Source organism: Saimiri boliviensis, chromosome 6 (assembly GCF_048565385.1).
Source record: "Saimiri boliviensis isolate mSaiBol1 chromosome 6, mSaiBol1.pri, whole genome shotgun sequence".
Classification (NCBI taxonomy): domain Eukaryota; kingdom Metazoa; phylum Chordata; class Mammalia; order Primates; family Cebidae; genus Saimiri; species Saimiri boliviensis.
In genome coordinates this window covers 88,531,908-89,685,340 of record NC_133454.1, presented here as the reverse complement: position 1 = coordinate 89,685,340, position 1,153,433 = coordinate 88,531,908, and the positions used below count along the sequence as shown (strand labels likewise).

Below are 1,153,433 nucleotides of genomic sequence, written 5' to 3'. Positions count from 1 at the left end.
GCCTCATCTCACATTTCTTATAAGTATATGCTGTTTCCTCATAGTACAATTCCTCATGTTTATTAGCAGACTCAAATATATTTAGATTCTCTATACTGTATAAAAACAAGATGCCAAAATTATACAAACTTAAACTTATATTCAGCAATTAGTGTTTTGATATTTTACCTTGTTTGGAAATGATTTAGATATTCAATGAATATTTGTAACTTAACTTACTAAAGCTTTAAGGTTTCAAACTACCAAAAAGAGTGGGAACTATTTTTAAGTAGACATATTATAAACCATAATTATTGTTGAAAAATTCATTTACAAACTTTTATCTCACTTACATTAACTGACATGTTTTTAATAATTACGCTTGAATTGCTTGTGAAAATTTCATGAGATATTAAACAAAACTAGCCATCATCTCAAGTTATTTTTTTGTTTTGCTGACAAATCAGGCAAATATCAACAATATCACACAAGCAAAGAACCTACAAAGTTAAACATACGGCTTTTTTTTTTTTTTTCCTGCTGTGCTTGACATACATCAAGCAATTCATTTTTTTTTTGTACCTTTTATTCTGAGGTTGGATTTATAGTCTTATAATCTTAACTAATCTAGTAAAGATAACTAAAGCCTGTTTGACTAGTAAAGCTCTGTAGAAAATATGTCTGTGTTATATTTAATGATGACAACTCTAAAGGCATATTTATTTATTTTCTTTAAACCAACAATATTCTTATTTACCAAAGATTACTCAAAGCATATAAATTTGAAAATTATTTGGGTTAGTTCTTATAGTTCTGAGAGAATACATAATTTATATGAGTGTTTTTTAAAGCTGATTAAATGGAGTTCTTTTATAAATTAATTTTGGAAATAACATTCGGAGCCAGAAAAATATCACGTGTACATAATAACATTACATGCTAGACATATACATACCATGTAAACATATGTACAGATACAAAAAGATCTTACCATTTTCATTCTAAATCTTAACCATGAGCTTGATATAAACACAGAAACACAAAATTCACTAATTTACCAAAGAGTTGATTCTCATTTTTGTCTTATTTTTGTAATGTAAATTATGTTTTTGGCAGATGGAACAAGTTAAGGTTACCTACACAATGATGGCTAAAGAAATTTATTTTATTTTATTTTATTTTATTTTACTTTAACTTCCAGGATACATGTGCAGAACGTGCAGGTTTGTTACATAGGTATAAGTGCGTCATGGTGGTTTGCGGCACCTATTGACCCATCCTCTAGGTCCCCTTCTCTTGCCCCACACCGCCCAACAGGCCCTGGTTTGTGTCGTTTCCCTCCCTGTGCCCATGTGTTCTCATTGTTAAACTCCCACTTACAAGTGAGAATACGCAGTGTTTGGTTTTTTGTTTCTGTGTCAGTTTGCTGAAGATGATGGCTTCCAGCTTCATCCATGTCCCTGCAAAGCACATGATCTCATTCCTTTTTATGGCTGCATAGTATTTCATGGTGTATACATACCACATTTTCTTTATCAAGTCTATCATTGATGGGCATTTGGGTTGGTTCCATGCTCTTGCTATTGTAAATAGAGCTGCAATAAACATACATGTGGAAATGTCTTTACAGTAGAGTGATTTATATTCCTTTGGGTATATACCCAGTAATGGGATTGCTGGGTCAAATGGTATTTCTTGTTCTAGATCCTCGAGGAATCTCCACACTGTCTTCCACAATGGTTGAAATAATTTACATTCCCTCCAACAGTGTAAAAGAGTTCCTATTACTCCACAGCCTTGCCAGCATCCATAATTTCTTGACTTTTAAATAATCGTCATTCTCACTGGCATGAGATGGTATCCCATAGTTGTTTTGATTTGCTTTTCTCTAATGATCAGAGATGTTGGCTTTTTTTCATATGTTTCTTGGCCACATAAATGTTTTCTTTTGAGAAGTGTCTGTTCATATCATTTACCCACTTTTTCATGGGGTTATTTATTTCTTGTAAATTTGTTTAAGTTTCTTGTAGATTCTGGGTATTAGCCCTTTGTCAGATGAGTAAATTGCAAAATTTTTCTCCCATTCTGTAAGTTGCCTGTTCACTCTGATGATAGTTTCTTTTGCTGTGCAGAAGCTCTTCAGTTTAATGAGATTTCATTTGTCAATTTTGGCTTTTGTTGCAATGCTTTTGGCATTTTCATCATGAAGTCTTTGCCCATGCCTATGCGCTGAATGGTATTGCCTAGGTTTTTTTCCTAGGGTTTTTATGGCTTTGGGTTTTACATTTAAGTCTTTAACCCATCTCAAGTTAATTTTTGTATAAAGTGTAAGGAAGGGGTCCAGTTTCAGTTTTCTGCATATGGCTAGCCAGTTTTCCCAGGACCATTTATTGAATAGGAAATCCTTTCTCCATTGCTGGCTTTTGTCAGGTTTGTTGAAGATCAGATGGTTGTAGATGTGTGGTGTTATTTCTGAGGTCTCTGTTCTGTTCCATAAGTCTATATGTCTGTTTTGGTATGCATACCATGCTGTCTTGGTTACTGTAGCCTTGTAGTATAGCTTGAAGTCAGGTAGTGTGATGCCTCCAGCTTAATTCTTTTGGCTTAGGATTGTCTTGGCTATATGGGTTCTTCTTTAGTTCCATATGAACTTTAAAGTAGTTTTCTCTAGTTCTGTGAAGAATGTCAATGATAGTTTGGTTGGAATAGCATTGAATCTATAAATTGCTTTTGGCAGTATGGCCATTTTCATGATATTAATTCTTCCTTTCCATAAGGATGGAATATTTTTCCATTTGTTGGAGTCTTATTTCCTTGAGCAGTGGTTTGTAGTTCTCCTTGAAGAGGTCCTTCTCATCCCTTGTTAGCTGTATTCCTAGGTATTTTATTCCATTTGTAGCAATTGTGAATGGTAGTTCATTCATGATTTGGCTCTCTGCTTGTCTACTTTTGGTATATAGGAACGCTTGTGATTTTTGCACATGGACTTTGAGACTGAGACTTTGCTGAAGTTGCTTATCAGCTTAAAGAATTTTGGGGCTGAGATGATGGGGATTTCTAAATACAGAATCAGTCATCTGCAAACAGAGACAATTTAACTTCCTCTATTCTTGTTTGAATACCCTCTATGTCTTTCTCTTGCCTTATTGCTCTGGCCAGAACTTCCAACACTTTGTTGAATAGGAATGGTAAGAGAGGGCATCCTTGTCTTGTATTGGTTTTCAAAGGAATGCTTCCAGCTTTTGCCCATGCAATATGATATTGGCTGTGGTTTTGTCACAAATAGCTCTTATTATTTTGAGATATGTTCCATCAATACCTAGTTTATTGAGAGTTTTTTAAATGAAGGGATGTTGAATTTTGTCAAAGGCCTTTTCTGCATCTATTGAGAGAATCATGTGGTTTTTGTCATTGGTTCTGTTTATGAGATAGATTACATTTATTGATTTACATATGTTGAACCAGCCTTACATCCCAGGAATGAAGCTGACTTGATCATGGTAGAAAAGGTTTTTGATGTGCTGCTGGATTTGGTTTGCCAGTATTATATTGAGGATGTTTGCATTGATGTTCATCAGGGATTTTGGCCTGAAGTTTTCTTTTTTTGTTGTGTCTCTGCCAGGTTTAGGTATCAGGATGATGCTGGCTTTATAAAATGAGTTATGGAGGGGTCCCTCCTTTTCAATTGTTTAGAATTGTTTCAGAAGGAATGGTACTAGCTCCTCTTTGTACCTCTGGTAGAATTCGGCTGTAAACCTGTCTGGTCCTGCATTTTTTTTTTTTTTTGGTTGGTAGGCTATTAATTACTGCCTCAATTTCAGAACTTGTTATTAGTCTATTCAGGGATTCAACTTCTTCCTGGTTCAGTCTTGGGAGGGTGTATGTTTCCAGGAATTTATCTGTTTCTTGTAGATTTTCTAGTTTATTCACATAGAGGTATTAATAGTAATCTCTGATCATAGTCTCTATTTCTGTGGGGTCAGTGGTGATATCAACTTTATAATTTTTTATTGTTTCTATTTGATTCTTCTCCCTTTTTTTCTTTATTAGTCTAGCTAGCAGTCTATCCAATTTGTTAATTTTTACAAAAAAAAAAAACAAAAAAAACAAAAAAACCAGCTGCTGGATTCATTGGTTTTTGTGGAGGGTTTTCATGTCTCTATCTTCTTCAGTTCTGCTCCAATCTTAGTTATTTCTTGTCTTCTGCTAGCTTTTGGATTTATTTGCCCTTGCTTCTCTGGCTCTTTTAATTGTCACATTAAGGTGTCAATTTGAGATCCTTCTAGCTTTCTGATGTGGTCATTTAAAGCTATAAATTTCACTCTTAATACTGCTTTAGCTATGTCCCAAAGATTCTGGTACATTGTCTCTTTGTTCTCATTGGTTTCAAAGAACTTCTCAATTTCTGCCTTACTTTCATTATTTATTCAGGAATAATATTGTTCAATTTCCATGTAATTGTGTGGTTTTGAGTAAGTTTCTTAATCCTGAGTTCAATTTGATTGCACTGTGGTCTGAGAGACTGTTACGATTTCAGTCATTTTGCATTTGCTGCAGGGTGTTTTACTTCCAATTATGTGGTCAATTTTAGAGTAAGTGCCATGTGGCACTGAGAAGAATTTATATTCTGTTGATTTGGGGTGGAGAGTTCTGTAGATGTCTATTAGGTCCATTTGTTCCAGAGCTGAGTTAAAGTCCTGAATATCCTTTTTCTGTCTCATTGATCTGTCTAATATTGACAGTGGGGTGTGATTCTCCTACCTCAGTCTCCTGAGCAGCTGGGATTACAAGCACTTGTCACCATGCCCAGCCAATTTTTTGTGTGTAATTTTGGTAGAGAAGGGATTTCACCATGTTGACCAGCCTAGCCTCAAACTCCTAAACTTAAGCGATCCACCCACCTTGGCATCCCAAAGTGCTGGGATAACAGGAGTGAGCCACTGCGCCTGGCCAAACCTGAGAGTTTTTATGCTAGGTTTGAAAAGTCATGGAAAGTTAGGAAAGTTGTGGGAAAAAATGTGATAGGGCAAAGGGTATGAGCCCAGAGTAACAAACTGGGAGAAACTTAGTAAGACCTGCTCATTTATATTTCTTTTGGCATCCCTTCATCTTTAGGAGTACAGATACTTCTTTCCTCTAGGTACAGAGGAAGGGACCTCTCACCAGAGGGTCTATAACCTGTTTCAGGATAGAAGGGCAAGAGAAAGTCAAACAGTTCCTCCTACTTTTTCTCAAATTCTTTCAGCCTAAAAATACTCAATACGCCAAGGTCCTATATTTGGGGGTAATGTGTCTTTGGGGTAGGCATCCTGAACTCCATTATTTCATGTAAGTCATCATGCCACCTTGGGAAGATCTATCAAGGAGTGAGGGCAGAGCAGAAGTAAAGCAAGGTCAACCAACAGAGAGAGAAATTGGGTCCTAAGGCCATGTTTGCTATGATCATGCAGGCCAATACATTCTTTTCTCATTGCAATCACTTGCAGCAGAAGTAATCTAACCTGACATAGAAGCTATATTTATTAATTTCTTACTTTGTGTCCATTCCTGTGCTAAGTGCTTTCCATGTCATAGCTGTTTTTATCTTTTAACTCTCATAATAGCTCTATTAAGTAGAGATGAGATAGGTACTACTATTTTGGGGAAAACAGTGTGAAAACCATGAAATAACTCATCTGCGATCACACAATTTGTAAATGGAACAATCAAAATTTGAATCCAGTTTCAGGCTTTTATTATAAAACTAGTATTCCCAGAAGTGACACAACTACACCTTAATGTAATACATGCTTTAAAAAATATGACCTTGGTTGGTTGTCACTCTATGTAAGAGTAGCACATTTCTATCCCCTCAAACTTTCATTGATGTCTCCTTCCTCTGGGTCTTGGTCAGGGTCACCATAGTCGAAGCCAACAAATTTATCCCTTAGTTACATATTGTGCTATATTCCTTGCCAGCTGTCTTACTAGAAGAACATTCTATGAAGGCAGGAACTTCGTTTTGTTCACTGTTACATACCTAACACCTAGAACAGTGCCTAGCTAGGACAGGCATTAAATAATATTTGTTGCACGAGTGAATGGGTTAGCTTTCCTTGACTGTATTGGACAAATCGAAGAGAAAGGGAATATTTGAGAATGTTACATGCTTGATAATATTGGTCAAAATAATTTTTGTATCTTCCATATCTTCATGTTGTAGAGGCTAAATGCACTTGCTCACACATACACACATGCAGGCACGTATGCACACATGTTGACAAATACATCAACTGCACTCTTTTGTTGTTGGTGGGTTTTTTTTTTGAAACAGAGTCTCACCCTGTTGCCCAGGTTGGAGTGCAACAGCACGATCTTGGCTCACTGCAACCTCCACCTCCCAGGTTCAAATGGTTCTCCTGCCTCAGCCTCCCAGGTAGCTGGGACTTCAGGTGCCCGCCACCAGGCCTGGCTAATTTTTGTATTTTTAGTAGAGATGGGGTTTCACCATTTTGGCCAGGCTAGTCTCGAACTCCTGGCCTCAAGTGATCCACCCACCTTGGCCTCCCAACGTGCTAGAAATATAGGCATGAGCCACCACACCCTACCCAACTGCACTCTTAAGACAAGCTTGTTTCTCTCAGCTTCCACAGCAGGATCTAGGAGCAACTGGTTAGTGCCTTGAAACCAAATGTAAATGTTCCCAAATCCTGTTCCAGGCTCCTTTCCTAAGGCAGGGTCTACATTCTTGGCACTGTTGTGGGGGAACTGGCCCCAGCAGAGGAGACTGAGAGACCTGGGGTCTCATCTCAGCTCTGCCACTTACTAGCTTTGTGGCTTTAGGCAAAGCCTTTTACATCATTGTACCTCCAAGTCCTCGGGCATAACACAGGAGTAATAAATCAGACCAGTTTATCTCCCAGCTTTTTGAGAGAATCAAATTATATGGCTATGAAAAGACTGAAAAACCAAACAGGATATTTAAGAGAAAGTATAAATTGGATTCACATCAATTTCTGGGTAAAAGAGGTTAAAAAAAATCTCATTTTGATGCCTAAATCCCTTATTTGATTGACTGTGTGCATAGCATAGAATTTGGCTGAATGTAAATTGAAAGCAATTTAGCCAAATATGATTTGGAAGAAAGAAATATGGTTGAAATTAGTTGGCTCATAGAACAGATTGGTCAAAATAACAGTTTGATAAAGAAAACTTGATTTTTTCAAGCATTGGTTTTACAGTAATTGGTTATTTGGTTTTACTTTGATGGGGAAGTCTTTTCCTATCTTTTGATATTATTTCTTAAAGAGTTTCTTAGAGTTTTAAAAAAGTTTACCTGTTTGAGTCATTTTAAGGACACTTTTGAGTTGGGTCTTTCATTAGTTTGACCGTGTATCAAATGTTCATCTCAGGAGATCTTATTAACATCCACTGATTATTTATAACTGGGAATTTATAGTTGAATAATTATAAAAATAGATTGCTAGAACACAGTCAACTTCTTAGCTTGAAAAATGTTGCAGTTTCCCTTTCAAACATTTGAACTCTTGGCACCTGGTTGCTTTTGGGTCTTTTTTTTTTTTTTTTTTTTTTTTTTTTTAACCACTTTTATGCAATTTACTGTTAAGAGAGAGCAATGAAGGGGAGAAAATCTTGAGTGCAAAGTAGGAAGCATTCAGGATTCCAGTGTGGACAGAGACACTATTATCTGCTAAGAGCCTTCTAAAACCTCCATTTAAATTTAAAACTAGCAGGCAAACTCAGCTGTTGAAGTGAAAGACGTTAGGCAGTGAGGGGATTTCTATCAAGCCTTGATGCTGTAAACTCCGTGGAAAGCGCAAGGGGGCAGTGGAACACCAAATATTTCAACACTGACTGAAATCATAACACTTGGACCTAAACATTACATTAAAATTCAAAGCCTTGAGATAACAACTATAGCATATATTTATGAGGCCATCAATAAAATACTTGCAGGTAGGTTTTTTTTTTTTTTTTAGTGCTTTCACTAGGAAAATATACATAGGAAATATATTTCAATAGGAAATATACATAAAAGTAGCAAGAGTTGTATATTGAATTCTCACACCCATCACCCAGACAAGAGTTCACCACCTGTGCTTCACCTTGCTTTTCTTTTTTTCTCTCACTTTTTTTCAGGAGTATTTTAAAGCAGATCCCAGACATCATGTTATTTTGCCCCTACCTAGCAGTTTGCATTCCTGAAAGGCATGGAGATTTTTCTTTTTTACATAAATATAGGCCATTCTCACCCTCGATAAAATGTCTTATTTTAAAATATCCAATTCATATTCCAATAATTCCAGTTGTCTCCAAAATATCAGTTTCCAGTTTTCTTTGAATCAGTAACCAAACAAGGTCCATAACTGTATCTGATTGTTCTATTTCTTGTCTCTTTTGATCTAGATAGAACCGTCACCCTTTCCCTCACTCTCATACTTTTTCTGGTGCCAATATTTCTTTACATTGAAGAAATATCCAAATTCTGGATTTGCCTGTTTGATTCTTCATGATGATTACAAGTAACGTTTTGTATTTTTTTAAGCAAGAGTAGATAAGTGTACTCCTAATAGACTATTTAGGATTATTATAGTATTTAGATTGCATATCTTGGTTTTATGCTGTGTTACTTTTAAACTCAAGAGCACAAACTGTGAAGGCAGATAGATCCATGTTTAAATCCCAGTGTGGCTACTTACTAGCTGAATATTCATCAATCTGAGCCTCATTTTTTTTATTTGTAAAGCAGTCTTAGGAATAGGATTCTTGGGAAGATTAAATGAGACAGTTTACGGTAAACTCTTGGGACATCATAGCTGTAACATAGTTGATAACTATTATTGATAATTGTTAGCTATTTGATAGTTATTAATAACTATTTGATAATTGATTACTATTATCACCAAATTGTGTTTTCATAATGCTTACCGTTTCTGAACAAGACAGGTAATACACAATCTGATGACAATAGCAGACAGTTCATTTTCATCATCATGGGTGAAAAGTGTAATTAGTTTAGTTCTGCCACATTTATTATCCTCCTGCTGAAAATCATTTAATGACTATGGAAATCAGTATAACCCATTCAAATATAGAAATTAGTGTTCTTGTGGAGACAGAGCAAATGAAAATGTCCTGTTAAATGTTAAGATGTTAACGAAAGATTTGTGAGTAGAGACGAGCAAGCTAAGATTTTCTAAACTCGTTTTTCTTGTCAAATCCCAGTACCTGATCCAATAACAACAGTAACTATAATAATAACAACCCTATTTTTCCAGTTGACAAAACTGCCAAGCCTTAAATGATGAAAAGAATTTACCTGGTGATCCAACAGTCACCCTGCCATAATGTCAATCATAATACATTGCAGGGCAGCAGATGAAGCACTCAGAAAATAAATATTGGCTGTTGAGGGTTTAAAGGAAAGAACTCTGAGGACTGGAGGGAGTCACTGATGCTCCTGATGCCACTGGAGATTATTGTGTGAGAATATAACTTTTTTTTTTTTTTTTTTTTTTGAGACGGAGTTTCGCTCTTGTTACCCAGGCTGGAGTGCAATGGCGCGATCTCGGCTCACCGCAACCTCCGCCTCCCGGGTTCAGGCAATTCTCCTGCCTCAGCCTCCTGAGTGGCTGGGATTACAGGCACGCGCCACCATGCCCAGCTAATTTTTTTGTATTTTTAGTAGAGACGGGGTTTCATCATGTTGACCAGGATGGTCTCGATCTCTTGACCTCGTGATCCACCCGCCTCGGCCTCCCAAAGTGCTGGGATTACAGGCTTGAGCCACCGCGCCCGGCTTTTGAGAATATAGCATTTAATACAAGTAGCAGTATTCCACATGTTGAGAAAAATTTCGATCACCACTATTGGCATGGACTAATTCAGTCTAAAAAATCCATCAGGGAATTGAAAGTAGAAGAACTTAAGTCTATTCTCAAATTGTATATAAACAGAAAGAGGAGAGTGAAGTTAGCTGCTAATATTTTAAGTTTCTTTTGTTGACCTGGAATAGTCTATTTACATACATTTTTAAAATCTCACTTTTAAATTAAAATACAGCATTCTCCCTCCTATTCTTTTTGGTACAAATCCAGCTTATGTAAATAAATAAAATAAAATGAAAATATACTAATTGCATTTTAAAATAAGGTGATTGTTATGTTAAATAATTGTGTATGTGTATTAAGAAAAAAATCCAATACACCAGCACTTATTTGAAGATAATATAAGTTAGCAACAGTTTTATTATTATGCTGATACAATAAAAAATCACTCCTATAAATTCATGTTATGTTGGAGATGATGATTCACTCTTCCACAGTAACTTCGAAAGTATCTGCTTTAATTAGTTCTGCTTATAACAAAAACATCATTGTGTTCTAATGTGCTACAAAAATGGATATCAAAATTATTCTCCTAAGTGTATTGTACTTTTGCAGTGAAATTCATGCTGCAAGTATCTGAGATGCAAGGACTATAAAACAAACAGCAAAAATGTGTTCTTTGTAGGAAAGCTTGATTCGTTTCTACTTTTCTAACTAGTGATTTCCATCAAACTTACTGCAAACCAAAGAGACAAATGGTCATCAATTGGACAACTATGGTCAGTAGCCACATGAATGACCTCATCTGCAAACCAAATTCCTCAATTTAAAATAGGATGGTTCTTTCCCTTGAAATTTTGTGGAAGGAGTCATACTCTTCCAACAAGCCAACATGAATTCATTTGGTTGGTATTACTCTCTTTCTCAGGGCAACATAAACTGCCAGAGAACATTAGTCCTTCAGTAGTCATGTTTCAAAAGCAGACCTAATGGTTGGTAAAACATGTGGATTGTCAGAAACAGATGCTTGAAGACGAGTGAGTCATTTTTAACAACTGTAATCAAAGATCTTGAAATAATTATCTGCCGTTGAATTATGAATTCCAGAATCCTGGAATTTGAGTGTTGGAGGGGCCTTTAAGTCTTTTTTATCTCTTCCTCTAGCATTAAGCTGGAGACTCTTCTGATTTTGTAAAACTCCCCACAGATGAATGAAGACCCTATTATTTTTATTTATTTATTTATTTATTTTTAAGACAGGATCTTGCTCTGTTGCCCAAGGTGGAATGCAGTGACACAATCTTGGCTCACTGCAACCTCCACCTCCCAGGTTCAACTGATTTGCCTGCCTTGGCCTCCCGAATAGCTGGGACTACAGGCATGTGCCACCACATCTGGCTAATTTTTGCATTTTTAGTAGTGGTGGGATTTCACCTTGTTGGCCAGGCTGGTCTCAAACTCCTGACCTCAAGTGATCCACCCACCTTGGCCTTCCAAAGTGCTGAATTACAGGTGTGAACCACCATACCCAGCCGAAGACTCTATTCTTATCTTACTAATTGATTTTAAGAAATAACTAACAAAGATGGTTTAGTTATTTCCCAGATCCCAAAGTGAATCTGGTATTTTTGTAGTAGTCGCCGCAAACTTCCAAATGTGTACACCATGCTGTTGTAGAAAGAGCACTGAACTCGGAAGCAAAAGACACTTCCTATTTGACCTTTGACAACTCCTTAATCCTTTCTTGGATTCAGTTTCCTTATTGGTGCAGTGAAGCTAGTAATTCTTCACTAATATATCTCGAAGTTGTGAGAATCAAATGAACAAAGATATGTAAAAACATAATAATTGTAAAGTTGGAGACTTTCATCTTAAGTCTGACGATATTTAGGAAGCATAGAAGGAAGTAAAACTTCAGGTCTTAAATATTTGTTTTGCTACAGATTTTGGTTATAATTGTTTTCAGTCTACATTAGGCATGCCACTCACTCAGGGGTCTGATCCCCAGGCCTAACATCTACAAAATCTCAACATCCATCCATTGCTTAGATTTTTTTTTGTTTTTTTGTTTTGTTTTGTTTTGTTTTTTTGAGATGAAGTCTTACTTTGTCACCCAGGCTGGAGTGTAATAGTGTGATCTCAGCTCACTGCAACCTCCACCTCCTGGGTTCAAACAATTCTCTGCCTCAGCCTGCCAAGTAGTTGGGATTACAGGTGCCCACCGCCAGGCCCAGCTAGTTCTTTGTATTTTTAGTATAGATGGGTTTCATCATCTTGGCCAGGTTGATCTTGAACTCCTGACCTCGTGATTCACCCGCATCAGCCTCCCAAAGTGCTGGGCTTACAAACATGAGCCACGATGCCCAGCCCATTGCTTAGATTCTTTTAAAGCATACTGTGAACTGTTAAGTTATTATATAAATTAAGCTGTTACAAAAATGGTTAGTGCTATCCTATTAAGAGCCAGAGAACCACCTGTTTCAGAAAAGCCTGCGGCTACATTGTATATTGAGGGCTGGGCTGAGTAGTTTTTTCTTGGAAACTATAAGGCATATCCCTTACGAATAAATCTAGTTTCCAAGGAACTTGACTACACAGAGAATCATCTGATCCTAACATGATAGGCAGCGTCCCCAACTCAAAAGACCATACTGAAAGCAAAGAAGCAAGGAGAGTTTCTGCCATTTGTACAGTGCAGTTTTCTAAGCTCTTCCATGTATTACAAATGAAATGTATAATATGACTCACATCATTGGAATAATCTCAGTAATTTGAGAAGTGACAACAAAAAGTAAGGAAGTAAATGTCCTAAGTTTAACCACCTTAAATATTTTAAGGCAAAACTGTAAGGGAGATTAAAAACACAGATGTAAAAAGTGTGTTCTCCAAACTCAGCTGTGATACTAACATCCATCAGGGTGCAAAGCTGCACCGTTTATATAATGGAGTGTAGATTTGTACCTACTCCTCATTTGTTTCCTTTTTCTCATTCCTAACTTCTTTAGGAAAAACGTCACTCATTGCCTAGTATCCATACACTCTGGGTCCTGGGGTGGGCTCTGATCCTTACTTCTTTGACATTATTCAGGATTGGTCCAAGCACAGTGAAACTTAGACCCATGTTTGAAAGATTCGGAAAGCATCCTCTTTTCCAGGATGTGAAGGAGAAAGCCCAGTCTCCTGCTGCCAGCTATCCTGAGACTATGCTTGAAGCCAACCTGACGATAAGTTCACCCACAGTGAAGAGCAGAATGGAGGTGTGTGGAGAAAAGAGGTGGAGTCTAAACCATCTCATGGCTTATCAAGTATGAAAGCCAACACATTCTTTGCATATTTAAGCTACTTTGAAATGGATTTTCTCTTATATGCAACCTAAATCATCCTAAATGATATATTTAACATACAAAGTAATTTTTGGTTTTGTTGTTGTTTTGTTTTTTGAGGCAGGGTCTCTCTGTGTTACCTAGGCTAGATGCAGTGGTGTATCACCGCTCACTGCAGCCTCAACCTGCTGGTCTCAAGCGATCTTCCCACCTCAGCCCCTCAAGTAGCTGGGGCTACAGATGCATGCCACAAAGCCCAGTTAATTAAAAAAATTTTTTTGTCTCACTATGTTTCCCAGGCTGGTCTTGAACTCCTGGGCCCAAGCGATCCTTCTGCCTTGGCCTCCCAAAGTGCTGGGATTACAGGCATGAGCCACCACTCCCAGCCATAAAGTACTTCTGCATCATATGTTGTAATTGCACATTCCCAACGACTTTGTGGAGTGGGTTTCACTGTTATTCCCATTTTACAGAAGAGGAAGGGAATCTCAGAGGTTTATAACCTGCACAAAGGCCATACCAGGTAAGTGTTAGAGCCAGAAATGGAATCAGGTGTTCTAGTCTAAGAGCAATTGCTTTCTGCTCTACCATATCATGTTGAAAAGCCAAATTAAAGGCAGATTTTTGGATTTTTATGACCTAGGAAGCATATAAGATTTTGTAATTATCAACATTATTTAAAAATGGCCAGTACAGATTACAAAATTCAGCCATACCCTTTCTGTCTATTATATTTCTACAGGGCTATCTACACTTTGTTGAACTTAAGTATAAAAATGGGCCATTCTGGCCGGGCGCGGTGGCTCAAGCCTGTAATCCCAGCACTTTGGGAGGCTGAGGCGGGTGGATCACGAGGTCAAGAGATCGAGACCATGCTGGTCAGCATGGTGAAACCCCGTCTCTACTAAAAATACAAAACATTAGCTGCGCATGGTGGCACGTGCCTGTAATCCCAGCTACTCAGGAGGCTGAGGCAGGAGAATTGCCTGAACCCAGGAGGCAGAGGTTGCGGTGAGCCGAGATCGTGCCATTGCACTCCAGCCTGGGTAACAAGAGCGAAACTCCGTCTCAAAAAAAAAAAAAAAAAAAAAGGGCCATTCCTTTGTACCTTTGGGTCTTTATTCGGAAGGCTCCCATATCATGTAAAACTACGATCAAATAAATGTCTGTTCCTTTTCTCCTTTTAATCTACCTTTTGTCTGTGATTTTTCAGTGAACTTTCAGAAGGTGATGGGTAAGTTTTCCCTTGGCCCCTACACAAGCAACTAGAATAACATGTTACACTTGTTATTATCCAAGACGGCGCTTTTTTTGTACCTTTAGAGCTACAGGACACAGATGAGGCTGCCATTGCTTTTAACTGGGGAGTAGCAGGAAGTCAAAGAAAGCCACAGGAAAATACTGACATGGGCAGAGCTTGGAAGAACAGGGTGCAGTTCACCAGTGGATCTGTGAATGTGGGGTAAGATTTTATCCTTATGCTCGGCACTAGACCATTCAAAATACACAGTTTCAGGAAACAGAAACAACTGCAGCGAAGTACATTTAGTCTTAATTTGACTCATTTAGAAACATGATTAGATTAAAAATTCCTTTTCTTCTTGATTTTGCTAAAATGCCCTGCCATTGAGAGCTTGTCATTAGTAACATATTGCTCTGGGTATCTCGAGGTATTTACGTTTATAAGGTGGTGTGTGGCTAACACACAATTTTTTCATTTCTTTTCTATGAATTTCTTAACTTCATCTTTTCTAGATATTGCTTACCAACCTGGACAATGATAAAGTGAAAAAAGAAAGAAGGAGAGAGAAGAATAGAAAGAAGAAGAAAGAGAAGAAAAGGAAGAAGGAAAGAAGGAAGGAATGAAGGAAAGTAGGAAGGCAAAAAGAAAGGAAAAAGAGGGAAGGGAGAAGGGAAGGGAGGAGGGAAAGAGCAAGAAAAAAAATGAGGAAAGAAGGAAGGAAGGAAAGAAGAATAGAGATTGACTTTGGGGGCATATTCATTTGGAGATTAAAATTCAGTGCAAAAGAGACATCAGCTCTAAAAAGAAACAGCATGACCTGGCACCAAATAAAGTATGAGAGAAGCATGATGGAGCTGAAAGAATAACAACCAAAAAAGACCCAACAGGAATAAGTTAGAAAAGAATGATGGTGGAGTATACCCAGCAGAGATGACCTAATTCCAAAAGCAGACACAAAAGACTAGGCTGTTGCTCTACTTACTAGGAAAAAGGTTAAAAGTGCGGAAAAATGTACCCCCTTGCACAAACAAAAACAAAAATTGCATCAGCACAGGGAAAGTAGTTAAAATTGGCAGTTTGTACAAAAAGCAAATTAAAATTTCATATCCTGTGTGGAGTGAGTAGGCTGAAAACACTCTCCCTAACGCCAGCAAGAATTGTGCTGAGGGTTGTTGGCCTTACAAAATATGAGGGTAGTTGCTGGTCCTTCTGTTGAGCCTTTGGCCCAGAACAATTTCCCACTTTGATGATGATTCCTGTTTGTCACTAGCTAGGGTTCCACTAAAAAGTCCTTTTCAGCTCTTTTGCAAGTGGAAATAAGCTTCTGGGGAAGATGACAAAGCCATCCTATTTCTGACTGCTGTGGCAGAGTCCTAGAAAGTTCCATTCCTTGCAAATATCCGAATCCCAGGCAGCTGCACATGTCTTGATTTTCAAATAGAATCCCGGGACCGTCACTTCCCTAGGGATCTACCCTTTAAGCTGCAGAGCGACAGGCATCAGATGATACCCATCCTCTGCCACCGGGGCGTCCGGGGAGAATTTTTACGTTTCACAGCTGAACCAAACTTTACAATGTGCCAGGGAAGAATTGGTAAAAGGTTGAGCTAGAGCGACAGTCTTCAAATTGGAATACTAATGATGACCTTTAATGAAGCCTGACAGTACAATCTGCTTCTCATTGTTACTTAAGTGCCAGCTCCCAAGCACACCCTGGCTTTCAAGGCAGGGGCAGCCTGGGATAAATGGGCCCTGCTGGTGAGCAGGCCTGAGCACAGCTGATCTTTCAGCTGGGATTAAATTAATTAAAATGATTCTCTTGGCCAAAGAATTAGTCTTTTTATCTGTCATTATTGTATTGTTTATTAATCTCCACTGGAGGCTAATTGGTATCTGAGCTTTTGGGGGCGAGGGATCTTAGAGTGATAGGGATGAAATTGCTCTCATTTAGAATGGGGAGAAGAGGAAGGGTTGTCTTAGTTCTAGATGTAAAATGAGCTTGTTAATTTAAGATCTTCATCAAAAGACTACAACAGCCCAAGGCAAGAACCGTAAGGCAAAATGGACCTATACGGAGAAAGGTTTAATTGTGTTGGCTGACTCAGATTACCAAGCAATGGAACAGTCACTAAGAAACCTACTATATGCAGAGCACTGTGCCAGGGACTTAGAGGACCCTATTCAGATGTCCTAGCTCCTCAAATAGGGGCATTTCTGTTAAAGAGATGCCCATATTCCATATCCCAGAGTAATCTGGAAAAAAGTTGACTAGTTCATCTAGTTCAGACTTTCATTTTAACAGACAATAATGAAAATGCCATCAGTGGTGATGAAGTTTATCAAAGCTAGACTATTTCTTAGGGTGGGAGAAAGGTGCCAGACCAAGCTCAGAGCACCAAGATGTCAGCTGAGTCCAAAGGAAATAAGGCCTTCCTTCTACTCTCCTTTTTTTTTTTTTTTCTTTGAGATGGAGTCTCGCTCTGTCCCCCTGGGCTGGAGTGAAATGGCACGATCTCAGCTCACTGCAACCTCTCCCTCCTGGGTTCAAGTGATTCTCCTGCCGCAGCCTCTTGAGCAGCTGGGATTACAGCTGCGTGCTACCACACCCAGCCAATTTTTTGTATTTTTAGTAGAGAAGGGTTTCACCATGTTGGCCAGGGTTGTCTTGATCTCTTGACCTTGGGATCTGCCCACTTCAGCCTCCCAAAGTCCTGGGATTATGGGCATGAGCCACTGCACCGGCTTCTACTCTGCATTGGGACAGGGGTAGATTCGGAAGGATGATCCACGGAGGGGATCTCCGGGTTGCGCAGATATGGGCGGGGTATGTACCCAAAGCTTCTTGAAAGGGCCAAGGAAAGCGAGAACCCAAGTTGTTTGTATTAGTCAAGGCTTTTAAGTTGCAAACGACAAAAACCTCTTTGTCCTTTGCCTTCCTGGTTATTCCTAGGAGGGATATTCAGGGGAAAATCCTATTTTGAAGGCTATACTGCTTTTGCAGTTCTCTTTCCATTGGTTTGAGTTCTGGTGTCTAGGGATGGTAAAAGAAGGTAATCAATTACAAGATGTTATTTTACAAGCTTGGGGCTACTCTGGCAATACCAACCCTTAAAACCTCAAGTCAGATACTAGACTGTTAGCATTATGTCAGGTGTCAGGGATGGTGGGCTAGTGTCCAAAGCCAGAAATCTTGGTTTATGATTCTTGAATTTAGACGTCAGCCTTGGGGTTTCTGTCTCTTAGCAATAGTCTTGTCATGCTAACCTTTTCCCACTCTGATAATAAGGTGCCTCCTAGCCTCTGCTGAGCAAAACAGTAGCCTAACAGGTAAAACACAGCTGATGTTTCTCTTGCCTCCAGGCTGCAACCCAGGGGACAGCTGCCTACAATAGGGTCAGATAGGGAGTACCCAGTATAGGTGTTTGGGAGAATAGGGAGGGTCAGGCTTCCCTAGTTCCATGATTATACCCAGATTCTGAAAGCATTTTCTGCTCTGTATTCCATGTTTTTCCTTTGTTGGCATTATGGGATGTGGTAAAGAATTCAGCTTTCTCAACTCAGGCAAGATACGAAAAGCTATCTGACCACAGCAGGAAAGGTATCTCAACAATTCCCCTCTGCTGCTAATGCTCTCACCTGGAGCATGTAGGAGACTCACAAGGACGCAGCCCTGTCATGGCCACCTCCACCATGCCTATGCTGGGGAAGGCATGGCCCTTGTGAAAGTTGTCAGAATAAAAATGGAGTAAATGATGTTAAGAAAACCCTGACAAATAGAGCCAGAGAAACCCATGAAGAGCGGATTCTTACTTGTATGCCTGATAATGAAAAAAACTACAAAACCACAACCTTACACCAAAAAAGTACTTCTGAAAGGACATCTGCCCAGTAACTGCTTGTCCAACCTTGGATTGGAGTCACCCTTGTTACTGATCATCCTAGCCAAGGATAATTATTTCCAAACAATTATGTAATCCTCTTCATTTTTTTTCTTTTAAAAACCTTTGTCTGCTTCTCAAAAGAAGACATTTATGTGGCCGACAAACATATGAGAAAAAGCTCATCATCACTGATCATTAGAGAAATGCAAATCAAAACCACATTGAGATGCCATTTCACGCCAGTTAGAATGGTGATCATTAAAAAGTCAGGAAACAACAGATGCTGGAGAGGATGTGGAGAAATAGGAACGCTTTTACACTGTTGGTGGAGTGTAAATTGGTTCAACTATTGTGGAAGACAGTGTGGCAATTCCTCAAGGATCTAGAAATAAAAATACCATTTGACCCAGCAATTCCATTGCTGGCTATATACCCAAAGGATTATAAATAATTCTACTATAAAGATACATGCACATGTATGTTTATTGCAGCAGTGTTCACAATAGCAAAGACTTGGAACCAACCCAAATGCCCATCAGTGATAGACTGGATAAAGAAAATGTGGCACATATACACTGTTAAATACTATATAGCCATAAAAAAGGATGGATTCATGTCATTTGCAGAGAGATGGATGAAGCTGGAAACCATCATTCTCAGCAAACTAACACAGGAACAGAAAACCAAACACTGCATGTTCTCACTCAGAAGTGGGAGTTGAACAATGAGAACACATGGACACAGGGAGGGGAACATCACACACTGGGGCCTGGCAGTGGGTACGGGGCTGGGGGAAGGATAGGAGAAATACCTAATGTAGATGATGGGTTGATGGGTGCAGCAAACCACCATGGCATGTGTATACCATGTTACAAACCTGCACATTCTGCACATGTATCCCAGAACTTAAAGTATAACAAAAATTAAAAAAAAAAATTAAAACTTTTGTCTGCCCGTGTGGGCTCATGTCTGTAATTCAGCACTTTGGGAGGCTGAGGCGGGTGGATCACCTGAGGTGAGGCGTTCAAGACCAGCCTGGTCAACATGGTGAAATCCTGTCTCTACTAAAAATACAAAAATTAGCTGGGTGTGGTGGTGGGCACCTGTAATCCCAGCTACTTGGGAGGCTGAGGCATGAGAATCACTGGAACTTAGGAGGCAGAGGTTGCAGTGAACCAATACTGCACCACCGCACTCCAGCCTGGGTGACAGAGTGAGACTCTGTCACAAAAACAAACAAACAAACACCTTTGTCTGCCTTTACCTCCCCGAATATGCACAGTTTCCTATGGCATGTGTATTCCCATTGCAATGTTCTATTCTTAAGTGTCTTTTCTTAGAGATCTTCTCTCTGTTATTTAGGTTGACACCTTTCATTGCTAGGGTGGGTAGAATCTCAAGGGCTTTACCCAACAGAGGTCAGAGGTCACTTTTTCTCTCTTTTCTTCTATATTTTCTTCTTTTCTTTCCCTCCTTCCCTCCCTTCCTTCTTTCCTTCCTCTTTTCCTTCTTCTCTTCTCTCTCTCTCTTTTCCTTCCTTTTCTTCTCTCTCTCTCTCTCTCTCTCTCTCTCTCTCTATCGCTTTGTCACCCAGGCAGGTATGCAGTGGCCCAATCATAACTCACTGCACAGTGACTCACGCCTGTAATCCCTTCACTTTGGGAGGCTGAGGCAGGTGGATCTCCTGAGATCAGGAGTTTGAAACAAGCCTGACCAACATAGTGAAACTCGGTCTTTACTAAAAATACAAAATTAGCTGGGGGTGGTAATGGATGCCTGTAATCCCAGCTACTTGGGAGACTGAGGCAGGAGAATTGCCTCTGGGAGGCGGAGATTGCAGTAAGCGGAGATGGTGCCATTGCACTTCAGCCTGGGCAACAAGAGCAAAACTCCACCAAAAAACAAAGAAAGAAAGATAGGGTGGCGGGGGGGGGGGGCGGTGCGGGGAGAGGAGAGAGAGAGAAAGAAAAATCTCACTGCAGCCTTGAACTCCTGAACTGAAGAGATCCTCCTGCCTCAGCTTTCTGAGTAGCTAACACTTCAGGTCCCTACCCCTGCACCTAGCTAATTTTTTGTAGAGATGACATCTTGCTATGATGGGCAGGCTGATTTCGAATTCCTGACCTCAAGTAATCCCACCTCCTCGACCTCCCAAAGTGCTGGGATTACAGATGTGAGCCACTGTGCCCAGCCAAGGAGTTACTTTCAGTGCTGCTGCTGCCACTGGTAAGGAGAAGAGGCTGTTTCCTTGCTGACTGTCACCTGGAGTGGGCCAGAAAAAGTCAAAAGACCATCTTGCAGCATTCCCCACATCTTGCAGGATCTCTGGCTAGAAAGCATGGGCTTTTCTCAAGCTTTTTCTGTCCATAGCCACTTGTAATTTTTGGTTTCAGGCTTCTCTAGAACCTGAGACATGATGTATAGGAAGGAAAAGCAACCCAGGAAATTCGCTGCTGGTTTGTCCCTCAAGTACAGGGTTCTTTACGCAGTGTACCTTCCAGAATCCTCTGAGAGTTGCTTTATGCATTTTGTGTAGGGCTTTCATTGCAGTTAGTGGACACAACATTTCTATCACTGCAGTGCTGGTTTAGGTAATTTAGCTGTATTATTTTACATGTGAAAACAAAGCATAAAGCCAGGTCAAAATTCCCATAACCTCTACCTATTAAATTAAATGTACACCATTACCCATAAGAGGCATACACCCAACCTAGGAAGTGCTTTTGAGCAAAAGGAAGATCAATGCTTTCAGACAATCAAATTGCTTTCCAGGCTAGCAGTTTATCTACTTAAGTCAATTTTCACTCTCAAAAGAGACTTGAGATTCAACAATTACCACCATTACGACAAACATCAAAATTTTCAAAAATTGAAGCTACAATGTCTTTAGCTTTATATTAGGAGGAGCATATAATCAGAAAATTTAAAGCAGTAGTAAATTCGGTTACTATATTCTATTCCCATACGCTACTGGAATTCTTATTCTCTACCAACGCACTCTCACATTATTTAGTTATTTCTTCATCCTTCACATGAATACATTCTGTCTCTCTCTCTCTCTCTCTCTCTCTCTCTCTCTCTCTCACACACACACACACACACACACATACACACAACTTGACCATTATGTTTATCTTTCTGAATTATTCTGACTCTTTGCACTTGAGACTTTTAGTTCCTTGAGTGGTAATATGCCTGAAAGAAAAGAGAAGACCAGTTGAAACATGAGTGGAGTTTCCTAGAAGACTGCAGGCCTCATCACAGGGCTGCTGTGAGGAACAAAGAATGTACATGAGACCACTTTGAAAACTCTGAAGATGTTTTTAAGGGATGGAAGGGATCGATATTGTCATCATACTAAAAGCAAAATACTACCTCTTCTTCCAAAAACAATTCCCCCAAACACAAATCAGTGGCAAGACAGAGCCTGTGGTTCACAGCCTTTCTTTTCATTGTCAGACTTCAGATATTTTGTAGGTTTTTCTGTTGTTGTTGCTGTTACTATTTGTTTCACTAGGTTGCATAAGACTTGCACAAGCTCATGAATACTGTGCAATTATAAGATTCATCTATGAATTGGTCCAATAGATGACACTTTTTTTTTCGGGGGAATTTGCATTTGTCATTGCAATAACTGATCCATGCTCAACCCATGAGTAAATTACTGAAAGATGTCTTTGTGTTGTGTTTGGGATTAAGAGTTTTTTTTTCTATCAAAGCAAGGCGAATTCTGCTTGAACTCAATTCCTTTTTAAGGCACAATAAAGTAAGTTGGGAAAAAGATGCTAAGACAATCCTTTGGATGTGATGACCTCAGCTGAGCTTACTTGCCATGTGGCCTGAGTAAAACATCATAAAACTTCTCCAGGTCACACTTTTTCTAGCTACAAAAAAAAATGGATGAATAGACTAGGACTTTGTAATCCATTCAGGCACTCACATTTTACAATTCTGTGATTCTTCCCTTCTGAGATGCCCAAAAGATTAAATGTGGTGCACTTAGGCCTTTACAAGGGATACAATCTAGCATCCTCTCCAATTAACAGTGATATTGCCATTTTGTCTTTGGCCAGTTTGGTGGATAAAATGGTACCACATCATCAGCACATTTGGCATCTCCCTCATTACTGAGGTTCAGTCTCTTTTCATGTGTTTTAGGACTTCTGGATTTCTTCTTATGTGAGTTTTTTGTTTATGTTATTTATCCAGTTCTGTAGTTTGCCTTTTAAAATTTGTAGGAGCACCTAGCCTAGTACAGATAATTGTTTTCATTTGTCATATACTTCCCATTTTTTTCTAGGCTACCACTTTGTTTTGATTTTGTCATTGTATATTTTGCCATATATATATATATATATATATATATTTTAAACCCTCTATTCCTTCATGGCTTCTAGGTCTCCTGTCTAGATTATTGTTTCTACAATTTTTTTTTCTAAATTTTAAAGTTTATTTTAAAACACAGGACTATTTCATCAATCTATAACTTTTACATAGGAGATGAGTTAGGGAGTCTTTTACTTCCAGATGGAGGGCCAGTACCATTTCTTTAATGGGCCATCTATTCGTCTTGAATTATAATGCCATGTCTCATATTTTAAGTTCTCACTTGCACTTGATCTTTAGATTGTCTCTGTGGCTCCACCGTTTTATTTAAAAAAAAAAAAAATTCTGTTGTGCCAGTCCTAAACTGTGAGAACAGTAGACTTCTGATAAGTCTTTACCTGCCTTAATTAGGCACAGTTTATTGATAAGAATTGAGTAAAAAGTCAAATTATTTAAATTAAAAAGCTTATTATTCAAATGAAAAAACAAATGAAAACAAGCAATAAGCTAACTGAGCTTTTTTGGAAATGTCCTTTATTTTCCTCAATGTCAGTCTTCTCGTCCCTAAATTGGGCGTTGATAATTGACACCTACTTCCTGGGTTTGTTGTGAGAAGCTAAGGAAATTAGAACACAGTTCATCTATCTAAAGGTGTGACAGATGTCTGCTGTTATGAGTCACATGTGTTGTAATATGTGGGACATCTACTTCTTTACGGAATAGGTGTGAATATGTAAACATGATAATGCCTTGTAAAATGTCATGAGCCTGCTTTTGTTTCTCTCCACTGGGAACAGAGGAATGGGCTACGAGGCATTAAAATCACATGGTTTTCAAAGCCCTGGCCAGTTAATTGGGAGGAACTACAGAAAACAAATGGGAGTGATAAACAATGTAGTGTGGAAAAGCTGCCTCCTCAAATCCCCAGGTTAAATAGACTTAGGCAACCCATGTTGTGGGCCTTGCCTGGAGAGGATTCTAAGAGGATCACTTCCCCATGGTAGCCTGGGTAAAAGGTGAAAGGTTAACAGGCCAATCCCAGGACAAGGTGTTGGCCCAAATTAAGTATTTAGAACATTTGCTGAAGGACTTAGTCAGCTGAGTTCTTTATTTCCAAAACAGCAAAAGTATTTAGGGAACAAAAAAAGACTTGTGTGTGGAAGAATTTGAGAAATCTAGTTGGGTCCTCTTTCCTCCCAGGGAACCAAAAAAGTTAAAAAGTTTTTCTTCTATTTCACGGAGACAATTATAGATTAAAAACCATTGGAGCTTATTTTGTGTTCTGAGAACCAATATCATATGTAAGACTCAGTGCTCAATAACTTTCACTTGGAATTACTCTTGTGAAGACCAACTAGAACCACCAAGAAGTACATATGGTTGCCTGGTAATAGCTGGCATCTTAATACTTCAGTAGATTAGTGCAAAAGTAATTGCAGTTTTTGCCATTACTTTCAATCTAATACTTTTTTTTTTTTTTTTTTTTTTTTTTTTACTTTTCAGAGGAAATTAATTCTCCAGTGAAGCCTAGGCTGGGGCAAGGGCAAGAAGAGGGAAACAATTTTAGCATTTGGGGAAAAAGTATAACTGGACACCTCCCACATTCACTCGAAGGCCAGAAAAATTTTCTCCCATCAAGTTGCAAGGAACTCAAGCACTGACTTTTGGCTACGTTGTTATCCAAAGATGGAATTCCATAGCAACTAATCACAGACCTGGAATATGGCATTTTGAAGGGAGAGAAGAGCGTTTCTTTAGGTATTTATATAATACACTCTGAAAAGACCTCTGGTAAATTTTATCTAGTGCCAGAATTCTTATATCATCTTTCTAAATTCTGCAGATGTTGGCATAGACTACAAAGGATCACATTAGCAAATCCCTAGGAAACTAATGTCAATCAATCAAATAAGGATTTACCTCCATTCTGCAATGACAGGCAATTTAGAAATAATTTTAGAAAGAAAAGTCATCGTACATGAGACTAAAGCCTATAAATTACAGAATTTAGAAAAATAGGTGTTTGGAACTGGATAAAAGGTAATTTGGGAGGGAGAGGGTAGCAATTATTCACTTGACTGAGGAATTGCAAATACAGCAAGATGCCTTAATGAATTTAAATGATATGGTATACAGAACAAAAATACGAGTTGCATGCATACCTTCTGCATAAGGTAAAATAAAATGCCACGAAAGCAAAGACAAGCCTGAAACACCAGTCTCTCTCTCTTTTTTTGAGACAAAGTCTTGCTTTGTCGCCAAGACAGGAGTGCAGTGGTGTGATCTCAGCTCACTGCATCCTCAACCTCCTGGGCTCAGGCTATCTTCCTATCTCAGCCTCCCAAGTAGCTGAGACCACAGATGAACACCACCATGCTCTGCTGATTTTTAAATGTTTCCATACAGATGAAGTCTTACTTTATGCCCAGGCAGGTCTCAAACTTCTGGGCTCAAGCAATCCTCCCACCTTGGCCTCCCAAAGTGCTGGGATTATAGGTGTGCACCACCACACCCAGCTAAATTTTTTGTGTTTTTAGTACAGACAGGGTTTTTCTACATTGTCTGGGCTGGTCTCGAACTCCCAGCCTCAAGTGATCTGCTCACCTCAGGTCCCAAAGTGCTAGGATTACAGGAGTGAGCCACCATGGCCAGCCTGAAACATCAGTCTTCAGCTCTGTAAAATCCTTCTCATTTTAGGCTTCTTGTGACCACGTGCATATTCTCAAAAGATGGCTAGCTAGGGTTTAGGTGCTATCTGTAGAAGTTGGAACAAAGCCATTTTCTCCCGGAAAGCCATCCCAGGTGATCCCATAGCCCTGAGCCAGGCTAGCTGCTCCTCCCTGCACACAGATGCTTCTAACAAGCCCTTCCCTCCCAGCGTCCTGCCTGCCTCCTTGCTAGACCATGAGCTCCTGCTGAACTGCAGCAGGGCTTTTTGTCTTTGTTTCCCTATACTTAGCCAAGGACACAACATGTAGTGGAAGTTGGATCAAATTGTGTCAAGTAAAGTAAGCAAGGATGGGAAGGAAGAAAACCCAGAAGGAGGCCCTCCTTAGTCCTGAGCTTTCCAGAAGGTTGAAAAAAGGGCAGATGCAGGAGCTGTATCTATTCAACAAACACTTATCAAATACCTATAACTGCCAGCCACTGTGCTGGTTCTGGGGACAAGTAGGACCCAGTTCTTGCTTTCAGGCAGTTTGTAATGTACCAAAGTATTGTGAAGCCAGACAGTTTATAGCAATGGAGGTCAGGAAATAACATGGGGAAAACACAATGGAAAGAGGAAGGGATTTTGTTGCCAGAAAAAGCTGGTTTGACTCCTTTGGTCCTTCACGAGCTGAATTACCTCCATAAACAACTAGTAACAGACTAATCTCTTACCATGTCACTCAACTTCTCTGTAAAATTCTCTATAATGCCCACTTTATTTGGTAATTGTAAGAATCAAAAAGACAAGGTATGTTACAACATCTAGCAGTCTCTGGTAGTCAGCAGGAACCCAGTTGTGTTTATTTTTCTCCTCGCCTTAATAAAAAGTAAGAGTAGACTATAAAATGATCTCTATGCTATGATGACAACATATAATCATTATGTCTGCTTGTGGGTCAAGCCCAAAAAATAGTATTAAAAAAACTGTGTGTGGCGGTGGGGTGGGGCGATTAAAGGTAATTTCTTTCTTTCTTTCTTTTTTTTAAAGGCTTTGTATTATGTCGCAATATTCCTTGGGAAGTAAATAAGAGTTACACTTTTTAAAAAAATTCATTTATTTTGAGCTGAAGTCTCACTCTGTCGCCCAGGCTGGAGTACAGCAGTGCAATCTTCACTCACTGCAACCTCCAACCCCTGGGTTCAAGCAATTCTCCTGCCTCAGCCTCCCTAGTAGCTGGGATTGCAGGTGTGCGCCACCATATCAGGCTAATTTTTGCATTTTTAGTAGAGACGGGTTTTCACCATGTTGGCCAGTCTGGTATCAAATTCCTGACCTAAAGTGAATCACCTGCCTTGGCCTCCCAAAGTACTGGGATTACAGGCATGAGCCACTGTGCCTGGCCAAGAGTTAGACTTTTTAAAGTCTAACTCTTGAAGTCTAACTCATCATAAGATTTTTCCCAGAAGGATAATAGCTAACCCTTATGATAATGGGGGTGCAGATTTGCTATTTTCCAGAATTGACAGTTTGCAGAAAGTCAGGTCAAAACATGTCGCAGTACGTTTTCACTAAAAGTAAATGAAATCTAAAAGTTAGATTTAAAATTCTCCAACCCTGATTTTGCGTTACACACACTACTTTTCTTTCTGTATGTGCGAAAGATCACCAACATTTCAAGGGCCCTCAGGCCAAAGAGGACCCCACAGAGGCACTGATAAGTCCCCAGTTTTCTCTGATCAAGAGAGCACACTCTGGTGAGAACCTCCCATTTTTCGTTTGCAGTGTTTTCAAGTTTGAACCCTCATAAGGACTGGGAAGGCAACATAAATCTGGGAATCAGGGGGAGTGTATGAATGGGGAGTGGTGGGACCTGGAACAATTCAAACTTTTCAATTCAAACTTTTTATTTAGTGCCGGCTAAATAAAACTTCTGGAGCTGGGCTCTGACACACCAGCCTTCAGTCCCAGGATATGTATACTCCAGATCCCAGCAGCCAGAGTCATCATTCTAAACTGCAGATCAGATCAGACCAGATCATGACCCTACTTAAAGACTTCCTGTGGCTTCCAGATGCCCACTAAAAACATAAAGTAGGCAGGCAAAGCAGACAAGGCATTCCCAGCTTTACAAGCTGTCCCTTGCCCTTCTTCCCTGCTGCCCCACAAAATCACAGGTCCAGCCAAAGTGACCCTCTTATGGCAACTGAAGCACGTGCCCTCCTGGCTTACACACCCTGCTTGGCTTCCCCTTCGCATCACCTTCATCAAACAAACTCTTATTTGTTCTTCAAGACAAAGAAAGACGAAGAATGATGTTCTACTAGATCCATAGTTTCCAAACTTTTTGGTTTCAGAATCCCAGTACTCTTTAAAATTATTAAGAACTCCAAAGGATTTTGCTTATGAGAATTATATCTCTTGATATTTTCAGTTTTAAAAATTAAAACTGAAGTTTAAAACATATTTAATTCATTAAAAATAATATAAATGTATTACATATGAACTGAAACATTTTTATGAAAAGTAACCATTTTTTCAAAAGAAAATATACTTGGTAAGAAGAGTGGCATTATATTACATTTTTGTAAATCCTCTTAGCATATAACTAAGTAGAAGACAGCTGAATTTTCATAGCTGCCTCTGCATTCAGTCTGTTGGAATATGTGGTTTTGGCTGAAGTATATGAAGAAAGTCATCCTCAGATGTAATTGGGGAGAAAATGTGTTTTAATAACCATTGCACGTAATTGGATTTTATTCTTTCCCATTTTACCGTAGCTTGACAAGTGGTGATTTCTTAAAGGTTAGTCACAATATATAACTTGAAACCATTTTAATGACGTTTTCATACTCTGTCATGTTAAAATGTGTTGCTATAGCTGGCAGTCTGAATGGATCTTTTACCTGTGCCTTCTTTTGTACCATCATGCACTGGTCATTTGAAAAACACCGATTCACTGAGATTTGCAGATCTTCAAATGTTGACACTTTTCATAATACAACAACAAAACATCACTTGGTTTAGTTTCTCCGCTAATCTAAAGAGAAAAGCCATTATATTGGGAGATGTCAAGCTCATGATGGAGGATACTTACACTTTTAACATTTTAATTTTTGCTTTGAAATTTCAAATTTTATTGTTGACAACAAAAATTCTCAGCTGTTTTCCCTGAAGTCGCCAGGCCTACTTCATTCATTTGCAAGAAAATGTCTGCCCAGTACCCAAATCTGAATAAGTATAGTTTGCTCTTTGAAATAAAAATGTTTCATGAAAAAGCAGCTAATGCTTGTTCAGCTCAGAACCTGAGCGATCCCACAGTATTTTAACTTGAGGTGATTATCATGTTTTAAGAAGTATGTTGTATGCATTTCCCAAGTAATCACACAGAATATTAAAAGATATGTCTTCAAGGGTCAAGATTTAATAAAATTAATAATTTTATTGTTTTATCAAGGGCATTCTTAAGAGAACCTGGAATTTTAAATCTTCCTGCAAGCGTGTGGTGGTGAAGAACACAAAGATTGTGCTAGGGGTGTCGTGTCTTGATTCACGCTAAGGCTCCAGTTTCACCTGCCATTGCTTTTGCACCAACTGTGCAAATGTCAACACAGTGGAAAAAAAGGGAAAGAACACTTTAGTATAATGTGAAAGTAGTGTTAACCTCACAAACACCCTTTGAGAATGACTGCACTGGACCATAAGTGGTATGGAGGCAAGGCCTATGTCCAGTGGCATGCCAGGGTCAGCTCATACGGCCTTGTAAGAACTTGTTAACTTTTCAGTGATTTTTGCAAGGCTGTTGATGTCACATTGGCTGTCTGGCATCAGCCATGGTAGAAGAGTTTACTCTACGGAAATCAGCAGACATTGCAAATCAGGGTCTTTTTTATCTGCAAAAAGACCTTTCTACCTTTCTTTTTTTTCCAAGAGACCTGGCAAATCGGGTCTTTCTACCAATACACCCCTGTCTATGTCTTTACTTCTTTGTGAATTAGCATATTCCCTTGTGTTTGTCACACATAGGCATTTAAAAAATATCTGTTAAATAAACAAGAGAAAATGAATAAGTTAACCTATTGATGCTACCCCCTGCAGGAGGGTTTCCCAGGCTCTCCAGGAAGAGTCAATCTCTCCTTTGTGTTCTCAGTATTTGACATTCTAACATTGATTACATTGAGCCACAATTATTCTACAAGTCAGTTTTCCCTACCAGTGTGAGAACATCTCAAGAGACTATTTCTTGTGCAGTGGCAAGAAAGCAAAGTCCAGCATAGATACTTTAGTACGAAATCACCTGAGTTCTAATCTCAGTTTTGCTACATGCTAGCTGTATCATCGGGCAATTGATGTCTCTTCTTTGAGCTTGATGATCAAAATAGAGATCACATTAGCTTATCCTTCCAGGGATTTGGGGGAGAATTAAACAGATTAACCCATGTCTATCAATGAGAACAATAAATTAGTTCAACAAACTTACTTCTACGTCAACTATTTCTTCATCCATTCTATCTTCCTAGAATCTGGTATACAGCAGAGGTTCATGAAATATGCTGTGAATGCATCCCATATTTCAAGCCTTGTACTAGTTGCTTATGAGGATAAATTAAGTCTGGAATTCTAACCTCAAGACATTTTATAGAAAGGCACACATACTAATACTAATGAGAGAGGAAGTAAGTAGAAAGCTCCACAAGATGGTAAATGTGAAATGATGAAGGCTGTATTCTCAAGAAGGTGAGGATAATAGAAAAGAAAACAGAAGGAGGCAACTGACCAGTTTGAGGAAATAGTGAGGCAAAGTAACTTTCAAAAACTGAAGTTACTGGTAATACTTGGCCAGTTTCTGCTACGTCATCTGAAGGGGAGAGGAAAGGTGAATGTGGTTACTAGAATAAAGAATTCTATTGTGGGGTAGTTATAATTTATTACATCTTACCTAATTCTGGATTAAACATCCCTCAAAATACTTGCAGAATATTAGGCAGTTACTTCTTAGTCTTGGTTCCTCCATTTATAAATAGGAATTTTGATAGTGCCTGCTTCAGAGGTTTCTGTGTGTGCTAAACAACCCAGTGTTTGCAAAGCATGGCACATAAGAAATACTTTATGAATATTAGCTATTGTTATTGGTTGTTCAAATTATTCTATGCTTACCTTCTAACTTCTGAATACTGTTTTGCTTTTTCAGGTAACTTGATGACCAGGAAAGTGTTAACCTGAACTGATTACCAGTATACTAGTCATCAGAAATTCTTTTGGTAGAGATTATAACATAGTGTTTTGGTGAAACGTTCCTCTCGTGCTTGATTACCTTTGGGTTAACTGATTATTCAGTTTTCTAAATCCTTTCCTGAAACCCTTGGGCCAGATTGTTTCAGGATTCAGATTTTTAAAGCAAATTTTAGAATGATAATATCAAGTATATACCATTATTTAGATAAAACCCTGTATGTTTTATCTAGTATATGGTATATACTTGATATTATAAGTACCTCACAATCAGACGTATTAATAATATTTGTGCAATAAAATAAATAAATACTTACACTTAATGAGACAGAAAGGTTATAAGCAGACTCACATCAGGTTTTGTTGTTAAATGATTTATGAAAAAAAGAAAACCTCTTTGACTTTTCTGATCTTTGAGGATTTCAGAATGGCAGAGAAGGGATGTAGGCTGGTTTTGGGCTTTGGGTTGGGTATCTGACCTGCCTGGTAGTGACCTCTCCAAAAAAATTGCTCAGTTGCAGCCAGTCAGTCTTTCTCTGACCTTCTCTTTCGCAGCACATTCCATGAGAGGCTGCTGTCCTCTGTAGGTAAGTAATTGTCTCAGGCCACAAGAAAAAAAAAAAACATGAGGGGCTAGGTGCAACTCCCAGATAGCGTTGCCCAGTGGAGGCTGCAGAGGCAGCAGTTAGTGGTGAATAATATTGGATACAATGCCTGCTCACTGCTCCACAGCAGTTTCTCAGGCCCTTCCCCATGTGGGGAGAGAAAGAAAGCCCCTACCATGAGGCCACGCTCATGTTGCTGTGTATGCCTAAACACCCAATAGCCAGATTTATTAACTTCATATCTTTTAGCGAGGAGCTCATGTCAGACCTACCACAGGCCTAGAGATGGCTCCTGCTGGCCCCCAGGGTGAGGACAAATGTCCAGGCTAAGAGTGCAAGCGCAGCATGAATAGGCCTAAATTAGGACAGGCCTAATAACCCACTCACTAACACCTGTATTAGTCTTCCATCACTAGGGGTGCACTGCTGTCCGACAAGCCATAATCCCATAAGCTTTTCATTTGCATGTCCCTCATTAGCTGATTAAAACTTGAAGAAGGCAGGTCTCTGCAGCTGGCGGACCCATTCCTTCACACTGCCTGCCTGGGTGGCTTTGGTAATGAAGTCATGTGGGTGGATGTGAGGTTTATATGTATGGAAGGGATTAAGAGTATTAGAATTTGTGTGAGCTGATGTTGCCATATTCTCTCTACTGGAGCCCAGTAATTGGATGGGAGGAGAAATGGCAGACCCATTAGTTTTGTCTGTTTACTCAGGAGCAGGGTGCTAGAGATTCAATTTTGCTTTCTTTGGCTCCCTTGCCTTTGTGAAGCAGGACTGCTTTGTCTCCTCTGGCCCTGAGCACCTCCAAACACCAGCCCCGCTAAGGCGATTCAGCCACAAAGAAGAAACATCGGTGACTAGGGGCCCAGGGAGGAGAAAATGCAGCCCTGACTCAAGTACTACTTGAAGGCAACCTCATCCCGTCTGGTCCAATCCTGGAATAGAGAGCAAAAGATAATTGAAATTTATACATACTTCTGAGGCCTTTTTTTTTTTTGTTGATTATTTTATTAGTTTTCCACATATGGGATTAACAATCCTCAGCATCAAACGCACCGCGGGCTCCTTATTTGAGAAGTGAATGGTTAGACATTTCGAAGACTTAACAAAGCAATTGTTGTATTTGCCGGGTTTGCATAATGTTAATAGACAAAAAAATAACACGAAGAAAAAATCCATTTCCTGTGTTGTTTGTACAGCTGGAGACAGAGCTCCTTGTGTTTGATGTTGTAAGAGATGCGCCATTGTCTCGCCCCTCACCCCGACAATGCGATCCCACTAATGTCGTTAACAAAACCGGACTAGGCAATTCTGAAAACTTTGAAGCTGAACATTGTCTCCGAAAGTGCATGGGGCACCACAGACACAACGATCTTTATTCATCAGCAGGGCTGGGGTTTGCAAAGCCCCGAGACGAGGACTGGAACCAGCAAAGAGTGAAGAAAAACATGGCCTGAGCTTGAAGCCAGGGAATATACAAGGAAAATGTGGATTTGGAAATTTTATTTTTCTTCCATAAATGTACTTACGGAAGCAAGAATATTTCAGGCCACTTACATTCTGTGAAGGTTTATTTTATGTTTTCAATTTGCTTCATTAAAAGCCACAGCTTCCCTCCTCCCTCCAAAGAATTCTGATATGAAACTGTACAGGTAGTTTTATCACTTGCTGAAATATTTCATTTTAATTTATGATTTTAGATATCTTTAGTGAAGGAACAAATTAAAACACCCACCACATGCAACTCTTGAGTTTTGGAGTTGGGTCATTTTTGGGGCTTTTCGTGAAATCATTGAGCAAGATTATAGAATTCTAATGAGACTCCCATTGGGAATAGAAAGAGAAACAGCAATACTGATTATTGTAAAAAGTTTCCCATAGTACAATTGAGATAAAATGTTTAAAAACAAAATAAAGCCAAGCAAGCCAAACAAACAAACAAATAAATAAAACCACTAACAATAATGCAATAACCTTTATGAGCACCTTTATGTGTATTTTACCAATCATTAAAACAAAACTTTTCTAGTTCTGTCTCTGTGTGCCTTTTTTATTATAACGATTTTTTCTGCTTCTGTTAACACTTTTATTAAAAGCAATGGAATTCCCTAAGCTGAATGTTCAATTCAGCTAACATTTTTGATTCCCTACTCTGCTGTGCTTAAGTTGGGGTTAGAAAGAGGCCCAATAACAAAGCCTGCAAGATTTGAACCACAGCTGGGCATTACCAGTGGGAATTAAAGGAAATCTAGTTAGAAAGGTAGTGAGGAAAAGAGAATAGGAGAAAGTTTTATCCTGGCCGACATAGTAATTCTTAGAGCCAGGGATTAATGAAATCTTCAGAACAGAATGAACCTTATAGGTCCCCAAATCCATCCATGCAACCTGCATTCTACATCCCTTTTAGTAAAAAAATTCAATATATCTATTTACCTGTTCCAAGCATTTGTGACCTATCATGTTCTTAAATTTTTGTAATCCTGATCTACCAACTGATCTTCCAGCCAATTTGGATTCCTGTCAAGCGTATCTTTTTATAACATAGTCTTCATAAAGAAGGAATTTCACAATTTTTGAGGACCTACTTATTATATAGCAAGTAACATGTAGTATCCTGGGAAGTGGGCAAAATTACTCTCATTCATACATAGATAATGAAGTGGAGTCCTATCCATGGACACATAGCCCCTAAGCAGATTGGCCCCTGATCTGATCTCATGTTACGTAACAAACCACTCCAAACTTTGTGGTTTAGAACAATTATTCTATTACTTTCCATAATCCTGTGGTTGGGCAGGGATATTACGCTGTTCTGGACTGGCTTGGCTGGGTGATGTAGGAAAGCCCCACTCACAGGTCTGGGCCTCAGCAGGAATGGCTAGGACAGCTGGACCTGTCTTCATGTCCTCTCAAGGAGGCTAACGCAGATTTGCTCATAAGGTGGCAGTATTTCAAGAGAGCAGATGCTGCGAGTTTGCTGAGGTCTAGGCTCAGAACTCACAGTCACTTCCCTTGCATTCTGTTGACCAAAGCAAGTCACAGACAAACCCAAGCTCAAGAGGTGGGAAAACAGACCCTGCCTCCTGATAGGAGGAGTTGCAAAAAAAAAAAAAAGTTTGGCCATTTGCAACTGAATACATAATCTGGGTTCAACCCCCATAACTCTGGAACCAGATAGTGTATGTTCAAATCCTGGCTTTCCTACTTGTTAGCTGTGATGCCTTGGGAAAGTTAAACTCCTTTCTCCACCTGTTTCTTCATCTGTAAATATAACACAGATGAAGGGATAATAATAGTCAGAGGGTAGTTATCAGGGTTAAATGAGTGGCTCTCCATAAAGCACTTAGAATTCTGCCTGGCACAGAGTCTGCACACAGTGGAAAACAGTGTGTTTGTGACTGATATTATTATTGTCATTCACTCATATATATGTTGTACTGTTTACCTCCATATTTACTAATGTTTAGAATGAGCTAAGCCATGGGGACCCAAAACCAAAGAGTTAGGTGGGAAAGATTTAATGCCTTTTTACCACCTATTTATCTAGGCACCATGTTGGGTGCTTCATAAGTGTGTTTTATTAAGTTCTTAGAAGAATTCAATAGGGTAGATGTTACTCTCCCTGGTTACAGGTAAATAAGGTATCTTTTCTCGAAAAGTTCATAACTGAGTGTGGAAAACATTATAAATAATAACAGTTGTTTGAATTATGTGCAATTTCGTAACACACTCACATACATTATTAACTCACGGGAGCTCCATGTTGTTGTCATGCCTATGAAGCAGCTGAGGACGCTGAGGTGCAAAGAAGTGATGCACTGGGAGGTCACACAGCTAGTACGAAGAGCCCGGACTAGGACTGATGTCTCCGGCACTCCACTCTAGGCTTTTTCATGATGCCCCAATATCTCTCTTATTGATAATAGCATTCATCACATTAGGAGGGAAAAGATCTCCAGAAATTGCTAAAGAAGGCTCGATTAGATGAAGGCAAAACCGCCAAACAAAGCACATGAAGGCTGCCCCTCACACATTCCATGCCTCCCCATAACACTTCCTGTTGTTTGCTGAAATAATTTTGGACATGGTATGCTTCTTAAGCTGATACAGCAACACTAATGTATCATGCCCTTCACAGGACTAGATGTATAGTCCAGTTTATAAAAGGAAGTCATTCAATAGCTGGCTTGATGAGTCATCAGCTCACAGATTCAAAACGTTAATTACAGACTAGGATGGTCACTGTAAGAATAGCTTTAGAAAAACTGGGGATCATCTACCTGATTTAGGATTGTCACAGCTCCTGGTCAAGGTGATATTGGCACATGGAAGCTCCTTCTGTACAGTGGAGGGGACCCAATATCATCCATCAGAAAAAGCAAGGGTTGGCGTCAGACAGACTGGAGTTTTAATTAACCGCCTCTTACTGGTTGTATTAACTTGGGCAAGTCCTTCATTCACCTCGTGAATCTCGATTTCCTGGTCCGTAATAACCGCCGCTTCCTCAGATGGCTATTATGAGAACTATGTGAGATTCTACACATCAAGTGCTGAGTATAGTGCCTGGCACAGGGAGAACCCTTCCTTTTGGTGAAAAATGAATTGATAGTGTCACAGTGAGGAAAACCCAGGCATTCCCAAATCCTGCCGTGCAATCACCTTTCTTTCCTACTGAGGGAGGAAACACATAGGAACACTAGCAGAATGGAAATCCAGGTTTCATTTTGGCTTTCAGCTGCTTGTACACGCTTTTCTAAGTTCTGGAAAAGCTGTGGGGGAACTTAGAGTTTTAGCTTAAGGACTAAGCAGGCCCTTCACATTCTTCTTTAAAGTGGAAATCTCAGAATTGGCTACTCTCTGATGGGTTTGTGAAGGAAACTGGTCAAAGAGAAGAGGAAGGACAAGTGGGCACACTGACCAGGTTTAGAGGGAGGAAGAGAGACAGAAAAAAAGACAAGGACAGGAGGAGAAGGTAGTGGCGGAGGAGGAGGAGGTAGAGGAAATGGTTGGCCAGGCCCTGTCTAGGTTTGCTTACCACACAGAGGCAGGATGAAACAGAAAGGCTGTTTAACACAGTGATCCTGCCTTTTGGTAACCATAACTCACTCAGTGTTTTAGAGTCTCATTATTCAGGTTAGCAATTCTCCCCTTGACAGGGATCATGGAAAAAGGTGGGTGGAGGCTGGGTGCAGTGGCTCATGCCTGTAATCCCAGAACTTTGAGAGGCCGAGGTAGCCAGATCATCAGGTCAGGAGATTGAGACCATCCTGGCCAACAGGATGAAACCGTCTCTACTAAAAATACAAAAATTAGCTGAGCATGGTGACACGTGCCTGTAATCCCAGCTACTTGGGAGGCTGAGGCAGGAGAATTGCTTGAACCAGAGAGTCGAAGGTTGCAGTGAGACGAGATCACGCCATCGCACTCCAGCATGGGCTACACAGCGAGACCCTGTCTCAAAAAAAAAAAAAAAAAGATGGGTAGAGGTAGGCTTGGCATTGGGAGACAAGGCTAAAGACCTGTGTCCACTATGGCACTCAATCTACTATAACTGCTGTTGTTGTTGTTGTAATATGCCTGTACTTCAATGTCCCCACTAACAGTTATAGGGGAATTGAATAGTGAGGGCTAAAGGTCCTTTGAACTCAGAATTAATGACAGTAATATTTTAGAAAAACTGCAGGTAAGTAAAATTCACTGTTTTCTAATGATACATTGAGAGAAAGAGAGAGTAGCATAAAAATAGAGCACAAAGAGAGAATTGTTCTTGGCCAAATTATTGAACACTTCTGAGTCTTAGTTTTCCCATCTGTAAATAAGAACTCATGATAACTATCTTCCAAATTTGGGAGGATTAACAAGCTAATACAGAATAAAACCTTGTATACGGTCAAGGTTCAAGGAGTGGTAGTTTATTATTATTTTTTCATTAATTTTGATCTTTATTATGTGACTCAATGTACTCCTATTTTTTCAGCTTGAAGTTTATCATTCCTTACTCACCACCACCCCATAGCCCCACAGTGTTGTGACCAGGTGGAGCATCGTAATAGAAGTATCACTGAATTTGGATCTAGGAAGGACTAGAATTAAGCCCAGACTCTACAGTTCTCCAGTTTTGTGACTCAAGACAAATTATTTACCATCTCTGAACTTCTTCCTTATTTGCATAATAATTCTGTGGTGAATTTCTAATTGTCAATTGCTGTAGCCATTATTTCCCTTTTTATCTGTGCATATTACTGCTTGGTTAGAAGACTACATTTCTCAGCTTCTAGTGGTGACCACGTGACCAAGTACTGGCCAGTGAGATAAACTGGGAGTTTTTCGTGGCTCTTTCTTTAATTCTTTCCTGTTTCTTGGGACAAAGGTAGGATACCTGGAATTTGGTCCCTGTGGACAATTGAATAGCAAGCTGCAAACAGGCTAAAACCCTGAGACAGTGGGGGCCCCATACCAGCCCTGTAATGACTACCTCTTAAGCTCTCTTATGACTGATTAAAAATCATCAACCTTATTTAAAATAATATTTCAATTTTCTGTCACCTGGAGCCAACTTTAAATAATGAATTTTCAAGCGTTTGATGTATTGTAGGCACTCGATAATTTTGTTTCTTTTTCCTGTCAAATCCATTCTTCTTGCTTTAATCAAAGAAGTTTTCTTAAATTCAAATATTAAACAACACATTCCACAGATGTGCTCATGCTATCCCCATTTCAAAGCCCTTGGTGGGATTATGATGAGAGTCAATTGAAATGATTCTGTAAAAGTACTCTATACGTTGTAAAGCCCTATCTAGGTAGGAAGGCTGGGGGCTCTTCTTACCCTGACTGCAGCCTTTCTGACCAGCCTTTTTCTCACTCTCTTCTCCTGCCCATCCCAACTCTGTCTTTATGTATCTAATTTTCCAGGTGCACCAAACTGGACATCTCACATAGAAGTCTCAAATGCAGAGAAGCAAAAGCACAGACCTTGGGAGCATCTAGGGACAGAACCTGAAGCAGCCTTTCACAAAAACCCCACATTTCTTGGATATATTAGGTTTTATCTCAAAGAATTAATTTGAATTTTTACTCTCTTAATATCCTGTTTACATAAATAAAACTGTACTGTTTAAATAACTTGCCCTTGGGTAGCCTGCAGCTTTGAGAACTCCTGAGATCCAGGTCTGGGAGAAAAGGGCAAAATTGCTGCATTTCTGTTTTTCTATGCTGTTTCTTCTGCCAGAAATGTCTCTTCTTGAACTTCCTCTTTGCTAGCCACCTCTGTAAAAACGTTCTTGACTTTTTAAAGCAGCCTTGGTCATTCTCTAGCATGTTGTATATCCCTCCTCTATGGTATTTAAAACATTGTATCTAAATTGGTTTGGAGGTGGGGAGGTGTTGGGGTGGGATGCGCTCTTTTATGAGTCTGTAATATCTTCCAGAAAAATCACTTCATTTTTGTACCATCACCACTAATAAAACCACCATCCTGCCATCTCCCTTAGCACCTAGCACTATGCCTAGGTCCATAATAGATACTCGTTAAGGATTAGATGGAATGAATAAATGAATGAATGTTCAACAAATGAATGCCCCTTATAACATCAAAAGAAAGGTAGCTTTGTGGCTCTTAGACCTCAGATTTCACTCACATGCGCTGCCCAGTTTGGCCTGGGGCAGTGCCAGTGGTGACCTCCTCCGTGTGCATGGCTTACTACATTCTGAGCTGGGCGCTGGACCCTTCTCTGAGCTCAATGGAAAGATAAAGGCAACCACCTACAACTCGAGTCAGCCCAGCTAGGAAAATCCACTGCCAAGGTCCCAGTGGTCTCCAAAATGTCAATACTATGAAGGCTGATGCTAAGCTTCACACACCCCACCTTATCAAATGCCCTTTTGCTTCGTGTTTTGTCTGGTCTGTCAGCACCATTTACTGCTGAGCAGGTCCCTTATCTTTATTGATCACTTAATTTGTCTTTTCTTAACTTCCCTTGCACCGTCTGGTGCCGTGTGTCCGTCTGTTGAGGCTGTCATGACTGGTTTGCTCTTGAAATAATAGGGGCAGCAGGTGGTGTGACTAAGTCGACCCTGTGCAGAATGGGGGACCATTCCCAGTCCCTGTCTCAACCTGCCAGTGTGTCTACACCCTCCCAGCTGTTCCACATTAAAGCAGTCAACTGTGACTTTACAGTCCGAGTTTTACACAACTGTTTTACAAACTGGGAAGAAAGTCTTTTGTGACAAATCCTTTGTCAGGCAGTAGAATAAGGGGAGAGAAAGCCAGTTCCAAGACTTGGCGCATTTTAATGAATATGCAGATAGACACACAACCCTTTGCCTTGATAAAGGGGGTGTGTAACAGAGATGGGCGGCTGGCTAGAAGGAGAGAGAGCAGACTCACTTCTTGCTCTTGGGACAATTTAGTATGAGGAGCTGCTCTTTCAACACTAGTTTCTGCTTCAAACAGACCTGGACTCCATGAAAGCCTTCATTCCTCTTGCAAAGCAAAAATAAGGGCTGTTAGTTAAAGAGCCCTGTGTCCTGGGGTCAGTACTCTGGGGTCAGGTGTCATGCAATTGGGAAAACAGCAAGAAAAGTATGCCTTTGGGAAGCAAAAGCCAAGTGCCTTTATGATTTGAGGCTTGTACTCAAATGTGAGAAGAAATGACACAAAGTAAAAAGAGCACAGAGTTTTGAATCAGACAGACCTGGCTCTAAAGTTCACTGACTTTGACATAACTCAGTATTAACAATATGTTACATTAAAATTTATATTTCTTAAAACAGAAATCTTTGATACAACAGCTCTCTATTAACCAGAAGTTGATTAATCAAAAATTTTAAGAAATTAAAATTTACCTCTCTATCTCTCTACACACACACACACTCTCTCTCTCTCTCTCTCTTTTTTTTTTTTTTTTCCAGAACACAAGTTTATTTGGCATTTGGATGAAATGGTTCTCACAGCATCTTAAGAGTTAGTGCCAACCCAACCAAAATTAAACCCAAATTAAAAACCCTCAATGAAAGGAAAACATTAAAAAACAGGCATTGAGACGACGTACAGTATCAAATCCCACCTCCACAAGGCAGGTCAGAGGGCACCTGGTCTCTGCAAACGTGGCAAGGTGGCCCTGGGGAAGGGGGACCCCTGGAGCACAAGGCTTAGCAAGCATGGCCCCAGGACTCTGGTGAGACTGGGGGCTACAGCAGGCCTTGCAAAAGGGGTATTCTGGATGGGGTGCAAGGACAGATGAGCGAGTCCAGCTCTCCTCACGCACCCTGGAGCTGCAGTGGTGGCGGTGTTCTGGGCAGCCCTGCAAATGGGCCTTCTGCCCAGCCTGAGGTGCCAGTTGACCTAAGCAGTTGTAGAGGCCCATGGGGAAAGGGCCACCCAGAAATGCCTGGCTAGCCCAGAGCCCTCTGCAGCTGGCATGGTCCACTTTAGCCCCTTCCTCAATGCCCCCTACACGTCTGACTGGCCCTAATGTTCCTCTGGTCCCCAAAGGAAGCTTTCCAGTCCGACACATCTCATGCTAGCCACCCTGTCCTGCACAGAGCTTTGAGGCCCGGTAGGAACCCTCTGAGCTCTTGGGCTCAGGTCCATGGGGGACTCTGTGGTGTGGTCCTCAGACCCTCGATGGCCACCAGGCACCCAGAACGCACATGCCAGCTGCTCTGGAACCTGGCTGCCCTGTCCCATGCACGATGTGCTTCCTGCTTTGTCCTCTGCAGCCAGCTCTCTCTCTCTCTCTTTCCTATACTTTAGTTTTAAGCTAAAAGGCAAGGAAGAAATAATTAAATCTTAACACTGTGGAACAAGCACATTTGAGGAAGAGTCAGGACACTTTCTGATTGAGTTTAGCCATATCACTGAAGCATTGCAACCCTTAGTTAAGAAAACTATAGTACATTATATCATCCCTAAGGTGTGTAAATTGGGAAAGGTGATGGTAATACCTGGGCATGGTGGCTCATGCCTGTAATTCTAACATTTTGGGAGGCTGAGAAAGGAGGATCACTCGAGCCCAGGAGTTTGAGAGCACCCTGGGCAACATAACAAAACCCCATCTCTACCAAAACAAAACAAAAAAAATTAGCTGGGTGTGGTGGCACATGCCTGTCGTCCCAGCTACTTTGGAGGCTCAGGTGGGAGGATTGCTTAAGCCTCAGAAATTGAGGCTGTAGTGAGCTGTGACCATGCCACTGCACTCCAGCCTAAGGCAAGACAGCAAGACCCTGTCAAAAAGAAAAAAAAAAAAGAAAAAGAAAAAAAGAAAAAGAAAAAGAGTGGTGCCCTTGTTTCCTTTTCTCCTTATTCATATTCATGCAGGTCCACGGAATGGGAAGTCCTACTCTCTATTACTCTCTATTTGGTATTAAAAAGGCACCTTTATTTAGCTCTTTCTCCTCATCTTGATGCCTCTTTAAGGTGGGAGAAGACTGGAGCCCTAGCCCTTGGATCCACCTCTCTCTTTAACACATCACGTGGGGTGTTAAAGGTTGCAGTTTCCAAGGGCCTGCTCTTCTCTTTCTGGTTGGCTGGCTGAGAGGTCACAGATACAATATTCTCCCTCATACACCTCTTTATCTGTATGATGAGCAAAGCTGGATCACAACCCTGGTTCCTTGGAGTCTTGCTCTGTTGCCCAGGCTGGAGTGCAGTGGTGTGATCTCGGGTCACTGCAAACCTCCACCTCCCAGGTTCAAGAGATTCTCCTGCCTCAGCCTCCCGAGTAGCTGAGATTACAGGCATGTGCCACCATCCCCGGCTAATATTTGTATTTTTAATAGGGACAGGGTTTCACCATGCTGGCCGGGCTGGTCTCAAACTCCTAATCTCAAGCGATCTACCAGCCTTGGCCTCTCTAAGTTCTGGGATTATTGGCATGAGTCACTGCACAAGGCCCCCGATCCCATCTTCTAATGCAGAGATACTAAACATGTGATCCGTTGACCAAAATGTTTATTACTGATCCAAGACAAGTAATGCAGACACTGCCACTAAGCATTTAAAAATCTGTCAATTCAACACAGGCTAGATATATTAATCACAAAGCAAGCTTATTTTTCACATGAAAAGCTCATGATGTAGCTTAGAGAAAAATGTATAGCATTATATGTTCATATTAGAAAACAAGTAAGTCCTTTAATCAATAATCTAAGATTCCACCTTAAGAAATTTTTTTAAAAAGTAGAAGAAATAAAAATCAAAGCAAGAAGGCAAGGAAAAGAAAGGAATTAATGAGAAAAAAATCAATATAATTTAAAATAGAAAATGATAGAGAAATGGATGCTATTTCTTTGAAAGATTGATACCATTGATAAACTTCTAGACAGGCTGGTCAACGAAAAAAGAGGGAAGACGGAAGTTATGAAATCAGTAATGAAAAAGAGAACATTAATATAGATTCTACAGAAATTAAAAGATAAAATAATATTGTGAATATATTTATGCCAATGAATTTGATATCTTAGATAGATGTACAGATTTTTTTGAAAGACAAAAACTACTCAAGAAGAAATATAATCTGAATTGCCCTTTATTTATCAAAGCAATTCAATCCATTACTAGAAACTTTCTCACAAAGAATACTTCAGGCCCAGAGGAGTTCACCTGTCAATTCTACTGAACATTTAAAGAAGAAATGGTACCAATACTAAACTCTTTCAGAAAATAGAAGAGAAAAAATATATCCTAAGTCAGCATTACCCTGACAGCAAAACCAGAAAAAAACATTATAGGAAAAGAAAACAGTGTAGTATTTCTCATGTACACTAACACAAATATCTTTTATAAAATATTTATTAAGTTGAATTCATCAATATATAAATGATGACATATCATGACCATATAGAGTTTATCCTACAAACCCAAAGTTGAATCAAAGTATGAACATCAATCAATATAAATAATCATGTCAAAGAACCAAAAAGAAAAATCCCATGCTTATCTCAATAGATGCAGAAAAGCATTTGACAAAATCCAACATCAATTGATGACAATTTTTTTAGCAAGCTACGAATAGAAGGAAACTTCCTTAACCTTATAAAGGACATCTATGAAAAACATATGCTAATATCTTACTTTGTGATAAGAGATTGAACTCTTTCCCCCTCAAAATCAGGAGGAAGGCAAGGACGTTTGCTCTCACTGCTGTTATTACACATTATATTAAATGATACAGTTAATGCAATAATTCAAGAAAAAAAGGTATACTGTGAACAGTATTTGAGAGGGAAAAAATTTAAAAAGAAAGGAAAGAAGAAAAAAAGGGATGCAGTTGGAAAGGAAAAAATAAAACTCTTTTTATCAGAAGATTTATAATAACCTATACAAAAAATCCAGAAAAACTATTTAAAATGTTACTAGAAATAATTAGTGAGTTTAGGATGGTTTCAGGATACAAGCTCAATATACCAAAATCAATTATACTTCTACATACTAACAGTGAACAATCAGAAAGTTTAAAAGTTTTTAAATGCGGCTGGGTGTGGTGGCTCACGCCTGTAATCCCAGCACTTTGGGAGGCCGAGGCGGGTGGATCACGAGGTCAAGAAATCGAGACCATCCTGGTCAACAGGGTGAAACCCCGTCTCTACTAAAAATACAAAACATTAGCTGGGCATGGTGGCACGTGCCTGTAATCCCAGCTACTCAGGAGGCTGAGGCAGGAGAATTGCCTGAACCCAGGAGGCGGAGGTTGCGGTGAGCCGAGATCGCGCCATTGCACTCCAGCCTGGGTAACAAGAGCGAAACTCTGTCTCAAAAAAAAAAAAAAACAAAAAAAAAACAAAAACAAAAAAAAAGTTTTTAAATGCTGTTTACAATGGCTTCCAAAATCATCAAATACATAGGAAGAAATCTAACTGTATATGTGCAAGATTTGTATGATGAAAATTACAAAACACTGATGAGAGAAATTAAAAAGAAACAACAGAGAGATATACTATATTAATTGGTTAATATTGTGAAGATGTCAATTCTGCCCAAATTGATCTATAAATTTCAATCAATTCCAACCAAAATCTCAGCAGGATATTTTGTAGAAATTGCAAGCTTATTTTAAAATGTATGCTTTATTTTAAATAAGAATTATCACTTATAAAAATACTTTTTATAAATTATATAAATACATAAATACATATGTATACTTAAAAAATAATATTTTAAATAAAATTTATACTGTATTTTTAAATGTATACAGAAAATTGAGGCCTCCAAATAGCCAGAACAACTTTGAAAAAGAGCAACACCAACTGATTTCAATGCTTACTGTAACGCTACACTAATAAATGCCATGTGGAACTAGAATAAAGACAAATATTGATCAATGAAACATAGGGTCCACAAATATACCTACAGATATATATTCAGTTGATTTTTGACAATAATATCAAAGTAATTCAATGAAAAAAGTATAATCTTTTCAGGAAATGGTACTTGAAAAGTTGAATATTCATGCAAAAAAAAAAAAAGAAAGAAGAAAAGGAATTGCAACTCTTATTTACAACATATACAAAAGTTAAATAAATTATGTCAGAGATCTAAATGTGAGGAATTGCCTAAAGTTATCAGCCAAAATCCTTCTAAATAATGAAATGTCAAAGAAATGAGGTATAAAAATCAGAAAAGTAGAGATAAAGTTATGATTATTTACAGATTATATAACTATTTGGAAAAACCCCCCAAAATAAGCTCAAATACTTTTGAAACTAATTAGAATATTTATTTTTCTAGTTTTAAATAAAAATCTATAAATATAATACCATGGAAAAATAGTCGATTGGAAGATATGAAAAAATAGGTGACAGCAGTAACAGTAAGAACAACAACATAATTCTTTGCATGACCCAAAACATAAGAGAACCTATTAAAGAACTGTAAGACTTGGCTGGGCACAGTGGCTCATGCCTATAATCCTAGCACTTTGGGAGGCCGAGGCAGCTGGATCATCTGAGGCCAGGAATTCGAAACCAGCCTGGCCAACATGGTAAAAACCCATCTCTACTAAAAATACAAAAAATTAGCCAGGCAGGGTGGTGCACGCCTGTAATCCCAGCTACTTGAGAAGCTGAGGCAGGAGAATAGCTTGAACCCAGGAGGTGGAGGTTGCAGTGAGCAGAAATCATGCCACAGCACTCCAGCACGGGAAACAGAGCAAGACTCTGTCTCAAAAAACAAAACAAAACAAAACAACTATAAAACTTTATGGAAGAATGTAAGTGAAAACATGAGTAAATGGTAAGATCCAGCTTGTCTCTCAATGATGAGGCTGATTGTTATAAAGATGTAAATTCTTCTCAGATTAATCTATAAATGTAACCAAATTACAATAAAAATTCTAATTCATGTTTTAAACTCAAATATGATTTTAAGAAAATCCAGAATACTAAGGTCTGAGAACAGTCAAGAACATCTAAAGAAGTATTGTAGACGGGGTGATAGGGACAGTGGTTGTTATACCAGATATCAGAACATATTAGAAAACTATAGTAATTAAAAGACTGAAGCATTGTCTTCCATTTCAAATGAAATATTTTCATTTTCAGAGATGAGAGGAAATTTTGTGGAACAAAATTCAAAGTTCAGAAACATACCTAAGTGTATAATAAATTTATATATGATAAAGCTGATATTTTAAAATAGTGAGGAGAAGGTCAATAAATAGAGCTAGGAAACCTGGCTCATCATTCTAGGGGGAAAGTTAACGCTATACTCCTTTAATATATCAAAATAAATTCCAAATGCATTAAATATTGAAACGTAAATAGGGAAATATGTAAATAAATAATCAGAGACAGGAAAAGAACTTCATGAGGGTGACTTCTGACATAGGTCTATGAGAAAAGATTGATGGATTAAAATACATAAACTTAAGGCCAGGCACAGTAGCCTGTAATCCCAGCACTTTGGGAGGCAGAGGCGGGTAGATCATGTGAGGTCAGGAGTTTGAGACCAGCTTGGACAACATGGTGAAATCCCATCTCTACAAAATACAAAAAGTAGTTGGGCATGGTGGTGGGCACTTGTAATCCCACATACCTGGGAGGCTGAGGCAGGAGAATTGCTTGAGACCAGGAGGTGGAGGTTGCAGTGAGCTGAGATCACACCACTGCACTCTAGCCTGGGCTACAGAGGGAGACTCTGTCTCAAAAAACCAACCAACCAACCAACCAAAATTTTGCTGAGAAAAAAATTATAAAACATTAGAAGAGGCAAATTATAAGAGAAAAACATGGTAAAGTGATACATCACCAAAAGAAAAAGAGTTTTTTTTATAAATTATTGAGATATAAACAGCTAAAAATATACATCAAAAACAGAAATGAAAAATTCATTAAAAATTTATTAAAATAAATAGAAACAGAAAATTGTTCTATTACAATATAAATTATAATAAACATAAATTACACCTAAAAAAAGTGACTTACAAAAATTATACTGATACACATAATGTTCATCAAAGCATGCAATAGGTATTAAATGTGGGGAATTGCTATTTTATTCATAATTTTAAATTTTGTTCTGATTTAGGAGTGGCAAAAAGTTGTTAGTATAATAATAATCCTACATATTAATTGCCTATATGCACACTTTCAATGAAATATATATACAGCTTTGTAATTCTTTGCTTTTATCTAGGTTATTTGCTTTTTTGGAGTCTATGTTGCTCATCTGGCTTTGAACTACTAGGCTCATGCAATCCTCCCGCCTTAGCCTTCTGAGTAACTGTAACCACAGGCATGTAACACTGCACGCAGCTCTTATTTCATTAATTGAAATATAATTTTATGTGTTGAATATAATAAATATTGACATTTGTGTTTTACATGTCTTTTCTTTCTTCATTTGTCTAGTAATTAATACTTATTACATTTGGAAAATGTATAGGTGTTCTATGGATTAGAAATTTTTAAAACCTAGTCCTCCAATATAGATAGCTTCTAGAAGTGTCTAGAAGCACTATTCTAGAGACAGGTCTAGAGGGGTGTGTGTGGGGAGGTTGTAGGTGTGAGAGAGAGAGAGAGAGAGAGAGAGAGAGAGAGAAAGAGAAAGAGAGAGAGAGAGAGAAAGAAAGAAAGAGAGTGCATGTTTATGTGTTATTTCCCTTGCAATTGGATTGGGTTGCTGTCCATTCTTCAGACCCAATCTCCTCTCTATAAGGTAATAATTTTAGAAATTCCATTGGGTTTCAAATATAAGATGAATTCTCCAATATAGCTCTAGTGGCAATCTGTAGCTAATTCTCAACTTTTTCTGAAACTGGAGGAAACAGGGTGTGATTGGCCATGTCAAACCTCAACATGAAGTTTCTTTCAGTTTTAAAATCCTAAGATTTTGTCAGGGGTTTATTAAGAAACAAACAGCACTTGAGGGTGGTTGCCAGGGCCATCGCACAGAGAAGTCTCCTTCCACTAGTCATTTTTTGCCAGTTTTGGGCACTTCCTTCCAAAGTAGCAAAGAGTTACAGATGCCTGGGCTGCATAAGGTCCCTGCCCAGAACTCTAGTCAGGAAGATGAACAAGGCCATCTGTGCCCACAGAGGATTTATAGCTTATCTTATAATAAGAATTGCCCTCCAAAATGATGGTCCCAAGGTTAGAAAGATCTATAACTATCATGAAACATTCAATTATGTTTTCCTTCTTATGTAATAAAGTAGTACCAGAAATGTTGGAGAGATTTTATACCTACAATCATGAAAATTAACAGCTTCTTTCTTAAATTTCAGCAAACTAAGCCTTTATTTAATCCAAACCCCAAATTCCTTAAAATTTTTATTCCTAGTAGTTAAGGCTTTTTTTTTTTTTTTTTTTTTTTTTTGAGATGGAGTTTTGCTCTTGTTGCACAGGCTTGAGTGTGTGGTGGTACTATCTTGGCTCACTGCAGCCTCCACCTCCCAAGTAGATCGGGTTATAGGCATGCGCCACCATGCCTGACCAATTTTTGTATTTTTAGTACAGACAGGGTTTCACCATGCTGTTCAGGCTGGTATTTAACTCATACCTCAGGTGATCCACCTACCTTGGCCTCCCAGAGTGCTAGGATTATAGGTATGAGCCGCTGCAGCTGGCCCCTATTAGTTAAAGGTTCCACTGCCCACTTGGAACTGTTATCCAAGCAGGGTAGGACCTCCATTCCTAAAGGGCCTAACTATTGTCTGCAAAACAGCCACCGTCAGTTAGATAATTAGCTAGATTCTGATGTACCTTCCTTTCTTTCCTTGTCTTAGCTTTTTAGCTTACGATTTTATGTATTTGCCTAACATAAAAATAATTATTTAGAGATTTTCCAGGTAAGATAATAGACTTAGCATTAATTTCCTCTAGTTTGTTGATATTTTCAAATATTGGAATGCAAGGTGTATACAGAAATCTAATTACCAGGCTTTTTTTCTGCTAAAATGTGAAGCCCTGGACCTTGAGAAATAATGATCCAAAGGCTTTTCATTTCTGAAGCTAATATTTATAAAAAAATCCTTCTAAAACATTTTGTTCAGGAAAGGTCTTACTTTCCTCATAAACCTATATAATTACATTTATCATAAAATGAGAGATATATGATTTATCACATTTCTCCTTTTGGTTTAAACCAAACACTTTTTCTCTGATTCACAACTACTTAACCCTTCCTTTATAATTTCTGATGTCTCACTTTATCTGTCTTGCACCTTTATGTAAGCTGCCTCGGAACTTCTGTGGAAGTAAGAAGGCAGACAGCACTCAGAAATAAGCTGATTAACCTAATAATGGTGTTTTAAGAATGGGTTTTCTAGGAGGTTCCTCCCCTCCTTCACTGTTTTGTTTAATTACTTAGATCTGGAGGTCTTTCAAGAGTCTACATTTATTTCTTTTAATTAAATCCATGTAATGATGTAATCAGGTAAAAATACTTATTAAAACTGGTATTACTCTTTCTCTCCTAATAATATCAGAAACAACTTACTGGGTTTCTGGAAAACATAATTTTGTAAAACAAAAATTAAAAATGTTGCAAGCAACTAAACTCAGATAATGGGTAATGGTGTTCCCCAAGAAAGTACTAGAATAAGCATCTGAAATTAGTCTTTAACAATAAAAATTCAGGGCCACGTGTGGTGGCTCATGCCTGTAATTCCAGCTACTCAGGAGGCTGAGGCAGGAGGATAGTTTGAGCCTATTCAAATCAATATGCAAGATATTTAATATTTGGATAACATAAATAAAAGCAACATGTTTTCTTAAAGATAGCATCAAAAATCTAATAGAACCAAAATTTGGGGCTCAGGTTTACCCCTGAATACAAGTCTTACGAAGGATGATCTTATTTCAAACATCTCTTACATCCCTGCATCAGTAATAAAACCATGCAAGCAAGCAACTTCAATGCCTGTCATCACATTTGGAAAGATGGATTCTTTCTAAACTCCTTCAGTTAAAAGTCTTCCAGTTGGTCTTATTTACTGTGGTCAGATGATCAAATAGCAGGGTCTCTCGCCACGGGGGTCCCGGGTATAAATTAGAGAGAAGGCCCAAGGGAACTGAGTTTGGTGGTTTCAGTTGAGAACCTGATGGACATTTGTCTACCTCACAAAAGCCTCTGTACAATTGGGTTCAATTTGTCACAATTGACAGTTTCTGCTCTAAAGAGGCCCAGATCCGGAGTGGCACAGATGTTATAGTTTTTATCCTTCCTCAATTTGAACCAGACAGATTCAGGAGAGTTAATAATTCCAAGCAATCTGCCCAACTCAAAATATAAACTGTTGTCTATTTTTCCCAGTATCCCTCTGTTGTTACTTAGATCAGATTCCTTAGCATGAGAGAAGTAGCTTCCCAGCCATTGCCAAAACCAACCAGTAGGAGACCTGCAGAAACGCACATTTTGTCAACTCTTAAAAGAGCTCTAAAAGGTGCAAGCTGAGAGAACATCCTAACAGAAGTCTACAAGCTTGTGGAAGGCAGAACGCTGCCTGACCTGTTACCGTATTCCCCCACAGCATGGGATTCAGCTGATACTGCAATAGTCCCTCATCACTGGTACATAGAATTGACAGAGGAGCTTGACATTGCCTTAAATGTCAACGGACTCATTTAACTCCAATCTCCCTTAGGCTAGTTTCAAAGAAAGCCCAATTTGAAATCAAACATCGACAGCAGGGCCATAAGAAAGCACAATTACAATTGCTTTTGGGGCAAAAGTCATCAAACTCCTGTTTTTTGTTGTTTTCAGGAAGATGACCGAGGAAAACAAAAATCGTTGTGTAGGCACCTTGCAGTGAGTACAGTTTCCATATAATTGTCTTAAAAGTAATTGAATCTGTCCTTTAACAACTCACAAATTATCTCCTGACAACTGGAAATAATAGACCTTTTTGTTAAAAGGAAAAAGCTTGTGGAGACCAAAGGTTAAACAGGTCTTTTCATCATGATAAATCACTGGTTAATGAGGTCACTATTGTTGGGTATTATGACCATTCTCTTTAATGCCATTACCTCGTGTTTGTAAAGCTGACACTAGTAATGATCTACATTCTTTGAACTTTTCCACAATATTGACTGGCTTCTCTGAGCAGATGTTCCTTGGATGCAATTGCAATAGGGACTACAATTCTTAGTCATAGAAAGAGCTTCAAGCAAGTTTATGAAATCCAAACAGTCTAGGCATTTGCAGAGAGGCAGGAGAAGGCAGTAGGAAACATAAGAACACAACATTTTAATTCTGTGATGACAATATCAATTTGCTGTGAGGACTGGAGGTGATGTAGTGTGGCAACTAAAGGCTTAATGAATGGCCCTTAATTAGAAGTAAGGTCATACAGCCATTGCCACCAGAAGAAGAAATTAACCAATTACTACAGCAGGCTCTATAGTAAGAATCAAATATTAAAATTAAGATTTTTCCTGGCCGAGCGTGGTGGCTCAAGCCTGTAATCCCAGCACTTTGGGAGGCCAAGGCGGGTGGATCATGAGGTCAAGAGATCGAGACCATCCTGGTCAACATGGTGAAACCCTGTCTCTACTAAAAATACAAAAAATTAGCTGGGCATGGTGGCACGTGCCTGTAATCCCAGCTACTCAGGAGGCTGAGGTAGAAGAATTGCCTGAACCCAGGAGGCGGAGGTTGCGGTGAGCCGAGATCGCGCCATTGCACTCCAGCCTGGGTAACAAGAGCGAAACTCCGTCTCAAAAAAAAAAAAAAAAAAAAAAAGATTTTTCCTTTAGAAATGCAATTCCACAATAAAGTAGTTCTTCATTTACACTTGATGATTGAACAGAAATAAAACTAAATAATTTTCACAATGGAAGGATTGTAAAGATCAATTACATAGGCAACAGATACCCAGAGGCAGGCATTTTAGCAACATTGGAAGCCAGATAATGAATGAATATATCATCAATGCTACATTTGCAGCAGCGTTCTTAGGGCAGAATGGCTTCCAGGGCACAATTTTGAATCACAAAATTGCCCTTGTTTTGTTGTTTGCCTATTTTTGTTATGGTTTTATTTTTGGTTTTGCTTATCTAGCTCAAGAAAGAAAAAAACAAATACAGACATACTGCTGATATGAAATTTATGCACAATGCCTTCCAAATATACATATGATTAGTATTGTATAGGCTGGATATCCAGGTATGTCGGCCTAAATTATATAAGTTATTTAACGCTTAATGTCCACTGCCTTTGTAAAAGAAGAAAACAATAAAACCATGCAATTGTAATCACTCAAGGATAGCAGGCACTCAATAAATATTGAGTTAAACAGAAAATTTGTATGAATTTATGTCATTAATATTTGATACACTGAAATACTATAAATGTTTTCTTCTTTGCATTGCCAGGAAAGAACTTTTCCCTTAGATGGATGAATCTAGAAACACCAATGCTTGCTACTTTTTCTCCCCCATAGTAAGTCATCACATCAGCAGGTTAGCTAATCTTTGGTACTTCAATCTTGAGCCCAGCTAACACAGGCTGGTTTGTTTCACCGTTGAGAGGACATTGATGAGATTCAAAGAGAAAAAAATGAAGCAGTTAAAAAAAAAAAAAAAAAGGAGGGGAGAAGTAAAAGAACAGTCTGTGTTCAGCACTTAAAACTCCCTTAATGGCAAGGACTACGTTTTATTCACTTCGTACCTGTCACATGGAAGGTATTCAAAACATGTTTGCTGAATTAATTTCATCAGTACATAAAGATACAAATTCACAAATGAAGACTTCAAATACACACTATAGTTTATGGCTTCAAACACACACTATAGTATATTTTAGAATTCCTTTTCCAAAGCTGGATCACTTCAAATACTTAATTTGTTATAACAAATTCCATGAGTTAATTGGATGGGGAATCATTTTGTCTATTTTGATGGATTAAGGACATGGATCCACAGAGCAGGTAACAAAGTGCATGAAAAGGAAAGATTTATTTCAAAAGGACTTTGTTCTACTTTTAAAAATTGCAAAAAGGAGACTGTCCGAAGTAAAACTGATCAAGTAAATGCAATAAGAGGTGGTCTTGGTTGAGTGCCTTTCCTGAGGAAAGAGGTTTCCTTCCCTGGTAAAACAATCAAAACCTTCCCTTTTGCACAACAAAGGATGAAGCATGGTACTGAAACATTAATCTCTTAAGTGCTTTGTCTTTGCACCACCAGAGATCGTGAGATATGGGAAAACTCTGGATGTCTGGAATCTCATATCAAAGCACTAATAATTAGCTGTTTTTCACTTTTTTTGAAAACACAACCCTGGAACCACAGGAGGGATTAGGCAAATGTTAATTAGTAGGGCTTAATTTCCAAACCAAAGCTCAGACCAGGTCTATTCAGCATTCAGCTGAAATCTGGGGGAAAAAAATCAAGAGCACATCCGATGTTTTGAAATATATGAGTATCGAGCCCTGTATGAGCAAAGCAGATATTCTGTTTAATTTCATTTTTCACCACATTTAGGTAACATAGAGAGTCTAAATTTGAGATTAAGCCTCTTTTCTCATTTTCAGGGCTTATAGAGCTCCAATTATCAAATTAACTTGTGATTCTGAGAATCTAGAGACAGGTCAGTAGACAGAAAGAGAAATGATGAGAAAATGACAATTTACATTTTACTTGAGCCTCACAACAATTTTACATTGTGTTAGCTTTGGCTGGTATCATTATTCCTGTTTTAGATGAGAAAACTGAAGTTCCAGAAGGTGAAATGAGAGGCTAGATAAAGCCCAGGGACATATGACTACTAGGGAAAGACGCTCAGGTAAACTAAAAATAAAACCCTACTGACTGAATGAACCCCTTCTTGGCCAAGGGAATCCAAGAAAAAAATGAAAACTGAATTCCTGGCCATGACAGGAAGAGAGATTGAACATGCCTCATTACACCCCTTTCCTTTTGGAGCTTAGACACAACTGACCAGCATTAATATTAAAATAGAGATCATAAGACTGACAGAACAGTTTCTTTGTGACAATATAATACCAAAGTATACATGACCTAAGGCCATATGAGACAAGGGTTAAATTGATGCCTGTAGGTCATCAATTTTGTTATTTAGGATACTTATCTTTACTTAAAACAACGCTTTCTGCTGACTCCAAGTTTAGACAGAGGCCTACTCCTTTAACTAACTGTAAATTAAAGAATCTCTGAATCTGTCTATAATCTGTAAGCCCTCAATTCCAGATGTCTTGCCTTTTGGGGCCACACCAATATATACCTTCCATGTATTGATTTATGTCTTTGCCTGTAACTCTTGCCTCCCTAAAAAGTATAAAACAGCTCTAATCCGACCACCTTGGGACAACTTCCGTGAGGCTTCTTGGATTTGTGTTTTCCCTGAGCTGTGGTCACTCATATTAGCTCAGAATAAACCTCTTTAAAATATGTTACAGAGTTTGGTTTTTCTCTTAACATTTGCCTCTCCTGCTATGACTATGGGAATCTTCTTGTTGCACATGGATAACTAAACCCCATTCTGTCACAATATACAAAAATCAAATCCAAATGGATTAAAGACTTAAATCTAAGACCTCAAACTATGAAACTACTAATAAAAAAAAAACTTAGGAGAATTCTCCAGGACTTTGGAGTGGGCAATAATTTCTTGTGTAATAATCCATAAACACAGGCATCCAAAGCAAAAGTGGACAAATGGGATCACTTCAACTTAAAATGCTTCTGCACAGCAAATGAAACAATCAACAAAGTGAAGAAACAACTCACAAAATGGGAGAAAATATCTGCAAACTACCCATCTGACAAGAGATTAATAACCAGAATATGTAAGGAGCTCAAACAACTCTATAGGGAAAAAAAAATCTAATAATCCAATTTAAAAATGGGCCAAAGATCTGAATAGACATTTCTCAAAAGAAGAAATACAAGTAGCAAGCAGGTATTTAAAAAGGCTCTCAACATCATTGAGCATCAGAGAAATGCAAATCAAAGTTACAATGAAATATTTTCTCACCCTAGTTAAAATGGCTTTTATCCAAAAGAGAGGCAATAGCAAATGTTGGTGAGGATGAGGAGAAAAGGGAACCCTTGTACACTGTTGTGTGGGAATATAAATTAGTACAACCGCTACAGAGAACAAAAAACTAAGAATAGAGCTATATATAAAAATGTATAACTATTCATGTAAAAATATATACAGGAATGTATAAACAACTATAAAAACAAAAATGTGTAAGCATTAAGTGTGCTCTTTATTAAGAAAGTTATAAAAATTGCTCTGTGTTCAACTGGTAAACTGTACTTCTAAATGTCTATCTGTCTTCCTAGTGTCCCACCTAGCTGGCGGTCTATTTCCCAGATGTGGTCTTTTGCAGGCCATGGGATTATTGCAATTATTGGGCGATTCTAAACTCTATAAATGAAGTGGCACAAAATGACCATAGCATAAGGCACAATGAAAACAAAAAGCTCTAAGATAGTGCCATATGAATTGAAAGAAGGGAAACACCACATTAATGAATGAAAAGGCCAAACACAGTGATAGCAAAGTCAATGGCATGGAATCTCATGAGGTCATAGCCTGCTTGACAGAAGCACAGGAACCTAGGTGGCTTGTAGAAAATCTAAGGAGGTGGGGAACACTTTGTGAAGAACTGAGAATGCTCGCCAGAGTATTTGTGTTTTGCCTTATTCTGGAGGCATTCACTTGTAGTTGCATTGGGTAGGTTTGGTTAATGCAGGCTCTTTCATTTGCCTTTGCTCCTGATTCTGGAGTCAGTTTTCCCTGTACCCTCCATATGGACGATCCTCTCCTCAAATAGATGAGTATTGTTGGGTTCAGGACATATCACTCCAAAATTTGACTACAGAAGACCAGAATATGCCACACCAAAATATACTTGTTAAAAGACAAAATTACAACAAATCTATTGTTAAATTAAGTTTAGCCTAAAGTTACCTCCTTACATATTTTAATTTTGGCCTAGAGATTTAATCCATATATAGTGAACTGTGACCTAACTGGATGAATAAACAGGCTGTCACCTATACTTGTACCAATCACCAAGTTTTGGTCAATCAGAGATGGCTGATTGTTCAAGCATGTTCAAATAAGGGAGATGTTGAGCTGTAACCAATCTGGCTGTTTCTGTATCTCACCTATTTGTTTTTTGGAGATGAAGTCTCACTCTGTGGCCCAAGCTGGAGTGCAGTGGCACAACCTTGGCTCTGCAACCTCCACCTACCAGGTTCAAGTGATTCCCCTGCCTCAGCCTCTGCAGTAGCTAGGACTACTGATGTGTGCCAGCCACCATGCCTGGCTAATTTTTATATTTTCAGTAGAGATGATGTTTTGCCATGTTGGCCAGGCTGGTCTTGAACTCCTGACCTCAAGTAATCTGCCCGCCTGGGCCTCCCAAAGTGCTGGGATTACAGGCATGAGCCACTGCACCCGGCCTGTATCTCACTTCTGTTTTCTGTATGCCACTTTCCTTTTTCTGTCCACAAATCCTTTCCAACCACATGGCGGTGCAAGAGCAGCTCTGATTCAGGGAGAGGGGCTACCCAATTCATGAATCTTTCTTTACTCAGTGAAACTGTTAATTCAATTTTTTTTTAAACAGATGGTGTCAGAAGTGCTGTTAGAAGTAGAACTTTCAGCCACTCCCCAAAAGCATCAAGTGGCCAAGTGAGGTACATGCTGGGTCCATTGTGTCCACTGCTCTCTCATGGCAACTGGAGATAAAGTTCCATGGCTTTGTGTTTTGGGCTATCCAAGATTGTTTGAGCAATTTTTCTATCCAAACTGGGTTCAGAAGTCATGACTGAAACTGGACTGGGTCCAGGATTTGACTGAATCTGATAACTGACTGGCCTGGATCCAGATAGAGGCCTTGGATATCTGACTGGGTTACAGACAGAAACTGGAAGCAAATGGCAGTACTGCAGAAGGTGTGGACTTCAGCTTTCAAAAATTTGCAGAGATGTTTGTGTTCTATCCCCCTTTTTTTTTCTTGTAGGCTTTAGATAGGGAAAAAAGTCATTGACTAAGTTGATCAAAGGAATCTAAAAGCCAAAGCCAAGATTCAATGTAAAATGAGTTTCTTAGTTTCTGGAAAACTGCATACTCCATCTTCTGGCTACAGCTACATATACACAAGTAAGCATTAGGCCCTGAAAGTAGCAATGCTTATAAAATGGCAAAATCTTACTAAAGCTAATTTAAAATTATAGTGGAATGTTCTGAATGAACAACACTGTACTTTAAGGAATGCATTCAAAAATCATTGTTGGTGTGTCTGTAGATCTAGCCATCTATATATGTTATATGTACGTGATAATCTTTGGTAAATAAAGCTAGTTTTCAAATTACAAACAAAATAAAATATGAAAGCCTTCAAAATTGTCAGTTAAACATAATTGAGATATTTTTGCCTGAGCCTACTGGTCAGACAGGTTTATTCTATCTCAGCCTGCATGTTTTAAGGTCATAAAACTTCTGTAATATTTTTGATGCTTGTTTGACTTGTCTTTAGAAGAGTTGGCTGTTACACTCTTCCAAAGCCTTGCATATCTCTTACTGTGAGCTTGTCTTAGGCTTGAGCCTCTAGATTTTGAACTCTGAATAGGTGACCACGATGAGGCCTAGGAACATATTCTCAACACTGGGATCACCAACTGCAAGGCAGAGCCAAGCCCAATATGGCCCTATCCTCCCTGGCCCAGCTTTGTCTCCTGGTCATTTTGTGAGTGGTTGGATCCTCCATGCATCTTCTTCACTACTGTGTCCTCTGTCCTGAGCTCTATATCTTAGGTATAAATTCAGGACATAGAAGGGCCCTGCCCTTCATAGCTGTTCTGGGTGCCATCTGGGTACTTGGGACCCAGGAAAACTGGGAAAGACAGTAGGGAGGTTATCTATGTCATAGTTTCAAAACTCTTTAGTAATTTAAAGTCTTAAAGTCATGTTGTATTAAATTAAATAATAATAGTATAGTGTCTGAATTATTTCTAAGTTAAAATACTGAAACATTAATTATTATTATTATTATTTGAGAAGGAGTTTCACTTTGTTGCCCCGGCTGCAGTGCAGTGGCACAATCTCAACTCTCTGCAAACTTTGCCTCTGAGGTTCAAGAGATTTTTCTGCCTCAGCCTCCCAAGTAGCTAGGTTTATAGGCATGCACCACTATGCCCGGCCAATTTTGTATTTAGTAGAGATGAGGTTTCACCATGTTGGTCAGGCTGGTCTCAAACTCTGACTTCAAATGATCCACCCACCTCGGCCTCCCAAAGTGCTGGGATTACTGGCTTGAGCCACCATGCCCACCTGAAACATTAATTATTAACATAAGTTTAAGTTTATATACTTTGGCATTTTATTTTTATGTGGTATACAAAAGCTAAATATATTTAGATCTGTTAGTCAAAGAAATTGAAAAAGCAGAGCTTTCTAAAAATATATAACATGGTTACATCATTATAAATAATGATATAAAACAGTTCAAACTTACATCCTAGGTTTTCACTAGAAATTTGGGATACTAGAGTTAAAATTGTAGTTAATATATGTAATTCAAACTACTAGATACTTTAAAATTCTGTACAAAGTATATCAAAAGCAAAATATGCTTTTGGTGAGGAATGCTGTAAAGGCATTAAAAAATGTGTGTTGGTTAAAAAAATAATTTTGTCTAGCTTAAAAGTTATTTAAATGTAATTTTTAATTTCAAAAATTAAAAAAATCTAAATACAATGAAATAAATATAAAAAGCTTAAAAAAGAAAAAATAGAAAAATTTTGTGAGAAATTGTAAAACGTTTATAAAAATTTTGTGCGGTTAAAAGCTGACAGAGCTTGGATGATATATTTATAAGGTTTTATTAAAATTAGCTTTAGTAATAATAATAAATTATTACAAAAGTAAAGTTTGGTTTTTACTTTTAAAACAATTTATGTAGTGTTAAGAAAAGACAGTAAAATATTTTTGTCCACATTTGTATAACTATCAAAAAAAGTCGGGGAGAGGAGAGGCAGATTCTATCTCACACTGTTTTTATTAGGTCTTTTGATTTTTTTGGAAAACTGAGTCTCCTCTTTATTAAAGAATAAAGGTTTTTGCTTTTTTAAAATCATCGATTATCTCTTTGGCTAAGTAAATGACTTTTATTTTACAGTGACCTGTGATTCTCTCTCTTTTTTTTTTTTTTTTTATTGAGACTCAGGCTGGAGTGCAATGGTGTGATCTCAGCTCACTACAACCTCCACATCCTGGTCTCAAGTGATTCTCCTGCCTCAGCTTTCTGAGTAGCTGAGACTACAGGTGTGTGCCACCATGCCCAGGTAATTTTTGCATTTTTAGTAGAGACAGGGTTTCGCAATGTTGATCAGGCTGGTCTCAAACTCCTGACCTCAAGTGATCCACTTGTTCTGGTCTCCCAAAGTCCCAGTATTACAGGCATTAGCCACCATACGAGGCCTCCATTTTGACTAAGTGTTTTAAATCTTTAATATATATAATAGGCTTCCAAAAATCAAATTTCAAAATCAGATTTTAGGCTTTTCACCTCAAACCAACTTTGGGATGTTACAGAGGGCCCCTGTAGCATCCAAAAGAGATAATAAACAGGATTATTTGATATGTTAAATTATATGGGAAGCCTTGACAAATAACAAATGAGATTTAACCTTCTTCAAGTTACATTTTTATGAATATGTTATTAATATATGTTTCCAAATTGTATGAGATTCTCCAAATTCTAGTAGGCCTCTATATATTACCAGTCATAACTATGGTTATTACGTTAAATTATTGTAGGCTACAAAAATAACCAAATTTTCTCGTCAACTGTGTCTTTAAGCATGACCATTGTAGGTCATTTCCACAGCTAATTGCTTAATTCTGATGCATTTCCTGAAAGTTCTTTGCAAGCAAGTAAAATCCTAGAGTGTTGTATCTTCAAAGAATTTCATAGAAAGGATGGAAAGGACCCTGAGAAGCACTGCTGAATAGAGGTTTTTGATAACTTTAGGATCATATCATTTGGATTGGGTAAGAATTCCCAAAGCTCTAATGAAGAGACTGGCTGGCTTATAAAACGGGACAAAACTAATTACATACCAAGAAAATACTTTGCCAGATTTTCATGTTAAATCAGACAGTACTGAAATTGTTAAGACAGACAATTTGAGTGAATTACATATCCAAGTTAAATTACCTATGGTAACCCATTTAATAAACAGTGTTATGTACCTGAATTGGAAAAACAAAATTGATATTTAAGAGGATATTTAAATATCAATGTAAGAGAATTTATGTCCTCTTAAATATCAATATAGAAGCTTTCCTATGGAAGAAGGCTGATGCTGTAACAGTAGCTTAAAGATTATTAGAAACTGTGATTCCCTCATAGGGCATTCCTGGACAAATCTCCAACAATAAAGGTACTTGTTTCACTGGACAAATTATAAGATATATTAAATAAGATATTACAGGTACAATAGCATTAGGCAAATCTAACTGAATGGATTGCCTTGGTCAAAGGTATTGCAGACTGATGATAATCAGATCCACTTCCAGTGGAAAACAAAAGTTAATCTTTTATAAATAGTCACTGGAAGGCTTATGCCCATAATAATAGAAGCTTATGTATCTCCTGCTCCTAAACTCCCATACAACTAATGCATTATGCCAAAGTGTATGTTCACCAGGTAAAGAAAACATTTTATGATCCACCAACCTGATGACCATCATGATCTAAAACCCAGAGACTGGGTCTTCTGGAAATGACCTCAGAGAAAGATTGCCCTTGCCACTTACACAGCAGCAAAACTGCAGCCAACTGTTTAAACCATGTTTAAATAAGGAAAACACAGAGCTGTAACCAACCTGGCTATTTCTATACCTCACTTCTGTTTTCTTTATGTCACTTTCCTTTTCCCATACGTAAATCCTCTTCAACCACAGAGCAGCACCAGAGTTGCTCTGAACCTATTCTGATTTCGGGGCACTGCTCATTCAAAAATTCTTTGCTCAATTAAACTCCGTTAAATTTAGTTTGTTTCGAGTTTTTCCTTTCACACTAGTTTTGCTGATCTTAATTGGCTTCTATTTGCAATCCTAGAATTGGGCAACATTTTACATAAAAAATGGTTCAGAAGCCAGGTATGGTGGTATGCACCTGTAGTTCCGGCTACTCAGGAGACTGAGGTGGGAGGATCGCTTGAGCCCAGGAGTTCAAGGCTGCAGTGTGCTACGGCTGTGGCTGTGAATAGCAACTTCATTCCAGCCTGGGCAACACAGCAAGACCTCCATCTCTAAAACAACAACAAAAAAAAGGTTCAGAATGCTTCACCCTGCCACATGTGCAGGTTATAGTTAAATCAGAGGAAAGGAAATGACATACAGAAAACAAAAATAAGGTATAGAGACAGTTGGTTAAATCTCTGCATTTTCCTTAACTGAACCTAGTTTGAACAGTTGGCCACCTGCCACAGGCTGAAGTTCTATTGCTGTGTAGGCTGAGACTCTGCTGTCACGAACGCAAATTCCTAAGTTAGGTTTTCTCTTGGTTTACGTGCTAAGTTGCAGTTAGTTACACGGGACTTGTACTGAGGCTTCTAAAGCCCAAATGTAGTTTGATTTAGCAATTATTTGGCATATTTTGAGCTGGTTATTCTAAGAAACTGCACACATAGGAGTAACTCTAAAAAGCTGTCCTTCTGTAGAGGAAATTTACATCTAGAATGGAAATCTACATTATTAAAGTATCTGTATCAGGAAGAGGGCTTCTGGAAGATAACATATTACTGAGAGAGACTTTAGCTGTATAACAAGACAACCTTTGTTCACTGTATAATTCCTCCCCTTACCTTCCCATAATATGTTGTCTGCCACTCCCCAAACTCAGAAACCCAAAGCCTCTATTTCATTCTGTAACTCAGGATGCTATAGAGACTTCAATCTTCTGACCCTTTTTTGAGTCTCATATTTTGTGGGACTCCCATGGTTATGCCTGTAGTTAAAATGATTTTTCTCCTGTTAAGCTGTCTACTTTCAGTTTACTTCAGAGACTCAATTCTCAAACCTTCAGAGGGTAGAGAGAAAGCTTTTCTCTCCCCTGCAATATATTAGTTTCATTTCGTCAAACACAGCCCACTGCAACACTGCCCGCAAATGCGCTGGGCTTCCCATTGAAGAGATGGGCAGGTCCAGCAGGCTCTGTCCTGTTCTCCACTGGTGCACACTCTCCTACGTATGCCCGGCTGGCTATGTGCCTCAGCTGAGGAATGTGGCTGTACAGACCCCTCTCATTTATTGTCTCCAAGTGAAAGAAGTAGAATTTGTAAAAAGAAAAACAATTTTTAGAGCTCATTTCATGTATACTGATTAGCATAAAATTGCTCCTTTGTCTCAGCTTCAAGGGAGGACAATGGTGCTGAGACTCCTGGCTGGGGAGATTATTACTCCCTCTCCCTTCCTCCACCCTGAGCTCAGCAAGCCACCCCACACACAGACCCCATCTGCAGAGGGAACGAGCATCAGCCACACTTTCAACTGTAACACCAAAAAGGAGGGCCATCTGGCCAGACCTCTTTCACTCCAACGCGAAAGTATCAACATGTACAAACAAGTATAAACATGACCCAGAGACCTGGACAGGACAGAAAGTACTCTGCCCTAAAGCACAGCTTCTGCTTTCCTTCAGGAAAGATGTCAGAAACTTCAATCATTTAGTCTTTCAATATTTATTCAGTGGCTACCATGTCCTAGCCACTTGCTAAGTACTGATTTGCCCAGAGCCCTTGGCACATGAGAAAGAGATGAGACAGCAAAAAAAGCCATTGCTTTTTCCAAGAACCTGGAAAAATACAGCAGCCCTATGATGCTGAGATCCAGGTACATATATTTGATTCTAAAATATACAATTTTCTACATTGTAATACCTCTCAAATAGGGATAATCCTGTAATTAATAGCATTCTGAAATCAGTAACACATAAAGGCATGTCTATTAATGGCGGATATCTTGGATTGGATAAAAATCTCACAGTGAAAGGCAATAACAGGATGTTAGAAACTGAGAAATTAACAAAAAAGCTTCATAGTTATAAAGCTCTGCCTGTTTCATAAAGTTTCCTTCCCATTCCAACCCTTTAAAGAAATGTCTTCCAAGAGACAGAATTATATCTTATTAATATGAATGTAAGATTGTATATTTGAAATTCTCTAAGAGTATTTGGTTCCTGGCAAAATTGCATGGAAACAGAACCAACTTTGGGACAACAGAACCAACAAGTCAGTAGACAGACTTGGTTCTAACTTCCATGTCAGATACCTCCGATTCCATTTCCTTTTCCTTTTTGAAGCCTTATTTTCCTGATCTGTGAAAGGTAGATGACAACATTTCCTTCCTTGTTGTAGGATTAAATGAAACAAAGCATGACACATAAGACATATTCAATAAGTTACTTTCCTCCTTATGTATAATTCTTTGTTATACTGAACATGTAACTCCAAAAAAGCTCATTCGATCTGCAAACTGTGTCTATCAGATGAGGAGCTGAGGAGCTTGAGCAAGATCAAGCAGCTGGTGAAAGAGTCAGAGCCGGTATCTCCAACAGATCTTCCAGAGCCAAGAATCTAGCACCCGATTTTCTATACAACGGCCAATTCCATCAAAATCCTCATCACAGGATTTTCACTCTCCAGAGCAGGGTCTTCAGCAAGCCCATTACTCAGGAACATTCTGGTTCCTGAAGGGCCACTACCCATTCAATAACAAAGTTCAGAATAAACAAATCCAGAGAATAACATTAAAATGACTAGGCTATTTATCAGACACTGAGTGATTCTAGTGAACATCTGTGTGAGTTCTTGTGTCAAAGATTCAGGGGTCATAATCAGCTCTGATATGATCCCATGCCTGTGACCCTCTCCTCTTGACACCCTCTGGGGCCCACCAGTTCTGGGTCGACACAGCTGCTCTGCTACCCCAGTTTGCAGCTATGTTGACATAGCCATTTTCATGGTAGGCCTGTTGTAAATTTGTTGTTACATGGTGCGTCTGCCCCAAATTGCACGGTATACGTAAATTTTTGTGTGTGTGGTGGGGCTGGCACGGGGTTGTGGGGGTGCTAGGGCTGAATGGAGCGTGTGATGGGGCAGCCCGCAGGAGACTTAACCCTGATAAATTGTTTACTTGTTAGCGATGGGGCTCAAGAGTGGGCCGGGGGTTGCAGGCTCAGCAGGACAGACGTAGAAGGTGGACCCACGCCAATTACCAGCCATTGTGGTGTCCCACCCCATGATTGACACCAATGTCTCCCCTCTCACCATGGGTCCTTTTACTATCCCGGACCCAACACAAGCCCCACTGTGCTAATACTATGGTGTCTTCAATTTCCTTTGCAGCTAGCAAAAATTAACCTAGGCCTCCAGCCTGTAGAAGACCTAAGGGCTTTATTTTATTATGCATTTTCCCCCCAGTTTTTCAAGGATGAGTAAAAAAAATAGAGGTTGCTAAGGCCAGTTGGGCAACAAAGGAAGCAAAGGGACAAACATTATCTTTGGATGACTGACTTCAAAGTTAATGATCTCCCCCACTGAATTGTGCCCTCTGCAGCTCAATGAGGTCTTTGCCATCAGATAAAGAAGCACCTCTTTAATCCACTAACACTTCTTTGTCCCATTGTGCCAAAATGATCATTTCATCAGTTTCGGGTACTCTCTGCCCGGAGAGTTTTTTAGCCTGAATGATTCAGAGCAGGAGAGACAGAGAAGGGTATTTCTCTACTTCATTTTTCCTCAAGTGACGGCTGAATAACTATGCAAAAAAATTAAGGCATAATGACCCGGCAACAGTGACAAAACCTAATTAGTCACGGAGGCCACTGGGTAATGAGCCGCAAAACCCGGCTCTTGAGTGTGTAATAACTGTATTTTCCTCCATTTCTTCCCCTTTAGTCACAGCCTTGTGTGGCATTTTTAACAAACTAAAATGGCACCAGATGCAACAGGGTTCAGACATTTTAACTTGAATCAAGAAACCATATGTTCCGATAAGTCATGGTCTCTTCTTTCCCACAGGCTAGGTCCTCCATCTGTGAGGTAACACTCCAGTGGTGAGGGAGTGACGGCCACTGGGATGATCACCCCATGAAGGTGACTGGGTGCTGGGGTTGGGAGTGGGTCCTCTGGAACCTGCCAAGACTGAGGGTCCAGCTCCCGGAAGCAGCCCAGACATTCCAGCTGTGGGCCCCAGATACGCTCCCAAGGCACAGTAAGACAGAGGCCGAAGTTGGAAGAGAAGATGGGAGGGGTTAGAAGTGGGAAGGGCTCTTTGTTCAAATAACAGTGTGGAAAGCTGAGAGCTGCCTTTAACAACGTTATCCGCCTTCAAGTAGAAGAGTGCTTGCCTATCTAAGGCATATGTTAGCCAACTCTGAGCACCACAAAAATCTTGGACTTTAGTACCTCTGCTGTTTCGAGATGAAGCAGCTACAGACCAGTGAAGTCAGGAAATTGCCCAGGTCACAGATAGAAATGCAGGAATCTGGATTTCAAGCTCTATTTGTGATCATTATCCCCGTATGTTTTCTAAGTTCGGGGTCATTATTATTACTGATAATCACAATTTCTTATTAGAATTAGAAAAACTTGAAAGGATGGAAAGTGTACATATCATATGATTTGCTATGATATATCTCTTCAATCCTTGGACAGGAAATTACTATCCAAAGTCGGTTAGGTAAAGTGTCATTAACACATAATTTTTATTTAAAGCAAGGCATCATCCATGGTGTGTTCTTGGTCTCACTGTGAATTTAATATGAGACATTTCCAATCCCAGTTCGTGGAGGAGACATTGCCCCACAGTACTAACTTGTATTTCGGCTCTATTTTCATGAATGTTTTCTTCTGGTTATCACTATCATGGGGACTGTGAGTGGGCTTACGAAACAGCAGACATTATGATTTCTGTTCTCTGAGAGACAGGAAGGCCGACCTTTCTTTTGTTCTGCTTATCTAGCAGATGAAGGAAATAATCTCCCCCAAATGAATTCAATTCTCCCTTGACAGTAAGGAATGCATTTCCTCCTGAGCCTCTCTGGTCATGGAATCACATAAGGGAATCCTGAGTCAGGAATTCCACATAGAATATGAGAATAGAATTAACCACAGAACACAGATACAGTTTTGGACAGGGACTGCTGCCTTCTTGAGAAATCTTAAAATAGCATGCATTAAACAATAAAAACAAAAAACTCAGCACTTCTCTCCCTGTAACAGGAACAAGACATGAAATGAAAATGCAAACAAAACAAATAAAAACAAATGTATCTGTGCAGTTTAAAGGTTTATACAACAAAATTAAATTCTTTTTTTTTTTTTTGAGACAGAGTTTCGCTCTTGTTACCCAGGCTGGAGTGCAATGGCACGATCTCGGCTCACCGCAACCTCCGTCTCCTGGGTTCAAGCAATTCTCCTGCCTCAGCCTCCTGAGTAGCTGGGACTACAGGCACGCGCCACCATACCCAGCTAATTTTTTTGTATTTTTAGTAGAGACGGGGTTTCACCATGTTGACCGGGATGGTCTCGATCTCTTGACCTTGTGATCCACCCGCCTCGGCCTCCCAAAGTGCTGGGATTACAGGCTTGAGCCACCGCGCCCGGCCAACAAAATTATATTCTTAACTCCTCGTATAATTCTGACACAGCAAAGTCCTGGTATCTGGGACTGTCTAACATGACAGCTCTTTGTCTTTCTAACCCAGGACTGGCTGTATAATTTGCTGGGCCCAATGCAACCTGAGAATGTGGGATATCCTGTTCAAAAATTGTTAAGAATTTCAAGACGGCTATGCGGAGTGTTAGACCTCTTGCAGGATCCTTTTAAGGATGGGGTCCTGTGTGACTGCACAGATTACACTCCCGTGAAGCCAGCCCTGCAGAGAAAGCTAATGCATCAGCGTCCATGTAGTGAAGGCACACACTAGACAACTGTGAATAGTTCAGAAGGCCGCCTACCATTATTCCAGCTTCTCACTCAGAGCTGTTCAAAGTTTACTCTTTCTTCTCTAAACTTTGAACTTCAGAAGTCTACGTTAGCATCTCAGAAGTACTGTATGTAAAATGGGGAGTTTCTCCATGCAGACAATGCCATTTCTTCTCAACTCTTCTCCAAACTTTCATCTATTCTAGTCCTGGCAAGCTTGGCTGCTCTGTTCATTGGGCCTTTTCCTGCACTGAAGTCAAGTCATTATCCTCTTTTTATATACTGCACTTCGTGCCCTTGTGAACCTGTTGAAAAATAGTGAAAGAGAGTTGAAAAGTACCACTGGCTCCTAAAAATAGTGCTGACTAGGAGGCAGAAAGGGGGAACTCCGGTTTTATTCAGTGCTAAAGATAACACCACTAGAATGATAGACTCCTCCGAATTGTTTGTCCCCACTGGCCATTGTCCCTCGGGCACTGAATGAGCCTCTTAGCAGCTCTTGAGGGCCTGTCACAGGTAGGCACCCAACAGAGATAATTCCCAGCCTATGCTTGACTGCCCCTTTATAGACACTCACTCATGGCTCTGAAAGGCCTCAGACACTGTTGAATAAACTCCTACTCGCTTCCATAAACTTTTTCTCCCACTGAATTTTCCGGGGATGTGAACAGCTTCCCAGCCTCACCAGAGGATGCTTCTGAATGCACTCCTGTTCTGAATCAAAGCCTGACAGCCAAGCCTCTTTCGAAAACAAGAGAGAAAAAACGGGCCATCAGTCCCCAGGAGGAATCTCTGTACTGTCTTCTGCAGGTGATGGCCAACTCCCAGAGGCTCTGGTCTGCGTCCTGCTCTTCTTATGGGTTTATTTATTTTGGTTGCAGGAGGTATCTTTGTCTGTGAAAAACCCCTCTGTTTGTGGTTCAAGTCTGTCTCTTATGGTTTTTTTTTTTTTTTTTTTTTAAAAAAAAAAAGGGGCCTCCTTACAGGGCATGAAGTCTCCAGGGCATGATTGTCAGAACATCCTTAAAGAGCATAAGTTTTAGAGCTCTGCCAAGCTGGATTTGAATCTGGCTCCACCACTCCCTTGCCTTTCTGAGCCACAGTTCTCTCATCTATTAAATATAATAGAACTGCCTGTAATCCCAGCACTTTGGGAGGCTGAGGTAGGTGGATCACAAGGTCAGGAGTTTGAGACCAGCCTGGCTAATATGGTAAAACCCTGTCTCTACTAAAAATACAAAAAAATTAGCTGGGTGCAGTGGTGCATGCCTGTAATCCCAACTACTTGGGAGGCTGAGGCAGGAGAATTGCTTGAACCTGGGAGGTGGAAGTTGCAGTGAGCCGAGATTGTACTACTGCACTCCAGCCTGGGCAACAGAGTGAGACTCCGTCTCAAAAATAAATAAATAAATAAAAATATATATATTATACGTAATGAACTCATTACGTATAATATACGTAATATTACAAAAGGAGAGAATCCCTTGGATACATAGAAATATTTAGCAATTCAAAAGAGGATTAGCATGAGGAATGAGAAGATGTTCAGCTCTAAAAACAAAGGAAAACCGTAGGAACATCTACAATTTGTATTATCAATAACCTCTAGAAGATGTTGATCTATAAAACAGGATCATATGGGCAACAAGAAAAAAATCTACTCATTACATAGTATTATATGTAATGAGTTCATTATATGTGATATATGAGCTAATTATGTATATAATATATAATAGAGCTGATCACACACACACACACATATGTATGTATATATATATATATATATAGAGAGAGAGAGAGAGAGAGAGAGATGTATTAAAAATAGAGCTAATAATAGCCTATCTCAAAGGCTTTTTTCCCAAAGGTTAAAATAGATAATGTATGTAACATATTTAGCATAGTTCCCAGATTTTATGCTTATATAATTACTATATTTTTCTTACATTATTCTTCTGATTTATCAGATTCTTAGGAGCTCCCTAGAGCCAGTCCTTACCTTCTGAAGTTACCGTCCACCTACCTGTCATTCAGATCTTTCTAAACTGGCTTCTTGAAAGAGACATTAATTCCTCCTTAATACATACAATTCAACTCTTCAAAATATCCCAGGTAGACACACAGTGGGCTGTTTGGAGGAAATCCTGCCCCAGCTCTAACTCTCCCTGAAGAATCTATTCCTCTGAAACATCTCTCCTCCAAGTTTCACACAACAGGACTGCTTTTCAGTAATGACTTACTCTTCAGCTACTATTTATTGAGCATCTACTCTGTGCCCAGTCCTGTCTAGGTCTGGGGATATAAAAATGAATCAGGGACAGATCCCCAGGGAAAAGAACGTATTGTCTAGATGGGATAATGGGACTATATAGAAAAAACTCAAAGACATGGTTTAAAAAATACACTATGCCACAAAAGGGGTACAGATGAAATAATGTGGGAGTCCAGAAGAAGAGAAATTAGTTCAATTTTGAAGTGTACGAAAAAGAGAGGATAGGGTCAGGAAGGTCCTCTTGAGTTGCACCTTACAAGATAAAGTGGATTTGTCCTTGCTGAGATTGGCCAAGGGGAGGAAGAGAGCTCTCAGGTGGAGAAACCATCAAAGCAGGGAAATGTGGGATCAAGGGGCATGTTCAGGAACCAGGGACTTGGCACATGCCCATCAAGTTCTCCAGTAAGCATGAACTCAGAAAAAGGGACCTTCCTTACCCATTGCCGTAGCAGTCAGCAGGCCTATTTGGAGTGGCCTTCCTGTTCTTGGTTAAATACCACAAATGCTTAGTCATTTCCAAAGGGCAGAAAGTTACACCAGGAGTTCTGGGAAGTCAAACCAACACGAGACTTGGTCCTTCCTTACTCTCCCAGGGCTAACAGCCCTGCTTCCCAGCCCTCTTCTTCCAATAGTGTAGCTTACTTTGCTACTACATTGAAGTTATCTCTATATATTATCATATGTGATAGAATCTACCTACATATGTGATTTCAAAAAAGCAATGTGATGCCCTATCAGTAACATAAAGGAGAAACATAAGGAAAATAATTTATAATAAAACAGAATATATTTCAATATGTAAATGCTTGAGGATACTTAAACTGATAGTTATGTGGTCAGAAATTTTCATCTATACGTAAAATCATTGTAAATACAATAGCTATAAAAGCAGACCAACATAGCTACATTTTGTCGGAGACGCAAATGCCACAAGCAGTGTTGCCATTGGTGGGTGTAATTTTCCGCAATAGTGAAAAACTCTTGGCCCTTTAAAGACCAAACTAAACAAAGTATAATTGTCTTTTTAATTGTTTTTAGCAACACTAGTTCCTTTCCTGAAAAGCTTGTCTGTTTAAACTATACAAAAATTGTCTTTACATAAAACAGTGTTCAGTTTGAGCACTGTATAATTATAAATAGGTTTTTAATTTTGAATATCTAGTGGGACATCAGAAGTTCTAATGAGTTGAGGATGATTCTTTGTTGCCTGGGCCTGTCCTGTACACTACTCCTGCAGAGTAAATGACAATGTTTCTCCCCAATCAATATGAAGAACAATCTCTCTACACACATAAATTTCTACAATGCCTCCTAGGGGCAGTACCACTCCTGTTAAGAACCACTGGTCTGGAGTTCAGTTGGGGAGGGAAGGTCTACATCCCAAAGGAAGGTCTATATCCCAAAAGACAATTCATATTATAAGTCATCATTGATTAAATGACAAATCAGCCATTCAGAAGAGACAGCAAGACACCAAAAGAGGGCAAGTCACCATGGGTACAAGTCATCAGGAAAATCTTCATGACTAAGCAGGGTGTCAGAAAAAGTACAGACTCTGAAGTAGAGAAGAGAATAAGGGCACAATTAATTTGGAAAATTATTCCCAAGGAAGAAACAAGTCACATGCAAAAGTAAGTACTCCTGCTTTGATGCTTCGGGTAGCCTCTTCCTTCTACCCCATGATCCATGAGAGTGACAGAGACAGCTGGTTTCCTTCAGAGCCATTCTCTGCCCCTTTCTAAGTTGCAAAATGTTTAGTGGAGCACACAGCTGCTTGGAATTAAAAACGTGTTTCCTAGCCTTCCGGCATGTAGAATTCAGCCATGTGACTAAATTTTGGCCAATAGGATGCAAGTGAAAGTAAGATGTGGCAGCTTCCATAAGCCTCCCTTGGTCCCTTCTTCCTCCTTTCCTTCCTCCTGCCCCTTGGAATGTGGATATGATGACTGGAACTCTATCATGGACCAGGGGAATAAGGGACACACCCTTACGATGGCAAAGCAGAAAGCCAGAGGGAGCCTGTGGACCCTGAGGACTTGAAGAGGGCAGCCTTACCAGCTCCAGGTTGATTCTCTTTAGATTTTTAATATCTGTACATTTGTTTCTTGTCCCATTTTAAATAGTATTATTTTATATCTTTGATACAGCCAAACCTAATTCTGATTCAAAAAAAATAAAACTATACCAAATCTGAGGTGTGCACTTTCCCCCTTATCTGAGTTTAAAGAGCTGTATAAAGGTCAGATATAATCACAGAACCTCAATACTCAACAAATAAAATAAACACACCACATTGTAATGATAAACAAAAGGAGAGAATCCCCTGGATACACAGAAATATTTAGCAATTCAAAAGAGGGTTAATATGAGGAATGAGAAGATGTACAACTCTAAGAAAAAAAGGAAAACTGTAGGAACATCTACAATTTGTATTGTCAATAACCTCTAGAAGCTACTGATCTATAAAACAGGATCAAATCAGCAACAAGAAAAAATCTACTTAGAGGAAGGTTTTCTTAAAGAAACTAAACATGGCCAGGCATGGTGGCTCATGCCCATAACCCCAGCACTTTGGGAGGCTGAAGCAGGTGAATCACCTGAGGTAAGGAGTTCAAGACTTTCCTGGCCAACATGGTGAAAACCCATCTCTACTAAAAAAATAAAAAGAAATGAGTAATAAGTTTTTGAATGCAGTGAAGGTAATAAACAGCAGATAGAGTATTACCAAAATCTGGGTGCCCTGGTTATTTACCTTGCTCATTTCAACTTATAACAAGTGCTTAATCAAACTATATTTGGACTTTAGAAGCTTCAGTATGAGTCCTAATTAATGAACTGCAACCTAACTTAGTATGTAAACAAACTAAAACCCTAATTTAGGAATGTGCTTTTTTTTCTTTTTTTTTTTTTTTTGTCTTAAAAAATCAGGGGAAAGCTTGAATGCAGTCCCCCACTACCACAAAGTAAGCAGTAGAGTTTCCCACAAAAATTAGATAAACTGCCTTTATGATCATGGTATCTCCCCTGCCAGGTAAATATTTGCTTTATAACAAATAGCTGAAGTTCAGCTAATCACAATAGCTGAGCTTCAGTCAATGATAGACAGCCAACTGTTCAAACTGGGTTACATTAAGGCAAACACCAGCCTTAACTAATGAAGCTGCCTCTATACCCCACTTCTATTGTCTGTATATCACTTTCTTTTCTCTGTCAATAAATATCACCTGCACATGTGGTAGGGCAGAGCATTCCGAACTACTTTTAATCTGGACTGTAATTGAGTCTAAACTTACAAATAAAAGCCAACTAATATCTGTAAAGTTAGATTTGTTGTAATTTTGTCTTTTTTAAAAAAAAACACTATTCTTTCTTAAGTTTACAACACAAGTCCGTTCTATCCAACTTTTGGGTTAACCTGGTTGGTTATGAATATTAAGTCTATTAGGTATGAAATCCCTCAAGTTTTTCTTTACACATTTATACCTCATCTTCACCTGACTGTGTCTTCACCAAAAAAACTTCTAAATCTAACAGAAATATTTATATTTTCCCCCATTTTAAGGCCAATCCTTTTTCTGCATCCTTGATTACCCACTTTTCTGATTTCTCTAAGATCAGGACCTCGTTCCTTTCTTTCTCCCCTATATTTTAACCCTTTAATTCTTTCCTGAGTCCTTTCGTGTAAATTATAAATATGGTCAACTTACCCATCTTTTAAAAAACGCTGCCATTCTTCATCCACTATGGGTACCACATTACCTATCATCTCCTGCCTCAGTCATGGTTCCCCCAAAGTAGGTGACACTGTCTCTATTTTCTCAGTTCCTTAGCACTGTTTTTAAGTGAGTTTCTTTCATTGTTATAATTTTTAATTATACAAATTTTGAAAAACATAAAAAGATATATAAAATAAAAATCATCCATAGTTATGTGACTGATTATTACTATGAATGTTTTAGAGATTGTTTAATTCATCCAGTCTTTATATATTAGAATATAAAATTGAATCCTACTGCAATTATAATTTTGTAGGCTTTTCTCATGTTTTATAATATTTTGCAATTTTTCTATATCAATTTTTTTCAAAAATATTTGTTCAGACAAAAATTTATACATGAATGCTGATAGCAGCACTACTCACAGCAGTCAAAATGTGTAAACAATGTAACTATCTTTTTTTTTTAATCTGAGAAAATCATTTAAGTTGACAACTTTTTTTTTTTTACTTTGAAAGAGGCAGGTTTTTTTGTTTGTTTGTTTGTTTTTAATTTTACTTTAACTTCTGGGGTACATATGTAGATAGATCTTGCAGGATTGTTACATAGGTATACACATGCCATGGTGGTTTGCTGCCTCCATCCCCCCGTCACCTACATTAGGTATTTCTCCTAATGTTATCCCTTCCCAATCTCCCCACCCTCTGCTATCCCTTCCCTAGCCCCCCACCCCCCAACAGACCCTAGTGTGTGATGTTTCCCTCCCTGTGTCCATGTGTTCTCATTGTTCAACACCCAATTATGAGTGAGAACATGTGGTGTCTGGTTTTCTGTTCTTGTGTCACTTTGTTGAGAATGATGGTTTCTAGATTCATCTATCTCCCTGCAAAGGATATGAACTCATCCTTTTTTATGGCTGCATAGTATTCCTTGGTGTATAAGTGCCACATTTTCTTTATCCAGTCTATTCTTGATGGTATTTGGGTTGATTTCAAGTCTTTGCTATTGTAAAGAGTGCCTCAGTAAACATACCTGTGCACATGTCTTTATAATAGAACAATTTATCAACCTTTGGGTATATACCCAGTAATGGGATTACAGGGTCAAATGGTATTTTTATTTTTAGATCCTTCAGGAATCACCACACTGTCTTCCACAATGGTTGAACTAATTTACACTCCTACCAACAGTGTAAAAGTGTTCCTATTTTGCCGCATCCTTACCAGCATCTGTTGTCTCCAGCATTTTTAATGATTGCCATTCTAACTGGCGTGAGATGGTATCTCAATGTGGTTTTGATTTGCATTTCTCTAATGACCAGTGATGATGAGCATTTTTTCATATGTTTGTTGGCCTCCTGTATGTCTTCTTTTGAAAAGTGTCTGTTCATATCCTTTGCTCACTTTTTGATGGTTTTTCTTTTTTTATTGTATATTTGTTTTAGTTCTTTGTAGATTCTGGATATTAGCCCTTTGTCAGATGGGTAGCTTGTAAAAGTTTTTTCCCATTTTGTTGGTTGCCAGTTCACTCAAATGATTGTTTCTTTTGCTGTGCAGTGGCTCTTAAGTTTAATTAGATTCCATTTATCTATTTTGGATTTTTTTTTTTTCTCTTTTGAGGCTGAGTCTCACTCTTGCCCAGGCTGGAGTGCAGTGGTGCTATCTTGGCTCATTGCAACCTCTGCCTCGCAGGTTCAAGCCATACTCTAGTCTCAGCCCCCCGAGTAGCTGGGACTATAGGCGCATGCTACCACGCCCAGCCCAGCTAATTTTAGTATTTTTTGTAGAGAAAGGGTTTCACCATGTTGGCCAGGCTGGTCTCTAACTCCTGACCTCAAATGATCTGCCTGCCTTGGCCTCCCAAAGTGCTGGGATTACAGGCATGAGCCACCTCACCCTGCCAGTGTCCTAACTATCTACCAGCTGATGAATGGACAGATAAAATGCTGTATAGACATAAATTGAATACCATGTTATTCAGCCATGAAAGGGAAGGGAGTACTGACACATGTTACTACATGGGTAAAACTTAAAAACATTAGGTTAAGTGAAAGAAGCCAGACACCAAAGGTCACACATTATGTGATTCTCTACATAAGAAATGTCCAGAATAGGCAAGTCCATAGACAAAAAGTAGATTAATTGCTGCCAGTAGATAAAGAGTTGGGAGAAAAGGAGTAACTGCTTAATGGGTATGAGGTTTCCTTTTGGAGTGATTAAAATATTCTGGATCTAAATAATGGTGGTGATGGCACATTAGGTTATGTGCATTTTGCCACAATAAAAAAAAGATATTCAATGACTACAAAAGATAACATTGTATGGTTATGCCATAATTTACTTATTTCTCTGTTGTCTAAAATTTAATTTAAATTTTGCTTTTAGCCTAATATTACAATAGTTATTTTTCATTAAATCTGACTCAGAATATGATTATGACTATTAACTTGGTGCATACACTTTTATCAGATTGAAGAAACATTAATCTATTCCTAGTATTCCAGGAATTTTAATAAAAAAATAAGTAGTGAATTTTATCAAGCACCTTTTCATTACCCATTGGTTGAAATAATTGTTTATTATGTGGCCTTTTGTCATATATTTTATTTGTATATTTCCTTATAGCAAACTGCTCTTGCATTTCTGTTATATATCTTACTTGGTCATAATGTACTGTTGAATTCCGTAGATTAATATTTTACTTTCAACTCTTCTACCTACATTAAGAAATAAGATGATCGGCCGGGCGCGGTGGCTCACACCTATAATCCCAGCACGTTGGGAGGCCGAGGCGGGTGGATCACGAGATCAAGAGATCGAGACCATCCTGGTCAACACGGTGAAACCCCGTCTCTACTAAAAATACAAAAAATTAGCTGGGCATGGTGGCACGTGCCTGTAATCCCAGCTACTCAGGAGGCTGAGGCAGGAGAATTGCCTGAACCCAGGAGGCGGAGGTTGCGGTGAGCCGAGATCGCGCCATTGCACTCCAGCCTGGGTAACAAGAGCAAAACTCCATCTCAAAAAAAAAAAAAAGAAAAAAAGAAAAGAAAAAGAAAAAAGAAATAAGATGATCTACAGTAGTGTTTCCATGTCTGGATGTCTCAGGGTATGTGCCAAAGTCAAATAGACTTAGAGAAATTGGGGTAAATGCATTTAAGATGTTTCTTTATTGCAGAGGTCCTCAGATCTCTTAACATGCAAATGTATATTGTGAATTTCCAAGGGAAGATACAATGTGAGAATTTCCCAAATTTATTTGACCACAGACACATTTATCAAGTCCTATCTGTTAATGGAACAGAGTTCCCTAATATGGAAGTGTGTTCCAAAAAATATTAGGAAACTGGCTATATTTTTTGTGGCCTAAATTTCAATATATTAACATTATGCTTAATTTATAAAATAAGTTGGCCATCTCTTCATCTTTTCTTGTACTTCAAAACATATAAATTCCTCGCCCTCATCAAAATATTATTTTCCAGAGCTGTGTCTCTTAATTTTATTAAAGAACTTCTTGGATCTATCTGTAAATTCAGTCTCTCTGCTCTCTAATTTGGTGATTTCTGTTTCCATTTTATTATTTCCTTCTGATTCATCAGTATCCTATCAGGAAAACAGAAACCACAGCAGTTATGTGGCCAGAGAAGATTTAATGTAAGGAATGAGCAAAATAACAATCAGAGGGCTGGAAATTGAAAGGGGACTCAGGTAGCACAGAGCTAGTAAATACCGGAAGCAGCTTCCACCTTGGGGAACCAAAGGACAGAGCTGGAGCTTTGGGAACCTGAATCTTGGAAAAGGGAGCCCTGTAAAGTCAGGGCCCAGTCTCTGAGGAGGAGGGGCTGCTGTCTGGCTGCTGCTAGCATCTTTTGAGGGGATGGTGTGGAAAGCATCAGGACGCTGGAACTAGTGTTGCTGCCATGGTCAAGAACTGTTGCCGAGGTGGTATAAAGAGGAACAGCAAGCAAATCACAGAAGCATCTCCCTTCTTCCTCTTTCACTTCCCAGCCCCCCACTAATCCCCCAAATTGGCACCTAGCTAGCAAAGGAGGAATGTGGCTTGCAGGATCCTAGTGTCAGCATCACACAGCAGGTATAGAAAGATGGGCTTGGAGCTGAAGACCAGAGCTTAATGGCCTGCACACCTTACTTTTCACGCTTGTTTGTTCTTTCCTCTACTCCTTTTTTTGGCATAGTTTTTATTGAGATAAAATTCACATGCTAAAAAATTCACCCTTTTAAAGTACGTAATTCAGTGGTTTTTAGTACATTCACAGTGTAGCATAACTGTCACTACCATCTAATTCCAGAGTATTTTAGTCACTCCATAAAGAAACTCCATACCTATAGGCAGCCATTTCTCTTTCGCCACTGTCCCCAGCCTCTGGCCATTCCTAATCTACCGTCTGTCTCCACAGATTTGCCTATTCTGGACATACAAATGAAATCATCCAACATGCGGCCTTTTGCTTCTGGCTTCTTTCACTATAGCGTAGTATTTCCAAGGTTCATTCATGTTGTAGCATGTATTAGTACTTCGTTCTTTTTGTGGATGAATAATATCCATTTATATGAATATACAGCCTTTTATTTATCCATTCATCATGATTCATTTTTCATGTTCTTTTCATCTGCTTGATATAAGAAAATGATATCAATATCTTTCACAATAATTTTATCTTTCAATTTTTCTTTACAGTTTCTGGTTAGTTGACCCATAAAAATTGTTAGTTATCCATTTATTATGAATGGATAAATAAAATGTTGTATATTCATATAAATGGATATTACTGGTTTGTTTCCACTTTTTGGCTATTATGAATACTACTGCTATGAACATTTGTGTACAACTTTTTGTGTGAACTCAGGTTTTCAATTCACTTGTGTATACTCTTTTGTTTATTCTTCTTTTTGAGGAAGGGTCTCACTCTGTTGCCCAGGCTAGAGTGCAGTGGTGCAATCATGGCTCAATGCAATCTCTACTTCCTAGGCCCCAGTGATCCTCCTGCTTCAGCCTCCAAGTAGTTGGGACCACAGGTATGTGCCACCATGCCTAATTTTTTTATTTTTGTAGAGACAGGGTTTCCCTATGTTACTTGGGATACCTGCAACTCCTGGGCTCAAGCAATCCTCCTACCTCTGCCCACAAAGTGCTGGGATCACAGGTGTGAGCCACCTCGCCTGGCCTCTTGCATTTATTCTTAAACATAACGTTTCATGGAATTACTGGTTGTGTTTAAAAGCTGACCACTTTAAGGTCATTAATCTTGCTCTGGTACAATTTTTCCACATCTGATAGAGTTCGACATGCAGTGCTCTCATTTATGCCTTTTTCTAAACAGTCATTAGCTGGAGGGTTGTTTTTTTTTAACCCAGTGATTATTTAGGAGAACATTTTAAACTGCATATAAAACTTTTGTTGTATAGAGCACTTAAAGCTATTTGGAATGTGTTGAGCTTTTCTTGGCAGCCTAGCGTATTTGCAGTATTCTATAAGACCCATGGTTGCTTGAAAATTTTTATTATATACATTTTTCCAATTTTATTCTGCAAATTGTTTTTTGTCTGGTTGATGTAAGAAAATATATCATCAATTCTAAATCTAAATAAAAAAAGAAAAAAATGATATCTATATCTTTCACAATAATTTTGTTTCTCAATTTTTCTTTACAGTTTACCTAATTTCAGCTTTATGTATATTTACCCTTGGTTAGTTGACCTGCAGAAATCTTTGACTATCAATTCTTCCGTGTGAATTAAATTTTTTACTACTATAAATTATTCTATTTAATTTATAAATTTATAAATGAACACATACTAAACAAAGGAATTAGCATGCTTTTGCTCATCATCTTTTTTTCCTAGATAACTTTTGCAATTGTTTTCAATGTGAAAACAACTATTTTTATAAAAATCATTCAGGGTTAATTCTAAGTTTACTTTTGTCCCAAAATATTTCCACTCATGCTCCAGTCAGGGTATCCAAAATGCATATATTATTTAGTCATTGGGGAAGAGACAGTGGAGTGAGTATGTTTTGGGTAACTGCCTAAAAAAACAAAACCTAAAAAATTCTGAATGCTTATAGAACATTTCTACATGCTGACATCTGTTTTTAAAGTCTTACTTATATTAAATTATTTAATACTCACAGAAAGATGCTCATCTGACACACTTAACCACTTTATTCCCCAACTCTGCACACCTGACCACCATCTCTCTGTCTTTAGCGGTGGCGTCACCTCTGTCCCCTGTTGGGAAGTTACGTTCATATAGCATGAACACATGCACACTCAGCACAGTGATGGGAAGAGGGCAGACGGGAATGGGGCTGACGGGAATAGGGCTGATGAAAATAGGGTAGGGCCTCCAACCTACAGTAACAATCCATAGATCAGGCTGAATCATTTATATATTTTGACCAAGAGATACTGAGACATTAGAGGGGTAGGGGCACTTGTATAGAAAGGCAATATGGAATCTGTTCTGGACAGCCATTTCCAACCATAGGAATGTTGACGATGCAGCCTGTGAGAGGCTAAACCAAAGGCAAAGAGAGATGCAGTGTCAGAGGCCACTGGAAGAGAGGAAGACAGAATTCCTAAAAGGCTGAGCTATACTTCCTATATATTGTTACTATGAAATATCCGTGCCTCCTTTTGATAACCTTTAACTTTTACTGGTTTTGGTGCCCTTCTCTTTCTTAGATGAGCCCTAATTAAAATAGGGCCCAGATAAGAATGCCATTTAACTAGGTAAGATATTAAGGCAAAGTATATTTTCCAAAGATAGACACCATAATATCCCCCATGCCACATGCTCTTCTAGAACCTTGCTATTTCTCAAATAAGAGGTGGAATCTATGTCCTCTCCCATGGAGCCTGGGTAGCTCTTAATACTTGTATTGCTCAATGCAGTATGATGGAAAGGGCACCATGTGACTTCCAAGGCTAGATCATACAAGTGGATATTATGGTGCCTATCTTTGGAAAATACACTTTACCACAATATCTTACATAGTTAAGTAGGGACATTTGCTCTTGGAACCCAAGACCATGTTGTAAGGAAGCCCAAGTAGTTACTGGATAGGCCCATGTAAAGAGAAATCAGGGTTCCAGCCCCAAACCCAGCTGACAACCAGCATCCACTTGCCAGCCAAGTGAATGAGCCATTTTGAAAGTGTATCTTCTAGTCCTGACTTAAGCTGCTCCAGCTAATGCTACTGGAAGCATAGATGGAGTTGTTCCTAACAAGTTTTGCTCTAATTGCAGATTCACAAGCAAAATAAATGATCACTGTTGTTTTAAGCCATTAAGTTTGGTGGTGGGGGGGGTCTTTTTCCCACTTTAGGAATATATAAATGATATAAACACCACACTAAACTATAGTCATCAATTAATATATAGCTATTTCTTAGTGGGAATCTATACAAATTGGACTTGGGGAAAGATGTTTTAAGGGAACAAACAATGAGGACAAGAGCCACCTTGCAGTCACCCATAGTCAGTGACTGCAGGTTACTAAAGAGATGGATGAAAATGGGAAGAGAGGATGGAGGGGAGGGTGAGTTTGGTTTCTTTCCCTATGCTCCATAGAAATCTCATGAGTGGCTTGGAGGAGATGGTGATGGGAATGCATGAGCTGCTGGCATGAACTGCAGACTCCTCAGGAGTATGTCCTGCTCTTTATTTCTTATTGTTTCCTCAGAGGCTGGCACAATGCCAGCCACATAGTAGGTGCTTAATACATATTTTACATTAAGGAAATAAATGGAAATTTCATGGTGTCCTGGTCAGAATCTTTGTTTATAGAAAATAAAAGCTCTGTCAGAGTAACTTAGGTAAAAGTGAGTTTAGTGTATGGATAAAAGTGAATTGCCTATAACCCAACTGTGCAATGTATAGCAAGGTCTTATGAGAACAGAAAGGATATTTCTATTTTTCCCTCTGCCTGGACCCATGATCACGTCTCATCTTGGCTCCTTTCTCCATGTCTAATCGACTTTTCCTCTTTACAGGTTAGCTTCCTCTGCCAAGCTTTTAGTTTATGTTTTCCCCCAATTCTACTTGCTTTAGAGAACCATGTCGACCACCCAACATGTCTACTACTCTATGACCAAAACTGACTGGTTCTCGCAGCCTAAATTTCAAACTCCTCTGAGACAGACTGTAATTGGCTAAGCTTGAGCTTGGTGTCTCCATGAATCTAAGCAGCTGTGACCAGGCTGGAGTCATGCAGTTCTTTGGGCTTCTTCTTCCAGTCTGTGAGTGAGACAGCTTTCTAAGATGGGACCTTTTTGAGGAGGAAATAGTGATGCTATGACATGGGTAAGTACAGAGTTAAGGGGCTTGCACTTCACCCTCCAAAGCTTTGCTACAATCTATGGTCCTGTGAAATGCCTTTAGGATATAAAACACCACCATTGCCATAGAAATGCCATCAGAAAGATGTTTCCACTGCCCATCTGTTTTTCAAGCCACAATGTAAACCTTAAGGAATGAGATCAGGCAACAGGTGAACCATGCAGTCATGACTCGTGTTGTTCAAGATTCCCTATGCTTCTAATAATTAGCATCTCTGGACCCCCGGGCCATTTCAGACTAAACAATTAGACCCACAGTCAGCCAATGATTAAGATTCAGAATCCCTCCCTAATTGAGAAGTGCAAAAATCAATCCCCTTTCTGAAATTGCCAGCATTCCAGTCTTTTAGCAACCTGTATAGAAGCATACAGGAACCAGGATGTCAATTTGAATCAATCAGCTGTGTTGAAACAGGAAAGCAAACAGTGGGTTTCTGTAGAACCCACCTTAGGCTGATGGTCTGGATGAGTCTTCAGACTTTTAAAGGTCCCCTAGTGGTCTGAAGGGGGCAAAGCTAAATCTCCAGCCTCACCTTCTTGAAAAGTAGCTGGCTAAGGATGAGAACCTGGTTAATTTACTTTTTATCATTTGGGCCGCATACAAAAGTTGAACACACATTGGGTTACAAACACATTTTCTAGGCCACACAAGTTGGCTCATAAATGAAAAAAAAAAAATTAAATATGGTACACTTTAATACTTGCTTGGACATATCTTTCTGATAACAGCTGATCAAAATTCAAGTTGGACAGTTCAAAAAAATACTGCTTTCTTCATTCTGATATTCTGCACAGTGTTCTAATTAGTGTGATAATAGGACTCTCAAAAGACATAATGTGGCTGAAATTTTTATATTTATTAGTGACAGTCCCCAATGTCAAGTTTGTATCTTACTAGTTTCTAAAATGTCTATAATCCATTGTTCTGTTTCTAAAAACTTAGTCTGAGATGGGGTTCAGTGCTAAAATAAACCAGATAAATGTAAGTTCTTACCCTAAGATGCTTTTTAAAAAATTCTTTTTTAAATCTTTCAAGGTCTAGGCTGTTGGTTAACTGAGAGAAAGGCAGGGTTGATTGACAGTATCTGTCAGAGGCAATGAACTGCACTTCAACGATGCCTTTATGCCAGCGTGTCAAGTTGTTCAACTGTGACCCTTCCATCTGTTCCAGCTAATCTGAAAGTCATTTAGACCGGCTTCCCCATTCATCTGAAACACAGCACTTTCTCCTGTTAACACACATATGCAAAGTTGTCCGCTGTCAGCAACCTAAGGAGTTTTTTTGAAAAGTCTCACTTACAACATCTGTATAAACATTTACACAACGGAAAATCAATTTATTGACGATTACTGCCTCCCTAACTTAATATTTTCAGAGACTTCTAAGTATGGGGTCAATTTGAACAGACATTTAGAAGTTTTTCTTAAAGCAGGTATGGTCACTTGACTTTGACATTTTAAAAAAAGAATCATTCTCTAGTCCATGTATTAATACTTCTTAAAAATATACAATCTTATTTTCAAGGATTCAGTTAAAATTGAAAATGCTTGCATACTTTGGTTTTTTTTCAAGCAAGTTTGGGAGCAGGTAGTCAAGTTCATTGTATCTACTCAATCAGAATCTCTGGGGTGGGTTTCTGAGAATCTGTATTTCAAAAAGTACCCCAAGTGATTGTGTGAATCAACCAGGCTCAGAAACAGCTGATCAGGTTTATTTACACCTTAATAAAGTACCTCCTACTTCATGTTTCTATTTTCTTATTCATATGTCTCATATGATCCCATTGAATAAACTTCCCATAAAAGGTAAAAAATAAAACATAACAAAAACAGGAAAGCTTATTTGACTGATTGACACAAATGTTTCCTTGTGTTACATGTAAACTTATATTATATTTGATTGTAATACAAAAGCATTTATATTAAATAAAGACCTCCTTTGGGTCCAGAACTAAAAATAATTGCTTTGCCCTATTTTAACCTGGTTCCTTCCTATACTTTGTCTGGATCTACATTGTCTTGCTCAAGTATCCTCAACCCTGACACCGAATCTCTGTGTGATCTTGAATTAGTTATTTTCATCTCTTAGTTTGCATGAAGGAGTTGAAGAAGATGATCTCTAAAGTTCCTTTTAACTCTGATGCTCTCTGGGTATCTAAAATAAGTTTTCTCAATGATAAAATCACCTCCAGCTTTGAACATTATCTCCAACCACACAAAATCAGAGCCCACAAAAGTACAAGTTTATCAAGGTATTTTAGAAAACTAATTCAGAGATATAGGAGCTTAAGGGACCACTTTTGTGAAATCTTCCTAGAACTTAAATGTATACCTCAAGCTCCAACAGAATTTTTATTGACCTATTCACAAAATCTTCCACTCTGTTCTTCAAGGTTATATTTACAATCTTCAATGGTTCTTTGCATTACATCTGTCCCTCCATTTCCCCACTTCCTCTTTATTTTTGTCCTTAGCCCTTTTGGTCCAGTCAAAAAGACATAAAAGACCTCTGATGAGGTGTGTGAACTTGGACAAAGAAGTCATTTAAACTTCCCAAGCTTTAGTTATTTTCATGTGTAAGATGGAAATGCTATCTGCTTGAGTACTAAAGGAGGTAAGTGAATGTCAAAGCACTTTCTAAGCTTTAACTTGTAGAGGTATCATTATTATTACTTATTATACTTCTAGTGCTGCTGCTACTCATAAATTGATCCTCTGTTTTACTATTGTGCCTTAAATGCCTTCTAATAAATTACTTTTTGGATACCTATGGAGAAAAATGAAAGAGAATTGCAGACATGTATATCAAAAAATATGCATATCAAAATATTTTTAAAATTCATAACTTTTGGCACAGTAATTTTACTTCTAAAAACGTATCAAAATATATGTTCTATATTTTACATAAGGTCATCCATAAAAGCACTGTTTATAATAGCCCACATTAAAACCAATCTGATGTCCATGAGTAAATCATCATCTAGCCATCAGTGAGATACTATGTGGCCATTCAGAATGGTGTTTTAAAATAATATGTAATGACTCTCTTATTAGGTTGTAAAGAATAAAAATAAAGCAAGATACAAACTTACTTTGTGTGTGTGTGTGTGTGTGTGTGTTTTTGTTTGTTTGTTTTTTGTTGTTGTTGTTGTTTTTTAAGACGGTCTCACTTTGTTGTCCGGGCTGGAGAGCAGTGATTTGACCTTGACTCACTGCAACCTCTGCCTCCTGGGTTCAAGAGATTTTCCTGACTCAGCCTCCCAAGTAGCCGGGATTACAGGTGTACACATCAGGTCCAATTAATTTTTGCACTGTTAGTAGAGATGGGGTTCTCCTGTGTTGACCAGGCTGGTCTCTAACTTCTGACCTCAAGTGATCTGCCTGCCTCAGCCTCTGTAAGTGCTGGGATTATAGATGTGAGCCACTGTGCCTGGCCCAAATTTACATTTAAGTTTGTATCTTGTTACATAATGTAATGTTACAGTGAAATATATTGCCTAAATAGATCTTAAACGAAGAAAATCAACTAATATACATTGAAGTATTTATAGTGGTTGTCAGCAATGGCAGTACAGATAACTTCTGTTTTCTTTGCACCTCTGAGTTTTCTAAATTTTCTTTTAAGAATATATTTTTTAAAAACCCGCAGCACCTGCTCTTCTCTCAAATTTCAAGTCATATATACATTCACCCAAGGAAAACATTTTTAGTATCTCCTGTGTATCTCTGTGTATCTTTGTACTCTGTTGGACACAGTGGAGACACAAAAACATATATATATATAATATAGTCGTAGGCTTTAAGGTGCTTACAATCTAGAGGGAGAAATTGTTCTTTATACAAAGAAATGCAGTAATGTGAAAAGCATCCTTAGAACAGTGCAAATGAAATGCCATAGAAGTTAACAGAAGAGGTTTCTCTGAGGATGTGAAAGTTAAGCTATTTATCAAATCCCTTAAGAACTGCTATTGAGGTAATAAACAATTGATAGGACTGTTTTAATCTGGTAAGTTTGAATAGACTATACCTTCTCACTGGAAAATGGGTAGTATTTGAGCTTTTATTTGCTGAATGTCTCTTATCAAATTAAGGCCCAACCTGGTTCTTATTTTTCCAAAGAACCAATAAAAGTTAATTTATGAGCAATTTATTGTTAGGAAGTAAGATATCTAGGAAAGAATTTGAGGAGTCTTCAAATAACACAAGGCCACTCAAATCGTATGAGGGCACCTGGGTTCATCTCATGATGCTCCCTCAGTCCCCTAAACTCCGAAGTACGGCTTTACATGGAAATGAGCAGGAGCTAATGTGAGGAGGGAAAAACACTTTCTATCCAGTTCCAAACTGCCTAGCTAGGGTAGAAAATAAATTATAGTTGGGGTCATAATGGTTGACCTCACAGTAGAAATACAAAGAAAATTGTCCACATAGTTGCCCCACCTTCCTTCTTCAAGAGCACCATGTTCTATTGGTGAATAAACTGGGGATAGATTATTCCATTTGGATGAGCACTTCTATGTCGAAAGCATGGGCCATGAACTTCAGTTGCTTACAGCAGCTAGGGCAGGTGATACAGATGTGTGAACCAGATGGGTATTAGACCCTAATGCTATAGTAAATTGGACAGTATGCCTCATCTAGAAGTGTACTAAAGTATAAAAAGCACCAAGCCAAACATTTGCTTCCCTATATTGTTGTCAGTTTGTTCCTAGACAGAGCGGCCCACAGAAGACATATTCATCAACGTACTAGTCACAGTATCAGGTAAGCCTATCAATTTCTCCACCAATGCTAGCATTCACATCCTGGAAATGACTGCCTTTCAGTGAGGAAGCTAGAACAAGGAGAAGCTGAAAAACAGCTCGGTGTGACCAGAGAGCCAAGCAGAGCTTGTCTTAAATCCAAGAAATGTAAATGGTGAGGGAAGTTACACCCCACCTCAGGAATTGAAGAAGGAGTTACTGGTCTTCTTCGGATGCCCCCAGATGTTATGACGAATTGCTTCATATCAATGGTTCTCACTAAGGCAATTTTGCCCCAAGGGCCATTTGGCAATGTCTGGAGACATGTTTGGTCATCACGACGGGGGGATAGGGGACAATGTGACTGGTACCTAGTGGATCAAGCCTAGGGGTGCTGCTAAACATCTTACAATGCACAGGACAGTTCCCACAAGAAACAAAGTCAGCATCACAGAGGTCGAGAAATTCTGCCCAATGCTCATGGGTGTTAAGGGTAACACATTGCTACTGTGAATCACAGAATTATATATTTGCAAGTTTCTTCATTTCTAGGAGTGATCCTAGAGGGCGTCTTGGAGGCTGTGGCAGACTGATGGTAGAAATGTTGAGGCAAGACACCCTTTGTTACCAAATCAATCCTAGCTCCACAAGTGTGATTCAGCAGGTTGTCATAAAAGGTTCCACAACAGAGTCTCCTGCTCCCAAACCTTCCAGGCCTCCCTACTGCCATCAAGATGAAGATTAGGCTTCTTCGTGTAGCTTTCAAGGCATTTCATAATCTGATTATATCCTGTGCTGCCAGCTCCATCTCTAGTCAACACCTGTCACCTGTTCCAGACCTAGACTGTCTTGCCTTCTCCCAAACCTGCCTTGCTCTTCACACCTCCATGCCTTTGCCCAGGGAATCCCCTCTGCCTCAACTGTCTTCTCAGTTCTACTCCCCTTCTCTGATTTTGCCAAAGGTAAAACCTCATTCACCCTTTTAGACCCAGTGAAAATGTTATACCCTCTCTATCCCCAGGAACCAGGTTGAACGAACCACTTCTTCCCATGTCTTCCATGACGTTTTGTGCTCATCTCTGTTAATCTACTTAGCACTTACCGTCAACATGTTTTAGTTGCATGTGTTTACTTAGCACTTTATTGTCACATGTTTAGTTTCAGACTGTGCCCGGCACCATGCCTAGTACAGGCTAACTCTCAAATCTTCCCTAGTTCAATTGAATCCTACCACACTGTAGTCCTTTAGTGCTTATCATTCATTCATTCATTCATTTTTGGACACTCACTATGTGTCAGGCATTAAACAGGCCATGCGCTGCTCTCTCATGAGGCAGAAGTTCTATTGGGGGAGATGAATAATAAAGTTGACTCTGAGGTGAGAAATGGACTTTGTAGTCTTCCTGACCATCAGCTGCCTCATCTCTGCTTGAACTCTCTCTGTGATGAGAAACTCACTTTCTGAAGAAATCTAAACCACTGCTGACAGACTCAGACTCTCCTTTGATTGAGCTGCAAACTCTCCCCCGTACCATCTACAAATGGCTACCAGGTCAGCTCCCTACAGCCACTTAGAACAAGCCTGCTTGGTCTTCTTCATGATGATGCTTCACGGATTTGAAGATGGACCTCTCAGCACTCACTTCCTTCGGTAAATCTCACACGCCATGGTTCAGACTGCTAATTGCTCCTTCTCCTTTGGGAGTCTCTCAGAATCTCTAACCCTATAAATGCGATCATTGCCATAATATCAAGACATATTAAGCATTTACTATTAGCCAGGCATTGTGCTAAGATTTTTTTTTTTTTTTTTGAAATGGAGTTTCACTCTTGTTGCCCAGGCTGGAGTGCAATGGTGCGAACTCAGCTCACTGCAACCTCCACCTTCCAGGTTCAAGTGATTCTCCTGCCTCAGCCTCCCAAATAGCTGGGATTACAGGCATGTGCCACCACACCTGGCTAATTCTGTATTTTTAGTAGACATGGGGTTTCACCATGTTGGTCAGGTTGGCCTGGAACTCCTGACCTCAGGTGATCTGCCTGCCTCGGCCTCCCAAAGTACTAGGATTTCAGGTGTGAGCCACTGCTCCTGGCCTGTGCTGAGCTTTTTAAAGGCCTTCTCTCACTTAATTTTCATAATAATTCTATGAGGTGGGTACTATTATTATGTCCATTTTACAGATAAGAAATCTAAGCCTAAGAAGAATAAATAACTCACCTAGGTTTGTACAGTTGTTAAATGATAGGGTTGGGATTCATACCCTGAACTGCATTCATAACTGTTATGTACTTCTGCTTTTATGGCCTGTGCAAGGGGCCTTTTAGTACACCTGGAAGTTGGGTAATAACTCTACATGATATTGCATTTTTGCAGATGGCCGCACAATGCTAGTGATTCATTCACTTCCATCTTTTTCAATCATGGTACTGCTAAGGTCTCTGGTTCAGTGCCTGGCCCAACTCGGTATTAATAAATAGTTTTTTAAAAAATAAATCAGGTGCATCTTCTAGCCACTTTTTGTTTTGTCTTGCCCAAGTACAGGACTTCACATTTATGGCTGAAATATTTAACTTTGCCAGATCCAACTCCTGGTTTTAGATGACTGTGGTAGACCAAATAACGGCAACCCAACGATATCAGGACCTAATTCCTGGGACCTGTAATGTTACCTAATTTGGAAAAGGGTCTTTACAGATGTGATTAATTTAAGAAACATGTGATGAAGAGATGACCCTAGATTATCTGAGTGGGAATTAAATGCCATCACAAATGTCTTATAAGGGAGAGGAGGCAGGAGATTTGGCACATAGAAAGAAGAGGTGTGGGCAATGTGACCAGGGAGGCACAGGTTCAAATCATGCTTTCATAAATCAATCAATGCCAACAGGTACCAGAAACTGGAAGAGACCAGGAGGAGATTTTCCCCTGGAGCTTCCAGAGGAAGTACAGCCTTGCTGACACCTTGAGTTTGGCTCTTTGCAATTGATTTCAGTTTCCAGCTTCTAGGGCTGTGAAAGAATAGACTTCTGTAGTTTTTTTTTTTTTTTTTTTTTTGAGACGGAGTTTCGCCCTTGTTACCCAGGCTGGAGTGCAATGGCGTGATCTCGGCTCACCGCAACCTCCGCCTCCTGGGCTCAGGCAATTCTCCTGCCTCAGCCTCCTGAGTAGCTGGGATTACAGGCACGTGCCACCATGCCCAGCTAATTTTTTGCACTTTTAGTAGAGACGGGGTTTCACCATGTTGACCAGGATGGTCTCGATCTCTCGACCTCGTGATCCACCCGCCTCGGCCTCCCAAAGTGCTGGGATTACAGGCTTGAGCCACCGCGCCCGGCCAGACTTCTGTAGTTTTAAGACATCATGTTTGTGTAATTTTTTACAGCACCTACAAGGAACTAATACAAATGCTAGACTGTAGCGCAATGGTGCAATCTCAGCTCACTGCAACCTCCGCTCCCCAGGTTCAAGTGATTCTCCTGCCTCAGCCTCCCAAGTAGCTGGGATTACAGGCATGTGCCATCATGCCTGGATAATTTTGTATTTTTAGTAGAGATACTAAATTCCTAATACTAATTTTCTAATCCAATGAATTAATTGTATCTCTCCAGACTTAAGCCATCAATAATGTAAAAGATCTTGATCATGTCTTCTATTAAATATATTTACTGTAGAATCATGTAACTGACAAAATGCAGACCAGGCGCAAGACCACAGGCATTGTCGACCCAGGCATTGTCAGAATATGTTCGTAGGATGCTGGTTTCACAGTAGGAGTTGCCATACAAAAGAGGCTTCATGGTTTAGCAAGGAAGTTTGAGAAACGCTGGGTTGAAAACATTTGGAAAAGTTTCTCTACTGCAGGACTTCTCCGGGCCTTTAGTATGCTAATGCACACTGTGAATCTCCAAGTAGGCATGTGATCTGGTGTGTTTCCCAAGCTTATTTACTCACATTCATCCCACCCTCAGAAGAAACACTTCTAGGGCCGGGCGTGGTGGCTCACGCCTGTAATCCCAGCACTTTGGGAGGCCGAGGCGGGTGGATCACAAGGTCAAGAGATCGAGACCATCCTCATCAACATGGTGAAACCCCGTCTCTACTAAAAATACAAAACATTAGCTGGGCATGGTGGTGCGTGCCTGTAATCCCAGCTACTCAGGAGGCTGAGGCAGGAAAATAGCCTGAACTCAGGAGGCGGAGGTTGTGGTGAGCCGAGATCACGCCATTGCACTCCAGCCTGGGTAACAAGAGCGAAACTCCATCTCAAAAAAAAAGAAAAAAAAAGAAAGCAAAAAAAAAAGAAAAAGAAAAAACACTTCTACAAACACATCTTGCAAAGAGCACAGTTAAGAGAAAAATATATCTGGAAGTCCAAAGCAATTGTTTTGCTGAAATCCACTGGTGGTAGTACATTCAGGACTGTAACACAGGTCTCCTAACATTGTGTCAGCATTCCTTCTACTAAACATGTTGAACATCCAAAAAGGAAGTACTGGTCACCTTTAAAATAAAGGACAGGGATTCTCCAAAGACAATTTTATTGAAAGGAAACTTTTTTTTTTTTTGCAGTGAGTTAACAGCTTGTAGAATATAGGAGTGAGATATGAGGAAGGGTGAATTTTTCCTACCTTTTGTTATTGGCATTGACCCTGAAGGTCCTTAGTCCTTTGCAGAAGCTTAAGGGGCTTAGATCAAGGGCAGATTTTGAAATTGAATTTATTCAGATTAAGCAAAATCTTCAGTGAGAGGATTTACTCCCCACAAGCTGTTGCCAAGTTGGGGCTGCCCAGGCCAGGCCCATTTTCCTGAGTCACAATCGACCCGTTTCCAAATTGCTGGCAGTGTCCGGGGCAGCCAGTTTCCCTGGGACAATAAACATTTGGAGCTGCCTCAGCCTTCTGGATCATTTTTTATTTCTCCAATATTTTTAGACAGGTTTTTTGCAGGCTGCAGAGTTTATACCAATTGTACAGGGAGATGATCCTAGGGACAGTAGCCAGAGATTCAAAGTGTAGAAAAATGTGCCTTCCTTATCAGTTAGCATTTGAAAAATCACAGTGAGATTACTTCTGGCAAAGAGGATATTTTCCCGTAACAATCTAGAAGACAGTACAGTTGGGAGCCCAGCATTCTGGGTACCTGTTAGGGGATTATTCTTTTAATGCAATATTCTCCTGGTTGGCCAGATGCTTGCTGCTTTTATTCCTTAAGTCTGAAAAACTGCCACTGATTTTGAGACCTGCCTGTGGCAGAAATAATAGTTGTAGAGATATCTCTCAGAGTGGATGTCCTGCTTCTGGTATACAACATTATCTGCCTTGTATTAATAGTTCAAACCTACTTTGCCTTTAAGAACTAGCATTTGGAAGGCCTTAAGTCTTGAGTTTTGTTCTTTCGTGTCCATATTTTAAATGTAGCTTTTATGGATGTGTTTCAAAAGTAATGCAGATTTCTTCTAGAAGTGTTGAAAATACAAAAAAAGCATAAAGACAGAACTTAAAATCTCCTGTCTTCTCGCCAATAAGAGATAAAGATCATTAACATTGTAGGCTCCTTTTAGAGTCATTTAAGAATATCTCAGCAGGATGCTGATGAGGGCAAACTTTGAGATTAGACCCTCTAATCCCCACAAAATGGAAGGTAGCCTGTGTAGTTCAGCTCTGTATCAAGCACAAAGAGAATCACCTATAATTCACTGAGCTACTATTTTTTTTAAAAATCACAGTTTGTGAAACTGAATGGGGTTTGTGAACCCCAATGAATAGATGAGGAAACTGAGAATCAGAGAGTGGCTGACTGCCCCAGTCACCTGGCATTTCAGTAGTAGAGCAGAGAATATGAAACTCTTCTAATTCTCATTTAGTTTCCCTCGCTGTAACAGCTGTCTCACTATAGAAAGAATTCTAGTTACAAAATTCCATTTGAGTAAGAACATTTGGCTATGCCCTCAAAGCACGGGCAATTTTCATGCACCGATTTGGCATTATGGGGAAAGAAATGATCTCCACATAAATCCAAATTTCCAAACACCTAAAGGTGAGCTCTTTTAAGCCCAAACAAAGACTTTTATCTTAACTTTAACACATTTCAGTGAAAATTATTCTACATAAACCTTTTGAAGATCAGGCACACAATAACATTTAATAGTTTTTTAATGACTCAAAATCTTAATTGTAAGCATCAGTTTTTATTTTGTGTGTTAATATAGTGAGACCTTCCGGGATTGGTAAACTGTAAAACCCTGAACTGCTCTAGACTGCTAAGCTTTCATAGTTTTATGTTTGCTTTATATGGATTTTCTGTCTCTCCCTGTACAATCAAGCTGTCAGCTCTTATTTCTTGCTGTTCCCAATATGTCCGAGATATTCTCTTTATTTGTTTCCCATCTGCTATGCTGCTTCTAATCTGTATGTGTGGAGGAAGTAGATACTCATGTTTGTTAGAAGCATTTGTAACGTAAGAGTAAGCAGGTTCTGAGTGAGTACTGAGGGTCATAAAATTAGTGAGCAGACTTAGGGACATATATTTTGGTTACTCAGAATCCTCATGAAGCTTGTTTTCTGTATAGCTTGGCAAATAAATGGTGTCTAAATAAATGATACAGGACAGTACTTTGAAAGATAGGCATAAGAAATTCAGACATCCTTTGCCTATTTTATATACATCAGTCTTTCCTTGGGAAGAGAACCAAATCTCCAAGCAACAGAGTGAGTCCTGGGTGCCTTAAGTTATTTTCATTTTTTAAAAATTTCTAAAATCACTATCCAACTCAAAAGTGGTCTTTTCTAAACTCGAATGGAGAGTAAATGCAAACTCAGCCAAGGCATCATTCATGAGAGACCGGCAAGTGCAGAGGACATATCTCTCACCGTTGAGGCCGCCTCTCCCCACTAGAAGCTGCCATCTTCCCTCTACCAATGTTTTCATTTCTTTATTCGTTGCTCGTGTCTTTTTGAAAAACATTTAAGATATTTCCCTTCATACAAACTTTAAAACACAATCTTTCTTTTACATGATTGATGGCTGATTTTTCTTACTGTCACAACATTTTCTTCCAGATTCCAAATTTCTAAAACTACAGCCACCAAAAAACAAACAAACAAAAAACCAAAAAAAAAAAAACCAAAAAACAAGTAAACAAGATGGACTAGAAGCCTTCAAGCTCACTTGATGCTGAAATCATTTTTAAAGCTGCCATTAGAAATGGTACTGTGGGAGCAATATGGGCTGTAAAAGCCAAGCGATTTGCAAAATTACGTTAAGACAAGGAATTACTCAATGCAAACACCTGCTTCAGAGTGATCGTCAAATTATCCACAGCCTAACTATGACCCTGCAAGCTGACTTTCTTTTACTCCTACTCTGTGGTCGTTTGCATTTGCCAGTAAACACCCACAGACCCGCTACACTTTGCTAAACCAAAAGTCCAAATTAAACAACTCCCACTGGAGTTCATGACGGGTTGTAATAACAACAGCCCAGAAACATTTGAACGGCGCATTAATAATTTGCAAAGGACTTCACACACAGGATCTCACTTACACTTTGCAATCACCGTACACTTAGGCTGTTCCCTGGGAAAGTTGCCACCAATGAGATTTCCCAAAGAATGTACAAAACTTTAATATAAAACTGAGGTTACGATACTACCCTGAGTCTCCTTTCTACTGTCTCCTCCCCCTTTTTCTTTCCAGCTGTCAGTTTTTAAAGTGTATGTTTTAATTTTCCACGGTTGACCACATCCAAAGCTGTTTTAAGAGGACAGGATTCTATTCTTCTCTAAGATCTATATGCAGCCGTGGATTACCACAGCTGGTTCTGGTAACATTTGCAAATTCTAAACTATCTAAGACTATTTCTAAGGCTATTGTGAGTGACATTAGGCCTGTTTCTGGCAAGAAATCCTCTAGTTGTAATGTATACTATCTTAAATGGTCTTTTTGTGACCATGGTCTCTACCCTTAAACAAATGAAAGGCATATTTCCCCTGATGGGTGTCCCAAGGAGAGCTTGGGAAGAAATCATCATTATCAAGGCGGTTCACCCAGACACACAGACTTGCTTGTTACCGTATTTAAAGACGTGGCCACAAAGAAATAGTCATTGGATTTACAATAGGGGAAACCTAGTATGCATTTCCAAGGAATCACATTTTGGGGAGAATTACAGAATAATTACACATATGCTTAGATCACGAGCATTCAATGAAGCGGACAGTATTTTGAGGATTTAAGATGTTGGTGTTGTGGTCGTCTCTAAGAAACCGGGATAATTCAGACATTCAAATGCAAAACCGCACCATTTGGAGAGTGTAATGCGGTCTGTTCTGGTCACTGTTACAAATTCGGAAAGGATTCCCTGGCTGCAGACATTAGAGGCACTTAATACTTAAATCTGTTTCCAAATGTAAAGAATAGAACAAAAGTGTTGAGCATTAATGAAACGTATCCTAACACTGGTGTGCTGACACATTTCATTAAAGTGTCACTTTGGGAGAGTAAAAAATAATGACAAGAGCTTTGCTGTGTGCAACTTGATAAGGTCCTCAGATGAAATATCATTAACTAATAACACATTAAACATCCATTTTAATTCTATCAGAGTTTTCAGATTGGGACTGAATTAATTTCATGCCTAGGATGTTGTCTATAACCTATTACTATAAATAAATCTCTTTCATTGGTCTAAATACTTATTATTTATTCATGTTAGTTTTATTTTAACTTCCAGGAAACCAAGTATTGTTTGAAATGACCTTAATAAGATACTTTGAAGTAGCAAATATCTTGTTTACTTATAAGGCCAGCCATAAATTATTTCCTGAAGGAATGTATTTTGTGAATATTTTAAAATGTAAACTTTCTCCTTTTTGTTGGGTAACTGGCAAAATAATTTTCTACTGAACTCTAAAATGCTAAAGTGCTCTTCAGCTCAAAATAGTTTCTTTAATTAAAAACAAATTGATAAAAATACTTAAGAAGTGTAGTTAAACAAACTCAGCATCTTATAGTTTCAAAAAGACTGCCAATTTAATGCTACAGTTTAAAGCAAAGTTGTTTTCTAGAAAATTTTCCATGTGTAAATACATGCAATTTGTATTTTCAATAAAATTTAAAAACTTCCTCTTCTAAGAGCTTCTATGCAAAACGTCAAAATAACAAAGACTGCAACTTTGAGAGCCACTTCGATGTTCTGGCAGATTTACATAGTGTTTCCCACATTTACAGATTTGTTTGGTTTTGTGCAGAAGAGTCATTTGGTGAAATGAAGCAAGGTAAGAAATTCTCCCGACAGGGCCCATGCAGCCAAGAATCAAGTTGCAAAGTAACACACAACAGAAGAGATGAAATAGAAAAATTAGTCCACAGCAAAACAAGAGAACTGCTCAAGGAACTTGGAGCTGGCAATCTCACAATGTGAAAGGTTAATCACAAGATTTAAAATCTAATCTTGCTTTCAAAGGCAGCTCATGTAATTGCATACATTGTGAAGGAACATGAGAACAGTGGGAACAGAAAAAAAAATTTAAACAAGCAGGCTTGATATAAGCTGTAAATTTACTATGGAGAAATGTAAAAAGTTAGCGAAAGTAAGCACAGACCTCAGTAAAGGGTCAGCCAGGGACCTGGGACAGCAGAAATGGTCACAAATCACCACCCTGAAAGGAAAAGAAATGTTAAATTTTGGATAAACATGTATTCTGATGGGATACTCCCTAAGAGACCCACTAGATTAAATTCCATTCATTCATGTTGTCTAACCCATATTTATAGGAAACCCATCATTTGCTGATATCGTGGGAATACCAGGATAAAAGAGACACTAGAGGAAAAAAGCCATGATTCCCTAGAGCACAAAGCAGAAAGTTTAGAAGTGGAAGAACTCACTCCATAAAGGGGATTTAAACTATCCCTTGAAGAAGGGCAGGACTTGGCCATATGGAGGTGGGAATGGGAAAACACAGCTGGCAGAGGGAACTTCAGGAGCAGGACACTAGACTAAGCACAGAAGCCAGGGAGCACTCCAGGCCAACAGAAGTGCTGGCTACCTATGTGGGAACAGTGGGGGCTGGAAAGGTAAGAGGCCTGGAGGAGTTTGGCTTACTGCCACAGAAAGCAGGAAACCTTCCGCTGAGGTTTTAGAGTCCAAGAATAATGTGATGCTAAACGTTAATGTATTTAAAAAATTTTTTTAAACGGCCGGGCGCGGTGGCTCAAGCCTGTTATCCCAGCACTTTGGGAGGCCGAGGCGGGTGGATCACGAGGTCGAGAGATCGAGACCATCCTGGTCAACATGGTGAAACCCCGTCTCTACTAAAAACACAAAAAATTAGCTGGGCGTAGTGGCGCGTGCCTGTAATCCCAGCTACTCAGGAGGCTGAGGCAGGAGAATTGCCTGAACCCAGGAGGTGGAGGTTGCCGTGAGCGGAGATCGCGCCATTGCACTCCAGCCTGGGTAACAAGAGCGAAACGCCGTCTCAAAAAAAAAAAAAAAAAAAAAAAAAATTTAAGTTTTTGAGATGGCATCTCTCTGTGTCCCCCAGGGCTGGAGTGCAATGGTGCGATCTAGGCTCACTGCAACCTCCGCCTCCCGGGTTCAAGCGATTCTCATCTCAGCCTCCCAAGTAGCTGGGATTCCAGGTGTCTGCCACTACGCCCAGCTAGTTTTTGTATTTTTAGCAGAGACAGGGTTTCTCCATGTCAGCCAGGCTGGTCTCGAAACTCTTAACTTCAATGTGATCCCCCGACCTCGGCCTCACAAAGTGCTGGGATTACAGGCGTGAGCTATAAAGGTTAACTTGACACCTATTGTGGGGCATCCTAGAAGAAGAAGATAACATAATCTTAGCAGCATGTATTTCAGCACAGCAAAAACGTAGAGGTCTGTATTCTTGGACTAGAAAGCATATAAGCCATATTTATGAGTTAAGTGTTTCTAAATTCCAAGACTACCACTTCTTGTTAACTGGAAAAGCAGTCAGAGGTGCCACTGAGGAACACGTGGTTTATCAAGGGGCAGTGAAGGCCCTGGCCAGTTGGTGTTCTCAGAGCAAATTCCCTGGTTTCCCCAGAGAGAGGTGCAAGTTCTTGGGTGCCTGGGAGGCGGGGGTGATAAGTGCCAGGGACTGAAAAGATAACAACCACCCCCCAGGGGTATATGTAATTCCCCCAACACAGCATAAATTTGAATTCGGATGCATCCCAGGTCTCTGCCCTAACCATGACATACAACAGCTGCCCAATCCATGAGAACCATCCTTGCCTAGACGTGTGCTAACCAAGATAAAAACTGCCTCTGCATTAATATCTGGGAAGGAAGGCAGCCCTCGCCATGTTAGCAAACACATTTGGGGCTCTTGTCCCTCGGTAGTAACTGTATGATGTTAGGGTGTCAGAGAGACGGTACCAACATGGGTAATGGACAAATGAGTAAAAGAAAAAAGGTCTTCGTTTTCATAGATGTATTTTTTTTATCTGTTATATTTATGGAGTATTTTATACTTTTCAAGGTGCTTTTAAATATCTGATACTATTTCATTTCTCCTAATAACGCTATTATTTCCATTTTATACGAAGTGTTACAGAAGCCCAAAAAGGCTGTGTGACACATCTTACAGCCACTTGGCAGATGAATGAGAACCCAGAACCTGATTTTTTAAATTTCACCACTACTACATCACCTGTATCTCCTCCTATTTATATAACACATTTTTTATTGAGAGCCTATTCCATAGAGGGCATGCTTTAAATATGAGGAAAACCTATGTTGCATGGAAACTCTCCTGCATAGAGCCCTCTGGTGGCAGGTAAATGAAGAATTACAAGGTAGGAAATAGAGAAATGTTTAGGATCTGATTTCATGGAAAGAGGAGGATACTGAAATATAGAAAGTTGTTCAGAGGGGCTCATCTAACATAGTTCTCTTATTTGGCATATTAAGAAATTGATGCCCAGAGAGGTCAGGCAATGTGTTCATGGTGGCACAGCATCCTAACTCAGCACTTCTCTCCGGTCAGAAAGGTACCTGTCAGCATCTTCCTCATTCTCATTTCTCTTAACGAAGATTAAGATTTGTCCCTCTTGCCGGGCGTGGTGGCTCAAGCCTGTAATCCCAGCACTTTGGGAGGCCGAGGCGGGTGGATCACGAGGTCGAGAGATCGAGACCATCCTGGTCAACATGGTGAAACCCCGTCTCTACTAAAAATACAAAAAATTAGCTGGGCATGGTGGTGCTTGCCTGTAATCCCAGCTACTCAGGAGGCTGAGGCAGGAGAATTGCTTGAACCCAGGAGGCGGAGGTTGCGGTGAGCCGAGATCGTGCCATTGCACTCCAGCCTGGGTAACAAGAGTGAAACTCCGTCTCAAAAAAAAAAAAAAAAAAAAAAAAAGATTTGTCCCTCTTATCCCTTTTGAGCCTCAGTTTTCTCATTTGTAAACTAGGAATAGGGATACTTCTCACCTCATTGGGTTGTTTTAGAGACTGAATGAAATAATGCAAGTCACACACTTAGCACAAGCCTGGCATGTAGTAAACACTCGATGTGTGGTCATTATTATAATGCTTAATGAACCATCTCTGTCTTGATGTACTTAGAACAATTAACCCTAAAGCTTTGTGTTCACCCTCCTCTGTAGATAAGAAATAAAAAATACTTTCGGGGAAGTGAGTGCTTTAAAGACGGTTTCTTCTCCAAGCTGAAAATAATGATCACATAACCTCTGAGACAGTGTCTCTCAGTGTGCCAAGGGAGCCTGGTTTTCTTCCCAGGTTAATGAGATTGGTCCTTCTTGGGGCAGGGTCAAAGGAATCTACCTCCTTCCCATTTTCTGAATGCAACCCCAATCCCATGGGTGGATCAGGGTAAGGGAACTGCAGCATCTCTGCATGCATCTCTATCGGCTCTTTAATGCCTCTTTTAAGTTGCTCAGTTATGAGGCACTGTCAGCATCTCTCATCCTCAGTTGTAAATTGGGAGTCAATAAAATTACTTGGCCCTTCTTAACCTCAGTGAAAATATGAAGAGCACAACCAGAATACAGTAGCCTCACTGAACAGGGTGACAGACAGAGGTCAGAGCTCAGTGAGGCTGAGATAACAAAATTTTGGGGGGAACAATACTTGAAAGCAGGGGAAGAGCACTATAAATCTGCATGGGGTCCTATGAATCTCTGATAAAATACTAAGCTGACATACATAGAGTGAGACTTCACAAAATCAGGCAAAGGACAACTGCTAGAGTGCCATAAGCTAAACAATTGTAGGAGCTTGCAAAGGGATGGGAGACATCTGAGTTCTCCAGAGTCATGGACCTGACAGAATATCAAGAATATTTCATAGAGACCCCACAAAGGTCACAGCTTCAAAGCACAGTCATGCATCTCTTAATGATGGAGAGACATTCTGAGAAATGCATAGAGGCAATTTTGGCATCGTGCAAACATCACAGACTGTACTTATATAAGCCTAGATGGTATAGCCTACTATACACCTATGTGGTATAAAACAGCCTACTGCTTCTAGGCTACCAACCTGTACTTGCATGTCACTGTAATGACTACTGCAGGCAACTGTAATATAGTGGTAAGTATTTGTGTATCTAAAAATTGAAAAGGTACAGCAAAATATAATATTATAATCTGGTATAATATGGTACTATAATCTAATGTATAATGAGCTATAGGGTTAAATTAGCCTAAGAGTAAAGAGTTTTTCAGTCCCACCCTAATAAAGATTTTTAAAAAATCTTTATAGAATAAATCTGATCTTACAGAAAATTAACTATCTATAATAATAAAACTCAAAACTCAACATGCTTTAAAGAAAGACAACAAAATCTGGACTCTCAAATATTTACCATCCTATCTCAAATATTTAGCATCTCAAATATTTAACATTGTCCAGAATATAAATATAAAATTACTGGCCTGCAAAGAAGAGGAAATTATGACCCATAACCTGTAGAAAACTAAGTCACTAGAACAGAACCAGATATAAGAGAAATGATGGTACAATGTACCCACCTGACAAAAGGCTAATACTCAGAATCTACAAAGAACTAAAACAGATTTACAAGAAAAAAAAAAACAAACAAACCCATTCAAAAGTGGGTGAAGGATATAAACAGACACTTCTCAAAAGAAGACATAGATGAGGCCAAAAAACATGTGAAAAAATGCTCATCATCACTGGTCATCAGAGAAATGTAAATCAAAACTACATTGAGATACCATTTCACACCAGTTAGAATGGTGATCATTAAAAAAATCCAGAGACAACAGATGTTGGCGAGGATGTGGAGAAACAGGAACACTTTACACTGTTGGTGGGAGTGTAAATTAGTTCAACCACTGTGGAAGACAGTGTGGTGATTCCTCAAGGACGTAGAAATAGAAATTCCATTTGACCCAGCAATTGCTTTACTGGGTATATATCCAAAGGATTATAAATCAATCTATTATAAAGACACATGCACACGAATGTTCACTGCACTGTTTACAATAGCAAAGACTTGGAACCAACCCAAATGCTCATCAATGATAGACTGGACAGGGAAAATGTGGCACATATACACCATGAAACACTATGCAGCCATAAAAAACAATGAGTTTGTGTCCTTTGTAGGGACATGGATGAACCTGGAAACCATCATTCTCAGCAAACTGACACAAGAATAGAAAATCAAACACCACATGTTCTCATTCATAGGTGGGTGTTGAACAATGAGAATGCAGGGACACAGGGCAGGGAGGATCACACACTGAGGGCTGTTGGGGGGAGCTAGAGAAGGGTCAGCAGGGGGTTGGGAATTGGGGAGGGATAACATGGGGAGAAATGCCAGACATAGGTGATAGGGAGGAAGGCAGCAAACCACATTGCCATGTATGTACCTATGCAACAATCCTGCATGTTCTTCACATGTATCCCAAAATCTAAAATGCAATTATATATATATATATATATATATATATATATATATATATATATAATATGAGAAATAATGGCAGAAGAAAAATGCTTTAAATACCTACTATAAATATGTTTAAGGATTTAAAGGAAAACATGAACACAATGAGAAGATGGATGAAAATTATAAAAATAAAACAAAAGAAAATTCTAAATCTTAAAAATACGACTTCTGAAATAAAAAATGTACTAGATGGGCTTAATAGAAGATTGGATACTGCAGAATAAAAGATTACTGAACTTAACATTGCATCAGAAATTATCTACACTAAAGTGAAAGGCTTGAACATTTAACAGAGCCTCCACAAACTATGGAACAACATTAAGTGGTAATTGGACTCCCATAAGGAAACGAGATGGGGGATGGGAGAGGATACAAGTTGATGAATCAGTTGCTGGAAAATTTCCCAATTTAATAAAAAGCATCAACCATAGATTCACAAAACATGATACATTTCAAGAAGGATACACACAAAAACACACACCAAGACATATCTTAATAAAATTGCTGAAAACCAAAAATATAAAAAACTATCTTAAAAGAAGTCAGAGAGGGAAGAGGACATAATACATAGAGAAATGAATGAAGATAAGAATTATTACGGATTATAAACAATGCAAGTCAAAATATAATAAAGTGAGTTTTTTAATGCTAAAAGGAAAAAATGACTGTATATCTGCAAATAAAGCTGTATTCAATTCAATATTTAGACCTATCTAAATCTGTATTCTATTCTAGTTGATAGGTCTAACTATTCTATTTTATCCATATCTGGCTAAAATATCCTGCAAAAATAAAGACAAAATAAAAACGTTTTTAGAAAAGGAAGAATTGAAATAATTGGTAAAACTGCACCACAAGAAATCTTAAAGAAAGTGCTTTAGGTTGAAGAAAAAAAATACAAGGTGGAAATTTAGGTCCACATGAAGAAATGAAGAGCACTAGAAATAGTAATGATTTTTATAATAGAATGATCTATAATCCTTTGGGTACTGTATATACCCAGTAATGGGATTGCTGGGTCAAATGGTATTTCTAGTTCTAGATCCTTCAGGAATCACCACACTGTCTTCCACAATGGTTGACCTAATTTACACTCCCACCAACAGTGTAAAAATGTTCCTATTTCTCCATATCCTCTCCAGCATCTGTTGTCTCCTGATTTTTTAATGATTACCATTCTAACTGGCGTGAGATGATACCTCCATGTGGTTTTGATTTGCATTTCTCTAATGACCAGTAATGATGAGCTTTTTTTCATATGTTTGTTGGATGCATAAATGTCTTCTTTTGGGAAGTGTCTGTTTATATCCTTTGCCCACATTTTGATGAAGCCGTTTGTTTTTTTCTTGTAAACTGTTTAAGTTCTTTGTAGATTCTGGATATTGGTTCTTTGTCAGATGGGTAGATTGTGGCACTGTTCACAATAGCAGACTTGGAACCAACCCAAATGCCCATCAATGACAGACTGGACAAAGAAAATGTAGCAAATATACACCATGGAATACTATCCAGCCATATAAAAAAGGATGAGTTCATGTCCTTTGCAGGGACATGAACAAAGCTGGAAACTATCATTCTCGGCAAACTGACACAAGAACAGAAAACCAAACACCTCATGTTCTGACTCATAAGTGGGTGTTGAACAATGAGAAGACTTGGACACAGGGAGGGGAACATCACACACTGGGGCCTGTTGGGGCATGGGGAGCTAGGAGAGGGATAGCAGGAGGTGGCGGGTAGGGGAGGAATAGCACCAGAAGAAATACCTAATGTAGATGATGGGGTGATGGATGCAGCAAACCACCATGGCGCATATATACCTATGTAACGAACCTTCATGTTCTGCACATGTACCCCAGAACTTATAATAATTTTAAAAAAAGAAGTGGTAATAATTTTTATACTTTACATAAAACAATAGAATACTATTTATTAACCTATAATAACATTATTAACTTACATATAATTTAGTAACTGTGAGAAGTTAAAAATGCATATTGTAAATCATTATATAACCAATAACAAAAGGCATAGCTAATAAGCCAATGGCTAAGATAAAATGTAATACTAAAAACTAATCAATTCAAAACAAAGCAAGAGGAGGAAAAAAGAAACATAAAAAATACAAACCAAATTCAACACACATTCATAAAAAATAACTCTAACAAGCTAAGAATAGGGGTTAATTTCCAATATCTGGTAAAGGGCATCTCTATAAACCTTTCACTAACATCACAGTTGATTGTAAGACCATGAACAAAGTAGAGGTGTCTATTTTTACCACCTCTCTTCAACATTATATTAGAGGTCCCAGCTAGTGCAAAAAACAAAAAAGGAACGAAAGGCAAATCGATTACAAAAGAAGTAAAATGCTCACAAATGACGTCGTCATACATGGATAAAGTTCTAAGAAATGTAAAAAAACAAACAAACAAACAACAACAGCAACAAATCCTGTTAGAACTAATAGTGGTTGTAGGAAGTTTGCAGGAATTATTTGAATATATAAAATATAGGTCAATATACAAAAAATAAGTTAAATTTTCATATATTAGCAAAGAACAATTTAAAAATATTTCTAAAAATTATCACTTATAAAAGCACAAAACAATATTAAATACATAGGGATAAGCTTAACAAACTATTCTCAGAATCAGTATAATGAAAACAACACTGACAGAAGTTCAAGAAGACCTAAATGCTCTTTAGATTGGAGACCTCAATATTACCAAAATGTCCACTTGCAACCAATTGACTATCTAGTTAAAGTAATCCAACTGAAAATTGAAGTGGGCTTGTAAAAAGAAGAAACTAAAAAGCTGATTCTAAAATTTATATAAAAATGCAAAATAATTAGAACAGTCAAAACAATTTTGAAAAAGACCCAATTAGGGAGGCTTTTAATACCTGATTTCAAGATTCATTACTATAGTAAGTATTGTAAGTATAGTATGATATGATTTGTATAAACATACAGATAAATGGAAGAGAAAAGAGAGTTTAAACATATATATATATATGCACATATATATCTATGTGTGTGTTCAATTGATTTTCAAAAAGCATACTAACATAATTCAATGGGAAAAGGAAAGTCATTTTAACTAACAGTTAATGATACTGAACAACTGGATATCCCTACGGGAGAAAATAATGAACCTTAATCACCAGCTCTCACTGTATACAAAAATAAACTCCAAATGGATCATAGACCTAAAGTAAAAAATAAAACTTACAGAAGAAAACCTTCACTGCCTTGAGATAAGCAAAGTTTTGTTAAACATGATAGCAAAGCACTAACCACAGAGAAAAATATTGACAAATTGAATTTCCTCAAAATTAAAAACTTTTGCTCTTCAAGACACACTATTAGGAAAAGAAAAAACAAGCCCCTAACTTGGAAAAAATACTCATGATACAGATATCTGACAAAGAACTTGTGTTTAGAACAAGTCTTTTTAAATGGGCAAATGATTTGAACAGTCACTTCACAAAAAGATATAAACATTCCATTTATCCTCACACACTATTGTCAGCCAAAAAGCATAAGAAAAGTTGGTCATCATTCATAATCAGGGAAATGCAAATTAAAACCATAATCAGATACCAACTGCTGATGAGAATGTGGAGTAATGGAAACTCACACACTACGGGTAGCACAACCACTTTAGAAGACAATTTGGCAGTATCTTACAAACTTGAGCATACACTTTACAAATAACACAACAATTCTATTCTTAGATGTTTACTCAAGAAAAATAAAACTGTACATCCAGGAAAAAAAAAACTTTGAACATGAAGATTTGTGGCCACTTCATTCATAATAGCCTCAAACTGGAAACAATTCAAATGATGTTTCGTCAGGAGAATGAACAAACAAATTGTGGTTTATTCATATCACGGAATACTACTTAACAGTAAAAAGGAACATACATGAACCTCAAGAATATTATGCTAAGCAAAAAAGTCAGACAGAGTACATATTGTAGGATTCCTTAATGCAAAGTTCTAGAACAGACAAAGTGAATCTATAATTATAGAAACGAGATCAGTGGTAGCCTAAAAGGGGATGTAGGAGTGGGTAAATTGGTGGGAAGGGTATACTGTAAAAAAATTAGGGAGGTAACAGAAATGTTCTGTGCCCTGATTGGCAAGGCAGTTAAATGGGTTCATATATTTGTCAAAATTCAATAAACTACACATTTAAAATGGATGTATTTTACTGTTAAATTATACCCCAATAAAAAATTTTTTTAAGAAATGGGAAAGGGGAGGAAGAGGGGGGAAAGTTATGAAATGGTATGCAGCTATTAAAAGGAATAAGGTAGATAAATATTTCTGAATTGAAAGATACAATGTTAAGTGGAAAATAAGAGTTGTTAAATAGTACACTTGATCTCATTTACATTTTCAAAAAGTAGTAGAGTGTGAGGGCAAAGCAAGATGGTCAAATAGAAGCCTCCACCGAATTGCCCCCCACTTGGCAGGAACACCAAATTTTAACAAGTAGCTACACATTAAAAAGCACGATCAGAAGAATAAAAAATCAGGTGAGCAGTCACAGTACCTGGCTTTAACCTCATATCATTGAAAGAGGCACTGAAGAGGCTAAAAAAGGAAAGTCCTGAATCACTGACACCACCCCTCCTCCATCCTTAGCAGTGGCCGCATGGCACAGAGATAGAATCTGTGCACTTGCTGGAGGGAGAGCACAGCAACCGGGGAACTTGGCATTGAATTCAGTGCTGCCCTGTCACAGAGGAAAGCAAAACCAGGCCAAACTCTTGGATGCCTATGGAGGGAGCATTTAGAAGACCCCCAGATAGAGAGAAACTTCCCATCCCAGTGGTCAAAACTTGACTTATTCTGGCAAACCTTGCCAATATGGGTTGAAGTGCTCTGGGATCCCAGGTAAACTTGAAAGACAGCATAGGACACAAAGACTGCAATTTCTAGGTAACTCCTAGTGCTGGGCTGGACTTAGAGCCAGTGAACCAGGGTGGTCTGTGACCTGGGGAAACTTCAGCCAGGGTGGCTAAGGGAGTGCTTGCGCTACCCCTCCCCCAACCTCAAGCAATGCAGCTTGCAGAAACAAAAGTAACTCCTTCTTTCTTCTTGAGGAGAGGACAGTAAAGATGACTTTAAAGCCGATGATGGGAGGGATAAAAGTGATGATGGCAGAGGCAGGGTAGTTGTCCATGGCGGGGGCACTAAGGGCCATCGGGGTAGATGAGAATGTCTCTACTAACAATACAAAAACTAGCTTTGCATGGTGGCATGTGCCTGTAGTCCCAGCTACTTGGGAGGCTGAGGTGGGAGGATCACTTGAAATCAGGAGGTCGAGGCTGCAGTGAGCCACGATTATGCCACTGCACTCCATCCTGGGTTACAGAGTGAAAGAAACCCTGTCTCAAAAAATAAAAATAAAGAACAACTAATACCAATCTTACTCAAACTGTTCTGAAAAACAAAGGAGGAAGGAATACTTCCAAATTCATTCTACAAAGCCAGTATTATGCTGATACCAAAACCAGACAAGGATATATCAAAAAATATATCAAAAAAGGCCTCCAGGACAGGCCAGGCACAGTGGCTCACACCTATAATTCCAGCACTTTGGGAGGCCATGGCAGGTGGATCACTTGAGGCCAGGAGTTTGAGACCAGCCTGACCAACATGGTGAAACCCTGTCTCTACTAAAAATACAAAAATTAGCCAGGCATGGTGGTGCACACTTGTAGTCCCAGCTACTCAGGAGGCTGAGGCAGGAGACTTGCTGGAACCTGGCAGTCAGAGGCTACAGTGAGTCGAGATGGTGCTACTGCACTCCAGCGTGGGTGACAGAGCGCGACTCCATCTCAAAAAAACAAAACAAAACAAAACAAAAATCAATGGAAAAAAGTCATCAACCACATTATAAAAATCCTCCAAAAATTGGATATAGAGGGAACATACCTCAACATAATAAAAACTATATACAATAGAGCCATAGCTGGTATCATACTGAAAGGAGAAAAACTAAAAGCCTTTCTTCTAAGATCTGGAGCAAGACGAGGAGGCCCATTTTCACCACTGTTATTTAACATAGTACTGGAAGTCCTGGGTTTATCAATCAGAGAAGAGAAAAATATAAAGGGCACGCAAATTGGAAAGAAAGAAAGAAGTCAAATTATTCTTGTTTACAGATGATGTAATCTTATATTTGGAAAAACCTAAAGACTCCATCAAAAAACTATTAGAACCAATAAATTCAGTAAACTTGCAGGACACAAAATGAACATACTGAAATTAGTAGCATCTCTATATGCCAGCTGTGAAAACCTTTTGATATAGGCATGCAATGTATAATGATCACATCACAGTAAATGGGGTATCCATCCCCTCAAGAATTTATCTTTTATGTTACAAACAATCCAATTGCACTTTTTAAGTTCTCTTAAAATGTACAGTTAGGGCCGGGCACGGTGGCTAAAGCCTGTAATCCCAGCACTTTGGGAGGCCGAGGCGGATGGATCACGAGGTCGAGAGATCGAGACCATCCTGGTCAACATGGTGAAACCCCGTCTCTACTAAAAATACAAAACATTAGCTGGGCATGGTGGCACGTGCCTGTAATCCCAGCTACTCAGGAGGCTGAGGCAGGAGAATTGCCTGAACCCAGGAGGCGGAGGTTGCGGTGAGCCGAGATCGCGCCATTGCACTCCAGCCTGGGTAACAAGAGCGAAACTCCGTCTCAAAAAAAAAAAAAAAAAAAAGTACAGTTAGATTACTGACTATAGGAACCTGGTTGTACTATCAAATACTAGGACTTATTCATTCTAATTATTATTAATTTTGTACCCATTAACCATCCTCATTTCTCCTTCTACAACCCCTCCGCACTACCCTCCCCCACCTCTGGTAAACATCTTTCTACCCTCTATCTCCGTAAGTTCAATTGTTTTAATTTTTAGCTCCCACAAATAAGTGAGGATATGCAAAGTTTGTCTTTGCATGTAACCCATAAATGTGTACAACTACTATGTATCCAGAAAATTAAAATTTTTAAAATATGTTTTAAGTAGTAGCAGCAAAGTGAGAGAGAGAGAATGTGTATGTATGCTTATATAAACCCAGAGAGAATCATAAAGAAAGATGATACCGAAAAATGATACTGAGAGGATACAGAGAAAAGCATATTAGTAGTTACTTTGGAGAGCATCAAAGAGGGGGAGATGACTTTTATTTTCACAGTGTGCCCTTCCACACTTCTCAAAATTTTAATGAGCCTTAATAGTCTTAAAATAAAATAATTTTTAAAACTTTAATACCCTCAAAGACATGCTTTCTTCTCTCTAAATAGGGTTAATACAATCAAATAGAAAAAACATTTCTCTAAATATTTTTATTATTCATACTTTAAAAATGTTTAGAAGCCTGTACATGTTTTACTGTAGTTTTATATTAACCATTTTTAAGTACACAGCTGAGTGATAGTTAGTACATTCCCATTGTTATGTAACCATCATTGCTATCCATCTCCAGAACTTACTATCCTCAACAGACACTCTGTACCCAGGAGACCATAACTTCCCTCTCCCTCCTCCTCACCCCTGACAATGACCAATCTACTTTCTGTCTCTATGAATTTTACTGTTCCATGTACCTCATATAAGTGATTCATACAAAATTTGCCCTTTGTGTCTGACTTTGTTCACTTAGTATCATGTCTTCAAGGTTCATCTATGTTGTAGCATATATTAGAATATCATTCGTTGTTAAGGTTGAACAGTATTTCATTGTGCATATATACCACATTTTATTTATCCATTAATCCATCCATGGGCATTTGGGTTGCTACCATCTTATGGCTATTGTGAATAATGCTGCTATGAAAATTAGCACAAATTCCTGCTTTCAATTCCTTTGGGTATATATCTAGAAGTGAATTATTGGATCATATGATTATTCTATGTTTAATATTTTGAGGAACCACCATACCATTTCCACAGTGGCTGCACCGTCTTATATTCCCACTTGTAATGCACAAGGGTCTCCATGTCTCCCCATCCTAACCAACATTTGTTGGTTTCTGGGATTAATTTCCTTTTTTGTTTTTATGATAGCCATTATAATAGATGTGAAGTGATAGCTCACTGTGGTTTTGATTTGCATTTCCCTAATAATTAATGATGTTGAGCATCATTTGATGTGCTTATTGGCCATTTGAATATTTTCTGTGGAGAAATGTTTATTTCAGTGCTTTACCCATTTATAAATTGTATTGTTTGCTTTTTGTTGAGTTTTAGGAGTTTTAAATATATATATTCTGGATATATAATCATATCCTTTATCAGATATATGATTTGCAATTATTTTCTCCCATTCTATGGGTAGCCTTTTAATTTTGTTGATAATGTTCTTTGATGCTCAAAAGTTTTTCATTTTTATGCAGTCCAATTTATATCTATATTTTCTTTGTTGCCCATGCTTTTGTTATGACATCCAAGAAACCATTGCCAAATGCAATGGCATGAAGCTATGTTTTCTTCTAAGAGTCTTATAGTTTTTGTTCTTATGTTTAAGTCTTTGATCCATTGTGAGTTAATTTTTTACATGATATAAGGTAAGAGTCCAACTTCATTCTTTCACATGTGGATATTCATGTTTCTCAGAACCTTTTGTTGAAAAGACTTTCTTTTCCTCATCAAACAGTCTTGGTATCCTTGTTGAAAATCATTTGACTAAATATAGGAGTGTTTATTCCTGGACTTTTTATCCCTTTCCTTTGGTTTAATCTGTCTGTCTTATGCCAGTACCACACTGTTTTGATTACTGCAGCTTTGTAGTAAATTTTGCACTCAGGAAGTATGACTTCTCCAACTTAATTTTTCTTTGCTCAAAGTTGTTTTGGCTATATGGTATCCCTGGAGATTTCATAATAATTTAAGGAAAGATTTTTCTATTTCTGCAAAAAATAATGTCAGAATTTTAATAGAGATTATATTAATCTATAGATCACTTTGGATAGTATTGGCATTTTAGCAATATTAAGTATTTCAATCCATGAACACAGGATGCTTTCCCATTTATTAATGTCTTTAATTTTTTTCAGCAATTCTTTGTAGTTTTCAGTGTATATCTTTCACTTCCTTGGCTAAGCTAATTCCTAAGTATTTCGTTCTTTTTGATGTTGTTGTAAATCAAATTGTATTTTAAATTTCCTTTTTGGATTTATTATTAATGCACAGAAATGCAACTGATTTTTGTGTATTGATTTTGTATCCTGTGACTGTTGAATTTGTTCATTAGGTCTAACAATTATTTTTATGGGAACTTAGAACTCTCCATACAAGATAATGTCATCTCTTTAGTGTTTTCTTATTCACCAACTGATGGTTGAAAATACTTTATTTTCTACTTTCTACTACAAACTTCATTTGTATTTTGATTTCGAAATTCTTCAAACTCTTTGGCCAGTTTCTGTTTTGCTTTCTGCTGCAATGAAGACTTTTTAATGTTAAGAATATGTAGATAATTATATATTAAAGATTAAACTTAGAGATTTGAAAAGGAGAAAGGATTAAATAAATATTAAGATTCACTACAATTTGCTAAAACAGTCTAATTCAAAAGCCTAAACCATATTCAGAAAGATGAATTTCCTTGTCTACCTTCTGTCTCAGGATGTCCACATCACCTGGCTACTTCTTTCAGGCAGAGAAGTATTACTGCAAAAGGTGGCCAATTAGTAGAATGGTGATTGCTAGAGGTTGAGGATCGAGGGAAATGGGGAGATGTTGGTCAAAGGGTACAAACTTTCAGCTACAAGATGAGTAAGTTCTGGGCATCTATCTATGGCATAGTGACTGTAGTTGAAAATGCTGCACAGTATACTTGAAATTTGCAGACAGCAGATCTTAAGTGTTCTCACCACAAAATGAAAAATGGAATGTGAGGTAATGATGTTAATCAGCTTGCTTATGGTAATCACTTCACAATGTATATGCATATCAAATCATCACATTGTGTACCTGAAATGTACACAATTTTCACTTATACCTTAATAAAACTGGAGGAAAAAACGCATTGCTAAGGACAGTGTGTAAATAATTCTACACATTCAATAATTTTCTTATCCCGGGCAAAGTGGAATGAAAGCTATATGCTGAAGTCTTATTGCTGACATTAAATTTCCTAATTCCTAGTATTATTTTTAAATTATTGATTTAATTTTAATTTTACTATATATAAGTCATTGACTGCTACTGAAGAACTAACAGCTCTGCAAAGAGAAGTTAATATATGTAGTTAGTGAATTTCACAAAATCAATGTCCATTTACTGGTCTAACTTTCAGATCAACTTAAAGCAAGAAATAGTGCAAATATTACATATTCGCTTCAGCATAGCACTGGGAGAAATGTGACTTTGTAAAATATCCTATTCAGTTTTTAATTGTGAAGAAGACACTTCTTTGGAGTTTGGACAAAATAGTTTAAGCTTAACGAATGTATAATACTATAAGAGGCTACAGTCCAAGTTGAATTATTGTTATAAAAGCAGTGCAGGGTGCCACTAGCTTCTAATCACTCTGGCAGAATATTGAGTCACTGAGGTTTAAAAACCGTTTTCATTCACTATCTAATTCATCAAAAATTAATGAGCACAACAAAATATTTCCAAACTATATCAGGCTGGTGTATTACATTTCCCTATATATAAGTCACTGACTAGGTTTTAGTCATATATTTGTTTCCTATCTCCTTTGCCAGAATTTCAGCTCCATGGGAACAAGGACACTGACTACATTGTTCACTGCTGCCTCCCCAGGGCCATGGACATTATTAACACAAAACAAAAGTTTAGTAAGTATTAATTGCCTAAATAAATGAAAGAGTAAAACTTTTCTAATTGAAAAAAGAGATTATATTTGAACAAGCTTGAGCTATTTCCTCACATGGAAAATATTTTCTTTCTAATTCCTTAACAGTTTCCATCCAGACAATAGTGAGTGGGTAATACTTGTAGTCAGGGCAAAATAGAGGCTCTCTAAAGCAGGGGTTTCAAGGCATGGTCCATTAATCTATGACACTGGAACCACTTGGTGATACATACTAAAAATATAGACTATTCCTGAGGTCTACAAAACCAAGCATCTTTTTGAAATGGGGTCTACATATCCACACTGGTAACAAGTTCCCTGTTGCTTCTATTTATAGTTAGTTTGAGACTCACTGCTAAGATGATGATATGACTTATTTTTGGTCTCCATTATTTCCACCTGTAAATGGTGGGTGATAATGACAATAGTAAGGTGTCAGTGAGCAATGGAAAAGACAGAGAGTTCTCACTCATAAGTGGGAGTTGAACAATGAGAACACATGGACACAGGGAGGGGAACATCATACACTGGGGCCTGTCAGGGGGTGGGGTGTTAGGGGAGAGATAGCATTAGGAGAAATACCTAATGTAGATGACGGGTTGATGGGTGCAGCAAACCATCATGGCATGTGTATACCTATGTAACAAACCTGCACGTTCTGTACATGTATCCAAGAACTAAAGTATAATAATTTAAAAATTAATACAGATGAAAAAAAAGAAAATCTAGAGAACTAGAAGTCCAAACAACCAAGTTCAAGACCTGATTTTGACACCTCTTAGTTCTGTGAGTGCAAGCTAGTCATTGTGTCTTAGTTTCCTCATCTGTGGAATTGGTATGATAATCCCTGCTCTGTCCATACACATGGGGCTATGAAAACCAAATATAAAACCCCCTTATCAGTTGCCAAACATTAAGTTCATGTAAAGGATCATGAGAAAGCTTTGATGATGAAGAAGAGTATAATCCTAAAAATAAAATATGTATAAATAATTTTAAATTTTAAAATATAGATTAAGAATAACAACTAAAAGGAACATTTATTGTGTTTACATGTGCCAAACACTGATGTGAGTATTTTACAGGTATTAACAAACTGAAGCCTCATGACAATCTTGTGAAGTAAGTATTACTATAATAATTTAATAAATAAGAAAAAAGAGGCACAAAGAAGTAATTTGTAACTAAGTAACTCACCCAAAGTCATACAGCTAATAAACAGCATAGTTAGAAATAAATTCAAGTAGTAAAGAACTTTCCCATACAACAGAATTCTTTCAATATTTAGTAGGTTTTGTTATGACTTAGTTATCAATTTTGAGAATAAAATGCATTTTTCTAATTTCAAAGCCATATGAGCAGTATAGGTAAGACAAAGGAAAATACATTTGTTGTTATAAATGCTACATAAGTTCCTCTATAAATGGATCCTACTTTGATTTTGGAAGGCAAAAAGAGAAGCATCTGGACTTCATAAACACCAACATTATAGGTATCTCAAAAACTAGCTTTGAAAAAGATTTTGACCTCCTTGTTACCTGAGAGGACTGGGTAAGGGGGCAGGAGGGTGGGGCATGAAAGATGGAAAGTAATGTCTACCCTTGGTGTTAACATCAGGGAAAGAGAGAGCAAAGGAAAGCCTACACCAAAGGCACGTACGAGCCAACATGAGACACACCATATTTCTAATGAGGTCTTCATGCCTTCCTTGCCTTCAAGTAAAAACTGGAGCCATGAAATTCCTTTTTTGTTAACGTTAAGAAATGGTAATGCCAAGCATTCATGACTGTAAGCATAGAAAATTGATGAAATTACAGTCTGTTCAGGGAAATAATATGGCGATGAGAGAAAGAATCTTTGCCTGTGTCAGGATTTTAGTGGCAGCTTTTAAAAACAGGTGAACATTTTCTTCTCCCTAGGCTGAAAAACATCCCTTTGTACAATTTGCCAAGTAGATGTCTATGGAGAAAGGTCAAAGGAAAACAGAGAGTGACACAAATAATTGAGATATTTTTAAGGGCATGTAAGTCAGTGAACATTTCACTAGTATCATTTCAGAAATTTTCTGCTCTCAAAGAAGTAGCCAAATTGAAATCATATACTTCTACTTAATGAGAAAAAGAATGTGATTATGTTGCCATAACATTAAGATTTGAGACGGTCATGTGACAAGCATCAGAAAAGTCAGAGTTTAAAAAATCTGAGTAAAATCAACCTCGTCCTTTCCCATAAATACTTTTCAGCAGAATGCATTAGAAAAATCACTTATTTAAGAGCTGGTAACTGCCACAAGTCAATGTTCAGAGTGATGCATTTCTAGTACATGCTATATTAAAGTCTCAAGTGATTGAAAAAAGTGTCAGTGTATCTGGTTATGGAGTACTCAATTTCCATCTTAAGTGCCACCTCCCAAGGTTCAAAGCTGCATATTTATTGCTGTTTAATAAGTCAAAATTTTGTGACTTAAACTCAACCACTTATTAATTTTCATGAATTATGCTGACCTGCATGAGCTTTGGCTGATCTCAGCTGGGCTCACTCATATGGTCAGCTGCTTTGTTGACTGTGGGTTGGTTGGTTTAGAATGGCTTTCGCTAGCATGACTTGGCTCTGCTCCACATGATGTCTCATCCTCCAGCAGGCTAGTGCAAGTCTGTTTTCATGGCAATGGCAGAGTTAGGAAAACAGAAGTCAAAGCAGTCAGGATCTCTTGAGGGCTAGGCTCAGAACTGGCACATTATCCCTTCACTACATTCTATTGGCCAAAGGTACCTTGATTCAAAGGGTGGGGAAACACAGTTCATCTCTGGATGGAAAAACTGCAGAATAATATTGCTAAGGGGTAGGATAGAAGCCATTTCTGCAATTAACCACTATAATTATCTAAGTGAAAAATGATCACCCCAAATTTACAAATAGTCTGCATTGTTTGACTCTTAGGACATACATTCCTCAGGTAACAAATGTTAGATTATATTACCAGGTTGATTCATGAGGCTATTATCTTAAAAGGCTAAAGAAACAATTATTCATTGGCAATATAATTTAAAAATAATGTAGTTGCTAAAAAAATAACAAAGAGAAAATAAACATCATTAAATCAGACATTTATTTTCATATTTTAGATACAGGTGCCCGGAGAAACAGGATAGATACAGGAGAAAAGCAAGTTTTGCTAGAACATGACTATATAGCATTTTCAAGCCACTGGGATAGTAAGAAACCTATACAATTGGGAGTGCTTTGCCTCTAAGCCCTGTTTTTTTTTTCCATCTGCACCATTCCCTGCCCACCAAGAAAAATGCAGTTTTGGTTCTAAAATCCCAACCCAATTTCTTTTTTTCACTTACTACTGGGAAATGCTTAGGCTGGAAGCCTGGATTCTAGTGAAGATTTTTTTGTGTGTGATTACTCTAAAAAGAACTTCTGTTCACTTTCAAGTGCTTAGAATTTAATGTCATTTAGTCTTTTTCTTTAAATGTATTTTTAATATGTTTCAAACATACAGAAAAATAGAGAATTACATAACAAATATCCATATTTGCTGTTCAGCTGTATCACAATCCTAAATTACCATATTTGCTTTATATTTCTTTTAAAGAAATAAAACATTACTGATACAATTGCTCCTGCATATCTCTCACTCCCTCATCTTTCTGTCCCTAACTCCCTACAAGTAAGAATGCCTCAGAGTTTGGTCCCAGCCCCTTTTCTTCAACTGTATTTTCATCCCACGTTATTTCAGCCATTCTAATAGCTTGAAATCAGAGGAGTACTACTCTCTAGAAATTACTCCTACAGGTAGGACAGTAGGAGTTGTCTATCCCTGGTGCAACTAATAACAAGTGCATTATCTGTAGACATTTTAGAAACAATATATGAGTGGGTCAAATTTGCATTATCACCATTTCTAAGCAGTATCAGTGACAAAATGACCCTTCCAAGGTTGGGAGAGGGGGGTCTTTTAAAAAATCCGAGCCAAGTCCTGCTTGCCAAACTGTGAGAAGGAGGTGTAACAAGCAGAAAGACAAGGCCGCCAAAGGTTTTGACCAAGGGAACAGCATGTGCAAAAGCCTGAAAGCATGACACAATGACACAGAGTAGTTTGTGTCAGGTACTATAAGCAAGTCAGAAAAGCTAGTGAATGGGGAACAGAGAAGAAAGAGGTGGGAAGGATGCTGGAAAGGGAAGCAGCCATCAAGGAGGGCCACCTGAGGGGGCCCTTGTTAAAAGTTCATGCAAAAATCAGCAGTGGTTCTGCCTGAGGTACCAAGCTTCTAGAGAATAATCAAGCACAGGTCTTACCCTCAGAGTACTCCTAGACTAAATCCACACCTTGTCATAAGACAAAAATCTTCCCAAAGTAGAGGACATTTAAGCAAAATCTGGAATGATTTATAGGCAGAAAGACAAAGGGGCTAAATGTTTTGGGCAAGGGAATAGCATGTGCAAGAGCCTGAAAGCATAACATGAGGTAGTTTGTGTCAGATACTGCAAGCAAGTTAGAAAAGCTAGAGAACTGGGTGCAGAGAAGAAAGAGGTGAGCAGGATGTGGGAAAGGGAAGCAGCCATCAAGGAGGGCCACGTGTTCCACACTAAGGAGCTTGGTGTTTATCCTCTAGTGCACAGAGCCGCTGAAGGGATTTACTCCAGAAAAATCACATAAATGGGGATGGTGGATGGATTTCAGAAGGCCGTGTCTGGAAACAGGAAGACCAGTTGAAGGCTGGTGCAATAGCTGGGGAGGGGGCTAGTGAGAAAGCAGTGGCAAAGGCCACAGAGGGAGGGAAAAAAACTGGGTGACATGTAAAGGGTAGGATAGAGACAATCTGAAGACCATAGGTCCTGTTTGCCCAAGATGATTACAGTTTACATCTGTTGTCTGGCTTAATTATTAACAGCGCCTCTTGCACCCATGAAAATGTTCAGGTTTGGGTGATAAACTGTGTGTTCATCCTACCTGTAGGACATGTAAGAAAGGAATTTAGGATGTTCTTCAGGATCTGGCATGGACATCCTTGAGGATCGTGATTTCAGTTACTAAAGTACAAAAGGAGCAGTTCTGAGCCAGAAATAACAAGACTATCCCGTACTGGCTTTAAGGTATTTGTGGGACATGTGAGTGAAATTACTGGGTAAGTAGTTTTAAACGTACTACAGTATAGTATGCAATGTTACAAAATACCATAAGAGATTTCAGGACCATCTGTCATTGTTACATGATTCTTTTCCTTAAAATGTTCCTCTACTTCTTAAAAGTGTGAAGTTCTACACCAGAAACTCAAAATCCCTGATAGAAAGCTAAAGGCACATCCATGACACATGGAGAGAGTAAAACCAATGGATTTTACCGATTGATGCTGACAAAGGAATCCAGTTTCTTTTGCCAAACCCTTTTCCAATGGAAACCGCCTTGATAAGAAATATTTTACAGAAATGGCAGCAACCAAGGCTTTCAGAGGAGAAACTGACATTATAATGTGCAATAAGTCAATAAAGGAGCTTAATTTTTCATCTAGTCATTTGGGGTCAAAGCATTTCAAAACATAAAGTGGAAATGTTCACAGACTACAACTAACAACTACACTCTTCACTCTGGATTTAAAATTAAGTAGGAAGAATAAAGTACGATAAGCTGAAAACTAGATTTTTTCCATGACTATCACCTCTCTCTATGGCTTCTTAAAATTTAGCATGCCTTCTTAACCAACCCCACCCCAGTCCCCCAACTATACATGCATGCACGCACACACACACAGACACACAGACACACACACACACCCCACTTATACTTGGGTTGAACTTCAGCAAAGAACCAATTTGTCATAGCAACAGCTGAAACAAGAAGTGTCAGCAAGACTCATTAGACTTATTACTACAGGCTCTAGCACCCATCAGAACCATGACAACCATGCGTTCTTCTTAAAGCCTATGCTGGGGGAGCAGTAACCAGCCCAAACTTGACAGCCACGGAAGCCAACACCACCCATGCTCTCCTGGGATATTGGAAACAGGCAGCCCACTCCACACCCCACCAACTGTACCCCCATGTAGCATGACCACCCTGCCCATCCTGCCCTTTTACCAGCCTCACTAGGCCCTATTTATGCCTGCAACAATTCAAACATCACATAGCAGCACCCTCATAGTTGATTAAGGAGATCTACCAAATAACAGTTTTGCTCAAAGTGGTGTTTTTGGAATTCCGGTAGTGCACCATAAACAGGGAGGGCACGGAGTCATAAAGAGTGTGCTCACTTCTCTCTTGCTTTTAACTGGGTGAGGTTTACAGAAGAAGGAAAACGGGGAGGAGGATGGGAAGTGCCTTGTGTTGCAGAGTGAAAAGCAGCATGAGCTTCAGGACACTTTGCTGCTGACAAGCTGGGTGACCACAGACAAATCTCTTCCACTTGCTAATCCCTGGTTTCCAAGCCAGACATCTGGAAGCAACCCTTTTTCTCCTCTTTCATCAGGCACCTCAATTCCCAACTACATTTTTATTAATAATATCTGCTTTGCTTTTAAGCATGTGTTACTCTCCAACCTAAAATCCTTCACTGGCTTTCCAGTGACGGTAGGAAAAAGACCCACCTCCCTCTTGAGACATACAATCTTTTAGGATCTACTCCTATAGCAGAAATATGAAAATGATGACCAAATCAACTGGACTTTCCTGACATTGATCCTTCTGGATTACCTCATCTTTTAACCCCATACCCTCTGGATGCTATGGTTCACCTGCATGTCTGGATCCCACCCATCACTTAGAACTGAAATGTTCACATATATTCTCCCTCTTTCGACCTCAGGACCCCTAAACTACCTCAAAAATTGAGAACTCCAAAGAGATTCTGTTTATATAGATTATATCTGTCAGTTATTTCTCTATTAGACATTAGAATTGAGGAATTTTGAAAATATTTGTTAATTCAATATCCAGAAAGAAATAACTTGACAAGTTATTTCTTTCTGGATATTGAATTAACAAATATTTTCAAAATTCCTCAATATTACTCAAATATATATATTTGGGTAAAAATATTTCCAAAAGAAAAAAAATAGGGCATAAAGTAACATTGTGCATTTTTGCAAATTTCTTTTAATGTCTGGCTTAGTAAAAGAAAGCTAGATTTTCATATCTGCTTTCATATTAAATCTGTTACAATATAACATGTCATGTAGCCTCTGGAACATGATACACTTATAAGACAATGAGAATGAACAAATCAAATGGCATCCTAGTATTACCGTGAAAATAATTTTGAGTCCCTGAAAGACTCTTGGAACCCCCCAGAAGTCCAAGATCACATTTGGAGAACCTCTGATCTACTGCAAATGGGAATGAGTCAAACTTCTTAAGATCAAAGACCATGGGAAGCAGTAGGGCAAACCAGGTAACACGCTGATTTAGAATCAGGCAGAATTGGATTTGAATCTCAACTTTGCCACTTACATGCTATGTAAGTTATATAAGCCACAGTTTACTCACTTCTAAAATGATAATAACACCATCTAAAAATAAAATAGGGCGTATAAAGTGCTTGCCACAGCCTAGACATGGTAATTATGAGAGAGAGAGAGAGAGAGAGAGAGAGAGAGAGAGAGAGAAGAGAGAAAAGAGAAGAGCGAAGAGCGAAAAGAGAGAGAAGAGAGAGAAGAGAGAGACTGGAACAAAGAGAGAGGGTGTGTCATTAAATGACCTCAAAAAGTTATGTGCTGTCCTGACATGTCCTGATACACTTCGGCTCTTGCTATCTAGTTTTAGGGGGAAAAGGGTACAAATGTCTCTATTATGGCATAATATGGTATATTATAGTACAGCATGGAATGGCATGGTGAAGCAGTATGGTATAGCATGGCATAACATAGCATGGTCTGATGCAGTATGGTACAGCATGGTATGGTATGCCGTGGTATAGTATGGCATGGCATGGCATATGGTATGGTATTGCATAGCATGGCATGATACAGTATGGTATGGTGTGGTATGGTGTGGTATGGCATGGTATGGTATATGGTATGGAATGGATTAGCATGGTGGAAGCTCCTGCATCCAGGGCTGGTTGTTGGTCAGCTAGTTGAGAGAGCAGTTAAAGCACATCATACAAGGTAATGCACATTTATCAGAAACACGTTATCTTAATCTAAAATATGTGTAAAACTCGTCAATTTTCCAAAATGGGGCCAGTGCTGTTTTTTGAGGGCAAATCTTCCCATTGGTCTTCTGTGTTATTACTCTTATATAAACAACACCCAAAATACATCAGCTATACTTCCAAACTTCAGTTTTTAAGTGTAAGGAGAAATTAAAGCTGCTTGAGAAGCAGTATGAATACAAAAATCTTTTAGATTTTCACTATCTTCCCCTCAATATCCTCAGTTTTATTTAGCTGGATAGTAGTGGCTTTTAGTGGTCAACTTTGAAGTTAGTCCCAAGATATTAGACTTTATTTTTATAGAAACAACAGCTGTCTTTCATTGTGCATTTAAATTTCATCGACTTATCTAACATTTAGTTAAATTATGTATCTACAATAGCAAGAACAACTGGCATAAATGGGTTTGTGAACAAACAATCGACTCTTGCTGAACATACAACTCACCTGACGAGGGCAGACATGCTTAGGTGAGCTATGGAGTGGCCAACAAGCCAAGAGTATTCACGGTGGCTCAAGGACAGGTCTGTAGATTTAATGAGAAAATGGAAAGTGATGGTTTGTCAGAATTGGTTACACAGAGATTGCTTAAGAGTTTCTATAGATCTGTCTGTAACATCATGAAAAACTATTCGGAAATCTCACATGAAAAATAGTAGTTGCAGAATACGTAGCATATAGTATGCCCCACTTCACTAAGAACAAACCAAAAATATCTGTATATGTCCACATGATGTAATGCATAGAAAAGGTCTGGGAGGATGCACACCACAACCTTGGTTGTAGCGGTCGTCTGTGGGTTAAGCAGAGATTTGGGATTATAGTAGAAAATGAGTTTCACTTTTTTCTCTAGATACATCTGTATTGATTGAATTTTTCTACAGTGGTGATTACTTCTATAATAAAAAAAATAAGTAAAAGAGTAATGCAAAGCCCACCCCAAACAGTAAAATCAGAGGATAGCAAAATAGCAGCTATCCTCCACTGGCTAAGGCAAACCCAAAAGTCCCCAGTGTTTGTCCTTGATGCACCCTCATTCCACCTCTGTGGCCTTCCCCACGTGGGTCTCAGTGAGCTAATTCTGCACTGCCACTCCTCACTAAAGTTAAAGGCTGACCAAGGAAAATGACTTTTATCAATTAATTATACAAATACATCCCCTGATAAGGGCTAGAAAGGAAAAGTGCTTTGAGAACAAATAGAGAAACGGGATCTATTCGGGAAAGGCAGATAAGGGTGAACTGAGATCCAAACTAGAAGTTAGCCCAGAGAGGACATAAGAGGTGGAAAAGGCATTCCAAGCAGAAGGAATGGCACCTGTAAAGACCTGGTGACAGGAAATGCTGAGCATGTTGGGTATTTAAAAGATGAGCAATGTGACAGAATCAGAGAAGGAAAGGAGAGGGAAGTGTGGTAAGAGAAGCATCTGAAAGAATGGGAGCCTTGGGGGTGGAAGCAGCTCATTCTTAGTGTCATTGGCCAGACTAAGAAATTTGGTCTTTATCTTATGAACAGTGGGAAGCCATGAAAATATTTTAAACAGGGGAGTGACATGAGCAGATTTACTTTCTGAAAAGATAGTGCTGGTGGAAACATGAAAGAGTTCATAACAAGTGACACCATTTTCAGCTGGTGGTTAACCTTGATGGGAAAGTTAGTGATTGTAGTAAGGCATTAGGGGGCTTCTGGGGACTGGTAATGTTCTGATTCTTGATCAGGGTGCTAGTTACACTGGTGGGTTCAGCTTGTGAAAATTTAGGTTGTACATCCATGACAGGTATGCTTTTTATAAATATTATACTTCAATAATAGTGGTTTACTTAAGAAAAGATGATGCTGGTGCTGATATGGACAACCAAGTCAGAGACAAAAAGAACAGAGGCAGAGAGGCCAGTTAGGAAGCAACTGCTGAGGTAGAGGAATGCAGTGACAGTGGAGGTGTAGACAGTGTAGACGTTGGGGTGGATTCGAGAGTAGCTTTGGAGATGATGGGGAGAGGGGTGGCAAGGATGTCTCCTGGATTTCCTCCTATATAGTTTGATGGATGGTTATATCATTCACTCAAAGAAAACAAGACACTAGAGGAAGTCCAACCTGGTTCTTGTTGGTGCTGCTGTGGTCTTAAGGGCAGGGGAGGCAGGAATGCATGAGATGAAATTTAGACGTGTTGAGTTTGAGACACCCCAAAAACATCTAAGTGGAGATGCTAACAGGCCGCTAGATATGCAAGAACTCATGGAAGATGTTTGGGTTAGAGTTTTATACCGGCGGATCATCTGGGAAACTGAAGCCATGGCATAGATTGCCTCAACTAGGGGGAGAGTATAGTGTTTGAAGAGAAGGGAGCTCAAGAACTTTGCAAACAGCCAGCATTAAAGGACCTCATGGAGGAGGATGAGCCGATAAATAAGAGGGTGAAAGAAAAGATAGAGAGAGAGGAGGAAATCTAGACATGTTTTATTTGGGGAGCCAAAGGGAAGGAATGCTTTCAGGACAGCATGGTGAGAGGTGTTCACTGCTGCTGAGAAGTCAAAATAAAATACGAAAATGCTCATTAGAAAAAATACGGCCTTTGGATTTAGTGACCCAGAGATCACTGGTGGCTTTATCAAGTGCTCTTTTGATAGAATGATGAGGCTGTATGCTAGACTGGGGTGGTTGAGAGGTGAGTGGCAGGTGGGAAAATAGAAGATTGAGGATAGAGAGAGCTTCTGAGAAGTTTGGCTATGAAGAGGGAGAAAGAGGAGAGAGTTACTGCAGTAGGTAGGGTTTTGTGTTGTTGTTGTTAACATGGCAGAGAATTGAGCACATTTAAATAATGAAGAGAAAGATCCAGGAGATAGAGATTGAAAACTCAAGAGAAGGGAAAGGAGGAACAATAGGGACATTTCCTGAAGAGGCAGAATCAAGTGGAACTGGAGCACAGGTAGAGGTTTTGGTTTCAGACAGAAGGTGAAACACTTTCCTATTACAGAGAAGAGGCAGAGGATGAGTACAGAAGCTGGTGGGAATGGAAGCAGCAGAGCAGGGAGTTGGGAGAGTTCTCATGACAGCCCCTATTTCTTTCCAAAGTGGGGCCATTTGCTGAGCGTTATGAGGAGGCAATTGTTACACACACCCTGATAGTGACCACAGAAATTCCAATGTTATAGACCCTCAGTCCAGCGTTTTACCTTCCCACTCCCATGTTGCATGCATTCATTGACAGCTCACACATAGGCATGTAACAACATGGGCATTCAGGTGTTACACACATGCTCACAACTGACAGAGTAGCTCAGGTGCTATAGTGCACGCACAGACACATTCATCCACCTGTTCAGGTATTCTCACATAATGGCTGCCAAAGAGGTGGCCAATCCAGTATTGAGGCAATGCAATGAGGCTCTAAAGTTCTGGCATGATCTCCTTGATTGGCGATCTGTTTTCCTCCCTCTTTCCTCAGAGGAGTTCCACCTTTTCTCTTACATGGTTTTATTTCAACATCCTCCAGTGTGTTTCTGCCTTTGGAGTACATGACATTCACTAGTTGCCAACAGATTGTAATCTAGCTAAGGCCTAATCTCCAGAAGCCTCTTTTGTAGGTAACTGGTGAACACTCCTGAGGATGTGCCTGAGCCCATGGTCACTGAGAGCCATGTTTAAGAAAACATGGCAATTATTGTTATAAGGCATTTCATGGTTCTAGTGACATTGTGTGATCATGGGTCACAGTCTCTTGGCTATTGTCCTTATAAATAGCTTTAAATAGCCTCTCCTTGTTAGGCTTCCATCTCCTTATTTGTAAGTTGAGGGGCTTGAATAGGTCATTTTTCAAGGCCTTTTCATCAGTATCGTTCTATGGTTCCATGCCTCTTGGGCTTTGACCTCCAAAACCAGTTTTTCAATGGGGCAATGTCCACGGACAGGCCAGATCATTTAAGAAAAAGAAACCAAGGCTAGATATGTTTTTCCCCTCAAAGCCCAAGAGATTACCAAGCACAAATCAAAAGCTGGACCCAGAAGTTGCTAGCCACTTAAGGTATGTGATAGCTAGCTTTACGTGTCAACTTAGCTAGGCTATAGCAACCAGTTATTTAATCAAACTCTCAGCCAGCTATTGCTGTGAAGATGTTCTGAAAATGTGATTACCATATACAGTCAGTTCACTTTAAATAAAAGAGATTACCCTCCATAATATGGATGACCCTCATCCAATCAGTTAAAAGCCTTAAAAGCAAAAACTGCAGTTTTCCCAATAAGAAATTCAGTCTTAAGACTACAAAAGCAATTCCTGCCTGAGTTTCCAGCCTGGCAACCTGCCCTATAGATTTCAAACTTGCCAGCCTTCACAATCTCATAAGCCAATTTTTAAAAATAAATGTCTTAACACACAAATATATATATGTGTGTGTATATATACATAAATACATATGTGTATGTATACATGTATACCTATCTGCATCTACATTTATAGCAATTGTCTATCTAATCTATTTATCTGTCTAATTGGTCTGTTTCTCTAGAATATCCTGACTGATAGTGTCTGAGAGGTCTGTCTGCAGGGAGTAGGGACAGTCAGTGATGTCCATTTTGATGATGATAAATGCAGAGGATGGAAGTGCAGCTGAGTTCTTAGTTTTTATCTCAGAAAGAAGCAAGAACACTAGGCCATGGGCTTTGATTCTAAAATCCTGTAAGACTTAAAATCACTGCACTATGTTCAGGCTGGCCACTTTTATTACTTTCTACCTGTTTCTGCACATTATTAGTCATAAAACTGTTCAATGCCAAAGTACTGTGTCTAGTTTCAGATGTGGCATAAATGGTGCAACAGAGTGAGATGTACCCTACTGCAACTGTGCTTAGGAAAGGGAGAATCCTGAAGGGAAGAGTGAGGGGCAGGACCCAAAGTCCCAAGAGCAGGCTGAAACCCAAAATCCATGGCCATCAGGAATAGAATATACAGGAAGGCACATCCCAGGCAAGGCCCTGAGGGTTAGCAGTAGAAAGGCCTCTGATGTGCCCTTTCCCCAAGAGTCCACAGTTTAAGCACTGATTAGAGAGTGTATAGAGATCATCCTCATGCTCAGTACTGCTTTTCTCTTCTGTGCTAACTTATAGGATGGTAAAGCATCTAGCAGCAAAAAAAACTACAAATGCGGCTGGCTGGTGTACTCATTTCAGCTTTCCCAGGCAGTCATTCTAAGAAAGCCTTTATCTGTCATGGCCAGCTCCAGCAGGTGACGCTTTCATTTTCCACTAATTCAATTTGTGTAGAAATAAGCATAGCTCATTGGCTAAATCTGTCTTTCTCTTGGAGAGAAACTGGATATGACTTGAAGTTGCTAGCTTAATTCTCATCTCCTATTACAATCAGGAAACTATATTTTTATTTAGTTAAAATTAAGAAATCTGATATCTGGAAAAGACCTTAGAATACATCAAGTTTAGCCTCTTCTTTTAATGGTAAGGACGTGGAAGTCCACAGAGAAACACACCCAAATAAGGCAACGGAGAACATAAGTGGTGGGGATCAGAAATGACACAGTAAGAGATGAATCCAGGGTGTTCAAGTGTGGGGTCAGGTGAAGGTGAGAATGGTCGTTGAGGGTGATGACATGAATGTTTATTTGTCAGTAGGAATGGCATCCTGGTCATCTGGTCCAAACTCTCCCCAAAGGCCCCAAAGCTATTTCCAATCACTGCTTAAATACTTTTCAGGATGAAAGTCTCACCATTTCATTAAGTTGATCCAAGACAAAGTTTTGGATTATTTTCAGATAGAATTAAATCTCTCTGATACCTGGGGAGAGAATATCCCACACCAAAGATCAAGGCCAAGTGGAGATACCAAGCAAGCAATTAGATAAACAGAGAGACTAGCAGTCAGGGGGGCATTGAGCTGGAGATGTAACTCTGGGTGTCTAGCAGAAACCCACAAGGCTGGAGGAGTGTACCCAGGAGGTGGAGCTTAAAAAGAACAGTACTGAAGACTGAGCCAGGGTGCTCTCCAATATTTTGAGGTCAGGGAGATGAAAAGGAATCTATTAATCAGCTCAAGTGACTCTATAATGCATCCAAGATCAAAACATCACATTGTATTCCATACACACATACAATTATTATTTGTCAATTAAAAATAAATTTTAAACGTTAAAAAGAAACCAGTGGCATAGGAAAAACATCAAGAGATTTGGGGGCCTTCATAGCCCTCTCAGAAGCTTGTTAAGAATATACATTTTTCCCCCATTATCCATCCACTGAAGTTTTGTTTCAGTATGCAGATGGACACCCTAAGTTTGTTTTTTAAACAATCTTAGTGTTGTTATATCATCAGAGAAACCTGGGAAACACTGCCTTAGGGCTTGGCCCAATCAGAAGAATCAGCTGTGTGGGGCCCTGTTCAAACATGTACCTTCCAGGGACCTTAGCCCCCAAAACACTGAATCTGGATCCCCAAGGGAATTAGAGCTTGGCAGCTCATCATCCAAATTTATTATTTGTTCTTAGGACTTGTTCCAAAACAACCCACATGGTTTTGCTTAGAAGCCAGTGAATCAGTAGTTCTCACTCCTTTTCCAAAGGCTGATATGTCATTTCTACACCTGGAGGCGCTTTCTCTCAAACCAGGTGGAATTTATTTCAGTCCATGTATGGTAAGTAGGAACAAGAATTACGATAATCAAACAAATGGGGATCTCTCATGTAGTCCTAATGGTAAAACTAAGAACTTGAGCTCACCACCCAAGCTTCTCAGCTGATCTTGGCTTCCAAAAACACAGGGAGTCAATTTCTCTGAGTCTCAGGAACCACATTTACTTTTCCCAAGCGTTCTGATGCTGATGATGCCAAGATGGTACTTAACAGCCTCTCTTACTGATGTACCCACACTTCACCCAAACCAACCTGCAGTCATCTGGCTTTTCGGATTCTGCCCTGAGGCTCTTTTTACATTTCCTTACTCTGGATGTTAACCGTTCTCCCTTCCATTTGCTCGAAATGGGAAACTTTTTGCCCTTTCTGACAGAAATCATTCCTTCTTGGCCACCTGATGGGTACTTGGGGTTAATTAGAAAATCCCCATCAAGAGTTCAGAGGCCAATATCAGCTGTCAAAATCCCACATTCCCCTCTTTCCCCTCTTTCAAGTGCAAAACAACCTGTGTCTGAAGATGTGCCGGAGATAAAAGGGCACACACCAGCGCTGGGGGCTTTGCCCAGCCCTATTCAGGGCCCCACCACCATGAATACCACAAAATCTCAATGAAAGTTTTAATCTCCCCACTGCATTCAGCCTAAAGAGAAAAGGGCTTCCTTTTAACAATTTCCCCCCTTAAACCTTTTGTGTTGCAATGCTCCTGAAAAAAAGCGGAGATTTCACTCTGACCCGGGGGAGGCTTTACGCCAAAGAAAGCAATGCACCTCAAACCTTTTGTGCTGAAAGAAGAAGGGCGGCCGGCCCCAAGCAACAGGCGCAAAAGCCGCAACCCAGTGGCGGGGCTCGCGGGAGACAGTGCCCGCCTCTCTGCAGACCACAGCTCTGGCCTCTATCGGCCACAGGACCTAAAAGGAAGAGTATGATCAGGCCTAGGGCCCTGTGCGACTCAAAACTGGGGAGTCTGGAGTGCGAATGCGGCACGGGTGGATGATTTCCCAGCCCAGAGTGTGAAAAGTATCCACAACCCGCAGGCCAGTCGGCCCAATAATGCCCTTTGTTTTCACATGGGACTGAAAAGAAGAAGAAAGAACAATTGCAACATAAACCCCAACAGAGGTCCCCTCTTTGCAAGCACCGTTTGGGAAGAACTTTCAACGGCTAAAGGGTTGTTCACAAGACCCTGGCTGGTTGCTGGGAATCAGATTCCAACTTGCTCCACCGTGCTTACCTTTGGGCACCGGTTCCAGGCCACTCCGGGAACTGGGAGCGGGGAGCTCCCTCGCGCCCTCTGCAAAATACCTTCGGTTGCAAAGCACGTTTCTCTCTCAGGCTCGCCTTTCCCAAGAGGACTCGGGAAAAACTTGCCGAGCGCTGTTTCCGTCTTTGCTGCTTTCGCAATGACTCCCTTAGGACAACTTTTTTGCCAGGGGTGCTCCTGGCCAAAAACGCACCGACCCCCCAGCTCGTCCAGCTTAAACACAAATGTTTGTCTAATAAATCTGTATGACGTTCCTGTCTTCTTTATTTCTTCCAAAGAGCTGCCCTGAATGTTTGAAATTAGCGTCTGGTATTAATCCAAAGCTTCGGGATTAAAACCGAGGCTCAGTTCTGAGCCCAGCATGGTTTTATTAGCCTTAATTTGGTGTTCCTTAATTCTGACAGCCCAGTGAATACCACCTTTTCAAAAGGGTGTTTTTGTCAAGGGGTCAGAGTTCAAAAGGTCCTAAGGGAGCGTCCAGGCGCTTTCTGCGCGAGCTGCGGGCAGGGGCCGGCTCAGGCCACTTCTGAAGCCGCCCGGCGGTCCCTGCCTGAGGTCCATAAAACCCTGAATGCACCCTTTTGCCCATGATTCTATCTCTTCTTGTTTGACCTTTGTTAGTCTTTTTACCATTTCTGAACATGATTTTTACGGAGGATCAGAAACAGCACAGCAGATACTTTTGCCACTGTCCATGGCAAAATTCTTTGTTACCTTTCTTTAAAAAATTTGTTTGTAAAAAAAAAAACCTCCTTTCTGGCCGGGCCCTGTGGCTCACGCCTGTATTCCAGCACTTCGGGAGGCCAAGGCAGGCGGATCATCTGAGGTCAGGAGTCGAGACCACCCTGGCCAACACGGTGAAACCCCCGTCTCTAGTAAAACACAAAAATTACTCAGGTGCGGTGGCAAATGCCTGTAATCCCAGCTACTCTGGAGGCTGAGACATGAAAATATCACTTGCACCAGGAGGTGAAGTGAGCCAAGAGCACACCACTGCACTCCAGCCTGGGTGACAGAGTGAGACTCTCTCTCTCAAAAACAAGCAAACAAAAAAACCTCCTTTTTTGTTGTGCATGGCTTGAGGTGTGTTTGTCTGCAGCACAGTGAGAGACACCGGGATAGACTTAAAAGACATCTTGAATTACAGGTTTAAAGATACAGCGATGAGAAGTAGGGTGAGGGTGACTGTGTTACAGGAAAGGGGTCTCAATCCAGACCCCAAAAGAGGGTTCTTGAATCTTGTGTAAGAAAGAATTCAGGGTAAGTTGACAGTGCAAAGTGAAAGCAAGTTTATTAAGAAAGTAAAGGAAAAGAATGGCTACTCTGTAGACAGAGAGCCCCAAGGGCTTCTGTTTGCCATTTTTATGGTAATTTCTTGATGATATGTTAAATAAGGGGTGGATTATTCATGCCTCCTTTTTTTAGACCCTATAGGGAAACTTCCTGACTGGCCATGGCATTCGTAAACTGTCACGGTGCTGTTGGGAGTGTAGCAGTGAGGATGACCAGAGGTCACTTTAGTCACCATTTGGTTTGGGTGGGTTTTGGCCAGCACCTTTATTGCAACCTGTTTTATCAGAAGGTTCTTCATGACCTGTATTTTGTGTTGACCTCCTATCTTATCCTATGACTTAGGATGCCTTAACTGTTTGGGAATGCAGCCCAGTACTTTTCAGCCTCATTTTACCCAGCTCCTGTTTAAGATGGAGTTGCTCTGGTACACTTCTCTAAAATTTCTCCTCTCCCTTTTATAAGAAAACCTTTAATCTTAAGGGTTGTAGAGGGAAGAAGATCCATCTTCTGTAAATTCTTTAGGCTAAATAGGGGCAATGATATTCCTGTCTCACTATGAGGGTTTCTTGCATTCAGGGTAGAGAGGAGTTCAATTGGAAAATATCACTATGGTGGCTGGTCGTGGTGGCTCACGCCTGTAATCCCAGCACTTTGGGAGGCCAAGCAGGTGAATCACGTGAAGTCAAGAGTTTGAGACCACCCTGGCCAACACAGTGAAACCCTGTCTCTACTAAAAATACAAAAATTAGCCGGGCACGGTGGTGGGAGCCTGTAATCCCAGCTACTTGGGAGGCTGAGGCAAATTGCTCGAGCCCAGTAGGCAGAGGTTGCAGTGAGCCAAGATCGCACCACTGCACTCTAGCCTGGGTGACAGAGTGAGACTCCATCTCAAAAAAACAAAAACAAAACAAACAAACCAAAAACAAAACAACAAAAAAAGAAAAGTATCAGTATGGTAAGATCTATTCATAACTCTTGAGTTTTGACAAAAGGTGATACCTGGAAGATTAATAAGTGTTTAAGAAATCATTCAGTAAGTTTGTCCTGTATTTCTACACAAAGAGCATAACAGTAATATATTCCACAAGAGTAATGTAAAATAAGTAACGTTATTCTAAGTGAATTAAATTAGAAGGCTTCTCATGAACTGGGAAACTGTTGGAACTAAGTTGGTGTGGGGTTGCTACGTGATTCTAATGTGTCCAGAATTAGAATACTGATTCAGATTTTTACATTGCCCATCCCACTTGTTTCCTCTATGTAGTAGTCAGAGAGCCCTGGCTGGTTTACAGCAATAAGCAGGGTTAGCCTAAATTGTAGAAACAAACTTAAAAACAATTGATGAGACTACAATCTAATAACAAGTATAATGTAGTTTTTGAAACATAATATTTCTCTCTTCAATTTCTCATTTTTATTAAAGGCAAATCATGGTAACACTGATTTGTTTTATTATACTTGGCCTGATTATTTGTATTAAGTATAATAAGAATAATTATTTTTCACATAGGCTTTTTAATTGGCTTTTATGGAATTCCATTTCATAAATAATCTTAGGTAAGACTTTTTAAAGCCAAGTCCTGCCATAGGTTTGTACCCTCAAATACCTATGAGTTGGGTAAATTCTTCTTTTGAGGTTCCAAGATAATTTGGGGCTCCTGGACCTGTGAGAAAGTGACATTTTTTACTTAACATAGGTCAGAAACCCTAAACAGGGACTGTGTAGGCAAAGTATGAGACCAGTTCACCACAGGGCTTTTATTGGCCTTACAAGTTTGATTCTTAAAGTACACCATTTCAGTCAGTCTTGGTTAAATAACCAGTTTCTCCAATTGTGTCTTGTTACAAAAGAAAACATATTCTTATTGTACTTATGTAAACAACTATATTGCCATAGGTTAAGAATACTCAGAACTAGTTTCTAAACTCTGGAGAAACCAGGTAGAGAGAAACAAATATGTTCTCAATTTTGTTCACAGTAGTATACTTTACTCAATTGTTACAAGCTGTAAATAGCTTAAAAGTTTCCTTGATTCTGAAAAACAAAACAAGGATTAGTAGTGTTTTAAGCAAAGTTAAAAAGATTACTTCAGTTTTTTATTGATTTAGTTAATTCCATTAATTCCTGTTCTATTTGATATTCATGAACATTCAAGTTCTTCATAAGAGTTCTGAAAGCTACTTCCTCTATTCTAATGTTAGAATTTCCAAAGTTATTAGAAACCTGTATTTAGGAACATCTGTTAGAGTTCTATAGTTGATTATAAACTACCTTCTAAAGAGGATTAAAAAAAAATTGTCTGTGGATGATAAAAAGTTTTACAACAGCCACTATTAAAGCCACAATTGTTAAGGAAATTTGGTTACTTCTGTGGCATACAAAATTAATAATTATTGGTAACAGACACTAATTATTAGAATTATAGGAGTTTCTCATAACTTTAAAACATATACCAATTATACACTTATGCAAATATAGTCCAAAGAAAGCAAAACACTATTTTATATTTGATAATGCTTCCTGTATGATTTTTATACCAAATAAGTCAAAGTTCACCTTTACATTAATGTATTATTAATGTTAAAACCAATTTTTAAGAAAAACTTATATTTACCCAATTTTAATGCTTAACCATAAGGTAAGATTTTTGTAAACCTTCTATAACCCTTTACATTTTTTTGTGAAAGAGCAGATCAGTGCTCTTGGACAAACCTCTTGTGCTTTTATTCCAATGTTTAATTTACGGAAAAACTGAATAATACTCCTTTAACTTTAGCCAACATGCTCACACACAGAATCTCTTACAATTAATTTTTATACACCTTCCACAACTTGTTTAAATTTTTAGTTTTTTTTTTCTTTCTTAAAACAATCCTTCAATACTTTAGGCCAAAAAAAAAAAAAAAAAAAAAAAAATCCACATTCCCATGACTTCTTATAATCTTTCACCAAAAACACATTTCACTTTCTTTACACACCTTGCATATAAGGTTTTATTTTTAGTAGTTTCAATTACATGTTATAATGTTAACTCCTAACAACATTTACTTTTGGTGAAAACCCTGGTCAGTGAGCAATTTTAATTGTGTACTGGGTGTGGAGTCTAGTCTAGTCTAGACACCAGGCAGAAGCATAGATAAGAGCTGACTCTCTAGTATAGTTAAGGGCATGGCTAATTCCACATGTACCCAGGCCTTATCTACAAACTAATAATGCCTTTAAGAGAAGTAAACTGAGTAATTATCAAAAGTCAAAGAAACAGTTTGACCTTAAAGTATTTAGTAAATCTGATATCTGGTCTTAATTTAGACCAAATGTCTACATTTTCAAGACATTTTACTTTACCAATAATCTCTTAAACTGTCTTTATTTCCAAAAGATTGCTAAAGTCACATGAACAAAAAGGCATTAAAATTTCTACTTTTCTGACAAAATATTTTGTGTTCATTTTTCTAAGCCAATTAATTAGAGTTCTTTTATATATAAACATGACACATATAAATACACAGACAGAAAACTCAGAACTTTTAAGATTTTTGATTTGTCAGTTTCTTAATTGGATTCCTGGCTTCAGGGTGGAGCCCCTGGAGAACAGGGCCAGGAAAACATGCACTTCTAGGACCATATAAGCAGTAAATAAGTACTCGAAGGCAAAGACAGATCCCCAAAATTAAGGGTGTCACCTTATACTGGTTCCTGGATCCCCAGAAGGAGAGAAATAGATTAAAGAAGACAGTATAGTGCTTCTACTCTGTATTTCATTGTAGAACAACCCAAAGTGCCAAACAGCCCATTTGGCAACCAGCCCATCCCTCATGGGAGTCTCATTTCCCAGTGGGAAGTGGGGATGTTTCCTTATCTTTCAGATGGCCAAGAGTATGTTTCTCTGATCCAAGTGTGTAAAGAGTCAAGTATCCCTCCATAACTAGTATTAGTCATCCCTTAAAGTATATTTCCTACCTAGTTATTACACATCAAACTCTCTCATAATGTGAAATAATTTCTGATATCCCCCAAAACGCAAAGCCATCAGAGAACACAACGTAAAACAGAACAGAGTCTTTGATTTTGAGAGGGACCTATCTGTTTTTAATTCCTGGAATTTCATGAGGAAAACAGAGATTTTTGTTTTCCCAAAATGGGGTCTGTGTCACCTCTTCCATTTTTCCCAACGAGTCCCAGTCTACCAGAAGTTATCTTAGGGCCTCTCATGTGTGCATTAAGAGTGGCAAGACATAAAGTATAATAAAATATATATGATGGCAAGACAAAAAAAAAAAAAAAAAAAAAAAGAGAGAGAGAAATAATTTAGTCACAAAAGAAAAAAAAAAAAACCCTTTTCCAGAAAAACAAGTTCTAAGAAGAGAAAAACCACGAAGTCCTTTTAAATATAGCTATAGCTTGTTTATCCACTTTTAATTAGTTGATTTTTAACCATAGCGCTGTTTAAAAAAGAAATCCTTTCAGACCTCTTATTACCTAACTTAGCCATACCAAGCAGCCAATATTTCTAGCTTCTGAACTTTATCAAAGGTAACCTCCTAGGTGCGTAGGAAAAGGAAAATTTAAGACAGTCCACAGAGAAGAGAATAAACAAGGTAATGTAGATATTAAACCAGAAATGACTTACTTCCTAGGTGGGGAATTGAACCTGGACCACCACTGTGAAAGTATAAAACCTTAGTTACTGAGTTACAGTACGAGGCGGCTTCTATTTTCTTTCCCAGAAGTCTAGGGTAGTTAATTTTGAGTTTTTAAAGGCTTTTAACTGTTTAATATGATTTTTAGAGTTGACTATGACATGAACCTAAAATCCCTGTTCCCTGGAAGGCAGAGACCAAGAGAAGGTACCACCATGTGATTAAAAGGTCAAGCTCCCAAGGACATGAAACAACGTGGAGACCTCATTCAGTTTTTGTTTGTTTGTTTGTTTCTTTGTTTCAGGGACCTGAAGCCATGTTTGTTACTGACCAGCTTGTTGGATTATCTTGAAAACCGGGGTTACAGGTATTCTAATCCCATGTTTTATTCTACAGAAAAACAAATTCATAGCACAAAATACACCAGTTTAAGACTAGCCTTAGAATTCTTTTTCACATTAATCAAGACTTTACAGAAGAGATAAACATCCTTTTGTTTTATTATTTATTTTTTTTCTTACCATTCAATTAATCGTTTGCACAGAGAGAGAGAGAGAGAAGCCAGACATCTGACTGGTAAGAAATTCTTACCCTTTTGCCAGCGTGCCAGGCTTCTGGGTTCCCTTTCTCTGAGCAGCCCTAGTGATCCAGTTTGTGGTACCATTGCCCTGGGGGCCAAGCTGCATCATAAAGAAAAATTACTTTTTTTCATTTTGAACAAAGTAAAATACATGTGATAAAACATAGACAGTAGCCACTCTGCTTAGCACCCAATATCAAACTGGCAAGGCTTAAATTTGCCCCCAGATGGGCCCCATTCTCTTTCATCTGACCTCCAGCTTGGAGTTTCCACTCCTGGTCTCTGGGCAAGATGGTTGCCCTGAGTAATAGAACAGATAAGAAAGAGAAAGGAAAGAGAGAAAAGCATTGCCTGTGGCAGGGTGGGGAAGCCGAAATGCTCAGGAAGTTCAGAGAAAGACCCACTCACTGCAGCCACACTGAAAAGTTCAGGTGGCTGTCTCTCAGTAGCAAAGGATATTTTCTAGCAATTCTATTAGCTCTCAAGTTTCTCCTTTTAGGGAACAAAAAGCTCCCTATGTCCCAGGATCCTGTACATGCCTAACCCTGTCACCCACAGCCATCAGCAAAGAGGGCAAGAAGACAGATCAATCCAAAGAGAATAGCAGTTAACATCCCATAGTGCCAAACCTGTTCTTGCCAAGAGAGACTTTACTGAGAGAGGCCTCTAACCCTCCTAAGTCGGGCCTCGAACCTGAGGTCAAGCATCCTTGCCTTTTATTAAGAGGGGCCTCTAACCCATTCCCATTCTTTATCCGGCTCCCCCATCACTTACCCAAAGTCGTCCAATCAGTGCTGCAGTCTATTTCCTTTGGGTTGGGGTGGGAGGGTCTCCTTAGTATTGTCCCTTTTGTGGTTCCCTGGAAAGATGTTACCAGACTCCACCACTTACCCAAAGTTAGACTTTGGGTCTGTAATTTCCACAGTATAGTCCCTTCCGTGGTCGCTAGAAAGATGTTACAAGACTCCAACACTTACCCAAAGGTACCCGTTGGGTCATGCTTTCTGCACTATCGTCCCTTCATGGTCACCAGAAATATGTTACAGAACAGGGATCTCGATCCAGACCCCAAGAGAAGGTTCTTGAATCTCATGTAAGAAAGAATTCAGGGCGAGTCTGCAGTGCAAAGTGAAAGCAAGTTTATTAAGAAAGTAAAGGATAAAAGAATGGCTACTCCATAGACAGAGAAGCCCCGAGGGCCACTGGTTGCCCATTTTTATGGTTATTTCTGGATGATAGTTAAACAAGGGGTGGATTATTCACACCTCCCCTTTCTAGACCATATAAGGAAACCCTGATTTGCCATGGCATTTGTACACTGTCATGGTGTTGTTGAGAGCGTAGCAGTGAGGATGACCAGAGGTCACTCTCCTTGCCATTTTGGTTTTGGTGGGTTTTATCAGGCTCCTTTATTGCAAGCTGTTTAATCAGCAAAGTCTTCATGACCTGTACTTTGTGCTGACCTCCTATCTCATCCTGTGACTTGGGATGCCTTAACCATTGGAATACAGCCCAGTAGGTTTCAGCCTCATTTTACCCAACCCCTATTTAAGATGGAATTGCTCTGGTTCACACACCTCTGACAACTGCACAATTTTGTTTTGTTTTGTTAAGACAAATAATAACAAAAGCCATATAGCATTTAAAATTAGTACATAGATGTGGGTCATATGTCATGTATTTTAAAAATAAAAGTCACCTATAAAGGCTTTAAGGTTCTTCTCTTTTTATTTGCTACTTGCTGAATAAAGAGGTAGTAGAAAATACTCCTTTAAGCAGGAGGTATAGCTTAGGGGTAGAGCACACACACACACACACACGCTTGCAAAATGAGAGCTGGAATAAATTAATAAGTGATGAAAATGCTGATCAACTTTCCTGCATCTACATTCTAACTGCAAGCTCAACATTAAAAAAAAAAAAAAAAATCTACATATAGCTTGATTAAAGTGTTTCTCGGTTCCCTTCCATTTCTAATGTTCTATAAATAACATTATTTCTCAGGTTTTGGGTAGTTCAGGTGAAAGCATATCATTTTTAAAAACCATAATTATCGGGCCGGGCGCGGTGGCTCACGCCTGTAATCCCAGCACTTTGGGAGGCTGAGGCGGGTGGATCACGAGGTCAAGAGATCGAGACCATCCTGGTCAACATGGTGAAACCCCGTCTCTACTAAAAATACAAAAAATTAGCTGGGCGTGGTGGCATGTGCCTGTAATCCCAGCTACTCAGGAGGCTGAGACAGGAGAATTGCCTGAACCCAGGAGGCAGAGGTTGCGGTGAGCTGAGATCGTGCCATTGCACTCCAGCCTGGGTAACAAGAGCGAAACTCCGTCTCAAAAAAACAAACAAACAAACAAAAAAAACCATGATTATCTGGATAAGTAGGCAAATGTAATAAAATTTAAGACAGTAATAAGTACACACTTTTAATACAAAATGATATTTCAAATGCACACAGATAAAATAAACTCTGGTGTAAATTATCCTGTAAAGTGAATAAATTTCTAGTAAGAGTAAGTGCTTCCTTATTAGTCTGTTTTTCATGTCTGATTTTTCTTGAACTAGGTTTCTGTAAAACCAGGCATAGCTTTTTTATACACAAAATGGCATATTCATAATATACTCAAATTAACATTTCTCCAGAGTCATGTTAAATCAAGATTAGCCTAAAGCTGCCTCCATACATATTTTAAGTTCAACCTAAAAGTTTTTATGTACATCGTGAACTATAACAAATGGAGGTGTAAATAGACCATAGCCTACACTTGTGCCAATCACTGAGTTTTGTCCAATCAAATGTAGCCAACTGTTTGAACATGTTGAAATAAGGCAAATGCCAACCTGTAACCAATCCAGCTGTTTCTGTACCTTGCTTCCATTTTCTTTACCTCCACTTTCTTTTTTTCTGTCCATAAATCTTCTTCTCCCATGGGGCTGTGCTGGAGTCTCTGAGACTTCTCTGGCTGGAAAGGCTGCCCGATTTGAGAATCTCTTATTGCTCAATTAAACTTCTTTAAATTTAATTCAGCTGAAGTTTTTCTTTTATCAGTCAAATAAGTACAAAACTGAGGAGGTTGGGTGGCATTTCTTCTCCATAAACAACAAAAGGGTAGTGGCCAATGTTGTTTATATAAATATGTCCTAGAATTTAAAATCACTTTTTTCTTCTTCTTTGCCTCCCAGGTTCAAGCGATTCTCCTCCCTCAGCTTCCCGAGTAGCTGGAACTACAGGCGCGTGCCATAGTACCAGCTACTTTTTGTACTTTTAGTACAGACGGGGTTTCACCGTGTTGGCCAAGCTGGTCTCAAACTCCTGATCTCAGGCGATTTGCCCACCTCTGCTTCCCAAAGTGCTGGGATTACAGGCATAAGCCACCTCGCCCGGCCTGAAAATCACTTATATTGTTAAAGACATTTGACTTGTTGTCTTGTTAAAAAAAAAAACATGACAAGATACATAACGCAGTGCTATCCCTTGAGCAGTGGGGAAAAAAAGTCACTTAGAAAATATAAAAGTAGGGCCAGGCGCGGGGCTCAAGCCTGTAATCCCAGCACTTTGGGAGGCTGAGGCGGGTGGATCACGAGGTCGAGAGATCGAGACCATCCTGGTCAACATGGTGAAACCAGTCTCTACTAAAAATACAAAAAATTAGCTGGGCATGGTGGCTCGTGCCTGTAATCCTAGCTACTCAGGAGGCTGAGGCAGGAGAATTGCTTGAACCCAGGAGGCGGAGGTTGCGGTGAGCCGAGATTGCGCCATTGCACTCCAGCCTGGGTAACAAGAGCGAAACTCCATCTCAAAAAAAAAAGAAAAAAGAAAATATAAAAGTATTTTAACCCCCCATTAAATAAATCTGTGCCAAGTGTACATCTTTGTCAAGATACAACAAGATATCAAATTTAAATATTTTATATTTTAACTGAATTATGAGTAGTGATTCTTTACGTAAGTCAGTTTAATGTGGCTCTTTGTGGAAACGTTTTCATTTGATGTTGATGCTCTTTCCAGAAGTTTTAGAGTAGGGAAAATTAGGGGGAAAAAAGATTAATACAATGGCTTACAGATTTCAGTCAAGCTAAGATAGAAAAGGAAACAAAGTTGTAGTTTATGGTGATACCTGAACTTTAACTTTTAACACTAAAAATACTAACACTCCTTCAAAACTCAGCAACTTGAAAATTAGTTTGTGACTTTGCTTACAAGCTACAGTAAGATTTCTCAGCTGTGCATTTTTCTTTGTTTTTTGTAAAGCAAAGAGAAGACTTGATACGAACCACCTGTTGTGCTTCCCCCTTCATCCAATTAGGCAAGTCTTTTGTCTTTGTAGAAATAATAACCCATATGAGTTACTAGTTTCAGACTTAACCAAATCTGAAAACCTGGTCAGAGCAGGCTTTTCATGCTCATAAAGTCAGAGGCATCTTGCGTCTTTCAAAGTCTAAAATCTATCTAGCACATGCAAAATGATGCACATCACTGCTCCTGAAAACCTTTGAAGCAAATAAACAGAAAAGTCCAGAAAAAAAAATTAAGATTTGATCTCAATTTAAACAAGTTAACAGTAACCCTATATATTCCATATTTTGCCCAGCTGTTTTGGATCTTAAATGAATTTGAACAACAGAGCAAACCCGTTTTAAGGATTAGAGGCTATAAAGGTTCAAAAGGAGTCGAAATCTTTTCTGAACTACATGTCTCTTACCCTGGCATCTTGCTTGGAAGACTTTTAGGATTCAATGCCATTGACTTCTTCCTCATTTTATTTCACTGCAAAAATCTGATTTTCTTGTCATTGCTTCCTAAACCAGATCCCTCCAATACTAAAAAAAGCATAAACAGTATGTCATATGTGTCATGCAGAGTGGGCTCTAAGTCATTTAGCCTCGTAGGACACTGGGGTTTATTTCTGAAGTCATTCATAATCACCTGTGTTACCTACAATGAAAGAGGCTTTATTTCAGTTTTACACTTTTTCTAGGAAGGCATGAGAAAGAAAAAGACCAAATATTACCACATTTAGAGTAAAGTTGCAACCAGTTATCAAATGATCACTTCTCCAAAAAGAGTGAATCTCCTTAGTTTTCCTAGAATTATAGAGAAAAAGATGGACATTTTGATAGATAGAAAAGCTTGATGTTTAATAGAAGCTGATTCTGTGGATTAAGTTCTAATGGAGAGCCAGAGGGGCAAACAATCATTCCTCAGGGTACCTGGGGGATTAATTCCAGGACTCACCCCAAGGTTTTACAGAACATGTACGACAAGATTCCAGTTCATGCTCTTAATTAATGCCATTCTTGACTGCCTCTAGTCACAAGATTTGAGAGATCTGAAAATTGTGCAATGGCTTGCAAAACAGGTAATACAGATGAAAGGAGGAGAAAGCATTGCATAAAACTGATCCAAAAACATAGCAAGACCCTGACTCTATAAAAATAAAAATAAAAAATTAGCCAGGCATGGTGGTGTGGGCTTGTATTCCCAGCTGCTCAGAAGGCTGACGTAGGAGGATTGTTCAAGCCTGGGAGTTGCAGGTTACAGCCTTGGCAACATAGTGAGACCCTGTTTAAAAAAAAAAAAAAAACAAAAACCCAACAACAACAAAAAAACTCAACAAGAAGATGTATGCTTCCTAACTCAATGACTAATTTGGCATTTGGGCAAGATTGTAGAGTACCAAGAATAAATCGCTGGTCAAATGGATGATAGCAACAAAGATGAAGATATTCTTGAAGATGGGATTGATTTTCTACAAAGGAAAGCAATAGCATCACTACTTCTCTGTTAGTAAGAATAAGACAACTACAATATGTACAAAGGAACAAATAATTGTTATTGTTCCTATAGAAAATTTTAGAAAATGTTCAAAAATTATAAAATAAATTATTCAGTCACACCACTCAGATAGTTACTATTATTTTTGGTAATGCACATGTAATCTACATATATAATACACATGCATAGGTACATTTTAAGTAGAATTAAATCTTATATATAATGTGTAGTCTGCCTTTTTAGTCACTTATATCAGATAAATTGTCCTATTCCATTAAAAAGTCTTTGAAAATATTCTTCCTAATGTTATACATATATATAATTTATTAAGCCAATTCCTGAGAGTTGGGCAGCTAGTAATTTTATTTTTTGGTATTATAAGTAGCTCCATATTATACAAGTATATTATATTTTTGTGGACATCTGATTAATCAATATTAAATAACATTTTTTAAGTTCTTGATACATACTGCCATATTGTCTTCCAAAATGGTTGTATTCATTTACCTTCCCATGAACGAGATACAAAATGATCTTTTCACTGCTGAGTAATGATATTTAAAAAATTTTTTCCTACCAACTGAATGGGGTTGGGGGAGGGAAGCATATTATTATTTGAAGTTGTTTCAATATCAGGTTGAATATTTTAACATGTTTCTTTACATTTTTGCCGTTTATGAATTACCTTTTCTGTCCTTTGCCTTTTTTTGCTATTGGCATGCTTGTCTTTTTTATTTTTAAGAGCGCTTTACATATTGAAAATATTAAGTAATTTCATGAAATTACATTTGGACCTATTTTCAAAGCCCAGACTAAATTATGAATCTTTCATTATGTTTTTCCTGACTTAATCTGCCTAAGTCAAATCTTCTGCTTCTAAATCCTAATACAATATTCAATACTGATTTATACACTGTTCACAATTCTTTAAAGTTTTTTTTCTTTTGTCTTCCATAATAACTTTTCAAAGGAGAGTTCATGTATTTTAACAACTACAAAGATCATCAACTTGATGTCTCTGAATTCTCAGTGTCATTTGCTATGACACCGTTACTGGAATTGGGTGGGGTTCAGCTCAGGTTCCTTAGCTACTATATGGTTATTTTGGGGACATGACCAGGCTTTTTTTTTTTTTTTTTTTTTTTTTTTTTTTTTTTTTTTTTGAGAAAGAGTCTTGCTCTGTTGCACGGACTGGAGTGCAGTTGTGTGATCTCAACTCACCATAGCCTCCACCTCCCAGGTTCAAGCAATTCTCCTGCCTCAGCCTCCCAAGTAGCTGGGACTACAGGCATGCACCACCATGCCCAGCTAATTTTTGTACTTTTAGTAGAGACGGAGTTTCACTATATTGGCCAGGCTGGTCTCAAACTCCTGACCTCAAATGATCCTCCCACCTTGGCCTCCCAAAATGCTGGGATTACAGGGTGAGCCACCATGTCTGGCATCATAGTTTATTTTAAATATATGAGATATAATTCAAAGAAACCTTGTAAGAAAAACCAAACAGGAAATTTTGGATTTTTTGTAAAGAGGGTTGAAATATTTTTTTTCTGATAATTTGTTTAACGATGCTTTATAAATAATATTCAATTTTCCCAAACTTAATTTTATGATTTGCTTATACAAAAAAGCAGGGGTGTCCAATCTTTTGGCTTCCCTAGGCCACATTGGAAGAAAAATTGTCTTGGCCACATGTAAAATACACTAACACTAATGATAGCTGATAAGCTAAAAAAAAAAATTGCAAAAAGTATCTCATAATGTTTTACAAAAGTTTACAAATTTGTGTTGGGCCACATTCAAAGCTGTCCTAGGCTCCAGGTAGCCTGTGGGCCGCAGGTTGGACAAGCTTGATATAAAGCATTGACATTAATCACCTTAAAATTACAGCACAGATAAGCAATAATAGAAATAAAATTATGCATCTTAGGGCTTTCAACATTTGTTTCTTCTCAAATGACTTGCTCTAGAATCCAGGTCTTTATGAGATATTTGGATGTCCTGAATGAATGTCTTCATCTTTCTTTTTATGAACAATAGGAACTTATTTTGAAGCAATGTTCACCTGCAAAAAGCTTTTATTTAAAAATCACTCTGAAATGGAGAGGCTCCAGGGATGGTCTAGAATCCAATGAAGAGGAATCTGAAATCACTTTCTATAAGAAGGGAATCTATCTATCTATTTCTGTCTATCTAGAAAAAGTGGGATCCATACTTGATTTGTCTACTTGTATTACTTTTTGTGCAATCTAATATAATTTATCTGGGGAGAGATCCAATGAGGAGCAAAAAATGTATGAAAAGGTGAAATTCATGCCTCCTCTCTAGAACAGAGCAGGTATGTGTTTTTAAAAGGGCTTCAAGTTTCTTCTGGAGAAAAAGCCTGATTTGAATGTTATTAACATAGCTGGACTTCCAGGCCTTCTGAAATGGTCTTCCATTTCCATATGAATATGGAAAAATGCTCCCCTTAGGGAGGGGGAGATGCTGAGGGACAGACCTCTTTGCCTAGATCTCAGCTAAGTTATATGCTCTCCAATGGAGGTCATGTCGATATGAGGTCCAACCCCTGTCAGCTTTGTGGGTCCCTTAACCTGAGAACCTTGAAGCCCATTGAGAGCTATTCATACTTAGCAGATTGATTTCTACCGTCATTTTGTCATAGTAACTGACAATTCACTGCCATCCAAGTGTATCTGGGAGCACAATGCCCACATACATATTGTTGGCAATTCTGAGCGTATCCCTTTGTGGAAATAGCAGGTTAATTTCCTTCTGCCACTCGACTTTCTATAGCTTTGTGGCAGAAGACCACTTCCACTGGAGCCATATAGCCAACAAGCCCAGCAGGGCTGATTTTGAGGAAGCATAAAGTTTAGAATCCCCCATCAGTGCAGAATAAAATTAATCAAAGCCTCAAACACAGTTTAATCTGAAAAGGGAGATAGGGTTAATAGGGACATAAAAACTTTGATGAGAACCAGGTGCAGCTCAAGTTCTAAAACTGGTCTAGAAAGTTTCAGGCAAGAAATTAACAGACCACAAGATCAGCAACCGTCTTTACTTTCAAACAACAATAATCACACAAGGAACAAAAGTCATTGAACCTCCTTAATCACATGAGCTATTTGAAAGGTGCACTCTGAGCTGTGCTGACTCACAGAGCAGATGGGGGACTTCTTGAAAGCAGAGCAAAGAGCTCTGGGTGGCCTTGGTCTACGGAGGACTTTCTTGTTGCATCCCCAGATGCTAATCCAATCATCACTGAATGGAGAGGCAGTCACAGTATGGCATGGCAGAAAGAGCAAGGGCTTTGGCAGTAAACATTCCTGGATTTGATACCAGGCTCTCACACTTAGCCATGATAGCCTAAGCCCCTTAACCTTTCTGAGACTGCCTGTAAAACGGAATTATAAAAGTACCCACTTTATGGGGCAGCCATAAGGATTAAATGAGATAATTTATTCATTCAATAAATCTTTTGAGTGTCTTCTTTTACCGAGACCAGCTCGACCATATAGACCCCCACTCAGCTGGCACTGGAGGAACTGAGAGGCAGACACTCAGAACAACAAAGTGGAACTATCTGAAGGGCCAGCAGCTGTCTGAGCTGAGAGCCTCGGGGGCTGACAGCATTCCAGGCTGAAGGCCTCGAGCAGACTCTGACTCATGCATTTATTCTCTCAGAACAGGTGACTATTATTAACAAACAGATGTTCGGTATTTTCTCATAACACAAAAATATGCCAAATAGGCAGCTGGTGCACGTTTACCACTAATCACAGACAAACTAAAAAGTGTTCTTTACAAGGGAGCCATGGGGGCAGGGTCAGATGTCCCTCGATTAAAGAATTGTTTTAACCGGTGTATGATATGTATATATTGTCCTGCCACTTTAGAATGCCCCAAGTAGTTTTCTACTTGGGGGTGGGGGGTGGCAGCTAGGGTTTTTTTTGCCATCGTTCTTCCTAGCAAGCAATATATTCTACCCTACACTCTGCACTTCTCAATATTCATAAACTTAACATTTCTCAACAACTTAACATTCCTCAACATTCTTTGAATTGGGTACAGCATTTGGGACTGGGGAGCAAAACTTCTGGGGGGAGGTCTCTGTCTTTGATTTTAGTGCATCCAGTTAGAATAGAAAATAAAATTGCTTCAGTGCAAGACTTGACTCTCTGAGTTAGCTTGGGAGAGTCAAGGAAGGCTTCTCGGAAAAGATAGCTCTTGAAATTTGAAAAAAAAAAAAAGAAGTTTGTCAAGCAGGCCAGCAGAATGCAGGCATCCCAGGCATGGTGAAGGTCATGAGTGAAGGCTAGAAGGGTGGATGAAGGCACACTCATTGTTGCCAGAGTTTAATGTGCAAGGAGTAGGTGGTAGAAGACACTGCTGAATAGAAAGAAAAGGACCAGGTCGGGTGCAGCGGCTCACACCTGTAATCCTAGCACTTTGGAGGTCGAGGAAGGTACATTACCTGAGGTCAGGAGTTCAAGACCAGCCTGGCCAACGTGGTGGAACCCTATCTCTACTAGAAATACAAAAAAAAAAAAAATTAGCCTAAGTGTTGTACACCTGTAATCCCAGCTACTTGGGAGGCTGAGGCAGGAGAATCACTTGAACCTGGGAGGCGGAGGTTACAGTGAGTCAAGATTGTGCCACTGCACTCCAGCCTGGTAACAAAAGTAAAACTCTGTCTCAAAAAAAAAAAAAAAAGACAAAGAAAGAAAGAAAGAAAGAGAACCAAATCACATACAGCTTTGTGTATGCCCACTGCAGAGGAATTTGGATTTTATACTGTAATCACAAGGAGCCTGTGAGATATGGCTGCCCTGTTGAGTATTTACTAGGGATCATGTGCTTTGCTTAACTTCTGTATTATCTTCCAACTCAGAAAAGTAGCAGGCCTGTAAAACAGCAACACGATTTTTCTAGTTAGGGGTAATCAGAGCTGTTGTCCTGTGGAAGTTGATTTTCTAATTAGTTCCTTATGATTTTGAAAAATGGTGAAACAAGTTTGAGTGTGGGTGTGTGGAGAGAGGGATGGTAGAGAAACCTTTTGAAAAATTCTACCCATGTCTGGGGTTAAGAGGCATGGAACCACCTCTAACTGATTTCTTTATGTCTCTGAACCTCTTTCTGCCTCTGTGGTATGTGTGTAAATGACATCTTCCAAGCCTTAATGTAGAGCTTTTATGGTATGAGGGATGGTTAGCATGTTTAAAAAAAATTCAAGTGCTGTCTAAGGCTATAACCTGCAATTTTCTTCTTCCTGTTTCTGAAGTGTGTGACCAGGACACTGGAATATCTGAAAGAGCCCAAGCTTCCCAAGTCCAGTTAAACAAGAGACAGGATTCCCTAGGAGGTTAGCAACATCCTTTGCTACTGGGGCTCATATATGAGATTCCGGACTTTGTTGGGGGTATAGGGAAGACAAATCCTAGAAATCCAGATGCTTGGACTTTACTATCTGCTGACTATGTGACCTTGGGGAGGTCACTTAAGTCCTGTGACCTTCAGCTTCCCCATCTGAAAAATGAGAATAAATGGTAATGCCCACTTTGAATACTGCATGGGCCAGAAGGGGCTGGGATTACCCTTGTGTTCTGGTTATCTATAGCAGCATAACAATTACCACAAAACATAGTGGCTTAAAACTATGACAGCATCTATCTTGTTTACAAATCTATAAGCTGAACGGGAATCAGTGGGGACAGCCTGTTTCACCTCCACCTGATATCAGCTGGGGCTACTCAAATACTGGGGCTGGGTGAGGCACAATGGCTCACACCTGTAATCCCAGCACTTTGGGAGGCAGAGACAGGCAGATCACCTGAGGTCAGGAATTGAAGACCAGCCTGGCCAACATGGCAAAACCCCATCTCTACTAAAAACATAAAAATTACCTGAGCATGGTGGCATATGCCTGCAGTCACAGCTACTTGAGAAGCTGAGGTAGGAGAATTGCTTGAACTTGGGAGGTGAAAGTTGCAGTGAGCCAAGATTGTGCCACTGCACTTCAGCCAGAGTGACAGAGCAAGACTCCACTCCTGAAAAAAAAAAAAAAAAAAAAAAAGTCTCACTCCTTCCCATGTCTGGGAGTTGATGGTGAGCATATCAGCGCTTCCTCACAACATGGTGGCATGGTGGTGGCAGATTAAAGGGCAAGACCTGAGATAGACGGAGTGCCAAGTCAAAAGCTATACCATTCTTATGACCTAGCTTGGAAGTCAGGCAGTATCACTTGGGCCATTTCCCTTGGTTAGAGCAGTCACAAGCTCCCATAGGATTCAAGGTAAGAGAACACAGACCCCTTGACCTCTCTGCAGGAGGAACAGCAGGGATGTTATAAGAAGGTGTGGGATGGGATGTATGTATTGGTGGAGCTATCTTTGGAAAACACAATCTTCTATTCCATGGGTAGCAAACAGCTTTATTAAGTTTATAAAGCATCATTTAATGATGCTGCTAACACCTGGGCCTTTCAGTTAAGCGCTGTCTCACAGATTTAAAGAGCGTTATTAAGGTCTCTATTCAGATAATCAATACTTACTTATACGTATTAAATGCAATTACCATCCAAGACACTTTTAAGCACAGGACCTCATTTCTCCCATAAAACAACCATAAGAGGTAGGCTTTATGATCCCTGTTTCACAGGAAACTGAAGCTCAGGAAATTTATGTGACAGCTTTATTAATTAACTCAGTAAATATGTATTGAACATCTACTTTCTGCCAGGCAACATGTTCCAAGGGGAACAGTAACAAGCAAAACAGACATAATCTCTACTTGATCTAGTGGAGAGAAAAGTAAAAAAACAAATACTGTAATCATAAAATAAATTGATGACCTTTGTGATCAACATCATGATGGGAAGATCCTCATATAGATGGAGTCAGGAATGATTCCCTATGGAAATGTTATCTTAAATGACATCTGAAGAAAGAGTAGGCATGAGGACAGGCAGGAGAGTATGCCAGGCAAAAAGACCAGTCCATGTAAAGGTCCTGTGGTGGAGGGAGAAGGGTGTAGCTGGAGTGTAGAGAGGGAGGAGGAGCTTGCTTTGAGATGCAGCCAGAGGGGTAAGAGGGGTAGACAGGCACAAAAGCAGATCTTTGCCCAATCATAAGACAGAAGCTGCAGAGTCAGAACATGAACGTAGGTCTTCTGCACATCCACTATAGGCTTCCAACCCAAGATAATTGCCTGGGTTGTGTCAGGCAGAGAGCTACTTTCCTGCCATTTTCAAAAGATCACTATACAGGTTTGGTTGAACCATGTTTTTCCCCACTCAAGAAGCAGGCTCTTGAAGGGCTGTGTGTTCTCCCTCTTCGATTAATCTCTGTGTAGTATTAAGTATAGAGCTTCAGCTAATTACTCCCAACTGACAGTGAATAATGCAAACTCTGTTAATTACTTTTTTTTTCTTTTTTTTTTTGAGACAGACTCTTGCTCTATTGCCCAGGCTGGAGTGCAGTGGCATGATCTCAGCTCACTGCAATCACTGCCTCCTGTGTTCAAGCAATTTCCATGTTTCAGCCTCCCCAGTAGCCAGGATTACAGGCGCACACCACCACACCTCGCTAATTATTGTATTTTTACTAAAGACTAAAAATAAAACATGATTTCACCATGTTGGCCAAGCTGGTCTTGAACTCCTGACCTCAAGTGATCCGCCCAACTTGCCCTCCCAAAGCACCGGGATTATAGATGTGAGCCACCATGCCTAGCCAATTCCCTCTTATCACACCCAAAAAGGCAGATGCCCAAGCACTGCTCTAAGACCAAAGAGCCTCCCTTGGAATCAGGATGGCACATTAGTGAAAAAAAATAAGAAAGCAGGACCTTTTTCAAAGTCTCAACCTATCCTTCTGTGAATTAGGAGAAATTCTGCCCAGTTACTTCCTGTCCAAGTTATTAAAAATTAATAGCACCAAATCTGAGATAATCAGTTCAGTTATACACCTAGTGCAGGTATGGCATCCTTTGCTTGTTTTGCAGGGGGACCAGTAAGGTGGAGCAGATGGAAAAGGAAGGTCCCTGGGAGAGAGAATCTCTGTCCTCAGATGCATCATCAGAAAAGAATGTTTGCAGAGAGTGAAATGTGTGCTACAGCGCACACCTCCTAGCAGCCCTTTGACTCACTTACCCAGTGACTGAACTGTTTCTAAAAGTAGTTCTATATAGCCCTTTGAAAGAAAACAGCCTGATTTCTCTGCTGGCAATTGTTTAGGCTATTGGCAGCTTAGAAAAAAAAAATTATCTCTCCTTAGCCAAAGACAGATTACTGGGTCCTCAGACCCAAGGGGAAAATGGTTCCTTGGAGATTCTCATTCTGTAAAAGCTATTCTGATTGGCGCTGTCATTCACAATTTTCAGATCTGTTTTATTATGGTGTCCAGTAATAGAATAGTTAAACCACAATCCTCTACATACATCTCTTTGTCATGTGTTTATTCATATCAACAACAACAAAACGCCAACTTAAATGACAAGAATTAGAATTGCTCACGAAAGCAAGGTAAAAGTTAAAAATAAAGGACACCCTCTTTTCCAGTTCGCCTCAGCAAACTGCTCTGAGTTTCTTTCATACTATCTCAGTCATTTTTCTGGCAACAAGACCGTGACAGTTTTCATCTTAAACAGCTATTACTGATGAGCTACACTGGAAATTTCCATTCACTTAGAAGAATTATAACCTCAGTTATAGACTTCTCATCTGGGATAAAACTCAGTATGACGATTCTTATATGATAAACCCTCAAAATAGCCACTGAGATGAGACTAGGTTGAAAAAAAAAAAGGCAGTTAGGAAAAGAGTTAATCTTTGGGGGAAAACATCCCCCCTGTAGTTTTCATTTCAGTAACTCTTTTATTGTGAAAATAATCACTTTAAGAGCACACATTAATGTACTTCTGTCCAGGAAACAATACATTTCATGTGGTCATCTACCCTTTCTGGGCAGAAATCTGAATTTCTAACCATGTTGAAATAGGTTATACTTGGTTGCTATAGCGTGTCAGTAAACTATTGTAAAAGGTTTCCTTTTTTTTTTTTTTTTGAGACAGAGTTTCACTCTTGTTGCCCAAGCTGGAGTGCAATGGTGTGATCTCGACTCACTACAACCTCCGTCTCCCAGGTTGAAGCGATTCTCCTGCCTCAGTCTCCCGAATAGCTGAGACAACAGGCGTGCGTCACCACACCCAGCTAATTTTTTGTATTTTTACGAGAAACGGGGTTTCACCATGTTAGCCAGGCTTGTTTCGAACTCCTGACCTCAGATGATCCACCTGCCTTGGCCTCCCAAAGTGCTGGGATTACAGGCATGAACCACTGCGCCTGGCAGGTTTTCTTTCTTTCTTTCTTTTTTTTTTTTTTTTTTTTAAAAAAAAACTAAGCTCATAGGCAGATCTGATGCAATGATTAAGTTGTTGCTTATAATTTAAAATATCCTGAGAACATTATAATTATGCTCCCATTGTTACCAGCATAAAGAATTTCCTGATGTTTTCAGGATAACCTGTGTAGCAGCTGTCTAACAAGCAATCAACACATCGTTGACCAGATCTTCTGTGAACTATAAACCTCGTCTGCAGCATCCCAGGCTGAGGTGAAGAGCATTGTGGAAAATGGGGGAAAGTTCAGTAGAGCAAGACCTTAGAAAGCAAGGGCAATGATGAGGGAAGGTGACACTGGAGAGCTCTGTGGTGCCTGGTCTTATACACAGGATCTAAAACCCTATACTCTGTGGCCCTTACTTTCTTGGAGACCCAACCTGCAATTATGAGCCATTCTTGTGATTCCATTCAAACAAACCTCCATTGAGTTACAAACGAGTGAATAAATATTTACAATGAAAAAAAATTAGACATCATAAAAAATAATTATTTCCCATGAGGATAAAAATGAGAACCTCGATACCGTACTAAGAGGTCTAACATCCATAGTTGTGGTGAACACATCCATCCGTCGTGTTCTATAGTGACGTTTCTGACATGGTGTTGGACTCCTGAAATAAAGTGATTATCAATATAGACCTTAGACATTTTCCCTGCCATCGTGGAGCTGCAACCTGGGAGGAATGCACTCAGCGAACCTGTGAGTTTGAATGTGGTAGGTGTTAGAAGGGAGAAATGTCAAGTGCCATAAGACCTGGTTTTTCTGTTGGGTGTGGTCAGAGAAGTTTTTCTAGAGGAAATGGCACTGAAGCATCTAATGCTGCGATCTTGGTACTGTAGGGACAGGGAGAGGCGGTATAGCATCCCGAGCAGAAAGAACAACATCTATAGCAGCTGCATGGTGGAGAGACAATGCCCGACAAACATGCTGAGAGGAATTGAAAGCTTTAAATTACAGCCCATGCAGCAAGAGCGTGGGGAAGAGATGAAAAGCGGGAGCTGCAGAGATTGCCAGGGGCCACAGTGTGAACATTTGCAGGCCAAGTTAAGGCATTTGGATTTTATCCAAATTCAGTGAGAAGCCATTGAGGGTTTTTAAACAGAAGAGTAACAAGAGATCTGTATTTCTTAAAGGCCCCTCTGTCAATTGAAGAATAACAAACGGCTTTATCTGTATCAGAGAGGTTAGGGAGAAACCAGGTAGAGGCTGCTGCAGTAGCACAGGTAAGAGATAATGCTGCCCTAGAGGCAGATGGTTGTAATTGTTCTATTTCTCACCCAGATTAATAGAAACCACATTTTGCATTTTTATCTCATTATAGAGCATGATCAAACTGTCATAGATAAGTTAGACCAAATAGTTTAATGTAATTCAATTCAACTTTATTTTATTTATTTATTATTTTTGAGATGGAGTTTCCTTCTTGTTGCCCAGGTGGAGTGCAGTGGCGCAATCTTGGCTCACTGCAACCTTCACCTCCTGGGTTCAAGAGATTCTCCTGCCTCAGCCTCCTGAGTATCTGGGACTGCAGGTGCACACTACCAGGCCCGGCTAATTTTTGTGTTTTTAGTACAGACAGGGTTTCACCATGTTGATCAGGCTGGTCTCAAACTCCTGACCTCAGGTGATCTACCCACCTTGGCTTCCCAAAGTGCTGGGATTACAGGTGTGAGCCACCGCGCCTGGCCCCAATTTTATTAAATGAACCTAATCTGAATACTAAAGTTTCTAAATTTGTAAAGATTTCTATGAAAATGAGAAAATGTTTAGAAGACTCAGGTTATATTAGGATGGCTCAATTAGATACTCAAATCTAAAACTTGATACACTCTAAATAATAATGAATGTTTACTATTTGTATGCCCTTCTTTGCTTCCTTTAAAAAAAAAAAGAACACAACCCTTTAACTGTCTTAGTAATGTTTGTTCCTCTCACTTGACATCCTAACTTGGGTGGAGCCAAAAATCTTTAACTTCACAAAGAATGCCAGTTTGGCATGCAAATTGATTCAAGCACTGGACACAAGCACTGGCAAAGAAAACAGGAGACTTGCTCAATACCCCCACCCATTCTCCTATGATGTCACTATTTTAGGTGAAATCACCGCCATGTGTTTACTATAACTATGCAAATATTGTTTATTGATGTGCTGGTATTATACTGTGGTTACATTTCCTTTATTGTGTAACTTTTTTTTTTTTTTTTGAGATGGAGTCTTGCTTTGTTGCCCAGGCTGAAGTGGAGCGGCGTGATCTTGGCTTACTGCAGCCTTCGCCTCCTGGGTTCAAGCAATGCTCCTACCTCAGCCTCCCAAGTAGCTGGGATTACAGGTGTGTACTACCATACCCAGGTAATTTTTTGTATTTTTAGTAAAGATGTGAGGAGGGGTGTCTCACCATGTTGGCCAGGCTGGTCTTGAACTCCTGAACTTAAGTGATTCACAGCTTTGGCTTCCCAAAATGCTGGGATTACAGGTGTGAACCACTGTGCCTGGCCAAAATTATAAAACACCTCGGAATGCTGTTTTCTTTTCCACATGGTCAAACGCATCAGGTGACAAAGATTATCTCTTTGGCCAGACTGTACTTAAGCTCCCCTGAACTTCAAAGTAGGCCTCCTTACATATTTCTCTCTGCATTGTTCAATTTCAGAAAGAATCCTGATTAATTGGTTTAACCAGTACCCTCCACTTTTGACACCCGACTCCCGGTCTACCTTTAGGAAGAAACTTATTAGGTTTGTTTAGTCAGAATCTGCCCTTACCCCTGTATTAGGCCATTCTTGCACTGCTATAAAGAAATGCCTGAGACTGGGTAATTTACAAAGAAAACAGGTTAAATTGGCTGTTGGTTCTGCAGACTGTACAAGAAGTGTGTGTTGGCATCTGCCCAGATTTTGGGGAGGGCTAAGGGAGATTTTACTGATGGCAAAAGGCTAAGTGGAAGGAGGCACATCATATTGCAAAAGCAGGAGCAAGAGAGAGTGAGTGTGAGATGCCACATACTTTTAAACAACCAGATCTTGCAAGAACTCACTCATCACCAAGGGGGTGGTGCTAAGTCATTCATGAGGGATCTGCCTGCTGATCTAAATACCTCCTGCCAGACCCCAACTCCAAATACTGGGGATTACAATTTAATATGAGATTTGGCAGAGACATGTATTCAAACTATATCAACCCCTGTTATTTCCTGTCAGTAACTTTTCATCCACTGACCACACCCTGCTTTTTGGCTGGAAGTTTCCATTTGCCCATGTTGTATTCTGAGTTGAGTGCAATCTTTCTTTCCCACTGCAAATTCTGTCTTGGTGGTTTCTATACCTATTGTGAATAAAGTGAATAAATCACTTGAATAAAGTGGTTCCTACACCTATTTCCCTGAATAAAGTCTGTCTTACTATGCTTAGCAAGTGTCATAGAATCATTTTTTAACACAGGTGACTGCCAGCTCTGTTTTCCTCTAAAACTTTCCATTTTCCTGCTCCTCTTTGCACCCTCCAGTCCTGCTGTCACTGCCTTTGCTTCTCTCTTGGGTTGGATCCTTTATTTCCTTTATTCCCAGAGGACACAGGGCAAGAAAAAGCCCTATGTCTTATTTCTTGGTTTATACCCTCTTTTGGTAAAACACATCTTCCTGAAGCTTCTTGAGAAAGGGCGGAAGACAGGTTTCCTCATTGCTAAGAGTCCCACTCTTCATTTCTAAGAATCCTGCTCCATTGCAATCTTCTTTAAGGCAGAGGCCATATGCTATGTTTTTTTGATTTTTCATGCTTGCCATTCCCATTCTCCTACAGTCATCCTTCATTGTAAAGCCCTGAAGTTATCTCAGTAACTTATCTGTTTACCTATCTATTGTTTTTCTGCCTTGCATGCTTTATTCAACCAAAGCATATTCCGTTCATAGGACCCCCCACCTCACTCTGTCCCACCAAAACTGTTGAATGAATAACAAAAGTGGTAGTGTAGAAAAAGCATGAGTTTGGGAGTTAGACAGCCTTATGCTCAAATATTGGCCTTGTGCTTTTAGTTCTGACACTTTGAGGAATTTACTTAACATTGCTGAGATTCCATTTTCTCATTTGTCAAATAAGAGTGACTATTTCTCATTTTTCACATCAGGTGATGATGCTGATATAGTCAAGGATTGAGTTGTCATGATATCTGTAACTTATTTCCAAATGGTTAGGTCTCCACCTTCCCAAATATACAAATACACATGCAGAGAACAGATGTGAAAATATGGTAACAATCAGTGAGCCCAAATTAAGGATATGCAGGTGTTTATCATTTTTTTTTTTTTCAAACTTTTCTGTAGTTTGACAATTTTCACAATACAAATTTGAGGCGGGGGAAAACAGAGCTATCTTACAGGGTCTTTGTTAGGATTAAAGGAAGCTAATGATGAAGTACTTAGTATGCCTGGCTGTAGTAGATGCTCAATAAATGTTCATATCCTTCATTCCCTGGAGCTAATCCCAACTGTGGACTGAGGAAATACAAAGGAAGTGAGACCTGTGGATCCCCAGCCTGGTCATTAGCCAACCCTGCAGAAGGCTCCCTTTTAACCTCACAACCCAGCAGTAAAAACTTGTCTCTTGACTTTGCTCCCTGTGGCAGACCCACAAATGGCCTCCCAAAAGATACCCACACCAAATCTGCTGAACCTATGTTACTTTATTTAGTTAAAGGCATTTACTGATGTAATTAAGTTAAGGATCTTGAGGTAAGATCATTCTAGATTATCTAGGTTGGCCCTAAATCCAACAGCAAATGTCCTTAAAAGAAACATACAAAGGAAAACAGACAGAATAGGTGAAATATGGTGAAACCTCATCTCTGCTAAAAATACAAAAATTAGCTTGGCATGATGGCACATGCCTGTAATCCCAGCTATTTGGGTGGCTGAGGCGCGAGAATTGCTTGAACCAGGGAGGTGGAGGTTGCAGTGAGCCAAGATTGCACATTGCACACTGCCCTCCAGCCTGGGTGACAGAGCAAGACTCTGTCACAAAAAAAAAGAAAAAAAGAAGAGAAGAAGGCAGTGTGAAGACAGAGGCAGAGGCAGAGATTGGAGTCATGTGGGCACAAGCCAAGGAGGCCAGGGAATGTTGGTAGCCACCACAGTTGTAAGAGGCAAAGAACATATTTTCCTCTTAGAGCCTCCAAAGGGAGTACAGCCTTCTAACACCTTTAGTTTAGACTTGTGGCCTCCAGAACTGTGAGAGTTTCTAGCCACCAAGCTTGCGGTCATTTCTTACGGAAGCCCTGGGAAACTAATATACTCCCCCTGCAAAGTCCTCAACTTGTGTTCCTATTCATGCAGCCTGGCTCTACGCAAGTCGTTCCATAGCCCTTTCTTTTCTTTCTTTTCTTTTCTTTTTTTTTTTTTTTGAGACGGAGTTTCGCTCTTGTTGCCCAGCCTGGAGTGTAATGGCGCGATCTCAGCTCACCGCAACTTCCGCCTCCTGGGTTCAGGCAATTCTCCTGCCTCAGCCTCCCGAGTAGCTGAGCCTACAGGCATGTGCAACCATGCCTAGCTAATTTTTTTTTTTTATCTTTAGTAGAGATGGAGTTTCACCATGTTGACCAGCATGGTCTCGATCTCTCGACCTCGTGATCCACCCGCCTCAGCCTCCCAAAGTGCTGGGATTATAGGCGTGAGCCACCGTGCCCGGCCTCCATAGCCCTTTCTAAGCTCCCAAGCCTTCATTTCCACAGCCAGGGACCCACTCCTTGCTATGGGCACTCCTTTGACTCTTACCTGACCTCTGTGCAGCATCTTGGTCAGCTGCTTGCTGCAGCATCTCTCTGATACCAGCTAGCTGCTTCTCTGCTCTTTGCATGTGACTTTTCCTTCAGATCTCAAGCCCCATTCTTGTGGGTTAGCTTTCTGGTTCCTAGGGTCTATTTATCTCTAATCTAACTAACCCTACCAACTACCATACCCAGTTATGAGATTTTTAATATTTAAAAACAATGAGCATAATAATCTATGGTGAAAAGAAATCAGACAGTGGCTGCCTTTGGGGGTGGAGTGGGACCAAACCTGGAAGGGGCATAAGAGAATTTCCTAGGCTGAAAGAGATGCTCTATGTACTGATAGAAATCTGGGATACACAGATGTTCGCACTTGTTGAAAGTAATCAAAATGTAACTTAAAATCTGTGCATTTTATTATATGTATGCAAATTATTCATCAACCAAAAAAAATTTTAAAATTAAAAAGAACAAGGCAAACCTGCTTTTAACAAACTTAAAAGAAAAAAAAGTCACAATTGAAAAATAATTTTTTTAAAAAAAGTCACTTAGGGGCCGGGTGCAGTGGCTCAAGCCTGTAATCCCAGCACTTTGGGAGGCTGAGGTGGGTAAATCACGAGGTCAACAGATCGAGACCATCCTGGTCAACATGGTGAAACCCCGTCTCTACTAAAAATACAAAAAATTAGCTGGGCATGGTGGCGCGTGCCTGTAATCCCAGCTACTCAGGAGGCTGAGGCAGGAGAATTGCCTGAACCCAGGAGGCGGAGGTTGCGGTGAGCCGAGGTCGCGCCATTGCACTCCAGCCTGGGTAACAAGAGCGAAACTCCGTCTAAAAAAAAAAAAAAAAAAAAAAAGTCACTTAGTTAATTTGGGTTTCTCACCTTTGGCACTACTGGTGTTTTGAGCCAGACAATTATTTGAGGGGCCGTCTTGTGCCCTGACCAGCAGGAGCCCTGGCTTCTACCACTAAAAAACAAAACCATCCTCTGCATTTCCCCCAACTTGCCCACTTTGTGACACCCAAAAACACCTCCAGACACTGCCAAATGCCCCATAGAGGGAAAAGTCGGCCCCCTATTGAGAAATGATGGGTTAGTCCATGCGTACTTTTCAGCCATTGCCATCCCAGACAAGGTGATTTGTGTACGGTATGACAAGTTTGGGAGATAAACTGAAGGTGACCTGCCAATAAACCTTTCTCAAATGGAGAAAAAATGTTGGTCACCAGGGATGTGGGCATGACCCAATATTTATTTCTCCATTCTTCAGTTCTAGTTGGGGCGGGGAGGGGGGGCCGCAGGTGGGGAAGAACCCTAAGGACACCTAATGAGTAAGGATACTAGAAGCAGGAGGAGAAGGAGGAGGAGGGAGGAAGGGGAGAGAAGAAGAGAAAGAGGAGGGAGAAGAAGGAGGGAGAAGAGAGAGGAGAACAAGAAGCATCAGTTATTTTAGCAGTTGCTGTCATGATAGTGATACAATACTAATGATAACTCATATTTATATATGTAATATATGTTTAAATCCCTAAAAATCCACTAACTTCTCCCCAGTAATATCCCTTTAAGAAAGGTAGATATATTAATTTTCTCTGTAGATAACAAAATCAGAGACAAAGATTAAGTGACTCCAAGGTCACAGTCAATTAAGGGAACAGCTAGAATTACCACCTTAGCCTTGGCCTTGTGTTTTTCAATCCCTCACTTTCTTCCCACTGCAAACCCTATTTCTAGGCATTAGCATCACCTGGACACTGCATGCAAATCAGAGAAAATTGTGTGCCTGGGAGGAAACAATCAATCAGCCCCTGAAGGGCTGGCCCTAAAGACCCAAGTTCACCTATGTGAATAATAAATAGTAAAAAACAAAACAAAACAAAAACAACTTTAGAAACAGCAGTCGTTGAAGGTTTTCTTCATCTGTAAGATGTCTGAGGAGCACAATTAGTGGGGATAGGAATGTATGTGCAGGGAAGGTGACCATGTGATAGTGGTACCCAGCAAAAACGAAAGCTCAGAGAATCCCAGAGACTGTGTTCCTGAGATGATAAACTCAGTCATCAAGTGAGGACTCCTCATTTCTCAGAATCACAGTACTGTAATCTCTGGAAAGGCAGAAGCCTTGCTGTCTTGTTTTTTACATGCCCCTGAGTATCTTTTAGGTAATAGATGCACAACTGGCATGTAGTGAATTAAATAAATTGCAGTGGTGTGGAAATCTCTGAATACACTTTCACAAGAACCCTGGAGTTAGCTCTGGTCTTTATCAGGAGACAACTCATTTGCCTGGTTTATTCCCTACCAGCTGATTAACTTGCCTGAAACAATGGCTTCATCAGAACTCCCCCATTTGACAGTTTTCAATGGTTCTTTGTTTCCTGTAGGCTAAAGTCCAAAGGATTTGATTTAACTTTGAACATGTCCAACAATTTGATAGCAGCCAATTTATCCAAAATGACCATCTGCTTCCCACACTCTCAGCCCAGTGTTGCAGCCATACCAGAACTATTGCAAGTCCCTGAATGGGTCGAGCTGTCTTCCAGCCTCTACCTTAAGGATTATTGGAGTTGGGAGGATTCTATTTTAAATAAGGTGTTCAGAGAGGGCTTCATTAATATGGTAAGATTGGAGCATAGACCTGAGGAATGTGAGGGGTGAACCATGTAAATATCTGGAAAGTGAGCATTCCAGACAGAAGGAATAGTCAGGCAAAGGCCCTAAGATGAGAGCTCACCCACCAAGTTCAAAGATCCACAAGGAGATCAGTGTGTCTGGAGCAGAGAGAGAGGGAGAAGACCAATAGGAAATGAAGTCTGAAATGAGGGAGGCAGGGCAAGGTCATGGAGAACATAAGGGCTTTTGTGAGGACTTTGGCTTTTATTCTGAAATGAGATGCATTGGAGGGTTTTGGGCAGAGATATGACAAGATCTGACTTGTATTTTCAAAGGGTACCTCTGGCTTCTATGTTGAGCACAAGGTTAGAAGCAGAGAGACCATTGTATTAATGGGGGCAAGGACCAGCAGATAGCAGTGAAGGTGGTGAAGAGTGATCAGAATTGCAGATGTATTTGGAGAGGAAAGCCTGCAAAAATCTATCTTAAAGCTGTATGTCAGGGATGGGTAGGTACCAGCCAGGTCTGAGAAAAACCTTTACATGAACTCTGAAGCAGAGAATAGCTCTGCTAGTTCAAGGATCCAAAGACCAAGGCAGTTGGAGCTTAGTGAACAGGGAGGGCATGGGGTAAGAAGCTGACCAGGTGGGAAGGAGACAGATGAGGCTGGGCACTGCAGGCTACAGGGAGGAAGTCTCTGATGGGTTTCAAGCAGGGCCATGTCTTGATGTAATCTATGTTTTCAAAGATCACTCTTCTATATGGAGACGAAATAAACTGGCAAATGAGCCATTAAAAGAGTCATATTTGTGTTCAGGCAAATCAGTGTTCCTCTAGTGGTTCCACTTCTACTTGCTTAGGGCTATGTGAAATGAGTTTCATTTCCTTCCCTGAGACTCCTTGCTGTCATCAGAACTCAACCACTTTGTTCAGTTACCCATGACGGAGTGCAGCATCACAGCTGCCCTGAGGCCCACACAGAGCAAAACCAAGCAGGATGCTCCAGCTTCCATGCCACCAGCCTGAGCAGCAGCAAGGATGGGCCGCTCGCCACTCTTTCCATTCTGCTGCTTGATAGGTGAGGCACTCATTTGGCCCCAATGACTTCTCCTAATCTGATCTACTTCCCAATCTGATAACCACAATCATTACGGCCCCCAGACATAATGGCTTCCCACTAATGCTCAGCTATTGGGATTACATGGGTATGAATGTGGGAAAATATTTGTCTTGTTTCCCTGATAGGTAATAAGACATTGGAGGGAATGAGAGTGAATTAGCTTCTCTCTCTTAGTAGGTACTACAGTATCATCTTTTGCATAAAAGTTGGTGACTCTCTTTCAGAGTATTGAGTATACCATGACCAACTAATTAGAGAACAGGACTTATATTAAATGAGGGCTAATTTCACACAAAATTAGCATTACTGATGAAAGAGTTTTAAAAAAAGGTATTGGAGGCTCACCCTCGTTTAATAGGGGGTGGGGAAATGCAGAGCTCAAAGAAAGGGGGTCCTCAGCTAGATGGCACTCCTAAAGCAGTGGAGGTGCATAAGATAGACTTTTTCTTCTCTGCGGGTATTAGGCTCTTATTCCTTGATTTTCCTAAGCAACAAGGACATTTTCTAATTGTCATTCTGGGCGTAGTCAAGAAGAGAAAATGAAAGGAACATTTGTCAAGCACCTACCATAGGCATTTCTTCTATAGCAGGAAGTTTTCAAAATAAAATTTGGAATTAGCCATGTGATCAGTTAGAAAATAGGATTTGCCTTGCTGTTGTCTGTAATGTTTCTCCATCTGGAACTGGTGAAAATAGAAGCATTCTGAGTCAACATGGCAGTTGCATCTAAATGGCTTTGGCACTTTCTTTATCACAACAGTGAATGATAAGGGAATAAAAGTAATAAGAATGAGTAAGAAACACTGAAGCCAGTGCCTATAGTACTATGAAAAGAAAGGTCTTTATTCTTGAGCAAAGGCTGTAAGTAATCAAGGCTGGATTTGCTAAGTAATGTTTATAGCTGTATTTTAAAATTCTGTTATTAAAATTTTTACAGAAAAAATCACTTTGGTATCAAAAATCTGAAACTTATGAACCCTTGTCCTCTTCCATCCATCCTGGTTTTATAATATGGTTTTTAAAAGTAAGACTTAGATTTCATTGTCATACCCACCATCACACACCAGCAGCACTGGGCTGTACTCAACAGGTTCTCACTGAATGAATACACTGAGTCAAAATCGGTCACGAATGGCCTGAGTTTTATAAGCCCAATTACTTATTTCTTAACGAAATAGCAAATAGACTTGAAATTCTTTTCACAAACACCCAGCCAACCTGAGTACATCAGAACTGAACCTATATATTTTTGACACTATGATGTCCTTTGACCAGAACCTAAACCAAAGGGGATATTTCACTCTGGGCTGATGTCCTGAGCCTCTGCTGAACCAGATGCCACCATCTAAGCCAAGAGCTAAGACTTATAATGCTTCAGTAAAAGGTGATTTTTTCCTAGGAAGAGTTAAACTTCTGGAGCCAACAGGGCTTCCCTCAACTCCAACTCTTCTTGGTCCAGAAAACAGCTCTGGGAGCCCCAGAGGGGGCTTTTGCTTCTCTGACTTCTCACACACTCTTTCAAATGAATTTAAACCCTTTCTTGTCCAAATCCCTGAAGAAGAAAAAAAAAAAAAAAAGTAACCACTCTGCAGTTTTTCTACTATTATGCAAATAGATTAATCAGGCAATGCTCCTGTGAGAATTAATTTATATTTGAATCCAACGAGGCCCGGATGCTTGCTAACTGAACCCTCAGGCCAATGCCTCTGCTAGGTAGCACCTCATATTATTCCTTTGACGAAATGTGAACTGACATAAATACTATGGCTCCCTTTCAATCCGATTACCCCGTTACCTCACATCAATGCTACCCCAGCCATCAGATTCTGGCGTCTTTCCTTTCAGGGGCTCCAGGAACAACGGACAACTCCTCCTTGATAAACAAGCATCCACGCTGCCATCTCGTACCCCCACTCCTAACCCATCATCCACACTCAATGGGCTCTATTCGACAAGGTATTTTATTTTGTTTGTAGGAATCAAGGATTAAAACCAGTTCAAAATCAAGCCAGGCTGGAGCTGCTCATTCAGAGCTACCCTTTCACACAATCAGTCACTAAGAGCCTCTGGAAATAACACCCCTGAAGTATCCACCCTTTAATAGACGTCATCCCTCTGGGACGCCCCCTCCGCTTCATCTCCCTCCCTTAACGTCTTATGAACTCTTTTAAAAACACACAAAAAACAAATAGCAGCACAGGTTTCCCTGGACTTGCGTGACCTGAAGCTCAGTCAAAATGAACCTACGTTTTAAACCATACCTACATACTAAACTCATGTTGACAACCACTAAATTCTTTCCGTCGCTCTGCATAGAAACTTAAAAAAAAAAAAAAAAAAAGATTTATTTCTTTACCCGTGCCTCCTCCTGCCCCCCCCCCCCTTTTTTAAACTTCGCACATTTAAAAAGCTTGGCTAAACAATCCACCAGGTGGGGGCAAAGCTTTTCTATGTGGGCAGCTCTATTTCTGGAGCCCCCACCTTAGTAATTAGATTAACAGGCAACATGTGAATAGCAGCCCTGCTCTCTTCATGCTTTATGCGATTGATTGCGCATAACTGATAGCAAAATCTCCTGAATGGTGGCAGAAAAAAACGCATGGATTTGTGAACTGTTCTATGATGAAAATGCAAAGGAGAGGAAGAAAACAATGCAAGCTTTATTTTTAAAAAGCAACGCCTAGTAATCATAGTACTTGGTTTTTTGAGAAAGGGTCAGAAGTTACACATGAGCAGAAACTGGGGCTGTGATTATATATGTTAGCTTTGTAGTAAAACAGTTTGAATATTTCGGTGCCCCCTTTTAGCACAACCTAAAATAGAGGGGCATGACCCTGCAGATAAGCTTGTCTTTCTGAATTGATGAAGGCAGGAATATCTTCTCTAACCACAGTTCCTCTAGAGGCTCTGAATTTTAGAAAGCCATTGAAACATATTTTAACTACATATGTATATTAAGAAACTATTCACTTTAGAAAAATAAGATAAAGCAAAATAAGTATTAAAAATTAAAATTCGTGAATACTCATTCAGCTAACTATAAGAAAATTATGGGTTTTGTCAAATACCATTTATATATTTTTTTGCAATTTGCTTTTGCTTTCTGTTATTCCAGATTTATTTTCATAAAAAGTAGATTTCCATTTAAAAGTGAAAGAGGCATTGAGCAAACACATTAAAGTGTAATAATTTTAATTAAGAGGGCCACACTCCCTTTCCTCTCACCCTAACCTTGACGCCTTTCAGCAAATGTCTAAAATTTGCTGCTTACTATCGGCCAATTACAGGTTTAGTAGCTATTCAGGAATATTGTTTGATACCACATTTTTACTCATAAATAAGTGCAGCTCAGGCTCGGCGTGGTGGCTCACACCTGTAACCCCAGCACTTATGGGAGGTTGAGGTGGGGGGATTGCTTGGGCTCAGGAGTTTGAGACCAGCCTGGGCAACATGGCAAAACCCTATCTCTTCAAAAAGTACAAAATTAATTAGCTGGGCATGGTGGCACATGCCTGTAGTTCCAGCTACCCAGGAGGCTGACGTCAGATATTGCTTGAGCCTGGGAAGTTAAGGCTGTAGTGTGTTGAGACTGTACAACTGCACTCTAGCCTGGGCAACAGAGCAAGACTGTCTCAGGAAAAAAAAAAAAAAAAGAATTGCAATTCAGTTTTTCCCTTCCTTTGTTCTGGTTTTTCATCATTTATTTAACAAACTCTCATTCAGTATCTACTGATGGCTAGATGTAGCTGCAGTGGAAGACTCTCAGGAGAGTTCAGGATGACTGGTGTGACTAAAATCCCTCTCCTGTCACATTCTTTCTTTACCTACAATTGAGGGCCACAGAAATCTTCTCCGGCAAGCCCAGCCCTATTCAGTCCTGCCCCTCAATGGGAAAAAGCACTAGGAGACTTAATGCATCAGCCTAGAGGACTCAGCCTCTGGTCCCTCTCATTGTTGTTGCCTTCTTCTGACAAACACTCCCAGGCTACCCTGACTGCCCCTTGTTTTCTGTTTCCACAACTGACCCTTTGTGGGGTCAGTGGTCCTAACCTAGTGGTCCCCAACTGGGGCTATTCGTGCCCTCCTGGGAACATTTGGCAGTTTCTGGTTGTAATAGTTCATTCTCATGCTGCTAATAAAGACATACTGTTTAAAAAGGAAAGAGGTTTAATTGACCTCACAGTTCAGCATGATTAAGGAGGCCTCAGGAATCTTACAATCATGGTGGAAGGGGAAGCAAACATGTCCTTCTTCACATGACGGCAGGAGAGAGAAGAATGAGAGTTGGGGGCATGGCAGCCCCTTATAAAACCATCAAACCTCGTGAGAACTCACTCAATCACAAGAACAACATGAGGGTATCCACCCCCATGATTAAATTACCTGCCACCAGGTCCCTCCCATGACGTGGGGATTATGGGAAATACAATTAAGATAAGATTGTGTGGAGACACAGCCAAACCATATCACTGGAGACATTTCTGATTGTCATGATGAGGTATCTGAGGAATGTGCTACTGGCATCTGTTGGGTAGAAGCCAGTGATGCCACTAAACATCCTACAATGTACCACATGGCTCCACATGATGTTAAAAAACCTTGCCATAATCAGTCCTTTCCCCAATCCCACAGGCAGTGTAGGCTGCTGGGTAGGAACCTGGACTTCAGGTTAGATCATTTCAGGTCCAAATCCACCTCTGCCACTAAATTAGCTACATGACCCTCTGCAAGCTACTTTATACTTTTTGAGCTTCAGTTTGTCTATAAAATGGACTTATGAGGAGACAAGGAAATAAAATACATAAGCACTAGCACAGTACTCACTAAAATAGAAGCCAACATTATTGCTGCAACTGTTATTATAATCCCCAAATCCAGTCTCCTGCGTCCTGCTAGTTAATGGCAAACTTCCTTCTTATGAACTTTCTCCCCCTTGTTCAGACTAGAGATGCCATATGGGGTCATGAGTCCACCACTTCCACCTCCAGAGCCTTGGAAGGCATTATTAATTAATAACAGCATTTTTTCCCCATACTACTCAGAGTTGGCCTCAGAATCCTTCTCTGCATCGTATGCTGAATCTATTTCAGTTCATGTGCTGAATCTCTACCAATTAGTGAGCTTCAACACATAAACTGAAATGTAGTTGTCATCTTTGTCCATATGCTATCTCTTACTAGAGGTTATCTCTTGCTAGAAATAATGAGTTCCCAGTCACCAGAAGTGCTTATGTAAGACTGACATGAAAGGGATTTCACAGAGAGGATGCAAAAATTGGATGCATGTTTGGATAACTACCTTGGTCGCATGAGACCTGCACTCCAGATTGGCAACCCCTATGCTTAAAACACAAGTCATAAGGAATATGATTTTAGCGAGAACATAAGTCAATGTAGGACAAATTATCTGATAACTAAAATCTGATAATAAAAGCTTGTTTCTTGCCCATGCCACAATCTGATGCAAAGTGGGTGGCTCTCCTAAATAACTAAGAGATCCAGGTTCATTCTGTCTTGTACCACTGATACCCCAACATGTAGTGTTTCACTGGAAGGAGAAAGAAGAAAGACGTGTATATTGGGAATTTTATATGCCAGGCCTGAAAATAGTGTATATCACTTTAGTCCATGTTCTATTAGCTAGAACATAGTCACCTGGCTCTTTCAACCAGAAGAAAAGCCAGGAAATGTTCTAACTGTGCGCCTCTAAAGAGGAAAAGAATGGGTATTAGTGAGCATAAGCAGTACCTGTGGTAGAGTAACTAAACAATGAACAAAAGCCATGAGTGAGACACAGTGATAAAGGTCAGCTACTAAGACTCAGCCCTGGTTGTAGCTTTGGGTAGGGCACACTTCACAAATCATGCTTTAACATGCAGTAACAGGCACTTTCTGTTGCCTACCCAAAGCCACACCCATTTTTTCCTAATAACGTGCATGTGTTTCCAGGAAGTTGGGCCCTTCAGTAGCCCCAGAGAGGTGAACCTTGATCTGTTTAGTCAAATAATGGTCATTCCATTTTCCTTGCCAGTGACTGGTCAATTGGCGCTATTCTGACTGATGAGATAAAAGCAATCCTTAGGTTTGGCTGCTGGAAAAGATTTTTCCTGCTGATAAAAGGAAAGAGAAGAGAAGAAATTGGCTCATCCCTCTTCTGCTGAACATTGTCACTAACTTGTGATGCCTGGGGGTAGGGCAACCATCAGGGACCATTTGGGAACCGGCCAAAGAAGACAAGTCAAACACTAAAGATGGCTGAGCAGAGAAGGAAAGAACCTGAGTCTTTTGGTGCTATCAACAGTCTGATGAATTAATAAACTCTTATCTGCCATCCTTTCTCTGTCTGGTATTCTTCTTTCTAGGATTATCTTCCTTCCGGGTTTCCTGCTTTGTGAAATAATAATTTTCCTTTAGAGTTTATTCTATTTTTGGATGGGTCTTTTGCCACTTGCAGTCAAAAGCATCCTGACTGATAGATATGTACTAGACACTTGAGACATATGTACTTCAAACTGGAGCCAAGGTAGAACTGGAATTCATATGTAATCTCCTTTTGTCAGAACAGGAATCCAAGATCTCCTCTACATGCTGGGTCCCCTGCCCTCGCAAAGTTCACTTTTAAAAAATCTAATAACTACTTCTGTGAGTAAGTGCTGGAAATGCTTCATCCACTTCTTGAGATTGCTGTAAATATTAAATGAGTTGATACCTAAGCACTTAGAACAGTACCTGGAATTCTGTAAGTGCTAAATATGTTGTCACATAATTGGTAGTAGTACTAGTGAGGGTGGTAGTAGTAGTAGTAGTACTCTACATTTTTATAAGCCAGTGCAATTTTATTCATTGCTGAATGCCTTCTGGGTGTCAGTTTGGCTTGGCTTATGAGTATGATGATGTTTTAATCCCTGTTAGTACTTCAAGGCAGAAGAATAGGGCCCCAGATTAGAACTAAAACCACAGACAACTCCCATCAACCTCCCAAATCCCAAGACTCTTAGAGAGTGGTTTTGAGTCAGTACAAAATAATGGCTATGAACATAGGTTCTGGGGTAGACTACTGAGTTCTAAGCCTCAGCTCCGGCATTTACTATATGTGTGTCCTTGGGCACTGTACCAGTCAGGATCCAATTAGAGGTTCAAACCAATAAAACATATGCATAAATATATATTTTACATAAATATATGTTATATTTACCTCATATATATCATACATAATATATGTAGCATATATATGTATAATATCATACATACATAGCATATATATCATCTATCCATATCCATATATATGTATATGAATTTGTTACAGGAATTTGACCTGATCCAACTGTGGGAGTGAGCTAAGCAGCCTCCATAAGCTTGTCTTGACGTCTGATGTTGGAGCATGAGGTCCACAGGGCAGGCAGTCGAGAAGGAATGGTGGATGGAAAGTAAGGGGAGATCAACAGCAGGATGGAACTCACCAGCATGAGCTGCAAGCCCATGAGAACAGACTGAAACCCACACTGGTCAGTCCCTGCTGCCCCTGTCCTTGTGAGTGTGGATGTCCTGCCAAAGCTCAAGCCGTCTTCATGCTGCTAAACACACACACCTGGCCCCAGAGTCGAGGAAGCTGGGAGCCTGGAACACTTGCAGGCCCAGCTGCTGCCTCATGCCAGTGAAGTGGCTACAACATGGCTACCACTTTTCTTTCACCCTCCAAATCTCTCAGGCTCTCTTTTGTGGCCCACCCTAATTGGTATCACATATGTGGAAAATGTAGTTCTGCCTAGTCAGCACAATACAAAGCTACCACAGTTATATTATTAACGTTCCCTCAGTTTCTGTGTTCTTTCCTTTAAATAAGTAGGAATAATAATAGTAGGGTATCTCCCTCATAAGATTGTTTTGAGGATTATTTAAAATAATGCATGGAAAATATTTAACACAGTACCATGCACATAGTAAGTACTCAATAAAGGCATATATCACTATATCACTATCATTGTTGCTATTATTATTGGTTTAAGTATTCTTCACCAGGCCAAATGCAGTGGCTTGTGCCTGTAATCCCAGCACTGTGGGAGGCCAAGGCAAGCAAATCACCACTTGAGGTCAGCAGTTTGAGACCAGCCAGGTCAACATAGTGAAATCCCTTCCCTAAGAAAAACACAAAAAATTACCTGGGTATGGTGACATATACCTGTAGTCCCAGCTACTCGGTAACTGAGGCAGAAGAATTGCTTGAACCCAGGAGGCAAAGGTCGCAGTGAGCCAAGATTGCACCACTGTACTCCAGCCTGGGCAACAGAGTGAGACTTCCATCTCAAAAAACAAACTAACTAAAACAAAACAACAACAACAACAACACAATCTTCACCAACATCTAAAAGGAAATCTGGCATAGAATTAGGATATTTTGTTTCTTGAGGGGAAAAGGCATTCAGTTTCTCATGTATCTAAACACAGGCTGGTCACTGTTGTAGGGAATATGTACTTTTTACAATCGTTTATGGTAGGTATTATTATACCCATTTTAGATGAAGCTGTTGAAGAAATTAAGGAACAGAAAGGCAGAGTAACTAGACCCAAGGTCACATAAACACAGACACACAGACCAATGGAACAGAACTGAGAGCCCAGAAACAAACCCGCATGTTTAGCACCAACTGATTTTTGGCAAAGATGTCAAAAACACATAATGGGGAAAGAATACTCTCTTCAATAAAGAGTTCTGGGAAAACTGGGTATCTACAAGCAGAAGAATAAAATTAGACTGTTACCTCACACCATATAAAAAATCAACTCAAAATAGATTAAAGACTTAAATGTAAGACCTGAAACTATGACACTACTAGAAGAAAACAGGAGAAAAGCTTCATGACATTGGTTTGGGCAATAGTTACTTTGAATATGACCCTAAAAGCACAGGCAACAAAAGTAAAAATAGACAAATGGGATTACAAATAGACAAAAAAATTTCTGCATTACAAAGGAAATGATCAACAGAATGAAGAGAAAACCTACAGAATAAGAGAAAGCATTTGTAAACTATACATCTCCTAAGAAGTTAATATCCAAAATTTATAAGGAATGCAAATACTTCTATAGTAGGAAAACAACTCGATTTTTGAAATGGGCAAAGGATCTGAATAGACATTTCTCAAAAGAAGACAGACAAATGACCAACAGGAACATAAAAAACCGTCAATGTCATTAATCATCAGAGAAATGCAAATTAGAGCTACAATGAGATATTGCCTCACACCTGTTAGAATGGCTACTATCAGAAAGAGAAGAGATGACACGTGTTGGTGAGAATGTGGAGAAAATGGATGTCTCATACGCTTTTGGTGGGAATGTAAATTAGTACAGACATTATGAAAAACAATATGTAGGTTCTTCAAAAAATTAACAATAGAACTACCATATGATCCAGCAATCCCACTACTGGGTATATATCCAAAGGAAATGAAATCATTATGTTGAAGAGATATCTGCAGGCTCCTGTTTATTACAGGATTATTCATAATAGCCTAGAAATGGAACCAACCTGAATGTCTATAAAGCAGATGGATGGATTGGATGGATAAAATGTGGCACATATACAGAATGGAACACTATTCAACCACAGAAAGGAATTAAATTTTGTCATTTGTGACAACAGGAATGAACTGGGAGGACATTATTTTAAATGAATTAAGCCAAGGCAGACATCACCTTCCAAAACTTTGGTTATGAAAGAAGTGCCATGCTTAGGCCAAACAGGGATCTTACTTTAGATAGCTCCCCACTCTGGGTTCTCTACAGCCCTACGCATCTCCATGAGGCAGGAGTCCGTGGGACCACAGAGACACATTCAGCTAAAGCCTATATATTCCCTTTTAGGCCCTGGAATTCTTTGCCCAAATAGAACCAAGCTCATTTCCAAAGACTGCACAAGCCCCTCCCCAGGTCTCTCTGCCCAAGGGTAGATCATATCACTGGTATGCCCATCACCAAACCTAAGGTGTAGCCCAAGAATGGCTGCTTCAGGGCTTGGGATGGATTTTAGACATTCAGAACAAGTGTCAGCACTTTGGAGGGTGTGGCCCTTCATAATGTAGGGTGATTAGGAAAGTAGGATAAGCCTCCATGTGTAGTCCTCACAGAAGGTAAGCCTTCATCTGTAGGCCTCACAGAAGCCAGAGGATATTTGTAAGAAGAGATAGTTACTGATAGACATAAGGTCAATGGAGAGTCCTTTTGAAAATGAACACAATTTGAAAGAACCAGTGGTGAAGGGAATATCGAAGCTATATAGAGATAATATGAAGCGGAGAGAGAGAGAGAGAGAGAGAGAGAGAGAGAGAGAGAGAGAGAGAGAGAGAATAATGGAGAACAAGGTCTTGTATCATTCAGGATTCCAGCAGCAGATTTTCCAGTGCAGATGGAAGAGACTATTTGTAGAGGTGTGAGCAGGGTACAGGAAATAAACAAAGGATGTTAATGTACTTAAAGAGCAGCAGCAGTGGGAAGCCATTATATCCCATTATGTCCGCAGGTGAAAGGGCAGAAGGTTGGAAGGACAATGGTACCAGAGTCCAGTGATCTTGGAAGCTGTAGCTAACAGTCCCTCCCAGAAATGCAACTAGGCAAGAAGGGAGTGGGAGGAATAAATACCTCTTCTGCCCTTGAATTGATGCTAGTGCTTTCCATGGATAGAAATCAACTAGAAGAATCTAGCCAGCAAGATATCTTGGTGTCAATGCATGGCCTAGAGGCCAGCCTCTCAGGGTGAAGCAGGAGGGAGCAAGAGTAGACAGTGGGGTTTAGAAGGGTAAACAGAAAACAGCTAGCCAGCACAGTTCCCAAGGAGGCAGGAGGGGGCTTCTCAGCAGGGATGTGAATAGAATGGAGAAGAAGTTGGCAGAAAGGAACCTCTCTGTCTGATGACCATCTCTTTTCTCTTTGCCTTGGAAGGGGAGGTTGATGGTAGATGACAGTAGCAGGCAGGGGAGTCTTATTATTCCTTCTGCAGATGGAAGCTGACATTTGGTTTTGAGGCCTTTGTGTAGTATAGTAATACCATAAATAAAGCTATTTTCCTCATCTGTTACCAATGTAAGAGAATGTCACATTCTCTCTTTTTTTTTTTTTTACCCCCACTTCCCTCCTCCCCCCTCCAATGTCACATTCTCTATTCCTCCCTCTCCCTTCCCTACGCTGACTGAGCAGAACTGCAGAGCAGGTAAAAGTGTCTGGAGATTTCTTCTTCTCTCTTTACTGCATTAACATCTAAGCCTATCTTACCCCCAGGCAAACAACTCTTCAGCAATTTAAAGACCCACCACAATTCAGAATATTTGCCTGTCAAGCACTGGCTCGTGGTTCAAAATAGCCCCTCTGATAGGTCCCTCGTTTAGCCAAATCAAGACTCCCTATCTATTAGAAGAAAAATAATTTTTAAAACTAACTTTCACTACATGATAAAGAACTAGTAGCTTTGCCTCCAATCCTCCTCTACCTCTTTGTCCCAACAGGGCAAATCTCTAAATCTCAAACAGAGACAAAGTGAGCTTTGATGTTTGGAGGCAAGGATGTTTCTCCCATACTCCTTCTCCACCTTACAGGTTTTGGTTCTAAAAATGATTCTTTTTCCTTCTGTTGGGGCTTAGAAAACAATAGCCCAAAATACGGCACTTCGGCATGCTGAGTGCTTTGAACAAAGGAGACTGAAAGTCCTCAGAAATAAGCCTCAGACACAAGGTCTCTCTCTGACCTTCTCCAGCCTCTCCCACTTCTCCTTCTGAAGTACAAGGAGCAGATCGCTCTGAAGTTTCCTTATCTGACTGAGGGAAATTCTTCCAAAAGAAACAAAACTGTCTTCAGTCTCCTCCCTAAGAATCTCATCAAACAATCAGGGAAGATTAATCACTTGAGAAAAGATTGTAAGTTATCACCACACTCAACAAACTATTCTTATTCTTCTGGAGGTTGCTCCAAAATAGCTTAAAAATTAAAAAAAAATTTTTTTTTTGGTAGAGACATGAGTCTCAATATGTTGCCCAGGCTGCTCTCGAACTCCTGGACTCAAGTGATCTGTCCACCTCAGCCCCCACAGAGTGCTGGGATTACAGGGATGTGCCAACACACTAGGCCAACTTATTTTTTAAGCTGAGATACTTGTCTATGTCATAAGACAACCTTTGTTCATAGTACAGTTTGGCTCATTTTTTTGTAATTTGTGACCATGTACCCCAGAGCCCAAACTTTGTCCCAGGTATTGTCTGCTCTTTGAGTCCATTAATTTCCCCTAAATATCACATACTTTTTCTTTAAACTCTCTCCCCTAAAAAGGATATTTAAATTTCAACCATCTGGCCCTTCTTTGAGTCTCATACTTTGTGTGATTCCCATGCACTTGGGCACATTATTAAATTTGCATGCTTTTTCTCCTGTTGATCTGTTGATTATCCGTTTATTTCAGCATACTCAAATAATTGAACCTTCAGAGGGAAAGTTTAAACTTCCCTATACTTCTATGTTTTAAAACACACACAACAGTTTTTTTGTTTTTACAATTAAAAAAAAAGAAAAAGAATAAGATGAAGCAAGATACTGGTTTAGTTTAGAAAACAGAGTCTCAGTCCATAGGCAAGCATCCTTTTTCCTTTAGGGCTCTTAAATGTCGAACAAGATTAAGACAACAAGCCTCTGGAGATATTTTGAAAGATTGGTGTAAACCCTGAAGACTTTTCACACTCATTCAAGTCTTCCCAAAGTCCTCTGTTCTTGAAGTAGTTTGGCTGGGGTGGGGATAGCCACATCATCTCTTCAAGATCTGTCACCCAACTCACTGGTTCCCCTAACGCCTAAGTCCCCCTCCTGGGGGCCACTTCCTCCTGAACACAAAACCAGCCTTGCTAAGAGGCATCTGGACCCCATTCCTGAATCCTTGGGGATGGGAAAGAAGACTGAATAGATTTCATAATCTCTCTCCTCCTGCCCTTTCAGAGAAAGATTGTATACCCTTTCCCACCCAGCACCAATTTCACCTTGGTCCAAGCCTCTTTAACCAGAAAAAGTCCAGGACAGAACACCAATAGCTCCAGCTTGGTATGGGGGGAAGGCAGAAAAGGCAGGAGAAGGAAAAGGTGACGGAGCATAGAGGGGAAGGGGCTCACTGTGTCACTCCACCAGGTTACTAAAGCACCTAAAAAGCGAGGCCCAGGACAAGGGGAGCCAGGGAGGATCTCCTCCTACTTTTCACCTGGTGTTTGGCCACACCCCACCTCATGGTAGGACAAGAGCTGGAGAGAAGCAGCAAGCAGGGCAGCCTGTTTGAAGGGAGGGATGTGGGGCGGAATGTGTGGGTGGGGTGACCTCAAGGCTTTTTCTCTCGGTTCCCAATGTATCCTGAGACCCCAGGAGTGAGAACCCAGTGTGCGCAGTCCTCCCCGGCTGGCAGATTTGCCTCAGGCTTCTAGAGTACCCCACTTCCTTCCCCTCCACCAAGAGAGCACCCTGGGACCTGGAGGTGCTGTCCTTCCTGTCATCACCCTGGGCTCAGAGGCTGGGAGTTGCTGGGTCCCTTCATAAGGTAAAAAAGAGCTGAGGGTTTTTAAACCTCAGGAGATCAGATCTGAAAGGGCCCCTAGAGAGCTGTCTAGGGCAACCCCTCGTTTCACTCATAGGGACACTGAGGCCCAGGAGACAAGGACTTTCCCTAAAGACATACAGTAAAGTGAAATGGATTCAATTGAGAGTTAAAAGAATATATTTAGATTCTGGAGGATCACCTGAGGCCAGGAGTTGGAGACCAGCCTGGACAACAAAATCAGACTCTTTCTTTATTATTATTACTTTTTTTAAAAAAAGAAGAATATTTAATCCTGCAGTCTGTGAAGAGCTGGTTAAGCAAGGAGAAACAATGGCAATTTATTTTCAAGGAGACTGGGATGGAATCTTCAGCTTTAAAAAGGAGAGGTATGAAATTGATTTCGCAGACAAGGGGGCGGAGGTAATGATGGAGAGAGAAAGCACTCAAGGCTGGGCTTACCAAAATTTAAGTTTGATTATTTTGAGTGGGCTCATACCTCCTTGGCCCAACATGGTTTTAATATTGCTAGGGCTAGTGGGGGCGGATTCAAGAAGGGAGTTAAAGTAAACTTTCTCCAAGTCCGCACTGCCAGCCCTGTGCCACTCTAGAGATCCTCTTTCTTCGGGTTAAATAATAATAATAATAATAATAAAAAAGAAAGAAAAAGAAAACACCAAAAAAACCCACAAAAAAAAAAACACAACACACAGTTAACCACCTGTCAGGGCTGAGGATACAATGCGACTCCTGGAAAAAGAGCTTTTCATGCATGCGTAATATATTTGTTCAGCTATTCACTTAATGAAGCTGATAAATGTGATGCAAGACAATAGTCAAGTTAATCTATTTAGTAAAATGTTTTGAGACTTTCAGGCTACGTTAAGGAGGGGAGCGTCCTGCGACATTTTCATTTAAATGTGCTCATCTCCTCTCTTAGACTGCACAAGGGGGTTCGGGCAACCTATGTGAATATAATTTCTTATAAATGTGTCTTTAATGGGTTTAATTCACCCTTGCCAGCTGTTTTTGGGGCTATTTTGTAAGAGCAAAACAAACGTTTCGGGCTTGGAAAGCTAGTTAAAATTAGTTTCGGTCAGCAAGGCCAAGCTATATTTCCTGCAAACCATCTGCTTGATTGGCACAATAGAAGGATTTTCAAGGAAAAAGAGGGGAGTGAGTGTGAAAGGGATGGGGGTGAGGGGGGAGACACTAGAAAGAGCTGGGGCAGCGGTAGCTCCTAGTGGCCTATTCTGAAGCTGAACCCCTTAGAGCTGTCTTAATAGAGAGGCTTGCGAAGAGGGGCTGGGGCGGCAGGAAAGCTCTTTCAGCCCCAGCGTCGCAGCCCTCCTCCTTCGCCTCGCGGGTTAGCTCCCTCTTTTTTCCCCCCCGCCTGGAGAAACCAAGCGTCGGGCGGGCCCTTTTCCCTGTCTCCTCCCGGCATCCAGCCAATCTTTCAAAAACACGCTCTCACTCTCTTGGCAGCTCCGGTAGGCAGCGTGGAAGCCCGGGGGTCTGAAGCCTGCAAAGGGTGACCTTGGAGTCGCAGCCTTTCCAAAACGGACACTCGCCATCTTTTCAGAGGCCCGGGAAGCTCAGGCCACTCTCTACTTTGCAGTGTCCGTTTCACCTCTCTGGCTGACCTTCTCTCACTCGAGACGTTCCAGGCACCGCTCGCACCGGAGAGGGCCGTGCGCTCTACTGCTGCGGCTGCCCCTTCGGCGCCTGGGTCAGGGACGCTCCCGCTCTCCCCTGCTTTGGGGAAAAGAAACCCCGAAAGTGCGTTCCGACAGGCTCTTTCTACTATCCATGGGAGGTTTCAGCAGCTCTGGCTACCTAGGCCCCGGGAGCCCCAGCCGGATCTGCTGCTGCCTCCCCCAGCGAGCAGTTGCGCCTGTGGCGTAGGCAAGGACCTTAAACCCCAAACCCCGGCCTCGGATTCTGTTTTCCCCTCTCATCTTCTTTTCCCTTGAAAAAGAAATAGAAAGCTCAGCCTTGAGACAAAGAACGCAAGTGATTTCTCCGAAATAAACTTGAAGATAACGACGTAACAATGAATGGCAGGACGCACAAAACCCCATGGGCTCAGGTCAAATGGCATTAGTCACAGGTCTTAGTCGCAGCCGAGGCGCCGCGCAGCCCCTTAGGCTATCGAGGAGTTTGAAAAGACGCGTTCAAGGAGATCACTTAAAGTAAGATCCTTTCGTCAGATTTCTTGCTTCCTTAGGATTTATTTTGCCTTTTCACGGGCGGCCAGCCCTCGCCCCCTCGCCCCCGCCCTCACTTTTCCTCTTTGGCGCTTTAGGAATTCTTTAGAGGCCGTGGAGAACAACCCCAGGAAGCGGGGTCCACGTGGATCGCAGCAAGGGGTTGACCCACCCTCCAAAAAATGGAAGGGCAGACTTAAAAGCCGAGAAGTTAGTAGCAGTTGGTCTATAGTGAGGCAGAATGGCAAGGGCCTGGGGAGGGGGTTAGGGAGTGGCAGGAAACCTATCAATGGGCAGGAAACGGTGAAAACTACACCCTACACCCGCGCAAATGCCCCAACAGGGAAGGAGGCGCTGGGAAGGGCTCACCCTGGCTTTAACTTCTTACCATTCCCCACTCAAAAAAAAAAAAAAAAAAAAAAGAGAGAGAGAGAGAAATTCAAGTTTTTTTTTGTTTTTTTTTGTTTTGTTTTGTTTTATTATTATTTTTTTTTTTGCAAATAGAGACTCTGTTCTGATTATACAGAAGATTTGGACAAGCGCTTCACCAGTAGGGAATCAAACACCCTGAAGCCTCCGGAGCATCCTTCTGGGAACTGGCAATTGCCCAAGTCCTTCAGAAGTGGGGAGAAAAAAGGGGTGGGGGGGCAGAAGAAAAGGGAGTGGGAGAAGGAGGGAGGTGGGCCTGAGGAAGAAAGGAAGGGAGAGGATGGGACAGTGGGAAGCTGTTTCGTGACAAGGTTAAAGTGCAGGTGTTCAGATAGCTTATACTTTTTTCACCTATTTTATCGCAAACTTCAAAAAGAGGAACTTTTGACGTTCTTCACAGATCTCCCTCTTCTGTCCAGAGGCCTCCAATTAACCCCGGCAAGGCAGTTCCCATATTTAAATAGCCCCTTATTTAAAAGTTGTCTCTTTCCTGATTGGTTTTCTCTCGCTGCTCATAACCAAGAGCAGTCTTGGGCTCAGAAACTCTGCACTTACGTCATCTTCTAGCATTAATTCGCCTCTGGAGCCGAGCCCTAAATAACTTTTTAATTTGAATCAAGGGAGAGTTTTAGCGGGCTCCGTTTCTGGTTTAATGTGATATAAATCGCAGATGCACTTTTATTGAATGGTTAAAGCAGCGACATGGAGATCATCAACACAAAACGCCCCGAACAAAACCATCGAGAGAAATAAAGCTGGTTAATAAGATTTTTGAGAAAGCTTTGTGTTAAAAAGCAAAAAGGAAAACCAGCTGAAGGTGACAGTTAGTTCATGGTTAATAGGATCAGGGCGGCCTGGCGGGGCTGCACACTTCTCTTTGGGGAGGTTCAGCCACACTAAAGAGATGAATGGGACATTTAACACATCTGTTATCTCGCCGAACAGAGAAACAGGGAGAATCGAGTCAGTGCCACCTCAGCTCCAACGTGAGGAAAGCGAAGAGACTGTCTCCAGGAAGATTCTCCTTTGAAGCCTCACATTCAGAGAAGGCTTTCTTGGGGGTGGATCAACATTCTTGAGACCCGCATTCTTCCCTCCGGTTTTCACGCATTTGTGGGTTGTAGTTAATTAAGAAGCTGCCAAGTTAAGCGCCCCACAATCGGTAGGGCTCTCTCTGGACAACGTCTGGGCCTTTGCTGCTCTGGCTTAAAATGTCAGGGCTGTGAATTTCAACTTAAACTGCCGAGAGCTCCCTGTGGTTGGAGAAGGGCCAGCATAGCACTCATAGCCGTTGGACACCCTTGCCCGAGGCAGCTTCCGGCCAGCCTAAGCCCTTTGCAAGCGGAATCCTGCCGTTCTGCAGCCCAGCGCTGCTCTTCTCCGCTCCTCCCGCAAGGTGAGGTGTGGAGAGCCCCTTGCAGAAACCCCTAGAGAAAATTTTTCCAAGTTGCTGAGAGTTTGAAGGAGACTCGTTTTACTGTTCAGGTATCCACCAACTCTCAAACTCAACCAGTCTCCCGAAATGAAGTAACTCCAGACCTCTTCCCACTCTTACAGACACACATCCAGTGGCCCCAAAGCATTCATTTCCAAGTCTCCGCGAGTCGTAAGAATGGGACTTCCACGCCTACATCTGCTTAACTCTTCAGTTGGAGTAACCGGTAGGGCTAGAGACCGGAGAGGGAGTATATTTTCATGTTCACTGACTTGAAACTTTTCATTTCCCCACCCCCACAAGAACGAAGGTTACTTTGCTGATAGCCTGAAGATGTATTTCTATGAATATTTATTGATTTATTTTCCAGGCTTAGCAGGGGAGCTGCAAATAAATTTAGTGCGTTCTTTAAATAATTCCTTTTCTATGAGGCAAGATGTCATCTGAAACTTCTAAATAGGCATTTAATTAGCCCGGGTGTTGCTTCGGAACAAAAACCTTCGGCGAGAGCTCTGGGGGCGCACAGTATTGCAAAGAGGCGGTCGATATGCAGAATTGATGCGTGCGGGCCTTTGTTGTCCGCCCATTGTGCGGGCCATGCTTATGAAGACTAATCCAATCATAAATTGCACCCCTGCGCCAATCAGAACGCCCAGAGCCTCCAGCGAATGAAGCTCAAGTGGAGAACTTTGTTGAACTTCATTGTCAGAGCTGTCACTTTTCAAAGTGCTTTAGCAGGCGGGCCACTATATAACCATCACCTCGACGGGAGGACCACGGAGGACTTGCAGACGCCCAAGTGGGATCGTTACTTGGAGACGTTTGCTAAGCCCAAGAGAGAGGACACTGCGGGGGCGGGAGGGGCGGGAAGCGAGGCGTTTACCCTCCGGCCACTGAAAGAAGGGTTATTTCGCCCGCCCCACGCCTATCATGATGTTCCCCGGGCTCCTCGCACCCCCCGCCGGGTACCCTAGCCTCCTGCGGCCCACCCCCACCTTGACGCTGCCCCAGTCCCTACAGTCGGCATTTTCCGGCCACTCCAGCTTCCTGGTGGAGGATCTGATCCGCATCAGCCGGCCCCCCGCCTACCTGCCCCGCAGCGTGCCCACCGCCAGCATATCGCCGCCCAGGCAGGGGGCCCCCACAGCCCTCACCGACACGGGGGCCTCAGACCTGGGCTCCCCGGGTCCCGGCAGCCGGCGGGGCGGCTCTCCGCCAACTGCCGTCTCTCCTGCCAGCGAGCCCACTTTTCTGAAGTTTGGAGTGAACGCCATCCTCTCCTCGGGGCCCAGAACAGGTAAGTGAGGGCACGATGCTGAGGGTCCGTTCAGGTGCCAGACATGCGCCAAGTCCTCCTGGCCTCAGTTTCCTCTAGCGAGCAGGCACCCACACGCATATCAGTGCACACACGTAGGCACAGACTCTGAGGACCTACGTCTAGCAATGTGAGACTAGTCCAATCAATTCCGGGGAAGAAAAGCCCCCAGGCTAGCCCCATCCTCGGAATGAACTTGAGCACACTCAGTCAGAGGCAGTGCGCAGTCATCTGGCTTGGTAACGCTGAGCGCACGCCCCTGGACGTCTGTATTTCTGCCATGCAGCTTCTGGGAGACAGTTTCTTTTTTAAACTCCATATGATATATTTATTGGATTAGCTAATATTATACATCTGCAATTTCTTTGCTCCCCACTCAGTCCTACCTATCTCGTTAGTGCCTAGGATGGAGACTGGGGTAGCGTGGGACGCCACAAAGAATCTCGTTGTGGGGAAAGGAAAGAGTTTTACAGATAAGACAATGTTAGGAAGATTTATTTTACCCTGTCAATATGTAAGAAAGATGTATTTGAAACCAGATGAAGGGTTACTTATATCGTGTGTTCAACGTGCACTCAATAGGCAAGTACGTAATCAGATTCTTTCTGTCTCCTTCCCTTGTTTCTGCCCCCTCTCCACCGCCCGCCAGAAACATCCCCAGCCTTGCTCCAGAGCGTCCCTCCCAAGACCTTCGCCTTTCCCTACTTCGAAGGGTCCTTTCAGCCTTTCATCAGATCTTCTTATTTCCCAGGTAGGTCTCTACGGCTTCCTTGGGCAAGGCTGGGAGGCGCTCCAGCCCCTGCCGGCCCATCGCTCCCTGCCCCAAAGCCGTATTTCTCCGTCCATCCCTCGGGGTTATGCTCTGGTTCAGAGGTTGCGAGGCGTACAACATTCACGAATCCGTCGCGCCAATTTGATGCCCTATTTAGCACAAGCAGTGACTGCTTGACACTTTGCACCAATTCCCTGCTCTACAAATTAGCAGGAATTGTCATGGTCCCAATTTGAGGCGGTTCCCTTCCCGGCGAGGAGCTGTTGGCATCCCTTCACGCCGCCGTTTTCCCACAGAGTCAGTGCACTTGGCCACGATTCCCCACAAAGGTTTCAGCACCATGACCAATTGGTCAGCTCCTCCGGGCAGCCACACACAGACCGGCCCTAGTTCCTCCAGGCCGCCAAGAGACACCTACCAGCCGGGGCTAATTTCTCTTTAAGACTCATTCAGGGCTTCGGGCTTTTCACAAGACCACATGGGGTGCCCTCTTGTGTGGGATGCCTAGGGTCGCCCAGAGGGAGGGGGGACTAGATCCACCCCCAATCCCAATCTCCTATTTCCAACCTCATTTCCCAATCCCTTCTCATACCCCTTTCCCACCCTGTCTTTTAAAATACTGTTCATCTTGAAAAATAAGAAGCAGTTGGAAGAAAGCCCATAATTGTGTCCCAGCCTAAAGGAGCAACACCTTAAACAGCTTCCACCAGGTTTTCATCCCATAACCTCACTGGTGATTCAAACTATGGCTCAAAAACTCTGCAACTGGTCAAAACTCAAAAGGAGGCAGGGGAGTCCCTATTAAGAGAAGGGAAACTGGGCATGGCTTGTGGGAGTTGGGTAAAATCACGACAGCACTCCCAAATATTAGCGAGAGACACAAGCCATTGATTTTTTAAAGGGGGAGAGAGAATTCACCACCTATGCCCCTCCCCAGCACCACCACCATTCACACTGCTGCTAATAATGGAATTTGCTCCCTTTCTCCCTCATCTCAATGCTCTAACAAAAACAACCCGAGCTTTATAAATAGCTTTTCATGTCCATTTAATGAAAACGATTCGGGGAAGAGAAGCCTCTGCCATCAGTATTCTCCCAATGGTCTTGGCCTGCAGTTGTGTTTAGTTTGAAAGTGTAAATCTCTTTTGTCCCAGTAATATATGGCTTTCGCTGCTTGTCCTCAGTCTTTTTCTGTTAGTTCATTACTACACAATTACCATTCACGCTTCATTAGAGTCTCTGTTTCTTTTTGTTTTGTTTTTTTTTTTTTCTTTCTCTTAAAGCGAAACTCTCCCCCCTTTTATCATGCCAATATCCATTGGGAAGCAGTCAATGTGCTAATTAGCTGCCACTTTTCATGTATTCCGGCCGAATTCTTTACGTTTCATGGGGGAGGGGAAGAAGGATTAATATAAAAAAGATGAATACTTATTGGATTTTTCAAAAAATCTAAATCGGATTTTTCCCTATTTATCAAAATAGTAAAGTACCTCATTTTCATCTAAAGACTGCAAAAGCCACCGAAATGATAAAAGCTTAGGGGAGAAACCCAGTGTCTTCGGCTGGATATTTTATTTTTATTTTTGTAATTTATTTTTTCTATTCCTGTTTTAGCTAATGTGCGCGAGTTTCTTTCCCTGAGTCCACTGAATGGAAAAACAACACAGGCTATTGTGGGGGCTGTTTTCTATGTTTCTGTGGTTCTACCTAATCCGGGTTTGCATGGTTGAAAGGGAAAGCTATTTGGGCGGAAAGCGCCTTTCACTCTCGCAGGTTTGTAGGTTCGTGGCCTATTCTCCAAGGGGAGAAAAAAGAGCACTTTAAAGAGATGAAGGATCAGAGTGAAACGCCAGGGAGAGCCACGTTGCGGGGGGGATGGGGGGTTACGGCCACTCACTCGCCACCTCCCCCCACCCTGCAGCGTCCTCCAGCGTCGTGCCCATCCCCGGGACCTTCTCCTGGCCGCTGGCCGCGCGCGGGAAGCCTCGGCGGGGCATGCTGCGTCGAGCAGTCTTCTCGGACGTGCAGCGCAAGGCGCTGGAGAAGATGTTCCAGAAGCAGAAGTACATCAGCAAGCCCGACCGCAAGAAGTTGGCGGCCAAGTTGGGCCTGAAAGACTCGCAGGTGAGGGCAGTTCGTTCACAGCACCCATCCCCCGCCCCCTCGCTTCACCCTGTCCCCGTCCCCGGCGCACCTGTCAATTGCAAGTGTTCGCAAACCGCTTAGGTCCCACTGTACAGATGGGAAAATCGAGGCCTAGAGAGGGAGTCGGTACATGGGCCACCACCCTCGAGGCTCCGCGGGGCAGCCCTCTTCTCTCCCCACCCCAACTCCCAGCCCTCCCTCCCGGGCTCAGCGGCCCCCAGCCCCGCCCTTTGCAGCTGGGTGGCAGTAGATGAATCAAAAGGAACCGCGAGCTGAGGCGGGGGAGGAGTCAATGCTGGAATCCACCTAGACTCATTTCTAGGGGCAGGGAGCGGGCACAGCCCAAAGTACAGAACCTGCTCCCCACTCCACTCCCCGCCTCCTTGGGTCCCCTGATCTGACCTTTGCTTCTCCCTTCCTGTCGCGGGCGGGGACATCCCAGGTGAAAATCTGGTTCCAGAACCGACGCATGAAATGGCGGAACTCCAAGGAGCGCGAACTCCTGTCTAGCGGGGGCTGCCGCGAGCAGACCCTGCCCACCAAGCTCAATCCGCACCCGGACCTCAGCGACGTGGGCCAGAAGGGCCCCGGGGACGAAGAGGAGGAAGAGGAGGAGGAGGGCCCGGGCAGCCGCCGCCACCGCTTGGCCTACCACGCGTCGCCCGACCCCCCGCACCTGCGGGACCCTCGGCTACCAGGGCCGCTGCCCCTCTCGCCCGCGCACTCGAGCAGCCCCGGGAAACCCTCGGACTTCTCAGACTCTGAGGAGGAGGAAGAGGGCGAGGAGGAAGAGGAAATCACCGTGTCCTAGAAGCCGCTGGCACGCCCGAGTACTGTTTCTAAGTGCTTTGAAATTGAAGAGGTGGGGTCCAGTCTGCGCGTTCACTTTGTCCCAGCGCCCAGATGCTACCTCTCCCCACGGTAGCACCATCACCTCGCTGAGGGCGCCGCAGGCCCTGTCGCAGCCCCAAAGAGACATTTCCTTCCCCGACACCATCTCCAAATAGTCCTCCCCACATAAGTTAACTTTAAGTCTTGGTCCCAACCTTTTTTCAGCAAAAGCTCCCTTTTATTTTGTTTATTGTGAACTATTTTAAACACAACGGGGTGTGCTTCAGTCCTGCAGCCTGGACCTGTGAGCCAAGCCCTGCTGGTCGTTAGCAGCAGCCACTCTATATGGTAGGAAATCTATTTATGGAGGGAGGAAACCGAGTTAGGAGTGAAAACACCAAATCATGTAACTAACTCCAGTACCCTGGCCTCTCTAGATCCCTCCACCTCACCTAACAGGAAGCAAGGACCTCCTATTCCACTCCAGTCTGTCATCCCCACCCCCATCCCCTCCAACCATCTCCTGTCTTCCCATAGACATTTTCTTAGAAAGTTCAAAAATTTCTAAAACACACACACACACACACACACACACACACACACACACACACACACACATATATATATATATATAAATCAATGCCTTCTGGCCCAAGGCACAACATGCATGTTGAGTCCTCTCTGTCACCTGCCAAAAGCTCTCTGGGGAAAGAAGTGGATTCTCTAAAGGGGGAGAAGAAGCCATCTCTATTCCTGTATGTGTGTTTTAAAGCCTTTTCTTGTTAATTTCTGTATCCATGCTATATGTACCACGCACTGTACCTTGTTCCCTTTTATTATTCCTAGGGAGGTGTTGCTGAGCTGCAAACCTCCCCGGCACTGGGCATGATGTGGACAGAGAGACCTACACAGCCTCTTCGATTTTTTTTAACCGAAATTTGCTGTCTTTGCACAGCTTTTATGAACTGTACACTATTTTGTACACATGTGTTGTATGGATATTTTATACCAAGGTTATTGTGAATGACCATAAAGCACTGACTAGATTTCTTTCCCGCCCTTTTTTCTTGCAATGGCTTTTAAACTTTAAAAAGGTAGCTGTTTAATTGCATAACTTATAAAGAAATACTTATTTTGTATTTTTACCATGTACAGATTTTTATATATGTATATATGTATTAAATGAACAAATGCCAAATAAAAAGTAGAATGGATGCAATCAATCCTGATGTCATTTATGCACAGAATGGCAGACCTGAAAGGAATGGAGCAGTTCTAGCCCAAGGGCTGGCTTTTATAGGAGGTAAGCTGAGGGTCAAGAGGAGCAGGCTTTTATCCAAAGCCACCGAGCTAGTAAGTAGCCACACTGGAACTAGAAACCATCTGACTCTCAGGCTAGTGCCTCTTCTGCTTTCATGTACCTTACAGTAACCATATTTGCTATGTTACAAGTAAAGTAGCTCCAGAGTGATACAAAAAAATTGAATCTGCAATAGCCACCACCCCTTCTCTAAGGACTGAAATGATGGGCTAAGAGAAATCCTTGATGCAAGTCTGTCTGAGTAGCTCAAGTTGGTAATGGATTTTTTTTTCTTCCTTGAAGGCATTTTTCATGGTCCTCAGGGAAGCTGTAAAATTGGTCTTGAGTCATTCCTTCTGTGTATGACCTGATTTCATCAGCAATGTCATCTACAGGTCTTACGTGGGAGCCCAGATATGGACTCTGGGGTCTGTGTATGAAACAAAGTTCTTTAAAAACTAGCTTTCAGCAGAAATTATTTCTTTAACCAGCAAGCTAGGGAGTAAAGAACATCAGGTTAGATCCTGGCGGGGGCTTTTGTGCCCTTTAAGAGTTTGGTCTCTGCCCTCTCAGCCACACATACCCATGTTTCTTTGCAATCCTAACCCAAACTCATGGTAGCTTGTATTATATTTGAAATTTGAATATATTCAATTTTATATTGACATTCTTTTCAAATAATACAAACAGGCTCTATGCTAGATCCCCTCCTGATGTTGGTGATCATTTTTCATTATTGTTATACATGATGTTGGGAAGGTGAAAAAAATAATAGTCCTTAGTTTCATAATAATAATTCAGAAAACCTCCCAAATTTCCCCATCAACAGACACAAAAGTATTCAGCATGGTCAGCATTCAACCCATTAGTGCTTTCCTTTCAGTCAGGGACTCTGAAGGATTCAGGCTATTTTCTATCTCTCTGCTGTTGCCTGGATATCCAACATGGGAGTCTGACCAGAAGCCTGACCCGATCTGCCTTTCCCTTTAGGCTAGCTCAAAAAATCTTTCTCATGGTCAAGAATCACATTCAGGCCTGGGTGTAGATTAGTGTCTACGTCTGGAGTCAAAGTACTCTCAAGGCATAACCATATTCATTACAGTATTAGTCACAACAGCCAGGAGGTGGAAGCAACCCAAAGGTCCATGAATGGATGGATGAATGGATAAATAAAATGTGATATATACATACAATGGCATATTCAGCTTTAAAAAAGACATCCTGTCACATGCTACAATGTGAGTGAACCCTGAAGACATTACATGAAGTGAAATAAACCAGTTTAAAAAAAAGACAAATATGGCCAGGCACGATGGCTCACATCTGTATTCCCAACACTTTGGGAGGCCAAGGCAGGCGGATCACAAGATCAGGAGTTCGGGACCAGCCTGACCAACAAGGTAAAACCCCATCTCTACTAAAATTACAAAATTAGCCGAGCGTGATGGCATGCACCTGTAATCCCAGCTCCTCAGGAGGCTGAGGCAGAAGAACTGCTTGAACCCAGGAAACGGAGGTTGCAGTGAGCCGAGCTCCCACCATTGCATTCCAGCCTGGGTGACAGAGCGAGACTTTGTCTCAAAAAAAAAAAAAAAAATAAATAAATAAATAAAAAAAAAATTGCTGTGTGATTCCACTTGTCTGAGGTATCTAAAGTAGGTAGTCAAACTCAGAGAAACAGGGGGAAGTAGAAAGTTGTTTGTTGTTCAATGAATATAGAGTTACATTGAACAATAAACAACTTTCTATTTCCCCTTGTTTCTCTGAATTTGACTACTGACTTTTAAGACTTCAATATAGTCTTACAAGATGAAAAGTTCTAGAGATCTGTTGCCCAGCAATGTGAATATAGTTAGCACTACTCAATTGAACACTTAAAATCGATTAAGGTAGTATGTTTTATATTATGTGCATTTTTTTTACCACAATGCTAAATTAAAAAAAAAATTAATTGGAAAAAATAACTCACATGCAAGAAAAATTAAAAATCTAGCAACCATCAAAGTTACGGCAGGCAAGTGAAAAATGTGAGATAAGCAATAATACAACATAATGTAGAAGTCAAAGCATTAAAGATATACATAAAGTGCTTTTTAAAATCAATGAAATGTAGAAAAGGAAAAAAATACTTGAGACTTTTTTTCTTTTTTTTAGGTGGAGTCTCACTTTGTTGCCCAGGCTGGAGTACAGCGGCACGATCTCAGCTCACTGCAACCTCTGCCTCTCAGGTTCAAGTGATTCTTCTGCCTTGGCCTCCCAAGTAGCTGGGACTACAGGCCTATGCCACTGTGCCTAGCTAATTTTTATATTTTTGGTATAAACGGGGTTTCACCACATTGGCCAGGCAGGCCTCGAACTCCTGACCTCAGGTGATCTGCCTCCCAAAGTTCTGAGATTACAGGTGTCAGCCACTGCACCCGGCCAATATTTGAGATTTTTTTTAAAAAGCATGTATTACTTATATATTCACAAAGTGTTCTTGAGAATTACAAACACTGTGTTTTGGTTTATTCCTTTAGTGTCTCTTTCATCACAAGGGTGAGAAGTATGTTCATTGCACACACTGTTCCCCTAATGTCATTCACAGTCCTGTACACATATTGATTATTTGATATGTGTTGTGTGAATAAATAAATTATTATGAAAGGAGGGACAGATCTAGTTACACAGGCAGTCAATCTCCACACACGCCAATATGGGGCTCATTGTTAGTATGACTGCTTTAAAAAAAAATTTTTTTTTTAATGAAAAAGGAAAAGAGACACTCCAGAATCTAGACTGCAGGTCTGGAAGTTTTAAACTTTTCAAATGAATGGAAGGATTACTTTGACTGATAAGAAAAAGAGACGAAGTTAACAGATCAGATATATTTTAAATTTTAGTCCAAAAAGACTGAAATAGTAATATCCATAAGCCAAAGAATAGAAAATAAATATGAAAAAAAAAGGAAAAGAAAGGAGATTTTTATTGAGTAACTACCATGTGACAGGCAGGCAGTCTTCAGGGTGCCTCACAACCAGCACTACTCTGTGCATAAAGACCGCTTGGAGGTCTCACTGAAGTGCAGATCATGATGCAAAGCTCTGGGTGTCCGCATTATTAACCTGGTTAGTCCACAAAACACACTGGGGCAAAATTTACATGAGTTTTATCCTCACAGTAACCCTTCTAATGTAGATGCATGTTACAGATGCAAAAATTGAGGCAAGGAATTTTGGTGATATTCCTGTGGTCACCCAGTCATAATTCAAATTCAGGTCAATCACAATCCTACTTCCTTGACTAAACTGATTAAAAACACATTTAACTGAAACTCAACCAGTGGGAACTCTCTAATAGAGTTTATGTCTTTTAATGCTGTGCAGTTACGTGAAAAACAAATTATCAATGGTTATCTAAAACCTTTCTCATGCTTCTAAATGTTCTACCCCACCACCAGATCTCCTTCCTATGGTCTAAACCTGTGATTCTCAAACTTTAGTGTTAAAACTCCTTTATATGCTTAACAATTACTGAAGTCTTAATTTTTTAATGGGTTTTATCATTGATATTTATTGTATAAGAAATTAAAATTAAGATAAATTTTTAATATTTTACTAAAACAATAAATCCTCTAAATATCAATAAAATATCACGTTTTATGACAAATATGTTATAAAACAAAAAAAAAGAGTAGCACAGTTGTACTTGCAAATCTCCTTTTTTTTTTTTAGATAGTGTCTCACTGTTTTCCAGGCTGGAGTGCAGTGGGATGATCTCGGCTCACTATCGCCTCAACATCCCCAGGCTCAGGCGATTCTCCCACCTCAGGCTCCCAGGTAGCTGGGTCCAGAGGCACGTATCACTATACTGGGCTAATTTTTGTATTTTTTGTAGAAATGGGGTTTTGACATGTTGCCCAGGCTGATCTGAAACACCTGGACTCAATTGATCCACTTGCCTCGGCCTCCCAACTTGCTAGGAGGACAGGTGTGTGCCATAGCATCTGGCCACAAATCTCTTTACCGATTGACTTAATAGAAAACAGCTGGATTCTCTTAAATGTTTCTGTCATTTGTTATGATATGAAGAAAATTCGGCTTTATACAGACATGCAGTTGAAAAAGGAATATTTGTGTAGTCTTTTTAGATCATTGTGGTTGTTCTTTGATAGAACAGCAAGACTTGACAAGTGTAGTTATTTAATGGTTAGCTGCAATATGTAAATCTAAAATCTTGTAAATGAACTTTTAAACTCTGTTACATTAAGATCCATTGGTCTATCTTCCACTTGGAATGGGTATTTTACCCATTGGTCATATGGAAAATACTGGTTCATTGTCTCATGTAGATATTGTAAATATTAACCCTTTTCATACATGAAATATCACATTTCTTAATGTCACCACCCATCTCTTCATCAAAGTAACTATTGAGAAGCTGTCAAGCTTATGGTAGCAGATACAAGCTTCCAAGACTCAAATTTTTATTTAAAAGCTCTAATTTTATTATTGAGAAAGATGGTATCCGTTTTTTTTTTTTTTTTTCCAATGGACAGGCTCACTTTATTCATTTTTGGGAAAATACCTGAGATACCCAACTCTGAGAAACCATGGTTTGTCTGTCGGTCATATTTTCAAGTAAAAATTGAGTTCCATGAAAAAATGGCTAGTTCTAACAATTGTACAAGTGCTTTTTTTTGAAACAACCATCACACTTCAGTATGTAGCAGAAATATTTTATGTATACTTCTCATTTCATTATGTAGAATATTAAAAGGTTGCATGTTATATATCCTAGGGTTGAGATTTAATAACATTAATAAATTTTCCTGCCTTATCAAGCACATTCTTAAGTGAAACTGACTGGATATTGGGATGAGTCGGGGAATCATAGAGAATGCAATGACAGGCTGGGCGTGGTAACTCACGCCTATAATCCCAGCACTTTGGGAGGCCAAGGCGGGTGGATCATGAGGTCAAAAGATGGAGACAATCCTGGTCAACATGGTGAAATTCCATCTCTACTAAAAATACAAAAATTAGCTGGGCTTGGTGGTGGGTGCCTGTAATCCCAGCTACTCAAGAGGCTGAGGCAGGAGAATTGCTTGAACTCATGAGGTGGAGGTTGCAAAGAGCCAAGATCCCGCCATTGAACTCCAGCCTGGGTAACAAGAGTGAAATTCCGTTTCAAAAAAAAAAAAAGAATGCAATGACCAGTAGTATGGGTTGGTGCTACTCCCTTGATTTCTTTTAAGGTAGGCTAGCAGTTTTATTGACCATTGGTTTTACACTATCCACAAAAATCTCAGCATAGTTGTTCCACAAAAAGCCGTGAGATTTTAAAAGGTATTCAACACTAAATATTTCAGCAACACTTGTAGTTGTTGTTAGACATTCATATAAAATAAGCTCTTCTTTGTTAATTAGTTGGTCCAAGTGCTAAATGAATACAAGCAGAATAAAAGGTTGAGGTACTTCTGTGTATTTGGCCATTTTCAAAGCAAAAGTACAATTTTGCAGATGATTTATTAACTCAGTCTTTTCTGAGCTGTTATGCCGCTGGAAAATGGCATTGCCGTGATTTCTTTAGCTGACTATTCAGCAGGTGTTAATTAATGTAACTGTACAGGGCTTTATTAGTCTCTTACCTATTAAGTATATTTTCCTAGCCAATGCAAATAATAATTATTTTGTAAGATGCTTTAGTGACCTTTTCATTTCTAGTCAGAAAAGGTGTAACAAACAGGTTTTATTTTATTTATTTATTTATTTAGAGATAGAGATTTACTTTTGTGGCCCAGGCTGAAGTGAAATGGTGGATCTTGGCTCACTACGACCTCTGCCTCCCGGGTTCAAGTGATTCTCCTGCCTTATCCTCCCAAGTAGCTGGGGTTGGAGGCATGCACCACCACTTCTGGCTAATTTTGTATTTTTAGTAGAGATGGGGTTTCACCATGTTGGTCGGGCTGGTCTCAAACTCCTGACCTCAGGTGATTCACTCTCCTTGGCCTCCCAAAGTGCTGGAATTACAGGCGTGAGCCACTGCACCCACCTGAGAAAAGGTGTAACAAACAGTTTTTTAATTTTTAAAGAGTGTATCATGTCTTTGTTTTAAAAGTTCACTTGGATTCCTTTCTTAAAATTCCAAATGATTGGTCTCAAAATAATAGTAAAACTTAATTGGAAGAATAACAATTTCCAAGAATAATTTCTTATGTAAAACAATAAAGATAAGTTATCAGTATCGATAAAGCTGAGGGAAAAGGTAACTTTTGACATAATTTCTTTCCTCATTAGTTACATTCAGTGTTTTTGTATATTTCTCCCTTCCATGGCTCAGAGAAGCTCTGATATGCTGTTTTCAATTTTTCTTAGCATTTTTAGAAGGAGACAGTGCAGCTGTGGATTGAGAAAATGAATCTGCTAATCTCCTTTTTAAAAGCCAACTATTCATCCTTAAATATGAGAAAGATACAGTCATCCCTTGGTATCCATAGGAGATTGGATCTGGTACCTCCTTCAGGTACCAAAATCCACAGATGCTTAAGTTCATGATATAAAATGGTGTAGTATTTGCACATAACCTATATATATCCTCCTGTATATTTTATATCATCTCTGGATTACCTATAGTACAATAAGTATTATAAAATACAATACAATACAATATAAATGCTATGCAAACCGTTGTTATGCGGTATTATTATTATTTTTTGAGTTAGGGTCTTGCTCTCTTGCCCAAGCCGGAGTGCAGTGGTGCAATCTCAGCTCACTGCAGCCTCCACCTCCCAGTTTCGAGTGATCCTCCTACATAACCTCCCTAGTAGCTGGGATTACACGCACATGCTACCAGGCCAGGTTAATTTTTTGGTTCATACTTTGGAGAGATGGGGTTTCACTATATTGCCCAGGCTGGTCTCAAACTCCTGGGCTCAAGAAATCCTCCCACCTTGGCCTCTCAAAGTGCTGGGATTACAGGCATGAGCCACTGTGCCCAGCCTTGTCATATTGTATTGGTTAGGAAATAATGATAAGATAAAAAGTCATACATGTTCAGTACAAACAATTTTAAGGTTTTTTTTTTTTTTTTTTTTTTTTTTTTTTTTTTTTTTTGAGACGGATCCCACTCTGTCACCGAGGCTATAGCACAGTGGCACTATCTTGGCTCACTGCAACCTCCACCTCCCAGGTTCAAACCATTCTCCTGCCTCAGCCTCCCGAGTGGCTGGGACTACAGGTGCATGCCACCATGCCCAGCTAATTTTTGTATTTTTAGTAGGGATGGGTTTTCACCATATTGGCCAGGCTGGTCTCGAACTCCTGACCTCATGATCCACCCACCTCGGCCTCCCAAAGTTTTGGGATTACAGGCATGAGCCACCGTGCGTGGCCTTTTTTGAGGTATTTTTGATCCACAATTAGTTGAATTCACAAATGCAAAACCCATGGATATGGAGGGCCAACTGTATATGACAAATGAATTTTCTTCACGTTAAAATAAAATATAAAATTCTAAAATTATGGCAGCATTTGGTAAAATCTTGAATTGAACATTTACAAAGAATTTTTAAAATACTGTACTGATCATATGTTGGTAAACAAGACATCGAAGTACACTTCTTTTGTTTCTGCATAGACTCAAAGGAAACTTGGGAATTTCAAAATAACAATTGGTTGAATAATGGGGTTACAGATGTTGTAGCAGGTATAACAGGAGAGCAAGTGAGAACACAGAAGAAGCGCGGAGAAAACAAATGGAGTTGATCCCTAGAAATGCACATAAATCTATATCTACTTTCTTAGACAATTCTAGGAAACACAAGACAATACAAGCAAACATTCCATTAGCAGCCATCAGAGGAAGACATTATTACACATGTAGCCTCCGGAAAACTCCACTGCACAACTGGGGAAGAGTCCTGGGACTTACAGGGATCCTCACATCCCACTTTGAGAACCACTTCTCTACACATATAAACTACTTTACTGTAGTGAAAAGATGGGAGACATCTATTCAGCCAAGTTCCTACCATCCTACCTAAAAATTCAACTGCAACCACACCTGTGCATTTCACAGGTCTTCAAGTCACACTCTCTTTTCACAAGTCTTCCCCTCCATAACCCCTTCTCTACCCACACTTGGCCTGTCTTTCTTACTGGCAACTTCTCTTTAGCATTAAACATCCCTTCCCTCAAATGTACTCGCCAAACTTCTTTCCCGTTTCGTTCCCCTCTATTCCCGGTGCTGTCGCTCAGCCTCCTCAAGGTGTCTAAGCCTCATCCTTGGACTCCTCATCTCTTTCTTTTAAATGCTAATGTCTCTCAAGGTTCTATCCTTAGCCCTTGCTCCTTCTTTCTCTGAAGCTACCTGAGTGATCGGCTCCTCTCTTCTTCGGTTGCAATTAACACCTGTATGATGCACAACCCCAACCTGCCACACAAAGCTCTCTCTTCTTGTTACAGTAGGTAGCTAGTCAGACATGAGCAGGACAGGAGAGGGGCTCCCCACCCCCCACCAGGAACGTGAGGCAACCATCCAGTGATGGCCAGGTGGTTGTTAAACTGCCTCCAATAATTGGTCACAGCCAGCGCCAGAGAAAGGCAGTCTCTCAACAGACAGAAAAAACCCATAACTGGTCGTCAGCAGCTTTCTGGTAAGATCTCAGGAGTTGGGTGAGTGGGCTCAAGCATGTGAATTAAGAGGCAAAATGGTGACGTTTAACTGGTGTATGACATTCCTTTAGGAATGATAGCAACTGGTCGTCAGCAGCTTTCTGGTAAGATCTCAGGAGTTGGGTGAGTGGGCTCAAGCATGAGAATTAAGAGGCAAAATGGTGACGTTTAACTGGTGTATGACATTCCTTTAGGAATGATAAACAGGCAACAGAAGAAGGCCTCAAGCGAGCATGCATCCAACTCTACACACTGTACATGTGGCCCTCCCAACTGCTGGCAGGCTGCTGCAAATGGGGATAGGGCAAGGAAGAATCAGGGAAGAGGGATGCAAGACGTTGGAATTATGCCAACATATAAAACCCCAAGCCAAAGGTCAAACAGTGCACTTGATCTTTGAAGTCACCTGGTTGGCACGCTTGCAAGTGTACTTTCCTTCCTATCATTCCTGCTTCAAAGCTTTCTAATAAACTTCACTCTCCTCTAAAACTTGCTCTCAGCTGAATTCTTTCTTCTGAGGAGTCAAGAACTGAGGTTGCTACAGACCCCTACAAATTCGCCACCATTAACATACTTTGGCGCCATGTGACTTGTATACATCCCGCTGCTAACATGCTCAGCTCCAGACCCCGATGATCAACAGTCTCTGGACACTGGCCCTTGAGTGTCCCCAAAACTCATTAAATTCCATATGGCCAGCACCAAGTGCCATGTCCTCTAGTTGCAACAGCACATTCATGCAAAGCAAAAATGACTCTTGCCCCTAACTCTACGAATGCCTTTATTTCTCTTGCTCAAAAATTTAGAGACCCAGTGCCATTTCTGACCCCTCCCTCTCTCCTCCACAGAATACAATGAATTAGAACTGCTAAGACCTGCCTCTGCATGTATGCCCTGAAGAGATTCTCTGCTTCTTTCCATTTCTCACTGCTACTATCCAAAATGTTAGCTATTATTGCTATTAGAGGAACATACTATATGCCAGATACAGTAATTCACATTTTACATAATTTTCTTTTTTTCCCCACACTGTGACTATTTTTAATTCCATTTTACAGATGAGAAAACAAAATGCAGCCACATTTTGAACAACAGATAAATTAACCGCAGTGCAGGGCTGGGGGCTGGGGCTGGGCCAGGCGCTTCAATATATAAAAACAACAAAAAAGACAGACAAATAGACCCCAAAGGCATGGGGCAGGGGAGGGCAGCACCATCCAGACAGCAGGGAGGACCAGGGCAGAGAGAGAAGGCAACTTGTTCCCCTGACCCCCAAATTCCACCAGCACGGGGGCCTCCAGAAGGGCCTTGCGGGGGCTTCAGGGTAGGGGAGCAGCCAGGTTGGCCAGAGATGGCACGGTTGGTGGGCAGGAAGCCCAGCACCACAAGATGGCTCAGCCTGAAGTGGCAGCTGGGGGGCTGCGACACAGTGGCCTTGAACCCCCGGTCCCTTCAAGAAAGAGCCTTACTCTGGGTGAGAGAAGGACCAAGGGTTGGGGTCTCTCCCTGAGCTGAGCATGGTCATTTCATCCACAGTAGCAGTGGGCGGTGGGGTGTGCCAGGGACCCCCCTCAGAGATCTTTCTGGTTGTCCCTTTCTCCAAAACCCTTCCTCCCTCACCAGCACTGAAGGCATCAAGGAAGGCTTTGTAGTGAAATTTGCCTATAGCCCTGAAGGATGGTATAATTTTTATAGGGTGGGATGGGGAAACCATACACCATATTGTTTCAAGAAAGCTATGAGAAAGAGCAGAGAGAGGAATATTGCTGGCGTGTGTTTTGTGGACAGTGATGTTGTGGGACAGGGGTCCCTAACTCCCAGGTCTTGAACTGGTACCGATTTTTGGCCTATTAGGAGCCAGGCTGCATAGCAGGAGGTGAGTGCTGGCGAATGAGTGAAGCTTCATCTGTATTTACAGCCACTCCCCATTGTTCACATTACCTCGTGAGCTCCACCTCCTGTAAGATCAGTGGCAGCATTAGATTCTCATAGGGGCACGAACTCTGTTGTGAACTGCACATGCGAGGAACCTAGGTTGTGCTCTCTTTATGACAGTCTAATGCCTGATGATCTGTCACTGCCTCCCATCACCCCCAAATGGGGCCATGTAGCTGCTGGAACACAAGCTCAGGGCTCCCACTGATTCTGCATTACGGTGAGTTATATAAATCATTTTTATTGTATATTACAATGTAATAATACTAGAAATAAAATGCACAATAAGTGTAATGTACTTGAGTCATGGTTAAACCATCCCTCACCCCTTGTCCATGGAAAAATCGTCTTCTACAAAACTGGTCCCTGGTGCCAAAAAGGTTGGGGACCACTGTTGTAGGAGATGTTCTCACTCAGAGGCAATAAGCTGAAACAAGTAAAACATTTCTAAAACGCCTCTTTCCCTTACTAAATATAAATGAATAACAATAATGGCTATTTAATGCACCACAGTGTGCTGGGTATAATGTTAATGCTTTTATTTCCTTTGCATCTAACCTTCGCCTCAGCCCTGCATGAAAGGATCAATATTTGCAGGTGACAGAATGGGAAACTGAGGCTAAATAACTTTGCCTCAATTAACCAGACAGCAGAGAAGAGATTCGAGGACATTCTTTCCACTAAGAACAGAGACAGCGTAGAATTCAAATCTCTGCCACTTCTCCCCACCAACTTCAGCCTCTACAAGGGGTCCTTTTGGTAGATATTTACTCTCTTTCCTTTAAAAAGTGTCTTTAGCTGGAGCTGCACAAGCCAAATTTGAAAAGACAGTACTGACTCTATACCTGGCAGAGATGTAAATAAGCCCGTAACTTTACACCCTCCCAAAAGAAAAACATTTCTTTAATTTTAATATGATGGTTTTACTTTAACCATCATATTAAAATGCAAAACCAAGCCCAATCTAACACAAAGTAATATCCTATCCAGACCCTGGAACAGGGCATTAGGCAAAAACTAGGACAATCTCAATAAAGAAATGACTTTTGTGAATAATGATGCATTAATATTGTCCCTCAATGATGACAGATGTACCACACTAATATAAGATTTTAATATTAGAGAAGCTGGGTGGCGGGTATATGGGAACACTCTGAACTGTCTTTGCAGCTCTATGTAAATCTACAATTACCCTCAAATAAAAAGTTTATGTAAAAAGAGTCCAAATGTGTTTGCATAGAGGTTGCTAAGGACAAAGCAAGGCCACATTCTTTATAGTGTAAATGACAAAAATGCTATTAGAATAAGGTGCTTATTAAAAGAAAAAGTGAAGTTTCAATTCATTCTTTGGCAATCCAAAGCAACAAAAGTGTCCCCCACCTCCAACTGGCTTGGGCTCAGTGGGGCTGATGATTCTATTATTTGACTCACTCATCCTGCTCCCCCCACAACCCTCAACCATTAGGGTAATGCCTCTTGGAATTCCTTTTGGCACAAACATCTTGTTAGAACCATGTTTAGACTGTGATTAAAAGAGGATTATTTATACCACATAGGCATCCCAATGTGAAAGGACAGGCCACCCCCACATTTTACTAAACTTTTCTGTAAATACTGTACCCCAGCAATCACTAACAAACTAAGCAAAGTAGATCAAGGGGCAAAAGAGCTGAACTTGATTGTTCTGAGCAAAAAGTTTCATTTCAACTAGCAGCTGCCACTAAATTCTTCCTCCTCAAGCCAAAAGGACCCATTTCCTGGGTTCGATGACATAAGTAGTGCCACGGTTTATATTCCAGTAAAATGCTTCCTTTAAAGCTATAGCGACAGGCAATATGACCAGGGATAAATAGTTATGACTGATAAGGCCTTGGACAGACTGAGTCATAGAAGCCCATTCTACTTACACATATTTAAGAAAGCGGCTTCCCCTAAAATTGGGTAAGCTAAGTTCTTATATAAGTTTTTCTTGCTTCAATAGCAAATTTTCCTGCTTCATATTTGTTCAGAGTTTTAAAATTTTACCTTGCATCATCCCATTTGATTTTTGTAACCTCATGGGGATAATCAGGATAGGTCTTACTATCTGCATGTTCTGAATAGGTTCCAATAGGTTGACCGCTTTTCCTAACACGGCACAGCCTGTTAGTGGTGAAGATGGTACTTATTTTTCTGAGACGGAGTCTTGCTCTGTTGCCCAGGCTGGAGTGCAGTAGTGTGATATGGGCTCACTGCACGCTCTCCTTCCCAGGTTCAAGCGATTCTCCTCTCTCAGCATTTCAAGCAGCTGGGATTCCAGGTGCCCACCACCATGCCCAGCTAATGTTTTTGTACTTTTTATAGAGACAGGCTTTCACTATGTTGGCTAGGCTGTCCTTGAGCTGCTGACCTAAGGTGATCCACCCACCTCAGCCTCCCAAAGTACTGGGATTACAGGTCAGCCACTGTGCCTGGCAGTGAACATGGTACTTGAATCAAGGTTTCTTAACCCTTAGGTGAGGGCAGTTTCCTTTAGCAAGTATTTATTGCATGGCTTCTGTGTGTCTAGATACACGGTGTTCCTGAGGATAGACTGATTCCTGAAATAAACAGACACCTTTCTCTTGGGGAGTTTATAGCCCAGTAGGAGAAGAAGAAAATAACCAAGAAAATTAACAAGTGCATACATAATTATATATTGTGAGAAGGGCTATGGGAGAAATAAGAAGGATGCAAAGCCAGCCAGGGTAGCCTCTTTAAGAAGGTGACATCTTAGCAGCTATCTGAAGGAGCCAGTGGGGCACATATTGTAGGAAAGGTGTGTGTATTAGTCTGTTCTCGTGCTACTGATAAAGATATACCCGATATTGGGTGATTTATAAAGAAAATAATTGACTCACAGTTTCACGTGGCTGGGGAGGCCTCACAATCATGGCGGAAGGCAGAGGAGGAACAAAGCCACATCTTACATGGCAGCAAGAGAGCTTGTGTAGGGGGTGTGCCATTTCTAAAACCGGCAGAGCTTATGAGACTTATTCACTACCGCGAGAACAGTAAGGGGGAAACTGCTGCCGCGATTCACTTATCTCCACCTGGCCCCGCCCTTGACACGTGGGGATTGTTACAATTCAAGGTGCGATGTGGACACAGCCGAACCCTATTAGCATTCCAGGCTGCTTATCACGAGTCTGTGAAGGGCAGGAAGAAAGGGAAAGGGCTTGAAAGGAAATAGATACAACGTGGTCAAAGAGAGTGATAGCCTGAACCAAAATGGATCCACAGAGATGAACACAGAGTAAATCCTGTGAACGTCTGCAGGCCCATAAAAGACTTAATGTCATTCTACATGAGATGGGAAAGTGCAGAAGCGTTTTAAGCGTGGATTAATATAAATTGATTTGTGTTTTTAAAAAATCATCCTGAGCACTATGTAGAGAATGAACTGAAGAATGAAATAGTTCTATCTATGGGCAACAGTTGAAGCAGAATGACCAGGTGGCATCAGTTATAAATTACGTTGGCTTGGTTGGGGGGAGTGGCAATGAGGGTGCAGAGAGGCTGAGGAGTTAAAGGTAAAATCTACCGATTATAGGAATGAATTAAGTGTGAGAAGTAAGGGAAATGGAGAAATGTACTGTTTGGTAATAAAATAAAAAATAAAAAGTCACAGAATGATATACAGATTTTTTATGAAAAAGAAAAGACATGTTAGCATTTACATAGTTAGATAAATTTTGGGAGTGAGAGAAAACCTCAAATGATTACAGTTTACAAAAGCATGCACATTTATCTCCTATGTACAAGTGTGGGTTGGAATGGTGGCTGCAATATTATCAGCATCTACGGCTTTCTCAGTCTTTCCCTCTCTTCAATACGCAGCTCTCACTTTATGGTTCCAGATGGTTGCTTTGGCGCTGGGCATCAAACAGCCAAAGGAAAAAAAGAGAAGGAGAGCATGTTCTTTCTTGGAAGGAATGTCCTTGAAGTTACACACACCAATTCCACTTCTCAACTTTAAGTCAGAACTCATTCACAGGACTACACAGAGCTGCAAGCGGGGAACGTCAGCTCACTTCTGGGCAGTTCAATTCCAGAAGATGAAGGGGAGAACAGACATTGGGGGCAGCTTCCATTCTGTGGCCCATGTCTCCAACTGTCCACAGTACCTCTGTGGGGAAGCAGGGGGTAGGCAGAGATGAAGAGATGTTTCACGTTTCCTCTTATAGCTATACCCTGCTTCGTTTGTCTACTTTACGAATGTGTTGATGCATTATTTACATATTTTTCTTGAAGATAAAAAAGAGTAGAAGAAGAGGGAGGAAGAGAAGAAGGGGAACTTCTGCCAGAGCTGGATAGAGTAGAAGGCATTAGTGAAGGAGATGGAAAGGATGCTGTCCTAAGAGTGGGCAGAAGAGCAGGAGAGTAAGTTCTCATAGAAGCAAAGAGGAGAGAACATTTCAAGCAACAGGATGTCAATTCCCCTGAAATTTCTAAAATGGCAATGAAGATGAGAATAGAAACTACTTAACTAGGTAGAAGTCACTAGAGACCCTGACGAGACCAGTTTTCTTTGTGAGATGGAGGTATAAGCCAAATGAAAGTGAATTGAGGAATAAAGTTCTCCAGAAACAGAACTAAATATATAAGAAACCTTGCTGTTGATAGAGAAGCCATTTCAGATTAATGGAAAGAAAACACGCACTTCAATGAAGAATGCTGAGGCAATCGGCTCTTCAAAATCAGGCGTACTGCTGATCCCGAGCTCATACCATATGCAAAAATTACTCCAAATAAATTAAAAACCTAAATGTCAAATATAAAATTTTCAAATTAGAAAAATATATCTAGTAGATACACATAGATTTGGTAAAAGTGAAGAGCGCACACAGGATACACACCCAATTCTTGCCTGGAAAGAGGGAGAAGTAGAAATAGAGGAGGCAGAGCTCATACAGGGGACTTGAATTTTGCTGTGTTTTCACCTGAAGAAACCATGACATTAACATCTGTAAATTCTAAGTAGTAAGAACAAAGTTTATTATGCTACCCTTTGACCTTTAACATATTTAGACATTTCTTAATGCCAAGAAATTTAACAGGAAAAAAGGATGTGGACAAAAACGTAGGTTCATGTTTTTTTTAAATAAAATAAAATGGTGTAACATAATATGGGATTGAATAGAAAAGTCTTAGCATGCGTTCTATGAGTCATGTTTTACAAAACATTCATTTCAATTTCATATGTGTGCTGGTGTGTGACTATGCGTGTGCAGGGGCCTGTGTTTGGGAGTGTGTGCTTGTGTGAGAGTATATGTGTGTGTTGGGCTGCTTTATAAAAATGTATTTCCTACCATGAGTCATAGTTAAAATAATCCAAAAGCCAAAAACAGACAAGTTTGTTTAAGCAGGTTAGCTATAAAAGGAAGCAGAGCAATGAAACAGGAGCTGAGAAGATACGTGTTATTAAGGGAAGTTCTTGATTTGCTTTTGGCTCGGTCTTATTTTAAGTCTACAGATACTGAGCTGATGCAAGATAAATCAGTAGGGAAGCAGAGTTTGGTGATTCGGACTGGGCAGAGGACACGAAGATGAGAAGAGAAGTGAGTGGATGGTGCAGTCAGACATCCAGCAGGCTCTGCTGAGCACTGAGCATACACACAGGTGTGACAGTGTAGTGTGTCTGCATATGGGAGGGGTGCAGAAAAACGCATAAGATACACTCCCATCCCTTGCACTCCATGCCGTGGCTGAAAGTCTGTGTGATGTGACAAGGCAGCCACACAGAACAGGCCAGCCAACAGGCAGGCGGGACCGGGTGGTCACAGTGTGCAATTTGGAGCTTAGGCAAAAGACAAGCGGTAGAAGTGACCTAGAGGGAGAAGCCTTCTCAGGGAACATGGACCTTGGGGTGGACTTGGGAATAGGCACTGAATGGGTGCAAAAAGCAAGACGGCATTTGGAAAAATGGATTTCCTTGCAGAGGGGGTATGGGGAGAAGAAGAAGTGGGTCTTGGTAGAGGAGAGCCAAGGTGAGATGGACCCTGGGCTTTGGATTCCAGTCTGGAGGAGGGGACTCGGATGCGAAGATGGAACTTACTCAAGGCCGAGTTACAAGGAGACAGAATAATAACGTTTATTGCATACTAGATACTAGTCAACACAAACTACATTGATTTACTTTCCAAGTTATTCCTCGTAACAACCCTGCAAGGGAGTTTCTATTTAATATATTTATTTATTTATTTATACTGACAGTGAAATGGCGGCACAGAGGGCTAAGGAGTTTGCTTGCTGAACGTCACACAACTGGCAACCGGCAAAGCAGAGCTTCAAACCTAAGCAGTCTAGCTCCAGAGGGTCTGCCCTTCCGAGTCTGTGCCACCTCTAACAGTTAGCTGCTTTATGGTAGATGGCACTAAGCACGTATTCAGGAAATGATGCCTGAAGTACAAAAGGAAAGGCATGATTTGAGGGGAAAAAAAAATCTCTACTCTCTCAATCTTTTGCAATTTAGCCAGAGTTATGTCCACAAGTCATTCATTGAGAATCCACTACATTCAGGTCATGTTACTGAAATCAGCTAAAGCACTGCCTGTTAAAACTTCTGTGACAACGATTTGTGTGACCTGATTAAGGAGAGTAGCCGGAGGCAGTTGGATCCAAACTTCTTTGATTTTGGACTAACGTTTAAGTTGAAATGTATTGTCAAAGAGGTAGTCGTTATATAAGAAAAGAAGACAGAAATGTCTTAGTTCACATCTTAGCTCTGTCATTTACTGCTGTGTATACCTTGGCCAAGTTACTTAATTTTTTAGACCTCAGTGTCTCCATAAACAAAACAGCAGCATATTGGTAGTGGTCCAAGAGAGAGAAAAAAACAGATCAGATTGTTTAATTGGCAGTCTGTGACCATATTTTGATCTATCAGTTAGCATTGAAGAAGATCCCACATTTATCGTGTGTGTGTGTGTGTGTGTGTGTGTGTGTGTGTGTGTGTGTGTGACGAAGTCTTGCTCTGTAACCCAGGCTGGAGTGCAGGGGTGCGGTCTCGGCTCACTGCAACGTGATGTTCTTCCTTCGTTCTCATTCCATATATTTTCTTCCTTCTCTCTTAGTGAATGAGAATTATTATTCCCCCAAACAATATATTTGCTTTAACCTTCCTTAGTCACAAAAAAGTGCTGGAATGACTACATCTGCCATCAACACATCTATAAAGTAAAGCACAAGATTATATTCCACTAAATCATCTAAAGTTCAATTGGATATACAGTTAGGTCTTTTTTTCTGCTGGTGTTCACGTTTAAGATAGCTCTCCATCCTAGCTGATTCTTTTCCATGCACATTCTGTAGAGTTTCCCCTCTGAACTTCCCTGCACTCAACGTCCTTCCATGTCACTCCCTCCCCATCCCCTCTTCCTTTTTCTGCCAGACACTGAATCCTTTAAACTCCTGAGCTTCCTTCTACCTTTGTCTTTCTTTCTTTGCTGTCCTTATCACATTTCCTCATTGGAGCCTCCTTCTGTTCTAGGGACTACAACTGTGTGATGGAGTGAGCCATGCCTCCAGCCCTCATTCCACGTGGAAGAGATGCAGGCCACAGCCATCACAGCAGAGTGGTGGGCACCCTGTTACAGGGAAGCACAGGACCGCTGGGAGAACAGACAGGGCACTTCTCACCCCATGGTGGCAGGGCGGCTGGAACTTTTTAGCTGGCTCTCATGCTATAGGAAGAAGAGATATCTGCATGAGTTTTTCCTTTCATGAAGCACCATTAATAATACTCTCATGATAGAGTCACTGAGAGGATTAAATGAGATAGTACATATTAATTACTTAGTACAGTGCCTGGCACAGGAAAGAGGTGCTGCACACATTAGGTATTACTATATATATATATAGTTGTTGTTGTTTGTTTGTTTTTAGACAGAGTCTCACTGTCGCCTGGGCTGGAGTGCAGCAGCACAATCTTGGTTCACTGCAACCTCTGCCTCCCAGGTTCAAGAAAGTCTCCTGCCTCAGCCTCCTGATTAGCTGGGATTACAGGCACCCACCACTAGGCTCAGCTAATTTTTTGTATTTTTAGTAGAGATGGGGGTTTCACCATGTTGGCCAGGCTGGTCTTGAACTTCTGACCTTGTGATTCACCTGCCTGGGCCTCCCAAAGTGCTGGGATTACAGGCGTGAGCCACTGTGCCCAATTGAGTGTTACTATCTTATTAGTTCTTTGAATAAGCTTTCTACGCCTTTCTCTTGCTCAGTTCCCACTGCTTTAGTTTTGCTTTTTTGAGGCAGGATCTCACTCTGTAACCCACGCTGGCGTGCAATGGCACGATCACAGCTCACTGCAGACTTCATCTCTCAGGCTCAAGCAGTCTTCCAGCCTCAGCCTCCTGAGTAGCTGGGACTACAGTGCACATCACTGTGTCCAGCTAAATAAAAAAAATTTTTTTTTAGTAGAGACAAGGTCTTGCTATGTTGTCCAGGCTGGTCTCAAACTCCTGGCCTCAAGCAATCCTCCACCTCTGCCTTCCAACGTGCTGGGATTACAGACATGAGCCACATGCCCAGCCTCAACTCCCTCTTGAACAGCAACAATTCCTAGATTTGGTCTTTTGAGTGCCTTTTGTAGCTCTTGTTGGCGGTCTTCCTCCCTTTTAGTTCCTTTTTTTCTTTTTCCCTCTGACTGTATTTTCAGGTAGCCAGTCTCCCGGCACACTACTTCTCTCCTCTGTTTGGTTCCTTCTGTTGAGAGCCTGTATACTCCAGCAAATGAATTTCAGCAATTCAGCAAATGGACTTCCCAGTTTCAAGATTTGTTTAATTTCTAGCATTATTTTAATATTGTTGTTAACTTTGATAAGTTTCTGAATTGCTTTTGCGTGCTATCTCAGTGTTCACTGAGTTTCCTTTAAAATGCTATTTTGAATTCTTGGTCAGGGAGCTCACCAATCGCCACGTCGTGAGGGCCGGTCCCTGGATTTTTGCATTGTCCTTTTGCGTAGGCCACGGTCTCCTGCTTGCTGGTGTTTTTTCTGGGTATACGTCTGTGTCTTTGCAATGCAGGATTAGTTATTTATTCCAGTTTTCTCTGCCTGGCTTGTTTGGGTTTCTATGGGAAGCTTCGCAGCCAGGTCGCTGCCTCGTTTTCGTCTCTAGGTGGCGCCCTAAGCCCAGGTTCGCCTCGTTTCCAGGAAAAGGTGGGAGCGCGGCCCGTCCCGAACACCGGAGGTCTCAAGGGGGTTATCCAGGCAGTGTGGGAAGGCTGGCTAGGGTTTTGCGCACAGGGCATCGGAGGAACGTGCCTCCTAAGCATGGTGCTGCGGAACAGCCGCTCCGATGTGTCGTCTCCTTTGGCCGAGTTACCGGGCAGGGTTTCGGGGCTGGGGGGTGGGGGGAGTGCTGAGTTCCCTTTGTCTCCGACTGCGCTCAGGGTTGCGGCTCCCTTCAGTCACAGCCCTACCTACCCCCGCGGTAAGGCAGGCACAGGTCTCCTGCCAGGGACCCACATCCAGCAAACGAATTTCAGCGACTCAGCAAATGAACTTTAGTTTCAAGATTTGTTTGATTTTTAACATTATTTTGATATTGTTGTTAACTTTGATAAGTTTCTGAATTGCTTTTGCGTGCTATCTCAGAGATCACTGAGTTTCCTTACAAATGCTATTTTGAATTCTTGGTCAGGGAGCTCACCAATCGCCACGTCGTGAGGGCCGGTCCCTGGATTTTTGCTTTGTCCTTTTGCGTAGACCACGGTCTCCTGCTTGCTGGTGGTTTTTGTGGGTATACGTCTGTGTCTTTGCAATGCAGGACTAGTTATTTATTCCAGTTTTCTCTATCTGGAGGTGGGGGAGTTGGAGGACCCCCTCAATTCACTCGCTCCGGTGGAGAAGATTGCGCAGGATTGCTGCCAGGCCGCGTGTGAGTGAGCAGCGGTGACCTGAGCATGGCGCTCTCCTTCTCCTACCATCTTCCCGGGGGTTTTCCTCCTTTCTGTGGCCCTGGAACCACCTCATCCTCAGACTGGAGCTCTGGGTTGCTGCTGGTGTGGTTCTGGCACTGGGTGATGGTTTCTGGTTGTCCGGGGGAGGGGGACTGGGGACAGGTTGCCTGACGCTGCCCTCTGGGGACTGGAAATCTCCACACTGCATGTATTGCTGCATCGTGCGCGACGCCCTCCTCGGGCCACACATGCTTCGGTGCTGTTCCGGGCCAGCATGATTTTGGGTTTTCCCTCAAATACTCAGAAAGTTCCCGCATCCATGTCACCCAGGCTTCAGTGCAATGGCCCAATCTCAGCTCACTGAAGCCTTAAAGTCCTGGGTTCAAGTGATCCGCCCACCTCAGTCTCCCAAGGTGCTGGGATTAAAAGTAAGCACATGTGTTCAATTTTGCAGATGCCACAAAATCCCGCTTCTGGTAACGTGCTTCGGTTTTTCTTTAGCAAGCCGGCCTCCCCCTTCTGGGTCTGTGAGGTCTGGGGGTAGCTGATGATCCCCTTACTCCAGCTCAATGAGTAGGCATACAACCCATTACACCAATCCACACCAGTAATAATCTGCAGGGCCCAGTGAGGATGAAAATGCTGGGCTCCTTGTTGGAAAACTATTAGGAATGACAAGGCTCTGCCCAGCAGTTCATGACTGATCCCAGCACCCTGGGAGACTGAGGTGGACAGATTGCTTGAACCCAGGACTTTAAGCCTCCAGTGAGCTGAGATTGGGCCATTGCACCGAAGCCTGGGCGACAGAGAATGAGGCCCTTCCTCTTTTTCTTTTCTTTCTTTTTGAGATGGAGTTTCACTTTGTCACCTGGGCTGGAGTGCAGTGGCATGATCTCAGCTCACTGCAACCTCCACCACCCAGGTTCAAGTGATTCTCCTGCCTCAGCCTCCGGAGGAGCTGGGATTACAGGCAGCTGCTACCACGTCTGGCTAACTTTTTTTTTTTTTTTTTAAGTAGAGACAGGGTTTCCTTGTGTTGGCAGGCTGGTCTGGAACTCCTGACCTCAGGTGATCTGCCTGCTTTGGCCTCCCAAAGTGCTGGGATTACAGGTGTGAGCCACCACACCCAGACTCTTTCTCTTAAAAATAAAAGAAAGAAGTGTTCCACTGAAAAATGACCAGAGCCAAGAGGCTCAGAAGCTATAACTGAACTCCAAACCTTCCAAGCTTCTCCATCGCCGTGGTGCCTGAGGCTGGCCCAGGGCTTACTTGGGATACTGAGCAAAGACGAGTCAAGGAAGCGAGGGGACAGGTCAGCAGTGAGGGAAGCACATTGCCTTTGCTCCACACCTGACCATCCTGAGCCCACAGATGGAATGATTCCCCACAGGTAATGCAGCAAGTTCATGGAAATGTCTCAATGGAACCCCAGGTTCCCCAGCAGCAATCCCAGCACAGGTAACTCCATTGGTCCCTACTAGACAGGAGGCCAGAAATAAATTCCAGCCTGGCAATATCCAGGCAACTAGTATGGTTACACTATGCTCCTCAAAGTTTGTGCGCTGGACATGCAATCTCCAAGGCAACCATGTTGGGAGGTGGGACCTTGGAGAGGTGACTGGGTCACGAGGGCTCTGCCCTCATGAGTGGCTTAATGCTGTTATTGAGGGAGTGGGTTATGGGTTAGTTTTTGCAAAAGTGGGTCCCTTGTAAAAGGATGAGTTCAGTCACCTCGCCCTCTTTCTCTCTCTCTCTTACCTTTCTGCCTTTTGCCATGGGATGATGCAGCAAGAAGATCCTTGCCCGGAACTCAGGCCCCTTGAGCGTAGACTTCCTACCCTCCGGAACTGTAAGAAATACATCTGTGTTCATTATAACTTACCCAGTCTCAGACGTTCCGTTATTGCAGCATTAAACAAACACAGTGGCCTTTTAAAAACAGCTGTGATAACGATTGCAGTTCAGTTAGGAAGAGTAGACGGTGGTGGCAATGTCAGGGTTGGGAAAACGACATCCCAGAGTATGGTGTCTCGGCACATGGAGTGGTTTGAACTGAATGGCACGGAAATTGCCTCATAAACAAAGTCTCTTTCTGACCTTCCTTTTTCTTCTTCTAACCTTTCTCCCCCAAGTCAGGCCATAAAAAGTAGAATTCCTTTTCCCCAAAGCCAGCCATAAAACGTAGAAATATGACTCTAACTTTTCCTGTCTTTCTGTGTAAGAGCTGGCCATAAAGAAATTCTCTGACCTATCTTGTCTAGTAGCAGATAATAAGACTCTTATTCCAGAAGGGACCTCGCCCCATACCAGGGAGGAAGGAATGCTACACAGAGAGACCAAGAAGTATCTGAATAGTCAGGTCTTGCTGGGTTTCCCCACTCAGCCTATTAGCATGATAGCATTACATCACACTCTTTCTGTCCAATCACCTTTCTACATGGCTGTGCATTCTTCATAGAGACTCAGGCTAAAAACAGTTTTCTCTTGGGTTTTTAGGTCTTCATTCTGAAAGCTCCTGTGTCACATAAAACTTTAAGGATCAGGCACGGTGGCTCACACCTGTAATCCCAACACTTTGGGAGGCTGAGGCAAGCGAATCACAAGATCAAGAGATCGAGACCATCCTGGCCAGCTTGGTGAAACCCCGTCTCTACTAAAAACACAAAAATTAGCTGGGTGTGCTGGTGCACGCCTGTAGTCCCAGCTACTTGGGAGGCTGAGGCAGGAGAACTGCTAGAACCCGGGAGACGGAGGTTGCAGTGAGCCGAGATTGTGTCACTGCACTCCAGCCTGGTGACAGAGTGAGACTCTGTCTCAAACAAAACAAAACAACAAAACAAATTTAAGTAAATTTGTTATGCTTGTCTCTTGTTTGTGGTAGGAGCGTCGTTGGTGAGTCTTAGGATGGGTGAAGAAATGTATCATACCTTTCCACCCCTACACTGAGAAGAACACTCACAGCGTCTACTGCAGGTGAATACTGTCATGTCTATTTTACAGATGAGCAAAGCCGAGCTCAGAGAGAGTTGCACCATTTGCCCAGGGTCACAGCTTGTAAACTGTGGAGCCCTGATGTGACTCCAGAGCTTGTGGGGCTAACTGCTCCCCTAGTTACCTAGGAAGGGAAGCTAAAGCACTTGGGTTCTTATTCTGGCCGCATCGTTAGCTTGGGGTCCATTCTGAGACATTTCCACCCCCTCCCCCCTCCGAGTGTCACAATGCCTGCAGGGCTGAGGCGGCATGCCAGTGAGGTCATGGATATGAACGCATAGGCAAAAGTGGCTGGCAGGGGTGCAGGCTGGCGTGAGAGCAAGGCTTCACGCTTTCTGGCAGGCCCTGAGTTCAAGTCCTTACTCTGTCTCTGATTAGCAAGACCTTGTCCAGGTCCCGTGACCAATCATGAGAGAGGGGATTTTGACACCAAACTCACAATTGTTATGCAGATCTCGAGTCCACGAAGGCAAACTGCATGGCTTAAGAAGATGCCTGACACACATCAATTCCTTTTCCTATCCCTTTTGTAGAGAATGTAGCTTCATTCTCCAAGCATGGGGAAGAGGGAAAAACAGTGTGCTCGACCTTCTGAGGGTCATGCCCAATCTTTTTTATTTTATTTTACTTTCTTGAGACAGAGTTGCACTCTGTTGCCTAGGCTGGAGTGTAGTGGCTCGATCTTGGCTCACTGCAACCTCCGCCTCCTTGGTTCAAGTGATTCTCCTGCCTCAGCCTCCCAAGTAGCTGGGATTATAGGCGCTAATTTTTGTATTTTTAGTAGAGATGAGTTTTTACCATGATGGCCAGGCTGGTCTTGAATTCCTAACTTCAGGTGATCCACCTGCCTTGGCCTCCTAAAGTGCTGGGACTACAAGTATGAGCCATCACACCAGGCCCCAATCCTTTTTAAAAGTACTCTGCCTAAATCTGAGAGAGATGACTTTACCACTTTGCGGGTCCACCAAGAAAGGCCGCGGCGCAGACCTGAGGATTAGCATTGCTTGGGCTTTGCTGCCCTCTTGTGGCCACTGTGAGGTGGAATGAGCTGCCTCTAATTACGTCCCTGGGATATAGGAGTTGGGGGAGGCCGATATTCCTGATTCCCCGCCCCAGGACATTCTGATCCAGCAGCAGTAAGGGAGGTTCTGTGTCACTGGTGATGAGCTATGTTAGAGAACCATTGAACTAGTGCAATCCCTCTTAGAGAGGAAGACAATGTCCCTGAGAGAGGATAGGACTTCTCTGAGAGTAGCAGCTAGGGTAGGCTAAGTAACTCAGGTCTGCAGACCTCAACACTCTTCCCACTATCGCCCCTGCCCAATGCCATCCTGCCAGGTGAACAAAGCCCCCAAGACACCTGGACCCACCTGTCACCCCGGGTGACGATTCGTCTGCTGCTACGGTCAGGTCGTCCGGTTGTTCTCCAGCCTTTGTGCGTAATCCAGTGGTCATGGGGTGCTCAGTATCCCATTAAAGCAGCCTCTCCTGTGGCCCTTAGGACGTTTTCCTCTGTGTGGGGTCCTGATGTGCCTCTGCATGCTCCCCTGTTGGGCCTAATTCTGCCCACAGAGGCTCCGCAGCTGCATCCCCTGACCCCTGCAGAGATAGCACAGACAAGCAGTCTGAGCTGGGAAGATGAAGAAGAAGGAGTCAGTGTTTCACACAGTCTGACACACATGACATGTCACCTCCCTCAATCCTGCAAGACAGAGTGGGTACTTAAGAGGAGACTGAGGCTTAGGGGAGTGGCATTAACTTGTCCAAGCTCACACATCGGTTAGCGTCAAGATGGGCACACACAGTGCCCTCGATTTATGGATTCAGGAACTGACCTGCTGCTGAGAATTCAAGCAGTGAGTTAGTGATGGGCTGAGGCCACAGCCAAGGCTCAAGGGCAGCATTCTTAGCTTCACCGAGGCTTTCCCTGGGTATGCTGGCCTGGTGGGCAGCCTGGGGTCGTGTTTACTTTCTAAAAACCTCCTGGTGCACAAAGCAAAGACGTATAGCTCAAAGATCTACAACAAAGCAAACATTTGTGTCACCACTACTGTCTTGGTCTGTTAGGGATGGTATAACAAACATACCATAAACTGGGGTGGCTTTTAAACAACAGAAAATTATTTCGTACAGATCTGGAGGGTGGGAAGCCCATGATCAAGGCAGCAGCAGACTTGGCGTCTGGGGAGGGATTGCTCTCTGGTTCATAGGTGGCTCCTGTTCTCTGTGTCCTCACACGCTGGAAGGGACTTGCTAGCTCTGTGGCTTCTTTTTGACAGGCAAAAATCTCATTCATGACAGTGGATTCCTCATGTCCTAGCCACCCCGGAAGGGCCCACTTCCTGATATTAACACATTGGGAATTAGGTTTCATTGTATGAATTTTGGAGGGATGCGAACACTCAGACCGTAACACCATCCAAGTCAAGAAGGAGGACAGGTGCCAGCACCCCAAAGCCCTTTCCACCCCTCCCAACTGCTGCTTCTCCCTTCTCGCTTGTCTTTATATTTCTATGACCTAAGCCTGCACCCACTCCAAAAGGCTATTGCAAACTTTATAGGTGTGGAATCAAACATTTGGCATCTGTTTGTGTCTGGTGGTTTTCACTTAACGTTTACTCAACATTCATCCACAAACATTTTCCCTGTGGTGTCGTATTGACAGAACACAATTTTGTCATTCTACTGTCAGCGGACGTGCGGGTTGTTTCCAGTGTTTGTAATTATGAGTAGTGCTGCTATGAACATTTGTGTCCATGTTTCTTGGCCCATATATGCATGCTTTTCTGTTGGATAAATAACCGCGCTAGTTTCCTAGGACTACCATAGCCAAATACCACTACCAAGGTGACTTCAAACCATGGACGCTGATTCTCTCGAAGTTCTGGATGGCGGAGGTCTGAAGTCAGGGTCAGCAGGGCTCTGTTCCCTTGGAGACTCTGGGTAGCATCCTTGCTTCTACCCAACTCCTTTCTGCGCCTCCATTTTCCCATGGCATTCTTCTCTTGGATCTTCACATTATCTTATGAGAAAACCAGTCAAATGAGATGAAAGGCCTACTCTACTCTAGTGAGACCCCGTCTTTGATTACACCTGCAGCCACTCTGTCCCTAAAGAAGACCACATTCTGTACTGGGGTTTAGGACTTCAACCTTTTTGGGGGACACAATTTAACCCCTAACAATAACTAAGAGGAATTTTCGAGTTATCTTAGCAGATCCTGAGAAAGGATTGGGTGCAGATCATTTGCGCCATGGTGGCAGGAAGCGCGGCTGAGGGTAGGGCTGGGACTAGGCTCTCCTGAGGTCTATGAGGTGAGTGGGTGCAAAATTTAAAGAGGGTTCACTCCCAGGGCTGCGCCCTTGTTCCCTGACTCATCTCATTCTCATCCCAGCTCTGAGGGAGGGAGCAGGCAAAATGTGACAAGGAAGAGAGACATTCCAATCGAGTTTCCTTCATTATGACTGTTGATGACATGGAGTTCAGTCCCACTGGAGGTCCTCTAAGGCGCCTTGTGGAAGGCGTCTCCCATGCCTCCCACTTGTCTCGCAGAAGGATGGGAAAGCTGGGCATAGGCTAACCGGGGGCACCAAGTCCCGAGTCCCTGTGGGCTGGACACGCTTCTGCGGCACTGGAGAAAGGTCCCAGGTAGAGAAGCAGAGACGGAGGTGCTTGAGATGGGACACCGTAAGCACACCAGGAGTTGTCCACTAAAAGTCTGAGTGAAGTCAGGCTGAAGGGGTACAAATTAAGGAATTATTGATGTCTGCTACAACCCGTCTGCTACAACCCATCTGCTACACCCCAGACACATGTATTCCAGCTGTTGGGCATTCAACAACAAATTATGCTAGGTACAGTGGCTCACACCTGTAAGCTCAGCATTTTGGGAGGCTGAGGCTGGAGGATCACTTGAGGCCAGGAGTTTGACACTAGCCAGGGCAACATAGTGAGACTCCCATCTCTACACAAATATTTTTAAAAAATTAGCTGGGGCCGGGCGTGGTGGCTCACACCTGTAATCCCAGTAATCTGGGAGGCTGAGGCAGGTGGGTCATTTGAGGCCAGTTGTTCGAGACCAGACTGGCCAATATGGTGAAACTCCATCTCTACTAAAAATACAAAAATTAGCCGGGTGTGGTGGCATGCACCTGTAATCCCAGCTACTCGGGAAGCCGAGGCAAGAGAATCTCTTGAACATGGGAGGTGGAGGTTGCAGTGAGCCAAGATGGCGCAACTGCACTCCAGTCTGGGAGACAGAGCAAGACTCGGTCTCAAAAACAAACAAAAATTAGCTGGGTTTTGTGGTGTTTGTCTGTGGTCCCAGCTACTCAGGAGGCTGGGGCAGGAGGATCGCTGGGGCAGGAGGATTGCTTGAACCTAGGAGGTGGAAGCTGCCGTGAGCTATAATCACGCCACTGCACTCAAGCCTGGGACAAAGTAGACCCAGTCTCAAAAACAAAAACCAACAACCAACCAATCATGGTTGACAATTGAACATTTATACTGTTTCCTAAATGACAGTGCTCCAACACAAAATGCCTTTCCTGAGCTGGTGCCTTAGTTACACTAACCTTTCGGAGGACGGTCCAACCTTCAGCTTTGGAGTAAAAACCAGTGGATCTGATTGTCACGTGTTCTTTGTTACACTTTCTTCACCTCTGAGACATTATTCAGGATTCCATATAGCAAAGCAAGTGTTTGTTGGGTTTATTTCAGGGATGTCTATCCTTTTCTTTTTAACTATTTGTCAGTTCTTCTAGCAATACCACATGGCCTTCATGACCTTTATAATAAGCCTTGATTTCTGGTAGAAAAATTTCTCTCTTCTTGTTCTTCTTCATTGGCTATGCCTTACCTGTTGCATTTCCATGTAAGTTTTAGAATCATTTTGTCAATTCCTGTTTAGAATCATTTTGTCAAAACCCTGTTGGGTTTTCGAATTAAATTGCATCAGATCTATAGTCCATTTTGCAGGGATTGACATGTGTATTCTAATTCATAAGCATATTTTCCTACTTTTATTTGGGGTATAATTTCTCTCAACAATGTTTAATAGATTTCCATATAGAAGTTTTGCACACCTTATATTGCATTTATTCTGCGTATTTGATATTTTTGCTCTTAAATTGGTATTCTTAAAATTTTAAAGCTTCTGGCTCCGTATAGATGTTCAGCTGATTTTTGTGTACTGACTTTGAAAACTTAGTAATCTTACTATTTCTAGTAACTTATCCGTGAATTCTGTTGCATAATCTAAGTACAAAGTGTTATCTATGAATAAAAACTATTGAATTTCTTCCTTTTCCAATCCTCATAATTTATTTTTCTTGTTTCTCTGTATTGACCAGGATCTCTACCACAATATTCAGTGGTGGTAAGAGACATCTTTATCTATTTCTTAATCTGCAAGCAAAACCATTCAACATCTTACCATTAAATATGATGCTTATAATCTTGCTTTTAAATATTTTTTCAGTGCAAACTTTAAGACACATTGACTATAGCTCTTTGGGAAACCCTGAGGCACAGTACCCAACAAGGCATGCCTGAACTCCTCATCCACAGAAACTTGGAAAATGTCAAACTTGGGACTGCTACACAGCAACAAGCAGCTAATGCAGAAGGGATGTATAATCCTCCATCAAAGGCCAACCTAAGCTGATTGTAGCTCAGTGTAACAGAAAGGGAATTGGCTTTGAATCAATATACCAAGAATTCCATTCCTACTACGTATTAAGTAATTTAACATTACTCAGCCTCAGTTTCCTCACCTGTAAAATGGAGATAATTTTCCATAGTCTGGTACCAAGTGAATATGTAAATGCACAGCTCCTGTCCTTCCCCCACCCCCACTTTTTTTTTTTTTTTTTTTTGAGACAGAGTCTCGCTCTGTCACCCAGGCTGGAGTGCAGTGGCGCCATCTTGACTCACTGCAACCTCCACCTCCTGGGTTCAAGCGATTGTAGTGCCTTAGCCTCCTGAGTAGCTGGGACTACAGGCACGTGCCACCACACCCAGCTAATTTTTTGTATTTTTAGTAGAGATGGGGTTTTGCCATGTTGCCCAGGCTGATCTTGAACTCCTGAGCTCAGGCAATCCACCTGCCTTGGCCTCCCAAAGTGTTGGAATTATAGGCGTGAGCCACCATGCCCGGTCCTTCCCTCCTCTTTAAAAAGCCATCTGTCCACCATGTCCTTTATGTATGCTGATCATACTTCCTAGGTAACATCAGAATAGATCATGGAGCAATGGGATAGAATGTTGGACATGGAAAATCTTGGAATTCAGGACATGTAGTTGTCCAACCATTGTACCACCCCTCCTTCATTGTTTTGACAGGGATTAAAACTGCCTATGCTAAATATCTAGATTCTTTACCTCCTCCCTGGTTAGGCCACTGCTGTATGTTAAGAGTTAGACATTTCATGTTATGAGCAGTTGAGCCAGCCATGTGGGATCAATTTCACTCTGAACTCACAGGGCTCCAAGCCACGCCTTTTTTGTTGTTGCTATTAAAACTGAATGCAAAGATATAATATCATCTCCTACTGCTTATGTCTGCTATGGATGTGAGCTGCAATTTGGCAGGAGGCCCCCAAGACGAGAAGGCAGCCTGACAAGGCATGACTGTCAGAAGATGGGGCTGAAACTATAATTCCTTGACTACAGGTTCCTTGGCAAGTCATTTTCTCTGTGTTTTTCACTTGTAAAATGGGATTAAGAATACCTGTCTGGCATCATTTTACATTATATTGAGTATTTGGGAAAGCATTTGGAAATTAGTAGGTATTCAATACATTTTTAAAAATCCTTTTCATGTCAAGGGGTTGACTTGGGGGGCTGGCTGGACGCTGATGTTGTTCTCACTCGATGTGAGGTCCACGCACCAGAGTACTGGCATCGCCTAGGAGTTTGTGAGAAACTGAGGATCCACCAGATTCCTGTAGATTCATCAAAACATTCTACAGTTCTGACAAGCTTCACGGAAGTGGCAAAAGACCTGAGAAACCGAGAAGAGTTGGGATATGAATGGCATACTGGTCTGGGTTTGCTGCATCCAGATAAGACTGACTTGCTCTCAGCATGAAATTAAACTCCTGTGAGGACTTGCTCTAGCACAGACAAGCCAAACCACTAATCTGAATAAATAAGCATCAATTTTATTGAATCATGAATAATTTAAGACTGGTACAATCATCAGCTTTATTCTCTATGACATGGGGCATGACGTCCAGCGGATCATTGGCAAATCCAAAAACCTCATGACAAATGAAAATTAAATAGGAAGGGAGAGAGTGAAAGAGGAAGGGGAAGAGGGAGGGGAGGGAGGATGGAGACAGACCGTACACAAAATACTCAGTTCCTAGTTTTCTCTTTAAAAATGGCTAGAAAAAATTCATCAAAATGCAGCACTTTAATCAATTATTTACAATTTCTATGTTACAATGAAAAAATGTACATCTTATAGAACATATTTCATAAACTGCTCCACTGGAAACTAGATCAAAACAGCAAACCTTCCATTCAGTATCCACAAAGCTGGATTATCTTTCCTTTTTGAAGTAGATTCGCCAACAATCAAATTTGAATACAGAGAATTTTGAAGTGTAAGCATCAAACAACAAGAGTAAAAGTCCCCAAGATACAACGAAGGTCTAGGCAAGTCTTGTTCCTGTCCCACTCCCACCCCACCCCCAACGAATCTTAAAACGTATTCCCATCTCATTTATGGCCTGTATCATTCTTGGCAGCTTGGGAAGAGAACGTTTGGCTTCCATTGGTAACTCAACATAAATGTTGCATAGAATTTATACATTTCAAAATTGGCCTAACTGTAGAAAAAGGCAAAATGGAAGCATTTCTGATAGAGCCCTAAATGAGTACAAAGTCACTTTGTCCAAGGTGAGTGACACTAAAGTAAAAATATGACCAAAATAAGAAATGTGCATATTAGACAACCCTGCTTCCCGAAGCTTTAGGAAGGACACGGAGTTGTGAATCACACAAGGGCTATGCTACTTGAAGTCAATGTTCACCAATCAGGCAGCACCAGGTACAGAAATCTGGGATCTGAACCTGGACCCAGTGGGAGGGAAGTCTGTGGGAGACGGGAGAAGAGAATGCACGACAAGAGAGGATGTCATATTAAAAAGGCTTCAAACAATATTGGAAGGTGTCTACTCACAAGGTGATTGGAAAACTGCCCACGAGGAGACGTCGACTTGACCTCCTCCCAAATTCACAGTACGAGAGTAATAGCGTCATTGCTGGGAGAAAAATGGTCTGAGGAGGGCCACCCTTCAGGGTTACCAGAAGTCTCAGGGTTTGGCACCCTGGTCACAGGCTGAATATATGGTTTGAAAGTCTTATTAAGAACAAAAAGAGAACAAGACACACTCACACCCAGATGACCAATGAAGGCTAAGCAGAATAGCCTGAGTTTGCTGAGATTAAAGCAGGGATAGTGTTGAAAGGCTTTTCTTTCATCAGTTAGTGGGACACATTCCCCTTTTCTTTTCAAAGAGGAAGAACATGGTGTTACCCAATGTGAAGTGAGCAGTTTCGGGTCCAACTCTTATGATAAGAAAATAAGAAAAGATGCCAAGAGACAAACCTTCAGAAATAGAAATGCAAAAGATGGAATAAAAACCCTGATCATTAAAACAGAGACACCCTCACTGGTGTCCAATAAAGATTCTCTTTATAAAACAGAAACAAACAACTTAAAAATTTACCATATTTCGTAACGAAAATACCAGTATGTTGAAGACACAGCAGACTGGGTTTCTGTTGGAGCAAGTATCAGCAAGGTCGCGTAGACTTGTAGAAACTTTGCCTTCTCCTGCACGAGACAGATCACTGTCCAGTCAGGTTGTCAGCTGGAGACTGATAAGAACCTAAAAAAATGGATTTTTTTTTCTTTTTCCCATGGTCACGCATCCACACAAATGAGTCTTTTGGATGAGAAAAGTCACAGCAACTTGAGTTCTCCTAATGAATAGATGACTTTTTAGCCCTGTTTGCTTCAATGGGGAAAACAACGACAAAAATAACAAACCCCAGGCAGGCACGACACTTATGTAAAATGAACACAGTTAGTACAAAACCAGTAAGGCATCACTTTGGGAAGGTCAGCACCGAAGAGGTCAGGCAAGGCTCGTCCAGACGGGGCTTCCGGGAGGGGTGACCCTTCACCCTTGTGGAGCTGCGTCATGTTGGTTCTGAGAAAGTGCAAGTCTTTTGCGGGGTGACCTCATCACCCCACCGGAAGCTGGGGCGGGGACGCTTGAGGTGTCAGTGTGTGTTCTAAACCCTCAAGGACGAGAAGGGAAGACAAGGTCCATGGCTCACCCACATGTCGAGGACCAGATCCTAGTCCACTTTAAAGGGCACAGATGCCCCCAGCCCTAGCGGGAGGCGGCGACGGTGTAGGACTGTGAGGATGGACAACTAAAAACCAAAACTGAGCAGGACCAAACCAAAACTCAGCTCCTGCGGTTCTTACTCTCACCAAAGGATTGATTCTGACCAAGAGGGGAAGGAGAAAACAAATCTTCAAAAAATCAACGCATCAGAAAGGGAGAAACTCAAACTCATTTTCAAAAGGCAATCAGTTCTCCAAAGTAGAACAAGTCTCACTCTACACAGTGTTTGCAGAAAAAAAAAAAAAAAAAAACAAACCTGATTCATTCATATCTCAGAAGGAAACAGACACATGCTGTTCTGTGTCGAACATCTACTCGCTCACATTCTTGCTCCTTCACTCACTCTCACGGATTAATCGGAGGCTGATGGACCTGAACGGGGCGGGGAGGCGGGGCAGGGGGCGTTGGACTGGAACAGGCAAAATACCTCTCGGGTAAGGAAAGCACCATTTAAAAAACAGGAAAGCGCGGTTGATTTTCTCCTAAGGTTTCCCTGTGTTGGAGCTCTGCAGTGCGTTGAACGTGATCGAAGCAAGCACCCTAGCTAGCACCAGATCTCCCTGCGGCCAGCTGCGTGGGAGGGCGGGTGGCGTGGCTCCGAGACCCCGTCTGGCGGGGCTGTGCTGAGGGGAGGCCGTGCTTCTCTGTGTTTCCAACTTTGCTCCAGTCTCTTCTGTCTCTGGGAAGCTCCGGGCAGGATGCTGTTTGGTTTCAGAGCTTCATGTGGGTTCTATTCTTTTTTTCTCTCTTTTCATTTCAACGGCGATGATCCTTTCCCGAGAAGTATCTTCAGTGTCTTAGGGAGGTCACAGCAACAAGGCAAAACAATACTTAAAGTACAACAGAAGGTAGTGCAGTTCTCGCTGTGGAAGGAAGCGGTCCGCGGGCAGCTGACCTGGGATGCCTGCACCCAGGTCGAGGCTGAAGGACGACGGGTCTCGGTGTTCCCGCAGCTCCAAGGCTGCGGCTGGGGGCTGGCTCAGGAAGTCATCGTCAGGATGATGTGGGGGATGCAGGTGGAATGGGGCAAGGAGAAGAGGAGGGCGCTGGGCTCCACGGCCGGGCCCCTGTCACAGAGTGGACTCCAAAGAAGAGTCCAAGATGTCATCGTGATGGCTGTTGCTGTTGGAGTCGCTGTCATAGCTCTGGGGGCTGGAGTAGTTGGCTGCCTCCTGAAGCCTCATCAGCATGTTCATCTAGGGGAAGAGTGGAGAAGCATGAGCTGCTTTCTGTCTAGTTGGCCGCCCACCCTGGCCTCCTAGAAGGTCATGCCACCTCCTCCAGACTCACCTGGGATAGTACAGTGGAGATGACCGACAAGAACATGGACTTTGGGCCAGCCTTCCAGGGTTCAAATCCCACTTCACCAATTACTAGCTGCATGACTTTGGACACTTGACCTCTTTATACTTGTTTCTTTACTGGTCCAATGTGAATAATAATAGTACCTGCCTTATAATGTTATGGTGTTGATTGAATTAATCTATGTAGAACACTGAAAACAAAATGATGCCTTCTAGAAAAATTCTGTTTATTTTTTATTTAGGAGGGCACACCTTTCAGGCATAGCCCTCAGCCTGCATGAAGATAGATTGAGCGTCCCTGCTTCTGGAACACGGGCGTCAGCATCACTGCCATCTGAAGCACATAGACCCCCTCCCACTTCAACAAGCATCAAACCCATCTCTTCTCCTGGCTCTGGCCAGGTTGGACTGGAGCCAACTGTGCTCTAGCTCTTATGGAAGCCATGGCAGGCAGGTGAGGGGAAGCACCAGTTATAAGCAGAGCCTCCGACTGCAGGGACCCCTGGCTTATGATTCAGGAATCTCTGGGCAAGTTACCTAAGGTATCTGAGCCACCAGTCTGTCATCTGTGGAATGGGGAGAATGGCAACACTTCGCATAGGGCTGAAGTAGGAAATAAAACGATAAAATGTGTATTAAACCCTTAGAAGAGGGGCTGGCCTGGCATATAGTAAGTGCTTAATAAATGTCATGTTGTCCTCATCGTCTAACTTAAAGACAAGGGTTTAGAGACAGCGTTCTTGAATCTGCCCTTGTTTACATTCTATGAGTCATTTGTTTGGGAGTGGGGAGAGGGAATAAAAACTACTTGTATTTATAACTATAAATTGTGTGCATGTATTTTATATTTTATATAGCAAGTAAGTCAGGAAGACGAGGCCTCTCTGAGCTAAGGTCAGGATGTGGTGCAGCTGGGTATGTATCCAGCTGCCCCTCGGGATGCTTTGCAGAGTCCACCCAGGTGAGCCAGGTTGCAGAAGCACCATCATCTGATGTCCATCTGCATAGCCATACCAGGGAAGAGGCAGAGCTGAAGTATAATGGACAATCCTCGGCAACTGAGGTTACTTATTCACTCATTAAACACTCCCAGTATGTCCACAGTATATGGTTCTGGAACAAAAACAAGTAAATCCTGTTCTCATGAAGGTCTCAGTCTCATGAGTGAGAAGGATTAACACATGAGAGAGCTATGATAAAAGAGACACATGGCCCTGGGCAGAAAGAGCAGAACTGGGGAGAAATACCAGGTATCTAACTTGGTAATAAAAGTGGTTGGACTGCACAGCTGCTCACTTCTGGCGGCCTGGAGTTGGAAGGAGAATTCTGTTTCCAGAATTCCAAGAATCTTGGGTCTCACCTATGAACCTTCTGTGTCCAATCAGTGGTACAAATGTTACTGGCTCAGAAAAGATTGTTTAGGGATAGGCTGGCCATTCTTTCCTCTCGATATACGAAATTCAATTTTCTACGTAAGACTTCATGAGTTTGCCCCCGCAAAAAATACCTCCGTGACCTTGGCTTTTAGCAATGGTTACCGTTGCAAATGGCTGTTTAAAGAATGCTTCTTTCCTCTGTAAGACCACTGTTATAAATATTGCAAACTAGGTTGTGCATGGCAACACAAATAATAAATCCTCCAAAAATACAGTTCCCGCTACAATCTTCAGCAGAACCACAGCTGCATTCCACCAAACAGCAGGATGGCAGGCAACCTGAATCACCCTTTTTTTTTTTTTTTTTTTTTTTTGTCTAGGCAATTAATTAGCTGCTAGGAATAGAACAGCACATCAGTTGTCTTCTAATCCTGCTACATCTCTTATAAATATTTTCTTGCATTAGGTAATGCAAATAACATTCTCTGTCGTGTTTTCTTTTTGCTGTGCCTGCCAAAAAAGCTTGGGGCTAAATTTAAGGCCTGATAATAGTCCTTTAACCATGGGAGGTTTTGGTTTATTTGCTTCCTCTTTATTTGATAGGACTTTTGATTTGTTAGGTCTAATTTAGCAGTATGACTCTGTATGGGTCTTACACTGGTAGAACATTACAATTAATAAGAAATGCTATTGTTATTGGCTTGGGCGTTTCGTTTCTTTGTTTGTTTGAGACAAGGTCTGGTCCTATCAACCAGATTGGAGTACAGTGGCACAATCTTGGCTCATTGTAAACTCTGCCTCCCGGCTCAAGCCATCCTCCTACCTCAGCCTCCTGAGTAGCTGGGACTATAGGCGCATGCCACCGTGCCCAGTTAATGTTTGTATTTTTTTGTAGAGAAGAGGCTTTGTTACTTTGCCCAGGCTGGTTTCAAATTTGTGAGCTCAAGTGATCCACCCACCTCGGCCATCAAAAGTGCTGGGACTACAGCCATAAGCCACCGCACCCAGCACAGATGCTTCTTAAACGACCTTTATTGTTTTAGCAACAGCCAAATAAATAAGAAGCTTAAACAGTGTTAAGGACCTGGCTCATCTCAATGGCCATGGGACTCATATTCAGGCCCCCTCCCCTCTGTGAGTCCCTCCTGCCCTCAAACCTCTCCCTGCCTACCCTCCTGATCATTTGACTTGGGTTTCTGGTCTTTAGCTACCTCTTCCTCTACTGTGTTATTGGTGGGAGGGACTGAAGTCATAGGATAGCAGGTAATAGAGGTGGCATCCCAAATTAGAGGGCAAAGAGTTGTGTAGAGACAGTAGGTATAAGAACATTTAAGGGGGAAAAAATAAATTCTTAACCTTTTATCTAGTTATCAGAAAATATTTCTGAGGAAAAGTCTTTTAGCGAAAAACTAAAACCATGGAAGAAAATATGGCAAAAATGGCCCTAATCTTGGGGCCGTATTCCAAATGGCCCCGTCATTTGGGTCCAGCCTTCCAAAGCAAGGCAGGGTCTAGTCACCTTTGTATTTCCAGAGGCTCTGCATCCTACCTGACACACAGTAAGTGCTCAATGAATGCTGAGCTGCTCTGGTGTCTGAGGACTCACCAGCGGGTCACCTTCAGCATCACTGGGGGGCACCTGCTTGCTTGTCGATCCCTCCCGAGGCATGGAGTAGCCGTCGAAGCCGACATCCTCAGGCCGTAACTGCAGCAGGGGAGGCCACTCGTGCTGTTGTGGGCTGGCTGCCCATGGATATGTGTCCATCACCCACTTGGCAGGATCCTCCCAGGGGGCACGCCTTCCATAGAGCTGAAAACAGGCAAAGAAAGAACAGTCTGGAAGTGGCCCAGCTCTCTCTTGCAGCCCCAGTTTTGCAGCTTTCTGAAAAACTCCCTAAACCCAGCATCATGCATTCCCCGATGGAGTGATTTCACTTCCAGAATTCCATCCTCGGGAAGTCATCCAGAATGCAGACAGCTCGAGGTGCTAAGGCTGAAGGCAGCATGACCCAGTGTTCAAGAGCACAGGCTTTGGAGTCAGGCTGATCTGGGTTTCTGTCTCAGCTCTGCCACTGACTCACTGTGCGACCCTAAACTCTGAGCCTCTGTAATCTAATTTGAAAAACTGGCTCTGGGGGGAAAAATACAATGACCTGATTTGAAGCATTTGCCGACTTCCCTGGTATACTCCCACCATGACTGATTTCAAACTACTGACATGCTGTCACTGGATATGGAGTTAGAAAGAGGTGCCATCAGCTCTCAAGAGCCAGCTCTAGTCCTCCATTGGGCACACCTACCCAAAGAATACCTCCTCCTTGGGTGCTGGGCACCAACACTGCAGGCAGAGGTCACAGCGGCCCTGGCTCAATATTTGTTCTTATTTTGCATGAAGACAAGGTTTTGCTATGTTGCTCAGGCTGGAGTATGCTGGCATGATCACGCTCACTGTGGTCTCAACCTCCTGGGCTCAAGTGATCCTCCTGCCTCAGCCTCCCAAGTAGCTGAGACTACTTGTATGCCACCAGTTGGGCTAATTTAAAAAAAAAAATTTTTTAAGAGATGGGATCTTCCTAGGTTGCCCAGGCTAGTCTCAAACTCCTGAGCCCAAACAATCCTCGTGCCTTGGCCTCCCAAAGTTCCGGGATTATAGGTGTGAGCCACTGTGCTGGGCCAGTCCTGGCTCAGTAAAACCCCATTTCTTGAAATGGGTCTGATTCTCACAGCCCCTATCTAGAAGCACTGTTCTTTTCAAAACAGCAAACTGCTAACAGAAGTTGCACATAGGTAGTGAAATTATGATGGCTTCTCCCTTGTCATGTATTTCTCAAAATTCTCTAATCACTAATTGGCTCTTAAAACAGTAAACCATGTTATCACTTAATTTTATACTAAGATCAACACCATGCCTCCAAGCTCCTTTTCTTAAGCCTCAATTATCTAAAGGTAAACTGATTTTATTGACCATTACTAGCAATTTCAAGAAATACATACTTTTTCTTTTTTTTTTTTTTTTGACATGGAGTTTCGCTCTGTCGCCAGGCTGGAGTGCAGCGGCGCGATCTTGGCTCACTGCAACCTCCACCTCCCGGGTTCAAGTGATTCTCCTGCCTCAGCCTCCGAGTAGCTGGGACTACAGGCACATACCACCACGCCCAGCTAATTTTTGTATTTTGAGTAGAGACAGGGTTTCACCATGTTAGCCAGGATGGTCTCAATCTCTTGACCTTGTGATCTGTCTGCCTCATCCTCCCAAAGTGCTGGGAATACAGGTGTGAGCCACAATGCCCAGCCAATACATACATTCTTCAAAGAACGGGAGCCTAGGCTGGACCCCCTTCCCAAGGTGAGGCTTTGTATATTACATAGCTAGGTATACGCTTTATGTCTTTCTCCTTTAACGCCACCACATCTTCCAGCTGACTGTGTGCCAGGTATTGTGAGAAATGCTTCACAAATATCTTGCTTGATCACCATGCAACTCCAAGAGGAAGTACTACTACCCGTGATTTACAGATGAGACAGGCCCAGGGAGGAGAGAAGCCAGAATTGGAAACTAAGTGTGTCCGATCCTACGGCCCACTAGTTTGGCCCACTTGGTCCCTTGGGACACAAAGACTAGAGTCCTGTGGGCCACCACAGCTGTGTGTGTCTCTAGGGTGGCCACGGCTGTCCGTCTGTCTGCTCCCCCTGCCCTCCTGGGAATCCTGCAGTAGGCAGGGCACAGAGAGCAAGGTGCTGACAGCAGCAGTGCACAGCTGAGCTCTCAACCAACAAAACCATGTCTTTCCGAGGGGAAGCAGCTGAGGCCACCTAACCCCAACCCCTCATTTACTAGACGGGGCAATCAAGGCCTAAAGAGCAGAGCCAGTTGAGAAAGGTTACCAGGTAGAGCCTATTTTGAACCTAGAACCTCAGCTTCCTTTGCCAGGCCTTTTTGCTCTCCACCCTTCCTGACTGACACCACCTTGAACAACTCTATCAGTTAGAGCCACATGACTCAGCCAGACCCAGGGCAGGCAGACGCGGAGCAGGCTGCTGGCCAGATGTCAGCGTGTCAGCCTGCTGGGCTCATCGTCCCCTCCAGAGGTGCCCATGCTCCCATGACTGTGCCACCTGGGACCTCTAGGTATGATTTCCGTCAGAGAAGCTGCCCACCCTGCCCCTTCTCGGATGGGCCCATCTCTCTGCATTTGTGGCTATCACCTGCTCTGCTTAACATGCAGCCTCCTATGACTCACGGACTTCCCAGTCACCAGTGCTCCTCCCGTCTCACGCTCTGGCCCAGTCTGCTGCTAAGTCTTCCTCAACCTGGGGCAGGAGTGAGCCTCAGGCCTAGGAGCTCAGTCTGGCATTTGAAAGGCAACTATAGTGTGAGCAGGAAGGAATCATGTGAGAGGCACGTGTTTGTGGGTATGTGGGTATGTGTTTCAGGGCAGGAGAGAATACAAAGGTGGGATGTTTGGAGCAAAAGAAGGCTGCTCCAGATTAGAAACATTTGTGCAGTTTTTAGAAGTTTCTCCTGAGGTCTTTCCCTGTGGAACTGGGCTGCATTTTCCAAGCCAGACTTCACATGAGGCGGAACCAAACCCTCATGGCTGCTGTTTCTGTGACAGCTACTGCTTCTGTCTCCACCCTATAGCCTGGATGAGGAAATGTTCAGGGCTGCAGAATCATGGAGGCTAGAACTCTTGGAGCTGAGCACGTCCTCAGAGATTATCTGGCACCATGCTTTTCAAACACTTGCTCTTCATTTCTGCCCTCAACTGAGTAGACTGGGGAACTTTTGGGCTTCATAGAAACAAGCCTGAAAAAACACTCTTCTTGTCCAAACTTGTCAATTTACAGATGGGGAACCGAAGGCCAAGAGACGGGAGGCCTGTCCAGAGTCTCGGAGCAGGCTGGCTAATCTGATAAATGACCCCACACTCATCCCCCACTGTTCCCGTTCCCTGCAGGCACCAGGCCTGCCATGGGCACAGGGAGAGGTCTTCTGAGTTACCCTGTAGACTTTAGACACTTTGGTGAGTATTTCCAATGACAGCTCTGAAGGGGAGCAGGACTGAGGACTGAGTCAGAAGACAAACGCATATTAGATAGATGCTAACATCATCTCTAAGAACAGAAAATATTTTTACAAGCCTCCTCAACTGTCACTAAACATGTTCAAGTCTGGGTGATGCGTGGCTGGGTAAGTACCGTGGCAAGCAAAGGAAACATTATAAAGCTCCTCAGCTTCACCGCAGGCCCCAAGGGCAGCAGCAGAGACAGCTGGACAGACAGACACAGAGGGAAGAACGTTCGCTTTCCCCAAGGCAGGGGTAAGAACCTGGTATCCCCACTGGGTCAGGAAAAATGAGAACAGGACAACAGGGAGCCGAGACATGGAAAACTACAACATGGACCACTGTGAGCCTTCTGACTCCAGGAGCCTGTGCACATCACAGAAGGATGCATCGGCTGGCTACACATTCAGGAAGCTCCTTCAAGAGGTTCCACGTGTGCATCCGCACGTACACACACTTGCAATGCAACCTTTCGCTCACTAGAGGGCGACATCATGTTTCCTCCTGGCATGGGTGTGCCTGTGGGAGGGGCTGCCTGGAAGCCATCCTCATCCCACTGGCTGCAGGTCTCCTTATGTTCCCATCAAATCCGTGCTACCATAAGCAGCCCTCCTTCCTGCTCCTGGTACACAGCAGTCCCATCAGAACTCATTCTAGGGACTTCACCTCTTAGCCTAGACCCTGGGCCAAAGGATGACTCAGTCTGAACTGCCATGTGCTCACTTCACAGCCACTTACTAAGGGTAGGTAAGGAGCAGGTGACCCTAGGGTAGGCCTGGACTCAACGTAACATGAAAAAGAGGAGCAAATTTTAATTTTTTTTTAAATAAAGGAATCATTTTGTCACATGAAATCACAGAGAGAGAACTCCACTCTAAAATTCAGTATTTGGTTCCCTGAGCCACCTGAGGCTTCTCAGTGGAGTGATGGGGGTCCCTAGGACAGTCTGAAAATAACAGAAGTAGCCGAGGGGCCAGCTAATCCTGGGCGCCAATACTCACTCCACCATACCTTGCTGAGTGGACTTGGAAAGGGGCAAGAACGTCTGTGAGCCTCAGTTTCCTCATCTGTGAGAGACTCACTGGGCTGTCAGAACTAAATGAAATCATGCATGTGGGGCCCCTAATGGTACCTGGCAAGTAGCAGGCCTTCAAAAAACATCAGCAAACGTTCCTCCAAAACCAGAGGCGTGTAGAACACAGGAAGCTTCCCCGGGAATCTGTAGTGTATACTGTCTCCTGGGCTCATGAGGATGGTGAGGTCACAGGTTTGGGACACAGTGACTCACTTTTGAGCCACTTAGTAGGATGCAAACTCTGGCTGCCTCCCTTTGCTGCTCTGTACTCTTAAAAATCTGACCTTCAAATGACCTTGAAGCACAAAGCAGTGCCGACGCTTCCTGTCTCACACTGAACTGGTGAGTTTTGAGATTGAAGCATGTCTTTACTCCCTGCCCCAGACGGCTGGGGCCTCACTTCCTCATGGTGGGAAGAATACCCAATGCTCCTCTATGATCAACTCTATCAGCAACCTCTCCTAGGTGGGAAGGGAAGTTCCTTCCCAGCCATGCCCAGATAGCTTTCTTTTAGGATTAGGTCCAAAGGAGCAGGGCCCTAGCACTGCCAACCACTGGTAACCAATGAGGCGCTTTCTCAAGTGCAGCTCAAGGCTGGAGCACAGACAGGCTCCCGCTTCCCCGTTAATGCCTCCCAGGGGAGGGGAGGCCTTTATTCAGCAGAGCCCATGAGTTTTTCCCAGTGACTCTGAGGTTCACTCCCCTTCCTGTACCACATTTGGAGTAACTAGAAAGCAAATGGCAGAAGGTGAGGCGGAATGGGGGAAAGAGTCCACCTCCTCTGCCTGCAATTCTCTTTGCTCTTCTAAAGGAGCTTGGGCTTCCCAGAGGTGCTGGGCATATTGTACTCTCTGGAAGCCACCAATGAGAACAGAGGAGAGAGCTTCTGAGACAATAGAGACTGAAAGAATCCAGCAGGTAGGAGATGCTTCTACCGGCCCCAGTATAGGAATGACTGGGTGGCTGTTTGGGTCTGCGGTACTAACAAACCCATTTGATTAAGGACTAAATTATGGTCGATTTGCCCAGGCCAGTAACTTCACCTACCTAGGGAGATTCCACTGCAAAGATCTAAAATCACTCATACCTTCTGGTATGAAAGCAATAGTTGACAGAGCACTGCTAACTAATGATTGTGGGCTGGCCAAAGACTGCCTAATTTCTTGCTCTTTTCTGGTTTCACAACACACTTGTATTTCAATATGCTGCCTTGAATTTGTGACACATATGCTCCAGTTTAATGAAATGCATCACGAGAGGCAAAATATTTTCCTTTTCAAGTTCCCTTTGTCCTGAATGCCTCTGAAGACCATCACTGCTGCTATAAATCATAGATAGAAAATAGTGGAATATTACCCAGTTCAGCCCAACACACAGGAACGACAGACAAACATTGATTGCATACATTAACTTGCATTGTCATACATGTGTCTGCGGGTGCACACTGGTCCCTGCACCCTCCACAGGCCTACAATAGCATCTTGCGTCTCCCACCGTCCAGTACCAAGGAAACAAAGCAGCTCTTGGAAACCTGGTTACCAAACTGGTTTCTGGGTTATTCAGCCACGCATGATGTCTGCTAATTATTCACTGTGAGTGTTAAAAGCCTACAGAACTTGTTAGGCTGCCTCCAGGCTCAACAGTAAAACTATCCCAAGTTCTAAATTAATGGCAAGCTTCTAAACCCCAGGTTAAGTGAGAAGTAAAGAATTTGTGCTTTCTGGGCAGGGCGTAGTGGCTCATGCCTGTCATCCCAGCACTTTGGTAGGCTGAGGTGGGTGGATAGCTTGAGGCCAGGAATTCAAGACCAGCCTGGCCAACATGGTAAAATCCCATCTCTACTAACATTGAAAAAAAAAAAAAAAAAAAAAAAAAGCCAGGTGTGGTAGTGTATGTCTGTAATTCTAGCTACTTGGGAGGCTGAGGCACAAGAACTGCTTGAACCCAGGAGGTGGAGGTTGCAGTGAGACAAGATCGTACCACTGCACTCCAGTTTGGGTGACAGAACAAGACTCTGTATAAAAAAAAAAAAAGAATTAGTGCTTTCCAACTGCTGCCAGGCAGGAGGAACTGGCATGGCAGTCTTACGGGCCCCAAAGTTACCTAAGAGGGTAGGAGTCCTGATGTCAGGGAGTGAGTGCCACCAGCTTCAGGGCTAAGAACCTGGAATTTGACCCAGAAGGCATGGGTTCGAATTCCACATCTTTCAAGTTTCCCTTTTATAACCTACAGCACATCATTTATTCTCTTTGACCCTCAATTTTTCTCTTAAATATGGAGTAGAAAACTAAATTTCTGTCCAAGTTCCAGGACTAATCCAAGGCTTAAACCAAAAGGCAGGTAGGTGAATATTTTGCAAACTGTGAAGTGCTACACATGTGTATGGTTCTACTTCTCATGCACTCACCATGCTGAACACTTTATAGCATAGTTTCACTTAATCCTTGCAAAAAACGCTTTGTGGCAGGATATCAATGAGGGCTCTGAGGCACAGAGAGGCTAATCAGCTTGCCTGGGGTCACAGCGCTAATGGGTGGCAGAGCCAGGGCTTGCAGCCAAGTGTCCCTACGCTGCGCTACAGTGACAATCTCCCAGGTGAGGGGTTGTCACCCCGTGTCAGTCAGATTCCTGGAGGAGGAGATAAAGGCAACCCATCTGGTCACCAGAACAGTGTCCCCTCAACTTCGAGGAGCCCAGCAGGTGGTGTCTTCTCACCTGGAGTCCTTCTCTGACGGCTTCCAGGAGATAGGGGATGATGGAGTAGTTCCACAAGTCGGTGAACCACACTCTCGAGCCGTCCACATCGATGGGGCATGACAGGAAGAGCCGGGGGCCTGGAGACCACAGCGAAAGTACATTAGCACTGAAAGAAGCGTGGGTAATGGGGCATCAGGGGAAGCCAAAGTCTGAGTACTCCTTACAGGAGGGACCCTGGGCACTCTGAATGATGGCAGGACTGAGGCCTGAATGCAGATATACCAGCCCTGGATGGTGGGCACAGAGAAGGATGCTCTGATGCCTGATTCCACCTTGGAGTCTCCCTCCTTCAAGAAAGGCTTTATGGGGAAGGTGTGTACTGTGGCGTTAATAATCTTGATTTTAAAAAATGGAAGCAAATGACTACATGTCCAAAAGAACAGAAATGATTAAGCAAATGAGGGTACATCTGCATTTGAACATTTTGTAGCCTTTAAAAATAATTTTTAAAATGGAGTAATTGGCCGGGCGCGGTAGCTCATGCCTGTAATCCCAGCACTTTGAGAGGCCAAGGCAGGTGGATCATCTGAGGTATTAGAGTTTGAGAGCAGCCTGGCCAACATGGTGAAACCCCTTATCTACTAAAAAACACAAAAAATTAGCTAGTATGGTGGTGGGTGCCTGTAATCCCAGCTACTGGGGAGGCTGAGGCAGGAGAATCGCTTGAACCTGGGAGGTAGAGGTTGCAGTGAGCTGAGATTTTGCCACTGCACTCCAGCCTGGGCAACAAGAGTGAAACACTGTCTAAAAACAAACAAACCAACCAACAAAAAACATTTAGAATTATGAGATAACGCTAAATGAAAAAGGATTTTTTTTTTTTTTGAGACAGGATCTTGCTCTATTGCCCAGGCTAGAGTACAGTGGTGCAATCTTGGCTCACTGTAGACTCCGTCTCCCAGGTTCTAGTGACTCTCCTGCCTCAGTCCCCCGAGTAGCAGGGAGTAGAGGCACATGCCACCACATTTGGCTAATTATTTGTATTTTTAATAGAGACAGGTTCCATGTTGGCCAGGCTGGTCTCGAACTCTTGACCTCAGGTAATCCACCTGCCTCGGCCTCCAAAAGTGCTGAGATTACAGGCATGAGCCACCATGCCCAGCCAAAAGGAACATGTTCTACGAATGCTTTCATTGACACTACATAAAACATATATGTATGAACAAGGACAGAAGAAATAAGCTCAAATTAAAATTATGTCAAGACGGTGACATGGTTAGTCATCTTTTTTCTCTGTCCTAAATGTCCAGCTTTCAGAAATGATGGTAAAACTTTATTTTTCAAGCAAAGCCAATCCCAGAGGGTAGCTTCAGCTTGGGGGAACCTTGAGATAGGGGCTCTTTAGTGAGTCAGCCGTTTCTATATCGGGCCAGGCTGGACACGTCTCTCTTCTGCAAGACCACTAACAGTCTGGGGTCTACCTGGTCTGTGACTGTCCCTCTGCCCCCATTTCTATATTTATGGACAGTCCAGCTTCTGCTGACTGTGCCTGCAAAGTGCTGTCCTGGCCAGGGCCCAGAGGATGGACACCCAAGGATGCCAGCCCCCAACCCCCAGTCTCCCACCCACCGATGGTGACGTCCGAGGAGCTGTGAGCCTCCAGGAAGCGGTTGAGGTGATGCCAGACCTTGGGAATCCAGTCAATGATTTTTACCAGCTCCATATTCCGCACCCGCCCACTGATCTCTGTTTCCATGAGCTTCCTCCTCAGGAACCGGCCAAGGAAACCCTTCACAGGCTCCGTGTGGTTGGCACAAAGCACCCATCTGGAGGAAGCCAGAAACAGTTTTCAAGATGATGGTAGTGACTCAAATGATGGCTGACCTCAGGAACCAAAGCATGTTAGAAACAGAAGGTGTGTGTGCTAATGCAAAAATTGGATTCGCTATGCACCGAACGCTGTTCTAAACACTGTAACTATGTATTAACTCACAGTTCCTCATAGCAACCCTCTGACATGGATGTTATCACCACCCTCATTTTACAGACAGAAATGGTGAGGAACAGACAGGTCATGTAACCTGTCCAGGATCAAACAGCTAGTTAATGGAAGAACTAAGATGAGAACCAAGAAGCCTGGCTCCTGAGGCTAGGCTCTAACCACTGAAATAAACTGCCTTATGTGCTTGGTGCCAGGCCCTGTGCCAGGCTACGGAGCTATCACTATGACTAAGACATAGTCCTGGTCCCCAGGAGCTCACAGTCTGGTGGAAGAGGCAGACAAGCAAAGAGAGAAATGAAATATGATGAAGCCTAAGGGAATCAGGGAAGGCTCCTAAGAAGAGGGGATGTCTAGGCTGCGACTGGACAGATAATCAGCAGCAACATAAGGAAAGGCAGGAACAGATGTTGGGGTGAGGAGTGGGGTGATGCTGCAGCATTTGCAAAGGCATGGGAAATAGCATGGGTGTTTGGGGAAACTACCAGAGGTTTAGTGTAGCTGAAGTTCAGACTTGACCTGCCAACCCACGGAGTCTGGATTTCATTCTGCAGGCCATAGGGAGCTACTAAAGAACTTTAAGCACGAGAGTTCTACGGTCAGATGTGCACTCTAGAATGCTCACTCTGGTCGGGCTGCCACAGTGTGGAGGATTGCCTACAGAGGGGCAAGCTGCAGGCAGATATACTGGCTAGAAGGTGATGGCAATGGTGTGCTGGGTGATGATGGGGCAATGATGGGGGAAGAGGAGGACGATAAACTTGGGGGATGGTTAGGGTAAAGCACGAACAAGACTGGGACAGCCTAAATGCAGAGGTGAGCCATGCTCTCAGTGTGCTAGAGGAGTCAACATTTCTCTGGTAATTACATTCAGACACACTTTCATTAGATCTCCCGCAGAGATGCCGGTGGAAATGAACCGGAGGTCCCAGGCCAGGAGACAGCTTCACACCCACCTCTAAGAGCCCGGGCAGGAGAGGTGGAGTCAATTGAGATTCAATATGGGGCAAGGGGTGCTTGGCAATGCCAATCAGGCAGCAATGCAACCTGGCACAACAGAGATGAACAGTCCTTCCCACGCCTTGGCCGCAAGAGAGGACCAGCATGGTGCTGTGGCAGGGTAGGGAAGACAAGCCAGCAGGGAGTCACAGCAACTGGGATTCGCTATAGACCCCATTAGGTGAGGACATTTTAGGTAAAAGTTGTCATTGCTCATGCTCACTTGGGACAGAGAGACACCACTGGCAACAAGCAGGGCAGCAGGGAAACCTGTAGTCCCTTCCGGAGCTGCCCCCTTGACCCTGTGACAGCAGGACTCAGAGTCAGAGACCTGAGTGCACGTTTCCACTCTGCCACTGACCAGTGTGTGACCTCACCCAAGGCACTTAAGTCTCTGGGCCTCAGTTTCCCCATTTGTAAACTGAGAGTGGTAAATGTAATTACTTGAGGCTGAAGTTAAAATTAAATGAATTAAGCTGAAAACAATGCTTAGCAATACCTAACATACAACAGACACTCAACACAGGCTTCTCTACTCGCCCCTTCTTGCCTTCCTTCTTTATGATTCCGTAGTTTAACTGGACAAGGGAAGGGAAAACTTACCTGAAGTTATGATGAAGCTGCAGGTTGGGAGTTGAAGAGGTAGCCTGGTTCATTGTGCCGATTATGTAAGGGCTGCGGGTAAAACAAAGGGAAAGAAAGCTGTGAGTCGAAGCCAAGCTAGAGAACAAGGTGCTCACAGAGGCCAGTGGCCCTGTGCATCTAGGCCGGTGGATGGCTAGCCGCTGCCCCTCCCAACCCTACGCATGTACACAGCTTCACTCCCATGCCGGCCCCAGGCCACCTGTGTGCACAGCGCCCCATCAGGTGGCAGCACTCTCTCCCTGGGGCTACAAGGTCCAGAACCAGCCTTTACCATTTGTGGTACTTGCAGTTGAGCAGCCCATTGAAGATCTCTCCCAGAGAGCTCACGTGATGTAGGTTGTCCAGGATGATGACGAGAGGCATGTCCACAGCGTTGTTCTCACTGTTGCACTGGTCAGCAAGGTTGGACAGGTACTGGCGCAATTCCTATGGTGGCCAGGAGGGCCGGAGGAGAACAAGTTGGTGAATGCATCCAGTAAAGACACACCTGCCCAGGGTCTTTATCTCACCTAGGCCAGTGGAGGCGGAAAGGCCCTTCATGATGCTGTGCTGTGAACACATTCTGGGTGCCTGCCTATTACAGGGCATTGGCTTGGTGCTCAGGGAAGGCAGGGTGGGAATGGGATGAGTAAGGCCCGGGTCCTGCCTTCCAGTACTTACCTGATGACTGAAAACCTTGACCCTGATGCTCTTACCATGCCCAGGCATGGTTTTTATTACTGTTTGACCATCTTCTCCAGAAATCCTGTTACTTTTCTTGACATTTCTCACGATGCCTACCTCCCAGTAGGCTCCTGATTGCAGGTGCCCTGTACGTCTTGGTACCTCCATAGCACCTGCCTGAGAGCTACATACACAGAAGCCCTCTACACATCAGAGCAGCAGAGGAGCCAGACACACACTTAAGTCATGCTGAGTAGTGCTGGGAGACGAGTCTACATGCACTGGGCTTGGGGAAGTCCTGCTGAAAGGGCAGGCTTTGCATTTTACCTTGGAGAATGGGTGGGGCATTGGCTCGGCAGGGGACTAGAACACAGCCCTGCCTGCCTGGCGTAAGGGATGCATGTCAAAAATGGAAGAGGAAGAATGATGGCACATCAGAGAGAAAGGCTGAAACAGCAAGGTAAGGACCTGGCAGGGAACCCAGGATGCCTGCCTGCCATTACTGTCATCATCATGAGAGCGGGCATCACTTAGAGCCAGGCAGGCCTTTAAGAGCCTTACACACAGGAACTTCTGTAGCCCCACAATAAGCTAGGAGGTGAGTACTATGATTGTTTCCATTTTATAGATGGAGAAGCTGAGGCATGCTACGGTCAGGTGCCTAGCCTGAGAGTGTACAGTGGGCAAGCACTGGGCATGGATCAGACTTGGGCACCTGCCCCAGTCTGTGTCTTCACCAGACTGTCTGTCTTAGATGCTAGCCTGCTTGCTTGGGGGTAACATTTTCTCCATCTCCTACCAGCACCCACCCACCCTTGTTCTCCATTTTAAGTCAAAATATGGCTTGTTAGCAATAGAAAAAGCCCACCTTTTAAAGTGGCTGGTTCTTTTAGTCCCTCTTCACCACGAGCTCTAGGCCCTAAGCATGTGATTCTCCCTGCCTGGGGAGCCTTCACTTACTGGTCCCGGGAGAAGTTCCCTAACTCACACAAAGGCTCTCAACGGTGGGGCTCTGGGTACTTTCCTCTTATCCTGCACCTACATCAAGTTACTCGGGGAACTTGTGGATGGTGCAGATACCCGGCCTCAAACAACCTAATGAAATAGATCATCAAGAAGTGAGGTCTAGGAACCTGTATCTTCAAGCACACTAGGTGATCCTTAAGGCAAAGGAGTCATTTTCAATCCACCTTTGATCCTCTGGCCCCTTTGAATAGGGCCAGTTAGAGTCAATTATCCATCAGTGCACTACACGCATGAATGAACAGGTCCGATATCACACTTTCCAACTCTCAGCTGGGACTAGGTCAGACTGCAAACAGGTTTCCACTGCTCACTGTGAAGCAGGATCCAACCTATTGTGGCCACAGGGCTTTAGAGACTTTGACTTGAGCTTCAGTTCTCTACCAGTTAGTACCATCTGAGTGGTCTTAGGTGCAGGACCAATCTGCTTCAAGCCTCTGTTGCCTTCTCTGCAAAATGGGGATAGTGATAAATACCCTCTTGAAGGTATTGCCATGAGAAGGTGTTTGCTGGTCATGGGGCAAGCAGTCCATAAATGTGGGTTTCTGTTATTTTTATTATTGTTATTTTTGTTTCTGGTCTTATCATTATTGTTATTCCACAAAATATATTGGAAAAACAGCAACACCCAGTATGCACATGATAAATTCTTGGTAAACTGTAACAGATGTATCTCGGATAACATTAAAGAACTGCTAGCACTGAGCATCATAAATGAGCTCCATCAGCTTAAACATAGATGGAACTTTTCACTGGGAGGATCAGAATAGAGCCTTCCTTCTGTTAGCCCCCTCCGGACCTCTTTCACACGGCTTTCTAAAACCACTTAAGGAGAGCTGATAGGAAACGCTGCTTTCCCATCAGGCTAGTGGTGATATCATCAGTTTTGAAAGGGCCACAAAATACAGCAGACTCAGAATGACCTCCTCACCTTGCTGGACTTATGGTCCACGTTAAAGGTGGCGATAACCCCGTCCGTCAACTCCCGTCCCTCTCGAAGCACCATATACTCAGACAGCCGGTTGGCCAGGTAGGTTTTCCCAGTGCCGCTGGGGCCAGAGAGAATGATCCGTCGGTGCTCCATCAGCAGGGAGACGTAGCGCTGCAGGATGGGCTTGGGGATCAAGGACTCAAACACCAGTGAGTCCAGGCTGTTTTCTGTGAGCCCTGCATTTGACAGAGATAGGAAGCGTCTGAAGCCCTGCAGAAAAGGTGGCTCTCTGTGCTTGCCTAACTGGGACTGCCAACACCGGAGGCCATACCTTTCTTTAGCAGTCCACTCCCCTGAGGCACCTGTAGGCGTCTCGCCTCCATTGTCTCGGCTAACTTCCCAGATTCAAACTCACCTTGAACATTTGGGCTCTTAGTCCCCATCTGTCCTCTGCAGAATTCATAAAACTCTGGGCTCTATTTGCCTGTTTGGATTTACTATACTTACTATACACACACAAACACCCTACTATATATATATATATATATATATATATATTTACTATACATATGCTATATATACCATATCTATGGTATATGCCCAAACCAAACCTGAGTCTTTTCTGTCACTTGCCTGTCACTCCGAGGCTGCCTGTTCACCCTGCTCCCTCCCACATGCCAGGTACCACTGCTATCCACACGAAGATGTGCCATGAAAGCAACAGTACTTTTGTCTATAAAAGGGGGAAAAATACAAGGCTAGATCACTGGATTCTGGAATGTGAATGCCGGCAGACCTGGCCTGAAATGCTGTGAACTAGGACTCTTGGCCCTCAGCAACCTCAAGTGGAAACTTATCCTTCCCCTTTCCTACCTGGGACAATGTCATTAATCAGGATTGTTGGCTTCACAAGAGGTATATTCTGGATACCATCTTAAGAGAAGATCCATCCAAGGTTAGCTGTTCAGAACCTCAGGTTACTGTTTAAAAACTACTCTCAAGAAACCAGCAGAATTAATAAAAAGTCAACTGAAGAGTATTTACTGTTTTATAATAGCATTTTCCAAGCTGGCATGGTCGCTCACACCTGTAATCCCAGCACTTTGGGAGGCTGAGGCAGGTGGATCACCTGAGGTCAGGAGTTTGAGACCAACCTGGCCAACACGGTGAAACCCCATCTCTGCTAAAAATACAAAATTAGCCGGGTGTGGTGGTGTGCGCCTGTAATCCCAGCTACTCGGGAGGCTGAGGCAGGAGAATCACTTGAACCCGGGAGGCAGAGGTGTAGTGAGCCAAGACTGTGCTATCGCACTCCAGCCCACGCAAAAAGAGTGAAAGAAACTTCACTGAAAAAAAAAATAGCATCTTCCTTTGACATACTCATTCACTGCTAGCAGATCCCCCCAATGCATTATGTTTGTTTCTAGACTTCCCCTAATCAAGTAACCCCTAATGCAGTGATTCCTTCAGAATGAATGGGATAAAGGCCCCCAGATGCCTTGTCCACTAGGGACAAGCCTAAGAGTTTCCTTCTACTGAGCTCAATGTAGCGTGTACCTGCTCAAACCTCGATGCAAGGTATGGAGTGTAGAGCCTCCAGTCTAAACCTGATAATGATAATAATAATAACAAACACAGGAGAAACCCACTAGAAAGCCCCTCTGAACATACACTACTCTGTTTCAGTCTTCTGCCATAAACCCCACAGGGAGTGACGATTTTGCTGATGAGCTCACTTCAGGAAATGCAAAGTCAAACCCCCTTCCCCTGGTACCACTGAAGGGAATCACTGATGCTCAGGCAACTCTTTCAGCTCAAATCCTCGAGTAGTTTTTAGTACCTTGAAGGCATAAGTTTTAAGCCCTCTAGGAAAGAGAAGAGTCAGGTATCACTGAAAGACCCAAGCTGATCCCTTGAGGTGCTAAAGCTTGATGTGCTGATGGATCAGGCTGCGCGGAGGGGTGGCACGCTCCACTAGAGGTAGGTAATCTTGTCACGTTCTAGAAAGGTTTGGTCTGGTCTCAGCAATAGGCCATTCCTTTTACCCCTCAGTGCTTTGCAATGCTCACCTGTAAAACCAGCAAGTGAACAATGCATGCTTGGCAGGAGGGATGAAATGCAATTTGAACCCAGGACGGAAAAGGCTGTCCTTAAAGAGTCCTTGCCGAGGACGATGGTTCCAGTGTGCCTGGTGCCCCTTCCTGCTTCCCCTCATGGTGGAGCTCTTCTTTCTCATGGGAGCTCATTCCTGGCAGTTCAAGTGGAACCAATCTGGCTCCTCCATCCACCCAAAGGGATGGGCTTGTGGCCAGGTTCGGAAAAATCCTCTCCCTGGTCATAAGGAGCAATTCTATGACGGGCATTCGACTTATAGTGGGCCAGAGTCATCCCTAGGAGTTTTCTGTTACATTTTCCCCAAAACACCTCTTTCCTCAAGGTTCCTAAGCTAGAGGAAGGAATTGGGCTACCAGGGGCCATTTCATCAACCATGTTCAAAGAGCTCATTAAATAAGCACCGCCCGTGACGGGCAAAGCTGAGGCAGGCCTGGTCCTGATTCACCATCTGAGCACCTGGATCCAGCTGTGCTTGAAGTGTACTCCTGGATTGCCTAGGGCCAGGAGCCTATACATTTCCTTTTTTGCTGTAGCTACTTTTGAGTAGGTTTCTGCCATTTATAGTCCAAGAGCACAATTGTGGAATTTCACTTGCCAGCAAGAGAAGGCTGTGTGAGGCTCAAGCGATATGTACCACTTGCCACCTGCAGAGCAAGATCTTAATTCCTGCTGATGGAAAATGGTGGGGTGCTTGTGGAGACTCCACCATCCAGGAAATACACCTTGCATCAAACGACTGCAAAACTGCAGTCAGGAGCAGTGCCTTTCAGGGAAGAAAGAAATGTAACGGCACAAAGACTGAGCCTAGGACAGTACTGATGAAAGTTTATATTCAGGTGGTCTATAACATATAGGAAATGATGGGGTTTTACAATAAAATAAATTTGGGACAGATTGCATCAAACAGCCTTTTTACCAGCAGGAGTTAGGACATTGAATGACAGAGGCTTTGATGTACCAGTGCACTCTTGTCCCCCAAAACACAAGTGGGGATTATGATGTAGTTTTCCAGAATTCCTTGGCCAGGAAGCCTTTTTTTTTAAACCACAGTGAACTTTGTGGGCCTAGAGTTCCAAGGAATGCACTGGCCTGGGGCTTAATATTGCTAGGTAATGAGAAACCGGAAGCTCTAGCGGCATCCTGTGTGGGCATGAGCTTCAGCAGTTTCATCAGGATGCTTAGAGTAACTCCTGTAGCCTACAGCAAGTCATGGTTTTCCCATCTGTAGAATGGGACCATGTCCAAAGCTTGCTGGCAAGAGTAATTCGTCAGTATCAGTAAAGCCCTATTTCAACAGGGTTATAAAAATTCCATCATCTCAGAGTCATAAGGCTAATGGGTTCTTTTGTTAGATAACTGCAGCAGTAAACTAAAATTATTTTGTTTCCTAAGGTGGTTGAAAAGCAAAAGACTGTTCAACTTGCGTAGGTAAGACTAACTGTGGTGTAAGGAAGAAAAGCAGCCCGCAAACATGCACAAACAAAACTGTGGCCACAAGTGCCTATGCCAAGTCACAAAATGAAAATGGCAATTCCTGAAACTCTGCAATCAGCTCAATTACCTTTGACAGTCACCGTGATGGTTGTGTTCTCTCCAACCAGGTAGCCACAAGGAAGCAGCTCCGGTGTTTCGGAAGTGTTGCTACGCTTGATTTCTCCAATGCTGTAGCCAAGAACACTGTCTGAATTCAGCCCTAGCTGACTCACTGGGTCGACATGAATAATGTATTCCTGGAAAAAATAAAAAATAAAGACCCCATCAAAGATGTGGCTAAAATCTGCCCATGACTCATGTTTTCATTGGGTGATTTATAATCATCTTCTCTTCTTTCTCAGATGCCTGAGTTGAAACTGAGCTGTGGGATGAGGGGGAGAACTGATTTTCTGCGGGGATAATGCCCTAGTACCACAGGCCTCTTAAAATACAGATTTATTTGGTTAGGAATGAAAAAAAAAAAACCAAAACCCCTAACAAGATTGTGAACGTTTAGTCTGGATGAAGCAAGCACGGAAAAGCTAGGCTGCTTTTCCTAAGTTCCGCTGAAGTCTTGAAGACATCAGGGCTTGTGAATGGTGCTGGAAAATTCATGAAAAAGTAATTTTGACAGGAAATCTCTCTTCCATCCCCTTCTTTTGGCTCAAAGATCATACAAAAAGATTAAAATGCAGGTTGCTAGAAAAAAATCAGCTCTAGATCTTTAAGAAGGAAACTGTGTGTTTAATTTGCAAAGTGTTCCCTCTTGGTTGAGTGAACAAAAGGTTTTAGGTTAGTAAATGCAGAACTAAGGTTCATGTATCAGGAGGTGACTGCACGATGACTTAGGTGGAATCCTAGCAACAGGCCTTGAATGGTCTCATTTCTCCACTTACTATGATGCCAACGTGTCTCTTTTCAGCCCAAACTGCTATTCTAATACAAAAATGTCCCAACTGCCCATCAGCAGAGATAAGTTTTTGGCCTAGGTAGGAGACTTGGTCCAGTGTAAAGCATTCATATGTCTTTTCTGGTCTCATTTCTACAGTCTGGCTTGCCAGGATGCGGAACAGTCTCCAGTCAAAAAACAGAATTTTCTCTGTATGAGGCTACCTGGATCTAGCTGTTAGAAAGAAACTACAGTGTAGTATTGGGTTGGTGCAAAAGTAATTGTGTTTTCTTGCCATTACTGTAAATGACTCATGAGGTGACACATGAGGTCTTTTCCCATTTATTCAAGAGAGAGTCATTCAAAGCATCACTGGGTTTTAATGGCAAAAACTGCAATTACTTTTGCCCCAACCTAATAAGTTAAGTGCTTTTGAAGTCCGACTACCTTAACTAGATCAATGTGGTCTAATTCTACATCCATGACCTTGAACAAGTACCTAACCTGAACTTCACTTTCTTTATTTTTAAATGGGAAAATAAGGGACTTGGCACAGTCTCTAGTATAAAAAACGTGGGCTATTGACCAGGCTCGGTGGTTCACACCTGTAATCCCAGCACTTTGGGAGGCTGAGGTGGGTAGATCATGAGGTCAGGAGTTCGAGACCAGCCTGGCTAAGACAGTGAAACCCCATCTCTACTAATAATACAAAAATTAGCCAGGTACAGTGGCAGGTGCCTGTAATCCCAGCTATTCAGGAGGCTGAGGCAGGAGAACTGCTTGAACCTGGGAGGCACAGGTTGCAGTGAGCTGAGGTCCTGCCACTACACTCTAGCCTGGGTGACAGAGCAAGACTCTGTCTTAAAAAAAGAAAACTTGGGCTATTAGTACTACTCAGGAAATATGATTAATGAGCATTTATAGTTGTTTACTTATTTCAGGACCATAGAAAAAATGTACCAAAAGCTTATTTCAAATCACTTTGTGTTTCAAGGTTCACCTTGGTACTCATTAGTTATTTATCCCGTAGCAAACACCCAATCTAATAATATGATTAGAAAGAATAGAGAAATAGGTATGGCAACATCCTTGAGCCTGGCCATCGATCAGAAATTAATGTCACTTGTAACACAACTCAGAGACTCTGAAGTGTTGGCACAGGATACCAGGCAAGTCAGATCAAATCCCCCAAAATGAAGGATAGAAATCTGACGTCTAAGCCCTAGCCACAGATTACATCCTCCAAAACATTACGTCATAGGACACAATTCTAAGGTGAAAAGAGAGTTGGAAATTAGAAGTTCACTGTGAGAGGATCAACGAGTTACTCAAATAACTCTCACTAGCTGGCCCACCACTGCAAGGGGCAGATGGAAAGAATATGGTTGATCACCAGTGTGTACTTACCATCGTTCTTCCATCCCCTTGAGGGCCAGGGAACAAGTTTCAGCAACATTAAGATGCAGAGAAGGGGACAGGTCTGAGAAATGGCCAAGCTCGGGACATCAACCTCTCTCTGCCTCCCCAGGCCCAGCTGCCCATGTTCGGTATTTTGCTGTAGCCGCCATCTTGAAACACTTACTTTGAACAGCCGTCTAACCACCCCATCGAGCACATCCCACTTCGTCTTGCCACTAACTCCAATGCAGCCAATAAGAAAGAGGTGTGGTCTGGAATCCTAAGGGTAAGGAAATGTACACAGGTGAAAAACAGGTGGGTCTTTTCTGACTCAGTTCAGCAGAGGCTCAGGTTGCCTTAGAACTCCGCCAATGATTTGAGAGGGGAATAAAATTCCTATTTGTATTAATACCAGGTATAACTTAGGTGGAAGTAATAGTCTTAATACCTTTCCCTGCTTTACTGTTAAAACAGTGGTCCAAGAGTCAGGAAGAGAGGATTTCCTCTCTGGAATATAGAACCTTTTGCTATGTAAATGTGTCAGACAGTGCATAAATTACATATTCCTTGTCTGGAACTCTCTCCACACCTGTCTGCCACCTCTCTCTTTTCAAACCTTGCTTACAAACTCACCTCTTCCAGGAAGCCTTCAGTGATTAACCCCATCAGGCTCAGAGCTTAAATTGCTTCAGCGATTCTGTACATAACTTATATAATGATATATTCTGCACTTACTTACATTTAGTTTTAGGTATTTCTGTCTTATTTTTGCATATCAAGTTTATCTCCTTACTGGATCTTAAACACTATCAGGACAGAATGTGTTACTTTCTTCTTTCTTGTTTTTAAATAACATTTACTGTTTTTTTTTCTTGTTAAAACTTAAAATACGTGCAACTCAGAAAACTTGTAAAACTCTGGGAAGAATACTCTCAAAACAATCTTTTCCTAATTCTTTTTGCATCTCTGTTCAAAGGGCTACGCCTAGTGGCAGCTAATCACGTCACACTGATAAAGGCTGACAGAACATGCCATTCTATTGGGTTTTTAATACGTTACATGCTCATGGGATGTAGAGTCAGGAGAGTGGGTGGGAGGGTGACATATGGCAGCTAAGCAAAATCAGCAGAGAAAAGAGCACCAATGTTGCAGTTACATGATCTAACCCGACCACTTGCCCTGGCCTCAAATAAATAATGCTTGGGGTTTTAAGTTTCTCAATTGTATAATAAGGATAACAACCTCTGGTCAACTAACCTAACGGATGCTGTAGTGATCCGGAATAATACAGCTTCTGAAGGTGACCTGTTAACTTTTATAAAATGTATGCTCTATCACTTCATATTGATGATCACTAGAATAAATAGTCCACAAGGTGTAACCTGCATTTACTGTAAGAATGAGTTTCCCAATAGTCCATCACTCTACTAGCTATGTTTTGAAAATAGAGCTGTTTATTGTGTATTTCAAGGCTAGATGATGCTAATGGAAGTGCCAAAATCCTGGGCTTACCCGCTATGGTGAGGCTGGCAAGCCAGCCACAAAGAGGAATCCTCCGGCTACAAAAGGTCTGGCTACAGATGCTTTGTTCTGTGGGTTCCCTGGCTGTCAGAAACTACAGTAGCATATTAGCTAGAAATACTAAGAAACAACAAATAAAAAACCCAAGGGAACTTGAAATGGTGACTCATGAGGTCTTTTCCCATTTATTCGAGAGACAGTCATTCAAAACATCACTGGGTTTTAATCACTCAGTAAAATTCAACTGTCAATGTCAACTCTAGCCCCTACCCGAAAATAGTTTCTGGCAGTGGAGTAGACTCTGGAAGTTCCCAGACTTTGAAAGTGAGCAGAAACCATTCTAGGAAAACTCAAGATTCCCCAGCCTTGGTGAGTCAGGACGCCCTACCAGCTCTATCTTCAGCCACCTGCATGCTCCCAGGGCTTGGCACCTCCATCTCTTAGGTGTACCAAGCTGTCTACTCTTAGTGACTGATGACTGATAAAACTTGTGCTCTTGGTCTGCTTATGTTACCGCTTATTTCTGAACCTTACATGCTAAATGTGCATAGTTGCTTCTGAAGTGCTTCGGGAGTATATGACATTAAGAAAACCCCTTTCTGGTGGATGTTAGCATGTAGTTAATTACATGAAAGTGAAACGTGGGACCATTTTTAGTGTTCTTTATTAGATTTTCAAACACACAAGAAAGGGAAATGCCATTCGCACACTTTCCTTGTGTCAAAATGCTGCAAGGGATCATGGTTAGTTAAGAGACGCGTTAGTAGTATTTCCAAATCACCTTAGGCTCTGAGGTGATACAGGTTTTACGATTAGATCACTAAGCTAGGTAGTTCTACCTGGGAGAGGGACAGGCAGAGCAGGGAAAGGGATCCAACTAACCTCCTTCCACTTCATTTCCTCCTGAAAGCTGACAACTATCTTAACATGCCTGCCTCCTTCCTTCCGAGCCGAGCATTCACCAGTGTCATCCAGCAACATGTCTGCGAATGGAAAACATCAACAGCCTTAGGCACATGGGGACAGCAAAGCCAGCTTCCTGACACCCCCACTGCTGGGTGGCACAGCAGCGGGACAAACAGGTGTCGGGTGCGGGAGGTGAGGGGTAGGGGAAGAGGAGAGGGCAAAATGGAGAATGCAATCACAGAAACCAATGGTGGACCAACCAAGGAACCAGCAGGCTGATAATGCACCTTGCCGGATGGAAGTGCGAGGGAGAGACTCAACCAAAACAACAGCAACAGCAGCATCATGGATAAAAAAGAAAAGCATCAGCCTCGATATGCTTACAAAGAAAACCTAGATCATGTTCACTGATAGTTGCACCAGCCTGGAATCCATCCTGAAGGCAGGAAGATTATAGACCAAGCCATTGCCCCAACTGGGACCTGCTATTATGGGGTTTGTGTGCAGCATTCAGCTTGCAGGTAAGCCTTTTAAAATGGATCAAACAGAACTTAGCATGGTGGGCAAGGGATCCAAGCTCAGGGCTTGGAGAGTTTGGGGCACTGGAGCAAAGCATGAGAGCAGTCTAACGGCTGGGCTCATGTTGGCAGCAGACTCACACCCAGACACGCACACACGCCTGTTGCCTCTCCATTTGATCTGTTGATCTGCTTATTTTGGGGCTCTCGCTTAGAGATCAGGATGCCAGCTGTAGGTCCAGTCCTGCCCCCAAACCCTGTGAGCCACTCACCCAGGCTGGTTGACTCAGTGAGGTTCAAGCTGTGCTGGGAGAGGCCCATGGACTGCCTCGGAGAGGCAGAGATGGACACTTGGGAAGGAGCCCGGCTGCAGCCACTGCCTTGAGACTCTGACTTCAGCCGGTCATTCTCAGCTTTCAGCTTCTCTATTTCACTCTGCAAAGAGTAATGGAGAAGCTTACTTAGTAGGCAGAAGTAATATGAACAAGATTTTTCCAAAGGAAGGATGTGAAAGTTTCCTGCAGAAACCAGGTTGGTCTCCCACCCAAGGCAAACCACACCCTTAGAGAGATTCAGTAGTGTTTGCTGCCCCTGCTGTGGACACAAGGCATGCGGGCGGGAGAGGTCCATCCATTCAGAGAACAGGCCTTTGAAAAGACCTCTGAAATACTTCCCGGAGTCTGCTGCTTGAGGGTTAAGTGGAAAAGAGTCTTATGATCTAAGAGGTTTGTGCAACTCTGGCTTTTACAGGCTTCTTTACTGCAGGACTTCCCAGAACCTTTAATGAGCTCCTCTACGCCATGAGTCGAACAGAGGCACATGGGGTAGTCAGCGACTCTATGTGGCTGGTGAGTAGATTCTAGGAAGAGGAGCTGGGGAGGTTGGTGTGGATTAACAGTGGAAAGGACCCCGCAGAAGGCCTCGAAGGCCAGGTGAAGAAGACTGTACCACATGCCACAGGCACCAGTCTTATGCAAAGGAAGGGCATGGGTACTCCTATTCTTTCAAAAGACTGGTCTTTGAGCAATGTGTGGGAGGGACTGAAAAGAGATAGAGGCTGGGAAAGCGAGAGCTGCCACCAGATTCTGATGTAGCCCTCAGGGCTTAGTGGAGAGCAGCCTCTGGGAGCTCCTTCCTAGACAGCCCTGGACTCAGCCCACGCTCCTGGGCTCTCACCTGCATCCTGTTCATGGCCTCCCGGAGCTGGTCCAGCTGGTGGGCAGAACTGAGAGCTTCTAAGCGGATGTCCGTCAGCTTCATCTCCTTGTCTCTCAGCTCATTTCGGAGCTGCATGACGGTCTCAGCTTCACTATCCATGCATTCTGAAATCCTAGGGAAAGAGGAATGTTACTGATTAAAGCAGCTCCTGTTTTTAGTCCCCTACTGACCACTGGTCCATGTCAATCATCAGGTTTGTTTAGCAGTAACTATGTATCATCAGCTGCCTGGTGCTTCCTGGAGGTGATAATACCAAAAGCGCCTGAAAATAGCTTTTATTCCTTCTCTATATTCTTTCTTTGCCAAGCTCTGGTAATCAGAATGGCTTTGGTATGCCATTTAGCAAAATTCCAATAATATAGGGATAAACAGGAGCTGGCAAAAGGGAGTAGTAACCTTCTAGTCTGATAACCTCCTCCCCGGCTGTGTGTACACAGCTGCGCTTCCCTGACACCACATGCCTTCGAGTTCCAAACCCACTCAGAGAAGCAGGGTCAGCCGTCTGTTTTAAAGATTAGAAACTCCTTTGTTAAACAACTGAGGGGTGATTTTCATTTGTCGAAATGGGGATGAAACCTAAAGATAATGCGTGGAAGGAGTTAATCTGTTCCTGATCCCATTCTGAAAACTCACTTCCCTAGAGGTGTCTAGAGAGATCAACCTTCTTTAGTTCCCCAGCCCCCACACTGCTTAACACACTCATGGCAAGAAGAGAAACCTCTTCTGGGAGTTAGAGATAGAACGGTGTGACGCAAGCCAAGGTTGTATCTGAAAACTCTGCAACAGCCTGGCTGATTGTCTTCCTTTCTCTGCTTCACACCAGATCAAGGTCACCACGGGACACTGTTGAGTTCCTCTTTCTGAAGAGGTGGTTCTTCTAGGCTAGGCTCCTTACTTAATTACTTAGGTTTGCTCTTCCAATACCTGGCATGTCAGCACAAAGTAGAAGATCATAAAAGTCATGGTGACTTGCAATATTAAGAAAGATAGTCTTCTTAAAAAAAAAAAAAGTCCTGTGAGTTTCCAAAATCTTAGGATCTGGGTTACTGGGTGATCCAGAACAGAAAGCTTTGATATTTCTTGGACTGAAGACAGAAACACAACCCCCAAACACCCCGATTCTCAAGTTCATAAAGTTACAAAGCTGAAGCTGATTATGTCTGAAGGAGATGATGAGCATGTGGTCTCTGCAGAAATAAGTGATCACATGCGTCTGCCCTCCAAGAGCCAAGAGATGGGTTTGGGGCCAAACAAAACCTGACTTGCAAAACTGGGTGTGGGTGTGGAAATTTTAATTGCCAAAGGAAAATGATTTATAAAATTGTTAAAAGAGATGAAATTGCGTTTCAGGGGCAGACAAAACTGAAGAAAAATTTAACACTTGAATAGCCAAATGTTTCTGTTGCTCTTTTCTTGACCTGAACATGAACTGTTTTGATTTGAGAGATACAGTAAAACCACCTTCTGTTTTTAAGTTACCAGTCACCAAGGAAGATTCTTAGCTTCAAAATCTTGAAAAATCCAAAGAATTCCTGAAAATGATCTAATTATTTCCATTTCACACTTTTGAGAGACTGAAGCCAATAGATTTGGGACTCAAAGGGCGACAGAGAAATGTCTTTAGAATTTACATCTTCCTTTCTTTCTCAGCTCTCTGTACTTTGAATAGCCTGTGGTTTGTGAGGTTTACTGATAGAACCATTCTCTTTTTCGTTTCTTTTCTTTTTTTTTTTGGTTTGGGAGGTTTGCAGGAGGAGCTTGCAAAAACTGGTTCTGTCTTGAGGTGATGATGGTTTCTTGGTTTAAATAGAGTGTCAAGTCTGAACAAAATTCCACTGTGATACTCCCGTCTTAGCCAAATCCTGCCCTACCTGGATCTTGAAGGCTCAGATTTGCTACAGAGAGCAGTCTGTTCCAGTTCATACCGTGTGAGACTGATCTGTCCAGCACTCCATGACAAAGCACTTTGCTCAAGTCATCTTCACACGGTTGCATCTTTTTCCCAGAAAGCTCTCAGCAAGAGAGAAAATACCTTTTTGGCACTCACTTTGTGGAATGTATCACATGGGTTATTTTGCAGAGCTTGGCCAATACAATCACTTTACAATGAGTAGCAAACTGAAATGAAGACAGTCTGTGTTGGGAAGGCCTTGTCCTCCCTATGCTCCTCCAGAATCAGCCAGCTCTCAGAAACACACAATGGTGAGGCCTCACGAGACAGATGCCCTATAACAGAGATGATGTTGAAAACACATTCTTTCGCAGCAGCCTTAACTAAGCTTTAGTTCCTAATCCTGCTGCCCAAGACAGAGTCTTCTCCCCTAGCTCCTTCTCTGACTAGACTTATGCTATATTGCTGTCAATTTCGTTTCACTTAACAATTTCGTTTCACTTAACCCTCTGCTTGGCTGCTGGCTCCTCGGGGACCAGGGTTATTCTCTGCGTCATTTCTGGTGTCTGATCACATTGACAAACACAAAATGGTTACCTAACAAATGCTTATGGAATACCTAAACAACTGGGCTAGGCATGTGAAGCATGTTATTCCATTTCCTTTGTACATTACTCACTCCACGAAGAGGTACTGTAATTATCTCCAGTTTTAAAATGGGGAGGCAGAGGCATGGAGATGAATGGGCCCAAGACTGCACTATTTAAAAATGATAGAGGCAGGATCAAACCTGGCAGGCCTGCTTAGCTCTAGAGCCTGCGCTCCTGAACTGTATGCACTAGGTGCTCAATACATGCTTGTCCACTTCATGAACTGCTTACTGAAGCAACCTGATGTGTGTTTTTTCCTACTCAGTCCCTTAACTGTCATTCAAGCATTTTTCCGCTGTCTTGTCCACAGTCAGGGCTGGTGGCATACCTAATTTTAAAATGCCTCGAGTGTGGGAAAATGTTGCCTTCCCACAACTACCATTCCTTTCGCCCACGGAGTGGGGAATTTTCTAAGTCCAATTGCTCTGCCTTTGGTTTTGTCTTTGAACTCCCTCTCACATCTAGATTTGCACATTCTTACAAACCTTTCAAGGTTGGAAATAAGCATTTGCTCTCAGCCTACCCTTTGGAAAACGAGACCAAAAACAAACATCTCCAGTGTGCATGGATGCTGTGGAATGTAAGAAAAGGCCTGGGGAGCCAGGAGTCAGCCTCGCCCGATTCCTCTGGGGAAAGTAGCTTGGAGGATAGTTCTGCCACGGTCCTGCACAGCTGAGTGCATCACCGCCTCTGTCTGCTCATCTTACTCGACCTCCCAGCAGCATCTGGCCCCGTTCCTATTCCCTCCCGCAACAGTTTTTCCTCTCTGCTCCTGGGTTTCCTCCCACCTTGCTGGCTAGCTGCTGTAACTCCTCTTTCTGAACTTCAAATATCAGAGTGTACTAGAGCCCCGTCCGTGCCCTCTGATCATCTTCATCTTCATTCAACCCCTTGGAGAGCTCTTCCAGGTATCCAGCTTTCAACATCACCAATGAGTCTGCGTCTCCCACATCTATACCTCTAGGAAGTCCAGGCCGGTCGACCTGGATATGGATGTCTGCTGGGCATCTCAAATTTAACATGACCAAGGCAGTGCTCCAACTCCCCACTCTGCCTCTCTCTGTCTCCCACTCATCCCAGGTACTCAAGCTGTAAATCTAGGAATATCCAAGGATGGTGCTTCTCTTCCCTTGCACTCACATCTGACCCATCGCCATACACTGCCAACTTTTCTTCAAGAACATCTCCTAAATCCATCCAGGACTCACCACTGTCATCAGTCACTCATTCATTCCACCAAATATTTCAGCGTCTGCAAAACCAACAGAGCACCTTCGTCCAAGGAGCTTCTACTATAGATCTGGGGTGGGGGTGGGGGACAGAGAACACATAATCAAGGAAAACCTGTACGTCAGGTGTCAGGGGGCAACATGTGCAATGGGGAAAAATGAAGCAGGGGCAAAGGGACATGGGGAGCACCGGCTGGTGGTGGAATGTTGGTTTATACAGGTGAATGGGCAAGGCCTTATTCATTAGGTCACATTGAGCAGAGACCTAAGGAAACCAATATCTGATGGGAGAGTGTACCAGGCGGAGGACACAGGAAGGGCAAAGGCTTTGAGGTGGAGAGTGTGACTGGAATGTTCAAAGTACATGTGGCCAGAGTGGCTAAGATCCCCTAGGTGATCTCCCTTCCCCATATTCCTTACATATGGAACAGAGACTAATCTTTGTAAATTCAGATTATCGGGTATTTCTGTTTCAAACTCCACCACAGCCACCCATTATACACGACATCGAATGCAAATTCACTTCAAAGCCTTGCATGCTCCAGGCCCTGACTATGTCTATGGCCTCTTTGCACATGTGGGAAGTCATGCTGTCCATCCCTCTCTCTCTCAGACACATCAAACCTGTTTCCACGTTAGGTTCCTTGTGTTATTTATTTCTTGGGTTGGAAAGACTGCCCTGCTCATTGGGAGGCTGGGGTGGCAGAGGCTGCTGTGTGTTCACCAAAGCCCATTTCCTCCTTTACTTCTTCCCGTGCAGGTGGTATGACTTTGAGTCTTGCTCAGTGGACTGCGCTGGAAGAGGTGATGTAAGCCTCTTCTGGGCCTAGTCCTTAAAAACCCTCGGCACTCCTCACATCCCCACGCCCACTGGCTGGACACAGAGCACTGAGCAGAGAACTGGGCCCTGTGGATGGTGGGAGCCTCGGTGCCTACATCACTAGAAGGCACCTGCTGACTAGGGCTATCTGTATTGGGTTTGGAGTGAGCAAGAAATAAAGTAATATGTAAAGCTGCTGAGCATTGGGCTGAGTTTGTTACAGCAGCTAATGTTATTGACTGAAACTAACCCAGTGGTTCCCCCTGGCATGCAGATCTCAGCTGAAATGTCACCTACTCAGAGGGGTGTTTCCTGACCACTCCATCTAAAGTTGCTGCCAAGGGTCTCTGTATCTCAGCACTGTTTTAATTCACAGCATTAGCCCTTAGCACTCTCTGATTTTCCTAGTTTATTCAGGATTTATTTGTTTAACATTCATCTCCTCTCTTGGTATACAGGGTCTATGAGTAGGAGCTTTGTCTTGTACTCTACTGTAACTACAACTGAGAATGGGGCCTTCAGAGTGAAAGTTCAGGAATCAAATGAACTGTACTACGCCATGCCTCCACTAGTCTTTAGTCTTTTCAGAGGTGGAAATCTGTTTATCTTTTTTTTTTTTTTTTTTTTTTTTTTTGAGACAAAGTCTTGCTCTTGCTCTATCACCCAGGCTGGAGTGCAGTGGCACAATCTTGGCTCGTTGCAATCTCTACCTTCAGGGTTCAAGCAATTCTCTGCCTCAGCCTCCCAAGTAGCTGGGATTACAGGTGCCCACCACCACCCCTAGTTAATTTTTGTATTTTTAGTAGAGATAGGGTTTCATCATCTTGGCCAGGCTGGTCTTGAACTCCTGACCTCGTGATCCACCCGCCTTGGCCTCCCAAAGTGTGAGCCACTGTGCCCGGCCTTTTTTTTTTTTTTTTGAGACAGAGTTTGCTCTTGTTGTCCAGGCTGGAGTGCAATGGCGTGATCTCAGCTCCCTGCAACCTCCATCTCCTGGGTTCAAGTGACTGTCCTGCTTCAGCCTTCCAAGTAGCTGGGATTATAGGCATACACCACTATGCCTGGCTTATTTTGTATTTTTAGTAGAGATGGGGTTTCTCCATGTTGCTCAAGCTGATCTTGAACTCCTGGCCTCAGATGATACACCTGCCATGGCCTCCCAAAGTGCTGGGATTACAAGCGCCGCACTTGGCCTTTTTTTTTTTTTTTTTAAAATAGAGACATGGCCTCATGCTGTCACCCAGGCTGGCGTATAGTGTGATCACAGCTCACTGAAGCCTCAAATTCCTGTGATCAAATGACCCTCATACCTTAACCTCTCAAGTAGCTGGGACTACGAATATTTGACACCATGCCTGACTAATTATAAAAACTTTTTTTTTGGTAGAGACAGAGTCTTACTATGTTGACCAGGCTAGTGGCCAACTCTTGGCCTCAAGCAATCCTCCCTCCTTAGCCTCCCAAAGTGCTGGGATTACAGGTATCAGTAACTGCACCTGGCTTGGTTAACATCTTTTTGGTTTCTTTAGAACATCTGGAATAGTGCTCTGCTCAAACAGGTTGCTATATAAAAAAATTAAATCAATCAATAAAGAAGAGATGATGAGTTCCTTTTTCTCCTGGTCAGGAGACAACTGAGTTGGGATGTTTTGGGATGATGGCATGTGTGAGAGTCACAGGCAACTTGTTCTTTACTCCTTCCTTAAGCACTCTGCAGATAAAAGAGGACTCTCAGTCATGTGTCTAGTTCTTAACTCAGAATAACACAGGGCACTGGGCTGGGCACCACAGGGGCACACTAAAGTCCAGTCCCTCAGTTCTCTTCTTCCTTCTCCCATTCAGAGTTTTATCCTCACCCATAACAACAGGAAGTACATATCCCTGTAGCCACTCTCTTACTAGGGTGCACCCCAAGAAAAGAGGAACTGATCATCGAACTCAGTAAAATGGAGACCCTGACAGTGCCATGTTTCAATAGCGGGTACGGTTGCTTAAAAGTCATAACTCCACTATCCTCTGTTTCCTCTCTTCCACTTCCCACCTTCCATGCAGTTGGTGTGCTACAAAGACCTGGCCTCTGGACAGGCTGATTTTGCCTGTTCTCCCTCTACCCATCTGGTAAGCCGCTAAGGCAGGGCCTTAGGACACTTACACTGTCTTCAGTGGGCTGGCTGACTAAGTGGACTTAGAGTCAGCTCCACAGACCTGCTCCAACGAGAATGAAGAAAGATGAACAGGAAGGAAAAGGCCCTTCACGCATAGTATTTAACTGGGCCCTCCCGAGAATCCAGTGAAGTAGATATAATGGACCCCATCTTTACTAGTGAGGAAACTGAAGTTTATACAACCAAGCCTCTTTCTCTAACCCTATCTCTGCTCTGACCCTGGCCATGACTTCCCTCTTCTCCCAGGCACTGTCTGTTCTCGCTGGTAACTTTCCTTGAAGACTAAGTGTGCTCCAGTTCTTTCATTCTCGGCCTGGTATAGCATGGTCTCAAAAGAAATTCAGCCCTACTGGGGAGGGCCAGACTTTCTTACTGCTGCAGGAAGCAAGCTCCTTTATACCAATTTATCTTGTTCAATTCTTAGGGCTAGGGTAAGTACACAACCACCATTGCCCAAACTGACATGTAAAGGTATGGAAACAAGGAGAAGTGAAGCAACCTGCTAGCTGCGGACACTGATACTACCAGAAAAAAACCTAAGTTTCCTTTCTCTTTCAGCTTTCCCAGTCGTAAAGCATTGAAAGAACATGCCCAGTCCTGCTAAAGCAAAGCATAACAGGTCTCCTAGATATTCCTATTGGAGAGGGTTCTCAGGGGCCAAAGATGTCATCTGACAAGACAGACAGACTTACAGAGAGTTGGAGTGGGAATTCCTCAGCAGTGGGGTGGAACCTGTGGACCCGTTGTGTGGTAACTTTGGTGAGGAAGGCAAAGAAGAATCCGTCATCTCCTCAATGTCTGAATGAGAGGACGCAGATTTGGGGGACTTCTTCTTCCCGAAAGCTTGCTTGAAGGAGCTGCGTAACTGAATATACAAGACTGTCAGCCTCGCAGCCAGGGCAACCAACGCTTAGGCCTTGGCAAAACAGGGACATGCACACGAAAAAGCAATTAATTCTCTCATGTTTTCCCCCACCAATGGAAAAGGTTCCCAAGAGCTCTTTTGAATCAGTGCATTAAGGGAAGAAGAGTTATCTGGCGTTGCCAGCTTGAGGGACTGCACCTGTGGGTAACATTCCATGCCTACTCTTGGTTCAAGACTAGATGCCAACAGCAAGACAGAGCCTGGCTCAGCAGATGGATGCTGGGAAGATGAGGTTACACAGCAACAAAGCAGGATGCTCAGACATGGTGACGGATGCGGATGAGGTTAGTCATATCAATGGATGGGTTAGCTTGGTATCTGATATTAAAGTTGGTCTTGCTTACCTCATTGACCTGCCAGAGGAAACGCAAGCAAAAATGGGGAAGGGGGAGGAAAAAAGACAATTTTTTAACAGAGAAAGCCAGTGACAGGGAAAGCTTCGGACTTTCAGACACAACATGGCTAATAATAAACACCACACACAGGGGAGGTTTCTAGTAGGAGCATAAATCTTTAAAAGCACTGGGGACATGTTCCTCCTTTCTGAAAGGAAGGCAATAGCAGGCTGGCGAGTATTCTACAATTCCAGTTCTTCCAGCTTTTCCCTGCCTGGCCGAAATGGCTGCCTCCCACCTTCCTGTGCTTCTCCTTCTCTTCTTTTCTCTTGTCAGTCACCTCTCTGTGCCTTAGTTTTTTGGGGAGGGTGGAGAGGATATCTTATTTTTTTGAGCAATTCTAGATTCACTGTTACACTTGCCCTGGATGGCTGCTTAACCTAACCACTTACGAGTTTCTGCTATTTGTGTATATAAGAAGATAATCTAATATGCAGCATATTAGCCATCTCACTTGTTACTCAGAAAATGGTTATTTCAAAAAAAAGTTATTAACTATATGGGGAAAATGTTACAGTTTCCTCAGATCATGGGATGAATCTGAAAATTCTTTTCCCCCCTATTGCAGGAACATAAAGAATTAGAGTGCAATGTCTTCTCTGAAAGTCATAATCAGCACTCATTTTTCTTGGCCAAAAACTAATGTTTCTTCTTGACAAAAGGCCTTTTAGAAGTAATTTCCCTTTTCTAAAGTCTTTTTTCCTTGTGAAAATATATTCCAGGGGTTTTCTTAGCCAGTGAAAACTTCAGAAAACAGGCCATTCTAAAAATTGATGAGATTTTTCTCCCATCAATGGGTTGCATCTGTAATAAACTACATGTCCAGCTTTTGGGCAAATCTAGACCCCATTTATCTCCCATTTCCTACTTCTGATCATATTTCCAGAGAGTAGTCACAGAAACAGAAGGATTAGGGTCACAAGCCATCAGCTGAAATCCTTGGCTCTACCTCTGGTGAAAAGCCAGGTGGAAGAGGAGATTACAAAGATCAGACAGAGCTAAGCTTTTGGATTAGCTGAGGATGCCAATTATCCATCTTCCCTGATTTGATTGATAACCAGGCGTTGTCTTAAAGCAACATATGCAAGTTTTTTTTCTTCAAGAAAATAGAATAGCCACTATTTTTCACAGAAAACATCTCTCATCACTTTGAAAATCAAAGCAGACCATGTTTATCAATTGCATATTAGAGATAGCAATATGAATTAATCCTATCTGTGTTTAGTCATAACAAATAATTTGACTAAGAGTCATTAGTAACTTAAAAAAGAAAATTTAATCAGAATGATGAGAGGGTCACACTAAACTGGCTTTTTAGCTTGCTTCCAGTGCAAGTCACTGACAACCAAAATGACTAAATCCCTAACGTCTCTATCACTAGACCTCGCCACCCATCCAAGATAACACAAAATGAGTGAGAAGTGTACAGAATGAATGAGGACACTGTAGCTACTAGTGAAACAGGATGCCATCAGCACAAATGGGGCCCAGAGGCCACTGGTCAACTCCAGATCAACTTGGGATATTCTTGCACTGAAGACAAGGGATAGCAAATCTCAGAGCTCTGCAGCCTTGAAAGCAGAGCTAAAAAAAACTGGATGGAGAGTGAGGGGTAGAATTTTTCTAGGAAAGTAGAAAACACCACTGCACACAATTCAAATAACTCTTGGGAGTATGAATACATGAAGAAACACTGCAATGGAGGCTGATTCTATGAAACTTACTATTTGAGGTACAACCCTCAGTTTAGAACTACTTGCTAACTTCTAACATTGATATTAGGAAACTTTTATTTATAGGACGTGGTCAAAAAGTTTTCAAAGAGAGGGTTGCTTTGATGCTATCCTAAGCAATTATGTAAATAAATAGATAATGATTATGGCTAAAGATGGGACAACTAGCAATATGCTCAGAAAATATTTTGGATCTAACTAAGAAGAAACCACTTAAGAATAACTTTGCTCTAGTACCTGAAACTTTGTGGCCAACATATAATGAGGAAGAAATGACACATATATGAAATGAAAGATGAGTACTTTATGAAAAGTCTCATGAAAGAGAAAAAAATACAAGGTGGTAGGGATGTTGTAGATTCTAGTATTTTGCTGAGCACCATATTGATTTTAGTAAAAATCTATCCACAAACCATTTCCTGGGATCTACTCCCAAAGGGCTATGTTCCACACATAGTAGCTGGGCTGGGCTTTATCTGGGGGGATACACCAGCCAGTTCTGTAACTGACTCTGTCCCTCAGTTTCCAGGAAAGTGTCTGGGTATGCACTCACCCAGTTCTTCCTCTTCTTCTTCTTTGAGTCACTCTCTATGTTGCTGCCCACGCTGGAGTGGCTGGTGGCACTGTTGATGCTGGAGACGCTGTCTGAGGAGTGCTGCCTGCGGATGCGGAGGTCTGCAGATTGGGCAGTGCCGTTTCCTAGAGACCAAGGCAGGGCGTATCAGTAGCTGTCAACCTGAGCCCTGCTCTTTATCTCAGGATTTTGCCACTTAAGCAAAACCCACCCACCTGAGGACTACTAGACTGTGTCCCACTAGTAGTGTGTTCCACTTAGACATCACCTCTGTTCCCTGTAGCTGTTTCTAAGATTCTTGAGTAGGTGGGTGCATTGCCCTCTTTGGTCAATTAAATGAGGTCTATCTCTTCCTACTTTACACAACAGAAGGCAAGGGAGGTATAGGGAGAACTTCCCCAACACCAGCTGTTAAGCTTCAGATAGGTGTGGGAATCTGCTTGTGAATTGCAGCAGTCGTCACCTTCATTGCTAGCCCCCTCCCTGTCCTGCTCTCCGGGCACCTGCCACAGTGGCTTTCTTGCAGACCTTTGGAAGTGATATGCCTGCCTCATCTAGGGCCTTTCCATGTGCTATCCCTCTACCTGGATGTTCTTTTCCCTTCACTCCACCCAGCCAACTCTTTTGCAAATCCTTCCCATTTCAAAGCTATCATCACTTTTTCAGGAGGCCCAATAGATGAAAGAACACTGACATGGAAAATGTGTGATATCTGACATAAAGTTTGCAGATAGTTTTCCTCATTAAAACAGAACTACACCTAAAGGCTGATCTTTGAGAACACTGGTTGGAGGGTCAGACTGATTCATCAGGTTCTAGCCCCATTTCAGTTTCTCCCTAATCCCTGACCTTAAAAAGTGACTCTTGGCTGGGCGTAGTGGCTCACGCCTGTAATCCCAGCACTTTGGGAGGCCAAGGTAGGCAGATCACTTGAGGAGTTTGAGACCAGTCTGGCCAACATGGTGAAACGCGGTTTCTACTAAAAATACAAAAACTAGCCAGGCATGGTGATGTGTGCCTGCAGTCCCAGCTACTCAGGAGGCTGAGGCAGGAGAATCACTGGAACGTGGGAGGTGGAGGTTGCAGTGAGCCGAGATTGTGCCATTACACTCCAGCCTGGGGGACACAGTGAGACTCCATCTCAAAAAAAAAAAAAAAGAAAGAAAGAAAGAGACTCTCATTTATGAACCCTAGTATCCTCATCAGTACAATGAGGAAAGAACAGAATTACACTCACAAGATTTGTGTAGAAAGAAAACCAAATAATGAAAACATTGAAACACTTAGCACTGCACTTAGAGCATAGTAAGTGTTCCGTAAATGCTAGCTATCCATATTACTACTATGATTGCTACACTGTCAATATTATTATTATAAGAGCTAACTCACCTGCACTCCTACACTACCCTAAGATACACAAGGACAAAGTAATTTACTTAGAAATATTTTCCTGGGCTGGGCTGGGCATGGTGGCTCAAGCCTGTAATCTCAGCACTTTGGGAGGCCGAGGCAGGTGGATCACGAGGTCGAGAGATCGAGACCATCCTGGTCAACAAGGTGAAACCCCGTCTCTACTAAAAATACAAAAAATTAGCTGGGCATGGTGGCGCGTGCCTGTAATCCCAGCTATTCAGGAGGCTGAGGCAGGAGAATTGCCTGAACCCAGGAGGCGGAGGTTGCAGTGAGCCGAGATCGCGCCATTGCACTCCAGCCTGGGTAACAAGAGCGAAACTCCGTCTCAAAAAAAAAAAAAAAAGATATTTTCCTGGGCTGGATGCAGTGGCTCATGCCTGTAATCCCAGCACTTTGGGAGGCTGGGGTGGGTGGATCACTTAAGGCCAGGAGTTCAAGACCAGCCTAGCCAACATGGTGAAACATTGTCTCCACTAAGAATACATAAATTAGCCAGGTGTGATGGTGCATGCCTGTAATCCCAGCTACTTGGGAGGCTGAGGCAGGAGAATCACTTTAACCCTGGAAGCAGAGGTTGCAGTGAGCCAAGACTGCACCACTGCACTCCAGCCTGGGTGACAGAGCAAGACGCTGTCTCAGAAAAGAAAAGAAAAGAAAAGAAAAGAAAAGAAAAGAAAAGAAAAGAAAAGAAAAGAAAAGAAATGTTTTCCTGGACAAATAAGGAAGGGACTCAGTTTAGCTTATCTCACATATCAGCATGTAAATATCAGAGTGCTAGTGAAACGAAGGGTTGTAAAACACTTTAATGTTCTAGCAATAGAAACATGTTTTCTTCCACTTTTCAGATATATCAGAAAAGAGGATGAACTACCATAGCCATCTTCATGGAGGCCAGAAGTGACTCAATTAAGGTATTTGCCTTCCAGGTCCTGCCCATCTGACATGGAGCTGAATTATGCAGACACCTGTCCTCTAGCAGGGAGGTTGCATCATATGATGGCAGGTTAGGGCTCCTAAGGGCAGGCAGATCTTCTGGCTAAAGGCTGTTTCCCTCACTTTACCTTTGCAGTTGAGCTCAGGTGTGTTAATTACTCCATTAATGGCAGCCTGGGCAGCTGCGTTCTGTTTCTTCAGCAGCTCAATGGTTTTTCTTAACTCATTCAGTTCTGAATCCTAGGGAACAGAAAGAATTATTTGTCAGCCTAAAACCATTCTGTGCAGAGTTCAACTGAAGTATAACTTAGCTTCAACACAGGAGGGGAGTGAATGAAGTAGTTCAACCAAACCTTTCAGATGGATCAAGGGGCATGAACAAACACATAAGAGTAGGGTTATAAATACAAGATCTATCATTGATGCCATTATCACTCAACCTGTCATATTTTCACTCAACAGACTGAACTCCTTACAATTAAACTTTAACAGTTCAAGAAGTACATTAACATCTGTACAATGATCTGAAATGAAATATAATGATCTGAAATGAAAGAACAGAATTTTCAGGTTTGTTGTTGACTCCAAGGGGGTGGTAGCAGTGGTGGTGGTATGAAAGTACGCTTTCTGCCTTACCTTCTGCTCAGCTGTCATGGTCAGACTCTGGAGCCTGATTGTCATGTTACCAAGACTCTGTTCAAAGGCTGCCACGAGGTGAGCCTGGAGGGGAAGACACAGCCTCAGTTATATTACTTTACAAGGCAAGAGTGCTTAGAAGGTGCTGGCTCTGAATGACGGAAATCCTGTGGGTCCACTTGATCTAGGCTACTCCTTCAGCCTCCTCTTGAATCCCACTCCCCACCCTCTGGGATCTAATCACTCCAGTCTTTTACTTGCTCAAACACCCAGTGCGCCTTCTCACCTTGCGACCTTTGTAAAAATCTTTTCCCCTCTATCTGAAATGCTCTTCCTTTCACACCTTTCTCCCATTCCTTGCCTAATAATTTTTACCTGTCTAAAAGCACTCTCAGCTCATACCTTCAAGACACCCTCATATGCACTTTCACAAGCAAACTGTACTTCTGACTACACTTTGAGATATCACAGTTAAAAATACATGCAGTCTTGTAACTGTTCGTGTATGTCTGTCTTCTTCACTGCAGTGCAGGATGATCTTCTGTTCACCAAGTGCTAAGCTCACAGCAGAGGCTCATATTAAGCATGTCAGTAGAATGAAAAAACAAAATGGTTGGCACAGTTTGCTTGTTATAATCCTGGTTAATAAAAAGCCACTGAAAGGCCCATCTGCTACCTCCTCGGAGAAAGGTTTCCCAGTTCCTCCAGGGAGTTACCACTTTCCCACAGGCTTTCACGTACTTTTATACACTTCTGTTAGAGTATGACATAAGATGTACCATTATTTTATATTTCTAAGAATTTTTTTTTTTTTTTTTTTTTTTGAGACGGAGTTTCGCTCTTGTTACCCGGGCTGGAGTGCAATGGCGCGATCTCGGCTCACCGCAACCTCCGCCTCCTTGGTTCAGGCAATTCTCCTGCCTCAGCCTCCTGAGTAGCTGGGATTACAGGCACGCGCCACTATGCCCAGCTAATTTTTTGTATTTTTAGTACAGACGGGGTTTCACCATGTTGACCAGGTTGGTCTCGATCACTCGACTTTGTGATCCACCCACCTCGGCCTCCCAAAGTGCTGGGATTACAGACTTGAGCCACCGCGCCCGGCCTTATATTTCTAAGAATTTTTAAAAATGTTTCCAGTTATAAGTAAAATAGCATCCAATTTCCAGGGATGTTAAACTACAAAAAAAAGAAGAGAGTATATCTAAGACTTGGGAAATGTGGTGTTTTCATGACTGCCACTTTCTCTACAACTCTCTTCAAGGGTAAGAGGTAACTTTGTGTCCCAACACTAAACTTTTGCCTGCAACACAGAGTAGTAAGTGATATATTAGTTGACTGAGAATCCTGGTAATGTTATTAAAACCAAGAATAAAGAACAGGTGCTTTTTCAAACAGTCATGCTAAGGAATTTCTAGCAATAGACTGAAGAATCTATTTGGCAGCTAGGATCTTCTAACCTCCAATCTCTACTTGCATAAATGGAATAATGGCATGTCCAAAAGTGAGAAGCATTTGGGCAGCAGCAGAGACAGATCACCAGACTATGCACTTGATGAGGGCTGACACCATGTCTATGTTGCTCCTCACTGTATCCACACTGCTGGTACAAAAACAGCCACTTGATCATGTATGTTGGATGAGTGATTAAAGGATTGAGAAGAAAAGCACTTGGATGCAGGAGGCAGTGTAGCACAGGGGAAGGGAACAGGATTCAGAGTTAGAGGTCTTCAGCTCTCCCTGTAGTTCCTTTTGATTGCCCATAACACTGAGCAAATCACCTAATCCTACTGGCCTCGGCTTCATCTATGAAATTATACCAATATCTGTTTTCCTACCAGGGTTATTTTCAGCGCTAAATGAAACAAAACTGGTGAAAATGATCTATGAACTGTTCAGAAACTACAAAACACAGGAATGCATGGACACCTGTGGGGGAAGAAAGGGGTTTGGGAACGATAAAGTGACAAGAGAAACTATGAGACGAGTGAGAGTACCTGAGAACACAGGTGTAGGGACTGGAAGTAGAAACACAGTGAGCTACAAGACGGAGAGGGGCAGAGGATGCATGGGAGGATCTTGGGAGAGGTAAGATTTCATCATGCTGTCAAATTTGAGAGGAAGAGATGACTGACGCACACAGTGAGGAATGAACACTGGATAAGTGAGGGGTGGGAAGCAGCTTTGGCTGTGCACTGTGAGGAGGCGCAGTGACATTTCAATGTAAGGAGAGATGTGAGGGTTGAAGAGAGGCTTGTTATTAGACTTTATCAAACAGGGATGGTGGAGGCTACGACATCTCTAGAATCAACTGCTGGCAGGGAGCATTTCCACTTGCAGTAGAAATGTTCAGTGGAATAGTCAGTTTCTCTCTGATTGCACTTCCTCTCTTTATTAAATATGGAGACAGTGCCTCTGCATTTTAAAATCAAGAGATATGCTTTCATTTGCCCTGGAGAGTATGGCAAAACTAAAGCCAATCAATTCAATATAGCCACATAATTGACAGAGGAAACAGGCCAGGGCCTGGATGTCTAAAAGAGAATTTGCTATCCCTGTAGTGCAAAGGAATGAAAAAGCTAAATGTAAATGATTGGATTTCCATTGATTTCAGCTCTGCATTTGATTGTCACCCATATTCCAGTTATGTACCTTCCTATTTTCTATTCAATTAAAAATAAAAACAAAAACCTGACCCCATGCAGACTGCTATTGAGAAGGTGTTTTTGCAAGCTTAAAAAGAAACCATATTTGCTCTGGAGATCCAGAGGATCCCATTTTTCTGGTAAGCAAAAGGGCTGCCTTTGTGTCATTAGCCCAACTATGAAAATACAGGCTGCGGAGGCCGTTCCAAGCCTGGTTCACAGCCACACAACAGCCTACTTATCAAGTGCCATGCTCACATTCCCAGGGAAAACAAACACAAGTGGTATAAAAACACTCAGAGAAGGTGGCTTTGAGTAGTTTGTCCTAGAAAAACAAACACAGCTTGGTTTGCCAGAAAGATGGCAGACAATAAAACATGTTCGCCCTTCCAGTGGTGTGTGGCAGGACTAAGTATTTACTTTCAAACAATACTGGATTCAGTACCTTTTATGAGGAACAAAACACTCTTCTGGAATAATACAAGGGATCTCACTCTGACTCTTCTAGAACAGAGAGCAGAGTTCCAAATGCCCCAAGGTCAGGCTCAAATGGCAGCACAAGGTCACTGGAGCAATTAACCCAAGTTCACTAGACAGTAAGTTAACTACTGTTTGCTGACTAGTAAAGGTAACAATTGGCATCTGTAACTCTTAACTAGGAAAGTAGCTCAGAATCACTGTGGTTTGACAAAGGTTTGCTGTCAAACCACACGTTTGTATTACACCCAGAAGACCCTGACTTGCTGGGTCTCGAGTTTGTTCCAGATTCACATCTAGACGTTTGATTATCCAGATGAAGAATCTGCCCATGGAATAGAACCTACCTATAGAATACTGTTTTTCTGAATAGGACCTATGCCTCAGAATTAAGTTTTCACGTTAGATTTCAAAGTTCTTTTGATGGCATTACTGGTGGTAGAAGAGGTAAAGAAAATAAAAAGATTACAAAATACATTGTGTTGTCCTAAGTTAGGGTTTTTTTTTTTTTTTAAAATCCAAGATTTCCAGAAAAGAAAGAGAACTTAGGAGGCTACCTATTAATGGGGGCAGCTAGCAGTTACTGAGCTCATAGCTAAGGTCAAGCACTGGCAGACTTCGCATGCCAACCTTAGAGAGAAATGGTTCCCTTACGTAAACTAAGGCTCAAGCTTGGAATACCATGGCAAAAACTCCAGGGAAATGACTAATGTGGAGGACTGACTCAGTTGTCTAGTGAAAGGAAGGCAGCATTTTGAAGTTGGTTTCCATTTTAATGACATGCTGAAATCGTGCAGGTTGCTTTCTATGTAGCTTGAACACATTTTTTTTTTTTGAGACGGAGTTTCACTCTTATTACCCAGGCTGGAGTGCAATGGCGCGATCTCGGCTCACCGCAACCTCCGCCTCCTCGGTTCAGGCGATTCTCCTGCCTCAGCCTCCTGAGTAGCTGGGATTACAGGCATGTGCCACCATGCCCAGCTAATTTTTTTTGTATTTTTATTAGAGACGGGGGTTTCACCATGTTGACCAGGATGGTCTTGATCTCTTGACCTCATGATCCACCCGCCTCGGCCTCCTAAAGTGCTGGGATTACAGGCTTGAGCCACCGCGCCCGGCACTTGAACACGTTTATCAATGGGCTCAGCCTGGGTGGTGAACTCCTGGGCAGCAAGCTTTGCCTCAGAGGCACCTCAGCACCTTTTGATACCTCAGGCTCTGTCTGCTGAGCTTCAGCCTTCACCTGGTCACAGCTCTGCAGCAGGACTCCTACATAGACAGGGCTGCTGGGATGGGGAACGAGGGACCTCTGCCTCTACTCTGATCTTCTATCCGAAGTACAAACCAGGCCATCCACTGCTTACTTTAAACTCACTGAGAGGTCTCTACCAACTTCAGGAGGAAGCCCAGATGCTCACTCCAACAGCTCAGATGCTGTGATCTGACTCCTTGCCTTTCTTCGATGCCTTCTTCCTCCCTACTTCTGTCCCCTCTCCACCCTTACCTCTCCTCCACATCCAAGCCACAGATACTAATTACACCAACCTACTGAGAGTTTGAAATACACCAAGATCTTTCTCCTTAATCTTTGTGCAAATTATTCTCTTTGGTTAGAATGCTGTCCTCCCTATTCATTCTTCCTTACATAGCATCCATTAGATGTCACCTCCTCCAGAAGTCCTTCCTGCCAGCCTTTTAAAAAAATTTTTTCTTATTTTCAATATCTGATGAGCTGTCCCCTTTTGCATCCCTCACCAAGAGTGAGCGAGGTGCTCTCCCTAGCTATTCCCACTACCGTCTCCTCCCTTTATCTTAACAGTTATCATGTTATAGCAAAATTGTTTGTTTTGTCCCTCTGCTGTCCCAGAAACTGAATGTTAAGACATCAGTCACTGTGCTTGCTCTGCTCCTGAATCCACAGGCCCAGGGAACAGCTGGTGCTCAATCCGTTGTTGAATTGGCAACATCTCCTGAACACATAACCATGTGTATTACAATGACAGAGCAGCTACCTACGTATTGGGAAGCCCTACATTTCTTTTCTTCCCCCTTCTTTCCTTTTTGCTTTTGACTTTTCTCCCTTAAAATCAAAATTTTCAGAAAGAGGAAGATAAATTCACATTTTAATGAGCACTTCATATATTGCAAACATAGACCATGGGCTAATACGGAGAGGTAAACACTATCACCCTCGTTACATAGGTGAGCACAATGCGGGCTCAGATTCAAGAGCTTACTCAAAGTCACAGAGCCAGTAAATGTCCAAACTGACATTCACACCCCTGATGCTAAAGCCTGTGTCTTTTTCTTTACAATGTGCTACTTCTATTTGTTCAGCACAGGAGGACTTGAGACTGCTCGGAGGGCAAGGATGGTGCATCCTGTCCCGATGCTACTGCCCTATGTCTGTACTTACATTTGCTGTCAGCTGGGTGGTCAAAGCTGAAACTTTCTCCTGGGAGGCATCCAGTTCCCGCCGCAGTTTGCGAATCTAAAGATGACAAGGGAGAGGGCTACATGTTTTGGGAGTCCATTTCCAGGGTGAGCAGGGTCAAATAATTAACAATAGCGAAAGAGGAAATCCAACCAGCAAGCTCTTCCTTACCTCTGACTGGCATTTTTCTTCTGGCTGTAAAGAAAACATAAAGGAAATTAGACCAGTTAAGGAACAAAGAATAGTGCAGTCCAGCCCACGAGGAATACCATATTCAGATACTTGCAGCAGTCTGGAAGATTTATTAATTCATTTTCTGGTATATTTCTCTAGATAAACTGGTTCAATTAAATTGATCCATCAGAAAGGCCAAATACAAACAGCATATTATTTTCAAAAATTAGGGAGAATGAGAATACCACTCCACATTTCGGTTGTGTGGAGCCACCCTGCTCCCCAAGCGGGGATGGTGATAGGTAAGGTGCGCAGGAGAAGGTATGCGATGAGAAGGCCATGAGTCAGATTTAGTAAATCAAAATACAGGAGACCTAGTTAAATCTGAATAGCTTTAAAAAAAAAAAAAAAGTCTAGGGCCAGGCACAGTAGCTCATGCCTGAAATTCCAGCACTTTGGGAGGATGAGGTTGGTGGATCACTTGAGGTCAGGAGTTGAAGGCCAGCCTGGCCAACATGGTGGAATCTATCTCTACTGAAAATTCAAAAATAACTGGCCGGGCATGGTGGCATGCACCTGTAATCCCAGCTACTCGGGAGGCTGAGGCAGAAGAATGGCTTTAACCTCGGATGTGGAGGTTGCAGGGAGCTGAGATCATGCCATTGCATTCTAGTCTGGGCAACAGAGGCTGCCCATTTCAAAAAAAAAAAAAAAAAAGTCTAATTTTGTTACTAAAAAAAATGTTTAATCTAAATTTCAAACTTGAGTGTTTTGTATTTTCTCTGGCAACCCTATCTAGGGAGCAAGGAAGACTGCTCTTGGGCTAATTCTGACCCATTTTCTGCCCTCCTCTCACTTCCCTAGGGCACTGCAGTGGGAGAATGGGAGCAAAGTGAGGGGGGTTTGGGAGCCCCTATTGGCCATCCCACTAATTCCACAGGCTGTGAGAATAAATGTGGCCTTCATCTTCATGCTGCCCTGTTCAAGGACCCCGATTACCTGTGACCCTGTGGAGTAAGGGTGAACTCTCTTACCCCTCTTACTGGCTTCCCTCTTTGCTCCTTCCATGCTGGCTCTATGTCTGTGGTGACACAGGTACCTGCCAGCCAGAAACCATAAGACCCTGTCTCCTCCCATAGGGGGAGCCCACATGGGTTGGGGAACCTACTGCAGGAGGAACCTTTCTTTCCCTGTCCTCTAGTTCCCATAGGGACTCATAAAGAAGAGCCTGCCCAGTTCCTGACCTCTCCACCCATCACTCTAATTTCTCCAGGGAGGGGAGAGTGACTTGGGAACGAGGTAGGTGAGGGAACATCAGTAAGGACTCTGTTTTGTCCTTGGGTCTTCCCTAAGTGTCCTGATCCAATTTTACTAGGGATAAGCCCATTATTTTTCAAAACTCAGCATCTCCATGAGTTCACAATACAAAGTGGGTATAATTCATTAGAACTTGCAGAGCCATATCCATCCACTGGAATAGGTGGGCAGCTGCTTCCTGTCTGATCTCCCTCCACCCTGCGAGCCCCATTGTCCTCCGTCCTGATCCTGCCCATGACTCCCCTCCTCAGGATGGCTCCTAATAGCAGCAACCAATTTTTAAATACATGGAGCCAGGTCATTTAATCCTTGCAGAAACTCCATTAAGTAGGTTTGTTTGTATTCCTTCCGAGGTTCAGAAGGGTTAAGTGTCTTGCCTAAAGTCTCACTGAACAACCTCCTTATCTAAGAAATGCTTTCAGGAGAAGGTTGGAAGATATCCTTAGAGCTCACTCTTCCCTCCCAGATACTATTCATTCATCTTTGTCTGTCTGTCCATCCATCCTCACCACCACCACCTATCAAATATTTACTGACTTCCTACTGTGTGCCAGGCACTGTTTTTAAGAACCTGTGATAAAGCTGTGAACACGACCAAGTCCCTGACTTTTTGTTGCCTGCATTCTGGTACTAACAGCTAGCATTTACTGAATGCTTACCATCTGCCAGAGACAGTTCCAAGCATTTTACATCCATTATTCATCTAATCCTTATAACAACTCTTTGAGGAGGTACTAATACTATTGCTTTCTGTTTTGCATATGAGGAAACTGAGGCACAGAAAAGTTCAATAATTTGCCCATGGTCACAGCCAGTAAGTGGCAGAGTTGGGACTGGATCTAAAGTAGTAGTCTGGCTCCAGAGCCTATGCATGTTCTCCTGCACTTTCACTATAGCTATATTCTCATGGAGGCTTTCTAGAAATAAGCCCCCTGAGTTCAATCCAAAGGGTACAAGTTAATGGTGAGAATGTAACCACTGTTTAACATTTGGAAGGCTGGTGGAGGCCTGTTGGCAGGCTTAACCATCCACACAGGACCAGACCTACTTTGAAACACTTCCATTGACAGGCCCTAACAGCCCTTCCCATGCCTCTGCCACTGTCCGTCACTGTGCCCACCTGTCTCTGGGATTGGGCCCCTATTATCAACAGCAGCCTAGAGAAAGCATGTGCTTTATATCTTGCCCCAGTTGCTGCTGTTCGGCACATCTGGGAACACTATGTGATGCTGCTAGCCGCCATCCATTAAGCAGCTCTCCTGGGAACACAAGTGCTCCCTACCAAACAGGAAAACAAGTTTGATGCCAGAGGTGGCCTTTGATATTCTTCTCTACTCCAATAAGAGTTAGTCACAACTTTTCCATGGCAATCACGTAGTATTGTGTATTTTTTTCTTTCACTTATAATTAAAATTGCAGGCAAATTTCATGCAGAATGCACATTCTTGAACAGTCATTATAGAGATTTCAAGGAAAGAACCTACTGTCATCCAATAAAAGCTTTTAAAACTCTCAGCTATTAAGCAGGCTCCTTGGTCTGAGTCTAAGGCAACTTAACAGATTTCAAAGATCTCTTTTTGGACAACGAATAAGAACTTTATTCACCTTAACATTTACAAAGGTGCCTGGGGCGTGTGTTTCAGAATTTCATCATCACCAAGAAGGTAATAACAGATAAGGGACTACACTTCAGTGCTAGGCGGTAGCAGAGTCTAGCCAGACTTGCAGTTTTTCTTGAAATTAGTGGACTGCATGAGCATAAGAACATTCAAATGTTAGGCTATCTTTTTTTTTAAGTCTGCAAAAGCAGCCCATATTCTCAGAGAGGGCATATGTGAAGACAGTAAATGGGAGTCTTTGACTCCATGACTCACGGAATGTCAGAGATCATAAGGGGCTCAGATCACCTTGCTCAGTTTCCCAATGCCAAGGGCAAAACTGGAGAGACACTCTGAATAACCAGGTGATTTGCCCAAAGTCACATGGCAAGAAGAACACCAAGATTACACCTCGGGTCTCTCATGATCCATATAAAAATGGAATTTAAAAGTATTATTAGGCATTTGCTAATTTGTTGAATTTATATCAGCTCAGAAATGACAATTTTGAATTTCATGAAAACAGTACCTGAAAGGACTTGGTTGGCATGAAGGGGCTGCCCCAGGAATTGCAAGTGAGTAGGAAACTCCTAGATCTGAAGACACACAGGTTGAGAAGCTTATGCTCTTTCCCTTCAAGGCTGGTCAATGCTGGCCAGTCTCCCATTTTTTACTCTTCTCAAAAGCCCATTCCCCTCTGTGTTGACAAGAACCCCTGGGAATGCCACAGGGCAAACATGGGGCTGGGCGCTGAAACATCTACTACAGCTTCTCTGTGCCTGCCCTGTGAAGCTAGAGTCCCATGTCCCTCTGGTGCCTACGGCTTCCTCCTTCAGTAGCAGGCTCCTTTCTCTACTAAATTATATCCTAGGGCTTAGTCCAGGCCCTGGCATAGCCATGGTGCCAGTAAATATTATTGAAGAAGTGAATTTAGGTTTGAAAGTACCAACCTTGGTACCCATATCCTACAGTTTCATTCCAGAAGAAAGGATATCGTTTATCTACTGGCTGACAGCTGAAAGAGCATCTCTATGCTTTCTTAGTAAATCATTGCTTAAAAAAAACCTCTCTCCAAGATTACTCTACATAAAGCCTTTAAAAGAAAAGCTAGGACTTGGTGATGAAATTTCAAACAAGATGACTAGCTGAGGAAAAAAAATTTTAGAGTTGAAGAGGTGAGGTTGGAGGGAATAGAAGCAAGCGTTTCTAGGTCCTTCAAAACAGACCAAATCAGCAATCACTAAAGTTTGCTCACTACAGGCCTAAGAAAGAACAGTTATTAGGCCCTGGTATCTTTAACTTGATTCTGGGTGGCCTCTTATTTTCCAGGAGCTATACACAGTGGTATCCTTCTATATGTACCAGAAACTGGGCATTATCAAAACCTGAATTGTTAAAACATTTGTTTCCATGGGATTAAGGGCTGAAGAATTTCCAATTCACAATTAACAACAAGACTTTTTTTTTTTTTTTCCTGTAGAAATTTCCAAATTACTGTTTTTAAAGCAAATAGTATACAGCTATGGCCGGGCACAGTGGCTTACGCTTGCAATTGCAACACTTCGGGAGGGTGAGGTGGGTGAATCACTTGAGGTCACGGATTTGAGACCAGCCTGGCCAATGTGGTGAAACCCCAATTCTACTAAAAACGTAAAAAAAATTAGCTGGGAGTGGACTATAAAAAAAATTACTCAGGGGCTGAGGCAGGAGAATTGCTTGAACCCAAGAGGCAGAGGTTCTGGTAAGCCAAGATCATGCCACTGTACTCCAGCCTGAGTGACAGAGCAAGAGTCTGATAAAATAAAATAAAATAAATAAAATAAAATACAGTGAATAGTGCACAGCTATAACAAGGAAGCACTACTGAACAAATCCAGTTGTACCGAAGATCCAAGGGTACTTGATTACATTTGGCTTTCATTCAATAAACCTCTCTTTGATGATAGCTAGCATTTAGGAGTGCTTGCTCTGAGCTGTGTGTCATATATTCATTGTTTTAGACGCATTTTCTCATTTCCTTCAAACCTACTTTAAAAATATCTACTATGTGCTATGTACTGTTCTAGGCACTGGGAATAAAAACAAAAATGTCCTTGTCTAGAAAGAGTTTCTATTATAGTGAAATGTAATCTTCATAACATTTAATCCTCATTACACCTCTATAAGGTAGAGACTGCTATTATTTCTACTTCACAGATAAAAAAACTAAGGCAGACAAAGGGTTAATAAATTGCTCAAGGCCTTTCTTTTCTGAGGCCATCAGCAGGTAGCCAAGGCTTCTCCCGCCTTCTAGCCAGCTATCACCTAAAGTACAATGCCACTTTAACAAGGCAGCCAGTTCTCAATTTTGGAGTTGGTATAATAGAATTAATAGCTGTTTGTGAATTTTAAATCTTGTTGCCTAATTAATTGATCCCCATATAATGGAAATGCTTTCCCTAGGAGACATGCATATATTTTATTCTTGACACATGTGATAAAGGAACCCCAGCTCTCATGATCACAGCCACACAGCATTGATTTATACTTACTGTAGAATAAATTGACGATGTGCTGGAAACCAAGGAGAGTGAGGATCCATGAACTATTAAAAGGAAAAAAAAAAGGCGAATTGATAGATGGCTCTTATGGAACCAAAAAGGGGAGAAGGGAGGAGAAAATCAGCAACACAGGACACCCCAGGCTTCGAATGACTTAATCTCACCTTGGCCCAACCTTTTCTGGTTTGGCAATAGGTCAGTGACAAATAAGTAATAGTCTGCTAAGGATGTCACTTTTCTATTACCGCATTTTTCCTTCAACCTTCTGAATAAGTTTTCTCTTGACTGTTAAAATAATATATGATACTGAACAAAAATTTTCAAGTAGAGAGAAGTGTTAAGAAGCATATTCACTGTCACAACCTGCAGTGACTCACAATCTCATTGCCCGGAGGGAACCTGTTATTTTTCCAGCATATTTTGCTTCACTCTTTTTTCCAATGTATTCCTTTAGGGTTAGAACCGTGCTGCATATACATTTTTTTTTTTAACCTGTTAGCATCTGTCAGTTGTAGATGCAAAAAACTGAGCTGATTATTTTGAATCTAAGAGGCTGTTGGCCACAGTAAGTTCTTTCTAGATGATCATATGGCAGAATATTTGTTTAGAAAACAGATCCATCAAAAGACAGATGTGGCTGGGCGCGGTGGCTCAAGCCTGTAATCCCAGCACTTTGGGAGGCCGAGGCGGGTGGATCACGAGGTCGAGAGATCGAGACCATCCTGGTCAACATGGTGAAACCCCGTCTCTACTAAAAATATAAAAAATTAGCTGGGCATGGTGGCTCGTGCCTGTAATCCCAGCTACTCAGGAGGCTGAGGCAGGAGAATTGCCTGAACCCAGGAGGCGGAGGTTGCGGTGAGCCGAGATCGCACCATTGCACTCCAGCCTGGGTAACAAGAGCGAAACTTCGTCTCAAAAAAAAAAAAAAAAAAAAAAAAAGAGATTTTTAAATTTGATTTCTGTAATGTCTACAAAATGACGAGCAAATGGTGTCTTCTTTTATGTTTCAAACTGGTACATTTTGACTAGAACCAACTTGCATGTCCTTAGCACCTCTTCCAGTCCCCAGCCAGTGGAGACATTTTATTATTTGTTCTAATTTTACAGCATAGTCTTTTCTAGGACTTGGGTACTCTGGCTGCCTTCTTTTGTGGGAAGCAAGTTCTTTATTTTCTTGGTAACTTCTTGACAACTTGTTCGAAAAACAGAAATATTCCTAGGTCAAGGCCTCACAGAACTTTTAACTGGGCACAGCTTTCCTGGCCATGGGTGGAATGGCTCTACTCCCACACTGAGCTATGATCTGTAGTCTAAAGTGGGAGGCATGGGGGTAACCTCCACGTGTAGTAAATGGCATTCATTTACCACCCATGAAGTGAGCTCACCTTGGATTAGCAGTCAGCAGAAGCTACATGCCAACAAGATAGCTGATAAGTAGCTCAGCCTAACACTCAGGTTCCTGTCTGTCATCTTTCCAATAAATCTTCCCTGACCTCTCATTCTTCCCTTATATGTTCCTGTCACACTATGAATCCTGTACTGTTCTCCCAAGCTTGCCCTAGACAGTACTTTCTCTGCCCATGCAGTTCTCTTTGTTTAGGCTGCATCTAAATACTGTTTATGCAAAACAGTTCTGCTCAAATGACATCTTCTCCATGGACGCTTTCCTCATCCCCCTGACTGCCACCTGGGGGGCTTCCTCCTCCCTCTAAACCCACGTAACTCTTGGCTTGCCATTCCAGCCCTCTTCTCTCAGCAGCTCCCTCATGCTCTAAGTCGTCCCTGTATCATCAGGTACATCCACCCTCCTTAGCAATGCCCTGCATTCTAGATCTCTTCCTCTACTTCTTCCTTCACTCATGACCAATCTGACTTCATGCCCATAAAAAATCAGGTTAAGATGATAATGGCCAATAATGGCTTTCAGTGTTAATATGTCCACACATTAACAAGAGGCCTTTAATGTCCCAACTTAGTGGCCTAATGTTCCACGGAGGTAAGTTAATTCAGCTTATAACACAAACAATAGTGGAGGAATTATGTTGGAGGCCAAGTTGGGTGAAGAGACATGGGTAACACATAGCCATACACACTTGCCAGAGACCAGCATATGGCTGCTATATGGCCTCTGGCTGCTGGAAAATGGAAGCTTTTTCTTTCCTATTTCGACATCTCACACACATAAACTTACTGACACGGTTTTAACAACAACTCAGTGCAAGCGTGGGGCCACAGGCAGAGAAGAGCACATCTGGTAGGCTTAAGGTAGAGGTAATTGTTTTTCTCAATAATTAACTCCTCTCACTTTGTAAATAGCAATAGCAAGGCTGTATTCCAAAGAGACAGATTCCTTGATTTTCAGTCAACCCAAAACTGAATGTGGCTTGCCTGAACCATTGCAGTTGGCCCTCCTTCAAGGGACTTGAGCCAAGTCAGAGCCTGGGTTATGCAGTGTGGTTATTTTTGGACAACAAAATGCCTATGGGAGTTACAGAGGCCAAACAGCTAAAATAGGCTATGTAATTTTCCTCCTTATAGCTGTACCTCCATATTTTCTTCAGCTACAAGGAACCGCAGAGAATATCTAGGCCATTTCTGCCATTGAGAAATCTGAAACTCAGAGAGGTTAAATGACTTGCTAAGGTCACACAGCAATTCAAGAACAGGATCTGCTGACTAGAAGTCAGGAGATTGCTCTGCCTTTGAGTGATCTGTTTTACTGGTTTCTGATTTGTTTGTTTGTTTGCTTGCTTGTTCTATTTTAAAGAGCCTTTTTGTGTCTTTTAGAATGGTGTCCTAGTTCCTTCATGCAATCTACACATGGGCACAAGCTAGGAATGTTTGAGAAGAAAGATACTTTAGTAGGCATGAAAACGCTAGACAGAATAAAACAACGATGCATATTCCAGCCAGTGAAGCAATCAAATTCCTCTGACCCTCATCACAGAGAATCTGCAAGTAACAATCCCAGACTAGGCAGGAGTTTCTGCCCTTAATCAACAGCACAATACATTAACTCTCACGTCACACGTTAAGTGACATGGCCAGACACAGAACTAGTCAGGAGCAGAGAGAGAATGCAGATCTAGGCATGACGATCTACTTCTCATTCCACAGTTAGGTACTGTGGAAAGAGTTAGGAAGAATGAAATGCAGTTCTGATGACTAATGCACTGCCCTGCCTCTCCATCAGCAAAGGAAGCATTGATAAAAGATCAGAGCTTGCCTCAGACAGGTTTACAAGAAAAAAAAAAAAAACCCAGCTGAGTCACATATCAAGGTAGGATTGAGTAGAAAGAAAGAGGGACTGGAATCAAGAGGCTTAAGACATCATTGTATCATTGTGGCTGTATAAAGTCATCAAGTCATAGTACCAAGAAAAAAAAAGAAAAAAGTCATCAAGTCACTTTTGTCGAAATTTGGCCATTAAAAAAAAAAATGAGGATGATAATGGCCCTTGGGGGGAAGGCTATAATACGACAATTATAACAATAGCTACCATTGAGTGAGCACTGACAGTACTCCCCTTTCAAAGCTACTTGTTAAATGCTTTCCAAGCTGGGCGCAGTGGCTCATGCCTGTAATCCCAGCACTTTGGGAGGCCGAGGCGGGTGGATCACGAGGTCAAGAGATCGAGACCACCCTGGTCAACACGGTGAAACCCTGTCTCTACTAAAAATACAAAAAATTAGCTGGGCATAGTGGCACGTGCCTGTCATCCCAGCTACTCAGGAGGCTGAGGCAGGAGAATTGCCTGAACCCAGGAGGCGGAGGTTGCGGTGAGCCAAGATCGCGCCATTGCACTCCAGCCTGGGTAACAAGAGGGAAACTCCGTCTCAATAAATAAATAAATAAAATAAAATAAAATAAATGCTTCCCAAGATTTATCTCACCTAATCTTCACTTCAATTTTCCAAAGCAGGTACAATTATTTTCCACATTTTAGTGAATGGGAAACAGGCTGAGTAGGTCAAGTACTTTCTCAGAGTCACATTGCTAACAGTAGGAGTGCCAGGATGTGGACCACTACTGCAACTCTGAGGCTGGAAACTCAGCTGCAATACAAGCTTTCTTGGTTAATAAGCTTCTCTGCTCCTGGGGAGTCCATATCAACTGATAGGGTGGAGGGTTTCTGTGTTTTTCATTGCATTAGCTCTCAGTGATGACTGGAGAACTCACAGGATTTTTTTTTCTCTAGAATCCATTTTAAAAATGCCTCAGGCATCTCCTTAAATGTATGCTATCAAAGTTGACTTTAAGATCACATAATGCATCTAATAGAAATTAATTTATCTGAAACACCTCTGAAAGGCTGTATCTGGGCCATGCCTGTACCTAATCTACATATTTATGATACCTAAAACTCCTTCAAAGTGGAAAGTACTAATTAAATTGCACAAAAACCTCACACAAATACTTGTGCTACTTCTTCCTAAATTTCTATTCTGCTTTGTGGTATATAATACATCTAACTGATTATTACAAGGAGGTTCTGTTTGGTCCAAACATAAAATGTCAATTTTCTTCCAACTGCTCCTGCAAATACTGGGAGTTAATAGATTCAAAAGAAAATGGAATTTCACCAAAAGGAATTAAAATCCTTTAATTGTGTCATTAAATTACACAAACCCTATTTTGTTTTTGAATGTAATACTCTAAGAAGAAATAAAATCAATCTGATGCCATATTTTCCAAAAGATGAGAATGTTTATGTATTCACAGTGTATTGACAACAGTCCCTACCCATTCCCCTAAGGTGTGACTTTTACCTCTGTGCTTCAGTTCCACATCACCATGAATCATTAGGTTTACAAAAGTCTAGACACTGCTTGTGGGCAAGCACTTTTTATCAATGTCATTTGACTTCCCAGATATTCCATAGTTGTGCTGCCTGCCAGCTTGATTCCAGATGGAATAAATAAAAGCTCTCTGATGACGATACCGTAATGGTCCTGGACCTTTATGAGGCGAAGTGTGCTTGTTTGGACAAGTTTCAGTACTGAATGTGGTTCACTCAGGAACACATATGACAGAGAAGATGAATACAGTGAGGGACACACTCCATATGCAAATCCTTTCTGGGGAGGTTGGAAAATGCTCCGTGGCGATGCTTGCCCAGTACACTGATGAGAAAGAAGTTCAAGACGATCCACCTCTTCCTTCACCTTAGGGTCACGGGATATTCTCTACTATCACTGCTCTGGGCGGTTACAGCATTAATTTCTAGCTCTTAAATTTCACAAGTGCCCCTCAGTGACTCAGGCTTCTCCTCTCCTTAATCCTCCATTCCTAGCAGCTTCCCATATATGGATTTACAGACTTGTGCCTGTTCACTGAATGTCACTGGATGCAAATGATACATAAATCAGGGTGAAAAGCGTTAAGTTGCCAAGAAGATAAACCAACGGCAATTGTTCTGTAAATACATTCTTTAAAACTTCTGTTAAAAAGAACATTAGGCAAAAGCAGAATCTTATGCCTTATTTTGACCTGAAACTGCCTAGACAATCACAAGTTTGTTTGTTCTTTCATGTTGGGAGGATGCCGGCCCTATTTCTCTACTCATATGGGGACTGGAAAGCACCTATAACTCACCCTCCACATTCGGTTTTGTCAGTAGTAATAAAGGGACAACTAGCTGTACAGTTCTCAGCCTGGGCTCCATTTGCTCCAAGATTCCCTATTCTCTGGCTGAGGACTTTGAGCTGCCAGAAAGGCAATGCTGAAGCTGTATTTTTACAGCTATGTTATTATAGCTTTACGGCTGCGTTATCACAGGCCACGATATGTAATAACATTATTGTGTTAACATTTATATGTATTATCTCATTTAATTCTCATAATTCCATGAGCTGAATACTATTATTACTCCTATTTTATCCGTGAAAAAACAGAGGCACAGAGATGTGAAGCAACTTGCCCAAAATCATATACCTAAAAAGCAGTGGAGCTGGATTTTAAGCTCTGCTAGCCTGACTCCACATTCTTAATGACTGGTTGATAAGTATTGCCTCCAATGTCTTATCAGCCCCATCTTCACGGGGTAGGGGTACTCCACAGAATTTTGACTGCTTACTTTCCTAACTTATACCTTGGGTGATGGAACAAAGGGAGAGAGAAATGAAGTGAGCTATGAAGGCGGCTGACACAGTTGTCTACTGAACTTTTCTCCCACGATTCTGATGAAAATGAACAAAACATAAAAATCCAACCCCAAATATTCACAGTTAGCAAGCAAACAAAGAAAAGGGCATACCTGAACATAATGAACTTAAAAACCTGGTACTTGAGAAAAGAGACAAAAGATTCTGGAGCAGAGCAGAGGGGCATGGCTGCCCGGCCCACAGAGCTACATGGGTATGTCAGCACAGGGAAATGAACTCTCCAGAAGTTCTCTCTGCCAAGATGATGAGCCAGTGGCTGAACCTCAAGGTGAAGATGCATGCCAAGAAGCTGTGGCCCAAGTCCAGGAGGAAGAAGCCTAAAGTGGAACTCAGTCAGCTCTACGGTTCACCAATGTTTTTTAAGCAGCCTCTTTCTTAAAGGCCTGGAAGGTTAACGAAGGGTCAGGCCAGACCTTACTCTTCAGATCCCCATCCCTGACCCCCAGAGTAGGTGGGAGAGGTGGGAGCATTTATAGGTGGGCTCTCAGGTTAGCCAAGTGAACTTAGCTAGAGGACCCTACACTGAGTAACCTGGGAGATAGTAAGTTTCCTTCCTTACCTTCTTCAAACCCATCCCGGAATGAGCCTGAACGGCTCATAGTTCTGCTCTTCTCATCCAGAGACATGGAGCTGTTCCGGAAGCGGCTGTCAGTGTATGGATCATACTGCCCATCGGCATTGGAGAGGCTGTGGGTCCTCAGCATGGTCGGGTTGGACAAGCTCATCTGGGTGACAGTGGTGGGACTCGCTGGAATAAAAGGAACAGAATCAAAACTTGGACATTCATGTCTCTGTTCAAATCCTGGTTGGGGACAAAGAGAAGACTGCTTATTGCTAGCCATACATGTTCCTGCCAATTCTCCCATCTGCTTTCTAAAAGGTAGTCGTATCAGCACTTGAGTTACACACTGGGAGCTAAAAATAAGAGTGGAAAGGCAGGTCAGCGCCAAAGCAAGGCTCTGGGCCTCAGCTTTCCAACTTGGCACGTTCAGACAGGCCAGTGTCACCTTCCAGGCATGAGCTAATTACTCCCCAGGCTCATCTGGAATGATTTTCTCTAAAGCCAAAAGCCCAAAATAGTCCAACCAGGCTTTTGATCAGATGGGAAGCATTTGTACATGACAAGAATCTCTTGCCTCAAAGAGTTATGGCTGGGAAAGAACAATATGAACACAGGTTTCATTGCCTCAGATGGGGTACAATTAATGTTGTATAAAGGTTTCAATGCAAAGGAGGCACATTTGTCTCAGCCAATACTAGCTTTCTTATGAAAATCCTGTCCATTTGATTTAATGTGCAGTATTTTCAGAGTTACTCATTTAGTCCATCAGAAATGAAGAGTTAAACCTCACTTGCTTACAAGCTCCCTCTATCCTTATATACTTTGAATTTGTTATTCACTATATTCAGAAAAGGCTGCCTCTCTAAAGAGTGAGATGAGATTACAAAAGATTTCTCACCCTCTATCAGTCCTTCAAGGCTCAGCTCCTACCCTGCCACCTTCATGGTAACCTCTGCCAATAACTCCAGCCAGCACTAACCTTTCCTTTTCCTAAAGGTGTCTAACGCTTGCTATCTAATTACATTCAGCTTTAACGCAGTTTCATATAAGGCTTTGGATTGTCTTTTGCGCTGTTATACAGGTGTGCATTGACATGCCATTGACATGTCAGCAGGGACTGTGTCACAAATTCTTTTCCTTTCCCCACTGTGCCAGTCAAAGCATTATGTCAGAAGCAGGCATTGTTAAGAATACTTATTAAATCAAAACTTAACTTTTATTTCCAGCTTAATAAAGCAATGACGATAACCCAACATGGGATATGCATAAAATCTAAATAGAATGCATTCTTTTTTTTTTTTTTTTTTTTTTTTTTGAGATGGAGTTTCACTCTTGTTACCCAGGCTGGAGTGCAATGGCGCGATCTCGGCTCACCGCAACCTCCGCCTCCTGGGTTCAGGCAATTCTCCTGCCTCAGCCTCCTGAGTAGCTTGGATTACAGGCATGTGCCACCATGCCCAGCTACTTTTTTGTATTTTTAGTAGAGACGGGGTTTCACCATGTTGACCAGGATGGTCTCGATCTCTTGACCTTGTGAGCCACCCGCCTCGGCCTCCCAAAGTGCTGGGATTACAGGCTTGAGCCACCGCGCCCGGCCAGAATGCATTCTTTTTAAGAATGGGGTAACATGTTCTTTGCCATAGCCCTACCTATATCAACCACATAAAGGAAATCATTGATTAGAGTATTAAAAACTTTATTATTTTCTCTATTTCTTTTGCTATCAATCTCCTATAATCAAACTATAATGCTGAGGGCTGATCAGACACTGAGAGGGATGTGACTATATGTCTACTTCAAAATATAAGGTAACTCAAGTGATGGCTACACCAAAATCTCAGAAAGCACCATGAAAGAACTTATCCATGTAATCAAAAACCACCTGTTCCCCAAAACCTACGGAAGTAAGAATGTATTTTACATATATAAGATAACCACTGCCCTATGGAGCTGATCAACAAGGCTAATGACAAGTGGCTACTCACCAAGCTGGGAAAAGTTGAATCTTGTTCCAGAGGGAGAAGTCACGCTGGAGCCAGAGGAAAAGGGGGAATTGGCAGCGGTGTCCTGCAGGCCTCCTGCAGAGTGGGACCGTAACCATTCCTTTGCATCTTCTTGCGTGCGAAGCTGAGAGGTGGGAGTATACCTGGACAGACAGAAATCAAGCTGGAATTAACTATGAACAACGCTTATTAAAATGAACTCCGTGGAGCTGACGAGAAATACATAAAAAGAAAACATATGCCTAAAGATGGTTTTTTAAAAACCAGATCACTACACACCCCAAAACTTATGAAGTTTCTCAAAACCTTTTTTCTATTTGGCTGTGTTTGGGGAAAATGACAACTGCTTTCAGTTTCGAGGGAACACATAAGGGAAGAAGACAGGTAAGTGCTCAGAGAAGCCGCCACTGGGCGTATCTGTAACATGTTGCTTCATGACAGTGTCATGTCAAAGCCCCCACCTTGACAGGACTGAAGCAACAAAATGAGCTGCTGTTAGAGCTTTGAGGGAGTTTTAATTAGACAGCTCATGGCATCTGCCATTCTTAGCACAAATAAATGATCATGAATCACAGCACATGAAAAAGCAGACATACAAAGCAAGGTCTGAGGACACTGATGCAGTAGTTGCTGTAATTGAGCATAAACAAATCTTCACAAAAGGAACCCCAAATCATTGGGTTTCATAGGAGAGGCTCTTCAGAAGTTATGCGGTCCACCTCCTCCTCATTTATTCTGAAATGCACATGGTGATGATGTGCTGGGTGCCTTCATGCGCATTATCTCACCAAAGCCTCAGACCTACTCAGCAATGCAGATGCCATTATCTGCATTTTACATTCAGGGAATGTAAGGACCCTGCTGGGAGTCAAAGAGTTGAGATTTCAATCCATGTTTGATTTTAAAATGCATGCTCTTTTCATTATGCCCATAAGTAGCATCTGAAATTTCTTTTCTTTTTTTTTTTTTTTTGAGATGGAGTCTCACTCTAGTGCCCAGGCTGGAGTGAGGTGGCCCGATCTCGGCTCAGGGCAACCTCCACCTCCTGGGTTCAAGCAATTCTCCCGCCTCAGCCCCCAGAGTAGCTGGGACTATAGGCGTGTCAGCTAATTTTTTGTATTTTTAGTAGAGAGAGGGTGTCACCATGTTGGCCAGGCAGGTCTCAAACTCCTGATCTCAAGTGATCCGCCCATCTCAAGTGACCTCGCAAAGTGCTGGAATTACAGGCATGAGCTACCACACCCAGCCTGCATCCGAAATTTCAAGTGCCAAGTGGCCAGGGTACCCTTGGACTTATGTATTATGAAGTAACTACTGATTATGTGCATAGAGGGATTCCTTGGGCTTAGCGAAAGATGCCGTCGGTGTGTTAGTACTGGATGCTCATGTGTATGGAGTGGCTGAGCTAGGCAGGAGTCAGAAGGAGCACAGAAATGCTTCTTTCTTAATGTTTTTACTATATCTGACAGATATGCAACTTTCTAGGACACATCAATTGCCTGACATATATCTCTATTCTGAATTTTTAAAAAACCAATGCTACATAATTTTGATAGGCTAGATGTGCTGCAGAAGTATATGTGCCATTTCAAAATGTTAACTCTTGGAGCTTAGCTTCCTCTCAGGGCACCAGTGGGGCATCAAAATCAGACTCACAGTGAGAGTGGACATGATTTAAGCACCTGGCATGGTTGCTGACAAGCAGCTCACAGGCACGGCTGAAGCTAGTAAGCACAAAAGGCCTTGCCAAGGCCCCTCTAAGGCCACGCTGCTCAACTCCCTCCCACAGGACGACTGCTGGGAGATGCTAATACTTTCTTAGATTCTAGTAATTGGCTTTACTCAGAGGCTCCCATTGAAAGGAAGCATTGATACCTACCTCACGTTACTGTTCAAAATGTTCTCAGTCTTAAGAGCTGCAGGTTATGAACTACAGACATACATGACAGCAATGAAACATTTCAATCCAAGTTCCATTTTATGCGAAAGCACTTAATGCGTAGTGCAGGGTGAAGCTGATGCCACAAAGCACGTGGTGTTTAGAAAGCAGGAGAAATGACAGCTGCAACCATCAGACAGCAAGATCATGGGGGCGGCGTTAGCAAACTGAAGCTTCTCTGACTGGCAAAGTGATGTAGATGGTGTGAGCAATGCTGACTTATAGCATCTTGTTTTGCCAGGACTAGCACCACAAATGAACTGGAGCCACCACTTACTAGGAATGGAAGGCCAGTCCTTCCTGGGAGTCTTTTATTAACCACCAAAAAATGATCACACCCATGTCTTGTTGGGCATCGAAAGTAGATCAATTTTCCATTAGAATATTTAGAAAAGTACAAAATATCTGTCTAGCAATTTTGTACTGGCAGAAAAGTTAAATATTTTCAAATCTGGGGAAAATATTCCTCTCCTGTGCTCTTGTCCTAGCTTACAAATCAGTATGCTATACGTCATGTCCTTTCTCTTAGAAAACAGCCATGTAAACAGAATGGTCATGGTGAAGTGCTCAGAGATTCAACCCACTGGTCCCAGAAGTAGCAGTGACTGCTCCTTGGGCTTGCACAGGGATGTTTTTCATGAGATGGTTTTACCATATGAAACCTGAAAAAGCACAGCCCCTGCTCAAGCAAATAAGCAGACAAATGGAGAGTGAGAACAAGAGGGTGCAAGAGGAGCCATCATCCAAGAGGTCCTGCTGTGGTGGTCAAAGCAGGGACCCCAGTCCAGCCCAAACCCCCACCAGCCATGAAGGAGTCACACAGCCAAGCTCCAAAGCCACAACAGATGGCACAGATGCAAGGAGAAACACAGATACCTGAGTCCTTTCTTAGGCAAAGTGTTCCTATCAAGGTGCGGGTCACTGTAGGAAAGTTAAAACAAAAATAAGAACTTCAGAGCAGCACAGGAAGGCAGGAAGAGGGAGAGCTAGGGAGGGGACTGCAGGGCCCTGGAGAAAGAGGCATACATCATCAGGAAGTGCCTTATCCAGCTAGGCATGCAGTGCAACACATCCACATCCACGGCAAACAAAAGAAACTCAATCCTCAGCCAGAGCTGACACCAGCGCATACTTTACCCCAGGTCACCAGGAGGCCTGAGTCCCTTAACCCCAATTGTTCTTCCTTTTCCACAGATTCAAAGCAAAACTCAGGGGTTGCCCCACCTCAAAGCAGAGGTCCTGTGCCTTCTGCTGCCCAGGGGCCCTCTCTGCACCAACACGGCTTCTCAGAGAGAAGGATGCCCGCTTCTCTGCACCCCTAACTCTGGCCCGCCCCCTAAATGCCACTAGCAATGACTTCAAGTGGGAGAATGGACTTGTTGGAGGTTTCAAGAGGCCAGCAGTCTGCATATTTGGAATTCATCTGTAACGAAGTGAATTCCAGGTCCCTCTCAATTTCTGCGGCCCAGGCATAGCTAGGAGCTGAGTCCTGAGTGGGGCATGTTACAACTTGCTGGCTGATAAAGTCAAAGCATTTGGATTTCCAAAGACCAACAGTTTAAAGGCTTGGTTTGTGAGCTGACAAAAACGAAGTTTTCTCTGTTGGTGGGGTGAAGGCTTTTTTTTTTCTTCTTCTGGCAGGAGACACCATTGCTTGTTATGTTTGGCCAAGTCATCGCTCCCCCACAAATTTAAGGTCAGTATCCATCTTGAGGCCCACCCACAGCTGGGGGCAAACACAAGCATGTACATTCGTAAAGTCTTAACACTCTACATATTCTTTTTCATTATCATCGCAGGAGATGAGCACACAGAACACAACAGTCTGCAGGACATCATGAGCCAAACTGCAGCAAAGGCTGTTGAAAGGGAGAAGAGGCAGCTGCTTGGGGAGGGGTAGACAAAGGTGAGGGCCAAGCTGCACAGTGGGTGGCAGGCCATTTCTGGGCTTGGGGATGGGGGTGGTGAAAGGAATGGGAAGGAAGCTCAAAAGCAGGAACATGCCACAGGAGGCCACAAGAGATGCAAGCGAGAGCTCCGGCTGCCCCAGATCAAGCATCAGGGTTTGAGGTTGGCTTCCCAAAATGGGAATGAAGGGGCCATCCCAACTCCACCTCTCCCTGGGCGTTAGCAGACAGAGGAACAGACTCTCACTGGCATGTCCATGTGTCACGGAATACACTAGAGCCACAAACACAAGCAGGAGCCTTAGGCCAACAGCCTCGCACAAGACATCTGGCTTGACAACGAATGGGCAGAAGAACCTAGAGGCTCGGTGGGTCCCCGGCCTGTAATGTCATTACCTGTCCTGTTTCCTGGGCAGAGTACTTCTGCAGAACTTAGGGCTAGCAGCAGGGGAAGAGAGAGGGCTAGAAGTCCAGGCAGGTAGAAAACAAGAGAAGGAACATTAGCTTGGAAGAAAGGAGAGGTGCTGTTATATATATTTTTCTCGTTCCCCATGCTGATCCTTGCTTTCTTCCCTATGTGCAGAAACTGGACACCTTTATCCCTGCTGTAGTGAAATCTGGGGCTCTGAAAACACTTTTAATTTCTTTATTTCCTATCAATATGGGAGAAGGGTGTTTGCCACGATGACAACAGATCTACCCAGCTCTCTAAAGAACATCCTACTACACACTCCATGGCTGTACCCAGTCACCTACTCTGCCTGCACAATTACAAGGGGAGGGAAAAGAAGGTGTTGATGAACAAACAGGATAAAACCGAAGGATTTCAAAGGCTGAATGCCATTTCAAATGGTAGCATAAACCTGCCCCCAAGAGACTGAGCAGCTCCAAGCACCAAGAATAAACACAGAGGAAAAGAAAACAGGAAGCAGAGCCAAGGTTGATTCCATCCCACACTGGCTTCCTCATGAAAGACAGCAGTAATTAGAGAGAGAGACATCTCACAGGCAAAGGCTGTTCAACATTTGGGATTCCTAAGCTAATCTTTTTATTTTTGGAAGGGTGACTTTCTGAGAAAGGCAGCCAGAGGCACAACACCAACCTTTCTGACAGTGTGGTCTTCACACTGTTGGTTCTGACAAAGGGAGTCAGGGAGTCGTCCTTGGAGGAGGCGATGAGGCCCGTGGAAGAATTGTGGCTGGGGCCCCCTCCACTGCTGAGGGAGATGTCGATGGACTCACAGCTGGTGTGAAGGCTGCTGACAGACTGGAAGCCCAGGCCGTCCTTGCTAACTGCGGAGGAGCTGCTGGCGTTGGTGCCCCAGGTGAGGCTGTTGGAAGGGCCCGAGTGGGCTGAGCTGGGGCTGGAGGCTAGTGGAGACTGGTTGAGGTCCACATTCTTGCCGTAGAGAGGACTGCTGCTCCCGCTGCTCAGGATGCCACTGCCTGACGGGGAGTCTAGATTACCTTGCTGAGTCATGGTGGCATGAGGATTGGAGATGACCACCGAATTCTTCATGTTTTCAGCTGTGGCAATGGGCACTTGCTTGGTAGGCTTCCCACCAAAGAGTCTGTGAAGAGACAAATGGTTGTGTAGGTTGAACACCCAGTGCCAAGGGGCACCAGACTGTTAAAGAAGGGAAGGGCAGAGGAGTTGGTGAGAATTCCTGGGGCAGGAAGCATAGCCATTCCTGCTGAAATGGCTAAAGGTACTTCAGGGGAAGGTCGGCCGTAAAGTGGGCCTGGACACTAGTGTACCAGATTGCCATCTTCAAGTTCTAAGCTGCGGTGAAGATTCTTACTCTATCTGAGCCAAAGACCGATGAGTAATAATTTTCTACAGGCCTATCCACATTACACTGGGCCAAGATCTTACTTCCCTTTTTTTTTTCAATAAACAGATTAACCAGAAAATTGCCCTGGCCCAGGAAACATCCAGAGGGAAGATAGTTGTCTTCATCATCTGGGTCTCCATGACCCTAGGCATAAAGCAGGCACACAGTTTATGACAGCTTAACTCTTTTTTTTTTTTTTTGAGACAGAGTCTTCGTTCTGTTGCCCAGGCTTGAGTGCAATGGCATACTCTCGGCTCACTGCAATCTCCGCCTCCCGGGTTCAAGTGATTCCGCTGCTTCAGCCTCCCTAGTAGCTGGGATTACAGGTGCGAGGTACCATGCCCAGCTACTTTTTGTATTTTTAGTAGAGACAGGGTTTCACCATGTTGGTCAGGCTGGTCTCGAACTCCTGACCTTGTGATCTGTCCACCTCAGGACAGCTCAACTCTAAGGGATTTGATTTCTTGACCTCTGAGCACAATACACAGAATTAAGAGCATCAGTCTAGATCTGGAGGGGGTCTGGGAAAAATACCTTCAGAGATGTCTCCACAATAGAAAGTTTAACTTAAAAGATGTATCTTTTGAAGCCAGAGCACTTACTTACCCAGTGACATACATGGAAATCTTTCTGGGTTCACAAGACATCAGACCAGATACACTGGGTGTGAACTGTGTCTCTGTGACAGACACACAGAAATGCCATTCTATGACATCTCCCCTGATCGTGGCCAAAAATGTGCCATCAGACTACAGTGAATGACAAAAATGCCCCCTCTTCCACTGGCAGAGAGCTCTGTGGAAGAATGTTAAAATTATCTGAAATTCAGATAATTGTATTCTAGTAATGCAAAGGCTTTATTACACTCATTAAAACTTGTGTGGAGTAAATATCTCAGTGACAACACTACTATGTAGTCTGACATGCACACTGCCTTCGGTGCACACAGTGGTGAGAGTCTGATCTCTCTGTCCTCTCCAAACAGTCCTATAAATCTCAAGTATTGTAAAGACAATCAATCAGTCAATCCCTACTACAGTGTGTGGTAGCAGAAGGGAAACACTTTGTGACTGGTGACAACCAGGGAATGAAAGCTCCTAATGTAGAATCTTGGCTTTAGAATACTTACATACTTCCAGTGATGACAAAGACCTCGTTACTTCACAGGGTACCTTGCTCCATTGCCAAGCACTTTCAATTATTAGAAAACCCAAATCTCATCCACGTTCATTTTCCTGACTTTTGCATATTGCTCCTCATCCTGCTATGCATGACTGTATAGAAAAGTCTAATCTTTTGTCTGTTAGTCCTTCCAATCATTTAAAGAGCGTTATCTATCACATTTCATCTAAGATTTTTCTGTAATACACATCAAGAGAACTGAGAACACCTTAAGGATTTAGGAAAAAATGTAATTTACCAGGAATTGGCTGAAGGTGTTCAATGCAGAGCCCCAGGAGCTGCATGCATTTTCAAGCATTCTATTACACTAGCCTCAGGGTCTAGTAAAATGCCTTTGTAGTTAGTAAAGGAAATCTATAATACCAAAGAGTGAATATTACATATAATACTTGAGGCAAGAAACAGAAAATTTTCATTTACAAGGCAATCTGTTAAAACAACAAAGAGCAGCCCAATAGACTTACCCTGAAAAAAAAAAAATCGTTACTGAAATTCTAATAATCAAGTCTAGACAAAGAACAGTGAGGTGCTTCATTATACCTTTCATGTGGAATGCTTCTTCTGAAGTCTTTTCAAACATTCCTGTTCATCCCCAAATATGTACATGTGCATATAATTTTTATTTTCTCACTGCTTGATTTTCTTTCCCTGGGACTTACTCTTTCTTATGATAAGAAATTTCCTGGGAAGGTAGGAGATGGACTGTAACCTATGTAGTTGTAGTTTGAGGATGGTCCAGTGGATATTATAATAAGATAACACACAAAAAAGGCAAAAGTTGAATAAACTTAAAAGAAACTTAAACAAGTGAGTAATTTTTTTACATCTAGAGCTTCCACCCAGTGTGAAAATGTGGGGAAATGATGTCTATTTAAGGTAATAGGAAATCAATTTATCTTTTTCAGAAATATTTCTTCTTTAAGAGGTGTGTGTGTGGGTGTGTGTGTGTGTGTGTGTGTGTGTGTGCGTGCGTGGTAGGGAGGGGGAAGTTGAAATTTCAGACTGACTTGGAATTCTGTAGCAGTATAAAAGCATATGTGGGGACCCTGGGCTTTGTGAGTAGAGAAAGAAGCTGGTCAAGATCAGTCACTGACTGCCATAATGAGGAAGCTTAGCTGCAGAATTATTAACACAAGAAAAAAAATCATCTGCCCCCCCTGAGCTACCCATCCAGGTCTAAGGGTGTATCAAGACCTCATCCTGGATGGTAGCTAACTTCTACTGTGTACTACAAGCGGACATGACTACAAAGACCCATCTTTACAAAAACTCTGACAAAAAAGTATCATCATCCCCATTTAACAGGTGAGGAAACTAAGGGAGAATTGTTAAGAAAGGTTATATGAGCCGGGCGCGGTGGCTCAAGCCTGTAATCCCAGCACTTTGGGAGGCCGAGGCGGGTGGATCACGAGGTCAAGAGATCGAGACCATCCTCATCAACACGGTGAAACCCCGTCTCTACTAAAAATACAAAAAATTAGCTGGGCATGGCGGCACGTGCCTGTAATCCCAGCTACTCAGGAGGCTGAGGCAGGAGAATTGCTTGAACCCAGGAGGCGGAGGTTGCAGTGAGCCGAGATCGCGCCATTGCACTCCAGCCTGGGTAACAAGAGCGAAACTCCGTCTCAAAAAAAAGAAAAAGAAAAAAAAAAAAAGAAAAGAAAAGAAAGGTTATATGCCAGCTAATTAAAATGGAGCCAAGATTTGATTCCAAGATCACTGATTCCAGAGGCCTAAGTGCTTGATCCCAACATGGGAAAATAGTCAACTGCAAAACTGCCAGGAGGATCTGACCAAATGGCTTTATTGGAGGACTGAAGTGGGGAAAAACAGAGGGTGCTTCAACGAAGAAACAGGAAATGACTAAATCCGCTCTCTGTATTCTGGTTCTGTTCAGCATCATTGACGTACTCACTCACCTGCGGAGTGTGGGAGAGGCCACATCTGGGTACTTGGCTCCAGGCTGGAGAGTGGCCTGGGCTGGACTGGACACAGGCTGGGCTGCTGGGTTCACTTTCACCGAGTTACAGGAAGCCACGCTCTCGTTGTCTGATGATATGCCTTTCTCCTTATCTGTCTGGTTGACCAGGCCTGGTAGAGAGCTGCCTAGGGCTGTTTTGGAAGGCTCCCTCAGTTTGGGCACTGGCAGGCCTGCAGACTTGCTGCTGATGTTGGAATCTATGCTGCTAGTGCTAGACCTGTTCCCAGCCCCATTCCGGCTGTTGGACTTACTGGGCCTTGGCAAACTCCGGTACTGAAGGTTTGTCCGGGAACTGAGGGACAGATACCCGTCGTCCTGATTCTGAGCCCCATCCATGCTTGACTTCCGACCAGCAGACCTACTGACGAGTGCAGATGACTTTGGGATTTTGCCCAGTGTGGCTGACCTGCTGGTAACAGTGGCCCCGCTGGCTGTGATCATGGCCAGACCGGCGGCAGAACCACTCTGCTTCTTGAACCCAAAGCTGTTGGCATTGGCAGTGGGTGTCCTAGAGCTACTGGAGAGAGGCTTTTTGGATTCATCACCACTGCTCCGGCCTGCATCTGATGGGGAGCGCTTCACCTGGGAGGCTTTTGGAGAAAGCCTTCCTTTCTCAGACACCTTTGCATCATCTGTTTTTCCTAAAAGAGAGATCAGCAAGATTAGCCTGCAATCCAAGAGCCCAGCTCATCCATCCATCTGTTTAAGATGCTCCCCTCCTCTGAAGAGCTGGTTCACTTTTCCCTTGGGGAGGCAGAGGAAACAGTTTTTATAAAAATAATATAGTCTACAAATGTACTGTGAACCTTTTAGGAATTATCAATGATTTTACTCATTTGCAAAGCAGTCTAAATTTACACAGGAAAAAGCAAAGCCAGCCAATCACTGATATGTTTGGGGGAAAATAACCCCCTGTCTTTTCTGACCTTTCACCCTCTGTCCACTAAAAGGCTGCCCCTAACATGTCCAGGGGATACCGATGCCCTGGTCTATAAATATCCCCTAAATCAGGGACAACATCAACTCAACATACCCACAGCTCATAAACCCATGCTGTTAAATCACCTGAACTAGTTGCATTAACTCTCACCTAGTGTCTAGTTAAACCAACTCAATACGTCTCAGCAGTGGAATCATCTTCCGAGCTTAAGAGGCTCCCATGCTTACTTATTTCCACTTAGAAAAAGGTAGGGATGTGAATATTTATTTAAGCTCATTATTAGTAGAGTATAAAATCCTGAGACAACATATGTAATATCAGGTCCTTGCTAGAGTTAACTATGGTTTTGGTTTTTAAAATGACAACTGTAGGGCCAAGAGCACTCTGGCCTCTTACCAGTTCCTGGGGTCTTCAGTGCACCTGCTGGGGCTGACGGCTTCGTCCTTGGCATGGTGATGCCCACCTGAGCCGTCATGCCTCGCCGCCATGAGCCTGTCTGGGAGATGACGGGATTCTTCTTGCCCGATGTGCTTTTGTCGGACTCGTCAGACACATCAGAAGGATTCCGCCTCCACTTGGAACCTGGCTCCATTTTTATGCCGCTGTCTGAGCCTCCGTCTGATTTCTTGACATCATCACCAGACCACAGGGAATTCCTCTCCACCTGTGAGTGCTTCTCAGCGTCAGTCTGTGGACAGAGACTCTCTGAATTAGTCCTTTCCAAATCCTAGGCTGGGGAGCCCTCACTCCAAAGGCAAAAATGCCAAAACACTGGAGTAGTTGAGGGAAAAATAATTGTTATTTTAAAGATGTTTGGACTTTTGTACTCTGGTTATCTTGTTAGAAAGTCTGATATTTTTGTTGTTGTTGGTCCAAGAAAAGTAAATAATATCAATGTATCCTTAGAATGGAATGAGGTGGCTGGGCACAGTGGCTCACGCCTATAATTCCAACATTTTGGGGGGCTGAGGAGGGAGGATCGCTTGATCCCAGGAGTTTAAGATCAGCCCGGGTAACGTGGCAAAACCCTGTCTCTACAAAAAAATAGAAAAATTAGCTGGGCATGGTGGCACATGCCTATAGTTCTAGCTACTTAGGCGGGTGAGGTGGGAGGATCACCCCGGGGAAGTGGAGGCTGCAGTGAGCCGTGATTGCACCACTGCACTCTAGCCTGGGTGACAGAGCAAGACTCTGTCTCAAAAATGAAAAGAAAAGAAAAGAAAAGAAAAGCCAAAGAAAGGGGTCCAGGAAAAACGAAGGAAAGAGCCCTAGGGAGGGGAGTGGCAGAGCAGATGGAGCTGTGGTGGGAATTCAGCCACCACCTCTGTCACTTGAACAAGCCTCCTCCAACTCTGGCGGCTGATCTCTAACCAGCATCCAGCCTCCTGGCCTGTTTCCTTGTGTTCTGCCTTCTTCCCATCACTCCACTCGCAGTGAGATCTTTGGATCTAACACACCAAGCAAGGGAGCAAGTGAGCAAGGGTGTTTGCTCGTTCTACTCAAATCAGGGAGAGTCAGGAGCTGAGGGGAAGCACATCCTCAAATGGCGCTTCCCCCAAATGCGGAGAGCCAACGGTGCCTGCTCTGACCCCAGCATCATTTATACACCACTGCTTTGCTCCCCTTGTGGGATTTTGTTCTGACAAGGGCTATAATTAGCCAGCTTTCTTTGGAAGAGTCCTGACCTGCTGGCCATGAAACCCAGAAGGGGACAGAAGTGTGACGTTAATGATCTCCTGCAGCTAAAAGGCATAAAAGCTGACCAGAATGCTTTGGAGGCCTCCTGGGGTATGAGGCCAGTTGGAGGATGTCAGTAGTGAGAAGCAGCACAGTAAATGGGGAAGGGAAGTCAGCAGCACTTTCAGGATGGGTACACTAAGATACCAGTCCCATTATTTGCAACGCTTAACTACCGAGAGCAGGCAAGAGAGGAAATTAAAATGAACACCTGGCAAGAATCTGCCTAACGCCTGTCATCCAAGAGTGGAACATGCCCTCCTCCATGGACTACAATGGCTGAATGAGATAAAAGCTAAAAACAGCTCAAGTTTAATCGCCTTCCCCCATCCGCCTCAACCCCTTCTCCCCTTATGAATTTTCAATTTATCCATTACAGACATCTTATGGGTTCTTTCATTTGTTTTTTTTTTTTTCCAAGCTAAGTATTAGGTACCAGAGATATAAGGAGGACAAACTCATACTCCCTGGCTATGAGAAGCTCATCATCCAGCTGTGGCAAGGGACAGAGGGGAGGGGAGTTCCTACATGTGGGCACAGGGCAGGAGCTCACTCAAAGCTTGATGAGCGAATGAATGAGCCAAGGAACACATACTTTTCAGGCCACAACACACATTAGCAAAATTATCTGATCTCAGCCTCTATCTAATCAGGGAGGTAAGTACGTAAGCACTCTTATCTTTATCTCAGTCTTACAGATGAGCAGAAAGTAAAGTTGCCCATTCTCTGTCCCAACTACCCCACCTCAGTTTCCTTCCTCTAAACACTTCCAGTATATTCATTCAACCAGAATTTACTCCAGGCCTGCTGTCTCTCAGGCACCAAGGAGGGTCAGAGAATCCGGGGATCAGACTGATTTCCCCCACATCATGAAACTTACAATCCAGTGAAACAGGCAGAGATTTAATAAATAAAAACAAACAAGTAGGTAACTGTAGATTACGAAGACTATTATAAGGAAAAGGACGAAAAGTCTGAGAAGGAAATATAGACAGTGACCTAATTTAGATGACAATGATGGGGATAGGGGACAGTGGTCAGTTCAAAAAGAAGTACCCTAAAGAATGAGAAAAAATTTACTTAGTAAAAGAAAAGTTTGAGGGAGAGCATGGCAGGGAGAGGGAACTGCATGTGTAAAGGGCCTGAGGCAGGAAAGAACTTGGCTTTGGAACATTCACTTAACAAATATTTATTGGGTGCCACTATGTGCCAGGAAAGCTTATTTGCTCTAGGAATACTGCAATGAACAAGTATAAATCATTAACCTCATGGAGCTTACATTCAAGTACATTTTAACATATTCTAATATGCTCTAAGAGGTACTGAAAATTTAGCATATGCCACATCCTGGGTTACTGCATTATTCTTTTAATGTTCCTATACTTATTTCCCCCCCAATCAAATTGTAACGGTGCTAATAGTAGTAGCATAACTACAATTTACTGAGCACTTACTATGTGCCAGGCACTAAGCTAAAGTACTTGACACGTACCATTAAGTTTAATCCTTATCAAAAACCTATGAGGAAATCACAGTTCATAGTCTCAATTTTACCTGACAAAACCGAGGCACAGAGTGAAGAGAAAATTTCCCAGCAGACTGAGGAAGTAGAGATGCAGGGATTTCAGGGACTCTAACTGTGGAGCCCATGTTTTAACCACCATGCCACACTGCCCTCCCTGAGGTTAAGCCCAGGGATATGAGACATTTGTGCATACTCGGTAGCACCTAATAACCATACCCAGCAGATTCTCCTTCCATACTGGCAGGCTCCTAAACCCTAGGGGAAGAGCAGCTCTTGCCTAGCCTCTAGGTGGGACTCACAGAACAGACAGCACACACGTCCCTGGGCTAAGAATGTGGCTTGATTTTCTCTCTCTAGAAAGAACAATCATCCGGCCATCACATCTCCCTAGCTTGGTCCAGGGTGGTTGCCTTCCCAGCTCTACTCTGAATCCTTCATGAGCTACGTGCTGGACCATATGGTGGCACCCGTCGGGATTAAAAAATGAGTAAGTCCAAGCCTCTCTGTTCCCAGCACTCACAATAGTGGGGCCAGCCAGCAGGACATCCACATGGGATGTCCTACAAGTTCTATCCTGTCTTCCCCTCCATGCCTCTGCCAGTTGTTCCCATCTTAATAGTACTTCCTTTCTAAAGGGTTTTCTTACTGCCTGTTCTTGGAAGTCAATATAGTCATCCGAGTGGGAAGGTGAGGAAAGAAGCCATGAACACGGGACTTCAGAAGGGAGGCCAGTCTTCTGAGAGCAAGAGGTGAGGCCTGAGGAGCTGGAAGCTTGGCATGATGTGGGGAGGAGTGTGGGCTTTGGGTCTGACAGATCTGGGTTCAGATGCTGGGTGCTGCCACTCACTGGCTGTGCATGACCTTCGAGGACACTGCCTCACTTCTCTGAACTTATTACCTCAGGTATAAAACACAGATGATAGTAGGTCTCTTATAGCATTGATGGTGGACTCAATCAGCTCAGTGTGGGAGGAGCTCAGTAAACAGTGGTTCTTTTCATGACCAGCTTTCCTGCCTCTGAAAATCCTGTGCACTCTATTATCTATCTTTAGCATTTATCCCACTTTCATCTTGCATTCGGGAGAACAGGTACTTGTCTCTTCTGCTCCTGGGTCACAGGCCTTTGGAAGGCAGGGATGTTCCCTCCTTGTGCCATATCCCCTGCAGATCTAGATGCTGAGCTGGCTCAAGTTCGAGCCCTGGTGACCATGGAGATAATTATTGGCATCAACACCATCACCTGCCAGTCATCCTACTAGGCACTGTGTCCATCTACATACATCCTGAGCTCATTTTGATCTCAGGCTGTGTTATTATCCACATTTTACATATCAGGAAAACATAAGGCAGAAGGGGAAAAGTAAAATACCCAGTGAGTGAGCAGAAGGGGGCACCTCTTTTCGCCCCCAGCCAAACCCATCCCTACATCCATACCAACATCTAGAGAGTGCTAGGGTCATTCAAGGCCACACAGGACAGGAATCCTTGCCACATAATTCCGAATTTTATTTCCCGGAGTAACAACAACAACAAAATGACATGGAATAATCATTTTCCTACGCATATGTTATTAAACATTTAACGGGCATTGAAAATGAGAAGAAATCTTGATGTGTGCATCTTTGCTCCTCGGCACCTGTGATGGTGACTTCCATAGAACTGAGAGAAAATACTGAATGTATAGATGAATATGTGAGGGAGTCACTCTGCCACCAACACCTATCCTCAAAATAAAATACTGCAAAATAAGATGAGTTGCTTTGAGGCTACAAAAAAAAAAAGTATATTAAGAATGCAGTCAACCTTTAGTTAGTGACTTGAATGAAGGCTAGAGGCAGATGAATGGCTAACCCAGGTGGAAGGGCTGGGGAGAGAGGAAGGAGAGGAGAGGAGGGAGGAAGAGGGGGAGAGATAAGAGAAATGGAAGGAGGGAGGAAGGTAACTTCTGAGCAACCACCCAGTCTGAGGCACTTAGAGAAGCATGAGCTGATAAAACATTTCCCTGTTATTTTCACACTCACCCCTGGAGATGCGTCTAATTACCGCCATGTTACGGTTGAAGAGGCAGAGGCTTGGAGCGGGTAATTAGTTCATCCAAGGATGTCATAGAGTGAGGAGTGCAACTCAAGACCATCTGGCTTCCAAGTCCACACCTTCTCCCAACACCACAATCTGGTTGGCCAACCAGACTCACCAGCTCTCCTGGAGGAGTTACTCAAGAGGCTCTTGGGCTTCAAGCAGGGGATTCTCTGCCCAGCCCCGAGGAAACAGTGGGCACAGGAGCTGACACTGGACAGCTGGGCACCTGGGCACCTGTGCTCTGTGGAGGGCATTCTCCATTGCTCCTCAATGTCCCCGATGACAGCGGAGGCCCTCACAGACAATGGAGGCCCTCCATTCCCAATGATCCGTCTCCTCCTCTTTCAATCAGCTACATGAAGCTGTTTCTTAGGTTTTCCAGACAATAACTTCCCTGTTCCTGAGATGCTTTAGTTATTCCTCAGAGGATTTTCAAACTGCAAAAGCTAGGCAGGCAACCTGTCCTTATTTTGCTTTCCTGATGGACACGCTGAGCCACTTCTTCCTGCCTCTCCACGTCTTGCCTGGCAGACTGCGTGCTACCCCGATTCCAGGGTAAACCAGCATGTGACAGGAACCCAAATGAGCCAGAGCACAGAAGGCGCAGCTCTTGGGAAGGGTGCAACGCACATCTTCCCATTGCCTGATGCTGCTCAGAGAGGAGTAATGGCCCTTAGCATTCCTCAGCGTGATATGAGGGAGGAGGGTGGGAGCCTGTGAATTACGCTGATTCAAATATTTTGAGATGCTCCCTGGACAGGAACAAAGAGAATGTCACTAAAAATCCATTTAAGGAAACCATTGCATAAGAAATCTTAATAACTACTGGCATAATCTGCATTTAGTTTACTCTAACACCTACTTTTTTTAGTTTTCATTTTACTATTTTAAACTCAGGTAGTCTTATAGGAAAAAAACCTACCCAGAGAATAGTAAACCATTTATATCCCTTGAAATAACTTCTGATCTTGATCAAAAGGCATGTTTGTGCAGAATCCTGCAACCTTTTGTGGTGTGACATTTACAAGACGAAAGCAAAGAGCTGGTCCAAAGAGCGGGGGCCTCGGCATTAGCCAAATTCAACTGTGTCAGAGAGGAAATCATGTACAAATCCCAGGTGTTTATCAATGTAGAACCAGAGATTTCAACTCCAGCTTTGCAGGAAGGGAACAAAGACAAGGAGATTCTTCCAATACAGTGTTTTACTAGCTCCTCCTGCATCTCAGGAGCAAGCCTCTTCTACCTTGTAAGTAATCAAGGGAAACCTCGCTGATCTCCCTTTCTTTCTGCAGTACCTCTAACAGCCTGCCTCCTGAACACAAAAGCAGGTGACCAATGCCTTGGTTCTCTCCTTAGTATCTAAGGACAGTCTGCTTGTTCTTATCTTGAATATACAATGAGTCTCAGGGGAAAAAAAAATTAGTGTTCACAAGGAAAGAAAAACTGGACACTGTGAGATTTAAGATACGGTAGGTGGCAGGAACACAGCCTGGCTGGGCATTTCTAAATTGTGTCTAATCACTGACGAAACAGTGACCAGTTTGGGAAGTGTGGCTTAGGTTTCATTTGTTTGCTTTTTGTACAGTAAAATACACAGATCTCAAGTACGTAGCTTAAATACATTTTAGAAAATTAACATACTTACATAACCATTGCTCAGATTAAGATATAGAACATTACCCATGACTCCCTTCTAGTCATACGGTAGTTTTTGTTTCTTAAAACAACTACCAGGACCTGCCATCACTAGGTTGGGTTTCTGAACAATGATCAGAAAGTCTGGCTCAAATGAAGAATGCAAGAAACTGGGAATCCCAGGGGCAACACCTAATGTATTTCATCAGGCGGCAAACGTTTTATTTCCGTGGGACAGAATTACTCTAACACTCGGATATATCCTTTTTTTCCCCCTATTGTCAAAGAAGAGACACCTTTAAAAGGAAAGAGATTTCCAAATCAGCTTCTATCTGTACAAAGTAAAGCACAGCTGAGAAAGGAAGAGGCTATGGAAGGGAGTGAAAGGAGAGGCAGAGCTAGCTCTGCCCTCCCCAAGGTTGCCTTGAGAGACTTTGTCCCAAACAGACTTCCCCAAGAGTTCGCCCGAAAGAGCGGGGCCCCCTACAAATGGGAGGGATCAATCATGAAAAAGATTCCAGCTTACTATGCCAGTGCCACCACGGCTCACCAGTCCTAGTGCTGGTCAGTCCCAAACTGGGGACAAGCTGTGAGGATGACACTTTAGTTTGCCACTAGTAAAATGGGGTTTTTAGAACCATCCCTTGCCAATCATGAAGGAACACTCTGAGGGCCAGTGAAAGTGTCCACATGAAACTAGGCCGCATATGAAATGTGAAATCTGAAGGCTTAAAGCAGGGGTGGAAAACTCCAGTGCCCTGGGGTCAGGCAGGTAATTTACAAAGTACAGCTGGCTGGCAGGTAGCGGCTGTGCACGCCGGAGCAGGAGCTGCAGGTCTAACGGGGCTGGACGCTGGGACATCTGTTGATTGTCACCACATGGAGAATGTAGGCTCAAGGAAGCATTATCTGCCATTTTTTCAAGAGCAACCAGAAAGGCATTCTCATGTGAAATAATGTAATTTTTTTTTTTTCTTTTTTGAGACAGAGTCTTGCTCTGTCGCTCAAGGCTGGAGTGCAGTGGCGCCATCTTGACTCACTGCAACCTCCGCCTCCCAGGTTCAAGTGATTCTCCTGCCTCAGCCTCCCAAGTAGCTGGGATTGCAGGCGCCCACCCTCGCGCCCGGCTATTTTTGTATTTTTAGTAGAGATGGCATTTCGCCATGTTGGCCAGGCTGGTCTTGAACTCCTGACCTCAGGTGATCCACCTACCTTGGCCTCCCAAAGTGCTGGGATTACAGGTGTGAGCCACCATGGCTGGAAGGAATAATGTAATTTTTAATATTTGCCAGGAATCTAGTTTAAAAGAGGGGTAATAGTGTGGGCCAAACAAAACATGTCAGCAGGGGACTGTAACCCAGAGACAGAGTTCTCAACCACAGGTCAGGATATCCTGGCCTTCCGGTCCGAGGTTCTCCATCTTCATTTCCACCCCATCCCCCTTGAGGGATCAGACACGTGCCCCTGGATAGCAGTGGCTTGCTGAGGCAAAGAAGAGACATACACTCCAGGCTGAAAAGGGCTAAAGTCCAACATCCTTTTCTGTTTTGTTTTGTTTTTTTTACACAAATTATGAAACCGAGGTCCAGGGAGGAAGTATGATTTCATCAAGTCCACACAGTGAGGGTGGTGGAGGCTTCCCTACTCCCTTGTCCACCACTCCCTGCCTGACCCCTCCCTCGTGGACAGAGGTCACAATCAGGAGATGAGAGCACAGGTGGCAGGAGGCTGGGCCTCATCTCATCAACCTGGAGATTCTGCTTGCCCCAAAAGGCCCTCTTATCCCACAGGCCCCAGCTGGCAGAGGCCGCTGGAGGAGCCTGGGAGGGCTGCTGTTCCTCACCTGCACATCCAGGTTTTTTCGCGAGGAGGCGGGTGTGTTGGCATAGGAGCTGATGGAGGAGCTGGTGTTGATGTCATCAGTGCTGAGGTTGTCTATGGTGTCACTGATGCCACTGCTGACGGAGCTGCTGTCGTCCCAGCTGCCAAGACAAACACACATCCTCAGCACCAAAACCTTAGGCTGTACCAGCTCAGGCTGATGATACAGACAAACAAACACCATTTCTGAAAAGATCCAACCTGCGCCATGAAGCCCCGGACAAAGCTCTTTTGTCTCAGATGTGACTCATCTGCATGTCAGTCGCTGCCTAGGATTGGAAGCTGGGTGAAGAGAAGGACAGGACCTTCCACAGCAGAGGTGGCTACGGGCACTACCCATGTCCTATGCCATCCTCAACTTCATCCTGGAAACTTTATGAAAAACAATTTGTTCCTTCCCAGGCCTAGTGGCAGAGTAGGGCAGTGAGTCTGGGGACTAGAGCTAAGGGCACGCAGGGAAGAACTCCACAGCAGACCCCTCTGTCGGGGTCAGGGGGGCAGAAGAGTTGCTGTATGACTTCTCCGCCCTCCACTTCTGGAATGAAACACCAAGGGAGGGAAAGCAGCAATAGTCAGGAGAAACCTGTCAACTTGATTAGTAGCTCTAACTCTAAGAGTATCCCCAAACACATCTAAAACAGATATTCTTCATTTCCCAACCCTGCAACCCTGTGAGGTCAGTTACAAGCTGCCTAAGTCCAATCTCCTTACAATGACTCTTTGTTGCTTTTTCCTTATTTACCATCTCCCCACCTGCCAGCACCACCACATTTCATCCAGCACTCGGTGCTATCACCTTGCTTCCAAAACATATCCAAATGTGCACAGTTCTCTGCCCTCACTGCCACCCTGCAGTTCACGGTGCCGTCAACGCCACCTAGGTTACTGCTACAAGGCCAGCCAGTCTCTGTGGTCTGCTTCTGCTCCCTAATGGTCCACCCTCCCCACAGCAGTCAGAATATCCTGTCACTCTATGGCTTAATACCCTTGAGTTACCTGTCAGATACTTGAGTCCCATCTGTCTATACTGTCCCTCAAGACCCTCTGAGCTTGCCTCCTTCCCCAGCCCTGTTTCGCAACCCTCTCCATCGAGACTGACTCTGATCACATGCACTTCTGTTCCTTCTAAGCCAAGATTGCTCTCTTCAAGGCTTTCTGTTGCTTGTCCCTCTTTCTGAACATCTGTCCCTGACTCTTCTCATTTTTCAGATCCCAGCTGAAGTTTTACCTCCTCAGAAAAACAACTCCACTACCCAACAAACCTGTCACACTCTGTCACATCACCCTGTTGCATTCACTCATTTGTTTGCTATGGGGTAGCAGATACATAGCAGGTGTTCAATAAATACTTGCTAATCTAGGGCTGGGCACAGTGGCTCATGCCTGTAATCCAAGCACTTTGGGAGGCCGAGGTGGGTGGATCACCTGAGGTCAGGAGCTCAAGACCAGCCTGGCCAACATGGCAAAACCCTATCATAACAGTACAAAAAAATTAGCCGGGCATTGTGGTGGGGCACTGAAATCCCAGCTACTCAGGAAGCTGAGGGAGGATGATCGCTTGAACCTGGGAGGTGGAGGTTGCAGTGAGCGGACAGCATACCACTGCACTCCAGCCTGGGCAACAGAGTAAGACTCTGTCTCAAAACAAAACAAAACAAAACAAATCGTGCTGATCAAAACTCATAGAAGTGGAAGTGAGAGCCGGGCGCGGTGGCTCAAGCCTGTAATCCCAGCACTTTGGGAGGCTGAGGCGGGTGGATCACGAGGTCGAGAGATCGAGACCATCCTGGTCAACATGGTGAAACCCCGTCTCTACTAAAAATACAAAAAAATTAGCTGTGCATGGTGGCACGTGCCTGTAATCCCAGCTACTCAGGAGGCTGAGGCAGGAGAATTGCTTGAACCCAGGAGGCGGAGGTTGCGGTGAGCCGAGATCGCGCCATTGCACTCCAGCCTGGGTAACAAGAGCGAAACTCCGTCTCAAAAAAAAAAAAAAAAAAAAAAAAAAAAAAAAAAAAAAAAAAAAAAAAGAAGTGGAAGGTGGAAGTGAGAAGTCAAGTAGACAATAAAGCAAGTTTCCAACACCAGTGTGATACTATTCTAATTAACACAGGGGGAAAGGGTACTACTGGTTTTCTATTGCACAGGTAGAGAAAGTGAGACTTAGAAAAATGAGATACCCTTATAAGGTCAGAGGGTTGGTAAGAGGCAGAGTGGGTCTGGATCCAGCCATTCTGATTCTAGAACCAACTACCCTCTTTACTGTGACGGCAGACAGTTTTATATTATGTCAATTCTCAGCCCACATCAGAAGGAAGCCAGGTTTGGGAGGCCAGGCAGCCTGGTTCAAGGCCACTCAGCCAGGAGTGGCAGGTCTGATAGCAAGGCATTGACTTACCGCATTATTCTACCACCTAGCCCTCCACAGTCTAGCTGAAAGCCCTGCAAAGTGGCAGCGTGAAGCCTGGGAAATGCTGAGTGGCTGAGATTTTGAAAGCCAAGAGCACTTCTGACACACACACACACACACACACACACACACAACCCCAATATTCTAGTTCATTCCAGCAGCTTGGAAGATACCTGCCTGTACATCCTGAGCTCTGCTGATCAGGCAGGAAGGCAAAGGCTTACTGAAAACCTGTTTTTATCACCTTCTCCTTTAACACTTATTTGGCTTCCAAAACCCAACAGGAACATCCCACAGAAATGCAGGGGAGTGTGAGGGTGGTCCCAAGGAGGAGGGATGAGGCAGGGAGAGTGAGGGCTCAAAAGGGGCTTACTGTGGATGAATCCACAAGGGTCCAGCAGCTCTGGGATTCTGCACACTCCACTCCTATAATTCTACTTCTTATTCCCAGCCCTCCATCCTGTTCCAAATTCTTCCTTTAAGGCTTTCTCCAAATACTCTAGCCCACCCACATCATCTCCTACTTTGAATTCCTACACAGTGTCACAATTTGTATTTGCTTCTACACACTCTTACACTGTTTTCTAGCTATTCTCTATACAATGGGCTGTCCTATCTCCCAAATATATGCAAGAGCCTGCTTAGCGATAACAGCTAGTGCTAATCATAGATCATGAATTGTGCTGGGTAATTTAAATATATTGTTATAGATTTCTCCAGTCTTCATAACATACCTCTAAGCAGGTATCATCCTGCCCGTTTTACAAATGAAGAAACAGAGACTGAAATAATAAGTACACTGACCAATGTCATTCAATGTTGGAACTGGGTTTGAAAAGCAAAATGTCAAATTGCAGAATATGTGCTCCTTCTAGTCTGTGTCATGCTTCCTTGTGTAGTAACAAAGGCTGTTCACTGGGCTTGTTCCATGTGCCAAACTATTCAACATTTACACACACTCTTATAGTCACTCTTAGGGATGTTTCACAATGAAGGAACCGAGGCCGTGAGGACTGACGGGCAATGCTACAGCAATGTCAGGCTCATTCAGTGGGCCACGTCCCCTCCAACTCCAGAGACATGGTCCGTGCTCCTTGGATACCTCCTGATTGAACTCAACATGCAGAGGCGAGACAGAGCAAGTTTCTGGTGCCAACTTGCCACCAGCAGTGGATTCTAAGCCCAGCTCCCTGCCCACTTGATTCTTTGCAGGGTCACAGCTTCTGTGCCTGTTTCTCTGAGGCTGGTAACCACAGGAAGATCTGACGGGAAAGCATGGGGTCACAGACGGAAAAGGACTCAAATTTGTTCTAGTGATTAAAAGAAATCCCCTGGGTCTTTTCCTGCATTTGTTCTTTGGGGTTAGGAATTTAACGTATCTAAAATGTCTCATAATTTGATGAAGGAGAAAGGGGAATGGCGGGAGAGGACTGTGGCTGGCGGGGAGGAAGGACAGCAGTTGTGACATGATCGTGAATCCAAGTCCCAGATTTTGTGCTTTGAAATTGTAACCGTTCCTCCTCTGTGGCCTTTCAACACCAAGATAATATTCCAGAGGGGCATGTGGCCTTCGATACACAGGATTCTTCCCACATCAGTGCCTGGAGCACTGGGGGCTTACCCTGAGTTCACAGGAAGCCCTTGTAACTGAGCCACCCAGAAGAGGGGAAGCCAGGGATCTAATCCATGGGAGGACACTTATGACGAGGATGAAGGGCAGCGACACAAGGGAAAGCCACAATGAGCAAAAGCAGCCTTGATGTTCCCCAGAACTGTCTGGGGCCAGAAACCAAAGCTGCCCCTGCATTTGGAAAACCGGCCATGTCTCCTTTGCTTCTGGATCTCTGGGATACTGGCAAGTTCATCCTGACATAAAGTCACTTAGTTCTAACTTGCCCTTTTCCCATTTCATGGTGCAAATGATCATGAGCCACCAAGATTAGGTCAGTGAGTTTGCAGATGTATTCTGAGGAAAACCAGTTCCACCAGATACTCTGTGATAAGAATGTTGCCCTAAGAAGGGAATGTGGGATCTGCTGCCTTCTAGGAGATTGACATCAACATTTTATCAGCTGTGAAGTCCAGTAAAGATCACTGTAACTTTGCCTAAAGGAGCATTCCCCAAACCTAGGTGACTACACAGGAAATAATGAGAAGAATGAAGGAAAGCACACACAAAAAAATGAAAAATGAAGAAAAATGCAATAGAGCCTAGAGCTGCCAGTGGCTACTTGATTCTCACTTGCCTGAGATGGAAGCTAGCACAGAGTGAAGCAAAGCCGAGAGCGATGGAAGTGTGCCTTTGACATCACTTGAGCGCCCATATCCAGCCAAATGGAAAACCAGAAGCACCCCTGGGAGATCCAGCCACGAGAAATAGTAAATTCCTTTCTTTTGCATTTTGTCACTTGGCATATTCATGCTAACGAATGGGGAAGCACAATTTACTTGTAAAGTAACTCCGGATGTGTGGCTGAGAGTCAGACAGGAAAAATGTCGAAAGCATGCAGAATTCACTCAGGCAGTAAGGACACTGGTTAAATCTAATCAAGTGGCAAAGGAAATTAGGTACGACCTGGGATGAGGTACAAAAGTCCACTGACCCAAATCGGGCAATAAATGTTGAAAGTAGTTACAAAAACTGATTAAGATTGCAACTTGAAAGGAACCTAGAAAATTTGTGTTTACTATGTGGTGAAATGAAATTCCAGAGAAGAGGCTTGGGGACCTCAATAACACAGCAGAAAGAACTACAGTGTACTCAGCTATGACGCTGGAACCATGCGTGATTCCTAGAGGAGGATTTGACCATTCCTGTGTCCTCGTCCTGAAGCTGACTGAGAAAAACCATATGATGGTCCTGAGCCCACATGAGATGATAAACTGACTACTCTCATTTGGGAGTGTATGAATTTTAAGTCTGGGAAAGGTTTAATGAGATGAAAAAGAATGATGAAATAAATCATAACATTAAGATTAAAGCTTTGTGATCATTGGGTTATGTATTTATAACATTTAAAAGAATACACAGCCTATAACAGGATCTGACAAAACAGTCTTGTGATTTCAATTTTAAAAGACTATTGACTTTTTACTTGAGACTTTTAAGCTGAAATGTTAAGAATTAGATTACAGTTGTAAAACGAACTGAAATGTTTATGATAATAATTTATGACATTTGTAACTTTAATTTATTTGATTTGCAAGTGTCGTTTATGTGCTTAGATTTTGTTTGTTTGGCTGATAAGTCTACCCTGTCAGACATCTGAAGAGTCTAAGGAAACCAGGTATGTTAAATTTACAAATGGAGTCTAAAAATTTAAGAAAATTTAATTATCCAAGCTTGCAAACAGCACTAATTTTGTAGGTAAGCAAAATCAGTTGTCTGAATTAATAAAGTGCTAATTGATAATAAATGAAAATGATCTTAATTTATGAAGAAAAACCTGATTTATAGATGAGATTTGTAAGAAAACCTAGATTAAAAACCTAAAACTTCAATTAAATATTAAATCCTAGTTAACTCTAGGAAGTTATTTTTGGACACAAAAGCACTCTTAAAAATAAGGTACTTTAAAAAGTATTAAAATGGAGGTGGATCCAAGATGGCTGAATAGGAATAGCCCTGGAGTATAGTTACCAGCGAGAACAACACAGAGGGTGAATGATCACCGCGTTTCCAGTCGAGTTTTTGCTGCTCACAGACCAGGAGATTCCGAGGCAAAAAAGCGCCACAAGTTTCCAGCACGGCTGTTTCAGCCGGCGCAGTGGGTCTCTTCATAAAAACTCACACAAATCTGGGCAGCTGTTTCAATTGGTGCCTGGAACGCCTGGGAGACAGAGCTGCCCATTCAACTGGAAAAAAAAAAATGGGAGCTGAAACAGGGAGCCAGGGGATCTGGCGTGGCAGGCCCCACCCCGACAAAGACCAGCAATCTGAAACGCTCTGGATTGAGAGTTTCACAGCAAGTGCAGCTAGACCCAGGATGGTCCAGCTCTGTGGGGGGAAGGGTGTCTGCGACTACCAAGGCAGTCCACCATTACCAAGGCGGTTCTAACTATACCTCTATAAACAAAACCATAAGGAAGTTCACACAGCAGCTGGGCAGAGCACACGGCAGCTCAGCACTGCCTCTGCTGGCAGACTGTGATTGGGCTACCTCCTAGCTGGGCAGGGCATCTCTGAAAAAAGGCAGCAGCATGTCAGGAACCCATAAATAAAGGCCCACCTTCCCAGGACAGAGCACCTGGGAAAAAAAGGCAGTTATGAGTTCTGCTGCAGCAGACTTAACTGTACCTGCCCAGCAGCTCTGAACAGAACAACAGAGCTCACAAGCTCAGAACTTGAGCTCCTATAAGGGTCAGACTGTCGCCTCAAGCAGCTCCCCAACCCCTGTATATCCAAAGAGACACCTCAAAAAGGACAGCTCAGGCTGACATATGGCGGGTATCATTCTGGACGAAGATAACAGAAGAAGAAACTGGTAGCAACCCTTACTATTCTGCAGCCACTGCAGGTGATCCCCAGGCAAGCAGGGTCTGTGGTGGATCTCCAGCAGTGCTACAGCAGAGGAGCCTGACTTTTAGAAGGAAACCTAAAAACAACAGAAAGAAATGACTTCATCATCAACAAAAAAGACATCCACTCAGAGACCCCATCCAAAAGTCACCAACTACAAGGACCAGAGGTAGATAAATCCACAAAGATGGAAATAAACCAGTGTAAAAAGGATGAAAACACCCAAAACCAGAATGACTCTCCTCTTCCAAGACATCACAACTCCTCACCAGCAAGGGAACAAAGCTGGATGGAGAATGAGTCTGATGAATTGACAGAAACAGGCTTCAGAAGGTGGGTAATAAAACTTCTCTGAGCTAAAAGAACACATTTTAACCCAATGCAAAGAAACTAAGAACCTTGAAAAAAAGTTTGACGAAATGCTAACGAAAATAAACAGCTTAGAGAAGTATATAAATGACCTGATGGAGCTGAAAAACACAACACGAGAATGTTGCGAAGCATACAGAAGTTTCAATAGCCAAATCAACCAAGCAGAAGAAAGAATGTCAGAGATTGAAGATCAACTCAATGAAATAAAATGAGAAGGCAAGATTAGAGAAAAAAGAGTAAAAAGAAACAAACAAAGCCTCCAAGAAATATGGCATTATGTGAAAAGACCTAATCTACATTTGATGGGTGTACCTGAATGTGACAGAGAGAATGAATCCAAGCTGGAAAACACTCTTCAGGATATTATCCAGGAGAACTTCCCCAACCTAGCAAGGCAGGCCAATATTCAAGTTCAAGAAATGCAGAGAACACCGCAAAGATATTCCTCAAGAAGAACAACCAAAAGGCACATAATCGTCAGGTTCACCAGAGTTGAAATGAAGAAAAAAATGCCAAGGGCAGCCAGAGAGAAAGGTCGGATTACCCACAAAGGGAAGCCCATTAGACTCACAGCAGATCTCTTGGCAGAAACCCTACAAACCAGAAGAGAGTGGGTGCCAGCATTTAATATCCTTAAAGGAAGGAACTCTCAACCTAGAATTTCATATCCAGCCAAACTAAGCTTCATAACTGAAGGAAAAATAAAATCCTTTATGAACAAGCAATTGCTCAGAGATTTCATCACCACCAGGATGCCTTACAAGAGCTCCTGAAAGAAGCACTAAACATAGAAAGGAACAACCAGTACCAGCCCCTCCAAAAACATGCCAAATGGTAAAAAGCATCAACACAATGAAGAAGCTGCGTCAACTAACAGACAAAACAACCAGCTAGCATCAAAATGGCAGGATCAAATTCACACATAACAATATTAACCCTAAATGTAAACGGGTTAAATGCCCCAATCAAACGACACAGACTGGCAAATTGGATAAAAAGTCAAAACCCATCAGTGTGCTGTATATAGGAAACCCATCTCATGTGCAGGGACACACATAGGCTCAAAATAAAGGGATGGAGGAAAATTTACCAAGCAAATGGAGAGCAAAAAAAAGGAAGAGTCGCAATTCTAGTCGCTGATAAAACAGACTTTAAACCAACAAAGATCAAGAGAGACAAAGAAGGGCCTCACATAGTGGTAAAAGAACCAATGCAACAAGAAGAACTAACAATCCTAAGTATATACGCACCCAATACAGGAGCACCCAGATACATAAAGCAAGTTCTTAATGACCGACAAAGAGACTCAGACTCCCACACAGTAATAGTGGGAGACTTTAACACTCCACTGTCAATATTAGACAGATCAATGAGACAGAAAATTAACAAGGATACCCAGGACTTGAACTCAGATCTGGACCAAGCAAACATAATCGACATCAACAGAACTCTCCAAATCCATAGAATATACATTCTTCTCAGCACCACATCACACCTATTCTAAAATTGACCACATAATTGGAAGTAACTCACTCCTCAGCAAATACAAAATAACAGAAATCATAACAAACAGTCTCTCAGACCATAGTGCAATCAAATTAAAACTCAGGATTAAGAAACTAACTCAGAACCACACAACTTCATGGAAACTGAACAACTGGCTCTTGAATGCTGACAGGATAAACAATGAAATGAAGACAGAAATAAAGATGTTCTTCAAAACCAATGAGAATGAAGACACAATGTACCAGAATCTCTGAGACACATTTAAAGCAGTGTCTAGAGGGAAATTTATAGCAATAAATGCCCACATAAAAAGCAAAGAAAGATCTAAAATCAACACCCTATCTATCATCAAAATCGAAAGAGCTAGAGGAGCAAGATCAAAAAAACTCAAAAGCTAGCAGAAGACAAGAAAAAACTAAGATCAGAGTAGAACCGAAGAAAATAGAGACACAAACCCTTCAAAAATCACTAAATCCAGGAGCAGGTTTTTTGAAAAGATCAACAAAATAGACCACTGGCCAGATTAATAAAAAAGAGAGAAGAATCGCCGGGCGCGGTGGCTCAAGCCTGTAATCCCAGCACTTTGGGAGGCTGAGGCGGGTGGATCACGAGGTCAAGAGATCGAGACCATCCTGGCCAACACGGTGAAACCCCGTCTCTACTAAAAATACAAAAAATTAGCTGGGCATGGTGGTGCGTGCCTATAATCCCAGCTACTCAGGAGGCTGAGGCAGGAGAAATGCCTGAACCCAGGAGGCAGAGGTTGCGGTGAGCCGAGACCGCGCCATTGCACTCCAGCCTGGGTAACAAGAGCGAAACTCCGTCTCAAAAAAAAAAAAAAAAAAAGAGAGAAGAATCAAATAGATGCAATGAAAAACGATAAAGGGGATATCATCATCAATTCTACAGAAATACAAATTACCATCAGAGATTACTACAAACAACTCTATGCGCATAAACCAGTAAACCTGGAAGAAATGGATAAATTCCTGGACACTTGCACCCTCCCAAGCCTAAACCAGGAAGAAGTTGAAACCCTGAATAGACCAATAACAAGGGCTGAAGTTGAGGCAGCAATTAATAGCCTGCCAACCGAAAAAAGCCTAGGTCCAGATGGATTCACAGCCAAATTCTACCAGACATACAAAGATGAGCTGGTACCACTCCTTCTGAAACTATTCCAAACAATCCAAAAAGAGGGAATCCTTCCCAAATCATTTTATGAGACCAACATCATCCTGATACCAAAACCCAGCAGAGACTCACTAGAAAAAGAAAACCTCAGGCCAATATCCATGATGAACATAGATGCAAAAATCTTCAATAAAATACTGGTAAACTGATTGCAACAGCACATCAAAAAGCTTGTCCACCATGATCAAGTAGGCTTCATCCCAGGGATGCAAGGCTGGTTCAACATATGAAAGTCTATAAACGTAATTCACCACAGAAACAGAACCAAAGAAAAAAACCACATGATTATGTCAATAGATAACAGAGAAGGCCTTTGACAACATTCAACAGCCCTTTATGCTAAAAACTCTCAATAAACTAGGTATCGACAGAACGTATTTCAAAATAATAAAAGCTATTTATGACAACCCCACAGCCAATATCATACTGAATGGGCAAACACTGGAAGCATTCTCTTTGAAATCTGGCACTAGACAAGGATGTCCTCTCTCACCATTCCTATTCAATATAGTATTGGAAGTTCTAGCCAGAGCAATCAGGCAAGAAAAAAATAAAGGGTATTCAATTAGGAAAGGAGGAAGTCAAATTGTCTCTATTTGCAGACAACATGATTGTATATTTAGAAGTCCCCATTGTCTCAGCCCAAAAACTCCTTAAACTGATAAGGAACTTCAGCAAAGTCTTAGGATACAAAATCAATGTGCAGAAATCATAAGCGTTCTATAAACCAATAACAGAGTTACAGAGAGCCAAATCAAGAAGGAATTGCCATTCACAATCGCTACAAAGAGAATACAATACCTAGGAATACAACTAGCAAAGGATGTAAAGGAACTCTTCAAGAACTATAAACCACTGCTCAAGGAAATAAGAGAGGACCCAAACAGATGGAAAAACATTCCATGCTCATGGTTAGGAAGAATCAATATTGAGAAAATGGCCATATTGCCCAAAGTAATTTATAGATTCACCGCTATCCCCATTAAGCTACCTACAACCCTCTTCATAGAACTGGAAAAAACCACCTTAAACTTCATATGGAACCAAAAGAGAGCCTGCATAGCCAAGACAATCCTAAGCAAAAAGTACAAAGCTGGAGGCATCACGCTGCCTGACTTCAAACTATACTACAAGGCTACAGTAATCAAAACAGCATGGTACTGGTACCAAAACAGAGGTATAGACCAATGGAACAGAACAGAGGCCTCAGAGCAATGTCACACATCTACAATCATCTGATCTTTGACAAACCTCACAAAAACAAGCAATGGGGAAAGGATTCCCTGTTTAATAAACGGTGTTGGGAGAACTGGCTAGCCATGTGCAGAAAGCAGAAACTGGACCTTTTCCTGACACCTTACACTAAAATTAACTCCAGATGGATTAAAGACTTAAACATAAGACCTAATACCATAAAAACCCTAGAAGAAAACCTAGGCAAAACCATTCAGGACATAGGCATAGTCAAGGACTTCATGACTAAAACACCAAAAGCATTGGCAACAAAAGACAAAATAGACAAATGGGATCTAATTAAACTCCAGAGCTTCTGTACAACAAAAGAAACAATCATTAGAGTGAACTGGAAACCAACAGAATGGGAAAAAATTTTTGCAATCTACCCATCTGACAAAGGGCTAATATCCAAAATCTACAAAGAACTAAAACAGATTCGCAAGAAAAAACAAAAACAAAAACAAAAACAAACAAATGCATTCAAAAGTGGGCAAAGGATGTGAACAGACACTTTTCAAAAGAAGACATTTATGAGGCCAACAAACATATGAAAAAATTCTCCTCATCACTGGTCATTAGAGAAATGCAAATCAAAATCACATTGAGATACCATCTCATGCCAGTTAGAATGGCAATCATTAAAAAATCTGGAGACAACAGATGCTGGAGAGGATGTGGAGAAACAGGAACACTTTTACACTGTTGGTGGGAGTGTAAATTAGTTCAACCATTGTGGAAGACAGTGTGGCAATTCCTCAAGGACCTAGAAATAGAAATTCCATTTGACCCAGCAATCCCATTACTGGGTATATATCTAAAGGATTATAAATTGTTCTATTATCAAGACACATGCACACGTATGTTCACTGCGGCACTGTTTACAATAGCAAAGACCTAGAACCAACCCAAATGCCCATCAATGATAGACTGGACAAGGAAAATGTGGCAACTATACACCAAGGAATACTATGCAGCCATAAAAATCGATGAGTTCGTGTCCTTTGTAGGGACATGGATGAATCTGGAAATCATCATTCTCAGCAAACTGACACAAGAACAGAAAATCAAACACCACATGTTCTCACTCACAGGTGTATGTTGAACAACAGAACATATGGATACAGGGAGGGGAGCATCAAATACTGGGGTTTGTTGCAGGGGACTAGGGAAGGGACAGCAGAGGATAGGGAGGTTGGGGAGGGATAACATGGGGAGAAATGAGAGATATAGGTGACGGGGGATGGAGGCAGCAAACCACATTGCCATGTGGGTACCTATGCAACAATCCTGCATGTTCTGCACATGTACCCCAGAACCTAAAGTTATATATATAAATTATATATATATATATATAATATATATATTATATGTATAAAATATATATAAATATATATATTATATTTTATATAATATATTATATATAAAATATATATATTATATATATAAAATATATATATTATATATAAAATATATATATTATATATATAAAATATATATATTATATATATGTAAATATATATATATATATGTAAATGATGTTTGGAACCAGTATTCTTTCCACTTGGTGCCCTTTGCTCATGTCCCTGTTGTATGTTTTCATTTGTGTCTAAGCTATGTTCTTGTCTGTTATGTCCACTGGATTTATGGTCAAGGCAGGGAAAAGTGAATTATCACTATCCCCACCGCTTTGCACAGTGCCTGGCACACAGGGGCAGTGGCTCAGTGTATGAGATTAACAAGTAAATTCAAAGCCCCTGGCTAAAGGTCCAAACACATTGAGTTTATGAAAAGAAAAATAGTAAATGTTTCATAAAATTCTTTCCACCTACACATTGGCTACAAATAGGGGAAGGTTATTTTAAAATCTGATCACTTATAACTCTAGTTACACTCTTATCTGACTTGACCAATGTAGGACATTTCATTAGTAGAGAAAAAGTTACATGGCTGTGATCTGGCCAGGAAATAATGCTTTTGTGTTGATTATTATGAGGCTATTACATAGGCTCCCATATCTCCTAAAGCCACCAGCTAAGTTGCAGCACAAGGAGCTCTTCTGGTAGCGTTCCAAAGCCCAAGCCCACCAACACTTTTAGCTATACAGCTTTCTTCAAGGCCGGGACACAGCAAAGGCCAGGAGCATGGAGAGCCAGGCCTTTACCCCAGGCTTCCACAGAACTACGGCCTGTGAGGATTGAGACAAGGCATGTCCTCTCCAGGCCCCAGTCTTCTCTTCTTTATAATGAAGTATCTGGACTAAGCCATCCCAAAGATTCCTTTCCAACTGACATCCTTTACATTTAAGCTCAGAGAAAAGCTGGTACAAAGGCAAGTGGGCACACTGGCGGTCCCAACGCTGAATGGTCTCCCCTCATTCAGGAAGAGCTGCCAACCAGGTAACTCCATTTTCTAGTGTCTGGGCTTCTTCATTGCTGATTTCACCTTTCAGATTACTGTTTTTAGCTAGCCTAGAGTAGTTAATGGCCCCTTTTTAACAAAGTATGCTCTCTCATTTGAGATAATCCCCATAGGAGCCTTTCAGTTGACATGTGCTACCTGCTTGGTCCTGCAATTTGACTTTGCAAACTCTGGTACAGAGGTGTTACAACCCAACTCACAATGGAGTGCCTGCATCAGACCATGCTATTTATCCAAAGAAAGAGCATGCAATCTTGCCTGCCACTGACCGTGTTACCAAATATGCTAGGCACTGTAGCTGGCACATTATATTATTCTACTCCCATTTTCCCTTGGATGGAAAGGAGGCTTAGGACCCAGAGCACATCAGAAGGATGAGATTCAAGGCAGGGTAGAATGACTGATGCAGCCTTCCAGCTCATCCCAAAGATGGCACAGATAGTGAGTGTCGTATAGACTGTAGCGCATAGCTACAGTACGTACGGATCAGCGTTGAAATCTGTTAACTAGCTTAATCAAAAAGAACCTCCATCTGCCAGCAGCTGCCAAATGTATCAAGAACAGACCCCATTTTGGCCAACATGTTGCATTTTAACCAGAACCAAGGCTCTCACAGCCTCAACTGTTTCTCTACTACCTCTTGGAGAAATACAGATGTGAAGGGAAAAGCCTCTACGAAAATGACCAGAAAATCCATTCAAAAATGGAAGGGCCCATTAAACCAGGAGATCCAGTTTCAGTCTTAGAAGGGATGCAGACATCACTACGTCAGGAATCCAAATGCCACTCACCAAGGGCTTAACGCACAATCTTAAAAACCCCAGTACAAGCGATTTGCCATGAAAAATGCAGGTGAAAGAAGCATAAACTGTTTCAGCTTCACACGCCTATTTTGCTCCACTGTTGTGAGGAGTGAGCATTCCACAGAACTGAGAAAGTAAACCAGACTTCACTAGGAACCCTGAGAAACTACATTTTATACAGACAAATTTTTAATATCGAGCTCTTCCAGGCAAGTATCTAAAAGGAGCAAAAATCTGTAACGGTTCTGAATTAATGTGATATTATTTTACAATTTCATCTCTCATGAAGCAGAAAAGCAAGATGGAATCCCAAGGTTCCAGGGATCATTAAACAGATTTTTCCACTAGGATATACACACCTTTGCTTTCAGCAAAAGACTCCGAGAGGAGTTATTGAAGGATCTGGAGGGAGGAGCATTACACCTCTCAAATGAACTCCCTGTGAGATAATATTGTTTATTCAAGGGAAGGACATGCTAAATGATGTTGTAAAAAAAAATCAGATTGCAGATATATATTAGTTCCTCTCTGCTCACTAATAAAACCACAGCAGGTTAGCAGAGATGACGTTCTCTAAGTATGGTTCTGAAAAGCAGTCTTTACAAAGCAAGGATCCTAATCTTCCCCAAACTCCAAAGTCTGGGTCTGCTTCCAGGAGGCCCTTACTGTCCTTGGAAACAATCTGGGCCAGACCCCGCCCCTCTGTCTGCCTCTTTCCAGGTGACTAAGCTCACACCACAGAGCTGCAACCAGCTGCACCCAGGCCTTACCTGCTCAATTTTCCAGTTCTGCTCCAGAATCAAGGCAAGAGCCCATTTACAGGGCTGGCTCTTGCCTCTTGCCAGACAGCTGCATTCAGTTGCAAAAAAGTTCAGACTGGTGGAACTTGTTTCCTGGCTATTGTTCAAGGCAATTGTTCCTGTGAAACCCCAGGGCCCTAGCGGAATGAGATCCTTTGGTGTGGATGAGTGAGCAAACCCAACTGTAGGCTTAGAAGTAACCCCTGGGGAAAGAGAAAGGGTTTGGCTACCTACATTTCCCACCAAACAGGTATGTTAACTATTTCCTCCCCAGGGGATTTTCTCGGGAGCACCATCTCCTCCAACTACTGCTGGGACCTATTAAGAAAATCCACCTTCAAAGGATGAAGCAGGGCTGCTGCAGAGTCTTACCTTTTGTAGTCTATGTGGGAATAATAACAGCCAAGATTAATTGACATTTAAAGTTGTCAGCCCCGGTGCTAACTGCACTACACGCATTATTTTAGTTAATCCTCAAAACTCTGATAAAAATAATCACCAACACTTACTAACGGCTTGCTATGGGTCAGCCTCTGTTGTTATTTAACATATTTTCTCCCAGGTACCATTAGATAAATATTAACACTATACCCATTTTTCAGATGAAGCAATTGAGGATTGGAGAAAATAGCCCCAAGGGTCATATATCTAGGAAATGTTGAAGCTGGGATTTAAACACAGATCCAGACGTGTTCAACCACCCCATTCATTTATTCATTTTGCACATTTTAAGGAACACTACTCATATGTTAATGAGACTTTGAAGGACTTCAAGGTTTCCCACACTAAGGAAGATACAGTTACTTGAATTAAAACTATAAGCAAGCCACATCTCTCTGGATTCTACCTCTGGGACCAGCCTAAATAGTTTACAGTTCTGGTGTAAAATGATCCAGAGCCTAAGCTTGAATTAATGCAAGGACCAAAAGGTAGTCACTAACCCCAGCAAATTTAGTCTCATCTAGTACCACTAATCCCAGGAAGCTCCAAACAGAGGGAGCCACAGCTCTGCAGAAAAAAACTAAAATAGGTCCGTGTTTGAATTCTGGCTCTGCTATCTCCTTAACAGAGCACCTTTATCTCCTGGGTGGCAGAGTGCTCATAACACCCAGTTATCATAATCCTTTCGCTGGGACCAAATCAGGTAACTTGTGTACAGCTCTCCAGGTATATGGGAAGCAATCCATGCATATCGTTGCAGTACAAGATCCAGGGAAGCTGCAAGGACTGCAGGAAGGAGATGCGACATACATTCTGAAATGGATGATAAAGTTCTAGTGTAAGAACTTGCTTCTTACTGCCATAAATGGACAGTGTCCCAGGAGAGAAGCAGCTTCTACAGACGGTGCCAGGTGCAAGACCAGTAATCTGAGGTAGAGAGAGGAAAATACAAGCCCCATAAAAAGGGCTCCAAGGGGATTTAGCAGCCATCAGGCTTGAGTTTCACCCCACAGCACCTTTGTCCCATTTTGGTAACTCATGCCTTGACAAGTAGGTGGTCCCCTGAGTAAGCGTGAAATTTTTCCCTCTGGCTTCAGGGGCTTGGTCTCATTGGAAAGCCCGGAGCTTTGGTCTAGTTGCCTTAGACCCTCATTGTTACACTAGGCACCGGCATGTCTGCTGACCTCAGCTATACAAAGCCCTCTCTCCTTCAAGGCTCCTCGGGAGAGGGCTGCTTACCCTTGGGCCACTGCAGGCTGGCTTTTGCCAAGGATATCAACAAACTCATCCTAGTTTTCTGTTTACCAGAAGATGTATTTCCTCTAAACATAACAGAATTCAGCATATTATAGCAAATGAAAATAACAGTAAACTCTGAGGCAAGGTTAAAAGTTTTAACAGTAGTTTACAGTCACCATGCTAAGCATCATCCCACAAACACCTCCCCACTTCCTTATCAGGCACAAACTATTAATGCCTCCTTTTCATGGACATGGAAACTGAAGCATAGAGAGGTCATGTGACCTGCCCAAGGTGCCAGGGCTAACAAATAGAGCTGGATTTGAACCCAGATCTGCCTGATTCTGAAACTCAAGCTTTTCAAAATCAGTGTTAAGAACATGCTTTTAAATAAATCATGGTCATATAAGAACTCAGAACTTCCAACTACTATTCAAAATACCCAGGACACTTTAAATGCAATCAAGTTTCTTTTAAAACATCTCGAAGAAATTAAAGAAAAGGGGATGGGAGACAAATCCTAGACAGGGCATTGGCCAGCTGTCTGAAAACCCGAGTAAACAGAATTGGACATGGAGTTCAATATCCCCATAGTCTCCCTCCCTCCAACCCTCTGCTAAGTTCCCAATATATCTTAGGGATGTGAGAACCTGAATGCACAAAACAACCACAGTTGTCCCAGGGCAGCCAAGAGAGGTGGCTATCTCCCAAAAACAGGCTGGCCTCATTTTGCAGTTTGTCAAGGGCTTGCCCTTAAGCTTCCTCTTTCTTGGGGCAAGAGGAAAGGGAAGGGACCTCAGGTTAAGACTTCTACAGCCCAAGAGAAGCTCAGCTTTAGCTAATTAGGCACCCTGCACACACGTGAAGAGCTAGTGCCAACAGTTTCGGTCAGCATTAATATGCTAGGTGTAGCCTCCAAGACTCCATAAATTCAGCGTCTTTTTTTTTTTTTTTTGAGACGGAGTTTCGCTCTTGTTACCCAGGCTGGAGTGCAATGGCGCGATCTCGGCTCACCACAACCTCCGTCTCCTGGGTTCAAGCAATTCTCCTGCCTCAGCCTCCTGAGTAGCTGGGACTACAGGCACGCGCCACCATGCCCAGCTAATTTTTTGTATTTTTAGTAGAGACGGAGTTTCACCATGTTGACCGGGATGGTCTCGATCTCTTGACCTTGTGATCCACCCGCCTCGGCCTCCCAAAGTGCTGGGATTACAGGCTTGAGCCACCGCACCCGGCCAAATTCAGTGTCTTAAGAAGTAGACCCTCTTTGGCTACAGTCACAGAGAGAGCACACTGGCCCTGCTAAACCACTGACATTAAAAAAAAAAAAAAAAAGCAAAGGAAAAAAGAAGTAGACCCAGAGTTGCAGGACACAGTCTCAGTAGCCCAAGGCCAGCTCCAAGGTCACTGGCCTTTCCCGATTTGACCTCCACTTGGGATCAACTCCTCCTGAACCAGGTACAAGCAAAGCTCCAGCCTGATCCATCCAGCAGTTCAGGATCACAGAACTCAAGATCACAGAACTCCCCAGCTAGGTCCTACTGCCAAAGCAGAGCTGCTTCTTAATATAGAGCCCTCTTCTTTCCAGCAACAAGCTGAATCTGAGAAGCCCAGGCAGGCTGTGCTGCTAGCATCCTGCGTACTTCGGTGAGTCCTCCACAACAAAGTACGCCCTTCATCCAGCTAAAGTCACATTTAAAATTACAGGTAAAACCATTCTGAGCTCATATGCCAAGCCCACCCAGGAAGGCGCGGTGGTAGAGTGAACCTGGGTTCCAATCCCAGCTTTGCTTCTTACGAGCTATGTGACACTGATGAAGTTACTTAACCTCTCTTAGTTCCCACTGCTGATTTTCAAAATTGAATGGAATCTCCCAGGCTTTGCAACGAAGTTGAATGACAGAATCTCTGCTAGACCCTTGGCATGTAGAAGGGGGTCATAACATTGTTTTATTCTCCTCTTGTCTGGCTTAAAAAGAGAAATGTGCTTCCCTGGGCAGCTCTATGGGTCATAAGAAAGCAAAAAAAATTTTTTAAAGTCCTTATGCTTAAACCTCCCATGCCATCTCTCCTGGAGCCTAGTTTTCACACACGCACACACACACACACACACACACACACACACACAACCCACCCAGTAATTTGCTGTATTAGTAAACACAACCACAAGTTCATCAGGCTCCTTAAATTCCAAACAAAACCTCTAACTGCAAGTCCTTTTAATCAGGGCCCTTGGAACCACAAGCAGTCCTTGCCTGGGGCCACACTGCCTTTCTCCAGCTCACCCCTTCATACTGCCCCCACCAGCTGAAAAGTCTGGAATAAGGATTTAAGACAGCTGGGTGATCAACACCTAGATTTTCAGGCTCAGTAGCCTAATTTGATAAGATGGTTTGGAAAATATTGACATTAACCAAATATCTAGGTGGACCGGAGACATTTGGGTAATGCTCCAATTTCCTCTGAAACCGTCAAGGTTAGAATGAATGTAGGCAGGAGGGGAGAGAAGGTGGTGAATTTCCTGGTCAGCAACCTTCCCCACCCCCGCCAACACCACAACATAGCCCATGGTGATTCAGGCAGCTGCACCACAGGCTGTTCCACCAGGCTTTTCTGTATCGGCCAAGGAAGACAAGGCAGTACACGCACCATACCCGCCCCTGGCCCCAGATATTTTAGAAAATCATCCTACCTTGTAAGGTTCCTGGGCCAGAGCATTTCACTACATTGTGGCCCTTGGAGAACGGTGGACAAAGAAGCTGAATGAATCTCACGGGATGGCAAGTCCTTTAGCCAGCTGAGCCAGCCCACACGGGGCCAGGGAATCCCAGGCACCCAGCAACTCTGTAACTTAAAGGACTAGCTAGCAGGGATCACCATTCCCCAGCCCAGGAAAGAAATCCGATCCCCCAACAAAATTAACCTCTGAAGTGCTGAAGGAGCGAGAGGTCAGGCCTGAGTGCTGGTATCAAGTCAGCTGTGAAAAGTTTCAGCAATGCAAAAGCTAACACCAAACTCTGAAACCATTACCGTAAAGCACTGAATGAAAGGGCCCTCCATATGGTCCCAGGGGAGTTTGCAACAGTGGGTCAAGTTGAAGAAAATCTAAGAGTGAAAAAATACTTTAAATCCTCACAGACTGCACAAAAATGTTACAGAAAGTCTTTCCAGCCCTAACTATGACTTTTAATGACACAAAAATCATTGAATATAACATTTCTTAGCTCATTCCATTGACATCTGAATGCAAAGCATTTGATTAAAATGATGAGCCTACAGAGAACTTCTGAACCTAAAAAGGAAATGATACGTGTTTGTACAATTAACGATGACACTCATACGTTATTTCCGTTGATGTCAATTTTGATGCAGTGCCAACAAAAATATGCATTAATTCCTCAGGCTACTTATTTCAAAAGAAAAAGAATCTCAGTCTAGGCATGGCTACATTAAACATTATGGTACAGAGGCTGGAAGGAGAGGTGGGTGGGAGAGAGTCCCAGCTCTGGGATGGAAAGGGGTTGCACCAACTAATCCCTATTAAAACCTGTAATCAAGGCACTCAGAACTATGTAAACAGATGCTATGAAAAATGAACAACGAACAACTGTATTACTACTGAGAACTCAAATGCAAACTTATGTTATAGCCACAAGCTTTTATTTCAAAACGAAGGATTAAGATGTTCTCCAAAACCCTGACTCCCTCCCCAAAAATCCTACCAGTTGGTTCCTGGCAGCTTTCAAAGACTTTCCCCGAGAAAGTCTCTCCCCCTGGGTGGGGGGGGGGGGAGGGGGAGTTGTGGCCCTGGGGGATGGTTAGGGAAGGAAGCAGTAACTGGCTCCAAGTGAGGTCTCCGTGTGGTCAGCATTTGCTCAGCAAACAGAAGCTTTCAAAGTGGAATGAAGAGCCATTCCTCCCCCACCGAAAAGGGAGGGAATAAAAGATCTGCTCAAAGAGGAGAGGAGGGTCTGGTAGTGCTTCCCAGGTGAATGAAACAGAGATTGTAATCTCGAAGGAGCCCCAACCAAAGTTAATCATTCACATCTCATCCCTCAGGGCCTTCCTCCACTTGCAATACTGCTGGGGCATCTGCCGTGGGGAGTGGGAGGCAGAGGCAGGGGTGGGCAGTGGGTGAGTTTGAGAGAAGGGATAGTATCCAGATTTATTAAGACAAAAAGGTTGGGATGGACCCAGGCTCTGGCTGACAAGGTGCTTCAAACCACCCCTTACCTTCTACGCTGTCCCTGGAACTGAATGTATCTTTACAACACTACCTCTTTGAGAATCTGGCCGGCATGGGGTTAACTTGGGAATGGGATGGTGACTGTGTGTATGGAGACATATAGGCACATGGGCTGGTGGGCGTGCACACACACACACACTCACTCATTCGCTCTCTCTCTCTCTCTCTCTCTCAAAAGTTTCTACTCTTTCCTATAGTTGTTCCTTGCTCTAAGCAAATATAATAGGTAAACATTCTGATTTGTCATCAAGATAAACTAGGAAATGTTGATTCATTCATTCAACTAACATATCTATAGAGCATCTGCAATGTGGCAAGTGCTGTTCTAGGTGCTGAGGATACAAACAGTCAACAAAATAGACCAAAAAAATCTCAATTCTAATGGAACTTAGCTTTCAGTGGTAGAACTATAAACTAAATGGGACAAAATGTAAATTTTACAGCACATTAGCAATAAACGCTGAGGAGAACAACATACTGTAAAGACGGAAGACATGCTTTGTGAAAGGGGCTGTTGGAAAATTTACATGGGCTACAACATGTCTGCTGAGGGAATGGTTTTTATCACAGATGTAAAAAAAGTGTGGGAGCTGGGTATCTGAACACCTGGGGATAAGAGACTTCCAACAGAGGAAATGGTCAGTGCAAAGGCCCTGAGGTAGTATATGACTTGCAATGCATTCCAATGAATGGCTGCAGCACAGTGAGTGGTGAACCAAAGTGGGGTTAGGAGCGGGTCAGGCCAGACAGTCCAAGGGTACAGGGAGAGAGAAGAGTGCCTAAGTGAGGGCCTGCAAGTCAGTGTAAGCAGCCTGTCTTTTACTCTGAGGGTGAGAGGCTACAGTGGAGAGTTAATAGATGGAGTTTCTCCTTTTTATAAAAGTTCATGTAAATGTACAACGCTAAACATATTATTTTGATTATACATGCTTTTTACAAGGGCGAGCATATTGTAGGAGACAAAGTGCTTTAAGGAGGTCTTAGTTTTCTTTCTATAGTTAAAAGCAGCACACCATTGATGTGAGGTTCTGAATTCTTTGCAGCTACAGGCTCTAAGTGAGTCAGGGCTTTCTTACGGTTTGAAAGATAATAATCAGCAGGGATAAGGGAGATCCAGGCAACAGGAGAGGAAAAGCGAAAGTAAACCAACTCCATGAGGGCAGATGCCCTTTGGCGCTTTTCAAAGAGCCAAGCTTGCCCTGTCATTTTTGACCCCTGCTTCTAAACAGGCCAAATTCCAAAGGCCAGAACTCATAACACATTTCTCCACAGAAACAATGTTATCAGTGATGTTAACGTTTCCAAGTCTCACAGAGTCATTTTTACAAACAAAATGTAGCTGATAAACTCTACCCAGGTATCAAAGAGAAGAAAACTTAATTCCTGGAACACAGTACATAATTAGACAAAACAGAAAACCACAAGGATGAACCGAAAAAGATGTTCACCTATTTCTAATGAGTATTTTATGAAAACAATACTACTGAAGACACTTTGCTCCTTTTCCTCCAACATACTCAATTTCCCCCTCTTTCCTGGCTTTTCCCTGCAGGCTGAGAAATATATTACTAATCTCATCAATAAAACAAAACCTTTTTTTTTTTTTTTTTTTTTGAGACAGAGTTTCGCTCTTGTTACCCAGGCTGGAGTGCAATGGCGCGATCTCGGCTCACCGCAACCTCCGCCTCCCGGGTTCAGGCAATTCTCCTGCCTCAGCCTCCTGAGTAGCTGGGATTACAGGCACGCGCCACCATGCCCAGCTAATTTTTTGTATTTTTAGTAGAGACGGGGTTTCACCATGTTGACCAGGATGGTCTCGATCTCTTGACCTCGTGATCCACCCGCCTCAGCTTCCCAAAGTGCTGGGATTACAGGCGTGAGCCACCGCGCCCGACCTAAAACAAATTTTTTTGACTCTATGCCCGTATTTTCCTCCACCATCATGCCAGCCTCTGCTCCTTATTACAGGAAAACATCTCAAAGGAGCTTTTTGTACTTCTCATGTCCCATAATCTCTTCAATCCACCAGGCAAGATTTTCGTTCCCACTACTCCACTGAGACCACTTTCCATTTTTTGTTTGTTTGTTTGGTTTTTGAGACAGAGTCTCTCTCTGTCAGCAGGCACCAGGCTGGAGCGCAGCAGTGCGATCTCAGGTCACTGCAACCTCCGCCTCCCGGGTCCAAGCAATTCTCCTGCCTCAGCCTCCTGAGTAGCTGGGACTGCAGTGCACGCCACCACGCCCAGCTAATTTTTGTATTTTACGGGAGATGGGGTTTCACCATGTTGGCCACGATGGTCTTGATCTCTTGACCTCATGATCTGCCCACCTCAGCCTCCCAACCAAAGTGCTGGGATTACAGGCTTGAGCCACTGCGCCCCGCCCACTTTCTGTTTTCCCTGAGAACATCAATGGCTTCTTCCTTGCCAAAGCCAATGGTCAACTCTCTGTCCTTACCCTAACTTGAGTTTTCAGCTGAGCAGGTAGCATCAAAAGATTCTCCCTTCTTGAGTGGGTCTCATCTCAGGTTTCCGGACTGTCCTCTGCACCTGGTTCCTACCTCCCTAACTGTCTGTGCTTCTCAGTCTCCTGGGCTCACCCTCCTCTTCACTTCTCCAGACCACCAGAGCCTCCATCTCTGGACTCCTCCTTTTCTCTAACTGCAACTTCTAACTAACTTTTAACTAAGTTTTAACTACCACTTCTAACTAACTTTTCCTGGGTGATTTTACCCATGGCTTCAAATACGATGTGCAGGCAGATAACTTGAAAGTCTGTAATCTCTAGCCTGGCCCCTTTGTGTACTCGACAATAAATCTGAAATCCAATTTACCTTACTCAAAACTATTTCTCCCAACTTCCAATGTGTCTGCATCCCCACTCCCAAAGTCTTCTGCATCTCAAAGTATGACTATCCATTAGCCATCCTAATTCTCTCTTTCCTTCTTACCTCTGATGTAATCCATTAAGAAGTCCTTTTGCCTACAGCCCCCAAATAAGCCTTGAACCCAATCACTACTGAACATCTGCAGTAAGATAACCTTGGACCAAGCTGCCATCAGCTCTTTCCCGCAACAGCCACTTCCCGCGTCGCTCAGCCTTCCCTCATGCCCTGCTAGGCTCCATCCTGCACACCCCAGCGACTGATCTTTCTCAAGTGTGCAGCAGAAGCTGTCATAGTCTTGCTGAAAGCCCACTGATGGCTTCCCAGGGAACTGAGAATAAAATTCAAATTTGTTCCCTTGGCCTGGAAGCCCTGAGGTGGTTGGGCTCCTCCTCTTCGAGACAGGACTCACAAATGCACAAAGCTTCTTCCCACTTCCTCAGCCCTTGCACTGTGCCTCCTTTCTGGAATGCTCCTCCCCACATCCCCCATGGCTGCCCACTTCTCATGGGTCAGATCTTGGTTGGAGTGGTACCTCCTCAGGGATTTCCTCTTAGACCCTGGCCCAATTATATTCCACCATCTGGTTTTCTTCATGGCATCGACAAGTCAACACATCGTCTTTCAACAGTCTGTCTTTCCCTCAACACAGTGAGGTCCTTGAGCACAGGTGTGCTGTTTGCTTTTGTTCTGAGCCATATCCTCCCAGTGCCTAGATCACTGCCGATGTGGTTTTGGATCCACCAAGCACAGGAGGACAAAATGGAACTGATTGCACTACACAGTCTCCTGGGGATGTTGTAGGGCTTTCAAGGACTTTAGTTCAATGGTTTTATTTGCTCCCAGACCCATTTGAGAACCTGACAGAAACTTAGGTCTGTGTGTCCACAAGAAAAAAGATATACAAACAATATTTTACACAAAATTTAAAGGGACTCACTGATCCCCTGAATCCAGCCATAAAGCTCAGGTTAAGGGAAGCTGCTTCTGAGTTTTATGGTACCACTTTAGTTTTACTTTTTTTTTTTTTTTTTTTTGAGGCTGAGTCTCGCTCTGTTGCCCGGGCTGGAGTGCAGTGGCACAAGCTTGGCTCATTGTACCCTCCACCTCCTGGGTTCAAGCGATTCTTGTGTCTCAGCTTCCCAAGCAATTGGGATTACAGGCATGTGCCACCATTCCTGGCTAATTTTTGTATTTTTAGTAGAGACTGGGTTTCACCGTGTTAGCTAGGTTTCACCATGTCTCAAACTCCTGACCTCAAGTGATCCTCCTGCCTTGGCCTCCCAAAGTGCTGGGATTACAGGTGTGAGTCATTTTGATACTGACTTTCTGTCTGCTTAATTTGGTAACCCGCATCATACTCAGTTTAGTTGCTTTCTTGTGGTTTGCCAGTAATAGAACAAAGAGAGAGGGAAGGGAGGGAGGAAGGCAGGAAAGCTCTCCTGGATGAATGAACAAAAATGAAAACATAAAGGTTTAAAAGAGGATCTGTGTGTATGGGACACATGAAAAGATGTGACACACATCGCATTGCCTGGTGCGGAATTTTACTGGGTGTGAGTCTTTAGCAAAGCTTTTGAAGTATAGCAGTTCATACCAGGGAGTTTATGATTTTCAACAAGAATTGTGAGAAACTAGGCAGCTTTGGGGTAGAAAATGAACAACATTAAACAAAAAGTCAATGCAAAACCTTTGCCAGATACCAGACTGGACACTGGGAATACAAGGGGGAGGAAAAGGAAACGCCCCAGTCCTGACAGAGCTCTTTACACGGAGGAGACAAACAGGCAACATCATTCTGGATGTTACGGGGAAAGTGATGACAGAAATAAACAGAGTGCTGTGAAAGAGAGTCACACAGGAAGCACTTACTTTAAATAGCATGGTCACGAAAGGCCATTCCCAGGAAGTGACATTTAAAGGAAGACATGAAAGATGAGAGGGCACCAACCAGCCATCAGAAGGAGAAAGCCAGGTGTTCCAGACGAAGGGGTGGGGGGAGGGGGGGAGACACATGGAGTGCAAAGACCAGAGGAAGAGGGAGGCTGGTTGTGCTGGAGGGGCTGAAAGGTGGCGATCATGTTTGAAGCCTGATAAGTGTATGTGGGGACATTAGTGGAAAAGCAGGTCTATCCTCTGGAGAACTCTCAAACCCATTAATAACAACTGATCCTAGGGAGGTGTCAGTATGTAGTTTGAGACGTAGTCAGTGTGCCTCTGCACCTCCCCTCTTCCTTTTCCATTTCTTCTATTCTTTTCTGGGAATTAGGACCTAAAAGCAAGAGGGCCTCCCTTCCTGTAAATGTTCTTTTTTCTTTTATTTTCTATTTTTATTTTTGGAGGCAGAGTCTTGCTCTGTTCGCCCAGGCTGGAGTGCAGTGGCACAATCTCAGCTCACTGCAACCTGCACTTCCCAGTTTCCAGCAATTCTCATGCCTCAGCCTCCTGGGTAGCTGGGACTACAGGTGTGTGCCAGTACACTCAGCTGATTTTTTGTTGTTGTTGTTGTATTTTAGTAGAGATGGGGTTTCGCCATGTGGGCCAGGCTGGTCTCAAACTCCTAAGGTCAGGCAATATGCCCGCCTCAGCCTCTCAAAAGTGCTGGGATTACAGGTGTGAGCTGCTGCATTCGGCCCTGTTCATATTCTTATGCAGAATCTCTGCTTCCACTGGGTCCTGGGAAGCAGTACCTCATTCTTTACATTTACCAAGATTGTGGATCACTCCCTCCCTACCTCCCTACTGTTTTCAGTGAAGTAGTGATGCTGTTTTCCAATTATATTACAAAAACAGAATGTGCTACCTTTCAGCTTCAAATATTTTATCTTATGGATAAAGTTGCAGTTTCTGTTACCTCTCGCTGGTTAATTGTTGAGATTGTCTGGAGTCCACATTTGTGAGTACTCACATGTAAAAGCACACATAATCCTTAATCTCTAAACAAAACGCTTCATTCAGCAGGAAGAGTATCCAATCTGTTATCCATGCTTATGCCCTTCCCATTCTAAATCTGAAACCAGTGGCTTGTTAACAAAACCTTACAGGTGGCTGAGGAACAGGACCACACAGGTCCCAGGATCTTCAGGATCTTCAGCCTCAACTCACAAATCCAGATTTCCCACCCTCAGTCCAACAACAGGGATGTCTTTTCTGGAAGGGGCCAATCGGCTGCATCAACTCCAAAATGGCAGCATTTCCAATAAAGGACATATGAGGTCAAAGTTAACTCTCAACGATAATGATAATTAGGCTTTATAAGCTTTCCTGCCTACACAGCTCATCTCATTTAATTCTAAGAACTGTTCTAACGTGTTATGAAAAAAAAATCGAGGTTCAGAGAATTTAATTTGCTCATAGTCATACAACTGCTAAGCGACAGACAGACTGGAGCCAAATCCTATTTGATTTCTGTGACACAGCATTGGGAGAATGAACACCTACAGGTCACTCTGCCATCACACGACACTAAGACACTTAGTGGGCGAGGGCCAGTCATAGTCTATCCCATAGTCCTTCCGTGGCTTCTTACACTTTTGGGTTTGGTCCAACTGAGATACACTCATTTACCAAATTCCACACTATAGTCGCTCCTCCTATATTTCCAGTGATTGTTCTCTTTAAAATATTGGCTGGATGTTGATGATGTTGACTTTTGTGTGCCAGGCATTGTGTGAGGGAAACAGTGGTATGTCAAAGAGAAGATGTCTCTCTCTACCCCCTCTTGGAGCTTATAGTTGGGTGTATGTGAGGGTGTCAAGCAGTCAAATAAAAAACAAATACTTTTAACTACAATCCATGATACGTGCCATGAAAGAAAGAAATAGTAAACTGTGAGAACATATTATAGGGGAGAAGAAAAGGAAATTATTGTCCACAAAGCCAGAAAAATTTGTACTCAGGCTGCCTCTGTAGGAATGCTGTGCAATGCTGAAATCTGACAGTTTTGGTGAAAATTTTGAAACTTGTCCCTAGATGTAGCTTTCTAAATAGCAAAACCTAGATTACCCCATAAGCCCCATCGCAAACACCCCTAAGAAAAACAGCCACAAAAATTTCTGTGTCATTGTTTCCAAGGCCATAAGGAGTAGCAGCAGATTAGAAAGCTCTGCGGTACTTCAGGGAACAGTCTGGAGTGAGGTTCTCCCGCCTCTTTGGTCATGACCATAAATCTGGTTATTTAGAGGAAAATAGGAAAAAACCCAAAGAAGCAAATCCATGTGGCAATTGGGTCCTTTATTTATTAATTAACTACTCTTTTGAGACAGGGTCTCACTGTTGACCAGCAGGAGTGCAGTGACACAATATCAGCTCCTTGCAACTTTAAACTCCTGGGCTCAAGTAATCCTCCCTCCTCAGCCTCACTAGTAGCCAGGACTACATGCATGTCCCATCGTGCATCTAATTTTTGTTTTTTTTTTTTTATTTTTGAGACAAAGTCTCACTGTGTCATCCAGGCTAGAGTGCAGTGGCGTGATCTTAGCTCACTGCAACTTCTGCCTCCCGGGTTCAAGCGAGTCTCCTGTCTCAGCCTGAGTAGCTGGGACCATAGGTGTGCACCACCACACCCAGCTAATTTTTGTATTTTTAGTAGAGATGGGGTTTTGCCATGTTGGCCAGGCTGGTCTCAAACTCCTGACCTCAGGTGATTCACCCGCGTTGGCCTCCCAAAGTGCCGGGAATACAGGCGTGAGCCACTGCGCCTAGCCTATGACTGGGTAATTAAAAAATTTTTTTTGTAGAGGCAGGGTCTTGCTTTGTTGCCCAGGGTGGTCTCGAACTCCTAGCCTCAGCAGTCCTCTCGCCTCAGCCTCGCAAAGTGCTGGAATATTACAGATGTGAGCAACTGCACCTGGCTTTGGTCTTTTAAAAAACAGAAAATTAGAGAAGATTTAAAGGAGCATGATTGGCTTTGAAGATGTGTATTTTATTAAGGGTGCTGTGAAGGCATAGAAAGAGTTCAAATGTTTATTTTTGCAGCTGTACTATTATCTCTATTAAGATGGATGGGAAATGAATAAAATGTTTCAATGCTACTTTCTGGCTCCAATGGGAATCCAGCTCCAAGGACATCCTTGAGTGTGTCTACCATAGGGTGAGATACTAAGGGAGAGGGACAGGTGGCTGGGGTGAGGAGGGGGAAGTGTAATAGGTGAGAAGGAAGCGATTGGACAGGAAACTTGTAGGTGCTTATCATGGGCAGCCTCTAGGCAGACTGTGACTTAGGCCAACAGTTGGGGACTCTGATCTCACTGCACTTCCTGCACCCAAAGTTTTCCCTGCATGAGGGTCATGCAGCTCTCGTGTTGTAGGGTGCACTGCAGGGCAGAGGAGAGAACACTGGAACAGAACAGAAGTTCGGGGCTGAGCTCTTGTTCTACATCTGTCACCATGTTGACTTTGACCAAATCACTTCCTGATTGTGGCTCTCAGATGACTCGCCTGCTCCCTGAGCAGGCTGCCATCCCAGAGGTCCTCTAAGACCTTCCAAGTATGAATGTTTTGTAAAACTATACCCCTAGATCTCCCACTGAATTCCTTTTCAAAAAGAAAATTCATTTGCCTTGTTAAATTGACTCATGATCTGTCTGTCCCCTACTGGGGACAGGCCTTGAATTTACTGCAGACTTTCTAGGGGCTGGGCATTGTATGAAATGCTGTAAATACCTGATCCCGCAGTTTCTCTTGTAAGAAAACCTGTTCTATACCTTAGCCTTGGTATTTCATTGTTTCCCTTCCGAGTTTACAGGAACTATAAAATAGGTTCACAAAACCTTTCCCAACCTCTAAACCACAATCTTGTCTATGACGAAAGGGAAAAAAAAAAAGATTGGCAAAGAGCCCAATTCATTCTAGGTATTTGCCTCGCGGACAGGCTAGCTGAAAAGTTATAGACTGGTTAAGGATTAAACTCCTTCCATTGGACCATTAGTCTCTAAGAGCAAAACTGTTTTGAATGGAAGAAGAGAAGTTAAATAGAGTGACTGGCAAACAGAAAGTGCTTACAAATTTTGCTCTTGGTTCTGAAAAGCAACAGTGCACCAGAGACTCTACTAACTTTGTATACAACGTTGGTGTTAAAACTCACAATATCCCTGGATGACAGATTTTATTATCTCCCATGTACAGATGATCTACAACTTAGAGAGGTTAACTAAGTTGTTCAAGGTCACATAGCTAAAAAATGATAAAGCCAAAATCTGGACCCAGGTCTGCCTTATTTGTAAATCAGTATCTTTCTGGGGCTTTCTTAAGCTCCCATTTATAGAGTTCTTATCATGGTGGTTACTGTGATGAGTTTTCTGGCCTTATGACATCCTTCTGACATTCCGTATGCAGTAGGTATAATCATCCTGTTTAGATGAAGAAATTGGGGAGCAGTGGGTTAAGTAACATGCTCAAGGCCACACTGATGGTAAGCCCCCAGGCTTCTGATTTCAAAGCCCATGCTTAAAACTACTCTTAATCACCTCTGGATTTTTGCCTTGAGACTGGTAATTGGCACATTGGGGATGACTTTCTTGACTTTACAGTTAGCTACATCACTGGTTTGAGTATTAGAGTGTACTAACAACAATCCTATCCTCTGGTCCCTCTTTCCCTCCCTTTCTTTCTGTCTACAGGAGTGAGTCTTTTTTTTTTTTTTTTTTTTTTGAGACAAGAGTCTCACTCTGTCGCCCAGGCTGGAGTGCACTGGTGCAATCTTGGCTCACTACAACCTCTGCCTCCAGGTTGAAGTGATTCTCCTGCCACAGGCCCCTGAGTAGCTGGGATTAAAGGCATGTCCCACCGTGCCCAGCTAATTTTTGTATTTTTGGTAGAGATGGGTTTTCAGCATGTTGGCCAGGCTGGTCTTAAATCCCTGAGCTCAGGTGATCCACCTACCTTGGCCTCCCAAAGTGCTGGGATTACAGGCTTGAGCCACTGCACCTGGCCATGAATGTCAGGTGATGCTATCAGTGGGTACCACCATCGTATTAGGTTGGTGCAAAAGTAATTGCAGTTTTCACAATTAAAAGTAATGGCATGCTAGGCATGGTGGCTCATGCCTGTAATCCCAGCACTTTGGGAGGCTGAGGTGAGTGAATCACCTGAGGTTGGGAGTTGGAGACCAGCCTGGGCGTGGTGGCACATGCCTGTAATCCCAGCTACTCAGGAGGCTGAGGCAGGAGAATCGCTTGAACCCAGGAGGTGAGGTTGCAGTGAGCCAAGATCATGCCATTGTACTCCAGCCTGGGCAACAAGAGTGAAACTCCGTCTTTAGAAGGAAAAAAAAAAAAAGAGTAATGGCAAAAACCGCAATTACTTTTGCACCAACCTAATAAGTTTCACATTCTATACTTTCATTTAAGTTTAGAGAGAAAGATAAATGTCCTCATTCAGTTCAGAGCACAATGCAAACTGATGCTGTATTTGTAGGTGCAGCTGCAGGCAGCTAGCTGGACCTAGACAGAAACTCCATTCTTAATCAACTTTCTTCCAAACACCGTACCAGGAACAATGGAGTGTGGATAGAGAAAGTGTGAATGGTTCAGGGTAGTCCCATCACCAGTATACACTCAAGACTATGCTCCTCTGTAGTGCTTCAGGGGTATCATCTGTACACACAAATGTCAGAATTATAAGGGAAATAGAGAATACAGGCTTTATTGGCAGCCTATATTAGTGTGCATACATTAGGTCCAAGAATGGTCTTTGCATTGTTGTTTATAAGAACGAAAGAAGTGAAACACCCTAAATATCCATCAGTAGGAAAAGACAATCAAATTATGGCTCCTCCATAGAATGGAATACTGTGTGTGACCATTAAGAATGATGCTAATGAATCCTGATAAAGAAGGGTTCTCACGCTGTAGTATGAAACTACGAAGTTAGATTATAAAACATCTCTCATTTTTTAGAGGCTGTATAATGTAGTTAAAATTAAAGACTAGAGAGTCACACTGTCTAGCTACAAATCCTGGCTCTGCCACTTTTAGCTGTGTGACTTTGGATATGTTGCTTAAGCGAAGTGTGTCTGTTTCATCACTTGTACAATGAGTTCTTACTCCCAGAGGTGTGGTAAACACCAAATGAATCAATACATGTAAAGAATTTAGAATACTGTGTGATTCATAGTAAGTAAGTATTCCAGACATGTTTGTCTTTCAAAAAATAAAACATCTAAGTGTGTACATGAATAAAAAACACCTGGAAAACACTAAAGTGTTAATGATAGATTTCTCTGTGTCATATAACATTACAGTCTTTTTCTTTTATCCCTTTTGTTTGCTTATCTGCATTTTCAATACTTTTTCCAAAATTAAACATGGGTTAAAAAACAACAACAAAGAGCTGGGCATGGTTGCTCACACCTGTAATCCCAGCACTTTGGGAGGTGAAGTGGGTGGATCACAAGGTCAGGAGTTCAAGACCAGTCTGACCAATATGGTGAAACCCCATCTCTACTAAAAATACAAAAATTAGCTGGGTGTGGTGGCATGCACCTGTAATACCAGCTACTCAGGAGGCTGAGGCAGGTGAATCACTTGAAGCTGGGAGGCGGAGGCTGCAGTGAGCCAAGATTGCACCACTGCACTCCACCCTTGGAGAAAGAGCCAGACTCCATCTCAAAAAAAAAAGAAAATCACATTTAATTTTTTTTTTTTGAGAGTCTCACTCTGTCACCAGGTGCCAGGCTGGCGTGCAGGGGCACGATTTTGGCTCACCGAAACCTCCGTCTCCCAGGTTCAAGCAATTCTCCTGCCTCAGCCTCCCGAGTAGCTGGAACTACAGGCGTGCGCCACCACGCCCAGCTAATTTTTTGTATTTTTTAGTAGAGATGGGGTTTCACCATGTTGACCTGGATGGTTTCCATCTCTTGACCACGTGATCCGCCTGCCTCGGCTTCCCAAAGTGCTAGGATTACAGGTGTGAGCCACTGCATCTGGCCCATGCTGAATATTTTTAAATGCCAATTTTTTATCAGAAACAGAAACCTCACCAAAACTTGTTTTTTAAAAAAGCTATGGGTCAGGCCAGGTAGTTGCATAACCTGGAGTCTAGAGAAGCCACATTGTGTTTCCTGGTTTTTGCTAGTTTGGTGGCCTAACAGCAAGAAGGAATTTGCACCCCAGCACCTTGATCCTGAAGACGTAGGCAGGGCTGGGGATAGGAAGAGACTAGAGAGATGGGAAAGCCTGATTTCATTCCTAGCTATCCACTTAGTTTAAAATGTCAGGAAGTTTAGCGGATTAAGGGTATTATGGTTGCTATTCATAAAGGTGTTTTGTTAGAACTTCTAAATAGCAATCTGGTGAAATAAGCCTTGCACAGGCTTAAATGAAAGCCTGTTACAGTACTTAAAGTTTCCTAGAGAAGGAAAAAGACCCCCAGGTATTAATTTACCGAAAGAGCAGCTGCATGGAAGACACTGTAATGTATCCTAAGTAGCCAATGCTATAAAATAGATAACCAGTCACAGAACTAGAAGGTTTGAGTCCGGATCACCCAGTGGTAGAAATGCAATTAGCAGTAATGAGAGGCATGTCTACATTTTGATAAGAGCCACAGCTGTACATATATTATAGACTTAGGTCCTTTTTTAAAAAAAATCCAAGGACATTTAAAGCTGCTAGAATCTAAGAAACAGAGACGTGTGTTTGGATTTCAAAATTCACAAATTAAAAAAAAAAGGTGGTCAGTGGGGGCTGTCACACTTATCTCACAAATGCATCTGGATGGGAAAGTATATCAAACTCCAGGGAGAAAAGGAGACTCACAATTATTAAGCTCCTATTTGCACAGCAGACACGGTGCCATTTAAGCCAATTGACCTAAGTGTTCTCATTTGCAGTCTTGATCCACAGGTGCAGGCAATCTAGCAAATGAGTCTCTAAATCAAAGGTCTGCAAAATAAATTCCATTTCCCCCCAGTCCTTCTTATGAGATCATAGAGGTTATCTCAAGAAAAAAGACATCTTCACAATTAGGGGGAAGATGGGTCAGGGTGAGAAGTCTTACAAAAGGGAAAGGGGTGGGGTTGAGAGAGGCAGGCTTGTGAGTGAATTCTGGCTTCACTAATACGCTGAGCTATACAGACTGCAGCTAGTCTACCTGTCTGAGCAGTTTCCTCATTTAGCCTGAGTAATGAGGAATTACTGGTGAACAAGTTAGGTTCTTGCCTTCAAGGTGCTTAGAGTATAGATGAAGTGACAGCCTAGTAGCGGACATTTATAATATGATATATTTAGTGCTATGATAAGGAAAAGTTCAGGCTATCAAGGAAGCATATAAGAGGGACACCCAATCTGGTCTTCGGTGTGGGGTAGTTAGAGAAGGCTTCCTGGAGGCGACATTTAACGTAAGCCCTGAGGGATGGGGTAAGGGTGAAGAGAATGTCTCTGCAAAGGTTAGAAGGCAAGAAAAAGGATGGCTTGGGGGTGTTGGGGAAGCAAGTAACTCAGTGTGGTTGAAGAGAGGAGAAGGAGGGGAAGAATAGCAGGAGCCAGATCTCACAGTAAGCCTGGTAACAGTTTGAACTTTAACCAAGTGGGATCAGAAGCTCACAGGCAGGCATTACTGCTTTTAAAAAAGCCGTGGGTAGCAGGGATGCAGACATACCAAAGGAAAATTACTCCAGCTCTGCTTCCCAATTCAGAAATCTCACTGTGTTGTTTGCATTTTATCTAATTTCTTTGACAAAGTCAACATTTTGAAAATTATGATGTCACCCCATGGAAAGCTGTAAATCACAACACTGTCTCACAGCTCATTTGTCACCTGTTCTAGAGCCTTCTTCAGACACCAATGAGTTCAATGAGCACCTGCCTCCATGCATTTCATTTTGGATAATCAAATCTCAAATTTTTTTTTTTTTTTTTTTTTTTTTTTGAGATGGAGTTTCGCTCTTGTTACCCAGGCTGGAGTGCAATGGCGCGATCTCGGCTCACCGCAACCTCCACCTCCTGGGCTCAGGCAATTCTCCTGCCTCAGCCTCCTGAGTAGCTGGGATTACAGGCACGCGCCACCATGCCCAGCTAGTTTTTTGTATTTTTAGTAGAGACGGGGTTTCACCATGTTGACCAGGATGGTCTCAATCTCTCGACCTCGTGATCCACCCGCCTCGGCCTCCCAAAGTGCTGGGATTACAGGCTTGAGCCACCGCGCCCGGCCCAAATCTCAAATTTTATACAGGGTTGGTTATCTGGTGAACTGAAGTCACTCTAGATGCTCAGAGCCGAAAAAGAAAATCAGGAGCCATTTGGCTCAAATCCACATTTGAGTAAGTAAGCTCAGAGAGAGAAGTACCTTGCTTGAGGTCAGAGAGTTTAGGGGTAGATCCAAGGTTAAACTTCAGACCTCCAACCTTCAATCTATGCTTTTGTTTTGCACCTTCATCTCTCCTCATTACAGACTAGGAATTCCAAATTCCTCTCCCAAGGTCAGGGAGGTCTCACGGATGTCTGTGTAGCCACGTAGGGATGTGAAGTCTCATTTGCTAGTAAGCACTACAGGAAGTGATGGTTAAACAGGATGAAACTGATAAGAAGGAGAAGTAGTTGGAGTGATCTAATTCATTTTTTAAAAATGCAACAACACAGCAGTCGAGGAAAAGAATCAATTTTACTTAAGCAAAGCACTGTAAAGTAATAAAAAATGTTTCCAGCATTATCCTATTTCAAAACATTTATCAGATGCCAGGGAAATTAAGCATGTGCAGGTGCACACACACCACTCTGTACAAATGGTTTATCTAGCAAAACGAGCAGGCAGAGAAGAAAAAAAAAGTCTGAGGAACTTAAATTTTCAACTGCCAAGTGGATCAAAGACACAAGCAACAGAAAAAACATACACAAGTCTAAATTTAGTCATCTCTCGTACTGGTTAAGTCCTTTTCCAAAGTCTGTTGGCTGTTGCCTGGACACAGCTTCGGTGTAAATGATTTTCATGTGAGCCTCTATCCTAAGGGTCAAGCTTAAGATGCTGATTGTGAGCATGCTTGCTTGTTTGTGTCCCTGAAACTTGTCCTGAACCTCCAGGAAAAATTAGGGGGCAGGAATAGCTCTCTGGGAGTTTTTGGATCTCAAGAAGTAGCTAAAAAGAGTCAAAAGTGATAGAGAAAAGACAGAGAAGACGACAGGCGTTCATACACATACACTGATTTAACCTTTTTTTTTTGAGACAGTCTCACTTTGTTGCCTAGGCTAGAGTGCAGTGGTGCAATCTTGGCTCACTGCAACCTCCACCTCCTGAGTTCAAGTGATTCTCCTGCCTCAGCCTTCTGAGTAGCTGGGATTACAGACATGCGCCACCACACCTGGCTAATTTTCATATTTTTAGTAGAGATGGGGTTTCACCATGTTGGCCAGGTTGGTCTCGAACTCCTGACCCGAGGTGATCTGCCCACCTTGGCCTCCCAAGGTGCTGGGATTACAGGTGTGAGTCACCCATGCGTGGCCTGATTTAAACTTAAAATACACAGGCTGAGAGTTCTGAAACATTTGAGTTCTGCAACTTTGCTCTACAAAACAAGGCTCCCTCAATGACCAGTTTCACAAGATTTCTACAAGGGGTAAAGTATCATAACTTTCTCTTCTATAAAATTATTTTTTTGTTTTTGTGAACATAAAATGTTTTTACAAATTCAAAACAGTACTATAAAGCAAAGGCTCTAAAGTGTGCAGCTGGGGATGGCAGGCAGTTACTGTACCACTGCCGGTCTTGGAAGATGATCACAGCAAAAGCCCCAGAGCGGTGGCAATTGTGCCTCCTGGTACTACCACTCCATTCTCCCACTGCCGCTGCTGATCAGTGGGCTCACACACTAGGCTCGATGGAGACAAATAATTAGTCTGACTTACCTTTCAAAGGAGAACTGACTTCTCAAGGGCTGGCTTTTGTCCACCAGCCAACCTGTCAAATCTATCTTCTCCTGGTGACCCGAGTGCACAGCACATGAATACACTGTGCTGGCTAAATTTAGACTTCAACAGCCTTTCTAACCTGTCATTTCACTCCACAGAAAAGCAGATCAGTTTCTTCAGTGAAAAGAATACTGCCAACCCAATCAATGTGGAGAGATGAGGCAAAGCCCCAGGAGGACTCAAAGGTTCTCTCAAACTTGGCCTGCACCTCCAGGAAAAATTTTGTTCACACATCCTGGGCTTATGAACAGGGAGTCTCATTTTCAAAACATTTAGGGAAAGCAGTGCCACTATTTTACTTAATCACCTAATTCTTCTGTTTCAGAAAGTCATACGGAGTTCTTACTACACCTACACAGTCCTTACTAATGCTTTCTGGGAGTCAAGGAGAAAATGGGCTGGGTGTGGTGGCTCAAGCCTGTCATTTTAATACTTTTGAGAGGCCAAGGCCGTGGAGAGTCCAGGAGTTCAAGACCAGACTGGATGACATGATCAAACCCTGTCTCTACAAAAAATATAAAAATTAGCTGAGCATGGTGGTACATATCTGTAGTCCTAACTACTCTGGAGGCTGAGGTGGGAGGAGCCTGGGAGGCAGCTGCAGTTGAGACTGTGCCACTGTACTCCAGCCTAGGTGACAAAGTAAGACACTTTCTCCAAAAGGAAAAAAAAAGAAGAAGAAAATAATTTTTGGAAACTAGGGTGCAGTCTCAGCTCTACCACCAATCATGTGTAATTTATTTTGCCTTTTTGTACCTTGGTCCTCTCTTTCTTTTTCTTTTTGAGATAGGGTTTTGCTCTGTTGCCCAGGCTGGAATGCAGTGGTATGATTACACCTCACTGTAGCCTCAACCTCCCAGGCTAAAGTGATCCTCCTATCTCAGTTAACTAGCTGGGACTGCAGGCATGTGCAACTATGCCTGGCTAATTTGTCTTTTTTTTTTTTTTTTTTAAATGGAGTTTCACTCTTGATGCCAGGCTGGAGTGCAATGGTGTAATCTCAGCTCAATCTCCACCTCCCGGTTGAAGCTATTCTTCTACCTCAGCCTCACCAGCAGCTGGGATTATAGGCACCCACCACCATGCCCGGATAATTTTTTGTATTTTTAGTAGAAATGGAGTTTCACCATGTTGACCAGGCTGGTCTTGAACTCCTGACCTCAAGTGATCCACCCACCTTGGCCTCCCAAATGCTGGAATTAGAAATGTGAGCTACTGGGCCTGGCTGCCTGGCTAATTTTTTAATTTTTTGTAGAGACCAAGTCTCCTATGCTGCCCAGGCTGGTCTCAAACTCCTGGGCTCAAGCGCTCCTCCTCCCTTAGTCTCCCAAAGTACTGGGATTACAGGCATGAGCCACTGCAGTCAGCTGGTCCCTTATTTTTTAAAATGATGATATCTGACTGGTTGTCAGGAAGATTAAATTAGCCAATTTAGGTAAAGTGTCTGACTCACTGTATATACTACATAAATGTTAGCTGCTGCTGCTGCTGCTGCTACTATTATTGTAGCTTATGCGGCTGTCCAACTTCAGGCAAGTTAACTTCTCTGAGCCTCATTTCCATTTTCTGGCATGAACAGTAAAGGACACACCAGCCTTGCAGGAGTTCTGCAGGATGAAGTGAAGTAAAATATTTTGAACATTCAGCTCCCTGCCTGGCACAATGAAGTGCTCAGAAATGTTGATTCCCTGTCCCTGTGTTCCTCTCCTTATTGAAAATCTCTCTTATTATACACAGGACTCATTTATCCTTGTTTTGTTTTTAAAGAATGATTAAAACTCAGGAGAACCACTTGGCATTGAAATTGTTCTCAAACACTTACTGAACTTCTATCATGTGACAGTTTCTTCTCAGGCCTTGGCTTTAAAGTGTTAAGACAGACAGAGAGGGTCTCTATTGTCAGAGAGCTTGTAGGCCAGTGAGAATGAATCAGAAGACACTTCCTTCCTGCTCTGCCTTGGAGCTGAAACTTTCTTCCAAACAATAGCTATCATTTATTGGGATTATTGCAGGTAAGCCTCACAACTCCACCAAGAAGCACTTCTTACTATCTGCACTAATTTTCTTTAATACATTCACTGGTTAGCAAGTGGCTGAGCTGGGTTTTGAGTTGAACCCTATTCTGGAGCCTATGCTCTTAACCACTGTGTTATACTGCCTTGGGTTCAAGGTCTTGCATCAAAAGAAGCATTGGAAAGAAGGAATGGCAGACGAGAAACCCCGACTCCCCAAAGCACATCTGGTGGCGCCTGGAGCAACAGCCAATGGCCAGTCTAGTCCATGATGAGAGCTTAATGCTTGTAATGTGAAAAGCAACCCAGTGGATTTAGATGCTATCTTCTTTCAGCACCCCCTTAAGTTACACTAAGGCACTGGGAGGGAGAGGGAATTTATGAGAATGGCAGGACTGAGTTCCTCTTGGGAGGAGGTTCTGAAAAAGGTCACTGTAACCTGATCAGAATACAGAACCGCCCAGCATCAGAGCCCACTGCTTTATGTTCCATTAGCACCAGGTGGTCATTCTTCAGTGGCAGTAGGGAGAAGCCAGGCTTCTCTGGCCAGAGCGCTGCACTTGCAATGCTCTTGGGTCCCTAGGGGTCCTGTGAGCTCCTCGCCAGTATTGACTTACGGCAGAGGGGAGAGGAGAGACCAGGACTTTACATGCCCATTTGACAGAAAGGGAAACTGAAGGACAAAGAAGGTGTGAATTACACTAGAAACATGGATTCTGAAATTAAAGGTTCCTCCTGAGGATATTTTGGCCTGGCAAGCTTACCACCTTTGGGCATCACAATTCTAACTGTTCTGGGGAACATACAAAAGAAGCAAATTAAGCCTTTTGAGGTGATATGGAGGGGAATATAGGACCAGTGTAGTAACATTTGCTACTAGGAATTCCAGGTAAGATTCTGGATGGACGTGTCTCCATCTCTGGAGTTTAAAGACCCCTGGTGTTTGGGAACTAATTTTCAGGAGTTCACCAGCAAATGAGGTAGGCGGCTTACTCAGACTGCATGCAATTTTCCTAGATATTTTCTTCTAAAATATTCCTGAATTCCCATGAACCTTCCATACTCTCTAGTAGCAACTAGAGATAGATATTATTATTAACAATTTGACAAAACCGGAAGCTAGAAAATCCAAATCCAATGAACAGGATGGCTGTTTTTCTTACTGAAGAATAAGAGCAGCAGATCCCAATAATTCAGGCTAGCAACAAGGAAGGGCTTTGTTCTCATCCCCAGCTCTTGGAGGCTGGTGAAGGTCCGCTTCATGCCCACAGCCCTGGCCTGGTCCGTCCAGAACAGTGAGAGGTGAGCAGGTATGTGGGTGTGAATCTCTCACCTTTCCCACCAATAGGGTCCAATTGCCTGCTTCCTGGAGAGGCAACCGACCAGAGCAAGGGTGATTCTTTTAGCTGCTGAACTCACGTAGAATTAACTTAGAGATGGAGGGAAGAGGGTGTGGGTAGAACAAGAGAGGCAGTGTCCCACGCCTGGCACACTGAGTCATTTACCCCTGGGAGTCGCTCAGTACAATCACTTCAGAAAATGGAAAAGGCTTGTATCGCAGGGTCAGAGGACCTGGATTCTGGGCCTATTTCTAGTCACTTGCTTGCTGTGTGATTCCAGATGAAAGACCTAGTCTCTGAATCAGCTGTATCATCTAACTTGAGGATAATGGCAGTAGTTTTCCTCTCATAAATGGATATGCTGATAAAATAGACTCTCAATACAGATTGCCATTTGAATCCACCCTGATCAATTGCCAGCTGTCACCAGGTTGTGATGTAAGTTAACGTGCAGCATGTTTAGAGCACCTAGCACAGGGAAGTGCTTGTTATTTTCCACTCTCAGTGACCTCAGAATCTCACCTTTCCCCTTTCCAACTTCCCTCCCAGGGTGCAGGAAAGGTCTGGGTTTGTTTTCTGGGCTCTGCCTGGAGGGCTAGTTGCTTAGCACAGAAAGCATTTCGGTAGCCTCGCTTCCTCCCAGTTGGTGGAACAGCCACTGCCCGTTCTGGTTTACAGCCCATTTATGGTGGGGTACCTTGGTCACTGGGTGTTTATGTAGTGTTTAATCATTAGGAGGTGGCCAATTCTAATACTGTGAGCCCCAGGGCATCTATGAATAAGTCAGCTATTTGCCTCAGCCTATCAGAGTCTGTTTTTGGAAGGCTTCTCTCCAAGAACACAAGGCTGACCCCTGACACAGATGGTTCCAGGGGCACTGGGGTAGGTAGGTTACTGCTGAAGGGCACAGTGGGACACAGCTACCAGAGGTGGCTATTGTAGTGGCTTTGTAATAGTCACCTACTGGACCACCTACTAGCCTGGAAAACTAGTGGTTGGCCTTCAAAGATAGGATTTCCCAGAGAACAAAACTTCCCAGGCTCAGTCCCTTTTCTCCATCCCTCCACACATTCTATCTTCCTTTTCACCAAACCTGGACTGTTCTTTCTCTTCCTCACCACCTATCACTCCTACGTGTTTTCCAAGGTCCAGCTAAAAGCCTATCACCTGCAGGAAGCCTTCCATCTGACCCATGCTGCAGTGCTCTTGTTCTGCCCTCTGAACCTAAATGCACTGACATCTCCCTGACTGCTCTGTCCCTTCCTTCAGTCACTCATGACCTGATCTTTGAGATATAGAGAGGGATCTGGGATCTTTGAAAAGGGCTCCACTTCAGGCCCCTGTGTCCCCAAAGCACCTTCTACACAAGGAGTTCCCAGCAAGTACTATGCCTGATGAGAGGTGTTATGGACTGGATTCCCCTTCCCATGCCCCGAATTCATGTTGAAATCTAATCCCCAATGTGATAGTGTTTAGAGGTGGAGTCTTTGGGAGGTGATTAGATCACAAAGACAGAGCCCTTGTGAGTGGGGTTAGTGCCTAATAAAAGGGATCTCAGAGAGCTAGCTTGCCCTCTTTCTGCCATGTGAAGGTACAAGTGGAAGTCAGAATTTCTGCAACTCAAAAGAGAGCCTTTACCAGAACTCAACCAGGCTGGCATCCTGACCTCGGACTTCTAGCTTCCAGAACTTTGAGAGAGAAGTGTCTGTTGCTTATAGCCACACAATGTAAGCCACTTTGTTATAGCAGCCTGAATGGATTAAAACAGGTGGGACAGCTGCACCCCCACATCATTTCAGGGAGGCTTGCCCTGATCTTTATTGAAGACCTATACTCTATGCCACCCACTGTGCTAAGGGTTAAGATAGTCCTGAGAGTGCCTGGCATGGTGGCTCAAGCCTGTAATCCCAGCACTTTGGGAGGCCGAGGCGGGTGGATCACAAGGTCAAGAGATCGAGACCATCCTGGTCAACATGGTGAAATCCCGTCTCCTCTAAAAATACAAAAAATTAGCTGGGCATGGTGGCGCGTGCCTGTAATCCCAGCTACTCAGGAGGCTGAGGCAGGAGAATTGCCTGAACCCTGGAGGCAGAGGTTGCGGTGAGCCGAGATGGCGCCATTGCACTCCAGCCTGGGTAACAAGAGCGAAACTCCATCAAAAAAAAAGAAAAAGAAAAAGAAAAAAAGATAGTCCTGAGAGTGAGAAAAACAAGAGTGTTGAGAATGAAAAAGTTAAGGCCTCTGGATGGAGAGAGAGAGCTCATCCAGTTAAAACTGGAGTTCAGTTCAATAAGTGCTGAATGAGTGCCTACTATGTGGCAGACACCATAGTTTTGGATCCTGGAAACCCAGTGATAAATAAGATAATCCCTGTCTTCAAGCCAAGCAACAGGGAAAATAGAAAAAAAAAAGGGTCAAGATTTGGTTAGGCTTAAAATAAAGGATTGCAGGGTGTCCTTTGGGAGCCCCAAGGAAAGGACTTACTCAGCCTGAGATGCCTAGAAGTGGGCATTGGAGCTGAATGCAGAAAGAGCATGTGTTAGCCTGGCAAGGAAGGGTGAGGAGAGGGCATTCCAGGGGCAAAGAGGTTTACAATACCCTGGAGCATACTAGAGACTGCCAAGTATTTGGTGCAGTCAGCTTAGACGCTGGGGATGAGGTGGGTGTGATAGCAGGCGCCAAGGCTGGAGGGTCATTTCTGAGGCTTGCGCTTTATCCTGTATGTGACACAGAGCCAAGAAGGGTTTTCAGCAGGCAGGTGGCACACTGGGTCAGATCTGTGTTAAAGGAGGATCACTGCTGTGCTGGGGATGACGTGCTGGGTAACAGGACTGGCACAGCAGGACAGCGGCAGTGAGAGCAGAGGGACCGTGCCAGGAACCACAGCACACGAGGACGTGCTATGGAGCCATGGATGAGGGAGGGAGGGGAAGCACCCGTTCCAGCTCTCCAGTGGAGCTCCCACCTGAAGTCTCAGAGCTGACCTCTGTGGCACCAGAGAGGCTGGGTCATTAGCATGACAAGTGCTGCTTGTATACAGGGGCCTCCTTAGCTGACTTCCTGCAGGGACATTCAAGGCCAGGGCTCACATTAGCTCCCCCAGCTTGCTGGCTTTGCTCACTACCCCTTTATTCCAGATCATTAAGAACGCAGCCCTCTGGGAGGTTTCCTTGGGGCCTTTGTTTAAACTGAGAAGCAAGGACATTTAATTGCCTCAGCTAGACACCCTGCTTTACTCTCCCCACACCGCCCTCCACACCCCTTCCTGGTCAGTACCCCAGGCCCTCCCCCTGGGCAGCTTCATCCCACAGCTTGTGTCTTGAAACATAATCAGTGCATGCTCTGAGGCCCTCCTCAAATTATGGTTCTGATCTTTACTTCCAAAAGCAGAGCTGGAATTATAGCTTGGCTCCATGAGAAGTTCAAATCCACAGGGTCGTAAACCCTTTCATGTTCTGTTTCAAGACCTTTGCTGGGGATTTTAACAGGTTTGCACCTCTGATGTTGTTACACGGTGGTTAGTCTGCCGGTTCCAAAGTTGGAGCCCTCCTGCCAGGATGTGGAGCGTGTTAACTACTTCAGCTTTTGCCAGTTATCCATCAGGGTCTCGGTCTTTCTGCTTTTTTTTTTTTTTTAATTACCAGAGTTCCCCGAAGACAGAAGAAGCCGGCGGATAAGAGCTGAGTGAGACCTCCCAAAAAAGATCACAAAGAGAAGAGGACATTGCACCAAGGAGGTGGCACAGGCCAGTGGCTACAGTGCTGGACCTGGGGCCGAGAAGACCCACATGTATATCCTGGCCGATTCAGGCATCTTAGCCTTTCTGTGCCTCACTTTCCTTATTTGTGAAATCAGCATTCTGATCATGAGTAAATAAAAATTGCTGCCGTTGATCAAGGGCATTGAATGGCCAGGCACTGTGCTAACCTTGTGCCTGGCACTGTCTCATTTAATCTTCACAGCAGCCCGATGAAGACAAGGGGCTCAGGATGGTGAACTGACCTCTACGTAGCAGCAAAGTCGGCGTCTGAACTTGTCAGAGCATCACATCAATTAAACTAATTTTTCCTGGCTGGGCACAGTGGCTCACGCCTATAATCCCAGAACTTTGGGAGGCCGAGGCGGGTGGATCACCTGAGGTCAGGAGTTTGAGACCAGCCTGGCCAACATGGTGAAAACCCATTTCTATTAAAAATACAAAAAAATTAGCTGGGCATGGTGGCGGGTGCCTGTAATCCCAGCTATTATGGAGACTGAGGCAGGAGAATTGCTTGAACCTGGGAGGTGGAGGTTGCAGTGAGTCAAGATGGCACCATTGCACTCCAGCTTGGGCAACAAGAGCAAAACTCCATCTCAAACAAACAAACCAAAACAAAAAACACACACATTTTTCCAAAGCGATAGTAGGCTGGGTTAAACCATTCAGTCTCCCACAAGAAAAGTTCCTGAACATCAATAGCCTCATTTTTCTGAAGGTAAGCTGGGCCATGGTTACCTCTCTTTGAGGACTGGCTGAGAACTGAGTGGGAAGGTTCACTTCGTGCCACAACAGCAGGGTTGATTTATGCCAGCCGTGAGTGGCTTACAGCCAACTGATGGCCCTTTCTTATGGGTCACAGTCCTGTTCTAGTTGGCTAGTGCCCTATTTTGGATGGTTGGCACCAGATGCACATTGGTTTAAATATTCTGCACATCAGCCCCACATCACAGTGCCTGGCAGCCATTTATTCCTTCATGGTATATGTAATAAGCACCCTCTCTGGACAGGCACTGTGCTAGGAGAGGAGATTCACCTGCAAACAGAACTGACCTGGTTTCCGTCTTATTGATACCTATAATCGAGTGGGAAAGACTAATAGACAAATACATAAAAATTAACACAAATTAAAGTAAGAGATGTTAAACAAACGGTTTCCAAAAAGAAACTAACAGCTGAAACTTCCGAGTTGTTGGTAGCGACCTCTTTAAGTAGTGAAGTCTGAGTTGAGACCTGAAGGAAGAGAATGAGCCAGGTTTGTAGGGAGAAAAAGAGAGGGGTGGGAGGCACAGTCTAGGCAGAGGGGGCAGCACGTGCAACGCTTCTGATGAAAGAGAAGACCTGGCGTGATGAGGTGAGGCTGGAGAGGTGCACAGGGGCTGGAACACACACCACCTGGAGGCCACGGCAAGGAGTCTGGCCTTTTTGTTCTAGGTGCAATGGAAAGACACCAAGGGATGGTTTCAGGCAGGGGCAGAGGGGATCTGATGTATATGTTAAGATTATCATGGCTGCTGGGTGGAGAACGTACCGCATGAAGGCCCTGGTGGGTACAGTAAGCCTGGAAGGCCGCAGTGGGAGAGCTCAGATGAGAGAGGATGGCAGCCTAGATCCCTAGACCACAGTAAATGAGAGAGAAGGAGAGGGAGGCAGGTGGAGAGAGGGAGAAAGAGAAGCAGAGAGACAGGGAGAAACATAGACAGACAGAGGCTGAGAGATTTGAAACTGTTTGGGGGGAGTTTGCCAACTAGAAGGAAAAGGGGAAGAAAAACTATTCAGTCAATCTTCTTAATTTTCTTACGATAACATTAATTAACTAAAATATAGCAAACATCTCCTACTGTACACGCCCAGTTCTGTGCAAAGCCTGGGAATGCTGAGAAAAACACAATTTTTTTCTGCTTCCTTCCTCTCAGTCTGAGGGAGACCATACCTAGGAGCTGATGGTTCCAAAGGCAAGTTAAGGGCTACCAGAGAGCAAGGCATGGTTATGGAGAGACCCTGGATAGATGAGAGGCCCCAGAGGATCCCACCTGGGGTTGAGGGAGGAGGAACGTGGAAGGCAGGGCTATCGCCAGCCATGGACTATGAGTTGGGACTCCCTGGGTAAAGTAAAAGAAGCCAGGAAGCTATTCCTGATTTTTCTCGGTGCTGGATCTATAGACTAGTCAACAGCGGCCTACCCTCCCTGTTTAGAGATGGGGCAGCCTGGTGTCTCTGATCCAACACTGGCTTTAGAGCCAGACAGCCCTGGATTAGAATTCAAGCTCTGCCACACACTGCCCATGTAACCCTGAGCAAGCCACATCAGCTCACTGAGCCAGGAATCCTTGTTTGTGCAATGTGGATAATTCCTGTTGTGGTAGGTCCTCCAGGAGGTTAGCGCTACTATGTAGAGTAGCTAGGAGAATACCTAGAACATAGCAGGTGCTCGGTGAATGAAAGTTGTTGTTTTTGACAATGAGACTCAGATGGGAACCACAGATCTCAAACTGCCAAGAGTCCTATGGTGGAATTTAAGCAGCCTCCCAAGGAGCCTCTGTTTCTGGTGTATCCAGAGCTCTCATGAGTTGCCACCACACTGACAATGGGAAAATAAACCTATTCTCCCCACAAAACTCTTCCATAAGTTGGAGGGGCCCTGGAGGTCCACCGTCATCTCCCCACATAGTGCTCGGTCAGCTTCTTGTTAGCTGTAGGGCACCCAAAGTGGTTCTGCACTCACCTTCTAGTGTCCCCTTTGCACCCTATGGGAGGTGACATGACAGACTCCCACCCAGACTACAATGCCCTGTGGTTCTGTGTGCATCTTCTCTAGGGCTTCAACTACTGCATACTCATAGGCTGCCCATAAGCAATGTCCAGGCAACTCAAATAAGCGGCCAGGGAGAATATTTTTCAAGCCCTATTTTGCCAAATAGAGAAACCGTACATTTGTGAGTCTACCTCTCCAAACCGCAGGGTCAGCTAAAGAAAGAGGTGGCAGCAGAAATGCTCAAGTTGGAGGTTTGAGCCCACTGAGCCATGCAGCCACCTCATTTCCCTCCGTCCCCATTTTAATCTCCTCCACACAATCCTGCAGCATCCCTCAAAATGTCAGGGACTCTCTTCAGATCTCATTTCAGGCAATTTTACAGTACTGAGCACCACAGATTAATGAGGGAGATAAATCAAAGAGCACAGTGGAGGAGCGAAAACAACAGGGCTGCAGCTGAAACACACAAGGCCAGCCTCTTCTTCCTGCCCTACTGAGATGCAAAACAGCCACAGGGGTCTGTGGCAGCGGCTGCTCCTGGAGAAGGCAATGGAAAGGACCCTGAAGGTCAACTGGTGTGATCAACATGACAAGGGCAACTCTGAAGCCTCTGCTGCAGGGGTGGGGGGTGGTTCTGGCAATAAAACGGCTAAATGTACTTAAGAGAAAAATATTATACCCACAGCTTCAAGCATCCCTAAGATCCTCTTAAGAAAAGCATAGAATTCCCTCAGCAAAATAGCAGAGCTCAGTCTGAGCCTGAGCCACACTCTCAGACTTTTCTTTTTGCTGAGCTTCCCAGATGGGGAAAATGATACCTGGAAGGGGGACTATCTTAAAGGTCAGCAATTCAGATGCAGTGGTCTTTGCAACCACCTCAGTTGGCAGTGGGCACTCAAAGACACTCACCAATTACTCACCTAGCTCTAAATAAGCTTCACTTTTTGGAAGGGTAACAACTGACCCTTTAAACAAAGAGGGAGGCAAGCACAATGATGAAAAGCAAAGTTTTGTGGCCAGAGAGATCTTAATTTTGCCCCTTACAGCACTGTGGCTTTGGGGAAGAAATGTCACCTTTGTGAGCCTATTTTTCCTTATTTGTGAACCTGTCCTTTTTTTGTGTAACTTACAACTCACTCCAAGTGCTGTTTTGTCCTCTGGCACTCTGGGGTACTGTGCAAAGCCTGTCAACTGCATGAAAAATCACAGCATAGGAAAGTCCCTCCAAATGACCCAACACTGCCCATTCTCCAGGCTGACCACCGCCCTGCTCAGGACCCACTGTTAGTGCCGATTTAGGGAACAACATACATCCAAGTCTGATTAAATCCTGAGTCAAAGCACCCAATAAAATAAACACAATTCAGTTACTTGGAATTTTGTTATCTCAATGAAAATAAGACTACAATTTCATGAGCATCATCTCTGAACATAATTTTCATGAAGCTCCAATTAGAACAAACTCTACTGTATAATAGATTTTCTCCAAAGCATCAGAGAAGTCTAAGACCCCACCACTCTCCACCGCAGCTGTCCTCTTTGCACTTCTCCTTGGGAAGATTTCATTCTGGTTCTTTAGGCCTGAACATTCTTCTGTACCTGCCATCAGCAGCAACAGCTATCCACTTCTCTCGAACACCTCGAAGTGCATCACAGCTTAGCCTACGCTTAGCTTTGAAGTACAGCAAAGATGGATACCTTAAGGCCCTCTCCTCTCTGAAAGAGGTCTGCTGCCCGCAGAAAAGGGGGCCTTTCGGCATGCCAGCTAAAAGAAGCCACTCAGCCTGCTGGAGTTGTACACATGAAGGGCCACCTTGGGCAAGAACCCCATTCCTAACTGAAACACCATCACATGAGACACATGTCATCATCACCACCGGAGACAAAGAGTTCACAGAGTCCCTGCCCTGCATGGATGAGCTATACCCATGAGTCATTCTGTTAATTCTGCCCTTCAAGTAATAAACAAGAACAATGACTCACAGAGACTTGAGGACCTTAATTAGCCAGGCTGACCACACAGATGAACAAATGGAGGTGCAGACAGGGGAAGCATCTTGCCCAAGGTAATCCACTGGTGGCACAGCCAGGTATAGGACAAGATCTTTTGGTTCCTAGTGCACTCCTTCCCTTATTGCCTGGATTGCATTCATAATCATCACCAAGTAAGTGCTTTCATCAGAGCTACTTGGAGTTTATGCTTTCCAAACCCTCATAGCGATGACCTTGCTCCTGAAGGCTAGAGGACAGAGAGTAGTCACTGGGCTACTAACCTTCTCAATTTCTTCTTTGGCAAAGGGACAGGGCTGATGATTCTGAACAAACCCAACCTTGACATTGAGAGCTTCTATTTGGTGTGAACTGGCTGAGGAGAGGCAGTCTTGGGAAAATACATTTACGTAAAACGTAACCTTGGATAGAAACACTGGTTCAGTACAACTCTGGGCTGTCACAGCTGTCCAGCATGATAAATACAAAGGTTATAGTGAAACCAGCGACCCTTCTTTACAGGCCCCTGTAAGTGCCTCATATTCTAGGCTTATTTCAATCAGATTTTACATTTCAGTAACAGAAATCATGGGTAAGCTGACCTTTCAACATGACAAAAGATACTTGGGGAAGCCAAACAGAAACCCCAAATGGATGATGAGATAAGCAGGACTATTGGACACTTGGGTGATGTTTCTAAAGGATCTTTCACATCATCATGGGCAGGAAAAGGAAATTTTCTGCATTTCATTAGGATAATAGCAAGTTCCCAGTATAGGACCACATGTAGTCCCCCAGGGATGCTTCTGGTCCTCTCTGCACCCAAGGCACATGGCAAAAGTCTACAGCACTTGGCATATCACGTTACAATGGCTTATTTAGGTTTCTCTCCCTCTACTTGATTGTAAGCTTCTTGAGCACAGGGACTACAACCCACTCATCTTTGGATCCCAAGAGCCCGGTGTATAGCAGGTACTCAGTAAATTCTAAACAATCACCAGCATTTTCTATGAGCTGTTACATATCAAAACATGGTCCAAATACTTCACTGAAATACAACTGACTCATAGCATTGTATAAGATTCCTTAATGAACTCAACAATTACGTTCCTTCATCTACTAAGAAGACAATTATACCTGCTGACGCTTCCCCACTCAGAGGAGCTACCAGAGCCCGTGTGGTCAGACTGGGTGGCATAATGCCTGGCATCTGACAGGCATGCAGTAAATACATGAGGAACTGCATGATACGGAGTTGGTTAAATAACGGGGGCGAGGGAGAACATCAAGCACAGGCAGTCACTTGCATGTGATAAAAGAATGAGTCATTAATACAGTTCACTACATATTTTCTGTTTTCCTTGCAGGCACATGGTAGAACTGTACTTCCCTTTACCTCTGAATTTAAGTGTAGCCATGTGACTTCCTTTGGCCAATAATGAGGAAAAGTTACATGAATCATTTCCAGACAGAAGCTTTAAGAAACTGTGTGGGGCCGGGCGCGGTGGCTCAAGCCTGTAATCCCAGCACTTTGGGAGGCCGAGGCGGGTGGATCACGAGGTCAAGAGATCGAGACCATCCTGGTCAACATGGTGAAACCCCATCTCTACTAAAAAAAAAAAATACAAAAAAATTAGCTGGGCATGGTGGCATGTGTCTGTAATCCCAACTACTCAGGAGGCTGAGGCAGGAGAATTGCCTGAACCCAGGAGGCGGAGGTTGTGGTGAGCTGAGATAGCGCCATTGCACTCCAGCCTGGGTAACAAGAGCGAAACTCCGTCTCAAAAAAAAAAAAAAAAAGAAACTGTGTGTGGTTCATCATGCCCTCTTTCTCTTGCAGTGTTGCAGTGAAGACTGTCAATGCTCTAAATTCTAGTTTCTCTGATACTCTGGATCCCAGAGTGAGAATGATGTACAACCATAGCCTCCCACTGACCTGTAATAGGCAAACAATGAGGATGGGTTCTTTGAGGATTGTTTGTTATACAGCATAACCTACGCTATCCTGACTTATACAAAAACATTCACAGGTACCTAGATTAAAGCACATGAAGTTATTTTCTGTTGCAGGGAACAGATATATTCAGATTCTGACTTGGGGTTGGAGCCTATGCTTTGGGTGACCAAGAGAGTTGGCATAGAGAAAGGTTTCCCATCTTGGCCTTTCTCTTTGGCCTATCATTCTTGCTTTCATATTGCTAGATGTCTTTTCATCCACACTTTGAACAATGATTAAGTTTCAAAAGATACATTTAAGCAACTGTTGAACAATTATCACTTATAGAAAATGTACTTCAGGCTGGGTATGGTGGCTCATGCCTGTAATCTCAGCACTTTGGGAGGCTGAGTGGGTTCATCACCTGAGGTCAGGAGTTTTGAGACCAGCCTGGCCAACATGGTGAAACCCTGTCTCTGTTTTCTTTTTCTTTTTTTTTTTTTTCTGAGACGGAGTTTCGCCCTTGTTACCCAGGCTGGAGTGCAATGGCGCGATCTCGGCTCACCACAACTTCCGCCTCCTGGGTTCAGGCAATTCTCCTGCCTCAGCCTCCTGAGTAGCTGGGATTACAGGCATGTGCCACCATGCCCAGCTAATTTTTTGTATTTTTAGTAGAGACGGGGTTTCACCATGTTGACTAGGATGGTCTCCATCTCTTGACCTCATGATCCAGCCGCTTCGGCCTCCCAAAGTGCTGGGATGACAGGCTTGAGCCACTGCGCCCGGCCGAAACCCTGTCTCTACTAAAAAAAAAAAAAAAAAACAACAAAAATTAGCTGGGCATGGTGGTGTGCACCTGTAATCCCAGCTACTTGGGAGGCTGAGGCAGGATAACTGCTTGAACCTGGGAGGCAGAGGTTACAGTGAGCCGAGATCGTGCTGTTGTACTCTAGCCTGGGCAACAGAGTGAGACTCCATCTCGGAAAAAAAAAGAAAAGAAAAAAGAAAATGTACTTCAGAGGCATGATTATACTCTCCAAACCTCAGGTGTACTTTTACTACAGTGTATAAAAGTTATGGAATAAAGTTATGAAGTTGGGCAACATTAGGGAATGGGAGAGTCTCGTGAGGCCACCATATGGCTCTTTCCTTTTACTGCATGCACAAGAATGACGGTCTGCAGACTATTCTTTCTCCTCTCTTTACAACCCCCTTGTAGAATTCCTTTGTGGCTTAGGTACAGATGGTTTACTTCCTGTCAGCACCACCCACTGTTCAGCACTCGTGGCTCCAGCCACTGGTCCCACAAGCAGCAGCTCTTCTTAAGAAGGCAGGCAGTGGCACCAGCAGAAAAGAGGCTCTTGGGAAAGGCCAATTATTACCCTGCTACTGAGGAAATAGACATTTGCCTTGAAGGCTCCTTTTATGAGTTTTAAAATGAAAGTGACTTTCGCTCTCTTACTTTGTTTCTGGTTATTATACACAGCTAGGAGAAGAGGAAAGAGGATAGAAAGAAACCAGTAATGATCATTCATGTTGACCACTGTGCTAGAAGCATCTTCTTATCCCAAGACAGTAAGTATAATTCTTGAATGCAGGACTGAAAAATGCTCAGGGGCACTAATGGCATAACATAAAGTTTTAAGGCATTCAAAAGGAAAAGGCAAGGAAAATGAGAAAGGAGGAGGGGGGAAGGGCCAGGAGTGAGAGGTAAAGAATGACAGAGTGAGTGAGAGAGAAAGATCAATCAACTGACTGACCCTAGCAAGAAAAGATGAAGACAAAATAACATGAGAGAAGTCAGGAAGGAAGGAGGGAAAATCAAGGACAAGTTCATTTGTACTTGGGCCAGTAGGAAGCTCAATCACGAATTACTCACAAAATGCAACTGTGTGGGACCTTACGTTTCATAAATCTGTGATCTCTATTTTTCCCTTTATTTTGCACCTCATATTCAAACTTACATTTCCCAATGGTCCTAAATGCTATACTCCTTTAATTTGTAATTGTTCTTTTATTATATGAGTCATTATATACTGTTATGGAAACAAGAGGGGTTAATTATGAGCTAATTAATTAAATGTAAAGAAAAGTGAGTTGCAAAGAGGTAGAGCCTAGACTGCCCTAAGTAGCTTGCAGAACCTAAGAATCAGAGTATTTGTTTTGGAGGCTGGGCACAGTGGCTCACACCTGTAATCCTAGCACTTTGGGAGGCTGAGGCAGAAAAATCATTTGAGCCAGGGCAGAGGTTGCAGTCAGCCAAGATAATGCCATTGCACTCCAGCCTGGATGATCAAAGTGAAACACTGTCTCAAAAAATAAAGTAAAAATAGAATATTTATCTTAGGTGCTTCACAAAACACTTTCACCACTCTCATTCACCTCATTTGATCCTCACAACAGTCCTGTGAGACAGGTATGAATCCTGCCCTCATTTCAGAGACAAAAACCTAAACTCAGGGGAGTTAAGTGACATGGAGAGTGAAGACTGGAATTGGGGCATGTTTATAGCAAAACTCACATCTTTTCTTTATAGCTGCCTTGGGCATATAACTGTGATGGTTTACATCAGTGCTGTCCAGATGAGTTTTCTATAATGTGGGAAATATTCTATGTCTAGTAGAGCACTGGCCACATGGGACTTTTGAGTACTGGAAATGAGGCTAGTGTGATTAAGAAACCAAACTTTTAGTTAATTTTCATTAATTTTAAATAGTGGTGGCCATTATAGTAGGCAGCACAGATCTAGATTCTCTCACTTCTACCAAAATAAGGCTCAAATACTGGCAGCTAGAGATTGTATGAAGTGGGATTGGTTGTCAAAGACAAGAGATCACCTTTGCTTTACTTGATGACAGTGGGAATACTAGGAACTGACAGTACATAACACGTAGAGAGGGGAGGTGGTGGGAGGAGGGGAGAGGCATTTTGGGGGAGGCCTTCTTAAACCATGGTCCCAGCCTCTGGAGGCCCTACAGATTCCCAAGCTCTGAGTAGAGAACCTCCAGCAATTCCTTGAGGGTCATATAGTGGTTAGCCAAGACCAGGAGAGAAAATGTTTTGAATGACTGCAGGATCTCTGCAGATCTGGTGACCTTGGAATTCCTAGCTCACTAAACAGAAGCATCACCCCTGACCTGCGATCTTGAGATTGTAGACTCCTCCCTCAACTAACAACACAAAAATTGCAGTAAGTTGGAATTCACAAACAGGCATCCTTCTTCTAAACTTGCAAGAAGGCCAAGGAGGCAACTAGCCCAGCTTTGTATAAGAGAGGACCTTTTCTGGGGCCAGGCGTGGTGGTTCACACCTGTAATCCCAGCACTTTGGGAGGCCGAGGTGGGCAGATCACCTGAGGTCAGGAGTTCAAGATCAGCTTTGTCAACATGGTGAAACCCCGTCTATACTACAAAATACAAAAATTAGCTGGGCGTGGTGGCACGTGCCTATAATCCCAGCTACTGGGAGGCTAAGGCAGGAGACTTGCTTCAACCTGGGAGGTGGAAGTTGCAGTGAGCCGAGATTGTGCCATTGAGCTCCAGCCTGGGTGACAGCGGAAGACTCTGTCTCCAAAAAAAAAAAAAGGACCTTTTCCTTGAAGTCTGATGAGGAAAGGGTGAAAGGGTGAGGGCAAACCCATGGTCTATGGGCAACAGGTTTGGCGGGAGACAAGTAAGTCAAGGGATATTCCCTTTTTCCTTTTTTTTAATTTTTATTTATTTATTTATTTATTTTTTAGACGGAGTTTCGCTCTTGTTACCCAGGCTGGAGTGCAATGGCGCCATCTCGGCTCACCGCAACCTCCGCCTCCTGAGTTCAGGCAATTCTCCTGCCTCAGCCTCCTGAGTAGCTGGGATTACAGGCACGCGCCACCATGCCCAGCTAATGTTTTGTATTTTTAGTAGAGACGGGGTTTCACCATGTTGACCAGGATGGTCTCAATCTCTTGACCTCGTGATCCACTCGCCTCGGCCTCCCAACCCTTTTTCCTCTTAATGCAAATCATTTTGCATTTTCCCTGAAGGATAGAGTTCACCTTTCCAGCCATTTGGGTATTGCTTGTATTTTCAGTGACTATGGGCTCATTTAAAGACACAATACCATGGGAAGGGCTCAAAATTAGGGAATCTCTACAAATCTTTTAGGGAGAGCTCCCTAAAAGCAGGAGTATGTTAGGTGATTGGAGGATTTGTGGGGTGGTCAGACATGCCTCGGTTTGAACACCAGCTTGGACACTCATTAGGTGTGTAATTCTGGGCAAGTTTGCCCACCCTGAGCACCACTGCTTCAAATCTATGAAACCAGGATAATATCTCTTCTCAAAGGGTCAGGCGTACGTAAGATAGTATTTCTAAGGTGCTTGACACAGCTCCTGGCATATATATGGCCACCCATCAGGAAATGGCAACTCTTACTGGTTTTACTATCTTCTGATATAAGCTTATATTAGTTTTCTATTGCTGACATAAGTTCATGTCAGTTTTCTATTGCCATAATGAGTTAATATAAACTTAGTAGCTAAAAGCAACAAAAATTGATTAGCTCACAGTTCTGTGAGTCAGAAGCTGACATGGGTCTCACAGGCTAAAATCATGGGTATGTGCAGGGCTATATTCATGTGTGGAGGCTCCAGGAACATTTGTTCCTGTGGCTGTTCCCCTACACAGAGGCCACCTGCACTCTTGGGCTGTAGCCTTCTTCCTCCATCTTCAAAGCTGGCAAAGGCAGGTCGAGTCCTTCTCACATCACATCACTCTGATCTCTTCCTCTTTTGGCCTCCTTCTTCCACTTTTGAGGATCTTATGATTTTGTTGATCCACCTGAATCAGCCAGAGTCACCTCCCTATCTAACTGTCAGCTGACTGGCAACCTTAATTCCCCTTGCTAGGTATCTTAACATATCCACAGGTTCTGGAGTTTAGAACGTGGTCATCTTTGGGAATGATGATTATACCTACTGCAGGCCTGAATGAAGTGTGAGGGGAGCAGTCTCTTCCCATTTGTGCTCCTTCCCTTATGTGGCTCCCAGTAGGGACTATGCCTCAGAAATAACTGGCTTGGGGACCTACCACCTGGTAAGGGCACCAATTGCATCTGCTAGCTGGGGAACTCCAGCCTGGATTACACTCTCTCCTCCAGGTCAGACCTGAATCTATGAATACACTGCTTGGTGCCTAGAGGGCTGCTTTGTTCCATATGAATCACAAAGCCAAGCAGTGCCCTGGGCTCTTGGAGTTCTTGTGACACTCCCAGCAAGGAAGGAGGGCTCCGTCTGGCAGGCTGCTCAAATACCAGGTTGCATAGTAACATTCTCACACCATGAGACACTCCTTGAGAGAGGCCTCCCAATTCAAGCTGAAACTGGGACGCCTCTGAGTGCCAAGGCACTGGATGCAGCCTGAGAAGTCTGTACAGTGACTCTGAATCCTTCACTGAAACAGCAGTCGCAATACTTAAAACATTCATAATTTGGAGGGTAATGAAAAACATAACAAGAAGGAAAAGAAGAAACAGTCTCTCCTTTCTGCTTGGTTTCCTGGCACAAAGGTTGAGGGTGATTTTCATTTCGTTCACGTCTCAGGCTGACTCTTTATCACACAGCATTTGTTTTTTGTCTATAGAAGGTTTGAAGTAATTTGGCCTTATTGCCTAAATTAATAAAAAGCACTGAAGTTCAGTATGTTCTAACAGCTTAGAAGAAAGTTACCAAGTAGTTCCAAAGCCCTCCACCTGATCTAATGTCACGCCAAGCCTGATTTCTGTCCCCCTTTTGTTCTCAATGTCATTTATGTGACCTTGGGATGACACTGGAGAGGAGCACATCACTGATTCAGGCTGCTGTATGCTAAAACGCAGGCGGGTAATGGAAAGGATGAGGACAGTGGGGCTTTGCAGTCACCAAGAAAGGGACTCAGGCCGGGCGCGGTGGCTCAAGCCTGTAATCCCAGCACTTTGGGAGGCCGAGGCGGGTGGATCACGAGGTCAAGAGATCGAGACCATCCTGGTCAACATGGTGAAACCCCGTCTCTACTAAAAATACTAAAAATTAGCTGGGCATGGTGGCGCGTGCCTGTAATCCCAGCTACTCAGGAGGCTGAGGCAGAAGAATTGCCTGAACCCAGGAGGCGGAGGTTGCGGTGAGCCGAGATCGCGCCATTGCACTCCAGCCTGGGTAACAAGAGCGAAACTCCATCTAAAAAAAAAAAAAAAAAAAAAAAAAGAAAAGGACTCAGAAGTGGAAACTTTCCCAGAGCTGAGGTTTATGCTTTCAAATCTCTCCCCTTGCTGGAGTTCAGGAACTTTTGATGGGTTCTGAGGACAGCAGTGCATGTAGGAACTGGTGGGAGCTGAAGGAGCCACTTGACTGTCTGTTAGCCCAGTGTCTTGGCCCTCCTTGCCACATTTCTTCTTCTTCCCTGTCTGCCAGTTTGGAGACCTCCATGCCAAAGCTCCCTTTTTCTGTCTGTTATCTGGGGCCTACAATGTGCAATAAGCCACTCCATTTGTCCCTTTTGATCTCTCTTCTCAGCCAGCTGGCTCTAGTCTGCTGGAAGTAGACACTGATCACTATCAGGAAAAACCTGGAGCCCAGGGGTGGCAACCCTAAAGAGTGACAAGAGATCAAGGGCACACTTTACTATCTTCATTTATTATTTCTTAGAAGCTGGCTGGTAACATACCAGACTCACAAACTGACACGGTCTCTATCTCCCAGGCTCTGAAGGCATACGTTCCTATCGGTTACTTTTAATAACCCTGAAGATACCCCAGCCACATTCTGTTGCAAACAGGCAAGGTCTGTGTGGTAGGCCAGCGTCCCTTAAGGTCTTTCCCGAGAAGAGCTGTTCTGCCCAGCTGCACGGCTGTAGTTACTAATTTTCTTATTCACACAGTGATCTGCCTTTCTTTCGTTTGCTGAGATCTCATCAGGTCTAATCTCTCAGCACTTTTCCTCTTTCCTCTGTAGAACTCATGTGGTCTATTACTTATGTATGAATCCAAAAAGGACGGGACTATCTTTTTATACGAACTTCCTGGAAAAACCTTACTTCTGAGACCTTCAATTTTCAGGTTTAAAGGAAAGAATTCTGGTCAGTTATCTAATTTAAGTTGTTTACAGAACGTATTTCCAATTACAGGGACAAGAACCATATTACCCAAACTGCAGCCGCTTGTACACTACCTTTGTTTTCTAACATAACTACATACCATCTGTGATATTCTTCTTTGATATTTCACATTAAATTGTCTCAAGTCTACACTATGCTTACCTTAGATAGTATTTACAAAATCATAGGTTTGATGTGCTAGTTTTAAGTTTTTAAAAAATGTTAAAATGTAATCATTAAAAGGGAATATTTTCCTGTCTGTCATCTAAAATTATCTCCGACACCACTCATGATAGTCTCGCATTTTGGGAAACACTCATTTAGAATCTAAGTTTTATAACATAAAACTAGGTTTGAGATTTACATGAAGAATTTTATAGAAAAAAATGTACTACTATTTCAACTTAGCCAAAGATGAAGTATGACTATGGTCAGTTCGTTCACAATGACTTTGGAAATTAAAAAAATTTAGCATATTCTAGAATAATGGAAAATATGTAAAATAAGAATAAATTTGTAGTTGTTATCAAATCCTATGTCTTCAAAAAGCCATCTGAGTTCTTTCTTTTTCTTTTTTTTTTTTTTGAGACGGAGTTTCACTCTTGTTACCCAGGCTGGAGTGCAATGGCACGATCTCGGCTCACCGCAACCTCCACCTCCTGGGTTCAAGCAATTCTCCTGCCTCAGCCTCCTGAGTAGCTGGGATTACAGGCACACGCCACCATGCCCAGCTAATTTTTTGTATTTTTAGTAGAGACGGGGTTTCACTATGTTGACCAGGATGGTCTTGACCTCGTGATCCACCCGCCTCGGCCTCCCAAAGTGCTGGGATTACAGGCTTGAGCCACCGCGCCCGGCCTCCTGAGTTCTTTCTTTTAAACTCTGTCAGTTATCCGTTCAGTTTCTTTTTTGGTTTGAGACAGTGTCTCACTCTGTCACCCAAGCTGGAATGCAATGGCACGATCTCAGCTCATTGCAAGCTCCACCTCTAGGGTTCAAACAATTCTCCTGCCTCAGCCTCCTGAGTAGCTGGGATTACAGGTGTGCATCACCACGCCTGGCTAATTTTGTATTTTTAGCAGAGATGGGGTTTCGCCATGTTGGCCAGGCTAGTCTTGAACTCCTGATCTCAGGTGATCCACCTGCCTCAGCTTTCTAAAGTGCTGGGATTACAGGCATGAGTCGCTATGCCTGGCCCCATTCAGTTTTAAATAAATGATCATATCAGAGCATTCCAGTTTGGAGAGAACCAAAGAACACTGTTGTCCATTTGGTTTAACCATACAGGCTGAACTAAAACAACCGAACAAATGCTATCTATTTTGCAATCCTACCCTCAAATCCTACATCTCCAGAAGCAGAAACAAGCTCAGCTGTGATCTATAGTAATTCCATTAATCCTACAATGAAGCATTAAATTAAACTGCCTAGCACAGATTCTTCTGCTACAAGGGAAAATGTATCTTGTAAGGTCTGTATTTTATGCAGATAGACTTACTAAACAACACCATGTTTACAGAAGGATACAAATGAGCAGAATAATTTGGCAAATTGTGAAATCTCCAGTGGGGGTGTCGCAGTAACTGATTTTTTTTTTTCTGCTAATATTTACTATAAAGATTTTAGTTACAGAGAGTTTAGTTTCTCCTTGGAAAGAACAGTTCTCAGGCTGGGCACAGCAGCTCATGCCTGTAATCCCAGCTTCATGAAGCCGAGGCAAGGGGACCACCTGAATTCGAGAGTACGATACCAGCCTGGCCAACATGGTAAAACCCTGTATCTACTAAAAATTCAAATTTAGCTGGGCATGGTGGTGCACCCCTGCAATCACAGCTACTCGGGAGGCTGAAGCAGTAGAATTGCTTGAACCCAGGAGATGGAGGTTGCTTGAACCCAGGAGATGGAGGTTGCAGTGAACTGGGATTGTGCTACTGCACTCCAGCCTGGGTGACAGAGTGAGTCTGTCTTAAAAAAAAAAAAAAAAAAAAAAAAAAAAAGATAAAAGATAAAAGAAAAAAAGAAAAGAAAGAGCAAGCAATTCTCAAATGGTTCACATTTCTACGGATTTTTCAAACCCATACTTTTCTTTGTTAATTACAGGAAAAAAGCTGACTTGAACTAGAACCCTAGTAGAAGGCCTTTTGACATCCCTGATATAAATCACAAGCCTGGGCACTGGGGGGACTCTAAGGAGGACATATTCAAGTTAGTGGCAGAGACTGGGCTAGATCCCAAGTTCCTAACAACTCACTCCATGTTTCCCAGCCCTCCCTGAGAGAACACGAAGATTCTTCTTCAGCAAATTCCATTTCTGGGTGTGATTTTAGTATTTGTCTCTTTGGTGTGCTGCCCTATTTCTCTAAAGCCAGCTAAGTACAGAAGTCACTTAGCTCTTTGTCAAATGCGTGCCCTGGGGAACAGCAGGAAGCTGTTCTTGTGCTACTAGTTGGCTTTCCGACATAAAAGGTTTAGTATCCAAAAAGTCTACCGACATTTCCAACCACTCGCATCTAACTTCCATGCTACATTTCATCAACCCAGATGTGGAAAGAGGTCAAGTGTTCCAGCAAATCCTTGAACAGCCAGATCATGAAGGGTATTTGAAATCTGCACTGAAATCCAGAATTATTGCACAATAGAGCTGGAAGGGATCCTGGAGATCATATAATCTAAACCCCTCACTTCATAGGTTGCTCAGGGTTATAGAATCAGTTGGTGTCACAGCAAGGACTAGAACTAGAAATAGTCCTCTTTATCACAGTATTTTCTGAAGCTGTTTTCTTCTCAGACAGCAGTGGCAATGGTGCTTGATCAACCTCTATGATGTCAACTACTTAGCATGTGGTGTATAAACTCAACGTCCTTAAGCACTGCCTCCTATTACCATGGAACAGGAGGCTTTATGGTAAAGGCTGCTCAGCAAAGGCTAGGAGAGATCCCTTCTGCACACAGACCTTCTGTGCCACAGGGTACAATACCTAGAAAGCTGGCTAATGAGAGAAGAAGTAAAACACATCCCTAGGGCCCGCTGAACTGACAAAGACACAGCAGCAACAAGCAAAACAATAACAAAAACCACCCAAGCCTGAACTCTCTATGTTATTGCTGTCAGAAGCACCATCCTACACCGAAGCAGGACTCAAGAACCCTCAGCAGCTCTTTCCTACCTACTGTGCCTGCTCCTAACCCCAGGTACAGATTCCAGACCTCCCCTGATCTCTGTGGGTTAAAGAAGTCTCCATTCACTCTCAGTATCATAACCCTCATTTCTCAGGCCACTCTGGAATCACCTCTGCATCTGGCCAGCCCCAAGTGGGGCAAACTTACCTGTCAGCGTCTCCGAGGCCCAGGGAGGTATTTCGTTGCAGGGTCTCCCGTACCACAGCCATCCCATCTGGGAGCCGGTTCAGGCGACGGGTGTAGAGGCCAAGTCCACCATCAGTCATGTATCTTTAAAAGGAGAAGAGAACGATGCACAGGAATGTTAAAAGCAAGTGGCTTACAGGCTTGCATTCATATCCAGAAGCCTGCCTAGCCACCAAGTGCTCTAAGGGGGAAGGAAATGAGGATTCCCTGACACTGGCACCGATCACAGCCCAAGGATAACTCAGCTGCTGATCCAACCTAAAGGATCACCAGCTTGCTAACAAAAAAGAAAAAAAAAGAGAAAGAACTCAGCTTAATTAACCCAAACTCACAGGCACCTATGAAGCAGAAGGAAATTAGTGAATAAAATTAACTGTCAGATGGATTCATGACATTCTTTTTAATGTCAGCGATTAAACAAGCAGGTGTTTTACCTGAGTAATGGAAATGGAACTGACAAATCATTAGCAAATCATAGGCAATAATATTACAGAACAGTGCAGTGGGAAAAGAAGGCAAGCTTTTGAGAGAGAGGGAAAGAAAGGATAGAAGATGGATGAGTGACCTTTGCCATCACAGACAAGTCACTTCCCTGGGTTGTGAGTTTTTCACCCAAACTAGAGGACTGTCACAGCCTGTGACATATAGGAGTATCACAACATGAGCATGAGAATCAGTGAGATAAGAAATATGAAAGTGCACTCTAATTTGTGTAAGACTACATATGTGGAAGACATTATGGTTGTCATAATCATGAAGTGAATTTCACCCTTGATACTGACGTTTTAAGGAGGTTGCCACAAAACTCTGTGAAGAACACTAATGATAATTTATTCTTTTCTTGGTAGGATAGCTACAAAGCTGTCTTCTGATGAAATCAGTGCTGTCCTGGAGAGGGAGGATATCTGGAACTTTCTGTACAGATGTCTGATTGTCTACCAACCAGACAAGTTCCTGAAAGCTTAACCACTAGTAGGAGGTAGCTCAGTCCAAGGCAGCTGTACCTCCTATCTACCCTGGCTTCCTCACAGCCCCCATAAAGGAGACTGGTTGTGTCATTTCCCTCATCTTCAGAAGATAACAGGAAGGCAAAGCAAAACTTGGGCAGAGCCAGAAACCAAACTTGGATCCCTTTAATCCCTCATGGGACCCATCAGATCGCCTGCAAGGTATCTGAAAATGCAAGCATTTTACATTTCAAATCAAAGGATATGTACTAAGAGGACCAATGAGTCATTATTTTTCTGAGACAAAGTCACTCAGCTAAATCATGGAAAGCTTTACTGCACTTGGCATTTTAGCTTTTGCATATATGGAGTCGACCCTGAGGGTTTTTAGTCCTTGAATTTCTTCTACCTCTAGCTGGGAACCTTTATGGGATATATTTTTCAAGAACAGAATTATGAGGTGCATGGGAGGCTGCCCAGACCAGGAAGTTCAAGTAAGGGGCAGAGAAGAAAACTCGCACTGGAGTTATCTCATGTGAAAAGTACCTTCCAGAATGGGTCAGAGGAACCCAGGAAGCTTCTAGGCTATTGTGTCTAAACTCAACACCTTCAATGTTCCCTTCTCCTCCCTTTATGACATTAATGATCACTGAGGTCACAATGTCAACATAATAAAAAATCTGTTGGAGTAATTCAGACCAAGTATTTGTGCTTGTGCTGAAAACGCAACAGAAGAGACTGAAGTTTTCACTCAACTTTATCATTTTAAAAACCACTCTGTGAATATACTAAAAACCATGGAATTGTGTGCTTTAAAATGGTGAATTTCATGACATATAAATTAAATATCAAGAAAAATATAAAAATCGATTGCAGCTATAGTTAAATAATTATTTATCTAATTGCTCTTCAGTGCATATCGCTCACACTAGATAGTAAGCTCTTTGCAGGCAGAGATTCTTATTTTGTTCAAATCTATATCCCATGTGGTTAGCACATACTGGATGCTTATTAAATACTGTTTTTGTTGAATGAATGAATACATGAATGAATGAAGCTCAAAGACACAGCCATAGGGTGAGGCTTAGCAAAAATTTTTTACAAGAACACTGATTACAGGTTTTCTTTTTTTTCTGAGATGGAGTTTCGCTCTTGTTACCCAGGCTGAAGTGCAATGGCACGATCTCGGCTCACCGCAACCTCCGCCTCCTGGGTTCAGGCAATTCTCCTGCCTCAGCCTCCTGAGTAGCTGGGATTACAGGCACGTGCCACCATGCCCAGCTAATTTTTTGTATTTTTAGTAGAGACGGGGTTTCACCATGTTGATCAGGATGGTCTCGATCTCTTGACCTCGAGATCCACCCGCCTCAGCCTCCCAAAGTGCTGGGATTACAGGCTTGAGCCACCGCGCCTGGCCTGATTACAGGTTTTCTTTCCACTTTAGCATTAACCAACTTACATTTAAGACATAGGGCAAGCAAATTAAATGGTCGATCTGCCAATCATCCATCTAGCTAGCCATCCATCCTTCCATTCACCCTCCAGCAGATAGAGCGACTCAGGGTAGATCAATGGATTACAGGCATCTATCTTACAACCAGCACAAGGAGGAAAAACACCTGCACCAAAATGCTGTAACTTTGCCAGAAGCTGGGCTTTCTAGATCACATGTCCTTTCAAGGAGAACTCAGTGGAAGCTCTTCAAAAGACAATCTATTGCACCATTAAACAAGACAGTTAATTTTGATTTTAGCAAAGCCTGCCCAGCCAGTTAGATAAACAAAATGCTTTCAACTGGGGAGATCTTGTCAAAGGACAAACAAACTAATTTTAGCATTCATTTCCCTGCTGGATTTTTATTGCTAGTGAAACAACACACACGGTTGGGTAATTACACACACCCAGGCATGTAGACAAGGCCCACACATACAGAACCCTGGCTTTCTGCTAAGGCCAGACTGTGGAGCCTGGTGAGCATTCCAGACACGGAATGCTGAGACACATTGCAGCCCCAGCCCAGCCACACCCGGGTGAAATGTTGATTTGTCAGAAAATGGTAACCCAAAAAAGCGGGAAGGTCCCTTAGAAATGGAACAGAAATGAAACTGAATGTGTGAACTGAGCTTGCTGCTGGGAATTCTGACTTTGTTTTGGCAGAGGGAAGGGGAAAGGCAAAGCTAAAGCAGGCTGCCTTCTCCAACTTGCAGGAAGAACTGGAAGTCAGGGAGCTGAATGCAACAGGGAGGTGACAATGATCTAGTTTCAAGACTGCAAGTCTATCTCATTTACAATGTGCATGCAGAGGGAGGGCGGGCACAGGGATAGGAAAACATCGGGACCTTACTTCTTCTAGAGATATGTAAACACATGTTCAATCGTTTTTTTTAAACAATCGTATTCTTTAAAATGAATTTTGTTGTATATGTCTCCCTGGGAGACGCCACAGCACCACAGGCAGAGCTGTGAATAGGGCCAGACTCACACTCAATAAACTAATTTAAAATATTTCTAAATTATTAGCCACCAATTACGATGATTTACAAACAGCTCTGCATATCTTTTAAAATAACTCCTCTATTATACAGTCAATGAAAAATATACAAATTTGGGTTTGCTGGACCAAAATTTTTACATTAATTGCCTATACGTGAATATGGACTGCCTTAACCAAGTTAAGCCCTTAAGAAAGAAAGCATCATTTACAGATAAAGCAGCAACGGGTGTGCTTATCTGAAATGCTGGCTTTTTCCCAGGGCTGTTAGAAAAGCTGTGTTTCTGAAGGCTCAGGGAGCCAGCGGGCTGATGGCCTCACCCTGGGTGAAGAAGAAATGACTTGCCTAAGGTCGCAAGCAAAGGAACCAGCTGATCCAAGAACTGAATCTCAGAACACCCATGCCACATTCTCCTTCTCCTTGGAGAGATATATAATTAGTGCTGGAGCCTAATGACGTGCTGGTAACATCCTAATGTCTTCTGAGTGGGCTCCTGCCTGAGCTGCCAAGCTACTGAACCATCCCCACATTACCCTCTCGAGTTCTGCAGTGATGGCTGGGTGGAGGAGGCTCTCTGCATCCACCTTCTAAAGCTTCCCCAGAGACACCTGGATGCAAAGAGTAAGAGCCTTTGCTAAAGGGACAAGGTGCCTATGGGGTGTTTTTCTTGCTTCCCTGGGGTGACCCATGAGCATCAGGGTTAAGGAACATGACTGTTGTTAGAGCTAAGTTGTTCAAATGCCTCCTCTGCCCCTTGCTGGCTGAAGGACCGAGTACACATCATTGTTAGAAAGCACTGGGTACTGTGTTAAGTGCTTCACATAAATCATGGCATTCAACCTTCAAAATAATCATATCAAGTGTATTATCATCTCTGTTGTTCAGACGAGGAAAACAGAACTGTGGTTAAGATCCCAGCGCAGGCAGGTGGGTTCAAATCCCAACTTTGTCACATTTCAGTGCCATTTCTTCTAGTTTTAGTTCCCTCACAGGATTGGGGCGGGTTAAATGAGATAGTGCATATGTTTAGAAAGCCCAGTGCCTGGCGTGCAGGGAGCACTTCATAATAGCACTTCATGTAACTGCTAACAGGAATGGCAAGACCTAGTTCCTGCTCTGGTGAAGCTCAAAACCTACTGGGGACTAAGACATGCATATAGCTTTACCTCTTTAAAAAAATGATATAACAGATGAATGCATGACTGGCTTTGAGAGCACATTGAGAAAGCATCACAGAGGAGCGCTGTTTAAGTTGGTCCTAAAGGGTGCAGGGCAGTTTACCAGACAAAAGGGGATCCATCTAGACACATGGATAACATATGCAAAAGCAGAGAGAAATGGAAGAGGAAGGGATGTTCAGAGAAGGGTAAGCAGTTCATTGTTGCTGGAACACTGGGAACGCAGCCAGGAACTAGGCTGCATGGGGCTTGGGGGATGGTTTTGAACACCTTGGATACCAGGCCTTTGCCTGTGCGGGGATACATGAAGGTACTAATGAGTAACAGGCTCTGGCTTCTGTTTCAAAGAGAACACCGACTTTTCAATTCTTTCACCATTTTCTATTCAGTCTTTGGTGACCATTTTCTCATCAGGATTTCCTTCTATAGATTTTTCAGAACATACCATGTCCTAGTCCTGAGTCACCCCAGATCTCTGGGGGAAAGACCAGACTTGTAGGGTAGACCTCACCATCCTTCCAGTCAAGACAGACCTGTGAAGGCAACATGCCTTTTACAAAAGGAACTTTCTCTACAGAATGGGCTGGTAAATGACACTAGCTATGAAAAAGCTGTGGAATCTAACAGGACCTGTTAGAACAAATACTCTAGACTCCAAGCCCAACATTTAGTAAATAGATTTCTTCCCTTTCTTTAACTACAATGATACAACAATGTGGAACCAAGTGAAACCGGCTTTGTGAGTCACCTTCAGAAGCGGGAAAGGTGACTTCTCGTTTCCAAAGTTCACAGTTCAACAGGGGCTGCATAAGTAACACAAACTGACTGTCACTAATCTCACAAGAAATCACCTCTGTCAAGAACTGTGTGAGGAGAGAGGAGACAGAAGAAAAGAAATATGTACCAACTTGCTGTAGTCGAATGCATTTCTAACAGAGCATGACATAAAAAAACACACCTCTTAGATGCAAGAAATGAAAGAACAAATAGAAAACAAATCAATCCTAGGTAATTACTTTTCTTCAAAGACATATCAGCCTGTCTATTTTTCAGGCACACTTTTGGTTGAAACGTGGACAGAGAAACATGGAATAAAATAATTATATGTGTGTGTAATATTCCTTGCCAATAACAATATAAATATCCAGACATCTATATCAATACATACTTTGTTGCATAAGGTTAAAAAAAATGATGGGGGCTGATGAAAAGGCCTTGTTTTGAGCAAGTCACCAACATCCAAATCCCCAAACATCATATGCTTTCACAGGCCCCTCCACTCGGTTATAATACAGTATGACATTCATTCTCTGAGTTTATTAGGATGTAAATCAGGTTTCTGGACAGACCTGGAAAAGAATCCCTTTAGATTAGAGCCTCTGAGAAGTCAGTTGAATCAACTTCACTCCGGGTCATAGGAGGACGTGCTGACTAGCAAATCTAACAAAGCTGCCTGCATCCTTTTGAAAAAAGCTGACCTTTATGAAAAGAAAATCGGTGGCCACATTGGCTTAAGGAAGAAGAGAATGCATCTGAAATGGAAAAATATGACTGGAAAAAAAAATGGGATCAATTTCCCAGTGCGAATTATAAAACTGCAGCACTAAAATTTAGTGAATACTTAAAATTTTGCTAAGGAAACACATGAAAACCACTTTGTCTTCAATGAGATTTTAGGCATAAATGTTGAAGCAGATGTGGTATATTTCATTTATCAAAACGCTCTGTCCCCCATGACAAGTTCAGAGACATGTTGCAGTGACTCTAGTATCCTACTCACAGCATGCTCTTACACATTTTTTTTTTTTTTTTTTTTTTTTTGAGACGGAGTTTCGCTCTTGTTACCCAGGCTGGAGTGCAATGGCGCGATCTCGGCTCACCGCAACCTCCGCCTCCTGGGTTCAAGCAATTCTCCTGCCTCAGCCTCCTGAGTAGCTGGGATTACAGGCACGCGCCACCATGCCCGGCTAATTTTTGTATTTTTAGTAGGGACGGGGTTTCACCATGTTGACCAGGATGGTCTTGATCTCTCGACCTCGTGATCCACCCACCTCGGCCTCCCAAAGTGCTGGGATTACAGGCTTGAGCCACCGCGCCCGGCCTCTTACACATTTTAAAATCAAATAAAGGTAAGATTCGAGCGAGGAACTCCGCGTTGTCTCTTCTTGATTATGGGTCACTCCAAACTGACACAGGATGCAGTAACCAATAGCAACCTTTGGAGAAAAAGCCCAAGGTGAGAATGCCTTTCTCAGTTGGGGTTCCCTGTGTAACAGGACTTTAAATAAGACAGACTGCACAATCCACACCATTAAAACACAAGGGGGTATGAGGTGGAAGAGGGGTCAGAAATGACTCTGATCGTCCATTTTTATGCCTGAGAGGGCAATTCTTCTAACATAGACCCACACATCTTTGGCCTTCATGCCTTTGGGATAACGCTTCCAACAACCACTGGCAGAGGCCATAGGGAGATGAGAATCCAACCAGTTTCCCACCTTTCTGCTTGATGCAAAATTGGGGCACCCTTTACACCATTTCCTCCTGTCCTCCAGGACTGTCAGCTCTTCAGGATGTCACAAGTTGATAACAACTTGTTCTCTTGAGGAGGATTTGGGAGTTCAACTTACATCGTGAGTAAAATCTTTCCTTATCTCACTCAAGCCTGGAGCCGTCTCCTGTGGCCACAACACGCACCACCTTGGTTCAGAGCACAGGATGACGTGACCACGGCAAACAGACGGCACTGCTGTGAAGTTTCTTCAACGTCCACAAGCCATCCACCAGGAGAACGCACAGCTGAAGGGGGACCAGACTCTGCTTCTCTTCTGCAAAGTGAGCCAGATGACTGGGAAAACCCAGATCAATCCTCTGGTCATGCACAGTACAGAGGAGGTCAAGGCTGCTGCAGAAGTGAGCTCGCTCAGGAGTTCTGGAGCCGACTCCGGCTCGCCCCAGCCAGCAGAGCACATCTCACTGGGGAGTACTACAAGGATGTTGCTAAGCTAATCAAACAAGGGCTCAGATCCATCAGGCCGTGGGGACAGAGGCAGCAGTGGGAAAAGGCGGGCCTGAGTTAAAGAGGAGACAAAGGGTCCCAGGGGCACCCTGCAAGTCTCACCAGGGAAAACTGGTGCCACAGACTTTTGCCATTTCTACTTCCAAAAGCAAGGTGCTGGTGACTGCTTGAGGGAGAGACAGAAGACACAGCGTGGGAGTCGTCGTTGTCTGCAACTCATCTCAACACATGCCTCACCATCCACCTGCCGCTTATGAGTCACGGAGCAGCAGTTTCAACATTACCTGGAAGCGGTTTTAAAAAGCAGTATCCCAGACCTTCTAAATCAGACTCAGCAGTTCCATAAACTCCCCAGGTGATTTGTGTGTGCATTAAAGAAAAAGAAGCACTGGACCCAGGCAGTTGTCTCTGTAGAGGGAAGCGCAGACGATCCAGGAGTGAAAACGCAAGTGCTCCTATGTGTATTTATTTCATATGATCTTTCTGATTCCTATGTTTTCATATACTATATAGTATATGCAATATTTCAATAACATGGCACATGCAGACTTTAAAAACTACAACCAAATCCAGTTTAGAGACCATTATCTAAAGTAGAAATTCCTAAACTTTCTTAAGTTATGAACCCCCTTGGAGAAACCAGTGAAAGCTATGGACCCCATCTCACATATGTGTAAAATTCACACCCAGCATGAGTTGACTCACAGACCTCTGGGCCCCACCTTAGCAGTACCTTTGCCCAAACAGCACAGAAGTGGATCCTGGCTGTGTAGATCCTTCAACATACTTTGCAATGATTTCTACATTGCAAGACTTGTCTGTTTGCTATAAACCTATTCAGCAGTGGCTCATGGCATTGCTACAATTCACATGTTATCCTGAATTTTAGCACACAGACTCAGTCTCTGAGTCTTTCTTTCACCAAACTGCTTGGGTCTTTCTTTCCACAAACTCCTAGCAGAGAGATTGATCAAGTGGAGAATTTCTGTTTGGTGGGAAAACATGCTACCAAGGTTTGTGTGTCCTTTGCAAAATGCAGTGTGACTTTCCGTAAGTTTAATAAAATTTCAGCTAATACTAATTACCAGAGCTGTGTGGTTTAAAAAGATCTATATGTATATAAACTCCAGAAGCATTTTAATTTAAAAAGCCCGTAACTGCCTTAATAAAATGCATACTCACATGCACAAAGAGCCAAGGATTATAACAATAGTGTACTTATCACCCTTAAACCAACAGACATATGTAAAATTTTCATTGTACTCCATGGCTACACTTGTTTGAAATGGACGCAGGCAGGGCACACTTCTGAAGAAAGGCTGCATGCATTTGCAAACTGACAGTCCCTGTGTCTGAAACTTAGTCTCGCCTGAATTGTCTTTATTGTGGTTCAACTGTCAGTGTGGAATTGCAACAAATATTTCTAGCATTAGCAGGAAGCTTTTTGTCCACCTTCTGAAAGATGAAACACATCCTAACACACAGGAGACAGTTCTCTAGACAAAGCCCCTTTAAGCTCTTTCTTGGAATGAAACAGATGGTGAAAGGAGATGGACTGATATCCAGGAATTCTCAAAGCTCAGAATACACTCAAATCCTCTGGAGAGCCTGACCAAAATGCTTATTCCAAGGCCTCAGCTTCACACGTGCAAGATATATTTAGTGAGGCCTAAACCTTACATTAAACAAACAAACAAACAAACAAACAAACAAAAACATACTTTACTTTCTAAGAGATTCTTTCTTTAATACACTGTAAAGAAATTAGAGCTCCTTTATATCCCCCTCTTCCCCCTGCCAACACTTTGCTCTATTATTTATATCTATATTTTTTTTCTTAGAAACAGGGTCTTGCTTTGTCACTCAGGGTAGAGCGTACACTGCTGTCCTGAACTCCTGGGCTCAAGGGATCCTCCTGTCTCAGACCCTCAAGTAGTTGGGACTACAGCTGCAGGTCACCATGTTGCTCAGGCTGGTCTTGAACTGGGCTCAAGCAATGCTCTCACATCAGCCTCCAAGGTGCTGGGATTACAGGTGTGAGCCACTGCTCCTGGCCTATTATTAATATTTTGTATTAGTGTGGCATATTGTTGCAATTGATGGACCGATATTAATACATTATTATTAACTGAAGTCACACTAGGGTTTACTCTGTGTCTTACAGCTCTACTGGTTTTGATACAGAATGTCACCTGCTCACCATTATAGTAACACAAACTATAATTCCACCACCTTAAAAATGCCCCCTGCTCCACCTATTCATCCCTTCCCCCAAGCCCACATTTTTAACAGATATGCAAGTGACTCTCTTGCAGATAGGCCAAAACTCTGAGAAATGTTGCCTTAAGTCATTAGACCTGGGTGGAAGAACTGTAAGCTAGATTGGATTTCGTTTCCCTAAGAATTAGTTGACTAAAATGTGACTACACAATAATAGCAATTTAGACTTCAAATCCTCTTAATAACTACTCTCGGCCCCTCTCTGTGTTAGGGGACAATGTCCACATTAACCCAGGTTGAAGCTGATCCCCAGTGTTTCCTCCATCTCAAATCAAGGCTTGATAAAAGTTGTTATAACTTTAAGTTTCTTCTAAAATATCAAGTAACTCATGTCTTGTAGTTAAATGCCTACCAGCCTCAGGGCACTCTGACTGTTGGAAACTCAGATGGCTGGCAAGTGGTAAGAGTGAGCAGTATTAGGCATGCTGAATTCAAAGTATTATGGACAACACACGGGTGGCTCAGCGTGGCATAATCAGATGCTCCTCCTCTGGAAAAGCCTTCCACATTGTCGAAAGAATCTGACAGAAGTGTTTCCTGGTTGAGTAGATCTTTCAGCACACTTTGCAATGGTTTCTACATTGCAAGACTTGTCTGTTTGCTATAAACCAATTCAACAGCGGCTCATGGCATTGCTACAATTCACATGTTACCCTGAATTTTAGCACACAGACTCAATCTCACCACTGCTTGGGTCTTGCTTTCACCAAACTCCTAGCAAAGAGATTGCTCAAGCGGAGAAGTTCTGTATGGTGGTAAAACATACTACCAAGTTTTGCACGTCTTTTGCAAAATGCATTTTCCAGAGCGCTTCTCATGCACTGAAACACACCTGCCAATCATCGCTTGCCTGCTAACCTTATTGTTCCTGCGATTTCTGCGATGGCCCCCCAAGCCTCAAAGTGCTCTGAGACACAGGCTCACTCTTCATGTTAAATCAGCAGAATTTGTGTTGGCTTTGAGGATTGTATGTTCCCTTTGGAAGATGACTAGAGCCTGTAGGGGTGGGAGTCTGACATCTAGTGTCTGTTTCTCTTCTGGCTTCATGTAGACACCCCCAGGCAACAACCAGAGTCTCTACCAAACTGGGGAGAAATCAGCTGGCACTTTGGCTTAGGTTCATGCAAGTTTCACTTTGTCTTTTCTAGACCACAGCTGCAAGAAAGCCATGGTGCACTGAGAATAGGTGGAATGAGAAGGTGACTCATTTGTAATTGTGAGACAATCCCTGCTGTAGACGGAGGCAAAAAGCAGGCCTTGGGAACATCACCGATGTTGGGACCAACCTCAGTGAACAAGAAGATTTCTGGAAGCACTATGGGGAGGCTGCAGGAAGGGCTCCAGAGTCACTAGTAGGACTTCGCCCAGAGGAGGCCTATGTTTAAGGTGGTGGCATCTGTGCAACAAACGTTTATGTAGCTTCTGTTGAGAGGCAGGCACTAGCCCGGCTGTTGGGGATTTAAGAATCAGACTGAGTGCTTGACCCTGAGGGGCTTAGTGTTGGCTTGGGGCAAGCAGATATGTAATATTTGTATAGGGTTCAGCAAAGGCCAAAGCACGGAGAGAGGCCAGAAAAGGCTCCTTAGAGAAAGCAAGCCTTACATAGCATCTTGAAGGTGTCTTCCAGGCAATGCTGGGTTGGGCCAGGGAGATCAGGTGGTTCACACAGACATGCATGCACAAATACAAAGGACCCAACATGTAAAGTGAACTTGGTGTACAGTTTTCTATGCTAGGTTTCTACCAGGTGATATTTTCATCAAGACAATGATTATGCTGGGCACTTATTCTAAATGGGATTCAACAAATAAACCACTAACACCAAGGAAATAAGTATACAGACCTTTGGCCTTCAAGGGTGGAGGATTAAGCAAAACTAGGTGACTATAGGATGCTCGAATTACCTGCCATCGAATCCATAAAAACGGTAGACACAACAGCTGACAACATGAAATGCTGGCCCTGTCCTGGTCACTCATCCAGATGTCACCTTCAGAAACTACACACAGGCAGCTGAGAACACTGGTTCTCCGTAGGAATGATCCTATCTCCAGGGAGGGAGCAGGAATTTGAAAAGTATGTTCAAGGTCCAGTGTTTTTGATAATGTATTCTGCAGCTAAAGTTTTCCAAAATTTGAGTTGTTGTAGAGCTACTAAAGATATAATGATTCTGAAAGGCCACATCCAATTTTACCCCCCAGCTCTGCACCTCCTCACCCCTCAATCAGGGTGTGAGATCTTTCAGGATGGGACATGACATATAAAAAGAAAAACGTTTGGGCCAGGTGTGGTGGCTCATGCCTATAATCCCAGTACTTTGGGAGGCCAAGGCGGGCAGATCACCTGGGGTCAGGAGTTCAAGACCAGCCTAGCCAACATAGTGAAACCCTGTCTCTACTAAAAATCCAAAAATTAGCTGAACATGGCAGCCTGTAATCCCAGCTACTTGGGAAGCTGAGGCAGGAGACTTGCTTGAACCCAGGAGATGGAGGTTGCATGAGCCAAGATCACACCACTGCACTCCAGCCTGGGTGACAGGGTGAGACTCTATCTCAAAAAAGAAAAAAGTTTGAAAAACATTGAGTTAAAATATGTGAGGATAGAAACCAGTCATTTTCTTCCTGGAGAGTTCAGATTTTGAACTAATTAAGGTACCAGATTTCCATATTAATAGAGACTATCCGAAAGTGTGTTGTACATCCACAAAAGCTGCATATGATACATTCACATGGTGGTAAACAAGGCCGCGGCTGGGGTGTTACAGGTAGGGCCCACATGTCCTGAGCCAGGAAAGGGAAATCTCACCGCTATCTCTTTGTAGTGTAAAAAGGCTTTTTTAAACCCCACAAAATGGGTCCCAAACGCATCTCCCCACCCCTTGTCCCCTAAAAATAGGCCATGGTAGAAATTCTTAAGATAAAATACAACAGTGAAAAGGCACCCTATGCAAACCATAGGCCACAGGAAAGAGAACAATCACTCTAACCTCTTCAGCTGGGTATATACCAAATAACCCCCTATCCCTCTGGATTTTTTTTTCTATTTTCCCAATGGAAAAATGCCCTTTTCTACTAAGGTCGGCAAAAATGTGTCCTACTCAAAAACGTGTCTGCGGGGCCAGACACAATACAAATTCCCCAATGACTAAAACACTTGTGCTTATCTTCGCCAGGGCATGTAGCATTCCCACACCACGACGCTCTGCCTCATCTAGCATATTAAGGTCAAAATACAGGATGTCTTTTAGTTCATTTTCCCCACCTCCCACTTGAGGACACCATACTGAGAAGGTGTTAACTCTAAAATCTCACTTTATGTGCAATAGAGCATTGAGAAGAACATCCATGATAGGCAGTTTCATGGAACTATAGAATATTAGATCTGGGGGGATTTCAAAGATTACTTGGTCTAATGATTTTTCAGATGCAAAACGAAGACTCAGAGAATTGGAGTTATTCGCCCAAGGAAATACAAGTAGAAAGTAGTCACTGATGTATTTTCATTTAAATGTATTTGTGTGTTCAATAAATCCCCTTTTCTGTCTTTTATGATAAAACTGAAGCTTGGCTCCCTAATTTCACATTTGTTACAACTGTTAGCTTGTCTTTCTTCTTGTGCTCCAGGCTCTCATCCAACAAGTTCAATTCTCACCCAATAATTTTACAACCAATATCTTTGCTTCAAAATCCCCAGTCCCTGTAACTACATCTTCAATTCTCAAGACAAGTTACCTAACAAGTGTTTCTTCGTGTACTGAAGAAAGAATAAATAACAATCAAGAATTAAATTGTCGGGCTGGGCGCAGTGGCTCACACCTGTAATTGCAGAATTTTCAAAGGCTGAGGCAGGTGGATCACTTGAGGCCAGAAGTTCAACAGCCTGGTCAACATGGTGAAACCTCATTCCTACTAAAAACACAAAAATTAGCTGGGTGTGATGGCACATGCCTGTAATTCCAGCTACCTGGGAGGCTGAGGCAAGAGAATGGCTTGAACCCAGGAGGTGGAGGTTCCAGTGGGCTGAGATCAGGACACTACACTCTACACTGAGCAACAGAGCAAGACTGTCTCAATAAAAACAAAAATTGCTTTCACTGTAGTCCTCCCTTTCCTCCCTTATCTGTGGTTTCACCTCCCACAGTTTTAGTCATCCATAGTCAATCGTAGTCTGACACTGGGTCAGTACAGTACAATAAGATATTTTGAGAAAGAGAGAGAGAGAGAGAGAGAGAGAGAGAGACCGACCACATTCACATATCTTTTATTAGAGCATGTTGTAATAGTTCTATTTTATTGTTAACTGTTGTTAATTTCTTGCTGTGTCTAATTTATAAATTAAACTTTATCCCAAGTATGTATGTAAAGAAAAAAAAATGTAGTTTATATAGTGTAAAGCACAATCTGCAGTTTCAGGCATCCCCTGGGGGGTCTTGGAACGTATCTCCTGTGGAAAAGGGAGAAATACTATATGTACATGTTACGTGTTAAGCATCTGGAGAATACAAAGAGAAATGAGATGAATCATTGCATCTGTTTTAGAGATAAATCAAATACTATCAGTAGTAGACTATGGTACAAACACGGTCCAAAAAGGACTTCTAGGAAGATGGGGACTTCCAGGTCTCATTTAAGGGGCAGCATGGCTAAAGCAGAAAGTCCGCCATATTGGGAACAAGGTTATTGCCACACTCTAAGGCAGCCTGAACTTGAGCTGAAGCGAGTTTCAACTCTCCATGGCCAAATTCCCCACTGTATTCGATTCTTAGAAAAGTGAAAGCAGCATAGTGGGGAGCTCAGTTTGAAAGGCAAAAGAACTGTATTTCTCTTTAGAATTTCAACGTGTATATGTCCAGGACAGTGTCACAGGTGTGTGCACAAGAGCGACAGGGTGTTGCACAAACTGTGTGGATGAGCACATTTCTCCCTGTAGCAAGACAGCTGCTAGGGCTCTGGAGGTAACCTGGGCATAAGACATTCAGAAGCCAAGCATGCAGGCAACCCAGCCAGCGTGTGGGCACGGAGAAGCGGAGGCGAGTGTGAACAGGGTGTGGCAGGGGTGTCCCAGCAGCAGCTGGAGCACTCTGGAAGGAAAGACAGGCTGAGCAGTTGCCAAAACACAGGTCAATGACCTCCAGAGAGGGAACCAAGCTACAGTCAGTGGCCTACAGAACACTTAAATTATCTTCTATCAGTGCACCAGGAGCTGGTCAGAGCGGCTGATACCACACAGATCAAATAATGGGGTACCTGACACTTTTCACTCTTCAACTTGTTCAAACACTTCCACTTTCACAAGAAGGTAGGCAGAGAAGCTAAAGTCACAATTCAAGTGGGACTGAAGGGCAAAGCTCTCAAGCTTCCTGAAACTGCCCCTTTTAGTAGCCGTATGACCTTGGACAAGTGACTTCTCTCAGCCTCAGTTTCCACATCTGTAAGATGGGGGAAATAGCATGTTATAGGCCTTCCAGGATTTCTACAAGAATTCCATGAGATAATTCCTGACAAGTAGCTGTCACATGAAAAGTACTCAATGAACATGAGGTGTATTATTAGCAGCAGCAGCACTGCTCCTACTACCACCCCCTTTCTCTCTCTTTTCAGTCCACACGTATTACTAAGTATACACAACAGGTCTTGTAGAAGAAGTCAGAAATGTGAGTAAAAAGACACAATCCCTCTGTTCAAGGATGCTCTGGCCTGTGGGACAAACAAGCCCAAAGGATCTGAGAGAAGCCATCTGCGAGGTGTTACCAGATGTCAGGAAACTCAGAGGAGGGAGACCTGATGTCTGTCAATGGAGGCTTCCTAGCCGCAACGGACTCTTGAAGGACTGCGGCAGGTGGGTGGCAATTGACCGGGAGGAGTTTACGGACAGAGAAGACTCATGCAAAGGCTCAGTTACAAGAGTGTGGTATCTGTATCAAGGAAAATGTCTGTGGTCCAGAGTGGCAGGAACAGGATGGCAGTTGGGGAGGGGAAAGGATGGGTGGGCAGCGAGGGGATGAAGGAGATGGCAGGAAATGAAGAAGTGAGGCTAGGCAAGTCGATCATTTTTTAGCTTCTCAAATGCAAAAGGAGAGCCCACGATGCACCATGCTCTGTGGTAGGCAAAGGGGATACATAGTATAGAAGAAAAACAAGACCTGTGTCTCCACATAGTGTACAAGAAAGACAAGGCTTGTGTCTCCACAGAGCAGACCCTCCAACGCGAGACCGTGGAGGGAGGACCTTGTGTGTCACGCGGGTGGCATGGGGATATGATGTTGTGAACTGTATTTGTCACAGATGAACATGGCAACATCTCCCATGCCACGTGCAAGGTGACCTTGCCATCCTCCCACTGGGAGGCGGGATCTCTACACCTTCCTCTTGAATCTGGAGGGCCTGTGACTGCTTTGACCAATACAGTATGGCAGAAGGGACAGTCTCTGCCTTCCAAGGCTAGATGATAAAAGGTGAGGCAGCTTCTGTGTTGTTCACTGTATCCCTTGCCCTTGAGCCCTGAGCTCTATGTAAGAAGTTTGCCAATCCCAAGGAAGCCAAGCTATGTGGAGAGGCTGCGGCCATCCTAATCTTCAAATCATCCCAGCCCGGGGGTGAGATGTGGTAGTGAACAAGCTTTGGAATGACTCTAGCCTTCAGTTGTCAAGTCATTGCTGGCCCTGGTGTTTTCCAACTAGAGGCTCCAGACATGGCGGGCCAGACACAAGCCATCTCCCTCATACCTTGTCCCAATTCCTGGTGCAGAGACCCCGTGAACATAATGAAATAGTGGTTTCCAGAAGCCAAACTATGGAGTCATTTGTTGAGACAGTAACTAAAACACAGAGTTTACCCAGCAGACAGTGAGGAGCTATTGAGGAGTGTAAGCAGAGAATATAATCAGATTTGTGCTCTAGGAAGATCCCTCTCACCGATATGTGGAATGGATTTGTTGGACAGGAATTGAGATCAGAGGAAAGGAAATTAGTGAAAGGATAAATTGTCATCTGGGTGAGAAATACGAGAAGCAAAATGAGAGAAAAACCATAGTAAGAGATACTCAAGAGATGGAATCCATCAAACTCAGTGACTGCTACTCCATGAACAAGTGAACGGAAGAGTCTATGATTCTGGGTTCTGGGTATAGGGAATAAATGAATGGTGGAAACACAGAAGAAAAACAGGTCTTGGGGAAGAAGAGCAGTTACATTTCAGACACGTGTACACAGCTTTAGTGAAAGTCCTGAAATGAGTGGCTGAACTCATGCCCTGACATCAGGCTGTCCAAGTTTGAGTCCCAGCTCCCCAACTCACCACCTCTGTGATTTTGGGCAAGTTACCAGTGCCCCCCAAAATCCCTGTGTCCCCATCAGGAAAATGGTAAGAGGAGTTCCTAGAACATAGAGATTAAAGTAGAATGAGGCTGGGTGTGGTGGCTCGTGACTGTAATTCCAGCATTTTGGGAGGCTGAGGCAGGAGGATTGCTTGAGGCTAGGAATTTGAGACCAGCCTGGATAACACAGCAAGAAACCATCTCTACAAAAAAATTTTTTTTTTAAAGTTAGCTGCTGGGTGCGGTGGCTCACATCTGTAATCCTAGCACTTTGGGAGGCTGAAATGGCAGATTTCCTGTGCTCAGGAGCTCAAGGCCAGCCTGGGCAACATGGTGAAACCCCTTCTCTACTAAAAATACACACACATACACAAATTAGCTGGGCATGGCGGTGTGCACCTTTAGTCCCAGCTACTAGGGAGGCTGAGGTAGAAGAATTGCTTAAACCCAGGAGGCTGAGGTTGCAGTGAGCCAAGATCGCACCACTGCACTCCAGCATGGGGGATAGAGCGAGACTCTGCCTCCATTAAAAAAAAGAAATTAGCTGGGTGTGGTGGTACATGCCTATAGTCATAGCTACTCAAGAGGCTGAGGCAGGAGGATGGCTTGAGCCTAGGAGTTTGAGGTTTCGGTGAGCTATGATCGTGCCACTGCACTCCAACTTGCACAACAGAGCTCTTAGGATCCTGTGTCATAAAAAAAAAATTGAAGATGAAAAGAGATAATGTACATAAAGTGCAGTGCCTGGCATTAAACGTGCTCAATAAACAGTAGCTCGTCATGTTAATATTAAGATGGTCATTATTATTAACTGTTATATATACTTGGTCAGAGGCTAGGCAGGTTCTTTGTACCCTTAAGGCCTGGCTATAGGGCATTAACTGAAAACTGTTCCCAAGGAGCCTCACATACAAATCTGGTGCATGGTTTAGTCAACTGTAAAGTCCATGTCAGCTTCTAAAATAGCTATACCAGCTTGCAAAGGAGGGAGAAAATCCAGTCTGTTAGCTGTCCTCAATCTCTGTCACTCTCCCTCTCTCTCAACTCAATGGTTGAGTGGTTTTAATTAACAACTCCCACAGAGTAAGGCAAAAGTCACTCGATTAATAAAGCTCTAACTTGCCATGCGCGATTCTGAGGTCTCAGGGTGGCGCTGAGCTTGTAATTGTGGGTTTTGTTTGGGTTTGCTGTGGGTGAGGGGCTGAGGGAGTAGAATTTCCTTAGAGAAATTTGGGTATCACATCTAGAAACCGTAGGTGATTGAAATACCCACTTTCAAGAGATTTAACAACAGGAAGCCACACTGCGGTAAGGCGCTTCGGTAAATCACCGTGCAGAATTGGCTCTTGATCTGAACTTTCCTGCCTCTGAGCACCTCATCGGTTTTCATTTCCAGCACACACAGAACCAGTTTCACCCTCATTCACTTTCTGCATAAGCACTGGGGAATGTTGACACAAGTGTTTCTCATGCTACAGTAAAGACCTGTGACATTTAATTGAAATTAAACACATAATATTGCTTTCGAGGCAAAGACAAGTATCTGCCTCTGCCCGTGCCAAGCCTCCATGGTCCTTGCACAAGCATTCTCCAACTATTAAGTTCCTACCTAATTCACTCCCCTTCTGTGCCTTACCCTCCTAAATGTCACCTTCAGGTCCCTTCATAGCTCCTTCAAATGGCACCGGGAGTATCCAGGGCTTCTGACGTTCAGACGGCGCACACTCTTCCTTTTTGGTCTTGCCTTCCATATATTCAGATATTCAGATAGTGGGGTCTAGCTATAGTGAACTGCCAGCCTATAGGGTGCTTGGGAGCCCGAGCTTTGAATCAGCCTGGCTGAATGCTTGCTTCCACCAGTTACTCTCTGTGTGGTCCAGCCAAGTAACTTCACCTCTCAGAGCTTCAGTCCCCTCGATTGTAAAACAGGGACGAGAAGTCTCTATTGCAAAGAACCAGTGGAAAGAGTAAGTGAGACAAAGCGTGTAAAGAGCTCAACACAGTGCCCAGCACACAATAAAGTTTCCAAAGCAGTTACCGAGTATGAATTACAGTGCCACCATGGCAGGACCAGCAGAAACTCACGGGTTAGCAGGCGCTGCTGAGTCCTCTGTGGCCTTTCGCCTTCTCTACAGAGACACCACCACATTTATTTCGTCCTATGTTTCTGACAACTTGAGTTGACTTCACCCTTTAAACTTCACTGCTCAAGTATGCCAGATTTCTAATTTTGAAACAGATGACTGGACGATTACAAGCACAAAGCTCTGGGAAAGGGATACAGGACTCCAGTGATGAAGCAGAGATAACCACAGACCCTGTCTCCCGCCGTTCCTAAGATCAAGAAGTGAATGTGGGCTTGATTTATAGGCGGAAGGCTCTAGAGACAAACTTGGTGCCTCTCCTTAGGCTTGGAATCTTATTTCACTTTTGGGTCCCAAAAATCATCAGCTCTGTGGAGGTGTCCATGCCAGTGTGTCTGTCTCACTCTGCAGTTATTTGAGGATTAAGAGGAAAGGTCAAAACCTCCATTTCTCAGGGAGATTTCTTACCAAGACCTGGGGGACGCAGGAAGGGATGCAATGATTCTTCCGAGGCATGCAAAGAGTCTTGATTTGTGGTCGGCTCCCAGGCAGGGTGCATTAGCCTTGAGCCCTTGCAGATGTTTATTCAAGCTGATGTGTTGCTCCCTTTGACCCTGGGCCACAGGTAAGCTGCCGCCTCCCTCAGATGACTCATTCCTACTGATCATCTGGCAAGGCCTGCTTACAGGCTGAGATGGCTGGTTTTACGTGTCAACTTGGCTGGGCCACAATACCCAGATATTTGGTCAAACACTAGAGTCCAGATATGGTTGCAAAGGAATATTTTAGATGAGGTCGACAGCTAAATCAGCAGACTTTGGGTAAAGCAGATCATCCTCCATAATGTAGGTGGGTCTCATCTAATCCGCTGAAGGTTTTGAAAGACTGATGTCCTCTAAGCAAGAGAGGATTCTACCTCCAGATTGCCTTTAGACTTGAGCCGCAACACTGACTCTTCCCTGAGTCTCTCAGCCTATTGGCCTGGGTCTCTCAGCCAACAGGCAGGCCAACAGGCTGAGAGACCCAGGGAGGAGTCGATGTTGCAGCTCAAGTCTAAAGGAAGTCTAAAGGTAGAATCCCCTCAGCCTGCAACAAGGGCACCTGAAGATTTTGGACTTGCTCAATGACATGACCAATTCCTGAAAATCACTCTCTCTCCACACACATACACTCAAACCCACACACACCTACACACACCCTATTGGTTTTCTTTCTCTGGAGAGCCTTGACTAATTCACAGACCAACTCTGATCCAGCCAGGAGCCACTTGGCCACTGTGCTCGAGAATAAGATGTTGTACCACTTTCATCTTAGTAAATGTCCTAAATAAAAGACTGAAAAGGCAAACAGATGTAATAACTGCAACAGAGTTAAAGGAACCACCATGCTACCTGTGCCAAACACTTTACAAACACCATCTCCTCTACTCCTCCTCACACACCCGAGAGGTGCACTACAGTTCAACACCTGGGAAACAGAGGCTCAGGAAAGGAAGTACTGTCCCTATGGTCACAGCGGCCAGTCAAGAAATGTGAAGTCGGGTCTTCCGCCTCCAACTCTAAGGTTTCTTCCATTGTGCATTTCTTCCAGAACAGCACGATGAGAGGTTCATGAGCTACCAGCAAAGCTTAAGCTTTTTATCTTGATCTGAGCACAGGCACATATGGCCTTCTGTTTTGAGTCTTTCAACATGGGCTGACTGTCTCAGGGCCAAAATACTCCCGACCTCATCCAAATGTTTCTTTTCATATTCACCTCAACTCGAACTTGGTATTCTCCAACCTTCCCATCATAAATCTGTTGAGTCACTCTGTAGCTGCTGGCCCTTGAAAAATAACCAGGAAGGGTATTTTCAACCTGAGTGATCTACATGATTAAAATAAAAATAAATATGGGCCGGGTACAGTGACTTATGTCTATAATCCCAGCACTTTGGGAGGTCAAGGCGGGAGGATTACTTGAGCCCTGGAGTTCAAAACCAGCCTGGGCAACATAGTGAAACACCATTACTATATAAAAAGAAAAAAGAAAAAAAAACATTTAAATTAAAAAAAAGAAAAAGAAATATGGACTGTGTTTTCTAGGTGAGAACTATGCAAATGCTTAGCAGGGAAGAATAGGGGGGCACAGGGACTGTGTGGGCCCTCAGATCTCTGTCTTCCAGGTCTATTTGCATAGCGCTGAGTAGAGAAAGGAGATGCCTGCAGACCACTGCTCTCCAGCAAAGAGGGTGTCCCTGGGCTGGGTATGGTGGCTCACACCTGTAATCCCAGCACTTTGAAAGGCCAAGGCAGGTGGATCAGTTGAGGTCAGGAGGTTGAGACGACCAGCCTGGCCAACATGGTGAAACCCTGTCTCTACTAAAAATACAAAAATTAGCTGGGCATGGTGGTGGGCACCTCTAATCCCAGCTACTCAGGCAGCTGAGACAGGAGAATCACCTGAATGCAGGAGGTGGAGTTTGCAGTGAGCCAAGATGGTGTCATTGCACTCCAGACTGGGCAACAGAGCAAGATTCTGTCTTTAAAAAAAAAAAAAAACAAACAAATAACAACAACAACAACAACAACAACAAAAACAAACAAACAAACAAAAAAACAGAAAAAAAAAGGTGGCCCTAGAGGATTCAGGAAGGCATCAACGATAGCAAAGCAAAAAGAGCTCCAAAGTCACACTGAAATTGCAGGATACAAAGGAAATGTGACAATAAAATGGTAGACCATCTTTTTCAACTCTTCCATGGGCTTAATTAAGTAATGATTACACTCTAGGGTCTTCATTTTCTTTATTAATAAAAACAACATAAAGCCAGAGTGTGGAAGTTATATAAGATACCTAACATACAGAAGAGGTGCCATACATGTTAGCCCCCATAAGCCATCCAGAGCTCCAGAGTGGGAGGGAATATATTTTTCCTGTACATGTAAGCACATTTCACAATGTGTGAGCTCATGGGCCCCCTGGTAAGAACCCTGAATGATCAAAAGTTGGCACAAAGAGTAGAGTATCAAATGGTCCAGCTTTGAGAACAAATCACTGACTCCTCCTCTTCTCCATCATGTCCCAGGGCACAGTCAGGGGCCTGGAACTGACTAGACACTTATTAAATACTTGCCGACTTGACTCAACTAACATGCAGAGTCTTTGGTCATGTTGATTAATAGACTTACAGTAGAATTTCCCTTGGTTAAACACCTGGGCTCGTCTGAGCAATTCCCAAATGCTGACTGTGTTTTGTTGATGCTGCTTACCAATGAAGAGCCCCGGAAGGGCAGGAGATCCGTTCCAACAAAACAGCAGACAGTCCAGATGGTGAAGGGGGAGGAAGGAGCACCTTGCTAAGCCCACTGTGATTAGTCACAGCGGGCTTCTCACGCCCAGCATGGTAGCTGTCGGCTGGAGGGTATCGTGTTCATGCTTCCCACATGAACATCAGTTATGATCTTATCCCTAAGGAGAGGTCTCACTAGTTTCTTACCCACTGGGGTCTGAGGAGGAGTTACGGAGGGGGAGAGCATGAAATAGGTTGAGTACTTTTATCCCGTATCACGCACTGAACTTGGTTATATCAGATTGAATGTAGGAAACATCATCATTATGAGGACAGTTTGGAAGGGTCTTCAATGCCCCAGACACTGGGCCAGCACTTGGCCTGTGTCACCTCATTCAATGGTCACCACAACTCCAGGCATTATTATTCTCATCTGCAGATGAGCACAGTGAGCTTCCCAGAAGGGGAAAGAGAGAACATACAAGGTCCCCACAGGACCTGCTCTAAGTTTCAGATCCACTTCGAAGCCCTCACCTTTTGCCTTTTCATGGTAACATTCAACACCATCTGCTGTTGAGTTAGAATGAACTGTTGATATGCAAGGTGGTCTTCCCCACTGGGTCCTGAGCTTCTCCGGGGGCAAGAACAGGCAGGCTGTGGGACTGGGTTTTCCTAAGGCTCCTGGAATCGTATTCTGCACTCACCTTAAACATTCAGCCGGCCCTGGTCTAGGGGTGGCCTGAAGGCCTGAGGTAATCTTGGGGGATGGGGCGGGTGCTAACCTGCAAGAGGGAAAGCTGGGAAATGACAAAAGGCCCCAAGGACAGACATCAGTTCTTTCCCAGCGGCTGCAAGACAGGCTGGAGCCTGGGAGCCGTGCTTATCTCCTCTGTCTCCTTCGTGCCCCTTGCCTAACTGGCCTCCACGTCAGGCTGAGTTTAATGTAAAAAGCGCCTTTAACCTCACTGTGCATCTGTTCCCCTGGTCTTACTCAGCCCTGTGCCTCTGCTCCGTGGATTCTGTAATAGCGTCTCACCTGAGCCCACTGCCCCCTGACCTCCATCTTGATTCTGCAACCCACCCAGGCACTGGGTCCTTATAATAGCATGCCAATCCTGTATGTCCTCATGCTACTGGTCTGCCTGGGCCCTTGTTTAGCCTGTGAGGCCCAGCTCACATGTCCTCAAGGTGTTACCCCTGCTGCTGGTGTTGACAGTGGTAGGCAATACGGTAGTGAACCCTGCTGAGTGCTTGCCAAGCTCTGGGCTGACAGTATATACACCATGGTCTCACTGAAACCTCACATCAAACCTATGAGGTGGGCACAGTGAAATTAAATAGGTTTGCTCAAGGATACATGGCTAAGAGTGCTGGAACCAGCTCCAGACTACAGGTCAAACTCCACAGCCACCACTTTTCCCACCAACCCCAACTTATAGTAAGGGTCTTTGTGTTCCAACACGAGCTATCACTTCCGCTCTGGCCTCCTTTGCTCACCACTCTTACGCTAACCTACACGGTGCCCTGTTGCATGATCTTCCCATCACAGCGTTAGGATCTTGGTGACCTGGTCTTATCTACTCCCCTTGGCCTCAGTGCTTTCAGCATAGTCTCTGGCAAAACAAGCTCAATAAAGACTTTTTACACGGGATTTTACTGCCTTCTGCTTTGAGCCTTCCCTTGGTAGGCCCAAGGAAAGGTTTCCAGTTTCCAAGGCCATGAAAGCCTGTGCTTTGGAAAGCTATGGGAGGAGGAGGACGTCTGTAAGGGTAGGAGGGCAGGCAGGGAGCAGCCCCTTCGGAGACCTCTTAAGAAGGGCCTGAGACTGACTTCTCCCAGAGCACCCTTTTGTTTCCTTCTTTTTCCTTCCCATAGGACGCAGTGGTGGGAGGGAGGCAGGAAGGGAGTCAAGCCTCAGAGCTAGATAGGAAATTCCCAAGAAATTGAGGCCCAACCCTGATTTCTTGAGAAGACGACACCCATTTTTTTTTCCTCTCTCTTCCCCATAAATGACTAAGCCAGCATTTGCCATTAGGCATCTGTGGCAGTCTGGGCTGCCTGCATCAAAGCTAGACCACACTCATTTCTCCAAGGGGCTGTTCTCCAGTAAATCTCTTTTTAATCCAGGTCTCAGCCTGCAAAGTCTGCTGTCACCAGCAGTGGACAGAGGGGGCATGGGAGTACTGGGGAATTTCTCCTCCTCCGGTGAGCTGGCAGCTCGCTTGTTCTTTCTCCTCTGATGAGACTGCCTACCCAGATGCTGATGAGGGCGAATAGGTTTCCTGTACTCAGTACATCAAGTGGATCCACCTGGATGGAGAAGAGGTGTTCAGTTGATGCTGCCCCAGCCATCAGGGACAACTGATATTGGTAGACACAGCCATCCATCAGCCAAACCACGCATGTCAGAGGACATCACAACCATGCAGGGAAGGCTGTCATTTGTTTTGCAGCACTTGGGGAAATTAGCCTTGCCCTCTGCGTGACTCTGCACTTCCTTACTCTACCTAGAGAGCTGCTCAGGAAAACAGGGGCCGTTGTACTTGCCTGGGATACTAACACCAAGAAAAATACCAGACAGGGAAAAGTATTTGTGATTTCTATGCATTCGTACACTGTTTTTCACTTTTTTTTTTTTTTTTTTCCGAGATGGAGTCTCGCTCTCTCGCCCAGCTTGGAGTGCAGTGGCCCAATCTCGGCTCACTGCAACATCCGCCTCTGGGCTCCAGTGATTCTCCTGTCTCAGTCTCCCGAGTAGCTGGGACTACAGGCACCCACTACCATGCCTGGCTAACGTTTTCGTATTTTTAGTAGAGCTGGGGTTTCACCATGTTGGTCAGGCTGGTCTCGAACTCCTGGCCTCAGGTGATCCACTGGCCTCAGCCTCCCAAAGTGCTGGAATTACAGGTGGGAGCCACTGCACCCAGCAGAATTCATACACTATTAAGAGCTGTCAGCAAGTAGACACTGAGGGAAGCAGAGAGGCACAGAAAGACCCCTAGACTGAATCTGGCCCAGCCCCATCACCAACCTATTGGGCTGTTCTGGGCCTGTACCTTCATCTCAGAGCCTCAATGCATCTTTTAAGTCTGTCTGTGTTAAGAGGAGGGTGGTGCATTAGGGGCAAGTGACGTGCAGTGACATAATGAGAAATGTGTATTTGTCTCTGCTCCTAGTTCCTGGCACAGCGCTCCTAAGTCTCGGGAATTTCTTGATAGGGGTGAGAGGAGCATCTTTTGTTATTCATAGCAAACCCCTTTCAAACATACCTGGGCTCATGCTACTGAGGTGACTCTTGGAGGGTAAGAGCGGGTTGTGAAACAAACCAACCATGTAATTAGAGCACTGGACCTTTCAGCCCTGCCCTCTGATCTCCAAGACAGTAAGGCGGGTTGGAGATAGACTTCATCGCTAATAGCCAATGATTTAACTAGTCATGCCTACATAATAGAGTCTCCATAAAAACATTCAACTGTGGGGCTCTGAGAGCATCCAGGCTGGTGGACACACGGGGGTGCTGGGATGGTGGCATTCATGGAGAGGGCATGGAAGCTCCATACCACCCCGTAGACTTGCCCTATGCACCTTTTCATCTGGCCGTTTATTTGTATTCTTTACCATATGCTTTATTACATACCAGCCACAGTAAATAAAAGTGTTTCCCTGAGTTCTGAGAGCCACTCTAGCAAATTACTGAATGTGAGGGAGGTCATGGGAACTCCCGATTTGCAGCCAAGTTGGACAGAAGTGTGGGTAACCTTGAGACCTAGGATTTATGATTGGCATCTGGAGAGAGAGAGAGAGAGAGAGAGAGAGAGAGAGAGAGAGAGAAGGGGGAGTGGGGGGAGAGTGAGTGAGAGAGAGAGAGAGAGAGAGAGTGTGTGTGTGTGTGTGTGTGTGTGAGGGGTGTGGCAATCCTGCAGAACTGAGCCCTTAACCTGTGGGGTCTAGGTTAACTCTAGGTAGATGGTGTCCAAATTGAATTACAGGACACTCAGCTGGTGTAAGAGAATTGGTTGGTGTGGGGAAAGCAACCCATGCATCTGGTGTCCGAGTGTTGTGAAGATTGGCTCCAAGCCTGACAGATGGGTCTGTCCACACAGCTGAGTCTTTAGCTTTCCTTGACAGCTCAGTCTTCCTAATCCCACTGAGAATGGCTCACTAGCCTGCTGGCAATCTGAACTTCTCAAGCCTTCCAAGAGCGCCAAAAGCCAAGATCATATCAGTGGGATTGGCCTAGAGAAACAAGAAACTATCCTTTCCAGATCTCAGAGATGCCTGCCTCACCCTGCTGGAACCTGGCTTGAATCAGTGCCTTTTAGGACAGCCTCTCCTGAATTCATTTATTTTGGCTCCAGGGTGCTTTAGGCTGTAAGAAGTTCTCTGGCTTTATCTCCTATCACTCTGCCAGGAACAACAGCCTATCAAGGTCACTCCAGGTCTGGTCTGGAGAGATTCACCAGATAAGAAAGAGCCTTTCATGCTATTAATCTACCCCCTTTGACTCAGGGTGCTGCCTGTTATGTTCTGTGCTGACTTGGTGAGAACCACTTCACACATTTGTCCCATAATGTCAGTATAGGAAGGAAGAGATGAACAGGGGCATGCCTGTCATTCACCAGTCCACACGGCAGGCAAATGGCCCCTGTTCTCTCTTTATCTTGTACTGTCATGTGAAGCTCACAGGGGCAGAGGCAGTTCAAAATGACAGGGCCCAGAAGAAGGAAGCCAGGTGGCTGGGTCCTCAACCTCAGTGGGGCTACAATAACAGGCACAAAGTCATTTAGAGGAATATGATTGGTCTTGCTATTTTAAAGGTTAGCTGTAGCATTCATTTGACAAGTTTTTTCTTCTTTTCGTTTTTCTTTTTTTTTTTTTGAGACAAGGTCTTGCTCTGTCACCCAAGTTGGAGTACAATGGTGCAATCACAGCTCACTGCAGCCTCAACCTTCTGACTCAAGTGACTCTGCCACCTCAGCTGGGACCACAGGAACATGCCACCATGAACAGCTTTTAAATTTTTTGTAGTGATAGGTCTCACTATGCTGCATAGGCTGGTCTTGAACTCCTCGGCTCAAATGATCCTCCCATCTCAGCCTCCCGTAATGCTGGGATTACAGATGTGACTCACTGTGCCCAGGCAGCAAATATTTATCGACTACTTACTATGGAACAGGCAGGTACTGTGCCAGTCAATGAAGATACAGGAGCATTCAAGACTGATTTGACCTTAACCTTTAGAACTTGTAACAGGTTTGGGTTTTGTCCTTCCTGTTATAAACATACACACACACACACACACACACACACACACACGTATACACATGCACGTACAGACACTAATAAACCAATTCTGATGTAGTGCTACCACTGGTATTACAGATACAGCAGGTATCAAGGAAGCATACAGAAAAGTCACTGCCTCTGCTTGGATGAGAAGACACGACCTGACAGGCAATAAAGGAAAAGATACAGGGTATCATACATGCAAATGATGCATGACAGCACAAAGCACTCTCTTAGGAACAAATAATACAAACAAAAATAAAGTACAACAACTATCCATATAGCATTTGCATTGTATATTATAGGTAATCTAGAGATGATTTAAAGTACGTAAGAGGTTGTACATAGGTTATACGCAAACACTATGCCATTTTACATGCAAAACTTGAACATCCACAGATTTTGGTATTTTCTGGGGGTCCTGAAATGAATCCCTCATGGACACTGAGGGATGCCTTTAATTCAGCATGAGTGAGTTCCTCAATTTCTGAAGAATGGAGTCTCCCATCAGGCATCTGTGCCCGTATTTGTTGATGAAGTAATTCCTGCCACCGAAGAGGGAAGACTGCAGCCCCTGAAAAGCTACTGTGGAAGACCAAATGCTTACACCCTGTTTTCTCTCCACACTAGGCTACTGATCAGCCTCATTCTCCAAAGCCAACATCCTTAGCCCTAAATATCACCAGCCAGGAGCTTTAAACCAACACAGCGACTGAGACCACAGCATCACATCCTCTATCAGCCACTAGATGGACACCACAGGCTAAGCTGGCTTCTCCAAGTGCTCTGTAAATAGAACCACTGGGCTTCATAGTGTGTGGTAGCAAGTTATGTAAGCATAAGGTCCTGTCAGGGTAGACATCAAGAAGAGACCATTCTCAAAATATTAAATACCTGGTATGTCCCAGTCTCTACAGTTAGAAAAATAATAGCACCATCTACCTGCTAGGAACTCCAAGTTTAGTGAAGAAAGACACACACACACACACACACACACACACACACACACATTTCTTGTACATCTCAGATTCTTGCCTGTTCTTTTCAAGTTCCATCTCAAGCATTCAGAGGTTAAGAACTTGTTCCAGTTCACTTGGCAGAGCCAGGATTAAATCTCAAGTCTGTTTGCCTTTTAAGACTCCTTCTTCAATACCATCCAGTGCCTGTCAGACACTTCCCATGCAAAGTGAAAGGCATACACATAGGGTAGGTGTGAACCAAGGCTACCAGAAACTACCAGAAACACATGACACAGAGCTAACTCTGACTGGGACATCAGAGGGGAGATGTTTTCTTCAGGATTAGTCAGTCAGATGGGCATGAGGGGAAAGGAATTCCAGGAAGAAAGCAGCATGTCCCAAGAAGCAGGGCTTTGCAAATGCAGGAACCAGCCTTTGGTGGTGGCAGGTAGCCTAGAGCAGTGGGAAGTCTGGAGTGTGTGAAGGGAAATGTGGCTGGGGTAAGTCAGGGAGGGCAGATGAGGCAAAGGCCATTAAGAGCCTCCACATTCAGTGAAGGCATCCAGATCTGTTCCCACAGGCAACGGGAAGCCATTAAAGTTCTGAGAGGTAGAAACTTCTGATGTTAAATTTAAAGGGTCATTTTTTTTTCCCGTAAAGGGATATGTATTTATATTTTGGAACATTATACAACTCAGTGCCTCCTTTGAAAAGAAGAAAAAGTCCTTTCAAACATATGGACGTGGGCTCTGTCCCTTTAATTTTATTCTGTACCATATGGCACTTTGAATTTTTAGAATACGAGTAGAGGATTGACTTCACAGATCAAAACTTAGTAAGAGAAATCTCATCTGTTATTTTAATTTCGTTCTCACTACAGCCAATGCCCAATTTATCAGCCCAATAAAAGGAACGGGTGAGATCAGATAACTTGTAAAGTACTTAGACATGCCTAGTATATACCAGGCACAATATAAGGATTTGATACACACACACACACACACGGAGTCAAAAGGCATTTACCCCTTAATTTCTTAGGTAAATTCCATGGTCATAAAGTAATTTCAGCCCTACCATAGGGAGAATTGACGGCTACACACAGGTGCGCATGTGCATACCAGTACAGAAAATTCACCAGAGGCATCAAAAAAAAAAACAGCTGTGACACCAAGCTGAGGTACAGCGTCACACTGAAAACAGAGGTCTTAGGTTTTTGGAAACCAGAATTTACTTCCATATCAGATTTTCTTTTCTTTTCTTTTTTTTTTTTTTTTTTTGAGACGGAGTTTTTGCTCTTGTTACCCAGGCTGGAGTACAATGGCGCGATCTCGGCTCACCGCAATCTCCGCCTCCTGGGTTCAGGCAATTCTCCTGCCTCAGCCTCCTGAGTAGCTGGGATTAGAGGCACGCGCCACCATGCCCAGCTAATTTTTGTATTTTTAGTAGAGACAGGGTTTCACCATGTTGACCAGGATGGTCTTGATCTCTTGACCTCGTGATCCACCCACCTCGGCCTCCCAAAGTGCTGGGATTACAGGCTTGAGCCACTGCGCCCGGCCCATATCAGATTTTCTAAATAAACTTGTTATACGCCTTCACAAGAACTTTCCTCAAAGAGCCTCTGTACGGATTGATATATTCCTCATACACCAAGGCTGTGTTTCTACTAAGCCAAATAAACATCTGGACAAAAACTTTAATCATTTCATTGTTTCGAAACGCCTGGATGTTTGAGGGTAATAAGACATCTAGACTCTGACTGGGATTTTGGTCTTTATCAGATACAACTGCAAAGAGAAATCCATCTGAAGCTTCAAAAACCATATTACTTGTAGTGCTTCGAAGCTCAGGGAAGTCAAATGACATGTCTAACATCACAGAGCTGGCAGGAGGTTGGGTAGGGTTTAAGCCCTGGTCTGTCTGATATGATATTCAAGCCTATATTCCTTCCACTACATCCACTGCCTCAACAATGCCTTATTTAGAAAATTCTGAAGCACAGAATAACTAGCCTTTCAGTATTTACAACCTTGCCAGTTTATATGAAGAAAATGATATGAGTAGAAAAGACATGAAGTGTTTTGCCCTGAACTCTGCATGTAGACACAAACTGGTAACATTGCCTTAAAGCAGAAATTCACACGCATTTCCACAGAGTGGAGGCAGCTTAACAAGTGTTCTGGAATGCTACAATTAAAGAGCATTAGATGCCATCTGGGCTACCTCTCCTGATGCTGAGGGTAAATTTCTACATTAAAAGGAACAGAAAGAAAACCAGACCAAAGTTCTCCAGTTTCAGTAATTGGGTGCTTTGCTTACATTTCTGAACTTTTTATCTACACTTGCTCTAAGTGCTATCGCATATGTTAAAACGTAAGCTTGGCAAAGCTGGAACTGAAATGTAAACATTGGTGCTTTTAAGCAAAGGTAAAGTCTCTGGTTTGGATGGTTAAAGAAACCAGGAGTTTCTTACTTGGCTAGCACTAAGCTTCAGGTTAGAGTGTTTCAATGTCTCCACCTTGTGGACATAATCAACACTACATCAAAATAAATTCACTGGCCATCTTTGTAGAATTAAAAGACTGGTTTGACAATAAAATAAACTCTATTATAGGGCACAAAAACCTCAAAACAAGCCAGAAATTTTTTGGTAGTATCTGAAAATTGGAATTGATAATGATAAATCTGAGTCCATGCTAGATACTGAAAGTCTTCTAAACAGTAATACAAAGATTAAATTACAGGCAATTCGGTTGTAGTAATAGATGTATGCTATCGTTTTTCATGTTTAGGGAAAACTAGAAAAAAGTGATGCTCTAAGTTGACCAGATCATTTAATTTCTCAGTCCATTAACTGCCCCAGCCACTCCAGGTAGCTGAAATGTGTTGTATTCTAAGGTGTTGGGGCTCAAAAACACTACAAAGTAAAGGCTCCAGAAGCAAAAGTTTTTCTCTCACCTTCTCCTGCCCTCCGGTCTCTCAATCCTATTTCCCCTGAGGTCAGCCACAGAAACTAGAATCCCTCTGCCCCAAGGCGGGCCATAGAAATCAGAACCCTTTTTTCCCAAAGCCAGCCATAAAACCTACAAATTACTCTAATTTTCCCTCTTCCTTTCTGTGTGAAGCTGGCCACAAATAAATTATCTGGCCCACCTTGTTTGATTGTAGAAACTCCATTACAGAGAGGGCTCTGCCCCACACCTAGGAGGCAGAAATGCTGCTCAGAAGGACCAAGAAGAATCTAGACAGACAGGCCTTGCTGGGTTTCCCCACTCCATCTATTAGCAGTAGATTTTGCCCAATCATATTTCTACACAGCTGCCCATACTCTGTAGAACCTAAGCATAAAATTGGACGATTTCCCCTGTATCTTTGGGTATTCATTCTGAAGGCTCCTGTGCGTATACATTAAGTAAATTTATATGTCCTTTCTCCAATAAATCTGCCTTTTGTGAGTTTTCAGTGAACCTTCAGAGGGTGAAAAGGAAATTTTCCCTTTGCCCCTACAAAAGGTTTGACGGCTCCTGTTTCCAAAGATTTCACTACCCAAGATAGTTTTAAAAGTGACAGGCTGAAAACCAAAGCACCTCCAGGCCTCTGCTTTTAATTAAATAAAAGAACTGAGGTAGAATTGAGGAAAATTACATTAATTTTGAAATAAACTCTAGTAGTTATACTATTTCAATACAGCAATAAAATGTTGGCAAGATGAAACACGACTACCCTTAAGGGAAATCAGCTCTGGAGCCACTAGCCCTGGGCTCTGCCCCTAATAGGTGCGAGCCCTTGGGCAAGTAATTTAACCTTCCTGGACTTCACTTTGCTCATCTATAAAATGGGGATTACGACATTATCTACCTCAAACGACTGCTGTGGAGACAGAACAAGAGAGTATAAAGCACCTAGCACTGCATTTGGCTTACAGGAGAGTTTAGCTATTATGTAAATTATAAAAATACTGACTCACCCATCGGGTTCTTGATCATTATTTTCACGGAAATGAGTGGCACAATTATTAGTTCTGCTTTTCCTTATCTGTAACTTTAATAGCTAGAACATCCAAGGTGGAATAGATCTTGGAGAACTTCTGGGCAAGTCACATTAACAGATGAAGGAAGAAGTCTCAGGCAAGTGAAATAACTCACTGCACCCTAAGTCTGCACGGTGATCTGAGAGGGGTGCACAAACAAGATGCCAGCCGGGCCTCGTGCTGTAGTCATGGCAGGCTCCATCTGAAAGGTCCCTTAGACATCATCTCATCACTCCACTTCACTTCACAGATGAGCGCTTAGAGGAACAGGGAGGCTGGGTTTGTTCACTCATTCACTGATTCACTTGTTGATTGATTTTGCAATATTTATGAGCTCCTATTATACACAACACACTGGGGACTCTGCGGTGAACGAGCAAGGCAAGTCCTGGCTTTACGGTGCTTATTGCTGCAAGTCGGAGGGGGCCGGGGGCAATAAAGGATCAACACATAATCAGGCTCATTTCAAATAGCAATACGCTTCCAAAGCAGCCTGCTAGAGTCGTGGAGATGCCTAGGGCAGGAGGCAGGACACACACCTACCTCTAATTGCATGGTCAAGGAGGTGTCAGCTGAGCAGCAAGAAGGACCTACCATGCAAAGCTCTGGGAAGCAGAATCCAGGCTGAGAAACACAGAGTGCAGGCCGTGAGGCACGAAGGAGCTTGACAAGACTGAGGATAGGAAGGGACAGTTGCAGTGGGGAAACAGGCAGGAGAGAAGGAGATGAGATCTAAGAAGCAGGTACAGGCCCAGGGAGGCCTTCTAACCTGCAAGGATTCCGTCCTCACTGCAAGATTTGGTTTAAGGGACTGACATGACATGGTTTGTTCTCAAGTGTCACTTTGGTGCTTGTGAGTTACTGGCCAAGCCTGGACTACCCAAGCCTTCAGACTCACAGCCCAGCAGCGTTTCCCTTCATGACACACAGCCTTTGATATTGACAGCAGAAACTCAGGCGGGCAGTTGACCTCCTCTGGAAGACTCAAATAGAACACTGCAAAAGAGCAGCCAGGTGGCCCCAGGTACTTACCCGCTTGTAATGTCATCGGTCCGGATGTTCTTGCTCAGAACGTCCCCATCGCTCATGTAGCCGGGGGCGTCCATGCTGATGCCTTCCAGGTCCATCTCATCTCCTGCCTTGTCTGAGACGTCCACGTGGCAGACGCTGCTGCCCCGGGAGGCCAGCTGCCTTCTCAGAGGGGCAGAGTACACGTAGCGACCCGACTCAGTGTTGATGAACCGGCTGGCGTTGGCTCGAGGGGGATACCCATTGCCCATCGAGGGGGCATCTCCTGCTTGGAGCCGAGGGCTGGACTGGCCCAATCTCCAGGACAGAGGCGTGGGCCTCGCTGTCAAGCTGAGTATGCTACGGCCACTCATCTCGGTGGTGACATTGGTGTCAAACGTGGTTTCCAATGTGCTAGAAACATAAAACCAACCTGATTAGACTCAAAGGTATCTCGTATTCTTCACAGTTTATATGCTCTTTAATTACTTAGAATTAGGAAATAATCCTCATATACAAAACAGGATAAAACAACCGGCCCCCATGTACCACCTGGTGTGTTTCCTCTGTTCAAAATGAAACAGGAAAGCTGCACACCTACATAACATTCTGAAAAGCCTAGCGGAGACTTGCCCTGCTAAAACACGGTACAAGAAAGGAATTACTCTAATTAAATGACCTCAACTTTAGAATTTTTCCGATCCGGGAAAGAAAATGCCAGAGAATGCTGAACTGATTAGGATGGGGCATGAAAGTTGCTGCTTGCCCATTCATTCTGGGATGTTGCATGACATCCTTCTTTTGCTAAGGACGGGATTCTCCACCCACCAGGAGTTCCTAATACCACATTTTACATCCTCAGCTCCCTCCCAACTGAGCAGTGGAGACAGCCCTAATTTTCTAACCCTCTGAGGTTCATGTCCGCCAGACTTTTGCTTTTCTTATACTTCATCCAAAAATCCTGGAAAGATTGGTAAATGCCTGGGCTTGAGTTCCCTCTTCAATCAAGTTACATGGACCAGAGTCTGCCAAGAGATTGAGCTCATGCTTGATGCCCAAGGATGAACTCAGTCTCTTAGCAGCATCTGTCTTCTCCTGTCTCCACAGCGCTGCAGGTTCTTGCAGCCCGATCAAGACTATCAGCTGCATTTCTACAAGAAAACTAGAATTTCCTCACTGAGCAGAGTGAGTGAGAGTTTTCCCTGCAAAAAAAAAAAAAACCCACTGAAGTCTAATTATCATCCCGCCATGAAACTGCTACGCCAACACTGAGTCAACGTCAGTGACAGTGGTGGAAAGATGGATGTTTCACACCTAATGGCAGAGTCACAAGATCCAATATCTGACTCCCCGTCATTCAGATACCTAAAGGTTTAAGAGGGTACCACCTCCAAACCCTCGAGTTTACTCTCCTCTGAAAGAGCCAACTTGGTCCCTTAAGCTGTTTTTGTTTTCCTCTGATCTTGGAAAGACCCCTTGTTTTGGGCCTCCATCCTACTGGAGATGGAACCCACAGTGGATAACCCCAATCTGCCAAAACTGCTGACAGTGGGACAGCCCTGTGGGTTCCTTGCCGTAGTCACATATCAGAGAAATTGAAATTGGAGAAGCAAAGGAGACTCCCAGGGAGCTCAGTAGGGACAACGAGGACTTTCCTTGATTTCCACAAACTATAAAACCTCCTCCTGCACAAAAAGGACAGCCCAGGGTTGCATCCTTCTCAACTTTTTGTTCAACAATGAAAGCACTTGACAAATGTTTCCAGTGTCATCCTAGATTTCACCTAACTGGACCAGAGTTTAAACACGATCATTAGTTTTTAGAAATATTTCCTTACGTGTTTTATGCATGTGCATGACTAACAACGTTACAGAGGGCTGCACAGTCAGAAGACTGGGTAAGAATTCAAGTTACTCAGTTTGTCACACAGGCCAAATATAGTTCACCTGCTCATTTCAACAGCACCAGATAGTTTTAGAAAATGCAAGTAAAGTGAAATTTAAATAGAGCTGGTCTACAGTGTCCTCTGCTGAATGGATTTAGCAACCTTCTGCTTTTGGGAAAAATCTGTCTATACTAATTTTTGTTTCCTATAACTCTCTTCTGCATGATTTAAGGCATTCTTTGTGAATTCTGGCACGTTTGGAAAGCAAAAGACTATTGATCCATTATAACCAAATCACTTTGCTAGTGGTATGAACAGACACAGGAGAAGTACTGAAAATTAAGATACCAGCTAGTTCAGTAAAGTAATCCATGCTGTAGATACCTGTGTGTAACCTGAGTTCCCCTTAAACTGGACATGGTTTCCTCCAAATTCTGCCGCAGATCAGCGATGTTCTTCACTGTCCGCAGCCGCCGAGCCTCAGGATCTTCCCCTGGAAAGACGAGGGTTAAGAGTAGTTAAATTCTCTGGCCGACTGTAAGCTTCTGAAGAGCAGCATCCATGTCTGCGACCATAACCATGTTCCAGGCTCATCATGTGGCTTGCCATGGGTGCTTAGTAAGGATTTGAGAATGAATGAATGATTGAATGGATGCCCAAAGGAAGTGTGAAGTCCAAGGAGATTCTTCTTTTGGCTGCCTCCTTAAAGGTGAAGTGTAGCGTGTGGGAAGAGCCAAGTGCCTAGTCTGAGATGTAAACACATTTCCCCAGTGTCTCTAACAGAGACATGCTCAGGTTAGGTCTGACCAGGGAGTCACTTTCTGCCCTCCAACCCCAAAAAGAGTGAGGCATTTTGTTTTCTATCAGTGATATATGCAGCTATCTTAGGCCCTACTTTTCAAGCATAGCTTGTGGTAGCTAGAAGATCTGCACTTCTTAATCACATTTTTTTTTTATTTTTTTATTTTTTTTTTTGAGATGGAGTCTTACTCTGTTGTCCAGGCTGGAGCACAGTGGTACGATCTCAGCCCACTGCAACCTCTACCTCCTGGGTTCAGGCAATTCTCCTGCCTCAGCCTCCAGAGTAGCTGGGATTATAGGCGTCTGCCAGCACACCTGGCTAATTTTTTGATTTTTTGTACAAATGGGGTTTTACCATGTTGCCCAGGTGATCTCAAACTCCTGATCTCAGGTGATCTGCCCATCTCAGCCTCCCAAAATGCTGGGATTACAGGTGTGAGCCACCGCACCTGGCCTAATTCCATTTCTTTTAGCCTTACAAAAAGGAGAAGGGCAATAACTACAATAATGATTAACAGAATTAACAGGGCACTAGGCAGCTAAGAAATGTCATAGAATTAGCTTTTCTTCTGAGATAGATAACAACTTTCTTAGGTTGTTCTTGGCATGGTTGTGCCTGGACGCTGGGACAGATATGCCCATGATTTCACGGAGGAGATTTACTTGAAAATGCAAGTGTTTTCAATTCCCTCCTTCCCCCTTTTAACCCAAAGAAATTTGGAAGGCATTTTTCTCTTATCTGAAAAGTGGTCAAACTTGCATTTCCCACCCAATGTTTTAAAATACTTACATACGTATGTGTTTTTAAACAAAAGCAAAGATAAATATCTGTTGTACCTTCCCTTAACGATCTTGGAGGAATGTAATTGCATCTACCTTCTGGACCTTCAGTAAAATCTTTTACTGACAGTTTGGCCACATTTTATGTATATAAGGCTGCTAAAAACATATTGATTCTTAGGTTAGCTCTATAACCTTTAGAAAACATTGATTATGAAGCTAAGTCTAGGCATAGGTTTTCAAATTACCTCAACCACACACACAAAATATAATAAGTATATTTGCTTACTCATCATGCTATTAATGACCTATTTGCTGGTCTTAACCCTCCATTAGAAATTTAACTATTTTATTTTTTTTTAATTTTATTTTATAGAGCAGGCTCTTGCTGTGTTGCTCAGGCTGGAGGGCAGTGCTATGACCCCAACTCAATGCAGCCTCAAACTCCTGGGTTCAACCAATCCTCCCACCTTGGCCTCCCATGTAGCTAGGGCTACAGGCATGTACCGCCATGCGTGGCTAATTTGTTTTCTTTGTAGAGATGGGGTCTTGCTATGTTGTCCAGGCTAGTCTCAAACTCCTGGCCTCAAATGATCTTCTCACCTTGGCCTCCCAAAGTGCTAAGATTACAGGTATAGCCACTGCATCCAGACAGAAAGTCAAAGATCTTTGAGATAGGGATGGTGTCTCACCTTTCCTTTTGATAACCCCCCCACCCCAATTTATAGATGCCTAAGAAAGATTTATTACTCAACACACATTTGGTCAGTGTGGGTTTGTAGGAAAAGCATGGACTTTGCATTTCCACAGATAAATATTTGGAATGTGGCAGTGTTGCTTATTAGTCTCCTGACCTGGACAAGTCACTTATTCTCTCTGGATCTCATTTGTCAAATGGACATAAAATTCCTCTGCTAGAAGGGTTAGTGAGAGAGTCAGAAGACATGGCATATAGCACAAAATGAGTGCTCGGTAACTACGAGTGCCCTGTTTCCCTCTTGTGGGTACTGCTGAGAAGTATTTGCCCCCTTCCAGGGCTCTACACTACATCAGATCCCAAGGGTAATGTAGAAACACGAAACAGTGGCCCACTGACACGCTTAGGTGAGCACATTCTGAACTGCCAATTATGTCTCCCTGGACGATGGCCTGAATGTATAAGATTTACTAACTCATGGCCTGAACACAATAAAAACACCATCGAGCTCTAGTGGAAACAGCAGGGCATGTTCAGCTCATAGATATGGAGAGGTCTTATAAATTTAGTGTCTACCTGTAGTGACCTGGACTTTGCCAAGGACAGCTCTACCTCAAGCTACTAGCCATGACTGGGAGAATGTCACATGGTGAGCAAATATGACGGGGTTTGGAGGACATCAAGGTGTTACACAAGGGCCATGAAAAACAGCCAGGATTTTTACTTGGAAGTAAAGAAGGCTTAAGGGATATGTTACTACATGGAAAAGAATAAAAACTGTCTGGGGCTTCAGAAGGCTGAATTATATTCGGTGACTGGAAATATAAGAATAAAGAACTCCATTAACTGTTGAAGCCATCAACAACAACAACAAAATAAAGGGCTGCCTTAGGAGGGAACAACATTTTATCTAAGAAATATTCGAGCAGAGGCTGAAAGATGAGTCATCAGTAAGCTAAAGAAGGAATTCATGAGCTGGATGATAAGCAGGTGTGTGTCGTTCCTTCAAATTCTATCATCCAAGATGCATTTCTCAACTATAATGCTCTGCACATGACCACACACTGTAGGAAAACTTACCCATTTGCATAAGCAGGGGGAAGAACTAAGTGATTGATTAAATAGTTAAGTAAGTGTCCATTTCTAATTAGTCCTACCATTCACTGTCATTTCAAAGGACTGGCTGTGGGTAAGTTAAATTCAGCCTCATGCTATTTATTATTCAGTGTTTCCATAAAAAAATTCAACATAGTCACACGTGTGATTTCTACTGCTTGAATATAAAGACATGTCACCCTGATAAAGAATTTTCATTAGTGACCAATCCCATTGGATTTGATACCAAAGAGTGCATCGTCAAACACTACTGTTCCCCAAAGCTGACTGACAGCATCTCAGGCTTTCCGAGCTCTGAAGGCCTGGTACAGCGGAGACATGGAGATCAAAAGAAAAATCAGGGGAAGATCACATACTCCAGTCTGTCACTCTGAAATCTAGGTAATATTTGCAATATTCTCTGACTGCTGCTTTTGCTTTTCAAATGTGGATTTTGCTGAGACAACGTTTGACAGAAATCGACACTACTCCCCGGGCCACACATGTGAACCATGCTGGGATCTGAAGCTCTGGCCTTGCTCTTTTGATGTCCGCACATCAGAACGCAGTCTGGAATGTGCGTGGAGACCCGAGAAGCCATCTGAACTCCACACCCTTCTCATTGCTGGTCCTTTTCTTGCGCTATATGCGTACTCATATGCAAGGGAGCTATGAACATTGAAGAGAAGGAAACCAAATCAATCCCAAAGGTGAGGTCCGGATCATTCTAAGATGGATTGCTTACAAATGGCTTGAAGAAACTCTGCACCATCACTGTGCGCAGCCAATGGAACTAGAAGGAAATAGATCGCCCAGATCCTCTGAAATTAATCCTTAGGGCTAATGGCAAGATGGGTAAGGTTCAATCATTGGGCTGCAGACAAATTCCACAGCTGTAATGTGGCTATTAAAATGGTGTAGTCAGGGCTATGTAGTTTAATAAATTAAACATGGATTCGGTTTTTAACCCAACTCTGGAAGTGGTAAGATATGAGAAGAGTGACATAGCCACTAATAAATCCATGGCTTACACTCGCTTCCCTGGGTAGAAGTTGCTGGAGCCGGGAACACAGAGTTGGGGAATGGGGGAAAGAGAGAAGATGACAGCTTGGAATCTGCTGTAGGAAGAATTCTAATTCAGCGGTGACTTTCCTTCTTTAAATTAAAAATGTGACTAAAATATCAATAAATAAATGCTTGTGGAATCAACTATACAACGACTGTGGATTTTAGGCTATCATACAGTATCATGTCCCTGTAATTATCATTGTCTAGGATACATTTAAACAAAATTTAGATTTTTGATTTTGGTAAAAGAAGCATGTTACAATTTTTTCCTCCAATTCACGTAGAACTCTAAGAACACTCTAAATCTAAGAACTCTAAATCAGTGCTTCCACACAGGAAAAAAATCCACTATTTTAGAGTTTTAAATCTTGTTGAAAAGCAACTTTATCTGAAGAGTAAACAAGAAGATTCAAAGTTAAGTAACAGTGCAGTCCAGAGTCCCTAAATGAATAAAATTGAATATTATGTTAAAAATAGGATTTGCATACTGGGAAGAGACTTGTTTACAATTCTGGGGAGGAGGGAAGAAACTGTAAGAGGGAGAGAAAAGGGAAGAAAAAGAATAAGGAAAATAGTAGAAAAAGAAAGAAGGAAAGTTTGTTTAGCTTAACAGTCAATGCAATCATAATGCAACTTTTAATCAAGCTGGGTTCATGTCATTCCAGCAGGTATTGCATGGGTGGCCTCATCACCAACAGACACAGATTTCTGGGGCTCCATACTCACCAGTCAGTTCTTCCAGAGCAGGCTGTCCAGGCTTGGTGAAGTGGCTGGGCTCCATGCTCACACCTGTTGAGCTTGACTCGGCAGTAACATTCCCTTCGGTGTCTGTCTGAGACCTTCACATACAAACCAAAGCAGACACACTTGTCATGACAGGCAACTACCCCATCTGGACCACTGTGGTCTAACCACAGCCCTCGCCATCACCTCCTGCACAAGAAGCTTCAGAACAGAGCAGACCAGCAGACTGGGGCTAAATAATTCATGAGCCGTATGTGGAGCAATGTCCTAAGAACAGAGAAAGTCACTGAACTGTAAAGATAAACTTTTCATTGTCCAAATGGAGGGTCTGCAGTCCCTCACTGGGAAATGTTGCTCTGAATCTCCCTTAGGGTGCTAGGTCTAGCCAGATACATGCTGGAGGGTACTGGGTGGTTTGAATAATTTAACCTATGCCAAAGAACAACTTCTAAGAAACCAGCAACACCAAAAAGTCAAACATAAAGATGACTCTATTAACAGCATCTCCGCCCCAAAATCCTCCTGACATGGCTCTCTCTATAAAGGTGGCTATAAAACCAGTTGGAAGTGGGTGCCAAGCAGGTGCGTTTGCCCTCCAGGTCTCTGATTCAGAGCTTAGCTCTTCCAACATGAAAGGTCTCATTGATCATTATTACAACACTTGACTGAAATCTGTACTTCCCCAAACCCTCTCCATGCCCTTATTTGTCAAGCAAATTGAAGCAATGGCTTCGTGCAGTGTTTTCATGTCACAGCTACCTCTGCTCATTCAGGCATGGCATGCAAATGTGTAATTACACTCAGATGCATGACCCTGCATATAACATTACTGATGCGCTGGCATCCTGAGCTAATGCAACCAATCTCACTATCTGTGAAGGAAACGTTTGCTGAGACTGAGCGTGGACGAGGGGGAATGTGTACTGATAAACCTCAAGTCATCCAACTGTTCTTCCCTCCTTTGTTCTTCCCACTGAGGCCGTCATTCTCAACGGTGTTATCTTTAACTTTAAAGGATTTCATAATCCCTGTGATCCTTTCATCCCCAGCCAGGGTCCAAGCCCTCACCATCTCTGTTGAGGCCTTATGAGCGCTTTGAAACAGGTACCTCACACCTGGAGGTTACGTATGGCAGCCAGGTGTGGAAATCAGCCCGATTTATTCCTACAGGTCTGTATAATATTTTAAAGTTTTAAAATTAGCTCAATATTTTAAAATTGGGATAGTTCACACTAAATATCTGGAATTCTGCCTTCTTCCACAAAAACAAAGTCTGGGAAAGACTGAGGGTTTGTTCATGTAGAACGCCATCTGCTGGTGCCAAGTGGTGGCTGCATCCTCTACAGAGGCATATAGCTTTCACTGCCACAGCCCCCACTCACCCTGAGCCACCCATCTAGATGACCATTTAGGGGCCAATTAGGCATCTGAATCCGTAATCTCCATTCTACATTCTTCCTAAGTCTGGACTACTCCCTACACAATCCTTCGTTGATTTTTGTAATACCGATGTGATGACAACCCTGTCTTCAGTGGTTTCCATTACCTACGAAATAAGGTCTAAACTTATTGTGGTAGATGATGGCCAAATTCTTCATTTCCAGCTCCATATCCTGCCTTTCTGACCCTTTACATACAGCTCTACTATGCTCCACCTACATGTGCCTTCTCTCCACATGCCTTTAACAACTTTATCTTTGTAGTACCTGCAACCTCTCTGCCTAAAGGCTCTTCTCCTCCTTCCTTAGCTGGCTCCTAATCTGTCTTTAAGATGCAGCTTCCATGTCATCTTTGCCTGGGAGTCTTTCTTGACTCCTTGCCAGCTGATCTTCCCACCTTTTGTGTTCCTATAGTATCTCTTTATTCTCCTGTTGGCTAAAATGTGATCTAATAAGTAAATCTGTCCTCAACTAGATTGAGAGCTCTCCAGAGGCAAAGGTCAGTTCAAGTTCCCATGCTACACAGGCAACACAAGAAGGGTGTGTTGACTGGATAAATAACAAGTGTTTAAGTCTCAGAAGATGCTAGGGACTAGAAGGAACATTAGACTTGGAAGTCTAAATATTCAGCTAGCTGCAGGTCTACGATCCATTACTTGGTAGCCATGCAAATTTGAGTTAAGTCACTTCCCCTCTTTGAATCTCAGCATCCTCATCTGTACAATGGGGATAATAATGGCAACCTCCTCTAGTTCTATAAAAATCAAATGTGATGTGATGCATGACTCTTAGTAAACTATAAAGTAATGGTTACATATGAATTGATAAATATAATTCATTCTGAGTGATTTTTTTAAAAAAATGACCCATATTCCCTTTACTCCTTGGTAACAACTGTAACATGGAGAGGTTTGGGGAGGAGCAATTATAATTTATATATAGTGAACCATAAGCTTGAGGGAGAGAAATTTAGAGCAGAAAGGGAGAATAAACCATTTTATAGAATCTAATCTAATCCAATCTTCTCACTTTCCAGATGAAGACAACGAAGATAAAGTGATTTAGAGTCAAGACTAGTGGTTAAGAGCCTAGTCTCACTAGTTAGACAGACTTGGTTTTGTTTGTTTGTTTGTTTTTTGCTTTTGTTGTTGTTGTTTTAAAAACAGAGTCTTGCTCTGTTGCCTAGGCTGGAGTGCAGTGGTGCATTTATGGCTCACTGAAACCTCTGCTTCCCAGGTTCAAGTGATTCTCATGCCTCAGCCTCCCAAATATTTGGGACTACAGGCATAGTCCACCTTGCCAGGCTAATTTTTGTATTTTTAGTAGAGATAGCGTTTCACCACATTGGTCAGGCTGGTCTTGAACTCCTAACCTCAAGTGATATGCCTGCCTTGACCTCCCAAAATGATGGGATTTCAGGCATGAGCCACCACGCTCAGCCCACATTTGAGCTCTTCTAGCCTAGTTTTTGGATTAAGTTGCTTAATTACCCCTAAGCTGCTAGCTCATGGAGGTGCAGGAAGAATGAAATGAGCTAAGACATGGAAAGTCCTTAGTGGAGTCTCTTCCTGCACTCAATCAACAGCTGTTCCTGCAGCCAGTGCCCAAGACCTCAGAGGGCATCAAGGGCTGACAAAGGACAGGTCCAGGTGTCCTGATTCCTATTCTGGTGCTCTTTTTTCCAGCGTCACTTCCCAGACTCCACTAAAGATGAAGGCACCTCAAAGGGGCCAGAGAGACGTTACCCAGAGTGGGCAGTAACATAAAAATGGGGCTAATCAGATACACATCCTAGACATTTTCCTCTTCCTCCTCTTTTTCAGACATTTGCTCTTTATCGTTAAGACTTTTTCTTCTGATAGAAAATCTTGAAATAAAAAAAGGTTATGTGTTTTATAATCTTTCAAATGATTATAGCGAACAACCAAAAAGGAATGGGATTGGTGATCAAAGGCTGTCATATTTTAATTCTGAAAATGCAAATTGAGAGTCTGTGAATCTTGAATATGTATTACCTCATGACTAATAATGCTATTGGAATTACAGAAATTTCTTGTGGAGCTATTCAGTTGCCTTCACACTTCAGAGAACAATTGTATTAAAAGCTGTGCATGTAGACCAGCTGAGTCATTATCTGAGCCCTGGGGCTCTTCTCAGGACTGTTAACTGAGCTGATGACTTGATTCAATAAAATGAGACCTTCTCCCAATTAAAAAGATCAGTATGACCCTCACTGAAAGGGAATGTGAGCAGAAGAAAAGGCAGGAGGGCAATGCCTGACATTCCTTTGCTGGCCCTGTGCTGGCTGGCTTTCCTTTGAAAGCACATAAGCTAGTCCCACCACCAGCTATTGGCAGGAACTGTAACAGAGCCCACTAGAACACAACTCAGGAGGAAAGAGGGAATATTGAATTATTTGGGGAATCATACCAACATAGCAAGCTGAAAGTATGGGCATTCACCTCTGCACCTGAACAGGCATGTAAATGCATGTATGCATATGTGCCTTTGCATTTTACGTATGACTACTGTCCATCCTTACATGTTACTTTTAATGTGTGTCCACACATATGGCTGTATGAGTGTGTGTACAGTTGTGCATCTGTAGGCACTTGAGTTACAACTGTAAAATAAGTGTCTAGAATGTGACAATCATTAATCCTCTCTCGTGTTTATAAGTATTAGTTATTCAATTGTGCAGTGTGGCCAAATGCACTGCTCATCTCCAGCACAGAACTGAGTGGGATAATGTCAGTGAAAGCCCTGGGAATTATAAGAATGTTAAGGGCAGGGGCTGGGGAGCTTCCATCTGCCGGGAGTGGACTCATCCATGTGTGTGAATGAGCCTGCATGCCTCATTCAGTAAGGGGTGTGGTGCAGCCTGAGCAACAAGCCATAATCGATGGCTAGAATCACACAGAACAGTAGCACCTGGCTCCACACAGTCTCCCATGGTCCTAAGGATGCGCCATCAAAGAGACAGGGGTTCAGGGGGACAGATAAGGACAGAAGTTTCCATCCATCACCACAAATGCCCAGGCTTATCTCCTCAGCACGTGAGCTCTTCTGTTCTCCCAGAACCGGCCCCTCCCCTGCCATTACTCTTCGCCCCCGTGTCCCTCTCCCTCCTGAAAGCCCCAGCAAGCAGCAGGGACTGTGAGGATCTGGATGTTCAAGGCAATCTCTGCTATAAGAAATCTTAGTTATTGAGCCAGGTGTTTATTTTTGTGCGGTTTTTTTTTTTCAAGGTATGTTGGGATGTGTTAGGACTAATGCCGGAGCCTGTCAGGTGACACAAAACCATCCCCACCCTCACATTTAGGCCTTCACACCTCTGCTCAGGCAAGCTGCTGCTACAAGGCCTGGGGTCCCCACATGCCTACACATCCTGGGATCAGCTTACATTCTACTTCCCTCCTTCAGCTTTCGCTGTCCCCCCACTGACCTGCACTGTGTGAACTGCTCCCTGGAGCCCATTGTGTCTGCCTCTCTCAGGAGCTTATCACATGGTTTCTTAGCTATTGGCTTAAATATTCCTGGAGCACAGCCTAGCTCCTGTCCTCACAGAGCCGGAATCCACTAAAAGGCTCTTTTACCCGATGTCCCAGGCAGCACAGGTGGGTGGCAACTCCTACCTGTACAGGAAAGGTGCGACCGTGGCAGTGTTGGGATGGTTGTATTGCTGCTGGGGCTGAGGTAGCTGAACACTGACGGTATTGCTTCCTGTGGTCTGGGTGGTCCCGACGGACCCACTGACGGTCTGGCTGCTGATGCTGTGGTTCAGGGTGGTCCCTCCTGGGCCTTTTCCTTCTGAGGATGCCAGGCTAGAAGAGGAACTGGAGTGTCTGCCGTCCAGCTGGGGCTTCTGCTGGGGGAGCCCTGAGCTCAGCTTCCCACTCCGGCTCCGCTCCCCTTCCTTGGAAGGTGCTGGGGCACTTGGGGATTTCCCAGGCATGCTCTTCATTCCTGGTTTTGGTATTCCACTGTGGGAAGGGGCCATGGGCTCCTTCTTGGCACTGTTGAGCTTCCCCCCTTTGGGGATGAAGCTGGCGATCTTGGAGGACTTTTTTGGCATCTCAGGCATGGCTGCTCCACTGGGATCTTCTTTTGGCTCTTCCTTGAGGTCCAGCCTCTCCGTCACAGAGGCTCTCTTGGCAAGATCCTTGCTTTTCTCCTTATCCTTCTCCCGCTGTTGTTTCTCCTTCTCTTTCTCATTGCCTTTCGGAGAACTCTTCTTGTTGGTCAGCGCCCGGCTAAAAGTCCTCTGGGCAATGCCCTTGAGTGCAATCTTGGGGCTGCTGGAAGCAGGGCCCATGGTGGTGAGCATGCGACTGGCGGCCTCCAGCTCCTCGCTCTCTTCGAAACTGGGCAGAGTCTCCAGCCGCTCACAGCTTGTGTCCCGGGACCCCGGGCCCTCACCTGCCTTTGAGCCCCCTTTACTGTTGAAAAGTTTCAGCTTTTCCAGCATGGACTTCTGATTGTTGGGGGCCGGCTTCATGGCTTCAGGTGTGGGCCTAGGGGCCTCAGGCCCAGGAGGCTTGATGGAGAGCATGGCTACCGTGGCACTGTGCTTCACGCTGAGGGATTTGCTGCGCCAAGGCTTGGTGGCTGCGCTGGGCTGCGGGATGGCCGAGGAGGTGCTACAATTAGTAGGGGTGGAGCTGCTGCTGCTCTCCAAGGAAGCAGGTGCATTGTCGCTCATTCCGGGGTGGGAGGAGGCTGAGCTTGCCAATGGCTCTGCAGAGACAGAAGAGAGGAGACCTGAATCCCACCTTTTGACCTGCACTGAAGACCAGGGAGGGTCAGCCACAGCCACACAACCAATCACTCCCAACCCACATGCCGTGTAGCTCTATTGCCTGCTTTGTGGATTATCTGTGGTTAGGTTTGAATTCCTGGCTTGACTTCCTCCTGCTTTCCATCCTGCGCAGTTCACATCCCCCCGACCCCATCACTTTTGGTGGCATGTGCCATGCAAACGCATGCTAATCTTAACAGATCTGAACAGATACCTGTGGCAATAATACAGCCAGTTCAGGAAAGAACAGGAAATACCTACCACTTTGAATTATTCATTCCATAACCCATTTCCCCACTACGGGAAAGAATCAAGAATTATCCAACTTTAAGCAAACAATGTAGCGAAGACATTAAAATACAACATTTACAAAAACAGAAAAGGAGGAGAAACCATGTAGAATCTTTAAAAAGAATAATTACACACAAAAGTTGTTAAAGCCTGTTAAAGCATGTAAGTTTTTCCTATCCTGGCACTTTTAAAAAGTTGCAAATGCCTGGGCGCGGTGGCTCACACCTGTAATCTCAGCACTTTGGAAGGCTGAGGTGGCCGATCACCTGAGGTCAGGAGTTCAAGACTAGCCTGGCCAACATGGTGAAACCCAGTCTCTACTAAAAATGTAAAAATTAGCTGGGCATGGTGGCGTATGCTTGTAGTCTCAGCTATTCAGGAGGCAGAGGTAGGAGAAATGTCTGAACCCGGAAGGCGGAGGGCGCAGTGAGCCGAGATCACGCCACTGCACTCCAGCCTGGGCAAAAAGAGTGAAACTCTGTCTTAAGGAAAAAAAAAGAGTTGAAAACATGACTCAGGTTGGACTTAAAAACAAAACAAAAGGGCTTTTTTTCCTTTTTTTTTTTTTCTGCTTAAGAGTGTAATCTATGCACATGGCTTCACTGTGGGCAAGAAAACACACAGGTTATCTCAAAGTCAAGGCTTCCCCTTGGCGCTCAGCGAGTGTTTCCCTGGCCAGACGCTTTTCTCAGAAAAGCCTCAAAATATTTCCAAACTAGAGTCAGAATTGTTCTAGTGAGGGCAGGCTCCAAACTAAGAGTTCGGCTAGTCACCAAGGCGGCCGATGTCACAGAGATGGAAAGTGCAGCACACGTTTTCTTCAGTCAGTGCTCGGGATGATGCAGCCTATCTCCCAAGCAAGGGCAGCTGTTGGAGAGAAAGTGCCAGGCAAGGCATGTCTCCACCAGGCCCCGTGCCCGCGCCCACCCACACCCCATGCCCAGTGTGCACGGCAGACAGGATACACCCCTTCAGCCCCCCAAAACGCACCTCTGCATCTGAAAAGTCACAATGACATGACTTACCTAGCAGCAGCCACTTTCTCCCACAATGATTCCCTAGGAAAAATCCTCCAGCCGGAGAGGCTGCCCTTCCAATTGTCACAAGTGTTTTCGGTTAAACTGCTCATGTTTCTAATTAACTTTTGTCATCCACAACTACTCCAGTGCCCAGAAGCCTGGCGGGATTAACGGCTGCTGCTTCTGCCTTTTTTTTTTTTCTTTAATACCTATGTTCCACTGCCTTCTAGCAACAGAATAAACTGTATATAGAGCGGCTTTTTATGATTTAAAAGTCAACGGCCGCTGAAGCCAAGTGAAGGCAGCCCCTGTGTGGGGCGTGAGCACCGCGCCGTGAGAGCTGCACAGCAGAGGAGCTGCCTCCTTTCACTCTCAGCTGCTCGGGGAAGCCACAGCTCCAGGGTGATCCAAAGCAGACCTCCCAATGTTTTAAAACACATATATCTTCCTGACTTACTGGGGATTTGGGTTTGGAGGGAGGGTGCCTTACAATCCTCCCTAACAAAACTCAAGGGGCGTTGTTGGATCTGTTCCTGGGGAGAGCCAGAGACTGGCTTTGCATCAGGCTCATAGAACCCACCCACACTGCTGGGCTGTTGGAGGGTTGCTATAGGCTTGATGCTGCCCATCGGTGGTCTGCTGGGTGTCAGGAGGCTCAGTACTCAGTACGTTGTGAAAAGGGGGTTCCTGCCTCTATTTTAAGAGTGAGGAAACTGAGACTTAGGTAGGGCAAAAAATGATCCTAAATTACACAGCTAGAAAGGCAGAGATCTGGGATTTGAACTCAGGTCTCCTGACACGATATCACAGCTACCTTCTTTGATTAAGAATACACCTAAACAGCCACTTAAACAACAGAGCACTTTTAGGAACTGCCCTTTCTACTACCTTATGTATGTTCATGACATCCATGGTGGAGTACACACTAACCCTGCCATTTGAAAGGAAGCAGCCTACATCACAGAGGATGGCTCTCTGGCTGAAATAATAGTGAACCCACCAATCCTGAGTACCACTCCTCTTAGGAAAACTGCCTTTCCCTTTACCTGAACTCAGATCTGGGGCAGACATAAAGTTTTCATTCATTCATTCATTCATTCAATATATTCATTCATATCTATCCATTCATTGAGCTCCTAATATGTGTCAGATACTGTTTTAGGTACTTGGGATCCATCTATGACAAAACAGACAGAAACCTCTGCCTTCATGGATAATATTATTTGTTAAAAATTAGTGCTAAAGAAAAGGAAGGGGCATTGGAGGACAGGTTGCAACACTGTCCTTATAGGAACTACCCGATCATGTTCAAAGGTATGTTCCTCTTTCCTCAAGAAGTTTTAGGCATAGTCCCCATGTGTGAATGGATTAATGTGACCTTGCTGCTTGGAACTACTCCAAGGCTTGCTCAGAAATGGATGTCTCTATTACCATTTCTATCCATTTCTATGTTTGTTTGTTTTTAACACTAAAAATCATAGCTAGAAATTAATCAAATAAGCAGCTAATAACTGACTCAGAAGAAAACAGATACCCAGCTTGTCTTGGTGAAATGGCCATCTGAGACCTTCAGTACTAGTTTATATTACACAGCATTTTCCCCTACTGGGTAACTCGCTTGGATTCTGCCCATAACCTCTTCCATAAAATGATTTTGGAGGGCCAGCTACTTTATACAATGCTCTGGGAACACAGAGTTGAATAAAGCTCCTGCCCCCTAGGAACTCACTGTCTTAGGGTGCAATGGACATCAAAACAAACCATGAACACAGAGTAAAAAGTGGCAGAGGGCTCTATGAGGTGCCATGAGAACCAGAGGATTAGTAGCCTCCACTAATTCTCCCTGAAGAGTTTGGGAAAGCTTCCTGGAGGAAGTGATCCTTATATTATCCTGCGGTGCTTCTACTTTAGGTCAGTTTGTTATTCCCCTGATCCGGAATTTCCTCCAGGACAGAGACTCCTCTCCCTAACTCATCTTTGTGTCCTAAAGCCTGCTGGAGCATAAAGATACTTAGTAAATGGCTTCTGAATTACTGGTTGGTATTTGTGACATTTACAAGTCACATTTAAAGCAACAGAGATGTAGGATTTGTGATGAGTCTTTAGGGTTTTATTAAAACTCTTCAGCCTAAACTCATGGGAAAATTCAGATTAAAACACAGAGAATCAGAATGTCTATGTGGTATTTAGTCTGCACTCCCCTGGTTATTAAGTCATTGGGGCTACTCATCACAATTACAAAATGTAGCACTTGGGTATGGCTCTGAATTTGGGTTCTAGAGCAGAAGTCTTGAGTGGGGCTGGACAGAGGGCACTAGGGCACCTGAGGACCAGGCCATCAACATTCTATACTCATGTCACAGCCAGAAGGCCCCTGTGTAGTAAAGGAGACATCACATCATGAGTGGTCTTATACAAAGTAACTTGATACATTTCTATCATTCTTAGGCTATCACACCAGTGACCTCAGAGCTTGGATGAGTGGCTGTTAGAGGCCTGTTCCACTCTTGTCCATTTCTTTTTCTTTTCTTTTCTTTTCTTTTTTTTTTTTTTTTTGTTTTGAGATAGAGTCTCACTCTGTCACTCAGACTGGAGTGCAGGGGTTGATCTCGGCTCACTATAACCTCCACTTCCTGGGCACAAGTGATTGATTCTCCAGCTTCAGCTTCCTGAGTAACTGGGATTACAGGCGAGTGCCACCAACACCCAGCCAATTTGTGTGTGTGTGTGTGTGTGTGTGTGTGTGTGTGTGTGTGTGTGTTTTCGTAGAGCTGGGGTTTCACCATGATGCTCAGGCTGGTCTCAAACTCCTGAGCTCAAGGGATCCACCCACCTCAGCCTCCCAAAGTGCTGGGATTACAGGTGTGAGCCACCGCGCCTGGCCTTCTTTGTCCATTTCTAACCCTCGGGTCCTATGACTCCAAGCACGAAGCTCACCAGGCTTCTCAGATAGTAAGTTAGAGAAAGGGGAGGTGTGGGTGAGTAGGCCGGACCTCAGACTTTGTTCTCAGCTCGTGGCATGATCTTAGGTATGCCATTTTGCTTCTCTTGGCTTCAGTTGCCCCATCTGTTAGAAAGAGGATGAGCTATTTCTCTAGTGTTCTTATAGCTTTTTTTCTATTCAAATCTGGGCAAGTCTCTGAGAGGCTCTCTGAGGCTGGGTGATGTCCAATCTTGATGGAGAAAACTGGCTGGGTCAAGGTATGGTCAACCTTAGATAAGCTGCTTGTAAATTCATTGCCAGTATCCTATGAAAATCCGTTTGGGGGAAGGAAGGTGGGACGAGTTCTTCAAAATGAAAAGCACTTCTCTCCCTGGTAACTAATAGCTCTTGTTATTTTCCTCAAGTATATTAAACTTTGTTAAAGCAAAGAAACCTAAGGGGGGAAAACGAAAGCATAAAAGAACGTTTTGAACATCTGTATCCCCCAAATGATAGTATGTGGGCCAGAAGTGGATGAGGTTGTTTCGGATGAATATTTTTATATTTTAAAAGTCATATATTTATTTTGTTGCTTATTAGATGTATTAGAAATAAATGATAAAATTAGAAGTGGCCATATATAAATTAACAGTTCCAGGGATATTAAATGAAGATTTAAAAATCTGAGCTAGTTTAAGGAAAATATGAAATAAAAAACACAAGTGGCTCACAGATTTGGCAAAAATCACGCAGAGGTTTTGTGAAAGACTAAGGTGGGAGAAACACTGTTACATTAAATCAAGACATACTCATATTAAATCTGTTCTTTGGAGAAATGTAATCAACCAAACACAAATCAAAACAGAAGGCTCGAATGAGGATTAGGTTCAAAATGAACCTGAAATGGTTAGTTTTTAGAGCTTTATTTATTTATACATATTTATCTAGCCTGTGATATTTTGCCAGTTCTGGCAACATGACCAGACCTTGTTGAGCCAAAGATAATTTTAAAATAGCAGCTGTGACAATTTTTGACCACACAGTAAAAACATGGCAAGAATGATATATTGCCATTCAATTAACAGCCACTTATCCACATGTTAAACTGAAAAATCTCAAGATATACTCTTACCATGTACAATAAACTCTGATACATGCTACCCTAGTCTGTTCTAAAATGCTGATTGCAGAGCCCTTAAATGGGTCCTTTTTTTGTTTTTGTTTGAGATGGAGTCTCACTTTGTTGTCCAGGCCGAAGTGCAGTGGTGCAGTCTTGGCTTACTATAACCTCCGCCTCCTGGTTTCAGCAATTCTCTGCCTCAGCCTCCCCAGTAGCTGGGATTACAGGCGCATGCCACCACACGCAGCTAAATTTTTGTACCTTTAGTAAAGAAGGGGTTTCCCATCTTAGCCAGGCTGGTCTTGAGCTCCTGACCTCATGGTCCACCTGCCTAGGCCTTCCAAAGTGCTGGGCTTACAGGCGTGAGCCGCCATGCCCTAATTATTATTATTATTTTTTTAGATGTAATCTTGCTCTGTTGCCCAGGCTGGAGTACACTGGTGCGATCTCAGTTCACTGCTGAAACACAGACAGATGCCACCACACCTGGCTATTTTATTTTGAGACAGACTTTCACTCTTGTCACCCAGGCTGGAGTGCAGTGGCACGATCTCAGCTCACTGCAATCTCCACCTCCTGGATTCAGGCAGTTCTCCTGCCTCATCCTCCCAAGAAGCTGGGATTACAGGTGCTCATCACCATGCCCAGCTAATTTTTGTATTTTTAGTGGCACGGGGTTTCACCATGTTGGCCAGGCTGGTCTAGAACTCCTGACTTCAGGTGATCTGCCTGCCTTGGCCTCCCAAAGTGCTGGGATTACAGGTGTGCGCCACGGCGCCTGGCCCTTAAACAGGTCTTATGGCCCACTAGTGGGTTGTACCCTGCAGTTGGAACATCTCAGTTCTAAAAGACCAGCTTACAAGCTTGGCCCACCACCAACTGACAAACCACTGCAAGAAGGAAAAGTCTCATTTGAAACACTGCAGACAGGATGCCTTTGAAGAAAAGGAATTTTTTTCTTGGAGTTTAAAGAAAGCATTAAGCCTCCGGTCGGGAGGGAAAAAGTTTGGTTTGGTTTTTCTGGCAACCAGCCTTAACCTTCCCTGACAGGAACCAAAATGCTTTCTAAATGAAAATAGTGTTTAAAGCAGATAAATAAAGCATTTCTTCCTCTCTCCTTCAATGAGGGCGGACACTGGCCCCAGGTCTCTCCTGTCCCCAGTTTTTCAGTTAAGGAGACGTTGGTGGTCTGGTCCTGGTGCCAACAGGCACTCAGGGAGAGTGTCCTGTTGATCCCAGCTCCTGTCACTGCTACTGTGATTTTAAAAATCTGCCCTAGGGAGGTTTCTGGCCTAAATCCTCTCTTCAAGTCAGGAGAACAGGCCTGATAATTGGGTGTGGGAAAATTTGCAATTTCCTATAATTCGTCAAGGTGTCAATCTTGAGTATTCAAATTTGTTAGTATAATTGAAATACTTTTTTTTTGAAGTCCAGCCACATGAGCCAGAGATTGTTTTCAGAGTCCCCTGCTCAGTTCTTGACACCCTGGTAGCCACCAGACCACAGAGGGGCAGGTGAACCTGTCTCAATCCACTTAGAGGTTCTGCAGGGTTCTTGGAGCCTGGCTGGAAGAGCCTTCCCAGCAGCACTGTTGTGTCAATGTCTAATACTAAGGAAACAGCTTAAACACAGTCTTCTCTCCAGCTCCTTCTTGGAGCATATCCCTGGAGGTACAGAGGGAAATAAAGAAGGAAAGCAGAGTATGAGGACAAACAAGGAATGGAGACAGGAAAGTGAGAGGGCATGGAGGGAAAGGGAGCTGGGCTTTGGACCCACATGCTCCAAGGATCTTATTGTGTCTGCAATTCCATAGGCTTCTAGAAAGTTCAAGCTAGAATAAGGATGAGGATCTATAGAATCAAATGCTTTTTAAAGGTCGTTTTGTTAATGCAATCCCTATCAAATTCTAGTGACATTTTTTTTTCTTCCAGAAATAGAAAAATCTATCCTAAAATTCACTGGAATCTCAAGGGACCCAAACAATCAAAACAACCTCGAAAAAGAACAAAGTTAGAGGCCTCGTACTTTCTGATTTCAAAACCTACTACAAAGCTAAAGTAATTTTTTAAAAAAAGTATGGTACTATCATAAAGACAGACATATGGACCAGTGGACTGAACTAGATAGATCAGAAATAAACCTTTGCATATATGGTCAGATGACTTTCAGTAAAAGTTCCACAACTATTCAATAGGGGAAAGAATGGTCTTTTTAATAAATGGCGGTGCAAAAAACAGATATTCTCATGGAAAAAACCCAAAGTTGGATTATTATTATTATTATTATTATTATTTTTGGAGATGGAGTCTTACTCTGTTGCCTAGGCTAGAGTGCAGTGGTACAATCTCAGCTCATTGCAACCTCCACCTTCTGGGTTCAAGCAATTCTCCTGCCTCAGCCTCTCAAGTAGTGGGATTATAGGCGTGCACCACCATGCCCAGCTAATTTTTGTATTTTCAGTAAAGACGAGGTTTCACCCTGTTGGCCAGGCTGGTTTTGAACTCCTGACCTTGTGATCCACCCACCTAGGACTCCCAAAGTGCTGGGATTACAGGCCGGAGCCGCCATGGCTGGCCTGGATTCTTACCTTATACCATATGCAAAAATTAGCTCACAATGGATCTAAGACCTAAATATAAAAGCTAAAACTATAAAACTCCTAAAGGAAAACATAGGGTGAATGGCTCATGACTTTGAATTTAGCAATAATTTACTGGATATGACACCAAAAGCACAGGCAATAAAGAAAAAATAGTTTGATTCATGGAGATTACAAAGTTCTGTGCATCAAAAGACACTATCAGTAGAGTAAAAAAGCAACATACAGGGTGGAATGAGATATTTATGAATCATGTATCTGGTAAGTGACGGACATCCAAATATATAAAGAACTCTTACATCTCAACAAAAACAACCTTATTTTAAAACGGGCAAAAACTTGAATATTTCTCAAAAGAAGACATGCAAATGGCCAATAAAAACATAGAAAGACATCAAATATCACTAATTATTAGGGAAAGCAAATCAAAACTACAACAAATACCACCTCCCACTCATTGGAATCCCTACTATTTAAAAAAATAAGTGTCCCTGACACTTGTGATCCTGCATTGTGGTTAGTAGCTGCACCTGACTTAGCTTACTTCCAAAAATGCCTGAAGCCCTATTAGGTCTCCTGAAATGGAGGTTGGAAAAATCAATAAACAAACAAAAACTATTATCCACACAAGATCTCTCCATGGGACTCAAAATTAAAATCAGGTGCTCCTGACTTGTCCGTTTCTTGACTAACCATGTCAGTTCACTCTAAAACTAACTGAACTCAATGACTAGAAACCTTGGTAATGCTTTTAATGTTTTTCTTCTAAATTTTTCTATACTGGGTCACTTAAAATGTCATGTATGAATACTCCACTATCTTGTGGCAGTTTGATAAAAAATAAATATGCAGAATGTAGGAGCACATTATCTTAATAGTAATAGACAGAACCCTTTTCTGTTCTGGATGAACCACACATTTCCCAGTTTTCCTCAGTGACTTTTTCACCCCAGAGGAAGTAGAAGAGGCCCCTCGACAGCTGGAACAATTACAGTTGTGTTTCTTTTTCATACATGACAAGGTAATCCTTTTTCTTCAGTGGCTTATTTTGGATAAAACCAATTGAAACCATGGGTAATGAGGTAATTCATTTCTCTGCTGGTAGCTAAAAACCAGTTTTCTTTCACAAAAGAATTATCCCTTTCCAAAGTAGTTTTCACTACATTTCCTCCAAACAGTTTTACAAGGTATGTTCTCAAATCCCACTTAATGTTACAAAGAATTGGTAAAGCTAAGCAAAGGTTAACTCTCTGGAAATATTCATATGCAGCTGGGCTTATGTTTGACCTTGTGATAACACTTTAAAAAGAGAATAAATTCTTAAAATCTCTCCCTCTCCCTCTCACACACACCCTTTACATCAAAAGTATTCTATACAAATTTTTAAAATCCTCCTACTCAGATGGATAAGGAGACAGATAATTTGCTGGTATCTGAAGGAAGATACCTTTAAAAATACAAGACATTCCTATTCTTTATCTTGCAGTTCTTGAAACCATGTCACCCTCGAAACACATCCTTTCTCTCTCTTGAACTTATTTGTTCAAAATCCTCAGGAGAAAACTTTTGCTTTACTTGGTCAGGCAATTTCTCTATTTTGTACCATATATGGCTATAACAAAGTACAAAATTGGCTGTAGAAAACCATCTCCCTTTTTCCAAGGGTGTATGAAATTTCACAGACAGATTATACACACTTCACAGGGGGCAAATCCCATTCTTTCATTGTTCACAACCAGCAGCTTTTTGGCAGATTGCAATGGCTGTACTCTATTGTAAACACATCCTTCTAAGAGAGAGTTAGTTAAGGAACTCTGTAGGCCCCTTTCTCTAGGATCCCAGCCTAATCTTTCTGCTTTCTTTCGGGGCAAAGGATGGGCAGCCCCAAATAGGAGCCTCCAAATCAGTGTTAAACCGAAATGGTTTCCACTGAACAATACAAATAGGCAGTAAAAGAAGAGATTCCATGGTCAGTTAAGTTTGGAAAATGGAGGGCTAAATAGTAGTCAAATAATTTTTTTGTCTATAGGGTTTCTCAGAGCCTCTAATATACCTATTTGCACTTGGAATATCCTAAAGGATAATGGGATGATAGTGTGATTCTTAAATGTATTATTTGCCAGGAAACTGGTTTTAGGGGATAGTTTAAGGAAAAAGCCTATCATGGGATACTTTTTGGCAAACACTGTCCTAATGAAGGGGGCATAAAATGGGTTTGCAAGCTAAATCAGAAAAGACAGTTGTCCGCCGGCCACTTACTAGGGCAGCTAGAGAAGGGAGAAGGAAGAAGATGTGCCCTTATTTCCCCCCGTGATGTTATAATCTAGTAAACTGTGGGATTCTTTCAAGCCTTTGAGCATTAAGCACTCATAAGGTGTACCTGATTTTTTTTGTTTACTCTGCATGGAGGCCAAAAGCTACATAAAAATAGGAAGTAGGTTATTACCAGGCAACAGTATGTCTAAAAAGACTTACATCAACCGTTAGGTTCACTGTGACTCACTGCAGAGATATGGCTGCCATGAAATTCCATGGTATCTTGGGTTATATTAACACAGGAATGACATCCAGAACAAAAAGGGTGAGGATCTCACTTTGCTCCACGTAGCCCAGACCACAGCTAGAATGGTGAAATCTTAGAATTTTGGACTTGGAAATGCCTCTCAGAGATCAGCGACTTTAAGGTACTATTCTTTTCTCAAGGCGGGTAACAGAACCTGGGCAGGTAGCGACTTCTCCAAGGTCTCACATTCAGCAAATACCACAGCTGCTACTAAACTTGGGACTCTCGAATTTGTTAACACAGCTTCTTTGACTCTACCTCAAACTCACCAAATCAGAGGGCCCCAAGAAGCAGAGCTTTTAACTAGCTCCCCAAGTGACTGTAATAAAGACTGAGGTTCAAAAACCAGGTGTTACAGAATTCAAATCTTACAACACACACTGAGAAACTATAGTTTGCCCAGGATAAGGACTAGAACAAGGAGGACCCTAAACCATGCTCAAGGAAGAGTGGCCAAAATGACAGAGATCCTCAGCTTTAGAGAAGAGACAATGAAAGACAAAGCAAAGGTGGAAGAACCCTTCTGAACAAGGTGGCTTTCCTTTCCCCTCGACACTAAGTGGCCAAAAAAAAAAAAAAAAAAAAAGGTTAACACAACACTTGCCAGAGCAGTCTCCATGACTCAGGACCATTCTGAACAAGAGCGTTTGGATAGTGAGAGGCCCAGGACCCATTATGGCAGTGGGTATGGGGGGAGTCCTGGGGTTCCCTGGAGCAATCTTCAGGGGCAGGTGAGGACGGGTGAGGTTAGACAGTATTTATAGCAATGTGGAAAAGGGGAATTGAGTTTTTTATTTACATTTTTATATGTTCTCTGCTCCACTTCTACCAGAGCAGCTCTGTACATCTGAGATTTTACTGGATAAAAATTTTTCCATGGATATATATATATATATACACACACACACATACATACTAATAGTGATATTACTAAAAACACATGTTAAGAAGGATAACAGTCAACATTTACAGAGCATGCACTTTCTGCCCAGGCACAGTGCTAAGCATTTTTATGTTTTAACTTTTTTCATTCATGCTATAAATCCAGTGAGGTAGGTAATAATGATCCCATTTTACCAGTGAGGAAAACTGAGGCATAGGGGTTTAGTAAGCTACCCAAGATCAAACAGATTAGAGCCAGGCAACTTTATTTCAAAGTCCACACATGTAAGCCACACTTCTAGTCTACTCCACCTTGAGAAGGGACAATAAACTGGACTCTCAAAATATGTGCTTTTCTCTAGGCACAAGATACAGTATTTGCATCAAGTTTTCTGTCAACAGCTTCTAGAAACTTTACAACAAAGTTTGTTGACCTTTAACTCCTTCCCTGAGGACAAAGAGAATGTTTCCCTTCAGGAGGTTCATTTAAAAATTGGAACATTAGACAGGTTAGCAGTAATTTAAGTATGGTTTATATTCTTCAAAATTTAGGATGCTGGCAAAATGTAATCTTTCTGCTGTTATTTTTTCTGTCAATCAAAATCAGGAGCCAACCAAAGAACGAGCTTATTGTATTTCTCTGGGGGAATCAATGCAGAAACTGAGAGCTGAATTGGACTATTATTCACTGTCTATGATTGTATTATGCCAAATGTGCAGGAACAGAAGAAAAAAAGGAGTCATTTATCCTGATTCTGCCAAGCATGCAGACACTTGGTATCAGATAGATCAAACAATTTCAGGGCTTCACGGATGTGACTGATCCACACACAGCCCTACCAGATTTCTGGGCCTTTTCACCTGACAGTTGTCTTCTTAATGGAAAAACAGAATTCTTCTGAAAAAATAAAATATACTGAGATAGAAAATGCCTCAAGAGACTTTTCACCAGCTTTACTCACCTAAATCAGGAAGCGATTTCCTCCACGTCTGTTTTGTTTTATGTAATAGGTCTGGCTATGACAAGTTGGTGGTAGATGGAGTTTTGCAAATGAAGCCCTCATTTAGAGGAATCCCAACAATTCTTTGTAAGGCTAAGATAGCTTTTAAAATCAGATAATTATAATGAAGTGGAAAGAATCTCAAGATAATCATCTTATCCTGTTCTGTGCTATTCAGATTACCTTTAGAATTAAGCAATCATAGAACTTTGTGAATGGGTTTGAGTCCAACTTAAAAGCTTGGTAATCTTGAATATAGCTAAGCTCCAGTTTATTCACAAGTAAAAATAAAACTAACACCAATAACCAGTACTTTTGAATGCCACCCAGGTACCAGGCACCGTACCAAATGCTTTAAATACTTTCATTATTTAAATGAATAATAAAAATTTCATTAATTATAAAAATAATTTCATAATTTGTGATTTCATTAATTCACGCAAGTATCTTATGCAGTGGATTTACTGCAGCTTGGAGACATTAGCAACTTGCCCAATTCATGGCTAATAAGTGGTAAAGTATTTGAATAATAAAGTCCATGCTCTTCTTATTGATTTTTTGTTGAGACAAGGTCTTGCTCTGTTGCCCAGGCTGGAGTGCAGTAGTGAAAACATGGCTCAGTACAGACTTACCTTCTGGGCTCAAGCAATCCTCCTGCCTCAGCCTCCCATGTAACTGGGACCACAAGTACATGCTACCAACCCCATAAAAAAATGGGCAAAATTTTTAATTTTTTTGGAGAGACAGGGTCTCACTATGTTGTCCAAGCTGGTCTCAAACTCCCGTGCTTAAGTAATCCTCCTGTTTTGGCCTTCCAAAGTGCTGGGATTATAGGTGTAAGCCACTGTGTTTGCCCCATGCTCTTTTTAATCAATGGACTCCATTAAATGGAGATGGTGACTAAAGCTTTCTTCCTCCCTCATGAGCAATGAAAGGGCAATGATGTGAAAGCACACTGCACACTGCAAAATGCTGAGATTAATTCTTGTTCTTCCCTTCTAATACTGAGCTTTCTTAAAGCAACTATAGCTATACCAAATTTTGGTGGTGTTAATTCTCTTTTATAAGCAAAATGAGACCAGGTTTCTAACCCAGCTCTATAGAGAAAGAGGGACCTGTCTTTCCAGTGCCATGGTTTCAAAAGTGGCTCCCACGGCCCTGCCCAAGCTGACCTCCACCATATCCCCACTCTGAGCCAGGGCCTTGTGCATGACAGGCATTGGCCTGTGTGCCCCATCCGCTTCACCAGGCTGGCTGGAAGCAGCCCAGTAAACACACAGTTCTCACTGTCTGGAGTGATGACTCAGTCACTCTTGGCAACACTACTCTGTTTCCACAAGGCTCAAAGAGCTCTTCATCTGAACCTTGGTGAACAAGGACTTAAGAAGCTTCTTACCCATGTGCAGGGTTATGAGATAGAACATGGAAACCAGGCTGGCTCACGAACCAGCTTGGAGATTTTAATTCGAACTTCAACATGCCCAAGCTTATTAAATTTTGTTTCAGAGAATCTTTGTCATCTTGAATAATGAATTTCTGGATGTACAAAAACCAGGGATGTGACTGGGCTCAAAGTTATTTGGCCACATTTCTCCTTGGAATCCTAAAATAACCACAACATTTTGTGTGTTTTTTCTCCAATCACCCTATCTCATCCCATCCTTCCAACTTTTATTTTTCTTTTGACACTTCTTCTGTTTCAGGTACTTTCCCAGGTGCTAGGGATACAGCAATATATGGTCTATGCTTCTTAGGGATGAAACAGATCATAAAGCAGAAGGAAGGACAAAGCGAGACGCTGTCGTGATAGGAGTTGGTTTATGGAACTGAGCATAACAAAAGGGGTTGCCTAACTCAGCCCGTGGGCAAGCGGGAGTCAAGGATTCATTCAAGCCACTGAATGACTGCATGAAACTTCTAGAACTAAATCTTTTACAAAGTAGGAAAAGGAAATAAAATGTCCAGGCGTCCACGCCTTGTGATTAAAATCGAACTCAGTAGGACAAAATATATAGATTCTGCACTTAATCAGGGCAAAATCTGGTCAGCCAAATATATTCATGATACTAATCACAACCAGGAATTCCAGGGGCATATCCATTCCACCCAAGCATAATGAAAAATGGGACATATAACTCAACCAGAATGTTGTTCTTCTCTGCTCACCCAGCATGCATATACTTTTTCCATTCAGTTGCAAGTCCTGAATTGATTTCCACAATGAAGAATGCTTACAAGTCACCTCCCAGTCCATGATGGAAAAAACAAGCATGCAGGCTCGACTCTCATTTTTTTTCTTTCCCAAATTTGGCCGACAAGCCAGAAGCACAGTTGATGGTTTCAAATAATATCAAACTGACTACTGACCCAACCACTTCCAGCTGTCAATCCAGATACCTGTAGTTTGAGACAAATGGCTAAACTTTCTCCAGTAAAAGTCACATTTTGTACTAAAGATCTAAATGAATGGCAGACCCAAATGCCATTTTATCCTCCCAATTTGGTACTTAAAGGAGAAGATAAAGGCAGGAAAAGATAACCAGCGTTAGCCCCGCACTGAGGTGCACTGGGCTTGATGGTCCAGGTTTTCTTCCCAAAGAGGGCATTATCAAGTCTATTTTACAGAACAGTAAATCAGACAGAAAAATTGGGTCATTGGGCTGACATAAAAAAGCTGGAGAATGCAGAGGTGGGATTCGAATCCAGGTCTGTCCAATGGGGAGGCTACAATCTGTTGCCTCAGTATCATTCTCCTTTATAAAAATTAACAGACCTGTCTGGGTGCAGTGGCTCATGCCTGTAATCCCAGCACTTTGGGACGCCGAGGCAGGTGGATCACCTGAGGTCAGGGGTTTGAGACCAACTTGGCCAACATGACAAAACCCCATCTCTACTAAATAAAAATCACCGGGGCATTGTGGCGGACACCTGTAATCCCAGCTACTCGAGAGGCTGAGGCAGGAGAATCACTTGAACCCATGAGGTGGTGGTTGCAGTGAGCTGAAATCATGCCACTGCACTCCAGCCTGGGCAACAGTGAGACTCTGTCTCAAAAAAAAACCAAACAAACAAAAATCAAAAAACAAACAAAAAACCCCTAGATCTGTGAGACCAAAGCTATCAAATGAGGCAGATGTGAGATGAGAGGGGGATAGTAGAATATTTCTTAGAAGCCACTGTCTGTGAGGATAAGGAGGGCAATGACATTTCAGTTACAGTGGAAATTGTCTCTAGTAGAATAATTCCTTGACAAGACGCCTGGACCAGAAACGGAGGCCATAGAACAGCAACTGCCTTATAGAAGGCAAAAAATTGCTAGAGAACATGGGGTGTGCAATATTTCCCTCCCTGTGACACCCCCTCCTCAACAATATACTGTCACAAAAGTTACTAAAAATGTGAAGTGCTTGCTGTGAATGCATATCTCTTGGAAACCAGTAAGGAGGTGGGCTTCTGTGTTCAGAATGTTGGGGTCGAATAGAGACCACCTTCAGAGAGGCTAGAAGAAGCAGCCCATGGGGATTTGAAGAAATCCTGAGGCAGGTTCCATTCCAGACTATTCAATCAGATCTCCAGAGGGCAGGGAGGTCCTTGAAGCATCTAGGCTGGGCGGAGCTGATCCAGGACACCTGATATCTTAGCTGCATCAGCATCACCTCTTCTGCATCAAGGGACAGCCATGGATTTCTTCCTCCTGGACTTAGTTGTTCTCCTTTACTTCTCAAATTACCCACAGTTCCAGAACCTATCTCCTAACCCATCGCCTTCTCATCTCCCTATTCTCTATCCTTCACAGATCTTGGCCCCCTGTACTTATTAGTAGCCTGGTACGGACTTAGTTCACTCCTCTAGGATGGAGGCCAGTAAGCCTGGGCCTGAAGGCCAAATCCAGCTCCCCACCTATACTTGTGAATAAAATCTGATTCGAACACAGCCACACTCACGCATTTACATATTGTCTATGGCAGCTTTCTCACTACAGTGGAAAAGTTGAATAGTTGCACCAAAGACCCTATGGCTCTCAAAGTCCAAAATATTTACTTTCTGGCCATTTAAGAGAAAGTCTGCTATCCCTTGCTCCAGAATATTAATTCCTTGAAGCCTGGGGCTCTGTTTCATTCACCTCTTTATCGCCAGTATGTGATACAGAATAAATGTTGTTTGATAAAGTGGGTGAATGCATGCATGAGGGTTAGACAGACATGATTAGATAAATTTAACACAGTTGTTTCTGCAAATACACTAATTAGAAATACTTTAAACAACTGAAAAGAGATGTTCTGGTTAGCCATATTTTCTGTTTAAGCCAGTTAACAGCAACAGCATCTTTTATGTTTTAATGCACACTGATTTGATTTTTTTTTCTCAAAAGGATGTTATTCTATTTCTCTTTTTACTAGTAAACTTGGGTCTAATTGAAAACTCTGTGATGCTCTGGGCTGCATTGCTGAACATTGGTATCTGGTATTGAAAATCACAGGTACAGTTTTGGAATATATTTGGGAATAAGATAATTTATCTTCCAGTTAAATGCTGGATGTTATTGGTTTTGGGTACATATACTGAAAATATTAGCTTATTTCCTTTTCATTTACTCTTTATGATTTTAATCATTAATAGCTTAATAATTTATTAAGTATATATTGCATAAAAGGCACTATGCTAAATACTGTATTTGCATCACCTAATTTACTACTCTATGAAGTAGATACTGCTATACTCCCATTTTACAGATGAGGAAGCTAAGGCTTGAAGAGACTAAGTAGCTTGTCCAATGTCAGATGACAGGTACACATCTGTGTGGCTCCAGAGTCTGGGCTGTAAATAATTATAGCTCATTCATTTATTTACTATACCAATAAATATTAAAGTATTTAACAAATACTTTAATGTCTCTGTATGCCAAGTTCTGTAATAGCAATGTAGAGAGAAGAAAATGAGGCTCAGTCCCTGACCTCAAGGAGCTCACCTGCCTGTGAAGGACCAAGAATATTACCACAGACTCTGAGGAAGACAACTAGAGAGTAGACTAGGGTACAACAGAACTCAGAGAGGGGGCTTCAAACTCAGTCTCCAAAGGTCAGGGAAAGATTTCTAGAGGAAAGAAAAATCTAACCTAAAAATAAAAGATGAGTTAGAAACTTGGTGGGAAGAAAGATGAGGACAGTGGAATGCATTTCAAATGCTGAGGCAGGAGAATGACTTGAACCAGGGAGTCGGAAGTTGCAGTGAGCTGAGATAGCGCCACTGCACTCCAGCCTGGTTGCAGAGCGAGACTCTGTCTCAAAAAAAAGAAAAAAAAAAAAAAAAAGAGAGAGAGGAGAAATGGTGATTCAGTGTTCCAGATTTCATGTTAAGGAAGTTTATTTGGGTACAGTTTCCCACTTCTCAATACAAATCATCTTCCCCTTTATTAAAATCAAATATCTTCTGACAGGGGATTCCTCCCCAGTGCCCCACTGAAAACCCAGCCCCTGGTGGAGTCTATGATCAACTGAGTTCTTTGAACACATAGTGGCTGGAAAAAGTCAGCACTCCGCAAATATGTGCCACATGAATGCACTGGATTAGTGCAGCAAAGCTGTGCACCAACTCTGAGTTACCTTGGACAGGCTACTCCAAGCGTGGAAGATGAAACTCTGAGGGTATGTTCTGAAAGGAGATAAGAAAACAGAGATAAGGAGAGGAGAAAAGAAGAAAAGAGAGGAGAGGGGAAGCATGACTGAACAATACAGCAGAAGACTGGAATACTAAGAACAAAAGAGAAGGTGGCCATGGAGAAACTCTAGGTGGCAAGGGAGCTGAAGAACTTTTAAGAAGAGGAATAACAATAATAAATTTCAAGTGGTTTGTAATACAATAGTATAACCCCTCCACGGCCCTAAACTTTCAGGAACAGCCTGCAATGCCCAAATCCTGTATCACTTTTCTGAGAAGAGAATGACTTGCGGTGGTTCCGATGGGTAAGAGAAGGATATAACACAGAGAATGAAGATACATGACCTATAAGTGCAAGTATTTCGGCAGAACAGACTAGGCAAAAATAGTGACCGATAGTAATGGAACACCATGCTTTTCCCAACGAAACGAAATAAGCAAAAGGACACACTTCCAAAAAGATTGAAAAGGACACTGGGTCTTCCACACGTGAGTTCTCCAACTCACATTTAATGGATCATAGGCTGGCAAATGACTAACAACTGATTCCAGAGAGAAAAAAAAGTTCTGATTCATAGCATTTGCCAATTCCTGTGGTGTAAATACTCCTGCTATGGCAGATTTCAAGCTACCTGCATGACATCAACAGGCTTGCAAAACTCCCAGAAATTAAAAAATTTGCTCTGATGAGCTGGTAGAAACTGACTCCAGCAATATCACTGGCTCAGGGAATCCACAGCTGATGTCTAGGTTAAAAGCAGTTTTCATAAATCAAGTCTCTGCTTAGGTTTTGCCAAGACAAGGTTTTATCCAGAGTTGTAGTAGTTTTCGAAGACTATGCAGACTAAGACAGGCACAAGGATAAGAAAGGCTTAGAGCTAGTCACCATCCATCAGGTAACTATCATGTGATCAAAGTACACAGAACTAAAAGGAAGCGCCGAGGTCAGCCAGTGTAATGAAGGAATCTAAGGCCCAGAGAGCATGGTTGCTATGCAAGGATCTGGAACGAGAGTTTTGACAGCCTCCCTCTTTCCTCTCCATGCCTTGAAGTCTTATCCTCTTAGGGAAAGGCACGACATGAATTTGGCTTACAACCAGGCAGGGGCACACATAGGCAGTTCTGGCTAAATTTTTACATTTTGCTAGTTTGCAATTTGTAGGATTTCTGCCTCTCTGTGTATGAAGAGGAGTTCTGCCAGTGATTGGTGTGAGTTTAAGAAAGCTAGCCAGAAACCCAACTGACAGGAAGGGAAGACCAACTGGGGTGGCCAGCAGTGAAGGAATGAGCAGACAGGTTTCTACAAGACAGCATACAAGGATGTGGGGGAAGCGGTGAACTGACGGGATATTCCAGACTGGGAAAGGCTCCCCCACACTCCCATGTTAATCAGCAGGAAATAGAAGGGCAGATGTGGGAGGTCCTTTTATGTTTTTAATAAGGCTCCAAACACAAAAATACAAAATGTACCAGGCAATGCCTCCCTTTCACTGAAAACGAGATCAAATTAGGCATCCTAAATGTTTTTCAAATGATTTCTGACCTGGTTATATTACACAAAACAGGACAGAGTGATTTAAACCTGCTGTCAATACAGAGTCAAGGAAAGAAAAATGCCAGCGATTCCGCAGCTGTCCAGCTGGAATCCTGGAGGAGCAGCTTTCATGATGACTCTGATGCACAGGAACAAGCCAAACTGCCAGAGCAGGAGTTAAACCAAATAAACCTGAAGGATATCAGTTTATTAGAAGGAGAGTCTTAAAATAGCAGCCAGGAATGTAAGGGTTTCCTTGGACAACTCAGATTACATGCCCTATCCCTGCCTTTAGTAACACGATGCACTAAAAGGTTCTGTTCAATATAGTTTCTCTCTGAATTGCCGTAAGTTTTCAGCTTAGGGAAGTCAGTCTGTAAGCACATACACTGGGTGAGCAAAATGTATATATACAATGAGGTTCCTCAGAGGGGTTAGCTGGGTATAATGAGAAATAAGGCACAGTCTGCGTCTCTGGGAAATTTATATCAGGGTTAGAAGAAGAAACATGCCCATGAGGACATGATCCCAAGGGCAAGGGTTTCCAGTTAAACTAATGGACAGTCTTTATGACAATGGGCATTTGGCATGAACTCTAATGAATGCATTCATTTAACGCATGTCTATTCTGTGCCAGGTTATGGGTACACAAAGATCAACAGTGACCAGTCTCACGGGGCTGGGTAAGGGGTGTCAGACATTCTAAAATATTACATTTAAACAAATTTTCTTTTCTGCTTCATCTATTTATCATTTTGGTAATCAGCAGCACAGACATTAAAGTCCAAATGTGTTTAAGTAGAACATAAACATTTGCTCAAAGCTGTGGGTGTCTGAAAGCAAAGAGAACTTTTGCAAGAGATACAGAAATATAAAAGAATCACTCTTTTGCTCTTATTCTGCAAGTGAGGCAGCAAAGTGTCCTAGAGTCCAGATGTAAATTCCATTTCCATTTTTTCTATTTCAAAAATATTGGCCCTAGCTCATCTTGTCTTTGACAGTTCACTAAACTTTATTTAATGAGATAAAGAACACAGATATTTTGCTTAAAAATTAGAACCTAAGCACCAAAAGATTAAGTCAGGATGTAACCTAGTAGAAACTGAATGATGAAATGCCTGCAATCCATCATTTTTGCCAGTTGGAATCACTAGAGTGGCTGCACATGTTACCACTTGCACTCTCAAAGGTTGAGGACTGTCTTTTGCTAGCAGATGCTGAAACTTACTAGGATTTAGGTGGCTTGGAACTTCATCACTCTAGAGCTCTATCAGGTTTCTTGTGTACATAAACAAACATCACTGGATGAAGATGCACTCTCCCTTTCGCTGTAAGCCAACCAAGTTATTAGCAAAGCTCCTTGGATAGGACTTTGCAGTCTCTCCAATTTTTGCAGCTCTGTCCCCTGCCAAGAAATTTATTTCTGCCCTGACTGGCTTGGATTGGCATTCTAGGTCATCCACCATCGGAGGTCAATTTGGAATTGACCAAGAATTCTTAGAGTGAGGTGACAGAGTAAAACACAAAAGAGATTCAGAAAGCCTGGGTTCTGATCCCATTTTGGCCACCATCCTCTCAATTCTTTCAACAAGGATTTATTGAACATGACAGGCAAGCTTTCTGCCCTCATAAAATTTGGAGTCTAGCATCAATTTTCTGGGTAGAATTGAAGAAAGTCATTTTGCCTCCTTCATTCAGACACCTATACACATATACACACTCGACTTTTTTTTCTTCTATCATGCTGTGTCCTCTTTTACCACTTAGACTGTGGATACACTGTTCTGTCTAGACTACTCTTTCCTTATTCTACATAGCTAATGCACTTTTCAGCTTAGACCTCACTTCTTCCAGGATACCTTCTTGACTCCTCCAAGGTTGGATTGGATGCTCCTTCCAGACATAAATGTCCTATAGACACTTATCACAGCATATTACAAATGTCTGTTTCCGTGCTACAGATCCTGTCCCTATTCCAAGCACAGCATCTGGCACATGCTGGGATCTCAGGCCAGAGTTCACTTCCAGCTCACAAATATTTGCTGAGCCCTGTCCTTGCCCTCAAGACCAAAAAAAATGTGTTTGCAAAATGATGTCACTGTAAAAGCCAGTGAGACAGGGATAAAGCATTACCTTACACTTAAGATCATGTGGTGGGAGAAGTGATCATTGTCCTCATAAAAATGAGTTCAAATTATCTTGACCTTTTTACATGCAGTGTTCGGTCATTTTTGCTTTTTCTTAGTATGTTGATATATCAGAAAACAAACTCCTGAAGCCCTCTGATTTTGAGTATCCCTATATAATTTCAAGAAGTTCAAACTCCTCCTTTAAGCTCCAATTCTATATGAACTCTCCTTGCCTACCTTCTCAGTCCCTTAGCTACCACTTTCTTCTCTGAATTTTTATGACTCTGACTGCCTGGACCACTCATCTGGCACTTCCTGTTTCGTTCATAATTGTACCTCCAGCAATCTGTATAGCACTTAATGCAAAAGAGGGACTCAATGATTAGTGAATTTAGTAAAAACTAGCTTGTATGATAGCATGATGGTTAAAAGCAAAATGCTAGCTTTGCAACGATGCGGATCCTGATTCAAATCTCAACTCTGGCCCTTAGCTGCATAATGTAGACATTATTTAATCACTCCGAGCGTCATTTTATCTATGAAATGGAGATATTACTACTCACACTTCCCAGTAGTGATGTGAGGTATTAAATGAGGCTATGTACGTAAAGTATGTAACACACCTCCAGGCACATAATAACTCAACCACCCCATGATGGGCAGCTACTGTTCCCATGTTCCTTGTTGTTACTGTTTCAGTGCCTCCTTTATATTCACAGTCCATCGCTTCACCTATATTATAAGCAGGTCTTAAAGTTATTTAGAAGGCAGCCATTTGCAGTATCTGCTGTTGACACACATGGATGGCTTTAGGATAGTGATGAAGAAGAGGAGGAGGAACATGATGGCAACTATTACTTCTTCTGATGTCACTAATTTGCAACCCTTTGGCAGGCTTTTGATTTCAAAAAGAGCAGCTGACAAGTGGGAGAAGAAAAAGACCAAGCTTGCTTCTGAAGAAGTGTGCTTCCCAAAGAGATTCCACAGGATCCCTGGACCACAAACCACAGAAAACCATTAGATGTTTTACAGCCAGGAATCTCCTCCCACCCCCAACTCCCCGCCTCTTCCTCGGCTAGTATCTTTGCTCACTGAGGATATGGAAAGCTGTTTCTGTGCATTAGAATCAACTGCCAACTCAAGGTTACGATCTGTTTTTATCTGGATCAGAAGCAGAAAGAGAAATGTCTCAGTCATTACTTAAAATTCCTAGGCCAGCACCAAAGACCTTCTATCTATGCTGTGGTTCCGGAGGGAACAGCTACAGTGGGGAGGCTGGTTACCTGAGTCAATGCTCTGTTTACTGCCTGGGTGCTCTTGGAATGGGCCAGCATCTAGAATTGAGATCCCAGAAGGCGGAGGTATAGTCTCATCCCATATGAACTAGATTAAAGTTAATTACATACAGGGAAAGGCAGACCAGAAACTCTCTTCTTTATTATCCTTGAGGCAAAATCAACACCCTCTTTTTATTGAGGGAAACTGAGGTCCAAGGAAAGGGAGATATTTAATCACTAATATTTTGGGGTAGGAGAAGAGCGAGAGTTATAATATCTACTTGAATATGGTATGAACAGAAAGCCATTTTTAAAGCCATTATATTGACATATAATTTACATACCATGAAATTAACACATTTAGAGTGATTCAATGGTTTTTAGTCTACTCATGAAGTTGTGCAACCATCACCACAATCTAATTTTAAAACATTTGCATCATATCAAAAAGAAACTCTATAGCCACTCCTCGTTCCTCCTCTACCCAACCCCGCAGCCCTAGCAACCACTAATCCATTTTTTGTGTCTATCGATTTGCCTCCTCTGGAGATTTCATATAAATGGGATCATACAATATTTGGCTTTTTGTGTCCAGAATGACATTTTTGTAACAACTTCAGCAGTAGACTTACTGGCTGCTCAATGAATGATTACCCAGAGCTGCGCTGTCAAATACTGCAGCCACATGTGGCCATTTAAATGAATTAAAGTTTAATACATTAAAACTTTGGTTCTTCATCTGCACTAACCACATGTCAATTGCTTAATAGCCACATGTGTAGCCCTAGTAGCTACCACATTAGACAACACAGAGTGTAGACTATTTCCATCATTGCAGAAAGTACTGTTGGACAGTGCTGCAGAGGATAGAGGCATTTATTTATTCATTAAACACAGACCAGCACTCCGCAAATGTCTCCTCCTCCCGGTGTTGGAGAGTTAGTTACCTGTGGCAGTTGGAGAGTGAGGATGAGGAAGAGGTTAAGGGAGGAAGGAGGGAGTGAAAGGGTGGGCCAAGGAAAGCTCCATATACCCTCCTCCCACACCACCACAATATTACTTCCAGTGCCCTGAGAGCTCCCACACCCACCCTGGACCTCAAAAGCTCTCTGTTGAGTTAAGCTCATCCAAAAGGCAGATATGCCAAAGCCTTTGGAAAGACTTCAAGGAAGCTAGCCTCAACCTTAGCCGTTTGATGATTTCTGAAGTGTTACACGTCGGAAGGTGATCTGAGAGGCTCCCTAATGAGACTGAACAGTTCTGATCAGTTTCCGGCCAGCAGTGGCCATTCCGGTTGCCAAGATCTGAGCGTTAATGCTGACTAATACCTCAAGGCCAGAGCCAGGGCATCTTGGCATGCTCAGACCAAAGGGAACACAGAAATGCTGCCTGTGAGTTCAGCTACAATGTGTTCAATCTTTCCAAAGACACTGCAGTCACCAGCCCCAGCAATGGGGCAGCAAGTTGTTGCAAATTGTGGTCTGGATGCATTAAGACAATCAGAGGGTCCAAACTAAAGGATGATAAAAAACAAAAGGAAAAATAAAATCACATTCGGAGAAAGGTCCTTTGATCCTTCACCTATCAGAGTACTTTGTTCCAAAACACTGTGGAAAAATCAGCAATTCTGACTTTCAAATGTTGTTTCATAGGAGTATAACTGACTAACTTCCCTTTGTTTAAAACTGCCAAGTTTTTTCTTTTTTCTACTTTAGCCAATTTATAAAAAAGAAAAAGACAACCTAACAAATGCTTCTTTCAATGTTTGCCAGTTTCAATCAATATTTCTGTCTCAAATTCTCCTCCCCCTATGAATGGCAGTGGGAGGATTTCAAGAATCAATAAGTGACATTTCTAAGATACCAGGAGCAAAAGATAACGGGGTGGATGTTTATCAAATTATGTCAAGTGTGCATTTGCTAAAAGTTGTCCTTTTAGTGAAGGTCATTCTGTGTTTCTCAGTCCCTTGGTTTTCAAAAATACCTTTCATCATGGTTTATCAAAGAGAGAGGAGGCTGAGCAAGAAGAGGTGGTTACATGGGTGCATCAGACTTTCAATCTGAAGCAACAGACCAGGAATGAAGATCTGGTTCTTTGTGGTTCTCAGTTCAACTGCTGTGGTTACTTTGTTCTTTGTAGCCATTTCTGACTTTTGGATACTCGTGAAATTAGTTATTCAACAAGTCTTATATACATAATTCAGGGTGTTTTCCCATATGTTTCATCTCATGTAAACCACACAATAACTTTATGTGGTCAGTACTGTCCTCATTTCCATTTTAGAGCTAAGGAACGTGAAGTTCAGAGGTGTCAAATGACGCATCAAAGTGACGCAGCCATCAAGCAGAGTTGCTGGGACCAGATCCCAGGTATCCTGAGCGCAAGTCTGGCATTCAGATCATCTTCATCACACAACAACTTCTGCCAGTTGGTGTGGGAAAGAGAAAGCAGAGAAGCGTCGGCCTATGAATACCAAGAATCCCAAAGGCTGGAGAACGGGCTTAAGTGGAGCCACACCTGTTTTGCAGCGTTCTACTTTAACAGTTGGGTTCTACCTTGTTTCCTTGGCCACAGGTGCCGCATAAAGCAACTGGTGCTTGTGCCCCTTCACCGACCTGCCAGCATCTGCCTCTCAGAGACACATTCTATGGGAATGGGGTAACCAAGGATGCTTTGGCTGCTCTCCCCCATGAGTTCCTAGAGCTACATCCCCCCGTAACTTATAGGAAACTGCAAGTATGTCTCAGTACATCTTAAGTGAGTTCAGGGCAGTCTCATTTTCATGCAACTACAGTGGACACAGCTATTATCTTGACAACTGAAATCAATCCATCAATATAAATTCATCGGGTCCAATCTGTTTATTGTGGTAGATGGATTACAAAAGAGCCCCTAGTGTCCACCTTTCTGTGTGCCATGTACGTTTTGCAATGTGACTTCAGTAGGTGGAATCTGTTTCCCAATCACACAAATTTGGGCAGGTCATGTGACTAGGTTTGGCCAACAGAATGAAGACAAAAACTGATGTCCTCTTTTAGAGCTTAGGCCTCAAAGGGCCTTGCACATTTCAACTCTCTGCCTTGGACTCACCTACCACCAGAAGAACAGCTTAGACCAGCCTGCTGGGGGATGAAAGACCATTCAGGGAAATCTGAGTTGTCTCACCTGAGGCCATTACAGATCAGCCGGCATGCAGTCAATGTGCCAGGTGCCCTCAGACATAGGAGCAGGGCCAGCTGAGACCACCCCTGCCCTGCCCCCCAAAGCTGGTGCACCTTAGCAAGACCCTCCCATCAGCCTGGGGCTTGTAAGAAATCAGACGTGGCTATGATTTCAAACCATTCATTTTGAGGGGCTGAGGAGATAGGGGTGAGTAAGACACCCATTTCACCAACCTTTCAAGGCCAGAGGGTCCAAAAAAAGGTTTGCTCCCACAAGTTTTACTATTAACTCTTTCTTAGGCAGTAACAGGTTTGAAGATGTTCTGGGAGAGGTAAACACTATTTGTGTTGGTGGGTATGAGACTCAAATGGCTTAAAATGTGGCCAAAAGAGCAAAAGATTGGAGTCAGGTGACCTAGGTGCTGTAGCACATATGTCCTATATGGAAAAGTCCCTCTCCCTCACAGGTATTCACTGGTTTTGACTCCGAGCCAGATGCATTTAACATGAGGCAAAGAAGTAATCCTGGCCCCCTAAGAAGGCGTATTACTGAAGGTAAGAACCTGATTCATGCATGAACAACAGGACAGAACGAATATGTCTCTGGTATACAGAAATAGTTAAAGATAGGGCCCAGTTTCTTCGCTATAAGATCTAAATTACTGGCTCTTCCTGGGCTCTATCCCTGGTTTTCCTTAATGAATACTGCCCCCTACAGTATGTCAGTAAAATAGATTTTAAAAATAATAATATTTTGCATGGAGAACTGGCTGAAGACATTCCTTCCTGGCTTAGAGGAAGGCAAGGAATGATCCCAGTGTTAAATGGTGGAAACTACACATGCGACTTCTCACGAAGTAGCCACAATTTCTTCTGTGTGACACTGATCCTCGCCTGTGAACTCTCTGATGGTCTCTGAGCATGAACTTGGCAAGTTCAAGACAATTTATGTGACGTTAAGGGAGAAATCTTCCCAAGTATGTGAATGGGGTAAAAGAAGTCATCACAAACACACACAGGCATATCCACATAAGATACAGTTTTCCAGCATACAAATGAATCCTAGAGTACAAGTAACATCCTCAAAAATAAAGTGAGTTTTTGGAGTGAACAAATACTTCCAAGGGAAACAACCCAAAGGTGGGGTTTTGGGAACTCTAGTAAACTGTGGGGATATGTGAGACATTGCTGAGGTGGAGGAGACTCTTCCAGAACAAATCACTCCAACTCTACCCTCAGCTGGCGTAATCAAATCCTAGATCTGCAAGCGATTTTAGAGAAAATCTACTCCAACCTACCTGCTATTATAAGAAATCTTACCTACAGCATACCTAGCAAGTGATGATCAAGCTTCTATTTGAACACCTCTGGGGTCAGGAAACTCACTACTCTAAAGAGAGCCTATTCAACTGTGGGAAAACAAATGTGAAAAGTTCTTTTTACAATATACATATGGAGCCGAAGCTTGCCTCCCTGTATTTTTTTTGTTGTTGTTGTTCCACTCCCTGTGGCCAGAGAGAGAAGGAAAACGCTAGCTCAGAATATAGATCTTCATTTGTGCAAGGAAACTGGTTTCTCTCCATAAAACTGTTCTCAAAAACATCCTTTATTTCTAACCATTGTGTGGGAGAATGGGGATATGGGCACAGTGGACCCCTGCAAACTTTGGCTATGGGTCTCACCCTGAAGAGATTCTACCTAATCCAGATAATTAAGTTCATTCATAGTACCTCCCCCGACCTTTTTTTTAAATGAGAGCAGTTATCACAAAATATATTGATACTGTTTGCATCTGTTTACTATCTGTCTCCTCCATCAGACTTTAAGTTCCATGCAGGCAGAAACTGTTAACAGTTTTTTCATTTTCAAATATTCAGTGACTGGCATAATGCTTGCTACACGGAAGACATTCAATAAATAACCTCAGAGACACTAATACATGAAGGACTGAGTCCCAAGAACATGAATGTGTAATAAAGAAGGGAGAGAATCATTTATTCCACACTACACAGTTTGGTTTAGAATTATGTGCCTCTTAAAAATGGTACCAAATCTAGCATAACCTTTGTGCAGCAAAAATCAACTACTGCCTTCAAAGATCCTTCTCCTTTGGGCTAAACCCAATCCTTGAATCCACCAGCTGCCTGCCTGCCCATGTGAATGGATGGACAGCTTTGTGAAGACCAAGTTTAGCTCAGGCCTGCTGTCAGTTCCTCACCACTCAAGAAAGTTTTTCCACTAGGCCACATGAACCTGATCACACCCACACTGTGGGTTTCCTCCATTTCACATACATTCTCCTAAATTGAGGAAACAAATGTGGGGAGGCCCTGTCTGGAAGAAAGCATTTAGACAGTCTGCAAGTCATTAGCCTCCAAAGCACAGTGCCTAAGAATGCCAGGCTAGAAACCAAGGATCCTCTAGGAGACACACACAAAACCTGGGCAGTAGGTGGCAGCAGAGACTTATGGTCCGAGGCTGTCCTGGAGCCAAAGGACTTTTTTTTTTTTTTCTTAAACTTTGCTTTTTCCAAGCCGTGTAATTATACATCACCGATTCCTCACTCCACATTTCAGAAGAATGCTGTGATTCTCCCACTCTGGAAAAGGCAAAGGGAGCATGAGATGTTAAGAGGTCTTCTTTACCTTGGCTCTTATGAAGGAAGCGGGCCCGGCCTTTGATTTCCATCAGCAGTTATTATCTGTGCATTGTACACAAAGTTTGGGGAGCCTTGTCATCATAAGAACTAGCATGACCGCTGCTAAGGAATCATGGCAGGAGCTCCAAGGAGACTAAGAAAGTGAACTGTGTCCGTGGGGCCTTGGCACAAACCACTGTGTAGCATGACCATTCATCCGCAAGGCATGACACCTGCAAATGGCCTATGTATCACTCTTACCACCAGGTAGATATACCGTGACCATGGTCTCAAATATTCTCAGTACAACCCTCTGACAACCTTCATCAGGAGAAGATGTCTCCCTGGCACGTGGGCTATGTGCTGGTATGAAATGCACACACTGATGGAATCACAAAGGCAAACTGCAGCTAAGAAACAAGCACTTGATCTGCCAGTCACCGAAGCCTGGGGATGCCATGTCCTCATCACAGAGAGGCAGCCAAGTACACATTCACAAGAAACTCCTAAGTAGTTGCAGCTGCAGGAGCCACCAGGCTTTACTGTCCAGGGTCTCTCTCCTCACTGTGACCAGCACTCCACGCTTGCACTTCACATTGCAAACATGCCCACAGAAACGTTAGTTTCGTTTATCCCCAAATGCATGTGTTTTCTCATGCTGATGAACACTGTCAAATACCTAAACTTGGAGGGAAAAAAAATACTTTTTAAAGAGGACTCTAAACTAAGGAATGACTAAGCCCTGAATGCAGATGAGACCTTGATAAAAAATGACTATTATGAGAGCACCCAGAAATGTAAATACTTCCCCCTCCCAATGATCCTTGAAATGAAATTGAATTCATGCATGTGTGATGCTTTCCACGTAACAGATGGAAGCAAGAGAAATGCTGAGATTTATCATCTAAAGACCAGATGAACATCAACCAGTCATTTTCTATTCCTGAGACAAGACCAATCAAGTAGATATTTCATCTTTCCAAATGATTTATTTTCTTTCTCTTTTTCTCTACTTACTCTTTCTCTGTTACAAGAAGTCAGGTTTATTGTACTTTAGAGAAAGGATATATAGCAGAACCGTAAGTTCACACATTGGTTTTGAAATGTATCCATATTTAGAGAAAAGCAAACATGGTGACATTCTTCTCCGTGAAAAAAGGATGGCTTCAGTATTAAAGATTATTAGTTTCACACATTAGAGGAATTTTGGGTCTCCTCCACTGAAGGCTCTTTCAAATTACACAGTAGATCAAGAATATGACTCCCAAAGGGGGTGAAAGAGACTACACCGGATATGATTTCTTTCACCTTGATGTTTGACTTTATGCTTGAGGTTAAGGACAAAAGCTAGGATGGAATCAGGGCAGTAAGGCACATCACTTGGTGCCTGTCTCGGTAGCTTTAATAGTGCTCGCCCTTCCTCTGAATAGGACAGTGCTCTCCTCCACGTCAAGTACCACCAAGCTCTGCAAGTGCCAAGGAGACAAAGGGCCAAAAGGTGATTCTCCAGCGAGGGCAAGGTGAGCCAGCTTCTCCCTCAGAGCACCTCCTCGTCTTGTATTCTCTCTGCTCCCCTATCCAGATCCCAAAGAGACACTTTCTTTTTAATATCTCCAGTCTAAGAAAAAATCTATTAGCTCAGCAGAAACAAGACAGTAATGAAAACGTAAAAATGAAGAATGAAAGAAAGAACTTTGCTCAAGGTTAGTGAGGTAATAGCACAAAGCCAAAAGAAAATAAGACCTATGAAGCAGCTATGTCTATCCAGGATAAGTCACTGGCTCTGAGAATAAACTTAAATATGTATGTATATGTACATTTAAATTATTCCCCATTTATTAATCTCCTGCTATGTGCTAGGCATTTGTCTGAGTGTCTTACTATATTACCTCCATTCCCCATAACAATGTACTACAAAGAAGTTACAGAGAATTAAAGGGGAATTAAAAGGGAGTGTTCTCTTTTCTCGCTGTTGCCTAGGATGGAGTGCAGTGGTGGGATCTGGCTCACTGGAAACTCTGCTTCCTGAGTTCAAGCGATTCTCCTGCCTCAGCCTTTTGAGTAACTGGGACTGTAGGTGCACTCCACCACATCTGGCTAATTTTTGTATTTTAGTAAAGTCAGGGTTTTGCTGTGTTGGCCAGGCTGGTATCAAACTCCTGACCTCAAGTAATCTTCCTGCCTCAGCCTCCCAAAATGCTGAGATTACAGGCATGAGCCACCACACCTGTAGTGTTCTCTTTTAAAGGTAACCAATAAGTCCCACTAAAACTAGGGTTCTCAAGCTTCTGTGCCATAAGATCTCAGGGGTGCAAAATGTAAACTTCTAGGCTCTTACTAAAAAATATGAATTAGAAGGACTATTTACAATGCTTGGGGATTTGTCTTTTTAGCACTTACCTCAAAGGATGATGAAATGACCCTTGAATCACACCTTGAGAGACAACAGTCTACAGTCTTGAATTTACCAAGACCTTACCAAATCATGGGACTTGAGCTGTGTGCTTCTGAGTTAATAGATGGCTACCCATGTCAAACCTGTTCCCTTTCAACCACACATGGGCAATCTGCACATACTATGTCAAGGTGGAAAAATATGACTAATGAGGCATTATTTTGAAGAGATCTGCCATGAGTTTGGGGACTTTTCAGCTATTTAACTGACATTGTCAATAATTAGTTTAGAATAAAAGAAAACTATGGCATGAAGTACAAATGACAAAAATGAAACCTGTCTTTACTCCAGGAGCCAGAACCACAGCTGACTCCCCTGTGAAAGGGCACTATTCACAGGGAGCAAACCAACCGACTGCACAGTATTTCAAAAGTCAGGACTCTGCAGTTTTCTCATGCCATGCAAATGATACCCATAATGTCAATAAATTACAGCTATCAAGAAATGACAGTAAGTAATATCCTTCCCAGAAATGTCTACAACAAACAGGCAACAAGCACAGAAAGATTTAACTGGGTTATGCAAAAAATGACAAAGAATGCTTCACATCTAACTTTTTCCCATCATTAGGGCTAGAGAGGCCTGTTGCCACTTCAAAGATAAATCAACCGAATCTATGAAAGGTGAGATAACTTGCTGTTGGAAAAGGATTAACAAAACCTTTTCCACTTTTGCATGAGAATTTGACCTTGTGTTAACCTGCTAACTGTTCCCCTGGAAATGTGATAAAGATAGAATGTCCACTATATTACTAAGCAACATTGCTTATGGTAAAAACGACCACATCTGGATGGGAAAAACCACAAATGAGGTATAAATATTTCTTGGGGATACCATCATTTTGAGCTTCTCTGAGTTCTATGACAATTGATTGGGCCTAATCCTTGTGGGAACCCCAGAAGTTACACATACAGGGCTGTTATATACTCCTCTGGGGTATGTGACTTTGAAGCTGGATGCACCTGTGCACCTGCCCTATTCAAGTCTTGTTCCCTCACACCTGAGCTGTTACCTGGAGGTGAATGGGGTACCACACTAGAATGGTGTTAAGCATGGCCTATGATGGTCTTCTGCGGGTCATCCTGAGGAGATGCCTTGGTGACCATGACATTTGCCCAGAGCCACACATCTGAGGAGCAGCAGAGCCAAAACTCAGATGCAGTGTTCTGTCTTTACAGTACTTGCTTTCTCTTTGATTGCAAGGCCCCAAAACTCCTCTCCTGAGATAACTGAACACCGGCCCCAAGACACTGGTGCAACTTCTTAACTTGCTAAGCTTCTTTATTCCTCCAGTGATCTGTGAAGTCCCTAAATTTGGCAGCATCTAATCCATCCTGCCTACTCAGCTTCAACAGGTGTTCCAATTGGTCACGGAGTTCCATTCCAGACAATATCGCAGAGAATTCTCTAAATTCAATGATGCCATCTTGGTTCACACCTCTAGGTTAGCTTTTTAAGCCCTTTGACAACTATGCGTTCTATCTGGAAGGTCATAACAACATCACGGCTGATTCCCAAAAAGAGATAACTATCACCCACTCTAAGCAACAGACACCTAAGCTCTTCCTGCCTGGGATGATAGCTCCAGAAACGACAAAGATCTCTTGATGACAAAGGGAGGCCCTACTCCATCACAAAAGAGATCTTGCAGAAGTTTACCCTCTCTAGGCCCTCCATAGAATATGAGTTGAACAACACAGTGAACTCAGCGGATTTGCTGTCAGATTAACACCCAGACCAGGAAGTGCAGGATGAGTCATTCTTTCCCAGCCTTCTTTTCCTTTTCTCTAAGCAAAAATTTTGAGCTGGAAATCAACAAAAATGGTATCACTTCTGGGAAGTCCTCCCTGAGTCTTCCTGGCTAGGTTCATCTTTTTCCTCACAACTTGGAGCCTCTCTCTATTATAGTACATGTGAGCACTATTCCTCCCTGAGGCTGTGAGCCCCTGGGAAGCAGAGTCTGTGTCTCAATTCTCCCTGTCACGACAACCAGCCCAGTGCCCGAGAGACGGTAAGTACTCTATAAATGATGATGAAATGAACAAATGAAGAAAGTAACATGAAACAGGGCACCCCAACTATATTCTTGTCTGCACAACTTGGATGACTGAATTAATTTCATTTAGTCTAAACTGTAATTTTATGTCAGAATCCTGGTTAATAGCAGGATATGGGCAACTTTTTCATGGTTACATCTCCTAATCACTAACTCAGATAAATAACTTGGTTTGCCAACCATAAAGTGACATGTTTATAGAAATTCTAAATCAACGGCCCCAAAGTTACTCAGACATGACATAGTGCTGAAGGTTGTAAAACTCTGTCTCGAGCCATGTCTGGCTCTTCTCTTCTGCTCGTGACAAGCAGTGAACAAAGAGGAAAGGGGTGACACAGAATGCAGACCAGAGGAAGAACCCCACCAGAAGGCGTGGATGGTGCTCCCGTCAGAGGAGGTACAATAGCCAGTGCCAACTGAAGAATACATTTGCACCTCACAGTGGTTTAGTGATGGAGGACCTCAGAATCACAGAAGGGAAACTGAGGCTGGAGAAGCATGTTGAGAGTAGAAAGGTTGATCTCAAACTCAAGTGCTTTTTGAACTATGTTAAGGCAAGTGGTTGTCAAAGCAGTGTCAGTAAATGAGGCCAATTTTTATCAAACGGTCTTGTTATTTCAGCTTCTTAAAATAATTTGCCTCATTTCAAAAGAATGAAAGTATTTTTTTGCCCAAGACAGTTGATAAAAGTGCTATCAAGTAAGTACAGAAAGTAGCCCTCTCATACACTGTTGATGAGGATATAAATAGGTATAACCTTTGGGGAGCAAAATTTGGAAGTATTAAGTATTAAGGAAGTATTAAGGAAAGTATTAATTGTTAAGGAAACTATATAATGTGCATACTCTTTGATGCAGCAATTCCACTGAAATGGTTATATACATGTAAAAAAACATACAAGGATATTAATTTCAGTACTATTTATAATATGACATTGAAAAATTAGAAGCAACATAAATGAAAGTGATTAAACAATATTGTGGTAAATTCATAAAATGGAATATTATGTGACTATTAGGAAGAAAGAATGACCTATATATAGACGAGAAAGGCTGTCCATGACTTGGTGATTTCATTTATAACATTTTGAAAGTAATATCAATGTGTGTATGGGTACAGATCTTCTGAATAATTAGATAATTACTTATAAAGCACTTTAGAATACTACTTGGAAAATAATAAACACTAAGAAAATTTTATATTTCAAAATGTGATAGTATATGCATAAAAATATGCAATAATATAAACAAAGTGATAAACAGTGGCTAATCTAGGAGGTGGGAATATGTAGGATTCTTTGTCTTTTAATACATTTCTATGTTGTTTGAATACTTTCCCATTGTTTTTATAATGAAAATAAAGATTTTCTTACTGTAAATTGAAGAAAGCCGTATTATTTAGAAGAGAGCATCTTCTATATGAACGTAAGTCAGTCTAGGAATACCAACTGTTTCAAATTCATGAGATGGACCAAATACTTTAGAGATGTACTAGATCCCAGGCAGTGTTAATTCATTCAAAGGATGTAAGTGAGAGGACAGGAAGAGAAAACAGATCATGTCACAGCTATTTCCTTGTCCCTGAAAATCTGTGATTCTGGTCTGGAGCCCTAGGGGCACTTGGGGTCAACAGAGAAAGTGAGCAGTCTCCCTGCATCCTGACCATCTCTGGACACTGACTTTTCCCTGCCAAATCTGCTCATATATACCACGAGTCAGGCACAGCTGTGGCTCATTCCCGCTTGCAGGAGAGAGAAGACTAAATCAAAGGCAAATCTAAACATGATGGCAATGATGATACTAAAGGCTCTGCAGACTTTCCTCCAAACCTCACAGGCAAAATCTGAGATCAGTCTTTGGGAAAACCAGTAGGTCATGTTGTTATCCAGGAATATTTTTGGTTTTTATACATCAACTGTGTACTTGGCCACCACCTTATGGAACAAGTGAACGAATTTTGTGTGACTCTCTAGGCCTTTTGTACCTAAAAAGTATTATCCACTATCACTTTTCTTCAGCTTCACATCTCAGTAGGTTTTTCTGTGTAACCAGAACTAAATTCAGTGATGATGGCAAGAGGGGGCATGATTTTAAGATAAATCCTTTAGGATTTCCCTACAAAGTATAAAGTACTCTATAGGTTTTGAAAAGTTGCCTGCTTCAATTTCTAATTACTCTTAATATTTTTTAAAAATTGGAACTATTTGTTGAAATGTTTTTGTCTCTTATTGACAGAGTAATGAATTTTTAATTTAAGCTACTGATGTTATTAGATCAATTCCTCAGAGTGAAATTCTTAGGTCAATGGGGTCACACATTAAAGCAGGAGTCCCCAAACTATAGCCCGCGGGCCACATGCGGCCCCCGAGGCCATTTATCTGCCCCCCTGCCGCACTTCAGGAAGGGGCACCTCTTTCACTGGTGGTCAGCGAGAGGAGCACAGTAGGTGGCGGCCCTCCAACAGTCTGAGGGACGTGTAAAAAGTTTGGGGACGCCTGCATTAAAGTCTACAAATTGCAGGATACGACATGATGACCCTTGGGGACATTATACTAAGTGAAATAAGCCCTTTATTTACATTATTCCATATTTTTTGCATATACTATCATATTTTGATAGATAAAATCTTCTCAGTGTTTCTTATTCTCCCAGAAGTATCCTAAAGTGCTTTATAAGTAATTATTCTTCAGAAGCTCTGTACCCATACACAAAAAGACAAATGCTGTGTGATTTCATTCACATGAGGTATCTAGAGAACTCACTCATAGAAACAGAAGGTAGAATAGTGGTTGCCAGGGGCTGCTGGTGGGAGGTGGTGACGGAGAGTTACTGTTTAATGGGTACTGAATTTCCATTTTGCAAGATGAAAAGGTTCCAGACAGTGGCTACACCACAATGTGAACACACTTAACATTATTGATTAAAAACGGTTAAGAGGGTTAATTTTATGTTATAGATATTCTGTCATTACTTTTTAAAAAAGTAGTCTATGAATTGGCTCACCTGAGAGTGAACTGCCAGAACACGACTCAGTCAGGGTCTGCCTCACTTAGAGGAAGGCTTCGGTGAAGGATGAAGGAGCATGGGTGATGGGATTACATCACAGACTTTACCTCACCTGAAAACAGTCCACGCCTCAGCTACAGCACCCACCACAACAAATGGTGGTTCATCTGTTCACAAGAGCAACCCTCTCTGAGATGGAACTTCTCAAGGTGAAGGACAAGAGATGACCTTGTCCAGGTACCTGTTGTGTCTTACTTAGGTGGTTGAGTTATTTCATTCTGCAAGTGTGCTGGCTACCTCAGGAGCTGTAATCAACAGGTCAGGTTCAAGGGAGAATACAGAAACCATGGAAAAAGGCGGAGGAAATGCACAAGTATCTGAAAGTAAACTTCCATGGGCCTTCTACCTCAGGATGGTTGAAAAAGTTAGTATAAAAAGCACCTGGGACAGCCCAGGGTAGGGGAGAGAATAAATGCACTCTTTCACAGACTGGGACCACCATCGGTTGTTTCTATCATTGTGACTCCTCACAGGAGTTTTGCCGCATTACAGCTCACATAACACTCTCACATGCACCATCTCACCTTATCCTCATAACAGGCCTCCCCAAGGACAGGACAAAGTCAGAGTTTGAATCCCGGAGTGGAACCTGGATATAATTCCAGTGCTTAGTTACCAGTGAAGGCAAGTTACTTAATCTCTATTAACTTCATTCTCTCTGCCTGTAAAATTGGGTTAATAATATTGACCTCACAGAACATTAGTAAAGATCAAGTACCATACTGAAAATCAGGCCAGGCACAGTGGCTCACACCTATAAACCCAGAACCTTGGCAGGCCGAGGCAGGCAGATCCCTTGAAGTCAGGAGTTAGAGACCAGCCTGGCCAACATGGTGAAACCCTGTCTCTACTAAAAATACAAACATTAGGGTGTGGTGTACACACTTGTAATCCCAGCCACTTGGGAGGCTGAGCTAAGATTGTGCCACTGTACCCCAGCCTAAGTGACAGAGTGAGACTCCATCTCAAAAAAAAAAAAAAAAAAAAGAAAATCAAAGTTCCTGGCATATAATATGCACTTAATAAATAAATACGACTTCCCTTTCTTTATTCTGGCACTAAAGTCTTTCCCTGGGACACTGCCTCTACTAGAATTTGCACCACAGGCCTTTAAGGGGCCTCGTTCTCAAGCTGCTCAGAGCACATGTAGGAGCCTTTGCTGAGGGCAGGGACAGGTCAGTGGCTGTCTTAGCATTGGTGGGCACACCTGTAGGTGGCTCTAGAATACAGTATCCTCCTACCCTGTCCCATCCACTAGGAACTTTTACCTTTATTTTCACTATTTTTTTGGACTTGGATCTCACATCCATCTTTCAGACTGTTTATGATAGCTTCTCCTCAAATAACCACGGGACAAGGGCAGACTGACCCACGAGGAGAGGCCTAGCACAAGCTTTTCCTAACCTCTTCCCAACTCTCTCCTCATGTGCCAGCCAACTAGCCCTCAACAGGCAAAGCTTCAAGCATTTGTTTGCCACTTCCAGGGAAGCACAATATTAATCATAGTTCTGAAACCCAAGTCCCTGGGTTCAAATCCAACTCCATCTATCACTATCTCTGATGTGACTTCAGCAAGTACTCAACCTTTCTTTGCTTTAGTTTCATCTTTTGTAAAATGGGGATAAAATGAGGCACATGATAGGTACTCAAAAAGTTTAGCTTACACACATCAATGTTAAAAACACAAACCTTTCTATTACATACATATATACATATAAATGCATTGTGAACATTCTGGATGGATACATATAGAATGGTGCATATTTGTACTCTAAGGAGAATATGTAGGAAAACTTTTATCTGGTACTTGTACCATTTTACAAGCATATATTATTTTTGTAATCTAAGCACACTTAAAAAACACATGAGTATGTTGAAGAAAAGGAAAGTGGGAGAGAAAAGGGGAAGAAAGGGAAAAAAGAGAGAAGAGTAAAAATGGTTGCTTGAGGTAGAAACTAAGGGCCGGATGACAAAGTCTTGAGGGGCTGAGGCATCCTGGTTATGGCTTTAGTGCCATTTGCAGAGTTCCCAGTGCCTTGGCTGGGAAACCTTTTTCCATACACATCTGTCAGCCCTGTATACATTTCCTTCATATATGGGGAGGAAAAGATAAAGTGAATAGCAAACACTTGGGAGAACTCAGTTCCACTGAATCAAGTGACCCTGAGTTAGAGGAGGGGATGGCGGAGGTTTCAAGCTCATTCATAGTAGGAGGGCTGCCCATGCTCTCGGGGCACTTTAGGGAGTGAGGGGGCAGTTTCCTGGAAATAGAGAAACACCATCTAGGCAGCCCCAGGAAGCTTGCATAATGCCAGGTAGGAAATGCTTCCAGGAGACCGGAACATATTTCCCAAAGATGTCTAGACTATTTTGCCTAGAAGGAATGAAGGAAGGCTCTACTTCTTTTTGAATAATCTTTGAAACTACCTCAGAACCCTCACAGGGCTGTTCACCATTTATCTCTATCCTAAAAACTCAGTACTGTGTAGAGTTAAAAAAAAAAATTCATATCCTTTTATGGCAAAAGTTACATCACAACTCCTAGAGCAATGCTGTCTACTCCTTATATGTAGCCAAGATCTTCAATGAGCCAATCCACATTCCTGATTTTTTCAAAGGGTGAAAAATCTCTTGTTCCTAACTCCCCTCGCATTATTTCTGATGGATAAAAAAGCTTATCACAGTTCACAAAATGCAAGCTCCAAGAAGCATTTCTGAAAAATTGCTTAATACATGGAACATATTCCATGAAAACGTATTTTCAAATTCCAAATGCTGTATTTCTTCTATCCATAGCCAGGTGTCTGTGGGCCCCCACCCACACAAAGATAGCACATTATTTTTGCTGGTGAATGTAACAATATTTTCCCCACTTTATTAATGCCTCTGGCTAGTAAAGTTCCTGCCTGACAAATATGTCCTTGTAACCCATTTTTACCGCAAATGCAACCCCTCCCCAGGACCCCAACCAAATTCGCCCAAAGGAACTAGATAGTTGTGCTCTGAAGGAAGATGCCCAAAGGCCCCTCAAGAAGGTGACTCACCTTTCTCGTGGCTGCTTGGCGGTGGGGGTGGGGAGGTGACCGGTTTGGATTTGTCATAGTTGTTAAAGCTCTGGCTGCGCCGGTTGTTAGCAGTAGCCGACCCTCCACGTGTTTTGGCCTCGCTGCCTGCAGCGGACACCCTCGCGGTAGGACCTGGAAGTCTAAAATGCAAAACCAACAGGATAATGCATTCAGTCTCAGTGTGTGGGAGGAAGGAACTGCACCATGCAGAAGGTAAAAGAAACTATCCAAGACATTGTGAGGAGGTTTCCAGTCAAAGAATTTGGGGGAACCATTACAAACATGCAGGCAGGTAATGACCCCAGCAAAGTCCAGCAGCAAAATGTGAAGTCTTCCTTTGAGCAGAGAGAACAATTTTGAGGAAGAAATATGTTTGTGGATTAAAATTTCAAAGTTCAACATGGCAAATCCCATCTGTGCGGGCATGGTGGAGGGCACCTATAATCCCAACTACTCGAGAGGCTGAGGCAGGAGAATGACTTGAACCCGGGATGGGGAGGTTACAAAGAGCTGAGATTGTGCCATTGTACTCCAGCCTGGGTGACAAGAGTGAAACTCCATCTCAAAAAAAAAATATATATATATATGAAGTTCATTTTTTTCCCCCTCTGGGATAAGTATTTTTGTTTTTTTAGTAGGATGAAGCCATGTTATTTCTAATTCTATCAGCAGGGAACATAGAGGCCTTGGAGGACTCTAAACTGTTAACCTTGTGTGTTCATCTCTTCTGATAGGTATAAAAACTGTTTGCCATAATCTGGGATTGTAGGTATCAAGAAAAAGCCAATTTATAATGGTGAGAAAGTGAATTGCTACCACTCAGAACCCAACATATTTGTGATGAAAACTTAAAGTTGGTTGGAAACACTTGTCCACATACACATTTTCCTTCAACACCTGACAATCTGTCTCCACAGGCATTACTTTGAGGCTAAAGTGCAACTTCTATGCACAGTAGATGGATAACATCATACATTCTTTCTGTAAAACTGCCAGAAATTTGTTAGCCTAAAGGCAAACACACACTCTCCCTTTAAATAAAACACCTCATTTTGGGTGGTTTGGGATATAAAGTCACCAGACTTCTCCATAATGTGTCTAAAGATATTAGAGTCCATTTACCAAAGAGTTAATGGTAAGACTCCTCAAATCAGAATTTTGGTCCAGGGAATTACTAAGCAGGCTGTTTCCAATAATTAAAGTTGAAAGATGAATAAATGATGAAATGTTTAGTTGTATCTTTCAGCTAAAATCCACTTAGCTGTGTTTAAAAGCCACTGGAACCTCAGCTGACTAACATTAGATCTAGTGATAAGTCTGAATTTTCAACTCATAAAGCTTTCAGCCTTTTCTTTCCATGCAAACCTGTAAGCACCAAAGAAATCTACAGTCTGGAAGCATTTTAGATATAAGCAAGCAATCACTTTAAACTTTTTCTTGTTGGCGGAGCAAGAAAGCTGGTTGTAGAGTAAACAGAGAACATGAGCTGGTGTGAGGAACTGTAAAATTTATACAGTTAAGAAGAAGCTGGCCCAATTCCCTGACTGGGAGCTGGGAGAGAAGGAAGGGGGTTAGCTCTTCCCCCAGCACGCTGCAGTGAGAATCACTTCCCACTGCGCTGTGAGGATTTGCCCCTTGGTTAATTTACCTCATCTTGTTTGGAGAGAACATTCACTACACAAAGACAGGCACAGAATAGAGTACAAAATACTAGCAGTGTCAGTGCCTGTGTTTGGGGACCAGATGTGGCCAGCACATCTGGCCAAGGAGGTCCAACAGTGAGATCTTAGTACCTCTTGGTTCTGCTCCCAATACAAACAACCTTCTGCAAGTCCTTCAAGTCAGTGTTATCTGATTACTCACATCCAATGGAAGAGCTTCTGCAGGTGACGATCTGGTCCTCCCTTGGGCTGAACTTTTTAAACCAGACATAGTCTTCGGGAATCATTATGCCCACAGATAGGCCTAGAAAAGGATTATGGACTTGTTCCAAGATGATGTCACAGCAATGGTATTAAGTGGTGTAGGGGAAGGCAGGTCACAGCACTGTACTGCTCTAAGTGTGGAATTTGCAAAGAGCAGGGAAGCAAAAAGCAATGGAGAAGGAGAAGATGCATAGATGCAATCCTTTCAGAGTTGCTGGAGAGTCCCCACTGTGCTGACCCTAGGTTGAACCACAGCAGATTTTAAGGACAGGATAAGGACTGTATAGAGGCAGGCAATCAAAGCACAGGATGGGAAACACAATCTTGAATCAGGTAGGCAGTATGGTCCTCTGCGAGGCAGCATGGTGTAATGGATAGGATACAGGCTTTTCCACACACAAGACATTGGAGCAGTCTCATAACTTCTCTGAGATTCATATTCCTTACCTGTAACTTTGGAATAATGATGAATAATGATTTACAGTTACACCAAATAGTTAACAGCTATACCATTGGGTATAACTGTAAATCTGAAATGGCTTAATGTCCACCAGTGCATGTGAGTTTCCTTTTTCATCTTCTCCACTGAACACAGGTACATGAAGGGATTGGACACTGGCATAAAAGAAACATGCCATGGCACAAGAAAGAATCAAATAAATCAAGAAGAAAATAGATGAGTCAAGGTTAAAGTATCAGAGAGAGCTGGACAAAAATCAACATACAAGAGTCTGAGATAAACATTTTCAAAGAGGCAAGATAGGCTTTGGCAAGCAGGACTCATCATCTCCCTAAGAACATTCCAGAAGAGAAGCTACTCAATCCAAATATCTGTGGCTGGCTGAGGTCTTAGACTTGGAGTGTCTGTGGGCTCCACTCTCTGGGATGAAACATCCCTGGTTTTGGAATAACTAAGACAGTTCTGGGTTTCCCTTGGGTTGTCATGATCAGATTCTTTTCACTGAGTCAGTGGCTAGGTGCTCTTTTGATGGAAGCAGCGTGTTGTTCAAATGGCTGCAGCATTGTGCCAAGCCTTCTGGGACATGGAGAAGGAGTACTTGAGGGCCGTGAGCATTGCTGACACGGCAAAGAGAGAACGGTTTTACGTATAGCTGTCAAAAGCCACCACAAAGCTCAAGTCAGCTCCTGTCCACCCCCAACCACTATCACCTCCACACCCTAGTCAGGAAAGCAACCTGCACTTGACTAAATCAGAAAACTGGATGGAGACCACGTGCTTTTTCCCACCATGCAGACAGAATCTATGTTGACACTAGTTTAACAATTAGGTTCTATTGTAAATGGGCTCAGACCATTGCTTGCTCCAAAGTAAGCCCCCTCCGTCTGACATTTTCAACAAAATTTGGTTCACTGACAAAGGCCATAATGACTGTGTGGTGACTGGGAAGAAAGAAAAAATGCTAAGCCTGGATTCACATGGGTGGAACCAAAATATCTCTTGGGATGATGAGTACATGCACAAACAGAACTAATTCAGACTGAACTTTTAAGTACAGGAGTTTAAGTGCAGGATTTCAAAGCCAAAGATGACCACAAGAACCGGAGACACCTGAGCAAACCTGGGAGGCCACTGGACTTCCTACAAACTGAAAGAGGCAGAGGTAGAATGCTCAATCTTACCCGGATCTCAAGGGGCCGGTGGACCTCAGTTGACATCTAGATTACATGTGTATTGATAAAATATGTGAAGTTCGGAAGGTATTCAGAGAAGGAAATGAAGATTCTGGAGGTTGTGAGATGATCAGGAAAGGCTGTGTGTAAAAGACCCCAGAGTAAAGGCTGTGTGTAAAAGACCCCAGCATGCTGAATGGGAATGTGAGTAGAGGATGGGAAAGCAGGGGGCAGAGCATGCCACTCCGAGGGAAACCCTGCGGAAAGTACAGAGGAAAGAAACAGCTGGCGTGTGCTGAGACTCCAGGGACAGAGTAGGAGGAAACAAGGCTAGAGAAGCAAGCAGGGCATGGAAGGGAAGACCTTGTATGTCACGCCACGGGTCCTGGACTTGGTCCTGCCCTCCAGGGATGAGGTGATAACTAAGGAGGCTGAGAGTGCAGCTAGAGTTGAAAGGCAGAGTATCTTCTAGTTTACCGGTGGCACAGATCCGAGGCCTCGGGCTAACATTTTGAAATTCATTATTGTTAACATCCTTGTGTATCATGAGGATGTCTATCAACCTCCGCTCTGGAAGCTTCTGCCATCTGGAGCATTAGAATCCCTGTTTGCTAAAGAGCTAGGTCTTGGCTCCTGTGGAACAGCTGCAGGTATCACAACAGATGCTGCCTACTGGGCCTGTCTCACTGAGGCAGCGCAGGGAGAGGGGAGCATGGCAGGTCAACCCTGCTCCCTCACAGCACCAGAAAGTCCCAACAGCTCCTTCCCAAGAGGAACTTGACCTCTCATAATCACTCTAGGCCCAAACACAGTTACAAATAACAGAGAACACAGATGGGTTCTTTGAAACATATATATGTTGGGTTTTTAAAATATTAAGCTTAAGGAACGTTGTGTAAGACGTGGGGGAACAATCCTGCTGCTGTTAGAGCCATGGTCAATTTCTCTAATGTGTGCAGAGCCAAGTAAGGAGGGTGGTAAAACTGTCATTCCCAGCATGTGACCCATGAGTGCATCCCGGCTCCTCTGCTCCATGCGATGTACGTGCCGATGGCAGAAAGAAAAAGCAGTTCTTTCCCCTAAAACCACTTCAAAGCCTGGGAGCAGAGGATGGCCCCTCCCAGGAAGGATGGCAGCTTGTGTGCACATGCAGGGGTTTGCAGGGGGCGGTCATAATCAGAGATGCTTTTTGCCAGGCAAGATGATTAAGTACTAAATCTCTCGTTTCCATGGCATCTGTTTTTCAGCCCATCAGCTGGGCAGAGAGGACCAAACTACTAGGCCCACTGCCTCTTTTCCACAGGATAGTTGCATTCAGATCAATTCTATGGAACTTTCTAGAGGCAGCCTGTTGCCTCACCTGGCCCAGATGAACCCAAAATACCAACACTGCCATATCTGCACTGATCATAGGTCAGGTGCTAAGGAATGACTTTATTAATTCATTATTTATAGTTATTAAATGACTTTATTTAAGCCTTATAATGCTGTGAGCAAGGCAAGATTATCCCATTTGACCAATAAGGAAACCCAGGCTCATAGTGATCAAATCATTTGCCCAAGTAACACCAACGGTAAGTGGTAAGGATGGGCCTTCACTTAGATTTAACAGCACCTCTTAGCCACTATGTTTCTCTGCCTCCTGCAGGTAAAATAAGCCTCCCTGGGCTTACCAGGGAGGCCAGGCGGCAATAAGAGTGGTCAAAGGCAGAAATAAATGGAGAGCTTTCACCCTTGTATCGATTGCCTTCATACGCCCCTTCCCCATCCAGATTCAAGGTGAGGCTTCTCATCCTTCTCAACACCCCTGGTGCCCATCAAGGTGCTGGGAGTTGGCAGGTGTTCCATCAGTGGTTGGTCTCCAACAAGAGACCTATTTCCAGAGCTCTGGGGAAGGTGGCTTACTCTGCCAGAAGGGATAGGGCTACTTCTTTTGGTAACCAAACTTCACTGCTGAGCTTAGTGGTGTCTGATCAGCTAAAATTCTTCATAGGATCCTGCTCAAGGCTGGTGGTGGGGAAACGGGGGTGTAGAGAAGGCAAGGAAGAGCCTTCAAAGGCTTCATTTGAAACAAGGAACCATCCCTTCATTGGCCTTGGCAGAGACAAAAATGCATCTCAAAGAAACCTTAAGTGGGGGATATGACACAAAGGGAAAGCCACATCATGACTCAGGGTAAACCCAGAAGCACTGTGCCCAGCCCAGCCTCAGGGCAGGGTTGACACGCCCTCATCTTCCAGGGCTTCCTCTCTTCCCACTGCCTCCTTCCATCATCTGGGTCTGATAACAAATCATCCACGGGATGGGCATGTGCTTCCAATTAGATATTTCCCCAGCTAGCTCCTGTTTTCTCTACCCTACAGGACTGAGCACATCGTGGGAACAGGCACTAGATTTCACGTTTCCTTCCAGCTCATCCCTCCCCTTTCCTTTCCTATGTACATGCATTTTTGTGATGTTCAATTTAACTGGGAAAGGACCAGTTTGCCGGAGCAGTGGGTGTCTGTTCTGACGGGCTTGGTGTTCTTTGTCAGGGAAAGCAGCTACTTTCTCCATGGCTACCAGAAGCAGTGACAAACTAGCTTCCCTCCGGTCCTCCTCCACCGAGTCTGGGTAATGTGCTGACTTGCTCTATGGAGAAGCACACTGCTATATGGTTTCTCCCTCACCAGCCAGGCAGAGCCTGAGCTGGGTCTCCCGAAGTGTAAGCACTTTAGAAAACCAGACTCTAGGCTGGGCGAAGCAGTGGCTCACACCTGTAATCCCAGGGCCCTGGGAGGCCAAGGCAGGAGGATTGCTTGAGCCCAGGAGTTGGAGACCAGCCTGGGTAACATTGGGAGACCCCACCTCTACCAAAAAAAAAAAAAAAAAAAAAAAAAAAAAATTAGCTGGGTGTGGAGGCATGTGCCTGTAGTCCTAGATAAATGGGAGGATTCCTTGAGCCCAGGAAGCCAAAGCTGCAGTGAACCATGACCATGTCACTGCACTCCAGCCTGGGCAATAGAGCGAGTGAGACCCTGTCTCAGAAAAGAAAAGAAAAAAGAAAAAAAAGCAAACTCTGGCTAGAAAAGGCACCTAGAGGTCCCTAACACATGGGGCAGCAAGCGAGCAGTTATTCAGGATGTATTTGTGATAAATGAAGACAGATATGAGTAGGATTTCCCATCCCCTTAAATAAGAATTCAATGAAAAATAAATACCAGTCATAATAAGGAGGAGATTCTACCCCAGCAGCAATTTCTGTTAGGATGCTACAAGGGCAGTGTGAGAGAAAAAGCCAAGAGTAGTGGTTGAAACATAAGATATTAAAAAGCAGCCTCAACAACCACAGAGAGACCAGAATGAAGGAGGGGGAGGAGAGTGTAGCACTGTGGTTATAGTGAGGGTTCTGAGTTAGACCACCTGTGTTCAAATCCTGATTCATCCACTTTTTCATGTGTGTGACCTTGGCCATAATGACCTAACTTCCTAAATATTAGTTTCCTCATCTGTGAAATGGGGATAATAATATGACCTACCTCATGAAGCCTGGAGTGAGAATTATATAAGATGACACATTTGAACTTATGCATTCAATAAATGTTAGCTGTTGATACTTTTAAAATAACAGTAGATATAATGATGCAACGTGGTATAAACTGGCTTTTCCCATACCATAGAATGGGTCCTTATAGGAGGCAGCTGACAGGTCAAAGTCTGAATTAAAAGAACTAGCTCATCAGCAAGACTATTTTCTATTTTTCAGGGAATGGGGGCAGTCTCCATGGCACCTAAGAGCATCCAGAAACAAAATGAGACATAGCTGCCTTGCTGAATTGTGTCCTCTGCCCAATATGGATTCATGCTCAGGTCTTTATAACTCAAGAGTAAACCAAACCCACATTAGTAATTTTAGCAACAACAACACAAAGCACAATACACATAAATGAGATGCAGATGAGGTAGGATTAGGGCCAGGACGAAGCAGGGAGCAAACTCATCATAAAACCACTATAAAAACTATTTAGAAACTCACCTTTACCTAAATCAGAATGGATTTTGATGACAAAGCCATCAAAGTCAAAAGTCAAGAAAATGCAAAACGTCACATACCCCTCAGTCTCACTTGCACGCTGTCACTCCCCCCGCACACACTTGCAACAATCCCATGGTCACTTTCAAAACTGCACCATCGGACCATTAGCCAAAGCACGTTTAGTTTTTCTGCAACTGCAAACATGAAATGGGGAGAGGATCAAAGGGAAACTCAGCCAGAGCAGAGGGAACAATGGAACAGTGGGTTGGGATTAAACCATGCTTTGCAGGACACAGAGAAAGTCTAACCTAGATATCTTTTTCTGACCCAGAGTGAAGTGGATGATTTTGCTTTGAGATGAGTCCTTGGATGATGCACTGCATGATAGGAAAGAAAAAAGTGGAAGAGCTGAGTGAGGAGAGAGAAGATATGTTAGACACACAAATCCTAAGGGTCTTCTGACAGTGGGGATGCTGCTGTATTTTTCCACTGCCCACTGTTTTCTATGACATGCAGCTTTCTTTCTAGGTCTCACTTTACTCATTTGATAGATTTCCAATGTGAAGAAACTGCTTTTAAGATTATCTAAATATGCTTGTGGGTATGTATGCCTGTGTGTGTGTGTCTTTAAACATTAAATGTCTTTCTTAAAGCCTTCTTCTCAAAATAAGGCCTTAAGGCATGGGTCCCCTAACAAGTAAATAAACTTTATGCCTTTCTAAAGTACTGAGATGTTTCTATTTCACATGCTTGTTCTACTTGGATGTTTTTCAGATGAATATCCTCAGTATCCCATAAAGGTGACCCAAAACAAGGGGATAGATTTTTGCAAATCTATACCCAGATGTTGCTGGTCTCAGGAATTTTTGCTTTTAATGATTTAGAAATGACCATTTAATGCTTGTTAAACTCAATAGATTTTATTTTTTTTTGTACTATAAATTGGTACATATGAAGAATTTTAGTTAGGCTTAATAAAGGAAAAAGTTAAACTTATTTACTGCTTTAACGATAGAAATCTTTATCTTTCTTGTATCCATACATCCTGTATCATGTTCATAAAAGCATCTGAGGTGAGAAATAATTTGTTGGTCTTATAGTCTTAGGCAGTCAAGAGAGAGAAGAATGGAGAAAAAATAAAGTCATTTTCTGGATTATTGCTTAGTAACTGAATACTGATTATCTGTGTAGAAACAGATGGAGAAAAAGGCAAGTCCTGGAGACTATGCTCCTCTCCTGGACTCTGGACCAGGGAAGAATTTCACAGGGTGAAATGTGGATCAAGTTCTTGGCCACCATGTCAGTTGTGAGATGAGCTGAAGCAAAAAAACGCAGTAAACCTCAATGAGGCTGTCATGAAGGATTTGCTCGGATTCCTTCAAGCCAGTGTCTCAGATTTTTCTTTGCCAACTTCCCTAACTCCTTTACTAGCAAACTTCAGGGAAAGTTGTCGAAGTTTTAGTGCTTTCTACCCCTCAGGGGTGCTGAACCTAGACAGCTTCAAAATAGTTTTCAGGCAGAGTTCTAATAGGAAAACAAAACAAACCTGGCATGTGGGGGTTTGCGTCAACACTTGAAATTAATAATCAAGGGTCTAAACCACTGCCCTTGGAATTTTGCTTATCAAAGATAGAATTTGGAGACTGAGCCACTGATGCAATTTTATCATGCTTAAATTTATAGCCAGAGTGTTGGTGTGGGAATAGCACATCCCTAGACCTTGAGAACAAGATTATCCTTTGAAAGTAAAACTAGAAAGTATCAGGATCTGGTGAATAAAACCAGCCTCCTGCAGAAGTAACCCAACCTGGGTAAGATGAAGGGGTGGGTGAGGATATACAGCAACTCAAAAGCCTAGTCCGTGTCACCACTGTAGGGTCTGGGGACCATGATGGCAGGACAGTTTGTAGCTGGAATAAATGAACGTAAAAATCTGACTCAAGCAAGTTTGGCTCTTCTTCAGGTAAAGCACTCATCAATAGTAGGATGTTTTGGCTTACTGGGAGATGGGTGCTCTGACTGGAATACCTGGTTATTTTAAGAAAACAGACACCTACTATGGAAATGGATGCCTCAGGACAGCAAAGCTCAGTGACACAAGCCAGTATTTCTTAATACATGTTCCTTAGAGTGAAATGTCCCATAAAATAAGAAGAATGCTATTGCCAAGTTTGTAGAATGCTCCTTTCTGTGTCACTACCTGTCTGAACATCCATAATGCATACCTGCTCTCCTGGGCTTCCACATCTCAAAGAATAATACCACCACTTACCTAACTGCTCAAACCAGGAATCTAGGCTTTATCTGTTATTTCTCTCTTTCCATCACTTCAGAGAGTTAATCTGTTCGCAGGCCTCTTAGCTCAACTCCCTAAGGATTCAGAATTGGTCCATCTCCATTTCTGCTTCTATTACCTTGATACAACTCGCCTATAGTATTGCAAAGTCCTCTCAGCTGGGGTCCTTCCTTCCATTCTTGTCTTCCACAATTTCATTCTCCAAAGAGAAGCAAAGGTGAATTTTTACAAGTGCCAATCATATCAACTCTTTCTACTACTTTAAGCCTTCCCATGGCTTCCTGTCACCCTTAGAATGGAATCCAAACCCTATCCGGTTTAGCTGGTACTCTGTGATGGGTCCTGAGTGCCATAGCAATGCACAACTCCAGGGACCACAGGTCTCGCTGTCATCCACATAAATGGTAGCAGCCCTCTCTCCTTCCAAACTACCTTATCACTGGTCCCTCCCCTCCCCTACTAAGCTGTAATAGCCTTGTTTATGCTCTTCTAACACACCAAGCTTACTTTTCATGTCCCAAGAGAGATTTTCTATCAACCAAACCTAAATTAGCAGCCCAACCCCTCTGAATCCCATCATCTAATTATAGTACTGATCACTATCTGATAGCCTCCTTCCCTGTTCATGTGCTTCTGTGCTTATCTCCTCTAGGAGCATGAGATAGCAGGCACCATGGCAATCCCATTCATTTTTGACTCCCAAGGGCCTAGAACAGTGCCTGGCACATGGGAGGCTTAATACCAATTAAATTAACAGATGCATATTGGCAGGTTCAAGGATCTGAGTAGACCTATGATAACAGCCATATAACAATTTAACCCAAATTATCTCCCAATATTTTCCCCCACACAACTCATCTCCTGCAATATGACCCAAGTTAACATCCCAGGGAATAAGCACTCTACAGAATGCAGTTTGGGAAATGATGCCTGATCATTTAAATCATCCACGTCCATCAGGGAAGCTCTGACTGGGAGTGACTCCCACTCAGGCAGTTCTCCAGGGAAGGGTTTAGCAACTGGCTGCTAGGCTGTGTGTTCCTCATTGCTAGTCCAGGCATCTCTCCCATCCCACAAATTTCCATAACGCAAACTGGATATAATTAGATAATTAATTAGGGGGCCTGATTTACATTGCACCCATCACTGCTGGCTTTAACACCATCACAATTGGGAAACAGAACTTCTCATGAGAAAAAAAAGAAGGCTGTAACTGTCTATAAGGCAACAGCTGTGTTTGAGCAGCTTTGTGCGCTGCTCAACTACAATGAGTAATAAAAGGTATATCAAGGTGTGTGAGAAGCCGTACCATTATTAATTCTGGTGCTTTGGGGGAATGGAAAGAAAAGGCCATTACTCTTCAGCACACACTGGATGACTTCAAGCAATCAATCTGATCAGTGACATTTAGGGTTTATAGTTGAAGACTTCTGGCTTAAAAGAAAACAGTATGAACTTTTCTGCCGAACTTGACCTCGAGTCAAAAACCTATTTCCTAAAATCTTCCTGTTTTTATTGCCATTCAGACAAAAGTTTTACAGGGTGGTATTTTGCAGAGTTGTTTAGACACGCAACTATTTCCATTGTAGCACAGTAGATGGTAACTACAAAGGCAATCGGCTTGTACCTGGTGAGTCTGACTGGCAAACATGTCTCTCTGGGAACAAAATCCAGGCCCTAACCCTGCAGATCACTCCTGCATGGTGGGACTCTTCCCATCTTAGTTCAACACAACACAGTCACATTTAATGGTAATTGCTCCCATTAGGCAATGCTGCCCTGCTCAGATAGATGGCTGCCTCCTTTGCCACCTTTCTTTGGTGCCCTCTGTATTTCTGTTCTGGCAAAGGAGAGGCATCCAATGGACTAGAACTTTTACCTCCACTAAGTAAAACTACTCTCATGTATAATATTGAACATTTGGCTTGTAGGCAAACACATGAAAAGGGTCTGAAGTTTATTTTAGGGGCTGTTTATTGCCTATTAGCATGTGTGTAATAGTCCAGAGTAACAGCAGGAGCAGCTAATTAGCTTTGGCTGCTGGCAATTCTGACCTGTAAAAGTATATATCTCCGCCAGACACAAGAAGGGCTCCTCACTGCATCCATTTCAAGGCCATGCTAACTCCCCACTAACCACCAATAGCTCTCAGCACTGAAGAAGCGCAAATGAAAAACCCATACAGGATAGCCTAGAGCAGGCATCCCCAAACTTTTTACACAGGGGGCCAGTTCACTGTCCCTCAGATCGTTGGAGGGCCGCCACATACTGTGCTCCTCTCACTGACCAACAATGAAAGAGGTGCCCCTTCCTGAAGTGCAGCAGGGGGCCAGATAAATGGCCTCAGGGGGTCGCATGTGGCCCGAGGGCCATAGTTTGGGGATGCCTGGCCTAGAGATTGGTCTGAGCGGAGGCAGGTGCCTAAAAATCAAAACCATCAGTTGGCAAGGAGCCCCACCTGGACTGCATTTCAGCTTGTGCTTTTGACTGCTGATGTGGCGCGGACTGGTGAGGCTGGCACGGGGCTTGGGGAGCGGCTGGCACCTGCTGCTGAGGAGTGCCAGCCTGGCACTGGGAGGGGGCCCCGGCCACGTGGGACACAGCGGGCGGCAGAGGTGAGGAGAGGTGCTGCTTCTGGGGCTGCTGCTGCTGCTGCTTGTATCGGGAGAGGCTGAAGAAGAGGCCTAGAATGGCCTTGAGGTTTCCATTCCTGATCTCTGCAAGACAATAAAGAGACTCTTGTCAGATGGGGAGCTCTTCTTCCTATTCAATGGGCTGTTTCAGCCAGCACGTGAGTTTAATTTCTTTAGGATAACAGGCTTCTCGAACACTTCATTGGTATCACAGTCAATTAAAATCAGGCCTAAACCACAAAGAAATTAGCTTATTCTTGCCATTAGTATTAGAGTGGATACACGAGGCAAGTTGCAACTGGATGTCTGGTAGGTGCCAAGAGGAAATTCTCAGTAAGGACACCACTGAAAAAGCAAGCGTCTCCAGCATGACTGTGCTTGTTACACAGGCAGAGGATGGAGGCATTCTGGCACTGGGGGAAGCTCCTGGGTCCTCACATTGCACTTGGCTTCTGCCAAGTCCACGTTCTAAGCTTCAAGCCACAGAGTGTGCCAAGTGGCTGCTGTCCCACTCCATGACCCATGCTCTGGTTTCCCCAGTCATCCTACTCTCAAATACGTGGCTCTGTGTCTCTCATCTGCTGAATAAATAATAGGCTATAAGCACTTGCTTCCATAACGGACTCACACAAAATATTCCCTACATTAAAAGAAATTAGAACAGAGTGGGAATCAATTTTTGTTTTTACTCCAGACAGTATTTTTCAATGTTAAAATGCATTTGCCTCAACGCGTACATAAAGAGTTGCAGAGGAGAATAAAATATTTATTCACAGGCAAAGGCTACAGCTCATGAGGGGCTTCTCCTTGGGCGATCCCTCCTTTCTATGCAGTTAATACTAGATGCAGATGGCATCTAGTATTAACTGAGCAGACCCTGAGAGTGAAGTTCTAGGGCCACCCAGCATGAGGGACAGAGGAGAAGGAACGTTGGGGGCAAACATACTTGGTCCTCTCTGCTTTCCTATCACCCTAGAATAAGTTTTTCTTAACCGAGAAGTGGGGAAAGACAGATGGGAAGCAAAAAAATCTTCAAAGGCCTTGTTAGAAGAGTAGGTAATGCACATTTAACAGGTTAGCCCTGGGCTGGGAAAGAGGCTGTAAGTGAAGGAAAAAGAGTTTCCTCCAAGGCCCAGTTGAGAAGCAGAAGGTATGAATGGAGTCCTTTCAGAAGCAAGCTCCATTCCACGCAGAGGAAGGGCTCCCTGCCTGTGCCTTCGCCCGGTGTGATTTGCTGATTAGGTCAGGCTGAGTTACCTCCCCTTGGAGCATTCCTATTTCCAGGCTCCGAAGAAACTGACAATACAAACCTCTAGAATCCAGTCTTCATACCCTACTTTGGAAGCTAGCAGATTCTGATCACGGGACAAAGTAGACAAGAGCATAGCATTTGGAAAACCTAAGCCGTGAGTTCCAATCTGTATTCTTATCACTTACTAGCTGTGCAATCCCAGACAAGTCACTTAATCTCTCTGGGCCTCAGTTAAAGGGCAATACTGACACCACTCTGCCCCACTGCACAAGGTTGTTTTGCAGAACAAATGAGAACATTTAGGTAAAAGCACTCTTTAAACAGGGAAGCCCTTCACTTGTCTTGGTAATAACCAATATGACTATAGCCCCAGAATACCAAATGCGATTCTCATACAGCTCCAGCTTCATACCTTAAAAATGACAGTTTTTACTATGGTGCCCTTTTAATCTACTGTGCAACCATGATACTTTTGAGAATGAAAGCCAGGGAGTCAGGAGCTCTTAATTATATCAGGACCACAGTTGGTAGCCAGGACTGATGTGGACAAGTCAGGATGCAAAACGACTGATTATAAACCACTCTGTGTGATGTGTGCAGCAGGGAAAGGTTCAAGGACCAGCCCCTCAGTCTCTTTTGGTAATTCAGCTTTAACCCTTCAGCCATGCTTCCTTCTCCACAGTAAGGAAACCAAAGGAGAGGCACACACCTGTAGCATGTTCCACTTCTGCTTCCAAACGTTCTCAGTGATACATGAGAATTAGAGTGTGAGGCTTGGATGAAATAATTCAGTTGGCTACTCACTTTACTTATGGGAAAACAAAGGCCCACAAAGTGAGGTGACATATCAATAGTCACCCAACTGGGCAGTGACAAGAGCTAGGGACAAAAATCAAGATAAGCCAATCAAGGGCTGACATGCATGTTAGTGCCTATTACACTTAAGAAAACAATTTCCCCTCAAAACTGAATTCGCCGTAGGGAGAAAGTACTGCTAATTATGGGGATAGGAGAAATCTATGTAAGATTTATTTTTAGTGCCTTGTACAGTTATCAGGTCATATAGTTTATAACAATAAGAGCTACTATTAACCAGTGTGTATCAGGCTAAGCTCTTTAAATCCATGATCTCATTTAATCCTTACAACATGGGAAGTGAGTAGCATTATCCCTCTTTCACATAAGGGGAAACAGAAACTCAAAGGTTTTATGACTTCTCTAAGGTAATAAACACTGGAGCTGGGATTTGAATCTAGGTTTTCTGACTCAGGGTCCAGTTTCCTAGTACTGTATAACCTTACTTGTATACCCATCATGTTTTATTAAGCTAGCTGGTGGGCATTTAAGTATTCTTGATTTTTCTGGGATTTCAAGCATTCCATAATGCATTTTTTCTTAACCATGCAAGAAAAGACAAGAGGAGAGAAACTAACAATTCAGCATACCTGGGGGGTTAGGGGTTATCCATTGCAAAAACAAAAAGTAGGCACATTCACATCAGCACCCTCCATAACCTACCAGCCCAATCCTAGTACAGACAAACGGAGCCAGTCTTATATTCTCTTCCTATCGTGGTCATTTAGTCATTTACTGTTCAGAATGGCCACTGTTTTTAAAACATTCGTTCATTGGTCAGAGACTATAGTACTCCTCCAATAAATATATTTCCTCTTAGGAAGCAGCATTTTTATAACAAAGATCTTTCATTTTTGAAGCAAGAAAAACTTGTGGTTAAATCTCTACAGTCCATCATTTATACACTTTGAGATTTTACAGGATTCAATCTCTCTGAGCCTCAGTTTTCTTCTTTAAAATGGGCATATGTCCTACCGTACCTTTCCTACAGGATTGTTATAGGAATTAATTGAAGATAAAATGAGAAAATGAGTACATCTAGGATACTGCCTGACCCTGTACTTCCCTTTTTTACTGAGAAAATGTGGCTATTCTATCTGCAGCCTCCTTAGAACCCACTATAGAGCTCTTCACCCAAAGGAAGCCTAAGAAGTGGTCCATTCTCTCTGCTCTTTGCCTGTATGCCACAGTCACTGGTGTCCAGAAAGGAAAATCATGAATGATCCAACATTACAGAGAACTCAATGGTAATCCTTCTGGTTTTGAAAGCAGTTTTATTGAGGTAAAATTTCATCAATTTAAGTGTACAGTGTAATATTTAGTAAATTTAGTAACTTCTAGATTTAGAGTATTTCTATCCTAAAAAGATTCTTCATGCTCAGTTTATAATCAATCCCCAAACCCAATCCCAGGCAACCACTAATCTGCTTTCTGTTTCTACAGATTTGCCTTTTCTGGACATTTCACATAAATAGAATCATGCAATATAGATGGTGCCTGACTTGTGATGGTTTTAATTACAATTTTTCACCTTTACTATGGTGTGAAAGCAATAGGTACTCGGTAGAAACTGTATTTCAAGTATCCATACGTCCATTGTGTTTTTCACTTTCAGTATGGTGTTCAATAAATTACATAAGATATTCAACACCCTATTATAAAATAGGCTGTGCATTAGATGATTTTGCCCAACTGCTACCTAATCTAAGTGCCCTGAGCACATATATGTAAGGTAGGCTAGGCTGAGCTATGATGTTCAGTAGGTAAGATGTATTAAATGCATTTATTTTCAACTTAACGATGGGTTCCTCAGGACACAACCCCATGGCTCCTTAAGGAGCATCTGTATATCGTTTTTTGCATCTGTTTTTTTTTTTTTTTTTTATGGAGACTGAGTCTCACTCTGTTATTCAGGATGGAGTGCGGTGGCATGATCCCAGCTCACTGAAACCTCTGCCTCCTGAGTTCAAGTGACTCTCCTGCCTCAGCAGGCATGCACCGCCATGCACAGCTAATTTTGTATTTTCAGTAGAGATAGCATTTCACCACGTTGGCCAGGCTGGTCTCGAACTTCTGACCTCAGGTGATCCGCGCACCTCAGCCACCCAAAGTTCTGGGATTACAGGCGTGAGCCACTGTGCCCAGCCTGCATCTGGCTTCTTTTACTTAACATAATGTTTCAAGGTTCATCCATGTTAGATCATTTGTCGGTCTTTATAGTCCCGTCATTTAGATACATCATATTTTGTTTGTCTATTCACCAATTGATGGACATTATAACTATTTAATTTTCTTTTCAGATTACAAAAACTCCAGCGTGCTGAATGTGCTGACAGCCACACAGTTTCTGCCATGGGTGGCCTATAACAGACATTATGCAAAATAGCTAGAATTATATTCTTTCCATATTTCCAAATGGTATTTGTCTGTGTTTCATGAGGCTTGATAAGCCAGCTCCACAGGAAGCCTTAAAAAAAAAAACCCAAAGCCCCACAAGAATGTTTCCCTCATGCCATTCCTCAAGGCTTTGGAAAGGGAGTTATTATTTTGTAGCTGATTAACCTCACCCTCTGGACTTCTAGAGAAGGAAAGACGTGTATATCTAAAGAGAACTGATAAACAGTTGCCCAAGGAGACACTAGCCAGAGCCCTGTTCTTTTTCTTTCTGTGGTCACTCTTGCGGCAACCGAAAAGCAAACTGCATGGGCCATATTCTCATATTCCAATTTCCATTTGAATTAGTATTGCCTTGACTCCACTTTCTCTGGGTTCTAATCACTTTCTTCCTATTGGCTGGCCCTAGTCTGCATAGATCCTGTGGTCATGTCAGGCATAATGTCAGGGTAAGATAAACAGGAATTATTTTATTTCGACATTTTTAAAGAGAAACTTTAGGCTTGGTTTACAACGGCACAAGTGCTGAAACAACCTAATACCAGGAAACCTGCTTTGTAGGGCATAAGGGATTCAAAGCCAAAGGGAGGGCTGTGCAGACTGCAGAGCTGCAGAACTCCTGTTCAATTCCCTTGAGTCATGGTTGTGTGGCGCTCACCCAGCTGATCAAGGGCTATAGGTTCTGCAGCATTGTCCCTGCAATTGGGGGAACTGCGTAACCGGTATTCACCACTAACTTGCCCACCACTCGTCAGCCCTCTGTGGTCTTGCTGCTCGCCAAGCCTACCAATAACTCTACCTATAGGAGAAGTGGGATGACAGGGTGGGAGCAGAGCCTGTGGGACCCCTTCTGCTAAGAAACAGAAACTGAGGGTCCCAGTCAATGCCATACTCAGGTGATACAGGTAGGAGGAAATGGAAACATTCCATCTGCTGCTTTCACCCTATGGTCCAGAAAGACCTCCTACTTTCCAGCTTGGAATGAGAGGAGGAGCACACTCAGTACCTAGCTCTCTGGATATCCAGGCAGCAAAGCCAGGATTGAGCTAATCAAATCAGCAACTGGTTTTACTTCAAAGTATATACTGCTTCCACCTGGAAGGATGTTCCTACTTTTGTTGATCCAATGTCTGCAAGGTTGCCCCCATCATATTAATATTATCTATGCCTGATCTTCTGTCTAGATTTCCTTTCAGCTTCCTTTCCTGTCTGGCAAATGCCTACTCATCCCATGAAACCCTGGAGGGAAACATCACCACCTCTGTGTAGCTCCACTGAGAGCCCCAGGAAAAGTTGATTTGCTTTCTTTTGGTCACCACTGGGTCCCGTGCTTATCACTAACACAGCTCTCTCTTATTAACTGGAATCAAGGTTAGTTTAATATGACTGACTTGATCACTGGTATACCCCAGTACCTAGCACTGTCTCTGGCATATAAAAGGTGCCCAGAAAACGCTTGCTGAACTAGACAGAATGTGCTTTACTGCTGAACCTCCGCTTCTCCATTGCAGGAGGACGGGCTCAGGGCCAGATAGCACAAACCCCAGGTGTTCTCAAAACGGCCAGGGATAAAGGCCATCCTTCCTCACAGGGGCAGGCTTACAGATGGCTATGACAGGTGGTGTGTTCTGGGGAAGGGTTGGTGAGGGGTCTTGATCATCATCCCAGGGCAAAGGGAGGCCGAAGCTCACAGGAGACTGGCAAGTCTCCAAGAGCAAATAGATGGGTTCAATTTTCAGGAACACTGATGGGGCAGAGAGGCCTAGTCCAGGGAAGTTCCCCAAACCAGCAGTACCTCCATGGGGCTCACTCGGGCCTGCAGCCTCTGCCCCCAAGCATCTGCCGTCTATGCCCTGGAACAAAGGCTCCCTATGGCTCTCTGGTAGGCAGGTCGGGGCAGGCCTGAGCTGCTGAAATGCTTTGAGGACAGGTGCATACACCCTCCTGAGTGCAAACCCAGCTTTAGTCACTGGGAAAGGGTGGAGATGTATCTATGGGGCCTTCCAAACGCTTATGTTTTTTCATCAGAGAAAGAGCCTCAGGGCACTCAGTCATCTTCAAAAGGAAAACAGAAAGCATTAAATCCACATTACTGTTTAATACACCACACTGCTTTCCTAGTAGTTATGCAGGTGGATAGAAACATGGGCAGTGGTGTGCAGTAGCAAATACCAGGCCTTTGAATCAGCAGATGCGGGTAGCTTAGCCACTGCTGACCTTGTGGGCCTCCTTTTTTTAATGTGCAGCTTAATCTCTTTGAACCTTAGTTTGCTCATCTGTATGATGGGGATAATACTAATACTGAACCCAAAAGGTTGCTGGGAGTATTAAGATATAAATATGCACAGCACATAGCTCAGTGACTGACATGTGGTAAGCTCTCAATAAATCTATTCCCGTAATTTAACATGTCAAATGAGATATTGCCTGTACCCTAGAATTGTGAAAAAGGCCCAATTTGAGGCTAAAAGGCTCTAAGTACCCTTGCTTTTTATAAGTTCGAGGATGTGACAGACATTGGGGCCACTTTCCTAAAGGACTGCAGCAGTTCACAATCAGTCTCACCACTAATATCATCATCACTCCCATCCGCCAAAAAATTCATATAAGAAGATCTAGATGACAGAATGTCATTTTGGGGAGACAATGTTTGATGATCACAGAGAAAGCATATTTCCTTCCCTTCACCAAGGAGGCAAGACAGCAGAGTCCTTGGGCCCCTTGAAGTCAAGGGAGTGGTCACTCTGAGAATCGCTCAAAGTGGGGGTTGCTGGCAAGAAGGAGGGTCCGGCATTCCGGTCCCAAATTGGACATTCGCTTAGCAGAGACTTGGCTAATCTGCCCCTTGGCCACCTGAGTAGGGAAAAGAACCAGGGAGAGACTGTCTGGTGGGGGACTGCTGCCAGGTGACAGGAGGCCTTGCAGTTCCACCCACTACAAGTGGAAAATGGAGCCCACACGTTCCTGCTAGTCCCATGGTAGGTACTGGAGGGATCATAAGACTGAGGTGAAAAATCTGGCTAAATCTCACAGAAGACCACCAGTGCCCCCGGAGCTGCATGGGACCGAGTCCTGGTCAGCAGAGCCTGCTGAGACTACCTGGTAAGACAGTGGCAGTGATGTCTACTGAGGAGGACAGCACCTGTCCCAGAAGCAGAACTCTGCCTCCTCGCTGCTGCCTCAATCCTGGGGGCTCAGGCACAAGAATAAGAGAAGGAGAAAGATGCCCCCATCTCTCTTCAAACTCCCAAAGCCATTTGCCCTGGAGAGAGTATGGGTTAAGAGCTTTGAGTAGAGTCTGAGATTGACGTTTAAAAATGAACATTAATGAGTCATAAAATATGGGCATAAAATAATTGTAATAACTTGAAGATGACTAAAGAATTATACATTCTGGCCAAAATATCATTAAGTGAGTCTTGACCCAGCTGGAAGGATGGGGGTTCAACATAGCACAGTGAAAGCAGTTAATGAAATACCATAAAACTCCTTCATGGTTATACCACTATGGCTTGATACCACAGCACACTGGCTGTGGCATGCTCTTCCATCCTCACAGCCTCCAAGGGTCATCTCAATGTTGAAAAGAGGCAGAGAGCTGAGGGTCTCTCTGCATGATGTGCCTCCGTGGGCTGTAACATCTTCTGAAACAATGTTCCAGATAACAAAGAGTTCTAAATCTCATTTCTTTTACCTTTACATGGCATGCCTAGATTTTATCCACCTGCTGTCCCAGAATATGCCATGATCATGAGCTCTGAATTCACACAGAACTGGGTACAAATCCTGGCTCTGCCACTCTCCAGCTACATGCTTCAGGGATGCCACTCATAACCTCTTTAACCCAAAGTTTCTTCATCTGTAAACTGAGGCTGTTATAAACTCCAAATTTAGTTGTGAGAACTGAAGCCAAAACAGATAAGATCTTTCAAAGCACAGTTGGTACTTGTTCACTCAACAACTACTTACTGCATAGATTCTCTATGCCTTGGGGTACAGAGAGGATGGGGCAGATGGAGAGAGCAAATGAAGCAGAAGTCAGGACAGTGGGTAGATGGCTGAGTGGCCAGGGGTCACTCCCAGCCAGGCAGGATGAAGCAGGCCTGCAGAGTCTGCATACCCAAAAGCCCTGCTGCCAAGTACACCTTTTTAAAAGTCCCTGCTGGTGCTTTGCTGGGAGACACAGGCCAGTCCCAGGAGTCCAATCACTCCCAGAAACTAGAAGGAGCATGCCCTGCCACCTACCAGCCAGCACAAGAACTCTATACCAGGAGGAAATCATGTGCTCCTCTGAATGGGAATCTGCATCTTCCTACTCCCACCAAACCCCCACCTCCAGGCAAAGCATATTCCACATGTCAGCCAGCCTTGATCTCATCCCCATGGATGAAGGTCAGTACCTCAGAGCTGGGGAATCCTCTGGGATTAGGACTGACTACAACTGCTACTGTCATCTCTGGAAGCAGTGTGGCCAGGCCTGACAGGTGACACATCCAGCACATCAGAGTTCCCAATTAGGGAATTCCAACAGTCCCATTCAGACACAACACATCCAGGAGACACTAATATAGTGCTCATTTATACCACCCACCCCCAATACCAGAAGAAGAAACTACCACTCAGAAACACAGCCAGGAAAGCCAAGCTTTCACCATGTAGCAGAGCAAAGGCAAGAAAACAGGTCCCAGATGGAATCCATCATGCTTGCAAACTTACCTGCTCCATTTGGCTGATTCCCTTCTCATTGTTCTCCTCTGCCCCACCCTGACCACCAGAGTCCATGCTAACAGGCATCCTTTCAAAAAGCAGTCTTGCTAGGGAAAGGCACTATCATCTGAAGCCCAAACTGCTTTACCTGTTCTGGGAAAACTGGAGGCAGGTGCAGCCTAATGAGCTTGGGAAGATGCCTGGGCCTATGGCAGCTCTGAGCTGGCAGCTGCTTGTATTTACAAACAGGACACAGTGTGAAAGTTTCAGGCTGAGATGTTGTCTGACATGGCTGAGAATTCTGACCAGCCATCTCCAGACCAATAACTAATTTAATAGCAAAATACTGGTGAACACTAACGTGCTAATTAGCCACCAAATTTAAGTTAATTAAAAACTAATCACAATGTAAATATACAGCATTGCATTTTAAATCACATGTTTTTTTTTTTTAAAGCAAAAAAAGTGCTGCTTTGTCTAATAAAAGTGAGAGATAAGGATTCAGCATTTTTCCTCGGGAACTGTACAGCTGAAATGTGGTGGTGAAGGATGCTCTCTCCCACAGATAGGGCCTGACTTGATAATTAACTGAATTACTAGACAGTTGAATCAAATCAGCATTGTTTAGGCAAGTCTTTCTCAAACAGGACAGCTTCCTCTTCACTACTCCTCAGTTTCTTGCAGAGGTGGCTGGTTTGGTTGAATCCACATTCTTGGAGTGAGTCTTTGGAGAGTAATAACATTGGCATCCCCAAGTCTAGGCAAGCATTGAGCAACCTAAAGGAAAACAAAACCAGAGGAGCCCACCAACATCCCTTGTCTTAATGGTGTTAATATCATTCATAAGTAACAGGTGGGTATTTCTAATGATGAAGCGGCAGCTTCATGATAAGCGCTCTGACTCACCTTCTGCAGACAGCCCCTGGATGTTTATTCCCTTAGCTGCCAGGAAATTCAAGCAGGCATCTATGTTTTCAATCTAGAGGGGAGAAACAACAATATACACTTAATAAATGTTCAGCTTCTCCAGAGCCATCTCTTATTAGAGAAAACGGACAAACAGAATGCTGTAAAAACGGCCGATGGATGAATGAATGCAGGATAGGGCTCTCCTTTGTCTGTACTTGCACAGGAAAAGGTTACCCAATATCCCAACCACATAGGCCAGAAGTCGAGGCCTTGCACTGCTCACCGCTGCCAAAAATAACCAGGATGGAATCGGAGCTCTCATCTTGATCACTGTCACCACCAGTGCAATCCTGAAAACTTGAGCAGTTGCCAGAAAAATGGAGGTGGGGACAAGGTTAGCGGACCCACCCGTCTACCAGCAGCTGTGGGAAATTTCCAGTCACTAAAGAGGCAGGCAGTCGAATGTACAAACAGTGAATGGGAGTTTTAGCAGGAATCTGGGTAGCATTTACTCACAAAATTCTCCGGATGGCAGGCATTGCAGATGACTAGAGAGGGCTGTGACCTCCTGAACCCGTCAGTCCTTTGTGCTTTCTGTGGCAAGAAGGGACCTGCCAGAGTCTGCAAGACCTCCCAGGTTTGCCAGGGCTGATGCCATAGCCAAGGGCAAGCCAGTGTCCAGCTTTCCCGAAAGAACAATTAGGTCATTCCCAAGAGGCTAATTTGACTTTAGTTGTCAGGGCTAATTATTTTTTGGTTTAAAGGAAAATATTCTGGCTTGATTAATGTCAATGGATACCATAAGTAAAAGAAATTGCTTTTGACTTGGCACAAGGATCTTTGAATTTCACATATTTTGCATTTCACAATGGGGATCCCACTCATTCTCCTCCACCACCACCCCACCCCTCATTACTTCCCAGCCTCCATCAACATTCCTACAAACTCAAATCAGTATTTAACCCATGGAATTTATTTTGAACTAATAAATGATTGCCTTCCGCAGTATAATGTGACCCTTCTCTTCATCCCCAAGCAATTTCCCAATGCTCCTTCATAGCCACAGAAAATGTAAAGTGTCTACATTTAAGAGCTCTAATTTGAGTACAGTCTAGCTCCAAGGCAGTTTTTCTGAAGTTCACATCCACTTGCCCATTGACATTAGGCATTTTCCTTATCTACTCCTGGTCATCACATCTTCCAAGTGCTTTAAATTAAGCTATGGTACATCTGAATAAAACTGCACCCATATAGATTCTACTCAACCCTAAGCTTGAAGTTACTCCATCCTTTCATTTTTAGCACAGGTTCATCTCCTTTCCAACCTCTTATCTCACGTTTCAAGGGTCCTCATCTGGGAGACAGGTTTTCATCTCTAGAAAAAAGGGCAGAATGCAATTTGCTGGAACCTAAATGTTGATGCTATGCATTATGCCCAACAGCATTGCAGAAAATCCTTTCCAATATACATGGAGGAAAGGTGAGTTTTCTTTTCATCTTTCCTTTCCTCTGTCCAGCCCCATGGATGATCACTTTTGATGGTGTTGGTTTTAGCAAGTATTATGTGACAGAGAAAGTGAGGTAAGGAGGTCAGATTTCTGACCAAGATTACACAGGTCAATGTCAATGGCAAAGCTGGGTAAGAAACCGGGAGGTCCTCCCTGTCATACATAGGAGCCTGCATTTACATAACGCAGACAACCAGGTGCTCTGGCTTAGAGGGAATGGGGAAGGGGGAAGCAAAGAAAAGAATGGCTGGGAGTGCCGTGTGTGTGATGTCTTGGAGCAATCTGCTCCCATTTGTAAGTGTAGTAACAGTAAAATCTCTAAATGCTACTTCACCATACCATGAAACCTTGCTTTTGAGAAAAAATTGTTAACTATCAGTCCTTATTTCTACTGTCATACACAGTGGTAATATACCAAATCCACTCAAAAGGATTTGTTGCCCCTCAAAAGAGACAATAGTATTTAAATCATAATAAAATTATAAAATCCCTCTTCTACTGCTTGCCTTTTCCTATCACTCTCTCCTCTATCTTTTCTAGAGTATCTCGCACATGGCTGATAAGTGAGGCTTTGGCAATTATGTCCCCGTGGAAAGTGAGAAAAAGAAAAAGCTCACTATTCCTGAATCTCTTATTGTGAAATCAAAAATAGTAGACTTGAAATTTATCCTGGGAAGTGTCATGGAGGTGGGATGATGAGGTGGGTTAAGTTTTTTCAGCAATAGTCCAGCAATATGGCACTGAAGAAAAAAATAAAGACAACCGCCAACATATTCAAGAAAAGCACTGCTCTACTACAACACTATTTCTATAGAACTCACATTCCAAGAAGCATAAAGTATATTACTTATATTTATGGAACATTCAACACATACAGCATCATTTAAAGTACGTGATAGTGCCTGTTTGCAAGGCTAGCCTTGATACATTTCAATTCAACCATCTGCTGGACTTTCTTTTAATGTCCGATTCTATTAAAAGGATGAATAATTATAAATAAGTTACCCAAATACTTCTTTGTTAACTTTTTGAAGTCCTGTTCATTTTTTTTTTCACAGAATTTCATAATTTTGATCTGTAGTTCTCCACTGGCTAGGGAGAGAGGGTGGAGGTGAGGGACCAATTTTCAATGTCCGGCAGCATTTTGGGCTGTCACAATGGGGGCAGCGTACCATTAGCATCTTACGGATAGAGGCCAAGATGTTGCTAAACATCCTACAATGCACAGGGCAGCTTCTCACAACAAAGAATTATCCAGGCCAAAATGTCAACAGTGCTGAGATTGAGAAGCCCTGACTTACAGGATTCTTTCAAGCATTCATTCAGCCAACATCATTGTCTAGATGTCTGCTCTGTGCCAGCATGACACTCAATTCTTCGGATGGTGTTGTTTTTAGCAAGTATTACGTGATAGAGAAAGTGAGGTAAGGAGGGCATATTTTTGACCAAGATTACACAGGTCAAATGTCAATGGCAGAGCTGGGTGAGAAACCAGGAGGTCCTCCTTCCTGTCATACATAGGAGCCAGCCAGTAATCCTCCTCTAGGGTCCACAGAGCCACTTAACACACACCCTGATTCCTGTGTGTCTCAAGAAGAATCAGAACACATAAACAAGAGAAGCATTAGGATCTTCTTTTACTAGGTGAACAGAGAAGGCCTAAGGGCACCAATGTTTTCTTCTGAAGCGATGAAATACAGAGAGCCAAAACCAGATGGCTAGCCTGCACTCCAGAAAATGTTAAAACTAAGCACTTGGTCATTACTAAAAAGATCATTTGTAAGTCCATCAAGTGCCTTGAATTTTTTCTTTCTATTACGATTTCTCTGTTCACAGAAGGAGTTCAAAAAACATTCCTCAAGTCTCAAATCCACTCTTTAATAATATTCCATTAAGGTTAAAAATCACTCCTGACAAGGCGGCTGAGACCCACGCTCTTTCATCTGCACCCCAGGAAGAGAGTGAGGCTGGGAAGCAGAATGGGGTCAGATGTGGCTTCCAACTTCCTGGCTTCATTTGGAAGGAGATCAGAAGGAGAGATTGTTTCTTTGATCCAGGCCCTCTTGTGATTAAAATTCACCTTAAGGTTTTCTTCTAAATACTGTACAGGTAAACATAATCCATCTTCATGTACTGTTGAAATTGCAAACTCCTACCATATCTCAAGAGGGGAACAGCCGCAGTAGCAGCACCCCAGTACTCATTACAGCACAATGATGTCCTCACGCCCATCTTTAACAAGACTCATGTGTGATCCAGACACACAGCATAAGAGAAGGATCCGATTAAATTTGGGAGGCAGAGTGAGAGAAAAGACTCTTAAACAGCAAAGTATGTAAATAAGGCCAAACTTGTTCATTAGCATGTAGTGGCCAATATAAACTACTTTCCAAAATTAGCTGAAAAAAAAATCTGTGGAAGTATGACATTCCAATGTTGTTGAAGGGGGCTGAGGCCTGTGTGAGAAGCTATTGTAGTTGTTGCCATAGAAATGGGTCTAAGAGATCAGGGACTAAGTTGCTGGAATTTGCAGCATTAGCTGGGGTAGAGGGGGAAACCCAGAAGAGGAACCACCATATGGCTTGGAGACTCCAGGAGCAGAGAGGTGTTGGATGAAGGATGGAGGCAGGGAAAAGGGGCAGACCAAGACCAGGATGCACTTCCCCAGAATGCCCTTTGTTTGGGGCCAAATGTGGCTCCACCTTGTGTAGTGCCTGAATATCCATGAAAGAGGCTGCAATTAAGCCTTTCTGCCAATCTCAGCTGAGACTGCCATCCCAAAGTCGAATAGTTTCTCAACAGTCTCTGAACTTCAGACTTGCAGGGCAACTTCCATGGGCTACGTGTGTTGCAGCCTTTGTCTCCCATATCCTAAAGTATTTCCCCACCCAGGACAGCCAGGGCGTTAGAAAAATCAAAACAAATGCCAAACAACTGGAAAGAGAATCAGGAGATAGGAAGCAAATGGAAAACTTTGCATTTCAATCGTGATTAAGGCTGGACTTGAGTCTCCTGATAACGTAAAATATGCAAACCTCGGAAGCGCTGCTATATATCTTGCTGGTAGCTTAGAGACTGATCAAATACCATCTGTTGTGGCAGTTGTCATGGCAGCATTTTTCTCTGAATACCAGTGTAGCTGAGTGCAAAGCGCATGAAAATGATTAATGCAAACGAAGACTATCTCTATGGGTGCTACCACAGCCTAGGGGAAGACAACATTCTGGGCATACCAAATACATGGAACTTTAGTTCTTACGGTTTAACAGTTTCTCCCCAAGCCCCTTGGAAATCTCCAGTCTGGAAGGAGAGGCAAACAGCTGCTGCATTAAAGTCAGACAAGGTCACAACCATTTTTGTAAATCATGAAATGCCTAAAGCTTAGGCAGTAGGAGCTTTAGACTCCAGACAAGGCTAAGCAAGAACCTGTAAGTTCTGGCGACTTTGAAAGCAATGTAGCTTCTTCACAAAATTCATATGTCAACTCAAACAACTTCCTCCCAGAAGTATGTGGGACCCTCACACCTGACATTGCTATTTGCCATCAAAAATAATTGTCATCCATTCATTTATCTATTCCTTAACCCCAATTTACTCAGCATCTACTGAATGTCAAGCAATGTGCTACTGCTGAGTATATAGTGGGGAATAAAACAGACATAATCCCCAACCTTGTAGAACCTACAGTCTAATGTAGGGGAACCAGCATTGGATAAAGAATGCACAAATAAGTACTTGATGACAAGCCGTTATGGTTTCCACGAAAGAGAAGAGAGTGTTGGGAATGTGTATACAGGAAGAAAGACCTAATCTAGCCTATGAGTGCAGCAGGGTGTGGGGAGGGTAACAGGCAAGAATTTCTTAAGGAAGAGACAGTGCGTAGGGTTTTTTAATCTGCTTTGTTCACTGATGTAGCCCCAAGACCTAGGATAGGGTGCAGCATATAATAGATCTACTCAAGAATTTGTTGACTGAAAGAATAAAGGGAAATTTGTGCTGAGACCTAAAGAATTAGCCAGGCACCAAGAGTGGGGAGAATAAGAACCTACCAAGCCTAAGGAATCTAACGCTGAAAGACTCCATACATGATGCAATATACCACATTCTGGGAACCCCAAAAAGTCAGAATGGCTGAAACGTGGTGGGAAAGGGAGAAGGGCAATGAGAGGTCACTTGAGCAAGGGCAAATGGGGCCACATGGGACATGTTGACCACATAAAGGAGTTGACATGGGGAAGGAGAGAAGGCAAGGGTCTCTTTATTCCTTGAGAACTCTTGTCAGTACCTCAACCTGCCCCATTACCTTGGCAATAGCAGCCCAGCCAAGTCCTCCCCATCTGAAAGCTGGAGGATAGGCTGTTTCATGTGAGGGATGGCCTCAAAGTGGGGTCCCAGTGGCTTCTGGGCTGGCCACAGAGAAGGGAAGGAACGGGAGGCAGATATCAGCATCTGTGGTCACATGTACTGGAAATCTGTCTGTTCCATACCTAAGAAGCCTCCATGTCTTTCTTTTCTTTTCTTTTCTTTTCTTTTTTTTTTTTTTTGAGACGGAGTTTCACTCTTGTTACCCAGGCTGGAGTGCAATGGCACGATCTCGGCTCACCGCAACCTCCGCTTCCTGGGTTCAGGCAATTCTGTTGCCTCAGCCTCCTGAGTAGCTGGGATTACAGGCACGTGCCACCACGCCCAGCTAATTTTTTGTATTTTTAGTACAGACGGGGTTTCACCATGTTGACCATGATGGTCTCGATCTCTTGACCTCGTGATCCACCCGCCTCGGCCTCCCAAAGTGCTGGGATTACAGGCTTGAGCCACCGCGCCCGGCCGCCTCCATGTCTTTCTAATACCCCCTTCCTCTGTCCCTTTCCAAAGCTAAAATAGAAGGAAAAACCATGAAGCCAAACCAAAAAGCAAAATGAACTTTGGGGAAATGCCTTCTTAAATGTCTGTCTTGCAGTGTCATCAGTCTCTTTCCTCTATACCCTAGAAGCCACAACCTTACGCATGATTCGCTCGCCTTCATTTTTTTGTGTCCACCCCATCAGTGTTGGGGCCTAGCAACCTCACAAGATCACAAGTCTCATGGAGCATAGTACAGACGCATAACTCTGTAGGGTAGAGCTTGCGGGGTCCTGATACTACAGTTTTAATTTTAGAAGGCGGCCTCAGAAATGAGGGAAACACATGGTGGTGCTTCCAATTCTCCTAAGTATGGAAATATTTGGGAGCTTCAGGGCCTGCCCTTCTGTAAGCCACATGGGCTGATGTATAAAGAAAGCCAACTTCATCTAGTCATAAGAGGGGCTCCATGACTCTGTCGCAGCTTTGGTCATTCAAGCATCGAAGTTTACAGCAGGCCAGCTCAAGCTCTCATGGTGCCTTCGAAATAGAAAAGCTTAAGAATGTGGGAATCAGGGGCTGGACAGAGCATATGAGTTCCCATGTCAGACTGCTTCTCCTCCTGCTTATTGCCTTGCCCAGCTCCTGCCTTTAATTTGGCAACGTTATCTACCACACTGTTTATAATATTTATAACTTCAGCTTTCCAAGATGTTGTCAAAAATTCCCTTTTTAAAAAACTTTTTAAGAGTCTCTCTGCTTTACAGCAAATGCGTTAAGTCCATATGGATACAAAAAAAAATATCTCTAGAGAAAAAATTGAAAGCAAGATTCTCAAATTCCTCCAGTGACTATATTTTTCCATTTTGCTTCCAAGTCCCTAGAATATTTTTTTCCTATTATGTTCTGACTTCCCAATTTTTCCCTTGAAACAAAGAGAGAAACCTGGGAGGGTAGTTGTAGCTAAAGCTCTAGAACTCTGTCCTTACTCTGGAGGCTCCCATTAAAAAACCCTTATTGTTGAACTCTGTTCTCTTTTAGAGATGGCAGATGCTACAAGAGAAAAAACTCCACTGGTGACTAGCATCATCAGAAAGGCCCAAGGATACCTTTGTGTACATTCAGTCAGTACCCTGTTCTGTGTATCTTTTCTCCTGCTACAGTTTCAGAGTAACTCTCCTTAAAACGTCCTAGCACTTCCATAAGGGATCACTCCTCCAAATCAAGGACTTCAAGTTAGAAGCTGGACACAAACACAAAAGGGGAATGACTGGGGGGAAGGAGTGATATTAGAGGACTTAACACAAACTTTAGTTTCAGACAAGTCTGGATTCAAATCTTGTTTCTGGCATTTACTAAATTATGATGTTCAGCAAGTTACCCAGTGGCCTGATCTATAAAATGGGCATAATAACACCTACCCTCCAGGGTGGTGTTTGTCATTAGACAAGAGGATATATTTGTGATGTTTACTATGTGCCCAACAACTGGTAGTTTTTGTTACTGCATTGTAATTTTAGGCATGAGTGACCCTGAGCAATAGTTCTAAGGACAGGACATTCCAAAGCTGTGTCTCGGGTTGGCCCCTGGTGAAACAGAATCAAACAGGCTTATCTGCTTTCCGTTTCCTCCTCTAGGTTTTCCTCTCAAGCACAGCTCTCCAGGAATCTGGGTCTCTTATCACCTGATGTCACGCTTACTTCTCCGCTACTCTTTTCTTGAAAAGATGCTGATAAACAAATTCACACCAAGACAGAAGGGACTGCCATTGGCTTCCCACATTACCTGCGGCCCGCAATTATTAGGCGGCAATATCTGTTTAAAAGAATGTGATTTGGACTCCTCCACACCTGTTCTGGCTCCCTGACATACTGCCCACAAGACCTTGAGAAAATCATTAACTGCTTCAACCCTCAGATTTGTCATCTGTAACATAGAAATGCTGATATCTACCTCCCAGCATTACTGAGAGGATTGGGTGGGTGAATATATGTCAATGGTCTGGAACTTCACATACTCAGAGTCCTAAAAAGGCTCATTCTTCATGTAGTTTCATAATGGCAGAATTTTACATGCCAGTGGCATTTCCTGAAAGTGAAAGATCATTTTGAAGTATGAGACACTCTGAGACTTGTTAAATTATACAACACTAGTACAGCCTTTCTACAAATACGTAATTTGTCACTAGCATTCATTTTGACCCTGCCAGAACCAGTACTATTTATCCAAAAAGCTTTGTAGTCAGTCTTTTCTATTGAGTTACATGAGAAACCCTATGACCTTTTAGGCAAATAGTTTTGGTTTAGGAGAGTCAACAGTCCATTATGGAAAACAGTATGGAGTTTCCTCAAGCAATTAAAAATAGAACTACCATAAGATCCAGCCATTCCACTTCTGGATATTTGTCTAAAGGAAATAAAATCAGTATTTCAAAGAGATATCTGCACCGTCATGTTCACTGCAGCACTATTCACAATGACCAGGATATGAAGATACCCTAAGTGTCCAATGCATCAAAGGATAAATGGATACAGAAAATGTGATACATGTACACAATAAAATATTATCCAGCCAAAATAAAGGAGGGAAATCCTGCCATTTGTAACAACATGGATGGGCCTGAAGGACATTATGCTAGGTGAAATAATCTACGTACAGAAATACAAATCCTGCATGATCTTATTTATATGTGAGATTATAAAAAGTTGAATTCATAGACTCATAGAGCAGAACAGTGGTAACAAGGGGCTAGTGGATGGGGAAATGGAGAGATGGTAGTCAAAGGGCATCAACTTTCAGTTATAAGATGAACAAGTTCTAGAGATCTAAGGTACAGCATGCATGGTAATGGAAGTATTAATTACTTTGATTGTGGAAATCATTATAAAATGTATACAGATATCAATTCTACTTTTAAAAAATCAAACAGTTTTTGCAGAAGACATTGGTTTTACCCACAGAAGAGGAAATAAACTTGGACTCAAACTTTAAGAAGAAAATCTGACTCCAGTCCCACAAGACAGACTATAGAGGTAGACAGAGTGGGACTACAGACACTTGTTGGAAAGCTCGCTCAGTATGATTACCTGGGAACTGACAGTCTCATTTATTCCTTGAAAATATAGATTGAGCATCTACTCTCTTCTCAGTCGTATTCAATGGTCAGCAAATGCAGGCAGACAAGACAGTGTGGTCCTTCCCTCAAGGAGCAGCTAGTCTCCTGAGCAAGAGGCAACTTCAAGTAAACAATCGCTCCACTAAACATATAGTCGCAAACATGATAAGGGACAACTTTACTTATCAAGGCACCTACTCAAACGCTGATGCTTATTCACTATGCTTTTTAAAAGGTCTGGATTGTTTTTTGGTATCTTTGCAATATTAAATGATTAAATCCATAAGCTACCATAGAATCTTCAAGAAGTAGCAGAATATAAATGCAAAATTAAATACAACAGCAGATCCTTGAAATTCAGGAGTAGATACATCTCTAGAGTACAGTGAATCTTCAGTTTTGGAAGAACCACTAGACTACATTGTTATACCCCAAAAACAAGTAGATATGAAGGAATATGGTAATGGAATAATCTGTAGAGGAAAGCCAAGCATGAAATTCACTCCTCAGCTTGCTACCAGTTCCCTCACACCGGCCTGTGTAAGTCAGCTTTGTGCTTTGTGGCTCAGCCAGTTTGCCACTATCTGCAGCTTATGGTTCTTCTGGTTGTTCATGAACAGTCAATCCATGAATTTCCTGAAATTCTATCAATAGTGCATACTTAAATGTAAGACCTGTCCTGGTGGCATCCATAAGCAGGAAACAAAGCCAAGCAAATACCTTTGAATACTTTAATACTCAATTCAGAATCCTGTAGGACTTTGCTCACCTACTCTGAGGATGGCTGGAATGGAGATCCTGGGTCTGTTATTCTCTGCCTGCCTGCCTTTATAGAACACTATATCATGTTAATGTCTATGAGAAATGTAACCTCAAATCACCATTGTTTCCACTCTAATTTCAAATTCTGCAACCAATCAGTGGGTGATTATTATATACCAGGCATTATACTAGAAACTTCCACATACATTACCTCAATCTATTTTTTATTTCAAAAGCTAGTTGTAGGCATGACTAAGGAGTTGCAACTGGATCCTAGATCACTGGGGGACTTTGCAAGGAATACACAAAATATTTTATACTAAGAAATGAATTGGCCAATAGTTTCAAATTCTAAAATTGTGATAAACGCCAAGAGCTACATGCCAACCAATTAGGAATTATGAGATTAAAAATAATTAACCACATAATAACGATTTCTCCATTTTGCTTATTGCCACAGCCAGAACATCAGAGGCATGGTCAAAATCCACTGAAAGAAGAACAAACTAGACAAGGAAGGATTCCATTACAGGATATCCCTGAGCTTTCCAAGGCTACAAGATATCTAATGCACCTGTGAAGAAACAGTGATAATTTTTAAGCTGTCATAGAATGCTAATCTCTGTTACTATTTACATCCTTGCTAAGTCTTTGGTTGAACTAGATAAAACTGCCATTTTTGTAAGTAAAAAATGGTGAAATATTGGTCATTTCATATGGTTCTATTGATATATCCACATATCAGGAAGGCTCCCTCCACCTACCCCAAGGGCTAAAATTAAACTGCTGAGTATCATAAAGAGAGGGCACTTGACAATCATTCATAAAAGGAGGCAACCAGTAAATTCTTAAATCAAATCCCAGCAAATCCCTCTCAAAGGAGTTTCACAAGACTGGTTATGCAATGTATGCAGAGGAAAACACCAAATTGGAAGATACACTGTATCCACAGGCTAACCGTGAAAGGCTCTTTGCTCTAGTGAGGGTTTCTTCTGTACAATCTCCTTGTAGAAACAGAAGAGGGCCTGAGGAATACTTTAATTCCAAGTTGACTCATTTCAGAAAACCTCCCACTAAAGGTATACACGAGTAGTCCCTTTGTGGAAACCCACAATACATGCCCCTTTCTTCTTGCCTTCATATGCCTTCAGCATAAAGTATACGAGATGAAATTTTGGACAGGTTCTGCCCCCACACCCAACTGTGTAACTGATACCATGTTCCCATCAATGCAGGAGCCCTCTCACGCATGAAAGCTACTGAAATAGGAAAAGTCAACTTATCTTAAAGTTTCATCACTACTGGAGCTATTATTAATTGGAGGGGATTTCAAGGGTAGACAGGGGAATTAAGGATTTCAAATGACCAGATGGAAAGTTTAGGGGATTGCAGATTTTTCAGGGCTCTCTAGCCACCTTTGGGCAAGGTACTTAATTTCCCTGAGCTTCAGTTTTTCCTTCAAAAAATAGGGATAATTACTCCTTTTTTGAAAGCCATGCAGAGATCCTGCCAGTAGTTGCTCCAGGCAAGACAGTTACTCCTGGCAATATTTGCATCCTTATGAAACATGAAGTACTGGGCTACATTCTGTCCATACATTATTATATCAGTTAATTTTGATTCTTTAAATCCACCATTAGATAAGGTAGATATTATTATCATTTCTCAGATGGGGAAGTGGAGGCACAGAGCATTTAAGAGACTTCTTAAGTCACAACTCTTAAACAGCAGAGTTAGAATTTGAGCACAATGAGAAGTGTTTTGCAAGCTATGAATCCCTGTGCAAACACGGGGCATGAACAACCAAACAGCAAGTGCTTTACCAGAGCTGAGGAGAAACATGACCACCTTGGTTGGTCATTTTTCCTGCCCTCTGACTTCAGCAGTACAGCAAGGCAATCAGTAATCAGTCCATCCAAACCAAATCCAACCTTTACATTTTAAAAAGGACACTTCACAGAGGAAGAAGTTATTTTATTAGGGAAGATATTTAAGTTCTTCTGCAGTATTTTAAATCTTCAGGAGCAAGAATAATTTAAATCAATATAAACATTTATAGGCCCTATTTCCTGATCAAAATGCTCCCAAAACAGTGATCTCTCAAGCTACCATATGCCAGTGCTTAGGATTGCTGAGGAAGCTCAGGATACTTATGAGAATACAGTCATTTAGGGATCCAAAACCTCAAATGCATGCAGCGGTGGGCAGGTAACAAATGAGTAAACGGGGCTGGGTATAAGACAATAGGGAATGGTGGAGATTGTAACAAACAGCCCATACCTCCTGAAAGGGGGCAGTTGCTGCCCAGCTTTAGCCAATTTTTTGCCTGTTGCATGTCAACCCACAGATCAATTTTAGTGAAATACATTGATTTTTATCTAACTGTTGGCATCTATTCAGTTTTTGTTTTAAAAGTGCCTCAGCTTAGCTTTTTGGTCACCGTTCTTTACTCTGCTTAAGTGAGCACAGTGGCATTTGTCCACTGATCCAATGACCTGACCAGTTCCCAACACACAGATGCCATAGACTAACCATGCCTTACAAAGTGCAAACAGGAATTCCTTGCTAAGTTCCACTTCATGACAAAAATTTTTAAAAAACAACACATATACAAAAACAACAACAACAACAAAAAACAAAAAACAAAAAACACCCCTTTGATGCTAGGCTGAAACATAAGAACTCCATGAGGACATATGCAGGGAGGTGGATCCAAGCATGAGGCCCAGATGGCTTTTATATAAACCACAATCCACATGGTTATAAATCACCATCCAATCTCTCTTTCAGCTCAGATCTGTAGCTATGTTTCCCTTCCCCCAGCCCTAACCTCGGTCAGCCTCACATTTGCTACATTCTTTAACCTTCCCGAGCATACCATGTTGCCACTCACAACATCCCAGTCCCAATGGAGGTGTGCTGGGAATTTCTTCATTAAACATCACTTAGTGAGCATCTATCAGGGTGCTAGACAGTGTGAACAAATGGACAGATGTGACTCCTGTCCTCAAAGCAGTTAATGTCTAATGGGGATACAGGTATTTAAGCCCAATGTGCTAAAGAATTATCACCCCAAATGTTCTGTGGAAAAAGAAACAAAGTTACAGAGGTTAAGTGAGCTGGAATGGGTAGAGAAGGTACCTCAAACTCCAACCAGACCATGACCACATGCACAGTACAGATCATATCAACTTGGAACATACAATAGCTCTAAGACAAAATAATGTTTAAAGCAGGAGTGTCCAAACTTTTGACTTCCCTGGGCCACACATAAAATACACTAACAATAGCTGATGAACTTAAAAATAAAATCGCAAAAAAGAAATATCTCATGGCATTTTAAGAAAGTTTACAATTTAGTGTTGAGGTGCATTAAAAGCCACCCTGGGCCGCAGGAGGTCTGTGGGCCATGCGTTGGACAAGCTTGAAGGCATCCTATCCTTTCTAAAAAAGCGAAAGGATTCCCTCATATTAACTTTTAAAACTGCAAACAACTTTACAAACTAATACGTATTTAAATGTATGTTTGCTCAGTCATATCCCGGCAAAGAGGCTTTGTTAACTCAGAGACAATGTGTCACAGTGTGGTCACCAGAGCAACATCATCATCAGCACCTGGGAAATTGTCAAAAAACGAAAAGTCCCCAGCTCCTCCCTAGGCCTACTGAATCAGAAACTCTGGGGTTAGGGTCGGGCAATCTATTTTAATAATCTCTCCAGGTGCTTCTCACATAGAAAATTTGAGCACTGCTATCGGAGACTTTACCAACCCAAACACCATTTCCCTTGTTAATGAAAATAATCTGTTATTTTGGTGTCTCTTCATATACCTTTATCACCAAGTTAAAACATAAAATTGTGAGAGAAGAGACTGAATCTCCCATTTCTTGAGAGTAGTAAACTTACACAGTGCATTCAAAATATTAAAATTTGCTGTGTCACGTCACTCCATTCTCTGGGAAACTCCTGGATTGTTGAAACACTTCTTGTTGAGCTTTCTCATCTGCAAAAAATTAGCTGAGCACTTCTAACATACCTAGGCCTATGCCAGGTACTGGGAATATAAACATTTTATTGAACTGAAAGAGATTTAAAAAAAAAACTATTCCCATTACAAAGCTTTGATGTTATTAAATAGCATATAAAATATGATAAATCCCTTATAACGTTTGCTTAAATGTTATGTTAATTTACAAGACAAACATACATTAGTTGGGGGGAACAAAGTACCTACTTGTGAGTTTACATTGGCAAAGAGGTCCAGAAGATGTAATACTCACTTCTAATTACTGAGATGAAATGTGCTTGCCTCTCTCATGACAGCTCAGTATATGTGTTGGCCCATAATGTGGACACAATATGCTGGAAATAAAAACTATGGGTCTCTGTCCTCCACATGCTTCCCTACAGTGATGTGCTTTGAATGTACCATACAGCAAGCTCCATTTTGAAATGTTCTAACATTGGAGGCACCTTTCAGGAAACTCAGGACTCCAAGGAACCCACATTTACATCAAAATGAGCCTCTGCCGTAAAACTCAAATAGTTTACTCTCGGATGCAGCAAGGTACTTTGCATGAATCCCAGAGTGTATTAGTTGCTTACTGCCGCTATAACAAATTAACCACAAACTTGTTGCTTAAAACATTACAAATGTATTATCTTACAGTTCTGGAGGTCAGAAGTCCGAAATCAGTGGGCTAAAACCTAGGAGTTGGCAGAGCTGTATCCATCCTGAAAGCTCTAGAGGAGAATCTGCTTCCTTTACCTTTTCCAGCTTGTAGAGGCCACCTGCATTCCTTGGCTCATGGCCCCTTCTTCCACCTTCAAAGCTTGCAACTTAGCATCCTCCAATCTCTCTCTCCAGCTTTGCTTTTGTGGTCACATCTCTCTCGCCTTCACCTTCCTGCCTCTCCAAGAATCCTTGTAATCACATTGGGTCTGCCCAGATAACCTAAGATAGTAATTCCATCTCAAAATCCTTAATCACATTTGTAAAGTCTCTCATCATGTCAGATAACATATTTACAGGTTCTGGGTATTGGAACGTGAACATTGTTGAGGATGAGTAGACATTGCTCAGCTACCCCACTGAGCGTACACTTTTTGAATATGAAGGAAATAGTTTGCTGTACCATAGTTAGAACATATATGACTTATAAACAGGGCAGGGAATGACCATCTCATGTGCATTCACTGTGAGCCAAGATGAGACCAGGTGCCTTTTATACACCCCCTCACAACAACCCTAGAAGGTAGCTTCCATCATTATCCTTTTCCAGAGGAGAAGACAGACTCAGAGAGATTCAATTAACTTGTCCAGCACATATGCCCCGTGTGTGGGACCCAGGTCTGCCTGACCCCAGAGCCCATGCTTATTCTTCTTGTCCTAATCTCCTTCCTACAACAGAATGTCTCATATGAGCCTCTGCCTATGCCTAGATGAGGGGCTAGGGTTACAAGTGGAATGTTTGTCTTTCCATGCCATAGTGAGTCTTTTTTTCTTCTTTAATCAATTTCTTTACATGTGGAAAAGCATAAGTAAAGGGAGTAGACTCTCGAGCCAGGCTTCCAGCAAACAAACCCCAGCTTGCCACTTACTAGCTGTGTGACCTCAGGCAAGTTGCTCAACTGCTCTCTGTCTGTTTCCTCATCTATAAAATGGCGATAATAATTGTATATGCTCTCCTAGAGTTTTAGGAAGGTAAAATCAGTCACTACAGATAAAATACCAAAAACAGTACCTGTTCTAAGTGTTTGCTATACATTATTAAATGAAAGCATGGCAGAAAGTCAGGGATGAACGTGCTGCAGTGTGAGGGGAAAGAATGAGAGGTTCTTTTTTTTTTTTTTTTTTTTTTTTTTAGACGGAGTTTCACTCTTGTTACCCAGACTGGAGTGCAATGGCGTGATCTCGGCTCACCGCAACCTCCACCTCCTGGGTTCAGTCGATTCTCCTGCGTCAGCCTCCTGAGTAGCTGGGATTACAGGCACGCGCCACCATGCCCAGCTAATGTTTTGTATTTTTTTTTTTTTAGTAGAGACGGGGTTTCACCATGTTGACCAGGATGGTCTCGATCTCTTGACCTCGTGATCCACCTGCCTCGGCCTCCCAAAGTGCTGGGATTACAGGCTTGAGCCACCACAGCCGGCAGAATGAGAGGTTCTTTACCACAACCCACAGCTGGTCCCTGGCAGAGCACGCCAAATGACACCAAGGTCTAAGTTCTCCATTCTTTTTAATGGACTGTTATAAGAACAACATGAGTTAAAACATGCAAGGCACTTAGAACAGTATCTTTTTATCATTTTTGTTATCAACATTAATAAACTGGTGGTTGTGAGGGTGCTTCACTTAAGCAACACAAAAAAACTCAACAAACTAAAAATTAACCACAATTCCTGAGAGTAATTAAAATGCTCTATTTGGGTCCTTTGGATAAACCAAGGAAGAAAAGAATTAAGGAAAGACACTTCTAGAACAGCACTACATATCTATTTCTTAAATCCTATAAAGAACTTCCAAGTTAATACTGAGTGCTCAGAGCACTGCTGAGCTGCAGATAATGAAATCGGAGTAATGGTATATTACAGTCCTCCAGCCACACGCACACATTCAGGCCAGCTCCCTCCTTGGTCTTTTCATCTGTCCATCTACCCATCCCATGTTTACTAAATGCTGACTATATGCCAGTCACCGAAATGACAGATGCTTAGGATACTCAAGTGAAAGACATGGTATCTCCTTCAAGAAGATGAGTAAACAGACAACCACAAGAGTGTGTGTTCGGCTAAATGCAGGCACAGGACACTTGGGGACACAAAAGATACCAGGCACCTCATTATGTCAACTCCTTGAGGAAACAAGTGACCTGAATATTAAAGGTCACACTGCCCAGGAAGGGACAAGCAGGAGGTCACTCCTGGCAGGCTGGACAGTACTTTATCTGTAAGTAAGTACCTTGTACATTATCAAAGTACAGAGGCATGAGAATACTTGGCCTCTTTGGCATACCACAAGGTATCTGTTCTCACTGGGGCATACAGTTTGAGTGGCCAAGTGGCAGGAGAGGACGGCAATCAGATCTCGAAGGATCTTCTATTCTGTGCTCAAGAGTACGGAGAGGGAAATGGGGAGGCAGTGGCTGTTTTAAACAGGCATGACTGAAGAGAGAGACAGCTGTGGAGGTTCTTGCCAACTTTGAAAGACCATGAATGATGGCCAACACACAAGAGTGACAGTGTATGTGCCTCCCTGGGCGGGAAGCAGTGGATGCTTCCTGCTGATCTTAGTCCTAAGCTCTTTCTACTTTGCTTTAAATTCTAAGTGGCCTATGGACTTTCTTCATTCCTTCCTGGTTCTGCAGCATGTGTGTGCGCTTAGGGCTGTGTAAAAATAGGCCCGGGGCCCAGGGAAGAGGCAACTCAGCTGCCCAAGGATCTCAGACACTCCCCAGGCATGTAGTTGGCTTTCTGGCAGCTGTTAGGAGGGCTCAAAGTCACTGGGCCTGGAAACCTGATCCTGCTGCAGATGGCTTTCCCCTGGCCCAGGAGGCTCTGGAGAGAATGCAGCCAGAGGTACCTGGCGCCAAGGCTCTTCCAGGCCAACTCAAGGAGCTGTCTTTCACAAGGGGACACCTGCCCCTATTTCAGCTTGTGTGTTCCCATCAGTAAGTCAACTCAGGCCCTTTCCAGAAATATTCTGTCTCCTCCCTTTTTGCTAGCTCTCAGTTAAGCCTAACTGGTTCTGCTGTATCTGCAGTTGAAAACTAAGGAGAACAAAGCTTGGTGAGGTGGAGACTATTTTTATATCACCCCTTCTCTGTCACAGAGGTAAACACCACATCTCTGAAAATAGACTTGGGTTCAAGCTTCAACCTGAATCTGCCTAGGTAAATAATCTGGGACCAAGAGCAACCTTTTAAATTCTCAGTTCCCATGTGCAAAATATAGACAATAACTGCATCTACATCACAGGGCAGTTTCAGTAATTAAGGAGGCTCTCAGCACACAGTCTGATGCATAGTGAGTGCTCAGTAAATATTATCTCATTTAAATCTCATAACCCTGTGAGGTGTTGTTCTCTTCCACATTTCTCATAGAAGGATGTGAAGCATGAAGGCCAAGTGGATTATCCAGGGCCATACTTATGATGGGACTGAGCAAGACTGACCATGCTGCTCTGTAACATGAGATCTCTCAGGGGTTTCCTTTGAGTCTAGCATTATCATTCAGAGAGATAGAGGTGTACAAATGAATTCAAACCCCATAAACAAGCCCCCACCCAAAAGCAGGGCTGGCCATTCCTGAGGAATGTCAGTTTTTCAAACAATACTTAAGTCCCTTGAAAAATCATCGCAAGAACTAACATCTACTGAGGGTCACTCTGTGGCCAGCAACATGCCGGCACTTCATGTTGATTGTCTCATTGAAGCCTAAAAACAGGAGCAGGTACTATTACTACCTCTGTTATAAACTGGTTCCCTTAGAGCTTGAGGGACATGCCTGTGTTTCAAGCCGTTGGCCTTCCCAGCCGATGCTCTCATCTGTGATGCCTTGCAGAGGTCATAGGTAAAACCTAATCCGACTGTCTTTTTCCAGAGGAGAAGAGACTGAGGAGGTCCAGAGAAAGGAGGATTGGAGCCAGGAGCAGAGCTGGAACCTGACACTGCCGTGTTCCTTCCTAGGCTCCATCCCACCGTGTCTCCCCAGGTGCTGGCCTTCTGCAAGGGGTGACTATGGTGGACCTATCCTGGGCTACCTAACCCTATTTATAGCAGCTTTTATCCCTCATATGTGGGGCTCCATGGAAGCTTTTATTTGGGAAAAATGAAGGGTTCTGCTTATGGAACAGAAGTTAGAAAATCACTGCCTGGCCCTTCTCTGTGCCTAAGCGCAGATTCCTACTGTCTTAGGAAATCCAGTGTGGCATTTTCCACAGAGCTCCCTGAAAGGAGAGTGTAAGAAGGAGAGCTGTGCCCTACACAGCAGGAGCACCAAACCTGGGATTTATGGAGCCCCAGGGCATGCATGAGCTGGCCTGTGGGGTTCATGATCTGCTCAGGTTGTATGCAAAATTCTGGGGTATATGCAATTTGGGGAGGAGAGAGCTAGAAGATTTCTGAAGGGTTCTCAGATTTCCGAAGAGCTCCATGTCCCCCAAAACAAGAATGACCACTGAAAGAAATCATTATCGTAACAACTGCCATATATTGAGTGCTGATTATATGCCAGGAGAATAGGGATAATATCACCTGTATCAAAGGACTGTTGGGAGGATAAAGTAAGGGGATATGCTGTATTTGTAAAGCCCTTAGGATGGCACTTGGCACAAGGCAAACACTCTGTAAGCTTTGAATATATTTTATCACTTTAATTATTATTATCCATTATTATCATTTTCATTGCCTCATTAGTCTTCATGAAAACTTTATGAGGTGTGTATTATTATCAACCCACTTCATAGAACAGGAAATATGAGGCTTCAAAGAGTTAATTAGCTCAAGGCTGCAGCATAGCAGAAAAGGAAAGGAAACCTGGCCAGGCTGGTCCCCAAGCTCAGGCTGGCCCTCAGTCTAGATGCACTGAGATAGGAAGGCAGGCGGACTCCTTGAGGCACCCAGGAGGAAGCAGGGGCTCAGCGCAGGGAAGCTCAGCTGACCCCAGGCCCAAGATCAGCTAAAGGAAAAAGCAGCCCTGGGGCTTTTCTGCCGAAAAGGCAAGCAAGCCTCCCGAACTTTGTGCTTCTCCTAATAGAAGGCAGAGAGCCAAGCTGCTTAAAGTAATAATGATTTAAAAAGAAAACCACCCCCTGCCGCTGGCTATTCCCAGGCTCCAAAGTGAGCCAATGCCCCCAATGTCTTGAGTACAGTGAATTCAAGTAGGGAATCAGGGCCGCCCCAGCACCCGCTGGCTAACCTCCAAGCAACACTTTTCCTTCTACACTAACAAGTAACTCTGCTCAACACACCACTTGAAAGCCAAAGAGATGCCCTCGGTTGCCATGGCAATGTTAAATAGACAAAACATTTTAACCAGCTCTGACGCACACACACAAACTTATTTAAGGGCCAAGGGGATGAATTTGGTGGGGGAGAGGGAATGGGGTTGGGAGTGTTGTTTCTAAAGCTCTATCTCCAAGGATTTGGCCCCAAAAGCATCTGGGTCAGACTGAAGCAGGGCAAAGGGCTCCTTAAAAACAAGCCAGGGCTGGGCTTGCTCCAGGAAAGGGAAGCCACTGCTGTGCCTCTCTGTCTTTCCTGGTGCCATATTTTATGAGGGCCAAAAGGGCACTGAGGGTTACAAATGCTGACAGAAATGCATCAGGCTTGAGTCCTGGGGACAGCATCTCAGTTTCTCACCCAGAAGGTATGAGTGTTAAGCTAGCTCACAGCAGTCAGGTAGACTGAATGTGTCATGAGCTTATAAACCTTAAAGCACTGTGTAGATGCACATTACTGCTGATATAAAAATATTAACAGCCGTTTCCAACCTGGTAGTGTTTCCATTTCCCAGATTTTAGAGCTGAACTTCTGTTTGCAGGAATTGATGACCCTGGATTTTTTCCTTTTGAAATCTTTGTTCTGAGGTTTCTTCCCCAGATGCAGGAAGGAATCTGTATGATAAAGCACACAGAGGGCTTGTCCCAGGTCTGAAAGACCTCTGTACCTATAAGTCTGCTGTACTCTGGGCTCTTTCATGTCCCTCCTTTCACCACAGGCACAGCAGGACAAGGAATTGATGCTGCCAAGAGGCTAGAAGAGCCTCACCAGACACAGTTTGTGGCAATTTCATACAATCAATGAATGATTGTTTGTAAAACCTTCCTCTGTGAGATCCATGATATCCTCAGGTAAACCCATCCTCCAGAAATGGGTTCCACGCCTGGCTGTTTCTGCTTGGAATCCTCTTCCACACATCATCTCTTGTGGTGAACTCTCTGACCTTTCAAAACTCACCGTTTACAAGTTATTTTGAAGCCTTCCTTGCCCTAGGGGTAGAATGGATGCCACTGTGCCATGCCCAGATGTCTGTGGGAGCAGCTGCAATAATCTATTGTTCTTATTGTTCTCTGGTCTCTTGTCCACTCATCTGAGTTTGAGGGCAGGGATCATACCTTGTTCACCTGTGTATTCAGCTGGCCTAGCCCAGCACCTGGCATTAGTAGGCACTCTGTGACTGCTTGCTGATTGACACTCTAAAAGTACACAATGCAGAGCCCATTACGATTATGCTCTGCTGCCCCTGGAATCCTCTAGGCCATATTCCACAAATGTCTGCTTTCACTTCCCCATCTCTGGGAAGACAGCAGGAGTTAGACCAGAGAACAGAGCAGCTGGGCCGCCTAGCGGGTTAGGAGGAGTCAAAGGAGGGAGGAAAAGGCACCCTCTTCCAGGGCTTGCTCCTCCTACAAAGCTCATGCTCCTAACCCACGCTTTAGTTGAGGATACAAACTGACCCATTGAAAACTGAAATAGCTCCCACTTCGTTCCTGCTCTTAAATAAAACTGCTTTCCTTTGTCTCCATTATTAAAGGGCCCTAAAGGTGCTCTATCTGTTTTCTTTTTTCTTCTCTTTTCTTTCTTTCTTTTTTTTTTTTTTTTTTTTTTTTGAGATGAAGTCTTACTCTGTCACGCAGGCTGGAGTGCAGTGGTGTGATCTCGGCTCACTGCAACCTCTGCCTCCTGGGTTCAGGCGATTCTTCTGCCTCAGTCTCTCCCAAGTAGCTGGGACTACAGGTGTGTGCCACCACACCTGGCTAATTTTTTTTTGTATTTTTAGTAGAGACAGGATTTCACCATGTTGGCCAGGCTTGTCTCGAACTCCTGACCTCGTGATCTGCCCGCCTCAGCCTCCCAAAGTGCTGGGATTACAGGCATGAACCACCACATCCAGCCTCTGTTTTCTTAGGGAGTGACCACATTAACTCTATACTAATTTTTTTTCTGGCAGAGTCCGTTACCCTCCTGAAAGAATACACTTCCAAGTTCTCATCTCATTGTGTGTCATCTTCCTTCTGCCATGCTTGCTACATGTCTTCTCCTTTGGTATCCTCCAAACAGACAATATTTAGCAAACAACAAATGTTTATCATTGGCCACCCATATAAAGTCTAATTGTGAGGTTAACCGCCTAGGAATCTAGAATTGGTGGCACACACCCTATGCCATATTCTCAAATTATACTTCCCATGAGCAAAAATACTTTAACTTTATATATGCTCATGTGTACACAGGTGTCCTATTAGCCAGAAAAATCACCCATGTCTACTGAAAGAACTTCTTGTGTGATCTAATGAGTTTTGCCTTATGAAATTGTCATTGTTTTGTGATGTATGGACAAGAACAACGATCCTGTTGTCCTTATCATCATCCTACTCATTTCCTACCGAATGGAATGACTGTGGTAGAGGTTCTGACATTTTCCTGGACTCACATCCTGCATGCTGAACTATTCTCTGCTAGGCTTACCGCAAGACTGTGTTTGCCTCCCCACCCCGAAGCTGCGACTAATTATCACAGACAATTATAGGATTTTATATTCTTACGTTCTAAAAATAACACAGTTCACACACACACACAAACAAAGCAGAGGAAAACAAAATATCACTGGTATGGCTGAAAGAGTTATGGAGAACCCGCAACACTGCATTGGTGCTATCGTAGTATTTATAGGTAACTTATTTGCACATTGAAATAAATTTGCAAAGAAGAATCTGAAGTGACAGCGTTACAGGTTGCATAGCCCAAATCAAAAAATCCAAAATCTAAAATACTCTAAAATCTAAGAGGCTAGAAGAGTATGACATGAGGCTCAAGGGAAGTGCTCAGTGGAACACTTTGAATTTTTGTTATTTGGGATGCTGTAAGTATAATGCAAAGATTCCAAAATCCAAAACATGTCTGGTCCCAGATATTTCAGATTAGTGCTACTCAATCTGTATAAGCTTGAAAGTAGACTGTAACAACAAGCAAAACCTCCAAAAGAAGATGCTTAGAATACAGGTGCACCAAACAGAATAAAAGGTTGGCTATCTCCACATACCAATTCTACACATGCATTATAATGGACTGGGGCAATTGCATCAATATCTATCCTGGAGGGAAATAATGCATCTGTTTCATATGAAGATATGACTACATGTGTAGCATGCCTGCACTAAAATTAAGTCTTCTATCATCCAAATTTTCTCAATTATTAATACCCTAGACAGCTGCAGTAGCTGGAGCAAAAATAGCAGCCCAGCTTTTCCAAAAGTCAAAGCAGCCATGAGATGTCAGCCTGGGGACTTTCCTATGTAAGAAGTGGTTTGTCTTCAGATCAGATAAAAACAAACAAAACCTTCAGTGGAACAACAACAATGAAATCTTGCTTCAGAATGTAAACTGGAAAATGACTCCCCTTCCATACATACGCTGACATCTTTATAATAAAAAATGTTTTTGTGCATGAAAAAAAGCCAACTCAACAGGCTGCCTATCTGCCCAAGTCACCAGGATAACCATTCAGAAAACTAAACAGTAAACCCAAGGAATACCAACCACTTTGGTTTATTCTGAAATGAGACCTGTCAAACTGTGCCTACTTACAGGAGGTAGAATGGGGTTAGACAAGTAAATTATACACTTTTTTTTTTTTTTTAGATTTCTGGAAGCAAATGAATGCCCAAAAAAAATAGCTGTCCTTAAGTTGCCACCTTCATGTTTTAAATAGGTTATTAGTGTCATCTTAACAGACTCTGAAAACATATATGTATTTTGTAAATACTCATGCTTGAAATGTGTTTTGAAGTGAAAAACTAAGCCAATGTTTTCTGAACTCAACAATGACCATGAATTTTAACTTAGAGGTTATGTGCAGCACATGCAATAAGAAAAATAACAGATTTTTAAAAGATTAGTTTTGGGGTTTACGTACAAAGCTATAATACTAGAGCTTAAATGCATCATGCCAGAGAGAATATCACTTGCAAAGGTTATGTTGAAAAGGTTCAAATGTGACTGCACATTTCACATTCCTGTCACAGTTCTGATTTCACATCATTCTAACATTTAAAGACAATCTGATTACATGTTCCAGTTTCTGATTAGTAAGATACCATCACCTCATCCGTGCCTCAGCTCCATATACAAACACATATTGATGTGGGCCTTTGAAGAAGCAGAACAACTCATAACAGTTCAAGTTTTAAACATGTATATGTTTGCACCAGTTCTGCAGAATTTGTATCTAGGACTAAGGACAATATTTCATTTTCACTGTCTCGATCTACACAAAAATCACAGCCATTTTTCAATAAATGCCAACAAATGTCAGAAAAGCAGAGCACGGCTACTTGGAAATAGCTGTGAGTTTATTAATATAATCCCCTGGAGTAAAGCATCTGGTATGAATGTTTTCAAGATGGTCAATATCATTTAGCGGCAGGGCTTGCTGACAGAACTCAAACATTCGCTACCTATGCAACACTTACCATTTGTGATCTGTTCTTCGGACAGCCATTGATGTCTTCAATCTTTTCATTTGCTGAAAAAGGAAACACAAGTCAGAAAGATAAATCACCAGAGAGACACTTTCAGTAGTGATGTTCAGGACACTTGAGGCCAACCAAGTCCTAAGGCCCACAGCAGGGACTGTCCAATCAATGCAGGCATGTGAAATGCTGAGACACATCTAGCAAGCTTCAGGACTTACTCATCGAGCTGCTATCCTCCAGGGACAGCTGGAGCAAGGTCATCATCTAAAACAGAGACAACTGCATTGATGACAGTCTTGGAGTGATGGGGCACCGTGGAAATGCTTGGAGGCTGGGAAAGAGAGTGAACTGTGATTGTGCTTTAGGCTCTTGGAAAGGCAAACACAACTGCCACAAAAGACAGAATAGTTCTGAGTGGATCAGTCCAGCTACAACTCAACTCCCAGGGACAAAAGCCATAAATGAAAGCATCTCACTCCATCTTTGGCCAGGCTAATATTGCTTTTGTTTGTCCTAATAGCTATTCCAAAAGCACTGGCAAATGGAGAAAGTAAGAAAGTAAAACTTTATCACTTTCTCACTTCGCGGCTTGACCAATGCCACACAGTAAGTCCAAATTAGATCAAGGAACGCGCATGTGTGAAGTCATAACAGTACCCAGCTATTTAGGGAAGTGATAGAAAGAAGTTGCAATGCATTCACAGGAAATCAAGTACTAATACAAAGAAGGATTGGTCCAGCTTCCCAGGGTGAATGCAGTTCATAAGTGGGGCAGTGGGGGTGGGGTGCGGTCCCTGACATGACACAGTCCAAGATACCTATGGAGAGATTGTGTTTGACAATACAGCAGCACAAGAAAGGCAGTAAACATGGTAGTTAGAGCACGGGTTTTGGGGGCAAAAATACATCAGCTTGAATCCCAGCTGCAGAGCTTCTTAGTGTGTAACCTTAGGCATGTCACCTAACCTCTTTAGGTAACAGTTTCCTCATCTATAAAACAGAGTTAATACTACCTGCCTCACAGGAGAAGCAACAAAAATTAGATGATACAAGTAAAATGCTGAGCACAGTGCCCAACACATAGGAAGTGCTTTCAAAATGGTAGTATCATTAACCCAGTGATATGTATTATCATCTATGTAAAATACATAAAAATTTCATTTTTGATATCTCCATCTGAGTTTAGAAATTCAGCTATGACTTCATAGTAAAGAATTAAGGGTTAGCCTCCTCTGAAAGCCTTTAGAAGCTCTCTCTGCAATCCTATGTCCTTACCCACAGAAGGGTAAGACAGACACACTCAGGCCTCCGTTCTCACAGCACCCTGTACCTGCCTCTGTTTTGTTCTTAATCATCCAATACATATTTCCTCCTTTTCTTGTTTCCCCCAACTACGCTGTGAGAGCCTGGCAGACATGCACAGATTACCTTTCACATCTGTATCCTTACAGCTCAATAACTGCTTGCAAAATTGAATTCCCCAAATAAAATCATATATTTTAATCAATACAATATCTAAAACTTCCATGCAGAGAAAAGCCACTGGAAATGGTCTGAAAAAGATAATAGAATCAAAGTGTCCCAAGCCTCCAAAATTCTAGAAACCTGAGCCATTATTTCAAATTGAATTTATTTTTTCTCTAGTGTTTCTATCTTGAGAGAGAAGTGAAAATTAGGAAGAAACTTGCTAGTGGCAGAAAATTGTTTAAAATCTAATCACCAAAAGACAGACTGGCTAGTATATGTTCAGTCTAATCTACACCTTGTTTTTTTTTTTTTAGAACTTGCCAGAAGTAATAGATGTTAAGGTTTATTACCCACCTGGGAAAATCCCAATCTTCAGAGATCTATCTAACTGCATTTTCTCAACTCCTCTTAATGTAAGAACACGAGGACAGGCCTTGTAGAAAACCTTGCTCCCAAAAGAGGTGCCATGAAAAGCACAAACAAGATGCCCACTGAATGGAATAACTTACAAATGTTTGTTCTTCTGTTTATCAGAAAATATAATAAGCCAGAATATATTACTAGCATGTAAACCTAAGAACAGAGATTCTTATCTGCTTTGTTTCCTACTGTCACCCCAGAGCTTAGCACAGTGCCTGGTGCACAGGAGCCACTCAATAAATACTTGTTGAGTGGAACTAAGTATTCTACTCGATGGAATGTATTCCACTTCTGAATATCTCAATGAATCAAGAAATCTTGATTCTTGAACATTGAGATGAATCAAGAATAGCTGCCTATTTTCAAGCAGCTATTCTTCCACTTGTAATACAGATGTACAAACTAAAGCCCAAAAAACACAAACACTTGACAAATGGCACTCTTTCATATATGGGAAATTATGGCAGGCATGAGCTCTGACCTTGGATTTTGACACTCAATATTGGAGAGAATAAATATGTGGCTTTTGAGAATCAAGGCCAATCAAGGTATCTTCCAACTTGATACTCATGATGGCCAAAGTCATAAGTCATTGGATTCTGATCAATACCCAGTTCAACATTAGGTCATTAGTGCTCACTACAGTGAAGGATGGATAACTGCGATCCCAAGAAGTCATTTGGGACATTTTAAAGATTCTTTATATGCCACCTAAATAATGAAACCAAAGGGCTTCGTCTAATTACTCGTCTATTTTCTTTTCATGGTCCGTCACCTAAACCCAGTCAGGTGCTCTTTGAATTTAAATATCATGGCTCTTACAAGCCTAATACTTCCATTTACAACAGTCAAAATAAACTGATGGGTAGAGCCTAATTATAACCACTCAAAAGAGTACATGGGAAGAGATGAATCAAATGACTAATCCAAACTCAAAATAATAAAAACACAAAATGAGTTTTGGGTCTCCTAGTTTCCAGTTTCATATACTTTAAATACTTCTTTACTTAAATTCCCAGGAATTCCTATGATTGTCATAAATAATTAGAGTGCTAATAGCAGCTCTGATTCTGCTGGTAAGAAGGAAGAGCTTGGTCTTCAAAGCTGAATTTATTAACTCAGGGCAAGGGGTCTTTGGCTGCATCCCAAAAGCAGATAATCAAAGAAACAAAGGTACTTATCCCCAGAGTCCTCATCTGTGATTGAAAGTGGCATCCTTAAGTGCCAATGGTAATTTATTTATCCCAGCATATTCAAGAGTTTCTTAGGCCCACTAATGCAGTAACCTGTCTACATGCAAGGATACAAGTTAGTGACTGGAAAGCACTGGTGCACTTTCAAAGTAAGAACAGAGGCATCGAGCTTATTACTTTTCAAAAGACCTCCATTAAAGGATTCAGAGCATTTCAATATAGCTCATGCAACTGTGCACTTACCATCCCTGGCAATCAGTTTAACAATCCTGCCAATGGGAAGAGGCAAAAACTGGCTCCCCAGAAAGGTAAATGACTTACCCAGGGTCCCACAATGGTAGTAGATCATCAACAGAAAGAAGGAATAGTCCTACATGTTGCATGAATTTCCTAGTTGTGTTCAGAGGTAGCCCAAATGGTGGTGGAAAATAAGCTGCTATCAGGTCTTCCCATTTCTAAGAGGAAATTCTCTCTCTCCCTTTGCTCCCTTTTTCTCCAGTCCTCCTTTGTTCATCTTTTGCTTCCTCTCTCAACTCTTATCCCCTTTTCTCCTACCCCTCTGTCTCCCTCCCTGCTGCCCTTGCTCCAACCTCTTCTGGCATCCACCCTGCGTGACAGCTACGTAAGCAAAGGAGGGAGGCCTGTCTCTCTCTTGATTCATGCTATTTATCCTGGCCTCATAAACCTTCCTAATAATTCACAGAGATGGCATTGTGATGGGCTGGCAGGCAACTGCCGACTTGGGGAAGCTCATGACTCAAGGAGATAATCACACTAACAAGAGGCTGAACACACAGATCCAACCTTAGCCACCAAAGGAAGGCTCCTAAAAGGCAGCAGCAAAAGGTCCAGTTTTTGCCTCATAGAAGATAATGATGGAGAAGTCCCAAACAATCCTACTATCTAGGAAGCCCAGCTCCAGGGGTGTCTAGGATAGACGAAGACTTAGGAACAGCATATGTAAAAAGTATTTAAGGCTGGGCATGTGGATCACACCTGTAATCTCAGCACTACGGGAAGCCAAGGCAGGCAGATCGCTTGAGGCCAGGAATTCTAGAGCAGCCTAGCCAATATGGCAAAACGCTGTCTCTATTAAAAATACAAAAATTAGCTGGGCATGGTGGTGCACGCCTATAATCTCAGCTACTTCAGAGGCCGAGGTGGGAGAATTGCTTGGACCCAGGAGTTGGAGGCCTCAATGAGCCAAGATTATGCCACTGCACTCCGGCCTGGGTCACACAGTGACACTCTGTCTCAAAACAAAACAAAACAAAAACCAGGTCTTCCCATTTCTAAGAAAAAATTCTTGTTCTAAGAATTCTAGTTCTTTGGACTACTTAGAAGTTTTCTTCTTAGAAAGGAAGAAGAAAGCTTCTTAGAAAGAAGACAACTTCTAAGATTTTCCTTGAAGTTACACATCTGATGTCACTTCCCAGCCTGAAAAATCAACTCTTCAACCACTGGCCTTTGTTCTTAGGCTAAAGCCCAGAATTCGTTGCCTTATACCTGGTGGCACTGCCCGACTTTGCCTTGCTGGACCTCTGGCTCTCCTCTCCTCTCCTCTCTAGACACTACTTTCTCTGCTGGGAATGCCCTCCCTGACTGCTTCGCCTGCCTCACTCTTAATAAAAGTCTGAAGTCTTGGCTTTCAGGTAAGTTCCTTGAGGAATCTTTCCATGCCTGACACTCTCCCACAGTCCCCACTCCACCATGGGTCGGGTCTTAGCCATTATCACTACACTCCTCCAGGTCCTAGAAAGGGGCTATCTCTTACAAACGCACAATCTTGCTGCCTGCAAATTTTGATGGGCCTTCATTTAGATATGTTTTCTTTTTATTTTTTCATTTTGAAATAACTTCAAACTTACAGAAAAGTTACAGGAATAGTGTAGAGAATTCCCATATACCTCATCCACTCTCCTTTTATTTCTACCTCTCCTTCCCTCCCCTTCTTTCTCTGTAAGGCACACACATCATTTTTCTTCTGAGCCATTTCAGAGTAAGCCACGTAGATCATGCCCTTTGCTCCTTATGCTTAGTGTTTATTTCCAAAGAACTAGGATATTGTCTTCCATGGTACAACTGTAAATTCTAACAATTTAACTTGATTTAACTCCAACATTCCAATTTTGCCAACTGACTAAAGAATATCCTTTAGAGCAGGCGTCCCCAGACTATGGCCGACGGGCCGCATGCGGCCCCCTGCGGCCATTTATCCGGTCCCTCACCACACTTCAGGAAGGAGCACCTCTTTCACTGGTGGTCAGTGAGAGGAGCACAGTATGTGGCGGCCCTCCAATGGTCTGAGGGACAGTGAACTGGCCCCCTGTGTAAAAAGTTTGGGGATGCCTGCTTTAGAGCACTGTATTGCCCTGCATAGGATGCAGTTCAGGATCATGCTGTGCTTTTAGTTGTCACACATCTTTTTAGTCTCCTTCATCCTGGAACAGTTGCTCAGCCTTTGTCTTTCACAGCATTCACATTTTTGAAAAATGTAACCCAGGTTTTGTTTTGTTTTTTGGGGTTTTTTTTTGGATAGAATGTTCCACAATTTGAGATTCCTCATGATTAGTTTCAGGTTTTCCATCCCTGACTGGATACAACATAAGTGATGTTATGTTCTTCTAGGGTATCACCTCAGGAAGCACATGATGTCAATCTGTCCCTCACCTATGATGTAACTTTGATCACCTGGTCATGATGTGATCTGGATACTCCACTTAGTGGTGACTTTGTTTCCCTTTGCAGCTAATAAGCAATCAGTGGAGAGAGATGTTGACACTATGCAAAAATCCTGTTCCTTGTCAAATTTCCTCCTCTAGATATCAGCATCCCTTAATAATCCTTGCCTTAACTCACATTTACCACATGGTTGCAACTCCCTCTTCCTTTATTAGCATTCTCCCAGAGTCCAGCCCTCTCTTCTCCTCCATTGATGTATCTATTTTTAAATGTATCTATTCTTATGGACCTGTGGATTCCTATTTTATTTAATGGCTATAATCCATTGTTGTGCTCAATTTATTCTGATGCTTGCACTGTCCCCAGATTGGATTGTTCTTTGTGGCCTTACACAGAAGAGACACTACGAAGGGGAGGACTTCATAAAAGAAGAGCCGCTATGGTCTGAATGTCTGTGTCCTCCAAAATTCATATGTTCCGGTGTAATCCCAATGGAGTGGTATTTGGAGATGGAGCCTTTGGGAGATGATTAGGTCATGAGGGCCAAGATCTCATGAACAGGATTAGTTCCCTTACAAAACAGGCCCAAACCATGGAAGGACACAGTGAAAAGATGGCTGTCTGTGAAAGAGGAAGGGGGCCCTTGCAAGACATAAAATCTGCCAGCACCTTGATCTTTGACTTCCAGCTTCCAGAATCATAAGAAATCAATGTCTTTTGTTTATATGCCACTCAGTCTGGTATTTTGTAATAACAGCTTGAATCTAAGACAAGAGCTTTTGAAGGATCCCAACTCTCCACCACTGAGAAAATAGTAAGCTGCCCATCACAGGAAGTAATTAATAGATGTTGTGGACTGCTTTTTATAGAAGGAATTCATTCATCAGATGGGGGCTTTTAAAGGTCCCTTCCAAACCTTCCAACTGTCGTTGAGAGCTGTGGCAGATCTCTAGAAAGGAGAAAGGTGTGTTATACAATTTAGAGGAAAGTTTAGTGGAGTACTAAATGTTGAGAAGGGGAAACATTTAGGCCACCTCTTACAAACAATCTAACTCAGGCTGGCAGTGAATAAAATTCTTATCCCTAATCCTCTCAACTTTTCCTGAACATCGCTGCATGCCAGGCACCATGCTAAATGTTGGGACCCAGAAAGGAAGACAACTAAGGGCCAGGCCCAAGACAGCAAGTGGTGGGATGATAGACGGAGGTCCCACTGGCTCTGCATGGGGGAGCTAGGAAAGGCCTCGAAGAGAAACTCACTTTTCAAGAATGAATAGGAGCTTGTCAGTCAAAGTACAAGTACAGCCACTGGAATTTTGTCCAGCACAAAATGAAGTCACCAAGATTCCAATTCTGGGAAATTTTTATGCAGATATATAGATATGGATATCTATACATATATACAGTATGTGTATATTAAATATTAGTACACATACAAATATATTCTTTTACATTTTCTTTTAAGGGGCATGTATGGGGGAAATCATGGACTTAAAAAGCAAAGTGTTCAAATGGCCAGTAGTTCAGCATCCTAGGCAGAAGATGCTTCTCTCCCTCTCACCAAGAGACCTGTGTTCATAAGACAATCTAAGAGTAAATGCTCTGAGCTGGCCAATAGACAACTGAGGAAAGAAGTCACACAGGAAAGGCCTATGATTGCTGCCTTCTCACTCCTCCTTTTAGTCTGTTCTCTACATACAGAGCAGAGTTTCTAAGCCCCAGCACGGCCAGTTTGGTGAAAGAGTCACATGCTGACATCTGGCCTTACTTGGGGAGTCTCTGGACAGAGCGATCCTGTGCTGGAGGGTTGAGGGAAGTAATTTAGTGTCCTCGGGTGTGGCCTGGACTACTGGTGCTAGCTTGAGTCTCTGGAACTGCTGATCAGTACCCAGGCCTAAAGATACCACTGTCTAGGGAAGTTCATCTCATCTGAATAGATTCAGGGAAGCATCCTCCTGAGCAATGATAAAACTGCTGACTTACATTTTCATAGCACTATGTTTAGGAAATGCACAACATACATGCTCCCATTTGCCTCTTCTGAACCCGAGACGGACATGACTAATTTATCATGACACACTGACACAGATACTGAGACCTCATCATCCTTCTATACATACCTTTCTATGTAGCCAAGTGCTATCCAGGAACATGTCATAGATTTCAAAAATATGTCACATTTGCTATCTAACCTGAATTTCATAAGACTGCTATAAGATCAGACAAAACAAGCATGGCTATCCTCATTTTAAAGATGGAGAAACAGGCAGCAGAGGTGACCCCACAGTCAGGAGGGATGGAGCTGAGATGAAAGCAAGGTCTCTCAATGTGATCCTTTTTATACTCCCTCTCTTGCTGCCTGTGCTACAACCTGGGAAGGTTTCACGTAGAAACACTCTGCACAGCTGCAAAACTCAGTCAAAGTAGGCCCACATGCATAATGTGATTCTGCTGATGTGGGTTTCAAAATCCAGCTCAGGCACAAGTTGCATTTCCATAAAGACCTTACCAAAAAAAATGGTACCCCTTCTCCTGAGGTTCTCAGCCTCCCACATTTGTTCTTTATTCCTAGCAAGGAGTACAGTGTTGGAATACAGTAGGTGCTCAAAAGCTGTTTACTAAAGTGAAGGAGGACAAAGCCCTGCACTAAGTTCAGCATCTCTGAAGTAAAAAGCAATATAATACAGCAAAGCAAAGAAGTGAAGCTTTGCAAGCAGACTCACTGGGCCTCAATTTCTGCATCTGTAAAATGGGGAGAATACCGCTTACTTCAAAGGGGTTTTGAGAAAATGGGAGACATTTTTAAAGAGCTTGGGACAATAACGATGAAGAGGAGGAGGAAGAAGAAGAACTGGAAAAAGAGGAATGTGGCAGACTGACTTTACAGTGACCCCCAATGATGCCAGTACTTTGGTATTCATGCCCTTGTATCGTTCCATCCCCTTTCAGTCTAGTGACCTGTGACTTGCTTCTAACCAACAGACTATAGCAAAGCTGATAAGACGCCATTCCCACAATTATGATATTTAGATAAGATTCTACCATGTTAGAAGATTTGTTCCAGAAGCTTTCTCCATTGCTGGCATTAAGGAAACCGGCAGATTATTGGGAGGTCCATTTGGCAAGGAGCTGAGAGCAGCTTCTAGGAGGCAATGGTGGCCTCCAGCTGATAGCCACCAAGAAACCAAGGCCCAGAGTCTTACAATTGCAAGAAAATTAGTTCTGTCAACAAACTGAGTGAACATAGAAGCAAACTCCTCCCCCGTCAAGCCTCCAGATGAGAATAAAACCCCAGGCAACAGCTTGACTGATGCCTTGCCGAGGTACCCAGCTAAGCTATGCCCCGACGTCTGATGCACAGAAGCTGTGAGATAATAAATACGTGTTGTTTTAAGTGTAAGTCTACAATAATTTGTTATACGGCAACAGGAAACTAATACAGGGAAAGGAGGAAAAAGGAGAAAAAGGAGGAGAACCAATGGTGGCTAGTCTTAAGAAATTAATCTTTTTTTTTTTTTTTTTTGAGACGGAGTTTCGCTCTTGTTACCCAGGCTGGAGTGCAATGGCGCGATCTCGGCTCACCACAACCTCCGCCTCCTGGGTTCAGGCAATTCTCCTGCCTCAGCCTCCTGAGTAGCTGGGATTACAGGCACGTGCCACCATGCCCAGCTAATTTTTTGTATTTTTAGTAGAGACGGGGTTTCACCATGTTGACCAGGATGGTCTCGATCTCTCGACCTCGCGATCCACCCACCTCGGCCTCCCAAAGTGCTGGGATTACAGGCTTGAGCCACCGCGCCCGGCAAGAAATTAATCTTAAGACAGCAGGGAAAACAAACTTCTTTCTCTTTGAATGGCAGCAATAGTCCAAAAGTTTTAGCTAAGGCCAACCTTCTGTCTTTTCAGGTATAGCCTCCACAGATTTGAGCAGAGCTCCAACTATAAAAGACTACTTCTCATACTTGAAGGGTAAGCAATTCCACAACAATACACCAGAGAGGCTGGGCCCTCTGTCCTCTCCTTGTACCTTCTCCCTTGGCCAAGGCTACAACAATCAGGCTAATGCTATCCAATTGACCTCCTGCCTCCTCAGTCTGCTCTGGGATCTCACGCAGGCCCATGGGGTGGTTGTCTCAAGGCCCAGGGCAAAGCTATGACCAGTATCCACCCAGACCAGTATCCACCCACGTGCCTCCACTAGAGGAACCCTCTCCTCCCAGCACATGGCCAAGGCATGAAAAATTCCACTGCTCAAGTTCCCTTCCCCTTCCCCTAGTCCCCTTCCCCTAGTATTAAAACCAGAACCATCCAACCCCATTGGAGTCTTAGCCTTTGATGTGTCATACCCAAGTAGAGTTGGCAGCATTAAACCAGCCCCACACTACTTTTTTTTCAGAAATATTTCCAGAGTAATCCACAAAACAAGTACCATCCAAAGGGGGAAATAAATGAGAGAGCCAGAAACCAGAAAGAGAATGCAAGGCAAGAAGTGGGGCAGAGCACCCCTTCCTCAAACCACCAGCATTTCCCTCTGGCCTTGGCCAGCCTTTCGTCTCAGAGAATTAAGATGATATTTCTGTGTATGTGACCTTAACAGGAAAAGCATTAAAGCAAGCTGGTACCCATACAACCTGAGTCAAAACATGAATCAAATAAATTGTCAGCACATGAGACAGAAAGCTGCCTTCTGAGAGACTTCAGTGTTCTGTTCCCCTTACCCAGGCCCTTTGGGATGGCTCCACTGTAACTCATAACCCCCAAGGTAAAATCTGCTCTTACCCACAACCTGGATAATCTGGGCCAGGAGGACGCCATCTGTTACATCTTGCTGGAGATCCTTGATGAGACGCTTGTGGCCGGATTTGGCTAGATAATGATTGGCCCAATCTGTGTAGATCTGCAAAAAAAGCAAACAGGCAACTTTAGGAAGCCAGTCGGATCCCCTCGCAGAGTCTGAGGCAGCTGCTCGGGCCGGCACAGTGGCCACTGTCCCACTGGCAAGCTTTCAGGGCCAGCCAGCACCATTAAAATTCAGGGCATTGTGCTGATCACGCATTCAGCTAACCATAGCTGGGCCTTTAGCCTATTGAGAGAACTGCCGTCAAGATTCAGGGAAAAACTAAAGAAAGCTTCAAAACATGCAGAGGCCTGAATGGGACAGGGGACACGGAACTAAACAGTCTGCTCCAGGCGGCTTTGAGAGGCTGCAGCTTTGAGAGGCTGCGACTCTAGATGCCAGTGAAGTCTCCCCCAGCCCTTCCCATCTTTTTCTCTTTATTGAGAAAACGTATGGGGAGGTTACCACCCAACAGGCATCTCTTAATGGGCCATTTCAGGGTAAGGAGGGCTATTGAGCTATTCTGCGTTCTCAGGAGCCTGGGTCCCTTGAAAAGAAGCCAAGTACGAAAACAGAGCCCCTTCAATTACTCTTGTGTGAGTGAAGTTATTTACAGCCTCACAATAATCTCAAATTTAATCGGTTTAATTTAAAAGCTAGGCATCATTTTCACTGTTGGGATTCTGTGAACAAAACCCAGCAAATTCCAACATATTTAAACACAAAACTGTTGTGTACAGCATTTTCGAAGGCAAAGACTGGTTGACCTATGGAATCAGGAGAGCAGACCCCCTTGGGGAACATAGCAGATCTGCTCTTCCTGGTCTCAGAATGGTCAGGACAGAAGAATATTTGCTTTCCAAACAGGCCAACAGGCACAAGAAAAATTCTTGCCTGAAAATTTTCTCCCAAACCATCAAAGCAAAAAACAAAACAAAAACACCTCCCCATTCATTTTTGAGTGCCAAGTTCCCTGCATGAATTTGTGAGTTTGCAGGAGGGTGTGGATGTGCCCTTTGGATATCAGCACCTCTTTTTTTCAGAGGGATAGGAACAAATGACTGGTCAAAAAGAGAGCTGTCCTGCCTCAACTGGTTAGTAACAATAGGGTCAAGTACTAATTCCATGATGTCTCCACCAAAACGATGAAGGTGATCATTCTACCTCAACAGTGGGCCTGCCCCGAGGATATAAGTGACTCCCAGAGCATCATATGATCTCATCCTCACCCTCCACCCTGTTCTTCCAAATACCTCACCCAGTGTAATCTCACACAATGGTCATGGTCCCCCACTGCTCTTGGAATGGAAATATAAGCCACGGTCGGGTTTGCCAAGCAAAGGCCTTCTAAGGAGGCAGCATCTCTGGCTATTCCACCTGGAGACCATAAGGGCCTCTCACCAGGAAGGGATGAAGCAAAGCTGAATCTTCTGGTTCATGAAGAGATGAGAGTGGTAGCACCTGACCACTACCCACCCATCTAGAAGTTCTGTCTTCTACTGCAGAGACCCACAAGCAGAAGAGGCACACCCACAGTGTGCTTCTGTTTCACAACACAGCCCAAGGATCCAATCCTTAACTCCATGCTAGTCTCCTTCCCTGTGGCTCTCCAGTTGTCAGAGACCAACCATCCAGTGGAGCCAAGAGTATTTTCAATTTTATAAGCACAAAGTAAGCTCAGGAAGTAGCCCATAACCTTTATAATGACAATGGCCAATTTTAAATTTAAAAGATCATTAAAGGAAATTATTAAGAAGGAGAGAGGAAGGAAAATAAACAACAAAAGGAAAAGAGGCAGACATGGGTTCAGGCCCCAGTTCTGCGGTTCCCAAAAGAGTAGAGATTTGGGTCTATTTTAATTACTTTTGCCACATACCTACAAGAGCACAAGCATGTTAGAATTTCTCAATATATTTCTGTGAGTGAAGGGATGGATGACCTCATATGAGCTACTTAACCCGTCTGAGGTTGTTTTCTTACCTGTAAAATGGGATCAACACCATCTACTTGTCAGTTATGAGGACTGAGCACTACAACACATTTGAAAGAATGCCTTATGCAGAGAAGGAGCTTCATAAATCCAACTAACATACAGTAGCTACTACATGCCAGGCACTGGCATAAACATTTTACACAGGTTAACTCATTCAATATTCATTCTATGTGGCAGAAGTTATTATTGTGTCCACTTTTTAGAGGAGAAAACTGAAGAGCAGAAAGGTAAAGTAACCTGTTCAAGGTCACAAGTAAGTGGCAGAGTCAGGATTTGAGTCCAGGCTAACATATTTTACAATCTCTTTGACATTCTACAGTGCCTCGCTGAATACAAATATGAATGTTAATTGAGCCATTTATCCCTTCCACGGCATCCTCCCACTGACTATAGGTTCGTGCCTCTACTCAGTTGTTCTCAGTGAAGGAATTTATTTTATTTTTATTTATTTTTTTCCAAGACAGGGTTTTGCTCTGTCGCCCAGACTGGAGTACAGTGGCGTAATCATGGCTCGCTGCAACTTCTGCCTCCCGGGTTCAAGCAATTCTGCTGCCTCAGTCTCCCGAGTAGCTGGGATTACAGGTACATGCCACCATGCCTGGCTAATTTTTATATTTTTAATAGAGATGTCGTTTCACCATGTTGGCCAGGCTGGTCTTTAACTCCTGACCTCGTGATCTGTTCACCTTGGCCTCCCAAAGTGCTGGGATTATAGGCGTGAGCCACTGCGCTCGATCCCAGAATTTATTTGAAGAGTCATCAAAACCCAAACCTAGATCTTTCCCTTGCTATCCGAATGCTTTTGGATAAGTGACTCTAGTTTTCTGGGCTTCAGTTTACTCACCTATAAAATGGGTACAATAAGGGCTGCTTCAGAAGGTGGAAATGAAGACTCAGAGTGGCACTGTATAAAAAATGCCTGGCCTGATCCACACTGGGGCTCATGAAGTGAAGGTGATGGGGAGACGGGCAATAAAGAGGGCTGCTTTGGAATTGACAGAGTTGCTTTAATCTTAGCCGCTATGCTGTCAATTACCTCTGTGCCCTCTGGCTTAAGTGTCATCATTTGGAAGATAATATACCTACATCATTGGTATTATGAAGATGAAATGAGCTCGTACATATAAAGGTCACAGAATCTGGCACATGCTAAGTGTTCAGTACATAAAAGTTAACAATAAAAAAATTTATTAACAGCTTCATGAAATGGGCCATAACAAAGTCAGCCACAGCCTCCACCCTGAACCTCCAGGACACGAAAGACTCAAGGATTTCTTCCCCTTCTCACAGCCAAGTTTCGAGAGTCTGGAATATCCCCTACCTGGAATCACAAAGCATGGTAGAGCATAAAACAACAGCAGGTCAGAAACCAGCCAGGCTGGTATATAGAGCAAGACTTCCTTCCCTAACTAGGAGTGGTCTCACTATACTGCTCTCTCAAACCCTGGAGGGATTTCCCCAGCCCCGTGGGAGGGACTGTAAAGTTTTAAAAAGCCACGTGCACCTAAAACATCAGCTGAATGAGATGTGAACATCAACAAAGGCACAGCTGAGTGGGATGAGATGCTGGCAACTCAGCTCATCCCTTCTTAGATGATGAAGGTTCTTTAAAATTATAGATGCACTGTCTCTAAAACTAGGCTTCTTTGTGAGTTTACATAACCCAGCAAGAAGACAAGGTTAAACTTATTTCAGCAAGTACACATACACACACACTGTGATTGCAGAGCCATGGTGAGGCCACGCTAGTATCAGGTACATTCATGAGAACTTCTACAGGATAGAGTGGTTGGAAACGGCTCTGCCAAAGTGAACTTCTCATTCGGAAACAAGAGCTCCTCTCTCAATTTTAATTTACCTACACACCAATGCCAAACAAACTTTCCTAGGGCTCAGCTCTAATACAATTGCCCATTCAAAAAATCAATGGCTCCCCACTTCTCACTGAATTAAAGGCAAACTCTTCACACTTGAGTCAAGGCAGCCTTATCATCTCTCTGTCCTACCCTAGAATGTCCTCCAACCTTTGAAGGAGAGGCAGCGTGTGTGGAAAAATGGAGACTTTGGAATCTGACCTAGTCAAGCTGGTCGTTGGCCATGTTAGTTTCTACTAATCTTTCTGTTCTTCAGTTTTATCCTTCATAAAACAGGGATTATAGCAAACATAAGGCAGGAGCTGGCAAACTGCACCAGGGCCAGTGCTAGCTGACCACCTATTTATGTGAACAAAGTCCTATCGGGGCACAGCCTCATCCATTTGTGGTCTCTGGTTACTTTCATGCTACAAAGCAAAGCCAAGCAGTTGTGACCGAGACCTGTTGCCTACAAAAACTCAAGTACTGACTATCCAGCTCTTTATAGAAAGTCTGACAGTCTGTTATAAGGACCAAATGAGATGATATACCTACACATACCACATGCTCAGTAGTAATAATCTGATAACCCTCAGAAAACACGGATACACCACACTTCCCTCTCTCTGAACTCACTCTATCCCCTCTGCCCAGGTGCCTCTGCTGCATGAGGCCACCTCGCCCAGTTCAACTCTAAAGCCCGTCCCCCATCAAGTCCCTCTTCATTGCCTGACCCAAACCTCAGTTGCCTAAGATATACCAGGTGAACAGAACGTGTATGCCAGCACCACCTTCCCACTCCCACTTGCCCATCTCTGTGCTCCTGGTAGTGCCTCACGGGGGCTGGCCCACAGCAGGAGGTTAGTAAGTGGTTGCCAGGTAGAGCTGAACGTGGAGAAAAAGGGCAAATCTTGGGAAACTGATTACACTTGAGAATTACATAATGTAGGCTCTCAGCAAATCCTCCAACCTGAATCTCTTTATTGATTGAAAAGAGCACAGAACAGGGAAAATAAATCACTCCACAGCTCAGGCTCATTAATCAGGAACCATTTAACAAGGATCATTAATTATCTGGAGTTCCCCCTCCCTCCCCTCCCTGTCCCCAGCTCTCAACTTTTTGAAGTGAATCATAAGGAAACATGTAGATTTATTTTTTAAATCAGTGTTCATGGGCCATGCTAATCATGTTCATAAATTCAGCCCCATCTCCTTCACTTGCTGTTTCAGTAGCTCATGCACAGAAAATCATTCCTCCAAAGGGTACCCTTGAAAAATAAACTTATAATTTCTATAGTCATCAAAGATAGATTTCATCAAGTTCAGCAATTCAGCAAAAACAGAACAGTGTTTGTTTGAAAGATTTTGAGTAATAACTAAAGCATGTAGGCTTCCTGTCTAAGCCTCAGCTATCCAGAATTGTTTTCTCCAAAGCCTTTCATTCTCTAAAATGATAGAAAGTGAGGGTTGCTGTTGCTTTTCTCCCAGGAGTCCATTGTTCCTTTATCCTGGTTTGCCCCCAAAAGGTGGATAGCTGTGAAGTTTCAGTAGAAACTGACAGGACAAAGAACCACACAGCAGGAAGGAATAAAACCACCATCCAGTCCCCAATCCTAAATCATCAAGTCATCCCACGTGAAAGACTCTAGGATCCTTTGACACTAGTACGCAAGAAGGAGTCCACCGATACAGCCGTCCCCTTGCTCCAATCCCTCCATCTCGCAGAGGTGCCCCTCTGTACATCCCTTCTAACCAGAGACTCAGTGTTCCAGAACTGCTCTGTGAGGGAGAGAAGCTGCTGTCAAAGGCTTGACAAGATAAAAGGGGAAGGGAAGCTAAGACAGCTCAACAGTGAATTCATTTTGATTCACTTTTTTACCCCTGACAGAATTTCAAGGAGTGAGTCATTTGTTTGCTTAAAACTCCACATCATTCCACATCAAACAGGCTGAAATCCAACAGGGAAAATTTTGACAGATCATTAGTTTTAATAACAAAAACTGATAATAATTGTACCATGTTAAACCAAAGGGGATAATAACACTGCTAAGTTTATACTGCAATTAGCCCTCAAATGAAGCAGGGTAGCACTAAAGTAAGAAACCCAAGAAAAATTCCTCAAAACAACTGCACTGAAAGTGCTAGAATGGAGCCTCAGCAACCAAACTATAAATGCAAATGGTCTCATGGATCCAGAAGCAGATGGCATCAGGTTAGCAGCTCCAGGAGAAACGGAGCAAACTATTTCTTAGAAGGAAATGCCAATGTGGAGACTAACGATTAAAGTAAGCCAGTTGTTTAGCGTCTAATTGTAAGGGCAATGCTACTGGTTGGCCCCAGTTCAAGAAGCCTCACTCTAGACTTTGGTAATGTCATCAACATAATGCCATTTCTTCCTTTTTCTTCTTTTCTTTTTTGAGACAGTCTTGCTCTGTCTCCCAGGCTGGAGTGTAGGGACAGGGACATGATCTTGGCTCACTGCAATTTGAACCCTGTCTCCTGAGTTCAAGTGATTCTCCTGCCTCAGCCTCCCAAGTAGCTGGGATTAAAGGCATGTGGCATCACACCCAGCTAATTTTTGTATTCTTAGTAGAGACAGGGTTTCACCACGTTGGCCTGGCTGGTGTCAAACTCCTAGCCTCAAGTGATCCGCCCATGTCGGCTTCCCAAAGTGCTGCGTGAGATACCACACCCAGCTAACATAATGTCATTTCTAAGACTGAGCAGTATGTGGCTAAATGATTTAGTTCTGAATGCTCTGGAGTATAAAAGTGATTTTGCAACAATAATAGAGTATTCATTCTGTCCTTGAACACCTCAAAGAATGTCAATGCTTATTTAGTTGTTGACAATTTTAAGAAAATCAAAATGCACCATTTGTTATCAAGAGCAAAGCTGGTGACACATTCATTCCTGCTTTGCAGCATCTAGCAAGGAGTATGGTACCCATCCCACAGGTATCAACCACATGTCCACATAACCTTTTAGCTGCATGGGGTGAGGAAACTGAAATTAGCTGGTGCCTTTTTCCACTTCCCTCTCTCCATAACAGCCTAATGTATCCTCCTTTTAATGTAGCCCCACTTTGGGATTAAAAACCATTGCCTTACAACAGTCAAATAGGTGAAATAGTGCCCCCAGTCCTACACACTGGAACAACAGGTAGAGCACAGAAAAGCAAATCTCTTGCTCAAGGCTGCACAGCACAACAGGGGTTTCTGCTCCCTGGTTTCTCAGAAAAGTCCAGTTCTGCCCCGATGTCCCTGGAGTGCCCCACATGCCCAACCTGGAGGGCAATGACCATCCTTCTATCCCCATCCTTGCCATCTTCTGATGTATTACTTGGGGCATTAGTGGGCGTTCCACAACCATAAAATCATAAAGGCAAGTGTCTGCAGTCTCAGGTGTGGGTGTGGACCAGGGCTGACCTCTGGCTTTGCCTTACCAGCTAGGTGACCCTTGGGGAGTCACGTCCCTTCTGAACGTCAGTGTTCTGAACTGGTGCAGTGGTGATACACAGTTGTCTTACAGGTTCAATAACCTGTAAACCATGTAAGTGGTTAACACAGTGTCTGGCACATAGTATTAAACAAACAACTATTGTTAATATTCAAATGAATAGCACTAGCTAAGTTTTGGAGGAATAAGTCGTTCTAGGCTGCTGAAGGTTTACACTTCTGAGAGCCACACACTTTATTCTGCTGAATTTTTTTTTTCAAATGAATTATAATGATCTGATTTTTAATTAACACAATTGTGCTTTTTCTTGATGCCCCAGGTACATCACTATGAATGACAGTATTATGATGTTTACAAGGATGTGTCCTTAGGATCTGCTGAGTTGCTGGACCTTCCTTAAGAGACCCCAGAGTCTTTAGTAACTGTATAGGCTGGGCACAGTGGTTCACACCTGTAATCCCAGTACTTTGGGAGGCCAAAGAAGTCAGATTGCTTGAGCCCAGGAGTTTGAGACCAACCTAGGCAACATGGTAAAACCCTGTCTCTACAAAAATAAAAAACAGGCTAGGCACAGTGGCTCACACCTATAATTCAAGCATTTTGGAAGGCCGAGATGGGCAGATCACCTGAGGTCAGAAGGGCAAGACAAGCCTGGCTTACATGGTAAAACCCCTTGTCTACTAAAAACACAAAAATTAGCTAGGTGTGGTTGTGGGCACCTGTAATGCCAGCTACTCGGTAGGCTGAGGCAGGAGAATCACTTGAACCTGGAAGGCAGCGGTTTGCAGCGAGCCAAGATCACATCATTGCACTCCAGTCTGGGTGACAAGAGTGAAACTCAGTCTCAAAATAAAATAGCCAGGTGTGGTGGTATGTGTCTGTGGTTCTAGCTACTCAGGAGGCTGAGGCAGGAGGATCACTTGAACCCAAGAAGTTGAGGCTGCAGTGAGCCATGATCACCACTGCACGTGACTTGGATAACAGACTGAGACCCTATCTCAACTAAACAAAATTCTGTGTAAAGTAAGAGTACATACTGTTTAAGCAAGAGCCATGCTGTAACTTTTCCCTGAAGGAAAAAGTAGAAGGATTTTGTGGCAACCCTTTGAGCTGCCTCAAGGTACAGCAGGGAAGGCTGTTTGGTTCTCAACTATCTTGTGCCGGATAAGACTCCTAGAAAGCTGGGTTCCAGGAGCACTGGGAGGTGAATGAGTTCTGTATTCCCCATCTGAGCATGTGAGGAATTGTACCACCAGCCCTTGCTGTTGACATGTTTCGTAATATGGTTAACATGAACATTTATACCAAGGGGTAAAAATCCCTGTCTAGACCCCAAAGAAGGCAGCAGGGGGAGGGGAAGAGCCATCTGCTTGTTTCTTTCATTTTTATCTGTAGGAACCTACTTGCCTGCACAACCACCAAAGATAAACCCTGATACCAGCCCAACTGCAAGCCTTTGTTTCAAAAGGATACTCACACAGAGCAAGTGACCAGAGAGAGTGGCACAGCTTCCATTAGGATTTTCATCTTTTTCCACATTCTGGGACTATCCCTGCTCCCACTTTGCCTCTGAATATACAGTTAAGTAGCTTAGAGCTGCATGCCTGCCTTGATGCATGAAGTAAACATTGCCTGAGCATCTGCCTTTGCTGGGTGCAATGCCTGCTCCAGTCTTATGTAGGATAATAACTACCATCTGCCAAATGTCTATGGTGAAATGATTAAGAAAACACTTCTTAGAGTCGGATAATTTAGTTCCAAACATGCTCCAACCACTTCCTGATACAGTAATTCTGGGTAAGTTACTAAAGCTATCAGAGACTCAGTTTCCTCATGTGTAAAATGGATCACCCATTCTAGTTACTGTGAGATTGAAATGAGTACCAATGCCTGGCACACAGTAAGGGCTCAGCAGGTTAGCTGTGATTACAATTACCATCAGGATGATGCCAGGCAATGTGAACACTTTACAAACAATGGATTTCTTCGGTTTCCAAGCCACCTGTGAGGGAGATATTATTTTCCCCATCTTCCAGATGAGGAAACTGAGGCTTAAAGAGGTAAAGTGACTTTCCCAATATTATATGAAAAGTATGCAGGGTTTGAAAGCAATAACTGGCTCCTAATGATGCTACACTGTTACTGAGGGGCCCACACAGAAACCACTAGCCACAGAAGATCAAGCACTATAACAGGGTGGGAAAAGCAGAGGGAGAGGGAAAGGCATGTTGCATAATACCCATCACAGTGTTTCCCCTGTCCCTGGGAACAGGGCTGGCCATGTTTCACTCAGGACTAACAGACCCAAGAGGGGAGCTGACACTTTCCCATGTCACCAAAGCACAAAGCAAACACAGTTTCACAACAATCTCACTGTAGCAAAAACAAAAATGCCAATATAACATGAGTTACCATTGCAGGACTGTATCCAAGTAGGGAAATGCTCAGGGGCAAAGTCCCTCAGTTCTTCCAGTCTGCGGTGTGCAAGGCTGGTCTGGGACCCCCATGCAGCAGCAGACACTGGGTCATGCCCGGGAATGGCACCACAGCCACACAACGGTGGCATTGTCTGTTGGGAACATGAACAAGCCACAGGTGGGTGTGCACAGCACCTCCAGAGGTTTTGAAACCTATGCCTTTTAAAAAATAAGCCAGCTGGTGAATGTGCTGGGAGCAATAGGTGATATCTTAAGGATGAGGGTGTAGGTGTCTGCTCCATCCACACCTCAGGATAACCCAAATTCAGTGCCTATGAGCTTCCTCTCTTGAACTGCTTCCTAGAACAGGCAATGGCCAGTACCGCACTTGACGTGATAGAAAGTACTTTCCCATTCATTTCCTCATTTGATCACTATCCCCTGTGTGCTAGAAGTTTGTGCTTCTGTCTACTGTGTGCCATGTGTTTGTACCTGTGATCACATTTACAGTCTCTCCTTCACTGGAGTAACAGCTCCAATAGGCCAGGACCAAACATTTAGAGCAATGCCTGTCACATAGTAGGTGTTCACTAAACAGTTGTTGAATGGATGATCAGACCTGTTTTACATATTGGAAAAAAGGCTCAAAGAGGTTAAGGTGCACGAGGTCACACAGCTAATAAAAGGTGAAGCTCCATCTTACTCAAGCTGACTAGCCTCATAGCTACCACCTTTCAGCATGGCAAAATATGTCTCTAGGTCTCCCTAGAAACTCCCTGGAAAATCAAGTAAGGCCAAGTGAGGCTGAAAACTGGAATTCTTACTCGTCACTTCAGAACAAAATTGAGTCCCTTTCTACAGCACTTCCTCCCACCCTCTCCAACCTTAGAACCCAGATCTGAACAACTTTAAACCACAATGTCTAATAGCTGCCAAAAAGCCAAATGTCACAGCCCTGATAGGAATTTCTCAAGTGTTTTTACTCCCTTCCTGCGTTCATTAGGTACTGACTAATTAGATGCATTCTCCTTCCAAGTGCTTCCTCTACTATGATGGGAATCAGGCCCCTGCAGAAAGTCTTGGGAGCAGCTGCAAATACACTTACTGGCAGCAGACATCAAGCAGGGCAGCCACGCCCACGGGGGTGGTGAGAACCCGGGCCACTGTAAGGCCTCTCTCTGGTCTGGTCGCAAACTGACCTTTTAAGTCATAGCTTCCATCCAGTTGTTCAAACCTCCACAGCTCCCCTCACCTGTGGACTTCAGACAAAGGAACTGTCAGCTGCCCTCATCCAGCCAAAGGCCTCAGCTCCACCTTGTAGGCACAGGCTCCCTAGGACTTTTGGCCTCACCATGCCCAGCGAAGACCTTGGAGTCCTGGGTGACGTCTGACAGGTTGCTTAACATCTCAGGAATGTTGAGGGGATAGAATGAGAGATTAGATCTGCAGAACTCTGCACATTTGGACACAGACTATGCCAAGGCTTTGTGACTTTGGGCAATCCACCACCCTTTGATCCTCAGTTTCCACATCTATAAAATGGGATGACACTCTGTTATCTGTGGTGAAGACTACTGTGTCTATTGTGAGGTAGACAATGTTTGTAAAGTGCTTAGCACATAGGTGCTGCCTTTACTCTTAGTTTCCTTTCGTTAGTTTCTGTTATCTCCATGTCCCTAAAAAATGCCTTCAAGTGCATCAGCTGGTGGCATCCCTCACACCATAGTTTCATGCTACCCTAACCCTCAGCCCCTGTGGGCAGGTTCTCAGGTCCAATGTGCCTTCCTTGTCCCCTACACTTAGCAGAATGTCCCCTTCTCCTAGGTAGAAACCAATCCTGCCTGCCAGGCTTCTGTGTGCACTGGGAGTTCAGAGAAAGCAATTAAAACAACCCTGTGGGACTAGCTCCCCAACCTCTGTGCCTTTGCCCATGCTGCCCTCTCTGCCTAGGGGGCCCTTACCCCACCACCTGGGAAATGCCTACTTGAAACCTGAAAACCAAAGTAAATGTCAGTCCCCGTAAATCATTCCCAATCTGCTTTCCTACTCCTAACACAGAATTACTCATTCCTTCTTGCCTCCAAAAGCACTTTGCATCTGCCTTTATCCTGGCTATTGTAACTATTCACATCTCTCTCAGCCAGGAGCTTCTCTAGAGAACAAGCTATATATATATTTAAAACACAAGCACAACACCTGACTCGCTACAGGAGCATGATAAACAAGCACTCATTGATTTACTGGTGGGTAGGTAGATGGATGAATGGAAGAAAGGAAAAAATGGATGGAGAGAGGGAGGGAGGAAGATCTGGGTAAACAGACTGGTGACTGTTCAGATGGATGGACGTGTGCATGAGTGGATGGAAAAAAGATGAATGATTAAATGGGGGGAATACATGAATAGACAGATGGACAAATGGGTGGGACAGATAAATATGTTCCCTTTCACTGCCTAGATCATAAAGTCCATGAAATCAACATATTTCATGTAGCTTTTAGACCAGTCATAGCAAAAGGCCCACAGCGGGCACTGGTCAGTAACACTACCCTGAGACAATTTCAGTAGGTTGGTAGGACTCACCTGACTATGGATGCTACTGTGCTATTTTCAAAGAAACAAACACATACAGGGCAATGGACAGGCAGTATGCCAGAGCAGATGCGGACTGGCTCAAGAGAGTCGGTTGGAACAGTTTCAGTAAATTTTGGAGGTGACTGTTAACTACAGCCATTATTTTAATAATTAAATTATATAAACTTACAATTATATTTTTCAGGTGGTAGTAAATATTTAAAACTCATTACTTTCTAATTATTTTACTACATTTTACTATTGTTTACAGTCATTTGGTTTACATCTGTTATAGCCGTATGAGGGAAATTTTTTTTTTTTAAAGCAGAAGAGAGAAAGAAAAAGAATAATAATAAAAAAAAAGAATGAAGGAGAGGAAGAAAGAGGAAGAGGAAGAAGGAGAGAGAACGGGGGTGTTGCTTTATTGCCCAGGCTAGAATGCAGTCTAAAAATGGGTATGCCTATAATTGTGCTTAATAATAGAGACATAAAAAAAAATGAGGGAAGAAAATAACTAACAAGCAGCCAACCAATATTTCATTTAAACCTTTAAATAGGTGTGATGTGATAAGAGTGTATATTTTGTGTATTTAAAGTGGAGAGTTCTATAAATGTTAATTAAGTCTACTTGTTCCAGATCTGAGTTCAAGTCCTGGATATCGTTGTTAACTTTCTGTCTCATTGATCTGTCTAATAGTGATGTTGAAGTCTCCCACTATTATTTTGTGGGAGTCTAAGTCTCTTTATAAGTCTTATATATCTGGGTATTCCTGTATTGGGTGCATATATATTTAGGATCTTTAGTTCTTCTTGTTACATTGATCCTTTTATCATTATGTAATATCCTTCTTTGCTTCTTTTGATCTTTGTTGCTTTAAAGTCTATTTTATCAGCAAAAATTGCAACTCCTGCTATTTATTTACTTTTGCTCTCCATTTGGTTGGTAAATCTTTCTCCATCCCTTTGAGTCTTTGTGTATATAATACACAAAGACTATATACTATATAATACTATATAATATGGAAATACTATATAATAGTGCACTACTCTACATATCTTCCCAGCTCAGAGTTGGTCAATTAAAATCAGTCTTGGTAGAAGGATTTACATCATGGAAATTGGCAAGTACTATCTATCAGGCTTTTTTCCTTGGCGATCTAACTGTTAAACATCACTAAGTACACACAGGTGAGAAGGAGAAAAAAAAATCACTAAATACACACAGGTGGGCCAGGAAAAAAAAATATGAGTTATTCTTTTCCCTCCTTATCTCTCTCCCCTTCCCCCAAACTGGAAATCTCTTTGTTTTGTAGAATGACAGGTAAAAGTATGCAAATTTAGGGGACTGTAGACTGTGCTACAATGCTTTGCATGAGAAAAAGGAAAATCAGGGAGACAGGTAAGATCTGGAGCTGGGAAGCCTGTGGGACACAGAGGAGCTATCTGGGTGGGCGAGGAGAAGGCCTTTAGTGAGATTACATATGATCTGAACTCTCGTCTTGGTGATCTTCAATGCAATCTGTATTCTTACTGGTGCTTTCTAGGGCAAGTGGAATCCTTCTCAGAAAGGACAAGAGATGCCAAGTTCTGGTTCCCAGTAGGTGAAGGGACAGGAGCAAGTGAGCTGGAGCCAAGGTTCAGTTACTTCTCATTAAGAGAGCGACCCAGGTTTCTTTACGGGGCCAAGTGGGTACAGCGCGAGATCAAGGTTTCCCTTTGCAACACCTCTCAGCGTGCTTGTTACAGAGCACCTGCTCAAGGACTGCTGGCTGGCTCAAAGGCCTCCTGGCCACCCCATCCCTCCTTTCACATGAGTCTCCTTGGTTTTGGCACTGGTCTCCCAAACACTGACTGTCCTCCGTTTGCCCAGTCCCTCTCTCCCCCAACACAGACCTCATCACCCACTGAGGTGTCCCAAAAGCCCTGCTCCAGGTGTTGCCGCATTCCCAGACACTGGACCTGACTGTCTCTGTCTGACCCGGGGATCAAAACTCACCTGACCCATATTCCATTCCATCAGGGCTTGCTAGGTCCCAGGCATGCAGCTCTGGCAGAAAAAGGTGAGTCATAGTTCCCAAGAAACATTTACATTTTCAATGGGATCCTCAATGCTTTAACCCCAGGAGACTGATGTGAGGCTATGTAATCACTCTGGCAAGTGTGGGAGAGATTTTTTTTTTAATGATAAAGGATTTTTGTTTAGTTTTGCTTTTGTTTTCTTAGGGCCATTCAGACCACTGCAGGTGAGTGGCTATATAAGGTGTACCTTGTTTATTAAAATTCCCAGCAACCAAGGCAAACTCTGTGCACTCGTGGTGATTATTTGAGGATGAGCAGTGGGGTGGTGGGTAGCTTAAGGATTTCCCTTAGGAGAAGAAGGGTCAGGTTTCCTGAAAGATTACACAGTAAACAGATTTATCTGGGAGAAGTAGATCCAGAGACGGCCATAGTGAGAGTCCCTATTTCTGCATAAGAGGCTGTGACCGAAGGCACAGAGGGGAAAAAAAAGGTGGTGGTAGCCTCCTGGGGTTTCACCTGGAGAAAGAGGGAGGTGGAAGAGCTTAGGGCCTGGAAAATATATCTTGGGTATAAATAATACATATCGTGCATATTTACATATTTTTACAGAATAATGCCAACCATACATAATGGACTGTAAAGCACTGACCTTGGAATGATCAATTGTAAAATGTTTAAACCCTAGAAGCATTTGCTTAGGAGAGCAGATATTCAGTGTTAATGTTATTCTATAAGCCATAAACTTCCCTGAATTTTGTGGTAATGTATCCAAATCCAGGCAAGTCCCTTAAATTGTTCAAACTCAGTTTCTTCATCTGTGAAGTGGAGATGGTTATAGCATCTAGTGCACCAACTTGGATGAAGGATTAAATGAGAAAAAAAAAAAAATGTGAAGCACCTGTGAGCACACATGCAAAAGTACTCAACAAGGGGTAAGAGACAGACGGATGAAGGGATGAAGGAGGGTACAGAGGGACTAGAGAAGATCAGGCATTCTCATAAATGACACTCCAGCCTATTCGGCAGACAGGCACAGAACCTGGCAAAGACTGTTGTGACATTTGTGGGAAAGTTGTGCAGCAAAGGCTTTAAAAAACTCTGGAAGGCAGGCAGTTCCCAGCAGTAGCTGGCGCTGCCTGGCCCTAGGAACGCGCTTGCCTGCTCCTTCCCCATTTGGAAGCCTCATTCCTTTCTCAGCAACTCCATGGCCAAGAGACTTGGCCACAGTGAAAGTGACCGTTGTGCCCCGGGCCTTCCTCCAGCCCAGATGTCAGAACTCTGAGGCCTAGGGGCATTTCGCGTTTTTTGGGTTTACTATTTTTATTATACTAGGCTTTCACTAGGAAGACTACCAAACACCAAGCTGGCATCTAGGAAAGAAGGGGTGTGTCCCCTGCTTAGGGGACAACCTGGCCCAGAGCACAAAAGAACAATTTGCACAAAGATACTATTTATTCTTCAAAGTCCTGGAAGAGGGCCCTGATTGATTCATCTCAAGAAGAAGAATAAAGTCCTAACAACAGTGCTGTCTCTGCCTCCCATCCACAGTGCTTATGGTTTATAAAGCTCTTTGGTAAACACAATCCAATCTGAGCCTCATCGCACTCCTAGGAAACACGGGTGGTGGCAGCTTACATTCTCCCCATTGCATCGATGAAGCAAGTGAGATGCCAGCTGAACGAGATTAGCATCCGTACGACAGCCCAGGTATTTCAACTCAGTCTGGTCACCTTTATGCCACAAGGCAGTTACAAAAATCAGGCCAGGTCACTTAGATGGCCAGGATGAAGAGGAAGCTCTAGAATGGAACTGGAAAGAGCCTTGTGTTCCTATGAAGATGGGAATTTGAATTCTGTGTCTATCCAGTCAGGGATGGAAATTCCCATGCAGGCACATAAGATGTGTTCATCCAGTGTCAGAACCACATATCACAGCTTCCTCCTATGATTGAAATGTCCATTTTTAACATCCTCTCTCAAAAGATATCTCTTCCACAGAGCAGTGAGCCAAGACCCCAGGAGTTAATAATAATAATAACCCAGAGACATCCCCATTAATTGTGCTTGGCCTGGGTAGTTAGACATCTAGAGCAAAAGACACACATGTCCAATATCCCTGCAGTCTTCCACCTTTAATGAACCACACACCCAGAGGATGAAAGGACAAGAGGATATCAAATACTCAAGAGGACTCAGTAAAATGGTTCACATGGAAAATGACCTCAAAATTGTGTGAAAAGGTATCTTCTTGCAGGAATTTTTTTTCCTACACCATTCATACCCACATCATTCATACATTTATACATAAAGGGCCACACAGAATATCTGCTTACCAAAGTAAATGCTTTGAGGGTTTAAATGTTTTTACAACAGATCACTCCAAGGTCAGCTGTATGCAGTAATCATTAAGCAAATAAGAGAAGCACACTCTTTCCTAGAAAACAAGCCCCTGCCAAACCACCTAATCATGCTAACGTTGCCTAGGAAGTTGGGTTAGATATGTGGGGGAGAGGGATAAGTTTTAGGAGGGGAAGGTATAAACTACAGCATTTTTGCAAGAATAGGCTAAGAAGCTTCTCTCTGTCATAAAGCTGTGGCCTCTGACCACATCAAAGTGACCATGCTACCTGGGCACAGTGGCACAAGTCTAGAGTCCCAGCTGCTCCAAAAGGCTGAGGCAGGAGGATTGCTTGAGCTCAGGAGTTCAAGACCAGCCTGGGCAACATAGTGAGATTCCCTTCTCTAAAAACAAACAAAAAAGTGGCTATTCTGATTGTAAAACCAGAGCACCACACAGCTGCAGGCACCAGGAATGCCATTAGCCCCTGAGTTACAGTAACCATCTGAAGGTTAAGAAGGCATAAAGGAATAAAAGTGCTTGCCTTTTTGCTCTATGAATGCATGCTCTCAAACTGTTTCTCGACAGCAAGTGGAAGGCCATGGGTGCAGATGTCTTCCAGCTTGAAAGATCCCATTCAGGTTGCCCTGGCCAGAAGAGGAAGAGGGCAGTGGGCCCTTCCTGGGTCTCACTCAACAGGAAATTGTTTCCAGTTTCCTTCAAGCTAGTCCCTCCTGCAATGAAGCCCTCTGAAGTACTCCCTGACATCTCCTCCAACTCTTTTGCACCTGCTGAGGCCCACAATTAAGAAAACAACCAAAACCTGCCACACCTGTTGACATCCCTGACCTTCCCAATTTCAGCTTCCTCCGCTTGGCCTTTGGTTTATGCAGTTGTATTTTCTCAGGCCACCAACAATGTCCAGACAGATCTTTCTCTACCTGCTCTAAAAATATACCACCCAGCCCTAACCCCGGGCGGACACACAAAACAAAAAAGCAGCACAAAGGTGGCAGCTGGCTCTTCTAGTTTTCCACACATGAAAGGCCTGCTTGGAGGGCTCGTGGTCTCTGCTCTGCATAGAAGATAAATTGAAACCATCTCTAAACATAAGCCCAATTCAAATAAACTTCATCGTCTTTCCCCAGAGACCCTGCCAACATCCCTGGAGGTTGCTTACCACTTTATAATGGTCACAGGAATCCCGACTTTGACCCCGGGTGGGAACCCATAAGTTGATGCTTATAGGCATGGCTCAACCCACAGCAGCAGCGCGGTCCTCAGCAGTCAACGTCCCGTGCCCTCTCTGGGGGTGTCTAGTTCAAAGCACTGTGGAAGCGTGTGAAGCCTCTGAGGTTAATTTTAGCTGAAGTCACGCACCCGCTGTAGTCAGATTTTCTTACACAGGCCACCTCCTGAATAGCGGCAGCTTATGTTACCTCAACCCACTGGGCGGCCTTCTGGCCCCCAGCCCTGACTCCAAACTGTGCAATTCTTCCATCTCCATCTCCCCCATCAAATTCTCACCCTCCAAAATAATCCAACCCTCCATGCTTACATTTTCATGACACACTCAGGGGAAATAAATCACCATTTCTTTGGCTCCCCCAGGCAAACAAACCTAGGGAATTGCTCCCCCCTCGGCCCATGCTTGGCAAAAGCTGGGCAGGAAGCTCTAGGCCGAGGGACTGTGCAAACTTCACTTGAACCAGGCAGCGGCTGCTGAGGCCACACAAGAGCAAAACCTTACATGCTTTCCAACTCCTGCAGTGGGGTTTTGACAATCATCCTCAGAGCTTTTAGTCGCATGGTGCCTCCACGTGCCTTATCGTTTGCTTGACTCTGTCAAAAAGAAAAACAATAGTGCCTGCCCTTACATTTCTCTAAAAGACCAGTGCAGGAGAGGAATCTGCATGTTTTACTCCTACAAAGAAGAGTTTGAGCCTTCATTCAACTTTGCAGAGGTTATGAAAAGGCTACCGAGACATTGGCATGGGTGACAGATTCCAGATTCCAACAAGTGAACAAGAGTGCGCTTCAGGAGGAAGGTTATTAGAAGAAGTACATTTCAGGCCTCACCTCCTGCCAAGCTCAGAGATAGGGGCCTGGTAACTTCAAGACACAATTTTTGCAAGAGTTGCTTACTGGACTGAATTCTGGTCTGCTCTTAAGATTGCCTTTTTTCAATGGGCACAGGACCATGGAAAGGCAACGAAAAGCAAACAAATCCAGAGCGGCCTACTGTGATCGCAAACAAATCCCACAGCCTATAAGCTTAAAGACAGAACTCTGGTGTGCAGTCTTTAAATTAGGCATTAAGGCCACATGTAGAAACTGTTCCAAGCAGGATGAAATGCAATGTCTTTGCTCCTCCTTAAGTCTACCTGTTACACTACCAAGGCATCCTAGGTCTTTCCTTCATATGACTCATTACACTTACAATTATTTCATTCATTCAGGTATTTATTGAGCACATACTCTGGTACTCTGATAATCTCAGAGGATTCAGCAGTGAATAAGGAAGTGCTCTCATGAGGCTTTATTCTATTGAGGATGAGGGATAGGAGAGAGAGACAAGATGGCAATAAAAAATAAGCAAACCAGTATTAGAGAATAATAATGCTATGAAGATGCATTAGAGAGTAAATGGCCAGGAGTGGAGGGACAGTGTGGTAGGAAAACAAGAATGGCTTCTCTAAGGAGGTAGTATTTGATTAGAGACCCAACTGATAAGAAGGGAACAACCAAGGTGCTGTGGCTCAAGCCTGTAATCCCAGCACTTTGGGAGGCCGAGGCGGGTGGATCACAAGGTCAAGAGATCGAGACCATCCTGGTCAACATGGTGAAACCCCGTCTCTACTAAAAATACAAAAAATTGACTGGGCATGGTGGCGCATGCCTGTAATCCCAGCTACTCAGGAGGCTGAGGCAGGAGAATTGCTTGAACCCAGGAGGCAGAGGTTGCGGTGAGCCAAGATCGTGCCATTGCACTCCAGCCTGGGTAACAGGAGCGAAACTCAGTCTCAAAAAAAAAAAAAAAAAAAAAAAAAAAAAAAGAAGGGAGCAACCATGCACAGGTTCAGGAGGACAGGGTTCTCCCAGACCAGCCGCATTAGCATAGCCTAGGAACTCGTCATAAATGTAGATTATCAGGTCCCACTCCAAGTCTACCGAATCAGAAATTGTGGGGTGGCAACCTAGCAGTGCAATTTGTGCAAGAGTTGCTCGCTAGACTGAATTCTGGTCTGTTCTTGAGATTGACTTTTTTCAATGTGGACAAGACCATGGAAAGAAGACCAAGGCTATGGAAAAAATAAACAGCAGACTGGGTTTGAACAAGGATTCTGGTGGTCCTCATGCACACTGCAGTCTGGGAACCACTAAGCCATTGGAAGAGCAATCCACGCGAAGGATTCTAAAGACAACGTGAATCTGTTTTGTTCACCAATGCAGTTCTTAGCCACTAGACCAGGGCATAGCACATAGTAGGAACTGAATGAATATTTTTTTGACTGCTAGCCAAGCTTAAGTCCCATCACCCTAGAATCCAAGATAAAAATCAAAAAAAGGCTATATTCATAAAACTTTAGCAAAAGCATGCAAAAAGGAAGAGGAGGCAGTCATTTAGAATTCCAGGTGGCCGGTGGAAAGCTTTCTGCTGTGCCAGAAACTGCCAGCCGCTAAGAGCAACTCTTCCCAATCTAATAAACCTTGGCACCACAAGGTTGGCAATTAGATTTCCTGTAAAAGGCTAAATGTGGTAACCTTCTGCTTCCTGATTCTGAAACTCAGTAAGAAAAGCATTAGTGTGTGGCAGCTGGGATAATCATTTAATTGATCTTTTCCACCCATAGACGCCTCCCTTCCCTGTTCCAACCCAATGACTTGTAAATCAATGTCACCTTCATTATGAACATGAAAAGGCAGGAAAAAACACCCCCCTTCCCAAACCAAATTGGAGTCAATTTCCTAATGGGGCCTGGGTGACACTCTAAATGGGTGCTGCCATTTCTCCCCCTCTGACCTCCTCCTGGGCCACCCACACAGCTCCATCCAGGCCAGTAGGAGAGCCCATGACATGCAAAGCAGAAAATAAGGGCATGGATTCTGATGTCAGCCAAAGCTGGTACAAATCCCTGAACTGGGCAATATTTAGAAAGCAACTAGACAGCCATTTAGCATGTAGGAACAGTTCGATAAGTCATACACATTTTTCTCTTCCTCCTCACTGTTGCTGTAATTCCACCCATTCATTCAACAAATATTTAATAAATACCTACAATGCACCCTTTCTGAGGACAGAATAATGAGCAAAACTGACACAGAGCCTATTGTCTTGAGAGAGTTGACAGATATTAATCAAATAAGGATGTTAAATAAAGATATTATAAAAAGATGCCAAAGGGCAGCTGTGACAAATGCTACAGAGGAGAAGTACATGGTGCCGTGAGAGCCTATATTGGAGAGTTCAATCTGTGTAGAGTTTATTAAAATACAAATGCCAAACCCCAGGTGGGCATCTACCTCAACCTCAGGCCATAAAGCCCAGGCCCAAGTGGGTTTATTAACAAGCTTCATAGGGTGTTCTAACTGTTGGAGTAAAAGGTTAGAGATGAACAAAGATGGAAGGCTAGGATGAGCCATGTGGTAATGGATTAGAATTGAAGACTCCATAGAAACTAAAAACTTATTTCAGTTTATAAACTATAGTATAGTTTATCAGTATAAATTACATACTGATCTATACAGTATGTCAGTATAAAGGAATCTAGATAGGATATTTGTAGATACAAATACATACACAAGTTAGTATATACACATACACTTCCTTGTTCTTTCAGCTGAAAGGGTCTAAAAATAACAACAGCCCAGTAGCAACAAGCATATCTAGCTCTTGATCTTGGTTTCTAATAGCATTCTCCAATCAAAAGAACAAGGGATCCTTGGAGAAATGATTCTTGGACTGGGGCAGGAAGTATCTAAGATAAGCCTGGAGAGTAGCATAGTGCCAAAAAGTAGGCATGTATCCCCACACCGAAACACAATGATGGAGGATGTCAAAGTGACACATGAGCCAATTGAAGGAGCTCCCAATGGCCAAAGCTGACCAAGCTCAAAATAACTGGAGCAACAAAATTAAGTACTTTGGATTATAACTCAAAGTGTGAAAGAAATATCCACGGGTTCATACTGCTGTAAAGAAACAACTGACTAAACAAATAAATGAGAATAGAAAAATCTTCCATGTAAATAGAATTTCAAATAATGTATGCAGCCCATACTCTAAAGGTTAAGTATGGGCTACACAAAGAGTAAAATATGGAAGGGAGGGAAGGAGTAACTTTACAGTGAAGACACCAGACAAACACTACCTCAGCCAGGTAATCGAGGTTAACAAATATCAGCAAGTCACACTGATAGCATGACCGTGAAAGGAGGGGATGAAAAATGTCACTTTACCTCTGTGATCTTCCTCTCCAAAACCTACAACTCCGGTCTAATTAGGAGAAAAGCATCAGAAAAATCCCAATTGGGGGGCAATAGCGGGGAGGTACATTCTACAAAATACTTAACTATAACTTCTCAAAATCATTAGAAGCATCAAAAACACGGCAAGTCTGAAAAACTGTCATAGCCCAGAGAAGCCTAAGGACACATGACAGCTAATTGGAATGCAGTATCCTGGATGGGATCCTGAAACAGATAAGGTCATTAGGTTAAAAACTAAGGAAATCAGAATAGAGTATGGACTTTAGTTGATAATATTTTAATGTGGGTTCACTAACTGTGGCAAATGAGCTATGCAAATATTAGTTATTAATAATGGGTGGGGCAACTTTCTGTACTATCAACTTTTCTGTAAAGTTAAATCTAGTCTTAAAGTTTATTGAAAAAAAAAAAAAAAGAAGAAGAAGAAGAGCACATACAAAGCTCCATAGTTGACTATGGTGTACAGCCAGGTTTGAAAACCCAATTCTTAATCCTCCATGGATAACAGGTGGATTTGGCCATTTTAAGGGCAGAATGCCAGCCTGATGTTTGGTTTGAGATCATAATATTTCAGAAACTCTCATGTGTGTATAAACACACAAACAGCATACTTGCGTATGTATATATAAAGTTTATACCCTAGTTATTATATACGAGAAACTCTTCCTGCATGCATGAATTTCCTAGAATACTCATTAATAACTGTTCAGAATAAAAGGACTTAAAAAAAAAAAAAAGAAGCCATTCAAACCTCCAGGTTTTGCTTTGATCCATTCAAAAGGGCCATGAAAGAACTATTTGTGCCCAAACAAAAAGTATTGGGAATCTTCAGTTAACAACCCTGAGCCCTAACTCAAAAGCCCCCATTTGTTCTTAGATAAAGATTCTGCATTTGGTTCTTCCTCACCATTAAAAGAACTCAAAAATGCCAGAGGTTCCCTCAAATCTACTCAGTGTGAGATATTGTAATTAATAATCAATAAACTAGAAAATGCCAGATCCTAAGAACACCAGTAGCATAAAAATGTCTCCAAAATGAATTAAAGACTCTAGCCCACAATCCGAAGATTTATTTCTAAGGGGAAAAAATATCCCCCATTTGATTAGAAACATAAACCAGGTTTTACCAGCAATAGGTGGCAGCATTTCTATTCTTTGGGCCACACTCTAGTACTAAGAAGACAATTTTTTAAGTTTTTTAAGGTCCTACCATAACTCTTGTTTTCCACTAGAGGAAAAACTTGCTACAAATCTCTTTTGCCAGAGATAACAAAATCACCTCTTCTTTTTTAATAAATAAAAGAAAAAATAGCAAAGTGACAAATTAATTCCTCCAAACATAATAAAACTAATTTAATCATTTTGTGCAGGCCATCTGCTTCATGGATGCAAATTTAACTGCATTTTCTACTGCCCGATAACTTGCTTAATTCAGTTAGCTCTTGCGACCCTGCTTTTGTGCTCACTTCTCAATGGGACCTTTCCTTGGCGGCTTCTGACAGTTCCTAGTCAGGAGCTGACTGAGCCAGCGGAGTGTTTCCCCATGGAGTGGTGACGCAGCCCCTCTCCAGCTGGTGCCCCTCAGTGAATGAAGTTTTAAGGACCACAGCTAAGATAGCTAGAGTTTTAGTGGAACTGAGGCTGGAAAATGGGTACCACTGAGCACTTCCTATGTGCCACGCACTAAGCTCTTTGTAAGTGTTTGCCACATTTAATACGCAAAATCTTAGAATTAGTTTCTGTGACTAGTTCCATTTTACTGACAAGCCTGAGGTTCAGAGAGGTTAAACCACTTGCTTAAGGACTCATAGCCAGGTCTCAATATCAAGCTCCTCTCATCTGACAGCCACCTGCCACCTATGCAGGTAATTAAGCATAACACAGTGGCCACTTCTAAGTTGGCTTAAACTGAGGCACCAATACCACAGTTAGTGGTTACCAAAGTAATCAAGTACAGGACAAATGCGCAAATTGCAGAATTTCAAGAAATATCCAAGAGCCAGTTCCACCACTTTTCCTGCTGTATCAGACAGAGAAGAGAGAAATAGGTGAACATGTAGAGAGAGAATATTTTGAGAGGAGGTTATCATTGGAGAACACTGCTATGAGCACATCCTTTGCTCACCCACTCAAACCTAGCAGGTGGTAAGAACTTCAGTGAGGTCACTGGGGATCCTGCAGTGAATATCCCTGCAGTTAGGGATGCTGTGGTCTGAGGCCTGACTCCTGCCCTGAGAATCTCGGGGAAGACAGAAGAGCATGGCTGATGGTTCAGTGGTCGCACCGGGGATGGTTCCAGGCTGGGATTGGCCTGCAGCCCCCATCACTGGGGCAAGGAATCCAAATGTCTCACTGGAAAGAGTATGCACATAGGTGCATTTTGGGTTCTAAGAAGGAACACTAAATATGCCCCAAAAGAGAGTGTCCCAGCTTTCAGCAAAGCAGGAAACCAGATCAAGAAGGCACCATTCGAATAAGCATCTTTCTCTTCTTTGTAGCTCCCTGGGGGTAGGGGAGGAAGGTGAAGGTGGAGGAGGCTGACTGCTTTCACCTCCCTTCTGCAGGGTCCTGACCAGAATTCCAGTTTGGAGCTTTGGTTTGTGGAAGGGATATTGTAATTTGTCATGTGAAACTGTCTTTTCAAATTATCATGACTGTGGGACTTTCTGTGAATGAACAGAAAAGCCATGGGCTGCTAATGCTTTTACCCCATGGCAGGAAAACTCCATGGGCTTTGCCGGCAATTGACACATCACACTTGCCCAACATGCTGGTTACATGAGTAGTCTCAATTTGAGCTGTGCATCAAGGTCCCTGAGGGAGCTTTTAAGAAACACAGATGCCTGGGTCCCACATTCAAAGTGTGTGAGTCAGTAGGTTTGGATGACCCAGCCATCTATCTTTCTTTTCCCTTCAGGGTTCTCAAGAGGATTCTGATGCCCAGGTAGGGTTAGCTATCACATCACATTCTACATAGAGATATATAGATAATTATCTTGGAAAGAGAAAAGAAGGGCATTTCATCAACACCCAAGTTACCTTTTAATATGTAGAAAATCTATATTATATGGTGAGTGGGACAGCAAGGCTTAAGTGTGCCCCCAAAAGGAGGGTCTCTAGCATTGCTTTTTCTAATTCATTAAAGCATCAGCATATAAAGCCTCTATGAGATTACCAAAAGAAATTCTCCATCCCCTTTTTAGAAGTGAATTTCCACTTTAAAAATAAAACAACTGAGAGTTAGAGACATGATCTGCCCAAGGTCTAGTAGTTAACAAGAAGCAAAGCTGACATTCGACCGAGGTCTTCTGCTTCCAAAGACCAGGTTATCAATCACCATACCTTCTTCTTTCTAAGAATCAACACTGATATGAGAGATCAAGAGGTTCCATCTCCCTGGCCCCAGGCCTGATTATGTTCCAAATTTTAACTTGAAGAAATGCAGGTACTTGAGATGAAAGGGATCTGATGACAACAGAGGTGACTGATGCAGGATAGTTTCCTACACAGAACTGCAATGTCAAGTTCACTAAGAAATAGTTATCATGTAAAATGTAATATCCCTTTGATGGAGAAACAGAAGTCATGAAAGAAATATTTTCCAATGAAAATGTTCACTGGAGAATTCAGCCACCTATAAAATACATTAGGTTATAAAGCCAGAAGGAATCTTGCCTGACATTTTAGGGCCTTGTTTATTTTCATATAAGAGTGTGGGAAAGAAAGTCTATAAAGATGGAACACTGGATACTACACTAAAGCAAATTCAGCATGAATGAGCTTTAAAAATTGCATGTTCAATCAACTACTTAACTCCAAGTGACTGAACTATCAGGGGACAAAATAAATAAATAAAAGCCTCTGTAGTGAAATTCCAGGTTCAGAAATCAGACACGCATGGTTTCATGGAAATTATCCAAGCTTTGATTCTAGGCAGAAGTCGGTTTGAATTCTGGCTCTGTCATTTATGAACTGACCTGGTGACTATGGGCTAGCAGTTTAACCTTTTGACCCTCAGTATTCTCTTCTGTGAAATGGAGATGTGAATGCTCTGGTTTAGAAGGATACTGGGGGGATGAGAGGTACATTTGGTAAAGTCCCAGCAGCCATAACACAAGCGTTCTTCAAGATTATCATTGAAGAACCTAGATAAACATGGTTAGATATTTCAAATAAATGGAAAGAGACAGCCTGATAAGGAAAAGCAGCTCACAGATCATGAAATTTTAATGTCAGTGACAGTTCAGGTTTGACCCTAGTCAATAGGAACCATAAATAGCTGTCACCTAATGGCCATGTCCTCTTGAAAATGGGTTATTCGTCTGAGTCCATCTCCCAGAGGACAGCTGCAAATACCATCAATACTGGCACTAAGCAACATCCTTATTTATAGCCAAGGGACAGATTCCAAAGATAGAGGAAGCCATGAACGCTGAACCCTCATCTCCAAATTCTCATTCCTAGAGGACTGAGAGGTGAGGCTGGAGAGAAGGTCTTAGAGGAATGCCTGTGACAGTGGAGAAACTGTTAATAAAAGTGACAAAAACTAAAAATAAGAAGGGTTCTGAAAAGAAAGAGGCCACGAGAAAAGGAAATGTAAGTGGTGCTACATATGCCTGGCTTTGCTGAATCAGACATCACCCATCAATGAGACTGCCTCATCTCACAGCTCACACTTAATATTTAAAAATTGGAAGACCAGTCAGAATCTGTCAGCATGCATCCAGGTTCAAGTGAGGGTCAGAAAGTCTTCCCTTGGCCACCCCTGTCATGAAACCATTCTCAAGCACCTACAGAACCAAGTCCTACTTCCTTAACTTGACTTTCAAGAACTTCCACTTAAGCAGATGCCAATTTCCCACTGCTCCCTTTCACTTCAGACCAATTCAACTACTGGTGATTCCTCACAAAGAATCACCTCTTCCCAGCCTCTGGCCTTTACTCCTGCAGTGGGAATGCACAATCTTCATAAACTGGGATCCCACAGGTTTCTCAAAGAGCACTGGGTTAGAATGCTGCTCTTTCCCCTAAAATTTCCCTTGGCCTTTTCATACAGTTTCTTACATGTCTTATCCCCTGTTTCACATGTTAAAGTTTCTGACAGCAGGATCTATGATCATTATCTCCATATTGCCTCATAAGTTTCATGTCAACTCAAGTGCCAATAAATGTTTATCAGATGGATGGATGGATAAATAGATGGATGGAAGGACAGAGAGAAGAATGGACAGATTTGATGGATTACAAAGAAACCGCCAAGGGAACACATTATCCACTATGTCATTGTCATTCAACACAGGCAGGAGATGGAATGTCCTGCTTATCACAATATGCTGATTAACAGAATCTCCTCCCACAAGACCATTCACAGATTCAACCACTGATAACTGACCTTCTTAAGACTGAAGTAAGATCCACCTTGCATTTCAAATGGGCTAAAAAAGACTATCTCTTGTTGATGATTCACTCAGCACTTAGATATCTTGCAAGACTTGGGGCTGGAAACTGCAATAGCCACTGCACTGAGGTATGTGAGAGGGATGGCTTACATAGAGTACCGATTAAAATAATCCTAGATTACTAGACATACATTTGGTGAAGTTGTAATTGAAAATGAATAGTTTTTTCCATATTCCCTCCTTCAATGGAGACTTATAAAACTAGTATGAACATTATCTATTTTCAACCAGATGACGGTACAAATCAGCAGAGTCCTGAAGGACACACATACACCCACTCTCTAAGTGCATGAGGTCTGGCTCTTCTCGCTGATCTAATGAGCAGACCTGGATTCAGAAAGTCAGTAGTAAAAGTCTTTAAGCAAACTGGCCACAGATCACATTATACCTTATCACTTTTGTCTCACCTTTAATCCTAGCCACCCCCCTTTCAAGCTCTACTCTACCCTTGCCAATTGTTCCTAGACAAGGGCCATGTTTGTTTAACCACTTTCCAATTCCATAAGCCACAGATGGGGTGAGGCAGAGGAAACACACGTCAAACAAGTCAGATTGCTGTTACTTGTAACTGCCTTTTTCAGGCTCTCAGGTAGAAGAACTGGTTCTGCTGCATGCAGAATTTTTCCACAGCAAAAGCAGGGAGAAGAATGAGTGGCTTCCCTGGACTACATATTATCCCCTACCACTGGGGAAATCTCTGCGGGCTCATCTAACAGTTTCCTCTCACAAGCACCTTCCCCGCACCAGAGCACTCCACGCTATCTCAATTAATTACATGCAGCCTCTCAGTGAAGCCTCACAATATCCTATGAGGCAGTGATGAGTAATTCCACTGTACAGATGAGGACACTGACACTCTATAGAGGTAAGTGACTTGCCTAAGCCACACACAGGATTTGAATACATATGTGAAGCTCTGCTCCCACCATTTTAGCAGAAAAAGTGGAAGGATGTATGAGCATTTCACGCTGCCAAATGCTCTCTTGGCCCCTAGGGCAGCCTCTGCAATGTGAGGTGTTCTCTGCTAAAGAAGGGCATTAAAGGTGAGCAGATACTCACCAGAGGAAGCATGTCTCTACCTGCATTCCCAGAACAGAGCTGATACACTCTGTGTGATCAGAAACTCCATCTGAGTTCAACAGATGCACTGGCGATTCTGTTGTGTTAGTGATATACAGCACCAGCACAATATGCCCACCTGGGAATATTTTGGTGCCAAGAATGAACAGAAGGGAATGCAATGCAGAAATATTAACCTTGGCAGTCTCCTGCCACAGTAAACCACTGGTTGAACTTTAATGAAATTTTGCACAAGAGCAGAAACATCTGTATTGCTGGTAAAAATAAACCCCAGCCTGGAACACACAACTGTCTCTGAGCAAGAACATGACAAACCTGGAAACGAATGGAAAGGAGGCCTTTCTCTGTGATCAAAATGGCTGTTTATAACAGAGAGGAAGCAGCTGCTCCCCTCTGTCTGTTTTTCCTAGTTAGGGTTAATGGCTTCTTGGGAAAGAAACTATATTCTAAATTTGTGCCTCTGAGGCTTTCCTAGAAGGCCAATTTGTGTGGGAGAGCAGAGGTCCTGAAAACTGCCTGTCCTCATTGACTCTGTCATTCCCACAAACCATACTCCAGGATGAATAAACATTGATGGACTTTTTTTTTTTTTTTTTTGAGAGACAGGGTCTCCCTCTGTCACCCAGGCTGGAGTGCAGTGGCATGATCATAGCTCACTGCAGCCTCAGACTCCTGGCCTCAAGCGGTTCTCCTGCCTTGGTGATGTACTATTCTTAACCAATACTGGCACTGTAAGGCCTAATTGCTTTAAGTATCCAGATTAATAACTCATTCAAAACCCAAGTGAAGAGCATGGACATCATCTTATTTAAAATAGCAAGAATAAGAGACCGGTTCACAGATCACAGGTGGCTGGGGGAGGCCTCAGCAATCACATAAAGTTGCTATACAGTGTGGCATGTTCCTCTAGGTAGTCTTTCTTCAGAGAAAGAGTGCAGGCCTTCCTGGAACCCGGAATCAGAGCATTCTGTGAATGGAAGAGGCCAGCCAAGACCTCTAGCCCAATCCCAGTCCTCCCTGATGCATGAGTGCCTTGCACAAGCTCCATGCCAAGCTTCCCTAAACTGTCAGGGGTAAAGACCTCCCAACCTCCTATGAGAGCCATTTGGCACTAATCTCAGAAAACTCTTCATTCCACTGAATTGAATTTTGGTCCCAGTTTGATGGAGAACCCCAGTGATTAATCTTTCTAGCCCTTCAGAGATAAAAGGTGGCATAGTATCTCTTTCATAAGTCATACTATTATAAAAGAGTTTCAAATTCCTATAAACACTCTTCATAGAAAAAGGCTTTGGTTCTCTCACCACCCTGGCTATTTTCCTCTGGACAGAGGTGATGACGGATAAGGTCAGCAATGATAATTATGAAAATAAAACAAGCAGTTTAGCTCTTATTAAGCACATACTATGTGGCATATACCATACTACATGCTTTACATGCACTTCTCACTGAGTCCTCACAACCCCCCTGGAAGTTCAGGACTATTCTCTTAATTTCACATTTTGAAGAAATAGGAGCTCACAGGTGACGTAATTTGCCCCAGGTTACAGAGCTAGTAAGTGACGGTGCCGGGATTTGAACTCAGACTCAGGCAGAGGCTGCACTTTTTTGTCACCATTCCTCCAGAAGATGGGGGCATATTCCAGCTCAGCCATACCCTCCAAAAGTGGTCCCCAATGGTGTTAGCCTGGCTCATGGTCCTCAGGGCTAGGAGGCCCATGTGCCTGACCCTTTCACTTTCAGGTGGAACCCAAAACTGCCTTGCTCTACTGAAAAGAAAAAGATCCAAGGATAGGTAAGCCTCAAAGAGGGAACAGGAAAAGGAAAGTGGGAAGCAATCTGAAGCAATGCTGGGCTTGGAGAGGACACAGCAAAAGGAGAGGTGCCCGAGGAGGACAGCAGAGGGCTGGCAAAGGACGCTGCCTTCTGGAAGACCCAGTCAGTCGGTGCAAAGAGGAGAGGGGCAATCTGCTGCCCACAGGCAGGGGGCAGGCTGCACCACCACAGACTGACTTTATGTCTACCATTTTCCATTCCCTACACTGGGACAGGGCCCTGCTGTTGACAAACTGGTTGGACTAAGTCACAGACAGTAAAAATGACCTGTCTGGCTGCCACATCCCTGATCAAAGCAGACTCATTTCAAAGGGAACTGTCAGCAAGTTGAGAGATTGTAATCAGACAAGGAAAAATAAACTATAAGGTTACTTCAGGGGTTAAAATACAAAACCTCCCTAAAAAAATAAAGTTACCTTTTATGCTTCTGAAATGTTCAGTCCTAACAACCCCAAGAGGAAACTTATCAGGAACTAATTAAAGAATACATCTGGGTCCTGAGGTAAGACCTACTGTTCATTTGGCCTCAGTCTGTCTAGAACTGGGGAAACTTTCTGAATCTGAGAGGTTAAATAAATGACCCAAGGCTAGAGACCAGACTGGGATCCCAGGTGTTTGGAGGGTCCAGTGTTGCTTCCACACACCATCACATTTTAATCATGGTGCAATGAAAGCACAAAAGTTTCCAAAAGATACACACATATACATATGTATCTATACACACATGCATACAGACACACACACACACACACACACATACACACACACACACTCTCTCATTCTCTTTTTTTTCTCTCTTTTTAGAAAAACAGACTATCGCCAAGCTATCAAGTTGGAGCACACTAAGCTTGCATTTCAAGTTAATTTGGTTTAAGATTCATTCAGAACCTGGATTTTCAGAGTAACATGATTTGGTCAAGGGAGAAATTTTTTTTGAGCAGGTCCTAGGGTGTCTACTTAGAAATGGGAAGAATTATTTTACATTTGATATGTTGAAGAGAATGGAAGTTTTACTTCCTTCTCAAAACCATGAGAGACTTGAAAACTTCTATGAAGCCCATACGTGTTCCCAGAAGGGGGCAGCCTTGCCTGACCTCCTAGAAGCCAACTGGAATCCTCTCTCTGTGTAAGACTGTGGGCTGCTCCCCAGTGCTAGAACATCCAGAGAACCCTACAAAACTGCCCCGACTCTCCCCATTCAGAACTGCCAGTGAGGACCGCAAACTCCAGTGTGCAGGGAGGAACGTCAGTCTAGCTAGTGGAGAGGACAGTGGTGCAGTGGGGGGATGGATAGGAGAGGCGGGGAGAAGCACTGTGAAACCATCACTAATGCCATACCTGCATTCATCAAACAAAATGTGTCAATTTAATAGAAGATGAGGGGTTCCCTTGAGCTCCAGGAAACTGCCAAAATGCATTCACCTATCCAGGTTTGCAGCCCTGGACTGAAACCCAGGGACAGTTAAAATACTTTCTCCATCAAATTACTCTCGTGAAAAGAAACATGTTCCAGCCTCCTAACTGATGAAAGTCACTTGAGTCCATATAAAGTAGGGTCTCTCAAGGCTTTGCTGTCCCCACCAACATATGTGGAATAAGGCAAGGGGGAGGCAAAGAAAGGAAAGAACAGAGAGGGGGTGGGGGGTCCAAAAAGCACGTGCACACCTGTCCTCACTACCTCTACTACATTTGGGACTCTATTCCCTTAACAGTTTGCATATGCTCTGCAGGGAAAACAAATAAATGCTGGACTGTCCTGGCAGAGGCAGGTGACAGACTTTCTGAAGCTTGAGGGCTGCCCAGGAGCTTCTGAACAGCCATTCTTCCCCGCTGCCCTCCCCACCCCCCACACCACTGTAACAAGTGTCCTGGCCGGTTGCAGCCTAGCACCTACTTTGGGAGACACCAGGTACATTGTCCAGAGATACTGATTCCAAATCTTATGCTATGTGCCCACACCAAGATCCAATGGGTTTCCAACTACTCACCTAAGGTCTTGCTTCTTAGCAGGATTTTGGTGACCAGGACACAACATTCAGCATTTGTAGAACTAACACAGTGAAGATAAGATCTGTATTCTGGAATGCCCTCCTCACGCTTCCTTACCCTTGCTTTGAAAATGTTCTATGCTGGCAGTTCCCCACCTGTGGGCTCAGAATCTCTGGAGTCCCTGAAGGTGAAGTAGTAGGATCTCTTGAAATTCATGTAGGCATAAGAGTGCTTTCAATCAGCAGGAAAAGGCACATCTGCTAGTGTTGGCCCTCAATAGTTGCTGAAGTTGCTTCATGCCACTCTTCTGCTAGGACTTTCAATATCATCCTATTATCCTCTAGATAAAGTCCCAGTTCCTGAGACCTTGGCACGGTCTTGCAGGACCTAGCCCCTGCTCACCTCTCCTCCTTAACCACCTCCTGCACTTTCTGTGAGTGGAGTGGAGGGTATGTGTGATAAAGGGGTTAAAAGAATACTGACTGGGGTAATCCTAGTATTTCAGATCTGTAAATTTAGGGATTTTGTTTCCAAAGATTCCATAGATTCATAGGTCAAAATCAGACATTGCCAGGAAAACTGTAGGCTTTGAAGCAGATTTAAAAATCTCCACCATCCACTTGGTAGCACCAGGCAAGTTATTTAGTATATTGGAACCTTGGTTTTTTTCTCTAACTGTAAAATGGGTACATGTGAAGGCAGCTATGAGATAACCCAGGTAAAGCATCTGCCACAGTATTTGACACACTATCAGTTGTAGATCCCCAAAACCCCAACTCAGGCTTCCAAAGTCGAGTTAAACTAAAGCAGTACTTTTTCCACAGTCAGAAACAAGCAAGAGGGCTCCTCACGGCCAGCCTCCCTTCCAACAAGTGTCATTTCTAGTCATCTTCATTCATGCACACACCATCCCCTCCCCACATCTTTTTAAAGCCATTTTCCCACAGCAGAGGAGATTGGCAGTGATGATTTCAAACTAGATTTATGAAAACCTATAACTAGAAGATTAAAATTCCAAATGTCATCTGGATAAGATGGGCCAGATGCTTGGAGAACTACAAAAGCTTCAAGCTTTCTGCACTGGCAGAGAAGTTGGAGTGGTCAAGCAGTTCACGTCTGAGCACTTCTCTTGGTGAAAGAGAGTGCACTTCTGTCTACTACAGAGAAGGAGAGATACATTTTAATTGGACTGAGTAGGTACACTGCATCTGCTAGATGAACCATCACTTGGTGTTTGGTGTGAACTTTCATTCACTGGGAGATAACTGTGACCGGGATTGGCTGACTGGCCTTCTCCTGGGTGGGTCTGGAATGTGTGTCTTCTATGCTGAGGCCTTTGCTAGAGACCAGAGAGAGGCCGTCAACACCATTGCCACTAGGAAAGAAAAGCCTTAAAGGCTAAATCATCAGGCAAACATCAACTGACTTTGGCTGGTCAGAACCATCTCCCACAGATCCCAACAAGCTGAAAAACGAAGGTGAAAACTATTTCCAGAACTCCTACCATATGCATGCCCACCATGATGAACGCTTTATACCAGTGACTTCATGGAGTCCTCAGGACCACCTGAGGAGGGTCACTGTTATCCCTACAGTACAGAAGGGAAGACTGGTGCCCAGGGAAGCTAAGAAACATGCCCATGTTCTATAAGCCCCCCACACAAAATGGCAGAGTAGGGACTCAAAGCAGGTATTTCTGAATTCAAAAATCTACCCATTGTCCCAGAACTGGCTCCTTCCAACCAGAACTGCCACATCTCATTGTCTGTGTCCACAGAAGCTGGCTTGCTCCCACTCACTGTCATGACCAGAGTAGCTCAGGTCAGAAGGTCAATCAAATCTTCCATATCATGGTCAAGGCATTAAAAAATAACACAGAAAAGAAAAACAGAGAATGAGTGGTGTTTACAAGTTGACCCTTAGCTATAGTCTAAGATCGAAACTCTTCATGAGTGAAAGAAAAATGCTTTTCAGAAAGAACCCACTCTTAGCCTTCTGAATTGCACAATATAGGGATGGGAGGAGGTGGAGAACAGAATAGAAGCTGAAAAGGATGGCAAATACCAATAGACAATAAATCCACTGGAGCCAAATTGAGACCCTAAAACCATCTGAGATTCTGGGATTGTTAGACAAACAGTTCATGCACTTTGAAAAGCCAATGAGGACCAGGAGGGCTGGAAGGGCAGTTGGGGGCTCATCTACTGCTCTTGTCTCCTAGCTGCTTTCTGATTCTGGCCTTTTCTCATGCCTATCAGGCCCACATTCTCCTGCTGGATCCTTTACATGACTCCCTCACATCACTCGCTGGCTCTCAAACCTCCAGTAACCCCTCATACCACCTGAGATAAAGTTCAGCATCTTTAGCCTGGCACTCGGGACTCATCATAACCCAGCCTCAGCCTCGGCTGGGCACTGCAACATGGAGATGGGAGGAAGTTGAGAAAGAAAGTGGCGGATGAAATGGATGCTGAAAACCAAGAGACAATATGGCCACGGGGAGATAAGGCAGAATGCCTAATCAGGGCAAGTGTGCAAATTTCAGCTACACGGTAACAAGCAGCAAGTACCAGCAAGGTCACAGTAAAGAGAGAACTGAATTGGCTTAATCTAGATCTTGCAGAATTCTGCTCAGTGTGTGTAGGGGGATGTGGTAGTATGGTTTGGATGAGAGAAAGTCGGAAAGTGGGTAGTGCAATGCTACCAACCTATCTCCACCCACCTTCCCTTCACAGAGAGGTTGTGTGGCTTAGTGACCGGGCACACCGGTTTCAGGGTCAGCCTGACCTGTGTTTAGCATCATGGCTCAGCGGCCTAATAGCTGTGTGACCTTGTCAGGGAGGAGGATCACTTAGGTTCTCTGAGGCTAAAATGGGAAGAAATAACATTTAGATGAAGAACTAAATTACTGCATGTAAAACATGTTCAGTACAATATATGGCACCAAGAAATGATTCACAAAAAAGGAGGTTGAGGATTTTCAGGCCCTCATGCCAGCAGACAGGTTTGTTTAATTTGGGTTCTGTCAGTGAGGTGCACCCGTATGAGGGGTGGGGCAGAGGCCCTCTTTCTTGCTGTAATAACACATATTAGGAGGGTGTGATCGAACTCTTGGTTTCAAGGCCAAACCACTATAGCTGAGCACCCCTAGATCTAACTTCTGTTCTTCATAACTTCTCATTTCTTTTCTTCCAGAAATTTTATAAGTATCCAATTCCCTGTATGAAATCTCTTCTTGTTTGAGGTACCAAAAATCATTCCTAGTTCCTGGACCGTCCCCCCATTGATGAATTCCCTAATTTGCTGCTCAGCTCCTTAAGCTCAGTAACTATATAACACATTGTGTATATGCAGTTTAGTGCTCAGTCCTGCTCTTCGGAGCTGCTCACTACACGAGTCAATGATGAATCCAGATTCATTTTCATTTGAGAGCCAGCTAAACTTAAATGGGCTTCTCCAAGTCACTACCTCTGTGGAACTGACAAATGAAAGTAATATATTGCCTAACCATGTCTATGGCCAAGGAAGGCTCAAAATATCTACAAAATTTTTTGCTAGGCAAAGAAATAACCACAATTTGCCCCATGGCAAACTGGAAGGACAAAAGCACATCTGTCACTGAGACAAATCTTCATCACACTTTCCAATCAACATCAGGAGGCAAATTTAGCACTAAGTATTCAACTAAAACTTTCTGACCATTCTGATCAGCTTTAGTAGTTCCTTCTCTTTCCCATTCCCCCGTCTTCCTTTCTTTCTGATCAATGAGAGTTAGATGTACTTCATAAATCTGTGTTTCACAAATGGCAATAAATGAACCACTCGTGGTATAAGATTTCAGACGGTACACTGGCGAACATCTTACTAGCTATGTATGTATTTTCATGATTACTTTCTATTTTGCCCAATAATACTGCTTTTGCATTTGCCATTAGCATATTTCGTTTCTTCTTTATTTAAATTTATGCAAATTAAGTAGTCAATTTGAAGAAAACAAGTAAATAAGGGACATAAGTGGTAGGCAAATATAGTAACAATTCTAAATATGCCATAAGAATGACAAGGTTGGGTGACATTGACTTAAATCAAATCTTACAAATAAATATTCTGGGGAATTCCAAATATCTAATCTATTTGGCTTATCAGGACACCAGTATGAGATGGCTCTGAGAATGTTCATAGTTCATTTTAAATAACTTTCTCTCCCATTTCTCTTCTCAGTCCCTTGAGAATAGTTTGGTCTTACAGGGAAACTGTTAGAAAGAGTCAGGAATTTCAATAGCCTTGCACAGGCTGTGGCACGAGACAGGTTAATTCAACCTTGTTTGCCTGCACTCCTGTACTTGGAAAGGGAAGCCACTGAATATGCCTATTCCATAGGGTACGGAGTAGGTCAGAAAGGTGCTGCTAGGCCTTTTAATATTTTAGCCTTTTAAATTAAATCATTAATTTCACTGATTGTCTTTATTGCAATTGTTTTCTTTAAATCCAGGTGTGTGTGTGTGTGTGTGTGTGTGTGTGTGTGTGTATAAATTCCTAGAGTTGAGGGAGAGGAAAGGTTTGCAAATAAATTATTCAAATAAATGAATGTGGGAAAAGCCACAGAGCCATGGCTACAGAAGTAAGTTTACCTCAGAATGCAAATTCACAATTATGTGAGGAAAAGGAGGTAGGCATTTTCTCTCTAATCATCCCATACAAATGCTACTGGCACTTAGGCCCCTCCCCCCAAACCCATTACAAGCGGGGACAACAGGAAAGGTTATGAACAAAGCCAAGGAAATAACTCACCGCTAACAGGACAGAATGACGCCACATTCTCTGTGGACCTTCTATGGTCATTTTTAGCATAGATGACACAAAATATATCCTCAAATGTTTGAGAAGAGAAAAGGTTTTCTGGGGAAAATAGTCGTTATGTTCATTGTAAATACCATATTGATTCAAAACAGTTTTTCAAGGGTGGGTCACACCTGCTTTGTAAGATCTGAGTTGGGTTCTTAGACTGAAAATCTCTCCACAAGCGTAGCATCTCAGAGAGGATGTGGGAAAGACAATACATTATAACTAATGTGACAACAATATATGGAGTATGGGACTCTAACAACAGTTGAGGGGGAGGAGGCACCATCGCTGGCTTAGGCAGAGTGAGAAGGAAGCTTCCTTACAATGCCAAGCCCAGGTGTTCCTTTTCAGAGGACCCTGATCAATTCATTTGTCATTCATTCATTCATTTGACAAATACTTATTAGGCCCTACCTTTGAACCAGATATTGTGTGAGGTACCAGGAATTCAGTAGAAAATAATGCAGACATGTCTCTGTGTCATGGGGCTCATCTACAAGTTCAGTGAGGTGGATGATGAACAAGTAAACATACCCCTAACAGGGCGATTTCAGCATGTGATGCATCCTGGGGGAAGTGTGTGGTAGACACAAGGTAGGGACTCAAGTGGGTGCTGGGATTGAGGGTCGCCGAGGCCTCTCTGAGGATAAAATGAGAAGGAAGCATCATGTAAAGAGCCAGGTAAGAATATTCTGGAAGAGGAGAACAGCCAAGACAAAGACCCTGAGGTGGCTACCTGTGGCTGAGAAAACAAGAAACTTGGGATGATGTCAGGAGGAAGGCAGAGGCCAGATGATACAGGGCACTCCAGGCCAGGACAGGGGATCTGATTTTATTCTATGTGTAACGGGTAGCCAAGAAAGGTTAAAACAGGCATGATACAAGCTGATTTAAGTTTTCCATAGGTCGCACTGGCCACCTATAGGGAGAATGGTGGGGTCGGGAGTAGAAGCAGGAAGCCCAGGCTACTGGAACAGTCCAGGTGCAAGAGGCCCAGGCCAGGTGATGGCAGTGGAGACGGAAGGGAGTGAAGAAAAGCACTTGACAAAGAGTGCTAGTGCTGGGCATGCTTTGGCACGGAATCAATGCTTCCCCAGTGAATACATTATAACTTGGCTGGAATTTTACCTGATTTGACTGGCTTTTCGAAATTCAATCATCATAAAAGTTAAGACGATTATACACATATCCCATAGCTCTAAATCATACATAAAAAACAAAAGACATATTCAAACTTGACAATAATAAGCTGTTGTGATATATGCATTGAGACAAATTCAGGGCAGCACCTCCATTCTTTCTTTTTTTCTTTTTGAGATGGCGTTTCACTCCTGTTGCCCAGGCTAGAGTGCAGTGATGCTATCTCAGCTCACTGCAACCTCTGCCTCCCAGGTTCAAGCAATTCTCCTGCCTCAGCCTCCAGAGTAGCTGGGATTACACGTGCCTGCCACCACATCCAGCTAATTTTTATATTTTTAGTAGAGACAGAGTTTTGCCATGTTGGCCAGGCTGGTCTCCAACTCCTGATCTCAGGTGATCCACCTGCCTCGGCCTCCCAAAGTGCTGAGATTACAGGCATGAGCCACCACGCCCGGCTTCTTTCTTTTTTGTAATGGCTCACTCAAAACCGAGTTGTCAGGCTCCCTGTCTTCTACTGCCTTCCCTCCGTCCCCAGTGCCTCACAACCCAAGTCTCAAAGTTAAGCACCCAAAACCTCTCCAGAACAAACTGTAACTTCCAAAAAAGAATGTGCTCTGGCATGACGCTTCAGTAAACCCAGAAGGCACGCTGAGATAAGTGTATTAAGGGTACCTATTAACGAAGCCGGAAGTTTCAAATAAAGCAGAAGCGATGTCCCAAAGGGAGGCATAACCAGAGCCTGTATCCAGGCAGAGGCTGAGTAAGTTCTGTAATTGCTGGCAGGTTTGCAGAGAAGGCCTTTGCCTCCCAGCTTCCTCAAAGAGCAGCAGAGTCACGGCAGCAGGGAGGGGTAGAGGTTTTTCTCTTTCCTTCTGGAAGCCTGAGGTGCATACAGTAAGGACACAGATCTTCAGCGGGTTCAGAAAAACTGTTCTCATTTCCAAAGAGTGCTCTCTCCTGCCGTAGACCAGGATGTCGGGCTTGGCACAGAAGCCAATGAGCTGGCAAAACCCTTCAGAGGGCAGGAGGAGGGGCAATACCCCCACTACTTAGAACCAAATCCCCCTGGCAGTGAGAGCTTTGATTTCCAGAAGAAATTATGGGAGGAGGGAGAGCCAAAGGGACCCGTGACGGGGAGGAATGTCACTGGCACAGAGCTCCTAAAGTCTGGGACCTGGCCTTAAGTATATGTGCATTGATGAGACATGCAGAAAGGAGGCTCTCCTGTCAGTCTCTGAATTTAATCACTTCCCACTACCACTTTGGTATATAAATTGCCAGGCATGTATATAAAGGTATATAACTTGTTACACACGTGCAGAATAATCACACTCCCCTCCCCCACCATGCATGGGACAGTCCTCTCATGGGGGCCCAGCATTGGTGCTGCACAGAGATGGTGAAAGAAACTGAACATTTGCAAAGCATCTCCTGGGGCCAGGAACTCTGTTAGCACCTACGGTCACACATGTCTACCACGTAACCCCTCTGAAAATCTTAGGTGGAGAGGAATAACCATCTCCATACCAGAGGGGAGTAAATGAGGCCCAGAGTCATGTAAGCAGTGCTTGGCAAAGCTGAAATTTGAATAAGTCCTATGCTTTCCCCACACCTGGCATCTACTGCTGCCCTCCTCTCCTGCCAGGCTCTCTTCTGCGGAGACAGAGTGCCTGCTCTCTGGATGGGTATGGCCTGGAGTTCCAATCCAAACACTCAGCTTGTCCCAAGTGCTTACCAAGCTTGAGAAAGGCGACCAGTCACAGAGGTTCTCATGTGGAACTCTTTTAGGGAGGAAAGAACTCTGCAGCACCCCAACTCTGCTACCAAGTGTATTTACCAACAATGGGATGGGGTCTCTCTCATGTGCAGATTAAGATGCTCCTTAGAACAGCTCTCAGGCACAGCTTCTTCCTGTCATGCTAGCATGCGCTCCCCAGGGGCTCCACACCTGGCCAGGAAAGGAAAGGAACTTGGCGCGCTTGGCGTGCTCAGAGGCCCCAGCAGATTGGTGGGTGCAGCACAAGGGACGGGCTGGATAGGGAAGGGGAGGAGCTCCAAGAGGCGGTCCCAACGCCTTGCCCTCTTGCCATTTGGCAGCTGGTGAGGTGGTAATGGTTAACCTGGGAAGGTGCTCCATCCTCCTCTGGTGTCCTTGATGTGGGTGATGTCCACTCGGGCAGGACTTGTCTGTGACCAGGGCCTGGAACAGTTCCTGGCTGAGAATGGTTAAGGGTATAGAGTTGTCAAGCCAGATTGTTTTGGGTTTGAAACTGTGGCTCTCCCTCTTACTAACGAACTCTGGGTAGATTATCATATTCTGAGACTTAGTTCTCTTATCTATCATATGAGGATAATAATAGCACTTATGTCATAGGGACTGTTGTGCAGATAAATTATATAATGTACATAAAGGCACAGCACAGTGATTGCCACCTAGCGAGTGCCCAACAAATGCTAACAACAACAACAAAAAAGCCATATTCTTTTTAAGTGAATAAGTAATTGAAGCTGCAGGTCTTCCCTGGAAGTGGCAGCTGATCCAGGCCTAATATTCCTCCCTTTTGCAAACAGAAAGGAACAACTCTTGAGCATCAACTTGGTGTTGGATGATGTGCTGGTTGACTCACGCCTGAGGTGGCAGTAAAAGATGTGACCAATTACTCAGAGCCTACTATATAGGCAGGTAGGTGCCTCATACACATAATGTCTAATCTATTCAACAATTCTGGTAAGCCAGAGTTATTCCTACAGAGAGGTATCTTAGGCTCAGAGATGTCAAATAACTTGGCTCACACAGCCAAATGAGCAGCAGTTTCACAATGAAAGCAGCATTTACACGGCCCTTATGCTGTGATTGGAATTGCTCTGAGTCCTTTCTGTGCTTACTGTACTACTCTGTCTCTAAGAATGAAAACTAGTGGGTGCTGAGGACACTCTTTTAATAAGAGACAACTGGTGTTGGAACGAAAAATACCCTGGGCTGGAAGTCAGAGACTTTGGACTGTGACCTTAAGCAAATCACTTTCCCTCTCTGGATGTCGGTTGGCCCAATTATAAAAGGATTGGTTTGGACTAGAGCTCTGCCTTGAAAACTTGCTGTTCTAACTGTATACTGTTCTTTGAATTGGGCCTTCCTCCTTCCTAAGGAAGACCATGAAATCCATGAAAATGTGGGTTGAGGTTGCTGACAGGCCCTTCCCGAAGGAGCCAAAGTACGTCTAATGGAAGAGACAGCATGCGGCTGGGTGCATGAGAGCCGCCCACAAGTGAGCATCTGAGGCTGGGAAATCCTGGGCAATTTACCAGGCCCTTGGTTTTTCCCCCTTGGCAAAGAGAGGGAAATAACTTGCTTTAGCGGGTTGCTTTGAGGTCATAAAAATGGTCATAAAGCATTTTCCCAGATTCAAAGTCCGGGTTTGCAAAATGCTCTTGAACTCAGCCATGAGAAGCGTAATCAGAGAAGAAGTTGGGACTTTGCAGGATTCCCAGAAAGCAGTCTGAGAATGTAAAAAATCTTCATTACTTCTCCATGCTTCTTATAGCTGAGTCTGGTCCAGAAAGGGGGAGGAAGCCCAGTACTAATTCAAAGCAACTACAAAGATATTCAAAACAGTACCATGCTATTTAGCACAATTATATGCTATCCTATTCTCCAAAGTCACCTCTCCCACTGGATAATAAATTTTCACAGGATATGAAATTTGTCTGTCTCTAATCAAGACATGTTGACTGATTCATTTTTATGATAAGACTTAAATATATCTTCTCTACACCAACTAGTCTAATTCTCTTCTTTTTTTCCTGAGTGCTTTGACTCAAGTCAACAAACATTTACTGAATATATACTACAGGCCAGGCAGTATGCCATGTCCACATTCTGGCTATTCTATAAGCTACAATAATAATAATGGCTAAAAATAGCATCAGTCTCTTAGACTTGGGAGTGGAAGGAGAGAATCAAACCTTCCCTTCCTGAAGGTTTGAGAAGGTCAAAGAATGGATCTTGGGATTTCGACTACTTGCTTAAAATCTATTTATTTTCATCATTTAGCATCCATAAACTATTACATAATTAGGAACCATTCATCCATTCAACAGTGATTTCTTGGGCATCTACTTTTATATCTACAGATAGCTGTATCTATCTGATCTGGCAAAAATCTGTGGGCAGCGTGCTGACAGTACTGAGAAGCTAAAGAAGAAAACTGGCTTCTTACTGATTTTATTGGAAGAATAACTCCAGAGGTCTGCTGCTACCAGTTTTAAACTTGAGAAATAGTGTCACTCTTCCTTAAGAAAAATCAAGAGATTCATTTGCTGATTTAGGCAAGTAAGTGAATATTTACTAAGCACCTATCTTGTGCCTGGCAGTGGGGCTGCATCAAAAGCATTACAGCAGGATTCCTGCCCTCATGAGGGCCACCAATATTTCAAGAAGACAGCCAGTTACTAAATGGGATAGGTTTTATGAAGGGATAAAATGAGGGACTCAGATTTTGCAGGGGGTACCTACATGAGACAGAGGGATCGGGGAAGGTCTCTGTGAAGGAGCTCCACTTAGGTAGAGTCCTGAGGAACAGCAGCCAGTCAAGTAAAACGAAGAGAGAAGAGAATTTCAGGGCAAGGAAATGCCACAGGCAAATTCCTCCAGGTAAGAAGGGGCTTGGTGAGTTCAAGGAACCAGAAGAAGAATGGTGCAGCCGAGGCCTAGTGAGCAACCAAAGGAGGTACAGGAGAAAGAGGGAAGGGAGGGAAAGAGGGAAGAGAGCGGACTGAAATGTGCTCAAAGCGGCAGACTGGCACGGTGTCATTTCTTTTTTGACACCTCTCTGGTGCTGTATGGAGAACAAACTGGAAGCAGACAATAGTGAAACTACGGAGACAAGTTAGGAGATTATGGCAGTTCTCTAAATGAAGGGTGAAGGTGTCTTCGTCTAAGAGATGGGAAGTTGTTGGATTTTAGATCTACTGGGGAGGCTCAAGCAGAAGCATTTGCTATTAGAATGAAGGAATGCAGAAGAGGAGGACTCAAGGATGGCGCTTCAAGCTCTGGCTTCTGCAGCTGGTTAAGTGGTGGGACCATTTTCTACAGTGGTTCTCAACCAAGGGCATTTTTTCCCCCTCGGGGACATCTGGAAACTTCTGGAGACATTTTTGATTGTCATGACTGGGGGTTGCTACTAAACATTCTACAATAAGTAGAAGCCAGGGATACTGCTAAACATCCTACAATGCACACATGAGCCCCTTACAACAAATGGTCATCTGGCCCCAACTGTCAAAACTGCTGAGGCTGGCCGGGCATGGTAGCTGTAATCCCAGCACTTTGGAAGGCTGAGGCAGGAGGATCATGAGGTCAGGGGTTTAAGACCAGCCTGATCAACACGGTGAAATCCCGTCTCTACTAAAAATACAAAAATTAGCCAGGCATGGTGGAGCATGCCTGTAATCCCAGCTATTCAGGAGACTGAGGAAGGAGAATCGCTTGAACCCAGGAAGTGGAGGTTGCGGTGAGCCAAGATCATGCCATTGCACTCCAGCCTGGGCAACAAGAGCAAAACTCTGTCACACACACACACACACACACACACACACACACACACACAGTGCAGAGGCTGAGAAACCCCGATTTACAGAAGTAGGAAGACTGAGGTGGGGGAATGTTTGAGGGGTTACTTAGCACTGAATCTGGGATATAATACATTTGAAATATTCATGCTAAGTTGGGCTTGGAACTGCACTGCTCAGAATGGAGAAAGTAACATGCGGGACTGGCATCCAGGTTCTTTTGAGGAGAAGAGAGTGCATGTGCTCTCTCTGAGCCAGGAAAAACTAGCTACTCATGAGCCTCTCCTGCTAGCTAAATTATGAAAGAAAATTCATAAAATCAAGAATAAATATGGCTCTTTATACTACTATTCACCTTATTTATGACCCTCTCTTTCTCCCACTCTAAGTTTTGCCTATTCTTTCAGCCCAGCTCCAAGTCCAAGATTTGGGAGGCTTCCCGAAGGACACCCATTCTTCCTGGGTCTGAATTCAGAGGCGATGACTTTTCCAGCACCTCTCTAGGTTTACTATCATGCTATCACATACATACCTCTTAAAGACTTCTGACATCCCTGTGAGAAAAGGATTCCATCAATCTTCCAGACAGAGAAATGAAAGCTCAGATAAATTAAGCAACTTGCCTAGGGTCACAATGATTTGTACAAAGTTCTTTATGTTCCTAAAATCAATGTGTTACGCAAGTGGCCTCCCTCTGATCTCCAACAGTGCTTAGTCTACAGCCTTTGGATAATTTCTTTTCTTTTTGTCTCTTTGATTGTACTTTAGATTCTGGGGTACATGTGCAGATCATGCAGGGTTGTTGCATAGGTACATACATGACAAGGTGGTTTGCTGCCTCCATCCCGCCGTCACCTGTATCTGGCATTTCTCCCCATGTTATCCCTCCCCAATCTCCCCCAAGCCCCGCTGTCCCTCCCTTAGCCCCGCCCCCAACCAGACTTGGAGAACTTCCCCAACCTAGCAAGGCAGGCCAACATTCAAGTCCAGGAAATACAGAGAACACCACAGAGATATTCCTCAAGAAGAGCAATCCCAAGGCACATAAACTGTCAGATTCACCAGGGTTGAAATGAAGGAAAAAATGCTTACAGCAGCCAAAGAGAAAGGTTGGGTTACTCACAAAGGGAAGCTCATCAGACTCACAGTGTACCTTTCAGCAGAAACCCTACAATTCAGAAGAGAGTGGAGGCCAATATTCAACATCCTTAAAGAAAAGAATTTTCAACCTAGAATTTCATATCCAGCCAAACTAAGCTTCATAAGCGAAGGAGAAATAAAATCCTTTACAGACAAGCAACTGCTGAGAGATTTCATCACCACCAGGCCTGCCTTACAAGAACTCCTAAAAGAAGCACTAAACATGGAAAGGAACAACCAGTACCAGCCACTCCAAAAACATACCAAATGGTAAAGACCATCAGCACAATGAAGAAACTACATCAACTAATGGGCAAAACAACCAGCTAGCATAAAAATGGCAGGACCAAATTCACACATAACAATATTAACCTTAAATGTAAATGGGCGAAATGCCCCAATCAAAAGACACAGACTGGCAAATTGGATAAAAAGTCAAGACCCATCAGTGTGCTGTATTCAGGAAACCCATCTCACATGCAAGGACACACATAGGCTCAAAATAAAGGGATGGAGGAAGATTTACAAAGGAAATGGAGAGCGAAAAAAAGCAGGAGCTGCAATCCTACTCTCTGATAAAATGGACTTTAAACCAACAAAGATCAAAAGAGACAAAGAAGGGCCTTTGGATGGTTTCTACATCTGCTTTAGAATGCAACACTCCACCAGATGCAGTTGCTCACGCCTATAATCCCAACACTTGGGGAGGCTAAGGTAGAAGGATCCCTAGAGCACAGGAATTCAAGACCAGCCCAGGCAACATGCTAAGAACCTATCATTAAAAAAATAAGATAAAATAAAAATTAGCCAGGCATGTTGGTGTGTACCGATAGTCCCAGGTACTCAGGAAGCTGAGACACTAGGATCCCTGAGTGCAGGAGTTTGAGGTTGCAGTGAGCTATGATCGTGCCATAAACTGCACTCCAGCCTAGGTGTCAGAGCAAGATGTTATCTCAAAAAAAAAAAAAGCTGTAATCTGGCACCCTGAGTGGCTATCATACAGTTCTTCTTTTTCTTTTTTCTTTCCTTCTTTTTTTTTTTTGAAATGGAGTTTCCCCTCTTGTTGCCCAAGCTGGAGTGTAATGGTGCAACGTCTGCTCAAGGCAACCTCTGCCTACCAGTTTCAAGCAGTTCTCCTGCCTCAGCCTCCCGAGTAGCTGGGATTACAGGCATGCGCCATCACACCTGGCTAATTTTGTATTTTTAGTTGAGATAGGGTTTCTCCATGTTGGTCAGGCTGGTCTTGACCTCCTGACCTCAGGTGATCCACCTGCCTTGGCCTCCCAAAGTGCTGGGATTACAGGCGTGAGCTATCATGCCCAGCCCAGTTCTTCTCCTTTTTTGAGGAGGTCTTGTTATGTTGCCCAGTTTGGTGGCTATTCACAGGCACAATTATAGTGCACTATAGCCTTCAACTCCTGGCCTCAAAACATCCTCCCAACTCAGTATCCAGCAGACCCCTCCACCTCCCCAGTAGCTGAGACTACAGATGCGTGCTACCACACTCAGTTTAGCACACAGTTCTTGCTGGGTAATTTGTAGAAGTGTCTTCCCTCTAGTCCAGCCTCCCTAGCCAGTTATGTTGAAAACTAGACAGCAGGGAGCTATGTAGGGAAGGAAGGGAACTTCTCCCCTTTTCCCTCTCTCCCAAGATCACTTGGATTCCCCAATTAAAGCATCATCAGTATTTCTGGCCTCCTTCTCCACACCCAAGTCACTCTCCCACAGAAGCTGTATCTAATCTGACGTGGCAAAAATCAGTACTCTTATGGGGCCCAACTTACTGATGGGGTGACTGTGTTTAAAGGCACAAATGAAGCTGTATGTGACCTCAATAACCTTACAGTAAACAACCCCACATTTTACATGATTCAACTTTGCATTATATTGAAACACAGAAATGGTAACTGTACCATTGTTCCCTTCATTGAACACTTAGTGTGTGCCAGGAGCTGTGTTGTTTCTGGGGATACGACTTGAGTCTGGAGACTCAAGTGCTAACCTCCCAGTGCTTATGCTATAGCAGGTGTCTGCACAGAGTCGAGATAAGCTGAGAGCAAGGTGATAGCATGGAATAGTGGACTCTAACCACAACTGCCACTGCGAAGACATAACAGGCTTAGCAGCTGAAACATCTCGGAATTGCACTGTAGATGGCCTTCAAACACCAATTGCCTCTTTGAAGAAGTCTATTTCAATTGTACATTCATCTCCACATTTTTATAATCTAAAATTCTTCTGGGAATTAAGTAAAGAAGATAATTCAATAAACTCCAAATTCCTAACTTTGCCCTTTTCTTCTTTTTTGACCAATTTGGTATCTAAGAAGGTCTATGAACAGAACTTTTTCCCTGCTTACCTGGTGTAAGGTAGGTGTGCAGTCATCCTTTACTGACTTTACTGCTATCATCTAAAGCATCTTGGGAAGGAGAAAGGGCAGAAAGCATGTAGCATGTATTCAGGAAACACAATGTAAAAGAGACCTTTTTGTCCCCAAGTTATCCGGGGTTGAAAATCCATTTATTCAAATAAGGGTCCCTTTGAGCCAAAATACACTTAAATCTGGCATAGTACCTAACAAGAGAGACAGTGAGACAACTTCTAAGGACTGAAAACTACCATGTCTATAGCTCCCACTCCGCCCCAAAAGAGTGGCCAGACATTATTCTGTGGAGAAAACATTTACTACTGCAGTTAGTGCTCAAAAAAAAAAAAAAAAAAAAACGCCAACTGACGCAATAAACTCAGCTCATTTAATTTCAAAACATGAACTCATGGCTATCTCAGGAAATATCACCTTACTCTTTAGATTAAATGTTATCCCAAGTCTAGGAGGCATTCAACATTCAGAAAGTAATATACTTTAGTTGGCTTCTCCAGGCTCAAGTTTCACCAAAACAAGTTTCGTACAAAGATTAGCCAAGTACCAGGTAATGGGATATGGCAAGGTTACGTCATCTGTGGCCCATTTCCAAAGAAACATGGCCTTTCCAGGTGGAATTCTAAGTGTACGCTCTTCTCACTCTTCACAATCTTTGCTTCACCCGTTAGCAGGTTGGTTAAGGACAGATGCATTGAAATAGGCTGCAGGCCATGAGGCCCTGAACAAGTCATTTCAGCTCCCTGGCTCCTTCCTTCCTCTACTGTGAAGTCGATTGTTTCAGGCCACTTGTCATGGGGCCTCCTCTTGAACTAATTAACATTCCAAGATTCTTAGTCCTGGACTCTACTTTCCAAACTCTTCCTGTGGCTGTCATAGCATGAAATCCTCTACCTGATCGGTAACATTTAAACGCTGTGTGAGTTTTACATTCTGTAAGAATGAATGGAGGCAACTATTTGGTAGATGAAGTCAGCTCATCTCCCACGTCCACTATTCAGCTAAATTTCCAACCCTAACATTAATCCACCCTGTATATCCTCAACCTCTTTCCAGGCACAGAAATGAGAAAAAGAGTGATTCTTACTCTTGATCTGATGATGATGATGATGAATTTTTGTTGACTGTTTATGAGGTGTTGGGTCCTATACTGAGTGCTTTACTTTCATTATCTCATTTAATCCTTACAAAATCCCTATTAGGTGTGCATAACAAATGAGGAAACTGAGGTACAAACAGGTACAATAACCAAATGATTATTCCAAGATCTCACAGATAGTGGTGGAACCCAGGATTTGAATCTAGGTCTGTCTGACACCATACTCTCTCTTATACTTGGAGTGATCAAGTGCAACTATAAATGCAACTTACTCTGCCCAAGACAGGATCAATTTACAACTGTATCTCAATTATCAATTATCAAAGGGAATGCAATTATCATTATTACTCCCTTTCACTCTCAGAAGTATCTTGGTTTGGATAATAAACTGTATATTCACCTGGTATAATGCCTCTCTCAGGAGTATCAATAACGATAATGATGATGATGATTGTTACACAACATGCATGTCACTTTTGCAATAAAGTCCCTCTTGACCATCCTACATTAAAGGTAACCCCCACCATCCTCCCCACTCTTGTCACCCTGCTATATTTTTCTTAAAAAATAATCACCATAAAAAGTAGTATGTTTTGCTTATCATCTCGTTCTTCCAGTAAAATGTAGGTGCAAAACTTTTCTCATTGTTTACTCATATACTCCCTAGTTCCTAGATGATGTTTCATAAATATGTGCTGAATAAATTAAGGTAACACCATCATCATCATCATCATCAATATAACAACGGCTAACATTTATTGAGCATTTACTATGTGCTTGGATGTTGCTCTAAATACATATGTCTTATCAAACAGCCCCAACAATCTTGAATTCGGAATGATTATCATCATAATTTTACAGATGAAGAAACTGGGGCTCACAGAAATAAAACAATATTCTCCCCAGGTCACACAGACCATTGGCAGAGCTGGGAGGGAATGGGGGTTGACTGTCCCCAGTATCTATGCATGAAGCCACTGTTCAAAGTCTGATAGCAAAGGTACCACATCCACCAGCAGCTCAAGGACTTAGGGAATCTGAGGAGGGTTCACACTACTGCCTGTCAGGGCTTAAAGGCCCTCCCTTTTAATAAGTTGGGGATGGCTTCTTAAAAGAAAGGAGACTCGATCTGAGCTTCAAAGTATGGGGTAATACATGGACAGATGAAAGAAGCATGAAACTGGAAAATCACCGGGCCAACCATGCAGATTAGAACGAACAGGTTCTACGTGGAAGCTCTGCAGAAGAAGACCTAAAACATTGCTGTCATCTAAAGGGCCCTGAATGTCACAAAGGAGTTGGGCTTCATCCACCAGTAGGCAGAATCCTACAAAAGGTTGAAACAATGTAATCAATAGCCTTGAATTCTGAAACTTTGCATTGGGAATGATGCCAGAAAAGTAGGAAGAGCTACAGCTGTGAAACAAGACTCACCCCTGGACCCTCAACAAACATACACACTGTCTTAAGACCAGGAAACATGCTGGAGCTGGTAAATCCCATTTAAAGCACTTTGCTTTCCTATAAATTCATTTGTGCTATAGGTCCTATCATGTTCCCAGTGAGCACACAGCTCATCTCTCACTATGACAAAGATAATGTATAATGCAGGTGCTTTTCCTTGTCCCACTCCACAGTGTTATGACCAGACATACTATTTTTGGTCACAAGGGCAATCCTCTGCCACCTCCCAGCCCACCCAAATATCTCCATCATACCTTCTTGTTACTCTGTTTAAAGAATATCTGTCAACTCACTCTAACCCTTCACTCTGTCACCCATTCTTAGTGGTAGGTCAAGCTCTTCCACTGCTTTTCCACATCCCTGGCTGCTGCTCTTATACCAGAGCCAGCATTTCTGTAACAACATCTGAATCAAAAAGAACAACCCTTGGGAATAGCACCTGGGTCACCCAGGCCAGATTTCTGGCTGGCAGCTGGACAGATGATGGCATGGTCCTGGAGAGTCTTAGAAACCCTGAAAGAAAAGCTTAGCCACATGCCTTCTGGGTGGCTGGCATTATATTACAGAAGCCAGAAACAAAACTGTTTTTTTTGTTGTTTTTTTTTTTTTTTGCTGGCTTCACCCAAAAACAATTGCATAAGTAATGCAAGGACTGCCAGGTCACCAAAGGGACCAATTATAAATCTCTACTTTTCTATTAAAACAAAAATGAAGGAAAATGTGTTACCTCAAAATGTCATTAAGAGGAAGTCACTTACTAATCTGAGGCTCTCTCTTCTCCCCTCCCAATATTCCTTTCTTTATTTTCCTAGTAATTAACCAAAGTCAAAACCTTCCTCACATGCTTTGGTTTCAATTCAGACAAGTACAGGAAGGCTATGATGGCTCATTACCCACAGCTGAAATGCATATGGAAATGCTCCTGTGTATTCCAACCTGCTTTCTCAAGGAAAGAATAGAATTTCTTGCCCTTGAGATTTTGGGAGTTAGCAAAAAATGGACATGATTTCAGTACCTGGGAGATGGTCAAATCTATGCCAGTTACAATTAGTGGAAAGCAGGAGAAAGTCCTAGAGTCCCTGAGAGTAGAAAGGACAGATATTTTCTAGCCGAAGCTGGCAGTACCTTCATGTGAGTGTTAACGAGCTTAAGTAAGGAAAAAAAGCAGAAGTTGTTAAGATGAGAATCAGTCTGTACATGTAAAGAGCTGAAGAGAACTGATGGATGTGTTAATTAGCTTGATAGTGGGAATCATTTCATAATGTATGCATATATCAAATCATCGCATTGTAGATCTTAAATATATATAATTTTTGTTGGCAATTAAGCCTCCATAAAGTTAGGGATTACAAATAAAAAACTAAAGGAGCATTTGTCTTTTAAACACAGCACCTGGAAGCCCAGGCACTCTGCAGGGCCCACAGCATCCTGGCCTTTGGGAGGGAGCAATATAATACAGGGAGGCAGACAGAGCCCTTTAACCCACTGACCTCTTTTAATCTGCTTGTTAGCCTGGCTGCAGACAGGCCCAGGGGGTCTTTGACCAATGCCTCTCCGGGGAAAGGTCAAAGGTCAGGGGCACATTCCCTCATCATCATTATTCTCAATTATTCTTCATGCAGAGCCACTTTCTCCTTGCTTTTGAGGAAGAGCTCCCATAAGTGTTTTCCAAGATGCTGAAGGGTGATGACCCAACCCATTCCCACTTTCCTCCCTCCCAGGATCTCCCTGATCAAAGGGGCTAAGATGGGATTGCAGTGAACAGAGAGGCCCCTCAGAGAGAGAACCACAGCAGTGAGGACAGACGTCTAACTGCACATTCATGCAGACTCACCTCAGCAGCAGGCCCTGCAGCACTCTAGGAGGCATCCAGTGTGTCAGATAGAGCAGTTCAAGGCACGGCCTTTGCCATCAGACAAAGCAGCACTTCTACAGTTACTAGTTCTGGACTCTCAGGCAAGTCATTAACTCTCTGAGCCTTAGTTTCCTCATCTGAATGATGGGGATAATAATAGTTTTTATTTCAGAGGGTTGTAGGAAAGGTGAAATAGAATCCTGCATGTAAATCTCAAAGTAAAGGTTCAATACATGTTAGCTATTAATATGATTTTAGTAGAAATTTAAAAAAATATTTCCTTGATGATAAATGTACTATATGAGCATTTTACAAAATTTAGAATATAAGGAAAAGTATAGACAAAAAAAAAAAAAATCCTGGTAGCTTTCCCCCAAGAGCTTGGCACTATTAACTTTCGGGAGTGTTTCCATTGAGGCTTTTCTCTGTGTGTGAAGAAATGCACACTACTGGTTCATCTTGTCATCATAAGAGCAGCCATTCACTGCCCACCAACTAATTGCAGATCGCTGAGCTCAAATCGGATACATTTTTTCCCCTAATTTTTACTGTAATTCTGTGAGGTGCTGTAATCTCCATTTACAATGAGAAAACCAAAGATCAAAGAGGCGAAGCAACTGGCCCACATCACAGGGCAGTAGCTCCTTTCCAGAGCTCTGGCTGCAGGTCTCTGTGACTGGACAACCTGCACTCTATGCATTAGCACAGGGTGCCAGGGGCACCTCTCTCAGAGCCTTTCTTCTCACCATTCTTGGGCTCTACCACTCGTCAAAGAATACCAGCTGCTCCAGAAGCGGCCCCACTCTTTCTCCTTGCTCTGCCTAAGTCCAAAGAATCTAAAAGAAGGGAACTGGGGTGGGGAGGGAAGGTGTTAAGAATGTCAGCACCACCACAGAATGCTCTCTGGCTTCGCCCCAAGTTTATCCTCTCAGTGGGTGCTTTGGGCCTGGGCAGTCACCTCCTCTCACTTTCATCAAAGGCCTGTGACCCGGTCAGATAGGACAGATGTAGGATCTACCAGCTACTGCCTTCTCTCCTAGGTGGGCAGATGCATTTCTGACATTCCCCTGCAGAGTTAACATATAGAGATGCAAGTCTGGCCTCTCATTACTCTGGGCCTTATTTTTTATCCAATTAGCCTTAAAACAGAACATGAAGCAAGATCTTTAATTCTACCATTTAAACAAAACAATGAATTTTCAAGCTGTGGGTTAACTGATTTCATGTTTATTGAAGTGCATCCATGATAAAAGTTCAGGCACCCACCTCTGGCCCCAGGCCCCATTCTGGGGTGGTTATTCACACACAATTGACTTCCAAGATGTTCCCACGGAGCTCCTTCCTGCTGAGGGCCACTAATGATTCAAAGGTAAGAAAGGTTTGTTTTCCCAGAGCCCGTTAGAAGAACCAATCATTCACCCAACAGTATAACGTAGAGTGGGGACAGAGATTATGTCTCATTCACCATTGAAGAAAATAATGATAGTTCCCATTTAATAGACAAACATGCTTCAAACTCTATGCTGGATCATGTTCCTATATTATCTCATTTCATCATTTCACAGCCTGGGGAAAGAGAGTCATGAAACAGCCTTTTACAAAAGAGGAAAACTGATTCAGGGATTAGTAAGTAGCAAGGCTGGAATTCAAACCAAGAATCATCTGCAAGCAAAATCTTTCACAATGAACACAGACACTGAGGCTGTGCTCTGCACAAAAGACACAATAAGTAACTGGTAAATTGATTAATTGATAAGTGAATGAACAAAAAGCAAACTAATGATATGTCAGCTAACGATGTGTCAGTGATTCCTAGGATTCACAGAAAAGCTGAGGCTCATCATTGAGGATATCTGAGACAATCTCGATGCCAAGACACAGTCATGCCTCTTCCTGTATGGGCTCTGGGGCAGTGGGGTATACTGGACAGAAACTGCTACTCCCTCGGGGTTTCCCAGTTGCTTGAACTCCTCTAGCCCCTCCTACACCTCATGGGAAGGGGGTACTTTGGTGGACCATAACTACCTTGGTGGTCTTCACAGTTAATTTGAAAAGTGAGACAGGTCTAAAGATTCAGGCAGACCCAATAAAGGCTGACCTCTGACCCGTGTTGAGGAAAGCTCCCTCCATAGACTAAAGGGGCAGCAATACTGGAGTGGAGAAGACATCCCAGCCCTTACCAGGGCCACCTGCCACCAAGCTCCAGAAGCCATCCCCTGGGAGGCTCTATGTTTTCCCTGCCTGGCAAATCACTCTTTTTCTTCTTTTGAAAAAAGCACTTAGTACTGGCAACCTGACCCTAGGCAGTTCAGATTAGGACCCAGCTTTCCTATGCTGTCTGTTGGAGTGGCATCTCAGGTATAGCTTGGAGAGAAATTACCTGAAACTCTGGCTTCTTCTACACCAGTCTGGTTGGAGAAAGATTCCAGGAAAGGATTAAGGAGCTGGAATCATGGTATAGCACAGCAAAGGTGCACAACGTCTGCTAATGTTACAGCACGTTAAACGAAGTTGTAAAATAGTAGCTTAAAGTTAGGCAGGCCAAACATAACACAAGAAGTATGAAAAGCAAGGTGCCATTTTTCCAACAAATAAGTTCATTATATGAATACCCAGCTTTAGTTGATTTAGTATCTTGGTATCCAATGTAGCTGCTGTGATTTTTTTTTTAGTAGCATCTTTAAAGAGTTCACACCAGTAATTATGATTCCAGTTTATTAATAATACCTACTTCTTCTTGAATTCTTATTATATGCCAGGCAATCTACAAATATGATTTCTTATCCTGGCACTAGTTCTACAAGGTGGGAACTTGCCCCATTTTACTGAGGAGGAAACTGACATCCAAGGGTGTTAAACGACTTGGCCACAGCACTGGCTGACTTTAAAATGGGGGAATTATGGTCCCCGCCAGTTGAAACTATCCGATAAAAAAAACAATTCACAAAAGCAAAACCCAGAGATTTCCGATCACATTTCCTCATTGAGATGGAGAAACAACTCAGGCTTCTCTGGATAGCAAGGAAAATCCTTCTATCATCAGCTCTCCCAGGAGTGATGGGCGGTTATTTTTGAAAACGGAGGAGGGAAAAAGTACCTGCAGCCTGGATGGTTCTTTGCAAGCTTGAAAGAGAACTAAGCCATTGTGAGAGGCGGGAGAAAAGGAGGACGCGGCGCATACTCACTGGGGGCGCATGTGTTCCCCACAAACAAGCCAAACTGCCAGAGAGATCAACAGCTGTGTGCACCCCAAAGTAGCAAGACACAATGGGGGCTGTGGGAGGCAGACCACCACGCTGTCTAGGGACCAGCTTTGAGGTCGAAGACCTACTCGTAGGAGACAATCCCAGCGTGTGCAACCCAAGAGAGTTCCAGGAATTCGTAGGTGGAAGGGAAAGAGAGATAATGCAGCCCAGTCCCAGCCCACTTCACTCACAACCACAGACATCCACACATCGACTTTCCTGGTTTAAACACACACCTCCCTGAGATCTAGCTTCAAAACAATAAGGGAGATACCAAGTGCGGAATGCACTTCAGGGGCTTTCCACCACCACCCGAGCCAGTTCCTAAAGGGGATGGGGGCGGGGTGGGGGATTAAAAAGTAGAGCAGCGCCCAGGGGGTGCGGTCTGCAATCCACCCTTACCAGCTTCATGGTGGTGTTATTCTGTTCCCAGCGCCACAGCATCACGCTCATCTTACTTCAGGGCGAGGAAGGAAGGGGCAGAGGAAAAAGGAGGAGGGGGGAAAAAAAAAAAAAAAAAAGGAGTCGAAGCACCTGCCCGCGCGCCGGGCAGGTCGCGCCGTCCAGTCCCGGGTCTCCTCTCGGCTGCGGCCCCTCCGGGCATCCCCGGCGCCCGCGGCCGCCTCGCCCCCGCCTCTGGGCAGCTGCTGCGCGCGGCGACCCTACCCTGGAGGCCGGCGCCCGCGCTGCCCGGCTCTCGTGCCTCCCTCGCTCGCTCCTCGCCAGCCTCCCCGCCTCCGCCAAATCAAACAACTCCCCCGGCGTCCAAGCGCCCGCTCCTCGCAGCGCCGAGGCCGCTGGGGCCGCGGCGGCCGGGGGCGAAGGAGGGGTCGGAGGCCGGCGAGCTCCCCGCCCCCTCGCTGGCCGGCGGGCCTCCCTCAGTGGCCCCCGGCGCTTCAGTGGGGCCGTTCGCCACTGCTGCAGGTTGTAGCGAAGGGGGAAAGATGGTCGGAGTTGGTAGGAGGATACTTAACTATTTCAGGGAGGGTTTGGGTAGTAGGAAGAGCCTTGGGCAGAAGAGGGGCAGGGTGAGGCAGTGGGAAGGGGCTGCGGAGCGCAGTTCGTGGCTCCTGGGTCTCCACGGGTTCTTTGCCCACACAGCAGCCAGTGCCTCACCACGTGCGCTCAGCTCCATCCGCATTTTCTTTCTGCACCGAACTCAAGTTGTCCGAGTCGCCTCCCCCTGGAGCAGCTGGAAATAGAGCTGCAGGATGGGTGCATTTCTGACCCCCACAACTTTAATCTTCCACCACCCTCCCCCCCAACACACACACACCCTGCCCCAGCCCACATGCTGCGTCCACAGCAACATTTATTTCCTGCCACGTGAAGGGCAGAGTTTGGGTATTTCCAAACACACCTGGTCTGGCCACTGCTGGAGAAAGGACATTCAAGGCCCTCCACAAAGGAGGGGTCAGGCAGCGACAGAGGAGGCAGCCTGTGGCCTTTCTTTCCTCTTCTGCCTCCTCCACCTGCCACAGGCCCCCTGTGTCTTCCTTTGACGACTGGGGACCTCCCTACCTTCCTGCCCAACCCTTGTCCGGGGCCAGCATCCTCTCATCTGGCAGTGACCCTCCAGGGGTCCCCAACTTTAGGATATTCTGAAAAGGCTCAAGAATCCTTCAGCTCCCAAGGCAAGATGGCACTAGCCACCCAGACCTCGGAGCTTGTTTCTGATTTGGGCAGCCATGACATCTTAGGATGGAAATCCTGGCTCCCCTGCCCAACCGGGAGAGAGCTATAATGAGAACTCATGGATTGCCTTATTATATGTTTATTTCTGTAGTCAAAACTATTTATAATGAGGAAAGGTGATAAAATTGGTCCTAATCTTTTTCATCCTAATCTTTAAAACATGCCAATTAGATCAACATGTCACCCTACCTAAACCTTTCAGGACTTGATTTCCTTTCAGAGTTTAAAAATCCCAACTCTCTTCTATGACCTGCAACCTGATCTCCCACCCTCTGTCCCTGGCTGGCTATGCTGCAGAACAGTGGCCCACTTTCTTCTTCTCAAACACATCCAAATCACTCCTACCTCAGGACCTTGGCAGTGACAGTTCCTCTCCCTGGACTTGCCCATGGTCTCATGTCTAATGTCACCTCTTCATGGGGACTTCAGACTTCTAATGTCAAACTTCGTTCCCACACTCTCTTCCACTCCATTACTGTTGTCTTGTCATTATTGTGCTTACTAAGTTAACTTAGCTACCCTGTATTGTTGTTTCTTTTCTGCCTTGTCCCACTAGACTACAAATTCCAACAACCTTGCCTGTTTTGTTCCCCTACTGTTCCCCAGTGCCTGGAACAGGTGTGGCCCATAGTGGGAGCTCAGTAAATGTTTCCCAAATGAAAGGCTGCTGATGAGTGTCCTAGTGTAAGTCCATGCAGCTTCCTCTACAGCTAGGACTGAGCCAGACTCAGGCAGCAGATTCCACATTCTGCCTTGGGCCTTAACTTAGATGAAATGACAAGAGGGCCTTCTATGTACATCCCCACACATACTTCTGAAGAATGAAATGTGGCAGCAATATTTGCTGTCTCAAGGGAAGGGGCACAGGTTAGGACAACATATCAGAAAAGAGAGAGCATGTGTCATTTGAAAAAGCATATTCCATATTAAAATATATTTATATATTTGGAAAACAAATCCTAAAATAACGTTTTTTCCAAAAATAAAGCTTAACAAATCTTATTGGCTAAGAGAGCAAAACATAAGATATCTCTATCGCAGCTTTTTAAAGCCAAGGGTTCTTTGGAGTTGAGTGGGTGGATGAAGAATCCAAAATCCTTCTGATTGTGTGAAAATGCTGCAAGATCAGGGATTTATACATTTTCTGGGAAAGCATCATTAGATTCATTGTGCTTTCCAGGATAGCCACAACATTTATGAAACTACACATCTGCAGAAAGTCATAGAATGAGCAATTAGTTTCCAATCTTTGCTGGAAAAAGGTGAAAAAAATTCCACTCATGGTACAAGGAGTGATGAGGAGGTGTGGAGGGAGATACAGAAGGGACCTGCCTCAGCTTTAATTAAAGAGGAAAAGCCTGTGGCCTTTCCATTCAGATCTCACACACTTCAGGGCATAGGTATTCTAGCTCATTTAGCAAACACTCCTCAAGTGTCTACCATAGTGTATTTGCCCAGCTTTGTCCAGGGTGTTGAGAATTAGAGAGAACTCCTTGTCTTGTGTGTGTGTGTGTATGTGTGTGTGTGTGTGTGTGTGTGTGTGTGTGTCCTACCATGCACACACATAATCTAGCAAGAAAATGGCCACATATACCAACAGTTGCAATGTGATACAACATGTGCTACAAAAGAGGGCTGTATAGTGTATACCTGGGTCATAAAGAAAAAAGCTGGCTAAGTGCAGTAGCTCATACCTGTAACCCTAGCACTTTGGGAGGCCAAGGTGTGAGGATTGCTTGAGTCTAGGGGTTCAAGACCAGACTGAACAACATAGTGAGACCTTGCCTCTACATAAAATAAAACAAAATTAGTCAGGTGTGATGTGCCTGCCTTAGTCCCAACTACTTGGAAGGCTGAGATGGGAGGATCATTTGTGCCCAGGAGTTTGAGGCTGCAGTGACCTATGATGGTTCCACTGTACTATAGCCTGGGCAACAGAGCAAGACCCAAACTCTGCAAAAAGAAAAAAGAAAAGAACAATGCACAAGGCCAAGGAGCATGGAAGAACTTCACAGAGGTGATGCTGACTTGCTTCTGGCAGGTTTGACAGGAGGAGAGAAGCATCTCAGGAAGATGGAATTGTGTGTGCAAGGGTGTTGAGGGGGGAAAGTTCATGGCAGATTCTGTGTGCTCACATCACATGGAGTTATTTTGTAGGCTGGGACAAGCAAGATCCCTGTAAAGGAGTCTATCCTTAATTCTTATAAATCAAGGGAGTGAGTTGTCCAAATTCCCATTTTTGGAAGACCTTGTAACAGCGAGAGGATAGTTATAAAAAGGTAAAAGCTGGAGGGAGGGAGACCAGTTAGATGGCTGTTGAAATCATGCAGGAGATGGGAATGAGGACCCAAGCAAGAAGAGGTGAGTGGAAAAGATAAGTGACATCACCAGCATGATGCTACCAGTGGTTCCAAAGGGTAATGGCTGTGATTCACAGGTGTTAGGACGCTGTAGATTTGCAGAGACAGAAGAGGCTTCTTAAAACCTGCTCATCACCGGGTGCGGTGGCTCAAGCCTGTAATCCCAGCACTTTGGGAGGCCGAAGTGGGTGTATCACAAGGTCAAGAGATGGAGACCATCCTGGTCAACATGGTGAAACCCTGTCTCTACTAAAAATACAAAACGTTAGCTGGGCATGGTGGCGCGTGCCTGTAATCCCAGCTACTCAGGAGGTTGAGGCAGGAGAAGTGCCTGAACCCAGGAGGCGGAGGTTGCGGTGAGCTGAGATCGCGCCATTGCGCTCCAGCCTGGGTACAAGAGTGAAACTCCGTCTCAAAAAAAAAAAAAAAAAAAAACAACAACAAAAAAAAAACAACCTGCTCATCCACCAAACCTCTCCCACCACCCTTCTTCTCCTTTCTCCCATTTCCATAATCCCCCACCAAGACCTTTGACATGAAGCAGGGGAAAGACATCAGTCTGTGTTGACCACATGGAACAATGCTTGTGAAGGTCTGTCCTGAAGTGTAGTCTGTTCCTCTCAGCCATTGGCCTCTTTTTTCAGCTCATGGCTTTCTGACTCATCCTCTGGGCCTAACAATACAGTGTTGACCCTGGCAGGCAGTTCTTCATTGCCAGCTTATCCTATCTCCCTGAGCATGATCGTTCTTGAACTGTCATGGTAGCCACAAGGTAGGGCCTCAGCGTTCTGGTACCATGGAGCCCCTGGAGGGGCTGACCCCTCAGAGTCTGGATCTGCCTTTCACTGAGTGTCCTCTGTTCCAGATCTTTCCCATCCTAGCATCCAAGAGGCCTGTCCCATGCTCAGTTATTCCTATGTCTGTCTCCCACGCTTCTCTGAATTTTCAGCACCTGCCCAGCTATGGCAGCCACATGATAAAAATCTCCTGAATGAAAGTTGGACTGTCCATCCTGCTCATCAAGGCAGAATGAAAAGGGGAGATCAGGCCAGGAGGCAGTGTTGAGGCCTGGCATCCCAGAAGGTGCCACTGGTACTTCCCTGAGCAGGAGCTGCTCATCAGTGGACCTTCTTTTCCTCACTAAGAAACTGATGATCTATAAAGTTGCTTCTCACTCCTAAATTCTGCAAGGCCAACCCCTGTCTGATAAACTAATTTGTGTCCAGCTGTTAATGGCTTAATGTGTTTCCCAGATAACGTATTTCAGTTTAACAGGGGTCTTCCACTCTTTCAGCCAAAGCGATGACTAATGGGAAAAAGCTCAGACATGGTGGGGGCCGGACAGGGGAACTTCAGACAAAGTAGGCTCTCTAGACTGCTTCCATGCATGATGTGGGCTAACGCCTCTCCACCCACGCATGAGGCAAGGCTGATGGAGGGGATGTCAGCTTTTACATGGTCTTAGAATGACAAAAGAAGGATAAGAAGCAGTGTGGCACTCCATGGGGAGGGGCAATGAGCTAGATAGCTTGTCGGTGCGAGCCCATTACCCCCCCATCCCACCCCACCTCGCCTAAAATAGCTGGGCTTGAATATAAAAATATCACAGAAGAGCTTCACATTGCATGTCACATGAAAATCCTAGCCATAGTAGTGGCTATTTATTGAGCGTGATACGGGGCACCTTTCACTTTTTCATCACAGCAGTACTGAAAAGGATCCTTTTTCCTATTTTGCAGATAAAGGTTCAGAGAGGGAGAGTGATTGGCCCTGTTTATCTGATTTGAAAGCCACCAAACAGGAGTAAAACTCAGGCTTCCCTGCCTGGTCCCCTATCTCTGCAGTTGTCATATTACATGCAGGAAATGAAACCCCAGAATTGCCACCTCTGGGATAATGAAGACAACCTGTGTGCAGACATTTTTGCAAGTAGCTTACAGACTTAAAGGCTCTTTCCTACTCTGGGGGTATCCAGAGACCTTGGATATAAAGGAAGAAGATGTATAAAAATTAAAATAAAAAGGCTTGTGGAAGTACACAGCTGGTAGGCTTTTCAGAACTTGAAAGTTGAATTTAAGAAAAGCACTAATCCTTCCTAGAGAAGAAAGGATTCCTGTCCACAAGCCAGCGACAAGGAAGGCCTGAGCACAAGAGGTGCCATCTCCGCTCCAGCAGCCTTGGAGGGGAGTAAGTCTGCTACCAAAAGGTCAACCCTGGAACACTGGGGTCTGCAGGGGGTCGCAGGCTGTTGGAGGGTTTGAAAGTAAGATGTATGGCTTTCAGGAGGGCAGATACAATGTCACACTGACAAGCCTACCAATGAATGAATATGCCCCCAGAAAGGGCTGGGCTGGGCTAGCAAAGGATTTCTCTCCTTCCTCTCTCCCCTTTTCTTTTTTCTTGAGATAAAGAATTATGTAAAGTCATCTCCCCAATGCACATACTAAATGCCACTGCATTTAGTGTTTTCCCTTGACAGGGTTTAATTTGTCACTTCCTGGCTCCCCCGACAATTCAGATACTTTCTTCCTTCTAATGGTGGGGGTCGGGTGGGAGTTGAGAATTTCTAGGTAGAGTAGTGTCTCCTATCACTCCTCCCAATGTCCCTGTGGGCTGCCTACTCTTCTGGAGTAGGTCATACATGGTCGCACCTCCATACCTTTGCTCAGGCTGCTCCCTCAGCATGGAATGCTTTTCCTTCCATTCTCTGCCAGTTGATTCCACACTCATCTTTCAAGACTCAGAGCAAAACTAACTTTGCTGGTGAATTCTCAGATCCTTTTCACTCATCAGAAGTATGTATATGCTCTTAGTACTTTGTTTCTATCTCCCCTACGGCTTTAATAACAGTACAACTCCTCTTATGGTAGGGGATGGATACATTTCATTTGTTGTTATGGGTGTCAGCATTGCCATTAATATTATTACAACTGGATTATAAGTTGCTTAGGAACAGGTATTCTATCTTATTCATCGTTGTACACTCAGAAGAGTACTTGGCTTATCATTGGTATAATTAAATGGAATTAATAGACTCAGTGTCAGAACTCTAGGGGGTTTAAAAATCATCCCATCCTACTCCCTAATTTTCCAGAAGAATCTGAGTCCCCTATATAGACCCATTTCCACTGTACCATCAAAAATGTAATGAAAATAAACTGCACTGAAATGAAAAGCCAGAAATACTGGCATAAAGGCATCTTGGATGAGACCTCAGGAAAAAAATCAGAAATTCATGATGCCCTCACCAGTCTAAAGATTCACTTGTTTGCTAGGAATCTGGATATGTACTTGACATTTTCTTTTAAATATTACCAGAAGGAAAGCTTTTGGAGAGCAAAGATTACATGTCATTTCTCTCTATAGCCCTCAAAACACTGCAAAACATAGAAGGCGCTCAGGGTAAAAAGTTTCAGGATGAATGAATGAATAATTGAAGACTAATTTGAAAGCTCCAGGGTAAGTGGTTTTTTACTTATTCAAGCAGACAAACTGGTCCCAAGCAACCCAGGGCACATGTCCCAAGAGCAGATGAGCTATTCCTGCGAATCTGAGGGTTGCCAGGTGCCCCTGGCATTTATTTGCTCTATTCAACATCCGGGGCCTGAGGACTCCTTCTCCAGCCCCCTCCCCACCCACCACCTCAATGCTGCAGATAAGGGTTGACAATTGTGCAATCTTTGGGAGACCTCTGACCCCCTTTGAAGGGCCTCCATGCTGCTGGTCCTCCCTCCTCCCACCCTCCTAGGAGCTGTACCTCCAGGCTCAGGGTATGGGGACCTGTGGTCATTTTGGGAATTGCCTTAAAGACTCGTTTTAGGCATATCTAGTCTACTCAGGTGGGCTGGGGTTCATGTAAGGTGGGAAAAAATGTTTTGTTTTGTTTTTTTAAACTTAAAAAAAAATATTCCTGCCACAGAACTGTGGGCACAGAAATATGGTTAGCTATTGTTGAAGCAATTTTAAAAGTTCAATGGCTTCTAACTTTTGTCCTTTGTTCTGGTTTTGTATTTGAATGACTCAGAGAAACAGTTTAGAAAGGAGTTGCCCTCAAAGTCTCACTGGGTTGCATTGGCTTGTTGGCTTTTTGTTTTGTTTTGTTTTTGGTGGCTGTGGTTTGGTGGGGGTGAGAGTTAGTGTGGTTTTGTTTATTTTATTTTCCCTGTGGGATGGGCCCTTTCATTCTTGGCCAGTTCTGGTCATCAGGGATTAAGGTTAGCAATTTAAGAAGCAGTGTCTTTCCCAAAAGACTGTGGTCTATGTTTCCTGGGAACTGTTGAGGAACTGAGTGTCTCCCTAATAACCCTTTTGCTGTAGGGAATGTAGTTGCTAAAAGTTACCTGATTGAACAACTAAAGGAAAACAAATAACCTTGAAGTGGGTTAGAAAATTATTACCTGATGGGAGGCTTGGGAGAACTTTCCCTTAGAACAAAAATAGTACGTAAACTAACTTCATTTTTGAAGCTAATCCTCCCAGGAGATGGTTGTTTGCAAGCACACACAGAGCAGTGAACACAATCTACTCCAGGGCTTCCTCCTTCACCCAGCAGTGGAGAGGGTGCCTCCAGCGAGGACCACTGGGGCAGGGGTGGATGCTGGCACTCTGGGTCTGATCCACAAACATGAGATTAGGGTAAGTGGGAGGAAACAGGTGCACCAGCAGAAACAGTCTGTGTCTGCAATCACTCTCTATCCAAAAGTCCACAGAGGACAACCTGGGAAATATCAAAGTGAATGTGCCATTGTTTAGCAAAGAAAAACTTCAGGCACTGCTAATGACTTGCTTTTGGCTTGTGTGCAGGTCCACAACATTGCATTGGTCATAATTACTGCTGCTGTTTATTGACCTCGGCACTTCTGGGCATTTCTAAGATTGTAGACAGAAGTAGTAGGGAGGTTCTCTAGAGCAAACTCAATCCCTTTCCACAGCTTCCTTCCTGGTCATATTCCACTGAAATGCCAACATCGAGAACTCATGATAACCTGGTTTTATGTCTTTTAAAAACATTTTCACATCAGTTACCCTGGCAGTATTCTTAGAACCACTCTGTGAACTAAGCTGAATGATTGGCATGGTCCCATTTTCCTGAGGCGGGCACTGAGGCACGAAGATGTTAAATGAGCTGTCCAAAGTTGCACAGGTGCATAATGAGAGGTCCACATTAGGCCTTAGACCTATTGGCTCCTATCCAAATACCCTCCTCATAGGTTCTCAAGACAAGTGGACTTTACATAATAGCAAAAGCAATGGCAGCAGCAACTACAGCTAATACTTTCATGTACTTCTCAGAATGGTACCTGGTACTGTAAACATAAAAGTATATCTTATTGACTCATTACAGTAACCTTACAATATAGGCTTGAAAATTATATTTTACAGAGGGGAAAACAAGAACAAACAAGTTATATAGCTGGCTTAAGGTCATCCAGCTAGTAAGTGATAAAGCTTGGATTTAAACCCTGTTTGGCTACAAAATCCACATTCTTAACCTGTGCTGTTCAGTCTCTCTGTGTAACCTCATAAACATAATTTGAGCCTAAGATCAATCAATTCATAATATATACAAATATACATAATAATATATACAAATATATACAAATGTACTCAACTGTGCAAAACCTTTCAGTCAACTGAAAGGTTTTGACAGATAATAAGTGCCATTCCTAGTTAGCGGGGTTTTTCCTTGTTTTTTTGTTTGTTTTGTTTTATTTGCTTTTAATGATTGGTGTTATTACTAGTAAATTTCTCATTTAATGTACCAAATTCTTTCTCAGTCCATGCAATCACACACAGTGTAAGATCTGGGGCAAGTTATAAACTCTCTCCATCTCACCTTCTCTTCTATAAAATGGGTATGACCATGCTTATCTCTCAAGGTTGTCTTGAAAGTCAGGTGAGATACTACATGTGAAGGCACTTGGAAATCTGTAAATTCCTAAAAACCAATTTCCCAAAATTAATTGGTGTGAAGCAAAGTTTAGCTGTTTCAACCTTACATATGTGTCTTAACTATAAGACTTCTAGGAGCTTCACTATGAGAGTGAGCATTTGGGATCTCCAGGAAGAAAATCAGAAATGGAATATTTTCCAAATTTATTTGACTATAGAACCCTGTGGGTAGAACATTTCTCAACATACTATATCAAGGAAACTACTTCAGGATATGTCTCCCATGAGGCGGGATCTGGCAGATGTCTTCCCAGAAAGCTCCCGACCATAGCAACATTCAAAGCAACCATCAGAAGACACCCTTAGATTTCCCTACTTAACCTTGAGACTACAGCAAGAGACTTAAGCCTGAGTTTCTATCATTACAAAGATCAACCCAGGGACCACAGGATACAAGTGGGGAGAGAAAGAGGCCCTGGGTCTCCAACAGATCCATGACTAGAGAACTTCGATGACTTCACCCTGATCCTCGTGTCCTGTACACCAGCAGTCCACAACCTTTTTGGCACCAAGGACCAGTTTTGTGGAGGACAAATTCTCCATAGACCCAGTGGGCGGTGGATGGTTTGGGGATGATTCAAGCACATTACATTGGTTGTGTACTTTAATTCTATTATTACTTTATAATATATAATGAAATAATTATACAACTCACCATAATGTACATTCAGTGGGAGCCCTGAACTTGTTTTCCTGCAACTAAATGGTCCCATCTCGGGCTGATGGGAGACAGTGACAGATTATGAGGCATTAGATTCTCGTAATGAGAACCCTATTGTGAACTGTGCATGTGAGGGATCTAAGTTGCATGCTCCTATGAGAGCCTAATGCTGCTACTAAGGTGACCTGAAGCAGAGCTCAGGCAGTAATGTGAGCAATGGGCAACAATTGTAAATACAGATGAAACATTGCTTGCTCACCTGTTGCTTACACCCTGCTGTGCAGCCAGGTTCCAAACAGGCCACACACTGGTACCAGTCTGTGGCCTGTGGGTTGCGGACCCCTTTTATACACAATCTGGCTCCCATTAGGCAGTCTCCTGCAGAGTCACAACCCGAAAGCCAGTCACACTCAGAAAGTGTAACTGGCTCCTGATACAAAGCCAAGGTTTGAAGTATGGCCTTACTGAGGACGAATGTCCATCCTTCCAGCAAGGAGAAGATGGGTAAGAATGACAATGGGATTAGCCCTCCATATGGGGGTGCAATTGGAGGAGAATGCCTTTCTCTGCTCAGACTCCACTGTCCTACGGAGGTGGGTGAGGTGTCCAAAGTTTTCATTACTTCATTCTGATAATAAAAATTGCTAACATTTATTATTTATATACCTGTCTTAGGCACTATCTAAGTGCTTTATATAAATCGCCATCTTCGGTCTTCACAATAATCCTTTGAATATGCTACCACTGGCATTTTACAGTACAAATAATGGAGGTACACAAGTGTTAAGCAAATTGCTAATTGTCACACAGCTCATAAACAGTGTGGCTGGAATTGCAAGACAGGCCTGTCTGACTGCATAGCCTGGAACCTAAGCTTCTGTGCCTTTCTGCATATTTCCCTAGACTAGTCCCCGACATCCCTCCTCCATCCCGCGGAGTCCACACAGAACTAGCCTGCCTCAAGACAGCCCTCTGGATATGTGGGACGAGTGCTAAGGCTTCCTAAAGCTTCGGTAGGCCAGGACAAAGGCCATGGTTCTTTCAATACCTCTTCTTCTAGTCCTTTTGCCATACCAGTCCATCCTTGAAAAGCCTCCTCAGGCATTCTCTGAGGGGTGCCCAGAAGCCCTTATCAGCTACTTTCTGTTGGCTGAACTCATCAAACTCCACTTCACTTGACTGATGTTAGGCAAGCAGAGCAAACGGCACCGTGGGGCTGTGCTGCTGTGAAGTGGGGTGAGAAGCCCCCAGAGGAGGGGCTGCAGAAAGGAAGTGCTGACTGCTTTTTCTTCTCTCTTTCCCGATGAGAACATGGAAAAAGACAGCCTGCCCTTCAGAGATTGCCTCCCTGCCTCTGCTTTCTCAAGGAAATGTTTTTCTGAGAGCCACTCAACATGCATGCAGGACGCCCATCCTGGATAAGGAAGTTCCAAACACACGTGTCTGCTCTTAATAACCTGCAGGAGACCCTGTACCCTGGCATCTCTCCCTGTTTCCCAGGATTGGGAAGGATTTGCTGTCCCAGCTGGAATCCTTAAATCTTAGAACTGGTAAACATCGGGCTCTGCTCAGACTCCGCAGCTTCTCTGAAGTTGGCAGGGATCAAGCCCGTCTGCAGGGAAGAGATAGACATGGGTCTGTTTTCACTGGACAGACTCTTGGTTATCCTCCCCAAGGAAGCCAGGGGGCTGGGCTAGGAGCCTAGAGATTTGCACTGCAGGCCCTCAGGGTCTGAGTGCATCCTACAGAGACAAACTGCTTGAATTCAAGCTCTGGTCTTCCCTGGAAAGCTATGTGTCTTGGGGCAAGTTATTTAAATTCTTCATGCCCTGCTACCTCATCTGCACATGGGGATTATAACGATGGCTCTCTCTGAAGATTGCTGTGGGGACCATGTGAGATATGCTTGTGAACACTGGGCACAGTGCCTGGCACATCATCAGTGCTCACTGAATGTATATTGTTCCTATTGGTATTATTGCTTTATACAATTTGACTGCAGATCAAGTTATACATAGCTAGAGCATTTTTAACTTTGCAGGGCTTTCATTATTCTCTCATTTGATTCTAATAATTCAATGAGGTGACAACATCAAGATTTACCATTATAGTTGTGTAGGAGAAAACACCAAAGCCCGAAAAAAGTCAAGTGACTGGTTCAAGGTGACAGTGTAGACCCATGCTTAGATCCCAGACCATCTGACCTCCTGCCTTGGGCTCCTGAGGCATGGTTTTAATGAAGTTTGACATGTACTATCACTGCATTTTCCTTCCTGTTATGTAGCTGTCTTATTTACTAAAATCAAGAGCTAGACTCATGATCTAGGACATTAAATTCCCAAATCTGAACATATACAGGCTCCCTTGATCTACACACCCCAGTTTCTATCCTAAGGGATGTCCGAGGAAGAGATTCTTGTGTCTTTTCATTCCCTGACCTGGTTACTGGGCCAAGGCTGGTCCAGTCCCTGCCTGGTGCATGAGTCAGTTTATAGACTGGCTCACTGCCCAATCCATCCCATCCTGGGACATCACTTTGAGCCAAGACTCATCATCTGACTCTGAGACAAAACTCGAGGGTATAGGGTACCAAGTACTCCTGGAGCCTTCCACAGGATCATCCCCTGCAGTCCACTCCCCAAGGGGCCTTTTACAATTACCCTAGGAAGGGGTCCAGGCTCTCTTTTGCAATGACCCAAATCCAAGCTCATTTCTCCTGAGGCCTCTGGACTGTAGCAAGGCAAGGCAGGAGAATGAAGTGGAAGGAGGTTGTAGCTGGCTGCTCCAGATGCACCCCTCTAGTTTGCCAATACCAAGTGGCCTACAGAAGATTCTGGCTGGGTGTGGTGGCTTACACCTGTAATCTCAGAACTTTGCAGGGCCAAGGCAGGTGGATGACCAGGTCAGGAGTTCGAGCCTGATCAACATGGTGAAACCCCATCTCTACTAAAAATACAAAATTAACCAGGCATTGTGGCATGCATCTGTAATCCCAGCTACTCAGGAGGCTGAGGCAGGAGAATAGCTTGAACCTGGGAGGTGGAGGTTGCAGTGAGCTGAGATCTTGCCACTGCACTCCTGCCTGGGAGACAGAGTGAGACTCCATCTCAAAAAAAAAAAAAAAAAAAAAAAAAAAAGAAGGAGATCCAGGGGTAGGAGGGTTCACATCTGGAGCTGAGAGGCACTATGCTCCATGAAGTGACTCCAGAACTACCAGCTTTTCACACTATGATCCATCCAGGACTGATAAGCACCATCCAGTCCCGATCCACACCAACTGGTTTGCAGGCCGGCTCAGCTGTGTGTTCCTGGGAAGGATAGTTTTATCTCAGCACTCCTCTGGCTCCGGGAGCTATTTTACTCCTTCCCTAAGAGACGTCAGCATTGGCTCTACTCAGCACTTATTGTCCAGGGATGCTCCAATGACATCAGCTTCCTGAGAGCTGGACAGTTCCCCTCACATCAAAGCCTGGCTAAGCTCCCCTCTTCCCCCATCACCATGTTCACACTTGGATTCATCCTTCAGACCATGACAGCGCATGGAACTGGCCTCTCACAGTTCACAGGCACCCCGAGCACTGCTTGGCACCTTCATCCGATTCCTCTTTGCATTACACAGAACCAACAGAGCTGAGGATTTAAAAAGAGGGCCTTGTTGCAAACGAGTAGCACTGCAGTGGTTGAAAACCAGCTAGCCACATGGCAGAATTGTTCTTACGTTTATTAATATATACAGCAAATATTTTTTTAAATGACCACTAAGTGCTAGGTTCTATTCTGGGTGATAGGAGGGAGAGTGGGGAATGAGACAAAGCTGGCACCTGTCCTGGAAGAGCTGATGCTAGGGCAGCATTAGTGACAAACAAGCAAGTGAAGGTATAGTAAGTTCTAGGAAGAGAAACCACTGAGGAATAGCATGTGCCTGGGGTGGATGGGGGAGAGCATTTTGGAGGGGCTTCTCAGAGAGGTTTCTCCAAGAAGAGCTTCTGTAAGCAGAGGCTTAAACAAAGGCAGGCAGCAAGCCACATGGAAAACCTGAAGGTGCAATGTTGCGGGAAAAGGGAGCATGAGTGTGCAAGTCCTGAGCAGAATGTGACCAATGTGCCCCGAAACAGCAAGCAAGCTACTGAGGCTGGAGCACAGTGAGCAAAGCAATAAGCAAGAAAATATGAGCAGAAGAGGCTGGGCCAGCTCATACAGAGCAAGAGTCAGCAAACTGCCACCCAGGGGCCAGATCCAGCCCTCAGCCTGTTTTTGCAAGCCCATGAGTTAAGGACAACTTTTTTTTTTTTTTTTTTTTTTTTTCCTTTGAGACAGAGTCTCACTCTGTCGCCCAGGCTAGAGTGCAGTGGCTCAATCTCAGCTCACTGGAACCTCCACCTCCCTGGTTCAAGCAATTCTCCTGCCTCAGCCTCCTGAGTAACTGGGATTACAGGTACACACCACCATGCCCAGATATATATATATATATATATATATAGTATTTTTAGTAGAAACAGGGTTTCATGTCAGCTAGACTGATCATGAACTCCTGACCTCAGGCAATCTGCCCGCCTTGGCCTCCCAAAGTGCTGGGATTACAGACATGAGGCTTTTCCATTTTTAAAGGGTTGGAAGAAGAAAGAGATGGAGACAGAGAGAAGGGGAAGAGGAAGAGGAAAAGGAAGAAGGTGGAACAGGAGGAAAGAAGGAAGAGAAGGGAAGAAGAGGTGAGGGGAGGAAGGAAAAAGGGAGGAGGAGGACAGGGAGGAGGAGGAAGGAGGAGACAGAAGAAGGAGGAGGAGAAGGAGGAGGAGGAGGAGGAGGAGGAGGAGGAGGAGGAGGAGAAGATGATGGTGTGATAGACTCCTACTTGGCCCACAAAACCTAAAATATTTACTATCTGGCTTTTAATAGAAAATGTTTGCTTATCCCTCATATAGAGACCTACAGAATATTAACCCATTTAAATTTTATTTCCAGTGTTATCAAAAGTCACTGGAAATGAAAGTCACTGGAGGGTACTAAGCAAAAAGTAGAACAACCTGATGTAAATCTGTCAGTGCCTACACTCTGGCTACACCACCTAGAGATGACTGCAGGGTCCAGGGTGGCGGCAGAGGGGGGTCAGATCCAGAACACTAGCACAGGAATGAAAGGAGGGTAATGTCTGGGAGAGTAGCAGTCGGTGTGGTAAAGAGGGATCAATTTTGAAATGTATTGGCAAAGTTATCTAACTGAATATGAGTGTGAGGGAAAGAAAGGAGTGAAGGACGACTCTTAGGTTTTTAGTCTGAACAACTGGACAAGTGTTGGTGCCACTGACAAAGATCGTGCCAGGAAGACTAAGGGAGAAAGAGTCTGTGAGATGAGTCTGAAAAATCAAGAGTTCTGGTTTGGGCATCACCAGTTTGAGATGATTAGACATCAAGTGGAGACATGTATATATACATCCATGCAAAATGCACACACATATAATGTAAAGAATGGTGATGTCCCTGATGCTATTGGAGAAAAGAAAAGAAAAAAGAATGTACCAAAGACTTACTCTTACATGTGAAGTATTTCGTATTCATCCTCACAACAACCTATAAGGAAAAAATTCTCCATTTGCCTCTCCTGTTTTACTGATAAGAAAACAAAGCCAGGAGTTCACGTTTCTTAACACCTATCTATTAGCGTGAACAATACGTGTTTGTCTACTTAGGAATATGCCCTTCCTTTCTTGGTGCTTGTGTTGAGGCATTTTTATTTGGGGGCACAATGGACAAATTGAGCTCTCCCAGTTGTCTGGAATTGTTTCTATAGACCAGAGACAATAAAATTTTCTTGTTTCTTCTGAATTTAGTACAATTAAATAAACACATGTTTTCATTATAATACTTCTTCCTTTTTTTTTTTTTTTTTTTTTTTTTTTTTTTTTTTGAGATGGAGTTTCACTCTTGTTACCCAGGGCAGAGTGCAATGGTGCGATCTCAGCTCACCGCAACCTTCGCCTCCTGGGTTCAGGCAATTCTCCTGCCTCAGCCTGCTGAGTAGCTGGGATTACAGGCACGCGCCACCATGCCCAGCTAATGTTTTGTATTTTTAGTAGAGACGTTTCACCATGTTGACCAGGATGGTCTCGATCTCTTGACCTCGTGATCCACCCGCCTCGGCCTCCCAAAGTGCTGGGATTACAGGCTTGAGCCACTGCGCCTGACCATAATACTTCTTCTTATACAGTAATTCTTAATCATAAAATACATGCTTATTTAATTAAAATTATAAATATGAAAAAATGGAAAGAAGGGGAAATTTCATAATGTTTCTAACCCTTAAATGCAGCCAAGTTTGAACATACTGGGACTGTCTGAAGGCTATACTTACTTACTGTATCGACAGCAGCAATTAGTTTCTGGGTTCAGAACTGTGGGTAGAAGGTGGGAGGAGAGAGAGAATGAGGAAAAATAACTAATGGGTACTAGGCTTAATACCTGGATGGTAAAACAATCTGTACGACAAACCCCCATGACACAAGTTTACCTATGTAACAAACCTACACATGTACCCCGAACTTAGAATAAAATAAAATAAAATAAAAAGAAATGAGGAGGATCCCAAAGGAAGCTATGAACTATACAGCAGAGCCAAGTAATGAAAATGCCTGATATTCATTAAAGCAACACACTGCTGTGTGGCAAGCACCGCACCAAGTACTTGAACTGCATGACCTTATTTAATTTTCACACTTCATTTACAGTTGAGGAAACTGAGGCTTTCATCACCCCCACACAGCGAAACTGAGGCTTTAATCCAGGTATAATGGGAGATCTTCAACTAGGCATTGTTCTACGCCTAAGAACAATTAGGATCTATTGGAAGGCAAAGAGGTACTCAGTAACTAGTTCTTGAACAAATAAATCAAAACTAAGGAATCTGATAAACTCAGAGCAAAACTAGAGAGCTTTGGGAACTGGGACAATCTAAGATTGACTAATTGATTGGTATAATTCACATATCTTTTCTTTATTGAGCAGCTACTAAGTGCCTAGCACTGAAGTACACACCCTGGGGACCAGCAGTGAACAAGGCAGACTAAAATCTCAGTCTTGTGGTGCTTACATTTTAGAGGATGTATCACTGTGGAGAGCAGAATCCAGGAAGGTGCTGAGAGTGGCTGGCCGCCTTGATTTTGCCCAGGAATGCTTCCTCCAAGACCCTAGAGGTCTGACTCATTTCACTAAGGCACATGTTCATCCTGTGCCAATCCACTTGTTCTAAAAAGTGAAGAACTTCAGGAATGGAAACATCTAATTACAGAGCACTACTTCTATTTTATTCTTTAGACTTAACGTTGTCTAACTGGTGAGTCCTTGCCATCTCTTATTAGCTTATTTCTGCTCAATTTCCAGACAGACCTGCTAACTGGGATTTTTAACCTGAGGGGTCTCCATGGATAGAAGGATGTTATATGGCCATACATTTTGCAGTGGGCAGGGCAGTGAAGGGGAAAGAGGGTCCGTCGCTTTTGTTATATTTCTGAAGGGGTGTGTAACTTCAAAAAAGGTAAATAAATCCATAGCTTTAATCTTTTTTCACTTCAGTGATATTTCCCATGGTCTGTGAATGTTGCCTCTATTTTTTCCTTAGCAGTCTCTCATGGAGCTGAGACCGAGTGGCATTTAGGGTTTGCTTTCCGAAACTATGTGAGTACGGCATTGGTATTTTTCCAGGCACAGCATAAAACGGAGTCTAATTCATTCACTTCCACATTGACACAAGGGAGAATGTTCTAATTCTGCAGCCACTGAGAAAGGCAATGTCGCCCCCAGGCTTCACATAACCCTCTTTCACTTGATTATTATTTGAGTCTCACCCCTGGCCCTGACTCTACACCGTGGGTCTCCACCATTTCCCTGAGTACACGCAGTCTTAGATTCCTTTGAGCCAAAGAAAATAACACTGTTCTGATAGTCGAAGGCAAGAACAGACTTCCTAAGCAGGTTGTTCATCTGCCAGAATTCTTGCATGCTATGCTTAAACTCCAGATATCAATCACCATCTCTATAGGGCAGAGAAATGGAACAGAAAATACAGACAGTCTCCTGTTATTTCATTTTGTTGAAAGCAAGTAGCATATTCAAGTGGAACATTTAAAATCCAAGATCTTTGTGAGCATTCATTCCTTCACTGCTCCAACAAATACATATCATGTATCTACTGTGCTCCAGATACTTTTAAAGTGCCGAGGACAAAGTAGTGAACAAGACAAACAAGGTTCCTGCCCTCCTGGAGCTTATGGACAAGTGCAAGAAGAGGACATTACAAGTAAATACAAGTGTGCTAAGAAGTATGAAGAAAATATGAAGTGCTATTGGGAACAGGTAACCAAAAGACTCCCTGGAATAGATCGATGTTGAGGAGTAAAGGAGACTTCCCTGATGAAGTTAGCAACTATGCTGAGACCCAGGTAGAAGTTGCTGAGGCTAAGGTGCATGGAGAACAGATTAGGAGCCATCAAGCTTGTGCAAAGACCATGAGGCCAGAACTAATACAGCATACTGCAACAACTTGAAGAAAGCCTGTGTAGCCAGGGCATGGAAAATGAAGCCACAGATGTTGAGAAACAGCTGGAGAAGAAGGTAGGGATTTGTATAGAGTGGGCTTTGCATAGCATTGTAGGGATTTGTATAGAGTAGGCTTTGCATAGCATTGTAGGGATTTGGATCTTTATGCTAACAGCAACAGGGAGTCATGAAGATATATTCAGCACTTGTGTGTGTGGGTTTGTCTGATATGATCAGATTTGAGGGTTTGTTTTGGATTTTTGTTTGTTTGGGGACACAGTCCCTGTCACCAAGGCTGGAGTATAGTGGTACCATTGGCTCACTACAGCCTCCGCCTTCTGGGTTCCAGCAATTCTCCTGCCTTAGCCTCCCAGGTAGTGGTACGTACCACCAAGCCCAACTAATTTTTGTATTTTTAGTAGAGATTAGGTTTAATCAAGTTAGCCAGGCTGGTCCTGAACTCCTGACCTCAGGCGATCTGCCCATCTTGGCCTCCCAAAATGCTAGGGTTACAAGCGTGAGTCACTGCACCCAGCCAGATTTGAGATTTTAAAAGATCATTCTGATCACATTGTGGAGAATGGGCACAGTTCAGTAAACAAGAGGAAAGATGTAGATGGTTTGGATGAGGGTGAAGGTAATGAACATGAAAAGAAACGGACTTACCTAGGAGAAAACCGGGAGCATGAACTAAAAGAACTCACTGGTAGGTAAAACATGGAGACGAGGAGGGTAGGATAAGTTCTGTCAGTAATTTTTGCTGGCCCTCAAAGCAGTTCTAGACATCCCTTCCTCCCTCTCCCCTAGGAGATGGCTATGTGAGTGGACATTGCAGTTGGGGTTACAGTAGGCTGGTGTAAAGCTGAAACAGCCACTAACTCATGAGGCTCCAGTGACACTGGCCATCACTGTGTTCATTGAAAAGCCAAGGCTGTCCTCACCTGGAGCCTTTGTGCTGTCTGGATCAGGCTCCCTGGTCTTTACCTGGTGGGTTCTTCACTTTTCATGCTGCTTCCTCAGAGTGGTCTTCCTTGAGCCCTTCATACAAAGTTGCCCCTGTCACTCCTGAGCATATCGTTCTACTTTACTTTCTTTATAGTACTTGTCGCTCCTGAAATACACTTACTTTTGCATTTGTTTACTTGTGTTTTGTACACATCTCTCCACAAGTATGTAAATTCCGTGGAATAGAAATCTTGCCATTCTTGCACCACACTGCTTAGAACAGTGCCTGATGCATGGTAGGTACTCAATAAAAAGAAGATACATGAATGAATAACTCCCCAAAGACAAAAGGCCTCCAGACAGCCCTCTCCTTGACCATTCTGGACATCCACAGCAACCCTGACTTCAGGGTTGGTCTGAGTGGTCCCTGTGGTTGGATTTCCCACCAGCCACTTCAAACTCACTCTGGCCTCCATCTCAACAAAGGACTCAGGTAAGCTGAAGTTTTCCAAAGAACAGCACGCCCATGGGGAATTCCTTTTATTTATTCCCCAAAGCAGAAGAACCACTAGCACTGGTATTTTTCCAAATTCTATACCTTGGGGCACAAAGCAAATGCAATAGAATCCCAGGACAGAATTACTTATTCACATCCCTGACCGGAAGAACTCACAAGCAAATATTGCTTGTGCTAATGATTCGTTAGTATTTTTTCTCCCTAGTTTTCCCTACGGATCTCAAGGCCAAGGTCAACTGCATTTGTAGTTCATAACTGGTTCTTTTTAACCCAGCGTATTGGATGATATTGGTTCTCCTAGCTAAACTCCTTCTCAGAAAGGGCATTAGATTCTTCTTAATCTTCTAAATTTTACTTTGAAAAGATGCTGTTTGCACAACATGAAGATAGGTACTGCATTCTACAGAGGGAAAAGAAGCCTTGCATAGTGAGACCCAGCCAGGCCTTTGAAGAGCCCACCAAAGGGACAAGTCAGTGCTTCATCACCAGCAAATTGTCATTCCCAGAGCTTGCGAATCAATGGTGTGCATGGCTCTTTTGTTTTCCTGCGACATGCCTGCATTCTACCCTGAAGCTAGGAGGGAAATAACTAATAACACAATTGCTGTCTAGTATTATTTCAGCTAAGCCATAATATGATGCTAGTAGGATGATAAGATCAATTGCCATCTTATAAACCTACTGGATTGCCCTGGAGTTGGGTTGGGAGTGGTCCTAAGAATGGGACAAAGGACAGTGTCCTAGAATGACTGGATTAGACAGAGGGTCTCATTCTCCAGCCTGCCTCTCAGAGGAGCAATGCCAGGACTCACATTAGCAGATACGCTGGTCTGCCTTTGAAATGAAATGATGATACAGTTCTGTTTTAAACCCTAATTCATCTGCCGAACTCTCACTTAACCAGAAATATTTTGCTTTTCCAAACACATAGATGTTATTCTATCCATTTGCCTCTTTCAGAAAATAGAGGCAAATGGGCAGGATTAACACCTATATATTTGGAAATTTACAAAAAAATCAACTTTGAAGGATGCTATGGAGGGCTGAGCTCAAGAGAATGACAGTGCCATTTGTAGACCACCTTATCCCCACCCCACCCCTGCATTTCTGCATGCTCACAATACCACTCATCTGCATCTTCTACACCTGCACTTCAAACAGCAACAACAGTAATCATACATTGAATAATGATTCTTCAGGATGTGATGAGCACTTTGTATATATTGTTTTTTTTTTCAGTTCACATTAAAAAACCCCATGAGGTGGACATCATTATTATTTATATTTTACAAATCAGAACACTGAGAAAATAGAGACATGAAGCAACTTGCCCAAGAAAATATAGCTAGTAAGTACCTCCTGTGGTAGCCAACCCCAGGCGTACCCAGGACCAGAGGCCCCACTTGTGCTGTTGCTGGCTGCTCTTCAACCAAGCAGTCGATTTATTTTGTTTACTACATCAGGAAAAGTGCATTTGTTTGGTTTTTGTTTTTTCCCAGAAAGAGTTTCATTGACTATTTTTCATAACACTAAATTCAAATCATACCTGAGCCACAGTTTCTTCTTATAAGTGAGGGTGTTGGACAAGATTATCATTAAAATGTCTTTCAGGTCCAAACTTCTATGATTTTATTCTGATCAACTGCACAAAAGAACCTTCTTTCTCTCAAGAAAGAAGTGAGGGGAGCAAATCTTACTAGGTTCTTTAGAATATCCACCTTCTCTATAAACAGGAGGACTCCTCCAAAATCCTCAGAGGGGGTAATTAATCAAGATCAATGATCTCCTGGGGGTTGTGGAAAAGAGGGCAGAAGCAGTTGCTCTGCCTTCCTGGTGAGGTCATGGCTCCCTCTACGGCAGCTGGCTGGGTCTAGCCACAGGGTGATTGCCAGCCTTGCCAATCCCCCGTGCACCAGTACCACAACCAGCCAGAGCTGATATGGAGGGAACCCACGATCCCCTAGGTCAGTTGACTGTTTGCACTGCAGCAAAATAGGAGAAGGCGTCACTGGGCCCCAAGCCCAAGCCCCCCTCCCCTGCAGCCTGCTCAGTTCATCCACCACAGGGGCTGCCTACCAGCTCAGGTCACCCTGCCCTTCGAGGCCTGGGCCTGTCCCTGGCCATCATGTCTCACTCCACACATTGGTGGGAAAGGATTCCTGGTCCCCCACACTGCCTCTTATAACAAAGTCACCCCACTTTCAGCCACTGCCTTCTGCTCCTCTGACCCAACACCACCCTTCACTTGGCTCCTCCAACCCCTCTTCATTGCCCATGCATTTTGTGGCTATTTTTTACCACTCAAGCCTCAGCTCGTGCAGCCCCTCCTCAGAGAGGCCTTCCCTGGCCCATCACGTGACACATTACTTGGTTTTATTTTCTTTGCTGCCTTTAGCATTACTTGAAATTACTGTGCTTATGTGTTACATCGCCTGGTTCCTTCACACTAAAATATATGTTCTATGAGGGCAGGGACCCCTCTGTCTTGTTCATCTTTGTGTCCTGGTGCTCACATAGATGTTGGTGCTCAATAAATGGAGTGAACGAAACCCTTTATTCTCAACGTTCCACATCTATGAAGTGAAGGGAATAATATTCACACCACAATGTAAATATTGTGATGAGTCAATATTGTGATGCTGCTATGAGAATTAGAGACAATGTGTAATATTTTCAGCGTTTGTCGAAGACTAGGTTCCAGTAACTGGGCAATGATGATGGTAATGATAACGATGACACTGGGAGAGGTAGCACAGAGAGACTGGGGGTAAGACTACTGGCTCCAGAGTCATAATTTGGCCTTGGCAATTAATTCGCTGTTTGATCTTCAGCAAATAAAATTCTCTAAGCCACAGTTTCCTCATCTGTAAAATAGAGATTATAACAGTACCTCCTAGGGCTTTTGTGCAGATTAAATAGGAACAAGCCATGGAAAGAATCCAGAACAATGTCTAGCACATACCATGCCCTCAATAAATGTAAACTGTTACTGTGTACCAGATACAGGGCTATTCATGTCCCTTACACCATCCTATCACTCACCATGTAGCCTATGAAGCACTTTCCCACAAATCCTCTTAGCTGATGCTGCTGAATCTTATGACGAAGACTAATTACCCACTCTACTTTATAGCTGACATAACTGGTGTTCAGAGAGGTCAAGCAACTTGCCCAAAGTCACACAGTTCACCCGAGGCAGAGGAGCAAAAGCCTTTAATTCAGAAATTCAAACTCTCTTCTTGTCACCACCCAGGCTTGCTTTCTTGTGCAACCTGCAGCCCCAGAATCTGAGGACACCTTATGAGGCAGTATGGAGAAACTCTGCCATGCTGCTTGAGTATTCCTGCTAAAAATAAACAGGAACCCTAGGCCTCTGCACACTCACTGGGGCCAACTGTGATTCTCCAAAACCTGCTCCCTTATAGAACAATGAAGGGTTTGGCAACACCACATAGGCAGATGGAGCCTGTGGTTTCCACCAGGAGAGCAGGTCCAAGGTTCCAGTGCTCTCTCAGCTTCAAAACAACATTCCCAAACCCACATTTTCTGGGAATAGGTCAGAGCAGGGCGCTGAAGCAGTCACCAAGGACTTTTTCAACTGTTTCCAGCTGGCACAGTATGTTCTCTGGGCATCAGGGTCTTCACTGTGGATCAGCCCAGCCCAGCAGCCCCTCCTGTTTTGGCCCCTGGCCTGGTCTCAGCCTCTGTCCTCAGAAAGGTTTTCATAGGTGGCCAGACCAGGCCTTGGCAGTTCTTGCTGTACCAGGGGCAATTCAGGAAAGGGGCTCTGTGTATGACGTCTGAGAAATCCAAGGGGCTGGATGCAAATGAATTAAGGGGGAAAACAAACTGTGCTCACCAAAAAGAAGCTGGCACCCTGATCAGTCTTTCTAACTCCCAGCGGGAGCAGATTTGTTGTGACTAATGCATCAGGCTTTAAATAGTTTCACGCGGCATACTGATTAGTCCAAGGCACAACAGAGGCAAATGCAAAGTTTCCAAAAAGAAGAAAAGGCTGCCACTCTCAGAAAACACTCATCTGCTGATGGAAGCTCACCCCGTTTAATTCCTTAATAAAGCAATAAGGCATAGGGAGCTGGGTGGGAAAGAAAGAACATGGAGCCAGTCAGATTCCTTGGGGTTTCAGGTTGACTCTGGTTATTCTTTTCCTCCATCATCCTTCATGATTGCCCCTTGACCACAGTCCAGATCTCTTGGTAATACCTTCTAGACTCTTCATGAACTGGTCCTGTACTGGGCTGAATAATGTCTTACAAAAAATTCATGTCCTCCTGGAACCTCAGAATACGACCTAATTTGAAAACAGGATCTTCACAGATTTAATTAGTTACAATGAGTTAATTCTGGATTAGGGTAAGCGTAGAGTAAATGCTCCTTATAACAATAATCTAAGCATACCCTTAGAATGACCTTTTCTGGTAGACACACCTGAATGTGTGCTCCGAGCTAGGGAATTCAGATGTAACCAACCTACTTATTCATTCCTTGCCCATGAGGAACATTTGAGCCCCCATCCCAACCCTTGGAACATGAACTTTAAAGGAGATTGAGGCTCTGAGTGCTGTGTTAAATAAAGTTGCCAGGTGTAGGTCATTAAGGGGAGGCTGTTAAGTGAAAATGCTGAATAAACTACATGCTGTTTGCAAGCCGGCCACCACTAGGCTGTGCAGTTATCTTGTCCAGCCTGGTGCCACTGGACCATTTCTACATGTAAGGTGGTTGTCCTGTCCCGACCGCTACCACCAGGTTCTCTGCTCTGTAGGTATGTCCCTAATAAAACTCCAAGTCTTATTTGCTGGCTCTGGGTCTCTTCTTTGGCCTCTAGAACCTGGTGCCGTCCCTATTGAGATTAATAGGAGTTTAGCACAACACTGGGTTGTAAAGCCAGTGACTGATGTCCTCATCATAAGGCATGTGAAGATACAGGAGACATGAAAAGAAGAACAGCATGCAAACATGAAGTCAAAGACTGGAGTGTTGCATCTACAAACACAAGGAATGCCAAGAATTGCCAGCAACCTTACAGGCTAAGAGAGAGGCATGGAGCAAGTCCTTCCCCAGAGCCTCTAGAAGGAACCAATCCTGCCAGCAACCTAATTTTGAATTGTCAGGCCCTAGAGCAGTGAGATAATACATTTCTGTTAATTTAAGCCATTGGTTCATGGTATTTTCTTATGGTAGCCATAGGAAACAAATACAGGTCACAACCTACCTGTCTAGCCTTTCTTCCATTAAAGTCACCTTCCTCACAGTCCAGGTATGGGATGTAGCGCTTATACATTAAAAAAAAAAAAAAATAGCAGGACAGAGTTCAGATCTCACCTCCACCATTTTGGCTGCTGTGTGATGTTGGGCAAATCAAATTTTATTTTTAGTTGTCTACTCTGTAAAATGAAGATAAAAGAAGGGCTGTTGTAGTGGGTTGAATGTGAAAATGTACACATAACTACAGGGAGACTATATTAGCCACCAGAATTTTTCCTGGGGAAGACATTGCATTTGTTTGGAAAATACAGCTAAATCAACCTCTTGCAGAAGAGCGGATCCCCAGGGCCATGATCTGGACACAACGATATGGATCACTGATCATGCTGACACAATGGATCTGTAGTGTGCAAGTTGTGGGTGAGGAATGTAGAGTTCACAAGAAAGAATCCAGGAGACAAAAGGGCCAGCAAGGAAGCAAGTGAAGGAAGGAGAGAGCAACACTCCTCCACACCATGGTAGGCTAAGGGGAGGTTTCCAGGAAAACAGAAACCTTTGATGGATATTTTTAGTTGCTTGTAGTGAAGTATATAAGATAAGCCCAATCCTCCATGGCTGTACAAAATATCCAGTCAAATCTAAATTGGGCACCAATATTTTTATAATCATGGATTATTTTGGTTCAAACTTGGAAATGTATTTAGAGTCTGGGTTGTTGTCATGGGGTAAAAATAAAGGCCATGCAGACACATGAGCTGGAGAACCAGGGGTCTGAGTAACATGGCTTACTCACATAAGAAAGGCCAGCTTACTGCAGGCAGTCTATAAACATTATAAATAAATGTTTGCTTCAGCCTCACCTTCCTGACCATGACTTGCTCCTGCCTAAGCTTGGACTGACTTATCCTCTTCCTCCACCACTTATTCATCTATTAGAAACCCACCCAGCCTTCAAGAATCAGCTGCCTCCTGCAGGAAGGCTTCACCCACCTTCCCAGCCAGAAAGGATGATCTTCCTGCCTCCCAACTTTATGCAGCGTGTTCCCATGTAACAGGTACCCTACTTATTCCTTCTGGAGGTAATTAATAAAAAGCAATGTTAAAAGTCATGCAGAAGAAGATAAGGGAAGATCAACTCAGAAAAAAGAGAAAGACCCAGAAAGGGGTAGGGAAAGGGGAAAATTGGGAGGAGGGGCATTGAAAAGCTCAAAGGGCCAACTTTTTTTCATGGTCATTGTATCCTGGACTAAGCAAAAGGGACAGAGGGGAAAGATGATATCCTAGCAGGCCCTTTCGAAAAGTTGAAATTCAAGAATTTCTCATTCTGAAACGCAGTGAAAACAATTGCTATGCTGGTAACGTGGTTTTCTGGAAGCTCTCTTCTAGTCATGTGGGCATGAATTACCAAAACCCCCACCCACCAAGCTTTCTTCCCACCCTCCCTCTTAGCAAATAAATACGCCCATCGTGGCCTAAAACAGGCATTAACCTCAAAGCTGCGACAGGTGAGATGCTTTGCCCCACCTGCCAAGGGTTCCTTAAAGGAGCTCTCCACCAGCCTGGAACGAGGAAATAATTCCATTTGCCTATTAGTGGAGAGGACAGAAGACAATCGGGGCTGGGTCCACCCCCACCTGTCCCGACTTCAGCTCCTGTCCTGGAGCCTGGGCTACTGGGAGCTGAGGATAAAGGAATGAAAGACAGACTTGCTGTTCTCAATGAGGTCCTTGTGCAGGGGGAGAACGACAAGCAGGCAAGTACAGTACAGTCTGACTAGTGCAATGACAGAGTAGTCTGGACGTTATTGCAACACAGAGAAGAAAACCTAAACCCAAGGAGGTACTGCCTGGGCTGAGCCTTAGGCAATGAAGAGGAATTATATTTCTTCAGTCTGTGACTACTCCATACAAATATGCACAGTGACTCTTCGATTCATCCTCATTTCAGAGATATCAAACTATAAGAAAATGTATGCTTGGGTGGGGAAGGTGGGAAAGAATCTATGGAAATAAGATAAAGATGCTTGAGGGGGAAGGGCTACCCAAACAGGGAACAGAATATGCAAAGGCCTGGAGGTAACATCATGGCCAAGATAAAGGTACCATTCTAATAAGTACATGTGAAGGGCTCATGAAGTGGGGAGTGTCTTACTCAGCTTGGGCTGCTACACAATACCACAGACTGGGTGGCTTAAACAACAAACATTCATTTCTCACAGTTCTGGAGGCTAGAAGTCCGAGATCTGGTGCCAGCATGGTTAGGTTCTTGGTAATGGCATTCCTCCTGATTCACAAACAGTTGTCTTTTCACTGTGTTTTCACATGGTGGAAAGAGTGAGTCTAATACTTCATCTCCTTATAAGAGCAATAATGCCATCATAAGGGCTTCGCCCTCATGACCTCATCTAAATAGTCAGGAATGAGTTATACAAATTATGGTACCTTCATACAACTGCTTTCTGGCTACTAAAAGTGACTGTGTATAAAAATATCTAATGACATGAAAAGATGTTCATGATATATTAAGTTTTTTAAAATATGGGTCACAAAATACCCAGATGTTACTTAGTAGGAAAAAAATGAATGACTAAAAGGAAATTGATCAAAATATTCACAATTTTTAATCTCAGGTGGGATGGCAGGTGATCATTAATGATCCTTTTCCCATCCCTATGGTTGAAATTTTCTATAATATTTAAGATTTTTGAAATGAGAAAGGAAGGCGAATGTACATATATGTGCATAAGTATGTAAGAGTGATTATGTGTTTACTGCTGGACATGACCCAGAAAATGCACATCAGTGTGGCCCTCCAGGTGAGATTAAGTGTACAGGACCCAGCCCAGGGCTCGCTGCAGCTTCTCCCATTGCTGGCTGTTCCCTGAGTACCCTCTTATGGGCTTTGCCAAAGGTCACACTCAGCCTCCACCATTCTCTTAAACAATTTAAATGACACAGGCACAGTCACCTTCCAAGATGGGAATGTGATTAGTTCTTGAGGCCAAAGGTTCCTTTTTAAAATGTTTGATCTATTATTTGTCTGCAAGTCAGCACTGACAGATACGACTGTTGGCCTATTTTCAGAGGGATAGTGAGAACATGAAAGAAGAAGCTCCAAGGGAGGAAGAAGATGGTTTTAGGCTTTGAAGATCCCTTTGCCTTTACTGGTGAATATGTGAGCTAGTTAGTAGCTGACCACCTAGGTCAAGTCTAAGAAGGGTGGCATGCGGAGTAGAATACAGCTGCGATTCACTCATTTTCCTATCTAATCCCTCTCCGCTCTCTATTCTGAAGCTACAACAGTAAACACACACAGCTCCAACCTTCATGGGGCTTGCATTCCACTGAAAGAGAAGGACAAAAAGCAAATACATGCTTTGAAAACTGGTAGTGATACATGCTATGAAAATAAAGGAAGACAACAGAGAATATTGAGGTGCTAGTTTAGATGGGTTGGTCAAGAAAGAGCACACGCAACAAAGGAGTAAAGGAATAAGCTCATGTCGATCAGAGGAAAAAAAGCATTTAAGACGGCAGAAACAAAAACAACAGCCCTGAGTTGGCAGCATGCTTGGAAAACCAGAAAACAGTAAGGAAGCTGATGTGGCTGGAGTGGAGTGAAATCTGGGAAAAACTCTGGGGATATCCCTCTCTAGCTGGCCAGGTATGGTCCCTATAGATCTGGGTACCCCAAACCTTGCTACCATGCTATGTACCAGACCCCAGGAAGCTGCTTTTTCCTACTCACCATCTACAGTCTAAGAGGAAGTGAATCATTGAAGACCTAGCCTTGTTGACTAGCAGTGTGAGTACTGGTTAAGAGCTCAGACTCTGAAGTCAAACCCCTAGATAAAAATCCCAGCTCTGTCATCTCCCTGCTGTGTGCCCTTAGGTAAGCTGCTTAGCTAATATGTAAGCTGAGTGGTATACTGGTCAACTGGATCTTCTTTGGGAGGAAAGGGGATAAAGAAATGCTCTGATTTGTAGGATTTGCCAGTTTCCATGGTGTAAATACTCTTGCTATAGTCCATTTTAGCTAGCAATATGACATCACTGAATGTGAAACTGGGAAAAGATACACACAACTGGCTCTCAAGAGCTAGGACCAGCCAGCCTCAGAATACCATTGCCTCAGTTTCTTCATCTGCAAAATGGATTTTACCTTATAGAGTACCTGGTGGAAATCAGATGATTCCTTATATATACACATATATATAATATGTATATAATATATATACACATATATATAATATGTATATAATATATACACATATATAATATGTATATAATACATACACATATATATTATATGTATATAATACATACACATATATATTATATGTATATAATACATACACATATATATTATATGTATATAATATATATACATATACATAATTTATTATATATTTTATATATATACACTATATATATTTTATAAATATATTATATACACACTATATATTACATATATACTATTATATATATTATATAGTATATATTATATATATAAATATATATAGTGTATATTATATATGTATATATAGCACAGTGTATAGCATATGGCTAATTCTCCGTAAATGAAAACAACAATGCTGACTCAGCAGGGATGCTAAATTCCTGTGTGGCATCTGTGTATAGAAATGAATTCTCAAAGGCAAGAAGGCAAAGGGCCAACAGGAGCCTGGGGCCCTATTCTGACTCTGCTTCTGTCTCCTTGTGTGGCTATGCAAGTGGTTTTTCCTCTCTGGTCTTCAGTTATTCTATCTGAAGTGAGAGATGGAAGTCAGTATAAAGCCCCTTCCACACTGGATTTCTCTAACTTCCTACTTTGGGGAATGCTCTGGAAGCAGCATCAACAGAGTGGATGAGGGCTCCCAAGGCAGCAGGAGGGTGGGATAGAGTTAGCCAGATCTCACCAATGTTAAAAATTACCTGGACAGATGTGGCAGATGTGTGCAGAGTCTGGGACAGCAAGCCTGTGTGAGTTCTTTACTGGCAAAGCATTTCTTTGAAAGGTCAAGGGAATGAGAGAAAAACACCTGGGGAGAAAATGAGACACATGGCAGTGGTGAGAGAAAAATATGTGTGTTAGTGAGAAGGTTCAGGACTGACAGATTTTCAGAAAATGTCTTTAATCAACATTTTAGAAAGGAAGGCCATTTCTGCCAAACCTTACACATGAAAAGAGAAGAGTTTGGAGGAGCTGTTGATAAAACTGTGGGCAAGATGAGCATGCCAGAAGCAAAAGTGGAAAATGAAGGTGAAAATTATCAATGTCCTCTAAGACAATCCTCACCCAGACACAGGCAAGGGAGAGTGAAAGAGGTTCCTTACAGAAACCAAGCAATGCCAAACTTCATGGAATGGAGAACTGACTTTACAAAGCTGAATTCTTTACGCCTCCAATGTCCTCATTAGAATCTCTTTGAAGTACATCACAGTATAATTTTCAAGAGTCAAGAATAAAGCTTCATCTAGCCATTGGCTCAAATAGTCCACCAGCAGAAACAAAGTATCCGCTCGCTCTGCTCCCTCAAAGCCACAGACATGAGGCAGGCCTCTCCGCAGATGACAAACAACACCAGGAGATTTTGTGGACTTTGCACTTTTATTCGTGAAAGTCTCTGGCCTGAATTCCTTCTCAAGGGGACAAATGAATATCAAGTCTGAATGCTGTGATCTCAGAAATTGCTTCCACTAGCTATTATGGTTTGGAACTCAATTCTCCTCACAAATGAGTAGTTTTCTCAAGCAGCCGGAGGACTCGCGGCCCTTCTAAGTCACGACAAGTAGGTAACTTAACCGAATTTCCATCTTGGTAATCCCTGTTCTAACATTTTTGGGTCAGATATTGTTCCCATAAGGAGCTTAATTCAGATGCTTTGACATCCAGGGAAATGAATGGGGAAGTGAGAGGACATATTTCATTCTGACTAGAGCAAAACTCTGACAGGTGAGCTTAATTACTGGCTTCCTCTAGCTCCTAATCATCCAGCTTATGACGGAAAGAATAAAGTCATCACAAAAAAATAATGACATTTTAGTCAACTGGGTACGACGTTGCAGCAGCCAGTGACTGGAGTTGTGAACCAGAGCCTTGAAGAGGTGAGGAAAATCTGGGAGGGAGATGCCCCCACCTCCTTCTCACACCTTGGTTTCAGCATCTTGAGGGCGCAGTGAGTCCCAGGCCTAAGAAATCAGGAACTGCAAGTGCCACATTAACTGTCTATAAATGGTTATCAACAGTAGCCTTTAAGCTTATTAAAACACAAACTGGGAAATGAATCAATCACTGTCAAATGCTCAGCAGGATGCTGCTTCTAAAAATAAGAGTCCATTTGAAATTCTAAGAGCTTCATACAGTGGATGTTTAAACAACCTGCTGGTAAAACTTTAAAGGGTGCAAGACCTGTGAATGGCCCAGAAACAACACCGACTGAGAGTTAGAAGCTCCGAGTTTCAACCCTGGCTTCTGCCAGTCACCAGCCTTGTGGTTTGAGCAAGTTTTCCCCTCGTCTCTGCCTGTCAATATCCTTAATCATGGTCACTCTCATCTTCACCTTGAGGCAGCAGCATCTGCTTCGGAAACCTGGCTGAGAGACGTGCTCGTTGTCTTCCAAGCCTGCTTCTCCTTGGTCTGCACCTCTCTGTGAAGTGGTGCTGCCTGCACCTTTCCCCTCCCTCCGCCACTCCCTCCCACCCCTCCCTCCCTAACAGAGTATGAACATTCCATTCATTGAGTGCTTCCCATGGACCCATTAAGTAAGCATTTTACCCACATCATTACATTTAATACTCATGACAATGTCTACCTGTTCATTTAACAGATATGCATTCCTTACTGTGTTCCAGGCACCATGCTAGGGGCCAGGGATTAGGTAAAAAACAAGACAGGCCTGGCCCTTGTCCCTGAGGAGTTTGTGAAGTACATGTTATTATAACCAGCTTACAGGTCAGGAAGTAGCAGATGGAGGATTCAAGTCCAGCCTAGACTGTGACACTTCCAGTGGTCTGGGTACATTTCTTTTTCCCTTTCTCACACTCCTTGGAGGTGGGGTCCAGGTCTCCTGTGCCTTAACATCACAGTAAGATGCCTGATCAATAAGATGGGCTTAACTGAACTCTGCAACCCTTGGCTACCGAATTTGTGAAATGTGGGTAAAGAGGTCTGCCTCACTGTCTCCAGGGATGTGACGATCTCAGGGCACATGCAGGCATCCATAAGGGCCTCTGAACAAGTTGGGGGAATTGAATGTGATTTGCTTGGAAGGAAACCCAATCTCCCTGCCTCCACCACTCCACTGGTCAGCACTGCCCATAGCCTCAGAGCTGCCTCGTCTCACATCAGAGCCTTCCCCACAAAGGCTGGGGAAGGTCTCATTACATGCCCAGCATATCCCACTAATGCCATGCTCAACTGCCCATGTGCTCAGGTTTCCTGGGCTGTGTACCATCTCCCTACTTGGTTAGCAGGCTCCCAGGGGCAGCAGGCAGAGGCCTAGCAGCCTGGCCAAGTCTTCCAGGTCTCTACCTGGGCTGGAAGCTCCTGGTTTCCAGATGCGATCACAGTCAGGAGAGAAAATGACACACTGGCTCTTTCCTGGAAGGGAAATAACTGCCAAGGGAAAGGATTAAGTAAATCGTGTAGCCCAGCTTGGCTTAGGTTTTACTTGAAAAACCAAAACAGCTTGAAACCAGATCAATGCCACTGCCTGAAGATAGTCAGGGAGGAGCCGAGGAGGCCAGGAATGGGAGAAAAGCAGATTTGCCTCCCCTGCAAGGGCAAATTGAATGCCGAGTGGTCCGAGCATTGGGTCAGCCATAGTTCTAGGCCCCTTCCAAGCCTGGCAGCATGCTTTCTTCAGCCCTTTCTGACTTTTGTCCTGCATGAGAATGGCACAGTCAGTGTTGACAGAATGTAATGAATTTGAGTCCTATATCTGTGCTGTGTGACTTCAAACTACTCATTCAACCTCTCTGAGCCTCAAGTTTCACATCTATAAATTAGGTAAAATTATTCCTGCCCCTCCTAATAGTGTCATTAGGAGGTAAAATAATGAGTGGTGAGAAAGTACTTGAGACATAATGAGTGTTCAATAAAAGGTAGACAGTGATCATCATCGATATTTTTTTAAGGTGGGAGGGGCATGATGAGAGAATCTTATAGCCCCTTGCAATCAGGAGTCCCAATTTTAGGGGGCATTCTAGAAGGTGGCTGACTGACACCAGGGATGGGGCAACGCGAGGTGAATGAGAGCAGGATTCAAAAAGAGAACAAGGGGGCATGTGGCAAAGGGGTTAGAAGGGTCCGATTGCAGAAATCAGAGACAATTTAAATGAAAGAGGAATAAATCCATTTCATATTGTGCTATCCATAACTACTTATTCAATCCACTTTCTTTTCATCAGTCCTCCTGCCATGCCCTTCCAGCATTCTCCTCGTTAATGACAGTAAACATGCTCCATGAATAAAAAGTGTAGTTGAGAGGTAATTAATGCTGGGCCGTCTCATTCTGAATTTCCAATCATGCTCTACTTACATTAAAATAAGACTGCAGGCATGTGTGACAATCAGATTTACTCTAGTTTAAAAAACCATACAAACACACACTGTAGCCAGTTACTTGGGGAGAGATTCGGGAACCACGGCTGCAATTAGCTTCCATATGCCACCCAAATATGCTGCGCTCCACTTGCGCACCTGTCAGGATGTGACACTGTCAGCATGTCTTCTGCAAAGCCACACATATGAGATGTTAAGGGACAAAGATAACTCATGAGATCCAGTTGAACCTGGTCAGCAGCGCTAACTATGCTAGAAGCTGTGAAGTAGGCCGAGGCTGCATTTGACCTGACCCCATGATTCTATTTCTTACTAGCTGTGTGTTTTGGATAAATCACTTCGCTTCTCTGTTTTAGTGTCTTCATTTCCCTAATCTGTAAAATGGGCATAACATTTTAAGAAAATCATGTTGATAAAAATGCTTTGGAAACTGCAGCTCTTAGTGAATACTGTCAGCCCTGATCCCATCCAAATGTTGCCCAGTGCTTTATGTCAGGGGTCCCCAGCCCTTGAACCAAAGACATGTGGCCTGTTAACATGTCCTGTTAGGAACTGGGCTGCACAGCAGGAGGTAAGTGGTGGGCGAGTGAGCATTACCACCTGAGCTCCGCCTCCTGTCAGATCAGTGGTGGCATTAGATTCTCATGGGAGTGTGAAGCCTGCTGTGAGCTGTGCATGCGAGGGATCTAAGTTGCACACTCCTTATGAAAGTCTATTGCCTGATGATTGAGGTGGACCAGTTTCATCCCAAAACTATAGCCTGCACCTCTCTCCATGGAAGAACAGTCTCCCACAAAAATGGTCTTCGGTGCCAAAATTGGGGACTGCTGCTTTATGTGATAGCCAGCTACTCCCATGATGGACTGTATTTCACACCTTTCCAGTATCAAAAGCCAGGGGCAGGGAGGGTGACAACGTGTAGGGAAGCAGGTGTGTGGAGGGCTATTCTAGGGACCAAATCCAGGGCTCACTTACCCATTAGGCACAGTAGGCACAATGCTTAGGACCCAAGATACTTTTAGGGGCCCATGGAAATGCTGTAATTTGTTTTTTAAACCAGAAGGATGAAATGGATACAAACTGTTTTATGCAAATGCAGTCATAAAGTATACTTTTTTTTTTTTTTTTTTTTTTAATGAAGGAAGGTGTCCATGAGGGCAAAAGTGCTGAAGGCCCATGAAAGTCATGGTGCAGCCCTGACGGAGCCCATACTCCATTGCTAATGACTGCAAATGGGCTTCCCTTGTCACTTCCAGAGCCCCAGTTCCTTCCTCTGGGACTGATGACTATTCCTACTAGACAGTGAGCTTTCTGGAGACAATGCCACACGTCAAGGAATTAATGAGAATTCCAGACACCATGACAGGCCAAAATGGGAAGATTCCTGAGGGGGACAAGATCATGAGCAGTTTCTGGGTACCTCTGAAATCATGCCTTCTAAGCAACTGTCCTGCATGACTACAGGACTCATCTTCCAGGTGGAGTTCATTTCTACTCCTAGTGCTGGTAAGAGTACAACCCAGCCAGAGAGCCATAGGGAATATTCAGTAAAATCTAAAAAGCATGTACTTTGACCCAACAATTGTGCTTTCAGGAGTCCATCTATCTTACAGTCCTACCTGGGCAACTGCGCAAAGACACAGGTGTAATCAGCACATTGCTCATGATGGAAAAAAAATCAGAATAACCAAAATGTCTACCAGGAGGACAACGGCCACACAACAGTCTGCAGCGCAGGAGTTAAGAGAAGGCATTTGGCATTTGGTATACCAGGAGATGCCTACGAGATGTTGATGCAGGAAAGAAGACCTCTGTAGGATGGTGAGGATGGTGAGATTTAGACTGGAATAAAAAAAGGATAGGGGTACTTGAAAACCTTGTTTTCATACAAATTTTCTGTAATGATGCACAAGAAACTTTTCATAGAGGTGATTTCTGAGACAGTGGGGCTGAGGTTGGTTGGAGAAAACATGAGTGTTTTCTATTCCTTTTATACCCATCCCACAAATCTTTTTAAAAAACCATCCACAGATATTACCTTTTAAATTAAAAGTATTAATTGAAACTGTAAGCAGAGAACTAATTTGGGTCCACAGCTAGCAGTGTTCCTCAGCCCTGTTCCCTAACTCACTGTCTCTGTAAATGGGCCCCAGCGTGAGTGGTGTCAGAACTAAACCTTCGGGAGGCATTTAGGACAGGGAGATGGAAGACGTGAGAGCCAACAGCTGGCACTGGGGAGTGTTTCAGTGGGTCCTTGGCAAAGTGTGACATTGGCATCCTCTACTCTGCTCAGTGAAGGCCTGCAACTCATCCCTAGGATAGGCCTTCACTCCAGGCCTCTTTCTGGAAAGGCTTTCACTCTTAAACTACACAAAGAAAAGCCCTAGAAGCAGAAGTTTGGGTTTAAAACCAAGCTCCCACTTCCCTAAGTGACTGATCCTCTGTAAGCCTCAGTTCCTTCATCTGTAGTATGGGAACAATCACACCACCCTTCCAGGGTTTCTTGAGGAAGAGATGAGATAATCGCTATGAAAACATCTAGTACCTTATCTAGCTGATTATGATGTGCTCAGTAAAACCAACTGTATCTGAAACCAGTGGAGGGGAAGCATATTACAATCCAAATAGGACTCCTTCTCCCAGTACCTGTGAGATGGGCTTAGCATTAGGGCCTGAGGATGGGAATGACCCTGGCCTGACCCAAACCTTCCATGCCAGTGGGGTAAGTAGACACTCCAGGCTCTTTGGGCTAGACCAGTCCAGACAGCTGTCTGGGCAGAACAGTGAGAAGCTGCTGGGATGAATGCCCAGCTCTCAGCACTGGCTCTTTGTCCATCATCAGAAGGGATGAGCTAATGCCTTGTGTCCAGGTCCAGATACCGTCACATTCCTGGGGCTGGAAAGGTAGCTCTAGGCTGAGCCCAGCACTTTTTTGTGGCCTCGCCTTGGAGTTCTGCATCTTGTCCTTCATGGAGACCCAGAATGTTGTCCTTTGGGGAAACTCAGATACAAGATCCTCATGCCTAGAAAGGAGAACTGCAGGCACTAGGCATTCCCACCTGAAGCTACCCTTGTGTGCGCAGACTGCACGCAAGACACAGGAGGGAGAAAGCAACAGGAACCCACAGCAGGGTGGAAGACCCCAGTGCTTCATCCACCCAGGAGGTATCCTGGGCCAGCAAAGAGGGAGGAGCTCATGTCCATTCCTTCTGCCATATGACTCCTTGCTAGGCTTGGGTAGTGGTTGGTTCTGCTAGGCCAGACCCCTGGCTCACGAGCTCAGAAGTACTGGCCTCACTTTGCAGGGGCAACAGCTATAACCACCATCTCTCCCCACCTGTAGGGTCCTTTGCAGTTTATAAAGCCCTTCATAGGAGCCTCACAGTGGCCTTAAGAGTAGACGCTGAGGATCTCTACCACATTTTAGATAATAAACAGGTTCAGATAGGTTGTCATTTGTCCAAAATCCCAAATAGGGTGAACAGAATTTGAACCAAGGTGGCACAACTCTCACAGTGCTCTTTCCCCTAAACCTCACTGTTTTCCCTTCTCTAATCTTGGTTTTGCCTTCTGCACTGTGAGCAGGTGGAAGTAGATCTTCAATTCTCAGGATTCTGCAAGCTCTGACATCGTTAATAAGACACTGTATTCGTCTCCATGCATGTGTTGCTGCAAAACGCCACCAGGTGGCAGTAGTAGCCACAGCCTGCCAGGACAGCCACCAAAGTAAGACAGGAACGTGGTCCTGCCTGCCTGTCTGTGCCTTCCAGGTTCAGCAACCCAGAGCTGCGGCTTCTGATCCACATGTGGACTGTCCTGGACAAGGGCAGGGGTGACTTTTGGATTTCCTGCCTATCTGTGCATCAGGACTGAAGCATTCCTGCTCGCACTATCTAGAGATGGGCAGGGCTGATACCAGGCTGTGCCCTGCAGAGGAACTAGCCCCCAAAGCTCCCTGGCACCAGTACCTCATCCACATAGGCACCAAGCAGAGCAAGGAGACACGAACTGTCAGCCTCCAGCTCTTATCTGGAGCACCTCACGTAGTGGGTAGCATGCAATCCATGAGTCTTCCTTGCAAACCACACCCACACCCTTGCCAATCCTAGACCTAGGAGATGATCATGTGAGAAATTTCCTCTGGGCTTAAAGTGGCTGTTTTTGGGGCACTAATTGTGTCCCAGACTCTGGGACACTTAAAGGTGTTAAGTGCCTTGCACTTACCGCCTTTAATTCTCAAAAAAAAACATATGAGGTAAGTACTTTTGTCAGCCTTGTTTTACAGATGAGAAAACTGAGACTGAAAGAGGTTAAGTAACTCACCCTTACAAGAGGTAGGAAGTAGTAGAACCAGTATTTGACCCCAAGCCCTGATGACCGCTGAGTTCATGGTCTTCCAAAAAAGTTTGATTGGGCTGGAGTATAAGGGGCTTGGGAGGAGTGAAGGGGAGAACAGGTGTATATAACAAGGTGCTCAGTATCACTAATCATCAGGAGAATGCAGATAAAAATCACAGTGAGATGCAGATATCACCTTACACCTGTTAGGATGGCTATCATCCAAAAAGTCTAAAGATAACAAGTGTTGGCAAGGATGTGGAGAAAAGGTAACCCCTGAACACTATTTTTGGAAAAGCAGGCATTATGAAAAACAGCATGGAGGTTCTTCAAGAAATCAAAAATGGAACTGTCATACGACTGAGCAATCCCCCTTCTGGGTATATATCCAAAGGGAATGAAATCAGTACCTTGTACACATCTGCACTACCCTATTCACTGAAGCATTATTTGCAATTACCAAGATATGGAAACATCATAAATGTCTATTAATTGATAAATGAATTGTGATATATATATATGTACATATATACAATGAAATATTATTAAACTTTTAAAAAGAAGGAAATCATATCATTTGCATCAACATAGATGAACATGGAGGACATTATGCTAAGTGAAATAAGCCCAGACACAAAAAGAAAAATACTGCATGATCGCTCTTATATGTGGAATCTTTTTTTTTTTCTAAAGCCAGGCTCATAGAAGCAGGGAGTAGAACAGTTGCTACCTGAGGTGGAGGGAAGTGGGGAAAAGAACGGGGAGATATAGATCAAACGGGACAAAGTTGCAGTCCTGTAGGACAAATAAATCTAGAGATCCAAAGTGCAGCATGAGAACTATAGTTAATATTGTATTGTATGCTGAAAATTTTCTAAGAGAGTACGTTTTAAGTACTCTTACCATACACAAAAAGATACTTATATGAGATGATGGGCATGTGAGATTGCTTACCTGTAATAATCATTTCACTATGTACATATATATCAAAACAAGTTGTACACCTTATACAATTAAAAAATAAAAACTGTAAGGGGAGGCTAAGGCCATTTAGGAAAGAGCCTTGATGTCAGAAAAGGTTACATTCCCATCTTTTAAAATGGTACCATTACAGGATCTAAACTCCTCTCACTTAATCTCTCATCCCTCCTACTGAGAAGTCACCCAGACTGTTGGCTGCTGTTGGAAGCAGCAGAGAGTAGAGGTTAGGAGTGTGGGCTCTAGGGCTCTAGGACCATGATACATGAGTTACTAGCTGGGTGACCTGGGATATGGCTATGAACTCTTTGCAACAGTTTCCTCATCTGTAAATGTAGATGATAACAATAATAGTGTCTATCTTACAAGCTTTTTGTGAGGATTGCAGAAAACAATAGATGTTACATGCTCAAAACACACCCTAGATACAGTAAGCACTCAATAAATGTTTGCCATTATTACTGACTGGGCTACCAAAGCAAGTATTATCTCTGGTTCAATTCTTCCCTTGCACTCTTCCCCTCTGCAAAATATCAGTAAATCTCCTATCTCCTCTGTTCTTTATCTCCATCGCTTTGCCTACAATGTCCCTTCTACCTGGAAATCCCACCTACATACTTCTTTTGAACAAACCCCTTCAAACTTCAGGGCCCACCACGAATTAGGTTTGCCTTGGATCTGTTCCTTGTATGTTTTATTGTCCCGGGATCCTTGCAGGCAGTTGTCCCTCCCAGCACATCCCAGGGTACTTTTATTCCTAGTAGGCGCCTCCAAGGTGCACAGTGCAAAGGATTCCCCATCAAGCTCCCAGTGGCTGCCCTTCATGGGGGGCCTCCTTGGAATAGAGATAAACAGGGAAAACATTCCTTTCCCTCTTCAAGGACTGGATAATGCAGTTTCTTCCCCCACTGTCCTCTTCAGATCCACCATGAAATTTAAATTCATGAAAGCTGAATTCTGAGCCCAGAAGCAAACACCAGGGCCCTCTTAGAAGTTCCTCAGCCCAGCTTGGCTGGCGTCTGGAGCTGCTGACCCCTGCTTCCTTCTTCAGAGGGAAAAAGAAAGCACTTTTTTTTCCCTTAGGACACTGCCAGTCCCCTCTGTCTCCATCACTGACTCCAGCAAAAGAGAGGTTTAGCTAGGGATTATAAACTCAAATTCCCACAGCAGCCAAGAAGCTGGCCAGGTATAAGACATATGAGCATGTTGGAGACTGTGGCAAACAGAGAACACTATCTAAAAACATTTTATAAAATGTCTAAAACAATGTGCCAGACAAGCAAACATCTTCACAGTCCTGATTCAGTCTGAGGGCCATCAGCTGCACCCCTCAGCTTAAAAATTTGCCACTGACCCTCAAAACAGAGGGATTCGGGGTCCTCAGTGTAACCTCTAAAGTAATAATTAAGGGGGACAGACCTGAGTTTACACCTCCGCTCTGTCATTTCCTGCATGACCTTAGGCATCTAGCCCTCTCTTTACTCATTTTCTCATCATTAAAATGCAAATAAAATGAGAATGCTCTAGGTTGCTACGATGATTAAATGAGAATGTGAAGAGACTAACACAGAATCTGATACACATGAATGTTCAATAAATGACTTTACATTTTACTAACCAAGTTAGGAGGATTACAAGGGAAGTGTGTAAGAGTTGTCTATGTTTCTTCTTTTCTTTGAGAGTGGCACAACGATGATTGTGCCACTGCACTTCACTCTGTCACCCAGACTGAAGTGCAGTGGCACAATCATGGTTTACTGCAGCCTCAACCTTCCTGGGCTCAGGTGATCCACCCACCTCCGCCTGCTGAGTAGCTGAGACCACAGGCATGCGCTACTACCTCAGGCTAATTTTTATATATTTTTTGTAGTGATGAGGTTTCGCCATGTTGCCCAGGCTGGTGATTTGTATATGTTTCTAATTCCATTTTTCCTTCTGATATCAGTTGTGTGTTCTCTCCAGCTTTTGCCTCTTCTCCCAGCAAAAGCAGTAAACCTAATTTACTGAGCTCCAAGGGAGGTTCTGGGCTCAGCACATGACTCTGCACTGCTGTGGGCAGCTTGGACAGGCAGTCACACACCAGAGCAGCAGAAGCCTTACCCCTGTCATCTCTGCTGTCATTAAAACACCTTTAAAGAGCCGTCACAAAGTCCAAACACTAGAATCTGTGTGGTTTCATTTACGGAATAGAGACTGAGCTCTCCCCTCACTGGCCAGGAACCATTCTCACCAGTATCCCCTAGCAAACAAGCCTCCTCTACCAACTTGATCAACCAAACCTGGTGTCAGGATGCTGGAGGGAGGGGTCTGGGTTGGTTGTAAGTACCACTTCCCCCCTAAAAAATTCACCCACAGTTCCGTAATAGGAAAAGCCACCATCCACTTATGGTCTCCATGTTTTCTCCAGAACCAAGCAGATGGAGATATCTTTTCATCTCCTGGATGTGCCTCTCCCACATCTGTCACCCATATTGAAGATCTACATCTACCGAACTGGAAATCCAGCCTGGGCAAGGCTGACGGGCTCTGGCTGGGTTCTCAGCAGACATGCATCTAGAGGCCCCTGCCCTGCCTGGGCCAGCACCACAAGGCAGGGAAAGCATACCTGGCACCGAGGGAGGGAGGAGAGGGACCCGGGTCTGGGGCATGTCACTGGCCCCCTCTGGGAACTCTCTGCAGAGCAGATGGTCCTGGAGGTGTCAACCTCTCCATAAGCCCAAGACAGCTCTTTCTGCGTGCCGTGCTGGGGAAGGAGGCCTCCCCAGTCAGTGAATTTTCCCGATAAGCTTCATGTTCAAAGCACCCAAAGTTTTATTTTACCTTTTCATCCATGAAGTTCTACATTATACATTCACACCTTCTCAAGAAGAAAAGGACATCAAACAGAAATTCACATCATAACCATCATTAATTGCTCTAAGAGCTTCTGCGATGGTAGATTCTTTGGTCCCCTCTTCCTTTGCTGTCAGATTGTCAGTGTTTTCACCATCAGCCATGGCTTGGGAAACTCCCTACCTGGATCAGCTGTATTGGATCTGCTGAGGTCTCAGAAATCAGATAATAAGTAGTAATAGCCACCATTCACTGGGCACGATATACGTGTGGTACTTCCTGCTAAATGCTCTCTGCGCACTATTTCAGTTAACCCTCTCAAACACCCTGTAGGTTAAGAACCCTTATCTCCATTTTTCAGATGAGGAAGCTGAGCTCAGAGTATATGCCTTGCCTAGAGGCATGGAGCTGGGAAGGAGCAAGGATGGCTTTTGGATCCAGTCTCTTTGATCCCACGTCTGTGATTGCAATTGCCATGTTATACCTTCTTCTACCATTTTGCTCTGCATTGGAATTATCTATTTGACAGCTGGGCCCTTTCCCCATCTCTCCTCTTTCCCATTCCTTCTCCCTGCCATGATTGATTATAATGCCTATATTCCTAACCAGGCTGTAAGTTCCGTAAAGTATGGGTTCTGCTCTTCTTGTGCACCCTGTACCACTCTCACCATGCGTAGCACTGTACCTGGCATATAGGTGGTGTTGAATAGATAGAACTACTCCCTTCTCTTTCACTCCTATTTTTGTGCATGTCTCCATGCTCTCTTTGCCCTCTGTCTTTGGAGCGCCTTCTTTGAAATTCTCTAAGTCTCTCTCCAGTGGCTGGGGTTGACCAGGCTGTCCCTTGCTCTGACCCAGAACCATGGGAGTCCCTGTCCTCAGCTGTCCCTTCGGAGTAGTCTCTAAATTTCTGTCCACTTAGGGTATCAACCAGACGTCCCAAGGATCTTCAGGAATTACCCCAGTGCTACCGTCTTGGGCTCTATGGCTAGCACCCAACTCTAGGAGAGCAAGAGGACTGCCCCTCCTGACTGGCAATGCAGTTTTTCATGAGATTGTGCAAGACTGGAGCTGGCATATTAACGTTTGGCAAGAAGTTTTTGTTGTTGTGGTTGTTTGGTAGGGGGCCCTCAGAAAAGGTTTGCCAGGTGTCCTACGTAACCTAAGGGAGGTGGCTGTACCTATACTAACTCTAACGGAAGACCCTACCAGTAATGTTTATGTTGATAAAATCTGATTAAAATGAACACCACCGGTAGCCATAATCAACATAGAGAACAGCAGAGTTGGGGGAAGAGATGGTCTGAGTGTCTGGGCTTTGGAGGGGCCAGATGTGAGTTTAAATCTTGGGTTTGCCTTTCATGAGGTGGATGACACTGGCCAAGTTCCCCTCCCTCTTCTCTGTGGAGCGAAGTGTGAGCACTTCAGTGCAGTAGCATTGCAGCAGGTTTTTAAAGGCCTCCATGTCTTTCCCTGGGTATTTAATGCTAACAACGGCTTTCATTAAAGCTCAGCATATCCAGCTTTATGAAACATGCAGTAAAGACTTTGTAAGAGTCCTTACCACCAGAAGATAAAGTCTCTTTATTTTCCACTTCAGCAAAGCTCCAGAACCTGGGACTGCCAAGGAGGATCTCATAATCCATGCCCCGTATCCAGCCTACCAGTCCAGGAGCCCAACAAGAGGGCCTAGAAGGCATACTGACAGTAAGTAGCTCTGGTTTTCTTGAAAGAAAGCTATTTTTAATCCTAGCAGCAGTGGAAACGGCATAAATTAACATAATCTCAGCCTCACCAACGACTTTCAGTATTTTTTTGTTTGTAAAAACATGCTTCATGATCAAAAGCCATGCCCAGTTTGTGTCTGGAGCTGGTTGCTATAGAGAGGGTAAGATAGAGGGTCACTGCTGCATACTATAAATGGACAGCACGTTTTGAACTGTCATAACCCTCTACGGACCTTACTCTGCCCCTTGAGCTTCCTTGGGGGACAAAGGCTTTTTGAGGAGGATCTTTTATTCCTGAACGCTGACACTGGTAGTCAGACAGGTGCAGCCAGGTCAGGCTGATGTTGCCCCCATACTGGGCAGATGGCGGCACATGGCACCAGGTAGACAGCCCCTAGCATTCTAGCTCCTTCCTCCCCACAATGTCAGCCTCCCAACCTCCATTTGTTCTTCCCATTCCCATCCTTGCAGGTTATTTTTACCATAGAAAAAAAAAAGTAGTGCTATTTCTCTGCATTTTACCCCGAAACAGTCACACTAGCTCCCTTGAAAAAGCACCCACCAGATGGCTCTAGTCCCTTGGGCTCAGAGAAACTGCAAACCTCCTGGGCTGTCGGCAGGTTATTAAAATTTCATGCATCATGCAGGAGGAATGGTTTCAAACTCCTTGGTTCAGGATAGAGTTCAAGTCGTGGCTCTGATTTGGCTGTATAATTCTAAGCAAGTGACTTAGCCTTGCTGGGCCTCCATTCCATCCCATGTAAAACAGGGTAAATAATAGTGCTGATTTCATAGAAAGGTTGGGAGGATTAATGAACCCAGTGCCTGGAACATAGTAAGTGCTCTCTAAGTATCAGTTGGACTATTATTACCTCTGATAGAGACTTTTGGAGGGCTGAAAAGGATTTCTACAAAGGCCCTGCCTAAGATGTCCGGGGAAGAAGGCAATGCAGACTCTGCAGTAACACCCATTTTTTTGTGGAGAGAGCCAGGGAGGGTGAGCAGGGGCCCATGCTAAGCTCACTGCCATCCTGCAACTGGGAATACCAAGCTGCCTGGTCCAAGGCTTCCTCTCAAAGCCCATGGAGAAGCTTTAGGTCTTCTAGAGTTGTTCACAGTGGGCCTGGCATGACAACTGCAGCTTATATTTAGTACCTACTATGTGATAGGTCCTGGGTTCAGCACCTTACAGACCTTCTCTGATTTTCTCCCCTCAACACTATTATCCTCATTTACAAATGAGAAAACTGAGAGTCGAGAAGTGAAATGACTTGTTCAAGGTCACACAGCAAACAAATTTGAGGCTAGGCTCCAACTCTAATTTGGCCAACTGGAGAGTCCATGCTTGTAATAACCACATGGTACCTTGGTGGGCTGGAGGGCCCAGGGCTGCTCTTCACTACCAGCCTGAGACAAGGTTCACAGGCTTGACCCAGCCCTCCATGGCATACTTGGCTAAGAGAATGCATTTCATGACTTTATTGGGAACCTGGGTCTAGAAACTTGGAGTCCAAGCACTGCTGGCGTGAAGCCTAGGTATAGACCCAGCCCTTTCCACTGTATGTCTGTTGGGAGCTAGGGAAGGGATGAATGAACCCTTCCCATCCCTTCCCAACCCCAGGATCACTCACATCCCCACCTTCATTAGCCAAACTTCTGAAAGTCTCTGTTAAAATGCCAAAGTATGACCTGGAAGGAGGGAGATCTTAATCCAGTGTTGGTCATGAATGCTTGAGCATGAACTGCTTTACATCAGATTGAGGGTGAGTAGGAAGGAAGGGGAAGGGGTTGCAAGAATAGAGACCCTGGCTGGTTGCGTTTTGGACAGTACACCCTAAAGGAAGGAATTGGCTGGCACAGGCCTTCTCAAAACTAACCCATCCAGTGTCCCTTCATTTAAGCCATTCTCCTTGAACTGAAGTTGATGACCTCACTCATGTTAAGATGTCTATGTCTGGCAATGGTTCATTATATTCATCCTCTCAAATATCACATTTCCATTTTAACAGAGGCATTTAGTAAATTGAAAGCCTGTCTTTGCTGGTCAGGTCATAACTTCATCAGTAACTACTGCCAGGAAATTGGCTCCTATAAAAGATCAGTAAGTTACCTTGAATTCATTGTATACTCTCCTATTCCTTTATCCCTTTCTCAACATGGTCACCAGATTTGCCCTAGTTTTTCCTTCAGTGGCTCTTACATCTGCTTGTTATTCTCCAGCCTCAAAGACCACTACTATTTCAGGCCCTTATGCCTCTCTATGCCTCAGTTTCCTCATCTAAAAATGAAGCTAATTATAGTATTTTTCCTATAAGATTGGTGTGAGAATTAAACAAGTTCATGCTTGTAAAATTCTTAGATTAGTATCTGGCAAATATCAAGTATTCAATAAATGTTGACCATCACCAACACTATCACAACTGCCACCATCAGCCTCCCATTCCCATCATCAGTAGCAGTACCAGGAATACCAACAATCTCCAGGTAGGCCTCCAGTCTTCATCCTTTTCCATGTCCTGATATGAATCTCTTATACACTATTTTCAGCCCACCTTCTCCTGCTTGGAATCCCATGATAGCTTCTTGTCCTTGAAAAACGCTCTTTCCTCTCCCCACATATTGAAATCCTTTCCCTCCTTTAGGTAAATGTGAGATCAGAAACCAGCTCTTACCCCATTTCCCCTAGAAGTCTCAGTCCCATGTTCTCAAGTCAGGAACTAATGGTGCAGGTGCCTTAAAGTCCATTGTGTAGTTAAGTGAAGCATCTTGGGTTCTTAGCAGAACCTGAAAGCAAGCACATGCCTTCCACTGTTTCGGTTTCCCTTAAAGCATGTAGACCTAGGCACATGGGTGATAGTAAGGCATGGACTCCAGAACTGAACAGACTTAAGCTCAAAACCTGGAGCTATCATTTGCCAGCCGTGTGACCTAGATCAAATCAGCCAACCTCTCTATCTCATCTTACTCATCCGAAAAATGGGTCTAAGGCCTAAATACAGAGTGATCGAGACAACTGAACTTGATGTGATGAGAACACATGGACACAGGGAGGGGAGCATCACACACTGGGGTCTGTTGGGAGGGAAATAGGGGAGGGACAGCCGGGGGGTGGGGAGTTGGAGAGAGATAGCATGGGGAGAAATGCCAGATGCAGGTGAAGGGGAGGAAGGCAGCAAATCACACTGCCATGTGTGTACCTATGCAACAACCTGCATGTTCTTCACATGCACCCCCAAACCTAAAATGCAATAAAAAATAAATAAATAAAAATAATAATAAAAAAAGAAGTTCCAACATAGAGCTGAGCACACAGCAAATGCTCAGCCAAGGCTGGCTCCCTTCCCCCAACCCTTCAACCATCAAGGGTGTTGATGGGTATTCTATTAGAAGCAAGAGGATCTCCTAATGTAGCAATTTAATCCACCTGCTCCTGTTCCTGCTGGAGGGAGAAACCATTGGCTAAAGTTTGTCTTCTCCGTTGAGAGGCTCACCCCTAGCCTTCCCCTAGAAATACCCCATTTTCAAAGCTGCTTTTGTATTCAAGACAATAAAGCTAGCATCCATGCCAACTGCATAATTGTGCAGCATTGACTAACACAAAGGAATAAGAGGGTAGTAAAAATGAGGCCCATATCTCAGACTCCTATTCCAGCAAAGGAAGAATAGTTGGTGTGAGGCACGTAAGTCCTCAGATTCCTAAAGGATGCTCTTTCTCCCCGACCCTGTGGAGGGTGGGTGGGGTTGGCCTGGCACTGACAGGCATGCTGAGATCTCCGGGAAACATCCAGGTATTAGAACCAGACCATAACTGGGCAAGGAGTCCCTGAATCCAGCTAGTCTCCGGGGAGGTGTCCAACCAAAAGCTAGAAGCAGAGTTCCTTGAAGGCTGGGTGACCAAAGGCCTCCTAGGAAGCCAGGGGTATATTCTCCCAGAGGCACCCCTCTGGCTGTGCCTCCTTGAGCTGGTTACCTAACCTCTCTGAACTACATTCTCCACCGATAATTACTACCTCGCAAGGCTGTTACGCTACTCAACTAAGACCCTCTTAATGTCTGCCCACTTCTTGGGCACTTGCTATGTGATAGACTCCATGCTAAACACTTTATATTTGGTCTGCTTTTCATCCTTTCAACAATGCCTGTTTGATGCTCCATTTTACAGAGGGGAAAACTAAGGCACAAAGAGGTTAAGTACTTACTTGAGGTCACACAGCAGAGATGGAGCTTGAACCCAGGCCTGTTTGAATTCCCAGCCCATATTCTTAATCACTATCCTTTGCAAACAGCAAAATACTATACAAGCCACAGAGCAGGGATGGGGCTCAAGCATTCCCAGCCCCTCTGTATTTAGCCTCTCCTTCAACTCCTACCCCTCCCCACACATACACACAAACACACTAATTTGTTTGATCTAGGACCTTGCAGCTAGCAATACATGTTCACATTAATCATTTTACTTGGAAACACACTGGCCCCTAAAGCAAGGAAAATTGTTCCCACTTTACAGATAAGGAAAACCAAGGCTCAAGAGGTTAAATGACTGGCCCAGGGCCACAGAGCTAGTCAACTCAAGGATGTGGCCCCAGGATTTCATCTCGAATCCCCTGACTTCAAGACCTCTAGCCTCACTCCTACAGGTGTGAGTGAGATGCTCTCCTGGAATTTCTGAGACAGGTCCCTCAATAACTACCCCCGCAACCCCTGCCATCTACCTACAGTGTTTCTGGTTCACTAATTATAGTTGCTCTTTTGTTCAAATGCGTGTCTCATGTCTCCCCTACTAGCATGTAAGCTCCTTTGAGAGCAAAGCCTACATCTGTCTCATTCCCATTAAATTGCCAGGGTTCAGCCCAGTGTGACATGCAGGTGCTCGGTAAATAGTCACCAACTGCAGTTGCTTCCCTTCCCACTGTGGGAGCTGGGGAGAAAGCTGCAGCTCCTAAAAGGGAGGGTGGTATGAGTAACAACAGGGGCAATGGCTTCCTGTTAATAAGGCCTACTAAGTGTGGCGTCCAGCATTTTATGTACAGGAAATGGGAGCTGGAGAGTGGGCACAGAGAGGCCTCCTTCTCTCCATTCCCCACCTTGGTGGCATCAAGGAAAGCCTAGCTAAGTCCTAGTAACTCCACATGGGTATCCATCATGGCTCCCTTGGTAGGGTCATGAGATCTAGCACATAAAAATAGAGGATCCTCGATTAAATCTGAATTTCAGATAAACAGCTAATAATTTTTTGGTTTAAGTGTGTCCCATGACACACAAAATAAACTCATATCTTGGTTCACACTTTGTCATTTATTACATATTTAAACATAATTCAAATATTTTCCTCACTTATTTAAAATTCTAATTTCACTGGGCCTGCTGCATATTATCTGGCAGCCGCACCTGGGGGCAGGCTAGACTATTGGGGAAGGGGTGTTATTTATCCAATTGGGCTGAAAAGGATGCCCCTGAGGACCAAGGGGACACTAGAAGGAGGTGACAATGGTCTCAGTGTCCGGTGAGCAGGGCCTGGCCCAGGAAGGGGGAGCAGTGCCAGGCTGGGAGGAGGTAAAGAGCAGCCGTGGCCTGGGGAACTGGGTTCACGCTGCCTTCCTGGCATAGGGAGGTATGCGAAGCCTGCCCCAGCTGCTCCCCATTAAGCAGAGCTGGCATTTCGGAGCACGTCAGAAGCGCTGGCTCCCAGCCCTGGAAGTCAGCGTCTGGCCTCTGAGCCAGCACTGCCTGCCCGGCCCCAGCCCTCTCACCTCAACAGACCGAGGGCCCCAACAGGCCCATTGTCATCCTGGCCTGAAGCCTCAATGGGGCCATTCAGGGGCTTTGCGACAAGCCCCTCTGGAAGGCACTTACTCCTCCCCCTCCAGGGTGCCCTTGGCAAAACCTTCGCCTGTGTGGGTGGGGGGTCTGGATGTGGTGAAAGCAGCCAGCAGCCAGCACAACATTACTGAAGGCTGGATTGTTGACAGAGGGCACAGAAATGCCCCACAAGTCATGGGACTCCAGGGCACTCTACCCACACTGTACCCCCCACTCAGAGAAGTGGGCTTTCCGAGGCACCTGCACCTAAGGACAGAGGATCAAGGTTCTCACTACATTCACTGTAGAACTGTAAGATTCAGGAGAGAAGCCAGATAGATGCAAGTTCAAGCCCAGGCTTTACCAATTCCTGGCTGTGTGAGGCTGTGAGTTGCTTCACATCTCTGGGCCTCTTCATCTGCAAAACTAGAGCTATCTACCTCCTAAGGATTACAAACATCATGTAAGCACAGAGTATAGAGCCTGGCACATAGTAGGTGCTGAATAAACTAAATGTTTGTCCCCTTCTCCCTCCCTTCTTATTTGTAGCTCTTTCTGATCTAGTGAAAATTTGCTCTCCTATAGGTAGCAGATCCAAAGGCCACTGTTACGGGGATGTCTTGGTTCAGGCTTTATCATGTAACATGGGCCCCCTGAAGACCTGAGATTCAGCTGAGGCTCCTCCCAGCCAACACAGCCCCTAATAAGAAGAAATGGCACTCAACATCTCCTACTATCTCTGGTACCCTTCCTGCTAGCCCACTCTGGTGCTCTGAGAATCTCAGATCTACTTTATACTTCCAGGTTTACCACTGCAGGGTACTCCAAGCCCTGGTTTCTGAATGAGGAAATAGATAAACAGAAACTCAACTCTATGGGCTTTGTTAGGTAACTTAAAGGCAGCCATCTTGGGCCTTAAACAGAGGACAAAGAGGCACATGCCTCGGGTTCATTATACTTCATGAGGAGTCTAGTGGCTGACACTCCCAGTGTGATGCCTACCCCACCTGGCAACCCCGGCCAATGGCAGCAGGGAGAAGAGCCAGAGCTTCCTGTCCACCAGAGCTCTCCACCGTCTGTTCATCAGACCAAATCCAAAGTATGCTGCCCTGTTTTCTCAGGATCTTGCATGCATTCAAACCTCAGCTCCTCTCTCTTCTTCTAGGGTCCCATTCCTGCCTGTTCCACGTCCTCCAGTTCTCTCCTTCCTTCAGTCTTCCAATTTCATCTTCCACTCTACACCAGTCTTTGTCAAGTGAAGGCTACAGACCATCTTATGCACATTCGCTTGGTCATATTTTTAAAAATATGAATTCTTGGGCCCCATGATTCTGCACACTGAGCAACCTACCCGGGTAATGCTGAGCACACTGAAGTTTAAGAAACACTGTCATGAAGGAAGGGATGCAATCTTGGCATCTCTCTCTTGCCCCAAAGGACCTTTCTCTGCACACATTCCTTGCTATTAATAACTATCTGAAAGAATGAATTAATTGGTTTCCTTATTACCAAATTACACTAATATTACACTGCCATTTCATTTATTGAGTTCTACCTTAGACTTTTCTTGAGAGGATTCTATCCATATATAACAGTACAGCAGAAAACACACACAGACATACTCACACCCAAGATACAACATTTATAGTGTGCTCACATACCAGGCATTTGCCACATGCTTCATCCACATGATCGCATTTAGTGCTCAGAGCAGCCCTGAAGGTCACTGCTATGGTGCCTATGGTGCAGAGAGGGAAGCAGAGTCAGGCTTTAATAGCTTGCCTAAGGCCATGCTGCTGTACATGGACAGAGCTGAAATCCAAGCCCTGGTCTGTGTGGCAATGACCACTTGCTCTTTTCCACTTCACTATCCTGACTTCCCTGAGGGGGCTAGTCTGAAATTCAGATCTCACCCCAGAGTGGGCATGAGAATCTCCTGCAGAGCCCGAAGAAATACAGATGCCAAAGCACCACTCCAGGCCTGAATCTGTATAGGAGACATCAGGGCTTGTGGATTATTTGGACAATACACATGCTTGGTGACATGTGCCCAGAGTCATGCAACTTGCTAACTTAGAGTCTAGAAAGAGAACTTAATGTTTTTGACTCTAAGAATAGTGCTCTTTCAGGCTCACTATACTGTCTCATATGCTATGGTGATGCCAATGGTCAAAGTGGACTTTCTACAACCTCTCAAGGAGCATCTGGACACACATGCACACACACATAAACACAGGTGTGCACACACACATGCACAGAAACCTTCTTGGTGCCAACGCATCATCTCTCAGTCATAGGGCAGTTTCCCTGTCCCTGCTCAGGACTAGGTCTAGACTCCAGAGTGGCGGAGGTGGTCACTCCTCCAGGTAGCTTCAATGAGGTTAAATGAGACAAAGCTAGGAGGGCTGGACAAAGCTAGGAGAAGCTAAAAGTGCTCCCCAACATCCTCTACTACCTCCCCTCGTCCTGTGGACTCTTCAGTGAAGCTGCGCCTCTGTCACCAAGTCCTCCTTCTCCAGCTGCAGTGGCCCACGCCTGACTGAGACACAGGTGTACACAAGGCCACGCAGTTTCTATGGCACCAGTGATCATGTGACAGCTTTGAAATGGCCCTGATTTACACAGAACAAAGGAAAAAGGCTCCAACATCAGCATTAGACAATAATTTCATCAAACAGCCTAATTCAGGAGCTCAGTTATTCAGCTCTGCTCTTATCAATGGGCTTTCCCAAATCAATGCACAATCGCAGGGTGATTGAAAGAAATGCCTCCACAGGCAGATTACATTTGCACAGCATCTGCCCACTGAGAGGGCTTCCCTGGGCATTAGACAAGGGAATGGAGAGGTAGTGAGCCCTCCTACTGGCCCCCTGGGATGCATCTTGCCTTCGACATAACCGCATGCTGGAATAATGCAATGTGATTTGGGGGGACTCGAGAATTGGAAGATTTCCAAACAGCAAAGGACTGTAGGAGTTGGTTTCTGTTCACACTGTGTGAATAGCTGACCTGCCTTTGCTGAAGGATCTAGAGAGGCATTCACAGCCGTTTGTGAGGAGGGCTAGAAGGAACTGCTTCCAGCTCCTGAAAGGTGCTATCTAACCAGCCCAGGCACACTTGGCAGAGTGGGGAGTCGAGGTCCTGTAATTACTGCTGCACTCCCAGGTTAAAGACTGGGTCTCCCTTCCCCCTGCAGCTACCAAGTAAGTAACAGTCTCTGGCCACGGTGGCCAAACATTAGCTATGAAGCTCATTGCACAGGTGAATTAGCCTAAGCAACATCAGAGGGATGTAAGAAATAGAGTAGCCACAGATTCTGGAAGTCTCTCTTATGAGGCCCTCTTCTAGGGTGACTCCGTCCATCCCTCCCGTCTTCAACCATTGGGTGGTGTTATTCCAGGCAGCTGGGCCTGTGCCTCCAAAAGGAGGTGGCAACAGCACTTTGTGGGATGGGGTTTCTCTTAGATTCTTCTTCTGAAGGGGTTGAGGGCATAAATGCTCTTCTGCTTCTTAAACTTTCATTTTTGTATGTATCATCTACACACGTTGATTCAGACGGTCCAGGATTCTGCATTTCTAACAAGCTTCCAGGTGATGTTACAAAGTATGGCCACAGACCATATTTTCATAAGTAAGTGTTCAGATCACAAAAAGTGGGCAGAAAAGAAAAAGAAAAACTGAAAACAAAGTGGAATTGTGCCCGTGGGCCACCCTGATTCTCACCTTTGCACTCTACTGTGGGCAGCTCAGAGTCAGTCCTAAACTCAGGAAAGGCACCTCTGATAAGGTAACATCCAAGCAGAGAACTGAAGCTGAGACAGTGAGCACTGTTGATATCTGGGGAATACATTCCAAGAAGGGAGGCTGTGAGGCGCAGCACCTTCACTTTAAAATGAAGGGGTAAGAAAACAGAGTCTCTGTGACATAGCCCCAAGGTTCTAGAGTCAATGGGGAGGCTTTGGGAGACTGGGGGAAATAACCTATCCCATAAGAACAGGACAGGATAGAGAAACCTACAGGCCGCCATTGCAGCCCCCTCTTCTTTTAGTCTGACATGCCTCTCTTTCCAATGCTGTTCAGAGGAGAAAATTACTAGTTGTTTTTAAGAAACCAAATAATCTAGCCTGTTAAGGAAGAGATATTTTTAAACCACTGCAGGGATTTTTCCTTCCCCTTTTCTTTTATTGATATATCTCCTCTCCTTCCAGTTCTAAAATAAGCACCCTGTCTGCCCTTATGCTAATCCAAAGGCAACACACCGCAGAATGGCGAGGGCCTCAGCAGAGCCAGGCAGAGGTCGACTAGAAGCCACCAGACCTGGGGAATGCACCAAGGCAGCCCAGCCAGCCTGGCCTCGCCCATGGCCTGCTTCCTCCCAATCCAGGTGACGAGACACTCTTAAAAACAGCAGTGGAATGCAGCAAGAGTTGGTATTTGCAAATGACAAATTTCTGACTGAATTCCAGTTCTTGGGAATGGAAAACCAGCAGGTCCTGTTACAAAATGTACCAACAGTTCATGCCTAACACATGGGTGTGGGCAATGCATATACTTCAAATCTAAATGTGGCTAAAAATATGACAAAGCTGGCATATTTTTAGCCAGGTAAACATTTCTAGAGACTAGGTCAAATTTATACTGGTTTCTGCTCTGGAATCCAGAGAAGGAATGATTCCAAATGAGTGGGAGGCAAAAACCAAAGAAGAAAACATGGAGTCCACCAGCCAGTCGGGATTCCTGGTGACCTTCTCTAGTTTAGGAGTACTTTCCAGGACTAAGCAATATGTCCTGTTCCATTAGAGAGGGAACACCTTTTAAAGAGGGCCCCATGTTACTTTAGACGGCAAGTCTTTGCTGGGTTTTATAACCTCTCACTTGCTGGAGGACCTTACATGAGTTATTTTCTCTTTCTGTGTCCTCAGTTGCCCACACTCAACTAGACTTGGGTTTAGTGGGCAGCAGCTAAGGAGGGCCATGCTATGGGAAAGGAGGCAAGCTCTGCAGTCACTGCCTGATAGCCAGGCCTGGCGCCTCCACTCACTGGGCGTGTGACCTTGGGCAAGTGTTTTACTTGCTCCAGTTCATCTGTACAATGGAAACAATTACAGAGGTATCCACCTCAGCGGTTACTATTTTTGTGACAACTAAATGGGAAAACCCACATAAAATGCCCAGAAGAATACCAAGCACATAGTAAGTGCTCAGTAAGTAACAGTAATCTTATCCAGGTGCTTTTACATACACAAACTGCTCTAGCTTGCATAAACTGTTGGCATGCTATAACCACTTAGGGAAATGAGGCTTGACAGGGCAGACCTGTCCAAGCTGCACTTCAACAACTATTTCTGGAGTGCCAACTGTGCCCCAGGCCTCACCCTAGTCTTAGGGAGGTGAGATTCCTGATAAATAAATGGGGAAGTAGGAATTTAACCCAGGTCTCTCTGGCTTCCAGCTAGCAAGGGTCTAAGAGGCTGGGTAGAAAGAGCATGGACTTGAAATTAGACAGTCCTAGTACTGGCTCCATGTGGTCTTGGTCAAGTTGCTGACCTCCTCTGAGCCTCCTACATAGAAGGGGATGAAATGCCCCCAGTACCCTTGTGAGACTTAAAGGGGCTAATGTATGAAAAGTGTCTAGACTATGGGAGGTGGTCAGTGGTGGCCTATTGCCACACTTATACCATCCACAAAGAGGCTCTATTTTTCTGACTCTTTGAGTCAAGTGCAAAAACTTTCTAATAGGAAGCAATTAAGAACTCTCAGTTCTTAATTGCTGTGAGCCAGTGTGGTGGCTCACACCTGTAATGCCAGCTACTTGGGAGGCTGAGACAAGAAGATCCCTTGATCCCAGGAGTTTGTGGCTGCAGTGAGCTATGGTCACGCCACTCCAGCCTACGTGACAGAGAGACACCCAGTCTCTTAAAAAAAATACTAATTTTAACTACTTAGCAGAAGGAAGGAGAAAAATATATAGCAAAGGGCTGGTTCCAATCTTTAAACCATCAGGCCTTTCAAAGCAGAATATCTGATTACTAGCTGAGATGAAAGGAACACTGGCCCAGACTCAGAAGGCTTGGTTTCCGGTTTTTGCTCTGCCCTTTGGAGCTGGGTGACTGGAGGCAAGTCACAACCCTCTCTGGACCGTGGTTTCTTCATCTTTACAATGGAGCTATGGGAACAGATGGTCTCACAGGTCTCCTCTGGCTCAGATGTCCTAAGTCTCTAGTAATTAGAGGCATAGATCACTAAGCAGATACCCCAAGTAAGCCTGGTTGTTCTAAATCTGGTTTTATCACCTAAATGGAGGTTTCTCCTTCAAGGCTTGCCTTCTAATGACCAAAGTTTGCTCACTGAAAGGTCTGACAGCTCTGGGACACTTGTGGCCCACACGTTTTGACGTAAACATGCGCCACTCCCAGGTCTGAAAAGAATCAAAGCAAATCAGCGTGAAACGGGGACTGTCTGCAGCCAGCATGCTGCAGGAGGACAGGAACAAGGTCCTGCCAGCTGTTAGGCACATGGACCCCACTGGGCCGGCAGCACGGAGGTCACCTGGGGGACATCAGCCACAGTAGTAGGACAAGCAGATCCTGCCCAGATTGCAGCAGGATGTGGGCAAAGGCCAAATGGGGCTCCTCATCCTATAAACACGGAGCCTCTGGCAACAAGCTGGCACAGGCACAGAAGGCCCCATCAAGGGGGAAGTAGCTAGAAGGGCTGAGACCAGGGAAGCAGGGAGCAGGCTCCAAGCAGAGGAGGCTTTGGAGCTTTGATTGTCTAAAGCAGTAGCTCATATGGGACTCAGGACTCCTTCAATTACTGGCAAAAGAAGGTCGTGGTTAAAAGCACAGGTTTGGAAACCAGAAAGACTTCAATTCAAATCCTGTCACTGCCTATACCAGCTGTGTGACCCAAACAAGCCCCAGATCCCCTCTAAGGCTAGTCTCCTCACTGGCTCCTATTTTTCTTCTTACTGGTAAAATAGGTTCAATAATATCAGCTCAGAAAGTTCATTTGAGGATTAAATGAGATTATGTAAGGAAATGGCACATAAATGGTTGCTATGATCATTGTTCCTGGAAATTCTGTCCTATCCTAGGATTTTTTAAACCTTCTCCTTTTCCTAACCAACCAAAACTCCTCAGAACCCTTTTCAGGTCCTCTGTCCAAGGTAGGGGCAGTGGGGCGGGGGGAGGTGGATTCTACCCAAACTTGCCAAAGCCCCATGGTGTTCTCTCCCTCTCAACTCCTCCAGTCTGCTGCAGTGCCATTATCACATCCTGACAGCTCTTCTTCCATTGCAGCAGCCAGTTTGAATATCATAAACAGTCTTGTGCAAAGGAATCTGCCTCCACCCTCTACTCAGCCAGACCAGGCAAGTTTCCCTAAGACCTGGTGTTGGAGAGCTTTGATGCTGGCTCCAGACAGTGTTCAGGTTGGCCACTCTGTGTCTCTGTCTCCTACACTTGGCCACCCACCATCACATGACGTTCTCAGTTCACACCCCAAGAGGGAGTTCTGCAGGATCCATCCACAGCTCCAGTTCAATATCTGTTTACTCCTATTTTCCAATGCTCTCTTTTATCTCCCTTTACCCTTCTTTTCTTCTCCAAATATTAACTAAAAACCTATTATGTATAGACCCTGTACCAGCAGGAATCAGGAGAGACACATCCCTGACCTCATGGAAGTCATGGTCCAGCAAAATAAGCAATCGCAGTCCAAGCTGAGGGGCTACAGGGCAGGCTATGGGAACACACAGAAGAGACACTGTATTAGGACCAGGCTGGTGGCAGAGGGCTTCCTGAAGGAAGTGACACTAAACCTGAATTTGCATGGGTAAAGGGTGGGAGGATTCAGTCACGCAAAAGAGAAAAGCTTGCTTCCAATCATACTACTTATCTTTTCAGTGCCTAGACCATTAGGGCTCAGTCAGAGGTTTTAATTTTTTTTTTAATTTCTTCATTTAAAAGAAAAATTCCTTTTGTATTTGCGACCTTGGAAGCACCTTAGATTTTTACAAAAGATTACCAAATGAAACTGGATCTTGTGATTTATTTCCACAAAATGTCAGCAACCATTCTCATGAAAGAACAAGGAATTAAGCCAAAGTTTTCACATTACACCAGAAAGAAGATAAAGGAGTCCAGATCCTAAACCTCATAAAACAAATTTGGCCAGCCTATTGTGAATTCTTACACACACACACACACACACACACACACACACTCCTGTTTTATTTATGTTCTCATAAATATCAAGGACATTGGTAACATATACCATCCAGGCAGGACTTTGTTTCCTAAATTTTGTTTTTAAAAATTTCAAACCTACAGAAAAGTTGAAAGAAGTGCACATATATCTTCACCTAGATCCTCAGTAGCTGTTAACATTTTGCATTTTCTTCTTCTTTCTGCAGATATGCTCACCTTTTTTCCTAAACCATTTGAGAGTTACCTGCTGACATCAAGATACTTCCCTTCTAACATTTCAGCATATATCTCCCAAGAAAAAGGACATTTCCTTACATAACTCCAATACCATTAAAACTGACAGAATAGTACTATCTAACATGCAATCTACAATAAAATATCTCCAAAAATGACCTTGGTAGCATTTATGGTTTTGCTCATCCAGGATCTACTCAAGAATCTGTCATTGGATTTGGTTGTCATAGTTCTTTAGTACCCTTTTCTAGAATAGTCCTTCAACTGCTTTAAAACTTTTTTGTATCTTTCATGACATTGACACTTTTGAGATCCCTGGCCTGTTGTCTTAAAGAATGATTCATAATCTAAACTTATCTGATTGCTTCCTCATGCCAATAAGTGACTTTAAATCAAATTCCCCATTTTCTCCTTCCTCCATCTAGACTCAGCCCTGCCAGTTAACACTCAACAATGACACTTACTGGGACTTGTGGCCTCAGAGGACTCAAAATTTTAAACATCCCCAAAGGGATCAGCTGATATTATCAAGCAGCTAATATTTAACATTGAAAGATATTTTCAATATTTCCAAACTCTGGGGCAGGGGGAGGAGTCAAATGGCACGTGTATTACCAAGCTAAGGGAAATTTAAAAGTGATTTACTTAGACTCAGTAGTAACAGTATGTTTTCAAATATTTTTTCAAAGTGCTTTCACACTTGCTATTTAAGAAGCTTGACTTCAAAGTTCAAACAGATAAGCGGTCAAATATTTGGGTCTACCTACCACCTGTGCTTCTTAGAAAAAGGAGCTTCACCTCTCTCAGCCCTGGTTTCCTCAAGGGCTACTTAAGGGGTAAGATGCTTAAACAGGTGCCTTGTTCATAATAATTACCTGTGTTAATCTTCACAGCAACTTCAAAGAAGGTACAGCAGGTAGCATCCTCTCCATTTTATGGGTGAGGTAACCGAAGTTTGGAAACAAAATGTGATTTGCTGAAGGTCATGTAGCAAGGTGACTAAAGAGACAGACTATAACCAAAGTTGCTGAGTCCTGGAGGGATCATTTCCAGTTCTCTTCAGTAAGTAGCATCTACCTCATGTGATGTTGGGAGGATTCAATGAATAATACAGATCTGGTGCTATTCATTATGCTGATACAGAGGCTGTGCTCAATTGATATCCATGACTCATGTTGCAATTATTTTTAGTGTCACATTGCCATGAGTAACTAATTTTGTTCAAAGGCCTCCAAAGACCCCTGGAAGTGGGATCATAATGATGTTAACTAAGACCCCATTTCTACCTTATCCCCTCTCCCACCAAGATGAGACGAAGGATTGGAATAACCCAAAATTCATTGAAGGTGTTGAAGTTTCACTTGGTAGAAGAGGCAAAATATTCTGAGGCTGAGGGGTCATTGTTTTCAAAACACAAGAGAGGATCTGTATTCCCTGGGAAAGAGGGCACTAAGCCATGAGTCAGTCTCTGGTTCTGTGTGGGGGAATGGGGGTTCCTGCAAAAACCTTTGTGTCACTCACTATTGTCTTGTGTAGATTAAAGCACAAAAAGCCTAGCTAAGTTTTGTTCCCAAAATCACATGGCCCATTCTGCCCAAGCCATTCTAGGAACACATTGTCCATCTCTTTGAAAAATGTGACCAAGAGACAGAATAGCTATTGAATTTGGCCTCTGGTTATTGGTAAAGCACCATTGGGCAGCTGGCCATGCCTTGGGGCACCTTAATGGCCAGCCGATCACAAGGTCCAACTCTCATTACAACCCTGCCTGCTGGGAGAAAAAAGGGCTTTCCTTCTGCCCTCAGAACAATAAGGAACCATTAAGAAGCCCAGTCAACGAGGATGTTCCATTCTTGGTCCTGTCCTGGGCTGGGCCACCAGATTGGCCAGCTCCACTCAACTACCTCTACAGTGCCAATTCAGACTGGTTGTACAAAGGAAGCTTCCCACACGTTTGGTTTGTAGCACATCCCTCAGCTTGGTTACCGTTATAAAGATAGCATGTCTGGAACCAACCTGTGAAGGTTTCAGTTAACAACTCGAGATATGATTTCTTTGGATGACATTGTTTTTAATTTACTCTTGCTCCCCATTCATCTAACCAAAGCTCTGCTATGCTCTCCACTTTCATGGTGCAAGCCATCTGTCTTTTCATGAAATCAGCTATGTACTTGGGAGGCAGAGAGGTAGGGTAGAAAGCACGTCGGCTTGAAATGAAACATAGTTTCCAAACTTGGATCTGACCTTGAGTAACAAAAATAGGCAATACTACATATTTCTTGCTTAGTATGTGCCATACACTGTGTTCAGGAACCTACCTGTGATATCTCACTGAACCCTTACCCCCAACCTGTAAGCATCACCAATGCTGCTTCAAAGATGATGAAACTAAAGTTTAGGGATGTTCTACAATTTGCCCAAAGCCTGGATGCAAACTCTGACCTCTTGATAAAGTCTAATTTACCATGTAAAACTCCCTCCAAGTGATAACCTCCCTTGGCCTCTGCTTCCTTACACAAAATGTATAGACCGTTTTCCATTTTACCCAGCTTCTTGTGCTTCACATGAAATAATATCTATATAAAGAGCTCTGCAGACTACCTGGCACATAGCAGATGCTCCATAAATGTTCCCTTCCCTGCTGCTGAGGCAGATTCTGAGAAATAAAAATTTCTGACCTTAAGCCAAAATCTTGCTGGGTGGTTTGGCTTTTTCAGAATGGTTTCAAGAGCTTCACTAGGGCCTCAAGAAAACACCTCACTGGAGGCTACATCCCTTATATCTTATAAGTAAATAATATGGGACCCAGATTTGGTGCTTCAGATTGTGGTCACAGAGGAAGACAGAATGACAAGTGGAAAGCAAACCTAGCTATTCTGAAAGCTAGAATTTGGGCCATAACTCCTCCAGCCTCGCCTTTGAAGTGTGTGTGTGCTTACATGTGCTCAATACTTTAAGCTGTTCCATGTGTATATATTTGTGTATGTGTGTGTATATATGTATATATACACATATCCAGAAGTAGATGTATTTATATACAGATATATAAACACGTAATGTTACCCTAAATAAGCCACCAGTACCACCCTTAAAGTGTCTTTAGAAAATTAACCCATGGAATAAGCAATAATATGTGAACCATAAACATTCTTGCATGTTGGCAGATAACCATGCTATACATTCCCCTCCAAGAACTGAGAGAGAGAAGAAAGGGAGTAACACAATAGCAGAAAAATTCACTAATCAAATCCATAATCAACTTTGATGATGGAGCAAGGATTCTAATCAAAACACAATGGAGCAAAGTTGCCACAGGTTGTAAGCCTAGAGCTGCACTTTTCCCAGGAGTCTCCTTTACGCTTTCTTTTTCGACATCTAAAACACCCACAGAGAATTTCAATCACTTCTAATTACTTTCTTTTTTAAAAGAAACTAGGTGCAAGTTGAACACTGGCTCCTAAAAACAGGAAATATGAAAATATTTTATATATGTATATATTTTTCTTTTTTTCTTGCAACTGCTTCTTAAAAATAGGCTAACATCTCCTCAAATAGCTCAAGCATGTTCCTTATCTGAAGGTCAGCCAGAGAGGGTTTCTGAACAAACACAGAGCATGTTTTTAAAACAACTCTTTGCACATGGTCCTAATTTACTCACATGTTAACAGAGCAGATGCTATAAATGTTCACACTTGGGGGAAGGCACAGGTATCTCAGTCCTAGGAAGGTAATTCAGGGGAGGTGTGCTGCTGCAGAACAGTTTCCTTCACTGGGGGAGGGAGGAGAACCAGCTGTAGATTTATGGGAGAGACTCAAGGTAAGGGGCCTGGAGGAAGGGTGGGTGACAGTAGGACTGTACCTAACAGTTACTTGTTGGCTAAGTTAGGTTTTTTCACACTTGATGGAGATGAAGAGCAGGCAATGGGATGTCACTGGATGAAGAGAGTTGCTGCATAATAAAACAATGTGTCAGAATAGCCTCCTTTCCCCTGTAACTACCACGTTGAATGTTCTGAACCCCAAGCTAATAATAATAATCATGATCATTTCCCAAGGATCTGTTATGAATCAGGTCCTTAATGGACACCCTCTCTGCCTCTTCTCAAACTACCTTGCACATTCAGAATGATGATCCACCAGTAAGCCAACATGCAAATCCAATCCTTCAACTCAAAGCTTTTGTCCTTTCTTTTTGTCACCTTTTTCAAAGGAAGATGCCAGATCTGGAACAACAACTTGTTGCATGAAGCAACATCCATGCTCGGCACCACTCCACGACCTTGCTCTTCATTCTCCACTGTCATGCTCATTCTGATCTCCTCTCCTCCTCACCAGTCACTCCTTCCCATCTCTCAAACCAAGCTCACCTTCTTTCTCCTCCACAGGTTCTCCAGACTTCTCCAGCCATCTTGGCCTTTCCTCCAAGCAGCTTAGATACTCAGCCACCAAGTATGCCTCTGAGGCCTTCCTGTGTTGTGCCCTGTTGCCCTACGTATATCAGTGAGGCCTCCCAACTAGACTATAAAATCCCCAAGACCCAGGCCATGTCCGATTTGCCTTGTAGATCTGCCAGAGCATGATGAGAAGAGGCAGCAATGAAGAGTGGGCAGACCGCAGGCCTTGAAGCCAGACCAATCTTGCTGCACTCCCTGCCCTGCCACCCTGGATGACCTGGATCAAGTGGCTGCACCTTGCTGAGCCTCATCTAGCTCAGTGGTTACAGCAGTGATCTTATAAATCAGAGCCTGCAATTTCTAAGACAGTCTCTGTGGTTCTCCCTGCACAGCATCATGGTTAAAGACATGGCTCTAGCCAGACTGTCCAAGTTCTATTCTACCTCTGCTACTCACAAGGTTACAAAACTGGTCTTTGCCTCAGTTTCCATATGTGTAAAATGGGGATGATAACACTTATGTCATTGGATTGTGATAAGAAAAAAAATGAGTTTTTAAATGTAAAGTCCTTAGAACAACTGCTGGCACACAGGAAGTGCTATATATGGATTTAGCCATTATTACCATTGTTATTATTGTTACTATGTTGTTATTGTCATAGAAAATGTATGTATCAGACCTGATTTAAGTGTTTTTGTGAAGACAAAATGAGATTATATGTAAAGAGCCTCACCCATCAAGCACTCAGAAGTGATCATGCCCTTGCCTCATCTTCCCATTCTGCCTGGTACTGTACAAGGCAGGTGATGGATGTTCTATAAATCCTTGGAACAGATTGCTATCTTTCCAGGGGCTTGAGAGAATAAGCTATATCTTTTCTCACCTAGGGGCTATTAAATCTAGGTTCAGCATGCCCTATCTCTTAGGTTAGCAATATAAATAGTTACTTTTATTAAGTATTTCTTACTTGCTAGACACTGCACTGAATACTTCACGTTATTTTTCTTAATGCTCACAGTTCTAGTGGTTGTTAATGCTTATTTTTTAATAGATGAGAGCACTAAAACTCAAAGAAGTTAATCAAGGAGATCACCCAGCTAGTTATGACAAAGGACACCACCAATACCCATTTGACTTTAAAACCTGTGTTATCAGCCACTACACAACCCAACCTCCTACCAAAAATCCCCTGAATAAAAGGGGAGTCAGGGACCCCAAGAGAGCATTTGCCATTTACTTCATTGTTTCCTGAGTATTTTCTAATAATGTATATCAGATTTGGGACCTGGAAAGTACCAGATGGCCAGTCAGACACAGTCTTCATGCAATAACCAAGAGACTCTTCTAGAGGGGGAATGGACACCACATAAGGCAGACCGTGGGAGAAGCCCTGGCAAAGAAAGTAAAATCCCATTGGCCAAAATCACTTTGATGTCAGCCGTGCAGACAGGGATCTACCACAGGGAAGATCTCCAGAACCCCTGGGCACTGGCAAACGAGGGCAGGCTGGTAAAAATCAGGGTAGTCCACTGGAAGTGACCAATTTCCTTAGCAGTCTATCCAAACTGTGCTCACTATGAGTGCACAAGGGCCAGCTGAGGGTGACAAAGTGGAATGGGGTGGGGAGATGATGGACCAAAGGCAAAAGAGGGAAGCAAAGCCTGAGGGAAGTGGACTGTTCCAGGCCCCCAGGGAGAAGCTGAAGAACATTGTTTTTTTCAGGGAGAGGGTGATGAATCACCTTACCAGAGCCTATCCACTGCCAGTCCTCTGACAATGTTTGTTAAATGAAGGGTCAAACAGGCAAAGGCAGAACAGCTGCCTGGATATGAACAATCCCAGCATGGACTTTCCCTCTCATTCCTCGGGTGCTCCTCATCAGGCTCGAGAGTATGTGTCACCTCCAGTTCCGAGTCACTGTACTGACCTCCCACCCACTGCCCACTACACCTCATAAACCCTACCTCCACGGATGAAGGGGAACCCCATGCAGGAATGTACCCTGGTGCTCACCCCCATTGAGGAGCCCACTGGACAAATCCTGTACCTAACAACCGAAGAAGAGTGGAGCACAAAACCCTCACAGAGGCAGGCCCCCAGAGCACTGGAGGAAATCTTGCCTTCCTCCCACACACCATCACTCAAACCTGTCAGCTTCCAAAAATGTTTAGCAAGTGCAGCAGCAAGGGGCATGCTTATCAGCCTGGTGTGGGAGCTTAATGTGCTTTGAGGGCCTTCTCCAGCCCAGAGTTACAAAAGTCTGCTTACAATTAGCTTCCAGCTCCAGTTCCCCCATCAGAAAACCTAGGAATGTGTTGAGCTCTAGCCTCTGATCAGAGAAAGCTCCAGGAGAAGGTGGAGACAGTGTCAGCAGGGAAGCAAGTGCCAAAAAGGTCAGCTGGTCTGTTGCCATTTTCCTGACACCAGCCCCAAACCACCTCCCTCTCTGGCTTCCCGCCTCTCCTGACCGGACAGTCACATCCGTCAGGTCGGCATGTCCCCAAAAGTCCCTGCTGACTGACTGCCAAGAAAATATAGCCCCCTCTTACCAGAAGTAGGGGGAACTGGAGCAGGGAGGGCCAAGAGAACCTGACTGGCCCTTGCTAATTTCTGTAAAAGAGATTGCACGGGCAGTGCTTGTTACCCTGCCGAATTGGGTGATGCAGGCTCTGACTGGAAAGGTAGGAGTCACCAATTCTCTTCAAGCCATCTCCCGTCCCCACCCCCCGTCACTCGGGCTATCAACACCAGGATCTACCACCCAGGAAGGAGGGGCTTAGCTTCAAGCCGCCATTCTGAGGCAGCCACCCCCACCCCCACCGCAACAGCCAGCCAAGGCGCTCTGCTGGTGCACTAGTACCGCAGTCCCAGCACCTTGCCCGGAATCCCGTCACCCAGCAGGATGGGGCAGGGACAGGCCATCTTCAAGCCAAGGGAAGAGCAGGTTCACTGCCACCCCCCAACCGCCTTTTCCTGGATCTTACAGCCAGGCTAGGGGGCGGCGTCAAACCAAATGGGGCCTCAGATCATTCCTTGTCCGGAACAGAATCTCTGCGGAATCGCCAGACACACACACAGCTGTTGCTGCGGATACTGGCTACTTGAGGACAAGACCTCAACATGCAGGACCTCACATTTCCAGCGATGCACACGTTTTTTGAGAACACCCCGATCATGCCCTCCTCCCCAGGAAGATGCTGCCGGCCTTCCCCCCATCCCAGTTCTCAAACGGCTCTTTAGGCAAACCTCGGGCACCCGGGCCACACCCACCGGCCGGCCCACTCTCCTCGCGCATCCCCCAACCTGCCGGCCTAAGGGGAACGGTTCCCTTCCCTGCCCACATGGTAGGCCCTTTTTCCCCCACATCACCCGGAAAGAAGTATTCGCCCATCTTCCCAGAACAGTACCCCCGGCACACGGCACCTCTCACCTGGGTATCGAACCCGTTTTCCACCGAGCCGCTCTTCCGCAGCGGGAGCCCCTCCCCCGCTGGCTCCTGCAGCCCCTGCAGCACCTGCGATTTCAGGGGGATCTGGCTAGGATAGGTGGTCTTGCTCACCTCCACCTTGCTTCCCAACTTGAGGTAGCAGGGCTGGGGGCCGGCCCGGGCCGGGGGCACGTGCAGGATGGGCGCGGCGCTGTGCACGGGTTTGGGCAGTCCCGACTTCATTTTGGAGGCGACCAGGATGGCCGGCATCTTCTCCCGGGGCTTGGGCTTTCCCAGCACGTCCCTGGCAGCGGCGGCGGGGGCGACCGCTAAAGGCAGCGCGGGTAGCAGAGCAGGCGCCGGGCCTTAGCCCACGAGGCGCCCACCACCAGCGGCGAAAGAAAAAATCCCCAGGTGGGGAACTCGAAGCAATCTGGCGAGCGCGCCTTTGGGGTGCCGGGATGGGAATGGGGGACTGGCCACGGCGCCCAGCGGGTCCCACCTGGACGGATGCTGCAGCCGGGTCTCACGCCCCTCCTGGGTGACCTTTCAAGAGCTCTGGGCGCTCAGGGGCTGCCGCCTCTTGCAATTTTCCTCCTGGGAAACAGAGGTTTGGACGCCCATATTAACTTGTCATTGCGTCTCCGAAGTGAGGAGGCCCCTTTGGAAGAGACAGAGGCTGCAGGGACGCACGAGTCCCGCTCCGGAGGCTACGGGTCAGAGCCGGCGAGGGAAAGAGCGAGCAGCCGTGGGAGGAAAGGAGCGAGCAGCGAAGGAAGGAGAGAAGGGCACACGGGGCCCAAGACGTCTCCACAGAGAGGCAGCTGCCGCCCTGCTCGCGAGCACCGCAGTATCACCCGCGACGCAGCAGAGGCGCGGCGAGAGCCCCCGGAAGGTCTCTCTTGGAGTGACAGTCACCGCTGCCCAGAAGGCGCCCGGACAGACAGCACCTTAGCGCCTGCGGGTCTGCACATGCTCCGTGCGCTAGAGCGCGGCTAGGCTGTGGCCGTGGGGCGCGGGCGCCAGGACGCGCGGCTGGCGGGCCGGGCTGGGCTGCGCTCGGGAGCGGCCGCCGCGCTTCCCGGGAAGGCTGAGCGGGCTGCGGGGCTCAGAGCAGGGGAGGACAGGCTGCGGCAGGCGCGGCTGCGGCGCGCGCTGACAGCCGGGACCGCCCCGGCGCACCCATTGGTCCACGGCGCGCCAATCAGTGGCCGCGGCTCTCACTGCAAAGAGGGCGTGGCCTCAACTCCGGCTGCCGCCGAAACTCTGGGGCCGCGCTTGGCCGCGAGTACAAAGCGGGCTGGTGGCCGCTCTGCGGCACTGCTCCGGCCGCGCGCCTCCCGGGGGGCCGACACCCCAGCGTCCCTGAAACCCTTCTTTTGAAAAATGCCCTTTCGAACGCAACTGCCCGCGCCGGAGCTACGCGGGCACGGCTCGGGGGAAGTTTGTTCCCTTTTTGAAATTGGTCGGGTTACCTTAACGGTTTGAGTCTTCCGGAGTCACGCCCGCAGCCTCGCTGCCCCCATCTGGCTTGGGCAGGGCCGAAGCTCGTCTCCCGCGTTCAGAACGCGCCAGCCATTTCTCTGCCTGCTCTTCCCGGCGGGCCGGGCGGGGGCCCTCCCAACGGCTTCCTCTCCAGTTTTCAAAGGCTGCACATTTCACTTAACTATTTGAAGTATTTATAGGCACATACAATACGCAGGGAAGCTTCCCGCCCCGAGACAGCTCCTCCACGCAACCTACCACAGACTCTGTAATTAGAGTGGCCCGGGGAAGCCGGGAGAGGCTCCATGACCCCGGCAGGCTCTGGCCAAGCCTTGCTGCGTTTCACGGAGCCCCTCCCTGTCCGCACCTGGGACACACTGGCCCCACAGGTTCCTCCACTCAAATTCGTTCTTTGGGTTCCTCTGTGGTTTCTTCGCTGACTCAAAGTGTATGAGAAGAAGAAGGAAACTGAGGGATGATCAGGCAGGCCAGGCGTCGCGATTTATGAATGAGGAGGCTCCACCCTGTAGATCTCCCTGGATTTGAATTGGGCAACTTCTTTAAGCTTACACGCATCCTTATAAAGCTTCTGTTTTCACAGGTAGTAAGGTGGAGGTTTGACTACATTTACCTAATGAACTGTTGTTTGAATTAAGTGAGATGGTTGGTGCATGACAGGCATTTAGCACAAGTACCTGGCAATGTAGGAGTCCATAAAACCTGGATTTTATTTTCTCTGTTATTAAATTACTGCTGCTTTCTCCCAAAGTCATCTCTGCTTGTAGACTATTTGTCTTTCTTCTTTGTTTCCAGAATACAGGTTTTTCACTTTGTGATCACCCTATAGCCTGATCATCAGTGCTGATAGCATTGATTTATAACTCAGATGCTATTAATTGGGTATGTCCCCCTCAAATTCATGTTAAACCTCTAATCCCCAATGTGATGGTATTAGAAGGTGGAGAACTTGGGGAGGTGATAAGCTCAAGACAGTGGAGCCCTCATGATAGGGTTAGCGACGTTATTAGAAGAGACAAAAGATGCTCACTTTCTGCCATGTGAGGACACAGGAGGCAGCTTCTGTGATCAAGGAACAGGCCCTCACCAAGAACCTGACACCGTGTTGGCATCCTCATCTCAGACTTCCAGCCTCTGGGACTGTAAGAAATAAATTATTTAAGTCATCTGTTTACGGCATTTTTGTTATAGTGGCTCAAAGTGACAAAGACCTCAGATCAGCGGAAAAAGCAAAGTCTTCACCTCTGAAGCATTAAAAAATGAAAAATGAGAAGGCCCTTTTATATGGAGACGGAGTCTTGCTCTGTTGCCAGGCTGGAGTGCAGTGGCACGATCTCAGCTCACTGCAACCTCCACCTCCTGGGTTCAAACGATTCTCCTGCCTCAGCCTCCCGAGTGGCTGGGACTACAGGCACGCACCACCACACCCAGCTAATTTTTGTATTTTGAGTAGAGACAGGGTTTCACCATACTGGCCAGGGTGGTCTTGATCTCAGGAAGGCGCCTTCTTAGCCATTCCAGGGAGCAACTTTTCTACTCTAGTTCGGCTGAAATGCACAGCCCTGTCTATGCCTGTTTCAGTTATCCTCCCTCTCTCTGAGATCAACTCACACATGATTCATGCTACTTACTTACACTTTGCCCTTTGCCATCTGATGCCACCTCCTGTACTGTTGTCTTCGATTATTTAACCTGTTATTTATTGTTTCATGCATTTGTTTTCTTCTTAGAGAATAAACATCATGGAATTAGGAACTGTGTTTTAACTTTCTTTAGATCCTGTCAGCATGCAGTATAATGCTATGGACAGAATAGCTACCTGAAATTGTTACTGAATGAATGATCGAATGATCCTAGGATCAGCCCTCAAGAAGGAGAGATTGTCTCCTAGATTTAGGAACATAAGGACATACAAAATATTATGCATAAAACTTGGGACTCTCCTGCCTGCCTTGAATTCTAGTTCTGACCAATATACCAAGAGTTGTGGAAAGATATCACAATCTTCGGCTTCTAACAATCAGGGAGATATTCCAAAGTATTCCCATGGCCCTAATGCAGTGGTTCTCAAAGTGTGGTCCCTGGAGCTGCAGGAACATTACCTGGAAACTTGTTTGAAAACCCCACCCCAGACCTACTGAATGAAAAGCTCTGGGGATGAGGCCCAGCAATCTGTGCTTCAACAGTGTTTAACCTAGTGATTATGATGCATACTAAAGTTTGAGATCTTCTGCCCTAATGAATATATTATGCATTCAGTATATCTCCAGAACTTCTTAAACCTTAATCTGGATAAGAATCCCAGGGATCTTTCTAAAATACAGATTCAGATTTAGTTGGCCTAGAATGGAGCTGAGATTCTACTTTCTGAGTAACTTCTCACATGATGCCCATGCTGGTGTTCTGAAGATCACACTTCGAGTAGCAAAGTTAAACCACATAAAGAAAGAGGGTTTCATCTTAAGGGTCATCTACTGAAAAGGATCTCAGAGTACACTATCTAGTTGGAAACAACCACCTGATCACTTGATAATGTCTGCTATGGGTATAGAAAGGGAAATAGTGACATATGTATTTGTATTTGCGATCTTTGGTTTCCTGTTTAAACTGTATTTGTTGCCAAGTTCATTTTAGGGATCTGAGACTCTCAAATATGCACAAATATGAAACAGTATTTCTTTTAAAGTATTTCTAATGTTCTAGGATTGGTAAACATGAGCATTTCCCTTAACCCTGTGTGGTTTATATTACTAAAGTCTGGTAATTCCTCATTTTTCTTGCTTAAAAAACTTTCACTTAAGGACAAGTGAATCTTTTAGTCTGTTTCAAGTTTCTTTTCCTGCCTCTTCTTCCCTATAATAATTCTATTTGCTTTTTCTTTGAACATTACTTATCTCCCCCACTCTGCACTCTGTTTTTTTTGTTTTTTTTGTTTTTTTTTTTGAGTCGGAGATTCGCTATTGTTGCTCAGGCTGGAGTGCAATGGCTCGATCTTGGCTCACTGCAACCTCTGCCTCCCAGGTTCAAGCTATTCTCCTGTCTCAGCCTCCCACGTAACTGAGATTACAAATGCATGCCACCACACCTGGCTAATATTTTTGTATTTTTAGTAGAGACAGGGTTTTATCATATTGGTCAGGCTTGTCTCAAACTCCTGACCTCAGGTGATCCTGCCTGCCTCGGCCTCCCAAAGATGTATCTCTCTCTCTCTCTCTCTCTCTCTCTCTCTCTCTCTATATATATATATATATATATATATATATATATATAATAAGCTTTCATTTTTTCTTGTTTAAAGCAAAATAATTTATCATACTAACAGACAAGGGGTGGGGAAAGCTCTTTTTTCTCCTGGGATAAATGAGATAATTATAAGTTTTCTACTTAAAAAAGATAATCTCAAATTATAAAAATAGCCTGTAAGTTTACTCCTTCCACATTGATACTGTGTTAACATGAAAAATAGTCATTTTAAATCAATGTTTTGCAAGCATTGGTAGCTAAAAGAAGTCACTGGTTCAGAGAATGGCAAGCTGCTCTGGAAAGAATATGCTATACAGGTTTTAAAATAACTTACTATTATTATTTACTATATGTACTATGGACAAGTATAAATGGCCCACCATTTTAAATTCCAGCTTTGACAACCATTCTTTCTTCTGGCTCTGAACTTGCAAAGTCACCCAAATGCCAGTGATAGGCCAATTTGAAACATATTATCAATACTCTCAGGACCACTGAATCATCCTAAGAGACTGGACAGTTCCTTGGTTCTAAGAGCCATCCTCAGATCAGGAAGTGCCAGCTGCACCCCTCTCTGATCCTCAACATTAGCCAGTTGTGATTAGTTGAATGTGAATTGGGCTTCAGAGCTGACCTGCAAGTGACCAGTTCCATCAATTTATCCTTTAATTAAAGACCCCTGTTGGCCTGATCTCCCCAAAAGACAGTCCAGTAAAGAGGCTGGAACATCTAAGCCCCAGCCTGTCACCAAAAAAAAAAAAAAAGCGGGGATCTCGGGGGGAAAAGTCACAGCCTTTTGGAGACACTAGATTATACATGACGAGGGGAAATTTTGCAAAGTTTCTTGAATAACGTAAAAAGCAAAATTATCTGGGAGTAAAAAAAATCACACTAGCTTACTCTTCCTTAATTTTCTACAATGTGGGTTGGCAACTTATGAGACATCTCATAGATGGCACAAAGGCTCACCTTTTAGTAGTGGCTGAGTTGAGAGGTCACCCATCTCATACTGCAGAGAAGTGAGGTAAGAACCTCCAAACATCTCTTTAAACACCCTGCTCATCTACTCACCCTACCAGTGATACACTTCCAATCTCAAACTTTCTTCTAGATGGGTCTTTGTTCATATCAGTATGCACAATGGTAACCTCTGGATTTTTTATCGAGAACCAAAGGCTGAGGGTTCTCCTACTTTCAGAAGCTAGAATGTGAGGGATATGTATGAGTGTGTGTGTGTGTGTGTGTGTGTGTGTTTACAGGCATTTGTGTCAGTGACCCAGACTAAATGTCAAATAAATATAGTCACGCACTGCATAATGATGTTTTGGTCAATGACTGACAGCAGATATGATGGTGATCCTGTAAGATTATAAGGAAGCTGAAAAACTACTATTGCCTAGTAACATAGTAGCAGTCATAACACTATAGTGCAACACATGACTCATGTTTGTGACTATACTGTGTTGCACGTTTTATAAAAGTTTAGCATACACAAACATGTACAGTGTCTAACACTTGATATAGTTGAAGATAAATACTTGACAAATGACTATATTATGGGTTCATGTATTTACTATACTATTTATTGTTATGTTAGAGTGTACCCTTTCTACTTAAAAAAGTTAACTGTAAAACAGTCTCAGGTGGTTCTTCAGGAGATATTCCAGAAGGCATTGTTAGCAGAGAAGATGACAGTTCCATATGTATTATTCCCCCTGAAGACCTTCCAGAAGGACAATACGTGGAGGTGGAAGACAGTGATATTAACCCTGTTTAGACTTAGGCTAATGTGTGTGTTTGTGTCTTCATTTTTAATTTTAAAAAGTTGAAAAGTAAAAAAAGAAAAAGAAAAAGAAAAAAAACCCTAATAGAAAAAGCTTATAAAGATATAAGGAAAGAATATTTTTGTATAGCTATACAATGTATGTTTTAAGTTAAGTGTTATTTTAAGAGTCAAAAGTCAACAAATTTAAAAATTTATAAAGTAAAAAAACTTAGTTAACTAAGGTAAATTCATTATTGAAGAAAAATATTTTAAATAAATGTAGTGCAGCCTGAGTGTACAGTGTTTATAAAGTCTACAGTAGTGCACAGTAATGTTCTAGGTTTCACACGTACTCACTGCTCACTCACTGACTCTCCCAGAGCAACTTCCAGTCCTCCAAGTTCCATTCATGGTAAATGTCCTATCCAGGTATACAGTTTTTAAAACTCTTTTATACTACATTTTTACTGTTCCTTTTCTATGTTTAGATATGCAAATACCATTGTATTACAATTGCCTATGGTAATCAGTAGAGCAACATGCTGTACATGCAGGTTTGTAGCCTAGAAGCAATAGGTTATGGTATATAGCCTAAGTGTGTAGTAGGCTATCCCACCTAGGTCTGTGTAAATGTACTCTATGATGTCTGTACAACAACAAAAAAAGCCTAATGACTCATTTCTCAGAACATATCCCTATTGTAAGCAATGCGTGACTGCACATAGCAAACTAATGATTAACCAGTGGCTCAATCATTAATTCAAGGAATAAATTGTTGCAAGCGATCTATGTGCCTGGCTTTGGGCATTATGATGAACAGCAGATAAGAGTAACTTCTTGCTCTCTGCTCTCAAGTTTCAAAGAATGATGTAGCTGCTGTTTCTCAGTCTGAGGATTTTCCTTTCTCACAAGTGAAAAACAGAAACAACTCACAATCTAGCAGGGAGGCCAAACAGGGAAATAAATGAAAGATAAACAACATAATTAACCAATACTGTAATAGCGGCAGCACAAAATATACAATGATAAACCAGGCACAAAGGAGGGCCGACTATTTCTGGGGTTATGAGCTATATTGGTTAATTTAATTATCCAACAAAAAATCTTAAGTAATGGAGAGAATTTTTTTGTTTTTACCCTTAGTGTTGAAACTCTAAAAGATATGTTCCACTCTTCTACTTCTATAAGTTAAGTCTAGCAAACATTCCTTTGTTTACATCTTGCCTCATCTCACTAAGGATTAGAGGAAACCTATATTCAATAAAACAATGACTAAATATAATGGAATACAGGAAAAGGATTCTAATTTAAAACTTAGACTGTGCCTACTTTTGCCTTCTGTAGGTGGGAGAAGGCTGTGTAAATAAATTATATCAGTGGGAATATAAATCATATATCATTTCCTTTCATAGTCAGACACTAATATTTATTAGTGCCAAGTCTGAGATTTTAAAGTCTGCCAGTTCTAAGCAGCTCAAGAGAGATCCTCCGAGTATATGGTCTTAGAGATACATTAGTGAGCATTTGGATATGCAAAGGTCAGCCCAGAGTCCAGGGGTCAAGCTATATTTTCATTTATAATAAGGGAGAAAAATTCCATTTCCTGGAAGAGGTTCAGTATGAAGAGCCCCCCAAAAATGGAGTAGCAGAGCAGTGTGAAGAGCCTACTAAGGAGGACAAAAAACACAGACCAAAGTGCCAACGTAAAACCCATTTATTTTCCCAAAATAGCAACAAACCCTGATATGCTACCAAATACTTGAAGTGGTTGATTTTTCTTTAGGTGAGGGATTTTTTTTTTTTTAAAAGAGGTGAGTTTTGAATTTGGGTTTGTTTTGGCACAGAAAGAAGAGAACAGAGAAAAGAAATAGACAAGAGTGAGATCCTTAGTTTAATAGGAGCAGAAATTCAGAGTCAGGGATAGCCACAAGAATGAAAATTGTGCCTCTTTCCCATCACCCTTGCTCCGCATTCAGTGATTTGCAGAATCCTGGACAGACAGGGAATTGGATTTCTTGTTTGATGTGAGATAGAATGAACAAGCACATTTAATTAAGAATGTCTTCTGACAAGGAGCTGGGACCAAGGAAAATGTAAACACAAGATGAGTATCAATTATATGTGTGGGCAAAGAGGTCAAATAGGGAGAGGGAAATCAAAACATCTGGATTCTCCAGTCCAAACAGTTGGCTCTAGCCTATATTTTGGAGTGAGCACCATCGAGGACATTCGAAAGTAAAGGTGAGACTGAGATGAGTATGTTCAGGTTCTAGGCTGGATCCCACATGCAAGGTTTGTTTGCTTATTTTTGGTTCTCTACCCACTTTTTCACTATTATAGATGACTTACTTATTTATTCATTTATTTATTTTTACCAATTGAGGTCTAGTTAATTCAGTTTCAAATTGATATTTAAAAATTATTTCTTGTTTTGTATTATCTATTCTTCTTGCCACGTATATGACCAGGCAACCAGAGTTGACCCAATAATAATGATGATGTTGATAAGAACTGTAATTTATGAAGTTATCCTTCTTATGTGCCAGGGACTAAGGTAAGCATTTTACATACATGATCTCTCATGCTCACAATTTCATAAGGTAGGTGGTTATTGTCATTTTCATTTTACAGAAGAGAAAAATGAGGCCTAGAGAGGTTTGAATGTCTTACCTAAGATCCCACTGCTAATTAAGCAGAAGAGCAGGACTTGACTCCAGTGCCTGGACTCTGGACACTAGACAGTATGGTATCAAAGCAGTAGCCATCATAATGATGAGCATGGTAATGAGAATGTAACTCCCTGTTTCTGGCACAGTTAAGATCTGCCTTATTTTCAGTATTTAAATGAATTCCCTCAGCACTCCTGTATGGTGGCAGAATGAGTCCATTTTACGGTTGAGGAAATGGGTGGAAAGGTTTGGTAGCCACCCAGTTTTCTAATGACAGTGGTCTTAATAATAAGGCAAGGAAAGATCGCCAGTTACAGCAGGTGGTCTTTGTATGGTGTTCATGCTCTGAGACAGGGCTGCCTGTTATGTTCATCTGGAGGCAAAGACAACTTGGACCAGTACTCCTTAAACAAGAAGCCTTAAAAAAACCACCCGGAGGCTTGTTAAAGGAAAAGATACATACACCTTCCTACCCAGCTCCCCTCCTACCCCCCCATCCCCCACTTCCCAGATTCAGACCTAGAATTCTGAAGCTGTGAGTCTGCATTTGAAACAAGCAATCAGGTCACTTTGTATCTGTGGTCCTCCCCTTTGCTTTGCATCCTGGGCTTTACATTAGAGTCACCTGGGAAATTCACAAGCTAAGGCTGTCCAGGTCCCATCCTGGACCAATGAAATCAGATTCCAGGAGTAGGGCACAGGCAGTAGAATGTTGAGAAAGCTCTTTAGGTGCAGGCGAACTGAAAAACATGGCTTTGCGAAATGCTACGAAGGCTTTGCTCTCACAACACTTTACAGTGGGGGATTACTGAGGCAATAATCTGGGTAATTTCAATCTATGTTAGCAGCCAATCTGGAAAAATCCAGGCCTTCTGTTACTTTCTGGGTGAGGTTTTCTTTTTGATAGAAACACTCAGTTGTCCAGCTGCCCATGCAGCCCGAACACAGCCAGGTAATTGCCCAAATGCTGCCTCAGCTCCAGCACTGCAGGTAGCGGCAGGCACTCTGACCCTTACTCGTTCTTACTCCTTACTCTACCCGTGGCTGCTGCAGGGCCACCAGACACTGAGCTGCGATGCTCCCCACCTCCCCACGGCTCTCTCAGCACATTTCCTCTTTTGGTTACTGCTGTCATCCTGGAAGCCTTCATGCCTACCCTCTGACTCTGCCCCAGGCATGAAGCCTGGTGAGCTTCGGATGGAAGAGGCGCTCCTGGTCAATGTCTGACCCCCAGGAAGAGGCCCAGTGCCCAGGATTCAGGACTCTGAGAGGAGAATTTGGAGCAGAGTTAACTCGTAAAGGTCTGCACTAATAAAATGGTGTGCTAGCCTAAAAAAAAAAACCTCAATAGTGGATGATTTAAAAAAAAAAATAGAGCTTTGATATGCATTTTGTAATTTAAAAAAAAATTGTCTTTATTATTTGTATATGTTATCATTAAAAAATTATTTATTGTTTATATATGTTAGCCTACTGTTAAAATTATTTTGCTAATATATTTGTGTGTATATACATATGTATAAATAAATATATTTATAAAGAGAAGGAAAATGAAGGAGGGAATCACATCAAATTGTTAACAGCAGTTCTTTCTGAGAGGTAAACTAGGGACTATTAATTTCTTAATTTATATCATTATTTTTAAAAGTTGGAATTATGGGTGGTTTTAACTTAGTTTTCCATGGGATTTCCTTTATTTTTTCAGATAAATATCTTCATTTGTTTTAACCTTTTATTTACTCAAGGGACACACTGTTATTATTTTATTGAGACAGGGTCCTGCTGTCACTCAGGCTGAAGTGCAGTGGCACCGTCTTGGCTCACTGCAACCTCTTCCTTCCGGGCTCAAGCAATTCTCTTGCCTCAGCCTCCCAAATAGCTGGGACTACAGGTGTGCACCACTGTGCAAGCTAATTTGTGCATTTTTGGTAGATACGTGGTTTCACCATGTTGCCCAGGCTGGTCTCTTTAACTCCTGGGCTCAAGCAATCTGACCGCCTTGGCCTCCCAAAGTGCTATGATTACAGCTGTGCATGCCCAGCCTCAAAGGACACTTATTAAGCCCTGTTGTGAACCAAGCCTTGTACAAATGTTGGTGATATGAGAGTGCAAAAATCTAGCTTATATCCATCTCTGCCTTCTGCCTTTGCAGGCAGGAAAATTGAGTTTTTTCTTCCAAACTAATAAACAAAAGCTATGTTAGCTACCAAAAAGTGAAAAACCAGTTCTAGTTAAAGGGAGGTTGTCTGCATAACAAAGTCACTGACGAATGGGCTCTCTTCTGACACAACTAGAAACCATTACCCCAGAAATTCCGTCTATTCTCCCTTCCTTCCAGGGAAGCAGCTCCCACAGAATCATTCTCTACAGAAGTTCCAAGACCACCCCTGAGTAGAAGGACTAGGAAATCAATTCTTTTCTGACTGATCTATCAACTTGCCTCTATAACCAATGATGTTGGTGGCCTCGACAGTCTTCTTCCTGTAGAAAGAGAGAAGATGGGGAGGAAAGTAGGATGCCAGAAATGAACCCTGCCGGTCACATGTAAAAGGGAATTCTAGTTAACGCTACTCCTTGGCTGAGCTCAAAAATGGTCTACAAGCTGTCAACAAAACAGAGACACCCAGGAGGATCTTCTGGGCCCTGAGAGCATTTGAAGCTGTGTGAAGATTTGAGATCATAAACAGCTGAATTGATTTCCGCTCCCTCTCCAAACCCAAGGCAAATAAAACCTCAGAGCTTCATGGGTGGAAAAAACCAAAATATACAGGATTTGTCTCTTATTTTTTGGCTTAGAAAGATATTGTTTTATAAACAGTTGGGCAAGACACTATTAATTTGTTTTCAAAAAAATTGCCTGGCAACTTTTTTGAAGTTCCACATTGCACAAGAATTTTAGACATTCACACAAATTTATCAGAATTTTCTTTTCAAGGCATTCTGGAATTGCCTCAAATATGAACCAAACAAAGTCGCTCTCCCTCAGGTCGCAGTGAAAACTATTAAGCATCATCATCATCATCATTATCATCATCATCATCATCCTGGCTTCATTTCCATGAAGTCCCTCTTTTCAAACATCAGAATGTTGAATTAACTCCCATTCAGAATCATTTGCTAGTGAAGGTTTTATCCATCCCAAGGAAGGACCACGAAGGGCTGATGTAGGGGTGCAGAATCCAGTTTTCAAAGGTGCCTGGCAGATAAGGCTGATTTCCTGCTGAGTTGTCAAAGACAGGCTTCTAGAATCGCCTCCCATGACCAGGACCACTGGAGCACTTTCCTTGCCTTTGATCCTCTGTTCTTGACGTTCAGTCCTGTCTGGTCTCCACAACCCCATTTTCTTCTACTTTCCCTACAGGAGAAACTCTGGCAGACCCCCCTTCCCAGGCCCCACCCCCTTAGATAGTTTATTGCCAGGTTCCTTTCTGAGTGGGGTGGAGGAGGGGAACACCGGGGCTGGATCCGGCAGACTTGAGTGTCTGGCTTCACTCAGTCACTGATGGAGCAAAGGTCATTTCTCTGATCCTCAGTTTCTGCAACAGTAAAATGGGAATGATGACAACTATGTCATAGAGTTGTTGTGAGGATTTGAGACAAGGAGACAGAGGGCCAGATGTAAGTCTAGAACCTTATGGCTGCTATACTCATTTATTCATTCAAATAGTATCTTATATTGCTACCAAATGCCTGGCAACATGCCAGTCACTGGCAATAAAATGTTAGTAAGAATCAAAATTCTTTTCTTGTGGAGCTTCCAATCAGGGAAATTGTAATTGCATAATTACATCAGAGAATGTATAATTACTAAACGAGGCAAGTGTGCTATGTTAGCAGATAAGGAACCTTAGATCCCTTTAGATGTTTGGGGCCAGGATCTCAAAGGCAAAGAGGGTGACCAGGCCAGAATGGGACTTAGATGCCTGCCAGTGTTCTTTGGGTGAGGTATGGGCACTGAGGGGTGAAAAACTGGCTTCCCAACTCCATACTTCTCTGTGCAGGGTAAGAGACAACGCCAGGGTTTCGCTTGCTCTTTTGAAAGCTGTTTAGTGAAGTAGAAAGAGTCTCATAGATGTGCACGCTTAATTGGTTGTGTGATCTTGGCCCAGTCACTTAACCACTCTGAGCCTCAGTTCCTCATCTCTGTTGGTAATAAGGCTCACCTCCCAGATTTAGGGTGAAGATTAAAGAGAGGCAGTGGAGCTTAGAGGTTAAAAGGATGACTTTGGAATTTGATTGCATATGTGTGACTGCATGGGTCTGAACTGTGCCACTTACTATCAGTGTGACTTTGGACAAGTTACTTAGTCTCTCTGTGCCTCAGGTTTCTCATCTGTGAAATACGGTTTATAACAGTCCCTCTCTCATAGGGTGTTGAAATGATTAAATGAATATAGGTAAAACACTGAACGAGTGACTAACACGTGGCCACTGCTACCATTGTAATTACCATATTTCCTGGACATTAAGTATTCAAACCACAGTTCCTCTCCTACCACTAGGGCCACTTCATGATCCCTTGCTGTGGGTATATCTAAATGTGTGGAAATTTCCACTGCTAAGACATTATGTGAAGGCCCAGAACCGGAGGCTGTTAGCCCACTGGGGATCCCTGTCCCTCTGGCTCACAAGATCCTCCAGCAACTTGGGGAAGGGATCTGCATGTGCAGAACTGGGGCATCCAGAACGAACCAGGCAGGAAAAGGAAGCTAGAGAGTATGCGGGGGAAACTCTCTGTAGACACTTTCTTTGCAGTTCTGCGGGTCAGGAGAGGCACAGAGAGGGCTCAACCTTTCTCATTGCAGTCCTGGGCCACATCTGTCCACATCTGGCCTCTTGCCTAATTTGGTTCACAAGGAAATGCATGGTCAGGCTACAAGTGTCTGTTTTCTTTACGACATCTATTTAAGGTGCTGCACCTACTCTTCTGCTGTGGAGTATTACATATGGGATAAAAGCAGATCCCTATTCCTCATCACCAATAGCTGCTTTTATCCCAAATATACAATGTCCCCAAAGCCATCATCTCCAAGTGAGATGCCTCATCTTGAAAAGACAGGCTTTGCTTTCAGCGACCACCTCTTTAAACTGGTATCTTTCTGAGTCTTCCAAATCCATAAGTAAAATCAACATACCAGGATCAGCTCAGGTGCCATGGTAAGCCAGGCACAGGAAGCCACTGGAGCTGGTGGCAGCATTTGGGGTGAGAACTAAACAGTTATGCACCAGGGTCCCATTTAATTTCTTCAAACAATGCTTCAAAGTAATATTTCCCCTGTTTTATAGATGAAGAAACTGAGGTATATAAGTCATAATTTGCCCAAGGTCACACAGCTAGGAAGAACTGGAATTCAAATTCTTAATTGTCTGATTCTAAATGCCATGCTTTTCTGGGACACTCCATTTGACATCAGCAACCTGGCACAGAATTCCTGATGGTACTTCTTGTTTGCTGAAGATTTCAACCATAATGTCACTGATTCACTGTGGGCCACAGAGCAGGGGCCCTAGGCCGGTTGCCTTTCCTCCCACCTTCTTCTAGCATGTGGCTGGAACAACTGGGAAGGTAGCAGTGGTCTTCTTCATAAGGCAGGGGGCTAAGTCACAGTGTTCTGAAGGTCAGTAGGAACTCCAGGACTTTCCCATGGGAAAGGATTTCAGAAAGTGTGGAATCCTCTAAGTGGTCTTCTCCCTCCTTTTCCTTTTTCTTACTCACCTACACACACACATATACATGCACGTGTGCACGCACACACACACTCTCTCTCTCTCACATGCACACACACACGTGAGCACTGTCCACATGCAGCTTGCATCTGGTGGGAAGACATGCCAATAGAGGTGTTGAAATCCATGGAGAGTCATGATTTGGCACCTGTGGAGTACTTTTCAGCACTTTGGAAGGACAGCTTACTCGTCCACACAAACCCTTCCAGAAAGGTTGTATCTGTGCCATCGTGGAGGGAGGAAATCAGAGCAAAGGCTATGGGTGGCCGTGGCCAAGCTGGAGCTGAACTTTTCACCCCTGCTCCGTGATTGGAGCCAGGAAGCCTCTCACAGGTAGTTCCTGCTCCTGGTTGTACTCTTCCCAGGCGACCTTGGGAAAGCCACTGCCTCTTCAGGCCTAGCTTTCTCATCTGCAAAATAAGAGGGTTGTTCAATGGCTCTCCACTTGGGTCCTCTGGGCCCACGGGGGTCTAGAATTCAGTAATGGCAGTTAAGCTGGCATAACAGCTGCCATTTACTGAGGGTCTCAGACGCATTTCCTAGGTCCCTTGTGAATAACATACCCAATGCTTAAAACAAAGCTGCAAGGTAGAGATGGCCACCTCATTTTACAGATGAGAAAAGTGAGCTTCCTAGAGGACAAGGGGCTTGCTCAAAATCATGTGGTAAGTGATGGAGTTGGAATTTAAACTCCAGCTCATGTGTGTAACCATTACACCCCGTTCTCCCCTGGACTACGCAATGGGCAGGTATGTGGGTTTGCAACGCCTCCATGGCTGCCCCATCAGCACTCAGCCCTGTGCTGTGATGAGTGGGTGCTGAGCAACAGTGTAGTGAAGATCCTGGTGGGCTCAATGATCAGAGTAGGCACAGGCACCAGGTAGGCAAGGCAGCTTCCAGGGAAGGAGGGCACAGAGCCAGCTGCTCTAGGACTGACCCCAGAGTTACAATAACGTGTCAAAGCAGGAGTTCAGTGGGGACAAGGAGCAGGAGGCCCTTCTCACGTTTCTCCCCACTCAGCACGGAGCTGCTGTCAGAGCCAATTGCCGTCACAAGCATCTGCACCTTCCCTGCTCTCTTCTGAAGACACTGACCTACTTTTTGTTGTATAGAAATGTATCCTGAGCCCCCCAGCAAATGCCTTCACCATCTACTTGTTATAGGTAGGAACTGTTTCAATCACCTGAATAAAACCCAGTGTCCCGGTCTGGGTTCCCAAGACCCCTCCTGCCCCACCCTTGTCTCCCTCCCTAGTTTTTTTTTTTTTGCCACTTGCACCAGCCATTTCCAGACATGCCACACTCTTTAATATTTTAAAGAGTGTTTTCCTCTATAATAAAATTTGAAAAAAAGAAAGAACAATCTTGCTTCTTCCTGCATCGCCCCATGCAGGAAAAGGCAGGACAGTTCTTTTTTCAATTTCAAATTTTACTATAGAATAGGATGTATGTGCAGATTTGTTACATGGGTAAATTGTGTGATGCTGAGGCTTGGGTTCCCAATGATCCCATCTCCCAGGCCAAAAGCACAGAACCCAACAGGTGTTTCTTCAATCCATGCCCACCTCCCTCCCTCCCCTGTCTAGCAATCTCTAGTGTTATTTGTTCCCATCTTTGCCACCATATGTATGCAATGCTTAGCTCCCTCTTATAAGTGAGAACATGTGATATTTGGCTTTCCATTCTTTTATTAGGTCACTTAGGATAATGACCTCCAGCTCCATCCATGTTGCTGCAAAGGGCATGATTTTGTTCTTTTTTACGGCTGCACAGTATTCCAGGATAGTTTTGAGGTAAGCACAGCTTTCTGAAAGCATACCTCCTGATGGTCCTATTCTAGTTCCACAATGCTGTGGTGTAAGCCTGGGCAAGTGCCTCAGTGTTCTTGTGTTTAAAATGTGTACAATAGCACTATCTATATTGTAGGATTACTATTGTGAGGATTAAAGGGGAAAATCATATCTTAGGACTTCTTCTAAGAAGCTCCCTAGGTGATTCTCCTGTGCAGCCCAGGGTTAGGAAACACTGAATCACACTGTAATCTCCAAGAGGGTAGAGAAGGTGTCTTTTTGTGCTTAAAGTCCTTGGTGCTTAGGGAGCATAATGCCTGGCACAATGTCAGCATCCTAGAAATGGTTTTTGAGTGGATGAATAACTCTATTTATTTGGAAGATTAAAATGTGAATAATCCTTTCTCCGAAGACAGACACTCAGCCACTATCATCAAGAACCAATTTCAAACCAGAACCAGCAAACCATGATCCTGATCATCAAGATGTTATGCTGGCTGAGGACTCCACTGTGAGATGGTGAGCAGAACCAAGCCCTGCCTTAATAAATGCAGTTGGTATTTAATACTGACTCCTGGGAAACTAGAAACAACAGGCTAAATGAGAATCATGCAACACACAAAAGAGAAGGAGACTTCAATAAGAGACAGATTTGGGGGCAGGTCAGTGTTTGGATGTTTACTCTAGGATTCTTGGGTTTTTGTCAGGCTTCCAAGTTTCAAGGCCCATGCCAGGTTCAGACTTGAAATGGACAAATGCACTTCCTGAATCCTCACACCTAATTCCAGATGGAAACACTGGGAAGTATTTCTGACCAGCTGTACTGCTGAGACAGAAATTATTCTTAGCACAATGGTGTCAGTGGCAAGCCAGGATTTTTTTTTTTTCTGATGTGATTGATGTTCAATTAGGTAGCCGGAGAAACTAGGAGAGCATTTCTATGTATAGGGAAGAGGGTTGGGGGCATGATTCAGCATCTCAGTGTCATGTAGCATTTTGCTTTTTCTCCTGTGCTATGTCCTAGCAAGCCTCATTCAAGGAACCGTTAGCATATGGAGTATAATGGGATTCAATGAACAAGGTTTTAGGATAAAATAATAATAAAGTAGGCCATCCAGTGTCTTTATTTATTTTTCTATTTTATTTTATTTTATTTTTGAGTTGAAGTCTCACTCTGTCATCCAGGCTGGAGTGCAGTGGTGTGATCTCGGCTCACTGCAACCTCCACGTCCCGAGTTCAAGTGATTCTCCTGCCTCAGCCTCCCAAGTGTAGCTGGGATTACAGACACACACCACCACACCTGGCTAATTTTTGTATTTTTAGTAGAGATGGGTTTCCACCATGTTGGCTAGGCTAGGTTTGAACTCCCGACCTCAGGTGATCCCCCCACCTCGGCCTCCCAAAGTGCTGGGATTGTAGGAGTGAGCCACCGCGTCTGGCCCATCCAGTGTCCTTAGACAGAACTCAAATGGTAAGACAGAAGGGACAAAACTCTTTGTGACAAAAAACACATTTTCTAGCTTGCACCTGTACTCAATCAATACCAGAACAGCGAGGCTGTATTAAAATGCACATAGTGACCTAAAGTCAGGACCGGTCATGCAACAGACAACAGTGCCATGTGAGGAAAAATCTAGAAAATAAAAAAGATGGGGAGCAAATATTCCTTAAATGCTCACTCTGTGCCAGGCTTTTATGGATAATATCTCATTTAATCTTTGCAAGGTATTGTCATTCTCTTTTTACAGATGACAAAACTGAAGTACAAAGAAGTTAAATAACCACTTCTGTTAGTAAGTAGCTGAACTGGGTTGTGAATTCGGATTGCAGGCTCCAAAGTCTGTATCTTTCCCACTGCGTCATATTTTGGACCAGAAAGCTCTGACTCAGCTCCCTGAAGGCCACCTTGGGCTGCCAGATAAGGGTAGGTAACTGACTGCACCTGGCCTCGGGAGTGAGCAAAAAGGCACAGCAGTGAGGTGATCTCCTTATCAGGTGTTCTGATGCCAGTGTGTCCCTTGGCCTGGGATACTGGCAATGTGCTCCCTGATCCAAGCCAAGCAGTGGCAGCTCTCTCAGGCAGTGGCACTGGATAGCACTTCGCTGCTGGCCACCGTAGAGAGTATCAGGTCACACCTGCCTCTGCCAAAGGAACCTTGAGTGGGAAAAGAGGCTCAAGGGACAGTAGAGGAACATGTCAGCAGATCCCACAGAACTGGGCCCAAGAAAGACCTTTTTTTTTTTTTTTTTTCCAACCTAGAGAGGTACAAGGGAGAGCCAATGTGACAAGAAGTCCCAGCTTCCTGCTAAATGGACTTAGACAAGCTATAGCTGTTGGTCCCTTGGGTGGCTTCTGCACTCTCAGTCTGTCTGCATGAGCCAAGTCAGCTCTAAAATCTCATTCTAAGGAAAAGAGGAGCCAGACATCACCAGCTGACCCCAGCAACAAAGAGTATTGGGAGTGACACTGGGAATTCTACAGAGTGGCCAATTCAGGATAATAGAGTTCCTATCTGTTTAGAACCAGAGCAGTGTTACTTTCATCCTTCTGAGTCTCAGTTGCTTCATGTGTAAAATGGCTAAAACTAATACGTACCTTCAGTGGACTCTGAAGATGCTCTGCCCAGAGAACCATAGGTCCCTGCTCAGTGGCCCTCCCTTCCCCTGGCTTCCTTGGGCTTTGTGTCTAATGATTGGCACCTGTGAGCTTGCTCAGAGGCCTGCCCCTTCACCCATGCATGTAGAGAGCTGGTTGTGTCTGACTCCTTGGGCAGCCTGTGGATATATGAAAATCCAGCTCATTTGCCTTGCGATGGGACAAACTCAGGTGTAATTTAAGCTCCAGAACTCCCCACAGGGTGCAGCTGAGGCTGGGACTCTGCCTGAAATCTCATCTTTGCTTGGCTGTATCCATGTCTCTATCCTACTCTCCTCTCCTTTACTGGCTTGTCCTGGGAGTCCTTTAATAAATCACAAATCCTCATCTTAGAGTCTACCTCTGTGGATCCCAACCTGAGATATCACCCTGATGGGTTATTGTGAAGATCAAATGATATCATTTATGTAAATTGCTTAGCTCAATGCCTGGGACACAGGCAAAAATCAATAAATGACAGCTGTTTATTTCTAGATGGAACCAAATGAAATTGTCTATATAACAACTACTTTTGACTCAAAAATAGTGATTTCCTATGGATCGGCCTAATGACATTTTACAGTCCAATCTCCTGCCATTTTCCCTCCAGCTACAATGAAGAGATCTTTCTAAAGAAGACCACAGCCTGCTCTAGTGGGTTCTCAATTCAGGGTCTTTCATGTTCTACCCTTCCTAGAACAGTGCTGGCCTCAAATGTTACCCCAGTCACTGGTGTGTGGGCTCTACTAGGCTGGGGCTGGGACAGACACACTTTTTATTTAAACAGAAATCCATGTGAGTCTGGGCCCCACCTAAAGCAGTAGAGAGGGCAGGGTGTGGGTGGGAAACAGCAATCAGTTTTGTCAAGTGGAAAAGGACCAGATCATAAAAAGGAAAAATGTTTTCCATTTCCCCCAAGGGCAATGTTTTGTAAATATATTTTTGTTTTATTTTCCTCAAAAGATGGCTTTGGTGGCCTCTTAAAGCAGGCAGTTGTGAACTCACCCTTTGAAGGGCCATGGTGTATTTATGGTACATTTCAGCTTCAAACACTGAACAAATGAAAACTGCGTTTGTGTCAGCATGGCACTCCTGGTTGATGGAGACAGAAATAGGGCATGGAAAATTGTTGTTTGTATTTCCTCTAGCTATCGCCACCCCAACCTCATGACAATGGGAAAAGTCTATGTTACAAACAAGCCATCAGCTATCTCACTCGAAACACAGCATCCCCTCCCATCCCATCACGAGGGGACCCTGTGGAGGGTGAGAGTCACACACAGAGCCACCGCCTCAAACACAGAGGAAACCAAGGGCCCTGGCAGAGGTGGACTGGTAGCAGATAAGTGAAAGGGACAAGATGAATCTGAAAATACAAGGGCAGGAGGGCACCAAATGACCTGCTTAATTGGCAAGTGCCAGTCATTGGTTAGATAGAAGGCTATGAACTTGGAGAATAAGTCTTGGTCAGGGTCCCTGCAGAGCCTGGGCAAGTAGCAAAACCGGTCCTGATTGGGAAGCAGCCTTAGCTGCCCTGTGCCCTTGGTCTGGAGCCTATCAAATATATAATAGCACACAGAACGCCTACCAGCTGGTGTCATGTATATGCTATCTGCTTGTTTATTCTCATACCCCTTCACCTCAACACACATGCACACACTTGAATATTAGCTCCATAAGAGAGAGGATTTTTTTTTTTCCGCTGCGTCTCCTGAGTCTAGAACAATGCCTGGCATGTAACAGGTACTCAGCGCTTATTTGCTGATTAAATGAATGAAGTGTGATTGCCCATATGATCAATACGCAAAATGCCAGTGGAGGCAATTAATGATACTGAGGCATTAGATGAGATTTGGTTTTGCTCATCAGACTCTACTTACTATAGTAGGAAAAACTCAATCCAAGATTAGAAGGATTTGCAACAAGGACTCAAGGAACGATTTTTGCTTTGCTAGAAAATATCATTAATCAGGAAATCCTTACAGATTCGGATGTTTTGTCTGTAGATCACAGCACACTTAGATGTTTCCAGATATTCATATGTTTAGCATTAGGTAGCACCAAGCCACAAGCTTTCTCAGACAAAAGCAAGCAAAAGCATACATTTGGTTGGTGCTTCAACATACAAATGACCCAGCTTCTGAGACGTGAGTTTCCAGGGGGTGCATATGAACAGAAGTGCCTGGTGAGTCACATGCAAGTCACAGATTGGGGAAGATGTTTGTGGACTTCGTTCTAGTTCAGACAACACTCGCAACCCCTGTGGTGAGGCCCTCAGCCGGTGTAGGCTTTCTCCCAGTGAGTCTGCATGCTCCACCAGAACTGTCAGATGGATCCCATTGATGTCTTTTTGGCAGGAGAACAGGCGCCCCTGAAATCACAGAGGGCCCACAGATGTCACACTGGCACTCGGCCATGGAATCACAGACTGTGTCTCTCATGGTCAATGGCTGGCCTCATGCAAAACTCTTCAAACCACCTGGCCAGACAGGGCAGGGCCTGAGCCATGTGAAAAGTGTTGTCAGCCCCTGTCTCCTAATTGAGGGCAGAACACACAGGCCTTCAAGCATTTGGCTGTGCATTTCAACACCATAGTGCCAGCCAGGGAGGGGTCTTTGGGCCCAAATAATCCTAGTGTTGCCCGGAAATGAATGAAGGAAGGTGGATTTTGGGTTTCTTTGCCCTTGTCTCTCTCCAGGAAGCTAAGGCTGGGTGAGAGTGGGGACTGCTGTTCTCCAGAGCCTAGGCTGGAGCAGACAGCCCCACCCATGACAAGGGTGCAGGAGTGGGCTAAGTGGACATGGTGCAGCCGGAAAAACCCAAGGAAGAACCAAGAAGATGGTCACAATAAGCTGTGGTTGCCGAGTGGGGCTGAGACCCACTGAGAAACTGCCTAGAACTACACTGCAGATAGAAGCCACATGTGGACTTGAAACGTGGCAAGTCTGAATTGAGATGTGCTCTCACTCCAAAATGCACATTTAGAAGATTTTGGAAGGAAAAAAAAGTGGGAAATCTCATTAATAATTTTTATATTGATTATAGGTTAAAATGGGAATATTTTGGACATATTGGGTTAAATGATTTCTTTTGCTAAAACGAATGTCATCTATTTATTTTTCTCTTTTTTTAATGTGACTACTAGAACACCGAAAACTACATACATGGCTTGCCTTCTATTTCTATTGGATAATGCTGGCCTAGAGCCTAGTTATCTAAGTGTGATCCCTGGAACAGCAGCAGTAGCACCTGGGAGTTTGTCAAGAATGCAGATTCCTGGGCCACCCTCCAGCTCTCCTGTAGCAAAGTCTACATTTTTAACAAGATCCCCAGGTGATTCACGTGTACAATAAAGTTTCAGAAGCTCTGGGTTAGCTCATTCCCTAGGCACCTGGCTTTACTGTTGACAACCAGGTCAACTTTGAGGGCTGTGGCAGAACAGACTTTGAGAGAGAGAGAGAAAACCTCTGGTGTGCTCTGAAAATCGGGGATCTGGGTTCTATTCCTGGCTCTGCCTTGAAATTGCTTTGTGACTTTGGGTAAGTCACTGGCCCCTCTCTGGGATGAGTTCCCCATCCTGCAAATGAAGAACCTGGACTAGAAGACCTTCAAAGTTCCTGCAGGAGTTTTCTCTTGTACCAGCTGGTGGGACTAAAACCAGCTCCTTTCACCAAGAGTTCTAGAAAATCCTAGGGAGGGTTTTGTTTTGTTTTTACTTTGGTTTTTGCATCAGTCCCATTCAGAGTGGTTACGTATGGTGGGAAACCAACACATATGTCTCCATTGTCCCTGCCTCCTTTGGATCTCCCAAACTTTATTTTAATTAATGAACATTTTTGAGCACTTACTAGGTGTTGATGCTGATTCTAAATGCTTTACATGTATTATCTCCTGTAACACTCACAATGACCCTAAAAGGTAGGGCTTACCATGACTTTTTTTTTTTTTTTTTTTTTTTTGAGACGGAGTTTCGCTCTTGTTACCCAGGCTGGAGTGCAAGCGTGACCTTGGCTCACCGCAACCTCCGCCTCCTGGGCTCAGGCAATTCTCCTGCCTCAGCCTCCTAAGTAGCTGGGATTACAGGCACACGCCACCAAGCCCAGCTAGTTTTTTGTATTTTTAGTAGAGACGTTTCACCATGTTGACCAGGATGGTCTCGATCTCTTGACCTCGTGATCCACCCGCCTCGGCCTCCCAAAGTGCTGGGATTACAGGCTTGAGCCACCGCGCCCGGCCGACTTTTTAATATATGAAGCGATTAAAGCCCAGAGAGGCCAAATAAGTGGTCCAAGATTACACAGCTGGCAACTGGTTAACACTCAGAAACCACCAGACTTTGGTCATGCAGGTATGCCTGACGAGGAGAGGAGGGACCTAAAACTATAAGGTGGTAAACAGAAACAAGAACAAAGGAAAATATTAAAATAGATGTAAATGGGCTGGGAGTGGTGGCTCATGCCTGTAATCTCAGCACTTTAGGAGGTGGAGGTGGGGGGATCACCTAAGGTCAGAAGTTCAAGACCAGCCTGACCAACATGGTGAAACCTCATCTCTACTAAAAATACAAAATTTTCGGGCATGGTGGCACGTGCCTGTAATCCCAGCTACTTGGGAGCCTGAGGCAGGAGAATCACTTTAACCCCAGGAGGCAGAGGTTGCAGTGAGCTGAGATCAGGCCACTGTGCTCCAGCCTGGGCAACAGGAACGAAATTCTGTCTCAAAAAATAAAAAGTAAAAAGTAAAATAAAATAGATGTAAATGAATCGAATCTACACATAAGCCCAAACTCCAGGTTCTTTCTGCAGCATTCATTTGATTCTCATATGATAGTCAGTATCACGCATCTGGCAACCATAGCAATCTCTCTATTTCCACTCAGCACTCTCATGATGAAAGTCTCGTGGGAAAGACACTCTGTCCATGTGCTACAGTGACATTAACACCCTGCACACACATGCTTTGGAAAGGCTGATGCCAGTGAATGGGCAAGCTGATTAGCTGAATTCATCTCCTTGTGAAATAATCTGAAAAGGGTTAATGCTAAAATAGTCCTTTCCTTTTTTAAGATTCCTCTCTTCTCGTATGTATAACATTTTCTGTAAAAAGAACTACTTGTAAAGTAATCACAGCAACACCACCAAAATCAGAAACCAAAAGGCAATTTAGCTGGCTGATTACAAATGCAGTCTACGGAGGGCTGTTCTCCTGGCAGATGCCTCTGACCCAGCTGGGCTCTTGCCAGCCTTGTGGCCAGCTCTTGGTCCCTAGTGATGTCTTTGCCCTGAGTCCTCTTCCCATGTCCCCACCTTGCAGTCCTCTTCTCCATCTTTTCCTCCAATTTCTGGTTCTAGGCTTCTGGTCTCATCTCTCGTTGATGTCTTTGCACGTATCCCTTGGAGCTGATGCATTATTTTGACTTCAACATGCTGACTCCCTTCACTATAATTTGCACTGTCCCTGTAGATTATCCACCTCTGGCTGCTCCAGGGACTGGCTGAGGCGTGGCTCAGCCTGGCTTTCATAGCTCTGTCCCAGCATTGCCACACAGCCTTTGTTTAGAGCAACTTTGACTTGACCAGAACGGCCAAGAATGGAACACTGAGAAGGGCCACATTGGGATCCTCCCTCCTTTTAGATTCCCAAAGCCTCCAGGGGGCTCTTTGTGGATATGTGCAGATCTCTGCTTATGCTGGGTTATTTCCACCCAGAGAATGTGCTTACAGGATTTCCTCCTCTATTCTCTGGGGGCGGGGGGGGGGAAGAAAAATCTAGTTTTTCATAGCTAGGATGACCATATGATTTTTCATCCAAACTGAGCTCTTTGTGCAGTGGAAGGGGATGCTATTAATAATTGTGCCTGGATAAAAGGCACAAGCCGGGACTAGCCCAGGCTAACTGGGGCATACAATGCCCATACTCACAGTCCCACTTTCCTCTCACAGGTAAAGCCTGATACTAACTCTCTCCCCTCATTATAAAATATATTTTGATTACTCCTTTGTTCAGAATCTCTCAAACTTGCCCACAAAAGCTCTCTTAGTAGAAGAGAGCTGATGTGTATCCCCCTGAGTGACTGGCGCACAGAGCAAAGGGACCACCCAAAGCTTCCTGATAGCAGAGCTTGTCTTTGAAATCTGAAAAGAGCACATGAATATTGTCATTCTACTTAATAATTCTCCTTGCTTTGCTTTAAAAATATTTTTTACTTCTCATATATTTTTTCTTAAAATGTAAAGTAAACTTGATGTCCAGGAAGATGCTTGCCGCACGTTTTCCCTACGGTTTGTGTACTTCTGTTATTGCTGTGTCGGCTGAGAAGCAGACACTACCACAGCCTCTCACCCAGTAGTGTTAGGGGATGGACATTCATGGTGCCCAGGGCATTTGTTGGAATGGATAAGATTACACAAGTCAAGGTCTAGCTCAGGCTCTGAGCTTGCTTAAGCATTTCATTTTTTTTCTTTACAGAGTCTTCTGTTTCTTTATGTACAACACATATAAGGCCAATAAATCCCCCTCCAAGAGTTTTCAGGGGCTTCATAATCACGTAATCTAAGGCAGTCATTGGGATGCTTCGCTTCTCGTGTAGGAATACTTGAGCTTGGTAATAAGCCAATTCTAGGTAGACCTTCTCCAAATTGGGAGTGTTTTGGGTCCCCTCCCCTCTTTCATCCCATTCTATGATCTCCGAAGAAACCAGAAAGCAGATCCCCTAGCAGCATGATTGCAGTGCTAGAGTCTGTAGCAACTTGACCTGGATGGAGGATGAGAGGCAGGGCTAGGGCACAGGGGCTCTCTAGATGCATCTCCTACACTCCCTTGAGCATGACCTTCTTTCTCAATGAGACCTGACCTAACCGGAGAGGTTGAGGTACTCATTTTCCGTGATCCCACACTTGCCAGTCACCCTGGGCAACCCTCCTGCCAGCAAAGTTCACACACACACACACACACACACACACACACGTGTATGCCTACACACACATGCACGCACAGGTGCATATACATGTACATATACACACCCCTTTTCTCTGGAGCCCGCAGCCATTTGCCATGTCTGAGGGTTTAGTACATCTCGTGTTCAATTCCTCCCCTCCTCCACTTCCCTCCTGCAGACTGACAATTTCCCCGGAGATGAAAGGATAATTTGAAAATTAACTTCTTATTCCAGCCTTTCTCCATAGCTCCAGGGACTATTCTCAGATCAAAACGCACAGGACCTGGGAGACAATGATTAGGAGGGGGCCTAATAGGATTCTGGTAATGTTCTATGTCCTGACCTGGGTGGTGGTTACACAGGTATGTTCACTTTGAGATAATTCATGTATAATATGCGGGGTTTTTTTTTCTGAATACATGTAATATTTCAATGAAAATTTAAATGTAAAAACAAGCATAGTACCAGGTTATAGCTGAGTGGGAAGGCTGTAACCTGGAGATCGACTATCTGGATAAGAAATATGTCTAGCTCTTTCCCGGCTCTCAAGTGTCAATGCAGCTAAAGCTGCTGTATGGCTCCCAGGGCTGCCATGTTTCAGAGACGCTGGGCTGGCAGCCTGTACCACCTCACTGTTCCAGGGAGAATGCTGTTTTGAGGGCACGTTAGTTTTAGATCTTATACTGACCTTCTGAACCTCTGAGCAGATTCATGTTCCTAGAATAACAGAGTCAGCAGGTCCTTGGAGGTGAGGCAAAGGGGTTAAGAGCTTAGTGTATTCAAACCCTACTTATGCCACTTTCTAGCCATGTGACCTTGGGAAAGTTACATAAACTTCCTAATCTTCAGTTTCCTCATCTGTAAAATGGGGCTAATAATAGTGCCTGCCCCATATGGTTGCTGTGGGAATTCCCTGTACTACATATGAAGGGTTTAGCTCTGGGCCTGGCAAAAACGTAAGTATCCATTAAAGACTGAATGTTATAATTGAGTCCAACCCCCGCACTTTATGTGAGGAAACTAAGACTCAGATAGAAAAGGGAGTATCTTATTGAAGGTCACAGAGCCAGGATCTAACACTGATAATCCAGGCCTCCCTGTGGCCCAGGACTGTGGCGCTCTCTTCATGATAACATGCGCTTTTCCCCACACTAGGGGTCCTACCAACTTGGGCAGGCCCATGCCGCCATGCTTGACTCATCCAAGCGCCAAGCAATGTGAACTCATTTTGCTCACAACCCCTTTAAGTGAGAGGGGACTGCAATGAATGCAGTTTCATTCATTAAGATGAATCCCCAGGTTGGGGAGAGAGGAAGGGGCAACACCTATGACCTGGAGTACCTCACTGTGAACCAAACAAGGGGTAGGTTAAGGGGAAGGTGAGACTCTTGTTTAGTAAACACAGAGCACCTGCTTCGTGATGAGGCCCAGTGCTGGGGACAACTGGGAAATAAGAAGGATTCTACCTTCCTGGAGCTCCCAGTCTGGGAGGGAGTAGGTGAAGAGATAGAGAAGGGTGATTCTGAGAGAGGTTACTCAAAGGAAAAGCAAGGGAACATATCACAGGGGACCCAACTATCTACTTACAGGGGACCCAACTATCTGTGGTATGAAGCAAGTGACATGGTCAGGAGGCAGTGATGTTGTCCTAGGGACCAGAAGGCTGAGTATCTTGAGCCACCTGAGTGAAGAGAAGGGGGGAGCCCAGGAAAAGGCCCTGGGGTGGGTTAGGACATGGACATGGAGGCCTGGAGAATAGGCTGGCAGCTAGGGAGCTGGGGGGACAGTGCGAGAAGAGGTGAGTGTGAGCATGCAAGATCTCCCGAGCATGCTGAGAATTCTGGACTTTTCTATGAGATTTGAGAAGCCTCTGTAGGGTTTTAAGTTGGGAAGTCACACGATGAGATTTGCCTTTTAGAAAATACCTGAGCCTTAAAAGTCAGTCCAAATCCAAAGGCACCGCTTGGTGCACAATATGGGAGGCTCCTGCAGCCCCCACCATTCCCACGACCAGAGCAACAGGTGCCCTTTGAGGCTGGTGCACCTTCATTCATCAGAAAGAGAAATGGAGGATTAGAGAGGGAGGTAGGCTCACCCAGCGTCACTCAGCATCTTAAAAGAGGCAGAGCTAGGTCCAGTTTCCAAGTCTCCAGCTGCAATCCCTGCTGCACTGGCAACCAGCCCCCTGCCTCACATGGCTGTTGCACTAGCTTGTGTGAAAATCTTTCAACCCCAAATGAACTAATAGACTCTTAACGAGGACTAAATTCATATTCGCAGAATGAAGGAATTTCAGTGCATGGGAACCCTGGATCTGCTACCCTCTTCCTCTTCCTTAACGTTATCTTGGAGCCAGCAAAGCTTGACTCCTCAGCCTGGCCATACCTGCAGGCCTGCTCAAGCAGATATTGGGAAGAAGGTGTGGCCACAGGGCCTGATTCTAGTGCTGGGGTCTGGAAATCCTCGAGGCTTCTTCTTCAGTTGCTCTCCACTGATGGATGATATCATAGGCATTTTGAAATGAGAGGAAAACTCCCATTTGGCTGGAAATTAAGGTGATTTAAAGGCAGACGGCAGAGTTTCTGAACTGAGAGGACAGGACAACCATCCAAACATGCCTAGCTGAGTGGTCTGCAGGACCTCCTGTGGGAAGGTGTGGGATTCGCTGGAGGCCCAGGGTGGAATCATGGCAGAACCTCCTTTGAGGCCAGGATCAAGGTCAGCATTTGGGTTTTGCGCTCATCCTGCCCCAAACCCACATTAACTACAGCTAGAATGAGGGAGGGATTTTCCTGGTCCTAGCCCTGCCTGACCATGGGCTTTTATGGAGTGAAGGACTTGGATGGGAACTCAACACTCACTGAGGATACAATGTGCCTGGCAGTGTGATGAGGGCCGGTGGGTTATAATGGCCAAACTTTGGGCAATGTGCCAACCAGGGCTCTTGAGTCCATAGGGATGTGACCAGTCTTGGAGGATGGGTACAAGGAACTCTATCCTTGGAGAGAATGGGTATTCTCATAGTTCATCATCCTGGAAGGGCCGGAAATGTGGTGAGCCTCAGGACTGGATGAGGGAGAAACATATTCCTTCCTCTGGTGTCTGTGGGGCTGGCACTGGGCCTGCAGTATGGAGAGGCCTTGAGTGATCTGGAGGTGGGTGAGTGCCCTTGGTCCTGCCCTTGGAGAGGAGCTTGGTCTTTACTGTTTACCATGGTGGAGGCAATAGCAGCTTAAAAAGCACCAAGTTGGGTGATAATCAGCATTACGTAGCGCTTGGGTGCTCCCGACTAAGGGGTATGTCTGAATGGCTGCCCCTCTTCTGAGAGTTGCAGGTTACAAAGACTGACCTTTAGAATCAAATCAAGAGCTTCACCTTCATCACTGGGGTCTCAGAGACAGCCAGCAGTGGGAACAATTGTGCCAGCAGGGCAGATACCTCCTGCTGGGCATTGACACATGAGTCAATACCCTGGGAAAGTGCCCAGAAATGATGGGAGGACATTGTGTCAAGGGCTGAAGTCCAGCATGTAGACCTAGGATATAACAGTTGGCATGAAAAGGAAGCGTAATTCTATTTAAATTGAGTTCAGGAACAGACGCTTTACATATTACTTCATTTTTTCCAACAATGCCCTTTGAAGAAAATAGAGCTAATTATCCCCACTTCACAGATGAAGAAACTAATTTTCAGAGAAGCTCTGTCAGTGATTAGCAGTTTTGGGATTTCACAATCAAGTTAAAACAATTGGGGAGTATACGTGGGTTGCTAACTTCAATTAGTAAGGAAATTTTAAAAATTAAAAAATGCTAAATCTAAACTTACCATCCCATTTTTGTAAAAGAAAAGCTATTTTCATACAAATGATTGTGGCAGATAATTTAATCTGAATAAAGGCCACTTTTTAAAAGGTAATAAAGTTATGTCGTTGAAGGTCTAATTTAATATCCTGATTTTGCTCCCTCCTCCGGGTGTTGGTGAAATGTGGCCTTGTCCTTGTACTGGTCCGTGGAGTAAAGGTTGCAACCCCAGGGGCTGAATGACTTGCTGATGTTCTGGTCAATCAGCCAGAAAGGGGCAGAGCCAACTCACACACACTCGACTGGAAGCCTAGCCTAGCCTTTCTGGATGTCCTGCACATCTCTGCTCCACTGAGGCAGGCAGTGGGGACCACAGTGCTATCTAAATCCTTGCCAAGGTGCTCCAAGAGAACATCCAGGCCTCGACTGACTCTTCTCCCCACAGGCCTCTTGGATGGGCTCAGTGACCTGGCTGAGAGATCTACCAGTAACGCCAGCATAGGGGATTTGGCTGATCTCAGGAAAATATGTTTTTATCTGCACCAAATTATGACCCATAAAAATTTAGTCCTTGCTAGGACACAAGCAGCTAAAAAAGAAAGTGACCCAACTCAACCTTTTCTCTTGCAGGAAACACATCGCTGACCCTGCCTTCCTAAGCTCTGGCATGAGGCTTTCGGCTCCACCCCTCCACCCCCAACACTGTTTAGAGAAAATGAAAAACCGCTTTCTCTCCTTGGCCCTCCCCATTCAAACTTTCATGGGTCCCAGAACAAAGCCACTGATGACTTCCCAAACTCCAGGCTACTCTTCTTTCCTCAGAGAAATACGAAATATTAGCACTACAAGGAACTTTAAGGATCATTTAATACAAAGACCTCATTTTATCTATATGAGCCAAAGCAGTCACTGAAACCCAGATCTTCTTACTTCTAGCCAGAACCAGAGTGGCACAGTTGACAATCCACAGATTAACAAAGGTTTCGATCTAGTCCTCCCTCATCTTAGCTCTGTAAACTTGGAAAAGTTTCACTTATCTAAACCTCAGTGTTTCCATCTGAAAAATGGGCAAAATGAATACGACATGTTTTGGATGTTTGCCCCCTCCAAAGCTCATATTGAAATGAGTATGGAGATGGGGCCTGGTGGGAGGTGTTTTGTCATGGGGATGGATCCCTCATGAATGGCTTAGCGTCATACCTTTGATAATGAGTTCTCTCTCAGTTCATGTAAGATCTGGTTATTTAAAAGAGGGTGTGGCACCTCTGCCCTCTCTCTCACGTTCCTTCTCTTGCCATGTGATATTTAGCTCCCCATCCCTTCTGCTATCATTGTAAGCATCCTGAGGCCCTCACCAAAAGCAGATGCTAGTGCCACATTTGTGCAGCCTTCAGAACCATGAGTCAATGAAACCTCTTTTCTTTAAAAACCACCCAGCCTCAGGTACTTCTTTATAGCAACACAAGCAGACTGACACAATACCAGCCTCCTAGATCCTTGCAGAAATTAATGGGGCTGTGTATATAAAGCACTTCACAATATGCTCAGCACATTGACCACACAGGGCTCAGTATACATTTCCTTTCTGGGCAGTTTACTAACTTCCGTAAGGTTCAGTGTTCTCATCTGTTAAGGGGGGATAACAATTGAATTAAATGAGATAATGCATATGTGTAAAAGATTAGCCCAGTTCTTAGCACACAGCAAGCACATGGAAGCAATTATTAGTAGCATATTATCATCATCAGCCCCTTCTTTCTTTCCTCCCTCTCCAGATTCCCAATCCTCAGTCTACATAATTAAACAGAGCAATGTGTAGGGTGTACTGTGGGCTGAGTATGTTGTATGTGGGTAAGGGGCTGTCTAGAAGAGGGAGTCCAGGTGCTGTGCCTGATGCTGTGGTGGTGGTGGGCAGCCCTGGAACCCTGCAGGGTGAAGTCCACTCCATGACTTGCTCTCTCTGAGCTGCTTGATCAGGGGCATGTGGCTAACGCAAGCTATCTTAATATTCTGGACATCTTTCAATTCCCTGCTAGATATATTTTTTATTTGGAGATGTCCTAATTCCTATGTGAGACCACCATGCAAACTTCCTGAGGCTGCCAGACACCTGACACATACATCCCACAGGAATTCCACTCAGATGTGCCCACTGGCCTCAGCAGATGCCCACAGTGGCTTCTTAGCTACCTAAGGTCTGGAGGGCATGCTTACTATGCATTGGTGAAAGGTCCTGGACTCTGAAGACATGTTCTATGTAGAGAGAATTCCTGCAGTCAGAACCCAGACTCGCCAGAGGCTGGCCAGATTCTCCGAGAATTGCACGCCATTGGCATGAAGGATTAAGGGCTCATTCCAGGGGGCAAATCCCACTGGACTGGTCACCTCTTTAGAGGGACTTGGGCAGACCAGTGGGCCATTAATGCCAAATAATCAAGTTAATAGGTTTCTAGAAGATAAACCTGATCTCAACTTAGCTAGCCATTTCACGCAGAGTGGTGCAATTACCTCCAAGTTGCAGAGAAACCTGGGTTCAAATACTGACACTATCACGAACTGACTTGGGTGTTTCCTCGCCATTCAAAACCTCAATTTCCCTATATATAAAATGAGGGCAAGCAAATCCATCTTTTATAACTGCTGTGAAATTAAATTGATGATAGTTCAATTTCTGGCACATTGTCATCATTGGATAATGACCCAGTTAGGGCAAAACATATGAAGGACTGCCGGGCATGACATTGTCCCCAGAAGCTAGATCATTCGAGTTCAACCCCTGGCTCTGTCTCTCATTAGTAAGTTAACTTCTGCACCTCAGTTTCTCTATCTATCTGTAAGTGGGGATAATGATAAAACCTACCCAAAAGGGGTTTGTGATGATTAAATTAATTACTTAATGTAAAACATTTAGAACAGTGCCTGGCACCCACCAAATGCTGCATAAATGTTGGCTATAGTGACTCATCAGTAGTCTGAAATAAATTCCTAAACGGTGCGCTTTGGGAAGCCCTTGATTATTTGGCTTTAGTGAAATGGCAGGTGCAAAGAAGGCATGAGACCCTGACCTTTCTCTCACATGAGCTCATTCCTGAGCTGGAGAGCCATGTTTTTTAATAATTACAATTTCTGGAATGCTTGTCATATGCCAGTTCTTTTACAGACTTTAGCTCTCATTCTCATAGCAACCCTCTTATATAGACATTATTATCTACATTTTACAGGTAAGCAAACTAAGGTTCAGAGAAGTGAAGTGATTTTTCCAATAGAGCAGAGCAGGTAGGTATAGAGGCAGGATTCGAATGCAGGTCTGTCTGGCTTCACAGGAACAGCCTCCTTGCTTCCCTAAGCAGAATGGGGTTCTGCCTCCCTCTTGTGTGTATGGGCGAGGGGTGTGTCTTACAGTTCCTTGGCACTCATTCAGCCCTACTGGCCTGGCTGGGTGGTTGATATTCAAAAACTGGAGGGGAGGGGAAAAAAACCTTTAAAAACAATAAACAGTGATTCAGACTGAGTCTTTACTCAGGCAGTTACGGGAAACTGGCAGGAGGCGACAGCCTTAGTCACTTAGGAACGGCCGAGCCCCTGACTCATGGGCAGCAGATCACGCTGCTCAGGACAGAGGCCAGCACTGTGTTTGGTGCCAAAAGTCAGGAAAACGCTCTGAAGAGGGGGTGGGGGGGTGAAAAGAATGATGCACCAGGGCCAGAGCTATCTTTTGTGAGGAGCTAGGCTTGTCCCAGGCGCTGGAATAACATCCAAACTCCCAAGCCTGATGTTCCAGCCCCTTTCTGGACGCCTCCTCTTTTCCCATCTGATGTCTCTGTATTCTCATTCAAGAACTCCACCCTGCAGCCAAATGGGATGGCCCTCTGTGCCCCTTGCTCTTGCCCTGTCCTTGTCCCTCACTCCAGGTGCCTTGGCCCGCAACCCTCCTGGCCTCTCTTGTGCCTAATAGGTAGGGCCCCCCTCCATGGCCCTTCCTCTTGCCTTCAGCACTAAACTCAGTCCGTCATTCCTCAGGTATTTATAGAGTACACACTACGTGTTAAGTTCTGTGTTAGATACTGGACATCCAAAGATAGCTTAGACACAGTCCCTGCCCTCAGGAAGCTCACACCTAGTGTTTGTTTCAGTACCAGGTACAGGAGTACAAAGGTAACATCAAGAACGTCCAAAAAGAAGGAGCCATAATGTGAGAAGCACAGAGCACTGCTAGGGTGTCCCAAACCACCCTAGGAACCCAAACCTCCTAGGGTTCCCTAAAGGAGGTGATGTCTGACATGAATCTTGAAGAGAAGGAACTAGCCAAGAGGTGGTGTGGTAGACAGGGGAAGGATATAGAATAATCTCTTCTAAACAGAAACAAAAGCTGAGGCAGGTAATGTGAGTTTATTGTACCAAAAAGGGGAGAAAATGAAGAAAAAACAAAGGGGCCAACTAAGAACCTCCAAATCTTTTTTCTTTCTTTTTTTTTGGAGATAGTCTCACTCTGTTACACAGGCTGGAGTGCAGTGGGGTGATCTCAGCTCACTGCAACCTCTCAGGTTCAAGTGATTCTCCTGCCTCAGCCTCCAGAGTAGCTGAGACTACAGGCGTGCACTGCCATGCCCAGATACATTTTGTATTTTTGGTAGAGGCTAGGTTTCACCATGTTGGTTGGTCTGAAACACCTGACCTCAGGTGATCCACCCACCTTGGCCTCCCAAAGTGCTTGGATTACAGGTGTGAGCTGCCACACCCAGCCAACTTCAAAATCTTGTTAAAATTTTGGAGTAATTCCTTTCAGCCCTTTCTCCATATATTTCTATGTGGAGATATATACATTTTTTAAAAACCAAAAACAAGTTACCATGACTGTTTTGTAATTTGTTTTTTACATTTAACAACATAGGAAATCTTTCTATGTTGATAGTCGACATAATACAGAAGCCGCCACTGATCTGGCCTGAGAGTGGTAGGTTTGGCTCGTCGAGGTGCGGGGAAATTCTGAACTTGAACACCTAGCACTGGGGAATGTGCTCATCCATTCTCCACCGGCCCCACCTCTCCTTGTTGTCTTATACGGATAAAATCTGCTTCTCTGTTCACATTAGGGGCCTGACGAATCCAGGTGTTAACATTTGGAGCCCCTGATCCTCAACATTTGAATGGCTCTGGAGTATTCTGGAAGATGATGCACCTTGACTCACCTGGCATTTTCCCTGTGCTTCTCTTTTGACACTGCCAATTTCTACTCTAGATAGCAATTGATCATGGAGCTGCTGCCTTCTCATCTGTGGGCTCCTCAGACACAGATTCTATATGTGATGTTTCTTGCTCTCCTGTCACAGAGCCTAGCACAGCTCCACTGTGAATGGCACACAACAGGCAGTCATTAACAGCTGATGAAAAGACAAAGGAGGAAAGTTACAGGGTTAAGCTCTTGACCCCTTCCAGTGCAGGTGAGACACCCACTTCATCCCGATTCTGCAGTGAGATGACAGCCATGGGTTCCAGAGTAAGCCTGCCTGGGCTCCTATTCTGGTCCCACCACTGACCAGGTTCGGCAAGTCTCGTAATCTTTCCACGTTTCATTTATCATGTACAAAATGAGAATACAAATTGTACCCATTGTGCTAGGTTGTTGTGAAGGTTTAATCCTACACAAAAGGATCTTAGAAGAGAAGCTGGCACACAATTACAAAAGTTAGCAATTGGTTTTCTTCTTATCATCCTTATTATCTTGGGCTCTCTCCAAGTGCGAGATGGGACTCAACTCCCCTCTGAAGGAGGCTTTCTTCTTGGTCAGCATCTCCTCCCTCTTATTCCTGGGGCACAGCCTCTCCCCGTGGAGAGGGGTCTCTGGCCAGTCCCCAACCTGACAATAGGGATGCATTCTCTTCTCCTCAAAGGAGGATATTGGGATTGTGGCCAGCAGTTTCCAGGCCTTTGGAAAAACTTCAGTGGGTTAGACCAGGGGTTGGCAAACTTTTTCTATAAAAGGCCAGATAATAAATATTTTAGGCTTTGCAGGCCATATGGTGTTTATTGCAACCACTCAATCTTGCCCTTGCAGCATGGAGGCAGTCATGGACAACACAGAAACGAATGGTCATGACTGTGTTCCAACGAAACTGTATTTACAAAAATGTGGCCAGCCGATCTGACCTCAGGGGGCATAGTTTGCTGGTCTCTGGGTAGATCAATCACAAACTCATGTATTCAGGGCTGTGGGTCTTTTCTTCTGCTCTGTAACCCTGAAAAGCTCCTTTCCTGCCCCAAACCTAATTTTTGTCATTTGTCAATTAAGGAGTTTAGGATAGATAATTTTTAAGAATCATTCTGTCTTGAAAATGCAATAATTCTATGACTGACAAGCTGTGTGACATTGGGCAAAGCCTGTCCCTCTTTGGGCCTCAGTCTTCTCCTCTGTAAAATGAGGGGGATGCATTGATTATCAAGTCCTGATCACATGCTGAGTAGGAGGCATTGGGCTTGGGAGGCACCCGGACCATGGGCAGGTGCTGCCTTTGCCCACCTCACTGCTCTTCTCCCCACAGCCGGGGACCTCTGCAAGCTGTCACCCTGGGCTCAGCCAAAATTCAGTCATGCTTCGTGATGCAGTCAGGTTGCTCTTGCCCAAATGGCTTGCCTGGAAATCACTCCGCAGCCAGACTGCAGCAATCCAGGTTTGATCACGCCAGGCATACGGGAAGACTCTCTGTGCAGAGTGCCAAGTGGCAGCACAGGCTGAGGTTAGTAACACCATGGTCTGGACCAGACTGCAGCTTGCCTCGGAGGCCAGTATGGACAAGGAGTTCTCCACTTCACAAGGCCGAGCTGAGAGTCTTCTTCTGTGGCTGGCAGTCTTGATTCCGCCCTTGAGAGGCACGGTCTTTACTCCTGGTGTGGTTAGCAGGTGCCCACAAACTCACACACGCACACACAATCACATGGTACTCTTGTGGCCTTCACGTCCTAGGAAATGTCTTAAAGATCTAAGGAGAACCAGGAAGCTCTCCAGACCCAATCAAATGCTGCTTTTATCCCCATAAAAAGAGAGGGTCAGCTGCTCTGGCCTGACCCACAATGAGGTAGCCCTTAGGAGATGAACTGAGGGGCCAGTGGGAAACCACAGCATTCCTGTGGCCTAACCCAGGCCAGGGACAACCTGGTTCCCTGAGAGCCGAGGTGCCAACAGCAATGACACCACCAGCACACTGGGCCATTCTACCCAGCAGATGTCTCCACCCCATAGAGTGCATGACGTCCACATCTTCCCTGGGGTATTGGAATAACAAAGGCTGTGTCCCAGCACTATTGTACAGCTAGGGAAGCCCGGAAACCAAGCTACAGGAAACTGGTTGCTATGGTTTCCTTGAGCATAATGCCATAGAAATTGCTTTCTAAAAAAAAAAAAAAAATATTTTAAGACTTCTGTTTTTTTTTTTTTCCCCAGGAAGTGGTAAGGAGGGAAACACTGACTTTGATGTTTACCATACGTCAATCATTGTTCTGGGTTGTAAATAGTCAAAGCAAATCACTAGGCTTAGTAGTAGTATCTTTATTTTGCAAATGAGACTATGGAAGCACAGAGGAACTAAGACTCTTGCTCGCAGACACACAGCTGGAGGGTGGGGGAGCCAGTTCTGAAGTTAAGATCTCCATACTCCAGTGCCTGCTCCCTTTCAAAGACATGTGCTGGGAGCCAAGAGATCCTGTAACCTAGAGTGTTCTTATTATGAGGTCAGGCTGGAGCAGGAAGTGTCATAGAGGAGGAAGGGACAGGGAAGCAGCTAAATGAGAGAAATCAAACACCTGGGGAATGAAGACTGCTGCCTTCTGATGTGCCAGAACAAGGGTCTCAGGGTGGAGCACAGGATTTGGCATCAAAGGAACTTAGTGTGAAGGTCACCTTCCTCATTCCCAGCCAGAGCTTCCACATCTATAAAATGGATATAACAATCATATCTGCCCTCAGGGTTGCTGTAAGGATTAATTGAAATAATATGTAGTAAATGCATAGTACAAAGTAAGCACTCAGAAAATGTTAACATTCTTACGATTGATATTATTAATTATACTGTTATGAAAACTCACTTGTGAATTATGAATTGCTGTACAAATATCAATCAGTTTCAGGGGGACTTGAGCAACTTTGGGGCTAACTCAGTGGAGGGCCTAGAGCTAGAGCACACTTGGGCCCCGGGATTGGCCATGCCGATTGGTAGACTCCACAACCCACCCATGGTACAGAGCAGCTCTGATTTATTGGTGAATGGAAGGAAGCTTCCTACCACACATTTCTCAGTCAGTGATGCATGCATTCATTCCACAGGTGTTTACTGAATACCTGCTATTTGCTGTATCCTGTGCTGGGAGGCATATGGCCTGTTCCCTGCTCTTCAGAAGCTCACAAACAGTGAAGGAGAGAGAATAGCAACTGCAGAGCGATGCCTTACATAGCTGGGCACGGGCAGTAGTTGTTCACTCTTTACAGGGAGTGTATGCATGCGTGTGTGAGCATGCGTGTATGTGTCCTGGTGGGCAGGGAAGGCTTCTCTGAGAAGGGAGCCCTTCAGGTAAGCCTTAAAAAATACCTGGGAGTTTATCAAATCAGTGGGGGAGGGCAGACTGAGAAAAAGAAATGATACCTACAAAGACTTCAGGGCATTTTTGAAACATGATGGAAGTTTAAGTGCACATCCATGGTGCAGAGTTTGGGAAAGCTAGAGAGGTGAGTTGAAGGAAAGATGGAACAGAAATACGGGTTGGGGCCAAGTTGAACAGGGCCTTTTATAATATACAAAGGATCCTGGAGGTTTCTCTCTGTTGAAGCAAGAGGAGGAAGCTGCTGTGTGCAATGAAGGATGTGGCCACAAGGTCTCTGGAGGTCCTGAGGGGGACGGGTTAGAAGCATTCAGGGTGTTACTCTCTGCTAGGCACCTTATTGAGCTTTTTGCATGGATCCCCTACTTTGATGTCACCCAAACTCCATAAAACGGTGCAACTATGTCCCCATTTTGCAGATGAGGAAACCAAGGCTTAGCTAAATTCTGTGCTAGATTTGAACCCAGGGAGGGTGGCCCTTTCCCCTCCTAATAGCTGCTGCATCTTACTGTGGACAGGGAGCACATCTTAGAGGTCACACAAGAGACCAGGAAAGAAGCTGTGATGTCTGAAAAAGGGAAGTGTCTTGTGGGTGGGGCTGAGGTGGAAACCTTACATTCCAGGCAGAGAAGTGCCCAGGAAGCCTGAGGCTCAGGAAAACCTGCTCTCTAGGTGACCTCACTCATGGAAACTTCCAGCCTTTCACATCTGGCCATTGAGATTCCTTCCTGGGCTTGCCCCCACCTTTTGTTTGAAGGAGGTAAGCCTGGCCCATGACAACGCTTGAGAACAAACTGCTCACTGCAAAACTGGGAGAAGGAAACAGAGGCATATGCCCTTTCTCCCTTAGGGAATTTGACCTTTGGGGCTGGTTGCTTACAACCTTCCATTGAGAAAAATTGCTACTTGGGAGCTGCAGCCCCTCCTGCCTGGCAAGAGTGGCTCTCTGGCCCAAAGGCTGGCACCCAGAGGGACTTGCACTACTTCTGAGAGCTCGCCCTCCCATCCCTCTTGTGCAAAAAAGTACCCTGGAATGGAAATGACAATAATGATTGGGGCATAGTGATCCTCAGGCCAATCTCGAGAGGTTTCCAGGTAGTTCAGGGAGCTGGCAGCTTCCAGAATTCCTGAGGCAGAGGTAACAGAGAAGGTGAGTTGGGGCCAGGAGGAGAGAGGGCAGAGGAATAGCCTGATACTTGGCCAAAAGCTCCTTCCACAACCCAGGCCAGAGGCACTTGGCTGCACAGCCCAGGACTGATGACGGCCCTTGATACTTTCCAAGTGCCCCTGAGTTGCTGTTACTTAATTAGCTCCATGGCCATAAAAGGCTGCCTCAGCTTGGAGGAGGCGCCTGGCCCCAAGAAGCAGCACACTGAAGTGTTATAAAAACACAGCACGGACAAGGGGCAGGGAAAAGAAGGGCAGGTGGTAAATTCAAGCCATCCTGGGTCTGTTGTTTCTGATAGCCATTGCCCCTCCTGGCCTGAAAGGGTCCCAGGACGCAGACCCTGACTCTGAGCCCTGGTGGCTCACATTCACTGCTGTGCCCAGATTTAACCCATCATGGAAGGGCGGGAACAGGCCCCAAGAGGAGAAAGTTGCAAGCTTTGGTGCTTGCGTTGTTTAAACAAAACCAGAAGACAAGGCATACAAAATTTCGGCCTTCCATTTAAAACCATTTCCAGGATTCTTGTAAAACTTAGAATGTGCCACTTAATGTCTTCTATTCCCCCCAGTTAACACCTCAATTTGAGAAAATTCTTGTAGAATATAGTGCCAAGGAAACCTATTATCAGAGAAGCTGGGTTCACAGGGTGGTGAGAGGACAGGTTTGGACCCAGACTTCTCTGGGTTTGATTTTGGCTTGGGCAACTCATGGCTGTTTGACCTTGAAAAAATAACTTCACCCTTCTATTCTTCATTTGTTTCCTCATCTGTCAAATAAGGATAATAATAGGATCTATCTCTTAGGATTGGTAGAAGAATTAAAATTGTGTGCGTAAGGCACACAGCACAGTGCCTGGAATATAGCAGATGCTCAATAAACACAGGCATATCTGAATATAATTATAAAACTCAATGTAGCCTCACTGGCATTCTGGTTCTATAAATGGAGATAGTAATAGGTATCACTACAGGGTTGCTGTGTGGAAATTCCTTCCATAATAATGGTCCTCAGCATATTCTCAGTATCGGCCCTTTTCTCTTTTCTTTCCCTGCCTTGCCTAGGCTGCTCAGAGGTTCAGAGCCAAATTCAGTGTTTAATACAGCTCTTGGGCAATGGTTATTTCTTTTCCTTTCTATTGTATCAACCATGTTGTATCCACGCAACTTGTTACAACCTGTCTTAAGTTCCTTTTGAAGAGAGGCCAGGAGCAAACAAACACACAAACACAAACCTATATTCTGCCCCATGGCAACTCTTCCCTGTCCCTCTGCCTGCCTCCTTAAGATGTAAATCCTCTGGCTTAGAAAGTACCATAAGCTGCCAGCTAGGAGCTGTATGGTTCCCTGACCCCTGATTCCCACTGTTTCTGACACAGAGGGCACTCAACCTGCTTGTGGGCCTGTCCTGAGCCTGAGCTGGTGGGTGCAGGAGGTACCAGCTTGCATCATCTCTTAGGTTCCTTCCCAGTGTCTTCTCTCTGCCGCTGGGTCTGTGTCAACTACCCTCAGCACATCGCCCCTGCCGTCCATCCCTTGGATCAAGCAGAGGAGAAAGAAGTCTTATTGGCCACCATTTCCAGAGCATTTACAGGGGCTCATTGGCTCCTGGAGACACCCTCCAAGAAGAAGACCCTATCATGATACCCCCTTTATGGGTGGAAAATTAACACTTGCAGAAGTAGATAACTTACTCAACCAAGGTTAGTCGGTGGCAGAGCCAGGAACAGAACCCAGGCCAAGGAAAAATGAGTCACAATGCCACTCTGACCAGCAGTGATACCCACATAGACCTCCCTCACTAATGGCTGAATGCAGATTCAGGCTCTGCAACTTTATAAGAATAAAACAAAGCCAAGGCGGGTGGATCACGAGGTCAAGAAATCGAGACCATCCTGATCAACATGGTGAAACCTCACCTCTACTAAAAATACAAAACAGTAGCTGGACATGGTGGCGCGTGCCTATAATCTCAGCTACTCAGGAGGCTGAGGCAGGAGAATGGCCTGAACCCAGGAGGCGGAGGCTGCGGTGAGCCGAGATCGCGCCATTGCACTGCAGCCTGGGTAACAAGAGTGAAACTCCATCTAAAAAAAAAGAGAAAAATTAAACAACCACACAAATCCGAAATATTTCTTAAGCATGGACTCAGGACCTGGTGTTGGGCTGGGGACTTGGTGAGGCTGTGCCCTGCATTTTGCCATGTTCCCGGAAGTAACATGCTTAGTAACTCCACTTGGGGTTCCCAGGAGAGGTAGTGCTGTTCCCTGCTCCATCCCCTGGCTTGCTGTTCCCTCAGCTTAATCTCATTACTCCTTTCTTCTATCTCATTCCTAGATGTTCAGACTCAACTCAGAAATCATCCCCAAGAAGTCTACATTCCCACAGTACTTGGTGGCACCCATCTCTATTCTAATGGTCTGTCTGTGAATGTCTCTCCCTCTAGACAGGGCATTCTCTGAGGACATGGATCAAGCTTTACACATCTTTGAATTCCCCACATGTAGACCAGTGCTAAGCATGGAGCAGGAGCTCCTAAAGGTTTGTTTACCTAAACCAGGAGGTGGTTTATAGTCAGTCCATGGGTCAGATCTGGCCGTTGGCCTGTTTTTGTCTGGCCCCTGAGCTAAGAATGGTTTTACATTTTTAAAGGGTTGCAAACAAATAAAACAAAAACAAGAATATGCAACAGGGACAGTACATGGCTCTGCAAAGTCTGAAATATTTATGATCTGGCCCTTTATGGAAACAATTTCCCAATTCCTGCTCTAAATTCTTGAAACTCAATCTTATGTGGGAAATAGGCGGGACATAGGAGCTAAGGGGACAAGTGGGGCTCAGTCTGACAACAGGCAGCCTCTCTGGATGCAGGAGAAGAATGGGGGGGTGGGTGCGGAGGAGTACATCGTGCCAACCTGCTGTGGGTACAGGGGGTGGTCAGAGAGACTCCACGGAGCAAGCTGAGTTCAAAGGGTCAGTAGGGTTTTCAGAGTCACCATCGACAGGACATATTCCCAGCTGAAGGACAGGTCATAAAAACTACATGAAATAAGAAGCTCTGTGTAAAGAGGCTGATAACTTGCGAAATCACACCATAAATTATGGAGGGATACATGTGTGCTTGGGATTGCTAAATGCCGTGAGTTTTTAAAGCACAAACGAGTAGTTGGTGAGACAAGAACAAGAGCAAACAGTACAACACAAGGCAAATCACAAGAACTAGATGAGAGATACATGGCAACCAGTGCTAACTGATCACCACCCTCTCTTATGATAGGCTCAGATGTAGCTTCAAAATGCCTGTCAGCACAAGCTCCAGCCCACTCCGTGCACTTGGAGCACACCCTGGAGGTGTAACCTATTTGCCATCCTTAGACTAGACGGAGTCTCCAGACTCTGGGCACAGTGGGGACTTTGAGGAGAGAGGCTGGGGAGCTGGGTGGACCCAGGGGCCTCTTCCCTTAGCTGTGCTGGCATTCCACAGGGCCGGATGAACTAGATTGTGGCTGCAAAGTGCTTAGGCTAGGCCGCTGGGGAAGACAGGGTGTCATTATTTATCCACACAAAGGGCTCCACGGTTGTTATGTCTTTATTAATAATTTCCTGTGGGCTCAGAGGTGCCCACAAGCTGTAGCGTCACCTAATTGGCTGCTCCTGCCTTCTATGTGACCCAGCTGCCACTTCAAAGCCTGGGCCTTCCTTTGGGTGTGGAGGGACCAAGCAATTAGCACCCGCCTCCTCCCTACTCTGCTCAGTGAGTCAGAGAGATGCTTGGTCAGCAGCTCTCTTCTCCTGACCTGGCCTCTGAGGACTTCAGACACCCTCAGCAGCCTCAGATGAGGAGCAGCTCCTAAAGGTCTGTTTACCTAAATCAGGGGGTGGTTTATGGCCCATGGGTCAGGGTGGCTGTAGCCTCCTTGGAATGTGACCAAAGAACACGCATGGTCCCCTCTCCACGGGGCCCCCTGAGCACTGCAAAGGTAGACACTTCACTTGGCAAGTACCTGTTGAGCCAGTACCATTTGTAAACTCAGTGGGAGACCCTGGAGATGCAGAAGTGAGGAGGAGGGGCTTGGCCTCTTCCTTGTGGAGCTCCTAGGAAATCCACCAAGTCTGTGATGGCCCAAGGAGATCATTTAGGTGAGGACGCAGCAAACCCAGACTCCGGGAGCCAAGGAAGTCTTGCTAAAGGAGCTGAGGCCTATGCAGAGATGTCATGGATGGTGGGAGTCACTGCTATGAGTGGTGAGAAGTATGCAGGTTCCAGGCAGAGGCAAGAGTATGTGCTAGCAGAGGTGACAGTGTGTGCAGTGTATTTGAGGGACTGATAGAGGCTGGATCATAGCTTGCAAGGAGGGCATGATGAGGAGGGGCTGGAGTCCATGAGCTAGTGAAGGTAGGAGCTGGATCACATGGGACTTTGTGGCAAAATGAAAGCATTAGGGCCTTTTCCTGAGTATGTTGGTGTGTATATGCAGGGGTATGATTATATTAGCATTTTAGAAAAACTTGAGATCTAGATCCCAAGTGGGATTTAAAATCTGACCCATTGGGCATCACCCAGGATAAGGGAGGAAGGAGTCTCGCTCACTGGCACTTGGCCTTAAAAGGGTACTGAAGGGCACTTGGAATTTACTAAGAGGAAAGGGAACTGAATAGGGTAGGACCCTCCCACCAAGCTCAAACCACTCAGCCAGGTGCTTCTGACTCAAAAGCTCACTGGTGTTGAGCTTCATTGCAAGCAGGATCTTACTGGTGGAGGAAGGAGAGGGAGCTGTGAGCTCCATGGCACCCATGACTGACCTTTGGCAGGTAATCTATACAGTTAGCACTTAAACAGAGTATACTGTGCACAAGGCACTGTGCTTTACACATCCCAACTCATTTAATCATCCCCAGACTATGAGAGGTGCTATTATCATCCACACTTCGGTGACACTAAAATTGAGCACAGAGAGGATAAGGCACTTACCCAACCCCATATAGCAGGTGCTTGGTAGAGCCATGTTTAGTGATTAAGTGAAGGAAGGAAGAAAGGAATGAGAAAGGTCATCTGAGGCTCAGGAATAGGAAGAGCATTCAGTGAGATGAAATGGAGTAGAAGAGAAGACTAGAATGACAGTGAATGTAGGGGTCTGACATGGCTGGAGCCTGTGGCGAGCGGGCAGTGGAGCCCATCTTGCAGATATCTTGGCAATTAAATGGCCTTTCATATGAAAGGCTCAGTGTAGCTTCTGGCACTGAGGAATAGCTCAATAAATCTTAGGTGCTGGCTGTGCTCTCTCTTTGTATATCCGGTGCACCTGCTAGAGCTAGCCACCTCTTTAATGGCCATATATGGCCATCACTTGTCCAGCCATGCATTTGTATCTGCTTGTCCTTCATTCTGCTGGCATGCCAAGAGAATGGACAAGAGATGAAAATCCAAGTGTTCCTAATTATCTCCCAGAGGCCTTTCATGTAGAGGGAAACACTCAACAAGCATAAAAAAGGAGATTAGTCCCTGTTACCTGCGTTCTGCCTAGACAGCACCCTAACTAATACCCTGAGAGAGAGAGCTAGGGAGTCTGCAGCCTCACCTCTGATTTGGCAAGCAGATGAGCTGATGGGAAAGAGCATGAATTCTGAGCAGCCACAGCTTGGACACCAGGGCAAGGTGGCTCAGCGTCCCTGTCTTCAACCTAGCTTTGAAACAAAGGATGAGTCAAGGGCCCAAATCAGGAGGGACAGGAAGAGGGGGCCCCACCCTGGATTGAAATGATGCAAGATCATTATTGAGCTATAAACACACTTCCAATCCCTGGACTGTAGAACGTAGGGCCTTTTTTTTTTTTTTTTTTTTTTTTTTTTTTTTTTTTTTTGAGATGGAGTCTCACTTTGTTGCCCAGGCTGGAGTGCAATGGTGTGATCTCAGCTCACTGCAACCTCCGCCTCCACCCAGTTCAAGAGATTTTCATGCCTCAGCCTCCCAAGTAGCTGGGACTACAGGTGTGAGCCACCATGCCTGGCTAATTTTTATATTTTTAGTACGGACGAGGTTTCACCCTGTTTGACGGTCTCAAACTCCTGACCTCACGTGATCCACCTGCCTTGGCCTCTCAAAGTGCTGAGATTACAGACATGAGCTACCATGCCCAGCTCCAGGGCTACTTTTTAAGGTGATTGATAGAAACAATGTTTCACATGTGAAATGCAGATCTTATATGTGATGAGACAAAAAAATGTTCTCTTTTGTAACATTTCCCTTCCTGCTCTGCCTGCTCAGATTTTCTCCTTCCTCTGTCCTCTCTGCTCTCAGCGGGGTCCCGCTTTGCCAGTGTGGTCCTCTTGACCTACTGTAGAGGGGGAGAATATGTGGGATGGGTCTGTGGGCCTGGGCTGGGGGAGTTTGTGGTGATTTAGATAAGACAGACCACAAGGGACCTTACAAGTATAAGGCAGTGAATGGGAGTGCTAACACACAGGGAAACAAACACATTGAGACGTGTGACTCTGGGTTTTAAGTCCCTTTCACGGTGTTTGAGGAATACAAATCAAGGACTTGGGTTATATTGAAATTCCTTTTGGCTTCTGAACTGTGGTCTTTAAACCATGACACTGTTCTGGACCTAAAGCCCACGGACCACTGCTTTACAAGCTTGTGCCTCTAGCTAATCTGATAGCAAAGAAGTCTATAAAATACACATTGATACTTGCCCAGTGAGTTCTCCAGTTCCTCAGGGATTAGGCATTGACTTGTCTCATTCTATCACGTATTCATTCACTCACTCAACAAGCTCCTAATAAGCACCTATTATTATGTCCTAGGACCTGTGTTGAGCATAGGGAATCCAGGATGGTTCCTCCTCCAGCATATCCCAGTCCAAGACCTGGGCCCCACAACTCACCAACAGAATTGTCTCCTCCTCTTTACTCTCTTTCTTCACCTCCTGGTGCCCCCAAAGCATACCTACAGGTATTGGTTGTCTGGATTGGTGTCCTTAGGACCAAAGAAATTGCCAATCTTCCACTTGTGCCCACAGTCAGATACCATGTTGTAATTACTTGTCTACATATCTCTTCCCTGCCGACTCAGCATCTCAAGGTCAAGGAGCATGTCTTACTGAGCTTTCAGTCCCTAGAGCCTAGCACAGGGTCTAGCATAGAGCAGGCACCAGTGAATAACTGCTCAACTTCTACAAATCTGTTTGACTTTATTCTATATAATCAGTCAGCAAATAAGAATGGGCACATCCTCTGTGCAAGGCCCTGGGTCTGAGAACCGAGTGACAATGGGGACAGTATCGGGGGACTGACAATGGGAACCTACAAAAAGGGGCTGGGTCTAGTCCAGGGGTTGAGGCAGTTGGATTATGGTGGGAGGGAGGCTGTGGGGGCGTTTCTGGAAAAAGTGGCATTTAAATCAAGTGGGAATTAGAATCAGCAGTTTTCAAACTGTTTGCATAAGAAAATAAACTGAAGAATTATGTAAAAATAGTGGTGTCAGAGCCTTACCCCCAGAAATTCTGATTTGGTTAGTCTGGGGTGAGACCTAACCATTAGCATTTTTAAAAGCTCCTTAAGTGATTCTATCATGAGAGGCCAGGTGGAGTCTCATTGAGCTACATGAAGGTGAAGGTGAAGGTGGAGGTAAAGGGGTGGAATTAGCAAGAGGGACATTCGAGGGCAACATGTATGAAGGTCCTGAGCATAGTCTAGGAACTGAAAGAAGTATATAGTAAGAGGAGGCAAAGACGGAGAAAGGGCATCATCTCAGCCTTAGCCATCAATGTCTACCAAGCCCCCATCATGTTACCCCAAGCTCTACAGTCTGACTGGAAGCCTACCAGGCTACAGGGGAGGAGCAAACATTTAGGACTCAGGCCACCCACACTTGCGGCCACCACCCCAGATCTCCCTCAGTGATAGGAGTACTCAGTGGTGGTTATTTTCTGCTGCCTACAGGCTACTGGAGGAGGAGCTGCCAAGAACACCTGGCCAGGTAGGGACAGTGATGACAGGAGGAAAGACTGGTTTCTGCAAGGGCATGATGTGACCTTTCTATACCATTCCAGATATTGCTGGATATGCATCTGGATTCCATTATATGTGTTGGACCCTACCCCAGAGCAAATGAATCAGAATGCTGGTTGGTCTGGCCAGTGAAGAAACTACATTAAATATCGGAAACTGGTGAATAGAGTAGGAAGAACATGTGATTTTAATGTCAGTGAGAACTAGACTCAAATTCTTACACTGATTCTTTGTTATTTGAACTTGCACAGCTATTTAGCCTCTTGAAAGCTCAGTTTAATTTTATTTGTAGAAGGGGATTTATAATATCTTACTTGTAGGCATGTGGGTGATTTAAGACTAATAATGTGAAGGGTTCGATTGTCTTGATGGAAAGTGGTTGTGATGAAGATGGGATGATAGTGATGACGATGATGATGATGATGATTCTTTGAAATTATGTTGTGATTCATACTTATAGAATGAAATGATCTCCAATTATGGTTGTAATCAATCACAAATATCATATTTACTTATACTTCGGTTGATTTAAAAAGTTCTGTATGTGAAAAGTGATGAGAACACTGTGCCAAATGTTCCATCATTAACTTGAGCCGATCATGCTTTTCTGCTCTTCCAAGAAAAGATTATAAATACTTTTGATAGTGTGAAGTTTGAGATAAGTTTGTCCTCAAATGCCTGTTTTGAAATCAAGGGATAATAATAGTAATGCCCAGCTGAGCATCTATAGTCTCTTAGGCCTTTTGAGTTTAATAGTAGCAACAGCTCTTCCAGATAAATATTAATATCCCCATTTTACAGAAGAGCCAGTTTCTCAGAAAAAATAAGCCACAAGGCTTTTCCTGGGTTAAGCCTCCTGAGCAGAGCTGCCATGGGGAGGAGGAGAGGCTCATGAGCTGTCAGGAGCTCCAGAATGGATGTCAGGCGACCGCCCCCTCATCCGTGTACCATCTGCTTCTCAGCTCGGCTGCCTCAGAAACAGCATCAGCTCCACAGACCTGAAAGGAGTGCTGGGTCCAGGGAACTGCAGGAGTAAAAGAGGATCTTGGCCAGTCGGCTGCAGCCTAGAGAGCTTCAGGAGCCACAGAGTTTAAGCTGCCGTTCCTGCAGAGGCTGCAGGCATGCCTCTTGCTTCTTGGATTTGAGTGGTAGTTTCTGTTCTCTTGACTTGGCATCGGGTTCCACAATGGCTCCCTCTCTGCCCAGCCCTTTAGCTCAGTCTCTCAAACCTGGGGCTACCTCTCCCTCTCCAGCCCCCACAGGAAATGTGATATAAGTGATAAGATCCTTGGCTTTTTTTTTTTAATTGCATTTTAGGTTTTGGGGTACATGTGAAGAACATGCAAGATTGTTGCATAGGTACACACATGGCAGTGGGGTTTTCTGCCTTCCGTCCCCTTGCCTGTATCTGTCATTTCCCCCCATGCTATCTCTTCCCACCTCCCCACCCCCCCGTCCCTCCCCCATTTCCCCCCAATGGACCCCAGTGTGTAGTGCTCCCCTCCCTGTGTCCATGTGTTCTCATTGTTCAACACCCACCTATGAGTGACAAGAGCAGAAGATCCTTGGCTTTTGAGTTTCACAGGACTTAGGTCTGAATGCAAGGTCTGCTACTTACTCATCAGCTGTGTGACTTGAGCATGCTACTTAATGTCTCTGAGCTCTTGGTTTTTCTTCTGTGAAGCAGATATAGCTAAAACTCCCTCTCACACCTGCTCTGAGGGTGGAATGTGAGAATGAATATAAACATGTCTAGCACACTGCAAACACATAGTAGGTGTTCAATACATGTTCTTCCATTTCCTCTCCTTCCTTTGGGAGGTGGAACTCAACATTCTCCTCCATGGCAAAGCCCTCAAGATATATCTATTGGTATTGTAAAGCTCTCAAGATGTAGCTAATGGGCAAAGGCAGGTAGACTGAAACCCAAGAATTGGGTACATCTGACTCTCAGTTTCTACTGAGAGTCAGAGCTCTATAACCTACTGCTTTACAAGGCTTGCTGGAAGCTGTATAGACTCAATTCCTTTTCTAGGAGACTCGTGTCTGTGGCCAATCCTGTTACCACCATATTGGCTTTGTGCTTCCCCATAAATGGTTCTAAATTAAGCATGGATTCATGACCTCCTTATTAATATTCTGCTGACCAGTCATAGCCACGCTTTCATGGTTTCATAACCATGACACATGACTACTAAAAGCTCAGGGATAGCAACAGGGAAGCACAGGCGGGACTAGGAAACTGACAAATGTAGCTCACCTTCAGTTTGGCATCTGCAAAAGACCCCTCCATGCCTGCATGCCCAGCTACAGGACCTGTACCCAGGTGATGAAGGGTTGACTTTTTCCTCTCACCCAAAGGAGGCTTCAATCAAAAGAGCCTAAACTAAAAAAGAGTGAGGCTTAGAGAAAGAAATCAATTTCAGTCTAAGGCCCATTTATCAAATGCTGGTGTCATTTAATGATTGAAGTTGGGTTTTGCCTTCTGGCTTCAAGGGAGGTCTAGTTCCCTGCCTGTATAGTTATGGCCTCACCCTTTTAGAGGGAAGGAAGGCTTCATTTCATGTAACAGAAGAAATAAGTTGATAGTGGCTTTCTGCTGTGGATTCTGAAGCTGTGGTCTGGGAATGTTGTTGATACTTAGCGGTTCCTGCCATGGGTATGCGAGTGGGGAGTGGTCGTCACATGCTACACGGTTGTCATCCCTCCCCCACAGCAGAAAACATGTATAAGAAGGTGAATCCATATGCCTAACATCAAAGATATATGGATGTTACTATACGTGAGGTTCTTTTGTTCTTTCTGCTGAGAACTTTAATGGAATCCAAGATGGAAGAGGCTGGAAGTGAAGGTCTGGGGAGACTTGAATTGTTTTAAATAATAGAGGGAGAAAATATTGGAGTTTCTATGTTCACCTGGAAGGAAGGAGATAATATGAAGAAGGAAGGAGGATAAGCAATGGGAACTGGAAGAAGAGAGAGGAAGTTATGAGGCTGAGTGCTACGTGGCCCCTAGGAAGGTATGAGGCTGAGTGCTACATGGCAATGGAGCAGACAATGAAAAGTTCATACCAGTAAGGGTCAGGGACAGGGGACCACAGGAACAGTTTTTGGATTACAGGCCCTGAAGTCAGACTGCCTGAATTCAGTTCTTTAGCCCTGCTACTTCCTGGCTGTGTAACCTCAGATAGGTTTCTTATCCTCTCTAAGCCTCTGTTTAATTTGTACATTGGACACAACGGTAGTGTCTAATTCACGGGCTTGTGGGGACAATAAAATCGGATAATATATGTAAAATGCTGAGCACACTGCCCACCATATGATAAGCACCCTATAAACATCAGCTTGTATTATTTTCATTTATTACACACATCATGTCTAATATTCAATATGAAATTACATGCATTTCTCAAATACATATCCCCTCTCTGCCTTTCCAGCAAATCTTTGGTATACTCTACACACATACACTTTGCCTTGTATGAGAGAGATTGGGTTTCTAACTGAGCAGATATGATGAGAACAGAGTCAACATGGGCTGGTGGGGGGAAAGGGTCAGTAAACAATGCAGGAAAGGTCTGGGATCTCAGGGCACTGGGCAAATGGCTTACCCTGACCACTCCTCAACCGGGAATTGACTGAAACTGGGGAGGGCTTTAGGCCTCCTCAAGGCATGGAATATGGCACTCAAGCTGACTATAAGTGGTCCTCTGTGAGTCAGGAAGGCCCTAGCAGGCATCTGGGTCCCATGTACAAGAAATGAGGATACCGAATGGCAAGAGGAGGGTGTGCAACCTGGGAAAGGTAGCCAAATGGCATGGTTCACCTGGCACCAGACCTGAAGCTTGAGTGTCTCAGGTGTGGGTGAGACAGGCAGGTGCTACTATAGGAAGGCTGTATCCTGTTACAGGAATTCCTGAGCCAGTGGGCAGAGCGTCATCTTAAGGAAGCAGCTGAATGGAAAGAAGGCTCACAGGCAGGCCTGTCTGGTGCCACTGGGGTGCCAGACAACTGGGGGCCATACAGCCATCCCTCCAGATGCCTGACACATGGTGGTTAGCAGGAATGGAAGAACACATGGGGCATGGGGCCCACATGGAGTCTGAAAGGCTGAAAGGTAAGTAGAAGTAACAATTGCTATTCTCTCCCTAAGGAGGCAGGAATCTGATCTTACAAGCAATGAACGTCACCAACCAGTTTTCTATCAGGTGTTTCCACTTCCTGCTTCACCCCACCAATGGGTGCGCAGTAAGGCCACCTTGGGAAGGCAGCTGCTTTAGTCTGAAACTCAGTGACTCTGACCACAGCAAACAGCCTTCTGCTGTGGGATCAGTTACAATCACAATATTTTTCTTACTCACTACTCTAGATAACAACCTGCTGGTCTTTGATGGTAGGTAAACTGGAAGTCTCATATTCATTTGACCTTTTTCTATTATCTTTGTAATAAACATGTTTAAAAACACATGCAGAAGATGATCTTCCTCTTCAGACATTTAAAAAATGAATTTAAAATATGCTATAAACTATAATTTAAGCCAGAGGTACCAGATATGTGGTTGCTGTAGCCCCACTTCCCATTCCCACAGCTATGGCAGACATTGCTAATCAAATCCAGCACTTTCCCACTGCATTCCAGGAAGCCACTAGCAGTTGATTGGGGTTGACATATACATTAAATGTGACTTGCTGCCTTATCATTCCTCACCTCAAATTCAAGAGACCTGGGTTCCAATCTGACTTCTGCCATTAATTAATTGAGTGGCAATTAGTCTCCTCATTAGTTTCTTATTATATGAGATAAATGTCCTGCCTAACTATATATTCTCATTTGAATTGAGTGGATACAAAGAAATAACATGAAATTAACAATGAAATCTATTGAGTATATAATGTCAGACTCTACTCAACATTTTCACACTTGTCCTCTTATTTAATACACTGGGAACAATGTCCTCACTCCTTCACACATTCAGGACACTGAGATACAGCACATTTAAGGAACTGGTCCCAGAGCACACAGCTAGTGAGGCTACAAAACCAGGATTACAATCAAGGCCTGTCTGGTCTTGAAACACTTATTTTTCCCTTTACACCTTAGTTTCAAAGCCCTCTGACAAATTTAAATACTGTAAAAACAGAAAATATCCAGGCCTTTTACTGTTACGATGTTTTTAGCTTTGAATCACCTCATCAAACCCAGTGTCAACGGTGGCACTGTGACAATAGCCAAAAAACAGAAGCAACCCAAGTATCCATGGAAGAATGAATGGATACAAAAAATGTGGTATATCCAGACGGTAGGATATACAACCTTAAGAAGGAAAAAAATTCTGGCACAGGCTGCAACATAGATGAGCCTCAAAGACATTGTGTTAAGTGAAATGAGCCAGACACAAAAGAGAAAACACTATAGGATTCCATTCATGCGAGGTACCTAGAGTACCAAATTCATAGAGACAGAAGGTGGAATAGTGGCTGCCAGGGGCTGGGGGCTGGGGTGACAGGGTGGAGAGTTATTATTTCAGGGATACTGTGTTTCAGTTTGGGAAGATGAAAAGTTCTAGAGATAGATGGTAGAGATGGTTGCACAGCAATGTGAATGTACTTAATGCCACTGAATTGCACAGTTAAAACTGATTAAAATGGTAAACATCATCTTATGTATCTTTAAACTACACTTTAAAAAAGAGTGGCACCAAACAAAAGCCCTATTTCCCTCAATTTTAGAGCATTTGCACAAAAAATGCTATTATGATTACTACTACTACTACAGTTAGAAGGAGAATCTTTCATTCTCGATTGGGGGCATGTTACACTCAGGCTCATTTCACAAACTTGGAGCAGCAGACACATGTCATTTAGAAGTTATATTCAGTATTACAATTTTATATTTTGAAAGCAAACAGAGTTACCTATTACTTTTGTAATACGTCTTGTCCACATTTTCTTGGCTGGTGGGACATGGGATCAAGAGGGTTGAGGAACACCAAGTCCAGGTGTCCGAAGCCAGAGGTGGTTGGGTGGTTGGGTGGGTTGGAGGTGGTTGGGAAGCCTGAATTTTGCTGGGATCTGCTGTTCTTCCTAGGTGACTTCTCCCCCTCCCTAGTGCCCTGCGGACCTACCTCTAATTTCTCTTGACATGGCCCAGTACCACTGTCTCTCCCTGCCCACTTGCTTTCTTCTGGACTCCACCTCTTATTGCCTGGGTGTTGAGTGCAGGAACTATGAATCATAATGTCCAGGCCAGGAAGTGGTGAGTGACAGTGGAGACTCATCCTGAGCCACAAGAGAAAAGGAACCAGACAGGTGAAGAGCTGCCAGATCTAGGTCCTGTCTGCCAGAAGGTGCCAGCCTTGCTGGGGCAGCCACTGGGATGCAGTGGCCGAGTGAGGTCAGCACAAAGTAAGCCTGTTTCCTGTGGTCCAGACTTTGCCATGCTACCTAACCTGATATTTTCTGCAGCACTGAACTTGTGTTTACTTTGAACAGTTTTGCCTGCCAAACTCATGCTGGGGAATGGAACACAAACAGTAAAAGAAGGAAGCCTGGGGCACTCCTCTCCAGAACATTTTCTTTCCAAACAAGAGTTGTTTGCCTGGAAAGGCTCAGTCTCTTCATGGTAGGCAGAGAAATAATCAATAGACTAATACTAATACTAACAGCAATAATAATAATAATAGTTCCTTTGTGTAGTGCTCAGTACGTTCAGGTATTATGCTAAGCACTCTATAGAGAGTAACTCATTGAAACATCACAACAACACTGTGAAATAGAAATTAATACGATCTCCGTTTTACTGATGGAGAAGCTGAGGCTCTCAAGGGTTCAGTCACGTGCCCAAGGCTATACAACTAGTATATGGCAGGGTCAGGATTGAAACTCAGGAATTCTCCTCTTGTCTCCAATCTCTCCAGGAAACTGAGATCTAGACTAACGAATCATCCTTGCTTGAGTCCACTCTCTCTCTAATCTTGCAGCCCATATCAATCCCTCAGCTTGTCCTGTTGATTCTGCTTCCTACATATCTCTCCACTGTGTCCGTATTTAGCCCAGGCCACTGTCATCTCTTGCCTCAATTCCTGCTATTTCCCTGCATGTTCTCTGACCACTCTTCTCCCTGCCTACTTTCCATACATGAGCCAAAGTCATCTTTTAATATCATAGATTAGAGCACATCATCCCCCAGCACCTTAACTCCCACTTAAGACCCTTCTTCAATGCCTTCCCATTGCACCAAACTCCTTCCTGTCCCACAAGGCCCTACACCATCTGGCCATAGCTTCTGCTTCTTGCCCACCACATACTCCACCTGAACTGGCCTCCACCATTTGCTCACCCTGTTGCCAGCACTCAGCCTTCACCATGTTTTTCTGCCTACCTGGGTCTTGCTGGCTCCATTTCATACCAGAGGTCTCCAGTTTAAATGGAAATGCTTTATAGTCACCTTCCTTATCCCTTATGCAATTAGATTCTCTGTGTCTTTCATAATATCACAACTTGAAATTGTACATTTAAATTCCTTTAGTTTTCTTTATATCATCCATCTTCTCTCTTGGACTATAAGCTTCACAAAGTCAGGAATATGTCTATTTAGCTCACTAAAGTACTTTCAAGGCCTAATGGTACAAAGACAGAGCATCCTATAGCTGTTAAGCCTGTGTTCATCGAATCGAATGTTTTGCTGATTTTGTTTTCCCCAGGACTGGTGGAGAGAGGACCTGGCTTCCTGACTCTATCACCTTCCTGTGCCTCCAGCTAAGCACCCTTGATTCTAAATGTCAGCTTGAGTCTAATCAGTTATGTACTGGAATATTGGCTCTCACGGAAAAGTAACCCCTGCTTTGTAGAGTTTTCTGATTTCCATGGTGTAAATATTCCCACCATAGCTGATTTCAAGCAGTCAACATAGTGTCAGTGAATGCAGAATTAGGAAGAGACCCAAGCAATTAGCTCTCATGAACCAGTGAGATCCTGCTCAGGGATACTGCTGGGGCTCACCTAGATCTACAGCCAATCTTACCGTTAGTAAGAGGATTTAAGGAGTCTGGCTTCCACATTCAAAGGGTTCAGCATAAAGCATTCTCTTTGCCAGCTCCACTTTCCATCAAATATCATGGATCTGATGCTATAGCTGGTGGTTAAAAGTTTGAACCATGATACCCTGCAAAGACCAGGTCAGCATTTTAGTTCCTCTGCCTTCCAGCTCTGTGACCTTGAACAAATCACATAGCCTCCTAAGACATTTGTCTTATCTGTACAATACAGATAATAATAGTATCTACATGGTTGTTGTGATGATTGAATGAGTTTCTATGTGTTAAGTGCTCACTGTAGAAAAACAGAAGTCTAAACTCTGGAGTCAGGCAGCCTGCGTTCAAATGCTGGCTCTGTCACTTACTTGCTGTGTGATTACTTAACTTCTCTGTGCTTCAGCTTCTTAAATTGTGAAATGGGATAATAATTGTCCCCACATCATAGGATTGCTGTGAAAAATGAAGTAAGTTTATAAATGTAGAATGCTTAGCACAGAGTAAAATCAATTATTGTTTGTGATTAAATGACTGTAACGCAAACTAAAGTTGAGAGAACCGTGCCTGTTACATAGTAAGTGCTTGATAAATAGTAGCTTTTATTGTTAATAATACCTGATCTATTATTATCGTTAATAATACGTGTGTTCCCCAGCTCATGTCCCCTACTGTTCTCAGATCTAATACCGGGGTCTCTATTACCCAATGCCTCTGTCCCTCTGATGAGCTGTTCCTATCCATCACTCTGGGCTCCCCTTCCTGGTGAGCAATCCTTGCTTGGTCCTGTTGCTTGTCTCATCCTCTCAAGACTCTGAGCTCTTCTTCATGCCTCCCTGGCCCACTTTCTCCCTGCATAGGGGTCTGCAGCCACAGGGCAGCAGATGATCTTTGCTTGGAGGGTAAGGGACACTAGCACAGTCTTTCCCTCAAGGACCTGCCTATTTGGTCTACCCCGCCTGGTATCACTAACCCATGTGTTCCTTGTCCTCTCAAAATACAGAGAAGGAGTGATTTCAGAAAGCTGAAGGAAGTGGGCAGCACCAGCCTGGTGGGAAACAGGCAACAACTCAGATATGGGCATATTTCCCTAATAAACACAGCCAATCTGACCATCCGCCTCCAGATGAGGCATAATCAAATGAGCATGGGCATTGAAAATTAACTTGAGTTCAAGTCCTCAGATAATACCTACCCCCTCTGAACTACAGGGTGTTTATATACATATATATATATGTAGAAAATATATAGAGATGTAGAAAATATATAGAGATGTAGAAAATATATAGAGATGTAGAAAATATATAGAGATGTAGAAAATAAGTTCCAACTGCTCAATTGCATTGGGAAGTACAAACAAACAAAACATGTGTGTGTATCTGGCACAAATTGGATGCTCAGAAAGAAATGGCAATCATGGTGGCCTTCCTGATCGAAACTAGACTCTCCTGCTTTTTCCAGCTCTAAATACCAGAGGGCTAGGTTGAGCCACTGGTCCCACTCTTCTCTATCCATACTTTCTAGGCATTCTCATGGATTTAATATGCCCCCAGCCTCAGCCTCTCCCCTCAGCTCTGACTCTGTAGCGCTAACTTCCCACGCAACAGCACATCTAAAATGCATTACAATCGAGGTAGACCTCTTGGTTCTCCCATGTCCCTCTGCAGGCCTTTTCCTTCCCCAGGTTATCCACCTGAGTAAATGGCACCTGCATTCTCCCAGGTGCCCAGGTGGAAAGTTGAGGTGATATCCTTGATTCTTTTTTCCCTCACACACAGAATCCAAATCACAAACACTGCCAGCTCCACCTATAAAATAGATCCTGAATCCGATCACTTCTTTGTTCCTCCATGGCTACCATCTTAGTCTATGTAGCCATTGTCTCCCCCTAGAGCATTGCTTCTCACAGGAATTCGGGGAACGCAAGAATCCACATCAGTGGGTCTCAGCTGGGGCTATGATCTAGTTGATGTGGGTGTGGCTGGGTCCCCAGGTTCAACCTCTAACAAGTCCCCCTGCCTCCACTCTTTGTCCATTTATTCACCCATCAGCAACCAGGGAGATCATATTAAAGCATAAATGTCTTCCCTTCAAACATGGAATGAAATCCAACATTTTAACATGATCTTCAAGCCTGGGCATGATCTGGCTCCATGCTCCCTCCCTAGTCTCCTGTCTGTGCCTCTCCCCCTCACTCACGGTACTTCACCACAATGGCCTTCTTTCTGCTCCTCACACACAGCAAGCTGCCTCCAGCCTCAGGGGCTCTGCATTTGCTGGCCCCGCTGCCAGACGAATGCTGAGCTGGAGAGTCCAGTAAAGCCTGACACACCACGAAAACCCAGAGAGGTAGAGTCCCCTGTGATGAGGGATGGGCCTTTGCTGTTGAGAATGGACCCCATAGCACCTCCTGCAGTTCTTCTCCCTGGTAACGCTGGTCTCTGCATGCCACTCCTCAGTGCTCTGCATTTCATCATTTTTGTTTGCTATTTAGATAGCAACTAGCTTGAAACTGCACTGTGAGAGAACCATAGCACAGCAAGACCAGCTGGCACTGCAGAGCCCTTGCACAGAAAGGTTTTCTCAAGTCGAATGTTCTGAAAATGACCTCCTCCCAATCCCCCATCAGATGCTTGTCTCTATGAAAACCAGGGGATCAGATAGACAATCTTCCTTCTCCAACCAGTGGCTCTGAGGAGTGTGAGGCTACTCTTTGATATTTGTGGTCACCCCTAAGATTCTATCCTGTCTCCTCATCCAGGGGAGTGTGGGAAGTGGAGTGGCTCTGCCCAGGAGCTCGGGCATCAGTCTGCTCAGGTTCGAAGTCCAACTCCGCCAGCTAGGATGCATTGCCATGGGAAAATTACTTAAGCTCTCTAAACCTTGTGTTCCTTGTCTATAAAATGGGTATAGCAGTGGTTCACTACCTCCTATCTTTACAAGTGTCTTCATATACAGGATGAACTTAGGATGGTTCCTGGCACACAGTAAGCACCTAATAAATATTAGCTACTGTTGTCAAGCCTCACCATCTCATATCTTCCAATAACACAGCAACCATGGCAGCAGAGTTGGACAGAAACAGCATGAGTTTAAGATGCCACGCTGTCTGTCTGCATGTCTTTGGATAAGTTGCTTCACCTGAGTTTTCTTATCTGCAAAATGGGGATATTAATAGCAACTTTCTGGGTACAGTGAGGAGTATTCGTGAGCTCACAGATGTAAGAAGCCTGACACTTAGAAGAGGCTTAATAAATGTTCTCTTCCTCTTGTCCTCCTTACTCTCCCTCTGAAGCTTGTCTATGCATTCACAGTACTTTTTTTACTTTCACTGTCACGCTGAATAAATGAATACATTAAGTTAGTGTGAGCAGATACTTAAGAACCCAGACTGGTACATTTCCCATGTTTCACTGCCATCCATCATGAAACATTAACAAGAGCACTTAAAGAAGTACAGCTGCATCAGAGAGAGAATGAAGCTCCTCTGTTGCTCAGTGGCTCTTGTTGCCAAGTGTCACATGCTATTAAGGCCAAGAGCAGGAGAGGCTGAGCTGAATGGGGAGCCTCAAGAAGGGAATAGAGAAAGGACAGTGACCAAGAGGCTGCACTGATCATATTTGGGGTCTGTGTTGGACAGTCTCTGCCTTCCCTAGGGCTTTGGCAAATAGAAAATAATGCTTTGTGGCCTCAGAAAAAGTGGAGACAACCTAAAAACCCATCAACAGGAAACTGGTTAAATAAATTGTAGTTCATGCAAACTATGAAATGCTTTGCATCCATTAAAGAGAAAGAAGCAAATTTATGTGCTGCCGTGGAAAGCTGCCAAGTGAAAAAGCAAGGTGGAGAATGCTATGTATGGGATGGTTCCATTTATGCTAAAAAAGCTCTGTAGTCATTTATGGACATAGCTGCACGTAAATGTATAAGCTGCACACCAAACTGGTGACAGCCTCTGGGCAGCGGGGAAGCAGGCTCAGGGCAGCCGTGGAGGTTGAAGCCACACTTGTGCTTTTTGCCACACATCCTTCTGTGCTAGTGATTGCTTTATGCATGTATTGCTTGGAAAGCTAAGGGAGAAGGGGGTAGGGGGGAGAAGAAAAGAAGGAAAAACCAATAGTTCTTTGTCCACAAACCTAAGCCTAAATAATCAAGGATTCTAGGGTCTGGGGGAAACCTTGATTCCTCACTGCATATCACAGTTTGTTCAGAGAAATATCCAACTGTGCGGCCCTCATGGCTGACCCTTGGCCCATGTCCTCAGCACCTCTGCAGAGGGGCTAGGATGGGGGCTGCTTGGAACCAGGATCCCACAAGAACCCATCCTGCATGTCAGCTCTGCTGTCTTCAGACCAGAGCAGCCCTGGAAGGAAGCTGGTCCCAAGGACACTTGTAATAAACTAAGATTTCCTCTAAGAACTCCTTCTCGAAGCTCCTGACCCTGGGGAAGATTCCGAATGAAGGCTTCTGTTAGCTGGGATGGTAGGGGCACAAGTGGGATTTTTTTCTAATAGGCTTTATTTAATTGGTTAATATCTTGTATTAATCACTTTGCATCCAGGTTATTATAAAATAAGGTCACTCCTTGCTCCAGGATGTTCTATGGTCCACCGTTATCCACAGAATGCAGTATAGCACTCAACGTCCTCAAAGATCTGGTGTAACTAAATACTCATCCTTCAAGGTTGAAAGAAAAAGCATATCCTATTATGCTTTATGACTCATTCTGCCAGAAATGGTTTTTAGAAACAGATGCCATCTGTCAAGGCTGCCATCTGCCCTGTCTTTGCTATGAGGGCTAAGGTGGATGACTAAGCTGGTCTACCCGGCCTCAGCTTTTCAATCAGATCCTCCACAGGCTCTTGAATGAGTCAGGTTTGCTAATAATTTAAATTATAAAACAAGTTTGCATGCGTTGAGCTTTTACCTCGTGCCACATGGTGCTAAGTGCTTCACATAGGTCATCCCACTTACTTCTCACAGTGAAATTTCAAAGTGGGTGTCATGTGCTCCTTTAAAGATGAGGAAACTGAGGGTCAGCAAGCCTGTGCTGAAAGGGGGATCTTGACCTCTAGGCAACACTGCCAACTCAAGGCATGGTCTGACCACTCACTGCTGTGGGCACCTCTGCAGCCATGTGGCCTGTTGGGGTGTGCAGTGAAGGACATTCCAACAAACACGTCTTACAGACGTGGCACATTATATGTTTCCTGTGCATCACAGGTTCTGAGATCCCCCATCCCTCTGTCCCAAGGGGAATTAACCCAGGCCTCTATTCTCCACCTTAAGTCCTGGCAGGTTGAAAATGCTTGAGTTAGGCTCTTATTTAATCTCTCTGCTCTTACAGAACCCTTGAGAAAAGACGTTCTCCCTGGAGACTAGCTGCGAAGAACACTATCCAGGAAAAGGCTCTTCAAGTGTGTCAAGAGGGTCTGTATAAACCTAATGGCTTTTTACAGACCTAGTAGGATTTTTTTTTCCCCTCCTAAGAGCTGCCTTGAACTGAGACACTCAGTTAGATTCAGGTTCTGGCTTGGCCATCAGAACTGTGTGACCATGGGCAGGCAAATAGCCCTCCTTCTTTAGGCTAACTTACTTTTTTAATGCTGTTTTACATATATATGTGTGTGTGTGTGTGTGTGTGCGTGTGTGCGTGTGCGTGTGTGTGTATACACACTCACATATTTATACATATATATTTTATTGCACTTTAGGTTCTGGGGTACATGTAAAGAACATGCAGGATTGTTGCATAGGTACATACATGGCAATGTGGTTTGCTGCCTCCATCCCCCTGTCACCTATATCTGGCATTTCTCCCCATGTTATCCCTCCCCAACCTCCCTACCCACCCCTGCCCCTCCCCATTCCCCCTCAACAGACCCCAGTGTGTGATGCTCCCCTCCCTGTGTCCATGTGTTCTCACTGTTCAACACCTACCTATGAGTGAGAACATGCGGTGTTTGATTTTCTGTTCTTGTGTCAGTTTGCTGAGAATGATGATTTCCAGGTTCATCCATGTCCCTACAAAGGACATGAACTCATCGTTTTTTATGGCTGCATAGTATTCCATGATGTATATGTGCCACATTTTCTCTGTCCAGTCTATCATTGATGGGCATTTGGGTTGGTTCCAGGTCTTTGCTATTGCAAACATTTAGGCTAACTTAATTAATAAATAGTTTATATAGAATAAAGCATCCATTTTATGTGTTCAATTCAATGAGTTTTTACAAATAAGATACTTCTGTAACCACCAGCATCATCAGATATATACATTTCTATCACCCCAAAGGCTCTACTTTCTGCTTTTAGTGATTAAAGATTAAGTTTGCCTTTTATGGAATTTCATACGGATGGAATCATTCTGCATATAGTCTTTTTTGTTTGGCCTCTATCTCTCAGCATGTTTTTGAGATTCATTCTTGTTGGTGCACATGTCAGAAGTTCATTCCTTTTAATTACTTGGTAGTATTCCACTGTATGACTATACCACAATTTGCATAACCATTTACTTATTGTTGGATATTCAGCTTGTTTCCAGTTTGGGCTTACTATGAATAAAGCTGCTATGATCCTATGTAAACAAATCTTTTGTGTAGCTCCATGTTTTCACTTCTCTTTGTTAAATACCTAGGCATGGAAGTTCTGGGTCATACAGTGGGTGGTGTTTTAGTTTTCTTGGGCTGCCATAACAAAGTACCATAACTGGGAAGTTTAAAACAACAGGAATTTATTGTCTTACAGTTCTAGAGGCTGCAAGTCCAAAATCAAGGTGTCAGGAGGGCCTCACTCTCTCTGAAGTTTCTTGGAGAGGATTCTTCCTTGCCTCTTCCAGCTTCTGACAGCCCTAGTTCCAGCCCTTGGCTTGTGGCAGCCTAACTCCCATATCTGCCTCTGTCTCCACCGGGCCACCTTTCCTCTGTGTCTATGTCTGCACATGGCATTCTCCTCTGCAGGTGTCTGTCTCCAAATTTTTCACTTACAAGGATGTCAATCATACTGGATTAGGGCCCAACTTAATGATCTCATCTTAACTTGATTCTATCTGAAAAGACCCTATAGCCACATAAGGTCACATTCACAGGTACCAGAAGTTAGGACTTCAATATATCTTTTTGGGGGGACTTAATTCAACCCATAACATATGGTAAATACCCTTAACTGTATAAGAACTGCCATTTTCTAAAGTGATAGAATCACTTTACATTCTTGCCAGCAAAAAAAAAAAAAAGGATTCATTTGCTTCACATCGTTGCCAATACTTGCTATTTGTCACACTTCCGTGTTTTGGCAATCGAATGGGAGGGTGGAGGTATCTCACTACTATTTTCTTTGCATTTCCCTGGCTATCAGTGATATTGAGGGTCTTTTCTTGAGCTTATTTACCATTTATACATCTTTTGGGCCTATTCAAATATTTTGTTCAACTTTTAACTGGGTTGGTTGTTTTCTTATTATTTGGTTATGTGTTTATGATAGACTGAATGTCATATTCCCTCAAATTTGTATGTTAAAAACTAATCCCCATTGTTATGGGATTTGGAGCTGGGGTCCTTGGGAGGTGATTAGGTCATGAAGGCAGGGCCCTTGTGATGGGATCAATGCCCTTATAAAAGAGGCCCCAGCAAGACCCCTCCTCTCTTGCTGAGAGAATACAATGACAAGACAGCCATCCGTGAACCAGGAAGTAGGCTTTCACAAAACACCAGATCTGCCGCATCTTGATCTTGGCCTTCCAGCCTCCAGAACTGTGAGAAACAAATGTTTGTTGTTTATACACCATTCAGTCTAGGCGTTCTGTGACAGAAGCCTGAGTGGACCAGGACAGGTTCTTTATAATATATTCTCTCCAGGTCATTTGAAACACAGAGTAATAATCTTATTATGAAAGTCCCCTAGAGCTCTTGTAGCTCAAATTAAGTGGTGGAATGGCAAATATTGCACTGTTCTACATCCCTTAACACAGCAATCCTACTCTAGAGAATTTATCCTGAGGAGAATTACAAAGATTTAGTGATAAGAATTTCCTCATAGCACAGTTTATGCTAGAGAAACACCAGAATTTGTCTAAAAAACAGGAGCTGTAAGTCCACTTGATAGAGCCACTAAAACAAATTTTTATGGATAAAAATTAACACAGAAAGATGCTTATGATATAATGTTGAGGGAAGAAAAACCAATTATAAAACATCAAGTATAATATTATCTACTAAAAATTTTCATAATTAGCACAGAAAGATATCAGGTAGGAAAGGCATCAAAATATTAATAGTAATTGTTTCTAGGTGGTAGAAATTTGGACAATTTTTATTTCTTTTTGGCTTATCTGTATTCTCTGATTCCTCTACACCGGGCTAATAATAACTGTACAAGTATTTAATCGTGTTACTGCCAGGGCATAATTTTCAAAGGACAGATACTAACGTTATCTTTGTTATCCTGAAGGCTAACCATCAGAGAGTAGAAAAAAACCCACCCTTGTGATCTCTCAGGGGGTCTCCAGGGCTATTCTCACTCGGCAGATCAGCAGCAAAGGTGGGATCAATACCAGCACTCAACCAACCTAAGAGCCATCCCAGTGTGGACTGGGCTTCTGAGACTCATGACCCTGGGCCACTTCCTCTGAGTTACTGGGCCCCATTCTGAAACATGATACGCTTGAGGCCTATCAGGCAGTGGTGTGCAGGTAAATGTTTATCAGCTGACTCTCTAGGAAAAGCAAAACTGGCTGCCATTTCGCATGTTTGCAATTGCTGTGGTGTAAATATTCCCATCATGGCTGATTTCAAGCGACTGCCATGGCACCAACTGAATGTGACAGGGGAAGAGATGTGTAGAGCCAATCATTATGTAGTATTTTATATGGTGTTTCCACCATCTAGAAACAATAGACCTAAAATAACTTCCAGAGCATGGAGAGTAGGAAAGACATGATGAGTTTTGCATATTTATTACCTTTGCTTTTAATACACTGTTTCAACTGTTAGATTTAAAAAATCAATTTTTAATAATGACTGCTTTTCACAAGTAGCTTACAAAGTTCCTGAATAATTAACAGCTGGCTCTTGTGTGTTCGAGTACAAACCAGCTCTGGCATACCACAGTATATCAGGCCACCCTCCCTTAAAGAGAAGCCTGTCTCAATTTCACGTAGGGAAGCTACTAAAAAGTTTAAGCCTGAAAGTTGTCACTTTTTGGCAAAATAAGACTAATGTTATCTGACTCACAAGAATTGGGAGAATTAATGTAAAAGTTCTAACGTCATACCTGGCATACAATAGGAGCTCAATGACCCCTTACTTTCAAATCTTTTCTGAAGCAGACACAGTTAGGAGAAAGAGCCAGAACCTTTGTCTTCTTGCCCAGAGCCCAACTCTTCTCTCCCACTCCCGTCAAACAAAAGTGTGGGTTAGAAGCCTCGGCTTTCTCCATCTACTCCACATCCATCCTTGGCCAGAACTTACCACCTAAAGGTGACTGGCTACAGACACAGCAAGGTGTGGGTGTCCAAGTCCAGGTTCAAGAGCTGGAAGATCCAGATGCAAGTGCTGGTACTCCCATCTGCTTGCTGCAGAAGGCTGCCGTGTCCTGGAGCCTTTCTGAGCCTCGGTTTCCTCATCTCTAGAAGGGGGTCATGCGTCTGCCTCACAGAGTTATAATGAGGATGAGGGATGATGCTGGTGCTGGAGGGAGGCGGGCAGATACTGACAATCTAGCAGATGCTCATTTTGTATTGCACTGGGCTTATGCATTTCCAGGAAGGCAGGGACATTTTGGGGATCAAAGGGCAGCTTTAACCCTAGGTATGATCTAAGGACTGCTCCACAGTCTTCCATGGTGGCATCAACTTGATGAACAGAACCAGCATCTCCATATCTTCTGGGAACCCATCAGCCTGGGAGATCTGCAACACTGCACACAGTATGCAGGCATGTGTGTGCTCAGCTGCATCCCCTCAGGGCTGTGGTTTTCTAAGTGCTGAGGGCAGCTCACCAAGGGAAATCTACCTGGACAGTCTTGACCACAGGCTCCAGGATGGCAAGCTCTAGCAGCTCAAGCCAGAGACCCAGAGAAAAAGTGCCGTCTCTTACTCTGCCTCTGCTTGTGGCAGGAAGGGCTGGCATGTTCTGATACTCCTGCCACCTGTCTGTAGCAGATTCTTCAAAAAATCTGGAGGCCTGGGAGATGGAGTTTGGGAAGGGGCTGCCCTCCTGTAGTGCCTAAAGAGATATGGGCTGTAGTATAAGTCGTATCTGAGTTCAAGTCTAGGTTCTGCCACATTCAAGCCATGTGATTTTGTGCAAGTTACCTCTCTGAGCCTCATGTTCTGTATCTGTAAATTGGAGAAATCTATAATGCCTACCTCACAATGTTGTTGATAAGATGGAAGATTTTCTATTTAAAGCATCTAGCTCAGTGCCTGGAGTATAGATGCTCTGTGAAAATTGTTGTGTGATTACCTGTCTCTGGTCAATATATATACTGGTATACTCACCTTGATATATACCCCAAAATTACCACAAACACTGGGAAGCTCCACAGACCCTGTACCCCAACTCTTCTGAACCTACTCTTCCTCCTGCCCTCTGACTTCCAGTAGTTTTGGGCACCTGGTACCTATCACCACACGACCTCAGCTCAGATGTGGTTATGAGCCATGTGTGGCTGCCCAGGGTTTGCCTGTATAAAAGACAAAAAGAAGGAGGGAGCCAGCCTGACAAAACTTCTCTGCCCCATTTCAAACAGGCCCGATGTGCTGATAAGAATATTTGTATTAAATGAAACAGTGTTCCCACCCCACACCTCCATTTTTTTTTTCTCAGTGGGCTCCATTCTGCAGCCCCTCAGGTTGGTAAGGAGAAACAATTAAAATACAAAGCATTTTGGTATAAAGTCACACTCAGAGATATCAGCTGTGCATTTTCTGATTTTCTGGTGTTTGTTTGAGGCCGTTAGCATTTCTGCTGATGGGGCTGAAGCCGCCAGCCCCGGCCTCTCATTCAACCCCATTTGCAAAGCCAGGGGATAATCTACAAGGTGTGTGCGGGTCCTAAGAACAGCTCAGTGCCAGGCTTTGTCATCAACCTGGTGTGGTATCACTGCCCCTGGCAGCCAATGTGACCTTTAATGACATTTCAGTGCATAGAGGAGCTACTCTTGTTGTTGGCCCCAACAATGGTGGAGCTTTGGAGTTAGACTTGGTTTTGAATTTCTACTTTGTCATTTACCACTGGGATACTTCAGAAGAGTCAATCTCTCTGGGCTTCAGTTTTTCTTAGCTATAAAATACTAGTGTCTGCCTCATCCAATCAGAGTTGTGGTGATAATTATTAAGTTGGTGCAAAAGCAGTTGTGTTAATGGTTTTTGCCATTACCATTAAAAGTAATGGCAATTGCTTCTGCACCAACCTAATAAATGAGACATGCTTTTGAATCACATAGCAAGTGTCTGGCATATAGTAAAAGCTCAGGAAGTGTTAGTTTCCATTTTTTCTCATCCCTTTTCAGCCTGTTGATATCCCTTTTCTAACTGTACATGTCGTTAGTTGCCAGAGTAGGGATGGTGAACATCTGGCATCCTTATCACCCCAAATCTGTACCAGGCCCTGGGCAGACATTACTAATTTATCCCTACTGTGGTAGGTGGAATTATGGTCCCCAAAGATGTTCACAGCTGAATCCCATAAATCTGTGAAAATGTTATCCAAAAATGTCGAAAGGGACTTTGCACATGTGAATAATTTAAGGATACTGAGATAGGGAGATGCACCTGGATTATCCAGGTGCTCCCAATGTAATCACAGGAGTACTTAGAAGTGAGACGAGGAGGCAGGAGAGTCTGTGTCAGAATGACGCAGCATGAGGGAGGCTCAAAGACGGAGGAAGGGGCCACAAGCTGAGGACAAGAACCAGCCTCTAGAATCTGTAAAGGGCAAGGAAATGAATTCCGTTTTAGAGCCTCTAGAAGGAATGCAGACCTTCAGACACATTGACTTTTAACCTAGTGAAACCTATACCAGACTGCCAGCCTCCAGAATTATAAGAATAGGTTTGCGTTGTTTCAGGCCACAAAATTTTTGTAATTTGTTGTAACAGCAAAGATAAAACTAATACATCCACCTTCTTTTCCCATAAGAATTCATTGCCCTATGAATTCTTTTCAATACAGTGCTTCAGACAACCATGACCAAGTAACTGGTGTAAAATACCAGATGCAACCTTCAGTCAAAGCCCTACCCGGGCTATAGATAATACCATAAACTAGTTCGTACCTTTGTGCTTTGGTTTTTCTGCCCTGGTCTGCTGGCCCATCTATCCTGATTTTCAGGTCTCACCTCTGCTGCCTATTCTCCTCTTTACTTGAGACCCAACAAGCTGAGGTCCACACCCCTGCCAGCTATGAATCTCTTCCTGCAGGCTCAGGCCCTATAGTGGCCCCAGAAAATTGACTACTGCTTTCCAGGGCTTTGCTCTCCCAGTCTCAGCAAGAGCTTTGCTTCTGCAGTTGCCCTGTGATCCACAGCTGACGGATCCTCAGAGCAAAGGAACCCACAGGAATGGTTGGATCACAAGCAACATTAGACCGCAGCCTGCCTTCCTGGCTCCCACTTCCTTTAGCTTCAGTCAAAAGCCTTTGCCACAGAGGGTTATAGGAGATGCATCAATTCATATCCACTGGCCTGGGGCCACCATAGGAACAAAGGCTTCTCAAAGCAACAGCCAGTACTAAAAAATGCTTCCTCTGGAGCAACCAAAGGTCCCAAATAGAGACATTTTTCTTTCATTTGTACATGCAGAGGGTCTATAGACAAGGACAAGGTTCCCAGGGGTTGAGTGTCAAAGTGGAGAAAATAATGGCTTACAGTTCAAAATGTCCTGACATAGAACAGCATCTATTTCTGGAAGTCACCTCCATGTAAATATAACCATACATGCTTCTGCTGTGTACATATTCCAGCCCCTCCAGGGCAACACAACCCACAAAAAGGCTGCCATATGGGTGTGTGTGTGTGTGTGTGTGTGTGTGTGTGTATGCGTGTGCATACACGTGTACACAGAGGTATCACACACACATACACACAGGGGTACCTGCTTACCAACCCAAGATACTTAAGCATTTAACTACATGGAAATGGTTAAATGCCAACTTCCTGGTATGTAGGTGCTCAAATATAACACACATATTTAGAAGAGCAAACACATCCATCCTGTGGCATATATATGTAATTGTGTATAGGATTAACACCTCAAAACCATGGTGATTCCCCCTGTATGCACACATACACCCAAGCCCACACCAGATGGACAGCCATGCAGAATGCACCCTGGCACACATCTCAAAATATCTTGGTGAAAATAAGCAAAAGCCAAGTAAATAGAAGCAAAGGCCTTTGATGTTTTTGTTTCTCCAACAGGACTACCACCTGATGCAAGGGTTTGACTGCTGCAAGGGTTTGACTCTCGCAGCAGGCAGCCACTGTGAATATAGGGTTGGTGCACGCTGATAGCATGGTAATCATTTCCCAGGGACCATGGGTGCCCACATTAACACACACACACACCCCTGACTGTTTGCAGCTGCCTTTTCTTTTTAAATCTCTCATATAATACACTTTGCAATCCAGCCCCCCTCCTGCTTGGCTGAGCTAAACTATTTCGGGAATTGGCACAGATGCTGAGAGCAAAGATATTATTCTGAGATGCTCAACAGAGATCAAAGCTGCTTAATCAAAGCCGTTGACTCCATGCACAGCGCCTTGGCACATCCAGAGAGCCCAGGTGGAGAGGAGGAAGTCAAAGCGAGTGATTTAGGAGACAGAGAGAATCCAGCAGTGGAACTCCAGGTCTGACAAGAATCCTTCAGCCAGGATCAGGGAGGAACTCCTGAGGTCATCTAAGTTCCCGGTTTGTCTCATTCTACATCTCCAGATGGAAGTTTGCTCAAAATAACCCCAGAAAAACGAGAATCTATTTAAAAAGCTCTCCAGGGAGGAAGATTTCCTAACACTGTATTGAGCAATTCTCACACTTAGGAAATGGCTTTGTCTTCTGGTGCAGGTCTGATGAAATACTCTGGAGCTTATTGAACAACGGCCTCCTCCCTGGCTTGTGCCTAGGCGGGGCTGGCTGGGACTTGAAGGGCAGGTGCAGACAGGGAAGTCATTATGGGTATAGTGCAAATGTGGGAAAGTAGAGACATGGCATAGGGATGTCCAACGGGATCCCCTAGAGAGGAGTCTTCATCTAAGGTTTCCAGCTTTCTATCCCGCAACAAACAAAGCAGCTAGCCATCAATTAATTAATTCAACCAATATCTATTCAGTGCCTACTATATGCCAATCACTCTTCTAGGCGTTAAGACTGTAGTGTGAACAAAATAAAGTTTCTGCCCTTAGGAAGTTCAAATTTTAGGTGGATATTAGGGAGGATAGGGGAGATAGATCAAAGTATAAATAAATAAAAATTCTATTTCAGATTGTTATAAGTGCCAGGAAGGAAATAGACAAAGGGCTGTGAAAGAGAGTGGGTAGAAGCCATAGCAATAGAGGCTGTGTTGATGTGGATAGAGTGAGCACAGAAGCCTCTTGGGTGGGGCCGGGGGCATTTGAGCCAATGCTTCAAGGATGAGAAGGAATCACCATAGGAAGAGCAGCAGGATCTGTGTTTCAGAGAGAAGGAGCAGCCAGTGCAAACACCAGAAGGTGAGAGCTTGCTGTGTTTGTGGGGGTCTGCATAGCCATGGTGTAGTAAGCAAAAATGGAGGTGGAAAGAGAGAGGTGGACGGTCAGACTCAGGCTAGTTCAGAGGGGCCTGAGAGTGAGAAATTTGCCCTTATTCCAAGGGTTTAACCATTGGTTCCTGAAGAGGATAGGTTAAAATACAGCAAGAGTAGAAGCAGTGAGACCAGCTAAGAGTCTCCTGCAGTATTCCAGGCAGAAAGTGATGGCCACTTAGACTAAGGGAGTAGCAGTGGAGGTGCAGAGATATGGATTGGCCTAAGACTTATTTTGTGGGCAGACATGATGGCCCTGTTGCTGGATTGAATGCAGAGGGTAGGGGAATTAGAAAATGCTGTCATTGGTCAATATTATTACACAGTCAAACTAAGTAGAGTCAAAATTCCCAGGGCTGGGAAAAGTCTTGGAAATCATACCTCATTCAGGGTTTAAACTTACCTCTGTCCCTCCCAGGTGGGCATGGGATGCTGAGCCAGCTGCCACGTGGTCCTGTCTGCCTAGGGTGCGATGAAGAGCAACAGTCTCTGGAAAGCTTTCTTTTGGGTGGTGCTAAATTCTGCCTCTCTGAAACACTGATGCTCTGATCATGGTTATATTCCTTCTTAAAGATTAGGAGGGAAAGCAGCGCCTTTTCCTAGGTGGGGACTTTGGAGAAGTACAGCACTGATGGTGTCCTGGGTCCCCAGGCTAAACGTCCCTGGTGTCTACAGTTGCTCAGGCCATCCCTAGCTCGACATCAGTACCACAATGTCCCTTCACAAGTGTGACACCTGTTGTAAGTCTTGGATTTTAGCATGTACAGGTTTAGGGAATCCCCAGAGGATAAGAAGTCAGACACCATCTCTCCTGAGCCAAACATTTGCATCTCTTAGCTCACAGCCCAGCCACCTGGCCCAGAACACTGGATTGGCTAACATTCATCCTTTTAGCCTTATTCCTCTTCTCCTAGAACCACCTTTTTTAATCCTAAAATGTTCTCTCAGGTATAGAAGATGGATAACATCATTCAGAACTGTTTTTCCCAATATAGGCCCTGAAATAACGGTCCTTTGAGATATGGCACAGGGAAGATCTTCAAGTAAGTAAATCTGGAAAATGCTGTATACTATAAGCTATAGTAGTATATATTATAATGTATTTACATATATGTATTTATTTATATGTAGTATATGTGTATTTATATATTGTATGTATTTATATGCATGTGTGCATGTATATAAAATATTATACCACACTACAATCTTCTGTCACAGTTTCACGATACCTATGAACAGGCTCTGAGAAGTCTTGCAGTAAAGATACCCATCAATTTGGTTGACTGGTACATCGCCCAAACATATAGGCCTAAACAACCTTTCTTCCTAGAATATCTATGATTAATAGCTCTGCTTTGGGAAATGCCGTTCCATGTAAGTTATGAAATGGAATTTGTTATTTGGGTAATAATCCTTGAGTCCCACTTTGCCCTGAAACATATTGATGTTTTAAAGCCCAAATGGCTGTTTTTGATTTCAACTATCTGCTTAGTAGATGTCTTCTTTCTTTATTGGTACTCACAGAGTTGGCTTCACTTACATACACAAACTGACTTGAACGAGTGAGCAGGAGGCCGGGTTAGTCTCCTTCCCATCTTCCCTTCACCCGTGCTGAATTTGAATGAGCCATCCCTTGGCTGCCAACCAGGCCTCAGATGGAACTGAATGTTTACACCCTGCTGCCAGTTCCTGATGGGGGGGGTCCCTACATTTTCTCCAGTTCCCACTCCATCTCCTCGATCACAAGGCCAGGCAGTGTGTAGTGGCAGGAGAACACTGCACACAAGCCCTGGCCCCATCCCTCACTCTGCGGGGGCTGTCTGTGAGACACTCAGGACATTGCTTTTCTCTGATTCTCTGTTTCACCTTCTGTCAGAAAAAGTAGATGACCACTCACATCCCTATCGGCAATGGGGTTGCTTTTTCTACCTCCACATCAGTGGGCCTATGTGGTTGGTTTCCCAGAGAATCAACCTAAAAATATAGCAATGGAAAGTGTCCCCCCATGCACAATCTTATTAAGCTAGAAAACCTCTTGAAATAAATACATCTTTTGTTGTTAAAATACCTGAAAATATTTTGCCATTCTAGATACAGTGTCAGATCTAAAGTGTAACTATTGGGAAGTTAAAAATAGAGGGGGCTCCAGGAGCTCCCACATGGGGCTATGCAGGCTGTGCCTTCCACACAGGGGTGCTCATAGAGGGTCTAACCATGTCATAAGCATGCCCGGTGACCAAAGCCTCCTCAAAGCAGTGAATCTATTTCATCTTCTATGTCAAACAATGTACCTGAAGCGGACTACAGCAGTTGGTTCTCAAGTATAAGCCAGATTGTTTGAACAAACATTTTAGGCATAGTGAGCCATCCTTATTGGAAAATGGTGAGAATCTCCAGAAATCCTAGTCCTTAGATGCTACTCGAGGGCCAATCTTGTGAGCAGGACTTTCTAAGGATATCAGTCTTAAGCCTGCTATGTCAGTTCTATTCTGCACAAAAGCCAATACTCTCTCTACACTTTTTTTTTTTTTTTTTTTTTTTTTTTTTTTGAGATGGAGTCTCACTCTGTCGCTCAGGCTGGAATGCAGTGGTGCAATCTCGGCTCACTGCAACTTCCACCTCCCAGGTTCAAGAGATTCTCCTGCCTCAGCCCCCTGAGTAGCTGGGATTACAGGTGTGTGCCACCACACCCAGCTAATTTTTGTACTTTTAGCAGAGATGGAGTTTCACCATGTTGGCCAGGCTGGTCTCAAACTCCTGACCTTGTGATATACCCAAAGTGTACTCTCTCTACTTCCTGAGAGAAATTAAGGCTCAAGAGTTACATTCAACTACCTGTGTACATGTGGACTCATTTTGAACTCTGTCAGACCTTGGTTTCTTCATAGGTAAAATAATAAGGATGATAATAGAAAATACTTTATGCTACCATTGTTATAATAAAATGAGTTAATGCCTATACAATCTTGCATATGAAGCTTTTGGAAGAGTACCTGGTAAATCCTAAAAACTCAACAACTGCTAGATAGTATTAGTACTGCCAGTCCAAATCACATGGTTAGTAATTGACAGAATGAAACTTGCAACTCAGGTCTGTCTTATTCTACCACATCTGTCTTACTCCACCACATTACTGGTTCCAGAAAGTTCTGCTTTCTCAAGCACAAAGGTTGCTTTTGTAGTTCATGTGGTGGGAAGCATGGTAATAAAGGTCCCTGGGTTTTACTTACTACTGTTCAGACACAGAGAGTAAAACTCGTTTTCTTCTTTTATGCCCAGTACCAAACTTCCCAGTATCAAATGGAATGACTGGCCCAGTCTTTGTCAGGTGCTCACTCCTAGATCAATCATGTGGGCCCAAGAAGTAGGATCATGTAGAAATCTAGTAGCTCCTGCTGAAACCATAAAGATTTGTGTAGAAAATTTCTACAAATGGGGGTTCACTGCAGACAATTCTGTGTCCATTACAAATGGTGTATCAATATATACCTCCCAAGGTTATCATGAGTATTTAAGATAACATATGTATAGCGTATTTAGCGCATAGTAAGTACTCAATAATTAAGTACTCAATAATTAAGATCAGAAATCTGTATCTGGTCTACTCTAAGAAGATACCTGGAAATTAAGAGAACAAAATGCCCACTCGCTATGAAGAATTCTGACATAGTTGGATATTACCCTCACCCAATCTCATGCTGGAATGTAATCACCAATGTCGGAGGTGAGGCCTGGTGAGAGGTGTTTGCATCATGGGGGCAAATACCTTATGAATGGCTTGGGCCATTCCCTCAGTGATAAATGAATTCACATGAGATCTGGTCATTTAAGTGTGTGGCATCCTCATCCCCTTGCTCCAATTTTTGCCATGTGAGACGCCTGCTTCCCTTTTGCCTTCTGCATAAGTAAAAGCTTCTTGAGGCCTTCCCAGCAGCAGATGTCGGTGGTGCCATGCTTCCTGTACAGCCTGCAGAGCTGCAAGCCAATTAAACCTCTTTTCTTTATAAATTACCCAGCCTCAGTTATTATTTTTTATAGCAATGCAGTAATGGACTGATACAGATCCCAAACCACCTTGTGTGTGTCAACACTGGCAAGATAGGTTGAGAGGAAGAAATATATCAGGGATTCATGAGCTCAGAGGTAAAGGGAGGTGCACAAAGATTGAAGGTGGAAGCAAGGCCAGCAGCTAGGGAAGGAAATAAGAGACCAGAAGCCTGATCAGGCAGAAGTTCATGGTACTCCATGTGGCCAGGAGGCTAAATTCCAACTCAATGGGGCAGGTATTAATCACAGGAACCAGCCAGGGTAACAACTACCTACCTTTTCGAGAAAGGTACTTTGAGGCTTTCTGCTGGGATAGGGACCATCCCAAGATCCCAGGCTGTAGCAAACTTATGTTCTGCACATGGGAGGTAGTGAGGCTTCCCAAGACCATGGAAAACTTGTTTTCTTGGATGAAGCATTAAAAGAAGGCCCAGAGGTATTTTACTGGTTACTTTATAAAAGACTTAATTTAGAACTGCTGAGCTACACTGGAATCACATCTGGCCCATTTGAATATTTTCAATTTTCAGCATTGAAGCTCCTTTCTTTTAAGAGGAAACTCATTATCACATTTCATGAGGTATGGCTCTACACCAAGTGGATTCTGGACTGACCAGGTCTTATATATCAACCTGAAATGTGTGAGTCTGAAGTTTTAGCATCCTTCACAATAAGTGAAAGACTTAAAGACTGCAGAACTTGTCTCCCTAATTTCAAGAGAATTACATGCACAGACTTGAATCCCTTCTCTCTCCTGGTATGAAGTAAGTCTGTACTCTCCTGGGTCCCTTCCAGGATGATGATCCCTTGAGTTACAGGCAGGGCCTTCCAGAAAGTGGTTTGAATATAGTGAGCCACAGACCAAGAGCCCCCTTTTAGGGATAAGGAAATCTCCCTCTACTCACTGATATTAAGGAACAAATCCTTGTTTCTCTAGGGAGAGACAAAGGCATAAGAAACATACATGGAGAACAGAGTGGGAAACAGAATAAAAAACACAGATGTTAAGAGAACAACACACGTCTATGATTTCTCCAAAAGCTAACAAAATGCACTGACCAAATCTATTGACCAGTCCTCTAATAGGTGAGATTCAGGCTTGTGAAAACAGAACTCTCAAATAAGTTGCTCTCTTTTCATTGTAATTTCTTAAGTATAAGGGTCTATTAGCCATTGAACTAGACATGGACTTAAAAGTTATTCTAGCTTCACTGCAATGCAAATTCCAATTGATGACTCAGATTACCTTTTAGGAAAACTTTTAATAGTCCCCTCTTCCTTCCAATACCCACTGTGCACGTATCCTTAAGATAAGATGGCCTGTGCTGTGGTTTGGATGTGGTCTGTCCCCACTAAAACTCATGTTGAAGTTCAATTGCCAGTGCAAATTTATTGGGAGGTAGGGCCTACTGGGAGGCGTTTGGGTTATGGGGGTTTATCCTCATGAATAAATTAATGCCCTCCCAGCAGAAGTAACTGTGTTCTTACTCTCGTGGGACTGGGTTAGTTATCAGAGGGCAGGTTGTTATAGATACAAGTTTTTCTTTCTAGACTGTCTATTCCCTCCTCTCTTGCTCTATGATCTCTTTGGACACATCTGCCGCCCTTCCACTTTCTGCCATGAGTTGAAGCAGTATGAAACCCTTACCAGATGTAGCTGCCCAATCTTGGACTTTCCAGCCACCAGAATCATAAGCCAGATAAACCTGTTTTGCTTGTAAATTACCAATCCTCAGGTATTCTGTTATAGTAACACTAGACTAAGACAGCCTGCATTACTAAAATACCATTCTGACTGATGCCACTGCTTCCAGCCTTTCTTTCTACAATGTATCCTCCACACTGCAGCTGGTCTAATTGGTATAAAAAGCAAATCTGATTATGCATTGCTCTGTTCAAAAAATTCTGATGATTCTGCACTACTTTCAGGATAAAATCCAAACTCCCTAGCTTGGCAGTATTGCCTGTACACTCTGGTCTTGCCTACCAGTACAATCACATATCACTTCCTGAGATACTGCTATGTATTAACAAAAAGCCATTTCCTTTTCCTCCTGGGGACATAGCTATAAGTGATAGATTCTAAGGCTCTAAAGGATAGCAGAGTCCCACAATGAAACCAGGAACGCCAGTGCAGGACCACTTCATGAGCAAGAAACAAACTTGTATTGTTTGAAATCACTGAAATTTTGGAATTGTTTATTACAGCAGTTAGTGTTATTCTAACACATACATGGGCAAGTTCTTGTACTCAATAGATCTTTGCAAGCTGTACTATCTCTTCTACATTTTTCCCATTATTTATTTATTTGTCTAGATAATTTCTAATTATCCTCCAACAGTCTGGTATCACTTTTTTCTGGAAAGGCCACCTTGGTTTCCTAGGCTGAGTTAGGAGCCTCATCTCTGCAGTGCCCTAGAATTCTGTCCAATTCTACCAGAGTACCTAACCTGTGAAATGTTTAATTGCCTCTTCCTTTGTCCATTTCCCCCAGTTCCTAGACTCTGAAAAGGGGCTGTGTCTTGCTCACCTCTGTATCCTTGGGGTCCAGAATATGTGTCCCTTCCAAGAGTAGCAGTTGAGTAAATGTTTTTTTGAATGGATGGATGGATGGATAGATGAATAAATGAAGTCAGTGAATACATATATTTGTGATGGGCTGTTATTTTTAATACACAATTTAAAAAACTTTTATTTTAGGTTTGGGGGTACCTGTGAAGGTTTGTTACATAAATAAACTCATATCATGGGGCTTTGTTGTAAAGATTATTTCATCACCCAGGAATTAAGCCCAATATCCAATAGTTAGCTTTTCTGCTTCCTTCCCTTCTCCCACCCTCCACCTTCAAGTAGACCCCAGTGTCTGTTGTTTCCTTCGTTGTGTGGGTAAGTTCTTATCCTTCAGGATGGTCTGTTCCTTGATGATAACCTACACATTTACTCAATGCCACCCCCCTCACATGTGAGTGCTGAGGACAATGAGGGTATAAGAGGAATGTGGGGGCAACCAAGTGCAGTAGCCCAGGCCCAGGGCAGGGAACTATTCAGCAAACCACTGCACAGTCGTCGGTGTCAAAGCCAGAGCTCTGGCCTCTCTGTATGTCGTGGACACAGGTGAGAGGGACAAGAAAAGTTTAGGAAGCCTTGGCACAGTGTGAGAGAAGGAAGGAACATGCCTTTATGAAGTATTTTCCAGGCCGGGCGCGGTGGCTCAAGCCTGTAATCCCAGCACTTTGGGAGGCCGAGGCAGGTGGATCACGAGGTCGAGAGATCGAGACCATCCTGGTCAACATGGTGAAACCCCGTCTCTACTAAAAATACAAAAAACTAGCTGGGCGTGGTGGCGCGTGCCTGTAATCCCAGCTACTCAGGAGGCTGAGGCAGGAGAATTGCCTGAGCCCAGGAGGCAGAGGTTGCGGTGAGCCGAGATGGCGCCTTTGCACTCCAGCCTGGGTAACAAGAGCGAAACTCCGTCTCAAAAAAAAAAAAAAAAAAAAAAAAAAAAGAAGTATTTTCCATGTGCCGGGCTGTTTAAATTTATTAATCCATAAGTCCATCCTATGCCAGTCGTATTACATTTGCTGTTATGATCCCCATTTGTCAGATAAAGATGCAGCTCAGAGAAGCTGAGTGACTTGCCCAAGGCCACACGGCTGGTAGGTAGCAGGGCCTGGAATCCAAAGTGGGCCTACCTTCTGAACAGGGGTCCTCCCAGTGTACCTCACGGAACAAAGGCTAAAGCTAGATATGTCTCATTTCTCCATGACACCAAGTGCCTAGACCCTGCACAGATAGGAGGCCTACACATCAGTCTCGGCCTGAACAAACACTCAGAATGCTTCCCCTGGCAGCAGTCCGTGAACATGGGGAGAGTGAAGGAACAGGCTGCTTTTCCTTGGGCCCGAGCTCCGTCAGGCAGGCCTGATTTGCACGGCTGCCCCAGACACTGCAGAAACAAACGCTGGGCTGTTGGGTCAGGTTCCCCTGATTTCTCACATGAAGGAGCCAGGCTGGAGCCAACACATTTCTCAATCCCCAGGCAACCACTGACCAGGCTTCCTGGGCTGTGTCTCCACTGGCAGCTGTGAGCAGCGTGGCCTCTTGGCGGTCCGAGCCCCTCTCAGCCCTATTGGCAGGTAAGGACCCAGTGTCCGGAATGCCAGGGACCCCCTCCTCTGTCTGGGGAGACAAAACCAGGGACTTAGCCAGGAGCCCCAGGCCCAGGTCAAGCCTTCACTTGCCTCAACAATCTGGCAGCCAAGAAGAGGCCCCTGAATTGCTGGCAGGGAAATCAGGAAGACAAAAGTCTTTTTGGGGATGTGGCTAGGAGGAGAGGTAAGTAGGGAGAGACAGGGAGGAGCTGGGGGCACGGAATGAGCTATCTCAGTGGTTGCTATTTTCTGAGGGGCCTCTGCCAGGCACTGTGATGAACAGACCCAGCTCCCACCCCGGGAGCTTAGAGTGTAGAGAAGGAGGAAGAGACAAAAGAGTCACAGTACAGTGTCAAAAAGAGTGTCTTCAGGCTCCACCCTGACTTGCTGTGTGACCATGGAAAGTGACAGACTCTTGGGGCTTCAGTTTCTTTGTGAAATGGGACTAATAACGTCTTATTAAAGGGTCTGGATAAAATGCGAAGGAAGGGTACAGTGCCTTGCACACAAAAGCTGCTTGTTAAATGCTGTGTGGATTTTTGCCCTCCTAGTTAGATGAAGCATGTAGAAGTCGGGAACTCAGGCCTATATTTCTTTTATAACATCCGTGGTTTCTAGCCTAGCACAGAACACTGGGTAGTTTTCTAAGTAGGAGAAAGGTCAAAGGCATATCCCAATGAGATAGGAACAACTGCCACCAATGATACAGCTTCAGGAGATGCATCTCTCCCTGCTGTGTTTGCTCCAAGGAATCAGCCTCTTTGAACTGACCACGATGAAAACCACAAAACGGGCAACAGCAGGCAGAAAGAGGTTGGCCAGTTTAATAATCTCATAATAATGGGTCTGGATAATCTAGACTTGATAAAAGCTCCTTGAATAATCGAAGACAGTCTGTAATTGTGGAATAACTCCCACTAGACAGCACTTTCAGTTTGCAAAGCATAGGCATGAACATTATTTCATTTGGACAAACCCAATAAATACGTATGGAAGCATAGAGCCTTGCAGCAGCCTCACGATGTGAATTATTAAGGGTCTTGATTTAACCGATAAGGAAGCCAAGGCTCAGAGAGGTAAATTAAATTGCTAGAAATAAGACAATCCTGTTTGATGCCAAACCCAGTGTTCTTTGCACTGTACCAAACCATCCCTATACATAGATGGTAATGGGGGTGTGCTCTCACTGATCCCTGTGCCAGGCAGGAAATGCAACCAATACAGCTATCCTAGGTGTGCTGGTCTTGGAGATGGGCCTTTGAATGTGTAAGAGCTATTCCCCACATCCCTACCCTGCCTGCCAACAGGCATGTTCCCTGGTGAGTGGGAACCATAAAAAAAGTAAGAAGTGGGCAATTGGCACAGCTGGAATGCAAACAAACAATAAGGCTGGTGAAAGACTGGCTTGGGTCTCTCTTACTGATGGAGAGTGTGTAAACTATGGAAATAAAAACTGCACAACTGAGCTGTCTCCTGGGAAGACGATGTCTAATTAGATGTCTGACAGTACACAGGCTCCTAATCACTGAGCAATCCTCGCCCTCGTGTTGCAAACCCCAGCCACGAGCCAGGCATGATGCCCATGGAAGCATCCATCTCCTCGGACGCTGGTGGTCACCACAGCCACCACTCAGAGGGTGCCTTCTAGGTCCCACACTCAGTGCTGGGGGTTTGCTTTCATCAGCTTTGAACACCTGTCTCTCCTTAAAACCCTGAGAGTGAGGTGCTATGAGCATTCCCATTTGCTAGATGAGAACGTAGAGACCAGAGGAGGTAATGTGAGCATACTAGTCTTGGTGGGAAGGGGAAAGGTAGACAGGAATTCCAGATACAAAAGGAAAGATAGCCTTAAATCCATAAAGAAATACTTGTTTTGCTTTCTGTCTTACATGGGCATTTTATGGGGTGAGAGGTGACAAATCTTGTTTTGGCAAAGCTGGAAAGGCCCTCAGACATCCTGCTTTACCACTGCTTTTAAGCTAGTGTTTTGCCAACTTTCTTTTCTCATTTTGTTTTCTTTTCTTTCTTTGTAGCAACAGGACCCCCTGTGTGTGTGTGTGTGTGTGTGTGTGTGTGTGTGTGTGTGTATTTCTTTGGGAGACAGGGTTTCACTCTGTTGCCCAGGCTGTAGTGCAGTGGTGCAATCTCAATCACTGCAGCCTCAATCTTCCAGGCTCAAGCGATCCTCTCACCTCAGCCTCCTAAGTAGCTGGGACTACAGGGATGCATCATTACACCCAGCTAATTTTGTATTTTTTATTTCACCATGTTACCCAGGCTGGTCTTGAACTCCCGAGCTCAAAGGATCCAAAATGTTGGGATTACAGGTGTGAGCCACCATGCCCCACCAGAACTGTTTGTTTAAATGTAGCCTTGTGTGGAAGCATGGTCGACAAAACAGAGCAAGGAGGAGCGATCTGGGTAGAAGTGGGGGCCCTGCCCACTGACGATTGCCTTATTTCCCTCCTACCTTGCTCTTCTCACCATCACATCTTCCTGGAACCCTAGGGTTCCTTGAAATACAGTTTGAAAACCACTCGCTGTCTTTGTTCAACTCTTTCATCTTGCACATGAGAAAACAAAGATCCAGAGAAGCGAAATGACCAGTGTCAGAAAACCAAGAAGTAGTAAAGGCAGAAGCAGAAATCAGGCTTCTTGTTGCTCAGGTTGGGGATTTGGGGCTAAGCAAGGCAGGTTCTATGTAGGTAGATATCGATGATGAAGATATTGATGATACAGATTTTAATGAGTCTAGATACAGAGAGATGAAGATAATGATATATAATTTATTGAGCATTCTTTGTGCCAGGCTGTGTATACTGGGTATAGTGAGGACTCAGAGTTGGAGGAACATGGGCCCCATTTCCCAGAAGCTCACAATAGAGTTGGGGAAACATTTAGGGGCCTCAGGGGCTGCCCAGAAACCAGAGGATAGAGGACTTTGCACATGAAAGCATATGAGGATTATTATGGCAGAGAGTTGTTTGGGAGGGACAGAGGCTAAGGCTTTGGGAAGGGAGGAGTTAGCCAGAGCTGGAGGGTTGATGAGGCCATTCCAGGGTGAGAGCACTGTGAGAGCAGAGGTTGAGAGGTAGGAAAGTGCAGGGTGTGATTCAGTAAGTACATTGGTGCCCTTAGAAACTGAGGCCCATTCAGGCCCTTCCCTGACTCCTTTCCTAACAAGGTGTGCTCTCCCACCCTACCTCTGTCCCAGTCTAGGACCTATTTGAGTGTCCAGCCCCTTGGTTTCCAGCAACTGTCTTAAAGATGGGAGTAGGCAGGGGAGGAGAGCAGGAAACAGGAAATTAATTCTCCTAGGCTCTGTGTGTGTGTGTGTGTGTGTGTGTGTGTGTGTGTGTGAGAGAGAGAGAGAGAGAGAGAGAGAGAGAGAAGCAGTGTGTGTGTGTGTGTATGTGTGTGAGAGAGAGACAGAGAGAGAGAGAGAGAGAGAAGCAGTGTGTGTGTGTATGTGTGTGTGTGTAAGAAAAATGTCATTGACATCAAATACTGTCTGAAGCCACTTCTGCCTTTTAGAATAGAGGCACAATTCCCTTCCAGAAAATTTTTCTTACATAGCTTTATTATTATTAGTCCAGGAAAGAGCCCAGTGGGCATCAAGGAGAAACACAAGAGAGGACTGAATGAATGACTCTGCCTAAAGTGATATTTGGGCCTTGTTCTTCGGGAGCTCCAGAGGCTTGATGGGTGAAGGCTGATGAGTGGGGTTGGGGCAAGGGCCCGGAAAGGGTGGGAGAGAGGGATGTGACAAGGAAATGAGGATGGAGGGCCTGAAGCTGAGCGGGAGGTTGCACTCTACGGAGACAATGAATGGCCACCACATTTCTAGAAACATAGGGCTATTTTCTGCCTAATCCTGTATTTTCAGCAAAAGCCTAGTAGCCTCAAGAACCTTGTGTCAAAGGGAATTTTGGAACAAAGATGGGTACAGGAGATAGGGCTATAGTCTCAGGTGCTTACAGCAAGGTCAGGATGCCAAATGCACCTTGGCAGGTGAACTCCATGAGAGTACCAAGGAAGGAGCACCTCTCAGAGTAGCTAGGACAGAGCTTGAGCCATTTTATTTGGATATTATAGTAATCAATGATTCCAGAAGGCTAGCAGGGTAGGGGACCTTGGTATACCTGGTTCTTTGAGTATAACTGAATTTGCATGTTGCTGGTATGCATTTTTATACGTGTTCATGAGTGTCAACACCTGTGTAATTGTGTAGGCAAGTGTATTCATGAATATGCGTTCAGTATATGGGAATGAGTGAGTTTCCTTGTGTATGTGAGGGTGAGTGTGCAGGAGCCCGGACTTCAGGATCTGTGAGTGACATTTGTACGCATGAATGTAGATGAGGTCATGGCCACATGAGCATGGATGTGTGAGTGCATTTCCAAGAGGCTTTGGAATATACATCTGTGTCACCCATCACCTGTGTATGGGGGTGTGTAGATATCTGCAAATGTGTGAGAACACATACTCTGTACATATGTGCCCTGATTGCCAGGGGCCTGAGGCAGGCTGGCAGCTCTGCTCTGGTGTCTTCCTCCTGCAGGGTCCTGCACTGCGCTTGGCTCTGGGCAGTGGGGAAGTGGAAGTGGATGTTCCAGGGTGTGCTTGCCCCAGAGCTTTGCTCCTTGCCCAGGAACATTCTCCCTTTCCCATTCCTGGGAAGGAACATAATGTCCACTGGCTCCTCTCCCGCCTGACAAGTCCAACTCCTCTGCTGCCTCAGGCTGTGAGGCGTTTCCTGACCGGATGGGGAGCATCCAGGGAGCCAAACCCTGGGGCCAGAGTGGGAGGGAGACAGACTGGCTCCGAGAGTGTCAGCAACAGGAGAGTTTCTCCAAAGGTGATTAAAGTAGCCATCATGTATTGGGTGTTTGCCATGTGCCAGCCATGTGCCAGCCCGACACAGAGCATTTCACATGAATGTATTTGTTTATACCCCCCTGTGGCCTGGGCTGCTAGATATTGTCTCTTTCTCCTTTTTTTTTAAGACAAGGAAACTGAGTAAGGCTCAGGTTACGGAACTTGTCCAAGGTTGCCCAGCCAGTGAGTGGTATATGTGGGATTAGAACTAGGTTCCCTATCTCTGGAGCCCATGCTCTTACTTTGCAGACAGGACCCAACCCCCCCGCATCTCGTCCATTGCCCTCAGTGCATAGATGGGAGACTGAAGTCCAGAAGGGGGAATGTTCTTTTACCAGGCTCCCTTCTACTCTGAGTCGTCCCCTAGGAAGCCCTGGAGCTGCACAGACTGTAACTGTGGCAAAGGACCTACATGATGATTGTGACTAACCCTCCCAATTTGGAAAATGTCTCACTTAAAGGTCTATGGCACATTGGACTTTACACAAATTGGTCCTCTTTGCTGGGACTGATGAGGTCAAAATTGCAGCTTCTGTGGCTGTAACCAGAGAATTTCATGCATGAAAAACCTTCCACTTTCATGGCCTACACAACCCCAAAGCCAACTGACCCATTGGTCTAGCCCAACAGGCACATGGATCTCTCTTTCTCTCCCTCTCTTTTTTTTTTTTTTTTTTTTTTGAGACAGAGTCTCACTCTATTGCCCAGGCTAGAGTGCAGTGGCTTGATCTTGGCTCACTGCAATCTCTGTCTCCTGGGTTCAAGAGATTCTCCTGCCTTAGCCCTCTGAGTACCTGGGATTACAGGCATGTGCCACCATGCCTCACTAATTTTTGTGGTTTTAGTAGAGATGGGGTTTTGCCATGTTGGTTAGGCTGGTTGCAAACTTCTGACCTCAGGTGATCTGCCTGCCTCGGTCTCCCAAAGTGCTAAGATTACAGGGGTGAGCCACCATGCCTGGTCCACATGGATCTCTTGACCTTCAACTGATTCTACATACCTCAGCCTGCCTCACCTTCTTCAAACACCACTTTAGCATCTGAAGGCAAACCTATATGCCAGACCATATGCCAGGTGCTTTCATATCATACTGGGTACATATTGCACTTTCATTTAAGGTCTCACTTAACTTCCATAAGTATGTTATGAGGTTGGTATTATTCCCATTTTATAATTAAGAAAACAGAGTCAGAGAAGCTTAAGCCACTTTCCTGGGGACACATAAAAGTTGGAAGCAAAATCTGAATTTGGGTCTGATTCTAAAACCTACATTCTTAAAAATTTTAAATAAAATACCTAGAAATAAAGTTAACAGAAGCAGCAAGAGACTTCATGAAAAACTACAAAATAGTGATGAAAGAAATGTAAGAAGATGCAAATAACTGGAAAGACATCCCATGCTCATGGATTGGAAGCATTAATATTCTTAAAATGACAATACTTTCCAAAGCAATCAACAGATTCAATGCAATCCCTATCAAAATATCAATAACATTCTTCACAGAAATGGGAAAAAAAGTTCTAAAATATGTGTGAAACCACAAAAGACCCCAAATAACCAAAGCAATCCTGACCAAAAAGAACAAAACTGGAGACATCATACTACCAAGCCTCAAAATATACTACAAAACTGTAGCAACCAAAACCACATGGTATTGGCATGAATACAGATATATAACACAGTGGAACAGAATAGAGAATACAGAAATTAATCCACACATCTACAGCCAACTGATTTTTGACACAGACGCCAAGAACACACTAGGGAAAGGAAAGCCTCTTCAATAAATGGTGGTGGGAAAACTGGAGATCACACACACACACACACACACACACACACACACGCAAAAGAATGAAAACAGACCCCCATCTCTCATCCTATACTAAAATCAACTCAAAATGGCTGATATCTAAATGTAAGGCCAAAAACTGTAAAACCATTCAAAGAAAATACAGGAGAAATGCTTCAGGATTTTGATCTCAGAGAAAATTTTATGAATAAGACCTCAAAAGCACAGGCAACTAAAGCAAAAATAAATAAATGGGATTACATCAAATAGCAAAGCTTCTATACAGTAAGGAAAACAATCAACAAAGTAAAAATACAACCTATAGAATGGGAGAAAATGGTCGTGAACTCATCTGACAAGGGATCAATATCCAGAATATACAAGGAACTCAAACATCTCCACAGGAAACAAACAAACAAACAAACAATCAAATGTAAAAATAGGCAAATGATCTAGACAGACATTTCTCAAAAGAATACATACAAATGGCCAAGAAATATATGAAAAAAAAATGTTCAACATCAGTAGTCATCAGGGAAATGCACATCAAAACCATGATGGGGTATCATCTCACCCCATCCAGTTAGGATGGCTATTAACAAAAAGAAAAAAAAATAACAAATATTGGTGAAGATACAGAGAAAAGGAAACTCATAGATTCTGCATACTGCTATGGACAACAGTATAGAAGTTCCTCAAAAAACTACAAATAGAACCACCACATGATTCAGCAATTCCAATACTGGGTATTTCACCTAAAGAAAGGAAATTAGTATATTGAATAAATACCTGCAGCTCCATGTTCATTGCAGCATAGTCCATGATAGCTAAGTTACGGAATCAACCTAGTCCAACAGCAGATGAATAGATAAAGAAAATGTGATAAAGATGAATAGATAAAGAAAATAGATAAAGATGAATAGATAAAGCAGATGAATAGATAAAGAAAATAGATAAAGAAAATATTCCATATATACAACATGGAATACTATACAGCCATAAAAAGAAATGAAATTCAGTCATTCATAGCAACCTGGATGGAACTGGAGAACATTATGTCAAGTCAAATAAGCTAAACGCTGCATGTTCTCACTAATATATTGAAGCTAAAAAAAGTTGATCTCATTGAAGTAAAAAATAGAACAGAGGATACTAGGGACTAAGAAGGGTAGGAGGAAGGGAAAGATAGGGAGAGATTTGTTATGTTAAAGGATGCAAAATCACAGCTAAATAGGAAAAATAAGATCTAGTGTTCTATACCACTGTGGGGCGGGGGGGCTATAGTTAACAATAATATATAGTTTTGGTTATCTAGAATAAGGATCTCAAACATTCCCAACACAAGGAAATGATGTTTGAGATGATGAATATGCTGATTAGCCCAGTCTGATCACTGTATATCATATGTATAAAAACATCACTATGTACTTCATGAATATGTACAATTATTATTTGTCAATTAAAAATTTTAAATAACTTAAAATATTTTGAAAGTCACAAACAAATAATCACATTTGAGCCATACAATATTCCTATGGGGTAGAGAATATTTAGACTAGGATCAGAGGCAGGGCACAGAGGTGTTAAGTAACTTGCCTAAGAACACATAGTGAGTAAGGGGCAGAGGCAGGATATGAACTCAGGTCTGTGGAAACACCAACGTGCTTTTGTGGATGGACACTTGAGAGTATGTTATAAGAATGTGGCCAGGTATCAGAGGATGGAGAGAGGTTTACTCTCTTTCCTGCCATCCCTACCCCTTAGCTCTAGCCAAAGTGGGTCTCTCTCCTCTGGGTCCCAGAGAGGCCATCTTCCTTCTCATTCCATTTATCTCTGTCCCTGTCCCCCACAAATCTTACCCTTTTAGATTTCCTATGGTTCTCAGAAGCACCCATATATCTCCCATAAGAGGCTTCAGGTCCCTAATATGATTTGAGGGTCATATTTTTCTTTGACCCCATCTGCATGTCAAATCTGTGGCTCCCCACCACCATAGCTTAGCACAGGGCTAGGCCCATTATAGAGACTCAGACTGTTCTTATTGCTTCTCCTGATTGCGAGGATGAACCTTAAGTCACAAGGGGCCCATTCATCCTGCCAGCTATCCATCCATCCATCCATCTATCCATCCATCCATCCATCCATTTATCTATCCATCCATCCAGCAATACATTTAGCAAGCAATCCATCCATATATCTATCCATCCATCCATCCATCCATCCATCCATCCATCCATCCATTCATTTATCCATCCATCCATCTATCCATCTATCCATCCATCCATCTCTCCATCCATCCAGCAATCCAGCAATCCAAATATCCATCCAGCCAGCCATGCAACAAATATTTAAGGATCTACTATGTTTGAGGCACCATTCTAGGTATTTATTTACATGAAAGAATAAAATCAGACAAAAATACCCGCCTTATGGGTCTTATAGTCTAGAGATGAAAGAAAGACAGCAAACAATAGATAAGTAAATTACAGAGTATGTGAGAAGATGATGACTAAGGGAAAAATAGCATAAGGTAAGGGAGAATCTAGAGCCCATGGGGGACTTTTAGACAAGGCTTGAAGGAGAGAGTGAATGAATTATGTGGATATCTGTAGGAATTGTGTTCTGGGTACTGCAAGTGGCAAGTGCAAAGGCCCTGAGGTGGGTGTGTGCCATTGTGTGTGGAGCAGCATGACCTGAGGGGAGTTATAGGGGAGAAAGTCATATTGTGTAGGGACTTAGCCACCATCAGGACATGGGCTTGTAATCTGAAGACAGGGGTAGGAGAAGGTGAAAGTTCCTCCCTTCTATATCATTGTTTTGCTGCTGCTTTTCATTCAGGTTTCAACGAAAGCTGTCTCCTCAGGGGGGCCATTCCTAGGATCACCTTATTTAAGTGGCAGCCTCACACTTTACCATGCACTTCTTATCACAACTACCATCTTTAATCTTCTTCATAGCACTTGCTGTCTGGAAATTAGCTAATGTGGATTTTCTTGGTTCATGTGTCTCTCTTTCTATGAAAGTGGAAGTCCCTTGAGGACAGGCCTGTGTCTACCTTCTTTAGCAGAATTCTCAAAACACAGCAGCAAGCACTGCCTGTTATCCCCCCATTACTTGCCAGTTAATAGCTGACATACACCCAGGGGGCTGATTACCAGCTCAGAAACCTGTTGAGAAGGCAGGTATATGCTTTCTGCAGAAATTCCATCCTACCCCTACTCCAGCTACCAGCATCCTCCTAAGATGCCCTCCTAACACCCACTAAACTAGGGCATGAGAAATTAACCTCGAGTTATAGGAAGCTAAAAGAAACCATTTTCAAGACTGCATCCTTTCCCTGACCCTGCTGCCTCCCACCTAGGTCATCAAAAATAAATAGCTCTTTCCCTAGAAACACGTGGTGCTGCCCTGCTGGTCCAGTCAGAAAGCTGTGTTACCTAGAGACTTCTAGAGAGAAAATAGGGGAAAAATGTGAGAAAACAAGCTAGGTTCCCGACACAGATTTTTGTCAATTAAGCCCCCAAGTGAGCCTGCAATGTAATGTTATGAGACCCATGTTACAGATGAGGAGTCCGAAGCTCAGAGGGTAAGTAATTTTCCCTGTCTCAGCATTAAATAATGAGTACATGGCAGAGGCAGAATTTTATCTTAGGTCTGCCTGATGCCAAAGCCTCATGCTCTTTCTACATCTCTATGCTAACCCCTCAGCCTCGATTCAGCATGAAAACCTATTCCGAGGACTGAAAAGAATCAGGAAAAGGAAAACAGGAAGAAAGGAACCCGTCTTGATAGGGCTGTGCTTTGCTGGGAGCCCTCTCAGCATTAACACCTGAGGAGCCATCCTGGGCCTAGTGTTGGTCCCAGGGCATGCAGGGACAGCCCTGTCCTCCCCATCATCAGGGCACGTGGAGCAACCCTGGGGGCCAGCTCACCAGCCTGGGTGCTCCACAGGGAGTCTCCAGCTGCCTGCGTGACTGCCTTCCAGACTAAACATTCTTTCTCCCAACTCACCCTGCTCTGCGAGGGCAAAGTGTCCTATGAGAGTCTCAACAACAGAAGAGAAGGATAGTTTATGTGTGTCTATGGACACCCTTGGGAGAGAGGCGGGCATGTACCCAGGCTTACAAACAGGTTGCAATACACACACATAGGGGAGCCCAGCGTAGAGAGCCACAAATCACACACACACACACACACACACACACACACACACGAGTCAAAGGTAAAAATGGTTATCTATGAACACTGATAATGAGAGGGGTCCACATTAAATTACAAACACAGAAATACTCAGCATGTTGTGCCCTGGACTTCTGGACTCCAACGGGGACATGAAAGCCTAAATGTGAATACACATTCACACAGTCTATGGGGCTCTATTTTGGAAAAAAGGGAGGAGGAAAAAAAAAACCTGTGAATGTTTCCACTGTGTGCTGCTTGTAAAAATTCTGCAGCCTGGAGAAATGCCCCTGAGCTGTGTGGCTGTGTGTGGGCTGTCAGATAAAAGTGGGGATCATGAAAACAAATGGCTCTGAGAGCATGAGGTTGGGGAGGCGGCGCTCTGCTTACAGGATTAGGGGTGGGGGCTGGGTACAGGTCAGGATCCCCCCAACAGTGGACACAGAGGGAGCTAATGGGCTTACTGCTTTAGTTTTCTGAAAAATAAAACAAGCCTACCCTATGTGGTTGCTTTGCTAAGATTTAATGTAGAGAGAATTTGAAGCAGGAGCAGGGTGCTAGCACATCACATGCTCTCAATAAATGGAGGCTGCTATGATTAAGCTCATAATACTTCTGGTAATAGGGGGACATGAATCATTTCACTACCATCTTCAATGCTTCTCCTTTTAGAGTTGATTCATTATAGCTCAGAAATATTATTACTAAACACGCATTTCATATATGTGTACATGTATATAATGAATGTCTAGCACTGAATGCCTAGCCACTGTTTTGCATTTATTATTGTTACTAAAAATGCATTTCATATATGTGTAAATGTTTGTATATGTATATATACATATGTGAAATCCATTTTTAGTAACAATAATAAACACAAAACAGTGGTGAGGCACTCAGTGTTAGACACTGCCCAAGACATTATGTATATCTTACTTGACTTTTACAACAACCATATGAGGAACTACTATTATTATCCCCATTTTTCAAATAAGGAAATAGAGTCTCGGAGGAGTTCAGCAAGTTTTCCCAAGTCAAACCATTCGTAAGTAGAGGACTTTGAATGCAAATCCATTTAAGTGCTAAAAACTCTAGTCATTTTATATATATATATATATATATATATATATATATATATATATATATAAAATACACACATATATTTATATATCATATTTATATACATATCATATATTATATATAGTATATTTTTACATATTTTAATATACTGTATATACATCTTTACATTTAATATACATATTTGTTATCATTGGAAGTCAGCCTGAACAGGTGAGGAGGCATAGTGAGCCCAGACTCTCAGGCAATGAGTATAAAGCACCCATTCTAAGCTTCTCTCAGTTTGGAGCAGGCAGCCATCTGCTGACTCCATCATGGCTCCTCTCTTGGGCATGATTTTGAGCATGAAGTAATAGCACGGGGGGTGGGACAGAAGTCACAAAAAAGAGCACAATGTTGGGTATTAAAAATGAAAGTTTATGGTGATTTGAGAGGTCTTTACAGAAGATTCAGAAAACAGAAGGCACATAGGGATTAAAGAAGGGAAGAACTGAACGTAATCCTCACTGTGACCTGGAGGACGTGACCATTCACTCTATAGAGTTCTAGGGGAAATCCCTGACAGAGGCTCTGAGCAGAACAAGAAAACCACAGCTACAGAGAAAACTCTTCCACCAGCATGACCTATTCCACTGGCTCACAGAGCTGGGTGCCTCTGTCCCCCAGTGGCCAGAAGTATGCGTTGAAAAGACAGTAGGGCACCAAGAGTGAGCCCTAATGTGAACTATGGATTTTGGGTGATAACCATGATGTGTCAATGCAGGTTCACCAAATGTAACAAATGCACCACACGCTGGTGCAATATTCCTAGTGGAGGATGCTATATGTGCAGGGCCAGGGGCTACAGGAAAATTCTCTGTACTTCTGCCCAATTTTGCTATAAACCTAAAGGGTGGGGTGGAACCAAAAGAAGCAAAGCTACCACCACATCTGAGGATTTTATCTCTGTTCTGAGCAGCCAATGAGTTTCCAGGAGGTGTCTGATGGGCCACTAGGGGCTGGGCTTGACTGGAGAGGAACTGAGCCAGCAGGACCCAGGCCCCTGCCTCATCTCCTCTTCTACCCCCACCAGATATTATGTGCTTTATCAACTGGGCTTCTGCATCAACTTCATTTTTAGAAAGTTGTGCTGCTAGCCTTGTTTTAAGGCCTTCTGCACCAGAGCCTCCACCATGGGTAAGACTACAACCCTCCTTATCTGTACAGCACCCTGCAGTTCTCAAAGCTTTTCCACAAAAGGGGCCCTGAAGGAAGGAAACTCACCCTTCAGTCCTATTACCAGATTTGGTATATAGAAAGTGTTAAAAAATGATTTATTGCATGAATGAATAACTCATTTGCATTTTACATCAAACCTGTGAAGTAGATGAGGCAATTTTGGTTTTACCCATTTTACATTTACTGAGTTGCTTACAATTGGTTAGGCATTGTGTTAAGCACTTCACATGAATTACATCATTAATCCTCCTTAACACTTTTGAGCTAAGTAACACTATTATGGATGAAACCGGGGTGCAGACAGGTGAACTAACTTGCTGAAGGTCACACAGCTAGTTAAAAGCAGATTCCAACACTGGCCATTTGGTTCTTACCCACCATGGAAAGTAGTTTTAGACTCAGTGAAAGCTGAGTTGGGAGAGTTGTAGTGAACCCTGCAAGTCCTGGAGAGGAATGGTCATAGAAGCCAAGTTCAGATCCTCCAAACAGCTCAGACCCCCTCCTACATCATCAAAACATTGTCTCAGCAGTCTGGTAGGGCATCAGATGGCTGATTCCTCAACCACCTAGCAAACCCAGGACCTTTCTAGCCTGGGAGGCCAAAGACAACCCCTCCTGGGAGATCTGCCCATACCCAAGACCTGTCTGATGCAGAGGTGGTGGTAGGGAAAGGAAACAGGAAGGCATATTTAGAACAATAATAAAAGCAAGACCAAAAAAAAAAGGTATTTTCCCTAAAGCCTCTTATCTCCTCCATATCCTCAGCTCAAACACTGAGTGAACCCCATTTAGTTGTAGAAATTTGCCAGCTGGGTCCCTGATATGGTTTGGCTGTGTCCCCACCAAAATTTCAACTTGAATTGTATCTCTCAGAATTCCCAAGTATTATGGGAGGGACCCATGGTGGGGAATTGAAATCATGGGGGCTGGTCTTTCCCATGCTATTCTTATGAGAGTGAATAATTCCTCACGAGATCTGATGGGTTTATCCAAGATTCCCACTTCTGCTTATTCCTCATTCTCTCTTGCCTCCACCATATAAGAAGCACCTTTCACCTTCCACTATGATTGTGAGGCCTCCCCAGCCATGTAGCACTATTAAACTGTAAGTCCTGTTAAACCCCTTTTTCTTCACAGTCTCAGGTATGTCTTTATCAGCAGTATGAAAACAAACTAATACAGTAAATTGGTACCAGCAGAAGGGGTCATTGCTGAAAAGACACCCAAAAATGTGGAAGCGAATTTGGAACTGGGTAACAGGCAGAGGTTTGAACAGTTTGTAGAGCTCAGAAGACAGGAAAATGTGGGAAAGTTTGGAACCTCCTAGAGACTTGTTGAATGTCTTTGCCCAAAATGCTGATAGTAATATGGACAATAAGGTCCAGGCTGAGGTAGTCTCAGATGGAGATGAGGAACTTGTTGGGAACTGAATTAAAGGTGACTCATTATGTTTTAGCAAAGAGATTGGTGGCATTTTGCATCTGCCCTAGATACTTGTGGAACTTTAAACTTCAGAAAGATAATTTAGAGTAAGTGGCGGAAGAAATTTCTAAGCAGCAAAACATTCAAGATGTGACTTGGGTAGTGTTAAAGGCATTCTGTTTTATAAGGGAAGCAGAACATAAAAGTTTGGAAAATTTGCAGCCTGACTATGTGATATAAAAGAAAACCCTATTTTCTGGGGAGAAATTCAAGCTGGTTGCAGGAATTTGCATAAGTAGCAAGGAACCTAATGTTAATCCCCAAGACCATGGAGCAAATGTCTCCAGCCATGTCAGAGACCTTCAGGGCAGCCCTGCCCATCACAGGTCCAGAGGCCTAGGAGGAAAAAATGGTTTCATGGGCCGGGCCCAGGGTCCCCATGCCATGTGCAGCCTAGGGACTTGGTGCCCTGTGTCCCAGCCACTCCAGCCATGGCTGAAAGGGACCAATGTACAGCTTGGGCTGTGGCTTCAGAGGGTGGAAGCTCCAAGCCTTGGCAGCTTCCATATAGTGTTGAGCCTGTGGGCACACAGAAGTCAAGAACTGAAATTTGGGAACCTCTTCCCGGATTTCAGAAGACGTATGGAAATGCCTCCATGTCCAGGCAAAAGTTTGCTGCAGGGGCAGTGCCCTCATGGAGAAACTCTATTAGGGCAGTGCAGGGAAAATTTGGAGTTGGGGTCCTCACACAGAGTCCCTTCTGGGGCACTGCCTAGTGTAACTGTGAGAAGAGGGCCACCATCCTTCAGACCCCAGAATGGTAGATTGACCCAACCGACAGCTTGCATCATGTGCCTGGAAAAGCCACAGACACTCAACGTCAGCCCATGAAAGCAGCCAGGAGGGAGGCTGTGCCCTGCAAAGTCACAGGGGTAGAGCTGCCCAAGATCATGAGAACTTACCTCTTGTATCAGTGTGATCTGAATGTGAGACCTGGTGTCAAAATGATCATTTTGGAGCTTTAAAATTTGACTGCCCCACTGAATTTTGGACTTGTATAGACCATGTAACCCCTTTGTTTTGGCCAATTTATCTGTATTTACCCAATACCTGTACCCCCATTGTATCTAGGAAGTAACTAGCTTGCTTTTGATTTTACAGGCACATAGGTGGAAGGGACTTGCCTTGTCTCAGATGAGATGTTGGACTGCAGATTGTTGGGTTAATGCTAAAATGAGTTAAGACTTTGGGGGACTGTTGGGAAGGAAATATTGTTTTTTTTTTTGAAATGTGAAGACAAGATTTGGAGGGGCCTGGGTGGAATGATATGGGTTGGCTGGGTCCCCACCAAAATCTCAACTTGAATTGTATCTCCCAGAATTCCCATGTGTTGTGGGAGGGACCCAAAGGGAGGTAATTGAATCATGGGGCCAGTCTTTCCCATGCTGTTCCTGTGATAGTGAATAAGTCTCATGAGATCTGATGGGTTTGTCAGGGGTTTCTGCATTTACTGCTTTCTCATTCTCTCTTGCTGCAACTATGTAAGAAGCTCCTTTTGCCTCCCACCATGATTGTGAGGCCTCCCCAGCCATGTGGAACTGTAAGTCCAATTAAACCTCTTTTTCTTCCCAGTCTCAGGTATGTCATTATCATCAGCCTCAAAACAGACTAATACAGTCCCTCTGACCCAGGAAGGGGCTCGGCTGAGCCTGGAGAAAGACAAGGAGGTGCTAAGTGCCCAGGCATTTAGGCTAGGCCCGGGCTCTTACCACTGCATCTATCCATCCATCCACCCACCCACCCATTCATCTTCATCTTATCCATCCATCCATCCATCCACTGCCCCATCCATCCATCCATCCATCCATCCATCCATCCATCCATTTGCTGGACATGGAACAAGTGCCCATATTCTGCTGCTCTGAAGCTGATTGACCTGCAGGCTTGCTTCCTAAGACTGATGGTCGTGTGAGAACTGGATATTGATAGGCTGTGACAAAGCTCTTCAAGCTACGATGCACTTTACCTCTGAGAAGTTGTTTCTGGTAAACCTGCATTGTAAAGCAGTAAAATATTTCTGAGACTTCAAAGGGAATTCATTGTATAGAAAGCTCAGAGCTGCAACTGTAGCCCACACCTATGTAGCACCAATGTGTCCACGGCACCCATTGCCTTGGGTAAAATCTGATTCCCCATCCCTTTATTTTCCTCTTTATTCTGACTTCTTCATCCACATACAGGTTATTATCTTTTGTTAAGTTATATATTTTAAGCCTCCTCAAATCCTTTTTTGGAATCAAGTTGAATCATCAAAGAAAAAAATAACTGAATTGAACTAATGTAGATGAAATAAGAGGAGACTTATTTCAGGAACTGAGCTGAGCCCCCAAACTGAGAGTTCAACCATTCTCTGTCACCCCTACTCATGCCTCTGGGGATACGATTGCTGTCAAATGAAAGACGGACTCTTTCTAACATTCTTTCTGCCTGAGGAATGGAAGCTATCAGTCCTGGTTTTGGGCATCTGATGGAGAGGCCCTAACTTAGTGTTCTCATTATAAAGTTGGGAATATACTTGTTCCTGGCCTGAAAAACTGTTGAGAGGATGAATTGACCTCTGCGCGTAGTAAGGGCTCAGTAAGGGTTAGCTGTTATTACTGCTAGATTTCAGTGACACACGACTTAAACAGAGGTCCAGTCTTGGCACTAGAGCCAATATAGACAAACTCAGCAATACTTTCTACCTTCCTCTCAAGCTTTGAGTGTAGAGTAGAACCTTTGGGAACAGAGACGCTTGCATGGGCAGTAACCATTTGTTCAATTGATTCTAGATATTTAATGGTAATAACCTCCTCCCATCCCAGTTAAGGCTAGGTGAGGTATGCAGTGGTGAGCCTTCTCTGCCAAGCCTTTGTGATACATGATTCCTGTCTTCAAGGAACTGAGAGTCTCCAAGACAGACTAACCTACAAACCTTACCAACCACAGCACCAGGATGAATGAGCTGGTGATGGCTCCATCTTGTCTTTAGTTCTTTGCCCATGTTATTCCCTCACCTGTAACACTTTTCCTTCCCTTCACCCTCCCTTCACCTGCGCTTCTTCCCTCTCTACCTCTCTCTCCCCTCTGCAGAAGGTGTTCATTGTCTTTCTACAGACTCATTCTTGATGTATTTTGTATTCTCTTTTACTCCTTCTCCTTCCTCTCTTTCTCAATTTTTAACTCTCAACTTCAACCTTTGTTTCAATTTTTATATTTGGAATTGGTTACTCTCCTTTTAGCAGTAAGATAAATGGCTAAAATATGCCTGCAGCTTATTTTGAATCAGCACATCTCACAGTGTTATCTGCTTCAAAAAGGCCTGTATTGGTGTGGTAGGCAGAATCATGTCACCTAGAGATGTCTGCGACCCAATCCCCTGAACCTGTGAATAGGTTCATTCAGGACCAAAGTAATTTTGCAGAAGAGATTAAGTTAAGGACCTTAAAATAGGGAGATGATCTTGGATGATTCAGGTGGGCCCAATGTAATCACAAAGGCCCTTACAGATGGGAGAAGAAGGCAGAAGAATGAGAGAAGGAAATGAGACCATGAAAGCAGAGGTCACAGTGATGCTAGTGATTGCAGCTGGGGGCTGCCAGCCAAGGAATGTGGGAAGCCTCTAGAAACTGGGGAAGACAAGGAAATCGATTCTCCCCTAGAGCCTCCAGGAGGAATGCAGCCCTGCTGACACCTGGATTTTAGACTCAGACTTCCAGAAAGTCATTAGTTTGCATTGTTTCAAGCCACAAAGTTAGTGGTAATTTGTTACAGTAGCAGAAGGGAACCAATAGAGCTGGTTTCAAAAGAAAGGGAAGGAAACCTGGTTTCTTACAGAAGCATTTCCATTTTCTAATGTCAGTACAGCTAGGTTTTATGGGAGTGCTTGTGTGTGGGTGTGTGGGACTCGCCATTACGGCATATGGCTATCTTTTCTCCTCCAGATAACGGCTGACACAGGACAAGTTTCCTCAAAATAAATAAACACTGTCATTTCAATTGAACCTTTGTGTGGAGATACGTTCACATGCTGAAGTGGACTTGGGCTGCAAGCCCCTTCCTCTGAGAAACATCAAGGGCATCATTGTGTTCATGCACTAATAAGCACTGCAAGGCAGTGGATTTGCTTTTCTTGTGCTTTCTTTTCATAGTGACATCTGCTGAGCTTCAGCTGGCATCTGTACATGGCACAAGAGAGGACATGGTGACAGATGAGGGGATCTGACACCCAAGGAAGGAGGCAGTAGCCTGGACAACACCTTACCACTTATGAACATACGTGTGTTCATGCAGTGAAAGCATGAGTTCTGTTTATCTGATCAACAGAGCTCTGAACAGTCCCCAAGCAGCCCATTTGCTCTGCTGGAATGCAGAACATGGCAGTGCAGAGAAGTCTTTGAGGTCATAACTGAGTTTGAAAATTGCCTCCTATTGGTGGGTAACCAGGATTGTTATTGTTCTTTTCTTCAGCTGTAAAATGGGAGCATTGGGGAGTTCTGGTTTTGCACTGAGATAACGCATTGATGTGCACAGCACAGTCCTTGGACCAAAGTAAGCTACACAGTAGCTCTTGGGACTGCGTTTAGCCTCCTGATCTAGCATAAAAGTAAAGAATAATAAAGAAGCAAGACTAGGGTTCTGCGGTCAGTTATCTTGTTTGAAGAATCTTTATTGAAAGGTTTTGAAAGGACGTGACGTATTTTTGTTCTTGGTTCCCTTTATGCACAAAGCTTCTCTTCCAAGCTGTGATTATGAAGTCTGTAATCTGAGTTCCCATCTCGAATCCTGCTCCATGAATCTGTTTCCCTCCCTGTCCCTCAAAAGCATTCTCAGGCCAGCCATACCCATTCATTAGAGACTATAAGACTGACAAGGAAAATCACTGAACCGAGTAGAGACAGTGTGCAAGAAGTAATTGCTTACGCCTTCCTTTGGGGCAAGGAGTACAATCAGCTGATGTGGCAGGAATCCTGCAGTGTTGGGTTAAGTAGCAGTCAGATACATTTTTTTTTTTTTTTTGAGACGGAGTTTCGCTCTTGTTACCCAGGCTGGAGTGCAATGGCACGATCTCGGCTCACCGCAACCTCCGCCTCCTGGGCTCAGGCAATTCTCCTGCCTCAGCCTCCTGAGTAGCTGGGATTACAGGCATGCACCACCACGCCCAGCTAACTTTTTGTATTTTTAGTAGAGACGGGGTTTCACCATGTTGACCAGGATGGTCTCGATCTCTCGACCTTGTGATCCACCCACCTCGGCCTCCCAAAGTGCTGGGATTACAGGCTTGAGCCACCGCGCCCGGCCCAGATACATTTAAGTGGAACTGGCCCATCTTCCAGCTGCAACCTCAGATGACAGCTATCCCAGCTCCACTTAAAAAGGCAGTGGCTCCTATTCACAATAGCAAAGACTTGGAACCAACCCAAATGCCCATCAATGATAGACTGGATAAAGAAAATGTGGCACATATACCCCACAGAATGCTATATACTCATAAAAAGGATGAGTTTATGGATGAAGATGGAAACCATCATTCTCAGCAAACTAACACAAGAACAGAAAACCAAACACCACATGTTCTCAATCATAAGTGGGAATTGAACAATGAGAACCCATGGACATAGGGAAAGGAATATCACACACCACGGCCTGTCAGGGGGTAGGGCACTAGGGGTGGGATAGGAGGAATACCCAATGTAGATGACAGGGTGATGGATGCAGCAAACCACCATGGCACATGTATAACTATGTAACAAACCTGCATTGTTCTGCACATGTACCCCAGAACCTAAAGTATGACTATAATATTAATGACAAAGGCAGTGCCTCTTCTGCTCACCAGTGGGGCTGCCTTCCCCAGAGTTCATGATGACAAGGTGAACAGAGCTGATCCTCAGGCCTAGCACAGGAAGAACAGGCAGCCAGGGACCAATCATCCTGGCTTTCCTCTGGGCCAAGAGGGCTCCCCGTTTCAAAATCAGATAGTGAAACATCTGAGAAGGAAGCCAGGATTGAGGGTAATAGCCACTCCCATGGGCCTAAGTAGAATAAAAGCTGAAGATCCATGTGGAAAAGATGGTAGGAGCCATCTCCATTGTGCCTTCTTCAAACCCCCCAGGGACACAAACTGACAGCAGCTCTGTAACCAACATGGTTGCAGAGCAGGCAGATCAGAGTCCAGCTGTGAGCAGACCCTTCTCTTCCTTCCCTGGCCTGGGAGCTGGCCCATACGGTGTAGAGGGAGCATGCCAGCTGGAGCAATGTATCTCTAACTTCGACGTGTTGGAAAATCACTTGGAGATCCTGTTAAAACGCAGATTGTGAGTCAATAGATCTGGAATGGGGTCCGAGCCTCTGTATTTCTAAGATCTCAGGTAAGGCCATGCTGCTGACCTGCCTTTGGGATTGCAATTAGCCTGATAACAGGCTAATCAAAATAAAAAATAAAGGATAATACAGAAACAAGATGAGGGTCTTGTAGGAGACTTTTCTTCTGCTTCCATGATGTTCTGGGTGTTATATCTCTTGGCAGAGGTAATTTAGAGTGCTTCCACTTCCAAGTGGCCTTTGGGGTCCCCCTCTGTGGGCACTTTGAAGAATTAACAGGGGATAGGAGGGGGTTTGGAAATGTGGATGAGACTAACATTGGGTGCCTGCTTAGAACAGCAGCCAAAGCAAAGGCAAGGAGCTGGGACTGAGCAGAGTTTAGCTAAAGCAGCTGGGAGGGGCAGGTGAGGAGAGGGTGGTTAAGGGAGAAAAAGGTGGAAAATGGAGAAGTGAGATGAGTGAGGAGCACTGGACACTGAGCCAAAGCTCTTACTCTCATCAGCTTTGGTGCTGGGCAAGCGGACACCTCTGAGCCTCAGTTTCTTTATCTAAAAATGAGTAGTATAACATTTAAGCCTCAGGATTAAGGTGAAGGTTAAATAAAGCAACACATGTGAAAGCATCCAGCAAATTACCTGGCACGTAATAGTATCCAATATTCAACACATTTTGAAACAAAAAACCAGTAAGTAGGCTCAGGCTTTGCAGAGTTTTGACAGCCAAACAAAGGAGTTTGGCTTGTGCTGCCAAGAAGCTAGTCACAGATTATTCCTAACTCTGCAATAAAGCAAGTACCGCCCCCCGCTCCCCACCCCACCCCGCCCCTCAGCCTCCCCAGGGATCTCTGCTTAACTGCTTCTGAGTAATTCTGTGCACTTAAGTGGAACTCAAACAGATAAAACTATAGAATTCAAAACCCGTCCTGAATGCAGACCCCTCTCTAATCCCAATTAATCTTTTGCCTCTGTCTGAAATGGTATGATGCCACAGGCCCCTGGATTTCCTGGAATAATCCACTAGCCCTCTCTCCTCATCGACTCCAAGATGAGCAGCAGGTGACATTGGACTGCACGTTAATAAGATGTCCCGGGGAAACAACACGACCTACACCCAAATCTTGTCCAGGGCCTGGAATACCAGGACCTTCCAAATCCCAAATCTGATGAAAAGAAATGACCCATGCTGCAGCGACCTTGCTAGAAGCCCTTAGAAAAAGGCTGCATTGAAAAATAGTCCTTTCTAGACCAACAAAGTCCAGGAGGCAATGATGCTGCCTATGCCAGGAAGGCTTTGTGGAGGCCTGGGTCTACCATCCTCCCCGCTAACCCTTCCATCCTCACATGCTCCCTTACCCAGGCCTCAGCTAAGCAGAGCCTAGGCGACTTTTCATGACTTTCTTTTTTTAAAAAATAATATTTAGAAACGGTTTGGGGCCCAGAAACTTAAACATTTCCACCGAGCCATTATTTTCCTGCAGTATATATTTTTTAAAGTAGATAGAAATAAAACTTGCATTTCACAAACAGAGAAGAGGAAACCGTAAATATGCCTAGGATCAATGCAGAGAAGTCTGTCTTCCTTCACTTTCCTTGGGAGAGGATCTTAGGTGGTGCGGGGTCAGACAACTAAGTGCTTCCTTCCCCAAACCAAAAGATCTAGATGAGTTTGGGGATTGAAGGAGCAGCCGGGTGGAGGCACATCAGCATTATCTGTGGGTATTTTTTTTCCTAAGTAAATATCCTTTGCCCTGAATCCTCCCCTGGACCTTTCACAAAACAGGCAGCAGGCCTGTGTAGTGGTTAGGATGTCAGCCCTGGAAACAGGCTACTGGAGCTTAATCCCAGCTTTGCAACTCACCAACTGGAGGCCTTGGGTAAGTTAACCAGTGTGTTAGTCTGTTTTCATGCTGCTGATAAAGATATACCCAAGACTAGGAAGAAAAAGAGGTTTAATGGACTTACAGTTCCACATGGCTGGGGAGGCCTCACAATCATGGTGGAAGGCAAGGAGGAGCACGTCACGTCTTACATGGATGGCAGCAGACAAAGTGAGAACTTGTGCATGGAAACTCCCATTTTTAAAACCATCAGATCTCATGAGACTCATTCACTACCAGGAGAACAGCACAGGAAAGACCCGCCCCCATAATTCTATCCCTGCCCCCATAATTCTATCCTCCCACCAGGTTCCTCTCATGGCACATGGGAATTGTGGGAGTTACAATCCAAGATGAGATTTGGGTGGGAACACAGCCAAACCATGTCAACCAACTTCAGTGCCTTAGTTTCTTCACGTGAAAAATAGGGGGATACAAGTGCCCATCTCCTGAGGCTGCTGCAAGTGTCAAATGAGTTAATAGCCATGAGGTATTTAGAGCATTGCCTGGCACAAAGCAAAATTCAATGACTTAATACATCCCAAGCCACCAATACCTAATATGTCCCCAAACTCAATCCTAGCTGCTCCAGCCCAATCCTCTTGCAGTTCCCAATCCCCATAAATGACAACTCCATCTTTCCTGTTGCTCAGACCCCAAACCTTGGAGTCTTTTTGACTCCTCTTTGTCACACTCTATATGCCATCTGTTAGCAAATCCTATCAACTCTAGTTCGAGCATATGTTTAGCTAGCATCCGGCCACATTTAACCACACCACCACTGCCCCCTGAGTCCAAGCCACTGTCATCTTTCATCCTGACTATTGCAGTAGCCTCCTCCTACCCTCCCCTCCAGGCCCACAATCTCTTTTTCACACAGCAACTAGAGTAATTCTTTTAAAACATTTAAGTCACATGATGTTTCTCCTCTGCTTAAAACCCTCCAAAGCCCCTTATCTCAGTCACAGTAAAAAGCCAAATTCTACTGGAGCCTAGAAAGTACTATGTGATACAGCCCCACTGCCTCTCTGATGCTACTGCCTACTTCTCTTCCCGTTGCTCCCTCTCCCCCAGCCACATGCTCTTCCTTGCTGTTCCTTGAACATGCCCCATGCCCAGCATGCTCCTGCCTCAGGGCCTTTGCACATGCCATTCCCTCCGCCTAGAATACTTTTCCCTCAGAAACCTTATGGCTCTCTTCCTTCCTTCCTTCAGCTTTACTCAGATGTCACCTCATCAGAGATGCCATCCTTGAATCTCCTATATAAAACCTTCCATCACTCACTATACCCCTTTCTCTGCTTGATTTTCCTTTTGAGCTCTTATTACCAGTTAGCATTATACATCTTTGTTCCTCTCCTTTTTCTCCTCTCACCCCGCTTTAGATATGCTCCTCTAATATAGACGCAGCCTAATCCCTTTTCTCTTGTGCTCTATTTCTAGTCTCTAGAAACATGCCTGGCACGTAGTGGGTGTTTGTGACTATGAATATCTCCCTCCCTCCATTTCTGTCCCCCTCTAATACAGCTCCATGCTGCAGCCAGGAGGATCTGCTTACAATACAAATTTTAAATTTTATAATGCTCCTCTGTCATTCAAGGACCACCAGTGGAGCCCCCTGCTGCCCACAAGGCAAAGCTACTATGTGACATGGAAGTCCTTTTGTGGTCTGGTCCTACATAAACTCAGCCCTCTCTGTTGCCATTAGTGAACCCTCTGCCTCCTTGCTCCCTGAGTAATGATCCTTTGCTCATAGTGTTCCCTCATCTTGGAATGCCCTTCCTCCCTTCCTCCATCTGTCAGACTCTCACTGCAGTGGGTTGAATGGTGACCCCCCTCCCAAATGATATGTCCACCTGGAACCCATAAAAATGACCACATTTGGAAAAAGGATTTTTGCAGGTGCAAAGTTAATGATCATGAGATGAGACTATACTGGATTGGGGCGGCCCTCAATCCGGTAACAAATATCCTCAGAAGAGAAGAGAAGGGGAGAAGATACAGAGGAGGAAGCCAGGTGAAGACAGGGGCAGAGATTGGAGTGACGCTGCCCCAAGCACGAGACGCCCGGAGCCACCAGTGCAGGAAAAGGCAAGGAAGGACTTTCCTCTAGAGTCTGCCAAGAGAGCCTGGCTCTACCCATATCTTGATTTTTTTATTTCTGGCCTCCAGAACTGTGAGAGAATAAATTTCCGTTGTCTTAAGTCACCAGGTTTGTGGCAACTTGTTATGGCAGCCCCAGGAAACGAATATACTCTCCTTCAAGACTTGTAGAGATGTAGCAAGGCACGGTGGCTCATGCTTGTAATCCCGGCACTTTGGGAGGCTGAGGCAGGTGGATCATGAGGTCAGGGGTTCGAGACCAACCTGGCCAACATAGTGAAACCCTATCTCTATTAAAAACACAAAACTTAGCCAGGCATGGTGGCGCACACCTGTAGTCCCAGCTACTTGGAGGCTGAGGCAGAAGAATCACTTGAACCTAGGAGGCAGAGGTTGCAGTGAGCTAAGATCATGCCACTGCACTCATGCCTGGGCAATGGAGTGAGAATCCCCCTCAAAAAAAAAAAAAATGATTGTAGAGATGCAGTCCTTGCTGCCTCCCACCCCCACTGGAGGATATACATCCTTTTCATACTTGATGCTCCTGATTTCCTGGCCAAAGCTGATTGGACTAGGGATGAACGCTTGGCCCAAGCCTGGCCAATCAGAGTGTTACAGGGATTGGAAACTGGCACAACAGGACCATGGGGCACTAGTGGGGCAGGTCATCTAGGCTCAGAGCTGGGCAGGTAGGATTGTGTGCAGAAAGGAAGCCATGCAGAGAAGAACAGGACAGACAGTGGAAGCCCTGATGATTCCCTGGTTCCTAGACAAGAAGTTCCTGTTTTTGTTTCTAAAAGATTCCCTTGTACTTCTCCAATATCCAGTCCCTCCCACTTTTCCATGACCTGGCTTGAGCAAGTTTCTTTTCTTTGCAACCAAATCATCCCTAAGATAGCAACTGAGCGTAGTGTCACTTCATCTCTGACCCCATCACATGGAGAGAGAGGATCCTAGACTCTGGGCACTTCAGCTCTGTGTTCTCACTAAGATTCACTGTCATTGACAGCAGTGTTTGCATGCCAGTTTTCCCCCAAACTGAGCTCTTCAACCATGGATCAATCTTGTTCTGCCTGTTCCCATTTCTCCATTACCAGATGGGGTACTATGTCTGGTACCACAATGGATAAATGAATAAAGAAAAAAATGCCACTCACTTATGCCCACAAGGAACTTATGGTCAGGGTAGGAATCCCAGACTGACAGACATACCCAAGAGCACCATCCAAGAAGGAACAAGTGGAGGGCAGCTCTGAGTCCAGGAGGGGAGGCCAGAGGGCCAGTGAGGAGGTAAGGGAAGGAGGAACTATAGGAGAGGTGGTATGGGAGATGATCACTGGCAAAGTAGAAGAAGGCAGGGTGGGGCAGGCAGGATGTTCCAAGTAGGGTTTTGGGGTGGTAGGGAGGAGGAAGTGGCAGAAATTGGGTGTATGATACAGATAGAGCCTGACTTTGGTTGGAAGTTCCCAGGTAGGGGCTCTGAAGGAAGGGATCACCTGGCCAGTCATGGGGCTTTGGGTAACTAATCTACCTAGCTGACACCCAGCCAGACACTGTGCCCAGTGCCAGGTGTGCAGAGATGACAGCAGAATTCAAAGACCAGGCTGAAGCTCTTGAGAGAAAAAGACTGTATCTGCTGTTCCAAGGAGCAGAAATAGTGTAACCAAAGCTTCTGTGGAGTACTTTACAGTTTAGAAAGTGCTTTCTCATGTATTAATGGTTACAAAGTCATGTGGTATAGTAGAAAAAGTGATGTTGCTGCAGAAAGCTTGAGTTAAGATCTTGCCTCTACAAGGTGGTGGCTTCAAAACCTTCAACTAAGAACCCCTTTGAGCTTTAATTTCTTCATCTGTAGAATAACAACAGCTAGTGTTTATTGAACACCTAATATATGCCTACTATTGTAAGTGCTTTTATTTGTATTAACTTATTTGATCTTCAAAAACAATCCTACAAAGTAGTTACTATTGTTATCCCCACTTCGCAGGTATGGAAATTGAATTTCAAGGAAGCTAAGAAACCTGCCTAAGTCACATAACTACCCAGCAGAAGAGGTGAGATTTGAACCCATTTATCCTGGCTCCAGAGTCCATGTTCTTAGCCACAATGTTATACTGTAGATGATGACAGCAGCCCCTCCTCAAAAGATTTTAGATATCAATAAGATTAATACACATATAACTGGCTAGAGGTTATAGGTAAATATTGGCTGCTATTATAATTTTGCCTAATGCATACAATGTTAGAGCAGTTGGTTGCTTTAGCAGATGCTGTTGACATCCTGTCATATTCCCTTGGCTTAGCCCAGAGGTCATCGACAGATAGTGGGCATGTCCATCTGCCTGTGGGCATCCTCTCTCTGAGAGATTCTTGTGCATCAAACAGGGCAGACCAGGTGTGCTGGAGTGCTCACCTCCCAGGAGAAAACCATACCCAAGGAGGCAAATGAGTTGGTGCATAAACACCCAGCTTCTTTGTTCCTCCATGGGACAATTCTGAGTTGTGTCTGCCACAGTCCTTCAGAGGGCCCCCTGTGGAATTGAGCCCAGCTGCCCATAACAATAACCCACCCATTACACACCTTCTGTTGGCTTTCTCCTTGCTCTGTCTCACTCCCCACTCCCTCACAATGCTTCCTGAAATCGCTTCCCAAATAAACTGCTTGCACTGAAATCCTTACCTCATGGTCTGTGTTGGAGGATCCAAACTAAGACAGGGATGCAATTCAGTTTGCAGAAAGTGAAAAGAAAAGGATATACCCATTGAGGCTAGAGATTGTTCTGTGTAGATACTGCCAGGAGAAGAGCGTCAGCCCTCACAGTGAAGGGAAACATTCCCAGTAACTAGAAAAATGTATCAGCCCTCCCTCATGCTGTTTCTTAAACAGAATAGTCCCTTCACCCACATTTCACCTGACACTTCAAAAAGATTGGCCATCAAGGGATTCTGGCAAGAGCCCTGATGCCTCTGAAGTAGATTATGGGAGCACTCCTTGATTATGGGAGCACTCCTAGGACGTGAGCATAAAATAAACACAAATAAGCTCCCCCTGTCCCAATAAACTGAGGTACAGTTTGATGAGGCAGTTTTCTTTTTCTCCCTACCCCTTCCACACTTCTCTCTCCAGAGGCCAGGCTTGTTTGCTTACTTACTTATCCCAAACCCTTTGTACCTTCAAAGAATGCCTTTGTGTCTGAGTTGAAGTGGAGCATTTCTGCCTACTGGACACAATTTTCCAAATGAACCTCCAAACACAGAGTAGCCCAAATTATTAACCATAAGATAACCTCGTGGTTGGCCAAATGGATGAAAGGAACAGGAGGTCAGAAGGAAAACACGAGAAAGATGGCTTTTCAGCAGGTTTTTCTAGCCAAACCATTTGCAGTTCCTTTGGAAAGGATTCTCAGGGGGAAAGAGACCAAAGAACACGGTGGGAAAACAAAAAAACAAAAAACAAAACAAAACGAAAAAACCCAACAAATTACTGGCTCAGCAGTACAACTTCTTCCCTCAAGTTGATCATGAGGGAAGAGGGACAGGACACATTGGAAAGGATTGAGGCTGGCCAGCATGATGGTACAGAGGGCTTTGTCACCTCCAAACGCGGGTGGCCTGGGCCACAGTCCTGGGCTGGGCTCAGAAGTGCCCCTGCCATTTCATTCATCATGGAAACTGCACAAACACTAAGAACAGAGGCATTTGGCTGGACCCAGACATTTCAAATGGAGAGAAGCTTTCAGAGAACACAGTTGGAACCAAAAATCAACACAAGAATTGCCACACACAGACACACAGACACACAGACATACCCCATAAAAGAATGTATTATGCAAAGCCAACTAAAGAAAACTCACAGGGGATATTTGCATTAGGAAGCATCCCATTCTCTAATGGGTCAAGTCCTTCCCGTAAGAGGCAGGATAACCAACTGGTCGAAAGCTTGGCGGTGGAGGCAAACTGCTTGGGACGGAATCTCCCTAGCTCTGCCACATGTGGGCTGGGTGACCTTAGGCAAATTGCATAATCTTTCTGTGTGCTTCTATTTCCTCATCTGTGAATGAGGGCTGGTAATAATAATTATACTAACCTCAGTGCATTGTCTGCAAGGATTAAATGAGTAAGTACATCTGCATCACCTAGAAGAGGGTCTGCATGCTCAACACACTACATAACTTCAGTAGACAATAACTCATCAGCACTGCAATAGCTTCCCAGGTACAATAGGATAAAAGTTAAAAACACAAAGCAGCATAAAAGCAGGTCAGACTGAAAAAGAATTCCCTGAAGCTAGGAGGCTGTCTTACTTCAAACAAAGCTCGGTGACTGTCTTACCTGTGTACAGTTCCCTTGGCTCATGGACGGCTGCTTGCTGTGGGTGCCACAAGTGCAGTGTGAGCTCTGAGGACCCCCCAGCATCCCCAAGTTCTTTTTGGCTTGCTAGAAAGGTCTGTTAGACTGCAGATCAGAAGTGTGGCTGAGGATGTGCCCTTGTGGAAGACACGGCACATCCCCTCCCCTCTCCCCACTCCCTAAAGCAGCTCTTCCATCTGGCTGTGCCTGTCACTGTCAGGGGGCGGTGGCATCTTCCTCTGACCTAGTCAGTGGCTGGGGCCTGGCCCCCTAGGGTGGAAGAGGGGCATGTCATGGGCATGGTTCATAACTGGAGGCCAGCTCCTCCGTAATATCTCTGTGCGGTGAATGCTATGTCCCAGACCCACCTGCCCTTGAGAGCAAGGCCTCACCCCTGTCCTTAGCTCAAGATAGAGGCCCAGGATTTTCTTTGCAGAGGTGAGAAATGGCCATGGCCACTCCTCCATTCATCTCAGACAAACACACGCACCCCAGAGAAACTCGCAGTTCTGTGCAAACATTCCTCATGCATCTCCGATCCTCCCTACCTCCTTCAGCTAAAAATGCCCACTTGTTTAGACTTCCGCAGCTTGGGAATGAAGCTGGAATTAAAACAGAGACAAAGGTCCACTATCAGTAATTATTTCTGAAGTAACAAGCAACTAATTGGGACTTACTGTTATTAAAAACCTATATGGCAGGCAGTAATTAAACTGCAGCTAACGAGAATTTCTGCATCAGGCTCTGCAGCCCCCACATGGCTATTCTCATCCTGGGCGGAGGGGTCTGTTGTTGGAGGAAATAAATGGCTTTTTCATAGTCCTCCAAGAGATCTTAGTCATATTGGAGATTTCTGCCCCAGGGAAGTCAGTGAGATGGGGCAGTGGGGCAAGACAAGGCACAAGCATGAGAAGCCCAGGAACACATGGGGATTTCTAGATTGGCTGCTATTATCCTCTGGATGGTGACATCATGCCTGTGGGAAATGGCTGCAGGATACTGTCAAGTCAGCAGGAAAAGAGCTGAATCAACTCTTTCATGAATAGATATATTGAGCACTTCTTATGTGTTAGGAGCTCCGTGAGATGCATTTATATGCATTGTTTCATTTACTCTTCCTAACAGCCTTAGGAAGGAAGTACCATTAGGAACTGTTTGACAGATGAGGAAACTTGGCTCAGAGAGACAAAGTCACCTATAGGAACTCACCTGGCTGCTGAGCAGAATGAAGTCAAAGTTAGACCCAGAAGGAAGGAAAAACCTGTTGTAGGCAACACAGCAAAGAGAGGCAGTTGGTGGAGTCAGTGGGGCCAGGCTAGGTGTGGCCCTTCTTGCTTCCTGGTTAGCTTGTGTAGCTATCAAAATATTCTGTGCCTGCGTTTCTGCATCTGTAAAGTGGGGATAGTTATACCTACCTACCTACTAGGTTTGCTGTAAAGACTGACAGCCTGCAGGTGACACATTTAGCCCAGGGCTTGGTGCATACTAAACGATAAAGGCCAGTTATTATTGTAGGTGCTGTACAGATGCTCTCGGAAGTAGAGCTATCATTTGCTGAAGCTCATCGTTTGAGCATGGCAGAGGTTTTGTAATAATGAAAGCTGTGGAAGTCTCTGCAAACAGTGTCTGTCTGCCTGTGTCCCTTGGGAAGGGGGCAGACAAACCCAGCGAGCTGGCTCTGCTCTGAGGCCACTGCCCTGGTGTCCGGGGCAGTGGGAGGCTGGCCAAGCTCCCAGACAGCCTGTCTCGGGCCTGGAGCACAGAGCCGTTGCCTCACCAGCTTGTAATGAACTGCGTCTCCATCCTGATTAGGGGAACAATCCTCACACAGAGAGACTCAGGGGAAGGAAGTGACAATGTTATGGAGACAGGGTATAACCTCACCTCCCAAGGAGGAGCTGGCTTCTGGGGAGCCGGTGAATTGAAGGTCACAGCCCAAGCTGGTGCCCATCCCGAGAGAGAAGGCTGAGCAGATCCCACTGGGGATCTGCATCTAGGATTTAAGAAATGCACTAGGTCCAGCCTAGGCCTCTGTATGCAAGCCTAGAAGGTAGCAGCTCATAGGCTCTGGTTTGCCAAAAAGGGAACACAAGGAAATCAACCTTCTCTGGGCACCTACCCCATACCATTCCCCATGCCAGCCTTGTAACATCAACATTGTCCTATAAAATAGAATTTTAGGGCACTGTCTTTTCCAAAACTGTGGGTTGCAGCCCATTACTGGGTTATGAAAACAATTTAGTGAGTGACTAATACCATTTTAAAAATAATGTGATTTAAAAAAAAAATTTCAGAGTGTATTGCACGTGGTACAGACAAGCATTGTTTTAGGGATCTTTTATTTCTTTAGTGTATTTGTGTTTGGGAGCTGAATTATGATGCAAAATATATTTTTTACTGAGAATTACGGTCAAAACTTCTCAAAAGCCACTGGTTAAGAATGCAGGCTCTGGCCAGGCATGGTGGCTCATGCCTGTAATCCCAGCACTTTGGGAGGACAAGGTGGTAGGATTGCTTGAGTCCAGGTGTTTGAGATCGGCCTGGGTAACATAGTGAGACTCCATCACTACAAAATTATTTTTTTTGTTAATTAGCGGGACGTGGTGATGTGTACCTGTAGTCCCAGCTACTTGGGAGGCTCTAAGGTGGGAGAATCACTTGAGCCCAAGTGGTTGAGGCTACAGTGAGTCATGATCATGCCATTGCACTCCAGTCTGGGCAACAGAGTAAGACTTGTCTCAAAAAATAAAAATACGAAAAGAATGCAGGCTCTGAAATCCGACTGATTGGAGAACCTTGATCAGGTTATAAAACCCCTCTGTGTCTCAATTTTGTCATCTATAAAATGGGGATAATAATAGAACAGTTCATAGTGTTGTTGCATGAAATAAATGAGTTAATATTCTAAAGTGCTTAAAGTGGTGTAGCAGACACCGCTAGCGCTCATCAATTTCCCCTCAGCCAACCCCAAAACCCCAGTAGTTCAGTTCCTTGTATGCGCCAATGCCTTCCTGAGTCTTTCTCCTGAGGATGCTCCCTGGTCATGGTTATATGCTTAGCTCAAGCACAGGGCAGGTCAAAGATGGTGGAACGAATGCCCCAGGAATGATCCTCCACCAATGAGGCCTGGAAGATGGTAGATAAACACTACAGTGGAGATTCTGAGGGGCATTTCTCACAGTCTCTAAGAGGGTGCCCAGTAGCACTGAGCCCCTATTGCCTACCAAAACAACTCCTCCCATCGCACTTCCCTGCTCTCTCGCATTGCTTCCTGGGATGCCCTCCCATATACATTTCTTGCACCTAAGTCCTTGTCTTGGTGTTTAATCTTAATTTTGATGCACGTAAGCAGATTCTGACACAAAGTAAACTCTTGAGGGATGTTGGTTACTATTAATCATGTTCATCTTGAGAGGATCTGTGCAAGTGCTTTATGTGCAATATCTCATTTCATCCTCACACCAAGCCAATAAAGTCGAAACTGTGATTGTCCCCATCTTTCAGATAAGAAAACCGAGGCTTAGAAAAGTTAAGTGCCCTGCTCAAGTTTACATAGCTGGAAAAGAAAGAGTTCCACTTTGAACCCAAGTGTTACCAATGCCCTGTTCTCCACCTCTCCTCTCTATTTAATCTACACAACCACTCTGCCGGCTAGCTACTGCTGTTACTCCCATTTTACAGATATGGAGATGGAAAGCTTAGGGAAATTATTTGCACTCATTTCCCACACTATTCACTACCATGCTGGGACCGACAACCGGCATTCTGACTCCTGTGCTTTCCATGACAGCAGCTGCCTGCTCCTAAGTGTCCTGGAAAGAGAAGGAATGGGAGGAATCCTTTCTTTAAAAAAAAAAAAAAAAGTCCCCTAAGTAGAAACCGGCCAGTTACCATCAAACCTTGCTTCATAGGAGAAAGGTAGAATGCAGTTGAAAAGAGACACAATTTTTGCAGACTTAATGAAACTTTGAGACAGGTAGAAATCTGTTCTAGTGCTTGTACCTCAACTCCTCAACCTGTTAAATGGGCTGATGGCCTGGTATGAAGTCCCTCTACTCATTGCTGGCCTTCACTTTCAGCTCCTTTTCCTTATCTCCAACAGCCCCACCATTCCACCAAGGTACCTTAAGCTACTGTACCTTTGGTCTGAGCTCCATCTGCATGAAACTCACTGTGATTTTTCCCTGGAAACCTGCTGTGTGCCACACACGTGCTAACCTCTCACTGTCCCAACTTTCTTCTCTATTAAATTGGGATAAACCTAGAGTCCCCTTCATGAGTTGTTGAGAGGATTAAATGAGGTAATTGTGCAAATCCCACAGCTGGCAAAGGACTCATATCTAGCATATATAAAGAGTACTCAAAACTCCACATTAAAAAACAAATGAACAATCCAATCAGAAGATGGATAACTGACATGTAGAGACATTTTACTGAAGAGAATATCGAGATGGCAAGCAGTGAAAAGATGCTTAACATCACTAGCTATTAGGGAGATGCAAAGTCAGACCATGATAAGATGTCACTACGTACCTTTTAGAACAGATAAACCAGTGACAACACCAAATGCCAGCAAAGAAATAGAAACACTGAATCACTCATACATTGCTGGTGAGAATGTAAAATGGTACAGCCACTCTCAGAAACGGTGTGACTCCTTCTTAAAACACTATACATATGCTAACCATATAACTCAACAATGGCCGCCCCCCACCCCCAAGCATTTATCCCAGTGAGATGAAGACTTACATGCAAATAAAAATCTATACACAAATATTTATAGCTGCATTATACATCAAAGCCCAAAACTGGAAACAACTCAGATATTTTTCCTGGTTAAACCATGGTCTGTCAGTCATGTCATCATGTATATTGGTGTATATCAGTAGTATATTGGTGGCATATCCATGGAACATAACTCACCAAGAACAGAGCAATGAACTATTGACAGACAACTTGAATGGATGTCAAAGGCATTAGGCTGAGTGGGGAAAAAAAAGCCAATCTTAAAAGGTCACATACTTTGTTATTCCACTTAGATAACACTGTTGAAATGACAAAATTTTGCAGATGGAAAACATACTAATAGTTGGTTGCCAGGGGCTGGGGGTGGCAGAAGGGAGAAGGGTGAGTGTGACTTTGAAGAGGCTACACAAGGGAGATCCTTGCGGCGATGGGAGAGTTCTGCATCTTGATTGTGGTGGTGACTGTGTAAGATTCTCACAGATTTACACAAGTGAGAAAGGGACACAGAACTATACTCACACAGTCAATTGCCTGGTTCTGATACTGCACTATAATTGTGTAACATGTAACCACTGGAGAAAACCAGGTGAAAGGGACCTCTCAGATCTATCTTTACATGGGATCTCTCAGTACTATCTTTGCACCTTCCTGCAAATTGATCAGTATTTCAAAATTTTAAGAAATGCTTTAAATGAGCTACTTGTAAAGAGCTTGCAGCGTGCCTAAATGAGCACTTAGTCAACATCAGCTCTTATTACTATTATTTTGTTTTCATTTTTACTTCATCCAAGTCATTTTAGTTAATGCTCACAATAAACTGGTGATAAAAGGGTATTTTTTAAAAATCCATATTTTACACATGGGAATAGTGAAACTCAGATATATTAGATCACTTGTCTAAGTTTGCATACCCAGAGAGACCCAGGAATTAAAAAGCCCAAGTTCATGGACTTCCCCCAAACATTCAAGTATGAAGGCCGGTAAGATAAAAATCTTTGCTCACATCAAGCTTTATAACATAATGGGGGCAATGACAAAAACATAATTCAAATTCAAGTGGAACGTCACATGCTGTGTTAAGTTCTATGGGAGGACAGAAAAGGGGGGAATAAAAAATTCTGAGGTGATCCAGGAAGTCTTCCTAGAGGAGGTGGCATTTGGAATTGTTTTGAGGATTGAGTAGGAGCTTAGTAGGTGTGGAAGGAGGCAGTAATGCAGGAAAGGTTATTCCAGGCAAGAGAACCTGATCATTAAGCAGTAGAATTAGAGAACAGTGACAAGTCCCAGGTGGCTGAAGCAGCTGGCATGTGACCAGAGGAAGATGTAGATGAAGGAAAAGCAGATAGTCAATGCAGACAGGCTCTGAATGAGCAACAAATCAATACTGAATCAATCAAAGGGATGAATATGGACACCCCTATGTGGCCTGCTTCAAGTTGGATTAAATGATGATCCAAACATATGCGGATGCTGGCCATGCAGATGTTATTCTGAGAGGGAAGATCAATAAATGTGATAGAGTCAGGACTTGACTGTGGATTGGGCTTGTATCCTTAGCTTTTGCTCATTATGGCCTACATAGCCTGCCTTGGAAGCTGAATGGCCAACTTCCAAAGTGCATGTGTAATTACGACAGCGTACACAGCAAGCAGCCAGCCTTCTGTATATACTGGAAAGCCAGGTAGACTTCTGCAGTGGGTCTTGGGGGCCCAGGAAGCAAAGAGATCTTCCATTTCAGGATCTCAGGATGAAGTTTTTCAGGGTCCTTCTAAGGCTCAGCCCTAGCAGATCCTGAAGGCAAATCCCTACATTTGGTGAGTTATAGGGTCCCACAGTGATTGTTCTGGACTTTGGAATTTTATCTTTCAAGTCCTGATCCCTATCACACGTACACTAATTGATCTCCCCCCCGCCTCCAGACAATAACATCTGCATGGTCAGGATCTACATCTGTTTGGGTAATCATTGAATCCAGCTTGGAATAGGCCACATAGGGGTGCCATATTCCGTTCCCTTTGATAGATCCAACATTGATTTGTTGCTCATCTGCTTTCCTCAGATCCTGTGGTAGGGATTAGAAGTGAGGAAATAAGACAGTTCCTAAGTAGAGGAGAGACAAGCATGGCACACTGCACACAGGGCAATGACAGCACCTGACTGTCCAGAGACAAAGAAATGAAAAACTCTCCTGGACTGTGGCAAATGAAGGCAGTCACATCTGCATAGCTTATCCTAAAAACTGTGAATGTAATGTCCCATTCTCAAGGAGAATAGACACTGTTGATCATGCCATCCAGAGATGGTTAATGGGGCTACACTGAGATATAAGCTATGCTTGCATCACAGCAAATGCATCGCAGTGGTGACAAGGAGACCTGTGACATTTCTGCTAAGGTCATGAGTGAAAATGGATGCAACACAACTTCAACGTTAGAAAAATATTAAAGAATAACACATTTTTTGCTCATTAGCCAAAACAGCAATATGCTTTCTCCAATTCAACTTCTAGGGCCCTAAAGTGAATTATTTGATGAAGTAGACCCCGAAGATTCTAGATGGGAAGTTTTTAAAGTATTTTATCAGTATATCTGTATTCAAGTGGAGACAAAAGAAGCCGAACTAAGAAAATTATGATAAGGCTGTCTGATAGAATAACTGTGGATCAAGCATGACTCTCTTTAGAAAGGCCTATCTTGAAGATAAATCTTGACTCAAGCTTTAGAGGGACTAGGGTGACCCTGATGGGCAGTGGAATGAATCGCAACATGTAAAATTTCTTGAATAAAAATGTACTGACTTAAAGAAAAAAAATCGTAATGCTGGTATTTGCTTGTTTGCGGGCTTCTGCAGTCTGATTGTTGCTCGAATACCTTCCTCACATCTCCATATCTGCTTTGGTTTGCCTTTACCACACTGTCCCCCAGGGCCCAGCTCAGTTAATCCTTTTGGAAAATGGATTTTGAGCTGTAAAAGACAGCTTTTCCAGGTGTAAACTCAAGCTTCAGAAGAATTGGATTAAAAGGAGCAAGTGAAAGGGACCTCCGAGATCCTCTGGGATGATTGCATTCAATCTGGGTTTCCTGGAGCTTAAAGGTTCTGCAGAGGTGCCTGGGGTACAGGCAGCTGGGAGGCAGCCCTGGTAAGAGGGATGCTAAAGGGGCAAGGCTCAGGGTCTCTACCTTCCAGCCAGAGTTGCTCAGTGTGACCATTTTACCCAGTGAAGTTCCAGATATGTTAGGAGAAAGGTTCTGAGGATTAAGGTTTAAAAACCACTAAGCTAGTCCAACACCATCATCATATCATAATTTTTAAAATAGCTGATTTTGAGCGTTTAGCGTGTGCCAGGCACCGTTATAAATGCTTTATATGTGTTACCTCATCTAATCCTCACAGCAATTCTAAAATGTAGGTACTATTATTATCTCAGTTTTACAGAGGAGAAAATGTAGACACAGTGGTTAAGTAATTTGACCAGTGCCTACAGATCACAAGTGAGGAAGCCCAGCTTGGGACCCACACAGCTGGCTCCTGAGCCTGACAATTTACCACCACACGAGATTGAGGAAGTTGAGGCACAGAGAGAGGCAGAAATTTGCCCCAGGCCCCACAGTGAGCTCAGGGCTGAGCCAAGGCTGGAATCCCACCTGCTGAGCCCTCTCAGGTGCTTCTACCTCCTGATATCCCCTTCCCTCTCTCCTTCTCTACCCTACAGTGAGCCTTCTCGAACCAACTCACAGGTGACTTTAAATAGACCATCCCTTGGTTACCAAGCATCTGTGCTCCCATGCTGGGAGCAGCTGAAGGAGATGGGACTGTGATGGTTGATCGGCTTCTGGACCCCCGTTCTGAAAGCTGCTGTGGCTCTCTCTTGGTAGGAATCTCACTTCCCACCTGCTGCTCTAGATAAGTAGAGGCCCTTCACCATTTGCACCCTGTCTGTCTGTCTGTTTATCTCTCCAGGCTCACCTGCACATACTCTTGCTATGGATATGCCTTGTTTCTTTGACCATGCCATTCCCACTGCTGGGAATCCCCTTCCCACTTTGTCAGCCTGGTATATTCCTCCTCAGATGTTCCTTTTCCAGGGCCCTGACCTTCCTGATCTCCCTTGCAAGACAGAATCAACCACAACCTTCCCCAGCAGTCTCCACATCACAGCACAGATCACCCTGTACTGTAACCACTGATTCAATTTATTTCTTGATTAAAAAAACATGCAGGTTGTTGTCCCATTTTTACTTTGGTAAAATCAGGATAGCTCCTACAGTCTGCTTCTGGTTAAGCTGGGAGGTTTTTTTGTTTGTTTGTTGTTGTCGTTTTTCCTTCCTAAAATGATGTCGCTAAACAGCTAAACTTTTGAAACCAACATCATCCTAGGATCCAAGAAATACAGGACTTCATCTCCCTCTAGACTGTGAGTTCACCTGGGTTAGGGGCCATGATTCAACGTCTCTGGACCACCAGCAGCCAGCACAAAGGAGGCACAGAGGAAGCACCAGATGTGGTGAGTCATGGTGCTCAGGGGCTGGACAGCAACCTCTGGGCCCAGATCTCCATGGGAGGCATCCCAGAGGCCTAGGAAAGCACCCCCTCCATCTACCTATTGCCCATTGAGTTCATGCAACTACCTCATGGTACATGGAAAGAAACAATGGGCAAGGACAGCAGGTCCCTTCCCCTGCCTCTAACCTGGCACAAATGAGGTTGAAGAAGCCCAGCAGAAAGCATGTCAATCTCAGATTCCAAATCACATCAAACCCCATGCTCTCACTCCTTTCTTTTTTCTCAGAGGTAGTTGCAATAGTTGGCTAGTTCCTAGCAGTTAGCTCTCTTAAATTCTCTATTTCTAAAATAATTTTCCAACAGACCTTCCACCATTTTCTACCCGTTTTCATTCTGCCTCCAGTGACCTCCTAGGCCCCCCAACCTATGTCTCCAATGGTAGTTGTGTACCACTTCTTGTTTTTGAATGCCTGCCCTATATGTATTAGGATCTAGCAAGTTACACAGGACTTATTTTTCCCTTTTCTCTGCCTATGGCAGGCATTACTAATCAATCACAGCATGTTTGCCTTCAGAATTCAACTCCAGGAAGCCACTGCCAAATGGGCTGGCTAACGAGCTGGGTCATTTGTGCAGTTGTGGGCCTGGATGCCTTCTCAAAGAACTGCTAATCGGAGATCCTTGGGTACAACACCCATACACAAGATCGCTTTGGATACTCCCAGATGCATATAATTTTAAATTTCTCTTCAATGAAAGCAATTTGTAAAATGGATGAGTAACTAGTTCTGGATTTGTGGGGGCAGGAGGAGTAACATTTGACTAATCACTGGACTCTGGGCCCAACAGATGTATCTTTGAAGTGGCCTGAAATAATTGACCAGGAATTTGGCCTGTCAGGTGACCCAAGTCAGGGAAGAAGGGAAGAGAACTGATAGGATATTCATTCATTCTCTTCACAAACATTTACTGAACACCTATTACATGCTAGACACTGATCTAAGGGCAGGAGATTTACAGACAAAGATAATGACAGCCCTCATGGTTGGCCAGGTACTAGACCCATTGGCACTCTATTTATATATCACATTTAATTTTTTGTGGCCTCAATTTTGGCACATTTCCCTTACTGGAGCTAACTGACCTCCATAATCTATGCTCTCTCTTTCTTAGTACAGTGGAACCTTAAGATGGAATGAGCCTAGATTCCTGAATCATTGGATGGAGTAGAGCTATTCACTGACCAGAAATGTTAGTCTTGGACTAAAATGTGAATGAGAACTAAATTTCTGTTGCGTTTGCACCTTTATACATTGTGGTACCTTCTTGTTATAGAAGCTGTGTTAACCTAATTAACACATTTTCTGTGTGCAGTCAGTCTCATTGTGACTTTGATTTGGAAATGTCTTTGTAGCTCCATTGCTTACTTTCAGAAGAGTTCTTGGAATTTGGTACCCAAAAGAAATGCTCATCAGCCAGGAATCCACCCTTCCTTGAAGTCAGATGCTTTCAACCCAGACCATAAGTGTTTTCTATGAGGACTAAAAAGCACCGATAAAATGAACTTTCAGTGTTTTAGAGAAAAATGTAATGCCTAACAGAGAAATTCCCAAGCACCATATTCTTTTCCTGGGAAATCAATCTTGGTATAGGACAGTCTTTCAGGCAGCCAGAAGCCCTTCGTCTGGGCTTCAGTGATGACTGGCTGTGGCTCTCCAAGGGTGCTTGCACAGTAACAACCACCTGGCAAAGAGAAATTAGCAAGTCATGGAAGCCTCACTCCCAAGTTGGGTCAACAACATGAGTCAGAGTGCCACAGAAATAAATATATCCCATACATAGAGCTTTTGGTTTAACAGCTTTCAAAGTCACAAAGTCTGCATAAGGCCAGAAGACATACAATTGTCCAATTAGACGTTTTATCTAGGAAAACACATATTATATATATATATATAATTTCATTTTAGGTTCTGGGGTCCATGTGCAGAACATGCAGGATTGTTGCATAGGTACATACATGGCAATGTGGTTTGCTGCCTCCATCCCCCTGTCACCTATATCTGGCATTTCTCCCCATGTTATCCCTCCCCAAGCTCCCGACCCCCTGCTGTCCCTCTCCTAGTCCCCCCCAACAGACCCCAGTGTGTGATGCTCCCCTCCCCGTGTCCATGTGTTCTCATTGTTCAACACCTGCCTATGAGTGAGAACATGCAGTGTTTTATTTTCTGTTCTTGTGTCAGTTTGTTGAGAATGATGGTTTCCGGATTCATCCATGTCACTACAAAGGACACGAACTCATCGTTTTTTATGGCTGCATAGTATTCCATGGTGTATATGTGCCACATTTTCCCTGTCCAGTCTATCATCAATGGACATTTGGGTTGGTTCCAGGTCTTTGCCATTGTAAACAGTACATATGTATTTACAAGCACCCAATAAATGTTAGTTGTTATTCCCCTCCTACATGACTTCAATGTTTCTAAAACATCACAGTGAACATATGTGTACATGTGTCTTTATCATAGAACGATTTATAATCCTTTGGATATATACCCAGTAATGAGATTACTGGGTCGAATAGAATTTCTATTTCTAGGTCCCTGAGGAATCACTACACTGTCCTCCACAATGGTTGAACTAATTTATACTCTGACCAACAGTGTAAAAGTGTTCCTATTTCTCCACATCCTCTCCAGCATCTGTTGTCTCCAGATTTTTTTAGTGATCACCATTCTAACTGGCACGAGATGGTATCTCAATGTGGTTTTGATTTGCATTTCTCTAACAACCAGTGATGATTAAGCATTTTTCATATGTTTGTTGTCCTCATATATGTCTTCTTTTGAAAAGTGTTTATTCATATCCTTTGCCCACTTTTTGATGGGGTTGTTTTTCTTCTTATGAATCTGTTTTAGTTCTTTGTAGATTCTGGATATTAGCCCTTTGTCAGATGGGAAGATTGCAAAAATTTTTTTCCCATTCTGTTGGTTGACAGTTCACTCTAATGATTGTTTCGTTTGCTGTACAGAAGCTCTGGAGTTTAATTAGATTCCATTTGTCTATTTTGGCTTTTGTTGCCAATGCTTTTGGTGTTTTAGTCATGAAGTGCTTGCCTATGCCTGTGTCCTGAATGGTTTTGCCTAGATTTTCTTCTAGGGTTTTTATGGTGCTAGGTCGTATGTTTAAGTCTTTAATCCATCTGGTGTTAATTTTAGTATAAGGTGTCAGGAAGGGTTCCAGTTTCTGCTTTCTGCACATAGTTAGCCAGTTATCCCAACACCATTTGTTAAACAGGGAATCCTTTCCCCATTGTTTGTTTTGGTCAGGTTTGTCAAAGATCAGATGGTTTTAGATGTGTGGCATTGCCTCCAAGGCCTCTCTCACCACTCCTATTCAATACAGTGTTGGAAGTTCCAGCCAGAGCAATTAGGCAAGAAAAAGAAATAAAGGATATTTAATTAGGAAAGGAGGAAGTCAAATTGTCTCTATTTGCAGATGACATGATTGTATATTTAGAAGACCCTATTGTCTCAGTCCAAAATCTCCTGAAACTGATAAGCAACGTCAGCAAAGTCTCAGGGTACAAAATCAATGTGCAAAAATCACAAGCATTCCTATTCACTAATAATAGGCAAACAGAGAGCCAAATCATGAATGAACTCCCATTCACAATTGCTACAAAGAGAATACAATACCTAGGAATACAACTAACAAAGAATGTAAAGGACCTCTTCAAGGAGAACTACAAATCACTGCTCAAGGAAATAAGAAAGGACACAAACAGATGGAGAAACATTCCATGTTCATGGTTAGGAAGAACCAATATTGTGAAAATGGCCATACTGCCCAAAGTAACTTACAGATTTAATGCTCTCCCTATCAAGCTACCTTTGACCCTCTTCACAGAACTGGAAAAAACCAGCTTAAACTTCATATGGAACCAATCCTAAGCAAAAAACAAACAAACGAACAAATAAAACAAAGCTGGAAGCATCACGCTACCTGACTTCAAACTATACTACAAGGCTACAGTAGTTGAAACAGCATAGTACTGGTAACAAAATGGAAAACACCTATTTTCAAAGACACTGGTGCCCATGCCAGGATCATAGCTGGGCCGGTTTAATGTGCTGGGCCTCTGGGTTTTATAGTACTTTCCACTTAAGTGAGATAGAACAGGGTCCTTCTCAGAGCTTCCTGTCCCCAAGATGGGGTCCAAGAGGGGCCTAGAGATGCTCAGAGCCAACCATTCTCATGAGAACTCCAGAAAAGCAAGAATCCATCTAGACCAGGTCATGTAGGAGGGGAATAACAACTAACATTTATTGGGTGATTGCTATTTACTCTTACTGGGTTCCAGGTCCTGTTCTAAATGTCTAGCATATTATCATTGCATTTAATCTTAGTTAGTGCCTTACAATGAAGGGTCTGTTTCCTTCCTGTCTTCCAGAAGAGAAAGCAAGGCTTGAAGAAGTAAATCAAGATACTGAATGTGACCTGGCTCAGTGAGTGGCAGGGCCAAGATTTCAACTTAGGTCTAGTGATTCTAAAACACTTCAATCTCTACCCTCACTTGCTACCCATGACTAAAGGGGCCCTTTCTCCCTCTCTGTCCAGCTACTTGAGCTGTTATGAAGGACAGATAGATGAAGACCAAGGAAGGGCTTGTCATTACCAGTGGGAACCAATGAGGGAAACCAGGTCCGGGAGAGAATCCCTAATATTTGCCAGGAACAGTGTTAAGCATTACCTACATCATCACGCTGAATTCTCATAACAGTCCTGCAAAATAGGTCTCAATATATCCATTTGATAATTGAAAAAACTGAGGCTCAGAGAGGTTAAAAACTTTCCTAAGGCCACACAGCTCAGAAGTGCTAGAGAGTCTGCCTGAATAGACTCCTTGCTCAGAAACTTTAGGTCAGGCGCTAAGCTTACCTGCCGACGTACACATCACACAGCTTTTATTTTTGGGGAGAGATTTCTTTTTTGCCAAATTCTGGCTCTACTTGTACACATTCCATTGATAACTTCCCTGATAGTCCTGGATGTTGAAACTTCCACACACATGCATTTACTTTTAGGCCACTTACTAGCTAAGTAATCTTGGGTATGTGATGTGTCCCTAAACCTCTCAGAGGGGTTTCTGCTCTCCTGGGACTCCCCACTTAGACCAGAGGTAGCAAACTTTTCCTGTTGAGAGCCAGATGGTAGATATTTTAGGCTTTGAGGCCATCCATTCTGCATGGCAACTACTCAACCTCACCCTGTAGTGCAAAAACAGTCATAGATAATGTATAATCAATGCTGTGGCCAGATTTGGCATGTGAGCCTAAGTATGCAGACCCCTGACCTACATGGCCAACATATTTCATAAATAAGTGTTAAATAAGTGCTACAAATGGGAGGTGTCACTGTACTCAGAGTGTACACTAGGAGGAACTGACCTCTAGGGGATGGTGGCTGCACAATGTCACAATGTCACCACAGGGCAGGGCTGGGACTGGAGTCCAGGCGTCCTGCTCTCCCACTGGGACTCACCTGCTACATGTGTGGCCTCCTTGGTCACCAGGGAATCTCCCAAGCTGATGTCCCTCCTAGAAGCTCAATGTCATTGGGTTGTACTCAGAGAGCAGCCCGGGACATCTGCAACTGCCCGGCTTAACCTCTGACTTGGGCCAAGAGCCTTCCACAAGCAAGTCACTGGCTCTTTCTCTCCAGCAGGGCCTGGCTCACAGCACCTTCTGGAAAGCCGTTATGGCAGCTACAGCAGCACGTGCAGCGTTAATTTATGAAAATCTCAGCTTGTAAAAGCCCAACTCGCGGGCAGAGCTGGAGGAGGCAGAAGCACTCTGCACTGGAGACGCGTGAACTGCTATTTGCTTCTCGTGCAGCCACAAAAGGAAATGCTGGCGAGGGCTTCAGAGAAGGGGTGGTGGGGAGGGGACGCTGCTGGATTTAATAGCAGGAATACGAGTCATTTGTCTTATTGTAAAATAGATGTGTGTTTGGAAGCAGAAAATGCTCTGGATCCTTTCTTTCCTCCCCTTGCAGGCATGAAAAGCCTTGAGCAAAACAAAATGCTGCTGATTTTGAGTCTATTTTGGGCGCCTGTCGCTGATTGTCTGCTTCCGAGGTCTGTGCACATGCTGCCTTCTCAAAGAATGGTTTTAACAAATTGAAATGGAATGAATGAGCATCTTGCTTCTGCTGCGGCTGCCACCATCGGAGCAGAAAGCAGCCCCGGAAGGTGGGGCCTGGCTCATGGTTCCTCAATTCTTCCCTCTCACCCCAGATGCCTGCCCAACCCACACCCCCATCCACACAGTGCTTGCTGGCACCCGAGTTAGGCTGCTCACCCCATGCCAGGAAGCTATTTACCAAAGGAAATAACTCTGATAAAGGAGCTAAAAATAGGCAGCAGTGATGGAAAACATTTTGTTGAGAGGTCTGTTGACAAGAGGGGAAATAGAGCTGTGAAAAAGATAGGTGGTGAAGGACACAGAGGGAGAAGTGGTTAGACTGCGCATCTAAGGGGCCCAGGAGGGGCCGGGTCAGGGCCCAGAGGCCAGGTGGTTCACACAGATGGCTGTGCCCACGTGGCAGATCTTCCCTGTCAGCGGCCCCACCCTTGTGGCATTTCACCCAGTCTTAGAAAAGTGAAGGGGCACCAGCCGACAGGTTCCTTCATCTGGTGGGTATCTGAGGACAGGTATCCGAAAAGCAGCCCCATGAAGGAAGCAAATAGAGTGCTGATGGAGGCTGACCACACATTCGGCTTTCACCAGCTAGGCAGCACACTGATGTTGGACAAACTGCTTAACCTCCCTGAGCCTCAGTTTCCTCATGTGACAAAGATACTTTTAGACCCATGTCATAGGGTTGTGGTGATAATTCATGCACACTGTTTTCCAAAACAGTGGTGTTATTTAGGTCATTTGGGCTTTTACAAACATGGATTAAGGACTTTCTTTGTGCCAGTCACTTCCTGGCACCTGGGGATTCCTTGATGAAAAAAAAAATCCTACTGTAAGATACTTTTAATTTCTTAGTGAACACAATAGAGAAGGGGGAGCTGTTCTTAGAAATACATGACCAGCACCACTCACCCTAAGACAGCCAAATGGAAGGACCCCAGGTCACCTTCCCTGGGCCACAGACACATCCGTTCCATCCAATGTTGTGTGTCTGCTATGCACGGTGTGCTCAAGAGGGAATGATGAGAATGGTTCAGGCTGCCCTTCTGAAGCAACAGACTGGGGGAGATGATAGGGAGGGAAAGATATGGTATTCATATGAAAAGGACCGTAACAGAGTTAGGTTTAAGAGCTCTCTTTGGGAGCAGCAGATCTTTGAAATTTCCAGGCACCGGAATGTGTAAGTTTTACAACAAGCTAAATATATACAAGCAAATCATATTCATATATTTGCATAAATTAATAAACAGCAATTATATATTATAGCAATTTCTAAGTAATATCCCCAAATAACTCTCTCAGTATACAAAAATAGCAACAATGGTTATTTCTGGGTGGTGGAATTATGGGTGATTTGTATTCCCCCCCACAGTCTCTACAATTAGTATGCATTATTTTTGTAATAGAAAAACAAACAAGTAAAACACGAGTAAGAATAGAGCTGTTTCAAAATACCCTGCAGATGGGAAATCTGTTCCCCTGCCTTGGATTCAGCTAAGAGCCTCTCCATGACTTCAAGAACTAAAAGTTTGAAGTGGCTTGAAACAGATTTTCGTATCAGAATCTGGCAAGGATGCTCAGGCTCTGGCCAAGTGGGTCCGATCCCTTTTACAATGGCCTCTAGGCTAGGAGCAAATTAAAAGTAAAGAACATGTCTTGTCTGCAGCTATGAATCCCTTACCTCTTATAGTACCTGGTACTGTGACCTTCAACACACATCTGCTGAATGAATGACTGAATGAATGAGATGCTGAAGCCCATGCTAGGCCATGGAGCTGCAGAGACGAATGATGTGGATCCCTGGCCATCAGGAGCTCCCACTTTTGTAGGAACTCAGTCTCCCCAACACAATGTAGATGATGACCAATACCTTAAAGGGCTTATTTGCAAAGAGAAACTAGAAGAATGGGGGAGAAAAGGTGAAATTCCCCAGGGGTGTCTGAGGAGGAGCTTGTATAGGGGGTAGAATCTGAGCATAGCCTGGAAAAATGAATAGAGCTTCTCCTGCAGGTACAGAGACAAGGCAGGCAAAGGTGTGGAGAGGAGCAGGAGTGTGCACAGCAAGGAAGAGGCAGGAGCAAGGCTGGGGCCAGGCATGGAGCACCTTGGATGGGAAACCAGTGGGTCCGACTGGCATTCTGGCTGCTGTAGGAGCCCACATAGGTTTAGGAGGAGAGCTGATGGGCTCCTTTATCATTGCACTGGCAAGAACAAGCATCTACTGGTTGTGCTAGATGCCAGCCTCACCCAGCATGCTTCCACCTGCCCATGAGGAGGGCAAGGCAATAGGACCAGTTTGTGGTTAATCGCTGTGAAATCTAGTCTTCCACAAACAACCCCTCTAATTTAAACCAGCATCTGTGAGAAGAGCCAGCTTTGGCAGGGTCCTTGAGGAACGTGGACATGATTAACCTCTGCCAGTTGCAGCAAATTAACTGCAAAAAGAACATCCTGGAAGCACCCAGGATCTTAAGTGCAGCCAACCCTTGAAGATGCAGTCTGATTGCTTTGCCTGGACTGGAATTGCAAAGCTGTGGCTTTACTGGGCACTTCCCATTAGGAAGTACAGGGGCACTAGCTAAGCCCCATCCCTCCTCAGGACCTTCACCTGTGCCGTTTCCTCAGCAGGAAACCCCTTCTCCCAGTTGAGTATGGTTGGCCTGTTCTGACATTTCAAGTCCTGCTTCAAGTGTTTTCCTAGTGATGACTTCCCTGACTCCCCATCTAAAGTGGCTTTGTTTTTCTCCCCACACTCAACACTTTCTATTCTACCATCCTATTTTCTGCTTTTCAAAGGGTTTATATTTTTCCATGGTTGCTTGTTTCCTTTCTCTCTACCTAACTGTAACTGGACCTAATGCTCCACGGTAGCAGGAACTTTGTCTTGTTCATAGCTGTATTCACTATATTCATTTTATTGATCACTTAATAGGTGATCAATAAAAATAAATTGGATGGAAGGAAGTAAGTAAAGAAAGAAAAAAAGGAGATTTCCAATACAATGGCTCCAGAATGGCCACCCCAGCACTTAGCCCCACTGCCCTGGAAAGATGGCTCATTAGCCATGAGCCCACAGAAAACCTCTAGGCCAAGGCCAGGAGTGTCGAAGTCCCAGGGATAGCATAGGCCAGGAATCTGATATTAAAGGAAGAATAAAGAACAAGAAAGAGAATTAAAGTGCTTGCTTTGGCAGCACATATACTAAAATTGGAATGATACAGAGAAAATTAGCATGGCCCCTGCACAAGGATGACATGCAAATTTGTGAAGTGTTCCATATTTGTACTATTCCAAACAATCCAAAAAGAGGGAATCCTTCCCAAATCATTTTATGAGACAAACATCATCCTGATACCAAAACCAGGCAGAAACTCAACGAGAAAAGAAAACTTCAGGCCAATATCCATGATGAACATAGATGCAAAAATCTTCAATAAAATACTGGCAAACCGATTGCAACAGCACATCAAAAAGCTTATCCACCACGATCAAGTAGGCTTCATCCCGGGGATGGAAGGCTGGTTCAACATACAGGAGTCTATAAACATAATTCATCACATAAACAGAACCAAAGACAAAAACCACATGATTATCTCAATAGATACAGAGAAGACCTTTGACAAAATTCAACAGCTCTTTATGCTAAAAATTCTCAATAAACTAGGTATTGATGGAATGTATCTCAAAATAATAAAAGCTATTTACAACAAACCCACAGCCAAAATCATACTGAATGGGCAAAAACTGGAAGCATTCCCTTTGAAATCTGGCACTGGATAAGGATGCCCTCTCTCACCACTACTATTCAATATAGTACTGGAAGTTCTAGCCAGAGCAATCAGGCAAGAAAAAGAAATAAAGGGTATTCAATTAGGAAAAGAGGAAGTCAAATTGTCTCTATTTGCAGAAGACATGATTGTATATTTAGAGGACCCCATCGTCTCAGCCCAAAATCTTCTGAAACTGATAAGCAACTTCAGCAAAGTCTCAGGATACAAAATCGATGTGCAGAAATCACAAGCATTCCTATACACCAATAACAGACTTAAAGAGAGCCAAATCAAGAATGAACTGCCATTCACAATTGCTACAAAGAGAATAAAATACCTAGGAATACAACTAACAAAGAATGTAAAGGACCTCTTCAAGGAGAACTACAGATCACTGCTCAACGAAATAAGAGAGGACACAAACCGAGAAATATTCCATGCTCATGGTTAGGAAGAATCAATATCATGAAAATGGCCATACTACTCAAAGTAATTTACAGATTCAACACTATCCCCATCAAGTTGCCAATGAACTTCTTCACAGAACTGGAAAAAACCACCTTAAGCTTCATATGGAACCAAAAGAGAGCCTGCATAGCCAAGTCAATTCTAAGCAAAAAGTACAAAGCTGGAGGCATCACACTACCTGATTTCAAACTAACTACAAGGCTACAGTAATCAAAACAGCATGGCATTGGTACTAAAACAGAGATATAGACCAATGGAACAAAACAGAGGCCTTGGAGGCAATGCCACACATCTACAGCCATCTGATCTTTGACAAACCTCACAAAAACAAGCAATGAAGAGGGATTCCCTGTTTAATAAATGGTGTTGGGAAAACTGGCTAGCCATGTACAGAAAGCAGAAACTGGACCCCTTCCTGACACCTTATACTAAAATTAACTCCAGATGGATTAAAGACTTAAACATAAGACCTAACACCATAAAAACCCTAGAAGAAAATCTAGGCAAAACCATTCAGGACATAGGCATAGGCAAGGACTTCATGACTAAGACACCAAAAGCATTCACAACAGAAGCCAAAATAGACAAATGGGACCTAACCAAACTCTACAGCTTCTGTACAGCAAAAGAAACAGTCATTATAGTGAATCGGCAACCAACAGAATGGGAAAAAATTTTTGCAATCTACCCGTCTGACAAAGGGCTAATATCCAGAATCTACAAAGAACCTAAAACAGATTTGCAAGAAAAAAACAAACAAGCCCATTCAAAAGTGGGCGAAGGATATGAATAGACACTTTTCAAAATTAGACATATATGAAGCCAACAAACATATGAGAAAATGCTCATCATCACTGGTCATTAGAGAAATGCAAATCAAAACCACATTGAGATACCACCTCACGCCAGTTAGAATGGCGATCATTAAAAAATCTGGAGACAACAGATGCCGGAGAGGACGTGGAGAAATAGGAACGCTTTTACACTGTTGGTGGGAGTGTAAATTAGTTCAACCATTGTGGAGGACAGTGTGGTGATTCCTCAAGGACCTGGAAATAGAAATCCCATTTGACCCAGCAATCCCATTTACTGGGTATATATGCAAAGGATTATAAATCATTCTATTATAAGGACACATGCACAGGAATGTTCACTGTGGCACTGTTTACAATAACAAAGACTTGGAACCAACCCAAATGCCCATCAATGATAGACTGGACAGGGAAAATGTGGCACATATACACCATGGAATACTATGCAACCATAAAAACGATGAGTTCATGTCCTTTGTAGGGACATGGATGAACCTGGAAACCATCATTCTCAACAAACTGACACAAGAACAGAAAATCAAACACCACATGTTCTCACTCATAGGCAGGTGTTGAACAATGAGAATACATGGACACAGGGAGGGGAGCATCACACACTAGAGTCTGTGGGAGGGAAATAGGGGAGAGACAGTGAGGGGTGGGGTGTTGGGGAGAGATAACATGGGGAGAAATGTCAGATAGAGGTGTTGGGGAGGAAGGCAGCAAACCACATTGCCGTGTGTGTACCTATGCAACAATCTTACATGTTCTTCACATGTACCCCAAAACCTAAACTGCAATTTAAAAAAAAAAAGAAAGGGAATTAACATTAATTGAGGACCTACTATGTGCCAGGCCTGTGGCTACTGAATGAAACCCCTCATTTTACAGATGTGGTGGGTTGTAGCTAATAATGAATCATAATAAATATAAAATATCTGACATTTATTTTTGCACCTGGGCTAATCACATTGCATATATTTTCCCAACAAGTTTGGGAGGTAAGCATGATTACTGCTGACATTTTGTAAGCAGGGGGAACTAGGGATACTCAGTAACTCTCTCGGTTTTATCCAACTAGCTAGTGACAAAGCCAGGATCAGAACTAGAGTCTTTGCAACTCTTGTCCAACATCTTCTTTTGATAGAAAACGCTCTTCACACTATCATGATGGCTGGTTTGGCCCTGCCCTACAGGCAGCTCTCCAGGGAAGTTGCTGGAAGGAGTCCTGCCCCAGGTCGTGGTTCTAGGCAGACATTTCAGACAATCCCCAGTCATCCACCAGCTGCTCAGCAGGCCAGTTAATTAGCCTGCCACCCCCAAGTGCTGAAAGCACTCGGGCCGCCTGACACAGCACACTTGCCAAGAGACACCCACAGACACAGGCAGGTGAGGAGGGATGGGCCTTCTAGCCCTGCAAAGCAGCCAGCTCAGAAACCACCCAGGGAGGCCTCCCTGACAGGCTGAGTTCAAGGGAGGGCACAGGCAGCACTTTCTGTCCAGGACAAGAAAGTACAGTCCTCAGGCTCTGCCACCTATAAGCTGGCGACCAGATAAGTTTCCTAACCTCTCTAACCCCTAGCTTTCCCATCCATAAGGCTTCTGTGAAGATGAAGTGAAATGGCATATGTCAGTCACTGCCCATGGCTGGCACAGGGTAGCTAGCAGCTCGGTGAAGCTCAGCCATACCAGGTGAATTCTAAAATCAGAACCCGCCAGGAAATCCTCCTTCCCACCTACATATTCACACATGCAACAGTCACTGAGTCCATACTATGTGCTTGGCTGTGTGCTGAGCACTAGAGAAAATGCCACAAACAAAATGGTCAAAATCCCTGACCTCAAAGACCTTCCAGTTGGGAGTGAGTAACCAACAAAATAAATACTACGGCATGTCAGGCAACGTGCCAAGAAGAAAAAGGTAAATCTGAGAAGATAGGCATGAAGTGTAGGGACAGGGTAGCTGAGATTTTGAGCAAGTGCCTGGGGATGGGCTCACTGAGAAGATAACTTCTGAGAAAAGAAGTGCAGGAAGTAATGAAGACAGCCACGCAGACTTCTGGGTAGGGATGGGAGGTACGAATGTCCCAGGCAGAGGAAACAGCAAGCTCATGTCTTAAAGCTAGAAGAGTTCCTGCCTAGCCAAGACAGAGTCCTCACATGATTTCAAAGACACAGCGTTTCCCAAACAAGAGGTTAATGAGAAAATTAGATTTTGTAAAAATGCAATTTGTGGCCAGTTTTTCAGAAGGCACGACGTTGACCCTGTTGGTTCTGTAGTCTGTTGTTTCTGTCAAGTGGTCCTTGGCAAACTTCAGCATATTCATATAGGTTTCCTCAGGTAATTGTACTAATTAAGATCAGCAATAGGAATTATAATCACGGTTGTTTCTCAAGCCCCTACCATGTGCTGGGTACAACTCTGGAAGCTTTTATATACACCATTATGATTCCCACCTTACAAAGAGATTAAGCCTTTCAACCAAAGTCATGCAGCTCATAAGTGGGAGAGCTGGAGTTCAAACTCAGAAAGACTGGTTCTGGCATCTGTATGCTGACCACCATGTAACTACCTTAAAAACATGGAAGTGATTATTATTATTATTAACAAGATGGGGTTGCCCTGGGTGGTCCAAGCTTTCTTGCTCTTCCCCCAAAGCCATGCTGTTCCCCAAAATGAACACTCCAGAGCTTCCTGTTCAATCCTTTGCACTGGGTCAATTTCTTTTGTCAAGATACAAAATATTAAAGCAAAGAGGTTGCAGATAGAGTACTACAGGAAAGGGATGACCAAAATTCCAATCTATTGTAGACGAGGGTGGTTGAGCAAGGAATATGGCAGGCTGATGCCACATCCCCAAGGCTCGGTTTCCCCATCTGCCAAATAAAAAGGGATGGAAGGCTTTAAGACCTCTATCAGTCTGTGATCTTAGAGTTCAGAGACAATGACCCTGGACCCTGACCTAAGCCATGGAGCACATTGTCAGGAGTGATCAACTGACACCCAGGAGGCAGCAGCCTGGGTGAGCTGGCTGTGTGTCCAGCCAGTGGGAGGAGCAGGCCATACTACTTAAGTCCATGGCTTGGGCCAATGGACTTAATATCTTCCCATCTGCACTCCTGTGTCTGCCAGTGGTGTCCTGTGGTTCTGCCCCACAGGAATGAGTTTACATTCTAGAGAGGAGGGGCAGATGGTTCTACCTGCCAATCTACTCATCCGCAGGATGTTCCTAACACAGTGAGTGCTTAGAGAGTTGGGAAAGACCAAACTTGCTGCAGTCTCTCCTTTCCTCCTTCATTCTTCCATCTCTGCACTTCCTGTTTTAGGACCTCCTAATACATCTTATCATTCAGCCTTTGGGCAAAGCTGATTTCCAGTGGGAAAGGGATATAATCATAATAAGTAATAGTAAAGCCACCATTTACTGACTGTTTTTCTGAGCTACATGTTTTTTTTTTTAAATGAAAGTAAAAGTGACATAACATAAAATTAAACTTATTTATTTATTTATTTATTGGAGACAGAGTCTCACTCTGTTGCCAGGCTGGAGTGCAATGGCATGATCTCAGCTCACTGCAACCTCCGCCTCCCAGGTTCAAGCGATTCTCCTGCCTCAGCCTCCTGAGTAGCTGGGATTACAGGCACCTGCCACCATGCCTGGCTAATTCTTATATTTTTAGTAGAGACGGGGTTTCACCATGTGGCCAGGCTGGTGTTGAACTCTTGTCATCACCTTGGCCTCCCAAAGTGCTGGGATTACAGGCATGGGCCACTGTGCCCAGCTGAAAATTAATCATTTTAAAAGTGTACAATTCAGTGACAATACTTTCATAATGCTGCATAGCCATCTCTTCGATGGGGTTCCAAGACATTTTCATCACCCCAAAAGGAACCTCTGTGTTCCTTAAGGAGTCACTTGCCATTCTTCCCCTCTCCTTTGCCCCTGGCAACAACTAACCTACTTTTGTCTCTTATGGATTTGCCTATTCTGGATATTTCATAGAAATGAATCTTATCATATATGACCTTGTGTCTGGCTTCTTTCACTTAGCATAATGTTTTCAGAATTCATCCATGTTGTGGCATTTATCAATACTTCACTTCTTTTTATTGCTGAATAATGTTCCATTGTATAGATATACCACACTTTGTTTATCCATTAATCAGTTGATAGACATTTGAGTTGTTTCTACTTTTCGGCTATAATGAACACTGCTGCTATGAACATTCATGCCCATATTTTTTAAACACTTGTTTTCAATTCTTTTGGGTGTACTCCTAGAAGCAAAATTCCTGGGTCATATGGTAATTCTATGTTTAACTTTTTGAGATGCCACCAACTGTTTTCTGAAGTGGCTGCACCGTTTTACATTCCCACCAGCATTATAGGAAGGTTCCAATTTCTTTCTATCCTCAGAAACACTTGTTATTTTCAATTTTTAAAAAATTGTTGCCATCTTAGTGCATTTGAAGTGATATTTCATGGTGGTTTTGACTTGCTTTTCCCTAATAGACTAATGAAGCTAAGCATCTTTCCATGGGCTTCCGGGCTATTTTTATTTCTTCCTGGGAGAAACATCTATTCAAGCCCTTTGCTCACTTTTTGACTGGTTTATTTATTTTAATCAGGTCTTTTTTTTTATCATTGAGCTCTTCATATATTCTGAATACTAGACTTGTCAGATTTATGATTTATAAATATTTATCATTTACAAACATTTTCTCCCTGTCTGAAAGCTGTCCGTTGGTGTAGAAAAGTTTTTAATTTTGATGAAGTCCAACTTATCCATTTTTACTTCTGTTGCTTGTGGTTTTGATTTCATATCTAACAATCCATTGCCAAATCCAAGGTCATGAAGATTTACCCCTAGGTTTTATCCTACAAATTTTGTGTTAAGTGTTTTACATCTAATCTTCTTGACACCCTCTGGGTGAATTCCATCATCATCACCATTCCCATCTTAGAGACTGAGGATCAGGGCGTTTAAGTTACCTGCCTAATGACACACAGCCAGGCAGAGCAGAGGCAGGGTTTGAATATGTGTCTTCAGCTCTGGAGCCCAAGATGCCTATTATTCAGCCACTCAGATCTACCTCCTATTGCCCCTTATATCCTCATCTCCAACAATACAGGTAGCGATTCCACAAACAAAATGCTGGCCCCAAAGTATGAAGGGAAGGATGGAAGAAATGCAGATGTTCCCCCCTCATAGCTACAAGGAGTAATTCTGCTGCCTGGGAGGAAGGCTCAGGTGAGAACAGCCACCTGGTTGAATCCAAGGGGGGAAGTCATCTTTAGCTCTCAAAATTTAGCTTTAGTAGACCTTGCTATTGTGCTTTTCTATTTTCCTTCCTTATAAAGCAGTAACTCTGGGACATTGGGGCAACCTCCACGAGCCAGTTCATCTCATCACTCCCCATCCTGTGTGGTTAGGGGCTGTTCTCCTCACTAGGGAGCATCACATTGTAATCAGTTCCTGATCATGCAGCTCATTCCCCAGAGAAGGGGGTAGATGTAGCCCTTTGCATCCTGATTCCTTGCCTTGAAGTTAACAGCAGACCTTCATTTACTGAGGTCTATTATGTACTAAGCTCTGTGCTGTGGGGGCCACAGAAATAAGTTTTTCAAGTAGTGCCCAGGCCATTGAGAAGAGACAGGAATAGCTGCCATAGTCTGAGGCAGAAGGCAGGATGGGATAGACAGAGATGGACATTAGGAATTGAATGTGGGAATATTCATTTATCCACTAAAAATTTTTTTATGGATTTTTTTCTATGTGCTAGGTACTCTGTTAGATCTTGGGGATAAAACAGTGAAAAGACAGACAAGGTCCTTGGCCCTCATGGGGTTTACACTCTAGTGAGGAAGAGAGACAATAGATAAGGAATCCATTTGAGATGGGATCAAGAAGAGACTGTATTTGAGCTGGGCCCTGCAAAATGAGTAAGATGTTAACGCATTGACAAGGAAGGGAAGTACATTCCAGACTAAGAGAAATGCATGAACAAGGGCAGGGAGGGATACAGCTCCTTGACATCTTGCAGGTGTACTTGCTAATTTATTTATTATTTAAAACTTTTTTCTTTGACTATAAACATTTTATTTTTATAAAATTTAGAAAGTACAGACCAGGAAGAAAAATTATCTGTCATTCTCCCTCCCAGGATAATACATTTCATGACCATGCAGAAGCTGAATCCATTTGACTTCTCGGAACCGCTGGGCCCAAGCATGCTGTTCTCAGCACCTGAAAAGCATATGCTGGGTGAGACAGAGCTTTGTTTTCTTCCAGTGCTGCCTGTCACAGAGAAGATGCTTAGGAGAGCCAAGGCAGTGTATCTGAAATGAAAGTTAATGACTTTGGCCCAACAACTCCTAATCAGATCTACTTAGACTGGAATTAGAGACCTCACCTTTGCATTTCCAGAGTGTGGCCAACATGAGTGGGGAGGTGACGTCAGCAACACAGAACTTGGATTCGGAGACCTGGTTCAGCCTCATGTAACTAAGACCTTGGGCAGGTGCTCACCACCTTTGCCCCCTTTCCTTCACTGGGGGACTCAAGAACAGGGGTTAGACCAACCTGGGAGGTATCTTCAAAAGAAATCAGTGAGATCAAGTCTGTGAAGTGCTTAGCGGGGTCGGACACAGTGTTCAAGGAGAGAGCCTTTTACGCTCTGGACTTTTGGGCCAAGTTGGCTATTGACACCGTAAAGGTTCATCTGTAGAACTCAGGCATCCAGGACTCACAATCACAATCCAGAACTGGACTCCAGACACATCCCCACCTCTAACTCTGCCTGCTCCAGGTCCTCCCTTGAGTCCTCTCCCAAGCTTCACACTGACTCCACAGCCCAAGTCTCTCATGTCTAGAGCCTCTCTCGGGGACTTGGTCCTGGAGCTCATTTCTACTAAAACTGTTTTTACTGGGCATCCTTGTCTGAGCCTAGAGATCTCCGAGCTCCCAAAGACAGCCCTGTGGCCTCCTAGGCTTCACAGAGTGATGCCCAAAGGAAGAATCTCGCTGTGACTTGTGCCGAAACACGAAGAAGAATGTGCCAGGCCAAGAACAACAGGGACAAATGGGCACGGGTGCTGGTTCTCCAACTTGCTCATTCGTGTTTCATCCATTCAACACATACCAAGCACCTACCATGAGCCAGGCACTGCATCTGTTGCAGCATCACAGCTTTGAGCAGGCACCTGCCCTCAGAGTGTGCACAGCCAGGGGGAGACAGAAGGTGAACTATGAAGTTACACTATAGCATGATCAGTGTTAGGATTGGGGGGTATACAGAGCCCCTAGCTGGGCATGAGGCAGAGTGTGTGCAGCCTGGGAGACTGTCAGTGATGAGAAACCCCTGAGAAGGGGAAACTTTAAGCTGAGCATGACTGTGAGTAGGTTCCTGGAGGATTTTCTTTTTGAAAGAGAAGGTGAAGTGAGGAAATGAGTTCCAAACTACAGAATAGCCTGTGAAAAAGTCTAAAGACAAGAAAGAGTGTGGTCTGTCAGGGGGACTGAATTCGGCTCCATGGCTGGAGGTTCAAGGGCCATAGTGAGATGTCTGAGGGCCGAGGCTGGGGACAAAGGTGGGCCTGGCTCGCCAAGGGTCTTAAAGCTACAGTGCAGTTTTGAAGCTCACAAACCAGGGAGACAGAAAGCTAGAATTTATGCCCGACTTGGCCACTTACTAGATGTGTGACCTGGGGCAAGTCACTCAACATCTCTGGGCAGTGCTGATGGGAAAAGAGAGAAGGGAATAAATGTGAGAACGTTATAGAAATAGATCTGCAAGATGACTTCAAGGAACCATATACATTGGTCCAAACATTGCATGGAAAGCCTCAGCTTTGCTCTCTAGTGGGTGGATCTTCCCCTGGGATCACCACTTAAGACGCAATCTACACTTCCCCTCCACATCCCTGGTCTCCAGTCCTCACCCAGCGTGGATCACTGGCCAGCCTTTCTTCTTTTGGTTTCAAGAAGTCCACAGTCAGAAGTGAAAAGAACCAGTTGCACCCTGTCATCCTGTCCCCGGCAATAGCTGGATGTTCAAGAGAGGAGAAAAAGAAGTATCTATGAAGCTGTCAACAGGGAAATTCTGGAACATGGTGGAGACAGAAATATTTACTTTTCAGGGATAAATATTACAGAAACAGCCCTCCATCATCCAGTCTCTGGTCTAATGTAGATTTCTCCTTTCAGGAAGGTATCCTCATTGCCTGCAAAAGTGACAGCTGCAGAAAGTGTAGGCTTTTTTTAGAAAACAAATAAATGCAAACAAATAAACATAATATATGGAAGATTCTGTCTTACAGGCAGTGGTGAAAATACATGGATTTGAGTGAGGCCTTTGTGGGTGTGTCTTTCAGATCCTTGGTAAGCACAGGCCAGTTATCATGCCTCTCCAGACCTTCGTTTCCCTTGATGCTGGACGGAGAATAAGTAAGTGTCTTTACAACATGGCTGTCAGGATGGAGTGTGCCCAGGATAATTTGTCTGGTGTTTCATAAGTGTGGATTCTCTGTCTCATACTCATCTTCCTCTCTACAGCATGAACTTTCCACATAACCAGCAGTTCTGAAACATCTGAATCCACAAGCAGCACCAACCAGCTGCCCGAGCTCCCTGTCTCGCAGGCACAGGGGTGGCTGACAAAATGACACAAAGAATCTCAGTAACTGAGCCAAATAGTGTTCACAAAACTCCTCAAGTTTATGGATCACCTTGAACTTAAAGGTGGAATTTAACCATGGTATCCTTTTGACTCAGAGAGATCTTTACAGAATGGAGGTTAATTTGCTGGCCTGTAACAACTGTACATTCAAATGACCATCTTGGTCAGGGCGTAGTGGCTCATGCCTATAATCCCAGCATGCTGAAAGGCCGAGGTGGGTGGATCGCTTGAGACTAGGAGTTTGAGACCAGCCTGGGCAACATGAGGAAACCCTATTCTTAAAAAAAACAAAAACAAAAAACCCCACAAAAATTAGCCTGGTGTGGTGACATGTACCTGTAGTCCCAGCACCTCAGAAGGCTGAAAAGTGGGAGGATTGTTTGAGCCCCTGAGGTTGAAGCTGCAGTGAGCTGTGACGGTGCCACTGCACTCCAGCTTGGGTGACAGAGTGAGATCCTGTCTCAAAAAAAAAAAAAAAAAAAACCTCCTTGGCTAGCTCTTCATGCTGCAGCCCAGTGTCCTGCGGTCTATCTTTAAGCAGCATCCATAGGCTGCTGACATTACAATTTGCCAGTGCAAATGAGAGCAAGCCCAGAGCTCCAGAGGAGAAACATGAAGTTGGGGTTCTTTTCCTCCAGCTGCCATTGGGTGCCAGGCCACATCGAGCATTTCGTCTTCAGATGGCGAGCCAGCCAGGAGGAAAATTGACATGTCTGCACAGTGTTGTGTACATTGCATGACGGTGTCTTTGAACAGCACATCTCACTGGGTGCGCACATGTTTGCACAGAGACATGGTTTATTTTAACAGTGTATTCAAAGCAGGGAGTGGGCTGTGGCAGTCATTTTACTGGCATTAATTTCTGTGGGAAAAAAAGGAAGGCTGTCAATTTATCACCGTAGGAAAATCAGTGAAATTTGAGCTTATTCCAGATAACTATGAAAGGGGTGGTTAAGGGAGCAAGCAGTGAGGAATGCAGCCCTTTCTCAGGTGTCTTGACTCCTGGGCTCCTATGAGCAGAGCCTAGCAAGGAACTGGTGTTTTCAAGACTGCTAATTATAAGCAAATCTCAAATTCAGAATGCGATCAAGCCACTACCAAAGCTTTCGACAAAGGACTCTTGAATGTAGAGGGAAGAGGGGACTTCTAATTGTTGAACAAATGGGAATTTGAATGATTTGAAATATTAGGGAAATAGAAGAGTACTTCCAAGGGTTTTGAGGCTGTGTGGGGTAGGCAGAAAAGCATGGGCTTTAGCCTCAGCCATTGGGCTTTACAGATTTGGTTGCTGTCGGAGGAAACGAATGTGAAAGGATAGCCACGGAGCCCAGCAATACACTGGGCACATACTAGGTGGCCAGTGCCATTATTACCTTTTTTGGAGAGGGGCAAGCAGGGTCTCCCTCTGTCATGCAGACTGAGTACAGTAGCATGATCTCCGCTCACTGCAAACTCCGCCTCCCAGGTTCAAGCCATTCTCCTGCCTCAGCCTCCTGAGGAGCTGGGATTACAGGCATCCACCAGCAAGCCTGGTGAATCTTTGTATTTTTTTATTAGAGGTGGGGTTTCAATGTGTTGACCAGGCTGGTCTCGAACTCCTGACCTCAGGTGATCTGCCAGCCTCTGCCCCCCAAAGTCCTGGAATTACAGGGGTGAGCCACCGCACCCGGCCCAGTGTCCTTATTACTTTTGCTTCTCATTGGTGTGTGTTTCTGAGCAAGTCACCTGACCTCTTTGAGCCTCAGGCTTCCCCTCTGTGACATGCTCCTGGGGACCGGGGTGGGAGGTACAGAATAGCATACGGTAGGCACCTGGGCCCCTGGTTTCTGGGGGACAGCAGGAAGGGAACTGACTCTTGGCTCTGAATTAGACGGCAGGTCTGGATATTCACCCCCGCCCCATCCCTCGTCTCCTCTCGCGAAGCCTGGTGAGGCACCTCACACAGTTGCTTCTCCAAATGGAAAAAGAATACGACGCCCAGATCAGAGCTCTGCCAAGACTTTCCTTAGAAAGGCCCGGCAGCTAGCACTCTGCCGAGGGCCTGCCAGGGCCGGACTGGGTGGTGAAAATAAAATTACCAGCTAATGAGCCGCTTCCTGAGGCCTCAGGGCAGAAACCCAGTGTCAGCCAGCGCAGGGTCTCACTTTTTGAGCAATGAAAGGAAAAGCAGGATTCTGTCTTGTGAGCATCCCCAGATATTCCTGTTCACCGTGCGGGTAAAATTTGGGAACAAACGCTGATCCGAGCCTCAGCCCATTCCCCCCAGAGAGCACCCCACCCTCAAGGATCACTCAGGCTGTGCCCTGAAATGTGCTTATGCTTCCCCCTGCTGGTGGTCATTGTCACTGCGCTCCCCAAGGCCCCGGCCACAGAATGGGTGGGCCAAGCTTCCTTCTTCCAGCCGCACATCTTCCCTGGAGGGGTAGGGGAGGGGGGTTCAGGTGGGGACCGGCTCCAGATTGCAGAGGCTGCGATTGGCTTCCATGTGAACAGCTGAAGACAGGGAATGTCTCTAAAGAATGATATCACAGTAGCGGCTAATATTTGTTCAATATTTACTTAATTTATTAAATTTATTAAATATATTTGCTTTGCTTTAATTGATTGATTTGATTAATATTTATTTGCAAGGTGCCAAGCCCCATGCTAAGCATTTTACCTGCTTTACCTCCCTTAACTCTCTCAATAACCCTGTGAGGTAGTTATTACTATTCTGTTCACGTTACAGGAGGCTGAAGCTCAGGCATACTGAAGTTCATACATCTGGTAACTGGCGGAGCCCAGGTTTGAACCCGGGCAAGCTTAACTCCAGATGTTCCATTGCCGTGATGGTTCTCCAACTTTTGGGGGCATGTGAACCACTTGGGATACATGTTAAAATGACCTATAGACCCTGGATTCAATGGGTCTTGGGCAAAGCCCAGGAATTGGCGATTTAACAAGCACATTGGTAAATTCTGATGTAACTGATTAATGAATGCTGCTCCAAGATATACTGCAGCACATGAGGCTGCCTCCTGATCCAGGGGTTCAAGTACCAATCAAGGTGTTCCTTTTACTTTCCACTTGTTATAGACAAAAATCAACTCTGCTCTGTAAAGGTCCCTCTGTGTCAAAAGCAGACCACGATTAAACTCCACTTTCAGCCTCAATATTTGTAAAAATCTAGCCTAACTGTGATGGAGCTCCGACTCCTGAGTCCTGGCACCCAACCCTGTACTACCAGCAGAGCTGCGTTTGGGGAGAGAGATGGGGGAAGTGACGGAGAGCTGGTGGGGAGGGTGTTGTCCTATTGGGCAGGCTTGAGAAATTCATTTCTTTTCCCTGGTCTTGGTTTATCCATCTAAGCAATGAGAAGATTTCAGATCTTCTCTAAATTCTGAAAATTCTATCTGCCCCAAATCCAAACCTTTGTATTTCTTTTGGTTTTCTGAGAGTTCTCACAGCAATCAAACTGAGCTTTCCAGTGTCCCAGCGTCTACTTTCTGATGGGTCCAGATGGTAAGTTAATTAGGGCTCTGCTGGTAATGTATTTAATACCTTCTCTAGGTAAATAAGGTGTCTTGGCAGGGCCTACTTCACATTTTGAAGGTGACATTATTTTAGGACCCAGAGAAAACTCATGGGATTAGATGAATAGACCTGGATTCCATGAATTCCCCCTGATCACACCACCAATACGAATGGTTGGCTCTGAATGGAACTTGGTGATGAAGCAGTCCTGTCTTGTAGGTGGTAGTGATGCAGCTCTATAGACCAGGAGACGTAAAACCTGGGCTCTGACCTAAGAACTATCACTTTGGTGCTGGGTAAATCCCTGTCAGCACTGGGCCTTCATTTTTCTCATTGCAAATGAGGCATTAGGCTTTGTGGTATGTTGCCCCTTTCTTCCTAGATTCTAAAATGTATTAGATCAACCATCTCTGGGTAAGCCGTGTGTCAGAGGTCTAATCCCTAATCAAATGTCCTAGAATCCTATTCTGTTGCTGATTTAGTGCCCTAGCTCCAGGGCTGTCAAAACCTGAAATTGAAAAAAAAATATGAAGAGTTAAAAATATTAAGTGAAGACCCAGCCCACGTCTCAAAGAGACTGGTAACTGTAAAGATCTTACCCTGCCCTAAATGATGCCTGGAGCCCCCAGAGATGCTCCAAAAGCTTGAGACCCCAGGGGCTACTCTGCTTGTCAACAAGGCTTTCCACCATCCAAGAGCAAATTTGCCCCAAAGGGTTGGTGGTCAGGCATAATAACGTGGTTCTGTCGGGATTCACCCACAGACAGGTGCTGTCTTTCCTATGTATGGATGTTACAAGGCTAAATGAGACAACATAGATAACACTGTAGATAACAATATAGAAACACAGTCAGAGATCTGTAACTGTGGACTGCTGTGATTTTTTTGTTGTTGTTGTTATTTTTACTAGTCAACCCTTATAAGGATGTCTGTAAAATGGGTATATTACTACTTCCAGGGAAATGGTTGGAAGAATTGAATGCAGTGTGGAGGCACGAAGCTCTCACCCCTGGAGGCTGGATGCCTGTGTCTCTGGATGGGGTGGCACCCAGAGCCATCAATGACAGGAGAGAAGAATAGTTTGAAGTGGAAAAATGTTGGAGACCTCAGCCCCCATCTCTAGGAGCCCCCTTCATCCTCCCCAGGGATGGCAGCCTGGGGCAGTGGACCAAGATCTCTTAGCCAGGGCCCAGTGCCGACCCGAACTCAGATAGATTGGCAGGCTGTGGAGCCTTAGCCAAGTCAATTAACCTCTCTGAGCCTCAAGGGGGTTAAAACAGAGTGCAGGGCAGAGGTCCCATTCAAGGAATTCAATGCCCCAGAGGTATAAGAAGCAAATCTTAGGAAGGGCTTCAGATAGCCACAGGCTATGGAATTTGGGATTCATAGTAATTTAAATTAGATCTCAGGGATTCCCTCAATACATATCTAAATTAAACAGAGTGATGAACATAATTAACTTACTGGTATCTAGTAATATTAGGTGCTTATACAATGTTCACTGATTTACAGGAGAAATTTACTGAAGGTATATATGAAATAGCTGATGAAAGCAAGGTCAGCTTCAAATGGGCTTTGCTATAAGGCTTGGAGTTCTGAATTTCATATACATTGTGTGAAGGTTGCGGCCAGCAAACACAAGGGCCAGACAATTTCCTGATTCTCCCAAAATAACAGGTGGGCCCAGCACTGCCCCCCTTCCCTGGTTTCCCGCCTGACTCTCTGTGACTGGTTAGGAGCCTCTACATGCAGACATCCGGCTTCATTCACAGCTGACCACACTGAGCAGTACCGTCATGTGAACAGAATCAGTCATCACTTTGGTGAAAGTGAACAATCAAAGGAAGAAGACCCTGCACACATTCTGTCTTTTATCTTCTATCGGAAGTTCCTCTTTCTGACCTCAGAGACCCAAGCTGAAATTCAGAATCGGAAGGGATGATTGAGGTCATCCACCCAGAATTTGCCAGGTGTATTCAGAAGAGCATTAGTTTTAACGGAAAAAGAGGATCTGAGGTCAGGGAAGTTTGGAAAACACTGCACATATATCCTTTCCTGCCCTTTGAAATTCACTATGCAGCCAGGCACTTAAACGTCTTGGAAGACTCCTGCATAAAGACACCTGTTCCACTATTTATCTTTGGGACCTTGCTGTTGATGTACTTTCCTCTTGTCCACTGAACGTGTACTGATATGAGCATTTCTTCTATCTGGTCTACTTTATTCATTCCCAGTATAGCTGTGGTTCCAGAAGTCACTTGAATGTACAACCCATTATCTAGACCAGACACTCAGAAAGAAAGATGGGGTAGCTCACTTAAGGCCATACAGCGAATTATTCTTAATAGTCATAAAATCAGTATTTGTATAGCAATAAAGCTGATATTTGTAGAGTGCTTTAGAGTTTTCTATAAACTTATATTCACAGCATGTTGTTTCTCAAATGCGGTAATAGCTGCAATGTTGTTGAAGGCATACTCCATGTCAGGGCTCTTACAGGTGTGACCTCGGCGCCTCACGGTAGACCTCTGAGGCACGTATTTACCTTGCTTGTTACAAAGTTGAAGATGCTGAGGCACAGAGACCTCGATTAAAGTGTCCAAGTTCACATAGCTGGCAAATAGCAGAGTCAAGATTTGAATCCAGGAAGTTTGATTCCAAAGCCACCCTCAGTGCCCCGCACCCCAATGAGAAATTGTTTACTTGTAGGCAGGAAGCAGATGTCTCAATAGCTGATAACCTGGGAATCTCAAGATTTGTCTAAAGCTTGCGATTAGTTATCAGATTTCTCAGGAAACACATCCTTACTCTGTGTGTGAGTGTGTGTGTGTGTGTGTGTGTGTGTGTGTAAATCACCAAAGGAGACCACAACATCAAGAAAATGGAGTCTCTTTTACTACTGATTCTGAGCAAAGCAGTGAAAAACAGCTTTAACAAAAAGCTAATTAGAAAGTCATAACTTGGAAAACCACCAAATGCAATTCTGATGAGGATCAAATTTAATAAAAGCACAGCTTCTGGTTCCTGCAGCTAGAGCGAAGCAGGCACGTGAGGGGAATGGGGAAGGCAGACTCAGCTGGAGAAGTCGGGATTCCAGGTACACCAGGCAGCACTCCAGGCTGTCCATTTATCTGCCCCTAGGGGAAGAAGGGCTCTTGCAGCATACGGAGAAGGGGGCCCCCGGAGACACTCACCGGGGGAGACCACGAAAACCAGGCCGACCCTGGGAAAGGGAGCACGCCGGAAGCTTCCGGAAGAAATCGGCTCCCATCCCCAGGCTCCCTTCCTGTAACAAGGTTCTTGGGAGTTCCCTTACTGCACAGATGCGAATGGCTTGTCATTAACACTCGTGTCAATGGATGCCTCTTGAAGACTTGAAAATGGCTATTGCCTGTGGGGATAAGCATGTGCCCCCTCCTGCTATGAATTCAGATTCTACTAGCAGGAGACACATTCTGAGCAAATGAAATTCAAATGAAAATCTCAAAATAATTCATGCTCCCACAATACTTTATAGGTGACAAGATGCTTTCCCGGGCATTTGCTTAGTCTGTGCCATGATTCTATTTGGCGATTGTCTTAACTATACCCACCTGACATCACACGAGGAAAACACAGCTCAAGGGGTTAAATGACTTGGCCAAGGGCACAGAGCTTACACCGATGGGGCCATCGGAGAATGAGCCTTTAATTCAGAAAGACCTGGGCTTCAATTCCAGCTCTGTCCTTACCAGCCATGCGATCTTGGGAACAATCTCTGTAGCGGAGGCACCTTAGTTTCCTCAACAGTGAAGGTGGCTTCCAGTCTAGGGGACTTTCTGTGGGTCAGGCGCTGCTACAAGTACCTGTGGTAGGTGACTTGCAAGATGGCTACTAATATTTCCTCCCATTCTTGGATGCGCAAGTTACTAATCTCATCAAGAAGAGAGGCCTATGTCTCTTTTTCCTTGAATCTGGGCTGGCTTTGTAACTTGCTTTGACTCATGGAATGTGGTAGAAGTGACTGCCGTATCAGCTCCCAGGAGAGGCAGCAAGAGGCTGGCAACTGCCTTTTGTTCTCCTGGTGCCCTGGGCCACCATGTGTAGGGCAAACACACCTGACAGCAATAACGCAAACATACCCTGAAAATGGCCCTGTATGGCACCAGTATGGGACTTGACGGCGTGCTCTGAGATAGGGAATCCAGGGATGACCAACACAGACATTCGTTCCTTGTCTCTGAAGAACATCTGAACCCCAGACTGTCCCATGGAACACAGGCTGTACAGGGGATTGAGGTCCCAAGTTTTGGGTTAAGCGAAGGTTGCCAGGTGCAGGTCATTAGGGAAGGGCGTTAAGTGAAAATGCTATATGAACTGCATGCTGTTTTCACGTGGCTATGGCTTTTCTGTCTAGCCCGCGGCCACTGGGTTATAGAAAGGTGGCTTGACTGTCCAGCCCACTGCCACTGGACTCTCTCCCCTGTACATAAAACCTAGTCAACCCCCGTGTCTTGTTTATCGGCTCTGGGTTTCTTTTTCAACCTCTTGAACCTGGTGATTTCCCTATTAAGGTGAGTAGGGGCTTGGCACAACACCATGTAAAGCATTCTGACTGCCCTGCTGGAGAGAGAGGCCCTGCCAGCCTTGAGCTGAGGTGTCATGCATTTGGGGAAGCCCTCTTGGCTCACCCAGCCCTGCTGGAACTGTCCAGCCAACAGCACATGAGGAAGTGAGGTGCTGTCCCACTGAGCCCTGACCTAATTGCAGAATCATGAGCAAGTAGAGTTGGTTTGGGTTGGTTTGTTTTGCAGCAATAAATAACTGAATATGTGTCTAATTTGTATTCACTTAGTCATCATATCAACCCCACGGAGAAACTGAGGCACAGAAAACTTAGTAAGTTATCTAATAAATAACAGAGCGGTCTTTAAATACACATAGGCTAACTCTCCAGAGCCCAGGTTTATAAGCACCACGTAATACTGCCCTTTCATAAAAAGAGCAGTACATTTCAGAGTTATTAAAGAGATTATCCCTCCCCAACGGGTCTTCCAAAGAGCAGGCTCCACATGGGCGTGCATATTCACCAGACCAAGCACCCATCGGTCATTCTGGCTCGATACTGCCCCCACGTGGCCACTGACTGGCCAAACCTTCCCTTTGGGCACGTCCTGACTGCAGTCAAGCAGCTTGAGAATCTGCCATCTCTTCAATCACCCTCTTGATCCCACTTCATGCTTCCAAACTGGAAGTGCAGCCCCAGTTCCATTCTGTATTCTGTGTGGGTCTCATTTTAGCCAGGGCTTTTTGCGCTCACTGCTCACAGGAAAGCATCCCACCTGAAGCTCAGGTTGAAGTATGTCTGCATGACCACAGGAATACCGATAGAAAGCCCCCGGAGACAGAATGTCCCTGCCTAAGCCATCAGCAGACTTGTAGCAACCAGACATTCCAGTTCTCATTCAGGGCCCAGAGTACCATCGATTACCTATGAATTGCACAGACAACATTTAATCAAGGGCAGCTGTACTTCAGCAGGAGAAATATTCATGGTAAGAGATTACTTCACAGTGGCTAAAATAAATCAATTCTACAAAGAAAACATTCATCTTACTCATATAAGCCATACATTGTCAGGCTCAGTGGATCTAACAGGTAAGAGTCTGGGTTTCAAAGATAACACCTGGATTCAAATTTTGGCTCCGTCATTTGCTGACTGGTTAAGTCTTGGACAAGTCTCTTAACCTCCATTGGCATCAACGTCTTCATTTGCAAAATGGCTACATTCATAGCATGTCTGTGGTGGAATTTAACCTGTGAATTGAATGATATGGCATCTGAGAGCACTTAGTGCCTTATCAAGTGATCAAATAAGCTTGAATTATATTTTCTTTGTTCATTTGCTTATTTTAAAATTCCTTGATTTATTTTACATGATAGAAGCAATGCGTGACTATTACAAAATGTTTTGGAATTAGAGAGAATAAAGGTAAAGAAGTAAAGAAGTCTGATGCAAGGATGTTAAGATCAGGGTCCATAAATCCCCTAGAAGCGTGGTAAGAGGTTCAGAGAGTACATGAACTTGGATAGGAAAAATGACATTCTTATTTCATGATCTAACCAAAATACAGCATGGGTATTCATTATAAATTCTGGCATCCAATAGCAATAGTTTTAGCAATATAGACAACTTTGTCTCTGACAGAAACTTAGACATTTTTATACCACATTTTAGTTATTGCACATAATTTAAAGTATTACTTGAACTCATCTCTACTTTGTATGTATAGTAATTATCTGACCTTCTGCCAGATCTTGTTGCTTAAGGTGTTAAAAAGAAACACATATACTGAAAAGTCATTTTAATATTTTGATATCTGTATTTCAATATTATTGATTTTATTTGAAATTCTGTGGTTTATATTTCAGGCATTTAAAAACACGCTGGTAAGCCCACAGGCTCATCAAGCTGCCAAAGGTGTCTGTGGCACAAAAAGGGTTAAGAGATCCCTGCTCTGGCTCTTCCAGCCAAGCCCATGAGCAGTTCAGATTTTCCTGCCACCCTTTAACTGTTTACTGTTTACTTTGTTCATATTGTTGCAGTCAGGTTGTATAACATAGTTTTGTAGCCTGTGTTGCTAACTAGCCATAAACATGTTTTCACATTGTTTTCTACACACATAATTTTTAATGGTGGCATGATAGTCCATTTTGTTGATACATCATCATTCACATTACCCCATGGTTTGCCATTTTGAATGGCTTGAATCTGTCACTTTTACAAATGACATTAGGATGACTATCTTCCCTGATAAAGGACCCCCGTATTTCAGATTATTTCCTTAGGCAGGATTCCCAGCAGCGGCAGAGCAAACATTTTCAAGGTTCTGACACCCTTCCTGGCCCCTGGGGAGCTGCAAGCACGTGGAATCGGGAAGGGTTGAAGAACAGCGAAGGCTTTGAAAGGAGGAGGAAAGGGAGGCTGAGGAGGAGAAAGATAAACGGGAGGGCAGGGTCTACACGAACAGGTGCACAGGCTGCGACCTACTCAAGGGTGTTCAGCCAGGTGATAAGCATGGGCTGAACTCGAGTCAGGCTCTGCAACCAAGCTATGCCCTCAGGCTGGACTGAGGCCAGGACTGGGTGGGCCCAAGGAAGGTACATCCTCTTCCAGGCATCATGGGAACAGAGGACTTCACTATTGCTGAGAAGCTCACTATTGCTCCCTGGTGGTGGCATCTCCTTAGGCTCTCCAGGACATACAAACCCCACACCCTAAGAAAATGCTAGAAAGAAGGAGTCACATTTTCGACCTAGAGACCCTGGACCTTTAGGATCTGGGAAGGCAAAAATGAGAGCAATGTCTACTTACAAAACACCTAATAAAACGTAAACATTGACCTTCGATTGGGCCTTCCATGTAACACTTGTATGGGTTGGAGTTCACTGCTGTTTGTTCCTTCTTATGAATACGCGGTGATTGGAGTGGATGCTGTGGTGAGCTGCCCAGAGCCCCGGCTCTGGGAGTGTTGGCTGCTGTTGGTTCATGGCTAGTCCCTCCCCAGAAACTGCACTGGATGAAGGAGCTGCCTTGCCCAAGGTGATATCCCTTGCCTGACCTATGTGGGAGTGCCCAGGCCCAGCCTGCTTTCCCCAGGGGGGACCAGGCTGCCACTCATCCCAGCGCTGGAGCTGCCTGGGAACCAGTGGAGGTCTTTACCATGCATGTCTCATGGTCCCACCTCGCCCTCTGCTGGCTTTTGCTTCCCTGCCTCATTGATGGCATTTCCAGGACATGCCCTGACTTCCTACACACGGATCCCTGTCTCAGAATCCATTTCTCAGGGAACCCAGTCTAAGGCAGTCACATATCTTTGTTTACTCAAAACTGAGAGAAGGAATAAATTATTACAACATGTATTGGTAGATAAGATTTTTTTTCCCCCCAAAAAACATGGCGTCTATGAGATAGAAACCCAATTTTAAGAAATGTCCTTGCTGGCAAAAACACCACCACCATAAATACCTATCTAACGCTCATCCTTACCTATTCCCTCATTTGACTGATGAGAAACAGAACCCAAGAGGGCAAGTGGCTTGAAAGTCACAAAACTATAAACAGCAGAGCTAGATTTCAAAGCCAGACCAGCAGGGTTTCCACTTCTTGACTGCTTTTGAGACAGAGTCTCGCTCTGTTACCCAGGCTGGAGTGCAGTGGCATGATCTCGGCTCACTGCAACCTCCGCCTCCCAGGTTCAAGTGATTCCCCTGCCTCAGCCTGTCAAGTAGCTGGGACTACAGGCGTGTGCCAACACTGGCTAATTTTTTTGTATTTTAGTAGAGACAGGCTTTCACCATATTGGCCAGGATGGTCTCAATCTCCTGACCTCGTGGTTCATCCACCTTGGCCTCCCAAAGTGCTGGGATTACAGGTGTGAGCCACCGCACCTGGCTGGGCAACCCATTCTCTGACAAAAGCCTAAGCCAAGAGGCAACGCAGAATAAAGGTGGCCAGAGGGAACTAATTCTGAGTGAGAGCCTTCTAAGGGCCTGAAATCATGCTATGGCATGAGTAGGGAAGAGCTGGGCAACAGAGCCTGGTGTCTCCCCCAAAGGGTTAGATACTTTTGCTCTCCAACATCCAGAGATAAAGCCTAAACCGTAAGGTTGGCCGAGTGTGGTCATTGGCATCGGACAGCCCAAACTCAGTCCTGGCTCTGCTATTGGCTAGCTGTGTGACTTTAGGACAATTGATTTCTTCTGAGCCACACTTTCCTCATTTGTCAAATTAAAATTCTGAATTCGAATTACCAGAGTTGCCTTCTGAATAAAGTAAATGCCTGCACAAAGATGTCATAGCATGATTTTAGGCCCTTAGAAAGCTCTAACCCAGCATTAGTTCCCTCTGGCCACCTTTATTCTGCGTTGCCTCCTGGCTTAGAGTTCAGAATTTCAAAAACAGAAAAGGAGAGAGAACTCTCACAGCTTTTCAGTATGAAATGCTCTGTCCCCTTCACTGATTGCCAGGGGAACACAAAGCAGTCTCTCTTTCTGCAGGGCATGAAGCCCTTTGAATCCACCCTCCGTGCCTGGGAATCTGAGCTGCCTGTCCAGTGGCTCAGCCCAAACTCACCAGCAGAGGGCAGCACCATTCTGCTAAAAGCCCACAAGGGGTTTGCCACCCATTCTGGGCCTCCACCATCTGATGACTTCCTGGCTGGCACAGAGAGGCTGGTGCTGCCTCTGTGCCTCTCTTCAGTCCGGTCCCTCGAGCCCTGGCAGCTGTGGTGTGTCTCCCCAGAAAGGGAACTGCCAGACCTGCTCTGGAGCAGCCAGGGCTGGATTCAATTTGCAATGCTGAGGCACATTTGCGTGTGCGCTTCTGTGAAATACGTCAGTTTGTTGCAAACAATACTTCCCAGAGGTAGAGATGCAAACCAGGCTGAGGCCACCAGCAGCCCAGGCTCATCATTTCCTGGACATTGAAAATCGGCTGGTCAATGCCTTCCCTGGCTTGTCCTGGGGGTTTGGGAAGGGGAGAGAGGGGTGTGTGTGTCTGTGTGTGCGTGTGTGTGTGTGTGTGTGTGTGTGTATGTGTGTGTTCTGCATGACTGTATATTGGTGCTCAGATGAAGGCTCTGAGCCCTGGGTGGGTAGCTCCAAGAGGGAGGATGGACTAAAGCAGGGATAGGCCCCCATATCTCTCTTCTTCTTTCCTAAAGGAACTGGGATGAACCCCAAGAGCAGAATCCTCACATTTCCCCTGACTTCAGAGAGCCCTGATCAAGACAGTGAAATTAACAAGTGAGAAGCCCAAGATTAGGGTTAGGACTGTTGACCTCCTGTATCTCTGGCTCTAGATTTTCAGGAATTTGGGGGCTTTCTAGACAAAGATTCTGGCTGGAGCTGGAGATGGGGCCATGCATTGAAAGAATGCTGCCCTCCCCAGAGTCCTTCTGAGCCTGGCTCTTGCAAGGGACCAGGAATGCCTCTCCTCACCAAGGGACATTTTCCTGCACTAATGTATCCACAGAGAGCATGTTACACAGCCATACTGAGACTGGAGGCAAGGCTGCAAAGCCTGTCTTCCTTTTCACTCCACAATTGCAGAGGACAAGAAAAAGAATTTCAGCTTACACGTTCACTTCCCTGCCTTGAGAAGGACAGTCTTAGCACCCCCATCGAACCCCCGCCCACACTCTCTCACAATGCAATGTTAACGCTAAAGAAGTAAGCAAATTCCTCGGTGGGTGGAACTGCTGCCCAGGAAACAGCCCCTCGGAGAGAGCTACTTTAAGGCAGAAAATCCTCACAGCATGCCAGCCAATGAATGCCGTTCAGCTCTTTTACACCACAGCGCTGAAATAATCTTTTTTTCACTTTCTCTCCAAAATGCCTGTAATGTCTGTGAGGCTGAATAATTTGCGGTCCTGCCGTCCTTCATGTCACAGAGTGGTTCCACTTAATGTTGTTCCATGGCCTTGTGGCAAATGGAGTTTTTCTGGGGTTCTTTGACCCAGGTGGGATTCAGGCTGGGGAGCTTCTGCTCGGTCTGGGTGGGATGAGGAGGAGGGGAGAGGGTAGCTCCTGTGCCGGTGGCCCCAGGGCTGAGCAAGGCAAGCCCTGGGCTCCACGCCCCTGAGCACTGATGGAACAGGCCCTGGGTTTCTGGGAATTGATTCAGAAAAGTGGAGAGCAGCAGAGTGAGGAGGCTGAACACTCAATGACTGTAAACTGTGAATTCCCTGCAGACGCCTCACACACCTCCCCTCTGGTGGCTCCATCTGTCCATGGATTCCCAGTGACTCCAGCTCTTGCTCTTCCCAGCCCCAGGCGCTGCGAAGAGGCAAACGAAAGGCAAAAGGCAATGAGCTGTTTCCCCAGCCTCTCCCTGCCACCTACACCCTAAGAGGCTCTGCCCTGTCTCCCAAACTAACCAGTCTTCCTGCCTTCTCCAGGGGCCCTGGCCACCCCAGCCTCAGCCCTGGGCATCCATAGAGCGCAGGCCTCATCAATAATTCACTGCCTCCCCCATCCTCCTCAGACAAAGGGAAGGGAGCCTGCAGGCCTCAGAAGCCTCAAGACCCCAGGGCTGCAGTCAGGGAGCTAATGTGCTCTTGAAAGGAGAGGAGATGTGTAGAGAGAGAGAGAGATGGACGGGGGGTGGGAGAGAGAGGAGAGGGAGAGAGAGAGAGAGAGAGAGAGAGAGAGAGAGAGAGAGAGGAGAGGGAGGGGCAGAGAGCAGAGTAAAATGGAAAGAATAGGAAGGTAAATAAATCCCACCCAGGATAACCATTCTAAAAGTTGGTGTGCTCCACGCATGAAATGCGCCACGTGTGAAATGCACTATTCTGAAAGAACTAACCATTTTTTCCCAGTGCTATTTTACCATAGAAATGAGAGAAAGCAGGACGTGGCTGGGTTTCACAGACTATTTCTTCACAGTTTCTTATTCTGTTTTGACAAGACATCTGCTTAAGCTACTATTCTGAACCACGCAGTGTATAACCTCCGTCAGCTTTGCCAGTTCCAATGTTCTGCAACATAACACAGAGGGAGCTGACAGGGCGCACACCTGGTGGGCTACGAGGCCAGGAGGGAGGGGTGGAAGCAGGGCAGGGGGAGGCCTGCCAGCAGGCTCAGGCTAGGGAGCAGCCACCTGGGTCCACCACGCAGCAAGGAGGACTTGCCGCGGGATCCAGGGGATGTCCCTTGACCGCTCTGAGGCTCAGCCTGGTCTGCAGATCCCCTCCTCACAGAGATGACTCATGGGACTTTAAGAAGAGAACACGTGGTCCTGAGCCCTTGGTACTTACAGTGTGGTTTGCATAGATATGGAACTTGATCTCAATGACAAGTGAGCCTGCCAACCTGCACATGTTCTTGCATAAATTGCAGTAAAAAAAAAAGGATGGCGCTGCAGGGCAGACAGGCCCCGAAGTTGGGCTTAGCTTGCAAGGGTTCTTGGCTTCCCCCAGGACGGTATGCACGGGCGAGCTGGTGGTGGGGTAGAAGAAGAGCGCGCATTTCAAGTGGCAGTGTCATAGCTCCATCAGTCAGCGACAGCTCCTGCAGCACAGTTACAGGATGGTTTATGCAGAAATCTCTAGGTAACTCCTGGGTCGTTGGGCCATTGCCATGGAAAAGGGCAAGAACCCCCATTGCTTGGGTGTTCCCAGAGCAATGGTAAAGTGACATGTCACACTGGTGGGCGTATTTTATGGAAAGCTGCTTCCACCTGTCTCTGTTTTAGCTCGTCCACGATTTGGTCCAGTGTCCAAGCCCCATCTCCAGAGTTGAGTCCTGCGTCTTACCTCGGTGGGAGTGGGCAGTATCACAGGGCCCATGTGGGAAGCCACAGCATCGTGGTCATCAATTAGCAAACCTTCACTGAGCCTCTGAAGAGGCAGCAGTGAATACACATACACAGACCCTTTCCATGTTCAATGCTGCTTGTGGACCACTGAGCTCCAATCTCCACTCCAGAACCCATCCTGATCTATCTGCCCTTGAGCAAGTCCCTTGACTCTGTGGGCCTCAGTTGCTTCATCTATGAAATGGAAATTGCCAATCCCAGACTCACGGAATTATTGAGAAGATTTCGTGAAGTCTCAAGTATTAGGGTTCTAGCACAGTGCCCGTACACAGCATGCCTTAAACGCGCCTTCCCTTTAACTTCTCATTCCCTAGAAGACGGGGCATTGAAAAACTGTGGAGTTCTTCAGCTGATCTTCATATGGCCACTGTATTAAATAAGCATCAGAAATGGCTTTATTCTCTTCCTTTAGATATTGTTTTGTCAAATTTCCCATTTTTGTTTCTAGACAATATCTCAAACAGGTCCCAGAGTTTTTCTGGCTAACTCCAGGTATTAGAACAATCTCATTTTCAGGTAATAAAAAGTCCAGTGCAATCTAAATCAGGACTTGCATTTCCCATCCACTGCCACTTGTGTCCTCTCTCCCTGGCTGAGGCACAAGCTGTGGGGCTCAAGGCCAGCAGAAGTCTGGGGAGGTTGGCTCCTTTATTTGTTTCCCTGCTCCGTCTCCCTTTCTTTTGCTCTCCTGTCAATGGGCCCCTCCAGAGCTGAGGGCTGGGCATGGAGTAGCTGTCAAGAAAAAGCAGATCCTTACTAGACTCACACTCTTGCCATCTGGTTTATGGTGCCCTTGGTGGGGCAGATGACCCAATGCTCATGGTGCAGTTTGGTTTCTTGGGTGACGTCCACTGGCGCCTCCATGCTGTATCACGAGTGAGACCTCTCATGCCTCCTCCTCTGAGCTGCCCTGCAGCATAACACTTCTATGGAATTCCACTGCGGGAGTCCCCTCACCCTGGCAGGCAGGCAGCCTTCTGAGCTGAAGTCCTTCTGAGACGGCTTAGCCTGGCTCCCATCAGCTGTCCACTTTCCACATGATTGGCAGGAGGGTTGTGCTATCTCCTTGCTCTGTAGTCAGAGGCATCTCCTATCTCCTTCCAGCCAGTGTCTCTTTTGCATCAGACACTGCTGGAAGCCCCAAGCTCCTGGGGACACTTGTCATTCCATCCCAAGAGAAAGTACAAGGTGGGGGAGTGGTACTCTGAGTTCCCACAGGGACAAGTTAAGCCTCCAGCTGGGAATAGGATTTCGCCCTCCCTTCATCAAGGCAGCCTCCTGAGTGGCTCCAGGAGGATCACCTTTCTTAACCATCCCAGTTTTCCCTTCTTCACTCTAGAGGTAGGAGCCCCAGGACTGCTCTTGGTCACCTCTTAGCCAGTCTGCTAAGGATGGCCTGGCCCCTATTTTTAGAATGTGTGGACACTCAGACTCAGCTTTGGAACCTCAGCCACATTACAAGACAATAAGAAATGTTTTTCTTAGTACCCTGTTACAGTAAAAAAAAAAAAAAAAAAAAAAAAAAAAGAATGACTCTTGGTCCCAAAACCTGAGACATTCACCTGTTTAGGGTCTAGATGATCTTCAAACCCCTCTCCCTCTGGGAAGCAATAATCTGAAAGAGACTCTTATCTGTAACCCCAGCTCAGACAAAAAAGGAGAGAATGAAGAGAATCTGTCACCTGTATTTAATACACAAAATTGTCTTATCTTTGAAAAGTTTACAAGTTTAAACACTGACCTCGAGAATGTTTTAGACTTTACTATTACTCACGGATGGCAGGACATTGGTCAAGGGCACACTCTGTGGTTGTGGGCTGGATCACATGGTTCATAAACCCCCCACTTTCCACTAACCATCAGTGTGACCTTGGGCAAATGACTTGACATCTCTCTGCCTCAGTCACTGCATCTGTGAAACGGAGGTAAGCACAGGCTCTCCCTCCTAGGGTATATGAGCACAGGTCTCTTAGAATAAGCCCTGACACACTGTAAAGGCTGTGGAAATGTTTGCCAAGTGAAGGGTAATAACAGAATTCTCAGTCTGATTTTCCTTTGATGACTCACATCTTTGCTGTTTCAGGATTTTGCTTTCATTGTTGTGCTCTTTCTTTAAGTTTCTTTCTTTCATGTTCATCTGAAATGCTCTTTGGAGATACCCATTACTGACAGCCACGAAATTGTCATGCAATAGACATCATTGCTAAACCTATCCTATCAACCAAGATATTTAAGGAGGAAGGATGGCATCTGGAGAGTCAGGCCCCCTGAGTCTGAATTCAACACTATTACTCACCAGCTAGGTGATTTGTGGCACATTATTTTTAACCTCTTGCCGGCTGGGATTCCCCATCTGCAAATCACTTTTACCCATCCTTCAAACATTTCTGTGGGCCCACCAAGTTCCAGACATTGAAACTTTATCCAGACTGCAATTGCTTTGTTTTAATTAGTATGGAATTGGAACCAAGAAACATCTAAAAATTCCAGCCCATGTCATAGTAAAAGTGAGTTCTCAGATCCTTTATTATTACTACCACTATCATCGTCATTATTATGACTTCCCTGAAAGTACAAGCCTTAGAGCTCAGGAGAATGGATGAGAGGCCTTAGAGCCTGTCCCCCAGGCTCTCAGCCCCGACTCTCTTCTATTAGTAAAGGGTCCCAAAGTAAGAGAAGATGAAAGAAAAACTAGAGAGACCAAAACAAGAGGCAGAGAAGATTGAACCTGCAAGCCAGCAGCCCCTCTCTGTGCCTGATTACACAGTGTGCAGTGTGAGGACGTACTTCAGGCACCTGCAGCCAAGGGCGGAACCAAGAGGAGCCGTGGCGGGAGAAGGAAGAAAGGGGAAAAAAATCAGCTTCAATGAAGGGATCCAGAGTTTGCAATTAGAAAAACCAGAAGAAAGCTATTTTGATGCCAGCAGTTTTGTGTTTCATAGTTAAATCCTGCTTTGATTTGGCATTACATTTGGGGATAGGTAAGAGGTATCCAAGTGTTTCCAGCATCTTTAAAGCTCTGGTCTGCTGGGTCTGCTCCCGGCCCTCCGCTGGGCTCTGCAGATTGCTTCACAGCAGCCCTGGCTGCTTCAAGGAACAACTGCCTTCCATCGCCTAGAGAGCTGGCCTCCAGAGTTAGTGGGATCGTCAGTGTCTGGGTCAGCAGTGTTGCTGTGTGCAGGGCAGGGGAGGCTGCTGTTGGACGTGCGGACACAGGGACCGCCACCCATGTTGATATTGAAAGGCAGCAGGACACAGTTCCTGTGCGTCCCCTCTGATTCTATGCCTGCCATTCTGAAGAGAGGTAAAGAGGCTACATCCGAGCTTCCAGAATCCAGGTGTCAATAGTGACCTAAACTCTAAGTGACCATCTCCCAGACCCTGACCTAAAAACAAAACAGTTGTCTTGCTGGCAGAATCCTAAAGGTTCCTTATTTGATGTGTGAGAAAATGTTTGCAGGTGGGGGTTTGAAAGTGCCGTGTGTTGGGAATGGAGCTTCATGTCTCAACAGGAGAGATATGGAGAAAAAAGAGAAAAGTGGAAAGTAAAAACACTAAAATGGTTACGTGCACTTTTAGGGAAACTTAAGAGAGAGTGCATGAGAGTGTGCTCAAAACCTGGGAAATACAATCTTTTCTTACATTCTCCAAGGCAGTTTAAATAATAGAGAACACCCCCAAACAGCCTAGGGTGATTAACACTGGGGTTTGAACATCACAGGGTGGTTGCCATGGTGACCAGTCCTTCCTTCTGTACACAGCCCTCATTCTTCACGAAGCCGCCCTACCCTGCAGGTGGCTTCGGAGAGCTGAGGATTCTGCGAAGGGGCAGTGGAGGGAGCCGCCATGCCCAGCTGCCAGGCTGTTTCCTACCTTCCTGCAGCAGCTCAGCCTCTGCCAGCCGAGCCCCTGACCCAGGGCCCCAGCAGGGCCCACCATGAGGCCTCCGTTGGTTACAGCCACCACTGGACCCCCACCAGTCAGTCTCACCCTCAGCAAGGTCTCCGGGACAAAGCAGCTATGGTTGAGAGAGGGAGTCTCTGAGCTGGAGTTCAAGCTTCCTCTGCCATCTGCTCTTCAGAAATCCTTCAGGCCTTGTTCAAGACCCCAATCAAAGCCTCATGGGGATGTTTTCTTCAACTTTCTTCAGAAAGTTTAAGAATTTACTTTCTTAAAGTTGGGCTGCATTTAAAGCTGCCCTGGGCCGCAGGTTGGACAAGCTCGTCTTAGGTGATTTCCCTAGTGCTTAGTTTTCTTAATATTTCACCAAGTGTTTAGTACCCTGCAGGAAATAAAATGCACCACTGCTTTCCTGATTCAGCCTGCTCACTCCAGGCTCCACTGTCTGATGAGAAACTGACTCCCAGTTGCTCCATGCCAGCCCCTTAAATAATGAGGCTTCCAAGCAAGCTTCTCAGCTCAAAGGGACACTGGCCTGTACCTTCTTCCTTTCACCATCCACCTGACAGTCTTCCCACAGGAAGGAAGCCATATTTGGAGGCCACATCCAGACAAATGTTAGTCTCTAAACCAAAGAGGCTTGGAGGGAAAGAGACAGAGAGCACACATGTCATGAATAATTCAGTTGGCTGCCTTGCCCAAACCAAGCTTCCCTGGAAGCGGTGTGGAGACACAAATCTGCCCACCTTATGAAGCTTATAGCAGTCGCCAGTGAGGTCTGGGTAGCAGCTTGGCCCTCCTGTGGGTGCCCAATAATAAATGTCCACACTGGTGTGGAGGGCTGTGGCATGCGCAGGTACACAAGAAAAAGATAGTAACTGTGAAGCCAGAGCAGCTTCAAGGGAGGGAAAGGGTCTTTGATTAAGGCAACTGCTTGACTCCAATGCACATTTGCTTTGCTGCCTCCAGGGCTGAAAGCAGGGCAGAGAGGTGGAGAGTGGGACGTTTACATCGGCCCAACCATGTGCTAGGCACCCCACATGTGCCCCACATGACATTTACATCGGCCCAACCATGTGCTACGTGCCCCACAAGATGCCCTTGCAACCTTCTGGTGAGGCAGGTACTGTAATTCTCATTCCTTTACTGTCTCTCAAGGAAATTAGGCTGACAGAGAGTTTGAAAGATTTGTCCACGATCTTAACAGCTAGTGAGTGGCAGCAGCAGGCTCACCTCCAGCTCCACCTGGCTCTGAAGCCGGGGCTTGTTTCGTTATGTCCCTAACTCCCCCATTGCTTTACATGCTTTCTGCTCACTGTCTCCAGCAGGATAAGGTGGCCAGGTAAGCAGCCAGGGGGTGAGGAACTGGGAAGAGGCTGTACAGTAAACCCTGTTTCTTCCGGAGGATGAATTCTCTCCCCTACTCCAAGCTGTAACATAGGCAAGCATCCGAGGGCGGAACATGGCCTAGCTAATCCCTGCCTGACTTTAACTTCCCTTGTGTGGGAGGCAGAATTCATCTCAGGCCTTGATGCCTCCTCAGATCTCTAGATGTCAAACTCTGCTAACCAGGTAGTGACCAACAAACCACGGCAATGTGAGCTTTGAACCTGACCTTTATGATGGCCTCAGTCTATACTGTCACCCTTGAAACCTGTGTCTGGCTTACAGCACGGATCCCATTCTGCTGGTATTGGAAAGATTCGTAGTGGAAAGAACTCAAGATTAGAGTCACAGAGTCCAATCAAATCTTTGACTCAAGATTAGAGTCAAAGTCCATCTCATTCTCATGCTCCTTTGATCACTTGGTTTTGATGGAGGTCAATTCTGCCAACATCATTGCTACTTCAAAGAAGTAGTCATTCATATACTCAATATTTTTTCAGCAATCAAAGATTTATTGGGCACTTACTATGTGCCAGGCACAGCACTAAGAACCAGACACCCGTAAGATGCTCAATAATATTATTTGAATGAATACAGTGCAAATCATGTTGTTGTAGTAAGTATATATTCACAAGCTTTGGCCAGGAAGAGCAAAATAAGTAGTTTACATTTGGACAATACCTTTCATAAGGCTACAGTGTACAGTCACGTTCATTGTAATAATTAATGGATTGTCCTCAGCTCAAACTGAGAGCATGGCCACTCTAGAAATAGTTGGGGAGCTACAAGAAGAGGAGGAGGTGACATAGTACTTGATGCAGCTGAGAGGTCAGCCTGAGAGTTAGCCAAGTGAGACAAGAGAGGGCAAGGAACAGAAAGAGAAGTAACATTTGAACACCTTCTGTGAGTGTCTCATCTAACCCTGAATGATCCTATGAAGGGAGACAGGTATTTTCGTTCCTTTTTTACAGAAAAGGGAAGCCAAGCTCAGAGAGGGTAGCTAACTCGGATAAAGTTACACAGCCAAAAATGGCAAAATATCTGACCCCGAATAGGGTTTTTTAACCCCTATGGCATTCTGAACCTTTCCCAAAAAGACAAGGAGGAAGGCTGCGTCCGTGGGATTAGGTAAGATTTGTCATGATAAAAGAAAAATAATAGATATGGGAACATGCAAACAAACATAAAAAGCCCAGTGACATTTCATTCATGAGAGCAATGATTACTGTTACACTGGTTGGCAGCACACATCAACAGTTCAAGCCATAGTTCCTGGAACTTCACAGATATATTTTGAAAGGACTTCCAGCAGGAAGCCCAAACTTCCAAAAGAGGAAGATTGACTACCATACCAGGCAGTCATTTTTATCTCTATTTTACAGACAAGGAAACTGGGCTACTCAGAGGTTAATCAATTTGCTTTAAGTTACTCATATCAGAAATGGCTGAGCAGAGATTTGAACCCAGGTCTTTCTGACCTTCAAATTTGCGTTGCTTTTTATGATCCTATTCTAAAGATGACCAAGGATGGATGAAGGAACTCTTAGAATCTCAGAATTTGGAAGAGACGATAAAATTTCTCTAATCAGGCAGTTCTCAAACTTAGGTGATTAGATCTGTCCTCAACTAGTGACGTGGAAACTTTATTAAAGGGAAATGGGCTTAATTCCCAATCCAGGAACCTGCCTTCCCCTCTGTGGCCCTGGTGGCAGGAGAGGCACCTAAGAAGGGGCAGGGTTTCAGGTGAACAGGAGAGCAAGGAGTGCTCACAGTCTGAGTCAGGCAGACCTCCTGGCTGTTGCCTTCTAGCTCAAGACTTCTGACAAACTTCCATGTTTCCTGAATCTCAGTTTTCTCACCTGTGAAATATTATAGACAACACTAGAGATACTCATTAAGTATGTGTTTAGGGTCAAAATAACCTTGATTAGAGTAACAGCTCTGCTGATGACCTTGGCTAAATTAAAACCTCTGGGTGTTTGGAGTCCTCATCTCTAAAATGAGCATAATAAGAACAACTTCATGACTTATTACAATGAAATGAGACAGTATATATGGAACACCTTAGCACAAAACCTGACCCCTAGTAAGTACTCCACCAATGTTAGCTATTCCTACTCTAGGCAGCAGAGCAAAGTGCTTAAGAGCTTGGGCTCTGGAGTGATCCTTCCTCAATTCACCAACTCCATCACTTACTGCCTTGGGGCCATGAACAAGTTCCTTAAACCTTCTATGACTTGTTTCACTCATTCTGAACAATAGGGATAATAGTATTATAATATCTACCTTAGAGGTTTATTATGAAGATTAAATAAGATGTGCATGGAGCATGGAAGATACCTAGCATATTGGCAGGTGGCGAGTGTTCCTTAAAGGGTACCCATGATGAACTCCGTATGGGATCAAAGTTGCCAAGAATTGGACAACAGCAGTCAGGTCTGCACAGTAAGAGAGTGAGCTCCCCGTCTGTGGCTGGGCTGGGCCAGACGCTAAAAGACCATCTGTTAAGGGCGGGTGGAAGGGATTCCCATACAAGGTCAATGGTGGGGTTTGCTGACCTCTATGACTGTCTTTTTCATGCTGTGACTCTCAGTTTGAATTAGTAGAGAAGACACTGACTCATCAGTGCAGCAAATCAAAAGTGGAAAAATTACTTTCTAGCTTAGTTTTAAAAATCAAAGCCCCTTTCCAGCCAAAGGCAATTACAGTCTGATCCACAGTAAGGCAGAAACATATTTCAATTGAAAAATGGCATCTTCCTAGCCATTGCCATATGGAGCCAGGACACCAGGTGGCCCAGGGCTGAGACCAATCACAGGGTCCAATTGGAGCTAAATAAAATGACCCCCTGGAGGAAATGGCTCCAGCGAGGCCCACAAATCCCCATGACATGTCATTTTGGCATGTCCCATATCAGCCTGGGCCTATACTCAGCCTGATGCCCGAGGCCCTGTCCCTTCTCTCACGTGGGACAAAAAGATCAGGGGCCTCAGCTGTGAGTACATCCCCTGTGTGGGAGGAAGAGACCATGGGCACAGTGGAGGAGTGGTCCTGGCCTCGGCCTGCTGTTGTAGAGGGCCCCAGGGACAGACAGAATCACATGGGCTGTCATTTGCCAACCATTGGCTGGCAGTTCCCAAAGATGGGCCACGGGGCCCAATGCCTTCATCTATATTAAAACTCTCACCCCCTGAATTTCAGCTCCATCTCAGGACAATCATTTCAGCACAGCCATTCTATTTCTCCTCTCCTGTCTTCTAGAACAATTTGTCTTCTCCCCTGCCATGGGAAAGCAGGTCACATTTTTGGTAGAAAAGGTGGGATAGTAGATGCTGGAAGATGGAGCCAAGTGCTGCTGTTATGATTCCCTTGACAGCCACCCCAAATCCAGAGCAATGGTCAACTCATCTGCCTCCACTTCTGGTTCCAGTGGCAGTGAATGCAACAACCAATCATATGTATAACTTCCTCCAGATAGCATCCCCCCTCCTCATAATTACATAGTTTAGCATTTAACAAAGTTTAATGTGTTTTATGCAAACATTTAAAAAGACAAATACTTGAGAAGTACCAAGTTAAGCAATATTAACAGGTTCCTTTCCTGCAGGGTTTCCCAGAATTTTTTTCTCTTCTCTTCTCCTCCTTTGTCTTCTCTTCTCTTTTCTTGTCTTCTCTTCCCTTCCTTCCCTCCCCTTCTCTTTTCGTCTTTCTTTTTGGAAACAGGGTTTTGCTCTGCCATCTTGGCTGGAGAGCAGAGGCACAATCACAGCTCACTGCAACCTTGCCTCCTACTTTGTGATCCTTCCACCTTGGCCTCTCAAAGAGCTGGAATTACAGGCATGAGCCACCACGCCTGGCCAGAGCTTTTAAAAAATAAACTAAAGTGCATTGGGAATATCCAAGAAAGGGACTGGGTCAGGGGAGCAGCTACAGCATTTTCCAAGCCTTGTCTCAGAGTGTCTTGAAGGAAACACACTTTGGAAAACTAGCAGAACTTAGAGCATGGACTTTGGAGACTAATAGTCCCTGTGGGGGAAGGGGAGGGGAAGGGTTGGAGGGTCAAATCTAGGTTCTGCAACTTACCAGGTGGGTGACTTACTTTAGGCTGCATTTTGCTGCATTTAATGGAAACGATTATAGTTACCTTGCAAAGTCACCATGAGTACTTGTAGTTAAACGCACAAAGGTATATAAAATGTTTAGTGCCTAGGAAATAGTAAGTGGAGAATAAATGGTTGCAATTCTTCTTGTTGATGCTGTGATAATTTTGTTGTGAAGAATGAAATAGAGCAGGGCCCTTGGGCTTGTCTTTAGAAAGAGCGAGGAGCGGGCCGGGCACGGTGGCTCACGCCTGTAATCCCAGCACTTTGGGAGGCCGAGGCGGGTGGATCACGAGGTCAAGAGATCGAGACCATCCTGGTCAACATGGTGAAACCCCGTCTCTACTAAAAATACAAAACATTAGCTGGGCATGGTGGCGTGTGCCTGTAATCCCAGCTACTCAGGAGGCTGAGGCAGGAAAATTGCCTGAACCCAGGAGGTGGAGGTTGCGGTGAGCCGAGATCGTGCCATTGCACTCCAGACTGGGCAACAAGAGCGAAATTCTGCCTCAAAAAAAAAAAAAAAAGAAAGAAAGAAAGAAAGAAAGAGCGAGGAGCAAGGAGGAAAGAAGCTAGAAGACATTGATGGCAGCCAGTCTTGGTGGAACATTGGGAGCAGCTCAAGGACAAGTTGCCACTGAAGGTGGGTGGTGGCAGCCACTGCAGGAGACGAAGGCAGGCAGAGCCCCCTGGCTCTGCAAACTAACAAAGAGAAGGCTTTTGGGGCTCAGTCTGGCCCTTCAGGGATGGTGGCTGGGAATAGCCAATCGTGTTTACCCCCTCAGTTGCCAGGAACAATTGTCCCTCTCAGTCGGCCTATTGTCTCCAGTAAAGCAGGCACATAACTCCCATTGGCACTGATGGGATTATGTGCTCCTATCGGGACAGAAACAGAGCCCGAGCTTGAATAAGAGATGGGGAAGCAGTGGGTCCCCCTCCGCGACCTATCTCAAGGCAGCCATTCGTTTGATTATCAGCTGAACACAGTGAGGCCTCTGTCAAGAGAACTATTCAACCCTGAGCATTTGTAGCCTGGCTGCTTCTTGATAACTTTTCAGGGAGTACGACTGATTGCATCAAATTCAGGATGCAATGAAAAGGCTTCAAAATGCACATGACATTCGATCTTGAATCAAAATGGCAGCCGATAATAGCTTTTCAAATGGTTGTGTTGTCTCAGTGGCCTTCAATCTTTTTGCTCCCATGCCCTAAGAAATAGAATGTTGAAAAATATTTGGAATCCTTTGCACATTGTTAAACGACCCTCTAAAACTTGCCGTGATGTGTGTACCTACGTTTACTTTGTGTTAACAGGGAGTAAAAAATTGTACATATTTTTGCAATGAAATAAGATTAGTATTAAATATTATTAGAATAAATATTTCACAATGTGATTAGGAAAAGTCAAGCCTGAGCTACCCTAATTGAATAAAGCACACCGCAAGATCTGGGATGGGGAATGGATCTACTTTTTATCAAGTGGGAGGAGGGCCTCTGGGAAACCTTCTTGGTTAGATCTTCATCATGGGTAGATCAATTTTGGAAATGAGTAGAAAAACAAGTTTAGATCTGGAAATTGATTTCTTTCAACCATTCATGCCTGCTCACCGCTTGGACAATCTTCATTCACTCTAATTTTGAAGAGTATTATTGTTCTAACTGATCTTAATGAGACTCAATACATAGGGTTGGAGAAACCTGTGACTCTGCTGAGGAAAGGCTGTCTGGGCATCACAGAGCCATTTACAGTTCAAGAGAAGGGGAGAGGGATGAGAAATGACATGGGACTCTGGCATTACATTGATACCTGTAAATTTTACAAAATACAGTTTGGAAAAGATGGTAGTCCTGAGAAACATTCAAAGCACCTTGAGAAGAACTGGCATCACTAACCTATCCTGCTTTCTCTGTTCTGTTCTTAGAGCATTCCAACACAAACCCAAAGACCATATTTCTAGTGCCAAGCTTTGTCTATAACAGGAATATGCACAATTCAGGTAAAGACTGGAAGCTCTGTGTGTTTAAGGTCCTTAGGTGATCTTTAAAGGTGGTTTACTCTAAACCAATATTTCCATTTATCTCCCTTTTTGACCCCCTCAGATTGTTTGAAACTCCAGGGTAAAACATCCAGCAAGATTTGGGATGGGGGAGAAATCTACTTTTTATCAAGTGAGAGGGGGGCCTCTATGAAATCTTCTTGGATAGATCTTCTTGGGTGGATCAATTTTGGAAATGAGTAGAAAAACAAGGTAACATCTGGAAATGGATTCCCTTCAATTATTCACGCCTGTACACTCCTTGGACAATCTTCACCTATCCCCAATTTGAAGACTATTGCTCTAACTGATCTTAATGAGACTCAGTACATAGCATTAGAGAAGCCTGTGACTCTGCAGAGGAAAGGCTGCCTGGGCATCACAGAGCCATTTAGAATTCAGGGGAAGGGGAGAGGAATGAGAAATGACACAGGGCTCTGGCATTACATTTGTAACCACACTGTTAGTAAACATTTATGAAGCACCCACTGTATGTCAGGCTCTGTTCTGAATATTGGAAATACTGTATTGAACAAGACCAAGTCCATGATTTGTGGCCTTTAAATTGCAGTGGAAAGATATCTCCATCTCTGTATCTGCCTGTCTATCTATCTATCTATCTATCTATCTATCTATCTATCTATCTATCTATCATGTCATCTTGGTTGAGATATTGCACTAAAGTTTCACAAGATGTTACCACTGGAGCAAACAGGGTAAAAGGTACACAAAACCTCTCCATATTATTTCTCACAATAGTATATAAATCCACAATTATTTCAAGATTTAAAAGTTCCATTTAAAAAGATACATAAGTGAAACACAAACACATAGATTATGACATAAAAGCATAAAAAAATGAGAAAAATGTAACTGAAAAACAAGTCTGGGTCTGGCGGCTCATGCCTGTAATCTCAGCACTTTGGGAGCCTGAGGTGGGAGGATTGCTTGGGCCCAGGAGTTCAAGACCAGCCTGGGAAATATAGTGAGATTCCTTTCTTAACAACAACAACAACAACAACAACAACAAGTTAGGCAGGTGTGGTTGCATGAACCTGTAGTCCCAGCTACTTGGGAGGCTGAGGTAGGAGGATTGTTTGAGCCTATGAGGTCCAGACTGCAGTGAGTCATGACTGCACCACTCTACTCCAGCATGGGTGACAGAGCAAGACCCTGTCTCAAAAAAAGAAAAGAAAAAGGAAACAGGAGAGTATGCTAGAATAGAACAGTGAGCTTCCACAGATTGACAGCTCAGGGAAGAGGCCAAGGTCAAGCTCAATGATGACAATAGCCACCTGGGCTAGGCCCCTCTGGAGATGTGTCACAGCTTGGCTGGGTTATTGGACCTGACTAGGATCCTTCCAATATCAATGATATTTAAAGATGTAGGAACCAGAAAGAACAAACCAGGAGAGTCTATTGGTCTGAGCTGCTTTTGGTCTGGCATTTTTTTTTTTTTAATCAGACATGTTACAGAGCATAGGTGTTGAAGAAGGAGCTGTGAGTAAGGAATCCAGGTCTGGGTTCTGGACTCTCCTTCTCATGGCAGTCCAGTGATCTTGGTAAGTTACTCATTTCTTTGGGACTCAGGGGCTTTCCCTGCAAAATGCATCACCTAGGCCAGTCCTTCACAAGTATTTCACCTCTTAATCCTAACAACATCCTATGAGGCAGGGGCTATTATTATTTCCATTTTACTGATAAACAAACTGAGACTTAAAAACATTAAATAACTTGCCCAAGTCACAATAAAGTAGCAGAGCAGGGACTGGAAACCAGATCTATTTTGCTCAAAAAGCACTTAGACTAGATCAGATATACCTGTGAGTTTGTATCTAGAACTAAGGAAAACCAGTCTGGAAGTGGATAGTAAAGGCGACCATATCTAGAATTCACTTAAGAGCAGGAGCAAAAGAACACAGTCCATTTGGTGGCTTCTGATAGCCAGCTCTAAAGGCTGTCACTGAAATAATACAGTGAAACTGTCAGCTTCAACTGCACAGCAAATCAAATCCATGCAGCATGACGGGCATGGTGCTGAAAAATGCGAGGGGTCTTGGGAGACTTGGGTTTGAATCCAGGCTCCATTAATTTATTAGGTAGGATGCTTTGGGCAAGTTACTTGATTTCTCTGAGTCCCAGTTTTCTCAACTACAAAATGGAGATAATATTATTAGATTTTCCTCATGAGGTTGTTGCGAGGTTGGCTTAGAACACCACCTGGTACATAGTGGGCAGTTTATTCATGTTGGTGCTGTTATTATTATTATTGTTATTAGTTATTATTATTGTAGTTTTTTTTTTACTATTATAGGGTTTCTGAGAATTAAATAAAATGTCACATATTGCAGTGCCTACATCAACATTCTCTTGCAGTTTTCCTGGCTTTCTTTTTCAACGCAAGTGCAGAATTGTTTCTAGATCCCGAGGGACCCTTTTTAAAATTTCCTTCCTACCATAGATCTCACAAGGACATTGTCTCCTAAACAAGTTGAATTTTTGAAAGGCAATTAATTAATGTCCCTATTTTTTATAAGTCAAAAGCATATGTAATTGCCAATCTGAACTCCTGCTCTTCAGTAAAGAACCACAGTCACCATGCTGGTCTACTATAATCTTGTCGATGGCAAAGATGTTTGTGCCAAAGTTCATGTTCCTCTAGTCTGACTGTGATGAGGTGGAATATACTAGTTGAGCTTTAAGAGAATGCTAAGAATGGCTCCCAGCCCCCATTATCATTTCCTGAAATCCACGGACACCAACCTGAGGCTAGTGGATAACCTTACACTTTGGCTTCTAGAATTCCAGGTCAGGGTGAAGGAGAGGGGCCACATTTGGAGTCTGCCCACTAGTCGGGTATACGACCTGGGACAAGTCACTTAACTTCTCCTCATCCATTCAATACAAATAACATTGATCTCAGAAGGCTTGTAAGCATTAGTAGTAAGTGCTGAACAAATATAAAATCTCCAAAGTTTGTTTCCCAAACTTTAAAGGGTATTGACACATGGTGGGGAATCTTGTCAAAGTGCAGATTGTGATGCATGGTGTGGGCTGGGGCCTGAGATTCTGCATTTTTAACATGCACTTCGGTAAGCTGGTGCAACTGGTCCCTAGAACACAATCAGTAGCAAGGATCTAATGCACCTGCCATATGGGGCTTAGATAAAAGTACAATGGGGTTCAAGTGGGGATACCTCAGTCCTAATCCAGCCAGCATGGTGCAGTTGACAGAGAGAGATCTTTGAAATCAACAGAGCTTGACCAAAATATCAGCTGGGTCTCTGGTAGATGGAGAGCTCTAGGAAGGTTGATTTACTTCACTAAGGCTTGGCTTTCTCTTCTGGAAACTGGAGACATAACTGCTTACACCTCATTAGATGGCTTGGAAGATTAACAGGGACCAGGTACACAGAGCACTCAACATAGGACTTGGCATATAACACCGCCAAGTAAATTGCAGCTTTCTAATCTTCCACTACTTGGCTTTGTGATTCTAATCAAGTAATGTAACATCTTCTGAGCCTGGGTTGAAGCCTATGAGCTGGCCCATTGGCTCTTCTGCTTCTGTTTTCCTAGTTATGATACTGGATCCCAATGTATCTGTGGCCACTGCCTTGGGCCTGTCTTCTCTGTTCTAGAAGCTTCAGCAAAAGATCTATACCCAGAAGGCCCCATACTCAACCCTTGGAGGCACATATGTTGTATACTTTCCTAGGGCTCAGCTGGACTGCAGGAAGATGGATCCCCATGCTGTTAGGAGTTAACTGAGAACCTTGATCCTCAAACTCCTGAGTGAGGCCTGATTGGGCCCACTGAACCTGAAATGCCAACAGGGAATGGAGTTCAGCTCAGGAATGATGAGACCCCGTGATCAAAGGAGGTGGAAGAAACCACTGAGAGATAATTTATTAATAAGGGATAAATAGAATACTAATTAAGGCAGAGTTTTCAAGAAGGTAAATTCCCAAAGTAAAACTTTAAGGAATGCTCAAATAATTACCATTTTAATCAAAAGTGTATCACCCAGTACAAATGGCAAGCCACCTCTTCTTACCACGAGGACTCGCTGAAATGCAAAGCTGGCTTCATCTTCCCAGGTGCAAAGGGTGTGAGCTGGTGAGTGAACCCAGGTCAGGCTGAGCTACGGTTCCCCACCTGGGCCTCCTCTAGGCTGCTATTACTTGTTGGGCTTGGGGGCTCCTTTTCTACTCCCCTGCAGCCTTACTCAGAGGGCAGAGTATGGGCTCATATCCTGCTACCAAGGTTACCACAGTAGCTGCTCCAAGTCCCAAGATTCAAGCTCCCCTCTTTCCCTGCCTGCCTTTCCATTCCATCAGCTTCCTAACTGTTTTCCCTGGTTCCTGTCTCACCTGCTCTCCCCAGAGTCACTGACAAGACACTCTCCACAGCCCCGCCTGCACAATCTTGCTAAAATGCAAATCTATCATGTCCTTCATTTGCCTGGAAAATTTCCACTGGCTCCATGTTAACCACATCAATAGGAATCGCAATGATTTATTGAGCACCTATTATGTTCCTGGCACTGTGCTAAAGACTTATTTTGCACTCAGACAGCCCTACAACGGAAATGTTAACCACATTTCCAAAGTGATAAAACTGAAGTTAAGATACGTAAAATTGCTGGGTCAGTCATGCGGTGCACAAACGGCAGAATGAAGATTTGAACCAAGGTTTGAAATTAACTTTAAAGCTTATGTCTTAACCACTAGTCTACATTGCCTTTTGGCTCCTTCTCACCGTAGGATAAAGTCTGTTTCCTGGTATGAGATGCAATCTCTCAGTTTGCCTCCTCTACGCCACCTCCCTCATTTTCTGCTGCTTCAGACATTGCACAGGGACCTCTGCAGCTCCAAGCTCCGTGCTATTGATCCTTCCCTGCTCCCTGAGAGCCATCCCTGATCCCCTGTATCTCCCTGCCTCTTTAGATACGGTGTGTTCCTCTTTTCCTCAAACTGAAGATCTCTCCTCATCTGCAAGACAGATTTGCTTGTTCCTTTCTCTGTCCTCCTTCACTTCTCTATCTCACCTCCTTTATTGCTCTCCTTCCATGAGACACTAAGCTCACAGGATACAGGGACTGTGCTACTCATCTTGGCTTCTAGCACAGAGCCTAGTGCTGTTGAGTAGGCGCTCAACATGTGTTCACCAAAGCTGCTGGACGCATGACTACAACCATGCACTAAAGTCTGCACTGTGGGTACAGCAGGGGACAAACTGGACCAGGTCCCACTAGAGCAGGTCCTTGCCCTCTGAGAGCCCACAGTCTAATGGGGGAGACAAGCAATAAACACGTAAGCAAATAAACAAACAAGATGCTACCAGAGGTTGGCAAACACTCTGAAGGCACTCAAGAAGAAAGATGCAGTAAAGAGTAACAGGAACGATAAGCAAGGTGGCCTATGACATGGGGCTGTATGAGTAGAGACCCAAACGAGGAAGAGCCACACGGGTGGTGTGGGTGGAACAGCAAGTGCAAATGTCCTGAGATAAAAATAATTCGGTGTGTCTGTGGATAAGACAGCTCCCAGAGGGGAGAGGGGCAGAAAGACAGAAGCAGAGAGACAGACAGAAACAGAGAGAGAGAAGGGTGGAGAGAAAGTGCATGTTTCAGAGAAGGTTTCAGTATGAGATGTTTCCAGGAGGACAATTACTGAAAGGACAGGGAGAACCTGGTTCCAGTGAGCCTCCACCCAGCCCTTCCTCAGAGAATATTTCACAATGGCTGGAGATATTTTTGGTTGTCTCAACTGGGGATGGGGAGTTGTTGCCAATGGCGTCTAGGAGGTAGAGGCTGGGGATGCCGCTAAACAGCCTACAACATACAGGACAGTCCTGCATTACAAAGATGTATTTGCCTCCAACTATCAATTGCGCCGAGGTTAAGAAATTCCAGTCTACACTATATTCCTGGTTGAAATGTTGATGCATCTGACTCAGCTCAGCTCCTTGATTAGGCCTAGGCTGACAACCAGCTTTGTCCCAGCACTGAAACTTGCTCCAACCAACTTTTCCCCTTCTACCTCTTACTCAGGAAATGTTCTCACAACAATCTGACCAAGGGAATCCCATTCAGTGCCAATCTGTGTGGACACTGGCCCCTGACTTGCAAATAATATGGACAAAGAGCACTAAACCCAGAGTCCACAGGATTGGGGATGTGTTACCTCCACACTCCCAACATTAGTTGCCTTCCTTTCTGTTGACCTTTTTGTAGGGGACACTCCATTCCCGTGAAAGCAGAGAAGCCCCAGAGACAAACTATGTTCCTCATGTATGTGAGAAAACCCTTTGAAGTTGCCTTGTATCATAAGAAGGGGTTGCCCTTGGGCTCCAGCCACATGCCACTAGGTTTAGCTCAAGAATTATGCATCATTCTCAGCACGTTACAACCATGCACTGAAGTCTGCACTGTGGGTACAGGAGGAGACAAACTGGACCAGGTCCAGGGAGGCAGGGAATTTAAGCCACTGGCCTGAAATACTCTAGTCTGCAGCCTGGCTCCACCACCATGAATAGCCTGCTCCCTTGTTGGTCTCAGCTGCCTCCTTAATGAAATGGGAATCATAATACCTACAAGGTTGTTTATGATGATTAGTGATTAAGTTAATAAAAATCGCCTAATGGATGTTCAAAGTACCGCAGCTAGGATTATTGTCATCGCAATGCCTGAGCTGGAAAAGGATTTAGAAATCACCCTGTCCAACCTCTTCATTTTATAGCTGCCAATGCTGAGGCCCAGAGAAAGAAACACATGGACTTGTTTTCCAGGTTTTGAGAAGGGAAGGGTAGACATTATATTCACATATTACTGATGAGAAAACAGGCCAGTTGTGAACCAGGCAAGCTGAAAAGCTCGGCCTTTCTGGGCAATGCTATGCAGCCAGTGCTGGTGATGCCCTGTGTTATAATTCTGGCCATCTGTGGGTCCTGAATTCCCAGACTAAAGCCTTGCAGGGCAGCACCACCGTGGCTCCTGCTTCCAGAAAAGACCTTTCACTGCCCAACTTTCCACGGGGCTAGAAATGGGCCATGAGTCTCCCTGCCTGCTCAAAAATGTGCAGTCCTAGTGCTCAGTTCTTATGCTTCTAGTACTTTCCATTGCTTTTCATGGCAAAGACTGCAATTACTTTTGCACCAACCTAATTTTTTTTCTTTCTCTTTATCCTCTATCACTCCCTTGGTGATTTCCTCACTTGCACAGCCTTTAATACCATCCATATACTGGACACTCCCAAACATACTAAATTCCATTGATTCTAAACCACCTATTTTTCCACATTTTAATATCTCTGAAGTTGGAATGTGTCCTAGCTTAATGGACAGTGCTTTTCCTTGGTAGTAAATAAAATAAGATCTCATAGTCAGTGGCCTTCTCAATTTGATTAAATGTTGAACATATTTACCCCCAGAACACACCCTTGAATTCCAAACTCAAAAATCACAATGACTTTTTGACATATCCCTTGGATGAGTAATAGACACCCCAAACACAAATGAGTACAACTGAATTCCCAGCCTTTCCGTCTCCCCATCTCAGCGACTAGCAATCCTATCCCTTCAGTTGTTCAGGCCCAAATCTTGGAGTTACCATCGACTCCTTTCTTTCCCTTGTAATCGACATCCAATCTGTCAACAAATTCTGCTGGCTCACTTAAAAATCAATTCTAGGTCCAATAATATCCTAACAATCTGCCACCACCATCCTGAGGCAAGCACTTCTCATTTCTTCCTTAGATTATCTCCATTGCCTCCTCACTGAACCCCTGCTTCTCTGACCACGTATAGTCTCGGCTCAGAGCAGCAGCCAGAGTGAGCCTGTGATCAAAACTGCCCTAGCTCCCTGCCCAAGTCGCTCCCTGCCTCCTTACTCTGGTTTATTTTTAGAGTAACTTACAATTAGCTGCAATTACATATAATTATTTATTTCCAGGTCTATCTTGTTTCCTCTACTAGAATGTGAGCCCCATGAAGGCAAAGATTTTCTCTCTCATGTTTAGAGCCTAATCCCTGCTTTCTAGAACAGTCTATATATTTCTTCAGTACCTACAATATGCCAGGCAATAAATACATAAATACATAGAAATAATACTAATCTTTGTTAAATGAATATTATAAATATTTGTTGAAACAATACTTACCGATATTTAATAAATAAAAACTAGTTGGTAAATGAAGTATATAGAAATATTTGTTGAGTGAATTAGTTTTCACAGGATAATGCTTTAGAGGGAGCAATGGCTTTGAAGTCAAACAAACCTGAGTTCAACTTTTGAATCTACTACTTTGTGACTGTGGGACTTCAGAGATTCACTTAAACTCTCAGCCTGTTTCTAATCTGTATAATGGGAAGAATAAGGCCCACATTTCAGGGCTGTTTTGAGTTAATGTGCATACAGCGTCTGCACAGTCCCTGACACATAGCAGGTACCTGGTTTTTATCATTTATTACTGTTGTTCCAACCTCTACACTTAGCCACGGAGCTCTGGGAAGGAAAACCCGGCACATTTCCATGGAAGGTGAGCTCAGAGCAGAAGCACAGTGGTGTCCATGCTTTGGGGCTGGGAAGAGTTGGATTCAAGTCCATGTGATGCCATCCATCAGCAGGGTGACCCTGGGCATGCCATTTAACCCCCCTGAGCTTCAGTGTTCTCAGGCGTGAAGAGGAAATAATGGCCACATCTACTTCATACGATTGCTGTGAGCCCTCATGGTGTGCATGATATGTGTGTAAAGCACATAGGGCACAGTCAATTCCAAGCAAATGCTACCTTGCATTATTACCATCTAACCTGACAGAGCTCAGTCCCTGGATCCTGATGCCCAGGGTGCAGCTTTGAGCTTCATGCCAGCCAGCCTTCCTGTGGATACACACAGTGGTAGGAGCTTGCAAGAGCTGTTCTATAATTACAGCTACTTCCCGAGAAACAATCATCCCACACCCCACATGAAGGTAGTCCCCACACCGCCTCCTTGCCAGGGTGACCAGAATGCTAATGCCAGGCTATGGTCCTGCCTGCAAGTGATCTTCCTCACCACTTCCAGTGGTGACAATGGCGACTGGTCAGGGGACTTCTGACTCTCCAGTTGCCACTGGTGTGCTTTGTTGGGTGGATGGTTTCTACCGGGGGAAGGGAGATAAACGACAGCTGATTTTTCCATTCAAAATATCCCATGACCTTCCAGCACCCTCCAGGCCCCTAGAGGAGGAGGTAAATGGTCATTAAAAAAAAGATGCTTTGTTTTCTTTCTGTAAAGAAAAATCATGTCTTGTGTTCCACTCTAAATTATCTTTCTGACTGGAACTCAACTAATTCAGAAGTGAGAACTAATTCAGAAGTGAGCAGGGCAGGCTGCTCTCTGGTGTCTTCACTGATCACTGAATGACTTGAAGAGGTTACTGTGTGAGAGGCTCAGGACAAGGGAGTGCCCTGTCCTACTCCCTCTGCAATTTCCACCGTACCTCAGCCACCAAGGGGAACCCTGTACCTCTGTGTTGGCGCTCCAGTGGTGACGAGGGCAGGAAAGTTTCCTGCACCCCTGAGACTTACATCCTAGTTGGGGAGAGAGGCCTCAAAGGGCATAAAGACATAAACAAGGTAGTTTCCATTAAGGTAAGGGGTCCAAAGGAAAAGAAAAAGGTGACACATTAGAGAATTACTTGGGTTGGGGCGAGTCTCAGCTGCCACTGTATTGGGGTACTCGGGGGCCTCCCAGAGGAGGTGACACTTCCATATCCTTTCACTCAAGTACACACTCTCTCAGGGAGCAGCTAAACCTAGTGTCCAGCAAGAACTAGCAACTATGCATGTGCGTTAAATGTTGATGTTAGTCAGTGCAATGAGATGTAGCTGTTTGCATATCTAAATGCTTCTTAACCTTATGACTAACTCAGTAACTTCAGCTTCTGCTTTCCAAGAGCTAATCCAAGGAACGGGCTATAGTGAAGTTTTCATGGGGCACCAATAGCACGAGAAAATAAGGGCAATGTTGGGAGTTTTTATACAGAAATCTCAATGCATTTAAAGTATTAAATGCATTTTTACTCTTTATGCTGAGATTAAGTTCTTTCCAACATACGCCCGTGCACACCAAAACGTCATTTCTTTTATACAATGATGGTGCGGGATGTTCATTTTTAAGGTTTCTTTTTCTTTGATGTTTTTCTTTGGCAAAATGTTTCTTCCCGTTCTAAAAAATGTTATTGGTCAGTAGAATTCAATGATCTGGGAACCACTATTTTACAGACTTTTTACTTGGCAGCCTAAAGGCTAAAGGCAAACGAGCTTCATTTTGGAAGGGGGCTGGAAAATGCCTTCCAGCTGCCTCCGTGCACCTGCTGGGGTCCAGCCCTGGTTTGGGAGTGGGACGATGGGGTTTCAGGTCTTTGGAAGTCAGACAGTGTGTATGAGAAATGGACTCACCTGACATGTCAGTAAAGGATGAAAAACAAGAAAGAGATGTGGTGCACTGTTCCCTCAGCAGTGTTCCTAAACTGCCCAGTGCTCCTTATCACTAAAAATTGCTGGGGATGAGGGAAGGCAACGACCAGGTCATGAAAAGAACTTCCCAGAGTCCACTAGGGCTGATTAGTGGCAGATTTATGCAAAAGGTCTTCCTCAAACCACCTCCTTTTCTGCTATCATTGTTCCTTCCCCTGTGTCCCTCCACGGCCCCCTCTCAGGTTAAAAACATGAGATTAGGGTGGAAGAAGAGGCATTGGGAGTGTGCTATGTTTCCTTGATACAAAAATCATTCATCCTTCATGCCTGCCACATACCATAGAGCGGGGAACGTGGCTTGATTTCACAAAGCTCCGGGAAAATATCACCACTTTCATGTCCCCACCCTTTGTTAAGAAAAACAACTGCAGCCTGATTTCTAGGATGGCGTCTGTATGTGTCAGGGAAGGGAACTATCTCCTTGTGACTTGGCTGCATCCTCAAACCCACAGGGAAGTGGCAGGGAGGTCTGCAGAATTCCCCTCTGTAAGAGTGCGGGTGGGAGGTGGGCTCGACTAGTCAGAAGGGACCACCCCAGATGCGAATCAGGAGCCTAGATCAGAGTGCATTCTAGACAAGAGCCTGAAACCAACAAAAAGACATCACATACTTTGCAAAATGTTGTGAGAGACCAAGATACAGAAGTTCATGGTTGGTGTCTGATAAATTCAAGAGAGTAACGGATGTGGAGAGAGCTGCTGGGTGGACAGGGGCGTGGGGGTGCATAGTGCTATCATGTTGAGCCTAGGAAAAGCAGTTTCAGTGGGCTGAGAGCCTGATGTTTGTCCAGTGGAAAGTTGAAGCTCATTGAGCTGGTGCCTGATACAAACTTGGGAAAAGTAAAGGCAAGGGAATGTGACTGTCAGCTGGGAGATACTGAAAGATGGAGAGAGAGAAAGAGAGATGTATTAGTCCATTTTCACAGTGCTGATAAAGACACACCTGAGACTGGGTAATCTATAAAGAAAAAGAGGTTTAATGGACTCACAATTCCACATGGCTGGGGAGGCCTTGCAAGCATGGTGGACGGCAAAAGGTACGTCCTATGTGGCAGCAGACTAGGGAGAATGAGACCCAAGCGAAAGGGGAAACCCTTTATAAAACCATCAGATCTCATGAGACTTATTCATTACCAGGAGAACAGAATGAGGGAAACTTCCCTCATGATTCAATCATCTCCCACAGGGTCCCTCCCACAACACGTGGGAATTATGGGAGCTACAATTCAGGATGAGATTGGGGTGGGGACATAGCCAAACCATATGAAGAGAGACAAACAATAGAGATGCTGGGAGGAGGTGGAGAAAGATGCCATAGCATGGAGAAATAAACCGATTTTCCTCCCTAGCAGCAGCCAAGGAGCCATGAGCCCCAGAGACCCGGGACTTCCTCAGGAATGTTGGCCTGAGAAGGAAAGCTGGGACAAAGAAGAGTTCCCACTACCTTACTCCCAGGGTTTATGGGTACAAAAATGGTATTTTCCAGATGTGAACTTTGTATAAGAGAAAGAGTTGGCACAGGGAAGTAATGGACCTCAGCAGGAAGCTGGAATGAACTTCAGATTTCCTAAGGGGCGGCCAAGCCAGTGGGGGCCTCGGGATCAAGTGCAGTGAGCCAGGTGAGGGAGCTGCAGGAGAGCATCCCCAGCCACCCTGGGGACTCTGAGAAAGCGGGAAAGTCCTCTACTTCAGAGGGGGATTTCAGGATCTCCCAGCAAGCGCAAGCACACGAGGCAAGTAAGAACTGTCCCTCCCTCTTTCCCCCTTCTTCTTCATCCAGTCCTGGAGTGTCCAGTCAGTGAACAGGGTGAAGGAAGAACAGAGAGAGAAGAGGCTAATCATACTCATTCTCCTGAGACAAGGCTGGCTCTGAGGCTGACTTTAGAAAGAGAAGGGGATAAGATTGCTCTCCAATTCAAAGGCAGAGTTGGAATTAACACATAGAACTGGGAATTCCAGTTACATAACTGAGACTGTTTTGTGACTTCAAGTTATGTAATATATTACCCAACAGAAGGCAAAAACACTGTGGGGCCTCTTTGAGTTTTCACGGCAGGGCAGAAGCAAAACACTGAGAGACAAAAATGAAGTTGTGTTCTGCTCATTCCAAGAGTTATGCATTCAGGAGTCATGTGTTGATTAAAGAACACAATGAATCAGGAACCAGGAGTAGCTATAATGGCCCTGGGGTGACCTTTTTTAAAAAAGACAAGGCAGAAAGGACAGGTCTACCTTGGTGACACTGTAGTAATAGGGTCATGTGTGGAGACTCAGCATGATGCTGAGAGGAGGAACCCTTCTTCCGGGGCAGGATTTGCCAATGCCCGCCCCAACCTTTGCATCTCTTGACAGGGAGGTGGGGACCATTATCAGGAGTGGTGGTGGGACCTATCCCTGAGACCCGGACCTCAACCCTAAGATACTTGCCAAGCAGCCCATAAGCCTGAAGATGGGCTTTTCTGAACCAGCAATCTCAACAGGTCATCAGATCAATACCTGAGACTTCCTCAAAGGAAGGGAGAGCAGAAAGGTTATCTCCGGGAGACATTTTTTTTTTTTTTTTTGTCTCCTAGACAAGAAAATGCAGAATGAGGACATTGTTACATGATGTGATGAGTATTTCTCCAACCACTTCTGTAGGAACAAGACCATCCCTGTAGTTTTTGCCTGCAACACCCTCACTGAGAGAAATGCCCACTTTGCAAAGATGGGCAGGCCCTCCCTGAAGGTGCCTCCCACCCCAGGGACTCCTCAACCTCCTAACCTTCTTCCCCTGCATGGCTCCCTGGGCACACAGACTTGTCAACACCTTTCTAAATAAGATGTGTGGTTTTCACGTCACGAATGACAGATTGCAGGCCTCACTTCCTCCGTCTGCACCCCCTCTTTTATTTCACTCAGACCAAGTTTGGTGGCAGGCTGAAGGAAGCACATTCAACACCGCTTAAGGAATTCATGCTAGAGCAGTTTGTGGTTAGCACATGGCAAAGCCTGAGCATTTCTGAGGATCTGAAACATGATGTAGGAAAGAGGCCACAGGAGACCAGCACGTGGTTTCAGCTCTGCCACCTGCTTGCTGTGTATCCTTAGGCAAATCAATGCACCTCTCTGGGGTTCAGTTTCCCCATCTGACAACGAAGCAGGTTGAGCAGAAAGATCCTTTCTATCTCTAATGAACTCCAGTTCTGTGAAATCCACTGTACCTGAAGACACTGCACTTTAGCTTGAATGTATGACCCAGACAACAATTTGAACACCAGTTTGATATTTCTTTTACGGAGAAACAAATGCCACTCACAGGGTAATGCCCAAGGATCCAATTCAACCCGGGGATTAAAGGGAAGAAAAAAACCCCACGTCTCCAAAGTTGCTTAAATTTAACTATATTTACACAACACTGATCTTACACCACTCTAAACACTAAGCTGTAAGTGTCTGTTAGCTGAAACCAAAGGGCTTGGATATCACAGTCCTAAATAAGAATTGTAGAAAGCCCAGAAGCTTCTAATGAATTAGCAGGAAAGAGACCTCATCTCCTAGGGAAGTCCTTAGAGCTTAAGAAAATTTGAGAGTGGGGTTCTGGGACTTCCCAATGTGAAATTGAGATCTTATTAAAAAAAAAAAAAGAACAAACAAACAAACAAACAGAAAACAGAAAAGTTTCTAAACTTCTGCAAGCTTCCGAAGAGTCTGTTACAAGCCTGGCCCTTTTAGACCCAGCCCCCAACCAATGCCAGAACTGACATCAGCTCAGTGTCTCCGTAGCCAGCAGCCCTGGGAGCTGAACTCACTAGATCAATGAAAACATCAACCATGCCAGACATGCCTGCCCCGCTTCAAGCCTGCCATGGAGCCAGGGGTTCAGGTGTAGAGACAGGCCATCTGTCATTAGGCTCTGCTGTTAATTGCTGTGCTAATGAACAAGGTTTGAATTGGAAGCACGAAATGCACATGCAGATTTACACACAGCTCTGTAGTACTGTGCCCCATTCCCTTACAACCTGGCACAGTCTCTTGGATGCAAAGGTAAAGGTTGCTGAGTGACATCACACACACAGACATTGCATAACCCAACCGGCAGACACTCCAAGTGGCGGATGTGCGGAATTTTTCAGCCAGGTGCTCATTCCTCCAGTTATCCATCTATCTACTCAACAAATACTGGTTTGTGGTAGCCACCATGCCAAATGCCAGGGCTCCAGAGATGTCGGCAGCAGGGTCCCTGCCCTCAGGGGATCATATTGTAGCAGGGGAGATAGAGAGGTGAACAAACAGGACAGATACAGATTAACAGGTACTAAGAGAGAAGTCAGGCTAGAGGCTGTGGGAACAGAGAGAAGGAGTATCTAACCAGCCTGGGGTATCTGGAAGACTTCCTGGAGGAGGAAAAAACACCTGGGTTACATCTTAAAGGAGGACCAGAAGTTACCCAGGGAAAGAAGTGAAGGAAGACATTATACACAGAGAGACCAGGAGGTAAGAGAGAACCTCAGTGTCTGGGACACAGGGAGTCAGATACAGGAGGCTCAGAGTGGGTGATGGGAGGTGAAAAGTGAAGACACCGGGATATAGGAAGTGAGGATGCTGGAGAAGACGGTGGGGTATAGGTGGGATGCAGACGCTGACGAGTTCTGGAGAGCAATTGCTTTGTAAACCGTGATCATGCTCTTGCGATGTGCAAGTAATGGCATTAAGTCAATGTGGGGCCCTTGCTCTCCTGGCACCTGAGTCATGGGACACAAGTGGTAGCATGGTCTTCCTGGAGGAGGAAGAAGAGGGGTTTGGAAGAAGAAGACATGTCACCAGACTGAGTGAGTTAGCAAAGGCCTTGCTCTAGAGGAAGCAGAGCTGGGCCTCCAACTTCAGGCAGAACCTGGGCACGTGAGCCGGTGCCACCACCCAGATGTTTTACGTAAGTTGCCTCATGAAATCAATGAGGACATGACATCCACACATTTTCTAGGTAGGGAAACTGAGGCCCAGAAAACTTAAATAGTTTTGGAGCTGGGAAGTGGAACAGGAGGGATGCAACCCCCAGTGTGCCTGACTCCAGAGCCGGTGCCCCATGCATTTCACCATGCTGCTCCCCAAGGCCTTCCTGGTCAAGGGAACAGCCTGACAAGCGTGGGGAAGACATGTGGAATGCACACAGGAGAACCGGGCAGGAGGGGGTTTTCACTGGAGAAGGGAGTGGAGGTGAGGGCCTTGGGTGTGGATGATGGTAACAGAGTAGTACAAGCTTTAGCTGTGGAGTCTTGGAGTCTAGGGACAAGCCACATACCCTCTCCTGGCTTCAGATTTCTCACTGCAAAATGGGACCTAACACCTACTTCTTCTGGATGAACTCTCCAATGACAACCCAGTAAGATGAGTTGAGTGCTTAGGAGACAGCCTTACGCCCGTGAGCCTTCAACTGCAGATGATATGATTATTTTAATCAACAGCCATCATTACTCCCAATAGTAATAACTGCAGGTAAGACCCCAGAGATAGGTTGGTGCTGATACGTGGAGGACACTGAGCTCCAGGCAGGCATGCCGTCAAGATTCTGTTGACATTGGGGAATTGCAGTGCCACTTCTTAGGCACAGATGTGAAATAACAGCTTGGATAGGGCTTGTTCTCTTCTACAGAATAACACGGCCACTCCCTTACTCAGAAATATCATGCTTTTTCTCTTATGCAGGAAAATTGTAGCACAGTGAAGAAAGGCATGTCCAACACTTCAAATGCTGGCCACAAGGTGCCAGTGGGGGTAAGAGTGACTGTCTGACGACTGGACACACACCCCAGTGGCACTCCAGTGGTGAGAAGGCCGAGGAGGGCCTCATGGGCTCCGGCGGGGGCCAGGGGCACTCTGGATCCCCACAGCTGGCAAGGAGGGAAGAAGGTGGGCTGACTGCTGCTGGCCCCTTGCTGCTGACTCTGTGAGCCTCTTGAAGGTGTGGGGCCGCATCTCTAAGCCATTAATGACCAAAAATTAGAAACCTCTGGAACCCACCCTCCTGTCATCACAGAAGCAGGTGCTCCCGGGACCACTCCTCTCTCTATCAAAAAAGTATGAGGCAGTGGGCCCCTCCCCCAGTGGTGGGCTTGGAGACAGTGGAGGGAGGGGAATGTCTTTGTCGGGGGTGCACTGTGGCTTCATTTCCAGCCTGCCCCCCACCCTCTTGCTGTTCTGCAGAAGAGGGAGGCTATGTGGTGGCTTCCAAGTGGCACAGCTGCCCTTGAGGAAGGGGAGTGGGATCTGGGGTATGTCAGGTACCAGCAGGTCGTTGAACTCATTACTGTCTTGTGACCTCTCTGTGTAGCAGGCCTTATCCTCACCTTACAAACAGAGAAATGTGGTCCCAAAAGAGCAAATGACTGTCCAAGTCATGCAGCGAGTAGGCCACGGAACTGAGTCCAAACCCATCTGCTAAATCCAAAACCCTGGTTTTAGCCCCTGCCAAATTCTGCCTCTCAGAGCAGAGGGTGGAAGAGATAGTAGTTGGCTACAGTTCCTCACAAAAGTGATCCAATGACAGTGGCCAAAGAGAATGGAAGGGTCCAGAGAACCCCTTGTCCAGAGCCATGCAGAGGGACAGTCCTGAGTTTGCGTCTCTGCTGCAGCGACCTTGGGCAACTTACTTATACCCCGATTCCTGCTTCCTCATCTGGAAAATGGATCTCAGAGCACCTATGTGCAGGTAAAGATCAGACACAAAAGACTGAAGCCCTTGGACTTCAGTAAGTGCTCACTGATGTCAGCTATGATTACTGGTTATTATCACAGAGCTGCAGATAGGATAAGGGGCTCCTCAAATATCCTCACTAACACATAAGACAGATCAAGAATGAAACTGAGCTGCACAGGGCATGAGAATTTTCTTCTCCTTCCCCAACAACTGGATCCTTTATTGCTGAGCACTTACGCACATTATCTAATTTCATCTTACCCATAATTCAGAAACTAAATGTCGCGTTTCTTAGAGAGCCGCCTCTGATTTGTCTGTGGATTCTAGAGCCTGTGCTCCTCAAAGCCTGGCTCTCTGCTGCTGTGGCAAACGGCTACCTAGGACTTGTGAACTGGCCTCTGGGTCCACGGTCTCCAAGAGGAAGCCTGGTGTCTCCTCACAGACCCCTAACCCTCCTCTTGGAGGGGTCTGCCCAGCAGTAGCATGTGACTCAATCACTCTTCTAAATCCAGTGGTAACCACTGGCTACCCACTGTGAATGACCCAAGTGGAAGACTTCTCTCCTGATGGGGAGAGGCAGGGGTCAGCTTGGAGTGTTTGGGATCCCAGGCACATCACCATGCCCAGCGTCATCGGCAAATGGCTGTTGGACCCACATGCAGGCTTGTAGGGTTCAAATGAACCAGCCAGGCAGGCACCTGGGCCCCCTTAAAAGATTCCAAGGCTGGCCTTCCATTCCCTCTCCATCAAAGCACTGCCACAGCTCACAGCAAGGGCCAGGGGAGCTGTAAAATCCCCATTTGCCACAATTAGCAGATGAGTAATGAAATGGTAATGGCAGCCAGCAGTGGCCTCTGCTCTCCCAAGGCCCACACCCCTGCCTCCTGCGAGTACCAGCTTGGGACTGAGATCGGCAGAGCACCTGGTACCCAGAGGCACCTGGAGACATACTACTGTGCTCTCGCTTGGCAAAGTGCATCTTCCTGTTCCTCCTTCCTGAAATCCGAGCTGTTTTGATGTTCCTGGGGAGCTCATGTCCTCTATGAGAGGCCTTAGCTTAGGGTCTCCAAAGACAGGGTAAAGTAGGGGAGGGGGCCCCAGAGGATGGGAAAGGAGGAAGGAGGGAAAGGGGGAACAGCATTTGCATAGAGCCTGGGATAGGAAGGAGCTGTCACTGAATGGAAAGCAGGTAGTGTGGCTGAAACACAGTCAGGTACAGGATCGAGGGGCAGAGACAACCAGGTATAATAAAGTATTGGACAGGGAGGCAGAGAGAATCAGGAGGGCCCCTTAGGTGGTGGGGAGGATTTTGCCTCGGGGTTGGCATGGCATCCCATGGCTTCTTCCCTTCTGCCCTGGCAGGTCCTTCAATACTTTTCCAGTTTTCAGCAGCATTTTAAAATTCATCTATAGTTGGCCATGCACGCCTGAAAATGAGCTGGTGCCGGCTTCTGGGCTGCTGTCTGGTAAAATGCCCACGAGTGTTTGTTTATGAGAACATCGCAATAAGAGGATTAGAGTCAGCCATATCCTTCCAGTGTTCCCTGTGGTCAGGGGCTGCCTGAGCATGGAGGAGAGTCAAACTCTGGGCACCCTGCCAGGAAACTGTCTCCTTTGGTCCAGCAAAGAAAGGATCTCAGGGTCCTCAGGCCTAGAAATAAAGAAAGCCTGGACCAGAGAGAAAGAGTTATTCCCTCAAAATGCTTCTGTCCTGCTCAGTTAATCTAATATGCTTTATGTAGCACAAAATAAACACAACCCTAATTAGCAGGTTCAGGCTGCAGCTGAATTCTCAAAAGTGCTTCACAGATTTTAGCTTCAGCATTCCCAGAGAAGGCCCAGCATCTCCCTGAGAGGCCCATTTGGTATTTGTGGAATCATCACTCCTCTGTTGATCATGCAGTTTGCCTCACTTTCTCCATGGAGCTATTTGCTGAAGAATGTTCTCCTCCAGATCAGAGTTCCAGCCAGGCAGCCTCAGCCGGGAGGGTCTGCTTAAATGAGGCAGGAGGGGTTACATGGTGCATCAATGCACTGCGCTGAATCTCAAGCTTAAGGCAGGGGCAGGCTTCCTGAATGCCAAACCTGGAAAAGGGGTACTTTCATTCCTTCATTCACCCAGCAACTAGTTACAGAGCACTTACTCTCTGTTAGGTGGTAGAGGCAGCCAGAGTTACAACATCAGGGTTCAAACCCTGGCTCTACTATTTCCCAGCTGTGTGGCCTTGAGCAAGGGATTTACTGCTTTGTGCCTTGATTGCTCCACCCATAATATGGTGATAATGAAAGCACACATGTTAAAAGGAAACGCGAAGGGTAAATAAGGCATAAAGAGTTAGGACAGCACCCGGCACACAATAAGCACCTTACAAGAGCCCAAGCTGCTCGAAGGCAGAGCTGTGCACTTGCCTTGTTCATCATTTTCTCCAGGCACCTGGGAAGCCTCTGAGAGGTCCGGCTGGTACTTGGTGGTAGAAGGCAGGTGTTCCATGAAGATGTTTGGAATGAATGAATTAAGTTGAGCAGTTGATTGTGTTATTATTATTGTTGTCAATATTACTTACTTCAGGCTGCTATAACCAAGTACCATAGACTGGGTGGCTTATAAACAACAGATATTTATTTTTCACAGTTCTAGAAGCTGGAAGTCTCAGATCAGGGTGCCAGCATGCTCAGGTTCTGGCAAGAGCCCTCTCCTGGGGGGGCAGACTCTCATCCCATTGTTTCCTCACACAGCGGAAAAGGTGAGGGAGCTTTATGGGATCCCTTTAATAAGGACATGAATCCCATTCATGAGGGCTCCACCCTCATGATCTAATTACCTCTCAAAGGCCCTTCCTCTTACTACCGTCACACTGAGGGTTAAGATTTCAGCAGAGGAATTTTGAGTGGGGGCGCAAACATCCCGTCCAGTGTGATTATTATCATTATACTCTATAAGCTCATACACATCGTGCCAGGAACACAGGAATGAATAAGTCAGACATGATTTCTGCTTTCATAAGATTTACCATTTATCAGACGAGAGGAATGTTAAACAACTAATAAATGTTTGCTGAATGATCAAGCGAATAAACTAATTACTTGATTATTTATTACAGTCATGAAGAAAAAGCCCAATAAAAGGCAGGAGATTTTGTTCTAACTGACGACATCTACTGACGCAGCCAAGCTGTAAAGCAGACCACGGACTGCAGTGCAGCATAGCGAACACCTCTACCTCTGGTTGGAGGTGGAGTGATGTCCACTCTGTGCACAGACAGAGGGCAGGTGTGCATCTGCCCTCAGCATGGGACAGAGGAACCTGATCTAACCCATGAGAAGGAACGGGTCAGGGGAGCCTCCTGGGCTGAATGTTAAATAACAGAATCAAAGTCAATTGAGCCAAGGTAAGGGTAGGCTGTTTCCCCTTTGCTCCCTGTGAATCTCAACATTTAGCATGGGTCTGGAACATCACAGATGAGTAACAAAATGTGTGTTGAATGAATGGATGGTTGAATGACTGAATGAATGAAGCTTTGATGAGATTCCCCTAGGAGTCTGTTACCCAGGAAAGTTGAAATCTTTCCATGTTCAAATGAAGAAATTGAAGCCAAAAGGAAGAAGTCTGCATCTCACTCTATTCACCCTACTTCCTTGTCCTTCTTCAGCTCTTTGATGTTGTTTGAGAGGAATTGTTTACTCCCCAGCTATACCCTCCTGTACTTTTACAAAGCACAGTTCTATTGCTCCCAGCAAACATATTATCTTTCTATGGCACAGGCTGGACACCATTCTATACCTCCATCATAATGCAAAGTTTTTCCCCAGTGCCATGGCTCAGTCCATGTTCTGTTTTGCAGACATGTCTCTATCAGTAGATGTCCTCAGCTATAACAAGTTTATTTTCACCCATTGATCCTGATGGGCTTTCTTAACTGCAAAGGGTCTTAGGGCACACCAGGGTGGAAACCACAGAACCCTGACTGAGAACCACTTCTTAGGAGCCTCCTCTGGCTGTTTGGTGTATCATTGGTGCATGGTGCAATATCTGGATAAGCCTAGCCAAGAGCCTTGTCTACCTCTGGGGGCTTATCCTGAAATTCTGGAATGACTCCTGAATCTTTGGTGCTCAACCACCTCCTCCTTGCAGGGCAAAAAATAACTTGGCCACTTCCTGGCAGGTAGGACTGGAGTCAGTTTGGGGCGCATGATACTGAACTAAGTACCAGGTACAGATGGGCAATTTGTGGGCAGTTTTACTTAATTCTCTTAACAGTCCTGCAAGGAGGTACCATTGTTCATTTAAAAGTTGAAAAAATTGAAACTCAAGAGGTTTGGTGATTCCACTCAAGGATGCGTGAGTGTTTGGAATCAGAACCAGAAAGATTTAAATCAGGGAGCTATATCCCACAAAGGCAGAACACCACACCAGGGCATGCTCACATGCAGAACTCCAGGATTTCACTAGGGTGGCTGTGGGTTTTTGCAAACTGTGGCTCTAAGGCAATCATATAAGAAGCATGAGAAACCAAGAAAGTGGACTGTGCAGGCCACAAGGGAGTTAGCCGTGATTCCTTCTGCTACTTTCTCACCAATCCATATCCTTTCTCTTCTGCAGGAGTCAACCTTGATTCCTTTCTGTCACGCACATGTCTCATCCCGCCAACCAACAAATCATCCCAGCTCTACCTTTAAAGCAACCACAGTCCCGCCACTTCCCACAACCCCCCTGCTTCCACCTGGCCCAAGCCTCCAGCATCACTTCCTAAATTGCAGTCACCTCCTTACAGTGTTAATTGTATCAAGGAGAAACTGGAAACTATTCTAGTAACCATAAGATACATTCTATCAGACAATTTTCAAGGCTTTTGTAATCTGGGTTGTCAAACAACTATTTAAGATGCTGCTGAAGAGCAATTAGCATCTGGGAAGATGTTCATATGAAATTACAAAGTGAAAAAAGGATTTGTAGAAACCGTTATGTTGGAAAATAGCCTCTGGCTTCTGAAATTGTAGAACTTCACATTTCTTTTTCTATGTTTGTGTTTTCTACATTTAAAAAAAATTGGGTTCATGATTAGGAAAAAAATACATTTAAAAATAAAATGATGAAAAAGTAGAAGACAGAAGCAGAGACAATACATGGTTGATGAAGAAGACAGAGAGGCTGCAAGTTCCCTCGCAGGCACAGAATATGATATTTGAGCTCTAAGTGCCGTGAGCTCCCATTTTATAGATGGAAAAAGAGAGGTCCAGAGATATGCAGTGAGTTGCTCAGAAAAATAATACCTGCTTTCCTTTACTCCTGTGTACCACACATTGTGTTATATGCTTTATAAATACGATAATTTTTATTCTCCCACATTGGCTATGTAAGTTTAAGGATATCTCCCTCTACTGCTCTATCCATTCTACAGATGAGGAGACTGAAGCTTATACAAATGATATAACTCGCCCAGAATCACATGGCTAGTCATGTTCAGAGCTGGTACCCAAACCCCAAAGGCCGTGTTCTTAACTATTACTGTTTTCCTACTTTACAAAGTCATACATTTAGCTGGGAAGGAGAACCTGGGTATCCAAATTCCTAGTCACCTTGTGCCATTTTGAAACGAAGGATGTATGAGTAGAATTAAACAGCTCAGAGGCCCCCAACATTCCTCCCCATGGCCCCGCTTCAGCCCAGAGCACAGCCCGGGCCTGCCTGGGCTGCCGCCATCTCTTCTGGTCCAGCTCATGCGTCCAAAGCTTTTCCCTCTTTGAAGGAGAAGCTGCTGTGGGCAGGAGACTTCCAGAGAACCTGAAGGGAGTCAACGTGGGGGACTGGCCTGGGGTTGGGAGTTTGTCCCAGAGCCTGGCCTGCTACCCAGAATTCTCTCCTTTGTGAGTCCCACAGAGGACTCACAAATATTAAATACATTTTATCAGACAATTTTCTTGGCCACTTCCCGGTGTCAGTAAATGCTTAACAGATTTAGGGAACATCTCTTAGAGTTAAATGTCAAACACACCTTCAAATAAAATGTCAGTGATAAAAACAGCTAGTGAGTTGGTCTCTCTGACATGCAGAGAAAGTATACTCTGGTCATTCCAGCAGCTTCCAGGCTGTGTGGAGAATCCCGTGGCCTAAAGGGGAGAATTGGGCTGAGGAGTTGATAAACATCTTCACTAAAACATCTGTAAAAATAAGGTCAGAGAAACAGCAATGTTAAAGTGCTGTTGAGAGGATCTGGTGAGAGAATGTCACTTAAACCCTGGGTGAACAGAACTGTTGTTCTAGTACTGAGGACAACAGTCTCCCTCCAAGCTTGAAAATGAGAACAGGAAGATTTTCTGGCTAGAGACACCCTCCAAGACAAATGCAATACACACTAGAGCATAGCCATGCAAAAGCATCCGGAGGAGGCAGGATAATCCCCAGCCTGCAGGGCTAGATGTGAACTTTGGTACAAATCTTAGCATTTTTAAAGAAAAGACATGGATCAGGCTGAAATGGTGGGGCAGGGTAGAGATTAGTCTCCTAGGGCTGCCAAAAACTGGGTGGTTTAAAGGAACAGACATTTACTGTCTCACAGTTCTGGAGGCTAGAAGTCCAGAATCACGGTGTGAGCAGGGCTGCGCTCCCTCCTTAACTCAGAGAAGAATTCTTCCTTGCCTCTTCCTAGCTCTGGTAGTGGCTGTCAAGCCTTGGCATCCTTTGTGTGCTGCTGTATCACTCCAGTCTCTGCTTCTTCATTGCACAGCCTTGTCCATCCCATGTGTGTCTCTCTCCCTCACCCTTTTTTTTTTTTTGAGACAGAGTCTTGCTCAGTCACCCAGGCTGTAGTGAAGTGGTGGGATCTTGGATCATTGCAACCTCTGACTCCCAGGTTCAAGTGATTCTCCTGCCTCAGCATGCACCATCACACCTGAATAATTTTTATATTTTTAGTAGAGACGGGGTTTCACCATGTTGGTCAGTCTGATCTCAAATTACTGACCTCATGATCTGCCCACCTTGACCTCCCAAAGTGCTGGGATTACAGGCATGAGACTCCACGGCCAGCCTCTCTCCTATTCTTATAAAGACACCAGTCATACTGGATTAAGGGCTCACTATACTCCAATGACCTCATTTTAACTAATTACATCTGTGATGACTTTCATTCCAAATAAGATCACATTCTGAGGAATTAGAGGTTAGGACTTCAACATATCTTTTTGTAGGATGCAAGTCAACCCATAAGAGTTGGCCCACAAAAGAAACAAAACTAATGGGAGCATCAAAAGGGGAGATTTCCATAGTGTGCCAAGCATCCCTGTGCTCCATGGGGACAGGGTCCATGACTGTCTATACCACTGGATCCCCCCAGGCCACACCCTGGCCCAGGACACCACCCCGTCCCCTCCCCGGAGAGGCCCTGCTGCTGAGGCATAATGGAAGGAGTGTGGCAGCCACATCAGGGCACCATCGCCCTAAGTTCTGACTGTGTAGCCAGCAGGGCTTCTCAAGGTAGCCCTACTCTACAGTTCTTTATGCAAATAGCCAGTGCAAAGATTGGGGTCATTCCACATTCTACTTGCTCTTCAACACCTGTGGTTCTCAACTTTTTCTGGTTGAGAATAACACCCCTCAGAATGCAAAAACTGTGGATGACACACTAAAAGAGATATAGAAACGTGAAACACCATCAAACAAGTCAGCAAGAATAACATCATCATTGCTGCAGCGGAAGCAAGTCTCACCCTTTCTATAAAAATTCCCGGTTATCATACTTGTCATGCATGGTCTATAAATGCATCCGCAGAAATCACAAGGTTCTAGTCAGCCCTCCACGCCTCCCTGAGCCCAGCCTAGGTCTCTGTGCAGGTAGAGTTACATATCATCCATTTGGGGCTCCCCTACATATTTCCAAAGCAGAGTTCTCACATATTTCAAGAAAATCAAAGAGATTCACTATTTTACTTTTTTACTCCTTGTGTCCTTCTCTTTGCAGCATCATCCATGCCAATGGCACAGCACAAGTATTCAATTATTGCAGAATGCAATATCACGTGCTGATCTGCTCAGTCTGGCGGCATGCCTGGGAAGGCCTGTGTGGCATGTCAGTATCAAGACACGCTGCTGGGAAACCCTGTCCAGCACTGACAAGGAGATGGAGACCAAGGTATTTTCAAACATTTTCCTTTTCCTGGCAAAGGTTGAAATAGAGAAGTGGCTTCTACCTGGTCCTGAGTTATTCTGCAATTCAAATTAATCATTTTGCCCCATTCTAATTAATTGAGCTTTGACTCTAAGATCCTAAAATAAAATGTGAATGCAGAACAGTTACCTTATGGTTTTAGCCTACCAGCAGGGGATGGGACTTCCCTTTTTAATTTTTTCCCTGCCTCCCTCCCTACCACATAGCCCCCCTCTCTGGTTCTTCCCAGATACATGGGCCATTGGCAGTTGGCAGAGGCATTTACCATTACTCCCCACCTTGCTCAGTCTCGCCTCCTGGAGGCCAGATTTAGCCTCTGTCTCTAATTAAGCCCCAGCCTCTGTACTTAGAATCTTCCCAAGAAAGCAAACTGCCAGGTATAAGTTTCACTTTGCAGCCCATGCAGGGCTGTCTTCCCTGAAGGCAAACTGCCACCCTTCCAGCAGCCTCCAACTCTCAGAGTTGATCAGACACTCCCCTCTTCCCACTCGTCAGGGTCCCAACAGAGCCTCCTAGGTAGAGAGCTCTCCAGGGAATGAAGTGGTTTCCTGATGGGAAGGGAAACAGAGAGTTTATCTATTTCCTTTGGAACCTGTCCATGCAAAGCAATGTCAAAGACTGGGCTGGGGTACAAAAGCCATTAGGCAGGAACCCCAGAGGACAATGTGCAGAATTCTGGCCACAGCCCCCAGAATGTGTTGTTACTGGCTACGTCCATTTCTATTTTGGCAAGCAGTCTTTGGACAGACATTTGCTTTTCAGCCTGGGCTTGATGTATCCTGGGTCAGAAGGGAAAGACTGGTGGCCATGCCAGATCACAGGGCCCGAGGCTGGGTGGAGGCTGCAGAGCTTGGCAGGGTCCAGCAGTGGTGGAAGCCCAAGGGAGTCACCACCGGGAACCCAGGTCTGGGCAACAAGAGGTTCTCTCATTCTGGCTTCTCCCTCTAGCACCATCCCAGGCCAGAAGAGAGAGAAGGGTGAGGGAGACTGGCAGAGAAACAGCAATCACTGCTCGGTGAGAAGTAAACAGCGTCTGCTTCCAGAGGCTTTACGGACCAGAAAGCCTGCAGGAAATAGCTCCTGCTTCCCAGCCTGGCATTTCTTATGCACTGGCCCTCTCTGCTACAATTTTGATGGTTTTTAGCATGTTTACAGAACTTTGCAACCATCACCATGATGAGTTTTAGAAGAGTTCATCACCCCCTACCCCAGAAAACTCCATATTCATTAACAGTCACTCCCTTTCCCCTTCCTGTCCCTCTCCCACATTCGGCAACCACTAATCTACTCTGTCTCCATAAACTGGTCTATTTCGGACATTTCACACAAGCCTCCTGGATCCCAGTTTAAGCATCCTGGAGTTTGTCGGCCTGCCGGGGCCATGGTGCCAGTGGTGCTACCTGTCCTGTGGGATGGCAAGGCAGGTCCGGACCTTGCTTGCTCTCCTATCCATGCCTTTTGTGTTAGTCCATGAGTCTCCCAACTGTTCTCTCCAACAACAACCACAGACTGACAACACCTACTGACTTGGAGTCAGGAACAGGCTTTGCCATTTTCTGACTGTGTGATCCCGATGAGTCACCTGAACCTCCTGGACCTGCTCCTCAGTCTAAAACCAAGACTAATAAATCAAGTCTATCTCACAGCCTCACATGGGGATCAAAAAGGATGGAGCGTGTGAACACGCATGGTACGTCACAAAGCTGTATGCAAATAAATATCATGTAACTCCAGTCCTTTTTGAGTTTATAAATAAAAGTGAAGACCTTATCTTCCTACCTTCATAACTCTAAGTCCTCCGCTTCCTCGCCTCTATTCCTCTGGTTCATTGGTCTGTGTGCCTATTACACAGCTGTCAAGGAATAACTCAAGAGATCCAACCATGAAAAGCAAGAAGGGAAGAGCTCACCCCTTCCCAGTGTCCCTAGGTGAAAAAAACAAAATGATCAGCCCTGGGCTGGGTAAGCTGTTGCCCAAAAAGTGCTGACCCCGCCACCATACACAGGGCCCCACCAATGGACCCCAACCAATGGACTTTGGGTTGGGGCAGTTCTGGGTTAAGAGCTGGCTCTGTTGTGCCATCTCTGCCAACCTCATTAACCTCCTCTCACCTGTTTCCTCACCTGTACAATTTGGAATAAAAATATTTACACCTTTGTGAGACATCTTTAGGATTGCCTGACGTAATGGCTCAGCACAGAGCCTGGCTAGTGGTAAACAATGAATTGCAGCCCCTGTGATTAATGTTGTCATGGCTGTAATGATTATTGCTGTTATCAAAGAAGGGGGACAACAGATCAGCACTGGTTCCCACGTAGGTTTCAGGACAGTGTCCACAACCTCTCTGGGCCCTAGTTATCTCATATTTAAAATAGGCATAAAAATAGTATCAAACTCACAGTGTAACTGTGAGGGTTAATGAGTTCACACACATAATGTGCTTAGAACAGAGAGCTGCACATTTGTTACTGTATCTCCGAAAGCGGTTTTCCTCATCCCCTCACAGATCCACAGCCACTCCTGTGTTTCTTCCTCTTACACTCCCCTCTGTATGACCTCTCTTGGTCCCTGTTTTCCATTTAAAAGGTTCTTCTGATATTTCTCAAACTTGCATAATAGCTTCTAGTTTTCCAATCTCGTCTAACAGTCCGTTTGCACCTGCAAAAATCCGAAGAATTGAAACATTTGATAGATCCTCCTGGAAAATACTAATGTCTAGTAAAAGAATAACCCCAGGAAGGAGAAAAGGCCTCAGACCCATTCTTGAAGGTGGGTCCCTGCCTGCTAAACCGAGCTCATAACATTTTTCCCCCATTTCTTTCCAGTTGGGTGTTTTGGGTAAGATTAAAGCAATTCTAGCAAATGTCAGGGGCTCAACTGCCCAGTGCATTAGAATAAAATTTCATTTTCTCCTTAGAGTTTTAGGGGCAGTGATTCTAAGGCTTTAGGGGGAAACATTGATGAAATCCAAAGAACCAGCAAAGAGAAGGTGGGGCAAACGATTATCTTCTCATCTTGCCTGCTGCTGCTGATTGCATTATCATTTATTGCAGTGCCTGCTCTCACCTAGGAAAAGCATCTTGTAATATCGGGTTGAATAAATATCTCAACCATCAGTGCAGGAATACAAACTCATATCAGCCAAATCTTAAGTGCATTTGCATCTAATCCCTTTATAATCCTTTCCATGGAATGAAGTAAAAGCTGAGCAAGACATTCCAGCCTTCCCAGAGTGCATAGGACACACACTCCTGCCCAAACTCCATAATGTAATTATCCAAGGTGCCTCCTTTGAGAGCTTGAGGCCCCAGCACTCATGCTAATGACATAGCTCCCGTCCAGGATGACTTTGTGCACTTTCATGCACACATACACATAGACACAAATAAACAATAGGGGATGAAATCTCCACAGGAAAGTGAGTGTGTTGGCAGAGACCTTAAGGGTTGCCTTGCTCACTCATCCCCAACCCCATTTTGTAGAAGAGGACACAGAATTCCAGAGTAAGGGACTGACATGTCCTCATGCTCTGTCCTTTTTCTTTCTTTCTTTTTTTTGTTTCCTCATTTGTCAAATGCAAATAATTTCTTCTATATTGCAGGGTTTTTGAGGATACAGTGAGAACTACAAGCCCTGAAATGTAGTAGATGCTTAATAATTTTACTTTCTGCTCTTCTTTCTCACACTACCCAGTTACACAATAATTTTGTTTTGTTAACTTTCTCCTGAACACGTAGTAAGACCACTTAAGGAAGCTAGGAAAATTATGAAGGGCTTATCTTGCAGAGCATAAGCTTTTTCCCCAGGGCAGATGGTAAGATTTTAGAGGTTTTATTTGCTAGTTCATTTATTCAACAAATTCAAAGTCAGCCATTGTTATAGGCATTTGGGGATTTGATAGTGAATAAAACATTTATTGAGAGAGACAAATCTTAAATCATTCTACTCATAATCATTTAATTAAAATTCTGATTAAGTGATACGAAAGGCAGACAGGTGGCTGTAGGAGTACCTGACAGGGAACTTAGAGTCTGGAGTGGAGGATAATCAGGGAAGACTTTCCTGAAGAAGTAGCATTTACATCCAGATACAAAGGATGATTAGGGACTCATCCAACAATAAATGGGGCTGAGAATGAGGGCTGCCAAGGCCTCATGTGCAAAGGCCCTGGGGAGAGAACGTACCTGCCACACTTAAAGAACCAAATAGGATTAGCAAGATATCTAAGGGGCTGGCTTTTTGCTTGTATGCTTATTTGTTTTTGTTCAGTTTGGAGGAGGACAAAGGTCCACATCCACAGAGCCCTGGGGCCGTTAGAGTGTGTAGTCAATGGGTCAGCCTTGATTCATCCTGACCTTGATTCTGACCCAAGGATCAGACCAGGGTAGGAATTGCTGCAACTCCAGAGGAATCAGTAGGACAGCCTCAGGAAGAGAAGGCTGAACCTCTGAGACAGAGCAAGGCTGGTCCATGGAGCAGCCCCCACCCACATGTGCTTATTAAAACAATCTCCTCCTTCATCCCACCCTACCACTGCCCTTGCTATAAAAGGAAACATGCTTTCTATTTCCTCAAGGACCAATCTTTCAGAGCCAATTGAAATCCAAATATGCATGTCTCTTAGGCATCATGTCTTTATTAATCCTCACCACAGAGTAAGGGACTGACACGTCCTAATGCTTTATCTTTCCTTTTTTTTTTGTTTCCTCATTTGTCAAATGCAAATTAGGAAATATGTGTAACCTGTGTTTAAGGGTTAAGAGCCTGAGCTCTGGAGTTAGGCTGCCTGAATTTGGATCCTGACATTGTCATTTTTTTTTTTTTTTTTTTTTTAGTTTCATCTCCTATTTTCCTCTTGGAGTAAAATTTCTTTCTTTTTTTTTTTTTTGCATTTTAGGTTTTCGGGTACATGTGAAGAACATGCAAGATTGTTGCATAGGTACACACATGGCAGTGTGGTTTGCTGCCTTCCTTCCCCTCACCTGTATCTGTCATTTCTCCCCATGCTATCTCTTCCCACCTCCCAACCTCCCCTCCCTCCCCCAGTTCGCCCCAACGGACCCCAGTGTGTAGTGCTCCCCTCCCTGTGTCCGTGTGTTCTCATTGTTCAGCACCCGCCTATGAGTGAGAACATGCGGTGTTTGATTTTCTGCTCATGGACATTGTCATTTAATAGCTGTGGAACTTCAGGCAAATCTCTTAACCTCTGTGTCCTGATCCATAAGACGAGGATAACAATGGACTCACTGATAGGGTTGTTATAAAGATTAAATGAGATTATGTACACAACACAGGGACACATAGGTGGAAGCCTCCAATAAATGCAAGTTTTATGATGATTACAATGACAATGATTTCATTAAGATCATCGGCATCATAGCAGCCTTGTAGTATCCATCTACAATGCTCCAGAAACTGAGCTAAGCATTTCATATGCTTTATTTTGAATGTTCCTCCAAGTTTGATGTAATAATCCCCACTTTCTAAATAAGGAGATGCAGCTATTTAATGACACAGTGCAGATTCAAACCCAGGCTCCAAAGGTAGTCCACCCTCCACATTTCTATACCAAATTAGCCACTTCTCCTCAAAAGCCTGTAACATCCTGTTAATTACAACGAATGAGGATGAAGTCAGTTTACACTACCTGTTCATTAATCAGCAGATTTTTAACATCATTCCTTGTCCCAGGAGGACTCTCCAGGGGTCTATTATTACCATACAATTCTTTGGGGAAAACAAAACAACAGCTGGCCCTGCCAATCACCATGGCAACACTCCTGCAACTACTAGAACCATGTTAACAGTAACTTTATATATATATGCTCATTCCAAATTTGCACTTAACTACTGTGTTATGTATTTATTTGTTCATGCCACCACTTGGAGCTCAGCTAGAGGTATTTTCAATCAGCTCCAACATCCCTTTCCCTCCTTGGATGTTTCCAAGACCCTGTCAAGCCAGGCACAGGTAGGAAGAGAGGCTGCTGGGGAGAATAGAATATTGTCAAGCTCTGGCACCACATACGGCACTCTGTCAATGCGTAAGTGGGGGGCAGGCATTATGGGTGTGTGACCTGTGCAATCACACAGGGCCTCATGCTCAGGAGGCCCTGTGCTTGGTTTAATGCTCTGCTGGCACCATCTTGAAATTCTTAGTGATTTCTGAACAAGGGGCTCTACGTGCCCATTTATCAGTGAACTCCTCAAATTATGTAGCCAGTCTTGTGTGAGGATAAAGCAATGGACAGATGCTGTGAAGTTCCTTTCTGAGTGGCATTTTCTGTTTCTTTTACTCTTCCTTTCAGAGCTGCCAAGGCACCCCACACTCTAGCTCAAGAGCTCCACCTGAACAAAACTCAATGGGCTTCCCTCAGGAAATGCAGCTATGCTAATGCCACCAGAACTGAGTCAGAACTCTTAGCTCTACAAATATGGCCCCTCTGTATTGAGCGCCTGCTAGGTGTCAGGCACTCAACTGGGACTTATATTATTTCTAATCTGGCAGATGGACAGGTAAAATCAGCCCCATTTCACAGTTGAGGACATTGAGTTTCAGAGAAATTCAGTGACTTGTCCAAGGTCACACAGTGCATCAAACACAAATCTGATGAGCCTTCTCAAAGGCCCTTGATGCCACCTGCTTCCAGAACATTCTGTCACTCACTCTGCTTAGACTGCTGCCCTGCCTGACTTGAGCTCATGTAGTTCTGCCATTTTGGGCAGACCAGCTACAAGTCCTGGAGTGTGGGCCCTTACTAGACCCATGCTCATAGTTTCTGGCTCCTCTTACCTCTTCCAGATTTTGATGAAAACACTCTCCAGCATGGGGTGGGAACTAGTCTCCTGAGAGGCTGCCAGCAGGACTGGGTGATACATTCCTGAAGTACAGAAGAGTTAATCCCACTAGGAAAACTTTGGCCAGTGGAAAATAGGAGTTGAGAGGGAGCAGGACACACACATTCCTTCTCCTTCGTCTCTCCATAGACTGCTTCATGATAGTCTGTCCTTACAGCCCATCCAGCCGAGTCTCATGTGCCAAACTGAGAGCTCTTGTGCAGTGACCTTCTGGGTGTCTCCATGGCTGTTTGTGAAATAATAGCCATCAAGAAAACAGACCATTTAGTGTGACTATGCATCTTTCTGTGCCTTACTTCCTTGTGTCTCACCTTTGCTGCTATGGATTTGCATCTTCCAAACTTTGAAACATCTCATTTTTCATTTTTGCCCCAGGCTCTATCTTCTAGAGAAGCTAGCCTAACATGCGTCTAGGAAGGGCAGCCTTCCCACTCAGCCCAGGGCGTGGTTGATCTTCATTTAGGCTAGATGTGGAAATGGGCCACCTGCTTTGCTGTAGATGTGATTTGCTCTCCCACAGCTCTCCCACAGCTGTAGGAATGACCCCCACCTGAGAGATACAGTGGCCATTCCAGCTTGCTGGCCAGGACCGGCCTTCCTTCTTCTCTCTCTTCCCATTCCATGACCTGACCCCACTCACCTTAAGGACTGGTTAATTGTTTACTAGTGACACCTAGCCCAAGTTGACCCAATGACTCCCTCCCTCTCTTGGGATTTTAAACTCAGGACTAAGTGATTCAGTCTCTGCTGCTTTCTACTTTCTACACATTCTCTTCCAAACCACATCCCCAGTGTCTATAGCTCTGAGTAAGAAATCCTGGGAGTGGTCACTGGCCACCCTTTCTGTTATGTGGGTAAAGTCAATCTGCAGCCTGAGAGATTTCCACCAATATGCAGACAGAAACAGAGGCAGGTGCTGCAGGGAATGTCCTAACTGCTGTCTCAGGTATGAGGCTTTCTGCATTCCAAAGCTCAACTGCTTTTCCACCCTCCCTAAGGTTCAGTTGCTTTATGTGCCCACATGGTAACCTCGATTAACTGCCCCCTGTGGCCTGATCCGATTCTAATTATGCTTCTGCCATTTGCGACAGAAGGAAGCCCGGCTAGGATAGTGTGTCCCACTGAAGGGTGAGAGAACGGGGAGGTGGGAAGAGGCTAGGGTTCAGACTCCAACAGGCCAGGGTTTCAGTCTCCAACTCCATCACTTTCTGTCTGTGGACCATGGACAAGTCATTTAACCTCTCTGTGCCTCTGTGCCTCTCTGCCTGAGATTCCTCATCTGAAAAGTAGAGGAATAACATCATGTTTCCAGGCAGATGTGAGGATCGGATTACAAATAACATGCTTAGCCCAGGGCCCACACACAGAGGCTGCTCAAAAATGCGGATTCCTTTTTTCTGTCTTACATGCCATGGAGAGGGGCTATCTCTAAAGGCAGGCCTTGCTTCAGCCCCGGATAGCATTTGGTTGGGTCAGATAGCACTGTTCGTTACTCTAAACTGTCCTCATTCGCAGCACTTTGGAAGGGGAAAACAAGACCTAGAGGCCTTGCCCGGAAATCTGAGATTCATAAACTCATTCCTGAAGCATTCCTCTCAGATAGGATATAGCTCCATCTTTCACATTGGACTGCTCTGAAAATCCTCAAGAGTGGTCACTCAGCTTGGGCTTGAATATGTCTCCTAACAGGAACCTCCCTCTCTCCCCAAAGCAGCACATTCCATTTTTTACATAACTCTGACATGAGTAAGGGTTTTAGTTTGCCTCCTCCATCAGACTTGGAGTCTTTGACAGATTGGGAACTCCAGATTTCTATTGTAGGCTTGAAGCCTTGAAAGATCTTAATGTCACCATCATGAGCCTAAAGGAGATCTTTGAAAAAGGTACTGCACAGATCATATGGCAGAAGCATGTTTAGTTTTGTACAAAACTGCCCAACTGTCTTTCCAAGTGGACATTTCATTTTGTATTTCCACTAGCAATGAATGAGAGTTCCTGTTGCTCCACATCCTCACCAGCATTTCATGTTGCCAGCGTTCTAGACTCTGGCCATTGTAATAGATGTATAGTGGTGTCTTATTGTCATTTTAATTTGCATTTGCCTGATGACATGATGCGGAACATCTTTTTATATGCTTCTTTGCCATCCGTATATCTTGGTGAGGTGTCTGTTAAGGTCTTTGGTCCACTTTTTAATCAGGTTGTTTCTTTCTTTATTGCTGAGTTTTAGGAGCTCTTTGTATATTTTGGATAATAGTCTTCTATCAAAATGTCTTTTGCAAATATTTCCCCTACTTCTGTAGCTTGTCTTTTCACTCTCTTGACATTGTCTTTCACAGAGCAGAAATTTTTAATTTCCAGCCATTATATTCCTTGACATTCACCCCAAAGACTTGAAAGTTACGTCTACACAAAAACCTGTACATGGATATTTATTGTAGCTTTATCCGCAATTGTCAAAACTTGTAAACAATCAAGACATCTTTTAGTATGTGAGTGTGTGATATTCAGACTATGGAATATCGTTCAGCACTAAAAGGAAATGAGCTACAAAGCCACGAAAATCATGGAGGAAACTCAGACACATATTACTAAGTGAAAGAAGCCAATCTGAAAAAGCTACAAATTGTGTGACTCCAGCCACATGACATTCTGGAGAAGGCCAAACTATGGAGTCAGTAAAAAATCAGTGTTGCCTGAGGGTAGGAAGGAGAAGAGATGAATAGGCCTAGCACAGAGGATATTTAGGGCAGTGTAACTACTGTGTATGATGCCATAATGTTGGATACTTACATCATTAGACATTTGCCCAAACCCATACAACGAACAGCAGCAAGAGTGAACCCTAATGTAAACTACGGACAATGTGCCAATGTAGGTTAATCAATTATAACAAATGTACCATTTTGGTGATGGATATCAATAACAGATGAGGCTATATATGTGAGGGGCAAAGGGTATATAGGAAATCTCTGTTAACTTCTACTCTATTTTATTGTAAACCCAAAATTGCTCTAAAAAGAGGTCTATTCAAAAAGGCATTATATAACTCATTTTAACCAGGACCATGTTTACACAGTACTTTGTGTCCACACATCATGACCATGAGATCAGAATCATGTTAGAAACTAAAGAAAGAAAATTATTTGACAGTTTTCCAATACAGAGGTGAAGTCCTGGTCCCATCTCCTTGAATTCTGGTAGACTCCATGTCTATTTCAACTAACACAGCATGGACACTGCCAGTTTCCAGAGCCAGCTGCCAGGTCTTATGAAGCTGGCAGTTTCTATTCTCTGCTATTTGAAATACTGTCTGTAGGAGCAATGGACTTCATACCCTGAAGCCACCATATTAATGTGGCCGTATGTAGGTATTCCAGCCAATAGTCCCAACTCATATGAAAGTTGCTTTGCTGGAGGAATGGCTTGAAAGCCTGCCCAAATTTCTGACTCACAAACTTATGTTATAATAAAATGACGTGGCTGGGCACGGTGGCTCATGCCTGTAATCCCAGCACTTTGGGAGGCTGAGGTGGGCAGATCACCTGAGGTGGGGAGTTCGACACCAGCCTGACCAACATGGAGAAACCCCATCTCTACTAAAAATACAAAAAATAAAATAAAATAAAATTAGCCAGGCATGGTGGCACATGCCTGTAATCTCAGCTACTTGGGAAGCTGGGACAGGAGAATTGCTTGAACCTGGAAGGTGGAGGCTGTGGTGAGCCGAGATCACACCATTGCACTCCAGCCTAGGTAACAAGAGCAGAACTCCATCTCATATATATGTGTGTCTGTCTGTGTGTGTATAATGACATTATTTAAACTACTAAATTTTGGGATGATTTGTTGTGTAGTAAGAGATAATTGGAACAATCTTTACCCCATCCAGTAAATGGGAAAATACAGGTAGAACAAGGCAAATGACTTGCCTAGATAGCTGGGCAACAAGTGGGGATGGACTCCAAGCTTTTAATTCTTAGCTGCATTTTTTTACTTTATCTTAATTGCACTATGAAAACCTATAGCCTTCATCAGCAAAGAGCATTCGCCTTTAATTTTAACTAAGGTAACATTATCTGGCATTCTGTAGCCTGGTGTCAAAAGAGTTTTTTGGCTCTGTTCTAAGTGCTTTATGTCCACTTACTTATTGAATCCTCAGAACCCTATAAGGTAAGTATTATTATAATCTCTAAATTATAAATAGGGAAGTTGAGGCACAGAATGATTAAGTAATCTGCCAGAGGTCATATAGCTGGAGGGGAGCAGAGCAGGGATTTGAACCTAGATATTTTTGTTCCTGAGACCAGTGCTTAACTACTGAGGTATATTGTCAATCGAAAAAGCCAGGGTATCTTAGATTGCTTCCACTTATTAGATCTCATCGAATAGAGATTATATGAATTCATGGCCACTGTGTGTGGCTCAGTGACTCATATGGCTTCCACCATGAGTAATTTCTAAAAGGTCTCAAGAAGCTTCCAGGAGACTTGAGACCCATCAACTGTTCACTTACAACAACACGAAGCAAAGCTAAAAAGGATATAAATGCTTTATATCCAACTGGGTGCAACATCTTTTTGTCTGCCTGAAACCCCAACAGTGAAGCCAGGGCCACCCAACAAATGCCACAATTAATTTCGCAGAGCGCAATATTGCCTGTGGGAAGAGGAGGCGCCGGCTCATTTCTTATTCATGAAGTCACACTGCCAAGCTTCATTTGCATGAAGTAATTTCTGCTGCTGCTACCCTACCATAAAATAAATCCATTTCTCCTACAGGATCTAGTCTCTTTACACTAAGAGAAATGAGTACACAATATATGCTATAAGAACACACCCTTTGGACCATTTTAATCAGAAACATGTCTGTAGCTAGCAATAAGTGGTTTTATAGGAATACAAAATGTTTTGGACTCAAAGTACTCAAGGGCAACTCTGCCTCAAGATATGTTTTTGGAAATGTGTTTAGTGTTTCTCCCTGCTTGGCCAAACACTGAGATAGCAGAGTTGTGGAATTATAGCTACTGTACCATCATCCAGAAAAAGAGAAAAAGAAGAAAGGGAGGGAGATCAGTAGCCAACCAAATCCAAATTAGATGAGTTACTGGAAATGCAGATGACTCCATGTGTATAGACAGAATAGTGGTCCTGTAATGATATCCACATCCTAGTTGCTGGAACCTGTGAATATATTACATGCAAAGGGGACTTTGCAAATGTAATTAAGATTAAGGACCTTGAGTTGGGGAAAATATTCTGTATTATCCAGGTGAGCATACTCTCATCATGTGAATCCTTAAAAGTGGAGAAACTTTCCCCACTTTAGACAGTCAGAGAGAGAGGTGATTACAGATGAATGTTCAGAGAGAGGCAAGGTTGCTGCTGGCTTTGAAGATGGAAGAAGGAGCCATGAACCAAGGAATGTGGGCAGCCCCTAGGAGCTGGAAAAGTCAAGGAAGCAGATTTTGCCCCTAGAGCACCCACAAAGAAATACAGCCCTTCCTATGCCTTGATTTTAGCCCCGTGAGACCCTGTCAGACTTCTAACCTATGAAACTGTATAATAACAAGTTCATGTTGATTTCAGCCACTATGTTTATAGGAATTTATTACAGCAGCCATAGAAAATTAATCTTCTAATCTCTTGATACGCTTTGTATCAAGAGATCTTTGCCAATCACTAGCTATGTGACCCAGCCTCGGTAACCTTAGCCATCAGAACTAGCATTCCTCAGGGAATCAGAGCAGATTAGATAAAGCATATGAAAGTTTTATAAATCTTAAAGTGCATTGCAGAGATAAGATTTTAATATCATTAGTATTGTTATTCCAGTCAATTATACTCTGTTCAAGGACAGCCCAGGAGGGATGGCTGGAACTTTCTAATTCATAATGCTTAAAAGTAATTTAAGCAACTAATACCATCTTCCTCCTGATCAAATATTTTTCAGAGGTGAAAAAAGTAAATTAAAAAAAAAGAGAGAGACGAAAGGTGCTTAATCACTCTTCAGGACACTTTTCAAGCTCTATCCTGGATAGTAATTGGGGACGTGAATGGGTGTATCAGCTTTTTACTGCCACACTAATGGTATGTAACAAACTACCCTGAAAGTCTGTAGCTGAAAACCAGAAACATTTATGTCACTTATGAGTCTGTAGCTCTGTGATATTGGTGGGGTGGTTTGACAGGACACTGCTGGCTATGGCTCAGCTCACTCTTATAACATGGTCAAATGGCTGCTGGGTGAGTGGTCCCTTCTCCACATGCCTCTCACCCTCCACCAGACCAGCCTGAGCAGCTTCTCATGGCCATGGACTAGAAGCAACAGTGGAAATGCGCCAGGGTCTTTGTAAGCCTCTCCATGACATATCTCTTAAAATACCATTGGCTAAGACATGTCACTTGGCCAGACTTACAATTAAGTGGTCCTTTAGTGAAAGAAAATGCAAAGTGATGTGGCAAAAGGGCATGGAGAGGGTGTGTGTGTATATGTGTGTGTGTGTGTGTGTGTGTATGTGTGTGTGTGTGTTCGTGTGTGTATATATAGAATCAGGGCAACTGATACAGTCAATTCACTATAGAGAAAAGCAAAGGAAATTTGCTTTATTTAAAATTTATTAAGGACCTACTGTATGCTAGGAACTCATCTAGGGGACAGGAGATAAATATAACCTACCCTATGCAGGGAACTTATATTCTAATAGAATGTCTGAGGTGAGAGCCTAAGGGGCAAAAGAGCAACATTTGATGTGATCCTATAACCTGCCGGGCCTGGGCCAGGCACTGAGAATATAGCTGTGAACCTTGTATTATCACATTTACTCTACACAATAACCCTGAAAGGTGGGTGTTATGTTTATCCCTATTTAATAGACCGGAAAACCAAGGCTCAGCAAGGTTAAGCTGTCTACATGCCCAAGTTCAAGATACAGAGATACATCTCATTCCAAACCACAGATTCATTCTGCTACACTCTGGAAAGCATTCCTTCACTGGCTCAACAAATATTTAAGTGTCTCTTTGTCGGTCACTGTTCACCTCTCCTTAGAAATGACTCACAACTTTTCTCCCTTCGAGTATCTATCAGATTTCACCAACTGGAAACAGAATCCTGCCCTTTCCTACCTTGACCCCTGTGTGGTTAAGAGATGCTACATAACTCCTTTAAAAACAACAATAACACAACCCTCTAGCAGGAACAATTTATCATCATTACTGCAACCTCTGGTTCACTTCAATCTTAGGTTCCTGGCCTTTTATTTATAGGGCCTTCAAAGAGGTTCCACATCATTAATTGCTCACCATTTAGGCCAATTAGATGAGGTTAGAACTTCTGGATCAATCAGCCCACACAGGTGGCAAAAGCAGCTGTGCCTGCTTAGGGTACTGGCTCTGCCCTTTAAGAAATATAACAGCCCAGAGGTCATATGAACAGGTTAGCTGGGTTGTACAGCTCGCGTAAAATAAATGAGCTATAGACAGATGTTGACTGTGGACTTAATTTCAACAAAATAGCCTTGAACATGGTGAGAAGTTTAATGATTTAACCATAATACCTTGCTACTCAGTGAGCAAAAACCTTGGGGAAAAGCTAATAACAGAGCTATCAACCAAGTGACTTAAGCCTGGCTGAACAAAGCTTTGTGAATCTGATTGTGATGTGACACCTAACAGCATATGCTGAACCCAGATTCTTGAGAAAAGAAGAATCTACTTCAGAGCAAGGACCTCAGCTTTCCATCTTTGGAACAGAGCAGACAATAGTAGCTCAATAAATATTTGAGTGAATAAGTATGTGGATGAGTGAACATATGGATAGATATGCAGGCAGATGGATAGATGAAAGACTGTAACCGAATAAAATATGAATAAAATAAAATAAAATGAACAGGTAGGAATACATGTTTGTTCAATAAACAAATAGATTTGTGAGCTTTAAAAAATTAAGTTACAAGGTAGTTCTGGGTGTGACTGGGAAAAGAAGAAAATGTTTATTGAATACCTTCTGTATGCAGCACTTAATGTAGCACTTAATGTATATACTTCTTCACTGAGTTCTAACTACATCTTTCCAGAGATGCCTTACTCATCTTCTGTTCAAGAAAAGCATACTGAGACTCAGAGAGGTTCCTCAGGGGACCTGGCCAAAAAAACCCCAAGTTCAAACCTAAGTCTGCCAATTTTCTAAAGACTCTGCCCTCCCTCTTTTGGGAACCAACCTCCTGGTTTCGCAGATGAAGAAACCAAGGCAGGGAGAAGTAGAATGAATGATTTGACCACACTGGTGGCCCCTGTGTAATAAGATCCGGAGTGCTGCCTAGATCTGCTGTCCTCTTCTCTGGAGGAGCCACATGGTGAATAGAGATGGACCAGAGAGAATGGAGCCATCAGAGCAGAGCACAGAGTGCTCGGAGCCTGAATCTGGAGCCAGGCTGCTGTGTCTGAATCCTGACTCTATCACTTCCTAAGTGCATGTCCTTGTGCAAGTCACTTACCTTCTCAGTGCCTCAGTTTCCTTATCTGCGCAATTAGGATGAGGACAAAATGACCTCAGAGTTATTGTGAGCACAAAATGAGCTCTGATAGTGTCCAGCTCAGAATCTGCAAGTAATGAACATTAGCATGTTTCTTCTTAGAGTCTTCTGTTCCAAGCCACTTTTGATTGTTTGCATTCCCAAACCTGGCAATCCCTGACTCAACACAGTGATCAAACAGAGGACTTTCTGCTAGTCCCTGTGTGGTGTGCTTGGAAGCACAGAGCTGGGCCAACCGAGACATTCCAAAAGGGAATTGCATTTTCTGTCTGTGGCTTTAGGGTCACAAATTCAGGTGGCAGACTCACCTTTAGGTTAGCATAACCCATTCACTCCTACCTCATGATTAATGATTCCTAAAAGCCCAGAACCATGTGGACCCTGAGGCCAAGGCCTGCAGCTGTTTGTCTAACCATGAAAGAGTAAGGACAAAATACTAAATACAGGAAGAGATACTGGATAATCTGAGGCCATGAAAAGCCAAGGAATAGCAAACACACGAGACCACTCTAAGGAGGCTCCCACACTCATTCTAAAGACTCCCTCTCACCAAGGGAATTAACCATTTTTTCCATCATGTTCTGGCATCTTCAATCTCTGTCAAGGGGCCAAATCCCAGATAAAGGAGAGAGAGAGCTACCCTTTATTGAGCACCTACTGCATACCAGACTATGTTTTACTTCACAAAGTTTTTTTTTTTTTTTGAGACGGAGTTTCACTCTTGTTACCCAGGCTGGAGTGCAATGGCGCGATCTCGGCTCACCGCAACCTCCGCCTCCTGGGTTCAGGCAATTCTCCTGCCTCAGCCTCCTGAGTAGCTGGGATTACAGGCACGTGCCACCATGCCCAGCTGAATTTTTGTATTTTTAGTAGAGACGGGGTTTCACCATGTTGACCAGGATGGTCTCGATCTCTTGACCTCGTGATCCACCCACCTCGGCCTCCCAAAGTGCTGGGATTACAGGCTTGAGCCACCGTGCCCGGCCTACTTCACAAAGTCTTATACGGCGCTTACATGTGCTGAACACGGTGTAAGCACTTTCCAAAAATTAACTCATTCAATCCTCATAACAACCTGTGAGGCAGACACTACCATTATATTGGCATTTTACAGAAGCAGAAAGAGACACACAGAGAGGTGAAGAAACTTGCTCAAAGTAAAACAGCCAATATGTGGTAACACCAGGATTCAACCCCTTAAGTTCTGCACTTTGAATGGGTACCTGCTGGGATGGGTGCTATCTTTAATTCCAAGAGCAAACAAGATTGTGGCTATGATACTCTCTTCTTTACAGACTAGGGAGCCGACGCATAGAAGGATTGGGTAATATATCCACACGCAAATGGTAAAAGCCCAAGGTAACCCCGGGTCTGGATGAACTCAATGCTGTTCCCTTGTCATCAGGAGCCAACCTGGCCTTAAGCAAACAGTGAAGAAAACTGTTTTTTGGGATTTTTTTTTGCTTTTTTGTGTGATCGCACTGCTAACTTTTTGGAGTAATGCTAATTTCATGTCATTTTAAAATAGCTTGTTCATTCGATAGCATTCTGGTAGCCAGCCTCTAAGATGGCCCTCAATGGTCCTTGCCACCTAGTATTCAGACCCTTGTGTAGCACTCTTCACCCTGAACAAGACTAACCTGTGTAACAAAAGGTTGCTGCCTACCTGATGTGTTGGGTGACTTCAGAGGCTATATCATAAAACACACTGGGGCATCTGCCTTGTTCTTTCTCGAACCACTTGCTTTGGGGGAAGTCAGCTACCATGTTGTTAGCATACTCAAGCAGCCCTGACAAGGAACTGAGGCCTTCTCTTGAAGTCAGCACTAACTTGCCAGGCATGTGGGTAAATCATCTTAGAAACAGATCCTCCAGCCCCAGTCAAGCCACCAGATGAATGGAGCCCTGGTGAACATTTTGATTGCAACCTCATAAGAGACCTTGAGTGGGAACCACCCCACTAAGCTGCGCCTGGATTCCTGACCCAAAGAAATGGTGAGATAATAAATGTTTACTGTTTTAAGCCGTAAAGTTTTGGGAGTAATTTATTACAAAGCAACAGATAACTAATCATCAAACATAAAGTTTTCAATCTTTGGGGAGGCTTTTTTAATCAGAGAAAAACATCTTGAGAAAAATAGTCACTCTGCGACTCTGAATCTCACCCAATGCCAGGGCCCCCATTTTCACTCTCTCTACCCCTAGTTTATAGAGACATGCCCACTTTTCTGCTTCTTTCTTTCTGGAAGCCGCCTACACTCTTTGGGCCTCAGCTGTATCCACCATGTCAGATGGGAGGTGGGATGATGTGATCTCCAAATCCAACACTAGCCTCCCCTTAGACCTGCCCCCTACATCTTCTGTCCTCTTTCCCCATCTCTTCTCTTTCATCTCACCGACCCCAACACCTGCTTAAACATCACCTTATCGGAGAAGCCTAGAGAGCAACATCTACTACTTGTTCTCCCTGAGCAATCTGTTCTTCTCTGATTTACTTTTTCTCTATAAGTTTTATTTCTATATATAATATAGAAAATTACACATAAAACATATATATTTATTTATAATATGAAGTTAGGTATATATAATTTTTTATTTAGCTTCTCTCTCTTATCCATGTATTTAGGCTTTATTGAGAACAGATGTACCTGCCTGCTCCTAGAATAAATCCTAGAACACAGTAGATGCTCAGTAAATGCTTGCTGAATGAATGGATGGATAACAGAACAAATGTATGATAGCTCATCCCTAAGTATTTTCTGTATGTTCTGCAACCTAAAGGTGTTAAGCAATGTATTTAACAAGCTGTATGTCATCAGCCAGTATTACCACCTCTTGGTAGCTTTCCCTTTACCAGGCTTAATTGAGGGTCCTCTCTGCTTACAGCCAGGTTTGCTTTCCTCTCTCATTGCAGGAAACACACCACATTACAGTGGTCTCTTTATAGCCTGTCACTCCCATTAGAGTCTGTGCATATGGACAGTATGGGCAGGGCCTACTTCATTTCTGGATGTCCCTTTCTTAATGGAGAACCTGGTGCTTGCTTGCTGAATTGAATAAAGGAAACCACCAATGTGAGATAAGGAAAGAACAAACACATAAATGAAAAGAGCTTTCCCAAGGGAACTAAGCTGTCACAGGCTGAGCTGACAGCTGAGTTCATGCCATGACCTAAGGGGTTGATAAGTGTCCCCTCCAAACTGTCCAGTCCACAAGTTATCCATGGGTCCTCTGGAGATCCAGGCCCTAAGACCTGCCTGCTTCAAGCAAGAGTGCATTTCCCTGTCAGGGGGTTCCTGACCTGTTCCCATCAGGATTCTCCTCTGAGGACAGAGATCAGTTCCAGCAGAGGCAGAGGAAAGAATGAGTCACCCTAGTCCTAATCAGCCCGCAGTACCACAATAGCCCAGGGGGTCAGCTGCTGGAGGTTAACCCAGAGTGGGGAGAAGAGGGTAGACCAGCCATGCGGGCTCTCATTCTACACTCAGCAACCTTCCTCCCTTAGGGCAGGCTATGCAGGGCAAGTGTTCAGGAGTCTAGGTCAACCACTGGTTTTTAACTAGGTTTCACATCAGTATTACATCTTCCAGAGACTTAGGAAACCCAGGGTTGGGTCTTCATATCCTTATAATTAACAAGCTTCACAGACGACTCTAATGCATGACTTGCATTGAAAACATCTGCATTTAGATCACAAGTGTTGCACCAGACACATGCAGGCTTAACCCCTGGCTCAGCTACTAATAATCTGTGTGGCATTAATTCTGTGTTTTAGCTTCTTCATCTGTAAAATGGGGACAACTTAACCAGGAAGTGTGAGGATTAAATGACATATCAGTATTTCCTAGCAAAGAGCACATATTCATTAGTGTGTAGTAAATCTATGGGCCAAAATGTTGTCACTTGTGAGCCAAGAGTCCAGAGAACCCAAGAGATCCTGAGTCCCTGGACAATTAAATGCATAACTATTTGTAATGGGAGGTCCCCAGATAGTGTTTGCTCCCACTCACAGTGACCTAACTGGTCCATCCATGGGCCTCTTGCCACTTCTTGCAGCTGCCTTGTCTTCTGTTCCAAGAAGGTCTGTCCCTGCTCCAGGAGAGTCACACACCACAGCACCTAGGTCAGCCACTCGTGCATCAGTTGGGGGCCTGTGCCCCAGAGGCCACTGCTCTGCAGAGCTCAGTCTGCTCTGCAGGGACCACGTCAGTGTCCGTCATCTCCACAGCTGCAGATCCAGCCAGAGGGGAGATCAAACAGTTCTCATGCTAAGAGGATTTGCAAAATACACAGCACATTAAGCATATGCAGCTACTGGTCTGATATATTGCTTTCTTTCTTGCCTTTCTTTTTAAGGAGGCAAAATAATTTTTCTTACAGTGAATAGAGAATTGATCTCCACTCTCTGGCTGGCATTCATTAAGTTCAGGGCTCTTCCTCCAGGTCAAAGAAGATGCTAGAAGGGAATGATCAGGAGGGAATGCAGCAACTATCCCAGTCAGCTCTAAAGGGATATCTGTCTCTCCAATCCCACCTGCCACATGCCCCACCCTGAAGGCTCCACCTGGTGGCAGTCCCAGGGGGCTGCATCAGCCAGCGAGGGGGCACTTTCTGTTCATAAATGCCCTGCAGAACTGGCCTCTCCAGGGATTGGTATAGCTCAGGGATGCTGAGCTTTTTTATAACAGGGGAATGATAAGCCATGTTTAATTATAAATTTTAACAATATTTTATGTTCATGGACATATCACAGATATTACAGAGAGGCTTTAAGAAGAAGGAAAAAAAATCACTGAAATCTATCTCTTAGAGATAAACACTATTGGTGTGTTTGTCTCCTAACTTTTTCAACAGATTCCTACACACTTATGAGATCATGCTGTTTAAATATGTGTGCAATACGATTTTAAATTTCCACTAAAATGCCTTTGATCACTTTCATTGTGGTATTGTGGTGGTTGTTGTGCAGATACCTTTAATTCCAGCATAGTATTCTACTGGAGGAGAAGGTTAATGGAGGGATGGAAGAACCAAATAGGAGGAGGAAGGGGCGGGGATAGGGGAGGAGAGAAGAATTGCTGGCTCCACCCAGTGATTAACCAGAACCGGGCACTGTGCAAAGTGCTTTATGTACATTCTTTTATTTTACTCTTGTAGCCATATTATCCACCTGGACTATTATTATCAGCCTACTTTGTACATAAGAAAACTGTGGCTCAGAGAGGTAAAGTAGAAGGTGCTCCAATGACAAAGAAGTTAAGGAGCTGAGGTGAGACTTAGAATCTGGTCCAGCACCAGACTTTACCTCTGGAACTCGCAACCACTGACTTAGGATGTACCATGTCACATCTAACCTCTCCTCCTTTGGTGAAAATACAAGCATCCATTTTTTTTTTTTTTGTAATAATACGAGCATTGAGTATTTTTGTCCATGTGACTTTAAGCATTTGTCTTATTATAAACTTTGAATAAAATCCTGAAAGACAAAGTTTTTAAGTTTTTATAAAGGAGGGCCTTCATATCTATTGGGATTTGCTTTTGCTAAATAGAACAGAGAAAGTCAAAATACCAATCATTTAAATGAGACAGAGGTTTATTTTTATACAAGAAGTTGGAAGTTGGTACTGTGCCACATGAAGTGGAAGCTGGCCCCTTCCAGCTTACCTTCTGATTTCCCTAGGGTATGCTTTTATCCTTATAGTCCAAGATGTCTTCCAGAACTACAGCCATCACATCCAAATTTCAAGCAGCGAGATGGAGAGGGTGATGAAGAAAGTATGCTCCCTCTCTTTAAGACATGCTGATATTTAACATAGTAAATTTAGAGACATATTCACATTTGGCTATGAGGGAAGCTGAGAAATAGTGGCATAACTTGTTTCATTGTCTGTTGTTTAATTGGCCTCACAGGTATTGATTTTTCTTTTAAACAAATTTAAAGGTTGTAGCAATACTATGTCTAGCAAATCCATTGGTGCCATTTTCCCAATAGCATGTGCTCACTTCATGAATCTGTGTCACAGTTTGGTACTTCTCATAATATTTCAAACATTTTCATTATTACCGTATCTATTATGGTGACTTATGATCAGTGATCTGTGATGTGACTATTGTTTTTGGGTACCACAAACTGCCCAAGATTGGATGGCAAACTTAATCAATCAATAAACATTGTATATGTTTTGACTTCTCCACTGAATGGCCCTTTCCCCATCTCTCTTTCTCTCTCTCTCTCTTTGGGTCTCCCTATTCCATGAGACACAATAATACTGAAATTAGGCCAACAAATATTCCTACAATGGCCTCTAAGTGTTCAAGTGAAAAGAAGAGTCACATATCTCTTACTCTAAATCAAAAGCTAGAAACTATTAAGCTTAGTGAAGAAGACATGCTGAAAGCCCAGGTAAGCTAAAAGCACCAAACAGTTAGCCAAATTGTGAATGCAAAGAAAAAGCTTTTGAAGGAAATTAAAGGTGGTATTTCATTGACTACACAAGTGATAAGAAAGCAAAACAGCCTTTTAGCTGATACGGAGAAAGTTCTAATTGTCTGGATAAAAGATCAAATCATCCACAACATTCCCTTAACCAAAGCCTAATTTAGAGACGTGCCCTAAATCTCTTCAATTCCATTAAGGCTGAGAGAGATGAGGAAGATGCAGAGGACAAGTCTGAAGCTAGCAGAGGTTGGTTCATGAGGTTTAAGGAAAACAGCCACCTCCATAACATAAAAATACAAGGTAAAGCAGCAAGAGCTGATGCGGAAGCTGCAACAAGTTATCCAGAAGATCTAGCTAAGATCATTGAGGAATGTGGCTACACTAAACAACTGATTTTCAGTGAAGATGAAACAGCATTCTATTGGAAGAAAATGCCATTTTGGACTTTCATAGCTAGAGAGGAGACTTGATGGCTGGCTTCAAATCTTCAAAGGACAAGCTGACTCTCTTGTGAAGAGTTCATGTAGCTGGTAACTTGAAGTTGAAGCCAATGCTCATTTACCATCTGAAAATCCTAGGACGCTTAAGGATTACACTACATCTAGTACTTGTGCTCAATAAATGAATGACAAAGCCTGGATGAGAGCCCATCTATTTACGACATGGTTTACTGAATATTTTAAGCCCACTGTTGAGACCTACTCCTCAGAAAAAAATATTCAAGATATTATTGCTCATTGATAATGCACCTGGCAAGAGCTCTGATGGGGGTGTGCAAGGAGTTTAATGATGTTTTCATGCCTGCTAACATAGCATCCATTCTGCAACCCAGAGATCAAGGACTAATTTCAACTTTCAAGTCTTATTATTTCAAAAATGCATTTCAAAAGGCTATAGCTGCCATGGATAATAATTTCTCATATGAAGCTAAGAAAAGTAAATTGAAAACCTTCTGGAAAAGATTCACTATTCTAGATGCCATTAAGAACATTCATGATTCATGGGAGAAGGTCAAAGTATCAACATTAATGGAAGTGCAGAAGAAGAAGTTGATTCCAATCTTCATGGATGACTTTGAGAGGTTTAAGACTTCAGTGGAAGTAGTAACTACATATGTGGTATAAATAGCAAGAGAAGTAGAATTAGAAGTAAATCCTGAAGATGTGACTGAATTGCTGCATTCTCATAATAAACTTAATGAATGAGAAGTTGCTTCTTACGGATGTGCAAAAAAAAAAAAATGGTTTCTTAAGATAGTATCTACTCCTGGTGAAGATGCTGAAAACATTATTGAAAATCCAAAAAAGGATTTAGAATATTATACAAACTTATTTACTAAAGCAGCAGAAGGGTTTGAGAGGATTGAGTCCAATGTGAAATAATTTCTACTGTGGGTAAAATGCTATCAAATAGTATCACATGCCACAGAGAAATCTTTTGTGAAAGGAAGAGTCAATTGACCTGGCAAATTTCATTGTTGACTTATTTTAAGAAATTGCCACAGCCACCCCAACCTTCAATAACTGCCACCCTAATCAGTCAGCAGCCATCAACATTGAAGCAAGACCCTCCACTAGCAAAAAGATTACGACTCATTGAAGCTCAGATGGTCATTAGCACTTTTTGGCAATAAAGTATTTTTAAATTAAGGTATATACATTGTTTTTAAGACATAATGCTATTGCATACTTAACAGACTATAATATAGAATAAATAGAACTTCTGTATGTACCAGGAAAATAAAAATTCATGTGACTCACTTTATTGTATTGGTCTGGAATTGAACCCACGATATCTCCAACATAAGCCTGTAGTATTTAACTGGGTGGGAATATGTCCCCAGCTAAATATTAGGGTTCTGGGACTATGGAATAAAGAAGAATGTATATTTCAGCCTCCTGTGGATCCCATGGTGGCATTCCTCTCATGGGGCAGTAGAAGTCAGGAAACAGTTTGGGGGAGAAGCATCTATTTTCATTAGAAACATTATAAGAGCAATAGTTAGCATGGATTCAGTACCTAGTATATCCCAACACTCCACAAGACAGTTCTCACATGTCATCTCTGATCTTACAGTGAGAGAGCTGAGAATCAGGCCCAGGTGATTCTCTAGCATGTGCTGAGCACCAACTACATGCAATTTAACTTCTGGCATCCAAGCTGTTTTGCCTCACAAGATGTGCTCTTGTAAGTCAGACTGTGACCCTCATTTCATGGATGAAGAACTGAGATGTAGGAAGTGATAAAAGTTACTCAAATCTGCCTGTGAATAATGAAACTGGAAGCACTGCTCTGTGTTAAACTAGAGTCTCTGCCTTCCCACATCATAGTACACAGTATTCCTTTATTTTCTAGGAAACGTATCATTAGAAGTGACAGCAGAGGTAGAAAGGCACCACAATTTTCACAGTGCCCTTCTTCTTCCCTTTTCTCTTTCATAGGAGCTTAAGACACCAATTTCGGGTCTCAGGGTTTGAATGATTTGTGGGTGGGGCTTTGACTAAGGTGTGGATCTTTGGGAAAGGGATAAGGAGCCCTTGTATCTTCACAGTCCCAGAGACTCTTCCTTTGCTGAGACAGTCTCACCACCTCTCTTGCTTGGGAAAGGAAACCTTCTGGACACTGCTTTCTCTGTCCATGGAGAAACAGACCCTCAGACAATAGAAGAGACGCTGGGTTCTGGGCCCAGGCCAGAACTGACTGAATGGCAGACTCCTGAGAGCAGAGTCCCAATGTCCTTTGAATCACTGTCTGTCCAAGTGACTCAAAGTGTCCTGGGGGAGAAAACTGTCTGCTTTACTCCAAAGAAAGGAGAACAGACAGGGTTACCCTCTAGACTGGAAGACCTGTCAGTAAGCATCTGAAATACTGCATGAAGAGTTTGGCCTCATGCCTTGTCCATGGTAAATGCTCAATAAATGGCCACATCTGATCATTTGTTTGTACATTATTTGTATTTGTACATGTATTTTTATATAATTATGTCAATAATAATGCAAAGGTGGAATTTTTTGTTATTATTAGGTGCCACTATTGAGCAATAACTAGCTGATAATTTTCTATGCATTATTGAATTTAACATTTCTAACAATGCTGTGAAATAAGTGTTATGATCCCCAATTTAGAGGTAAAGCAAGTGAAGATTTATGAATTCACTTCCTGTGGGACACAAAGCTGGGAGGGACAGAAGTGAGATGCTAACCCAAGGTCATCTACCTCCAGTTTTCCCACCCTCACCTTTACCTTGCCATCTTTACATTTGTGCCATGTGATTGAACATAACGCGCTGCCTTAGTTGTTCTCAATGACAACGCCCTCTATCCATAGCCACTCCTCCTTAGCAATGCCTGCACACTGAATGAGTAAAAAAAATGACAGTCTCAAATGCACTGAAACGTTACTGTGACTAATAAATTTAGTTATAACATCACTGTATTTAGAATAGCTTCTTGTCATTTTGCATCTTTTCAATCAATGGATACGAAAAGCAAAATTACTAAGTTGGAGGAGGGCGGTGGTCCCAGAAATCTTGCAGTTCTGATTCACCAACCCAACCCCCTTATTTTACACACAGAGAAAGTGTGGGAAGAAGAGGGTCACTGCCATGTCTGAGATCACTTAGTGACAGCATGTGATATTTAGCTTGCTTTCCTGAAGCTGGGGAAGTGAGGAAGGTAATTCCTAATTTTTAGGATATCTCTGGTATTTTTTTCATACATGACTCCCCTAAACGCTAGAAGCATGCGTTAGCTATCTCTTGATATGCAACAAATTATCCCAAAACTTTGCGGCTTGAAACAATTTGTGTGTGTCAGTAATCCAAAGACAGTTTAAGTGGGTCCTCTTCTTTGGGGTCTCTTAAAGGCTGAAATCAAGATACTGACTGGGATTACAGTCATGGCTTCTGAGGCACAGGCTCCCAGAGGGAGATTATAAGTGGATGCATCTAAACCCTGTCAAGGTTTAATGGGAAAAACTTACTTCCCAGCTCACTTGCATGGTTGTTGGCATGGTTCAGGCTGTTGCACTAAAGGTCTTAGTTTCTCACTGGCTGTTGGACAGAGGTTGCCCTCAGTTCTTTCCAAATGGACCTCTGTAACATGGCTGCTGACTTTACACTAAAGTAAGCATTCCAAGAAGGCTATAGAGAGAGCTCAGCAGGATGGAAGTCACAGCCTTTTGCAACCTAATATGGAAATGAGATCCCATCTCTGTTGCCACATTCTATTTGTTAGGATCAAGTCAATAGGGTAAAGGATTACCCGAGGAGTGAACACTGGTGGCTGGGATCATTGGAAACGTGTCAAATGTTCTTATTACGGAGTATCAGCTCCTTTTCCTATTTTAAGAAGCTGTTACTTTTTCATATGAGGAACATTTTTTTAAATAGGAATGCCTTTCAGCACTGAACGAACAGATCCACTTGCAGGTGTCCTTGCAAGTGACGAGTCTTTACATTCTAAAATTGTTGAGTCAGTTCTACTGGTGGCACCCTCTCTCTGCTTCAGACTCAGGCTCAGAGAGCAGGACAGCTGGAAGAGATCTTAATGTCCTCTAGGTATTTTCTAGATAAATAGGCCCAGTGAGGGAAAGCCACTTGCCCAAGTAATGTGCCTGAGCCCTAATATTTGGTCTTTAGCCCTAGATCCCCTGTGGGTAGAGGGGGTTTACTCCTATCCTTATCATCCCCTGACATCCAGGAGAAAACACTTACTTGGTTGCAAATTTCCTTGGGCATCCTGTGGGCCCTGCAGCAGCTCTTTTGGTGGAGGGTGCTGATTCAAGGATCCCAGAAGGTGTTTCAATGGATAGAGAATTGTTCTACATCTGAGGAACTGCACATTCAGCCCTTCACTCACTCATTCATAGGAGGCTTCAGAGAGAAGATAATGCCTGAGCTGAGTAGTGAAGTATGAAAAATGGAGAGGGTCACTCCATTAGCCCATTCTCATGCTGCTACAAAGAACTGCCCAAGACTGGGTAATTTATAAAGGAAAGAGTTTTAATTGACTCAGTTTCACATGGTTGGGGAGGCCTCAGGAAACTTACAGTCATTGTGGAAGGAGAAGCAAACATGTCCTTCTTCACATGGCGGCAGGAGAAAGAAGTGCCAAGCAAAAGGGAGAAAAGCCCTTTATAAAACCATCAGATCTCATGAGAACTCATTATCACAAGAACAGCATAAGGGTAACCGCTCCCATGATTACTTCCCAATGGGTCTCTCCCATGACAATTACCTCCCATTGGGTCCATCCATCATGGAAACTACAATTCAATATATTCAAGATGAGATTTGGGTAGGGACATAACCAAACCTTATCACTGACTAAGGCAGAAGTACCAGAAAGACCAAAGGCCTTGAAAAAACGAGGAAGGCCGTCACTGAGTGGCTTCTGAGGCACAGGGTCCCAGGGAGAAATTATAAATGGATGCATCTAAGCCCTTCCTGTTCCTTTGCAGTCAACCTCAATTCTACCCACAGCTACTCTGTTACCACCCACCTTTGCTTGATTGGCTTTGTGGTCCAGAGGCTGTACTAGGCAAACATTAGAGGAAGGGCGTTTTGTACCTCTTGTGCAGGGATACTGTGGGGTGATGCTTTTGCTGTATCCCACTCCAGAAGGGCTGCCAAGCTCACCCTATTGAAAGGAACAAACCTTAAGGGCAGTGTCAAGCTTCCCTGTTGGCATCAGGTGGAGGGTGCATGGTAGAAGAGGCTCTTGCATTCATTTCTGCCCAGCCTCCTTTCTCCTGCCCTGAAGTCACACTCAAGCTTGCCCCGCACAGTGCAATAACACAGGCCTGGCACTAGCACAATGGGAAAACAAGTCATGTTTGTTCCATGGCATCTTCATTCCATAGTAACCTGCCCCTGGACACTCTGTGGCTTACAACTTAGATCCATCCCCTGGTTTCCCCACACTAGTTCTTGGTCTCTTTCTTTTCTTTTAAAAAAAAATCCTTAATAGATCCCCCCATATAAAAACTCATCCCAATTCTTACTGTCCTTTCAAGAATCTTTTCCATGGGAAGAAAATTTAACCCAATGGGCATTAATGGCTGAAAATGAGTTTGTTGAATTCACTTTCCAGGTGCTATATTTAAATGCTCACAGTTGATTTTGGAAACCATGTCTCCCCAAAGGAGTCATTGAATTAACAAGGTTAGTGAAAATATTTGGGAGTGGATGGGCCTTTAACTGTCCCTCAGTCAAGCCCTGTATGTTGGTAACTTCCTGGTAGTCCAGTCCCAGGCTAGAAGATGAAGCAATCCATTCTTTCTGCTTCTCTATTCTCTCACCTCCCACTTGGACCTGAAACCCAGATGGATATCTCAAGCCAAAGGGTTCTGTGGATAAAAAGTCAGGGCTAGAAAAAGCCTGGGCTAACACCACCTCTTGACCCCTCCACACATACACTTTGTGGATAAGGAGACATCACTAAGCAGGGAAAGCAACTTGCCTAATGCCACACAGCAAGTTACGGCAAAGTAAAGTTCTTAGGCCTCTAAATAAGGATCTTTATCTTATCTAGATACCAGGGGTTCACAGGAGTTGCTTGTGATAAGTTCGAGGACAACGTCAAGGTGGGGAATAGAATAACTTGGTCTGCAGCCTGGGCCTCTAGTGCACAGGAAGGAATGAGAGTATCCCAAGACACAGGAATTTCTTCTAGCCTTGGGGCCACAGCTGTCCCATGGATAGAGGATTCTTCTACATCTGAGGAACTGCACATTCATTCACCATGCAGGGTCTTCCCTCAGGTCTGTCTGGATGGAGGCTGACTGGGGCAGGAAAGCAGGCAGGTTAAAGCCAGACCCCATGCCAGATGCCAAAGTAAGCACTGCAACTGGGAGGGTTCTCTCACACCTGTGGGTCCATCCATTAACACTATCCCTGCCTGACCACCGCAGCCTGTCGCTGTGGGGCTGGAGAGGATGTGGGGTGGAGAGCTGATGGGGGAGGGGTTAGGGTGGAGGTGGACAAAGGCTATTGCTGTCTTTTCCTGATAAAAAAAAGAATACCAGAAGCTGGAACTTTCTCCAAGAGGGGTCCAACCCTGAGAATAGAGAGCTGTCATCCCAAGGTCTAGGAGAACAGACCCCAAGGTCTAGGCCAGGCGTCCCCAAACTTTTTACACAGGGGGCCAGTTCACTGTCCCTCAGACCGTTGGAGGGCCGCCACATACTGTGCTCCTCTCACTGACCACCAATGAAAGAGGTGACCCTTCCTGAAGTGTGGTGGGGGGCCGGATAAATGGCCTCAGGGGGTCGCATGCGGCCCGTGGGCCATAGTTTGGGGACGCCTGGTCTAGGCAAAGGTCTCTCAGGGTCAAGAGCTAAAGCGTCCCTTCCTCTAGGCACAGAAGTGTTATTTGGCTAAGCTGCTCTTTTGGGGGCTGTTTTCCAGGGGACTACTATGATTCCTAAGAAGAGGTACTTTCTAACAGCCAGAGCTTTGAAATAGTGGAACTAGCTCCTTTGGAGTAGGTGACCTCCCTGTCATCAGAGGTGTATAAGAAACAGTGGAACCAGTATCTGAGGATGCTACAGAGGTAACCAACTGCAAAGTACCTTCCAACCTCTCAAGACAGAAGGCAGCACAGTACAGAAGAAAGAGCCAGGCTTCAATTAATATATTAATTCCTTAGGGGTCTTGGAAAGCTCTGAGGCTGTGTGTGTGTGTGTGTGTGTGTCTGTGTGTCATTAGTCACAAATCCAAGGTCACTCAGGGCAGGGAGGAGATGGAGATCAGTGTAGCAGAACTCGAGAGGCAGAAGAGGCAGTACTTTAGTTAGCAAGAAGGCACGTGGACCCACCTCCCAACAGTCTGTGACACTCTAGAGGGGTGCAATGCTGTGGATAAGACCTGTTGAGTTAAAATTTGGGTTCTAGAATCAAGAAATTTTGGTTTTCATTCTGGCTCTACTGCTTCCTGGGGCATGTCATTTTACCTTTGTATGCCTCAGTCTTAACTTCTCAAAGACAAGGACAGTAGTCCCCCCTTAACCGTGGGGGATATATTTCTAGACACTGCCCCCCACCAACACCCACCAGTGGATGCCTGAAACTGTGGCTAGTATGGCACCTGCCTGCTGTTACTCAGAACATTTTTCTGTTTATGTCATTCATCAACAAACTTAATACCTTTTCCATTTTAATGAAGCGCTTATCATACACTATGGCCATAATTTTTGCAGCATAAAGAGGGGCAGCAAAACTAGCATGCAATTTTTTTCCTTCTTCACAATTTCCTCCTTCTTAGCAACCACAGCATATGACTTTTTTCTCCTCTGATTGAATTGAGAACTTGCACCTTTTCACTTAAAAGTAGCACTTCAAGCCTTCTCTTTGGCATATCCAAATTGCCAGCATCACTACCCCTATGCTTTGGGCTCGTTATTAAGTACAATAAGGGTTACTTGAACACAAGCACTGCAATACCATGACAGTTAATGTGATAACTAAGACAGCTATCAAGTGACCAATGGGTGGGTGGCGTTGACAGCAAAAATACACTGGGCAAATGGAGGATTCATGTTCTGGGCAGAATTTCATCATCCTACTCAGAATGACATGCAATTGAAAACTTAAAGATTGTTCGTTTCCTGAATTTTTCATTTAGTATTTTCAGACTATGGTTGACCACAGGTAACTGAAACCATGGATAAGGGGGATGACTATCTACTCATAGTACTTACTTGTCTACAACAAATTGTTTTGAGGATCTTGTTTAATTGGAGAGCAGACCAAAGGACTTAACACTGTGTCTGGCAAGTGGCAAGCGTGGCTCAATAAATGGAAGCTGGTATTCATTTTAACACAGGGGTGTGGGGCAGGCAATGGTGCACAATAGCCAAGAGAGACATGGTGGGAATGTAAGCTGCCGCCTTGCCTCAACTCTCCCTGTGAACGACGCCCCACGGCCCATACACGCATGCACATACACACATATGCACGTGTGTGCCTGTGGAGTCTCCGTATGTCTCCACCACACTGGCACTTAGGGAAAGGCTGAAATTGATCCCAACTGCCTTAAAGAGAATACCCATTTACCCATGTCTTGAACAGCACTAAGGTATGCTGGGCACTGCTCAGGTGGTCCTAATAAGCATTCTCCTCCATGCCACTGCCCATCTGACCAGCTCAGGCTGACTTCACTGCCTCTCTGGACCTTGCTCAGCCCATGTCAACAACCTTGACTTGCAAAGACTGCTGGGGAGGGCAGTGCTGTGTGGTCAGAGTGACTCACACTAACTCCCCTCAGACTCTGTCCTTCCCAGTCATCAACAGCAATGTGCCCTCTCCATTTACAGTGAATTCACACATGTCCTCAAGCATTGAGTCAGCCCCGGATGGACCCATGGAAAACTGCCTTTTTCCAATTCCACAGGCATCAATAACCCTGGGGTCCTACAGAACATTCATTATGGTCCAGGACAGTTGAGTTGAGTTGTAGAGAGCTCAGGTATCAGGAGACTAACTCAGCAGCACATTCTCATTACTAGAGACTCGACACAGTGGAGCAGCAAGGGTCCGTGGTGGAAATTTGTCTTAGTGTTGATCCTGGAGCTGATGTCTTCCTTTTCCTAAGGAATGTAGACGGGCTTCAGTTTCACTATCTATAAAATGGCAATAATCATGTTAGTTTTCTTCTTGGGTTGTTGTGAAAATGTAATTTAGTTAGATTACATTAAATGTAAAGTTCTGGGCATAGTGCTTACCCACAGCAGACTTTCAATAAATGGATAATAAATTTAACATTACAAACACATAAAGTTATTATCCTTCTCTGCGAAAAGCAATGGGAATCTTCCACCTGAGTCAGACCTCCTATTTATTTGCCTAGGATTCTCTCTGTGAAAGTAACATGAAGGGGCATGCTGTGGATGACAGTGTGAAAGCCATCGTAAATGACCCTTTACTATTAAAGTGCCTGAGGTTTGACAAGTGTGCAGAATCTAAGGGATAGGTTCCATCTTGTCCCTCTGCATCTTTGTGGGCCAACCATGAGATACACTGTAGATATTTAACAGCCTTGGTATGCATGACATATCAATACACTCAACCACAGAGTGTATTTTTTGTGTGTCTCAAGGCATAGCTGGCGTGAAATGTTTAATGATCGAACAGCAGCCTCTACATACAGATCATTTACTATGTGCTGGGCACTGCCCCAGGTGCATTACATGGATTATTTCATTTAATCTTTCAAACAACCTCATGGACGTGGCCATTACTATTTACCCCATTTTACAGATGGAAGAGTAGAGGTTTAGAGGGCTTAAGTATTTTGCCCTGCAACACCCACACTAATAAGTGGAAGAGCCAGTACTTGCACCCAAGTCTTCCTGCTTCCAGCATATCATCTCTTAACCGCTGTTGGATATTTAGCAGAAAATAGCTGCAAGACAAAAATGAGGCTTGGGGGCTTTTACAGAGCAGTTGTACAGATGTCCTCACCTGGGGTTTCACTGAGTGACTGACTGAAAGCTCTTCCAAGTACTTTCTCCTTCCTGTAGAACCCTTGGGGCTGGTTTCCAGGCCACAGTTCACAAGCCCAGGCCTGGGGCCAGAAAAGCCAGGTGCTACTTGGGCCCTTGGCTTTTCTGCCAGCCAGAAGCTAATATTGTCCCTATCCATCCAGTACAGGTACAAGGAGGTAGAACTTCTCCAGGATCCTGTGGTGAGTATATGAATGTATGTCATTCTTGTAGATACTGGTGATTTGATTCAGTAGTGGGCATGAATTACAAATGGCCCTAAGGTCTGTGCCCTACAACCTACCAGCAGTCACCTGTCTGGGCTGCAGGTGCTGTAGATCCTTACAGCTGAGGTCTCACGAAGGCCATCTGCTCAGCTCCACACCATCATCTCTCTATGCCTCGCCTTCAGGCTCTGTCTGCACATGGCATGATTGGCCAGTAAGCAGCCCCCAAAGAGAAAGTTCAGAGAGGGAACACGTGAGTGGGAAAAGAAAGACAGACAGACAAAGCACCCAGCAGCAGCTGGTCTGGGAAGCTGGACCCTCACCTCTAATCTTGGTTTCTGCAGTCAATGGGGGAGAAATGCCACAATTTACATGACAAGGGCCAAAGAAGAGAATTATGGCAAATCAATTCTGCATGAGGAGATAAAGCCCCCTATTTAATGTATGCGGTGAAAGGTAGAAATTCAATTCTCATAATGTCAGATGATGCTGATTAAAACTGACATTCATGATTAGTATGATGACTTTTCCTTCTCTTCTTGGATCAGAAGAACAAACAGGCCCCATAAAGACAGAATTGCTGAACACCATTGTTAACAGGCAACAAATAAAGAATAAAGAAAAGGCTGCACCGGCCCCCACCGCAGATACCGTCAGGAGAATCCCTCTGACTGAAGCTGGTAAATGGCAGAGTCCAGCCCCACCTTGGGAAGCCTCTGGAATCCAAATCCAGTCCTGATCAGCCACACACAAGCTGCATGCCCTAGGGCCACTTTTCCTTTCTAAGCCCATTTCCTCCTTGAACAAACAAATGGGCAGTGTCCCCCAAAGCTTGCCTCAAAGATGCCTCAAGAAAAAGGGGTTCCTGGTAAAATATATCAGGATACACTGTACACTATATCCTCTGGGACCTTCAGAATGCATATTAGCCAGTTAAAGGCTCTGAGAAGTCATGCAGCAAAGAAACCTGCTTAATTTTAACTCTGGGTTTCCTTAAATCAGAATTGACAAAGTTTTTTTCCGTTTAGGGCCAGATAGTAAATATTTTAGGCTTGGAAGACTACGCAGTCTCTTGTAACTACTCAATTCTACTGTCCTAGCATAAAAGCAGCCATAGACAATATGTACATGAAAGGGAGTCTCTGTGTCTTCCCCCCACTGTAAAACCAGTTTGCCAATCTGCCCTAGACCATGAACCCCCAGCCTCAGCCTTCTTTTCTATGAAAGACCTACAAACAGGCCACCTGACATAGAGGCAGGAGCTTAGTTCCAAATCCTAGTTCTGCTATTTAGTGATTCCGAATCTTTGGGTAAACGACTTAAGCCCTGTAACAGCTCCTGGCATATAGCACTCACCCTCCTGAGTGATGGGAATTAACATGACAGTTTATCGAAAGGATATACATAAAGTACTCAGCATGGCATCTGGCACATGGTGCTCAATAACTGCTTATGGTTGCAGACAACAGATTATTATTAACATCATCTAGCCGTGGAGTACTATTTAAACACCCAAAAAGAAGCAATCTCCGAAAAGGCCCCTTTTGGTGCTTGAATTCTGTTGGGAGCTGAGGAGAGAGAAAATGAGCTCCTAATATGCCACCAGAGAGAGCCACGGTGGCAAAGCCCCTTGCGGAGCTTCCAGACTCTCATCATTAATTTCCCATCAGAGTTCATCTTCCCTGACCTCCCTGTCAGAGAAGTTTCTTTAGATTCCTTTCAGCTTGGTTAATTACACCCGACACAGCGACTGGGCCACCAAATGAACTGCGGCTCAACTCACAGCCACCCTCCAGACTCAACCCCACCCAGCTGGCTGGGGAAACCCCATGAAAATGTCTATCCCACCTCTGTAGACTCTATCCAGACTGCCAACATCAGGGGAGACCTCTGGAAGCTGGGATCTATGCTAAAAATGTGCACCTGTCTCGTGTAATGAAAAATAATTCCTCGGATGCCTGGCAAAGCCTCCCTTTAATTATCTCATTATGGGGGAAGCCTCATTTCTAAAATAGACATTGTATTTGCATTGGAGTTTTTGACCTGACAAGTAAAGGGGAGTCGCCTTGGGACAGGGGAGGGATGCCTGGTAATGTTTATGGAAGCCAGAAAACAACTGGAGATGGGGCTGAGAAGCATGTGTGTGTGCACATGCACAGGGTAGGGGTTAGGGCAGCAGGCAAGATCAAGGCTTTTGTCTTGGGTGGTCCAGGCTAACACCGGGCACTAGCTTTTCGGTGCACTTACCTTCATATTTGCAGAAGAAAGTACTCACAAACACATTGTAGGTGCTCAACGAATTTTAATGGGCTGATTAAAATATTTGATAAATGAATTAATTAGCTAATGTCCTCCCCATTCCTTGTTTTTCCTTCTGCTTTCGTCTGCAAGGTCTTTGCTGTTTTCCTTTGCAGTGAACTCCAAACCGGGCTGCTCTGTCTGTTGCTTTGATGTCTCCTGCCAACTCCCCTCATCTCATCCTCTCACATTTAAAACCTTCCATCAGCAATTCTTACAGGCACTTGGCTCCAGGTCTGCCTGTCCAGTCACCCTCAGTGACCAGGACTCCCCTTTACCTTGCTGATATGGAGCTTTGGCTTGTGAAATTTTCTCCACCCTTCTCTACTTCTTCCCGTATTTGAATCTCACCTCCACCATGCCTGCCAAAAGGAGGTCTTGCTCCTGTGACCTACTGTCTTTCTCCTGGCAACTGCCCACTTTTTCTAATTGGCCCTGACCATTTTTTGCCTGATAAAACTTATTTTAAAAAAATGTATATAGCTTAGGACCCCTATAAAGTCTCTTTGAGCATTTTGAGGGCTCTAGGGTATCTTTCTAGGGAAGATACTTGCTTATAGCAATACCTGCTGAATTTGCCATGACAGCAGCAAGTTAGCCTTTGTATTGAATGGCACTGCATTTGGCAAAGCATTGTCTTCTGGGATCTAGTGCTATATTCTGAAAGCCACCCAGGGTATAGAATTTAATTCTTGCTCAGACTTTAAGTTCTGGCTCTTCACTTTTTAGCTGAGAAACTTCGGGCAATGCCCTAATCTCTCTGAACTTCTGTTTCCTTATCTGTAAAAGATGATGTTTGTGGCTGGGCATGGTGGCTCATGCCTGTAATCCCATCACTTTGGGAGGCTGAGGCAGGTAGATCATGAGGTCAGAAGTTCAAGACCAGCCTGGCCAAGATGTTGAAACCCTGTCTCTACTAAAAATACAAAAATCAGCTGGGCGTGGTGGCACATGCCTGTAATCCCAGATACTTGGAAGGCTGAGGCAGAAAATTGCTTGAACCCGGGAGGCGGAGGTTGTAGTGAGCCAAGATTGCACCACTGCACTCCAACCTGGGCAACAGAATGAGATTCCATCTTAAAACAAAACAAAACAAAACAAAACAAAACAAAACAAAACAAAACAAAACAAAACACAAGATGTTTATAATCCTAGCCTCACTGAGCTCAGGGAAAGGCCATGAAGTTAAAATTAGATGATGTACATGAAAGGAAGTCTCAGGTAAACCTTCAGCCATCACAATAACAGTAACTTCCCATAGCCTACTATGTGTCAGGCTCTATGCTGGGGACCCTCATGAAGGTTCCAAGTTTCCCAGTATGGTCTCCATTTTAGAGATGAAAAAACTGAGACACAGAAAGAAGTGATGTGACCAAGGCCATATTGACCACATAGACCCAGTTCTGTCTGAATATAAAGTTTACAGTTTTCCACTCGGTCACAATGGACATTTTGTTACTTACATGACTGTAAGATAGGAACTTATATCTCAGAGGGCAGCAACCCCACTCAATAAATCCTTCCTGTTTAAATGCAAAAAACATAATAAATAATGCAAATAAAATCAGTGCAGCTCCCTGCCTTCTAGTTTTTGGTGTAATGTAAGTGGCAAACATTGCAGAAGACAGAGAAGGCAGAGTTGGACATAAAAGGGCCATAAATATGACAGGTTTTATAGGGTTTGCAATTTTTTCTTAGCAATACCCTCATCAATGTTCATCTGTCAGCTTTGCTGGAGAGCTGCCTGAGAACCTGACTTACCTTGAAAAGAGTTTTGATAGTCTTATCCAAAAAAGTCATTTAGCTTGACCAGTCATTTAGCTGGCCATATTTATCTCCTTGTGACCTGCTGTGGGAGCAAAGGAGCCCTTGGGAATGCAATATGATGGAGGGTGGGACAGTGATAGCCCCTCTCCTTTAAGCCTCCCACCTGACACCTGAGGGGAATGTGAAGAGGAGAGGCGGTGGAGGGTGCGAGAAGGAAGCCACATAGGAAGGTGGCAGCACCGTCCAGGGCAAGATGCCCTGACCCAGGGCTGAGTACTGGGAGGATCATCCTGGGCACTGAGCTTTTATGCTGGCAGGAACTTGGGCATCACTCTTTGATTCCCCAAATCTAAGCAAGAGAACACCAGTGCCCCAAGAGGCTCCATGAAAATAGGCTTTCCTAGTTAAGTCCACTTGGGAAACCGATGCACATGAGCTTGGAAAGTCCTGCACACAGAGATCGACTGATTTCGTCGAACACGTGCTTCCCGGTGCACTGGATCATGGAATCCTAACAGGTTACACAGAGCTAATGTTACTCACAACATAGTTCAGGGGAAACACTACCTCCTCTTTATTTTTTTTTTACATGTGAGGATACTGGGACGCAAAGTGGGACAGAGTGCGGGAATGGCTGCTTAGCATCAGATCACTCGGTAAAGAACCGGACTCAGGATCCAGGCCAAGAGCTTCTGGCAGTAGCCCGGTGGTTAGCAATACAAGTACCCATAGGAGTGAAGCAGGCTGGCTATAAGAACAAATAAAGGCCTCTCGATGGTCTGGCTTGCATTATCCTAAATCTTACTAATGTTGTGCGTTCTGATAACTATTTTTTTTACTATAAAAGAAACAACAGTGTAAGAATGACACACTCTTAAGGGCAACTGACGCTTGACTTCAGGGAGCAAAAGGTCATGGTGAAGACTGGGGCTAACAGGAATGCCCAGGGCCAAGGGGCAGCCACTTCTTGGCTCTTACCACATGAATGTGCACGTCAAAAGTTGTTGCTGCTTCTGATTTCTCAAGAAGCGCAGGACAGGCCGATTTTTATGCCACATCTCCTGAGCAACAATTATTTTTCGGGCTGACTTTTGTTCACATGTCCTTATTTTCCCTGTGCTAGCTTTTCCTCTCCATGGATGGCCAAACACTAGGCACTCTCAGGCAGCGGTGGGCAGAACCAGGCAGGTCAGCAGGAGGTGGAGGTTTCCTTCTTAGTCTGCTTTGCCCCCAGGGATTCCCCAGAGAGATAGATTGGGACAGCAGCGCTCCACAGACAGCAGTTTTCAACATAAATATTGCCAGGTTTGAGCTAATGTGATACCAGCCTGTAATCCAAACAAAATAGGCCATTGTCCTCTGATTATTTCTCCCCGGGACAAAAGCCTCTGAACACTTGGCCTCCCATTTTTTTAACCTCTCTATTTATGGGCCATGTTAATTTAATTCAGCAGCTCCGCCTTCCATGTGGCTCAAAAGCAGCAGTATTTGCATTTCGTGATTTCAAAGCCTTTCTGGTCTGCTGGGCTTCACTGAAAAGAAAGGCTTTGTCCTCTTCATTCTGAGAAAAAAGAGGACAGAAAAACCACCCAAACCCTTTGACGTAACACGAAACATCCTGAGCAGCTACACACGCCGTTGCCCATATATCAGGAACAGAGACTCAACCCCAGAACACCTGGAATGGTCCAGAATCATCTGTCCTCAGCTTTCTGGCTTCCCCCAGATGCGGGCTGTGACCAGGGAGTGGAGAGGCCTCCCCTTCTCTGTGGCTGCGGACCCAGAGCCCAGTGGAGAGTTGTCTGAGCAGCTGGCTGGGCATCCTGAATGAGATGGTTGTTCATTTGACCAACTCCTTCCTTACCACCCACCACCACTATGGAGTACTGGGCAGCAGGCTGGCAGCCTTGTAAGGCTTACCACATCTCAGCCTTGCAGCAGACAAGATGGGGCTTGTGACTGCCACTACACAGATGGGGAAACTGAGGTGTAGAGAGGCAGAATGATTTGCCTGAGGTCTCAAGACCTCTTGGGAAATGAAACAAAGGATTCTCTTTGGACAGCAAAGCTGGCATTTTCATCTGTTTTCCAGAGATGACTTTGAATTTTAGTCCTGTGAGCGAAAATGGATTTCTATTATTCTTTTTTAATACAGATGTTTAAACTGTGCAAATACTCCGTGAATATATTCTGTTTATACAGCATTACAGATAAGGCTTACAGCTGGGTGGATCACCCTCATCCACCCCTTCACTCCACTGCTATGCTTACAAGCCTCACATGCTCTCCTGCCCTCTCCAAAGCCAGCCGCTATCACCAGCGCCCACAGTAGCCTTCCACAGTTTCCTAAGTGCTTGTAAACCAAACCATACATTTTCTATGGCTACACGCATGTGTATTGTTTGATGCTTTCTAATAAAATTATGTCACAGTGTACATATTGCTCACCCTTTCCTTATTACACTTAACACTTGGAGAACATAGAATGCAGCAGACCTAGAACTTTCTCAGTCTTACTAACACGCTCCAAAGTACAGCCTCACGGGGTTCATTAGCATCTCATTGTTTTCACTCTCACAAACCATGCCACCGAGCTGGCCTTGCGTTGCTTCTTTGGACACATTTACAAATATTTCTCCAGAGCTAACATGAGAAATGGGATGGCTGCAGGCAACAAGGACTGCTGGTTCTCATACCCTCCCACTTCATCCATAGGCTAGAACCCCAGTTTCTTAGTTTGGGTTCCCTGAAATTGCCTCTGGCACAGAGCAATGAGGACCAGTTTATTGGAGAGAACGCTAGAGAGGCCATGCGTAAGAAATGTCCAGGACTGAAAAGAAGGAGAAGTGGGCCTGCAGGCCCCATAGACCCGATGTTGACCTCTGGAGCTAGGATGAACCTTCAGAGTTGTCTCAAATTCAGCCAAGGGGGCTATAACTTTTATGTCAGCATAAGGCAATTATTGATAGAAATGGTCTTCTCTGGGAAGAGGGCATAATCTTCAGTGAGACCCTTCTTTGTGGCTCAGCAATAATCAGAAAGGGACAGAGGTATGTACTATCAGTCGCTAGTGCTCTCAACAGCTGGGGGATAGGCCTATCAGTCCTTAAGAGTGGGGGCTGGGCGCGGTGGCTCACGTCTGTAATCCCAGCACTTTGGGAGGTCAAGAGATCGAGACCATCCTGGTCAACATGGTGAAACCCCATCTCTACTAAAAATACAAAAATTAGCTGGGCATGGTGGCACACGCCTGTAGTCCCAGCTACTTGGGAGGCTGAGGCAGGAGAATTGCTTGAACCGAGGAGGTGGAGGTTGCGGTGAGCCGAGATCACGGCACTGCACTCCAGCCTGGTAACAAGAGCAAAACTCCGTCTCAAAAAAAAGAGGGGGGACCCTGGTGAGGCACCACAGCATCCCATGCATCCAATTCCAGTGTGGCAGCCAGAATTGCAACTCCATTTCCAAGCTTCCCTCACAGCCATGTGCATGACGCTGGGTTCTGATTGACAGAACATGGGCAGAAAGGTGAAAAACCTCCAGGTTGTACCTTAAGGGGAAGGTGTGTGATGCCAGATCATTTTGCTTTTGCAGGAAAAGAATGTAAACTTCAGTGTCACTTTTATTTAGAGTTCCTCTGACAAAAGCTGAAAGTAAGTGTTGACTTATCAATTATGAGGTCACTGGATATGCACTTTTAAATAAATTTAATAAATATGATACTACCAAGCCTCTCCTCCTGTGCCCACCTGCAGAGTATGAGCATGGAAAAAACTTTGTACTGAGCTATCTGTATCATTTAAAACCTGGGCCTATGTCTGACTTATCTTCAACAGTCCTTGCAGCAGATAAGGGTTTGGTCAGACACATGGAAAAAAGCGAGCTTAACTTGGCAGGAAATGGGCCCAAGTAAACCTGACTAAGCCACATAGCTCCCGGCTTTAGTTGGCTCTGGCCTCGAGAAAACAGGCTAGGAAAATCAGGATGGACTAAAGAAGCTGTATGGGTTTAAGGCAGAGCTCTGAGCCCTGGAACCTGGGCCCCATCCATTCTCAGCATGGCTGCTCTCTCAGAAGCCTTGGGAAGTTCCCATGGATCCTCTGTCTTTTCATCTGGAAAATGGGGCTTGCTGGCCTGCAGCACAAAGTGTGGGCTCTTCACCCAGACCTGGCAGGCCTCCAGTCATTTGCGGTTCTTTTATGCATTGCACAGCCAAGTGCTGGGGAATCCTAACGGTGAGTAGACAGCACCAGGCTTGGCTGCCTCTGCTGAGTAAATGATGGTTTTACCATTGAAACTTCCGGCAGTGCTTCATCTTCCTGGCAACTACCACTCGGTTTAATAGCACCGCCTAAATCAACCAGGAAACAAGCCTTAGGGAAACAGCATCAAGGGAGGAAGGTAACAACACTTCCTGAGGCCTGCTATGGGCCAGGAGTTTACAAATGTCATTCCATTTAATCTTCTTGACAATCTGTGAGAACAAACTATGACTGCACAAGAGGAAATTAGGACCCAAAGTGATCAGGGAATTTGCCCAGCCTGACAGCGTGAGGCTACTACACCTGCCCTGTATTAAGGGTAAGGATGGTAATGTAATCAGTATCCAGAGGTAATGGAAGGTAATGGTTGCAAACATAGAGCCTGGGTCAGCTCTATCATTTACTCTCTGCATGGTTATGAGCAGCTGCCTAACCTCGCTAACGCTCAGGCCTTGCACTGGTAAGATTGTGATGATAATAGCGCCTCCTTCACCAGTGAGAAGGAAATCCGCAGACAGTCGGGAAGTAAATATCACATGGCCAGCACAGAGGAAGCACTCAAGAAATAGTGATTGCTGTCGCTTCATATTAATACTGCTATATGTTGGGCAATGACTATGTGCTGGTCACCACCGGCTAAGGGCATTATAAGCATTTTCTCATCTCAACCACCTGCTGATGTATTACCGTTTCCAACTCACAGATGAATAAGTGAAGACTTGGGAAGTTAAAGTGACCTGCACAAAGGAACCAACTGCCTCTTTGGTGTGTACGGTTGACATGGAGCCCCATCTCGACCTGAGCGTGTATTCACAAGGGCACTGGTAACATGAGGATGTGGCCAGGAGTGGTAGGAGTCATTTGTGAAAAGGCACAGAAGGCAAACTTTAATGAAAGTGCTAGAATACTGCTGTAAGTCTGGGGGACACCAAATGGTTCTTCATTAAAATGAAAGAATTTGCAGTGGGCTGATTTTCTCTTTCTCCCACCAGATCCCTTCCAGACACTTTGCCCTGCTCTGTGGCTTGGAAGGCTGACTCTACAGACTACATTATCTGGGCTCCCTCACCCTCTTGGTCAATGAAAGACACTGACAAGAGAAGGAAGAGAAGAGAGATTGAGTGGTTATCCCCCATCTCCCTCCCTGCTATGCTTGTCTCATTCCTCTCGCCAACCCTAAGGGAGCCCCTTACCCAAGTCTGCAGTTCTTCCACTTTGATCTTTGGGTCTAAGAGTTGGAACACGGATTGTTTTGCCAATCCCCATTGGTTCCCCTAACCCTGCTGCAATGGTTTGAGTATGTCCCTCAAGGTTCATGTGTTGGAAACTTGATCCCTGATATAACTGTGTTGGGAGATGGGACCTTTAAGAGGTGATTAGGTCATTATGGTCATGATAGATTACTGTCATTGTCATGGGAATAAGTCTATTATCACAAAAACAGGTTTGCGATAAAAGTGAGTTTGCCTCTGTCTCTCACTCTCTCTCTCCTTGCCGTGGGATAATTCAGAAAGAAGGCCCTCACAAGATGCTGGCTTCTTGATATTGGACTTCCCAACTTCCACAACTGTAAGAAATAAATCTCTGTTCTTGATAAATTGCCCAGTCTCAGGCATTCTTTTATAGCAGTAGAACATTGATTGAGACACCTGCACATGCCTTGGTAAATTGTCCCTTGATTAAGTCCTCTTCAATCAGCCTTTCCAGTGTTCCACCTGCTTCCTACTGGAACCCTGATCTAGGCTTATAAGATTCCTAGGAGCTTATAGTAGAGGGATGTTACTGGAGTCATAAAAAATCATCTGGAATCTGTCTAGGGAATGGTCTAATCACCTACATGAGAGATCAGAGAAGCCAACAGCTCCTTGAAGCCCCATGGCTCCACTAGCACTAATTCACTCACTCTTCTGGGTCTTCCACCCCTACCTCAGCCCAGTGGGGCAGGGAGTCTTTGTAAAAGCAAGCTCCCAGGAACTACCACAAAGGCTGCCTGGCATGGCCTGTGGCCAAGGCCAAGCCATCTCCAGGTCATCTGGCACCCTCCTCTCTTAGTGTTAATGAAAAGGCAGAGGTGGCTGCCGTATTTTGCATTCTTTCCTCCTTCTAAGGGGACAGAGGATCAAAGTGAGGGGTTCTCGTGGGGCTTTGATAGCCAGCCAAAGCTGCCTAGATGGGAAAATTCAACACAGCAAACACAGTAACTGAAAGGAGTTCAGTAAAAAAAAAAAAAAATATATGGAACAGATAGAACATGCAGAATGATGCTTGGGCTTGAGGGGTTTTTTTTCCCTTCTTTTTGCCTGCCCTTTCCATCTCCTGCCAGATTTCCAAGGAAAAGGCTGCCAGGATCCTGCAAGCATGTGAGAATGCACCTAGCAAAGTGAGGTGAGAGACCACAATGGAATGCTAGAGCTAGAACCTTTAGGAGGGTGAAGGCTGAAACCAAGGCCACTAACCACATGGGGAAAATGGCTCTGGTTGACCAGATGGCTTAATTCGTAGGGCCAGTGGAACTGGGCTCTAGGAATGGTAAGTTTTCCCACTCAGTTGTGCAGGAAAGGCAGAGTATGAAATCCTCTGGAACCCAGTGGTCAACCTTATAAGCCCCTTGCTATTCTCCACCTCTCCCTATACAGTTGATGGGAAAGTGTGCAGATCATAGTCTATGGCTTCTTCACCACTCTGCTTCACCCTGGGACTCTGACTCAGCTCATTCATGACTTACATTCACACAGGGGTGTTCTTGGTACTAGAACTGAAGCAAGAAGAATGGCCATCCACCTTTGGGGGACAGTGGGTTCCTTGGAAAAAGACTTTGATGTCACACTTGTGTAGGGTTTACTTTCAGCTCTGCCATCTGGGAAATGCCACAGGACTGCAGTTTCTGAATACTTTTCACATGCCAGGTACTATGCTAGGTGCATTACATGAATTATCTCATTTAATCATGAGATTAATCATGAGTACCTTCTGAGAACTTAAGATAATCATATGAGTTAAATTTGGTCATCTCAACTTTACAGCTCCACATGGACTCAAACCTCAGTTCTTTGTCATCAGAATATCTTCACTTAAACCATTATTTGATCTATATTTCATATAACCCCTTTGTACCTCAATTTTCCTTTCTGAAAAAATGAGGAACAAATAGCTACCTCAAAATACAGTAATATCAGAGAAGGGCCTTGCTATGCAGTAATAATAATAATAGCTTTCAAATTTTGAGATTTACTACATGCTGACACTAGACAATGAATTTTATTTCAATTTAATCCTTCTTTTATGAGTTGAATTTTGTCACCCCAAAAGATATATCGAAGTCCTAATCCCCAGAATGTGACCTTATTTGGAAAGAAGGTTATTACAGAAGTAACCAGTTAAGACGAGGTCACATTCGAATAGAGAGGGCCCTTAATAAATGATCTCCTTATAAGGAGAGAGACACAGAAAGGAAAATGGACAAAGACGCAGAGACACCCAGGGAGAAGATGGAGGCAGAGATCGGAGTGACACTGTCACAAGCCAAGTAATACCTTCCAGGAACCCAGGCAAGAAAAGACCCTCCTCCAGGGCTTTCAAGGGTAGTGTACCCCTGCCAACACCTTGATTTTCAACTTCTAGCACCAGAACTGTGAAACCATACATTTTTGTTGTTTTAAGTCTCTTAGTGTGTGGTGCTTTGTTACAGCAGCTCTAGGAAACTAATATACAACTCTAGGCATTTAAAAACTTTTTACAGATGAGACAACTGAAGTTCAAGTGCATTGACTAACTTGCCCAAGGTCACGCAGCAAGTGAGTAGTGGAGTTGGGGATGGAAGTCAAGTTTGTCTGACTTGAGAACCTCCATGCTCTACCACTAAGACCACAGCCTCTCCCTAGGACAGTCTCAACACATGCTAATTGCCTTCCATGTAACATTACCCTCATCAGCTCCTTCTGCCCACCCAAGCCTTCCTTGCTGAAGCCCACCTCCCACTGGAAGACTTCCCCATTGATTTTCACCCCTGTGGCCTCTCCCTTCTCTGAGCCTCATGCTTCCATGGCTGTGAAGCACATTTCTTCATGCCTTTCTCCATAGCCTACTTCTTCAGTTCAGATTAAGCCCAGCCTCCGTTGCTAGACTGAAAGCTCTTTCTGGCCAGGACCAGGGCAGATCTTCTGCATCTCTTCTCAGAACTAAGGACAGGGAGTTTATCTGTCACCCAGCACTTTCTCACCCACCCTCAGACAACCCCCTCCAAAGACAGGATGCTGATCCTGGCAGCAAGGTGCCATTCTGATTCGCCCCAGATCTGAGAGATCCGCAGATCCTCACAAGGAACAAAACACTCCCAGATGTTTTCGGCAATATTGGGCATCAGTTACCTTTAACTTATTCTAAATTCAATATTTAGCATCTCATGGGAAAACACCCAGGGTGTGATAAAATGTTATTTCACCTACAGTGGAAAGGTACCCGGAAAGCAAGTCAGTTACGTACATCACAAGTGGTTTTCTTGTTTTAAGTTCATGGTTTTTAACTCACTTCTAAAAGTTTACTCTATTGAAATAATCAGAAGTTCCCACCAAGATTTGTGTTCAGAGATGCTCATTAAAATATTATTATTTTAAAGAAATTAAAAACAGCCTAAATATCTGACAATAGGTGATAGATTCGTTAAAGTACAGTATACTCACAGAAGAAATATGCCTCATTAACTAGATAAGTTATGGCTTTTCTAAAAATTTAAATATCATAACTGACATGTTAAAAATGTTAATTCTGAAGAAAATGTAACATCATAGGAGAATGTGAATGCTATACTGTTAAGAGGAAAAATCAAGCTACAGAATTGTTCATGTACATGTAATGTGATCCCAATTTGGTTTATAGATAGACATCCATCTATCTCTCTCTCTCTGTGTGTGTGTGTGTGTGTGTGTGTGTGTGTGTGTGTGTGTGCATGCAGGCACACATGTAGAGAGAGAGAAGAGAGAGCAAGCAAGAAAGAATGAATCATGGCCAATAGAGAGATTCTCAGAATTAGAGAAATACATTTAAAAATCCTATTTTTGTAGTAAGACTTGCAGTGAAATTATTTTCTTCTTTGTAATGTTCTGTGCTTTCTAAATTCTCTGTAACAATTAGTGCCAACACTTACATAACTGAAGCAGGGGACAGGGAGCATTCCTGCCCAGTGACCTGCCCCTGTACACTACCCTTGCCCTCCTTGAGTGTGTTCATGACCTGTCCCAACTGACAGACTCCTCCAGCACCATCTCGTGGCTTCTTCAGAGCCCTTGTGTGTGGCTCCCTCCTTAGCTATGTGGAGCTGTAGAATAAGCAAGTGTCAGTGCATTCAAGAGTCAAAGAGTGGTCTCAGTGAATGGACAATTTTCTAGAGCATCTCTCTGCATCATGCAAGCAGTTCATCGTCTCAGACAATTTCCAAGAAAGGTTCATCTGCTCTGAGCAGCAGCTGGCTTTGGCACCTGCACACCTCTCACCTTGTTCCCAGACTTTCAGAAACAAAAGCAGAGAGAAACTGCAGGCTTCTCCCACAAACTAGAAATGATCTCTCCCGAGAGTGTAGCTATCAGCCACATCTCAGGGACAGACACGACTGAGGCATTTGGTAGAGAAAATAAGGGACTGCAGACAGGTGCAAATGGATTTTCCGCATCGAGGTCACAGGAGGGGAAATCCCACCAATACAGACAAATGAAATATCTAACCCATTCCCTTGGCCTGTCACCCAACAAAGAGACAAGGCTTTTATGAATGCTGCCTGTCTTCCCATCTGGCACATGGCTATAAAAATTTAAATAAAATACCAAACACACACAGTACCAACATTATCATCATCATCACTCTCTCATGGAAACAAGAAATTCAGCTGAATGAACTCTGTGCTGTGAACTGCATTTTAATGAAACACATTCATGTATATTTCTAGACCCCTACATCTCTCTAGAAATTGTAACACAGCTGGGTACGGTGGCTCACACCTGCAATCCCAGCACTTTGGGAGGCTGAGGCAGGTGGATCGCAAGGTCAGGAGTTTGAGACCAGCCTGGCCAACATGGTGAAACCATGTCTCTACTAAAAATACAAAAAATTAGCCGGGTGTGATGGTGGGCACCCGTAAATTCCAGGTATTGAGGAGGCTGAGGTAGGAGAATCACTTGAACCGGGGAGGCGGAGGTTACGGTGAGCTGAGATTGCGCCATTGCACTCCAGCCTGAGTGACAGAGCGAGACTCCATCTCAAAAAAAAAAAAAAAAAAAGAAAAGAAAAGAAAAAAGAAAAAAGAAAAAGAAAGAAAGTGTCACATTTTATGGGAAACAGTTGATGCTCTCTGATCCAGCGCTTTAACTGGTTAATTCCTCTTTACTGATTCCCTTCTGGGTTCATGCCTTAGGACACAGATAATTTCTAATCCTAAAATATTAGAAAAAGCAAAGGAATCAGACAGCTGAATTTTAACCATGGCTCCACTACTGGTTAGCTAAACCTCGGTTTCCCCAACTGGAAAACGGACCTTAAAAATGCCTACATTATGGTATAGTTTTGAGGATCAATTGGGATGATAAGCATAAACTGTGGTCCGTAGTGGATCCTGTTTCATCTTCCATCCTTACAGTTCAGCTATAAATTTGGTCTGGTCAGGGGACTTTCTCTCAAGTTCCTGTTTCTATAACTTTCCAAGATATAAGAAGGCCAGATTTTCTTCTTAGGCTTTCATAATGAATTGGAAATTACAGAGATATTTTCTTTGAACTATTTAATTAAATTTGATTTCTTTAATAACCATTAAAAGAATTAAAATCTGTTGGGATGATAATGATTATTTAATACAAAGAAGCTCTTTTATGAAAGAAAAAGTTAAGATCTGAGATTCTACTCTATCTGTAGATACGGGAAAATCTTGAAGTGGAAATGTTGACATTTCCTTGGCTTCTGTGGCCAGGCAGTCCTCTCCTCTAGCAGAGGGCTGTCTTTTCTTTGGTTGATCAGGGTACCCTGAACTCTTCCCACCCACGCCAACATAACCGCAGGAGCAATGACACTCCCAGTGCCCTCTTAACTGAGGAAAGTGGAAAGTGTCCCTTCACAGATAGTTTCCCAGGCTCCCCTGTAAAACAGCTCCATTTTAAGTTAGCTCATCAATAATCAACATTATCTCAATCCAATCCATAGAAATAGGACTACTGCATAAGAGCCCCTTCAAAATGGTGCTCTTCCAGGCTAGCTCACAAAACAGCCCAATTCCAGGCTAGCCCATAAAAGCAGTACTATTATAAGATTGGTCCTATAAAACTAATATTAATTCCATTAAAGACTAAGTAGGGTTTTTGTGTGTTGGCCGTGAAAGTGATCTGCAAATTAAATACTCCCTGAAAAGTGCATTCTGACACAAAAGTCCTAAATGCAAACTGTAGGGATGCAGCCCATTTCCATGTGTGGGCCTGCCCCCAAGGCCTAACCTTCTTCACCAGTTTGTCTCCAATCACAGCAGCAAATTTGGATGAGGCGTGTTAACAAGGCACATCCTCTGACAGATGAGAACAGACAGAGCCTGACAAATTTGCTGATTGAAATCCCTATGAACCACATCTCCTGGGCAACCACTGTCTGAACAAGGAATATTACAGATGGAAAGAAATTTGGATAGTGTGATTCCCACTTCATTCTGCTGACTGGAAAACTGAGGCCTAAAGAGGAGAAGGGACTTGCCCAAGGTTGCCCGGGTGTGGGATGAGTCTGAATGCCACGCCCTATCTTAGAGGGATGCTGCCTGTTCACTTCATTCTGCTCTAATCAGCAGGATATATCCCATATCCCCTCTCACTTCTGTCATATGCCCACACTCTAAAGCTTATTAAGGAGAAACTTCTGCAGCTAAAATTCAAAGCCAATGACCCCTAAAAGTGTGGCCTTAACCGTTTCTCTGGGCACCCAGACCTTCACAATAGCAATAGAACTTGGTTCAGGGAGAAGGACAGGCTTTTAAAGCAGGGTTGGCATTTTTTTAAACAAACAATCCCATTAGAGTGTAGCCGGCAGTCAGCTCGTGATGGAAACGGGTGCTCTGGGCTGCTCTGGCCCAGCCCTAATCAGGTTCTGTGCTTGATCCTGAGGGACCCGGATTACTACCATATGAAATAGAGAAATGCCTCCATTATCCCTTAAATCTTTTTGCTGGATTTAAGGGTTTTCACACAGAGGAGAAACATTTCTTGCCTATTGGCTTCTTTTCACCAGGTTAATCGGTATCGGTTCAACCTTCTCTCTGGGTGCAGCATGGCAGAGACACTCGCTTGCCTGCTCCCAGGGGCATGGTGAGGGTCTCCTGACTTCAGCATGGCGGGGAAGAAGCCCCAGCCTGGCCCTTCCCTACTGCCACTGTGTCGGCTCTCCCCAGCCCAGCCCGCACACTCTGTCCTCCTTCCAGTTCCCCCAAATGCTCCCTGTTCCCTCTCTCCTCCAAAACCTGGTATTCTCTGCCTGGATTTCCCTTCTCCCTCATCACCAGCTTACGTCTGAACCTAATTAACTACTATGTGTCCTTCCAGACTCAGCTTTTTCTGGAAGCTTCAGACATCACACCCTCTTCAGGGAATTAAGCAACCCTCACATGGCTTCTGGGGACCTCTGCTTTCCCTTGTCAAGGCATTGGCCACACACCAAAGTCATTGTCCATTTCTGGGTCTTGCTCTCAAAACTAAGGAAAGCAAAGTTAGGAGTCTGTGCTCACTCCATCTGCCTGGCAGTGCTGTCTGAATTGCTGTGTGGAGAAGGCTAAAGTTGCATATTGAGTTCAGTGTGAAATGATACAACAATTGACAAACCATGTCTGCCACAGGCATGGGATTAGAGTGGAGACAGGTATGCCAATTGAGTAATAGACGGTGAGCTGCTCGAAGGCAACTATGTATCTTTCACAGATGCTGCACAATGCCTGAAACACAGTAGGTGATTGATAAATGTTTGTGAGTGGGTGAATGAAGAATATAATACCGATTACTTATTTAGGGCCCATTAAATAACAAGCTAACCCCATGCTGTATTATTTATGTTATTAATCCTCAAAATATTCCTATGAAGTTGTAAGTATTTGGAGTCTTACATAAAAGGCAACAAATCCAGACCTGGAAAATAATTTGGTAAATGGCTCAGAATCACATAGTAATGGACACAAGATTTGACTCAGCTCTGTCTAATCTCATAGCTATTACTCTTTCAGCTTAGTTGCTCTAGAAGAAAAGAAGTATCCTCTGAATACTATACTGAATACCTCAGCCCAGAAAGTGCCAAATTTGGGGCTCCATGTAGGCCCACCTGGAAACAGAGCTGATGCAGGGGAAAATCCTGGGCAATGGGGTTTCTATTGGCTTCAGGATCTTTCTGAACCCGAGTACACATATCAAGACTAAGACTCAGGCATTTACAGAGAGGAGAACAAAAGACGGAATAGACAGAGTGAGGTTGAGAGTCTCTCAAAGACTGACGGAGGCTAAGGATGCTCTTCCTCAAGCCTGTGCTGCTCAAATGTGGTCATCACTACCCCGTTCTGGGTGTCAGGTCCTCATCTAAATATAATGAGCTTTGGATTTGTAAGCTCCAGTACTTCTTCTATCTCAGGCAGTTTATATGTGACTTGGAGAGGAAATACAAAAGCAAACATGGAACATAGGGAGAGGAATTCATGCCAGATTCACTCATTGAATATAGGTTATCTCTAAAACCAAAGTGAGCATAGCATAGTTTATACTTTTGGAGTCAGATTGTGTCTGAAACCTAGCTCTTAATTGTACCAGATGTGAACCCTGGGTAAGTTTCTTTCTCTCTCTGAATCTCAGCTTCCTCACTATGAGATAGGAATAATTTGACCCGTGGTTTTCCAGTGTGGTATGGAATTAGGAGTAGTTGTATCTCCTGGAAGTGTGCTAGACATGCGAAATTTTAGGCTCTACCCAGACCTGTTGAATCAGAAACTTTGGGGATAGAGTCTAGTATTCTGTGTCTTAACAGGCCCTTCAGGTGATTCTGATACATGATAAAGTTTGAGAACCACTGAATTAGGCCAGTGGCTTTCAAACCTTTCTGCACAACTCATATTAAGAACTTATTTTTCGGCCGAGTGTGGTGGCTCATGCCTGTAATCCCAGCACTTTGGGAGGTTGAGGTGGGTAAATCACCTGAGGTCAGGAATTCGAGACCAGGCTGGCCAACATGGTGAAACGCCATCTCTACTAAAAACACACAAACACAAAATGAGCCAGGCGTGGTGGCAGGTGCCTGTAATCCCAGCTACTCAGGAGACTGAGGCAGAAAAATTGCTGGAAACTGGGAGGTGGAGGTTGCAGTGAGCTGAGATCGTGCTATTGCACTCGAGCCCGGGCCATCAACAGCAAGACTGTGTCTCATAAAAAAGAAAGAAAGAAACTTATTTTTTCATCATAGCCTAGTTTCCACACACACACACACACACACACACACACACACACACACACATCAGTTCATAACGGAGATATAAGGTTCATAAAACATTCTTCTTCCTTCTGGAAATACTTTCTGATACCTGGCTACTCCATTTTGTTCCATGTAATTTTGCCCTATTTTATTTTTTAAATGCTAGTTTCAACCCATTAAATTGATTTCATTGCCCACTGATGGACTGCAAGCTATGATTTGAAAAGAAACATGATCTAAACAGTCCCTTAAGCTGGGTTGATCAGAAGAGATGTTTGTAAAATACCTGACCTACTTGGCTGTTGCATACCAGGTTCTCAATTAACAGTAGCTATCATCATCATCCTTATTAACAAATTACACAGTAATAGAATCTTAAAGTATAAAATTCTTATACTACAGTATTTTATATTAAAATACTTATATTCAGTATTTTAAGTGAAATGAAATTCATGTTAATGCCTGAAACCACATAAAATGCACAAGTCCCAAAACTCTTCTTTCACATGTGCTTATGCATAAACCCAAGTTCATTTTTTCCCAGGAAATCCCTCCGAAAGTTATAATTACTCTGATTCTTGGCAATAAAATCATCATAGTGCTAGAAAAAAACCCTGTGGAGGAGTACTGGCAATGGACCAGGGAGAGGAGAGGCGGGGTCTGAGACGATCATTCTGTGGGGGCTGAGAAGGGAATCTCCATGGTGTACTGAGTTCTGGTGGGTAAATTTCAACTTTCCCATGGCATTTACTCAACACTGTAGTTGCCAACAAAACAGATCTCCACTAAGGGGACCAGATGGCCGCAAAGGAGCCAAATGGGAAGGTGCTGGTTACAAATTACAACTGCAGCACCTGAACTCTGCAGACGGAAGCTGCTGCAGTGCTAATAGTCCCCTCCTGGAAAATCAGTCCTGAGTTTAATTCTAAGGACCTGGAAATATGAATCCCCCCGGGAGCATGCTCTATGTCTCAACTCCCTCTATTGCATGCAGAAAGGGATGAGTGTACAGAACCCTAACCAGCAGCAAAGGAAAACCTCTACCCCAGGGCTGCCAGGTGAGAGCTTCACTTATCTAGGAAGTTCATCTTGGATTCCCTCCAACCCCAAGGAATTTTTTAAATAATGAAGTCTAATAACTACTATTTGGGGGTATCACCCACGATGTGCCAGGTAGGCAACATGCTGAGTATTTTATTTGTTAGGTAAAGTGGGATTGTAAAGGAAAATTTTCAAATGTGAAAAGAGGCTCAGAGAGGTTAATTAAGTTGTCTAGAAATCACAGGACTGGTAAATAAGGAAGCTGGATTTGGCCCAGATCTCTGACTTCAAAGCCCAACCCCACATTCTTTCTAAGTCAGCACCTTCTTCCTCAAACTCTTCAATGGAATCAGGTCCCTGGATCACAAGAAGAGAGGTGAAAAAGGAAGAAACTAGTATTTGTTGAGTATTGAGTATGTGTGAAACACTATGCTAAGTTCTCTAAAGAAACTTTCTAAATTGCATTATTCCCTTCAGATTATTATCCCATTATCCAGATGAGAAAGCCGAAGCAAAGAAAGGTTAAGTATCTTGCCCAGAGTTACACAATTAAAAAGTGGCAGAGCAAGGATTTTAACTCTAATCTCTCCAAGTCTAAACTTCTTGTTTCATCCACCACACAACGCTGATAAGAATCTTGGAAGAGCTTCTACTCCCGACTTCCAATCTACCCTAACTGTTCCTATAGTATTAATCATCCTAAGACACAACTCAGGCTAAAACATTTTCTTGCTCAAAAAACGCTTTATGGCTCCCAAGTCCTAGAGAATAAAGCCTAAATCCTTTACCGTGGTTCATCAGTCTGGTTCCAAAAGGCTCTTCCAATATTTATACCCAATGCATCTTTTCTCGCACAAGTAGATACCCACTACATCCTCCTGCCTCAAACTCTCCTCCCCACAACCATTATAGCATTCTCCCTAGAACACTGGTTGATTAACCCACTCCACTGGGTGAACATCTTAGATGGCTCTATGGAGACATCTGTCCTGCTTGCTGCCATCCTTCAGCTCTTCTGCTGGTAGTAGAGATGATTGTCCTCCACTCAGTCTACGTTTGAGTGAGTTCATGACCAGGACTGGCTGATCAGATGATCATCCACCCCAGGCCACAGTGATTGGGTTAGGCATAAGGAAATAACCTGAGTGAAGCCCGTTTAATCCAATCAGAGCTAATCCCAGGACTCTGGCTCAGGCAGAAACTTTCTCTGTTCTGAGAGACTGGGGATTTTGAGCATAAGGCTGTTGGCGGCCACTTTGCCACCATTATCTAAGAATGCAGCTCACGGAGAGGAGAGATGCAAAAAGACAAGGTCTTAAAAGCATAGTGTGTTGCCCCTGGACCTAGCCTGGCCTGAAAACAGAGCTAGCTACCCCTGGTCAATTCAATGACACAAGCCAATGCATTTCCTTATGCTTAAGCCTGTATGGGTTGGGCTTTCTATGATTTACAACTGGAAATTTCCTTATAACCAGAAGTTGCAATTGATGTAGCTCTTCCCTGCCTGTAGCATCCTCCGGTCCTGAGTGACAAGGACCCCAACCCACTTTCCTATGGTCATCTACTTTTATTCCTCCCAGCCCCAAACACTACACCACTGCCTGTGCTCACACACACTCAAGACTCCCGGCTATGGCTGTCTTTGCAACGGTAGCCTGCGCAGTCTCACAGTTAGTTGGTGGCAGATTGGGATTTGAATCCACACTTATCCATCTCAGCATTTGACCTCAGCTACCGTGAAGGACTGCCTCAGAGAGGTAGGGAGTGTGACTAGAAAGGTGGTATGAGGGATCAAGGACCGCCACATGCTAGGACAGGAGTCTGAGCATTATTCCTTACATGTGTAGAGAACTGGTTAAAAGCATGGGCTCAGGAGCAAGACTTTTTAGGTTCAAATCCTGACTCCATCTCTCATTAGCTGCAGGACTTGGAATCTCTACCGCTCCATGCCTGTTTCCTTTTCTATAAAAGGTGGTCATCATGAGGATTAAATAAGTTAATAAAGATGAAGCACTTAGAGAAGTGCCTGACACATAGTAGGTGCAACCTGAATCTTAGCTATTATCACTTTTTCTTTGTAGGAGACAGAGAGCCATGGAATGTTCCTGGGAACATGGCTATACTTTGTCTTATTTCACATGAATGTGTGGCTTAGGCACGGGAAGGCTTTGGTGAATCCTTCTGTGCACAAGTAAAGGATCCCCCACCTAATGCTTCCTCTCCATTAGATCAGACATCTGTGGGAAGGGGCTCTGAGAGCCGCCACAGCTGGCTAGTCACCCAGCATAAGCACTGCCTACTCCCTGCTACAGTGTGGCTGTCACTGGGCTGACCTCTCATCCACATGCTTCAGAAGGATGGCAGCTATGGGCACCAGGCCCAAAGAACTCTTCAGGACCTCCTTTGCCAGTAAGACTGCCATTTCCCAGCTGCTGTTCTCTGGCTGGGCTTGCAGACTGGTGACAGCAGGATGCCTGGCACATAGGGGCCATGCCTGCTGCCAAACCATCATGGGAGGGGGATCAGACGGGAGTTGTGAGGTCATAAGAAAGGCAAGGAGTGGCAACTGGGCTTGGAAGGGAGGACCCCCTGCCATCTTTTTCTCTAACTCCTTGTGTGCCATTCTGTGCATGCCCCAGCAACCCACTCCTGTGCCTCATTCTCTTCCTTTTTTTAAATAATTATTACTTGGGGGTAAAACATGAGTTTGCGATGGTCTGCAAGACCCTTTAGGGTGGGGGCTTTGTCACATGCATCTCTGTTCTCCCCTCTGCCCAGGACGGTGGTGCCCCGAAACTTGTTACAAAATCTGTCTCCTTTTCTCCACTTTGCTGGTGATACCCTAGGCTGGCATTTCCTGCAGGGATGAGTAGCCTTCCTGTTCCTCCTCTCTCCCGCTCCCTACAATTCACCCTTCACTTCATGTGGCAGCCCAAGTGACCTTTTAAAAAATGTAAATAAGACAGTGTCATTCCTGCTTAACTCTTTCAAATGGCTTCTCATCCTAATGAAAATTAAACCTAAACTCCTCACCACGGTCGATAAGGCCCCTCCATGATCTGGCTCTGCCCCTTGTCCATCCCTCTTCCCAGCACTGACCATTGTTCTCTTCCTCCTCCTCACTAGGCTGGCCCTGCTTCAGAGCATCTGCACTTGCTGTGCCCTCTGCCTGACATGCAGCTCTGAGGTCTCCACACAACTGGCTCTTTCTTGCCTACCAGTTACCTTGCTAGACATGTGTTCCCTGACCATCCAACTTGAATTAGCTGAGTAACCCAACCCTGCATGTCCTCTCATACTATTTTGATTTCTTCACAGTATTTATCATTACTCCCTATTATACAATGACATTGTTGCTGTTTTCTTCCTTTTAAATTTTGCTTTTGTTTTTCTTCTCCATTTAGAATATAAACTCCATGAAAGTAGGGATATTGTCTGTCTCATGTATCCCTGTATCCCTGAGCCTTGAACAGGGTCTAGTAAATAGTAGAAATTCAGTAAGTATTTAAAAATAAATAAAAAGACCTAATAGGTTAACTACCCCCACCCTAACTTGATCATATTTTACAGAAGAGCTGAGCCCTAACAGGTGGGAAGAGAAGGCCATGTCCAACGACGGCACCATGAGACTTCTAGTCTGAAGGACTTTGGGTTCGTCTCCTGTTTGCTTCCTTCACATCGGTCTGTGAAGCAGGTGACAGAACCTGTCCAGGAGAGTCTGGTCCTGGGAAGGAGCAATGCAGCCATAACAGGAAACTGCCCCAAGAGGAGAGCAAGAATTCGGTGGAGAGCATGAGCTCTCGGGTCAGACAGACCTGGGTTCAAATGCTGCCTCGAACACTTTTACCTGGGAGGTCAGATGTGTTATTTATTTGCTCTCAAAGCCTCCAAAAAGTTAAGCCTCAGTGTCTTGGGGTTGACTTGATGATGCCGAGGTCAGTAGCATCTGCAAAGGGAAAGCAGTCCATCTGGCCTTGTAGGTTTGGGGGCCAAAGCCAGCTGTAAACAGCTGCCTCAAGGCTGGCCAAGAAAGAAAGCAGGTATTGGGAGGAGCTATGAGAACACAGCCTCCCTGTGGCTCCTATTTAAGGAGGATGGACATTTTCTTCAGGCCCATCGCCCATTATCTGTGAGGTGGGGATAATAATAGCTACTTTGCTAGGTTGTTCTACACAATAGACATTACTTATTAATAGTCATTATTTCATGAAGGAGTTTGAGGAGTCAATGAAACAGTGACTGCATCTGTCATGGCACCTGCCCACAGTTGGTGCCCTTTAGATGGCTGCCTCAAGATCGCATGAGGAAATATCCCAGGAATAATGGGTATATCACAGATATTTTAAAAATGTATGCTCTTTTACTTTCCTCTTTCCATTGGCAAAAGCAGGTGCTTCTGGTTATGTTTTTCTGAACTGGGTCTTCACCTGTCTGGGATGAGCGGGTGGGAGAAATCCAGGTTGCTTGGATGACATTGTTATACCTCCGTGGTGCTCAAACCCTGAATACTGTAGCAGAAGCAGCTAGCGCTGCCTGGCTTGGCCTCCTTCCCTCCCCCTCTGCAGGGCTGGCCCCACCATGAATATGCACAGTCAGGCTTTAGCCACAGCTGGGGAGGAAGGATGCCTCTGCCTTCTATAGGTCAAACACCATGGCAACCAGGCAGACCCCCAAATATCCACAGCCTTTTGATGAAGTAGGTTCTGGTGCATTGCCCAAGAGCCATTCTTGGGACTGTTTCACCAGCACAGACATTACATTGGAATTATACTGATGGTTTTTCTTAAAAAGCGCCAAGGTGAATATACAAAGGAGGGAGAAATTATTATAGTTTTGAAGAGCATGAGTTCTGATTCTAGCTCCTATACTTCCTATCTCTGGGATCCGGAGACAATTTACTTATCTCTTGTCATGTAAAATGGAATAATAATAGTGTCCATTCATAGAGATGCTGTGGTTATATTCAATTATTCATTCAACAAATATTCACTGACGCCCTGAGTGCCAGGCACTATACCTGGTAGCTATTCTTGCCTCATAGAAATTACAGGAGAATGGGAGAGAAATATCAACAGTTACGTAAAATTCATTCCATTTCGTTTGTAGCAAATACTATGAATGGAATTTACAGGGTGCTATGAGAGCACATAATGGCCTAAAATGTGATGATTCTGTCAGTAAATATCTACTGAGTACCTGCTATATACTACTTGTGGTTCTGTGTGCTGGGGATATGGTAAACAGCCTCCAAGCTGATCTCTAACCTTCCATTATATGCCCCACCCCATCACTTTTCCACATAGCAGCCACAAACATTTTTAAAATAAATATTACATTATATCACCCAAGCGCTGAAACTCTTTCGGTGCCTTCCAACTGCACATAGAATCCAATCTCGCTATGGCAGTTACCTGACCCAACATGGCCCTACCTAGCCCTACCTAGCTCTACCAAGTTCTCTGGCTCTTCTAAAGTCACTCTGCCCCTTGCTCAAGCCCAGTGGTTCTCCAGCTCTCAGGTACGTCAGAATTACCTGGAAGGTTTTCTTCCCACCCCCCACCCCCAGAGTCTGTGATTCAGTAAATCTGGGGTGGGGCCTGAGAATGTGCATTTCTAACCTGTTCTCAGGTGATGCTGCTGCTGCTGGCCCAGAAACCCAGTGTGAGAATCACTGCTTTAGCCACAGGACCTTCTTTTTGCTCCCTGAAGACACTAAGGTTTGTCTTATCAAGACTTTTGTACAGGCTGTTCTCTCTGTCTGAAAGATTCTCCCACGTCTCAACCCTCCCCTCACTAGCTCTTTCTCAGATCAATTTGCCCTTTCCTTAGAAATATTATCCTCGTCATTGACCTCCTTTACTTTCAGTTACATGTCCTATTAATTCATGGCTACAGTCTGGTCTGTTCCACCACCAGCCTGGCCCACCTTCCTTGAGGCTCCATGACAGAAGGACTGGGCCTGTCTTGCCTCCCAGCTCGGCACAGTGCTGGCAAACAGTGAGCAGTCAATAAGTGCTCAGAATGAACAAATCTGCAAACAGGATCCCTGACCTCAAGGATCTTCCAGTCCAGACACTTTGTCTAAAGGCCTAGGCCTAGCACACAGTAAATGTCAATTACCATTAACCTCCAATGCTCAGGGTGATGGGCATGAAGAAAACATCCATCCTCCTTCAATAGAAGCCACAGAAAGGCTGTGTCCTCATAGCTTCCCTTGGGGACCTACTTTTTCAGCCAGTGTTGAGGCAGCTATTTGCAGCTGGCTCTGGCCCCCCAACCTGACAAGGTCAGGTGAACTGCTTTCCCTCTGCAGACACCACAGCCTCCAGTATCATCAAGACAATCCCGAGCTGCTGAAACCTAACCGTTTAGAGACACAGCCCTTCTTCCAGCTACCCCATGCTCCTGCTTGGGACTTGCAGTCTGACCCAGCCTTCACCTCTCAGTGCTCTGAATCACAATGCCTCTGGGGACGGGGAGTGTTCAGTTTAAGCTGCAGACTCAGAGGCCGATAGCCCTTGTTTCATTGGAGCCAGCACATCTCCGCCAGCGGAATCTACGTCCAAGGCAGTGGCAGCAAATGGTGTGCAAAATTGCCCAAGAAGGCTATTCAGGAGGCCAAAACGGATGAGCAATTAATAAGGAAAAATGATCGTAATGGCCTCCCCCAACATAAAGGCGTTCAATTAAGGCACAATAGTGACAGGAAGGCCAATAGATGGCTCCGGATGGCCTCTCTCCTCCCTTTTCTAAAGGGCTGACTCTGGCCTTGAGCAGGAGACAAAACCTAAAGGAGTCATTTAAAAGAATAAAGGGTTTATCAGTGAAAGGTTTAGATTTATGGCTGGAAGGATTTCGGGAGGAGGAGAGAGCTGTGGGGTCCTGAGGACTGTGCAGAGAGACCTGGCCTCTGTTCCAAGGCCAGGTTAGACTGCTCTCCAAGCCCCTGCAGGTTCAGGAGCACAGGGGCAGTTTGGACTAGGCCACATAGATGACACACATTTCAGGCTGATCCAGGCAGCCCATGGGAGCTCCAGAAGGTGTCTAGGGGAAAAAAATCCACGTTCCCCAAACTGTTAGCATAGTCGGGGATCCTCTAAATACATTTCTAACATCAGTTTAAGGTTAAAGATTAATTTTCCTGAATGGATCTAAATCTTGCTGCCAGTAGCACTTTGCCAGGGTCCCAAGAACAGCCCTTCTTAAGGACACGCATCCTTTCCTGGTGCCTCCCATCCTGGAAGGTTTGCTCTTTCCTTGGGCCCCATCTCTTGCCCAGTATTTTGCTTTGCCTCATGTGTAATCAGCTGGAATCCACCTGTTTATTTTGAACACCTGTGATGAGCCAGGCACAGTGCTAAGCACTGGAGATCCAGAGGACACACACACACAAAAAAAAAACATGGTGTCTGCTGTCTAAATTGAGGGAAAGAGAGACACTCTCCCTCCTCCCTTCTTTCCTGCTAGGAAGCTCAAACCTATGTTCAGTCCCAGCTGAAATGTCCTCAGGACAGGCGGTTTTTTCAAATCTCCAGACCAGGTCTCACTGCGACTTGTCCTCCCAGCATCCTACACTTCTCATCTGCAATACCCAAGTCACCTGTAATCAGTTCACTTGGTTTTAAAAAATCGCTCTCCACCTTTAGACAGTAAGCACCACTGCTGTTTTTTCTTAGAGCCTAGCACAGAGCCGCATAATAGTAGGTGCTCAGCAAATACCTGTTGGAAAGAAGGAAGGGATGCAGGGAAGGAAGGAGAGAGAATGTATACCATTTGGGGAGAGGCACAGATGGACAATGAATCTATTAGGGTGTGATGTGCTTCACCTTCTGTGGCGTAACGAATTCTGTGCTGCTTGAGGGATCCAGGTAAATCTCTAGGAATATCTGGGAGTCACGAAGGAAGAGAATGAGGGAGGGGCAGAGACATGAGAGGAGGTGGAGACAATACACAGCAGGCTTGGGACTCAGTTTTGGAGAAAGAGGGAGATTGAGGGATGCAGATATCAACAAAGGGAAGACAGAGCTATGTCCCTCTGACCCATCAGCTTCTTCCACACTATGTGACCCAGGGTGGAGTTAACCTGGGGAGAGCTAAAGCTTACTACGCCTGTATATTATGAGAGGGTAATCACAGAAGTCCCTACTGGGTGGTTATTTACTAAGTGGCCGCTCTGATCAGAAGCTTTCAAGTTGTCTCAACCTCCCTAACCATAACTCTGTACCTCATTCAGAAGTTGCTACAGACCTCCACCTCACTCAACAGGCCCACGTGATCACCTGCCAGCTGGTACCACAATGCTCAGGTGGCTTCAACAAGGAGTCTTCAGAAACACCAAGCACAAGCCTGTCACATGCACAACCCTGTTCCTTGGGGAAGAAAATCCATGCTACTTGATGAAAACTGTACACAAACACATCCCTGCCAAACCAAACTGATAAAGCCAACCCAACTGCTTTATTTAGTTGCGGATGACGAAGGTGTATACATTATGCAGGAAAATCTTGTTAATTTAAAACTCAAGAGACCAGGCATTAATTCAAAAGTCAAAATGAAACTACAACGGTGTGGTTTCTGATATTTTTATTAATAGGGCATTTTTGTCAGTTGGGAAATAGCAAAAGTTCTGAATTATGTGCTGTTTTGAATAAACTCTTAATGGATTCTGAAAGTCTTTTGCCATTTATGCTACAGGATATAACGAATGACTCCAGGGTTTAGCACCAGTGATTTGCCTACACTGGTTACGGTGAGAAAAGGATAAAACTAGCCATTTTCCTGCTACCAAATGGTTTTTGTCCAGCACTCCACGGCTCAAAGAGCTGGTCTTCAGACACTGACACAGAGAAAAACGAGATGGGAAGGGAATAGGTGGCCATGCAGGTCTGCATGTTGCTGATTTCAAGTGACATGCCACCACTGAAGAGTCACATCATATGCTGTGCAGGGAAATTAGGTGCTGAGCTGCTCCCCATATGCTCAGAAGGGAGTTTTTAAAAATCCATGTATACCAGGTGGCTGCTCACCCCTGCAGCTCCAGTGTACTGTGGTACACAGATTTCTAACTTCCTTGCTCAGGCCGTCACTGCTGTCCCAGAAGGTCTTTTCCCCTCTTCCAAACACTCAGGCAGTTCATTTTTTAAAATGAGGTCCCAGTGGTGAATTGAAAATAACACAATTTTCAGATCAGCCTCCCTTCCTGTCATGCCTTTCCCTAGAAAAGCGAATAAAGGCTCTTTGTTGTCCTTTGCTGTGGATGTCTGGTTAGTTCTCACCATAACAGAATGAAGCCAAGAATCTTTAGGGTGGAGGACAGGGCACCAGAGAAGTTTGCAGAAGGAAGAGTGCGGGGTTTGGGGGGTCACCAGAGCCCAGAGTTGTTTTTTTAGCATAGCCATTGACTTGCTCTGGGCCAGGCACTGTGGACATAGAAGGTGCTGTCATGGCCCAGCCCCGTCTTCAACGGGCACATAGCCTGATGGGGGAGGCAGATATGGAAACTGACTGTAATAATTAAGGAGCTACAAAAGCACCCCACCTCATGCCCCTATGCCCACCCCTGCCCCTGCCACCAACACACACACACACACACCCTGAATTCTTCCTTTGCCCTCAGTCAGGCACAAGATGGGGGCCAGCCCTGGGAGGTGGCCATCCCTGCCTAAGGAGGTGCGGGCAGGCTCAATATAAAAGTGCTTTCCCTGAGCACAGCAGCCTTCCCCATGGGGTTGGTACCAGTGCATTCTGCCAGCGGCTGCTACTTCTCAGCTCCCACGTTTCAAACCAGGCCTCCACATTCCTCAGAAGCCTCTCCTGGGGAGTGTTTCAAGAGTCCTCTACCCCACTTACACCACTGTGGACAAGGCCACACTTGTCTCCCCTCAGCTCAGAGCCCAGCTGGGTCATGCTCCCCAAACTGGAGGCCAGGTTCACGATGGCTTAACAGACCCAGGAGCTAGGGCTGGAAGGGAGGTAGTAGGGAGAACCAAAAATAATCGCTCAATTTCAGGGCAGGCTCAAGGCTAAGTGAATTTAATAATCCATAGATCATGTTATACAAATTGCATTTCACAGTTAGAAAAAAAATAGTCTCACACCGTGTAGAATCCTGGGTGGCTTCTTTTACAAATAAATAACCATACTCTAAACAGCTCTATTTCCTTAGCAATCACTCTTAGAGAGCAGATTGACTTTCTGGCTCTCCCCGCTCCCTCCTTAACAGACCATAACTTCATTGCCAAAGAGCCTTTATGTATAAAACTAATCACCATGTGAACAAAAGAGAAAATGGATGGCATTTATTGAGTGCTAACTACATGTTAGGCAATATGCAGCATGCCCTACATATATCATTGCCTTTAATGCTTATAACATAAAGTAAAGAATGTAATCCCATTTTACAGATGAAGAAACTGAGAATCAGAGCAGAGAGGGAACTTACTCAAGTTCACATAACTAATACTTATAGCCCAGATGGCATAAAACAAAATGCCCAGCAAAATAGCAAATGGTCTCCCCATGAAGAACCATGTGCCAGGATCCCAGGACAAGATGAACTTGGGATGGGAGGAGCCAGACCTCCCAGGATATCCTGGCCATCTGCATTTCTGAGGTCGCTTCTGAGGATAATGCTTATATTCCAATCCATGCAATGAGACAGCCAAGCCTGTTGAGGGCGCCGAGGTTAACACTCAGGTTTGAAACCTGATCTGGTTTGAAAGGTGGGAGCTGAGAAGTAACAGCCGTGGACAGAATGCGTTGGTACCAACCCCATGGGGTGGGCTGCTGTGCTCAGAGAAAGCACTTCTATACTGAGCCTGCCGGCACCTCCTGAGGCAGGGACTGCAACCTCCCAGGGCTGGCCCCCACCTTGTGCCTGACTGAGGGCAAAAGAAGAATTCAGTGTGTGTGTGTGTGTGTGTGTGTGTGTGTGTGTGTGTGTGTGTGTTGTGGGAGGTGGTGGGTCACAGGTGGGGTGCCTTTGTAGCTCCCTAATTATTATAGTCTGTTTCCATGTCTGCCTCCCCCACCAGGTGTGTGTTCCTTGAAGGCACGGCTGGGCCATGACAGCACCTTCTACTTTTAACCACTTATTAGGGGCAACAGCTCAAGCCATACCAGGGTGCATGTTTGGTCAGAGGAGAGAGGAAGGTGGGAGGATCTAGATTTGTGTGTTCCAAGCTACTCATCAGGGGCTGGGGGTGGGCATGGAGGTGAAGGTCCCTGTGCCTCGTCCCTCATATCTCACTGCAAGAATCCCTGATGGAACGTCAAGGCTAAGGAAGGCGGAAGCAGCACATCTTACAAGTCAACCCAGTTCTACTTGGTCCAGAAAGGTACCTTCTGTGACTTGCTCTGTTGGCAAGTGAAAGAGAAACAATCTCTGCCCACGAGGCATGCTTACATTCTAAGTCAGGGGTGCTTGATATTTATCCCGCCTACTTCATAGTGTTGTGAGAATCCAGGGTGATAACAATAGCAGCTAACTGAGTGCTAGACCGTGAGCTAAGGGCTTTCAGTGCATTGTCTCACCTTCCCCCAAACCTCTACGAGGTGGGAATTACTATCCCCATTTTACGCAGCAGGAAGCTGGGGTTAAGCACATTTGTCCTGGTGTCTCGGCCAGGAAGTGGTAGAGCTGGAATCAAACCAACTCCACCAGACTCCAGAGCCCACGCTCTGAACCTCCATCCTACACAGCCGGTTCGGATGAGGGTGAGTGGAAATGCTTTGGAAACCAAAAAGCAAAGTACAAATACCAATGATTATTTGGGTTGATAGGACAGTCTAATGGAGAATCTATCTTGAAAAGAACCAGCCTGCTGAATTTCAGAGATGCCTCAAGTAGGCTGGAAGAGATTGGCAGTATCATGTTTCCAACTAGTTTTGTTGATTTGGAAAAAGATTCAGGTTAGGATTAGAAAGCAGATAAACCTTTTTACCACAGGTCCTTGAGCAACAGTGGCTCTCAGTATCCCAAGTAGTACTGTGAGCGGGGCAAAGTCTTCTTGATTCTGGGGAGGGGATACACAGAACTCCCTTCTGGTCTAGCAGGCAGCACGGTAACCTCACTTGCTCATGCTATGTTCTTTTCCTGACTATTGATTCCCCTTCTTGGAGAGAAGTGGAATCACAGGTACCTGGAGGACTTTCATGGCCCCGGAGAGGCCAGGCTGATGCTGGCTCTCCCTTCACTCGTCCCAGCCTTCATCAACATCTCTTCCATACAGTTGTCTGGGGGTCATGAAACCTCCATCTGTAATGCGATGGTCATATTCAAAAGGGCAATGGCCTTTACAATGACCTGGTTCTCCCTCCCCACCAGGCTCTGTCTCCCACATTTGAGGAGCCCCAAGCACTTCTGCGGTTCAGCTGTTTGCATTAATGATGACTCTGGCGGGTAGGCAGGCAGGCAGGCACACTGTCTGAGATACAGTCCTCACTCTTGTTATCAAATCCCCTAAAGCAATTGCTAACCCCCTGCTATCACCTGGCAGGCTAGAAGCAGCTCATTAAGAGGCAGAAAACTCCCCCACATGTCCAAAAACTCCATTCTCTGGAGAGCTGCCTGATGAAGCAGATAAACCCCGAGTTGTGTCAACTTTCATTTAAACCCAAACAACCCCTTCCCTTGTTGTCTGTGCCGGCTGGCTGGGCCTTGGTTAATGACATAGAACAAACACCAAAAAGAACTGGGAGGGAAGGAAGAAAGGATGCAAAATTAGTATTTAAATTGCTCTTCCCCAACCCTTAAAAACATGGAGGCATCTAGTGTGCTTCAAACACAGCTACTTGGTTCCACTTTCATTGCCTTAGTCTGGGAAAGAGAGGGTAGGTGGATATAGAGCTAGATAATCAAGTCTTTGTTTCCTTCGTGTTGCTTCCTGAAGAAATTCTACAGATAAGACTGAGCAAACTAAGATCTGGAAGAAGTCTTGAAGAAGCACAGAGCGGTAAGGCAGAATGACTTGGGCTTTGTACCACAAAGACATTGTTGACACAATGACATATGACATGATGACACAGCTAAGAAGTTGAGTCTACAACAGAGAATGAGCAAGTGACTTAGTCTCTCTTTCTGCCTCAGTATTCCTCACCTGTACTATGGTGATAATAACATCACCTACCTTGTAAATTACTGGAAAGATTAAATTATATAGTTGCTCTATTTAGAGCCTAATATGGTACCTGGCACATGTGACTTCCCTCCATCTCCCTTATCCTCTTATCTAAAAAAAAAAAAAAAAAAAAAAAAAAACAGAGGCCCAGAGACAATAAAGAGGGTTGCCAAAAGCCACAGAGCTAGATCTAAGTAGTAGAAATCCTAACACTTTCTGCTTTTTCCCAGCTACATCTTGGCATTCTGCTGTATTAGCCTTGGCAAATAGACGTGGCTTGAGAGACCATAGTCTCTACCCAGTTAAAATTCAAATCTCAGCTCTAAAATTGACTATGTGAATATGGGAAAATTCCATCAAGTACCTTGTATCAGCTTCCTTATCTATAAAATGGGGATGATAGCAACTTCATAAGGTTTGTGACGAGGATTAAACAACTTCACATTAACAAAGTGCCTAGTCCCATATCTGGTGCCTCCCCCTTGTTCACTGTATCTCCCACAGTGTCCAGCACAGTGCTCTACTTGCAGAATGTATTCCAATGTTTAGAGGCCAGTAGGACTAAAAAAAAAAGTCTATCAGAAGAATGCAGTCTTCTGGTCACCAGATTCAAAGAGGGCCACGTCTATCTTCAGGACCACATTCCTTACTTCCTCTTCCCGTGTTCAACTGTATGTTTTACACCTATGTGCCTGTTCTTAATCTTCTTCATGTCTCTCTTCAACTCCAGGACCAGGCCCCAGTCCACCTCCCATTCACTCAGTGCCTGATTCTCCATTGATAAATAATGATGGTGGTGATGATGGTGACAGAGATGATGGATTGATAGCAGAGATGGTGGTTGTGGTAGTTAACTTTTATTGAACTTTTACTCTGGGGAAGACATTTCCTATTCTTTATACAGATTTCTTTATCTAAGTCTCATAATACCCATGTAACTATAAAAAAGAAATTAACAGAGCTAAGTGATGGGGTTGAATCCACATCTGAGCGTTCTAACTCCAGAGTCTACATGGTTAACCACTAGAAAAGCCTTAAAATGACCTCTCAGAGGAGATCTTACTCTGAATAATTAGTAATAATAATAATAAAGAAACAACAGCAATAAGAATGTAATTATTGAGGTAGTATTAGCTGCTTTAACAGGTAAGATCCAAACTCTTGGTGGTTCAACACAAAGGGAATTCATTCCTTGTTCATACAGAATTCAATGACAGACTGAGGGAAGGAGCCAGTGTTCAAGGGGGCCTGCTCTATAGCCATTCAGGGATGCAGGCTGATGGTTACTGCACAGTCTTCAGCACATGATTAAACCATAGCAGGGACATTTTATGAACCCATCTGGAAGAGGCATTACATCACTTCTCTCCACACTGCATTTGCCAGAACTTAGTCACATGGATTTCCCTAGATGCAAGAAAGGCTGAGGAATGAAGTCCCTGGCTGAGCAGGGCTTCTGAGCAGTAACTCTTCACTGTGGAGGGGGAGCCCAAATCTTTGGAGACAGCTAGCCATTTCTATCACAGACAACAATAGCAGCAACAATAAAGATAATAATAAGAGGAGCTGTCCTTTACTGAACACTCACTATGCATCTATTCCAGGCTCTGTGCTAAGTACTCGATACAATTATATCCACTTTTCTCAACTCTAAAAGATAGATGTTATTATGCCTATTTTACAGAGAAAAAAAAGATGACATTTTAGAAGATGTGAAGAATTTGCTCAATCTCACACACCTATCAAGGGACAGATCCAAATTCCAAGCCAGATGTCTTAGTCTGGGTCTTCTAGAAAGCAGAGTTTGAGCAGGAATTAAGTGTAAACACTCTTCTGGGAAGTGCAAGCCCAGGATAGTGAGAAAGAGGAGAGAAGAAAATCCAGGTGAAGAAAGGAGCAAAAGCACGCCATGAGACACCTTAGTGTGCTGACCTCTGCTTTACCACAAGCTGCTGGGAGATACAGCAGGTCGCCTGACAGATGTGCTTGCTCGGTATGTGGGACTTTCTGCAAGATCTGGAAGGACGAACTGTGTCTCAGAGTGGTCCATGGAGGGAGAGAGTGGGGATACACTGCCCATCTCTTTCAAGTTTCTTCCTTCCCATTGGTCCAACTCCATGGAGAGTTGACTCTATACTTCTACATCATTGCAGGCCGTTGGTGGCCACTGAGAAGGCCAGAAACTACATCCTACGGTGTAGCATTTCATCCAAGTGTCACAGCGGAGGAGCAACTCAGCAAGGATACGGCCTGGCATAGAGGGCATGAAGGCCATGCTGGCCCAGGGCTTCAGCTCAGAGAGTCTAGCAAGGATGCTGCCGTAGGTGGCAGCAGAATGAGGTGACTGTGCCTTCAGGAGGAAAGAAGTGGTATGAGGAGTATGATGCCCATGTTCATGTTTCATTCCCAAAGCTCATGCTCCTTTTACTATGTTACCTGGCCTCCCTCTCCAGTTAGATTTCAATGTGGGCATTTCAGACCTTGATGGGCAGGTAGGGGGACCTACCTTGATGGGTAGGTAGGGGGACCTCTTTGGGCAAGACTGCATCTCAAATCTCACCCTAAAAGGGACCGCTTTTCTCCCACTGGTGGAAGGGGCAGCTGAAATCAAAACACCAAGAACACGGGACAACCCACTTCTGAGCTGCTTTAGTCAGAGGAAACGAGCACATACTTGAAGCTAGTGGCTGAAAGAGAGAGAATGATACTTTTTTATATAGCCCATTGTCACACTTGTCGTAAAGGTTAGAACCCTAGGGCCAAGGTAGCCAAAGGGGGACTTGTCTAAGCTGATACAGCCAGTTGGTGGCAGGGTAGGACCAGAGCCCTGGGCCCTTCCTATGATGCCACCATCTCCCAACATCACTGCAGGCTTCTGCAGGCCACCTGAGCCCTGCCCTCTGATCCTGGCCAGCTCTCCCACACCTGGGCTCTCCCAACAACAGCAGAGAAAGATCACCTTCTCACATTTGAGAAATCCACCTCCTTTCTAGCCATACCTGCCACCAGCGCATGCGTCACTTCTTTGGGGAAAGCCCTCCTCTGTGGTGAGTCATTTCACCTTTGGTTCTGAGTGATTCCAAACCCACAGACTTAATTATCCTTGTGTATCAGCCGCCCTTATCCCAAGAAGTCAGCAGCTTGCCCTTGCTGCCCGCAAAAACCAGATAGGAGCGGGGCCCATTTGAAAGGCTCAGGCAATGAGCAGGAGAAACAGGAATGGAGGCCCAGCCTCCTGCCAGGCCAGCCCCCTTTCCTCAACCATTAGGATTTCTGAGAGGGCTTCTGGGATGATGGGGAGGAGGGAGAGTGCAGGTGTGAGTGCACGCCGTCTCCCCTCCCCAGGGCCCTCACGCTCAGAGCTCCACTCCACTTCCACCATAGCACTCCCTGTTTCTGAAACTGGAGATTGCTACAGCAGGAAACGGCAGGCTCAAGCCAGTGGTTCCCGAGCAGCCCTGCCCCGCCTGCCAAGCCATTAAGAGGAGGATTGAGATGATGGGGGATCAGAGCAGCCACAATTAAACCGCATGTTCCTATCTTGCAAATGGCATGAGCAATATGATTTAACAGCTCATTATTAATGGGAAAAATGAGATAAGGACCAGGTTCAGTGTCCAGAGGAGAGCTCCCAGACCAAATTGAATATGTGCTAATGCTTGCTTTCAAGACAGCGGCTGACAGAAGGGTGGATTCCACTCCTGCCCACCTTAGCATCCCCAGCCCCCGGCTCCCCGCGGAAGCCAAGGGAGAAAATGGGCTCCAATAAATTGTCTTCTGAAACCAACATCCTCTCTTTGACAGTAACAACCGCAAGAGAAGCACCTTGTCTGTTGTTTCACAAAATTGGTTAAAAAATAAATACTAAGTAGCAGCTCACTTACTAGTGCCCACCATGAGACAGGATGAAGGAGTGGGTCATTTGGAAAGACTGAGAAGAAATGATGCGCAATGACTTCGGTCCTCTGTTATTCAGATCTCAGTTTCATGCTCAGCAAGGATACGGCCTGGCATAGAGGGCATTGTCAGCCTGTTGAAGGGTGTGTGTGTGTGTGTGTGTGTGTGTGTGTGCGCGCGCGCGCGCACGCGTGTGCGTCTCTGTCCTTTCTTGTACTTCTCCAATCTCTTTCTCTTTGCAGCAGCCCTTGTGATTTGTCACATATCTCTTACGTTCAAAACATTTTAATATCTCACTAGGACTCTTAAGTCAAAGACCAAAATCTCCAGCGTGGCTGAGAGACCTTGCAGAGGAATCTCCTCCAAGCTCCAGACCCTTCTCCAGCCATTCTCCTAGCTGATCCCCATGGTCCAGCCACACTGGCCTTTTGTCCTGCCAAGGCCTTTGCCACATATACCTTCCCCTGCCTGAGACATTCTTCCCGTCTTCTTTTGCCCCTTCTGAACCTAAACATCAATATCTCAATAAAGGCTTCCTGGCTTTCCGCTTTATGTGCCCTTCCATCATCCTGTACCTCTTCTTTGTAGCATATGCCACAGTTTTAATTACACAATTATTTGTATGGTTGGTTATTTAATGCCTGTTTTTCTCATTACACTGCAAATGATGACAGCAAGGTCAAACTGCATTTTTTTCTATACTGGTTTCTAGACACTGTGGAAGATCGGCCTACTTAGCGATGGGGCAGAGGTGTTTCAAGATGTTTATCCTGCACAAAGAAAATAGCTGGAATAGTTTTTGAGGGGCATGAAGGTTAAACCAATTCTCCATTCATTCACGCAGTTCGTCAGTCAGTCATCGAGAGCTCATTGAATGCCTACTTGATGTCAGGTGTGTAGGCTGGACAGTCAGGTTCAACAGCTAACAAAGACAGCCATGGCTTGGTTCTGTGCCCGACTCTCACCCCCTTACCATGCTTGACTGTACTTAACCTAACAGAGTCAGTACCTTCAGCATCCTTGGTACCAAATAAATGTCCAATGCAAGAATGAATGACCAGAGTTATACAAGCCTACCATGAGACAATCAGCCAGAGCATAACCTAGCCCCTCTCCTTCCCCAATTCCCAACTTCCCAGGCCCACCCTCTATTGCAATCATACTGACCCCAGCAGCTTGGACGACATGAGTTGCATCCTTGTACAGGTTACAACCTTTCTCTTTGCCTAACTCCAACTCATCCTGAAGCACTTGGCTTAACCATCACTTCCTTCAGAATGCCTTTCCTGTCCTGACTATCACCACCACCACCCTTACCAGTCCCAAGGCTGACATCTTGAGACTGAGTTGCAATTCCTGCCATGGCTTCCCATAGCACCCAGTACCTCCCCTACTAACTGTCTGTCTTCCCCACTAGACCGTAGCTTCATGCAGACAGCAGCCACATCTATCTGGCACACCAGCCCTTTGCCTGGCACATAGTAGGCCCTGAATGATTATTTTTTACATGAATGATTGACTGAACACTTGAGTGGCAATTCCACATAGAGAAAGAATGCTTCTATTATCTAGCTTTCAATTACATAACTTCAAATATATGGGCATTTTGCTGAAGGTCTGAGCAAAAAGGTAAATTACGTTAAAAAACTGTACTTGTAATGAATTTTTTTAACCAATTTACATGTTATTCTCAATATCCCACATCATCCTTGGCTATACCTGCAGCCCCGGGTAATGAGGACTGATGTTCAGAATGAATGGAAGATTAAATCATGTCCAACGCATGTAAGAAAAATGAATTCTGACATGTTCTAAGGATTTTTAACAAGGGTTGAAACAAAAGAGGATTTCTAATTAACCCTCGGTTATCTAGGAAATGGCATCAGTCACAGTGTTCATTCATAAAAATGTATTTCTTGATCATGGCATATATGAATGATTAAGTAGCCGAACATGAATGACCACATCGGGACACAGAAAATAAACACGGGCATCATGCTGGGCCCACTACATAGGTTATCCCATCCACGGCTCACAGCCTCGCTGTGAGGTCAATATTATCACTGCCGCTTTTTTTTTTTTAACTTTTAAGTTCAGGGGTACATGTGCAGGTTTGTTTTATAAGTAAAATGACTGACTCTTTCTATGTCCTTTTTTTTTTTTTTTTTTTTTTTTTTTTTTTGAGATGGAGTTTCACTCTTGTTACCCAGGCTGGAGTGCAATGGTGCGATATTGGTTCACCGCAACCTCCGCCTCCTGGGTTCAGGCAATTCTCCTGCCTCAGCCTCCTGAGTAGCTGGGATTACAGGCACGCGCCACCATGCCCAGCTAATTTTTTGTATTTTTAGTAGAGACGGGGTTTCAAAATGTTGACCGGGATGGTCTCGATCTCTTGACCTCGTGATCCACCCGCCTCGGCCTCCCAAAGTGCTGGGATTACAGACATGAGCCACTGCGCCCGGCCCTTCTATATCCGTTTTCTAAAAACCAGTGTGATTATGTGGTGCCTACCTGGATGATCCAGGGTAATACCATTTCAGGAGGTTTGTTGTGCAGATCATTTCATCACCCAGGTATTAAGCCTAGTATCTATTAGTTATTTTTTCTGATCGTCTCCCTCCTCCTACCCTCCACCCTCCGATAGACCCCAGTGTGTATCACTGCCACTTTTATACCTGGCATGGTATTGTGATATAATAAGAGATGTATATTTGCTCTTTGTCTTGGGTTCTTGGCAGAGAGTTTCCAAAACCCTTAGAACTTCCTGAGTCATAGGAGTGAGAGGAGCATCTTTTGTTATTCATACAAGCCCCTTCCAACCACACCAGAGTTTATGCTAATGAGGTGACCCTTTGTAGGTGTCCCTAGAAAACTTCAGGATGGGGGCTGGCTGCCAGAGGAACCAATCATGGGATTAGAGGATTGGAGAAATCAGCCTTCTCCACTCCCCACCTCAAGGGAGCAGGGAGGGGCTGGCGACTGAGCTAATCACTAATGGCCAAAGATTTAATTAATCATGCCACTTAATGAAAACTTTTCAAAAAAAATAATCTCTAAACTTCTGAGTTTAGACAGCCTTTGGGTTTAGAGAGACTCTGGGTTGGTGAATGCATCCAAATGCCAGGAGGGTGGCACACTCTAATTTTACAGAATGGAGACTCCTGCAGTCAGGATCTTTCCAGACCTCACCTTATGCACCTCTTTTCTGACTCTTAATCCTTTATAATAAACCAGTCAATGTAAATAAAACATTAGCCTGAGTTCTGTGAGCCATTCTAGCAAATTATCAAACCCAAGAAAGGGGATGTGGAAAATCCTAATTTATAGCTGATTGGTCAATGTCACTGGGTGGGTAGAGTCAGACTTGAATAGAATTGTTGGAATGGTTGGTGTCTGGAGAGTTTGAAAACTGATTATTGGTGTGGAAAACCCTCACATTTGGTGTCAGAGTGTTATGAGTAAAAATAGATCATAGTAGCTGGTAAAAGACTCTGAGATACAGAATAATTTCCCCAGGATTGCACAGCTCACAGGGACTGAAGACAAGATTTGAGAATAGGGCTGCTTGCATCCAAACCTGTGATTCCCCTGCTCCTAGTATTGCCACACATATTGGGTGATGACTGCTACTTAATCTTCAGAAGGCTCAGCTTCTTCACCAGTAGATTGGGATAGCAATAGCACCCATGGGGTTGTTGTTAAGGATTGACAAGACAGTCCATGTAGAGTACCTTGGTGCACATTAAAGCACAATGATGAGGCCACAGGGAAGTCCTCTTTTAACCCCAAGAATCAAATGACTGTAGGACAAGGGATGGATGGTAGTGGATCAGAAGTCAGATGAGGCCAGAGTCAAATGTAGAAGCACTTTATATCATTGCCAAAGAGGCGGCTTGGAACCCAGCCCCAGTAAAGGCTTTCATTCTTTTAAGAATTCATTTCAGAAACATTAAATCACCAATGATTATGTTGGCACAGAGAGTGGTATTATGTGGGAAAACGCACCTATCAATGACTCAGAAGTGATTCTGAAAACTCAGACTCTAATTGGAGATGTTTGAAGAATACGTATTCAATGTATTTTGCCTTTGTCTTTTTCATGCATGCACAAGAGTGGTATGACATAAAGTTATGTCTAATTAAGTATTAGACAACCTTTATAATGGGTAGAAAAATTCTAAGTGATGAGAATGCATCATGTCATAGTTTAATTGGCAGTAACTTTTTTTTTCTGAGTGGTACATAAAATGACCGTGAATGTTACAACCAAAGGCTTTTGAGATTTGATGAAATGCAATAACTTTTTTACAAATAGACATTTGGCATATGACCCATTTGTGAGCTTTAACTGCCTAAAGAAGGAATTCGGCCTAAGGTATAAAGGACTATTGTCTCCAATATTTCCCTGAGTTAATTTTCCTGGAAAATAAGGGTGCAAAGAAAGACAAGAGGAGAGAAGGAAGGGACTGGAAAAGAGAAAAGGGAGGCAGAGTGCGGGATGGTGTTGGAAGCAAATTTTATATGTTAACACTTAGATACAGGTTCAATTTGATAGGAATAAATATTTAAAGGATGACCCCAAGACACTATGGAATCCTCAGTCATCAAGCAGAGATTCTATTGTACTTACCGTGTATGTTTCGGAAGATAGTGGGTTTTGAGTTGAAAGTTTTCCAAGGATTGGGAAAAAAATGTTTTTCTGGTTAGCCTTAAGTATTCAGAAACTAATGAACCTGTGACCTCCCAGTTAAATGAGTTGATGATGGGAGTAGCTTTACTCATGAGTGGTCAGTTTCCTTTGTGAAGAAAACATTATCTAGAATGCACTGTTGCTTTCACAGTCATGCCTACCTCATTTTAGTAATTAGGAAAAGAAAAAAAAAGAAGAAGAAGAAAAAGAAAAAGAAAGAAGAGGCATCTAAATAGGAAAGGAAGAAGTGAAATTGTCTCTGCTGGCAAAATGTTCTTACGTATAGAAAATCCTTTAGACTCCACCTTATTTAAAAAAAAAGCATTTTATAAAAGAACTTAGTAAAGTTACAGGATACAAAATCAATATACATACACAGTAGCATTTCTACACACTAACAATGAATTATTTGAAAAAAAAAACTATGAAAACAATCCTATTTATAACAGCATCTAAGAAAATAAGATACTTAGGAGTAAATTTAAACAAGGAAATGAAAGCTCTGAATACTGAAAACCATAAAATGTTCATGAAAGAAATTGAAGATGACACAAATAAATGGAAAAGCGTTTCCATGTCTTTTAACCCATGTTCATGGATTGGAATCATTAATATTGTTAAAATCTTCATACTACCCAAAGCAATGTATAGATTCATTGAAATCCCTATCAAAATTCCAATGTCATTTTTTTTCACAGAAATAGGGAAAAAAATCCTAAAATTCAACAGAACCATGAAAGACTCCAAACAGCCAAAGCAATACTCACTAAAGGAAAAAAAAAAAAAAAAAAAAAGCTTGGTGGCATCACACTACAGGATTTCAAAGCTATAGTAATCAAAATAGCATGTTACTGGCATAAAAACACACATAGACCAATGGAATAGGCTAGAGAGCTCATAAATAAATGCACACATCTGTGATCAACTGATTTTTCAACAAAGGTGCCAAGAACACACAATGGGGGAAAAACAGTCTCTTAAATAAACATGGGACAACTGGATATCTACATGTAGAATGATAATGAAATCAACTCCTTGACTTACATCATATATAAAAATCAAGTCAAAATGGATTAAAGACTTAAAACACTTAAATGTAAGACCTGGAACCGTAAAAGTACTAGAGGAAAACATAGAAGAAAAGCTCTATGACACTTGTCTGGGCAACGATTTCTTGGATGTCACCCCAAAATTATAGGCAACAAAAGCAAAAATAAACAAATGGGATTGCATCACACTAAAAAGCCGCACAGCAAAGGAAACAATTAATAGAATGAAGAGACAACCCAAAGACTGGAAGAAAATATTTGCAAATCATACATTGGATAAGGAGCTAATATCCAAAATAGACAAAGAACACAAATTTCTCAGTGACAGGAAAACAAATAACCCTGTTAAAAAATAGGCAAAGGACTCGAATACTTTCTGAAATGAAGACACACAGATGGTCAACAGATATAGGAAAAATGCTCAACATCTCAATCTTCAGCAAAATGAAACTTAAAACCACAATGGGATATTATGTCACACCTGTTAGGCTAGCTATTATCAAAAAGACAAGGATAACAAGTGTTGGTGAGGCTATGGAAGACAGAGAACCCTTGTACACTGTTGGTGGTACTGTAAATCATCAGTATAGCCATTTTCAAAAACAGTATGGAGGCCCTTTGAAAAACTAAACATAGAATTACCACATGTCCTAGCAATCCACTTCTGGACATATAGTCAAATGAATTGAAATCAACATGTCGAGGAGATGTCTGCACGCCCATGTTCATTACAGCATTATTCACAATAGTCAAGATATGGAAACAACTGAAATGTTCATCAACAGATGAACAGATGGTTTAATGTGGTCTGTATACACAGTGAAATATTATTCAGCCATTAAAGAAAAACAGGAAAATCTGTCATTAGTGACAATGTAGACGAACCTAGAGGACATTATGCCAAGTGAAATAAGCCAGGGACAGAGAGACAAATACCATATGGTTTCACTGATATATAGAATCTAAAAAAGCCAGACTCATAGGAAAAGGAGTAAAGTAGTGGCTACCAGAAGCTGGTGGTGGGGTGGGAAAGGTGGACAGGGAAAGAGGAGACATTGCTCAGAGGACATAGTTTCATTTAGATAGGAGGAATAAATTCTGATGATCTTTGTACAGCATGATGACTGTAATTAATAATAATGTATTGTATATTTCAAAATAGTTTTAAAAGAGGAATTTAAATGTTTTCACCACAAGAAAATGATAGCTATTTGAAGTGCTGGATATGCTACATTAGTTTAATTTGATCATGCCACAATGTATGTATATATCGAAACACCATATCATACCCCATAAATATATACAATTATTTGTCAATTAAAAAGAAAAGAAAAAGATTTCGAAGAACTGGATATCAGTATGAGAAGTTGAGATATATTTTGAGAAAATAAACAATGTTTTTATCTTTGCTGAAAGGAGCTTGGCAAAACACACACACACAACCTTTGCCTGTGCTTATTTTGACTATAAAAATTTGAAAGATTCACGTGACAACTGATATTTCCATGCATAAGGTTAATAAACATCTTTGTGATATTTGAAATCTCATTTATAACCAAGTCAAGGTGTTGACCCCACCTCCCAGTTCAGAGTAATTTGATTTTGCAAAAGGGGAAAAATGCCTTAGGAGTTGTTAAAATACTCCTTTTCTAAAGGTGCTAGAAAAGAAATGTGCCCCAAAGCTGGTGACAAATCACTGTGTATTTATTCTTGGTAACTTCATGTCCAGTCAGGCTCGACATTTCATGCTGCTGATGGCAACTCAGCTTTCTTCTTCTCAAGGCTGCACGCAAAAACTCTTCACTTCCTTTCTCTCTCTCTCCAAGTTCTTCATTCTCCTTTCTCTAATTGTCAATAACAGAACGTTGGCCATTCTGACATATGAATTTTGCTTTTAAAAATTCTTCAGTTCTCCATCACCTAATCACATAGAAATGAACCCCAGTGCCACTTTCTCCCTCCAGGGTCCAAGACGCCTTAATATCTTTAATGTCTACATCATCAACAGCTACTGAGCATCTACTGTGTGTAAAACCTGATGCCTTGCTCCGATTTCATGGTTAAATTTGTAATACCCATGTCTTGTGACACATGCAAAATCATATTTTCTGTTTCTTGTAACAGACTGCTGGTGTTTGCCAATATCCATGTTCTCCTCTCTTTTTTGGCTCATTTCCCAGTCTCCTTTCATCCCATAGAGGTCATGTGATTTGTTTGCACCAATGGAGTGTGTGTGTGCAAAATAATCATTACTTCCAAGGCTGGCACCTATATTTCCTGCATGATACTTCTTGCTCTCTCTTCCTTTGCCTATTGGCCAGATGCTGAAGTGTTAAACTATTGATATTTTAAGGTTCATCTCTCACAGCAGCCTGCATTATTTACTCTAATATATTTCATTTTTTGAGACTTTTCTCTAATACAGATTTTACTTGTGCATGTGAAACTTTAAACATTCAACTGGATGTGACACCTTTTGAAAAGAATAATCTGCCTTTGAATTGGGGAAATGCAATTTGCCAACGGTGGTCGCAACTGCAAGAAGTTAATATAAAGGCCCCAGTTAGCTTTAGGGGCCTAATCGGAGAGTCCCGGTGGAGCCAACAATCTTCAACAAGCAAGCCTGTTGCTGGCTCACAAAATGCTTGGTCCATACCACCGCCTTTCAGTTGAGCAGATGGGGGTTTTGATATAAATTGTGCTGGCATTTGCTGCTCTGAAAATAGATTTGTTTTTGCCTGCTTCCAAATTCAGTCTTAAAAAACAACAGTCAACAAGTTCCATTTCCTCCCTTTAGGCAGGTCAGCAGGACCAGATCTGTTTCCTATTGAAAAGCACAAAATAAAGCCAAGGATCTCATGCGTGTAGGAGCCCTTGGGATCTGCCTTATTGGTGCCCCGTCAAAGGCAGAAATTTCCTCTAGAGCATTCCAGGTGGAGCATCCTGTTCTTGCTTGCCCTCTTTGATGCAGAGCTCACCACTTAATGAAGTAACACATTCTAGTGTTAAAGACCACTTCCAATCAGAAAGCTGAAACTGACCTCTACAAACACTGCACTTTTCAGTCCAGTATCTGCCCTTCAGAGGCATCCTCCCTAAATATAGTCCCACCTCTACATCTTGACCCTTCAGGCATTTGAAGACAGAACTGAAGGCTGAACTCTTGTCTTTTCCTTATCTCTGCCCCAAAGTCCTCTCTTTATACAGCATAGCTCCCAGGACCCTTCATCAGAACAGCTTGTCAATGTCCAGTGAAAACTGAAGTGACAGGAGCTGGCCACAAGTCTGAGCAATGTGGAAAAGAATGGGGTTAACATCAGTGCCTTCAGGACACTGTGGTTCTGGGTGAGCTGGACTCTTGTGATTGAGTTTGAGGCATTCTGCAACGTAAGAATTGCCTCAGAGGACAGCAGCAGATTTCTTCAGCTGCAGTAAGTTATTGGGGAGATTCAAATGAGGATAAAGAACACAAGAACCTGGGCCTCCCAGAAACCCTGGAATGGATTAGTACTGGAGCATGCTTTGAAAACTTCAGGGAAATCCAGAATTCAGTGCAATCTCAAGTACAGGGACACCTAGCTGCATGTTGGGGGCCCCAGCTCCTTCCTGGTTGACTTCTGCTGCTCTCGATACCACCCACTGACACCCACTGCCGCAGCCTCCATGCCCCGTGTCTTCTCAGTGGCTGCTTTGTCCTGGCTTTCACCTCCTCACTGTCCATGACGCCTCCTGGCTTCTGCCTGCCTTCGTGTGAATGTGTCATTTGTGGTTTTTTCCCCAACATACTCTCTATGACTTAAATTCAACACTTCCACATGGAGAGAATATAATCTTTCCCCTTAACCACCACCAGGTCAGTCATGAAATGTTTTAGCCACAGTTTGTCCTAGCAGCTGCTGGCCAGCTTACAGGTTAGTTCAAACGCCTTCCCCTAATCAATTAACAATGATGACAGGGGTGGGCCACAGGAGAGGAAGGTGGCAATTTCTACAGAAGGATTCTGGGTTTTACCACATTCACAGAATATAAACTCAGGTTTATCAGTGCTTTTTTTTTTTTTTTTTTTTTTGAGATGGAGTTTTGCCCAGGCTGGAGTACAGTGATGTGATCTCAGCTCGCTGCAATATCCACTTCCCAGGTTCAAGTCATTCTCCTTCCTCAGCCTCCCAAGTTGCTGGGATTACAGGCACGTACTGTACTGTACATGTACAGGCCACACCCAGCTAATTTTATATATTTGGTACAGACAGGATTTCACCATGTTGGCCAGGCTAGTCTCAAACTCCTGGCCTTAGGTGATCAGCCAGCCTTGGCCTCCCAAAATGCTGGGATCACAGGCATGAGCCACCACACGCACCCAGTCTTATCAATGTTTTTGACAGCCACATCACACTGTGAGCCCCTCAGTTGTGGAAAAATTCAAAAGCTGTGTTTTTCCTAGCTGCTGCTAAGCCAGTGCTCTCGACCTTGCACTATATGTTCAAATCTTGGCTTACTACATTTTATCTTGGTAGACTATGGACGGTCCCAGTCCTGCAAATCCACTCTTAATTTCAATTCTGTCTTCTGACACCAGGCTTTGGCTTGGTTTGTTAATCTCTGCTCTCCTTAGAGCCCTATCAGAATCACAAGGAGAGGAAAGAGACAAGAAGGATGGAGTCAGCATCCAGCCCAACCTCACTTTGGTCAGAAAAACTGTTCTAGCGCAACAGAATTCCAGGTAAGAGTTTCTTGGAACAGTATTTTCTGAAAGAGAAATAAAATTGGAAAGCTGTGGAGGCAGGGTCATTTTGTGGCTTCTGTGCTCAGTGGTGGGTCTCATTTCTCGGCAGAACAAGATGCTTGCCCTCCCCCAGGAACTCCTCCTGCGGCCAGACAGGTACACTGCAGTGCCCTGTCACACTTCCAGCTCCAGCAGTTTTTTTTTTTGTTTTTTTTTTTTTTTTATTTCTTATGACTTTCACTTTTTTTTTTCTTTTTTTTAATTGCATTTTAGGTTTTGGGGTACATGTGATGAACATGCAAGATTGTTGCATAGGTACACACATGGCAGTGTGGTTTGCTGCCTTCCGTCCCCTCACCTGTATCTGTCATTTCTCCCCATGCTATCTCTTCCCACCTCCCCACCCCCCGGTGTTAAATGCACTAAGAACTAGAATAATGACTGCTTACCTCGTTGCTCCAGGAAGCAACAGCCTGCTCTGCCAGTTCCCAGTTCAGGGTTTAACCAGCACCAATTCATCATGGCTTGAAGGGATGTGCTGTTTATCCTTGGTACCATCAGACCAGGGCTGAGGGAGAGCAGTGGAAACTAGCTGTGGGCAGCTTCCAGGCAGGGATGAGATGCCCCTCCACTTGCCAGTCTATGTTGCCTTTAACAAAGTTAAAATAAGGCAGATTTACATTGTAAAGGTTTAGCAGGCCATGAAAGGAGTTTTTTTTCTATTGTGTCTGAATCTTGGCTAAAGCCTCAGGCTAAAGATAATTGGTGGCAAGTACCCCATGTTCTAGAGGGCTGGTTGACATACTTGCAACACTTACTAGAAGATGGCAAAGCTAGTCTAGAAATGCCCTTGCTGGGTAAGAGGCTGTGTCAGAGGAGGCTGGAGTTTCTCCAAGGAGCAGATCTTTCCAAGGACTTCTGTAGATGAATTGGAGAGAAAGGTGATGCTCTCGACTCTCAACTGTCAACTGATCCACACAGCAGGGGAGACTGGCATCTTATCTTCTTAACTGGATATGTGCAGAGCTCCAGAAACTTGCAAAAACAAGCCCCTGGTGTTAATAAAGTAAGAAAGTTCTTGAGAACTTGATCTGTCTCGAGGTGTTTGCAAGTGTATATAAAATAAACGTTGCTGCCCATGAGCTGAAGCTGCTGTGATGGCCAGGTAAGGGGATGACGTCAGCAGCTGGCCTAGCTACTCACTCCCCTCCTGGCAGGGCAAGGGTGACTGTACCCATGGGACAGGGAATGCTGGTGAGGGTCGCTGGACTTGAACTGTCTCAAAAGGACCAGCCTGAGAAGACAATGCAAGAGGGGACTAAAGAAGGGGAGAAGACACCAAAGGGGTCAACTTTGGGAGGCAGGGAACAGGGGCAGAGACCACATGCTCTCAGATAGCCTGCCCGATACTCCAAGGAAGAGCTGACTCTAGGAAACTGCCCCAGCAAAGGTGATTGGATGGCCAAGTGAGAGGTGTAAAGAGCATCAGCTGCATGAAGAGGCCCCTGCCCCATTCCTTTTTACCCTTGCTTGGCCCTAGGGAGCCAGAACTGAGAGGGGTGGGACTATGGGGAAAGGTGGGTAAGAAGTGCAACCCAAGAGCGAAAGGACAGCTAGGGTCCCCTCGTGCCCACCGTTGCTCCCTGAGTGCTAGTGCTAGACCAGGTTTGAGCTGATGGGAGGGATAAAGTTTGTAAACTGAATGTGAAATTGAAGTTTCCATGTATGTTGGGCTAGACTTTCTAATTACTCAAGATGAGGCTGCTACCACTTTTTTTCTAATAGCTGAAAGGGGCTGGAAATGATGTGTTTCACCAAGTGACAAGGAAGTGAGTTCGAAGGCCCTGGTGGGAAAAGACAACATGCTTTCCTGATGAAATCCTGCTGACTTCAGACCACTCAAGAAACTGGTTGCGCGGTCTCAGGACTTAATCTTCCCAAACCTTAGATTCCTGGTCATCTGTCAAATTAAATGCTCAATGCTCATTTCCTAGAAGTGTTTTGAGAACTAAAATGAAAATGTTATGTCAGTGTTTAAAGTGTCTGCCCTTTGGGAGTGTCCAGCCAACAGTGCTCTTTTCTGCCTCTGTTTGCCATCACTGAGCAGGGGCCCCTCGCTGCAACCTTAAACCAACACAAATCGAAGAAAAGCAGAGATAAAGAGACTGTGAAGAGCTGTGGTCTAACCTCCTCCTATTAGAGAAGATGAAACTGAGGCTCAGAGAGGTTGGAGTTCTGCTGCTAAAGTCACCCACTGGGTACCTGGCAGAATCAACATTGAGACCAAAATCTCCTGACCCCCAAGCCAGTCTTTTTTTTTTTTTTTCTTATCAAGTGCATGGACACTTCCATAATAGCCCAGTGAGGCTTTATTGATTGGTTAACTGAAAAGTGACTGGGGACCTTTAGACTTGGGCTTGGTCCCCTTGGCAGTGCCAAGAGTTGCCCAATAAATAAATGCATTGGCACAAGTTTTCAATTCACAGAGCACCAGCCCTGCTCCAGGAACTATGAGTAGAGCTAGATACAATCCTGGCAACCACCACCTCTGGAGTCATTGGGCTCCCAATTCAGCAAGAGAGGTAGAAGACTCTGAGTGAACCTGGGGATTCCAGAAAGGCTTCACAGAGGGCTTAACGAGCTTGTGCAATTGGGTAGAAAACAATGGAGGTCCATTTAGGGTCTTCCCTTTCCCCTTCTCCCCAGGTGACCTCTCTGTTTTGGGGGTATCCAGTTTTGAATTCCTTGGCTATGTAGTCAGGCTAGCAGGAGTCCTCTCTAACCTTACCTTTGCCTCCAAGCACATTATTATAATGCGTACAAATCAAGGCTCTTAGGCAACAGCTTTCCTGATATAGAGGAAGAAAGTATCACAGGGAAAGAAGTTTTCCACAATCAGTGTGCACAGGTCTGATCATTTCACAAGTTAACAGTCCTACTGATCAGCCCTTCTCTTCCCACCCTGATTCTCTGCCTAGAAATTTTTACAACAGGAAGATGACTAGGTGGCATAGAGGAAAGATGACTGCAAAGGTACTTCCCCAAAGTGGGTAAATAAAGCTCAAGGTTTAGTTCCTGCTCAAGGTTTTAAATATAATTTAAAAATATAATTCAAGTACCACTATTGACCAGTGATCTCGAAATACTTACAAAGAAAAACACAAGCTGCATTTTTTTAACTCAGGTAATCCAAATCTGAATTCAGTGTAAGTAATAGCAGGGATAAGCATGTACGTCTTTGGATGCAAAACCAATTAAATGCAGCCAAGACGGTATACTGGGTTGAATGAGTCAAGGAGCTAATTCTCAGTGAGGGCCCACATTAATTGGTTCGGCCCCCATTTGCAGCTGGCAAAATTTCCAGTGTCTCTCAAAGCCCAGCACTGAGATTGGCCACTGTACTGCCCCTTCTAAGCCACAGACACTGACAGACAAAGGGCAGAGACTTTTAAATAAGTTGAGAAATGGTATGTATGTATGCATGTTTAAATTAGTTGGCAATATTAAAAATTGGGATATTTAGCAACAGCAAAAAGAAAAACCCTGACTTCTGGGTTTTCTTAAAATCGTGAAAGAGCTCAAAGATTTAAATATTTTTAAAATCCATTATTATAGCAGAAGAAATCATTGGAGAATCCTTTAATAACCTAAGGATAAAGAAGATACTTCTAATTTTGACCCAGAATCCAGAAGTTCTAAAGAAAATTATTGATTTGGCTACATCAAGAAAAAAAAATACCTCACACACAGTTAAAAACACAAAAAACAAACTGGAGGTGGTGGTGGGGTGCAGATTGAAACTCATATCAGAAAGGGATAAGCTCTCCAATATATAAAAAGTTTAAGAACTCAATAAGTACATGGTCAACAACCCAATAAGAAATAACTGCATGCAGTGAACTGACAGATCACAGACAGGGAAATACAAGTGGCTTTCAGAAGATGTTTGGCTTCACTCATAATTAAAAAAAATTAAAAGTTAAATTTCCTCAAAGTACCATTTTTTCACACGTTGGAATGGTAAATACCCAAAATCTTGATAATACACTGTTGGCATGGCTGTGTGAGATTGCAATCCACCCCCCTCCTTGACCCCCATCCCAGAAATTAACAACAACAACAACTATTTATGCCACAGACAGGAAGCTATTTGACCTTGAATCATGTGCCCCGAAGGCTGGATCCCCTTGGGAGTTTTCTACCTGGATTCTGAAGATGGAAATGAGAATTTTATCTGGGTTCTATTTGACACTTAACATGCTGCCCTCCTATAACTAGGCAAAGGTTCAGGTTAAAAATAAAAGGTATTTCCTCAGTAATCCTAGCTGCATATGTTCTTTTATTTCTTATTAAAAGAAAGAAAGAAAGTGAGAAGCAGCAGGAAGGAGAAGGACCAGCACAATTACAATCCTGCTGTGCACCAGGAGCTGCATAGAGCTTTATATGCATTATCTCATTTATAGCCTATGTCAAGCCCAAGAGCATTGCCATCCTCTTTCTGCAGGGGAGGAAACAGACTCAGAGTAGCCACATGACTTGATTTCTTTGACAGATGTGTGCAGGGGGGATCTGAACAAAGGAGTCACAGCTTGGGTTCCTTTGGAGGAGAAGCTTATTTTGATATGAGTTGTTTTTCATTGAATGAGTCAAAGGAAATCTGGAAGCGAAGGGTGTCCTGCTCAGCTGCTAAGAAGTCTCAGTCATTCTGCAGCAGGGTGCCATGCCAGGGATTTAATCTGTGTTTTTCTTTAATCCTCTTCTCCAGTGAGGGGGGTGCCAAGACCAGTCTTAAATGGCTGCTCTGTGTGAAGCAAATAGCAGCAGTGAACTCATCAAATGCCATTGCTCCCTCTGATGAGAGGAGAAAGTATGAAGATTCTTCACACTGCATAAATCATTAGGTCCCTGGGCAGTGTGGTAGGGCTGAGAGTCAGACAGGTCCTCCAGAGAGACATAAATTTCCTGCCAATAGAGCAGCTGAGAGAGGAGTCAATAAATTAATGAGAACACCCCCTCACCTCCCCAAAAAATGATAGGACTGTTTACTCTAAGCCTGCAAAGAGGTTCTCACTGGCTACGGCCTATTTGGTTTCCCTCTCCCCATACTCCAAAGCATATTCCTCTCTTGGCAAGTTTCCTATGAGAGACACCAGGATTCCTGCTGACCAGTCCCTCTTTGCTAGCAGAACCACTTGTGGGTAGATGTTGTTGTGCTTGGCAAGGGAATATCTTTGTAAATCAGGGATTAGAGTAAAAAGATGAATATTTTTTTCTGTAACCAAGGAGCATCCCTGGTTTATTTCTTCATGGAGTCCTTCAAGGAGTATCAGATTGTGATGGCAGAAATTCCCAGAAAAGACAGATGGGGAAAAAAGCCATTACATGCCTTGGGGAAGCTGAGTTCCTCTGGAGACTGCCAGCTGCACTTCCCCATCCTGGAAACTCCCTGTGACCCATCCGACTCCTTCTTTGGGGAAGAACAGCTCTTTACATCTAGAGCTGTGAGGCGAGCTGGTTTCATGGGACACTATGAGCACGGAAGAGGCCAGGCAGGAAGCTGTCAAATTTTGCTGAGACTCGCATTCCTAGAACCTCTCCAATCCCAAACTCGTGTCTCCTTTCACCACAACTCAGAAGCACTGAGCTACAGTTGTCCAAATGGTGCATTTCTCTGAAACAGTGCAACTTCAGTGACTCAAACCTTGCTAAATCAGAACTCACAGTAACTCAGATACCACCTACTTCCCTCTTTTTCTCTGTCATTGAAACAAAAAGGCAAAAGATAAGAAAACAATCTCACCTCAGGGCTTTGGATGATAAGTTTTAGCAGATATATTGGGCTTGACATCAACAATAAAGAGCCTTGGGAACTGAGGTTCAGAATTACAGGCCTGGGGTCCTTTAATATCCTCAATCATCAAAAAGGGATTTGATATGAGTCTTATATTCTACCTACTTGAGTATGAAAAAGAACTCAGAACTAAGAAGGGTTAAAACCAAAATGGTTTTCTGGATAACCATCCATTATCCAGAATCATCCCTGTCCCCAAGTTTAGCACTTAATAGAAGTTGCACTTCACCTTTCCATTGTATAATGTTTCTTGGCCACTATTCTGTGACATAATGGAGCAGAACCACGGAAAATAAACAGAGGATCTGGTTCTAGTCCAGACTGTAACCAACCGGCTACATGTCCCTCCAATTCTCTGAGTCTCAGTTCCCACGCATGTAAGACAAGCCAGTTGAATTAGTGCAGGCTGTCTCTAGATGTGAGGAAAGAGAGGCTAGCAGGGCACAGAGTACCTGTGAAGTTGGAAGAAGGAAAAGGCATTCTTGAAGAAGAGAAGAGCGTGATTAACGTCCATGGTAAAGCACGTTGGTCATTTTCCTTGGATTTGGTGAGCCTATCTGCATTCTTCTTGGATCTGGATTGGCTCTTCTCTTCTCCAAGAATAACATTTCTTTTCTTCTGCATGAGACTAAATGCTATTCATCCTTAAAGGTCCAGTTCAAAAGTCACTTTCTTAACCTCTCTTCTATAAACAATCTCTTCACTGAACTATTTCAGCATTAACTTGCACCTCTATAATGAGCCTTGTCACTTTGCCTTATTATTCCATAGTAGCCTGTAGTGTCCTAGACACAAGGTTGTATTCCACAAATGTGCAGCAGATAATGCTTTAGCAGAATGCCTCATGCATAGTATATGCCTAGGTTACTGCAGAATGAATGACTGAATGGATGAATACATTCTCGTAATATCTGAACATGGCAAAATTACTCCAACTTAACCTAAATACTTTAAATAATTTTATTTTTAAATTCTTGCTTAGATCTTTTTATAAAAACACTGAACTAGGGCCAGGCATGGTGGTGCTTGCCTGTAATCTTGGTACTTTGGGAGGCCAAGGCAGGAGGATCACTTGAGGTCAGGAGTTAGAAACCAGGTTGGCCAACATGGAGAAACCCCATCTCTACTTAAAAATACAAAAAAATTAGCCAGACCTGGTGGTGTGCACCTGTAATCCCAGCTACTCAGGAGGCTGAGGCAGGAGAATCGCTTGAACCCAGGAGGTAGAGGCTGCAGTGAGCCGAGAGCGCCACGCCACTGCATTCCAGCCTAGGAGACAGAGCGAGACTCTATCTCAAAACAACAACAACAACAACAACAAAACACTGAACCAATTCTATTCTCAATTCCATGACTTATTTGGTATGGATTCCTCATCTGACCGCTTCTTAGAATGTGGAGGAACCTTTAATTTCTGACAGTCAAACCTCTGATGAATGCCACACACAGTGCTCTTCTCTTGGCCCTCAAAGAAATATCTGTGACAACATTTCAGCCCAACCTGCTGGAAAAATTTATTCCTCTCTTACAGCCTCCCCACACCTCCAGGAACCAGCAAATAATACTTAGAGAACTAGTAATCTTTATTCAACATAAATAAAGGGGAAAGCAATACCCATGGCTCCTTAAAGCTGTATATTAGCCATGGTGCAGAAAGTATCTCATTGATATTAATGTGCTTACAGCTTATTACACAAAAATTAATTAAAAATTGAATAAGGCCAGAGCTCGAAATTCCACATATCTAATTTCCCTACCAAAGCAGCCCATATAAAGAAGAGCTAAAATTCTAAGAGCATTAGTTTATCACAGTGCAGCATACAACTCCATTTCAGTTCACTCCCTTTCAAAGGAAATGGGAACTCTGGGGCTTTCTGGGATCCTCCATTAACATGTCATCTTTGGGGAGCGGGCTTGGATCTAGAGATTTCATACTATTATTCTATGATTTTCAGCTCATGATCAGCTCCTAGAGCACTTCCTAGTTATTTCTCAATCACAAATGGCCCATCACAGGCAAGAAGGCTAAACCTGTCAGAAATCTCCCCTGGCCCCAAATATCTCTGCAGATTCATGGGTGACTCAGGGAGAAAAAACCCCTGCCAGTTAGGTCAAGCTGATTTCTACCTCTCTGCTCCCTGGGGTAGCTGTGTCGAATAAAAGATAATGAACCGCAGTTAGACAGACATTGGCAAGGCACTTTCAATCTCTGAGCCACTGTTCCCTCACATCATACTCACCTTAGAGGAATGTCAAGAGTTCAGTGAAACAGCATGTGTGTTGTACATGGTACAGAATAGTATGCTCAGTAAATGCTCTCCCCACTTAAGACAAGATGCTAAGTTTTAGTCCAGCAGTTTGGAAGCTTCATTGCTCTCCCCATATCAAAATATTCTCAAGCTTCCTGCCTCTGAAGTCTATAGGACAGTAACTTCTTGAAAGTGAGAGCTGTTTCACCCATCTCTGTACTCCCAGCACCTCACACATAGCCTAGCATAGAGCTCTTAGTCCATGGCCATCTGTAGAATGGATGGATGGATGGATGGATGGATGGATGGATGGATGGATGAACAGAAATAGCTACCAGTGGTTGGGTGCTTATCACTAACACTTTACACATATTAGTTCATTTAATCTATACAACAGCCCTATAAGTTAGATACAGTCACTGTTTGAAGGTTAGAGATACAAAAGTTCAGAGATTTGGTATGGCAGCTTTGCTGAGGCTACCAAGATAATAGATAAACCATATGAAGTTGCCTATATCCCATCTTAGAAAGCACAAATGAGTATTTACTGTGCGTCAGGCACTGAGGTAAATATCCTAATATTATAAACTTGTGAAACAGGTGAAATCACAGATAGGGAAACTGAGGCTCAGAAGGGTTATGTAACTTGGCCACATTTTTTGACTCTTTTAGACTTACAATGGCCAACAGAGAGGAAGTCTCATCCACCTGATATTAAAAGGCAAAGATAACCTCACACTCAGGCTGATGTGCCACATGCCTCTTGAATCAATGGATCAATGAGTGGCAGAAGGGGAGAGTGATGAAGAGAAAGAGCAGGCACTGGAGGAGAGTATGATGGCAAGAACAGGAATGAAAAGGGAAGGCTTTCGCAGGCACTGTAACTATCTGGGTAATTCCTACAAGGCCAGACTGTTCCAATGTAATCTTCTGTGTAATTGCTACCATGCAGAACAGGCTTGACTCCAGACCTAGCAGTTTCTGGCCAGTGTGCAGAAGAACAACAGAGAGGAAGGCCTCTCCTGTATGCTCAGCCCCAGAAGGGCCTATGCATGGTTTCCTGTTGGGACAGGAATCAGGCTCTCCAGCTTCTACCCAACAAGAGCCTGTGCAGACCGGCCATGCTCTGCTGCGTTTGGCATCACAGGGGCATTCCTTCCCTTTCTATCAGCTCCTGATTGCTCTTCAGGGAAGTGGGGGCCTCCCCACTGGCTGGCAGCCCATAAGCCTGGTCAGACTGAGCTCACTGTTCCACGGGATCATGCATGAAGGCCTCTTAAAAGCACTGGTTCTCTCACCATCAGAAGCTGGATCAGCTCAGCAGAGATGAGAATAAACTACCGAGCACCAAGGTGTGATTTCCACCCTACCGCCCTCCAAGCTGGCACTGTGTCACTGGAACAAGGACTCACAGAGCAGCATGAGGGATGGCTCCTCAGAGAAAGAGCATGGTCTGGGAGCAGCAAGTCTTGGGGTCCAGGCCTGGCTCTGCCTCTGTATGTGACCTTATGCAAATCTCCTCCTCTCTCTAGGGTAGGAGACTGATTGGCTTTTGGGCTTGAACATCTTTTTAAGCCTTATAACAACCCTATGATACAGGTATAAAGCTTTTCGTTACAGGTAAGAAACCTGCTGCTCAGAGACTACGTGACTTGTACATTGTCACGCAGCAGGAAAATGAGAAGTCGGGATATGATCCCAGGTTGGCCTGGCTTTGAAGCCCTGTATTCTCACCACTGCCCCTCAGGGGCTCTCCCCCTTTATTTGTAATAAGGGTTAATGGTCATTATCTTAACTTCCCATGCTGGGGCAAATCTGTCTCTTAAGAAAGCCTCTCTCTTAAGGCACTTCATGGGTTCTCGAGTCATCCATGTTAGGAATTAGGATCATTATGTTGTTTCTCCCACCATTTCCAGCCTCAGTTTTCCAAATTTCCACCTCCATAATTTTTGCCATATCCTCATATAATAATACTTAATGTTTATCTTTAAAAAAATTTAAATCAACTAATTTAAAAAATTTAACATGCTCCAAAGCAGTAATATACATAAAATCAAGGGCTTAGTGTACTGATCATAATTCTTCCTTACATGAAACAAAATAAATTGATAACAATTAAATTATTAACTGTTCATCCAAGTGACACCTTGGCACATGTGAGCCTTCTATGGGGAAATGCTCTTTGAGTCCCGGCCCTTCCCCGCCATCACCCCCCAACCCCGCGTGGATGCATGTGAGCACGCACACCTTCATGCCAGGTCACCTCCCAGCTGCGCACTCTGGTCCTCTGTGATGGATGCTGGGCTGGTACCTGGACTACAGCAGGTGGGCAAAGGAGGCAGAGTTGAGTTCTGAGGACCCAGAAAAGCATGGCTTCCAGCTGGGATGCAGCCAAGAGAGCTGGAGGGCTTGGGGCAGGTGAGCGTGAAGAGGTGGAAAGGAAAAGCAGGGTCCATTGACTATGAGCCCTCCACCAGCAGCCACAGCATCAAAGCCAAGGCCAGGCATCCCACAGTGCAAGGCTAGAGAAAGCAGCTGCTCGCTGCCTTCAGGGTCAGCAGCATCCTCAGAGATCTAGTTATGGCAGGCTGGGGGGAGGCGGGCGGGCCCACCTAGCACCCTGCCATGCACTTTGGAGGTCACCCTTGAGTTCTGTTTTGTTTTTCTTGTTAGCTTAGCTTTTAATTGAAGCATAACAGAAGACAGGACAATGCACAATTCACAAGTGTACAGCTCAATGAATTTTCAAATACTGAACAGCACCCAGAAAAAGAAACAAAATGTCAGCTTCATCCTAGAAGCCCCCTCATGCTCCATTATATTATAGTCCCTCACTTTCCCCATGAGTAAATAGAAACTTAATTCCTAATACTTGAGATTGGCTTTGCCTATTTTGAACTTTATAGAAGTGAAATCATACATATGGAGTCTTGTGCCTGGCTTCTTTTGTTCAACATTATGTCTGCAAGATTCATCCATGCTGTTGCATGTAGCTTAGTTTATTCTCAATGATGTGTAGCAGTCCACTGTATAGACAGACCTCATGCTACCTTTAATGAGTATATGAATAGGACTCAGGTTTCGGCTAAATAACGTTGCTGTGAACATCCTAGCACATTACATTTGCCTTCATTTCTTCTGGGTGTGTACCTAGGAATGGAACAGCTCAGTCATCGTATACAGACATGTTCAGGTTTAGTGGATACTGACAGATTTTCAAATTGGTCACACTAATTTTCACCCCCACCAACAGTGTGTGCAGCTTTTAGTTGTCCCACATCCTTGCCAACACTTGGCATTTTTTAATCTTGTTCTAGTTGTCCCACATACTTGCCAACACTTGGCGTTTTTAAATCTTTTTAATTAGCCATGCTGGTGTGTGTATAAATCACCCATATTTTGTTTTTTTCCAAACTGCAAAACAGCCCATAGGGTAATGTCACTCCTAAAGACAGTGGCATGGGAGAAACACAACAGTTCATAGGTTAGCGTCACTTTTAAAGACAGTGACATGGGCATAGTAGACTGATTCAGAAGACCTTGCCTTACTGCTTGCTCTCCAGCTACTGACGTGATACCATCAGGAAAGAACTGCCACTGGTATTTATAGAGCCCTGACCCAGGGTTTTGCTCATTCATTCATCTCACCCTCACAGCTAACTGATGAAGGCAGGCAAAGAAGGAATTATTCTCAAGAGCTTACATAACTTTCCAAGTAGGTACACAATGCAAACTTCAGGCCTACCTTCTTCTGATTCCAGTCCAGTTTCCTTTCACAAGTTTATACTGACTCTTAATTCGCCTCTTCCACATTTTCTCAGAAGTGGCTGTTGAACTGCAGGATCTCTGATGTTCCTTCCAGTTTCAATATGGTGGACTGATTTCTTTTAAAGTGTGGGGGTGGTTTACTCACTAAGTGTATAAACAAATGGAAGATGCTTGCTCAATCCTGTCTAAAAGGACATTAAAGGAATTTAGAATATGCATTTCTATCATTCCCCACGTCTTCACTTTAAACTGAGAAGCGGGTCTCAAAGCCCCACCTGCTACGGTTCCTTTCTCATGCCAAGCAGAGCACAGAAAGGGAGGAGCAGTCGATTGCTGCAGCAACCTCCTCCTCAGCTGTCCTGAGGCATGCACACTGCTGGAAAAAAGTTCTGTCCGCCTTCCCAGGAGAATCATATTCATGAGATTCCTCTGTATCAGACGAAACATGTTTCCTAAGTTTGCTAATTGGCTCGTGATGGATTTCTGTGAGTGCTTTTGATTAGGCTCACCTGCAGTGCCTCTCCTCTAAAGACGGTAAGAAAGTTACATGTTTTTTAAAAAGCAAATAATTGTGAAACAGCATTTCAACAACAGATGAGCAAAATACAGTTCATAGAAGGTGAGCTACTTGGAGGGAGGGGACATGAAATAAGGGGAAGCCACCCAAACTCCAGCACAGTGCCAGCCCCCCCAGTGCCACTGACCCTTGAATCTCCAGAGCTCAGCTCTCAGACTCAAGGCATACGTCTCATCAGATGTATTCAGGTGTGTATACCCTCCTGAGCCCCTATTACGGCACTCACTACTGTTATCCTTGCCTCATCTCTTACCTCCCGAATACCCTTAACTAAGCCTATAAATCATCTATCTCTGGAATCCATGCCCTGCTATCACTCGTTACTGCCACCACCAGAGGTGAGCCCATCATCCAGTCCTACCTCTTTTCTGACTATAGCCTCCTAACCGATCTCTCTGACTCCACTCTGGCCACCCAGCTGTAGAGTAGATGCAAATCTGATCACAATACACCACCACCACAAGCCCTTCAATGGCTTTGGATGATCCTTAGAAAAATGCCCCAAGCCCTTTTGATCATCTGCCAAACCTTCCATGATCTTGCTGCTGCCTCTTTTTCCAAACCTGTGTCAATCCATTCTCCCTTTGGCTCATTTTGCTTCAGATCCACAGGTCTTTCAGTTCCTTAAATGTATCCCTATGTTCTCCTACCATCATATTCTGGTAGGGTGGGATTACACATGCTGAGCCCTCTATCTGGAAGGCCTTTTCCCTCTCCTTCATCTCCTAAATTCTGCTCACCCTTGAATAAGAATTTCAGCTTGGATAACATATTTTCAGTGAACGCTCATCCGGTGAGAGGGCATCCTGGGCTGTAAGCCTCACACCACTTGCACGTTCCCCTCTGGAAATCCTCATCCCATTTGATAATCCTTCTCTCAGTGTCTAGCCTCCCTCCTAGACTGTAGGCCTCTTGAAAGCAGATGCAATGTGGATCGTGTTCACAGCTCATTCTCAGCCCCTATCATGCAGCCTGTCAGATAGGAGGCTCTCAATGAACACTGATGGATTGAGAGGTTGGTTGAGTGAAAGGCCATTTGCTTGATGGAAAGTAATGATCTCAGTGCCAGAGGATAAGAAAGTCATAGAGAAGACACCTGTTTTTGTTTGTTTGTTTGTTTCTTAACATACTTTAAGTTCTGGGATACATGTGCAGAACGTGCAGGTTTGTTGCATAGGTATACATGTGCCGTGGTGGTTTGCTGCACCCATCAACCTGTCATCTATATTAGGTATTTCTCCTAAAGCTATCCTTCTCCTAGCCTCCCACCCCCAGCAGGCCCCAGTGTGTGATGTTCCCCTCCCTGTGTCCATGTGTTCTCATTGTTTAGTTCCCACTTATGAGTGAGAACATGTGGTGTTTGGTTTTTTTTCCCCTGTGTTACTTGACTGAGAATGATGGTTTCCAGCTTCATCCATGTCCCTGCAAAGGACATGAACTCATCCGTTTTTATGGCTGCATAGTATTCCATAGTTTATATGTGCCACATTTTCTTTATCCAGTTTATCACTGATGGGCATTTGGGTTTGCTGTACAGAAGCTCTGGAGTTTAATTAGATCCCATTTGTCAACTTCGGCTTTTGTTGCCATTGTTTTTGGTGTTTTAGTCATGAAGACTTTGCCCATGCCTATGTCCTGAATAGTATTGCCTAGGTTTTCTTCTAGGATTTTTATGGCTTTAGGTCTTATGTTTAAGTCTTTAATACATCTTGAGTTAATTTTTGTATAAGGTGAAAGAGGGGGTCCAGTTTCAGCTTTCTACATATGGCTAGCCAGTTTTCCCAGCGTAATTTATTAAATAGGGAATCTTTCCCCCATTACGTCTATTTGTCAGGTTTGTGAAAGATCAGATGGTTGTAGATGTGTGGTTGTTATTTCTGAGGTCTCTGTTCTGTTTCATTGGTCTATGTATCTGTTTTGGTACCAGTACCATGCTGTTTTGGTTACCGTAATTTTGTAGCATAGTTTGAAGTCAGGTAGTGTGATGCCTCCAGCTTTGTTCTTTTTGCTTAGGATTGTCTTGGCTATACAGGCTCTTTTTTGGTTCCATATGAAATTTAAAGTAGTTTTTTCCAATTCTGTGAAGAAAGTCAATGGTAGCTTGTTGGAGATAGCATTAAATCTACAAATTACTTTGGGCAGTACGGCCATTTTCATGATACTGATTCTTCTTAACCATGAGCATGGAATGTTTTTCCATCTGTTTGTGTCCTTTCTTATTTCCTTGAGCAGTGGTTTGTAGCTCTCCTTGAAGAGGTCCTTCACATCCTTTGTAAGTTGTTTTCCTAGGTATTTTATTCTCTTTGTAGCAAGTGTAAATGAAAGTTCACTCATGATTTGGCTCTCTGTATGTCTATTATTGGTGTGTAGGAATGCTTGTGATTTTTGCACATTGATTTTGTAGCCTGAGACTGCTGAAGTTGCTTATTAGTTTAAGAAGATCTTGGGCTGAGACAATGGGGTTTTCTAAATATACAACCATGTCATCTGCAAACAGAGACAACTTGACTTTCTCTCTTTCTATTTGAATACCCTATATTTCTTTCTCTTGCCTGATTACCCTGGCCAGAACTTCCAATAATATGTTGAATAGGAGTGGTGAGAGAGAGCATCCTTGTCTTGTGCCAGTTTTCAAAGGGAATGCTTCCAGCTTTTGCCCATTCAGTATGATATTGGCTGTGGGTTTATCATAAATAGCTCTTATTATTTTGAGATACATTCCATCAATATCTAGTTTATTGAGTGTTTTTAGCATGAAGCAGTGTTGAATTTTATCAAAGGCCTTTTCTGTATCTATTGAGATAATCACGTGGTTTTTGTCATTGGTTCTGTTTGTTTGATGGATTACATTTATTGATTTGCATATGCTGAACCAGCCTTGCATCCCAGGGATGAAGCCAAGTTGATTGTGGTGGTTAAGCTTTTTGATGTGCTGCTGGATTCAGTTTGCCAGTATTTTATTGAGGATATCTACATCGATGTTCATCAGGGATATTGGCTTGAAATTTTCTTTTTTTGTTGTGTCTTTGCCAGGTTATGGTATCAGGATGATGTTGGCCTCATAAAATGAGTTAGGGAAGAGTTGCTCTTTTTCTGTTGTTTGGAATAGTTTCAGAAAGAGTGGTACCAGTTCCTCTTTGTACCTCTGGTAGAATTCGGCTGTGACTCCATCTGGTCCTGGGCTTATTTTAGTTAGTAAGCTATTAGTTACTCCCTCAACTTCAGAATTTGTTATTGGTCTATTCAGGGATTTGACCTCTTCCTGGTTTAGTCTTGAGAGAGTGTATGTGTACATGAATTTATCCATTTCTTCTAGATTTTCTAGTTTATTTCAGTAGAGGTGTTTATAGTATTCTCTGATGGTAGTCTGTATTTCTGTGGGATCAGTGGCAACATCCCCTTTATCATTTTTTATTGTGTTTACTTGATTCTTCCCTCTTTTCTTCTTTATTAGTCTGGCTAGTGGTCTGTCTATTTTGTCAGTCTTTTCAAAACACCATCTCCTGGATTCACTGATTTTTTTGAACGGTATTTTTCTGTCTCTGTCTCCTTCAGTTCTGCTCTGATCTTAGTTATTTCTTGTCTTCTGCTAGCTTTTTAATTTGTTTGCTCTTGCCTCTCTAGTTTTTTTTTTTTTAATTGTGATTATAGGAGATTCTTTCGATTATGACTATTAGGGTATTGATTTTAGATCCTTCTTGCTTTCTCCTGTGGGCATTTAGTGCTATAAATTTCCCTCTAAACACTATGTTAACTGTGTTCCAGAGATTCTGGTTTCTTGTGTCTTTGTTCTCACTGGTTTAAAATAACTTATTTATTTCTGCCTTAATTTTATTATTTACCCAGTGATCATTCAGGAGCAGGTTGTTCAGTTTCCATATAGTTGTGCAGTTTTGGGTGAATTTGTTAATTCTGGGTTCTAATATGATTGCACTGTGGTATGAGAGACTGCTATGATTTCCATTCTTACATTTGCTGAAGAGTGTTTTACTTCCAATTATGTGGACAATTTTAGAATGAGTGTGATGTGGTGCTTAGAATGTATGTTTGTTGATTTGGGGTGGAGAGTTCTGTAGATGTCTATTAGCTCCACTTGGTCCAGAGCTAAGTTCAAGTTCTGAATATTCTTGTAAATTTTCTGTCTCATTGATCTGCCTAATATTGACAATGGAGTGTTAAAGTCTCCCACTATTATTGTGCAGGAGTTGAAGTCTCTTTGTAGGTCTCTAAGAACTTGCTTTATGAAACTGGATGCTCCTGTATTGAGTACATATATATATTTAGGATAGTTAGCTTTTCTTGTTGCATCGATCCCTTTACCATTATGTAATGCCCTTTGTCTTTTTTATCTTTGTGGTTTAAAGTCTGTTTTATCAGCCACTAGGATTGCAACCCCTCCTTTTTTTTTTTTTTTTTTTTTGCTTTCCATTTGCTTGGTGAATATTCCTCCACCCCTTTATTTTGAACCTATCTGTGTCTTTGCATGTGAGATGGGTCTCCTGAATACAGCACACCAATGGGTCTTGACTCTTTATCCCAATTTGCCAGTCTGTGTCTTTTAATTGGGGCATTTATCCCGTTCGCATTTAAGGTTAATATTGTTATATGTAACTTTGATCCTGTCATTATGATGCTAGCTGGTTATTTTGCCCATTAGTTGATGAGGTTTCTTCATAGGGTTGATGGTCTTTATAATTTGGTACATTTTTGCAGTGGCTGGTACTGGTTTTTCTTTTCCATATTTAGTGTTTCCTTCAGGAGCTCTTGTAAGACAGGCCTGGTGGTGACAAAGTCTTTCAGCCTTTACTTGTCTGTAAAGGATTTTATTTCTCCTTTGCTTATGAAGCTTAGTTAGGCTGGACATGAACTTCTGGGTTAAACATTCTTTAAGAATGTTGAATATTGGCCCCTGCTCTCTTCTGGCTTGTAGGGTTTCTGCAGAGAAATCTGCTGTTAGTCTGATGGGCTTCCCTTTGTGAGTAACCCAACATTTCTCTCTCTGCTGCAGGTCTGCGGGAGTTTCCTGGAGGCCCACTCCAGACCCTGTTTACCTGGGTATCACCAGCAGAGGCTGCAGAACTGCAAAGATTACTACCCTTAACATTTTTCCCATCATTTCCATGTTGGTGAATCTGATGATTATGTGTCTTGGGGTTGCTCTTCTCAGGGAGTATCTTTGTGGTGCTCTCCGTATTTCCTGAATTTGAATGTTGGCCTGTCTTGATAGGTTGGGGACATTCTCCTGGATAATATTCTGCAGAGTGTTTTCCAACGTGGTTCCATTCTTCCCATCACTTTCAGGTACACTGATCAAATGTAAGTTTGGTCTTATCACATAGTCCTATATTTCTAGGAGGCTTTGTTCATTCCTTTTCATTCTTTTTTCTCTAATCTTGTCTTCACGCTTTATTTCTTAAGTTGATCTTCAATCTCTGATATCCTTTCTTACCGCTTAATTGATTTGGCTATTGATACTTGTGTGTGCTTCATGAAGCTCTCGTGCTGTGTTTTTCAGCTCCATCAGGCAGTTTATGTTCTTCTCTAAACTGGTTATTCTAGATAGCAATTCCCCTAACCTTTTTTCAAGGTTCTTAGTTTCCTTGCATTGGGTTAAAACATGCTCCTTTAGCTTGAAGGAATTTGTTATTGCCCACCTTCTGAAGCCAACTTCTGTCAGTTTGTCAAACTCATTATCCATCCAGTTTTGTTCCCTTGCTGGTGAGGAGTTGTGATCCTTTAGAGAAGAGATATTCTGGTTTTTGGAATTTTTACTCTTTTTGCACTGGTTTTTCATTTTCATGGATTTATCTACCTTTGTTCTTTGATGTTGGTGACCTTCAGAAGGGGTTTCTGTGTGGACAGACTTTTTGTTGATGTTGATGCTATTCATTTCTGTTTAATTAGTTTTCCTTCTTATAGTCAGGTCCCTCTGCTGGAGTTTGCTGGAGGGCCACTCCAGACCCAGTTTGCCTGGTTATCACCAGCAGATGCTGCAGAACAGCAAATATTGCTGCCTGTTTCCTCTGGAAGAAAACAGAGGGGCACCCAGCAGATGCCAGCCAGAGCTCTCCTGTATGACGTATCTGTCCAGCCCTTCTGGGAGGTGTCTCCCAGTCAGGAGGCATAGGGTCAGGGATTCACCTGAGGAAGCAGCCTATCCCTTAGCAGAGCTCGAGTGCAGTGCTGAGAGATCCACTGCTCTCTTCAGAGCCAGCAGGCAGCAACATTTAAGTCTGCTGAAACTGTGCCCACAGCTGCCCCTTCCCCCAGGTGCTCTGTCCCAGGGAGATGGGAATTTTATCTATAAACCCCTAACTGGGGTTGCTACTTTTCTTTCAGAGATGCCCTGCCTAGAGAGGAGGAATCTAGAGAGACAGTCTGGTTATGGTGGCTTTGCCACACTGCACTGGGCTCTGCCTAGTTTGAACTTCTTGGTGGCTTTGTTTATGCTATGAGGGGAAAACCACCTACTCAAATCTCAGCAATGGTGGACGCCCCTCCCCACACCAAGCTCAAGCATCCCAGATCAACTTCAGTCTGCTGTGCTAGCAGCGAGAATTTCAAGCCAGTGAATCTTAGTTTGCTGGGCTCCATGTGTGTAGGATCCACTGAGCTAGACCACTTGGCTCCCTGGCTTAAGCCCTCTTTCCAGAGGAGTGAATGGTTCTCTCTTTCTGGCATTCCAGGCGCCACTGGGGTATGAAAAAAAAATACTTCAGCTAGCTCAGAAGACACCTGGTTTTCTTTCCAAGCTCTAGTCTACAGCACAAGCTGTGTGACCTTGGGCAGATGACTTCACTACTTTGAGCCTCAATTTCTAAATCTTTACAATCTTGATAGCAAATACATGCTCTTTCTGCCTCATAGATGCTGTACCAAAAAACAAGATGCCAGTTGTGAAGATGCTTCACAAAATGGAGATGCACCAACCAGGGTAGATCCAACAGCATGACTATGCTCTTGAATAAGTCCCATCTCTGGCCTTCTCCTCATCCAAATGGAAAGGGACAGTCTCCACATACCCTCTCCCCAGTCCCCATCCCTTAGAACATCCTCAGAGCACCTTGAAATTGAGCTAACAGCCTCTTGATAAATAATAAATGGGACACAACCAGATGAAGGAAACCTAGAAGAGATTTACAGGAGGTGGAAGAAAGATACTCCAGCTACAATAAGTAAATGACTCCAGGTCCTCTGTGTCTCCAGGGTCTTGTAATAATGGAGAAAGACCCTAAACACATACGAGAAGGGGAAGGAAATGCTATTGGTGGCATGGGTGTAAAGAACATAGTCTGGATACTTAGAAGGTCCTTTAAACTCCCTACAACCCAGTGGCCTTCAATGGCTTCAGGAGGTCAAATTAGCTGACAAGGTGGTCCAGACTGAAGTACCTCTTGCTGCTAACACAGTGGTAGTGCCCAGCACAGTGGCATCACCTGAGAGCTGGTTGTGGCAGATTCTCACACCTCACCTAACTGTAATGAATCAGAAACTCTGGCAGTGGGGCCAAGCAACCTAGGTTTGAACAAGCCCTCCAGGTGACAGGTATACCCATGTGTGCCAATTACTGTGCCTATGCACTGGAGGAAAGCAAAAGAAGAGAGAGATGGGGACCATTTCCCATGTGACAATGGTGTACAAGGGTCCCTCTAGCCCCACCAACATGGGTTCCCTGTATTTCAGACTAGCTGAGGAAGGATTTGATGTCAAGCTGTTCTCTGTGTATATGTCCATGATTCCCTTCATTGACAAACAAACAAACAAAAAGCCAACAATTGATCCTGGAACCCAAGCTGAGTCTTGAGAATAGGGGGTCAAAACTGTAAATAAGTATTTACACCTGCCTGCCTTTCTTCTTCCCATGACCCCTGGAAACATTGTCTGCAGGGATGAATCTCATGAAGGGACACACAGAGTCCCTACCTCCTATGGCATGTCATTCTATCTATTATACCATCATTAATTATGTTTTACATGCTTTTCTTTTTAACACAAAGAAAAAATGAGACTATCCTATAACGGGAGTCATGACATGCATCAGCACAATGTAGTGCCCAGGAGTGCAGGCACTAGAACCAGATCCCCTGGGTTCAAATCCCAGCTTAGCCAGATAATGACTGCATGACCCTGGATACGTTAGTTAACCTCTCAATGCCTCGGTTTCCTTATTTGTAAAACAGGGATAATAACTGCTACTCAGTAGAGTTGGTATGGAGATTAAATGAATTCGTATTTGTAAAGCGCTTAGAATAGCACAGGGTACACTTAACATTATTTAAGTGTGTGTTGAATATATAATCAGGCAGGGCTTAGGTGGAAACCAACAGAGAGTCAGAATGAGATTCCATATGAAAGGGAAGATGAAAGAGAGGAAAGGGCCCAGATGAGGAAGCGAAACAAAAAGTTTGGCACCTTTATAACGCAGCTGTGGCTGCTCCTGTGTGTTCCATGGCTCTCAGAAAGATCCCCATTACTCAAGGAGGACTCCCTCTGTCTGCACCCCTGAAGCAGGGCAGGAGATGAGTGGGGTGGAAAAGCAGCTCCACAGAGGATTGGCAGGGAGAGGCTGTGGACATCCTAGGGCCTCACCTAGTAGGGCCTTGGCTTCTCTTTACAGTAGACCAGGAGAGCTTCCCAGAGAAGTTCCTAGCACCCAGTCTGGGGCCAGGGCTCCCACTCCTTCCCACTGACTCCTGAGCCCCCTGTCCCAGCCCAGCGTACTCAGTCATTTCGCTCCAACTCTGGATGGATTAAAACTCCCAAACTCTGGGGTCAACTAGACTTGGGTTCAAATACTAGCTCTGTAACAGACAATTCGTGTGGCCTGAAGTGAGTAACCACCCTCTCTGAGTCTCAGTTTCTTCATCTTTAGAATGGAGGTACACCCATAAGTCCACCTCCAAGAGTTTTGGAGAGAACTAAATTAAAAAGTGAAGGTGAATTCGGGGGCAGAATGCCTAGAGCATCACAGGAGCTCTGTGGACGTTTGCCAAGGAATGAACTACTGAAAGGTCACTCACACTAGACAGTCTTGGAGTCCTTCTGCTGACAGCCCCTATCATTTCACTTAGAAAGGACAGGACTCTAGCACTGCACTTCTTCTTTCCCTCTCAACTTTGCCAAGGTGCCTCCAAGCAGCCAAGAGCTATCTAAATCCAAGAGACAGGAAGACAAGGGGGAGCTGCAAGACTCCACCCACCACCCAAGAGCAAGGCTGAGTGCTTAGAGTGGGAGTGGGAGTGATGAGAAGGTTCATAAAGAAATCAAGTTCTGTTAAGGAAAGATCAGAAAAGCACTGCTTAAATTAGTCTCCATGCTTTGTCAAATCTGAAAGTCACATAAAACACCAGTGATTGAGGAAAGGATTCTTTTCTGTCTTATTTTCTCTTCTCTAAACCCTCAAGCATCATTTAGACTTTTGCATCGTCAGAATTAATCCACCATCTTTCTAGTTTCCCAAAGGCTTGGCTGACACAAGGGGTGGGCCAATGATTTGCTCACCAAGGGAAACTGATGTTCCCAAAGGGGGAAAAAAAGGTATGTGATTTACATGGCTTAATATACTCATTAAGGACTTAACTGGAGTCACTTTGCCACTGATCCTCCAACAGCCCCCTTCCCCCACCCCCCCGTTTAATTAACAGAGTAACCTTTAGCTTCACAGCTCATAAAGAAAGCCAAGTATGAAAGATCCCCATCCTGATCCTACCATGCGGCTTAAAACCCCAGTGGGACTCCCAAGTTCTGGGGGTGCCTGTCTTCAGTTTGGAGTATTAACATCCCCAGAAGAAAAGAGGCTTTAGAGTTCACGTCAGCCAGACCCAGGGTCGAATTCCGGCTCTGCCATTCACTAGCAGTGACCTTGGGCAGAGTTCTTAATTTCTTTTGACCCCAGTTTCCTCATCTGTAAAATCGGGATCATAATTCAACAGACAATTTACAGGGTTGTTGTGAGGTTCAAGGAGTGTAACATTTGCTTTGATCTCAGCCCAGAACCTAGCATGCAGTAAGTACATATCAAAGGTTTGCAGTTTGCTTTTGTCACTAAAGCTGTGAGGATGGAGGGTAGTGAGTTCTGGGGTAGCAAGACCTGAACTGCCAAGGGATTCCCAAACAATGATACGGTTCCATTTTGCCTTGATGGAGACACAGAACAGTTTATGGGAAACCATGTACAATATTTCTAGCGAAAATTCTTTGGAGTGACTGCACACAATTACCCAGATGTAATCAAGGTTCAGAATATTTTAGCTGCTTTCCATGATCTCAGTGGGTCCACTGTTCTCCTCCCAGCGCCCCCCTTTCCTGCCCTTTCCCTGCTTGCTTGCAACATGGAATATAAATAATTAATGCTCTCCAATTACCTAAGCCAAAAATAAATAAAGCTTCAATGGTGTATTGGATTTCCACACAAATCCACCATTAGAAAGAAGATGCATCCCACGTGCAGGTGTCTGCATCTCGAAAGCCATTTGCTATGGGGCTGCTCAGTGGGTACCAGGGTTAGTTAAAGCTCGCTTCATTACAGTGGCACTGGGGCAGATGGGAACTGACGGCGCTGGACTGTTTTCATAGGGAAATGTGCACAAAGTCCCAGGTCAGCACGGTGATAAATGGGCTTGCCGACAATTTGCTGGGAGTACACATCTTGGGGGGCTCCTGAGGTCATGAAATGTCTGCTGTTAAGCTACACAATTTTCTTTACTTATCAGTCTCAACCACATCACAGACACATATTTGAACAATGAAACAAAGGACAACACGCATTATCATGCCCCAGCCGGAGAACTGGAGCAGTGCTAAGCCAGACGGTGCTGATTGGACAAAGCCTGGGACAGACAAAATGCCAAGTGTGGAAGGGAAAGAAGGCTGGCGGTTGCTTTTTAAGGTAGCAAGTTGGAAGGGGGGCATGCAGGGGCTATGGGTGGGTGGAAAATTATCTAAAGAACACAGTTCCAAAGGCTGAAGTTACCTGTGACCACAGGGCCTCAGTGGCTGGCTCCAGCCTCCACATGGCAGCCACAGAGATCTCTCCAAATTAAATCTCATTGCCCACTGGTGAACATCAAACTCCTCCACATGCTTACAAACCCTCCCATGTTCTAGCACCTGCTTACACCACCTAACTCTGCTCCCACCCATATTCCGCCCTCGGCTGTACGTGCAGGCCTTTGCACATGCCATCCTCTAGCTCTGTCATTCTTTATGTCTCAGATGAGATTGGCTTCCTCGAGGAAGTCTTCCCTGACCACCATTAAGTTGGAATTTGGTGCTCCTTGTCAGCCTCTCTCTGCCTGGCTTTGTTTAGCTGTGTTGCTGATGCCTTGGTCCCTGGCTCTAGACTCTAACTCCACAGAGACAGGGGCTGCCTTGTTTGTGGGCCTTTCCAGCACCCTGCACAATGCCTGAAGCAGAGTAGGTGCTCAAAACTATTTGTGAAATGAATGAGTAAATACACAGAGAAAAAAATCTTTGCTCTGGCAGGAGGCAGCAGTCCTAAGGCCACACACACGTCGTGCCAAGTAGGCTGAGGACCTCCATCTCCTCCCTGCCTCCATCCAAATGAGCCTCAATCTGGCACCAGGAGGGAGAGATTAAATGAATTAACGAAGTTAAAAGCCATACAGGTCCCAAACAGAATCCCTGAAAGGGAGTTTGGAAGTGACCCCAAAATGGGGGAATAGAAGTGGGCATGGAATTTGGTGCGTGGCCCAGAGTTTGGAGTCAGAGAGATGAGAGAGAATCAGGAGCAGATGGGAGAAGAGGTGATGTTAAGGGATTTCCTTAAACAATCATGAATATATGCTGCTGTGTTCCTGGGTTAGTTTCAAGGACCAGAAACAAAGCAGACACTATTAGCTATAGGGAGATGAGGCAGGGACGTCTAGATCCTCTACAAGCCAGTGGTCACGACAGCGATTCCAAGAGAAGAATAAGCTTAGTTAATTGAGAAAAAAAGGAGTCTGGATGAGGGAAAAGAGGAAGAGCCTCCCAGGGACGTGAGCCCCACTCAAGGGAATGGATAACTTTGTTGGAGGCAGAAGGCAGAGAAGTACCAGCAAGCCTCTGCGCAGCCCAGCCTGGAGGAGAGACAGCCATGGCCTTGGTTCTATCTACCCCATAACTTTAGATCAAGTCACCTGCTGTTTCTATCTTCCAATTTCCTCTTCTGAAAAACACGCTCCTCTGAAGTTTGCTTAGCATCTTGCCATTCCGCAGGGTGCTTCCCCATTTGTATCATTTAGTCTCCCCACATCCCATTAGATAGGACCCTCATTTAGCAGATGAGGAAACTGTGGTTTAGAAAAAGTGAGCCACCTGTCCAAGCACACCTAGCTAGTAGGTGGCCATGCTCAGACTTAAACTCAGGATGAGTCCACAGTGTGTGCTCCCTCAAGCCCAACAGGCTACCAGGTGGCACAAGTTTCCTGCCAGCTGGAACCTGGGGGAGAAGACAAAAGCCAAGCCAGCTTGGACTGAGCACGGAAGTAGACAGTATGTTCCACCTCTCCCTACCTACAAGCACCTCGTAGCTTTTTCTTGGTATTTGTTTCTTTGTACCCAGCATCAAATTACATATCCCTTCTGTCCCCACCCATGCAGGCCATGCTTCTCCTACTCTGTCCCAGTGACTCTGCCTTGTTTATCTAATTAGCAATCCAAATCAAGATAATTATGGGTGATGACTATGGCATCCCTCCTAGATAACCCTTCGGCGTTTTTACAGGGCTCTTTTTGGAGACCCAAATGCTTTTACCCAAAGGCCTAATAAGAGTAGAGAAAATGAGAACAGTCATGTTCCCCGAGCCCACTCTGCACTGGGCACATGCACAGATATTACAAAGCAAGTACTGTCAATCCCATTTTACAGATGAGGGGACTGAGACCCGGAAAGATTTAATAACTCAATCCAACATAAAAGTCAGGAAAAGACGATACCACTTACAATCTAGGCCTGTCTGAACCTCACTGTGTCAAGCTGTCTTTCAACAGAGTAGTGTTTTCAAGCACCTCTTGAGTATGCAGGGGAGACAGACAGTTTTCTAAGAGTAAGCAGAAGGAGGGATTCTCAGAACACACATCTTCGAGCAGCCTCGTGTTACTCTGTCTTATTCAGGTAAATACAGCTCTGACTGCAGGAAGAACTCAAAGGAGAACAGAAGCCACCACTATAGAAAGGAGGGGATCATTTATCATGGAAGGGAGGATGAGAGACCCAGGTGGGAAAGGAGAAGGGGAGGGAGCCAGTCCAATGTCAGAATTTGGGTGAAAAACAATCAATATCTGGCAGGCACCTCCCAAACATCTGCTTCCCTATTTGTTTGGGGAAATAATTATTTTGTTCCCTTCCATGATCTCCCCATCCACGAAGAGAACCCATTCACTTGACAGAGCATACGCCTGGTCGCCTAAGAACAGCAGACGTCGTGTATTTGTGAATGACTTTTCCTTTTCTTATTCGTGAACACTCAGAGGCATCAGGATTCTGGGCTTTTCTAGGACAGTTAATACTAATTCCTGTCTTCCACGGACCCGGGACAAAATATTTAGGAAAGTTAGCTGCCTTTTGCCTCTGTCCTTAGTCCACAGTCCTTGTCTGTTGCCTTGTATAACTGGAACTCCAGACAGAGGGCACTGAGGCACCAGCCGCTTGGCAGTGGGGCTTTGAAGACCAGACAGACAGCACTTCCAGATTCAAACTTAAGAAAAAAAACAAAGTTGTTTTACCCTCTGTTCTATGATTCCCTGCAGAATAGGAGTGTGAGTTTAAAATTTAATCATGAATTCACTGAAGGAAATAAATCAGGGAGTAAATGTTTAAAGTGCAAAATTGCTGAGCTCTTGGGTTGTGATCACTTGATTTAGCATAAACATTAAGAGTTAGTGTTTTCCAACAGCAGAGACAGAGGCCATTTACAATTTTTTGAAATGACAGATGCCATTAATTTTTTTTTAAAAAAAGGACATCTGATTTGCAATGCAGTATACCATATTTAAAAAAAAAATGCTGTTCAGAACCTAGGGTTAAAGCTGCAGAAACTGTATCTATTAAAGCATCCACAGAAAGCTGAAGGTTGATTTCTCACTATTGGCCCAATGGGCCAACGAATTCTGGTCTTTCCCACCCACAACTCAATTCAGGAGATGCTTATTCACAGTGAGGCACTGCTGAGGTGCTGGAGAGAGGAGAACTCACCAGTAGTCAAGGAGCCTAACATGCATTCAGCTCTGCTCCCTTCCTCCGCTCTCACCTGAGCGACCTGGGAGCTTCTCACTTGACTCCTATGTCCTCCAAGAAACTCTCAACCTCAAATACAATGTGATCACATTGTTCACAATTAAAATCCCTCCATGATCTCCCCCTTCGTGAATAAAGCCCACTCCCTTGGCAAAGACTATGCCAGGGCCCTGACCAATTTATTCCCCTAATCTCTCTGTCTCCTTCCCTGTACTCAAGGCCTCCACGTTATCTTCACAAGGTCAACAGAATCTGCCCCCACCTTTGCATGACCCTCTCCCACCGTCCCTCACTCACTCTTCAGACTCACCTCTTCACCAATTCCTAGCCTGTCCCTACCTCATGGCCTTTGCACACGACTGTTTCTCTAGCTGGACCAGGGTCCCCTTAAAGAGTCACATATGCAAGGGAGTCTTCACTTCCCTCAGCCTCTGCACAAATGTCACTTACCAGAGAGGACTTTCCTGGCTGCCCCATCTAAAATAACACCTCTTCCCCTAACCACACACTCAATATCCCTCCTACTGTTTTATTTTTCCCAATAGCACATACTTGCAGCCACCTGGCACATGACATCCATGCCTGTTCATTGTCTTCCCACACTAGAATAGAGGCTCCATGACACCAAGGACTTTGCCTGTTTTGTTCTCTGCACTATCTCTGTGCACAGAACAGTGCCTGCCATACACATTGATGCCTCTCAATGAATATTGATAGAATGAATTAAATGAACAAATGGCATCCCATTCTGTTTGCTGATCCCCACATTGTGTGCTGCTACATAAGATACCTCCTTATCTTTGAACATGTTGTTCCTTTTGCGTGGAATGCTCTTCCTCCCATTCCTCTTGCTAGGCTAAACTGCAGCTTTTGTTGAGTGCCCCCTTCTCTGGGAAATTCCATGTGTCTTCCTACTTTGGACCCAGGCCTGGTGGGAGTGCTGTTTCTACGCCCCTTGCCAGCTCCTGCTATTGCACTAGAGTATCGTTGTTGGTGTGCTTTGCTATCTCCCCTGGGGCGTGGTGACCTCCACTCCAGAAGAGTGTATTGGTTTTCCTAAGTATCTGAAGCACCCAGCAAGTAGATACTTCACAAATGGCACATAGCAGATACTTCATAAATGGCTGCTGCTTTAACAAATAAATGATTGTTATAGCTGACATCTATTGGGCGCTTACTATTCCTTGTCACTGTGCTAAGCACTTGGCAGAGATTCATTCACCACCTTTAACAACCCATATTTCAGATGTGGAAACAGAATCACAGAGAGGTTAAGTAAGTTGCCCCAAATTCACACAACAGAAGTGGCTGAGCTGGAGTTTGCACCCGGCCCTAGAGTCTGGGTTCTTAACCACCACTCCCTATTTATTGCATTAGTAATGAATGGATGAGGGATAAATGTTGAACCTTATATAATAGTCTTTTTTCTCCTCCTTTTCCCTCTTCTCTCTGTGTTCCTTCTGTTATTCTTACTCTCTCCTGCTCCTTACTCATACATTCAATTCACAAATATTTGTTGAGAACCCACCACGTGCCAAGCTCTGTGTTGCGAGACAGAGGTAATGACAGTGAGCAGTGCTCACGTGGAGACAGATGCTACTTAATCACAGAGTATACACGGACAGATTATAATAAGGACTATTCATTTCTTCATGCATTCTGTTATTCAGTAAATGTCTATTGATTGCCTACTATGTGCCAGGGGTCATTCCAGGTACTGGGGATAAAGCAGAATCTATTTACACTCAAATAAGATCAAAAACAAGTAAACAAATAAATGGAAAAATTTCAAAAGTTATATAAATTACACTGTAAGTGCAATGAAGGGGTAAAAATCCAGACTGTGAAGGAAATACATAAAGAGCCACAAAGGCATAGAGCAGGGGACCTCGCTGTAGACATACAATGATAGACTAATACTTACAAAGGGTTCACTGCTTCAAAGCACTGAACTCTGCATCTATCAGCCCATTTATAATCACCATGACTCTATGCAGTGGGTGCTATTGTTATCCTCGTTTTACACATGAGGAAATTTAGGCACAGAAAGATAAGTAACTTGTTCAAGGTCAAACCCCTAGTAAGTAGCAAACCTAGATTTGAACCAGGTGGTCTTGCTCCAGAGTCCATGTTCCTCAGCACGTTGCTAAGAGAACACCTTCTCCTACCACCTAGAGAGGTGGCCTTAGGATGATGTATCAGGAGCTATGTGACCCTGGGTGGGCCACTACCCCTTTGGACATCAGCATTATTGAGTTAAAAATAAGACTACTTGACTAGATCAGGATCCAATGTCTTATGCAGGGAATGAGGGACCCTTAGAAATCATGTGAAGAAATTTGTGTGCATGTGAATGTGATGTGTTTCTTAAGTGTGGCACGGCCATTTAAATTAAATTTTCAGAGTAGTCTGTGGCCCCAAAGGAATGCAGCAAATTATTCCTTCTAGAATTTAGTGTTCCATGAACTGTACCGAGAAGCATACTTGTGTACTTTTGTATGGAATATGCCATGCTCACCCTCGGAAGAGTGCAAATGTATACATAGTGCTCCCTGCAGAGTGGGCGAATCCTGAGCCATCTTAAGCAGTTTTCCCTTCATCTTCTGGATTACCCATTCTTCCTTCAATTTGTGATCATTCCTCCTTCAACTGCTTCATTCTGTACATTGAAGATCCAGACATATCCCTCCCTGGCTCTAATGTCTAAGGCCAAATAAAGCTTGGCTGCACAGTTGGGATTTCATAAATGTGTCCAGTAAATCCAACAGTGAAACATTTTATTAGGTGGGAAATGCCATACATAAGTTATTTATTTGCCCATCATAACACCAATAAGACAACTTCATTTTACAGGGCTACAGTTGGATTCCATGGTTGCCAGCACAGTCAGTAGTATTTGATTTTGTCTTTATATTTTACATGGATATCCCAAAGAAAAAGAAATTTGGCCATTCAATGCTTTTGTCTTAAGTCACTTAACATTGTAAGTATCTTTCAATAATGCATTAACATATAAAATATATTCTTAAAGACAAACAGAAAGAATTAATATTTTATGGGCTACAACCCACAAATGTCTCTAGAAGCACTGATAGCATTGATTGTTTCCTAAATCCATTAGGCTCTATTTTCATCTCCAATGGCTGGAGACAGTCTGCTCTGTGGTAGGAGTTATTTTGGCAGCACAATAATTTAGAGGGAGCCAATGTTTTGATGACCTTCAGCTTTTGACACCAAATGCTAAAGAAGCTCCAATAGGAAGACAAGACTCCTGGCTCACCCCCACCAGTTGCCACAATTACATACTAGCTGGTCAGATTAGAACTGCCCTTCTGTGATGAAGTCTGAATTAATCAGACATCAGGCTGGTCCAGCTAACCCACCAAAAGGTTAGGTTGGGGCCATTTTCCATCAAGATGATGATAATGATTATAATAGCAGCAGCTATCATTTATGCAACAAAAAATGTGCATCCTATATGGCCATAGGGATCACTGTTCACATCACAGGCTGGAAGATATAGTAATGACTCAAAGAAGGGTACCTTTTTCTAATTCTCATTTTGACTCTCTAATGACATGCAAGTTAAGAGTTATTATCCCCATTTTACATTTGAGGAAGCAGACTTAGGCAGGTGAGTGACCTACCTACTGCTACACAATTAGCCAGGGTTGATGCTGAGACTCAAACTCAGTCCACCTGGCTTTAGTTCTGTGTTGTTTCCCCTGCACTGTGCTGGACAGCACACAAGCTGGCTGCTAAGAGGGAGTGATGTGACTCCAGGTGATTGAAGGAATGAAGGAAGGTACCAGCTGGAGCAGATGGGAAAGCCAGGGCAGTGCCTCCTTATCACCCAGTTAGGAACTTGAGAGCTGGCAAAGCCCACCACCAGAAGCTCTACCTGAACATAGCAGGGAGATGGAACCCCACTCGACTGGTGAAGAGAACGTATCTCCCTCTTCCTTGTGACTCCTTATGTCTCACAGGCCATCAGACTTTCCAAAGCTCTTACTAAGTTGAATGCTAGCTTGTAAGGTTTGTCTCTACTATAAGGAAGGATTCAGTCTTTTTCCTGCCCACCTCTCAGACATACTTTCCTATACACTCCCACTCCCCAAAACTCCCCGAAAGACTTACAGTTTCCCAAATGTACTCTGCTCTTTACAGTAACTGCTGTTACCTCTGCATTCTTTCCCATATTCTCATAGTCTCCTCCCACCTGTCTTTAACTGTGAGTAACTCCTGCTCAGTCTTTCAAACCTAGCTGAAGCATCATCACTTCCAGCAATCTATTCCTGAAGCCCATTTGACCCCAGGCTGGGTAAGTGGCTTCTCTTCAGCACTCCTAAAGCCATCCATCAGAGAACCCACCAACAACCTGTGTGCCAGAAGAGGCAGCACCCTATATGTGGTAAAGGGCTAGCTGACTTCAGAGTCAGGCAGAACTGGTTTCAGTCTCAGCCTTACCACTGGCCCTGGGCATTTTAACCTCTCAAAGCCTCAGTTTTCTCACAATAAATGAAGTTGATTATAGCAACTACAGTTGAGGATCAATGAGATAATGAACATAAAGTGCTTAGCACAGGGCTTGCCATCTTAACCCTGCAGTATTGAGGGCATGAGGGGGCTCTGAACCCTCTGCCCACCACCCCAACACTGTAGCTTTGTGGGCTCTGACGACAGGAACCTTGTCCCGTTTCTCTGTGTCCCCCGTCCGCCTACACTGGACCTGTACCGAGCAAAGTGATCAGTGAAGATTTGCTGAGCTGCACAGAATTGCGAAATATGAGGGCTAAGGGGCAAATCTAATTTCAGACTTGTAGGAGAGAAGGAAGCCGCCTGCATTACTGCCCAGGGAGATTAGCATACTGGTAGTGTCAGAGCTGAAATAAAGAGCTGCTGACTCTCCAGGTTGGAATCTGAATTCTGAAGGCGGCAGGGAGTGCAGTGTGAGGAGAAGGAGTTCTGATTTTTTTCTTGCAAAATTCATCATAGACACTCAGCCTAAGACGCAGGGGAAAACAGAACTGTGTTTTGACTTCTAATTTATCTTCTTAATATCCACTTTCTCGTGCCCTGGAACAGGGCCAGCAAGTCTCAAAGATCGCATTTCACCAGTGACCTTGAAAGTGTGATTCAACATCTCTTTTTGCAGTAATAAGATCTTTTAACCGAAAGTGACCATTTTATGAGGCTGATGCATTACAAAAGAGCCAATAGGCAAACTGAAGCTCAGGGTTATTAAAGCCCTGGGAAAAATCAATGTGCTCTGAAGCCAGCCTCCAGCTGTGACTTAAGCAACAGTGACCCTGAGTTCAGGAAAGGTGTTTGCCAGGAGCTGAGGCTGCATCCAAAAATGCTGTGCACCCACCAGCTGTGAGTGTGTCTGTAGGGGGATGGAGGGGCCTGGATCCCCAGCAGGGCAGGCTGCTGCTTGGGAGCAGGAGACTCACAGAAATGCTGCTTAAATCCCAAGTGATGGGTCAAGTCATAAATAAGAGGCTGAGCAAGAACTGAGAGTCAGAAGGGAAACTGAGATTCAGGAAATTAGGGAAGGACACCCAGAAGGTTGGAGAATGAAGGCAGGAGTCAGAAGTTCATAAGAGCAAAGAGGGTGAGTGGAACACAGCAGGGACTTGGTAGACCAACAAGGCAGAGTGTAAGTGGGGCTGATGTTACAGGTTCTCTGTAGTGGCAGAAGCATGGTATGTGGGAAAGCCAGCTATGTTTGAAGGGACAGAGACTGGCTGATGCCAGGCGGTGTAGCGCAGATCTGTGTCCCTGCCCAAATCTCACGTTGAAATGTAATCCCCAGTATTGGAGGTAGGACCTGGTGGGAGGTGATTGGATCAAGGAGGCTGACTGCGCACGAATGCATTCACACCATCCCCTGGTTGCCCTCCTAGCAATAGTGAGTAGGTTCTCCAAGATCTGGATGTTTAAAACTGTGTGGCACCTTGCTCTCTCTCTCTTGCTCCTGCTTTTGCCATGTAACATTCTAGCTCTCACTCTGACTTCTGTCATGATTGTCAGCTTCCAGAGGCCTCCCCAGAAGCAGATGCCAGTTATGCTTGCTATACAGCCTGCAGTATCGTGAGTCAATTAAACCTCTTTTCTTACACATGACCGTCTCAGGCATTTCTTTATAGCAATGCAAGAATGGTCTAATACACAGGGGAAGCCAGCAGTGCCATCTCCCAGGCCTGTTTCTACAAAAGCTAGCCATCTTGGCATCACGGCTTCTGGAGTACAGTGATCCCAGCTATTATCCCTATTTCCATCACATAGAGTCACTGCTGCTGCCCTTTCTCCTTTTCTCCTTTCCCCTGCCCCACTGCAGCACAGCCAGTCTCAGGGCTGAATGGGCTCATGCTTAGCATATACAGTTCAGTCCTCCTGGTTTACAGACCGAAAAACTCAGACCTCGAGTTAAGAGGTACCTCACCCAGCCATGTGGCAAGAGAGCAGCTAAGCTGAAGTTTGACTCCATGTCTCTTAAGCACTGATCTTTTCTCTGTGACATAATTTAGAGGCCATTTTTATTAAAGGAGCAGTTTTAAGCTATTTTTTAATTATAAAACCAAGACTTGCTTGTTGTGACAAATTCAAATTAAATATGCATGCAAAAAATAATAAAATGTAAAGATGATGTATTCCCCTCCCTTACCCAGATTATCCATAAACACATATATCAGAGGTAACCAGTATAACAGTTTGATAAACTACAGGAGGTATTTACAGCTCTCTTTCAGGAGGCAGACATGAGGGCAGTACTCCCTACACACACACACACACACACACACACACACACACACACTCTCTCTCTCTCTCTCTCTCTCTCTCTCTCTCTCTCTCCCCCCCCCAGAGAATCCAGTCCTCTCTACAGCAGCTCTGCTAAGTGGTCACTCAGTCCTGATTCATGTCCCTCCAAAACTGAGCATCTTGTCCACTGTTTGATAGTTTAGTGATCAGAGACAATCTCTTATAATTGAAGGAAAATGTCTACCCATAGCCCTAGTTTAATCCTTTTGACAGCCCTAAACCCTCAGTTCTCTCTTTTTATGGGGACCTCCAACCATCTAAGAATAATGCCCATAGCCCTCTGGGTTTTCTTCTGGTCATGCCAACCACCCCTGGTTCTATAAATGGTACCTGAAGAACAGGGTCAGGGTCACCTGTCCCTTACGAGCTTCCTCCAGGGCTGCAGCCACAGGGAACTACAAGGGAGAGATACATCCACTGTACCCTCACTCCTCAATGGTCCCCATAAAAACAGGAAGTGGCTTCCAGTGAATACACATGAGCTTCACTTTAAGGGAATCCACCATATCTACTTCCAAATGCAACAGTCATGAAGGATGGCTTGCCTGGTAGCATGTATTTTTGGATTCTTTTGGAAACTGAAAACTCTACATTACTAGAGAGCTCTGCTAGAATTTAAATCAACATCAAATTCCACAGTATCCACTGCCACACAAATATCTGGATCCTACTCCACAGGCCACTCCTGCAATATTCACCAAGTTCCCTTCATCAGTGAACACCTGAGAAAAGATGTGCTGGCAGAGAGCAGAGCCCAAGAACCAGCATACCGTGGAGACCTCCCCACCTGGTGAGGCACCAGGGCACAGAAAGGACACATGCCTCCTTCTAGAGGTGCAACCGACTTCATGGATCTCATAGTGTGGCCACAAGAAAGCCCCGGGCAAGAGCAGAAGGACACAGATAGCGCATTCTGAATAATGTGGTACCTCTTCACAGAAAATGCACACTGTGTAGACACCCTCAGGGGTTGCATGTTAGTAACACTTTAAACACCAACCTAAGACAGATGCCACTGGCTGAGTCCTGGTCTCACATTCCACATTGGGCCCCTGCTTGGGTTTGAATCCTGCCTCTGTACTTCCTCGCCATGTGATCTCAGATAATAGTATAGATGGCTGCTGGCTACAAAGTGCTCAAATGCTAGCCAGTGTAATAGTAATAGTAGTAATAGTCATCGTAATAGTAGCAGCAGTAGTAGTAGCAATAGTAGCAGCAGTAGTAGTAGCAACAGTAGCAGTAGTAGTAGTAGCAATAGTAGCAGCAGTAGTAGTAGTAGTAGCAGTAGTAGTAGCAGTAGTAGCACCAGCAGCAGCAGTAGCAGCAGCAGTAGTAGTAGTAGTAGGTGCTTACTAAATGCCAGTTGTTCTGCTGATTTGAAGACACTCTCTCTCCTCTGTATTTTCTTAGCTGCTGAGACTGCTTATTCACAATAACCATCATCATTTATTAGGGATTTATTGGGACGTGCTGGGCAGGGCTCCAGGTACTTCAGACGCATTATCCCAGTGAATGTTCACAGGATCCCAGGAGGTAGGCATTATCACCCATGTACAGATAAGCAAATTCCCAAGTCCTGCCTGAGGCCACTCAAAACTCTCCTAGATCATATTCTGCAAGGAAGCGCAAGACTAGGCAGAGACTCTTTTCTGTTACAGGAATAGCATCCTGTCCATTTTTAGATAGCTCTGGTAATCAGAGAGAACCTCTCATAATTGAAAGAAAATATCTACCCATAACCCTAGTAAAGGGACTCAGTGGGTAAAAGGGCAGAGCAGAGGGGGAAAAGGAACAGAGACCATGAGGAAAAGAAGCAGGAAGAGGGTCAGTGGCTGAAATAAATCCCACAGCAATCAGTGTGATTGGTTTGCTCCCAGATGACATCCAGAAACCAGTAGCAAGTTTAGTGGCTTGGCTGCTGTCCACTCCGAGGACTTCCTCTACCCTGAGGACAGTGGTGGGAAGGTCTGACAGCCGCCTGCATGGTTCAGAATTCTGAAGAGATGATGTCTCCTTGGTCAGGACCTGGGCAGATGCACCTGCTTCTGAACAAAGACAAGCTGCAGGTACTGCCGTGCAGAGTGGTGGCCTCAATCCTGTCTGGGCATTCTCCACAGACTAGGCTCTGGCTGGGGCAGTACTGTCAGAAACAAGAGTCCTCTCTACATCCTAAGCACTCTGCACAGAGGAGGACTTCAAAATGTGCACTGAACAAACAGAGGGGTACAGAGGGACAAGAGCTATCCAGGGTAGCAGATGTGTGCGCCCGACTGAGGGGCATTCTCTCCCTGCCATGAATGTCTTCATGCCAATGAATAGGAATGTGAATGCACTCCCATACACAGCATGCATGCACTCAGGGGTAGCCCTGGATTCACACATGCACAGGCATGCACATGTGGGTATGTGCTCACAGGCATGTCCACGGGAACACAGCCTCACCCTTCTATATTGGTCCCGAAGCACAGCACCAGAAGATTTCAAGATACTGTGTGAACCAAAAGCTGACCACACATGGAAGGTCATTGGAACTGCTCATGTTCCCATTACACAGATTGAAAAAGGCCTGCCTCTGGTGAGCAAGGCTTAGCAGCTCGGTGGCTTCTTGCATTTTAGGCTTTATGGGATTACGTACTGGTCAACCACACCCACTGCAGGTTGCATTCAGCCCTTCCTTGGTTCATTCTGATAAGGATGTGCTTCCTAAACATGTGCTACAGCCCTGTGTGGTATGATGAGGCCTCAATCCCAACCACATTTGAGCCTCTTTCAGGCCCTCATGCCACCACTGCCCACCTCACTGGGCTTTTGCCCACACCGTTTCCTCTGCCTAAGATTCTCTTCCCTCCTGTTTCAGTCATCAACTCCTACTCTGCCTGCAGATTTCAGCTTGGGGAAGCTTTATCTCACCTTCCTGCCTAGGGTTTTCCTTCCCCACTGGACATGTCACCATGTCCCTGTCTGGATGTACCATGTCTGTGAGGCCCTATCAATACGGCTGTCACTCCAACAAGACTCTAAGCTGTAAGAAGACAGGAGCCATGGCTCCTTACATTGACCACTGTGTGCCCGAGAGTCTAGCATGGATATGCCTGGAATATAGTAAGTGTCCAGAAAACATTGGCTAAAGAAACAAACCAGTAAATAAATGCCCGACAACCCTAGCAACAGTCTCTTTTGGGGTTGTGTTTTTCCTTTTTAAATCAAAGGATTTTTTTCCTATTATGAAAGTACTATCTAAGCCTTAAAGAGAAATAGAAAGAAACTGGGAAATAACCTCTTTCCCAGGACCCAAAGTTATCTCCGAACCGTAAAATCATGAAGCACCATTGGGCAAAGTACCCCGAATGCTAAGGAGACTCGGTAACTTTCCTGGCTATGATGTGATCCATGGGAATGAAACCGTGCTGAATAGTTCAGAGCTGAGCTTCCAGAAGAGACCTATGATGTCTCCTTTGACTTCTCACTTCACTCCCTCCCCCAAGTAAGGCAGGTCTTCAACACTGCTGCCTCTGAAAATGCTCCAGGTTCACAGTTTCCAGATGGAAAGAGAAGTTTCTGATACAACAGTCTACATGAGTTTCACACTTTTAGAAGTGAGATTTGACCTTAAAAAAAATAACATTAAGTTATAAAATCTCTTTTTAGAACAGAAGTAATAATATGGAACCAAAAGGCTCTGCAGTCAGTACATTTCAAATTTAAGGCAAGCAAATTACTACTGGGAAAGAAAAATAACCAGGCACGGAGGAGAGAGAAAAAAGAAGAAAATCCAAATTAAAAAGCCTAGAGGTATGTCCAATTACATTGTCTTCTTCCTGAGACTTTTGTCTACAAAGGGTACTTTTCATTTCAAGGAGGAGGAATAAATTTTAATTTGACAGCTGATACGATTTCTGTTGCAAAATTGAAACATGTTTTGTCAAGGTTTGTTTGTTTCCAAATATATATATATTTTATTGTCACACATATAATTTCATAGTACAGATAAAGCTCCTATTTTATAAGCCTTGTAAATAGACAAAGGGATCCACAGCTTCCCCTCTAAATCAGTGGACTGCAGCAAGTGGAATGGGATGGAAGTGTTTTAAAGCTACAGATTAGCCCAATTTACTTAACTGCTGAAGTAGAGGTCAGATGCTTCCAGAGCAAGCCAGCAGATTTTAGAAGCCTCCCAAGGTGCAGGAGGCACTGGGCACAATGGCATACCGGCCTGTCTGGCACCTTATCAGAGGCCTTCTGGCCAAGAGCATGAAAATAATGAAACTGACGGCCTTACTGTGTCATTCCCATGGCAGGGTGGAGAGTGCAAAGCAAAATATTACAGTTCCCAGGTAATCAACCCATAAGCCCGCTTTCAAAGAGAAAAGAGGGATGGACAGTATGACTTTAGGTTGCAGAGGTTAGATCACTCAATTCACAGATCTCTGCCTGTGGCCCGTGGCACAGCATATTTCACCAGGGAACAACGTACCAGCAACACTGAGTGACATCAGTACTGCTTGCTAGCCTCTGGAGGAGCAGTAGGGAGGCCCATAAACAAGTTCAAATCCTGGCTCTGGCACTCACTGAGAATCTGAGCAAGTCACATATCACCTCAGAGCCTCAGTCACCTCAATTGTAAATGAGAAAGATAACATACTTCCTAAGGCTGTTCTTGTAACTGTGTGCCCAGCACTGTGCCTGGATTTGTTGCAAGGTCACACTTGACCCTCACTACAACCCTGACCAGGTAGAAACTGTGTGGTAGTTTTAAGCATGGCTGCAAATTATTTACCACCCTTCCCATCGAGGGTCTAATATCAGTCCCATTTGTGTGGTCCAGCCTTCCGGATTCACTTCCAATGAACAGAATGCTAGAGAAGTGATGAATGACTTCTGAGGCTAGGTCACAAAAGGCAGTACATTTTCTGCCTGGCTTGCTTGTGCTCTCAAGATGCTCTCTCTCAAGATGCTCCAGCAACCACATTGCAAGGAAAGCCAGGCCACACAGACAGGCTATATCTACCCACTTGACCACCAGATCAATCGCCAGGTATGTGAGTGAGAGAACCTTCAGATAATTCCAGCTTCAAGTCACCCCATTTGATGTTAAATGGGGCAAAAAGCAGAAAAAAAAAAACTACCCTGCTGAGCCCTGCTCAAATTGTAGATTCCTGAACAAAATAAATGTCACTGTGTTAAGTCATTGTGTTAGAGTAGTTTGTTACATAGCAATAAATGCCTGGAACAAACTGTTATTCTATCCATTTTACAGATGAGAAAATTGAGACTTGGATTAAGTCACTTGCCTCACACAGCTTGCAATGAGCACAGTCAGGACTTGAACACAGCTGGCAAAGTGTATGCCCATACCCACTATTCCATACTACTTTCCAAGTCTGATTCTCCAACATCAAAGTAAAAGGAGAGTCTGATCAATCCTCACCTCCTAGAAACAACTAATCCAAAATCTCCATTCTCTAGGCTTTCTGGCCAGGAGCTTAATGTATTCTCTCCTTTACTATGATTTGTAATCATTATTTATTTTTTTACCATCACTTAAGTATCATTTTCTCAGGGATGGTCACATTAAAATAAACACATTCAGGAGAGCTGGTTAATTGCTGTGGGTTGAGCTGCTGAGTGGAGATGCAGGGAGGGAATGAACATTAGAATCTTCTATGTGCATGGCACTGTCCTAACTATTTGTCAGTCCCTATTCTGGACACACTGCAGAAGAATAAACTCAAAAAGAGAAGTCACAGTTAGTTGAGCTTTAACTCCAGTGTTAGTTACAACACATAGTATAAAACCCATTCCTCCTAGTTCCTGTTCCTCCCCTACTGCCCCACATCAGACTGAAAGGCATTAAAAGACCTATTACTTTCTTACAGCAGTGCCGTTAGCAACATCCAAATTTAAAATCATACCCCACTGTTCCTGCTACCTACAGGGACACATTAACAGTAAATGTCTTGAGCACTCCAGGATCCTCCTCCAATGTAAGGGGACATTATTCTGAGTGTCATTGGTAAGGTTTAAAATACTTGATCTCCTTTGAAATTCAGAACATCAAAACCCACTGGGGATTTAACTCAAGGGCAATGAGGAAGTCATATATGAGGACAATTCTTCTGGCAAAGGTGTATGGACAGCGTTGTAGAAACCACACTGTGGGCTTTGGGAACAGGTGAAACAGCAGCTGGGAAGAAACAGAGGTGACACACTAAGAAAGAACTGACTGAAGCTAAGGGTGAAGGAAGGGGACAGGCCAGAGGCAGCTCAGAGGGCCTCTAATGGGGAAGGGGTGCCTCCTTGGAGGTGAGTGGTAGTGAAGACCAGGGGTGAGGTTTAGTCAAACTGAGAGACCAGGGCAGCAGGAGGCAGTGTGAGCAATGATCACCAGAGAATAAAAGCCTTGGGGTATGGTGACTCCCAAGAAATGCTGGGCCCATCATTTACTTGGCCTGGGATACCTATGGGCAAATTATTTATCCTTTCTGCCTCTCTGCTTCTTCATTCTTAAGATAGGAATGAATTAGAGTAGCTCCTATCTCTTGAGTAGTTGGAAGGGATAGTGTTATCACTGACCTCATAGGATGAATTAGATACTGCATTGAAGAACTAGGCACAGTGCCTGGCATGTAGTTATTGAATAATAAATAGTAGCCACTCCTAACGCTCATCAAGCCCACTCCCATCTCAGGGCCTCTGGGTACATTTGGCTCCCTCTTCCCCTGATCCAGCTCTTTCTCAGTATATAGGGTCTGCTCAGAGATCATGTCCCAAGAGAATCCTTCCTTGATCATTTCCCTTCCTTCCCCTTCACCACTTACCCTACTTTTCTTTCCTCATAGCAAGAAAACCAGAGGGGTTTCTCATTAGTACTGTGATGAGACAATCCATTAGCCCAATCGTCCTATTCCCTGACCATTTGGTTTGGTGTTTCATTCACCCCAACTGACATTTTATGATTTATATGTTCATTTTACTCATTTATTGCTCCTGTCCAGGGGCTTTGTCTATCTTGTTCAGCCTGAATTTCCCCAAATCCCCAGGGCTAGCACATAGTAGGAGCTCAATGAATGTTTGCAAAATAAACAAATTCATATTTATTATTGTTTTTCTGGCAAGGAAGCAGGACTAGGCTTTCAGGGCAGATCTGGGAATCATCTGCTAGGATTCAAAAGCTGAGGCAAGAAGGGTATGATGATCTCTGCCTGAAAAGACTTGAGAAACAGAAAACTGTGGGCCCAGGACCATCCATCATGAAAGGCCACAGACAGGGCATGGAAAATAAGTCCAAGAAGACCAGAACAGAATCATGACAGCATCAGTCCACCAGCTCTCACACAGCTGGGCCCAAAATAAAGCAACGACCATGGCGAAGACCCTAGAATGGACACTAAGCCCTGAAGATTATCATGCAATCGGGCTTCATATGTAAACCATCCACAAATTTATGAGCCTACACAAACAATTGCTTCCTGGAATGTTTGCACACATGGTGCAGATTGCAAAACTCTAGCCAAAGAACAAAAATATCACATGGCTAGGGTCACAGAGCAGTCTGGGCCACTGAATAGAGGGCAGAGGGATTCTGCCTCCAAACTGAGGCCACAGTTTTCCTGGCCTGACCAGCCAGCAGCTGAGAAGTGATGCAGGAATCTGGCCAGTCCTTCACCATGCAGAGCTGAGCAACATGGGCTGTACGGTAGAATTTCAGGGAAGTTTAAGAGGCCTAGGCCGGCCACAGGAACACAGATGAGATGTCTGGGAAAAGCAAGATTTAAAATAGTAAAGCACCAAAGACTCACAGTTCCACAAACATTTTTAAAGCACCTACTGTGTGCCATACATTGCACTGGCCATTCATACAAATATGGTTTTTAACCCTGTGAGTTGTTGTATGATGACCATCCTTGACCTTCATGGTCCAGACAAGGATCCTGAGACTCAAAGAAGAACAAAGATCTGCTCAGCATCACAAATCTGATGGGTCGGAGAATAAGGCAGGCATTTTGAGTTCACATTCTGTGCCCTTTCTGATATATTACAGCAGCCTCTGAAATATAAGACACCACATTGGGAAAGTGCACTGTGCTTCCAATATGCAACTTAGCATGTGCAGGTAAGTGGTAAATGTATTTATTTGCTTGGCTCCATAAGACTAAAGTCCCTATCTCAAAGGCTTCTACCTCCCTGTGCCCTAGAGCCCTGCCTTGTGCATAGTAGCTATTTATCCAGTGTTGGCAAACTGACAAGCTAGTGGATTGACTGCTGGCAGACAGGATGGACAGCAAGCCAGTCACTGCTCACCCTCCAGTGGTTCACAGAGAGACAAGTTTATGAGTTTTGCTTTCATCAGTGGAGGCATCAGGGAAAGGAGCACTGATATGGGGACAGCTGTGAGCTGGATCACAAAGCATAGCCAGAGAGAGGAGGCTGGTAAAGAAAAAAAACAAAACAAAACAGAATGTTATGCCAAAAATGAGCCTGGCTTATAGTGGACTATTGAGGGCAGAGTAGGGAGATCATTAACTCTGAAGTTAAAAGAGTCTGGATTTAAATTCTGGCTTCACAGCTACTGCTGTGGCCTTGGATGCGTACTTAACCTTTTTGAACCTCAGCTTACTCATTTGTAAATGGGTAGAACTCCATCTGCCTGATGGGGTTGTTGCAGGGATTATAGATAATAATCCAATTATAATAAACTATGGCTACTATGTCAATAAACTATGGCTACAGTAGGTGTTCAATAAGCTATGACTACTGTGAATTATAGGGGTGATACCAGCAACAGAATGCTAAGATTTCACAGATATTATCTTGTCCAGTGCACCTAAACTGCTAACATTTATTTTGTAAATCTCTAAGAAAGCAGCATTCAGCGGTCTAGCACCTTCTCCAAATCCACCAAAATCTACCACCATACCACTTCTTCTCGGACTTCCTCCCAGCCCAAATCCCCATTCATCTTCTAGTTCAATCTTTCTGTGAAGATTACAGTACAGGAAGTTTAGAAAAACAGATTCTCAGATGGAATATGTACTACATGGGTGTTTTTAATTCCTAGCAATTAAAATCTTTAGAATAAGAAAGAGAATCAGCAAGTAAATTTTAAACATCTCCAATGAGGCTACACTATGAGGAAGCAGGACTCAAGACATCTGAGTCTTTTTCTGGGACTGGGAACAGCTGGGACAGGCCGGCTCTTGCAAAGTTTTTTCAGAGATGAGCGATGGGTTTGCAAGGAGAGTAACAAATGTCCATTATCATGAGAAACTCCAATATGCATTGTATAATCCACTGTTTCATCAAGTATTCTAAAACATATGAAGATTTGCACGTTGTTTCTTAAATCCCTTAACCCTGTTCCTTCCATCCCAAAGTCTCACGTTTCTTTCTTGGAGTTTTCAAGATTTCGCCTTCTAGGAAATTAGCTACACTTTCCGTGATTGTCATAGCATGTGCATTCAAATCACCTGAGCATCTTGTTAATTATGCACATTCTAATTCTGGAGGTCTTGGGGAGGATCCTGGGACTCTCACTTCTAACACGCTCACAGGCAATGTCATGGCTGGAGGTCAGCTCACTGAGAGTGCAGATGCATGAGATAACAAGTGGGTGCATCATGTCAAAGATTTACAGAAGGGAACCCCACGTTTGCAATGTTTTCCTCTTCACTCAGCTTTTCTTTTCTGTAAATGCTACTTTTAAATTAGGCTGAAAATCAAAGAACTCTATTGAAATCAAATCATAGCAAAGAGGAAGACTTAAAGAAAACAAATGACTCCAGAGTTGTTCCCTTGAACCAGTTTTAACCATTTTCGCTGGCATTAAAATGGCTCCCGTTCTCTATTTCCAGTCTCTGGGACTCCTTGGGTCAATTCTCCAGTGCTGCCCACAACCCGGCGGCCTCACTCAGTACCCACCAGCTTCTCAATCACTTCCTGTCTCTTTGCTTAAGGAAGAAAATACTTTTCCGTTCCACTTGATGGGCAAAACTGGGAAGGAAAAGAAAATGTGCCCTGGAGGAAATGGGTGGTGAGACTCAGCAGCCTCTCTCCTGCAACCACCCACCTTCCGGCCCATGCTCCAGCAGCCTGAACCACAGGCAGTGTCTGAAACTTCCATGTTTTCAGTCCTCATTCGGCCCTTTCTCCTCAAAATGCCGTTTCGCCCTAACCACCTCTTTTTCTTTAGAGCTGTTATCCTCTAACCTCAGAGAGAGAAAGTTCTGCAATGTCCTTCCACTGCTTCTCCTCCTCCCACCACCATGCTCCCTGAGCACCTAACGGACTGGGATCACAGATGCTTAAAACCTACCCAACAGGATACGCAAAATTTTAAATGATTAACGTGACCAATGAACTGTCTTGTGTATGCGGATATAGAGAGTGTGTGTGAGTGTGAGTGTGAGTGTGTGTGTGAGAGAGCACACTTAGTAAATGAGAGACCAAGAAAACGATATTATCAAAGAAAATTTTGAAATGGAACAAAAAAGGATACTTGGAGGAGGATGAAATATGAGCTCTGGTCCTGGATCCGGCAGTAACCACCTGTGTAGCTTTAATAAGCAGCTCCCAGCAGCCATCCCATGCCTTTGCCTGTACTTTACCCCAAAGAAAGACCCCGCTCTCCTTCCACTAAGTGGGTGTCACCTCCCCCTATTTTTACTCTGAGCCCCTCCCATGCCTGCTTCTTTTCCAGGAAATGGTTTCTGAACATCATGCCTGTGCTCCCACTATTTTTAAGCCTTTACCTGTTGTCTTTTCGAGTCATGGAGATAAGGGGCTTGTTTTCGGGCTTGCTTCAAAAACTCACCTTAGTTTTGTCAACTCACATTTTCTCTCTACCAAACCAGGGTCAAAGTTATTGACACATTTCCTGATATTATACTATGGCTCAATGAAAATGGAAAAATCCTTGGGTAGAAGTTACACTAAAAGCTGTACCTGTCCAGGCCGGGCTCAGTGGCTCACACCTGTAATCCCAGCACTTTGGGAGGCCGAGGCGAGAGGATCACCTGAGGTTGGGAGTTGAAGAGCAGCCTGACCAACATGGAGAAACCCCATCTCTACAAAAAATACAAAATTAGCTGGGCATGGTGGTGCATGCCTGTAATCCCAGCTACTCAGGGGGCTGAGGCAGGAGAATCACTTGAAACCTGGAGGTGGAGGTTGCCATGAGCCACTGCACTCCAGCTTGGGCAACAAGAGTCAAACTCTATCTCAAAAAAAAAAAAAGCAGTACCTGTCCAAATGAACTTGATAATGCAGGCTCCCCACTGTCTCTCGCTGTCTCTGAGAATCTGTTGGAGTGCACTGTGTATCTCCATTGAGATTCAGATTCAACAGGCATTCACTGAGCACCTATTACATGCTAGGACGTTTATACCTGATCCATTTAAATCAATCATATGAGCTAGGTGGTATCATACCCATTCCACCAAGGAAAAAAACAGAGTCTTAGAAAATTAAAGGAATGTGCCCAAGATCACATAAGACATCACAGAGCAACAGCACAAGCCAGTTCTGTGACTTCAAACCCAGAACCCCTCTATTATAAAATGATATCAGTTTTTCACATCAGAGCTATTCCTTCTGTTTCTGGTTCTGCTGGGCACACAAAAAAAATATTTGTTAAATGCATTTATCTTTGCCTTGCATTTATACTTTTGGGCAAGTAAACAAAGCCATGTCAACATACAATTTAAGTCTGCATTAATTTAAGATAATTGTTTTTACATTAGGGGTCAAAAATGGAACCATATTGAAAAAACAGTTGAGAGAAAAAACAGTTTACAGATAGAACGAGATCATTATTACCATGTGCATTAATATGCATTTCTTTTCAAAGAACCTAAATGCAGAGGCAAAGGCAAGAGGTTAAAAATCATCTCTTTCCTGATGAAGCCAGGTCTAAGTTGTGAAAAAAATGACAAAGACAGGCGCCACAAGACTTCAATCCTTGATGCAAAAACATTTTTTGCAGTTGTCAGGTGTATTTTGAAATTTTTTGTAAGATAATACATATGTCTGAGAATCAAGAAAATATGATAAATAGCACTAGCTATATGGTGGCTAACTTCAGAAGGCTTCATTTTATAAACTGTGTTTATGGTTCTTGAAGGCATTAACTTTGCTTTACTCATCATGAACTCTAAATATATAACTGTTGGATAAGTGCATGAATGAATAAACATATTTATCCAAAACAATTTTATCACATCAAATCATTTTGAACAGAGTTTAACATAAACAGGAATTTAAAATGATTTTACAATAGCACGGAACTGAGATCCCATTTGCTCCAAATCCTTACCAATTTTAGGAATTGTTGAACTCTTTAATTTTACCCATTCTAATGAGTATAAAATGGTATCTTATGGTGGTTTAAAATTGCATTTTCCATATTACCAATGATGTGAAACTCCTTTTTGTGTGTTTAATGGCCATTCTCATATCCTTTGTGAAGTGTTTGTTCAAGTCTTTTGCCATTTTTTGTTCTTTTTATTGTGCATTTCCGGGAAATCTTTATATATTCTGGATGTGAATCCTTTGTCAGATGTATGCATTGTAAATGTATTCTTTCAGTCTGTGATTCACTCATTCTCGCAAAAGCACATCTTTGACAAGTTTAGAGACAAACTCATACACCTCCATTAGGGTCCCTGCACTGAACACTTCCATACCAGATGCCCTGTTGTTTGAAGGCTAAGAGTTTCCAGTTTTCATCTTGTGGTCCTCAGTCTGTCCGGAGAAACTCATATTCACTGGGCACCTGGAGAGTGTCACAGGATACATTTTTCTATCCAGGACAGAATTCACTCTCAAAGCAGAACTTTTGCAAGGAAGGCGAGGGGTAGAAAGATTTATGTGCACATGAGTCCATGCAAATAATACCTATAACACTAAAAATCCAACAATCAGCACCCAGTTAAGCCACAAATGGCAGTAATCCCACCCTATCCTAGGTAGTTCCACAGATACCCTGAGTCAACGCTTATTTGTCTTTGTCTCTCACACTGTCCAAGTCAACATCTGCACGATGATAAAGATGATAAAGGATCTTCAAGGTCACAGCTAACGCAGGCAAGGCCAAAAAATAACTTTTGATTACTCATTTTATTCTCTTTCCCCAAGTAATATCTGTTTACTATAGAAAATGTGGAACTACAAATAAGCAAAGAAGAAAAATACACAAACACCACTCCCTAGAGATAAACATTTTATATTTTAAGATGTCTCATTTCAGTCTCTTCCTTCTGCATATATATATATACATATATATATATATATGTATATATATATATATATATGTTTTTGTCTCTTTTATATAAAAATGGGTTCATGAAATATACATTGTTATGTAATCTGCTTCTTCTACTTTGATATTCGACTCTGAATATTTTTTTCATGTTGTTGCACAGTCTTCTGTTACATAATATTTAATGGCTGAACATTTCTCAATTAGATAGATGCACTGTGGTTTCTTTAACCAATTTCCTATTGCCAAAAATTTACCTTGTTTCCAACTTTTCACTTAAGTACAACATGAGGATAAAAATTTTAATAACTAAATCTTTGAGCATCCTAGATTATTTTCTTAAACTAAATTTCTGGAAGTGGGATTGCTGGGTTAAGAGGAATGCAAAAGCATTTAGGTCTTGATGCATATTGTCCAACTACTCTTTCATTGAAAGGAAAAAGCTTCAACACTTATTGAGCAAGTATACAGCAGGCACTGTGCTAGGGGCTTTGGCTAAATTACTTCTGATCCCTTGCAATAACTCAGCAAGAGTAGTATTACCCCTATTTCACATAGGCGGCCCCTGGAGTTCAGAGAGTTTGAGGCACACAGCTGTGAAATGGTGACCTGGGACCAGGACTCCATTGTGTGTGATGCCAAAGTCTGTGCTGTTTCAAAACTTGATTCTGTCAGCTTCTGTTTACTGTACTAGAGATGCAAACTAAGGCATTTCTCAAGGGCTTTTTAAAAAGGGTCTATATTGTTGGGAGCAGGGGTGGGAGAAACTGACTGCTCTAACAATATAAATAACTTACTGACTTAATCCAATAAAAAATGATCTTTTGCTTGCATCATAGTTTAATGCTGGGGGCAAATTGAGGGCCTTTGCTCCCTGTAGCTATTCAGGTGCTCAGTCTTCTCCCACCTTATGCCTCTCCTTTAAGTCCTCTGTGATCATGAGGTTATTTGGGAGGAGGGGGCAAGCCTGGAAGTGGTGGACATCTCTTCTGCTCGTATTTTGTTGGCTAGAATTCATTGGCATGGCCACAGTTAACTACAAAGGAAGCAGGGACATGTGGTGGGGCTGTGAGCCAGGACAGAGAGAATACAGATGCTAGTGCACTGTAGCAGTATCTGTCACAGGGCTGAAGGCAAATGGGATTTCTTCCTAAGCCTCAGTTAACAAGAAAAATCCACAAATCCCTCGATCAGCCTAATGTAGAAATTCAATGCAGATACCCTAGAGTCAGACATCCTGTATCCAATCCCAGCTCTGGCCTCACAAGCTATATGCCTTTGGAGGTAATATGAGTAACAGCAGCTAGCAGTTATTGAGTACTGTCTATATACAAAGTGCATAGTAAATGATCAAGCTCTCAAACTTCGGAGTCAGATTACCTAGGTTCAAATTCTATCTCTGCCATGTATTAGCTATGTGATCTTGGGCAAGCCGTTTAATCTCTGTACCTCAGCATCTTTATCTATAAAATGGGGTGAATAATGGAACTATATTAGGTGGTTACAAGGATGAAACGGCTCTACCTGTAAATGCACTTGGAACAGTGTCTGACACAGAGCAAACCTCATCTAAGTCTCAGCTACTATTGTTGGGATGATGTGCCAGGCACTGTGCTAAGTGCTTTTAAGTCATTAGACTTTGGGCTGCAGTTTCCTCCTCTACAAAGTGGGGGAGATAATTACTTCCCACAGAGCTGTTGTTGCCACGAAGCGAAGTCGTGTGTGGAAAGCACAGCCTGTAAGTGGGCTGCCGGAGCATCTGGCTGGAACGAGCTGCTCCATGAACGGCAGGCGCGGCTTGACTCCCCGACAAGTTCCAATTCATCAAGGTTTGCCAGTCGGCACAATTGCCTCACCCTGTGCTGCTGTCGAAGGTCACTGGCAAGAATTCTGGGCTCTCATTCAGCATGGGCCGAGAGAAAAAGAATTCTATAGCCAAAGCTGTCTCCCACGCTTACCTCCTGTCCCATTGTACACAGGGAACATGGTATTGTAGCACATTATTCCACTCCCGAGGACAGTGCGCCCTTCCCCCTCAGGCGCCATTCAGCTTAGATTAAAAAGGCGCTGCCTTTCCCAGCTGCCTTTCTGAAATATTCATCCTGCAGACAGAGATTCCAGCACACAAGGCAGTCTCTGGAAGCCCAGGGGACTTCTCTTTCCAGCAGCATGCCCACCTGGGGGCCAGGTGGTGATGCCCCCCTTGAGCAGTCTGCAGAATAGCTCTGGCCACCACCCAGCAGGATGGCATAGGACACACTGTCCAGAGCTGCCTTGATTTTTCCCAGGTCCTGTCTGGTGCCTTCACAGGCCCCCTTGCCCTCAGAAACCCAGGAAGGACCCCTCTAAAAGGAACCTCATCAGTTCTGGGCCCTGGTTACCTTCGTGTATGTCCTGCCTCTCTTTCTCTGGCTCCAGACTCCATTTGTGAAGGCATCTTAGTTAAGAATATCTCTTTGGCACCAAAAAACCAAATGACCACATTTGCCCGGATATTATTTCTATTTGGTCCACTTATACCCGGCGTTGACCTGTTTCTTTCCCCATCCCAGCTCCCAGGACACCAGCTTGTTTCAGAGCCCTAGCTTGCCACAACCTTCATCAAATATCCTCTCCTCCCTGGGCAGCAAGCTTGGTGGCCCTGAGCTGCCACACTTCCTATCCCATCTCTGGAAAGAGTCAGCGTCTCCCCATGTTTCATAAACTGCTCCGCATGCTTGCAGATAGAGCACAGGCACCCACGTTTTGAAAGTTCCCCAGCAACCAGCACCTGGACTGTATTTTACAATCCACAACTTCATTCACTTAAATATGTATATAATTAAATAAATCCTTAAATTAAATGTTTCATGAACATCTATGTCCAGTTACTGTGCTAGGTTCAGAAATATCAAGTCTAATAAATCACAGTCCTGCCTTCACAAAGCTCCAAGTCCAGTGGGTTGAGAGACAAGGAAATTGACAGCAAAGGTGGAGAGTGATAACTGTGATAGTAGGGGAGCGGAGGAGAGAAACTCCTCCAACTCGGGGCGGGGGTGGGGGCGGTGAGGGAAGGTTTCCTAGATGAGCCCCACTGAACATCAAGGATGAGGAGGATCAGGCAAAGATAGGGAAGTCAGGGCAGGCTTCTAGGCAGCAGAGAGAGCACAGGTATAGGCAAAGAGGCAAGAAACAGAGGAAACCATGACAACCCATTTAGAACCACTAGTGTTTATGGTTCAGAGTGGAGAAGGAGGGGCTGCCGTGGGGTTGTTGAGGACCTACGTCATGGTTATAGGGTGGACGACTCAGCCCAGTTTGTCCAGACTTCGTGGTTTTAGCACTGAGAGTCCCATGTCCCAGGAAACCCCTAAATCCCAAGCAAAGCAGGACAGTTGGCCACTCTACACAAGTGGTCCTTTGTTCTGCTAAAGAGCTTGGGCATGTTGCAAAGGTGGCAAAGAGTTAGTGGAAGACCATAGCAGTGAAGCAGCATGATTGGATTTGCATTTATAATTTATGCAGAAAATCTACTCCACTGATTCCGTCATCCAGACAGAGGGTGTATCTTCCTCCACATCACACCGTGGGATGATTCATAATGCCTCAGAGCAGATTGACCTCCAACGCTTTTTCATGAAATTAAAGGTTCTGCCGCTTCCCGTTGGCCTGCTGTCATAAAGGATGTCATGGAAGGTCCCCAGAGATGGGAGCTCTTCCCTCCTGCACACCCACACACCTCATGGTAACCTACTCAGAAGCACTCCACTTCCTGAGCAGCCCATTAGATCACAGGACATGAAAATTCCAGAGATAGTTCAAGCATGCCATGATTTTCCCAGACCAGCACAATTTCTAGCTAGTGTCTTCCAGACTTTCAGTACCATAGGGATGAAATATCTAATGCAAGGGAACAGCAGTGACCTAAGGAAATTCAATATGGTGAGAATTCCGCTGTAGCAAGCTTGATGGATATTGTTGGAAATAGATACTCAGTGCCACAAAGAGAAACTAGCATTGAGACAAAGGATCTTTCAGCAATGCAATTTTTACTTCCTGGACTGCAGAAAGGGTACTACTCTTGCTAGCCATCTTGCCACAAGAGTACAATGAACAAAGGAAAACACACAAATTTATCCCTTAGACATTTGGAGTCATCCTTACTGCTGCATCTGCTCTCTGTTGGCTGGAGCCAGACCTCACAATTTAAACCAAAACCTGATTGGCTAACAACTTAAAACTTTCTAAACAGGTAAAAGCAATGGAGAGCTGGGACATGCCTGTGAGCACGTCCAGCACAGATCTTGATTAAAGTACAAGGACATAGAATATACTGTGTGCCTGTATGTATGGCATGTTTAACAGCTACACAGGATAGGGCTTAACAATGAGTTATTAGCAAACTTCTTCTTTAACAAGAAAGGAAACTTGAAAAAGAAACTTTTCTACTTGCCACAGATATCAACATCACTGTGTTGTATTCAAATCTCATCAAGGCTGATTAGACTGTTGCCAGAGCGGAGAGAAGATACATGCTATTAGTTTTATTTCTTTGCATAAAAAGATTCCACTTACACGGTTAATTGCAAATAGCAGGGCAACAACAAGGGGATGAAGAGGATTAGATAAAAGAGTTGTGTTGTGCAGGAGCCTGGAAGGTCAAAACCATCATGGCAGTATTTATCCCTTTTGCAACTATAGTAGTAAATGATATTAATTATATAACTTTACTATATATGTCTATAACTATAGACACTAAAGCTAACCAAGATGTTAATTAAATCTGGTTTTTTTTTTTTTTTTTTTTTGGAATGGTTTTTGGTGATTTGGAAGAGCTTGTTAGATTACTGGTGCTGGTGGGAGTAGAAATGCTTCCTGGGAGTAGAAATGCTTCCTGGAAAGACACTGTTGGCAGGTGAGCAGAGAATCACGTGGCTGGGTTCTGCCTGCAGACAGCAAAGCAGTAAAAAGGAGAATGTGAGGAAGTCTCAGAGGAATGCCAAGGAAAGCAGGCAGTCTGACATGAAATAGAGACAGACCTGGGAGAAGCCCACATGAAGCTCTGGTCAGCTCACTAGAGACACAACAGGACCAGAAAGATGCCGGAGGAGGGAAGAGTCAGGGCAGCGATGTGGCCAAGCCCAGCACGTGTCAGTCATCTAAGGAGGTTGTCACTTACTCTCCTCCTCCCATTTCTCTGCCCCTTCCTCCATAGCAGCCACTCAGGAGTCTGCTTCAGAACGTAACTAGGAGATGAAAAGAAGATGGACATTTTCCAGTGAAGCAGTATGATGTACGGTTGTGAATATCCTCTGAATTTCACTTGAAATGGTTCCTATCACTGTCAGTGTTTCACAGGATCCCTCTCAACCACCCCTTTGCTCCAACAGGCTTGCTCTTATTCTCTAAATATTAATATTTCTCTCTTTGACCTCTTTGGCTTTTCCACCTTATTAACTTCCTCGGTGGCCCCACACCTGGTCACCAGGGCCTCGGTGTTTGTGCTCCCTGCCCGTGCCCCAATCAGTCTGTCTGACCCTGACCCACACTGCAAGTTTCCTGCCTCCTCACCACCAGCCCCTTGGGTCTATGGAGCCACTTCACTGGCCCACAGTAGTCCTCCAGACAGTCCTCCTCCTCCTCCTTCAAGACTCAGCTTTGGCAGCAGCCTTTCCAGCGAACTTTTTCTCTGCCCTGCCCCTGCGCACAATGGGGAAGAGATTCAAGAGAGGTTGAGTAGTTTGCCCAAAACCACACAAGGAATGAGGGATGAAGCCAGGGCTTAAACTCAGGCCTCGGGCCTCCAGACACACTTAATTTCTCCACGTACCCAGCCCTGAGTCCGGGGTAGGATAGAAGAAAACAACAAAGACCCTGGCCTCAGAGGTGGGGTGCCAGTGCATCACCTGCCTTGTGGACGATGGCACCTCAGAATCTGCTGCACCCCCTCAGCCGCACTGCGATGCGTGTGCTGATCAACTATTCTTTCAGAGGAGACAATCAAAGATGGCACCAAGCCTGTCCTCGGTTTGACACCTAGAGCGCTGGCAGACACGAAGTCGGTTTCACGACAGGGAGCATCTCCTCCGTGAGCAACTCCCTACCCCACCCCCACCCAGCTCTCCATCTGCCATTTCAAAAGCCAATCTGAAGGAGATGCTGTTATCACGACCGGCCCTATCACCACAAATAGTGAGGCGCCGCTCTTTATTAAAGGTGCGCGCTGATTCCGCGAGTGGTATCTATCAGCGATTCAGTGCGTGCACCCTGCACCACCTCCCCACGTCTGCCAGGGAGCCGATAAGGTGACTCTCATCAGGAGGATGCATCATAGGCCCCACCGAGCCAGGGGCATGTTGCCAAGGAATAAACACAGGGGAAGGCGGTAATAAAGAAAACCAAAGCAATACCCCCACGGTGATGAAAATTGGAGGTGAGAATGAAGCGGGCACCCCTCAAAAGCCCAGTCCTTGTTTTCTGCTTGCCTGCAAGAGTCCACTGCAACTTGGAAGCCAGAAGACAAATGACAAGTGCAGGGGGGCCGGGGCTGTGACAGCCGAAGCGGATGGGAGAAATGTGTTTGCGGTACGCATCACTTCACTGCACATGGAGCTTGTCTCATACATGCGCTCGGAGAAGCCCTGCTCCTGTCTCTGCGGAGAGGAGCTGTTTGTTCAGACCCCGGACAGCTCCGCCTTGTCAAATGCTGTCTCTTCTGATCTTCCACCTGCCTCCTCCCAGCCTCACCTCCTTAATCTATTCAAAAGGCTGTAACCCAAATGAACCTTCTCGCATTTCGTATCGCTCCCAGAGTCGAGTTGAGCCGCTACACCCCACTCCCGTCTCCTGTAGCTTACTCCAACAAAAAGGCCCCTCTGTTTTCCTAAAGTAATGAAATGAAATCGGATTTCTGGGAATTTTCATGGAATGGCAGAACCATTTCCCTGGGAAGCAGGAGACCTGGCTTCTCCTTCCCACTACATATTCTAACCTCCCAGGGCCTCCAGAGTCTTGTCTGTAAAATGGTCATGAATGTATTTTATTCTGAATACCCAAGTCATCTTTTGGAAATCTCCTCCAACTCTAAGACCTATGATCAAACCAAGTCCACAATCCTCCCTCATATATTCACATATGTGTCATGCTCAGCACAGTGCTGCATGCTGGGAACCGGGAAATAAGAAGCTGCTGTCCCTCCCCCAAGGAGCCCATGGCCAATTGGAGACAGAAGCATGCAAATATCCAAACACAGTGACTGGGATAAACATGCTGTCGCCCTGGGGCTCTGCAGGAGCTGAGAAGGCCCCCTGAATCTGCCTGGGAACAGGAACAGAGCAGGGTACGAGAGAGAGGCTCGTAGATGGACAAGATTGTCAAAGGCTTTCCAGGAAGAAGAAAGAGCTAGTGCAGAGGCTGTGAGAAGGCATGGGCAGCCCCCATAGCAAGTGCTCAGGTGTGAAACTTCAAGAAGACATAGCACCTTTCCTGCTCCCTGACAACATTCCTATTTGCCCTATTCTTGCTGCTTCCTTGGGGGCCGAGAAAAAGGACAGAGATTGCTAGGTCCAGAACCCAGGTCTCCTGAGGCTTGTCTGGGGCACTTTCCCCATGCCATGTTTTATAGTCTTCTCTGGGCCACCTTACCACTCAAAAGTTCCTTCACTGGGAATGCCTTTCCCTCTTTAGCTAGCTCTGCCCCACTACTTTCTTGACAACTGAGCTCAACTAAGAGTGACATAATCTTGCCCAAGAAGTGGTGACTAGGAAACTGGTATAACCCAGGGAAATACATGCTTGTTAAATGCCATATACATCAAGATTTGGCTCCAGCACTGCTTCCTCCAGGAAGCCTTCCTTGATCCTGAGCTTTCCCTCAGCCTCAGGCTCAGGCGTCCCCAAACTTTTTACACAGGGGGCCAGCTCACTGTCCCTCAGACCGTTGGAGGGCCGCCACATACTGTGCTCCTCTCACTGACCACCAATGAAAGAGGTGCCCCTTCCTGAAGTGCAGCGGGGGGCCGGATAAATGGCCTCAGGGGGCCGCATGCGGCCCACGGGCTGTAGTTTGGGGACGCCTGCTCAGGCTAAGTGTCCCTTCTTTGCTTTTCCAGAGCTCCAATGCTAATGTCTGAGTACTTGTCACAGCTTACTATTATCCCTTCACTTGCTGTCTTCCCTACTGAGCTGAGAGTTCTAGACAGTATCTGGTGTATAGCAGATCTTCCGTAAACAGTTTTAGATGGATGGATATAGACAGACAGTTGTTTGAATGAATGAACAAACCTGTTTCTTTGGGAAATAGTGTGTGATTATAGTAACAGAGCTTGGGTTCAAGTCTAGGCTCCAATATTCACTAGTAGTATAACAGCAGGTGAGTCCCTCTTACCCTCTGAGCCCTTGTCTCCTCCTGTGTCGTAGGGTTTTTGGTTTGTTTTGTTTTGGTGGTTTTTTTTGTTTTGTTTTGTTTTTTGAGATGGAGTCTCACTCTGTCACCCCGGCTGGGGTGTAGTGGCATGATCTCGGCTCACTGCAACCTCCACCTCCCGGGTTGAAGTGATTATCCTGCCTCAGCCTCCCGAGTAGCTGATACTACACACCTGGCTAATTTTTGTACTTTTAGTAGAAACAGGTTTTCACCATATTGCCCAGGCTGGTCTTGAACTCCTGACCTCGTAATCCATCCACCTCTGCCTCCCAAAGTCCTGGGATTACAGGCGTGAGCCACCATGCCCAGCTGTGGTAGGGGTTTCAAAGTGTACCTGTCTCAAAGTTGTCATGAGATTTAAATGTGATTATCATTATAATGGTGCTTTGTGAACTCCCAAATGTCATGCACATATTATCTGTATTTGCCAATTAGGATGCTCACCAGCAAGTTTTCTTTTTTTTAAATCTACTTTAATGTTGCCTTAACAAGATCCAGATAACCAGAAATGCACAAATAAGAAAAATATTGAGCAGGAAATAACTACAGAAAACAAGACTTTTTAAACACAAGCTTTTTCTTAACATCATCCCCATAAACTTGTCTTTTCCCTGTGATGTATCTGGCTTTTAAGGACTTGGCTGTTGCTTCCCATTGGAAAGATAATTAACGAAGTCTACCTTTAAGAAAAAAGTTCATGGCCGTATTGTGAGAGATTATTTAAGCAACAGTGTAAGCCTATAGATATTTAATCCTTTTGCTTAGTCTCTTTCAAAATCCCTTTTCAACCTCTCTACCAAGATATTTATAATGATATTTGTGTTTTTAATAAGAAACAAATCTTGTGAGGAAAGGCTAATAAAATGATCATAAACATACACCCCCCACCATAACCACCAGAATATAAAAAATACAGAGCCACATGCCAAGTGATAATAACATGGGATTATTTTGCTGAGACCTTCCAGGGAAGTTTAGTGTTTTATTAGGTAGTGTGACAGGACCTGAGCACCTGCACAAGTGAAAACAAGAGGGTTTCATGTAATTCTGTAGATAAATTTAGGTCTATCCAAGCCACAGCATCTAGCAGTTTAGGCACAGGAACCGCAAACTGTACCCTCGAGCAGCACTGGCTTGATGGATCTCTCTAATATCTAATTTAATAGGAAGGAGAAGCTGGGAGACCAGTAAATTTAGACTGATGTAGAGTAAGAGCTGAGTTCATAGGGGAGGAGGCAGATATTGAAATTCAAGCACTAGGAAAAGAATAGGCTCCCAAAGGATATTGCTAGCACGGAGGAGAAGGGAGCGCCAACATGGTGCCTGCTCTCACTGACTTATCTCTTATTTCCTGGTCTGTGCCCAGTCCTCTTCTGGGATAAATTTAAACACACCTGCTTCTGAGTGACTGCGGCAGGGAAACAGTGCTTCTGCAGAAGTCTTCCACCATAACCTCCTGGAAGAAAGGATTTTTACCCAGATCTATCAGAGTGAAAAATAAGTCAAATTTAATCAAAGTTAAGGGGATCCTGGAAAGAACAATTGGCTGCCACAAGCCAAAAAGTTAGACAAAGAAGTATTTACTAATTGTAATTAGTCTTGAGCTAGAATTTGAAAAGAACACAGAAGTATAAGATCATTATTGTCCAGAAGGAGCTTCCAGTGTGGCTAGAGAGAACATCAGAGTCCATGTTTTGACCGGGAAGCTGGGCTAGCCAAGTGGGAACATCTTGTCAGAGGTAGCATCCAATCAGAAGGGACAGCTACAATCAAAATTCATTTCTGTGTACCTAAAACATGGAGAAACAGAAAGGGGGTGGGGCAAGATCTTGATAGGGAACGACAGAGACAGTCTCCAGTCCAAAGAGAAGAAAAAGCCTAGGAGAGGCATTGAGTAATACAACGGGAGTCAAATTGCCAGGTGGGCCAAACAGTTGGAGAACAATGTGGGAGAAGGTTATATACCCTGAATGTTCACATTCTGAACTGTCCTGAATTCATGATATTTCCAGTTAAGGCTTCCTAAAATCAAAAGGACAGATGGTTTCTTAACACAACAAAAAGAAGAGTTGATCTAGCTCATCAACTCATGGTTGAATTATCTCGGCGTTTCTACCTATTGTGCAGATTTTTAAAAGGATATGTAAAATATACTTGCATAATTGCAACACAAAGGATCAAAACAATTGGTTTCTGCTAAAGTATGTGAGTGATTGAGGACCTCTCAACTATGTGTCATATGCGTTGCCAGAGAATGCACCATGGTGCCATGTGACCATCCAGTCAACTAACTGTTAGCTCACCCTACGACCAAGTGCCAGGCACTAACGACAAATCATCCTTCAGTAAGGACAGTTACATGGGGAGCCTTTTAATAGCTGATTTTTTTTTTTAAAAAGCCTTTTTGGAAAAATTCTCTTTGGGTATGTCAGATATTCAGATTCCTCAATAAATTATCTGCTGGGGCTGACAAAGAAGTATGGGTACAAAGTTTATTTATATATAATGAACAATAAGAAAGCAAGGTTATGTGTGAAGTCAGAAAAGCATGTGTTTTGAGGAAAAAGAAAACCAGACTGGTGATACATGTGGTAAATTATGGTTATGATAACATTAATATAATTGCTATAAAATACTGAGTTTTGCTATTTGGATAATTAAGAAAGATCTACTGTTATTTTTAAGTTATAAATTATTATAAAAATAACTCGGCTGGGCGCAGTGGCTCACTCCTGTAATCCCAGAACTTTGGGAGGCTGAGACAAGCAGATCAATAAGTGAAGAGATTGACACCATCCTGGCTAACACAGTGAAATCCTGTCTCTACTAAAAATACAAAAAATTAGCCAGGTGTGGTGGCACATGCCTGTAGTCCCAGCTACTTGGGAGGCTGAGGCAAGAGAATCGCTTGAACCCAGGAGGCAGAGGTTGCAGTGAGCCAAGATCGTGCCACTGCACTCCAGCCTGGGCGACAGAGCAAAACTCTATTTCAAAAAATAAAAAATAAAAATAACTCAATGCCTTGTTATCATACAGGTTATTTTGACTAAAACTATTACACCTTTTCTGAGGGGGGTGAAGCAGGTGATGTGGGGTATATTATGTCTTTCAGCCTCCACTGACTCCTGTATAAAACTGGGGAGGTGATACCTACCTGTCATGTTTTCTTTCATTCAACATGTGACAAGTATTCATTGACCCCAGGCCACATGCAGCCACATTCTAGGTTCAGAGCTATAGCAGCAATCCGGAAGGTAATGCTTTTGCCTTTGTGAATTTTATGTTTAGGGGAGAGACAATCAGTGAACGGGTATATAATAAGCATGCAATATCATTTTAGGTAGGACAAGTGCTATGAAAAAAAAAAGAACAGGGAGAATAAAAGGCTAGTGAGTGGGAGATGGGGTCCTGCAGGAGGGACTAGTTTGGATAATGTGATCAGAGGAGGTCTTTCAGAGGAGGTGACCTGAATGAAGAGTGATATAGCCACGAGAATATTAGGGGAACTGTTTTCCAGCCAGAGAGAAAAGCTGGTGCAAAGACCTTGAGGTGGGAATTGTTGGCAGATTCAAGGAGCAGCAAGAAGGTCATTGTGGCCAAAGGTAGAGTGAAAGCGAAGAGAAGGGAGGGGAGAGGCAGGCAGAGGCCAGACCTTGGAGCGCCTCTCAGACTTCCAGGTTGGGAGGGCGGGGACATGAGTCTGGAGCACAGGTGGATAGTTGGATCTGGAGTCATAAATTGGGGAGTTATCAACCTAGAGGTGAAGGTAAGGCCAAAAGCCTAAATCAGATCATCTACAAAATCCCAGAGAACAGAAGAAAGGACTAAGTTCTGAGCCCAGGGCACTTAACATTTGGAGGAGGAGCCAGCAGAGGAGACCTCGTTAACCTGGGAAAAAAAGCAAGAGAGTGTGAGCATCACATGGAAAGACAACTGTTTCTGTGGAAATGGTACGGGATGATGCCTGTAAAAGTGTCCAACAACGAGTCGACTCCCAAATATGTTAGTTGCCTCCCATAGGTTTCTAGGAGAATAAAGTTCTGCAGGATTTAAAAATGAGAAATCAGTGAAGACTGAAGAAAGAAACAATATTCTCCCATCCGGATAAAAAGAAATACAATAATACTGGTTAAGGTTAAAATGAATTTTTCCAAGAAATTCCAACAGCCCAAGTGGCCAAACGCTATGAGATAATTAGAGTGTAGTGCTGATGGGGCCAGGGGCCCCCAAAACCTTGTTTCCGCAGCTGTTTCTCAGCTTCACTTATTACTAAAACCTCTCAGGATTGCTCTCTCCACAGTCACAGCGAAGTAAGGTAGGATTTTGGTGCAGGGGTCAGCCTGTCTGTTTGGGGCCAATTTTTTCTATGTGCTATCCTTCAAGCACAAAGGGATGGGGACTCAGTGTTGGAGACCCCACTGCTCCCCTCTGCAAGCACCCCCAGACATCTAGAGGAAGGATGCCAGCCCAGCTCTGTTGTTATTCCACGCCGGTTAGAAAAGCAGTCTTACTGACAGCCTTTTAATACCCAGGCCAAGCTCCATCTGAAGAAAGCACAAGCCCAGCTGTCATCTAACTCACAACAAATGCAGACCCTCCAGGCGTGAGCCCAGTGGATGGGGTAGCAGAGAAAGCTCCCAGGTTTCAAAGGATAAAGGAACCTAATTGAAGGAGTTAGAAGAAACCCTATTCAGCACTTTTCAGCTAGGGAATCAAGTGCACATTCACTGTCTAACAAGATGCTGTGGTCTAAAAGGACCATACCCCGCTTCTACAAATGAGGAAACTGAGGCATTCAGAGGGGGAAGTGACTTGCCCCAAGAGAAACATGATGCCTTTAACAGCAAAACTAGAATTATATCCAGGTTTTCCAATTCCTTGCCAACAGGGTTAGTATGAGGATTAAATGTGATACAGAAAAATAGGCCGGGTGCATGTGGCTCACACCTGTATTCCCAGCACTTTGGGAGGCCGAGGTCAGTGGATCACCTGAGATGGGAGTTCGAGACCAGCCTGGCCAACATGGTGAAACCCTGTCTCTACTAAAAAATACAAAAATAAGTCGGGCATGGTGGTGGCCACCTGTAATCCCAGCTACTTGGGAAGCTGAGGCAGGAGAATTCACTTGAAACTGGGAGACGGAGGTTGCAGTGAACCGAGATCATGCCACTGCACTGCAGCCTGGGTGACACAGCAAGACTCCATCTCAAAAAAAAAAAAAAAAAAAAAAAAAAAAAATGTGATGCAGAAAAAGGTAAGTATAGTTGATTCCAAGATGCTGGCCTGGCAGAGCAGAATTAGGGAAGTCAAATTTTGGCCTTGAATCCCGACTTAGTAACTGTAAAATATGGCATACATTATTTTTAAGCTCCCTAGCCCTCAGTTTCTTCACCTAGTACTACCTACATTCTTCTAGAACTGTGGTGACAAACAAGTGAATGAGAAGAACACAGCACAATCCCTGGTAAGCGCTAAGTACTCAATAAATGTTAGCAACTTTCAGTACCATAACAATATTTTCCACTATTTGAAGGGTCTTGGGCAAGTTGCTTCCCTTTTTTGGGTTAGAGTTAAAAACCTGTAAAAGAGGGACAGTTAAACTAAAATCACCTGGGAACAGGAAGAACCTGGTGATTCAGAATGCAGACTCTGACCTCCGACGGTCAGGATTTGAGTGCCGGCTCCTCCACACTTATTCTCTCCAAACAGCATCCCCCCCTGGAGAAAATCAAGATAACAAACAGTATCTACCTTCCAGAATTGTCCTGAAGATTAAATGAAATAACGTATGTAAAATTCTTAACATTGGGTGTGGCACAGAGTAAATTCTCAATAAAGCTTGGTTATTTTGGCTGTTTCACTTTTCTGCAATCCTTTTCCAGCAAGAGCAATGATTACAGAGGCTAACTTGCTGCATGACATTAGAGACCCTAGCTTCCCTGTCTGAAAAATAGGAGTTGGGCTGGAAGGTCTCAAAAGAACCCCCACTCTGACATTCCAAATATGAGGCCACAGGCAGCTCAGGAGCAAACGATCAAGAAAACACCCTCTTCCCATGGAGCCATGGAATCCTCCCAAAATTCAGAATTGGAGAGCCCAGCCAGCTGTTGTTACACAAGCTTGGAAGCCATATCTCCTGGTGCATGTCCCCTTAGCATTAGCTGTCAACAAAGCTGGCCTTCAAAGCAACTGCAAATGATATATCTGTGCACCGTGGGGAGTCTGCAAGCGCAGGCCCCATGTTATCCTCTATGGTTACACAATCCAGGCTCGGCCAGTCCTTCCCTGACTGAGCACATTCCTAGGCCGTTTTAGGACACAAAGAAAGTATCAGAAGAAAGGGAGCCTGTTCATTCTCCTTGCTTCCTTCTTTCCTAAATAAACATTCCATTCCATGTTGCAATTGTTCTCCACATGGTCTAAAATACTTAGCAGAAACATTTCAGGAGTGGGCAAACGTGCCAAAAACTGTGTCATATGAGGCCTTTGATGCTCGGAGTCTTCTATACCAGATGACACACTCCTCACCTGCACAGTTGATGTGCGAGTCCTCTATATCAGATGACACCCTCTCACCTGCACGGTAGCTGGACGTAGGTAATTAGAACCAGGCTCTGCTGTGGAATTTGAGAAAAACTTGCTGAGCAAATACTACAATGCAGCTTTCTCTCTTCCCCATCTCCCAAGATCAGCTCAACGTAAAGCCTTGTCCAACAAGAAAGACGTAACCATTTCCTCATTAGCCATTCTTTCACCCATTCGGGCCAAATTGGTATTTGATGCAACAGGGAAATGTGCTGAGTACATTATTAATTGAGCTCAGCAAAAGAAAAGTCACAGGGGTGACTGGCACAATTACAGGATGTGGGCAACAGGCCAATGAAAGAGTGTGTCAGGGAGAAGGGGAAATCGATGGCTATGAAATTATGGAGGGTTATGAACAGTTGGAGGCAACTGAAAGGCTGATATTCTGCCCAAACCAGACACATGCAAGGCTTCTGTGTTCAACCATCTTCAACTGTTTATTATTAAGAGGAAAAGTTCTTAGCTCCAAGGCAGCTGATACAGAGAAGTGAACCCAGAAGCCTGTGCCAGGTGTTAGAGCCACTTGATTCAAAAGATTTGATTGGAAATTTATCAGACTGGTTAAAGCTCTAGCAAGAAAAGAGATGTCAAGGTGCCTACCAAAGGAAACTAGACTTGTTACTTTTCGGTTTCCTGATGCACCGGCTCAATATTTTCAACGATCTCAGGAGGACATGGGTTTCCAAGAGGCTTTTTCAGATAGAGTATGCTGGGGTAAGGAAATGGCCCCCAAACTGCCTTAACTGAGCATTGATTCTGTGGAATCAATGTGCATTTAATTCTACAATAAAATGTTAGTGAACCATCTAGAAGATTCCCTAGGGCACCTAGCTCAAAGAAAATCTCTAAGGAAGTCACAAAAGTTTGCAAAGGGTATTGCACCAGAAATGAACCACACAACATTAAAACCCTTAGTCTCCGTGAACAGGCCTGCTTAAGGATTTCTTTTTAAAAGAAATCACATTAATTGATAACTGTGGAGAGAACTATTTATCTTGTTTATCACACATGGAGTAGACCAGGCAGAAATGAAGTTGTGGTCATTTTATAAAGGTTTTTATATTATTAATCTGAATCATCAATAAAAGCTTTCATTAAGTTGCACCCTAGGAATTGATTTGCAATGGGTTGTTCTAATGTGCTATGCAAAGTTGCTATAGAAAATTAGTCATCCTAGACTCCCTAAAGAATATAGACATGACATCCGGGCATCTGTTAAGTTTGCTCAAAAACATATGCGAGCCTCTTTTTAAAGAACCATAATTACATCCTGCTGAAACCTCCAAGGACCCTGCTAACTGCCTTTGTATTACAACATCCATTTCCCACTTAGGAAGCTCAGCTCTGCTATTTAGATGTGCGTTACAATCTGCTTGCTTCTCCAGCACACTTTCTCAGCTAGAGTCTGCAAATAGTCAAGTCATCTCATGCCCAAAGAAGACCAGACTTGGAGGAAGAGTTATGGTGTGTGTCTGTATACTTTGTTAACATATAACCAGGAATTTGGAGTTAAAAGGGACTTGAATGTTAATCTGAGCCATCTCTCATTTTCAGATGGCTCCACTGAAGACCTGAGAACGAGGTAGCTTGTCCAAAGTTGCACAGCTAAAATCTAAAAACATACAGTATCATGATTAAAAGCTTACTTAGGCTTTGGAGTCAAACAGACAACAAGTATATGCTCTATCACTTATTTGCTGCGTGACTTAGACTTTTATACTTCCCTTAGCCTCAGGTCCTCTAGTTAGAAAATATAAACTGTAACAATTCCTGATATGTAATAAGTACCAATGAACATTCACTGTTAGTGGGGTTTTTTTGTTTTTGTTTGTTTTTTTACTTTCACAAATACGACCTCATGTAATCCTCACAACAACCTTGTAAGAGATAAAGGGCTGAGATTACCAGCTTTGCCATACAGATGAGAAAACTGAGGCTAGCAGTGGTGAAATGGCTCTTCCAAGGCCACACACACCTCAGGTCCAGTTTCTTATTATACAGTCCTGCTGCAGTAGATGGGAGAAGGCTTGGCCTATTTAACATCCTATCAGTTTTCTTCACATCACCTAGAGACTAATAGGGAAGCCAGAGGGAAGCTTGCTTGTTTGTTCCTACCCAAAAGCAAACAATGTAGCCACTATTCAAAGGACTTCAAATCCTGCAGGGCCTCTTGGTCTGGCTGACTGGCCTTGCCTGGGGAGAGGAAAAAAACAGCAGTTGTGTCTCTGAACCTGCTACTGGACATTGAGGGTGCATATACATGAGGCAGAAGGAGTGGGAGAGACATATTATTTCAGGATTCTACTGCATATTTGAAAGCTAACATCAGAGTACTTGTCAATGCTCCATGAGCTTGCCCTTCTGACCCCCAAATCTGGCCTTTGGGAAAATCTAATTTGCTGTGCTGAATGACACAGGAGCCATGTGAGTGATAAAGTTGTAGACAGTCACTTTGTGATTATGTGTCCTAATGGAAGGAGGAACGCATTGAATGAATATGTGAGTGAATGAATGAATGCACATAAGAGTTATTTATACTAGCTCTGGGGTGTAATATAATGAGGTCTCCGTTAATGCATCTTCTGGGAACTCAGTCCTTGTGAGGATGTCAGGCACGGACAGAGCCATGAGAAAGCTGCAAGAGCTGTCTTAAATACAGTCTCCGAATATTGGGCTTCTCTAGTCCTCACTTAGGAGGCTTTCTAGTCCTTAGGGCCTACAAAAATGGATATACAGCTCAAGCGAGGAATCGCTGAACTCTGGGCCACTGGCAAGGAGACCGTCCACATGGAAGGCAGAGAGGATCTGAGAACAGATGGGCGGGGGGCTCTAGAGAGCCTGTGGAAGCTCTCTAGAAAATTCACCACCATGAGCACTTTATACTCTTGGTATTTGTTCATTCACTTATTCATTGTTTGGATGAATAGTTCTTGGAGTACCTACAATGTGCCAGACATAAAACTGGAAATATGAAAATGAGTAAGACTGAGCTTGAATCCTTGAAAAGCTCATTGTCAAGTAGGGGAAACTGACAGGGAAACAGCTTTCAAGACAATGTGAGAGGCGCCACTGCAGAAGTCAGCCTAAGGGACCTTGGTAGTTAAAGGCAAGGCTCCCAGCCCAGAGGGGAGGTGGGAGGCAGAGAAGGCTTCTCAGAAGAGGCAACTCCAATCTGAATCTTCCAAGGTGGACAGAGAGGTCAGCATAATCAGTACAATAGTTGTTCTTGGCAGAACGAGAAATACAAGCCGTGAGTCAAATGCTCAGAGGCTGTGAGAACATTGAGAGGCCATGACATTACAAATGGCACTGTGTGACCTGGATTGAGAACCTGGTGCTGGTCCTCCCACCCTCGTCGTGATGATTCTGGGCCTCAGTGTCCTTGTCTGCATAATTATGACTCTGGATTAATGACCCAAATGCCAAAGAGAATTCATCAGATACGAAAACTGCTTTTGGCCAGGCACCATGGCTCATGCCTGTAGTCTCAGCACATTGGGAGGCCAAGGCAAGTGGATCATGAGGCCAGGAGTTTGAGACCAGTCTGGCCAACATGATGAAACCCCATCTCTACTAAAATTACAAAAATTAGCCGGGTATGGTGGCAGGCACCTCTCAGGAAGCTAAGCCAGGAGAATCGCTTGAACCCGGGAGGCGGAGGTTGCAGTGAGCCTAGATCATACCACTGCACTCAAGCCTGGGCAACAGAGCAAGACTCCATCTCAAAAGAAAAAAAAAAAAAACTGCTCTCAACAGTCACTAAACAAAAAGTGAAGAGATGACACATGATTAGAGCATCCTAGCAGCTCTTAAACTGCAGCTAGTATACTCTAGGCTAGTTATCTCTTTAATACTTGGGAGTGGGAGGCCAGGGAGGGGACAGCAAGTGGCTGCCATGTGTCCAGCTCTCACTATGCACATTCTCGGTGTTCTTTCAGTGTCTCTCAGACAGCCTTGGTGTTCTCTCCTAAACAGAAAAAACATCCCTGAAAAGTGCTGTTCTCCTCATTTTACAGATGAGCAAACTGAGGCTCAGTGAGAGGTGATTTACATATGGTTCCACTGTAAGGGTTGGATCTAGGATTTTATCTGAGGTCTGTTTAATTCCAGACCCAGTTCTTCCCAGAATTCCTCTCGCCTCCCATCTACCACTTACAGCTCTGGCAGATCCATCGCAGGATCTACAGCCTTTCCTCAAGTCATCCACCCACACTCTTGCTCACCCAGGGGCTCCTGGTACCCATCCTCTGCAAACTGGCCTCTCAAAGAAAGCTACAGAAAGACAACGCAGCTAGAAGAACCAAACAGGAATAGCAACCCTGGCTCTCCTATAGAAGAAGCCATTTATACCCTCCTGCCATCCACCCAGAGCTCCAGGCCTAGCAGGGCTCCACAGAGGGGCACAGTCTTTGGGTACAGCTGCTGCCTCTTCTCTCTGACTAGCATGGGGCTCTTAGGAGCCAGGAGCCACCCTGACGTCATGCTCACTGGTAACCTGACCCCTAATGACTGCTCACTCCTCACCCCAGCTGGGCCTATCATGCTGGCTCAGGGGAGAGGTCACCCCTCCAGGGGAAGGGGCCAGGTGGGGCTCTTTTTAGTGGCTGCTGAAATGAGAGATAATTTGGGTTACTGACATCTCCCACAAGACTTCCCCATTCTCTGAGCTATTTCTAATTCCTCCTCTCTGGCTCCTTCAAGAATCAGGCCCGCTTTCACGTCTTACTGAAAGAGCAAAGGTGGCTCTCCCTTTGGCGTTTCACTCATTCAGCGAGTTGGCCAAGAGCAGGAGTCTTAAAAGCACAAGGTGTTGTCTGGATGCTTATTTCTCTAGGAAGATAAACACTTATCCACCAACTATTTAATCACTGACATATGCACTCTATAAAATGAGTCTTAGTATCAGAAAAACACCAAGAGTATTTAAATTCAATTCTAGTAAAGCAGACAGAGGGGAAAACATAATAAAGCCTCTTTAAATACATTGAGTATTTATGCTATGACTCTGAAGGGTAGAAAACAAATCTGAGACTCAATCTCTGCCCTTAGAGTCTGATTGCGAGCAAAAGTAGTGTAATTAGCACCAACCCTGCTTCTGGTCAGCTTTTACCGAATATGTACTGTCTAGCGGATCCTTGCTAAGTGCCTGTATATTCTCATTTGATCTTCATGCCAAGCCCAGGTTATAACAGCTGTTGATTTCCCCATCTAACAAAGAAGGAAGCTGAGGTGCACAGAGGTGAAGTGACTTTCTGAAGGCCACTGAACCAGAACTTTCATCATTTTGACTACAGTGCATGCTCTTAACCCACAGGTGATTCAGTGAAATGATGTATCAAGTGGAAAACAGAGAGCAAGCTGAAAGGAACGAGAAAAGAAAGAATAAGAGAAAAGTGATAGAGAGAAGGTTTCAAATGGATAGAAAGATGAGATGAATCTTGAATCGTGACTAGGGGTAGACAGGTGGAGAAAACTGGAAAGAATGAAGTGAAAGGGGACAGATTTCATCTCTGCTTCCATTAGGAAAGCCAGTCTTACTGAGATTTGCCCAGACACAAGCCATTGTCTTCTCTGGACCCTATCATCTGTATCTGTGAAATTTGGGCTGTATGCATATATGGAAAAGAGCTTTGTATAGGATCATTTCTAGCTCATTCTTTCCAAAGGAGGAAGGTGAATTTCTTGTCCTCAAAAGGAAGCTCGGGTGCCCTTAATAAAATTTTTCCCAGAGATCTTCCTATAGAAGGTGAACAAACAAAAACCAAAATATTGATGTGCGAGTAAACCTGGCTTTGCATAGTAAACAAATCTGTGAAAAGTAATAGGAGGTGACAGTTTTTTGTAAAGTTCTCTAACTAAAAGAATTCCATGATGACATCTTCTGTAAAGCAAATCCCTATTTTATACAGTGGAAAAGAGACCCTTCACTCCTTAGATTTGCAGAACTAGATGTTCATGTGTGAATGTGGCTGTTGTGCTGTTACCCTGGCATCTGTCTGCTCCAGGTCACTGTATCCCTCATGTAGTCCTGTGCTCCAACACACAGTGATGACCCACTATGTGCAGGGGCTCTGGGCAGACATTTCAGTGGACACAGAGATTCCAGAACAGGCTAGTGGGAGCTGAAGACCCATTGACATATGACTAGGATCAAAACCGGAAGACAGAGACAGATGGGGTGACACTGGCTGCTTTCAGAACACCAGGCAAGGATCAGTTGATTCAAGAGGAAGTCTGACCACATGTCTGGGAAATAAATAAGCAAGCATCTGTCTGTCAGGAAGGAGAGCTTCCTTTCCTGGGGTGGTTAGCAATGGCAGAGCAGATAAGAGAACTAGCTATGGCTTCTGTGATATTGCAATATAATAAGAAATGTATGTATGGTCCTCATCACTGATTCCTGGCACACAGCTTCTGAAAGCCTTGGAATTTCCTGAGTGATAGGAGTGAAAGGGGCACCTTTTGTTATTCATAACAAGCACTTTTCAAGCATACCTGAGTTTATGTTAAGGAGATAACTCCTTGGTGGGCTTCTGGAAAGGTTCAGGTTGGGGGCTGACTGCCAGAGGAACCATATGATTAGGGTTGGAACTTTCAGCTCCACCCTCCAGGGAGGGGAGAGGGGCTGGAGATTGAGTTAATCATGCCTGCATTGTGAAACTTGCATAAAAATCATAAACCATGGGATTCAGAGAGCTCCGTGTTGAAGAACGCAGGGAAGTGCTGGGAGGGCGGAGACCCTGGGGAGGCCTGGAAGCTCAGTGCCCCTTCCCACACGCCTTGCCCCATGCATCTCTTCTAGTTGCCATTTTCTAAGTTGTATCCTTTATGTACTGGTAATAATAAACAAACCATTTTCCTGAGTTCTGTGAGCTATTCTAGCAAATCAACAAACTCAAAGACGTCTTGGGAACTTTCTGATTTATAGCTAGTCAGTGAAAGGTACAGGCAACCTAGACTTGCAATTGGCATCTGAAGTTGGGGCAGTCTTGCAGGACTGAGCCCTCAACCTGTGGGATCTGATGCTAATTCCAGCTAGATACTGTCAGAATTGAATTGAATTGAATTGAATTGAATTGAATTGAATTGAATTGAATTGAATTGAATTGAATTGTAGGACACACAGTCAGAGAACTGGTTGGTGTAGGAGAAGTATTTGGTATCAGAAGTATCTGGGCTAGAAACAAATCACAGTAGCAGAGCTTCAGATATACCTGGGTTTGAATTTTAGTTTCATCATGTACTAGCTGGGAGACGTCGGGGAAAATTATGCAACCTAAGTTTTCTCACCTGTAAAATGAGAATGATAATAATAAAACTTTCATCATCAGATTGTTGCAAAGATAATAGAACAGTGTCTGATATACAAAACATGTTCAAACAACTAATTGTTGAATGACTGGATGATCAAATGAATGAATTGATAAACAAATAATAGCTAGTACTGACATAGCACTTACTAGGTGCCAGGCATGTTTCTAAGTGTTATTAACATGTTTGATTCTCAAAATGGCTCTAAATGACAATAATACTATTAGCCTATGTTATAGATGAAGAAACTAAGGCACAGAGAAGATAACTAAGTTTCTCAGAGTCACATGTCCAAGAAACGGTAGATTTGAATTGCAAACCCAGGTATTTACAGAACCTGCATTCTTCTCGCTATGATGCTTTGCATGGTACTTGGCAGATGGCAAGCGACCAATAATTAAAGATGTTATATATTGCTATTATATTATTATTTATGCTACAGGGCAGTGTTTTCCAAACAGATCTATGTACCCCTGGTGGCATACAACATTATTTTAGGTGGTACATTGATGAACTCTTAAAAAATTTAATGACCATGGTTTTATTTCAATGGGTATTAAAAAAATAAGTAGCTCTGCTGGGTGCGGTGGCTCATGCCTATAATCCCAATACTTTGGGAGGCCGAGGCAGGTAGATCACAAGGTCAGGAGATCAAGACCATCCTGGCTAACATGATGAAACCCCATCTCTACTAAAAATATATAAATTAGCTCAGCATGATGGCACATGCCTGTAATCCCAGCTACTCAGGAAGCTGAGGCAGGAGAATTGCTTGAACCCCAGAGGCGGAGGTTGCAGTGAACCGAGATACTGCCACTGCACTCCAGCCTGGCGACAGAGTGAGACTCCATCTAAAAAGAAGAAAAAGAAGCAGCTCATCAAAACCCAGGGTTTCATTGATAATATCCTTGTGACAAAATCCAATTTCAAAAAAAAAAAAAAAAGTCAATTTAAAGACACATAAGGTGGTAATAATATGGTAGAAATTAGATCAGTGGAATATTAGTGTCTAATAAGGTTATGTGAAGGAAAAGGGCACAGGCTTTTGAGTTTCACAGAGCTGGCTTAAGACTTGGTCTACTAATTCTAGCTGTTAGACTCATGAGAAAGTTACCTAACTTCTCTGAGCCTTTACTTTCCTATCTGTAAAGTGGGAACAATAGCACTCACTTGTGTGTGCTGTTCAAGTGAGGTTAAAGTGACAGTATATACCTGCATCTGCATCACAGGGCCTCAGCAATTGCTAGTCCATCTCCGCTTCCAACTCACCCCCTGCCATCCAGAGCCACTGTCCTCACTCACCTCCTCTCCATCCGCTCTTCCTTATCTTCCAATCTAGCTGAGATCTATGATATTTGGGCATCATTATGGGAGCCTAGAAATTCTCCTCTCAACCCAGCTCCAGCAGGCAAATTCCTTCCACCGCCTCAGTTGTGTTGACAAGATTTGGAGACTCTATAGGAATCCAAATGGGAAGATACTCCAGGGACACAAGCAGAAATTAGATTTTTTTCAATTACCGTAGGCAAAGGGCTTCATGTTGTTCTACTAATGCAAACTGCTTATTTGCCATTTCTCTCTTTGCTGTCCTATGGCAGGCCCTGCCAGTGATTGATGGCTACAAGAAAAGAGAGCTTACGCATCTCACACTCGTGTTTTCAAGCTGTCTTGATCTCTCTCAGTTGGAAGAGGAAGCTGGCTCCCTGGGCTTCATGTGATGACTCCGGGACTATGGATGGCATCCGGGGAGGAAGGCACTTTAGAGCCAGGACCTTTCGCCTACCTTCCATGCAGAAGGATCCCCTCACCCCAAAATTAACCTAGATGCCGAATGTCTGCAAAAGGCTAGATAGTCCAAGAAGTCGATGAACCTCACACCAGTCTAAGAGCAAACTGAGGCCCAGGGATAAGATATGACACCCAGTCATGCCTGTCACTCAAGAAGTGACAGGCTGGAATTGGAACCCAAGTCTACTCTAAAGTGTGACTTTTCTCAGATTTCTATGAACAAGAAATGGTAGTCCCAAAGTAGACCCACTAAAACCTCAATAACAAAATGCTTAGCAGAGGCTGAGAGACAAAAAAGAGCTCACTTTCAGTCAGCACCAACGACATACACCAGGTGTTGTGCTAAGTACTTTACTCATGTTATCTAACCTAATATAAACCTACAAGGTAGAAACTATGGCTATCCTCATTTTATAGTATCTAAACCAGTCTATTGAGGTTACAAAATTTTCCCAAGACTAACAAGCCGGGACTTTCCGAGGCCGGGATTGAAACCCAGATTGCTCCAGTTGTCACCGTTTTTTCCACCTCATCATTATGCTTCCTGTTTTCCATTGTCAAAAAGCTTCATCTTCTTTGGTATATTCCATCTGCCAGATTGTGGGACCTCAGTAGACATGTATTTAATTATCCACTTGATGCTTGCTTGCTCCACTGGACAGAGGTTTGTGAGGTCGGGGCAGTTCAGTAGGAAAGACAAACATTCAACAGATGATTTCATCACTCCCCTGACCATCTACCCCAAAGAGTGCCTCCTCTCTCCAGCCTTCTTCTCCCTCCCCTTCCCACCAGATTTTGCCCAATGGAGTAGAGAGTACTGCCTGTCCACTCATGCCTCCTTCTGGAGTGATCCACCCTCAAAGGCTAGGTTATATACTATGTGACCCTGTCCCTACCTTAGCAATAATTGGTTGGCCCAGGGACAGGCAAAGAACTTGGGTGGCTGATCTATCTCTATGCATACAATAACATATATATACATATATGTTATTCTGGGACTTGTTAAAACAGTCAAAGAGACTTTATGTAAGACTATTGCAATAAAGGCAAAAATTACAATAGGGGAGAGAGATTGGGCTCAACTCAAAAACAGCAAAGACAGCTGAGGATTTATAGCCTATGGACAGAGTGATAGGGGATCAGGGGGTGGAAAATTACCAAGAGAACATGTCAAGGATAGAGGGATTCTTGCTAAACTGACCTAACAGGATTCTTGCTACAGGCAGGTCAAGGACACATGCATCCAAGGTAGGGAATGAGGAACTTGATCAGGTCTCAAGGGTGGGAAGATTACGCTAATAATTGACTTAGCACTGTTCTTGCTAAGACCAGGCTGGCAGGCCAAAGACACAATGGGGGCCAAGGCTGAGATTTAGCTGAAGAGACAGCTTAGAGGAGCCTACATGAAGTTTAGTCAAGGAAAGAGTCTGTCAGTTTCTAGGCACAACAAGATGGGATAAGCCAATCAGATCAGCGCATGTCTCTGGAACCCAGAGGGAAGTTCTTAGTAGACAGTGATATTCAAAGAGAGGAGTAGGGATGGTGGGTGGGGGCAATGAGGCTCAGCCCTGAAGAGAAGAGGAAAGAGAAAGAAACTATGAACAGCAGTGGAAGAAGAGTATTGGGAAGAAGAGAAAGGATCTGTTGAACCAAGACAGGCAGAGAAGTGACCTGACAGCCAAGAAGGCATGCGTGGCAGCATCTTGAGCCCCTGATTTCCTGAAGCCTGGCTGACACTCAAAGGAACCTTAACTAGCATCTCTTTGCTCAAAGCTGTTTCTCTTGAACGCCATTCTAGGTTTTTGGAAAGAATAACACCATCCACCTTCTCTTCTGGGTAAGCCCAGGCATTTCTCTATCACTGGTGACGTCATTTGTTTCTATTTCAGATCATTTTGTGGGCTTCAACAGGACACTGCCTCTGCCCTCAGAAACTGAGACTCCTCATTACTTGCTCTCACAATTTGCCCCATTGTGCTGCAACATGTAAGGGCATATTTCTCACTGATTTATTCAGTACATCCCCTTTTGAGTACATCTGAGCCACTGTTCTTGCCTCTTATCTTACTCTAAATGATCAGCAAATGCAGACATCAATGAAATGACCTTCTGGGTCACCTGTCACCATAGACCTGTGGAAATTCAAAGGGAAAAGGCATGTCTCTACAGTGGGGGTGACGGGGATAATAGATTCACAATAATAAAACTGGGTCTTCACAGTTATGAATCCACACTCACATAAAGACTCACAAATGCAGAACCTTTACCTCTAAGAAGTGCTTCCAGACACCATTTCTCCCATCCCAAATCAAAGACAACTAAAACCTTCTCCTTTCTAAGAAACTACTGCTCTGTGCCACAAAGAGTCTAACTCAGAGAGTCAAAGGAAAGTCCTAACTCTGTGTTTTACCCTCTCATTTGGAATGTTCACTGTCATTCATTCATTCAACAAATATTTTCTGATCATCTGCTATGTGCTGAGCACTGTAATGTGTTCTGAACGCAGAAACAAACATGAAACTGAATGGCTAGAGAAAAAGAGAGACTTTCAGCAAACAATTAAATACAGATTTACACATGTGAGATGCCATCTAAGAACAATTCTTTGTTCTACTTTTTAGCTTCTCATGATGATTTTCTCATATCGTTAAGAATTTTTCCTTACTGCATTTTTAAATTATGACAGTGGAAACAAGGAGAAATATTTTAACTTAAATTTAGAATCACACACCTCTGTGTAGGAGGTGAGAAGAGGGGAATCTGAAGGAAACTTACCCACCTAAGAAGCAAATAAAAACCTGGATTCTGAGCCAAAAGGCGCAATGTTCCCAGGTATCCAGATTGGTACCTCTACGATGGTGTCACAAGAGATGAAGGATGTATAATCGTGCTATTTGTAACTAAGATGTTGACTCCTGTCCATCAAGTCTCACTGTGACCCCAGATATTCAAGGGACCATAGGTGCTGGAAATGGACACAGCTCTGGAAATGGACACAGCTTTGGGTAACCTTATCTTTACTTACTCTGCGTAAGGAACAAATCACCATGTACACCCAAGCTTAGATGTTAACTTCCCTCTCAAACATATGCAGTTACACAGCTCTGGCTCATTCCCCAAATGACCTCCAGTTCCTATGTCAGGAATCACTCTGACTTGGCTTCTTCAGCCACCTGTGCCAATCCCATCTTTGCTTCTGTTTCCTCCCCACAAATAAACTCAGAATGCAGATGCAAGGTTTCAGTGTTGTTCCTTATCTTTGGAAGAAGCTGCGTTGTAAAAAAAAAAAAATCCACTCCTGCTCTGCCATCCGCATCTCCTCTCATTTCTCTTCCCAGCCCCCACATCCCTCTCTTTCTAATTATCCCAACGAGAAAGAAGATTAAAAATTAATGCCCTGAGGATGGGAGTCAGAGATGTCATTATTGTGATTCAAATGCCAGGCATGGAAGAATCTGATCTAAGCTTTAGGAGCAAAGTTACCAAGGAAGGGTTTTGGAAAAGCTTGATTAATTGTAACCCACCTCCAGGTAACTAGGTTTTCTTTCCTGGTGCTGAGGTTATAGGGGGTGCCATCGAGTAAATCAAATGAAATTCAAAAAAACTTTCAGGTAAAAATGCAACTTGTAAGGAGTGTCTGAGACACACATAGAAAGATTTAACCTAATCCCTACATGCCAGGGTTCTGTGCATTGTAATTTAATGTGTGGAAAGATGAAGTCAAAGTAGTTATTACAGGATTGCTACATAAAGGAAGTTTTTTTGTCGCCACTGATTGTACTTCTAAAACAGAAAAGTACACTTTCTTTTAAGAAGATGTGCATAACACAAGTTTAAATCAGAAGGAATTTTATGTGACCTTTAGTTAACCAAAAGGAAACTCAAACGCAATAGCAGGAGCCACCCATCCCCTAACCCCATTTTACTCCTCAAATAGGCCACTTAACAAGGATTTTGCCAAATTATGTAAGGGAAACGCATGATAAGAATTATAATAGATACCCTTTAATACTTATGTGATAAGTACTGTGTTAAGTCTTTAAGTGCATTATATCTCATAATCCTCACCAAAGGTTTTATTATTAGCATCCTAATTTTCATAATGAAAATGCAGAGGCTAGAAAGGTTAAATAAATTTTCCTACATAATAAAGTCTCAAAGTGATGTGATTAACAAATACCAAACAACCTAGGTGACATTGCTGTTCTTTTTCCCTCCAGTTTAAAACTATACTTTAGATCAGGCGTCCCCAAACTACGGCCTGGCCGGCGGGCCGCATGCGGACCCCTGAGGCCATTTATCCAGCCCCTGCCGCACTTCAGGAAGGGGCACCTCTTTCACTGGTGGTCAGTGAGAGGCGCACAGTATGTGGTGGCCCTCCAACGGTCTGAGGGACAGTAAACTGACCCCCTGTGTAAAAAGTTTGGGGATGCCTACTTTAGATAGTTTGAGAAAGGAATAAATGATGACACAGTACAGACCAATAGGAAAAAGTTAAGTCTAAAGAGATCAGGTAAGTAAAAGGGCTTTAACAAATGCGCCAATCCTGGGTCTCTGCACAGGATGCCAACAGGGGAGTTGGCACTGAGTACCACTTAGCATTAAATTTCATCCTTCTTTTGTGCTGAGGACTCAATTTGTTTTCGGGAAGCCAGTTTGGGACAGAGCTAAAAAGTCAAAGTAAATTCGGTTTACTTAACGTTCAGAGCTACTCTTGTGCAATTTACATAAATATATCAAATAAATGGAGAATGGCTACTTTTGAGGGTGCCTGGGTCATTGTTCAACTTCTAGCAGTTTTAACGACCAAAAATAGCCCGACTTTTCCAGCATCACTAAAATCAGGTCCAGAAAAATGTCAAATTTTCTTCATTGTTGAAAATTAAGCTGAAATAACAAATATCAGCATTCATTTCTGCTGATTGAAGAAGGCCATTTTATTTTCTGGAAAACCACCCTGATACAGCCACAATGGGGGTTAAAGTTTCAACACATGAATTTTTGGGGAAACACAATTCGGTCCATAACAGCCAGCATCCATCCCAGCTGCAGCCCCCAAAAGGCCGCATGGTTCCCATGTGAGCTACTCATTTAGACGTCTCTTCAGTGTGCCTCTCACTTGGCCCCTTACAGGCAGAATTCAAGATCCCCCTCCTCCAGAGAAGCCCTCCCTGACCTCTTCAAACCAGAAAGATGCTTACCTAATATCACAGTCACTGCTGATTGAAATGCCTCCCCCAAGACACTGGAAGTGCCCAGAGATAGGGGACAATCTCTAAGCTCATCATCATGATCCCAGTGCCTTATGCTGTGGCTGGCTGGCACACAGTAGCTACTCAATAAATAAAGTGGGATGAATGAATGAATGAATGAATGAAGATTAATCTTGTGCTATCTCACATTCTCTTCATTGAGATGAAGGCAGGGAATTGGTCTGACCCCTTTGCCGTCCTCTCCCCTGACCCTATACCTGACTCAGATCTCAAAGCTTACCGAATGGAGTTGCATCTGGCTACAGTCTCTCTCCATTCTTCTTCAATGATGTGTGAAACGTGCTGTGATAGGTCCTCACTATCCCTCCCGAGCTCTTGGTTAACACTCCTTCATTCATGCCAGGAAGACAGGTGGGCCCTACAGGCAGTGACCTATCAGAAGACAGATCAGGTGTAACTGCTGCTACCTCTAGCTCCAAAGGACAAGCAGTAAACAGTGGCCTAGGCCAGGGAACAAGCATTTCAGCCCATCTGGGGAGCTGGGGCTGAAGCCTCAACCTCACCTAACATGTGAGCATCGGTCCATCCAGACCCCTAACCACACCTTCAGTGCCCCAGAGCTCATATCACTATGGCCAAGGAAAATCTCTAGAAAGCAGCTTGGCCTCGCTACTGGCCTGGGATTGACCTTGGGGAGGGAGGTGGCATGCAGCCCTGATTAGCTGAATGACATGGACATTGTTCCCCGTTAAACAAGACATCTGTAAGATGTCATACAGGTATCATGCAGGACTAAAGAAAGAGAAATGGAAACAAGGGAGCCAGCTAGGAAGCTATGCCACCATCCAGGCAAGAATTCCTGGACCTTAAACTAGGGTGGTAGCAGTGAGACTAGAAATTCCACTACTGATTGAAGAAAGCCATTTTATTCCCTGGAAAGCAATCCTAATAACAGTAACATTGGGAGTGGGAGTGTGTGTGTGTGTGTGTGTGTGTGTGTGTGTGTGTGTGTGTGCGTGCGCGTGCGTACATACTTATGCACGGATGCAAAGAAGTTGAAAAAGGGATTTTTAATTGTTGGCAAGGTAAAATTTCAGTGAAATTCTGGAGTCCAGCAGACAACTTAAATTGTGGAACCTTGGAGAAGTCCCTGAACCACAGATTTTACATCTGTAAGATAATACTTACATCATGGGTTTAGGATATCTAAATGAGATGGTAAAAGGAGTGCTGGTTCCTCCCTGGCACACAGTTGGTCAATATATGTTAGTCACTTCTATCTTTACCCCATTGATCTAATTTTTTAAATCCTTTTCAAAAGCTTCACTAACCACTTGTGCTTGGGAATTACTTTAAATTGCACTTGTTCTCTTCCTACATCCCAAAAGAATAACAACTGCCGTGTCTCCACTTTCACAAACCAAGTGCAAGGGCACTTCTACCATGAGAAGTGTTAGAAGGTGTCATTACTTCAAGTCGCTCCATCCAGAGGACTGCCAGTCCCCATTGGCCACCGATACATTGAAGATTGGCAACATCTGAGATCCATCCACCTCCATCTTCCTGCTCTAGTCACTAATGCAAACCCTCTTGCTTCTTCCTTCCAATCATGACTTCAATATGCCTTTTTCTACTCACCAGACCCAGTCTAGACTTCCTTCATCAAATGTTTTGATGGCTTCAGATAACTCCTAAATGTCTCCTTGAATCTTATCTCCCCCTGCTCTCTCTGTGAGTACACAACATATTAAACATAAGAGGATCAGATTCACCTGACCACAGGAAAAGAGGAATCTCAACCCTGTAAGTAACATTCATCCATACCACCAATATTTGCTGGGAGCCTATTGCATGCTGGAGATAATGAGATGGACAAGGCCTCCTCAAGGAACCAACCATCTTGTTCAGAGGTGTGACATGTGGGAAACTGTCTGGGACATAAGGAGAATGTGGTGAACTCCTACCCAGGCTGCACTTAAGCAAGGTATAGAAACAGGAGGAGGATCCATTCTACATGGAGAATATTTGAGGGGTCTGGGAGTGAGGGCCTTCTGGGTGAGTGAGCATAATACATGAGCAAAGACTCAGAAGTTGGGGGAAATGTAAGGTCTGTTCAGGAAACAGCAATCAGAGCTTAACAAGAAGAGAAGATTTGAGTAAGAGAATAGGAGACTGTAGTAGTCACAGTAATCCCCATTTACTGAATGCTTATGTGCCAGGCACAGTTCTGAGCGTCTTGTAACCTATGTACATGTAAATACCACTGGGGAAAACAGCTCCAGGAGGGTACAGAATGCCTCCAGGTTTAACACTGAGGTCAGTGAGACTCCAGTGAGATTCCAGCTTTTTATCCATTATACCTTAGAAGTCAGTGACCATGTTAATTGCCAAGGGCTGGAGAGGATGGCTTCCTCTGAAGGAAGATGCAGTTGGAAACCACTGAGTAGGATGATAATAGCTGGACTCTGAGACAAATAATCCAGCCAGAAGTGGGGAATAAACTTAAGAAGAAGAAATAGAAACAAAAAAGCCAGCCAGGAAGCTACAGCACTACCTGGGCAAGAATTCCTGGATCTGAAACTAGGGTGGTAGAAGTGAAACTAAAAAGCACAGACAGGCGCCAGATACACGTGGCACAGGAACAAGTAGGGCTGATGACTGGATGAAAGGGTGGTGGGCCTATGGGATGGGAGAAGGTCAAATGATTTTGAGTTGCAAACCCAAGTGACAAGGAAGTTGGGAACGCCATTAATAAAAATGAAGATGAGAGGCTGACGGGGCAAGTATGATCAGATGCTGCCCTTTGAAGGGCGGGGTTTGGCAGATCCAGAGCAGTTCAGCCAACCCTGGAAATTTTAATTACACTAAGCCTGAGTTCACCCTCTCCAAAGTCATTTTTAAAAACTGGCTCCAGGAAGCTTTTATCTGAGAAGCTGACAGCTAGGAGAATATTCAAACGAAACCATTTTTGTCTCTACTCCGTCATCAAGCATCTTTAAAAAAAAAAAAAAACCTCAACAATTCTTATTTTACAGTGTTCATCCTCTGTGGGAAACCTCTGTCTGTGAAGGACAAACTTCTAAGGAAGAGTAGAGAAAAATCAATCAAAAAGTCATTCCCTTGACTGATCAATAGGTGTCTGTCAGGGAATTTTACTTCTTGCATCTATGCTAGTTAAGTAGGTTCTTAGAGCACTGAACAATACATACCTTGCTGAATTTCTTTACACGGAAGCCCCCTGCCTTCCTGGCTTTTTCCTCACTTCAGCACAGAATTCGAATCTGACAAGAGCTAGGGATGCATAGAGAGCTGCCATCTATATGTGGCACCCTGATAAGTTGTCAAAGGAATAGGGAGGAGCTTGGAGAGCTCTGAATGAACCCTCTCCTGGTACAGGGGACAAGTGGTCCATCCACATCTGACGGCTGCCTCCTGATCTTCCCACGGCCAGCCGCAAAAGTCTTGCTCAGAAGACACGTCCTCAGGGAGGCATCCCCTTATACACAGGTAAAGCTCATCCTCCTGGGGCAAGAGAAGAGGTCTAGACCTCGAAACCTTATGCCTCTGTGGCTGCATAGGTGTATACGAGGTATAAAACTTCATCTTTATTGATGTGTAAGCTTAAAAAGCATGCACTTTACTGAATCTGCTATACATCAATTAAAAGAGAAATTTAAGAATAATTATAAATATGAAATGTACATCTCTCTCACTCACTACACCAACTTTACCCTATTTATTTTCTTTAGAGCATGGGCCAGTGTTTGCAAGTAGATGATCTAGTTATTTGCCTGTTGCTGGCTGTTCAGAGAGGCACTGTCCACCACAGTGGCCACTAGCCACATGCAGCTATCGAAGTTTAAACTAATTATAACTCAATAAAATTTAAAATTCGGCCACATTAGTGACATTTCAAGTACTCTGTGGCCAGATATGGCTAGTGGCTACTGATCTGTACAGTGCACGAATAGAACATTTCCATCATTGCAGGAAGTTCTATTGGAGGGCCCTGATCTAAAACATAGTCTTCAAGAAAAAAGTGACCTTGTATGTCTGGTTTATACTTACCTCTTACACAGGTGCCTGCTACAAGGAGGCACTTCCTAAATACTTGTTGAATACATAAATACTGGAATTATGTAATATCAAAAAAAATCACAGAGCCCAAACCAGAAACCTGGAAACATCCTAAATATATATCTATAAGGGATTAGTTATATAATTTTGGCACTTCTACACTGTAACTCTATCCAGTGACTAAAAGGCATGAGCTGGGTATGTATGTAATGACTCAGATAGACACCCACATTATTTTAAATGACAAAGCAAGTTTTCTAAAAATATGTACAGCATGAATCCATTTTATTGAGAAACACAAACCAATAAAAGTCAAGAATAATATGTACCAAACTGTTAATAGCAGTCACTGCTGGATAGAATTCGAGAAATGAGAAATTTATATTCTGTATTCTTCTGTAATGTTTGAATGTGTGACATGTATGTATTACTTATTTTTTTAAGATTCAAAACAATATCATGTGCAGCCCTCTAAGAACAAAAGGAGAAAAAGAAAGCCTACATTGCGCTCTATCCCAAAGATATATAGAACATTTCTTAAATATTTACCAAGCGCCAAATTCTTTCCCAGCTTTATTCCATTTAATCTTAATAATATCCCTATAATAAAATACTATTGTCCGATGTTGAAAATGTAGACTCTAATCATCAGAGAGGTTAAGTAGGTTTCCCAGGGTTGCACAGCTAGCACACAGCACTATTGGCATTTGAACCCAGGTCTCTGGTTCTACAGTCCATGACACCCTTCACTGCAGAAGGCATATGCATGTACCTACAAAGAGCCAGATCCTAGTTGGCTCTAAACTAGCCATTTCATCCATATGAAACCCCAAACAATCACCAAGCTACAACCAGGTGCATGAGAGGTGGCTTTCGCTTCTTGGGACATTGGGAAATACAGCAAAATTGAATCTAGCTAGCCCTCTGCCTTGTCTCTTGACTTATCTCACAATTGTCTTTCCCTAAGTAATTCTTACACACAGACAGAAATGCCAGGAGGATCTGGTGCCAATGAGTGCTTGGTAACTTAAGCATGCTGGTGGAGACTTCCCAGCTCTCCAGCAGATGCCTCGATTGTGCCTTTGTTGGATTTTCAGCCAATCCCCCCTGAAGAGGAGTTTTCCGCTCACCCGAGGTATATGAGCCAAAACACTGTAGAGTCGCCTTTCAGCTTCATGGACAAGACATTCCCGGCTGCACGCTGAGAGGCTTGTTTAGCTTCACACTTGACGCAAATGGGGTGTGTGTTTACCCACAAACACACACATGCACACACCAACAGAAGCTGCCGCCGCCAACAGAATCTACTGCAGTAGCGGTATTTCTAGAAGCCCAGAAGCTGTACTCTGAGCAATGTGGAACACTATCACAGTGCCTATCAGGAAAAACAATCTAATTCTTTCTAAGCAAAGTTTCAACCACAGCCCAGAAAATTCAGTAGAAAATGAAATGTAATACTCTATTAAACCTTATTTTGCCAGCACAAGCGAGAGCTCACCCAAGCATGGAGTGTCATTAAAATGGATCTTACATATATCATTATAAATTTAATAATCGCCATGACGGCTAGAGTTCAAGTTAAAATGAATGTCAGCTGAGCATGACCAATTGATGTTACCCCAGCTGCCGCAGAGCCTCACTTGGGGTTATATTCTACTTCCAGAGGCTCCATAGTACATGTGGACCCAACGCAGCCAGAGCCAAGAACAGATGGGAAATGCAGACATCTACACCTAGCCAAAAAGAAGCCATCATAATTGCATATTATCTCGCTGTACCAGCCCAATTAAAACTGTCTACAGTGTCAGAGGTCCCAAATGTTCCTCCACTAAGTGTCTGGATACCAAACTTGGCTAATACTTGGTCAAATGCAGTCAATCCTGGGTTCTGTTCACAATTATTATTGATTTTTCTCCTACCTGTCAGAAAGCTTCTGTAGAAATAGGAGTAGACAGGTCTAGTAAGTTATACACTTAATAACTCAAACACCACAAAACAAATCCCACTTATCTAGGTTCCCAAGACAGTGGGCATCCTTCCTGAATTGTAGTGGCGGCAATTTCAGAAATTGAATTTTTTGTTAGGAATGAAGTCAATATTTATGTTTATAAGATGTTTTCTTCTATATCCTTGGAAAGTTGGAGGAAAATGCAATACAAAATCCTTTTTCATACGCAAACACACACACACATACACACACAGCCATATAAAATTATAGGGAAGAGTCAAAAGGACAGTTTTCATCTCCATGTGTATTTTATACTGGGAAGAGTGAATCTCTCAGACTCAGGAGGAGAGGGATATCTACACCACTCTGAAAGAACACCAGAAAGTCTTTTTTTACCATCCACATTTCAAAGAAAATATCAGAAATTATTTTCAGTTTAACACAAACTTGGACTCTGCTAGAGCTGTGTTTAACCCTTGCCACCCCCTAGTCCTAGCTACGCCCCAAGAGTAAGAAGATACAGCTTCAACTTTCTTCCTAGACAACCAGCCCCTCTATGCTACTCCCCAACACGTCTGCCTTTTAAAGACGAGTTGAACTTTAACTGGTAGACACAGGTCCTGGGTGACTGCGGCTTTCAGACCAATGACAGCAAATGACCCACACTCAACAGGCCATTTTAAATGGCTGTGACATTCTCACGGATAGGGCCAAAGAGCACAGTAGAATATGTTTTTGATCCATAAACACAAGAGCCAGCCGCCCACACAGAGAATAATTCAAACAAAACCTCCACTGTCAGGAGAAACATTTCCAAAAGGTGCTAAGAGTGTGTGAATCCCAAAGGGGGCTTCACTACAAAGGCACTCATATTGGACTTTGAGAACACCAACATTTTTTGTTAACTCCCTCAGATAAAGCTTACAAATCTTTGCCTTTTTGGCTGCCAGGACTGAATTTTTTCCCTTTTCTTTATCTTTCTTCTTGCCTACCAGCAAGTCAGGACACCCAACATCAAGACATAGCAAATCTCAAGCCACCATGCTACCTCCTTCAGGAGAGAAAGACAAACAAGCATTCTCAGTGATGACCACCTATGCTCTCTGAATCACTTAGCAATTCCAGCACCGTAATCCAAGCAACCAACCAAGTTCTGCCACTTACCCTCTTTTGATCTTCCAGTCCGTGGGTAACTGGCTTTCTCTTCTGCTGTTGGCTGGACTCAGAAACCGATTCCATCTCCCAGAAATAAAATCCTCTCTCTCCTTCAGCAATGCTTCCCAATCCACAGAGGAACAAAATAACCCACGCAAAAGTGATGCATGTAACCTCCAGAGTTCCCGCCAGCCAGGGAAATCGGCACCGCCTCTTCAAAGGTCTTCTTGTCTTCTTAAAATCCACTTGGGAATCTCGCTCGGCACCACTGCCTTTGCAATGAGGGTGGCTGCTGCCGGCATCATGAGAGCTAAGTCTTGGGGTTTTACTTTAGGTCTGAGACTCGCTTCATGAGAGCCCGGAGGACAAATTTGGGCAAAGACAAGTCTATATCCTAGGGCACATACCACATTACTGCCCCGGAAACCCTTTTCTTCACTGTCTCCTTGGCACAGATAATTTATATGTCAATAACAATGTAAATGGGCATTTAATCCACCAAGCTGATAACATCCACATCCCTCTCTGGCAGTCCCTGACTCCCATAAATCACTGCAAACACTGCACGGAAAGCCGCCCCTCATGGCTCCTGCAAGCGTTCATCACAGCGGTGGCTCCCCTCCTGGGCTGTCATCTTCCTTCATGGTGTAAGACCCATACCTGAGGAGAAAATGTTCAACAGTCAGATTTGTCTTTTGTAGAAAAGTATAGATTTGAGTTGTCTTGCCCACCATCTGGAGCCACATAGTGAGGCCTGAACCAAGAAGCAGCCGATGATCTTTTTCCAAGCTCCTCTGAGCACATCCATGGACAAGCAACCTCCAGGGGCCTCATGGGCTCCCCGCTTCTTGTGTTCTGGAAATAAGCACACCGGAGCTGGAAATGAGTTATCTTTCAAAATTCCATGGAATGCATCATATCATCATCATCATCATCATCATCATCATCATCACCATCATCAGAGGAATAAGGCACCAAAGTATGAAGAGACAGGGAAGCAATGGTCTGTGAAGCACAAAGCATCAACATTTTCCCCCCAGTTACAGCTGCAGGAGGCAGTGTATGGCAGGCGAGACACTGGGGTCCTCGGGGAGAGTGAGAAAGAGCAGCAGAGACTGTCTCAGAGCTGAAAAGCAACTGTCTACAGAGCGGCATTCCCTGCCTGGGAACCTGCAGGCAGAGCACTCAGTCAGCTCTTGGCTGACGTCACAGAAGCTCAGAGAGACAAGGAGGGAGGAGAGAAGAAGGGGCCTCTGTACCAAAAAAAAAAAAAATATTTGCACTTGGTATACCCTCCCATAAATAGTCCAAGAGGTGGGAACATATCTGAGGACCTTGTGAACATGCATCAACAAATAATTATGAATGCCTCCTCCCACAACACCAGCACCATCAGGAAGGAAAGGAATGGGGGTGGGGAGCTCTTTACTAAAAGGCACTAGTCTTGCCAGCATTTCTAATGAACGCACTAGCCATTCCACAATTCAGGCCATGCCAGCCTCCGGGAGAGCTGTGGCCAGATCCGGCCGCAGCGGGCACTAGACAGAAACCCACAGACCCTCCCTTGCAGCTGTCCTAACTGGTGGCTACTTTGGAATGAGGCCGAAGCCATCCCCTATCACAAAAGGCTTCCGCGCAGCTCAGTGCCAAAGCAGGTTAAGAGGCGGACATGAGACTAGGCCACAGACAGCTTGCCAGTCGGGGGAGGAGGAGGAGGAGGAAGAAAAGGACTAGTGGATGCTTGGGAGAGAAGCTGCAGAGGGGATGTGACTTTGCAGTTACATCTCTCTTCATTGATGGCTTGTCCCACACACATGAAACACTCAGCCAGAACAGATTTCTGCAAGTGAATTCCCAAGTCACAGATGTTCTGATTTTGGTAGAATCAGTGAGGAGCAGAATGTTCAGAAGAAGGGTATCTTGTATACCCAAGGGTGGCTGACATTATAGACAGAATGACTGAAACCCTCTGCTGACCCAGGAAATAGCTGAGCTTTTAGGAAAAAATAGACACTCTCTGGTTGCTCGCTACCACTATCTCCACAGCTCCTTCAAGGGATCCCTGGCAAAGGTGAGAAACCTCAAATCCATTCTTTTTAACTCCAGACCACAATGCGGATAAACTCTGACAAACTGACTGTAAGTATTACCCTTTTCTGAATCCAACTGAAACCTCAAACTAAAAGACTCAGGCAGACCTAGGTTCAAATCTCAATGCTACAGCTTCTTGTGCGACCCTGAGCCAGTAATTTAACCTCTCTGAATCTCAGTTTTCTCATCTCTAAAGTGAGGAGAATAATACCACACAAAATTGGAAAGATCAAGATCACCTATTGACACAGAACAGGTGATCAAATGATAATTGCTAACATGTACTAAATGTTTGCTGTATGCTGAATACTAGCTACCACTTCACATATTCATTTATTCAGAAAATCTCTGCTAAGGGCTTGCTGTATGTCACTTCTTTTCTTCAAATAGAGATGTTTAGCCTTGTATTAAAGATGAGACAACTGAGGATAAGAAAGGTCAAGTAACTTGCCCAAAGTGACACAGCGAGGAAGTGTGGGTCTAAAATTTCAACCCAGGTCTCATTTCAAAGTTCCTGCTCAGATCCATGCTGCTCTGGAAGGAGCACTGTTGTTTGGCTTTCCACAAGCAGGCTGAGTTCACAATCTATACTTTTCACAGCTACTGGTCCTCCTCATGAATAATAATAAAAGGAAAAAAAAGTCAGGTGCCAAAAAAGGTCTCCTGCTTGGAAGGCCTTCTCCATCGGGGCTGCGTCATTGACAGCTCTGGGCTTTCTCTGTATCTGAGAACAGCTCTGCACTCTGCGCCAGGCCCCTGTGCTGGAGCTCTCTCCCGGGTGAGACCCTGTCACATCCCATCACACCAGCCGGTGCACCCGCCCCAAGTGCACATGGGGACAGACGCTCTCGCCACAGAAATACCTCCCAACCAGCAGGAAGTGGGAGGATGCTCAACACCTCCTGTGAGCCTTTTGTTTTTTTTCTGGGAGTCAGTTTCCACCAGTTCTGGGGCTGTTGCTGTCCTTATGCTGGAGCCAGAGAGAAGAGGGTCACCAGAGAAAGAAGAGAAGCAAGGACACTGTTGTCAGCTAGCTAACTGCCGCATCCAGTCTGTTTCCTGACTGGGCAGAAGGGACTTTAAGAGATATGCTCTGATGTAAAAGCTCTGGCTTTTTACTGCCAGTGAAATCTCAGGGTGTTTAAATACACTTGAATGAAAATGAGCTGAAAGAAAGGACTCGGGGAACATTTAACTGAATTGTTGAGAAGTGAACATGCTTATTGGATAGAGCCCTAAATGCAGCAATATATCAGCAGCTTCTCTCTGTGCCATAAGTCAGCCAGGAGCAGCTGCAAGGGAAAGGGGGAAAAGGGGAAGGCCCGGCCAGACGGCACCATAAGGTGAGTGGGGAGCATTGTGGGCAAGCTCTGGCTTCCCCTAAAAGTTCAGAAGACAAGCCCAGCCTTACTGAAGATATTCTGAACACACTGCTAAGGCTTTTTCCTGCCAGGTACAGTCTCCAAAAGGCTTCAAACTCCCATTCCACATCTACCCAAATCCTTCTTCTTCCGGGCAACCCCTAGGGTGGGGTGTGGGGGGGAGGAAAGGTTAAAGACTGGTTTGGAGGTATAGCCCAGTATACAGGGGGTACAGGAAAGAGCTTCCTAGTCTTAGAGGTACAGGCATCCTTCAGAGGGACCCGCTGAAGTCCCTTCCAGCAGTGAAACTTCATTCCCTATTAAATGCCAATTTAGGATTCCAGGTATCAGAAAAGTCATAGGCCAGGCCTTCTTAGGTACAACTTACTCCTTCTGCCATGTCTGTTTGAATTGTGAGCCCAGCTTTGGCAAAATAGCCTTAGATTTTTTTCCAGTTTTCGAAATCAGGCAATGCCCCTTTAGCTTTTTCCTCCTCTCCAGTGGCAGCCAGGACTGGGATAACTGGCTTTTTTAGATCTGGATTAAAGGTTGTGAGGTTGAGGGGCCTGACCTGTTTCATCTTATACCTGGACTTAAGCTTCTAAAAGAGGGGTGCATCCATTTTTCCAGTGGTCTAATTAACACTCACCACCAACGCTGCATTTTTAATTAATCCTTGGTGCCAATGGGGGAAACAGAAGAGCTTCTTGAACATCTAGCTTTTCGTTAATCAATCCATAAATAAGTTACATAAGAGGTATGAAAGAGAACCAAGGAGGCCTGGTGGTTTCTGGGCTGAGTTTCTAATCTAGGGGCTTTTTTGCTTCCAAAGGGAGCCCGCAAGTCGGCTACTTCTGCTAAGCCGCAGGGGAGGGAGGGCTGACCCAGCCGCCAACCCTGGCGCCTTTATCTGCTCACGGCGAGGGAGCCGAGCGTGCACCCGCCTCTTCTCTGGAGAAAAGAAAGGATCGCACACAAAAATAAGTCACTAGGGCCCCAGCTGGGCGACGCGGGCTGCCACTGCTGCTGCCTGTGTCCCTTTGCCAGCAAGAAAGGAGCCGGCTCAGCGGAGCGCACACCCGGGAGGCACCGCGGCTCCCAGCGCTCCGGCGCCCCCTCCCCGCCCGCGCCCCAGCCCGCCGCCCGCAGCTAACCGGAGCGTGGGAGAGCGAGGGCCAGGGGAACCACAGGCCTGGCCTAGTTGCCCCCAGCTCAGCTCGGATCTGATCCACCTACACCGCCCTCACCAACACATACACATATATGGACAGACAGGCACAGAGGAGACACAGACTGACACAGGCACAGCAGACACTTGCAGACATGCAGACAGACACCCACACAGACTTACAGAAGCACATCCATATACACAGATACCCCCAGAAGCCCGGATCACACACGAGGAAGCACGACCCCGCAGAGAGGGACCTGTGCAGACAGGTTACTAGACCTATTCAGAGACAGACGTAGCTAGAAAACAGGCGCAGACAGAAAACACACATGCTCATAGATACACCTAGAGACTAGCACACAGAGAGGAGGACACATGCAGACCGAAAACACAGAGACACCTACAGAAGGATCCACAAACAGCGGTACTCAGACACAAGCACCTGGAGAGGGCGTTCACAGTCACCCATGCTAGCAGCAAACACAGAGGGACCCAGACGCGGGGATACACCCAGAGACACAATCATGCAGAGGGCAACCCACAGAGACACGGCAAACAAGACACGCGGAAACACAAGAACACGCACAGGAGGTGGCACACCCTCAGGCACGTACGCCCAGAGGGACACACACCCACTCCGGATGGGGGCGGGCGCAGTGTCGCTGGAAGCTGGGAAAGTGCGCCCCCGAGCTCGCAGAGCAGCCTCCAAGGCCGGCACAGCACGCCCAGCCCCGCATCTGCTGGGGAAGAGTTTCCCAGCGCATCTGCGAACAAGGGCCCCCGGCCGTCATCAGGCACGGGCGGCTGTGCCTCTGCTGGCCCAGTATCTATGCTGCGGCCGGGTGGCTTCAGAGGCCCTGGCCCTCGGCCAGGGTCCAGGAGCAGAGGGGTGTGACCCCGAGCCTATCAATGAGAGGCTGGCTCTCTCCGCAAAGGCACTCCCCGCCCTGCCCTGGAACCCGGAGCTCAGCAGAGAGCATCACCAAGTCCTCTCCTCCTTGCCCATCCAGTTGCGCTGCAAACTTTCCCAGGCCGTTCCTGCCGCGGGGCAGTCCAGCCCGATCCGACCTGGGGCAGGCGGCATAGGGGGTTCCTACCTGCGCCCACGCCGGCTTCGCGGAGCCGCCTCCTCCAGCCGGTCTCGCACCGCACTCCAGCCCCGCGCTTCTCAGCCGCGGCCGCTGCCGCTGCAGCCGCTCCTTGCCCTCCCGTTACCCAGGAAACCGCCTCCTCCTCCCTCCCGCCAGCCAACCAGTGCAGTTCACATGGCGCCTGGCTGCCAATCGGTGGCCACGCCACCCTGGTCCCCTTCCAGGGTCCCGAGTCCTTTCCCAGGCTAGGGGACCAGAGAAAGAGAGAGGGTCTCTCCGGAGCTGCTGCTATTCGATGGCAGGCCCTGCCAGGCAGAGACATGCCAATCCTGCCTGCTAGCGCCCTTCTTCTATGGGACAGACGCACCTGACACTTTAAGGAAGATGTGCATCACTGGGCAACCTGAGTCAGAAGATGCCTCGGGGCACCTGGTTCAGTCTCCCACTAAATCCAGGAATCCCCTGGACAGGATCCCATCAGGGAGCTGTCCAGCCTATGTCCAAACACCTCTCTCCATGGAGCTCTCTGAAGCTCCCAAGACAGTGCTTATTACCTTTCTGGTTGCAGAGCTCTGGTTGACAGCAAGTTCTTTCCAACAACAATTGAAATCTACCTCCATGCAAGACCCATTTCTGCTTCCTGGACATGCAGAACAAGAATCCCTGGGCCACCTAACAGCCAGACCTTCTGTAACCTAGAGGGCAATGCATCCCATCCCCAAGGTGACCCATCTCCTGACAGTTCTTCATTCTTCTTGTCTTACCCAGGGCCATTTTAGAATCTTGGAGGCTTGTGCTCCCCATGTTTTATATCTCTTTCATGGAGTGGCCTAGTACATAAGTGTCCACATGAGAGGATCTCAGGAACCCAGTACTGCAAATAAGACTTGAACTGCTGAAAAAAAAAATCTCTCCTCTCCTAAGTTTATATCAGGTCCAAAGACAGAGTAAATGGGGAGACAAGACATGTCTGAAGAGGCACCAGAGTGGACATTTCTCTCTTTCCACTCCCCTTCTCTCTCTGAAGACTTCATATTCCCCTCCAATCCTATCATCCAATCGAAACTTGCCCCATCGCACAGGGTGCCCGAGGTAAGAAAGCAGGAAATCCTATTGGTCTTGGCAGGAGAGTGGCCTGGCCTTTCCGAAGTTTCCAGGTGCCACCAGCCTGCAGGGCCTGTCCACAGCCACAGGCAGATCTTTCTATGGCACCATCTGGTGAAGATCAGGTGGGTCCAGCATTCTCAAGATGTTATGTACACAGATATCTCGTTAGAAATGGAGCTCAAGACACACATACCAAAGTAGAAGGCTAATCCTGCTGCTGGGCCCCTGTTTGGGAGTCAGGAGGAGATTGGGGCTCAGGAAGGGAGGTACATTTGTCTGCTGTCAGAGCAGGAGGGATTGATGAGGACCAGACAGTACCCAGCTGGATCCCTGCCAGCTCTGACCATCATTCTCCAGGTCTGGTGGGAGAAAGGGGGCCCAGCTGTAGGATGAAGGGATGGCAGAGGGAATTGCAGCTGGGGTGTAAGCTCATGCTCACTCAGAAACATCCACATATATTACACTCCTGGGCCCTGCCCCAAAGGGGCCCACTGAGACTACTCACAAGACAGAGCTGCAAAATAAAACCCATGCTCTTTCTGAGCCAGTCAGCTCAGACACTTGCAAGAAAGTCCCTCTGAGCTTATGCAAGGAAGAAGACCAGCAGGGGCATGATAGGAAAATGACATCATGAATCCAGTCATAAGGAGTGTGTTATAGTTAGAAGAATGAATACCTGAGATAGACAACCTGGATTGAAATCCCCTCTCCACCATTATCAGCAATGTAATCTTGTCTCTGAAACTAGATTTGCTCATCTATAAAGCAGGGAAGCCTATATTCCTCTTCACAGAGAGGTCATAAGGATTTGATGTAATCATGGATGAGCACAAACTTTGTAAACAAGAATGTACTTTGCAGAGAAAGACTTTTATCAACATGCCCATTTTGCCTCTGTGATGGTAAATTTTGTGTGTCAGCTTAGCTAGACTATGGTATCCAGTTTTTTCATCAAATACCATTCTAGATGTTTTGGGGAATGTATTCCATTCTATATAATTAACATTTAAATCAGTAGACTTTGAGTAAAACAGATTATCCTTCCTAATGTGGGTGGGCTTCATCCAATCCATTGAAAGCCTTAAGAAAAAGATGGATGTCCTGAGGAAGAAGGAGTTCTATATATGTATATATTCCACTAGTTCTGTTTCTCTAGAGAGCCCTGCATAATACATCTGCTTCCTGGAATAATGATGATTTGCCAGGCAAATCCAAGGAGCAGACACAACCAGGTGACCAAATTTGTAGCCTGATCATAAATCTGGAAGCCATTGGTACACATGTGTGTGTTTCCCCAAGCCCAGTACTGGTAGGTGTTGTCTTATTTTTATAGATGGCTTCAACCCAATGCTCTATGAAACAATCTTTCACCTACCAGGGGTGGGCAATTTGGAGAACATTTTTCTAAAACTGCTACCTTTCTCTCCTGCCATTATGCCACCTGCCTTAGTCCCATCTGCATGCTAGGATCCAGGAGAGCAGAGTCTGGTCCATGGAGATTCTGATCTCTGTTTTTCTCTCTCTCTCTATTTCTCTCTCTCTCTAATTCTCTCTCTCTCTAATTTTCTCTCTCTCTTTCTCTCCTTCCCTCCCTCCCTCCCTCCCTCTTTTCTTCCCTCTCTCCCCCACCTCTCTCTCACACACACACAAACACAGTGAGCCCAAGTGAGTTGCAGTGGCAAAGACCTTAACACCTACTGCCAACTGAAAGACAGTTTTGGCCTCAATAAAGAATGACTTATTTTTTTTAAAATATAGCCAATTACCCATGTGGGATCCTAACCTCAAACCGGACAGTATCCCTAAAGATAGGGTTACTTCAATTTCAGATATTGAAAAAGAGGAACCAGAGTATAACCAGGTCCCCCAGGGAATGGAACCACAAGCCTAGGGATTGTAGAAACTCCCCTATGCCTTCTAAGGGGAATGTACCTTATCTCCCTTCCTGTCTACTCACCTTCCTCGTGGCCTAATATGACTGTCAGTCCAACTGTCCACATCAAGATCTCTCAGTGAAAACACCCAACAGAATTTGCTGATAACCTCTGGAACTTGGTTCAAGTTTTCATGAGAGAACCTGATTGACTGCTGACCTTGGGGACAAGTCAGGGGTCAATCAATGGTGGCAAATAAGAAAGGGACTTTAGAATGTTTAAGCAATGTCAGACATTTGTAGCGCACAATAAAAAGAGGGCAGGCAAAAGTACTTACTCCGTGTAGCTTCTGACTCCTGAAACTGAGCCCTCTGCTGCTCCTCAGTTTTCTTTTTTATTTATTTATTTATTTTATTACATTTTAGGTTTGGGGGTACATGTGAAGAACATGCAAGATTGTTGCATAGGTACGCACGTGGCAGTGTGATTTGCTGCCTTCCTCCCCATCACCTACATGCATACGAATGTTCATTGCAGCACTGTTTACAATAGCAAAGCTCCTCAGTTTTCTTATCTTCAAAACAAGAATAACCATGTTGCCTTCCTTCAGTCCTAGGGAATATCTGAAGCAAGTATATGTGAAACACTTTAAGAAATTAAAGCGTGTTCTTTTTCTCCTCTAATTTAAGGAAAATCATCCATTCAGCCTTAAGAAGACTGGAGGAAGAAGTAACCAGTTTTAGAACTCTGGTAAGCAGACATAGTGGTAGATTAAGGTTAGACACTGTCTTACATAAGCTGAGTATCAGAGAGGTGAAATCTTAAGTGCAAAAATGTCCTCTCATATCTTTAGCTCTCTCTGAATTGGACACAGAGTCAGTTGACCAGCAGACCAGGAAAGAAGATAGAAATTGCACTATTAACCTTTTTTTTTTTTTTTTTTTTTTTGAATGGGTGAACTTTCATTACCTTTGGGGGACCCAAAACTAAGAATTTTCCCTCAAAATGCTTGTCAGAAATTGTTGTCTTCTGCTCTGGAACCCCATAGTACTTTGTTGCCATCTCTTTTACAGCATTTGCCATGTCATACTATAATCACCTCTTTTCATATTTATCTCCTACTAGCCATTCATTCAATGATAATTCCCTCAATAATTCATTCATTCACTGATTCACTCATTCATTCACTGATAATTCACTGCGGTAAATTTTATTGCTTAATAAACATTCTGAGATACAGCAATGAACCAGGTAGGGAAGGTCCCTCCTCTCATGGTGACTGTGGGAAAAGATGGGAAATAAGTAAATATTTAACCCAGATAATTTGAGAGCATAATAAGAGCTCTGCAGAGAATAAAAATAAGATGATATAAGAATGACAAGGTGCTACCTTTACTTGGGTAGTTGCAGGTGACTTCTTTGAGAAGAAGAAATTTAAACTATGATTGAATGAGAAGGATACAGTCATGCAGGATCAAAAAGAAGAACATTCCAGAAGAGGCAGCTGCTACTGCCAAGGCCATGAGGCCAATGGCAGAACTACAAGCTGGCTGTGCTCATGGAACAAATAGATGGTCCACGAAATTGTAGCATAGTGACTGAGGGCGAGAGCGGTGCAGGACGGATTTGGACAGTAGGCAGAGCCAGATCATATAGAGCCTGAATCCACAGAAAGGCAACTGGATTTTATCCAAAGTTCTTCTAGAGGCATGGGAGTGTTCTGCGTTTAGAAGTGACCTGTTATGATTAAATAGATCATTCTGGCTGCTTCGCGGAGAATTGACAGGAATAGAAGCAGAGAATTCACTTAGGAGGTGATTACATAGTCCAGGCAAGAGTCCACTAGACCAGGATTGTACTAAATGGAGTTGAGGAATACTTTGGAGTCAGAATCAACAAGACTTTCTAATGGATTAGAGGCTGAGGGAAACAAATCATGTATATCTAGTTTTCTGTTTGTTTTTTTTTACTTGAGTTACAAAAAGAGCTCCCTCAATGCAGAAGTTATTTCTTGTTTCTCTACCTATTCCCCGCTACTGGAAAAGAACCAAGCACATGAGATGCTCATTGAATATCTGGATGGATGGATTAGTAAATCCTTTAGAAATACCTTGTTCACATCATCCTGGGAAGAAACAAGCCTATGGAAATAGCAAGGACAGAGGAACATCCACTCTTTCTCTTTCATATACCCCCCGCATGATACCAAATTTATCCTTACCCAACATCTTTCTCTTCCTTTAAAACTTAGCTCAATTAGTCTCTTCCACATCCAAATTAACCTCATTCTATATTCCTTAACCTCAGCCTTACCCTCAGACATACCACTTGTGTTCATGGTATGCTATATACATGTGATTACATTTTCTTGCTTCTTCATATGGAGCATGTATTTAATAAATTTTATTGAATGCCTACATAAACCAAGAACTTTCATGTCTGTCCAATATATCATTGATGAGAACATGCAAAGAAGCAGGAAATCTCTGAGAAGTCAAAATAGATGATGCAAAGGTTTGTAGTAAAGACCATAGCCTTCTAAGGTCCTCATTCAGGGTCTGATGCTCTTGGTTTATTCACACTTCAAATGAGGCCAGTTAATTCATTTTCAAGCCCACAACAAATTAGGTCCCTACCTAACTGGAAAAACTGACAACTGTAAGAATTAAGAGACAATAATCTGACAGCAAGAGAGGGGACCAATAGACCTACGAAAAACAAAACAAAAGGTCTGGGTGAGCTGGGACCATTTAGTGAATGGACAATCAATCTTATACATCTCATCCATTCATTAAACTACATGAATCCATCATACTGCTCATTCTGAATTCAACCAAGGTTTTATAGACCAGGAAAAATTTCAGTATGCTAGAATGCTTTTCAAATAAATTGACTAAATTTAAGGGACAAGCCTGGAGCTACCAAAGAAGTTCAATTGTCAAAAATAACTTGAATTATAGATAGCCAATATTTTACACTGATAGAACTATAAACTTTATTGAACAACTCTAAAACAGGTCAGTTGCATTAAATACTTGACTTCATTTAAGCTGCACAATAACTCTATGGGGTAGGTACTGTCATCTTTATTTTATGAGGGAGTTAAGAGGAAAAAACAGGATCAGAGAGGTTGAGTAACTCGCCTTTGGTCACAAAGCTAGTTTGCAGTATTTCTTTTACAACCAGATCTAAAGCTGCGGGAGAGAATAGGCTGTATCTATTTCTTCTTTTTGATTCCTCTTAATGCTTAGCGTAGATCTGAAGAGATAGTAAGTTTTCAAAGCAGGGACTCAGGGCTCATTCATCCAACAAATTTGCCCCAGGAGTTGTACTGGCACTGAAGTTACATTGGAGAATAAGCCAGGTATAACTTGTCCTCGGGGTGGTACAGCATGAAGAATGGCTGGATCTCTTCCACAGCCATTTAGAAAACCAATTTGTTGTTATCCTACTAAATATGACTCTTATGCTGGATCTATGGCAATCAGCTGAAGTTTCACTCCTGAAAATAGTAAATGCCAATTAGGGCAAAATTAGAGGTTTCTGTTTGAAGAAAAGTCACCACCCCACCTATCTTGTACCTGTTTCCCAGGCAGCCTGCAGTCCCCATTTTATGTTGCCACCCTTCTGCAAGTTCACTGAAGGGTGGCTTAGCGGAAGTCACTTCCAGCTCCTCTCTGGACTTCAGTATCCTCGTAGGCAGAATGGCTGTGATGGGGAGGAGGGAAGGGCAGAAATGGACTGGCTGGGACACTCTGGTTCTCTCTTGCTCCTACCCCTGTCAGGTTCTCCTCAAGCATTTCTGTTAACATCCTTTACTCAGCACCGTCATGGTTGAGTAACTAGAGTAGAAGGAAGGAGCCCATTTACCCAAGTGAGGGTGGATTGAGACAATGCAGCATTGTCTGAAATAGACAGTAGCTGGGAGGGAGCTTATTGTCAGTTGGCAAGGGGTGGAAGCAGAGGGTGGGCTGGCTCTGTTTTTCTTGCCTCTAGGGGCTGGTACCTATGCAAGCATGGGAGGATGCTATAAAAACAGGCCTGCAGAGAAACACCCACGGGTGGCATGACCAAATCAGTTAGGCTGTGGAGGAGTCAAATGTGGAGGAAGAGCATCAGTTTATTTCAGGAGGATGTTTTAATTTTCAAGGTATCTTAAGAAAAGAAGGGGGGCATATGTATACTGGAAATGGAGTTGAAACTGAAATTGTAAAACAAATCCAAAAAATATTTATCAAGTGCACTCTCCTCACTATTGGAAATACCACAGTGATCATGACAGGTGAGCCTCCTTCCATCAAGGAATTTGTATCCTAGCAGCAGAGCCAGTCATTAAACACAGAAACAAAAATATTGATCTGGATAATCTTAGATAGTAATGATGATTGCCCCAAAAGAAGTAAAATAGGGTGATATGATACTGGCTGAAGTTGGGGAGAGCAGGATTTCATAAGGTGACCCGGGAAGGCCTCTCTGAGGAGGTGACAATTCAGATTAGACCTGGGGGAACTGGCCAAGTGAAGGTTTGGGGAAGAAAGAGCAAAGGGCAAGTGCAAAGTCCCTGAGACCACAACGTGTTCGATGTAGTCAAGAGACCAGTGTGGCTGGGAAATGGTAAATAATGAAACAGTGTTACACGATTGAATCAGAGAACCCTGTCCTAAATGCAATGGGAAGCCCCCGGAGAGTTTTGAGCAGTTATATTTGCAGAAGTCTGCCTTGGCTGCATTTTTGAGACTAGATTATAAAAGAGGGAGCAGGGAACCAATTAGAAGGTCACTGAAGCCACCTGTCAAGAGACCATGGTGGCTTACAGTAGGGATGTGGAGATGGGAAAAAAAAAAAAAAAAGACAGATGCTGTCTCTCTCAGACTCAACCCACTCTCTCACCCTCAGTTCTCACTGCCAATGAAGTCAGCCTAGTTCAGGTATCAGAGGAAGGTCTGATGGCCCAGGTCATTTCAACATACCAAGCCAACCTATGGGTTATCTCCTCTCTCTTGGTCAAGTGCTCACCTCTAAGGCAATTAGGAGAAACTACATGCATTTCATTAAACCAAGGCCACTAATGCAGTAGGGCTAAGGCAGGTCAGCCTTGGCTGTGTACTAAGGTGGTGTACTTAGAGTTGTTCAATAAAGTTTATATTTCTATCAGCGTAAAATATTGGCTATCTATAATTCACCCATAGAAGGTGAGGAAGGTGCTGTGCACCGCAGGCAACAACAGGCAGGCCCAGTGGTGATCTTAGCCAGCACCTCCGTATCCCTTACGGTCCCAGGCACTGTCCTACAACCCTTACATATAACAACTCATTTAATCCTCACAGTTAGCTCCTAAGACAGATACTACTATTATCCATACTTTCCAGAAAAGGAATTAAGTGCAGATAAATCAAGTGACTTTTCCAAGGTCATATAGCTAGTTAGGGGTGAAGTTGGGATTCAAATTCAAATAGTCTGACTCTCGAGGCTTTGATCTTAACCGCTGTTGAAATCTTCTCTAAACTCTAGCTCAAATACTACTGAGAAGGTATCTTGAACATGGATGTTGAAAAAAATAGGAATAAATATTGCCACAGCTGCTACTGCTGCTGTTTTATCAAGTGAAGCCACGAGGAGACTTTCTGCACTGCCAGGTTTAAGCTCCAGCTCTTCCATTTACGATTTCTATGATCTAGGTAAAGAACTATAACGTCTGAGCCTCAAGTTTATAAAAGTTTATTTTCTAAAGACAGAGATACCATCTGTGCTTGCTGTTGTCTAGGGATTGTTTGTAAAACAACAGTTATGATGCCAGGGGAAAGGTGCTCTGATAAACTAACAGTGTGTTCTAAAGTAGAAGCTTATTACTCCATCTGAATAGTGCTTGTTTCTTGGGTGTGTGACTCTTCATTGACATTTTGTTTCTATGAATTCTTCAAAGGGAAGGCTCTTTGCTTTGATGATGAGGCCCGCCCACCCGAGCTTCCTGTGTGTGGATCACGACCTTCCCTGGGAAGACAGGTGTGGGGACCCTGGCTTGGCTCCTTTGCATAGCACGCTGGAAATATTTGCATTTCCAGTGTCTTGTTTCTCCATTGAAATCGGGGACCAATTCTGTTTTTTTTTTTTTTTTTTTTTTTTTTTCCTGTGGCATCAGATGAAAGTGGCCTGGAAGTCAATGCAAATTCCTTTCATCTCACAGTGTGTCCAGCGGCCTGCTAACTACTCAAAGCCCAGCAGGCTAAGCTGAGCAAGGACACACAGAAGAAAACTCCCACTTAGATTCTTTTGGATGGATTCCTGGCTACCTCCTGACTGGCACTCCCTGACTGCAGCCACACACACGCACACACACACACACACGCACACACACACACACACACACTCACAGAGCAGTGCACCCACAGAGCCCCAGGGAACACCCCTCACACAAGTCCTTCTTCAAGACATCTTTGAAGTCTGATGACGCCAGCACCCAATGGCATTGTCTTCTCCCATGGGGTTGGCTAACAGGAGCCCACATAGTCCAAATCCTCAGAGAAAATAAAAAAACTCTCTTTTTTTCTGGGTCAGTAGGTTAGCTTTATATAAAAACAAAAACAAAAAAACCGAAGATGTATTCTTCTTGGAGAAAAATAGCAGTATGAATGCCGTTACCATGAATCTCATTGCCTTTCCTTATCTGAAGAAATTTCCCATGGGGGGATGGGATGCTTGGTTCTAAGTGATATGTAAGTGGGTACAGGTGATAGCATGTCGAATGCCAGGGATTGAACCCAGAGATTCTGGCTCCACAAGACCTTGTTTCTGTTTAGCTTTGGTTCTGAGAACAGTTATTAAATATTTAGGTCTTTGGGGGGCAGAGGGTACAATGAGTTTGCAATTTGTAAATGTAGGGACCATTATTTTTGCTATCAGACTAAAAAAAAAACTTTTTAAAGTAGTTAAATATTACTGGTGAGGGCAAAAGGAAACAAATTCAACAAATATTTATTAAGAACCCACTCTAGGTAGGCTAGGCATTGCTAAGTGCTAAGCACTGTTATAGGCTAGATTCACTATGGTGCAGGAAATAAACAAACTAAATCCTTGCTTCATGGAATGAACATTCTAGTATAATTCATTCTAGAAATGTATACCACTAGAAAGTAGGATGCATGGAACACCCTGAAAACGTGTGTGTGTGCCCTTTGACCCGAACAATTGTGCACCCATATACGTACAAAAATATAAAGTTGTGTGGAAGAATAAAAATTTAGAAAATAAAAACCTAATTATATAACATTAAGGTACTATTTACATTCATTACGATCTGCTTTTATAACTGAATGCCATGCTAATATTAAAATAATGTGGAAGAACATTTATTGATTTGGGAAATGTTAATGATACATTGCTACACAGAAAAGCAGTTTACAAAATAGTAGGTAGAGTATAATTCCATTTACATAAAAATATATATGAACGGAAAAAATTTCTAAAAGTTATGGTTTAATTTAGCAACGTTTACTTAGCTTACTTACTATGTACCTGGGCCCTGGGGTCACCAAAAAGAACAAGATAAGCCAAGTCCTTTCCCCTCATGGAATTTGTGGCGGTTACCTTTGAGTGGTGGAACTTGGGGTAACCTCCATTTTTTCCATTTGTTTTTCTGTGTTTTTCATATCTTCTAAACTGATCAGATATTCCTTTTAAATTCGTTTCAATTAAGCATAATTTGAAATACAAACTTTGGAGATACTGTTTGTAGTTTGGGGTTGAAAGATGAGCCTTAAGAATTAAAGCCCACCTCTTATGTCCTTCCTTCCTCTGCGGAGGTAACCTGAGATGGCAAAAATGGTATAACCAGAGGACAAGAACCAAAGAGATGGTGTGAGACAAGGACCAGGGCTGAAAAGGAGAGGCTACATCTCTGGCCAGGATTTGGGAAGAAGCAGACAAAAGGTCAAGCACAAAACGGAGGCCAAGGAGAAGGCCCAGCTCTTTGCCATTGAATAGGGCTGAGGTGCCCTAAGCCCCTCTTCATGCTGCCTCCAAGGTTCGTGGGGGGTCAGCAGAGGATAAAGGTGCAGGATCAGGAACAAAGGCACAGAATCAGGTGGGAATTTTGCTGCCTCCTTAAGCATGCCCACCGTCAAATTAGCAGTCAAATGCTGAAAACCAACTAAATGTCCATAAACTAATGATTAAGGGCCTTTTAACATTCATCCCTATAAATGTGGCCAAATAGAATTTTGAGATGTTAGCTTAAGTTGTATTATTTTCTCCTTACAATTCTTAAAGACTTGGAAATAAAGTTTAAGTGTTAGGTATTGGTGGGTTCTCTGAGAACGAAGTCCCCTGCCCTCACCCCTATCATCCCATATCATCCCTCCCTCCACCCCCAAGGCCAATCCCAGGAAAGAGTGAAAATTATTTTTCAAAACGTAGTTTGGGGAATTTGAGAGTTGGGAAAACCCATGGCTCACTTCCTTAAGGTAGCTCAGAAAGATGGTCCCCACAGCCCCTACCCCAGCATGATTTCATGCACTGGAGTAGAGCAAGTCGACTTGAAGTAGAGAGGCTGAAGTATAAAGCCAGGAGAGGTCAGGGGACTTCCCCTGCTCTCATTCCTCCTCCCTTGAGTCAAGTTCCACCCCCACAAGTGTCTGTGTCTCTTTCATGATTCTAGCTCCCACCAAACAAACCCTCCCTACACAGTCCTATAGCTCCAGCCAGGCAGCCTCTGCCCTGGTTCTGGCCCTAGGGTCCTGGCTTCTGGGCCCTGCAACCCTGCCATCAATTCATTCCCTCAAACCCTCATGGTGATAGTAGTTTCCCCTGTAACTAATCCTGTCACCTCTTTGGCACCTCAGCCCCTCTATATCCATGTATTCACTTTCCTATTATACGTTTGGTTTTGTTTGTCTTAACTGGACTTTGACTAATCAGAATGAGAAGGCTCCTCACTCACAATTGAGGTCTTGATGTCCTATAAGGCCCCTGGGAATTTATCACATCCCAACAGGAAGAAGGGAGGCAGAACACCCTCAATTAACTGAATGAACCCTCACAGAGCCTAGGAAACCTTTGGATGGTTTAAGTTTCCATGGAACTGATCTGTGGGTTTTTTGTTTGTTTCTTTGTTTTTCACCATCGGGTGTAAAGGAAGTTCAAAATAAAGTTATAGAAAAATAGAATGAACGTCTTTGCACACTTGAGTATGTAGCTAGTGAAATTCCTACTCACAACATAAAATATAAACAAAATAAATGCATGCCCATTTTGACTAAGGAAAATTTATACGCATGTGGAAAGATAAGCAAAGAAATAGGAAAATAATTCCTTATGATAAGGTAGGAAGGTAAAACTTGATTTTTTAAAAATATGTTATCCTTTTTAAAACGAGACGTTTTCACTGTAACTCTTATAGGTCACCTAGAAGCCTTAGAAAAGCAGACATCTTTTCCATCCCAGGGTTGTCATCTGTGGAGACAGCAAATATTCTTCCTCTGGAGCAGCAGAAGTGAGCAGGGGCATTTTTAACTCTGCAGAAAATCTGAACCTGAAGTGCAAAGCTAAAAATACAAGCAAGCAGCAAAGACTAGCAAAGGCGCTTAAGATACTTGTATCAGAAGCAGGTGTTAGAAACTTTCTGAAGCCACATCATAATTCAACTAGGTCAGATGAAAGGCTTAGATGACTCAAGACTGAGAACCAGTGCAAAGCCAAGGCACCTTGAGAACATGAGAGCAGTTTGACCATTTTGGAAGTCACCTTCCTTCTGAAGTTAGATGGCATTGGCCTGTTCTCTTACAAACCAGTTCTTGGTACCCTTGTGAAAAAATATAAGCCTAAACTGGAGGGGTTGACCAGTTGTTCATGTCCTCATACCCAGGGGGATGGGTGAATGGCCTCTGCAGAAAATTTTGAAAAGGAGAGACACTTAAGAAGTAATAGGGCCCTTGGCTGGGTGTGGTGGCTCACATTTGTAACCTCAGCATTTTGGGAGGCTGAGGCAGGAGAATCACTTGAGCCTAGGAATTTGAGACCAGCTTAGACAAACATAGTGAGATGGTATCTCCACACACACACACACACAAAGTAAAAGAATTAGTTGAGCCTGGTGGTACATGCCTATAGTCCTAGCTACTCAGGAGGCAGAGGCAGGAGGATCGCTTGAGCCCAGGAGGCAGAGGCTGCAGTGAGCTACGATCATGCCACTGCACTGCAGCCTAAGTGACAGAGTGAGACCCTGCCTTTAAAAAAAAAAAAAAAAACAGAAGGAGTAATTGAATCCAAGAGGACACAGTTCAGCATAGTGGTTCTGACCATAGGCTTAGAGCCTTGCAGACCCAAGTTGGATCCCAGCTAACTACATACTAGATATGTGACTCCAAAGCAGCCCTTAACCTCTCTGGGCCTTAGTTTCCCCATGGGTGTAATATGGTTGATAATAGAATGTACACTAGACGATTTGGGAGAGTAGTAAATGAGATGCTGCTGGTAAAATGTTCAGCACATAAGTGCTTGATCAATGTTAGATGCTGTAATTTTATGGAACTGCAATCCCTGAGTGTGATTTCTTAGAGCAAACTAAAGATGTCAAATGCAATATATATTGAGCCACAGACCTGTACTAGGTCACAAAAGGAGAAAGTGAAATGAATATGCTCCTGTTAAACCTTTATTCCATTCTCTGTTAGTTAGCAGGGAGACAGAAGAAGAGGTTAAAATTTAAAAGGCATAAAATCCAATCAGAAAAGCTGGAGGCCCAGTGGAAGACCCTTTACTGAGGCTGACATGGGAAGTACACACACTCCGGGTTACGAAGGATTTTGAATAATGTGTGTCTCTGAGTGTTTGGGTAGAAGTCTCACCTATTTTATAAGCAACTCTTCCCTTCCCTCAGAAGTTGGGACAAACAGGACTCTCAGGTCACTCAAAGGAAAGATAATGGGTCCTTGGCCATGCCTCTGAGCTCAGGTAAGCATCTCTCCCAATTCAACTTGCTCCCATGGCCCTCTCAACTTGGGTACCATTGCGGAGCCGGGCAGCTATGATTTGGATGGGCAGAGGGAAAGGGACCGCTGGTTGGTAATTTGTGTTTTCAGGCCACACATCCAGTCTCAGGAAATTAAATTACAGCTCCAAGCTGGATGTTCCCCAGTCCTGTGATTCTTAACATTTTGAAGGATGGTACTCTTGGACTTGTCCCGGGACAATGCACGCATGCACAGTGCACACGTGCAGATGCATATCCTATTTTTCACACTATTTCAGGGTATTTATGAAGCCATGTGAACCTACTAAGATCCAGAGATAATTCAGTCCATGAGACTTTTTAATCTTTGAACAGGAAATTTCAAAAGACAGCCACTTAGGATAAATAACAGTATAAAAACAAACAAAACACATCTATTCTGCAGCAAAGACCAGCTGCTCCCCTTGCTGGTTTTGCGTGATGCTTACAAATTTAAGGGACTCATGTGGTAAAGCCCAATTTCCCCTCACATTCCAAAATCCAATCACTCCCTCATGTAATGGCCTTCCTTCCGAATGTTCCCTGCCACATCCCTAAGGCACATCCCTGTTGTCCCTCCTAAGCCGCTGGGCAGTGAAGGCAAGCCTCATTGCAAAGCTGTCAAGGCAAAGGCAAGAGGTTACATAATTCCAATTAGCAGAAGCCACGCTGACTCTAAACAGCTCCTTACCACTTCATCATCCTTCCCCTCCAAGGAAATAATCACAATCGCCACCAACATCCTGGAAACAAAAGCCGACAGAATAAACACAGTGCTCTCCGGCAGACCTCAGGATTAAAATGTAATCTCAAAATAAAGTCTAATAACTTTTCCCCTTTTGAACACACTTGGAATAAAATTAGCATATAAATCAAAGCTTAATTAGGACATTGTAACAATGAACAGCACCGGCTGGTATTAAGGGTTTCAGGCCCAATATGATGCATCAAATAAACACCGTAATTAGAGAACAAAATCAGGGTGGTCTCCTGGTAATCAGTCACTCAGCCAGGTTCAAGCCTTTCAACTTGAGGGTCACTTCTGCTTTCTGTCTTGTGGATCTTTCCTACCATCCAGTCTCTCCCAAGGGATGTCATGCATCTCCCAGACTGTCTCTGGCACATCTCTCCAGCTCTTAGCCCTCAAAGGGGAGTCCTGGCACCAAGCAGGGGTGGGGAAACTTGCAGGTTGCTCAAGACAATAGTTTGTGGACTTCCAGAATGAAGCATTTATTCTTGCTATGAACTGTAATGCGCCTATTATCCAATCTAGACAAATACCTGCTGGGGACAGCAAGCCAAGAATCCTTGAGAATTGTCGCCTCTGCTTTGACTGTGCTCCAGCCACATTGCCATCCTTGCTGTTCCACACACACACTAAGCACATGCCTGCCTCAAGGCCTTTGCACAAGCTGCTCCCTCTCCCCGGAGTACTTTTCTCCCACACGGCTTTCTCCCGCACTTCCTTCAGAACTCCCACCAAAATGTCATTTCATCATAGAGGTCTTTCTCATCTCCCTTATCTAAAATAGCACTTCCTAACCCTTTCTACCTCCCTTTGTTGGAGAGTTTAAGGGGCCGCAAACTAGCACCCTACTACTCCATGTTAGCTTTGATGCAGTAACAGAATAAGAAGGAAAAACAAGCAAGGCAGATGGGAGAACAAAATCTCAACTTTGTTTCCAATACAGTTGATATTAGAACATGTGGCTGATACCAGTGGGCAAGACGGCTTCTGGGTGTTGACATGCAGACTGGGCAGCAGGGTCATGTAAGAGGTCAGGCAGGAGGAGCAGAGCTGGCTAGAGCTTGCCATGGACAGGCTCACTCCCTGCAGAATAGAAGAGAGAAAGAGCAGGACCTCATGCACCCTTCTCTTTATCCCCAAATCACCAACAGTAAACTGGACCCTTCTGCCAGGAGAAGTGTTCCCAAGGGCAGGCGCTTCCAACGCACATGTCCTAGTATAATTACCCGTGAGCTGCTTGAAAAGTTACCTGATTTCTCATCTGGTTCAGCTTTCCTGACCTCCATGAATGCAGGACACTGTCTTGCTCACTGCTGTATTCCCTGTACCATGGTAAGCCCTCTTCCTTTGGGAAGGGTCAGTGCAGCCTGAAGTTGGGCTTGGGTTTACAGTTTCCTGGGGCTGGGCCATCTGTTTGAGGTCATGCTGGGGCATAGACAGAAGCTTCCTCCAGCTTCTCTGGCTTCTTCATCCTGCTTCTCTTCCTAGTGTCTGCTGGCTCCCTGATACTGCTCCCAGACCAGAGCCCTGCATGGGAGCACATATCCCTAATGAGGTGACCATGCCCAGAGAACTCAGCCTGGTGGGGAAAGCAGATATATAAATATCTTCAGTGTGGTCATTTCTGCATTAGACTGACCAATTAATGACTAATACTGATGATACCTCCCATTACAGAGTATCTTCTATGGGCCAAACACAAAGCCAAGTATTTCACATCTATTAGCTCACTTAGTCCACGGTTACTTTATGAAATAGTTCCTATTCTGTCCCATTTCACAGGTGAGAAAATCGAGGCTGAGAAAAGTAAATTCCTTGTTGAAAGTCCCGTGGGTAGTAAGTGATGAGGTCAAGATTCAAGTCCAGGTCTGTCTAACTACAAAGAAGAGCTTAAGCTCTTCCTGCCTATCCTGTCCTCTCTTAGGTCCATCTTCTCCCCAGGCTACCTCTCCCCATACTGACCAAGAATAAGGAATAAATGACCCTGAAATGCTGCAGGCTTGGCAGCCTCTGCCTCTTCCCACGAGATCATTTGCCAAACACACGCTCTCCTCTCTCCACGTCTTGCTCATGCTCTGCAGGGAACCTGTGTCCTTACCCTGCAAAATCCTTCTCATCCTTCTAGACCCAGTTCAAATGTCACCACCTCTGTGACCACTCTCCTAGAGTCAAATTCGTCACCCTGCTTCCCCATTCATGTCAAGAACCTTCCCCTATTTCAGTGGTTCTCAGAACGTAGTCCCTGGACCAACAGGAGTTGCTGCAAGTAGAACTTGTTAGAAATGCAAATCCAACCCAGAGCTAATTCAATATTAGAATTACTGAGTGTGGGGCCAGCAGTCTATGTTCTAACAAATCCTGTAGCTTTCATACAAAACTTGAAAAGCGCTGCTCTATTTTAACGCATCTCATTAGAGCCACAAATATATGTTTGAGAAAGATGTTATTCTTCAAGGACCTATAGGGCCAGAACTAGATGCTGTTGACAGTTTGTTGCAAAGTAGGTGCTCAGTTGGCTTTTGAAGTGCTTCTTTTCCCAGCAATTGCCCAGCAGCCATGGCTTAGTGATGTTAGCAATGACAGCCAGACTAAGGGTGGAGGCATGGGCCTTTCTGCATCCCTTGCAGCAGGCCTCCTCCTCTAGTCTTGCACCTGCTTGTTGAAAAAAAGTTTATGATTTTTCATTCATTTCTTTCACAAAAATGTATTGAGTGACTACCAGAGACAAGACACCACCAAATATGAGAATTTTATTTCATTAAATTAATGCCGACTCTGTCCTCATGGGGTATACTCTCTAGCTCAGGTGACACACCCTCATCAAATAAAAAGGGTCAACTCAAAGTGGCATTTACAATTATTAGCTTATTTAATTGTCACAGCTACCCTAAAAATGGGTAGTGGTGTCATCTTCTTTCTACCAATGAGTAAGTGAATAAAGAAAGGTGAAATACCTTGCCCAAGTTCATGCCATTTGCACATGGCAGAGCTGAAGTTAAACCCAGCAGGAGTTTGTTCCTGCTCTAATCACTACACAATGCTGTCTTAAAATAATTACAGAATAAAATTATAAACTTTGATAATCACTGTGAAAAATGGTACATAAGAGCATATGACAGGGAATCCTATGTAGTCAGTGAGGGGAGAGTGCGCGGAGTCAGAGAAATACCCTGGAAGAGGCCACATCTGAGCTGGAACCTGAAGGAAAGAGTTAACTTGCCAATCAGTAAGGCAAGGGCGGGTACAGATGAGGCCTTTCCTCAAAGAGGAACAGCACTTGTAAAAGCTTTGAGGAGGCGGCCTGGGAGAAGTTGCCAGTGGCCACAGCACTGGGTTGAGGGTGGAAGAGGATGTGGACAGAAGCTGGAGGTATGGGCAGTGCCCGATTGCCATGACAACAGTCCTTATCCTTGGTCCACTTTTCCAAAGCAATGTTGTCAAACCAAGTATTCCACAAGGATGGACAGCTCCATTCTTTGTGAAAATGTGGCTAAAGTGCAGAAGAATCTCATCATTCATCCACTCAGTCGTTCAGAGATACTGATTGCTTGCCTATCATGTGCCAAGAGCCCTTGTAGGTATCAGGGACACAGCCCATTCTCCTGGAGCATATCCAAAGCAGGCCTGGGGATAGAGGACTCTCTGACAACTGATTTTTGCATTCCTTCATCAGCACTGAGCCTGGGCTGTGGACTGGGAACTGTGTTAGGTGCTCTGTTTGCTGGTCTGGTTTACAGTTTAAAAAGAAAGTGAAGGCACATTCCAAAATCACAACTAGACCTTCTAGTGGCTAAAATGGACATCTCTTAATTTCAACAACCATTTATAGCTCAGAATTTGAAACATTCCTGAAGAAACTGGCATTAGATAAATCATTTTGGACTGCTCTGTAAAGTGAACTTTGCTAATAGAATCTAGGGTAATGAAATGAATGTCTACAGACCTGTAATTCATTCTGCATAACATTTACACACTCCACTCCACTGAAATCTTGTCAAATGACTTCAGTCAGCAAATCTAAGCCTGAAGAGGAGGCGGAGAACTGGCACAAATTTGTTCAAAAAGGCCTTCAGAGAGCATTTTCAAAAGCTGTCTTCATTGCTTCTTGTTTTTCTCTCTTTTTTCTTTTTGTTTATTTTAATTTCGGGGTACATGTGCAGGTTTGTTATATAGGTAAACTTGTGTCATGAGGGTCTGTTATACAGATTATTCCATCATCCAATTATTAAGCCTAGCATCCATTAATAATTTTTCTTAATCCTCTCCCTCCTCTCACACTCCACTGTCATGTAGGCCTCAGAGTCTGTTGTTCCCCTTGATGTGTCCATGTGTTCTCATTATTTGGCTCCAACTTATAGGTGAGAACATGTGGTATTTGGTTTTCTGTTCTTGCATTAGTTTGCTAAGGATAATGGTCTCCAGCTCCATCCATGTACCTGCAAAGGACATGATCTCATTCATTTTTGTGACTATATAGTATTTCATGGTGTATACAAAATACAGCACATTTTCTTTGTCCAGTCTATCATCGATGGGCATTTAGTTGACTACATGTCTTTGCTATTGTGAATAGCACTGAAATGAGCATATGCATTCATGTGTCTTTATGATAAAATTATATTCCTTTGGGTATATATCCAGTAATAGGATTGCTGGGTTGAATGGTGGTTCTGTTTCTAGGTCTTTGAGGAATTGTCAGACTATTTTCCACAATTGTTGAACTAATTTACACTTCTGCCCCCAGTGTATAAGCATTTCTTTTTCTCCACAACCTCCCCAGCACCTGCTATTTTTTGACTATTGAGTAATAGCCATTCTGATGGGTGTGAGATGGTATCTCATTGTGGTTTTGATTTGCATTTCTTTAATGATCAGTGATGCTGAGATTTTGTTACATGCTTGTTCACCACATGTATGTCTTCTTTTGAAGTGTCTGTTCATGTCTTTTGCCCATTTTAAACAGGAATGTTGTTTTTCTCATGCTGTATATTAAGCCAGATGCATAGTTTGAAAATATTTTCTCTATTCTATAGGCTGTCTGTTTACACTGTTGATAGTTTCTTTTGCTAGGCAGAGGCTCTTTAGTTTAATTGGATCCCATTTATCAATATCTGCTTTTGTTGCATTTGCTTTTGGCATCTGTCATGAAATCTTTGCTTGTTCCCATGTCCAGAACAGTATTGCATAGGTTGTCTTCCAGAGACTTTGTAGTTTTGGTCTTTACATTAAGTCTTTAACCCATCTTGAGTTGATTTTTTTATACGGTATAAGAATATGGCCAAGTTTCAATCTTCTGCACATGACTAGCCAGTTACCCCAGAATCATTTATTGAATAAGGAGTCCTTTCTCCATTACTTGTTTTTGTCAGCTTTGCCAAAGATAAATGGTTGTGGGGATGCAGCCTTATTTCTGGGCTCTCTATGCTATTCCATTGTTCTGTATGTCTCTTTTTGTAGCAATACCATGTGGTTTTGGCTAGTGAAGTCCTGCAGTATAGTTTGAAGTCAGGTAACACGTTGCCTCCAGCTTTGTTCTTTTTGCTTAGGATTGCCTTGGCTATTCAGGCTCTTTTTTGGTTTCATATGAATTTTAAAATAGTTTTTTCTAGTTCTGTGGAGAACGTAATTGACAGTTTGATAGGAATAATACTGAATTTGTAAGTTGCTTTGGGCAGTATGGCCATTTTAACAATACCAATTCTTCCTAACCATGAGGATTGCAATGTTTTTCCATTTGTTAGTGTCATCTCTGATTTCTTTGTTATTATTATCATTATTATTATTGAGATGGAGTCTTGCTCTGTCACCCAAGCTGGAGTGCAATGGCATGATCTCAGTTCACTGTAACCTCCACCTCCCGGATTCAAGTGATTTTCCTGCCTCAGCCTCATGAGTGGATGGGACTACAGGCACGTGTAGTAGAGGGGGTTTCACCACATTGGCCAGGCTGCAGTTTTCTACTTTTAGAGTCATGTCACCTGCAAACAAGGATCGTTTGACTTCCTCTCTTCCTATGTGGATGTGCTTTATTTCTTTCTCTTGCTTGATTATTGATTGCTCCGGCCAGGACTTCCAATACTGTGTTGAATAGGAATGGTGAGAGAGGGCATCCTTGTCTAGTGCTGGTTTTCAAGGGGAATGATTCCGGCTTTTGCTTATTTAGTATGATGTTGGCTGTGGGTTTGTCATAGATGGCTCTTATTATTTTGAGGTATGTTCCTTTAATACCTAGTTAATTCAGAGTTTTTAACATGAAGGGGTGTTGATTTGGCATCGTTATGCAGATATCACTGAAACTGTGACATCTTGGTTTCTCATTGCACACCGGATAAAGATCAAATTACTTTGCTCTGTCTATAAGGTCCTATATAACATTGAAGTCCCCCATATCTGATACCACCACTCTCCTCACTCCTCCAAACCAACATTTTCTGGACACCTCAAATAAGTCAAGTTCATTCCTGCCACAAAGCCATTTTTTCTTGCAGACTGCCTAAAAGGCTATTTCCTCAGATTCTCACATAGCTGGCTCTGATTCTTAACGTCAGAGCTCAAATGTTATCTCCTCAGTGGAGCTTTTGCTAATCACCATAATGTTCCTCACCTTTAGCACTCACCACTCTCTAAAATTTTCTTGCTCTTTAAATTCACTTGGTTTTTCTTGAATCTATCTCCCTCTACCGAAATACGAGCACCAATTACAGCAAGGTCCATGTCCTATCTTCAGTTTGAACACTTTGACCTTGGAAGCTAAGTGTGTAAGATGCAATGCTCGGGTTCCCGAATCACTGATTGGAGGAAAGCTGCCAGGTGATAGTGAACAAACATTTTTGGATATCAAATGAGTTTTGGCAGCTTGTCTATTATATCATCAAACATATCCTAGCAAATCCAGTACTTTTTTACCATTTTCTATCAGGTTGTTAGCACTTGTTTGACTGATTGATAGAAGTCTTTTATATTCTGGATAGAAATCCTTTCTCTGCTATACAAGTTGCAAATATTTTCTCTGGGTCTGTCACTCATCTTTGAACTTTCTTTATGGTGTCTTTTGTTGTACAGACATTCACAATTCTTATCTAGTCAAATCTGTCAGTCTTTTGTGTCATATTATAGACTCTGTTGTATGCTAAGGAGGGTTTTTTCTATACCAAGATTATAAAAGATACTCTCAAAAATTTCCTTCCAGTTCTTCTAGTTTTCAGCTGCAATTTTTCTTATGTATTTTACAGATATTTTGGTTATAAGCACCTTCCCCCATTGGTTGCCTGACTAGGTGATACTAATATATAGGAAGGTTGCTATTCTGCATTCAGCACCTTAAGTACAAATTCTTAAAAATCAGTAGTCTTAGATAGTTCAGCCAAACAATGTTATCAACCTTAAACAATTATAACGTTGTCTCTCTTCCTCTATTTGCATCTCTCATTTCTTTATCTTATCTTACTGCTTTGGCTCAGACTCTAATACTCCCTCGATTAATCCCAGGGATAGGAAGTGTCCTTATACCTTTACTAGTGAGGCCTCTGTTATTATACTATTAAATGTGATGTTTGCTCCTTTCTTATGCTTTTTATGTTTTAAAACCTTCCTTCTCTTCAAAACTTATTAAAACTTTTAATTAGGAAAAGATGTTGGATTTAGTAAAATCTATTTCAGCACTCAAAGAGAAAGTCATATGGTTTTTCTTCTTTAGCCTTTTAGTAAAATGAATTTATTAACAGACTTCCTAATGTTAAGCAATATTTGCCTGCCTGGAACAAAACTTAATTCCGTCATGGTATGTTATACTTTTAATACTTTTCTGGATTTGATTTGCTAATATTTTATACAGAATTCTTTTGCAACTATATTTATAATCGTGTGTATCCATTTGGGGCCAGTGCTCTTGAATGCTGGAAAACATGATATGGATCCTATGGATTATAGATCCTTATGAATTAGGTGGTTTATTAAAAGGATACCTGGGATAAAGTAATGGAATGTGTAGGCGTATCTGAGGCTGATGGTGAATCCCTCAGCCAAGCCAACCTACTCCTCGCTTTAGAGGCCCTGCTGATCTTGAAAAGAAAACTGGAACATGTGGGAGATTTGAGGTTTGGTGAATTTAATATTGAAGATGCTACAGAGGTGCTCAATCATTGCAGGAAAAGATAACAGAGGCTAAAGTAACAAAAGAAACCCAGACTGCACCCAAGTATCTTGGTGAGACCTCTCTAGCTGAGAATAAACAGAAAAAGGAAACACACAGGAAGATATTGTGGGCATTTTTCCTCTAGAATTTTACCAGCAAAGGGAATTTCATCTTGAAATTTAATTTCTCAATGTGTTCATAATAATGGAAGAGAGTTTACATTCAAATTTGGAATGTTTCAGATTATATTATTTGGGTTTGTTGTACATACATTTTTGGTACTAGCATATACAATATGGCTAGGCATAATCTGAGATGGAAAATTGAATGTAAGAGCAATTGTTTGATAATGTAGAATTACCTGGAGTGTTCCTAAGATAGACTGACCTCGAGTTAAGAAATGCTTTTCTGATAAATGTTTGAGGGGATGGATACCCCATTCCCCATGATAGGCTTATTTCACATTGCATGCCTGTATCAAAACATCTCATGTACCTCATTAATATATACACCTACTATGTACTCACAAAATTTTTTAAATTATGAAAGAAGAAATGCTTTCCTATTGCCAATGTCAGAGGCTACACTGCACACCTGGTCCCAGGAGGACAGACAGGAGCAGTAGGAGACTTCAGGTGAGCAGCCTCACAAAGGTGGGATCAGGACCCTCATGATAAGAACAGCCAAATCCTGGAGGCTGACCTTGGGCTTGACTGCTAAGACCAGTAGATTAAGACAAAACAAAAGGAGCGGTGTATAGAGTAAGAGGACTCTTCAGCTCCTGTGCCATGAATCCCAGCTCTGCCTGCTCCCTTGACAGCCTCACCATTACCAAAGGGTCTATGAACTGATAATCTGATGGGTCAGAGCCCAGAATTTTCAGTGGGAAATTTTTTTATAAAGTTTTTTTTCTTTAAAGGTCAATAACTATTTATAGAGTGCTCTTTTCTCTTTCTTACCTCCGATTAGGGCTTTCTGTCTTCAGGAAAAAAAAATCTGACCATAGCTTTCTTTCTCTCTACCTTCTACCTTCTCTGCATTTGCAAAAAAAAAAAAAAAAAAAATTCATCTGTTCTGCAGATTGAGACAGAGAGAGAATGAGGGAAGGAGGGTGAGAGAGAGAGAGAGAGAGAAAGAAAGAAAGAAAGGCAGAGAGAGAGACAGAGAGAGAGATCTCCAACTTTCAGCACAGCTGAGCTTGCTATTCTCAAGATTTCGATTTAAACTGGAGAGAGAAGTGGAAAAACCCCACTTCTGAATCTAAGCCAGACTCTACAATTCAGCTTTTGCCAAAGGCCTGTCTTGTGCCAAGCACATGTACAAGTATTAATACGGTTATGCTTTGATTCCCTTTCTTCTGTTTCTGAGTAGCACATGTGTCCTCAATTGCATGAGAAGAGGTCAGGATCTAGCCATTGCCTGATTTTTTTAACCATCACAAGGGACTAAACATCTCCAACCACAACAGAACCAGAGTAAGGATTGGAGACCTGGCCTGTCTTTCTCCATAACCAGCTCTCTCTACTTCTGCATCAGACCACAGATATGCTTTGTTGGTTTCTTTGCTCACCAGATTCATGTACCTTTATCTTCTGCTTTGTTGGGGTGTCTTGTGCTAATTTTTTTTTTTTAGTTGCTGAAGAACTTCATTAAGGAGTTATGTTTTTTAAGGTACGTGAGTAAAATACTTGCTGAGACTCTGTCTTAAATATTTCTTTCTTTTGCTTTCACATAAGAATCATTAAAATGATTATAGAGTCTCTATTTTTTTCCTCACTAAACTGTATAAATATTGCTCCTTGTATTGTAGCATTTAGTGTTGCAGATTAGAAATCCAATAACAGCGTGACCCTCTCTCCTTTGTAACTGGCTTATTTTTCCTTTTTAAAAGATTTCAGGATTTTTCTCTTGGTTAGAATTCCAAAATTTCAGATGTAAAGGTGAGCCTTTTAGTCTAAATTCATATTTCTTCTGTTTTACAACTATTCATAGAGTGCTCTTTTCTCCTTCTTACCTCCAACTAGGGCTTTCTGTCTTCAGAAAAAAAAAAATCTGGCCATAGCTTTCTTTCTCTCTACCTTCTCTATATTTGAAAAAAAAAGAAAAAGGATATGATCAAAGCCTAATATGAATTTCATCAGCTACTACAGTAAAATATTTTATGTTTCTTTGATCGTTATCTCTCCTTTAAACATTTTGTTCTCTACCTCAGCATATTTATTTTGTGGTTCTTGGATCTTCTAAACTCTATCTTACATGTTTATCATTTATTCTCATAATTTCTATCTTTGCATTTTTGCTCTGCATTCTGAGAAATTTCTCTAAGTTGTCCTCTAATTCATTAATCTTATTTTTAGCTATATGCCATTTCTAACAGTTACCGTCTCCATTTCTTTTTTCTGTTTTGTTCTCAGGATTCTTTTCTGTTGCCTGATTTCCTCATTTTATGTCAACTTTCTCTTATTTTATCAATTAAATGTCTTTTGAAATATCTCTAAGAATATTCATTGGACTAACTTGTTCTTCCATTTCCTACATTAGCCCTGTTTCACTCAGAAATAGTCACTCTGAATTCTCAGCCTGATCACCTTCTTTTGAGCTCCCAATTCTCCTCAGAGTTCTGATATTTCTATGCTTTTTGTTAATCCTAACTGAAAACCCAGCCTGGTCAAGACTGCTGGCTGATAAGGATTTCATCAGCTACTACAGAGACCACTACTTGAGTTCCTCTCCAAAGACAGGTGCGATGAGTTAGAAGAGATGGGTTTTAAGGTGGGCCTCTCTTTGGGTTCACAGACTGAGTAAAAGGTAGGCGACAGATGGCCCCCTTCCCCAGGGAGGTTGCATCAGCAACCCCCAACAGAGCATGGTGTTCACACCTTACACAGCCTGGGGATGAAGGCTGTGGTCAGATTCTCTGAGTGAAGCTAGACATTCCCCCAAGTCCTTAAATTTGACTCTTCTCTCTACACAATGACATCCTGGTTCCTACCTCCCATACTCAGTGCTCACCCTAAGTTTCCTAATCACTCCCAATGTACTAGGCTACTTTTGCATTGCTATAGAGAAATACCTGAGACTGGGCTATTGATAAAGAAAGGAGATTTAATTGGCTCACAGTTCTGCAGGCTGTACAGGAAGCACAGCTCCAGCATTAGTTTCCCGAGAGACCTCAATAAGCTTACAATCATGGCAGAAGGGAAGGTGAAGCAGGAGCAGGCACTTCAGGTGGTAGAAGCAGAGCAAGAGAGAGAGACTGAGTTGCCATACACTTTTAAACAGCCAGATCTCACTAGAGTTCACTATCACAAAGACTAGCACCAAAGGGGATGGTGCTAAGCCATTCATAAGACATCCACCCCCATGATGCAATCACCTCCCACCAAGCTCCACCTCCAGTACTCGGGATTACATTTCAACATGAGATTTGGGTGGGAACAAATATTCTAACTACATCACTCATATATTCCCCTAGTGATCAACATTGAGTAACCATCTGATTAGCTTTGGTGATTGATAGGCTTTGGGAGGAAGCAGGATGATCACAGGAAGATGCACGACCTTCCATACTGGACCACTGGGTGTGCCCCCATCAGGCTATGAACATTTGAAGAGCAGAGAGTGGGTCTTAAGCGCCTTCTATTTCTAGCCCCTAGCACTGTGCCAGCACGTGCTGCCTGCTTGGTGAGTGACAATGGAAGAAACGATGTGCACTTCCAAACCTACCATCTTTTGTTGCAAATTTGATGCTGTTTGGCAGGGCTTTCTCAGCCCCACTGTTACTCATTCCCATGCCCTGGTTTGACCATCTTTGGCACAGACTTCAAGATTAGCTCAAATGTCACCTTAAAAGGAAACTTCTCTGCCCTTTCCTGTGTACCTTCAGACCTCATCATAACACCTGTTGTACTCTGTACGTTTGTGGTAGGCTCCAAACAAATGTACAAATAAATAAATATACAAATAAATAAACTCCCCACAAAACTGTGAGCCCAAGGCAGAGATCACATGCTATTCAAGTTCACATCGCTGATGAGAATGCTTCAGCCTGGCACCTGGCACACAACAACCAATTATAGTATAACTGAATTGAACAATAAATACACAGAGTATAATTATCCCAAAATTAGGGTATTTCCATATTATTGTCAAACTCTAGGAAATCAAAGATACTTAATAGTGGAGTCTTATGTACCATATTCCCTTAGAGTCAGGAAGAAGAATAAAAGGAAATTCATTATTGGGTACCCTAAGACATGCCAGGCACTATAACAGGCACCCTCATCATCATCAAAGAGATGGTAACATTTATCAAGTACTTACCTACTGCCAAGCAACGTTTTAAGTATTTCACATATGAAACCATATTTGATAGCACTGTCAGATAGATGTTAACATTGTCATTTTTTATAAGAATAAGTCAAACTAAAAGGTGATATAACTTGTTCAAAACTGCAGAGCCAGTAAGCAGCAGAACTTGGATGTGAACTCAGGCAGCTTCATTCTAGAATATGGCTCCTGATAGCTGCAGCATTCCAGCTCCTTCATACAGTGTCCACACCAACCCCAAAAGGTACTAATCCCTCATTGTATAGATCAGAGAACTAAGACTCACAGAGTATGTAATGCCCTCTCATTCAGTCAACATCTGCAGGTTAGACACTGGAACATGGCAGCACAGGCGGGGAAGCCAGGTCTGCCAGTTCTCACTCAATGCCATCTCTGTCACATACACGCTGCTCCCCTTCCTCACCTCCCTGAAGTGGGGGTACAGAGGGCAACCTCTTGGCTGAGCATCATAGCACAATCCCCAGATGCCTCCATGGGAGAATACCAGGAAAACCCAGGAAGCCAATACCATGCTTAACCCTTGGGTGTCCTGAGCAGATTGGGGGCCTGGCCATGCAGACATTTGAAAAGCACCAGTGATCTGAAGGCTTGGCATTGAAATGGCTTCCATGTACTAGGGACTGGCTATGGGTCTGAGATGTTATTTATATTCAGCATCTCTTAATGCCTTCCACAATACCATGGGACAGCTATTGTCACCGTTTTACAGATAAAACTGGGGCTACAAAAGATGAAGTTGCTGCCCCAGGTCACTTGGCAATGAGTGGCAGAGCTGAATTTTGATCCCTCGTGTGTCTGACACCAAAATCTATGATCTGACGAGGAGGTTTAGCCCCAAATTCACCTTCCCCCTCCCCACAGGCCTGCTTTACAGCTGTCAAGCTTGTAAGAGAGTTGGTGGGAAGAACTGGAAGAGGAGGCTGGAGAAGAGAGAAGAGTGAAAAAAAGTTTCCAAAAAGGAGCAGGAATTGATGAAGAGGGTTGGAGGGCACAGAACTGATAGGAATGTGGTGTAAATGTGGGGTCCTCCGAGTGCCCATCTCCCAAGGAGAGAGGAGGTGAGACCGAAGAGAAGCATGTTTTAGAGCACTGAATGTGCAGCTAAAGAGTCTGGACCCGGTCCTGGGTGCAGGTGAGGAGTCAGGGCCACTGACCACAGGTCCTACCTCTGGACTCTACAGAGGAGGGGCCTCCTCAGTCTCAGGCTCAAGGTCAGAAGTCACCAGATGTCCAGGCTTCTAGCCTCATCCACTGTATATGCCGCAGAACTCAGGGTCTGTTCAAAGGCTCCCATTGAGGATCACAGTGGAGGCACAGCTGGTGGCTGCTGGTGGCCACAGAGGGCTGGCCCTGGCGGGGACTTTGGCTCCCCACTCTCCTCACATCATACGCAGTCACAGCCCAGCAGCACAGCCTCAAGCCAAGTCTGATTTTGCCCCTGGGACTGAGAAGAAATGAGTTCTGCTCCTCACAAAGGAAGGTTACTTGCCAACAAGTTGCTCTTTCACACACTTTTTGGAGCAGACACAACACTGGGTCTGACCAGCTGAAAGCTTTCCCTGAACACTTTTCTCTCAGGCATCTCCTCCCCAGCTTTTACCTTACATAAAGCCTGTTTACGGTAAGCACACAGTGATTTACGGAAAGCTTTGAAATGCACAGCATTGCTGCTTACAGTTGGGGCGATGAGAGTTTAAGGCATAATTCCTGACCTCAAGGAGTTTGCAAAATTTCTGCAGGAATTAAACCCACCACAATAACACCAACAATAAAATGTTACCCTTCAGTTGGTGCCCGTTTATCACGTTAGTATGCCTTATATTATGTAACCCTCAAAATAGTACAGCAGAGATAGTTACCAGGACTTCACGACATGGTGTTTCTGTCTGTAATGTGACTATCACCAATGGATACTGGAGTTGCAAAGGGAATGAAACATCAAGTTTTTGTTCCGTGGTGATCAAAAGATGGTAATCTAATAAAGTCCAAAACACTAAGAATAGAAGCATTTGATTAAAAAATAAAAAATACCTGAAAGCCCTATCTGACCTTCTAAATTAAGGTGAATTATAGACCAAAGGACAGAGAAGTTAACAGTGTGTTAGAAAATACATGCGCAGGGTCTTCATCGCGAGGACTCCCATGTATACATGTTAAATAAATGTGTATGCCTTTTTTCCTATTAAAAAAGGAGAGAAAAAAATGCATACCTGAGACCCATACCACAGCTGGACCAGAAGGGCCTCTTTGGAGGAAATCATCCCAGTTAGATGGACCACTGCAGGAACAGATGCCCACCGACCAAAGAAGGACCCAGTGAGAGAAGACGGAGGCTCCTGCCGACCCTGACCCAGCAGCACACTACTCTGGTGATCAGCCTGCAGACATTACTGAGGAAGCTGAGAACTTCAGGGGCAGATGCAGGGGTGCCTGGTGGGGACAACCGGATGCCTGGAGGCCTGCAGGTATAGACCCGCTCTGCGTGACCTTGAGCAAGTCACTGCCTCTCCAGGCTTCAGTTCCTTCCTTTGTAGAACAAAAGACTTAGAAGATACCAGCGATTCTTCACAGACACAGGGAGAGGCACATCACACACCGGGGCCTGGAGGGTGGGGGGTAGGGCAAAAATAGAATGGTGGGGGGTTGGGGAGGGATAGCATTAGAAGAAATACCTAATATAGATGACGGGGCAATGGAAGCAGCAAACCACCGCCACGGCGTGTGTATACCTATGTAACACACCTGCACAATCTGTACATGTACCCCAGAACTTCAAGTATGATTAAAAAAATATATATATATTAGTGAGTCTTTAATCCCCCAGGTTGGAGGATTGTGAATCCCTCTGGTAACTTGAAAGTTATAGATTTGTTCCTTGAGGAAAAGAATGTATATATATTTGGCATAAAATGTCAGGGATGTTTCTACCACCATCTGCCCTCCCCCAAAGGACCCCAGGTAGCAACTGTGGGGCTATGAGACCTCCAATAATCATTTTAGGTCTGGACAAGATAGTTTAAATTTCTATTGGTAGGAAGCCTTCAATGCCAGGCTCAAGCGGGTTTAGGCTCAAGCAGTAGAAAGCCACAGAAGGTAATAACTGAGAAATATGTTTAAAAAGATCCCCTGGTCCAAGTTCTGTGACTTCTTCAACAAGGACCCAGGACCAACCCAGCCTACCTCAGACACAGAGATGCCCATTTGCTGCGGAAGCCAAAAGATTTCTTTGTTGTTGATTCTAAAGTGATGTAATGACTCTGAATTCCTAGGAGAAGGAGCTTGCTGAGCCCGTAACAGCTGAATATATTCATCTTACAGGGCCCAAATGCAAGCTTGAGCCCTAAGCCTTTTAGATGCAAGATGATTGTGGACTCTCTGGGCAGCTTGTGGACTCATATGCTTACCTGTACATCCTGCTCAGAAGACATCTGTCGCTAACTCCAGTCCAAGCTGCCAGTTGGCTGAAATGATTGCAACCGAAATTCAGAACCCCACGGACATTGTGAGTTAGAATCTCCTGCTTAAGACATCAAGTCAGAGCTAAGGTCTTAGACTTGGTGAAAACTCATCTCTCTTTCAATGTCGTGAGGAAAGGGGGCCGGTGAGCTGCAAAAACAGATGTAAGAAAAATTCCATGCATGAGATGAGAGGAGGTCTCAGTACGTGGCTTTCACTCCTGGTTGAACATTAGAGCCACCTGGGGAGCTCTCAAAATATGCTGATGCTGGCTTCCACTTGGCCAGGTGAGTCAAATCTCCCCAGGTGATTCTAATGTGTAGCCACGGCAGGAAACCACGATCCTAGGCAGCCCACACCTTTAATAAATCAGCTACATGGCTCTACGACCAAAAGATCCTGATGCAGAGCAGTCAGTAGTAAATGGCACAAGCCATGTGCAATGCCTAAGAAAAAGCATAATTCTGACTTGGAGAAGGTTCCAGAAAGCTTCTTGGAAAAGTGATCCTAGAGGCAGCAAATCTTCAACAAGCACACATGGAGGGGAAGAGCACTCCAGACAGAGGGAACAGCTTGAGCAAAGATCCAGAGACAGGAGAGTCTGCTGGGAATCAAGTCCCTGTGCTCTTTCAGGTGAACATCTCACAAAGTAAACTCTAAAATCCCTTTTATATGAAACCTGGGCCCACAGTTCTTGCATTCTCTGAGCCCAACTGACTCATATTTCTGATTTTAGTGCTTAATTTTTTCTTCTTTAAAGGACTGTTCTGAAACTTGAACTGGAGGTGAAAGAGGATGAAGTGATAGATTTCTGAGTAATTTTTCAAGGCTTTTCACAACTTTTTAATTTGCTTCCCAGGAAATCATCCTTGGGAGGAGGGCAAGAGAAATGTAACTAATTTTTCTAGAGGAAGACAAAGGTAAGTTCCCCTGCCCAAGGCCACACAGGTGGGTACCATAACAGCATCCTGTTACTAATTCAGCTTATGCTGGGCAGCCTACCCTTCAGCACAACCAGCCCAGCCAGCTGGATCACCCAGAAATTTGGAGAGTGGAGCCACAGTGCTATGCCAAGGCTAAGGAGGGCAGTGACAGAAATTCTCCGTAATTCACCGGTCTCATCTGTTCATTCGACCAGGAACAAGAAACTGAGAAACCAAACAACAAAGTGAGCCTGGCCTTCCTGTAGCTTGATAAATGGGGAATCAAATTAACCTGTGTAATCTTTCAGTATCCAAAACTGCAGGCATGCTCCACACATGCTTAGATGTCTATACCCTAGATTATTATCAGCCATTTAAAGTGATACTTTTGAAGAATTTTTATTGACATTGAAAAATGCTCACTCTAATGTTAAAATTATATCTGATGTCATGGCATTATGAATTCATTCATTCATTCTGAAATTGTGCCAGATATTGTGCTGGGAATTAAGGAACTTGCAGTGAACAAAACATGAAATCCCTTGTCTTGTCCAGCTCCCATTCTAGAGGTGACAAACAATAAAAACCTAAGTAAAATACAGTGTTAGATAGTAATAAGTGCAGTGGAAAAAAAAATGAATCCAGAAAGGAAGACAGGACATTTTTTTCTCCTTTATGTTTTAATGTATTTTCTAACAATTTTTAAAGAGATGAGGTCTTGCTATGCTGTCTAGGCTGGAGTACAGTGATGCACTCATAGTTCACTGCAACCTCAAACTCCTGGGCTCAAGCTATCCTCCCACCTCAGCCTTCTTGAGTAGCTCAGGTGTGAGCCACTGCACCTGGCTCAGACAATTTTATATTTAGGATCAGAAAACATATATATTTTTCAGAAAAAAAAATACCAAATAATGATTACATTAAGAAATGAAGTTGGCTCACAACTTGGACCTAAGCTGGAATGTGAACATGTGGCTCTTTTGGTAGACTGATATTCTAGTGCTAGATGAGGGAAACAGACACTGTCTAAAGAAGGCAGGGCCCTGGTCTGCAGTGACCCAGGAGATAAGGCACTTAGTGAGGCAGCACCCTGAGTCCCAGATCCAGGCTTGGATTCGGGAATGTGGCATTAGTGGCGTTCTTAGAATCAGGACGGTACTGACAGCAAGATGCCCCTGGTGCCTATCCCCAAGCCCATCCCAAAAGTTTCAAATATGCTTGGATGTGCTTCCCTAAATAAGGCTTGATTTCTGAGCCCAGGATAAAGCTGAAGCCACAGGGGGTGAGGGGCGTTCTAATGTGACCTTCCAATGTAGCATAATTACCTCTAACAGTAGGCAGATAAATCAGTGACTTCCGTAGTGAGTACTGGAAAGTTCCATACAAGTTTATGTTATCTTTCTTTTTGCCTTTTTCTGGGGCTTTCAAGCCCAGATACCTTAGCCCGGCTCTGCTGAGGACGGTGCATGGACCTGAGTGAGTGAATTGACTAAATCTGGCAAGAGACCCGTGGCCATCAGAAGACAGAAGTCTGTACCAGAAGGACCGTTTGCCTTCCCTTGGGTCGGAGACACTCCCCAGGGATGTTTTAACTCCAGGTGCACCTTTCTACCTCCTTCCTGGAGGGGCACCATAACCCAGAGGCCAGGACAGACAAGGGTCTAAAACATGGTTTGGCCCTCCCTTAGTCATGTGATTGTGGGCACGGTTTTTAACCACTCTGGGACCCTGTTTTCTCATCTTTAAACTGGGGTTTCCCACCTCAAGTAGTCTTGGAGAGAATGTAAAGAAAGCACCTTGGCCGGGGGCCTGGCACCCTTCAGGGCCTGGGTAATTGCAACTGTGGCTGCCAGCATCAGTAGCTTCCTTCCTGTTCTCAGAGCAGCCTGGCATCCAGCACAGGCTTCTCTTCACCCGAACCTCAAAGAAACTCTCCTTCACGCCTTTCTTGCTGTGCCCTTGGACCACACCTCTTGTGTGGATAATAGTCTCAAGAGCGAGTCCACCAGGATTCCGTCTTGAGGGAGGAAGAATGGAAGTTTCCCTAGGTCTAGGTCAGCCCGAGCCGACCAGTACTTCTCTGCTCTCTGCTGCCCCCTGTTGGTTCCAAGCCTGAAGAGCCAGTTGCCCACTCGTCCACCTGGTTACACCTCCTGTGGAAATGAGGGCGAGAGAAGAGACACTGTAAGCAGTTTAAAGAAGAAAATAGGCAAACAAAAAACTGGAGATTTGTATACACACACCCCTGAGCCTGTCCTGCCCTGCCATTGGGATACTAATGGCTCAGGTACCCCTGTGATCTGAGGCTTTGACAAAAAAAGGGAAACCAGGCTTTGCCTTGTACCCATTTCAGGTGTGGGGTGAGGGGGTGGGGGTAGGTCCTTACTGTATCGCTAACGAAAATCAATTTGAGAAAGTTCTGCAAAAACCTGGCAGGAGGGTTACCTTTTCCCCTATTCTTAGGCCTATGTCAGGCATTACCGATGACTTCATTTCTTCCCTGCTGATTGCAGACCTGGCCTCAGAATCCTTCTCAACACAGCTGTGCTCTGAGCAGCCAGTCCTAGTCATTTGTCAGAGGTGGTGCACAAGATCTGAGGCCTGCAGCCAGAGAGAGGATGCGGCTCAGAGCTTCCTGCTGTGTGCCTGCTCCTTCATCGCTTTCTCCAAGTGGCCTGGACAGTTCATAGCTGCAATAGGGCAGCACTGGGCTTTGGTTCCCAAAATATACAATCGTCCACAGTGTTCCAGGGCTCCCTGCAGAAACCCAAATCCATGGATACTCAACTTCCTTATATAAAAATGACATAATATTTGCATATAACCTATGCATATGCTCTCATATGCACTAAATCATCTCTAGATTATAATATCTAATACAATGCAAATGCTACGTAAGTAGTTGTCATATTGTTATTGGCTTCTATTTGTATTACTATTGTTTTATTGTTCTTTTTCTTCAAATAGTTTCAGTCCTTGGTTGGTTGAATCTGAGGGTGCAGAAACAGAGAATATGGAGGGTTAGCTGTATTAGGACTTTTATTTAGAAAATTTATAAATAAGTTATCACTAAATTGGGACTTAAAAGCATCACTGAGCCACAGGGTATGCTGATATTTTCCTGAGGGAGCTAAAAAGATGGCTGGTGGGCAGGAGTCTTGCCCAGGCTGAGTCATCTGGGAATGGCAAATAAGTGGGTACTTGGTTAATATTAAGTGACATATTTTCCTCTTGTATCTCTTGTTATTCCCTTGGAGCTGCTAAACTGGACCAGGAGGCACCCATTGCCTCCTGACTGGGTGATTACAGCAAAACAGAGCAGAGCTGTAGACCAAATCCTTGGTATTTAAAGTTACAAAACCTTTCCAGACTCTTGAGCTGCAAGACCTGGGCTTTTGAGCTTCAGATGCCTGAGTCCTGCAAGCACCCTGAGCATGAAGTTGATGCTGTAAATAACAGACCTAGAAGAAACTGTGACCAGTCTGAACTACTCCTTGTCACTCCCCAGACAAAATAAGAATTGCAGGTGCTGTTGTGAGAGGAGGAGGGACAAGCAAAGCCAAGATCTCCAATACAGGAAGAACCCTGAGGAGGAGGCCTGCGTACCATCCACCCCCAACCCCTGGTCACCATCCACCCCCAACCCCTGGTCAACATCCACCCCCAACCCCTGGTCACCATCCACCCCCAACCCCTGGTCCAGCCAGACCTCAAGGCAGGGTAAGTTGGACATTTGAGTGCAGACGGGACTGAGGCTCACTCCCTGGATAAAGCCTGGGCAGGTGACAAGTCTGACTGAAGTTTCCCTCCCAGAGCCCAGCAGAGAAAGGAAAGTCAAGTAGAAATGGTTGCAAGAAAGGTAACCTTCTGTATTTTTGTGTAACGGCAGGGAGAAATCTAATCTCAGTCAGTTTAATAAGACATCCAGTCCAGTGTTTCACTAGCTCTCCTCCCTTGTGGTGGTGGTGGTTTTGTTTTATTCTGTTTGAGGTTGCCAAGGCATGGAGGAGGGACGGGGGATCTGTTCTTGATCATCACCTGTCCCTTTGTCATCACAGAGCTGTCCTGACCTGTCTGATCTCTGGGCATGAGTTCACACAAGGGCTGCTCTAGTCATCTTGAGCCACAGCCTGCTGAGTCTCCATGTCCTCAGGCACAAGACCACATTCTATTGCTTTTCATGCTTTGTGTGGGCATGGGAGGGCACTGGAAGACTTCTACTTATTGCTACCTCACAGTGTTAGCTTAGGAAAATTACATAATTAGATAACTTCTCCATGACCCAGTCTCCTCATCTGTAAAATGGGTATAATAATAGTACTTAGCTCATCGGGCTGCTATGAGGATTAAACAAGTTAACACATGTTAAGCGTCTAGAACACTACAAATGTATCAGTTCATGTTATTTGCCACTACTAATAAAGTGGTGAATGTAAAAATGACTCTATATACAAACACAAAATATTTGATATTTATCATAGGCATTCTGATGTGCCTTCCTGGGTAAGAGGAAAAAGGAAGAGTTACAGCCAGGGCTTTAGAAACAGCACATCATACTGGAAAGTGTTCTGATACTCTAAATCAGAACCAACAGAGCAGTCCTGGAGGTGCCTCTGTGCCAGGCATGACCCCTTCAATTGCTGGATGAGGAAGAGCAAGTTCTGGAATGAAAGGGCAGGTGGCCAAGGCAGTAGGTGGAGTGGGAGCGGTGGGGACCTCCAGGGGCTCAGGGTACCAGCTCTTTGACCAGCCAATGTTACAGCACTTTACTCTTTTAACCACCAGCGTTGCCTTGCCAGTATGAGCTGACTGACTCACCCCCACGCTCCAGACCTGGGCATACGCACAGTAGTGTCCTATGCATGTGGGCAACATTCTTTCATTGTCATGAGGCTGGACCCACTCAGGTGAGTGTAGGAAGGGTTAGGAGTGGGAAGAGGGGCTTGTTTGGCTGCCCCTTGGCTGGACGCTTAGCCAGGGCACCTGAGAAATAAAGGGCATAGGCTCGAATCTAGTTAGTACCAGATGTCCCGCCTGACCAAGCACCTTGAAGCCAGCTAACATGTCCTCTTTATGGAGGGCCAGCATCCCGTATGAATAGCCTCCTGGAAGCCAGGCTCTGTCCTAGGCCAATCCAGATTCAGCTGGCCTTAACCTACCTGTACAGCTCCTGGATTCTGCAATCCCCAGATTCTCTGTCTGGTGCGATGCCTGAGGTACTTCATTGGCGCAGCCTTACTTTCTGCTCATGGGTTTCTATCTGCAATGGTCCCTTGGGTCACATCTGCTTCTGGAGCAATGTCTCAGCCCAACGACAGCAAATAAGTATTATCTATTATACCAACTTATTGGCAGCACCCATCTGGAATTCCATGCTTGACAAGTGGCCCACTCGGGGGCTGGAGGGTGTGTGGAGCAGATCACTTAGCCCTGTCTACCACAGGTTCAGGGAGGAGAAGAGACAAGAAGCACGTGGTCTGTTGGTCATCCCTACCCCAGGCCCATAAGTCCAAATGTGAATTCTTTGGCTCCTATGGGAAAGAATTGGGCACATGGATAATTAAGAAAGGAACCGATCTGGGCTCTGAAAGACTCATGAGGCGGATTCACCAAAATCTGGAAGCAATCACTAAAACGTCCTAGGGGACCGTTAGCAACTGACCAGACCATGGCCTAGGACTGCCTGTCTTGCCCACCAGTCCTTGCAGGTAGGGAGACTAACAGTCTCACTCAGCCTGGGACTATTTCTGTTTCAGCACTAAAAGTCCCATATCCCAAAAACCCCTCCGTTCCATGCAAATCGGGACAGCTGGTCACCCTACAGACAGAAGACATGTAAGGCCTTCACTGCCCCATACCCAGAACTGATCCTTCAGCCTAATAACCAAAAGAACACACTCCTCTTCAGAGTTAAAGATTCCCCCACCCCAAGAGCCCAACTCTGAGGATCCTCAGTGGCTCTTAGATGAAATACATGCCCAAGATCCTAAGGACTTTCAATTGCTCTGGTGCCTCCTTGTGAATGAAGATGAAGCATGGGGACTGTGAAGAAAGATCCATCTGGAGCCAGGGGACTGAGTGGCTCTTCCCTTCTCCAGGAAATAAAACCTATGAGACTGCATTTACACAGCCATCTGCTAGCAACTGACTAATCACAAGGAAAGCACAGATAAAACGCAAAATGCTATGACCACGAGGTAGGGCAAGCATCTCTCTCTTGATGCTTAGAGTTACAGCTAGGGCTTTAGGAGCAGCACATCATACTGGAAAGTGCTGACACTCTAAATCAGAACCATCAGAGCAGTCCTGGAGATGCCTCTGTGCCAGGCATGACCGCTTCAATTACTGGATGGTGAAGAACAAGTTCTGGAAATACACGTGAGTCAAACTAGTTTCACTCTTCCAATTCCCTTATTTCTCCAGCTTTGCAAACCACTAAGGAGTAACACCCCCTTTAACTTCCTAGTCAACTGCTGTCACACAAAAAGCTACCTGTAACTAGGAAGAATGCTATTTAGGTGTCCCAGAGATTCCTGGAAAGAAGAAACATTCCTTCTTGTTTGTAGAAATTTTACTTTTCAAAGTTAGAAAAAAAAAAAAAAAAAGGAAACAGAAGCAGAGCACAGGGTAAAATCATTTGCACTGGTCAAACATTCAAAATGAACCATCCAAAGGGAAGGAGGAAGCTGAAAATTAACTGCAGCTGGTTTATGTCCTTTCTGTCTTCAACTTATTAAGAAAAAAATCTCCATTTGCACTCAGCTATGCCTGCTCAGGGGGACATCTGTCAACCTGGAAGCTTAATTGTTGATAATAGTATTTCCCTGTTATTCGGGCACCACACAAATAGCATAAATACGATTTAACCACCCTTGCCAGAAATCACAATTTTGTATCATGCATGCTGAACGCTAAGGCTGATTAGCACAAAATTTAATTTTCGTTAATATCAGCCTAGGACAAGTAGAGCATGAAATTAACCTGATGTGTTAATCTTGTACTTCACAGTTCTGACTGTATCCTGTAGACGCTGTCACTGGAGACAGGTGCCGCTCTGCATGGGAAGAACTCTAGCAATCGGCACAGCCTGGTGGGTGCAGAATGAGCTGGCTCAGGAGGTAGTGTTCCCTCAAGCTGTAGGCAACCAAGGAGACATTGGATGACAATCTCAAAAGCACTGGAGAGCAATCGGATGTTATGGTGGGAATTAAGAACTAGTAGCCTCTGAGGTGCTTCCAGTCCTGAAGTGCTGGGATTTTAAATCTTAAAACTTCCACAGGTCAGATGCTGCTACCCAAGAGAGGGACCAGCAGAATCCAGCCCACTGTCTGTTTTTGTACAGACCTCAGGCTAAGAATAGTTTCTACATCCTTAAATGGTTGAAAAAAATAAAAAAATATATTTCTTGATGTGAAACATATATGAAATTCAAAGTTCAGTGTCCATAAAGTTTTACTGGAATCCAGCCATGCCCATTCATTTTTGCATTGTTTATAGCTGCTTTTTGCACTACAAGAGCAACTTGAGTAGTTGCAACAGAGACTATATGAACTGAAAAGCCCTAAATATTTACTATCTGGCTCATTGCTGGAAACATTTGCCAACCCCTGATCTAAGACAGTAATCGTTTTCAAATGGGCACTTTGGAGAAGGGACCAGGACATTAAGAGAGAGGAATGGGTCTTGAGGTTTTAGCCAAGGCAGCTGCCCTTGTATCAGTTATACACAATGTGCTTTTGTTTGAAAAAGGGGGGTTAGCTAAACAAGGTCCAGGATACACATAATAGTTCAAAATGCATTTCCTCTGCAGAGGCACATAGTGGTTTGTAAATGTTGGGCTGCAAGGTGGCTTCAGGAGAGCTCCAGGAAATTGAAGACTAGTCCAAAATGCAGCTGAAACCGAAGTTGCATGTGTGCCTGCGTGCACGTGTGAACACGTGTACTCCTGTAACCAAGGAGTTTGAGGTCAGGAGCAAGTATACAGTGAAATATATTACAACATCATGGAACACATTTCAGGAATTCATCTGTGTAAGAGATTTCCCTTCCCTCTCTGCCTGACAAGCACTTATTACTCATTTTAAAATAAGTATGTACCTATTTTTAATCGATTACACTATTCATGGTAGACCAGTATCTACTGCAAATCCCTAGAATCTGTGCTCATTAGCTTATTTGAGGAATGGGCTCTTGCACATGTGATTATGTTAAGGACCTTGAGATGAGGAGATAATTCTAGATTATCTGGGTAGGCCCTAAATATCATCACAAGAATCCTTATAAGACAGATAGACAAAGTACAGGGCATGCAGAGGAGGCGACATGACAACGGCAGAGATCAGACCTGCTGGAGTTTGGAAGTCTGGCCTCCAGAACGCTGAGAGAATAAATTTCTGTTGCATTAAGCCACCAAGTTTGCATTAATTTGTTGCAGCAGCCTCCAAAAACAAATCACAGTTACAAAAGGGTTTTATCATAAATGGTTCCACAATTCTAATACAATTATTTTCATTACTTTGCCACACTCAAAAGTATCACTCAAAAGCCCATTCAATGTTCCTTTCCTATACTGTAGGAAGAGTATGAGGTAATTTATTTAAAGCACCTGGAACATACTCGTGACTTAATAAATGAGAATTTCTTTTTTAGAGGCAGAATCAGTTGCTCCAACCTTTGAGGTCACATGACACTTTATATATGTTTTAATGAGCACGTATTTCTATGTTCTCGATGTCAATCACCCCTACTAGTAGACTGTAAACTTCTTGGGGACAATAATCATAATTCATTCTTTTTATTATAATTTACTTTTTAATTGAGGCTTAACTTGCTGATATGGTTTGAATGTTTGTCCCCTTTGAATCTCATGTTGAAATGTGATTGCCAATGTTGGAGGGGCGGGAGCCCTGGTGGGAGGTGATTACATCGTGGGGGTGGATCCCTCATGAATGGCTTAGCACCATCCCCTTAGTGATGAGTGAGTTCTCACTCAGTTCACATGAGATCTGATTGTTTAAAAAAGCCTGGAACCTTCTCCTCTCTCTTTCTCTTTCTCTCTCTCTCTCTCTCTCTCTCTCTCTCTCTCTCTCTCGTTCCCTCTCAGGCCATGTGATGTACCTGCTCCACATTCACCTTCTGCCATGACTGTTAGCTTCCTGAGCCTCCCTAGAAGCCGATACCAGCACCATGCTTCCTGTATAGCATGTAGAACTGTGAGCCAATGACTCCTCTTTTCTTTATCAATTACCCAGTCTCAAGTGTTCCATTATAGTGATGCAAAAATGGACTAACACATTTATACATACAGTAAAGAGCCCATATCTTAAGTATATATCAAAGACTGTTTACAAGTGTTTACTTCTGGGTAACTATCACTCAAATCAAGAGATAAAGCATTTCCAGAACCCCAGAAGGCTCTTTCATGCCCGCTCCACGCCCCCCACAGTCAATACGTCCTGTAAGAGCGGCTTCTATTCTAATTCTTTTGATGTTCATGAATTTTGCCTGCTCTTGAATATAAATATTCCTTTGAATATGGCCTCTCACAGCATAATGTTTTTGACATTTATCCATCATTTTACTGGATGGACTCTGGGGAGTTTCCAGTTTACAACTATTACAACTAGCACTGCTAGGAAAATTCTTGCTCATATCCTGCCATCAAAAAAAGCACTAATTTCTTCTGGATATTTATAGGAATAGGATCACGGGGCAGGTATACAACCAGATTTAGTACATTCTGCTGAACAGTCATTTGCAGAACTTAACTACGGGCATATCTTCCTTCTTTGTACTACACTTTATTGTACTTTGCAATTATCATATATTTTACAAACAAGATTTGTGGCAACCTTGCATCAAGCAAGCCCACTGGTACGTTTTTTCAACAGCATGTGCTCACTTCATGCCTCTGTATCACATTTTGGTAATCCTTGCAATATTTCAAAGTTATTCATTACTATTAGATCTGTTACAGTGGTCTGTGATCAGTGACCTCTCATGTTGCTATTGTATCTGTTTTAGGGCACCACAACTGCACCCATACGAAAATGTAAAGATGATCAATCAATGTTGGTGTGCGTACTGACTGCTTCACCAACCAGCTGTTCCCCCATCTCTCTGTCTCCTCAGGCATCTCTATTTCCTGAAACACAATAATATTGAACTCAGCCCAATTGATAACTCTACAATACCCTCTAAGTGGCAAGTAAAAGGAAAAGTCACACATCTCTCCCTTTAAATCGAAAGCTAGAAATGAGTAAGCTTAATGAGGAAGACCCATCAAAAGCTAAGATATGCCAAAAGCTAGGCCTCCTGAACCGAACGTCCAAGTCTTGAATACAAAGAGAAAGTTCTTGAAGGAAATCTCAAATGCTACTCCAGTGAACATGCAAATGATAAGTGAAACAGCCTTTTGTGATATGGAGAACATTCTAGTGGTCTGGAAAGACAAACCAATCCCAACAGTTTATTAAGTGAAAGCCTAATCCAGAGCAAGGTCTTTACTCTCTTCAATTCTGTGAAGTGAGGTGAGGAAGCTGTAGAGGAAAAGTTTGAAGCTGGCAAAGACTGGTTCATGAGGTTTAGGGAATGAAGCCATCTCCATAATATAAAGTGCAAGGTGAAGCAGCACGTGCTGATGGAGAAGCTGCAGCAAGTCATCTAGAAGATGTAGCTAAAATGATTGATGAAGGTGACTACACTAAGCTACAGATTTTCAGTGTAGACTAAAGAGCCTTCAATTAGAAGAAGATGACATCTAGGACTCTCAGAGCTAGGGAGAAGTCACTTCCTGGCTTCAATGCTTCAAAGGACAGGCTGACGCTCTTCTGAGGGGCTAATGCAGCTGGTGACTTTAATGTTCATTTACAATTCCAAAAATCCTAGAGCGCTTAAGAATTATGCTCAATCTACTCTGCCTGTGCTCTATAAATGGAACAACAAAGTCTAGATGACAGCACACCATTTTATAGCATGGTTTACGTTAAGTAAACCATGAGTACGTGAAGGCCACTGAGGAGATCTGCTACTCAGAAAAAAAAAGATGCATTTCATAATATTATTGTTCATTGACAATGTTCCTGGTCACCCAAGAGCCCTGATGAAGATGTACAAGGAAATTAATGTCTTTATGCCTGCTAATGCAGCATCCATTCTGCAGCTTATGGATCAAGGAGTAAATTTTAGCTTTCAAGTATTATTTCAGAAATATATTTCATAAAGCTATAGCTGCCATGTGTGATGATTCCTCGTATAGATCTGGACAAAGTAAATTGAAAACCTTCTGGAAAGGATTCTAGATGTCTTGAGGAACATTCTTGATCCGTAAAAGGAGGTCAAAATATTAACATTAACAGGAGTTTGAAAGAAGTCGGTTGCAACCCTCATGGATGACTTTAAGATCATTGACTTTGGATTTCAAAACTACAGTGAACGAAGTAACTGCACATGTGGTGAAAATAGCAAGAGAATTAGAAGTAGATTCTAAAGATGTAACTGAATTATTGTAACTTTATGACAAAACTTGAACAGATGAGGAGCTGCTTCTTACAGATGTGCAAAGAAAATGGTTCCTTGAGATGAAATCTATTCCTAGTGAAGATGCCATGAATAGTTTTGAAATTCCAAAACAGGATTCAGAATATTATGTGAGCTTAGTTGATACAGCAATAGCGAAATTTTAGAGGATTGACTCTAATTTTGAAAGAAGTCTACTGTGGATAAAATGCTACCAAGCAGTATGACATGCTACAGAGAAATCTTCTGTAAAAGAGTCGATGAAGATGGCAAACCTCAATGTTGTCTTATTTTGAGAAATCACTGGCTGGGCACAGTGGCTCACACCTGTAATCCCAGCACTTTGGAAGGCCGAGGTGGGCAGATCACAAGGTCAACAGATCAAGACCATCCTGGCCAACATGGTGAAACCCTGTTTCTACTAAAAATACAAAAATTAGCTGAGCATGGTGGTGTGTGCCTGTAGTCCCAGCTACTTGGAGGCTGAAGCAGAAGAATCACTCAAATCCAGAAGGCAGAGGTTGCAATGAGCCGAGATCATGCCACCACACTCCAGCCTGGCAACAGAATGAGACTGCATCAAAAAAGAAGAGAGAGAGAGAGAGAGAGAGAGAGAGAGAGAGAGAGAGAGAGAGAGAAGGGAGGGAGGGAGAGAGGGAGGGAAGGAGGGAAGAAGGGAGGAGAGAGAGAGAGAGAGAAAGAGAAAGAGAGAGAAAGGAAGGAAAGAAAGAAAGAAAGAAAAGAGGAAGAAAAGAAAGGAAAGAAAGAAATTACCACAGTCACCCCAGCCTACAGCAACCACCACCTTGATCAATTAGCAGCCATCAATGTCAAGGCAAAACCTCCACCACCAAAAAGATTACAACTCATTGATGGTTCAATAGCATTATGTCTAAAACATGTACTTAATTTAAAAATACATCAATGAAGTATTTTTAAATTAAGTACATGTTTTAGACATAATGCTATTGCATACTCAGTAGATTACAGTATAGTGTAAACATAACTTTTATATGCACTGGGAAGCCAAAAAAATTGTGTGACTCACTTCATTGTGATACTGACTTTGTTACATGGTCTGGAACTAAACACTCCAATATTTCTGAGGTAGGCATGTATTTATGTTGTACAGATTTTCATTTTCTTTAGCAGTGTTTGAAATTTGGAGCAATGTGTCAAATCCTCACCAATCTTGTTAGTCTTTTTAATTTTAGTCATTCTGGTGGTGGCTAATTTGTCTTTATATTCCTCATGTACAAGGTTGAAATTTGTAGTATGCGATCATACCTTACTTCCTGGCCATGGGGGCCAGGTACAGATATCTAATGAAAGACCAGATAAACCACAAGCCAACTACCATCTGATACTGCCCTGCAAGAAAAAAAATGAGTTGGATCAATTAGATTTTCTCTCTCAAAAATAAAGCAACCAAATGAAGATAGTAACACAGCCTTCAATGGGAGCAAAGAATGCAACAGTCTAATGGCTATGATTCGTCAGCACAAGCTAAAGATATGGGAAATAGGAAGGAAGTAGAAGCTATAACAGAGAAACAATGCAGAGTATCGTTTCTCTGTTATAGCTTCTACTTCCAAAGACACCAGCTGAGACCAGGACAGAAAGAAGCAGATACTGTGAAAACAGCAGTGAACCAGATCACAGACCCCAAGGCCATGTTCTGAGGTCACTGGAGTGACCCCATATCAATTATACCTTAATAATGCTATTTTTAAAATGGAATATTCAACAAGATTTAATTTACATGACATTCTTGAAAATAAGGCCTTGGGATAGGGTCTGTTCTTGAACCTTCATGGTATTCTACATCACTTTCTTTCCAACAAACACCCTTGCCATAAGCCTCTCTTCACGTTAGCTGAAATAGCTTGAGTGATCCTCTGTTTCCTACAACTAAAAATGTTCAACTGCCATGCCTGGTATATAATATCGATGATGTGCTAGTAAATGTTTAACAGCCAACCGTTAAAGAATCCAAAGTCCTGGTTTGAAGCATTTGCCAATACCTGTAGTGTAAATACTCCTACCATGGCCAGTTTCAAGCTAACCGTGTGACATCAAACACAAGAGATAGGAAATAGCATATAATTATATAGTATTTTCACTGCAAAGATGCAACAAGTGTAAGTAGCCTCAAGAATATAGTTAATAGTAAAATAATTAGTTGAGTGGACTCAACTGGAGTATAGTTATTTATTGCCTTTGTCTTTGATAAAATGTATTTAATTGAAGTTTATACATTTTTTTATAATGATGGCATTTAATAACTGGGTCACAAAACTCCTACAAAATGAACAATCCTCTCCTACAAGCCGATACAGCTGACTCTGACACAGCACTGAAGTAGATGCTCACTAAATGTTTGGATTCTTTCTTGCCTTCTCTGCATTTTCGCAGGCTCCTCATTGTATGAAATTCACAGCCTGGCACCACAGCCAATGGCACATCCAAATATGAGCAAAACAAATCATATGATGATAGTGTTGTACTCAGTTTTCCACAGTAGATTCCCACTGGTGATATTCTAAACCATGGAAATAGACGTGTCATGGCTGTATTTACCCAGACAAAAGAGTTGCAGCTTTTTGGTTTGGGAATTTGATTTTTTTTTGTATCATCTAAGATCAGTACACAAGCAAGTGTGTAATATGTTAAGTGGTCACAGGAAATTTTGATTCACTTCAATGATCCCTGGATCAAAAATCCAACAAATATCTGAGCTCCATCCACAAGCCTACTACTGTGGGCACAGTGAGAGTTACAGTTTTTGCCTTTAAAAGGCTTTCAACAATAAGAGTACTGATGATGATAGTGGACATTTATTAAGTGCTTACTGTATAACAAGATTCTTTTTTCTACTTGTTTTATGTGGATAAATCTAATTAGTTCTCACAAGACCCTTTGTGGTAGATACTATGGTATCTAATTTTACAGATAAGGAAAACGACACAGAGAGAGGTTAAACAGGAGCCTAAGGTGAACTCTATGAACCTAACTATCCAACCCCAGAGACCATGCTGCTAAACACTGGGCCACCTCACCTTAGGATGGTAAGATATAAACACTGTTATACAAAGAAAGAAAGACCACAATGAGAAGTTGTCTATAAGTACATGAGGATCAGAGAAGGAAGCAGAAAGTGTGGGCTGAATTATTCTCAAAGGATAACTTTAAGGGCCCTTTAGACATTGGGTGGTAGGGAGGACTAAAACATAGACTTGAAGGATGGGCAGGATTTGGGGAGATCAAAAGGGTGAGATGGTAGCTTAAGAGAAGGAAAGCCACCTGAAGGAGGGCCTGACAGTGGGAGGGAGCACTGTGCCTCAGAGTGCATGGAGAGAACCATCAGTTTCCTGAAAAGCAGTGACAGCAGAGGTTGAGGACACTTTTAGGGGATGGGTATATGTTCACTGTCCTGATTGTAGGGATGATATCAGAATTGTATATATAACCAAGACTTATGTGTTGTATAGTGTTGTATATACATTTTATTGTATATTAATAATGTTGTTTAAAAAAAAAAAAAAGCAACATGATTCAATTCATTTGACACTGTGGGAAACAGGAACAAAAAACAGGTCAATATTGCCAGGGGCTGCGGATAGGGGAATGGGTTGATGACAAAGGAGCGTGAGGGAATTTGGGGGTGAAGAGGTCATGGAAATGTTCTATGTCTCGTGTTCTCTATCTTAATTGTAGTGATGATTACATGATTGTATTTTTTGTCAAAACTCAGAACTGTACACATAAGAAGGATGAATTTTACTGTATGTAAATATACATCAATAAATCAGACTTTAAAAAAAAAAAGTAAAAACATTACACACACACCCATATGATCTGTATGTGTTTGTCTGTTAACAGAGATTGGTAAATAGAAAGTAAATCTTTCTCCTCCTGCCAGAGCTGAAATACTGGAAAATCCAAAGCAGGCTTCAAAGACTGACTTCCCATCCAGGTGCTATCTTTTATAGTATTTAAAGTCTCTTCATACCTAATATGTAATTTGATCCAGTCACCAACCCTAGAAGGAAGGGCAGCGAAGGGGCTACATACTGACTGGTGAATGAGGAAACTGAGGCCAGGGAGGTTAAAGACTCTCACTCAACATCACACAGCTCAGAAATAGTGAAGTCAGGACCAGTGCCAGACAGACCTGGCTTCTCATCTGTTGCTCTTCCCATATGCACCACTGCCCCACTCCACTGCATCTCCAGCTTTGCAGGCTCCTTCTTGATCAGCAATCCATGGTTTTGTGCATCCAGAGGGAAGGAATCTGAATCAAGACCCTCATCCTGTAGGAGGTTTCTCGGAGCCTGCCCTCTGTCTTCAAATCATGGTGGAACCACAGGTAAATCGTGTGGAAAGCACCTGGGTACATCCCACAGGCTGTGATGAGAGGACACTTCACCTTGGTGGTGGTGGTCTTCCTCCCAGAAACCCATAACCCCAGTCTAATCATGAGAAAAACACTTCACAAACCCAAATAGAGGTTTGGATAAAAAATCCAACGAATATCTGAGCTCCATCCACAAGCCCACTACTTTGTACACAGTGAAAGTTGTAGTTTTGCCTTATGAAGACTTTATTATATGAAGCGCCTCACCAATACTTCTCAAAATTATCATTATATAAAGCACCTGACCAATACTTCTCAAAATTTTCAAAGTATCAAAATAAGGAAAGATCGAAAAATTATAACTAAGGAGACACAATGACTAAATGTAAACTGATAGGCTGTATGAAATCCTGAAACAGAAGAAGGGGCATTCTTGGAAAAGCTAGTGAAACCTAAATAAAGATTAGAGTTTAGTTAACAATGGTAATGTGCTAATGTTTGTTCCTTAGTTTTGGGGAATGTACTATGTTGATGTAAGATGTTAACAACAGGGAAAACTAGGAAATGGAAACATGAGGACTCTTTGTACTATTTTTGTAAATTTTCTGTAAAAGTGAAATTCTTCAAAAATAAAAAGTTTTTATTTTAAGTCTCGATGGAGGCACTGGATGCTTTTGTCCTTCCTGTTGAATCTGCTCTGAAGAAGCAAAGGGAATATTTTGTTTTTAGCCAGGAGAGTTGATTTTTAAGCCAAGGGCAGGAGCTTCTCTGCTTTGGCTCATAAAACCCCACACCAGGGCCGGGCACGGTGGCTCACGCCTGTAATCCCAGCACTTTGGGAGGCCGAGGCAGGTGGATCACGAGGTCAAGAGATCGAGACCATCCTGGTCAACATGGTGAAACCCCGTCTCTACTAAAAATACAAAAAAGCAGCTGGGCACGGTGGTGCGTGCCTGTAATTCCAGCTACTCAGGAGGCTGAGGCAGGAGAATTGCCTGAACCCAGGAGGCGGAGGTTGCGGTGAGCCGAGATCGCGCCATTGCACTCCAGCCTGGGTAACAAGAGCGAAACTCCGTCTCAAAAAAAAAAAAAAACTACACCAGGTCACCTGGTGGTAAGAATCATCCACCTCTTCCTGTCCGGAGCCACTCTGCCTTCTCCCCATCAGCAGCACCACCTGGCTCTTTGGATTCAATAAAGGCATCCTGGTCATGTGTGCATCCAGACAACTGAGGGTCAGAGGGCAATGGCAGCCTCATCCACTGCTCTCTTGAAGCTTCGCTGGTCAGATCCACTCTGGGCAGGACTACTGCTGGGGCGTGAGGGTGGGGGAGGGGTGTTCCATCTGAGGCCAGGGGATTTCCAATGTTCCCAGTAGATAAAGAAGCATGAGTGTGTGTGTGTGTGTGTGTGTGTGTGTGTGTGTGTGTGAGAGAGAGAGAGAGAGAGAGAGAGAGAGAAACACACACACAGAGAGACAGACAGACATGCAGGGAGACAAACACAACTGATCACCGAGTGAGGAGGTTATGGTAAGTGACCTGAAACAAACTCCTAGAAATAATCTCTCAGCAGGGAAGCATCAAATCCCTTTGGAAACCAATGAAGCAGGAAAGTGATGTTGACCAACCTATTGTACAGGCCTTTTTTATTATCAGTAAATAATGAAAGGCTGAAACTGTCCTTCAGTACCAAGACCCATAGTCTCCGTGATTCTCTCCCTCTCCACGCCCTACCCTCTGCTGGCTTTAGGTGACCAGTTTTTTGCCCTGCATTCTGCCACTGATACCACCAATATCTTTGTCTTTCAGGCCTCTCTCCTTCCATCCTCCTTCTCCTCTTGGCCTATCTTAAAGGATTGTTCTGCTTCCCAAATGTGGACACTCACATTGAGGTCTCATCCCTGCCTGCATTCTTGGATGCAGCCATAGCCCACAAAGTGCAGTAACCTCCAAGCCATGCCTCCAGGGCATCTTCAGGGCCCAGGTGGTCTGCTGGTTCTGATACTTCTACAATAAGTAGAATTATACAATAAACACAACTCCCAGCACTCTTCCTTCAGAGTAACATTGACACATTTACTCATACAATGAATGTTCCCTTCTCAACTGACTCTCAACTGGTTCATTTAGGGAAGGTGAAATCTCCACTCGGGAAACAAAACCACATCACAAATTTTAACAGAGATAATCTAGTATAAATCATTGTTCACCAGGAATTGGAGAACTGACATGGCAGAGAGGAGAATGCTGAAGTTCCATGGAGATAACTACAAAAATGGCTATGCCACCATGATTGGAAGAATAAAGGGAAGAGTCTCTAAAGGCATGAAGGAAACCCTCACAGAGATGGAGCCCAGACCTCTGAGAAAAGCATGCCAACAGGCCAGGACTGAGATCTCAAAGGAAGGACAATGGGACTGGTTCTGAGAGTGTGGAGAAAAATGAAGATTGGAGCCAGCTGCTCTGCTGAAATGAACTGCCACTGCCAAAGCAAAGCAGCATTGCTGGAGTGATGCTGGCAGGAACTGGAAGCAAACAGGAAGAATCATATCCCTTTTCTCTCCTCCAGGAAGCAGTCTCCACATAGCACCTTCTAATAGCAGAGTCTAATATGGATCCAGTTGGCAAAAGGAAAAGGGGTTTGCAGACTCCCATTCCAGCATCACAAATCAGAGTATTAAAGAGCAGGTGTGAATTTGAGACACAGTAGCAAGAAATCAACGGAAACCAATGTTGTACATTTATACCTCTTTTTAAGAAAGGAAGGAAAAAGAGGTGTAAATGTACAACATATCAAGTAATGTTCCATAGCTAAACTATGTGAATATATATTCATGCATGAATATATCATGTTTAATGGTAACCCCCAATTTCAAATAATAATATCTAATATTTACTGAGACTTTGCCAGGTACCAGACAAATGCTAAACTCTTAACATGAATTATCTAATTCACAGGAACCCAAGAAGGTTGATAACAAAAAGTCTTAATTTTACAGATCTGAAAATTAAGTCTTAGAGAGGCGAAGTTGCATATGACACTCAGAAAGTAGTAGATCCAAGATCAGACCCTGTAAATCTCATGCACAGTCACTGTATCGGTATCACCTCTTATCTGCTGAGATCCATACATACAAAGTCTTCCATCCCCTCCTCTCTCTTCCCACTAATATTGTCAGGACCTCCTCTACCAAGAGGGCTAAAAGAGTCTTCAATGCTCTCTCTTCAGGTGAGCCATACAGCTCCAATTTCAGTATATCAAACCACAGCATTTCACAGAATTAGAAAAAAAAGTCTGGCCAGGCACAGAGGCTTACACCTATAATCTCAGCACTTTGGGAGGCTGAGGTGGGCAGATTGCTTGAGCTTAAGAGTTCAAGATCAGCCTGAGCAAGACTCCTCTACTAAAAATACACACACACAAAAAAAAAAGCCTGGTGTAGTGGTGTGTGCCTGTGGTTCCAGCTACTTGGGAAGCTGAGATGAAAGGACTGCTTGAGCCAGGGGGCAGAGGTTATGGTGAGCCAAGATCATGCCACAGCACTCCAGCCTGGAGTGAGACCCTGTCTCTATTTTTTTAATTAAAAAAAAGAAAGAAAGAAATTCTAAAATTCATTTGAAACCAAAAAAGAGCCCAAATGGCCAAAGCAATCCTATGGAAAAAAATAAAGAAAGAAAGAAGCTGGAGGCATTATACTACCTGACATCAAACTACACTACAAGACCACTGTAACTAAAACAACATGGTACTGGTATAAAAACAGATCACAGTCCAGTGGAAAGGGTTAGGGAACCCTCAAACAAAGCGGCATACCCTCAACCATCTGATCTTTAACAAATCTGACAAAAGCAAGCAATGGGGAAAGTATTCCTGATATGGTTTGGCTCTGTGTCCTCACCCAAATCTCATCTCATATTGTAATCTCCACATGTTGAGGGAGGGACCTGTTAAGAGGTGATTGGATCATGGGGGCAGTTTCCCCATGCTCTTCTGCTGATAGTGAGTGAGTTCTCAAGAGATATGATAGTTTAACAGTATGTGGCTTCCTTCACTCTCTCTCTCCTGCCACCATGTAAAATACACCTTGCTTCCTCTTCACCTTCAGCCATGATTGTAAGTTTCCTGAGGCCTCCCCAGCCATGTGTAACTGTGAGTTAATTAAACATCTTTCCTTTATAAATTACCCAGTCTAGGGTAATTTTTTATAGAAGTGTGAAAATACAGCTCCCTATTCAATAAATGATGCCAGGATAACTGGCAAACTATGCAGAAGATTGAAACTGGACCCCTACCTTTGGTCATGTACAAAAATCAACTCAAGATAGATTAAACACTTAAATGTAAAAGCTAAAACTATAAAAACCCAAGAAGAAAATCTAGGAAATACCATTCTGGACATTGGCTCAGGCAACAACTTCATGACAAAGGCTCCAAAAGCTATTTCAACAAAAACAAAAAATGACAAATGGGACCCAATTAAACTAAAGAGCTTCTGTACAGCAAAAGAAACTATCAACAGAATAAACAGATAACCTACGTAATGGGAGAAAATATCTGCAAACAGTGCATTTATCAAAAGTCTAATACCTAGAATCTATTTTTAAAAACTCAATCAACAAGCAAAAAAATAAAAAACAAATAAACCCATTAAAAATGAGCAAAGGATATGAATAGACCCTTCTCAAAAGAAGACATATATGTAGCCAACAAGCATATAAAAAATGCTCAATATCACTAACCATTAGGTAAATGCAAATCAAAACCATAAGGAGATACCATCTCACACCAGTCAAAATAGCTATTATTTAAAAATCAAAAAACAACAGATACTGGTGAGGTTGTAGAGAGAAGGGAATGCTGATACACTGCTGGTGGGAATGTAAATTAGTTCAGCCACTGCAGAAAGCAGTCTGGAGATTTCTCAAAGAACTTTAAAATAGAACTACTATTAGACCCAGCAATCCCAAAGGAGTATAAATTATTGGGTATATGCCCAAAGGAGTATAAATTATTCTCTACTGTATAGACAAATGCATGTGTATATTTATCAGAGCACTATTCACAACAGCAAAGACATGAAATCAACCAAGATGCCCATCTACAGTAGACCGTTAGAAAATGTAGTATACATATACCATGGAATACTATGCAGCCATAAAAATAATGACATCATGTCCTTCGCAGCAACATGGATGGAGCAGGTGGCCATTATCCTAAGTAAGTCAACACCAGAACAGAAAACCAAATACCACATATTCTTACTTATAAGTTGGAGGTAAACATTGAGTACACATGGACATGAGGGTTGAAAAACTACCTATTGGGTATTATGCTGATTAGCTGGAGGCCAAAATTATCTGCATGCCAAACCCTGGGACACACAATTTACCCATATAACAAGCATACACATGTGCTCCTTGAACCTAAAATAAAAGATAGAAAGAAAAAAACACAGCATCAAAGCATGATCAGTATTAAATCACATATATACAACCATAAATGAAAAACAGAAAAGAGTGTTCCCATATCAATACAATAGTATCATATGCAGCCAATAAAATTATAATGTGGCAATACATGAGTTAACATGGAAAGATAATAACAGCTAACATTTAACAAGTACTTCCCATATGCTGGGAACTGTATTATAGAATTTTTTGGCATTAACATATTTAACCCCACAACAACCTGGTATAGTTAGTATACTCCATCATTATCATCCTCATTTTATAGCTAAGGAAACTGATGCACCATGCAGTTCTATAATCTGCCCAAGGTCATACAGCTAATAACTGATAAAGTCAAGATTTCAAACAAGACAACCAGACTTCAGAGCACATGATGTTCACCACCACACTATTCTGATTTCGGTAGAGTATAAAAAGTTCATAACATGCTATTCAGTGAAAAAAGAAAGGAGATTACAGAATAGTATTTACAGTATTATGCCCTGTCCAATACACATGCATGGAGATATATATATATATAAAATATATATATATATATATATATAAAATATATATATATAAAATTTTAGTCCATAGGGAAAAGTATGGAAGGGCTTATAATAAAATATTAAGAATGGTTATCTCAGAGAGGTAGTTTGATTTTTTTCTTTCTTAAAATAACTGTGTGTTCTGGTTTTTGTACAATAAACACATTCTTTGTAATAAAATTTTAAAGATTTCTTTAAATAAATGAGTGTCATCTTAGGGAAAATGATCTGGTAATTCAAATAGCATTTTAATATTTTGGGTGAAAAAGAAGAGCAAACATGTGTTCCCACAGACATGCACAATAGAAAAGAGATTCAAAAACATCTGCTTCATCCTGGCAAGACAATAAACTAGTCCCTGACAGTCATTCCCATATCTGAATAAGCCCAGGAGCCAAGTCCCTGGAATTGTTTTAAGCATGTTCCTTTTTCCACTGTACTATAAGGAGAATTTAGAAATTTATTGAACAAGAGATTATTCCACTTTGAAACTCATACCTCCACGATTCTAATCAAGATGACTTGGTCCCTCTGAATGTCCGACATTTGCACACTGGATAGCATCGTTGTGGTAGCTGTGATGTTATCCCTCTGCATCGGGAGTATTATCTCCAATTTCCCCAGACCATGTGCTGCCTTGGAAATATCATGATTCTTATAGAGATCTAAGCAAAGGGAAATAATAAAAATAATAAAATCTTACACCTAAAGTCTATCGTTCATGCCACCAAGGAGTCTTGCTAAACCCTTCCTCTGGCTAAAAAGACAGACAAGCAGAGTGGTTCATACCATGTGTCATCCTGATAATTAACAATTGGAGAAAACACACTGATCTCTGCTCTCTGGATAATTCAAGTCAGAGTAGTTTTCCACCTGAATTAAGCAGATTGCCAAGGTCAATATTTTCATGAACAGAAAGATTTAGTTGTCTATCTAAAGACGCTGACATGAAAGAGGCCTCTGTAAGAAAAAACAATGAAGCATCTTACCACCACTGCATCAATTCACATGAATGAAACAAAGGTTTATGGTAATCCCAGGAATCTGCCCTCTAAAGCAAAGGTCAACAGATTTTTCCTACAAAAAGTCAGAGAGTAAGTATTTTCAGCTTTGCAAACCTTATGATCTTTGTCACAACTACTTAACCCTGCTGTTGCCGGGTGAGAGCAGCCATAGACACTGGGTATAAAAAGAAATCAACATGGCCGTGTTCCAATGAAACTTTATATAACCAGATGGTGGGCCAGGTTTGACCCATGGGCTGTAGTTTGCTGAACCTTGCTCTAAAGTATAGGCTAAAGATCCTCATGATGTGTCTGCATATTCAAGGCTGCCTCTGAGGAAAACTGAAGTTGGCAATACTGTTCTCAATGGTTTAGTCAATAAATGCATTGCGTTCCTTAAGCCAGGGCCTGGCTTAAGCATTGAGAATCAGAAATAGAAAAGCAAATAAAATCCCTAGCATTTACATTTTGGAGAGGAAATACTAAGCAAGTAAACATGTAAACAAAAAAATTCTGGTAGTGGTAAGTGATCTAAAGATGATAAATACAGGCAGTGGGTTACTCACTGGGGTAGAGGAATCCCACTTTAGATAGGGTGGTCAGGGAAGACTGAGGCAGGTACTTTTAAGTTCACATGAGAGTAAAGAGAAGTAGGTACAAATGCAAAGATCGAGGCAAAGAGTAGGCTCTCAGGTATTGAGAACCCAAAAGCAGAGTCCTGAGGCAGAAAATGGCTTAGTGGATTTGAGGAGCAAAGAGCCCTGAGGCAAAAAGATGGCCAGTTGGAGGATTTCTAGAGGTATGGACTTCAAGTTCAGCCTGGACAACATAGCAAGACCCCATGTTTTTTTTTAAAAAATATAGATTAACCAGGGGTGATCTAGTCCCAGCTTCTTAAGTGGCCAATGTGGGAGGATAGGTTGAATCCAGGAGTTTAAGGCTGCGGTGAGCCACGATTACACCACTACACTCTAGCCTGGGTGACAGAGCAAGACTCTGACTCTAAAGAAAAAAAATAAAGTACAAGAAAGTCCATGTCAAGGTCCTTCAGCCCCTACGGGTCTACAGCCTGGACTACCGGTGTGAGTACGGCTTGCCCCGCAGAGCCACCAACACTTCATCAAGGGTCTCCTGCAGTCCCTAAAGTTAAACCCAGATGGGGCTGAGGTTAATGGCACATCAGAGAGAAATGACAGCAGCCAGGCAAGGAAGATGCCAGAGGAGTAGGGCCTTGACTTTACCTGTGTCTTTGCCAGGCCAGCCTTTCCTTCTGAGTCTACCCAGTGATTCCGACGGGCTTCAGCTCCTGCTATGATCCAGGCTCAAATCCCAAGATTGCTTCTCTTTGAGATTATCAAAAGTGCAAGCACAGAGAGTGACCATGGGGTTCTCAGCTTGGTGTCTGCTCTGTCCTTATGTCTGCTGAGGGCATATTTCACTCTTTTCTTTCCACTCTGGTGGTCTTGGAGCACCATAAAAAATCTAAAATATTTGTATTCCGTTTAAGTTAATACCACATTTCTGTAATTGTCCCTGCTGTTAAAATCATTTTGTTGTGTGCTTTTTGAGTGAGAAGGAGGTGGGGGATCAAATTAATTCTTTGGCAACAAAAATCTAATTAATCAAAAACTGTTCTTATTCAGAGCCTCTCCAGTCTGTGGAAACTGCAGCCAAAAAAAAAAAAGAGCAAGAACACTTAGTTTGGTAGTGGGAAAAAGAAAAGGTACTTTTTAAGATACCAGTTGTTATGAATGTGCAAGCGGGGGGCTGGGTAGCATAAGGAGAGGAGGCAGTCTGAGCGGGGCTTGAATCTCATCTCTGCCATTTCCTGGATGCATGACCTTGAGCAAGTTACTTTGTCCTTGGTCCTCAGTTTTCCCACCTGTGAAATGGAAATAATAAAGTCCTCTCTTAGGGTCAGTGGAGAGACTGAGATGATGTCTGTAAAACTTTTACGGGTGTTTGTCACATGAAAAACATTATGCGTTAATGATGATTTATTAGCATCCCCAAGCACTGCTGCTATTACATAAATCACAAACTTTCGGGAGACAGTTTTTAAGCTTTTTCAAAAATGTTCTTTAGGCTGGGCACAGTGGCTCATGCCTGTGATTTGAGCACTTTGGGAGGCCAAGGTGGGTGCATCACTTGAGCTCAGGAGTTGGAGACCAGCCTGGGACACATGGTGAAACCCTGTCCCTACAAAATGTACGAAAATTAGCCAGGCTTGGTGGTGTGTGCTTGTAGTCCTAGCTACTCAGGAGGTTGAGGCAAGATCACTTGAGCCTGGGAGGCGAAGGATGCAGTGAGCTGAGATCCCACCACTGCACTCCAGCCTGGGTAACAGAGTGTGACCCTGTCTCAGATATATATGCATGTTGTATATATATCTCCTTTAACTAAATGTGCTATGTTTTTATGAATCCCTACTTAGAAACTAAGTGATAAAGAGATTTAGCTGAGGGAATGGTCACCATGCTGTTGATTCTTATAAGAAAATCTAAGTGTCCTAAAATAGAGATTAGTAAAATAAATCACGCTGCGCCCACAAAATAGATAATCACTCTTCAAATCACTGTCAAAGAGGAATGTATATTGATGAAAACATGTGTTCACAGTTAAATCAGGGAGGCAAAGGAAGCCAGTTGCCCATTTGTAAACTATAAAACCATATTTATTTTGTGAAAAATATTTTGTACCTGTGTGTGTATAAACAAACTCACACACACACACACACACACACACACACACACACACACACACAGAGACAGAGGTGGGGGGGAGAGAGAGAGAGAGAGAGAGAGAGAGAGAGAATGAGAGAATGAATGTTCTGGAAGGATGACAAGGGTTTTTTTTAATTTTTAATCTTCAATTTTTATTTTAAGTTCAGGGCACATGTACAAGATGCACGGGTTTGTTACATAGACAAACGTGTGCCACGGTGGTTTGCTGCACAGATCATTCCATCATCTAGGTATTAAGCCGAGATCCATTGGCTGTTCTTCCCGATGTGCTCTCTCCTCCCACTTCCCCCTGACAGGCCCCAGTGAATGTCGTTCCCTCCCATGTGTCCGTGTGTTCTCATCATGCAGCTCCCACTTACAAGTGAGAACATGCAGCATTTGGTTTTCTGTTCTTGTATTAGTTCACAGAGAATAATGACTTCCAGCTCCATCCATGTCCCTGCAAATGTTCCTTTTGACGGCTTGTTCCTTTTGATCTTGTTCCTTTTGATGGCTGCATAGTATTCCATGGTGTATACGTATAACATTTTCCTTATCCAGTCTCACTGATCGGCATTTCGGTTAATTCCATGTCTTTTCTATTGTGTATAGTGCTGCAATGAACATACACATGCATGTACCTTTATAATACAATTATTTCTATTCCTTTGGGTATACACCCAGTAATGAGTTACCAAGTCAAATGGAAGTTCTGCCTCTAGGTCTTTGAGGAATCACTACACTGTCTTTCACAATAGTTGAACTAATTCATACTCCCACCAACAGTGTAAAAATGTTTCTTTTTCTCCACAACATTGCCAGCATCTGTTGTTTTTTGACTTTGTGATCATTGCCATTCTGACTGGCATGCAATGGTATCTCATTGTGGTTTTGATTTGCATTTCCCCTAATGATCTGCAATGTTGAGCTTTTTTTATATATGTTTGTTGGCCACCTGCATGTCTTGTGAGAAGTGTCTGCTCATGTTCTTTGCCCACTTTTTAATGGGGTTGTCTATTTTTTTTCTTGGAAATTTGTTTAAGTTCCTTGTAGACTCTGGATATTAGACCTTCGCCAGATGGCTAGATTGCAAAAATGTCCTCCCATTCTGTAGGTCGTCTATTCACTCTGATGACAGTGTGCAGAAGCTCTTTAATTAGATCCCATTCATCAATTTTTGCTTTTGTTGCAATTGCTTTTGGTGTTTTTGTCATAAAATCTTTGCCCGTATCTACGTCCTGAATAGTATTGCCTAGATTTTCTTCTAGGGTTTTTATAGTTTTGAGTTTTACATTTAAGTCTTTAATCTATCTTGAGTTAATCTTTGTATATGGTGTATGGAAGGGGTTCAGTTTCAGTTTTCTGCATATGGTTACCCAGCACTCCCAGCACCATTTATTAAATAGGACATCCTTTCTCTTTGCTTATTTTTGTCAGGTTTGTCAAAGATTAGATAGTTGTAGGTGTGCAGTCTTATTTCTGAGTTCTCTATTCTGTACCATTGGTCTATGTGTCTATTTTTGTATCAGTACCATGCTGTTTCAGTTACTGTAGCCCTGTAATACAGCTTGAAGTCAGGTAGCACGATGCTACCAGCTTTGTTCTTTTTGCTTAGGAATGTCTTAGCTATTCAGGCTCTTTTTTGGTTCCATATGAATTTTTAAACTTTTTTTTTTTTTTCTTTGAGACGGAGTTTCGCTCTTGTTACCCAGGCTGGAGTGCAATGGCGCGATCTCGGCTCACCGCAACCTCCACCTCCTGGGTTCAGGCAATTCTCCTGCCTCAGCCTCCTGAGTAGCTGGGATTACAGGCACACGCCACCATGCCCAGCTGATTTTTTGTATTTTTAGTAGAGACGGGGTTTCACCATGTCGACCAGGATGGTCTCGATCTCTCGACCTCGTGATCCACCTGCCTCGGCCTCCCAAAGTGCTGGGATTACAGGCTTGAGCCACGGCGCCCGGCCTTTTAAACTTTTTTTTAATGATTCTGTGAAGAATGTCAATGGTAGTTTAATGGGGATAGCATTGAATCTATAAATTACTTTAGGCATTATGGCCACTTTCACAATATTGATTTTTCGTATCCATGAGCATGAAATGTTTTTCCTTTTTTGTGTGTCCTCTCTGATTTCTTTGAAATGTGTTTTATAGTTCTTAGTTCTCCTTGAAGTGGTCCTTCATTTCCCTTGTTAGATGTATTCCTAGGTATCTTATTCATTCTGTAGCAATTGTGAATGGGAGTTCATTCAAGATTTGTCTCTCTGCTTGCCTGTTGTTTGACCAAGAGTTTTTTTAGGGTTTTGTTTTGGTGAATGCTTGCCTTTATTTTGTGCATCTGTATTTTAAAATTTCTTTACCCTTAGCATATTCTTTGTGATTTTAAAATTATGAAATTTTGCTTTATCTTATGGAAAGAAAACCATAGATTTTCTAACTCTGCTCAGCCTCATATATCCCTGGATGTGACCCTGCAGTGATTTAAAGTCAGCCGTGGAGGCTCTCAAAGCACAGAGGATGCATAGTTATCTGGATCTCAATTGCCAGCCTAGTTCCCACCCCGACTCTGATGATTTCTACACAAGCTGCTAGTGCTGTGCCTCCCTGATTCATAGTAATTAGCTCCTGTAAAAGAAATGATTCCATCCTAAAGCTAACTGGGGTCACCAGCAATTGGGCATGGGCTTCTTTACTGAGCCACACTTGCTGGCCTTTGTCTTCTTTGGGGAGGATGAGCAGACAAAACCTGTTTGCCTGCCCTTTGCCTTACCTTGACTCCTCTGGGGAAGTTGTCAGTACTCTATGAGTTCTATGGCAGGACTGGGCTACCAGCCTGTTGCCCTCTTCCCCAGCCCTCAGCTGCCACCTGCCCACACAAACCCAATGCGGGTGGGGTGCAGCGGTCCCTTCTTCCGCAGCCAGTACCCGATGCTCTGTTCAAAATCCATCTGACCCTCTTCCTGCCTCCACCCAATAAAAACATCCATTCCCTCACGGAGGGGAAGACAGATCCGATGTCAGTCACTTACAGTCGCTATTACAGCCCAGTTGTAATGACTGTATAGTCACAGGGCTCCATTGCACCAGCCCATGGAACCTTCCCAGCCTTTTGGCACAGAGATTGCAAACTCAGCCCATGGGCTGAATTCAGGGGCAAATATATTTTGTTTGGCGCTTGCACTTAGTTTTTTAAAAATTTGAATTTGTGGCCAAGATATAAATATCAAGAAAGTTTGCATTTAAAAGAAAATCTTGATTTCCAGCTTCTCTTAGTAGAAAAGTAACCCCACTGTCACCTTCCTTATCATACAGCAACATATGGCTGTTGCTGAGAGGGGTCTGTGGGTCTGTGTACTCTGGAAAGGGGCAGAAATTTGAGTTCCTGCCAGCCTCTACCAGGATTGCTTCACCAGCACGGTACCTGTCTGGACTCTGAAATAGTTGCATTTTCAAACTCTGCCTTCAGAATGCTTCAAGCCACTGAATAAGACCTCCTGGGTCAGCAGAAAGCCTTCAGAAGTCTCCACAACATCCTACAAGCAACCACCTTCTCTACCTATGCTGGAATCTGGCCTAGACACTAGTGCCTATATCAGCAAAGAGTTCTGCCTGATGGATTGGGGGAGTCTTCTCTCTCACACATACGTGTACTTAATTATCCTATTCTGAAAGGCTCAGTAGTCCATTAGGACACTGTAGCAAGGTAAGGTTTATCTCGCTGCTTATCTCCATCCTCCACTTCATTGTGCAGATAGAAGCTCTCACTCAGACAAGTAACCAGAGTTTTATACAGTCCTTTAGAGTTTGCAAAATCCTCCACTATCCAGGATGTCCTTTAATCTTTGCAGTGGCCCTCTGTGGGAAGGAAGGTGGTGCTGTCTCCACAATTTGGAGATGAGGAAAGTAAAGCAAGGCTTGGAGAGGTGAGGTGCAGGTCTTCAACTCAGGTCTGCTGATGCCCCATGCCAGGCTCTACCCATCCAGCTGGGCTGTCAGATCAGAGCTCCTGCTGCAGCAACTCTCAGCAGCAGCATGCTGAGCAATAAGATGAAGGCAGGGCTGTGATTTTTCACAGAATTGAAGATTGGTTTGGGGAGTACTGAGCTACAAAGCCAGAATTGCATTTTGGAGAAAGAGAAGAGGGTGAAAGTTACAAAAAAGAAGAAAAAAATGAAAAACAGACAAAAAATACACATATAAGCAAAAGAACACTATCCAGGTGTTACCCATATTCTCCTTTTATGATTGAAGCCTATACTTACTCCACAACAGGCCTCTAGACTACAGTTGCAGGATCCCCTGTCCTTGAGCCAGGCTGGGCAAGGCAGAAGGGTGATGTTGTCCTAAGAACTGAAGGCTCTGAAGGAAGTTTGAAGACACGTCTTTGAGACTTTCAAGAGCATTCCCACAGACTCCTGCAAGATATGAAGCAGATGTCCATAATAAAATGGTATCCTGCTGGATCTCTGATGGAAGAAACAAACCGTGAGGCAGAACAGCCTCTACATTAGATGGAACATTTCAGCTTAGTGGTAAAAGAGAAAGCAGTAAAATCCAAAATTGGAGTAATAGTAATATAATCATCAAAACAGCCTGACTTGGACAGTCTGTATTTATTCATTTAATTCAACAAATGCTATGTGTGTCTTAATGTGCAGGGCCTATGAGAGTTACCAAGAAGTCTAGGACAAGGTCAGTCCTCATGAGCTCACCATCTAATGGATATGTTTCTTCAGGTTCCTTCAGGCAGCAGATTGACTTTTCCAAAAGTAATCAGCCACATAACAGTTCCGGTCATACGTCTTTCAAAACCTTGCTACTCCTCTATCAAAAAGGAGACTCTATTTCCCCTCCTTTAGCGCCTGGATGGGCCTTTGTGACTGCCTTGACAAGTAGAACATAGAAGACCTAATGCTGTACGACTTCTGAGGCTGTATCTTAAAAGATGGTGCTTTCCACCTGGTTCTTTTTGGAACAGCCCTCACTCATGGGTTGGCAGAGGCAGTGCCACCATGCAGTGAAGAAGCGCAAACTCGTCCATATGGAGAGACTTTTAGAGAGACCTATGCGGAAAGGAACTGAGGCCCCCAGCCTCAAGCCAGCCTCAGTCGCCAGATATGGGAGTGGATGGGCCTTCAGATGGGTGTAGCTTCCATCCTTCAAGTCTTCTGGCTGAGTCTCTAGACATCGTGGAGCAGAAACAAGTCATCCCTGCTGCGCCTTGTCTGAATTTATGACCCATAAGATCTATAAGCCTGATAAATCGTCTGATCCTAAATCTTGCAGTAAGTTGTTACTCAGCTATAGTAAGTGGACCATCTTGGTCTCTTGAAGTTCAGCATTCTAGAGCCAGGCAGACCTGTTTTTAAATCCCAGCCCTGCCATTTTCCAGTTGCAGGAGCCTGGCAAAGTTATTTAATCTTGGTGAGCCTCGCTTCTCCTGTCTCTAAAACTGGTGTAACATCTATCTCACACGGCTGCATTGAGAATAAATGCTGCAATGTGTATAAAGCAGCGAGCCTGGTACTATAGAAACAGAGGGAAACTGCTGTGGGAAATCTGGGAGAAGGGCCATCCTGAAGGACTAGAGCTGTCAGATAAGCATCCTTGAAACCGGTGAGATGAGCAAGGACTGGAACAGTCTGGCCAGAAGTAGAGGAGGTGCCGGGCCTCCAGGTGGGCCCAGACAGGGATCTCCCTGGAGGCATCCCCTCCCACCCTGTGTGCCATCTAGAGATGGGGGCTTTCCTGGCTCCCTGCTCCCAAGCCCTGGAGTCCTTAATCCAGGGGCCACTTGACAGTCACTTGGAGCTTCTGCTTGGTTCTGGAAACAATTCTGGCCCAAGTCAGGGGAAGAGTAATTTTGATGCCCTAGTGACACCGTTTCTGCCCACTCTGTCCACCTTCTCCAAGAAACAGCAGATCAAGGCTGCTGCTAAGAATCCAGGAAAAAATCCTGGCAACTGCTCAAGGACTCTCCCACCTCTCTGACCTCCTGCCCACTTCTGACCTGAGCTTTGCCTCACTTCCATCCCTGCACTGCTCTGCGCATTTATGAAAGAATCTTGGCTTCCCCAGCTTGAACTTCAACACCCTCTGAGGACTCCGGCTCCTCCCCAATCTTCTGGTCTTCCTGCCCAACCCTACCCTCGAAACCAGCCTAACCATACTAATAATAAGTTGCTACAATTTATTGACCACCCATGCCAGGCAATTCCTCACATTGTTTCCTGTAAACTCCAGCAGTCTTCTGAGGCTGGTATTACTAGTCCCATTTAAGATGAAGAAATGAATGTCATTCAGAGAAATTAATTCATTAGCCCAAGGACATAAAGGAGATAGTGATAAAGGCTCTGGGATCTCCCAAATCAGCATTTTTTTCTTTTTTCTTGAAATGAAGGCTTGCTCTGTCACCCAGGCTGGAGTACAGTGGCACGATCTCAGCTCACTACAACCTCTGCCTCCGGGGTTCAAGCAGTTCTCCTGCCTCAGCCTCCCAAGTAGCTGGGAGTACAGGCATGCACCACCATGCCCAGCTAATTTTTGTGTTTTTAGTAGAGACAGTGTTTTCACAATGTTGGCCAGGCTGGTCTCAAACTCCTGACCTCAGGCAATCTGCCCACCTCGGCCTCCCAAAGTGCTGAGATTATAGTTGTGAGCCACTGTGCCTGGCCAAAATCAGTATATGTATATTCTTTCTTTCTTTCTTTCTTTCTTTCTCTCTCTCTCTCTCTCTTCTTTTCTTTTCTTTATTTTATTGTTTTAAAAAAGACAGGGTTTCACCACGTTGGTCAGGCTGGACTTGAACTCCTGACCTCAAGTGATCCGCCCACCTTGGCCTCCAAAGTGCTTGGATTACAGGCGTGAGCCACCACGCCCAGCCTCCAAATCAGTATATTCTTAACCCTGGCATCACACTCACTAACTCAGCCTACTTAGCACACATTCACCTTACAGCCTGTAGTTGTACCACGTCATTCCTCACAGCCTCCACCCACTTCTGGCCTGAACTTCTTCCCTGAGACCCTGCGGAGAGCCCTCCGGACACTGTCCCTCTGGCACTGACTGCTTGTCTTGGTTCCTCCCTTGGCAGCCAGGACCCTCATCTCCAACAGCCAGGTTACCTGGGATGATGTGGGTGCTTGGGGTGGATCTGCTGCAGGTGATGGGAAGAAGATAGGGTGGGGTGGGAGAACTGCCACAGTGTCTTAAGAATGTAGAGGCAGGCTCCAGGGGTTGGCTTTCCCAGTCCTGGCTTTCCTGAGATGTCACTGCAGGGCATCTGGTAGATAAGACCAGCAACCCAGAAAATCTCAGATGCATGGTTTTTATGGGGTGGAAAAAGAAAGTATGGCTGACTTTCCAGGCAGTCCTTCTCAGTTACTGCTGCTAATTATCAAAACAATTGTCAAACTATTTATTGGAAGCTGTTCCCCTCAGTACAACTAAGTTAGAAGGTTACCTCCAACTATCAGGAATCTGAGACACTAGATAAAGTAACATGGAAGGTGCTTAATAATTATTTGAATGAATAAGTGAATGCATGTATGCATGAACAAGTTCACTGGAAGTTCTACGAGGACAGATGCCAGATCTGCTTTGCCTGTCTCTGTACTTCCAGCTTCCAGCACTGTCTCCTGTAATAAATTCTTTGGGGAATGGGGATTATTATAGTCTGGGGTTAACTGATGAGCAGCTGGTCCCCAGGGGTGGCAGGAGGAAGGGCCATATGAAAGAGGCCTTGGGAAGTAAGAAAAAATGGCAAATCAGATGACAGAGTTAGTCATAACGGTGGGGGAAAGAGAAAAAGACTAGGGTGTCCCTGAGTTTAGAGAATAGGATACCAGGAGACACAGGAGACTCTGGCCCATCAGGCTGGAGAGGAAAGAGGGCAATGACTAGAAGGCACAGACCCAGTGTCAGCATCAGCGGATATGTGTCAGAGGACAGGAAGGCACGCTGAGCTCCAAGGCTGTCAGGATCTCCCAGGACCATGTATAGCAGGTAGCTGACTAGACAGGCCACCCTCCAGGGAGTCCTTTGCAGAAGTGATCATTGAGGCTGACAGAGAAGGGAAGGGAGGAAGGAAGTCACTGGGGAGGAGGAGGAGGTGCAGTGCCAAAGAGGTAGGCACATTAAGCAGGAGAGAAAAATGCTCAGCTGACACATAATGACCATTTTCTGTGAAGAGAAAGGCTTGCCATGTGAGGAAGGAGACTGGCATGATGCTGTGAGGGGCCATTGACCAAAGTTGCAGAATTCTTAACTAAAGCTACAGGGACCCCAAGAACACAGGAGCAAGCAGAGACTGTGGGAAGAGACCCAGTGAGTAGAAGAAGGGGAGTCTGAAAGGCAGTCAAGTCAGAAAGGCCAAAAGCAGTATCAAAAGATCAAAGCCAGTCTGGGAAACAAAGGAATTCCCTTGTCAGGAAATTCCAGGGCCAACTTAGAAAGGCTAGACAACTGTATAGGGTAGAGGGGCTCAAAAGACCAGAGAGTCGGCGTGGCCTCAAAGAGAAAAACCAGGACCAGAAAGACAAAGCCATAGGGATGCAAATTCTAGCCCAGCAGCAAGTATTTTTTGCATCCCAAGATGGAACAGAGTAACAAAGACATGAATTTCTCCCTCACTTGGGATATCTGACCCAAGGCTGGATGCCCATTGGAAGGGATGCACAGAGCACACTGGCTTCATCTACGGTATTTCATCAAAGGACATTTAGGGTCAATCCTGCCTTGAGACTCCTATTCTCAGCAGCCACCCTCTCACTCTTCAGTATATTTATCACCCTTCATTCATGTTCAGCACTGCCTTTTCGTCAGCTCATAGCTTCCTTTTTACCTATTAATTTATAATCTCACTCCCTACCTCCAGCCACTGTGTTATTATCTATTACTACAAAACAAATTGTTATGGACTGCTTATTTATTTGTGTCTTCCCAAAATTCATATACTGAAGCCCTAATCCCCAGTAGGATAGTATTAGGAGGTGAGGCTTTTGGGAATGCTTCAATTTAGATTAGATCGCAAGGGGATAGTCCCCATGATAGGAGTAATATCCTTAAAAGAAGAGAAAGATGGCCGGGCACAGTGACTCATGCCTATAATCCCAGCACTTTGGGAGGCCGAGGTGGGAGGATCACATGAGGTCGGGAGTCAGAGACCCAGCTGGCCAACATGGTGAAACCCCATCTCTACTAAAAACACAAAAAAATTAGCCAGGTGTGGTGGTGCATATCAGTAATCCCAGCTACTTGGGAGGCTGAGGTGGGAAGATTGCTTGAACCCAGGAGGTGGAGGCTGCAGTCAGCCAAGATCATGACACTACACTTCAGTCTGGGCATGGGAGCAAGACTCCATCTTAAAAAAAGAAGAAGAAGGAGAAGGAGAAGGAGAAGGAGAAGGAGAAGAGACTAAGGCCCTGTGTCTTTCACTCATGTGAGGACACGGTAAGAAGGTGGCTGTCTATAAGCCAGGAAGAGGACCCTCACCAGACACTGGCTCTGCCAGCACCCTAATCTCAGAGTTCCCAGCCTCCAGAACCATGTGAAATAAATGCTGTTTTTAAGCCCTCTAGTCAATGGTATTTTGTTTTAGTACTCAGAACTGACTAAGCCAGAAACTGCCCCAAAACATAATAACTTAACATTAAAAACATTTACTATCTCATAGTTTCTGTGGGCCAGGAATCCAGGAGTGGCTAGCTAGAGCTTATGGCTTTGAGTCTTACAGGCTGCAATCAAGTTTTGGCTGAGGCTACACGTGCCCTCAAGGCTCAACTAGAAGGATCTGCTTCCTAGCTCACCCGTGTGGACACTGGACCGAGGCCTCAGTTTCTCATGAGCTGCTGGTCAGAGACCACTCGCAGTTCCCTGCCATATAGACCTCTCCATAGAGGATCTCACAACAGGACAGCAAGCTTCATCAGAGCAAGTGACAGGGCAAGAGACAGAGAGGGCTGTTGAGATAAAAGGCAGTCTTTTGTAGCCTAATCACAAATGACATCTCTTCACTTTTGTCATATTCTGTTTCTCAGAAGCAAGTCACTAGGTCCAGACCACATTCAAGAGCAAGGCTATGACTGCCTGGAGTCATGGTTCTCATTGAGAACCACATCAGAAACGCCGTGCCATGCTCCTGCACCCACCCACCCCAAAGGCAAGCTCCATGTCAGCAGGAACCGCATCTATCTTGTTCTCTGCCCTATCCCAGTACCTGAATCCTAGTAGATGTTTGATATTTATTTTTTAAGGAATAAACAAAGTAACCAAACTATAAACTCCAGGAGCTCCCAGTCAGTATTGTACCCTTGAATACATACCTGTGATTTTTTTCAAATTTTATTTTTAATTGACAAGTAATTATATATATTTATGGGATACAATCTGATGTTTTGATATATGTATTCAATATGGAATGATTAAATCAAGTTAATTACCATGTCCACCACCTCATATACTTATCATTTTTGGCAGAGTGTGAACATTTAACATCTATTCTCTCAGCAATTTTGAAACATACATTACTAAATGCTTGTTGAATGAATGAATGATCTGAATGTCCTTTGGTGAACATTTGGCACAGTCCCTAAATCACTAGATAAAATAAATTTAGACTTAGTGGCTTCATGAGTACCGTGAAAAATAAGAGGTTTTTTTTTAGATATAATTACCCGTAAATCCTCGTTCCCAACCATGTGTCCATGGCGCCATTTTGCAGATGCTTAAATAACTTAGAAATCTCCCTGGAAGATATGCGTCAAGAGAGCTTGCTGCCCCTAGAGAAAGGAATGGAAAGCAGACCTTTATCCTCTTACCAGGTTGTGGCAGGGGCTCCAGAGAGTTTACATTTTAAATCTGCATAATTGTTTCCCCTTGACTGGCTCCCCTTCCTGCTAAGGCTGGTGTCCTGAAGATGCATGTCCAAATGACAAGTATATTGCCAATGCAGATCAGATCTGTGCCTTGCTGCTGCTGCTGCTGCTACTGCTGCTGCAGTCAGCTGATTGGCAAGCCTATTAAAATACAAAGAGAGCCCCAAATGGGCAACTTTGGGGACCTGGAGGGGGAGGCTGGCAAGAACATGTCTTCCCCACCCCCACTCCACCCTCCACCACAGCTGTTAATTGCAAAGGGGAGCCTTGATAAATGAAATTGAAAACAGATAAACAACTCGACCTGTGTTTATTAAAGAAATAGCAAATGGCAAGACACCAGCACAGATAAGCTTCACTATAATCAGTGTATTTATTTCACCCGAAAAAAAAAAATGGAGTCTGTCTGGGCTGCTTTTAAGGCTGATAAACTCATTATGTTAAGTTTCAGCCTCCGTAGAACTGAGGTTTTTCTATATGTTAATTCATTTCAATAAATAATTATTCTGTTTGGCTGAGGAAACACACGTCTCCATAATTTAATAATTGGGAGGGTTATTATATGTGATTAATAGAAGTCATAAACTAATACCGAGTGTTTAAAACCTTTTTTTTTTTTCTTCACTTTGAGCAGCTATAATAAAGAGGGTTGATGGGAAGATAGGGAAGATTCTCCTCCCCTTCACCCTCACCTGCTTCTCCTTTTCTTTTTAGAGTTAGGAAAGCAGTGCTTGGAACAGGGGAAGATTGCCTTTCTTCTCCACCTGAAGTCTAAGTCTGATACATGGCCTGCTTCTCTTTGGAGCTTTGAAATGTGCCTCAGTGTGTCTGTGTGTGTCTGTATGTAAGAGGTGAGAAAGGAAGAAGAGAAGAAAAGGAAGAGAACTAAAAAGGAAGACAAGGAGAGAGGCAAGAATTTAAGTGACTGGTTCCTCCAGGCCAGAGGCTCCCAAACACTTCATCTGAGCCCAAACCTGTCTCTTCACTGTGCATCAGTGAAGTTTACCCTAGTCCTCAGTGAAATGGGAAAAAAATTAGAACAATGTAGTAACTTTTTCACAGAGCCAGTATGTATCCAATGTTTTAAAATTCTAGGATCACCCTTCACACAATTCAAGTGTTTAAATGCCCTTTTATGAAATAACAATTGTTGGCAATATCTTTCTCCATCTCCTTACTTGGAAAAATCAAAAGCTGGTAACTTTTAATCACTTCCCCACAACACTTTCTGGCGTTTTTAGTTTCAAAATGTATTAATATCAAGTCTGTAAAGCTTCAAAGTATTAGAATCAGAAAGAACCATTTGGTCTCAAGAGTAAAACCACCCTGATCCAGATTTCCAAATCTGATTTTTCTGGGCTACTTCCTTGTTCAGTAAATGGGTGAGCTCATTAACCTACATATTAATACAGCAATTCAAAAATATTAATTGAGCATCTACTGTGTAATAAACACTATTCTTAGCACTGTTGATAAAGCAACTGACGTATTTTAGTAAACAGTCATCCATTTCATTGAAGGAGTGTTAGTTACCCCTATAAATGTAGAGATTTTCTGTATGTGACTGCTATAGTTTGGATATTTGTCCCCAAACCTCATGTTGAAATTTAATCCCCAGGGTTGGAGGTGGGGCCTAATGGGTGGTGTTTGGGTCATGGAGATGGATCCCTCATGAATGGCTTGGTGCCCCCTTGAGGTAATGAGTTCTCTGTTGGTTCCCGGGAGCACTGATTGTTATAAAAAGCCTAATACCTCCCTCCCCTCCCTTGCTTTCTCTCTCATCACATGATCTCTGCACAACCAGCTCTCCTTCCACTTCTGCAATGAGTGGAGACAGCCTGAGACCCTCACCAGAAGCTACACCCTCAACAAACGCCAGCTCCATACTTCTTGTACAGCCTGCACAACTGTTGGCCAAATAAACCTCGTTTCTTTATAAATCATCCAGCCTCAGGTAAGCCTGAGTCCATACAACACAAATGGACTGAGACAGTGACTAAGGCAACATCTACAGTGCCTGGTTCTTACAAGGGGTCAACACATATTTGTTGGTTAAATGAATAAATGTACTGTACATGGTTGTTATGAAATAATAGATATGTAGGACGTTTACATATTTCATATTGTCATTTTTCCTGCCGAGAAATGGACATTTCATGCCCAGGTAGGCCTAGCAGAGAAATCCTAAGTATCAATGGCTTACAAGAAGCTACCTGAACTGGCACCCCATTATCATTCCAGACACGTTGGCTACTATATTAGTTCATTTTCACACTGCTGATAAAGACATACCTGAGTTGGGTAATTTATAAAGAAAAAGAGGCGGCTGGACTCCTCTTTTTCATGTGGACTTACCATTCCACGTGGCTGGGGAAACCTCACAATCGTGGTGGAAAGCAAAAGGCACGTCTTACATGGTGGCAGGTAAGGAAGAATGAGAGCCAAGTGAAAGGGGTTTCCCCTTATAAAATCATCAGATCTTGTGTGACTTATTCACTACCATGAGAGCAGTGTGGGGGAAACAACCCCCATGATTCAATTTTCTCCCACTGGGTCCCTCCCATGACACATGGGAATGATGGAAGCTACAGTTCAAGATGAAATTTGGGTAGGGACACACCCAAACCATATCAGCTACCCAGCTCCTCTAAATCCCCACCAAGGACCCATTGGCTCTTCCCAGCCCTAGCCCCAGATCCCTGTCTTGCTCTCTGACCCCTGATGTACTGATCTCAGCCATTCTCAGTCCTGGCCTTTCCCAGTCCTGCCATATACATCTGCTCTGGTCAGAGGGATGCTGGTCTACCAGTCCACCCAGCTCAACTAGAATCTGCTTCAGATTGGGACACGTTGGTTTTGGCAGAGGCTTGGGGGCTGGGGCTGCATCTTGTCCAACATGCCTCCTCTTTCCTAAGGATATAGTGAATCTAATAAAGTACAAGCTCTGCTACTTTGCAGGCACTAGCATCCTAGGCCAGGATCAGTCTTCCTGTGAAAGTGGTACACCCAGAAGCCTCAGAGGGGTAAAAGCTTCAAACCACACTAACTCATTCAAATACATTTAATTTGTATCTAATACGCCTAATATACGTAATAAACGGGAGTCATTTTGCTAGGCACTGGGCATATAGCAATGAACAAAGCAGGCAAAGATCTCTGGCCTTGTGATGCTTCATTTGCAGTAGACAGATAGAAATGCATATGCAATAAAAAGCCAAGGAGCAATCAGTGTTATGGAGAAAGACAAGGCAGGCCATGGAGGCAGAGAGGGCCTCTCTGAGGAGGTACATTTGAGGTAGACAGTGGGGGAAAGGCATGTCAGGTAGAGGGAACAGCAACTGCAAAGGCCCTGAGGCCTAAGTATACGAAATGTTTTAGTAATGGCCAAAGGCGGCCAATGAAGTGACATTCGAGGGGCTATAGAGTAGAAGAGAGAAGGGAATGGGCAGCCAGTTCATATGGCACCTTGTGGCCCATGGTGAGGCCTCTGGATTTATTCTCAATATTTAGGGAACCAGTAACACATTTTCTGATAAATTAAAAGCAATAAGAATCTTGAACTGAAACCTGGCCTGGCCAACATAGTCATGAAAGAAGCAGCCCATCTTCAGAGAATTCCTTCCAGCCCTTTCTGCCTCCTGCACTCTCCAGCCCTGACTTGACCCCTTTGCCCTCGCCCCAGGTCTCTTGTCGCACTATTCATTTAGTCACTGACTCATCAGCAAACAATCCTGGAGGTGGGGGATGAGAATTATGTGCTAAGCACCATGCCATGCCCAGGACTGGTTACTAGGATATACACAACCAGAAGGCAGCCTAGTTTGACATCATACCAGACATGAGCTCAGAGGAGCTGATTCTACCCAGCTTTTAATAGACTTTGTTTTTAAATAGGAACTGCAATGACTGCTCTGCTCTCATGCAGTGCTGAGGAGCCAGTGATGAAACTGGAGAGGCAGTGCTTCAGGTAAACTACAGAGTGAGGTGCCCATGTCAGCAGCTCATGCCAAAGTTATTATAATAAGCTCTAAACCTGCCTACAGGACCTCACTCTTGCAGCCAAGTGCCTTCATAAACACCATCCTCTCTTACTTCCTCAAGTCCTGGGCCCCAGAAATGTCACGCCTCCATCCCATCCTTCAATCTCCCCAAACCTCACTGTTGCTCCACTCTAGGAATTTATGATCTTTCAGATCCCAGAGGTGACAGAACTTGCACGACAAGTGTAGGGCATGTCCTAGTGTGTGACACACCCAGCACTATGCTAGCACCATCTGCAGACACATACCTCAACAGCCTCGCCCACGGACAGAACAACACACACACACTGCACTAAAGGGGCTCTTGGTCACATACCTATCCTCTGCTTAGCTGATCAGCTGATCCATGTAATGGGAATGATGAAAGAGCATTTGTTTATCCTTTCATTCATTCAGTGAGTCACCAAACCTTCATTCAGAGGCTTCTCTGGGCCAGCTCTGTGGTAGGTCCTAAGGCTCCAGCCATGACCTCTATGACCTGGCCCTGGAATATGGAGGCCTGAAATCTACCTAGGACAGACTCTGGACGACTGCTTTATGGCTGTGGTCCTCTCATCAGCAAGTGTGGAGCTATGGGGAACTGTATCCATCTGAGGGGTCAGTGATGGCAAGGGTACCTCCAAGGTAATGTCTGTGTCAACCATCTTGAAGACTATGTTTGCCATTTTGAGTGGTCCATGGGACAAACTGCCTTTCTCCATAGAGGTGGCCACCTCTCCAGCCCTATAGTAGACAGCGAATCACTTGAGCAGGGATTTCATCCTGCCCTGCCATGCTATGATCGGTTTATGACCTTGGATACAACCCTTCTGCTCCCTGGGCCCCCAAATGCCACAGCAAGGACTGCAGAAGACAAACATGCCTACGACCTTCTCTTGTCGCAGATCCCTTCTCATTACTTTTGCCCTATGCTTCCCTACCACCTTGATTCACTGCATTTCATTTAAGTTACCTATGTGATGCTTAGTGTGAGCTGGGACATGTTGTAAGTGCTTACATGAACTAACTCATGAAGTGGGTACTACCGTTATTCCTTAAAGATAAGGAAACGGCAGCAGAGTGAAGAACTCGCCCACTGTCTCACAGCTGGTAAGTGTAGTGCTGTACACATTCAGCTGCTTGAGCTAATATCCTGGCAGGCCTCACTGATGAGGGCCTCCAACACATTCTTCAGGGTGGAGCCCTGGACCAGGCTTACCTTGAACACAATGGAGTCACAGTGACATGGCTACAGGCAGGTGCGAAGGAAGGAGGTATAGCCACTTATGGCTTTATGAAGCTCAGAGCAAGTGAGCAAATGCAGTGGGAAAAGGCTGTCTTCAGAGTCCATTCTCTTAACTATTATGCTATTCTGCTTCCCTGAACAATTTTCTTTAAATAGATTCACTTTTTTTAACATCATTTTAAAAAACCATTATGACCATTAATTGAAAACCTATATGACTTGCCATAAATAGAAGAGACATTAAAATGCATGACTATTACATTTAAAACCCAATATTCCTCCAACAGACTTCTAAGATCATCTCTCAGATCACTGGGACACCTGGGGAGGAAGCACTAATGGCCTTTCTGACACTTTAGGTACCTGCAGGCCTCCCAGGAAAAAGCTTGAGGGCAGACAGCCTCCATGCCTCTCTGGCCCTCCTCTCCTGACTACAATAGTGCCACCCAGCAACATGCAAGGTAAAGGCCTCAAGAAACTTGGCTACCATCAGCCTGGGGCTTCAGTAACTCACCTGCCAATCCCTGGGCATGAGGCATCCACTCAGGGGCTAGCGACAGCCTAGCCAGAGACTCCCTTTGCTCTCTGCTTTCTGGGGTGACAACCCACTGGAGGCATGTCCAATCCCTGCCAGAGTAATGGACAAGTCTCCACTGTCCTCAGTGATGCCAGTAGAAACTGCAGGAGCAGGAGGTGGGGTGGGTGTGGATCCCAGCATGACTTCCGGGCTTCTGCCAGAAAGATATTCTGAGGATGGTGAATTCTACCAGTCATGCCCCTGAACTCGCACCAGCACTTCATTTAAAAAAACCAAGGCTTGATTAAACAGTTGCAGGCATAGTGGACTTGTCATCATCTTTCTAAGTCTCAGCCTCTTCCCATTGCATTTGCTCACTTGCTTTGAGCTTCATAAAGCCATAAGTGGCTATAGCTTCTTCCTTCACACCTGCCTGTAGCCACGTCACTGTGACTCCACCATGTTCAAGGTAAGCCTGGTCCAGGGCTCCACCCTGAAGAATGTGTTGGAGGCCCTCAAGGACCTCATCAGTGAGGGCTGCCAGGATATTAGCTCAAGCAGCTGAATGTGTACAGCATGGACTCATCCTGCATCTCCTTGGGGCAGCTCACCCAGCACTCAAAGGGCTTCAACATATGCTGCTGCAGCTGCAACCGGACCATAGCCATGAACCTCACCAGTATGTTCAAAATACTAAACTGTGCTGGCAATAAAGATGTCATGACACTTGGGGCTGAAGATAATGCAGGCACCTTAGCACTAGCACTTGAAGCACTAAATCAGGAGAAAGTTTCAGACTATAGAATGAAGCTAATGGATTTGGATGTTGAACAGCTTGGAATTCCAGAACATGAGTACAGCTGTGTAGTAAAGATGGCTGCTGGTGAATTTGCATGCATATGTCGAGATCTCAGTCATATTGGAGATGCTGTTGTAATTTCCTGTGCAAAAGATGGAGTGAAATTTTCTGCAACTAGAGGACTTGCAAATGGAAACATTAAATTGTCACAAATAAGTAATGTTGATAAAGAGGAGGAAGCTGTTACCATAGAGATGAATGAATCAGTTCAGCTAACTTTTGCACTGATGTACCTGAACTTCACAAAAGCCACTCCACGCTCTTCTACAGTGACACTTGGTATGTCTGCAGATGTACCCTCTGTAGAGCATAACATTGCTAACATGAAACATTTAAAGCAAGTACTACTTGCCTCCTAATATTGAGGACGAAGAAGGACCTTAGGCATTCCTAAAATTCAAGAAAATAAAACTACGCTCTTTCAGAACTGCTTCTGAGATGTCCGTATATACTGAAGTATTTTCTGTCACCAAATTTATGCTTCTGAGTACATAGGTAGATATAATTTTCTGCACATAACCTATTTTTCTCTATTCTTTATAATTTTTTAATTATTATATTGTAATATTCTGGGATATATGTACAGAACGTGCAGGTTTGTTATACAGGTATACTTGTGCCATGGTGGTTTGCTGCACCCATCAATCTGTCATCTAGGTTTTATGCCCCGCATGCATTAGGTATTTGACCTAATGCTCTCCCTCCCCTTCCTCTCCACCCCCCAATAGGCCCCAGTATGTGATGTTCCCCTCCCTGTGTCCATGTGTTCTCATTGTTCAATTCCCACTTATGAGTGACAACATGTGGTGTTTGGTGCTCTGTTGCTGTGTTAGTTTGCTGAGGATAAGGGGTTCCAGCTTCATCCATGTCCCCACAAAGGACATGAATTCATCCTTTTTTATGGATGGATAGTATTCTCTAGTGTATATCTGCCACATTTTCTTTATCCAGTCTATCATTGATGGGGACTTGGATTGGTTCCAAGTCTTTGCTATTGTGAATATTGCTGCAATAAACATACGTGTGCATGTGTCTTTATAGTAGAATGATTTATAATCCTTTGGGTATACACCCAGTAATGGGATTGCTAGGTCAAATGGTATTTCTGGTTCTAGATCCTTCAGGAATCACCACATTGTCTTCCACAATGGTTGAACTAATTTACACTCCCACCAACAGTATAAAAGCATTCCAATTTCTCCACATCCTCTCCAGCATCTGTTGTTTCCTGACTTGTTAATGATTGCCATTCTAACTGGTATCTCATTGTGGTTTTGATTTGCATCTATCTAATGACCAGTGATTATGAGCTTTTCTTCATATGTTTGTTGGCCACATAAATGTCTTCTTTTTGAGAAGTATCTGTTCATATCCTTCAACCACTTTTTGATGAGGTTGTTTGGGGTTTTTTTTTTTTGTAAATTTTTTTAGGTTCCTTGTAGATTCTGGATATTAGACCTTTGTCAGATAGATAAATTGCAAAAATTTTCTCCCATTCTGTAGGTTACCTGTTCACTCTGATGATAGTTTCTTTTGCTGTGGAGAAGCTCTTTAGTGTAATTAGATCCTGTTTGGCAGTTTTGGCTTTGGTTACAATTGCTTTTGGTGTTTTAGTCATGAAGTCTTTGCTCATGCCTATGTCCTGAAGGGTATTGTCTAGGTTTTCTTCTAAGGTTTCTTTGGTTTTAGGTCTTATGTTTAAGTCATTAATGCATCTTGAGTTAATTTTTATAAAAGATGTAAAGAAGAGTTCCAGTTTTAATTTTCTGCATATGGCTAGCCATTTTTCCCAGCATAATTTATGAAGCCGGGAATCTATTCCCCATTGCTTGTTTTTGTTGGGTTTGTTGAAGATCAGATGTTGTAGATATGTGGTGTTTTTCTGAGGCCTCTGTTCTATTCCATTGGTCTATATATCTGTTTTGGTCCCAATACATGCTGTTTTGGTTACTGTAGCCTTGTAGTGTAATTTGAAATCAGATAGCATGATGCCTTCAGCTTTGTTCTTTTTGCTTAGGATTGTCTTGGTTATATGAACTCTTTTTTGGTTCCACATGAAAGCTAAAGTCATTTTTTCTAGTTCCATGAAGAAAGCCAATGGTAGCTTGATGGGGATAACATTGAATCTATAAATTACTTTGAGCAGTATGGCCATATTCATGATATTGATTCTTCCTATCCATGAGCATGGAATGTTTTTCTATTTGTTTGTGTCCTCTCTTATGTCCTTGAGCAGTGGTTTGTAGTTCTCCTTGAAGTGGTCCTTCCTGTCCCTTATAAGTTGTATTCCTAGATATTTTATTTTCTTTGTAGCAATTATGAATGGGAGTTTATCATGATTTGGCTCTCTGTTTGTCTATTATTGGTGTGTAGGAATGCTTGTGATTTTTGCACATTGACTTTATATCCTGAGACTTTGCTGAAGTTGCTTATCAGCTTAAGGAGATTTTGGGCTGAGAAAATGGAGTTTTCTAAATATACAATTATGTCATCTACAAAGACAGAGAATTTGACTTCTTCTCTTCCTGTTTGAATACCCTTTATTTCTTTCTCTTTCCTGATAGCCCTAGCCAGAACTTCCAGTACTGTATTGAATAGGAGTGGTGAGAGAAGGCATTCTTGTCTTGTGCCGGTTTTCAAAGGGAATCCGTCCAGCTTTTGCTCATTCAGTGTGATATTGGCTATGGGTTTATCATAAATAGCTCTTATTATTTTGAGATATGTTTCATCAATACCTAATTTATTGAGTGTTTTCAGTATGAAGGAGTGTTGAATTTTATCAGCCTTTTCTGCATCTATTAAGATAATCATGTGGCTTTTGTCATTGGTTCTATTTATGTGATGGATTATGTTTATTGAATTGCATATGTTGAACCAGCCTTGCATCCCAGGGATGAAGCCAACTTGATCTTGGTGTATAAGCTTTCTGATGTGCCGCTGGATTCAGTTTGCCAGTATTTTGTTGAGGATTTTCACATCACTGTTCATCAGGGATATTGGCTTGAAATTTTCTTTTTTTGTTGTGTCTATGCCAGGTTTTGGTATCAGGATGATGCTGGCCTCATAAAACGAGTTAGGGAGGATTCCCTCTTTCTCTATTGTTAGGAATAGTTTCAGAAAGAATGGCACCAGTTCCTCTTTGTACCTCTGGTAGAATTTGGCTGTGAATCCATCTGGTCCTGGGCTTTTTTTGGTTGGTAGGCTATTAATTACTGCCTCAATTTCAGAACTTATTATTGATCTATTCAGGGATTCAACTTTTTCCTGGTTTAGTCTTGGGAGAAGGTATGTATCCTGAAATGTATCCGTTTCTTCTAGATTTTCTAGTTTACTTGCACAGAGGTGTTTATAGTATTCTCTGATGGTAGTCTGCATTTATGTGGGGATCAGTGGTGATATCCCCTTTATTATTTTTTATTGTGTCTATTTGATTCTTCTCTCTTTTCTTCTTTATTAGTCTGGCTAGTAATCTATCTATTTTGTCAATCTTTTCAAAAAACCAGCTCCTGGATTCATTTTTTTGCAATTTTTTTGTGTGTCTCTATCTCCTTCAGTTCTGCTCTCATCTTAGTTATTTCTTGTCTTCTGCTACCTTTTGAATTTGTTTGTTCTTGCTTCTCTAGTTCTTTTAATTGTGATGTTAGGGTGTCAATGTTAGATCTTTCCCACTTTCTGATATGGGCACTTAGTGCTATAAATTTCCCCCTTAACACTGCTTTAGCTGTGCCCCAGAGATTCTGTCTGGTACATTGTGTCTTTGTTCTCATTGATTCCAATGAACTTATTTATTTCTGCCTTAATTTCATTATTTACCCAGTATTCATTCAGGAGCAGATTGTTCAGTTTCCACATAGTTGGGTGGTTTTGTATTCTCTGTAATTTGTTTAAAGAATAAAGTCTAAAGTCAAATCTGGTCCTGTTAACCTGAACTACTTTTGCCTTACTTAGAGATACATCTTATGATTTTTACAATATAAAGGAGTCTTGACTCTAAATTCCATTTTAGGAATTGTTTTTGAATTTAAATAAAGTTACCTGAATGTCAAATGTCACAGGGCAGTGCTTTCATTTGGTACAGGACTGTTGCAAGTATCTACTGAGTTCTCAGCTAAAGCTACCATTTCATGTAAGTGTTTTTTTAGTCTAGAGCATCCTGGTGAAGGTCAAAAATACTTCACAGTAAGTTACCAGTTATTAGGGGGGAATCTATCAAGCTTATTTTGTTCTTATTCTAACTGTGCTCAAGTAACAAGCAGGGAGAGTAAAACCAATCCTACGTATTTCATCATTTTGTCATTTCAGTTAGCAAAAATTAACACTCTTCAGAAGCCTAATGTACCCAAAGTCTTGTGGACTTTATAAGACTATATAGGTCGCATTTCTTTTCAGCCTGGGGTGTCTTTTACAAGAGCTTTGGAAGTTTCAATAGATGTTTGATGGGGCCCGAGGAATATGGTTGTGAAAAAAAATCTCTAGTATAAGTACCCCTCTTTGTGACTTCACTCCCTTAAAGGATGAAGATGTCTTAAATTCCATGGATGTTGGACACAACCAAGAAAGGAAAAAGCCCTGAAGTCGTAAAGAAAGACTTTAAAACATCCCCGGTAACTGCTGCAAGGTATATTTTGTGTTTAGTAGACTAAATGACTGATTTCTTTCTTGTATTACTTGAACCGAGTTATAGTTACTAGACGTTACAATTAACTTTATTAAGTAGCTGTTATTTATTTACCTACAGTGTACCTGTGAGTAGGGAAGGCAAGCTGCAAAGGAGAATTTTTGGGGGTGATGAAAATATTTTATCTAGATTAGTGATGATTCCAGGAGTGTATGCTTTTTTCAGAACTCATCCAATTGTACTTTATGTGTGTAAATTACACTTTAATAAACCTGACTTTTAAGTAACGAAAGTTTTTCTTGCATTGGCACTGGAGGGGAGAAAAGTGAGGAACTGGCACAAAACAAAACAGCCTTCCATGAAATAGTTTTCTTTAACTTGGAGCACACATTCACTTGGGGAAGATGTTTGGGGAACCAAATTATACATGTGCCATTGAGCAGCAGGCTGGAGGCTCGGGGGCATGCCTGAGTCACTGAGGTAAGAGAAACTGAGCTGGAATCCCCCAAAATAAAGTGGGAGTCCTGTCTCTATCACTTGGGCAAGTGTGTGTGTGAGACCTCCTCTCTTGGTCTCCATGTCCTCATCTCTAAAATGGGATAATATCCTGGGCCAGCCCAGCTCACAAGACCATTTTTGGGGACTGCATGAGAGGGTGGCTCTGAACGTGCCCTGGAAGCAGTGAAGCTCCCTGTGGATGGGGGCATTTGAGAGGATGAGGAATTAACCAGCCTCACCGGGTAACACCAAACCTGGTGTCAGGGACCAGAGCACTGGTTTTAGGGTCTGCCCTCTGAAAATAAGGGAGTAGTCCAGCCCACTTCCATGGCAGTAATAACTTGTCAAATGATGTATTATTTGAGCCATAAGATAACCAGACTCACAAAAGGGCAGAATGCCAGTGAAGTAAAGTCTTTGTTTATGCAGGAATGGAAATTTTTTAAACTCCTTATTTTTTTCTGAAATAAAATATGTTTGATTCCCCTTGCAACTAGTTTACCAAGTAAAATTTGGCCAAGAGGCATTGGAGCGGGTGGTTCAGGGAGGTAGTTCATCTGGAAATTTCAACTGATGACAGACAATTGGTTCAGTTTAGGTTCCAGGCAGGAGGGTTGTTTGCCCAGTTTGGGTTTAGAGGCTGTTACATTTGTGGTCCACTGGCCTTTTGTAATGGGGTTAGGCTGAGCAAGTGACATTCATCATAATGTGCTTTTTCAGTATGTTTGCAAGTCAGAATCCATTTGATGGATGACATTCAGGTTTCGCTGTAACCACTAAGAGAATAAGCTGGTACAATGGCTTACCCAGACACACAGGGGGCATCTATCTACCGCTTCATTCATTCATTCATTCAACAGTCATTTGTTAAACTCCTACTGTGCTGGGCTTTCTCCCAAACAATCGGAAAATGAGCCTACTTAAGACTCAGTTTCTGATCTCAAGGAGTCCATAGTTAAGTGAGAAACAAGCCCATGGGGAGATATATTACCATATAGGGATGTTAACAGTTAGGTCAATACCCACACCAGGAGCAGGACAGGGATGAAAAGTCCAAGCATCAGTTCATGCTTCACAGAGGAGGTGACCCCTTGTCTGGACCTCAAAAATGAGTAGAAGTTCACCAGCTAAATGACACTGCATTCTGATTCTTATTTGTTTACTGGTGAATGGGTATATTTATTTCTGCATATGCATACACACACACGCACACACACACACACACACACACACACGCATGCACGCACACAGACAAATGCCATTAACTTTGTCGTCTTCATTCCTAACCAGTGAGAAAAACTCAGCAAGAAAAGGATCATTGATATCTGATATAGTTTGGATATTTGTTCCCACCCAAATCTCATATCGAATTGTAAGCTCCAATGCTGGAGGTGGGACCTGGTGGGAGATGTTTGGGTCGTGCGGGTGGATCCCTTAAGGCTTGGTGCTGTCTTTGTGATAGTGGGTTCTCATGAGATCTGGTCATTTAAAAGTGTGTGGCACCTACCCCTCCACCTGCCTCCAATTCTCTTTCTCTCTTGCTCCTGCCTTCACCATGTGGTATGCCTGTTCCACTTCACCTTCTGCCATGAGGAAAAGCTCCCTGAGACCTATCCAAGAGCCTAGCAATGTCAGCACTGTTTGTACAGCCTGAAGAAGAGTGAGTCAATTAAACGTCTCTTTATAAACTACCCAGTCTCAGGTATTTCTTTATAGCAACACCCATGACAGCCAAATAGCCTTGACTTTGAGGAAAAGCAAGAAGTCAAAACCCTAATATCAGTTACTATCAAGACAAAAAGGTAATTATGGCATTTGGTCTGCAAATATCAAAGAGCTAAGTAACGTATGACCTTGCCAAAGGGCAGGGATTATGTCATGAGGATGTGTTAGGCACTTGGGCTCCACTACTCAGTATCAGAGGAGCTGGGGAGGAGGGAACTTAATTCTCCCAGCAAGCAGGGAAGGCTAGCAGAGGCAATTCAGTAGCCAGTTGCCCGAGGTGACTGCAAACAAAAAGATTAGACTTGCCTAACTGTTCAAGGTGCAGAACAACTCCCGAAGAAGACTCATTTACTTCAGAAAAGACAGCAGAGAGAAGGAGCAAGGATGAGGGAAGAGGAATACATGTGATGATTCTGCTCACACTGGCAGGCAAAAGAGCCTCCAGCCAGAAAACAAGTTGATGCAGAGACACTGGCTGAAAGTTGCTCATCCAGGGGAAACTAAGAGAGGTGACATTCAAAAAAAGTAAAGCATCAAGTGACAGCATCAAGATGAATTTGTAGATTTAACTGACCATGAAGATGTACCTCCTAAGTAAACTAGGTCCCCTAACCAACCACTCTTCCTCTTAAATGATCACAGACTAGTAGCTGGCAGGGGCTAGACAGGCCTCCAAACCGAATCCCTCATTTCATACTAGAGGCATCAGGGGTAGTAAGAAGATCAATGGACTGTGATCAAAAATCCTTCCTCTCACTAGCTACAGTATCTCAGACAAGACACCTCAGCCTGTATGCTGCAATTTCCTCAACAGGAAAATGGGAACATTAAGACTGATGTCATTTGAATGCGAGAATGCATCCTAAGGGTTAGGTGTATTTTTAGCATGTGAACATACTACAGTTCCAAGAGGTAAAGTGCTTTAAGACCAAGAAATCAGCCAATGGGATGCAGAACTAGAGTTCCTGATGCCTTAGGTGGTATTCTTTCTGCTAGGCCACATCTGCCAACATGGAAAGAGCTTTGATTGTTTCAAGGGTGCAAATCTTGTCTCCTAGGCAAGCTTCTGTGGGACAAGGATTGTGTATTCTCCATGCCCCACTATGGTTCTTGGTAATTAATAACAGCAGCTAACATGTATGGAGGCTTAACAGTGTGCTGGGCTTTGTTCTAAGTGCTTTTCATGTGCTAACTCATTTTATCCACATGCCAAATCTATGAGGTAAGATAGTATTACTACCATCAACTCCATCATTACAGATGAGGAAACAGCACTGGTTAAGAGAGTGCCCAAGATCACACCGCCAGTAAGTTGGTGATATTTATTTTCAAATCAAGGCAGTCTGACCCAAAAGCTCTGCTCTAACTACTATGAGGAGAAGTGCTGATGTCAGAGCTGGCTGTGTTATCCCAGGGAAAAGGTAACCTGCTTGGATGTAGAAGACTGGCACAGAGCTTGTACACACCAGGGGCCCAATCGTTGTTTCCCTTGAATTAATGGAAGTCCTGCAATAAAATAACTTGCCATGTGCAGCCCTAGTGCTGGCTTCCTGCCATCAGGATGACCTGGAAATACTTCTATCCTTTCGGCCCCTCACATAGGAGTCAAGGAAATTTGCCTTAAAATGCACTGGGCCCGAACTTTAACCAACAAGGAGAAACATTCGACTTTGTTGATAGTCAAAAACCACACTTAGAATTACATACTTTTAGGCTGGGTGCACTGATTTGCACCTGTAATCCCAGCACTTTGGGAGGCTGAGCTGGGCAGATTACTCAAGCCCAGGAGTTCAAGACCAGCATGGACAATGTGGTGAAACCCAGTCTCCACAAAAAAAATGCATCAATTAGCCAGGTGTGGTGGTACATACCTGTGATCCCAACTACTCAGAAGGCTGACGTAGGAGGATTGCTTGAGCCCAGGAGGTGAAGACTGCAGTAAGCCATGATTGTGCCACTGTACTCCAGCCTGAGCAACAGAGCAAGACCCTGTCTCAAAAATAAACAATGACCTACATACTCTTTTCATCTATCAAATTAGAAAAAAAAATTTATGATACTATTTAATGCTTTAATGCTGGCAGACGTGGAGTAGAACTGGTATTCCTAAACTCCAGTACAACAGTATAAATTGTACTTCTCAGGAAAACAGTTTAGCCACATATAATTGACCCTTGTTATCCACAATGGTTATATTCTATAAAGTCACCACTAATATTGAATTAGTGAATTCTGAACCATTGCTTCTGCGGAAGACAGGGTTAGGCTCCTATGATCCTCTGGTCACATCTTCACCAACCAGTCAACGCAGAACCTTGTTCTTTGTGTTTTTCTGTTTAAAGACACGTCATTTAATATACTACACACTGTTGATTCATTAACACTGAACTCACAGCCAACAGCACTGCAACTCAGGCCTGAACGATGCTCACACACACCTATCTTCTCTATAAGGCATATCACAGCCTTCTTGCACTTAGAAACACAAGACAGCACATCAACACGATGATAGGGGGTCGTTTTAAACGGCAAAATCACCCACACAAAGCACAAAAATGCAAAAGCCATAGCACTGACTAGACCGTGAAAAGGACACTCGTTAATAACTGAATCAGGAAGGCAAGTGTCACCGTGCTGGACCTCAGGGGGGAAAGTGCGTGACAGCCGCCTCACTTGCTCGCACAATGTGCACGTCCAAGAATCACCACCAAAGCACAGCCAGCATTGATTTGGGAGTTACAAATAAATGTTAGCATGCAAATGAATTCACAAACTCAGAATCTGTGACAAATGAGGAACAACTGTATATGTTAAGAACCTAACAAGCCCGTGCACATTGAAAGGCACGGGTGACAGAAATCTGCATTTGGTTTCACAAGCACCTTTTGAACTGATCTGATTTCAGCTGAAAAAGATCCACCTGAGTCTAGAATAGGGACTCGGCAGGTAAGAACCACTCTTCAGTTCAGGCTGAGCATTGCAGCAAGGAAAGTTAAAGGCCCCAAGCTGGGATTTGGGGATTGGAAGCATCATAAAACCAGGCACAGGCTCCCCTCCCCATCACCAAATCAAGGCCCTGACCTCCAGGGAGAAAGATCCCACCAAGAACCAAGCCCCTCAAGTGTCTGCTGAACCCATAGTTCTAGGGATAGCCAGGAGGACAAAGCCTCTTCTCCTGCTCTGACGTATCTCTGCCCCTCTGCACCTCTCTGACTCGTTTGTGGCACACTGGCCTCCTTGCTGTTCCCTGAACACGCAAGGCAGGATATGGTCCCACCTCAGGGCTTTTGCACTTGCTGTCTGCCCCACCTGGAACACTCTCTAGACATTTGATGGGCTCCCTCCCTACCTCTTTCCTCTCTGCTCAGTGAGGCTTTCTCTCCCTTCTCTGCCTTCCCTGTTTTGTCTCCATAGCAATTATCACCATCTGACGATCATTTGTATTGCTCATTCACTGATTATTTCTCCCCCATGTAAACTAGAGAGAAAGGGATTGTTATTGTTCTTATAGTACCCCCATTTCTAGAAGAAGGCCTAGCATTTAGTAGGCATTCAGTAAATTGTACTATTTGTTAACTGAATGAATGACTGTAAGATACTAGTAATAATGATGGTGGAAATTAACATTTTTGCACCAGTCACTGTGTCAGGTGCTTTATACAGGTTACCTCATTGAAATTCCAAAGCCTTAACAGGTGAGCGCTGTTATGCTTATTTTGCAGGTAAAGAAACCAAGGCACAGGGAGATTATGCAACTTAATCAAGGTCAACCAGCCGGTAAAAGATTCAACTGTAATAAATCTCAGCTTTTCTTGTCTTGAAAATCACGGTACCAATTTTCAAATTTTCTGTGGTTAAAGACCAGTTGGGTTCTTTTTCTTCTTCTTCTCCCCAGTCTATCATAGATTGATAACAGAAAAGTGAGGTGGGGGAAAAGTTACAAAATACAATATGTGCTTGGATGTCATGGCACTATCCAAGTTTGTAAACACCTTCAATGTTTGTGCTTATCTCCCCACAGACAGGTAGAAACAGTTTGGCCCACAGGGCAGTTCTCTGAGTGAACTGAGCTCTGCAGTACACCCAAGGAATCAAACACCGTCACCTGAGTTTCTAGGCCATCTGGGGACTGCGGTTGAGGCTCCAGGAGAAAGTGCTTGCTCTCGTTTACTTGTAGGACACTTGAAAACGTCTCAAGTCAACTTTCCTTCATTTGACCCCTTAGAGTTGTTAGAAGTGGGTCTTCTTACCCTCAATTTTCAGATAAGGAAACCTGTTTTGTCTCTTCCCAGAATGCCCCTCCTCTGGGCTCTTCAGGGGGTCACCTCCTTAGAGTGACCCTCCCCAACCAAGCATGCAAGTAGCATTGCTGACCCTCTCTTATTGCACAGCCCTATTTCCATTGCAGCATTTTTTACCACCAGAAATTATCTTTTTCTTTATTTACATATTTGCATTCTCTCATCCCTCCTTATATTAATAATACAAACTCCAAGACGGTGGAAACCTCAGTTAATCAGCCCTTCTACCCAGTAAAGAGTTTTGTCCCTTGAAGGCTTAGTTGAACAATGCAGTCAGAAAAAAGAAACACAGAATGATTAAATAGCTTACCTAAGGTCAAAAGCAGGTAAGGGCCTGAGCGGGAAATCAAATCCACTCAGTTGTTCAATGGATGACGTTTCAGTGTCTCTTTCTCCAGTATGGCCATGGCGCTGGGCACTAGGGTCTTGGTGGTGGATGAGAGAGGGAAGGCTCGTGTCCTGCTCGGGGCTCACAGGCCTCAATCCCAAGCACAGTGGTCTTCCTCCCTGCCTTTCTGGCCCTCTCTGTGTTCTTTCATCTATACATGCTATTCTGTTTTCAAACACTTTCTCACAATCGTGTTATTGTGTAAGCAGGGTATTGTATTACCCCTGCTTTTAGCATTGCCAGATAAAATGCAGTCACATTTGAATTGCAAATAAACAATGAGTAATTCGTTAGTATGAATACGTTCCATGCAATGCTCAGGAAGTACGTATAGTGAGAAATTGCTCATTGTTTATCTGAAACTCAAATTTAACTGGTTCTCTTGATTTTTTTCCTTTCATTTTTTTCCCCCTAAATATGGCAAGCTTACACACTTTACAGATGAGAAAACTGAGGCTCAGGGAGGACAGAAAACTCCAGTAACTTTCCCCCAAAGGCAGATACCCAGAGAGAGAGCCAGAGCTAACCGTACCCACCATGAAACAATGAACTCAACGTTTCTTGAGTCAGAACACCTGACCCCCCCACCGCTCCTTTTACTTCTTTCTTAAAGATCCAGTGCTTCTGAGCCACTTCCAGAATGGCTGTCCAAATCCATAGCCCCTGAGGATTATCTCGTCATTGAAATGTCTCCCTGGCCTCCAGCAAAGAAGCAGTTGCCATGTCTATATTTATTCACTTTTAGCAAATTTTTCTTCTGATGATAAAAATACCTACTTGTAACATATTCACACAATGAAACACTTCACATCAATGAAAAAAGAACAAATGCTGCTACATAACTGAACAGCTTGGTAAATGTTTATGTATTTATACACATTGACCTAAAGAAATAACAATGAATGGGCCGGGTGTGGTTCACTCCTGTAATCCCAGCACTTTGGGAGGCCGAGGCAGGCAGATCACAAGGTCAGGAGTCTGAGACCAGACTAGCCAACATGGTGAAACCCCATCTCTACTAAATATACAAAAATTAGCCAGGTGTGGTAGTGAGCACCTGTAATTCCAGCTACTCGGAAGGCTGAGGCAGGAGAACTGCTTGAACCCAGGAGGCAGAGGTTGCAGTGAGCCAAGACTGTGCCATTGCACTCCAGTCTGGGTGACAGAGCAAGACTCCTCAAAAAAAACAAAAAGAGAAGAAAGAAGAAAGGAAAGAAAGAAGGGAAGGAAGGAAGGAAAGAAAGAGAAAGAGAGAAAGAAAGAAAGGAAGGAAGGAAGGAAGGAAGGAAGGAAGGAAGGAAGGAAGAAAAGAAAGAAAATACTGAGTAGAAGTCTGGACCTGAAAAAGAAAACATCTAGTATGAGTCCACTTATATTAAGTTCAAAAATAGTCACAATTAATTTGTGGCAGTAGAAGTCAGAACAGTGGTTCCCGAGGGGTGGAGGTCATTGGGAAAGGACATGAGGGAGCTTTCTGGGGTTTTGGTAATGTTCTGTATTTTAAGCTGTGTGATGGCTAGATGTATATGCAAATGTATCTTAAAACTTACATGTTCACTTAAGATTCGTGTACTTTTCCAGTTGTAGATTATACTTTAATGAAAATTTTAAAATAAATGAATTAACACATGCCCATTGTAAAAAAGAAAGGCCTAAAGTATACGAGTATTAAAAAAAATTCAAAACCATGTGTATTACCACCACTGGGAGATATCACAACTAACATATTAGTGTGTATCCTTCCAGATCCTTTCCCAATAGGATTAACTTTTCATGAGTATTTCCTAAGAGAGGAATTCGGGACCTAATGCCAATCAGTCGAGGTGCTAACTTATTTAGGAGTCTACATTGCCTGGACATGACTTTCACTTATTTACCCAGGAAGCCCTGACACAACTAGATTTAATTTGATCATTTTTAGAAAAGCATGGAACAATTAACAGCAAATAAATGGAATTAAAATCAAATTGAATACAGCTTTTCAATGATATGTCTTAGAATTTAATTTTAAGCACAGTAATGAATAGAAAATGAAAGCTTGGCTTGGAGGAACTCCTGAGCTTTGAGCCTTCTGGGACCTCGAGTGCCACCTACTGGTCACAGCCTGCCATGACACATTCCATTATCTGTGTCACCCTCCTAATTAAAAGCCCCAACTATGATACCTCCTTTTCTCATGAGTTTATACATCTTCCCAAAGAGCTTGCCAGACATCTTTGTTTCCCCAGTGTATTGTATATTTCCTGTAACATAGAATTATCTTAATAAATATTTGTTCAATGAATAAAAGGATGGATGGGTGGGTGGGTGGATGGATAGACAGACAGACAATAGATAGATAGATAGACAGACAGACATTCTTGTACCTCATTGTGAAATTAGAGAATCATCCCTATCCTACCCACCTCATAGGCTTTTTTAGAAGAATAGATAACCACTGGTAAAGACCATATTGGTGTGAGTGAATATTATGACGGTCAATGCCAGGAGATTGTAGGAGTTGAATGGTGGCAAAGGTAAGCAGTGAGGCTAGATACCGGTAGAGCATTAAAAAGAGGAAACCTAAATAAACGCAAAAATGCCTTGAGCCAGGGACTTAATAGGAACTTGGAAAATGTTAGGTCTTTTCCCTTTCTTCTGTCCCCTTTTACACACCCAGTTCACAAATCCTTTCTATAGTATATGAGGAGTTAAGAATGGAGATCTGACCAGGTGCAGTGGCTCACACCTGTAATCCTAGCACTTTGGGAGGCTGAGGCAGGAGGACTGCTTGAGCCCAGGAGTTTGAGACAAGCCTCGGAAACATAGTGAGACTTTAAAAGAAAAGAAAAGAAAAGAAATAGCTAGGCATGGTGATGCATGTCTGTAGTCCCAGCTGCCTGGGAAGTCAAGGCTGCAATAATCCAGGACCATGCCGCTGCACTCCAGCCTGGGCAACAGAGTAAAACACTGTCTCAAAAAGAGATCTGTCCTTTCCTGGGCTCATTCAGAGGTAAAGTGATGTTCAACGTTTGCCTGTTGGCAGTTTTGAAACAGGTCACGATCACTGTGCTTGTAATGTGAGCTGGCCCATTAAAGCCCCTCTCAGTGAAGAAAGTAGTTTCCGAAACATCACTGTCAGTCTGGCTGATTGCGAGATGCCCGTCTGAGCGTGTCCACGGTTGACAGCATTTGACAAGCATCATGCTGGCCTCACTGCTAGATGCTGCACAGTGGGGTCTCTGTTCTGCATAAAGTCAGCACAATGTGGCAAAAAGAATACAGACAAGAATTAGGACTAGGATTTGCCACTCTGGCTGAGTAAACTTGAGTAAGTCAGCTTGCCTTTTACCAGTATATAAACCACCTCATTAGAACAATGTAACAAGATAATGCCTGGGAAAACACTTTGTAAACTAAAACACTGGACCCAGGGCAAGGTATGACTGTTAATAGAACCCCAAGTGAACATTTGCCCCAGAGGTGACCTGACCCAGCTCAAAAACCACAGGGAAGCTCAGCTAGGTGACCCACACCTATGGTCCCAGCTACTTGAGAGGCTGAAGCAGGAGAATTGCTGAGGCCAGGAGTTCAATGATGTAGTGTACAATGATCGCACCCGTGAATGTCCACTGCACTCCAGCCTGGGCAACATAGTGAGACCCTATGGCTAAAAATTTTTTTAAATAAACAAAGCTACAGGTACTGTCACTTGCACTGATCTGGATCAGACCTCTACTGATGGACTTCAACAATATTTTAGCAGCTACATGACAAACTTATTTCATGTTGAGCTTATGGTCCACTAAGACCCACCCCAAATGACTGTTTAAATATATGGACTACACTCCACATTTTACCCACTCTTTGATTGGGTAATTGACATTTTTAAAACTGAATATAGACTTCGGTTATATTTCCTCTAGATAAATTTAATATTATTGCTTTTGTCCATCCGGCTAGGCTATTAAAATATTTTTATTACTACTTTGACCATTCCATACATTACCTTGCCCTGCTGACTTGGGAAGACTTGAACATTTCAACAGTGTCTAATTCATCCATTCCTGCATTCAACCTACATCAACTGAGCACTTACTCTCTAAATGTTATATTAGGAGCCAAAACATGCAGAGGATGTATCTGTCAGAGGCTGGCAAGTACTGCTGCAGAAGCGAGCCATGGGCTCAGCGAACAGGGCATCTCTATTGTGGCCAGCAGCAGTGGAAAGGTTTCCGAGTTTATAAGATGTGGCAGAAGCCAAGACCCAGTCTCCTTTTCTTTCTGAGCATACTGCTGGGCTGTATTTTCCAGCCCCCAGTGATTCTTGGTGATTCCATATTAATGATCAAGTCTTTCTTTCTGGGGAGGTAAAGGGATGAAAGTCCACTGCAGGCCTTTCATGATTTCTTCTGCTTTCCAAGAAAAAACAACAACAACAACAACAAAATCTGCAGGTGGCAGTAGCCTGTCCTTATCTTTCTGACCTCATCACCCTACCTTCATCCCCTTGCTAGAACAAGTCCATTTGGCAAATATCAGTAGAGTTCCCACAATGGGCCAGGCACTGTGTTAGGCCCCACTGCATTCCCTTAAATCCTCTTTGAGTTCAAAATCTCCACAATAGGTAATGGTGCCTTCCCCATCCCGGTGGGCCCCCTACTCCTTTGTATCCTTTGCTTTTGTATCCTAGCTTAGATCAAGGTCTGGGCATCTGCATCTGTATACCCCTGCTTAGCACTGGGCATCCAAACCACTGTGTAAAGTTGCTGCATGAGGGAAGGAGAGAACAAGAAGCACTTTGTCTACTTAGTCTCTTGATTAGTAGCGCACTGTCATGAGAAAAACCTGGACATCCACTAAAGAGACAGGGGCTCAAGTCCCAGACCTGTGAGCAACCAACTCTGACCTGGGATATGTCCATCTGAACTTTATTATAAAACAAGCTAAATACACTTTCAGCTCCAATATTCTGATTCTTTCTAGCCCAATCCCTAATTCCTGGTTAAATCCTCTACTCTATGCTAATCTAGATTTACAATTAAAAAAAAAAATTTTAAAGGGCAGAAGAAAGGGAAGAGTTTAGCCAGCCTTCCTTATACTAAAACATCTGCTGGCAATGTGCAGCCCAAAGCTGTAAAACAATTGCCAAGGGTTATAATTCCAGAATATCCTCAGATTTGTCCTTGCTTCTAACCTGATTTCTTTTAGGCCCAGACTAATTGTGTTCAGACTCGAGCTCCATGCTGTCAGGACTGACTTCAATTATTCATGGAATTTCCACACTGGGATGGTTTGGGAGATATTCTTTGCAGATGTATTTATCCTTTTACATCTTCAGGAACTCTTAATAATGAGCTCTTTGAATAGGCAAGTCCCTTAACTTCCTCGAGCCCCCATTTCTTCACCTGTCAACAAGGAACATAGTTCCTCCCTTCTCTTTGCCCCTCAAATATCTTTGGTTCTGTGATTGCAGGTGCCTCAGCCTGAAATTTCACATGCAGCTCACAAGCAACAGCAAACCACATAGACATTTGAAAAAAAGGATGCCATATGATGATTAAACTCAAAAGGAATTATGCAATTAGCAAAGGACGTTGATCACACAACATGTGAATCTAATTGCAGTGCATGCAAATGTTTGCTAAATTAGATAAATATGGGTTTGCAGGCACGCTGATGCACAGATTGAGTTGTAAAGTTAAGGAAAATATATAAGTTAATTATAAGTTGGGAGTGATAAACACAGGGTATGTGCACTAGGCCGATTAGGATTATTAACCAAGTAATCATCTCATGCCAAAGGTGGAGTGTTATAAGAGTCCTAGGCCCATATTCTGACTGCTGTGTAATGAAGTTACCATGTTTTATAGGACATGAAAAACATGCTTCATTTTTACACAGCACCTGTCATCTAGGGCTAACCTTCCATTCTCTTACCACGTTGCCTGATGCACATTGCCGAGGTGGGCAAGACTTCATGTACTGGCTTAGAGAAGAAATGCTGGATGCTAACCATTCTCAGGCCCTCAGGAACCTGCATGAATGAGAAATCCATAAGCCCATGAGGCAGCTCTTATAGGAGTACACCTATTGGCCTGCCAGGACCTTCCAGATAGAGGTAAAAAGAGTCCTGGAAAGGTACCTACAGTGGGAGTCTAGGTCCTGGAGGCAGATCGCTCAGATTTGAATCCTGGGTCAATCACTAATTCTTTGACTAGCTCAGCTCACCATGCCTTTGCTTCCTCATCTCTATCATAGAGATACAATATCGTCTACCTCCTAGGGTTACTGTGAGAATCAAAGGAAGTATTACTTTGAACAGCACTAAGAACACCATCTGACACATAGGAAACAATAAATGACTTAATTTCTTACTATTTGCTTTTCACTGTTCATTAGTTTATTCATCCAACAAAGTAAGAGCCTACTACATATAGTGGGCTATATAAGAGCTCTACTACATTAGAGCCCACTACATATACATGCTAATGACCATAGTGGGGGATATACACACATAGGTTCCATCATCACATTGGCCTATAGGGAGGAAATGTTGGTACACAAACAATTACAGTGAGGCAACATATGAGAAGTACTGTTTAAGTGTTTCAAAGTGTTCAAGAGGGGATCATTTCTGCAAGATGACTGGAGAAAGCTTCATTAAAGACAGGCCACTTCAGCCAGACCATGATGAGATTTTTAACAGAGGGGAGGTTGGGTGGGAAGGCAGAAGATACCTCATGAGCAAAGATGCTGAAGTCAGAAAATCCAAGGCAACATCCAGTTATTGCAGAAAGTGATGGGCAAGGCTGGAAAGGAGCTGATATGTTTTGGCTATGTTCCCACCCAAACCTCATCTTGAATTATAATTCCCACTATTCCCACATGTCGTGGGAGGAACCTGGTGGGAGGTGATTGACTTATGGGGGTGGGTCTTCCCATGCTGTTCTTGTGAGAGTGAATACGTCTCAAGAGATCTGATGGTTTTAAAAACGGGAGTTTCTTTCCACAAGCTCTCTTCTGCCTGCTACCATCCATGTAAGACGTGACTTGTTTTTCTTTGCCTTCCGCCATGGTTGTGAGGCCTCCTCAGCCACACAGAACTGTAAGCCCAATAAACCTCTTTCTTTTGTAAATTGCCCAGTCTCAGGTCTGTCTTTATCAGCAGCGTGAAAAAGGACTAATGTAGGAGCTTTGAGGTCCACCTTGCGGAGCTGGGGGGTGCTTCAGGTCAAGCGCTGAGTCTTGACGTTATCCCATGAATCTCTGGGATATTTTAAATGAAATAGGACAAAGCAGTGTTAAAGGAAGATGAGTTTGGCAGGGTGAGTGGAAAAGATGGGAAAGGGAAAGATGGGTGACAAAGGGAGCTGGCAGATACAGCTGTGCCCCAGGTGTGTGGTAACCAGGGTAAGAATAAAAAGAAAGGCAGGGGTGCAAGGGGGGACACTGGACCAAAGTGACAAGACTCAGTGACAGAGTGGAGGTACAGAGCAAGAACAGGGAAGAAGAGGAGAGGATGTTGAGGATTTGAACTCAGGTAGCAAGGACAGAAAAGGAGTCCTACTCGTTCTCCAGAGGTTCCGGGTCCTGGTTACCCAGCCCTTTATCCAGATAGGATCTCTGCAGTGAGAGGCAGCACAGAGCAGAATTTCCCACCACAGGCTTGAGAGTCAGACAGCCCCGGGTTTCCTGCTAAGTTGTGTTATCGTCAGCAAGTTTTAACCACTCAGAGCTTCCTTTTCCTCTTTTGCCAAAGGACTAAAGACAACATACCTCAGGGATGTTGTGAAGATTAAATGAGATCATATGATGATAAAGCACCTGCACATAGGGAAAATCCTGGTGGAGAAAAAAGGGACCAGTGCTCCAAAATGTAGAATACCAGAAAAGACGAACAAATAAAAATGAAAAATACTTTGCATTAAATTCTCCTGAACAGGGTTTATTCATGTTTTAATGATTCAGAACCTCCTTATGAATCTTGCAGCACCACAGCACCATCAGTGCCACCAGCATACTATCACTATGCTGAGGCCTCACAGAAGCACTAGCTGGCACATATTCAGGCCGGAATAAGGATAAGCCAGCTCATCACATTAATCTGGAGCCAGAAAGAGGGAGAGCAGTGACCGACAATCCCAGATCCTGCTGATGGGCTCAGCCTGTGAATTTGGGTAAATTTCTCCCGTGTTTTCACCAAGGAGCCCAACGGTGTTCCTCTTCTCCTTCTCCAGCAATGCTAGCTTCCACATGCCTTTCCCAATTTCCTGTGACGAAGGTTGTAGAGATGATCCCAGGGGCTGCTGACCAGTCAGCTGGTGTGCATGGACTTGAAAGGCCTATTGACACAGCTGCACACCACTGGGCCAGGGGCCAGGGGCAGGCCCGCCTGAAATGCTTTATCCCCACACCTTCCCAGCAATACAGCTCTCCCCAAAAGGACCAATAAACCATCTCAGCTCTTGGATCACTGTTTTTTAGTCAACAAAAATTTAACATACAAATGCAAACTGGTTCTACCACATGGGCCACCGGAGTTTGGAAATTATAGACCTGAATCTCTGCCTGATCCATTTCCTGCCATTGCAGAACTCTGCTCACAGCTGATGTCTTATTATGGACAAAATTGCCCTTCAGCCAAGCTGCTGTTACTTTTCAAAAATACCCAGGACATTCTGAGGCAATCTTTTATGGGTCCAGAGAGACAGAAAGCAAGCTAGCTGAAAGGAGGGAATTAACCCTAGTCCATCGGACTTCAAAGCCCATGCTTTTTCAATTTTCAAGAAAAGCCTGGCATCAGCATAGAATTGTATAATGTTGGGAGGTTTAGGTAATCAAATTTACTCTCCCCATGTCACAGAGGAGACAAGTGCAGCTCAGAGGGGTTCAGTGACTTGTCTAAGGTCACACAGCAAGTGACAGCTCCTACTATGAAAACCAGTAAGCTAGCAAGAGATTTGATCATATTAATAAGAATATTTTCTTATAATCAAATACCAATTAACATTTTCAAACAATGTTTTTACACACGTAGACTCAGTTGGTCCCACACCATCATTGAAGTCTTTATGCCGTAGATATTACCGGCCCATTTCACAGAGGAGGAAGCCGTGACTCAGAGAGGTAAGCGGCTTCCCTAAAGTCGCAGAGCTAGTAGGTGCCAGAGTCAGGGGCTAGAGCTGGAGTCTTCAGATTCTAAGCCAGTTGGCAAATATTAACCAAATCCAATTCTATGTCTGGGCCTGTGATTCAAGCAATTAAGATGTCTCTGTGCTGGGAGCAAAGAGACCGGAAAGTGAAGCACAGGAAAGGTGAGATTTACTAATAGAGCCAGTAAACTAGGTACAAAACCTTCAATTATGATGCATTTATTAATTCTAGTAATAGATCAGAACATGTTACCTTTACATATTTTTCCTCTTCAATATGTCTTTCTCAAGCTGTTTCTATAAATTACGTCCTTTAAAAAAAAGATAAAGCAGGCTTCTGGTTGTAAGGATTCCAAAGACACTGGGCATTCCCTCGGCTGAGCACTGAACATAGCTGCACCTGCAGTCGGGGCAATGGGAGGTCGGGGAGGGGAATGGAGGATGCAGATTCTGCTGCTCAGAAGAAACAATTTCCTGACCAAAAGTTCTTAGGCACAATCTGGCTATTGGGAATCCCTACGAAGTGATTAAGAAAGCAAAAACAAACACAAAGACAGATATGCATTTCTCTGGATTGGTTTGGGTTATATTATATATAACAATATACAATAATAATAGTTATTAAGTAATTGCCATGTGCTAAACATTGTGCTAAGTACTTTGCATCTATTATCTCATCTAATCCTCATGACTGCTGATGAAGACGTACATTCTAATTCCAATTTTAGGGAGTGGGGGGAAAGGAGGTTCAGAGATGTTGAGTCATTTGCCTAAGGATGCACAGCTATAATGATGAGATAGCCTTTGAACCAACCAAGGTCTGTTTCACCACAAAGTCCTAATTTTCATCCACATCTTATCCTATCTCAAGGAAAGATTACAGACTAGAAGACATTTCTCTGTCCTCCGTAAAACCTGAGTTTCTCTAAAAGCAGCCATCTTAGTCCAGGAGTGGTGGTGCCTGTAATCTCGCAGTTTAGGAGGCCCAGACGAGAGACCTGCTTGAGATCAGGAGTTCAAGGCTACAGTGAGCTATAATCACGCCACTGCTCTCCAGACTGAGCAACAGGGAAAGACCCTGTCTCTAATAATTTAAAAAGTGAAAAATAATTTAAAAGTAATGTCATTTTGTATTCTTCAAATCAACTTTAAAATGATTTTAAATTGTTATCTCAAAGATCGAACCTGTAACAAAGCTTAGCACTATTTTACCTATTTTTTTAAAATAAAAATGCATGTTCCAATTTTTATTTTTAATTTTTTTTCAACTTTCATTTTAGATTCAGGGGATACATGTGCAAGTTTGGGTATATTGCAGGATGCTGAGGTTTGGAGTATGAATGATCCCATCACCCAGGTGGGTCTATTACCCAACTGTTCATTTTTCAAGCTTTGTCCCCCTCCCTCGTCTCATTAGTAGTCCCCAGTTTCTACTGTTGCCATGTTTATGTCCACGAGTACCCGAAGTTTAGCACCCCCTTGTAAGTGAGAACATGTGGTATTTAGTTTTCTGTTCCTATGGTCATTCACTTAGGAGAGTAGCCTAAAGTTGCAACCATGTTGCTTCAAAGAACATGATTTCATTCTTTCTTACGGCTCTGTAGTATTCCATGGTATGTATGTACCATACTTTCTTTATCCAGTCTACCGTTGATGGGCACCTAGTTGATTCCATGTCTTTGCTATTGTGAATAGCACTTTGATGAACGTGCAAGTACATATGTCTTTTTGGTAAGACAATTTGTTTTCTCTTGGACATATACCCAGTAATGGGATTTCTGGGTCAAATGGTAGTTCTGAGATCTTTAAGAAATCTCCAAACTCATTTCTGAATGAACTAATTTACATTCCCACCAACAATGTATAAGCATTCCCTTTTTTCCACAGCCTCAACAATATCTGTTGTTTTTAAACGTTTTAATAACAGCCATTCAGACTGGTGTGAGATGGTATCTTATTGTGGTTTTGATTTGCATTTTTCTGATTAGTGATGTGGAGCATTTTTTTCACATATTTATTGGCTGCTTGAATGTCTTTCTTTGAGAAGTGTTCATGTCTGTTGTCCATTTTTAATGGGGTTATTTGATTGTTGCTTGTTCAATTCTTTAAGTTCTTTGCAGATTCTGGGTATTAGCCCTTCGCTGGATGCATAATTTGCAAATATTTTCTTCCATTCTCTAGGTTGTCTGTTTACCCTGCTGATAGTTTCTGTTGCGTGCAGAAGCTCTTTAATTAGGTCTCACTTGTCCATTTTTTTTTAATTGCAATTGCTTTTAAGAACGTAGTCATAAATTCTCTCCCAAGACTGATGTCCAGAATGATGTTCTCTAGGTTTTCTTCTAGGATTCTTAGTTTGAGGTCTTACATTTAAATCTTTAATCCATCTTGAGTTAATTTTTACATATCTTGAAAGGTAGGGGTTCAGTTTCACCCTTCTGCATGTGACTATCCAGCTATCCCAGCACTATTTATTGAATAGGGAGTCCTTTCCTCATTGCTTATTTTTGTCAATTTTGTTAAAGATTAGATGGCTGTAAGTGTGTGGCTTTACTTCCACATTCTCCATTCTGTTCTATTGGTCTATGTGTCTGTTTTTGTACCATCATGTTGTTTGGGTTACTGTAGCTTTATAGTATAGTTTAAAGTCAGGTAATGTGATGTCTCTGGCTTCCTTCTTTTTACTTGGGATTGCTTTGGCTATTTGGGCTCTTTATTGGTTCCATATAAACTGTAGATTTTTTTTTCCAATTCTGTGAAAAATGATGTTGGTTGTTGATACGAATATCATTGAATCTAGATTGCTTTGGGCAGTATGGCCATTTTAATGATTCTTCCAATTCATGAGCATGGAGTGTTTTCCATTTGTTTGTGTTATCTCTGATTTCTTTGAGCAGTGTTTTGTAGTTCTCCTTGTAGATATCTTTTACTTCCTTGGTTAGATATATTCCTAAGTATTTGTGTGTGTTTGTGTGTGTGTGTGTGTGTGTGTTGTAAATGGGACTGAGTTCTTTATTATACTTTCAGCTTGAATGCTGTTGGTGTATAGAAATGCCATTGATTTTTGTACCTTGATTATGTATCCTAAAACTTTACTGTTTATAGTTCCAGAAGCCTTTTGGCAGAGTCTTTTCTTTAGGGCTTTGTAGGTATAGAATCATATAGTCCATGAAGAGATAGTTTGACTTATTCTTTTCTTATTCAGATGCCTTTCATTTATTTCTCTTGCCTGATTGTTCTGGCTAGCACTTCTAGTACTATATTGAATAGGAGTGGTGAGAGTAGGCATCCTTGCCTTATTTCAGTTCTCAGAGGAATGCTTCCACTTCTCATGATGTTGGCTATGGGTTTGTCATAGATGGCTCTTATTGTTTTTAGGTATGTTTCTTCTAAGCCTAGTTCCTTGATGGTTTTTATCATGAAAGGATGTTGAATTTATTGAAAGCTTTTTTTGCATCTGTTGAGATAATCATATGGTCTTTGCTTTTAATTCTGCTTATGTGGTGAGTCACATTTATTGATTTATGTATGTTGAACCGAACTTGCATCCCAGGAATGAAGCCTACTTGATCATGGTGAATCACCTCTTGGCTGTGCTGTTGAATTCAGTTTGCTAGTATTTTGTTGAGGATTTTTGCCTCTATGTTCCTCAGGGATATTGGCCTGTAGCTCTCTGTTGCGTCTTTGCCAGGTTTTGGTATCAAGGTGATGCTGGCTTTGTAGAATTAGTTAGGTAAGGGTCCTTCCGCCTTGATTTTTAGGAATACTTTCAGTAGAATTGGTGCCAGCTCCTTTGTATGTCTGGTAGAATTAGGCTGTGAATCCATCTGGTTCAGGGATTTTTATGGTTGGTAGGTGTTTTTTTTTTTTTACTAATTCAATTTTGGAACTAAATATTGATCTGTTCAGTGTTTCAATTTCTTTCTGATTCAATCTCAGGAGATTGTGTGTTTCCAGGAATGTATCCATTTCCTGTAGATTTTCTAGTTTGTGTGCATAGAGGTATATTCACAGTAGTCTCTGAGGATCTTTTGTGCTTACGTGGGATCAGTCATAGTGTCACCTTTGTTGTTTCTAATTTTTCTTATTTGGATCTTCTTTGTTAATCTAGCTAGTGGTCTACTGATCTTGTTTATCCTTTCAAATAACCAATTTGATTTTTGTTAATTCTTTGTATCGATTTGGAGCCTTGATTTCATTCAGTTTCACTTTGATTTTAATTATTTCTTTCCTTCTGCTAACTTTGAGATTCATTTGTTCTTGTTTTTCTGGTTCTCCTAGGTGTGATGTTAGATCATTAATTTAAGATCTTTCTAACTTTTTGAGGTAGGCACTCAGTGCTATAACCTTTCTTCTTAACACTGCTTTTGCTGGATCCCAGAGATTTTGGTATGTTGTGTCTCTGTTTTCATGTATTTCCAAGAGATTTTTAAAATTCCTGCTATAATTTATTTGTTTACCCAAAACTCATTCAGGAGTAAGTTGTTTAATTTCCATGTTATTGTGTGGTTTCTGAAAGATCATCTTGGTATTGATTTTTATTTTTATTCCACTGTGGCTGAGAGTATGGCTGATACGGTTTTGATTTTTTTTTTTTTTTTAATTTATGTAGACTCACTTTGTGGCTGAGCATGTAATCAGTCAGAGAGTATGTTCCATGTTATCACTCTTCTAAAAGAGTATATAGAACTATACATTTTGCAGGCAAATTCAAATGCAATTCATTAATAACCATAACGAATTGTGGATTAATATACTCTAGTCAATTTCAATATTGATAACTGCTGTGATCTTTTATTAAACATTTTCAATTAAGGCTTACAGGAGAGCTGTCTAATGCTTTTGGAAAAATCTTAAGTTTTTTATCAACAAAACTAATTTGTGTAGGTCCTATTCTGTCTCTATATTTTACAATAAAGCAGTACAATGAGCAATAACACTTTACCATAATATATCTGGGTATCATGAAGCGTATTAGGTCAAATCATATCCTGAAAACCATGACTTTAAGAGGTATTCATTAATGCCAAGGAGTTGGAATAAATCAGGTAAGTTTCAGATTTCAGGGAGAAGTGGCTTATTAGAATGTTTGGTGACTGCCTAGAACCTTACGTGTGGGACACCCCCAGTGTAACACAGCTAATCAAGAGCCTGCTCTGTCCTCCCAGTACCTATATCCTCAAAGACTGAGGGCCCACTGAGGTGTAAGGAACCCACGTATGCTGACTTCAATATCATTCCAGGATAAACAGGCTTCCTCCAGTGACTAAGAAGTCACAATCTTGAAGAACTCAGAGAAGCAGACAGTTTGTCCAAATGAAGTCCACATCTCTGCAGAAGAGAGAGAGAAAGAGAGAGGGGGAGTGGGAGTAAGCAAAGAGTTCGCTTTGTTGCTGGAATCCCAAGGACAGCCATTGTGTGCTGTAGCTGGTGCCTAGCGGAGACCCTGGGCTTGGAGCAAGTGAACTATACATATGGGCTGAAAGGAGGAGAACAGAACTTGGGTTCCTCGGGAAGAAAAATATCTACAGAAACTTTAAAAAACTGCATTTATTTTTTGTTTAAAAGCGTAGTTATTGAATTGAGGAATGGCAGAGAAATCTCATGCTTACACAAAAAAATAATAAAATACAATGAAAGCTAACGCTTTCCACCAGACACTTTCTGCTGCTTGACTGTAAACTCCAAAAGGGCAAGGACATTATCTCTTTCACTCACTGTGTATATCTAGCACTTAATTCAGGGTTTAGGGGCATGGTATAGCACTCAATACACTATTTTTCAGTGAGTAAATAAATAAAACAGAAGAACCTAGCTAAAGTAAAAACCCTGACATTTAAAAGGGGGTAGTAATTACAAGTTCATTTTCCTAGCATTATGGAACTTAGACTAAGTATGTGTCAGGCATTGAATTCAGTACTGAAGATAAAGAAATTAAAAGACAAGTTATCATCTGGGCACAGTGGGATAACATTCCAGAGTAGAACGTTATTCCATCAACCAACATGTATCAAGTTGCTGCTCTGGGTCAAGCACCTGGTTGGGCACTGGAAAGACCAAGAGGTGAAGAAGTCCCACTCCCTGCCTTAAGGAGTTCACAGTGGTGTAGGTGGGAAGCATCCATAACAGAGGTGCCTATATAATTAGAAACAGGATGCATTAAATCTGCCTGGAGGGGATCAGCACAGTTACCTTTCACTACCAGCTTTAAGCAAAGAGCAGCAATCATTGATTGATCAGGGAGGCTATAGAATTCCTGGGACTTTTTTTTTTTTTTTTTTTTTTTTTGGACAGAGTCTTGCTCAGTGGCCCAGGCTGGAGTACAGTGGTGCAATCTTGGCTCACTGCAACCTCTACCACCCAGGTTTAAGTGATTCTCCTGCCTTAGCCTCCCAACTCCCAAGTAGTGGGATTACAGGCGCTCACCACCAAGTCAAGAAAATTTTTGTATTTTTAGTACAGGCGGTGTTTCGCCATGTGGCCAGGCTGGTCTCAAACTCCTGACCTCAAGTAATCTACCCATCTTGGCCTACCAAAGTGTTGGGATTACAAGCATGAGCTACCATGCCTAGCCCCAGGAGGACTTTTTTTTAGGTAATAAATTCCTGAATCCTACTCTTAGGAATCTCTGTATATACTTCTTTAATGTCCTAGAACCTAGAAAAGAGGTTTTTTTCCAACCCACTGATAAGCACCAGATTACATGACATTATGACAATTTTAAGATTATATGTGCAATAAAATGAGGACAGAACTCAGACGCTAGCTTCACATGATGACTCTCAGTATTTGGTGTTCTATTATCCCCAAAGTACTTTAAAAATTCGGAAGCAGTAATTGCTCGATAAATGGCAACAACTATTTCTGCTGCAGCTGAGTCTAGGGCTGCAAATATCTATATAGGGCTCATCAGGATAGACCAGGGCCCATCAGCAGTTTCCCACAGGAGGTCCCTGGAGAGTCTGAGGGGATTTCACACGCAGCCCTGCTGCTGCCTGGGACATACTCTGACCTAGTCTTGCTCCAGTCAGCACAAGCCAGCTCGAGGCACGCCTACCTCCTGGGTCCCTTGCTTGTATCCACCCTCTTCAATTCTGCCCAGACTGGACCCAGCATGATTTATTTGCAGGCTCAGTACAAGGACCAGGAAAAGCTGCGATCTAGTTGTGAGCAGCCACACATAGGGATTTGTGCAATTTTAAGTTCCAGACAACTGTTTTGTGGTATCTATGCCAACAAGTAATGCAGAAAAGGCAGCAACCCAAATTGCCCCACTAGGTCAGGAAGCAGAGCTGTCTTTTTGGTGATGAAAAAGGACATGCTTCAGAAATCCCAGATGTTACCTTTGAATGTAGGCACCCCCGATGATGCCTATCTTTCCCTCGTACCTTTGATATCCTTTTTCATTCTACTTTATTTAATGCTTAACATGTTACACAACATATCAGCCCTCCGAGTTGTGCAATCCTGGAGGGTGGCAGCACAGAGTAGAAAAACTGGTCTAACTTCAGTGAGACACAGATTACACAACATGATGAACAAAATATTAGAAACAAATACACACATATTCCCTTGGATTATGTAACTAATAAGTGGAACACATATTTGATAGGAAAATAAGAAAAACAGATCTCAAGCTTATGCCCTGATCCTTCCTTCTTGGTTATGCAGTAAACATGAAAGTTTTCATTAGTCTTTTCTCTCCTTTACAATCATGCTGCATTTCAGATTGATACTCTACAAAGTGATGAGTAGAACTGTTTCACCTTTCTTTCTTTGTTACCTTTCATTACATGAAAGGGTTGTTAAGACTTCAAAACTATATTACTTCGCTCTTAATATTCAATGAGTTTGACTATAATTTCACTTCCTTCAATGACAACTATCAGTAAGCAAGAATTACATTCTCACCTTCCTGTTTTCTTGTGTGTTTGGGGAGGGGTTGAAATGGTTGAGAGCTAGCCTGAGTTGGCACTAACACTGCTCTCACATGAACTTGGAGCAGGTAGACCTGGATTCTAATTCTGGCTCTATAACTAACTTGGTCATCACTTAGACCCTTTTGTGCCTCAGTTTTCTACTCTACAAAATGGGACACGACTATCCTATGAAGCAAGTGAGGACGAACACCCCACACAGTGGTGAACACAGCTTTCAGTGGAAAGCCCTTAGGAGTTAAACAGCCTTGGCTTCAAATCCCAGTCCTGTCACTTACAATGAGACCTTGGGTTTGTCACTTTAAAATGCTCTGTTTCCATCTGAGTCATACCCCAAGCTTTCACACCTGTGCTGAGTATGAAATGAGAGGCCATCTGTCAAGTGTCACCAGAGGTGGTTGATCCCTGCAAGATGTGCCTTACAGGTACTTGTCACTCAGAAATCTGCAGCATGAATGGTCCTGTAGATCACAGATTTGAACGAATTAGCCACTATCTCTGAACACAAGTGCATGAGACAGACTGCCTCTAAAGAACTTTAAAGGGGACTCATGGCCGGCAAGACTCCGGAGCTGTAGTTACTTCGGATACATTTGGGCATAGCTGAACCTATGCACTCTTAGGAGCACTGACTGTTTAGGGGGTTGGGGGAGATGATAATCTGGCCAACAGCTAGTGGCTAAAGCAGAAGCACCACCTCCCCACTTTTTGCTGATATATTCGAACCCTGCTTTGCTCCAAAAAAGGAGTACCGGGGCTTAGTAAGAACCAGGTGCTCAGCGCTAGCAACAGTGGAACCCTGTGTAGTGACCCCTGCTTTATTTTAAATCTGCCAACTGCCCCTTTTGCGCAGTATCTGAAAAGCCCGCTTTCAGGTCAAAGTGCCTTCTTGAGCAAGACCTGCACCTCTGTTGGCAACGAAGTGGGGACAGGGAAACGATGGCGCCAGCTATCCAGGGCGACCACCCTGCAAGCCTGCAGTCGCGTTCTGCGGGGAGGTGTGCCTTCGTTCGCCACGGAGACCCCTGGCCCTATGACTGGCAGCTGCTGTGCTGCGACCCAGCCTCAGTATCACAGCATGCCCACCCTCACCGCGTTCCGCAGAAAATAAGAATGCCTCACCCTGCTAGTCAGCAATGGGGAGAGTGACTGATCCCCAAGTTAGTGGTGGGAGTTGGGGAGCGTGGCCCCGGGCCCTGCTGGAGCCTAAAGACGCGCAATTACAGAGGAGGAAGAGCCAAACCGAGTCCAGATCGAGAGACCGGCGCCCAGATCTCGGCGCAGTTGGGCCACACTCAGCACCCGTCGGCGGAAAAGTCTAAGGCAGAGGAGAGCGAAGGGAGCCAACGCGGGCACAAGTGATCCAGGTGCAGCCGAGGTCCCGATCTGCAAAGTGAGGGCGGAGGATCGAAGTGTCTCCCGACCCTGCTGTTCCTCTAGGAACAGGGAACCCGGCTGAAGCTGCCCGAGGCTCGGAGACCGGAAAAAGAGGGAAAGACAACAGGGAAGAGAAAGGGAGGAGCGGGTGGGAGACCGAGAGGAAAGACGGCGGGGACAGGCTTGGCGGGTTTTCCGCCTTCCTCCTCTTCCTCCTACACCTGAGTTCTCACCGCGGGGCCAAGGCCCCGCGCCCGTGGAGATGGGGCGCCAGGAGCCAAGCTTCTCCCTCCTCACACCAATGTCTGCAAGGCACTGGGCAGACAGTGGGCAGCACAGTCATGCATGTCGGGGTGCAAGCGGGGAGGTCGGGCTGGAGTCCGAGGGCAGGTGAGCCGGCCTGGGGCCGGGCTGGGGTGGGATGGCCCCAAGCGGGGACTCCGGGGGCGCCAGCGGCCCAGCCCCGCGAGCCCCGGGCGAGCCAAATTTTATTCCCCAACTTTGAGCAAGGGGAGCGGGTGTATGGGGGGAAAAAAAAAAAAGGAAAAAAAGTTGCCGAACTTTTCCCCCAACTCAGCCGCAGAGGCGGGAGCGGAGGGCGGCGCCTGCACCGATTCGCCGGCGGCCGCGGTCTGGAGGCGCGGATTGGCGCGCGGGGGCCGGGGCCGGGGCGAGCGGGCTTGGGGGAGGGGAGCGGCCCTCCCCGCCCGCGGGATCGGCTCGCGCCGGGAGCGGGTTAATTTCAAATCGGGGGCTCGGCTGCTCCTGGACGGTCACGCTCCCTCTGTCCGCCAGCCGGCCCGCCAGTCCCGGTCCCGGCGTCGGTCTCCGGCACCCACCTCGGCGCGGCGGAGAGACGGACTGACTGCCAGGTACGCGGGCTCCCGGGCCCGAGCGGGGCGGCGGTGCTGAGGAGTCCCGGCTCAGCCCCCGCCGGCCCCGGCCAGGAGGTGGACTGACAGGTCGGCGGGACGCAGAGGGGCGCAGCGCCCGGGCGGCGCGGCACGGCACCGGGAGCGGGATCCGGCGGCTGGCGACGGCCGCGGCGGTGGCCGTTTCCCGCCTCCCGCTCCGCCGGGGGCCGTGAGGGAGGAGCTGAGCTCCCGCGCAGAGGGGCGGGGGCGAGCGAGGGGGAGGGGCGGGGATGCAGTGGTTCCGGCCGCGGGTTTGCCCGCGCTCAGTCCCCGCGCAGCTAAGGGGAGGCGCCTGCCCTGCCCGACTTTCCGCGCCAAATTTTTAAATCGAAGGCGGAAGGTCCGGCCCCGCCCCTAGCGTCATCGGCCAATCGCAGGCCCGCGGCCGGCCCTCTGATTGGTCGGGAATCGTTGTCCTGGAAACCACGGTGATGCTGTCCGGGAACTGTCGGACCGGCGGCTGGCGGACAGGGCCTGGGGGAGGGGCCTTTGACTGAAAGGAGGGGAAGTGCAAGGAGAGAGCGGCGGCCGGCGGACTGTACCTGCTTTCCTCGTTGGGCAAATGCAGCCTTCCATGGTTGAGTCTAACATCGTGGTGTGAACTGGCCGCCCGAATGCGAGTACGTAGCGCTTTGTATCTTTAAGGAACTCCCTTTATTAAATTTAAAAAAAAATAAATCTTAAGTATAAAGGTCTCTTTAAATGCCCAGCTGTATGCTTAGAGCTTTGGGACTGAATTTGGAAGTTTCCTGTCAAGCCACCTCCCACGACTTTACTGCTGAGCCTGTGCACGTGCGTTTAAGGGGAGAAATCCGGGCATCTAGATGCAGACTTGTAGCCAGATACCTGGTGTCGCGTGCGCTCAGCCGAGACCTGGGCTCGTGCGCTCAGTCCGGAGCCCTGATCTGCGAACAGGTGGGTGCTTGCTACAGTCTGTTTGCTGGGGGCCGGAGAATGGCCCGCCTTTTCTACAGATGGGAGAGGGCTGTCACTGGAAATTCTGTGGGTTGCTTGACGTCTTAGGACAGCCGATCCATTTTGCTGAAGGATACTAGCATTCGTTGGCGTTCTCCCCCCGGTGGGGTGATCTCTTGTCGAGAATAAAATGTAAATCTATTTTGTCATTTTTCGTTAGTCTTTTGTTTCCGCAGCCTGTTGTCCGTGAAGGAATTTTCCACAGATCTTTTGGTTCTTGTTTTTCTCTAACTTTTCCTATTTCCTTTTTTCTTTAAGGATATTAAAACTTTTAGTACAATTGATTGGACTACTTGAAACATCGGGATTTGGGGAGGAACTCCAGATTTTTCCTTTTTAAACTCTAAATGTATGAGAAATTTACAGAATGGAGAATGAAAAGGTACTTTATAACTTCAATATTCATCATTGCAGTTTTAAATGCAGTATCATCGTGATTCATAATTTTTCCCTATCCAATATATCTTATTAATGCCACATCCTTGGTTAGCCTCTGTGAAAACCTGGAAAAAGTGAAACTTGAATTTTTGAAGAGGGGTCGGTTTGCCCCTTTACAATCTTTCTAGTTTTTAATGATTTAGTAGCTGTCTCAAAGATATAAACAAGAAAAGTTATTTTTAAGAATAATAAGACTTTAGTTAGTTTCATTACAGCATTTCTGAGGATTCTTGAACAACTGGAATTCAGAAAGGGCATTTGACAAGATTGGAGTCTAAAATTCTTTTTAATATCTTTTTTTTTTTTTTCTTACCAGATTGGCAGCTTCTTTAACTATGGGGGCTGCAAAATTCTCTGTTTATGGGGCAAACATTTTGTAAAATTACAAAAGAGTCATCTGTGGGGAGTGTCCAACTACTGATAGGTTTAAAAAAAGTGAACTTACATGTACATTTCCTAATAGTTTTAGATGTTAGTCAAATAAGAGAATTACTATTGCTTCTGATAATCTGAGACAAAGAAAAACCCTATTCTGAGATCAGCACATCTCCGATACACATGCTGGCAAGGAGCTCCTGTTGAGTCCTCCACACTGACTTCCTTGTAAGAGCACCATACTTGGAGTGAGAATATCTGGATTCCAGTCCTGTGTGACCTCTCAGCCTGCATCTTTTCTTCTGCAAGATGGGAATGCAGGTTTCTATGAACATACAAATGGAAAAGCGCTTGATAAACCCAAGATATCACAATATGTTAAATAGTCCCATATCACAATATGTTAAATAGTCCCATTAATCCATGTTCTTAAAGTTATTTGGTCTGCCTATTATTTTACTTATTGCTTTTCCAAGCATTTTCTTTGAAATAGATAAACATAGGAGTTAGTGTGTGAAGTCCCTGGTGTCTAAAACTGGAAAGAACATAGTCTCCATTCGCCTTATTTATGAACTGTTGTTGATTTACCCTTTGTCTCAGTGGCTATCCTGCTTCTGCCAGGATCTGGCCTTGTGATCTTAGGTAGCTGTTAGGTTGGGGCAAACATAATTGCTGTTTTTGCCATTACTTTCAATACCAAAAACCGCAATTACTTTTGCACTAACCTAATAATTTTACTTCTCTGGATCCAATTGTCTCCACCTGTAAAGTGAGGGTGGGTAGATGTTCAAAGAACAGACTTTTCTGGTCAGAAATCCTGCAGTTGGGCACTCTGGATTTTCCTGGTAAATCTGACGCTCACCCTTGTCTCCTTGACTCTCTGGCGCTTCAGTGGTATTTTATTTAGCACCCACTGCATGCAGCCATTATGCTAGGTGGATAAGAGTTTCTGCCCTGGAGGTCTTTACTTATTACAGTGCCATGAGTAAAAAAAGTCACTTCTAGGAGTTTGAGATCACTTAATATTGTTAGTCCAATTAGGGGAAGCTGAGTGAAGGGCATTTGGGAACACTATACTGTCTTTGCTACTCTTCTCTAAATCTAAAACTATTTCCAAATACAATTAAAATTATAAGTCCTAACTAAAGTTGTTTTTTCAGTGGTGAACATTTATGCTTTATTGCAAAATTTAAAATGGAAAATTTAATTATTAATGGACAATACATATCACATGACTGTCCGAATACAGTTATTAATTCCATCAGCTCTACAATTTCATTAGACATTTTTTTCACTGGCATGATTCTATTCAGTGTACAATTTTAGAGTCCAAAGCTATTTGATAAATCCTGTTTTACTATGGATTTAATTATTTACATTTTTAAACCAGGAAAATCTCTTTTGTGAGCCACATAAAAGGGGACTAATGAAAACACCTCTGAAAGAATCCACCACAGCAAATATCGTGTTGGCAGAGATCCAGCCTGACTTTGGCCCTTTAACCACACCCACCAAGCCCAAGGAAGGCTCCCAGGGAGAGCCGTGGACACCGACAGCCAACCTGAAAATGCTCATCAGTGCTGTGAGCCCTGAGATCCGCAACAGAGATCAGAAAAGGGGGTTGTTTGACAACAGAAGTGGATTACCTGAACCCAAAGACTGTTTACACGTAGGTTTTCAGAGGACTGTTGGAGACTGGGGAAATTGTTGGGGGTGTGTAGCTGTTGGAGAAGTGCCAGTAATTTAAAGCATCACCACCCAAAAGCTGTTATTAACTTCCTTCAGAGCACCAGAAAGGTTTGGACCCCAAGAAATACAGCACTGTGCATTCTAAACCTTTGCATTATTTTCGTTTCAGGCTTCCCCTTCAGGTTTGCCAAGCATTTTGTACTGTCTCCCCGCAAACTTTTCTCCCACCCAGACTTTGCAGCTGTTAAAGCTTTAGTCATCGAGCACAGATGCTCCTAATAAATCTGTCAAACTTTATTTTAGATTAGAATAACACATTGTTTACCTTTTCCTTTGTAGGAACACTTATCTGGAGATGAGTACGAGAAATCCCAACCAAGTCGAAAAGAGAAAAGTTTAGGATTATTGTGCCATAAGTTCTTAGCACGATATCCTAATTATCCCAACCCTGCTGTGAATAACGACATCTGCCTCGATGAAGTGGCAGAGGAACTTAGTAAGTATGCAAAGAACTCACTGAAAGAGTTAATAATTAAAGTGGCTTTATGGACTGAACTCCTTCAGACCCACCTCATCTAGCCAGTGTGCTCATGGAGCCAGTGTTTGCAAAAGACACAAATAAGACCACGCTGAAATTGTCAATCTCTAAAGCCCTCTTCCAGTTTAAGAATGAAGACAAATAGTTGCGATTTTCAGCCAACCTTAGAGGCAGAAAAGTTACAATGGAGGTTGCTTCTTACTGCAGTTATGGCTGATGCCTTAAAGAAAGGCAACATTGTCTTACGACTTGTTTCACACAGTTACAACTGTGAACTTTTGCTTCATTGCTTTCCCTTGCTGTTCTTGAAGAATCAGGATGAATGGTTACCTTCCTAGTTGATGCTGAGGATCAGCTTCTGTGAGTGGGAACGGGAACTACGCGCTCCTGGACCTTCAGCGCTGTTCCGAGGACTAGTTTTCGGAATGTTTTGTGTTGGGCACAAGTTATTCCTCCTGTCCCTTTTTACTTCTCTATTCAAAAACCTGAATCTATTTGGAGCTAAAAAGGGGCCTGTGGCAAATTTGGGGTACCTTTGGAGTCATGTGGGTATCTTAATCTAAATCTGTGAAGAGATGTGCTGTGCAAGATAATACATTCTAATACGAAGCGATCACCCCGTGAAGAAAAGTTGCCCTTCTAACACGTTTGTAAATATCAACTTCATTTCACATTTTAAGAATATGCCGTTTAGATTCATCTAGTCTTCATACATGCTTAATGGTAGCTGGGTAGGATGTACCTTTTAATTCAGCAAATATCTATTAATTACCTACTACTATGTGCCAGGCAATGTTGAAGGAGCCTGGGATACATCCATAAACAAAAAGGGCAAAATCTCTTCTCTCTTAGAGCCTATATTCCCGTGGGGCAGTAGATACTGAGTAAAGGATATAGGAAGTAAGTAAAGATAATGCATGCTAGAAAGTAATACAGTGGAAAAAATAAATTGTAGATCCGCATCAAGGGGTCAGGAGTGCTGGAAAGCTGCTTTGCCGTAAGTGGTCAGATCAGACTTCGTTGAAAAGGTGACATCTGAGCTAAGACTTGAAAGAAGCAAGGCAGTGAGCTGTGAGGACATCAGGGAGAAGGGTTCCAGGCAGAAGGAACAGCCAGTACAAAGCAAGTGCATATCTGGCAGTTTCCAGGAACAGCAAGATGTCAGAAGGATGCACCCTTATTAAATAGTGTTTTATAGAGCACTTCTCCAGAAAAGCCAATCTCATCAAATATTTAAATTGAAATTAAGTTTCTTGAATAAAGAGAATTCTACATTACAGAATATTGAAAACCCAATTTAAATAGGTATATGGGAGTCACAGAATTACTAATATCACTTTGTTAATGATAGCTAGTAAGCAATAATAGAAAGTAAGCAAAATTAGACCCAAAAAGGGGTATTTTATTTTTATGTGAGTTTTTAAAAACTACATCATGGTTTTTGTACCTTTCTGAAATCTCAGCATTTTGTTTCTATCATATGACCATTTTAGATGTGTGTATGTGTTTGTGCGTATTAGAAGGGTAATTACAAGACACGGGTTGGAAAGTGTGAGATGTAGAGTTTTAAAGATTTGGTTTGCTACTTGCTAGCTCTTTCAGAGTGAGCTGTTTATAGCTGGTCTGAGCCTCTATTTCCTCATCCTTAAAGTGCAGATCATAATACCTACTTCACAAGTTTAGGGTGAAAACTTCCTCAAGCTGTGTAGCGCATCTTAGGCCCTCATTAAATGTTGCCTTTTTAATTCATGTTATTTGTACCCTTTGAAAGCAAGGACATGTCTTTCTCACCTTCACAGTATCTGTTCAGTATGTGCACTTACAGTTAGGAAACTTATATTATCCAGGACGTACTGACTAATAAACCATGGAAGAAAAAGCTATTCAGTTCTAAACATGTCACAAAAATCTGTAACACACAATTGCATGTTCTTTGTAGATGTTGAACGTCGACGCATTTACGATATCGTGAACGTCCTAGAGAGTTTACATATGGTGAGCCGCCTCGCCAAAAACAGGTACACTTGGCACGGGCGACACAATCTCAACAAAACCCTCGGCACCCTGAAGAGCGTCGGGGAGGAGAATAAGTACGCCGAGCAGATTATGATGATCAAAAAGAAGGAATATGAACAAGAGTTTGATTTTATTAAGAGTTACAGTATAGAGGATCATATCATCAAATCAAACACTGGCCCAAATGGACACCCAGACATGTGTTTTGTGGAACTCCCTGGAGTGGAATTTCGGGCAGGTGAGACACGGTAGTGAAAAACCCAGGCTGTGTGATATTTCTCCTCTGTCTAAAGAAAATGCTCTGTGGAGAACACAGCTCTAAAGCTACTGCTGCTGCCTTTAGTGTTCAAATGCCGCAGTTGTCAGCTGTATGATCAGGTGGTGGTATTTTTAGCCTTGTTACTTTAGAAGTCACTTGTCCCTTTATGAATTTTAATTCTCTAATCCTCATCCTTCTCTAAAGCTTCTGTAAACAGCCGCAAAGACAAGTCTTTAAGGGTAATGAGCCAGAAATTTGTGATGCTGTTTTTGGTGTCAACGCCTCAGATAGTAAGCCTAGAAGTTGCTGCCAAGATTTTAATTGGGGAGGACCATGTGGAAGATTTGGATAAAAGCAAGTTTAAAAGTAAGTGTCGTGACTGCCAGGGATTTTTGAACCTATTCTTAAAACAATAAACTCCCAGTCATAAACTCATTTCCAAATCAGGAAACACAGGGGCATAAACAGATCTGCTCTAATTATGTTTTTATATCTTCACTTCTCCCCAGAAGCCACGATAATACTGATTTAGCTAATTTATTATGATACATAGTGTCACTACTCTTATTTGACACATTGCTTCATTTGATATTGTAACATTGTTCTCATTAAAAGTGAACACTAGGAGAGTCTTTTCTGGGTAAGCTCTAAATGAGGAGTAAATTGTAAAGTGGGTCTGGACCCCAGGTCTCCTTCCACTCATGCTGATATAGAGGGTATATAAATAACTTTCCTGGGCGGAGTAGCTCACTCCTGTAATCCCAGCACTTTGAGAGGCCGAGGTGAGTAGATCACAAGGTCAGAAGATTGAGACAATCCTGGCTAACATGGTGAAACCCCGTCTCTACTAAAAATACACAAAAAATTAGCCAGGCATGGTGGCATTTGCCTGTAGTCCCAGCTACTCAGGAGGCTGAGGCAGGAGAATCACTTGAACCCAGGAGGCAGAGGTTGCAGTGAGCCAAGATTGTGCCACTGTACTCCAGCCTGGGTGACAGAGCAAGTGAGACTCCATCTCAAAACATAAATAAATAAATAAATAGATAACTCATAAAATTTTACCCAGAAAATTTTGAAAGAATGGTTCTAGCTAGGTAACCTGCTCAAAATTGGGAAGGAACTGTAGATTGGGTTCCTAACAAAGAGCTACGCCCTCACCATTACACCAGATTTTGCAGGAAGGGTGTGGAAAGAAGTGCTCAGCGGATGGGGAGGGGCACTTGGCTTGGGAGATCTATAATTCGTCCTGACACTACTGAGCGGTTACCTCCCTTTCTGAGTCACCAGTTTTCAGCTCTGTTTCACTGGTTAGTCATGGCCTTGAAAACTATTCCAGGAACTGCAGATGTGTAAGTTACTGAATCCCCAGGGCACTCGGAACCTTCTGGTATGGCTAGGAAGAACGGGACTCGATCTGTAATTTCTACTATCAAGATGGCAGTAAAAACAGACTTTTTGTAACAAAACTCTTTAAGTTATGTGAGATTTGTCAAATTCATAGATCTATGTTTTACGTATTACATAAAGACAGTATTTAAAAATTACACATGTTGATGGGGTAGAGAATTTTCCAGGTTGTGATATTAAATAAATTTTGCTATAAGCTATTGCAAGCAGAAAAGCAAGACATTTGTCACTGATACTTTTCTCTGTTCATAAAATTCTTCTGAATCCTCATTAGAAGATACCCAGGAGTGGTGACTTTTTATTTTTGAAAAAAATCTGTAACACAGTTTTAGATAGGGTGATCTCATCAAGTCATTTTTCCTTTGTCAACATATGCTATTGTCATTTCGAAATTGAGTACTAGCAGTAACTGAGTCTTAAATATTTAAAACTTTTTTATCGTAATTAAAGCTGTATCACTAGAAGAACTTAAAAGGAGGCAGATGTTTCTATGTCTGACATTGATGGTTAAGACAGCTCCTAGAATATATATGAGGTCCTTCTGAAGGAAAATTCTTTGATCTTTCATTATTCCATTAAGTGATATATACACTTTTTTTTTCCAGCAAAAATTAGGAGGTTGTATGATATAGCTAATGTTCTGAGTAGCCTGGATCTTATCAAGAAAGTTCATGTTACAGAGGAAAGAGGCCGAAAACCAGCTTTTAAATGGACAGGCCCAGAAATAAGCCCAAATACCAGTGGTGTGTATTTTTTTATTTCATCCTTTGCTTTATTATTTGTGTGTGTGTGTGTGTGTGTGTGTGTGTGTTTAATTTTTAATTTCCAGTGTGTGTGGTTCCCTTCCCTGTATCCCTGTTCTCATTCCTCAACTCCCACTTATGAGTGAGAACAGGTGGTGTTTCGGTTTTCTGTTCCTGTGTTAGTTTGCTGAGGATAATGGCTTCCAGCTCCATCCATGTCCCTGCAGAGGACATGATTTCATTCCTTTTTGTGGCTGCATAGTATTCCATGGTGTTTATGTACCACCTTTTCTTTATCCTCCTTTATTATTTTGAATTCATGTACATTGGGAGATATTTTCCCTTCCCCTTCCTACCCATAGCCTCACATGGAAAAGATATATAAATGATTGAAAAGATGATTCAAGACAAATGGCAATATAGAAAGTTTGGCTACTGGCTCCATCAGCAAACCAACATCCATAACCACCTCTTACCCTGTGTTAGAGAAGTAGAATCTGTATGTGAAAGGACTCGGCAAGTTGAAAGCACCACAAAGCATAAGACACTATTGCTGCTGTGCAGCTCAGAGACCGCAACAGAACCTTTGCCCATTGAGAATATGAAATGAGCTTACTCTGGTATCAAAGTAGATATTTCTAGTCTTCATCTTAACTCTGTGATGCTGACAGTTTGCACTCTACCAAAGATCCCCACCCAGAATCATTGAAAATGACAAGAATATGGGCCACAGAGACAAAGGGAAACTTAGGTTCTGATCCCAGCTCTGCCACTCTGGCTTTGTGGCCTGAGGCAAGTTACATCTTTGAGGGTTAGTTTTCTCACTGGTAAAATGGGAAGAACTATGGCACCTCAGTAGAATTACTGTGATTTTAGCATAATCTCAGAGAGAGGTCCTTTGGTGCAGGAATTTGGAGTGAAAGTTCTGGGGCCATATTGACCAGATTCATATCCCAGACCCACATGCTCCCAGCTGAGAGACCTTGACCCAGTGGTTAATGTCTCTGTGGGTCAGAGTGTTCATCACTGACATGGGACCATATTTCTTGAGGAAGGAGTTACCTCGTGGAGCTGTGAAGTCACCCATATTTCATCAGATCTAAGACTCCACTGACTGTAAGATACACAGTTCTTTCTATATCACTAAGAAAGAAAAATCACTAAGCGCTACACTCTAGCACACACTGCTTATAAGACATAGTGCAGTTTCTAAAATGCTAAATAGGAAATATTGTGTCTCAAAATTCATTTATTAAGATAAACAAGACTTTCTCTTTAAAGCTCTTAGAACAGTGTCAGGCCCATGGTCAGTGCTCTGTAACTGTTGCCACTTCTATTCCTAAAATTGTTTTATTTCATATCCCAAAACAAAACTGAGCCGCGAGGTTTTAACACACAGACGTGTTTCTGTTTCAGGCTCCAGCCCTGTGATCCCTTTCATTTCCTCTGATTTGGAGGCGAGTCGGTCTTCAAAAGAGAACTGTGCCAAAAACCTGTTTTCCACACGTGGGAAACCGAACTTTACTCGACACCCATCTCTTATCAAATTGGTAAAGAGCATAGAAAGTGATCGGAGAAAGATAAATTCTGCTCCCAGTAGCCCTATCAAGACCAGCAAAGGTCTGTTTTCAGAAATGTCGGGGAACCTTTTATCTTATTTGTTTTTTGCTTACTTGATCCTTAAAATCGTTGTCAGAGAATTACTTTAATATCTATATACAGAAGCCCTCTTGAAGCCTAACTAATGTATAAATTAAAGGATAAAAAGTAATTTGTGGGGTTCATTAATTCCTATGCAACTTTGGGTTGGGGGGGTACACACTTTCTGTTCCGTTGACTTCGGTGAGGTTTCACCTGTACGAACAATTTATTCTTTAGCTTTGACCAATGCTCTCTTCCTTTCTGTTTTACCAGCTGAGAGTTTTCAGAATTCTGCACCCTTCCCAAGTAAAATGGCTCAGCTCGCTGCTATTTGTAAAATGCAGTTAGAAGAGCAATCAAGGTAGGTTGGCAATGCTCTTTAATAACAGGATGAATTACTTTTACATTACATTATTAGGATTACTTATTTTATACAAGAAGAAGCACTAGCCTTGAAAACTGGAAAGCTAATCTTGTCTGTATCTCATACTCACTCATTACAGAAACTATCTGCATGTTCCACAAAAGCGTGGCTTCAATCTGAGGCTTAAAGTGATAGAACAGCTCAGAGAAAATGTATCTAACGTATCTCTATCGTGTCATGTATTAAATCTTGTCTTTTAGTGAATCCAGACAGAAAGTGAAAGTACAGCTGGCAAGATCTGGGTCATACAAACCAGTGGCCCCTCTGGACACCCCGGTGAATGCTGAGATGGAGCTGACAGCACCATCCCTCATGCAGCCCCTGGGAGTGGTTCCCCTGATCCCCAGCCCATTGTCATCAGCAGTGCCCCTGATCCTACCTCAGGCCCCTTCAGGCCCATCCTATGCTATCTACCTGCAGCCTGCTCAAGCCCACCAAAGTGTGATGCCACCCCAAGGCCTGAGCCCACCGGTCCACTCCACCCACTCTTCTAAGGCTACTGGATCAAAAGACTCCACAGATACCACCACTGAGAAAGCAGCCAATGATACCTCAAAGGCCAGTGCCTCTACCAGGCCTGGAAGCTTGCTGCCAGCACCAGAGAGGCAGGGGGCCAAGAGCCGAAACAGGGAGCTGGCTGGAGAAAGAAGCTCAAAGAGGGCAAGCATGCTCGAGGACAGTGCTTCCAAAAAGAAATTTAAAGAGGACCTAAGAGGACTTGAAGATGTCTCCGCAGTAAGTACAGCCTTGAACTGCACAAAGCATTAGGAATTCCCAAGTCTATTACAGAAAGATTGGTGGCTTGTGAAATTTACCAAAGAACATTCTCTCAGAAGACAAGGAACTGTTTCTTAGCATCCCATAATCCAAATGAGGCCCTTAACAGCTAATCCCCTGACTGGGATGACGGCAGGGACATTTTTAACCTTTGGAAGAAGGGATTATTTGCTGCCTTTTTAAAGTACCATGGGTGGTTGTCCTTAAGTGCATTTCTCCATCACACACTGGAATGCAAACACCTGTCATGAAAGTCTTAAATAATTTACAAGCAGACGTAACCCCAGATGAATGGATGGATGCATAGGGTTCCTGTAACTCCTGCTTTCTGAGTCATTACCTAATGTTTGCTTGATGTCATGTAACTGATATCTGTTGCCTAGAAGATAAATTGCTCCGTTTTTACTTTCTACCTAAAATTTAAATCAAAATTTATATTTTGTGTACATAGAAAAATCAAACTGATCTTGGCAAATTTTAGATATAATTCATGTATTGGTTTCTAGAGATGTTGACACGCTAGATAAATTTTTCTAGGTGGTGGTTAGTTCAGGACGGAATTAACATTTATTGGATGCCTACCCACATATTAGGCATACTAGGTATCAGTAACTTTTACATACAGCATCTCATTTTTCTCCCTTAGGACAATTATATGTGAAAGACATTACTGTATCATCCAATAAATACCACTTACTGTGCAAGTAAAAGTTAATCTCAGCCAGGTGCGGTGGCTCACGCCTGTAATCCCAGCACTTGGGGAGGCTGAGATGGGAGAATCACGAGGCTGGGAGTTCAAGACCAGCCTGACCAACATGGTAAAACCCCATCTCTACTAAAAATACAAAAATTAGCCGGGTGCGGTGGCATGCACCTGTAATCCCAGCTACTTGGGAGGCTAAGCCAGTAGAATCACTTGAACCCAAGAGGAGGAGGTTGCAGTGAGCTGAGATCACACCACTGCATTCTAGCCTGGGTGACAGAGCGAGACTCCCATCTCAAAAAAAAAAAAAAAAAGTTAATCTCACATTTTGCCTCTGCTGGTTAATGCATTCTATTTTACTTCTCTCTGTCTTGTTTTTCCTCATCACCTACCTACTGGGTATAAAGCACTGTGCTCTGGATCAGATCTAACCCAGCATCTGCCTTTGGTGACAATTGCTTTGGATACTTGCCTGTGGCCATATTACAGTTTTTGTGGGGTTAAGTGAATTTATTCCATGATGATATAAACAAAGGGGTTTGATCCTTTTAAGACGTGGTATCAGCTGAAAGGTGTTATTATCTGTTATTGTTATTAAAGGGGAAGTCTTAGAGTTTGTCAAATCTTCCCTGAGGATGGCCTCATGGTAACCATTCAAAACATCTATTATGTTACATAGTATCATTTTGTATTTAATGTATATGCTAAGGGGGAAATCAAAAGGCTTTGTTTGATTCAATTTTCTGGAGTTCCATAATCTCTTTTGGCGAATGGGAATGATTTAGTAATAATCTCCTGTTGCCTACATGGTTATTCAGGATTAGAGTTTTCAGTGTATACATTTTCCATGTACTCCAGCTTTTTTACATATCTGCAACTTTAACCATTTCATTCTTCTTTTGAGACAGGGTCTTACTCTGTCACCCAGAATGGAGTACAGTGGCATGATTTTAATTCACTTCAGCCTCGACCTCCAAAGCTTAAGTGATCCTCCCACCTTAGTCTGCCAAGTAGCTTAGACTATAGGTTTGCTCCCATGCCCGGCTAGTTTTTAATTTTTTTGTGGAGATGGGGTTTCGCCATGTTGCCCAGGCTGGTCTCAAACTCCTGAACTCAACAATCTGCCCTTCTTGGCCTCCCAAAGTGCTGAGATCACAAATTAAAAGCTTGTGATATATTTTCAGCTTTGTAGATTCTGAATTCCTTAGTTCCCAAGGAAAAGACATATTAACAACTAAATTAAACTTTCGTTTTGACAATGGAGAAAAGAAAGGTCTAAAGGAAGATATAAGAGCAGTTTTTAGCTTTTACCAGTCCCACTCATGGTAAGGCTAAAGCAGACTTTTCATGCAATTCAGCCACCATGTAAATGTTTTGTTTAGTAAAGAACAGTGATCTAACAGGCATCTGGGAGGTACCTGCAGCCCTACCCTTGGGCCTTTTCTATTTGCAGTATAACCTTATTGCCTAAAACTTTTGCTCAATGACGTGTGCATCTCTAATATGAATTAATCAGTTCTCTCATTCGTAATTTTTAACTCTGGTGTACTTTGCATATTTTAAGACTGCTGATTATCATTAGAGCATGCAGTACTTGAAAGAAATCTTTCGTTAGCAGACTTTCTTTAAAGAGCCAGCTAGTAGACATTTTTTGGGTTTTAGGGCCATAGGGACTCTGTTGCACCTATTCAACTCTGCCATTATAGCAGGAACGCAGCTATAGACAGTACATAAATGAATGAGTATGGTTGTGTTCCAGTAAAACTTTATTTATCAAAACAGGTAGGGAGTGGGAATTGGCCCATGGCCCATAGTGTATCCCCCTTTTGCTAAATCAACATCGTTTAAAAGTGTTTCCTTTAAATATTAGTTCTCCTTAATCACCTACTGAAAATAAAGTTGCCATATAGTTTGGGAAATGCTACCTGCTGCATGCCCCACTTGGAGATTTTTAATGCAGACCACCATTAAAGTCCCTTGGAAGTCCTCTGATAAAGACACCATTTGACTTTGTTTAATTCAGCATTTCCCAATTATATTTGACAAAAATCAGGTAATGCCTTTTTACACCCCGTGGACCTAGGGTCCTTCAGGATGCCCTTTGGGAAATACCATTCTGTATAGTTCAAGAACAATCAATTAGTACTACATCATACCAAGGAGTCCAATAGCAGGAGTTAGGTTATCAGTGTGAGGGTGGTGTGCTAGGTGAATCCTTACCCCTAAGCAAGGTCAGTGCCAGCATCCAGACGTGTCCTAAGATCACAGGTGGCATTTAAGAAACAGATGTTCTATATTATTCAGGGCAAGCATTGGGAAGGGTGGGAGGGTATTGTCCTCTAGGAACTGGGTGGCCAGCCTGCCTACAGCCCATATCTGTGCAGGCTTTGGTCCAACGTGGCAACCATCAAGGGGTATTAGTCCTGAAAGAGGCACGTGGCCATTTTCCTCCCTGTATTTGTGTGTAAAATTAACCCTTCCTCCTTGTTTTCTAGACCTTGTTCCCATCAGGATACCTAATCCCTCTCACCCAGTGCTCATCCCTGGGGACAGAGTCCATTTTGTCTAGTAAAGAAAACTCAGGTGCTCTTTCCCCAAACCACAGGATTTACAGCTCCCCAATTGCAGGTGAGTGCACATAAAACACTAACCAGACGTGGGCCAGTCTCAAGTTCACTTAAGCCTTGTCAACTTCTTGGATAAATGCCTGTGCTTTTAAGATATCTTCCCCCTTTTCTTTCCAGGTGTTATTCCAGTGACATCATCTGAACTCACTGCTGTTAATTTTCCCTCTTTTCATGTAACACCTTTGAAGCTAATGGTCTCACCAACTTCCGTGGCAGCCGTACCTGTCGGGAACAGCCCGGCTCTCACTTCAAGCCACCCCATTCCCATCCAGAACCCAAGCTCAGCCGTTGTAAACTTCACCCTGCAGCACTTGGGACTCATCTCACCCAGTGTGCAGATGTCTGCCAGCCCTGGGCCTGGACTCATTCCTGTGTCTCCAAGAATAGAGGCTGTTAATGTCGTACCAGAAAATGCAGGCACTCAGCAAGGAAGGGCCACCAACTATGACTCACCAATCCCAGGCCAGAGCCAGCCAAATGGACAATCCATTGCTGTGACAGGGGCACAACAGGTGAGAGGCTTTCTACTTAATTTATTTTTTCCTGGAGTTATTAAGCCCCAAGTATCTGTGTCATAAGAGACTCGCTTATGCTTTCCCTCTTTAGAGAGGGAAAGGATGGGAGAGTGAGGAGATTGAAGGCCTACCTTTCTTCCAGAACCCAGGAAGAGTGTCCAGGGCACTCATATTCTTGGGTTATCATGAGATTTTTGTCTCTCCCTAACAAAAATAATTGAGAATGTAAAATGCGTCAAAGCTTCCCTCGCCAATTTCAAGATACACCAGTTTCCCAATGTGTAATCCATCCATCCAGTCCAGCCTTCCAAGTGTGGTAGGACTATGCATCTGTGTGTGATTGACTTTTTTTGTCCAATTCTTCTCTTTCCAATCAGCCTATTCCTGTGACACCCAAAGGGTCACAATTAGTGGCCGAAAGTTTCTTCCGTACCCCAGGTGGACCTACCAAGCCAACCAGCTCATCCTGCATGGATTTTAATGGTGCTAATAAGACCTCCTTAGGAACTCTCTTTGTCCCACAGCGAAAACTGGAAGTCTCAACAGAGGATGTCCATTAATCAACAGATGTTGGCTTAGTTTAATTTTCTAAAGAGTTGTTTAATAGAGAAAATATACACAGACTGATTTGGAAAGCACATTCTCTGAAAATACTGTAAATCCGTTGGGGATTTGCTCAATGTGAAAGCAGATACTTGTTTTCGTACATATATATACACACACACACATATATTTGTATAAAGCTCAATTTAGCTTTCAATCCTACAAAATAAAAGTAAAATGTTGAATTCTAAGGTATAATAACTTCCAGGGGGAAAACAATCCATTATTTTAGCTGTGACTATACTATTACGCAAAGTAACTATATTAAAGTTTACTTCCCTCTGAGTCAATATGTTTGACATGCCTAACACAGCATTCCCTTAAACATTTTGCACAAAGAAAATGCTGTGTGATGTATAATATTGTATTTTTAAATAGGGGTATAGCTATATTTTTTGTAATTTCTTTAATCTGCTGTTGCAGTGTATCTTTTTGTAAAGTTTGCAACAATCCTCAATCAAGTCTATGAAAAATTATTTATAAAATGTATTTTTAATCACAAGTTGTTCAAATTAAAACTTTTCTGAAATGTAGTTAACATTTTCATTTGGCCTGTTAGGACACTGTTGGGAGAAAATTAAAATTGACCTAATCACAGAGGCAAATTCTTGGTAAAGAGTATCCACCCTGGGTTCCCTTAAATATGCCAAGTTTATAGAATGTTTCTACATTTTGTCCCCTATTTTGACCCTTGAGATTGCTCCACTTTTGCAGAAGTAAAATTGGCTTTGGAGAGGCTGTTGCTCGGCCAAGGACACCCAGCTAGGTCCTGTGTGCTTCCTACCACACTCCAGGAGATTAGAAATGAAAGGCAGGCGCCTACGGGCCCTGGCGTGACCAGCATCTGTCCCACGCTTCTTACTTTAGCCAGAGGTGTGTCTGTACCAGCCCTCTTAACATACTTCTTGGATGGCTCAGCTCCAGGGATGGGAAAACAGCAGGAAGGATTCTAATGTCCTCCATTCCCGGAAAACTACTGCACCAAACCCCCAGGAACTCCAAGAGAAGGGATGAGTTCTAATGTGTCCAGTGTGCATCTTTTTGATCCCCTTGTTATGGGATGAATTGCACCTTGAGAATTGACAAGTGCCTTCCCTGGCCAGGATCTTAAAGGAGCATCATAATATCTATTTCCTACATGTTTACTCTATGTAGACACAGTTACACACTTTAAATGTATCATACCTATGAGCTGCGACTGAGGCTTGCAGGGATTAAAGCCCCAAGTCTGTGGTCACACTGATGGTATGCAAGTACTCGTGTATTGGACCTCGTTATCCATTGCCCATTTACTTCCAGAGACATGCCTGGCAGCTCTAGTAGGAATCAAGTACATTGAGTTAGGGTAATCTGAGCATTCATAAAGTCATCCCTTTCAAATACACTTGTTTGTACAACCAAGGGCCGCTAGGAGAGGGCAGATTTTCACCTTGACCTAGAAATCCCTCTTCCTCTACCACTAGAGAACCAATATGAAATATTTCCTCCGAAGTACCTTTGCCTTTGTTTTTATCCTTCTTGGAGAACGTGTGAATGGTCTCTGATTTAAGAAGTGGCCCCTGCCTTTTAGTAACAGAGTTGAGAAAGATAGTATGTACACATGAATCAATAAAGCATTTCCATGCAATAAGGAAAAGGCAAGTTGCCAAATGGTAGCTATAGACAAAATACATAGTTCTGTAGAGGCTACTAGATTTTATTGCTTACACAGAACTATGAGAGAAACACCAACCAAGACAGCTGATGTGGCTCCGAGGAGGTTCTTACAGCTGCCTCCTCCTCTTCTGTGGCTGAGCTAGAGAGATTGGAAGCCAAGGTTTTGTTTTGTTCCCGTCATCAATTCTCCACATAAAGAATTGCCTTCCCAGGGAAATTAGATGCGTAGGAAGAAAGGAAGTGTTCGATTTCCAGGCAGCTCTGGACACTGTTCCACCCAGTACTGCCCCTGTGACAGATTGGTGAGGTCGTCCCTTGATCCCCGCTTCCTGGTGTTTACACCCTCATGTTCTCCCCTCCCCTTGAGTGTGGTTGGGACCCATAACTTGCTTCTAACCCATTGGATACAGTAAAGGTGATGGGGTGTGTTGTTATGTGATCACATGTCATAAGACTGTGGTACCCATCTTGCTGTCGTTTCTCTCCCTTGCTGGCTTTAAGAAATCAAAGCAGCCATGTCAGGAGGCCCAAAGTGGCAAGGACCTGTGGGCAGCCTCAGAGCAAAAGGCAGCCTGCAGCCAACAAAAAGCAAGAAACTGAAATCAGTCCTGCATATGGCCACAAATTCTGTAATCAACCTGAGAGAGCTCAGAGTGGCTCCTTCCCCAGTCAAGCCTCAGATAAGACCACAGCCCCCATTGCCACTTTGATTGCAGCCTCATAAGACCCTACAGGGGACCCAAACTAAGCCATGCATGGATTCCTGACACCCAGAAACTGTGAGACAATAAATGTGTGTTTTAAGATGTAAGTTTGTGGTAATACTATTATACAGCGATAGGTAAATATTGCAGCCACATAACACCGCATTGTTCACAAAAGTCTCTGGTTTGTCCTATTGTTCAATGGTTACACAGGCATTCATAGAAGGAAACATCCCTAGGATGTGGTAATTCCAACAGCTTTAATGGGAGAAGCCGTCTCCATTTGTTTCAAAGCTGGAAGCAAGTTTAAAGACACCAGGTAGTAGCAGAGCAGTGGACAAAGTTATCTGGCCAGCATGCAATGGGAAAAGTTTCTTTTCCCAAACTGCCTCCTTATGTCCTCTAAGGAATGACATTGTGTCATTTTCTCAAATTGCCTCCTTATTTCCTCTAAGGCATGACATTCCTTCAAAAACGTGTATTTGAAGGTAATTCTTTATGGTGGTTGGAGCCCAGTGGACTAATTGGGAACCCCGCCCATGTCTAACAAGTATGGACTTGTCATCCAGCCTGGGCCAGTCCTCCAGGATTGGATATTCCATCTCATCCTAGCAGTGTTCTTGCTAACTGTTCCTCCTGCAACTGTAGCTGAGGCCCCTGAATCCCAGGCTTTGAAGTGGCCATGTCACCAGCCCATCTTCAAACCCGATTTTCAGCCATCCACTGAGTCTGTGGGCCTTTGCTATCCTTCCAAGAGTTTCTTTTGCTTAATGTTGCCAGTCATTTCTGTGGCAGGTAGTCAAAGGTCTCTTACCAGATCACAGAGGGAAACCCAGAGCAAAGGCTTCCTAGTTCTCAGACCAGTTGTTCCCTGTTCCCTGGGTCTGGCAGAATTCGGCCCAAAAATGGATAGAAAAGGCCTTCAGAGATGCTTATCTCACCAGAAAATTCAAATAACTTGCCTATGCTCAAGTGGATGTAAAGTACCATTTCAAATACCAGAAAGGGAAGTAGTTGAACCAAGAGATACAGGAAACTCAAGCAATAGAATTTGATGGGAAAAAAAATTGTTTTAATTGACTTTAAAACAATTCTCTCAGTCTTGTCCTTTTCAAATGATTAGTGTTCCTGCAGATAAAGGATAAAGAGACTTTCAGAACTTAAAACAGATAAGCTGTCTGAGCAATCCTACTAATTATATAAAAGAACATGAGTTGACTACAGATTCTTTATAGTATTTATCAGTAGTAGTTTTCGTATCTTAAGGGCTTAAAATAAGAGATAAGCTCAAAGGAAATGTGTTATTATTTTAGGTTGAAAAAAGTATCAATCTCTTAATCAACTTTTTAAAAAGTGGTTTTAGATTTTAGTATCTCATTTGAGTGAACACAGGCCAGTGACTTGCTCAATCAGATCAGTGGCTAAATGAGGACTTGGTATGATTTTCAGCATTTTGTAGAAAAATGTAGGTAGGGAATGTATTATCAGTGTCCTCTAGCAGTCAAGCAATCAAGTGCATTTTTGAAAGGCCCTGTATATACTGAATTTTTTTCAAGTATTTACCAATTTTTACCACATGCTCAGCACTGTGTTGTGCAAAACAATGCCTATATTATCCTACTTTTGGTTAATAAAATATCCTCTATGTGTCAATCTTCTAGAAATTTACCCTGAATAAGAACAATTTTTTTTTTTTTTTTTTTTTTTTTTTTTTTTTTTGAGACACAGTCTTGCTCTGTCTCCAGGCTGGAGTGTAGTGGCATGATCTCAGCTCATTGCAATACTCATCTCCCTGGTTCAAGTGATTCTCCTGCCTCAGCCTTCTGAGTAGGTGGGACTACAGGTGCTCACCACCACGCCCAGCTAATTTTTGTATTTTTTAGTAGAGATGGGGTTTCAGCATGTTGGTCAGTATGGTCTCAATCTCTTGACTTCATGATCTGCCCACCTCTGCCTCCCAAAGTGCTGGGATTACAGGTGTGAGCCACCTCACCCAGCCAGAACACTTTTATTTCAATTACTATGAATTAAAATCTTTCTAAAATGATAATACAGCTTCCTATTTCCTAAATAGAGCACTGTACTTTGACTATAACCTTTCTTTCACATTTCAGAAATTCATGAGCACTGTTGCTTTGTTAAATTCCAATTCAACAGACACAGTTTAAACCAACTATGATAGGGTAATGTCTTCAGAGGCTAATAAATGTATAGGTCTACATCCTTTTAAAATTAATAGCTCCAAAATATTATGTTTCCTGTCTCCAACTGTTTTATCAGCTTCTACTTGTCATGCCTCCTCTATCCTACTTTATATATTATTTATATCTCAGATAGACATTTGTATGTATATGTTTTTTATATTACCTTAAGTACATACATCTACAAATATATGTAGTATCTCTTTTGCTTTATATGAATAGATAGATAGATAGATAGATAGATAGATAGATAGATAGATATTGATACGTAAAGATTCACGGATACATATATGTGTTTGTTTCCGTCCTATATGGCAAAATGTCTTTATAGAATGGTAATTTATCTCTTCTGACCCAGGAAAACTGAAGGATACCCAGGGAACTTATGTCACCAAACTCATTTTTCTAAACCAGTAGATCTTGCATGTCCAAGTCAATAGATTTTGGTCTAAGTGCCTAAGGAGGGCTCCATCCCTCTTCTGCAGGAAAAGGCCATAAATTGATGGCAGATGTTTCCCTTGCCAATCAATGGTCTTTCTCACTATCCACACAAACTGGAACTTATTGATACTGGGAATCTAGGACCACGATTAAATGCCAGAAATGCTAAATATAAATTACGTACCTATATTCATCATCAAAGTTCAACACTTCCAGCGGTGTCCAAGGGAGAAAATACACTCACGGGTTCTTCATTTCTATTTCTAGTTGAACCAGCAAAGCCCCTTCCTCATCCCTCTTTTCTTCCTATCACTAGAGACAGAAACTAAAAACCATAACTTCAGGCTTCTAAAACCCTAAAACAAAATAAAACAGAGCACTAACAACAAAATAAGGTGGGTTGAACAATTTTGAAGACCATAATTTCTACCTGGAGACGTTCTGAGAAACCAGACAGATCCTACATGACCCAGGGGAACAAGTGGCACTTGGGAGAGAAAAGGAATAATTTTTATTGAGCATCTGCTATTCTACTTCCAAACAATATTGCGAGGTAGTAATTATTGGCCCCATCTTGTTAATTTCAGAAAGCTTGAGGGATAGACCCTGTGCATCACCAGAGTGTGCGTGCAGCTGTGCCTGGCGCCGAGGCCCGCGCTCCGGAGCTCCGGCTGCCTGGCGCCGTCACGCGTGTGCAGACTGTGGTGAAGCAGGCTGATTCCAGATTGTTCACGGCAAACGAGAACAGTGCCTCCGTGGCATTAGTCCCAAGGCGTGACCACTGTTGCTGTTTCAGGCTCTATACTTGGGGTGATTTATTCCATATCAAGTTGCATAAGCCAGAACATTTCACAAAAACCCCTTCACGTTACGGTTGTGATTTTGAGCCCCAGAGAGGAGCTTGCACACCACGTTGGAAAGAGAAAGGAAACAACCACCATTCCTATCAGAAGGCCATGGCAATGTCTTGCAGTGACTGACACAAAAGTGCCCTTGGCTCCAGCTGCCTGGCTGTCCACCAGGTTTTGTCCGCCGCCTCCTCCTGAGGGCGGATCCTGCTGCCAGCAACTTCCACGCAGACCCACAGAGGCACCAGCCTCCATTCATTCCTCTACCACCAGCTCCTCCCACACTGTTCATCTGTGGTGGCTGGACATGCTCAGCTTCTCAGATTGTCCAGTGTGTGACTCTGATCCTCCAACAAGCCCTTTCAAACTTTTACTTTCCCAGCTTCTCTCACAATTGTGTAAGATCTAATTTCTATAAGAAATTATTTACTTCATAACTTACAAGGATTCTGCCTCACCTGATGAAACCCTGGCCATACAGTACTATGTGGCACTTTTGAGAGGAAATGGGGTGAAAAAAGTTCCAGAGAGAGCCAAGGGCCATCCACTTCCCAGTACCCAGATAATAGAATGTGCCAGCAAGCTGGCACTTTGCAAGCTCTGAGTCATTTTAGTTGCCAGTATTTTCATAGCTGCAAATCCAGGAGCTGAAACATTCTTAGGTCAAAGCACCCTTTACAAATGCATTGCATGGAGCTCAGCCGCGGCCAACTGCAGCTATCTGACCTGTTGTTAAAATGTTAAAAGACTCTGCATCCAACATCTCACTTGACTCAACTCAGAAAGGTAGGACATGCACATCCTAGGAGCCAAAATCTGGCTTCAAGCCCCAGTTCAGACTTCCTAAATAAAAACACTTGATCTAATAGGCACTCCCTGACAAGGCACTTAACCTGTCAGGGCTGGTTTCCTCTTCCATCCTTATAGAAGTGAGACCAAGGAGATGGTTTCTGAGGTCCTTAGAAATAAATTTTTATGAAAAGCAAATTCAAACTCTCTGGTGATTCCTAGTACATAAGCAGAAACTGAACTCAACCAAAAGAGTTTTTTCAAATGTATGGGAAAGAGCTGATCCTAGGGAGGAAAGGAGGTTCTTTCCTCCTTAATGAAACCACTCATCTTTGGACTTGAGAACACATGATATTCCTCTTGGCTAATACTACATAAAGCAGATTTACATTTTATTGCTGCTATTATTGCAAGAAGTTGTTCTTTCCATGAAACTAATCTTATAGATTGGGAGTCCATCTGTTCTCCTGCTGGTTTTAATATCTTGACGTTGCTATCAGTTACATATTTTTTATCTTCTCTGGGACCTTTCTCAAGATGACCTATGTGATCTACAGCTTCAGTTGAAATTTTGAGAGAAATGAATAGAATGGTACCTCATTAATAAGCACCTTTGTGAATGGAATATTCTGAAAATATAAAGCCTGAGGATCTCAGGACTTGAAAGGACCCTAAAGATCAACTCATCCAGGGGTTCACAAACTTCCAACCTTAACTCTAACATTGCCCCCCCCCCCCGCAATTAGTAGCAGGTTGGCTGTATTAGAAACACCAGACAGCATCTTTGACAGATTCTTGGGTATCTAATGGAGGTGGGTCTAGCGTGGAACTCTTAAATCTATATTATTTCAAGCTTCCCAGGAAGCCACTTATGGTGGTTCATGCCTGTAATACTAACATTTTGGCAGGAGGATCACTTGAGCCCAGGAGTTTGAGACCAGCCTAGGCAACATAGTGAGATCCCATTTCTACAAAAAAACAAAACAAAACAAAACAAAAAAAACTTTAAAAATTACCTGGGCATGGTGGTACATGCCTATAATCCAAACTACTCAGAAGGCTGAGGTGGGAGGATCACTTGAGCCCAGAAGGTAGAGGATACAGTGAGCCATGATCACACCATGGCACTCCAGCTTGAGTGACAGAGCAAGACCCTATCTCGAAAATAAATAAGTAAATAAGCAAACAAAGCTTCTCAGGTAATTCTGATTTGTTGCCAGGTTTGACAACTAATGATCTAGGAGAATTTCCATCCAGTATTTAAATTGTCATTATAGAACTAGTGCTAGACAAGACGAAGTAAGCCCATTACAGCCTATCTCCTCCACTGATTACAACTAAAATCTCCGGACAGAATACAGACACTATTACTTGGGAGAAGAACAGCTTGTATGACAGTGAGCTTACTGGGTTTTTCCTTCCTTCTTTACCTCTTGGCTTTGGCACTGGAACCACCACCCTTGGAGGGCAAGACACAACTTGTGGTATGAACCTAACCAGGTTGGTTGCCTATTAAAATAAACAAAGATCAACATTCTCCAGAGGATTTTAACAACATCTCTGACTTGTATCCAGAACATATAACTCTCAAAATTCAACAATAAGAAAACTATCCAATGTTTTAGATGGATAAAAGATTTGAACAGTCACTTTACTCAAGAAGATGTATGGTTAGCAAAAAAAGCACACTGAAAAAATGCTCAACATCATAATTTTTATATCACTTGGCTGATGTTAGGGAACACTGACTTGGCACAAGCTCCATTTCTAAAGAGGAAGAACCAATAAAATGTAAAAACACACAAAAAAATAATTAATTAAAAATGCTCAACATCACTATTTATTAGGTAAGTGCAAACTAGCCAGGTGCGATGGCTCACACCTGTAATCCCAGCACTTTGGGAGGCCGAGGTGGGTGGATCACCTGAAGTCAGGAGTTCCAGACCAGCCAGGCCAATATGGCGAAACCCCATCTCTACTAAAAAATACAAAAATTAGCCAGGCATGGTGATGGGCACCTGTAATCCCAGCTACTTGGCAGGAGAACTGCATGAACCCAGGAGAGAGTGAGCCAGCACAGTGCCACTGCACTGCTGCCTGGGTGACAGAGTGAGACTCTGTCTTGAGAAAAAAAAAAAAAGTACAAATTAGCATCACACTGAAATACCACTACACATCTGTTGAAATGGCCAAAACTTAAGTAATAACAAATGAAATTGATCACAGCAAATGCTGGTGAAGATGCAGAGCAACTGGGCATGCTCGGTGGGAATCCACAGGCACTTTGAAACGTGATTTGGGAGTTTCCTACAAACTTACGCATAGACTTACCATATGACCCAGAAATTTCACTCAGATATTTACCTTCAAAAATGAAGAGTTATGTTTACAAAAAACAATGCTGTGTAATAATATTTGTAGCATATTTATTCATAATTGCCCCCAAACTGGACACAACCCAAATAACAGCCCTTTACCCTGCCTGGTGTTCTCCGAGCTTCCTGTATTTGTGATTTTGTGTCTGACATTAATCTGGAAACTTTTCAGTCATTATTGCTTCAAGTATTTCTTCTGTTTCTTTTTCTCTTCTCCTCTGGTATTCTAGTTATGCATTTTTAAATCTTTTGTAATTGTCCCATAGTTCTTGGATATCATGTTCCATTTATCATGAATCTTTTTTCCTTCACTTTTCAGTTTGGGAAGTTTCTATTGACATAGCCTCAAGCTAACTGATCCTTTCACCAACTGTGTCCAGTTGACTAATAAGCCCACCAAAGTCCTTCATTTTGATTATGGAGCTGATTTCTACCATTTCGTTTTTATTCTTTCTTAATGTTTTCATCTCTCTGCTTACATGACCTATCTGTTCTTGCATACCGTCCACTTTTTCTACTAGACTTATAAATAGATTAATCATAATTGTTTAAAATTCCTGTTCTAATAATTCAAACATCCCTGTCATATCTGAGTCTGGTACTGATGCTTGCTCCATCTCTTCAAACTCCGTTTTTTGCTTATTAGCATGTTCTAGTAATGTGTTTTGTTTAAATCCAGCTATAATGTACTGGTTAAATTAACTCAATACTGGTTCCCACTGAGATTTCTGTTCCAGTAAATTGTAGGTTCTTTGATACACTGTCTGCCCAAACTGGGGAGAGCAGTTTGTCCTGTGATTTCAATTATTTCATGGAGCTAAGAAGAGCTGTTGGTTTTCAGTTTGTTCAGCTTTTTACTTGTTAGGATAAAGTGATGACTTCTAATGTCCTTAAATGTTGTGCTAGAAGCCTGAAGTCCCCTGAGTATTCTTCAGCTGGTGAATGAATGGGCATTGTGGCACAACCATACAATCGAATACTACTCAGCGATAAAAAGGAACAAACCACAGATGAGTCAACAGTGTGGATGAATCTCAAATGCCCTAAGCTAAGTGAAAGGAACCTGATACAAAAGGCTAGATACTGTGTGATTTCACTTATATGGCCTTCTGGAAAAGGCAAACCTACAGGGACAGAAAACAGATCAGTGGTTGCAAGGGCTTAGAAAGGGGAATAGGTGTGACTACAAAAGGGTAGTGCAAAATAATTTTGGGGTAGTGGTAGAACTGTCCTGTGTGTTGATCACAGTGGTAATTATGTGGATACATGCATTTGTCAGAACTTATAAAACTATAACAAAAAGTACATACATTTAAAAGCATTTTAAAATTGCCATCAAAACACCCCCATCCAGGTTGTTTCCAGGCTCTACTTGAAGGTTTCCTGTGGTGAGGAATTTGCTATTTTCAGAGACTAGCAATCTCATTAATGCAGAGCTTCCCAATCACTATAATGGGAATGGGTTACAGGCTACCAAGATATTAATCATCTAATCATCTCCGCCCTTAGGCAGGTGGGAACCATTGGGCTACTCTCTCTCACTGTGGGCTGTACAAATTATTTCATTTTCCAATTGCTATAAAGTGAAAAAGGATGCACTATTTTCTCAAACACTAATATACTTTTACATTGAAACAGTATCGGTCTATTTGCAATGTCTACTTTATTGGTTCTAGTTTTTCCTTTTCTTGAACAAATTTCTTCCCTCCTAATATATATGACAGTTTGTCAGATATTTGAAGGTTTGTTATAAGTTTTCATATTCTTACCATTGCCAATTCATCTTTGAATAAATGTCTGTGGTCCCTTGGGCTATTTCTTACATGGTACGTATTTAAGATTGTCAGTACCTGGAACATGATCTCCATTTTCAATATTTCTGCCAATTACCATAACAGAACATGATACTCAATTTTCAATTAGTCTATGCTAGGAAATTTCTTTTTTTTTTTTTTTTTTTTTTTGAGATGGAATCTTGCTCTGTTGCCGAGGTTGGAGTGCAGTGGTATGATCTTGGCTCATTGCAACCTCTACCTTCTGGGTTCAAGCAATTCTCCTGCCTCAGCCTCCTGAGTAGCTGGGATTACAGGCACACACCACAATGCCCAGCTAACTTTTCTGTATTTTTAGTAGAGATGGGGTTTCACCATGTTGGCCAGGCTTGTCTTGAACTCCTGGCCTCAAGTGATCCATCCACCTTGGCCTCCCAAAGTGCGGGATTACAGACATGAGCCACTGCATCAGGTGGAAAAATTTTTAAACGAAACTTATTTCATTATTTCTGCCTTTGCAGGTCTAGGAGAGTGTGCATAATGCAACCTTTCTTTACAAACTGAAAATATTACAGGGTCCGATGGTTATCAAGTTTTGTGGTCTACCTGTACTGGCCCTATAGCTTCTGGAACTTGTTGCACTTTTAAATTCTGCCATTTGGAGACAACTCACTAGAAGAAATTCATACAGAAACATCACCAAACAAGTCAACAGTAACTACAATACAGCTTCCAGCACCATCTCTTAGCCTCTATAAAAGGGCCCACATCTATAAAAAGATCACAGTTGTCATACTATATACTTGCCCCCTTTCCAACACCATTTCATCCTGTGGCCAGAGGTCCTTATTGCCTTAACCACTTCCTCACAAATACTCATGAGGTGAAATCCTCCCATCTTCTAGGAGACAGGAAACTTTTCTTAAGTTCCAGCTAATCTTCTCAGGAAAGTGTTTCTCACTCACACACATGCTCCTCAGACTAAGCAACTCATCAATTGCTTAGTCTACATTCCAGCTGATGGACGTTGCCATAACAGTAGGTATACTCAGTAAGAAATAAATGTCATCTCCCACAGGTTTATGGGATATTAGTTCAAGTCCCTTAATCTATGGCATCAGATAGAGCAAAATTTAGGACACAGGACTGAAGTTTGCCACCCCAAGACATTCCCTAATTGAATATCTGAAATGCATATTCAAAGTTATAACTCAAATTTGAATGCAGGCTCTATTTAAACTTCTATTTCTACTAATGTATAAGTTGAGGAAATACAAATAAATCTTATTTCTGTGGACTGGAAGACATTTCTGGATAGTTAAGATTTCTGCTAAAGCAATTTAAAAGTAGAATTTAACTTGAAAAGCTATATTTTAAATGGGAAGAACATTTTTGCAGTGTTCTACAAAAAAAACCAGCAAAGATGCTGTGAAGAGAATGGAAAGGCAAGCCACAGACTGGAAGAAAATATGAAAATATTCCAAAGGCATATCTGATAAGGGACTGTTATCCAAAATATGAAAAAAACCTTAAAACTCAAGAATAGAGAGAGATCCAAGATGGCTGATCACTAGCAGCTCGGGATTGTAGCTCCCAGTGAAAGTGCAGAGAACTAGAGGACGTCACACTTTCAGGCGAATCTTTGTTACTCACGGACCAGGAGATTCCCAGCGGAGGAGTCACCAGCGCGACTCTTGTGGCCCGCGTGGCAGTTTTGCTGGCACCTCGGTGTGGTGGTTCTTGGTGCAGAGTCAGGAAAGCACCATCAATCTTAACGCTGCTTTTTTACCCGGCACAGTGGGTTGCTTAGATTCCGGCGCTGGGAATCAACAAGTTGGACGTCCACTCAGAAACCTAATTAGAAGGTTGTTAATTACAAAGACAAGAGATGGATAAATTTATAACGAAGGGAAGAAACCACCCTAAAAAGGCTGAGAATACCCAAAATCAGAACTCTTCTCCCTCTATAGGGGATCACAGTTCCTCATCAGCAACGGCACGAGGCCTGATGGAAAACGAGTGTGTTCCATTAACAGAAGTAGGCTTCAAAAGGTGGATGATAAGAAACTTCTGTGCGTTAAAAAAAAACTTGTTCTAACCCAATGCAAAGAAACTAAGAACTTTGAAAAAACGTTTGACAAAATGCTAACAAGAATAGACAATTTAGAGAGGAATATAAGTGAATTAATAGAGCTGAAAAATACAACACGAGAACTTCGCAAAGTATGTACAAGTTTTAACAGCCAAATAGATCAAGCAGAATAAAGGATATCAGAGGTCGAAGACCAATTTAATGAAATAAAACGAGAAGACAAGATTAGAGAAAAAAGGATAAAAAGAAATGAGCAAAATCTCCAAGAAATACGGGACTATGTGAAAAGATCTAATCTGTGTTTGATAGGTGTACCTGAATGTGACGAAGAGAATCAATCCAAGCTGGAAAATACACTTCAGGATATGATTCAGGAAAACTTTCCCAACCTAACAAGGCAGCACAATATTCAACTCCAAGTAATACAGAGAACACCACAAAGATATTCCTCAAGAAGACCAACCTCAAGGCACATAATCATCAGATTCACCAGGGTTGAAATGAAGGAGAAAATACTAAAGGCAGCCAGAGAGAAAGGTCAGGTTACCCACAAAGGGAAACCTATCAGACTCACAGCAGATCTCTCAGCTGAAACCCTACAAGCCAGAAGAGAGTGGGGGCCAATATTCAACATCCTTAAAGAAAAGAACTTTTAACCCAGAATAACATATCCAGCCAAACTACGTTTCATAAGTGAAGAAAAAATAAAATATTTTGTGAACAAGCAAATACTCAGAGATTTCATCACCACCAGGCCTGCTTTACAAGAGCCTCTGAAAGAACCACTACACGTAGAAAGGAACAACCAGTATCAGCCTCTCCAAAAAATACCAAAAAGTAAACAGCATCAACATAATGAAGAATTTACATCAACTAATGGGCAAAACAGCCAGCTAACATCAAATGGCAGTATTAAACTGGACTAAATCCCCCAATCAAAAGACACAGCCAAAACTCATTGGTATGCTGCATCCAGACCCATCTATACACAAAGACTCAAAACAAAGGTATGGAGAAAGATTTACCAACCAAATGGAGAGCAAAAATAAATAAATAAATAAATAAATAAATAAATAAATAAAAAGCAAGAGTTGCAATTCTCGCCTCTGATAAAATAGATTTTAAAGCAACAAAGATCAAAAGAGGCAAAGAAGGACATTACATAACGGTAAAAGGATCAATGCAACAAGAAGAACTAACGATCACCCAATACAGGGCTTATAAAGAGACTTAGACTCCCACACAATAATAGTGGGAGACTTCAACATCAATATTAGACAGGTCGACGAGACAGAAAATTAACAAGGATATCCAGGTCTTGAACTCAGATCTGGAACGAGTAAACTTAATAAACCTTTATAGAACTCTCCACTTTAAATACACAAAATATACACTCTTATCAGCACCACATCACACCTACCTACAGGTTTAAATGAAATATTGGTTGGCTGCTTGTTTGTTATTTTCTTCCCTCAGTTTTTCCTGTCTCCATTATTAAGCACAGTTATTGGTATAAAAGAGGTTTTCAATACCCATTTTTAGACTGCATTTTAGCTTGGGCAATAAAGCAACACTTCCGTTCTCTGTTCCTCTTCCTCTTTCTTCCTCTCCTTCATTCTTTTATTTTTTATTTTTTTCTTTCTTTCTTTCTTTTTGAAAAAAAAATAAAATAGTGCCTATTTCATGCATGAAGATGTTATAAAAATATTGAAAAAGACCTGAACAGACACCTCACCAAACATACACAGGGAACAAATAAGAAAATGAAAAAATGCTCAATATCACATATGATTAGGAAATTGCAAATTAGCACAACAATGAGATACCACTACACATGTATCAGAATGGCCAAAATTCAAAATACTGACAACATCAAACACTGGTGAGGATGAAGCGCAACAAGGGCTTTCATTTATTGCTGATGGAAATGCAAAATTGTACAGGCATATTGGAAGACAGTTTGGCAGTTACTTGCAAAACTAAATGTACTTTTATCTTATAATCCAGAAATCAAACTCTTTGTTATTTACCCAAATGAGTAATGTCTGCACAAGAACTATGTCCTCATGAAAATTTACACGCAAATGTTTATGGCAGCTTTATTCATAATTGTCAAAACTTGGAAGCAACCAAGATAGCCATCAGTAGTTGAATAGATAAATAAACTGTGTCACGTCCAAGGGAGGGGAATATTCTTCAATGCTAAAAAGAAATGTACTATCAAGCCATAAAAATACATGGAAGAACCTTAAATGCACATTAGTAAGTGAAAGAAGCCAATCTGAAAAGGCTACAATCCTATGTGGTTTCAACTGTATGATACGCTGGAAAAGGCAAAACTATGGAGACTGTAAAAAGATCAGTGGTTGCCAGAGGCTAGTGGAGAAGAAGAGATGAATAGATGGAGCATAAAGGATTTTTAAGGGAGTGAAATTATTCTGTATGATAATATAATGGAGGATACATGTCATTATACATTTGTCCAAACCTGCAGAATGAACGACAGTAACAGTGAACTCTAATGTAAACTATAGACTTTGGGAGATAATGATGTTTCATTGTAGGCTCATTGATTGCAACAAATGTACCACTCTGGTGCAGGATGTTGATAGTGGGGGAGGCAATGTATGTGTGGGGACAGAAGAGATGAAAACTCTGCATCTTCCATTCAATTTTGCTGTGAACTTAAAATTGCTCTAAAATATAACGACTTAACGATTTTTTTTTTTTTGACCAAGTTTCACTTTTTTCACTCAGGCTGGAATGCAATGGCATGATCTCAGCTCACTGCAGCCCCCACCACCTGGGGTCAAGCAATTCTCCTGCCTCAGCCTCCTGAGTAGCTAGGATTACAGGCGCCCACCACCATGCCCAGCTAATTTTTATATTTTTAGTAGAGATGTGGTTTCACTATGTTAGCCAGGCTGGTCTCAAACTCCTGACCTCAGGTGATCCACCTGCCTCAGCCTCCCAAAGGGCTGAGATTATAGGTGTGAGCCACTGCACCTGGCCAAGACTATCTTCTAAAAATTGGAATACAGCACTTCAGAATATTGGAGGACTCTCATATTTCTTCTTATATAAAGAATAATTGTCACAGAATCCAGTAAGGAACAGTGACAAAGCTGCACACACTACCTTGAAGATTCTAATTCTCTTTGGACGTGTGTCACTTTGTAAAATGCCTTCCCTGAGGACTGGAATTTTAAACTCGCCATGCAAGCCTCTTCTCCTTTTGCTCCAAACCATCTTTCAGGTGGGGCTTGACCGCTTTATTCTCTCCTTCACCTTCGTGAACACAAAAGATCAACTAATCTGTCTAAGGTCTTTTTCTTCTCCTAATGTGAGGCCTTCCAACTTTAAAGGAGCAGAACTCTGATGTTTTAGCAATAATGAGGTTTTTGTTTGTTAGCTGTGCCTGCACTTTTTTGTCTTGTTTTTCCCCATATCAGGAGTTCTTACTTCATACAATACCTTGTACCATTTCTAATACCCACAATTTTGGTAATAGGGCCATAGTAGAATCGAGATGTTTTTATGACAATGTAGAAAGTTTACTCTTTGTTGCTTAAGGTCCATCATGCTCAAAGGGAAATAAAGACTTAGTTTTCCTAACTGGAAAATAAGAATTATCAAATTATAGAACTGGAAAGAGCCTTAGAAATCATTTGCCTTGCACCAATATTCTATAAGCAAGAAACAAGAAAGGAGAACTGACTTGTTAGAGGCACAGCTAATTATCAGTAAAGCTAAGACTAGAAACCATAACTGTTCATTCTAATCCAGTGTTATTACACTATAGACACAGCACAGACTTATTGGGAAAGCCAGTAAAAGGCTCCCAGATATTATAAAAATGCAGCCAATCTTTATGTTTAGAAGGGGTGACTATAGACCTAAATAAATAAATTTTGGCTAATTTGTGTTTGATCTCTTGCGCTCATCTCAGATATGGTAGTATTCAGCCCTTTTAAGACCTCTCAAAATTACTCAGTTACATGAATAAATTCAACCCTCAACTTCTAAATGCCTACTAGGTGCTAACATTGAGGACCCAAAGATGAATAAGATGCTATCTTCCTTTTACAGAGGAGTCCACCATCTAATGATCCAAAAAGACATGTGTACAACCAGACAAAGTTCCCGGTAACGTGAGCATGTTTTAGGATTCCAGTGCAGAGAATCACATCCTATCTGGAAAAGCTAAGGATGGAGGCTTTCCCTGAAGAGAGCATCTGGGTTGTTTACTGAAGGATGAGGAAGATTCCACCAGAGGGAGGAGGTGAAGGAGGCGGAGGACATTCCAGACAGAGGAGGGAGCATGAGCAAAGCGTAGAGGCATGAAAGTGCTGGCTATTTTTGGAGAACAGTGATTAGACTGAAGAGGTTGGTAGATAGGATAGAGAAAAGTGGGATGGTAGAAGAAGAAGTGGGGAAGTTAATTTGGAGCAAGATGAAGAAATCTGAAAATGATGTCAAAATCTTTAGCATGATCTTATAGTAACGGGGCACTAACAGAGGTCTGCAAGCTGAAGGTGCCGGCATCAGATCCATGTTTGAAAGATGACTCTGGTGGTGGTGTAACAGATGAAAAGGAAGTGGGGAAATTGGGTGGGGGGGCTACTAAAAAAGTCTAGGTAATATATCTGATCCGGGGCAATAAGAAGAGGGGGAACAAAGGAAGGGCTAAATTCAAACGACATTGAAGTGCCAGTTGTTGACACAGGTGAAGTCGTAAAGACTACTCAGTCCATGGAAATACCTCCAATGATGATCCCACTGATCCACTTCTGAACTTCTGCAAGGTGATTTACATCCGTTGATTTGCTGGCCCTGCAATACCAACTTTGGCGACTTGTGCTGCTCCAGGCTTCTCCTAAAGGCTTTGTACCAGCTGAATAGCAAATGTAGGAACAGCCTTTTCTTGAACCTGATGGACTGTTTCTATAAAACCCTGCTAATCTCTCAGTGCAAGATAAAGTTGAGCAGGTACTTTGTCTGTGAAGGTGCTCAGCCCCACAGTGTTCTCTCTCCCATCTACATAATGCGAATAGATCAAATTCTGACCAGAGCAGTTCCATTTGTTAAAATTTCCATCAGAGCATGGGCTCTGGAACAGAGAATCTGGGTTCAAGGTTTGACTTTACCATATACTAGTTGTGTAACCTAACTTCACAAACAAAGTTCTTCATCTGTAAAAAGGGGATAATAACACTTATATCTTTCCTTTGATTGGGAGAGAGGCAGAAACAGAAGTAAAGGGACAGAGAGGAGAGAGATTGCACCCAAGAGAGAATCAGACACATCATAGTGCTTTTAAGCTGAAAACACTGTTATCACAGCAAGCAGTGAATGGCTGTGAAAACGAGACCAATTTTTAAAAATCTGGATGATGTAAATAAATGAGCTGTTTATTTCATCAAGTCTCACTTCATTTCAGTAAAGATGACACTTGTTTTTATTTCTTGGAAAAAAGACCCATCTTGATGCACTTACATGTTGCTTTGCCCATTTCCATGCCTTTTGCAGATGGAATGCATGGCCAGGAGCAACCACTGAACAGTAGGTTAGTGTTAATTCTCTTTTTGAAATAAGAGCCAATGACAAATATCAGACCACTGGTGCACAGAAATGGTGAAAAGCCCTATTTACTCAAAAAATGTGGCTGACATTGAATACATTATGGTCAAATTAAGTTTCTTTTCAGAGTGGTTTAGATGAGCAGATGGAAGCTGAGACTCCCGGGCTTACAAGTCCTGCTTACAAAATATTCCCTCTTTTATGTGGCATGGTTTAGGTCAGTGGTTCTCAAAGTAGGAGGTGGGGAGCCCCCTAGGGAACATGTGAAGTAATACTAGAGTATGAGACAAAGGATTGAGACTTGTATTCTATTTATCTTTTTAACGCATCCGTTTAAATATGTTTTTCACTGTGTGTATATGTATCTACACACACATATAAACCTGTGCATGTGTGTGTTGCTCAAAAATGTTTTGTGAGGGGACCATGATCAAACAAATTTTGGAACCCCATTGTGGAGGGGTTTCGGGTTAGATCTGGGTTTGAATTTCCTTGTCACCTTCGTGATGTGTTTCCCAGTGACTTACTAATTTTCAGTTATCCTAGGGAATAAGAATGAGGAAGCAGGGAATTCTAGTCCTAACATTGCCACGAACTTCCAGTTGACCTAACTATGTGGTGTGAGATTTAGTTCGTTTCCATGGACTGCATTTATTTCATTCTTCATTCACACAATGGGAAGAATAATGATGCCTTCTTGACAACGTTATTGTGAGGATTAAATAAATCACTGTTTCTAATTGAGCTCTCTTTTTCTGATTTGGGGCATAAAGGCAGTGTTTTAAGGCATGTGCTTTCAGGTCACCCTCACTGCCCTGCTTCACACTCTTGTCTGGTCTCCTTCATGGCCCCTGTTTCTCAATGGTTCACTCATTTATAGTAATTCTGGGAACAATGAGGCAGAAACAGCAGGTTCCAGTCCTAGTACCACCAACTCACTTGCCATTGAGTGGATGTTCAGCTCATACTGATTGAGCACCCTGCTGTGTGCCCAACATGGGCCTAATGTCATCTATTCCTCATAGTATCTCAAAAGGGATTTAGAAACGTCTTCACTTTTCAGACGCAGAGGATCTAGAGCAGTGCTGTGCAAGAGACCTTTCTGCAGTGATGGAAGCATTCTATAGCTATGCTGTTCACTGTGGAGGCACTAGCCACATGTGGCTGTTAAGCACTTGGAATGTGGCTTCTGTGACTAAGAAACTGACTTTTACATTCTACTTATCTTTAAATAATTTCAACTTAAACAACCTCATGTGGTTATGGCTACCGTGTTGGACAGCACAGTGCTGGAGAATGCCGACAGACCATAAAGTGGTTGACAAGAAAATAAATTAGAGAGAACACTGAAAACAACACCATTAAAAAAAAAAAGTGTCCATTAACAAGTGAGAAACTTTGAAGAATTCCAGAGAGAAAGCAGGAAGCTGTGGATTAACAGAGCGAGAAGGCCTGGCCACAGGCAGTATAGCAGCATGTGGCGAGGCGGGAGCTGTCCTGGGGCATCCCAAACTTGGAATTAGAGGATGTGCAGAGTGGGAGGCGCCCTGGGCTATCACAAGGGTGATGGGTAAGAAGATGGGTTCAGGTCTAGGAGCCTTCCTCACTCTCCAGTGTGGCGCCAGACTAAGGGGCCAGAAATCCCAAGGGAACTCCCCGTAGAACCAGTGACCTTCAGAGGGCCTGGGAGAGCCCACACCCAGGAGACACACTGCCACTGCACACATCTGGTAGCAGGCTCCAACCCTGTCTTCCAGTCCCTGCGGGAAGGCTCCCTTAATCAGAGGTGGTATCCACCAAGAGGAAAACAAGAATTCTCAAATGACATGGTAAACATATAACCAAAAATCCCAAGTATAGTTGAAACACTAGCACAATGAAGGTGAAACACCAAACTCAACACACAAAAGAACAAATACCTAAGAAACTAAAATTAATAGAGCAAACAAAGATTTCCCCCAGGTTCGTATAATGAATATCCTCAGAGAGACGCAAGATGATATGTCACTCATAAAGCAAGGATGGGCTACATGAAAAAACTAGATATCTTAAAAATCATAAATATAATTACTTTAAAATCAGTAGATGAGCTGAGTAGAATGTATGTGGAGGAAATGCAAATTAGGTCCATGTAAGATTGAGCTAAGGAATTCTCCTTGAATAAACATAAAAGGACAAAGAAATTCTAACTTCTAATGAGAGTTTCAGCAAGAGGAAACAGATTAAATAGAGGGAGAAATTAATCAGAGAAATAATAAAAGGAAATTTTCTAAAGCTGAAAAAAACGTGAGTTTTCAAGTTGAACTCATCCACTATATTTCAAGAAAAATAAAATTTAAAAGGCCCTCACTCAAAAAATTGTCATAAAATTCAAGAGAAGATCCTAAAAGTTTCTAGAGGAAACAAGACAATAATGGAGCATGAATATGACCAGCACCAGAACTGTCATGTACGTTACTAAAAATAATTGGAAAAAATGTTTCAAGGGCCTGACTCAAAATTATTTTGAATAGAGATTCCTACATTTAATCAAACCAGCATTCAAGTGAAAGCAAAATGATGACTGTTGGGGTGGAATTGTGTCCCTCCAAAATTTGTATGTCGAAGTCCTAACTCCCAGTAGCTCAGAATGGGACTGTATTTGGAGGTAGCATTCTTAAAGAGATAGTTAGTTAAAATGAGATCTCATGGGTGGGTCCTAATCCAATATGACTGGTGTCCTCAGAAGAGGAAATTATGACACAGACACACACACAGGGAAGACCACGTGCAGACAGAGGGAGAAAAGACACATCTACGTTCAGAAGAAACCAATCCTGCCAACACCTTGGTCTTGAACTTCCAGACTCTGGAGTTGTGCGAAAATAAGTTTCTGTGGTTTAAACCAGCTGTCTATGGCATTTGTTACATTACGTGATAATTCAGTAAGTTTACAGCAGACTCTCTCAATGAATTCATCAAGAATGATTTACCTCACACACACATGCACACACACAGAATTAAAAATGTAAGATACAAAAAGTAAACAAGAAACAGTAATTTGGAGGCCGAGGCAGGTGGATCACCTGAGGTCAGGAGTTTGAGACCAGCCTGGCCAACATGGCGAAACCCTGTTTCTACTAGAAATACAAAAATTAGCCGGGCGTGATGATGGGCACCTGTAATTCCAGCTACTCGGGAGGCTGAGGCAGGAGAATTGCTTGAACCTGGGAGACAGAGATTGCAGTGAGCCAAAATCACGTCATTGCACTCCAGCCTGGGCAACAAGAGCAAAACTCAGTCTCAAAAAAAAAAAAGAAAGAAAGAAAGAAAGAAAGAAACAGTAATTCAGTGAAGAAAGCACTAAAATTTATCACAGGTTTAAATAAGTACTAATGCATAATGAACAAAACTAATTACAATCCAAAACTAAAAATACACATTATATTGTGGGCAGGTGTGTAAAGACAAGTTCAGAGTGTGCAAAGAGGGCAAGACATGGTGGTGAAAGTGCACCATTCACTTCAAGCAAGGAAGCTCCTTTTTTTTAATGCTTAATTGTAACTTTGTTTTTCTTCTTCTTAAAAAAAAACAGGATACATGTGCAAAATGTGCAGGTTACATAGATGTACATATGCCATGGTGGTTTGCTGCACCTATTGACCCATTCTCTAAGTTCCTCCCCTCAGCCCCCACCCTGCAACAGACAGACCCTGGTGTATGTTGTTCCCCTCTCTGTGTCTATGTGTTCTCATTGTTCAACTCCCATTTATAAGTGAAAGCTCCTGTTTTATCTGCTTTATATGCTGATGTTCCTCTTAAGATTATCTACAGAAAAAAGTACTCTGATGCAAACACACATACACACACACAAATTTAAAAGCTACTATTGGTTGGCCAGGTACAATGGCACAAGCCTGTAATCTCAGCACTTTGGGAGGCCGAGGTGGGCGGATAGGTTGAGCCCAAAGTTCAAGACCAGCCTGGGCAAAATAGTGAAGCCACATTCCTACAAAAAAATAAGCCAGGTGTGGTGGCATGTGCCCATAGTCTCAGCTACTCAGGCGGCTGAGATGGGAGGATTGCTTGAGCCCAGGAGGCTGAGGCTGAAGTAAGCTGTGATCATGCCACTGCACTCCAGCTTAGGTGGCAGAACAAGATCCTTTCTCTAAATAAACAAACAAATAAATAAAAGTGACTATCTTAGATGATTTCTAAAGTCCTCTCTAGCTTCAACATTCTAAGACCCTCATGATTGCCTCATTTCTACAATGAAGATGCCAATCAGTGAAAACACAGATCAAGGATATCTCATAGGAGGCTATGCCATGGCTGTCTTCGTGGCATTGCCACAATCTTCTTAACAGTGAAGTCATTCAACTAATTGCTTTGTGGGCCAGTAACCGAAGAGCTAATATCTGATGTGAGGGCTGGATCGTAAACCTCCTGATTGGGTTCCACATGTACCTTACCTCAACATCCGGGTCAACATGAGCGGAAGTTGCTTGGTGCCTCAGTTTCCTCATCTATAACATGAAGAATTGGTCTTCACATCTCTAAACCTCTTGTCAGCTTTTAAATGCTGTAATTTATATCAGTCCAGGGTGCTTGATCAAATCTAAATTATGTGAATTCCAGGCAAAGAGAAGTTAGACCTCCAAAGAAAACACAAATCTTGGCTAGGCATGGTGGTTCATGTCTGTAATCCCAGAACTTTGGGAGGTCAAGGTAGGTAGATCACCTGAGGTCAGGAGTTCGAGACCAGCCTGACCAATATGGTGAAACCCCGTCTCTACTAAAAATACAAAAATTAGCCAGAAGTCGTGGCAGGCACCTGTAGTCCCAGCTGCTCAGGAGGCTGAGACAGGAAAACTGCTTGAAGCTGGAAGGCGGAGGTTGCCGTGAGCCGAGATTGTGCCACTGCACTCAGCCTGGGTGACAGAGCGAGACTCTATCTCGAAAACAAAAAAACAAAAAACAAAAAAACGAAAGAAATAAAATATGAGTCTACAGAGACTTAACAAGACTTCTTATAAATATAATGTGATGTGTTAACTATGCATTGCTGTGTCAAATTCTTAAGTAGAAAAAGATAATAACAAAGTAACTCAAAACTTTACAGAGAAAACTTCGTTTCCTAGGACAGATGGAGTGACAGGTCTCAAGTGATGTGCTGACCTTTTTTTCCCCAAGCTTCTTTGAAGAGATTATCTAAGTATCGTTTCAGACACCCATCACTCTTATTTTTAGCTCTGAGTTCTCTTCACGAGTGTGGTGACCTGTGGCTCAGAGTTCCAGAGACTCCCAGATATGGCACATGATTCATTTGCAGGTACCTCACGTTGATTTCCAGGAAAGTCAGTGGGCTGGAGGCCTGGAGAAATGATTTTTGACGTTAAACCCTTTGCTCTTGTTCCTGTTCCAACCACTTGATCAGAAGTGACATACTTCATAAATTGATCCCTTGGTGCCATAAGCAATTGGCAATGAAAATAGAGCCCAAGGGATATTGTTCTCCAAGAGGTTCACAGCTGGCTGCAGGGTGGGGGGAGACAAAACTCAGGGCTTTGGTCACAGGCTATTTTCAGCCTCTGATAGCAGTTGTGTTACTAATGTCTCATTCACCCTCTCCCTCGGCCTCCCTCCTGCCCTTCCCCCAGCAGGCCAAGGCTGGTGACAGCCTTCATATATTTAAAGAGGACAAGAGCCCCTCAGACTCAGTTGAGCTGAACAGAGACCACACAGGCAGGTGAGTGGAGTAAGATAGACATTTGCGCTGGAGGTGGGTTGGTTCTGTGGCTGGTTTGGACTATAAAGGGTTCCACAGAGTAAGGGCGCATTTTACATCCCAAGTGCCAGCACCCTCTCTGGTTCTATGGAAGGAGGTTCAAGTTGTACTTGACTCTGGTATGAATCTAGCGGGTGTTTAAAAAATTCCTGCAAGGACGATTAATATTTGGGGGCTTTAGGGACTTCATAGGCAGAGAAATGAGTAAGGGATTCTTTCCATTATAAAACTACTTATGTGCTGAAATTACGTTTCCTGCCATCTTAGTTCGAACAACTGGAAAGCAATAGGAAATAACAGAAAGTCTACTGATCTTCTAGTCCTACAAGCACCATATAAGTGGTGGATGACAGACTTTGAGAAGGTTCCTGCCCTCAGAGGCTGGGTCTCTTCTTCTGCAAGGATCAATATAAATTGGCGACATTTTTCCAAACTGTAAAGTACTGCGAAGATACAAAGCGATAAGCAATTATGCTAGATGAAATATACAAGACAGCTTTCCCATGCTCAAATTTCGTGGAATTGTGTTATTCAAAAGGTCATGGTGAATTTCTGAGATTTCAGGCTTGTTGATTTTAAATTGATTTTTGTATCCTAAAGATGTTCAGCAACAGGCTTGCTTTTAATCATTTGAAATTAATCAAAACTGGACCCCAAAAAGGCATTGCTACATTGAAATATATTAAAAGCTCTATTAAATGGGAGGATAATTCAGCCAGTGGTTAGGATTCCCAGTGTTTTATCTAGGTTTTAGTCAAGGACTTTCAAAAATATCCCAGTGAATGACAGGCATGGGTGTGATTGAGAATAAGAAGTGGTTTTAAGCAATGATCTGAGTGGAAATGCTGCTGAAAGATCCAAGCTGCTGCCTCTAATTTCTGCCTTGTTCCTGAGCCAAGCCAGTGACTCCTTCAAGAAGGAGGGGTTGAGTTACTGGTCTAAGGAAACTTGACTCTCTGCAATACAGTTCAATGTGATTTAATAAGCATGTATGGACCATCTCCTATGTCAGGGCTGGAGGGAGGTAGAGGCAGCTCTATATAGGGAAGGGTGGACTTAAATAGCAAGAAGCGTGGGGAATGGGGGATAGCCTGTGTCCTCAGTTTATGTCTGGGATTGAATCTCAATGCTGGGTACATCCAATTCATCACAATGCATGTAGAACTGTTTTATGACCCAGAAAATGTGAGGGAGTCTTCTGATTTGGCTTTTGTTCCTTTCTGAACAACTCAGTCATTTGTGGTCGGTGGCAATGAGCCCAAGCTATTGAGCAGGAGGTGTAGCTGAGTCCCAGGGCTTGGTGTCCTCCCTGGGGTTCAGGCAGACAGGTGCTCTGCAGCCCAGACACACAAGCCATCCATCAGAGACAGGAGATGCAGGGCAGGGGGCAGGGTAGAGAGGGAGGGAAGGAGAGAAGGAGGGAATGAAAGAGAGAAGGAGGGGGGAGGAAGGGAGGAAGAGAGGAGGGAAGGAGGAGGGAGCCGCAGCAGCATTCAGCTGGCAAATGGCTAAAATCCCCTTGGAAGAAATGGAGACAGAATCTTGATAGAATACAAACTCAGAAATCCTGGGAACTTCAAGAAGAAAATAAAGATAATCTGGTTATAGAGCTAGTTCAAATTATAGCTCTGAATATCACTTAACTTTTCTGAGTTTCCATTTTCTGAACAATAAAATTAAGGGAAAGCCACCTCTCTTAAAGGGATTTGTGAGAATTCAATGAGATAAAGTATAGGAAAGTACTTTTGTAAAGTTTAATATAACCATACAAATGTGTGAGGCCGTTGAGAAAAGGCATACAGCCAAACCCACTGGGTATTGGGAGGATTTCCTGCTAAGTACAAGCGTGCTGATAAAAGTCCAGAGGTCAGAGTGGATAACAAGCTGACCAGGAGTTAGAAGACAATTAATTTGTTTTACAAGAGGAAAGACACAGGGCTAGGAATATAATACACAGGAAATACAAGTCCTGAGGCAGGCAGATTTCCAGTTACAAGTGTGCTGTTCAGACATCTGGGAATAAATACTGTATTGAGAGTCGGGCTTCATGGTCAAAGAGAAATGCGATGCCTGCAAATGTGAAAAACTGCAGTGACTCATTCCAGTGAAGAAAGGCAGAAAGGGAGACAGTAACGGTCTTAAAAGGCATGGAGGATGGAGCCTCTTCTGAGCTCTACTGTGGGAAAGGGTTGATCATGATTTGATGGTTGTTTACAGCCCTGGGCAGGCATGGAGTAAGTAGTAGCTTATTTAAGGGTCACAAAAAGTCCTGCAAAACTCATTTTTCAGAGGAAGAAACTAAAGTTCAAGAAAGCGTAGGAATTGCCCAGCAGCACAAGGCCGAGAAAGCGGCAGAGCCAGCAGGTAAACTGGGATATGAGGTGATCTTTAAAAATAAATTGTGGAGGTCAAAACAGAACAAAGAGTGAGTTTTGGGGAGTAAAAGTTGGCCATGCTTCAGATATAATTTCAGAAAAGTTGTAAGCTGCCCATGTTCTACAGCCTTCATTTAATGTATGTCTACCACGTCTGAGTTAGGCAGGTGTTGAACAATGAGAACACATGGACTCACGGAGAGGAGCATCACACACTGGGGGCAGTTGGGGGGTGGGCTGGAGGAGGGACAGCGTGGCATGGGGTGGGGAGGGATAACATGGGGAGAAATGCCAGATATAGTATGCACCTATGCAACAACGCTGCATGACCTGCACATGTACCCAAGAACCTAAAGTAAAATTTAAAAAAAAAATTCTTTTTTTTTGAGACGGAGTTTTGCTCTTGTTACCCAGGCTGGAGTGCAATGGCACAATCTCGGCTCACAGCAACCTCTGCCTCCTGGGTTCAGGCAATTCTCCTGCCTCAGCCTCCCAAGTAGCTGGGATTACAGGCACGTGCCACCATGCCCAGCTAATTTTCTGTATTTTTAGTAGAGACAGGGTTTCGCCATTTTGACCAGGATTGTCTCGATCTCTTGACCTCGTGATCCACCCGCCTCGGCCTCCCAAAGTGCTGGAATTACAGGCGTGAGCCACCGCGCCCGGCCAAAAAATTTTTTTAAATTAAAAATTAAAAAGTAAATAAAATATTACAAAGATATTGTTCAAATTGAAGGGCAAAGGCCAGGTTCAGCAATTTTAAAACTGTATGTACATTTAATAAAATCACTACTAATATAAAATTATATTTTTCAAAAAGGGGGCGGTGAGAGCCAAAACTCGGGTTTGTTTCCATGCTGGCCATGAGCAACCTGTGCTTCCTGGGCTCTGCGAAAGGGCCTCTGGCTGAAGGACATCATATATCTGGGTTCAGAAGCTCAGTAGGAAGCAGCCACTGACCCTGAATGTCCTACACGGAGGACTGAAGGGCACGGGCTCCCCTGGGCCACAGGGCCCCCGCCTGGGCATGCTGCCTCCAACCCAATCCAACAACCCAAGGGGCCAATTCTCACCCTAAACTGGGCATGCCTGTCCTGAGACATGACACACTCTGGAGGCTGAAAAAGCTGTTTCACAATGAACCAGAAGGGCCATGGAGAACAAGCAGGGAGTGAGTTGTTTGTTCTAAAAGAACAGACTTGGAAACTGGAGAGAAAGTCATAGCGAAAATAATAGTCATGATGCCAGTAACTACTTATTCAGTTCCTGCTATGTGTTAAGTCACTCTGTACAGTATCTTAGATAGTACCATCTGCTTTAACCTGAAAACAACCTTCCCAGACAAGCCTTCTCGTACTGTCTTTACACGAGGATACACATTGAGTACGCTAGGTCAGAGAATTTGAGCAACTTGCCCAAGGCTCAACAGTTAGTGTTTCTGAATTAAGCCTGGTTCTTCCAAAGCCCATGCTTTTTCAGTATGGCAATGTCATCTTTCTTACCCAAATTAAGAGCAAATAAAGGAGAGGGTTTGACAGGGCACATCATTGGGTAGCTTTTCTTCAAGGTGAGGCTTCAATCACTTTTGATATCCTTAAATCTGTCTCAGGGTTTGAAGGACCCTCGAAGGGACTTCAGTGTATAGCAGCCACTTGTATATCCGTCCCCATCAGTAGTGTGGGAGAAAATCAATAGTGTGGCAGAACTCTCCAGTTCCTTTCCATGTTGAACAGCAGTAACTCAGAAAGTCCTTTATTTCAGTGAATGAATTCAGTTTCTCTGATAGTCCCACCCATGAGCACTCTCCGTGTCCCATGGAGAGACAATGGATCAGTCACATCTCAATGCCCATCGGCTGTGAAGTCTGGGTAGTGGGAGTGTTGACCCTTGTCCTCTCTCCAGTGTTATAAACAGGAGCATGAGATTCAGAACCAGCTTAACTGGGGGTTGAATGGCAGCTCTCCTACTTACTGGCTGTGTGACCTTGGAAAAGATACTTAAGCTCTCTGTTCAGTTTACATATCCAAAAAATGAAAATAAAATTTGCTCTGCACAGCTGTTGTATTAAACATAATATATGTAAAGCCACTGACAAATAGTAAATGATTAATAGTAACTAATATTAATATAAGAACACAGCTTTGGAGTCAGAGAAACATAAGTTCCAATCTACTCATGTGACACATATCAGTCCCATGAATTTGGACTAATGTAATTTCCCAAAGCCTCCATTTCCTCATCTCTAAAGTAAATGCTATAATAGTACCTACCTTGAAGGATTGTTGTGAAGATTAAATGATATCCAAGGGCAGTGCTCCAGGCATGTTAGCTTCAATAATAAAGTTAGAAATGACTATTATTATCACTTAGATTTCAGATATGTGTTCCTATAATCCAAAATCTTTGCTTCAGCCAGTGTAGACAATTTAACTCACTGTTTGGAATCAGGCATCTAGTAGGATGACCAACTGGGTCAGCACTGAGCTGAAAATGGTGGCATTGTGGCACTGTGGCTTGAGGTCTCTGCCCAAAGTCATGGCCTGAAGTTCCCTCCTGGGTGCTCATTTTATGTGCCCAACCACTTTTGCCCTAACTCATCATTGTTCAGTTTTATAGTTGGTAGAGAAGGAAGGAAGAAAGGAAGGAAGGAAGGAAGGAAGTAAAGAAGGAAGGAGGGAGGGAGGGAGGGAGGGAAAGAATAAAGGAAGGAAGGAAGAAAGGAAAGAAGGAAGAAAGGAAAGAGGGAGAGAGGGGAGAGAAGAATGGAGGGAGAGAAATGAAAAAGGAAGGAAAGAAGGAAAGGAAGGAAGGGAAGGAGAGAGGGAGGAAGGAAGGAAAGAATGAAGGAAGGAGGGAAAGAAGAGAGGGAGGGAGGGAAGGAAGAAAGGAAAGAAGGAAGGACGAGAGGGAGGGAGGGAGGAAGGAAGAGAGGGAGGGAGGGAGGAAGGAAAGAGAAGGGAGAAGTAGTTGGATTAAGGAGAATGTGCCCAAGATACACAGTTCAGTTATTCTCTTGAAAATTCAGATTGCTAAATGATGACTTAAAGTTGTGGCAGAACTAATTGGCTCTTACATTTTATACTACTGTACAACTTACAGAATGATTTGACAGTACTTGAACAGTAGGGTTCTCCCAGCAATAGTGAAATAAAAGGGACTATTGCCCCCATTCTAACGAAGACAATGAAGTTCAGAAAGATTGAATGGTTTTTTCCCAGATCACACAGCTTCGAAGAGGCAAAATGGAACTAAACCTCCAGCCTCTGGCATCTGATCCAGTGCTTTTCCCACTGCCCTGCTGAAGCACATTGCCAGTATAATCTCTTCTGTGGTATTGGTTAAGTCTTAGCTTAAAAGTGGGCACGGGGTAGTCTCTCACTGGGATCTGAGTATCCAAATCTGGAGTTCGACCTCTTCCAAGTTGATGTCACAGGGCTGTCCATTCTATCTCATCCTTATAAGTTCCAGGCTGTCTCCCATTTTAATCTTGACCCACGATTTGTCTGTGACAACACAGCCATCTTTGGGACTGGCCCAGAAAGTAGTGCCAGGTGGTGTGATGGAGATTGTGACCCAGGTGACAAACAGGGCTCAGTGACGGGCAAGCCTATAATTGGTATTCCACCTTCCATGACCCTTGCCAGTACCAGGCAACACTGATAAACAAATGGCCCATCCCTTGGTACCATGCCAGGCTAAACTCACATTCCAGGCCTGTCTAGGGGAGTGTTGGACACAAGAATTCCAAAGCAATGTGGGAAGCTGAAAAGGTTATGTTTGTAAGCCAAGACCTAATTGGGATTTCAAATCATAGCTCCTTAATTAGCACATTGGTGCCATTTGAGTAACCTAAAGTGAAGTGGGCAAAAATAACTTCTCAATACTGCTTTAAATTCCATCATATTTCCATGACCGTGACAACGGTCCTGTCCAGGAGATACTATTATCAACATTTTTTTATGCAAGTTCAAGGTTGAGACTAGAATCCATGTCTCTGGATTCAAGATGCTTTTGTTTTGAGATGGAGTCTCACTCTGTCACCAGGCTGGAGTGCAGTGGCACAATCCCAGCTCACTGCAACCTCCGCCTCCTGGGCTCAAGGGATTCTCCTGCCTCAGCCTCCCAAACAGCTGGGACTATAGGCAAGTGCCACCATGCCCAGCTAATTTTTGTATTTTTAGTAGAGATGGGTTTCACTATGTTGGCCAGGATAGTCTTGACCTACCCACCTCGGCCTCCCAAAGTGCTTAGATTACAGGCATGAGCCACCAAGCGCCCGGCCTGGATTAAGGATGCTTTAAAATACCCTCTGCTTTTTGGCCTGTGAGACATCCTCTGTTTACCTCCATGGTTACATTCCCATCTTCAGAAATGGAACTGAGCATCATTAATAGAATACTTATGGATTTCTATTTTAAGTTTCAAGTCCTGATGATATATGTATGTCAGATGTTTATGACCACTTAAAAACAACCAGGGCTAGGATACATTAGCTTGTGAAGGAAGTATTATCTGTAATCTTATTCTCATTTTGAAAAGTATGCCTAGGCAATGAATGCACGCACACACACGCACAGATATATATATATATTTTTATCCCTCAAGAGGTATCTCTGTCTCCTATTGACTTGCAAGACATGCCAATGAAATCCCCACTGCAGATTTGAAATGAGAATTTTGACCTAGGGTTGTTTTCACTGAAAATTTTTATAACATTAATTTTTAAAGTGTCATTGTTATGTTCCTAGATGAAATTTATTACATTTCTCCTCTATTTTATATCATGCTGAAACTCAGGATCAAAATGAACATGAGCAAAATTATGTGAATCTATTCTTTTCTAGAAAATGTATCATCTCTAATGAGAGAAGAATGGATTGCAGAAAAAGAAGTTAGCTGAGAAAATACCCCTACATGTTTACTTTTTAAATATACCTGGATTATAAATGAGAGGATCAGGCAATCTTAAAAATCTATTCCAGCCCTAAAAGTCTATAGTTTAAATGGAGTCCAAAATAAACAAACGTGGGCTCTTTAGAGGATATTTAGGCCTCTGTGCCTTTCTGCTTGCTCTTTTCTCTGCCTGAAATGCCCTTCCCACTTTTTTGTATCTGGTTAACTCCTATTCACTCTTCAAAACCCCATTTGAATGTGATCTCTTCTGTGACCCTCCAACAGTTCACTGCCCTCATCCCCAGTCTAACTGTGGGGAGCCGCTCGGTCACTTGAGTTTCCATAGCATGTCTCCCGAGTCTCTTCTCTGGTACAGAGCATTCTGATTCTTGCCTATCTTCCTCACTACAACACGGGCTTCTCAATGTCAGTGGTCACAAACTACTTAGTTTTCTAAGTCTTCCCCTTTCATTCACTGAGTACCTAGTCCAGTGCTTGACACGTGATAGGCAGGTAGTAAATGCAGGGTGAATGAATGAATGAACAAATAAATGTGAGTTTAATTCTAAGTCTTTGCACTCAAAATCCATTACTCTTTCTAGTTTACTAAACAACCTGAACTACAGAAATTGAAAAACTACATGCTTCCATTTTTTAAGAAACTCTTATTTATTCATCTTAGAGACAGGGCCTCGGTCTGTCACTTAGTCTGAAGTGCAGTGGTATGATCATAGCTCAGTGAAGGCTGGAACTCCTGAGCTCAAACCATTCTCCTGCCTCAATCTCCTGAGTAGCTAGGACTGACTACAGGAGCATGACACCACACCAGGGTAATTTTTTTTTAGTAGAGACAGGGGTCTCACTATGTTGCCCATGCTGTTCTCAACCTCCTGAGCTGAAGTGATCCTCCTTCCTGGGCCTCCCAAAGTGCTGGGGTTATAAGTGTGAGCCACCATGCCCAGTCCAATGTTTCCTTTTTTAAAGTTCTTTTTTAAAACTTTACTGAATTAGCAGAAGATACTGCTTTTATAAGAGGAAGGATAGGATGTTCCTGGCTAATCTCACAGTTTTTCTAAGCAGGAAAAGCTCTCTGGGGGAATATTTAGAAACATTCCTTCTAGCCCTAGTGTCAGGTTCAGTGGTCTGTTTGCTATTTACTTTCTGTTTCTTAGCAAAAAACTGTCTTTGTTCTGAGACTGTGAGATACAATTTGGACCAGTTGACCCAGGAGGGCTTAGTGTTAATCGCCAACTATTAAAAGAAGGTGACTGGCTTCCCAGAAGGGAACATGAAGGTCAGAAGCAGCCACTCAGAATGGCTGGATAGTGCTCTGTGTCATGACGCAGCAGACGTCTCAGAAACCAGAGGATCCCAGTGAAAATTCAGCTCCCCTGGCCAGCTGAATTTCAGAAATTTCATTTAACATCAATGGCTTATTTTAGTTCTGCTTTGAGGAAACTGAAAACTTGGGATTCATACTAAAAACATATGCAGATGAGAGCAGTTGTTATTATTTTATTTATTTTGAGATGGAGTCTTGCTCTGTTGCCCAGGCTGGAGTGCAGTGGCACAATCTCAGCTCACTGCAACCTCTGCTTCCTGGGTTCAAGCAATTCTCTTGCTTCAGCTGCTTGAGTAGCTGGGATTACAGGCGTGCACCACCACACCTGGCTAACTTTTGTTTAGGCTGGGCACAGTGGCTCACGCCTGTAATCCCAGCACTTTGGGAGGCCGAGGCGGGTGGATCACTTGAGGTCAAGAGTTCATGACCAGCCTGGCCAACATGGCGAAACCCCATCTTTACTAAAAATACAGAAGACAATTATTTTTTAAACTAGTTTTCTTTGGTTAATATCTCTTAAACATAATTCTCTGGTGAGGAGACAATGACAGTCCTGAGGCTGTGGCCATCAGCAGCTCCTTGCAGCTGAATGTCTCCAAGAGTGCAGAAGGACGTGTCAGCACCATGGTCTAGCTCCTACTGAACACTGTGAACTCGGTGAGACCTCCTGCACATCGTGTCATTTGATTCTCTAAAGAACACTGAAGCAGCAAGGAAAAGAATAACTGTATAGGTGGGAAAACAGGTATAAAGAGAAGCTATGTAATTCATCCTGATACGCACAGCAGGGGGAGGGGAGCTCAGAAAGCAGAAAGTAGGTTTCCAACTACTGACCTAGTGTATGCCTATATGTCTTTTGGCCTGGGCTATGATATTCTTAAAAAGGAATTTATGGATATGAGGAATAACTCTGAATAGGAGATTTTATATATTATTAATATACATTTTTATCAGAAAAATAAGCTAAGAATTTGCTACCCAAAATGTAGACCACTGCCGGTAGAATCAATATTGCCCGGATCCTGTTAGAAATGCAGAATTTCCCACATCTCCCCAGATTTACCAGACCAGAATCTGCATTTAGCGAGGTTCAAGTTGATTTGAGAAGCTCTTAGCTAGAGAAATAGAAAAGATCATTTTCATAGATGATCCCCACTTCTGATGGGATAATTTTTTAAGCTTGAGATGGAAAAAATAATAAAACAATATTTGTTTATATATTTATATATTTATATATATATATATATATGTTTTTATTTTTTAGACGGAGTCTTGCTCTGTTGCCAGGTGCCAGGCTGGAGTACAGTGGCACGATCTTGGCTCACTGCAACCTCCACCTTCCGGGTTCAAGCAATTCTCCTGCCTCAGCCTCCTGAGTAGCTGGGACTACAGGTGCATGCCATCACACCCAGCTGATTTTTGTATTTTAGGAGAGATGGGCTTTCACTATGTTGGCCAAGATGGTCTTGATCTCTTGACCTCATGATCCACCCACCTCAGCTTCCCAAAGTGCTGGGATTACAGGTGTGAGCCACTGCGCCTGGCCCTGTATATACTTTTATGTACGTGAAATTAGCCTATTCATTCCTTCCAAGAGCCCTGTAAAATACACAGGAATAGATGTTACTGAAATGTAACAGGAGAAGTAACTGAATTCACAAGTGGTAAAGTGATCACCCAAAGCCATCTAAGTGTCTGAGCTTATTTAATGACTAGCACACAGTACTATTTGCTAAATGAATGAGTAAATGAAACACTAAAAGAAAAATCGGGCTGTGTCCTGGTCTTCAGACCATTGCACTGTTAGAGATTGGTTCACCCCTAGGGCCACTTAAATGCAGGATATTTGCTTTATGTCCTCTTAGACTTGACCTTGACCAGATACTCTTCAAGATGCCAAACTGGGGCGGAGGCGCAAAATGTGGAGCCTGTGAAAAGACCGTCTACCACGCAGAAGAAATCCAGTGCAATGGAAGGAGTTTCCACAAGACATGTTTCCACTGCAGTGAGTTGGGTAGACACCCTGGGGGCCCCTCAGCATCTGAACAGCATCACAAAGTCCACATTTAATCACAAACACTGTATGTCAGGGTTCTCACAGTGTGGTCCCAGGACCAGCAGCATCAGCATCACCTTAGAAGTGGTTAGAAATTTAACTCTTGGGCTCCACCAAGAAAAGGATGGTATTCTCCTGAGCACCCTTGCTTCAACCACTTGCCCAGCTCAGAGGCCATTCATTTTCCTGTAGCTCAAAGTCAGAACAAACGGGCCTGCCACTGCTCTCTACAGGGAAAACCTTGACCCCATGGTGACATTGACATGTGACTTGGCAGAGAAAGGAAGCCAGCACTTATCTGGAGCCAGGATGGATTTGGCTATCTGTGTTGCCCCTTCTGGTCAGCTGTGACTGAAGCCAGATGTGACTGGTCTTGCCTGAGAAAGAACCTATGTCAGGCAGTAGGGCAACACATGCCAACTCTGTATATAAGAGTCAGAGAGGGAAGCATTTCAGGGCCTGGGCACCAGTATCTTCATGAAAGAAATCCTGGTCATTACCCACCAGACACTGACTCACAAATGTCAGAAATAGGGGGAATCTTGAGACCTTATGGTTCTCTGGGAGTCTTTGGACAAGTCATTTCTCACATCTAAGCCCAGGTCATACGCGTCTATAGTAGAGCCTTGTACTTGCACCTCTACCTTCAGACTCCATGTCCAATGCTCTTTGACATGACTGCATTCTACACTGTTTCCTGGCAGCTAGTCCTGTTTGAGAGAAAATTGGCCTTGGTTTTGAAATGGCTATTCATCTTCTCTGCTTCCCTCCAGGAGGTCTGGCTTAAGGGCTAGCTCTGCTGGATATTTGGCAAGCCCCCTCCACGACTAGTCCCCACTGCCATGCCAGCACACCCTCATGCTTCATCTGGTAGCTGCAAGGTATCCATGCAATTGTAAAGAACTCAAAGGGCTGGACTCCATCTATTGGTAATTTTGTCCAAAGATAGCCAGCATTCTTTAAAAAAAAAAAAAAAAAAAAAAACACACAGCAGGAATATTAGAACAAATACTAGAATTAGAGTAAAAGGGACTTGCATTTGAGTCTGGGCTCTGCCATGTGCTAACTGAGATTTGGGGCAGGTCATTTCACCATGAGGAGCCTCAATTTCTCCATTTATAAAACAAAGATGGTTATACTTACTGCACAGGTTGCTACAAGGATAAAACTGGGGTCTCAATCTGGAAATCCAGCCTTCTGGGCCTGTATTCTCCTTCGATCAACTTTGGTAACTGAGTGGGAGCAGGAAAGAGTAGGGATGCTTTCCATAATAGGAGTGTCTTGTCTTTCCAGCTAGTAGGAAGATGCCCTGTTCGAAAGAGCCATCGTAGAAGAAATTTGAGCACTTTTTGGTACCTTCCTTTTAACTCTTTGATATTTCCTGAGAGCTCGTTGATGGGATGAGGATCTGAGCAGCATACGTCTCAGGAATGATGGATAGAAGAACCTCAGAGAGGAGCATACTTTTCTATATCAGTACCACAAGATAATCACCTGTCCACAGGCAACTCTGTAGCTGCTGAATATAGCATTCAGAGACGCAGGGTCTACCTTACACTGTGCCCAGGCCAGTGTTCCCCTTACTTCTAGATAAATCTTCACAATTAAATCTCTAGCCTAATTATGAAATATAGAAAGTAAGTTTGCTGTCCAAAAGAAATAAATATAATGCAAGCAACATATCTAAATCTAAATGTTCTAGTAACCATAGTTTAAAAATGGTACAAATAAACAGATGAAATTAATTTTAAAACACTTAATTTAACCCAGTGTATCCAAAACATTATAATTTCAATATACAAATGATCAGTGGGATATTTTATGTGATTTTTGCATTTGTGCTAAGTGTTTGAAATGTGATGCGCATTTCCTGCTTATAGCACAGCATACGGCTGTGGCTATAGCACTGGACAGCACAGTTCTCCTTTGTCGGTGCACAAAAGCTCATCAGAAGCCAGGGAGTGGCTACAGAACTGGCCAGGGCACAATAGGGTATAGGCAGTCTTGGAATGATGGGGATGAGCACTGTACTGGGAGTCAAAACAGTTGAGGTAAGCTGTGGCTCTGCAACTTGCTATTCTATAACTGTGAACAAGTTACTGATTTACATTGACATGTTCATGCATTCATTCATTCACTCACTCAACAAATGTTTACAGAAGACTAACTCTGGCCCAGGCCTTGCGCTAAATTCTAGGAATATTAAGACAAAACAGCCTTGCCCTCAAGGAACTCAGAGTCTAGACTATCAGCAGATATGCAAGCAGTTGTTGTGGTAACTGACAGTAACAAGAAGGGTGGAGGCAAGTACATACCTTCTATGTCCCAATATAAGGCGGTCTCTCCCCAAACTCATCTTCATAAAAAAACCCTTTTTCCTTGTGTTTAAAGTCTTGTAAAGTCTCTCCTGCTATAAGACCTTCTTCCAAATATTTTATTTACTGATTTAAACTTTTTTTTGGGGGGGGGTATAGATGTTTTTTGACACCTACAATATTGACAGAATAGTCAAATAAATTCCCAGAATAAACTCCCTTGTCCCACACCCATCAGCCCCTGCCTAATCCTACCTCATCTACAACCTTATCTTCTTCCTCCATTCCTAAATTCAATTACTGTTTTTTTTTTTTTAACTAGAAAATATCATTTGAGGAAGGCATATTAGCCTGAAATAACCTCATTCAATGCTGAATTGCTTATAGGGATCATTTGATGGCACTGGGGTTTTTTTTAAAGGCAAATACATTTAATGCACACATATTATTATATTCCTGGGGATATGATCTCACTATTATAAGCACTGAGCATCACAATCATTATTGCAAAGCAATGTAGCAAGTCGTTACATTGTGGAAATCCTATATCTTTAAAAAAAAAAAATGCCCTAATGCTATGCTAATAGGTCTTTACTGTTGAGATGCAATTTCTAGGTGACAACCTCCTACTCAGGTAAAAAACAGGGATGCTTCTCAAAATATGCAGACAGAAGTGAAGGTGAGCTGCTCAGAAAAGCTGAGTCAACTGCCCCCAGAAATGATTCTGGTGGTGAGGGAGATGCTGATGTTGAAGATGCGAAGACAGAATTGGAGACAATTATTCCCTGAATGTATGTGAGATTAGAAAAAAGTAACCTTTCCAACTCAACATACTGTTGATTTATGTTACTAAATTAAATATTATAAGTAGATATTTGACATTTTTATTTACATCTTTAGGAGTTTCTTTTTAAGTTTGCAAAATAAATCTTTCTATAAATCCTCTCTTTGAAAAAAATGAGGGCTTGATTGCCTTATATTTGGGGATACTTTATATTAGATAATATACAGTAACCAGGGGCCTTGAGCCAATAGAAGCCTTAGGTGTTAATAAAGCAGGTCTACCCCTTCCCCACCTCTTCTGTTTCCAGAATTGGACCAAAACTAGCCTCAATGGCAATTGTCTGATTGAGTATCACAATGTCCTTAAAAGAGCATGGTAAGTACAGAAAGTGCTCAATCCTGATTCTTATATGATTAAGAAAAAAATAAGTTTCTCTCCTGATTTAACCCAGCCCCTGCCAACATACACACACACACGCACACACACTTCCCTGATGTCATTTGGGAAGACTCAGGGATGCAGTCCTTAGCAGGTGTGAGACTATACACCTCATTCTAATACTGGCTTCCAATCTTTTCCAGCTGGGAACCATTGAACCCAATTTCCTCATCTGTGAGATTGGAACTGTCTGGGAGTGTACAACTCAGGACAGATGCTCTGGTCAGCAATCAACGTTGTGTTCTTGGCTTAAGCGTCCCTAGTGCTGGGTCTCTGGCCCCGAGCATGGCACTGGGGATGCCAGGAAGGGGACAAGGATTTCAGCTCTAATCCCATGACCCTTCCTTTTCCTGGCAGTGGCCTGCAGGAAGGCTCTCGACAGCACAACAGTTGCAGCTCATGAGTCAGAGATCTACTGTAAGGTGTGCTACGGGCGCAGATATGGCCCCAAAGGGATCGGGTACGGACAAGGGGCTGGCTGTCTCAGCACGGACACGGGCGAGCATCTCGGCCTGAAGTTCCAACAGTGAGTTACTGCTCTGCTCCCTCTTGCTTGTTAAAGTCTCCAATTATCAGGACAGTTCATTTTGTTCCCATAGCAACGTTTTCTGGAAGTGCGAGAATGGACTCTATTGTTGACTTGCCAACAATAGCAATACTCAGTCTGACCAAGTTCGAACAATGTGTCATCTCTCCAAAGACTCTCTTTAAATTATCTGCCTTTCTAAAGGGCAATTACTTTTACACCATGGCTCTTGGTTTGCATGTCAAGAGAAAACCCAGAATGTACAGATGTTCAATTGTTTGACCTTTGCAAAACTGCATGGAGTCTCTTTTCTTCCCCTTTGAGACTTCTGTGTAAATCACATAAATATGGCAAGGAAGCAATGGCCGTTCTTTGTGTGCCTGTCACGAAAAGATTTCTTCCCTTGGATTATAAGAGGACTAATGTCCACATGGCAGGGGGAGTGTATCTGCAGGGATGGGCTATGCCTCAGAGTAAACAATCAATCATGACTGTTCTAGGGGTTCCCTGGCTGCGTGTTGCTAATACAGTGCTAGAGTTCCTGCCACATCATCCTAGGGAAGCTGGGATATCACTCTGGCCATCTAGATCCACCAGTCTTCTCACCTGGGTCATTTTCTTGAAAATCACACTGACCTCCAGCCCAGAACTGAGAAAAGTCCGATGGCCACTGGCCTGACACTACTGTCTGGCCAGCTGGCCTCCAGGCTCATGAGGCTCTGCACTGGGACTGGCCAGAAAGGCCTGGCCCACCCAAGGAAGTATCCCATGGAAGGCCTCCCCCAGGGAGCATTTAGGCCATCTGAGAAATCAGCCGATCCCTTCGAAAGACAGTAAGCCATTGGAGAGCCTGGAAAAGTGGAGGAATATGTGGTTAGTCATCTTAGATTTCTTTTTGTTAATTTTTCTTATTACTGAATCTCAGTGAGAGACTCTTGATAAGGAAGAAAAGGTGATACCAACTGCATTCTTACTAACTAACTAACTAACATGCCCTTACTAACTGAAGTTCACTTTTCAACATCAGGGCTTCCTACTGATGCTGCACAAAGAGTAACAAGGTCTGAAGACCTGGGATTTCATCCTAGTTCCATCAGTCATGAGCTGCCTGGCCTTGGGCAGTCACGCTCTGATCCTCACTCTCCTCCCACCAGCACTGCCAACTTTACAGGGTTGTGGTACAGCTCGAGTGGTACAATGTACAAGCAAACACCAAAAGATACAAACACACGAGAGGCTATTATTATGCCTCTATTTTGGACATTGTTCTCCTGGGACAGGTGACCCTTGGAGGCAGGACGACAGCCTGGCTTGTGATGAGGAATGCTTCAGCTCATAGACCATGGTTCATCAGGAACTGATTAGCACCCACTGTCAAGATCCCGTCTTGCTCTGTAATTTTTACAACTCTCTTTGGAAAGGAAACAAATGGCCTTGAAAATGGTCCAGAAAAACATAAATAAGCACAGTAGTAATAACAACACAACGACGACGATAACACAAGCGAACACAACTAGAACATCTGCTAAGTGCTTCACAGCAAAAGGGAAAACTCTAAACTCTTTTAAGCTAACATTTATTAGCCAGGCGGGCATCGTTCTAAGCGCTTTTCATGTGTTACCATATAACCCTCTCAACAATGCCATGAGAAAGACATAATTATCCCCATTTTCCAGATGAGGAGTCCAAGGCACAGAAAAGTGAGGTCACTTATCAAGGCCACACAGCTTTCGTACTATTTGCCAAGGAAGACCTACATTTCATTCATCTATTTCCAACAGGTCCCCAAAGCCTGCACGCTCAGCCACCACCAGCAACCCTTCCAAGTTCACTGCCAAGTTTGGAGAGTCTGAGAAGTGCCCTCGATGTGGCAAGTCAGTCTATGCTGCTGAGAAGGTCATGGGAGGTGGCAAGGTAAGACCTTCTGTATCAGCCAGACAGAACTTGCTCGTCTCCACCAGACCATTTGGGAGGAATGAGAGAAAAATTGGGAACTGTGAGCAGCTGTCATTCTCGCTATTTCTTAGAACCACTTTAGAAACCACACATCCTCAGCCACTCTCCCTGGCCAGGCTGCCATCCTGCATTGCCCTTTGAAAGCTGGAACTGATGCAGTTTGATGCAGCAAGCATTATTCTACTAGATGGTAGGCACTCAGCTAAAAGTTCTGGGATACAAAATAAAGGCCCCCCTACCCTCCAGTTTCAACAATCCCCCCAAAAGATGTCAGCCTCAGACCCACCGCCCCCCTCCCCCGCCACCACTGCCTAACTCAGCCCGTTGTTGCCATCACAACCAATGGATACAGCAGACACCTCACAGTAGCGTGAAACATCCTCACGAACATCCTGGCTCTCAGGAAAGTCATCAGATGTCTGAGACACTCACGCATATGTTCTCTTCAAGTTCCAGTTTCAGGCCCGAAGCCTGGGTACTCACCAAAGGAGTCAAACTCGAGGAAAGATAAAAATTCTGTTTATACCACATGGTGGGAGGAAGGGCCATGGAGAGCATCTAACGTCAAACACAAGGGCAGGCTCCACCGTAAGACTGGCCATTCAAAGACACAGGAGAAGCCCTGGGCTGTGCCTGGTAGATATGCAGATGTACAGGAGGATAGAGATCTAGAACATCTAAATTATGCAACTCTGTCACTAGAATTACACAGAAGAGTTAAACAAGAGAGCTAAAACAAGGTTGAATTCCCTGGACAATTGCATGATTTCTTTACTGTTTTCCTTCTTTAACTTTATGTTCAACATAAAGCCCAAGTCCTTCTCTGACCAGTTCTTTCCTTGGATCTTTTTGGCCTGGGGAAGCTCTTTCCTGTTGAGTCTATTCTGAAGGAAAACATATGCAAATCACCATGACAAATCCATTTACAGGCTTCCAAGATGTGCTGGCAAAGGCCAAAGCATCTCATTTTCTCTAAACCCCTGGAGAAATTACGGGAGCCCATTAGGTAAGCAAATGGTTAAGACAGTGTCACTCCTCTGGATGCTGCTGGTCGGGGACTTGAAATGGAAACAGAATGTGTTGCCTGTCTCACTAAATATGGAACTCTTCTGTGCCCCTCAGCCTTGGCACAAGACCTGTTTCCGCTGTGCCATCTGTGGGAAGAGTCTGGAATCCACAAATGTCACTGATAAAGATGGGGAACTTTATTGCAAAGGTGAGTGATGCTGGAGACTTTCTTGAAATATGTTTTCCTAAAAAGGCCCTCGAGAGGGGAAATTATGTTCACACCTGGAGGTCTTCCCATGTCTCCCAGGAGGTATGGCTGCTGTCTGGGCAGTGTTGGGTTCTCAGGATGGGGAACAAAACCACCTAAGGGGAAGGAATCTCCCCCCTGACCCAGCTCTGGTCCTTTCCATTGGAGCACCTGGCAGAGACCAGATGCTTTCAGATGCTCAGTGGTTCAGAGAAGTGAGGAACAGCGGGGAGAGAGGAAGAGGAGGAAACAGCGCCCTGCCTCTGGTCTTGGAAGAGGCCTCAGGCAGGGACAAGTAACAGCATATCCCCTTGCAAAAATTTAAACACCTTCTGTTCACCTGAGTGGCAGAGGGGGTGACTGGAGGAGGGTGAACTCAGTTTGGCCTCAATGGAGTTTATCACAACATCTCTCCCTTCTCCCTACCCACGCTGACAGTTTTGTTGCTCATGTTGTACATCACTTTAGTGATCATAGGGATGAATCTGGTTTACCCCCTGGTCATTGTGGCTCTGCCCCTCACTGCCTCCATAATCCCTTGGTCTTGTGGAGAAATAGTAGAGGCTTAGCTCCTTCTTGACACTATCAAAGGAACGGATGCATGAGGGCCAAGGCGACGTGCCCTCCACCCCTGAGCCCAGGCCTATTCTGCTGCTTAGTGGAGCTTCATCACTCGATAATGGTGGCTCAAGAATCTCCAAAGGAGTATGTTGGAATGAAGTGAAAAGAGCGATGGTACAGGAGTTAAGAGGGAAGATTTTATAAATCAAAACTGTAGGTTGCTGTATTAGTCTGTTCTCATGCTGCTAATAAAGACACACTCAAGACTGGGTAACTTACAAAGAAAAAGAGGTTTAATGAACTCACAGTTCCACATGACTTGGGAGGCCTCACAACCATGACAGAAGGCAAAGGAGAAGCAAAGTCACATCTTACATAGCAGCAGGCAAGACAGTGTGTGCAGGGAGACTGCCCTTTATAAACCATCAGATCTTGCGAGACTTACTGTCATGAGAACAGCACAGGAAAAACCCGCTCCCATGATTCAATTATCACCCACTGGGTCCCTCCCACAACATGTGGGGATTATGGGAGCTACGATTCAAGCTGAGATTTGGGTAGGGATATAGCCAAACCGTATCAACTGCCAAAGCTTTTCCCGTGACGACACAGGATGGGAACTAGCCCACTATCTGGCAGATGGTTGCCATCTCCTGGCAGCAGAAAACCTAGGGGTCCTCAGCATTCGTAGCTCATAATATCCTAAAATGTTGCTGAAGTCAATAGGGAAATTAGCATGTAAATGAATAATTGCATTTCAAAGTGAAAAAAAAAAAGCTTTAGTAGAGAAACATTCACAATGCAGTCATCTAAAAAGAGGAAAGGAACCAACTTGGGGTAATGGGGAAGGCTTCTTACAAGACATGCTTCCCCCGGGGGCTTGACGGGTGAATGTGGGTTTAGGAGGGAGCACTCCAGGAACAGGGATCATTGATTACAAAGACACCTAAGCTGGGACATCATGGTTCATTCCAGGAACTTAAAGTGGTTCTGTGTGCCTGGAATGTAGGAAGGGAGGCAGAGGCGGGAGGCAACAGGGGACGAGACTGGGCAGGCAATCCAGAGAGGTCACTGACTCAAATGAGAATATGTCTGCAAACACATTTAGTTAAGCGTAAAGAAGTTTAACAATTTTTATTGGCAGATCTAAGATAAGTATTGTTCAATTTATTTAAAAATTAACTTATGCATAAATTTTTTTTTTTTTTTTTTTTTTTTTGAGATGGAGTCTTGCTCTGTCATCCAGGCTAGAGTGCAGTGGTGTGATCTTGGCTCCCTGCAACCTAAGCAATTCTCCTGCCTCAGCCCCACCATTAGCTGGGACTACTAGCACATGCCACCATGCCCAGCTAATTTTTTGTATTTTTAGTAGAGATGGGATTTCTCTATGTTGGCCAGGCTGGTCTTGAACTTCTGACCTCAAGTGATCTGCCCACCTCGACCTCCCAAAGTGCTGGGATTACAGGCATGAGCTGTGCCTTGCAAACCTATGCATAAATCGATCTAAAGGATGTCTCTAATAATTGAAAGGACTGTGCCCAGACAGAAGGCCCTGAAAACATGCCGCTAACCAATGCATTGTCTTTCCCTTTATCCTCTTCTCATTCACAGTTTGCTATGCCAAAAATTTTGGCCCCACGGGTATTGGGTTTGGAGGCCTTACACAACAAGTGGAAAAGAAAGAATGAAGAGGTGCACCATTTCTCAGATTTTTTTTGCCAGCCCAAAGCATTTGCCAAGTAACCCTGCAGAGATGGATACCTTTCCCCAAACAGCCTCTCTTGTGTAGTGTACATTATTTGTTTCTCTTCAGAAGTGATCATAGTCTTTACCCAATGCTAGAAGAGACCTTTGGAAGAAAATTATTTAAAGTTTAATTTGTAACAAATGCTTTATTATTTATAACACTTGGAGTGGGAAGAGGCAATAAAAAAATGTTTTAGTGCTATCTTGTATGGCTCTGGATCTTTTCTTTGAAATAGAAATTGTCAGAAAACGTAAAGCTAGTTCAAACAACGAGCTGCAGAGAATGTAATAAATTTGATGTCAACTGAGAAAGGAGTGAGAAGGAAGAAACAATGGGCAAAGGAAAGCAGTCTCTCAGAATCTGTCAGCTGAGTGTCTTTCCAGTTACTGCTAATGGAGAAGAAAACAGGGGTCTGGGAGAAAATAGAGAACATGATAGCAAAATCTAAAAGGAAAATCAAAACTAATAAAATTGCTGAAGAGTTGATCCTTTTTTCCTATTGTGGGCTTTGTAATGTTACACATTTCATGAAAACCCAGAAATGACAACAATAGTGGCATTTGCCTCTGTTATAAATGACATGAGGATGATTTTCTTTTATGCTAGGACAATTTCCTGGGGTTTAGCATTTTTCTTAAGACTTCTATGTCAAATTGCCAGCCTCACAAATGAAATGCAGCCAATTAAAAATGCCTTTCCCTGCCTCCTTAGCAAGTTCTAGGCGGCTCAAGCACTTCTTGGGCTTCTGCTTTCAACAACCACAGTGCTTCTCCCACCACTGTGCAATTCTGAATTATTTGGAACACATAAAAGTGAGTGAAAATCTAGTGATAAGAATTGTAAAATACTTGGCTAACCCATGGGTTTTTCCATGCTCCAAGTCCCCTGGGAAAGGCTTTCTTTGAAATGAGCATTTATTCAGTGCTGCTTACGTAGTGTCTTGGACAAGGTCCTACATGAGGTCTAAAAACAATATATGATCTTGGTACTATGTTTGGGACTTCCAGGCTTGTTAAGGAGTAAGACACATTTGAGAAATGACCACATGACAATGCAACATCCTCCTCCTCTGCTGCATTTCCCGGTTACTAGCCCCGTCATCCATCTACCCAGGAAATTTGAAGCTAAAAACTTGCCCATCCTTAGCTTTGCTCTCTTCCTCACCCCACCTTGCCTCACATCTCAAGCCTCCTGGATTCTGACTCCAAAATGTCTCCAGAATACATCCCCTCCATCTCTCTTTTTAGGATGTGTAATAGTCTGCTAGAGTTGCCATATGAAGTACCACAGACTGAGCAACTTCAAAGGTATTGTCTCACATTTCTAGAGGCTGAAGTCTGAGATCAAGGTGTCAGCAGTGTTAGTTTCTTCTGAGACCTCTCTCCTTGGCTTGGAGATGGCTGTCTTCTCCCTTTGTCTTCACATGGTTTTTGCTCTGTGGTGTCTGTGTCCTAATCTCTACTTCTTAGAAGGACACCAGTCATATTGGATTAGGGACCACCTGAATGACCTCGTTGTAACTTAATTATCTCTTTCAAGGCCCTATCTACAAATGCAGCAATCACATTCTGAGGTACTAGGGGTTTAGGACTTCAACAAATAAATTTTGCAGAGACACAGTTCAGCCCATAACAGTGTATCACATAAAGACTTTCACAAATTGGCCTCGACCTTACCCCTTCAACTTAGCTTTAGACTCTCTTCCAGGCAAGCTCCAGCTACAAAGACTTGGGGCTTTCCAAATATGCCCAGAACCCTTACCCCATCATGCCTTTGCTCATGTTGTTCCTTCTGCCTAGATTTCCTGGAAGATGGGAACCTCCCCCCATCTCTACTGTCTAATCCAACTTCTTAGTGTGGTGAACTGTTAAGCAAGTCACAGGTCAAATGCCATCTCTTCTGCAAATTGTTCCTGAACTACCTGAGCAGAACTAATCCACCTCTGTACCCCTATAGCCAGTATGTAATTAACGTAACAGTTATCTCATTGTATTGAAATTTTGAATTCCCATTTGCCTCCTTGCTAGAATGTGACATATCAAGCCATTCACAGTGCTTGACGAATAGTAGACACCTAATAAACATTTGTTAAGTGAATGAAATAGGAGAGAGTATAGGCCAGGCTAAATGCAAATTCTGCTAGAATCTAAAAGTTTATTACATACTAGAGTGAGTGAGTTTAGAAAAGAAAAAACAAAACAAAGGAAGAAGCTTACTGTGGTTCAGCAATCGTTGTATTTCCCCTCCGCTTCTTGGGTAAGCTATTTCACTACATTTCCCAGGCTCCCTTACTGTTGACTGAGGCACATGACTGCGTTTGGCCAATGAAGTTCTGGACTCCATGACCTTTCAGGAAAGTCTCCATTCTTTCCATATGTCTGGATGCAGAAGTCCAGTGGATACTGAGGCCCAAGGAAATGGTAGAGCCATTAGGTGGGAAGCAGCTCAAATCACTGCAGGAAGAACACCTGCTAACAGCTAAACAGACCATGACATGAGAAAGAAATATTGTGTGGAGTCACTGAGATCGGGAGGACATTTATTATTGCATGACCTCTCATGACTACTACATACCTGAAACATAGAACATCCAAATTATTCCACCCTCATGGCTCCAGCGTCGATCCTAAGTCACAGGGTGGAAGACCAAGATTTTGCCTGATATTTCCGAAAGGAATTTAAATTTGTTGTCTCCAATGTGACTATAAAGATATTTGAAGAAAGGAATGAAGTTATGGCAAAATAGCATAAAAGTCACATTCCCCTGGCCCTGACAAACATGACTGGGTTTATCTTGGCTTTAAAATAAAACAAAGACTAAACCTTGCTATTCTGCCACAAGCTATTGTCTTCTCTCTCCTTTCAGAGCCAAGCTGTAAGACTAGATTCTACTTACTCCTTAGTCTTTTAGAATTTTTAGTCTTCCTTGCCCCTAATCTCCATCCTCAACCGCAACTAGTAACTGAGACCACTAATAACCTCTTTTTTTTTTTCTTTTGAGACAGAGTTCTCGCTCTGTTGCCCAGGCTGGAGTGCAATGGCACTATCGCAGCTCACTGCAATCTCTGCCTCCCAAGTTCGAGTGATTTTCTTGCCTCAGCCTCCCAAGTAGCTGGGATTACAGGTGCATGCCACAGCGCCCAGCTAATTTTTGTATTTTTAGTAGAGCTGGGGTTTCACTGTGTTGGCCAGGCTGGTCCCAAACTCCTGGCCTCAAGTGATTCACCAATCACTACCGTGCCTGGCCCCATTAATAACCTCTTAATCACAAACTCTTTTGTCTTTTGTCAGCTGTTCTCAACTTCTGCTCAAGTAAGCTGCTCCTTAGCTCTTGCTGACTGCTTCCTCTCTGAAATGAATCCTTCCTGGATTCTATAACACTATTATTTTTTGAGATAGAGTTTCGCTCTAGTTGTCCAGGCTGGAGTGCCATGGTGCAATCTCGGCTCACCGTAGCCTCCACCTCCCAGATTGAAGCAATTATCCTGCCCTAGCCTCCTGAGTAGCTGGGATTACAGGCATGTGTCACCACACCTGGCTAATTTTGGATTCTTAGTAGAGATGGGGTTTCTCCATGTTGGTTGGGCTGGTCTCAAACTCCTGACCTCAGGTGATCTGCCCACTTTGGGATTACAGGCGTGATCCACTGCGCCTGGCTGACACTACTTTCTTGTCCTCCTACTCAATCTCCTTTTTGATACTTCCTCCTTCTCCAGCTCCCTAAATCCATATTCCATAAGCTCTTGCTCCTGCCCTTCTCTCTCTTATATTTTTTAGACTGTTAGTTCACATCAGTTGTCATCATTGATCTCTTTTTAGCATTCATCTTTCCATTTGAGGAAGGTGACTCACCATTTTCATCTATTTTCTACCTCTCCCCTGTGACAATCTCATCCATCTATGCAGATGATTCCCATTCATGCCTTGGCCTCTTTCCAGTTGCCTTCTAGACTTTCCCACTGGATAACCTGCAAGTACCTCAAACTCAGTAGATCTCAACCACCAAACTCATCACCTTGTCTCCCCACACTGTGTTCCTTATTTCTCAGAATAGCATCTTCAGCCTCTCATTCACTGGGTTCAACACTTCAAAGCCATCTTTGACTCCTCTTTTTCTCCCCAAACCCAATCAGTGGCACAGAGACCCAGGCCTGCTGGGTCTCCTCTGTGCCACTGTCATTGTCTTGCTTCAGGCCTTCATTACTTCTTGCCTAGATCATCATTAACAGTTTATTTCTAACATTCTATATCTGTCAAGTCTCATCAGAAAAACAGAAACCACACTAGTTTTATTTATTTATTTATTTTGAGAAGGAGTTTCGCTCTTGTTGCCTAGGCTGGAGTACAATGGCACCATCTCAGCTCACAGCAAACTCTGCCTCCCAGTTCAAGTGATTCTCCTGCCTCAGCATCCCAAGTAGCTGGGATTACAGTCATGCACCATCATATCTGGCTAATTTTGTATTCTTAGTAGAGACAGGGTTTCTACATGTTGGTCAGGCTGGTCTCGAACTCCCAACCTCAGGTGATCCACCCACCTCAGCCTCTCAAAGTGCTGGGATTACAAGCGTGAGCCACTGTGCCCGGCTATACACTAGTTATTTTAATAAAGAGAATACAGTAGAGGGAATTAGCTAAACAGGTGCTATTATTTTTGAAAAAGTAAAAAGGGAACACATTGACTTAACACAGAGATAGTAATTGCTAGAAGGAGCTACCACTCCTGGGGCTAGGGAAACTAAGAGAAAATATAGGTTATCATAATTTAGATGCCCAGAGAAGTCTCCTAGGGCAGAAGTCAGACATCAAAGGAGAGAGCCCTGCCTGGTTATTGCTAGTGCTTCTAATTGGGCATAATGAAGTAGGTTTTGGGAAAAAGGAAAGTTAGACACTGGCTCCAAATGTCATTGAGGGGCGAAGGGCCATCGCTGCAGCAACACTGAAAGGAATAGCCAGGAAGAAGAATGGAATAAGTCCCTTTTTTGCTCCTCCTTGCAGTCTACTGGGAGACTTTAACAGGAAGTCATCTGGCAGGGAGACAATAGTTTGCAGAACTCTAGCCCTAGAACATACAACACAGAAGGGTGGATTTGGTGCATTCCTCTACCTCTAGCTTATCTTTCTCTGTACTCAGTTTTCTATTAGACTTCTAAATTAAGAGCTAGCATTTATTGAACATTTACTATGTGCCAAGTACAATTCTAAGCACTTTTAAAAATTAACACATTTAATTCTCATGATATTTTGAAATGTTTACTATTATTATCTATATAATACAAATGAGGAAACTGAGGCACCAGGGATTTAAGTCATTTGCCCAAAGGGATAAAAGTAACTTATGTAGTAATTAGTAGGTCAAAGATTCAAACTCGGGTCCCTAGAATCTTGTCTCTTCACCACTACAATTGCATACCTACCAAACAGTGATTCTCAAACTTAAAAAAAAACTTTTCACAATGTGTAGAATGGAGAAGGTAAGGTTCCTTAAGTAAATGATTCTCAAACAGTAGTGTGTATATGTAAGAATCATTAGGATTCCAGCACTCTCTCCCCAGAGACTGATTTGAAAGGTCTGAGATGGAGAATTTGAATTTCAAACTGTGAGCCCCAGACACCCACCCAGGCCCTGAGACTCTGATCTAAACAGTCTCCGGATCATTTGGGCCACAATACTAACTTGGCAGGAGTTGGTAAGAAAAGAAGGGAGAAAGAGAATATACCTTGAAAAAGCTCTTCTGTATCCCAGTTGAGAACCACAATCTTCAAACACAATTCTGATGGCATCATGTCTTGCTTAAAACTCTGAAATTGAACAAATTAATTTTAATATTTTTTGAACGAATACTATGTGTCAAGTGATAGATGATTGGGACTGCAGAGTGGCAGCCCCATTTAGTGTCTCTGTGACCCTGCAGAAGATACAAACTGCTTTGCCTTTAGTTTCCTTATCTGCATCTGCTATCTCTGATAGAAGAAAGAACGGATTCTTGAAATGAAAGGCCATCATGATTAGAGTACAATGTGATCCAGTGACACTGGTAAACAAAACAGGATTACATGCTCCAAGGCCTTGTAGGTCACAATGACAATTTTAGCTTTTACCCCAAGAGCAAGAAGAACCCAAGGGAGGTTTTTCAGCAGGAAGGTGCCATGCCCAGAGGTATATAAATACTAACTAAGAGTTAAAGTTGAATTAACATTTCCTTCAAACAAGGGAAATTAGTAATTACAGTCATATCAG

At 43.5% G+C, this 1,153,433-nt stretch overlaps 4 protein-coding genes, 2 non-coding genes and 1 pseudogene across 21 annotated transcripts; 6 read left to right on the top strand and 1 right to left on the bottom strand.

Annotated features, from left to right (window-relative positions):
• The first annotated feature begins 177,044 nt into the window (after positions 1 to 177,044).
• Positions 177,045 to 181,368, top strand: DBX1 (developing brain homeobox 1). Its single transcript, XM_003919913.3, has 4 exons — positions 177,045 to 177,563; positions 178,231 to 178,332; positions 180,275 to 180,477; positions 180,941 to 181,368. Exons 1-4 carry the CDS (start codon positions 177,197 to 177,199, stop codon positions 181,307 to 181,309), a joined length of 1,041 nt encoding a protein of 346 aa, XP_003919962.1. The 5' UTR covers positions 177,045 to 177,196; the 3' UTR covers positions 181,310 to 181,368.
• Positions 181,369 to 213,274: 31,906 nt separating this feature from the next.
• Positions 213,275 to 981,494, bottom strand: NAV2 (neuron navigator 2). Of its 11 annotated transcripts, XM_074401234.1 has the most exons (41): positions 622,690 to 623,844; positions 501,001 to 501,118; positions 490,457 to 490,509; positions 465,757 to 465,829; positions 455,468 to 455,726; positions 451,022 to 451,090; positions 443,121 to 443,281; positions 402,543 to 403,644; positions 397,451 to 397,563; positions 392,668 to 392,776; positions 390,423 to 390,812; positions 356,492 to 356,614; positions 295,259 to 295,397; positions 286,836 to 287,127; positions 285,438 to 286,140; positions 281,605 to 282,072; positions 280,899 to 280,964; positions 279,472 to 279,516; positions 276,639 to 276,799; positions 274,651 to 274,839; positions 274,013 to 274,106; positions 272,263 to 272,267; positions 267,916 to 267,968; positions 262,467 to 262,490; positions 262,278 to 262,352; positions 256,740 to 256,823; positions 256,232 to 256,343; positions 253,737 to 253,882; positions 250,823 to 250,995; positions 243,334 to 243,487; positions 242,430 to 242,592; positions 241,616 to 241,716; positions 239,397 to 239,492; positions 237,014 to 237,182; positions 233,338 to 233,573; positions 230,992 to 231,146; positions 230,679 to 230,750; positions 228,707 to 228,903; positions 227,096 to 227,214; positions 219,846 to 220,049; positions 213,275 to 216,755 (listed from the first exon to the last, which is right to left on the bottom strand). In XM_074401234.1, exons 1-41 carry the CDS (start codon positions 622,954 to 622,956, stop codon positions 216,630 to 216,632), a joined length of 7,458 nt encoding a protein of 2,485 aa, XP_074257335.1. In that variant the 5' UTR covers positions 622,957 to 623,844; the 3' UTR covers positions 213,275 to 216,629. The 11 variants fall into 11 exon arrangements, with proteins under 11 accessions (XP_074257335.1, XP_074257332.1, XP_074257334.1 ...); XM_074401231.1 differs by lacking the exons at positions 272,263 to 272,267; positions 274,013 to 274,106; positions 622,690 to 623,844 and adding exons at positions 975,707 to 976,357; positions 981,418 to 981,492; XM_074401233.1 differs by lacking the exons at positions 272,263 to 272,267; positions 274,013 to 274,106; positions 451,022 to 451,090; positions 622,690 to 623,844 and adding exons at positions 975,707 to 976,357; positions 981,418 to 981,494.
• LOC120364822 (small nucleolar RNA SNORA1) lies at positions 737,779 to 737,913 on the top strand. Its single transcript, XR_005579961.1, has one exon. It is a non-coding gene; the product is annotated as a small nucleolar RNA SNORA1 (small nucleolar RNA).
• On the top strand, positions 749,405 to 749,511 carry LOC120364738 (U6 spliceosomal RNA). The gene has a single exon (XR_005579886.1). It is a non-coding gene; the product is annotated as a U6 spliceosomal RNA (small nuclear RNA).
• Positions 981,495 to 1,055,817: 74,323 nt separating the features above from the next.
• LOC101054207 (proliferating cell nuclear antigen pseudogene) lies at positions 1,055,818 to 1,056,459 on the top strand (annotated as a pseudogene).
• A 30,325-nt stretch (positions 1,056,460 to 1,086,784) lies between these two features.
• E2F8 (E2F transcription factor 8) lies at positions 1,086,785 to 1,103,249 on the top strand. Of its 5 annotated transcripts, none has more exons than XM_074401219.1 (13): positions 1,086,785 to 1,086,947; positions 1,088,223 to 1,088,346; positions 1,090,168 to 1,090,446; positions 1,090,806 to 1,090,962; positions 1,092,944 to 1,093,258; positions 1,093,484 to 1,093,645; positions 1,095,292 to 1,095,429; positions 1,096,846 to 1,097,049; positions 1,097,344 to 1,097,431; positions 1,097,695 to 1,098,229; positions 1,101,470 to 1,101,602; positions 1,101,719 to 1,102,113; positions 1,102,494 to 1,103,249. In XM_074401219.1, exons 2-13 carry the CDS (start codon positions 1,088,332 to 1,088,334, stop codon positions 1,102,674 to 1,102,676), a joined length of 2,604 nt encoding a protein of 867 aa, XP_074257320.1. In that variant the 5' UTR covers positions 1,086,785 to 1,086,947; positions 1,088,223 to 1,088,331; the 3' UTR covers positions 1,102,677 to 1,103,249. The 5 variants fall into 5 exon arrangements, with proteins under 5 accessions (XP_074257320.1, XP_074257324.1, XP_074257322.1 ...); XM_074401221.1 differs by lacking the exon at positions 1,086,785 to 1,086,947 and adding an exon at positions 1,087,279 to 1,087,609; XM_074401220.1 differs by lacking the exon at positions 1,086,785 to 1,086,947 and adding an exon at positions 1,087,279 to 1,087,609 and having other exon boundaries at positions 1,087,700 to 1,088,346.
• Positions 1,103,250 to 1,126,795: 23,546 nt separating this feature from the next.
• CSRP3 (cysteine and glycine rich protein 3) lies at positions 1,126,796 to 1,147,393 on the top strand. Of its 2 annotated transcripts, none has more exons than XM_003919909.4 (6): positions 1,126,796 to 1,126,905; positions 1,137,420 to 1,137,559; positions 1,141,505 to 1,141,673; positions 1,143,455 to 1,143,587; positions 1,144,752 to 1,144,845; positions 1,147,057 to 1,147,393. In XM_003919909.4, the coding sequence occupies exons 2-6, from the start codon at positions 1,137,448 to 1,137,450 to the stop codon at positions 1,147,131 to 1,147,133; spliced, it is 585 nt and encodes a 194-aa protein (XP_003919958.1). In that variant the 5' UTR covers positions 1,126,796 to 1,126,905; positions 1,137,420 to 1,137,447; the 3' UTR covers positions 1,147,134 to 1,147,393. The 2 variants fall into 2 exon arrangements, with proteins under 2 accessions (XP_003919958.1, XP_074257325.1); XM_074401224.1 differs by lacking the exon at positions 1,126,796 to 1,126,905 and adding an exon at positions 1,129,285 to 1,129,308.
• The last annotated feature ends 6,040 nt before the right edge of the window (positions 1,147,394 to 1,153,433 follow it).

Bases quoted from the DNA above. Each gene is read 5' to 3' on its own strand.
- DBX1 (XM_003919913.3), top strand. From the start codon at position 177,197: ATGATGTTCCCCGGGCTCCTCGCACCCCCCGCCGGGTACCCTAGCCTC. The intron at 178,333-180,274 runs GTAGGTCTCTAC...CCCACCCTGCAG, and splicing joins CAGATCTTCTTATTTCCCAG to CGTCCTCCAGCGTCGTGCCC. The intron at 180,478-180,940 runs GTGAGGGCAGTT...GGGACATCCCAG, and splicing joins TGGGCCTGAAAGACTCGCAG to GTGAAAATCTGGTTCCAGAA.
- NAV2 (XM_074401234.1), bottom strand. From the start codon at position 622,956: ATGCCGGCCATCCTGGTCGCCTCCAAAATGAAGTCGGGACTGCCCAAA. The intron at 262,353-262,466 runs GTAAGGAAGAGC...TGTCATCTTTAG, and splicing joins AAGAAAAATGCCAGTCAGAG to ATTCGCAAACTGCGGCGGGA. The intron at 239,493-241,615 runs GTTAGTTGGATC...CCTTACCCTTAG, and splicing joins AGGAAATGAAGTGGAAGGAG to GATTCCAGACCACACCTCTT.
- E2F8 (XM_074401219.1), top strand. The intron at 1,093,259-1,093,483 runs GTGAGACACGGT...CCTTCTCTAAAG, and splicing joins TGGAGTGGAATTTCGGGCAG to CTTCTGTAAACAGCCGCAAA. The intron at 1,093,646-1,095,291 runs GTAAGTGTCGTG...TTTTTTTTCCAG, and splicing joins GGATAAAAGCAAGTTTAAAA to CAAAAATTAGGAGGTTGTAT.
- CSRP3 (XM_003919909.4), top strand. From the start codon at position 1,137,448: ATGCCAAACTGGGGCGGAGGCGCAAAATGTGGAGCCTGTGAAAAGACC. The intron at 1,143,588-1,144,751 runs GTAAGACCTTCT...TGTGCCCCTCAG, and splicing joins AGGTCATGGGAGGTGGCAAG to CCTTGGCACAAGACCTGTTT. The intron at 1,144,846-1,147,056 runs GTGAGTGATGCT...TCTCATTCACAG, and splicing joins TGGGGAACTTTATTGCAAAG to TTTGCTATGCCAAAAATTTT.